This window comes from Lissotriton helveticus, chromosome 10, assembly GCF_964261635.1.
Source record: "Lissotriton helveticus chromosome 10, aLisHel1.1, whole genome shotgun sequence".
NCBI classification, from domain to species: Eukaryota; Metazoa; Chordata; class Amphibia; order Caudata; family Salamandridae; genus Lissotriton; species Lissotriton helveticus.
This window is the reverse complement of record NC_136071.1, coordinates 631665863-632819295: the sequence shown is the minus strand read 5'-3', so window position 1 is coordinate 632819295 and position 1153433 is coordinate 631665863.

Sequence of the window (1153433 nt, the reverse complement as noted above, 5' to 3'; positions counted from 1 at the left end):
TAAACGTCTCCGCTCCAATGGTACTTGGGCAGTATCGGAGCTTGACAAGAGCTTAACTCTTTAAAACGTTTACAGAGATCTGTATGCGGACGAACCCTGTACCATAGAGAATATAAAGACATTTCTCAACTCCTGTCCTTGGGAACCTATCAGCTCTCACCACGTGAAGATACTGGACAAACCCATTACTTCGGAGGAAATTGCTAAGGTCTTGAAACAGCTCCCGACAGGAAAATCGACTGGCCCTCAGAGCTTCCCAGTTGTTTTCTATCGCACATTCTACCCACAGCTCCAAGATACTCTTCTACAGCTTTTTAACAGCTTCACAGACATCATGGGCCTAACTCCTACCATGTCCAAAGCTGAAAAAGTGCTTATCCCAAAGCCGGGGAAAGACCCATACCTACCTACATCTTATCGTTCCATCACCCTGCTGAATACAGACGCAAAGATTTCTACTAAGACTCTTGCGAATTGCTGGGAACCATACCTCCCAGGTCGTATAGACCCGGACCAAGTTGGTTTAATTTACCACCGCTAGGAGGTGGATAACATCTGTCAAATAGCACACCTCATTGAGAAAGCCCACTATAGAGATATATCTGCCAGTCTGGTGTCACTAGACACTGAGAAAGCCTTTCACCAGATGGATGGACTGGTGCTTTCTTAGGGAGGTCCTTAAGAGAGTGGGGCTAGGCCCGCCATGATCTCCAGACTGATGGCTCCCTAGACACAACCTCCCACGCGCATTCGTGTTAATGGCCACCATACCCTCCTCATACCCATACACCGTGGCACCAGGCAGGGTTGCCCATTGTCCCCTCTCCCATTTGCCCTAGTGGTGGAGCCTCTGGAGATCATGATACGCCGCTTGCCTGCTATCTTGAATATTCCCCTGGGAGTTTACGAATATAAACTTTCTCTCTTCGCGGATGACCTCCTGCTATCCCTAACTGTTCCTTCCTCTTCTCTCCCAGCATTATCCACGCTCATGTGCTCCTTTGAGGGAGCCTCTGGTTTCAGGATCAACTTAGCCAAATCTCATGCTCTTACTCTCACCCTACTGGCCTCGGAGATACGAGACCTACAAAATCTGATCGCCCTCAAATGGTCTGATAAGACGTTACGATACTTCGACCTAGACCTGATAGCTTTGCTCCTCTCCTGGACCAAAGCCAACTTGCCTAGGTATAGATGCGCCATCCGGGAAAAGATTTGCACATGACGTGGCCTTCCTCTTTCTTGGCTAGGGTGCATAAATACTGTTAAAATGTCACTCCTCCCACAGATACCATACTTATTTCAAACTCTCCCTACCCCAATTCCGCAAACTGATATTTTATCTCTCCAACAATATCTAACAAACCTCATTTGGGGGTAAGTCTTACCCATGCTTTTCTAAAAAGGTATTGATGCTGCCTTGGGATCTGGGGGGCCTGGAATGTCCTAATCTCCTGGAATATTACTGGGTCTGCCATCTTCACTATATTTCAGAATGGGTTGTTCGGGAGAGTGAAAAGCATTGGCTTCTAATGGACAGGGCTGTGGCCTGTAGGCCTTTACGGGATCTAGCTTGGCTTTCGTGGGGGGCTCACCCCTGGAGTGCCTACATAGCTACTCCCACGAAAACGGTCCTAGACATATGGGACAAATTAGCGATACCTTGGGCTTGACCTCGTTCCCCTCCCGTAACACGCTCATAGCAAGTAACCGTATTTTCTCTCCTGCCCTGTCACCTCGAGCCTTTAGTGCATGGATGGACAGCGAATGTCGTATAATACAGGATTTATACCAGGATGATAAATTCCTCACATTTGACCAATGAAAAACATAATTTCACCTTACCGAGGGGGCTCGGATGCAATACTACCAAATCAGCCATTGGTTACTCTCCCCCCATCTACACACAAGGAGCGACTAGGCAGCTTACAACCTTTGAGACTCTGGTTCACAGTTTCAGGGCTCGAGGGACCTGATTTCCATACTTACAAAGTTTTCCACCCCACACATATCAAAAACAATGGAACTTAGACCTTGATGAAGAGGTATCCCCTGAGAGCTGAGATAGACTGTGGCAAGAAATCCCTAAAAGCTACCATAGCACCCCTCAGCACGAGTCAGTCTACAAGCTTATGATGCAATGGTACTTTACTACGGCCTCCTTTCAGCAGATGATACCCAACTTTCCCGCACCCTGTTGGAGCTGTCTGGGAGACAGAGGTGATTTTATTCACATATGGTGGAGCTGTCCTAGTCTGATGTTATTTTGCAAAGAAATCCTCAGTCATATCAAGGACACAGTGGGATTCCCTATTCCTAGCTCTCCAATAGTGACTTTGCTAGGTATTAGACCCTCAGCATTGGTAGCTATGACTCACACTGAATGGCGCTTAATATCACAGATGATAGGAACAGCAGATCAATCCATAGCCTTATTTTGGAAGAAGCCCCCGCATACTGCCACATGGTATCTCTGCTTATGGCACGTTTTGGCCCTCAAACTACTTACTGCTCATATTAAGCATACAGACACCAAATTCACTTGCACCTGGCAGCCATTATTTAAATATTTTTCCCAGATAGAGCTCTCCTGTTGGTCCCTCCACTTCCACGAGCTTTACAGCTCTTTGATGACCCTATTGTGCCCTATTCCAGAGGTTGACATTTGGCTTCCCCTACTTCGTTGGAACTGTAAAGAGTTGTCTTGCCTCCCTCCCTTAAGAGGCCTCCACCCTCCCCCTCAAGATTTCCTGTGTGCACCCCCCCTTCCCTGCCCCTATATTTGGGGTTTGTTTACCCCTTTCTAGTTTGTAGCTTGAAACATATTTTTTCTATTCCCAAAATCTACTAACAATAATACGTAGCGATAAAGGCACCTACAAAGTGTCAATATAGACCTACATACATCTTTTTCGATACGTCTTCCCATTGGGGTAGACCACATGACTATTTCATGTAGCTACGCCATTGCATGGAGGTCCTCCTATCTATAACAATGCCCAACTATAACCCTTGTCGGGGAAACAACATATTACTCCCCTTTTTTCTTATTTTGCATCCATATTTTGCTTTGGGTTTGTATTGTAATGTCTATTTCTCATATGACTTCAGCTGTGTATTTTGTTATTTGTGATGGGATTATTTCTTGCTTTATATTTTTTAGTTGCTAATTTTCTCTCTTGTTCCATGTATAATCAATAAACAGATTTAACTAAATGCTACTAGTGGGCCTACATCAGTGGTTGTGCCAACCACAGATGCAGCCTTTCAAACCTGTCTCAGGCCTTCTATTACAGGACCTGTGTGTGCAGTTTATTGCCACGTCAACCGAGCATTTAAAACTACTTGCCTAGCCTCAAACTCCCCTTTTAACACAAACAGGCCACCCAGATAGGCCCTTGGTAGCCCAATGGGAATGGTGCTGTGCAAGTGAAAGTTAGGATATGTACGTTTATGTTTTGCATATCCTGATAATGACAAACAAGCTTTTTCGTTTTTCACTGCTGTGAGGCCTACTCATCTTATAGGCTAGAATTGGGAATTCCCTTACATACCTTTAAGTGGTAATTTCTGATTAGGAAGGAGTAACATTGCCATGTTTGGTATGTTTACAATGGTAGCGATAAATCCTTCTTACTGGTGAATTTGGATTTCACATTACTATTTTAGAAATGCCACTTTTGGAAAGTGGGCATTTCTCTGTGCCTCTACCTCTTTGTGCTTTTCAGTCTGTCTCCAATACACGTCTAGCTTGGGTGAAAGCTACACTTTGTGCATTCTCTCTAGACGGTCACAACACAGGAAGGGCTTGTTGTGACACAGGATAGTCTTCATGGGCAGAGAGAGGGAGAGGTGGCTCAAACTTACATCTGAATAGGTTGTGTCCTGTCCTCACTCAAAGGGATGATTTGCCCCCTACTGGTAGTCTGGAGCCAGGGTTGGGCTGAAAGGGATCCTTGTGCATTTCAGTGAGTTCTTTAAAAGTCACTCCATACATTAAGTGCTTTTTTGGGCATAAGTTCTGGAGCTCTGACTCCATCTAAGCAGGCACTGCGTGGGACTTGGGATAGAGCTGGGTTCTGCATTCTAGATCAGCTCTGGAACATCAGGTCGATGGCACTTTTTATCAGCATGAAAGCGTGGAGGGGAGAGAAATCATTAACAGGTCAATCATTTCATTTTCAATTTACTATGACTCCTAAGAATCACAGAGCCCATCATAGCCTGCCAGGAGGGGATTCCATCCCCCATCACGCCCTGCGCCTTGCGCCCCTTGCTGCCAACATTGTTTGTTATGCCAGGAGGCGTTTAAAAAGTGGTTGGGGCTTCCGCAGCATGGAAGCCAGGCATAGCCTACCAGGAGGGGACTCCATGCCCCTCACGCCCTACGCTTTGCGGCCTTTGCTGACAATATTGTTTGTTGAGCCAGGAGGTGCTTAAAACCTGCTCTGGGCTCCCACAGCATGGGACGCACCTGGGCAGAACCCGGGCCAAGGGTGGGCCCGACCATGCCCGTCAGAGCCCAGAGGAGGCTGGGCTGAGCCATCCCCCTAACATTCCGAATTCCAGGAGGTAGGCAAATCAAGACTTTGTCATTCCACTTAATTTTTTTAACTGTTGCTGGGTGTTATATTCAAGATCCTCTTGACTATTCAACCGATCGGGCCTTGGAGACTTGGGGACATCACCAGGGGTGGTGCCACTGATACCATTGGTGTTTCATTTTTTCTCTTTATGTGACTATTTCAAGGCCCTCTCGTTCCTGCACTGGTGTTGCTCAACAGTACTTCGTCCTAACTATTACCATGGAAAAGAGGAAGGCAACGAGGGGTCCTCTGTCACTAGAAAAAAAAAAAAAAAAAAAGATTACTTAAATCTGCCAGTGATTGTGTGATTTACCGAATTGACAACCACATTGTTGAATGTGAGGACTTGCTACACTTTGACACACCGGTGTTGAGGGATACTTCATCTACCTTGGACTCTACTACACAACTGCGAATACCCAGCATGTTTGGAAAGGCAGTGAAACAGCCTACGTCCACGGCCGTTACCCAGAATAAATCCCTTAGTCCGGATGTGACAGATCTATCTCATCTACCCAATATAGATGATATTGTTCACTGTAGCAATCAATTCTCCCCTTTACTCAACATTGCAGATGATTGCACTATCCCTGTCCCCCACCCAAATCTCGCTTTGGAGGCTTTGTTACCAGAATCCTCAAATCAACCAAGTAGGGAATGCATTGTTTTAATTAACTAGTTAACAACTGAAGTGGAAGAGTTAAAAACTGTTATATCTAGATTGGTTTTTACGATAAACAAAGTAAATTGTGTATAAGATATTGATAAATCTACTATTTTGAATAGCCAGTCTACTCCGACTGTCCAGTCTATTAAACAGTCTGATGCACAGCAGCTAGTATCCCCATCTAATACCCCCTATCAATTGGGAGCTTATGGGGCACAAGAGGCAGCAGGCAGGAGTTGCAGGGCCCCAAGTTCCCATCTACACTCCAAGCACCCCAGCACAATATCAAAGCCAATTCTTTACAACACTGGATTAACTCTAGATTGCCTAATTTCCGCCAGCTGCAGCACCCGAATCCTTCATGGATTTCCAACTCCCCGTATGATTTAACCAACAGAGGGTGGAACTATACGCCGGCCCTTGTCTTAAAAGTAGGCCTAATGACTTAAAAACACAGTTGCTATGATAAAGGTACCCAAACTGCAACTCCACATAAAGTTTGAACCTAGAGATTACCTTATAAACACAACCATCCACTGGATTAGGAACACTAGAGGTTGCAGCTTGATTATTTGAGAAGACATTCTTTGTGTTCGAAGTAGTTCTAATAGGAGCTCAATGTTCGATGTGACAGAACTAATACTAAAAGACGCAAGGCTGGTGGATGATTTAGTGGCCCTAGACATTTGGACAAATCCTTCAAATAATTCATGTTTTAGATTCAAGTACTACAGGCCAGGAATTGATGTACCACAGGGTTATATGCCAAGGAAGGGACATTCACCCTCACTGCAAGATGTGGATTGACTCAGGAATTCTACTAACTTTTCCCCCCTAGCCCTGTATCGCTCAATGTAAAGAGCAGTAGTAATACATGCGTAGTAGGGCCAGATCACATTACTTTAATGCAATTCCATGTTAGTGGACTAAGGGATGAATTTAGCTTGAATAGTATGAGGTGTGGCCAAATGGGGAAATTAAAAACTTCTTTGCATCCGTCACTAGATCATACACCCTTTAATAGCGGCCTCATTCAAAAACCCCTGGCAGTCAGTCTGTTGAGCCTCAGACTTTAAACTTACATCCCAAAGCACATAATGATATTCTATCTACCAGTGATATTGGTAAAGCCATGGTTGCACACCCGCTGTCATTTACTTCTCCTACCCGAACTGTTTATTCGACCAATGATACTATGTCGCCTAGCAATGCAGAGACTCACAGATGCGTGCCCACACCCAATAATGAGGAAAATAACAGACTAACCCTAATCTCCAGGAACCTAGCGGGGATCCACTTAAAACTACAAGATCCAGAATGGCACTCCTTTATAGGCAAAAATGATATCTCCATCTTCCAGGAGACTTGGGCTGTGGATAGGGTATACATAAACAGATATACAACATATAGTGTGGGAGCCGACGCACCAAAAAAATCGGGCAAAGCAAGCGGGCAGCAAATTCTCGTGAGGGATACTCTTGCCTGCAAGTATAAACAACTAACAATACAATTACAAGATATACTGGAGATTCAGCTTGCCTTTCTTACAGGTCTAAATCTGACCGTGTTCAATGTCTATGCTAAGCTATTGTACAACAAAAGTCCACATACCTAAGAGATACCACAGATTTTCTAAAGAAAATTAACAACATTGAACAGTGCACTAACCCTATGTACAATCAATGTATGTTCACTGTACACTTTGATCCCTCACAATCAGGGAATAGACGCAGTCAAATCATTTTTATTCAATCATGAAACTGATGGCGATCTGAAAGTCTTTTTGTTTGAATTACTTCATTTTTCATTGTTTCACAGCTATTTTAGCTGGAAAGATGAATATTACATGCAATTGTCAGGCACATCGATGGGCAATTGCGCAGCACCCTGCTATGCAAACCTTTTCATGCACAGGCTTGGATCGACAACATCTTATTGAATCCCAATTGGTCTCGAAATCTATTAGGGTACTGGAGGTACATAGACAATATTTTTCTGATATGATATATCGATGACCTTTGATCACCTAAATACTATTGATGAACACTTCAAATTTACATATACCATGAGTACTAAAACCATCACATTTTTGGACGTATCGATTACAAGACAAAAAAACAGACTTGAAACTGATGTCTTCACCAAAAACACCGACAGAAACAATACACTTCATTTCAACAGTTGTCTTCAAATTGCTTTAAAAAGCATTTGCCCTACTTGCAACTACTAAGGGTCAAGAGGATTTCATCCAGGATTGAGTATTACAAAGCTAACACTTTGAGGATGATAAACAAATTTACTGAGAGAAAATATCCCACAAATGTAATTGAGAAAGCTATTCAAAGACCTGAAAAAAAAGGAGAGACCAAAAAACAGCTAGAACCGTGAACAGATCTGGTTTTGTATCGAAGCGCTCTACAAACAGTTATCAAATCAAGAAGATCCAGCAAAAATACTGACCTATGATCCAAAATGAGACAGATTTTAAGGACATTTTTGAACATCTTCCACTTATTTCTTACCAACGTGCAAAAAATCTCAGGGAATGACTGAACAAACCATCCCAACCCAACATCAAGAAAAGTAAAGGAACCACTTCATGTTTTAACTGTGGGCATTGCAACAATATAATCAAAGGCTATTACATGACACATCCAACTAAAGGAACACCTATTAAACTCTATACCACAGCGACCTGTGATTCTAAAAACTTGGTATATTTACTGAAATGCCCATTGTGGTCTCATCTACGTGGGAAAAACTGAACGAAAAATCAAGATTCGATTAACTGAACATAAAAGTCATATAGGACACCACCAAGAGAAATCAACGGTTGCCTCACAGATTTCTAGTGTTAGAAGTGGTACCATTGATAGAAGGAAGAGACAATAACAAGTGGTTATAGCAACAAGAACTATTTTGGATTAAGAAACTAGATGCACGTTATCCGAAAGGATTGAATGAAAGAGTTGAGTACAGTTGTTATGTATGAACATACTGTTTAACATGATTTTTTCCCAAGTTTATTCAAGTCAGATCTCTTGTTTCCTACAGGTGATATTTACATGACTGAGACAACTGCTGTTTGTAGTTCTTACATTTGTGTTTTTATGTTTGAATGACTATCTTTGTTTGCTGGCATTAAATAGCATTGATTCATACTTTTCATTCCTAACATACATGTAATAGTCACATTCAGTCTCAGGCAGACCACTTTCTAACATGACAGCGTATGACACATTCACTCATTCAGTAGGCTCTCTCTCTTCCAGACTGCTTGACTCTTTCCATTTCATCTTCATTTTTCTCCACATTGGTTGGGACATTACAGGACCTGCACACTTCCTTTTTTATCCAAATATAGGCTGCCAGGTAACTTTACCGGTCCACACTCTGCACTTTTAACATAATTTCTGCCTGTTACTTTTGCCAGATCCTGTTCCAATATGGCCACACTTAGTACTTCCATTTCTTTTAGGAATCAGTTCTCAAGAACAGGACTCATTTTATCACAGTGGAGTTTGGCTTCTTCATATTTTGGTTTTTGATATTTTGATGCACCATAGCTTTTTCCTTGCACCATTTGTTCATTTTACATTCTTTTTAAAAAAAAAGCTTTTATTCATATTTTGACCATTAGTACATTCCCCCCTCCCCCCCTTGAAGACCAGGGCTATGAAACAAAAAATGGGTTAAACCCCCTGAAATATAACTAAGTAAAAGAAAACAAATTTCCAAAGCAAATAGACTCATACATAAACTGTAGAGATTGACGCCTGAATAAAGAAGGGTTATAGAAACATACAACATCGCATTCATGTAGAATAGACATAAGACAAAATAGCTAGGCTCAGAATCACAGTGCCTCTTTCTCCTTTGGCAAACCCCCTTTGACATATTACCCTTAAGCGTGAGTTTGTATCCACTGTAACAGAGGTTCCCATATCAGCATACCTCTTTGTTTTTTCTTAATCCCTTTATTTTTATATATGGCCACCTCAACACTACAAATTGCCAGTAATCTAACCCTCCATTGTGTGAAGGATGGCGGCTGGGGGTCCAGCCAAGCAGAGGCTATACACAGTCTGAGTACAGCCATAGCGACAAAGATCAACCCCTGTTGGTTTATTGGCCGCTCGGTTCCAGCCACTCCTAGCATTATTTCTTCAGTGGATATGGTCATTTCTACATGAAATATGTCAGATATAAATTTAGAAACCTCTATCCTAATATTTGGAAGTCCTGAGCACGAGGCGAACATATGAATATTGTTAGCTGCAACCAATGAGCAGCGTGGACAAGCAGTGCCCAGACCGCTGGCCCATTTGGCCATTTTATACGGTGTGTAGTATAGGGCAAAAAAAGTTTTATAGAATTGCGCCTGCAATTTTATTGACATTAGCCATGTTAGTGCGAGCTCTAACGCACGAGCAGGCGTTCCTTGCTGCACCACTAGGTTAGACTGTCACCTATCGAAATGTTTGTCTAGATCATCAGGAATAGAGCTATTAAGCTCCTTGTAATTTTCCCCAAATTTAGGGGTCGTTTCCATACATAAATTATCTATTGCTGCAATATTTTGAAATTTGCCTCGCCCCCCCATTTTCCATGACAAGAAATCCCTAATCTGTAGGTATTTAAAAAAAAAAAACTATTGCTGATATTATAGTCATTACGAAGCTCTGAGAAGCTTTTCTTCCGATTTGCAGTAAAGAAACAACCTAGTTGGGTAATCCCTGCCCCGACCCACCTGGACATGCAACCATCTAGAAAAATCTCTGGAAGATCGGAGTTGCCTTTAACAGGGGTATAGCAAGAGAAACGTCCCAGCCCTAGGAGTTTGCGGATATTGATCCAAACTTTCCAGATGCTCGAGATAGTCTTGAGTTTAGTTTTCTTAAAAAAGTTATCATTAATACGTGGCCATAAACACCCTTTACTTCTATCCCCTAGAATCATCTCCTGTGGGGTAGGGATTAAAAGATTGCGGGAGTCACTGGCTATCAGGTTCGCACAATATTTAGCAACCGTAGCCCAATAGTAAATCCTGAAATATGGCATAGCTAATCCCCCTCTTTCTTTCGGTAGCATAATCCATTTGAGTGCCCTTCGAGGTTTCTTAAATCCCCAGATAAATCTAGAAAACAGAGATTCAATAATCTTAAAGTAATACGGGGAAAACTCAAGACAAATTGTTATAAAAAAATATAAAAATCTAGGTAAGAACAGCATTTTAATCATATTACATCTACCACCGATAGTCAAATGTAAATTATCCAATCTGATCAGATGTTTTCTTGTGCTCCCTATTAGTGGGTCGAGATTTATCTGTACAATTTTGTCTACCTGGGCGCATATACTGACACCGAGATAAACAGCATGCTCCACTACTCTAACATCTCACATCTCTACTTTGTCATTGATAACAACCTGAGTTTTCCTTGTATTCAGTTTATATCCCGAGGTGTTGCCAAATCGTACTGCTTCCTCCTCAACAATCTTAATAGCCTCCTTGGGGTTGGTGGTAACTAGAGCTATATCGTCTGCATAAGCAAGGACTTTTGTGTCATAGTTATTGATCCTAATAGGTGACACGCGAGGATGGCTGTCAAGTTTGCGGATAAATTGATCGATGTATATCGCAAATAAGAGAGGCGAGCATGGACACCCTTGTCTAGTTCCCTTCGTGATCTTAAAGCTCTCGGACATACTCCCATTTATCACTACGCTCGTACTTGGGTTGACATAAAGTCCCTGGATAGCCTTAATAAATCCCTTTGTTATTCCGCGGTTTGACATAGCTGCCCATAAAAACTTCCAGGAGACCCTATCGAACGCCTTTTCAGCATCCAGCAGAATAAGGGCCTTAGGGTCTCCTGTAGCTTCAGCATAGTCAAACAGGGAGATCACTCTCTGTATGTGATCTGTTGTCGATCTGCCCGGAATAAATCCATGTTGCCGAGCTGACACCATCTTATGGATTATAGGTGCCAATCGCCCTGCAAGGAGTTTGGAGTAAATCTTAGAGTCTCCATTAATCAATGTTATCGGGTGGTACGAGCCCATCTCTAATGGATTTTTATTCTTCTTCAGGAAGATCATAATCTTTGCCAATGACCAAGACGGAGGTGGGTTCCCCCCCGAAGTATGGATTTGAGGAGCTGTAGCATGATAGTTTTCAGTTGTTCTGCGAATTCGACAAAAAACTCTGTAGGAATCCCATCTAAGCCTGCAGCTTTACCAGTAGTCAAAGATTTCATGGATAATAATATTTCGTCCCAGCTAATGGGAGAGTCCAAATCATCCTTATCCTCTTGTTCCAGGCGCTCACCCAAGTCTTCACCCAAATAATCTCTCGGATCCTCTTGCTCTCTTGGTGGTTCCTCATACAATTCTAAATAAAACCTTTGAAAAGCAGCTCTAATTTCGTGTTCTTCTAATCTCAGCACGCCACTGCTATCATTAATAGCTTTGATCATATTTCCAGTCATCTCCTCTCTTGTACGTACTGCCAGCTGGTGCCCCACTTGTTCGCTAAGTTCATAAGCTTTTTCTTTGTAGATCGTTGCTTTGGTTATGGCTTTTTCCGTAAAGATCTCGGATATCCTATTTCTAGCGATTGCAACTCGCGTTAATCCCTTAGTTCCCTGACCTGTTTGTACAGCAGCGATCAAATCTGTCTCCGCTTTATACAAGTTCTGATGTAAGGATGCATGTTGTTGTTTGCCTTTTCTATTGTTGCAAACTGAAAATTGCAATGTCTCCCCTCTAATACCAGCCTTCATTGTGTCCCATACTACCTGAACAGGTGCACTACCCATGTTTATTTCTAAAAAGGATGGAAGCCACTCTCATATGGCTACAGTATTCCTCATTTCTTAAAAAAAATCTTTCAAAAGTCCAAGAACTTCTAGTGTGAGTAGTGCTGCTGCATGATATATTAAGTTGTAGTGGGTTATGGTCAGATAGTACCCTAGGGAGCTTCCTTATAGTGCAACTGTGCCTGACTGAGTTAGATAAGAGTATGTAATCCAACCGGGCATGGCGGGAGTGGGGATGGGAAAAGAAAGTGTAACCATGATCCCCATGGTGTCCCAGTTGCCATCCATCCAATAAGCCATGCAGTTCGCACAGATCTTTGAATGCTCTAAAAACTTTGGGTTTTCTCCCTTGGTATTTGAATTCCGGGCCTGGAGTCCAATCTCCTGGTCGGTCAAGGTTGAGGTCACCGCACACAATAAGAGGCAAGGGCCAATGTACCAGTTCATTAGAAATGCTTAGTAAAGTATCTGGGTCATCGCCCAGATTCCCATACACTGTGCATAAGGTCACCGTATTATGCCCATTATTGTAACGGCACTCTGTGATGGCCCATATTCCAAAATTGTTTGCAAGTGATCGATTAAATTGTAAGTCGCCTCCTTTAGCAAGAAAGGCCACTCCCTTAGTGCGAGTTCCCTGAGTAGAGGCGGTTATAAGTTGGAACCCTAGGGATTTTAACAGATGTTGTTGTACCCTCTCTTTATGTGTCTCTTGTAAGCAGACTATGTTGGCCTCCATCGCATGTAGGCCTTCTGCTACCATTTGCCTCTTTTTTAACTCGTTGAGGCAGCAGATATTTAAAGATCCAATTCTTAATCTAGCCATCCTTCTTAAAGATCTTTCTTTGAGTTAAAGCCATGTTTGTTATTTGTTTTTCCTTTTGCCCCTTCTGACCCTTGCGTATTAATATATTAGCCATTTTCCAGACACTACATCTCTTTACATGCGTGGTTATCAGCTCTTTAAATCCTTGTTGCAAATTTGCTCTTTTTAAAGCCCTACAATTAATCTCTTTGGTGACTATCTTCCCTTGGTCTTCCCCCCATTCCCTTTCTTCCCTCCCTTCCTCCCATTTATCCCCCCAACCCCCTCTTACCTCCCTATGAGGTGTCCTGGGTCCTGGAGTACCCAGGTGTGGGCGACCGTATAGTCAGTGCGCCTATGCTTGCCCTTGGCCTGGTGATATGTACCCTAGTTGTATCGACTGGATGCCGGTTGATATTCATTTGTCAGCTCAGCCATTTCGCTAGCCACCTTTCACACAGGGCCAAATATTAATATCATATTTAATTAACAAGCTGTTATCCAGTTCCCACCCTCGCCCCCTCTGCAAGCTGTGGCCTATAATATTTACACGTTCTGGGTAGTAAACAGTTAACATTTTTGCACCGCAATGCTAAAGTCCTTAAATTTCAACTTCCCGTGATGTCCCCCTTATTTGCCGTTATTTAGTTTCACTCTCTCTGATATTTCCTTGAGGTAAGTCTCTGCCTGGATTTCACTTGTGAAGCTTCTCGTTGATCCCCTGAAGCTTATCTTTAGGCGAGCTGGATTTTGCAAGAAAACTGTAGCTCCAACTTTCTCGAAGGGGGTGAAAAGTTGTTGCATTCGCCATCTGCATTCAACAGTAGCGTGTGCAAAATCCGGTCTAACACAGAACATAAATCCCTTGTGTTCTCTTTTGGTAGTAGGTCTAGCCATGTCGTATATAGCATCACGTAGTATAAAGTTTCCAAAATTGACCAGCATAGCCCTAGGATATTGTGGTGATTTATCTGAGCGTTTCGATAAAGTCAGAGGAAAACGATGTGCACGGTAAACTTCAGTGTCCATTTCCCAAGTGTTGAGTTCCGGGAATGCAGATTTAAGAAGGTTGGACATGAAGCCCCTTGGATCACTTCCTTCTAAGCCCTCAGGAATCCCGAGAAAACGCAAATTATTTCTCCTTGCCCGGTTTTCTTGGTCTTCAACCTTTGCCATTAAGTCTCTTATTATGCCATCTTGTTCCTTTGCCTGTGCTTGAAGCTTGCTAATATCAGATTCTACATTTTCTGTACAAACCTCTACAGAGCCCATTCTGTCAGAGATCTCCAAGCAGGTGTTGCCCACTTTGTTAATAGCACCTTCAAGTTTCTGGATAGCCACATGGTTCCGTTGACTGTCTTTTTTTACGTCTTGGTGGAAGATTTTAATTGAGCTGAGGACTTCTCTCAGTGAAGGCTCTATAGTCAGTCTAGTGCCATTTCCATTTCTGTTTTGCCTTTGCCCCCCCTCTTCTTCGGGTGCGTCCGTAATGCTCTGGTTCTGTTCTGGTTCAGCATTTGATTTTGAGTGGGAGCTTTTGCGTACTAGTTTAGTTCTCACTGAGGTTTGCTCTGTGTTGCTCCCCGGATCCGTAGTTTCTTCGTGGGTTAATTTGGATTGCCTTTTGTGTCTACTTCTTTTTCTTTCAAGCTTTTTCCTAGGCGTTGTGCCTTGTACAGATTCATTTATATTTCTAGTATCCATGAAAACCGATGCCTCCGGAGTTGGTCCATCTAGTTTGGGGTCTTCACTTGCTTCACTCTCCTCGCTGGGCTCGCTGGAGATGGAAACACCTGTCTCGTACAGATCCGAATCCGATCCTTCTGAAAGTACGTCATTGCGGGGTTGGGTCAATTCCCCCGGGTAGTATGTCTGCGTCGCAGGAGGAGGATGATCGTAGTTCTCCGTGCTTGCTTTAAATTTGAGGCAACTCTCGAATTGATCCCTTTTGGTTGTGGCAACTCCAGACCCTTCTATAACGGGGCATGAGTCCAGGATTGAATCTGAATTGGGGCCCAACATGATCTTTTCCCCCGCATCAACCTGTTCCGATCGTGCGGCCGAGTCTACATCGCCGGGAACACCCTCTTGATTGCCTTGTTGATGCTTTGTGTTCAGCAGTTTCTCATTAGTAGAGCAAATGTTCAGTGGACTGAATATGTTAGAAATTCTAGGCTGAGAATCTATCGAATGTCCGGATGATTTGGCCGATGCTTTTAAGTTTTTGATTGTTTGTAATCTTTTTGTCTTTTTTGCCAACAATTCCAAATTTTCGGTATCTTCTGTTTCCTTTCCCATCTCTTTCTCTTTCTCCTTCTCCTTCTCCTTCTCCTTACCTTTCCTTTTCCCCTCCTCACTTTCTTTGTCGGCATTCTTTTCTGCTTCAGTGTCTCTGATTTTCCCGTCTTGTTTTTTAGCTCTTACGTTGCCATCATGTTTTCCTCATTATTTTCCTTCCCCTTTGACCCCCTAGTTTCCGGTCGTCTCTGCATATCGTTTGCCTTCTGTTGGCATTGTAAATTTCCTGCCCCTTTAATATTTCCCCGGCTCTCTGAGCTCTCCAGACTCTCTTGATTCTCTTCATTCTCCGGGGTCTGCGTCTGCGTCGGTTGTGATACATGTGGGACTTGTGAGTCAAGTGAGTCCTGTGCGTCTGATACGTCTCTTTCCAGGGTGGATTTCAATAACAATGAGTCAATTGACCGCTCACCAGCAACACCACCACCACCTGATCCCGTATTTTCCGCCATAGCCAGTGCCTGTTCAAATGCTAGCGCCTGTGACAGTGGTATTGGCCGTCGTACTGATTGCCTCAGCTTAAGTGGTGGAAGTATTGGTGCTTTTTTTCTCACCTTATTGACTTTTGCCCTTGCAGTTAACCCTACAGGTGCCCATGCAGATGTAGATAATCTTTCTCGTGCTGTCTTGTTTCTATTTCGACTTTAATAGCAAATTTTATAGCAGTCCGTGTGTCTCCAGCAGCTGCTCTTGATGCCCTTATGCCTGCTCTCTTAGTCTCAAAGGGCTTTATACGTGCAGTTAGAACTAATTTTTATCCATATGCACAATCTAAGATGGCCACCACTATACACACCTTATACACGCAGAATTTTCTTGTTTTTTTCCAATTACCACTCACCTACGTACTGATGCTCGAACGCTGTTACTGAGCTCGACCAGCTCATTAAAGTAAGATGCCGGAAAGGGGGGGGGGGGGAGGCCTTCACTTTTGATACGCTTGACATTTTTTCGAAGTATTAACTGCTATATTTTAGAGATACATAGCAACATTTTCATCTTGTTCATTTACCTAGATACATTATATTTTGAAAGACAACGCTGATCCTTATACAACGCATTGCTGTACGTTGAATCAGACACGACATTGTGTTCTTTGTGGTATGTTGATTGTTGACAACTTCATCATTTAGTTTTTCGGTCACGGTAACCACGTTCGTTGCACCATGGTTTTTTAACTAAATACATGTCTGTTTTACATTTTGATACATGTTCTTTGTACACATCAAGACAGGGAAGCGTAACCGGCTTGTCACTATTTACCGTAATACTCTAGCGTTTGTTCAGACTTTTTCAGTGGGCATCAATAGGACATGAGAGCTGTACTTTTTGGGGGTATATTTCTTTGATGCATGATAACTTAACAAGCTGAGTCACTATTCCTTACCTTTATTTCTACTTTAGACGCATGTCACCTATAGCACAACTTGTGTATGTTGCCATTGGTTTTCTAACATAGTTGTGGCGCCTCTCGAATCATAGAGTATTGTACTTTCTTGAATATTGTTCCAGAACAATTTCCCTGATAAAGGGCACTGTCCCGGAATGCATCAGGAATTCACACAAAGCAACCTAAGAATGCATTCACACAACATGATCTACTGAGAAGTTTTCCTACGTTCATTGATGACCTATATATAAGTGTGACCTAACACTATGTTCTCAACTGAATAAAAATTAAGATCATAGATTCAATTGATTACAATGTTCTTGAATTTTAGTCAAGTTGACATCATTACAAAGGGGTTACACCCATTCGGAGAGCATTGTGGGGACGGTGTTTACCGATAAACAAAGCAACTGTTTTATGCTAGGTCAGAACCCTATAGCAGCGACTCGGCAGTATTATCGCTGTTAGATGATCTGGTCAAAGTACAGCAAAGCAGCTCTAAAATCATAGTGGCTGGGGACTTCAATGCCTCTTTTAACCCCTCTCCCCTACTAAGTATCTTACTAGAGGAGGAGGAGTATGATATCGGGTCATACCTAACCTGGCACCGACTAAACGCTGCCATAGCCAAACGTTCGTTTCCCTGCAGATTGTATCATTGGTTAAAGGAAGGAGCTTGGGAGCATGCAACGGGAGGACCATATCTGACTTAAACAGGGAGGTTACTTTTAAACGGGGTGTTAGCACTAGCATCATTGACTACTTTTTGGTTGATATTAGGATCTGGTCACTAGTCGAGGATATGATAATCGCACCGAGCATTGACAGCGATCAAAACCCCTTGCTGTTAAGAATGTTGGGTACTACCCTGGATAGGAACTCATCCAGTTGTATTTCTGGGGTGGACAATCCACTTGTAACTAACAACCGCCGAAATATCACCTGGCCCAATGTCCTTGAAAACCCTTATTTACTAGGATTTATGAATTATTTGTACAATATCAGTCTGGCTTGTGTAGCAGTTTGGACCATGCGCATTGTCGTGGGCCAACCTCCCTGCAACTAGTGCTTAGGGAATTCCACGGAGTCCTTCAAACTGTATTTACTAAAAATAACTCTGGCTGTAGGCCTGCTGGTCTAACAAATAACAAATGGTTTAATTGCAAATGCAAACTAGCAAAGGGGGCACTACAGCTAGCGGTTAAGGAGTGGAGTCAGCCTGGCACACAAGAGATACAAAGATGCACTTGCCAAAGCCAAACGTGAAAACGCAAATAAAAATTGGTAAGTTCTGGTACTAGCTGCCAAACGTAATGACAATCTCCGGTTCTGGAATATTATTGCAAACGGAAATTCAGAAAATGCAAATACACTCAGTTGTCATATCCACCCAGAGGTATGGGTTGAGCACTTTTCCACTCTACAAACCTGGAAAAAGGATACTTGTTGCATAGACAAACTTAGAGTTGACCAGAACACATCTAATATCCTCCCCATCACTCATACTACTGGCACTGCATTGGTTTTTAGCCTGGATGAGAAATTGTCAGCAATTAATAGACTTAAGGCAGGAAAAGACCCTGGTCCTACCCAGATACCAGATGACTTATACAAATCAGAATCTATGATATGGGCTCCGTACATAAATCTCTTATCAAATTGTATATCTGCTGGTGGGGATATTCCGGCAACCTGGTCCAGAGAATCACAATACATAACAAGGGAGATGTTTCCATCCTATCCAATTATAGACCCATCAGCTTGATCGACAATTTGCAACAGATCCTTGCAAGACTAGTCGACAAGGCAATATTATCCCCATACCAAGATGGCTTTCGCTCCAAAATAAGTACATATGATCAGGCCTTCAGACGTACCTTATCAACATGGAAATACATGCTGCTATAAATAGAAAAAACTCTAAGTAGTATTTGCCGATCTGAGAGCTTCGTTTGACTTAGTACCGGGCAAATTGTTATGGAGAACCGTGGTTGCCCTAGGGGCCCCAATTGATCTGGTAATCTTGATACCCAGACTTCATGAGGACAACTATGCCCAGGTTAGATGGGGGAAAAGCGGTGAATTGACTGATAGGATACCCATACAGTGTGGGGTGCGCCAGGGGTGCCTGGTCGCTCCCACGCTATTTTCATTGTCTATCAATGATGTGTCTAGCAGACTATTGGACTGCAGGAATGACTCTACCGTTATGAATGGCACGAAAGTCCCAATCCTGCTCTTTGCAGATGACTCTACTTATTTCACAACACCTATGGGCCTGAAAATCTTAGTGGATACGTTTTTAGAATTCTGCAGGGACATGAGTTTGGAGCTTAACGTTACCAAAACAAAATATATGGTGTTCGGGAAAGCAAAGGGGAAATTACGCGAGGTTAGGATTGCATGTGAACTCCTTGAGAGGGTGAAAAATATTGACTACCTTGGGATAAGATTAAGCGACTCACTTGGCTAGGAACAACAATTAGATAAGAGTTATCTTACTCTATGCCACAGGTCAAAATCAATACTGAGCTATCACAGTCATACATTTGATCACTGATCCCAGCGCCTTGAGACCCTCACGGGTGAGTAGTGCGCTTTACAAATGATATGATTGATTGATTGATTGATTGACCGCTGCATTAGAAGTCTATCGTGCTAAAGCCCAGAGTGGTGCTTTGTATGGAGCAGAGATATGGGGCCATACAAACAAAAACAAACTGATGACCTGCGAAAATACTTTTGTAAGATCACTTATCTCAGTGCCCATCAGTACCCCACTAATCCCATTGTTCTTTGACCTAGGGGTGAAATTAATAGGAGATATGGCCTCACTGAAACCATTAATGTATTGGTTACATATCTGGACAACACCCCAGCTCTCTGATTACTGTAATTCCCTGAGGGAGGTTCTGCAGATCAGTTGTACAAACAAACTACTGTGGTTCAAACACATTGCGAGCTGGTGCAAATCACTGGGCATGTCGGAACTATGGGAGTACCCAGAGAGGGCAACTAGAGGGGATCTACTGAGACTGAAATACAGGTACTGGGTGGTTGTGGGAGAGGGCTATGCTACCAGACCATTAAATGGTCCTATAACAACACAATTTTAAAGTGTGAAACCATGCCCCAGATTCAAACTCTTGTTGGATCAAATCACACCCCCACCTGCTATAAGTCTATATGTTACATTTAGGTATGGCAACCTGCTCCTAAGGTTTCCCAATAATTAGGTTGCTGAGTTATCACTAGAACTATGCCCTGTCTGTGCCAGAGTACAAGAGACAGAAGAACACATACTTTTTGTCTGCATTAAATACCAACTGATACGCAGGAGGTGGATACGGCTGATCTGTTTAAACCTTGGTGCCAGGCAATATCAGGTTGCCTACAGAATTCTAAAAACAGATACATCCGGGCAAGTAGTTTTTGCTGTTCACCGCTTTTTACTCTCATTCTGGATTAATCGACAGAAGCCTTTATCCTAGGCTGCATTGACTGTTAATATGTAAATGTACAGGAATTTATATAGCGCAAATCACCAAGCGGTTTCTAAGCGCTTGCTTAGGGAACCCGTCCTGGTATTCCCCTGTGAGATAACCCCAGCAGGGTATCCGCAAGGTGAAAGCCAGGCATCCCGCCGCGAGGGGCCATTGTGGAGATTAAGCAAGCTATTGCCCAGAGTCGCAGAGTGTGAACCCGTGAACCGAGTAGGCACCGGAGCGAGAATTGTTGAGTCCATGGACATTTTAGGACTCAAGACCCGCCGAGCAGGGAATTGAACCCTGGTCCCGGGCTGACGTCTGCTTCCAGGTCTGCTTCCTCTAACCAGTGAGCCACACTTCTCCACTTAATATCAAAATGAATTCTTGTGTTTTTGAAATGTTGGCTACTGGAACAAATGAACTGTGTATTGTGGGAAACAACCTTTACAACGCAACTTTTACAACGCACTACCATTACAACGAAACTTTTACAACGCAAAAACTTTTACAACGCATACCATTACAACGCATGTTTTTACAACGCAAGTACCTTTACAACGCATACCATTACAACGTAAGTATTGGTAAGTATATAATTATATTTAAAATTTTATATGTTTGGTTTTTTTAAGGGGTATTTTTAGGGTTCAGGTCAGTTTTTAGTGTTTGGGTAAAGGGGTATTTTTAGGGTTCAGGGTCAGTTTTGAGTTTTTGGGTAAAGGGGTATTTTTAGGGTTCAGGGTCAGTTTTCAGTTTTTGGGTAAAGGGGTATTTTTAGGGTTCAGGGTCAGTTTTCAGTTTTTGGGTAAAGGGGTATTTTTAGGGTTCAGGGTCAGTTTTCAGTTTTTGGGTAAAGGGGTATTTCTAGGGTTCAGGGTCAGTTGTGGGTTTTTGGGGTACAGGGGTAATTTTAGGGTTCAGGGTCAGTTTTGGGTTTTTGGGGTACAGGGGTATTTTTAGGGTTCAGGGAAAGTTTTGGGTTTTTGGGGTACAGGGGTATTTTTAGGGTTCCGGGTCATTTTGGGGTGTTTGGGGTACAGGGGTACAGGGTAAAAAAAATTTTTTTTTTAATTAATTTAATTAAATTAAATTATATTAATTTCAATTAATTTAAAATAAAAAAAATAATATATACTTACCAATACTTACGTTGTAATGGTATGCGTTGTAAAGGTACTTGCGTTGTAAAAACATGCGTTGTAATGGTATGCGTTTTAAACGTTTTTGCGTTGTAAAAAATTTGTTGTAATGGTATGCGTTGTAAAAGTATGCGTTGTAACGTCATACATCCGTGTATTGTATATAAGATTACATTTCAACATTTTTAAGCAGCATTGTTTTTAATTGTAAGACTATCAACTGGAAACTCTCCTGTTTTAATGCTTTTATCCTGTTTTTCATTATGTATTTTACATGTAAATCAAGAACCCTATTTTCTTGTTCTAGACTGCAAATGATGGATCTTGTGTATACTTTGATGGTTCAAAGCAAAACAACCAAATATATTTATGCATGATGATGAAGATGAATCACAGACTCCCAAATTAGGTTCAGTTAGTTTAATACAAAGCAAAAAACAACTGAACATACAGGCACCTCAAGGCGAGAGTATAGAAATACATTGGAACTAACACAAAGCCAAATCTATGGATGAAGTTAAGGCGGTGCAACATGCACAGGATGATTAGTTTGAGAATCAGGATACAAATGATGATCGAGCAGACATCCAGATATCCCTTCATTGGAAGTTTGTGTGTATAAGCATTAATCTGCCCCTACACAACAACTAGCGTGACATTCCTACATAGCATTTCCCAAGGCAAGATCTGTTAAGGTGTCAGCACATGAAACATTCCTTAGAAGTCCCTTCACATCAGTTGGGTCAAGTAGCATAAAGCTACAGACATTGTTTGAAGATGCTCTCTCTCTCAAGGCAAAGCAGAAGTCCCCGGACACTTTCCCTAGATACGATACATTAATATCACAGGTAGTATCCCAGGATGCTTTGCAGATCACGCCATCCAGTCTGACCACCTCTTCATAGGTAACTTTCCATTAGGCAGCAATGCTCCCAAGCTTTGGCAAGATGATCTTGATTCCTAGGCGTGCTCCAAAGAGAAATTACAGCAGTTCTCCATCAGTATAAAAAATCAATGTATCCTGTTCTCCCTAAGCCTAACTCCTAAAACAAAGAGATTATTCTAACTAACAAGGATGAATCTTCCACCTGCAACAGCAACGTAGAACAAATCCAACATGCCAATGAAATTCAACTATTAAATCTAATGTGAGAGCTTCCAGGGAAAATGCATATCAGGCCTACAGAAATTGGCCACCATAAGAGAATAGCACTCAGGCCTTACGAAATTACATATAAATGAACACGTCTTAAAAGCATGTCAAATACATAAATAAGTGTCAGCAGCATTAACAAATTCTACACGTTAATGTCTTCAGCTAAACACATATATATTCAATGTAAATCTTTGCACGTTTACATGAAAATATCCCTAACGTACCACAATTGATGTTATTACAGTTTTCATACTAATGTCACACGTTAAAACAACAAAGGAATATATACGCAGGTGCGGACTACTCATGATTATGGTGCACCCCAACAAATGAAAGAGCAAAATTTGCGCTACATCACTTGTAACCAGATGCTGCTGGGTCTGCATTTGCACATTGCCAGGAGGACTGCTGTGCTGTCAGGAGGAACTGCCATTATTGCTAACTGCTTTGCTTTGTTGGCCTGCTGAGTGCTGGGCTGCAGGAGGGACTGCCACTCTTCAAATTGCCTGGATGTGCTGGCCTGCTGCTTGCTACCTGATTTTGTGCTCCCTATTGTTCTCCAAGGGTTTATTGGCTTGCCCCCCTGTTCTCTCGAGGTCTCAGCGTCATCAAAGACCTTGTTATCCACTTTCCTCCACTACTGCTGAGTCCCATTCTGTAAGAAATGGCGCTCTGCTCTGAGGGAAACAAGACCTTAGTGTTTGAGAAAGACAGCCCTGCCTGAGCGCTAACTGGTTTCAGCGCTCCATGTGTGTCTCAGAGAGGGCCCCCCTTTCCAGAGTGACCGCAGCAGTGTCCTGACTGACATCAGCCTGTCAAATCACCTTGCCACACTGCTGTGGTGAATCGTCGCCAGAGAAACACCGTCCCCTGCCTGCTACTTGGCTGGAAGGAGGCCACTGTAATTACTTCCCATGTTCAACATTGCAGTGCCGTGCACAGCACTCACTTTGTTAAAAGGGAGAATGGGTGCCTGCCTGTCATCCCAAGTCTGGGCCGACTCCAGCCGAGAGACGTTGCTTGCCGAGTGATCAAGTTGCCCAGCAATGCTGGGCCACACCTACCCCTTGAAGGGGAGACTGCTGCAGCCTTTCCAGTTCCCTGACACCTGGACAAGGTTATGTGCCTCTAAGACAGGTATGCTCCCCGGGGAAAGTATTGAGAATTTCCCGCTGTCATGCCTGAGGGTCACCCCTTTTATGTTCCTCTACTTTCTTCATCCTCCTCAATAATGAGGCGCAATTGAGGTCAAACTCTACGTGAAAAGGTTGGAGTGACCACACTCATGAGGTGCAGGTGTTCTCCCCAACTTCTCCATCCCCTGAAAACACTTTCTTTGTACCACAATACTTCAGGGAAATAACCCCCACTTATCTCTATCATGATTTGTGTCATTTCTCGTGAACCATTGATAAGTGCTGCTTAGCACAGCATTTTACTTTGTACCTGTAACCTGCATATCCCATGCATTACTTATGTGATTCATGTCGTTTTGGTCTTCTTGTGGTATGCCCAATACAGAAATATATTTTGATGAACCCTGTGTGGAGTCTCTTTTGTGTTGTATTCATTGTGTTGGTGTGTGTATGTGTTGCACAAATGCTTTACACATTGCCTGTGCGGATAAGTCTGCCTGCTCTGCCTCAGGGTACCAGAGGGTGAGCACAGGTTTTCTTTGGTGTGTATCTGACTTACTGTGAGAGGCGGGCCAGGTATATGATGTCCACTAATGTAAGTGGGCACCCTGCACCAGACCAGACAATCCTTATGGTGATTTAAGAGGTCTTAGATAACCTGAGAAAGCTCTCAAAGTGGTAGCTGTGGAGACCAGCCTCCAGGCTTAGTCCAGAAGAAGTGTAAAGCAGCTTGTTTTACCAGAATGCAATCTTATATGTATAGATTAAGTGAAAAAGAACCAGAGAATATATTTATACAAATATGTATTTATTATATAACACTCACTAATACATACAAATATCTCCTACCTGGAGATATACACAATGCACACAATACTTTGCATAGAAATCTAGCAAATAGCACAGAATACACACTGGACCCGGGGGGGGGAGACCAAACCATATACTAAGAAAGTGGTTTAAGAAACACCACTTGTGTCAAGACAATGTCCAGAGCACGTAGAAGTGCTGGGGACCCAAGGAATCGCCCAAGATGAGAGACTAGGAGCCCCACAGAGATCGTGTGCAGTGTAGGAACACAACCACGATCTCCGTACAAATCAACGTATAAGTCAAGGTTGCAGTTTTAAAGATTAAGGACCTTTCCCAGTGGACCCTGAAGAAACCACTTGGAAGACAGGAGGTTGGAGAGCCACCCCACCCGTGGATACCCTAGTACCTACATTACCTACACCAGGGAAGCAAGTGCATAGGTGTGAAGTAGTGTCGGAAACCGCTGTCAAACCCAATTGAGGACTCCAGGAAGATGCCGCTGCTGGAGAAGGAGAAAGTGTCTGAAGATGGATTCAGGATGAGAAGTGCCTGCAAGCAGAGGGGAGAGAGTCTATGTCACTCAGGGGTGACCTGGAGACCTGGAAGACGAATGCCCTCTGATGTCTGGAGTTGTAGAGAGTTGAAGGTGACCATGACACTGCAGCTGTGAGGACCAGGTGATGCCGACGAAGACCAGGGCCCACGCACGAGCTGTCCCATGTCGGATGTCAGGAGTTGAGGGGTCGGTGTCTATCGGGAGCACCAACAATCCTTGGGAACTGCAAACAATGTGGAAGTCGAAGCAGGTGCAATGTCGGGACCCGCAAGGTCCAGGGGACTCACCACAAGCAGGGGAGTCAGGGCAGGCCCCGAGCAATCGGGAGAGCCCAAAAGAAACAAATATGACCCTCAGCAGGACCCACAGGCCGGAGGCACTGGAGTCGCTAGAGGATCTCGAGCAGCTCAACAAAAGATGCAGGCCACAGTGCAAACGATGCAGTGTGGACAAAGATTCTGGTCACTGGAGATGATTGAGGTTGGGGCTACTTGGAGCCCGAAGATCTTGGTGGAAGACAACAAGCCTTTGCAATGGCAAGTTGAACCGGTGCACAGGGGTTCGATTCCTGCGGCTCCCACAGGGATACTGGCATCAAACTTGGTGAGAGGACAGAGCAGGCCTCGAGAGCTGTAAAGAACCATCATCTGTGTTGTCGAAACTTTCGTAGTCCTTAGGAGCTCAGGATCAGCTGACCGGTCAGCTTAGTTGCAGGGCCTGCAGATGCAGGACAGTGACTCCTTCCCTTCAAGGGAGATTCCTTCAGGTGTCTTGGATGCCAAAAGGAATTGGAAGGTTCCTGTCTGGCACAGAAGCACAGACAATGCAGCAGACTTAAAGGGGGATGAAGTCAAGCCCAAAGGAAGTCCAGCGAAGTCCAGAGTGCCCAGACGGTAGAAGTTGAAGTGGTGTCTGAATTTAATCCTGTGCCATGACGAATTGAGGGACCTAGGCCCAGGTAACCCCTTAAGTACCCTAAGGAAAGGGTTGGGATGATTCAGGGGACCCTCCCAGGGGAGGGTTGGAACAGGGGAAGATTACTCCCATGTACTTTCTCCAGTTTCCCGCCAAAGCTGGAGCCAGCGGCTCACACAGCTGGTTTGAAGTGGACTATGCAAGGAGGCACCAAATAAGCCTCTCATGCAGACTGAGTGGCGCTGTCAAGCGCACCCAACCGGCCACCATACAATAAATCCTGTCTGGGAGGTGGTCACGCCTCCCTGTGACAGGATGCCTATTGTTCTGCTTTCCCCTGCTCAAGCTTGGCTCAGCAGCAGGAGGGAAGAATTGTGTCTCTGGTCGGCAGCAGCCATGTTGTGCTGTTAGCATCTAGAAGACCAGCACTGAGAGCTTAACGGAGGGCTCTTCCAGTGCTTGGAATCATACCGTGTGGAGGTATGATTCCAACATGTTTGATACCAAACATGATAGGATTCATTGCAGCCAATTACGAGATGCCGCTCGTAGTCAGAACTTTTGCCTGGATATCCCCTGCTGTTATTAACTCTTGGAGAAACCTTTGCTTTGCTTGCTGCCAGGACTGACGCCAAATTGGGGCGAAGACTGCTGTGCGGGACTGCGAGGACCAGTGCTCCTTGCGGCCAACTGACCTGATGCACCTGTGTTCTCTTCCCGCCCTCCTCCCTGTGCTTTAAGATGACTCGCGGCCCCCGCTTCGCGGGAACCGCTCGTAGTCGGAACTTTTGCCTGGATATCCCCTGCTGTTATTAACTCTTGGAGAAACCTTTGCTTTGCTTGCTGCCAGGACTGATGTCGAATTGGGGAGAAGACTGCTGTGCAGGACTGCGAGGACCAGTGCTCCTTGCGGCCAACTGACCTGACGCACCTGTGTTCTCTTCCCGCCCTCCTCCCTGTGCTTTAAGACGACTCACAACCCTGCTTCGGGGGGGACGCTCGTAGTCGGAACTTTTGCCTGGATATCCCCTGCTGTTACTAACTCTTGGAGAAACCTTTGCTTTGCTTGCTGCCAGGACTGACGCCGAATTGGGGCGAAGACCGCTGTGCGGGACTGCGAGGACCAGTGCTCCTTGCGGCCAACTGACCTGACGCACCTGTGTTCTGTTCCCGCCCTCCTCCCTGTGCTTTAAGACGACTTGCGGCCGCCGCTTTGCGGGGGCCGCCCGTAGTCGGAACTTTTGCCTGGATATCCCCTGCTGTTATTAACTCTTGGAGAAACCTTTGCTTTGCTTGCTGCCAGGACTGACGACGAATTGGAGGCGAAGACTGCTGTGCGGGACTGCGAGAACCAGTGCTCCTTGCGGCCAACTGACCTGACGCACCTGTGTTCTCTTCCCGCCCTCCTCTGTGTGCTTTAAGACGACTCGTGGCCCCCGCTTAGCGGGAGCCGCTCGTAGTCAGATTTTTTGCCTGGATATCCCCTGCTGTTATTAACTCTTGGAGAAACCTTTGCTTTGCTTGCTGCCAGGACTGATGCCGAATTGGGGCGAAGACTGCTGTGCGGGACTGCGAGGACCAGTGCTCCTTGCGGCCAACTGACCTGACGCACCTGTGTTCTCTTCCCGCCCTCCTCCCTGTGCTTTAAGACGACTCGCGCCCCCCGCTTGGCGGGAGCCGCTCGTAGTCGGAACTTTTGCCTGGATATTCCCTGCTGTTATTAACTCTTGGAGAAACCTTTGCTTTGCTTGCTGCCAGGACTGACGCAAAATTGGGGTGAAGACTCGTGTGCGGGACTGCGAGGACCAGTGCTCCTTGCAGCCAACTGACCTGACGCACCTGTGTTCTCTTCCCGCCCTCCTCCCTGTGCTTTAAGACGACTCGCGGCCCCCGCTTCGTGGGAGCCGCTCGTAGTCGGAACTTTTGCCTGGATATCCCCTGCTGTTATTAACTCTTGCAGAAACCTTTGCTTTGCTTGCTGCCAGGACTGATGCCGAATTGGGACGAAGACTGCTGTGCGGGACTGCGAGGACCAGTGCTCCTTGCGGCCAACTGACCTGACGCACCTGTGTTCTCTTCCCGTCCTCCTCCCTGTGCTTTAAGACGACTCGCGGCCCCCGCTTCGCGGGAGCCGCTCGTAGTCGGAACTTTTGCCTGGATATCCCCTGCTGTTATTAACTCTTGGAGAAACCTTTGCTTTGCTTGCTGCCAGGACTGACGCCGAATTGGGGCGAAGACTTCTGTGCGGGACTGCGAGGACCAGTGCTCCTTGCGGCCAACTGACCTGACGCACCTGTGTTATCTTTCCGCCCTCCTCCCTGTGCTTTAAGATGACTCGCGGCCCCCGCTTCGCGGGAGCCGCTCTTAGTCGGAACTTTTGTCTGGATATCCCCTGCTGTTCTTAACTCTTGGAGAAACCTTTGCTTTGCTTGCTGCCAGGACTGACGCCGAATTGGGGCGAAGACTGCTGTGCGGAACTGCGAGGAAAAGTGCTCCTTGCGGCCAACTGACCTGACACACCTGTGTTCTCTTCCCGCCCTCCTCCCTGTGCTTGAAGACGACTCGCGGCCCCGCTTCGCGGGGGCCGCCTGTAGTCGGAACTTTTGCCTGGATATCCCCTGCTGTTATTAACTCTTGGAGAAACCTTTGCTTTGCTTGCTGCCAGGACTGACGCCGAATTGGGGCAAAGACTGCTGTGCGGGACTGCGAGGACCAGTGCTCCTTGCGGCCAACTGACCTGACGCACCTGTGTTCTCTTCCCGCCCTCCTCCCTGTGCTTTAAGATGACTCACGGCCCCCGCTTTGCGGGAGCCGCTCTTAGTCGGAACTTTTGTCTGGATATCCCCTGCTGTTCTTAACTCTTGGAGAAACCTTTGCTTTGCTTGCTGCCAGGACTGACGCCGAATTGGGGCGAAGACTGCTGTGCGGAACTGCGAGGACCAGTGCTCCTTGCGGCCAACTGACCTGACACACCTGTGTTCTCTTCCCGCCCTCCTCCCTGTGCTTTAAGACGACTCGCGGCCCCGCTTCGCGGGGGCCGCTTGTAGTCTGAACTTTTGCCTGGATATCCCCTGCTGTTATTAACTCTTGGAGAAACCTTTGCTTTGCTTGCTGCCAGGACTGATGCCGAATTGGGGCAAAGACTGCTGTGCGGGACTGCGAGGACCAGTGCTCCTTGCGGCCAACTGACCTGACGCACCTGTGTTCTCTTCCCGCCCTCCTCCCTGTGCTTTAAGACGACTCGCGGCCCCCGTTTTACGGGGGCCGCTCGTAGTCAGAACTCTTGCCTGCATATCCCCAGCTGTTATTAACTCTTGGAGAAACCTTTGCTTTGTTTGCTGCCAGGACTGATGCTAAATTGGGGCAAAGACTGCTGTGCGGGACTGCGAGGACCAGTGCTCCTTGCGGCCAACTGACCTGACGCACATGTGTTCTCTTCCCGCCCTCCTCCCTGTGCTTTAAGATGACTCGCGGCGCCCGCTTCGCGGGAGCCGCTCGTAGTCCGAACGTTTGCCTGGATATCCCCTGCTGTTATTAACTCTTGGGGAAACCTTTGCTTTGCTTGCTGCCAGGACTGACGCCAAATTGGGGCGAAGACTGCTGTGCGGGACGGCGAGGACCAGTGCTCCTTGCGGCCAACTGACCTGACGCACCTGTGTTCTCTTCCCGCCCCTCCTCTTTCCCCCTACTTAGGCACATCTCCCACCGCGCACACGGGACGCGCGCGGATGTGCACCGGGCGAAGCCCGGGCCAAGGGCGGGCCCGTTAAAGACCGATTAAGACCGGACCGGGCCCCCCCTCTTTCTTCTGTCAACTTGTAACTGTATGTATTTATGTAAGTAGGTTGTTGTAACCCTGCTACATTATAGTACATTTGGTGATACTGTTTTGAGCTTTAAGAAAATGTCTACTCGCGAGAGTAGGAGCAAAGCTGCATTGGGAGGGCCTCAGATAATAGGTACCCTGAATAGTTTTATTATACGGGCCAATTCTGTTATAGACCAGGGTATCAATTTAATGGAACGCAGGGTGTCCCAGGACTAAGCCCTAGCTAAAAGATCATCAATGGGTCATATTGCATCCGCACGCACTCCCGAACATACGAATCTCATACAGACACAAGTGGTAGTCCACGACATCCTTAGTGATCCATTAGATTTTCAAATATTGGTTCCTACAGACTCCCTCACCTTGATCTCCCCGGAAGTTATTTCAGAAACTACAACAGTTGATGTGCAAGAGGGATCAAATAATAGACAATTGCGGGAGAGACGGGAGGGAGCGATCCCAAAACGTAAACAAGTTAATAATAATGCCCCATGTACTAGAAAAGCTAAGGTTGCTAAACCTGGGTGCAATAACGATATTTGTAGCAAAGAAGGGGATCGAGGTTACGTCTTTAAGACTAGGTAGGATGTAGTGCAGGTAGATGCACCGATTGAAACCCCTGCCCTAAGAGCCACAGATGATACTGTAACAAATGATCCGGGCGAAATGCATGAAGCGGCTGGTCCGCTAGTAAATATCTTGAGGAAGCTACTTAAGACTTTCCTTACACCCCTGGAAATTAGGTTACAATGTATCGAAAACCAGCTTCATGATCTGGAGAAGGGTATAAGAACTTCGACAAGTGTCAGGGTGGGAACGGTGCCGTCAGAAGTGCCATTGGCTAGCAAACCCCATGTCCAGGTATTGAACAAGTGTTTGCAACCGGCAAAAAAACCAAATTCCAATCCCCTAAAGGTCTCTGGGAATAATCCAATAGAAAAACCCTTATTACCCACCGACCACCAAAGACAAAAAACTGTCGGTCCTAATACTTCCACCCTAAATTCTAACAAGGACTCGGTAGAAAGGGCACTAAAGGGTGAACGTATTATTAATCTTCCACCGGAAGTTTGCCCTTATGTTGTGGTCCTGACAGGGGTTCCGGAATTGGATAAAACAACCACGGAACCCGTTTGGGCATTGAAAAACAAGGTATCCCACTGGCTCAATACCAACCGCCCTTTACCACCAAACGTAATGAGTAAAATTCTAATGGAACGTAGGGTACCTTGGGTAGGGTATAATAGGAAAACTTCCCACGGGGATTGTGTGATTGTGAATTTTGAGGATCCACGAACGGTAAATTACATCTGCTCGTGGGGTCCCCAAAACAATGGGAGTGCTATAGCAACTAGACCACTTTCATATTTTTAAATGCCGGCGGAGCAATTTGACTGTGGAGGGAACTGGACCAGGGTTACCCACCGTACAAGAGGTGGGATGGAATATGGGGGCCATGGGTACACTGACAGCTGGGGTGGGGCCCCTATAGCTAACAGGTTTAGCTGTTTAGAATCAGTAGATTGACTACAGCAGACCAAGGGGAAAATAACTGGCAGTCATAGGGGCCCATGCTTGCAAAATTCTAAGATCAAATATGATACTAAAGTTGAAGGGGCCAAAGTGGGAAACTATGATCAAGACAATATTATTCCCCGTGGTCCTTTGGGAGAGCATGGTCATTCATATGTCGATTCCGGTGGGGTTAGGTCGTTGGCAGATTGTGTACAGAGAGATATTGTGTCCACTGACTCTAACTACCGGGAGAGGCGAACAAATATGGAGGGTTTAGATTTAGGCATAGCAACGGTGCCATGTGATAATAGTGTAGGCGTGTGTTTAAACCTTCCAGTTGAGATGGGCCTACCTGGTAATATATGTAGAGAACCCATGGCTGGGAGGGACGATTTACTAAACCAGGGCCGACCCAACAATTGCAATAGTACAGCACAAAACATGAAAATAATATCTTGGAATATTGCTGGGCTTGGGAAAAACTTGAGTGATCCAGAGTGGTCTAACTACATAGAGACAAGCGCACTTTGCTTTTTTCACGAAACCTGGTCACTTAATAGTCCCCACAGAGTAGGATACAAGACTTTTGGAATTAATGCAATACCATCCGCAAGAGGCAGACCCTCAGGGGGCCCTATTATTTGGGTAAGTGTTACCCTGAAAATAAACATCGAAGTAATGGATGCCAACTCTATGGATATTCTGGCACTCAAGGTCAGCACACATGATGGGAAGGTGTTATATCTAATCAATGTCTATAACCGACCCTCTGCATTATCAAAAGAGTCATTGACTCTGGGGGAGTTGTATTCTTTTCTTAATAGAATGGTGAATAAACAATCAGTAATATTAGCCGGGGACTTGAATTGTAGTTACAAGCCAATCCTAGGCCTAGAGGATGTATTTGAAGAGGAGGACAGGGCGAATAATATCCCTTTGCTAGACACTGTAGATCCTGTATACTGTTCAGTCTTGGCTGTCCAAATAACGAAGCTGTGTGCGGAACACGGCTGAAGGGCATGTAATGGCCGTCTTCCTGCAGACGTAGCAAAAAGACCTACTTTCGTGAGAAATAATTCGAAAAGTAATCTTGATTTCATAATTGTTTCTTTGGACATCTGGCAATATATGGTTGATATGGAGGTCAAGGATAGGTCCGAGAGTGATCACTATCCATTGGACCTATTATTTGACTCCAGTTTGTTTAATGGGGTTGACATTGGCAGCTCCATAGATAGTCAAACTGTAAGGTGTGAGGAAAATTTAGTAAGTAACAATAGGCGTGCTCTAAGGTGGTCTCATATATTGGTGCATGGTGAAACCCTGGCGGAAATCTACCTACTTTTTGCTAATATGTTTTCCCCCTATGTAACTGCTCCTTTGGAGGCTATAAACCCTGTTAGGTTTATGGATACACATAATGAATTTTTTGTATTATTAAAAACGCTAGTCACTAAAATGCCTAAAAAAGCTCACCAAAAGCTAACCAATTTATCCCACAGTAGGCCATGGTATGGCAAAATATGTAGACAAGCAAAAACCGCCCTTTTAGCCCCTTCCATGCTGATGACGGCCCCCAGCCGTCATGCACTACAGTGCTCGTGTGCTGATGACGGCTGGGGGCCGTCATGACCGCGCCCGCGCTGAAATCTTCAGCACGGGAGCGGAATTGGCCCAGCATGCAAGGGGTTAATGGCAGTAAAAACAAAATCTTCGGTCAACATCAGGCAGGTGAGAAAAGATTACAAGCAAATCCAGAAGGCTGAAAGAAGAGCCTGGGAAGAAGCTAGTTGGGCTGATCTGTTGGTAGCTGCTAAGACGAAGGACAATGTTGCCTTTTGGAGATTGGTAGCAAATGGGAACCTTGTAGGAAAAGTAGCAAAAGATGTATATTTAGATGAACTTACCTGGGTTACCCATTTTACTGAGCTATTTAAAAAACCCGACCTTGCTAATGCTGCCAGGGAGGACGCCCCGTGGCTTATTCCTTCTGAAGCTAAACTTGAATTCAGCTTAGAGGAAACAGAATCAGCTATCAATACTGTTAAAAATGGCAAAGCACCAGGCCTTGACAAAATTCCTGGCAATTTGTACAAACATGAGCTAAGCATTTGGGCACCTTATATCAATTATTTATGTAATATATTGACATCTGGAGTTGATTTTCCAGATAGTTGGAGGGGTGCGGAGATTGTTTTAATTTTTAAAAAGGGAGAACGGTCAGATCCATCCAATTATCATCCAATTAGCTTAATGGACATATTACAGAAAATTTACTCTAGACATATTTTAGCCAGAGTGAACATATGGATGGAGGCCAATTTGATACTTACCAAGTTCCAGGCAGGGTTTAGAAATAGTGTCAGTACGGTGGATCAGGTCTTTAGACTTTGTTGTCTCTATTGGAAATACGTGCACATAAGGAAGGGTCACCTTTATGTTGCTTTTGTAGATCTTAGAGCAGCGTTCGACCTGGTCCCACGAGATCTCCTTTGGGATTCTCTGCATACGCAAGGGTTACCGTCCTCCTTGCTTGATCAGATAATAAAGCTGCATGCTAAGAACTATGCAAAGGTACGATGGGGGTTGAACGGGGAACTTACACAGAAAATTGAGCATGGGGTTCGACAGGGTTGTGTGTTGGCCCCAACGTTATTCTCCCTGTACGTGAATGATATCCCCGCACACCTGTTAGGCTGTACTAATGATTCCCCAGACTGAACGGTGAGAAGGTTCCAGCGTTGCTATTCGCGGACGACACCATATTGATTTCGCAAACTCCCAGAGGTCTCCAGGCACTTCTAGACTCATTTAAACAGTATTGCAATAAAAAGGGGTTGGAGATAAATGTTAAAAAAACTAAATAGTTGGCCGTAAATCCCCATAAATCACAAATGGCGAACTTGGTACTCAATGGCCAAAAACTAGAATCAGTCCAGAGTTTTATTTACTTGGGGGTCTCCATTGATTCTAAATTTACATGGAAGACACAAGTAGAGAAGAGCAAATTGATGTTTACACAGAATACAATTCCAATTATAAAAAAGCATGGCGAAAGCATTAGTAAAGCTGTAACACCAGCTTTGGAAATATTCAAATTCAAGGCCCAATCTGCAGCATTGTATGGGGCAGAAATTTGGGGGCCAATGTCCAAGAATGCATTTGCAATTAATGACAATAAATTCTTGAGAAATCTTGTGAAGATGCCGAATGGCTCCCCTTTAGTTCCATTGATGATGGATTTGAATGTGAAACGTACAGCTCATTTTATCATCCTACGGCCCCTAACTTTTTGGGTGAGGCTCTGGTCTATACCAGAACTTATAGACCATAGGAATGGCCTAACTGAATTAATGAATCTGGACGTGCTAAATGCTAATCCCTGGCTTAAGCATGTTCGTCTCTGGTTTAAGAAAATTGGTCTGCCTGAATAGTGGGATGCACCGGAAAATGTACCCCAAAACGCTAAAAAAGTACTTAAGACAGTTTTTTGGGGCTACATTGCACATACCCTGGCAAATGAGCATAAGGGTGGAACATTAACTAATAATTTTCTGACCTTCAAGGATAGTCCTTGCTTCGAGACCTTTCTTGACGAGATCGAACCACCCTTAGCCAAAAGCTTATTTATGAAATTTAGGTATGGCAACCTTATGCACAATTTAACTTTGACCAGATGGGTGGGAGGGTAATGTAGAGCAAAACGCTACAATGCCAAGCGATGTTTGTACTATGTGCCAGGACAATTCTAAGGAAAACGATCAACATATTCTCTTCTTCTGTTCCGCTTATGCGTCAGCAAGGAGAAAATGAATTAAGCCTCTATGTAACCTTCTTGGTGTAAGAACTTGCAAGGAGGCTCTTGTTATTGTTAAATCCGATACTAGGAGAATGATTGTTTTTTGCATCAGTAGATTTTTACTTTCTATAAACTTTACTCGTAAAAGGAATGGTTGTAAACTGTAAAACTGGTCTATTGTAGTATACATGACATCTTGACCTTAACATCTCTTTTGTATATGTTTCAAATCATGTAATCAATAGTTTATCGCGTTATATGATTCTCCTACCCCTCCTTCTTTTGCATTTTACATGTGTATAGTTTTTTATTGCAAGTGATTGTGAAAATGATTTTATCATGTATTGTTGATTCATGTATCTTTTATGGCTCAATTTGTGCCAAAATAAAGATGAATTGAATTAATTACATGGGGCCCTCTATATGGTATATGGCTGCTTCACTTACAACCTGGCAGAATGGACTTTTAGGGGTGTCCTGCTCATGTGGGGGCACCCTAACACTTAGAACCAAGCACCCTGCCTTCAGGATTGATAAGGCCTACTATAGGGATTACTTATAGATTTTAAGTGTAGTGATCCAAGTTACAAGAAACCTATATCTTTTGTATGTGGTGCAAGCACCAGCTTACCCAGGCTGCAATGTCAGGCCTGCACTTGCATTTTGAATGGTCTCCCATGGGTGGCATGATGCATGCTTCAGCCCATGGGGGACCTTTGGGGTACCTATGCCCTGGGTACCTTAACACCATATACTAGGGACTGATAAGGCTACCCCAGTATCCAATCTGGGATGTACCTAAGTAATGACCATAACAATTTAAGAGCGAAAGCAGAGAGACTGGTGTCCTGATTAGCAGGATCCCAGTAAGACTAGTCATAAATAGTTTAGCAACAGGCAAAAAGTGGGGATAACCATAGAATCAGATCCTACTTTCCTACACTTGCCCTGACTAGAGTGGTGGGTTCTGCTTAGCTTGGGTGCATACCTTAGCCAACCAGAAACCCCATTTCTGATAGTCCACAGAAAAGTTGTGATTGTAGACCCCCAGTGCTCAAATTAAACACTAGTCTGCACTACTTGGTTAGTATTGCAGGATGTTTGTTATGTTGCAATAAAGACGAGGAAATCAATTTGCACTGTTTACATCGTTATCTATACTGAGTAAACAGCAATCACAATGCGGTTTTTACCACGCTATGCCGTTACAACGCATGCCTTACAACGCATGCGATGTAACTACGTGTAGCCATTGCTACGCATACCATTACATCGCATGCGCTGTTACAATGCATGCAATGTAATGCCGATCCACCTTGTTGTGAGGAAATTGAGGCTCTTCCGTTTCCTCACAACGACGTGCACCGCCGTGAAGCAGAAAGCAGGAACCGGGAGCAGAGACGGCAATGCTGGAGAGGAACCACAAGGAAAGAGAGGTAAGGGTGATTGTGCTTGGGGTGGGAGTAGTGTGGGTAGTGGTTTAGGGTAGTGTTGTAGTGTTTTAGGGTTAGGGGTAGGGTAGGGGTGGGAGTAGTGTGGTTAGTGGATTAGGGTAGTGTTGTAGTGTCGTAGTGTTTTAGGCTTAAGGGTAGTGTATGGGGTGGAAGTAGTGAGGGTTGTGGTTTAGGGTAGTGTTATAGTGTCGTAGTGTTTTAGGGTTTAGAGTAGTGTAGGGGTGGGAGTAATGTGGGTAGTGGTTTAGGGTAGTGTTGTAATGTTTGTGTAGTGTAGTGGTGTAGGGTTTAGTGTACTGTTGTAGTGTTTGTGTAGTGTTTTAGGGTTTAGGGTAGTGTTGTAGTGTTTTTTTAGTATAGTGTTTTAGGGTTTAGGGTAGTGTAGTGTTTCTGTAGTGTAGTAGTTTAGGGTTTATTGAAGTGTTGTAGTGTTTGTGTAGTGTAGTGTTTTAGGGTTTAGGGTAGTGTTGTAGTGTCTATGAAGTGTAGTGTTTTAAGGTTTAGGGTAGTGTTTGTGTAGTGTTTTAGGGTTTAGGGTAGTGTTGTCGTGTTTGTGTAATGTTTTAGGGTTTAGGGTATTGTTGCAGTGTTTGTGTAGTGTTTTAGGGTTTAGGGTAGTGTTGTCGTGTTTGTGTAATGTTTTAGGGTTTAGGGTAGTGTTGTAGTGTTTGTGTAGTGTTTTAGGGTTTAGGGTAGTGTTGTAGTGTTAGTGTAGTGTAGTGTTTTAGGGTTTAGGGTAGTGTTGTAGTGTTTGTGTAGTGTAGTGTTTTAGGGTTTAAGGTAGTGTCATAGTGCTTGTGTAGTGTTTAGGGTTTAGGGTAGTGTTGTAGTGGTTGTGTAGTGTAGTGTTTTAGGGTTTAGGGTAGTGTTTGTGTAGTGTTTTAGGGTAATGTCGAGGGGTCGTGCAGGGTAGTGTAGTGTTATTCTAGGGATTGGACTGGGGGTCGGGAAGGGTTGTGCAGGGGTGCTATATTAGTGTTTAGGGTAGGGTAGGATAGAGTCACTTACCTTGCAAACTTTTACCACGAGTATAGCTTTACCACGCATGCCGTTGCGTTGTAATGGCATGCGTGGTAAAAGCATAGTTGTGCCAACAATTTTGCAATGTAATGCCATGTCGTTGTCATTGACATCACGTAGTAATACCCGCGTTGTAATGGCACGCGTGGTATTGGTATGCGATGTAATTACATACATCCTACGCAATCTGAATTGTATTGCCTATGTGCAATGTTCTTTGGAGATTATTGTTATGTAGTGATAGGTTGGCTACTAGGCACGCATGTGCCTGATGAAAATTTCTAAATATAAAACTGTTCCTATTTGTGCTCCTTTTCAACATTTTTTTATTCTGAGTATTGGTGTAAAAGTAATGCAACCGAAAGCCAATTTTTGTGTAATGGAGTATTCTGCTTTCCTCTCTTTCTGAGGCAAAGGAATCTTATGTTTTTTGTTCAATTATTATATTTGTAAGGCTTTTAAAAAATAATGCATATGCGAGAACAAAAACACCTAACCTTGAGCAACTGTATGAAAAACCATTCCATGACATAAACTCTCCCCAGCACACAAACATTCTAGAGGGGAGGAAAAAAGATGTTCCTTTATTTTTCAAACTTCTCTGATAAATGCAAATTTCAAATCAGTTGTGTTTTATATTGATTCCACTTTTGATTCGAGGGCATTTACGCACATTTTTCGACTCATGAATCTCTCTGCTTCCAATTAAGATAGTGATAAACCACACTACAGCTAAACTATAAATCAGTAAATGACACTTCCTTGCACTGTTTTTTTACATGGCCAGTGGTAGAACAGGACTTCCTTGAAATCGATGAGTGAACAATTACAATCCATTTACTTTGCATACATGTGATGCATTTTCAAATAACAGTTCACCGCAGATCTTGATGTATTGGCAGGTAAACAATTGAAAACGTGCCCTTACTACGTTATCAAACTTGAATATTCTCTTACGTCTGCGAAATGTAAATTATATTTTAGACCAATTGATCATACTTTCCTATTCTCTTTCTTTAAGATGGACAGTCATAATTTTGTGAAATATATCTGCCCTTTTTGAACGGGTGTGTTTTGTGTCCGTCCTTCAAATCAATTTCACGTATTTCACTTTTGTTGTGGCTGAGCCTTTGTTTCTTAGTCCCAACATTCCACTCTTCTCAGCTTTTGAAATCTCACATTATATAGTAGGCCACGCCTGTTTCCTCGACAGCTCTTTGGGGTAATCATTTACTACTGACAGCTGTTGTGATTTGGAGGGCACATATTTGGCTCTTGACAGGGCCAACTCAGCTCTCAATTATCCTCTTCTATTATCTGAGTCTAGTTAGTTTAGAACCATTACATTTGGTAATATTAAAATGCTATTTACATGAAACGCTATGTAAAACAGGAGCTATATTAAACAGATTATTATTTTTGCAAAACTGTATAAAGAAGGATTTTTATATCTTGTCACTGGAATATACTTATTTTCAAATTATTCATTTTACTGCACAGTTGTTTTATTGCCAGCACTCGGGACTAACGACTTTTTTAAGCAAAGGAAAGCTCCTGGATGTGATGAAAGACACTCTCCTGTCAGAAGGGCAGCCCTTAATAGTTTGCAATCTATGATATACTGGCCCCATTACTGTCAGGCAATAATTAAAGTCTTTTGATGGTGTTGGCCTTCTGATGCCTATGCAAATCTGAGTAGGGATGGCAAGTATGAGATGTGTGGCAAAGCCAATGGTAAGTAATGGGCGGAATGCATTTACAGGCAACTTACATAATACCCTCAAAAAGCAATTTCTTAACCAGACAGCCTGTCTGGTAGGCTGCTACCTAAAAACTGCTTGTGAAACAAACATTGTAAAGCAAGGTTATTAGACTTGTTCCTCAAAAATGGATCACAATTCGTAATTCAACCCACCTGTGGAAAAGTAAATTTTGCCATGTTGTATGTGCCTACGTGTTCCCCATCCTATGCTATATGTGCATGATTGATATGCATGTATTCCCCTCTGATCGATTAAAGACGCAATTATAGTTGTGTCCAACTCTAGTATGCCAGTTTCCAGTTCTCGTGTTAACAACGAGTATTAGGCCTATGTAAACCCATGTTGCCACGTTTCACAGTGTGCACGTTAATTCAGAATAATGTCCCCGTTTCTAGGCCTCAAAAGGGCCCGGACACCAGATTCAGGCTCCTGTCTCCTGAACCCTCTCCGGGGAGCGATACAGCCCCCACCTGCATCCCTGACCCTTCACTTACTTCCTGCCTCACAGTGCCCGGCCCGGCCTGGCTCTGCCTGCCTGTCTGCCAAGAGTATGTTATGCTTCTAGTTATCAGTCCAGCCCTCCTTCTCTGCATTCCTAAGCTACTGAATCGCATCAATAGTTTCAGTCATGGTCTAGCCTTTCTGTCTCCATGTAAGAGAAATACTGTATTAATATTCATAGAATATTCCTAGCACACGCAATACATGTAGAATAATGCATGCACCACCCTTAGTGTCTAGTAGCCTTTGCCCTGATAACTTTTGGATTCTATCAATATGTACTCCAAACACCAGATACCAGATACGCCTTAGGTACATGTCGTCTTGACACTGCAGACTCTTCTAGCGCAGAAGTCATAGCCCCCAGTTCTCCCTGGTAACACGTCATTGCCCATTTGCGCGCACCACTAGGTTAAAGGTCCCAGCTGCTCAGGTAGCCCCCTCCATGTTTCCGCCCCATTTATGACACTTCTGTTACGTTTACATCACATGTCTATGTATACGCCCTGTACACGCCTTCTTGTTACATCATTTTGCCCTTATCTTTCGCGACTGCTACAAGTTACGCCTACTGCTACGCCTACTGTATTGAATGTAATGTATTTGTTTTACTATATATACTGTATGATGTTACTTTTCGGTGTGCAGCTGCCGTCCCGTCCCGTGCTTCCAGGCTGTTCTGTCCCTTCCTTTATGCCTGATTAAAGCCTGTAGACTCAAGATACCTCGAATCCTGACTCTTATTTATTGAGCTATCTGTTTATATGAGTATCCTGAAAAATAGTACCGGTAATTAATTATTTATTTACCACATAATGGCGCCCGAATAGGGACTTGCCCTTTCCCCACGCGCCGGCGAAGCCACGCAGGCCCCCTGATCCTCTGCAGCCGTGACGGAACCATACCGTGCACATGCAGATATTTCTGCTTCAAGTATCCCTCAGGCCCACGGAGGAGACGGAGGTTGCGGTCCAGCATCCAGACGAGGCGGTGTGGAACGTGGCGAGTCCCGACCAGAGCCCAAGCCGAGAGTCCAAGGTCCGAGGTATCCGGAGGCCCACCTGTAACTGAAGTCCGAAGTTCGTAGTCCGTCGTCGTAGCAGTCCAGTCCAGTCCGAGGCCTTCCGTTCTTGCTGCCCGGTGAGTACCGTTGCTGGGGTAGTATCTAGACAGGGTCAATCAATTTGTCTCTGGTCCGTGGGTTTGGGTACACAGATCCAACACGAAGTGTTCACCTAGGTGGATGCGGGTCCTGACGTGTCTCTTTATGGGACCGGTATGTTTCGTACTGTTTTAGCAGTGCATCTAGTAATTCTAGTAAGTTCCGTTCTCAAGAAATTCATGTGTTCTGTTCCCAGTATATCAGGTAATATTCTGTCCGAACTGTTATTCTAAATGTTATTCATGTATTTTTATGTCGAGGTATGAAAGTTTTGTCTGATATGTTATTATTGTGATTGTTGTGTATTGTATGTCAAGTGTATTCCCGTAATGCCTCTGTTTTCCAAGTTACGTCAGTTAAAGACCAGAAAAGGGCTGCTTGAAGAAGCAGTCCCTGTCCCTCCTAGGGACAGTCCAGGACATTTTATGTATCACAAGCATGGCTTAAGTGCCATAATATATCTAGACTTATGGTCTGATTATACCAGACATCTCGAAGAGAAATATAGATGGCCTGTATCAGGCACATGGGATGCCGAGTGCATCATGCGAGTAGAAGAAGCATTATGGAAAAAAAAAGCCAGACAGTCCCAGAAAGATGCCATCGAGTTATGGCGCAAAGAATCTCATAAAAGAACCGAAAAAGAAATCAGAAAAACAGAATTAAGTAGAGAATCCTCAGAAAAAGCCCAAGAAAGGGAATTAATTGAAATAGGTGAACGAGTTAAAGCAGAACAGTCAGACAGACAGAGAAATGCCCTTATTAAGGGTATGTATCCTCTTCTTGCTGAGGGCTTGCCAAAAGCAACCCCGGAGGCATCCAGTAATTTTCCGCCATCACTAGTTCCGACTAAGCTACGTCATAAACCGACCGCAGCTGATATTTTTCTCTCGTCCTTTTTGGACGATACAGTCCCAGAATATGCAAATCCTGTTCCGCCTGCTCCTGTAAATAATATAATTCCCGTTCCCCCAGCCACTGGTCCCGTGGGTCCAGTTAATGTTACAGCATCTGTTACAGCACCCCCGGTCCAGTCCACAGTACATGTACCCGTTCTACCAGTCACTCTACCAGCCCGTACAGTACCCACCGACGGTTCCAGTTTAGGAGCCGTGGGGGGAAGTCCTCCTGGTACCCCGCCTCAACACAGACGTATGACGCTACATGAACTAGCGTTACAGCGTACGCCAAAAGTTCATACCTTCACAGATATCAAGCGAGCACTTACCGAATGTCGTTATGATCCAGTTCCAGGCGATGGTACTATGGTCATATATTCATTACGTTTAAGACGGGTGACCGACTATTTGGACACCCTGCCCGATATGAAGGAACATCTAGACAGAATATACCGTTTTATCCGTACAGGAGAGTATCCAGAAAGTATTCGCGAAGCCATGGTTCAGAGAAAAGTCGAGACTCAGCTCATGCTTTTAAAGTTTTTAATTAATTGTTTAATAAGAGAACAAGATTATCCAGGAAAAGATCCAGAAGAAATGAAAGTCCTGACCAGGTGGAGTGATCATATAGCCGAGGGAAGACACAAGACACAGAACTGTATAGAGAGTATGTACAAGAAAATTCGTAGGGAAATAAAGTTACACGGGAAACGAGAAGCAACACAAGCAACCGAGAAAGAGAATGACTCTTCCAGTGAAGAGGTAGACGACGAGAATCCCTCCAGAATAGCGTATGTAGGTAGAACTAGACTTCCCGACCGACATTCACGCCTAGGTCACAAGAAAGTTTTCCCTCCTCTAGTACCAGAACAGGGTTCCCTTGAACAAGTATTCCAAGCTACCGATCACATTCTGAAATCACGAATAGGTTATAGCGAGCTTAGTACAATGCATGAACAAGAACTAGCCCGATCAGCAGTCCGGTGGACTACTGATTCTACCACTTTTCCAGACGAAATAGTGGCACAAATGTTTCTGAAACTGCCCCCAGCCGAGCAGCGACTGGTGGGTACGTATATGATCCAGCACCTCATTACCCTGTATGAGGGACAGCATTCTGATCCAGGTCCATTACATGATGTTTTGAACGAGTTACTCCAGTACAGATGGAAAGGTCTAGGTACTGATTTAATTAGCATCATTCTAGAACAGCGCCACAAATACCGAACGTTTCTGAATCCGCATTTTGTTCACGTCTCACCCCCAGAAAGTAAATCATTTTACATAGACAGACAGAATCCGTTACGAGAAGTACACCCAGTTAGAGGAACGGGTGGTGACCTAGAACGAGTATTTGTTTACACCCCCATCACAAAGATGGAACTCTTAGAGATGAAAAAGTTAATTCCCTGTCACGACAAAGATCCAGCAGGGTTCCATCGAGAATTAAAAGACATGCTCCGTATGGGAGAATACACGTATCCTGATATCATTAAAATGTTAAAGGTCCTGTTGCCTGCGGGCATATATGAAAAACTTAAAGAAAAAGAATGGGAGGTGGGAGAGAAAAAGATAGATTGGACAGCTTTAGAAGCTGAAGATACTACACGAGTACCAGGTACCGGTCTTGGGGATAAAGCTAAAGAATTGCCTGAGTTATTGATACAAGTTTTGCCAAGATTACTAGCCACGAAAAAGGAAGACTGGGATGCCATCTCAGCTTGTAAACAGAAACAAGACGAAGATACTAGTGATTTCTATTCCAGATTTGAAAAATGTTTTATTATTAACAGTGGTCTGAAAACGAGTAGTGAATCATACCCTCATCTTTTTGTCACCAAACTAGTCGAGAATTCAAGTCCACAAGTTAAAAATCGAGTATTGAAAGTCGAAAGTACCTGGCAAGCTAATACTCCGTCACAAATGTTACAAATGCTCCAGTATCACCAGAACAGAATCAGGGAAGAACAAGAACACGAAAGGAGACGTATGAAAGACACGAAAATGAAAGTATTAGTTGCACAATCTGTTCCACAAGACAGTCAGAAGAGGGGTCCGAATCAAGCCAGTCATTCTGCAGTTCCCGTTAAAGGGACCTGCAATTACTGTAAACAGCCAGGTCATTTTATAAACGAGTGTGCAGTTCTGAAACACAACATAGCTACTGGTAAAACTAAAGAAAGACCACGTCCGCCTAGACAAGAACAAGTTTCACAGACTTCTCAGTCACCACAGAATGCACAACAGACAGTTACAGTACCGCAGCCTATAGCTGCAACACAGCATGTTACACAACAGATGTACCAGTATGCACAGTCCGAGTATCCAGATTATCAACCGTATTCATGAAACAGCCTAGAGAGGGAGGTAGGCTTGCCTCTCATCGAGATTCCTGTAGATCAAGAGGGTCCCTATGTACACAGTCAAGTACTAGGGAAAGACAGAAAGTTTCTGATTGATACAGGGGCAAGTAGGACTACTATCAGTCATGACGAGGTTCCAGGGGCTCCGCTCTCAGGCTCTAGAAATGTTTCCCTTGGATTTTCAGGAAAACCGATTGTTAAGGAAATTTCGAAACCAGTTACTCTAGAAGTTGGTCCATTGTCCCGAACTACAGATTTGTTACTAACGAAATCATGTCCAGAAAATTTGTTAGGCATTAAAACATTGAAAGAATTAGGTGCAGTAATTTGTTGTTCCCCAGAGGGGGTTCGTTTGTTTTTAAGAGACTTTAAAGGTCATTATGTGTTACGAGATTTTGATCCAAGATTATTGAATGTACTACAGTATTTATGGGCGCAAGGTCCAACTGATGTAGGTTGTATGCAGATCACACCCCATCGTGTGACTCTGAAGCAAGGTGTAGTTTTGCCACGAATCAGACAGTACAAATTGCCACCTGAGGCTGTAGCAGCCTTATCCAAAATTATTGAGGAACTTATTGCTCAAGGAGTGGTTGTAGAAACCGACTCCAATGTATGTAATTCTCCTATCATTCCAGTCATGAAACGTACTGATCCAAATGCACCTCCAGTATATCGATTAGTGATTGACCTTCGAGAACTTAATAAATGTATTATTCCTCAGTACCCAGTAGTCCCAGATATTTCATCCCTATTGACAGCCATTGATTCTGAAGCCACGTTCTTCACAGTTATCGATCGCAAGAACGCATTCTTCAGTGTCCCCATTCATCCAGACAGCCAGTTCCTTTTCGGATTCTGTTTAAATGGAAGGAGCTATAAATTTACACGAGCTCCTCAAGGTTTCACAGAAAGTCCTAGCATTTACAGTCAAGCACTTAAAAGACAACTAGACAATATTCACATGCCAACTGACACTGCCCTGCTCCAGTATGTCGATGATCTACTGATCACAGCCCGTTCTGAACGTGACTGCGAACATGCGTCACTTAAAGTCCTGTATTTTCTGGCCGAGATGGGGCACAAGGTGTCCCCTTCCAAATTACAATTCTGTGTCCAGCAAGTGGTCTACTTAGGACACTTACTGTCCAAGAGGGGTAGGCAGTTGACACCTGACCGTATCCAGTTAATAGCGAGTCTTCCACAGCCCAAGACCCAGAAGGAGGTACGAGCTTTTATCGGCCTTACTTCTTACTGCAGACAATGGATTCCTCAGTATGCATTTCTAGCCAAGCCACTGATACAGTTAACGACACAGGAGGCAGCCATATCGACTGTCCTCCCTTGGACCCAGGAACATACACTTGTTTTTAACGAGTTAAAGAAAGCCTTATGTAATGCACCTGTTCTAGCAACACCGAACTACAGTAAGCCTTTTACACTTTTTGTTACTGAACGTGATGGTACTGCATTATCTGTTCTCACACAAGATCAAGCAGGACAATACAAGCCCTGTGCTTATTTTTCGAGCACATTAGATCCAGTAGCCCAGGCTCTGCCTGCGTGCCTCAAGTCAGTCGCAGCCACAGCTCTAGCTATCAGACAAAGTGATTCCATAGTGTTAGGACATTCCCTGACAGTACAAGTTCCACACTCCGTGGAAGTTCTTTTAAACCGAACCCAGACTCAGCACTTGACAATTGCACGTTTAACAGGTTATGAACTGACACTGTTCCAGCCACACATAGAAATCAGGCGCTGCAACACTTTAAATCCAGCTACACTGTTACCGTCAGTTACTTCAAATCCTGCCACACATGACTGTGTGGAAGTTGTTAACACCATGACAAAGCCAAGACAAGATCTGACAGATATTGCATTACCTGATCCCGACCTGACACTTTATGTGGATGGTTCATGTATGAGAACAAGTACAGGAGAACTAGTAGCCGCGTATGCAGTGACTACCGAAACCGAAGTTATAGAGACACACCGTATTGATACCCTGTCTGCTCAAGCAGCAGAGCTAGTCGCTCTGACCCAAGCCTGCATACGTGCCAAGAACCAGAAAGTAAACATATACACAGATTCACGTTATGCATTCGGAGTCGTACACGACTTTGGAGTGCTCTGGCAAGAAAGAGGTTTCATGACTTCTCATGGAACCAAGATTCAGCATGGACTCCTTATTCAAGCCCTGTTAGATGCAATACATTTACCGACAGCTATCGCTATCATGAAGTGCAAGGCACATACGAAAGTCACTGACATCATTTCCCAAGGTAATGACTCAGCAGATCGAACAGCCAAGCTCACAGCTCAGACTCCAGACATTCCAGTTAACACGACACAGACACTCACTCCAGATCAGACTACTTGTATGACAGTTAAGGACCCTACACAAGATGTCATAGACATACAGTCACATGCTACTCCCGAAGAAATCAAGAAATGGTCCGAACAAGGAGGGGTCCAGACAGATCAAGGATGGTTGACGAAGGGAAAAGCCACATGGTTTCTTCCCGACTCTATGGTTCAAGTCATTATCAACACCGCACATAGTCCAGCACATCTAGGAGAAAAAGCTATGTTAGACAGTATTCAGAACCTTTGGTTCAACAAGCATTTACGAGCTGCAGCCAAGCAGAAAGTCCGTACCTGTATGATATGTTGTCAGTTCAATCCAGGTAAAAGTGTCCCGGTGGAACAAGGGGGTTTCCAACCTCCTGAACACCCTTTTGAGGTCCTCCAGATGGATTACATTCAAATGGAGCGATGTCGAGGTTTCAAGTATGTCCTCGTAGTCGTATGCGCTTTGTCCAGGTGGACAGAAGCATATCCAGTCCCAGATTACACAGCCGCGACCACTGCCAGGCAGTTGGTTCGTGAGTTCTTTCCCCGCTATGGACTCCCTAGGGTCGTGTATTCAGATAACGGCCAGCCATTCTCATCCGACCTCATGAAACATGTTTCCCTTCTGTTAGGGTACCAGTGGAAGTTCCATTGTGTACGCCATCCTGAAGCAGCCGGTCTCGTAGAGAGACATAACCAGACTCTGAAAATCCGAATTGCTAAAGTGTGTAAAGAAAAAGGTGAAGACTGGCTAGTTGCCCTGCCAGTTGCTTTATTCTATATGCGAATGGTTGCACATTCCAGATCAGGTCTGTCCCCGTATGAGGTCGTATTCGGCCGTCCTCCCAATATGTGGGGTACACCTAGACCCCGAAGTATTACCGATGTTTCCAGTAATATGCTGACAGATTACCTAGCTTCCTTGATGTCTGCCCTACACTCTTGTCGTTCACAGGTTGCCGCTACATTTCCAGACAACACTGAGGTGAAACCGCATGAAATCGTTCCAGGTGATATGGTGTTGGTGCGCAACTTCGATCGTTCGAGTTCGCTGGAACCCCGTTGGAAGGAGCCACGACTTGTCCTCCTCACCACCCGGACTGCTGTGAAAGTCGAGAATCGCAAGGGGTGGGTCCACACCAGTCATGTTAAAAAGTTTCACGGACTTAAGCAAAAGACATTCCTTAAAGACTGCCCTATTCTTAAAGACTGCCCAGATACAGACTCTGAATTCAAAATTCCCCTGTTAGAGAAAACTCCGCAGCAGGAGTATAAAAAGAAACTCCGGTCTAGTAAAATAAGTCAGCCAGTTTAATTGTTTAAGTCCCTCTCGGGTGAAGCGGTTAGACAGGTTCCTGACATGTATGAGATAGACCCACATAGTGAGAGAGTTAGTCAAAACTCGAAGAGAATCCGTTATCGAAATTTTTTTTGCAGTAGATGCATTGTCACTTTGTTATTTCTTATGTTTTTGAGTCTTATGGTTACCTGCACAAGTTATGCTTTACATTTATGTTTCCCGATTTCACATGTACGTATGTTTTCTAATGCTACAATAGAGCACACATTTAGTAACCTGCCTCCTCACGAGCTATCCTATCGTCTTGCTATGCGAAATAACACATTTATCCAAATGTTGCACTATTCACACCAGACCAGCAATGCCACTAATTGCTGGGTGTGTGGTCGACTCCCCCCTTTCCAGACACCGAAGGGAGTTCTGCCACTCTTTCCTTATCCGTTTTCACATAATGGTTCGTGTGGAGCATGGTCCACGTTAACGTCATCGTCCAATGATATGTCCCTTCTGAATAGAACATGTTTCCCAGACAAGCAAGGTCTTTCCCATAGAACACGGTTAGATCTAGAAAATGAAGTATATGATTTAGGTAATTATTCCTCGAATTTCATGGTTCTGAATGTTCAGTCCGATACTACTCCAGATTTGCCTGCTATTTCAGTACTACCAGTCAAAGGCGAATTATGTGTCAGAAAGAATGGTTCCGCACATGTAGGACATAGTGATTGTACTACTATTGTCGAGTATAGTGACAGTGGGAAATCTATTTTCAAAGCCTCACGTCATTCTTATTTTGTTTGTGGTCAGACCGCATATGTTCATTTGCCCCTCGATTGGGATGGAACATGTTACATTGCCTTCCTACTGCCACCAGTTTTTCTAGCCCCATCTGATTATCATAGAAATACACATCTAGTACACGTCAGACATAAAAGGGAGATCGAGTCCCCAATTGTCGATCAAACTGAAACTGCTCTAGAACAATATCAAGACTTCAATAAAGGTTTCTTCTTCTTTATAGGACCTGTCCAGAATAGTAAGCTAATACGTAGGTTAACCAGAACCCTTGAAGCAGTAGTGAATGAGACTACTTCTGCTCTAGGTAACTTAACCGAAGAGCAATCTGCTATGAGATTTGTCGTGCTCCAAAATCGTCTCGTTCTTGACGTCATACTGGCCGATAGAGGAGGAGCATGTAGAGTCATCGGATCTAGTTGCTGCATTTTCATTCCTAATAACGCGCCGTCTGTTTATTCAGCTATAACCAGACTTCATAAAATTGCCCATCAGTTACACCAGAATCCAGGCACCTGGACATGGTCCGGTTGGCTCTGGAGTATCATATCTGCCTGGGGATGGAAAGTATTATCATTCCTGGGTATAGCAGTAATGATAATTTTCAGTTGCTGCCTCTGTTTACAATGTGGCCCTGCGATTTGCGGCATTTGTGCTACCTCTTGTATTCCTAGTCCTAAATCCCGTTCCAAGACAATTCGAGACGAGCAAATGATGCTATATGAAATGATAGATGGTATCATGAATATTGATGTTTCCTGATGGAAACGTAGGGCACAAGGAGGGAATGTGGAAAAGTAAATTTTGCCATGTTGTATGTGCCTACGTGTTCCCCATCCTATGCTATATGTGCATGATTGATATGCATGTATTCCCCTCTGATCGATTAAAGACGCAATTATAGTTGTGTCCAACTCTAGTATGCCAGTTTCCAGTTCTCGTGTTAACAACGAGTATCAGGCCTATTTAAACCCATGTTGCCACGTTTCACAGTCTGCACGTTAATTCAGAATAATATCCCCGTTTCTAGGCCTCAAAAGGGCCCGGACACCAGATTCAGGCTCCTGTCTCCTGAACCCTCTCCGAGGAGCGATACAGCCCCCACCTGCATCCCTGACCCTTCACTTACTTCCTGCCTCACAGTGCCCGGCCCGGCCTGGCTCTGCCTGCCTGTCTGCCAAGAGTATGTTATGCTTCTAGTTATCAGTCCAGCCCTCCTTCTCTGCATTCCTAAGCTACTGAATCGCATCAATAGTTTCAGTCATGGTCTAGCCTTTCTGTCTCCATGTAAGAGAAATACTGTATTAATATTCATAGAATATTCCTAGCACACGCAATACATGTAGAATAATGCATGCACCACCCTTAGTGTCTAGTAGCCTTTGCCCTGATAACTTTTGGATTCTATCAATATGTACTCCAAACACCAGATACCAGATATGCCTTAGGTACATGTCGTCTTGACACTGCAGACTGTAGTCTCCTCTTCTAGCGCAGAAGTCATAGCCCCCAGTTCTCCCTGGTAACACGTCATTGCCCATTTGCGCGCACCACTAGGTTAAAGGTCCCAGCTGCACAGGTAGCCCCCTCCATGTTTCCGCCCCATTTATGACACTTCTGTTACGTTTACATCACATGTGTATGTATACGCCCTGTACACGCCTTCTTGTTACATCATTTTGCCCTTATCTTTCGCGACGGCTACAAGTTACGCCTACTGCTACGCCTACTGTATTGAATGTAATGTATTTGTTTTACTATATATACTGTATGATGTTACTTTTCGGTGTGCAGCTGCCGTCCCGTCCTTCCAGGCTGTTCTGTCCCTTCCTTTATGCCTGATTAAAGCCTGTAGACTCAAGATACCTCGAATCCTGACTCTTATTTATTGAGCTATCTGTTTATATGAGTATCCTGAAAAATAGTACCGGTAATTAATTATTTATTTACCACACACCGTTTATTTAAGTAACTCCTCACTGAGACAAATGCTTACCACTGAGGTACACAGGTAAGCCAGTGAATGTATTTTGCTTCACCTGGATGGAATACAGAGTTCTGATAACACAACCGCCCATGAAGATATTAAGAGACCTGCAACAGGAGTACAGCATGTGTTCCATTTGAAGCCTTCCGCGTACCTCTTCTCTACTTTATGGTCATTCTGTGATGAAAGATTAAACTAGATTGAACAATAAAAGACACACAAGTGGCACACATATCAGTAGTGAATTTGTACTTTTAGACTTGTGTATTTTATCCAAAGATGCAGTGTGGAATACACATTCCTTCCTCTTAAGAGGCATCACAGAGTTAAAACCTCCTATGACGCATCACATGATTAAAACCTAATGCCACTTTTAGTAAAGAAGCTCTAGAGTAGGTAAACCATGTTCTATTTTTAATTAATGAAATAGAGAAAATGAGGCATGAAATGTACAGTTTTTCCACATTAAGCTTTGACCATAGCAGGGAAATGAACAAAAGCACTTTGGTGAAGGTGAACATTATCTAGCAAAACCCACTCTTCCTTTTCAGAGGCTACCTTCGACCTGTTCCTTATTGGTGGGCAGAATTGTTTTCCTAAATGTTTTAGGGTATACTTGGGATGGGACAGATACCATAAAGCTGGAGATGGGTGATTATTAGACCCATCCACAAACGTGGAGATATAAATGCCCCCCTGAATTACAGGTTATGAAGCTTGTTGGATGTAGGTGAAAAAGTATTTTCAAACAGTTATTAGGAGCAATTAAAAGACTGGGCAAAAGTAAACCATATTGTGCCCCCAGAGCAAAGGGGCTTTAAGGAAGGGCACTCTAACATTGATCATTGTTTCGCCCTCTTGTGCCTCGCGCGAAAGGCGGTGGAAATGGAGGGCGGTTTATACTGCTGTCTCATCAACTTCCAAGCGGCCTTTGATCTGGTGGACTGCAAAAGTTTATGGAGACTTTAACAAGTTCGGATATCCCAAAGTATCTCCTCGCTACAATCCAGGAGCTACACAGCTATAACTTGGTGCAAGATATTTTGGACACAGAGGGAAGTCTAACAGAGAAAATATTAAATGGGCTAAGACTGGGGTGCATACTGGTTCTGCTGCTCTTTTCTTCATTTATAGCCGATCTGCCATCAATCTTATGTGAAGCCAAAGGTGTCAGCCCTAAAATGGACGGCAAACATGTTGCTTGCCTTCTTCATGCAGATGACCTTGTAATTATAGACCAGACAGAGATAGGCCTACAAAAAAAGTTGGACAGATTTAGGGAATGCCACAAACACAAAAATTGGTAGTGAATATGGTAAAAAAAAAGTACTGTGCTTTGGTAATTAAACAACAGAGTTCAACTGAGACCTAGACACCACTAAACTGGAGACAGTAAAGAAATATAACTATTTAGGGGTCTGGTTTTAAAAGCCACTAAAATGGGGCTTCCATCTGGAATCACGTAGAGGAAGAGCTCTTACCTCAGTCAGTGGCCTGAAGAACTTCAACAAGGATTATTGGGAGATGACAGATAGACCTGCTCTGAAAGCCTTTGTAGCCATGATCCCACCGCAATTCCAATTTAGAAGTGTACTGTTATATATAAGCGGTAAAAATAGATGGGATATTGAAGAGGGCAAATGCCTAAAATACTTACTGTCACTACCTAGATCGTCCATGATCCAGGCTATAATAATAGAGATTTAATTGGCATCATGGAATACAATGGCCTGAATGGCGTTGATAAGATTGTGGAGGCACCTAAGCTCGGGGGAAGAACAAAACATGTGGTGTAAAAAGGAAATACAGCATAGGGAATTAAAATGGGCCAAGGAGGTTAAGAAAACCATGGTAACAGTCTGCAGGGATATGAGAATTAAGCTGCGCATGCACAAATTACAAATTGAGACGATGAAGAGGGACCTTAGGCCTATAGGCAGGGAATTATCCTGAGACTACGACAAACAGTACCTTGAGGGGAAAAAATCTGTTCACTTTATGACTGATAAAAGAAAGTAGGATACCCGTATGTACACACACTACCAGATAGCTGCCTAACAGCCGCGGCCCGTGGAGGGAGTTACGGTGCGGCAGGGAGGCGAGGAGCGGGAGGGGCGGGGTGGAGGGTGCTAAAAACCGGCATATGGACAATTGCAGGTAAGTAAACAATTTAATTAATAAAACGAATTTCGTAGCACGCACTGCATCGCATTTTGTATCGGTCGCCAGTAGGTATAGATAGTTAGGACCTAGTTTCCATAGGAAATCCGCAACATTCTATTTGGCACCGGTTGATGAATCTCCGCGAATTTCTCAAAGAAGATGGCCCGCTCCGCACCGCTCCTTCCCTGAAAGTTTTGGGGGGTTTCGTCGAGTGGGGGCTGAGAAAAAAGGGGGGTCCCAAAACGTGTTTTCCCCATGTTATTTTCCATAGGACGATTAGACACGGCTACAGCCCGAACCGCTGAACGGAATTACACCAAACTTGGCAAAATGGTAGGGACTGGTACGCAGTAGGGCCTTTTCCATATTTGGTGAAAATCGCTCCAGTGGTTTTTATGAAAATTAACTTAAAAAAATGTATATATCTATATGCGCGCCTCGAGCGCTTTGGGTACGTGTACCCGTAAGCGCACCCGGCGCGCCACGGAAGTGCGCGATCGGAAAGCTGATTGGCTCTCGGGTGTCTGTGAACATTCCAAACAGTCCGGAGAGTCCGCCATCTTGTGTCTCGGTAGAACCGAGACATAAGAGGTGAAAAACAAAAGGGGAAAACTTTAAAAGGGGGCAGGGTAGAGACCCCCTGACCCCCTAGGTTTTCTCAGGGGGGCCTAGGAGGACCCCTAAGGGCAAAAAACCTATTTTTTTTTTTAATTACGCGGAGTACGCTCAGGGCGCGTTTACATGTACGCGTACATGTGCGTTTACCCGTACGCGTACCCTGAGCGTACCACAGGGGAAAACAGTAAAAAGGGTCCCAAAACGTGTTTTTCCCCATGCAATTTTCCATAGGACATCAAGCCCTTCTCAGGGGGTCCCAGAAGAACCCCAAGGGCCAGAAAAAAAAAGACGTTTCGAAAACGCGTACCCTGCGATTTTTCGAAAAAAATAATACTTCTTTTTTTGCCCTTTGGGTCCTTCTGGAACCCTCTGAGAAAGGCTAGGGGGTCAAGGGGTCTCTACCCTGCCCCATTTTCGCATTTTCCACTCTTGTTTTGGGCTCTCTTGTGCCTCAGTTCTCCTGATAAACAAGATGGTGGCCAACACTTCTTGGTTTGGACAGTTTGGGATGTTGACAGACGACTGCCAGCCAATCAGGAGTGCGCGCAGACCTTTTCGAGCATGGGCTGCATTGACAGCAATACAAGTATTTAAAAACCCACTCATTGATTCCTAGATGTATACACGCATCTAATCACTTACCTGTAGATTCACTCATACATGCTGTCAATGAACAATAGAACACTATCAAAAATACTTATACACCTATACCGACATTACACACCAGCACACAACCTATTCACATATGAAGTTATCCTACTCACTTATGCAAACAATGGATCATACTTACATACTTACTTAGCTACACACTTATACAAACACCACTTTATCTATTCATTTAGGTAGTAAGTCATATTTAGTATATTATAACATCATTATTACAAGTATACAGTTATCCATACAGTCATTCACACAATCATTGAGTCTTATGTATACTTATTTATATACAACAACTGACACATACACTACCTTTTATTTTTCTAGTTTGTTGGACATGTACCATTGAGAAATATATTTGATCATCACCACACCCATAAAGATATTCATTCACCCAAACAACTGTTAGAACATGTAGTTTTAACTTCATATGTCTACTGAATCAACTATTCACACATCTTTGGGCAGTCACACACCCTCTACCAAACCACACACATATTCACTCTCCCATACAAATACTCAGTTAACTAATCAATAACTAACATAGACTTTCACATAGCTAGTAACCAACTGGAGAACCAGTTTACACAACAACTGACAAATTGATACAGATATTCACACAGTTTAGTCACTATCCACTATATTTAGTGAGACACTATAAATTGTTAAAGTCCTCCATCCAAATATTTATTTTTATATATCCACTCATACTTCAATGCAAATTGCTATATACATATTGCATATTTAAATAACGACGCAAACCACATTCACTGGATGATGTCTTCAGTGATGTCATCATTGATGTCATTTGAGATGTCATCAGTAATGTCACTGACCATGTCATGAATGATGTAATATGTGACATCATCAGCAGTGGATTGCGGGTGCGCGAAATATAGTTAGTACAACTAACTATATAGGAGCAATTTCAATGGTTTTTTAAAATGCTAATTCCTACCTATATAAGGCCTGAAACCTATGTTTTTTTCAGTGAATTTCAAAGGTTTTTTATATGCTAATTCCTAACTATATAAGGTCTGACACCTATGTTTTTTTCAGTGAATATATATATATATAAAGAAAGCTCTAAGTAATAGAATATTTTGATAATTTAATTTATTATGTTGCCTAAAACATACAAATACCTGCATAAAATAGTTCCCAGTAGGCCATCAATTTACCCTAAACATTGCACTATGGGGATAATATTACATCATTTAGCATGAACTTTCCTTAAACTAAAACCAGCACACATTTGTAGAAACTCTTAACAGCATTAAGTCAGGTTCCCCTAACGACCCCATGCCAGCAGGCATTTTTAAACAACTTGATCCCGACACATTAAATGTCATTAGATTACTGTTAAATGCATCATTAAGAGAAGCGGTAGTACCAACCGAATGGAAGCACGCTATGGTAGTACCGCTACTGAAAAAAGCAAATAGTGATCCAGAGATTTTCTCTAATTTTAGACCGGTATCGCTTCTCCCCATATTTTCTAAAATTCTAGAAAAACATGTCAATAGACAGATGGCGGAATTTATGAACACCAACAAGCTACCGCATCCCTCTCAGTCGGGTTTTAGAACCGGGCACTCTACTGAATCCACCCTACTAGGAGTTACGGAAACTATCCGTCATAAGCTCGACAATGGTGGCACGGTGGCACTCATTCTTTTAGACGTGAATGCCGCCTTTGACACCATATCCCATGAAACGCTACTTTAAACGCTAGAGGGAATGAGGGTAAGAGGCTCAGCGCTGGATTGGCTAGGAAACTTTCTATCAGATAGATCTTATCAGGTCTTCTCCAAAAGTAAAACCTCTAATACTCTAACCTCCCCATATGGAGTCCCACAAGGGTCAATCCTGAGTCATCTACTATTTAATATTTATATTACCCCTCTAGCGAGCACAGCGGAAAGATTTGGTCCTACAATCTTTTCGTATGCAGATGATACACAACTGGTGTTCTCCCTGTCGACAACTGATAAAACACCTCTTCTCTCCGCTCTGGGTTACAGAGCATGGCAAAGTGGATGCACTCCAAGAAATTAAAATTAAATGGAGATAAAACTGAACTGCTAATTTTTGGAGAACAAAAAGAGCTGTGGGGACCAGCACATTGGCCCACAGAAATGGGCCCTCCCCCGGCAGCAGTCCCTTCGGCCCGAAATCTAGGAGTAATAATTGATGATAAATTGACGATGCTCGCTCAAGCTGCTAAAACAGCTTCAGTCTGTTTCGCCATTCTAAAATGGCTGAGGAAAATTTTGTGGCAACTCCCTGAAGGGGCGCAAAAAACTGTAGTTCAGGCCTTGATCGGCTCAAGGCTGGATTATGGGAACATTCTTTTCATAGGTGCCAACAAAGAGATCCCGCGCCGGCTACAGGTCGTCCAAAATGCGGCAGCTAGGGTACCTTTACATTTACCTGGGCGGTCGCATGTCTCTGAACATTTATGTAATCTGCATTGGCTCAAGATGGGCAACAGAGCTAAATTCAAAGCATTATGTTATATGTTCAAAATAAACACAGGGGAAGCACCAGCATACCTGTGTAAATTGGTTTAGAAATACATTCCGGCTTGAAATCTTCGATCAACACATCAGGCGAGATTTGTTGTCCCGAGATTTAAACGAGCACGAATGGGCGAACGCTCCTTCGGATATATGGCGCCAGTCATGTGGAACTCAATTCCGCTAAAACTGCGCCTGGAACCCAACTACATAAGATTCCGGAAAGGTATCAAGGCATGGATTTTCAACCAAGAATAAGAATAATAAGCTCACTCCTCCTGGTAGTGTACGGATCCAAGTCGCCGGGAAACCCTAAGGGTAGCTGTTGCGCCATACAAGTGGAATAAATAAATAAATAAATAAAATAAAACAAAAATACTCGGAAGAGATAGTAAATACGAGCAATAGTAGTACACGCCTAGGGTTACAGTCGACACTGAGGGGCACATTTATCAAGCTTTCACGCAGCACAATGCAGCAAGCTGTACCATGTGAAAGGGAAAGGGTAGGAATATGCTGTATTTAACATTATACAGCATATTCCTGTCTTTTCTTGGGCTGGCACACAATGTGCTGCCTTGCACTAACACAGGCAGGATTGTTTTCATGCAGAAAAACAATCCTCAAAAGCATTTTTCTCTTTCTATGTGTGCTGCAGAAAAGAGGTTAAAAACAAGGAGAAATTAAGATGTTTCTCCTTTTTTACGCCTCAGACATGGCATTTTGGCGCATTCCCATGTCTGCAAGTAATGGTAAATCTGTGAATGCACCAAAATCCATGGGTGGATGCGTGGGAATACCCACGCTGCACCCATGGAAAGCCTTCCTGGGGCGATTTGCATTGCATTACTCTAGATTCATCACACCATGCAGGGCTTAGATCTGACTTAGTTGTTGCATCACCCTTGTGCCACCTTGCGTGGTGCAAAGTTGACTTAACTCAATGGTAAATATGTCCCATAGAGTCTATTACTTGCTATTTCTCTGTTAGAAACTGGATTATTGCTTTGTTAGGGGGTAACCTTTTGCAATTTACTGAACGCAACCTCATTACATCTCAACACAAGTCTCAAGGAAAACCTGTTCAACCCCTGGAAACTATGACATAAGTAGCAGTCACTTTTTTAGACAAATGATTGTAATATTCAAGCAGCACTAATCCACATTTATTTTTTGTAAAGCGCACAATCACCCGTATCTCTAGGCGCTGGGGGCCGTTGGGAAGATTAAGCAAGCTATTGCCCAGAGTCACATGGTGCTGGGCTAATCTGCCGCCGGTGCCGGGGATCGAACTGTGATCCCCAGAAGCCGGAGTCAGTCGCCCTAGCCGCGGCGCCACACCTAACAATTATAAAGTCAAATAAACAGTGCAAAATAATTCCCAAGAGATACAGATAAATCCAATGAGGAGAAATTTACCAAAATGATTAAAATCACTCAAATAGAACAAGAGATGTACATATTCTAAAGTTTTCAGGCAACATGCACCTCGGAAAAGTAAAGCACAATTGGAAAATATCAGAACAAGCTTCTTCCATCACAGTGTATAAGTAGCCTACTGGGAGTACCAAGATTCCTTTGTCTTCCTTAATGGCGTTTGAGGTACTTTTTCAAGCAATTAAGATACAGATATCCCTCAGTCTCTTTTGGATATGGTCAATCCATGGGTCATATTAAATTTTATATGAACATGCAGCAAAACATTGCCACTTCCCTTTTCCATTGATCAAATTAAAAAAACTTATATAGGAACGAACATTTGTCTTCATGCAATCACAAATTACCACATAGAACCCTAGTAAAGACGTCCCATAAAGTTATTTTTAGTTGGTTCTAGGATATTTAATTTTAGATCATGACTTATCAGATGGTTTAATAGGCACATTACTATCAAGTGTGGGGTAATTTTTGTCTGACGCTTCACCTGGGATATTGAATTCAACATTTTACCAAGTTAACGTAGTAGACAATCTAATAACCCCATTATGATTGACAGGTTTCACTGTGTACGTTTTAAGTGCATTTAAACTCATATGGGCATAACTGCCATTTATTGCCCATGAAATAAATAGGCTCAACGAGCTAAAGAGCATATCTGAGAGAATGTTGTGTTTAAATCAACATTTATTGCCAAATTTCCAAGAGTTTCAAACACCCAGGCCCTTTTCTCCTTTATCTTAGCACATACAATTCTTAACAAAGGGGAGCCACTACTAGGTAGGTAACAGTTGGACACTTGTAGAAAGACCTTTTAGTTATAGGCAAAAAGAAGCCACATTTCTAAAAGTGTTTCTTCGTTACCAGTAAAGTTAATGCCGACTTTAACATTAAGGCTGATTTTAAATTACAATTAGGATGAGTCCCTGAATCAGTTTTTTAGCTGCTCCAAAAGTGAAATTAAGGATTACACATTGTTATAATGTAACCCAGTGTTTTCATATGAGAGACCCAGCACAGCCACAGCAAAAATTACTTTTGGGGCTCTCACCGCCAGGACATGTAAAACATGCATGTCTACATGTCCTACTTATTGATGAAATGCACCCTGTGCTATTGGGCAAACATGCCTACCTAAGGGGTGACATATAGGAAGATTAAGACATGTAAAAAGGTTTTTTGGGCAACTAGAAATGGTAGTTTAAAACTGAACACCCAGGCTGCATTTGTTGCCACTCACATTGACGGAGCAAAAAATATCATGTGGACATAACAGCAGCCATATCACATTGTAGCTCAAGCCTCAGGGTTTTATTTTAAACTCAACCCATCCATAATATGACATACTAATTTGATACTAGATAAGTCAGCTCTTACTGTGTCTTCTAAAGGTGAAGCCTAACTGCATAATGCTCACATTGGAAACTTGTACACTGTATCCACCTACATGTTTACAATGGTCACATGGGATGAAAGTTACATGCAAGTTTGACTGCATGCTTTAAACTTGTTCAGTGTCAGATTCTACTAATGTACAAGTTTGACTTGTAAAAATGATAGCAAAAGAATTGTCTGAGCCTATCATAGATGAATGAAAATCAAATGTATGAATAAACAAGACATTTTTTACATACTTTTTATACGGTTGATTGTCTTTAAGTAAACTAGTTGCCACGTGGCAGTAAGCCACTACTCAGCTGTTCTCCTTCCAGAACACCAGGGATTCATTTCTCTCACATCTTCTCTCAGCCTGGAAGAGTATGAATCTGCCTTGGATCTGAAGCTTCCTGAGAACAAAAGACTTCTCAATATCTTGCCTGCTTCTTTTTGATTGACACCTTTCAAAGACAGTCAGAAATCCATGCTTTGCTGAAACGAAGATCTGGTTATTTCCCAATGCCCTGTGCTTCGGAAAAGTTTGGAAGTAATAAAAGGACAGCTCCCACAAATGGAAACTCTGCCTTGTATTCTGAAAACTTGCAGTCAGAAACATTAGCAAAGTCAATAGTTCTTGCCTTTGGGATCTACTGCCTATGAAGCATTTACTAAAAGAACCTGATTTTACAAAAGCACACAAAGCATCATGACTCTACTAGTGCCTGCATCATTCAGTAAGCATGTGCATGTGTGATGAAGTATGCCCGCACATGCATGCCAACATGTGAGGCAGTGTGATCCTACCCTCCTTCTGTTTGAAAATGCTCCCTTGAGCTACTGAGCTGACACGCTTGTGATGATACACCGGCATACAGTGAGTGGTACTGAGAAGATTTGGGCAGCATTTCTAGCACCCCAAAATGACTTGTTGCCTCTACTGATGAGGGAATGAATCCAGAAACACATGTCTAGAGTTGTACAGCACAAGCTACACTAACAAGGGTGAAAAATTAAAGACTACTACTGAAGTGTTATCATGCACTGCATTTACCATGATGCAGTGGGACAAATTGAGTCCTGGGATGTGAGGCAGTGTGCTCACACCCTACTTCTGTGTGGGGAATGACTTGTGCCATTATTTTTTTATTTATCAATTCAAGATAGCAGATGGCACTTGGTGTGGTAAAAAAAATACTTTTGGTAAAGCGTTATTGGACTAAGCCGCATGGCCCAGTGGTAAATGGGAGCTGCAGGCATTCACAGAAATGTTAAAAAGTAAACAAAAATGGAAAAACACCTTGAGTGATGTGTTCCAGTCAGGACCGAAGCCAAAAGTCCAGTTCCCACTCTTCTAGTTTGTTCTTTTTCCAAAGGTGTATTTATGTATATAGGGGTGTGCGTGCACATTTTTGTGTGCGCATGTGTGTGTGTGTGTGTTTGCGCGCTTGTGAATATACACTAAAAGAACCAAACCAATCAATCAACATTTGTAGAGTTTTAGTAAAATGTTCAGTAACAAAATGTTTTAAACTCAAAAAACCACAGGAATTCATCAGTTATAGTTATCTCAAGTAACTATAACTCATGCCCGCCATGAACAGTATTTATGTGTGGTAATTAGTAGTGCATGGTGAGGGTGTGAAATATATTTGCCTTACAGCACGAGTTATAGTTACTTGAAACCACTATAACTGGTGAAATTTTGTTTTTTTGTTTAAAACAGTACTTTTCACCTGACTATATTGTTACTGCAGTGAATTTCGAGTTTTTTTCTAATGTAAAGTAATATTTTATCACAACACGTAAATGCAACCCCAAGCCATGCACAGCCTTCAGCTATGTATGGCAGTGTTGGCTGCAGGGCATAGCTTCATATATTTACAGTTTTATATATTAATATATAACACTGTAAATATATAACACTTTTATACCACCTGTTAGATGACACGTGCTGGTTGGTAGACCTAGTCCATTTGCGATGATAAAGCTCAGGGTAGTGCATCTATTCTAGATAGTTTTAAACGTCTTCACTATTTTCTCACACAGCGCTGCAACCTCACGACACCCTTCATACTCAAATATGGGAATTAGTACCCATCCTGATAGTAAAATAAAACAATCTGAGCTCCTTCATAACATCACGAAGTAGTAGCTCCCAGTGTTGACTAGGATTTCTTCACTGGTAAGGAGGACCCATATGATGGAGCATGTCACCTTTGGGTGAGTGAGGGGTCTAATCCTTTAGGGATGAATCCCCCTTATTGATGAACACATTGTTTTTTGTTTGAGAGGACTCCGACTATAGTTCATCTATTTTTTGCTGTAGATAAGACTCGAGGTGACTTAGTGTGTGTAACACCAAAGTTATTGCCAACTTTTGTAAGCAACCCTTCCAAAGGCAGCCAACCCTCCCAAAGGCAGCCAACCTCAATCTGCACAACCTCCGCCTGTGCACAGTGAGGGTTGGTCACAGTCAAGCCCCGCATTCAGCCAACACCAAAGTTATTATTAGCAACACAAAAAAGGCATTTCCTATGAAAAGACGATCCCACTGGTAGCTGAAGTTAGAATCACATTTCCATAGGAAATGCCTTTTTTGTGTTGCTAATAACTTTGGCACCGGTTTGCTGCATTGTCACAAAACTTTCCAAAAGGTGCTATGCTACTTTTTGACTAGTTTGAGCATGGAAAGATTCAGGGTGATCCATCAAGCGGGAGCCAAGAAAAAGGGGGTCCCAAAATGGATTTTCCCCATCAATTTAAAACTATAGACACAGCTACAGACCAAATTGCTGAACAGATTTACACCAAATTTGATAGAAAGATAGCTCTTCGTCCAGAAAGAACACTATTTGTGAATTCATTCAGTAGTATCTGAGCAGTTATTGCTCAAACATATTTTATAATCACACCACAGTGGTTTCGCAGGCCGACACATTTCATGGTGAGATCTGATTGGCTGCCACCACATCAATAAGGATGTGGTGGTAGGACTCTAGACTCAGTCCGAAGGCCTAGAAATAAAGTAAAAAACACTATATGGGGGCAAGTTAGGGATACCCTAACCTCCTTGGCCTTGGGCCAAATACGTTTAAAAAAAAATAATATTTCTGCAAATTAGTGGAAGATCCATGAATATTCACAATATTTGTTTTAAAAAAAATCATGGGTTGTTAAGAAACCCCCTCTCCCCAGGGTTGGCCAAGCTCCGGGGCATGTGACCCCCCTCCCTGAGCATCGAGGAGTCTCCACAGACCCAACCCCTTGGGGCTGTTCTATAAAATAACGGAAGAAGGTGCGCAGCCCCCCTCCGTGAGCCATTTAAGACCCTGTGGACCCCATCCTGGAGTCATAAAGGCTCGAGCAAGGGTCCGTCTGACCCCTCCTGTTAATGGAAAGAAAAATGTTCACGGGGATGGGACCCCCAGGGCCTAATGAGGCTTGGGGTGTAGCACTGTGCATCCCTCCCCTTTATGAAAAAGAAATGCTCGGGGATATGATCCTCAGGATGTAAGGTCTGGGGAGCAGTGCTATGTGTCCCTCCCCTAATAAATATCTAAAAAGCATACCCTGGGCCTGCACTGGGAAACCAAAGACATTATTAAACGAGCAGTAGGAGCTGCTAATTTATTATTCACTGCTCCAGCATGGAGCGCCCCATAACGCCCTGTGAGGGCTTTTTTGTTTATTCACTTTTTTAACTTGGTGGTGCCCCCAGAATTGGGAAGGGCACCACCAAGCTTTTGTAAATGTTGTAGGGTGCTGCAGGAAGTGAAGCAGTCTCCCAGCAACATTTAAAAAAACAGTAAGGGCCCGGTGTAGGTCACAAAATACCGGTCGGTAACAGCCGATTTCGGCCATTACCGACCGGTATTTGGCTTTTGACACGTAGGGTAGCTCACAATTTACAGATTCCGTAAATTTACCAATTCGGTAAAATACCGAATCGGTAAATTTACCGAATCGGTAACTCCGGCGTTACTACGGCGCACACGCCGTGCGCATGCGCCGTGCGCTTGTATGCTCATGTTTAAATAGGGTTCTAGCCAGTCAGCCAGACTGCTAGAGCGCTAGAGCGCTAACCTACAATGGCGTCCGGCGTCCCTTTCAGACCCCCAAGGTGGCGTGTAAAACTAGGAGGGAGCGCGCAGGAGAGCCGCTGAAACCGCGGTGTGGGCATAATTAAGTTGCAAGAATGTGGAGCTTTATTAAAAACAGGGCAAAATAGTCAAAGTAAGATTTAAATAAAATACGCAAAACGGGGCTTTTAAAAATACAGCAGAGCGCTATAATGCCAAAGCGTTACGCGCAGCAGTGAGTTGCCTTGTCAAGGCTGACCTACCCTTCTTTCAGTCCTTAAATGCCCTTCTCAATCGCCTCTAGCCAGTCAGCCTGACTGCTAGAGCGCTAGAGCGCTAACCTACAATGGCGTCCGGCGTCCCTTTCAGACCCCCAAGGTGGCGTGTAAAACTGCGAGGGAGCGCGCAGGAGAGCCGCTGAAACCGCGGTGTGGGCACAATTAAGGTGCAAGAATGTGGAGCTTTATTAAAAACAGGGCAAAATAGTCAAAGTAAGATTTAAATAAAATACGCAAAACGGGGCTTTTAAAAATACAGCAGAGCGCTATAATGCCAAAGCGTTACACGCAGCAGTGAGTTGCCTTGTCCCCAGCACACAAACATTCTAGAAAGGAGGAACAAATGTTTCCCTTTATTTTTCAAACTTGTCTGACAATTACAAATATCAAATTAGTTGTGTTTTAAATTGATTTCACTTTTGATTCGAGGGCATTTAAGCACATTTTTGGACTCCTGAATCTGTCTGCTTCCAATTAAGATAGTGATAAACCCCACTACAGCTAAACCATAAATCAATAAATGACACTTCCTTGCACTGTTTTTTTACACGGCCAGTGGTTGAACAGGAGGTCCTTGAAGTCGACGAGTGAACAATTACAATCCATTTACTTTGCATACATGTGATGCATTTTCAAATAACAGTTCACCGCAGATCTTGATGTATTGGCAGGTAAACAATTGAAAACGTGCCCTTACTACGTTATCAAACTTGAATATTCTCTTACGTCTGCGAAATGTAAATTATATTTTAGACCAATTGATCATACTTTCCTATTCTCTTTCTTTAAGATGGACAGTCATAATTTTGTGAAATATATCTGCCCTTTTTGAACGGGTGTGATTTGTGTCCGTCCTTCAAATCAATTTCACGTATTTCACTTTTGTTGTGGCTGAGCCTTTGTTTCTTAGTCCCAACATTCCACTCTTCTCAGCTTTTGAAATCTCACATTATATAGTAGGCCACGCCTGTTTCCTCGACAGCTCTTTGGGGTAATCATTTACTACTGACAGCTGTTGTGATTTGGAGGGCACATATTTGGCTCTTGACAGGGCCAGCTCAGCTCTCAATTATCCTCTTCTATTATCTGAGTCTAGTTAGTTTAGAACCATTACATTTGGTAATATTAAAATGCTATTTACATGAAACGCTATGTAAAACAGGAGCTATATTAAACAGATTATTATTTTTGCAAAACTGTATAAAGAAGGATTTTTATATCTTGTCACTGGAATATACTTATTTTCAAATTATTCATTTTACTGCACAGTTGTTTTATTGCCAGCACTCTGGACTCACGACTTTTTTAAGCAAAGGAAAGCTCCTGGATGTGATGAAAGACACTCTCCTGTCAGAAGGGCAGCCCTTAATAGTTTGCAATCTATGATATACTGGCCCCATTACTGTCAGGCAATAATTAAAGTCTTTTGATGGTGTTGGCCTTCTGATGCCTATGCAAATCTGAGTAGGGATGGCAATTATGAGATGTGTGGCAAAGCCAATGGTAAGTAATGGGCGGAATGCATTTACAGGCAGCTTACATAATACCCTCAAAAAGCTATTTCTTAACCAGACAGCCTGTCTGGTAGGCTGCTACCTAAAAACTGCTTGTGAAACAAACATTGTAAAGCAAGGTTATTAGACTTGTTCCTCAAAAATGGATCACAATTCGTAATTCAACCCACCGTTTATTTAAGTAACTCCTCACTGAGACAAATGCTTACCACTGAGGTACACAGGTAAGCCAGTGAATGTATTTTGCTTCACCTGGATGGAATACAGAGTTCTGATAACACAACCGCCCATGAAGATATTAAGAGACCTGCAGCAGGAGTAGAGCATGTGTTCCATTTGAAGCCTTCCGCGTACCTCTTCTCTACTTTATGGTCATTCTGTGATGAAAGATTAAACTAGACTGAACAATAAAAGACACACAAGTGGCACACATATCAGTAGTGAATTTGTACTTTTAGACTTGTGTATTTTATCCAAAGATGCAGTGTGGGATACACATTCCTTCCTCTTAAGAGGCATCACAGAGTTAAAACCTCCTATGACGCATCACATAATTAAAACCTAATGCCACTTTTAGCAAAGAAGCTCTAGAGTAGGTAAACCATGTTCTATTTTTAAGTAATGAAATAGAGAGAATGAGGCATGAAATGTACAGTTTTTCCACATTAAGCTTTGACCATAGCAGGGAAATGAACAAAAGCACGTTGGTGAAGGTGAACATTACCCAGCAAAACCCACTCTTCCTTTTCAGAGGCTACCTTTGACCTATTCCCAATTGGTGGGCAGAATTGTTTTCCTAAATGTTTTAGGATATACTTGGGATGGGACAGATACCATAAAGCTGGAGATGGGTGATTATTAGACCCATCCACAAACGTGGAGATATAAATGCCCCCCTCAATTACAGGTTATGAAGCTTGTTGGATGTAGGTGAAAAAGTATTTTCAAAAAGTTATTTGGAGCAATTAAAAGACTGGGCAAAAGTAAACCATATTGTGCCCCCAGAGCAAAGGGGCTTTAAGGAAGGGCACTCTAACATTGATCATTGTTTCGCCCTCTTGTGCCTCGCGCGAAAGTCGGTGGAAATGGAGGCCGGTTTATACTGCTGTCTCATCAACTTCAAAGCGGCCTTTGATCTGGTGGACTGCAAACGTTTATGGAGACTTTAACAAGTTGGGATATCCCAAAGTATCTCCTCGCTACAATCCAGGAGGCACACACCTATAACTTGGTGCAAGATATTTTGGACACCGAGGGAAGTCTGACAGAGAACATTTTAATTGGGCTAAGACTGGGGTGCATCCTGTTTCTGCTGCTCGGACCTGGGGATTTGGGTTCGAGTCTCGGTAACGACGCCAAAAACTCCTGTGATTCTGGGCAAAACACTTGATCTCCCCGTGCCTAAAATGAATGTGTGTCCGTCCTCATGTAACATAACTGGTGCTATGTAAAGCGCTCTGATACCCGATTTGGTTCGGGTCTAGTTCGCGCTATATAAAACTCTGCAAAAAAAAAAGAAAAGTTGTCAGCCCCAAAATGGACGGCAAACATGTTGCTTGTCTTCTTCATGTAGATGACCTTGTAATTATAGACCAGACAGAGATAGGCCCACAAAGAAAGTTGGACAGATTTAGGGAATGCTACAAACACAAAAAAATTGGTAGTGAATATGGTAAAAAAAAAGTACTGTGCTTTGGTAATTAAACAACAGAGTTCAACTGATACTTAGGCCCCACTAAACTGGAGACAGTAAAGAAATATAACTATTTAGGGGTCTGGTTTTAAAAGCCACTAAAATGGGGCTTCCATCTGGAATCACGTAGAGGAAGAGCTCTTACGTCAGTCAGTGGCCTGAAGAACTTCAACAAGGATTATGGGGAGATGACAGATAGACCTGGTCTGAAATCCTTTGTAGCCATGATCCCACCGCAATTCCAATTTAGAAGTGTACTGTTATATATAAGCGGTAAAAATAGATGGGATATTGAAGAGGGCAAATGCCTAAAATACTTACTGTCACTACCTAGATTGTCCATGATCCAGGCTATAATAATAGAGATTGAATTGGTATCATGGAATACAATGGCCTGAATGGCGTTGATAAGATTGTGGAGGCACCTAAGCTCGGGGGAAGAACAAAACATGTGGTGTAAAAAAGAAATACAGCAGAGGGAATTAAAATGGGCCAAGGAGGTTAAGAAAACCATGGTAACAGTCTGCAGGGAGATGAGAATTAAGCTGCGCATGCAAAATTTACAAATTAAGACGATAAAGAGGGACCTTATGCCTATAGGCAGGGAATTATCCTGAGACAACGACAAACAGTACCTTGAGGGGAAAAAATCTGTTCACTTTATGACTGGTGCATGATAAAAGAAAGTAGGATACCCGTATGTACATACACTACCAGATACCTGCCTAAGAAAAGAAGGCTTAAGAATAAGAATTGGAATTACCCTTGTTATGCTAATGAAAAGTTAAAAACAGCTATGAGGGAAAATGCACATGTGGTTTAAGCACTAAATGCAATATATTACACATTTTATTGGATTGCTATAAAATAAAATACTGATGGCGCAGAAAACGTTTTAACGCCCAGCCTATTGAAAATAAGAGATTAGGAACCATCCCCAAACTATGGAATTTGTAACTGAAATGCGATTTTTAGATATAGCTTTTGCCATAGGGAAGGTCATGATCGCTGCTAAAAAGGTTTTCATATAGATTTTTAATGTAGGAAAAGAAAGAGGGTATGCTTGCTGAGGGGTTGGTTACTGATTTGTATAAACTTTTATATATGGGATTAATTTATTGACATTTTTAACTATTTGTATTAATTGATGTATTAACTTGTTAATATTTTGAATTGTTTGCATTAATTGCTATATTAATGGTATGCATATGATATTGTTTGAAGACCAAACGGCCTAAATAATCATCCTTTCGATAAAACCAAAATACACATTTCTTCCTCCTAAGAAGCATCACAGAGTTAAAAACTCCTAGGAGGCATCATAGAATTAAAACCTAAAGTCACTTTTAGCAAAGAAGCTCCGGAGTAGGTAAACAATGTCCTATTTTTATGTAATAAAATAGAGAGGAGGCACGAAATGTACTGTTTTACTACATTATGCTTTGACCATAGCAGGGAAATTAACAAAAGCGCTCTGGTGATGGTGAAAATTACCTAGAAAAACCTACTCTTCCCCTTTCAGAGGCTACCTTCAACCTAATCTTTTTTTTAGCTGTGAAAACCGCGCATTACGTTGCACACAGCATCACATGACATGATGCAAATGCTAGAATAAAAACCACTGGTTGAAATCAGAACCACGCGAAAGAGGAAAAAAAACAGCGGTGAAAGGACACAAGTCTTGTGTGTAAAATGTGTTCAGGACTCGAAGCATATAAAAAGGCTCACAAAATCAGTGCTAAATGAATGGGTCTTTACTTTACATACAAGAGAAGATCAAAACAGATTGGATGGTTGGGCTGCAATAATAAATATTGGACTGGAGGTATAAACATTCCATCCGTTGTGTGTGTAGGGGGGGCTGGAAGACATTTACCCCATTGAAAGACCAACAGGCACTTCGCTGTCGTGACCTGGGGGGGCATCTAAGAGGGGTTAGGGTTAAACAGGATACAGAGCAATGAGGAGTGTGAAGTGGGTGAGACATTAGAGAGGAAAGTGCAAGTGTGCCTTGATGGATAGGAGAGATGATGGCAGTGGGTGTGAAGCAGTGGGTTGACAAGAGAGACAATACAGCAGAAGTAGAAAGGGGAACCAGGTGAGGAAAGGAGTGGTGGGTGAGAAGAAGCGGGGGGGGCGAAGGGTTGCAGGAGATAGTAACAGCAGGAAATCATAGAAGGTGTCGCAGTGGAAATTAGAAAGTATGCCACGGAAAGCTTGATGGGGGGGCAAAGAGTCCAGTGTTCAGGGTTGCCAGAGGCTAACCCTTGAAATGGCCTGGTACCCCACCTGCAGATCACCCTTTGCTTCCTACTGAGCTGTGAGGAGCTGTCTGGCGGGAGGTGGAGGGGCGGTGGGAGTCCATGAGCCAGGGCCAAGCACAGTGGTGTAGGGCCGCTCATGCGTGGGTTGTTAGTCTTGCAGTCGTGCAGGTGTGTTCTGTGCTTTATAAGCCACTCTGGGACAATCCACGTGTTTCTAAGGAAAGCCTGCAGTGGCGGAAAACAGCTCACATTCCACAGGAATATGCACAAGATGCTATTATTGCAGTGCTATGTTGTCCTTGATTAAAATGCAAACCACTCAACCAGCAAGATTCAATGTGCACCATGGCACACCAAATTTAGTTAGAAAACAGTACTGCACTTCCTACAAAAAGAAGCCCAACCACAAAAACGAAAAAAAAGACAACTGTTTAATAACAAGAATTGTTAAAAATAGCAATATGTATGTACATAAGCGGCGTTCATTTGTGTTTTCAGTGCCCCTTGGTGTAAAGAGAACGAATATCGCTAGAAACTCTGACTGTGTTGTCTCACTAGCATAGACCCATGCACACACGTACACGACAGCCATTTTAGGTACCATGGTCTCCCTGTCCACAATCACTCATCAAGCGCACTTCCCTGACCCTGCAAGCATTCCCCGTGCACCCTGACTGCCCCCGCTCTCTCATGCCCAAGTCATGAGCCCTCCCCTCCCGCATGACTCTGTCCCTAAAGAATCGCACCCCGCGCCTGACCAACACCTCCTTCCCGCCCTTGAATACCCCTCTTGTGATCAACCCTTCCACAGCGCTCGATTGTCCACACTGACCCTCCCTTTCATGAATATCTCTCCTTTGATGACCTCTTCCTCTGAGCCTGAATGTTTGCACGGAGCACTGGTCATCCCTTAGCCTGAGGATACAGTTTATTGCCCACTACTTTATGCACTCGTCTCTCTCGGAAGAAGCTACTATTGATCATGGCCACCCCACCCCCTGAGACTCGATCAGACACACACATTCCAATGGAATCAGCAGAACACTCAACTGCGTGACAGCCCCTCCTCTTGCATGGAGGATAAAGGCCCGTACTGTAGCCACGTGTTGAAATACCTTCATACTATACAATGTATTGATTGTAATATAGGATGCCTGTGTGTCACGAACCTGTGTATAAAAGGCGAAACCTCAGAGAACTTGTTAGAGCCCCTCCCGAAGACGCTATGCGAGTGTCCCAAATGACGGGTTCTCCTCATGAGTAATAAACCTGTTTCCTTGTCTTCCTACTTCCAGTGCCCGTCTCTTTATTTCGGTAACTATTCAAGATGGAAACGAAGAGTCGCCCTGCGCCAGCAGCCTGGGCATCCGGGGCGTTATGGGCTGACTTTTCTACAATTGGCGCCCTAAACGCGGGGCCCATCAGCGACATAAGGTCCGGTAAGAGAGGTCCAGACGATGGGGTGAACATCTAAATGATTGGAATATACCTGCCTTGAGAGGGCCCTCGTCCGGCTGCCGATTGAATGAACTTCACCGATTCCGAACGGACCTCTCTCTCAAGTGACCTGTTGTCCTGACTGGAAGCCCACAGGAATGCCGGAAGTAAAAAACATGGAGAAAGAGAACGAGTGGGCGCTGGAAAAAGGAAGGCGAAGAACTGTCCACATGGTCCGGTCCGGGTAAGGTCGTGACACACGACAAATTGCGAACATTGATTGATTGATTGTTTGATAATACTAGTATTTCCTATTGATTGCTTCTGGGAGATTCTCTATTTGCAAACAAACACAGAATCACCATACTCTGTTTAGTCTTTGCAGATAGTGAAGGGTAGGCAACGCAAAACTTTAACACGTCGTGCCTATTCTTTTTCTCCCCATTGATTGATTGATTGAATCGAGCATTGAATTGTTCGAAGTTGGTTCTCTTAGGAATCTTCTCTGCCTGCAAACGGGGAAGAATAGCAACATTCTCTCTCCCTTTTGCAGAGAGTGAAGGGTAGGTAACGCAAACCTTTAACACGTCGTACCTATTTCGTTCCTCATTGATTGATTGTTTGCCCGAACATTGACTGTTTGGGAATAGGTTATTTTTGGAGGTATTCTCTATTTTTGCAAACGAGCACGGAAGTCGCCATACTCTAGTCCTTGCAAATAGTGAGGGGTAGGTAATGCGGACCTTTGTCCCCGTTGTAATCTGTCATACCTATCTACTCCCCACTGGTTGATACGCCAGTCTCACTCGGACCATTTACTAGAGGAACGTCATCTGGCCCGACCAGAGAACACCCCTAGTGAAAAGGACACATACACTAATAACTAAGTGATCACTGTAACCTGTTAACAGAAGCTTTAGCATGAAACAACCTGGAAAGAAAGGAATAGGAAAACGAAATCAGTAGGCCACTGATGAACACAAACTTTTATTTAAAATAACGAACAAGAAACGGTAACAATACGTAATAATAAAACCTATTAATACCCTAGAAACAATAAAACGTTAGAAATAAGAACGGTAAACTATAGAAAATGCAAAGTCAGCAGAACATCCGCCCCCACTCTGGAAAGCTTCCAAAGTAGGGCAGGGTTGCGGCCACGCCCAGCCAAGAGCAACCCATATAAGGCGGGTCCTGCTGCCAACAGTCGGCCAGGAAATCGTAACATAGGGTGGAACCGGAGGAGAGACAGGGGCCAGCGGGACCCGGCCAGGGGATTGCCTTTACAAACGCCGAAGAGTTGCAGGGGAGGGAATGTCTCCTCGACCCTCCCCTCTCTCCCCCAGTCCGGCCGCAGCGGCCCTTGAGAGTTTCAGGTAGTCCCGCCACATTCTCCCCCGGTCCGGCCACCAACGGTCAGGGGCCGGGGCCGATGGGATCCGGCTCCAGCCGATAAACCAAGGAACCCGTTCATGGGACCAGAGCAAGGGGCGTCCAGCCGACATCCACCGGAAGCCCGGCCCAAAAGACGGACGGAGCAATTTTTCTTTTCTCCTTCGTAATAGCAGCAACAACATGCCAGGCACCACTTCTTTCTTCAAAAATGGCGGCGACAACACGCCAGGCACCACTTCTTTCTTCTATAATTCCTGCGACAACCCTGAGGGGGGATGTCTTGCACATGCCTCCGACCCCCCCCTCGTCCTCATCGCCGCCGGCCATAACAAATGTCAAGCAAGGCGCCGTGGGTTGCACTGGGAGGGAGAGACGGTGCGAACAGGCCTCTCCCGCCTCCCCAGGTGAAGGCTTCCCAGTTGCACCCTCAACGCTCCAGGCGCCCGGAAAAGGGTTCATCCACTATGGCAATGCCGCGACGCCTCATCCAGCAGGTTGGAGCCCGTCCGCTCGTTTGACCCCGCGATTGCTGGCGGCTGCCGAACTCCCAAGATGGCGGTCGACCCGGCAAGAGTGGGCCCAGCATGCAGGTATGGCCTGGTCCCTTGTTGACTCCACCATCATAGTTCTCCACAACCTTGAAGATTCTAGAAGAGCCGCGGGAGTCCCCGACTCCCGCAAATACCCCCGATGGGGAATGACTGCCATGATTGCCCACGGAACGATGGAAATGTTGCCGCGGGACGTCGGCGCTCCCATACTGGCGCCAGCCTCAGTTTGAATGACTAGAATCTTGCCGACCACAGTTCGGATCAGTTCCGGTGAAAGCACAGTATGACCCGGTAGGAACGTTGTTGCCTCCCTCCCCTTTTTGACTGATGGTCCAGACCACCGATCCTTTCTTTTGCCCTTTAACGGAACTTTGGACTACCAAAGGAAGCTCTGGGCCCAACCACGAGTTTGCAGACATTTAGACTATGCCTGGTTCTGCCTGACTACACCCAAGATGGCGCCGAAGCAAATGAAACCCTCAACTTTTTATTGTACCCCGATTGCTCAGCCTTGGTGTCATAGGATATGTATGAAGTTTTTTAAACTTTTAGATTGATATAGGATGTGTACTGATTGTGAGTTCGAAACAATGGATTGATATAGGATGTATACTGTCAGCTCGAACAATGAATTGATATGAGATGGGTACCGATTAGGTGTTCGGACAACGAAGGACAATGAATTTGCGTAAGATGGGTACCGATTGAGCATTCGGACGATGAATTGTTGTTGAATTTGGCGCATCATGATTATTGAAAGTTCGAAATTTCGATGTTTATGATATTCGCTCACGCTAAAAGATTCAATATGATTTCATTGCGCTTTTCGCACTTTATGTATGAAATAAACGACCATCGACTCCATTAAAGTTTTTTTCTAATAAAGTATCCTCACATCTACAGTTTCAAGCCGGCTCCGTGGCTGGTCCACAGGAGAGTAGGCCTGTATTTATGCACCGACATTCTTATTAAAGAGTTTTGAGAAAGCAACTATAGTTGTCCGTGTAACTTGATAAAGTTTTGAATGAATGATCCCTATTTTTTCGATATAACTAGAATGAAGACGGAATGACTAAGCTCGATTAGATAAAAGGTTGAAAAGTATAGTACGTAGAAATATTGCAAATAGGAAGGGTCAAATTTTAGTTGTGTATTTCTTCCTTTTTATACAGCCATAGGCAACAGCTAAAGATCCTGGTATTTCGCCTATACTTTATATGCTACCTGCATAAGAAAAGTCACGCTAAGGGTCCACCTGGGCTTAAACGCCCCAGTTGGCAGTGACTGCATCCTGTGGAAATAGACCGAGTACGCAGTAAGTAGAAGCCTTTCTGGGTTTATGCGCGCTAATGTGTCTATCAATGTAGCCTCCTGCTCTCCCCTCCCTTCTTTTTCCTCCTCTCTGCAGGTCACCTCGGAATGCCGACTAATGTACGAAGATGGTGATCCAGCGGACGATGAGACAGGAAAACGGGGTCTGTTTATAGTACCTAACTGCAACAAATCCCGAATAAAGCGAAAAAAAAAAAAAAAGAAAAGGGGGAATAATGTACACATATGATTAAGCATTCTTACGTTTAACTAAGTAGAAAAAGTTTATGGGATTTCGAGGTAAGGGTTACACAAGTATCCTCCGCCGAGAGGACTAGGGATATTACCAATATTTGAAAACCTACTACCTCCTTTTTCGCATCCTCATAGACATATAACTAAAAGCTGCCCCATTGCCCTCCAATTAACACCAACGGTTGTCTCAGCCTGGAAACGCCCTTGCCGTGAGCATTAGCCCGACCAGGTTAGTTTATGGCCAGTTGCCAAAGGCGTAAGTGTGTACAATCAAAGCCACCAGTAAAAAGCAGCCAACGAATAAAAGATAAGAAACAGGTAGAAAGAGCTTAGGATGTTAAAAGCGCACAGCATACAGGAAAAGATAATTTTGGCCAATAACTGTTTTGTGTTTCGTCTTGGATTTCTGTATGTAATACATGTACTGTCTCACCCGTCCGAAGTTGTGTGTACGTGATGCATGAATGTACGTCATCCCTCTGCTTGTGTTTTTGTGTTACTTGACCCTTGTTGTTCTGTGTTGTGCGCGCACTAATCGGCCCATTATTGTACACGTCATAATTGGGTTTCCTCGAACACAAAGGTGTTCAACAAAATTGACCAAAACCAAAACGATTGTGACTTGCCATATTACTACCTCTCCTTTCTGTAAACGATAGACCCCAAGTTGGTAATAAAGGAAAGGACAGGTAAGACGACGGATGTCCCCTAATCTGGCCTTTTATAAAGGGAACTGTAACGTCAATGGTCTTCCGTTTTAGAAATGCAATCCCCAATGCCCCGATTGCCCCACCCCCTTGCACCTAAGCGCGGATGTCCCGAGAACCCCACTTCTCCCGATCGACCCCAGCTCCGTGTCCAAAGCACCCACGCGCCCCCGATCAACCCCAGACCCATGCAGCTACCCACGAAATGTAATTTGAGGACCTCGATTAACGGTTAAAGGGAAGAACGAGTCTCTAGCATAGACTCGATTTTTTTTTGTAACGTAATACATTGTGTACAAAAGCCAAGTTTCTCTTATCATATGTCGCGAATGAATACCAAGCCAGCCTATAAATTCAATATGCAATGCCCTTCTCCAGACTCCATAAGTGACGACCTCTGACTGTGACCGATGAACTTATCCCCCACCTACTCAGGAATGGGGAAGGAATTGAGATATATATATATCTGTTCTCTCGACCAGTTTTCTAAAACTTGTTTTCTACCCATTCAAAGATATAATCACCGGAGGAGAGGAGCTGGACGTGACGCGCAGCCTGGCCACAGATCATGGAGCACGTGTGACGACCAAAGGTGGAGCCGCAGAGCAACGTGACGTGGGACGAGGCATAACTTTCAAACTCAGCAGATGGAGGAATGAAGGGCTGCCTTGAAGCCCTCGACTCGCTGACCCTCTTGTGCCTGAAGTCCCCGTCCCCTTCTTAGTCCGATTGTTGGGCTTGCCTGCTCATCATCCTTTGCTCCCTTGGTCTCTTGGTGTGTTCAAAGATCTGGCCCCGCTCCACCCTCTCTTCCCTCGGTTATTCAACCTCTTTCATATAAACTTTGACTATGGACTGGGATTTTGCCACGAAAGACAAGAAAGACACGCAGGTGCCCAGCATAAGGCACCCCTAAGAAAATGAGTTAGGAAACAGGACTGTGATCTAACAGCAGAGGACTGATCGCACCCTGCAACGTGTAAGGACGATTCCGAGCTGGACTTATAGCTCCACCGCCGGTGCTCAGCAGCGCCAGCAAAAGAAGACGGACTCTGTTAAAAGACATTGCGACAAAGACCCTCCCCCTTTCCAGAACTCTCTATTCGCCCCTTGACTAAATCACTTGTATCGAATTGAATACCTGCCTCAACCATTTTGTATTGCCTTTTAAGAAATGTTTCATCGGTCACTCATGTGGTTAGTTTTTTTCAAAGTCCCCTACAGTACTGACAAGACCCGGAAGGTATCTGAGCGTTCTTCCTGTATGTTGATGTCACTAGAGAGAAAATGTGACATTGATTTTTAATATGTCAGAACATTTTTCCTTGACCATACACCGACTAGACAATATGCCGATTTCCAGACTTGTATGAAAAACAAACAGATGTAAATTAACATGTATTGTATTCTGCCTATCACATCGACTATGTAGAAATTGAACGTGCTTATGTAAAAAGTGGGGACTGTTAAAAATAGCAATATGTATGTACATAAGCGGCGTTCATTTGTGTTTTCAGTGCCCCTTGGTGTAAACAGAACGAATATCGCTAGAAACTCTGACTGTGTTGTCTCACTAGCATAGCCCCATGCACACACGTACACGACAGCCATTTTAGGTACCATGGTCTCCCTGTCCACAATCACTCATCAAGCGCACTTCCCTGACCCTGCAAGCATTCCCCGTGCACCCTGACTGCCCCCGCTCTCTCATGCCCAAGTCATGAGCCCTCCCCTCCCGCATGACTCTGTCCCTAAGGAATCGCACCCCGCGCCTGACCAACACCTCCTTCCCACCCTTGAATACCCCTCTTGTGATCAACCCTTCCACAGCGCTCGATTGTCCACACTGACCCTCCCTTTCATGAATATCTCTCCTTTGATGACCTCTTCCTCTGAGCCTGAATGTTTGCACGGAGCACTGGTCATCCCTTAGCCTGAGGATACAGTTTATTGCCCACTACTTTATGCACTCGTCTCTCTCGGAAGAAGCTACTATTGATCATGGCCACCCCACCCCCTGAGACTCGATCAGACACACACATTCCAATGGAATCAGCAGAACACTCAACTGCGTGACAGCCCCTCCTCTTGCATGGAGGATAAAGGCCCGTACTGTAGCCACGTGTTGAAATACCTTCATACTATACAATGTATTGATTGTAATATAGGATGCCTGTGTGTCACGAACCTGTGTATAAAAGGCGAAACCTCAGAGAACTTGTTAGAGCCCCTCCCGAAGACGCTATGCGAGTGTCCCAAATGACGGGTTCTCCTCATGAGTAATAAACCTGTTTCCTTGTCTTCCTACTTCCAGTGCCCGTCTCTTTATTTCGGTAACTATTCAAGATGGAAACGAAGAGTCGCCCTGCACCAGCAGCCTGGGCATCCGGGGCGTTATGGGCTGACTTTTCTACAGAATGGGGTAGGGAGTGGTGGGAAGGGGAGAGCACATTGAGAAATGTTGGATTGGGAGGGGAAAGCAGTAACACTGGTCAGGTGTGCACGTTTGTGGAGAAGTGTGGCTCACCGGTTAGAGGAGGCAGTCCCTGATGCAGAGGTCAGACCTGGGACCAGGGTTCAATCCCCGACGCGGCAGGGTCTTGAGCTCAAAATGTCCATGGACGCGATAATTCTCGCCTCGGTGCCTACTCGAATCGTGGGTTCACACTCTGCAACTCTGGGCAATAGCTTGCTTAATCTCCACTACGGCCCCACCACGATGGGATGCCTGGTCTGCACCTTGGGGATGCCCAGTAGGTGTAATCTCGCTGGGAAAGGCCAGGATGGGTTCCCAAAGCAAGCGCCTTGAGACCTTACGGCGAAAAGGCGCTATGTAAGAACGTATGATTTACGATTTATTTACGTTTGTAACATTCCCAGAACACGAGGCAGGCAATCAGAAAAAATAGTGTGCAAAACTAACTGATATGAACAGAAGTGACATGAAACCTGTAACAATGCAAATTGCCAAGGAAAGGAATGATTGACCAATGGGATGATTTACCAGTAAAACGTAAGGAATTTAGAAAGGCACCTGGAAGAACCAATGAAAAGCAACGGGTCAACCATGTCTTGAAGCAGAGCATGGGGGCTGCCTAGGCTCGACCTAAAAATGCCCATTGACCTTATAGTACACTAGGTTCTCCTATCCTTCACTCTCATCAAGGGACTGCAAATTGCCCTTAAAGCATACCTATCCATGCCCTGCTGCTACTCTTAAAAGAAACAGTGGGTGAGTAGAGGAAAATGGCATACAGATTGTAATAAGGAAATACAATCAAGGGAAAGCAGCAATATATATATATATATATATGAAGAAAGCTCTGGCTAATAAAAGATTTTAATAATTCAATTAATTATGTTGCTTAAAACATACAAATACCTGCATAAAATAGTACCCAGTAGGCCATCAATTTACCCTAAACATTGCACTATGGGGATGACATTCCATCATTTAACATGAACTTTCCTTAAACTAAAATAAAAATACTCGGAAGAGATAGTGAATGCGAGCAATAGTAGTACACGCCTAGGGTTACAGTCGACACTGAGGGGCACATTTATCAATCTTTCATGCAGCGCAATGCAGCAAGCAACCTTGCTGCAATGCACAGTGTGAAAGCGAAAGGGTAGGAATATGCTGTATTTAACATTATACAGCATATTCCTGTCTTTTCTGGCCTGGCGCACAATGTGCTGCCTAGCACCAAAACAGGTAGGATTGTTTTCGTGCAGAAAGGGACACCTTCCTGCACAAACATTTTTCTCTTTTTATGTGTGCTGCAGAAAAGAGGTTAAAAACAAGGAGAAAGAAAGATTTCTTTCCTCGTTACGCCTCACTTGGGGAGACATGGTATTTTGGCGCTTTCCCAGGTCTGCCACTAATGGTAAATCTGTGAATGCACCAAAATCCATGGGTGGATGCATGGGAATACCCACGCTGCACCCATGGAACGAACGCCTTCCAGGGGCGATTTGCATTGCATTCTATTACTCTAGATTTATCAAGCCATGCAGGGCTTAGATCTGACTTAATTGTTGCATCACCCTTGTGCCACCTTGCGTGGTGAAAGGTTGACTTAACTCAATGATAAATATGTCCCATAGAGTCTATTACCTACTGTTTCTCTGTTAGAAACTGGATTATTGCTTTGTTAGGGGGTAGCCCTTTGCAATTTACTCAACACTACATCATTACATCTCAACACAAGTCTCAAGGAAACCCTGCTCAACCCATGGAAACCATTACACAAGTAGCAGTCTATTCTTTAGAAAAATGATTGCAATATTCAAGCAGTACTAACAAGTTTACAATCAAATAAACAGTGCAAAATGATTCTCAAATGAATTTAGGAAGGTACAGATAAATACAATTAGCAGACATTTACCAAAATGATTAAAATCACTTAAGAAGAACAAGAGATATACATTTTCTAAAGTTTTCTGGCAACATGCCCCTCGGAAAAGTAAAGCACAATTGGAAAACATCAGAACAAGCTACTTCCATCACAGTGTATAAGTAGCCTACTGGAAGTACCAAGATTCCTTAGTCTTCCTTAATGGCTATTGAGGTACTTTTTCAAGCAATTAAGATACAGATATCCCTCAATCTCTTTTAGACATGGTGAATCCATGGGTCTTATTCAATTTTATATGAACATACAGCAAAACATTGTCACTTCCCTTTTCCATTGATCAAATTAAAAACCTTATATAGGAATGAACATTTGTCTTCATGCAATCACAAATTGACACATAGAACCCTAGTAAAGATGTCACATAATGTTATTTTTTTAGTTGATTCTAGGATATTTTATTTTAGATCATGACTTATCAGATGGTTTAATAGGCACATTATTATCAAGTGTGGGGTCCTTTTTGCTTGACCCTTCACTTGGAATATTGAATTCAACATTTTACCTAGTTAATGTAGTAGACAATCTAATAATCCCATTATGCTTCAATTCATTGTGTACATTTTTAGTGTATTTCAACTCATATGGGCATAAATGCCAAGTATTGTCCTTGAAATAAATAAGCACAGCGAGTTCAGTCAGTCAGTCAGTCAAAACACTTTTATTCGAATATTTAAAATCTTAAAAAGACACAAGTACAAACAATTCATATCATAAATACAGTCAACAATAAGCATCACAATTTTAAAATCCTATACATTCATCCAATACAGGACAACAAATCATGAGATTACGAATAAAATCCCCATATAAAAAGAATAAGATCAGACAAGGTTATTCAGGGCACATAAACTCTTACCGCCTGATTCATCAAGCTAAATTGCATTCGCAAAGGGCAAGATTCTCAGAATCTTGCCTTTTGCGAGTGCAATTTTTGCATTTGGGGTTTCATCATCCCAAATGCAAAAATCTCTATTTAAGAATTCGCACATTTGCGAAGAATTGAATTTAAGGAATCTCTATTTGAGATTCCTTAAATGCAATTCATGAAGCATTTTAAAATTGCGATTATGCAATTTTGGGCCGCTATTTACCGAGAGGTCAGACCTCTCGGTAAATAGCAAAAACTTAGAAAAATGCATTTAAATGCATTTTTCTAAGTTGCATGTTACACACACACACATGTCCTTTGGACATGTGTGTGCTCAACACCAATGTAGATTACATTTCAGGGGTGCTACAGGGTGTCCTTTGGACACCCCTGCACCCTTGAAATCGCATCCTTATTTGCGATTAGCTAATTGCTAATTGCTAATAAGGAATAACTCCCCATGCATTCCTATGGGCCTGTAGGCTTATAGGAATGCATGGGGAGTTATTCCTTATTAGCGATTAGCAATTAGCTAATCGCAAATAAGGAACATGTAGGAATCGCAATATTTATTGCTATTCCTACATGAATCCCGTTTTGCAAGTCCTTAATAGCGATTCGTTATGAATAGCTATTAGGGGCTCGCAAAACGGGAGAATGATGAATCAGGCTGTTAGTCTTAATCCGCACTGCAGCCACTAAAAAACGTGCAACATGGAATATATCACGAGCACTACTTAGCATCTGCAAATGAATGAGGGCAGGCCTAACCTGTATGAAACCGGCCTCCCTCAAAATAGGTAACAATTTTTTTTCTTCGAATGTCTGAGTAGTGTTCGCAAAACATAATAAAATGTAAGGTGTCCTGTACAGAAAAATTAGCACACTTACAGGGGTTAGAATTTTCTGGTTTACCCCATGTTGGAAAAAAATCCAATGTTAATTGGATTAAATTGAAACAAAATCTAATCAAAAGATACCGATGGAAAGGTCTAGTTATTATTTTTAGATAAGGTGTAGTGTAGTTCCTATTATCCCAATAGGCTCTGCGCATTGGAATAATACCTTCAATAGTATAGGCCTAGACCAGACGTTAACTAGGTCTACTACTGTCGATATTAGACTTAAAGTTTTGGGTTTGCCAGCTAGCTCAGAGTTCACTAGAAACTTTCTCGAATAGGCAAGGAGGAGTTGAACCTCCCTGGATAGACAAGAAGGGATTTAGTTTCTGACAACCATAGAACATGACAACTTTGCTCTCCCCTAATCAAGAGTGTATCTCGAGAGTCGTGTGAACAAAAGGCAATTTATTTTACTCAGTCAGTACGTGCATTCTTAGTCTCATCAGATTGTAGAGAAAAGGAAGAGACGGGCGTGTTCAATAAAAGATGTTATTTATTGATCAGTCTCTTTTCTCATACAAGAGAAATGGATCGATATTATTGCAATACTTATGGTTAAGTAAAGTGCATACATTAAAAGCAGAAGTATAAAATAATACTGTAAAAACATTGATATGGTTTCTAGGCCATATGAAGGTTTAAAATGAATAAGATATATTACATACACATATACATTTGAGTAATCGTACTCAACTGGTGTTTCTAACTACGCCTACCCCGTGTACCTGACCTAAGTCTAATGCGTGGGCGGGAATAGAAAGTTACAGTTTAAGTTAAGTTTGTTTTGCCAAGTGACTGACTAAAGAATTCTCTGCGAGGGGTTATTCAGTTCTGTACCTGGAATCTAGGATGGATGAGGGATGGTATCTCTCGTCTCTGGTCTCGACATTCCAAGCTGCCTGCGAGGGCTGCTCGGAAGCGCCGGAGCTGGATTTCTCGGCAGGAGAAAAACGGCTTCTCGTTCTCAGCGCGTCAGGAAGGCGGGGCTGCGCCAGCGGGGTCTGCTCTGCTCTGGGCTTCGGCAAGTCTGGCTGCTCCGTCCTCGTCACCACCGCGTGTGTTTGCATAGGGCAATATCGGTAATATTTATACCTTTAAGGTGCCGAGATTGACGTAAGGATGGACATAGATACGTCAATAAGGATGTCATACGACCAGGTCGTTAGCACATTCTTTTGCTGAAGTTCTCGGTGAAATCAAAACAATGGCCGCAGGGTTTTTCCCAAGGTGTCATAGGTTTGATTTGTTTTGAGAACTCCGTATGCCTTATCAGGGGCTGGAGGAATATCGCTTGTCTAATTAGATGGCAAGCGTTATGACCTAATCAGATAACACGCTCCTGTGCCGTAGTGTGGCTTTATCAGATAACGGTTCCTGCATCATGGGGGTTTTCTGCCTCATGGGATGGCTGCTAGTTAACTTGTTAGTTTGTTAACCAGAATAGGGTCAGGAATAGGGGGATCGATACAGAACCTATAGGAATACATCACACCCACTCCACGCTAACTATGGACATATTTACTAATCTATGCATAGTACAACATACTGTAGAGTATCGTGTATACCTTACCACCCCAAAATACATAAATGCATTTTGAAATTATCAAATATACGGAAAAAAAAAGCATTTACATGTATTGTATGCACTCAAGCTGTGAAATAATGCTAAAGTAATCACGCATTTGTATACATTATTGCTAAATGGTATATGAGAATTTACACATGAAATGGCTCTTAATACAGAAAAAAGTTTCGAGACCATTCCATCACAGAATAAAATAATTATGGACATACCAGCGGGCAGCTAATGTCTATAAGCTATCTAAAAGTAGAAATCTTAGTTCTCTAAGAATAGTTCTTACTTTAAGCAGAAGATAGTGTCCCGAAAAATATGCAAAAATATTTTGGGGCTGCTGAAAAAAATTGCTGTCCGTGAACTGGAGGAAAAATTGTTCATGGTATTTTGCTTTTCTAGTTGAAGGTCGAATTCAGGGAACGCCGTGTACGAGCTTGCTCAAAAGTCTCTATTTCTGCTCTGGTGAGAACATCATATCATTTAGACTCTCGAAAAAGTTGTCAACAGCTTCCTGGGAGAGTTCTACTAACTCGGAAATAGGTGTAACCATGCATTCGTGTGCATGATTGTCTTCATTGACATTCCGATTTGGATTGCTGACAGAAGGTCGTACCTGATCGATGCTGCTTTCATTTTGAACCTCACTACCCCTTAATCGTAGTGGTGAAGCTTCCACGAATGCCGTCATCAGGATTGGTAGCCGTTGAGGGCAGCACAAAGCATGAGCCTTTGTTGGACTCAACAATGTTTCTGCATCCATTGGCGCATCTGATTGTAGCGTCAGACAGGTGTCTAACAAGCATTCTTCTACGCATAGCAGGCACCTTAATACAGGTAAAACACATCGTTGCCACATTGGTCGAAATGATAGAAACCAAGTCATGTTCAGGTCTCTAAGCCGGGATAGTCCCAGGATTTTTGATATCCGGTCCCGGTATCCAATGGCTAGGATTGTTTCTTCCCTTGTCGCAGGTGTTTTGTCTGTGACATGGTTTGCCATAACGAAATAAAAGGACTAAGAATAGGATTCCTGCAATTAGTCCTAAAATGAGGGGAAGTCCGCCAAAAATCGAATGGACGAAATCTGGGAAAATACCCAGTATGGCTTTGAATGGTGTTAATGCCATCGAAAATACTGTCTTAAATACTTTTGAGACTCCACTGGTATCAGAAATATTTAAGATTTCATTCAGGATTTCTGCGAAATGTATGGGGGAATTAGTCGATAACAATGAATGCATCTCTGCAGTCGTCCTTGCGACTAGGAGATCATACGTTTCTTTTGATGACGTGAGCCTTGTCGGCGTCTGAAGAAGCACTGTTTTCATTCTGCTTAAAGTATCTATTCGAATAGAAGTAATTTTCAAGTTGGGCCATGCCCTTGCCTCCCTGTCTGGAAAGGAGCTGGGGAACAATAAGCGTCCACAGCACTTGACCTTCGCAGTCGTAGTTACGAGATAAGGAGTCCCGGGCATAAGACTACAGCATCTGCGGTCTACAATTAGAATGTAACTCCCATTATAGAGTCTTTGAAAGAATGGTTCTATTTCTGTAGCAGGTGTGCCTAGCTGGTGACATGAAAGGTTATTTGAGTTCCCTTCACAGGCTCCATGCAAACTAATTCCGTTACACAGAAGTGTACCGCTTAGTGACAAAGCACAATTATCGCCACTAAGAAACACTTTCTGTCCTTTATTACTGACACATGCATGTGAATAGGGCAGGTTCCATGTTGTTTTAATGTACCCTTTTCCCAATTTTTCGTACATGCCAGCCTGTATATATTTCTGGCAGTATTGAAACCTGAAGGTTGAGATTGGAATATTAATTATCCCATGTATTATCCATTCACTGACAGGTCGTTCAGACATTGTCACTGGTAATCTTTCGAGTTTCTCAATGCTCAGGATTGTATAATCAGCACCCTTCTGGGCCATACTGATTTGTTTATCAGTATGGTTAAAGATATTGAAAAGTGACGTTGTGTTGATTAAACGCCAAGGCACATAGCCTGAACGCAGATTTTGTAACGTCCAGCCAAGCTGTACAATAGAACGCAATTGAGACTGACCGTGTTGTAACAACAGTAAGTCTTGCGATATTATGTCGATTGCTGAAGACACAATGCTGTCCAGAGAAAAAATTCTGGAGGACAGAGTCATTAACCCATTGTCCACTACAGAAAGTGATTTTTCCAAATTAATACGGTCAATTTCCCGTATTCTTTCTGCTGTCTCAATTTGAGTAACCTTCCAGGCCTCGTTGTATGCTGCATATACAGAGGCTGCTATGAAACGTTTCTGACGCTGTTTGCGCGGTCCCATAATGAAATCACGCAAGTCAGCACCATCAGTAAGTAAAGTTAGGTGTTGCTTAATTTCTGCCAGTGTGGAAGTCTGTAGCCATTGAAGGCATAATTTGCCCACACTGTAGGTGGTAATTATTCCTGGGTGTTGTCTTTGGGAATATCTAGGGTCTGGCCTGGTCATTTTGAACCCCTGTGTTTTGTTCAGGAATCTGTCTTGACAGTTATTAGTATCTGTGGGCCAGATCAACCACTGTTTCCAATCAGGATGTGTTCTGTTTTGGTTTAATACATAATTTACGTCTATCTCTTCGTCTGTGGAGCTATTGCTGTTCACTGTTGGTTTTGGAATAGACGGTTTGTTTAAATCTTTGATTTTGGCTAAGCCAAGACAGGTAGTTTGTTGAACAGTGTCATTTAAAAATATAATTTGTTCTGGGATCATGCAGGCTCTAAACAAAGATTCTATACCCTGTACTTGCCATTCTTTTGTGCCCCAAACACTTTTCTATTCAACATTTTTGTCCCAATAATCAAAACCAAAAGTATTCATTTGTTAAAAGAATGAGTCTGAATATATCAATTTTGTGTTGGTTATCATGGTCTTTGTCCCTGTCTTATTTGACAATTTGAAATAAAATGTTTCAGCATTACTTATGTTAAAACCTGAAAAGTATGAATATTTGTCGTAAGCGGTTCTTGAGCTTCCTTTTGGAGGGGTTGCACAATGTTCCCATTGATTATAATTTAAAACATTTCTAGGTTGTGCAGATCTATGTAGAAAATGGTTACCATAGTGGTTATAACAGTACATACTATCATAATTTGTCAAACCCTGCAAATAATCATGTTTGGTAAATTTAGCAGACATCACTAAGTCAGACATCATATTGTTTATACTTTCAAAGTCCCAATCATCAGCAAATGTGCTTGGTTTTACGAAGTCACTCAATGAGATTTTAATTTGGTGTGGATATTTCAGGATTTCAACCGGACCATAGATTTCGTAGTCAGTGTTGTCCCATGCTACCCCACCCGGTATAGGATTGGCTGTGAAGTTGACTGAAGAAAGTTCTCTTTTCTCGACGTGTGAAGATGTGTGTGGTTTGAGGATCAAGTTGATTTTCTGACTTGCTGTGTCCATTTTAGCATATTTTCCCTCAATGAAGCGTCCCAATGTTAGTATCATGATGAACCAAAGTATGAGGATAAATGCACCAAAACCCACCCAAAATTCAATCCATGGAGAAATTAGATATGTTTCTTTCAGTTGTTTCAAAAGTACTTTAACTTTATCCTTAAAGGTTTTTGTTGATGGCTGTGTCTTTGATTCAGTGAAGCCTTCAGAGGAATCATCGAAGTTTATGAAGTAGCCGGATGCAGTTCTGTCTATTGTTCCAATTGTTTCAGGATTACTGTTTCTTGCATAGTCGTTTGTTACTTCATTATAGGTTGGTGTGTCTCTGCTAAATGTTTTTATTTGGGTGTTCAGAGGTCTAAGTTCCATTGCATTGTTGCATAGTCCTTGTTGTTCTTCTGTAGGCGTTTCGAATGTGATTAGCCTCTTTGTTAGGACCTCTGTACTGGTAGCAAACCTTGGTGTTCTGCTACTCATGGGGAGTCCACTTGGCCTACTGTTTGTTATCGGCCACATGATTGTGGTTTTACCAGGTCGATGGATACAACTCGGTTCTCCTTTTTACCAGCAAGCGGCGGTAGTAAAACTGATCTTGTCCCGTTGATAGACAAGACAGGAACTGCTTTTCTGTAAGAAGGCCAAAATTCCTTCTTCACCGCGATCTTTTCTCTGACTAGATCCCCGACTTTTGGAATCCAGACAGGTCTTGCTGGGACAGGTGGTGGTTCTTCAGTGGTTGTTGGCTGTTGTTTCAACTTTATGTTGCTCAGGTCTTTTCTTGTTTCGTTTAAGTCCTGTAAAATAGCCAAACGATCTTTGATATCAAAGCTTTTTTCCTTTACCACTGAAGTCTGACTGTCAAGGTCAGAGATTAACATCCTAGTTCCAAATAATAATTCGTACGGACTGAATCCCTTCAGAGAATTTCTTGGCAGGTTATTTAGACTACGTTGGACACTTATTAGATGTTTGACCCACCCAGCTCCCGAACCTAATATCCTTTCCGTTATAGATTGCTTTATGCCTTGGTTTTTTCTTTACACCATCCCGTATCCCTCAGGAAGGAAGTGAGAAGATTCCCGCTGTGCTATGCTCATTTGGCCATGTTTCCCCTCAGGCTGGAGGGCTCGAGTGAAAACAATGGTCAAACGTAGCATGCTCTTAGCGTATATGCCATTTAGACTCGCAAATCTTTGTATAACAGTCCAGACGTCAGCCGAGTGCTGGTGATCTACATTATAAGTGGACACTAGCCTGTATATGTTAATCGCAAGCCTTGCTTTTTACTGTTGATTTTTTCTGGAGTGAAACAACACGGTATTACACCGTTTCTCTCACCACTGCGATTCCTGTTGCAGTTTGGGCACTTTTTTACGAACATGGTGTGATGCAGGCTCATGCCTGGCCACCAGTACCTTGATTGTAATTCTTCCAGAGAATCTTTTAGTTTGAGGTGTCTGAGACCCTCGCCCATATGTGCGTCTGCGATTAACAAGTTTCTCCTGTCCATGTTTGGAATCACTCTATCCCCCACTCCAGGGATTCGAGCAAAAGGGACGGAGTTTGCATCGATTATGTATGTATATTTGAGTGGATAGTTGATCGGTAGCGCTGAGCAGTCGCCTTTTGATGACGTTTTCACCGCCAGCACTGTTTCACCGTCAATATACTTCACTGTACGCTTTTTTCGAGCTACGGAAGCCGATTTAGATGCTACCGCTGTGGCTGTTTCAGCCAATGAATTCCCTGCAACGTGAACGCCATCACGCTGATGACTCAGTGAGTGTGTCACGTGAGTCTTTGGTAGTTCTTTTTGTAAAAGAGCTATTTGTTCCCAGAGCAGTTTCTGCTTTATTGTTGCATCTGTGTCATCTTTGTAACCGTTTTGAATCCATGTCTGCAAATCCTTGTTATATGATTTGACGCAGTAATATGAATCGGACACTATAAGTGTCGGGAATTCGCGATCCGCATTATCTAGCGCCATTTTCAATGCTATTATTTCAGTCTGTTGTTCTGAATTAGTTTCTACTGAGTGTGTTTTTGTTAATAGAGGTCTTAGTTTACCTCCGCGCCACACTTCTTTTGTAATCTCACATGTGGGGTTGTATGCTTGTTCTCCCCAAACGGAGGGTTGAGCATGTCCGTCTGTATAGATTACACAAGCGTATTGTCGTAAGGGCAGAATGTCGATAGGCAAAGGGAATGTTCTTTCATATTCTATATTTTTCAATTCCTTTAGTTCTGGATCAAAGTAGTAGTATACTTTGTCCGTTGTAATTGAATTCACCCATTGTATCCATTCCAGATTCAATGTTGTTGTTGGTAAATTACCCGGGGTTGTTAATGCCTCAAAGGCCGATTCTGCTGTTCTGACTGTGATATGTCTACCGTCCGCTTGATTTTTTTCTCTAGCTATTGCGGTTTGAACTGCATGAACAATGTTTTCCTTAATGCTGAATTTCTGTTCAGCTTCTGTGTACAAGTGTGATTTGAATGCAATTGGTACCTTTTCTCCCTCATTAGAGGTCAGGTATGTGAATCCGCATCTTCCTGGGATGACTCGAATCACAAGATTGCGTGTGTTATCACGTGTTTCTAATTTTGTTTTAATTAACATGTCTGTTTGTAAGGATCTCAGAATTTCTGTGTGTATTTGAGTCCAATTGGTTCTTTTAAAATCTGGTTTTATTAGATCATAAAGGGGTTTGACCCTTTCTGCGTAATTTGCAATGTATGTTCTTCCGAAATTTAGGAAGCCTAGAATTGACTGTAGGTTTTTTAATGTTCTAGGTGCTTGGAGTACGGCACATTTCTCTAGGAAATTGTCAGCCAGGCTTTTGCCTTCACTTGATAATTCATATCCTAAGAACAGGACTGTCAGATGGGCAATTCTGGATTTTTTAAAGTTGAATTTGTAACCCTCTGCTGCGAACCCAAGTATTATGGTGTTCACTCTCTTCAAGTGAGTCTCCAAGTCATCATCTGTTAAGTATATGTCGTCGACATATGATAATGCTTCGTCGTCATATGTTTGTAGTAATTCTGTTACTCTCGCTGAGAATACTCCCGGGCTGTTCTTGTACCCCTGGGCTAACCGACAGAATTGTTTTTGAGTGCCATTTATTGAGAATGCAGACAAATATCTGCTCTCTGGTGCTATGTTTTGACAAAAGAATCCATTAGAGATGTCTAATGTTGTTTTGTATTTTTTGCGCACTATGTTATTCATTAGTGCTGCACTATGCGAGTTTTGTACTGCAAAAGTTTTGCAACATGAGTTAAGGTGTCGGTAATCCAAAACTAGACGATATGAATTGTCTGGTTTGGAGACCGGAAACAAAGGGTTGTTCATTTGTGAGGTGCAAGTTTCAATCACCCCCTGGTATTCTAGCTGATCTAGGATTTCTTTTACCTGTTTTTTAGCTTCTTGCTTAATTGGGTACTGCCTCTGTGCAGTAGGTTGTGATTTTAACTGGATTTTGTGAGGAGGAGAGTCCTCATCCCATCCTACGTGATTTTTATATAAAGCAGGAGCTAGGGCTACTGCCCACTTTCTAGCAAGTGTGTATTTTTTATGAATTGGGATGTGATTTGAGAAGGCAGGCATAATTATTTCTTCGCCATGAGGGCACTCCCTGACAAACTCTGGTGGCCAGTCTTTTTCAGCTAGAAGGATGTCATAGCCCTTGGAGAGATTATCCCAAAATAGTCCCCTTATTTTTCTAGTCTTATCCCCCTCTATACGTAAAGTTATTTCATATATTTTGTGAGGTTTGCTAACTCTGGTGTCTGCAGTTTTCACTTGAAGATATTCATTCGTGTCCACTGTCTCCAGATGATTCATAAGGACTTTGCGAGCTATGCTCACTTCTGCTGCGCTGTCTAGCATTGTCTGAGCCCATTCTCCGTTTTTCAGTTGTGTCCTCAGTATTCTCGGCATTGTTAACTACCTTGATACTGGCTACCTTCTTTTTTGGAAATTTTAATTTCTTTTTTAGCTGAGCAGGTTCCTTGTCTTTGGACTTGGCGTGCTCTTCTCTTTGTTCTGATCGTCCTCTTCTTTCCGATTTCTGCGAGGAAGTCTGAAAAGATTGAGAGGGACGTGTATCAATGTCTTGATATCTATCAGGCTTCTTTATATTATCCCTATTTCTAAGGTTATATCTTTTCCCAGAGGGGTCACTTTGGGGTGACCTGTGTCTTTGGTTCGGAGATTTTTCTCTCCGCCGAGGAGACCTTCCTCTGGACTGGAATTTCTTTTCTTTAGGATTGGATTGTTTGTTTCCATCCCAGCTCTTTTTTTGTGATGTTGAATTATTATTAAAAAATATTTTTTCAGGACTTTCAATCAGTTGTGGTTTTACTGGTATTCCACCTAAACTATCTCTACCTAGTTCCTCATAGGATTTTTCTATGATTCTGGCTATTTCAGCTGGTTGGTCTGCTATATCTGTCTCCTTTAACCTCTGGCGGATCGCCACGTTTGCTGCTTCTCCCTTTATGTTGGCTAATAATATAGCCGAGACCTGCTTGAAGTCTTTTAGTAATTTCATACCAAGAGTTAAAGCGGGCTCTGGACCATATTCGTCTTGAATTTGTTTTAGCACATCTGGTATTACCGAAATGGATGGAACACCGTGCGTTTTTGTGTAGATGGAAGCAAAGACTGTACCCCAAGTGTCACAGTCCTCAATGTGTGGTGCGATTCCCATTGGAAGACAGATAGTCAGAATCCTGTGTTTTTCTAACGGGGTGGTGTCTGGAAACACCGCCTCTATTTGGGTGATTTTTTGTGCTAACCAGAATGGTATTTGTTCCCGTTTAGCTGGTACTTTACCTAGGCAGGATTGTATGTTCTGTGGTGTAATTTTATTTGTGTTCCCCTGGTGAGGGGTCAGCTGTGGAATTTTAATTGCTGGTTGAATTGTTGAAGTCCGCATCACATATTGGACTAATTGTCTATGTAATTTTATTAATTGTTTAAACTGGGTTAACAGCTCTGCTGCAGACATCCCATTGATGTCTGGATGTGGTGTGTATCCGGCTAGGACCGGCCACGTTGCTCCTGGTCTACCTAAAGGACCGAGCCTGGTGATGTGATTATTGTGTTTTAGGGCGCCATTAAATAAGAGCAAATGCTCTTGAAATTTAAGTGGTACTTCCACCTCCTCGAAAGGAGTGTACTCTCCAGGAGGTTCCTCTACTTTGTAATAGTGGAAGTACTTTGTTACAGCATTTGCTGCTGGAAAATGTATCCATGAATAGTATACCTCTGTCTGCCGATATTCGTGTGCCTCAATTACGAATATAACTGTACCACCTCTAGGTGTCAGTCCATTTTCTATAAGTTTTAAAGTTATAGATTTCCTCTTAATGACCGGGATGAGTATTATATCCTGGTCTGCGTCTAGCAGTGCAGCATCAGCTGCTGCGAGTTCAGTTGCTAATCTAACTGCCTCTCTTTCTCCTTCACTGTCTGACATTGTACTGTCCAGAAGGTTATTTTGTTTGTTTGCAGATCAGGTTTCTCGTGGAAACAAAGATTAGATGCACAATATTTTGGAACGGTTTATCCTTCAACGTTGACTAGACCAAGTACCATACATAGGAGTTTCCTCCTGCGAGGTTTGGCGGATATTACCTTTCGCCCACTCCAGACGTCTTTGGAGTATTATGGGAAAAGGGGTCTGAGTGAGAAAGCACGACTGAGTTACTCTAAATGTCTTACGTTAGTTTTATCGCCCTTCCAAACGCGTTGGGCGCCATGTAGTGTACTTCCTATTATCCCAATAGGCTCTGCGCATTGGAATAATACCTTCCATAGTATAGGCCTAGACCAGACGTTAACTAGGTCTACTACTGTCGATATTAGACTTAAAGTTTTGGGTTTGCCAGCTAGCTCAGAGTTCACTAGAAACTTTCTCGAATAGGCAAGGAGGAGTTGAACCTCCCTGGATAGACAAGAAGGGATTTAGTTTCTGACAACCATAGAACATGACAACTTTGCTCTCCCCTAATCAAGAGTGTATCTCGAGAGTCGTGTGAACAAAAGGCAATTTATTTTACTCAGTCAGTACGTGCATTCTTAGTCTCATCAGATTGTAGAGAAAAGGAAGAGACGGGCGTGTTCAATAAAAGATGTTATTTATTGATCAGTCTCTTTTCTCATACAAGAGAAATGGATCGATATTATTGCAATACTGATGGTTAAGTAAAGTGCATACATTAAAAGCAGAAGTATAAAATAATACTGTAAAAACATTGATATGGTTTCTAGGCCATATGAAGGTTTAAAATGAATAAGATATATTACATACACATATACATTTGACTAATCGTACTCAACTGGTGTTTCTAACTACGCCTACCCCGTGTACCTGACCTAAGTCTAATGCGTGGGCGGGAATAGAAAGTTACAGTTTAAGTTAAGTTTGTTTTGCCAAGTGACTGACTAAAGAATTCTCTGCGAGGGGTTATTCAGTTCTGTACCTGGAATCTAGGATGGATGAGGGATGGTATCTCTCGTCTCTGGTCTCGATATTCCAAGCTGCCTGCGAGGGCTGCTCGGAAGCGCCGGAGCTGGATTTCTCGGCAGGAGAAAAACGGCTTCTCGTTCTCAGCGCGTCAGGAAGGCGGGGCTGCGCCAGCGGGGTCTGCTCTGCTCTGGGCTTCGGCAAGTCTGGCTGCTCCGTCCTCGTCACCACCGCGTGTGTTTGCATAGGGCAATATCGGTAATATTTATACCTTTAAGGTGCCGAGATTGACGTAAGGATGGACATAGATACGTCAATAAGGATGTCATACGACCAGGTCGTTAGCACATTCTTTTGCTGAAGTTCTCGGTGAAATCAAAACAATGGCCGCAGGGTTTTTCCCAAGGTGTCATAGGTTTGATTTGTTTTGAGAACTCCGTATGCCTTATCAGGGGCTGGAGGAATATCGCTTGTCTAATTAGATGGCAAGCGTTATGACCTAATCAGATAACACACTCCTGTGCCGTAGTGTGGCTTTATCAGATAACGGTTCCTGCATCATGGGGGTTTTCTGCCTCATGGGATGGCTGCTAGTTAACTTGTTAGTTTGTTAACCAGAATAGGGTCAGGAATAGGGGGATCGATACAGAACCTATAGGAATACATCACAAAGGCTCAAGTGCAGGAGAGGTTACTAATACCTAATTAGCTTTTACAAGAGTTTTTTTCAATTCCTGCTACTCCCTTTCCAGTACTAACATATTTAAAAAACTAGTTTTAGTCCAACTCACATCCTCTCTTTTGATACAATCCGGGGAAGAATAAAGCTCAGGGTGCCCTAGTCTTATAAACATGGTTTTAATATAGGCCAGCCAAGGGATCTTGCTGGCTTTATGCAAGGATAAACAATCCTCTAAGATCAGATGATTCAGCGTAATTTCCTGGTTAAGCCAGGTCTTTAGCCAGCAAATCAATGGGGAAGTTTTCAATAAGCCTGGCACCAAACCCAGCCCCAGTTCAGTGTGAATTGAGAAAGTCGGGGTGGACTGGGACACTGATAAAAGAGATCTTAGAAACGTATTTTCCGCAACTTAAATCCTGTCTTGCGGTGTATGGCCCCAAATAGCGAAGCCATAAGTAGCTATTGCTAAGCTTTTAGATTTATAAACTTTTAAGAGTGCCTCCATTGGTCTGGCCCCCAACCGTTTTGCAAATCCCAAAAGGGCCGAGGTAGACCTAGCTACCATGTTACTTTTATACTTCTGCTGGGGGCCCCACGTACCTCTTTCATCGAAAAGGACCCCATGATATGTAAAGATGGGCACCCTCTTAACCTCAGCACCACTACAAAAAAAGGATTTCAGTTTCATTTTTCTACTTTTTTCCCCTACAATCATAACGTGTGATTTTTTTTGTATTGATTTTCAAATCCAAGGACGCCATAAATTTGCCAAAAGAATCCAGAAGCTTTTGTAATCCTAGCCCGGTACGTGCCAATAGGACTGCATAGTCAGCGTATAGGAGAACCGGAATTACAGTATCTCCCATACGAGGAACATCCAAGAGGTCTCGCCTAAAGATATCTCCAGGGCATTTATATATCGTGTAAAGAGAAGGGGGGCCAAAATGCACCCTTGCCTGACCCCCTCTCTGAGCTAAAGTGACTGGTGCATCTACCCTCCTGTGTGACCCTAACTGACGCTAATAGACCCCTATGTAGGTCGGCTAAAACATTAACCAGAGAAGGATCAATACCCAAATCCAATAAAATTTGCCACAGCTTTGACCTGTTAGCCAGGTCAAAAGCTGTGGAGAGGTCCATAAAACCCATGTAAAGGGACCCCTCCTTGGCTTTTGTATATTTACTTATTAAAAGTTGTAGATTCAGGCACTGATCAAGAGTACTTCTATTTGGTCTAAAACCATATTGGAGGTTAGAGAGGATCCCTCTGCCATCCAACTACTCCATAAGTTTGTGCAAGATGACTCTGCCCAGGATTTTAACTGCTGAGTCTATCAAGGAGATTGGTCTATAGCAAGAGGGGTCCCCTCTCTGCCCCTTTTTGAACACCGGAATGATGGTTGATGAAGCCCATGATACGGGAAACCCATTTGATCCTGACGCGTTATAAACATTTGTCAGGATCTTAGCCCAAAATTTGGGAGCACTCTTATACAAATCTGCCGGCACCCCATCCGGACCCGGCGCTTTGTTCTTTGACATCTCTAAAATTGCTCTTTCTACGTCAGACACCTCAAAAATTACAGAGGGGATTGACTGCATAGAAGGTATGTCAACTAAAGAAGTCTCCTGACCCTGAATGCCATAAATGGCCCTAAAATGTGCTAGCCACTGGGATATTACATTCAAGAGGAGTTTTCTCTGACCCAGAAAAAAAATGATGGTTAACAGTTGACCAAGATTTTTCACTGTCCCGCAGGACTTCATCTGATAAAAGTTTGGTCCAGGCTTCATCTTTAATCTGTTGTTTACGTTGTGGGATAGCCTGTTTATACAATGTTCTTAAACTGGGGATCCGTTCCCTGTTTCTTGGTCTTACTTTCAGGGCTTGAAGCAGGGAGAAATGTGCCCGGGAACAGCTACTGTCAAAACATCTTTCACCTTGACAAGGTCTAGATTTGGTTTTAACCTTCAAATCATTTGTTATCTGGCTACATATGGCATCAAAAGTGTCTAATATCTTCAAACTTGGTGCGGAATTACCTGAATATATGGCTACATTAGTTTCCACCTTAGTCAACAGGTCCTGTAGAAAGGTTTCCGGGACCACCTTTGACCATTTAAGCCTCCTCCCCTGCTCTTTTGTAATGAGGTGACTGACTCCCAGAATCACACTTTCCTTGAAACCCAAAGCAGCCCCTGAATCCACTTCTAGTATCACAGGGTTATGATCACTAAAAACGGACGCTACAACCTTATATGACAAAACCCTAGATAAAACAAAAGATGACAAAAAATGTAATCAATAATAGTACCCGTGTCTTTCCCTTTAAATGTGGGGGCCCTCACCTTACCATCATCACACCCTGACTCAAAGAGATTCATAATGGCCAAAACATTCTCCAAGGCCTCACCTTGTTTCGTGTGTTCAAAATGTGGAGTCACAGAATAGGGGGCCCTTGCTGGTCTTCTATGTTACAATCCAAACTACAAGGGTGTATATTAAAATCGCCCATCAAAATGACATTGAGTATAGTGTTTTCTTTAAGTCTATATTCCAATAAAAAATCCTCCAGGGAAACTAAATGTTGATTAATAAAATCCCTCTCTCCCGAGTTATAAAAATTAATAAATAGCGTTTTTGATGTTTTGGACACGGACAACTCAACTATTAAACAATTACCAGATCCTGACTCCAGCGGCTTAAAGGTACCATTCAATTTAAATGAAAAAAGGAGAACTAGGCCTCCCTTTGCCCTACCAGCCAGCCCTGGGACTGCGGGTATGCCAAATTGACTATACCCGTCTAGAAAAAAATTGTTTGTTATATCCCATGTTTCCTGTATGGCTATTATAACATGCAATTTTAAAAATGCCACCCAGTTCTCATCATCTCTCTTTGACGTTAATCCTGCAATATTCCAGCTAAGAATCTTACATGGGGTAACTTGGTTTTGCTCAATATTTCTCTCCTTTGGGGGCTGAATTGTATCTTCTAGTCAGTGAGTTATAGAGCATAGCTGAGCTCTATTCCCCGGACCAAATCTAAGAGAATGTTGTATTTGAATCAACATTTATTGCCAAATTTCCAAGAGTTCCAAACACCCAGGGCATTTTCTCCTCTATCTTAGAGCATACAAGTCTTAACACAGGGGAGCCACCACTACTAAGTAACACACTTGTAGAAAGGCCTTTTAGTTATAGGCAAAAAGAAGACAAGTTTCTCAAACTGTTTCTTCGTTACCAGTAAAGTTAATGCCGACTTTAACATTAAGGTTGATTTTAAATTACAATTAGAATGAGTCCCTGAACCAGTTTTCTAGCTGCTCCAAAAGTGAAATTAAGGATTACATATTGTTATAATGTAACCCATTGTTTTCATATGGGAGACCCAGCCTGGCCACAGCAAAAATGACTTTTGGGGTTGTCACTGCCAGGACATGTAAAACATGCATTTCTACATGTCCTACTTTTTAATGCAATGCACCCTGGTCTATTGGGCAATAAAGCATACCTAGGGGGTGACATATAGGAAGATTTAGACATGTCAAAAGTTTTTCTGGGGAGATAGAAATGGTAGTTTAAAACTGAACATACAGGCTGCAGTTCGAGAGACACGCAGTTCGAGAGACATGCTTTACATGCTCTCCAGAGGGTGGAACAATGAGTGCTGCTGCCCACTAGTAACATTTAATTTATCGGCCCTGGGTACAGGTAGCAACATATATAAGGACAGGACTTACAAATAAATTAAATGTGGCAATTAGGTGTAAGCCGATTTTACCATGTTTAAAAAGGAGAGCACAAGCACTTTACTACTGGTTGGCAGGGGTAAAGTGCACAGAGGTCCATGGCCAACAAAAATGGGTTCATCAACAGAAAGCAAAAATGAGGGTTCTTTCCAACATTTATGTACTTACCTTCATGATATTCTGGTAGTTCATATTCTGGTGGTGGTATTTTAATATGTCCGTATATGAAACTCAATATTCTGTTACCTGACTACCCACAGAAGTCAAACAGGTTATTTAAAAGTCAAATACCATGCATCAGTGACGCTTTTGCCACACACATTGACGGGGCAAAAAATATCACATGGATATAACAGCAGCCATATCACATTGTAGCTCAAGCTTCAGAGTTTTATTTCAAACTCAACCCATCCATAATATAAAATATTAATTTTGCACTAAAGAAGTCAGCTCTTACTGTGTGTTCTAAAGGTGAGACCTAACTGCATAATGCTCAAATTTGAAACTTGTACACTGTATCCACGTACATGTTTACAGTGATCACATGGGTTGAAAGTTACATGCTTGTTCAGTGTCAGATTCTACTAATGTACAACTTTGGCTTGTAAAAATGATAGCAAAATAATTGACTGAGCCTATTATAGATAAATGAAAAGCAAATGTATGAATCAACGAGACTTTATTTTTATACCACAGGAATTAATTTGTATACGGTTGATTGACTTTAAGTAAATTAGTTGCCACGTGGCAGTAAGTAACTACTCAGCTGTTCTCCTTACCGAACAGCAGGGCTTAATTTCTCTCACATCTTCTCTCATCCTGGGAGAGGTATGAATCTGCCTCAGATCTGAAGCTTCCTGAGAACAAAAGACTTCTCAATATCCAGCCCGCTTCTGTTTCATGGACACCTTTCAAAGACAGTCAGAAATCCATGGTTTGCTGAAACAAAGATCTGGGTATTTCTCAATGCCTTGTGCTTTAGAAAGTTTGGCATTACTAAAAGGACAGCTCCCACAAATGGAAATTCTTCCTTGTATTCTGAAAACCTGCATCAGCAAAGTCAATAGTTCTTGCCTTTGGGATCTATTGGCTATACTAAAAAGCATTTGCAAAAAGGACAAGATTTTACCAATGCTGTGCCGCTTTGGCAAAACATTTTTTTTAAAATGCCTTATGATGTAATGCGTACACAAAGCATCATGACGCTACCAGTACCTGCATCATTCAGTCAGCATGTGCATGTGTGATGACGTATGCCCGCACATGCATCCCAACATGTGAGGCAGTGTGATCCCACCCTCTTTCTGTTTGAAAAGGCTCCCTTGAGCTACTGAGCTGACACGCTTGTGATGATGCACCTGAATACAGTGAGTGGTACTGAGAAGATTTTAGGCAGCATTTCTAGCACCCCAAAATGACTTGTTGTCTCTACTGATGAGGGAATTAATCCAGAAGCACATGTCTAGAGTTGCACAGCACAAGCTGCACCAACAAGGGTGAAAAATTAAAGACTACTACTGAAGTGTTATCATGCACTGCATTTACCATGATGCAGTGGGGCAAATTGAGTGCTGGGATGTGGGGCAGTGTGCCCACACCCTACTTCTGTGTGGGGTATGACTTGTGTAATTTCCTTTTTTATTTATCATTTCAAGATGGCAGATGGCACTTGGTGTGGTAAAAAAAAACTTTTGGTAAAGCGTTATTGGACCAAGCTGCATGGCCCAGTGTTAAATGGGAGCTGCAGGCCTTCCCAGAAATGTTAAAAAGTTAAGGAAAATGGAAAAGCACCTTGAGTGATGTGTTCCAGTCAGGACCTTAGCCAAAAGTCCAGTTCCCACTCATCTAAATGATTCTTTTTCCAAAGGTGTATATATATATATATATGTATAAAGGAGTGTGCGTGTGTGTGCATGCACATTTTTGGGTGCACGTGTGTGAGTGTGTGTGTGTGTGTGTGTGTGTGTGTATGTGTGCGCAAGTGTGAATATCCACTGAAAGAACTAAAGGTTAATGTAACGTTACAGTTTAGTGGAGTGTTCAGTAACAAAATGTTTTAAACTCCAAAAACCACAGGAATTCATCAGTTATAGTTATCTCAAGTAACTATAACTCATGCTCGGCCATGCACAGTATTTATGTGTGGTAACTAGTAGTGCATGGCAAGGGCGTATGTCGGGATTCAAGCCAATTTCCACGGGAACGAAGAAGAATCCCCAACACCTCCAGAAAACAGAAACAAGAATGTGACAGTGAACATACTCCTGACTACTGTTCCCTAAAAGTATGGGGGAATAACCCAAGGAGTGTCCACCACTCTCCCCATGCGAGGGGCGGGTTAACAGGAAAGGTGCATTTCTGGTCGGTGTGGTCCAGGCTATAAGAAAACAGGACATGCACTAATACATTTAGACAATTATTCTAGATGGCGATTGCATTACATTGACATGCGTATTTATACCACAAGGTCACTTACCCCAGTGAAGTCCACGGGTGGCCTTAAAGAGTTCTTGCTGAAGAAATATGGCTTGAGAAAATATACCAAGTCTGAAAGGGCAGAACTCGTAAAAGAACGCACACACACCAGACACACAGGAGATAAGATAAACAGAAAGGGAGTGGACTTGAGGTGCACTGGCCGGCTCTCACGGGGACTAAGAGCGGAGCAGCTACACTCTCAAGAGGAGAGACACCCGGCCCGGATAATTAAGCCGAGTGGAGCGCTCTCTCTCAGCAGGAAGTAATGAAACAAAAAGAGCCCAGACTGAGGATAGAGAGCAGGGCTCCAAACGGAGAAAGGAGGATACAAAAAACACTGCCCTTCCTCTAAGAACGGGGATAGGAGTGAATGGGCTTAATTCTCAGACACGGGAAATAGACGCCCTCTAAATGTGTGAGAAATCACAGGGCGGGAAAGGAGATCCAACCAGCCCAGAGCGAAGCGCTCCGGAACGGAGGACCTCGGCAAGGACGGAGAAGTGCTCATTCTCAGGCAGGACTGCGGAGCACTACCGAAAGGTTAGAGCTGGCAGACACAGCGAGGAGGCAGGAACAACACAGCGCCGACCGAGGGAAGGAGCTGCTCGGAACCAGGAAGTAAGAAGGGGTCGTGGATACCGGAACAGTAAGCCAAGCAATGGCTACGTTCCGTCGCGCCTCTTTACGTGCGCAAGGGGGCGTCTGCATTGTTCTAATGTGGAATGGTTGTCTGCTTTAGGGAGCGTGTAAAAAGGACATATGGGGGACCTGGGTTTAAAAAACACATGTCAAGGTTTTCGAGTGTACCTGAGCCTTGGATTCTTAACAGCGTGAATTATATCTGCCTTACAGCATGAGTTATAGTTCCTTGGGATAACTATAACTGGTGAATTTCAGAATTTTTTAGTTGAAAACAGTACTTTCCACCTAAATATAATGTTACTTTATCTATTGCTTCTTCAGTGAATTATGAGCTTTTTTCTAATGTAAAGTAATATTTTATCATGATACGTAAATGCAACCCCAAGCCATGCACAGCCTTCAGCTATGTATGGCAGAATTGTCTGCAGGGCATAGCTTCAGCCAACCCGCCCCCCCTGCATGCATCCAACGCCACGCCATACACGGCCTTCGGCTGTGACGAGAGGAGGGGTTAACCACAGGGCCTGGCAACACCAAAGTTATTGCCAACTTTTGTGAACAACCCTTCCAAAGGCAGCTAACCCTCCCAAAGGCAGCCAACTACATTTGGCACATACTTCTGCTGTGCACAGTGGGGGGTTGGTCACAGGCAATCCCCACATTCAGCCAACACCAAAGTTATTATTGGCAACACAAAAAAAGCATTTCTTATGGAAAGACGATCCAACTGGTAGTTGTAATTAGAATCACATTTCCATAGGAAATGCCTTTTTTGTGTTGCTAATAACTTTGCCACCGTTTTCTGCATTGTCACAAAACTTTTCAAAAGGTGCTACATTTTGTCTAGTTTGATCATGGAAATTTTCAGGGTGATCCATCAAGCGGGAGCCAAGAAAAAGGGGGTCCCGAAGCAGGTTTTTCCCATCAATTCAAAACTATAGACACAGCTACAGACCAAATTGCTGAACAGATTTGCACCAACTTTGACAGAAAGGTCCAGAAAGAGCACTATTTGTGATTTGGTGTGAATCCATTCAGTAGTTTCTGAGCAATTAATGCTCAAAAATATTGTATAAATCAAACCACAGTGGTTTTGCAGAGCAACACATTTCCTGGTGAGATCTGAATGGCTGCCATCACATCAATAAAGATGTGGTGGTAGCCATCTTAGGACTCCGGACTCAGTCCCAAGTATATGGGGGACACTATATGGGGATACCCTGACCTCCTTGGGCCAAACACTTGAAAACAAACATTTCTGCAAATTTATGAAAGATCCTTGAATATTCCGCAACATTTTTTTTTTTTTAATCCTGGGCTGTTAAGAAACCCCCTCCCCCTGGGGTTGGCCAAGCTCCGGGGCATGTGACCCCCCTCCCTGAGCCTCGAGGAGTCTCCACAGACCCAATACCTTGGGGCTGTTCTATAAAATAATGGAAGAGATTGCGTAGCCGGTCCACGGGGTCCACGGAGGTCTTAAATGGCTCACATTTAAGACCCCATGGCCCCTTCCTGGAGCCATAAAGGCTCGAGCAGGGGCCTGTCTGCCCCCCTCCTGTTAATGGAAAGAAAAATGTCCAAGGGGATGGAGCCCCCAACGCCCAATGAGGCTAGGGTAGTAGCACTATACATCCCTCCCCTTTATTAAGAAGAAAGGCTTGGGATATGATCCTCGGGCTGTAAAGGCTGGGGAGCAGGGTGTAAAGGCTAGGGAGCAGGGCTATGCATCCCTCCCCCAATAAATATCTAAAAAGTGTACCCTGGGTCTGCACTGGGAAACCAACGACATTAATAAATGAGCAGTAGGAGCTGCTAATTTATTATTCATTGCTCCAGCATGGAGCGCCCCTTAATGCCCTGGGAGGGCTTTTTTGTTTATTCATTTTTTTTACTTGGAGGTGCCCCCAGAATTGGGAGGGGCACCGTGAAGCTTTTGTAAATGTTACAGGGCGCTGCAGGAAGTGCAACAGTCTCCCAGTAACATTTAAAAAAATCCAGTTAGTCTCCTGGGTCATTAAAACCATGATCCCAGGAGAGCTTACCATAATTTTTGTAATCACTCTTCCCTTAAGCGCTTTGGTCTTCAGCTGAAAGGTCTTCTTGTGGTTATTTCTATGATTGTATTTTGTGGGCTAAAAGTCAGGAAAAGAATGACTCAGAGAAGTTTTTTTAATTCTTACATTTGCATTTTTTATCCCACATGTTGCAATAATTAAAACTATGCTAAAAGAAGGACTCACAGACATGTATATTTTTTAACCTAAGTTTCTTAAACATTTTTATAATAATCACCATTATTAAACATTGCATTGTGTAAATGCCTGAAATGTATACTAGATTAAAAAATATTGGTGATTTTTGGAGAAAGATGATTAGGGGTCACTTTTTATATTTTGGTGTTGTGATTCTTTGTCAAAGTCAGTAAGTCTACCTAAGCGCACTTAGGACCTGTGAATGCCAGGAGGATGTGTGTGGACTCATGGAGTAGAGTTTGCTGTTTGCAACTGTTTAAACGCAGGCCCGGCGTGGGGGTTTGGCTTTATTATTTTTGTTATAAAAAACCCTAGAACTTCACTGAAAAAAACAAGGGTGAAAGTGTTGTTGTAGTTAGGTGAAAAATAAATGTCAGTTAAAACATGCCATTTTAAACATACAAAACTATTGAACGTCACCTAGTGCATTTATCTGAAGTAATTAGAACTTGTGCCCTAATGTACTTATACCTCGCACCCTTGCCATGCCAAATACCCCTCACATTATATACCTCATGAGATCTTCTGTGACATCATTGATATCACTGCAACAATTGAAATGAAATTATTGATGACAAAGCTGTGCTACTGTGCATGGAGTGTACAACCAGGCCCTTCAGCAACCCCCCCACAGGCAGCCAACCCCACACTGAGCATGGCATTCATATATGCACATCAGGGAGTTGCCCAAGGACCCCACCCAAGGAATAAATATAATAAAAAAGGGAGGGGACGGGTGATCCCCATCTCTGAGCCTCTATAGGCCCAAGGGACCCCATTTCTGGAGGCCTTTTTTGTTTAAAAAGGGTGGGGTGCTGCACAGCCCCTCTACCCACGCCTTATCGGGCCCTTGGGACCTTGACTACAGAGCCAAAGCCAATTAAAAGGGGAGGGGCATGCCGCCTCCTCCACAGGTCTTCCTATGCCCCAGGGACCTCACCTCATCCTCCAGGGGCCAAATTTAACAAAGAAGGGGAGGGGGTGTGCACTCCCCTCCCTAAGCCTTTATTTACCCAGGGGACTCCATTGCCTAGGGCCGAACATTTTTCAAAAGAGGAGAGGCACGCAGCCTAGCTCCCAAAGCCTGTAAAGGCCCCAGTGGCCCTACCCCTTCAGGGCCAACCTTTATTTAAAGGGGAGGGGGGTATGCAGCCCCCACCCCAAACCTCTAAAGGCCTCAGGGACCTAAACTACCAGGGCCACTATATATAAAAAATAGGTAGGGGCATGTGGCCCCCTTCCCTTGCCAGCAATGGGCTTGGGGAGTCATCCCCTGAGGCCAACACATACATTTATCGGGGAGGGGTGAACGGCCCCTTCCCCAATCCTATAAAGGCCCCAGAGACACCATCCTCCGGGGACGGCTCCAATCATGTGTCCAGGGGAGCCCACTCCCAGGACACAGTTTCCCTTCCCACAAGACCGCAGATAAGGACATAAATGTGCTCTCCCACCCAGCGGGAGCTGCACAAATGCTCCCAGCAGCCACCTTTTCCCTGCCCACGCTCTTGTGGACTGGGCAACAGAGATTGCTCCTGCCTGATGGAAACACAAAAAGAACCTACTTACGCCGGGTGGGGGCATTGTTGGCTTCTGCTGCACCCAGGATGGGTGCATATGAGGAGCCAATGTGACCGTAGGGGTCATTGGGAAACTTTGGTGCAGATTGATCAAATGGCACCAAAGTTACTAGCGAAACAAAAACCACTATACATATGGGAACTCTGATCCAACTTCAGTCACCACTGTGTAATCTGTATGTAAAATGGACAGGGTAGTATGACGATTTTACATATATTTAATCCACAGAATAAAGACATTAAATAAAAGTGCCTAACAAACGTTCCTTCCTGTGGATAGTATATACATATGTATATGGTAGACATTTAAATTTAGAAAATGTGTTTGGGGAGTTCTCTGGCTTGGAGAAACAAGTGGGGCATGTCAGGGAGGGTGTTAGGACTGGATGTGGTTAAGTCATACTGCCCTGTATTTAGATTTGTTTTTACTGTCCAAAGGTGAGTGGAGGTCAACTTTGGTGTCAACTAGGGGCCAGGTATGCACAGAGTTAGGTTAATAGGCAGGAAGTAAAGAGGACAGAGGGAAGATCTCAAGGGTGATAGGACTCCTTCATCATTCTTTTGTTGCTGCACAGTCTCAATCTCTGTGAGGTGCAGTGCAAGCTTTGGCACTTTGCAGATATCTGGCCATAAATGTATGAAGGTAGTGAAGGAGGAGTATTAATTGTAATTACATTTTACTTGTAGGAAAGAGAACTCTTTTTAGGACAGAGGCTAATGGATGAATGAGATTGGTTACTCAGACAGTAGATTTATTTGCCTGCAATTTATTAAAGCTTTTTACTATTTGAAATACAACTACTAATCAGTGTCTTAATATTCTTTCCTTCTTTCAAGATGACCAAAATGTATTGATTGAAAGAGGAAATCAAGGGCCAATAGGTTCTCAAAGACCAAGAGTGACGCTGCCTCCACCACTACAGAAAGCATTCCCTCTGGTGCTGGTAACTCATATACATTTACTCCCCCTAGATTTAACGGGTAATCTCACCTAATAGGCAGCATGGCCTTCTGCATTTAATTTTTTTTTGTATTGTCCCAACTTTTTCCTAACTTCACCTCTATCTATTGAAGTGTATGTTAATCTGGTCCGCCTCCTTTTGTTTACTTTTACATATCCTTCAGTTTCCTTAGCCCACTTCCTCCTGTCTCCTTTGTTTTCCCCCTTATTCCCCTCTTTTCTTACTATGGCAGCTACCTCTTTCTTATCCCTCTTTTACATTTCTACTCTCTGCTCATTCACTTTTCCTTTAATCACTGTTTTCCTGACGATTCACTTGGTAATTACATCATTATTAAAATGTATATTGTGTTTAATTTTGGCTTTTGGATATTTAAAATATAAAAGTAAACCATTCCAAGTGATACTTTGGCTAGCAATAGTTTCAGATCTGCTAGGTACTTTTATACTTGTTCAAATATTGCAGTTAGTAGTGATATTACTAAATAAGGCTCCTTTGTTTTTTTCAGAACGTTCCCGAAGATGACACCGGGGATAAGGGCGTGAGGAGCATTCTGATGAGGAGGCACAGGAGCAGCAAGTGGCTTCTGGAAAAAATGTCACTTCCCTTTATCAATGACTGCTGATTTGGTACAGTATACCTTCTTTTCTCCTAAGCCTGGTCCCCAATCTTTTTAAGTTATCCACACCCCTATATTTCTGTTCTGCTATATTAATTAATATGTAGAAGAGGTATTTTGCCCAGTGCCCATGGCCCCCATACTTACCACCTCCCATTTCCTTCCATTTCAGCACATACAATATGTATACCACAACTTTGTTCTAAGTTTCTGCTTATTCCACCACTTACAGTGTTCCGTCCTTTATCTTCTGTTGACCCCCCAAACCTTTCATTAGCAAACCTAATCCTAGTCCAGGTTAAAAAAGTCAATAAAACCTAATAATCACTTGTTCCCTATTCCAGGAATAATATTTGATGTACTCATAAAGAATTTTAAATGTGTGTGATGTGGATTACGAGTGAGAGTTATAATAGTTATATTTGTGTTCCAATAGTTGTCCAAAAGTGATACAGATAGGTTAGTAGAATTAATGTTTCATGATAAAGCTGAGTAAATTATGCAGCTTAAGTTTAATGTGTCATTTTGTCCAAGGCCAATTTTGTCAACATGCGTTAAATGTCTTGTGAAAATGTGTCACCTCTTGAATATATATATTTGAATTGTCCGGCCATTTGAGTAAAAACATATTTTCATCATGCAGGTGTTTGTGGATTAAGGTATTTAACATAGTAGTTATTTATGTATGCGTAAAGAAAGTCCCTGGTACACTAAGACAGGGCCAATACGACATATAAAAGGCCCAAAGGGATATAAACTAGTGTTTAGACAATTTAGAGTGGTATTTTCATTTGGGAGGCAGTTGGTCTGTTTGGGGTGGTTTGAGTGTAGAGAGATCTAAAAGGAATTAGAGGTATAAGGGTTTTTTTAGTGTGTAGGGAGTAATTGAGTCTGTTGACAGTGGAATGGATGAGGTGAGTTTGGGAAAGAGTAGGGCATATTTAGGTTTCTAGGGTTTAGAGAGTGCGGGGCCTGCTGGGTGTGGATATGGTGGCTGTATTTAAAAAAATAAATAGCTATGTTTTATGGGTATTGTTTAATAGATGATTATTAGTTCTTTGTTTTATTGTAGCCCCCCTGCGAAACCAGGAGGAAGCTTCACCTACCTACCGACAGAGGCTGAACCCTGATCCTGGCTCATCATCCATTGTCCATCCACCAACCTTTATATATTCTCTTGGTACCTGAGCTCCTTTCCAGGCTCCTCCATGACAACAACAACGATAACGGGAACCAGGGGAGTGGGTGATAGTACCGACTTATCAGCTAAAGGAGAAAATAGTCAAAGTAGTCAAAGCTGGATCATGCCTGATTCATCCTGTCCTAGTACGGTCATCGTAAAAAATAGCCCACCGGAGACGGACACATCCTCTGAGGTAATGAAACACTGCCACCGTCACTTTCATTCAACCAGTGGAATTGTGACAAACTTAAGTCAAACCAGCACTCTAAATACAGAGGGCTTAGATTCCCCAGTTAAAATCAAGGTTCATGTCATCCATGATGGAAACATACAAGATCTATCTGCTCAACTAAACAACAGCTCTCCCACCCGAATGAATGTAATTCAAAATCAAATAGCGCAATCTGATCGATCAGCTGCATCAAATGAACTGGACCTCAAGGATGGAAAACAACAACATCTATCTTCTCAATTAAACAATAGTTCTCCTATTCAAATAAAACCACTTGAAACAGCTCAGGTAGACACCTGGGAACAATCATTAATATATAACAGCCCAAAGGCACATATGTACGTAGAACGTTGCACTCTGTTACCTTTTAGCGACTCTCATTCAACAAATAACGACATGACCTTTATAGCTACCCAGGAATGGGAAGAACTGGTAGCCTTCTACAACCTGAAACCAGCTCATTTTAATCCAACAATAGAAGCAAATAACTCCCCAACAATGGAAAAAAGCAACAATGGCTGATTCCATTTCAGGAATTGACTCGAAAATATCAGAACTTAATGGCCTCAGAAAGAGAGGACAGGAATCGGCCTATACGGTCCAAGCAACACCGTCATCAAGCTCTAGTGAACCGATCATAGACAAGTTACTAACCCTGCCATCCATAATTGGGGACCTAATAGCAGATTTTAATAAAAGCATGTTACAGACCTCTGCAAAGAACATTGAACTGCCTGAACCACAACAAAGAGCCTTGGACGTATAAAAAACAGCAGGGACACCAAATAGCAATTTGAATATGACAGGCAGGTATGACCTATGCTGAACTTATGGCTCAATTACCAGCAGTTGGTACAACTACAGCTGACCGTGCATCAACCAAAGTCCAGGGTCCTTGTAAAACTCGGAAGAAGACAAAAAGGAAGGGAAGGAACAAGCTCCCAATTAGCAGGGGACCCAGTAAAGAATCGCCATCACACTTGTCCCCTATAACAATTACTCAAAGTCCAAAAGTTGAACATGTAAGCCAACCAATACGCCAGCTTTCACCCGAAGACTCGGAGGATTCACCCCCGTCATTTATTGCCAAGCCGTTCGTGGCTTTGAGCACACCACCTAGAGACGCATCTCATAAATCTCCACCTCTTGGAAAGAAGGAGGGACTCCCCCAAACAAGAACAACTCAAACTGTAAATAACTCTGACTTTATAAAAGACCATTAAAACTGAACAAAGTCTAACTACAGAAATCTGCAACAACATTCTGACTGGCAATGCAGAGTTATCACAGACACAAACAGGGGGAATAATAAATATCACAAGGGACACACGGAGAGAAAGGCACGGTAGGCCGCAACAAACTTGCCCCACAAATAGCAGTTTAAGCTGTTCACCACAGCTCTGCGATACAGGAAGCAAGGCAACTCGAGCAAAGCAAACTACAGTGCACCACGGGGATAGCACGGCTACTATTCTGCTTACCCCAGAATATACATCCCGCGATAGCGATGACATTTTGAACAGAGGAAACATACTGAGACTCTTACATTCAATCACAAACCTAGAAAACATTGACTCCTCTGATCTGCTTCGAATAGAGTTCCGGCCAAATAATAATCTACAATGCTCACAGATAACCAAAGCAACCTGGAACTCCAAAGAGACAGTTCAAAAAATCATGAAGGAAGTGAGTATGTTTAAGCAATGGGGAATAAACCTTGAAATTGAAAAACTACCTCCCTATCCGACAGCCTTTCTACCCCTCACTGGGACACCCTTACAGAAAGACACCAAGTCAGTTCTAAAGGGAGCAAGGAGCACCTCCCCAAGAGTACATTCCCAAGACACAAAGATCTTTCTATCAGCAGAAGACTCAAGGGACATACGTCACACTTGGTCATCTGCCTCATAAAATTGGAGGCAAATTCAGCGCACCATTAATACAGCAGACCGTACAAACTGACAAAGGGAGAGTAATCTTGATCAAGTCTTGAACAACTCCAGACAAATTAAGATATGTATTTGGAACATCAATGGTCTAGCAAGCAAAAGTGAGGACACAGAGTTCCTGCAATACTTAAACGCATTTGATTTGCTATTGCTGCAAGAGACCTGGGAGGGAAAGGCCTTCGAACTCCAAGGATACACATCTTACTGCATCCCGGCAAAAAAGAGTTCCGATTTTGGTCGCCGATCAGGGGGCCTAATGACCATGGCCTCCATAGCAACAATAGGAGAGATCTCAGCAATAGCATCCCACATAACACCTCCAAGCATTATGCAGGTGGTAAAGATTACGCTCAGGCTATACAGCCAGTGTCAAGAAGTTATAGTAATTAATGCTTACATCCATCCGAAATGTAAACCGAAAGCTGCCAAAGAATTGATTGAAGCGATAAAAAAGATAATGGATGAAGAGAACTCTGATTATATTATTCTAGCAGGTGACCTTAACATGTATCTTTTTAGTTTCTGGGAAGGTGACGCTTTTGACCAAGAACTTAATGCTGCATGGGAAGTGCCCAGCCAGGGCTCCCCAATCATTAAGAAAGCCACACACTTTTTCAAAAGACCTACTACGGCAGTTAGAACATGTTAATCTAAGAGCCTTGAATGTGCGATTTCCGGAGGACGACCCACCAACCGCAACGTTCCACTCAAAACAGCAATCTTCTTATTTGGATTACACATTTACATCCCTAAATATGCTTGGTACTGTAACTGCATTCAAGATTGGGACCAGCGAATATAGTGAACATAACAATGTACATAACAAAGCCAGGAGGGGTTCCACAGCCGTATGAGTATCAGCGCCAGGAAGCCGAATAGGCGACACCGCAAGGTGACCGTCTGGTGACAGTGCGCTCTATAAGTACCACGACATTTACATTTACATTTACAATAAAAGCCAACTCACTTCATAATATCGAACCATTCATAGGTATTAATATCGAAGTGGCCACAAATCTTAAGCGGCTCTGATGCAACCCCAGCAATATCAAAATTATACGTCAAAAGCTAAAAAACCTTTATATGCAATCTGAAAAAAAGTATGACAAAACCGGTAGAAGCATGGCAAAATTTTATCTTGGATGTCGGTGAGAAACTATTGAAAGGGCCATCAAACAGATTAATGCATCAAACGAGAACACTGACAAAAATGCAACTCACTCCAGAAATGAAAAACCGAAAGCAGATCATAAACCAAACTCTGAGGCAGATGAGGAAAGACCCATTAAACCAAGATTTACAAAAAGTTTTACTGGAAGCAAAACAATTGCTAAAAAGGATGAAATGGGAAAACAAGAAGCGGATAAATGAAAAATGATAGGTTAAACTCCTCTTTGAAGCTAAACGGAAAAACAGCTCATGGTTTTGGCATATGATCAAAAGACTAAAGAATCCAGACCATCTTGGCTTAACTTCCAACATAACGGAGGAAGCATGGATAAATTACCTCTTCAAGCATTTCAACAACTCATCTGCTGATAAAAGGGAGTATCGTGAAGAAGTAGGGACAACAGGTCTCAATAAAGTAGTCTACAGAGAAAAAATAAGAAACAACTGCATAACGGTAACTTTTCAAGCCCTAGACCCAGGAGGAATCGAGCAACCTTCCTCCACAGGCAATTTATGGCTAGATTCAAGTCTTCCTACCTCAGCTGAGATTGACCACTCCATTCACAAATCAGCGGGAATCAAGAGACAAATAGCTAGGGGCAGACCGACAGGCGCCCCTGGTCCAGATGGTATTCCACCAATGTTATTTAAATCAGACGCCGAATTTTGGTCCGTAGTACTAACCCCGATTTTCAAAAATATAAAGGACACTCTGACATTACGGGAGTCCTCGTTTGGATCAGTACTAAGCCCAATTTTCAAACAGGGAAGAAGGAAACTTCCAAATCACTACCGCCTTATTGCCCTCAGAGACGTGGAGGCCAAGTATTTTGCAGTAACTATATTGGAGGAGTTAAGAACATGGGCGTCTGACAAATCCATCCTCCCTATTAATCAAACAGGCTTCTGCCAAGGTCAAGGGAACGTTACAAACATCATGGCCTTGACCCTTTTGATGGATGCAGCAAAAGAGACCAAAACTCCCCTTTACCTGTGCTTCATTGATTATACTGCCGCCTTCGATCATGTTGATTGGAATATACTTTCGCGGAAATTGGCAAATTGGGGTATACCAAAACGACTCCTAGACCAACTGATACTACTGCACACACGCACCTGGATTAGAGTTAAATTAGGAGCAGGAACACACCTCTCCAAGCAGATTCCAACAACAGAAGGGCTAAAACAGGGATGTGTTCTAGCACCATTTTTATTTAACTTTTTCCTTGCGGACCTGTCAGGAGAACTTGACAACTGCCCCTGCCACGCAGCAAAACTCGTGAAAACCACACTGTCCAACCTGTTGTACGCAGATGACCTGGTTTTAATCAGTTGAACTCCGATAGGCCTTCAATATCTTTTGAATGCAACTCACACCTTCTCGGAAAGGAATCAATTGCGAATCCATTTTTCCAAAACTAAAGTTATGGCAGTGAATTATCGGAAAAAAAGGAAACACATCTGGCATCTAAAAGGACAAAGGCTGGACTTGGTAACCATCTACAAATATCTGGGTGTAATCTTGGACCACAAGAAGGCGTTCAAGCCCCAACTGGAATCCTTGAGAGGGAAGGGAACCGTGCCCTATTTGACAATAAAATCTCTAAAGGTCAAGTTCCCCAATTTAATGCTCAATCCGCTGCTCCAGGTCTTGCGAGCAAAGCTGCAACCGACACTTACGTATGGGAGGCGAACCCCATCAAGGACAGGACGCAGTGTTATTGGACATAGTGATAGCAAATTTATATAGGGCAATCTTCAATCTGCCAAGATACGTTTCTCCAGCACAAATACGGCTAGAATTCAGTCTGTTAAAACAAACATTGGAAAGACGGGGCATGTATGTCACAACCTGATTCGGAGTGCGGAGGTTGATTCTTTAATTTATGGGAAGAGCTGCTTCGCCAACGAAAATCCTCTGCCAGAGACTACTTATTTAATTCACTCCAAATCTTGCGACTGTCAGACCTTTGGGACATCTCTACTGATCTTTTGACCTTTAAAAAAATCACGAAAAAATCAGTACGTATCATCTCCTCTATTGAGGACCAGAAGACACTATCCAAAAGAGCCCACGGCTGGATTACACTTGGCGATTATACAGTACTGCACCCTCAAGAGTATCTTAACATCGAAATGAATCTAAAGACAAAGGAAAAGTTTTTTAAACTATGCCTAGGTGTAATTCCAGCTGCCCTCCATCTCCCGCCTTGGGAAAGAAAAAACTCTCCGCAATACTGTCGCTTGTGCAAAGCTGGCAAGGAAGATATCATCCACGTAATCTGTATCTGCTCCAAACTAAAGGACCTGAGGTACGATTTACTGCATCCATCGTTCAAACTATATTGTGTTCGAACATGTAGGCAGGCGGTCAAATTGTGCTTTAACCCCAGCAAAACAAATTTGAATTGTCGGGTTACAAAATGTTTTGAACTGGTGGAGAAAAGACAGAAGAGCACGTTCCCCACGGATTAATAAAAAAGCCGGACTGAAAGTCATTGACATAGTGTCCTGCAGCCATGAACCTTTAAAAATGGCCATACATTGACATTAAGTAAAACATTTTTTTTAAAAGTTTTAGAAAGTTATATAAAACGAATTTTATGTAAAATTTTAGCAATGTTCTAATTGTTTTGTAAAGGTTTTAACTAACCAGGTACAAATACAATTATTACCTTCCCTTACCACTGTAGGTCTCAAGTTCACCTTCCTGTAATCAGTGTTGCAAAAATCACCATTGCGTACCTACCCACCCACCCCCGCTGTTGCTTCAGAACCTTCCCATCAGTTATAACTGTGCATATCTACCCTCCCCACTGCAGTCACATTTCCATGAGGAATACTTACGACCCATGCAATAGATGACAAATTATACTACCTGCCTGTCCTGAACCCAGCTACTCCCTCCTTCCACCCCTTACCTGAGCTGGATTGCATTGTTCAATTTCTCCCCCAATATTTTGGCCTAGCATTGAGTATTTTTATGATTTATTTTGCACACCACTATGTCCCATTATGGCCTGGGCAATGTGGCTGGTGGGTTTTTAATCTCTTCCTGCAATGGTTTATCATTGCTTACACCATACATTTTCCACCAAGAGTAAGATCTGTTGGTGGGAGAAATAGATTATAGTATAATCATATCTGTGTGGAACAGGGTTATGGCTGAATCAATTAATTTGTAGAGAAAAGGAGAAATGTTTAAAGAAAGTCAGACACCGTATTTAGCAACGTAATGATAACTCCATATCTGTCATTGAAGGCAAATAACAGTTAAGTTAACCTATTAAATTAGTGTTTAGCAGCCCATAAGCCCTAAGTTAATTAACAGTTTTCTAGGCTGAAATGCAAAATAAGGTGGCGCACAGATTTCAAAATTATTTTTAATAAAAATAAAGAAAACTGTACTGTGTACAAATGGTGTGACTGCATTCTTCTTCTGCCCATCTTGGAAATAGCATTAATCAGCAAAGCAGAAGTGCAGTGGAGATCCTTGCAGAATAGAAGGTCGGTGGAATGAGAAAAAAATGTGAAAAGAAAATGAAAATATTTGAGATTAAAGTTAAATATGGTGCACAAGGAGTTAGGGTACAAACAGTAAGCTAGCATGCTGTTACCTAAGAGCCGATATAAGCAAACCCAGAAAAGCTGCATGTGTCTTGAATGACTGATCATCCAAACAATAAAAAGTTTAGCTATACCCCTCCTGTCCAAAATGTTATATTTTGGGGGAGCAGAACTTGCATAGTTACATAAAAATTCCATGAGAGTCTGCAGAATTTAGCCAATGAGCAGAAAATATGCAACTCGTGCTGCAATTTGGTGCTGGAAGTGCGAGCAATGCTGAATAATCAGCATGAATGGCAGAATGCATTATGCAAGAGTGTGCAGCCAAACAAGTTGATTTTGCTGTAACTCGAGTAGAAATTCTACTTGTGCAGAAGCAAATATACTCAAGAGGCGACCATCTAACAGCGACTGCTCGTGACCCTCTGTGTTCGCATGCTCATGACTCCTGCATCGTGGGACTACCTGGACCCTCACCTTCAATACTGGGAGGAGACTTACCACCTGTTTTCCTACCACCTGCACCTTAAAGCCTTAAAGCAGGGAACCAACTCCTGCATCGGGCCTGGAGGAGGCTGGGCTCGGCTACCCCTTTTCAACTGCAGTTCAGGTAAGTCGCCCCGCCTTCAGCATAGCCCGCCCTACCCATTTTTGCTGGTTTTTCCCCACTAACTCTGTGTCACTCCCTTGTGTACATCTGCATGCTAGTAGCCTTGCTGTCGTTATTCTTTTGTCACCACCCTCTTTTGTACCGCGTCGTTATTATTAGTTTTCTATGTTCTAGGAGTACTCTCCTAGACCCCTACTGTGTTTTGCTCCACTGCTAGCCCCCTCTGTCTATCGCGCCACTTCCTGCCCTCTTCTAGCTCACCACCTTCCCTGTCTGTCCCTCCCAACACCCAGAACTACCTACAGAGGCCTCTGCACGGCCATGCATTAGATGCTTACAGAAGGTCCACCACTGTTGCTCAGAAGGCCCACCAAATGCAAGCCCATCTGCACCTGTCTGCACCTGGACTACACCCAGCACCAGTAACCTTAGCCCTCCGCACTCCCACAGATACTCCACTGCAGATCTCTGTGCCCTGGACCCCGTACACAACAACAACTGCTGCCTCACTTGACCCTGCTCTACAGAGGAACCATCCACCTGCAGCCGCTGCCTGTTCACCTCCACACCAGCACCAACCACCACTGCAGCAACCAGCCGACTGAGACATCCCTGGATCAACTAAGCTGCCTCCTGATCAATGCCAGATCACTATGCAAACATTTCATCGAAGTCTGTGACACCATCTCCTCCCTCGCCCCGACATGACCTTAATCAGAGAGACCTGGCTCACCCCCACAACAGCCCCCAACATCGGCACTGCAACACCCATCGGCTACAAAATGAAACTTGGAAGTGGCATTTCCATAGTACACAAGGAATCGATCACCTGCACCACCACTGACGACGAAACCAAACAGGTCATGGAATACATGAACTTCCAGCTCCATACTGTTTACAAAACTACCATCAAAGGCACCCTTGCATACAGACCACCAGGACAATGCACTGGCCTCAGTGACGTCATCACTGATTTTATCACCCCACTCGCCATTGAATCCAGCTGCAATGTCTTCCTGGGAGACGTCAACTTCCATCTGGATGAACCCACCAACACCAACTCCCCAACTCCACTAATCTTCTGGAGAGACTGGACAACATCAGCCTTAAGCTGCTGGTCACTCACTGCACTCACAAAGCAGTACACATGATGGACCCCATCTTCACGTCCAGCAACAGAATCAGATATAGCCCCACCACAGAACTGACCTGGTTGGACCACACCCTCATACACTTCACCCTTGCTGGACCTCCCTGCACCAACCCTGACCACCCCAGCTCCCCCCCCACTGCAGCTGGACCAAGGTTACTGAGCACCAATGGACTGGTGCCCCTAACATAACACTGCCCAACTTCACCACCAATTTGGACTAAGCAGTAGAGAACTTCTACGCCTGGATTACCAGCACCGCTGAAGTTGCTCCCACCATAACAGTCAAAAGGCGCTGACTCACCAGACGAGCCAGCTAGTACACTCCAGAACTCAGCACGTCAAAGTGCATATGGAAAGAACTGGAAAGAAAATGGTGCATCAGTAGGAACAACACAAACCGAGCCAACTTCGAGGCAGCCTTCCACAACTACCACAGCCAGCTCAAAGCAGCGAAAAATGAGGTCCTGACTCAATGGATAGAATCCAACGGCAACCAAACCAAGGAATTATTTTCCATCGTCAGAGAATTCACCTACCTGTCAGCCTCAGAAAACTCAATCCCATCCTCGAAGGAACTCTGGGATGCTCTTGCTGACCACATCCACAACAAGATAGCAACCATCTACTCAAACTTCGATCCCCAACCCAGACCGTCTTAGCATCTCATCCACCACCACCGACATCTACCGACTCAGCACATGGGAACTACTAAGCTCATTGAACACTACTACTTTGATGAACTCTGTTAGATCTGGGGGTCTCTAGTTGGCAGAGGTAGGTACCACTGTCCAAATAGGGACCCTTGCTTCTAGTCAGGGCAAGGAGATAACCCTCTGAGATAACCCCTGCTCACCCTCTAGGTAGCTTGGCACGAGCAGTCTAGGCTAACCAGAGGCAATGCGTAAAGTATTTGTACCAACACTCACAGTAACACAGTGAAAACACCACAAACTGACTCCACAACAGTTCAGAAAAATAAAGGTATTTAATCTAAACTACACAAGACCAAAACAACAAAAATCCAACCTACGCAGTTCAAGAATATGGTTTCAAAAGAGTTCTTAAGGTTGCGTTAAAATTATTTAGGTTGCGATAGAATTCTCTACGTTGCGATAGAATTCTCTACTGATGCGTGAAAAGTTCACAGTTGCGTCACGTTTACTCACAGTACCTTTTAGTTGCAACAAAGTTCCCAAAGCAGAAGCTGGTGCGGTGGAAAACAAGCGATGCGTTGCTCCTGAGACCTTGGGGAGGCGATGCGACAGCCCCGCTGCAGCAGCGGGCGTTTTGCGATGAATCCGGTCTGTATGGGGAGGAAGGCCACTTGTATGGATTCCGGTGCGTAGATTCCGTAGGAAGTCTGTTCTCACAAAGGCACGATACGACGATCTCGTAGAGGCTGCGCTGATCTCGGGGGCGACGATGCGTGGTCCAGCGGTGATCCTCTCTCTCGCAGCTCCTCGATGCGATGGTTCTGTGACGATTTCACCCAGCGACGACAGGCTCTGCGACGATACTCGCAGCGATGTTCGATTCTCCCGCACCGGTCTGGTGCGTCCCGCAAACGAAGGATGCGACGTCTCTGGCAGCGGCGATAGGCGCTGCGACGATCTCGACCTCCGTAGCGGGTGGAAACTTCTCGCACTGTCGGGGATGCGCTCCGCAAGCGAGCGATGCAACACTTTTCAGTTTCAAAAGTCACTCAAGCTTAGTTTCAAGCTTCCCAGCACAGGTACAACTTCCAGAGGCCCCACAACTGGATCAAGCACTCTAGGAAGGACAGAACTCTCTCAGCAGAGTTCAGGGAAGCTGGGGGTGAAGTCCTTTTGTTCCTGGGACTTCAAAACAGGGAGCCAGCTCTTCTCAGGCCCTTGGAGATTCCTTCAAGACAGGGGACACAGCTCAACAGCAAAGTCCTTCCCCTCTCCTTGGCAGCAAAGCAACAGGTCAGTCCAGCAGAGCAACAGCAGGACAGTCTTCCTTCTTCTGTTTCAGCTTTCTCCTTGGCAGAGGTTCCTTCTTGATTTCCAGGATGATGTAATTTTCTGTTGTCAGGGGTCCTGTACTTATACCCCTAAAGTCTTTGTTCTCTTGGTGCATGTGGGCCCTGAGCCCGGTCTGAACCAGTTCTGGGTGGATCCTGAGCACTTTGTTTTGCTGGCTGCATCTTTCCTTTCAGAGTGAGGGGCAGGGTCCTCAGCCACCCAGCAGGGGGGTGGAGCCAGCATTGTGGAAGGCAGGCACAGCCCTATTCAGCCCAGGTGCTAACTCCTCCCACCACTCCAGTTGCAAATGCAGTCATTCAGCCTAGGGCTGACTCATCCAGCCTCCTGGGGAATCCCCCAGCCCCTGTCACTCTCAAACCAGACAGTCAATACACAACCAGGCCCAGGCACAGAAGGGTCAGACAAGAGAACAGCAACTTTCTAAAAGTGCTGTTCTCAAACACAGGATTTAAAAACAACCTTTCCTAAAATATGTGTTATTAAATTCTGAGTTCAGGGATACTAGATACTTATGTCCTATCTTGTTCCTGTGGGAAGAAATGCTGTTAACCACTGTAGCCAGCATCCCCCATGTTAACCTATGGAGCAAGATAGCCTTACAGTAGTGAAAAACGAAAACGGCTGCCATGCACTACCAGAGCATGTCACCTGCACTAGTACATGCTCTACCTTTTACATACACTGCACCCTGCCCAGGGGGGTACCTTGGGCCTTCCATAGGGGTGACTGATGTGCACAAAAAGGGAAGGGTTAGGCCTGGTCAGTGGGGACACTGACCAGGAGGACATGGCAGTTCTAAACCGCCCACAGGCACTGCAGTGTAAGGCCTGAGACATCATTTTAGGGCTACTCCTGTGGGTGGCACAATCAGTGCTGCAGGCCCACTAGTAGCATTTGTCATCACCAGCCCTGGCACACCCAGTGCACTTTACTAGGGACTTCATGGTGATACAAATATGCCAAACATGTATATTCAATCAGAATAACAATTTACACAGGGAGCACTTACACTCTGGCACTGATCAGCAGTGGCAGAGTGTCCAAAGCATCTAAACCAGCAAAAAAACGAAATCCAGCACAGCATCAAAAATACAGGAGGTAGAGGCAAAAAGATAGGGGAAACCACGCCAAAGATGCCAGGTCTAACAAACTCCGTCCACTCAGTAGCACCACCGACACATGCCCCCAACCGACTTTTTAGCCTCGGAAGAAGCAAGATAAGCCACCACCTCACCACCATCCTCAATGGCTCCATCACCACAGCCACCTTTCCTGATTCCTGGAAACATGCAGAGCGAGAACCCTCCTAAAGAAACCGACTGCATATCCCAGAGAGCTCCAAACCAACTGTCCCATCTCACTGCTGCCGCTTCCCCCCAAAGTCCTGGAGAAGGCCATAAGACTCCGACTCACTGGACACCTGGCTTTAAACCACCTGCTGGACCCTTCCATATCAGGTTTCAGAGCCAATCACAGCACCGAGACAGCCCTTATTGCCGCGACACACTACATCCGCATCCTACTCGACAGAGTAGGCTCAGCCGCCCTTATCCTGCTCGACATCTCCACAGCTTTTGACACCGTCTCCCACCACACACTCATCCATCAACGGCTCCAGATTGGAATCACAGACAATGACTCATGTGGTTAGCATTCTTTTTATGGGGTGCATCCAAAGAATCTGTCTACCTCCCTTCACCTCACAACACAAGCACACCATCTGTGGCGTCTCTCAAGGCTCATCCCTCAGCCCAACCCTCGTCAACATCTACATGGCACCACTAGCAGACATTGCCAGAACTCACGACATCAACATCATCTCCTACATCGACAATACTCAACTCGTCCTCTCGCTCTCAGTAGACCCCTTCTCAATGAAGACCAATTTCCACCACTATATGAAGAAACCAAAGTCATTAGTATATGATCATTTTGAGCTGCTCAGTTATTATTCACTGCGCCAGCATGGAGTGCTCCATAATTCCCTGTGAGGTTTTTTTTCTTTTTTTTTTCACACGGACATAACTGAAGTGCTGATCTTTGGCAGACACACCACCCTCTGGAACGTCTCCTGGTGTCCATCAGAACTCTGGCCCACTCCAAAAGACCATGCCCCCAACCGCGGTATCATCCTGGACATTGAACTCTCCATTAAATGTCAGCGGGCCCACATCACCCAGCACCTGAAGGACCTCCACTGGCCACAAGAGATGCCAATTCAAGATTTTGACCCATGCCTACAAAGTCCTCCATGACCAAGGACATGCTTACATGAACCACCGTCTGAACTTCCACCGTAACCTAGAAACCTCCAATCCACCCACCTCGCACTTGCTGAGGTACCACACATCTGCCACTGTTGCTCAGGAGGACAGTAATTCTCCCAACTTGCCTCAAAGTCCTGGAACACCCTTCCCCCCCACCTCAGCACTTCAACTTCACTGACCGACTTCAGAAAGGGACTGACGGCTAACCCTGGGCGAAGCACTACGCTACGCTCGCGTAGTTTGTGAAGTTTGCGCGACTTCGCACTACACGAGCTGCACGTAGCACAGTGCGTACATGCTTAGCCCAGCGTAGCGTAGTGCAGCAGTTATTTTTTGCTTGCTCGTGGTCCTCAACGTCATGTTGGCGACCGCGAGCAAGCAAAATGACATCCCGGCGAGTCTTTTTCCTCGTTCGCAATCAGCAACATCAAGTTGCCGATCGCGAGCGTGAAAAAAATAAAACTTCCGGGCGAGATTCTCAACGCGGGGAGGTCAGGTTTCTCATTGCGAGTGGTTGCGCATGCTCGCGACTGCTCGTGATGAGCAACTACCAGTCCGCGTTGAGAAAGCTGCCACTCGAGTAAAAATCTACTTGAGCGGCAGAAAACTACAGCTCGCACTGTGCAAAATGCCGTCTTCAATGAGTGCCGGATACTTGTCTGCATTGTGCAATCATTGAAAACGCCTCTTGCACAGTGCGAACATGCTACTACACAGCTCGCGTAGTGCTACACGTAGTTCGTGTAGCGCGAAGTGCACTTCGCGTAGCTTCGCATAGGGCTACTTCGTGAACTACGCCCACCCCTTCTCAAGACTTACCTCTTTGACTGAAACTCGCAACAGAGCACATGGATACCCTCTCGATGACAAGTAACACTATACAAATACCGATTGACGGAGAAAACTGCATTAGGGGACCCCAAATCTCGCTCACCTTCTCGCATTATCTAGAGCCTTGCAGGAGAAAAATTCTGCCACACGGCGATTGGTGGAATTCGGCAGGGACCTAATTTCTACAAGCCCACAGGCGGAACAAAATATTGTGCCCACCCCTAGTTATATTCACTTAGGAATCGCCACTCAAGCCAATGGTCAGCATTATTCTTTATAAATGCCCACTTTCCCCACCATTGAGGGAGGCCTCACTGAGGTCCTCATTTATGTAAACAGTTGCATCACTGCGATAAAAGAGAGATGCAACAGTTTTCACTGCACCCTCCTTGTGACACGTTGGATGCGCTGTATTTGATGTACTGTGTTCCCTGTCTCAAGGAATGACAGATACGTCAGAAATCCTAACGTATCTGTCGGCGCCAAAGTCACGCTTTGCTGGAAATGTGTTGCAAGTTTGAAGCAACACCAGCCATGCATAGGGTAGGTCAGTGCTTATGGCACTGCGTCACCCTTATGCCTGCCATGAGGCTCGCATAAGGTTTTGACGCAGTGGCATCCTAGAAGTGTCACAGTGAAATCTCATAGACTTCACTGCAACACTTCTACGAGTCTTTTGTGCGGGGGAACACCCACCCTGTAAACATTATACCTGGCACAGAGCTTTAAAAAATGATGCATCGGCTTAGACGCGTCCACTTTTTAAATGGGGCACAACGTGGTGCATTGTTTACTCTACCACTGCGTCACAGAAAGTGACACAACGGCTGCGCAAAAGTGTCATAAGACCCTGTATAAATAAGGCCCTGAGTCTTTTCTCCTAAAGAGATAGATAGTAAAGGGTTCTTCTGGATGTAGTTGTTGGAAATTGTAGATTTTATTTGCCACAGAAGGAGACAGTCCTGTTAAACAAGAAAAGAAAAAGAAACTGAGTCTTAGTCTCGTTGACCTCTCGGAAGAAACAAGAGATGCTTAATTGCAGCTAACAAAAGGCCAATCAAGTTACACTCTCAGAGACATGCAGAAGCATTCATACAGAATGATGAATGACCACCCAAACGTTAAATAGTAAGGCCCTCATTTATGAGGATTTGGTGTAGGCTAAAGCTTTAAGTCAACTTGCTGCTCTGCCCTATGCCAAAGTGAAAGGGCAGGACTGAATTGTATTTATGAAATATGGTGCATTCCTGCCCTTACTACCTGCGCTGGTGCCGTTTGGGTTGTTGGCTGGATTGTTTTTGTTGAGGAAGGGACACCTTCCAGCACAGAAACAATCCTAAGAGGCATTTTCTTCTCTCTAAGTGTGCTGCAGAATGCAGCCCACATAGAAAGAGGAAAAAAAGAGGAGAAATACATGTATTTCTTCTTGTTACACCTCACTTCAGGAGGCATAAAGTTTTGGTATTTCCCCAGGTTTACACGCTCTCGTAAATCGGAGGAAGTGCCAAAATCCATAGGGTTTGTGTGGAAAAACCCACTGCAATGCTCATGGACCGCTTCCCCACCGCAGAGTAAGACAAAATAGCGATTTACGCTGCCTTGCCTTACTCCATATCTATGAGGCCATTCAAAGCCATGCATAGTGTCTTTGCGCGGCCTCATTGATGTGATTTTTTTATTTGCACCATCGGAGGGCCACAAAAACTGATGCTCTGGCACAGGAAGGGGCTCATAAATATGCCCGCAAGTTTACCCAATCTTCTCCACTACATCACATAAATCATCACTTGGCATTCATTGATGCAGGTTACCTGTTCCAAGAGTGACATCCATCTATGTGTCTATATATCTCTGTTTCCATTGAAGGAACATATATGAGCAGTGCAGTCCTTAGTTTGAATTGTGACAACCGAGCATGAGACCTAAAGACTAGGCATGGGGGGCTTCTTGGGCCAGATGTACAAATCTTTTTAGCAGTCGTAAACCCAGCGATTCGCTAAATAGTTTTTTGTGACTGTCAAAAAAGGTTTTCCTTGTCTTATAAAACCATTTTATGAGTTGGACGGGGGACTTCCTCTAAATAGGAGCTTACCTTTTGCGACTTGTTTCTGTGCCGGTCCTGCTGTGGGGGGTGACGCTCCAGTCCTGACAGGTGAATCTGCGCGGCAGTGGTCCAGCGAAGCGCCCGGTCTCTCCCTGCCATCGCAGCTACCCTGTCATCAGCGCGACCGCAGTGGGGGGGAGACTGAGGGGCAGGGAGGAACCACATCTCCCAAGTGCCCTTGCATTTGCCAGCCGCCTCTGGGGGATCGTGACGCGCCAGGAGGCGCTTTAAAGTGCAGAGCGTCCTCCGCGTCGCGGGAGCGCGCGGGAGTAGCGCCGGGCTAAGCCCGGGCAAAGGGAGGGCCCTCTACGGCCCTCCTAGGCCAAACGAGGCCGGGCTGGGCATACCCTTTAACTTCTACGCCCGACCCCCGATGTATGTATAAAATTTTACTAATTACGAACTTATACCATCAGAAATGTCTACATCTGCGGCTAATGAACTCCCACTCAGGGTAGGAGTATCTATCCTCGGCCCCTTGGATAGATACTTCTCGAGAGCAATTGCCGACGTAGATAGAGATATAGCATTGGCAGAGCGACGTGCGGAACGTCGCCTCTCTATTGAACTATTAAAAAACAGTCATTGCTCCAATTTCTAAGGAAACAAATATACCACACTTAGAAAACGTCACAATTGAAAACACAGACGCTGATCTGTTTAATACTGAGAGCATCCCTTTAATCTTTCAAGTCAGCTCTTCCCCAAAGCTGGCTAACATGTCGATATCTGTTGTCACCCAGTCAGACCCACCTCCCCCTACCAACCTTTTAATCGATCTTAACACCCCCATAGATCCAAAGGCTCTGGGACATCCTAGTCTAAATCTTTCTGTGGCTCAAATAGGCTCAGGGGTTGATCAACATGTGCAAACACGACCTCCCCCTCCTATGGAACTTAGATCATTAACTGATAACAATTCTTTAAAAAACAAACGCGGAATTATTCGTTCGCCTCCTAAAAAACGAAGGAAAAGAGGCGGGGGGAAAATAGCGAGCCCTGCTTGTAACTTGTTGCCATCTAAAGTCTCTTTGAGACAGGAATTAGCTGGAATTGTAGAAAGGGACCCAAGCTTAGCCTCGACTAGTCCATCTAATATCATCCCTTCTTATGTGTCTCCATCATTGAAAGACTTTACTGAGGTGATGGAACAGCTTTTGAAAGTCTTGCTGCTACCAATAGTAGAGAGACTCAAGAGACTAGGCGCCCAATTAGATACTCTTGTCGAAGGTGCTAAACAAACGATCCAAACAAAAAATGATGTAATAAAATCAACAAACTCGAAGGAGGCAGAAAAAGTGACAACTAAGGTTACAGCAACATCTGCTGTAAAAACAGCTACCATGCAAATACCTTCTGCAAAAATAAAACTAGCGAATAATAAGGTCTCTTCCGTCACCAAGAAGATGCCCCAAGAGTCACAGTCTCTTCGAGTAAATCCACCTGTGGAGTCAGCAAGATTGGGGCATGAAAAGACCTACTCCCAGCTGAACAAGGACAAAACCAAACCAACCCAGATTCTACGTGAAAGAAATGTGGATCTACCCCCAGACGCCTTCAACTATGTTATTATTCTAACAGGGGTTTCGCCTTTACCATCAGGATCTTTTGAAAATCACACCAGCCTAAAAAATAAGGTTATTTATTGGCTATGCAACAATAAACCACTGCCACCTCACCTAAATGGTGATATAATTTCTGTGCGACGAACAAACTGGGTGGGAGTGCGACCAAAGGACATTGAGGGCAATGTCGTGATTGTCACTTTTAGAGATCACAGAGTCATCTCACACATCAGGGATTGGTTTACAGATACTAGTAGGGGGTCGATTATTCCTAAAAATTTGAGTTACTTCTATCCTGAAGCCTTGATGCCCCGCAAGAATTATTGTTCAACACAGCTCTGTGAAAACTATTCTTCTTCCCAGCAATATAGATATTCACATAACTCCTATCCCTTAAGGCCAAGATATATGGAAAACACCTTTCCTCGTTCCTTCCCACATGCTTTCTCTGGCTATGGCCACTGCCCGCCACCTACAACGCCTCAGTGGAATATTCCTTGTTTTAACCCCTATGCGCCTCTTTCCGGCCTGGATGATATTGAATGACTTTCCACCTTAGATGTATGCTCAATAAATCGCTTTGAGCACCTTCCTAAATATCAAAAGCCGAACACTGCGCCTTCAAAAAATCCAACGTCAAAAACATCTTTGGGGAGTAAAAATGGCAGTGAGGGTGTAAGGTCTTCTTTTTGTAAAAACAGTAGCCCGAAGAAAGGACTTCTTCTCGAGTCTTTGGACATACACAAAAATGTATACCTTTCTATAGTTGGATCACAGCCCGGTACAAAAGTTTCTGGTAGCGCATTGGTTTTATCAAGGTTGGATATCCCCGAGAGAGGGAATGTAACTGGTGCGAGCTCTGATGTAGCACCTTTAAATAGCGTTTCTCTGTGTACCAAGATAGATGCTGGTGGGTCAGCAAGTCGGGCAGTTCTTTCGGACCCCTTAACCAAACAATCTTGGGCAATTCAGGAGAATAACACAGAGGTATCTTATAATCATCCTATGAATCGTGCCTCACTTTCCCAAATTCAGATACTTAGTTGGAATGTGGCTGCCATTTCCACTAAAATAGGCTTATCATCTTGGCTTGATTTTGTTAGTTCTTTTTCAGTTGTATGCTTCCAGGAGACGTGGGTACAAACCCCGGTTCATCTCCTGGGCTTTCAGACCTTGCACTCACCGGCGTTATCGAGCAAGCAAGGAAGAAATAGGGGTGGGCTGTGTGTTTACGTTAATATTGTAGGGGTTTGAGCGTACGGAAACATTCTCTCACGGAGTCTTATCAAATTATCTCCATTCAAACCGGTAAATCTTTGCATTTGTTAATAATAAATTTTTATAATAATATGCCATTACATGGTTTGGAGAGGGTGTTAAATGATTTGTTTCACGCCGTTGTTTCTGTTAAAAAGTTGCTTGGGGGGGAATGGGCCATTGCCTTTATGGGCGATTTTAACTGTTATACCTGCCAGTATGCTTCAAGGGGACTTTGTGACTTTATTTCTTCCCCGGAAAATGATGATACTTCAAACCATTTCATGCATTTAAAAACAGGGGAGGCACTAAATAACTTTTTAGCACATTTTAACTTAGCTTTTGCAAATGAGCTATGCTCACCTCCGATACCCTTTAAACCCTCTTTTCATGGAAGAGGCTCAAACTCTACCATTGACTTTGTATTCTTTTCTAAGATGCACGCCTCTTTGATAGCCTCATGGGATACGCTAGATCAGATATATGGTGATCATTACCCCATAGCCTTCTTCATTTCATTACCATCCCACATTATAAGTCACCATTCTCATCCGGTAAGGTATGACCAACCAATTTCAATAGGGGCGGTAAATGGCTACACTCTTAAATGGGAAAAAATTGACCCTGCTGGCCTTCTTAAGAACTTAATAGAGATGAGGCGGGAAGAGGTGCATATTTGTCTGTCTATGACAGAACGCCCTCAAAAATTTTTACAATCTTTTTCAAAAATACAAGAAACCCTAAAAAAGTTACTTACCCGCCAGTTCAAGCCAGGCCCCTCTATATCTAAAGGATGGTTCAATAACAATTGTACACGAGCACTCAAGATATTGAAAAAGGCTTTACATTCCATCCCGAAGTCCTTACCTGAGATACGTCAGGCTAGATATCGTTACCGCCATGCTATCAAGAGCAGGATAAAAACTTTGAAGGCGGAGGCTTGGCAGACATTGTTGGCAACCTCCGAAAGTCGCGATTCCTCTGCTTTCTGGAAGTTTGTCAACGCCCCACTCCCGTGGGTTAAAATGCCTGAGAAGAGGTAGACCTGGCCATTGATGGAGATACTTGGGCTGCCTATTTTCAACAGCTGTATAGCAACCCAAGTCCTCTCGGTACACCTCCATCGGACCTTATTCCTTCCTGTCCTAGTATTACAGTGGGCTCGAGAGAGTGTGTTCCTGACATTGCTTTTTCATGTGATGAGGTCATCCTTGCTATTAAGGAGAGTCGATCTGGCAAGGCCCCCGGTCCAGATGCTATACCAGTGGATGTCTTCAAGGCTGAAACAGATTTTTGGGCCCCGTTATTAACTTCCGTTATGAAATGTGCAAACTTTTATGGTCTAATCCCAACCTGGTCAGAGGCCATTGTGGTACCTATATACAAAAAAGGGGATAGGCATGTACCCTCTTGTTATCGTCCTATCTCTTTGCTTGATGCCCTAATGAAGGTTGCGGGACGCATTATCCTAAAACGTATGCATAACTGGACAGAGGAGGCAGATGTCCTCTCTAGATTTCAATACGGGTTTCGAACAGGTAGGGGCACGGTCGAACAGAGTTTAAATTTATATTTTTTAATTTCTAAATATGTCGAGGCTAAAAATGGGAACCTTTTCGTTACATTTATAGATTTAAGTTCAGCGTTCGACTGTGTTGACCATAACCAGTTATGGAGTGTTTTGGAGCACTTAGGACTGAACTTATCTATTCTTAATTTTATCATTGCTTTGTATAGGGATGCAGGGGCCAGGGTGCGGTATGGACAGAGAGGGGAGTGCTCCTCAAGATTCACCATTGGCAGACGTGTGAGGCAGGGGTGCATCTTAGCCCCCCTGCTTTTCTCGCTCTACATAAATGCCGTTGGCGATTTCATGCGGAGCTTTGAATGTGATTACCCTAAGGTAGAGGGCCATGCCATTCCAATCCTGTTGTACGCAGACGATGCAGCTATTTTGTCTCAAACAAGGTTGGGGCTGCAAAGGGCGGTCACTAAATTTACTCTCTTTATGAAAGAAAAGGGTTTGAAGGTAAACATTGCTAAGACCTTTTCCTTGGCTTGTAGCAAGGGAATAAAGAAAACCCCATGCCCGATATTCATCGAGGGAATAAAGATAGACACTGTAGAACAATTTCCATATTTGGGTATTTGCTTTCATAGAAAGGTGTCCTGGCAACCCGCTGTAAAAGCCAGGAAGCTTGCTTTTTCAAGAGCGATTGGCGCACTTCGAGATTTTGCTAGTAAAATTGGGGGGAGACTAGTCAAGCAGCTTATTACCATTTACAAAGCAAAATGCGTATCAACGGCAATCTATGGGGCAGGTCTCTGGGGGACCGATACAATAACATCAATCCAGAAGGATGAAAATAAGTTCCTCAGATATCTCCTAGGTTTGCCGAAGTCAACGTCCACCTATTTGACGCACATAGAGTTGGGGCTACCGTTTATTTCTGACATAATCAAGACTGAGCCCATTCTCTTATGGCATAAGCTTTGGACTTCTCCAGAGACGGCCTTTAATCGTGAAGTAATAGCTGATTGCCAAAAATTGGAGGGGGCAAAACACATAAAATGGATGTCTTCCGTTGAAAGGATGTGTTTTGAAATTGGCCGCCCAGAGTTTTTTATTGACCCATCGAGTTTGGAGCAAATATCGAGGAAAGCCTTGAGAAGGCTCTTAATGGACCATTTAGAAGCCAAAAGATGGTCTACTCAAAAGGACAATAAAACTGTTTTGGCTTTCCAAAGGATCACTATGGTTCAGGGTCTTCAACTATACCTGGCAACTGACATTAATTGCTTTTCAAGAATGCTCCTCTCCAGATTTAGATTGGGTTTCTTTTTTCGGCTAATTACTTTCCCCTCTTGCAATGATTGGTCCCGAAACCTGCTCCCTTGTCCTTGTGATGATATTGCATCCCAATCTAATATACATTGCATACTTTTCTGTAAATACTATCAAGTACCTAGAAAATCTTTACTGAAACCTCTACTGAAGACCTGGGGATTGCGGTCTTGCACGGATGCTTTTGTTCGCTTACAACAATTGGAGAATAGGGAAGTGATACTTATTGTGGAAAAGTTTTTTAAATTGCTGCTAAGGTTCAGGAACTCGATATGATACATGAATTTTTATAACTATTTATTGTCTTATATTCTTTTTAATATTTCTTTTATTGTTAAAGTTAACTCCTTCGTTTCTTGTGAAGCTATGATTTTCTGGCATTTTATAGATTTATATGTGGTTTCTTAATTGCAATTCAATTATTGTAATGTGTGCTTTTATGATATCCTTGTGATTATCGAATAAAGCTTATTGATATTTGATATTTGATATTTGATATATTTGAGTTGGAAAAGTACAGAAAAATTCAAAAATCAGCTATTTGCTGAGGTTAGACGTGATGCTGTTAGTGTTGCTTATTTAGTAGCAGGTATGTCTTGGAATGACGATTGTTTTACAATTGGTAGGCGCTACTGCTGTAGTTGTGATATGCTTCTGGGCTCGGAGTCACCACTGCGCTCTCCAGAAGTTAAAGTCAGCACTTCAATTCATCTATGCTCTCAAAGCTGCAATCTTACACCATCCAGTTCACTTGCTTTCAGGTGATGCACTTTTTATAAATGAAGGCAACCAGTGTTGAAAAAGGAATTCAAGTGAGTAACCTTTTTTGTGCTGTGGATCCAGAACAGGGTACCAAAGACACAATCTCTATGGCAACCTGAGATTTGTATTCATATAAAGGATTATGGGCCTGATTTGGAACTTCGTGGATGGGATACCCTGTCACAAAAGTGACAGTTATCCCTTTTGCCGTATTACAAGTTCATCATATCCTATGGCACTTGTAATGCGGTGGACGGGATATCCGCCACCTTTGTAATGGAGTCTCCTATTTGCCAAGATTTAGATCAGGCCCTTAATGGTTTACCAAAGCAACTGCTTTTCAGGGACATTGCTATGTAATTCTTCTACTTTACACAAATAATTCTGCAGCTTGTGCGTCAATTGAATGGCTTGGCTCATGGTACAATCATCCTTGCTGAATACCCATGTCAGAATCTCAAAAGGAGCTAACGGAGTGATGTTAAATATTAATATGGAATGATTGAACACATTTAAGAAAATGAAGAAATTTTCGAAATAAAGATTACATGTGAAAGACAACAAAACTTGAGCGTCAGAAATTCATTGGAATCCTCTTTTGGAACCCAAGGTGTGCCCAAAGGGATGCAACCAAACTTGCAAGCACAGTATTGATTAATTTATCCAGACGTTTTCAAAGGACGGAAACGTCACCTATGGAGCACCCGACCCATTGAATAACCCAGATTTGAATACATACTTGAACTCAACACGAAATGAGGCTGTGCACCTACGACAAAACCAGAATCTCAAAAGGCACACTACTAGCCCCCATTTATCAACCTCCATTGTCATGGCTTTAGCAGTTGCATCTCCTCCTACTCACTGATAGATCGGCATTCCAGTGCATCCACCTGTGCATTCTTGCGCAAACCCATATTTAAAAAGACTTTTAAACATGGGTTTGTGTCAAATGGTGCACCTACTGGAGGCAGGTGTAATGAGGAGAAATATCTTCATTTCTCTTCATTGTTTCTTGTTTCCATGTGTACTGCAAATAGTCTAAAGTGTACAAAGGTATCCCTTCCTCCACAAAAACTATCCAGGACTACAATGCAGCTAACCTTGAGATGTGCAGCAAGGGGTGCCTTTGTTGGCCTAAAGCAGGCACACGCGCACCAGCGCTACGAGAGAGCAAAATATACCATGTCTTTGAAAATATGGTGCAGTTCTTCCCTCTCCTGTTCATACAATGCAGCAAATGATGTGTTCTGTGTTGCATGAAATGTTATTAAATAATTCCCCCACTGTTAAGCCCTCTGCATTGCAGCAATTCCTAGACTTTCGTAATAAGTTCTTCCAGGATTTTGTCTGATGTATGCGCTTTCTCAATGGAGAGCATTGCAATTATAGCATACTAACTAATGCCTTGAAAAGCAACGGTGAGGCCAACAGCTAGCTTTTGCTTAACTCCTTTGAAGAAGACCCAGTGTACAGAGATACATAATATAGGAGCAAATTTATCAAGTATTTGTTCCAGTCCTGAGTCAAAAAAGTGACAAAAAGAGCGCAAACACTTGATACACTATTCACTGTCCAATGCATAACTTGATTTAGACTGGAAAGTAACCCTAAAGTAGCACAAATAAGTTATATATATTGATTTACACTACTTTGCATCAAGGGAGATCTCATGGGTGGTGCATGGGCGTTCGAATGCCTTTACCCATGTGAGATAAATTGCGATGTTGTTTGAGAGGGATGAAAACCTACTCAAGGAACAGCCACAATCCTTGTTAAGGTGAACCACAAAAATTCACACTTAGAGGTAATGTGTAAAGTACTTATTAAACACTCAAACACTACAAGAAAAATCCTACACCAATTTAGTAAAACAGAGTCAAATGTAATAAATTATTTGACACCAAATCAAGAAAAATCCATTCAGTAGGACTGGAGATATGACATTTTGAATACTTTTATGGGGAGTATAGCGTCTAAAAGCACAAAGTGCCAATTGTGGGTATTTGGTCGTGTGAAACCAGGTGAAAGTCACAAGTTTAGGCCGACTGCAATGGAGGGACGGCCAGAGACAGCCACCAGGTCATTGCTAGAGATTCACATTGGCTTTCACCGTAGCCTGTTCATGCTGTAGTGCTGTAAAGTCTGAAAATTCCTGCCTCCCTGCCCTGGTGCCAGTCTGTCTGCAGGCACAATAGGATACTGTGAAGTCCTTAGTCTGCAAGCTGAGACAGTGCCTTTGAAGAGCAAGTGTATAGGTAACATCTTCCTCCCCATAAAGCCAGGGTGGCCCATCATGCCAACAACAAGACCCTCCATTGTGATATTGTCTTGGAGGAATACCCAAAGGCCAAATGCCTTTGGGTATTTAATACGTTTTTGCTAGCCTATCACCTCCTCCCATTGGGATCCCATGGGCCTTCAAAGGACAGCTGGTGTTATTATCCAGTTTTTCCTGAATAAAGTAGTGCCATGTCAAACAAAACAGTTACTTTACATTGGTGCATGAAGTACTGTAGTAAAGATGGTGACCCTAAAAATGAGGCTCCTGCAAACTAATCTGTCAGTGAGAAGAAGTCTATTTCAAACACTAGCATCAGGCCCTCGTCCTTTTACTGCCAAGGAGTGCAACACAGTGTACCTGCTGCACCGTCTTCTGAGCAGGAAGACGTTGGGAGTAAGATCGCCCCTGCATCAACAACAGTACCACTACCACCAAACGCAAAATGTTTCTCAAAGCTGCAGTGGCTGCTGTCCTAGCTGAGACCAGTGAGCACAAGATCAAGCTGTAGCAGGAAACTGAATCTTCCCAGGAAACTCAAAGGCAACAAGAGTCTCCTACACCTGCTTTCCTGGAGGATGGAGCATATCAGGAATTGATTTTACTACACAACAGGATTTTGTGACTGCTGTCTTAATGAACACATCATCTTTACCATCTTCTCGGTGGAAAAGACCACCCCCACAACTTCCTCAAACCTCCCTTCAGATGTCGGTGACCTGGAGTAGGCCCCGAGTCCTGCCAAAGGAAACAAGTGATAAAGAAGGTTCCAGAAAGACTAGTTGTGAAGAAGATGCACCATTTAGTGGTTATTTCAAGAATGGCACACAGGAAATGCAGATAACGTCTATTCAACCTGTTCTGAGTTTTTGCAGTACTAGAACAACACCAGGTTTCATCTTTCAAAAATCCATACAACTGCACCTCCCACCATCCCTATCATAGTCACAGCCCACCATAGTGAAAGGTAAACACGACCACTGAGCTCCACCACAACAGCTATTTCTGGCTTTACTCCCATAAGGAAGCTCTGCTCCCTAACTGAAACTTCTTTATACTTAGGATGCATGAGGACAATAATGCAAACTGCACAATTTGCCGCTGGCCAGTGGATCATGCGTAGGTAGGTGAATAGTAGTGGGGCCAACATGACGCAGCTGAAAAAACCAACATGCAACTGTGAAGAAACAACACCTCAATAGAATGTTTGCTTCAAATAGAGATGTCAGACAGATCGAAGGAGGCGGTTATGAGGTTGTGAACTGCTGCTCATATTCAGTTTGATTATGTTGTTCCTGTGCTCCCAAGATGGGACTTTTACCCAAATGGAAATCTAATTTGCACGACATGTAATGGTGTAATCTTAGGCATTATGCATCACTTCTGCAATGCAAAATTCTGGATATTGCACAATATTAAGCCGGTAAAACAAAAAGAAGAAAAAATATATCATTTATCCTCTCAATCATACCACTACTCTTTTCTACTAGTGTTGCAATGGGGTAACTTTGACAGAATTCATGGTTCCTTTAAGATACTTTTCTGCCTTAATAAAATGTAGCCCCCTAGCAAGGCATTGAATTCCTTGTCCTGCTACGTTAGTATGATTTTGAGACGAATGATGGCTTGTATGGTAAATATTATTGTATGATTTTAGTGGTGTACTGCCTACTGAACTAATATGACATCTCTGGCATCAAGAGGTTCTTGGGGGCAGAGCCTACAGTGCCTATAGTTACAATTTGGATATAAACAACACTTCTGCCAAGTTCCATGCTTATTCCTGAAATTCCACAATTTTAGACGTATATCGTATGGAAGGTGCTAATCACATTGCAATACTTTCAGTTGCTTTGCCCATACATTGGCGTATGGTAAGTCCATCTCTACTCTGGCATTTCTGCATGTGTTTCCATGACATGCTGCTTTTAAAGTATTCAGAACATTAATTTCCTAAAAAGACAGATTTGTACAATGTTGTCATAATTCAACATCCAATATCCCTGAGGGTTAATTTTTTAAGGTCTTTATGATTGTTTAAGTGAGCACCCCCAATTCCTAATTTTCAATTCATAAGTGTGTTTTTTTTTTTAACTGATTTGAGTGTCTTGGGCCTAGATGTAGGTAAATGTGAATTACCGATTCATAAATACCGAATTTTACGATTCGGTATTCATGAATCGGTAAATCAAATGTAGGTAGAAATTCGGTAACAAATACCGAATTGGTATGATTCGGTATTTACCGATTCTGTAATTACAGAATCGGTATTTGTCATTGATTCCTATGGGCCTTGACGCCCATAGCATTCAATGGCAGATACCGATTCGGTAATTACCGAATCGGTAAAAATACCGAATTTACAAGGGGGACAGGGTGTCACTTTGACACCCTGTTGCACCCCTGTTTCTGGCTTGTGTGCCATGTGACACATATACATGCCCTTAGGGCATGTCTGTGTGCCACATGGCGCAGGTGTACATGCACAGATGTGCATGTACACAGGAATTTGTTATTTACCATGGAATAGTATTCCATGGTAAATAACGAATCGGTAAGGGCCTGTGGCACTGATTACAGTGCCACCTACATATTGATTGACAGAATAGGTAAATTTACCGATCAGGTATTTTACCGACTGTGTATATTTACCGAATCGGTAAAATTACCGATTCTGTAAATCAATGGCCCCCTACATTACAAATCCCAAATACCGGTCGATAACGGCCGAAATCGGCCGTTACCGACCGGTATTTGGCGAGCTACATCTGGCCCTTGGTGTTTAGTGCTATATGGATTGCTCATCTATTCCTCCTTTCCTTCCCGCCATCCCTCTTTTTAGGTCTGGCGTGACAGCACAGCTGTCTCCAAGACGTATTGTGCCAAGTTCATTACACACACATATAGTGGGTTTTGTCTCCACCTCGAAGAGTAATACTGTCTCACCTCATGATATTGGCTATGTGGAGTATTAATCCACCTTTCAGAAGCAGCTTCCACTGGAATTCATGAGGGACTATATTTCATTTGAACACTCAAACATCATGTCACTAATATTTATCTCGTATGTGCATTACATACTGAAAGCTGATACTTTTTGCTACTTTTTCTCTAGCTTTACCAAAGTCAACAGGGCAGGCTTTAACGTGATGTGCGTGCAATGCATGTAAACTATTTTTTGTGAATGGCTTTATTCACAATCCTTGGCACTCTATAGTCAGACCCATTAGCTTTTTTCAATGCTTGTTTTTATCCTTCCATTTTTGTCTTTTACTCCCCTCCCCATCCTCTCCATCATCCTTCTCTCTTTGTTCGCTTCTTCGAAATGTTTCTCGGGTGCACCTCGTCAACCATTGGCAAACTCGGATGTTGCAGACAAAAGGGGCTCTCTGTGATCTCCTATTTTGCATTTGTATTCCACTTCAGACAACAATCTATATCGAACTGTACATGACATCGTCACTGTAGAGTTCAAGAAAATGTATTTAACAGTAAAAAGGGAATGCTTTGTTATTGGAGTATCTTTTTTAAAATCACTGTTGCTCTAGCCCTTCCAAATGCAGCTGTTTGGCAGGAAATTGCATTAGCTTTATTGTGGCAGATAAGTGGTGCGTCATTGATCGGCAAATGATGTGAAGTACAATGATGAAGCAGTGCGCTTTTCTGATCCTCGAAGGCCCTGTCATTATAACAGTCATGGCAACATAGTTTAACATTTTAGCATGTTTTATTGACGTGCTAAATTGACCAGAAAGCAACAACTGCCAAAATATGTGTAAATTAAACGTACCTGTTACTTTCCTTTTTGTCAAATAAGGGGTTCATCCTTTTGGGTAGTAAATATCCTTTATAAACATTATTTCTGATGGATATAATTGGAATGGCTGGTTGATTCTGAATTAAGGGCCTCATTTACAAGTTGTTGATGTAGCGCAGTGAGTCACTTTGCTGCGCTTCCCTGCGTCAACAGGGAAGGATGTACAGCACATTCCTGTCCTTTCCTATTGCGCTGGCGCCGTTTTGGCTGCCTCGTGCCAACCCAGGCACCCTTACACCCTGGTGCAAGGGTGTCTGCGTTGTTGGCAGGATTGTTTTTGTGAATGAAGGGGCACTTTCCTGCACAAAAACAATCTTAAGAGGCGTTTTCCTCTATCTGTGTGTGCTGGCGAATGCAGCACAGATAGAATGTGAAAGAAAAAACCGAGCACAAATAGACATATTTCTCCTTGTTATGCCTGCCCTGGGAAGGTTTACATTTTTTATGCATTCCCAGGTTTACAGATCCTTGTAAATCTGGGAATGTGTCAAAACGCATAGGTGTTGTGTGGGAACGCCCACCGCAACACCCGTGGAACGCCTCCCTGATGCAGGGTAAGGCAATGCAGCGACTTGCGCTACATTGCCTTACACCATATCTACGAGGCCATGAAAAATCACTCAAAGTGGCTTTGTGTGGCCTCATAGATATGGGTCTGCAATCTATGTCGCTGGAATCACATAAAAAGTGATCCACCTGCACCACATGGTTGTTCTAAATAAGCCCCTAGTTGTTTTTTGTTTTGTTGTAAATGCTGGAAAGACACAAGTACATTTAGTGTTTTCCGGTAGCAAAAAATCTGCTTTATTTTCTTTATATAATGAGGGGGATCACTGACATAATATCGACGTCACAAATATCGAGATACACAAATATCGAGTGAAAAATATCGAGTGACAAAATATCGACTCCCTATCTACAAACAGGTAAGTACCAAAATATCGACTCCAAAATATTGACTTACAAAAATATAGACTGTCAAAATATCGATTTAAAATTAAGTTAAAACTAATATAGTAATATATATATTTAATATAAACTTAGAAATAATTATTTTAAAAATCTAATTTTAATAAATAATTTCTATAATTAAAAAAATGATATCACCAAAAATAATACATATATATATATATATATATATATATATATATAAAAACATAATAATAAATAAACATATATAACATTTTTAGCGTAGCATAGAAAATGGTTAAAATTTATTGTAACAACTATAGTGAGTTCAACATTAGCAAAAGTGTTGGATAGCGTAGAGGTAAAATTTACTATTCCCACTCCAGTGGGTGCAACAGTAGGGAAAGCGCTGGATAGCGTAGGGGTTAAAATTACTATTCCCACTCCAGGGATGTATGACGTTACAACGCATACTTTTACAACACCTACCATTACATCAAAACTTTTACAACACAAAAACTTTTACAACTCATACATTTACAACGCAAGATTTTACAACGCATATACCTTTACAACGCATACCATTACAACATAAGTATTGGTAAGTATATAATATTATTTTTAATATAAATTAATTTAAAATATTATAATATAATTTAATTTTATTTAATTGTATTTAATTAATGTAATTTAAATGTAATTTTACTTTATTTTTACAAAGTACCCCTGTACCCCCAAACCCCTAAACTGACCCTGAACCCTAAAAATACCCCTTTACCCAAAAACTGAAAACTGACCCTGAACCCTAAAAATACCCCTTTACCCAAAAACTGAAAACTGACCCTGAACCCTAAAAATACCCCTTTACCCCAGAAACTGAAAACTGACCCTGAACCCTAAAAATACCCCTTTACCCCAGAAACTGAAAACTGACCCTGAACCCTAAAAATACCCCTTTACCCAAAAACTGAAAACTGACCCTGAACCCTAAATATACCCCTTTACCATAGAAACTGAAAACTGACCCTGAACCCTAAAAATACCCCTTTACCCAAAAACTGAAAACTGACCCTGAACCCTAAATATACCCCTTTACCCAAAAACTGAAAACTGACCCAGAACCCTAAAAATACCCCTTTACCCAAAAACTGAAAACTGACCCTGAACCCTAAAAATACCCCTTTACCCAAAAACTGAAAACTGACCCTGAACTCTAAAAATACCCCTTTACCCCAGAAACTGAAAACTGACCCTGAACCCTAAAAATACCCCTTTACCCGAAAACTGAAAACTGACCCTGAACCCTAAAAATACCCCTTTACCCAAAAACCCAAACATATAACATTTTAAAAATAATTATATACTTAGCAATACTTACGTTGTAATGGTATGCGTTGTAAAGGTATCTGTGTTGTAAAAACATGCTTTGTAAATGTATGCGTTGTAAAAGTTTTTGCGTTGTAAAAGTTTCGTTGTAATGGTAGTGCATAGTAAAAGTTGCGTTGTAAACGTTGCATACCCACTCCAGTGGGTGCAACAGTAGGGAAAGTGTTGTATAGCGTAGGGGTTAAAATTACTATTCCAACTTCAGAGAGTGCAATAATAGGTAAAGTAAATACTTCACAAATAGATATAAATAACATAAATAGTAATACCAATTACAAATAAATAAAATATTTTACTTGTGTATAAAAAATATTAAATATTTATTTATAAATACAAAATAAAATTATTCAATTATAACAATTGCCTACTCATACTAATTAATTACCTATTAACAATAAATTAATTTACAATTTCAAAAATAATAAATTTATTTTAATTACCAATTATATTTTAATTAATTACCTATGAAAAATTAATTAACAATTAATTCTAAATAAATACCAATAATTTAAATGACATATTTAATTAATTATAATTAAATTACTTCCCACCCTATTCCCCTATAAACCCACAACCCGCTACAGAAAATAAATTTCTTAAATTAAAATATTTATCAATCAATCAATTATAATTAATTACCAAATATATATTAATTAATTACCAATTAATAATTAATTAACAATTAATTCGAAATAAATATCAATAAATAAATTAACATATTTAATTAATTATAATTAAATTACTTCCCACCCTATTCCCCTATAAACCCACAACCCGCTACAGAAAATAAATTACTAAAATTACAATATTTATCAATTAATCAATTATAATTAATTACCAATTATATTTTAATTAATTACCAATTAATAATTAATTAACAATTTATTCTAAATAAATATCAATAAATAAATTAACATATTTAATTAATTATAATTAAATTACTTCCCACCCTATTCCCCTATGAACCCACAACCCGCTACAGAAAATAAATTACTAAAATTAAAATATTTATCAATTAATCAATTATAATTAATTACCAATTATATTTTAATTAATTACCAATTAATAAGTAATTAACAATTAATTCTAAATACATCTCAATAAATAAATTAACATATTTAATTAATTATAATTAAATTACTTCCCACCCTATTCCCCTATAAACCCACAACCCGCTACAGACTTATATTACACAAAAAATAAAAATTATTATTAACTTACCTTAAATCCGATATTTTTGTTGGCTATATTATGTCTAGTCGATATTATGTCCATTCTATATTTTAGATTCGATATTATGTCCATTCTATTCGATATTAATTTTCTCTAGTCGATATTTTTGTTGTCTATATTATGTCTAGTCGATATTATGTCCATTCTATATTTTTTACTCGATATTCTGTCCAGTCGAAATAAAAGACTCGATATTATGACTCTTTACCAATGAGGGGCATAGTGACGAGCCCCTTACGAAGCTTTTTGTTACTCTCCAGAGGCGCAAATCACAAAATCACATCTATGAGGCGATGCAAAGGCACTATGGGTGGCTTTATTGGGCCTGATATATATGGAGTAAGGCAAGGCAGCGCAAATCGCTGCGTTGCCTTACTCTGTGCTCAGGAGGCGATCCATAGGCATTGTGGTGGGTATTTCCACACAACAACCATGGATTTTGACACTTCCTCAGATTTACAAGAGCACATAAACCTGGGGAAGAGCCAAAATATATTTATTTCTCCCTGTTTTTCCTCTTAGGATTGTTTCTGTGCAGGAAAGTGCCCCTTCCTGCACAAAAACAATCCTGTAGACAAGACAGGCACCCTTGCACCATGGTGCAAGGCTGCCTGCGTTAGCGATAGGCTGCCAAACCAGCACCTGCACAGAGGGAAAGGACAGAAATGCAGCGTAGGGTATAAATATGGTGCATCTGCACTTTCACCTTGGCGTACGGCAGCAAGCTGCCCTGCTGAGCTGCCCAATGCTAAATACCCATAAATGAGGGTCTGAGTACTTTTGTGTTATAGATAGGCAGTTTAGGTTGGAGTGCTTATGGGAGTAGGACTAATGCAGATTTATTTAAGATTGGTCTGTGTCTGGAGTGTCACAGTAAGAGAAAACAATGGACAGACTAGAATGAAGCTCAGAGTAATTATCATTGGGTGGAATTAATTCAAGCAGTTTACCAGTGACTTTATTTATTTTGCCTTTGTGTTATGACGTTTTTGCGAATGTGTTGATTTTCTCATTCATTCATCTTGAATGCTTGCTCAGGTTAGCACTTAAAATTCAGGGGTAGCAGGCCAGATTTGCACCACTACTAAAAATAGTGGGCACATGCACCATCACTCATTAATCCGAGGGACGCTAAAGGGCCCACGGCAAGATGGCTGCACTGTAGTACAGCTCCATTGGCCGTGAGCTAAGAATCCCTTCAAGATCCAGAAATCTGGCTGCACATGACAGAAAAAACAAGAAATATGGGATGGTGAAACAGCGGCAGACCTTACTGATGAAATTTGTAGTTATAAGCGGTGCAAAGGCACACAGACCTCTGAGGCAACAGGCAGTGGGGACAGGCTTTGACAGTCAACATGGCGACGGCTGGAATCAGATCATGAGGCCCTGTGTGTCGGAAGTGAGGGTTCTGTGTGGTCTAGGTATGGCACTGTGCGGCTGAAGAAATAGCTAGTGACCAGACAAATCTGCGAGCTCCTGTGCCTGGCACTGGGAGGTTTCCAGAACCAGCGCAGCTCACCCAAGCTGGAGATGGTGTCAAGGCAAAGAGGGCATGGCCCAACAGAGACCTGATGCACATTGCTCGTACACAGGTGATCCTGAGTGGCTCCCTGCCTGTCGGGTTGGGCTGGGTGAGGTCAAGTTGGAGGTGCAGAGGCTGGGAAGGCATGGCAACAACATCGAGGAGGCTGGGGAGATGTGGCTGTGGTACCGCCCATTGGCATGCTGGTGGTGGAGAGTAGAGACTGGAGACAAAGTGTGAGGGCCACAAATACCACAAGAGTGACCAGTGATGACCTAGAAGGCCCAGTAGAAGTAAGTGAGCAGCGGCGTACAGAGTTAGTTCCTCAGGGAGGGAGGCAGACCCGCTATGTGACACTGTTAGACCTGTCTGCCCTTTGGGTAGTCCCTCCTAATTATTTATTAATTTTCGTCCCCTTTTTGCCCCTCAAACTTTCTATTTTTTGATGTCCACCGGACTTTTCAAGTGTTGACCAGGGGGGTAGGTGCTCCTTGACCCCATGGTTCCTCTCAGACCCAGAAATCCCCCCTTTTTCCGAGGTAAAGCCTAGATACACAAAATGGTGGCCAGTAACTGCCATAACGGTCACCTCAGGAGAAAGACCCATAGGTTAGAATGGGGATATTCCAGAACCTTCTGGACCTCTCTGGACACTCCGGGGACAGCCTATATAAGGCTGAATGTTAGTCAGCCATTTTAGGATGATAAAGGCGACTGACTTGACTGGAGTGAAGGCTGTGGGGCGAGGAGATTTGGACACTGAGAGGGGAGCTGATTGCCCTCATAGGTTGCTGACCCCCACTCCGGATGTTGTCCCTCCCTCACTGACCTGGCCCAGCAGGGACATTGATGATTGGCTCCTTTAATCCAGAGTTGTGAGTGGAGCAGTCCAGACAATGTTGGAGTAGAACTGAGGTGAGGGTGTCCGAGACTGTTTCCTGACTGACGTCAGACGCTGAAAGAGCAAGGCTCTGGCCTGGCTGTCCTGCCCTCTCCCTAAGAAGGAGTAAATCACCTGATAACCTGCCTGGGCTAGCCTTTGTAGAAGAACCACTTACCGGCTTCCAGTACTGGTGACCCCGGACCCCCCCTCTGGGCTCCCTGCGCTGTTGACGTGCGCTGCCCCTGGGCTGTAGGGCTCGTGGATCGAAGCCGGCCACTGCCGCCTGTCGGACAACCCATTGCCAGTGTGGGTTACGGGGGCCGCTCTTCGGCCGAGTCCTGCGGGTGATAGCTGGTGCGGAAAGAGGGGACGCCTGGTGTGTGGTGAGTTGTCTTGCGGTGTGGTACGCAAGGCGGAAGGAAGACGAGGAGAGGCCCCTCCTCGGCGCTGTCTGCGGGAGCGCACTGGAGGAAGGAAGGCGTGACTGGAGGCAGCAGGGGGAGGAGACCGCTCTTCCTGCGGCGTGTGGGCGGTGTAGGGAGTCGACGACGAAGAGCTCCCAAGGAAGGTCAGGTTCAGACCTCTGTGTGACTTCCGTGTGGGGGATCCCGGCCTGCCAGCCAGCAGACACCGGCTGGGTTGGGCAGAGCAGCGCTCGAAGGTAACGCGAGCAGGGATTTCAACTGTGGGGGCTGGAGGAGGATAATTTGTTCCACAGAACTCTCTCTACCGGGCCTGCTAGAACATGAGGCTTCCTGGCCTTGTCGAGAGACAGTGGGTCAGGGCGAAGAGGTTACTAGTGGCAGAACTCGCAGAGGAGACTGCCCCTTTTCCTATGAGGGGATTTCAGCAAATCAAGGGACAGTGAAGGGATTAGCTGAAACTATACTGAGCTAACATAGAAAAAGATACGACATAAGTGTTAAAAATGCATGTACCAGGGTCACACTTGTAAACAGTGTATATAATAGTGAAATGAAATGATTACTGTATTTGGCTATCAACAGGAGTGACATGTTTAAGAGATAAAAGAAATCCTATTGACAACCTGAACTATAACAGTTAAATTAGTGCCAAGAAGGTTTGGGTGCGGATAGTTACAAGTAACCTTTCAAGCTGAAAACCCATGTAATCAGTAGACTTGTTAAGCTGTTGTCCTGCAACTAGACAATTGATCAACGACAGGAAAAAGTAATAACTCCTAGTATAGCAGGATTGTTGTTGAGGTTTATACCTGGAATATTACATGTGGTATTATGAACTGTAAAGACAAACATAAATGAAAGTAACCCTTAAGAGGAAAAGATAAACTTTTCTACTTTTATAAATAACGGTGTAGTGTCATTATTTTTGGTGGATGGACGCTGAGTTACTGTAAGGGTGAGACGCAAACTTAACATATGTACCTTGAGTTAAGCCTTTCTATTTAGTGACAAGCTACCCTAGGTGACTTGGAGACCCCAGGTCCAACAGACACCCACAGCTCAGCACAGCAAGGGAGGCTGTGTGATTAACAGAACAAGCTGAAGAGTGAAATGCGGCATTGCCAGAAGATCTCCTTGGCTGTGGCTGCCATTGGAAGGCTCTATACAAAAACAATATACAGCAACACTAATGGAGTGCGAGAAGGCCCTGCCTCCCCAGCTCAGAGTACAGCACAAGACACAGAACGTGACATATGGCATAAACCAGCACAGTATGGGCTGCCACTGCCTCCGAGACTTAAGAGTAATACTTCGGGAAACTGAGCGTGAGGGCCTCCACTAGAAGAAGACACCGCGGCATAGCCAGAATGTGGCCATCTACCAGGCAGGGCCCAAGGGGTGAGGCCCACATTAATAGGCAGTGATCTGGGACTGCACAGGTAGCTAGGAAAAAACACAGTGGAGCTTGGGTTTCTCCTGCCGGGGAAGGACCCCTGTACCTGGTCTACCTACATCAGATTTCATACATTTGAGGGGAGTAGACGACATGGTGTGGCCCCCCTGAGAGGAGATACTGACCGACTACGCAGTGACTCAACCGAGGAAGAGAACCTGTTGGGTGCTCAGACAAGGTCTACAGGACAAGGCAGGACTGAGTGCAGGCAGAGTCCCCATTCAACAGGAGGACCTGTGCCCCGTGCAACACCTTTCAGCTCCCATAGACAACAGGAGTCTGGTCAGACACCTTAAGAACTACTGACAAAGCCAATGGACCCCATGATGTGAAAAGCAGATATATCTCAGACCAAACTAACATTTGAGTCCAGGAAAAGCATGCAGAGCTTGCCAGAGACAATCATGGAAACAGACATGAAAAGCTCAAACCAGGAGGAGCTGGGTCCCTCGAAAGCACCCTTCTGTAGATGCAGCAGAGTCTATAGACAGTAAAATAGACTGTCTCAACTTATGTATGGTCCACCTCACTATCAAGCTTGATTCACAGTCGACCAAACTGACAGAAGCAGAACAAAGGCTATCTAACATGGAAGACACCGTGCTGGTGACAATTAAGGCAAAAACAATGATTTGGAGGCCCAATCCTGGTGCAACAACTTACACATAACTGGGATCCCAGAGTTGGCGGACACTGAAAACAATGGAGGCGTATGTTGAGCGCATGTTGGCTGAAATCTTCAGCGCCAATGCCATGTCACAAGTTCTGGTGGTGGAGCGTGCTCGTAGGTCCTTGATGTCATGCCCTCCCCCAGGGTCTCTCCCAAGGCTGAGAATAGACCAGCTTCTAAACTATCAAGACCACAACACATTGCTATTACTGGCACATAAAAAAAGAGATGTTAATTCCCAAGGGAATGCAGTGTCCTTTAGACCAGACTTTACGGCGACAGTTCAGGCTGCATGGAAATAATACTTACTGGTCAAGTAAAAGTTACAAAAAGCAGAGACTGCCTATGCTATGCTTTATCCAGCATGAATAAGATTTAACCATCAAGACAAAATAAAAGTTTTTCAAACACCCCTGGCTGCAATGGACTATGTTAACAAACTCTTCCCTCTCAGGTATGATCGCCAACTATCATCAGAGGAAGATACAGAGGTCTAAAAGTGGTTGGGACCGTGCAGCGGGTACCTCTGTTATTCTCAATTCTGTCTCCGTATTAGGTTGTCACGATGATGCACTGGGGAAAAAGGCCTCGCGACGAATGCCGTACATGGCTGGGTGTGCTGAGCGGCCTTACAGGGCGACACACTAAATTGCCTTAATCATGAGAAATGTTGCAATGTCCCTACTGATGAATCATTTTGTGGCACCTCGCGTGAAAAATGTAATGGTCACATACATATGCTGCTGCAACTCTCACCATTCAGGCTGAAATTGCCTCATAAGTCTGATACAACTGAGTCTCTTGGCAACCCCGTGCTCCAGATGGGGACTGGGGCTCTAGTGGCCCCACGTGGGCATACCCCAAACAAGTACATGATGCTCAACAGGCACGGACCTTTCATTGCCAACAAATGTTTCTGCTACAGTTAACAGTTATTGTGTTATCTATAGCATGTTTGGGATGCTGAAGTGGGAGGGATGGTTGATACAATATGTTGTAGCCACAGCTTAGTACCATAAAACGCAGCAGACACACGCACTCTTATATCAAAACCACACCAGTCACATAGTCTCCAACACGGTCAAATAACTAGGCATGTGTCAACAAAATCCGAGATATCGGATAGAGAACCTAGCTGTGGTGGTAAGTCACTATCATAGATGGATGTGACCTTAAAGAAAAAGAAAAGGGGGAGGATACCCTTTTTCTTGAGTCCCCTCACTCACCGGAGTTTCCTCACAGTGACATGCTTCATCATTGGGGCCATTCCAACCCGCTGCAGGTTGAGGCGTGCTGCGACTTACGAACTACGTATGAGCACTGTAAGTGAGGACTATGTGTTGTGCAGTGTGAAAAAAGTGAGTGGAGTGGTGTGAATTAAAAATATCTTACTAGTGGGCGGAAAAGACTTTTATTCGTGCTCCTAGTAGATATATTAAAAGTGGGGTGGGTCTCTAGGTGAAACCGGTTGTATAATGAGACCGGAACCCTAGTAGATAGCCAACTAGTTTCGAGCTGTACCCCTCAGCTCTTCTTCAGGACGTCAGAGGGTCCAGCCCCGTGAGTTCCACTCCAAAAAGTGAATGTTATGCCTAACAATGAGCATTTGAACGTGATTAAACGTATACATACAACTCTTCAGAAATTTGGTCGTGTATCTGTTGGTAAAAAGAACAAGGTTAAAGTGCAGACCCTCGCCGCCTGCCAGGTTTCCTCTCATTCTTAATGTTAACTATTAATGATGGAAAAGTCAAAAAATTAAAGAGCCACGTTGCTCCTTTTCATGATGCAGTTTCTGTGGATATAACTGTGTTTTGCCTAAATCCGGAAAAAAATCTACTAAGTAATAAAAACACCCTATATACATAATTGCCCTTGTGCATACCGCATGCTTCGTGTTTCCTGTAATGAGGAGTGCGTGTGCGGAATAACGTTAAAACAGACCCGAAAGTCGTAAAGTGCCAAGAAGTTATACACAAAATTGTAAATATAGCACTACAATAGACAGACATGAAACGAAAGATTTCACATACGTTTTTCTGGCTCTAACAAGCCTCTAGGAGGTCCACGTAGTCCATCTGTCAATGGAAAAAAGTTGTATTACTATCAGACGTGGTTCTTACCGGAGTTGCACGGGTGTGCTGTGTGTATTAAACGCAGTCACCCCCTACGTTATTCCGCACACGCACTCCTCATTACAAGAAACACGAAGCATGCGGTATGCACGAGGGCAATTATGTATATAGGGTGTTTTTATTACTTTCCGGATTTAGGCACAACACTGTTATCTCCACAGGAACTGCATCATGAAAAGGAGCAACGTGGCTCTTTAATTTGTTAACTTTTCCATCATTAATAGTTAACGTTAACAATGAGAGGAAACCTGGCAGACGGCGAGGCTCTGCACTTTAACCTTGTTCTTTTTACCAACAGATACACGACCGAATTTCTGAAGAGTCGTATGTATACGTTCAATCACGTTCAAATGCTCATTGTTAGGCATAACATTCACTTTTAGGAGTGGAACTCACACGGCTGGACCCTGTGACGTCCTGAAGAAGAGCTGAGGGGTACAGCTCAAAACTAGTTGGCTATCTACTAGGGTTCCGGTCTCATTATACAACCGGTTTCACCTAGAGACCCACCCCACTTTTAATATATCTACTAGGAGCACGAATAAAAGTCTTTTCCGCCCACTAGTGAGATATTTTTAATTCACACCACTCCACTCACTTTTTTCACACTGCACCACACATAGTCCTCACTTACAGTGCTCCTACGTAATTCGCAAGTCGCAGTACGCCTCAACCCGCAGCGGGTTGGGATGGCCCCAATGATGAAGCATGTCACCGTGAGGAAACTCCGGTGAGTGAGGTGACTCAAGAAAAAGGGTATCCTCCCCCTTTTCTTGTTCTTTAAGGTCACATCGACCTATGATGGTGACTTACCACCACAGCTAGGTTCTCTATCCGATATCTCGGATTTTGTTGACACATACATTGGCTTAGGAGGGCGAACCTAGCTACCATCCCTCTACCTCCCCCGCTTGTTTTGAATTTTACAAATGACTAGGCCCCAGCAGCCTGGGCCTATAGCTCTGATAACATGGAACGTAAGGGGCTTGAACAATCCCTGCAAAATGCGTCAGGTGCTGACCGATGGGGACAGTCATGGCATACTAATTGCTCTCCTGCAGGAGACACATGTAACTGAGCGGACTGAAGCACTTTAAGGGTGAGATGAGCAGAGGTAAGGATGGCCTCATCCTATCGTTCATATTCAATGAGAGTGTTGACACTGATCTAAAGAGGAGTGCCATTTAACATCACCCACACGGTCACAGATGATCAGGGCTGCTATGTAATCCTACAGGATGTGTTAGGCATCTCTCTGGTCACCTTGGTAAATGTCTATGACCCCAACATAGATGACCCCTAATTTTACACTAACATATATAAAAAATGACTCCCCCTACCCCAATCTGATATATTATGGGGAGATAGATCGAAACAGACACCCGAACAAGGTCGACAGCCAGCAAAGGTGCTCTGGGAGGGCATGGAGAAGTTCAGTATCATAGGCATGTGAAGGTTGCGAAACCCTGATGAGCGGAAGGAAACTTACATTTCGTCTGGTCACGTCACCTGGCCCTGGCTAGACCACTGGCTGGCGGCCAGGGAGATAAGCACCTGGGCAACAGACATACTCCATCTCAACAGGATCCTATCAGACCACAAGCTGGTAAAACTAGTCATTGATGTCCTGACACACAACCCCCACAATTCACATGGAAGTTCAAAGCCACTGCACTATCAGACCCGATCCATAGGGAGGCCTCTGGAACGCCATTAGTGAATACTTTGACATAAATAAGGACAGTATCTGGAGGGGGTGTCCTCTGGGAAGCGTTGACAGCTATGATACAGAGAATCTGTATCAGCACAAATGTAGGGATACTCAAAGATGTACAAACACAGCTACAAAATAAACACTACAACAGTTAGAGAAAGAGTACAAACACAAACTCAAGGCTGACATTCATACGAAATGAGATGCCGCTCTTTACATTTACATTTATCACCTCTGATTGACTATTCGGGCCTTGTCCCCATCGTTTCCAGAAAAGTCCCCCACATTGTGCGCCCCCAGCAGATGCTGATCACTAACCCTATGTGCAAATACCTGGTTACTAAACGTTACAATGCTGCACCAGAAGTTAGCCTGCTGCTAATGGACAAAGTGCTGAAGCGGAGGAACATCACATTAACATATCCTTAGACACATCCTCAACGCAGGAGGACAGGGGGTTCAGGGAGTTCTGCGACACATTGACTGGGCTCCTTACCCCTAATTGTAGCCTACGCATCATTCTCTTTAAGTCTTCAGCAAATGTACTACAAACCTAAAAGGCTACACAGATACGGGCTGCGGAAGGATTCACGGTGCAAAAGCTGTGGGATGACTGATGCGGATTTCCTACATCTGACATGGAGCTGCCGCCCGGTCCAGGAGTTCTGGCTACAGGTGGTGTGAGATCTGCATTCTATGACAGCAGATTCAATGGACTGCACTGTTTAGTTGTGCTTACTGGAACTGACTAAGAAATTGAAGCCCTAAGGGTGCAGATTTGTAGCAAAGGTGCTTTTGCGAGCCAAGAGAAGTGTGGCAGTTCATTGCATGATGGACATGGTATATTTTAGAGACACCCTAGAGACATTTCCAGAGGGGTTTCCAGCCTCTTCATGCCCCAGAGACATATGGGCCCCTCTAACCGCTCGCTTACAGGTAAATCCTGTGGTACTCACCAACGACCAGTAAATAGTTGTTATTCCTAAGGGATGAACCGTAATGTACTGTAAGTGTGGAATGAGACATTTATCTATCCATACTAATATTATAAAGAGAGAGCCCAAACCTTTGAGGCGGGTAATCTCAGTAACCACAACACCAATCACAACACCCAATACAGCGTTGGAAAGGGCAGTTGCAGCAGAAGGACATAGGCTATGCAGACGGCCACCACATAATTTTTTTAATTTTTTTAATTGTTTTTATTAACTTTTCAAGAAACAGTGGTGTTCATCACAATCATACAGTGCAAGACATACAATTGTACCGTAGGACACCATAAACATTTAAAAGGTAAAAGAACCATGGCAGAAAAGTAGTCCCTTGTGGGCGTGTCTGCATTGTGCTGTGGGCATGGGCTGGGGGCGTGACTAACGCTGGGGGCGTGTGGTACGGCCATCACATGGTGGGCTGTGGGCGTGTGCTGGGGCGTGACAAACGCTGGGGGCGTGTGTCCGCCCTTCATGCCATGTGAGTCATACATACAAGCGCCAATTACGTTGCTGTGCAGCATCAAGGGGCACGCTGGGGGGCGTGACACGCTGGGGGCATGAGAAACGCTGGGGGCGTGTGTCCGGCATTCATGCCATGTGAACGCAATTGCACCGCATCAAGGGGCACGCTGGGGGCGTGAGAAACGCTGGGGGCGTGTGCTACGTTCCACCCTTCATGCCATGTGCGTCATACATTAATCAGAAGATCGTCTGCTGTGGCCTGGTAAGTAACATTACTGCAGCCTCTTCTGCACGCTGTTACTGAACTCTCTCATTCAACGAAATTAGATGCGCCTGCTACCATCAACCAGGGCTCTAGCCAGGCTCAGGCAGCGGATCAGTACACTAATTACACGCGCCTGATAACATAAACCAGGGCTGCAGCTGTGCCTCAAGCGGGGGAAAACGAGCCTGCTAACATCAAACAGGCCTGCATCTGGGCCTCAAGCGGGGGAACACGCAAATGAACGTGTCTGCGGGGACAATTACTGCAGCCTCTCCTACTCGCTGTCTCATTAACGGATTTACCAGCGGCTGATGTTGTGCGTTTAAGTGGCGTAGGCTGGAGCGGCCAATTACGTTCGGGGATGGAGCGAACACACACGTTCGCATATTGCAAGGGCATAGGCTGGAGCGGCCAAACACGCTGGAGCAGCCAAACACGTTCGGGGATGGAGCGAACACCGGAAAAACACGTTCATGGCTGGAGCGTGTTAAGGTACAGTGGCGTCGGCTACAGCATGCCCGGACTGCTAGTTTAACACAAATGTGCATAGTGTAATGGATATGAAATTGCTGATGGGATGTTATTTAACCAATTTTTAAAAAGCGTCTCATTAATCTGAGTACCTGTTTTGGTTTGGTCTATCATTTTGTAATTGTTCATTTATTAATCCCAGTTCATACTCAGATTTCATGGTCAGGACCACAATGAAAAGGCTGGTGGACCCCAATGAGCTTGGAGAAATCTCCCAGCATGTCGGGGGACATTTCGTTTTTGCTTTTCAATAAAAAAGGGTGACTGGGAGTTTTATTTTTTAATAAAAAATCTTTGCTGAGCCAGGGGATTAGACATGGTCAGCAAAGCCTCAGTGCCTTTAGCGAAGACGCTGTAATGGTGGTTCTGCTCAATGCACAGATGTTGCTGCCTGTCTGTCACAGATCTCTAAGTCTGGTGGTCGGACTTCCTCCAGATTAGTGGAATGCATCCCACTGCTACTCTGACAGACAAGCAGACTGGCTGCCATACTCTATAAAACCCATATTCTTTATGCTGAAGGAGCCGAGTTTTCATGTTCTAGATCCGCGCTAGAACCTCGAGTCAATGTACTTTTTCTCAGCATGAAAGAGTGCTGGGGGAGACATAATTTCAATTCAAATTCACAATTACTCTTAAGAATCACAGACTGCCAAATGGAGTTAGGCGATTTATTACAAAGCCAAGAATAACTGGACATACAGACACCTCAAGATGAGGGTGTAGAAATACATTGGAGCTAATACAAAGCCAAACCTGCAAATGAAATTAAGGTGGTGCAACATGCACAGAATAAGTATTTTGAGTATCAGGATACAAAAGATTAGGGAATAAACGTTCAGGTTACCCAGCATCAGACGTTTGTGGGAATAAAGCATTAATCTGTCTCTACACTAGCACTAACATGATATCCCTAAATAAGCATTTGTGGGGCAGGATCAGTTAAGGTATCAGCGTGTGAGGTCTTCCTAGGAACTTTCCCCACATCAGTTGGGTCAAACAGGATGAAGCTACTATGACAGAGCTCACTCTACGATGCTTTCTCTCGAGCCAAGTTAGAAGTCCCCGGGGCTCTCTCCCTTGTTACGATACATCAATAGCGCAAGTGGTGGCCCAGGATCCTTCGTGGGTCACGCCATCCAGTCAGTCCAACTCCTCATAGGTATTTTTCCGGTAGGCAGTTATGCTCCCGAGCTCGGAGAGATTACCTTGATTCCCAGGCTCTGTCTGATGAGAAAGTACAGCAGTTCTCTACTATCAGTATCAACGCTCAATGTATCCCCTTCTCTCCTTGCCTAACTCCTAAAACAAAGACATTATTCTAACAAGGATGATTCTTCCATCATCAACAGAAAGGTGAGAAAGAACAGAATCCAACGAGAACATGCATCTCATCTATTAATTCTAATGCGAGAGCCTCCAGGGAAAATGCATTTCAGGTCTACAGAATTCAGCCAACATAAGAGAAATGACACATGAGCTTTATGAATTTACATATAAAATAAGGCACATTCAATTAATAATTCTAGCTACATATAAAATGACACAATTCATAAACACATTCAGCAATACCTGATTCTCAGTTACACAACACAAGTGCTTCTTTTAGTGTTTCTGCTGGTTACATTTGGATATTTCACAATAATTCTTCACGTATTCTATATGATAGCCTAATTACTTCAGGTTAATGCTACCACGTTACAAAATTCTAACACTTAGGTTAACACTACATAAGAGTATATGTGGATGCAGCCTAAACCTGTGATTATAATGCACCCCTACAATGAAAAATGGATTTTGCTCTACATCACTGATGATGCTATTCCTACAAATTCTTCGACAACTATGATTTCTTTATCTGCTGCTTTTTGCTTATGTTGCCATCATGTGTGTAGTGTTACAGGTTGTTACTACATTTGTGAAGATAATGGGTGCAGTAACTCAGGTTGTTACTAGAGGTCACTCTGAAGTAATCACAAAGGTGTAGTATTCAGGCCATTACTAGCGGTATTGATTAATTCAGCAAAAGGGTCCATTAACACAAAATGGTACAGCACCTCAGGTCATTACAGGAGTACCTCTAGTTATGGTGCAAAGTCCCTTTGAAGTCAGCAGAAGAGTGCAGTACCATAATCAATTAACATATGCCCTGTGGAAATTAAAAATATTATTACTTTTTGTCTCCCACATTGTTTAATATTAAAGTCAGCCCTGCATCAAAAACCTACTCCTGCAAAAAAAATCATTTGTGTGTTCGGTATTCTGTGTCCAATTCCAATATTAAAACATAATATGGCGAGATGTCTTAGCATTTGTTTTAGCACCTTGGAATTTACGAATATGATTGGATCTCAAATTGCAAGTCACAAAATCAAATGTACAAACCAGCACTGGTCTGAATTAGTAATTTATTAAGATTTGCTTCCAAAAAATAGTAATCTGCAATTAGTGACTGAGATCCATTTGCAGTTTTCGAACGTCCCACTTGCCCTGACTTGTGACCTTACAAACAGGAAGCACATAGTTTCCTGCACATTGCTTAGATGTTTAGTTGACAGCAGAGGTGCTGAACATCTATTATCCAGCTCCTTTGTAAATAAAATGGCAAGCTAGCAGGGAGAGAGAGAGGAGGGAATTTGAAAAAGAAATAGAACATTTTGTAAAAGAAAGTGTCATAATGACTAGTTGAAAAGGATAACTCGCAGATCCAGAAAGAACAAGAAAAAAGGATCTGGAAACATTTCAGGAAATATTTCATGTTGTTTAAGTGACAACCAGAAACATAGAGGAAATCAGAAAGCGGTGGTATGGCCTTCACTCTAAGGTAAAAGAGAAGCTCGACAGTCAGGGAACAGAAGTTGATGGAACTGGAGAAGTGCATCCACTGAACCTGTCCCTACTTTTGAATGAGGCAACAGAAGGTACTTTGGTACCAGAGGCTGAGTCTGGGTTAACAGCTATAGATACTTCAGAGCCAGTACAGTCTCGAGCAGGTTAGTTCAATCTACTTTCCAGCTCTTAACATGTAAAATACAACTAAAGATATTTGTATATATTATCAATTTTTTATTGTTAACTTAACATATTTTACAGTGTTTAACTCTTATTTTGTATAGCAATATTGCACATGTTATCTTTCAGAAAGCATGTAAAATGCATTATGATGTGTGTAGTTCACAAATAAGTCATGCAACACATCACAGTCCTCAATATTTGACAAATGTAGTCAGGCCCAGACACATATTTAATATATATATGGTACTGTAGATTTCTCACCATTCATAGGTACTATTTAGAATTGTTTAACCAGAACACACACCCATGTTGCCTACTGTACTAGAAGGTGTGAAAGATATGAAGTTTTCGAGTGACATTAAGGGTAACTTTACAAACAAAAAATATACTCAAATTATAAAATGACGTAAATATTAAAAGTAGGATTCAGTAAGTGACTTCTCAATCTGTTGACAATAGATGTTGAACCTATTATATCTGAGGTTGTTGAGGAAGATGTTTTTGAAGGTGAACACCAAAAAGCATCACACATGTGCTCTACCAATAGAAACCACCATATGAACTCCACTTACACAGAGCAAAAACAATATGCACTGATGTCGGTCTCCTGTTGCATTATCATCTATTTTTCAACTTAAACCTGGCAAGTTTTCATGGTCTGCTTTGCCCCTGCAAAGAATTATAAGGCATCTATTGCCACCTAAAAGTCCCTGGATTCATGCCACCCAAGTTATGTCAGGAGCAGCACCCTCTAGATAGGAATTCTTAAACAATGACCGATTCAGTGTTAGAGATCAACATGAAGCAATTGGATTATATGAAGGACATTGTAAGAAGGGTGGATGAGAGTTTTGCATCTGTCAATATTATCATTGATAAGTTGACAGAGGCCATATCATCTTTATGTAAGAACATCCAAGGGGAAAACATCAATCAAAATAAAAGATATCACCATGTTCTTATGCACATACAGAGTTATGACAAAATTGTTGGCAAATTGGCAACTGCTGCATAGATCCATAGTGGAAGAACCAATAATATCCAGCAGGAGATGGTCCACTGCAGTATGTATGTGGTCAAAGGATTGGGTCAGGTTACTACATCACTGGAATTGCTCCAAACAATCAAGGGACATTCAAGCGATCAGCCAGCCTCTGGTCATGGAAGTGAAGAGGGCTCCTATCATAGTAGGTTGTCTGTATCAAATTGTACTAGGAGTCACAAACCTGAAACAAAAGGAGAGGTGTCAGAATCATCCACAGATAGGCCTACACCTTCCAAAAAAGGCAGATGTCTTAAAAAAGTAAACATTTCAACAGACATATTTCCTTAAATTGAGTATGTTTTGCCCATAAAAAATTGTTTGTTGAAGAAAGAAATGTATCATATTCATGTATTGATGGTTTACAACGTTTTCTGTAGATAAACATCGATGGAAAGTTGTTAAATATTCTGAAAAATATGTCAGAGGTAATTTTTTTTACAATTAACATAGAATATACTTACCTTAAAATTAGTTTCTTGGTATGTATGTGCGACTTTGCCTTTCTTCTGCAGCTCTTGTGGCCTTTTGAACAGGGTTATGGTTTGGTGGCTCTTCTTTATTATCTTAACAGTTGTAATAAGGCTTTTCTTGTAGTTATGTTTTGCAGGATAATGCAGGTTGCAACAACCTTACAAACTAAATCAGGGGAATACTGAAAGGCACCACTGCTCCTCTGCAGATATCTTAATCTGTATTTCAAAACAACAAAGATGTGCTCTATCACTGCCCTTGTATGTTTATGATCAATGTCATATGTCCTGTCGCTAACTGTTGCTGCATTGAAATACAGGGTCATCATTCTAAGGCGTAGAGCATACAAACTGTCATCTACAAAACAAATATTATTAGAAATAAATAACATCAATATTTTTTATTAAGATCTTTTTTTTGTTTTAATTTCTTTTATTAATTTTTAGCATAGGGAAAGAACGAACAAGCCTATGTGGTCTATAGTCATCGGGGTGCAACCCGGCAGTCATATTGCTATGTCCGGCAATCAAAAACAAGGTGATAGAAAGAAGAACCAACCCCTCTTCCTCCCTGAAAAAGGACCCACATGTATGAGAAGAGAACAGAGGGCATTCTGGGGAAGGACCGTCTAGAGCAGTGTTTCCCAAACTGTGGTCCGCGGACCCCCAGGGGTCCGTGACACATTCCCAGGGGGTCCGTAGGAAACCGTTTTAAAAGCACAGAAACGTTTTCTTGTATAATTAGCAGCTTTCCAGCAACAATAAAAGTGTCAAGATAATGCCAGTGATTAATGTACCTGCTGGAGAGCGAGGCGAGTTTTGTTCAGTGGCAGCTTTGACTTAACTAATGTAGCACGGAGGGTTAATGTGCCTACTGCAAAGAACGTGTAACATGCATCTTAAAAAGCAGTATTTTATGTGCCTAGGTTCGTTGTTACTGCTTTTGTCACTGAGTTTATTTTGTTACTGTGCAAACGGGACCTATAAACTGTCATCAAAGAGCTGCTTGCAAACTGCATGGTACCAGTTAGTAACTTATATTTTGTCCTAATTATTTATTATCCTGATGCTGCTAAAAAGATATATTTGGGTGAAAATACATTTTTAATGTTAAAGTCAATGCTAGCCACTGTGTTATGTTCTGAATCCTGAGTTTGTGCTTTTCTAGACCAAGCACTCTTTAAACATTTTATATACACACTGATTTACATGTATGATTCAATGCCTCTATATGTGTGTGATGTAAAGTGCTCCGACATCCTACAATGGTATGAGAGATGCTATAAAACAAATGAAATACATGTGACAGAGAGGCTATTACTCAATATAAAATACTAAGGGCCAGATGTACGATCTGTTTTTATATGCGCGAACGGGTTCGCGAACCCGCCTGCGCATGCAAAAACCTATTGGGCCATGTACATAGCCTATTTCGCGAGTCACAATTTGTTTGCGACTCTCTAAATAGGTTTTGCAACTTGCTATTTGGAAGGGGTATTCCCTTCCAAATAGCGAGTCTCAAAACCATGTACAAATGTTTTGCGGTTGCAAAACAGTCACAATTACAACCTACTTCAAGTAGATGGTAATGCATTCGCAAATGGGAAGGGGAGACCCCTTCTCCTTTGCAAATGTATGCAAAATTATTTTTTAAGGTCAGGCAGTGGTCCCAGGGACCTCAGCCTGCCCTTTGAAATGAAACGAAAACGTTTCATTTTCTTTTTTTTTTAAATGCATGGTAAACAGGCTGCATTTTTTTTCTTTTAAACTGCTTTATTTAAAAGCAGTCCGATGCATGGTGGCCTGCAGAGCCCAGCAGGCCACCGTCGCTGGGAGGGCTGGCATTCCCAATAGGCTCGCAAATTGCGAGAGGCTCATTAATATTAATGAACCTCGCAATTTGTGACCCCATTGGGAATCCCAAACAGTGTTAAACACACTGTTGTACATTTCATTTAGTGACTCGCAATTTGCCACTCGCTAATGTGTCGCCAATTGCGAGGCGCTAAATGAAATGGTCGTACATCTGGCCCCAAAAACCTTAGTACTTGTTGAGTACTGTTTTAATGTTTGAAATTTAACTCATACAAATTGCTTGGGGGTCCCCGGCTTCCAGGGGTGACTCAATGGGGGTCCCCAGGAGTCAAAAGTTTGGGAACCACTGGTCTAGAGCATACTAAGCGGTGGAAATGTTGGGGGCAGTCTGTTTAGGAAGGTCTGCGAGTCTCAATAGTCATAGGTATTTGGGGCAGGTGAGCTCCGTAAACTCTGACGTTAATAACGTAAGAAAGGGCACCCACAGATCGTGAAAGGAAGCCCCCAGGTTAGTCAAGGAGAGAGAGATCCTTTCCATCCCCAAAATGGGCCACAACCTATGAAGCCATCCTAGTCGTGTAGGGACAGTCTTGGTACACCAATGTGTCAGAACATTTTGAACCGCTGCTCCTAGGGCTAATTCCATCTGCTTACCCCTCCGGGATTTAAGGGGGAAGTTGATGGCGTTGGGAAGGCCCAGAAGAACATAGACTGGGAATCTGGGTGTCAAAGTTGGAATCTACGTCATCGAGAATTTGCTGCCAATATGTCCCATGGGATGGGCACTCACACAGCAAGTGGGTAAGGGTGCCCAGTGAACCACAGGCTCATCAGCACTGCGGGCTACGAGAAGGGTTAACCTTATGGAGTCTTACTGGGATTAGGTACCAGTAGGTGGCCACTCTAGTGGCAGTCTCAATAGAGGCAACATTGTGTGCTTTCCGTCGGGCCCTTAATAAATATCATTCCATTTCTTCTGTGTAAGTACCCAACTCCCCCTCCCAGCGTAGTTGTCCGGCGGACTTCCCGGTGTCAGAAATGCTTCGTGTAAATTTGTATAAGTCCGACGTCAATCGTGCATCACTGTGCCGTGTAAGTAGCCACTCCTCGAACGGGGTAAGATGTCTCTCCTCACCCCCTCTCACATCACTTTGAAGAACCCAGTGGCCAACCTGTAAGTATCAATACCGCTCCGTTTCGGGGATGCCGTGTTCAGAACAGAGAGCAGAGAAAGAACATGGTCCCGAAAGATCAAAGAGATGGCCTATGGAGCGGCAGGCCTCTTTAGTCCAATGGTGGAACTCCCCCGGGTCAAGGCCTGGTGTTAAATCAGGGTTTTGTGCTGTAGGCGTGATCGGGATGGGAACGTCGTGAGCCCCATAGAAGCCACAGTCTTGTCCCAAGCTAGCAATGTAGGACGAGTCGCCTCCGAGAGGTATAAATTGCGAGTTCGCCCGTTCGTGAGAGAAAGGGAACCCCCCATAAATGGTGGCCAGCGAGGGACCTATCCATAAACAACCAGCGTTTCTCAGATTCCGGGCAGGACCACTCCAGCAGCATCCTCATCTGGGCCGCCCGCCAGTAAGCTAGAAGGTCAAGGATTCCCAAACCTCCTTCCAAAGGGTCCCTATAGGTAAGTTCCAGACGCAACCGAGGCCTCTGATCTTGCCAGACAAAGTGCTCAATGTCACTTTGCAATGCACGTATGACCCCGGTTGGCGGTGTCAGCAGAAGCATATGAAACAGGTAGAGAATTTTCACTGCTGCTATACAGCCCAGCCATGAAAGAGAATGGGGTCTCCATTTCCTAAGGGAATCACGGATATGTCTCAGGATCACCGTATAATTCAATGTTCTGGTGGCTTTGATATTAGCGGATACCTACACCCCCAGGTAGGAAATGGAATTGAGGGCCCACTGGAATGGGTAAGAACGCTGTAATAGCCCCAGAGTCTCGGGCCCTAAAGACAAATTTAGGGCTTGTGACTTGTGCCCATTGCCGGAGGCAAGTGCGACCCGATCCAGTTCGTCCAGGAAAGCTGATAAAGATTCCCTAAGATGCTCCAGCGTCACCACTACGTCGTCTTCATATAAGCAGAGCTTATGTTCCGAGCCCCCGAAGTGCGCTCCTTTAATGTCGCGTCATCCTGAACCCTTTAAGCCATGGGCTCCATATAGAAGCAGAACAGGAGCGGCGAAAGTGGGCACCCCTGTGTGGTTCCTCTACGGATAGGAAAGGCCAAGGAAGCCACCCCATTCACCCACACTGTAGCCGTATGATTCGCATAACCCCAACAACACAGTTGATAAACCGATCTGGTAGGTCAAAGTGGACCAGGGTCACCCCGAGGTACGGCCAGTGGTCAAACGTCTTTTCAGCATCAACAGAGAGGATCATGCGCTCCGCTGGAAAGCGTTCTCATCGATCCACTAGATGAAGGAGCCATTTGGTATTGTCGGAGAAGTGGCATCCGGGGACAAATCCAGACTGATCCGGGTCAATCAGCCCGGGAAGATGACGAGAGAGTCTGGTCACCAGGATTCCAGTGAAAATCTTTAAGTCCACATTGAGAAGGGATATAGGGCGGTAAGAACCGTAAAGGCGTTCATCCTTACCAAGTTTAGGGATCACTGTTATCAATGCTTCTAGCATAGAGGGCGGAAAGGAGGAAGCCGGAGTAGACCCAATCAAATTAAAAACCCATACCAGGAGTGGGGCTTGTGCCGCGCAAAACTTTTTATAAAAACGGAGGAGAACCCAACCGGGCCTGGCGACTTGTTAAGTTTCAAATGGGAGATTGCCGAAATGACCTCCTCCAGCCGGATGGGGGCCTCAAGCTCTGCCGCCTGGTTTGGTAATAATTTAGCAGTGGCAACACCATGAAGATAGTGGGTTGGTCCATTCTCAGGCAAGAATTGAGCCGCGTATAAGGTCTTGTAGAATTGCCAGCGCGCCGCTACGATCTCTGGGTCATCACCACAATCCCTCCCTTGCTGGTCCCATATCTCAGTGACCCTGGAAGCTTGTCGTTGTGCCCGGAGCCGATTGGCGAGAAGGTGCCTGCACTGATCACCCCCCACATAAAATGCATGTTTCAGGTGGAGGGCGGCGTACTCAGCCCGGTCAACATCTAACCCTGCTAGCTGTGTCCTGGCTGCTTTAAGAAGTTTCCAGACCCTGGCCGCTCCCATCCTCTGATGTATGCGCTCCAATTCGGCCACCTCCCCCGTCAAACACTCACGTTTCTCTCTCCTATCTTTGTTATCAGCTGCCGTTATGCCAAGAAATTCCCCCGGAACCACTGCTTTCAGTGCTTCCCATAAAGCTGTCGTAGTGATGGTGGCGGAGTCAATAAGATCCTAGTACTCCATTATGCACTTCTGAATTTGCTGTACTACTGAGGGGCGTTTCAGCATGGTCTCGGGTAGGCATTGTTAGTGTAGCGATCGAGATATCTTTATCACAAAATGGTCAGACAAGGGGCAGGGAAGGATCTCCAGGTCCCGTGTCTGTTGTGTCAGGGAATCAGAGATGAGAACATAGTCGATTCTAGCATATGTCTTGTGTGGATGTGAGTAGAAGGTTTATGCCCTAGACCCTGGATGTCGAAAGTCTCCAAATGTCTGTAAGTCCGACCGTGGCTAGCAGTCACTTCCCCTCTCTATAAAGGGCTCCTGATTGCCCCATCTCTGTCCCAAGCGGTCCATGTCACCGTCGAATGCCAGGTTAAAATCACCCCCAACAGCAATGTTTTGTCAGGAAGGCCTGTGAGCTTGTGTATTACCTCCCTAATAAAGCCCTCTTTCCCACCATTGGGGACATACACCGTAGCGATCATGAACGTATGGGTCTCCAGGGTAAAGGTGTGTGCCAAGAGCCTCCTTCTATAATCTCGGCCTGTTTGCTACCTATATGGCCAGAGAATCTAGAGGAAACCATGATTGCTACCTCCGCCGTCTTGGAGGAGGAGAAGATCTGATGGGAAAATGCTCTGGATCTCAATCTGTGCGTATCAGTGGACAATAGGTGTGTTTCCTGAAGAAGACAAATATGAGAGTCCGACTGCTCAAGATAGGAGAGGACAGCTCGTCGTTTTGTAGGGTTATTCAGGCCCTTAACATTAAGGGACACAATGTTAATGTCAGGAGACATAAGACAGAGTCCCTAAGTGTGCTACAAAGAGTTGCCCCATGTCCTGTAGAAGTAGAGAAAGGGGTGGAGTACGATCATCATTCTGATAGCAAAATTTGGAGGAGAAAACCCCAAGTCCCACAAAAAAAACTAATAACAAGAAACATTTACTTGTATAGTCCACAAATGTCCCAGGCAGCCTGCCCAGTGGTGAAGCGTGAGATGGATAACAGGAACTCTCGCCGCCCCCTTCCCGCAGCAGGTCCAGCCATGGAAAGCATGGTAAGACCCAAGATTACGAACAACAGCACCTCAGTCAACGTGTTTCAGTCTACGGCATTCTAGTCTTCTGATAGGAATTGAAGGACTGCAATGCGTTCTTCGACAATAGTGTCTGAATCCGAGCATAGACTCGATGATGAGTTCCCAACTCACTGCCATCGTGCAGGATCGGCTCGGCATTCAGTGGAGGCAGCTTTCTCCGGCGTGGCGCGGTCGACCCCTGGAAGGTGAAAAGGCGACACAGCCGCCTCAAAAGAACGAACCTGGCAGAGCCTGCCCTCCCATTTATAGATGAGTCTATTGGGTGGCCCCAAGAGTATGCAATGTCCTTGGAGCGTAGGAAAGCTGTGATGGGGCGGAACTCCCGTCTTTTCTGTAGTGTGGAAGTCGCAAGGTCTTGAAAGAGAAGGGCCCTGCAGGAGTGGAACTGGACAGGATGTTTGGCTCGCGCCTCTTGTAGGATGCGTTCTTTAAGTTTAAAGTCATGTAAACACATTAAGATGTCGGGAGGGGGAGCCAACATCGAGTCCCACACAATGTGTTCGGTCAAGCCTGATCTCCTGATCCGTAGGGCCCCCCAGGATGTGATGGAACAAATCTATGACAAAGGCCTCAATGTCCTGATCTTCGGTTCCCTGAGGCACCGCCTGGATCCTTATGTTGTTCTGGTGGAAACGGTTCTCAAGGTCTTCCGCATGTGCCTGGAGATCGAGGTGCTGGTCCCTAAGTCGCAGGACCACTTGTTGAAGCTGGGATACCTCCTCATCTCGGCAGTCCTCTGATTCTCCTGGTCATCAACTCGCTCTACCACCGAGTCGATCTCTCTACGCATCTCCCGGATCTCCGCAGTGAGATCCTTCTTCATATTGTGGAATTCTCTTGTGAGGTCCGCGAAGAGAGACTCCAGGACACTGTGTGTGACCGGCCCCTCTGAATCATCCGATCCTCGTCGCGCTCCTGTGTCGCTCTGCAGTGGCATTGCCTCAGCTCCACCTTTCCTGGCCTTGATTAGTAGATCTTTTATGGACCTGTCCTTCCGAGATTTATTAGTAGCCATCGTGAGGGAGCCGCTACTCCTCACTGGCATTCAAAAGGTGGCACTGCGTGTGAAGAGGGAGCTCACCCAAGTAGGCTATGGGTCCCCCCGCAGGGCCGGCCCTTAACCCACCACCAACAGAATCTCCCCACCATCCCTGGGCAGCGTTAGTGAGGGCAGACAAAGGGGTGGTCCTACGGACCACTGATCCAGGTGATCTGCACCGTAGCTCCCTAGCTGGCTGCCATCTCTAGACACTCCCAATGTAGCTCATGGGGGGCCACTTCAGGATTTAACAGTACTGTAGATGGTGCTGGAGGTAGCAGGAATTGGCACCTCCCCCTCGTGTCTGCTGCTGGGCTGCAGATCCCCATCCAGACCCGCTTCTCCATACCTGGCCCTACACCTTTGTGGTGCTCGGCTCACTGCTCCCAGGGCAGGGAAAGACAGGGCACCTCCCCGCGGAAGTCAGCGGTCCGGGAGGCAGGCGTAGGGTCAATGCTGGCATGCTGCTATCCTCTATGGAGAGCTCACAGGTCCGGGTGCGATGCTGATATGCCTCGGGGCATGCGGCTGTACTGGAAATGGAGAGCACTGTAGGCTGGACGCGCCCGGCAGCTGAAACGCACTGCGGAGAGGCTCACCTCTATTGGGAGCGGGTACGCTACTCTGGCGAAGTCAGACCCGCACCGCCATCTTGTCGCTGTACCATATGTGCTCAGACGCTCTCCGGCCTCCAGTTGCCCGACTCTCTCAGGCCCCCACATCCAGGGCCAGCGGTCAGCGTGGGAAGTGCTTCAGGTTTCGAATCCAGGATCACTTGCTCCCACTCTCTCCCACACCGGGCCTCAAGATAGGCCGCAGAGGGCACTCAGCCCAATGCCTCCCAGTCTCCGATGTCAGGCGTCAGGAGTCCTACCACGTCAGAATCAGATCAGAGGTGCCGGATCTTGTGTTGAACCCGGACAAGGTCCATATCTGCGGATAGGGCCACGCTGGACGCAGCTATGCACACACACAAAAAAACAAGTAAAGGAATTTAGTTGTTTTGGCAGAAAATTGACTTTTCTTCCTGGTTTGTTACTATGTTATATCACTAAAACATATTATGTTTAAAGGATTAAGTACCTATCTCAAATCAGTTGATATCTCTGACAGAACCACTGTTTTCTTAGCATACTTACTCAGGTTCTGAGGGTTACTGGGTTACCCCATTATCTTTAATGGACGCAGCTATGCAGGCAGGTCCTAGGCCACGGGACGGAGCGACGAGCAGGCACGTCCTTCTTGGCCGCCATCTTGGCCACGCCTAATTAAGATCTTTTAATACAATCAGCTAATGTTGCCTATTTGGTAGGCATCCCTAAAGTCACCTCATGAAAGATGGTTGTATAGGCCCCAGTGCTTGAAAACATATGCTCTTGTTTGCTCCCATGTGGTTACTCCCTGAACATTTGGCCACAAGATCATTAATTAAAGAACCTGCACTGAATAATATATGAATGTTTGAAGAATTCCGTTTTTTGCAATTCCTGTAAAGATATTCTATTGCACTTGGTGGACATATTAAAACGTGTACCATCCACACAACCTACCACCGGTGAGAAATTTGCAACTTTAAACAAATCTTGTTGGGTTTACTTCAGTTGTTGAGGAATGTTCAGAAAAGCGATGTGTGTATGTGTGTTAAATAACAACATATTGGAAACTTTAACACCTTGCGTGCGGCACCGATTCTCCCCCGGTGCTAGACATTCCAGAACAGGGTGTAGTCGTGACGGAACCATTCCGTCATCAGCACAGCTCAACCGTGACTGATGACGGAATGGTTTCGTCACAAGCATCGAAGGGGTTAAAAACCTAGAAAGAGAGATCTGTGAGACTAATGATCCATCCGCAGAAGGTGAAGGCAGTAAAGACCCAGCATAAGTGTTAGTATAGATTCACTGTGGTGTGTGTCCCTGGACACCACTTGGTCTAACTCAACAATAAGATCCAGCATGACATTACTTCTAGCTGATATTAGTCATACATTTCCTGCTCAGTCTGTTGAAATGGAGTAACTCCACACCTGAAAATTCTTCCCTGTCTGCTTCTTCCTCTCAAGTATAGCAAACACCCACTTCTTGCTTGTTAAAGAATACTGAACAGCCATAGTACAACAACAAAAAATGTCCCCTCTTTTTTTACCTGCACCGGATTACCACGTGCTCCCTCTTGATGGTAATTTGTCATTGCAAAAAAGCTCATTTTGTGATCTTTGGTGATTTGCGAATACTTAATACATACTAATAAGAATTAATATTTAGGTAATCGCAAAAAGGTATTCACTATTTTCATTTGCAAAAATAGTGATTTGTTTAATATTCATTTCACTTCGCACCATTTGTGATTGGTCCAATAAACCGTTACAAATCGACGACTTTGTGGCTGCAAACCATTCTGCAAATTGTTTGAGACCAAAACAAACGTTAGGGCACCTGGCCCTACATATCATATCAGCCAGAAAACTAAAGTTGCTTACAATTCTGTCCACAACTTTGTGATAAAATTCAACAGGTCAGCAATTGAAAATCATTTGAACTCAGCAAACATACAACATAGTACCATTTCAGCAAAAATTGTTCCTAAAAAATGGGCAGTTGTTCGCATCGTGGGCTTCCTCATAATTGTAACAAAAAAGTAAAAAATTAAAGGTGGGCATGAGATAATTTCTATAATGAAAAATGAAATGTAGTGGAAAAATTTGAAATAATCACAGTTAGGCATTGCTAGACGAATCAGAGGAATGTTTTTAAACTTTTTTCAATGCACTAACATTTAGCCACATTACAACGTGTGGCCTGTGATCATATTGGTGGGAGCCCTCAGCCCACAATAGGGAAATTCCTGAAACATCGTTTTGGTCATCCCAGGTTCAGCTTTTTATTTTATTTATTTATTTAGAAAGTTTTTTATAGCGCGAACGTGACCCTTGGGTATCAGAGCGCTTCACAGATACAAATACATGAAGTAGGTTAGAGATACATCTTGCATAGCATACCCATTCAGAGAATGAGGTAGGTAGGTATAAAGCTATGTAGTAAAACGTTTCACACTGATATGAGGTAGGTTAGGTATACGACTATAAGGTAGTATAGCATAAACATGTACAATGGCGAGGTTAGGAAGTTCTAAAGTTTTTTGTGAGATAGAAGCCATGTGTGCTTTGGACCCTGAGATTATAGACATTGTCAAGAGAAACATGTTAAATACTTACTAACCAGGAAGAAGTCCATCATTAGAAAATGTCTATTTGTACGAAGTAGTGCAGTCCCACACGGTATACAGCCTTTACAACGAAACTTTTACAACGAACTACCATTACAATGCAACTTTTACAACGCAAACCATTACAACGCATAGCGCTGGGGGGCGCTCTAGGATAGGGAATAGGTTTAATGTACTATCCAACACCTTCCCTACTATCCACGTGGACTGGAGTTGGAATAGTAAATTAAACTATTCACTATCCAGCGGCCAAAAGCATTATGCGTTGTAATGGTATGCGTTGTAAAACTTGCGATGTAAAGGTAGGTGTTGTAAAAGTATGCGTTGTAACATCATACATCCGTCCCACACATATCAAAGGAGAGTACATCAGAATGAGGGAGCTGAACACTATGCTGTAGAAGCATTAGAAGGCAGCATGGATAAACATAGTAAGCTAAGAGTGATCAGTCACAGGCGCCTTGCACGTCAGACTGAGAAGAACGACTTCTACTCTACTATATGTCATCTTGCAACTCTTTAATCCATTGGTACAACAGAATGAGTTACTATGAGAATCTGGCTGATAACAGAGAATATTTCAATCTGTAAAAGACCACACTGAATGCACTGCTTTCAAAGCATTTCTTAAATTTTGGAAGCAGAAGTTGCACAAGAAAAAGCATTACTAAAGAAATTGCAAAAGACCCCAGAAGGCAGTTAGACCTCCAACCTGGAAACGGGTGATCCATTGGGAGATCCACTCATTCGGAAGAAGGATCAAGTAGCCATGAATTAGATCAAAACAGCCACAGAAAAAGCTACCTAAGTACTTACCTTGAATGCCACGGTTGTAAAATGTAATGAAAATCAAAAAGCAGTTTATTAGAAAGTGGTTCATGCAGCGGATGAAAGAAATTTAAATGACAGCGGAATATGCAGTGGTTCAGAATTTAACCCACAGCCTCAAAATGTTAGAAGATATGCCCGAGACAGGCGAAAAATACAAGCCAAAAACTGCATGAGCATATGTTCAGGAGAAAAAAGCCTCAAACTTTCATGCATAGTAATGCCACAGATGGGACAGGCTGACTACAAAGTCAAAGGTGCAACATCTCACCATTTCATTATGTGGCCTATTGAAGAGTTAGAGTTCAACAACTTGTCAACTGGAGTATTTCATGAGCTGCATGGGGTGTTACTAGAAATGAAAATGCTGATCACTGACTAAGGGATCATGGTGTCTAACTTGATAATGCCCTTCAAGCAGCTCAGAATGCAGGACGTTTTAAGAACAAGCACCAATGAATTGTTTTGCTGAAAATGTGATTCTCATTGGAGAACTCCCGGAGCTGACACTTTCGAAAGGTCAGCCAGTTTTTTTAAAGTGCATTTTTTAAGATAAAATAAACAGCATTGGTAGTATTTGGAACGTCAGCATTTGGTTGCATTTCCGATGCAAAGAATTAAGAACACATGTGCCAGGATGAAGACGTAGGCCCACACTACGATTTTCCTGGATGTAGGTTCGGTACTTCTGGAGGGCCAGTATCTTCATTTCTGACCAGTATCCCTGCACCTATATTCTGAAATTAGAATAGGGGAAATAACAAGCCCAAATCTGCACATGTTTATGATCTGCTTAGAGAAGGTAGTAAATATGAGGGTGAGGTTTCTTATGGCTATGGTGCCAAGGTGTTGGGTGGGAGGAGGGCTAAGTGGTTTAGCTTAAGCTGTGAAGTGCTTTTCTGCCCCCCCATGATGTAATATGGGAGCAGTCAGGAGCAGGGAAAGGGTCCTGACCACAACTACAGCTCCTCTGCCAAATTCTGGCCAAGTATTATCAGAAAAGGAGTTTGTGGATCTGATAATTATGGAGAGGTGTGGCTCACTGGTTAGAGGTGGCAGACCTGTAAGCAGAGAACGGCCCAGGACCAGGGTTCAATTCCCGACGCGGCAGGGTCTTGGACCAGGGTCAATGGACTCGATAATTCTCGCCTCAGTGCCTACTCTAACCAGGGAACACACTCGGTAACTCTGGGCATCAAGCTTGCCTCATCTCTACAACGGCCCCCCACAGACGCCGGGGATGCCTGGTTTCACCCTGGAAATACCCAGAAAGGGACCATCTCACAGGGAAAACCAGGACGGGTTCCCCAGCGGTCTACAGCGCCAGGACACTTGGGTAGAGTAACAGTGCGCTTTACAAGTATCCCACATTTACATTTACATAATTCCGGGTCTGGGGGATTCCAGGAAAGTCGCAGTCTGATGGAACGGTACCCCGCTGGGTGCCTATTAGTATGGAGAAATACTGAACCTGATTCAGATTGGTATTTTCAAAGAAGCAGAAAGAAAAGCTTTGTGTGGAATGTACATCACAAAACAACAAACTTCCAGCGTGTCTCACACTTGCTTTTCAGTCATGTGCACATTCCCCCTCTGCCATGCAAGAGATCACTTTGGAAACTATGGTGTGAATTTTGCTCTAGAACGTAAGGCACTCAAGATAGTTGATGAGCTGGATAAATCTGTTTCTGAAGCAGCATGGTTAGAACAGTTGTTCCCCGTGTGTTTTAACTGTTGTATTATTTTGGACAGGGCCCTCAGTGTCATGTCAAATTTTGTGAATGGAGCAATGGAACGTTATGCTGTTCATCACATTGAATTAATTATCATGCAGTTTTATCATGTTCAGGAATCACAGAAAATAGCTAGGTGTAGTGCTAGATGCTAGGTATTAAGGCTGTAGATGCAAAAGCAGCCGTTTCCATTATGCCTGACATATGCCGTGACCATCCAGAAGTCCCATGGCTTTAGTCTACTGAAGCCACAGTGATCAATGGAGACATAGGGCTGTGTTTAGTGTTTGGGGACGGGATACTTTGTCACAAAAGTGGCAGATATGCCATCTGCCATATTATAAGAATGGCTGGTGATTACTAGATTGAAGGTGGAGCCGGTAGAGTCTCTAGATGCTCCGATAGAGAAATGGGAGTGCCATAAAATTCTCAGAGATATGAAGAAAGGTAAGAGTCCGGGGAGAGATGGCCTCCCAAGTGAAATGTATCAAATGATGTCCGACATAATGCTGAAAAAACTGCTTCCGGTCTTTTGGGAGGCATTTGCCTGTGGTTTTCTGCCTGATTGAAATAGAGAGGCAATAGTAGTTCTGATACCAAAACCAAGTAGTTATTCTGAGAATATACCACTATAAGCATCGTCCATGCTTAACACCGATGTTAAACTCCTGAGTAAGACAGCAGCAAATAGGCTGAACCTAATTGTCTCTAATTTTATATACACAGATCATTTGGGATGTGTGCTGAGTAGGAACACCGCACATAATTTACGACATTTAATACATATATTGACTGCACGGGAGAAAACGGGTGACGCACTGCCACTTGTCATGTTGGATGTGGAGGGCATGCTTGATACTTTGGTGTGAGAATTACATGTGACAGGTGATGCACATGGATCACTGATACAACATCGACTCTCATAACATCGAACTACAAAATTATCGGAAACATAAATATCGACACACAATACACAAAATAGAAATTAAACTAATATCGATAAAAATATTGTTTAAATAAATCTCGATGACAAAAATATCACCGACAAAAATATAGAAAAATGTCGATAACATTAAAATAAAATGAAACAGAATAAAAATATTGATACAAACAATATTGACAACGCAAACACCAATAAAATACATATAAACTATATAGAAAATAAAATGTAAACATAAAAATTACTATTTACGATAATCCAATAAAATAACTTTTACCAAATATTTTAAATAAACAATAAAATTAAATACGAATCAACCACATTAATTTACACAAATAAATAAAATATACAAAAACAAATTAATAAACAAACAATATAACATGAAAAATAAATCACAAGTAACAAAAACAAACAAAATTATATATCATTTGAAAAAAATAACATTTATCTACATGTAAAATTAAATAACAACAATAAACAAAATATAAACAGACATGATAAACATTAAATAAATTTCACGGTAACAGTTAGAAAGTTCAAAATAGCTATCTCAACCAATCAATTTAAAACACGAAAACACAAATCACTAGAAAACTCTAACTAATTAAACAAACACGATAAAAACAATCAAATAATTAACATAAAATTTACCGTATATCAGAAGAAGAGCAAACCTTTGAAAGAGAGAAGACAAAACGAAAAACAACTAGAGCAAAAACTATTCCAAACATCTGGCAATAAAGGTAAGCAAACAATACACACGGAGAGGTGGAGGGTCAAAGGGAAAATTTTAAGACCAGCACAGGTTCACTTCCCCAAACAGAATATGCACAACATAACAAAACCGGGGGTCTAAAAGCCAGCAAGTAATTATGGCTAACTATCTACACTCTCTCAACAGTAGAGTGTTATCCTATAAACTTCTGGAGAAACCATGAGGTTCAAGGAATCCAAAAACAAGAAAGAAGAGAAACTATTAAGAGTGATAAGTGGTCGGGAACAGCTTTTCATGATGTCCGAATAACCATCAACTATTCACGATGATCAGTATTATCATTTGGTCAAACGGCTCAACGGGTTAGTGTATCTCTTGATCAATAGAGTACACCATCCCCACAGGTACTCAGCCGAATACCGCCCACATTCACTCTAGATCAGAAGTATTCAAACTTTTTGATGCCGAGACCCCCTTGTCAAACCTTTTTAGGCCTAAGGACCCCCTTCTGACAAAGTTTTCTAGAAACTGGTACTCCTCATCATCAACAACTATTGACAACCATAAATGCCCCTGTTAGGACTGGCATCTTTCGGCATGTTTCCTTTGTTTTTTTCCTTTCTGACCTCCTAGTTTTGACTCTGTTTTTTCTGGTCTAGTGTCTCTGCGCACTTTCTCACTGCTGTTCGGTGGTAACGTGCCAGTCCTTCTATTGTAAATTATATTATGGATTGGTGTTTCCATGATTGGCTTGTTTGACTTACTAGTAAGTCCATAGTAAAGTGCACCAAGGGTGCCAAGGCCTGTAAAGCAAATGCTGCTGGTGGGCCTGCAGTAATGATTGTGCCACTCACTGAAGCAGTCCTGAAAAGCGTTATCAGACTTGCAACTGCAGTGTCTGCGCCCAGTTTGCAAATGCAATGTTGACATGGCAAGTGAACCCACTTGCCAGGCCCTAATCTTCACTTTTCTTACATGTAAGTCACCCCTAAGGTAGGCCCAAGGTTCCCATGTGGGCAGGGTGGCGTGTTTATTAAAGGTAGGACATGAACTGGTGTGTGTGACATGTCCTGGTAGTGTTTTACAGTGTGCTTTATTTTTCACTATGGAAAGGCTATCTGTCCCATAGGATAGAATGGTCGTTTACTTATAACAACTTATAAGCATATCTACACATTGGGACAAGATAGAGAAATGAGGTTTAGTATGCCTGAACTCAGAATATAAAAATGCATCTTTTAGTAAAGATCATTTTTATGTTCTGTGTTTGAAAATACCACTTTTAGAAAGTAGCTGTTTTCTTGCTTAGCCATCCTGTGTGCCTGTGCTGGGTTTGTGGATTGACTGTCTGGATTTGGAGTGGCAGGGGCTAGGGATGTTCCTTCTCATCAGACAGCCACTGAAGGGGGGTGTCAAGGTGTGTCCAGCCTTTCCTGGATGAGTCAGGGCTGGGATCAATAGACCTGGCTGTATTTATAGTAGTGGGAGGAAATTTCCTTGCACCAGAATGGAACTGGTATGCATTGAACAATGCTGTCTCCACCTCCTGCCAGGAAGCTAAAAACAAAGGGCCTCATTTATGAGGAATTGACGTAGGGCAACGCCGCAAGTCTTCTTGCGGCGCTGCCCTATGCCAATGTGAAAGGGCCGGAATGCACCGTATTTACAAAATACGGTGCATTCCAGTCCTTTTCCCTTGCTTTGGCTCACAAATTGCTGCCTAGCACTAACATAGGCAGGATTTGCTTTGTACAGGAAGGGGCACCTTGCTTCCCCAAAACAATCCTGAGGGGCGTTTTCCACTTTCTATGTGAGCTGCAGAATGCAACACACATGGAAAGGGGAAAAAACGAGGAGAAATTAAAACATTTCTCATCGTTACGCATCCACTGTGGAGGCGTCCGTTTTTGGAGCTGCCCCAGTTTACGTGATTTTGTAAATATGGGGCAGCATCAAAATCCATGGGCCATGGGCTTTGTGTGGGAACCCCACACAAAGCCCATGGAACACCTCCTTGACGCAGAGTAAGGCAACGCAGTGATTTGCGCTGCTGTGTCTTACTCCATATCTATGAGGCCATGCAAAGCCATGCAGGGTGACTTTGCACTACCTCATAAGTACGGTTGAGATGCTAGAGTCACCGGAGCATCAATAAAAGTGATGCTCTGGTGATGCTAGCCTCTCATAAATAAGCCCAAAATATTCTGTATGTTTTTTAGGTTTTTCACCATCAGGTATGGACATATAAAATAATGGGCTACGTAAATGAAAAATAAATTAAAAGAGTTATTGCTCAGTGGCAAATGCACTGTAGTACATTATGAAACTTTATTAGTTAATGCACTGCAGAGGTCTGTGTGTAATCAGAGAACCACAGAACTAAATCTTGGTTGGTGCAGTGGAGAATACTGATGTGTATTTTTAGTGCTACGAAGTCACAGCCTGTGGCAGAAAGTACTGTGAATATGTAAGTCAATTTTTTTTATACTTGCATTACACACAGGGTAAAATAGAATTCTGCAAAATGTGCAAATAGTTTCAGGATAAACTTGTGCTTTCAAAATGTATATTTTAATGATACCAGGGCATATGTGGTGCAATATGTTTTTTTACATAACTGTCCCTTCAACACCTCTTTAGGCTGTGTAAATGCAGTTAAGATTAAAAGCAAGAACTTCCCAGTCTAGTTGTTAACTCTTTGCACTTCCCCTCAGAAAAATAAATCTTTGTCATTCACAAAGAGCCAAAACTGCTCCCAAGCATCCTTTCCAATTGCAGATTAACTGATTAGGCACATTCGCCTTTCATGCTGGCAAGCACTGATAACAATCTAAATTAGCCGTCCCAGGACGGCTGTCTTTTTGCAGAGACCAGTGAAGCTGGGGAATCTGTGACCCCCTTCCCAGGACTCCACGACCCCCCTGGGGGTCGCGCCCCACAGATTAAAGACCTCTGCTCTAGATAGTCCAGCGGACAACTGGCATGTGAACAGATGAAAGCAGTGCTCAAAGCAATGAATAAAGTAGTGAATAAAATAGGATAGTGTGTCTTTTCACAAAAAACGTTATTAAACACAGACACACCTCCTAACTAAAAACAGAACAGTGCAAAGAGCAGTTTGAAAAAATAACTGCCAAAAAGAGCCGACATGTTTCAGCCAAGCGGGCTATAAGTCCCTAGGCTTTCTTCAGGGCTTCTGCTTTGCTAAATTGCTACTGCTTATACTTGTGATTGAATAGTGCAAATTATAAATATAAGTGCAACAACCGATTGTATGTTATCCAACAATGTAATAACAAGCTTAAGTTCAAAAATTGTATATACAACCAGTGAAAAGACTAATCCTCCGCGTCAAGGTATGCAGATGGCATCCAGCTTGACTGGGGACTGGACCTCACCTCAACTGGACCGTGCTCAGGATATTTGAGACCCTGCTCTGTCCGTCGGTGCCTCGGGACTTCTCTGAGTCTAGGGGGAGACATCATGAAAAGCTGTTCCCGACCACTTATCACCCTTAATAGTTTCTCTTCTTTCTTGTTTTTGGATTCCTTGAACCTCATGGTTTCTCCAGAAGTTTATAGGATAACACTCTACTGTTGAGAGAGTGTAGATAGTTAGCCATAATTACTTGCTGGCTTTTAGACCCCCGGTTTTGTTATGTTGTGCAATAAAGGTAAGCACAAAACTTTGAATTTAAATAAATTAAAATAACTTGTAAAATGTTATAACATAATTTCCTTTACATAGAACAGATTCAACATCACTGAAATTGCATCTAGAACATTCAACACAAAGATCTACGTACACAACAACAATAAAATATAACACAAAATAGGAATATAACTTAACCAACAATTAACGTAAATGTTTAAAAAGAGCTAAACTGAATAAAATAGCAAAACATAGCTAACAAATGTTCTTTTATTTTTAACAGCTTCTACAAAAATCAACAAAACCAGATGATCTACCAGGGACACTCCATCAACTAAAAAAAGGAAGTATATTTATTTAATTACAAATAAATGCAAATAAACATTTATTAATATAAATAATCAAATTTACTAAAATTACAACTTAGGGTCTATTAGGATGGCGGGCAGATGTCCACCCCCGGAATGGCGGCGGCCATCTGCCCGCGATTGAACCCTGGAAAATCGCCAGTCCGATTAGCATCGTGGTCGTGACCGCGGCAGTGTGATTTTAGCGATGTAAGTCTTTCTCAAGAATATTAATTGTACAAAATATTTAAAATTCAAAATTGTATAATTAAGAAATATATATACATATATTCACAGAGTAACCCAAAAATGGAAAAGGGAGCAAAGTTCATTACTTCACAAAAGGGGAAACTACTTCTCTGCTCCATGGGATACACTTATACCCAAGAGAAAATTAGTGGAAACAAAACACACTGGAAATGCAGTAAATATTACGCTAACTCTTATTATGGTAGAGCCACTACGAATGAAACCAATGTAATAAATGTCAAAGAACATAACGATCCCCCCAATGTAACTGAAATTGAGGTTAGAGACACTCTCGAGACAATCAGAGAAGCAAGTACCAGCTCACAACAAACAAGTACCCAAATACTTAAACATTTGTTAACTAGGGTACATGAGCATTTTACTGGACAACTAACATCTATCCACACTCTGGAGAGATTAATTTCCTGAACAAAAAGAGCTACGGCTCAAACACCACCTACATCTCAAACTTTTGCTGAAATAGAAATATTACCTGAATATACCATCAATCACAAAGATGAACATTTCCTTCTCCATCATAACAAAAGGCATGAAAAACGAATTCTCATCTTTGCAACAAATAACAACTTACAAAAAACTTAAAAACTGTGAAATGTGGATGATGGATGGCACATTCAAATTTTGAATCAATTAAACACAATCCACGGCGAATATGAAGGTACTGACATACCCTTCATATACGCACTACTCCCTAATAAACAGAACACCACATACATAGCGCTCCTAACAGTATTAAAACAATACACCGACAACAACTTTCTGCAAAAAATCATCATTGATTTTGAGCAATCAATGATTCAATCAATTTTAAAATTATACTCACACACTGCAATACAAGGCTGCTACTACCACTTTAATCAGAGTATCTGGAGGCACCTACAAAAATTTACTTAAAGTATAGACTACGCCACCAATAGCAAGTTCGCCTACCAAATAAAAGAATTATTTGCCCTGGCCTATGTACCAACAACTGGAGTAGCAAACCATTACAACCTACTTCTTGAAAGCCGGTTCTATCAGTCAAATGAAACTAAACTAACTCCCTTCCTAGATTACTTCAAAGACACCTGGGTGGGAAGGTTACATAGGTCAGGGCACCGTAGGCAACCCAACTTCCAAATACCTTGGTTGAACGTTTATGACAGTACTTTAGCTCAAAAAGCAAACACAATCAATGAAGTGGAAGGATGGCAAAATGCCTTCCAAGCCACAATTGGGAGAGGACAATAAACCCTACACAAACTTATAGAAGCAATAAAAAAAACAAAGCCATCAAGAGCTCAGACTAGAGCAATCCTTAACAAAAATCGACCCTAAACTAAGGGGTCCAATAGGATGGTGGGCGGTGGCACCACCGCGGTGCTGGCGGGTCGGGAAAATGCCTTTTTCCGCCCACGAGCAGCGGTACTCATGTCCGCCATATTAGTATAGCAAAACATAGGTAATTTTCAGTCCGCTGTGGAATGCCGTGCACCGCCATCAAAGTGCGTCCGCCACCGCGGCGGCGGAAGCCAATGGAGACTCACCGCCGTGCGGAATGACGTCCGCCCCACTCCACAAATTAGGATGGCCCAAACAGGCAGAGGCACCACAGCGGAGACACCGCCCAACCAGAGATGGTGGAAACTCGACAACGGATCACGATAGCAGAGACCCGGTACACACCACTCGGTCACGACCGCCATGGACCCAGCTCTACATGTGTTTCCGGAGCTGTTCCTGCTACACCACTATTATCTAATGGGCCGCCGCTGACGCCGCCGCATGTATGCAATTACACAAATACAACACACAACACACGGGCTGACACAGGGTCCAAAACCATAACAGACACCCTGCTGGGGCAGCAACACATCCACAAGGTCACCCACACATGACTCACCTGCCACAATGTCACCCCACTGCATCCTGGACAAACATTAACTGTGAACCTGCAGCAACGTCCCTGTCACGTCACCGCAGCGGTGAACACATGCGCACAATGCACAAGGCAGGGCCATTCAAAGGCATGGGCACGGTACAAAGACCACAGGGACAAACCTCCCCCAATCACACATCAACACACCCCATCAAGTCACAGGCCAGGTGCCCATCCTGTGCACCCCCATGCACACCAACAAGCAGCAAGCACAGCAACAAGCAAGCACAATATACACCTTACACCACACAACAAACAACCAGGGAGACAGCCACTGCAGGAGTGGCTGACAAGGAACACACAACACCAGTACCACACACACTGAAGGCTGCCAATACTTGCCAGCACATACACACACGAACAAACACACACCCTGGGTATAGCCACAAACGGAACACACACATAGGGATGACTGAACAGATGCCTGCCAAAAAACAACACACAAACACTACAGGAACCCACACAGAATCACATCAGAAACAGACATACCCTGTCAGCCAAACTGTGGAAAGGCAATGGGAGCACAGACACAACAGGAGTGCACAACCTCATCACTCAGGAATTAGACACACACAACATAGAACTACACTGCCACATGAAACCAACCACAGATGCACATGAAATAAAAAACGAACAAACACCACAGGACATCAGGGGATGCACATCAGGCAATGCCAAGGCCATATACACACAGCACTGAATGCACAACACGCAGTGTGTGCACAACAAGCAGAACAGTCACACACAGACATGACTGACACAACTCAACACACACAACACCAATCAGCACAGCACAAACACAACAGCACACCCAGGAAGTAAAGCAATACCACAGCCAACACACAGACATCCAACACAACAACAACAGATGCACCACTCTGGGACACAAGAGCAGAACCATCTTGACCAGAGCACTGGGCAGCACACACAGCCATGGGACCAGGACTAAGGGCAACACAGGATGACCATACACATACACATCTGGGCACACATAAAGGAATAGCACACATACATCATGACAGTGCCTAGCCTGCATGCTAACCTGTACACACCATCACACCCTGTGCTGGCAGTGTACCCCAACCTGACATGTGAACAATGTACCCAACATTAGCAAACCACTAAAAAGAGAACTGCATGACAGGTAAAAGAGCCATCACAGATAACACTAGTATCAGTGTCTGAATGGCCTGAAGACCCTGTCACCGCTCTATAATAATTTGATGGGGGCAAAGTGCTTTGCAATGTTGAAGTGACATATAGAGCATGGGGCACAGGCAACCAAATGCACACAACAGAATAACTTTAATCAGCAAGGACACTGACACAACAGACAGCAGGAGTAGCTGTCTTTATTCACATATTGCCCAGATGTCACAGTAGAACAACCGTAGACAAGAGCAAGACACAGGTGAGAGTACAACACAACAGGGCAACAGGGCCAGTGTCCATGGTACAGGGGAGAGTCCAACACAGCAGAGCAACAGGGCCAGTGTCCATGGCACAGGGGATAGTACAACACAGCAGAGCAACAGGGCCAGTGTCCAGGGCATGTGGCACAGCAAGTTCATGTGATGCTGCACAGGTTAGAGTGCCACACAGCAGAGCAGCAGGGCCAGTGTCCAGGGCAGGTGGCACAGCAAGTACATGAGAGGCTGCACAGGTGAGAGTACAACACAGCAGAGCAACAGGGCCAGTGTCCATGGCACAGGGGAGAGTCCAACACAGCAGAGCAACAGGCCCAGTGTCCAGGGCAGGTGGCACAGCAAGTACATGAGAGGCTGCACAGGTAAGAGTACAACACAGCAGAGCAACAGGGCCAGTGTGTAGGGAGAAGTGCAGAGTCAGGACATGAGAAGCAGCACAGGCAAGGCCAGAACGGTAAGGCCAGTGTGCAGGGAGAAGTGCAGAGTAAGGACATGAGAAGCTGCACAGTGAGTGTGTTTCACTGTACCCTTCCATGGCCAGCAACACACCCAGGTTGTAAACAATGGGCAGGACTAGCACACCTGTATGAGAGACAGGTGTATGAGGGGGACTACCACTCACTCTTGGCTGTCAGGAGGACTTGGAGCTGGCTGTGTGTGCGGGACAGCAGTACCACTTGACTGGGGAGACAGAGGCCCAGGTGATGTAGGGCTATCAGTTGCCCTGCAAGCTGGAGGGCTATTTGGACCAGGTGGTGTAGTGGCACGTGGAGGCGGAGTCATGCAGACCTGTGACACAGTGTGGGTGTGAGAGATTGGAGGGGTGCCTTTCCACTTCTTGGAAATGCGAAATGGCTTCCCTGTACTGGGGTTAATGGGTATTGGTTGGGACACAACAGGCACACACACCAACAGAGCAGTTTCAGGTCCAGACACTGGCACTCCCTCTGGTGACGTGCTGGATCCTGCGGGACGCTTTGTCTGGCTACGCCTCTGGACCACCTTCCTCTGTTTGCCAGGTGTCCCCCCTATAGTTCCCTCCTTTGCCTGTTTCTCAGGGGTAGCCCCTACAGTGTCCTCCTTCACCTGCTTCACCGGGCTTGGAATTGGAGTTGATGTGGGGGGGAATGTGGACCTGAGCCCTTCCTAGGTGTACCCTTGCCTGACAACACCCCCTCAGTGGGCATAGACACTGCACGTCTAGCTCTGCATGAAGTTTTAGGGCCTAGAAAGTCTTTTGCTGGTGATGCCTCTGAGGCATGGGAGCCTGATGCCTGCTTACTTGCTTTTTCTGCCTTGCTCTTCCCTGACGGGCTCTTGTCTTTGCATTCTGGACTGGCTCTGCTCTTCTGTGGGGATGGTGTCTGTGGGCGGGACTGCTTGGTTTGCTTCTGCTGGGTGCTTCTTGTGACTGGGAACTGTGGTCACTATCATCTGATGTGCCCACTGACTGTGGGGTGGACAAAGGCACTGGAACAGGAATGGGAGCATGTGCCTGTTGAAGGGCAGACATCACTGTGGATGACAAAGCCTGAAATGTACGGTGTAGCCCATCCACGTCAGAGTGTATGCCCTCCATGTAGGCAACCACCTGGCCTAATTTTTTGTCATGGTCACTGAAGGGATTGAGCAGGGATGTCTGACCCACACAAAGCTGGCGCAGGAGCTCTACAGACTCAGCACTGAGGGTAGCAGGGGGGACAGGTGCAGGCTCAGCGGTGCCAGGTGTGAATCTAACTTGTCCCCTCTTACTGACACGGACACAGGCAGCACCAGAGGAAGTGGATGGGAGGCTGTGCACTGGCCGCTGTGTGGTAGTAGATGATGCAGAGTCCCCATTCCCTGTGCCTTCCAACATGGATGCATCCCCGCTGGCATCAGATGTTGGTGTACTCTGTATCTCAGGCAGGGATTCCTCCTGCATACTCCGGTCCCCCTCTAATGTGCTGGTGGGCTCTGTGTTACTGGCCTCTGGTGCAGCTGTAGTGCTACCCTCGCCTCCACTGGTTTCCGGCTTCTGATCCTCTGTGTCCACTGTCGATTCTGCATGAGAGAGAGATGCAGGGTTGTGTCAGTGTCATCATCAGGACAAAGCAAACCGTGACATCCTTGACGGGATGCGCTGTGGTCATCTCATGAAGGTTGTCATTGACATGTGTCCATGTTCTTCTCAACTAGTAGGAGGCCTAATCTCCTACATCACTTGACACTGCTGGAGGACATGGAGGATGTTGCGATCATTAGAAAATTCCGCATTGACAGACCCACCCTGAAGACCCTTTGTGATCCGTTGGAGCCCCACCTGCTGCCTCATCGCCACTACCCAACTGCTTTCACACCAATGTACAAAGTGATAGCAGCCCTCCATTTTTTTGCAACTGGTTTCGTCCAGGAGACTGTGGCCAGCGCTGCAGGGATGTCGCAACCCATGTTCAGCCTGGTGCTGAGAGATGTACTTGCAGCCATGATGATCTATAAGGATAGATACATACATTTCCCCAGGGTAGCAGAATTGGCTATTGTGAAGGGAGACTTCTAGCCACATGGGAACATCCCCAATGTTGTTGGTGCCATCGATTGCACCCATGTTGGTCTGGTGCCACCACAGGCGAGTGAGCACATTTTTAGGAATCGAAAACATAATCACTCGATCAATGTGCAGGTGGTGTGCCCTGTGGACATGACCACGTCTCATGTGTGTGCCAGAATCCCCGGCGCAGCCCATGACTCCTACATCCTGAGGAACAGCATTGTGCCCAGGCTGATGGCTAATCTGCTTCCCAAACGTGCTTGGATTGTGGGTGAGTATGCCTACTGATATGTCGTGCTGTGTGTGTGACCTGCTGCCCTCTGCCTGTGCAACATTGCAATGTGTATTTGTCATTCACAGGTGACTCTGCATATCCCAGCCGTCCATGGCTGCTGAGGCCACTACGGAATCCCAGGACCCCGGCTGTTGTCAGGTACAATGAGGCCCATGGCAGGACCCGTGGTGTCATTGAGCAGACTTTTGCCTGCTCAAGTCAAGATTCCGCTGCCTTGGCAGGACTGGAGGTGCACTGTCATACTGGCCTGGGAAGGTCTGCAAGATCATTGTGGCATGATGTATGCCCCACAACATAGCCATTCACAAGGGGATTCTCTGCTCCTGGATGATGGTAGGGGACCCCAGGCCCCCGCCTGTTCAGGGCCCTGAGTCCAGTTTTGAGGACAGTGGAGAGGAGGAAGGTGTTGACATGCATCAACAGCTCATCACCCAATACTTCACTTGAAGGTGGGTGACGAGGTACGACTTGTACATTGTCTGGTGTGATTGCTGTAGTTGTGAAGGGCTATGTGCGGATGGTACAGACAGGCACATGTTGAGTCACCTGTGTGTGGAAATGTGGCAGTGACATTTCACATGTGAACGTATACAGAACTCTGTTTGTTGACACTTGTTGTACATTGTGTTGTCTGCCTGTAGATTTATGTGGATGTTTGGTGTAGTGTTATATCTGTGATGCTGATGGAGCGAGATTCAGAAATGTATTCATTTCAGCTCGTGAAGTTACACTTCCATAATTAAGTAATAATATTAATAATGTGTGCAGTGAGAAAACTAACCAACCTAGATTAAAAGTCACATTTTCATAAACACGCGGGAAACTAATATATGTGCTCATAAATGTGCATTATGTTGCATCTGCATGTGTGTGAAAATAATGAATTAATCCTGTCTATCGTCAAAGTCAAAAACTAAATGCGGCTGTTTATTAATGGCATGTGCTTATTTCTGTGTGCTCATGTTTTATTTTCTGTCTTAAATGTAGCACGAACTTGTTTGTTGCTTTGTTCTGCTTCTGCCAGGTAACATAGATTAATGGGTTAATGATTAGCTAAGGTGGGTGGGTAACAGAACGAACTTTATTTCTCGCATTAATTATTCTTTTGTGTTTGTTTATATACTAGTTAACGTGAAAGTGGTCTGGGGCCTAGTGCATTTGCAGTTGGCAAAAGTTCTGCTCGATGAAAGCAAGAGTCCAGTATGGAGAAGTTTTCTGCCAAGTTTGTTTACATGGAAAGAAAGTAAACGTGATGAGCTGACTGTTCTTTTAGTCAGCGTGGCCAAGGCCAGGAACCGGCAGAAAAGTGTGACAAGCTAAGGAAGTCGTGAACATTTTATATAATTGTTGCGAACTGGAGGAAGCTTCATGACTCGAAAGCAAAGGACAATGGACTCTAAGAAAGAGACGGAACTGAGGTTCTGAAGAATGCGATGACATGATGGCCTGTCACTTGACAGCCAATTGGAACTTAGATCGCGCAAAAAGTATATTATTTTTCTTAGATTAGTTAGTCAGAAAGGTATAAAAACTCATCCCCTGGTAGGGAGACATGCTGCTGCTTGCTGTTCTTCAGACGGACGTATCGTGCTGTTGGACTCATTTTGGAGCACGTAAGAGATCCTTTTAGGGCCTAAAGACTTTTACACCTATTCTTTAATAGAGCAAGTATAGCTAGGGACTTAGGGTTTAGATGATGCCAAACTGCTTTTCTATTTGAAGATACTTTTCCATGCTTGAAACTGTCATTACCGTTTTGCTAAAAACCTTTAAAAAATGCTTGAATAAAAAGATTCTAATGCACTTTCTCTGATTAAACAGTTAATAAATATTTACTTTGAAAAACAAGCTGGCCTTGTTATTTCATGTATTTAGGTTACCATTAGCAGATCTTTCACCACAGTGGCTTAATTAATTCGCAGGGTTTGTTAAAGTGTGATGAAATCGTTCTACTGCAGTTGTATATAAATGTATATATTTTGTGAATAGGTTAATTAGGTCACATGATTCAGTTGCTCAAAATATGTCATGTTAGTTTATGGGCCTTGTGAGTGATTTACGATTAATGGTGAGTATTGTGGAGTTGGGCAGTGTTGCTTATGGCATATTTTCTATAGGGCCGCTGGATCAATGCCACACTAACACCAGTGACTGTTGTTCTGTTGTGTCTCCCTAGGTGCCTCAAAATTATACAGGCCTACATACTGTACATCTTTTGGATACATCATGGACATTTTGAACACTGTAAATATTGCACTAAAGACAAAGCTGCACCAATTGAAGTCTGTAAGATATTTTATTTACAAAGTTGACATGTGAGGGGTGCGGGCATATTTACATGAAGGTGGTGATGGAGCAGTGAGTTGACAGTCATGGTAAATGAGATGTAAGAGTAGACACTACATCGATGTGGTGACCCAGTCCAACAGACAGGTGCCATTCACAAGGCAGTGTAGGGAAGGACAGTCCAAACAGTCAATGCAGTGGGGAAGAGGGTTACCATCAGGGCTGGCTCTGTGACTGGCGTGTGGATGGTGCTTTGCCTCCAGAGACTCCCAGGTTCTTCTTTGGACACCCCCTTGATCGCTTTGGCAGGGGGAGCCTGCTGCATGACCAGCGGCGTCTGAGGACTCACCCCTCTCTGTGGCCACAGGGGAGGATGGTGCACTGTCATCCTGCAGCACAACAGAGGGGGGCGGAGGTGTTGTTTGGGACGCAGGCCGGTCCCTCATTAACGCCACACAGGTGGTACTGCAGGTGGTAGTGGTGGTGGTGGAGGTGGCAGCAGAGGAGGCACAGGCCGTGACTGCAGGGGTCTGCTGTGCTGTTGTTGTTGCAGCAGACATGGTGGTGGGGAGGATGGGGGCCTGGGACCTGTTGGTCCCTGGCACACCAGATGGGCCGGCCTGGAGCTCATCGTCCAAACTATCCTGGGAGTCAACATCCGAGAGTCCATGTACTGGGGGTGGAGACTGGCTCTGCTGGTCGTTGTTGTCCTCAGCAATGAGTTCTTCATCACCTGTGGATTAGATGGGGAATGGTCAGTGTTGGGCACTGTGCAAGTATTCTGTTAGCGGCGTGTCATCCACTGTCTGTACACTCCACAATTGAGAGATCTTCACTATTATTATTAAGTGCAATACTGTGCCTCATTACATGGCGCAGAGGTAGATCAATCACTCGTACATGTCAGGTATCGATGCATTGCATGCAATTGGTGCTGTGTGTAGTGATGCAGGTCTCCCACCCACAAACAGCCAGCCCAGTGAAGATGGCTACCTACCTGTAAGTTTGTTTGGTGAACAATGCAATGGCTTCCAAGTGCTCCTGGGAGGGGGGGCTCTATCCTGCTGGTGTGTAAGACAGAGGGCATGGTGGGAGTAGTAGTGCAGGCCTCCCAACCACATACAAGCTTCCCAAGCAAGATGGCTACCTAACTGTAAGTTTATTGGTGAACAATGCAATGGCTTCCAAGTGCTCCTGGGAGGGGGAGGGCTCTATACTGCTGGGGTGTGGGACAGAGGGCATGGTGGGAGTAGTAGTGAAGACCTCCCTACCACATTCAAGCCTCCCAAGCAAGATGTCTACCTGCACTTGGAAGCCATTGCATTGTCCACCCTCACCTTACATGTATGTAAGGTGAGGGTGGACAATGCAATGGCTTCCAAGTGCTCTTGGGAGGGGGAGGGCTCTATCCTGCTGGGGTGTGGGACAGAGGGCATGGTGGGAGTAGTGGTACAGGTCTCCCTCCCCCATACAGGCCTCCCAGGGTTGATGGCTACCTACCTCTAAGTTTGATGAGGGTGATGCAATGGCTGCCACATGCTTGTGGGTGGGAGGGAGGGCTCCATCCTGCTGGGGTGTGGGACGGAGGGCACGGTGAGAGTAGTGGTACAGGCCTCCCTCCCCCATATAGCCTCCCAGGGAAGATGGCTGCCTACCTATAAGTTTGATGAGGGTGATGCAATGGCTGCCACATGCTTGTGGATGGGAGGGAGGGCTCCATTCTGCCAGGGTGTGGGACAGAGGGCATGGTGGGAGTAGTGGTACAGGCCTCCCTCCCCCATGCAGGCCTCCCAGGGAACATGGCTACCTACCTGTAAGTTTGATGAGGGTGATGCAATGGCTGCCACATGCTGTGGGTGGGAGGGAGGCCTCCATCCTGCTGGGGTGTGGGACAGAGGGCCTGGTGGGAGTGGTGGTACAGGCCTTCCTCCCCATACAGGTCTCCCAGGGAACATGGCTATCTACCTGCAAGGTGAGGTTTGACAATGCAATGGCTTCCAACTGCTTGTGGGAGGGGGACTCTATCCTGCTGGGGTGTGGGACATAGGGCATGGTTGGAGTGGTGGTACAGGCCTCCCTCCCCCATACAGGTCTCCCAGGGAAGATGGCTACCTACCTATAAGGTGAGGGTGGACAATGCTATGGCTTCTAACTGCTTGTGGGTGGGGGGGTGCTCTTTCCTGCTGGGGTGTGGGCCAGGGAGTATGGTGGGAGTGGTGGCCTTTGTTGTGCTCATGCTCCTATGGTAATATTGGTGGCTATGTTTAGGGTAAATGGGAGTGAGTGAAGGTTGGATCTGTGAGACAGGTTTTTGGTGGGCGTGTGGTGGGATTTGTCTTGGGTGGTGTGGGTTTTTGTTTGTGCAAGACAGTACATATCTGTGTGTTGGTTAACATTTGTTTGTACTTACCAGCCCCCAGTCCCCCGGATACTCCTGTGAGACTCTCAGGATGCAGTATGGCAAGCACCTTCTCCTCCCATGGTGTGATTGTTTTCTGTGGGATGGGAGGGCCTCTGCCAGTCCGGTTAGCCAGCTCCCAGTTCTTGCTCCTCCTCTCTTTGACAACCCTCTTCAGATCATGCCACTGCTTCATGATCTCCTTCTTGTATCACGGGGTGGTCCCTACTGCATTGACCCTTTGAACTAGCCTTTCCCACATTTGTGTCATTGTGGCTAATGGTGTCTGTTGGAACAGTCTACCAAACAGTTGTGGTTCCACTCTCACTATCTCATTTACCATGACTGTCAACTCACTCTCTGTGAATGTGGGCATTTTCTGTGATGCCATGGTGTGTGGTGTTTGAAGTGTTTGTGGGTGCAGGGGTGTAGGTGGTGGGTGTGGTATTTTTGTGTGAGGTGTGCTATGTGCTGGGGGATTGTTGGTGCTGGTGTGATGGCGGTGGTGGTGGTGTGTGTTCTGTGTTGTCTTGCATCTCCTGTCAGGCCTGGTGTGTGCCCTTCGCTTCTGGAGTGTTGCAAAGGATTGTGGTCAGTGAAGGGGCTGGTTTTATACTCAGATGTGTGGGTGTGTCATAATGGGTATTGCTGTCAGGTGTGTTGTGGGAGTTGTCCTGGAATTTGTATGTTTTTGTTTTTGCATTTATAGATTTTTTTCATTTGGAAGTGTTTTGTGTATTTGGGGGGCATGGCTAAATTTTTTTGTGTGCACTATTTGCCTTTGTTGTGGCATTTTTGCATCGTCCGCCATGTTTTATGAGGATTGTCCGCAGTGGTGGCCATGCTGCAGCTCTCCCGCTGGCTCTCCTATTCACTGCAGTGAGCGACCGCGGCAGTCGGAAACAACGGTTCATACCGCGGGACCATCAGGGATATACTAATTTCCTGTGCGGTGTCTTCGCTTTGCTTGTGGCGGGTTGTAGCTTTTCCGCTGCATTTAGGACCGCCGTGGTCGGTTTTTGGACGTCACCGCCTGCGTAGGGCGGTTTTTGTTGGCCCGCTACCGCCGCGGTTGGTCTTTTTTGGCGGTTGTTCCTATTCTGACCGCCGGTTTATCCGCAGTCCCGGCGGGTGGTTGTTTCCCACCTCCAAGGCGGTCGGGGTGGTTTTCCGACTGCCATCCTAATGGGGCCCTAAGTAAACAAACAAAAACAATGTATGAATATCTACAACATAAAACTAGACTATTTGCAAACACGAAAGGTCTAAGTTACTTAGACATGATAGCTAAATCTATACTGTGAAAAAACAAAAATTCTAAACACCATAAAGATTTAAAACTTCAAAACATTTCTACTCATCTTTTGAATTAATAATTATAACTATGTCATGTAAAATTAAAAAAATAACACAAATATATATGTCATATTATAATAATAAAATAAAAATGTAATACAAATAAATCAATATAAAAAAAACATTTCCCACCCTAATGATTAAAAATAACTTACAGTTATGTAGAAAAGACGATCCGGGAAAACCAATAAATGCATAGAAGATAAATCACAAAACAAATCCATTTGAAAAGGGAACTAGAAAAAAAGGCAAAAGTACAACTGTACAAAGAATGATCCAACTGTGCAATCATCTCAAAAACAAAAGCCACAAAATCCTGAAAAATTGTTTAAAAAAAATGCAAAAACTAAACTATAGAAAAAAGGCTCCAATGACACAAGCCTCTCAATAATGAAACACTCAAAACTCGAAAAATAGCTTTAAAATAAACGCTCCAACAAACCCAAAAAATTAAAGGAGATGTAAAAATTCTTGTTTTATATAAACAAAAAACATTTTCCTTTTTTGTAAAAAAAGAAAAGGGTCAAGACCACCACTGGTTCACAATCAGGAAAACTTGTTAAATACAAAAAACACCTACCCACAAAAAACATGTACAAACCCACAAAAATTACCATTAACAATAAACACAAAATAACACAATTAAATAACACATAACTAACACTACATAACAATCTACTCTTTTCCAACACTACGGCAAACAACACCTAACTACACCACAAACAAACAAAAACGGTTCTTACAAACCTAACTACACTACTACTACCGTGCCCCTAAACTAAAACTACCTTAAAAGTTAATTAAAACAATCGTACCTAAAGCGAGGAAATGCAGTCCACAACCGCAAGGTTCCGTCTTTCAAAATGACCTAAAAACGAAACAGATAGATAGAAAAGTGAAGAAAGTAGAAAAAATGGCCTCATAATAAAAATGAAAAAAGACTTACTCCCATAGAAAAAAATGGAGAAATAATATTAAAATGCAACAAAATGTACACTATTTTTTATTGTAAAAAAGTTACAAATGTTCCAAAAGTTGTAAAATATATATTGAATATTATGGGTCAATTATGATGACGGGCGGACTTAGTCCGCCCGCCATCACATCGGGACCCAGGACCGCCCGCCATAAGGGCGGGGGTCCCGATCAGGGCTTTAGGATGCGCCCACCACACAGGCGGGCGCATCCTGTATGGGTGCAATTGCGGCAGGCGGAGCAGAAATCTCCGCCCGCTGCCATGTGAAAAGTGCACGTTTTGCTTTTCAAAGTGCAACATGACAGGCACCGCGCGGTGCCTGCCATGTTGCACTTTGAAATGCGGGGGGGTACCATAGGTACCCCCCATGTGCAACACCCCAAGCCACGGATTCCCAGGGGGGCCGCAACGGGCCCCCGCAGGGAGTCTCCGCATGCCTTTCCGTGGCGGCATTGCCGCCACGGAAATGCATAGTGAAAAGCACATTGTAATATGCCGGGCGGTGTCTACAAGACACCGCCACCATGTTACAGGTTTTCTGCCCCGGGCGGAAAACAGGCGGGCGTTGTTTCGCACCGCCACGGTCCCCTCCGCCATCCTAATATGGCGGAGGGGAATTGTGCTGATGATGTCGGGCGGATTTCCTCCGCCAGGCTGGCGGTAGCCACCGCCAGCCTGGCGGTGGAAATCCGCCCGACATCATAATGGACCCCTTAGTTTCCAAAAAACAAAAATATTATATTTAATATATATTACACTGTATATTTATTTCATGTACTGTAAATTTACCAACAATATTAGAATATATAATGAAAACATATATGTGAAAATAAATATTTGTAAAATATGTAATATATTAAATATTATTTGACTAAAAATAATATTCTATATACTAAATAATAAAATATACAATATCTAAAATACATATTATATAAATTTACTAAAAAACAAAATTATATAAAATTAATTAAAAAATGTTTTAAAAAATAAATACAAATGTTTACTTTTTGTCATGAAAAATAATAAACAATGAAAGTCAAATTGTTTAAAATAAATAAACTATTGATATATATTTACTTTATTATCACAAGTTTTCAAATATGTATGTTAAAAATAGTGTTAATTTTCCTAATCTAAATTAAAAATGTACGTTAAAAAACATTTTTAATTATACAATTCCACATGAAAAATGTATGTTAAAAATATTGTTAATTGAGCAATTCTACATGCAAAATGTACATTAAAAAATAATATTAATTTTCTAACTCTAAATGGAAAATATACGTTAAAAATATATTATACTTTGTAATACATTTTGAACAACATCAAAACCTGGAAAATGTTTTTAACATTGCTAAAAAATGAATGCCAAATGCAAATGAGAACAAATAAACTGCCAAATAAAAAAAATTGTGTAACCAATAAAAATGTTTACAAGAATAACTAACATACATCTCCTTTCTTATTTAAATGTACATACAAAATCAAAAAATATAAGAACTAATAAACAACTAAAATATACTATACCTAACTCCAAAACCAACACATTTCATGGAAAGTGCTGGATAATAAACCTAATTAAATTACTATTCCAACTCCAAAACAAAATAAACTCAGCGAAAGTGCTCAATAATAAAACATAATAAATTACTATTCCAAATTTGAAACAAACTAAACCCAGGGAAAGTGCTGGATAATACAGCTAATTAAATTACTTTTCCAACTCCAAAACAAAAAATAAACTTAGGGAAACTGGTGGATGATAAACCTAATTAAGGGGCCTATTAGGATGGCGGGCGGACCTGAGTCTGCCCACCATCCTCACGGTGTTGGGAACGGCTGCCAAAATTTGTGGAGGTCCCTCACTGTGAATTAGGATGCGACCGCCACCCTGGCGGTCAATTTCCGCATTTTAACATTGCGGCGGGTGCTTCTTACAGCAGCACCCACCGCGATGTCAAAATCGCATACGTGGCATTTCCGTGCACCAAGTGGCAGGCACCATGCGGTGTCTGCCACTTGGTGCAGGAAACTGCAGGGGTGTACCATGGGTACCTCCAAGTGCACCCCCACCCCTGGGCACCTCAATGGACCCCAAAGCCAATCCCCACCAGGCTTTCCATCGTGGCATCGTCGCCATGGAAAGGCCTGTCCGTAAGCCACATTGTAATATGGCTGGCGATGCCTGCTAGACACCGCTACCATGTTACTGGCCTAGCACCGCCCGACAAGCAATCGGAACGATTGCCGACCAGCTCAAAAGTGGTGGACAGACTTTGCGTCTGCCGCGATACCCTCCCATCATAATATGGCAGGAGGTATTTCAGGTTATGATGGTGGAACGGTCGCCACCGCCGACTCAACAGTGCCGATCATTACGCCACCATTATGAGCCCCCAAATTACTATTCCAACTCAAAAACAAAATACACTCAGGGAAAGTGCTGGATAATAAAACATAATAAATTACTATTCCAACTCCAAAACAAACTAAGGAGCTGATTACGATTGTGGTGAATCCGCCACGGCAGGCTGCCGGTGGCAGGTTCACAGCGATCTCGTGGCCAATTCCTGCCCGCCATTTATGATGGCGGGCGGGATCGTGACGGTCAGGATGTCCAACCACCAGAACCGGGAACTCAAACCACCACCAATCCAACAGGCTGATAGAGCCCACCAGTGCGGCTGAGGCACTCAGCACATAATGCATGCCGGAGGGGGCTAGCAGGCACCACCAGTGTGATTAAGATGCTGTATCCCCGCCAGGGGTTCCATGGCGGTTAACCTGCCTTGGAAAGACAGGTGTGGATTGAATTTGGGCGCCCGTTGCAGGCCCCCCGGTTCGGTGGCAATGTTGTTTTGCACTTGGGCGGCACCTATCGTGCCCCCCTTCATTTCCCTGCACCATGTTGCAGGCACCGCGTGGTGCCTGCGACGTAGTGCAAGGAAAAGGAAAACTGGCATTTTTAACATTGCGGCGGGTTCTGAAGCCAGCAGCACCCGCCTCAATGTAAAGCTGCCTTTTGGGGCTGCCATGGCGGCAGGCACATTGTATTTTGATGTGCGGGACCGCCGCCATATAGGCAGGCGGTCCCAATCTCTGGGACGATGGAGCAAGGACTTAAGCCAGTCCGCCATCGTAATCACCCCCCAAATTCTGGGAAAGTGGTGGATAATAAACATAATTAAATTACTATTCCAACTCCAAAACAAAATAAACTCAGGGAAAGTGCTGGATAATGAAATATAATAAATTACTATTCCAACTCCAAGACAAACTAAATTCAGGGAAAGTATTGGATAATAAACCTAATGAAATTACTATTCCAACTCTAAAAACAACAAACCTCAGGAAAAGTGCTGGATAATAAAACATAATTAAATTACTATTCCAACTCCCAAACAAAATAAACTCAGGGAAAGTGCTGGATAATGAAATATAATAAATTACTATTCCAAATCCAAAACAAACTAAATTCAGGGAAAGTGCTAGATAATAAACCTTACTAAGGGGGTCATTACGATGGCAGGCTGACGTGAGTCCACCCGCCATCGAGGTGGTGATTGGGACTGGCCTCCTGTATGACGACGGTCCGGCACGTGAAATTGTGATGCGAACACCACTGTGGCAGTCGCATCTTGCATGTTTACCATTTTGGTAGGTGCTGCTGGCTGCAGCACCCCCAGCAATAGTAAAAAATGCATGTAGTATCTTTCCCTGCACTACATGGCAGGCACCACGCCATGCCTGCCACTCAGTGCAGGGAAAGGCATTGGGGTACCATGGGTCCCACAGTGCACAACCACCTGCCCCCAACACAAAGGGTTGCCAACAACAGGCCCCCAAAACCAATCCCCCCCAGACTTTCAATGGCGGTTTACCCACCACAGAAAGGCTGGCTGCGGCCAGCATCCTAATCTGGTGGACGTTGCCTGCTAGGCACTGCCACCATTTTACGGATACAGACCGCACCGGCAGGCAATCGTAATGATTGCCTGTGGCAGATCCGTGGCAGGCGGTCTTTCGCCTACCACGGTCGTGGTCAGATTCCTCCCGCCATCGTAATGTGGTGGGGGAAATTGTTTTCCGATGGCGGAAGGCCCGCCACCACACTGCAGGGAAAGTGCTGGATAATAAACTTAATTCAATTACTATTCCAACTCGAAAACAAAAAAAACTCAAAGAGAGTTCTGGAGAATAAAATATAATAAATAAATATTACAACTCAAAATGTATAATAAATAAAATAAAAATAATTATAACATTTATATTTATATTACAATTTTAATTACAAAAATTAATGATATGTTTACAATTTTCTTGTAAATAAATTAAAAAAAATATAAAAATACGTAAACATAAATATAACCTCAATATTTTACATACATTTTCCAAATTTAAATTTTCAAATTTAAATTAAATTTAAAAAAATTCAATTTTTACTTTATTCTCTCAAAAAATTCAAAAAAGTTTCACAAATTTATAAATAATATTTTCAAATTACTCCCCACCCTAATTCACTATAAACACAACAACCCACTACAAAAACTTTACAGATTTTTAAAAAGAATTCTATTTTAATTTAAATTTAAAAAATATTCCATATACTTATTGTCAGGCATCGCCTGGTTGCGCCTACATGACAGTTCAAATGAGGGCTCCTCACTGTGAACTATAATTCCCAGAAGGCAGTCCACCATTGGGAGGGGCCATCGTGTACTTTAGTCGAGGACGCACGCCGAGCAGAGTGCTTAATTCTTGTTTGTAGGAGTTGGTGAGGCTGTGCGGCTGCACAGCATTCAGAGACTCCCCTCGGATTTTGTTGCTATTTCCAGACTATGGGGTCCATTGGGATGTCGGGCGGTGCTGGTGGGGCGTAAAAACAAGTTTTTTCTGCCTGCCAGCCACGGGAAACACATCCGCCATATTAGTATTGCAAAACATAGGTCAATTCCCATCCGCCGCGGTGCGACGCTCACCGCTATCAAAGTGCGCCCGCCGCGGTGGGAGCCAATGGAGACTCACCGCCGTGTAGAATGATGTCCGCCCCCCTCCACAAATTAGGATGCCCCAAATAAGGAGACGCACCGCAGCGGAGACACCGCCCAACCAGAGACGGTGGAAACTCGACAGAGGAGCGCGATACCAGAGTCCCAGGCCACACCACCCAGTCACGACCGCCATGGACCCAGCTCTACATGTGTTACCGGTGCTGTACCTGCTACATCACTACCAACTCAATGGCAGCCGCTGACGCCGCCACAGGTACGCAACTACCCAAATACAACATACAACACACGAGCTGACACAGGGTTCAAATCTACAACAGACACTCTGCTGGGGGCAACAACACATCCACAAGGGCACCCACACATGACCCACCTGCCACCAAGTCACCCCTCTGCATCCTGGACACACATTGATCGCGAAATTGCAGCAATGTCGCGGTCACGTCACCGCAGTGGTGAATACATGCGCACAATGCAGAAGGCAGGGCCAGTCCAAGGCATGGGCTGGGCACAAAGACCCCAGGGACACACCTCCCCCACCACACATCAACACACCCCATGAAGGCACAAGCCAGGTGTCCATCCTGTGCACAGCAACAAGCAGGTCAATCCACACCCTGCACCACACAACAAACAACCAGGGAGACAGCCACTGCAGGAGTGGCTGCACAGGAACACACAACACACAGCACAGTGCCAGGAAACACACACACCACAACAGCACCACCACACACATGGAAACAAACATGAATACAAGCACCAAAGTAACACTTTACAAGGAACAAACATACAAATGGACACACAGCCTGCATACTCACACATACATACCACACACTCACACACAGACACCCAAAATGTCCACAGCAATGGAGCACAACAAATCAGCAATCCAAAGTGGGATGTACACAAATGAAAGGCCGTGGAGACACACAACAAGCATGTGCACATCTCATCCAATACCAGGAAAACAGAACACCTCTCTCAGCCGATCAAACCACAATTGGCTGCTACAGTCAGTGAAGTCAAACCACAGCCAACACAGTGCAACAACACAGGGAGACAGCAAGGCATACCAAGTAAAGGCCCAAGGAAGGAAGGAAGGGCTGGAAGTGTAACTGGGAACAGCCACACATGCATACAACAACCCCACAGGAGTACACCTGCAGCACAACGCACAGGGCCCATATACATACTCCATTACAGACAAACACCAGGAGGAATTTACACACATACCCCCCTCACAACAGCAGCACACAAAACCAGTGCCACACACACTGAAGGCTGCCAATACTTGCCAGTACATACACACACAACCAAACACACACCCTGGGTGTTGCCACAAACATAACACACACAAAGGGATGCCAGAACAGATGTCTGCCCAAAAACATCACCCAAACACAAAACACAACCGAAACACACACAGAACCCCATCAGAAACAGACATACCCTGTCAGCCAAACTGTGGAAAGGCAATGGGAGCGCAGACACAACAGGAGTGCACAACCCCATCACCCAGGACCAAAACACACACAATATACCACAAATCACACAAGAAGTGCACCATCACAGAACAACACTGCCACATTTACCCAACTACAGATGCATGTGAAATAAAAACTGAACAAACACTGCAGGACATCAAGGGATACACATCAGGTAATGCCAATGTCACATACCCCCAGCACTGCATGCACAATAAGCAGTGTGTGCACACCAAGCATAACAGTCACACATAGACATGACTGACACAACCTCAACACACACAACACAAATCAGCATAGCACAAACACCACAGCACTCCCAGGAATTGAAGCAATACCACAGCCAACACACATACATCCAGCACAACAACAACAGATGCACCACTCTGGGATACAAGAGCAGCATCATCTTGACCAGAGCACTGGGCAGCACACACAGCTGAAGCGCACATGAGCAATCCTGATTGATAAATAGCACAAGAACATCACACATAAACCATTGGGGCAATGTCCAGAGTGGAGCATTTCTCTTGGCCCAGGAACGGCACCACAAAGCACAGTGTCACAAATGAAGTGATAGGGAGGCACACACAAATGTAAACCAAGGGTACAGCTGACATCAAAGTGAACTGTCTTGCATGTCAGTAGTCGACATGTAAGGTGTGTACCATACACAAATAGAGGGAATGCAGACTCACAATGGGTAGGCATAAGTGGCACACATAGGGGATGTCATTACACTACACACACCATGCCATACAGGAGGATAAAAGGCACCATGTTCCTGCAATGCATGAGAAACACAACCACAATGGCAGTGTGTAGCAGCAGGGCTGCACAGTCTACACAAACAGACGCAAGACACATGGATGATCAAACAAACACAACACTGATGTGTAAGTCACACACACTTCACACTCACAAGTGACTAAAACAACAAGTAGGAGTCAGACAGAACAGCACGGACACACCAACACACTGCACAGTGCACAACAGACAACTCACACATGTGCATACCACCACATCCACAGGGCTGAACAACAACAGGCACACAACTCCTGGGTGACACATGTGCGTCTTTGACAATTCAGGGGCACACACACATCCACACCCCCTACAAAGTCACACCCTTCACACTGCACACCTCTTGACTACCCAAGAGCTCACATCTCATGTAGTCCATGGGACCAGGATTAAGGGTCATCACAAGATGACCATATACATACACAGCTGGGCACACATAAAGAAATAACAGACATACATGATGACATTGCCCAGCCTGCATGCAAACCTGTGCACAGTATCATACCCTGTGCTGGCAGTGTCCGCCAACCTGACATGTGAACAACGTAGCCAACAATGGCTAACCACGAAAAAGAGAACTGCAGGACAGGTAAAATTGACACCACAGATAACACAAGTATCAGTGTCTGAATGGACTGAAGTCCCTGTCACCCCTGTTAAAAATTGTGATGCGGGTAAAGAGCTTGGCAATGTTGAATCATAAGAACCGGCTAGTACAGCTTTACTAGCGTTAGTTGCTCGGCAGCAATGTATCTTGTATCTTGCACGAAAGAAATATGGGCGCAGAGGTGCGGGAGATATCGATATGTAAGAATGTGAGATACCGGGCTCAGACTTTCTTAAGATGAGAGACGACACCAGTAGCACAATTGGCCTAGCACTCTTTGAATATTGAATGTGTTTCATTTTTCTTTCACTACAGAACTGACCGCGGGCAGTCTTGAGAACCTGTAACGAAGCAACAGGTTCCTGATTACCCAGATTCTTCTACGGGGGCACTGGTAGGCATAAGTACAGCAGCCACCTGGTAAATATTGAATTACATTCCGAGCAGTTTTTTAACAGTTGTTGGGGGTCCAACCAAGACACATTGAGTTAATGATTGTGTGTGATTTATGTACAACCACAGGTACAATATATGGAGAATCAATACGTGCAGAGATAGCGCAGACCCAAAACCCTGATGAAATTGCCGGTAAATATAACTAGGCAATGAAACATGTTGGTTTTTAGCAGAGTGGGCACACAGCATGGAATAAATTAGTTTAGCCAGTGTTGCCTAGCTCTTTTTAAACGGTGGTGGGACCAGATCTTGATGATACAGTTTGGCAATCCACATTGGGTCATTCACACAGAGCACTTATATGTTTTTTTCTGCACAGTTGTTATCCCCTTTATGTTGTAAGTTGGCAGGCGAGTACCAGTCTGTTAACCCCTCCCCGGGTGTTGCTCCCGTGAGGCTCTGCCAACTCCCCTTCCCTCTTTTTACTTAGGAAAGGTAGAGGGACGGCATTTGGTTGTTTTCAGCAGTGCTTTTAGCTGCAAACTGGTGACTATAATGAGCACATTGATACAGGAAGGTTTATATATACCAACTGTTGAATAGACAGTAAAAATACATGGTTGATTTCACATTATTTAGTGGCAGGTCTTTTGGTGTCAAGAGGATATAGAGTGGGGGGCGACCTGTTTAAACCCCAATATTCCCCCTTAGGCTCCTATTAGTTTTGAATGTGAACAACGTAGCCAACAATGGCTAACCACAAAAAAGAGAACTGCAGGACAGGTAAAATTGACACCACAGATGACACAAGTATCAGTGTCTGAATGGACTGAAGTCCCTGTCACCCCTGTTAAAAAATGTGATGCGGGTAAAGAGCTTGGCAATGTTGAAGTGACACAAATAAAAAACACAGGGTTTGGCTTATGTAGGAAGTAAAGGAACACAGGAAGGTTAACGTTCTAGTTTCTATAGTGACACGGCAAGGGTCCGCTCGATTCTGATAGGTTGATAGTTTCACCGGGAAGATGTAAAAATGGTGGATTTTGTTACGACCGAGACGGAGTCGTTTGTTGATCGATTGTGACTCTTTTTGAGGACTGTTTGGAGTGTTCTTATGAGGTATGTTCTCTTATTAACTGTGGTAAAATAGTTGGCTAATCGTTTGCTGGGCATTTCACTTTTAGGTAATACCGTTTGTTTTTTTGTGGTTTTGTTTATCAGCGGAGGGACAAGAGAAGTGGCAGTAGAAGCAGACAGAGGCATATTAGATTCGGGTAAGTCGTCTTGAACTGCTTGGAAACACCAGTGTGTGTAGGAAACTTCGAGAACGGAAGATTGAAATATTTCAATGTATTTTTCAGAGGTTGGAGTAAGTCCTTTCCGGAACAGGAAGGAGGGTAAGCTTAATTTAAAGTGGACTATTGAGTTGCATTCGGGTGTACCCGACACTAGGTGAAGGTCACTTGTCAAGTTCTATTACCACGTTTTTATTTTCACGATTATCACACACAGTTAAGGTGCTCAATATTGTGGCATAATCATGGAAGTGTTGATAGGAAACTATGTGGCCCCTTGTATGTTTGATAATAGATCACAAAAAGGTTTTTCTTTTTAGATTTCAGGCCCCTGAAGAAGAGCCATTCCTGGCTCAAAATGCATTGGGCATTCAAGAAATCCGGACAAAGGGGCAGATTTATGAGGCACTTGCGCCACGTTTACGCCGCTGTTGCGTCACGCAAGGCGGCGTAAACGTGGCGCATCCCTACGAACGATTTACAACGTGACGCATCTAGGCAGATGCGTCACGTTGTAAAGCCCTGCGCCGCTTGTGGGCGTTCCGGCGCAGGGTGGGCGTTCCGGGGCAGGTGCGCCTCGCAAAAGTGGCTGAGTGAAATCTATAAGATTTCACTCAGTCACTTTCAGGCCAATGCTGCGTCAAAAGCCTGTGCCTGCTTGAAGCAGGCGTAGGTCTTGACGCAGCATTGTGGAGATGGGGCACCCCCGAGCCTTGCTGGAGCTGCGTCGCGCTTGCGACGCAACTCCAGCAATGCGTCACCTTTACGGCACAGATGCGTCACGCATCTGTGCCGTTTTTGCCCCATGGTGCGCCGCATCATAAATGCGGCGCACCATGGGTGGCGGAGCTGTGGCGCACTGTGGCGCATGTTAACTGGCGCATCCCTGGGGATGCGCCAGTTAACATAAATCTGCCCCAAAGTGCTTATGTTTGAAAAATGTTTTGCTTTGTAAAATCAACTGCTGTTTGATAACCGCCCATTATCAATTTGACAATGAACATATAATTACTGTAAAGAATGTGTTTAAAATATGATTGAGGTAGTAATTGAATTAAGTTTTTGAATACTGTTTTTGGAACAGTGAATCAGATGAGATAAACTTTGTTTGAAAAATAAAATTGGAAAACTAATTCCTGCAACAGTGCACAGTGGCCGGGTGTGATTTCACTCGAGGTAGGAAGGTTATGCACAGCAAGGCCACGCCTTAAGAACAATAAACAGAACAAAATGCCAGTTCTGCACTATTCTTTGGCCTTAGTATGAAAAGTGTGAAAAGCAATTAATAAAACTACTGCCTTCAAAACCACTTTTTCAGTTTCAGTATACTCAATAAACTTTATTTGTGTCTTATTTTAACACTTTTGTAACAAATTCTTCACAGAAAATATTTATCAAACTGCTCTAAATTGGGCATATTCACTATTTGGATCGCTCTATTTTCTCTTTTTTATATGTTTTTTATGAGCCCCTTATAGAAACATACTTCTCAATTACCCTCTAAAAAACATACTCAATGTCAACATACACACTGTGTCAGAATCATACATCGATTAGACTAATCCTCACATTCATCCGTACATTCTCGCATCATTCATACACCTGCCTACCCTGGGGTAGCTTCACTGTACCCTTTTTCTGGAAAGGCACTCCTAATTAAAATATTTCTTAGATGCACAAACAATATTTAGAATGTAAGGCCATCAACATGTTTTAACACAATTCAAACTGTAACAACAGAATCGTTAACTTCTGATTGGCCTAAGCAACACTATGGTCGCCACACAATGATCTACGTGTTTCGAATCTCCCAAACTGTCGGGATTCTCCTCAGGACCAATGATTTCTGCACAGGGGAGAGTCCAACACAGCAGAGCAACAGGGCCAGTGTCCAGGGAGGGGTGCAGAGTCAGGACATGAGAATATGCACATGCAAGGGAAGAACAGCAGTTAATTACAAGGCCAGTGGGCATGGCAAAGTGCAGAGTCAGGACATGAGAATCTGCGCAGGCAAGGGCAGAACAGCAGTGAATGACAAGGCCAGTGGGCATGGCAACGTGCAGAGTCAGGACATGAGAATCTGCACAGGCAAGGGCAGAACAACAGTGAATGATAAGGCCAGTGGGCATGGCAAAGTGCAGAGTCAGGACATGTGAATCTTCACAGGCAAGGGCAGAACAGCAGTGAATGACAAGGCCAGTAGGCATGGCAAAGTGCCTAGTCAGGACATGAGAATCCGCACAGTCAAGGGCAGAACAGCAGTGAATGACAAGGCCAGTGAGCATGGCAAAGTGCAGAGTGAGGACATGAGAATCTGCACAGGCAAGGGCAAAACAGCAGTGAATGACAAGGCCAGTGGGCAAGGGCAAAGTACAGAGTCAGGACATGAAAATCTGCACAGGCAAGTGCAGAACCGGAGTGAATGACAAGGCCAGTGGGCATGGCAAAGTGCAGAGTCAGGACATGAGAAGCTACACAGGGAATGTGTTTGAATGTACCCTTCCATGGGCAGCAACACACTCAGGGGGTAAACAATGGGCGGGACTGGCACACCTGTATAAAAGACAGGTGAGTGAAGGTGACTACCACTCACTCCTGGCTGTCAGGCGGACTTGGAGCTGGCTGTGTGTCGGGGACAGCAGGACCGCTTGACTGGGGAGAGAGAGGCCCAGGTGATGTAGGGCTATCAGTGGCTTTGCAAGTTGGAGGGCTGTTTGGACCAGGTGGTGTAGTGGCACGTGGAGGTGGAGTAATGCAGACCTGTGACACAGTTGGGTGGGAGAGGTTTGAGGGGTGACTTTCCACTTCTTGGGAATTCAAAATGGCTTCCCTTTACTGGGGTTAATGGGAACTGGTGATGACAAAAGAGGCACACACACCAACAGAGTCGCATCAGGTGCAGACATTGACACTCCCTCTGGTGACGTGCTGGATCCTGCGAAATGCTTTGTGTCGGCTGCTTCTCTGGCCCTCCTTCCCCTGTTTGCCAGGTGTACCCCCTACAGTGCCTGCCTTCCCCTGTTTGGCAGGTGTACCCCCTGCAGTGCCCTCCTTCCCCTGCTTTACTGGGCTTGGAATGGGAGTCGATGTGGTGTGGGAATGTGGCACTGAGCCCTTCCTAGGTGTACCTTTGCCATACAACACCTCCTCAGTGGGCACAGAAACTGCACGCCTAGCTTTGCGTGAAGTTTTAGGGACAGGAGAGTCCTTCGCTGGTGATGCCTCTGGGGCATGTGAGCCTGATGTCTGCTTCTTTGCTTTTTCGGCCTTGCTCTTCCCTGAGGGGCTCTTGTCTTTGCATTCTGGGAAGGCTTTGCTCTTCTGTGGGGATGGTGTCTGCGGGCGGGCCCGCTTGGGTTGTTTCTGCTGGGTGTTTCGAGTGCTGTATCGTGACTGTGACACATGTGGACCGTGGTCACCATCATCAGATGTGGCAACTAACTGGGGGGTGGACAAAGACACTGGAGCAGGAATGGGAGTATGTGCCTGTTGAAGGGCAGACGTCACTGTGGATGATAAAGCCTGGACAGTACAGTGCAGCCCACCCACGTCAGAGTGTATGCCGGTCATGTAGGCGACCACCTGCCCTAATTTATTGTCATGGTCATTGAAGGCATTGCGCAGGGCTGTCTGGCCCACACAAAGCTGGCACAGGAGCTCACCAGACTCAGCACTGAGGGCAGCAAGGGGGACAGGTGCAGGCTCAGCGGTGCCAGGTGTGAATGTAACTCATCCCCTCTTACTGACACGGACAGCACCAGAGGAAGTGGATGGGAGGATGGGCACTGGTCGCTGTGTGGTAGAATATGATGCAGAGTCCCCATTCCCTGTGCCTGCCAACATGGATGCATCCCGGCTGGCATAAGATGATTTTGCATACGCCGGTCCCCCTCTGAGGCGCTTGTGACCTCTATGTCACTGGGCTCCTGTGCAGCTGTAGTGCTAGTGTCACCACCACTGGTGTCCGGCTCCTGTCCCTCCGTGTCCACTGGCGAATCTGCATGAGAGAGAGATGCAGGGTCAGGTTAGTGTCATCAACAGGGCAAAGCAATGCAATCGATGCAGTACAAAAGTTGGCCATATCTACCTGTTGCCCACCACACTCTGCAATCACTTTGCAGCAACTCACTACATAGATCACAACAGTGCCTGTAACCCTGATTATCTGCCATGACTGAGCCATGTTAAGGCCACACAGCACAACACCCTGCCCGTGAATGAAGTCTACCAGACACACAACTTGCTCTGCCCACACCTGGGGACATGATGTGGGCACAGTGCTTATTGCCACTGACAGACCTTGAGGGAACAGGATGTGAGAAGACAGACACCTATTAGAACATGACAGTCAACAATGGCAAATAGCCCATGCCAAGGACCATGTTGTACTCTGGGGTAAGTATGGCCGTGAAATTCGTTCTGTTCGCGGAATTTGCAGATTTTTGGCAAATTCGCGTTCCACGAATCGTGCGAATTTGCCCAAAAATCCGCAATTCGCAAGCTGGTGGATATTTTTGCTTGGTCGCGCTTGGAAAATACAATATTGCGCGCGCGGCGTTGACTTATCGTGATTCTGAGTTCGCCGGGTTGTTTTTCTCCCGGTTTGCGTGTGCTGCGCAATTTTGGATCTTGCTGCGTGATCGCGCAGGAGTTTTTCGACCGGGAGTACGTCATCGCGGCCCGCCATTTTGCACAGCGAGAGTTTGACAACGCGAGTACGTCATAAGGGCCCGCGATCACGCATCGCGGGAGTAAACAATTGCGAACACGTAGATGCGGCGCGCAGCTGACTTCCAGCGGGAGATTTGAACAGCTCGCTTTCCCGAACTTGCAAAAATTGCAATTCTGCACATGAAATCCACAGCAGGCAGCATAAACCTTCTGAAAATGATGATTTTGATCAGAATAACTCCTCAGATTGACATTTGGCTGCACTTTTTTGTGCAATGAGTCCATTTTTTTGGGAGGGTGGGAGGAAGGAAGTGCCCCAGAGTCTCCAACTACCTGTTCCTGTCCAGCAGGCTCCTCCCAGTGCTTTGTCCATGTCCTGGTCACTTTTTATTTGGATCTGGAGCTGGAAGGATTACTTTTTGTGGCTGTTGCTGGATATTTATATTTGAGGACTTTTTGGACTTTGGAGTTTGGATCACTTTTGATTTGAGATTTTACAAGTAAGTTGGTGTTGTTTGTTTGGGACATGCAGTTGCTTCAACTACAATTTTAAAACTTTTTCACAACTTTAAAAAAAATATATTGTGGGTAGCCACAGTATCCAGTAGGCCCAGGGTTAGTCATGGGTGCATGATACAACTGTGTCTGTGAGTTTGGTTGAACTTAAATCTCATTTATGTCATGGAATTTTAGCTCATTGTTAAATGTGGAATTTCTTTTTAATTTTGGGTGCCTGTAAAGCCACACTAGCCAGTAGGCCATGGGGTACTGAGTGGTGCATGGACCAATTCTTTCTGTGGGGTGTCTTGAATTTAAACATCATTGAGGGCATGGATGGCATTGGATTGGGGTGATTCTTGTGTGTTTTTCGACTTTTTGGGGTGTTGTTGGGGCCTGGCCATTTGGGTGGGGGCCATTTTGAGGCCTGGTACAGGCAGGGCCTGGCGATGTGGTGGGGGTCAAGGCTCAAGGGGCCATATTGAAGCCAGGCAGTGTGCTCAGGCCTGCCCCCAGTTTGCCTTGCTTTCATCCATTTTATGCCCAGGGGTACTCAGTGGTGCATGGACCAAGTCTTTCTGTGGGGTGTCTTGAATTTAAACATCATTGAGGGCATGGATGGCATTGGATTGGGGTGATTTTTGTGTGTTTTTCGACTTTTTGGGGTGTTGTTGGGGCCTGGCCATTTGGGTGGGGGCCATTTTGAGGCCTGGTACAGGCAGGGCCTGGCCATGTGGTGGGGGTCAAGGCTCAAGGGGCCATTTTGAAGCCAGGCGGTGTGCTCAGGCCTGCACCCAGTTTGCCTTGCTTTCATCAATTGTATCCCCAGGGGTACTCAGTGGTGCATGGACCATGTCTTTCTGTGGGGTGTCTTGAATTTAAACATCATTGAGGGCATGGATGGCATTGGATTGGGGTGATTTGTGTGTGTTTTTCGACTTTTTGGGGTGTTGTTGGGGCCTGGCCATGTGGGTGGGGGCCATTTTGAGGCCTGGTACAGGCAGGGCCTGGCCATGTGGTGGGGGTCAAGGCTCAAGGGTCCATTTTGAAGCCTGGTGGTGTGCTCAGGCCTGCACCCAGTTTGCCTTGCTTTCATCAATTGTATCCCCAGGGGTACTCAGTGGTGCATGGACCATGTCTTTCTGTGGGGTGTCTTGAATTTAAACATCATTGAGGGCATGGATGGCATTGGATTGGGGTGATTTGTGTGTGTTTTTCGACTTTTTGGGGTGTTGTTGGGGCCTGGCCATGTGGGTGGGGGCCATTTTGAGGCCTGGTACAGGCAGGGCCTGGCCATGTGGTGGGGTCAAGGCTCAAGGGGCCATTTTGAAGCCAGGCAGTGTGCTCAGGCCTGCACCCAGTTTGCCTTGCTTTCATCCATTTTACGCCCAGGGGTACTCGGTGGTGCATAGACCAAGTATTTCTGTGAGGTGTATTGAAATTAAACATCATTGAGGGCATGGATGGCCTTGGATTGGGGTGATTTTTGTGTGGTTTTCGACTTTTTGGGGTGCTGTTAGGGCCTGGCCATGTGGGTGGGGGCCATTTTGACGCCTGGTACAGGCAGGGCCTGGCCATGTGGTGGGGGTCAAGGCTCAAGGGGCCATTTTGAAGCCAGGCAGTGTGCTCAGGCCTGCACCCAGTTTGCCTTGCTTTCATTCATTATGCCCAGGGGTACTCAGTGGTGCATGGACCAAGTCTTTCTGTGGGGTGTCTTGAATTTAAACATCATTGAGGGCATGGATGGCATTGGATTGGGGTGATTTTTGTGTGTTTTTCGACTTTTTGGTGTGTTGTTGGGGCCTGGCCATGTGGGTGGGGGCCATTTTGAGGCCTGGTACAGGCAGGGCCTGGCCATGTGGTGGGGGTCAAGGCTTAAGGGGCCATTTTGAAGCCAGGCAGTGTGCTCAGGCCTGCACCCAGTTTGCCTTGCTTTCATCCATTATGCCCAGGAGTACTCAGTGGTGCATGGACCAAGTCTTTCTGTGGGGTGTCTCTTCTATTAATGTAAACATTCATTTTTTATTAGAATTGCAATTTTTATTTTGGGTCTTTCCGTTTTTAGGTGTGTTGTAAAAATAAATGCCTAGTTGCAAATATTAATTGAAGCACGACATATGCAACATTTATTTAACTGATGTTCCTCTGGCTTTCTTTGCTTTTAGGTGCACAAGAGAAGAACCACAAATCAGTCATCGTTCATCATCAGTGCCAGGAAGAAGTCCTGCTGTGGTGTGTGCAGCACAACGTCACGTGACGTCACGTGTGGCCACAGACAACTCCGCAACTCGTGCAACTGCGGCCTGCTGTTCTGACATCTGAAGAAGATGGGCCCAAAGAAAGGTGGCTGTAGCTCCTCCACCAAGAAAGTTGCCAGTGCCACTGCCAGTAAGAAGGAGCAGAAGAAGCAAGTGGTGCCACTTACCAAGGAGAGTGGTGTGCCTACAGACACTTTTTTGGGGGAAAAAAAACTATGCCTGCAGCAGCGGGGTCCGCCGGGGACCAAGCTGGGAGCAGCACCTCCGCTTCATTGGGCTCAGTGCCACCACGCCAAGTTAGGTCCGAGGCCATGAGTGCTGCAGAGGCAGCCACTTTAATTGTTCAATCACCATTGACCAGTGATGTTGGCTCATCGCAAGAAAGTAGCATAAAATCAACGCAGGGTGTAACTCATCTGACGAGTGTTCAACACCACAGCCGCAACAACAAACACAGGTGCAAATAGTACAAGCACAAGTACATGCGCAAGGAGAGGCGCAAGGAGAGGTGCAAGGAGAGGCGCAAAGAGAGGCGCAAGGAAAGGCGCAAGGAGAGGTGCAAGGAGAGGCCCATGGAGAGGCGCATGGAGAGGCGCGAGGAGAGGCGCATGGAGAGGCGCAACTAGAGCCGCATGGAGCGGCACAACTGCCTACAATGCTTGTTCCTCCACAAGTAGGGGCACATCAGGAAATCGATATTGAAGCGGAGGTGTCATCCGAGGTAGCCACTCCTCCTGATGATGATCCATTGTCTTCCAGATCCCCAGCAAGAAAAAGGTCAAGGAGGGCTACTACAAGTTCTTCTTCAAGCCCCCTTCCTTCTGATGATCTTGATGTTGATTGGGAACCACCAATGCAGTCTGAGAGTGAGGCACGCCATGAGCTGACAAAGGTAGCTAAGCCTAAAAGGAAGGTTCCCGCAAGGCTTACACTTATGGGTGATGATGACGACAAACAAGAAGTGGTATATTCTGCTGCTGATGAACAGTCTGACGACGACCCAGTCATCACACTCATCACTCCAGGCCCAGTGGGCATGCAGCACACACACATTTTTATCCTATCCCGAATTGCTGCTGAGCGTGATGTGGGCGGCGTGGCACAGGTACCACCACCAATGCAGTTAACTACTACACCAACACGACCTACAGCTTCCATATTTTCTCGTCAGAAGGGCCGGCAGGGACCTCCATCCAGCTCGACCTCCATTACCTCAAGTAGTGGTGCTGTAAGTGCACAACAGAGTCAAATTCAGCCACGCCCATCCTCCACTTCATCTGGCATTGAAAGTTGCACCTCCACCACCAGCAGATATCTCCAGTCCCCAGTTTGGGACTTTTTTAGTGTTAGCAAAAAGTCAGAAAACATGGTCGTTTGTTCGATTTGTAAAACTGTAGTTAGTCGGGGTAAGCTTGGTACCAACTATGGTACCGGAGGCCAGAGAGGTCATCTCCAAAAACACCACAGGATCATTTGGGAGGCGCACATGAGGAAGATCCAGGAATCCACAAGTACAACAAATCCAAATGTATCCATTCATATTACATCTGATGATGACGAGAGGCTGATCGTGCAGGGGGGAAGTGAAGAAGCGACAGACATTTTTTCTGGTACACCCAGTACCCCTGGCAGCAGCACTGCAGTGGTAGCGCCCACACCCTCTACCCCAGCAACATGTATGAGGCACACTAAGAGTCTGGGAGAGACACCAATGCGAAAAAGTATATCAATGAGCCTAACTGGGTTGAAGAAGTCTTGATCATCATCATCACATATGAAAACGGTCCAGACCACCATTAAAAGCATGTTTTGGTCGGAGGCGCCATTTGAACGCAACCACCCAACGGCACGTCTGTATAATGCAAAGCTTGCTAAAATACTAGCACTGGACCTTCTCCCTTTTTTTCGTGGAAGGGGTGGGTTTTCTAGAATTTGTGGCAACAGTCTGCCCTAAATGGAATGTTCCTAGCCGGACTTATTTTGCCAGAGTTGCGGTTCCAGCACTACATGAAGATGTGCTGGAAGTGATTGGGTCAGCTTTGCAGAAGAGTGCCGTTCACACTGTCCACCTGACAACAGACATGTAGACCAGTTGCCAAGCCGTGGATTACATGTGCATCACTGCACACTGGGTCTCTTTTGCAGGGGTTGGAGAAAAGATGTCTACAGGTGTTGACCATGCCACAATTTTTAAAGTGAGTCGGACACATACAACAGTAGCCATGTTTGCCATGGAGAAATCTCGTACTGCATTAAACATTTTGGATGAGTTTAAGAGTAAGGTCTCTAAATGGCTGGTGCCAAGAAGTCCCATGATTGGTTATGTTTCCACGGATAATGGCAGTAATATAGTTAAGGCCATGGATGATGGTGGCTACTTCAGAGTGCCGTGTTTGGCGCACTGCATTAACATTATTATTCAAGATTTCTTGAAAAGAGAAAACACAGTCAGCAAGTTACTGACCACCTGCCGAAGAATCTGCACACATTTCAGCCATTCTTTTAAGGCCCGGAAGGAGATGAGGATCATTCAACGTAGCCATGGAGTGCCAGTCAAAGGACTTATCCAGGAGGTGGCAACACATTGGAACTCAACCTTCTACATGCTTGAACGTCTGTTTGAGCAGTACAAGGTAATCAATGAGTATATCAATAGCATTAACATACTGTCTGCTCCTATGAAAGACATGAGGCTAGAGCCGGAGGAATGGGACCTAGTTAAAAGCCTGACAGACATGCTTCATCCTTTTGAGGTCTTCACCCGTGAAGTCAGCAGGGAGGACTGTAGTTTGGGCAAAGCTATCCCATTGTTGTTCATGCTAGAGCAACGACTGAAGGCGGTGTCTTCAACGTTCCGAGCTGATGTTCACAAACAAGACGCATATCGGTTGGCGGAGAGCTTATTAAGCCGCCTACTTGACAATGAAAGGCTTAAAAAAATACATTCAGAACAACATTACATTTGTGCCACTATTCTGGATCCATGGTACAAAAAGGCACTGACCAGCAAAGTATTCATTCCTTTTGATGAAGAAGATGTTTCAAAGTACAAACATTGGCTAGCTGTGTCAGCCACTCGGTTCGAAAAAGAGCGGCAGGAAATTGAAGGAAACACCACAAGTACTACTGAATCAACAGGCCATCCGGCATCAAGGTCCACTTCTGTGGCCGAAGGAAGTCCCTTTCCCTCACAGCCATTACCGACAGCAGCAACAGTATCTTCGTCATCATCACCTGCACCAGGCCCAGCCATAATATTGTCGGAAGCGGATTGGATAACTCGGCAAGGGTTTGCTCGCTCCAGTGTTGATGCAAAGGAAACACATGGTACGCAAAGTGGAGCACCACCCAGGGAGGCCCTTTAGTGGATGGTGCAGGCCTATCTGGATGACCCAACAGAGGTCTATATTGATAGTGACCCATTGGTGTTTTGGTATGGGAAAAGGCCTCACTGGCCACTGCTCAGCAGGCTGGCTATAAATTATTTGTCTTGCCCACTCGCAAGCGTGTCTTCGGAACGAGTTTTCAGTGCTGCTGGTGCCATTGTCACTTCAAAAAGGTCCCGCCTCTCGCCCAAAAATGTGTAGAGGTTAAAAATGATCAAGGTGAATCAGCGCTTCATACCACCAGATTACAAAATATGTGAATCCACGCCTGAAGAAGAGGACACCGACTTAGGTGACCGAAGCTCTTCTCTGTTAGCTGACCTACTCCATGTTCAATTCACAGAGTTTGAGGACAAGCTCTACTTCCCTGACAACGAGGCTTGAAAAACTTACTTTTTGTTTTCTTCCGTCCTTTTTGACATTTATTTCTGTGTGTCTTTCTTTGATTTGCAACTTTTATCACAACAAAACTTTAATCACAACAAATCCATCAGCAGCACTGTCTTCGTCTTCTTTTCCATATTGAAGGTGCCTCTGTCTGCATTCCTGAAGTTCACAACTCAGTCATGCTCCTCTATCCTCCTCCTCCAGACTCCCCCTATCCATTTCCCTCAAGGCAGATGGCCGGATTACGCAGAATTTAGAAACTGTTGCTTCAGTCCGTACACGAGTCCCATCAAAAGAAGTGGGACTTGAATGACTCACTATGCTGACTGCACCTTCTAAAATTGACACGAGGGGCTGCCCTGTGGCCCTTCACTTAAGAACAAGATGATGACAAGAGGAACAGGTAATGAATGATGAGATGGCATGCAGTGGTGGACAACACTGGCTGTCTGGCTCTGATGAAAGCAATTGTTGTTTGTTGTGCATGAAGTGAATACTATCTATGTGTTCTGTTGTTATTATTTAATCTTTTACACACTAAATGTAACTCAAGTGTACTCTGTTACCTTGTTTAATGCAAATTGTGCTTCTACTGCAGGGGCCAGCCCCTACGTTGCATTTTTCAATATGGAAAATGTCCTTGGACTCAGTGTGTAGGCAACATTAAGTTTGCCAATAACATACCATGATGATGATGAGTCTTGATGATTAAAGTTACATTTTATCTTTATTCTTTACACAGTCACTCACTGGGATGGATGGATCATCATCATTGTCGGTTTACGGAAGAAATATGGCCGTTGCGTGAGTGGCAAACAACAACAGGTAAACAAGTCAACAACAACCACAGCAGACCTACATGTCTTTCTAGTCGTGGTATGGGAGTGGTCGAGCCAGTGTAGTGTATGCCAGAGACCAGACAGCAGTTCATGTAAAATTGTGGCTATGTGGCTTGCTGCATAGAATTAGATATGCTTTGTCTGTCCGTGTCAAAGAGGTATGCTACATCATCAGGGTGATTCACTCAGTGGTGCCTGCCTTGACCGTCTGCATGGCCCTGGCCTGCTGTGTGCAATTACTATCCTTGAAAAGGAGACTCAGAGTACGCACTTTAGAAATGATGCCTGTATGTAATACTGTCGCCTCTGAAAGTGTTATTTTTGTACTACACACCATACCATATATTTTTTCTCATTGCTGTTTTAATATCCCTTCCTGTTTTTCCATCAACAATTGCAGGCCGGCTTTTACCTTGTGCCATGGGAACAACATCAATCTGCAATTCCACATCCGCCAGGCAGGCAGTGGACAGTGTGTCTGGTCACCAAGATTGATCGACGGAGCGTCAGATGGAATGGAGGAGTACCGCGAATAAGAGGAATGGCTGGATGCATGCAACTTCCCAAATTGAACAGGTCAACAACAACATATAGTTACAGTATCCTTTCCTCTTCACTTCTCCTAATCTTTTAAATAGCTTATTGTTGTGAACTTCTATGAGTGCGACTCTCTGCTTCAAATTCATCCCTACAGCTATTTCATAATTTTCTTTGCTATTTTTAAAACTAATGTAATGTTCTACTAAGTCATTCTCTCTCTGAGTGAAATTGCGTAATTACAGCAGCCCTGTACTGTCTAAAAGTTTAGTACTACTTAGTAAGTTGTAGTTAGTACTGCTTTTCAGTAACCGAACCATCCATTTAGCAAAAAAACTTCATGCATGCACTTGCTTTATGTACCTTAAAAGATTTATGGATATCTTCGTATCCAAAGATTTGTTTTTCTTCATTTGTTATTTGTCCATGCTGTGTTTTTTTTCCTCTCTCCACAAAACTTTCCCAAAAAACCCCATTCCCATCCAATTTTCAAACCTTAACCCTCTTCCCCCGGGCTGTGTGGTTTTCATTGAGGTGTGACTAAATGACAGCAATAATTCCACACACTTGCTGGGGAGGATAAGGTGCAAGCAACCCCCTCAAATCAATTTTAAGGCAGCTAGATGAATCGTAGGATATTGTAATTCTGAATAAAAAAACACCAATGAGTATTTTACTATTTTCAAATCCATTCTGAATTTCATGCCCACCATCAATTTGATCCATCGTCAACATCATCCTCCTACATGTCAAGACTTGTTACGCTGCTGTGTCACTGTTCTTGTTGTAGCCATAATCATCCATGTACATTTTTTTCCCCATACTTATCTTCAGCATTGCTTAGGCTAGAAATATACTGTTCCTTTTAATACTCCTCTCAAGGCCACTCAATGTCTCTTTTTTCCCTTTGTTTTTCATATGCTTCTAATGCTAGTGTGGTACCACTCCTACTACCACCTGTACCACTCCTACTACCACCACAACAATGGTATTTGTGTCCTGGATGGATTTCATGGGCAACCGTAATCGCCATTTGCCATGCAGCCAGTGCTGTGCCTAGCTCTATTCTCAAACACGAATCACAGGTAAGATAAGCATTTTGGGGAGGTAGAATAATGGGCTAGGACTTGGAGGAGAAGGGAGACTGACAGTAGTACTAGTAAAGTACTAGTAGGCCCATTGAATTCACTAACTCTGTTAGTGGCACTTTTGTACATTTTTGGACGTTTTAGATAATTCATGCTGGTAAGTTTGAGGAAACCAAACGTGCAGTAACCCCCGCCCACCACCCCAAAAAATAATATGAACGCGTACACTATGTTGAAGTATGTAAAATAAATAAATATGTATTTACTCTAACAAAAATAAACTAGTCCAAAGACCCAAACCACCCCCCTACCTAACCCCAACAATTGTCCATTTCAATGTCCCGCAAAAAGTCCCTCAGAATCCCCAATTCCCAATCCCCCCCCCCCCCCCCCCCCTCCAACAGTCTTTAAAAAAGGGGCAAGGGACACAGTCACTTCCGGCGGTGTCCTGTGGACAGGTAGTCCCGCAGCTCTTTGCGGAAGTCCCGGAGCTGGTGCTGCTGCTTCTCCACCGTGCGCTCCAGGTAGTCCACTCGGCGGCGTAGCAGGCGCAGGCATGCCATCCAGGCTCTGGGGGGGCAGCTGCTGGTGTTGTTGCAGCTGAGCGGCGACGCCGGGAGGCTGTCAAACCACGGCGCCGTACTGGAGGCTGCTGGCTGGTGGAGCCGGGGGCACTGGAGGAGGATGCAGCTGTTGCCGCCTCCTCCTTCTCCTGTTCCCGATCCCACAGCCGGCGATATTCCGCACAAATGGCCTCCAGTTTCCGGGCCCTGGCCCGGACAGCCATCTCCTTCCGGGTGAGCTATTGTGGAGCATCTATATGAAGAAAGAAAGAAAAATACTGTAACCAATACTCTTTAACAATAACACAAAATAATTCAACAGAAAGTTGTCTCACAGTAACACTAGCAATTTGCAAGCACAGTATAACATTTTGGCATGTATCTTTCCAACATCTTTGTAGGCTTGTAACATTAGTGGGAGTTTCAGGAATTCTACTAGCAGCACTATGGACTCACTACATAGTCAGAGAGTCAGAGAGTACACCAGTCTTCTTTTTTTCTCTAGTTTTGCAAAAAAAATGACTTGTACGTGAACTTGTGGCAGCCGGCATAATGCCAGCTCAGTCAGCTTGCACCCAAGAAAAACAGACACAAGCCATGATGACGCAGACTCGCATTACTTTAAGCAGTACATGCAGGTGGGGATAGGGAAGCTCTTACTTTTCTATAGGGGTGGCACTGGCCATACTCGGTTACATCAAGGGCTACTGCTCAATGTAATTTATATTTTGCACTGCCCCCCCGCGCCTTCAGTACTACAAAAGGAAAATGAAGATTATTCATTTCTGATCATGTATCCAGCCGATCACATGATCTTTGCTTATATGATGGATGACTTTAGGTGCTTTGTTGTGATTGATTGAGTGAACAACAGCGATAGTCCACCCATGATTTACACAGCTGAATTATTAACATACGGTGTGAGTGTGATACCTATAATTGCCGGAGGAAGGGACTTGACTTGATATAATTGTCCACTATACAATACATACACAATATATGCTGTGCTTGCAAAGTAAACTACTGTACTGTTACTTTAGTCAAGGGAGAATTTCTGGACAATCACAGCTTCTAGTATTTGGATTTCCTCTTCTTTACTACTCTGGCACGGACATGCTATTCAAACAAAGTAACACTCTTCATACACGGAGCGTCTGCTCTACATACACCTCTGCTATCTATGAGGAAGAAGATGCCATCCAGGCTTCCAAAGTAAACGTATATCATTCTTAGTGTCTCAAATGTACCAACTTCACTTTTTCTCAACAACCAAGTAACACCCTTTTCATTTTATTTGGTCAACCACCGTCTTGACTTGCATTTCAGTTTCACCCAAATGAGATATTGTAATGCACACCACACATGCGTTTTCTGATTCACCCACACAAGCAGTCATCTATTCTTTCTCCTCCAACCATCCTTGCTTCAAGCAGCCATGCATCTGATTCCTTCCTATCAGCCACTTCTGCATGCATACAAAAACACGTATCATTCTTTACAGTCATAAATGTTACGACTCGCTCGTCCTTCCTTACACCCTGCTTTCCCTTTTAGTTCATCACATCCCTTAAGTTCATCTGATCTGACTTGGCTTCACAATAAAAGTTTCACAGCTGAGTTGAAGTCAAATAGAGGGGGGCATTGCTTACCCGCCACTAATGCTATGGCTAAGTCAAGGGTGACTGTCTTCTCCATGATTGGCAAAAATGTAGTTCTAAATTAGTAACTGTTCATAACAGTACAGTGTACTTCTACTAGTGTACTGTCTACTGAACAGTACATCATACACCCCTTTGCGAGCCTATTCTAAAATGTCAATAAGTAAGGAGTATAATAACTTACCACTGTCCGCCGCTGCTGAGTCATCCCCCGCAGCAGCGCCTCCTGGTGGCACTTGTGGCGCCGCCACATCCACCCCTGGAGTGGACCTCTCCGCGCTGCTGGCCCTGGCACTGGTGGTGGGAAGTGCCGCCTTGTGATGACGCCTAGAAAAAACATGTCATATTTTTAGATGCCATACACCACCCCCTATTTCGTCTCGTAATGGCAGAGAAAATTATAATACATTAACAATTTTTAATTATTGGGACTGAAAAAAGTCATGGTTTTGGGGAGAGTGTTAACTTATATGGTTAGCCATAACATGCAACACTTTTGGGCACAACTGATGAATACTTGCTTTTTAACGTGCAACATTTTTCTACTTACAGACAGATCCACCTACTCCTCATCATCACCACCAGGAGGACTTGAAGTTCCAACAAGGTGAGGGCTCCCGAGTCCCGCACAGTTACTATTAATAATTAGATGTGTTAAGTTGAAGTATATACTAGGGAAGGGTGTTTAAACTTTAACGTCATCTATTACCACTGCTCACTGGGAATACTGCGCTATTAAAAAATTTGAAAATAAAACTTTAAAACTAAAAAACACTGTGTGGTTTTTGTTCATGAATGAGTGAGTGGAAGGATTTGCAGTTGCACTACTGCACTTTGCAAGCATGCTTCTGTGACTCTGATAGGTCAGGACTCGGTAGTCTTCTTCTGTTCTTCTGGGTCGTATATTCATTGGTCAGACACACTAGAGAGTCGGTCAGGGGATTGGGGGTTCAACTTCTGTTCTGACTAAGGTATGTGGAAAGTCGAACTGCACCTATCATCAACAATGTCCTATTTCTCTTGTCCATACTTCTGGATGTGCAGAATAGTCCCTGAAACACTAGCGGTATGGTATGTGCTACTATCAAATAAAAAAGCCAACTACTAGCTTATTCTTGGTGGACATTGACATTTTGTTGTTGGAAATTGTCAAAACACTAACATTAAGAAGACTGGAATAGACAGCAAGGGCAACCCAGAGGACTGCACTCAGTGCCTCTAGAGCTATTGCTGGATCAGAGTTTTTTTAACACTGTTTGCCGACTGGGCAAGCTTAGCTACCTACACAGACCGACTCATAATACAAATAGTAAATAGTAGTAGCACAGAGAGTGATGGTAGAGCCAGGATAAGAATGTAGAAACAGTCTACAAGAAGATCAAAGACTATTTTGTAAAAAATAGAATTAGGAAACAGTTTGGAATGAATTGGAGCTGTAAAAGTTAGGGAAGTATAATTAATAATATTAACAACAGAACAACTTACTGGGGCCAGCAGAAGAGCCTGCAGAGGACCGATCCTGCCCACCTTGTTCCACTGGAGTCTCGGGTGTGGTCTTCTCCTTGCCCCTGGGAGGTGCTGATGATCATGATATAAACACAAACATGGATGATTGTTTTTTTGAAATATTTGATTTCTTTGACCACAATCTAAAATTATCTCGGGGAAACAAATTACCAACAATTGCACTACATGTATTGATTGACCTATCTGATCTGGTCAACTAGGATAGATAGTACAGTATTGCTGGATTCGCAGACCGTCTACTTGGAAAGTTATGTAAATCACTAACTAAACCAACAACAAAAAGGTACTACTAAGACTGCCAGCACTCAGCACCACGCAACATGACAGACACAGTCCGTCATCTGGATTGCAAACCACTAAAAAATGTCCTACTACTAAATAACAAGTCATAATATACTCAACCTATCAATCCACCACTATCTCTTCTTAGTGGCAGCAGGAGTACAAAGGAAGGACTAGACTTGAGTCTCTAGTCACTCTAGCATTACGCAGTTCTGCTCAAATGAGCACAAAGTTGCAAACAAATAAGCATTGGAGCAACGCTACTGAGCAGGCGAGCACCTGCAATCACAGGAGCTATTTAAACATTAATTTACCTGCAATGTAATCGAATCGGCAGCATTCTTGCTCTTTGGGAAAAACATATATTAGCAAAATAACACAGAGCAGAAGAAAACAAAGTAGTTATTAAATAGCTACTCACCAAGGCCAGGGATCTCCACTCCTAGTAGGTGGAGCAGGTCCTGCTCCCGGTCAAGTAGGTCAGCCCACCGGTGCGTCGCCTGATGGTAGGTGCGCCGGACCCCCAACTCCCTACGCATGGCCCGGCACACCTTTTTCCACAGCTGGCGACGCTCCCGGAGGCCATACCCTGAACCGGGCCTGCCCCCTGCTGCCACGGTCTTGGGGAGGTGGCGCTGGACGTAGAAAATCAGTGCAGCCACCTCCACCGCGCTGAAGATCTCCCTGGCTACTACTTGCTCCCCCCTTAATTGCCCTCAAGGGAGCCGGGTACGGGGTGCGGGACCCTTCCCCTTCTTCTTCCCGCCTCCCTTGCAATGGTCCTGTACCGGAATGGAAAAATAATAGAAAGAAAAAGTTCAAAGAAACAAAGGATTGCAAAGATTAGGGGAGGATAGAAAAAGCATGCCCAGAACCATAGCAATGAATGAAAAACAAGATGGCCACGCCCATTGAGGACCGAGTGGGTAAGTTTGCGCGATATTCCCCCCGCGAGCACGCAAAAATGCACGCACCCACATAATCGCGCCCCACGCACAACGCGAGAATGTAACTAGTGCCCGGAAACGGAAATACGCAACGCAAACAAAATGGCCACGCCCAAGTACGACCACATGGGTAACTTTGCGGTCGGCGCGCTGAAAGCAGCCCGCAAACACGCAAAGCGCTCTGCGAACAGGCAAATTTTTTTTCCTCGCAAATTCGCACAAATTCGCGGATTATGCGGAACGCGAATTTGCTTTCGCACGAATTAGCTTACCGCAAATTCGCAAATTTCACCCATACTTACTCTGGGGCACATTGTTGTCAGATGCGTAGGCCTCAACATTCATGGTGCATGCAATGTACGCATAGATGAAGTCACACTCAGATTGTGAACACTGATGTTCACTCCCAAATAGATTGACCACACTATCCCAATGCTGAATAACCATGAAGATCCTAACACATACCACTATGTGAATGCACAGCAGGGAGGATCACCTCTGTAAGGCCAGTTTGGGCTAATGCATGACACTGGCACCCATCACAGCAGCCATTTACATGACACACCACTGCACCATCTCACAAACATCACATAGTCCACCGCTACCACAGGCCCTGTACACATGCATCCGCTCCCAGCCAAAGTCACCCTCCCCAAATCCCCACCCCTGCCTTGCTGCAGATGCTCCTTCAGACATGCATCCAGGTCAGGATGAGTCACTGCCAAGATGCGGCCCATCAGTGGTGTCATGCTGCGCCATGTCAAACGCCCAGTGCGTGGAAGCAGCCCCAAGGTCATCTCTGCCAAGTTCTTTGCCAGCTGGCTGATGTCTTCCCACCTCTTGTGGCAGTGGGTGTGTCGTCGGTTAGATACCCCCAGAGCTCGCACCTTTGCTGCAATTGCCCTCCACATGGCCTTACGCTGGTGTACCTTGAGCTGCAGGCATGGGAGAAAAGAGGGATAAATGATCAATGACACAGTGTCATGTAACAACATCTATCAGTACAGTAGCAAGACCCAGACTCTTTATCAAATGTTATTTCTGTCCATCCCACCCTGAGGTACATCTCACATGGGCACTCTGCATAGGCTAAGCTGATGTGACTGCATGCATTTATGAGGGCGTACAGGGTCCCTGCTAATCTCATACACATGCAGGATGACAGCATTGAACCCCCTCTGTGGCTTGCACACATCCCCAGTTCTATGCATGTCTGGCCACTACATACATCACATATCAACCTATGTCTGTGGGTAGACTCACTGTGTGCATTACTGGGCAGCATTCAATGAGCATGCCCAGTGAACATATCTGTATGTCATGTGTGTGGCATCGGGGGACATGGACTCACCAACAAAATATATATCTACACAAGTGTGGTCGTGTGCAATTATACAGGGCTGAGATGGTGCATATTTGGATTTCAGTGTGAATGAACAAGAGTAAGGACACAGTAAGTGCAGTGATGTGATCTCGTCTTGGTGGGCGGGCACTATGCAGAGCATCTGGGGTCACACTGAATCGGACAACAGGGGCACACAGAGGTGTTGTGAATCTATCTAGGACCCTAATCAAGATAACCCCGATTCATGCCCTTATGTGGTTATAACAAAACATACACTTATAAAGGCATAGGAATTATGTCCATATATAGTCATAGCCCATGCAGTCCAAATACGGCAAGGCTACTCCCATAGCCTCCTAGAAAGTACAACGCGTTCTTTAAACAAACCAAGCCTCCAGCAGCCCGGGAAATCCCCCTGCTTTTGTTTTGATTTGCACAAGAACTCCTGGAGTCCAGAAAGAACTGTTAGTTCTTAGTGACGTCTTATGTCCAACCTTACGTCAAACCCGGCACCTTTCAGGTATAAATCTACCAACAGTTGCCTTAAGCAAACACACGGTGGTTTGGAGCAGAGCGGCTTTCTACTTGCCCGACGCCCAGTTGATGCGAGTGCCGAAGGAAGCCAACCCTCTCATTTGACGCACTGAGAGAGACGCTGTCTTTTCTCCTGCCGAGAAATCCAGCTCCGGGTGTTCCAGTCACCCTTGCGGGTTGCTGGGAGATCGAGTCCTGAGAGAGAGATACAAGACCTCCTACATTCTATTACCAAGGTACGGAGCTGACTAAACCCTTAAGAGAATTCTTGATTCAGATTCTTGGCAAAAAAAAAACTTAACTTAGACTGCAACTTACTTACTTCTTCCCACGTATTATGCTTAGGTCAGGTACACCGGGGTAGGCGTATCTTAGAAGCACCAGTTGAGTACGTTAGTCAATGTTTTTATGTATGTATATATTTTATCCATTTTAAAGTATCATATGGCTAAGAAACCATATCAATGCTTTTACAGTATTATTTCATAATACTCCTTTTACTGTACGCACTTTACTTTATGATAAGTATTGCAATTGTGGCAACTCATTTCTCTTGCATGAGAAAGAAGACTGCTCAATAAATAACACCTTTTATTGAAAACGCCTGTCTCTCTATTTCTCTGCACTCCTGGTGAAATTAAGCATGCACGATTGACTGAGTGAAATAACTGTCTATTGTTTTCACACGACTCTAGAGATATACTCTTTATTCTGAGGGAACAAAGTTGTCATGTTTATGCAGTTGTCAGAAACTAATCCCTTCTTGTCTATTCAGGAAAGTTAACCCCTTCCTGTTCACTCGAGAAAGTCTCTAGTGACCTCTGAGCTAGCTGGCAAAACTAATTAAGTCTAACATAGTCAGTAGAGACCTAGATGACCTCAGTCCTACGTCTAAACTGCTGTTTATGTTATTCCAATGCACAGAGCCTATTGGGAATATAGGAACTACACTACATGACGCCCAACGTTTGGTAAGGCGATAATCTAACGCAAGACATTAGAGTAACTCAGTCGTGCTTTTCACACAGACCCCTTTTCCCGTAAAAACTCCAAAAGACGTCTGGAGTGGGTAAAAGGTTAATATCCGCCGGAACTTAGTAGGAAGAGATTCCTATGTATTCGTTTTTGGTTTAGTCAACGTTGAAGGATACACTGTTCCAAAATATTGTGCACCTAATCTTTGTTTCCTTGAAACTTGCTCTGCAACAAAAAACTTTCTGTCAGTAAAATGCCGGACGGTGACGAAGAAAGAGATGCTACAGCGTCTCAACTGTTGTTAGATGACACAACTCTCCAACAGAATCATTCCGGTTAATGTAAGAAAAACTATAACTATTAAACTTATGGAAAATGGACTATCATCGAGAGGTGGTACAGTCATATTCGTGGTAGAGGCCCATGAATATCGGCAGACAGAGTTATTCTATTCATGGATACATTTTCCAGCAGCAAATGCTGTGACACACAAATTCCACTATTACAAAATAGAGGAATCTCCGGATGAATACGCCCCTTTCGAGGACGTTGAAATCCCACTAACTTACCAAGAGCACCTGCTCTGGTTTAATGGCGCCCTAAAACATCAAAATCACATTACCAGGCTCGGTCCACTAGGTAGACCAGGAGCCACGTGGCCGGTTCTAGCCAGCTACAGACCACATCCAGACATTGAAAAAATGTCAGACCGGGAACTTTTAGCTCAGCTAAAACTACTAATTAAAATACATAGACAATTGGTTCAATATGTCATGAGGACTTCAACAGTCCAACCAGCAATAAGATTTCCACAACAAACCCCTCAACAGGGGAACACAAATAAAATCACACCACAGAATATACAATCAGCCATTTGCAAAATACCCGCAAAACGGGAACAAACTCCATTCTGGTTAGCACAAAAAATCACTCAAATAGAGGCAGTATTTCCTGATACTACACCTCATGAGAAACACAGCATTCTGACTATCTGCCTTCCAATGGGGATCGCACCACATGTGGAGGACTGTGACACTTGGGGCACAGTCTTTGCTTCAATTTACACAAAAACACATCGTGTCCCATCTATGGCGGTTATACCAGACGTACTAAGAAAGATTCAAAATGAATACGGTCCAGAACCTGCTTTAACTCTGGGTATGAAATTACTGAAAGACTTCAAGCAGGTCTCGGCTATATTATTAGCCAACATAAAAGAAGAAGCAGCATCTGTGGCGATCCGCCAGAAATTGAAAGAAACAGATATAGCAGAACAACCTTTTGAACTTGCCAGAATCATAGAAAAATCCTATGAAGAACTAGGAAAAGATAGTTTGGGTTGGAAACCACTAAAACCACAACTAATTGAAAATCCTGAAAAAACTTTTATTAAAAATAATCTGAATACTCCAAAAAAGAGTTGGGATGGTAATAAACAATCCCCTCCCAGAGAAAAACGTTTTCAGTCCAGAGGAAGGTCTCCTCGACGGAGAGATAGATCTCCAGAAAGAGGAAGCAAGTCTCCCCACAGGGAGCCCTCTGAGAAAAGATACAACCTTAGAGATAGGGATAAATTGAGAAAACCTGACAGATATCAAGATATTGAATCACGTCCCTCTCGATCTTTTCAGACTTCCGCACAGAAATCAGAAAGAAGAGGACGGTCAGAACACAAGGAAGAGCACGTCAAGTCCAAAGACAAGGAACCTGCTCATCAAAGTAAAAAATGACAATTTCCAAGAAAGAAGGTAGCCAGTATTAAAATAAAACATGCCGAGGATACTAAGGACACAGCTGAAAAACGGAGAGTGGGCCCAGAAAGTGCTAGACAGCGCAGCAGAAGTAACCATAGTTCGCAAGATCCTGATGAATCTTCTAGAGACAGTGGACACGAAAGAATACATTCAGGTGGAAACTGCAGGCGCCAGAGCTAGCAAACTCCATAAATTATACAAGATAACATTGCGTATAGAGGGGGATAAAACTAGGAAAACAAGGGGTCACTTTTGGGATAACTTATCTAAAGGCTTTGATATCCTGTTAGCAGAAAAAGACTGGCAACCAGAGTTTGTCAGGGAGTGCCCTCATGGCGAAGAAATGATTATGCCTGCCTTCTCAAATCATATTCCAATTCATAAAAAATACACATTTGCAAGAAAATGGGCAGTGGCCCAAGCTCCTGCATTATATAAAAATCATGAAGGATGGGATGAGGATTCTCCTCCCCACAAAATCCAGTTAAAAAGTAAACCGACTGCACAAAGGCAGTATCCTGTTAAACAAGAAGCTAAAAAGCAAGTCAGGGAGATCTTAGATCAACTTGAATATCAGGGGGTGATTGAAACATGCACCTCACAAATGAACAATCCTTTGTTTCCTGTCTCCAAGCCAGACGATTCATATTGTCTAGTTTTGGACTACAGACACTTAAACTCCTGTTGCAAAACATTTGCAGTACAAAACTCACACAGTGCAGCACTAATGAATAACATCGTGTGCAAAAAATATAAAACGACATTAGATATCTCTAATGGATTCTTTTGTCAAAGCATTGCACCTGAAAGCAGGTATTTGACCGCTTTCTCAACAATGGGGTCGTAAAAACAATTCTGTCGACTCCCACAGGGATTCAAGAACAGCCCAGAATTATTCTCAGCAAGGGTAACAGAGTTACTACAAATATATGATGATGAGGCATTATCTTATGTCGATGACATCTATCTCACAGATGATGACCTGGAGACACACTTGAAAAGAGTGAACACCATAATACTTGGGTTCGGAGCTGAAGGGTACAAATTCAACTTTAAAAAGTCACGAATTGCTCACCTAACTGTCCTGTTTTTAGGATATGAATTATCAAGTGAAGGCAAAAGCCTAGCAGACAATTTCTTAGAGAAATGTGCTGTACTCCAAGCACCAAAAACGCTGAAGAACTTACAATCAATATTAGGTTTCCTGAATTTCGGAAGAACTTACATTCTAAATCATGCAGAGAGGGTTAAACCTCTCTATGAATTAATAAAACCTGACTTCAAACCAATCAATTGGACTCAGAAACACACAGAAATTTTAATATCATTACAAACAGACATGTTAACTAAAATAAAACTGCAAACACGCGCAAACGAATGCAACCTTGTAATCCGAGTCATCCCAGGAAGATGCGGATTCACGTACCTGACCTCTAATGAGGGAGAAACGGTACCAATAGCTTACAAATCACATTTGTACACACAAGCTGAAATGAAATTCAGTTCTACTGAAAAAATTCTAACTGCGGTTCAAACTGCTGTAGCAAAAGAAAGAGCCCTAGCCCAAGGCAAAAGGATATCTGTTTTAACAGCAGAATCAGCTCTTGAGGCATTAACAAGTCCACGCAATCTGAAAACTGTGGCATTAGATCCAAAATGGATACAATGGGAAAATTATCTTGCTGCAGAAGACGTGATACACTATTTTGACCCGAAAATGAAAAAACTAGAAAATCTAGAATACGAACGAGAATACCCTCTGTCAATCAAAATTCTACCTCTAGAACAGTACAGCTGTGTAATCTACATGGACAGATTTGCACAACACTACGATGTGGATAAAAAATCCTACAATGCAGCATGCGCGATTGTTAAAGGTCGGTGGCGCTTTGGTAAATTCAGACCGATAATCACCAAAACTGAATCACTCAGAAACTGTACAGCTCAGCGAGCTGAAATAAGATCTTTAAAGATCGCGCTTGAAAATGCCGATCGCGAATTCCCCACACTAATAGTGTGCGATTCACATTACTGCGTCCAGTCTTACAAGAAGAGCATGCAGACCTGGATTCAAAACGGTGACAAAGATGACACAGGTGCCACAATAAAGCATAAAAAGCTATGGGAACAAGTAGTTCTTTTGCAGAAAGAACTACGAAAGACTCACGTGATACATACACTGAGTCATCAACATGATGGCGTTCACGTTGCAGGGAATTCATTGGCTAACAGAGCCACAGCAGCAGCAGTTCAACCGGCTTCCGTAGTCACAAAAAAGCGTACTAAAAAACCAAATAGACGGAGAAACCATGCTGGCGGTAAAAGCGTCTTTAAAAGGCGACTATGCAGCATTACCTCTCGACTATCCACTCAATAATACATACATAATTGATGCAAACTCCGTTCCTTTTGCTCAAATCCCTGGAGTGGGGGACAGAGTAATTCCAAACACGAACCGGAGAATCTTCTTGATTGAAGACACACAAATGGGATTGGGTCTAAGGCACCAAGAGATCGTGAAATCTCTAAACTAATTACAATCAGAATACTGGATGAGCCTGCAAAATTACAAATTTGCAAAGGGTTGTCCAGACTGCAACATATATCGCAGTTGTGAACCCGACCAGAATACTGCCAGGACTCCTTTATTAGAAAGCATCAGGCTATCTATATGCAAAAATCCAGCAGGAGAAATGCGTTCCCATAATTATTAAGACTAGATTCACTTAAGATGTAGACCCCAGCGCTCGGCTGACGCCAGAACTGTTATAAAAGATTTGCGAGTCTTTATCGGCACATACGCAATTGTCATGCTACATTCTAACCAGGATCCTGCGTTTAGCTCTCGAGCTTACAAAGAGGCCATCACCAGCATGGGCATTGCATTGCAGTACTCTTCTCCTTTCCATCCTGAGGGAAATGCGGTAGTGGAAAGAAAAAACTGTGACATAAAGCAATCTATAACGGCGAGGGTATTAGGTTCGGGTGATGGGTGGGTCAAACATTTAACAAGTGTCCAACGTGCTTAACAATCTGCCAAGAAATTCTCTAAAAGGTATCACTCCATACGAACTATTGTTCGGTACTAGAATGCACATCCAGGATCTAGATTGTCAGACTTCAGTGGTGAATGAAAAATCCTTTGATATCAAAGACCGTTTGGCTGCTTTACAGGACTTAAATGAAACAAGAAGAAGTCTAAGTAACACAAAGTTAAAGCCAACAGCCACTGAAGAGAAACCACCTGTCCCAGCAAGACCTGTCTGAATTCCAAAGATTGGGAATCTGGTCAGAGAGAAGATCGCGGTGAAGAAGGAATTTGGGCCTTCTTACAGAAAAGCAGTACCTGTCTTAGCTGTCAGCGGAACAAGATCAGTAGTACTACCGCCCCTTGCTGGTAAAAAGGAGAACCGAGTTGTATCAATCGACCTGGTAAAACCACAATCATGTGGCCATTAATAAGTAGTAGGCCCAGTGAGCTCCCAAGAAGTAGCAGAAGACCAAACCTTGCTACAATCCAAGAGGTTCAAACTGAAAGACTAATCACTTTTGATAAACCTGCAGTAAATAAAAAAGGACTATGCAACAAAGCCATGGAACTTGTGCCTCTTGAAACCCAAATTGCAACAGTTCGTCAAGAAACACCTGTCTACAATGATGTAGCTTCAGACTATACTAATGTGACAAAAGAAGATTCAAAGACAAAAGAAAATCCGGAAGCAATTCCAACAATTGACAGAACTGCATCTGGCTACTTCATCAATTTCGATGACTTTTCTGATGATCCAAGCGAGCATGAAGAAACGCCAGCAACAAAAACTTTCAAAGAAAAAATGACTGAACTTTTTCATCAACTAAAAGAAACATATCTGATTTCACCATGGATTGAATTTTGGATTGTGTTAGGTGTACTTTTCCTCTCACTTTGGCTCATCATGGTTCTAGGTTTGGGAAAATTCATTGAAGGAAAATATAGTACAATGGACACAGCAAGTCAGAACATCAACTTGGTCCTAAAGCCTCACAAATCCTCTCACATCGAGAAAAGAGAACTGTCATCAGTGAACATCACAGCCAATCCAATACCCGGTGGGGTAGCATGGGGCAAAACATATTATGAAATTTATGGCCCGATTGAGCTCCTGAAATATCCACACCAGTTCAAGGTTTCATTAAGTGACTTTGTAAAACCAAGTACTTTCTCTGATGATTGGGACTTTGAAAATATTAATAATATGATGTCAGATTTAGTAATGTCAGCTAAATTCACAGAACAAGATTATTTGCAGGGTTCAGCAAAATATGAAGAAATGTACTGTTATAATCATTGTGGTCACCACTATTTGCATAAATCTGCTAATCCTAGAATTTTTTTAATTATAACCAATGGGAACATTGTGCAACTCAGCCAAAAGGCAGCTCGAAAACATTTTATGAGCAATTCCCATACTTCTCAGGGTTTAACACAACTGATCCAGAAACGTTTTATTTTAAAATGTCGAATAAGAGAGGAATGAAAACAATGTTGACAAATACTAAATTGATTTATTCCGAAAAATTGTATGACAAAATGTCTACATTTGGTTTTGAATTTTGGAAAAACAAAATTGAAACAAAAACCATCTGGGGTTCAAAAGACTGGCAGGTACAAGGTCTAGAAGCATTATTTAGAGCCAGCATGATCCCAGAACAAATATTATTCCTGAATGACACTATTCAACAAACAACCTGTCTTGGTTTAGCCAGGATAAAAGACTTAAATAAACCGTCTATTCCGAAGCCCATACCTGATAGTAATAGCACTACAGATGAGGAGATAGACGTATTCCATATTTTACACCAAAACAGAACAAATCCTGATTGGAAAAAATGGTTGATCTGGCCCACAGACACAAATAACTGTCAAGATAGATTCCTGAACAAATTACAGGGGTTAAAACAGAACAGGCCAGACCCAAGATACTCCCTGAGACAACATCCAGGGATAGTTACAACATACAGTGTAGGGAAACTATGCCTCGAATGGCTACAAAAATCCACACTGGCTGAAATTAAGCAACACTTATCTTTACTTAAAGATGGTGCTGACTTGCGTGATTTCATACTGGGACCACGCAAACAGCGTCAAAAACGTTTCATATACGCTGCTTACAACGAAGCTTGGAAAGTAACACAAATTGAAACTGCAGAAAAAATACGAGAAATTGATCGTATAAATTTGGAAAAATCACTTTCTGTAGTGGACAATGGGTTAACAACTCTGTCCTCCAGAATATATTCACTGGACAGCATTGTATCATCTGCTATTGATATAATAGAGCAGGACTTGCTAATGTTACAACATGGTCAGTCCCAATTGCGTTCTATTGTACAACTTGGCTGGACGTTGCAAAACCTGCGTTTAGGCTACGTGCCATGGCGTTTAATCAACACAACGTCATTATTTTCTATCTTTGACCTTACTGATAAACAAATCAGTTTGGCACAAAAAGGAGCAGACAATAGTTTTCTGAACATTGAAAAACTTGAGAGATTACCATTGACAATGTCAGAGAGACCTGTCATTGAATGGATGATACACGGAACAATTACAATTCCGATAACAACTTTCCAGTTTAAGTATTGCCAAAAATATATACCAGTTGGCCTGTATGAAAGGTTGGGTAAAGGATACATCAAGTCAACATGGAATTTACCTTATACACACAAATGTTATAGTGAAGGGAAAAAAGAGGTATTCCTTAGTGGTAATAATTGTAAAAAATCACTAAGCGGTACACTTCTGTGTCAAGGTATTAACTTACATGGAGCCTGCGAAGGTTCATCAAATAACCTTTCATGTCACCTGCATGGCACTCCTGCGACACAGGTAGAGCCATTTTTCAGACAGCTTTCCAACGGCAGCTACGTTCTAATAAGTGACCACAGCTGTTCTGGTATGGTGCCAGGAAAAGCCTATCTCATGAGCGTTACTTCCATGGTCACTTGCTGTATGCAAGTATTGTATCCAAACAGCAATCCAGACATGGAGGCGGCAATATGGCCTTCTTTGACTATCTCTTCTATTTGAATTGATACTTTAAGCAGAATGAAGTCTATTCTATTACAGACAACTGTGCCTTTAACCTCGTCCAAAGAGACGTATGATCTGCACGTTGCAAGGACAGCGGCAGAGATACATACCCTATTATCAACAAATTGCCCCGTGCATTTCGTAGAAATGTTAGGTCAAATCTTAAACATGTCTGATACCAGTGGCATCGCACATGTATTTAAGACAATTTTTTCGGGACTGTTAGCACCCTTTGAAACAGTTCTGGGCATTTTTCCGAATTTTGTCCATTCCTTTTTCGGCGGCCTGCCTCTTCTTTTGGGACTCGTAGCAGGAATTTTATTTTTCATCCTTCTGCTCCGATATGGCAAGCCAAGCCACAGACAAAACTCCAGCTACAATGGAAGAGACGATCCTAGCAATACGCTACTGAGACCGGATCACTAAAGTCCTCGGATTAGCACGGCTAAGAGATCTGAATACAACATGGTTTCTTTCATTCAGACCAATCTGGCAGAATTGCATCTTACCTGTGCTTCGATGTCTGCTATGCGGAGAAGAATGCGTGTTGGACGTCTGTCTTACACTACCATCAGCAGTACCAATGGATATCGATACTTTGCTAGGTCCTTTAACGACTCATGCAACGTGTTGTCCCCAGCGGCTACCTATTCTGATGACGGCATTCGTTGAGACTTCAGCATTACGAGTAGGTGGCGGTGAAGTACGAGAGGAATGCAGCACCAAACAGGTACAATCTTCTGTGAGCATTGCTGATCCAAACATCGATGATAGCAATCATTCTCACATATGCACAATTTCAACTTTTTCGAACTTGGTCGAACTTTCACCTGATGTTGTAGACCAATTTTTCGCAAGCCTGTCTGATATGATGTTCTCCCCTGAACAACGAGAATAACTTTTAAAACCACGAGCACACAGCGTTCCCTGAACTCTGAATTCGGCCTTCAGTTTTTGATAAAGAAAACTACTGAAAACATTTGGAACAATTTTTTCCCCTGAAAGCGAAATTATTTTTTCCACTTCCAAAATATTTACCTTTTTTTCTGGCACATGGTACTCTGCTTAAAGTAGAACTATTCTTAGAGAACAGAGCTTCTATTTTTAGAGACACTAGAGACAATATTTTACCTCAACCTCTAGCAAATGTACAGTATTGTATAAATATGTGATGAAATGGTCTCTACCTTCTTTTCTGTATACAGAGCCATTTCATGTGTAATTTTCGCAATTCATTTAGCCAATATTTATACATGCATTTCCTGAATGATAACACTGCTTGAAAAACGTACAGTATAAATACAAATTTTCGTGTATATATCATACACCATTTTAAATGCAATTTATGTATTTTGGGGTGGGTTGGAAAGCACATGCATTGTTATATGTTTAGTATTGCTTAGTATTTAAGTAATGATGGACATTAATACGTGGAGTGGGTGTTGTGAATCTATCTAGGACCCTAATCAAGATAACCCCGATTCATGCTCTTATGTGGTTATAACAAAACATACCCTTATAAAGTCATAGGAATCATGTCCATATCTAGTCATAGCCCATGCAGTCCAAATACGGCAAGGCTACTCCCATAGACTCCTAGAAGGTACAACGCGTTCTTTAAACAAACCAAGCCTCCAGCAGCCCGGGAAATCCCCCTGCTTTTGTTTTGATTTGCACAAGAACTCCTGGAGTCCAGAAAGAACTGTTAGTTCTTAGTGACGTCTTATGTCCAACCTTACGTCAAACCCGGCACCTTTCAGGTATAAATATACCAACAGTTGCCTTAAGCAAACACACGGTGGTTTGGAGCAGAGCGGCTATCTACTTGCCCGACGCCCAGCTGATGCGAGTGCCGAAGGAAGCCGACCCTCCCATTTGACGCACCGAGAGAGACGCTGTCTTTTCTCCTGCCGAGAAATCCAGTTCAGGTGTTTCCAGTCACCCTGGGAGATCGAGTCCTGAGAGAGAGATACAAGACCTCCTACATTCTATTACCAAGGTACGGAGCTGACTAAACCCTTAAGAGAATTCTTGATTCAGATTCTTGGCAAAAAAACAACTTAACTTAAACTGCAACTTACTTGCTCCTTCCCACGTATTAGGCTTAGGTCAGGTACACCGGGGTAGGCGTATCTTAGAAGCACCAGTTGAGTACGCTAGTCAATGTTTTTATGTATGTATATATTTTATCCATTTTAAAGTATCATATGGCTAAGAAACAATATCAATGCTTTTACAGTATTATTTCATAATACTCCTTTTACTGTACGCACTTTACTTTATGAAAAGTATTGCAATTGTGGCAACTCATTTCTCTTGCATGAGAAAGAAGACTGCTCAATAAATAACACCTTTTATTGAAAATGCCCGTCTCTCTATTTCTCTGCACTCCTGGTAAAATTAAGCATGCACGATTGACTGAGTGAAATAACTGTCTATTGTTTTCACACGACTCTAAAGATATACTCTTTATTCTGAGGGAACAAAGTTGTCATGTTTATGCGGTTGTCAGAAACTAATCCCTTCTTGTCTATTCAGGAAAGTTAACCCCTTTCTGTTCACTCGAGAAAGTTTCTAGTGACCTCTGAGCAAGCTGGCAAAACTAATTATGTCTAACATAGTCAGTAGAGACCTAGATGACCTCAGTCCTACGTCTAAACTGCTGTTTATGTTATTCCAATGCGCAGAGCCTATCGGGAATATAGGAACTACACTACAGAGGCATTCAGCAAAGCAATCACTGTCCTGGCACCTGCATGTCCAACATAGTGTATCTCTGGCTGACAATTTAACACACTTCACTCAGACCTACAACTGCAGGCAGGGAACATTGAGACACACACTCCTTCTCCCTGGAGACAGCATGTTTGTCAGTGCATGACACAACCCCACACCCTCAGGCATATACTGCAGCAGTCCCAACTACATGTGTGCCCTCCCTGCCCTCCACTTCCCTTTACGATGACTTACCACCACATTTGGGGCACCATACAGACTTGGGTACTCTGCGAGGACCTCGTCCACCAAGACCTCCAGCTCCTCGCTTGTGAATGGACTGGAATGGATCTTCTCTGTCCTTGCCATCCCTGTGGACAAGGAACACCTGTGGTGGAATTGGGTGGTGAGGGGTCTCAGGCAGCAGGCTATAGAGGCAGCAGCAGATGAAGGTCTCAGGCAGCAGGCTCTAGAGGCAGCAGCAGATGAGGGTCTCAGGCAGCAGGCTCTGTGAGCAGTGGAAATGTGAGGCTCACTCCCACACATATATAGGCCCCTGGGGTCGTTTCAAAGGTGCCAAGCTGCAACAATTGGTTGTCCAGGTCTGCCTCATTCAAAATCATCCAATGACTGCCTCCGCGGTGGCATAGCACGCCTACCGCGATTTTCAAAATTGCATCATGCCACCTCAATCATCGTTCCCATTGGCTCTAGGGCATGCTCCATGGTGGTGATGCACCACAGGGGCTCGGGGGGGGGGGGGCGCTACCGCTATGGTGCATCTTTCAAAAGCATCCAATGACCGCCTCCGTGGTGGTGGAGCACGTCTACCGCGATTTTCAAAATTGCATCATGCCACCGCAATCATCGTTCCCATTGGCTCTAGCGCATGCTCCATGGCGGTGATGCACTGCAGGGGTCCAGGGTGCACTACCGCGATGGTGCATCTTTCAAAAGCATCCAATGACCGCCTCTGCGGTTGCAGAGCACGCCGATTGCGATTTTCAAAATTGCATCATGCCACCGCAATCATCGTTCCCATTGACTGTAGGCAATGCCCCATGGCGGTGACACAACGCCGGGCCAGGCGGTAGCTACCGCGATTTGGGTGGCGGAGCATGCCCACGCCATTTGGCCATGTCTCCATGCTAATGACTACCGCACTTGTGTCAGGGGGGGTGCTGGTGACACACCGCCGGGGCCAGGCTGTAGCTACCGCAATTTGGGTGGCAGAGCATGCCCAGCGCCATTTGGGCATGTCTCCATGTCAATAACTACCGCACTTGTGTCAGGGGGGTGCTAGTGACACACCATCAGGGCCAGGCGGTAGCTACTGTGATTTGGGTGGCGGAGCATGCCCACCGCCATTTGGGCATGTCTCCATGCCAATGACTACCGCACTTGTGTCAGGGGGTGCTGGTGACACACCGCCGGGGCCAAGCAGTAGCTACCGTGATTTGGGTGGCGGAGCATGCCCACCGCTGTGTGGGGATGTCTCCATGCCAATGACTACCGTACTTGCGTCAAGGGGGGTGCTGGTGACACACCGCAGGGGCCAGGCGGTAGCTACCGCGATTTGGGTGGCGGAGCATGCCCACCGCAATTTGGGCATGTCTCCATGCCAATGACTACCGCACTTGTGTCAGGGGGGGTGCTGGTGACACGCCACAGGGGCCAGGAGGTAGCTACCGCGATTTGAGGCACATACAATGGCAACGTCCATTGGACGTGCCTCAACAGCATACAGTGGCCACATACTGAAGGGCACGTCATCGTGCACACAAAACCAATGTCACATTAACTCCACAGGTGCCTACACGTGCCATGGTTGTGTATGTGTGACATACATTGGTCTGTTGTCCCTACCATGTCACAAATGCATCAGATGGTTGTTGAGGCAGGACAGTGTGGTAGTGGACTCAACAATGTGTACACATATGAATGTTTTGTGGGGCAGTGATGTCCTCTGCAAGGCTTGTCTGACTGTATGATTTAGTAACTTACTTGTGCTTTTCTGTGTGCTCATACAACCAATTTTCAGTTCACCGCCAACTGTGATCATTGTGTTGTGGATGTGTGCCAAGTTTGAATGATGCATTGAGGTGTGACAGGTACAGCAGATGAGTATGAGACAGTTGTGTTGATTTGTCGCACAATGGCTGGATGGCACGCTCCCAGGCGTGCACATGTGGAATGTGGGCATGAAAATATGTGCATTCACACCGACCTGTGTGGTGTTTGAGGCACTGGTGTATTGTAAATGGAGAGGTGTGCCCTCTGTGTGGCTCAAACGTCCACCCATGTTACCTGGTGTGTCACACATTCCTCAAGTCAGTCATTGTTTTTCCTGCTTCATCCTGAATAGGATATGCTGTGGCCATCTCATGATGGATGTCATTGACATGTGTCCACTTTCATCTCAACTAGGAGGAGGCCTAATCTGATACGTCACTTGACACTGCTGGAGGAAATGGAGGATGTGGCGATCATTCGCAAATTCCGTCTCAATAGAGCCACCCTGAAGACCCTTTGTGATCTGTTGGAGCCCCACCTGCAGCCTCGGTGCACATACCCAACAGCTTTCACCCCAACTTACAAACTGATGGCAGCCCTCCATATTTTTGCCACTGGATCGTTCCAGGAAACCGTGGCCAGCGCAGCAGGGATGTCTCAACCCATGTTCAGCATGGTGCTGTGTGATGTTCTGTCTGCCATGAAGATCTACAAGGACAGATATGTACATTTCCCCAGGGGTGCAGAATTGGCAGGATTGAAGGGAGACTTCTATCCCCTTGGGCACATCCCAACTGTTGTTGGGGCCATGGATTGCACACATGTTGGTCTTGTGCCACCACAGGCAAGTGAGCAAATTTTTCGCAATAGAAAACATTATCACTCGATCAATGTGCAGGTGGTGTGCCGGGCAGATATGACCATCTTGCATGTGTGTGCCAGATTGCCCAGGTCTGCCGATGACTCATTCCTCCTGAGGAACAGCATTTTGCCTCGGCTGATGGCTAATCTGCTTCCAGAGTGTGCTTGGATTGTGGGTGAGTATACCTAGGGCTAGATGTAGGTAATTCCGATTTACCTACTCTTAAATACCGAATTTTACCGATTCGGTATTTAAGAGTAGGTAAATAGGAAGGAGGCAGATGTAGGTAATTTTAAATTCAGAATTACAGAATCTGTGACATTCGGTATTTACCGATTCTGTAAATACAGAATCGGTATTTCTCATTGATTCCTATGGGCTTTGAAGCCCATAGGAATCAAAGGGAAATACCAATTCTGTATTTACAGAATCGGTAAATACCGAATCCTGCAAGGGTGCGTCACTTTGACACCCTCTAGCACCCCAGGTACAGGCTTGTGTGACATGTGGCACACATACATGCCCTAAGGGCATGTCTGTGTGTCACATTGCACAGATGTGCATGCACAGATGTGCATGCACACCTGAATTCGGTATTTTACCACACAATAGGATTGTGTGGTACAAAACCGACTCTTAAGGGCCTGTGGCACTGTAAACTGTGCAACCTACATTTGGAATTACAGAATCAGTATATTTACCGATTCAGTAATTTACCAAATCGGTAATTTTACCGAATCTGTAAATATACCGATTCTGTAATTTTCAGCCCCCTACATCTGAAACCCCTAATACCGGTCGGAAACGGCCGAAATGGGCCGTTTCCGACCGGTATTAGGGCTCCTACATCTGGCCCCTAGTCGTATGACGTGCTGGGTGTGTGACTTGCTGCCCTCTGCCTGTGCAACATTGCAATGTGTGTTTGCCATTCCTATGTGACTCAGCATATCTCAGCCGTCCATGGCTGCTGAGCCCACTGCGTAATCCCAGGACCCCGGCTGATATCAGATACAATGAGGCCCATGGCAGGACACGTTGTGTGGTGGAGCATACTTTTGGCCTGCTCAAATAACGTTTCCGCTGCCTTGACAAAACTGGAGGTGCACTGTCCTACTCGCCTGGGAAGGTGTGTAAGATCGTAGTGGCATGATGCATGCTCCACAACCTGGATATTCGCAAGGATATTCCCCAGCTCCTGGATGATGATGAGGACCCAAGGCCCTCACCTGCACAAGAACCTGAGTCCAGTGATGAGGACAGTGGAGAGGAGGAAGGAGGTGACATGCGTCAACAGCTCATCACACGCAACTTCACTTGAAGTGGGTGTCTGGTGTGATTGCTTTTGTCGTGAAGGGCTATGTGAGAATGGTACAGACAGCCAGATGTAAAGTCACCTGTGTATGGATATGTGACAGTGACATGTAATGTGTGAACGTATACGGGACGTGTTTGTTGACACTTGTTGCCCATTGTGTTGTCTGCATGTTGGGTTATGTAGACGGTGTGTGTAGTGTAATGTCTGTGAAGCCACACTCACACCAGTGAATGTTGTTCTGTTGTGTTTCCCTAGGTGCCTCAAAATTATCCATTCCTACATACAGTTTCTGATACATTATGGACATTTTGAAGACTGTACATTTTGCACTAAAAACAAAGCTGACATGATGAAAGTGTGTAAGGTATTTTATTAACAAAGTTGACATGTGAGAGGGGCGGGCAGATTAACATGAAGGTGGTGATGGAGCAGTGAGTTGACAGTCATGGTAAATGAGATGAAAGAGTTGACTAAATCTTATAAATGTCCATCAAGCACTCTGATTTAAAACCTTCTTTTTCTGTTTAATAGTTCACAATTCGTGTTTTGTGAGACTCCCTCCAAGTGTTTTGTCTAAGAACACTATACAAGTAATATAAATTTGGAGAAAGTGGAATTTCCACTTGCAGGTGGTGGTGTGCACAATTATACTTGGACCAATAAGGTCTTTATCTCTTATTCCAGTTCATCTCGATTCCATCAGAAATATATTTATTTCATTATTTTTGATTCTTCATTAAAGCAAATCAATTATCTGTAGCGACTTCAAACTTTTACATTCCACATCTACCCGATGCATTTCGGGTATTATTTGACCCTTCCTCAGGGGTCAGTATTGGAATAAACAAGGAAATACAGTGAGCCCGTCGGCCATATATTCAAGCATCTGTCATAACCATTACAATGTTTACTTAGCGATGCAATATCGTTCTATGTCCTGATAATTCAATACACACTATCACATTCTGTCCCAAAGTTAACTTCGTGTTCACCAAATACCATCATGACATTTCCACCTTTTCAAATAGCATATGACCAGAAAAATAATAAAAGTGATAAAAGTAAAGTGAACTGAATTCGCGATAAACTTACTACTGAACAGAACCGAATTATTATGCTTGCTGCTTGGTTACCTATTCGTTCGATTAAACTTTGTTCGAACACACTGTTTTCATGCTGTTAAATGGCTCCTCGCAAACGTTTTATCACGCCATTATAAGCCACATTAAAAGTTCACATGTTGCTGATCCATAGGTTGTTGAACATTTTGGAAGCTAAACTGCTAAATAATTAAACTATCTATACAATTTATTAAACATCACAAAAAAGACGTGAAACGTTTTGCAATTGAGACTTACAGGAAATGAAAAGCAATTCGCGCCTCGATCTTTCCTCCAATCAGAATGTCGTTAACAAACCGGAGTATTCACTCTTGTATCTTAAGTAGTTTGGTTTGCTTATAACGCGATCACGTGATCGTGGTCTCACTCGATAAAGTTATATTGAAACACAAACTATAATATGTTCATGACTACATGTGTGCGACAATGTTACATGCATAAAACCTTAATGATCAATAATAAATCATAGTAGTACAATTCTTCACGTAATTTCACAAGCACCCAAAATTCTTAACATTTAATACACAATGTTAATGTGTAAGCGCTTTTAGTTTCAAAAGTATCTAGAATAAAGATGAAATATACAAATCATATAAACAAGAATTGCGGTGGAAAGAAGTTCAGGTTAGGGGTGTCTCTCCATCACAACAGACTCTTGCTAGAGTCTAAATGCCTCATTGGGTGGTTGGTGGGGGGAGGGGACGGGAGGGATTGGGAAGGGGGTGGAGGGAATATGGGGGAAGGGGGGGAGAAAAAATGTATAAAAAAAGTGCAAATTCATTCAAGAGCTAAAAAATTCGCAAAGGTTTGTTTTTGATCGGTACCATTGTAGCAGCGGGCAAATAACCAATATAAAACACATTGTTAATAGCTGCTTATATAATCAGTATATTAAAACCTGGTTAGGCTTTCATCATGTTAAATGGGGAGAGTGAGCCTTTGTACGTGGAACGTGGCAGGCCTTAATGATAGAAGCAAAAGGGCCCAGCTATTTCAATTAACACGACAAAACCCAGTAGATATACTATGCCTGCAAGAAACACACATCGCAGATGCTGACAGAGAATTACTTAAATTACCTGGGTATAACCTTTTGGTGACCACAACACAATCATCTAAAACTAAAGGAGTAGCTATTTTAGCTAAACCTATAATGGGTCATCCGATTCGTAGACTGGCAGATAAACATGGCAGATGGGCCATAGTTCAGTTAAAGCTCGGTTTCACTATATGCGCGATATATGGCTCAAACCTCGACGATCCTACTATTTTTCAGGAATTAGAAATAGAATTGGCCTCCTGGACAGGCTCTCTTATCTTATGTGGTGACTTTAACATTGATGTGGGTTTGCTTGTTGATAACCGTTTGTCTTTAAGCTACAAAGGGCGCAAACCAAAGGTATTTAAAGCATTAAGGCAGATGATGGAAACTCATAATTTATTGGATGTGTGGGACTTATTCGGAAAAAATCTCGACGGTTACACATATTTTTCTCACCCGCACAACAAGTATGTCCGAATTGATTACGTTATGTCATCTTTAGAGGGTCTGGCTATTGTTGATATAATTAAATCCCCCAAAACAATTTCAGATCATAATGCACTTACTATTATCATTGACACTACTAAAATGGTAAAATTAAAGACCCAATGGACCTTCGATAGAAGACTATTGGTCAATCAGGAATACATTACACACATTAAAATTTGGGCTCAGGATTTTTTTGATTGCAACCGGTTTAGTGCATCAAGAACAACTATTTGGGATAGCTTTAAAGCGGCATTAAGGGGAGAAACTATCTCATTTGTAGCTAGCAAAAGGAAGAAGGAGGATGATATCAATTCACAGCTCATGAAGGAACTATCTGATCTTGAGACTCATCATGCCACTTTGATAGGACAGGGTGTATCAACCTCAGAAACCCTTAAAAAAATACTGATTTAAAAAAATGAAATCAATAATTCTCTAATCCAGAAAGCTGCAGAAACCTATCAAGCAAATAAAACCAAACTATACGAATCAGGGGAAAATGTAGGGAGGCAGCTTGCACTACGAACACGACAAAAACAATCATACAGTAACATAAAGATGATTGAATTTGAGGGTAAGGAATACTCATCTAAGCAAGATATCGCAAATGTATTCCAAAAATATTACCAGAATCTCTATCATAGTGACGGTGCATGCTCTGATGCCGATATCACAACATTTTTGAACAGCTGGCTCCCAGATCAAGACTCAAACACTATCATTGATGATAGGGTCAAGGCAATTCTGGACAGAGAAATCACGCTCACGGAGGTAGAGATTGCCTTATTTGAACTTGCCAATGGTAAAGCAGCGGGCCCAGACAAAATTCCTCTGGATCTATATAAAATCCTAGGCAATCAAATAATTCCCTTTCTACTGGATCTGTTTCTTGGAGTACAGTACCACTCAACTCCACCGGATTCTTGGAAACAAACAAACATAATAATTTTCCACAAGAAGGGAAAACCATCCCATCTTCCTTCATCATATAGGCCGATATCCTTGATAAACTCTGACTCAAAACTCTACGCCAAAATACTAGCTAATCGGCTGAGTGGGGTCATCGCACATCTCGTATCTCCTTGGCAACACGGCTTTATTCCCGGGAAGGGTACTACAGATCATACCCGGAGAGCTATTACCCTTTTTGATATCATGGGTACAACGGGTGGCGAGATGTCGATGATCCTCCTCGATGCCGAAAAGGCGTTTGATCGAGTTTCATGGCAGTTTCTTTGGAACATCTTGAAACGTAAAAATTTTGGAAACAACTTTATCAAAGCCATTAAAGCAATGTATACTAACCCCTGGGCAAAAATCTCTATATGTGGTGTGGAGTCAGAGCTTATCGAGATACAAAGAGGCACAAGACAGGGGTGTCCATGCTCCCCGATTCTATTTGCCTTGTACATAGATCCCCTTATTCAGAAGCTCTTTTTGACACCCTCAATTCAACCAGTTAATGTTGGCACATACTCTACCAACGTCATGGCATATGCCGATGATGTTGCCGTTATAACCACTAATCCCGCCGACGCAATTTTGGAAATTGAAATAGTTACCCGAGCCTTTGGCACATATTCAGGATATTCCCTAAATAGGGATAAAACTATGGTACTTGCTACTAAAAATATTCAATATGAAAGCCCTCTTAAGGTTAAAGAGGCTACATACTTAGGTGTATGCCTCTCTGCTGATGTAGATAAAATTAGTCATCTGAACTATACTCCCCTTATTGACAAAATCAAAAATGACCTTAAAAGAATAAATAACTTACACCTATCTATAATCGGAAGGGCAAACTATATAAAAATGAATATTTTTCCACGGATTCTCTATTTTTTTAGAGCAATTCCCTTGTTGGCTGATGTAAACTTTATTAAGACTATCGACTCTACCATTTCTAAATTTATGTGGAGCTATGGTAAGATAAGAAGAGCCCTCCCTCTGATGTCGCTACCTCAAGACAAAGGAGGATTAGCTATTCCTAACCTAAAATTATATCTATGGGCAGCATTATTACATTCTATGGATCCCCTACTGACGGACAAAAAAATTACCACATTACCCCCTGATCTATACATCCCTTCGATTTACGAACTCAGCCTTGGTGATAAGTGTAAAGGGTTATTTTTAAGGCAGATAGAGTCCTCGTACTATAAAAAAATTAAATTAAAGACTGTACTAGATGCACGGGCTGTATGGAAAGCTATCTCTAAATATCTATCTATTCCTACTTTTACAAAATATACCCCATTGTGGCATAGTAAGATTATTTCGCCCTCCCTTAATGATACTACCTCGCAAAGATGGGAGCGTTTAGGTATCAATACAGTTGGTGACTTTTTAGGACATAATATTCCCATTTCCTTTGAATCTTTTCAAGAAAAATATTCTATTCCTGCCAGTGACTTTCTTAAATATTATCAAATATTGTCCAGTATCCGTAACGTTATACCAACAACGCCATTGGATAACTTGCCGCTTCTTGATATTATAGGTAAAAAATCTACAAGAATAGGGGCTCTTTATCAGATGTTGATGGAAAAAACCCCTGACGATCTTGAGCGAGTCGAACAATCTTGGGCGATAAAATTAGCAAACCCTAATGTCGACATTGACCTTTCAATTGCTCTCTCGGCAAAATACTTTATAGCCTCCAACTTAAAAGCACAATATTACAGAGTTTTATACAATTTGTATTATACACCGGCAAAACTATTTGCTTGGGGTCTCCGAGTTGACGATAATTGCCCAAGATGCAAGCAACCATCGGCCAATTTATTACATATGTTTTCAGAATGTCCGGAATTGATAACATTAAAGGCTATGATACTGGAGTTTTGGGCCCAAATTTTCGGACATCAGATAAGAGACTCCTTAACTCTGCATTTATTAGGCCACGATGATTCATTGGGTCACAACAATGAGGAACAAGCAGTAATTTTTATGGGGTATGCCGTTTTTCGCATCATTCTGGCTGCTAGATGGAAAGATCCAGAACCCCCTACTTTTCGGATGTGGTTAAGTCGATTTCTCGCAATTTATAAACAAGAAATCGCAATCTATGCTATCAGGGGTAGAAAAGCAAGAGCAGTTGGAGCTTTGTTGTGGGAACCCATATCTAGGTGGTACGAAAATGAGAGAGGAATCTCATATTCTGTCTCTGACTAAATAATAATATACTCGGCTGTATTTCTTTTTTTTTTTCTCTTCTTCTCCTTTCTCTATTGTTTTTATGCCATGGGTATGATATACTTTTTTTTTGTACTATGTTTGGTTCCCAAGTGATGATATGAAATGATATATATTGTACTTTTTTTCTGTTTTTCCGTGAATATGTATCTTGTCTGAATTTGCCTAAAAAAAAAAATAAGTTAAAAAAAAAAGGAAAGAAGTTCATACGAGTATCGGCCATTTTGGAATGGGACTGTGTCTTAGTCTGTTGCATGATCTCTAGTCTGCAGGGATACAGTAAATGCTTTCCTAAACTGTGTTCATAAAAAGCAGGACAGTTCTATCCTGTCATTCAGTCCTTGAGGCTGTAAACTACCCATTTTATGAATCCAAAAATACTCAGACCTCAGTCAGTGCTTATGTGTATCTATGTCTGGTTGTGGTTTTATCACCTCTAATATGGTGAAACGGAGTTGCGCTATATTGTGTCCTGCTTCCATCCAGTGCATTGCCACTGTGGATTTTGAATTTTTCTGTCGAATGTTGCTTTTATGTTCAGTGATTCTTATTTTGATTTTGCGCTCAGTTTGTCCTATGTATAACTTACCACAGGGACATTTTATACCATAAATCACACCCTAGGTGTCACAAGTACTGGAATGTAGCAATCATTGGAGCGGTCATTGGATGTGTGAAGGTTTGACCAACCATAACATTGTTACAATGCGTGCAGTTTTCACATCTTTGCATTCCTTTATGGGTTGTTTCAACCCTTTTCGTTTTTTGTCTTTTTAGCAGTTCGTTTATGTTTTATTTTATATTCTTAGACCTATTGTATGCAAACGTGTTTTGATTCGCAAAAAGTGGTTGAAGGTCCGATACCTGCGTAATAAGCGACCAATGTTTTTGCATGATGTTGGTGATCTGACTGGTCTGCATCGAATGTTTCAGTACACACACTGTGAGTTTGGTCTCTGTTTTTTCTTTCTTCTTGAGTAAGGAATCTCTATTCATTGCCATGACTTTCGTTTTTGATTCTTCTAGTAGAGCCATAGGGTAACCACGTTTCAAGTATTTTTGAATCTGATTGTTGAAAGTGGTTGATAAATCGTTAGGATCAGACGTAATTCTTTTCTGACGGATAAATTGGGACAAAGGTAAGTGTTTTTTTTAAGAGAGTGATGGTGGAAACTCTTATAGTGAAGGCCACTATTTCTGTCGGTTTCTTTAGTATGCACACTAGTGCGTATTTGCCCCTGTTCAATGGTGATTTTAACATCAAGAAATGCCAATTCATATTGTTCAATTTGGTGTGTAAATTTAATTTGTTCATGTTGTGCATTAAGAACATCAATGTTTTCGACCAACTTTTCTTTCGCTCCTTTTCAAATTATAAAAATGTCATCGATGTATCTCTTAAATACCATGAGGCCAGTTAACCAATTAATGTTGTTGATTATGTGATCACTTTCAAATTTCGCCATGAAGGTATTCGCGTAGGAAGGTGCCCTCGCAAAACCCATGGACGTGCCACTGCATTGTTCATAAAATTCATTTTCCCATTGAAGATAACTGTGGAGTAGCGCAAACTACATCAATTCCAACATGAATACTTTGTCTGATCCTACTATCTCATTCTCCAGTAAACAACATTCTATAGCTTCTAGCCCCTCATTGTGAGGGATAGAAGTGTACAATGATGTCACGTCGATCGAACATAGCCATATTTCTTCATTCAATGGAATTTCAATTGTTTCCAACATTTTTAAGAAAGAGGTGGTATCTTTTATGTGGGTACTCCATTTTTGTACCAACGGTTGCAAGAACCAATCTAGGTATTAGCCTAGTGGTTCCGAAAGTGATCCGCATGCAGACACAATAGGTCTAAAAGGTGGTTTAATTGCGTTTTTGTGAATTTTTGGGAGCATATAAAACTGGGGTCTCCTTGGGTGTTTAATGTTGAAGAATTGATGTGTTTTAACAGTGATCCACTTCATTTCTAATGCTTTATCCAGTATAGTTTTTAATGTAGCTGCAAATGTATCAGTGGGATCTTGATCAAGCTTATGATACGTGTTGATGTCTTGCAGATGTGTGTATACACTTTCCTTGTAAAATTCAGTGTTCATTACCACTATTGCACCACCTTTATCCGCTTTCTGTATAGTTATGTCTGTCATGTCTGTCATGTCCATCAATTTATCCGTCAGAAAAGAATTACGTCTGATCCTAGTGATTTATTAACCACTTTCAACAACCAGATCCAAAAATACTTGAATTGTGGTTACCCTATGGCTCTACTAGAAGAATCAAAAACGAAAGTCATGGCAATGAATAGAGATTCTTTACTCAAGAAGAAAGAAAAAACAGAGACCAAACTCACAGTGTGTGTACTGAAACATTCGATGCAGACCAGTCAGATCACCAACATCATGCGAAAACATTGGTAGCTTAATACGCAGGAACCGGAACTTCAACCACTTTTTGCGAATCAAATAACAATTGCATACAATAGGCCTAAGAACATAAAAGAACTGCTGAAAAGACAAAAACCGAAAAGGGTTGAAACAACCCATAAAGGAATGCAAAGATGTGAAGACTGCACGCATTGTAACAACGTTATGGTTGGTCAAACCTTCACACATCCAATGACCGGAAAAAAGATTTCATTGCTACATTCCAGTACTTTTGACACCAAAGGTGTGATTTATGGTATAAAATAAGAATCACTGAACATAAAAGCAACATTCAACAGAAAAATTCAAAATCCACAGTGGCAATGCACTGGATGGAAGCAGGACACAATATAGCGCAACTCCGTTTCACCATATTAGAGGTGATAAAAACCACAACCAGACATGGATACACATAAGCACAGACTGAGGTCTGAGTATTTTTGGATTCATAAAATGGGTAGTCTGCAGCCTCAAGGACTGAATGACAGGATAGAATTGTCCTGCTTTTTATGAACACAGTTTAGGAAAGCATTTACTGTATCCCTGCAGACTAGAGATCATGCAACAGACTAAGACACAGTCCCATTCCAAAATGGCCGATACTCGTATGAACTTCTTTCCACCTCAGTTCTTGTTTATATGATTTGTATATTTCATCTTTATTCTAGATACTTTTGAAACTAAAAGCGCTTAGACATTAACATTGTGTATTCAATGTTAAGAATTTTGGGTGCTTGTGAAATTACGTGAAGAATTGTACTACTATGATTTATTATTGATCAATAAGGTTTTATGCATGTAACATTGTCGCGCACATGTAGTCATGAACATATTATAGTTCGTGTTTCAATATAACTTTATCGAGTGAGACCGCGATCACGTGATCGCGTTATAAGCCAACCAAACTACTTAAGATACAAGAGTGAATACTCCGGTTTGTTAACGACATTCTGATTGGAGGAAAGATCGAGGCGCGAATTGCTTTTCATTTCCTGTAAGTCTCAATTACAAAACGTTTCACGTCTTTTTTGTGATGTTTAATAAATTGTATAGATAGTTTAATTATTTGCAGTTTAGCTTCCAAAATGTTCAACAACCTATGGATCAGCAACATGTGAACTTTTAATGTGGTTTATAATGGCGTGATAAAACATTTGCGAGGAGCCATTTAACAGCATGAAAACAGTGTGTTCGAACAAAGTTTAATCGAACGAATAGGTAACCCTGCAGCAAGCATAATAAGTCGGTTCTGTTCAGTAGTAAGTTTATCGCGCATTCAGTTCTCTTTACTTTTATCACTTTTAATTTTTTTCTGGTCATATGCTATTTGAAGAGGTGGAAATGTCATGATGGTATTTGGTGAACACGAAGTTAACTTTGGGACAGAATGTGATAGTGTGTATTGAATTATCAGGACATAGAACGATATTGCATTGCTAAGTAAACATTGTAATGGTTATGACAGATGCTTGAATATATGGCCGACTGGCTCATTGTATTTCCTTGTTTTTTCCAATAGAGACCCCTGAGGAAGGGTCAATTAAGACCCGAAATGCATCGGGTAGATGTGGAATGTAAAAGTTTTAAGTCGCTACAGATAATTGATTTGCTTTAATGAAGAATCAAAAATAATGAAATAAATAAAATTCTGATGGAAATCGAGATGAACTTTGAAAGAATTTTTCTTTGAACTGGAATAAGAGATAAAGACCTTATTGGTCCAAGTATAATTGTGCACACCACCACCTGCAAGTGGAAATTCCACTTTCTCCAATTTTATATGAAAGAGTTGACACCACATCGATGTGGTGACCCAGTCCAACAGACAGGTGCCATTCGCAAGGCAGTATGGGGAAGGACAGTCCAAACAGTCATTGCAGTGGGGAAGAGGGTTGCCATCAGGGGTGACTCCTTGACTGGCGTTTGGCTGGTGCCTTGCCTCCAGAGACTCCCAAGCTCTGCTTGGACGGCCCCTTGGTCACTTTGCTGGGGTGGGCCCTGCTGTGGTGCCAGCGGCATCTGATGACTCACCACTCTCAGTGGCCGCAGGGGAGGATGGTGAACTGTCATCCTGCAGCACAGCAGAGGGGGGTGGAGGTGTTGTTTGAGACGCAGGCCTGTCCCTCAGTAACGCCACTTGCTGGCCCATGAGGTCCACCATTTGTCCGATGAGGGTGTCGATGGACCTCATCAGCAGGATGAGCTCACGTAAGAGTTCTTCAGACCGGCCACTTTGTTCTTGGACCTGTTCGTAGGCCCCGATGACTCTGGTGAAGAGGTCCAGGGATGGGGTCCCAACCTCCTGATATCTGGGGGTGACCCTGGCCCTCCCACCTGCCCTGCTGCCCATGAGCTGTTGCCTTGCCACTGTGGGTACACACACACTCTCCCTGCCGTCCACAGTTGTTGGTGTGGGCTGGTCATCCCCTGGGACAGGGATGGTGTTGCAGGTGGAACTGGTGGTGGTGGTGGTGGTGGGGTGGGGGTAGATGCACAGGCCATTACAGCAGGGCTCTGCTGTGCTGTTGTTATTGCAGCAGACGTTGTGGTGGGGAGGATGGGGTCCTGGAACCTGGTGCTCCCTGGCACACCAGATGGGCTGGCCTTGAGCTCATCGTCCTGTAAATCCTGAAAGTCTACATCTGAGAGTCCATGTACCGGGGTTGGAGACTGGCTCTGCTGGTTATCAATGTTGTCCTCAGCAATGAGTTCTTGGTCACCTATGGATTAGATGGGGAATGGCCAGTGTTGTGCACTCAGCAAGAATTATGTTAGCTGGGTGTCATACAATGTCTGTCCACTACACAATTGACTGATCTTCACATATTTTGCTGTGTGCAATACTGTGCCTCATAACATTAGGCAGGGGTCCATATGTTACTCGTACATGTTGTCAGGTGTCAATGCATAGCATGCAAACCGTGCTGTGATCATGTTCACAGGGACCAGTTGTCATGTAGGGACCAGCACAAATGAGTTTCATGGTTCTCTCATTCTTGATTCGTATGACCTGGCTGATGTCACAGCTGGCCATGGAGTGGCCATTGTATTGTACTGCATGACTTTGTCCTGTAATGTACATAATTGTATTTATAAACCCACACATGCTTTCTGTAATTTTACATGGTCCTTGCTGATTGTGTCACATGGCAATGCACTCATCAGTGTGTGCTGTGCATGGTTGTGCACATTCTTCCTTGTGCATGTCCATTGGTGTGTCACTCTCTGTTATCTGTAACAGTTCCCTTTGCTTACCTGTGTAGACACTGTGCATGTCGAGGGGGGTTTGTGTGCATATTTGTGCATGGAGAGGGATGGTGTTGCCATATGGCACCATTTCATTGGCAACAGATGTGTGGCTGCAGGTACATGCTACCTACCTGTTAGGTGAAGCAGAACAATGCAATGGCTGCCACATGCTTGTGGGTGGGGTGAGGGAGTGATCCATCCTGCTGGGGTGTAGGACAGAGGGCATGGTGGGAGTAGTGGTACAGTCCTCCCCCCCCCTCAAATAGGCCTCCCAAGCAAGATGGCTGCCTACCTGTAAGTTTGATGAGGGTGATGCAATGGCTGCCACGTGCTTGTGGGTGGGGGAGGGCTCCATCCTAATGGGGTGTGGGACAGGGGGCATGGTGGGAGTAGTGCTACAGGCCTCCCTCCCCCAAACAGGCCTCCCAGGGAAGATGGCTACCTACCTGTAAGTTTGATGAGGGTGATGCAATGGCTGCCACATGCTTGTGGGTGGGGGAGGGCTGCATCCTGCTGGGACATGGGACAGGGGACATGGTGGGAGTAGTGCTACAGGCCTCCCTCCCTCAAACAGGCCTCCCACAAAAGATGGCTTCCTACTTGTTAGTTTGTTTGGTGTACTGCAATGGCTTCCAAGGACTTGTGGGTGAGGGGAGGGCTCCATCCTGCTGGGGTGTGGGAGAGGGGGAATGGTGGGAGTAGTGCTACAGGCATCCCTCCCCCAAAAAGGCTTCCCAGGGAAGATGGCTACCTGCCTGTAAGTTTGATAAGGGTGATACAATGGCTGCCACATGCTTGTGTGTGGGGGAGGGCTCCATCCAGCTGGGATGTGGGACAGGGGGCATGGTGAAAGTAGTGCTACAGGCCTACCTCCCCCAAACAGGCCTCCCAAGGAAGATGGCTACCTACCTGTTAGTTTGTTTGGTGTACTGCAATGGCTTCCAAGCGCTTGTGAGTGGGGGGAGGGCTCCATCCTGCTGGAGTGTGGGACAGGGGGCATGGTGGGAGTAGTGCTACAGGCCTCCCTCTCGCAAACAGGCCTCCTAGAGAATGATGGCTACCTACCTGTTAGTTCGTTTGGTGTACTGCAATGGCTTCCAAGTGCTTGTGGGTGGGGGGAGGGCTCCATCCTGCTGGGGTGTGGGACAGGGGGCATGGTGGGAGTAGTGCTACAGGCCTCCCTCCCACAAACAGGCCTCCCAGGGAAAATGGCTACCTACCTGTAAGTTTGATGAGGGTGACGCAATGGCTGCCACATGTTTGTGGGTGGGGGGAGGGCTCCATCCTGCTGGGGTGTGGGACAGGGGGCATGGTGGAAGTAGTGCTACAGGCCTCCCTCTGCCAAACAGGCCTCCCAAGCAAGATGGCACCTACCTGTTAGTTTTTTTGGTATACTGCAATGGTTTCCAAGTGCTTGTGGGTGGGGGGAGGGCTCCATCCTGCTAGGGCGTGGGACAGGGGGCATGGCGGGAGTAGTGCTGCAGGCCTCCCTTCCCCAAACAGGCCTCACAAAAAAGATGGCTACCTACCTGTTAGTTATTTTGGTATACATCAATGGCTTCCAAGTGCTTGTGGGTAGGGGGAATGTTCCATCCTGCTGGGGTGTGGGGCAGGGGGCATGGTGGGAGTAGTGCTACAGGCCTCCCTCCCCCAAACAGGCTTCTCAGGGAAGATGGATACCTGCCTGTAAGTTTGATAAGGGTGATACAATGGCTGCCACATGCTTGTGGGTGGGGGAGGGCTCCGTCCAGCTGGGGTGTGGGACAGGGGGCATGGTGAAAGTAGTTCTACAGGCCTCCCTCTCCCAAACAGGCCTCTCAAAAAAGATGGCTACCTACCTGTTAGTTTGTTTGGTGTACTGCAATGGCTTCCAAGTGCTTGTGGGTGGGGGGATGGCTCCATCCTGCTGCGGTGTGGGACAGGGGGCATAGTGGGAGTAGTGCTACATGCCTCCCTCCCACAAACAGGCCTCCCAGGTAAGATGGCTACCTACCTGTAAGTTTGATGAGGGTGATGCAATGGCTGCCACATGCTTGTGGGTGGGGGGAGGGCTACATCCTGCTTGGGTGTGGGACAGGGGGCATGGTGGGAGTAGTGCTACTGGCCTCCCTCCCCCAAACAGGCCTCCCAAAAGAGATGGCTACCTACCTGTTAGTTTGTTTGGTGTACTGCAATGGCTTCCAAGTGTTTGTGGGTGGGGGGATACCTCCATCCTGCTGCGGTGTGGGACAGGGGGCATAGTGGGAGTAGTGCTACATGCCTCCCTCCCACAAACAGGCCTCCCAGGTAAGATGGCTACCTACCTGTAAGTTTGATGAGGGTGATGCAATGGCTGCCACATGCTTGTGGGTGGGGGGAGGGCACCATCCTGCTGGGGTGTGGGACAGGGGGCATGGTGGGAGTAGTGCTACTGGCCTCCCTCCCCCAAACAGGCCTCCCAAAAGAGATGGCTACCTACCTGTTAGTTTGTTTGGTGTACTGCAATGGCTTCCAAGTGCTTGTGGGTGGGGGGAGGGCTCAATCCTGGTGGGGTGTGGGACGCGGGCATGGTGGGAGTAGTGCTACAGGCCCCCCCCAAACAGGCCTCCCAAGCAAGATGGCTACCTACCTGTTAGTTTGTTTGGTGTACTACAATGGCTTCCAAGTGATTGTGGGTCATGGGAGGACTCCATTCTGCTTGGGTGTGGGACAGGGGGCATGGTGAGATAGTGCTACAGGCCTCCCTCTCCCAAAACTGGCCTCCCAATCAAGATGGCTACCTACCTATTAGTTCGTTTGGTGTACTGCAATGGCTTCCAAGTGCATGTGAGTGGGGGGAGGGCTCCATTCCGCTGGGGTGTGGGGCAGGGGGCATGGTGGGAGTAGTACTACAGGCCTCCCTCTCCCAAACAGGCCTCCCACAAAATATGGCTACCTACCTGTTAGTTTGTTTGGTGTACTGCAATGGCTTCCAAGTGCTCGTGGGTGGGGGGAGGGCTACATCCTGGTGGGTTGTGGGACAGGGGGCATGGTAGGAGTAGTGCTACTGGCCTCCCTCCCCCAAACATGCCTGCTAGGAAAGATGGCTACCTACCTGTAAGTTTGATGAGGGTGATGCAATGGCTGTCACATGCTTGTGGGATGGGGAGGGCTCCATCCTGCTGGGGTGTGGGACAGGGGGCATGGTGGGAGTAGTGCTACAGGCCTCCATCCCCCAAACATGCCTGCTAGGAAAGATGGCTACCTACCTGTAAGTTTGATGAGGGTGATGCAATGGCTGTCACATGCTTGTGGGTGGGGGAGGGCTCCATCCTGCTGGGGTGTGGGACAGGGGGCATGGTGGAAGTAGTGCTACAGGCCTTCCTCCCCCAAACAGGCCTCCCAATTAGGATGGCTACCTACTTGTTTGTTTGTTTGGTGTACTGCAATGGCTTCCAAGTGCTTGTGGGTGGGGGAGGGCTCCATCCTGCTGGGGTGTGGGACAGGGGGCATGGTGGGAGTAGTGCTACAGGCCTCCCTCTCGCAAACAGGCCTCCTAGAGAATGATGGCTACCTACCTGTTAGTTCGTTTGGTGTACTGCAATGGCTTCCAAGTGCTTGTGGGTGGGGGGAGGGCTCCATCCTGCTGGGGTGTGGGACAGGGGGCATGGTGGGAGTAGTGCTACAGGCCTCCCTCCCACAAACAGGCCTCCCAGGGAAAATGGCTACCTACCTGTAAGTTTGATGAGGGTGACGCAATGGCTGCCACATGTTTGTGGGTGGGGGGAGGGCTCCATCCTGCTGGGGTGTGGGACAGGGGGCATGGTGGAAGTAGTGCTACAGGCCTCCCTCTGCCAAACAGGCCTCCCAAGCAAGATGGCACCTACCTGTTAGTTTTTTTGGTATACTGCAATGGTTTCCAAGTGCTTGTGGGTGGGGGGAGGGCTCCATCCTGCTGGGGCGTGGGACAGGGGGCATGGCGGGAGTAGTGCTGCAGGCCTCCCTTCCCCAAACAGGCCTCACAAAAAAGATGGCTACCTACCTGTTAGTTATTTTGGTATACATCAATGGCTTCCAAGTGCTTGTGGGTAGGGGGAATGTTCCATCCTGCTGGGGTGTGGGGCAGGGGGCATGGTGGGAGTAGTGCTACAGGCCTCCCTCCCCCAAACAGGCTTCTCAGGGAAGATGGATACCTGCCTGTAAGTTTGATAAGGGTGATACAATGGCTGCCACATGCTTGTGGGTGGGGGAGGGCTCCGTCCAGCTGGGGTGTGGGACAGGGGGCATGGTGAAAGTAGTTCTACAGGCCTCCCTCTCCCAAACAGGCCTCTCAAAAAAGATGGCTACCTACCTGTTAGTTTGTTTGGTGTACTGCAATGGCTTCCAAGTGCTTGTGGGTGGGGGGATGGCTCCATCCTGCTGCGGTGTGGGACAGGGGGCATAGTGGGAGTAGTGCTACATGCCTCCCTCCCACAAACAGGCCTCCCAGGTAAGATGGCTACCTACCTGTAAGTTTGATGAGGGTGATGCAATGGCTGCCACATGCTTGTGGGTGGGGGGAGGGCTACATCCTGCTTGGGTGTGGGACAGGGGGCATGGTGGGAGTAGTGCTACTGGCCTCCCTCCCCCAAACAGGCCTCCCAAAAGAGATGGCTACCTACCTGTTAGTTTGTTTGGTGTACTGCAATGGCTTCCAAGTGTTTGTGGGTGGGGGGATACCTCCATCCTGCTGCGGTGTGGGACAGGGGGCATAGTGGGAGTAGTGCTACATGCCTCCCTCCCACAAACAGGCCTCCCAGGTAAGATGGCTACCTACCTGTAAGTTTGATGAGGGTGATGCAATGGCTGCCACATGCTTGTGGGTGGGGGGAGGGCACCATCCTGCTGGGGTGTGGGACAGGGGGCATGGTGGGAGTAGTGCTACTGGCCTCCCTCCCCCAAACAGGCCTCCCAAAAGAGATGGCTACCTACCTGTTAGTTTGTTTGGTGTACTGCAATGGCTTCCAAGTGCTTGTGGGTGGGGGGAGGGCTCAATCCTGGTGGGGTGTGGGACGCGGGCATGGTGGGAGTAGTGCTACAGGCCCCCCCCAAACAGGCCTCCCAAGCAAGATGGCTACCTACCTGTTAGTTTGTTTGGTGTACTACAATGGCTTCCAAGTGATTGTGGGTCATGGGAGGACTCCATTCTGCTTGGGTGTGGGACAGGGGGCATGGTGAGATAGTGCTACAGGCCTCCCTCTCCCAAAACTGGCCTCCCAATCAAGATGGCTACCTACCTATTAGTTCGTTTGGTGTACTGCAATGGCTTCCAAGTGCATGTGAGTGGGGGGAGGGCTCCATTCCACTGGGGTGTGGGGCAGGGGGCATGGTGGGAGTAGTACTACAGGCCTCCCTCTCCCAAACAGGCCTCCCACAAAATATGGCTACCTACCTGTTAGTTTGTTTGGTGTACTGCAATGGCTTCCAAGTGCTCGTGGGTGGGGGGAGGGCTACATCCTGGTGGGTTGTGGGACAGGGGGCATGGTAGGAGTAGTGCTACTGGCCTCCCTCCCCCAAACATGCCTGCTAGGAAAGATGGCTACCTACCTGTAAGTTTGATGAGGGTGATGCAATGGCTGTCACATGCTTGTGGGTGGGGGAGGGCTCCATCCTGCTGGGGTGTGGGACAGGGGGCATGGTGGGAGTAGTGCTACAGGCCTCCATCCCCCAAACATGCCTGCTAGGAAAGATGGCTACCTACCTGTAAGTTTGATGAGGGTGATGCAATGGCTGTCACATGCTTGTGGGTGGGGGAGGGCTCCATCCTGCTGGGGTGTGGGACAGGGGGCATGGTGGAAGTAGTGCTACAGGCCTTCCTCCCCCAAACAGGCCTCCCAATTAGGATGGCTACCTACTTGTTTGTTTGTTTGGTGTACTGCAATGGCTTCCAAGTGCTTGTGGGTGGGGGAGGGCTCCATCCTGCTGGGGTGTGGGACAGGGGGCATGGTGGGAGTAGTGCTACAGGTCTCCCTCCCCAAACAGGCCTCCCAAAAAAAGATGGCTACCTACTTGTTAGTTTGTTTGGTGTACTGCAATGGCTTCCAAGTGCTTGTGGGTGGGGGAGGGCTCCATCCTGCTGGGGTGTGGGACAGGGGGTATGGTGGGAGCAGTGCTACAGGCCTCCCTCCCCATAACAGGTCTCCCAGGGAAGATGGCTACCTACCTGTAAGTTTGATGAGGGTGATGCAATGGCTGCCACATGCTTGTGGGTGGGGAGAGGGCTCCATCCTGCTGGGGTGTGGGACAGGGGGCATGGTGGGAGTACTGCTACATGCCTCCCTCCCCCAAACAGGCCTCCCAAGCAAGATGGCTACATACCTGTTAGGTGAGGGTGAACAATACAATGGCTGCAAACTGCTTCTGGGTTAGTGTGGAGTGATTCATCCTGCTTGGGTGTGGGACAGGGGGCATGGTGGGAGTAGTAGTGCAGGATGACTGTGCTCATGCTCCCATGGTAATATTGCTAGCTACGTTTAGGGTAAATAGGAGTGAGTGCCTGTTGGATCACTGAGACATGTTTTTGTGGGTATGTGGTGCAGATGGATGTGACTTTTCTTGGGTGGTGTGTGTTTTTGGGTTTGCAAAACAGCACATATCAGTGTGTTGGTTAACATTTGTTTGTACTTACCAGCCTCCACTCCCCCGGATACTCCTGTGAGACTCTTGGGATGCAGTATGGCAAGCACCTTCTCCTCCCATGGTGTGAATGTTTTCAGTGGGATGGGAGGGCCACTGCCAGTCCGGTTAGCCAGCTCCCAGTTCTTGCTCCTCCTCTCTTTGACAACCCTCTTGAGATCATGCCACCGCTTCATGATCTCCTTATTGGATCGCGGGGTGGTCCCTACTGCATTGACCCTTTGGACTATCCTTTGCCACATTTGGGTCCTTGTGGCTAATGGTGTCTGTTGGACTAGGCTGCCAAATAGTTGTGGTTCCACTCTGACTATCTCATTTACCATGACTGTCAACTCACTCACTGTGAATGTGGGCATTTTCTGTGATGCCATGGTGTGTAGTGTGCAAAGTGTTTGGGTGTGCACGGGTGTGGGTGGTGGGTGTGGTGTATGTGTGTGAGGTGTGTTTTGTGCTGGGGATAGTTGGTGCTGGTGTGATGGTGGTGGTGATGGTGAGTGTGCTGTGTTCTCTTGCCTCTACTGTCAGGTCTAGTGTATGCCCTTCTTTTCTGGAGTGTTGCAAAGGATTGTGGTCAGTGAAGGGGCTAATTATATACTCAGCTATGTGGGTGTGTCCCAATGGGCTTTTGCTGTCAGGTGTGTTGTGGGAGTTGTCTTTGAAATTGTATGTTTCTGTTTGGCATTTATTTGTTACATTGGGATGTGTTTTGTGTATTTGGGGGCATGGCTACTTTGATTTGTGACAAGTTTGCCATTGTTGTGGAGTTTTTGCATCGTCCGCATGTTTTGTATGGATCGTCCGCTGCGGTGGCTATGCTGCAGCTCTTCAGCTGGCTCTCCCATTTACTCCAGTGTGCGGTGTCTCCGCTATGCTTGCGGCGGGTTGTAGCTTTTCCGCTGCGTTTCCGACCGCCATGGTCGGTTTTAGATTTCAAGTTTCCTTGCCTGCCACCCGCGAATATCACCAGATGATCCGCACCACCAAAAGAACATCGTTCAAAGAGCGGCTGGACAACAACACCCACAACAGCAAGGAACTCTTCAGCATCGTCAAAGAGCTCTCCAACCCCAACTCCAGCAACAACGACTTCACACCGTCGCAAGACCTCTGCAACTCCCTAGCCACTTTCTTCCACCGCAAGATTGCAGATATACATGACAGCTTCGGGCCCCAGACTCTGCCTCCAGCCACCAAACCAACGACCCCCACCACCAGCCTCAGCGCATGGACCCCTATCAGCACTGAAGACACCACCCACGTCATGAACACCATCCTCTGGCTCCCCTTCCGACCCATGCCCTCATCATATCTTCAACAAAGCCAACACCATCATCGCACCCCACCTCCTTCACGTAAGCCACATTCCCTGGAAGCTGTTAACACGCAGAAATCAACACCCTTCTGAAGAAACCAACAGCGGACCCTGAAGACCTCAAGAACTTCCGCCCCATCTCTCTTCTCCCCTTCTCGGCTAAAGTCATCGAGAAGACCGTCAATAAACAGCTGACTGCATTCCTCGAAGCAAACAACTCGCTCAACCCATCCCTGTCCGGATTTCGAGCCAACCACAGCACTGAGACCACCCTCATCGCAGCCATCGATGACATCAGGACCCTGAAGGACAACGGAGAGACAGCCGCTCTCATCCTCCTGGACCTCTCGGCAGCCTTTGATACCGTCTGCCACCGCACCCTAATAACCCGCCTCTACAACACTGGGATCCAAGGAAAGGCCCTGGACTGGATCACATCGTTCCTCTCCGATAGAACCCAGAGAGTCTGCCTCCCTCCCTTCCACTCCGAGGCCACCAAGATCATCTGCGGCATACCCCAAGGCTCCTCACTCACCCCAAACCTCTTCAATATCTACATGAACCCCCTCACCACCAACGCACGCAAACACAACATCAACATCATCTCCTACGCCGACGACACCCAACTGATACTCTCCCTCACCAAAGACCCATTCACCGCCAAAACCAACTTCCAGGACGGAATGAAAGATGTCGCAGAATGGATGAAGCACAGCCGTCTGAAGCTCAACTCGGACAAGACGGAGGTCCTCATCCTCGGACAATCCCCATCTGCCTGGGACGACTCCTGGTGTCCCATGACGCTGGGCACAGCACCAACACCCATGGACCACGCGCACAACCTGGGATTCATCCTGGACTCCTCCCTCACGATGACCAAGCAAGTCAACGCAGTCTCGTCCTCTTGTTTCAACACCCTGCGCATGCTTCGAAAGATCTTCGGTGGATCCCCACCGAAACCAGAAATACGGTCACCCAGGCCCTCGTCAACAGCCGACTGGACTACGGGAGCGCCCTATACGCAGGAACCACAGCCAAACTGTAGAAACGCATTCAGCGCATACAGAACGCCTCGCCACGACTCATCCTCGACATCCCTCGCCACAGCCACATATCCGCCCACCTGAGAAACCTGCACTGGCTCCCCATCAGCAAGAGGATCACGTTCAGGCTGCTCACCCACGCACACAAAGCGCTCCACAACATGGGCCCCGAATACCTCAACAACCGCCTCTCATTCTACACCCCCACCCGCCAGCTCCGGTCCACCAGCCTTCGCCTCGCCACCGTCCCACGGATTCGCAGAACCACCACTGGAGGAAGATCGTTCTCCTACCTGGCAGCCAAGACATGGAACTCCCTCCCCGCACACCTACCACTGACCCAGGACCATCTCAACTTCAGGAAACACCTCAAGACCTGGCTATTCGAGCAATAGGGGCACCCCCCCTCTCCCTACAGCGCCTTGAGACTCTCACGGGTGAGTAGCGCGCTCTACAAATGTATTGATTGATTGATTGATTGATAGCAGTAACCTAGTTAAAGAATACAGAATCACATATTGTGCTCTCCATGACCTTTACAGTAGGCCATCAGGTACAACAGGGAATTTCATTGATTGTGGGTTAGTACAACGTTTAGAGTTACAGCGTGTTCCCAGAAATATACCTGAAAAGGTACTGGCTGTGGACGGTAAACTGTTAAAGTCAGGTCAGGTCCTATCACTGAACAAACAGAAAAAATAAGATTGATGCTAAAGGGAGAGCACCAAGATCATGTAGAATATTTAACCTTAAACATCATCGAAGCCCCACGTTATGAGGCAATACTAGGGATGCTGTGGCTATGGCAACATAATCCCACTATCGAATAGAAAATGAAGACAGTGGTTTTTTAGCTCGAGGGGTGTAAGCTACATTGAATGCAGGCCCATAGTTCTCACGCCTTGAATCTAACCAAGGCCTTCCATATTGCCACTGCACTGCAGCTTCACTCAGTTTATGCATCATATAGGGATTTTTTGTGTGAAGTCAAGGCAGAAGTACTCCCTCCCTCTGACTACTATTGTCAAATTGATTTGATTGCTGGAGCCACCATCCCCCCTTGCAGAATATATGCATTGTCTGAGCCTGAGATGTGGCATCTAGAAGAGTACTTTGATCACTATGTAGACATAGGTTTCATTATACCTTCTCGCTCACCGGCGGCCTCGCCTCTGTTCTTCATAGCTAAAGCAAATGGAGACTTGAGACCATGCTTCGATTATCACATGCTAAACAAGAATACGGTGAGGAACAGATACCCTCTCCCACTCATCCCTGTGTTATTGGATCAGGTAAGGGAACCCACTATCTACACCAGACTTAATCTTAGAGGGACTTATCATTTAGTTCAAATACGTGAAGGGGATGAGTGAAAGACAGCTTTCAACACTCGCTACGGGTTGTTTGAGTACTTAGTTATGCCCTTTGGGCTGTGTAACGCCCGGCAGCCTTTCAATACTTCTTAAATGATGTGCTCAAGGAATTTGTAGACAGATTTGTGGTTGTTTATATTGACAACATCCTGATTTATTCCATCAATCAGGAAATGCACGTGAAACATGTCACTCAGATACCACAGAAACTACAGGAACATAGTTTATTTTTCAAGCTGAACAAATGTGATTTTCATGTGGAGGAGGTGGAATTCCTGGGAGTTCTATTGAGTCCCTCTGGATTGAACATTGCTGAGAGGAAGGAAAAAGTGGTTCAGGATTGGCCTGTTCCTAAGAATGTGAGAGATGTGCAACATTTCTTAGGTTTTGCCAACTATTATCGTAGATTCATCTCATTTCTCCCATCTGGTCTCTCCTATTACATGGCTGCTAAAAAAGGGAATGCCCTTTCTTTGGAACACTGCGCCATGGACGCTTTCACCTATCTGAAAAAGGCATTCACCACTGAACCCATGCTGAAACATCTGCAAATAGAGGTCCCATTTACAGTTGATGTCGATGCTTCTGACTTAGCAGTAGGGGCAATGTTGTCACAACGTGACAGACTCACAGGACAGTTAAATCCGGTTGCATTTTTGTCTAGGAAACTCAATGATGCGGAAATCGATTATACGGTGACTGAAAAGGAATTGTTGGCCATAAAAAAGGCATTCCAGGAGTGGAGTCATTATCTGTAGGGGGCACACCATCCAGTCATGGTGTACACTGACCAGAGAAATCTCCAGTATATGAAACGGCTAGACAACTCACTCAAAGACAGATACGATGGATGTTGTACTTCGCAGAATATTATTTTGGGGTCACTTTTTATCCTGGGTTGGAAAACAGAAAAGCAGACACGTTGTCTCGTCAAGAGGAAGTTACTAGGCAACAAAAGGGCATTACAGAACCCTAATAGGGTGTTATGTTCTATAACGCTGGAACATTTTCTGGAAGGCGTCACTAAACATTGATCCCCTGCTTTGTGGCAGAGATGGGCAGAGCAGGATGTTCATCGAACGCTCAAACATGGATTGCCATTGTATAACAACAAACTGTACGTACCATCAAAAGAACTCAGGTTAAAAGCTTTTTACTGGTGTCATGACTCAGTCCTTGCTGGACATCCAGGTTGTACTAAAACTCTTCACCTTGTACAAAGTCAGTTCTGGTGGGAGCGGTTGGCTAAAGATGTGACACGATGGGTTGCTCATTGTGAGACATGTGCTCGTGCTAAAGGGGAGCAGTCTAAGTCTAAAGGAAAATTGTTGCCAATGCCCATACCATTGTAACCATGGCTAACCATTAGTTTGGACTTCGTTCTTTGTCTACCAATGGATCAGGCGTACAATGCCATTCTGGTCGTAGAAGATAGTCTTTTTTTTTTTTTTTCCTCATCTCACCTTTGGTACTTGCAAAAGAAAGACTCCAACAACCCTTTTCTCTCTTGTGCACCCAGGGTTGGGGTCCTTGCTGCACCCGAAGCCGTCCTGGCTACCCCTTTATCCCGGGGCCCGGTGTAATCATTGGACAAACACGGAGTCGGATACCAACCTCAGCTCGAGTGCCCATTCCCAAAGTGGGAGCCAAACTGTGGTGTTTCTATTATATATAGCCCCCAACTCTAGCCGTGCAGTTTTTAGAACAGACTGTAGCCATTTATCATGTAGTGGGGGGGCTGGATCTTTCCATAACATGCAGATTTCTCTACGAGCGATAATAATTAGAGTGAAAGCTAATGCAATCTGTTCCTCACTGAGCTCGTTAGTGGTTTCCAAGTCCAACCCAAACATTACCCTCACCCCATTCAAACCAATATTTATTTTCAAAACGCTATCAAGTGGCTCTCCCACTTTTGTCGTAGAAGATAGTCTTATGAAAATGGGTCATTTCATTCCATGCAAAAATGTACCAACAGCAGGACAGACCGCCCAGTTGGTGTTGTCCCACATGGGTCCGTTACATAGGCTCCTGAGGGTCATTGTGTCGGACAGAGGACACAATTCATTGCAAGATTCTGGTGAATGTGGTGCAAGGCTCTTCAAGTGGAGGTAGCCCTGTTTACTAGCTTCCACCCACAGACCGATGGACAAACAGAACGGTTAAACCAGACTCTCAAGAGATATCTTCTTTGCTATTCCAAAGAAGCAACCAACTCCTGGGTGTATCTATTGGGGCTAGCTGAATTGTCCTATAACAACGCATGGCACAGTTCCATAAAAGAAACACCGTTCAGGGCCAACACCGGATTTCATGCCAAAATGCTACCACTGTCCATTCCCAGTAATGTAACTACTCAACCTACTGTTATGACTCAAAGGAGGAATTTACTAGCGATACATAGAAAGGTGCAGACCAAGCTGAAACGTGCCAAACAGTCTTACAAAAAGTGGGAAGATCGACACCGACAATGGGGGCCCAGTTACCAACCAGGTGATTGTGTATTGCTATCCACTAAAAGCATCAGTTTTAGAGTTCACAAAATATGTCATCCCAGGTTCTTTGGCCTATATACTGTACTGCGTCAAATCAATCCGGTGGCATATAAATTGAAATTGGCAGCTTCCCTACGGGTCCACCCAGTATTCCTCTGTAGTCTGCTGAAGCCGGCTGTGGGTGCCAGACGTAGAGCTGTTTCTCCGGTGATCAGGGATGGTCAGGTGGAATACGAAGTAAGACACATATTGGATTCCAAGTACCGGAAGGGCGGCTGTGGTATCTCATCTCCTGAAAAGGGTATCCCTCAGAAGATGATTCCTGGGAACCGTGCACTAACGTTCATGGTCCACAAGCGGTCCGTATGTTTCACCCACACAATCCTGGCAAACATGGTTCTAGGAGTCACTTGGGAGGAGGGCGTACTGTCAGGCATCGCATGATTGCACCTACATGTCAGTTTAAATTAGGGCTCCGCACCGTCAACTAAAATTCCCAGAAGGCAGTCCGCCATTGGGAGGGGCCATGGTGTACTTTAGTCGAAGACGCAAGCCAAGCAGCGTGCGTAATTCTTCTTTTGTTGGAGGTGGTGAGCAGGGCTGGACTGGCTACCGGGCATTTTGACATTCTGCAGAGCCGAGGGCTGATGTCACTGCAGTGGGGGCTAATTTCGTAGATGGAGACCTGCGTGTGCTTCGAAATCAACATTGCAAAACGAATTTCGTTTTGCACACGCAGGTCCCCATCAACGAAATCAGCCTCCAGCTCTGCAGAATGTCAAAATGCCCGGTAGCCAGTCCGGCCCTGATTCCAGAGGTAGCAGACGGCGGTCTGCAAATTACCGAGGGAAAGCCGTTGGTGCTTGTAGGCGGCTCTGGCTGCTACAAGGAGACCGGATTCAACATCCTTTCTAGAAGGCAGACGTCAAGAGGTCCGCTCTCGCTGAGAGAGCAACAACTTCTGATTCCCTTGTGCAGTTCGAGAATCGGCAAAGAGAAAGGAGTGAGCGGCTGCTTTCACCTTGTGGTGCTCAGACTCGAGTATCACAGTTCGTCAGGAATTTATAAAGAAACCAAAACTTCAGTGAGTAGCAGCTTTATAAATGCCGACTTTCTTGGGATGCTGCTGGATTCGTTTCCCACTAATGTCTGTTACATTGTTGCTGATATTCTTGTCATATGTTTCTTTTCCCTCAACATATCCAAGAAGGTTATTGGAGTAGCGTTGGTATCTGTAAAGAGGCAAGATTAGACATTGACTCTGCTTGGTGGTTTCACGTGCTCTCTGCTTCAGGAGACTATTGCTCATAGGCATTTACTCACGGACAATGGATCAAGGATTCTAATACCTGTATCTCTGAAACTCGAAACCTTGAACATAAGGAGGGACACTTAACTTTCTTTTAGTTTTCTTTTCTTTTTCTCTGTTTGGGAAATGTGAAAGGAGGGTACGTACGTGTAAAGCCTGGTTTCATATCATAGGAGGTATAGGCGAGAATGGATTAGTAATCTGTGTATGTTTTGGTGTTGTAGGTGTATACTCTTCCAGTTTGAGAGCTATATATTTACTGATTATATAGAGGAATGCAGCGGCCTACTGAATGTTGTTTTCAGGTAATAATCACATTAGTGAGACTATGAAAGTAGTCAGTGTTTAGGAACTGTATTAACCATTGTGTTCTCTGTCTGCAGGTATCCCATTCCTTGCTGTTCCTAACCTAATTCCATTCCCTTGCTTAATCGCCTCAATACTCTGTGTACATTGGTCAGAGTTGGGGATGTCAAGAGGTGGACCCATTTGTGCATCTTCCGGATTCTAAGGAGTTCCTATGGACGTTACACTTATCCCCTATAAATACAGCACCCTACAACAAAATTTTTGAAATATTTAAAAAAAATATATTATATTTATATTTTTTTTGAATGACTACCCATCCTTATCCGCTATAAACACAATATTCCGCTCTTAAAACCTTTACATTTTTTTTGTTACATTTGTAAATTTCATACCAAATTTCAAAAATTACTTAACACAAATTAAAAAAATATTGAAACTGTAATTCTATACTTTTAAATTACTCCCAACCCATATCCCCTATAAACCCAACACCATGCTCCTAAAACATAACAAAAATAAAAAATATATTTTAATTTTAATCCAACATTTTTAAATTACTCCCCACTCCTATAAACCCAACAACCAGCTCCTAAAATGTTTTTAATTTAAAAAAAGAAAATAAACTTTTTAACATATCATTTTTATTCTATAAAACATATTATAACTAATACTAAAATTAATAATAATAAAATACTAACATTAAAACATTTTTTATTTACAATATTTTTTACATCGAAATTTACACAATCGATATTTTTGCATTACAAAAAAATCGATATTTTTAACCACGAAAAAATGTATCTCGATATTTCACACCTTTGATATTCTTGACTCGATATTAATGCAAATCGATATTTCCACGTCGATATTCTGTCTCTTCACCGATGCAACATGATGAGGATAGGTACAGACTGTGGGGCATATTTACAAGCCCCTATCGCCTCCATAACGTCACTTTTTTCACATTGTGGTGGCGATACGGGCTTACCCTTATTTACAAGGCAGCGTAAAGCCACTTTACGTGGATTAACACTTGCCTTGTAAATAAGGCCCCCTTTCACGCTATACTTAGCATGAATGGGGTGGGCAATGGGTGTTGCGGTGGGCGTCCAGCCGCAACACCCATTGATTTTTACCCTGCCCCATATTTACAAGGGTGGCGTAAATATAAGGCAGCACCAAAATTGAGACCAGGGTAAACCTGGTCTTAACAGGGTGCAACGAGGAGGAATGCTTTATTTCTCCTCATTTTTGCTGTTTCTATGTGTGCTGCATTGTGCAGCACACATAGAAACAGCAAAAGGCCATGAATTATTGTTTATGTGTAGGAAGGTACCCCTTCCTGCACATAAACAATCATTTTAAAAATGACGAGTTGAATCTTCTATGTGTGCTGCACAAATCAGAACACTCAGGGACAGATTTATGAGTTCTGGTGCATCTCTGCAAATCAGCAGGGATGCGCCAGAACTGATGCGTCACGCAATTCCCTCCTTGCGGCACCACAGATGCGCCGCATTTACAATGCGGCGTACCATGGTGCAAGGAAGGGAAGATGCGTGACGCATCTTGTGGTGTACGGGCGGCTCATTGCTGGAGTAGCGTTGCAAGTGCGACGCAACTCCTGCAATGTACAGAGGCCACCCATACATAACATGGTGCGTCACTCCTTACACCTGCTTCAAGCAGGCGTAAGGATTTGACCCAGCAGCGTCGTAAAACTGACTCAGTGAAATCTTGTAGATTTCACTGCGTCAGTTTTACGGGGCTTTCCCATGAGGGAACGCCCACCCTGCAACAGAGCGCCCACATGAAACCTGACGCAGGTTTCATGTGGCGCAGGGCTTTACAACGTGATGCATCTGCCTAGATGCGCCACGTTGTAAATAGGTCGCAGGGATGCGCCACGTTTCCGCGCCGTTGCATGACGCAACGGCGGCGTAAACGTGGCGCAAGTCCGACATAAATCTGCCCCATAGAAGTTAAACAACACCATTTAAGATTGCTAATGTGCAGGAAGGGACACCATCCTACACATAAACAGTAATTTTCCACAACACAGGCACCCTTGCACTGTGGTGCAGGAGTACCTGTATTGGCGCTAGGTAGCTAAATTTAGCGCCAGCCCAGGGGGAAACACAGGGCTGCACCATGTTGTTGTAAATACAATGCAGCCCTGCATTTCAGAAGTGACAAAGCGTGGCGTTAAGCCAAGAAGGCTAACACCACACTCCTTCACTTCCTTGTACATATCCCCCTTTGTTTGGAGGGTGAAGTCGTGTTTTGCTCAAACAACAGCCAGCGTGTGACTGGAAATGCTGCTCTCTAAGAAATGCTAATTGGAGTGAGGAACTAGTCAGGGTTGCTCCCTCTTGCCTCTGTTATTTGTTTTGGCACTGGAGCAACTGACACTAATGCTGAGGTAAATGGATGAGAGAAGGGGGTATAGCGGTGGGTAGCGGCACTCACCTGCTATCCTTGACATAGATGACATGCTCCTATATGTTCGGACCCCACAAAGGGAGAACCCTTTATTGATGTCATTCCTGCATGACTTTGGCATTGTGTTGAGACTGTATATAAACTCGGATAAATCTAAATTCTTTCCACTGGGCATTATTTCAAGGACTAGAATTTGGGTGACTGCCATCATTGCATGTAGAATGGGACTTCCCTGGCATTAGATATATAGGCATATAGGTGTCCATGAACCCTGTGCAACAACTTCAAGATAAAATGGGTAGAGTCCTGTGGGTCTTCGCAACTCAGTGTAAATCTGAACTGACCTTCCATTGTCTATAATGGTACGGAAAGCTCTGATTAAATTAATGTTTTGCCCAGGTGTATATAAAGGTTAGTAAACACAATGTGCCTGCTACAGATGCATGTGTATAAAGAACTGGATATGCTCATGGGTAAAGTGGTGTGAGCAGGTGGTAGAACGAGGGAAAAACTGGAGATATTAAAATTACCCTGGGAACAAGAGTGTTGAGGTTACCAGACATGTTGTAATACAATAAAATAATAAAAGGTTGTAAACATGCTACACACTGTTTGATGGCCAACCTAATTGTGAAGTTACTTACACATGGGCGACTTTGATGTAGGCATTAATGATGAAAGATATGATTACAGACAATTATCCCTACTTTATTAGAACATTGAAATGTTGGGAGTTCTATTGAAAACAATGGAGTGCTCCAGGCTTCTAATGGCTGGTAGAAGCACGGAGTTCCAACATTCCAACCCCCAAACCCCTCAGACTCAAAGAGGCACTTGTTTTCACTAATTTGAACATTCTGTTCTCTAGGGGTGGAATTTTCTAACAGCCTTATAGCCCTCCATGGCGGGCTCTACCAGCCATTAAATGCCCGCTTCCTTGTTAAAGGCCCTCCCCTTCAGCTCAGGTCTTTAACACTGGAGCAGACCTTTAATGGCCTGTAAAGCCTGCTACAGCGGGCTCTAAGGCTATATTAAACAAGGAACAAAGGGGTGCACCTGGCAGTTAAAAAGGTCATCAAAAGAGCAATATACTTAGCAAACCTTCCGATTTGGATTTTGAAACCATTTCAAGCAATTGGGAAGGACATCTCGGTAAATGGACAGCTAAAGGGGGGGTGTAAGCAGGTTGGCATCTGTACAGTAACAATATATTTGTGACCTTACATGCCGCACAATATTGTTCTGGAGTGAGGAGGGGGCCATTCCACCAACATGCCAAACTAGCAAACATAGCAAGGCTACTGTGGCTCATGCTCCCAGGAGCCACACAGACACTTGCTACTATACTAACAATGGTGAGTGGTAGAAAATGAATAACCAATATGTAAAAAGCCCTGCGTGGGGATAAGAGGGTGGAATCTGGACATGTACAGCAGAGATGGGTGGACAACACAAATGAACATATAACGGATGAGGATTGGAAAAGAGCCAGTGAACAGATATGGGGAATGCTAGATTAAATTAACACATTTGCACTATATACATAGAACATACCTCATTCCCCCTTAAATTGGCTATAAGATATCCAGGAACAGAGACAATGGTTTGGTCCTGTCCTCGAACTTCTGAGTTCTAAGATATAGTAGTGATATCGCTTAAGGCGGTTGTGGGTACCCTAATGGAACTATGAAACATTTTCTTGTTGGTGTGTATAAAAAAACAAAAAAACAAAGAAAATTTCTGTCACTAGGGACGATATTGGCATAATATAAGGTAGCTATCCATTGGAAGAAGGATAGGCCCCAGCATATGCTCACTGGAAAAAAGACCTATGTGAATGGGCGATAGCAAAAGAGATTCATATAAAAACATATGTACTGATGAGACGGTGGGAGATGAGTTAATGGAATGAGCTGAGATGTTATAGTTTATTACTGCTTCTCCGGCAATTCGCTCACTGTAGATAATGTGAGCCTGTACCGATTTTACCACATAATAAAACAACAGTACTAAAAAAGTGTGCTGGGCAAGAATACCACTATTGATGAGGTTTGCTGCCCCCCCTAAATACCTAGGTGAATGTACTGCACACCCCTTCTGAGATTGTGATGTCATGCATGTCTGATTGATGAATAATTATACATGCTGTATTTTATTGTGTCTTTGTTGATGTTGTTTTAAGATTATTAGAAAGTATGTTAGAAAAAAGCATGGCTAGAAGGTCATAGGCCAGGAGAAAAAAAGAAAGGAGATATTTGAAGAGAATATTGTTTTTTGTTTCTCAAATACAAGTGAGGTTAGTGACTGCGAGTCTGCTGTTTGCCTTCCCAGCAGTCAATGAATATCTGTAACAAATGGAATATCAACCACTAAGTGGACACCTTATGAGTCTAAAAAGAGAACTAGAAGAGCAAGTTGCTTACCTTTGGTAAAGACCATTATGACAGATACTCTGTCTACCTGCAGATTTCTCACCTCTTCAATCTTCCCAGGCTACAAACTAAATCCAGAAACTATAACATCTCTCCTGCAGCACACTCCATCTACTCTCTGGGATATACCTCGTACATACACCAAGGATCTAAAAAAGGGGCTACCTTGGTGAAATGATAGCTGATACCTATCCTTTTTTCATGTCCTTGGATGCAATTGTGAAGATGATAAGACTGATAAAAATGTGCAGTGTGTATATCTGTACTGGAACATTATTAAAAAAGCAGTGCCATTTCTCAGAACGGGGAGGTGGATAAAACCATGGATTCTCAGGTTGATAGAGTTTCTACCAGAAATATCATTACTCAAGGTGGTACCCTGTAGATTGCTCACCTCTTGAATCAATAATAAATAGAACATGTGAGCACAAATGAAAGTCACACTGAGGCATCACAAAAGGAGAATGAGAAAACAAATGTGTCAACCCCTTCAAAAATTGCATGACACTAGGGGATTTAAACAGTGATGAGTGATCAGGTAAACAAAATAGGGCCGAAAATGCTGACAAGTAACCTTTAACTGTGCCTACAGCAAATCCTTGTCAGGTATGAGATTATATCAAATATAAAACATTCGACAACCGCACTTAAGGTGGTCAACAGCCACTTTGGCATACCAGAAACATAATGGGATTGGTAACCTTCATCAGTAGATTTTTTAGTTGGATGACTTGGTGTTAGGATGACATTATTTAACATCTCAGGGTGGATCTAATGAACTTCGTGAGAAATCGGGTTACTGGTTGAGAAGGGGTGAAACCCTACTCAAGCAGCAGGGTGATGCACAAGCAAACCTCAAATTAACCCGTGCTCAACCCTCTGGTGCCTTGGCAGAGAGCAGTCAGCCTGAACTTAGAGGCAATGAGTGAAGTATAAAACTGAAAGCACAACAAAAGAAAAATTCTACACCAATTTAGAACAATATAACACAGTCCAATAAATAAACAGAGCCCAAAACTATGAAAAATGAATCAGTAGAACCTGAGATATTCAATTTTAAGAGTTTAAGTGAAAATAGCACGAAAAGCCCAAAGCGCCACTCGTGGCTATCTGGTCATGTGATACCGAGAGTAAGTCACAAGTTCAGACTGACCACAATGGAGCATGGCTCGGATGCAGGGAACAGGTTAGTCATGCTACAATGTTCCCTTCTCAGTCTAGCGCTGTGGAGGGTGTCACAAAAAACAGAAAAGCGTCACATAAGATCACTGATGTAGCACAAAGCGCAGGCCTGGCAATGCGGACAGTCGTCACTGTAGCACAAAGATCCTGGTGTTGTCTCGGATGGTTGGAATAGAGCTTCTCAGAGACACTCCATGCTAGAGATCAATGCTGTAGCAGGAAGAGTCTGGTTGAGGGAACTTTGTGTTGACAGCCTGTATGAGTAACGAGGTGTTGGCACCAATGGGCCTGTTCTTGAAGAGCCCAAACACTTCTTTTCAGCACCACTGAGGCCACACTGGGGGTCCCGGACCTCTGGAGCACCACTTGTGGGCCAGGGGCTGGCTCCAGCTGGATATGGGTGTTGGTTCAGGTGGGCGGAAGTCTGTTATGTCCCTGTGGCTCCGAACAGGAGGCCAGCAGACTAGTCTTTGGAGTCACTCTGGGAGTCCTGGGTTCATATGCAAGTGTAATCCATCTGACTCAGGCAGCAAGGCAACAGGCCAGCAATGCTGCAAAGCAGCAGTCAAACAAATCAGTAAACCAGCAGGGTGCAGTGCAGAAGAGTGGCAGTCCTTTCAGCAGCACAACAGTCCTTTTTTCCTTGTACAGTCTCCACAGGTTCAAAAGTCTATAGAAAAGAGTTGGTTTCTGAGGTCCTATATTTATACCCGGTGCCTCCTTTGAAGTGGGAGAAGCTTAGCTTCCAGAGGTTCCCTTTTGAAGTGCACAGGTTTCCTTCCTCTTCTGCCCTGGCTCCATGCTAACTACGGTGGTAAGCATCCCTTCGTGTAGAGGCAGGGCACAGCCTCTTCAAGTGTAAGTAGGGATATTCCCAGCTCCACCCTCCTATTCTGCCAGTGATGGCCCATCCTGGCAAATCTAAGCCCTCTATTGTGTGGGCTTGTCTATGCAGAATGGGCAAAGACCACCTGCCAACTACATGAAGTCACATAACCCAGTGACAGGCGGCAGGCACTAAATGGCTAAAGCAGCAAAATGCAACATTCTAAAGTGGAATTTTCAAAATTGTAATTTAAAATCCAACTTTACCATAAGAGAGGATTTTTCATTACAATTCCAAACACACCAAACATGAGCTGGTTACCTGTTCTTATTTGGAAGTTACAGCTTATTCAATGTAATAAGGTAATTTCAATGTTGTGCTATGGTAGAGGTAGGCACAACAATAGTGACAAACAAATGTAATCGTTTTTCACTATCAGGACATGTAAAACTTAAAAGTACATTTCAAACGTTTTCAATTTACTTCACCCTGCCTTCTGAGCTGTTCAGGGCCTACTTTAGGGGGGACATATGTATTATAAAGGACATTTTGAACTTCAGAAAGGATTTCTTATGCCAGGTCAAAACCGCTATTTAAAATATCACACACAGGCTGTAATGACAGGCCTGAGATATGTTTGAAGGGCTACGTAAGTGGGTGGACCGATCAGCAATTTACAGGGCATGGGTACATATAGTACTAATCCACTAGGGATATACAAGTAAATAAAATATACCAATTCTACTATGTTTGAGAGAGAAAGCACAAGCACTTGAGCACTGGTTAGCACTGGTAATGTGTGTGAGTCGTAAGGCCAGCAAAAATGTGAGCAGCAAAAAATAGGAAGGTTGAAGATAAATATTTTGTGGGAAAGTCACCCTAATGCCGACAGGTCTAACAAAATCAAATATCCCACACAATTTCCAGGTTTAAGGGCGGAGACTTTAGAGGTTTGAGAGCAGGGCCTGCCCTTCTGCTGTGACAGGAATTCAGCTCTAAACTGAAGAGAAAGAGGAAAGCACAGTTATAGTTGAAGCAAATCACCCCAGAGGCCAATCCAGTGCAATAAAGATCATCTGTGCTTGGTCCTGAAACAACTTCCTCAGAACACGAACTCCCACCTCAGACCAAACATGTCTCTCATGGATCCCATCAATGGAAACTGTTGGGATCAAAACTGCAGGCATTGCTTGTTTTCTTGAACAACAAAAAGAGGCACCAGAGGGTTGTCTTAGACATTGAAGATGAATTGCACTATCTCCTGTCGAATGCACAACTCGTGGTCTGTAAGGTAGAGCCTTCTGGGACAGTTGGCTCACAACCAGCCACATGTTGTGAGCCTGAGTTCAGGGCCACAGACTCAGTGCCTCTAGAGACAGGGAGCAAGAACCCACAGCACTCTGCTTGTTGGCATACTGCATTGTAGTCAATTTGTCTGCCAACACATAAAATGACCAACAACAGATGGATAGCAAGAATGACTTAAGAGGTAGGTGCATGGTATGGAGTTTGAGCAGGTTAATGTGAAACTGTTGCTGGGAAGGAAGCTGAGGATTTCTTATGCCAGGTCAAAATCGCTATTTAAAACAGTACACAGATTTCCAGTGCACCAAGATGACTGCCACACCTGAGGGAAGATGAATCATCAACTCTGTGACCACTGAAGGGCAGCCTGCGAGACAGTTGTTTCAGCAACAGTATTTCCCTTCAGTGACCCCTCTGGAAGCATAAGCGCCACTGCTGCACATGGATGTGCCACTGAGAATGAAGCATCAGCAAGATGCGAGAGGGTAATAGGCCCAAGAAAGGCAGTCTGTCAGCGCCAAACGAAGGGCTTCTTCCTAAACTTTTGGGATCATAGCCTGAATGTCCTGAAGCTGCTGGAGAAGCAGGATGACTTTGAGGGACAGTGTGTCTAATTCCACCCTAATTAAAAGCAGTTTCTGAGAGGGCTAAAGGTGTGACTTGGAGAAGGTGACAGATAGCCCCTCGTTAAATAGCAGGAAGATTGTGGACTGAAGGAGTTACAATACCAGCCACAGTTAAGACGCCTTTAGCGAACAGTCATTCAGGTATGGAAACCCAGAGGCCCCATACCTGTTAAGATACGCGGTAACTACTTGCAACACTTACGAATACATGAGGCACCAAAGTCAGTGCAAACAGCAGGATGATGATGTTATAGTCACTGCAGCTCACCATAAACCACAGGTACTTTTCTGCGACTACAGGATTGGTGTGTGAAATTATGCATAGTGCAAGTCAAGGCCATCCACTTGCTTTGCCTCAGAGGGAGTAAGATTTGAGCTAGGGATAGTATTTGGAATTTTTATTTGTCAAGGAAGGAGTTTAGGATGCAGTGGTACAAAATGAGTTTTAAAGCATCTCTGTCATATCTTGGTTGCTGGCACCAATTCCACTGTACCTTTGTTCAACAGCAAAGAGACCTCTTGCTGCAGATTGTGAGCATAATCATTGGATGTGGCTGGGAACAAGCGACAGATGGAAGAAGGGGAGTCATGGAAGGGAAGAGCAAAGCCCTGCAAGCAATTTGCAGGAGCCAGTGATCCCTAGTAAAGGACTGCCATTGTTTGAATGATATAACAACCCCCTCCCGCGCAGGCTGCATGTGCTCCTTCAAGGCTGGATTAAAGAAGCTTAGTTGGGGTTGTCAGAAAAGAGGAAGGGAAAGACTGATGCTTCTAAATTCCACGGGCTCTTAAGGCCACCACTCCCTATGTACTAACAAAATAACTTGTTGGGTGGCTGAAGAGGTCTGGTGTCTCCAAACGTGCATGCTTTGGTAATTACACCAGAATTTATAATATAGTTGATGGAACTTGTCAGCTTAAAAGCCCAAAGCCAAAGATTTGACTATGGCCTGTCCTTGTTTAAAGTGCTCAAGAGTCAAATCAGCCATATTGTGAAGAGGCAATGGCCAGCATGGGGCATACCCATTACAGATACCTGGAAGTCCCTGCAAATCCAGTGGGATGTATTCAGGCATCAAGTGGAGACTGATACGCACATTGACCGAGTGGTGTGTATGCATCACTGTATTCTGTCCATCACCTAAAATGTCAGAGAACTATTCACAGAAGTGACCAAGAAGATTAGGTATGACCAGTTGAGCCATTGTCCACAAGGCCTGTGAGTATCAGAAAAAAAGAACAAGTTGCATTACTAGAACAATGAGAAAGACTCCATTTCAAAAAATCCTCTTTCCCAAAGCCTCAATCCATTCTTGACATTCCATCCAGTGGGGAGGTAGGAAGACAAAACTGGATTTTGTTTAGAAGATATCAATGATGCACTATAAGGTTTATAGAAGACGAATGAGCCCTGAAAAATTTCAGACTCCAAGAAGCAGGAGAATGATAGCATGCAACATGGTGACTGACAGCCAGTGCTTACGCCGGTTTGTTCCAAGTCACCAAAATGGTGTACATCAACATATAGCTAAAAGACAAATAGGGTTCAGTGAAGGAGGTAGTAGTTTGGAGCTCAAAGACAAGTATTCTGTTCTCCTCATAATATAAATGGTGAATTTCAGTTTTTGTTGTTTTTTTTCTAACCACAGCTTAATTTTAACTGTGTTTTTTTAAGGGAATATCCAAGGTTTTTTAAAACATACTTTATGGTGTTATAAACAATTCTAGTCATAATTTCAATCTAAATATATTTTACACTGAATATCTGCTTTTATGATATGTTGCATCCAACTCTGAAATGATTAAGCTCCTGAACATGTGCACAGCAGGGTTGGACTGGAAGGCTGGCCGTTGCAAAATCCTTGCACCCAGCCCACTGTGTGTGAAACAAATACCTTCTGCGCACATCCTATAGTTGGGTAAAGTGGATGCCTTCCACAGGGCATTGATAATGCTCAGTCTCGTCCCAACAGGTAACCTCCTCTATACATGGCCTTTTAGACTTTTTATTGATTTATTTTCCAATTGTTTACAGACTCCATGATCACCGATGACATCACTGATGACATTATCCATTGCCTCTCTGCTGCTAACAGGTGTAAGTGTTTGCAAAATGTTTATGCTCCTAATGGGTCATAGGTGTTTAGAGCTGCTGAGCATGTTATGAATGTTTTTGCACAGGGCTAACATGTGTGCAGGTGACAGCTTTTTGTTTTTGAAAAAAAAGTTTGTAACAGTGCAATGATTGTATGAAGTAAATGCTAATTATTGTGAGCACTATTGGAATCGTCTCAGCATGAACATTTCTATATAGAAGAGACAACTGTATGCACCAGGTACTTACCCATGTACATGTGCTCGATAAGCCACCAAAGCTGATCTAAATATAAAAATTTTCAGCAGAGTATAAAGGGTGTGGGTAGTATGACTTTTAGCACCTTCAGGCCTTGGGTGTTTACAGTGAGTAGTCCCTCTTTTGAGAGGTTTTGCATAGAGTGAACACTGCTCTTAGTAGATACTGCTTAATAATCTGTGGTGTATTCCTCATGAGAGTTTGGCTGTCAGCAAACAGTGTGGTACAAGGTAAACTCTGCATATGGTACACACAGTTGAAAGTACTCACTTTTCTACTCTTGTCAGCTTCATTTCTCACAAGAGATTTGCTAACTGTGAAGTGTTCAATACTCACTAAAGACTGTCTATAGAAGGGCTTTAGTTATGTAACAGGGCTTGAGTGTCTGGAGAGAGTTGTTTTTCTCGGAGTAGTTGTATACAGATTGAACACTGTGTGCAGTAGGGGTTACCTAACTGTGTATGGTTGATTGCCACTATACGCTCTGTTACCCACGAAGTGTGTTGTATAGTGACAATGTAGCAAAAAACAGAAGTGTGGTTCACCTGAGGGGGTTTTATGTAATGGTGTTAGGTATGCCTCATATTATTGTGAGCTATTTTGTACTTATGTTTATACCTCTAATGCCATACTCCTTTATAAAGTAATGTGCACAAAACGACAGCAACTTTGAAGTAAGCGTATTGCATTTACCAGAATGCAATACGGCGAACTGTGCTGGGATGTGAGGCAGTGTGTTCCCTTCCTCTTTGTGCTTAAAAGTCGCCCTTGAACCAACGAGCTGATGAGCTCACCTAGGATGCACCTGTGTTCCTGTGAAGGGATACTGTGACCTGTAAAGACTTGGACAGCATTTCAGCAGCCTCAGATGATTTTCCTCTACTTTCTACTACTTCTGCTCTCTATGGGTGAAGGGCTAAACCCAGAACACATGTCTAGAGATAACATCACTACCTGCACCATCCTTAATAATTTATAACTGGTGAATGTCTGTGTTTTTTTTGTTCAAAACATTATGGGGTCGATTCTGATCATGCTCGGAAAGCCTACAAACCGGATTTGGCTTTTACGGATCCGATTCGTAGACCTTTTTTGTTGACCGAATCGTACACTGGTCCGGAACACCAAGTACGATGCGAAGATCACGTACGCGTCGAGTGAATCATCTCCCAACCCGATCCAGTGCGAACGACTCATATGCAGACGCTTCATACAGCTCTAAGTACTCTGTTTCCAAGCGAGCAAGTACGAAGCACGATTCGGACAGCCTTCCCGATTCTGTATGTCCAGATCAAAAGAGCTTCTGGAATCATTCTTTTGGGGCCCGTAGCAGGCCCTCCCATCACCTGGAGCCCTCTAAATCGGACACGTGGGGGTGCCCACCCTTCCAATGCATGCACAGTGTGGCAGGCACGGGTGTACGCTTTCCCCACTCACCCCTTTTTGCTATGGGAGTCTCTGTACATGTCCAGTATACAGGCTCCCATAGAGTTCAATGAGAGTATGAGCGAACAGAGTCCGTACGCATGTGAATACATCATACTCGCTCGCTCGAACTCCAGGGGCAGGAGTCGCTTGTAAAGCCCTACGGATCCAAGTCATACGGAGAGCTTTACAAGCGAGATCGGAATCAGGCCCTATGTTGGCACTAAATCTTTCACCGAACTATAACGTCATTTTAATCCTTAGCTTTTTCAGTGAATTTCTGAGGTCTTTTTTAAAGAACAAAATCAGCTATTATTATGATACCTAACTAAAATGTCACTTTGACCTTTCATTTTTCATTGAATTTTGAAGGTTTTTAAAATATAAATTAAGCTACAATTACAATTCCTATCTATAACATCACATGAACCATTGTTTTTTTGGGTGAATTTCTAGGTTTTTATTTATGTATAGTGATATTATATTATCTTACGTAAAGCCAATCCCCATGCCAACTTTGAAAAAAATGTTTAGTAATCATTTTCTGTTCTTTTGTGTTTTTGTTTTTTGAAGTTGAAAACAGAAGTAAGCATCTTCAGAAAAAATGAGAACTCTAAACTGATGACAAAATCATAAATTCAACTAATGTGGGACATTCTTGGTCCTGTGCCAACTTGTTATGGGCTGCACTCAACTCTCATAAAAAATTACGGTCTTGCCAAGATAGCAAAATAGTGCCTAATTTAAATAGGCTTGGTTATAATATCCTGCTTTATCATTATCTCTGTTGGTGCTGATTTTCATGTCTGAAGAGATGTAGCGGCATCTGCTGGTGCAATTAGTGCTGCATTCAACTGCATCCCTACACAAGCTAGACTCAGGATGCATTGCCTTTAAGCGGCTTAACATCCCTGTTGTCCATATGCTGTATTGTTTAGCTCTCCCCCTACAAAACTCGTTATGGCACTGTTTGCATTTGACTTGCTTTTCAGACAGCTTCTTCCTACCAGATAGTATCTCAAAGAATTGCCATGCAATCAACTCTTTGAGAGGCTTAGGCGGTACAGGTGGTCCATCTTCTCATTGTTCATCACTGTTAGGTGAAGATATCTTAGCCAAGTTGTAGAAGAGTACAAGAGAAGATCCTCCCTAAAATCTGTAGATGTTTCCACATGAACCAGCTGATTCAAAATGAAAATTTAAGGGTAGTCACAAACTTAAATTATGCACAGTATTAGTGTTAACCAACTAAGGGCCTGATTTAGATTTTGTCGGATGGGTTACTCCGTCACAACGGTGAAGGATATCCAGTCTGTTGAAATACAAATCCCAAGATATCCTATGGAATTTATATTCTGGCAGATGGGCTATCCGTCACCATTGTGATGGAATAACTCGTCTGCCAAGATCTAAATCATGCCCTATTGTTTTTGATGGATGTGAATCTACATTTGCAAGTGTCTTGCAAGCCTCCCGCAAGAAGCTTGAGAGATCATACAGTCATGAATTTGGTTTTATGCTCTTCAATAAATATCTCTTTCATGTCTTGTATATGTGCTTTTTACACATTTTTAATAAAGGTTTCATTTAAATGCATATATTACACTTATTTTAATTTTATTGCAATATATGACTCCCACAAGAGGCTCGCAAGTCATGCACTCACCTGGTCCCAACCATGGAGACCACACTGGAGCTGATGCTGGACCTCCTATCCCTCTCAGAGCTGCACAAGATCAAGAGGCCAAGCTCCTTAGATCATGCACAGCTCCTGGGAAGAAGGGGGTTGGAATAAAAGAAAAAAAGAGAGATTCACGGTCCTAGATTTTCTCACCAGCTGCATGACACTACGTAACAGGATATGTTATTTCTGGGACCTTCTGTGATTGCAAGATGTACACTTCACCAGAACCTCTGGTTTAGGGAAGGCACAATACACTGGAAATAACAAGAGCAGGCAGTTACCATTAGTGAACTAGCAGCCCTCAATATATCATAACCATACTTTGACTTCAGTCACATAAACTTACAAGTTTCATCAGCCACACAGCATCAGAGCAGAATAACCAAGACCATAGATTGTAGTTTCTGGCACTTCCAGGAATTAATTCAGAACACAGATTGGAATTACTGGCACTCCCAAGGATTAACTCAGAATACAAGTATCGGTGCAAGGCTCATACTTACATAAAACAGTCTGAAGTGCTTTCTCTAGACACTGCAGTTCAAGAGAGAAACACAGAGCTAAATTCTCTATTCCTTGTGCAATCACAATTCTAATGCCAAGGTTACAAGAGGGGTCTGAAGCATGAGCAAACAAAAAGTGCTGGAGGAATTCACGGAGAGGACATGGAGGAAAAGTCTATAGTCTTTGAAGATGCTGATACTGAGTTCTGCTTACTACTATAGGAGGATTAGTTCACACTAACCTGATATCAAGTACTTAGCCTTGTTCTTCCACTTGCCTAAAGTTCAAAGAAGGACTCGAGGCTTTGACTTAGAGAGTTGCAGGGGAACAGGAGTAGATGTGCAGGAGGGAGAGCGGAAGGAGCCGAAGGGAGCTGGAATCAAGGGAATCACTGGTTCAAATAGTACTTGAAGGAGACTGGAGTGCTTCTTTCTTCCTACTGGATTCTTGGGGTCAATGTCAAGGGTGAAACTTGTTTCGTAGGGAGCAAGGCCAAGCCACACAATTTTTTTTAACAGATTTTATTTGCATTTCACTTAAGTACATTGTCACTGTCATGTTTTTCAAAATACATAAGTGCGTTTCCGTCTTATAGTTTCGCCATCTTTATTCTATTGTAAAGTGGTTCAACTTCCTTTCCCCCCTCCTAAATGAGACGATAACTGCAGCTTGTTGCCTCTAGCAGTGCCTGTACACATCCACTATTTCACCTGTTGTACTTATTTGGGGTCCGCCTGTAGCAAGGAAGGTAATACGCTGCTTCCTTCCTCTATTCTCTTTGGTCCACCTCCCCTTCTTCCCTGTCTGGTGATGGTAGGTAGCTGCTGTTTCATCTGAGTCTTGCGCCCGTATGTCATCTACTAGTCTCCCCCAAGCCCTTGCTGTTTCCAGTGCTCCTATACCCCGTCCTGCTTCCCTTAACATTATTCTGCTTTCGGGATCTGCCCACTTCTCCAGTTCTCTTCTCCAAGTCCCTGTTCTCTGTCCCCTTTCCAACTTCCAGTTCCTGGCAATTTCTCACTTGGCTAATATATATGCAAGGTCCTTGAATCTCCAGGTATCTTTTGTCTTGGTCGTGTGTGGGAACCAGCTCAGTAAGCAGTGGCCTGGCGTGTGCAGTATCTCTTTATCTATAACAGTTCCTATCATGTTTATTACCTCCTCCCAGAAAGCCCGGAGGCGAGGACATGGCCAGAACATGTGCAGCATTTGGGGCAGGCCGCCTCTTCTGCCTGGCAATATCGTCTGATTTGTACGGTGTGAGGTATGCCCTGTGCAGGACGTAATAGCTTATCAATTTAAGTTGTGCATTCCTGCATATCTTAAGGGTTCTTTTCACAATGGCAAGGCCAAGTCACGACTTGGGATTGGGCGGGGTTTAGTACCCTCTTGAAGAATCAATGGATGTAGCTAGATCATGTGTGGCACATGGCCGGCTGGAAGGTTTTTGAACCCTTGAAGACAAGACATGTTAGTACATTTGCTATGACCATACATGGAGGGCAGGTGCAACTTAACAGTCAGAACTAAACAACAACAAACAAATGTAGCAATTTTGCTCAAAATGTGTATAATGGAAAACAACACTAAGACCCCAGCAGCAGCAGCTGTAAGGTACTCTATTGGCAAAGGGGATTCTGGGGGAAGCATGCAGAGACTCAATGGAAAACCACACGAAGGCCCTAGTAACAGTATCATAGCATGCCACTAAACGCTACAGGTGTAGTAGAACATGAGCCCTGTGCGCTAGGCGTGCTATACTGAGGGCGCATGAGGGGGTCATGACAAGCCAGAGCCAATCCCACAAGCCCTGCTTGCAGTCCAAGGGGCCAGAACTTCCTGTATCACTCTGGAATGGTCCGCAAGATCATATATTGAAGATTGAGTTGATAATATTATTGCATAGTAGTTTTAAAGAAACACTTATCCTATAGTTTATCTGAAAAAGAGGAAATGTAAGTAGAATGGACAAACTTAAAAAATTCAACGTTTTTGCGATCCCGCAAGACACCCTTGAACTTCTCGTGAGAAAACTGTGAGGGTAATGACACACCCATCAAAGAGATCATGATTCGTTAACATCAATGTCAACACTTGCAAAGGAAATAATGCACCCAGCTTCCCTCACTTGTGATTTGGAATTTGAAGTGAAGAGACCTATTTAGAATATTTTCCATATCCTATTCACTTTCTATTATATTAGGAGAGTTACTACCATGTTTTCTTCAGACTCTGATGAAGAGGAAGTAGTGCACCATTTGAACGTGCTAAGCCAGCAAATAAGTAAATTGTTTGACAGTTTTTTGACATACAACCTGGAGGGTCTATGCAGAGGTCTTTACATGCAAGCTCTGCAGAAAAGGAACAAAAAAGCAAAAGGGCATTGGGACAACTGGCATGTTGCACCACCTAACATCTATGCATCCCCATTAACTTGGCTGTGTAGAGATGCAAATAACCTTTTCAAATAGTCAGCACCTCAGGAACCTCTCTTGTGCATGGGAATACAGTGCCACCTCAAGTACTGTGCAGACAGGCTGATACCAACCCATGCTATTTAAACAAGGCTCTATTTTGCTGTCTGTGCAAGGAAATTCTTTTTTCATCTAAGCTTACTAGAACTGCCCAGATGAAGCTGGCAGAGGAATATAAATGTCCCCCTCCCATTCATTCATTTATTTTACTATGATTTTCCTCCAAGTTGTTGTGTCCTGTTTTTTTTAAGGTCAATTTGGTGTAGTTTTCCTCCATAAATGTTGAGCGATATCGTTTTTTTAAAATTAAAGACGTGTGTTATTTTCTAATAAAAACGAACAAAATATTAAAAGTGTTCCCATTTTTTTTAACAAAAAGGCTCTTATAACAGCTATCCCATACATTTATTTTGTCATGGCTTTTTATTACAAGCACCTCTTTTTAAAAAAAAGGTGAAACCTCCTGGGAGAGTCTTGCGGGAGAACTCAACCAGCACCATCCCCTACATGTATTTGTTGTACCCTTGTGAGACGCTTGCAGTACAGTCATGAATTTAGCTTTATACTCCTCAATACATATCTATTTCATGTCTTGTATGTGTATTTAATACAATGTTTCGATAAAGGTGTCATTATAATGTATTTATTACACTTATGTTCATTTTAATTAAATATAAAACTCTACAAGAGAATTGCGTGACCCAGTAACACAACCCCCTGCGTGCAGTCCGAGGGGGCATAACTTCCTGGTTCACTCTTGTAGACCGCTTAAGTGGAATATAGTATCTTATAGTAACTCTTGGCGAACTGACATCGGACCCAGGACACTTCCGAACCCACCTCCTTCCTTGGAATCTTGCACTGCTTTAAATTCCTTTTTTATCGATAAAATCACCGCCATTAAGAATTCCATTCCCCATTCACTTCCTTTTGCCACACCAGTTCCCTTTCCTGCCAATACATCCACTTTTTCTCAGTTCCCTGCGCTCGACCCGGAATCTCTTGCTAGACTGTCCACTCGTGTGAAATCTGGATCCCCCAAGGACTGTTGCCCCCCTTTCGTGCTCCGTGATATTTGTCATACCCTTCCCCACTGTATCCTCCCCTTGCTCAACTCCTCCCTTAACTCAGGCATAGTTCCCAGCTCATTCAAAGAGGCCACACTGGTGCCCCTTTTAAAAAAGCCTGGCGCCGATCCAGCAGCCCTGGCTAACTACCGCCCCATCTCCCTCCTACCCTTCCTATCCAAAATCCTTGAGGCTCATGTCACGACCTGCCTCTCACACTTCATCGAGGAATCCAACTACCTGGCACCTAACCAGGCCGGGTTTAGACCAGCTCACTCTACTGAGGCCGTGATCCTCGCTGTGCTGGATAATCTCAGACGCAACGAGGATAGAGGACAACCCCAGGCATTAGTTTTACTCGATCTATCGGCGGCTTTCGACACGGTGGACCATAACATCCTGATCCACCGTGTCGAATCCGCCGGAATCTGTGGGGCTGCTCTGTCTTGGATTAAATCCTTCCTCGAGGAGAGGTCCCAGGCAGTCAGCATGGGTCCTTTTTGCGCCACCAGCGTCCCCTCGTCCTGCGGAGTCCCTCAAGGATCATCTCTGTCTCCCCTTCTTTTTAATTTGTACCTTCAACCCCTCCTTCACTCCCTGGGTAAATGGGATATCACCATGTTTAACTACGCGGATGATTTACAAATTATTTTTCCCCTCACTTCCCCCGACGCTGTCATTAATTTTCAGACTGCCATGACACATATCCAGCTCTGGATGAACCAAAACCAACTCAAGCTCAATCCGGGCAAGACTGAGCTCCTCCTTCCGGGGAGAAGTGCCCATTTTTGGGGCCCTCAGTACTGGCCGACTGAGCTTGGAACATCACCTTCTCCTGCTGGATGTGTCAAGAGCCTTGGAGTCTTGATCGACTCCGGGCTCACCCTCAAGGCACAGGTGAGCGCAGTAACATCTTCCTGCATGTTCCAACTTTAGAGGATTCGGAAAGTCGCCCACCTCCTTTCGCCTGAAGCCTTGCTGCAAGTCCTAATAGCCCTGGTGATGTCCCGGCTGGACTTTTCGAATTCAATTTACCACGGTCTCCCTAAATCTTTGTTATCGAGGTTGCAGATCGTCCAAAACCAGGCCACCCGGCTGGTCTTTAAAATCCCCAAATGGCAGTCGGCTCAACCTCTATTACGCCACCTTCATTAGTAATAGATTATATAATAATAAACATTCATTACAAACCTAAAATCATTTTTGCCAAGTTTTATGATCCAGCGAGATGCCTGTGAGCCTCTCACAAGATGTCCATGAGAGTGAAGACATTGTCATTAGTTACAAAAGAATCACTTTCAAGGTTCACTGTTTGGTCTTTAAAGCTCTCACTGGTCCCGCCCCCGCCTTTCTCAAATCTCTCATCACTCCTTATTGTCCCCCTCGCACCTTGAGGTCTACTCATCTCTTGCTTCTTGTTGTCCCCCGTTTCAAACTTTCAAGATCGGGTGGCCGCAGCTTTTCTTGCCTAGCTCCCAAGCTGTGGAACTCCCTCCCTCTCGCACTTAAGTCATCTTGCTCCCTCCTCTCTTTTAGGAAATCCCTAAAAACAATACTCTTCCCCCACTAAATTCTTCTGTTCCCCTGCTTCCTCCCCTTCTTTTCCAATCCAATTAGCGCCAGGAAACCTTTGGTGACAGTGCGCTCAAGAAATTTGTTATAACATAACATAACATAACATAACATAACTCTGGAAGAAATCGGAACCTATAAGGTCTTTAGAAAGAAAGAAAGAAAAAGTAAACATTCATTACAAACCTAAAATCATTTTTGCCAAGTTTTATGATCCAGCGAGATGCCTGTGAGCCTCTCACAAGATGTCCATGAGAGTGAAGACATTGTCATTAGTTACAAAAGAACGAATCTACCCATTACCCTTATTTGTGTTTTAGCGTTTGGCGTAGAGACACCTATTGAATGTCTTTACCTTTGCCTCCACCTTCCCTTTTGTGTGGTTTTATTTAGAAGATGGACCAAGCACTGCTGCACAGAATCCAAAACTAATAAAATCATCTCTTGTTAGGGATTTTGCTTGTCACTCCACAAGGTGCCAAAAAGGTGCTTGCAAACTTTGTGGGAAGGAGTTTTCCAGAGGCACCAGGCACCACTTCAGTGTTGGGACCACTGGAATGTGGAGGCATTTGAGATCAATGCTTCCAGCACGCCTTTCACATGCAAGAGGAGGCATCATCTTCAAGTGCTGTTGCCTCAGCACAAGTTGGAGACCAAGGCCCATATGTAGTTGGCCCAATACCGGTCGGTAACGGTGAAATTCATTAAATTTCACAGTTACCGACCGGTATTTAGGCATTTGAGATGTAGGGAGGATTCGGTATGAAGGAATCGGTAAATACCGATTCCTTAATATCGATTCCTTATGGTCTTGCATTTAAGGAATCGGTAATACCGATTCCTTAAATGCAATGTAGATAGCACTCAAAACAGTGCACCTCAGCCTTAAGGAATCGCTATTTACCACCAACTCCAAGTTGGTGATAAATAGCGATTTCCTTTCAAAAAGCACTTTTTTCCTTTTGGAAATGTGCCATGTGGCACACATCTATGCCCTTAGGGCATAGATGTGTGCCACATGTGCACACATTCACATTTCAGGGGTGCAACAGGGCGTCCTTTAGACACCCTGGCACTCTTGAAATACCTCCTGGTATTACCGATTCGGTAATACCGAATCGGTAATACAGAATGTCTTCACATTCATTCCTATGGGTCCCCAAGCCCATAGGAATGAATGGCTAGGTATTCGTTATTACCGAATCTCAATTACCGATTCCGTAATAACGGATATTAAGAATTCAGTATTTTTTACCGAATTCTTACCTACATCTGAAATACCGATTCCTAAATACCGAATCGATAAAATTCTGCATTTGGGAATCAGTATTTTCAAGTTACCTACATCTAGCACCAAGTACCTTCGCAGAATTAAACACTGCATATGCTAACAAAGTTCTGTACTTTCAGTTGTGTGGGACAGTAACTTTTGTGTCTGAGCTTTGTAATAGTGCATGGAACAAATTGGTGCAGGAGCACAAATGCCTTCGAGTTTTAATTTCCAGTTTTTGAATAACCATTTTGTTTTAGTTTTCTCCCCTTAAAAACAAAAATTCCAAAACATCAAAAAAGGACAAAGGCTTTAAATTTTTGTTTTTTTAAACTCTTTTAAGTGCGACCTTGTAATCTTATTATGTACCTCATTTATATTGTAACCCTTTTTTTAACAAATAAAAGAAAATGGCTCCCTCAACACTGCTGCGGGTCCAGCAAAAAGCAACAGCACAATTTTTCTATATTTTTCCAACTAAGACATCATTCTCATTTTATTATAATATTATGTTGCTCCAAATATATAGTAATCATGTTTAAGTGATTTCATTATAAAGTTTCTGTTATAGTTTTAGTTTTACTGTGTTGTTTGCAACAGAGTAATTTACATTCAGACCTATCATGGACATTTCTCCCCAGAGTAATAAATGTATGTAGCACAGTATGGGGAGAGACTACCTCTGTACTGACACTTCTGCACAGGGTGAAGTCTGTGTATACGTGGGTGAGGGGAGGGACTGCCCTTTCCACTAAGAAGTCTTTGTTGTTTGACTGATCTATATACTACAGTGAGGTGAGACACTGTTCTCACCACTCAGGGACATATTTACAAGCAAGTGGCGGAGCACAGGTTAGTTCCAAAATTGCTAATACTGCGCTCCATCACTTTATAAACTCAGGGATGCACCGTATTTACAATAATACTGTTCACATCCTGCGTTTCTCCCTGTGCTGGTGCTAAATTAAGCTACCTAGCACCAACACCATAGTGCAAGGGTGCCTGTGTTGAGGGAATGATTGTTTATGTGCAGGAAGGTGTCCCTCCTGCTTATAAACAATCCAGAATGACAATGTGTAACTTTTATATGAGCTGCAATGTGCAGCACACACAGAAGTTGCAAATCGTCATTTTTGTAATGATTGTTTATGTGCAGTAAATATAGCATTTCTCCTGATTTTGCCAGGTTAAGACCAGGTTTTCCCTGGTCTTAGTTTTGGCACTGCCTCCTGTTTACACCACTATTGTAAATAGGGGCAGCTTCAAAATCAATGGGTGTTGCAGCGCAACATCCACTGCAACACCCATTGCCCACCCCTTTCAAGCTAAGTATAGCGTGAAAGGGTGTCTTATTTACAAGGCGCTGTTAAGCAACGTTAAGTGGCTTAAACCCCATTGTAAATAAGGCAAAGCTTCCATGGCCACAGGAACATCGTTAATAGTGACGTTCCTGTGATGATAGGGGCTTGTAAATATGCCCCTAAGACCATTGTCTTGTATGATGGGGGTTTGTATTAGGTTGTGCAGAAAGATAAATAACTCCTATAATTCCTCTCTTTATTTTTTACGAATGTGTTAGTAGGGTGCAAATGTCAACAGTCATGTATGCTAATATTAATCTAGAAGGTAAATTCTCTGCATAGTAGAATGCAATTGAAAACTGTAATCATCATCAACATTATTCTCCGGAGAATACGAGCCTGATAGTAGAGGGTTAAATACATTTACCTTCCGATTCATAGTTCTACACAGGGTGATGGGTGTGGATAATGGAGTATGGAGATGAAAAATGTTGTCCATTTACATATTTGTCCTCAATGAACCATCTACATACTAAGGTGTGAAAAGGAAGTGTCCTCTCAGGGAAAACATGTTCCTTGGGTGATGACTGTGTATAGCAGTGTTTGGGGAGGCATTAATATCTCTGCTGAAATCAGCCCTTATGGCAATGTGAGAACGTAAAAAGTTATTGTGAGGAAATTACCTCTCTGTAACACCTTTCCATAAAGTAAGAGACATGTGTAGTATCCTATATAAAGAGGTGTGGTCTCTCTGCTAAGACCAATCTTCTGCATGATGTGTGTGTAGTAGGTTCTAGGAGTTATTTCCTTTTCTGTTAAGAGTAAACCACAGTGTAATAAGTGTGTGTAGTAGGGTATGAAAATGTTTTGTCCTCGCTGCTGAGATGTCTCTCCAAGAACTGAGCTTAGTGTTGTAAGCTATGAGGAGGCAGTACCTGCCCTCCACCATCCCAGTAGAAGCTAACAATAATGCATCACATCATGTGGGGAGCGACTGGCATTTCCAATGACAGATGCGTCTTAGATATCAATTGTCTGTACTAGACAATGATGAGGGACTGCCCTCTCTGCTTTCATGTCTTTCCTCAACCTTTCATGTACATTGCAGAGTGTTGGAACGCATTATCTTGTGCACTGGTACTTCTATTTTGAATGACAATTGTGTGTTCTAATGTGTAAGTAGAGACACACCTCTGTCAACACCTCGATCCAGTGTGACGGACATGAATTGTAGGAAATAGACTGGTCTGCTGTTTACACCTCACTCCATTGTGATAACTGAACACAGGAGTGTGTGGGAGGGACTGGTGTATCTCCTGTAAGTTCTCCCCAGCATAGTGAGTGTTTCTAGTAGATTGTGCAAAGAGAGTAACCTCTGAAGAGACAATTCTCTCTTGGGTCATTTGTGTGTGTAGTATATCAGGGAGAAGAACTGGCCTCTGTGATGGAGGTTTCTCTTTATTGACAGCTGTATGTACTAGACTATAGGAATGGTCCTGCCTGTATGCTGAGACATCTACGTTCAACAACAAATGTGTGTAGGAGCATGCGAAAAGGGTGCCATTTCTCCACTGAGACTTTTCTTTAAAATTAATACACTTTGTAATAGATTATATAGAGAAATTATTTGTCCTTTCTTTTAAAAGTATATATAGTATAATCTATACAGGTATTGGTCTCTAGTGTAAAAAATCTTCTGAGAGTTATGGCTGCATGTGAAAGGTCATGACAACACCCTTACCTTTCTCTACAGACTGCTTACAAAAATAGTGCCTGTTGATATTACAGTAGAGGAAGAGACTAGCCTCTCAAGTGATAGTAATATTGAGAAAAAGAAATGTGTATAGTAGAGTGTGTGAATAGAATACCCTCTCCAGTGAGAGATGTCACCAGGGTGATAGGTCCTAATAGTAGAATATAGAAACCCACCTGCCTCTTGTGTAACAGTTCTTCTCAGAAGATAGATGTATATAGCAGAGTGTACTGAAAAACTGAGACCTTCAGACACACCTCCATTTTGGATGATACATGTTGTTAGTAGCATCGAAAGACAATGTACTCTCTGCTGAATCCTCTGTAAAGATGCGTGTAGTGAGGATTGGGGGGAAACTACCCTGTTCAATATTACTGTTTTTCAGGCTACTATGTGCTTAGTGTAGTGTGTTAAAATATACACCCATAGTCATTCACATCGCCTCAGAACGATAGCTATTTGCAACAGAGAGTGTGCAGGAATTGACGTGTGGTAAAAGGTCTCAATAGAGTAACAATGTTGTGCAATAGGATCTATAGTGAGTGACTTTGCTCTGCAATCATTTCTTTTTAGATCTTCCTATTCTGTATATGTTACTTCTATAAAATTATTATTGGAGTTATTCATTACCAAACTTACAAAAAATATTTGTTTTTATTCTCAGAATTTACATTCACACTGAATATATCCTTGTTTCACATATGACATTTTTTTTATTAGTTTACATACAGTGTGAATAAATAACAGTACTTCAGACTTTCATTGAACAATTGGAAAAATAAATCATTATGATTTTTGAAAAAAACACATCTTTAAATTACATCAGAGTAGAATGCTAAAGACTACTTACTGGATGTAACTGCCAGTATCTTTTTTGTATCTTCAATTACTAAAATGAGCCTCTTAGTAAACTAATTCAAGATGTTTGTGTAATGCAAATTTATAATTATTACATTATTTTATAGATATTAGAAATATAAATGACTTTACAAATATTAGAAAAAATTCATCATTACACAGTCGTTATCCTCGGTAGGTCAAATAATGACAGTGAACTTGAACTTTCAAGCTTTTTGCCCATTTAAATGTACATAAAGTAAAGCAAATATTGTTTTTTTTCTAGAACTTTAGTTCTAAAAATGTGAGGTAAGTATTTAGAAGTTGCCAGGGTAACTTTTGCTTTAATGTAAGATATATCATTTTATTCAGTCCACCCAAATACATTTTTAGGAGTTGAGACTCTGTCGTAGAAGATAATGGCAACTATCGCATATATTTTTCTGTAAATTATTATCTGACCAGCTTAAAATATAAGTATTGATTTTTACTGACATCTGCTTACATCTTTGTAGCATGAGAATAGCATATTTTTACTCTGTTTGACAACTAATGTAGACACTACTTCTGCTCTGTAGTTTGGACAGGAGGTATTCTGCACAGGTTTAACAAGCACAATTTTTTATAATGGCACAGCCTTGCAATCTGTTACAGTAAGGTACACAAATCAATCTGAGTCAATGTCTGTTATGCTTGACTAGGAACAATTAACACATTCATGATTCCATTAATACCTTATTCCAAAGATGTATTTAACTGGAATTCCTCACTTTCCAACATATTTAAAACTATCACTAGAAATTACTGCTCATCCTGTCGAGAATTCAAAGTGAATTGTATAACACTGTCAACAATGTCACATATAGCTGTGATTGCAGAACATTCATCTTGATTCTCAATTAACCACAGAAAAGTTTTGAAAACTTGCACAGAATTTTCACTTTGTTTTGTTGAATATATTCAACCACTGCTGCTAAATGCAATACAACATTTACCACTACATTACAACAGGAAACTCAGAACTGTTAGAAAATTGAAACCCTACTAGATCTTGTATTTCATCACTACTCTCCTTTTTTTTAAATTTTCAAAGACACTTTACTCTCATTTGGTATTTTGCTATAACCTTTTTATGCTTTCTGTATCTTGCATGTTTCTCAACAATGGGAAATAGGCCAGGAAATGATTGCATTCTATCTCCCATGATGAGTCAACATTCACTCTGCTGTCATGAAACCTTGAAAATTATCTAAGCTGTGATAAAACAACGTGGACGAAGACTGTGTGACCTATAATTATCATCGCCGAATCCAAAAATAATCCCTGATATTTCTGAATATTGGCAGCAAAGGCCGAACACATAGGAAACTGTTGTTTTTTCACATTGAGGTCTTTTACCAACAGAAATCAAGCAGTGCAGCCAACAACTTTATTGCCCTTTTCAATGTGGTCACATTTTATCAAAATATACAAATGTTCTTTGTTATACTGATATGTAATGAGTTCTATCACATTCCCTATTGGCCCGTTTACTAATCCTTCTTTGACATTGAGATTTTGTCGCACAATTATTCTGAACTCTATAATTAGATCTATAGTCTTTTCTAAACCAGCATTACGTGAAACTCTTCTCTAGTGATTCAGTTTCTTTACCACTGATTGCCATAGTGGTAAGTTTAAACCTTGATGTTCGATTGCATCTTTAGTATTAAGACTCACAAACTCTTGTTTTTCCAAATGAAGCCTTTGTAAGTTAAATTGAGTGCACTCGTTCAATGTTTGCATGATGCACACAATCTGTTTGTGACTTTTCAAGAAATGTTGCATTACAGAAGCAGGTGAGTCATTGTGTGGGAACAGAGAGCTAACCATGCCAGAAGCGCAAGCTTTCTTTGCTTCTTTCCTAATGATTCCCATTATCATGTCTTTTAATATATTGCCATTCTCCACAGCTGCAACCTGTGTCATCTTTTGAGTCAACTGAGCATACTGAAAATTCAACCATATAATAACATTTCCAATAACTCTTAAGGACCTTTAGTGTTCTTCATGAAGCAGATTATTAAAAAAGAGTTGATCTTTGACAGGAGTCAACTGTAAAAGGTCACCAAAACTATGACATGCTTACCAGCAAAGAGAACATCATAGAGAGTTCTGAGTACATTTTGCATCCTCAGATGAAGGAAAGCTACCATTAGAGTTGATACTGATAGAGCGCGCGAGGTCACCCAGCCTATAATTTCGCCGTTTCCGGCTTCGGGCCCATACACTTTCAATTCACAATATTCATTAACAGGGCGACTTCACGGGCTGCTACCAATTTGTGTGAATTCCCTACTGTTATTACTCAGCGTACCGAACTTACCATCCACCGACACGGGTACCTATGACCTCAACGGATCAGGGAGCTAGCTGTAAAAGGAAAGGCAGCAAAATACAAACCCAAAATGACATTCAATACTGTTGTAAAATGACCACGGACAACTGGAAGTTTTAAAAGCTTTATCTAAAGTTCGTTTTCATTAAGCATCAAGTTTACAAGAATAAGACAATCAATAATCAGGATAACGAAAAGTACATAACTATAGAGAAATAAAGTCAGGGTAATCATGGAAATGCTATTATGATATGCAAACAGGAAACGCTATGAATTTAAGGTAAAAATCCTTTAGACAATTTAAGTAAGGCCGTTCTAGACCATATCAGAAAATGACAGACTGCAATGCAAAATATGATTTCTAAAAGGTAGGGTATCATGGGAACACGTTATGAAAATATGCAAATGACTTTACGTTTCAATAGTTGCGGCAAAAGCATGGAAAAATCAACATGGGCAAGGTGTCTCTTTATTGAAGCAAAAGACAGAAAAATAGAAAGGTGCAAGTTTAAAGAACTTAGAGCAGTATTTACCTAGATTGGTGTGGAAACCAAACCCTGGCCACGGGTCAGTTAAGGACAGGAAACCCTCACGGAAGGATACCCCTCAAAGGACAGCAGGTGCAGAATGGACACCCAGGACAGGACAGGATATCCTCGGATTAGGAATCAGGACAGGACCTCAGGACAGGACAGCAAACCCTCAGGACAGGACCGCTCAGGACAGGACAGCACCCGCAGTTTGGAAGCAACGCCTGCGCTCCACCCTCTCTGCAGCTATCGATCAAGACCCCGATTGGGTCAGCGAACTCCCAGCAAAGTGCTTCGCCAGCACTTTAAGGTTCAGTAGAACCTTAGTCTATGGTCAATTTTCGGACAGAGTGCTCCGCAGCGCTCTGTATCTTCAGTCACCTATTGAGTACGATGGGTCAGTGACAGGTCAGCTAAACCAGACAAGTCGGACAATTCCCTAGGTGAACCCAGGGTAGTTATACTGTTTTGGGACGGTGTACCACCCCCCAATGTTGCAAAGTGTCAGAATCCCTCAATTTGGATTGGTCCTAAGGTAGGATTTGGGTAACACACCAATCATAACACACTATTTGGATGCCTAATTTACATCTCTGGGTACCGCCTAGCAAGATTGGGGTTCCCATGAGAAACTGCAGGGAAATACAATGATAATTTTACATTGTTGCTGAATAGGGACACATGACTTCGTTCTGCTGGGTTTGCAGGTCAGTTCTCAGGAGCATCTTGCCCGTCCCTGCCAGCTGGCCGAGTTCCACCAGCCAAGGTTGTCAGTTCCCCAGACAGAGTAGCATGCGCAGAAAGGCCCTCCAAGATGGCATTCAGCTCAGTCAGACCCACATTCCCCGCGGTACATGAAAAGTAAGCGAGAACAAATTAATACATAGAAATAACATTATGAAAAACACACCACTGGGTTTGTACTCTTAACTTATCACTATAAAATATACTTATGCAGTCTAAATGTTAGCTACATGTATACGTACACAAGAGCAGTGGCACGAGCAGTACCACGTTACTGGCAAAGCTATGCATTACGCATGCGCAACTATTTCCCTCCAAACCCGCGAACACATCAGGACACGTGAGTGTGACTGACGCATGCGCAGACACTTATTTCAAAGCAGCGGCCATATTAAGAGACTCGAATTATTCGTTTTAGGAACACATAGGCAAGCTTCATGGAAACTTAAAATAAACGTTAGTAAGACGTACAAATTATTACCTTGTTACACATAAACGAGGTTCATGAATTCGGCAAGTCGCAAAATATGCGAAGCTTTGCTTCATCAATCCCCTCTTTGATGATATTTACTATCATCACAAAATAAATGGAACCAGATGCCAACTTTCTTTCACACTTTATACAACTCTATCTCTTCCAGTAATCGCTCCAGCTTCTCTCTTTCAGTTTTGGTAGGGTGAGAATTCTTCACCTTTTTATAGATCTGATTATTCATCTCTTCTAATTCAAGCTCATCCACACTTCGTTTCACCCCTCTTGCATTCACTTCATGCTTTCTGGTGTGCTTACGACATTTGCAACAGACAAATATGAAGAATAGGATGAGACCTATAATTCCAATTGGCATCAGTACCTTGAACAATAAGCTTTTACCTACGCTAGCAAGCCAATGACCTACATTTGAGAGACCATCTACCAGTCTCTTCCAGGCACTATCAACCTCGAGTGGTTTGAGTTCCTTTGCCAAATTAGTAATGTTTTTCACATATCTTTTGAGCTGTACACTTTTATCCGGAATATAAGTGCAACAATGTTGCGCCTTCAACATCCGGCAGACTCCGCCCTCTTTTGCTAATAAGGTGTCAAGAGCAAGTCTGTTCTGCAAAACCATTGATCTGATCGCAACCATTTCGGTATTGACCAGCAGAAATCCATGAGCTGTGTCCGTAGACAACACATCCACTATGGTGGACAATTTGCAAATTCTGTGAGTGTTCAGAACCACTCCCACTCCAGGTATCAGTGCACTGAAAATACTACCCATAATTTCACCTATACTTTCTCTTTTACTACGCACTAAGCCATTAGTATTTTCACTGCTTCCAGCAACTCCATTCACATGGTATATTTTCGGGAAGACAATGCCAAAATAGCAGCTTCCATACCAGTGATCCGGCATTTTGAAATAAGCCTTGTCCCCACAAATATAATAAATTCCAGGAAACACAGGCTCTGACCCATTTTTGAAACCCCAACCTCCAATTACCTTGTAATTATGTTCGCATTCACTGGAACCAATGAAAATGTTATTATAATAGCTAGTCTTCTCGCGGTGAAGACATAGCTTGCCTTTCTTTTCAAAATCCAGCAACAGAGCAGGACCCGCCCCACCAGTTGAGGTGCCTTCCATGTTCTCTGCCCATCTTGGCCTTTTCTGACTTTCGTAATTTGCCTTCTTTTGTATTTTAATTCTCCTTTTCTCTGCCATGTTCAGGAACATCTTTTCCTGCTCACGCAAAGAACAAGTCAAGTTATCTCTGTGTGCGTCAGCTATGTCGATATTACCTATAGTCAGAAAGTAGTCTCCCATATATCGTATTACGTCACTTTTGGTATGTACAGGATTCAAGTTCCCACGTATGGAAAGTTCAGAAAAGATTACGTCATTGTTAGAGTAATAGTACTGTAACGGTCCTCTTTTGTAAAATAAACTAGCTAAAATGCTACAGGAGATTCCATATGTCAACGGCAAGTGATGGTATGTCACGCCTTCAGCCACAGAGGTAGGTAGCTTCATGCAGACATAGCAATCTTCAATTTCCATAGTCTCTACATAGTGTATTAACAAGTTTGCAAAAACATTTAAGTGTGTCCTGTTCTTAACTCCATGAAAATGTAGTCCTCCCTCATCTGATGCTTCTAAGTCTTGTTTTGTCTGTCTCAGTGCTCTCTCATGTCTTGCTACACTCTGTGTTGTCAGCTCCTCACTGTCAGTATTTACAATTTCAGTAGGGACAATATTAGTATTTTTGCTTACAGCAAAGGGAATAAAAATTGTTAGTCCTATCCAAACTAATATCAGGACAACTATACTACAAACACATACCTTGCAGCATGTTTTGCAACAGCTGCGACTAGGTCTACCATTCACGTTTGAATCAGACATTTTGGCTCAGAAGAAGTTTCTCGACCCCTCTTTGTGACTTTACACGAGTAGCTTACTTTGTGCAAATTCACGGTGGCTCTTCTTCTTCTTCGGCAGAGTACTCAGGGACGGGTTCTCCGTCGCTTTCGTCAGTTATATCAAGATCTTCAAAGTCTTCCAACACAAGTGTCCATTCAGGTGACTTGTACTTTTTATTTTGTCTCTTTATTCGATCACTCCTTCTGTTGGAAATACCTTCTTGTTGGTAGCTATGCGAGCACTTCTCCTTTCTTCTGCACGTTTTTCTTCTACCGTTTTTATCCTTAGCCTCAATTTCTTGACAAATCCAGGCTCAACGTGCTTTCTCTTCTTAAGTCTTTTAGTTGGCACTTGGACTTCGTTTTCTTCTCTTGTCCTCTTGTTTTCATTAGTTTGTGGCAATTCTGCTACTTCGTCCTTTTCTACCTCACTAGTTCCAGGACTTGCATCTATTTCATCTGCCTGGTCACTAATCTGGCCTTGTTCAGGAGAGTTTTGAGCTTGCTCTTCCAATGTCTCTGTTTCTGTTTCCTGAACACGTTCTTCTATTTCTAGCTGATCCTGTTCAAGCACTTCGATCTCTGGACTTTCTTCTGCTAGAACTATTACACTATGTCTAGTCTGTCCCTTCCCGATATCAGGAGTCAGTGGAGGAGTCTCAAACACTTTCTCTGTATCCTTCACTTGTTCAGTATCGGGCACTGGCTCCGTATCATTCACTTGTTCTGTATCAATCACGTGCTCTGTCCCTGTCTGACCTTCTCCTTCCTCAGTTTTGATGTGAATCTCAAGATTCTGAGGTTCTTCGCCTGTGCCTTTCTTTTCCTCTCTAGTCCACTCTCTACCTTCCCAAAGTCTCTCACTTGTTCGAATGGGGTCTTCAGTGAGATCAATCAATGGAATCCACTCCTCTGGCCATATGCTAGGCAGCTCGTCTTCAGCTACTTCTGGCTCAGCTTCTTGGACCCTTTCAGCAGGCTGGGCTCTTGGTAGTTCGTTATCAACTATTCTTGGGCCAACGTCTGCTGATTCTGCCGCTCGACTGGTACTGGGCTGTACGTCGTCAGCTACTTCCGGTCTGGCTCCTGCAGAGTCCTCTGCTGGACGCCCTTCTTCTTCAGTCTCTTTGTCTGGTAATACCTTCTTGGTGTGGCTGGCGTGTATCCAACGTGGAACCCCTGCACACTTTACTGCTGTGGTAGTTACCAGGATCACCTGACGTTTCTCTCCCCACCTGGGCTCCAGGCAGCTCTTCCGAGTATGCTTCTTTATCTTGACCCAATCTCCAGGGACCAGTTTGTGGAGAGGAGTCGTTGGATTGAGGATGGCGTCTTCTCCGATCTGGCGAGAGATAGAACGCACTTGGTCACCCAATCTCTTGCAGTATTCAAGTACCACATCATCAGTAATACTCAACAGTTTGCTTCCTGGCACCCATGCTTGTCTCATCACTCTTCCCATAATGATTTCATGGGGACTTAGGCCTGTCTTGCGGTCAGGAACACTTCTCAGTCCCATCAGGACCAGGGGCAGGGCCTTTACCCAGGTCATGCCAGATGCATCACACAGTTTTGCTAGTCTGTTTTTGATAGTTCCATTTACTTGTTCCACTATTCCAGAAGCCTCTGGACGGTATGCACAGTGAAGCTTCTGTGAGATTCCAAAGGCCTTACACAGTTCGTCGATCACCTCATTCTGAAAATGTCGGCCTCTATCTGATTCAATAGTGACTGGAACCCCGAACCTAGGTATCAGTTCTTTTAATAAACACTTAGCTACTGTTATTGCATCATTTTGGGGAGTAGGGAAAGCCTCCACCCACTTTGAAAATAAACAGACCATGACAAGGACATATCGCTTCCCTTCACAACGGGGCATGGTGATGAAATCAACCTGTATTCTCACAAAGGGACCCCCTGACCTCCCAATTTTTCCCAGTTCAACCACAGTTTTCTTTCCTGGGTTCATCTTTTGACATGACAGGCACCTCTGGCAGAGGGACTCTGTTACTTTCCTGAACTTTTTACTGTACCAAGTCTGTTGGAACACTAGAATCATGGCATCCCTACCAATGTGTGATCCTTCATGTATCAACCTCGCCATTGTGCTAAGTAAGTGTCTAGGTAACACAGGCATACCAGTTGGACCTAAGATGACACCATCCACATGTCTTGGTCGACACCCATCTTCCTTCCACTTCTCTCTTTCTTGCCAAGGTGACGCCTGCTGCCACTCTTTCACTTCATCCCATGTAGGCACTTCTTCAAACACTTGAAGTTGGCAGCTGGTTCCGGCCCCCCCTCGCTTTGGATTTATGATATACCGATCCCTGGCGCACCATTGGGCCACTCGATCAGCAAAATCATTTCCCAGTGATAGTGTCAATGCCCTTCTTATGAGCAACACATTTTACCACTGCCAGTTCCTTTGGTAACTGGATTGCCTCTAAAAGGTCCTGAACAACTTTTCCGTTTCGAATAGGGGTACCTGATGAAGTCAGGAACTCCCTCTGTGGCCATAATTGGCCAAAGTCATGCACAACCCCATAACAGTACTGACTGTCAGTATACACTGTTATACGTATGTTTTTCCCAATTTGGCAAGCCTTTATCCTCGCGATCAATTCGGCTACTTGTGCAGACTTTATGTTATATAGATAACCTGCCTCCTCAATTTTGTCTAAGGTGACTACCGCATAGGCAGCACTCAGGCCTCCTTGTTCATGCCTTAGACATGAACCATCTACAAATAATTCTTTGTCATGCTCTGGCAATGGTGTTTCTTTTATGTCTGGGCGTGGCTTGGTGTTGAATTCTGTTAAATCAATGCAATCATGCTCATCGTCCACCCCACCTCCCATATCCATTGGGTCGGGGAGTAAAGTGGCAGGGTTCAAAACACTGCATCTAACAATGTTTACATTTGCAGCACCCACAAGAATCCTCTCGTATTTAGTCAGCCGACTAGGGGTGAGATACTGAGTTTTTGTTCTGGTCAATAAAATTACCACTCCATGTGGAACATACACAGTTACAGGATGTCCCATGACAATGGACTCACTCTGCTCTAAACTTGCGCAGGTAGCAGCTACTGCTTTCAGACAACCTGGTAATCCAGCAGCCACTGGATCCAAGGTGGCAGAGAAATATGCCACAGGCCTTCTCGTTGTGCCATGATTTTGTGTCAGGACTGACAACGCGCAATTATCGCGAGTGTCACAGAATAGGGCAAAGTCCTTGGAATAGTCTGGCATTCCCAATGCAGGGGCAGTACACAGACAATCTCGCAGTTCGGTGAAGGCTGTTAAGCTTTCATCATCCCATTCTACAATATCTGGAGTTCCTCTCTTGGTCAGTCTTATCAAGGGCCTAGCCAGGACTGCAAATCCCAGAATCCACTGCCTGCAGTATCCTATCACTCCCAGGAACATTCTGATCTCTTTCTGTGTACAAGGTAACTGCATTTTTTGAATTATCCTCACCCTTTCGGATGTCACTTTCCTGACACCTTTCTCTATCTGGTGCCCCAGATATTTCACCGATTTTGTACAGAGCTGTAATTTGTCAGGGGCCACTTTATGTCCCTTCTCACTCAGGTGATTCAGGAGGGCAATGGTGTCAATCACACAATCCCTATGACTTTTAAATGCCACCAAGAGGTCGTCTATGTATTGCACTAGGACAGAGTTCCCAGGTAAGACCAAAGTTTCCAAACATTTTTTCAAGATCTGATTAAAGATAGAGGGGCTCTCTGTGTACCCTTTAGGGACCCGGTTCCAGACATACACGTGACCATTGAAGGCAAATGAGAAAAGAAATTTGCTGTCTGGATGCAAGGGAATGGAAAAGAATGCATGACATAGGTCTATCACAGTGAACCACTCAGCATCCCAGGGTATCTGATACAGAATCACTGCTGGGTTCGGGACAATAGGGCAGCAGGGGACCACTATTTTGTTGACTTTTCGTAGGTCCTGTACTACTCTGTACTTGCCACTAGGCTTCTTGATACCCATAATCGGTGAGTTACATGGGCTACTCATTACTTCCTGTATGATGTTTCCTTCTAACAATTTCTGTATTTCCAGAGTGACACCTGCTCTCACTTCTGCATTCATCCTGTAGGGTTTAGTATTGGGGTATACTGCATTGTCCTTGATTGCTATCTGTATGGGGTCCACGTTCTTCATTAACCCTACATCTTTCCCAGTAAAGTCCCATACCTCTGGCTTCACTGCTTCTTGGAGTTCTTTGGGCAAATCCTGCATGGTCATTCGTTTAATTTCTGAGTCAGGCCTAATTAACATTAATTTATAAATGCCGTCTTCATCTGGGGTCTGAATTTCAACACCCTTTGGTGTGGAAAAGATGGTACAGTTCATTTTGCACAGCAAATCACGTCCCAGTAAGTTTACTGGACTGGTGTCGCAAACGACAAATCTATGCATTTCCTTAAAGTTTCCAATTGAGATCTCCATGGGCTTGGTAACAGGAGTACTAATCAATTGATTAGATACACCTACTACTTGGATGGCTTCTCCCGAGAGGGGTAGGTTTGGAACGTCCACTGTTCTCACAGTAGAACGGGTAGCGCCAGTGTCCAACAGAAAAGTGACATCATTTCCGTCAACCTTTCCTTCAATGTATGGTCCTGACTGGTCTACCGGCAAGGAGGCGCCAAGTACGCACTCCTCGTCCTCCCCTCTCAGGCCCCGTCAGTACTGATCATCACAAAGGAAGGTATCATTTAGTAAATACTGCGAAGTTGCTGCATTTCTGTTCTCATTGCTTTCCCAGACTTCTATCTCATCACCCTCTGCGCTTCTTCCCTTATGTACTTGCTTAGGAGCTCGGGGCACCTGAACCGTTTTTACCTGTGATTGAGTCTTTCTTGGTCTTTCTTTCTGCGTCTGTGGAGTTAAATCAGGTGTTTTAGGGTTATCGTTAGGCAAATAAGGACACTCGTTACGCCAGTGTCCAATTTCTCCGCACTGGTGACAGGGAAATTTCTTCATAGCCTCCTCCCTGCTCATTTTGGGCCGGGGCTTACCTCCTCCCCCACCCCCAGGACTTTGGTTCTGAGTGCTTTTGACCATGTTACTCAACTGTTTTTCCTGCTGTTCTGCGAGCTTCACTTGAGCCCACATGACCTTCTCCTTGAGAGCCTTTTTCTTTTCTGCCATCTCGTCCTCGCAGTACTTTGCGTACCGCAGGACCTCGTCTATCTTTTTGGAGTGCCAACAAATTTTGTTATCTTTTATCCACTGAAAAATTTCAGGCCTTAAACCGTTTACAAACCTGTAAATGAAATGCGTCATATCCTTCATCTCGATATTATCTATACCACTGTAAGTTTTAAACACCTGCAACAGCCTTTCATAAAAGGAGTGCACTGTCTCGTCTCTCTCCTGCGTTGTTCTATCTATCCTGGTCCAATCAGTTTCCTTTGCTGGCACCTTATTTTTCAAATGCAGCATTACTTGTTCGTATTTTTTCATCACTTCATTCGACGGCTCCCCTGTGCTAGAGTCCCTCGGGTACTCCTCACTAGGCCAGCCTATGGCAATTTTACACTCGGTCCATAGATCTACCGGGACCACAATGTCGAAAAATCCATCCAGGTCTTTCCACAGGCATTTTTGCACCTTTACGAACCTTTCCACTTGTCGGTACCAGTCAACTGGCTTTTCGCGTAATTTCGGGAAATCGTTAGTAAAGGACACAATATCCTGTCTGGACCATGGAACGTGCACATACCTCCCACCTGGCACTTCACGCATGGGGCATAACGTTTCGGGCTTATCTACTTCTCTCAAAGGGTACTCAGGGGTGGCTTGTCTGGATCGAGCCTCATCTTTCTTTCGTGCCCACCTGCTTCTCCATTTTTCCACATCTCCCCATTTTTGCAAAACTGCAAGCAACTCTTTAATCTGCAACCTTTTCCCTGACACATTCAAATTCTCTATATCCTTGTCTGAGAATTCAGCTCTGTAAGGTTTTTGTAAGGGCTTGGATCTCGAAATATCTACCCCCATACTAGCTGCGGTGTCTGTCAGCTTCTCATGGAGCACTCTGGTACTCCTGGTAAGGCTTTTACACATAAACAGCAACTCTTCCTCAGAGTAAGTATTTAATCTGTCTAATCCCACATTTCCTGCCATTAATTCCTCTATTTCTACCCTCAGCTTGTAGAGGTCTAAAGGTTTCGTTTGCGGAGCCTGTTTTTCTAATTCACAACTCCAATTTTCAATTTCTTCCGGGGTTACCAAAGAGACACTCCTAGTAACTGACGTTGATTCTAACTTAATTTCTTTCGCATTAAAAGGATTATGCCTCTTCTGCACTCCCTTCCCGGTCTGTTTGTTTGGCAGGTCCAAGAACACAACTTCGGACTCGCACTCACTGGACTGATCGTCTATCAGTAGGGGCTCTGGCCTCGGCGGGGCCATGATTGGGTTCATAACTGGAGGGTTCGGACTTCCTTGACTATTCCCATACAACAGAACCACTGGTCCGATTGTTACCGGAATAGTCAAAGCTTCAGGACTGGCATTTAACTGGGAGATCTTCTGAATTATTTCTGTCCTCTGTCTAGCTATGGCCTCTTGCTCCCTTTCATCTAGTACTCTTCCTAAGGTTCGGTCAGGTATTATCTGTGGGGTCAGGTGAGGCGTAAAACTCGGGGCAGTAGGATGCGTCTCACTTGGTCCTCCACCATAATTTGGTTTAGGGAACAAAGTTCCTGTGCCAAATGACCTGCGCTCCTCCCCATATGGAGGCTGCACAAAGGGCATTCCTGAACTTAATGGCTTTTCTTCGTTTTCATAAAGTGGTCTGGGGAAGAAGGCTCTTTCACGGGAATATTTTTCCTCCGGGCTCACGGGCATGCTAGGATATATATTTCGTACCTCCGCGAGTCCGGGATTTTCAAAATAGGGCAGTACCTGGCCACCTCCCCCCCTAACTAGGGATCTGTCCTCCTCCTTAATAGATGGGTGCTGGGGATTCTCTCCTACACTGGAAGGTCGGGCTCCCTCATTATAAGGGGGCGGGCTTCGCGTAAAAATGTCATCTAATAATTCATCGTCTGAATCCCCAAGCGCTCCCCAGTGCTTACTCTTTTCTGTCTTTTTCTCTCCCGCAGAAGGGGCACCCGCTGGCATCATGGGAAACAGACCCTCAACAATCATGCTCTGTCTCCACTGTTTCATCCTCTTGTCCCTGGTCTCCTGTTTCAGCCTCGGGTACCACTTGGTCAGACCTTTGTCCAACCGGGGTTTCTCTCTTTCAAAAGCCTCAATCTCCCATTCCTCTAATGCCTCATACTGTGTTAGTCTCGGTCTGGGATGCAATTCATTCATTCAATCCTGCCATTGAAAGTACCGTCTAACGGAAAAGCCAATATTCCGTCATCTTTTGTGTACTTCACCCAATTTTCCAACCACACACAGGTATTGTACCCCCGGTCAAACATCATGAACGAGGCGGGAGTATTCGGTGGCGGGACAATAACGCCCTCTCTGGACTTAATTGGTTTGTCCGTTTTGAAATAATTCTTTACCCTATTTACAAGGGACATTTTTCTCTTAGTTCCGTACATGATATCGTACCTATTGGCTTTCCACTGATCCCTTTCAAACCCTTGGTTTCTTGGATCGGGTCTAGTCTCTGGACAATACGAGTGCCACATACGATTTCTACGCTTAACTCTGTTTACAAAGTCACCTCCAATCAGAACGCGTCTTGCAATTCCGTGCGACCAATGAGGTGCACGCGTTCAACTAGTTTCGACCAATGGGTGCGCGGCCCCTTCGCGAGACAGTTCTCACGCTTCGGCGCTCACCCCTCCTTCACAATTCCAGCCCCGCTACCTGCCCGCTGCTTCTACCAATCCCAGCGCGGCACGGAGTGACGTCAGAGACGCTTCGCGGCTGACTCCCTCCCTTCACAAGGTAACGGAAACTTTCTTTCTTTCTAAAGTGCTAGTGCTTGGTTATTTAACAACGAATACACATTCGCCACAGTGCTCAAGTGTCTAGACAGGATAGCGTTGTTTTACTGCAAGTAAACTACTTCCATTTACTTTTCACGCGCTGCGGGTAGATCTCTTCCGCCTACCCTTCACTCTAGCATCGGTGAAGCTGTTATTCCCCTAAACTCATCCACTTCTCCGGGATATATCAGAGTCTAAGGTTTCCCAGCGGACCCCTCTGCTTTCACCCTAGCTCCGAGGAACCTGCTACTCTTCCGATGTGACCCTTACTAGGTTACGCCACTATGGGAATTTTGCCAATGAACCTCGTTACTGACATTTATTCACACACGTATTCAGAAAAACCCTAGTTAGTGCTTCCCGGTTATCCTAACCTGCACCTAACTTTTCCTTAAGCCTGCGACCTCAAGGCAATGGATTCTATTCACCACTTGCCTTTTCAATTCCCCGGGGAGTTCGGACAACACTGACTGACACGGTTTACAAACGCATGGATTAATACATATAACAATATAAGAACAAGAATAACAATAATAAAACCATTCATGAATTTCAGCAGCGTATTCACAAGAGAGTGATCGGGTCCCTCGGAACAGCCGCTCTTATAGCAGCATTTATATACTAGCAGCTACCGACTTAGCTAGCCTAACTAATCCTGCCTAACCTTCAACTAGTCCCTAACCATCCTCTGCTAGCCAGAAAAACTGATAGAGCGCGCGAGGTCACCCAGCCAATAATTGCGCAGTTTCCGGCTTCGGGCCCATATACTTTCAATTCACAATATTCATTGACAGGGCGACTTCACGGGCTGCTACCAATTTGTGTGAATTCCCTACTGTTATTACTCAGCGTACCCGACTTACCATCCACCGACACGGGTACCTATGACCTCAACGGATCAGGGAGCTAGCTGTAAAAGGAAAGGCAGCAAAATACAAACCCAAAATGACATTCAATACTGTTGTAAAATGACCACGGACAACTGGAAGTTTTAAAAGCTTTATCTAAAGTTCGTTTTCATTAAGCATCAAGTTTACAAGAATAAGACAATCAATAATCAGGATAACGAAAAGTACATAACTATAGAGAAATAAAGTCAGGGTAATCATGGAAATGCTATTATGATATGCAAATAGGAAACGCTATGAATTTAAGGTAAAAATCCTTTAGACAATTTAAGTAAGGCCGTTCTAGACCATATCAGAAAATGACAGACTGCAATGCAAAATATGATTTCTAAAAGGTAGGGTAACATGGGAACACGTTATGAAAATATGCAAATGACTTTACGTTTCAATAGTTGCGGCAAAAGCATGGAAAAATCAACATGTGCAAGGTGTCTCTTTATTGAAGCAAAAGACAGAAAAATACAAAGGTGCAAGTTTAAAGAACTTAGAGCAGTATTTACCTAGATTGGTGTGGAAACCAAACCCTGGCCACGGGTCAGTTAAGGACAGGAAACCCTCAAGGAAGGATACCCCTCAAAGGACAGCAGGTGCAGAATGGACACCCAGGACAGGACAGGATATCCTCGGATTAGGAATCAGGACAGGACCTCAGGACAGGACAGCAAACCCTCAGGACAGGACCGCTCAGGACAGGACCGCACCCGCAGTTTGGAAGCAACGCCTGCGCTCCACCCTCTCTGCAGCTATCGATCAAGACCCCGATTGGGTCAGCGAACTCCCAGCAAAGTGCTTCGCCAGCACTTTAAGGTTCAGTAGAACCTTAGTCTATGGTCAATTTTCGGACAGAGTGCTCCACAGCGCTCTGTATCTTCAGTCACCTATTGAGTACGATGGGTCAGTGACAGGTCAGCTAAACCAGACAAGTCGGACAATTCCCTAGGTGAACCCAGGGTAGTTATACTGTTTTGGGACGGTGTACCACCCCCCAATGTTGCAAAGTGTCAGAATCCCTCAATTTGGATTGGTCCTAAGGTAGGATTTGGGTAACACACCAATCATAACACACTATTTGGATGCCTAATTTACATCTCTGCGTACCGCCTAGCAAGATTGGGGTTCCCATGAGAAACTGCAGGGAAATACAATGATAATTTTACATTGTTGCTGAATAGGGACACATGACTTTGTTCTGCTGGGTTTGCAGGTCAGTTCTCAGGAGCATCTTGCCCGTCCCTGCCAGCTGGCCGAGTTCCACCAGCCAAGGTTGTCAGTTCCCCAGACAGAGTAGCATGCGCAGAAAGGCCCTCCAAGATGGCATTCAGCTCAGTCAGACCCACATTCCCCGCGGTACATGAAAAGTAAGCGAGAACAAATTAATACATAGAAATAACATTATGAAAAACACACCACAGGGTTTGTACTCTTAACTTATCACTATAAAATATACTTATGCAGTCTAAATGTTAGCTACATGTATACGTACACAAGAGCAGTGGCACGAGCAGTACCACGTTACTGGCAAAGCTATGCATTACGCATGCGCAACTATTTCCCTCCAAACCCGCGAACACATCAGGACACGTGAGTGTGACTGACGCATGCGCAGACACTTATTTCAAAGCAGCGGCCATATTAAGAGACTCGAAATATTCGTTTTAGGAACACATAGGCAAGCTTCATGGAAACTTAAAATAAACGTTAGTAAGACGTACAAATTATTACCTTGTTACACATAAACGAGGTTCATGAATTCGGCAAGTCGCAAAATATGCGAAGCTTTGCTTCATCAATACCATACAAACCTCATTAATAATAAGAACCTTTAATTTTTCAGAATCCTGGAGACTTCATGACAAGCATCACCAGAAAAGTTCAATTACACTAGCTTGTTGTCATGTTCCATAGGCATCTTAAGTAGTCAATCCAGTGTGATTTTCTGTTGTGAGCAGCTAGTCCAGTCGGAGTAGTCACAACACATATAAAATCACAACTAGTCTTCCTGTGAATAAAGGCAGTCACCACTTTAACCAAAAAACATTTGCCTGTAAATGCCTAACAACTAACATAGAGAAGTGTAGGCAAGAATGCTGTACATGAACATTCAGACGTATCTTGTAATAGTCCATGATCTACTGATTTACCTATGGTTTTTTTAAAAATACTAGCTATTCTTTACTTGACTACTTTCTCTCCTTTTGCCTGATATGGGGGTTGGAAATCAACCCAACCAAGTGCTAATTCATGGCTCTAACGCCCCATCATTCATACAGGAGGGATGTGGAGGGGATCCCACTGAAGTAAGTGACCCACTTTGATTAAATGGGTGTCAGGTTAGCTGACAATTTGTCATGGCCGCCCCAAATAACAAAATGCAGAGCTGTTCTACGCCAAATGGGATCTGCAGTGGTGAGAAAAAACAAGGCCACCCATAGTGGTGCAATCACCCCAGCTCTAGAAGTCTACAGGCCAACTACGTTGGCAGGGGCTTTATTCGGAGCAGAGGTTTGGGGCTACACTGATCTGACCCCTTAGTTCAGACTGAAAGCAAGTTAATTTGGTTACTACTCTGTCTATCATCAAGTACTTCCTTGCTACCACTCTGTACCAATGTGGCAATGAGCAAAGGTGGATTAGTTGTCTCTTTTGAAACTTCTCCTATATTAGTTATGTCTTTGGACTACACCAGAGCTGGCACCCTACAGGGACGCATTAGCCAAATTAATTGCTGCAGATAAAAATATACATACTCCATGGCTTAGGAAGATCAAGCATCAATGCATTACCATAAAAATGGAGGGTATATGGCATTATCCATCTGAAATGAGTTAGATCACTGTCACCAAAATAAAGGATCTCTTCTGGGAGAAAACACTAGTTAGATTTTTGAATGTTACAAAAGAGGGGAGCACCTCAGACAAATTCCTCCAATTCAAATACTTACCTTTGAGCCTGAGTCAACAGAGCACGTTCTTTTCTTCTTCCCAGGTTATACCCAGCCACATGGAACAAGCTAGTGTTCAAGTGTTAGAGTAGATAGGGGGCTGGCAGGTCCATGGAATATGGTGGGTAGAAAGGAGGGAGCAGGGGCATGCACACAGACATCGGAGAGCAGAGCGAAGGAGAGTAGAGACAGCAATCTAAGCACAGAGGTGAATCAGGAGGACAATGATGCTGCAATGAATTGGGGAACTGAGGGCAAGAGGAGTGGGCAGGGACAGCAAGCTAAATGGAAGGCAGTGGCAGCACATTGGACCATACAGGGCAGGAGGGAGGGGCTGGTGCATGGACTCGGACAACAGAGGGTAGGGAGAAGGTTGATGGGTCAGCAAGCTTACTGTTTAGGGTAGGCATTAAGGGGAGTGGGAGAAAAAACAGCCCCACATGGCTCTAAGGAGGAAACACGGTCATGGACGTAGCCAATGGATGGCAAGGAGGAGGGGGCAGGAGCAGCAAGCTTGAGGGGGCAGCATAATGCCATGCCAGGCCAGGCCAGGCCTCTGTTCAACCCCACTGTGCATTGCGATGGGCATTTTACTTCTTGTTAAAAAGAAACTTCAAAATTCACTGATAAAAACAAAGGTTACAGGGTCGTTATAGTTAGGCTCAGATTTCACTCATACAAAAAAAGTCAAATTCAGCAGTTATAGTTAGCTGAGCTAACTATAACTTGTGCCCCCACAATGCACTATTTATGACCTCAAATATTATGTCACTCATGGCATGGTCAGTGACATCTCTGACATCACTGAAGACATCATCCACAAAGTCACCAATGCATCCACTTACACCCCTATCAAACCTTTCATTCACACACTCCAACTCAACTATTGACAAACCCATTCACAGACCCATGCCAGCAATTACACACCCACTCACTGATTTATAGAGCTATACACAAATCCACTCACTCACCCATACAGCCAATCATACGCCCACTCACTCACTAATACAGCCACTGATGTATCCACTTATACACACACACAGCCACTCACACACTGAGTCGGTCATCTATTGAGCTACTCACACACCTACTCACCCATACAGTCAATCACCCATCCACTTACTTATTAACGTTTTAAAAACAGTCACAGTCACTGGATGATATCATTAGTGATGTCATTTGAGATGTTATTAGTGATGTCATTGACCATGTTGTGAGTGATTTAACATGCGAGGTCATAAGCAGTGCATTGCAGGGGCAAATTTCACTGGTTGTGTATGAGTGAAATCTGAGCCTAACTATAATGTCCTTGTAACCTTTGTTTTTTCGAGTGAATTTCTAAGGTATTTTTCCTTCGATTTCCTAACTATAACGTCGCTGCAACCTTTGTTTTTTTCAGTGAATATATATATATAACTTTAGGGCCGATTGACAAATCTTCACGAAATTTTCAAAACCTATGGCCCGCTCCGGTCCACTCCTATCATGAAAGTTTCAGGGTGATTCGGCAAGTGGGGGCTGAGAAAAAATGGGGTCCCAAAACGTGTTTTTCCCATGCACCTTCCCATAGGAAACTTTAGCTGTTGGTTACATCCCGAACTGCTGACCAGAATTACACCAAATTTGGCAAAAAGGTAGCCCTTGGTTCGGAAAGAACTCTTGGCGTAAATCCGTTCAGTAGTTCCTGAGAAATTTGAAAAAGAAAAAATAACGATATCTGGGCGGACCCTAACCACACATGTCATCGTGAGATCTGTTTGGCTGTCAGCACTTTATCCTGGAATTGCTGGCAGCCATCTTGGGACCAATATACATGATAGTACCCCATTGAAATGCATTGAAGAGAATCGAAGATTTTGAGGGTTACCAAAAGGAGAACTATAAAGGGTAATAACAGACTTTAGTTACATTCGAATTCATTTGTTGATGGTACCATACTAATTTCATAAATTGTGGTGTGTTCTAAGGTGATTTTACCCTCTGAAAAACCTTCTGCTGAGATATAATGAATCATGTTTGAGAGAAACCTATTTTCACATGCTTGTCCCATAGAGTTTTCGAAGGTGCTCCAGAAGCTAAAATGAGAGCATATTTTCTGTAAATTCACATTATCTTTCTCAGTCATGTGAGAATGAAGTCTTACATTCTCAGTAAAACATGTACATCCAACAAGGGCAGAGACTGTCAGTTGATTCCTTTGTGTTCTACTGCAGCTTCCCAGAGTGTTCTAAAGAACAACTAGAACGCTAACAGTCTTACTTATGACAAAATTATGGCACACCTGAAGCCATCTTGATTGGAATAAACTGGTAACACTTAAAACCTTTAATTTAAAAAGGAACAAAATGAGGGGGTTCATTTTGCCATAGAAAATATGGTTAGTGCTGCAGAAAGAAAATGTAGGCCATGTTTTAAGTGAGATCTCAAATCGTCTTCTATTCCATTCGAAAATTCTGACATGCAGACTGAAAAAATCACTTTCCATACCAGAAGTAGACTTCCAGTTAACTCCCTGGTGAGCAGTAGCTTTACTACAGTGATCTAATGAACAACTAGAGTGCTAACATTTTTAATCTATGGCAAATGTGTGACACATCTGAATGCCTTCTTGATTGAATTAAAGTAAAAAACTGAAAGCATTTCCTACTGAGGAGACTGCAGTAAATGAGGAAATTAGGAAACTTCATAAGAAATAAGTCTGCCACCAGAGTAAAAAGAGCCCAAATCAAGCACAAATATCACCCAGATGTAGCCCACATATAGCCCAATGACAGAAGTGTGCAAAACACTTTTTATTTTTAGTTTTTCTGCAGTTTCATATAGTGCAGACTGGTAAGGTATTGGAGCATTACATCCTACTTGGACCCCTTATTGCGTATTTTGCACGAAGTACATGAGATTGATCTTGCGAAACATTGAACTTTACGATTCTGTTAACCTGAAGTTGCTCTGAACCGGGCTTTGTAACACCCGTTTTTACCTACTGGTTTTTTTTATTTTAAAAAAGTTTGTATTCATATTCTGACCATTAGTACATTCCCCCCCCCCCTTGAAGACCAAGGCCATGAAACAAAAACTGGGTTAAACCACCTGAAATATAACTAAGTAAAAGAAAACAAATTTCCAAAGCAAATTGACTCATACATACCTACTGGTTTTAATTAATTCTCACTGTATTGTATTAGGAAAGAGGATTTACTGTTTTTATGTACACTTTTATGATCTATGTTTCTAAATCAGATCGAATAAAGTTTAATGAATTCTATGGCAGGACGGAGGCGAGGATTATGCATATCTTTCCTCACTTTATTTGCATAGCAGTTTAAAGAAAACATAACACAACAATCATTAAACAAAAGACTACACAACCCATGAACCATTAGGGGGGTAGTCTCCAAGGCAACTATAGTCCAATCATATCACAGTCCATCGTATATATTATCGTGACGTCCCTTCCGCTTCCTCTTTCTTCACTGCTTGTCAGTTAAGTCCATTCCTTACATTCTTGGCGTAATCTGACGTTGTTGCTGTTTGTATAGCTGTTTAGTGTGCACGTTATTAGCATTATTGCCTTGGTATTGCTTCATATTCCCTGCGCAGCAGGCTCTTGCCCGAGCACTTTCTCCCCCTCGCAGTTTCTCCCATTGTGCGCTCTGCGCGTGGTGAGATCCTGTCAGGCGTGTCTGGTCCGAGTGAGGCAGCTCCGTCAAGCTAGCCTCCTAATCTTTCTCAAGGACCTTATGCATCTCTAGTGTGGTAAATAAATAAATATTACCCTATTTTTGAATGCATAAATGAATAACAGATAGCTCAATAAATAAGAGTCAAGATTCGAGGTAGTAGGAGTTTGCAGGTTTATTACAGCATAAAGGACAGGAACAGGACCACCTGCACAGGAATAGGATGGCAGCGCTGCCGGGGGCAGAATCGGGACAAGGAGGGTAGGAAGGATAACTTTTTAATAACAGGACATGAGCATATATACATAGCGCAAACACATAGCATTACATTGCAATAGGCGTAGCAGTGGGTGGAGCAATAGGCGTGATGCGTAGCAGTCGCGAAAGATAAGGGTGAAAATGGGTGTAACAGGGCGTATACATAGACATGTGATGCAAACGTAACAGAATATGTCATGAATGGGGCGGAAACCATGGAGGGGGCTACCTGAGGAGCCGGGACCTCTAACCTGATGGTGCGCGCAAACTGGCAATGACGTGTTACTAGGAAAAACTGGGGGCTATGAACTCTGTGCTAGGAGCAGAGACTGAAGTCTGGAGAGTCAGGGCGACATGTACCTAAACAGTATCTAGTATCTGATGTTTAGAGAACATGTTGATATAAACTAGAAGTCAGGAGGGGAAAAGCTCTACAGACTCTAAGACTGGAGCATGCATTATTCTACATGTAGTGCGTGATGAAGAATATTAAATGACCATTAAATGCAGTATTTCTCTTACATGGAGACGTAAAGGCTAGACAATGACGGAAACTATTGATGCGATTCAGTAGCTTTAGGAATGCAGAGAAGGAGGACTGAACTGATAATCTGGAATCATAACATACTCTTGGCAGACTCAGAGGCAGAGCCAGGCTGAACCGGGCACTGCGAGGCAGGAAGTAAGTGAAGGGTCGAGGATACAGGTGGGGGCTGCATCGCTCCTCAGCGAGGCTTCAGGAGACAGGAGACAAGAGCTGAATCTGGTGTCCGGGCCCTTTTGAGGCCTAGAAACGGGGACTTTACAACGAAATAACGTGCACACTGAGAAACGTGGCAACGTAGCTTTACATGGGCCTGATATTCGTAGTATTCACGAGAACTGGAAACTGGCATACTAGGGGTGGACACAACTGTAATTGCGTCATTAATCGAACATAGGGAATGCATATGCATATTTAATCATGCACACATAACATATGATGAATGACACGTAGGGACACAGAACATGACAAAATTTACTTTTCCACATTCCCTCCTTGTCACTACGTTTCATCAGGAAACATCAATATTCATGATACCATCTATCATTTCATACAGTATCATTTGCTCGTCTCGAATTATCCTGGAACGGGATTTAGAACGGGGCTTGGGACTAGGAATACATGATGTAGCACAAATGCCGCAAATCGCAGGGCCACATTGTATACAGAGGCAGCAGCTGAATATGATCGCTACTGCAATACCTAGAAAGGACAAGACTTTCCATCCCCAGGCGGAAATTATATTCCAGAACCAACCGGACCATGTCCAGGTGCCTGGATCTTGGTGTAACAGATGGGCAATTTTATGGAGTCTGGTTATAGCTGAATAAACAGACGGCGCGTTATTTGGAATGAAAATGCAGCAACTAGATCCGATGACTCTACAGGCCCCGCCCCTATCGGCCAGTATGACGTCAAGGACGAGACGATTCTGTAAAACGACAAATCTCATAGCAGATTGCTCTTCGGTTAAGTTACCTAAAGCAGAGGCAGTCTCATTTACTACAGCTTCGAGGGTTCTGGTTAACCTACGGATCAGCTTACTATTCTGGATAGGTCCTATAAAGAAAAAGAAACCTCTGTTGAAATCTGTATACTGTTCTAGGGCAGTTTCAGTATAATCGACAATGGGGGACTCCCTTCTATGTCTAATGTGTACTAGATGTGTATTTCTATGATAATCAGATGGGGCCAGGAAAACTGGTGGCAGTAGGAAGGCAATGTAACAGGTTCCCTCCCAATCGAGGGGCAGACGGATATATGCAGTTTGACCACAAATAAAATAAGAATGACGTGAAGCTTTGAAAATAGATTTCCCACTGTCACTATATTTGACAATAGTAGTACAATCACTATGTCCTACGTGTACGGAACCATTATTTCGGACACATAATTCGCCTTTGACTGGTAGTACTGAAATAGCAGGTAAGTCTGGAGTAGTATCAGACTGAACATTCAGGACCATGAAATTCGAAGAATAGTTACCTAAATTATACACTTCATTTTCTAGATCTAACCCGGTTCTGTGGGGGAGACCTTGCTTGTCTGGAAAACATGTACTGTTAAGAAAAGACATATCTGTTGAGGATGACGTTAACGTGGACCATGCTCCACACGAACCATTATGTGAAAAAGGATAAGGAAAAAGTGGCAGAACTCCCTTCGGCGTCTGGAAAGGGGGGAGTCGACCACACACCCAACAATTAGTGGCATTGCTGGTCTGGTGTGAATAATGTAACATGCGGATGAAAGAATTATTTCGCATAGCGAGGCGGTAAGAGAGTTCATGAGGAGGCAGATCACTAAACGTGTGTTCTACTGTAGCATTAGCAGACTTATTTACATGAGAAACTGAAAAATACAGGGTAAATGCATAACTGGTGCAGGAAATCATAATGCTGAGAAATAATATGAAACATAGGAAAACGATACATCGGATTGAGTTTTGACTAACTCTCTCACTATGGGGGTCTATTTTATACATGTCAGAAACAGTCTAACCGTTTCACCTAGGGGAGGACTTAGACAATCAAACTGGCTGACTTATTTTACTAGACCGGAGTTTCAACTTATACTCCTGTTGCGGAGTTTTCTCTAACGGGGAGGGTGCAGTATTATTGTTCTTTGCGGGACAGTCCTTGAGAATAGTACTTTGGCAATCCTTCAAATCCTGGGAAATGTTCTGAGACTGGTTTCAGTCCATAAAACTTCTTTATATGTGAAAGGTGCACCCAGCCTTTGCGACCCTCCAACTTCACGGCTGTACGGGTGGCGAGGAGGACCTGTCGGGGCTCCTTCCAGCGTGGCTCCAACGGACTTGAGCGGTCAAAGTTGCGGACAAAAACCATGGATCCTGGAACGATTTCATGCGGTGCCACCTCGGTATTGTCTGGAAATGCGGCGGCAACCTGTGAACGACAAGAGTTGAGGGCAGACATCAAGGAAGCTAGGTAATCTGTCAGCATATTACTTGAAACATCGGTAATACTTCGGGGTCTAGGAGTACCCCACATGTTAGGGGGGCGGCCGAATACGACCTCATACGGGGACAGACCTGATCTGGAATGTGCGACCATGCGCATATAGAACAAAGCAACTGGCAGAGCTACTAGCCAGTCTACACCTTTCTCTTGACAAACTTTTGCAATACGGATTTTCAAAGTCTGGTTATGTCTCTCTACGAGACCGGCTGCTTCAGGATGGCGTACACAATGGAACTTCCACTGGTACCCTAACAAAAGGGAAACATGCTTCATTAACTCTGAGGAGAATGGCTGGCCGTTATCAGAATATACGACTCTAGGGAGTCCATAACGGGGGAAGAACTCACGAACCAACTGCTTGGCAGTGGTCGCGGCTGTGTAATCTGGGACTGGATATGCTTCTGTCCACCTGGACAAAGAGCATACAACTACAAGGACATACTTGAAACCTCGACATCGCTCCATCTGAATATAATCCATCTGGAGGACTTCAAAAGGGTGGTCAGGAGGTTGGAATCCACCTTGTTCCACCGGGACACTTTTACCTGGATTAAACTGACAACATATCATACAGGTACGGACTTTCTGCTTGGCTGCAGCTCGTAAATGCTTGTTGAACCAAATGTTCTGGATACTGTCTAACATAGCTTTTTCTCCTAAATGTGCTGGACTATGTGCGGTATTGATAATGACTTGAACCATAGAGTCGGGGAGAAACCATGTGGCTCTACCCTTCGTTAACCATCCTTGATCTGTCTGGACCCCTCCTTGTTCGGACCATTTCTTGATTTCTTCAGGAGTAGCATGTAACTGTATGTCTATGACATCTTGTGTAGGGTCCTTAACTGTCATACATGTAGTCGGATCTGGAGTAAGTGTCTGTGTTGGGTTGGGTTAACTGGAATGTCTGGAGTCTGTGCTGTAAGCTTGGCTGTGCGATCTGCTAGATCATTACCCTGGGAAATAATGTCAGTAACTTTCGTATGTGCTTTGCATTTCATGATAGCAATGGATGTCGGTAAATGTATTGCATCTAACAGAGCTTGAATAAGGAGACCATGCTGAATCTTGGTTCCATGAGAAGTCATGAAACCTCTCTCTTGCCAGAGCACTCCGAAGTCGTGTACAACTCCAAATGCGTAACGTGAATCTGTGTAAATGTTAACTTTCAAGTTCTTGGCGTGTATGCAGGCTTGTGTCAGAGCAACTAGCTCTGCTGCTTGAGCGGACAGGGTGTCAATACGGTGTGTTTCAATAACTTCAGTGTCAGTAGTCACTGCATACGCGGCGACTAGTTCTCCTGTACTTGTTCTCATACATGAACCATCCACATAAAGTGTCAGGTCGGGGTCTGGTAACGGAATATCTGTCAGATCTTGTCTTGGCTTGGTCGTAATGTCAACTACTTCCACACAGTCATGTGTGGCAGAATTCGAAGTAACTGATGGTAACAATGTAGCAGGATTTAAAACGTTGCAGCGTCTGATTTCTATGTGTGGCTGGAACAGTGTCAATTCATAACCTGTTAAACGTGCAATTGTCAAGTGCTGAGTCTGTGTTCGGTTTAAAAGAACTTCCACGGAGTGTGGAACTTGTACTGTCAGGGAGTGTCCTAATACTATGGAATCACTTTGTCTGATAGCTAGTGCTGTGGCTGCAACTGACTTAAGGCACGCAGGCAGAGCCTGGGCTACAGGATCTAATGTGCTCGAAAAATAAGCACAAGGCTTGTATTGTCCTGCTTGATCTTGTGTGAGAACAGATAATGCTGTACCTTCGCGTTCAGTGACGAAAAGTGTAAAAGGCTTACTGTAGTTTGGTGTAGCTAGAACTGGAGCTTGACATAGGGCTTTCTTTAACTCATTGAAACTGAGTGTATGTTCAGATGTCCAAGGGAGGACAGTCGATACGGCTGCCTCCTGTGTCGTTAACTGTATCAGTGGCTTAGCTAGAAATGCATACTGAGGAATCCATTGTCTGCAGTAAGAAGTGAGGCCGATAAAGGCACGTACCTCCTTCTGGGTCTTGGGCTGAGGAGACTCGCTATTAACTGGATACGGTCTGGTGTCAACTGCCTACCCCTCTTGGACAGTAAGTGTCCTAAGTAGACCACTTGCTGGACACAGAATTGAAGCTTCGAAGGGGACACCTTGTGCCCCATCTCGGCAAGGAAATACAGAACTGTGAGGGATGCTCGCTCGCAAGCACGTTCAGAACGGGCTGTGATCAGTAGATCATCGACATACTGGAGCAGGGCAGTGTCAGTTGGCATGTGAATGTTGTCTAGTTGTCTCTTGAGTGCTTGACTGTAAATACTAGGGCTTTCTGTGAAACCTTGAGGAGCTCGTGTGAACATATAGCTCCTTCCATTTAAACAGAATCCGAAAAGGAACTGGCTGTCTGGATGAATGGGAACACTGAAAAACGCGTTCTTGAGGTCGATTACAGTAAAGAACATGGCTTCGGAATCAATGGCTGTCAATAGGGAAGAGATATCTGGGACAACTGGATACTGAGGAATAATACATTTATTAAGTTCTCGTAGGTCAATCACTAATCGATATACTGGAGGTGCATTCGGATCAGTACGTTTCATGACTGGAATGATCGGAGAATTGCATACATTGGAGTCAGTTTCTACAACCACTCCTTGAGCCATGAGCTCGTCAATAATTTTGGATAAGGCTGCTACAGCCTCAGGTGGCAATCTGTACTGTCTGATTCGTGGTAACACTACACCTGACTTGAGAGTCACACGATGGGGTGTGATTTGCATGTAACCTACATCAGTTGGACCTTGCGCCCATAGATGCTGCGGAACATTAGACAATCTGGGATCAAAATCTCGTAATACATAGTGACCCTTGAAGTCACGTAGGAACAATCGTATTCCCTCTGGGGAACAGCATATAACTGCACCTAATTCTTTCAGTGTTTTAATGCCTAACAGATTTTCTGGACATGACTTAGTAAGTAACAGATCAGTAGTACGGGACAATGGACCTACTTCTAGAGTAACTGGCTTTGATATTTCATTTACGATAGGTTTTCCTGAAAATCCAAGGGAAACATTTCTTGAGCCTGAGAGCGGAGCCCCTGGAACTTCGGCGTGACTAATTGTGGTCCTACTTGCCCCTGTATCGATCAAAAACTTTCTGTCTTTCCCTAATACTTGACTGTGAACATAGGGACCTTCTTGATCTACAGGTATCTCGATGAGAGGCAAGCCTACCTCCCTCTCTAGGCTGTTTCATGAATATGGCTGATACTCTGGATACTCAGACTGTGCATACTGGTACATCTGCTGTGTAACATGCTGTGTTGCAGCGATAGGCTGCGGTGCTGTAACTGTCTGTGGTGCATTCTGTGGCTGAGGAGTCTGTGAAACTTGTTCTTGTCTAGGCGGACGTGGTCTTTCTTTAGTCTTACCGGTAGCTATGTTATGTTTCAGAACTGCACACTCATTTATAAAATGACCTGGCTGTTTACAATAATTGCAGTTCCCTTTAACGGGAGCTGCAGGATGACTGGCTTGATTCGGACCCCTCTTCTGACTGTTTTGAGGAACAGATTGTGCAACTAGTACTTTCATTTTCGTGTCTTTCATACGCTTCCTCTCGTGTTCTTGTTCTTCCCTGATTCTATTCTGGTGGTATTGGAGCATCTGTAACATCTGGGACGGGGTATTAGCTTGCCAGGTACTTTCGACTTTCAAAACTCGATTTTTAATTGGTGGACTCGAATTCTCGACTAATTTAGTAACAAAAAGATGAGGGTATGACTCACTACTTGTCTTGAGACCACTGTTGATGCTAAAACATTTCTCGAATCTAGAATAAAAATCACTAATGTCTTCGTCTTGTTTCTGTTTACAGGCTGAGATTGCATCCCAGTCTTCTTTTCTAGTTGTCAATAATCTGGGTAAAACTTGTATTAATAATTCTGGTAATTCTTTACATTTCGCTCCAAGACCGGTACCTGGTACTCGTGCCTTATCTTCAGCTTCTAGAACTGCCCAATCGATCTTTTTCTCTCCCACCTCCCATTCTTTTTCCTTGAGCTTTTCATACACCCCTGCGGGCAGCAGAACCTTTAACATTTTAATTATATCTGGATACGTGTATTCTCCCATACGGAGCATGTCCTTTAATTCTCTATGGAACCCTGCTGGATCTTTATCATGACAGGGAATTAATTTCTTCATCTCTAGGAGTTCCATCTTTGTAATCGGAGTGTAAACAAACACTCGTTCTAGTTCGCCACCCGTTCCTCTAACTGGGTGGACTTCTCGTAACGGATTCTGTCTCTCCATGTAAAATGGTTTACTTTCTGGGGGTGAGGCATGAACAAAATGCGGGTTCAGAAACGTTCTATATTTGTGACGCTGTTCTAGAATGACACTAATTAAATCGGTACCTAAACCTTTCCATCTATACTGGAGTAACTCGTTCAGGATATCATGTAACGGGCCTGGATCAGAGTGCTGACCCTCATACAATGTAATGAGGTGCTGGATCATATACATACCCGCCAGTCGTTGCTCGGCTGGGGGCATTTTCAGAAACATTTGTGCCACTATTTCATCTGGAAAAGTGGTAGAATCAGTAATCCATCGGACTGCTGATCGGACTAGTTCTTGTTCATGCATGGTACTTAACTCGCTATAACCGATTCGTGATTTCAGAATGTGATCGGTAGCTTGAAATACTTGTTCTAGAGAACCTTGTTCTGGTGCTGGATTATGAAAAATAGACTTGTGTTCTAGGCGTAAATGGCGATCTGGAAATCTAGATTTTCCTACATACGCTATTCTGTCGGGATTCTCGTCGTCTACCTCTTCAGTATCAGAGTTACTTTCTTTCTCGCTTACTTGTGCTGCTTTACGTTGTTCGTGTATCCTTATTATTTCTTTACGAATTTTCTTGTACATACTCTCTATAGCACCGATAGTCTTGTGCTTACCCTCGGCTATATTATCACTCCACTTTGTCAGTGTTCTCATTTCGGCTTGATCTTTGGACGGGTAATCTTGTTCTCGTATTAGACAATTAATCAGAAACTTTAATATCATGAGCTGGGTCTCAGCTTTCCTTTGAGACATGGCCTCGCCAATGCTTTCTGGATCATCCCCTGTACGGATGAAACGATATATTCTGTCTAGGTCTTCTTTCATATTCGGTAGGGTGACTAGATACTCAGTCACCTTTCTTACGCGTAATGAATATAAAACCATACTATCCTCGCCTGGGACTGGATCATAGCCACATTCGTTAAGGGCTTTTCTTATTTCTGCAACAGACTGATACCTGGGCGTACGCTGTGAAGCTTGCATATGTAATTCGGCTGTCGTTAAACGCTTGTGTGGCGGCGGGGTTTGAGGAGGACCTCCTCCTGCGGCCCCTAAACTAGAGTCGTCTACTGATCCTCTTCGTACTAGTGTGGCAGGAAATTGAGATGCGGGCTGAACTGGTATGGCGGGCTGGACCGGGGGGACCGTAACAGGTACTGCAAGGGGTGCCCCGGTGTCTGGAGGAACGGGAAGTGCCTGATTTATAGGGGCTGGCGGAGCGCGAACAGGATTTGCATATTCTGGGACTGTGTCGTCCAAATAGGACGAAATAAAAATATCAGCTGCGGTCGGTTTGTGACGTAGCTTGGTCGGAACTAGTGGTGCCGGAAAATTACTGGATGCCTCTGGGGTCGCTTTTGGCAAGCCCTCGGCAAGGAGAGGATACATACCCTTAATAAGGGCATTCCTCTGTCTCTCGATTTGTTCAGTTCTAACTTGTTCACCTATCTCGATTAGTTCTTTTTCTTGTGCTCGTTCTGAGGATTCTCTACTTAATTCTGACTTTCTGATTTCTTTTTCGGTTCTTTTATGAGCTTCTTTGCGCCATAACTCGATGGCATCTTTCTGTGACTGTCTGGCTTTCTTTTTCCATAATGCTTCTTCTACTCTCATGATACACTCGGCATCCCATGTACCCGATACGGGCCATCTATACTTTTCTTCTAACTGTTTGGTATAATCTACCCATAAATCTAGATATAATATGGCACTTATGCCATGCTTCTGATACATAAAATGACCTGGACTGTCCCTAGGCGGAACTGGAACTGCTTCTTCTAACAAACCCTTTCTAGTTTTTAACTGACGTAATCTCGAAAAGAGAGACATTGTAAACTTGAATCGGAACACAATACAATAGACGAGGAACAATAACAATTGGGAGAACAATTCAGGCATACCACGACATTGGAAATACATTGAACAACATCATAACATAACAGTTCGGACAGAATATTACCTGGAATACTGAGAACAGAAACACAAGAATTTCTCGAGAACGGAACAGACTAGAGTTACTGGATGCACTGCTGAAACAGTACGGAACATACCGGTCCCATAAAGGGACGCATCAAGACCCGTATCCACCTAGGTGAACACTTCATTTGTGGGTCTGTGTACCACCAACCCACAGACCAGAGTCAATTTAGATTGACCCTGTCTAGATACTACCCCAGCGACGGTACTCACCGGGCAGCAAGAACGGAAGGCCTCGGATCGGACTGGACTGCTACGACGACGGACGACGAACTTCGGACTTCAGTTACGGGTGGACCTCCGGATACCTCGGACCTTGGACTCTCGGCTTGGGCTCTGGTCGGGACTCGCCGCGTTCCTCCACCGTCTCGTCTGGATGCTGGACCGCCTCCTCCGTCTCCTCCGTGGGCCTGAGGGATACTTGAAGCACAAATATCTGCCGGTGCGCAGAAGAGTTCCGTCACGACTGCAGAGGGTCAGGGGGTCGGCGTGGCTTCACCGACGCGTGGGGAAAGGGCAAGTCCCTGTTCGGGCGCCATTATGTGGTAAATAAATAAATAATACCCTATTTTTGAATGCATAAATGAATAACAGATAGCTCAATAAATAAGAGTCAAGATTCGAGGTAGTAGGAGTTTGCAGGTTTATTACAGCATAAAGGACAGGAACAGGACCACCTGCACAGGAATAGGATGGCAGCGCTGCCGGGGGCAGAATCGGGACAAGGAGGGTAGGAAGGATAACTTTTTAATAACAGGACATGAGCATATATACATAGCGCAAACACATAGCATTACATTGCAATAGGCGTAGCAGTGGGTGGAGCAATAGGCGTGATGCGTAGCAGTCGCGAAAGATAAGGGTGAAAATGGGTGTAACAGGGCGTATACATAGACATGTGATGCAAACGTAACAGAATATGTCATGAATGGGGCGGAAACCATGGAGGGGGCTACCTGAGGAGCCGGGACCTCTAACCTGATGGTGCGCGCAAACTGGCAATGACGTGTTACTAGGAAAAACTGGGGGCTATGAACTCTGTGCTAGGAGCAGAGACTGAAGTCTGGAGAGTCAGGGCGACATGTACCTAAACAGTATCTAGTATCTGATGTTTAGAGAACATGTTGATATAAACTAGAAGTCAGGAGGGGAAAAGCTCTACAGACTCTAAGACTGGAGCATGCATTATTCTACATGTAGTGCGTGATGAAGAATATTAAATGACCATTAAATGCAGTATTTCTCTTACATGGAGACGTAAAGGCTAGACAATGACGGAAACTATTGATGCGATTCAGTAGCTTTAGGAATGCAGAGAAGGAGGACTGAACTGATAATCTGGAATCATAACATACTCTTGGCAGACTCAGAGGCAGAGCCAGGCTGAACCGGGCACTGCGAGGCAGGAAGTAAGTGAAGGGTCGAGGATACAGGTGGGGGCTGCATCGCTCCTCAGCGAGGCTTCAGGAGACAGGAGACAAGAGCTGAATCTGGTGTCCGGGCCCTTTTGAGGCCTAGAAACGGGGACTTTACAACGAAATAACGTGCACACTGAGAAACGTGGCAACGTAGCTTTACATGGGCCTGATATTCGTAGTATTCACGAGAACTGGAAACTGGCATACTAGGGGTGGACACAACTGTAATTGCGTCATTAATCGAACATAGGGAATGCATATGCATATTTAATCATGCACACATAACATATGATGAATGACACGTAGGGACACAGAACATGACAAAATTTACTTTTCCACACTAGGGAAACCTCATAGGCCTCAGACCAGTTGTGTATGTCATCTCCTACAACAAAGTAAGGGACCAGATCCTTTGAGATGTGTACTCTCCTTTCTCTAGTAGACAGTGGGGTAATGCTACCACCATTTCTGCTGTACTCTAAGGCTTTTTTTAGCTTTAGGTCCAGCTCCTTTAGACTCAGTTCATCAGCCTAAAACTGTTTTGTTTCCCCCAAAGCATGCTGTTTCCTCTGCAGGGCAAGGGCTCTCTCTGCCCTCACAGCTTTTGTAGCCAGTTCTAGTGGGGCCAGCTACAGCTGGCATTACCTTTCACTCTCCTGTTTTCCAGGGCCTTAGGGGGTAGGGTGGTGCATGCACTGCTTCCTGTGCTGGGCCCAGTAGGGAACCTCACTCCTGTGGATCTCACACTCTCCTCTGGTTACGAGGACAAGGGAAAAAGATGGTCCTATCCCTTCAGCTCTGGACCTGTTGCAAAGTTGTACTCCTCAGTCTCTATTTCCTCCTCCTCATTCACTACATCCTCATCCTTATCCTCCTGGGCTGCAGCTTACTTTCTGGGCACCTGCTACCAGGCTCTGAGTGCTATATAAAGCTCCTAGAGCTAATGTTTTACTTTGTTGGGGAGAGGTTTTTCCCCAGCCTCCTATAGAGATCTGTCATAAACTGCTTAGTGGTGGGGGTATCCAAATCTGCTGGTGCCCTGTATGGCAGTCAATCCCTTTACAGGTTTTTTTTCCAATACTGCTTTGTGGGCCACTGGCTTTTAGAAGAGGTCCTTTAGTTGTTGCTCCTTCTTGGGCCCCCTGACTGCTGTTTATGAAATACAACAATAATTACGGTTCTGTGGGCCCCTCAAGCCTCTGGGCCCCGGTGATACTGCATCTGCTGCACCAACAGAAGCTGCACCCCTGTTGTCATCTCGTGGTCCAGTTGGCGCTGCACTGTGTCAGCCCCAACTTCATGTTCCTGCTGAGCCATACCACTGTGGCTTCTGTCCAGGCCTGTTCCGCTGCAGGTCCCCGATCCTGTTATTCTTCTTGTCAGACAGCTGCTATTCAGGCTCTGCTGACACAGCCCAAGGTCTTTGCCCAACCTTGTGAGGTGCGACACAGCCCTCACACATCTTAGGTGGCACACTGACATCAGCAGCAACTCTCTCCATGCTTCGAGAAGGTGCCTCACTGTCATAATGCTTCCATGGCTCGCAACCTTCAAGTAGTTTTGTGCCTGTTCTAGGGATGTATGGATGCTGCGGATCCCTTCTAGGAGTTCCGTGGAAGGAGTTTTCTTGCTCTTGGGCCCAGATGGCTATGACAACTTGTAGATACACATACAGGCCAGGTGCAGGGGAGTAATATGCCTCAGCTTCTGACACCTCCACTATATTGACTCCCCCGAGAATTTTTTTTAATCTGCAACAAATTGAGTGAAGGTACCCAACTGAAAAACAAAAAAAGTAAAACTGAATAATTTTGTAATTATACAACTTGATCGCACCATCTACTGAATGAATAAACGTTACTTAAAACATAATAACAAAAAGATGGAAACGCCTAAACACTTCCACTCACCTATCTTGCTTGCATCGCCTAATAAGTAATTTGGGAATGTTGATGTCATTAGACCCTCAACGGCACTCACTGTGGGACGTGACACTGGGTTAGATTGTAAGACCAAGATTTCCCGCAATCACGCAATGCAATGCAGAAATCAGTAGTGTTGTGCTGTGTTAATGGCAAAAAACAGCACCGCGTATTTGCAAGAAATCAGCCGTGCACAGGAAAAAACACGCTATACAGTGCTAAGCAGGTGCTACAGTGATACAGCAAAAAGGCACGCTAGCGGTGCTATGCATGAGGCGCACCCAAGTGTAAGGGTTGGGGGTCCTAGGCCCCCATACACCTGGAAGGACCACACAGACAGAGTATTACAGGAAATAGAACTGACCCAGGCCACGTGAGTCCCTTTTATTGGCAGGGTCACATGTCAAGTGGCACCTGCTCTTGATGGGCGTGGGGTGAGTGTGGAAGCCAGCCCTCTAGGAGAGGCTGGTGGAAACACAATATTGCTAAATACTAGAACGTGACCAGCTGGTCACTACATCTCTCCCAAACTTTATTAACACCATGCGTGTGGCGCATTTTTCCGCTGTGCGCTGCAGTTTTTAAAAACCCGCGGTTCATGATGAGCTCAGCTCGTCATGAGCGTACGAGAGGTGTACCTCATGACGAGCTGAGCTCATCATGAGCGTCAAAGGCGTTAAAAATTGGACGAGTCCAACCTGTGGGAGAGAACAAAACAAAAACTCCAATGAGTCCATTCAAGTTGCTGGCATGACAGGATACTTGGACAGGTGCAGCTGGAAACCTGTGGACCAATACTGAAGTTTGTGGACAGCAAGCCTCCACAGACTGATGACATCCTGGTTACCTTGACGAGTCCTCCTCAGATGCCGCAGTGCTTCCAGCAGCACGGGCTGATGCAGGGCACATGAATGCATAGCTGGCGCAGCCTCCCTTTAAATGGTTTGAGGCCCACTGAGCTGCTGACATACTTCTCGCACCTAGACCTTCCTGGGCGGGCGGGTAAGCACCAAGCGGAACGCCAGTACTGAGTTTGTGACGAATTTGACACTGGCACAGTGTTGTCTCGCCCTCTGACAGGGTGCCACAATTTCGCTACTAGGGCACATTCAGCCAGATTCATCAAGGAAAATTCGGCTCGCAAAGGGCCAGATTCTGAGAGTCTGGCCCTTTGTGAGCGCAATCTTTGCATTTGAGATTCATCATCCCAAATGCAAAAATCGCAAAATGCGAAATCGCTATATTGCGAGGTATTGCATTTAAGGAATCTCTATTTGAGATTTCTTAAATGCAATTCATGAACCATTTCAGAATTGCAAATTTGCAATTTTTGGCCGCTATTTCCCGCGAAGTCTGACTTCGTGGTAAATAGCAAAAACCTAGAAAAATGCACTTCAGTGGCCCATAGGAATGAATGGGGAGTTATTCCTTATTTGCGATTAGCAATTTGCTAATCGCAAATAAGGAAGCTGTAGGAATCGCAATTTTTTTTGCGATTTCTACATGAATCCCGTTTTGCGAGTCTTTAATACCGATTCCTTAATAATCGCTATTAAGGACTTGCAAAACGGGACATTGATGAATCTGGCCGATTCTCTTTTATGCTGGGCTCACGAGTATCTTACACATGCCTTTCACTGGATGGCGCTCCACTCCACCCACTTGCAGGCAGTGTCCCACTACAGGCAGCTGGCTCAAGCTCTGCGAGATTCCTCCTTCAGCACGCTTCCCCAGGACCAAGGCCGCAGGCAGGGGAAAGCCTACAGGCGCTTCTCTTCCCTGCATGCACTACAGCCACCTTACTAGCAGCAGTGCCTTTACCTTACTCGACTCAGCTGGCACTACACATGCGGGGTGGGCTCCTGGTCGGCTCTCACACCCAGGGTCCATGTATCCTATCTGACACTCATCCAGTTGTTTCACCGGGGGAACACCACCGCTCCGCTGCACCCCTATTCTGTCTCTCACCAGTGCCGGGTTGGGGTACACCTCACTGCGGTCTTCTAGGGCAGTCTCCTCTCCTCCAGCGGGTCCTTCGGCTGGACCAGGTCCACATTGCTCAGACCTTTTGCCCAGCGGGTCACTTGGGACACTTCCTGATCTGCCACTGCGTCACCGCTGCTGGTAGGGGGTGCTCTCAAGAGCAGGTCACATTTTCTCCCCAAACATCATGTCAGGGCTAGAGCCCTCCTGAACTTGGGGCAGTTCCCGCTCGTTGCCAATGTAATGGCCGGGGCCCTAGGCCCCCATACACCTGGAAGGACAACACAGACACAGTAGTATAGTATATAGAAGTGGCCCAGTGGACGTGCGCCCGGCTCCTTTTATTGGCAGGGTCACATGTCTTGTGACACCTGTGATGGATGGATGTGGGGTGAGTGTGGTAGCCACCCCTCTAGGAATGACTGGTGGAAACACATTATTGTGAAACACTAGATAGAACGTAACCAGCTGGTCACTACACCAAGGAACACCTTCAATTACACATTTCTATTTAAAATCGTCCAGGGTCGAGGACAACGGGCAAGTGTCAATGACAACGGTACAATATTTATAATTTACCAAACATTTGTCAGATTGCACATGGGAAATATGTGATTTTACTTTTTTACTCGTTGTTTAGACCTATTTTCCTTTGGCGCTATTCTTTCACGTAAAACTGAGTCAAACTATTTTAGCTAATCTACAATGAATGGAATCCGACCGATTTTTGTATTTTCCCCCCTCCAGTGTGACTACTTTGCAAGAATTATCTGGGGTTTGTTGCTGCCTGAAGCAAATACATTTTACTCTGCACTCGCATCACCTTCCTCTCCGAAAATAATGTGTGTGGCAAAGTTTTTGAACGGTGGCATTTGAAACCACTTTGCCTGACGAGAAGCTACTACAGAGCCCCTGAACTATAGCTTTGTAAATGTAGCCAAAGTGGTCTAATTTTCTGAAAATATTAACTTAGCTGACTTTCAAATGACAGTTTTCACACCTCGCAACAGCAAGACATTTTATGTTAGTCATGCGGTTTGGTCTTTTATAATTCAGGATTGAGGAATGTTTTTTGCGGTGACTGCTTTTAGTACGCCCCCCGTTGTTTCTTATATACGTAGTACGAGGAAAAGGACCACAGACACTTAAGGTGATATTTTGCGGGATGTAAAGTACAAAAAGCTTGCAAACGTTATTTGAGCCACTTTTTACACTATTTGCCCATTGCATTAGGACAGCATTTTTGACACTGGCTATGTGGTAAACCAACGTGCAAACTGGAGGCTTATACAGACTCAAAACATGTTGGTGCAAATAATTCATTATTTCACAACGAAATACTATTTCTGGAACTAAACTCGGGCACTATATTTATTTGCTCTCTGGGGTTTCTTCTTTTGATTTACCACCAATGGTAAATCAAGCTGTACATCTTTTGATCCTAATCAGTTCTCAGTGACGGGAAACAGCGTTTACCATCCAGGCTCAGCCACCAGTGCCATTTCCCTCAAGCCCAACCACACTTGTCTTAACCATGCATATGTGTAGGTAAAATGCGCGGTCTACATGCCGAGCGGATGGGCGGGAGAGGAAGACAGGAAGAGGAAGGACGATCGGGAGAGGACACGGTGTGGTAAGTGGGGCTGGGGATGGGTCTTAGGGGAAGTAGGTTTTAGGACTCAGGAGGGGGTTGGGGTTGTTTGTAGGGCAGGGATCAGTTTTAGGGCTCAGGGCAGGGGGGCTGGATTGGGGTACTTAGGTGGTGTAGCGTAGGGGACAGTTTGTAGGGCTCCGTTTTTATGCCGGGGACAGTTTTTAGGGCTAAGGGTGGAGGAAAAGGGACAGTTTAAGGCCTCTGGACAGGGGGGCTGGGTTGGAGTAATTTATGGCTGTAGGGGACAGTTTTTGGACTCAGGGTGGGGGCGGGTAGTTTATGGGGCATGGGGTTCATTTTTAGGGACCAGGGCAGGTGGAAAAAGACACTTTACATGGCAGGGGACAGGTTTAGACCTCAGGGCGGGGGGCTGGGTCGGGGTACTTTAGGTATGTAGGGGACAGTTTTTAGGGCTCAGAGTGGGGGGCTGGGGTCAGGGTAGTTTTTGGGGGGCATGGGTTTAAGTTTTAGGGCTCAGGGCAGGGGGAAAGGGACAGTTTACAGGGGTATGATCTTTGGCACGCATGTCCCTTTACCCATCATGTCTTTACCATGAAATTGCATGGCAAAGCGATCTGTGGTAAAGGGGTGCATTGCAAAGGTGAGGTGATGATAAAGAAAGTTTAGTACAGGCATGAGTTGTTCAGGTCTGCGTTGTACAATCATACAACCCTTGATGACCTAATTTGATATTATTTGTCAATATTTCTTAGCTATTTTTCTACCTACCATGTGGTTAGTCCTAATTCAAACAGATATGGAAGCTTAATTGAACTCTTGTGCAACTTCATGGGGAGACTGATAATTGGTATTTGACTTGGTTTAAATTAGGTATGGGCGGAGCTCGCTGAGTTTTGCGGCACTGCGCAGAGTTTCACAAGCAACAGTGTGCGTTAGGTGGCGCCATTCACACTGATTTTTAGCACCGGGTGTGTGTCCTACACTGGAAAATCACTGTGTATGGCACCATGCGCAGTGCAAGAGGGTGCTGCTTCTTTCTGCCGCTGGAGATTTTCTACTTGAGTGGCAGCTTCCTCAACGCGAACGGATAGTTTCTCAATGTGAGTGGACGGGACCATCTGTGACCGCCCGCATAGAGAAATCTCACTGGGATGTGGTCTAGCATTGGATTTTCATTAACTCACGTTCTCCAACTTAACATTGGCGAGTGCGACTGAGGAGATAACTCTACTCCGCTTCGAGGAGTGGATTTTTTCAGAATTCTGTGTGCTACGTGGAGTGCAAAGTGCAAAAAACTCAGCAAACGGAGCAGAGTGCACCGCCCAGGCCTAGTTTAAATGTGTTTTTCTTATAGTCTGTTGTGTCAGAGTACTATTGTGTTGAGCCAAATCATCAATTTTTTTCATTTGTTTTACCTGAGGCAAATGGTTGGTTTCCAGTTTGTTTTATTTATCTGCTACTCTACTTCAGAGTATCCAGCCTTGTTTTCAACTAGGTATTCCTTTTTTCAATGCATCAAACACCCTTTTAAACCAAGTAACAGGAGAGATTAAATGAGATTTGTGACGGTAATGGGGACCCAGACAATGAGAAACTGTTGGACTAAAACACTTACAGCCTGATTCATGTACAATCCGTTTTGCGTGGCCCTAATAGCGAATCATAGCGATTCGCTATTGAGGACACGCAAAACGGCATTCATGTAGGAATTGCTACTTAAATAGCGATTCCTACATGTTCTTTATTTGCGAGTAGCAATTTGCTACTCGCAAATACTCCCCATTCATTCCTATGGGCCAAGAGGCCCATAGGAATGAATGGGGAGTATCCCTCATTTGCGAGTAGCAATTTGCTACTCGCAAATGAGATAGCGATTTTAAGGGTGCCAGGGGTGTCCAAAGGACGCCCTGTAGCACCCCTAAAATGCACATTTGAACAGGTGTTGCGCACACACATGTCCAAAGGACATGTGTGTGTGCAACATGCAACTTAGAAAAATGCTTTTAAAAGCATTTTTCTGAGTTTCTGCTATTTACCGACAGGTCTGACCTCTCGGTAAATAGCGGCCCCAAAAGTCCAAAATCGCTATTTTGTTTTGTGTCATGAATAGCATTTGAGGAATCTCTATTAGAGATTCCTTAAATGCCATTCCACGCAAATATGCGAATTCTTACATTTCGATTTTTGCATTTGGGATTGTGAATACCAAATGCAAAAATCGCACTCGCAAAGGGCCAGATTCTCAGAATCTGGCCCTTTGCGAGTGCAATTTACCTACATGAATCAGGCTGTTACTGTATATTTATTTTAAAGGGACCATCCAGTGAAGTGAAAAGAACTGTTCTCCTAGTCCCTTACCTCTAACATTCACCAACAATAAGAATTCATGAATTTTCATTTGTTTGATGGTGACCATATAGGTTTTGAAACATATTCTCATATGATTCACCAGATGCCCCCTTTAACACCCAGATTGTAACCCAGCCCTGATGAAGATCGTAAAAAATGTTCTGGAGGGTCAAAATGCGTTGACAGTACCAATACTGTGTGTTGGGGTATCTTTGAAAATTATTACATTCTCAATAATTATTCTAGCAAAAATGGCTTACAATCCAAACTCAGTATGCCACTTCAGGGCCCAGAATTCATTGTGAATGAATGACATACTTGAAGCCTAAAAAAATACTGATTATGTTATTGGTAGCTTATTGGCCACAAACGTTCAAGGACTTCCAAGCCATCTGTGGATACCTAATAAACAAATACATATGAAAAGAGTTTATAACAAATGCAATATTCTGCCAGCGTCACTCCACAGGCTTTTAAAACATGTTTTTAGGATTCTTTCACTCAATACCATAGCCATATTATATCACTGAATTATAATATGCCCAGGTATGCACAAGAATAGTAAACCTCAGCTCTATGTTTATAACACATTAATTTTCATATGTATGTACCAGTCAGTCAGTCAAAAGCAGTATAATTATATTCATATGTAAAAGCCTTTAAAGCATTCAAAATTCATTATCTAAACTTTAAAATTCGCAATAAAAATAATTGTTTTTTAAATGTACCATGCTACATCAGGCCATTTATGTCAAACTTAAAGTAGCATTTAATGTGCGCACCCACTGAATTCTACATGAGTGTGATATCCCGATTATGATGCCATGGTTCTCTAGTCAGTGTTTTACATGCATTCAGTAACCTGTGTTGTTAAGTTGTCAGTGCATCTTTCAAGCGTGCTTCCAAGTTCTATGTTTCTGCCTTGGAGGACAGTTTCTCCGTTAAGGCAGTTTACTATGACAAGAGCGTTGGATGGACTCTGGTCGATGGGCTTCATACCTTGGATTCTTTCTTCGTCAAATAAAGAAGTTAATCACGTTGGGGCTTATTTATGAAAACTGTTGCATCGCTGTGAGAAAGCAGTGAGGCAGCAGTTTTCACTGCGCCCTCCTTGCAACCCGATGGATGCATCGTAATTATTGTACGGCACTCCATGTCGCAAGGAAAGACAGAAACGTCAGGAATCCTGGCGTATCTGTCTGGGAAAATGTCACTCATTGCTGGAGTTGTGTCGCAAGCATGGTGGTACTACAGTAATGCGTGGGGGAGTGTTATATTCCATATAGGTACCCTATATAGGCGCAGGTAACATTGCCACCTTTCACTTATATTCTTCCCTACATTACATACATAACGGTTCTTAGGGACTGACCTCTTACCTAGATACGACACTGCATTCAGAACACAGGTTTTTCCCTAGTTAGAATCTCAGACATAATGCATGTGGTTTCTTGGAAGCACAGCAGGACAACCATCTCTTGTATAATATCTCTATCTAGACACTATTGAGAAACCACTTGATAGGTCCCTTTACTTTAAGTTCAGATCCGGAACTCTTCCTCTGCACACCTTTACATCACGGTGGAAACCGCCAGCTCAGACCACAGTGTTTTGCCCCTCGTGCCCACTCAAACAGGAATCAGTGGCACACTTTATGTTTGAGTGTCAGGAGTATGCCCGACCAAGAAGAAAATGGCTTAAGCAATTGTGCCGCTTGCTGGGGACCAGGTATCATGCTGAGGCATTACGTATTTTAATGTCAGACTCACGACCACTGTATGCTTGTGTCCTCTCAAAATTCTTATCGTGGGCCTGGTGTATCAGAAGCAAAAGGCTTAAAGCAACTATTTAATTCTTTTTTAACTAAAACTTTTTAACATGTCTTCTTTTTGAACGGAAAACCCAGATTTTTTATATTGGAATGTAAATAATTTGCTGTATTTTAATCAAATGAATTGGCGTGTTTTTATTGTGCAGCTTTTATGATAACTTTTATCGAAATAAAGCCTCTTTGACTTGACTTGAATATCTCTGTATAAATGTCAGGCCCGACACAGTAACACAGCAAGGTAGGACCCCTGGGGAGACCTATGGGTATATATACATCAACAATTTCCTTAGTAGGACAGAGGAGACCAAGACTTCCTGGCTGACACACTGACCAGAGACGCTGAGATTCCTGCATGCAGACACTCTAGCTCGCAGTTTTCTATCATCCCTCGTGGGGTGTCCAACTCGAGACCAGGACGGGGTCCCATATTCTCTCATCCTCAGGTAATGGGGTTGACTAGATCCTTGAGGGATTCTTGGCATAACACCTACACAGATGCTAGGTACATTTAGTTACATCTAGTTAGGGAGGCATCGTAGGAGTACGCACTTTTTACCATGTATTTTATGTACTTGTCTATATCCATGACTACTCCAAAATGGTAGAACTGTATCATCCTTTTACTTTCATAGTACTTCTAATCATATATCCCTGCTACTGTCTAATGGTTGTTGCATCTCATCTTTCTACACTAGAATAACAACTGTTCAATAAATTCTTATTGACTAACAACCAGTATGTTTATTCTGTGTATCTCGGAGACAAACTAAGTGAGCACGAGTGACTAAGCGAAAGGTAGTATATTGTTTCCACGATTCTGAGGGATCAGTGTTGTCATGTTCTGAGGTTGCCAAAAACTATTCTCTCTCCGATAAGAGGAGATTCTAGTGGCACTGTGAGCTATCTGATACAGACAGGCAAACATATCCGGTGGGGGTGCACGGAATCAGTCTGTCACCAATCCCACAGTTTATGTTATACAAATGCGCAGATCCTGTGTAGGTTATATAGTGATAAGGGCACTGGTCACCGACTATATTGTAATGTAATCCAGTGAATGGGATAAAACTATATGGATGTGAACAATGAAATGCATGTATAGCACTTGAAAACAATGGGTAAATAAGAACTTGTATAGATAGAGCTGAGTAAGTTGTTGTAAACTGGCCTAGGGCAATATAATTTGAAAATCTTGCCAAAAAAGTGATGCTAATACTTGTATTGATTAATAATTTTCTCATACACAGCAAGGATATCTGCTGACTGAATGAGATGACCCCATATGAAATTGTCCTGATGAAGGTGTAACCACATTAATGGTTTGATACACCGAAACGCGTCAACGCTTTTTCTCTTGTATGAAATTCAAGCCTCTGGGATTCTGGATATTTTGCACATTGTAATACCAGAAATCTCCACATATCTCTTTGAAGGCGGTCGAATTGAATTATCTGTTGAAACATTAGGTATTCTCTCTGTATGTGGGGTTTTCTCCTTTCTCTTTTTTTCTCTTTCTTTATCTTTTTTATCTTCTTTTCCTAAAGATGAAAAGTGTACTGCCTATGTAGAAAATGTGTATTTTTCAAATGACTGTGTTGTATAATTTAATATAATTGTGTCCAACCGCTTTTAATTTTATTGGATATTGTGGTGTGTTGATGTATATGAAATTTGTTAAGTACATTTTATGTTTTCAGTATAATTTACTTCATACTGAAATTTTATTCAATATATATGCTTTTTATAATAAAAAACTATGAACGTTACAAACTAGTCTGTGATCAGTGATCCCGATATTATTTCCATTGTAATTATATACTGCTAGCGAGTGTTATAGGATTAACCTGTCCAGGGATCTTCCTTTGACTTTAAATTAGGTTATATAGGAACTACATGACAGGAGGCCTATCCTTAATACACTGTGTAGACCTCACGCCTGCCATGGGGTAGGCATATCGTTTTGATGCACTGGCGTCCTAGAAGTGGTGCACTGAAATATTATCGATTTCAGTGTGCCACTTCTACAAGGTTTTGATGTGGGGGAACGCCCACCTGCATATATTATACCTGGCGCAGGTATAATGTGGCACAGGGGTTTACAAAGTGATGCAAATGCCTAGATGCCTCACCTTGTAAATATGGCACAACGTGGTGCATTGTTTATGCCACTGCTGCGTCACGAAAAGTGTCCCCCTTCATCCTTGCATTATTGGACAACCTTACCTCTACATATTTGTGATGAGCAGAAGTAATCAACTATTTTCTTCAAATTGTCCACGGAGCCTATCGAAAGCTATGGCAGTCATCACAACTCTCAAGTTCTTTCCAAGATTTCAGCAATAAATATCTACAATTACAGAATTGTTGTTTGTTTTTATGGGTTATTATTCAGTAAACCAAAAATCAATTCTGTACCCGACAGAACCAACATTTCCCACATTCTTGCCTTCTGGATTAAGCGCTGTTATAGTGTTGCTGAGTCTTGGGATTTGTCGATTTCATTCTCGGAGCGCATTGGGTGGCACACCATGACATCATTTGAGGAGGCACCACTTGTTGCTAAACACCTGTAACAACAAGCACGCACAATTTCTTGCATGCGCAATGCAGACACATGCCTTGCTTAGCAACTAATCTGGCATCTGCGTGCTGTTTTGCATTGAGTGGTGTGCGTGCAAACCCAGCACGCTACAGAGTTTCAGTTTCCTGGCAACCAACCTTGTTTCAGCATGCACTCTTAGCTGATTGGTTACAGGTGTGCACAATATTATTAAGCGTTTCTTACGGCATTGTCTGCACTATTAATGCGTGTAGGCACTGTGCACGTTCTATGCTGCGGTACCTTGGTTGGCACATCACTTGGTCTGGATTCAGGATTACCAGAGAGTGCAGTTTTGGTAACTTTTTGGCATTTAATACAGGGGCAATTATTAAATTAGGTATTTCTGCTTGGAACTTACTTTTGCTTCTCTTTGATATTATGTCGGGAGGGGGAATGTGCAACAGCCTCTTCACTTCTTGGGTAATCCTGAGAAGCCTAACTTAGAGTGGAAACACTTGGTGCAAGTGTTTAGATACTATTTGGTGGGTATTGATGGCAATATTTACAGTGCTAAAACAAAACACAGAAGGAGAGCCTGAAGGGATAAGTTTAAAGACTCACGGACCAAATAACTATACTTCACCCAAAAGAGTCTTGCTCTCCTATAGTACTCTCTTGTATAAAAACTCTACAAAGAGGATACAACTATTTTCTTCTATCCTCCTCCTGGCTGGAGGTATGGTGAAGTATAGTTATTTGGTAGCCCAGATGATGACACTGGACACGCAATGTGTAATGATGGGACACTAATGATCCCTGCAGAGTTTTTTCCTGTTCTCTTTCTCTATGAGGCCATCTAAATGTTGGCAGTTCATTCTGCATCTCTAATCGGAATCTGAAAAAACTTTCTGTGTTTATCTTCTGTACTAGAGCTTCTAGTACTTGAGTTTCGGAGTGTTTAGATATTGAGGAACAATAATTACAGTGCTTCCAGGAAATCTGCTCTTCTTTACAACTGCCTTGGCACAGAGAGTCAGAAAATGTTCGATAACTTACCTGAAATTCCATCTCCTGAAGAGGAGTCAGGGGATGCTGTGAGCTGGAATGTGTTTGTCGAAGCTGGAAAAAGATTTTTCAGATGAACCTAGATTTCATTTTTATTAACGGAAACAAGCAGCAGGCGAAACCATTGATCAGTATGTGGCTGCTCTTAGAATTTTGTCCAGTAGTTGTAAATTTGAGAATGCTAAAGATTAATATCTATGGGCATAGAGCACTTATTGGAGTCTGTAAAAGAATTGTTTGGGGCATTGGGTGGGTCGGAAAATGAGTGTAAATGTGGTTAGGAAGATACAGGATAGTAACAAACCAAGAATTATTAAATCTGCTGCGTGGTATAGATGCGGTTCTCATATGACTAATAATCTTAGTTGCCCTGCTCTTGGGAAAACATTTACTAAAAGCAAGAGAGTGGGCTCTTGGGAAAACATTTACTAAAAGCAAGAGAGTGGGTCACTTCATGAAAGTGTGCAAGAATGGTACAACTGTACAAGTAAATTGTGTTCCAGAGTAGAATATCATTACACGCAGTTGGAGGAAGAAATTAATACTATTACAATTTTAATAGTAGATACTAGTCAGCAGGAAGCGAATGATAAGCTGAACATTTGTGTTCCTGAAAGTGATGATGTTGCTTTTGTTGCCAGGAAGAATGGTCTATATTGCAAAGTTAAAGTAGGCAATGTTGAGATAAGAGTTATGGTGGACTCTGATTCACCTGTTACTATGTTATCTGAATTTTCTTTCAAGCTATATTGGTGCAACGCCTTCCTCAAAAAACCTGGCATTAGGGCTATTGCTTATCGGGAGTCTGAAACTCAAGCAGTTTTTTTTTTGAGGATGTGCTGCTAAATTCAGACAGGGAGATATTCACCAAAATGTATGTGTCTATTAATGGAAGGAACATTATGGACTGGATCGCTCAAGGAAAACTGGGGATCGTTATGAGACGTAACACTAGAGTTTCAGTCATGCCTATTGAGTTCATGGAAAAATGTATTGATCAAATAATTTCTAAATACCCCACTGTTTGTTCTGATTACATTGGCATGGTCTGGAGGTTTAAACATGAAATAATTTTGAAACCGGATGCTGTATCTGAAGGCATAAGGTCAGGGATGTTCACTTATCAGTAAGGGAAGATTTAAGGAAAAACCATGACCAGTTGTGCAAGATCATTGAAACTGTAAATGCAGCTGAGTAGATCAGTGCAGTAGTTTTAGCTTAAAAACAAATTAGCAGATTCACATGTGCGCGGGTTTGCATTTGCTCAGCAAGAATAACATGGTGGATTTCCACCCGCTGCCAATAATAAAGGAAATACTATCTTCCTTACAAGGCATTACAAGATTTCAGTAATACTGACATCAAAGCACCCTATCACCAGGTACCCCTTGAAGCAGAGTTGTAGGCCCTAACTTCATTTAACCCCATTTGGAGCCTACAAATATCCTTGCTGTTTGGTCTAACATCAGTGGCAATGTATTCCAAAAAGAAATGTTTACTTTTTTCAGGGATGTAAAAGGTTTATTAGCTTTCCAGGATGATATCCTTATCTTTGCAAAAACTGTCTGTGAGCATAATTGCATTTTAGACAAAGTAGTTAATACTTCAAGCAAGCATGGAATGACTGTATCAAAGGGCAGATGCAAATGTGTTACCAACAGTGTGGAGTACCTTGGACCCTGCTTAACTGCAGAGAGGGTTAAACCCAAGGAGAACCTTGTGAAGGTGTTGAGGGATGTATCTTCTCCGAGTAGTAAAGATGAGTTAAAATCCTTTTTAAGGTAGAGTGATTATTACTCTAGGGTCATCAGTGGGTATACCACTCTCTTGGAGCCACTTAAAAAAATGCTAAGGAGAAAGAGAAATTTCTGTGGGGATCAGAAGACCAAAAAGTATTTATAGAGATCAAAGAAGTATTGACCACGGTTCCTGCCCTGAAATCCTACGTTATTGGTCAGTATTGCACAATAACAGCTTATGCTAGTTCTGTAGGCCTTGGTGCTGTCTTTTGCCAGTGTGCTGACAATATTGAAGTCACTATTGCCTTTGCATCCTTGGCTTTGACTGATAGAGAGAAAAGGTATAGTACGATTGAAAGAGAGGCACTTGCCTGTGCATGGCCAATTGAGAAATTTAGAACTAATGTGTGGGGTCCATAGTTTGTATTATGCACAGATCACAAACCCTTAATTTGTCTGTTAGGAAACAAAGGCACATCTTCAGCATCATCAAGCCTAAAAAGGATCCTGTCTAAGCTGCAGGCGTATACCTTTCAAATTAGATATATTCTTGGGACTACCAATGCTAGAGTGGATTGTTTATCCAAACTTCCGGTTCTGGAGAAGGAGGGATAACCTGGTGAAGAGCTATTAGGTAATGAATGCGTTGTGGCGAGTTTAGAACTTGTAGGTAGTTTCTGGGTATTGCTTCAGAGCAAGAGAGGAACAAGGCATATGAGGAAGATGACATATTAAAACAGTTAAGCTATTTGTACAGCATTGATGACCACATGTTAAGGAGTTAAAAGGTGACTTATATTGCTTTAATCAGTTAACTGTCCAACTCACAGTGGACTCAGGTATTTTGCTTCATGCTGGTAAATTTGTTTTACCTCATGTTTGAGACTGAAAGTAATTGATTTAGCACATAGGGGACACTTAGGATCTACTCCTATGAAGAAAGCTTTGAGATTTGTTTTGGGTGGCCTTACATGGACAAAGATGTGGACAATATTTTTGGATTCATGTAAGGAATGCATTTTGTCCGATAAGCAGAGGAAGTTAAAAGATACTCTTCTCATTCCCACACCTTTTCCGCAACCCCTTGCTCCAAATTAGCACTTGATTATGCAGGACCTCTTTTGGCCTTAACTGAAGGGTCTAAATATTTCATTGTTCTTACACATTACTTTTCTGAATGGATTTATTATGACTTTGTAGCTGAAACAAGTTGCCATTCAAGTTTTTTAAAAGATTTTCCCATTTGAAGGGTATCCGAAGAACTTGTTAAGGACAATGGTGCCCAATTGATCTCAGAAAGGATGGAGTAATCTAAAAAAAGAAAAGCAGTTAACATCACAATGTTGCTTTGTATTAGCCCAAAGCCAACGGTGCGGTTGCAATGGCGCGGTTGAGATAGGTAACGGTCTGCTTAAGAAGGGTATCCAGAAAGCTTTATCTTGTGGTGCGAAGGTGAAGGAGTTTGTTCAGAGAAAAGTGTGGGCTTATCACAATACCCCTAATAGAGTAACTTGGGTTTCCCCGATTCGCTTAATGAGAGGTAGGTAATCTCGTACTGGATTGTGTTCCACACGATTAATAGACAATCACACTGCCGGGCTCAAGAACAAGTGGATTCTAACAAAGTCAAATCTAATGTGAGAGCTGCTCAAGAGAAAATAAAGAAATATCACGGTTCTAAAAGACCTGTTTTTTTGCGGTGAATTTAATGCAGGTGCAGCTGCCTGGGTCATGCTAAAAGAAATGAGACCTAGGAAGTCTAAATTTGACCTTCAATTTCTTGATCCATTTAAGCGGTATCCAAAGTTGTACATTCATCTGTAAAATTGAAAGATGGGTGTTGGTGGGCTGAAAGGAATTTGGTCATGTTGAGTGACTTTCAAAGTACTAATTTAAAAAGTAAAATGCAAAAAGCCAGGAATTTCTTATTATCTCCTATAGACACCATTCTGAGAGTGGGATGTTCCACATGTCCTGCTCAATTGCAAACCTTGGTTGCTAATGATAATATTATATCAGGAAGAGGTTTTAGCAGTAAAGATGCTGCACTTAATTCCTCCATTTCCAATCAGGATGAGTGTTATGATGTTATGATGTTACCAGCAAACGTCCTATGCAGGGCACTAATAATCACCAGGCTGGTTGGCTGTAGTAGGAGTGAGAGTCATCTGATGTTGATTTCACCACTAGAAGTGGTAGACATTAAAAAAAATCTGGTTACTTGTGAGAATTCGTAATGCTAATTTATGTTTTTCCTGTAGGTTCTTATTTTTTTCTATTTTGTTGCTTTATTATTAAGGGGGGAGATGTGATATCCCAATTATGATGTTATGCATGGTTCTTTATTCAGTGTTTTACATGCATTCTGTAAACTGTGTTGGTAAGTTGTCAGTGCATCTTCAAAGGGGCTTCCAAGTTCTTCGTTCCTGCCTTGGAGGACTGTTTGTCCATTAGGCAGTTGACTGGGAACAGCAGTGCTGGATGGATGCTGCTCAATGGGCTTCATACCTTGGATTATTTCTTCATCAAATAAAAAAGATAATCACTGCATCCTTGCGGCTTGTATCATTGGACAACATTTCCTCTAAAAAGAGCACCAATTTTTCGGCAGCTAAGAAAAAGTGATTTTATGAACGCCATTGCAATAAAATTACTCCCATTTCACTTGTTTAATTTCATAACACCTTCTAAAACGTACACATCTCCAGCAACCAAGACCAAATATAGGGTGTGATTCTTTAAAGAATTGCCAGAACATAAATGCAAATGTAATTGTGGTAACATTAGGTCATACGTACCAAAGCTGGGAAAACCAGTTTGCCTCCGCCCCAAAGAACTACACAGCACATATTAGGATTTGCGTTGGAGAGTAAATCCCAACACAACAGTCTGCACTGGGTTTCCATCATTTTTGTGATGGAAACCTGGTGTAGTGTTGATCAAGTTCCCCACTAATGCGTGGACAACTTCTGAATGTGCATATTCATAGGGATTATTATTGGAAGTGTATGTCTCCAGTACAAATTCCACACTAAACAGCAGATTCTCACCTTTGCATCAATGTGTGAGGCTTTGTGTCATACCAGACAGCCTTGTTTTTGTGCAATTGAAAGGAATGACACCAGCAGCAGGTCATATTTGTAGATATGGTGCTGTACTGTGTTGTCCCCAGACAAAATGTAAAAAAAAAAAAAAATTTGTATGGTGAAAGATTGCATTAAAAATTTACACATTTGGGCCCATATTCAACTCTTGTCACTTTAGATCTTTGGTATGCGTTCCTAACCAATGGTAAATAAAATGAAAAGTCTGAAATCGTCCATAGCCACATGTACCATCTCACAATGATTTGCAATAGTTGTTGACAATCCCTTCACCTAACAGGAGACTTAGGAATGCTTCTTTGCTTCTTTCATCCTTAGCTTAATGCAAGGTCTGACATTTTCGTGTCCAGCGAACGTGCCGGATCACAGATTTTAGAAAAATCTTCTTTAATATATGCTAGTCAGTTAAAAAGTTCTCTTGGGGGGCGTGGCCAAGATGGCGGAGTGAGAGGACGTGTTCCCTGCGAGCTCCTCCGACCCCGGCCGGCCCGGTGCTCAAAATCAACGTGTTCTCTCCCCCCGCCGCGCCTCTGGTGGGGGCCGGAGACGCTGCACACCGTGCTGCTGTTGGCGGATCGAAGAAACGGCTGAATCGCCTGCCGAGGGGGCTTGGACAGTTGCGGATTGCCCCGCAGGCACGGCTAGGCCTGGCACAGGCCGGAACGGGGAGGAGTCCCGTCGGCCCCGGAGAGGAGGTGAGGACGGGGATGGTGGCCTTCCTTCGGCCGGACAGCCGTGAAACTGCCTGGACCTCCCGCCGGAGCTACTGACGCAGAGCCCGCGAGTGGAGCGGCGGACGGAGAGGCGGAGGGGCCGGCCCTGCGTGGGGGCTGCTCCCGGACGAGCCGCGGCCCGTATTTGCACCGGCCTCGTGTACAGGCCTGGCACCGGAGTACCGCGATCGGGAGATCCTGTGAGGGCGAGGGGTCAGAGGCCGATCAGCAGCCCCACCTGAACGACGCTGAAGGTGCCTGGCGGGCCGCCTCCCCGGACGAGGCGCTGGGGGAGGAACCTGCCCTCCGGAGGCCTGGAGCGGAGTTGTGCCTGACCCGGGAGGCGCCTACTCTAAGCCGGTGCTGCGGCCTATACCTAGGGAGAGATGGGGATCGGGGCTCCGGACCGAGTGGCCCCCGCGGTGGATCCGGATTAGACAGAGGTGAGCATCGGAGGTGGCAGTGGACCCCCCACCCCCCGACCTGGACGTGGGGGCTAGAGGTGGACTACAGGTTTGGGAGGCAGTCCAGGCCCCTAGCAAAGTCCGGGGTATCGGCGCTCCAGGGGGGGTCTGAGACCTAGTGAGGGGGTGGTGTGATCATTGGACTTGCCCCCCACACACCCCCCCCTCCTCCGCCACGACATTGGCGATACTCTTGCGGACCTGAAGGAGGCGCTGAGAGCCCAGCTGTGTGCTGGACCCTGGGATAGGAGCGCACCGGTGTTCGCCACGGGGCCCGCTGAAACACCTTAGTCCCCCACGGATCCCGCCTTGTGAATAGGCCAGAGGGGTGAAGCGAGGTGCCTTGCAGAAGCTGAGGCCCCGGTTGAGGGAGTTGGGGATATCAGGAGCCCAGGATATTGGCAAGTCGGAGGCCGGGAGCCCGCGGCAGTGAAGGTCCTTAGCAGTGCGACAGGGCGCAATGCGGCTGCAGTGGGGGGCATCGATATGGCAGGGCAGCGTGGGTAGAAAGGAGATCGCACCCTCCCGGAGATGCTGGGCAGGGGACAACAGAAGGGAGAGAAGGGGTCCACCTCCCCGGGTACGTCCAGAGCTGTGCAAAGAGCTGGGGAAGGAGAGGTCCCCATCACCAGGTCTTTCGTGGAGACCCTCTTCAATTCCCTGCGTGAGGACTTCCACACACTGAAGAAGGGGGTGGCGGGGGAGGTTCGAGAGGTGCGGCGCGAAGTAGACAGTCTCGGCGAACGGGTGGCTACCATGAAGACTGCCGGACACTCCAGAGATGAAGACATTGCTCACCTGCAGCAGGAGGTCCTGCGCCTACAGGACCAACAACTGGACCTCCAGGTCCACAATGAGGACCTTGAGAACAGGTCCCGGCGAAACAACATACGGGTTCGGGGAGTGCCATCCAAGGAAGAGGGTGCGGATGTGGCAGGTTTTCTCCAGGTACTGTTCAGAGAGATTCTGGGGGAAGACACGGGCTTTCCGATTCTGATCGACAGGGCCCACAGGGTGGGCCAGGCACGGAATCCTCCAGCCCCGCCACGGACATCCTGGCTTTCCTACCCGACTACGCCCTCAAAGAACGTATCCTCCGGGAAGCGAGGAAGCGTGAACCTTTGCAACTAAGAGATTATCCAGTGGCCCTCTTCCAGGACCTTTAGGCAATTACGCTCAGGAAACGGCGAGCGTTCAAGGTAGCCACGGATTTTTTACGAGAAAAGGAAACACCGTACTCATGGGGGCACCCATTCCGCATCATTTTTCGTTGGAACGGAACGTTGCATCAGCTTCGCTCTCTCAGAGACACGTGTGCTGTACTGGGCATTGATGTGGAGGAGGGGAGGGAGCAGTCGCCTCGAAGGCGGAGAATGACCAGGGATGGTTGGCAGCAGGTCCCGCGACGGCGGGGCTCGAGGCAAGGCTCCAGACCAGATTCGCCCATGGTGAGAGCGGGAATGGAGGAGGCTGTACGCTCAGTGGCCCTCACAGCCTGATATACAGCCTAGGTTGATTCCGGGGGGAGATCACCTTTCTTGCATTGTTTTGATTGCTGCACCGGGAACTAGGGGGTGGGGGGGCGGCGGGGGAGACGTGGTGGCTGGACGTCCACTACAGTGACTCACCACAGACTTTTTCCTTGGAACCGGACTGGGACTATGAGGTTTGCGGGGTTGTTGCAGGGGGGGTGGGGGGAGTTGGGGGCGCACCTGCGGCATTGAGATGGCTGTTTCTTCATCTTTTGCTTTTTGGCTGTTGGGGGGTGGGTGCGGGGGAGGGGAAGAACGAGACTAGGTTTGTGGTCCTAGTTGTAGAGGGCTGGTTGGACAGGTCGGCGCAGCGGTTCCCGCAGACTGGGGAGCTCTCGGCCGCGTGCAGGTCCCAACTGGCAGCTCTAGACCTTCACGACATTTGGCGCCGCCTCCATCCCACCGATAGGGATTACTCCTTTTATTCGCACGCACATAAAACATATGCGAGGCTGGACCATCTCCTGGTTACGGACCCAGTCTGTGCGATGGCCACGGCTTCTGAGATAGGGGTCCTTTCCTTATCGGATCATGCCCCGGTCACGGGTACCTTTAGCTTGCCCCCAATGCCCTCGAAGCGCGGCGTTTGGCGCCTCAGGGACACCTTGCTCCACAAACAGACGGTAGTGAAGCATATTATGGAGACCATCCGTGACTATTTAGATCACAACGATAACACCGACACCTCTCTCGTGACACAATGGGCAGCCCTGAAAGCGGTCCTCAGAGGGGAATTTATAGCCATCTCCTCAGTGGAGAACAGGGAATGGCAGCTCAAACGGGACGAACTCACACAACGGGTCCGTGAACTAGAGCAGGTGCCTCACCGAACGGGGGCTCCCAGAGTCTGGCGGCAGCTCAAGGCAGCGAGGAAACTCCTGTCGGCTCTGGATATGGACCGGGCGGAATATGCGGCATTACGTCTCCGACATGCGTATTATACTGGGGGGGACAGATGTGGCCGGCTTCTGGCGCACAAGCTCAGGGTGGCGCACCAACAACATCAGGTGAAGGAGATCAAGGTCTCCGACGACATGGCAGTCACAGAGGATGCCCAGATTGCTGAGGCCTTCCGTCAGTTCTATGCGGTTTTATACGCGAGTGACCCCCCGTCGGAGCTTGAGGCGGAGGAGTATCTGGACTCAGTCACGCTCCCCTCCCTGGCCCCGACTCAGGCGGAATACCTGGAGAGGGACATTCGCATTGAGGAAGTGGTCACCGCTATTTCTAAATTGAAGCACGGCAAAGCCCCGGGACCAGACGGCTATACGTCGCTTTTCTACAAGACATTTTGTACGACTCTGGCGCCTATCCTTACCCGTCTTTTCAACTCGTTCTCTGCACCGGGCGCCATCCCGCCTGACCTCTTGCGGGCTACGGTGACGGTCATCCCCAAACAGGGGAAAGACCGGACCCTCTGCGGCTCATATAGACCGATCTCACTCCTCAATGTTGATCTCAAGCTTTATACTGGGATCCTGGCGGCCCGGTTGGCACTCTATTTGCCGGGTTTGGTGGACGCGGATCAGGCGGGATTCGTCCCCGGGAGGCAACCGGTGGATAATACGAAGAGGGTGACACATCTTATAGAGACGGCATCCCGGATTCCCGGCGAGAGAATGATGCTGGCAGTGGACGCAGAGAAGGCGTTTGACCGCGTACACTGGCCTTACCTAGAACGGGTCCTAGCGAAAGTAGGTGTTGGGGAGAAATTTCGCTCCCTGGTGTTTAACTGCTATAAGTTTCCTTCTGCGACGGTGCGGGTGAATGGCTGCAGTTCACAGAGTTTTACGATAGAGAGGGGCACCAGGCAGGGATGCCCGCTGTCCCCGTTGCTCTTCGCCCTGTATATGGAGCCATTTGCCCAAAGGATACGCCAGAACCCGGGTGCGACTCGGGTGAGAATGGGGGGGTACGTCCATACTGTCAGTCTATACGGGGACGACGTCATTCTGACCCTGGATGACCCGAGGAGGGCGCTCCCGGCGTGCATTGCATAGCTGGACGCTTTTGCAGCGGTCGCTGGGTTCAAAATGAACTTTGGGAAATCGGTGGCCTTGGATGTTTTGTTGTCAGCGGTCACGAGAACCGAGTTGCAGAGCCTTTTTCCCATGCAGTGGTCTTCGGAGCTTGTGCCTTATTTAGGCATTTTACTGGCTCCCACCCTGCCGGCTATGGTGCTGGCCAATTATACTGCCTTGGGTAAGAAAATTAGAGAGGAACTGGGACGTGGGAATAAAGGCACGTTGTCATGGCTTGGCAGGATAGCCGCGGTTAAGATGACGGTCTTGCCACAAATCCTTTATTTGTTCCAGGCTCTACCACTTCAGCCCCCCTCAGGGTGGCTTCAGCAAACGCAAGCGGATCTTGCGCGTTTCATTTGGCAAGGCCGCAAACCTAGGTTGAAGAGGGCGCTTTCCACACTGGCCACTGAAGCGGGGGGATTGGGGATACCAGACCTACGCAAATACTTCCAGGCAGCACAATTGCGATACCTGGTAGAGTGGAGCAGATGGGAGTCGGATAAGCACTGGCTCTTCCAGGACCAGGCGGTGGCGGGCCGCCCACTGCAGGAGGTGCCCTTCTTGCGCAGGGCTCACCGTCCCCCCAATTTGTACGCGTCTTTCATCACGCGGGTCCCGTTGAAGGTGTGGGACGCCACGAGTGTCGCCCACGGACTTACCACGTTTCCCTCGCCGCTTACACCTTTGGTCGAGAACCCGGACTTCACCCCAGGAATGGAGCCGGGGGCTTTCGCCCACTGGAGGGCTGCAGGGTGCAGGACTCTATTTCATATGCATGACTCGGAAGGCGTTATTCCCTTTTCGAATTTCAAACAGGAATACCAGTTGCCTGAAACGGAGAGACTGAGATACCTTCAAGCACGTCACTGGGCGTTACACCCGCAAGTGCGGGAGTCGGCGGACAGGAGAATTCTCCCCTACGAGAGATGGCTCCTGTCCCGTACCTCCGACGCGAAGCTGATCTCCGACCTCTACAAGTTTTTGCAACCCCCTTCCTCTCACTTCTACAACCCGGGCAGGGAGCGGTGGGACCGGGAGTTGGGGAGGACACTGAGCCACAAGGAGTGGGACCAGATCTCATACCAAGCACGACACTCTGCATATCACACAGGGCTCACCGAAACATTTACTAAAGTGACCACCTATTGGTATTACACTCCCGAAAGGCTACGCGAGATGAACCGTAATATTGATGGTAACTGTTGGAGGGCATGTGGCCAAGTTGGCACTCTTATGCATGTCCTGTGGGATTGTCCGCTGCTGCAGGCCTACTGGAAAGAATTGTTGGATGAGATTGATACACACTTTGATATAGAGCTGCCACGCTTCCCCGCGTATGTATTGCTGGGTCTCCCTAATCGGCTGATGTATCCCCTGAAATCCGGTAGAGGCCGACAAATTGCTATTGCACTGGGCTCTACGATCCAGAATATCCTCATACATTGGCGCACCACCACGATCCCCTCCCTCACGGGTTGGTTGCATAGACTTTGGCATGTGTTAGGAATGGAGAAGCTTTCACTCATGGTGGCGGGGGATGTGGAGCAGTTCAATGACCTTTGGCAACCGTTTCACTCTATGCTGGTCACTGAATTTAGGGAACTTACTTGCCCGAGGTATCTTCGCCTCCTGAGATTGACGCCACCTGTTGTATCGGCTCCCTGAAGGGTCTTTGAAAGGAACTGGCCGGAGGGGGGGAAGGTGAAGGGATGGGATGGGACGGATTGGTGCGCTGGACGGGGTTGGGGGGGGGAGGGGGACTTTGGGGAGTTGGGTAGAGGGGGGGTTTGGGGGGGTTGTTCCCTTTCTTTTGTACTACTGTCGTTTTCCTGGCATCAAGATAAGCTAGCCTCTGGCATTTCAAGAGGGCGGACATAGCGCCTTGGCGCGCTAGCACTTGCTGGGCTGTGGTACTTGTTTCTGGCTGTAGTATGTCATGTTTTTGTATTGTTTCAATAATACGCAATAAAAAAAGCTTTAAACCTAAAAAGTTCTCTTGGGACAAGATAACTGAGAGGATTTTCCAAGTTAGTGCTGCCTGGAGTTGTACCCAGATGGCAAAGTTCAGAATAAATGGGGCTATTTACCTGTATTTTCTCGGTAAGTTAGGCCGTTAAACAACCCATACTTATGTAGTGACATTAAATCCAACAAGAAATAAGCATTTGAAAGATGTTTTAAGGGATGGGCAAAGTGGGCTAGGGCAGAATGTTCTAACATTTAAAACAAAGGCCACACGGAGCCGGAGGCCCCGTGCGGCCTTTGTTCACAGCAACAACTTTGAGCAACAACATTGGAATGCTGGAGCTCCGGGATTCTACCGGTCCTTGGAATTGTTTTCAATGGAGCTCCCAACATTCCAATGTTCTAATAATTATTAAACAGATCATTTTAAATACTATTTCCCCTTAATTTATTTTTAATGTGGGTGATGTGTTAGTGTCTACTCCAGACATTTTGCAGATAAATGTGTTTATGTTTCATTCAACATCCATAAAAAAGTTTCTTTTAAATCAAAACAGGACCTCACATATGAGAAATGGTAGGGTGTCACAGAGATTATATGCAGTAATATTAGTGCTGCTATGTTACAATATTGAAAGCAGACGTCACTATCCCTGAATATTGGTGTAAACACGTTTAGAATTTGGACGAGTGTGCCTGTGCACTATCAGTGAACTGGCCAAAGAGGGCATGAAAGAGCTGAAATTGGCTTATAAATTCAAAGCTGAACAGGGGCCCCCAAAATACGTTTGGCCCAGGGCCCCCAAAATCCTTAAGAGGTCCCTGAAGCATTTGCTCACTTTTATCAATCAACAAGGATGTGTGGGCAGTGCCACAGTTAAGGGAATTGCCTCATCATGAGCAAAAGAAATCTGCTATCCGTGCGGGACAAAGCAACGACCGTAAGCCCTGAAATATGTGGAATACACCTTTAGTAGTGTGAAGTTATGCCCAGGGGCATCCCACATTGAACTATGGACATGGTAGAACTGTTTTCTTTGAAGGCCCAAAAATCCCACCAGGTTCGCAAGTCCTACGAGAAAATGCAAGATTTACTGACAGGCAGCCATTGTGGGGAAACGCTAGTTATTGAGAGCTTTCATGACGAGTGGATGACTTCGCTCCAGCCCCTCATCAAAAACCCAGCGTGGGCACAGCATCAGAGTCTTGACACTCAGCGGGTTGGTAGCAATAAAGGAACCTGTATTTGTCGCATGTCTGTCGCAGATAGGGTGGTGATAAGATCTAAAGCAAATCATTCCTGTAGTTATTGTTTCATGGGGGATTGAATCCCTTGTACATTCTTGTAACTTTTCAAATTAACTATTTAGTTTCAAAAAGGATATTTTTATGGAACTTGACTTGGTACGTAGATGAATTTTCAGTGGCGTTTTCCAAGGTTCAACAAAATTGAATGAACATTATGTAACGTGATGCGAGGCAGCAGACCATCTGAAGAATAAAGGCAACGTGAGCCATAATACTTCAGGAATTAGCATACCATAAATAATTTGACTGTCAATGCCAAAGTTGTAGCGCACATACTAATTCCACTGTCCCTTGCAGGGTCTCAGCTCTGTTATATGCAATATAGGTACCCTGATATAGGCCCAGGTAACTTTATAACCCTTCACCTATATTCCTCCCTAGATTACACTTGTAACGGTTTACAGGGACTGACCTTTTACCTAGATACAACACTGCATTCAGAGCGCGGGATTTCGCCAAGTTTGAAATCTCATACATTATGCATAAGGATTCTTGGAAGCACAGCAGGACTACCATCTACTGTATAATATCTATGTATAACGTTCATGCCCGATGTCATCCTTAGTCCGACACAGTAATACAGCGAGGTAGGACCCCTGGGGAGACCTATGGGTATATATACATCACATCTTGCTAAGATAGACAGAGGAGACCAGGACTTCCCAGCCGACACACTGACCAGAGACTCTGAGGATTCTGCATGCAGACACTCCAGCTCGCAGAGGTCTAAAAACATCCCTCTCGGGGTGTCCAACTCGAGGCCAGGATGGGGTCCCACAGTCTCTCACTTCAGACAATAGGGTTGACTTTATCCCAGAGGGATTCTTAGCTTAGCACCTACACACATGCTAGGTACACTCAGGTACATCTAGTTAGGGAGGCATTGTAGGAGCAAGTATCTTTTTATTATCATTTATTCCATATATTTATATGTATTCATGATTGCTGCAAGATGGTAGAGATTTACCATCTGTTTACTTTCATAGTGTTTCTAATCCTATATATCTGCTACTGTCTAATGGTTGTTGCAGCTCATCTATTTTACACCAGAATAAAAACTGTTTAATAAATACTTATTGAACACGCCCAGCCTGTTTATTCTGTGTATCTCTCTAAGACAGACTAAGAAAGCAAGAGTGACTGAGCGAAGAGTGCTATATTGTTGCCTCGGTCCTGAGGGATCATGGTTGTCATGTTCAATGGTTGCCAAGAACTATTTCCTCCTTGGTAGGAGGAGATTCTAGTGGCACTGTGAGCTAGCTGGTACAATCAGTCAGATCTGTTGACTGGGTGTGAGTGTTTGATTGGTTCAGATGCTCCGTCCATCACCACCCCCTCTTGTACCGCTTTGTTCGCCATAAGTGGGCAGGGTATGCTCAGACGTGAGTCCCTTGCTAATTTTGCCACTGGATTCAAGCAAGCCGGGCTGAAGACGGCTGAAATGCCAGAAACCGGTCCTAGGAAGCTTGTTTCCGGTCCAGGGATGGCATGGCTTGCCAGTTCGGGCTGGACTCTTCCCATGAGGCACAGGGTCAGACTGATTTGCATATGGCCATGTCTGAACTGGGGTGGCAGAGTGGACTAAAGAACGGTGATGGATTAAACCCAGATCTGTTGACTGGATGTGAGTGTTTGATTGGTTCAGATGCTCCATCCATCACCACCCCCTTTTGTACCGGTACAATCAGTCTGACACCAATCCTACAGTGTATGGTGTCTGAACACGCAGATCCGGTATAGGTTTTATAGGAACTACACGACAGGTCCACGTAATCACTCTCACACCTTCAATTAAAGGTATTCCCCAACCACTCTCTGGTAAATCCTGAGCCCTCCAGAAGTAGATAGAATCTTAACTGTCACTTACTAAAAAAAAGGGCAAATGGCAAGATCAAGGCAATAAAAGAAATGCTTCCTCATATTCCATAGAATCTATTTGCCGGAATTCCTACCCTAATCCCATCCACTAAATATCTTGCTTTGGGAGCCATAGTTCTGATTTGTCCAAAGATACCCCTGACTGCGGCTGACCACAGGTTCAGCACCTTAATCACAATACCCACTTCATAAAAAGTCCTGTGCAATCAACCTCCGAGTCTTGACAATGGCGGACACGTTTGATTCCTTTTAAAGGAACTTCCTCAACCATGTAGGACTCTTGATCTGGCTCCTCTGATGACCGGCCACATGTAGAGCAGCTTGCACAAGTTCTGGGACCCAGCAGAGCCACCCAGAATTCTGGGAGCCCCCAGATTATGCATCAGCTTAATGTGGACCGAGTACGCATCTCCCGGCCTGCTGCTTTGCCACTGCCTGTGGCACCCCGGGGCCTTGTTGCTGCGTCACTTAAGATGGCACCGTTGCGAGGTGTTGGAGGGTCGGTCCCATCAGTAACAAAGGGCCTTGATGTGAGTCCAGAGATGCACTGGAGCTGCTAAACAAGCCGGGATCCCCCAGATTCCATCTCTGCATTGAGAGGACTGCATGAACATCCATACCCCAATACTTTGCTTGGCTGCTAGCTGCGGCACTCTGGGGTCACTGCGTGGCTCAGATGGCGGCTGCCGCATGGTGATGGGGGACCTGCTGGACAGGCAGTAGGAGGCCCAGGCATGGGACCTGAGGCCTAGTTAATGACTCCAAATGAACGGATCCCTGTTAATGTGCCTCCACCTTATGGGTGCGAGGGGAGATCAAGCCCTGGATATTGATTTGCTTCTGGCTGTGGTCACGGCGGCTTCGTGGCACCCCTTGCCTTCGGCTGTGATAGCACCAGTGGGGGACTGGTGGGGGTGCCAGGCTGAGGTTGATGCCCTGAGGATAATGATGGCGGAAGCCATGGACTATTAACTTGCCGTGGAAAGAGACTGGAGTCTGGCCCATCCGACTAGGGAGTTTGTGGGCCCAGCTGGTCTTAGAGTGGGCGAGGTGAAAAAGTGACTATAGGACTGTGGGGGACCTCTGCGACATCCAACGGAGGAGATCAAGGCCATCATGGGCCACTGGGGAGCCTGAATGGAGAATGGGTCCCCCCAGAGGAGACATTTTCCCTGGCTATGGTGTTCCCCATTGAGATTGGTCTACTTGGAGGTGGGACTGTGTATTTCACTGACTGGAGCCTCCCTCTGTGATTACAGTGTGGGCCTTGATGGCTGCGAAGATCTCCTTTCGGGGGCCTTTCCGAACCCTTTCCATGCACTATTCTTGCCAGGGACTCACTGGCATGGCTGCAGTGTGGGGGAAGAAGGAGCAGACGGTGAAGGAGATACTCCACTGCTTGACAGACATAGCTGCGGAAAATGGCAGGCAGCAGCATACATAGACCCTCCACTACATCAGAGGGTTGGCCGAGGAGGCCCTATTGACAAGGGGATTCATGGAGGGGTTATTTGCTTCCCTGCGAGAGGAAATCAACTCTGTGAGGCAGGAGTTCTCACAGGAGCCCAGGGAGGTCAGATCGTGACATGATCTGGCTGAAGTGGGCACTAGACTTTACACCCTTGAGGATACTGAAACTGCGAGGGGCAATGAGCTTGAGCATGTGCACCAGGATATCCTTCGCTTGCAAGAACAACTAGCCTTCGTGCAAAACCATGCAGAGGACCTCGACAATTACTCCCATAGAAACAACATTCACATACCGTGGGCAATGACTGGCGTGCAGGGCTCTTGTTGTGCAGTTCATACTAATTCAATAATACTGTGCATTTGGACAACATATGTGTCAAAACTATGGGGACTGAGTCCACTCATACCATCAGAATATGTTGATCTGATTCCGGGATAGCTCACAGTGCGCCATCTTGACCCCTAAACCTTGCAGTGTACCGGATGGTGTCTGCAACCTTAGAACATGAGAACCCTAATTACCCCAAGGAAATCGTGGGAACAAAGCTATCATTTTGTGGTTACCTTAGGCATGCCCAAAAGGAGACAAAAGAAATCCACAAATTGGCATTTCAAACATTTATTGAAGCAATTGGATTATTGTGTAAAATATGTGCACTGCAATTATCAGCAGAAGTAAACAAAGCCTTGTAACCAGCATTACAGGAATGGTGAACAAAGAGGAATAGTTCAACCATTATAATTATTGCAGTGATTGCATGAATACATATATTTGTAACTCTACCTAGCACTACCTATCCGAGAGAGCATAATGAGAATGCGTTTCTACCAGATACCTTGGAGTGGCCTACCTCCCCATTTACCTGTGTGTGAGATTCATCCAGAAGCCAGACTGGTATATAACAGGCTGCCGCCCCTTGCAGGATAGTGATTAAAGTCAGCAGGGATGGAAGTCAGACATGGGTGAATGACCAGGTTTATCCATGGAAAGGCTACTCTCCTGAACAGTAGCTTGAGGATAGTTTATATAATAAGAACTGTACTCATTGTTAAGTTATGTTATGTTATGGGCCATTTGTATAGCACACTTTCACCAATAGGTCTCTTGCCGGTGGGTGAATGAGCTGTTACCTAGTCAAGTACTTAGCTATATGTTTGTGAGAATAGCCATGTTTTCAGCATCCTTATGAAGCACATGTAATTTTCTGCTAGTCTTATTGCAGTAGGGAAAGTTTTCCAGAACTGAGGACCTAGACCTTAAACACGTATCCCTCCCAGCCTCTAACATTTGAATCTTGAGACCATTAGAAGGTTCATTTGGGCTGACCTAAGGTTGCGCTTCGGGGAATATTTTTGAATTCTGGCAGATATGTATCTAGGGTATTTGATGTGGAGATTTTAAAGATAATACATCCTGTTTAAATTACTTTGGAGAGGCATAACTCCCCATTTACCTGTATGTGGGATTCATCCAGAAGCCAGTCTGGTGTAGAACAGGTTGACACCCCTTGCAGGATAGTGATGAAAGTCAGCAGGGCTGGAGGTCAGACATGGGAGAATAACCAGGTTTATCCATGGAAAGATTTGGAGAGATTTAAAGATAATACACCCTGTTTTAAATATCGTACGTTGAGCCACTGGGAGCCAATGTAGCTTCTTCATCAGTGGCTTAATGTGGCAGAGTCTCGGTTGTTGAAAAACCATTCTTGCTGCTTGGTTTTGTGTCATTTGAAGTCTATGATTTAGATTTTTGGGAGTCCCAGGTAGAGATCATTTGCATAGTCAATCCTAGATAAGATTGACCAATAATGATTTTAGTGCTTGCCTCTATAGAAAAGAATTTCCTGATTTTCCTGATCTTCCTAAGTTGGAGGAAGCAAGAAGCTGTTATAATGCCTATCTGAGATTTCATAGACAGATTCTCATCAATTTGAATGCCTAGGCGCTTTACAGTGGTCCTGCGGACTGGGGAGGGGCACATCTCTGTTGGCCAATAGGCAGGGTTCCAGTGAATTATTTTGTTATTAGTTATGACAATCTCTGTCTTATCAGAGTTGAGTGGTTGCTGTTCATCCAATCTCTGAAACATAGCATAGTGTTCTGAAAGAACTCCCTCGAGTCTGATGGCTCATCAGTTGTGAAAATCAACTGCATGTCGTCTGCATAATGATATAGTAGCCCTTTCTTCTGCTGAAGAGTGTTTATCACGGGCGGATATAGAGGTTAAAGAGATGAGGGGACAAAGAGGAACTTTGGGGTTCTCCACAGTTCACTCGAACTTTGGCTGAGCAGGAAGGAAAAAGGCGCACTAAATGTGTGCGGTTCTTAAGAAAGGATTTCATCCAGTGTAGGGCAGTCCCTTTTAAGCCTGCTGCTGTGATTCAATCAGTCAGAATCCTATGATCCATGCAGGGACGTAACATGGTATCAAATGCCGTGGATAGATCAAATAGGACCAGTGCCAGAGTGCTGCCTTCATCTACCCTGCCTCTCAAGTTGTCCACCACTAAGAGGTTGACTGATTCGGTTGAATGAGAGGGGCGGAAACCTGCCCTTTCAGGGTCGAGATTATATGTCTCTTCTAAAAACAAACAGAGGTTTTGCTATGTGTGGCTCTAAGATTTTAGCAGGGTATGGGAGAAGGGAAATTGGTCGGTAATTATTTAGCTGCTTGTTATGAAGTTAGCACACCAGTAGTTGGGAGTGGGAGGAGCTAGGGGGCCAGAGGAAGAGGAGGAGTGGACACAGGAAATAGTTAGTTAGAGCAGGGACAAGGTAGGAGTAACATGCATGTAATAAAGCTCCAGTTAGTACCATACAAGTGTTTGTATTTATTGTAGCTGGACGCTGCAACTGGCGACGAGGAGTGGGATTGAGCAAACTCCACTGTGCAGAGCCTCGTGAAAACGCCTTGTCCCCAGCAGCTGTCGCGCTGAAAACGCGCTGCACACTGGAAGCGTGTGTCCCAAGTGCAGAGCCGGTAAGCAGGAATCGGGAGCCCACTCCGACCCTGTGGAGTGCCCCAGAGGTGTGGACGGCGTCCACGACGTGCTGCCAGCAAGCGCTGCTGAGAGCGCTGAGATCCGAGCCCGAGCAAAATCGGACGTCGGAAAACCTCACGCCTGATGCGTGAGGTTTGGGAGACCATCGGCGAACAAACGCGGGAACTGCTGAGGCAAGTCGGGAGCCCACCCCGATCTCACCTGATGTCCGTGGTGGTGGTGGAGAAGTGAATCCTGGCGTGGACTGCCCCAGAAGCCGACCGCCGGTGAGTCCTGAGAGCCCCCGAGTGAATGAGCCTGGAGAGCCAGCCTCGTGTGTGCCTGCAAGGACGGCGGCCATCTTGAAGTCAGGCGCCTCGTAAGGACAACCCTGTGCAAAGCAACGGCGGCCATCTTGAAGTCAAGCGCTGGGGAGAAAACAAGCATTGGCGAAGCAAATAAGCATTGGCGACTGCAAGAAACAAGCATTGGCGAAGCAAACAAGCATTGGCGACTGAAAGAAACAAGCATTGGCAAAGCAAACAAGCATTGGCGACTGCAAGAAACAAGCATTGGCGAAGTAAACAAGCATTGGCGACTGAAAGAAACAAGCATTGGCAGAGCAAACAAGCATTGGCGACTGAAAGAAACAAGCAGTGGAAAATAAATAAGCACTGGCAAAGACAAGTGAGATCGCTACAAAATGTCTGACGAAGATGTTCAACTTCCACCCAGTGGATCGCTTTTGCGAGCACCCGCCCCTATCAAGGTAACAACGGAAGGGAGCATGGGCCCCAAATGGCAAGATTGGCTGGAAGAGTTTGAAGATTATATTGAAGGTTCGGATATCACTGATGAGAAAAAGAAACTGATTGCTCTGCGCAACCTGGCGGGGCGAGAGATAGTCAAAATACTCAAAGACCTGCCCGCTACCGACGTAGATACTTATGTTAAAGCATGTGAGGTCCTGAATAAAAAGTTTCTTCACAAGAGAAATGTAGACTATGAACGACACACATTTCACTCCGCTAGGCAAGGGAAGGATGAGCCCATGAGTGCATTCATGGTGCGTCTGCGGAGACTAGCCAAGTACTGTGAATTTGATTCTTTCTCTACTGATGCTGCCATCAAATCTCAAATAATAGACGGATGTCATTCGGATCAACTTAGGAGGCGACTACTGAGGAAACCGCATGGATTGGATGAAATAGAGGAAATGACACGAGCTTATGATCAGGCGGAGAAGTACGCCGCCGTCATGGAAACGGAACACAAAGGGAGTCATGAACAGGCGCGACGCGTACACGCCAGGAGTGACAGTCGAAGAAGCTCCAGAGACAAACAATGGAGGTCGCACACGTCCTCCCGTCAAGAGCAATCAGGCTATCAACGTCGAGAACCATGGAAGAAGGAGAGAAGACTGGAAAGAGTGAGAAAGTGCTACCGATGTGGGTATGATTACCCTCATGTGGACAGCTGCCCGGCCATGGGCCAGAGATGTCGAAAGTGTGGTCGCACTAACCACTTCGAAGCAATGTGTGGGGATTACAACAAAGAAAAACGAAGTGGCCACTCAGGTACTACACGATCTGACACACGAAGCAGAGCCCCAAGAGTGTCGCGGTCCGACACTCGAAGACACCATGCGCGAGCTGTCCAAGATCAGAAGGAACAGTCCCCTGGATCGTCACATTCCAGCAGACAGTCACGTCGGTCTCGGTGGGAGAGGAGGTCACCTTCCAGAGAATCCAGACCTTCGTCCCGAGACTCTGCTTACACCATTGAATACCTGAATTTGGCAGCAGACCCGGACCAGCTTAAGAGATATCCTCGGCTGGACATCAAAGTTGGAAATCACGACTCAAAGTTTGTGCTAGACTCTGGTGCCTCCTTAAACTACATTCCAGTTACTGAATATGAAAGGATGAGTCCACGACCTCCTCTGACATTTGCACCTGTGAGAGTTTTCACGTGGATGGCTAAGAAGCCACTTCCCTGCCTAGGGAAGTTCTCAACGACGCTTACACATGACGACACAACTATATCAGCAGTCATCCATGTTATCAAGGGCCCTGAAGCAGACTGTCTTTTGAGCCTACCAACTGCTGAACGGCTCCACCTGGTAGAAATTCTTTTCAAAGTTAGCGACATCCGAGACGTGACTCGCCTGTTTCCCAGGTTATTTCAAGGTTTGGGCAAATTGAAAGACTGTCAAGTGCGTCTGCACATCAACGAACAAGTCAGGCCTGTCGCCCAACACCCTCGGCGGGTACCATTTCACCTACAGGCCGCTGTTGAGGAAGAACTCCAAGATTTGTTGGCTGCGGACATCATCGAACGCACTGATGGCCCGACCCCATGGGTTTCGCCGGTCGTCATCGTTCCCAAAAAGGGCACGGCTAACAAAGTCAGACTCTGTGTGGACATGCGCCTGCCCAACACTGCAATAGAACGAGAGCGACACCCGGGGCCACACTTGAGCGACATGATCGCAGCACTTAATGGAGCCACTGTGTTTTCCAAATTGGACTTGAATAAAGGTTACCATCAACTGGAATTGGAAGCAGGGTCTAGATATATCACCACTTTTGCAACTCACCTGGGGTTGTTTAGATATAAAAGACTGAGCTTCGGTGTGTCCTCGGCGGCCGAGATATTTCAGGAAATGATTCGGCAAGTCATTCAAAATATTCCAAACATGCTCAACTATAGCGATGACATCCTTGTCTATGGTTCTGACGTCAGAGAACACGACATTGCACTCAATCGTGTCTGCCATGCCTTATTGGCGGCCAACTTGACTCTGAACAAAGAAAAATGCGAGTTTCACCAGGCCACGCTGAAGTTCTTCGGTCACATCTTTTCTGGTGCCGGCATGAAACCTGATCCTGACAAAATTGTGACTTTAAACAACACCAAGAGTCCCCGAGATGTCAGCGACCTCAGGTCGTTCCTGGGAATGGCCAGTTATTGTGCTCGCTACATTAGGGACTACGCTACGATCAGCCACCCCCTCCGCATGCTCACCAAGCAGGGTCAGCCTTTTGAATGGACCCCCCAATGTGAGCAGGCATTCAAGGAAATCAAGAAAGCGGTGGAATCGGCGAATCACTTGTCATATTTCAACCCAAAGCGAAAAACTGAAATAACTGTAGATGCAAGTCCGGTGGGACTTGGAGCGATCCTGGCACAATATGAAAATGACTCAGATCAACGCCGCATCATTGCCTACGCGAGTCGTAGTCTGACTGAGCCGGAACGAGCCTACTCCCAACCCGAAAAAGAGAGCCTAGCCGTGGTATGGGCATGTGAACATTTTCATGTCTTTATTTATGGCAAACATTTCACCCTAATTACAGATCATCAAGCTCTCATCACCATCTATGGAAATCCAAGATCCAAGATGCCCCCGAGGATCGAAAGGTGGGGCCTACGGTTACAAGAATATACCTTCACTATACTTCACAAACCAGGGAAGTCTGAAAATCCTGCGGACTACATGTCACGGCATCCTCTTCCATCTTCAGCTTCCAAATCCTCCATTGCGGAAGAGTACATTCATTTTGTAACGGATCAAGCTCTTCCTCCAGCTATCCCTATGGAGACTATTCGAGAGATTACAGCACAGGATGTCATCTTGCAGAAAGTCCTTCACAAAATCCGCAACAATCGATGGAGGCATGATCCTCAGGACGATAACGCCGATTCCTTGACTCAACGTGAACTACAAGCCTTCGGGCATGTGAGTGGTGAGCTGTCAGTCACGACTGATGGCATATTGTTGCGTGATCAGAGGATTGTAATTCCTACTCAACTGAGACAAGGAGTGGTTGCTCTTGCACATGAAGGGCATCGAGGAATAGTGTCGACCAAACGAGCACTAAGGGAACGAGTGTGGTTTCCGTTCCTCGATCAACTAGTGGAAGCCACCTTGAAAGATTGCCATCTCTGCCAACTCACCAGTAAGAGCGATCCTCCAGCTCCCTTACATATGACCACCCTGCCCAGTGGTGTGTGGCAAGAAATCGCCATAGACTTTTATGGACCCCTGTCATCGGGCAAATATGTGCTGGCCATCATCGATGAGTATTCCAGATACCCCATTGCCTGTTTTGTGTCATCCACGAACACTGCCAGTACTCTTAAAGTCCTTGATGAAGTCTTTGCAACGTGGGGAGTTCCCAAGATCGTTAAATCAGACAACGGACCTCCTTTCAACGGAAATGACTTTGCTGCTTTTGCGAAGCACCTAGACTTTCATCACCGCAGGATTACGCCTCTCTGGCCACAGGCGAATGGGACAATTGAGAGGTTCATGGCCACGCTCAAAAAGACCTTCCAACATGCTACCGTGGAAGGGAGAGACTTGCAAACAGCACTCAATGAGGTCCTTCGAGCTTATCGTACAACTCCTCATGCTACGACTGGCCAATGCCCGGCGACTCTCATGCTGGGACGTCCCATGAGGAATCGCATTCCCACGTGGGATGGAGCCCTGGAAGCATCATCATCTGAGAAGGACCCGTGGGAAATAAGAGCCACTGATGACCGCAACAAAAGAAAAATGAAGGCCTATGCAGACCACCGGAGGAGAGCAAGGTCTTTATCATTACATGAAGGGGACAATGTTATCGTCAAGCAAGAGATGCAGAAAAAGACTGACTGTCCATTCAAGGATGAACCACTGGTGGTCACCAGAAGGAAAGGGACTATGGTAACTGCGGAGTCCGAGCAGCGGCGAGTTACGAGAAACATCTCGCACTTTAAGAAACTGCCAACAGACACCTCAAGAACCATGATGAGTGACATGGACAATCCCAGAGTGGAAGAACCACAGTCAAATGGTCAAGAGAACATTGCTCCGATCATTGAGACACTGAGTACTGATAGTCTGAGAGCCAGGTCGCCACGACCTCATCGTGACGTACGTCCACCCAAGAGACTGATCGAGGAGATGGACTAAGAAGTCAGTATGTTCTGTTTGTTTTGTTACAAAGGGGGGAGATGTTATGAAGTTAGCACACCAGTAGTTGGGAGTGGGAGGAGCTAGGGGGCCAGAGGAAGAGGAGGAGTGGACACAGGAAATAGTTAGTTAGAGCAGGGACAAGGTAGGAGTAACATGCATGTAATAAAGCTCCAGTTAGTACCATACAAGTGTTTGTATTTATTGTAGCTGGACGCTACACTGCTGAGGATCCTCGCCAGGTTATTTTTGTAGCTGAATTACTACAGATTCTTTGAGAGCTTGGGAAACACAACTTTGTATGAGGGATAGATTCAATAGTGATAAAACGGTTTCTAAGAAGGACATAAAAATAGTTTTTTGTATTTAAGCAGGGCATATGTCTTTTGGGGAGCCGGATTTCACTTGTATTACCAGTTCCGCTAGACGCTCTTTGCTAATACAGGGAAAAGTTAAGATAGAAGTGAGATTTCTATTTTCATTTGCAGCTTTTGTTTCTAACGATGTAGAGGGAATTGTGTCTTCTATTTTCTTTATTTTGTTCACAAAGAAGGAGTTTAGGTCATCACATCATTTCTGTGTGGGGGTGACCGGAAATATTACTCGATCTGGGTTAGATAGTTCCCCCACTATATTGAAAATGTCTTTTGTTTTAATGTTGGAGTGTATAACTGTATTTGAGAAGAAAGTTATTTTAGCCTGTAGGGTGGCCTTTTTATTGTCTTTCATGCTTTGAATAAAAAGCTCCTTATTTTCTGACAGATATGTTCTTTGCCGTTTACGTTCTTCCTGGCGTGTTTTTAGTTTGGCTATCTTTACCTAATCTGAGACCCATTTGGACTCTTCATGTCGGAGGGTAGATCTAGTTCTGTGTTTGAGTTCAGATGCATAAGTCATTGTTTATTCAAGCAGCTCTGAGCTGTCTCCTAACGGACAACAAAATGCAAGGGCAATGTGCTCAGTGTACTTGGTCCTTGGACAAGATGTACAGTGTTGTGGTAATATGCCTACGGAGAAATGCATTTGTAAGCAAAACAGTTTCTGAGTACATTATCACATACATGAAAAATGTGCTAAAAGCCACAGTTTAAAAAGATGTCAAGTTTAAACGTGAATATGTAAAAATGGGAGTGTTTGTGCATAGCCTCTATTAACCCTCACAACACTCTGACATTTTGGACTATTTCTGGACCCAGTTCAAGCAGATCCTGGAGCCAACTAGATAGGATCTACACAGTAGGCCACCATGGGTTCGGGGAGGCTGCTCCCAGATATGCTGGCCTATGCCCATAACTTTCAGCTAAAAGAAACTATTCTCCGCTGGGCCAGGGAGACATATCCGGTGCAGTTCTGTTGTTGCCTTGTACTATGATCTTTCATACGGGAGTGTCTACTACCGACCCTGGAGCTAACTGGAGTGACTTTGTGTTGTGGCAACTAACAAGTTCTGCTGGACTATTCATCTGTTTGAATGTTTATGTTGTAATGTTTATTTGGATTTCAAGCGTATTGGTACTCATCCTCTAGATGGCTGCTTTCCCTGGTTTGGTGTCCCTTTGTGCTCTCTTGCCCCAGGCAACAAAAAGGCTACAACACGAGCATGGACACTCAACCCTGCTATCGCTGAGTTGAAGGTCATCCGCCTCAATGTTCGAAGCTTAAATAACCCTACTAAGCAGAGGGCAGTCCTGCACTTTCTGTAACACAACGGGGGAGGCATCTGCCTCCTCCAAGAGACTCACCTCCTGTCCCTTAATTGGCATGGAGTGAGGTCTCATGCCACCCCCACCAATACTTCCCTCTAAAACTACCAAGACAGGGGGTGGCAGTTCTGGTCACTCATTTCTTCAGGGGGACAGTCAGGGATGAAATAGCCGATTTAAGAGGCAGACTATTAGCGTTCATGGTGCATGTTGGTGGGTTCTCCTTCACCTCAGTTTATCCCCCTAATGAAAACCAGGAGCAATTTTTGAAAAACGGGCTGCAGGACACTCTAGTGTCACCGGACCAGTCCATACTGATTGGGCTGACCTCAACTCAATGATGGGTAATGCTCTAGACTGCTCGGGGAAAAGCCATGGTCAGGCAGGGGCTCTCTCTGAGGGGAAGTGGAGTGTCTGTGGGAGGTGGGGCTCACATACTTGTGGATGGTCACCCATTCTCACACCAGGCATTATACATACTACTCCTCCGTCCATAAAACATACGCATAGATAGACTACATTTTAGGTACCCCTGTTTGAGAGGCTGGCCTAGTATATGATGTCCACTAATGTAAGTGGTCACCGTGCACCAGTCCAGACAACCCTTACCATAATTTAAGAGGTCTCCAACAACCTTAGAAAGCTATCCAAGTGGTAGATGTGGAGAGCAGCCTTCAGCCTTAGTCTTGAAGGAGTGTAAAGCAGCTTGTTTTACCAGAATGCAATCTTGTAGTATAGATTAAATTGAAGGAGAACCACACAGTAGTTGTAAAACTATGTATTTATTATATAACACAATCTAGTATGTTATAGTATCTCCCACACGTAGATAGACACTAAGCACACAATACTTTAGCAAAGAAATCGCAGTAAATAGCACTAATACACAGCGGTCCCCAGGGGGGGACCAAAGCATACTTTAAAAAAGTGGTATAAGAATTACGACTCAAGTGAAACCCCACTAAATCTGTTCTGGTTCCTCTCCACATCTCAAGAGACTGCTTTGAATGGCAATCCACAATACCTATTAGGAGGCAATCCTTGAAATACCTCGAAATCTGGGTGGCCCTGCTTCCTGACCTTGCGTGGTCACTTAACGTGGCCCCATTGGTGAGGAGAGTCTGAGCTGACCTCTACAGATGGCAGACGTTACTGCTGAATCCTCTGGGAAGAGTAGCTCTCTTCAAAATGATGATACTGCCCAGATTTCTATACATAATTCAGAACACACCTTTTCATTTCTCACGAACCTGGTTTAAGGAACTAGATAGCCTGACCACTAAATTTTGGAATTGTCAGAGACCTCGTTTGGCCCTGTCCCAATGCTGGATCCCTTCTTTCGACAAAGGAATCGGCATGACTATCCTATACCTATTTTATTTGGCAACCCGCTTACTTATGATACATGATTGGTTCAACGGAGGCTGGTCAGATCCGGCATACAGGGTGGAACTGAGTATCTTGGGCCTACCCAGGATCCAGAAGATGATATACAGGGGGCCTGTCTCTAGATCTTTGACCATGGTGACACGGGGGGTTCTCCTGGCCTGGCACGCCTCCTTGCACCATACCCAATGGTCAAACAAGCTAACCCAAAACACGCCACTCTGGCAAGGCTCCTGGCTGCCGGAGGTCAGCAGCTTAGAAGGATTCAGGGTCATGGACCTTATTTGCATCTCTCAACTCAGAGATGTATTGGAAGGCGACCATATGCACACTTTCCAAGACCTACAAACCCGATATTCCCCACACTACTCTCAGTTTTACAGGTATCTGCAGCTATGCCATGCCCTCCACAGTCACATATCAAATGGCACCTCACTTCCAGAATATAGTCCACCCAAGACCTACAAACCCGATACTCCCCACACTACTCTCAGTTTTACAGATATCTGCAGCTATGCCATGCCCTCCACAGTCACATATCAAATGGCACCTCACTTCCAGAATATAGTCCACCCGAGGCGCAAACAGTGACAGGTAACTTGGGGAAGGGAGGGATCTACTGATCCTTAACAAATAACACCCCAAGGCATAAGACCGACTTAGGGATCAGTGGGAGGGATGGATCTGGCCTCTGGAGGAAGAAGACTGGAGAGACGCACTGATGGCACCCAAAACAGTCACCACTTCAGCTAGACTCCGTTTGGTCCAACTATACTACTTACTTATGGCATATCTATCAGTAAAATGCCTCCACAGCGCAGGGCTAAGACCCAATGCATCATGCCCATGCTTCAATCAGGACCAAGCAGATTTTTTTCACATGGTATGGAACTGCCCTGTTATTACACAATACTGGGACTCCATAGAGAAGGAGGTCACAGAGGTTTTGGGCTGGGAGGTCCTGCATAAACCGTTAAATGTGCTCCTGGGAATCACAGATGGGTTGTACGGGTCTAGAGATGACAAATTATTTCTAAACACAGCTATGTTGGTGGCCAAGTGGGACATTGTGGCCAGCTGTTTGAATCCTGCCTCACCTACCATAAGGAAATGGCGTAATGGGGTGGACAGGTGCGCAGCACAGGAGAGACCTATGTATGAGGCGAGAGGGTGCCTGGCCAAATATCGCAAAGTTTGGGGCAAATGGTTGGGGTCACTAGAATGATAATACCTCATTCATGGGATTGTGAGATATTTGTGAGACTTTAGGGTGTCTTCTTCTTTGTAATTATGTATTCCAGGTGCCTTTTCTGTATGGGTAACATGAAGACGTCCTACAATTGTTGCGAAATGCTGTATTTGATTACTGCTGGTTTTTCCCTGTTTAAAAAACCAATAAAGTTGATTATCAAAAAAGAACCATGACTCGAGTCACAACACTGTCGAGAGTACATAGAATTGCTGGGACCCCAAGTAACCACCCAAGGTGAGTAGATAGGGATACCACGGAGTGCTTGTGCAGTATGTCAACACGACTGCGTGCTCCGTATAAGTCTATGTGTAAGCCAGGGTTGGAATTTTAAAGATTAGGTACCCTTCCCAGCGGACCCTGAAGAAACCCAGTGGAAGACAGAAGGTTGTAGAGCCACCCCACCCGTGGATACCGAAGTACCCAAGTTACCTATCCCAGGGAAGCCAGGTGCATAGGTGTAAAGTGTCTCATCTTCCTGCTTCCACACCCTCCGCCTCCTTCGTAAGACCTTCAAATGGATCCCCCCTCGAACACCGAAAGACAGTCACTCACGCCCTGGTCACCAGCAGACTCGACTACGGCAACGCACTCTACGCCGGAATAAACAAAAACCTAATCCGTAAGCTACAGAACATCCAGAACGCCGCCGCAAGACTGGTCCTCAACCTGCCAAAACACTGCCACATCTCCCAGCACCTGCGCACACTCCACTGGCTCCCCGTCGAGGCGAGAATCACCTTTAAGATGCTCACCCACGCACACAAGGCCCTCCACGGCACCGGACCAGCATACCTGAACAGCCGACTCAAATTCCACGCACCCCAAAGGACCCTACGATCAGCCCAGCTTTCCTACGCTGTGGTCCCCCGCACCAGAACGACCAGATCGGGAGGCCGCTCCTTCTCCTTCCTCGCGGCCAAAGCATGGAACGCCCTTCCGCTCCACCTCAGACAGACAACATCGCTCCCCATCTTCACAAGAAACCTCAAAACCTGGCTCTTCGACAGACCCCCTCCTTGATGGAATGGAACCTGCACCCCCTAACCCCCCCACCCCTAGCGCCTTGAGACCCTTACGGGTGAGTAGTCGCGCTTTAACAAACTCCTGATTGATTGATTGAGTGTCTGAAACCGCCGTCAAACCCAATGGAGGACTCCAGGAAAGTGCCCCTGCTGGAAGAGGAGAAAGTGTCCAGAGGAATCCAAATGTGGATTCTTGATGGAGAGTACCTGAAAGCAGAGGGGACAGAGTCTGGGTCACTTGGGAGCGACCAGGGGCTTGGTAGATGAATGCCCACCGATGTCAGGTGCTTCAGGATAAATGTTGATGATATTGATTCTGCAGCTGTGGGGACCAGGCGATGCTGAGAGTGACCAGGAGCTGGATACAAGCTGTCCCACAAAGGGAAGTAAAGAGTTGAGGGGTCGGTGTTCGGCAGGAGCCCCAACAAGCATTGGCAACAGCAACCCTACAGGAAGTCAAGAAAGTTTACGGTTCGGACCAGAAAGGTCCAGGAGACTGACCACAATCAGGGGAGTCAGGGCAAGCCTCAAGCAATCAGAGGAGCCCAAGGATATCAAAGATGACCCTCAATTGGACCCACAGGCCAGAGGCACAGGAGTCGGGGGAAGACCTCAAGCAGCTCACCAAAAGGGGCAGGCCATGGTGCCCTCAAGGCGATGTGGCTGAAGATCTTGGTGCAAGAAGTTGCCGGAGGTTGGAGCTACTTGGAGCCCAATGCACTGTCGCAGAGTCACCAACAAAGATATGCAACTGCAAAAGTATGTGATAAGCAGGGGCTTGGTTATTACAGCCCCCATGAGGGATTCTGACCTCAAACTTGGTGAGAGGGAAGCTCAGACCTCGGGAGCCAGGGATAACCACTACCTGTGTTGTTGAACCCTTCATAGTCCTCAGGAGCTTGGGATCAGCAAACCAGTCAGCAGTGTTGCAGTGCCTATGAATGTAGGGGAGTGACTCCTTCACTCCAAGGGAGAATATCTTGAGGTGTCTTGGATGCTCCATAGGTCCTGCACAGATCCTGTATGGTACATAGGCACAGACAAGGAGAAGACTGAGAGGGAGACGAAGTCAGGCCCAAATGAAGTCCAGAGAAGTCCAGAGTGCCCAGATGGTCGAATTGCAGTGATTTCAGTTCTGAATCTTCTACACAACGAATCTAAGGTCCTACAGCCACGTAAGCCCTTATGTATCCATGTGAGAGGGTTTGAAAGATTCAGCGGACCCTCCCAGAGGAGGGTCTGGACAGGGGGAGATTACTCCCATGTCCTTTGTCCAGTTTTGCGGCAGAGCAGGAGCCAAAGGCTTCCAGGACTGGTTTGAACTAGACTATGCACAGAGACACAAATGGGGGGATGCGGAACTGAGACAGGGGCACCAACCGGAGGACGACGCTCCTCACCTCCTGCCACCACTGACATCACACAGACTCGCACAGACCCACGGAGAACACCGGGTCAGCTCTGCTGTGCTCGCCGACCGGGGGACTACAAATCCCGGCAACACTTGCGGCCTGGACGCCGCTGACGCTGTGCCCACGCCCTCTGGTGCATAAATTTGAAGGAGAGCTCTTGGGGAGCGGGGATGCAGAATTGAGACAGGGGCACCAACCGGAGAACGACGCTCCTCACCTCCTGCCACCACTGACCTCACACAGACTCGCACAGACCCACGGAGAACACCGGGTCACCTCTGCTATGCTCGCCGACCGGGGGACTACAAATCCCGGCAACACTTGCGGCCAGGACGCCGCTGACGCTGTGCCCGTGCCCGCTGGCGCATAAATTTGAAGGAGAGCTCCGCGTCGCGAGACGTGCGCGGGAGAAGCCCGGGACAAGGGCGGGCCCTCTTAGGCCCTCAGAGGCCAGAGGAGGCCGGGCTGGGCCCAATCCTTTTCAGCCCCTGGATGAAAATTTGCCGACCCTATATAACTGAGGTACTGTTGTTATGGCTAAATCTAACCCTAAAGTGTGTTCAGGTGTTGGGGGTGTGGGGACTCTTGACGCTTACTTAAAACAAGCTGAATCTTTTGTGGCAAAAGAAATCGAATTAGTAGAGACGAGAATGTCTTTGGATCCCCTACGGCAAACAGACCCTTCACCTTTAACGGAGGAGATACCTGCTCTAACTGTTGCCCCACTGGTTGGTACGCAATTTAATCAAGTTTCCAATGGGTCAGTGTTAGAGATAAGCCTGTTGATTTCTCCTGCCTCTTCATCTGCAATTAGCCCAGTCCCTTCCCCTATGGTGACATGTACTAGGCAGGTAAGGGCTAGGCCAGGTATGACGGCTACAGGCTGTAAAGCCATACCGGGGAAAAGGAAAGCTAAGAGCACCCCTAAAGGGAGCTTCCAACAGGCTAAACAGCCAAGGAATAATAATTCCACATCTGGGTTGGGTCGTAAGGGAACATATGCCCCTTGTCAAGCTGCTGAGGACAAGAGTGCAGGGAAAAATGATCATATTGCCCTAGATGTGGATAAAGAAAGGAGGGGAATGATGTCTGACTTTATAAGAATTATGGATGAACGGTTCAGGCTATTTTCCTCCCCATTAATGGACAAATTAGAGAAAATAGATGGTCGACTTAACCTAATTGAAAAACACCTCAAAGATAACAAAAGCCTAACCCTGGGGACCAATCTACCTATAGTTGACTCTTTGAGTGTAGTCACAACTTCTGTTAATAACTTGTTGGATTCCATGATCACCCCACTTTCACAACCTGCACCACAAGTTGTAGCCCCGGGTATAGTGCCTAATATTCCACCCTCAGTCCCAGGAGCCACGGGAACTTCGCAGGGAGGGAGACGAGGTCCCTGTGGCCCACTGGGGAACTCAAGCACGCGGGCATTGCCCCCTAACAGAGATCTGTCATTGCATCTACCAGTGGAGGCATGCCCTTACACTATAATCTTGGCCAACGTACCAAAAATTCTGGATGGACAGGATGAACATTGGAGTACATTAAAAAATAAAGCCCTTCACTACTTGTCCAATAAAACTGTGTTAGGTGACCACCTGTATAATAACTTTAAAATGATAAGAAGGGTGTCTTGGGTGGGCAAAACTAAGAAAAGTTTGGAAGGCGATTGTGTTGTCATAAGTTTTAGGTCTCCCAGATTGGTTGACGATATACTGAGACAAACCGGGTCAGTCAGAATTCAACATGAATACGTGAATGTGCTCCCCTTGGTTTTTTTTTATCTCCCGCACAATACTGGGGCAGTGATTAGAGAACCATTTAAGGGGAGAGGTCCCTATGAATTTTCTGTACCAGTTCTCAAAAGATTTGAAATTTTTTCAAATCTGGGTGATGTCGAGTGACTAGATTCACCCGTAGTTATCCCTACTCTTGACAACCCTCCTATAGCCCCTGGTTCGGACCCACTACCAAGTACTACTTGTTCTACAGACGGGCCGGTTCAACTAGCGACGGGAGCATAAAGCTAGCAACCTGGAACATTGCTGGCCTTAAAAGGAAAGTAGATGACCCGACCTGGAGAAAATTTATAGGTGAGGCTGACATCATTGGGTTGCAAGAAACATGGGACACTGGGAATATATTTAGCTTAGATGGTTATACCACCCATTTTATCCCAGCAGTAGCATCTAACATGGGGAGGGCGAAGGGTGGTTTGGCTACATTAATCTCGGCTACCATCCCAGGTACCCATACCCAATTAGACACAGGATCCCCACATTGCTTGGCTGTCCAAATAGTATGTAGTGGCGTGGGTAGCATTCTAGTTATTAATTTTTATAATTCATACGATAGAGCCACCATGATCGATCATCTGGCCACGTTAAACCTTTTTTTGGCCAACTATAAAGAGGTGAATAATCGTCAATGTTTTATCATAGTACTGGGCGACTTTAACATTCATGGGTGCCCGGATAAATGTAAGGCATTAGACGAATTAGTCCCCATAGAGCAAGGGGATACCCATTTTGACAACTCTGCACAAGGAGAACTTCTTGAAATAATTCTGGCAGATAATGGCCTAATGCTCCCATCTATGGTGGATGAGGGGATACCTACTTTTAAAGGGAATGGAAGTCATTCAGTGATTGATTATATTTTCATTAGCTCTACGCTGGGGGATAAGATTCATGGCTACTCGGCGGTCTGGTCACACTTCAGCAACCATAATCCAGTGGTTGTTAGCATTAAGGACCTGATTAAAAAACCAGAGGCAGGTCATAACAGGACTAATAAGTTTGATATCCACCCAACAGATCAGGCCCGGAGAATTAAATGAAGTGGAGTTGTACCTGGAGACTTTTCTGATAACCTTTTAACCACAGTAGGAATTGAGCTGCACACATGTATGATTGCGCAAGCAGGGAATGAAGAGGTGGTAGAGGCTTACTCCAAAATTTGTGCTCAGGTCGCAGCCGATCTTAGACGCCCAGGTAAAGTGAAGGATCCCGCCAGGATGGGCTGGTTTGATCAAAACTGCTCGGCAGCTAACCAAAAGCTGATGGCCGCCCTGAAATGTAAACCAGTGGACAAGGCCACTGTGGCTTCACTAAGGAAAGCTTATAAAATCACTTTGGAAGCCAGAAGACGGGAAATCAGGGAAGAGGCCTGGGAAAATTAACTTCCATAGATGTTCTTAAGAACAGCTCCAAATTTTGGGCAGTCGTAAATAAACCTTTCTTCCAGTATTCCTGTAATGGCCAATTGGATTGTGGCATCCAGGAGCAGGTGTGGTGCTCTCATTTTAAGTCAGTCTATGAAGGGGAAAACTCAGGGGAGGTGATTATATCCACACCCACTCTGTTACCCTATACTTTAGTGGTCACTGAGATAGAGGTGGCAGACGCCATCGGGAAGATGACTAGTAATAAGGCTCCGGGCCCAGATGGCGTACCAGCCGACCCTTTAAATCGGATGTCAAGACCTGGTCTAGAATTGTAGCTAATGTTTTTAACAGGGTATGTAAACTGGGTATTCCGGGTACCTGGTCGGAATCCGTTATCGTACCCATTTTTAAGAAAGGCGATAGAGGGGGCCCAAGTTGTTGTCGCCCGATCTCTCTTATTGATTCCTCCGTGAAAGTGTTAGGTCGGGTGGTCTTAGGTAGACTTACTGATTGGCTGGCTGAAACAAATACCCTTTCGGCCCTTCAATACAGGTTTAGGAAAGGTCGTGGGACCATAGATCAGAGTCTTAATTTACAATTACTAATCGGGAAATACACAATTGCCAACAGGGGCACTCTATATTTAGCCTTCATGGACCTTTCCTCGGCCTTTGACCGTGTGAATAGGTCCAAACTATGGGGGTTGCTCCTTAAGTTGGGCATGGAAAAAAATATTGTATATTTCCTTGCTAATTTACATAGGGACCTTTCGGCTACAGTCAGATATGACCGCATGGGCAACAGTACGGGTAAGATTGGGATCACAAATGGGGTTAGGCAGGGCTGTATTTTAGCCCCCTTACTCTTTACACTCTACATTAACGACTTAGATACTGTTTTAACTGAGGTGTGCAAGGATATACCAAGGGCAGGCAAGCGTTTCATTCCGGCATTACTTTATGCGGACGATGCCGCTCTCATAGCACGCACAGCAGTAGGGCTGCAATGTCTTTTAAACTCATTTGCTGCTTTTATGAAAGCGCTGGATCTCAGTGTAAATTTCTCTAAATCGCATGTAATAATTGTGGGCTGTAAACCCAAAAGAATTACAACTTTGCACTGTGAAGGGCATGTTTTGTCTAGGGTGTCAAGATTTCCATACCTAGGGGTTATTTTTGATGATAAATCCACATGGTTGCCTCAACTGGTTGCAAAACGTAATACCTTTGCAAGGTCTATCCTGGCTGTCTTGGGTTTTGCCCGCAAACTAGGGGTGAAGCCGTTGCAAGCGGTGTTAAAGATATACGATGCTAAATGTATCTCATTAGTAATGTATGGAGTTGATTTGTGGGGTTTTAAAAACGTAAAGGCCATGCAGATGGCAGAGGATAAGTTTCTGAAATCTATCTTATCCGTCCCCCAGTCAACTTCTGGCTACATCGCTCATCAAGAGTGTGGTGTAGAATATTTAGAAGACCGCATAGTCATAGCCCCGCTCTTGAAATGGATAACAATTTGGCTGAACCCCAAGCTGGAGTTGAACCATGAGATTCTCAGGGACTGTTTAATCCTTGAGCATGGCAACTCCATCCCCTGGCTGACCAATGTTAAAAAATTGGCAGTTAAACTGGGTCGTCCAGAGCTGTTTGATCAGCCAAACAATTTATTGAAGGGGGATGTTAAATGGGTGAAAGACACGCATAAGCTGATGGCATCTCTTGCCAGAGAAAACAAGGAGCTGGGTAAACCAACAGTAAGGGCCCACCAGTTGTTAATAACCTCAAGTGAGATGGAACCTTACTTAAGAATTGTTAACAATATTAACCACTGATTCTTATTTACAAAGTTTAGACTGAACAAATTCCACCTATTGCTCACAGATCGCCCAGGTTGGACTAAAGAGACAGATTTGGGGATCTGTTCTTGCGATGGATTTTCCATCATGGACACTGCACACTTTATTTTCTTCTGTGAACACCTTCGCCCCAACCGCAAAAGGTTCATCTGGCCTCTCATCAAAGACAAGGGTTTCAGACAAGTTAAACCCGCCCTTTTGTATCTACAGCTATCGTCTAATGTTTGGGAGATTTTCAACATAGCAAACTTCCTGACAATAGCTATGAGACTTAAGAGGAAAATCAAGTGGACCCATTGTACATAGCGGTGAATTTATGAATTGCGATCTAGCACTTTGTCTCCTTTTTAAATAAATTGTTTTTATTCTTTTTAATTTAATCTTTTTACATGACATTTGCAGATGTAATGAAATTCCTTACCTAACTCGTTAGAGTATGTTTTTAAATATGATGATGTATCTTATGGATTGTATATTTGTATAATTCCTTTATTGTTTGTTATAGTGGTCTTGACTTTGATGTTTAGTATACTTTTATGGTTTTTGTTATGAACCGAATAAAGTATTTTTGACTGACTGACTGACTGACACCAAATGTGCCCCTCGTGCAGACTTCCAGGCGCTGGCAAGTGCACCCACCCAGTCCTAAAACATTAAATCCTGTCTGGGAGGTGGTCACACCTCCCTGTGAAGGGGATGCCTATTGTTCTGCCTTCCCCTGCTTGAGCTTGGCTCAGCAGCAGGGGGGCAGAAAAGTGTCTCTGGTAGGCAGCAACCATTTTGTGCTGTCCGGAGCTAGAAGGGTGGTACCGGGAACACCGAGAGCCTCACGAAGGGCTCTTCTGGTGTGTGGAATCATACCTCCCATACAGGTTACTGGTGTGGGGATATCATTCCAACATGTTTGACACCAAACACGATACGGTTTGTTGCAGCCGTTTTCGAGATGGTCATCAGGCAGTCACGTAATGCCACTCTATATTAATATATGGCTGCTTCACTGGCTATCCAGGGGAATGGACTCCATAGGCTGCAGGGGTGTACTGCTCTTGCAGGGGCACCCTCTCACTTAGAACCAAGCACCCTGCCTTCAGGATTATGAAGGCCTGCTATAGGGGTGACTTATAGGTTTTAAGTGCAGTGAACCTTTGATATAGTAAACCTGTATATTTAGTAAGTGGTACATTCACCAACTTACACAGGCTGCAATTGCAGGCCTGTAGTTCCATATTGCATGGCCTCTCATGGGTGGCATAATACATGCTTCAGCCCACGGAAGGCCTTTGGGGAACCTATGCCCTGGGTACAGGGGTACCATATACTAGGGACTGACAAGGGTACCCCAGTAGCCAATCTGGAATGTACCTAAGTACATAACATAGCAGTTTAGGGAGAAAGCAGATAGACTGGGGTCCTGATAACCAGGATCCCAGTCAGACTAGTCAAAACAGCATCACATCAAGCAAAAAACTGGGGGTAACCATAAGAAGAAGATCCTACTTCCTACACACTGCACTGCACATTAAGGATAAAACTATAGACATTGAACCAAGGGACCTGTAGAACCATGCCCCACTGACCCTTACCCTGCAGGTTTATCATCCACATTTGACCTTCAGGGTATGGAGGCTTTGTAATTCTTTATTACATCGCATTGACATAGATGACAAGGTGCAGCGTGTTATCATTGACTTATTGAGGGTCAATGACATGAGCGAGACGACTATCTCTACTCCCTGGGAGACGCTGAAAGCGGAAGTATGGGGGTTGTTTATCCCTATCTCTGCTGCTGAAAATAAGTTGTGCAGAGACAGGCGGGGGACATTGGAGATGCGAGTGCATGAATTAGAGGCCATTCATAAGAGAACTGGTGCGCCAAGAGTGTGGCTACAGCTTGAGGCTGCCCGAGCTCAACTGCGTGGACTAGATATAGATACAAAATAAATTCTTCTCTGCCCTTGACACACGTTCTATGTCAGAAGTGACAAAAGCGGCAGGCTCCTGGCTCATGAACCCAGAGCCAAACATCAGGCTGAACAGGTTAGTGAACTCTTGAACGAGAAAGTCACAGGAGACATACCAATTGCAAATGCCTTTCAGGACTTCTATAACGTTCTGTACGAGGTTCAAGACCTACACGTCGTTGACAAGCTTGATGGCTTCTCAGCCCTTTTTTTGCAAGACATTTTGCCAAGATGTTGCTTTACTACTTACTAGGCTTTTTAACTCATTGGCTGACTCTGGCACATTACTCACTTCCATAAGGAAGGCCTTAATATCGGTGATCCCTAAGCCTGGTAAAGACAGGCATCACTGCAGCTTCTACCACCCTATTTCATCTGTAATTGTGGATGCTAAAATATGTAAGGCATTCTGGTACCACAACTTAACCCCTCATGCATGACCAGTCAGGCTTTATTCCTCACAGACAAGGCGGCGATAATACTATACGGATCTTACACCTCATTGGCAAAGCTAAATGGTCACAGCAGGATGCCATACTCCTGGCTATCGATGTTGAGAAGTGGTTCAATAATGTGAACTGGTCATACCTAGATGCAACCATTAGCCAATTTTGCTTCAGGAATAGGTTCCGCCTCTGAGTCTAAAGCAGTTGTAGCAACCCCAACGCTGCTGTATGAGTCAACAAAATGCTCTCGTCAACCTTCCCGATGCAAAGGCAACAGGCAGGGGTGTCCGCTATCTCCCCTGTTGTTCGCACTCTACATGGGGTCCAGGGTGCAACGGGTTTGTAACGATCAGTGGATCACAGGGGCGTGATTCGGGGAACATGACCATGTTATCAGTCTGTATGGGGACGATGTGTTGGGGGCGCTTGATGACCCGATCCCCTCTCTGCTGCCTTTTCTGACCAAGCTTGAGTTATTTGGTAAAGCCTCAGACTTCCGTGTCAAACTCTTGAAGTTGGAGGTCCTTAATCCGTCGGCTACACCACACATTCAAAGTCTCTTTGGGTCCCGGCACACCCTACCATGGACCGACTCCTCTATATTACATCTAGGGATACGGATTGCCCTGATGACCACAGACACTTTTGCCATAAATTCTTGCTCCCTACTAAACCAGATTGGGATGGACTTGCTTCCGTGGCGACACTACCACCTTTCCTGACTTGGGAGAATAGCAGCTCTGACAATGACTGCCCTTCACAGAGCCCACTTCCTGTTCCAAATCCTGCTTTTGACTCCTCGGCGGGAGTCTTTAAATCTCTTCAAGCGCTGTTCAACTGTTTTGGCTGGGGGGAAAGGTCCGTGTATGCACCAAAACCAAATGTTGGGTGTTCCCAACCTTACCCATCATTACCAGTCAGCAAAAATACACTTCTTAGCAGAGTGGAACCATCCAGAATTCGAGAAGCATTGGTGCTTCATGGATCAAGCGATAGCACAAAATCGCCAATGGAAGGTTCCTTGGCTGTTGCGCAGACCCAGGGCATCGGGTCTCTGCTCCTCGCCGGCACTTGGGCAACCCTGGCAGTATGGGACTCTATGGGCGCTCTGAGGAGGTGGATGTCCTTCTCCTCACCTCTCACACCTATATAGGGGAACCCGGAGTTCTCTCCACGTCTCCGTCAGCAGTGTTTGAGGCTTGGCACAACTCAGGCTGCAAGTCGGTGGTCCATCTCTTCGACATTGAGGGACTTTTCTCTATTGAACGTCTAAGGGAGAATTTTGGCCTCTGGAACAATAGCGCCATTGTAATTTTCAGGTCTGACATTGGTTGACTCATCCTGACATGGGAGCAAGGGCACAGAGACGTCTTGCGGCATATGAAAAATGGCTCCTAAAAAGCATGACAATAGGCGCCTTATTACCGAACTGTACGCCCTACTGTCACATTCACTGGCAGCGAAGAAAACTCCAAGGCAAAGGCGATGGGATCATGAGCTGGGCTGCACCCTTATACACCAGGAATGGGAGAAGATTTACTACAATCACAATACACAGTGAGCAACACCACCAAAGTTGATACATCTCCTAAGATAGCAACCTACCGGTACCTGATGCAGCGCTACTCCGGGAATATTTTCTAAAACCATATCACCTTTCCCTGAAATACCAAAGCATTCATCTACTCATCAGTGGGGCCCATAACACTGCGAGTTACTCACAAAACACTTCCATCTATTTCATGGCTCGTGAGATTCAAAGGAGAGCTGCTGTATCATAGCAGAGTGTCTAAATTAAAACGAAATATTTATACTATTTGCACCTGCAGTTTAGAGGAGTTTTACCATGGTTTTATCAACAAGACATTTTATTCAGACACACCACCATTATGGTCAATGGATTTGCTAGTAAAAAATTAGGAGTAGGAAAATTCAAGACCAGCTTAATTCTCCATTTATCTCATTTTTATTCCAAGCAAAGTTTAGCATGTCTAAAAGTTTTCACTTTATTTGTTTCTTTATTCAAAATTAACTTTAAAGGAGTAGAAGTTTTATCTCAAACAGTCAGATTCATTTATTTCAGAGATTCAGAAATAGACATTATTTATTTAGATTTCAGAACACAAATATTAGCAAAAGACAGATAGTTCCCAAAATTAATTTTTCTCCTAACTTCCCTAACTAATAACCCCATCTAAAGCTCAGTTCTCACTCAAAGAAATAAAACATTTATTCAAGAATTCTTACATCTCAGGAAATCAGCATACAGACAGCATCTCAGGAGGAAATCGGAAGAGAGTTTTTTCTTAAGGAAAATCACGACTTTTTATACCTTTTTCACTAACTTTATCTATCTACAAAAGTAACTATCAGCATAAACTCAAGTTCTTATTGGACAGTTTGAGGGTGGATGAGCATCACCTCATCATCGTAATATTCAATTTACGTAGCATCAGCTGAATTTTTAAAGAGTCCTTTGTTGGAGAAAGTCTTTGGTCTAGTAACATCCTCAACTAGCTACTACACGATTCTTTCCCACGATCAGTAACTCAAATGTTAATTCTTTTTGGCAGTCAGGGCAAGTCGTCCTTGAACTGCTTTCGTTCAGGCACAGGCAGCTCACATTTAATCTCAGCCTTGGGTTGCGCATGCTCAGTTCATCTTCTATTCACAGTTAATAAAGCAGCCATCTTTTTACTAGGCCTCACGGGCCAGAACGGGAACTATCACAGAAACAAACACAAATAAAAGTTAATTATTGAAATATAGCCCTTATGTTTACCTTTCCCCCTACTAAGGATTTCCCTGTTAGTTGTTACCTAGCAAATAAGCAAAATGTATGCGTAATATACTCACCTACCTCCATGCTTTTGCCACAAAATACACAAACAGAAAGCACATTTATGCCGCTTTTGATTAAATTAAAGCTTTGCATTAATAAACAACATGACGACATTACTAAATTAGTCAGGTATAGTTTTCCATGCCAGCAGATTAGTATTCCCACGTGTATGTGTGTGTGCATTCTATACTATGTTGATTAATATTTTCCACACCAAACAATTGATAAAGGTTACAGTTATGAGGAAATTACTTTACGAGGGGTACACAAAATGTTGTTTCTCCACCTCGCTCCATCATACCTCACCCATGTCTGGCTCCAAAGTAGCAACCCCTCCTGCACTGAGTGTTGTTGCCGGGGTTGTGGGGTGCTGGGCACCATGCAACACCTGATGTGGGCCTGTCCAAAACTAACCAGATATTGGGAGGCAGTCTTGACAGATTTAGATACTCATTTTGACAAACAGCTTCCACGTTTCCAAGTGTATGTTATCTTAGGACTTTCAAATCTTCTGGCATTACCCTTGAAATCCCGCTAGGCCCTCATTATTTGGATGGCGCTGTCTTGCAATTCTTTCCCACTGGGGAACGGAGACGGTCCCTACCCATGTGACATGGTTACACATGGCATGTCTTAGACATGGAGAAACTGACCATGGCAATGACGAACGACACTGCTGAGTTCCGAGGCACATGGAGGCCGTTCATAATGCTCCTCAGAATTTAATGAGCCGACCTGTCCTAGACACTTATGACTTTTGCGATTGACACACCGGGGAGACGCTTGTCGGGCCTACCATATCTTAGGGTGAGAACCAAGGTAGAGGGAGGGGTGGAGGGGAGTCAGTTCAGGTTCTGTTGTTTCCACCATACCCTACAGAGTTCAGTTGCCGAGCACAGCTGGTCTTCCAGTTGCGGCCCCTAATGTTAGTGGTTGTTTGTATTATTGTTTCCTTCTGAAAAAATTAAAACAGATTTAAACCATACAAATTTGCCAACAAAGGTACTCAAATCCCTTAAATGTGGTTAATATCTATCAAAGAAATAATTATTATAAACCTTGATCATAATTAATGTGTTACTCCGGAAAAAAACTATGCCTCTTTGTAATTGAAAAATGATGTAGGTCAACGAATGATAGCCATCAATTCTATCCTTGTGAGTGTGTGACAAAGCGAGAATACCGTTCCTATAAAAGATTTGCATTCATTTCATAGAACAAAACATGTTGGGCCTGTTCACAAAGGTATTTCCGGCCACAAACATAAGTTTACAGCCAAAAACACCTAATTTCCACCTTCAAGGAATTCACAAAGGAATTCCTGGAGGGTATAAATGTAAATGATTTCTCTGCCACGAGCGCAGAGCTATCCCAGTACCAGATCTGTCTCAAGGTTTGTAAACGTGTGAACGCCCACACACATGTACATTTGTAGCCATTTCCATACTTGAATCCAACCTCTTTCCATCCTGGAAATGCTGCAAGATGGTAATTTCCTCTTTTGAATGGAGAGAGGAACGGATTTCCAAGGGAAGAGCTTTCTACACTGTGAAAACATTTTTTTAACAAAGAAAAAACGTGCCTTTGCACAGGAGTTTCCATTCTCTGTGTGCAGAATTTTGTGCAATGTAGTATTGCTCAGGGTAAACAGAACCCTGTGGGATAAGTCCAATGATGTCCCAAATAGAACACCTGCCACAGTTTTCCAGGTTTACCACTGGCAATGCTTCAAAATAGCAACACATCTAAATGTATTATTAGATGAAGATGTAAATCTCACTATACGTTTGTTTTTCATACTGAATAGCCACAGTTGTATTTTACATTTTGATAGAAACAAACAATAAATAATTTATCCTCAACTAGTTCTACACATGTTTATATAAAGCCAAAAAATTGTGTATTTTTCTAGAATCGTGTGACTGTGCAGAGAATGTGTTGACATCAATTATAAGAATTTAGAAGAACGCCAAATATGATGGGGTGACGTATAATATAGTGCCAACAAAACTGAGACTTGTACGACACTATATCGAGCTCTTTGTTATAAACCTACGATAGTATCACCTCCTCTATAGCATTGTAAAGTATGAATATATTTACCAATCTTATCTCCACCCATGCTTCCTGTGCGCCACAAGTATACGTGGAATTAAGAACAATAATTATATATTTACCTTACAATATAGGAGCAGTAGGTCGATATAGTAGATGCATTATTATTGCCATACTGCATATCGTGTGATATATTGACTGCCCCAACATCACGAGCAGAAACGTAACATATGGGATCTGAACTGGTGGATGTATGTTCATATATGTCAGTGCTGAGGAGGTGGATACAATCCATGGGTCATGTGGTATGCGCTCTAGTCTATGTGCGTATACGCGATGACGCGGCACGCACTAGACTAGAGCGGATAGGCGCGCATGCGCAGTAAAGGAAAAAGGAAAGGCGCGAAGGCTAGGAACGGGAGTTGGCGACCGGAGCTTGACATAGCTAGACGCTCGGCGCCCTTAGCTCTCAACCTATTGTAATGATTTAATAAACCTGAGTTACATACACTAACCTGTCTCTGCGTGTCCTGTGGGAGAACTACCAACATTACAGTGGCGACGAGGCTGGGACCCGGACACCACCAGGTGCAGTGGACGACAGCAAACACCCCCACAGCCACACTCACGAGTCAGCAAGGCAAATCACCTGCAAGGAAGAGAAAAGGGCGTGGCAGCAGCGCAGCAGCACGGCACGAAACCGAACACCAACCTTACAAGCCAGGTTAGTGTGGCCCAAGACTCCAGGAGCCCCCAGGCAGCAACCTGGCAACCAAGGGAGACTCCCCCAAGCCAGAGGAAGGGGGGGAGAGTGCACAGACTGCGCACAGTGCGAGGGATAATACCCCAGGGAGCCCAAGGGGCCAAGGCGACACGGCAGAGAGCGCAGGAGCGTCTGGTGAACCCACCCAACGAAGGGCCCAGGAAGGTGAACCTAGAGGTGAAGGCAAAATGGCGAATCAAGCGTCAGCCCTAATGGCACCAGTCCCGTTCCTACCCAGACCAGGTGAACCCCAACTAAAATGGGAAGACTGGAAAGATTATTTCCTCAATTACATTGAGGCTCTTGGAGATGAGAGTGAAGGTGAATACACGCCGGAAAGGAAAAAGAGACTGTTGCTCCACAACTTAGGCCCAGAAGGGGTGAGGGTGTTTAAGAACCTGGTGCCCAAGGAGAGGGGTGCAACGGAGACGGATGCTTTTGTGAATGCCCTGGACGACCTGGACAGCCATTACCGCCCAGCGGTCTGCGTCTCGATAGACCGCTATAACTTCCAACAGCGAAAACAAGAGGCGGGAGAGTCCATTGATGACTATGTGGCAGCCCTCCGTCGGCTAGCAATCACGTGTCGGTATGGGAATCTGCAGGATGAATACATCAAGGACCAAATTGTAATGCACACCACCAGCAGAGCAGTTCAAGACAAGCTATGGGCAATGAATGAGACAACCCTGAAAGAAGTTGTGGCGATGGTCAAAAAGGCGGAAATGTCGAAGAGAGGCGCAGACGCGGCGAAAAGGGAAAGTGGGCCGAGACAGATGATCAACAAGATTGATGAGGCACCACAATCCAGCAAACCCAAAAGCAATTACGGAGACCCGAGGAAGGATATAAGAGGGTCTGGGAAACAGATGGCTCGTTCCGGCCCGGGGACAAAATTCGCGTGCTACAGATGCGGCAGTGCAGCACACGCGGCCCAGGACAGGCGTTGTCCCGCGTTCCGCGCCAGGTGCTCGTTCTGTGGGTTGACCGGTCACTTCGAAAAGGTCTGCCGGAAGAAAGGGACGAAGTCCACTGTTAAGTGCATCGATGCGGCCACGGCCAACGTAAGTGAGGAAGACGATTTGGATGAGGATGATCTGGTTCTGTGCATAGAGGATCAAGTGCTGGACGTGTCCGGGAAGCGAAGAGACAAGCCCCGCACCGACATGCTCATCGGGGGCGTCAAAGTACATGTGGCCGTGGATTCAGGGTCCCCCTGGACCATCGTACAAAGGTCGATATGGGAAGAGGACTTCGCGCCAGTCATAGGACCTGACCTAATGCCGCCGGACATCAGACCCATCTCGTATACCGAGAATGCCATCCCCCTGGTTGGGTGCAGGGACCTGGAGTTCGAATTCAGAGGACGGTCAGCCACGTGCACCCTGTATGTAGCAGAAAAAGGCCCGTCGGTACTGGGATGGAGAGACGCAGGTGATCTCGGCATCATACTCAATCCTGGGGGGAAAGAACAGATTTTGCTAACAGACGAATGGCCCCTCTCGAAGGAGGAAGACTGGAAGGCAGCATACCCCAAGGTCTTTGAGGGCACGGTTGGCAAACTGGACAAATTCGTGCATAAAATGGTCCTCAAGGAGGGAGCAGTACCAGTGGTGCATAAGGTCCGGAACATACCGATGTCCACGAGTGAGGCGGTGCGCCAGGAACTACTGAAGCTAGAAGAGCAAGACATCATCGAGCCAGTGGACAGTGCGGAATGGCTATCGCCCTTGGTAGTGGTCAAGAAGCCCAATGGCAAGGTCAGACTCTGCATGGACCTAAGGGAGCTCAACAAAAACCTCATAGTGGAGAGGTTCCCGCTCCCTAGAATAGAGGAGATGCTGGCTAGGACAAAAGGCATCACCCACTTCTCCACCATAGACCTGACGTCTGCGTATTACCAGATAGAACTGCATCCGTCGAGTAGGAAGTACACAGCCTTCATAACGCCCTTTGGATGCTACCAATTCAGGAGAATGCCGTTCGGCCTAGCATCCGCTGCGGCCGTGTTCCAGAAGCTGATGCACAGGTTGTTTAAGGACATCTCGGGAGTGCAATATTTCCAAGACGACATCCTAGTGATGGGCTCCGACAAAAGTGAGCACGATAAGAAACTACATCGAGTGCTGGGAGTGCTGCAAGGCAAAGGATTGACGGCGGAATGGAGCAAGTGTAGAATAGGGTCCCGCTCTGTGACCTACCTGGGGCACGAGATAGGAACGCATGGCATATCGCCGAAAGAGCAAAATGTGAAGGCAATAAGGGACGCCAAGGCCCCAACTACCAAAGAGGAAGTGCGGTCATTCCTCGGAATGGCCGAGTATTACAGCCGGTTTGTCAGACATTTTGCCACTAGAACGTACAGGATGAGACAACTAATCAGAAACAATGCAAAATTCGAATGGGACGCAGAAGCCCAATCCGAATTCGAGTCCATTAAAGACTGTATCAGCCAGGCCATCCCATTGCAAGGGTATGTCCCCACCGGCAAGACTGTTGTGACAACAGACGCAAGCGACAAGGGCTTGGGGGCTGTCTTGGCGCAGGAAAGGGAAGATGGAGCCAAGGAAACGATCAGTTTTGCATCCCGGGCGCTGTCCCCGACGGAACAAAGGTACAGCGTAATTGAAAAGGAGATGCTGGCGGTCACGTGGGCGTTGAGCAAGTTTCGTCAGTTCATATGGGGCACGAGATTCAGACTTCAAACGGATCACAAGCCACTCATCAAAGTGTTGACATCATCGGGCCATGACACCGCCTCCCCGAGAATAGCGAAAATGACCTTGAAGTTGCTAGACTATACATATGATGTAGAATATCTTCCAGGAACGCAGAACAAGGTAGCTGATTACCTCAGCCGGGCAGCAGCAATGGAGGAGGCGCCGGGTGAGACCCCGGACACAGAGGAGATGGTTGCCAGCATGGAGGATCACGAAATGTCGATCAGTGCACAGGAATGGCAGGCGGCTTACGAGCTCGATGAGGAAAAGATGGAAGTAAGGAAACACCTTACCGTGGGGTGGCCGGACAAGAAGAAGCTCACGGAGGGTGTGCGACGATTCTATGAAATAAGAGAAGAATTGTCCCTGAGTGACTCGGGGATATTCTTGTACAGAGGAGAGAAAGTGGTGCCCCCAGTGACACTGATACCCAGGCTGCTGAAATTGCTCCATGAGGGGCATTTGGGCATTGTGAAAACCAAGGCGTTGGTCAAGCAGATGTATTGGTGGCCAGGAATGGATACCCACATTGAGAGGCAAGTGCGGGAGTGCGGACAGTGCCAAGGAGCGGATAAGGTGCTCCGCCCACTCAGACCAGCTCTGGGGAAGTTCGACACCCCGCAAGGCCCCTGGGAAGAGGTGGCCATAGACATTCTGGGGCCTGTGCTGGACAGCAGAGGTGTGAATAAGTACATCTGTGTGATAATTGACAAGTATTCCAAATGGCCGGAAGTGGACATACAAGAGTCGATGGACACGGAGACGATCCTTAAGTTCCTAACCTCGGTGTTCCTCAGAGAGGGAATACCCAAATCCATTCTCAGTGACAATGGACCGCAATTTGTATCGGACAAGTGGAGGAGATACATGAAGAGGAATGGGATCGAGGTGAAACACAGGGCTGTGTACCATCCAGCTTGCAACGGCCAGGTCGAAAGGTTTAACAGGGTGCTCATGGGCTCCATTCAGGCAGCCATATCGCAAGGAAAAGACTGGGAGGTGGAAGTAATGAACATGCTATGGGCCTACCGGATAACGCCCTCGGTGGTGGGGTATAGTCCGTTCCAAGTGCTAAGGGGACGATATCCCTTCACCCGGGACAATGTAGCATGGAGGGAGAAGACCATCACCAGCAAGTGGTCCCCAGCGGTGGTGCAACACAATCTGGAGAAGGCCCAGAAGATCTATGCAGCCCACTATGACAAGCGACGCAGCACGAAGGACACGGCGTTGGAAGAAGGGGAGTGGGTTAGGATCAAACTCCCTACTCTGCAAAAGAAAGGCGAAAGTAAATTCAGCCAGCCGCTACAAGTCAAGGAGGTGCGCGGTAGGGCGGCTCTCCTCAGTGACGGAAAGGTCTGGTCGCAAGACCGCATGGCCAGAGTCAACAAAATATTAGTCTGGCCCAAGGCTGAGGAGGGAGAGAGTTGCATGAATCACCAGGAGGCCAGAGCCCTCTCGGAGCACGGCACAGACAACCACGAAGAAGGTGCAGGTGATGACAGTGAAGCGGAGGTCCGGGGAGCCAGGACCTCCGACGGCGGTGATGTACAGGCGAATGCAGAGCAGAGAGCAGATGCGAGAGAAGCTGGGGTGTCCCGAGGAGAGACAGAAGAGGGAGAGAACATGCCGGTAAGACACACCCGCAGCGGAAGGGCAGTTATCGTGCCCTCTCGTTATAGAGACTTTGAGATGGAAGGACACTAGTTTGTTGCTGCCCCCCTTGGTGCCCCACTAAGACACTTTCACAGTTGGAGGACACTCAACCTTTCGGGGGGGAACGTCATAACCTTGTTTCCAGTAAAGGGGGGAGATATGTGGTATGCGCTCTAGTCTATGCGCGTATACGCAATGACGCGGCACGCACTAGACTAGAGCGGATAGGCGTGCATGCGCAGTAAAGGAAAAAGGAAAGGCGCGAAGGCTAGGAACGGGAGTTGGCGACCGGAGCTTGACATAGCTAGACGCTCGGCGCCCTTAGCTCTCAACCTATTGTAATGATTTAATAAACCTGAGTTACATACACTAACCTGTCTCTGCGTGTCCTGTGGGAGAACTACCAACATTACAGGTCAGAGGATATACTGCTAAAGATGCTACATAACTATGCTATTGTGGCTCTTTCCCAATCCATAAAGACATGGGAGGAAGCCAAAACATTAGCAATTCTGTGCGTGCATACAAGTTCAAGCTAGAATGAAACATTTCCCACCATCAAGGGACTATCACTAAAGTCGTTCAAGTTGCTTCGATCCTTGATGTTGCTTACACAGCAGAAGCAGCCATGCGTCCTAATTATCCAGAAGGAAAGGCAACATGGGGTTTAATTTTGCTCCTGCTTCACTTGCATTCAGTGCATCGTTGAACAGTTTTGTTAGGTATTTGATAGCGCGGGCCATGGTGGTAGCAAAATTGGTGATAAACTTGCAATGAACCCAGACTTATCCACTTTGGTGCGAAATCACCAAAAGTGATGCAAACCGGCACAACGTATTGATGTGGGAATTACTTTTTAGGGCACAATGTTTTTGCATTGTAGAGATGCTTAACATATTGTAAAGTAACACAAATGAGATTCCTCATTAATAATAAGCTCTCTCTTAAATTCCACTTTTGCAAGATAGCTCAAGCAGTAAACTTTACCTTAGTCAACCAAAAAGAATAAAACACCTTCTCTCGATTAAACAACTTAACACTGAAGCCCAAGATTGTAGGGCACATTACAAGCCCCTATCTCCACTGAAGTGTCACTTTTTTTGATGCTCCAGTTGCCTGGCGTCATTTTCCATATTTACAAGGTGGCACTAAGCCACTTAACGTGGCTTAACGCCACCTTGTAAATATGCCCCTTTCCACTGCAGTCCTCTGTGGCAAAGGGGCATGCAATGGTCATTGCAGTGGGCTTTCCACTGCAACACCCATTGCTTTTGGATGTTGCCTCGATTTACAAGACTGAAGCAGTGCCAAAAACTAACGCCAGGGAATACCTGCTCTTAGAATAGAGATACGAGGAGATATTATTAGATACGAGGAGAAATGATTAGTTTCTCGTCATGTGTTTCTCTTTCTATGTATGCTGCAGCACACATAGAAAGAGCAAGTCAACATTTTTGACTGTTTATATGCAGAAAGGTGTCCCTTCCTGCACATAAACAATCACCCTTGCAGCGCAGAAGCCATTGCAACATGGCAGCAGGAAGCCTGCGCTGGCGCTAGGCAGATTTTGTTTGTGCCAGTGCTAGGGGAAACACAGAGGTGCACCATATTCTTGTAAATATGGAGAATCTCAGTTTAAAAAAAAGTCAGAGTGCAGTGTTCCCAAATTTGTCGTAGCACCGCGCTCGGACTTTTTGGGGAAATATGCCCTAGTGTGTCAATTCTTGGGAAGAGAGTAGCAGGGCCATATCTTTGTAGATATGTTGCTGTTCTGCTCTCTTCTTTTTGATGCAACTGTTAGAATAGGAAAATTCATGTTTGCTGATTGTTCTATGAAAGTTAGCATTCGCAGTGCCATTTTGTATGTGGGCGCCATTTTGAATTATAATCAAAACTAATCCTTTGTCATTTCTGAGAAGAGACCTCAGGTGGGTTTCATTTCCCCGAGGCTGGGATTCACTTAGCTAATGAATACACCGTCCTTATTGGTGCATACCTTGCCCACTAGATAGAGGCCTTCTTCCACTTGTCTAGCAGCGGGCACGGGAAGAGCGACCTTGAGTAGTAGATAGTGTCTGTCTGGCCTCAGAATCAAAACGTATCCTCTGTACTTCATTGTTTAGCTGCTGCTGCTTCGAAAATTCCTTTGTGGGCGTGCCTTCAATGGTTCTGAAATGTACGTAATGTATCGCTATGCTTGCTGATGTCAGTCACTCGGCAGCACTCCTAGCGACTGGGCAGACTTGGCTCCACTCTGAGTATACCTGAATAAACAGATATTGGTTTGTATTGTTCAATGTCTAAACAGCTCTTCATTTGGTATGGAAGGCTGAGAGGTGGTCGTGGGTGACCCAAATAGGGCCACTTCCATCACAACGCAGTGTGGTAGCTTTAGTTGCTGTGCGGTATTGTGTGAACACAATTGTAAATTTGTCCCCACACATTTGAGTTTCCATAATGTGACATATCACTGGTTGCACAATTCTCAGCTTGTCTAGAGTTGCCTCTGTAGTTACAGGGGACATGTTTACTGTGGGGCATGGTTAAATATAACCAGACATTGCCAGGAGTTTTGCACATATATCAAACCCAATAGTTACATTTATCACAGTTAAAGGCAATGGGTGAAACTACCTGTAAGCCCCATTTAGAGGGATGGCTTTCAAGTTGACACATATTCACAATTGACTGGACCAATGGCCCAAATTAGGAGTTGTTCTGGTACCTTTGACAGTCCATGACTCCATATGTGAATCAGGCGGCAGCATTTTGTTTTGTACATCAAAATAGCTTTATTTCCATGTATTGTTTCTTGGTGTTCAGTTCGTCTGCATCACAATGAGATTCTGAAGCCACATTCATACTGTATTCTCCAAATGAATCAACATAAAGTAGGAATTCAGTTATGCCACGGCTACTTACTAATGTATGTTCATGACCTGTGACTTGAGATTCTACCCACAAGCAGTTGTGACCCACTTCATTTCATAACTTTATTTGATCTAATTTAAAACATAGATCATCAAAGTATACATTTTTTAAAAGGTAATAAAAAACAATAGCATTATTCTCAGTGCAATACAAAATCGTCCCTTCTTCGTGCTTATAGACACCTCCTTAAATTTCTCCGTTCACATACTGGCCCCAGAGACAGGGCAGTATCTAGCTCTTTACCTTCCATGCACCACAAGAGACTGTTGTGTGGCACTGTGTCATGAAATGCTACTGAAAACTATAACCTTGTATTGAACAGTCTGCTTGAATGTTCAATTGCAGCCAAACATATAATGTGTTTGCTGCCTTGCAGGTTTGGTATTACAAAGAGGTTGAGTATATGCACACAACTTATACATTAAATGCATATGCGTGAGGTAGTCGGTGAAGTATATATTAGTGTGATGTAAGCTCATTGTTATTGGGTTGCACACTGTACAGTTAGCAAGCACCTACCCATCAGCTTTACTTTAATTAGAGAGTTTCCTTTGTATTGCACTTTGCGTAAACATGAGTAAATTGTGTTACCGAGGTTGACAGCCACGATATCTGATGTGATTTTATTAGCACTATGGTGAAAGCATGCCTGCGTTGGTGCTAGGAAGCTAATTTTAGCACCAGTGCTAGGGAAAACACAGGGGTGTGTCGTATTGGGGTAAATACAGCACATCCCTGCATTTTGAAAATGTCGGTGCATGGCGCTGTCAAATTTGGCATGGCTCCGTGATCTGACATTGTCTAGTAAATATGCCCCTTAATATTAATCTTATTAAAGTCACACTGCTAATGAGAAAGTGTTAGAGAGGCATGCAGATCCACATTTGGACACACCAATTGCCATTACTACTACTGATTGCGACCTCTTTTGGGCTAGGAGCTAAGATAAATACCATAAGATGGATATGTTTGGGTCGGGCCAGAATTTGATCTGCCTTGTACCTGGACATACAAACAAGCTCCAAGCTGAAATCATATATCACACCTTTATATCTTATCTTTCATATATCTTATATTGCATCCTCACTCTTCACCTATGTGCGGCATTGTGCAACACAATAACAGTACTGCATTCTGGATGGTGCATCGTGTTTGTATCATACATAGCAATCTTTCTTTATTCATTGGTTTGAGACATTTCAGAAGAGTGAATCTTTTGTCATTTTGCACAACTGATCTGTTAAGTGATCTGTAATGCTGGTAGTTTAAGATACTAACTTTTATGACACACACATGGAATGCCACCATGCTCGGCCTATCAAGGTGCTTCAAGATTAGGGAAAACATAAGACTAGGGAAATATTTAAAATTCTACAAAATTGAATAGTCCACAAATATTAACAGCCCCCCATGGATAATCCAACAGTAGTTTTAATAAGCACCCAATGAGCAATCCAATAATAGTGAGAGTCCTTATATATAAAGTTTAACATCAAAATACCCAGGAGGTAAGCAATACTGAACTACACTGAAACATCTCCTTCCCAGCAGTACCACCAATTATTTCACAGGCGCCTATAACATGGCTGGACCCCTTGAAAGAAGTACAGATCAATGCCCAGGGACTAAAGCATCAAATGTACCAACCAAGCTGCGAATAGGGGCTTGTATCAAAGAGTTACTTTCTACCCACGATATCACAATGGGAGTCAAGGAATCAATCACCATGGCCATATCACAATGCGAGTCAATGCATCCATCACCATGGCCAATCTCCAAGAACCCCAGAAGCATGCCATCATAAAGCCTCTCCTAAAATAAGCCAACTCATATCCAAATGTGCTGTCCAATCAAGGACCCACTGTGAAGTCCCTTCGGCAAGTACAGTCATGAAAAATTAGATAATGGGACAACTCTAAGAGTTCATAGAATGCTACAAGATACACAGGTAGACTTATTGTGTATAAGGCAAACAGAAACAGTGCCTACCAGGAGCAGGGAGACCTTCATATCACTTTGGTCAATGGAACTCAGGCAGCGTCATATTATGATACCTTTAGGCAGACATTAACATAACTGAACATGAAGTATTGAATAAATGACATAAGTAGTGATAGGTGAGTTCAAGATTGGCACTCATGTGGATCCCTTCACTACTCTTCAATAAATTGAGGACAACAATTTCAGATCAGCTAAGCCAAGCCTATTAGAACAAGGGCTCATACCTTATAGCAGTGGTCTCTGCCTTCTCATCCTTATTGCTCAATGTCTGCATGTGTGCATTAATGTAGGATGTTGAACTATAGATATACACATATGCTAAACGCATCCCTATACACAGTGACATACACAGTGAGAATTGACTGGGGAACAAGAACAACAATTGGTGCCTTGACAAGATCTGTCTTTGGATAATATGAAATTATTTCTTCCTGGACTACATCAAAATGGAGAGCATGATAGCAGGTGGCCTAAAAGAGAGAGCACCCCCCTCAAATAGCTTTCATTTTAGTACCAACTTTAAATTCCATTAAAGAATGACAAAAAACTGAGCATCATCAATGACTCAAATATTTCACTTTACATATGATTATGAATTATAAACCCTCACTTCTGAAGACAATCACGATGTTGCTGCAAAAAGATCACTAAATTGAATTGCTTGATAGGCTATTGCCTCATAGTATACATTGCTCTTCCCAAAATAATCCTAAACAGACTTCAGAGGGTACAAAACCAGGTGGTGAGGTGAAGCCTGAATCTCTGAGTCAGTGATCCCTCTAAGAAAGCTGTTAAGCTGACCATTGGATCCCAATAGCGTCCAGCAACAAACTTTACATAACTGGAAACAATGCCAAGGCTATCTTCACAGACTATTGCACACCACACACATTTCATGTCCAACAGCTCAGGCAACTCCAACTAAATCCCCCAACCAATATTCAAGCAAAAGGAAGATGGGGACATGTGATTACATGTTGAACATCTGAATTTCAGGAATGCTCTTGTCCTAACACTAAGGTCAGAAGTTAACTACATATGAGTCGAAAACCTACTGAGAAGACCTATTAAGAGATACCACTATATAGCCTCAAATGATGATTGAATTGCAGGCACTATAAGACACAATATATTCTACTCAGCATCAATATCCATGATTTCTAATTCGGGGGGCCATTGTTGCACCAATCATCCACCCATAACTTGCGTCAGCCATGGCTTCGAAAGAATCAAATAGAGATGAGACGCAGTTAGCAAAAGCAAATAATGATACAAAACAAATTAAAGCAACAAAAATCAATGTTGTTATTCAGCATGCAGTAGTCCAGTAGTCAACAAAAGCCAATCAGACCACACCTAAGTTTAAAACTGGGCTCTAATGGTTCTTGGCAAATATTTCTGGCCACACCATTCTACCCCATGATATTAACTCCTCCCCCTCCTCACCTTATCTCTCCTACACTATGACTGATAATAGCAACTTGAGACCACTGCACACATTGCATATTACTGTCTACCGTAATGGACAGTACTGTTAACCTGTTGGGTGCTAAAATGTGGTTTGAGAGGAATTACTACTGATAGTAATCACTCTATGCCATTTGGATGGGTAATATTTCCATGCACTTTGTTTTCACAGTTACCTAACCAATGCAACTGACTGTTCAATGGTGTGAGAAGTGGTTTCCCATCTGTTTAATCTCCCTGGAATTTTTGCTTTTTGGGCTACTAGGTTTTTAGGTTTCTTTTGTGTGCACATCTCACTGAGTCTCACTCACTTTAAAGCCCTGTTAAAATGAATTGGAAGTGCAAATTCAGTACCTGTCTTTTAGGAAAAGGCCCTATGCTGCTCAGCTAATGTAAGAGTTGCCATCAAGTTGCACATAAACAGTTATGTGCATATGTGTACTTGTGTGTGTGTTCAAAAAGTAAGATTATCATCTAACTCAGCCCGGTATCTGCCCACAGGTTGCCTGCTGAAGCAGGTGACCCTTCATGGGTTGAAACTGGCCTTATTATATGAGTGAGCATTAATAATGAGAGAATGTACATCTGTAGTGATTTATTGAAATATGTGTTTCTGTCACTATATTGTACACTACCTGCAAAATTAGAACCAAACTACAGTTTTGCCATAGTTAAATGTAGATGCTAGGTTGATCACCAATATTTTGGTAAATCAGTATCCTGCATGCAGATCTGACATTATTTCCACAATCTGCACTCATTCTGTCAATTCAAGATTCATCATTTTTCTCTGACTTGGCCCCTAATTGAATTCTTGCCTTTGAATTGCCCTGCAAAGCCAAGTTATTTACTGGCCAGCTGTAGCATCAAAGGCTTCCCCACACAATAGAGCCATTTGTAAGTGATTGGGCCTACTCCTGGGAAAAGGGTTGGGAGGGAATCCGCATCTGCTAATTCCTTTACTTGCTGCACCTGGCCTTGGAAAGCCACACCCACAGGAACAAATGAGGGTAGCTAGACTTCTGTAGCCAGACACAGTTTGGAGGGAAGGAACCATACACCTGTGGAGGTTAGTGCTGAATACTAAGCTTACAAAGAAGGTCTTTCAAACGACCACTTGAAGCTGTAGTTTTGGTAAATCCCAAAAATGCTATGCAGAAGGATTGGCGCATGGGTAGAGTGATGATGTGTCACCCTAGGATTACTCAGAGGTACTTATGTTCGGCACCATTCCACCCCCACTTAAAAGCCCCTGCACCAAGGAGACACGTTTGTGAACAATCTGAAACTGGGGGATGCAACATCAGAGGAATGACTAGCTAGAACATAAAAGACACCTGACCCCAACTGTAAAGATAGGCTCAATGACCTCTGATTTCAATTGACACCCATGGATTAGTATTTTATTTCTTCAGGGCCAGTGGTGCAAGCCTCCCTACACACTGTGGAAAACTGTAGAGCGATAGACCTTCTGGGAGGACCTTGAAGGGTACCCCTTGATCCTCTATGGACAGGTTCTGCAGGAGCGTGACTTCCACATAGATGGTGCTTCTTCACTTCCACTGACCCAGGTGCCTTGCAAGTGACCAAAGGATGCTTTTGGACCATGGCGGAGCAGTAAGAGAGGGTACTTTTGCTTAGTGCTCTGTGATGCTGGTGAACAAGACCCCAGGCACCCAGACAGATGAAGAGTAAGGAGCTTAAAGGCATAATGATAGGCCCTAATCTCTCTCTCATCAGCGGGAGAGGAGTAAAATCAAGGTCTGCAAAAAGTATAACATTTAAAGGCCAAGAGACCTGAAATAAACACTTCTAATGGAATTGCACCATGAAAAAGTGTGACTTACCTCCTAAAGTTGTCCCATCAGGGACAGAGATACCATCATTTGTTCAGGCACTTTGTAGAGGGGTTGTTGAAGCTGGTGGGCCAAGAATCACTGATTCCCATTGCCCCCAGGGACCCGTGGGGGGTGTGGTCCTCCCAGGTGACCTGGATCAATGGGGTGGGTTGCATTCTCTTTCTTCAAAACTCAAACCTCCTGGGGAGGGTCAGGGCCCACTGGAGTAGAGGATTGCTTGGGGGGAGTGGGCCTGCAAATGACCACCCCTTCATATTGTAAAGTTGTTCCTGGTGGTCCCAATTGCCCTGGGGCCTTATACCGGGGAGAAGAGGAAGAAACTAAACATTAAGATGAATGCTGCCATGCTCTTACACAAACTGCTGCACGGGACCCCTTTTCAAACAGAGACTGAAGCGGGAGTGAGTGTGAGTGACTCAGCAAACATAATGGATGCTTTCACCACTACCTGGTGCTTGTATCTGGATGGTGGGGCAACCCTGAGACTAGATTCCGACCTGCACTCACTGTGGGCAGGGGAACACTGAGATGGCCAGCTACCATACAGCTGTAAAAAAGCAGAGATTGGAGTGTAAAGTCTGACAGGACTATGGGGGCTTTTGGGCTTCCTCCTGGTCTCCAACCTGAGAAAACGTGGTTACCCTATTGGGGCCTGGACCTCAATAAACCACAAAAATGAGAAAGATATTTTGCGGTATGGGGCCACTTTCAGAATGAAAAAACACCTGTACCAAAAAAGGGCCTCAAAGACCTCTGGGGCGCTGAACACAATGAACATATTCCTTTTATGGTACCCCAGAGAGGACAGGTGCAACACCAGCCCATTATAAAGTATTCCGAGGGGTGTCCAGGATCACAGCAGCAACAATAGAGCCTCTAATTTTATTTTTAGGTTGGCGCGATAACCGTCCCAGAGGATTGTGTTGATGATCCTCTTTTGGTGGGACCTAAGTCTGTTTTGTTGCACATGTCATAGTAGCAAAAAGACTCATGCACACTGTTCATTGAATATTGAAATACATTATTACCAATGACAAAGTTGGTCAGTAAATCATTACATATATAATAATGAAAGTAATTGTACAATGGTACCATCCTGAGTGGTTTTAAAGGTGCAGCATTGGTTTATGGGAACATATTTCTGCTTTTTTCAAGGTTGTGACAGCCAGACCAGTCTAGTAAGCCCGTCTTTTGATAACTGCATAACATTGTTGCATTTAGTACATGTGAGGGACATTGTGGTTTTAGGGTTCAGGGCTCACTATGGGTGCATTCTATGAAGAGGGCTCACCATCAATATTTCCACCTGCTATAATGTATACATTTGTAAATTAATGTGTAGCGATGAGTACTGCGTATGTAATAGAATACTTTTTCTTTTTTATAAGTAAAACACTGAGGAGACAATTACCTTTTTGGTGTTGTTTGCGGCATCCCTGGAGACTAAGGTACCAGCCCGCGCCTCCTTACCTGAGTACAGGCTGGACTGCTCTGCCTCACCATTGTAGGAAGGTAGGAAGGTAGGAAGGTAGGAAGTCCTAAAAAGAGGTGCGTGTTCCCAGGTAAGGAGGGATTGAGGACTTATTACTCATGAAGGACCTAATAAGTGAATATAATATCCTTGATTCTTACAATTGGGATGTATGTTGCACAGAAGTGAGACTGCAGCAGGGGATGTATAAAAGTAAAGACGAGTTGGTATTAATAGCCTGCAGTCATGAGGGGGGGCCAATTTATTTGAGAATGTTCCCATGTAAAATAGATTATGTGTACCCACAAGTAGTGCCCAGAGGATCCCTTTATCAGGAGCTATACCATCAGTAGTTACAGCTGTCAAGGCAGTCCTTTGCTAAATGGAGTGATAGCTCCTGCCTGATGCTTTCAACACCTACTATTACAGCACTGTAAAACCCTTTTATGTAGAAAGCACTAAGGGCCTTATTTAGAGTTTAGCTGATGGATTCCCCCTTTACAAACATGACTGATATTCCGCCCACCTATTTGCAAGTACATTAAAGGCATTTTTATATATTGGCAGAGAAGGTACCTTGTCGCAATGGCGATGGAGTTCAATCTCCGCCAATATAGTTGTCTGTCTGCTGCATTTATGTGCTAGCAGACCTTCGGGTTAATCTCGGTGGAGACTACTCAGTCTCCATCGTGATTAATTTCCCTCCAATGGCGTTGGGTACTAATGACCATCAGAGAAATGGCTACATGTCCACCTACCCAATTTAGATGGGCGGACACTTGGGGGGTCATTAGGATGACGGGCGGTCTTTGTCCGCCTGTCATCCTAGAGGAGTTTGGGACCGCCCGCCATAAGGGCAGGGGTCCCGGGGGTGGCATTAGGATGTGCTTGCCACTGTGGCGGGCACATCCTGCATTTCTAGCATTGTGGCGGGTGGTGCTCTCTGCACCGCCCGCCACAATGCTAGAAATGCTTTTCAGCATTTGCATAAACAAAGCGGCAGGCACCGTGCCTGCCGCTTTGTTCATGCAAATGAAGGGGGGTACCACAGGTACCCCCCATGTGCAATTCCCACCCCTCCTTCACTCTGGGGGCCCGCAGGGGGCCCCCAGAGTGAAGACCGCATGCCTTTCTGTGGCGGCGATGAAAGGCATCTACCAAAGCCCATTATAATATGGCTGGCGGTGTCTAATAGACACCGCCACCATATTAAACATTTTCCGCCCCGGCCGCAAGGCGACCGGGGCGGAAAAGTGGCGGGCGGTGGTTTTCTCCACTGCGGTCTCCCCCGCCATTGTAATATGGCGGGGGGAATTCAGGAAAGGATGTCGGGCGGATTGCCCCCGCCAGGCTGGCGGTGGCTACCGCCAGCCTGGCGGGGGCAATCCGCCCGACATCCTAATGGGCCCCATAGTTTTTTTTTACCGTTCCTTATCACCAGGTATAATATGGCGATAAGGAGCAGTAAAACTATTCTAATGCTTCCCTTGCCAAGTAAGAAGCCTCCCATGGGGGAGCATGACTTTTTTTCTTTTCAAAAAGAAAAAAGAATACTGTTTGCTGCAGGGCTGTGTCCTTAGTTCTGACACAGCCCGGTAGCAAACCGTAAAATTCATTGACAGGAACCGCTGTGACTGCAGTTCTTGCAAATGCCTATATAAATGACCGCCTGCTTCGCGCTCATTTATAAATTAGGTGGGTGGCCTCTCCACCATGGGGATGGAGGAATTTACTCCATCTCTATGGCGAAATGGTGGACTGCATGCCCAGATTTAAATCTGGGCCTAAGAACCCAATTTAATTCTTGGAGGTAAGGACACTCTGTCACAACAGTAATGGAGTATCCTCACTGCGAAGGATGCGGTCTGCCTGCCGCATTTAGAGGCCAGCAGACTTTTGGATTAATCATGGTGGAGACTACTCTATCCCCATCATGATTAACCCCCTGTGATGGCCCAGGGGAGCAAGGGCTGTAGGAGAAATTACTACATGTTCGCACACCCGATTTTGATGGGAGGACATGTGGTCATTTTGACTGTTCCTTATTGTCAGGTAAAACCTGGTAGTAAGGAACAGAAAAAAACATTTGAATGCTCCCTCCGCCATGGGAGAAGCTTCCCATGGTGAGGGGAGCATAATTTTTTTCTTAACAAAAAGAAAATCCTGTTTCAAGATTTTCTTTTTGAAAAGAAAAAAATATTACTCTTTGTAACAAACAGTAAAAAGCATTGACAGGATCCGCAATTACTGCAGTTGCTGCCAATGACTTTCTCAATGGTGGTCATTTCTAAATTTGGTCTGTGGAGTAGTCTTTGAATAACAGACATATAGACATCCGCCAGACCAATGCCTGACTATTCCATCAGCCAAGAATTAAATCGGCCTCTAAATCCCATTGGACGGACTATCCGTCACGTTTTTGAAAGAGTGAATGTCATCTAAACTCTAAATCAGGCCCTCAGTACTCTTATATTGCACACTATTGATTCAATTTGCTAAATTCTAACCTGATAGAGCTTACATCATCTGTAACCTAGCGATCTGAATGGTTGGACAATTCAAGGATTTGCTGATAAGTAATTTGATAGTGAGATTTTACTTCAATTTACAAGTTTGAAATTCTAATTACAAAGGATATGATTGCGCTTTAAATTGAAATTCACTAATAATCGAATGAAAAATCCATGGTATGCATTTTTCGTACACTGTTTGGAACTGGCACCTAAGGCACTAAGGGGCAAATGTATCAAGATACCTATTTGCGATTCTCAAATAGCGATTTTTTGAGAATCGCTATTTGAGAATCGCAAATGGTATGCATATAAAAATCACAATTTTTTAGCGATTTCTTGATATTCCCTAATTGCGAATTCGCAATTAAGACATATTTTCCCATTCATTTCTATGGGCCAGGAGGCCCATAGGAAGGAATGGGAAGTTATTCTCAATTTGCGATTCGCAATTTGCTAATCGCAAATTGAGAATAATTTCAAGGGTGCACCAGGGTGTTCAAAGGACACCCTGCTGCACCCCTGAAATTTATATGTGTGTGCATATGGCGCACATACATGCCCTAAGGGCATGTATGTGCGCCACATGGCACCTTTACAAATGCCAAAAAGTGCATTTGTAAAAGAAATCGCAAATTACCACCATCTACAAGTTGGTGGTAATTTGCGATTTCTTAATTGGAATTCGCACAATGTGGGTGCTTCATACATAGCATTTAAGGAATCGCAATTTGCGATTCCTTAAATGCTGACGCAAAATTAAGGAATCGCAAATTTTGCGATTCCTTAATTTTGTGATGCGATTTCCATGATACATCGCATTTTCCGTTTTTTTTCTCGCAAACGCTGCTTTATTGCGAATCGCAGCGTTTGCAAGAAAAAAAACGGATGATACATCGGTCCCAAAAACACCAGAGAAATTAATCAATGCAGTTCTTCAGAATTACAAGCCTGCCATAGCATTTGAAATTTAATCTGAGGACGTGAGCACATCTGTGAAGTTGTTTCCAGTACACTGATTTGCTTCTCTTTGGTCATTTGCATACTGAGTGACATTTGAGTTTTGACACAACAAGCCAATGCGAAATTAACTATGTTAAATGGATGCTTTCCGCCGGGATGAATGGCACTGATCAACTGCACTGGAGGGATCTCATTAAAGGGGCAGCGCCACATCTGCTGAATTACAATATTAGGAAATAAAAAGAGCAAATATTTAGCCACAATGCTGCTGAATTGATTTTCTTATCCATGCTCCACATTCGTTTCAATTATGGATTGTGTCATTCATTTAGCAAACATTTTCCTGTTGTGTGAATATGTTGTTGCAGGCATATGCTCCTTTTACACATCATTACTGAGTTAATGGCACATCATTAGGGTCACATCTTGTGGTAAGTTGGATTCTGCATATCAACTAAGAACAATATGGATTCAAAAGAGGAAACTGCTTGCAATCATGTATCTGCAATTGATTCTTTGTCGACATAGTGCACAGAAACACTGTCTCTGAGGTGTTTTCCAGAACTGAGGCACACTGCGAGGTGTGAAAAACAGGCTGACTGTGCTTGTCATGATGTTACTTATTTTGTTTTATAAGGAACTTTATTGGTATTTCATAAAAGACATTAACCACATTTAGAATATGGTGGCAATGAGAGAAAGTATCAACATTATGCCACAAATAATCCCCAGACCGATGTTTGTAAAAACATCAAGTATACAAATATCATGCTACAAAAATACCATAGCCAGACTATCAGCTACCAAAACACTGCAATAGCAAGCACATATAGGTGAACGTAGATTTCCTATTCTTAACTCCACATCTAGGTACTTCGAAGATGTATATATATCATCATGGTGCATATTTGTGGAGTTAAGAATATCAAATCTATACTTACCTATGTATACTTACCTTCACAATATTTTGGCTGTAGGTGTTCTAGCTGAGACATTTTGGTTGCAGGGCATTTAAACCTCAGTGGGCCTGAATCACAAAGGTATACTTATACTTTTGTTTGAGTTTACACATTTTATTTTGTGCTTGCAAACTGTGAGTTTAATTTCACTAATAGTATTTAAGACTGCGGCGACTCCACAGTCGTAGTGGAGACTCCACACATAAATAGATTGTCCTGTCCAATCTATTTATGTGCGAATTTCTCAACTCCCCATCGCAGACTTTACCCAGGGGTAACTTTACCATTAATCAAATTATACTCGCAGGATACCTTATACAAAAATGTAAGTTTACCTTTGTGAATCACGCCCAATGTTTTGACTATACACCCATGGGACTGGATTAGCATGTCCATGTGGCATTCGTTCATTGTCAAGTCTGTTGCATGCAGAGGCAGTTCACAGTTCTTCTATGGAAGGGTGGAGGACAAATCTGCTACTTAAAAAAAAAATTAGCTACATAGCAAATAGACAATAGAAAAGCAGACACAGGTGCCTTGAAGTATTGAGAATGAAAAAGTGCATCTGACATTTTCTTTGTTTTCTAATATTTTTGGCGCTGTATGCATCAGTATAAAGCAGAGTGTTGCATTGTAATGTCTTTTTTTCTCAATAGTTATACACTTACAATATCGATTTTAACAACTAGGAATTCATTGAACCTCAAAAATACAATTATTGCTACGAAAAGGGGATTTAATGAGTGGTGTTAATTTGGCAAACTTGGTTTACCAACTTAGAGCCATATGTATCAAAAACCACTTTTACGATTCTCAAATAGCGATATTTTGTGAATCGCTATTTGAGAATCTCAAAATGCTATGTATGTAGGATTTGCAATAAATTTTGGGAATCCTACATATTCCTTAATTGCGAATCTCAAATTGCGATTCACAATTAAGGAATACCTCCCCATTCATTCCTAGGGGCCTAGAGGCCCATAGGAATGAATCGGAAGACATTCTCAATTTGAGATTAGCAATTAGAGAATCGTAAATTGAGAATGCAATTTCAAGGGTGCAAGGGTGTCAAAAGGACACCCTGTTGCACCCCTGAAATAAGCATGGGTGCACATGTGGCGCACATACTTGCCCTAAGGGCATGTATGTGCTTCACATTGCACTTTGAAAAATGCAAAAGAAAATTGCATTTTTCAAAGAAATCGCAAATTACCACCAACATGAAGTTGGTGGTAATTTGCGATTCCTTAGGGCGAAATTGCACTTTTTTGGTGCTTCTTAAATTGCATTTAAGGAATCGCAAAATTTGCGATTCCTTAAATGCAATTGCAATTTTGCTTGATACATATGGCCCTTAGTAAAAAAATTTACATTTGAGAAATGGGGCAAATAAAGCAACACATCCTGCAATAGGATCACTTTGTCAGACACATAGGGGTCGATTCCGATCCGGTAAAATCCCCATCCATACGATTCGTATCCGGAGCCGTTTCCGTACGACTCGTACGGACGCCGTACGACCGGACGATTCCGATCCCGATCGTCCGACCCGGTCGCGATTCGTACGGTACACGTCGATTCGTACGGAAAAGCGCACGATCACCTACATACCGTACGGCATGTACCCCGCATGATCGCAGGGGTACGCGCCGTACCCCTGTGATCATGCGGGGTACGTACCGTACACCCAGCGTACATGGGGTACGTGCCGTACACCCACCGTACATGGGGTACGGTGCATACCCCATGTACGCTGGGTGTACGGCACGTACCCCGCATGATCACAGGGGTACGGCGCGTACCCCTGCGATCATGCGGGGTACGTGCCGTACCCGGGGGGGGCGTTCCGTACCTGTTTCGGAGCGAACTCTGCGTTTACGACTGTTTTCGGCTCCCGTAGGAAAAGGGTCGTACGGTGCGTACCTGACACGAATCGTACTTGCTGGGTCGTAAAAACCAGCCGCGAACAGTAGTGATGTCGTGTACAGCGGGTTCCGAGTGAGACTCGTACGGAGATTTGAGTCGTACGGAATCCTGTACGACTCGTACGGAGTTCGGCTCCTGGTACGGATCGTACTTCGTCGTACGTACGGGACGTTTACGGGTTTGATTCGTACGGGGAAAAAACGCTCCGTACGACGATTCGGAGAGCATTTTACCGGATCGGAATCGACCCCATAGTCTGAAGAATTATTCTCTTTAGCGGTTGTTTGAGGGAAGACTCTACAGTGAAAACAGAACTTTTGTGAGTGCAAATTTGCTATCTTCATGAAGTCGCAACGTTGTCATCTTCACTAAATATGATTGACAGAATTCTAGTTTGTATTATTCTCCTTTAGCCTCTGATACCCTAATAAAAGATGCATGTGTACATTCCATGATTAAACAAAGGAATGTCAAGCACTGTCTGCCATGCTTTGATAGTCTGAGAAGGTGCTTATCATGATAAAATATTCTAGGAATTTGCTTACCATGCTGTAATACTACAATAACCTCTTATCATGCTATAATTCTATAGAAAATAAATAAGGACAAAAGTATGCCACATTCTTTTAACAACAAGTTATGTTTTGTTGGTGTGCACTTATATTGAAATATGGTTGTCTGAAAAACCAACAGAAGTAGACTGTTTGGGATCAAAGAGGCCTTAATTTATCACATTTCTTTCTCTCTTTGTATGTATTGTGATGCTGATATGTTTTAAAAATATTTTATGACAAATTATATGCTGTAAACTCACAATTTGAGTCAATGAAAGGCGCCAAAATTACATTTGAAAGAAAATGGCTTATTAGCTGGAGGGATGTGAGTCCTTCCCAAGTAATAAGTTCAAAATCTTGTTAAGTCCAATACACAAGTTCAATATATGAACATGAACACAATCCTGGTAGCTATAGCAGAGCAGAAATGCTGAACTTAAGAAAAAAGGGGAAAGTATTTAGAAGGTCCAAAATAATTAGACACAACACAATAAAAATCCTACAAGCAATTTCTACCTCTAGATTAAAAAATAACACAAAATTCCAAAAAGGGGAACCAGATATATGAATTGTTAAAGTTTTTGGGAAATAAGTGGCAAGCAAAAGTAAAGCGCCAATTAGAAACTACTCTACATGGTTAACCAGGAACAAGGCACAATTTCAGGCTCACAATGATACAACACAGGTCGGATGCACCAAGCAGGTTGCCCTGGTCAAAGGGCCTAATTTAGATATTGATGGACAGTGCTCCAATTGGAGAGTCTGCCCACCAAGCAGACGGCCATTATAACCACCATCATGGCACTTCCTGTCGATGCATCTCATTGTTTCGTGCAGGCCTGCATCAGCATGACGCAAGCCTGCACCAAACACCAATGCTCTCCTTGCCAGGGTAGTCATCTCCCATGACAGGAGGGAGCATTTTTTGTTTTTTTCTGTCACTCACCACCAGGGTTTGCCTGGTGGTGAATGAAAAAAAATGGCTACATGTCTACCCATACTGATTCGTTGGACGGACGTTTAACCATTTCTTCGGCTGCCCTTACAATCGAGAAATTTGGCCAAGGCAGTGATGGAGTAGTCAATGCCATAGCCAAACCAAAGGTCCACCCACATTCAAATCGGGTGGGTGGGCAGACCTTCATGTTGGTTGTTTGTATATTTAGTTGCGATGAAGTATACATAATGTGAACATTTAAATGGGGTCCTTATTCTGAAATGGAAGTAAAATTCCTCCAGCGCGGCAAGGTGACAGCTGAAGTTAGAGAGGTCATCTCAAAGTCAGATTGGCCTTGTTTGAGGGCCCACTGAAGCTGTTGCTTCAAGCAGGATGTTTCAAATTTCAAAGACACCATTGCTGTGATGCCTCGTTGAAGGTCCGGAGATCTTGGAAGTCCAAAAATGTTATAAGTTCTAACTTTGCAGATTTTCTGGAACAGTTCCACTGGTCCTATGCTAATCCTCCCATGACCTGAGGGTCAGTATTTCGGGGCCAGGACTCACTCCAGTAGAGGACACCAGCAGGGTCTAGTCTAGGTCCAGTAGCTACTGGTCAGCTAGTAATTCCCCTACACAGGATGTGGGCCAACTGACCATTGGAGTCAACATCTCTAGCCTGGGTACAACTGGCATCAGGTCTAGTCTCTCTTCAGGTTTTCACACAGGTTATAGACAGCATGTCCAGTCTTCTGTTCAACTACATATTCAGATGTGTTCTGAGGAGCTGAGGTGAGCTATCACTTTTTCAGCACCCACTAGCAAGTGGGTGGGGGTGTGTCCTTGACACTCCCTAACCAATGATAAATACGTTTCCAACAGCAAACCTTCACACTTTTGCTGCACTTCCTGTTTGCCTTAGTGCAAAGTATCCTACACTTCACTATTCTGGGTTAATCATCACGGCAGACCACGCCTCTGGAGGTGACTGGTATTCCAGTCAGGGATGTGTTCAGTAAAATTAGGTGTACCCTCCCCTTTACAACACCAAACGTGCACTGGGACCAGTTTCCTCTCCCACTGGGCTTGTTCGAAGCTGGTTACACTACTCTGGATAAAAGACTTCCCTTCTGTAGGTCTCCTTTACACTTATCTATGACTGGGCGGGCCCTACCCTTGAAAGGGATTTCAAGTTAATGACGCTCCTGAACCCTTCCCAACTGTCTTTCCTGAGCTGATATGAGTCGCATATCGCACACCCAGGACTTCCTGCCAAAAGGTCTAAGAAATTGTTTCTTCTATGGAACAGTTTTCATTCCTCATTAATGGGAAAGCACTGACAGGGGCAGCTGCTGTTAGGCAAATGCTAAATATCGTACTGAAGCTTTTGTAAGGAAAAGTCTAACTTTTTAAAAGTTACTTTTCCTGTATTGTTATCACAAATCAAACTTCACCATTGAATTATCTTTTTAATAAATAATAAAACAGTGTTTGAACCATTTCTGTGGCTTCTCCCACACCAGAATTAACAAGAACAGCATTTGAATTGCACTTCAGTATCCTTTACAGGACAAGCTACAACCCTGTGCAGTGAAAACTGCTTTTGTGGGCTAGCTACTTTAGGAACATGCCAACAAAAAAATCCTACATTTATGCCTGCCACTAGCTAGTGGATAGTTATGACTCCTAGGCACTCCCTAAACAATAGGGTAAAAGTTCCTGGTGGCAATCCTGCCTACTTTTTCAGCAGTATCTGTTTGCCTTACTGCAAACAGTCCTAAAATATGCCATGTGGCAGGCAATGTTCAAGGTGGTGAAAATCCTTGGCTACACTAAACTTGGGCTCTGAGGGTTTTGGCTGTTTAGTTGGGTGCAGTATGGTAATCAATGAAGTCCTCCCACATCTAACCATAAAATCCAGTTTTAAGCAGGCCCTGCACCTACAACAAACTAGACTACAGAAGGCTGGTAGGGAAAAGGCGGTATCCCACAGCTCCCTGACTGCTATATACAGGAATTGTCCTGGTATCCTGTTTGTTTTTCTTTTCAAGTGCACCAAACTGTAACACATGACTCAAACAGGCCAGCCGGGAAGGATTCGAAACTGTCGTGTCAACAGGATACCCACATACACCACCCTGAAAATTCTGCAGAACTCAGAGAAGTTATCCCTACAAAATCAGGCCAACATAGGGGTCGATTACGATGGCGGTGAATCCACATCCTCTGGGTCGGTGGAAGACACCGCCGGCCCGGAGGATGCGGATTCACCGCTGCGGCATAGAAAACACCCACCGCCAGATTATGATGGTGGTGGGATCAGCGGCAGACAGCAGGTCCGTCCGCCGCTGATCCGCGGGGTGTGGACCGCTATATGGTGGCGGTGTCTGCAAGACACCGCCAGCCACATTAGGCGGCTTTTCTACCGTGGAAAAGCATGTGGACCTTTGCTTCTGAGGGCCCTTTGCGGGCCCCCATGGTGTTGGGGGTTGGGGGGTGCACATGGGGGGTACCTATGGTACCCCCCTGCTCTGGCATGCACAAGGTGGCAGGCATCAAGCGGTGCCCGCCACGTTGTGCATGTCAAAGGAAAACATGCCTTTTTCACTTTGTGGCGGTCACATCCTAATTCCAATGGAGGGACCACCGCTGCCCCTGCGGACGGTCCCTCCACCTAGGGAGTGGCGGACGGACTTTGTCCGTCCGCTATTCAAATCGACCCCATATTGTGTAGTTTCTTAACATTAATTGCGTTAATGTCCCAATTTTCATATACTGTGCATCCCACCTTGTGGACTACAAAGGGATTACTAATTAATGCTTAAAAGGGAGTTTTCTACCTGTCAAAATGGGGTATTTAACAGGTCACACTGTAGGTTTACACTGTAGCAGTCAGGCTACAATGTTAGACCTGAAGCCAAATGTTCCTTGTCACAGTAGTGGATGGAACCATAAGTGCTACGGTTCCCAGGTGACATTTAACTTTCCATGCAATGGTTGCTGTTTCTACACCATATACCATCGTCTAATAAGAGAGTTAAATATGCCAATCAGCGATTAGCCAATTTCTACATGTTTTAGGGGTCAGAGAACATACACTTGGCACTAGACATCAGTGCTCTTATGTTTTCAGTTTAAAAAGGCTCAGGCACTTCCCATTGTGAAACACATTGTGCTAATCCTGCCATACTCTACTGTTATCACCCTATTTCTTCACCCCCCAGGCTGGCCACATTTTTTAAGTGTGAGGTAGTTAGACACTTAGGCACTAGTTAGGTGGCTCGGGAGCAACTTGATTCTTATCAGCTGGTGTCCCCTTAAGCCAAAGTACTATGGGCCTGATTCAGAGTTTCTAGGATGAAGTTAACTCTGCCAGGATGGTAGAGAGCAAACTTTCACAATCCAAGGGACTTCCACGTGCAAACTTTAGAGCTCCCCACTCGTGATTTGGAAAAGTATGAAAGATAGTACCGACTACAATGATGGCTCAGGTGTCTAACTTGTCTTTTTCAATAACAAACTAATAAAGTGGGATATTGTTTTTGAAAAATAAAAAACAAATTACCCTTACAGCCTAAGATTTTTTTCCCCAGGGTGTGGAGATCATTTGGGGGTTTTTGCTATCCCTATCCACCAGTTTCTTTGGCATTAATGGATAGAAAAAATCCTTTACACCATTCAACCTGAATAGAGTAGATGATGTAAAATCATTCCACAAGTGATCACTACTCTTTCAAGCTGAAGGCTGAAGTATTCTGTCAACAGAATCAATAGGTACTCCGTCAACGGAATGCGTAAGGTCTGCCTGACACTAAATTCGGTGAGAGGACTGTCAGAATATCCTGGCAATCAAATTCTAAATCAGGCCCTAAGACAGTTTTCCTGTTGGCCATGATGACTTGTGACAGGTGGTGAATGTCAGTGTTGTCAGTGCCCTTATTCTTCATGGCTTACAACGGTATTTAACATTGTCAATTATCCTCTCCTGATGGGTCGCTGCTGGCTGCTGGGATTTGTGGGTGAGCTCTGGAGGGGTACTGAACATCTTTTTAAAAATCAGCCCCAATATGTCAACCTAGACTTCTGTTCAACCACTCCTTTGCTATTATCCTGCTGGTTCTGCCGCTGCATGAACGCACATGATGCCCCAATTTGTGTCCTGTACCTCCCCACTCACTTCAATAAATTTGATTCTAGCATGGCTATATCCTTCCAGGTTTTGGCCATGCTGTCCTCATATTTTTGTTTTACATATGAGGCACCTCCTCAAAATGATGAGTTTCATGAATAATGATGGGATACTACTGGCTATTGTGACTATTGCTGCTGTCCGATCGACTTCCCCAATGATCTTTATTTGGGGCTTTCCAAATCTCTTGAACAGATCCAGACTGCGAGCATGGTCTCTGTTTTTTGCCATACTTAATCATTGTTTATAAAGCATCAGGCTTCCCTGCTGTTGACCTGATATCTTTTAAGGCTCTGTTCAGTACATGGGGCAACCTAGGATCATTCTCCTATCTTTACAGGAAAAACTTCCAATGTAATGTCATGATTGTTGTCCGCCTTCAATAAGTTCTCATTTTCAAGTTTCAAGATTTAGCATTGCACATATGGGAGGAAGCAAATTGGCATGATTGACTGCCAGGTTATGGAACTCATTTAATGTGGACTATCCTTTATCGCTTAAAACCTCCGCTGTACAGTAAAACAAGGCTTTTCTGTTTTGGATTTTTTTTCCTTCTGCAGTATTTTGCTGGGGTTTCTTCATATACACTCGCCACCCTTAGATCAGTTATGGTGTACGTGCACTGACTAAATACCACCTATATGTCTACATATATGTTTACATCATGTGTACTTATAATGTATACCATTCCTACACACACATTCACAACAACAAAAAGATTTTAAAAAGGTATGCAAGTACCTGTAACTGGAGCTCAAAGATGGATGCTTTCAGAGGCATTCACCACTTCACCAATCCAAGTACAAGGAAAACAGGAGCGAACTGAGATGTCGTGAGTGCCAAGGCGGGGTCCCTTGAGAGTATGTGGGTATCGGGGGAATGCCCCTAGTACAGTCATTACCACTGTGCAGAGGTGTTTTTGGGGGACAGCAGGTCGGAACGGGACAGAAAATAGGCCCAGCACCAAAATAAAATTGGCCCCATTGGCGAATTAGATCGTTAAAAAAGTGGCCCACATTATTATTGCCAAATCGAGGCCGATTTGAACTTGTAAAGACAGTCTGTGTACGTGCTTACTATGGGGAATGCATGTATTTGTGATTGCCGCAGGCAATGTTTGTGGTAATATCAGGGAACTCAACAGTGAAAACGGACACATAAACAGGCCCACAAACAGCCAAAAAAATGCCCATGCAGTAACCTGTCGGACCAGCCCTTCCATCACTGCCAGATTGCCCTATAGGCTAGTCTGACCCTGGGGGCATCATCGGTTTACATGGTGGCTGGGGGGAAGGAGTTGCTGATAAGGATGCCTGCACAAACCAGCCTGAAACACAATTCAGCTTTACAAACATGTTTACCTAATGCTGATCAGGAAAAATATGAACTCCAGCAAAGCAGACCTGAGCTAAAAGGGAACAGCCCCGACCGAAAGCCGTCAGAGCAGAATTCAGGTCCTGGATTACTCACATTGAGATTATGGTAATTTCGTCCCACTGGGCAAAACAAACAAAGCAAAGCAAATAATTCGGAAGAGCTCCCAAACCAAATGTTAAATAGGCGGCCGAAGTTAAGCATACATCATCAAGTGAACCTTTTTGACCGAAAGGTATGTTATTTGTCTATCACACGCCTTTGCAACGTATTGCTATTCTATTTTTAATAATTAAATATAATGACGCAGGAACAGGAAGCAAGGAAGCGGATCTTGAGAAGGCGCGAGGAAGCGGATGACGTCCAAGAATACACATTGATGAATCAGATGCCAAGGCAGCTCCCGCCTTGGAGCTGGTGCCAGGGGGTGTGCACGTGCATTCATCATTATACCGCACAGACTGGAGGTGTTATGCCTGCGATGAGTGAAAAATCGACTGCCTCCTGGGAGCAACTGATGTTAAAACAGCTAAGTAAAGTGGTAGAGCACAGAGGAGCACTAAAAATGCGGTACGTGATTATTTTGGTGCCATCAATCCATCTCCTCACAAAATAGTGACCCAATTTAAAATGAATAATGCCCCAGTAAAGCGGCTTATTATCTGTCAAGGTCAGGCAGGAAGATGGGTGGCAACGCAGAATGTAGAGATTAATTTCAATCTTAAAGCTATAACTTCTGCACAGCTTGATATATATGAAATATTCAGTCTGTAGTCTGTAGTGAGAGCTATTTTTTTAAAATACATTGCCCAATCAGTGAGCAGAGGCAATGCCTTTTGCTTCTGTTAACGAAGCGTCTTCGTTAAAGGGCGACGAGCATGCCAAAGTGACATATAGAAGTGTCAGGGAGCCAGAAACATGCTTGAAAAGGAATAAAGCAGCGACTGAAAAGATTGGATCATTTTCAACAACGTAGAAAAGAACCCTGGTTTTCAACAGTACATTTTGTTGTTATCACCTGTATTCAATTTGCAAGTAGCGTGATTGAGCTTTGGGCCTGATTACGATGACGGTGAGACCATCATCGTGATACTGTTTACCTACCGCACCATTAGGATGGCGGGCAGATGTCTGGCGGTCAGAGAGACCGACCACCACGCATCTGATGGGCTCAAGGAGCCTGTTGGTACAACGGAGGGCACTTTCTGCCAGCCTTTTAATGGCGGTTAACCCACCATGAAAAGGCTGGCGGAAAAGGAGGAAAGGGACTTTGGGGACCCATAGTGAGCCCTTTGTCACAAATCCTAATGACAAGTAAAAGCAGGCACACTAAGGTGTCAAGTAGTCAATCCAATGGCCGCTCGGCTCTGAAGCTCCGTCCGGCCACCCAGCATTATGGCGTGTCCCTGGGGCCAGCGCTGGCATCGCGATGTGAGCATGATGTGACTGTTGCCTGAAGCGGTGCGGAATCCTCCGGTCGAAGAACGGAGCCGCTGAGCGCCCAGGGAAGGTCGTTCTGGCCCTGCGATACGACTCCCCCCCTGCGAGATCGGCTCTCGTCTCCTGTTTCGATGCCTGAGGCCTCAACTACTCGGAGCTGCCCCAGCCGCGGGAGACTCTGGTGAGTGCCGCCGCGTCCCCCCACAGCAAAGACCACACACAGCCCCTTTAGATTTCGCCGCTAGCCGGGAGATTCATCTGACCCGGTGAAGCGCCATATTCCAGTGCCTGTGGAGGGAGGGGCGTGCATCGAACCACCACGCGCCTCACCTTCCTCTGCCCGTGATGTTCTTCTGCTCCTGCCTACAGCCCAGTGTGAGGCGCAGTAATCAATCTGGGGGTTAAGGATTCGTGAACTGCCGGGTGCTAGTGGCGGCGGGGGTGTCGCTTGTGCTCCCCAGCTTGACTGAGGTGGTTGGCCTGCGCTTTCCTGCCATCTCTTGCGAGCCGCAATAGCTTGGGACCCTACAGGGGGAGCTGCTGGTGCTGCGTTGGAGCAGCAGGTAAGAGTGCCTCACAGATTGAGTGAAGCAGTGGGGGTCCATCTTGTAGTGAAGAAGGCTCCAGTCATTAGCTTGTCTCTACAATGGCGCCGTGTCTGGAACCTGATATAATCAGAGACTGCCTCCCTGCAATGTTGTTCTGCTCAAGGGGTTCTCTGATCTGATTATGAGCCCCTATGCCAAGCCATAGCTGCTGCTCTGTTTAAACCCTCCCAAATAAGTACTAGATAAAGGATTCCTATCCCATCACCCAGCTCACCGCGCCTGACCCCAAAATGGCGGATGAAAGCAGGATCTAGGACAGCGATTATCATGCTCCTCATATCCTGAACCCACTTTTGCTGCTACAGCATCACCTTCGGCCCTAATAAGCAGTGTTTGAGCCCGGTAATTGCTGAGCGCCACGGGTGGGCGGGAAAGCTCTCACTCTCTTCAGCGCAGCAAGTGCTATGCTGATTCATCATTTAGGCCTTTTCACCTGCGCAGCAAGTAGTGCCAGCTGTATCGTTTAGGCCCTATACAGCTGCGCAGCAAGTAGTGCCAGCTGCACCGTTTAGGCCTTCTACAGCCGCGCAGCAAGCAGTGCCAGCTGCACCGCTTGGCCTTTTACAGCTGTGCTGCAAGTAGTGCCAGCTGCACCGCCTATGACACCTTTATCCGTGGGGACATTTCTGATTGAGTCAGGACTCTCGCTGCATCGGCAGCAACCTTGTCATTATGGTTTCTGATTAGGGTCCAATAGAGGTCTGCTGAGACTATGGGCGCACAATGCGGTTGGTGCCGAATGTGCTTATGTGTCAGGCTGATGCTAAGCACAGTGACCACCAATAGTCACTGGGTGTTCGTTTGTGATCTGCGTTACTTTGACTAATTGTGTTAGTTTGTGATCTGCTTTACTTTGACTAATTGTGCAGTGTGATGTTTTTGACAGTGATCCAGTTGGTCCTACCATATGTAATCATTTCCCTTGTAAATATTATCTTGTGCCAGTTGGTTTCATATACACCTAGATGAAGGGCCCAACAAATACCCACCTCTCTTCCCGGACAACACATTAGTTCAGTTTTCCACTCCCGACGCCTGGAATATGTGCCCCCTGTTAGTCCTTATACTTCTCATCACCACCGCTCTCCTAGTAACACCCGTCTCATACCCCCCCGCACTCTTTCTCACGTCCCCAACATGGCCACCTCTCGAGTAAAGGATGGAATTAACTGCTACAAAATCATCTTTCCCCCCGGCCAAACCAAAGCTTCAGTTAAACGATTGAAGCATAAGACTATTGAACGTTTCCCTGATTCCCTTTTTGTTGACCAATTTTACAATTATCGTTCTGGGAGGCGCAAAAATGATTTCATTTTCTTCACTCACGACACCCTTTCTTGGTCCTCCAGCTTATCTAATTCCCTTAATGTCACCTCCTCCTCCTCTATCCCTCATGGGAAACAACTAAAGATTTCCCCCTCTGCGTATTTCAACGGCTCCCTCACCATCTCAATCTATAACAACGGTACTGTCTTGATCCAAGGCAAAGACACCTGTCTCTCTCTCTTTGACCACCTCTTCCCCTCCCTACTCCCCCCTCTGCGACCAGGCTTTCCCCTGACTCCCCATCTAACTCCACCCTTTACTCCCTTTCTCCTCCCTTGACCCCCCTACACTCCAATAGACTGCACCCTAGGGAGGCTCAGGTCAGCCCTCTTCCCTCCCCCTCCCTTGTGCCCTCCTCTCCCTTTCCTCCCACTTCACAGTTTACCCCCCCTTTCGTCACGTCAGCCTTACCACCAGGCAATACGCTCCTCGTCCAATCTGCACCGTCCCGGTACCCCAATCTCTTCTCGTCCCCCCTATTCCTCTCTGCTACTCCCTTTTTTAGTCCACCCCTCCTCCAACCTCCTCCCCCAGCTAACTTTCCTTATGCTCCCCCCTTTCCTCCCTCTCCACCTCTTCTCTACCCCCTCCTCCCCTCACTTCTTTCCCCGATTTCTTCACAATCCCATTGCATCTCTCTTCTTTCCCCCTCTCCGCAATGCTGTGCTGCCCCCTTTACCCCCCTGGTAACCGATTCCATCTCCCCCCATCAGGCCCAACAGAACCTCTCCCTGTCCTCAACTTCCCCTTCTGCCAACCTCCCCCTCTACCAGATACCGGTTCCCTCACAGCCACCTCTCCTAGCCAACAGGACCTCTCCAACCACCGCCCCTCTTTTCCTCCCAAACCTCCTACACTCCTATGTCACCTCACTCAACTCACTCCCCTCTCCTTCCCCACCATCTTGTTCCGCACCCATCTCCCCTAAACATGTCCTGAATTCCTTTCCTTCGTGCAACGCCAACAAAGACAACTCTCCCTTCACCTCTGATACACCAACCCCCGCTCTCAACCTCCACCTTTCCCCACCCATGAACCCTATACCTCAACTCTCCTCCTGTCCTCCCACCTCTCCCTGCCTCCCACCACCTATATCACCCCCTCCTTTTGCCGTCGAGACACCCAACCTTCCGTGCTCTGCCCTACTCTCTCTTGAAAATAAGCTATGCTCTCTTATCACCTCCATCTCCCAGCTGGTAGCTTCCATTTCACTTTTAAGCTCTAAGATTTCAACTTCCACATTCACCTCAACTCCTCTGGAAAACTCTCACCTCCCCACGAGATCCACCTCGCCCCCTCACCCCTTTATAGCCAAGCACAACCTGCCATCTGCAAACATCGCTCATTCACACAAGCCCTTGAACGCCACCCTTCTTCAACCAGCATCTCTGAGTAACCCAACCACCTACTCTATTCCAATCATCTCCTCTGTCAGAACCAAGCATCCACCTAAACCCTCCCGTGCACCCCCATATAGGTATAATATCCCTATCACCCTTCTTAGCCTAAGTGCCCCGTCACCAAAACAGTCTCGACAGAACTGCGCTGTCTGCTCCACAACTGCAGATACGCAATTAAACACAAACTCGAAATCTCTGATACCATCACCCTTCACAATATTGACCTGTTGTTCCTAACAGAGACCTGGTTCAACGATACCTCTCACTCTATGTATGATCTCCTGCTACCCACAGGTTATTCTATTTTCAGGAATGACAGACCTATCAAAGTAGGGGGAGGTGTTGCAGTCATCTTTAGAAACTCCCTTCAACTCAAGGCCTTTCCCATTAGCGCCTTCCGCACTTTTGAGTGTCTATCTCTTGAGCTTCAAGTACACCACCGCTCACCCCTCAGATTCCATGTCATATACCGCCCTCCTGGCAGCGGCCATTCGTTTATGGAGGAACTCACTGACTTCATCAGCGACCAATACGCACAAAGTGACAATCAGACCTTCGTGGGAGACTTTAATCTCCACTGGGGCTCCCTGCAAGACTCTTCCGCGAACTTGCTGGCTACCTTCCTCTCTACAAACGATCTTATCCAACACTGCACAGAATCAACACACTCTAAGGGCTCAATCCTGGACCTTGTTATTTCTAAAGCAGGCATGCTGTCTATCGCTACCCCTATTCACGTAGACTGGTCTGACCACCTCCTCATTCCATTCTCTCTTCACCTAGCGCACTCTATAACTCTTGGCCAACCTAAGAGGGCTACCTCCTGGTTCCGTGACGCTAAAAACATTGACACTGTTTCCCTCTGTGAATCAGCTTTGCTGTCACTTCCAAGGTTAGACCCGAACCTAGATGTTGATGATCTCACCTCACAATGCCTCTCAGTCCTTGCAGTCGAAATCAATAGCGTCGCTCCTCTCTAAAGCAAAAAGAAAAGGCCCATTCCCTCAGCACCCTGGTTCAACAAATCCCTATCTGAAGAAAGGAAGCACCTAAGACTCCTGGAGAAACAATGGAGGCAACCACCCTCCACCGACAATTTGGCTACGCTTCGTTCAGCAAGATCTAAATACCACAGGCATATCTTCCTTGGGAAAGCATCACACTTCAGAACCCTCCTTGACTCAGCCAAAAATAGACCCAAAAAGCTATATGACCTCATCAAGAATACTAACTACTCTCCCCCAACCTCCAAATTGGAGCATTCTACTAAGAAAGCTGCTGATTTCGCTGTATTCTTTGACGAAATAGTGAAATCACTTGTGGTTCAGGTTGCTCATCCTACCCCTCCAGAGGAGCGCAAATCTCTAGCCATTTGGCAGAACTTCGACCCCATCTCTGAAGATGTCCTCCTCAAGTGCATCCTCGAAACAAAGCCCTCCAACCACTCGCTCGACCCCATCACTAGTGCCATTGCCATTGACTTCTATACCCATTCTCTTCCCTATTGGACCACTCTGGTCAACCTCTCCCTCTGTCAAGGCTCCCTTCAAAACTGGGCAGGTCACCCCTCTGCTTAAAAAACCCACTACGGATGCGAATGACCTCAACAACTTCCGCCCCATCACTAACCTACCCTTTCTTGCGAAGATCACAGAAAGATGTGTTGCGAAACAACTCTCTCGTCATATCAAGGACAATGATCTTCTTGACAATCTTCAGTCCGGCTTCATCCAAAACTGCAGCACTGAAACTGCCCTGCTGCAAGTGATCGATGACGCGCTGCGAATACTAGACTCGGGGGGTTCCTGTCTTCTAATTCTCCTTGACCTGTCGGCAGCCTTTGACACTGTCAATCACAACACTCTCCTCAACACTCTTCAACAGAGAATGGGCATTGAGGGCACTGTGCTTAAATGGTTTGCTTCTTTCCTCTCCGATAGATCCCAAATGATCAAAATAGCGGACAGTCTTTCATCTCCTCTGGCGGTGGGTCAAGGTGTTCCACAAGGCTCTATTCTTGCACCCACATTGTTCAATTTCTATTTGGAACCTCTGGGAAATCTCCTAAGTAAATCTGGGGTCAACTATCATCTCTACGCAGACAACACTCAAATCTACCTCAAGGTTGCCTCCACTCACGATCTCTCCGTCCTAAGCTCTACCCTCGACTCCATTCAAAATTGGATGTCAACACATCAACTGATTCTGAATCCCTCCAAAACTGAATTCCTCCTCCTCTCCTCCTCTCTTTCTCCTCCCCCGGTTCAATCATGGATGGACCAGATGAATCTGCTGAACAACAAACCCATCATTGTCGACAGCGCAAAATCCCTCGGTGTCCTACTCAACACAAAACTAAATCTACTCTCCCACATTAATTCAATTGCAAAGTCTGCCCGATACCAATTGCGCCTTCTATGGGGGATTCGTCGCTTCTTCCCGGGGCATGACCATAAAACCCTGGTCCAATCGCTGGTCCTCTCCAGACTGGACTACTGCAATTCTCTTCTGACTGGCCTCTTCAAATCCCACCTATCCCCCCTTAAGTCTGTTCTCCATTCAGCAGCTCGTTTCATTTATGGGGCCAAAAGAAGTGACCACATCACTCCCATGTTGTCCACCTTCCGCTGGCTTCCCATCGAGGCTAGAGCTATCTACAAGACTGCCTGCATCACCCACAAAGCCTTGCACTCCTCCTCTCCGCGCTACCTGGTGAATAAACTGAAACTCTCTGGAGGCTCCAGACCATCACGAAATGCGGAAAATCTACTGCTGGAACCTCCCATTTTCAAGAAGAAAAGAGCGATGGCCCAATCCTTTTCAGGCAGCGCAGTGAGAGTCTGGAACTCACTTCCGCCTCTGCTCCGGACCACCACCTCCTCCCAGGCCTTCAAAACTGACCTCAAAGTTCTCCTCCTTCAGAGACACTTCCAAATGTAATCCATGCCCTCTCTATTATCTGAAGGAAGCCCTTTTAATTATTGAAAAATCTACTTTGCATGACTTTGGAAGTGTCCTCCCAGTGTGTTTTTGTGGTTTGAGAGTCTGCCATTTATTGCAGTCTTATCCCACCTGTGTTTGGGACTCATGTGTAACATGCACCCGTCACTTTCTCTTGTACACACTGTTTTCTACCTCTTAAATTTGTTTGTTTTGATACCTGCACAAGTGCCACCAGTGCCTACATAACGTTTGTTCTGGTGCTTGAGTGTCCTCCATATATTACAGTATTTTACCTCTATGTTTATTTTGTACGCTTTTGTAATCCTGCACACATCACTTTTTCCTCCTGCAATGCACCGTTTGCTACCTCTTGTATTTTGTTGGCTCACGATTGTCATTTTTGCGTCATTTAATGTAACTTTTGCTTTTGTATATTGCTCACTTGTAATGTTCTCACGTATCAGTTCTGTTCCTATTGTGAAGCGCTCTGACACCTTCGGGTAAAGTCCGCGCTATATAAAAACGCATAAATAAATAAATAAATAATACCTATACTTAGCATGCATTTTGCATATCCGACCCAGTGCTTTTGCTTACCCTTTGGAATTTACACTGAAAGGTGTAACTTTAGTGTAAATCCTAGGCTGGACAGTGCTGGATCAAAAGAGTTTGCAGCTGAGTATTACACAGAACAACCAGAATTAAATGCAAGTATTATCGTTGATGCCATCAGAAGGCTATTTACCTTCTGCTTTATTTTCTGCCTTTCGTGAAAAGCAGCGCTGCAATTTCTCGCACAGTGCCGTGATGCATGAATGGCAGTACATCTACATCAGAGTTTGTGATCTCAAAACACCTTTTCAACACGTAAAAGGGCTTTTTGTGATCCATTATGAATCGAGCATATGAGATGCCACGAAAGGGGGGGCTCTTATTTCAGAGCCACAATTGAATGAATCAATGGTCTGCATTGGGATAGAAAAGTCCCTTGCATTGTGATGGACGTGCAGCACTGCCCTGAGTGCCCCAACTTTAATGATGTCTGGATCTCTAATGCTGATTTCTTTTGTCATGGGAGAACACAGATCATGCGTGTGCACCATGACATAGGCCAGCTTCATGGATTGCAGTCTTTTGGACTGAGACAGCCGCCCAAAGCTCTATCCTCAGAGTGGTGAAAGGCTACTGCCTTTAACAGAAGTTAAGCAGCACGAGCGAGGTGGTGGATACATACTGTGCAGGGATCAGTAGGAGTGAACAGGTTTACTCTTAAAGGTCTGCTGCTGTGTGCTTTACTCGTCTTTCGCCTATGTCAGTTTGGAATGGAGTGCTGTGTAGTGCATGTGTGGTGCACATGTGTTGGCTGTATGTATGCCTGTGAATGATATAATTCAGGGATAATGCAGTGCGTGTATATTATAAGCATGTGCAAGGTTTATGTGTGCATGTGACGTGTACAATGCATGAAGGATGTAGTGCTGTGCAGTGTATTCATGCTATATGCATGTGCTGGGTGTATGTATGCCTGTGGAAGGCACAATACATAGAAGACTCTGGGTTCCATTACGAGAGACACAGGTGACAAGGCAAGGAGCCTAATCTGGTCAAGAGGAGCGAGGCCACCGTGGTGACCCGGAGAGGCCCAACCCATGACTGAGGACTAGCACCAGGAATATCTCACACCTGTGCTCACCCTCTGGTAACTTGACACAGAGCAGGCAGGCTTAACTTAAGAGGCAATGTGTTAAGTATTTGTGCAACACACACACAGTAATACAATGAAAACTTCATAAAAATACTCCAAACAGATTTAGAAACAATGAAAATAATCTTAAGAGTAAATCAAGACCAAAGTGACAAAAATCCAATAAGTTGAACTGTAGTTATGAATTTCTAAAGAATAAACCAAAAACAGTGCTTATTTTAAAGTTTGTATCTAGCTTGCCTGACTAGGATTGTGGTCCCTACTTGGACAGGGTGCAAACCTCTGCCAACTAGAGACTAGGGCTGGGCGTAGTTCGCGAAGTAGCGCTACGCGTAGCTACAAGAAGTGCACTTCGCGAGCTACATGTAGCACTACGCAAACTGTGTAGTACCCTGTTCGCACTGTGCAAGATGCCGTTTTCAATGATTGCACAGTGCGGACAAGCATCCGGCACTGTGCAATCATTGAAAACGGCATCTTGCACAGTGCAAGCTGTAGTTTTCTGTCGCTCGTGTAGATTTTTACTCGAGCAGCAGCTTTCTCAACGCGGACTGTTAGTTTCTCATCACGAGCGGACGCAGGAAACGCGACCATTCGCAATGAGAGACCTGACCTCCCCGCATTGAGAATCTCACCGGGAGGTTTATTTTCCACGCTTGCGATTGGCAACTTGATGTTGCTGATCGAGAACGAGGAAAAAGTCTCACCGGGGTGTCATTTTGGTTGCTCGCGGTCGCCAACTTGACGTTGAGGACCACGAGTAAGCAAAAAATTACTGCTGCACTACGCTACAAATGTTTGCACTGTGCTACGTGCAGTTCATGTAGTGCGAAGTAGCGCAAACTTCGCAAACTACGTGAGCGTAGCGTAGTCCTTTGCCCAGGGTTACTAGAGACCCAATTTCTAACATTCACCAAAACAGAGCTTCCTCTGTATTCAAGTGAGATGGGCCCAGTCCTTGCCCTCAGCAGGGCAGAGATCAGCAGGCAGCAGGGGCAGCTCAGCACAGCAGTGAAGCAGTGCCTTAGAACAATCAGTCAAGGCGAGTTGCAATCTTTGTAGCAGAGCATCCTTACTCCTGGCTGAGTTCGTCACAGGTCCAATAGTGTACTGATTTGATAGGGTCAGAGCCCCAGTACTTATTCCCAAATGTGCCTTTGAAGTGGGTGTGACTTCAAAGCGGCTCCTTAAAGTGCACAGGTCCCTTTTTATCTGAGGCCTGTTTGCCATGTTATCTGTGTGTGTGTGGGGGTAATCAACCCTTTGTGTAGGGACAGGACACAGCCTATTCAGATGTAAGTATCAGCTCCCACACCGCCTTCCTGCCCAGGAAGTCTTTCAAAATGCAGACAAATGTAGATGAGTTCTCTGTTACACCCACCCTTCCTATGTTTGTGGCAGTACAAAGGGAATGCACAACGTGTAGTTGTCACCCAGACCAGACATGTATTGGAAACAGAATGCAAGGCACATAGAGCAGTAAGAGCAGAGAAATGTCCACTTTCTAAAAATGGCATTCTAAAATACTAATGTTAAATCCAACTCCACCATTAAAGAGGATTTATCATGACCCTTCCAAAGATATGAAAATTGATGCAGCTACTCCTTTCTAATCAGAAATTTCAGCTTAAAAGTGTTTTAAGGAATTCCCAATGCTAGTCTATAAGAGGAGTAGGCCTCACAGAAGTGAAAAAACTAATTTAGTTGTTTGTCACTACCAGGACATGCAAAACCTAAAAGCACATGTCCTACTTTTTACTTACAGAGTACCATGGCTTGAGGGTTACTTAGGGCCTAACATAGGGGTGACCTATGTGTGATAAAATGGGAGTTTAGAGATTGGCATGTAGTTTTCAATGCCAGGTCAAAGTGGCAGTAAACTGCACACACATGCATTGCAATTGCAGATCTAGGACAGGTTTAAAGGGCACCTTGTATGGGTGGCACAATCAATGCTGCAGGCCCACTAGTAGCATTTAATTTCCAGGCCCTGAGTATATGGTATACTACTTTACAAGGTAACCTAAATATGCCAATCAGGTATACACCAATGTAAACATGTTTAAGGGGGAAGCACATCCACTTTCGCACTGTTAAATGTTCATAGGCTTAAGGCTAAAAAAAGACATAGCTAGAATGGAGGTAAGCAGGCACACATTTGGGGTAAGACCACCCTAAGAATGACAGGTTCAACAGTGATATTCAGCTTTAAAAATGTTTTGGGACATCCATCACCCTGTTTGAGTCAGACAGTTGTCAAAAGGTGAAGCGTCTTAAGCCTCTCCACAATTAAGGCTTGTTTTAAAATCAGCTGCATGTTGTCTGCATCTGCGTAGACATGTGTCACTGTCGTACTAAGGAGTTTGGCAAAGAGTCTGATGCGTAGATTAAAAAGAAAGGGGATATCATTGACCCTTTAGGGACACCATGGCTGAATGTCTGGGACTTAAAAACAGGAGGAATGATGACCATCAGAAATGGACCTCCAGAAATAATGTTAGCCCTGCCAAATAGGTGCTGAAAAAGCCAACCTATCCTATGCAGGCTGCTGATCAAGATAGAATGACTGATGGTATTGAAAGCTGCCGACAAATCTGATAGGATCAGAGACCAGACAACAACACCATTATCATACAGATTGGGAACGTCATCCATCACAAATAGTGTAGCCAACTCAGTACTGTGGGCAATTTAAAGCCTGCATAGAATGAGCTTAGTAGAGTGTTTGTATCAGTGAAAGATTGTAATAAACCTAGGGCTAACATCTCCCATATTTTGCCTAATTACAGCATTAGGGACATTGGACAATAGTTACTCAGGTTTTCAATTCTTAAGGAAGAGATTTTTTCAAAAAGGCTTCACCAAGGGCAATTTCCAGGTGTAGGAGCCTACCTCAGTGGTCAGAAAAGTGATAAACAGCTGCATGAGTATTGTACTGAAACACACTAATCATTTTCCTAAAACATATAAGACAGCAGTGATATGGGAAGGAGGAGGGATAGCTACTTGTAATTAGAATTGAAATTACTAGAACAAAAGCGGAAAGAAAAAGATAGTAATAGAGGTGGGAAAGAGAATGAGTAAGAAATTCTACAGTACAGCACTGTGGGCTTGTGTGATGTAATAAAACGTTTAGGAGACATTTGGTGAACCAATTTAAATTGAATTGAACAAATAGAAAGTGAAACATTTGTCTGTGAGGCTGGTGGTAGAATTAGCTAAAAGACCACACTCAAAGGAAAATATTATTTTGCAAGAGAAATTGTATTCAGTTTTAAAATCCTAGACTTTGCCAGAAAGACAAGCCAGGTGTATGAAAGAGAACACATCATTAAAACTGAAGAAATCACAACCTATAACATGATAATTGGCTAAATATTGAGGAAATACTGTACTTCAAGTAGCAATTGAAACATTTGAAAGGAAGCAGTGACAAAATCCATTAAAAAAGCAATGGATACTTTAAATCTAAACAATTTTAGTCTATTTTTTCTTCGTCCATATTTGTCAAAGATTTTGGAAAAATTGGCTTTTTCAAGACTATCAGACTTTATTGAATCTAATGTTATACTGGGTCGCAGCCAAACTGGGTGTTATTTTGGCATGAACACCTTACTTGTGGTAGTCTCAGTACTTCATTACTTGCATAGTTTATGGGTACTGAAGCCCCAGGTGTGTTAGTGCTCCTTGACCTCCTTGTAGCCTTCAATCATGATATTTTGACTATAAGATTGGTATTAAGAGTGTTGCCTTAATCTCACGAAAACAATTTTTCACCCATCAGCAGCATACGGCGATGCCCTATACTGTAGACCAGTTCAACAGAGAGTACTTTAGGGGCTAATCCTATCTCCATAAGTATGTAATGTCTACCTGTGACCACTTGCCAAACTATTCCATCAATTGAAAATACAATGTTATATGTGTGCTGACGACATGCAGCTTATTTCTGGTATTTTGCCATGCACATAATCTGTTTCCAACTCAGACTCTGATATCAGACTGTTATTAGCAACTCAGAGGAGGATGTAAGATCATTTTCTTAATTTACACCCTGTAAAAAAGAGGTTCTGCTAATCTCTCCAGAACATTTTATGAGGGATGTGTATAGCTCCTCTGCACTTGGTTTCCCACCTTAAGCAGGTCAGTGGGTTATGAATCTGGGGATTCACATCAATGCCAATCCTGGTTTGGATTCTCAGCTTTCAAAATTAGCAAAATACCTGTATAATTCATTTGAAAACCCAAACACAAAAACATTTAGGACTTCAGTTACTGCCTTGTTCCAATCAATATTGGGTTATGGAAATATTACATTCTTAAAAGCACCAACAATTTAATCATTCACCATTATTTGATTCAAAATGATGTTGCACATCTACCCTTTGGATTAAAGAAATGTGGTCCTATTTCTATTTACCTCAAAAAGCTACATTGGCTCCCCAAGCAAAAAGCTCATTTTTTTTAAACCTTTGACTATTGTACATAAATCCATCAACAGACCCAAGCCTGATTTCCAGACAGGAAATTTACTGGCAAAAACCTACCAAACAAAGTCTTATTACAAATTCCAAGAGTAAAAACTCATCCCTAGGGAGAAATAGAATTTTCAGATGCTGCAGCCAAAATATACTATTTCTATTCAAGTGTATGCCTTCAGAAGTTAAGGAAATTCTTGAAAACCTTTCATTTTAATATTTAACTTATGACTTCCTTTTACGTATCTTTCAGTTAGCACTTTATCTTTCTGTCAGTTAGTGCCAAGAAACTTCAGTGTCTGAGCGCTTAACAAATTCTAATCCCAAGTGAGGGGATGCACTCTTTGGATGTCCGGTGAGCAATCTGCACTCACTCAATCGATATAACATACGGGATTGCAAAAACATCTGCCTCCGCTATTATAATACTAAAGAGCCCCTGAGGTACAAAAGGGAGAACAAATGCCCATAATGCCCCTGGGGCACTTTGTATGATTTAGACTCAGATGTCTAATGTTGACTTTGACCAAGAAAATTCCTCCATTTGACCAGGTATCAAGATTTGGGGGAACAACATTTCCCCGTCAAGGTTGTACTCAGTAGAACTATTTCACTCTCGCCTTCCACTTGGTGCAAACCCAGGGAAGACTGAAAGTCCATCTTTTCAGGCAGGCATGTTGGCTGTTCACAATTGATTTGCCTAGTTTCTAGCTTGCCTTAGTTTTTCCATATTTCATTTTCCACACTTTTCATTCCACAAACTCGTCCTGGGAAAATGAAGTGGTTCTTTTCAGTTCTACATAGAAACAATAAATTAAATATGATATCATATCCTTCACTAAATTCACAGAGCTGGACCTTTTTGTAAATATGGGTTAGGATATCTATTCAGGAATCAGGCTTTCCAAGAGCATTCTAAATCAACCCACATTCCCTTCTGTCTGACTTTGGTATGTTATCAATTATTATGGCTGGCGAGGGAATAACCTATTATCTCTGGTTCAGGTGTTTATTTTGTTTGCTGTAGAACTTTTACTCAAGTTCACACTAAGTACTAGAGGTTAACGGTTAAGTATGTTTTAAATTGTTTGTGATCAATAATTATATTAATTACAATAAGAAGAATCAGTGTAAAACAAGTAACAACTAGCTGCCGGCTCTTGGTAGCTGGAGGCCACACAGGCCTATGTTTTCAGTGAATCAGAAGGGTTTTCAGTTCAACCCATATTTCAGCAGGGGCTTGATGTAAGTGGCAAAGAGCGAGCACTGGCAAAGTGTAGTGTCTCACTTTTCCAATGCTTTCTACCAGTTTTGTCTTTGCCAATGCTTGTATAATTGTGGCTCAAGTGTTGGTAATGTCAGTAGCAGTAGGCAATCATTCTTGGATGTTATTTTATTTACTTCCAAGATGGCTGTCACATTGTGTCTACATGCAGGTGACAGCTATCCTGAAACGTTAAAGCAAAGATTCAAAATAATATTGGTAAAGCCCTCCAAGATGATGTTGGGCATCTTGGAAGTATACATAAATATGAGAAAAAAATAATTTCAAGATGGCAGTCTACTGGTATTCACTTTGACAATATTTTTAATTGAATTCTAAAAGCATTGGCAAATCAACTAGCAGAAGTGGTGAATGTTAGGTGGCAGGCAGCTAGGATGGAGAGGCAGTAGTGGGGGGTAACAAAAGAGAGAGAGATACCAAGTGCCATCAGAGGCTAATGTGGCAAAGGTAGGAGGAAAGTAAGAGGCATGGGGGTGAAGGAGAGGTAAAGTCTGATATGAGGCAGTGAACCCAAACATAACCAAGTGGGAAATAGGAGAGAAAGAGATGGAGAGAGAAACAGGAAGGAGCTGGCCACAGACTCCAACAAAATGATAAAGCTGAAACACCACAGAAACCTCCCCAAAAAATCGTTCTGTTGTGTCTTACCAGACATAGCTGAGTTGTCTTTCATGTAATACTTTATTAACGTCTTGGTTGCAGGATGGCAAAAGTATACATCAGTCAATAAGTCTGGTTATCCTTATACTCCAGCCTCTTCAGCTCATACACCAGCCCCACCAGGAGCAGCCTGCCACCACTCATCCACACAGGCACCCAAGCATTCCATGCATCACAGTCACACCAACAATCCAATACCAACTCTCACTCTGGCTGAGAAGTAGGGAGACAGATGGCGGCATGCTGAGGACGCCGCGCCGGATGGCTTCCAGCGTGACCGTGCAGAAAGGCGTCCCTCAGTAGCCAGAAACACCAGAGAAACGGAGACATCACAAAATATTCCTCACTGTAGGCAAGTCATTTTGCCCAAGAAAACAAACAAAAAATCGTATATATCTCACCTCGTTGGCCCCCTCCTGCCGCAGGTGCTGAGACCCAGATCTTGGAGAAAAACAATTAATTGAGTAAAGATCAACACTCTCAGGAACCAAAACCAATATGAAAAACACGAAGCACAGTGTAAATGCTTGAAGCTGGAAATACGCCCCTGTAGGCAGCACAAAAGGTCATAAGTCACATATCCTTTGCGGATAAAGACAAGTGCAAACACCACGTTTGCTAAGTGTTGAGCAGAATCTCTTCTTGTGTACAGTTATAAAAGTACAAGCTGCATGTCGGATACTTCAAACAGGTCGTCTGTAGACACAGGATATGAAAGCTGTCAGAAGAATAGGTCTTGAAATGTGCTAGAATCTGCATACTCCACACATTTCAGTTTACTGCAAATTAATTTCCTTTCGCTCTGTGGCTCAATTAGAAATTCCACCTCAATGTCCAACAAGATCTTCCATAGTAACAACTCACTATAACAGTTTGACATACTTGTGAGCGAAACTGACCACATAATGATCTTGTGCAACTTTCCAGAAAGATTAAAATTCGATGAAAATGTCAATGCGCAGTATCCATTTTAATGTAGAAAGTACTAACATTAAAATGTGGGAGTAGTGAGACTCACACCACTTACCCACATGGAAAACAGTCATTATTAAGAGTACAATGAAGCTTGTCCAGGCTGGGGCTGTCTGTTGGCAAGAACACTTCTTATCCATATACTCCAGCCTCTTCAGCTCATACACCAGTCCCACCAGGAGCAGCCTGCCTGCTGCTCAGCCCATCTTCCAACTGTCACCACTTATCCACACAGGCAGCCAAGGGTAAACAACCTTTACAACGCAACTTTTACATCGCAGAGTCTTTACAACGCAACCATTACAACGCAAACTATTACAACGCATTGCTCTGGGGGCGCTCTAGGATACGGAATAGGTTAATTTACTATCCAATAACCTTCCCTAGTGTCCACGGGGACTGGAGTTGGAATAGTAAATTAAACTATTCACTATCCATCACCCCAAAGCAATATGCGTTGTAATGGACTGCGTTGTAATACTTGCGTTGTAAAGGCATGCGATGTAAAAGCATGTGTTGTAATGTCTTACATCCGCAGCCAAGCATTCCATGCATCACAGTCACACCAACATTCCAATACCAACTCTCACTTTGGCTGAGCAGCAGGGAGACAGCTAGGCTGGGAAACATATACTAATACAATCAGGATATAACAAGTTCCCTGACATCAGAGGTGGTAGGATACACTGATAAACAGAAAACAGGGTAGAAACTAAATGATCCACGGGCAGGGCAAGCACAAATGTAGGAAAGTCATCTAATCATTATCATGGGGCAGACTCAAAGCTCTAAGCGTATGTTAAGGTATTGGTTAAAATGCCAAAACTGTATGTAGCTAGACCTCAAAAAGAGAATGAATATCACACTAAGGGTCAGATTCCGATGTCAAACCTGAGTCCGTCCGACATCAGTAAGGAACCGTGCCCGACCGACCTCTGTCGTCAGTTATGGCCCTGCAAGTACGATGCGACCGAACCCTGTTCGGTCGCAATCATATGTCACACAATTGGAGCATGCATTTCGGGTGGAATGTATGCCCACATTATGAAATTGAAGAGTGCAGTTCATCCCTGCACCCTGTGGCCGGCACCACAAGGTGCCTGCCACCGGGTGCAGGGATCTAGCCGCCAATCGGCGGCCTCGCACCCATGGGGGCCCTACTGGGGGCCCCAAAGACAATTCCCGACTGCTTTTTCATGCCGGAAACACCGGCACGAAAAGGCAATGAAAAACTGCCATCGTACTCCCTTGGTCGTAAAGATGTGGCTGGGGGAGTACTGAAGGATTTCCAGATGGCGGACGGGCTCTCCGAGCCTGACGTCAGCCATCCGGAAACCCGAGTCGGATTCCTTTCCGATCGAGCCCATCGGAATGGCTCGGTCGGAAAGGAATCCGGTCGGCCCATTCCGATGCGGGCGGAAGGGCTCCAAACGTCATTCGGTGCCCTTCTGTACAAAATCGGAATTGGCCCCTGGAGTTCTGCAAGGGACATGAGCCCTACATCTGATGACATGCATTTGCACTGTGCAAACACCATCACTTTATACCAAAGTGCCATATTGCAAGAGGGACATCAAGAGGTGTACGCAGTGGTCTTTTGGACTGCTGTCACTTTGCCCGATGAGTGTCACTTGCGGAGTGGAAAATATCCCTCATTGAAAACTCCAATAGTGTGAATGGTTACTAACTGTAAAGAAAAGTCCATTACTGTTTTGCGACCACTGTTTAAGCCACAATTCAATGATGCATGTTCTTATGAATCACAGAGTAGAAAGAAAAAGCTATTTGCTACTCACTTTTTTATGCAATTTAAAAGTAATCACAATATTGACATTGGAAGTTGCAAAAACATTTGCAACTTCCAGTTACATTGTTATAAATTGCTTCCAGATGGTGATAAACATTTTGTACACTGGGGCCATCAGCTCAGTGTATACAAACACTTAATTGTGCTATTCTGAATTGCAAACTAAAAAATCGCAAACATGTATGTATGTATTCAGGATAGTCTGGACTGGAGATTCCATAACATTCTCAGTCTCAAAATAGGAGTTTGCAAAATGTGATTTGGTAAACGTCGCACATTGCAACCATCACCTCTGCAACTATTGATGGCATTTCTAACTTGAGATCACTAAAACACATCCATGCAAGCAGTTGAGAGGCACTTGTGTTCAGTGAGGCTCTAGGACAGAGTACCCACCCATTGGAATATGTCACTTGCGGTGCAAGGGGCCCTTGAGCTTCACTCTGGTACTGTCCACAGTTGGTGGGCCCCTGGCCGGAAAACTCCTGACTAAGTCCAGTCAGAGGATGTGGGGGCCCTCCATGTACTTTGCAGGCGGCCCCTCAAGTTTCATTATGCTACTGCCCATAAAAGAATGTGAAGATACTCACTCTTATTCATTGCTGGCATAGGCATAACCATGGCCACACCCACCTATTCGTGTGCACACAGGTGACGGCGTGGTCCAGTCTGCCACAGATGAAGAGCATGGTATTGAGATAACCAATGTGCCACATCCAAAACAACCTCAAGCACAGCCCATCAAATGACCCAAAAGACAACGCCAAAGGCTGAGGCTGCCTACATCCCATCACCATCACAGAGACAATACCAAACGACTGGACATCATTCCTGGTCCTTGGCTTCAATGTTGCATGGAGAAATTACCCAGGTGTGTGCTAAAGACATGCTGGGTGGAGAATAGGCACTGTGGATTACAATATGGCAGATGCCACCCTTGTAGACATGGATGTCATTTAGGGGTCACCAGGTATTGCAGCAGCGACACCTGGTGTGCCCCTTGTGAACCCTGGGACTGTCTTTGTGACTCTTGTCCTCAGAGTTGGCTAAATCAGTGCCAAGAACACAGGGGTGTCTTGCATTATCAGAATCAAGCTCCAACCTCGTTTTCTGCTAATTTCTAATGGATGTATGACGTTACAACGCAGGCTATTACAACGCCTGCCTTTACAACGCGGTTTTTACATCGCAATCCATTACAACGCATAGTGCTTTTGGGTGTTGGATAGTGAATAGTGAATAGTTTAATTTACTATTCCAACTCCAGTCCCCGTGGACACTAGGGAAGGTGTTGGATAGTAAAGTAAACTTATTCCCTATCCTAGAGCGCCCCGCCAGCGCAATGCGTTGTAATGGTTTGCGTTGTAATGACCGCGTTGTAATGGTAGTGCGTTGTAAAAGTTTCGTTGTAAAGGTTGTTTACCATTTCTAATACATTAATAGTGAATGACAATCTATCATTCACTATTAGTGTAATAAAATGTGGAGCAGCAAGATGTGGAACTATAACTTCACTGGCATCTTAGCTAAGAAAAATAAAGTGGCTTTGAATGTATCTTGTGAGCATACATGTGGGCAAGAGTAAGTTTGTGTGTGTGAGCATGTATGATTGCATGTGGGATCATGTGTGTGTGTGTGAAAGTGAGTAAGTATTAGTGAGTCAGAGCCAGCGTGAGTGAGAGAGTGTAAATGAGTGAGTGAGTCAGGGAGAGAGTGTGTTCAAGAGGCTGAGTGAAAATGAATGAGAGCAAGTGAGTGCTAATGGAGAGTGTGAGTAAGTGAATGTAAGGAAGTGTGAGTGTGAATGTATTGTTATGCTTACATATGTGATGTTGGACCTGGCATGCTTCTTGGCTTGTAGAAGCACCTTTGGCAAATTACGGGCACTGGCGTACTGGAGGTAATACGTGCATATGACAGCATGCTGGTGCTAGCACACTGTAGGTACATTTTGGCATGGGGTAACCATGAAAAAATGCCAGTGCCACCATACTCGAGAAAATTGTTGCCATAGATGGCACCTTTGGCAAATTGGTGATGCTGGCATATTGGAGGAATTTCTTGGCCTATGGGAGGACAACTGTAGCTATATCATAGGGTTATCAATGACAAAATGTGTTTCTCGACATTAAATGCAACTTTGGAATTAAAGATCCCCATAGTACATAGACAGCAGTGTTGTCAAAATTTTGGCACAGGCATAGTGTATGTAATTTTACTGTGTAATTGGCAGGAAGTCAGAATACATTTTGTGATTTTAGTAATTGGCAAATGAGCAGCTGATCACTTGAGAAAGAAAATAACATACATAAAATATTGTGGCCCATCTACACGTATTCCTTTAAATCATCTTTAATTATTATTATGCGATTAGAAGATGTGTTTGTATAGTTTGTAAAGATCAGAGTGCTTGAAAAATGCTTAACCAAATATACATATTTCAAATTGGACATTCTGGTCCCAACGTGCCTTGATTACTCATAACTGTGTTCTTAGTGGTCGTTCTAGCCTTTAACTTTGACCGTAAAAAGATTGTACAGAATGGCCATGCAAGGGATACTTAAAGGGGACCCAAAAATATGCGCCTGAAATTAAAAAAAGGAATAAAGGATTTTTTCGGAGCCATTATCTGAAAATAGTCGGAAGATATGTCGTCAGTTGTTGACCACATGTTAGAGCATCTCCAACTCGCAATGCTTTTTTGGTTTTGTAGAAATCTGACATGCTATACAAGTCATATCATCTGGAGTAGGGTACACCGTTGGTATTGATGCACACCTTTGCATAAAATATCTTCCACTTGCTCTACTGGCTATAATGTTCCTGACACAAAAGGTTGGTATAGATAACTCCATTCTATTTTTATATCTTATGGACACACTTATAGCATGCAGATCGTTTTTCCACAAACATTTCAGAAATTTGGTCTGCTGTATCAAGAGTTATGGTTAGGGCAAAAGGGGTCAGTGCGCATCATAAACCAAAGTGTCCACACGAGAGCAGCTTTTGCCAATGTCCACGAGATTAGTTTCTCTACCTATTTTGTGTGGAATATGTAATGATAGTTTTCGGAAGCTGAGTCCAATGAGATGCATAGAGCTGAGCAGTGACCATGGTTTCTAGGGTCTTTCCGAAACAGTTAAATCCTAAAATAAGTTACATTTTTCCTGACTTTTTGTAATAAGTGGGGCTTTTTGAGTAATGAGTGAAGGTGGCATGCTTTCGTTTGCTTCCAACTAGAATGAGGGATGCAGTACTGTATTGTGTTGGGAGAGAGAGATTGAAGTGAAGCTGAAAGTGTCATTGAAGGTAGTGTCTTATTTATAAAGTTAGGGCCTGATTATGTGACATGGCCAAACCCGTGGTCAGGCTGCTTGCCATATTATAAGTGTTTCTCGTGTCTGGAAGACTTTTGTTTTACGTCCCCACGGTGGTGCCTCTGAAAATGGGCACCACAATGGGAACACCAAAAACAGTTCCTGCACAGCAAGGACTGTAAAGTCCATGCCATGCAGGATTTTGGGTGCATTCACACAGGTGCACCCCATGGCCCTGAGGCATAAGGGGGCCCGGTAGGGCCAACTTTGTTTCCTCTCCACCACAGTTTTCATGGAGGAGGAACCGCCATGAACACTGTGGTGGAGAGGAAACTTGTAATATGCTTGGTGCCAAGCAAATTGCTGCCTCTACACCGCTGCACCACCACAGGGGAATGGCGGTTCTCTGGCGGCTGCAGAGGATCCGACTGTCCAAATTGTAATAGGGCAGTCGGAAGATCGCCACTGCCACGGCCCTGCAAGTCTGGTGGTCGGTGGACCGCCAGACTCATAATTGAGCCCTTACTGCTCGCTGGGGAAACATAGAAGCATCCTTCTTTGTCGGTTAGTATAGGAGGAGATCTGTAAGAGTAGAACTATTGTGGAAACTGTGGAAGAAGTTACAGACTAAATCTTGATGTTATGCCCTTGCATCGGGTCTTTGTAGAGTTTCAGCATGCATGCTTGAGTGGGAAACCCCCATGGGAGTTGAGTAGAGTTAGTTTTTATTATGCTAAAGCATTCCATCAATGAGTTTCCTGTATTGTTGATATGCCTCCAAATGTAGGTGTTTAGCTTGCCACAAAAGAGATTTATAGAATCTATTGTGTATGCTATAGGGAGACAGGACAGTCGGTGTGTTTCACTTTCTCTACTGACCTTTCAGTGCCTTGTAGTGGCATTCCTGTTTCCAGAGGTCTTTCCTGCGCAGTTTGTTGGATTATGCCTTGTCTCTTTGTACCTGAAAGGTTTAGCAGGACTGTAACATTTCAGGTCTGGATTACTCTCTGTCCACCTGCATTGAAAATGGGAGCCCTCTGCGAGAGAGACATTGGTGAGGAAAGTCCCAATACAGAGATCTGGTGCAGTGGCAGAGAGGTGTCCAAACCAATTAGTATAACGTTGCCTTTGTGTTGTAAAGTGGTTTGCTTTATGCACTGGTGATGTGGAAGAGCATAAAGATTGGTAGATATTACCCAATGTGAAATGTTACTGTTCATGTAGGTAAACTGAACAAGATTGTGGTTGGCATGTAAGGTTCATGACATGTTGTGAAAAAAACTGAGATGTGTGCCCTGTGGTTGACCTGGTTTGTCTGCCCAGAGGGTGAGATCACCAAGCACACAGCAGTAATTTCAAAGAATTAGCTTGTGTATTAATTTCTCATGGAAAAGTATTTCAGGGAAGTAGATAATTGAAGTCACAATGGAATTAGCCAAGTCTTGGCAACTTTGGTCACAATGAAGGAGACTGCAGGTCATTGGAAGGTGTAGATGCTTGGGCTGGATCAACGACATAAATTGGATGCCAACAACATCAATTTACAAAAATATCAGAAAGTAAATATTGTTCACCAAAATATAGCCAACCTATACTTTTCTAATAAGAACTCAAATGCTAATACCAAAATATTGTTGTTAAAATATATATTTTCACTTAAATTGATAACAAAAGTATGGGAAACAAAAATGTTGTAACCTTTAAATAAACATGTTCATTGTAAAAAATATTGCGGCGCAAAATATTAACTACATTAATATAGAAAAAAACACATATTTCTAGTTAAAAACATAAAAATAACATTTAACATTAAACAAGCAATAAAAATAAACATTATTGTAACAAAATTATAACCATTTTACATTACTAAAATAAACATAAACTATCCAAGAAATATACATTTCACTACATCAAAATAATAATAAAACTATATTCCCAACAAGTACAAACATTTAAACTTAAACAAAATATATATATAAACAACAGATCTAAATAAAAATAAAATATCGAAATTGAAATTTAACATTATAAAATGAACTCTAAGAGCCCTATTTTAATGTTGGTCGGTCGGAATTGAAACCAGCTGGTCATTCTGGCTGGCTTCCCACGGGCTCAATCTAAAAACAGAAGTGAAAATAAATATACAACTACCTTCCAATGTAAAAACATTTCTTTAGACTAAGTTGCTAATTAATTAATATAAATAAAGAGTAGTAAACAAATAACTAACAAAACTCTCTATTGCTTTTATGTCTTTAACATTAGGTACTACAAAGAATTTGCTACAACATCGATAAACTTACATTTTTGGAAAAAAAACAGTAATCACATATCTGGAAAAAGACACACAAAAAGTATGCTAGTTAAAAAATGTACTAAATATTAACTTACCTTAAAATGGTAAAAATAAAATCAAACTCCATCAGCCCCACTACCTACCAACATACAAACATGTACAATAAACCTAACACACTTTTTACCCCAACAGAAAAAGAGACACTTGACCCACATTACAACACCCCAAATGAAAAACCTGAAAATAAAGACTGCAATTTCCTGCAAGAACACAAATGTATAAAATAGGAAAAGAGTACTATAATTATGTATGTATATATATCAATAATACATGTGTAATACATTTTAAACATTTAAACATTTAATTATTTGATGTATTACACTATTCTCAGACATAATGAAAGGTATATATAAATCAAACATTGGTGACCAGGCCTGTGGGGCAATGTGGTACTTATGAACCACTTGGAATATCTTGGAGAAACTGACAGACAATTATCAGATGATAAGGCCTATTCTAAGCTGTCAGGAAATCTAGTCTCACATACCAACTCGAAAGTGGAGAACAGACTCAAACACTGGAGGGATCTGGGGTGAATCACTGATTTGAAACTTAAATATCTGTTGAATGATGCTCCGGTGTGCCCCTGTATTTACATCTTGCAGAAAATCCACAAGAAAGAAGGTTTCCCTCTAGGCAGGCCGATCATCTCAGGAATAGGCTCTCCTACTGAGAGATTATAAGAGTACATCGATCTATTTCTCCAACCGTTAGTGCGAAATCTACCATCATACCTACAGGATACTCGTAAACTGCTAAGTAAACTAGCAGATGTGGAATGGGTAACGGGACAACTGCTTGTCACGCTTGATGTCTGTTCACTCTACACATGCATCCCGACGACCTTAGGCATGAAGGCAGCATAAAATGTTTTAGATTACTGTCCCGCTGAACTCTATGAACATAAGAATATGCTATTGGAGATGATTCTACTAGTTCTTGTTAACAACTTTTTTACACACAATGATGATTGGTTCAGTCTGATTCAGGGAGTAGCTATGGGCGAAATCTTTACCCTCCTATGCCAACCTCTATATGGGATGGAATGAAATGAAACACATCTGGAGAGAAAGTGTGGCAGAGTGGTTGGGAGCGTTATATCGATGACATTATCATGCCGTGGTCTGGTACTACAGAAGCGTTGGAAGAATTCTTCCAGTACCTCAACAATAACGTATACAATATAACATTCACAATGGTACAGAGTGCCTCGAAAATAAACAATTTAGATATCAGCATACAGGTTGAAGATAACAAACATATGGCATTGCTTATAGAAAACCCACAGCTTGCCACCCACTTTTCCATGCCACCAGTGCTAATCCACCATCACAAATGAAGGCAATCCCTTATGGGGAGATGCTTAGAATCAAGAGAAACTGTAATGATGAGAAGGTTTTAAATCAGGAACTCGAAAAGTTAGAAGACAGATTCTCAGACAGAGGATACAATAGTGATTTACTAATGCAAGCATGTAATAAAGTCAGCAAAGTCAGGCGGGTTAACCTACTAAAGAGTAAGAACAAGATCAAAGACAGTAGAAAGATTGCACTGATTACTCCTTATTCATTATTGAGTACAGAAGCGTACAGAATCTCAAGAAGACATTGGCATGTACTCACCCGGGTGACACACTGAAGGAAGTAATTGGTAGCAAACCACTGCTGACACGCTGCAAAAGGAGCACAAACACAGCCATTGACCCGTTCGCAATCTGAGCCATTGCGCTCTTTCTCTAACTGCAAGGACAACTGTTCATCCTGTGGTCTGACACTACAGCCGTCCGTCGAGACGTTACCATTAAAGTAGTGCTGTTGAAGAAACCAATTATTACTGTGACTTAAGGCATAGTGTAATTAATGTTTAAGACAACAATTGTCATTCTATGTCCTGATGATGACGCCCTAGATTTGAATACGGCATCGAAACGTCGTCGACCTCTGTACCCCCAAATGCAATATATGATTGGAATATTAATAATTGCAGTGGTGTGATGTAATGTAAATTTAAAATCTGTAACAACTGACTAAAAGTATAACAGATGCAACCTTTGCTTTGCCCTCTTGGCCACCAGTTTTTTGTTGTCTTGTCTTGTATTGTAAGGGTCACGGCTGTGTCCGCTTGACATTAAATAGTTCTCCCATTTTTTCAAACTATTTTTTAAATCTATTGAAAATAAAATTCTTGTCCGGCTGGACAAAAGTCATTTCACCTATCAAGTGTATGATCATTGTTTTGTCTGTTTTTACAGACCATTGCTCCCAAGAATAGGGACCACTGTCTTATAGAATATGTTACTGCCCAAGGTCCCTATGCTATACCTTTCGGGTTCCCTTGTGTTTGTGTAAAAACATACATCTAATGCAGCATCGTTATGTACATGACACAATTTTTAAGATTTGCACCTACTTGTGATTTTTTACAACGTGAGCAAGTGGGGTTAGCTCACTAATATAATTTCTTTGGTGAATATCTTCTTGTTCTAATTAATGAAGGTCAACAAGGGACCTGTCAGCACATTAGGATGCAGGAGGCAACCTCAGTTCTCTTTGAACTGTAGTTTTTATTGGCACTGCATGCAACAAGGCAGCGACTAAATACAGTACAGCAGCGGTCTATCACTGGCCGATTATAAAGCTAATTTAGTGCCATAGGCTCCCCCAATTTTTTGTATATTTGTGAGGGAGTGAATGTTAAGCTGTTTTCTCCATCTTTGCTTTTTTTTCACAGCAGACTTATCTAGGTCAGTGGAACACACTTTTCCCTGATTCTAAAAGAATAGACAGAAGTTGGTAGTGTGTGCTCTCAGTCTGGATTACCTTAATGCCCTTCAATCCCCCAAACTCATGATTTATTTTCTGTATACCATATGTGCTTGCTCGATATAGTCCATAACATCGGGTATTTATCATGGTTCCTTCTGTTGATTGTCTATTAAGTACTGTCCATGACTGGGGCAGTCTGGAAAGATTAACTCTACATCTAAATACATACTTGATGTGATGGAATCTGTGAGGCGATTTGAGAACTCACAGTTGTTTTTTGTTCTATAGGTATGATATGTACTTATCCCAATCTGTTTTTCCTGGTGGAGGTCTGCAATCTGGAAACTCCACTTTTGCACTTTGAGTCTGTTATGACTTATTCTCCCTTTCAAAGAGTTGAAGTATGGTGTCATTAGTGTCACATGGTGACTTTTCTGAATTCTTTTTGGTTTTAACTCTTTTCACAAAGAGGACCAACTTTTGACTACAGAATCACACATTTTTGGTTCAATAATGCCCATGCTCTTCGTACGGGCTTCACACACTGCTGTCTTGATCACATGGTGATGGCTAGTAGTGACACCCAACAGGGTATTTGTGGAAATGATCAATATTTGTAATGCCAGTGTAATATGATCTTGCAGCCTTAAAAAAGTCCAGGAGGATGAAACATGTGCCATCTGCGGTGTTTTGGATCTTTCTGTCTGTTACTCTGATTTTGAAGTAAAAGAAGAATTGAACTTCTGTGGGCTTGATCTATTAATTTTCAACAGCCCATCACTCAATACAAGTTGGACTTTCAATTACTCTACTATTGTCTGCTTGAGTACTTGGTTTTTTGTGGGACATAAAGATGAGGGAACATGACGACTACCCAAATGCCACTTAAATTGAAGTAAGGCATGTACTACAAGATTTAATACAGGCAAGCCCTAGCTCCAAAGAGCCCACAACTTAAATACTAAAAGACATACTCCCTAACGTCTCCAAACACATCGCAGGCCAGCTACCAGCTATACCCAATTTAAAATACTTAATTGCGCAAACTAAGAGAGCCACCAGTGATACCCATCCTGCCCCTCAAAGATACCAACATATCCTAATTCCTGAACACTTACCACCTCACATAATGAACAATGCTTCCTCATACATGATAACCTTAACAAAGATAAATGTATCCTTATGTTTTCTACAGTAGATAGCTGATTAAAACTAAGCAAATGTCAAACATGGAAGCCGGATGAGGCTTTCCAAATGTGCCCTAAACCATTCACTAAGATAAACACCATACTTCTGCACTAACTTTTGAATATGTAACGAACAGCCAATTTGCCTTTAATTGAAAAATTTATATTGCACTAGCCTATGTCCCTGTCACAGAGGTAGCAAACTACTATAACTTACTTATACAGAGTCATTTCTACCAACAAAGGAACACAAACTAAGGGCCTGATTACGAGTTTGGAGGTCTTTGGAGCAGGCCACCACACCAGCGGCACACTCCAAGACCGCCTGACCCACAGTCAGTCCAACCGCTGAATTACGAGTTCACATCCTGGTGGGCAGTCCTGCGGCTGCGGTCCCACTGTGGTGCCTTTCTAAGGCTCATAGGAGAGCCCAAGAAAGTCACCGCCGTAGGAGTACAGCAGCCCATTCCTGCATTGACAGAAATGCACAATGTTGTGCATTTTTGTCCGTGCAGGAACAGTGGGTGCTACAATGCAGGGGGCATACCATGTGTCCCCATGCATGTATCCCATGCAAAGTGGCAACAGCGGACCCTGTAGGGTCCTCTTAGTTTCCTCACAACCACCCTTTTCCTGGTGGGTTCACCGCCATGAAAATGGTCGCAGTGAGGAAACTCGTAACATGTTGCAGCACTGACAGCATATAACAACCTCACACTGCTGCGCCACTGCCGAGGAAGGAGGGATCACTAGTAGTTGTGGCAGTCCTGTGGTCGTCTCACTGCTGTAGTTGTAATACAGCAGGTGAACAACCAGTCTGGCGGTCTAGGGACCGCCACTACAAGTTTGGTGGTCCTGTGGACTGCCAAACTCGTAATTAGGCCCTAGGACCCCTATGGACTATATTGAAGACACCTGTGTTAGAAGACTTCACCACTATGGACACAGACTCCAATCAAAATTCCAAATACTATGGCGGAATGTATACAACAGCACCGTGGCTCAAGAAGCCAAAACCAACAATGCATTAGAAGGATGGTGCAATGACTTCCAATCCACACTAGGCAGAACCCAACCTACACTCTACACGTTGTAGAAGTCCTAAAAAAAGAACAAAGCTAAAAACAACAACGAATGGAACCATCAGTAACACAAATTAAACCTAAAGTTAGCAACAAGCCAACAGAATGTACAAAATGCTGCAATGTACAGTAAAACTCTTTTTTAATACCAATGAGTACACTATTTAAAATCAATGGCCAAAACTCAATTATAAAATGTATTTACTACATAACACTCGGTAAACCAAAGGAAGAATCCAAACCAGCATAACTAAAATATTTGTTTAGCTAAATATTAGACAGATTCAATTTCAACACTTTCTTTGGAACATATTTTCGCCCATAAAAGTAACTTAAATACAACAAGTAAAACATTTCAGAAAAGATAAAAGACATATATCAAAGGCAATACATATAACTTTGCTAACAATTAATAGCAGCAAGATTTAGAACAATAAAGAGCCACGTGCCCTCACAGCAGGAGTTAAAAATGAGCCTAAGTGTAAACAGATTTCCGTTTCAAATAATTGCTAAACAAGTGAAACTACAGCTCTACACTGCTTAATATTATGATACTACTTTTTAATCAGAGGGATTAAAAACTGCCTGATCTAAAATTCATAACATTTGCAAAACAGTTTTTTTAATACATCAGTCAAAAACATATATAACTGAAATTGCAAAGAAGACTAATGAACACAAATAATATGTATATTAATTAGTTACATATCAAAGACAAGGACGAGGAGGATAATGGTCCAGTATACCTCTCCCCCAATAAATGTAACTTAATATCAGTTTACTGTTCCGAAGCATGACAGCCCCAGATAAACTATCCCTAGCTGTGTGCAAGTCCCCAAGGAAGCATGAGCTTGTAAGAACAGTTGCCCTCACTCACCCGAACGTGACATGCTTCATCACTGGGAGGTGCTCCTCGCCAGACCGGTGCTGTAATACCTGGCAGGCCCGTGAGAGGTCGCTTTGTCTGGGATTGTTTAGTTGAAGCTGATGTTTCACTGTAGGGTCTTGGTACCTAGTTTAGGACACCCCCGCGCCGCACGGCCACCAGCTGCTGCGTGTGCCTCCCGCCTGCCTGCCTCGCTGCCCCGGCCGCCGCCGTGTGACCACGCCCCCTGCCACCGAGCGGCGTGGTCTCCTACGGTGTAGCGCTGTGCTCGCCTGACCTGCAGGCTCCTGTACCCCGTTCTTTTGCTGTGTGCCCCTCTGCCTGTTGAGCTATTTTGCTCATTTGTATTGTATTGTGATTATTGTATTTTTCGCCTGTTTCTCGCTCCCCCCGGTCTCCTCCCTACCCGCTCCCCGCTTCCCGCCACCGCCGCTAACCACGCCCCCTTTTTCTCCTGTACCCTCCCCGCTCCCGCCTCCCAGCTGCTCCGCCCTCCCTCGCACTTGGCCATATATGGCGACCGCGCGAATGCGCAGCGGGAGCCCCGAGTGTGCGCCGAAGGCGCGCCAAAGGGGAGCCCGTCTGCGCCCGTCCGCGCCAGGACCGCGCCCAGTGCCAGGACCCCTGGCCCCCACCGACAGAAGCCAACCCGACGGACCTACAACGCCACCGAACTCATCGCTCTCAACACCGGCCGAACCCCAGGCTGCTACCGAGCCACACCGAGACGCACCCACGGACCCTTCAGCTGCCACTCCTGCAAGTACACCTGCACTCGGACCTGCCCAGCCCCAGCACCCGCCAAGCCGAACACCAGCAGCAACCACCTCAAGTGCATCCTGATCAACACCCGCTCCGTCCACAGGCACGCCATCGAACTCTGGAACCTCCTCGACACCACAGCTCCTGACGTTGCCTTCCTCACAGAGACCTGGATGAACGACTCCTCAGCACCCGACATCGCCATCGCCATCCCAGAGGGATACAAGATCACCCGAAGAGACCTCGGCAACCAGACTGGAGGAGGCATCGCCATCAGCTACAGGGACACCATCCACATCACGACCAACACCGACGACACCCTGACAACCGCCGAACACCTGCACTTCCAGATCCGCACCGACCCGAACACCACCCTCAGAGGCACCCTGATCTACCGACCCCCGGGACCACGCACACAATTCAGCGAGGACATCGCCGACTTCGTCAGCCCGCATGCCCTCCCCTCCGCTGACTACATCCTCCTGGGGGACCTCAACTTCCACCTGGAGAACAACAACGACCGCAACACCATCACCCTGCTCGACAACCTCGCCATCCTCGGACTCAAGCAGCTGGTGTCCACCCCCACCCACCTCGCCGGACACACACTCGACGCCGTCTTCTCCTCCAGCAAAGACATCGCCTTCAGCCACGCCACTGGACTCCACTGGACGGACCACAGCTGCGTCCACTTCACCTTCAGAAGAACGACGATCCACCACCACCAGCAACAGGTTGCTCGAAGAAGCTGGAACAAGATCACAGCCGACCAGCTCACCGCTTCCCTGAGCCAGCACCCTCCCGCCAGCTCTGCGAACCCCAGCCAGGCCGCCGACAACCTCACGAAGTGGATCAGCAACTGCGCTGACGAACTCGCCCCACTGAGGACCCCGCCCAGCAGACCCGGCAGCAAGAAGGCCCCATGGTTCACCGACGAACTCAAGAGCTCCAAAAAGAACTGCCGAGCCCTCGAGAAATCCTGGCGAAGGGAACCAACACCGGACAACATGACCGCCCTCAAGCTTGCCACCCGGAAGCACCACCAACTGATCCGCGCCACCAAGAAAACTGCATTTAAGGACCGGCTGGACAACAACGCACACAATTGCAAGGAACTCTTCAACATCGTCAAAGAGCTCTCCAACCCCAACGCCGAAAACAACGACATCACCCCTTCGCAAGACCTCTGCAATTCCCTCGCCTCCTTCTTCCACAACAAGATCGCGGACATTCACAACAGCTTCAGCACTCAACCGACGCACGCCACGACCGAACCACCGCCCCCCACCACCACCCTCCGCGCCTGGACTCCGATCAGCACCGAAGACACCGTCAGCACGATGAACTCCATCCACTCCGGATCTCCGACCGACCCCTGCCCTCACCACGTCTTCAACAAGGCCGACGCTGTCATCGCACCCCACCTGCGGGACATCATCAACACCTCCTTCGACACCGCCACCTTCCCGGAGAGCTGGAAGCACGCCGAACTCAGCGCCCTACTCAAGAAACCTACAGCGGACCCCACCGAGCTGAAGAACTACCGCCCCATCTCGCTCCTCCCGTTCCCAGCCAAAGTCATCGAGAAGATCGTCAACAAACAGCTGGCCGCCTTCCTCGAGACGAATGGATCCCTCGACCCCTCACAGTCTGGCTTCCGAGCCAACCACAGCACCGAGACCGCCCTCATCGCCGCCACCGATGACATCCGAGCCCTGATGGACAACGGAGAAACAGCGGCCCTCATCCTCCTAGACCTCTCCGCGGCATTCGACACTGTTTGCCACCGCACCCTAGTGCAGCGCCTCAGCAACGTCGGAATCCAGGAGAAGGCACGGGAATGGATCATCTCCTTCCTCGACGGAAGAACACAAAGAGTCCGTCTACCACCGTACAAGTCAGAGGCCACCGAAGTCATCTGCGGCGTCCCTCAAGGATCCTCGCTGAGCCCCACCCTCTTCAACATCTACATGAGCCCCCTCGCGGCCATCGCACGCCAACACAACCTCAACATCATCTCGTACGCGGACGACACCCAGCTGATCCTCTCCCTGACCAACGACCCCGCCGCCGCCAGAGCCAACCTTCGCGAAGAGATGAAAGACGTAGCCGAGTGGATGACGACCAGCCGCCTGAAACTGAACTCAGACAAGACGGAAGTCCTCATCCTGGGTTCCTCACCCTCCGCCTGGGACGACTCATGGTGGCCCCCCGCCCTGGGCACCGCACCCAAACCGACAGACCACGCACGCAACCTGGGCTTCATCTTGGACTCCTCCCTCACCATGACCAGACAAGTCAACGCCGTCTCCTCGTCATGCTTCAACATCCTGCGCATGCTACGGAAGATCTTCCGGTGGATCCCCACCGAGACCAGGAAGACGGTCACTCAAGCCCTCGTCACCAGCCGACTGGACTACGGCAACGCCCTCTACGCCGGAACCACCGCCAAGCTCCAGAAGAGACTCCAGCGGATCCAGAACGCCTCAGCCAGACTCATCCTTGACATCCCAAGACACAGCCACATCTCCGGACATCTGAAAGACCTGCACTGGCTCCCCGTCAACAAAAGAATCACCTTCCGTCTCCTCACCCACGCACACAAAGCCCTACACGATCAAGGCCCGAGCTACCTCAACAACCGCATCAACTTCTACGCTCCCAAACGTCATCTCCGATCAGCCAGCCACGCCCTCGCCGCCGTCCCCCGCATCCGAAGAACGACTACAGGAGGAAGGTCCTTCTCCCACCTGGCCGCCAAGACCTGGAACTCCCTCCCTACCTACCTGCGCCTGACCCAAGACCACCTCTCCTTCAGGAAGAAGCTCAAGACCTGGCTATTCGAGCAGTAGCAGCACACCCCCCCCCCAAGCGCCTTGAGACCCTCCGGGTAAGTAGTGCGCTCTATAAATGTCTGTGATTGATTGATTGATTGATTGGTAGAAACCCCCACAGAAGTGAGAAGATTAGTGAGTGGTGTGGAATAAAATCAGCTATCACCCAGGTGTTGCCAAACTATTTAATAAAGAATCACTTGTGGGGTTGAGTTAAAAAGAATGGCAGGGAACCACAGAATATAATGGTCCCACTCCCTGCAAGTGAACAGTAAATCGGTCACTCATATGTCAGCTACTCGGCTATGTTCTATGCAATGGGTAAATATATTTCATGTCACAAGCAGCCGTGAAGTGGTCTATTGGCCTTTTATCAGGACCAGGTAGTGTGTTCTGTGACCTAATCTTCTTGATAGAGTGAGGGGTGCTAAAATATTAACCCCACTCTGGATTTGAGAGACAAAGTGTCAACTAACATCTTACCCTTATTGTGTAGCGCTCTGCTAATAATGCACTCTGTTATGAGTCACCTGTGTTAAAAACAAATACAAAGCAAAAAGTCAATGCATTGTATCAAAACATTCACTTATGTGCTTTCACTCAACAATCATGTCTGATATCATATCGATGTGTTGCCACGCTTCATGCTTCATTCTGACAAAGTGGTGTATTCCAACATGCATATATGTAGCATCGTGGATCCCACAGTAGTGAAAGAAAAACATTGAAACATAGATAAAACATATAGCATCCTCACCGTCCTGAGATATTAGGGAAGACCAACTGCCAGGATGTGAGGTCTCCGAAAACAGGACGCTACCTACATTGGAGGGGTAGTAAGTGAGAAAGAGTATTGTTTCCACAAAATTTAAATTAAAAAAACTAAAACCTCACCAACCACAAACCTCAAAATTACAGATATCTACAAAACAAAAAATGTAATATAACAAATACCAATCACATAAAATACACATGCATTATAAAACATAACATTTCCCAAACAAAAAAAGTAACTTACTGTCTATAGATAACATAAGATGTGTGTTTGTAAAGCACGCCTTCACCCAAGGGTAACTTGGCACTGAATGACAAATGTTTATTGTTACCCAACTCAATGACACTCCTCGACTTCATAAGAATGAAAGGCAGAGTGGATACACCAGTATTTGAACCTGTGACCATGAGGTTGAACACAGGCCCCAACAGTGAACACATTAGTCCACTAAGCCAACTAGACCCAGCTAGATCTTCCTCCTTATCCGTGTATTCAAAAATATAATCTACTAAAAAGGGAAAATTATTTCAAATGGCCCTAAAATAAGTGCAAAATAAAACCGGTCCAATAGAAATCCATTGAAGCGATTCAAAGTCTTAATAAACCATAAAAAATACGAAACATTGTTTAGCAAAGGAAATCAAAAGTAAAAATATTGGTTTATTTGAAACCAAAATGATTTTCTTCAACAAAAAAACGCTACATCCTAACGTCCATAAGAAACCTTTAGATCGGTAAACTTGTAGAATACAATATAATACCCACCCACAAAAACAGTATCTTCCAACGTAACACAAACATTACAATTAATCTAAACAAAGCACATAACATAACATAAAATAGCAAGGCATCACTAACATACTCTACCTACTCATGCCTAACACAAAATATTGGGCTTCTTGCCTGTGCCATCTCCTGCCTAGTGTGCCAGAATACCAGCTCCCCCAAGGCCCCCTGTTAAACCATTGCAATCCTGTGAGGGCCCACGCAACCCCATGTTGAATCATTGCGCCATGTGGCATCACCCAGCTTGTTATGAGGGCTGTTTATGTTTTGGCAGCTTCCTCTAAGATCTTGCAACACTTCCAGTCACCATGTGACCTGGTGACCATCTTGTCTGGGGCGGGTATAAATATGATGCCCAGCCAAGAAATCCTCCTTGTTTTAGTTTCTCCCCGAAGAGCACTTGGGTGAGCACGCTTCCTCACTTACCGGTGTCAAGCCTTGCTCCAGCTTTGGCTCCTCAAACCAGGTGTACTGCTCTGGTGAGTCTGACCTGTGTCCAGTTCTTTTCCGGAAAAACAATAAGAACATTCTTAACAGCAAATGACCAGTCACGCTGTCCATCAAAACAAGTGAGTGTTTAAAACTTCTTTATAACATGGTGCCCTCCTAATTCTATTTGTTTAAGACTTTCCCAAAAGAGCTCACTTATCTGAAAAGACTTCCTCACACATAGTGGAACTTCTAGACAAAGACTGCATTTGTATCTGGAACTATTGTAGAGCTTTTAGATTGTGAAAGACAACATTCTTGGACTCACCACTAGATAACTTCTACAATTCATCCAAAATCAGTAAGGTGGGTTTTCCATGTAATAGCAGCATAAGAGTTGTGTCTACACATGCAAGGAGTTGTGGAAAGGTCTTGATCTGTTTCTTGTTCTCCCTCCTAGATTCCTGAGATAGAGAGAACTAGAAGCCTCTTTCCAGCAGAATCGAGTAGTGGTGGATCCTTCGTTTTGCTGTACTAGGTAAGACTTGAATCAGGGAATCAGTCTCTCTTTCTCCCACTTTCTGTATGTCTGCCTCTCTCTCTCCATCCCCATTGCCCTTTTGGGGATTCTGCCAACACTTATGAATTCATACACCTCCCAAAACCATAAAGCAACACTAAAACTACCATTTGCTGTTACTCCACACATCCCCCTACCCACAAAAACCTATAAAAATCCTTTAAAAGGTTTTACCTGCTCTGAAAAACAGTAGCACCTTCCTACGACTTGCTTAAATGACTACAAAAGTTTAGTTCGCAGGGGAAAAATAGCTACTAAATTACATTTTGAAAATGAATATTCCTTTTAGAAAACAATGATTATTTAATTTTTTTAAATGATAGGTCCAGTTGGACATGGGAGGGACAGTTTGTTACCTCATTCACAATGTACAATGGATTCTTGTTTGACCTCGAGCCACCCTCTAATTTGGCCGCTGCAACGGTTGAGCTGGGGAATGGCGGAAAGAAAAGTGAACATCCGGCTGCAGCCTTGTCATCTCTTCATTCTTGCCCAATAAAGATTTCATCCGGCAGCAAGTAGCTGACCGCCTAAATTGCTTTATTGTCACCCCAGCTGGCTTTGAATCTAGTACTTGTTGCTCACGGAAACTCCTTTCATGCTGAAGTGAGGCCCTCATTGGTTCATCTGGTTCAACTGCCACAATCCCTCCAGGTCTCCCGCTTCTTGCTGATGTGAAGCCTTTTGTGCCAGGGGGTGACAGCCAAGAGGCTTTTTTTCTTTCTCAGATCTATCTGACAATGATTGGGATGAGAGCCTGGATCAAGCGGCTCAGTTAGTATTGGCCTCTAATAGCCACATGAATCACTCTAATCTTTCAAGTAAGGCATCTGCTTGCCCTGATCTTACCGTTTTCTTGTCACAGCGAAGGAGCAGGTAGTGCGGTCTGCCAGCAGATCAAGCAGAAGGTTTTGTGTCTGTGGCTTTTGATCAAGGTGTAATAGATCCAGTTACTTTGGTGGAGGAGGAAGAGGCGCTGTTATGCGATCCATTTGGGACCGAGCTGACACTTACGAATCACTCTCCCATGGGGGCTGTGCCTCCAGATATTCCATCCTCACTTGACAATCAGGTGATGGAAAGAGGGTCCCCATCTCACTTATGATCTCAACTGGCCAGACCGGTCCACGACGCCCCCACTCTAAGTGCTACCTATCATCTTCTTCTGCAGCATAGAGAGGATTCTCAGAAAGACTCACTGGAATTGAAGGTTGCTCTTCTCAAGACCCAAGTTGTCCCTCATAAGCTGTTGAAACACAAGGATATTGTTCAATGGCGACCAGGAGTTGTGGAAGTTTCCCAGTCAGCTCTCCAAAAAGTAGTGGAATCAAACAGCTTGGGGATCACTCAGCATGAGATGCAGCTCACTATCCTGTCAACAAGGGTGGAAGACTTGGAGACCAGGTCAAGTCAGAATGATTTGCAGAAAGTGAGGAAGGTGATGATCCCAGGGGCTTTGTTGTTCTTCTGCTACGAGAGGCCCTCCCTGCTATAAGTGATCCAGCGTGCACATAATTTTCCATTCAGACTGTGGGAGGGATGGACAGAAATAGAAGCTAGGAGGCTTTAAATGTTTCGCAATGGTTGCTTTTTATTTATTGGCTAAATATCAAAAGTGATAAAAAATATGTTTTTTCTTTATGTCTCTTCTTTGTATCTTTCTTTCTCTTGGAGTCCTGTAGGCCTTGACTTGATCACTTTCCTCCTCTTCTCTTTTTCCAGGTCTCAGGTGGTGGAAACTCCTCCCCAGGATGCTTGGGAAAGAAAACAGAAGGACATTGATTATCTTGAGAGTACCTTGCCCCACATCCAAATGTGTCAGAGTTGTGCTCACATACTTCCCAAAAGGTAAGTGAGGATGGTGTAGGATCGGGGGGGTGTAATTTTTCAGGTTCTTTCACTCTTACTCACTCATACCGTTAAGGAAAGATAAAGTCATGTTGATATGCAGGGGAGGAATAGGAAAAAGGAGAAAACGAAAATTACAATAATAAAAGAATAAAACAGGAAAATAAAAAAAGAATAACTGATTCTTAGCACCCCTCTTTGATCCTCCTTTCCACTTGTCCTTTTCTATGACCTTTGTAAGTTTAATTGGTCATGTTCAGGTTAAAGGTCGGATGCTGACTAGCCTTTAAAGTCATTTGCCAGGATGCCCACTGGTGTGCCTGACTCTGCTTTTTTTTCTTTAGGCTTAGCTTGTGTCACCGCACTCTGTATTCCACGTTCCTCTGTGCCATTTAATCGCTCATACTCTCCTTCATTTCAACTCTCTTCCCCTTCTATCCATCTCTCTCTCTCTAGTCAATTGAGGTGGTGGGGTCTGTGCGCCATGCCTTTTTGTTCCGACTCTTCCCTCCCCCCGTAGTCTCCTCTTACCACCCCGCTCCTGTAAACCATCCCACTAAAAATAGAAAGCAGCAAAAACAGAAAAGAAATACTCCCATTCCCTCACTGCCTCTAGCCGCAACTCTCCGGACCTGCGGCAGTCAAGGCATGTCCCCTGGAGGGGGCCACCAGTCCTCGCTCCACTATTCAGGTGATTCTTCGTCTTCGGGACCGCTCTCCTCCACATCTCCAAGTTCACTCTCCTCTGCGTCTCTGGGTCCGCGCTCCTTCCCATCCTCTTCCTCAGCACTTTCTTGCATTCTTTGGCTCCACCTCTTGACCTCCAACTCTGACGCTTCCCATTTTAGGGACCGGCCTTCTTCTCCCCCTCGCCAGCTTTCCGATTGGTGCTCCTTCTGGTAGACTCCTCCTTCCTATTGCATGGGAGAGGGCAGGAAAGTTTTACTCCCTTCACCCCTTCACCATTCTCTGGACGCTCTTCCGTGGCGGTAGGGTCAGTGAACCAGTTCCCGGTGAGTGATAGGCTGTCAGAGATTCTATGTCAGGCTCTTTCTCACACAGACCTTCTAGTAAGCATTCACAATATCCCTGGGCTATACTTATCGAAGGGCCTAATTATGATGTCAGGCAAATCGCCACCGACAGCTCATCAGTGGCGGTCCATCCAATATCTGAGTCTTCAGTCCAACTGCCTGATTAGGATACTGGTGGTTGGAGCACATCGGGTGCAGGGTAAGTATGCCACCTTCAACAGAGTCAAGGACCCCGTCAGGGAGGCGGTCGGACACCAGTCCCCACAATTGGCGCGGTGCCTGTGGAGGCACCGCTGTAAGGATTAGGATGTCCCTTTTCCCTCTGCCTTTAAATGGAGGTCCGACTGCCATGTAAAGGGACTTTGGAGGACCCTAGCATGGCCCCTCCCTTGTGGGCCTCTGCTGTGGGGCAAACATCCATGCACCCTGTGGCAGGCACCATATGGTGCCTGGCGCATGGTGCAGGGATGTTTGTAAACATCTCTTTTTCTATTAGGGCTTGTGCTGCAGCCCTTTTCTGGGCTGCAGGGCAAACGGAAATAGAGACAGGCATGTTTAAGACTACCTGCACGGCGATCATATGCTAATTGGGCTGTTGGGACCAGTGACTCCTAGTCGGACGATCCTGTGCCCGAAATGATGGAGGTCAGACGTTCGTCCAACCGCAATCGTAAAAGAGCCTTATATGCAGAACTTTATCCTACGACAAGAGATCTTTCGAGCTGCAACTCCTAAGTTGCCGGTTAAAGCATGTGGCTTTGAGATATTTGTCCGCTCAGATTTTTGCCATCAGACTGTGTGTGAGTTGCTGGCAGCTTAAGGACCATATCTTCCCACTTCAGAATGAGGTGATTTTGTCTCTCGCATGAAGCCTGCAACCCTGTGGATTCAAAAGAATGGCCAGACTCTCTACTGCTATATTGGTCAAAAAGATCAGGAGCTACTAACTATGGGGCCGATTCCGATTCCAGTTGGAAAAGGAACCGGCCGACATGGACCAGGAACGGAGTCTGACTGACACGTACAGGCGCCGTACGACCCATGTAGTACGATTTAACACCCGTGACGTACAACCGACCCGTACGGAATACAAGCCGTACGACCAAGCCGTACGGAAACCAGTGATTCGCCCAGAAACGGGACGCAAGTCACACCGACTGACACAAACCAGGAATGAACCCAACCGACATGTATCCGCGACGTTCGACCCGCACAGTACGATGCAATGCATGTGAAACCAGACCGACTCGCCCGGAGCCCAAGCTGCATGACCGACACGAACAGAAAACCCGGACCTGAAGCAATCGAGACCTCCGCAACCGACGCTTATGCAGCACAGAAGAAAGTCAGCATGAAAGACTTGGAGAAGCCCACACGAGCCAACATCAGTGTCCGAAGAACGTCTCCTACATGCCTAAAAAACACAAAGGAGAAAACACAAAAAAAGGACCAAACAAGCAATGACAAAGTTAATAAATATTAATAAAAAAAACCTTGTAACAGAGACACACCCACAACTCCACTTATATAAAGGCCAAAAATCACTACCATGATCCTTTGCAAATACAACAGACCAGCCAGCACAGAACACCTTCAGACACCAACCACAGACACACTCACAACTCACCTATCACACAACCTTCACACCATTAGCACCGCTCCAAAAGCACTCTTACATACACCTAGCATAACTGACACCCACCCACCCTCACTTGCACCCTCACACACACATCACTCCCCACCACCACCCATCACCATGCCCCCTAAGAAGAATCCAAAGTTCACAGATAGTGAGTTAGAAGTCTTGGTAGATGAAATTCTCAGAGTAGAGCCACATTTGTTTAGTACATTGATCCAAAGGACCCCCATGTCACAGAAAACAAAGATGTGGGCGAGGATTGTGGACATGGTGAACGCACAAGCACCAACATTGTGCACAAAGGACGACATCCAGAACAGGTGGTATGATGTGCGCAGGAGGGTCAAGAAGCTCCTTGAGAAGGAACACGCCTTGAGTCAGCGCACTGGCGGTGGCCGTCCTCCAAACCAGTATACTTCAGGTCCTGGGAGGAGAAGGTGCGGGACATCCTACCACCAGAGAGCGTCCATGGTCTATCAGACATACCAGAGCCTGGTGAGTACACAACCAATATACTCAATATTATGTCGCAATACACACACATCACTGTCAAGGGGACAGTAAAACCATGCACCGTTAGAAAAGCCACAGTGACCAAAAGATAATCATCCCAAAATGTGTATGCTAGTCAGACAAACACAATGCCTGTCATCTCATAGTGATTTGTAACTGTGTCATGACATGTACAAACCTACCAACACATAAACCATAGAGCAAGGTAGTGGCACAAATCTAAATAAACACTGTCAGATATTTTGCCACCACAAACACACTACCTCACAGTGAAGCTGACTGACAGGAAGGAATAGTGGGTATGCTGGTGAAGTGAGTGCAGCAAAAAGCGTGATGGGTTTGTAGTCACAGATAATGGTCCCCCTCCCAATTGGCCCATCAAGACCTCTCAGAACCATGCTCGCATCCCAGGGAGTGGAAAAGAACTGACAAGATGGCTGACATTGGGTGCTGCTGTGGAGAGCACAAGGCCCTATCAGGGGGTGTGCTCAAATCAGAAGCAGGACACCACTGCCTGACATCCTGAAAGTCAACTTGCACGGCCTGCAATGGAAGCACGTTTCATGGTGGGATGTCTGGCCGGGTGGGAAGGAGGACTGACAGCTCTGACCAAACTTACCAGCATGTTTTGTCACAGACACCCCTCCACACAAACTCCACACAACTCACCTGAGATAATGCATTGCCTCACACTCTATTAAAATATCACACAAAGATCTACCACACTGGGTTCTGCTGTGTGAAGCACAGGGGCTCTTTTTGGACTTGTAGCCAAACAAACACCAGGACTGCACTGTCAGCCATCTTGTCAGCACAGGCACACTCCTTCACAGGGAAGCAGAGTCAAAAGAAGGAAGTATGGGCATGCTGGGAAGGGGGGTGTAGCCAAGAGCATGATGGGAGTTGCAGTCACAGACAATACTCACCCACCTACATGGCCCAGCAAGCTCACACTGAACCATGCTCACCTCACAGGGAGTGGAAATGGACTGACAGGTTGTCTGACCCTGGGCTCTGTTGTGGGGAGCACAAGGCCCTGCTGGGAACTGTGTACCAACAGACAACAGGACAATACTGCCAGCCATCTTGCAATTGCTGTCACACTCCCTCAAAGGGAAGTAGAATCAAAAGGAAGGAAGTATGGGCATGCTGGGAAGGGGGGTGTAGCCAAGAGCATGATAGGAGTTGCAGTCACAGACAATGCTCACCGACCTACATGGCTCAGCAAGCTCACACTGAACCATGCTCAGCTTACAGGGAGTGGAAATGGACCTACAAGATGTCTGACCCTGGGCTCTGTTTTGGGGAGCACAAGTCCCTGCTGGGAACTGTGCACCAACGAACACCTGGACAGCACTGTCAGCCATCTTGTCAGGACAGGCACACCCTCTCACAGGGAAGCAGAGTCAAATGTGAACAGGGATGACACACCTGTGTCAGCCATGTGAATACCCTTGAGTAGCAATGGCCATGTATCCATACATGAGCTGGTCATGCACACAATTCGACATGCACATTGAAATGCTTCAGGGTGGCAGGACAATGTGCTACAACAATATCAATCTCTGTCCGTGACAACTTAGGACAATGCAGTGTACAGACACGCATCCTGACGTACAGTTGCAAATGTCATGTATATGAATCATTGATATAAAAATCAAGGAGGGGGAATGGATCACTCGTCCTGTGTAACCAGGGTCATTACATATTTTGTTGCCGTCATAAAAACCATAATATACGTACACAGGCGTAGGGCGGTATGTCTTAGTTCTCCGCCTCAGTGCACTGTAGCAGCATTATCATTGGGTCTTCATTGTTGTAAATATGCTGTGCCTCCACCTGGAGGTAGACCGGCTGGTTTCCCAGTAGTGTCCAGAGATGAAAAATAAGAGGGCGTTTCTGTGCTCAAGTGCTGTGAGTTAAAATCCCTTACATCACTCAAAGGCTAGTGTTTAATGGAAAAAAATCTGATGTATGAAGTTACAAACAAAGGTGGTGCGTGTGTGGATCCAGCTACTAATCCACCGCACTAGTGTTGTTCAGTGTTGGTCAGCATGTTTCTGCCCCATGTGATTCTAGAGGCTTTTTCATCTCTGGACACTACTGGGAAACCAGCCGGTCTACCTCCAGATAGAGGCACAGCATAGTTACAACAATGAAGACCCAATGATAATGCTGCTACAGTACACTGAGGCAGAGAACCAAGACATACCGCCCTATGCCTGTGTACATATATTATGGTTTTTATGAAAGCAACGAAATACATAATGACCCTGGTTACACAGGACGAGTGATCTGCTCCCCCTCCTTGATTTTTTGTACTAACCATTGGAAGCTGAATGGATCAGAACTTCTTTCTCCCTCCCCATTGATTAAAATATATGTGAACCATTGATGCCTCTAGAAACATAACTGACAATGTGTGTCTCTTCCAAACACAGGTGGTGCCGGGACACAGCAGCAAATGAAGAGGAGTCCCTGTCCCAGACTCTGGTGGAGGCTGAGCTCTCTGGTGTGGATCGGTCTCTGTCCTCTTCGGATGAAGAAGAACAACCTGGCACTTCCGGTGTGAGTCATCATGCAGCCCCAGCAGTAACAACAACTGCACCCCCTGCACCCACGCCTACAACATCTGGAAACAGACCGAGCACCCCTACCAACACGGACAAACCAGGGCAGAACACGGCATTCCAACAGCACAGGAACACTGGCCACCCAGGAAGCTACGGACAACACCACCAGTAGAAAAACCCAAGGGGGCCCAGGGTCACCTGTGGATGCCACCACAGGTCCTGCCCCTGTGGCTAGGGGTGGTGGGAGGGGTGGGAGGCAGGGGTCACGGCTCGCAGAGGGGTCTGGACTGCATGATGACCCCCAACTGCTACGCATCATAGATGCGTACCAGGATAGCACCAGAGGATTCGGCCAGGTAGTGGGGATCCTCAAGGACAGGAGCAGGCTGGCCATCATGCTCACATGGAGGTCAAGTGGGACGAACTTACGGCGCAAAGGGACATACAGACATGCCTCTGCCAGATCAGCACCAACATGTCCACACCTCCCTGTGTGCCCACAACATCTGTTGCTGTAAGATCTGCAAATGCCACAGGGAGGATGACTCTGGGGAGAGTCCTCTGCACCATAGACGTCTGCACATGAGGACCCCCGCCCCAAAGAAGAAGAGGGGTCATCCGAAAAAGGACAAGTGAGACACAGATAGCCAGGCACATCCCCGAAGAACCCAGAACCTGTTTTGGATATTGTTCTTTGTGTGCAAAGCGTTCACCTTGTTGCACATGACACAACTCGCCAACATGACATGGAGGGTTCATGTTGGTCTGATGTAGCAGATGAATGTGGACTTTACTCTGGATATTTCAGCTACCAAGACTTCAAACTCATCTGTGAACTTTGGATTCCAAACCTAATGTACAGCACCCACAATCCTGTGCACTATCTCCACACATGTATGTAAATAAACTCACTATTACACTATACTTGCCTCTGTTATGATTCAAATTTGGTATGTGTCATGGAGATGATGATCTGCTAAAGAACACAGTGCATGCTAACTACTACAGCAATGTGATTACCGTTATGGTAGTCTATAGATGTGACACATATGAGGGAGACACACCACTAGGGCAACGCAACACATACTCACCATGGCCATGTAGCCCATTGCCTCCAAATATGTTGACAAGAAATATAGTGAAATGCACAGACACCACACCTATCCACAGTCAGTGGTAAGAAGCCCACAGGTGAGGTAAGCAAATGTCAGTCAGATGTGTGAAGATAGACAACACACAAAACTAAGTGAAGCACAGGTTCATTACACATCAGTAACATGTTTATTCCACAACAGTTGCAAGGTAATTCCATGTGACAGTGGGCACACGGTCACCAAGTGTCGAAGAATTGAGGTTCAAGGGTGTGTGGTACATCACTTGATGGGAATCGACAACTTTCACCCTGGGATTGGATTCTGGGTTTTGGGGGTCAGAGTTGACCAAACAACAGGCAATGTACCCTGGGAAGGACAGACATAAGACACAGTCAGAAGCACAGCAGAACAGATTAGAAATGCAATACCCATGCACAAAACATGTCACAAGAAACCAACACACAAACAAGTTAGCATGTCAACACTATTGTGGACTACAGAACATCTGGCAGGACACATCACTGAACGCACCAAGTCAAGTAGTACACAGACAAACTCAAACAGCAACTGAACAGCACCAACACATTTCAGGCTAACTCAATACATTGACATATGCACCACCTACACAGTTGATGGACATGCAAGTGAACATGTTGAAGTTTGTTACTATACACACACATCACATGTTCACTTGCATGTCCAACAACTGTGTAGGTGGTACATGTGTGCACATTGGGGTATTAGCATCCAACATGCAAAAGACATATGGGTGCAAGTCCAGTAGGGATATGGGTGCCATGGTTGTTGGTCAGACTGGCAATTGGCTCATTAAAAACAGTGTGAGCACTTTGAGCAGTGTTCAGCTGATGATGCCAGGGTTTGCCCTGTGATGTGCTGTACTCACTGTGTTGTGTGCAGTCAGTGCAGGCGACTAATGTGGGTCTTGTTTTCCTAATTCTATCCAGATACATCCACGCCCACAGGAGGGGACAGCGCCACAGACCAGGATTAGCCGCTGACCCAGACTGGGACAGCAACCGAGGAGTCTGAGGGACCCAGTGGCACTGAGGGCAAGATGAACCAAACCGAGGAGTCCTCAGCACCATCCACCTCAGCTGAGGGCCACAGCAGCTCCGAGGATGACTCCCTTGTGGAGGCGGGTGTCAACAGTCACCAAACCCCAGCTAGAGAGGCTGTTCCCACCACCACCACTCTCCCATTGACTCCCATCCCAGAGGTCCGTGGCGACTCCCGTGTTCAGGAGCATGTCTCCTTCATGCCATGCACTGCACCCCCCGCCCCTGTGTCCCCTGCTGCCCTGAGTGTGGAGTCTGTGGATTTGCTTCAACAGATCCATGTAGGGCAGACATCAATGCTGAGTGTCCTCCATGCACATACCAGTCTGTTGACACAAATGGTGTCGTTCATGGAGGGCATGTCATTGGGCATGTCTGCCCTACAGAGGACTAATCAGTCCATGGCCTTCTCCCTGACAGCAGCAGTGTCCCTCCTCCAACAGTCTTTCACCCCTTCTGCCTCTGCCCATCCACAATTCCTAGCACCCTACCTGTCCCAAGCACACACACACCAGCACAGTCACCCAAACACACAGACAAGAGCAGCACACAAACAGCCAAACCAATGTCCAAACATGCCCGCAAGCAACCTCAGGGGACTGATACCACACTCACAGGGGATGGTTTGCTAACACACACACAGGCATCCACAACCACTCCGCAGTCCTCTGATCCCTCTCCCTCCAAGAGCCATTCCCTTGCCTCACCTGCAAGCCCATCTCCCAAGAAGCTCTTCCTGTGTGACCTTGGACTCTTCCCTACCGATCCAGCAGATCCAGGGTACAGGGAGAAGAGGAAGTCCCCACACACAGAGGGGAGTGCCCCTCACACCGGACACCCTCTCCCAGGCACAGGCCGACTGAGGCCCCCACCCGCAAGTCCCCCCATATCCGGGAGAGCAAGAACCCACCCCCGCAGCACAGCTCCACTGCAGAGTCTCCTTCCTCCATCCCCAGGCCACCACTCCACAGGTTCCCCCGCCATACCCTGCCCCAGGTTCCCCCACCCACAGATACATCATCCCCAAAATGCTCAGGCCCTCCCCCCTACCACTTGCTCTTCCACCACCACCACCCCCGGTCAGCCTGTTTGTGCCACTGGTGTGGGGACTGTGCCCCCCCTCTGTCCTGCCGACCTCACCTGAACCCCATTCCGCTCCCATAGAGTTAGTCACTGCAGTGGAGTCCACGACCACCCAGTCTGACTTGGACACTGCAGTGGGGACCCTGTCCACCACATCTGACCTGCCCACTGCAGTTGTTCCAGCACCCACCCCATCAGACTTGTGCCGTACAGTAGTGACGGCACACACCATGTCAGAACCCTCCACTGCAGTTGCCAGTGAATCTCCTGCACCCACCACTCCTTCACTGCCTCCTTCTGCTTAGCCCTGATCCTGTCCCTGCGGTGCCTGGCCTGCCCCCATGTATGCCCCTCAGAGTGGATGTCCCGTCTCCTTAGCAGTGCAGGCAAGCAACGGGTAACAGGTGTCACTCACACCCTATTTGGACTTTGGATATGGACTGGACATTTGCTGAATAAAGCATTTTTTGTTATCCTTGTGAATTCGATTTAGCTGTACATTATGTTGATGACATGACCTTGCCATGACCTTGCTGTTATGATGCAGGATTTTCAATGTTGAATACTGAGGTGTTGATGTGATGTACTCCACGTGGTCCATGAGATATGTATCCTGTTCTGCTCGGTATCCATGTCATCTTTTGCAGCTAACTGGGTGTGTCATGATTAACTAATTTTGCACAGGAATGTTAACATTTCATTTGCATGGTCTCATCTGTGGCTTGCACCCATGCACATATGCTGTGCTTCCCATTGTCCAATTTGTCTATTTCCATGACTGTGGGCCCATCTCCACTGGACATGCAGATGTGGGCATCATTGGTGTAGGAGTCAACTGTGTCCTCTGTGCAACTTACTAGACTTATGTATTGAGTATGTGCAGATGACCTAAGGGACACTACCGTACCCAGGCTGATGTGAACCAGTGCTTACATTGGGTGGTAAATGATAGTTGACTGAACAGGTGTTCTGCTGACATGACTATGACCGGCTGGAACTGTGTTTGGCACAGCTATGCTTCCACAGGAGTTGAGTCCCCTCAAGTTAGTGTGATGTTCTGTGACATTGCCTTGGCCCATGGTGTGTGTTGTGTGGGCATGTCTGTGTGTGTTCCCATCCCTTTTTCTACTCAGGCTGTGTTCCCTTGATATGTTTGTGTTGGAGGTGCTTGCTGAGTTGTCCCGTGTTCATCACACATCTTTGTCCGGGGCTTCCAGATATGTGGCTGCATGACACACTACTGTTCATGTGTGTGTCATCATTAGGATTTTTCAGTTCTGAGTGGCGATGAGGTGGTCAGACGCAGATGGTACACAGTCAGGGCTCCCCAGGGCACTTGTTTGTTCGCAATATCATGTAGTTGTCCATAGGTGGTACTTTCCAGTGATTGAGAAATGTGTATGTGTGTGTGACTGCTCCCACTCGTCAGGTTCAGAGGTGCAATGTTGGCAGGTTTCAGCATGTGTGCCTTGTGGTTCCCCTTGGCTTCTGCATTGTCCTGGGACTGTGGCAGGGATTCCAAAGTTTACTCGAGATTTGATGTCATGGTCATGTACCGCATACTGTGCAGTATGTCTGTCATTCACCGTGGTTGTAGACTGTCCTTGTGTGATGAGTCTGTGCACCTTATATCCTCCCAACATTACTGTGTTTGTCATGGGTGCCTGTGCAATGTTACCAGTCCATGTGGGCTTCACTGATGCGCATTGGTGCGGTACAGGATGTGTGGGGTTGAGGCTGGACAGATGTGAATGTTTGCATGGCTGGGCCCCTACCTTCCTTTTGTCCCTGGTTGACCGGCCATGCTAAGTGATGTTTGTTTGTGTAGATGTTATATTCATTTGTGGCACAGGACACATGTCTGATTTTCCTAGTTTGAACGACATCTACCTTTGGCATCACAGTGGACGTTTCATGCAGGCTTGTGTCACCCCAATTTATGGTCCCTGGGGGCAGTGCTGTTGTGGGTCTGTCTCTTGCTGTTTTAGTCATTGTTCATTCCAGCTTGTGTCACATGTGTCTGTTGGGATCCCTCTCATCTTACAATGTCTGATTGTCCACTAAAGGGTGCCCAATTCATGGGTTACTTTTGTATGGCACTGTGTCCACATCTGTGTCATTGTGGTTCAGCCCCCCGCATGACAACAGTGTGTAGCCTTTGACAAATGGCAACAACAGTGAATATGAATTAGAACTTACAATGTAACTACCATCACTTGTGTGAGCAAAAACTGAGTGTGGACTACACAAGTCAAGCATCACAATAGCACTGTGTCAATGTGCTCTAACCCCCCAGCACTGTGTAGATCCAATGTAAATTGTGTGGTTCCAAACTGTAGCAAAAGGTGAGCATTCTGGTAATGGGGCTAAACCCCCCATCGTCACAGTGACCAAAAAGTGTCATCAGGTAAAAAGCTGCAAATGCCAAACAGCATGTATGGGCTATAGGGAACATAGCCACTATGAGTGGGAGTGATAGGCAACATACCACATATGGGTGGGGGTGGCAATAGTGATAGGCAACATACCCCCTATGTGTAGGGGTGGCAGTAGTGATGAGCAACATACCCCCTATGAGTGGGGGTGACAGTAGTAATAGGCAACATACCACAAATGGGTGGGGGTGGCAGTAGTGATAGGCAACATAGCCCCTATGAGTGGGGGGGGCAGTAGTGATAGGTAACATACCAGATATGGGTGGGGTGGCAGTAGTGATAGGCAACACACCCCGTATGGGTGGGGGTGGCAGTAGTCATGAGCAACATACCATATGAGTGGGTGTGGCAGTAGTGAAAGGCAACATAGCCCCTACAGGTGGGGGTGGCAGTAGTGATAGGCAACATACCACATATGGGTGGGGGTGGCAGTAGTGATAGGCAACATAGCCCCTATGACTGGGGGTGGCAGTAATGATAGGCAACATACCTCCTATGGGTGGGGTGGCAGTAGTAATGGGCAACATACCCCCTATGAGTGGGGGTGGCAGTAGTGATAGGCAACATAGCCCCTATGAGTGGGGGTGGCAGTAGTGATAGGCAACATACCACATATGGGTGGGGTGGCAGTAGTGATAGGCAACATAGCCCCTATGAGTGGGGGTGGCATTAGTGATAGGCAACATACCACATATGGGTGGGGTGGCAGTAGTGATAAGCAACAGAGCCCCTATGAGTTGGGGTGTCAGTAGTGATAGGTATCATACCCCCTATGGGTGAGGATGGCAGTAGTGATGAGCAACATACCCCCTATGAGTGGGGTGGCAGTAGTGATAGGCAACATAGCCCCTATGAGTGGGGGAGGCAGTAGTGAAAGGCAACATAGCCCCTACGGTGGGGGTGGCAGTATTGACAGGCAACATAGCCCCTATGAATGGGGGTGGCAGTAGTGATAGGCAACATAACCCCTATGGGTGGAGGTGGCAGTAGTGATGAGCAACATACCCCCTATGAGTGGGGGTGGTTGTGGTGATAGCCATGTGACCCCTATGGTGGTCTGTTGCTAGTGGACAGGATATGGACCCCCTGTGTGTGTGACATTTGGCAGGTATGTGTCATTTGTGTGGATGGTGTCTGACTTACCATCTGCGCCGTCCGCGTCTGTTCCTGATCCAGTCGTAGATGTACAGTACTGGTATGACCTGCGCGATGGGATTCATGATGTGTTCGTCTTGTACACGCTACTTGTTGCTCCGTCTCGTTCTCGTTGCTAGCTGGTCCGTCTTGTAGCCGTGTATTGTGTTCTGGCGTGAATCATACCTGATATGCTGCTTTCCCGGATGCTGTGACGTGCTGTACATGGCGACCCGTTCGGCACGAAGGAAATACGCATCGTACTTGACCGGTCGGAAATTGCTGTGAAACTGGTCCTGTGTGACTCGATTTGGTGTTTATGGATCCGGCTCGTACGGAAATTGTGGTTGGAGTCGGAGCGTACGTGTCAGTCAGGAATTTGGCACTTTTCCGCATCGTACTTCTTTGCCCGGATGGTACGGCTCCTGGAACATTTCGGTCGTGAGGTAAGGCTACGGACAGCTCTCGGTGAGCTGTCCGACCGAGATAGGAATCGACTCCTATGTGGCAACCTGGTGGCTGATGCTGTTCTCATTAATGATTTGTGGCTAGGTCTGGGCCAAGAGGTCTGCTACTCGTTAGTGTATAATGGTTTACAATCTGGGTTGGTCGATCCCATTTTGTCTTTTGGTTGGGGAAGATTGGCTTTGTCTGGTTTTATTATGGTTAGGGCCTCTAGGATGTGTAGGGTGGGTTCTACCGGGTTGTTGGGTAGCTTGCCTCTCTCTCCCTTACTTTTTCTTGTTTTCCCCTTAATGTCTCAGTCATTCACCACACCCTTTTTTTCTTTTGTGAGTGTATTACTTTGGGTGGGCTGTATCTTTCACAGAATTTGGAGTATGTGGGGTGCTGGGCCACTTGCTGATTCAGGCAATGGGCTCTAATGAACTATAAATCCCATGGAAGTTGTGTTGGCCTCTGGCTTTATTGGGCATAGCTTAAGGGGTTGGGCCGGTTCAATCGCCTGGAAACCTGGGAGTGGGTTCGGGTGAGCTTGGAGTCAGAGGCGTGATGGATTGAGACTGATGGCTTTTAATGCAGGGCTTTTGGGGTGCTACTTCTAATAATGTTAATTTAAGCACTTTTGTTTGTGGAAAAGTATGTATATTTTTGTTAGGCAATACAGTTACGGATGTGGTGTATATCCATTTGCATGGAGGAGGAGGGTCTTGCGGATTTTGTGGTTTAATGGTAATCGTTAGTAATGGTGGAGCTCTGCGCATTCTATCATTGCATATTAATGGTGTTAAGTTACCATACAAGCTCAAACCGACACTGGAAGAATTGAAGGTGCTCAAGCCACAAATCCTCTGTCTTCAGGAGATGCATCTGTCTCAGACCGAGGTCTCATTGATAAAATAGTTAGGCTATCAAACTCTCTCCATTTCTTGTTTCACATCCGCCCAGAGGGGGGTCACACTCCTGGTGCATGATAATAGATGGGGGCTACTGCAGCAGAAAATGGACTTGGGAGGTTGTTTGCTTGTGGCGACTATTCATAAAGATAGGGCGCACTCTACTATCTGTGCTGTGTTCGGGCCAAATATGGAGGACTCAAAGGTTCTGGATTTTCTTTTGTCCGAGTTGCATATTTGGGCTCCCCCCTATATCATTTGCAGTGATTTTAATGTGAAGCTATGTCCCAATAGAGATTCGGCATCCAGTTTGCATCTCCTGATGACTCGGTTCGCTGGGGTAAGCTTTGGCTTCAGGATGCTTTGTATGAGCGAATCTTTTCATATGCTCTGGTATTTCTTTTCCGCTTTAAGCATTCTAATTTACTGGGATTTACTTTTTATTCTGCTCCTCATAAAGTTATGTCAAGTTTAAATATGTTCCTGGTTAGTAATACTATGGCCTCTTGTCAAACATTTTACTGAATCCGAGGGTCTTGTCAGACCACAGCTGTTGCTTTTTATTCAACTTGGGGAGCTTACTCAGGTATCGGGCATCAGAGCTGGACATTTGAACCTAAATTACTGTTGGAAGGAGGGTGGCGATGATAGGTCTATGAATGTCCACCTAAGGGAGTTTTTGGGATTTAACATTGACTCAGCACCACTTCCGGTGGTCTGGGATACCCTCATGGCTTCATGCCTTGGACAAACTCTTCAATTCGCCTCCCGTCAATGGAGGATGGTATGGATGTAGAAAACCACGTCTCGACAGACTTTTATCTCCTTGGAATCCGATCTGGGATATAGTAGTATTGTGAACGACGGGCCTCAGGCCAACCAGCTGCAGGAATGGTCTATCACCCTCAGAGGCTCCCTCAGAAAACAAATTTGGAACAGGTCTGTTAAAATTGAAGGGCCAGGCAGATGACTTATTTTTAAAACAGCGAAGAAATGGGACACATTCTTTCCTTCAGAGTAAGAGACAGTTTAAATCTTAATAACATCCAGCAGATCAGGGGTGAGAGTGGGAATCGTATTACTGATCCAGCTACGATTTGTGACTTCTTTCACCAGTTCTATTAAGACCTCTATGGTGAGGACTGCTTTTCTTCCACCGAGGACATTTTTCGATTCATCAGGAAACATTACGATCCAAAGTTGACTGCTATCCAACGCTCAAAATTAGAGGCAACCATAACCCTTTTGGAGGTCGAAAATGCCATTGGCTCACTGGCCAGCGGGAAGGCTTCGGGTCCCGACCAGATATACATATACAGTTTTATGCCATCTTTTCATAGACTCTGGCTCCAGTGTTAAGGAACTTGCTTAATTCCTTTGATGTGTCTGACTGGGTCCCTGAGACTTGGAGGGAGATCAACATTGTAATTTTTTCCAAAAAAGGGGAAAATCCCTCACTCTGCAGATACCATCCAAAGTTTTTGATTAAATCCAATTCTAAGATCTATACGCATGTTCTCATCATTCGGCTGTCTCTTATCATCTCGGAATTGGCTTTATTCCTCGCTGGGACACAACATTGCATGTTAATACGGCAATCATGGTCTTAGAGGTGGCCTTTTTTGGCAGGGGTCCTGTGGGTTGGATTTGTTGGATGCTGAGAAAGCTTTTGAGCTGGTCTACTGGCCCTTCCTTTGGGTGGTCCTGGAGTTCGCCTGCTTAGGCCGAGTCTTTGTCTCTAGAGTAAAGTGCCTCTAATATGGCCTTAAGGCAAGGATGCGCAGCTCGGGCTTATTATCAGATTCCATTTCTATTCTTCACGGTTTCCGGCAGTGTTGCCCTCTTTCCCCCCAGTTATTTGCGTTATATTTAGAACCGTTGCTTCATTCTTTGAAATGGTCAAAGAGAAGCAGGCTTTGAGACTTCATCATTAGGAGGTTAAAATCCTGGGTAAAGCAGATGACATTGCCTTTTTAACACCTACTTCAATCGGCTGCCTAAGTGCAATAGATGTTTTTGCAAGTTAGCTTTCACGAAGGTGTATACATGAGAAAAGGTTTGTTTTTTGACATCTCTAGACATACATCGTGCCCCCAGTCTGTACAGTGAGTGCTGAGCCGCCATGGTTATCATAACATGTGAGCCTGTTTATCGGCATGTCCGTGTAACACATTCTAGACACAACATTTTGGCAGCTGCGAGCCGAGCAAGATTCTGGCGCCTTTATCATAGCACACTTGCCATCATTTCACACACTTGGAAGATTCCAGGGATGCAGAGAGACTACCAGATCCAGATGTAATTTACACTTACTGAGCGGACAGGTAATGGGGTCCCCCAAAACAAGCTCAAGAGACCTTCTATAGCTTATAATACATAGTTCCCATATAAGGAGGGTGTTTAAAATAGGTGCTATATCACCTGTTTGCACTATCATTGTAATATGATTCCTCCTTTTGTATTTTATGGAGTTGTTGCTGTGGCACAATTCTGTGTTTTGAAAAACTGCCCTCACTCACACACAAATTTGTGTGACATGCTTCATCATCGGGCCTGCTTACAAATCGCCCTGGGGTAGCCACGCACAGGGCGGAGCATGAGGAGGGGGAAACACAAAACACAATGACGGAGACAAACACAAATGTGACAAACAGTGATCATAAAAAAGGGTGTAAACCCCAGACTGGGTCAAGTGCAGTCAAAATAGTGCTGTTAAAACTGGCTCATGGATACCTGTCAAGCCTTTATTCATAGGTTCCAAGGTCAGGATTAAAATGAATGAAGGATGGAAGTGTTAATGAAGGAAATCAGGATCCTACAACACCCCTCCTTAAACTGCAATAGTCAACATGTTTCGACCATCTAGTGCCCACATACAACAGGTCACGTCGGTCTTCTTCAGGACATCTATCAGTCCCAGTCTTATCTAACCCCTTACCTTAATCAGGCACTAAAGAGGTAAGAACGTTCAAAATAGATCAGAGCCATGTGGAGGCAATTTCCGCCATCACGGAATACAAATACTGTGAAGAGATATAAAACAGTTCTAGCATTATGAATTAACATATCTTGTCATTGTTAGTATATTTGTGTTTCAAATTTTCATACCCTCCATGTAGATATTGTAACACAAGCTAGACGTTATAAGTCCCTCTATTGGCATATTATTGAATCATAAATGCCCCCTTGCAACATTATGGCTCTCATAAAAAATGCATCAGCCGTGTTTCATAAATAAGTACTGCTGTTGCCATAATTTACGTATACCTCAACAAAAACGGCATTAGGCATTAGTCCATATTCAGGCCCCCAATAGTTGCCCCATGTCACCAAACACCATTACTTACCGAGTTTATTGACAGATTAAACCCGCAATGGTGCCAGACGGGAGGAACTCCAAAGAACACAACCTGTGTTCAAAAGAGGAGGGGGATACATCAGTTGCACATACTAGGTGGTAAATAGGTGCGTACTCAGAAGCATTCCACACTTTCCCAACATCTCCTCCTGTGTGCCACTCCTAAATAGTAGAGCGAACGCAATATTGGGTATTGGCCCCTGTGTATCCAGAGGGTTCCATTCCTCCAGCCAATAGCCTCCGCATAGCGATAAATGCTAAACTATTCCAGCCAACTGTTCAAGCATTCTACTCCACCGCATGTATCTTACCGTCCCGGTGAAGTCTCCAGCACCTCTTGTGCCTGTTCCTGTGGCGCCGCGGGGGTGTCTGTTAGACGCCGGCACCTCCATTTTAAACTAGCCACCAATGGTAATCGGCCAAACAAACTGCCGCGGGCGCGCCTACGTCACGGCCCGACTGCGTAACAGCGACGCACACAGGCCGGGGCACCTGGGGATTGTAGTTATTTCTTATGGCCTTCCGATGTCAGTGCTAATGCCCATTGGAAATCCAATTAGTGTATGCCTTAAACACTCAGTTGCCTTAAAAAATACTATGGAAGCAGACATGGTAATTTTCAAAACACAGAATTGTGCCACTGCTTGTTTATTTTTCACTTGAGGTTGTGTCCTCTCCACCCCTCTATGTGTGTACATATGAAACTAGGGGGTTCGGGTGGCAGAGTAGTTTTTGACCCTCTCCCCTTCTCTGAGAAGGATGTTGTAACCATGCTGACCATATTATTTTTAATCATATGTCTGCTTATGTTGACTAAAATACTGCGCTTGAGAACACAACGTTAAAATAAATATTTTAACCTTACCGTGTCTCTATTTTACTCCTGTTGTGGACTGGTATGAGAGTATACCAAAAGAGCGTTATCACTTCGCACCATTCCTGAGATGGTCCTAAATCTCATGTTCTAGGTTGTCTAGTCATTGGTTACTTTGCTATAGGACGAAGACCTAATGTGACACTGATTGCTAGCTGGTTGGGGTTTCTAGGTAATGAGGTGAGTTTCTGGTACACCGCAATTCACTAATGTCCTAGGTCTCTGTGCACAGTTCTGTGTATGAGCAGAAATCCTTGCAACAGTCTTTGGTGTATCTTAGGGTCACCCTAGCCTTTAGTATCTCAGAGATTCCAGAGAATAATTATGGGAAGCTGCATCAACACTCCGTAAAAGTTTTTTCTAAAGGAAATAGTTTTCATCTGGGACTAATTGGTCATTGCAATCTTGTTAACATGATCATACCTCAATATCTTTATCTTTTTTGTTTTATTCCACTTGTTCTCCCAGTGGCTTTCTACACAAACGTGGAGGCATTATGGTAGAAGTTTATTTGGGGTTATAGGAAGCCTCGGTGTAAGACCCAGTTCAACAGTCTAAGACAGATGGTGGGGTCTCACTTCTGGTTCTTAGGCTTTAATATTTGGCGTAATTTTTTTCACAACTTCAGTTGGGTTTGGGTTGAGGGGTTATGGCCACAGAGGTGTTTGTTCACAGAGTTTCTTCCGCTTGGTAAATCAATAGTTTGAGTGACACATTATACTTTAAGCAAACTCACTTTAAGACCTCAAACGTTTTTCATCTCATTTGGACTTTTCTTAAGCAAATTGTTTCCGGTATCACCCCGTTTAATCGCCTCACATATTTGGGCTATAATCCTAATCTTCCTTCTTGTATTCACAGCGGTTTTAGGGAGACTTGGGTTAGGGTTAACCATTCGAGTTTAGGTCAACTATTTGATGGTGATGTTCTACCTTCATTATGGAAAACACAGCAACAGTTCTCTCTTCCTCGCACAGTTTTTAAATAGATATCTTCAGTTGTGGCACTTTATTTCAAGTCTTAAGGAAGAAGATATGAGTTGTTCTGATAACCATGGCCTAGGCCATATAAGGAATGTGCCACTAAAGAGAAACATTGGGTTGGTTTATAGGTTAATAAATGTGTCTTTTCAGGATCATCTGGATGATCCATTCCAGCCGAGGGCAAATAAGTGGAGCAAGCTGTTCAATGCAGAAGTAACGGTTACTGACCTCTGTCGCAGTAATGTGTCATCTCACCTAACTTTGAATGTGTCACATATTAAGGTACATCATATCAAATGTATCAATGACTGGCACTATACTCCACAATGTCTCTTCATCATGAAGCTACGGCTGGAGGATTGTTGTTTCCATTGAAGGATCTTGGGAGCCAATGCGGTTCACGTTTTCGTATCTTGTTCTATTTTGCGGTTGTATTGGGAATTTGTTTTTGGTAAGCTATATGCCATCTCTAAACTTGTGGTTATAGCTGATTCAAAGCTGATTATGTTGGGACATTCACCAACTATTCCTTCACACCTGTCTGGTTTATATATTTTTTTCGATATCACTGACAAGACTGGTTTTGGTGTGTTTTGGGGTTTTTTGTGAACCTCTAGATCTATGGATTTTATGGCGGGAATTCTTGAGCATCAATAGGTTTTAGATGGTGCTAATTGAAAACGATCTCGGAGGAGGAACCTGGGCCAGATTTGGGACCCATTCGGGGTCGGTTTTTAATGTAGCTGCTTCACAGGACGTGTCCGCCTAGTTCCCCTATTTATTTCTCATCCACAGTGCCCTCCTTCACCTTAGCACGGTTATGTATTGAATTCAAGGTTGGTTTGTCTCTTCACGATCAATATTGTTGGTGTGGATTTGCCGCTAATCTCGCTTTACCCTCATGTGCTGAATAAGTAACTTATCATGTCCCTTTGCTTCTGGTATTTGATGCCTTTTTTGCCATTCAAAAATGTATCTAAAAAAATAAAAATGTGTACCTAATGTACAACATGCCAAAAAAGTGATATAAATATGAAACAATTATGTGGCATGTAAAATAGTACTATAAAAACAATATGCTATTATTTAAAATATACTTAAAAATATGTAAAAGTTGTTTTAAACAATTTATGTGAAACAACTGTATTAATTTACAAAGAATAATGTACTGCAAAAATTAAAATTATTAAAAAAATTAAAAATGTACAAAACTGTTTTAATACTTACCCACTTTATTTAGTATTAGACTTGAATTACAATATTGCTTAAATATAACTATGAAAATGTTTTCTGATGTATAAAAAGATGTATGTAACAAAACATGTATACATATACATTAAATAAATATGATAAAATATCAATACAAATTACAACTGGAATATGAACCTTTATTATTATAAAATAGACCAATATTAACTATGACTGTTAACATTGCAAAACCAACTCCTTTCTAAACCATTTTGGGAAAATTAAAACATGACTTATAGCACACTATTACCTAATAAATATGTCCTATATATTCAACATTACAAATGATCATATTACATAAATATTTCAATTTTATATCATTACATTTAATATAATAAGTAAATAATAAAAAAACAGTGCATATAATCAAAGCAAAACTAGAAATAATGTGATTAATAAGCAAAAACATTATTTAAAATATATATTTACTATAGCATGCATGCATTCTATTATTTATAGCACATGCATTCATTTATCACACACATAAATATATAAATTATATCCACAATCACCTTTTTAACAATTAAAAACGTTTTATTAAATTAATAATAAAACAAATTACATTTTAAAAGAGAATACATAATGAAAACCAATATTATTGTGAATGTTTAAAGATACATTTAGGCTAATGAAAATAAAATTTTCAACATGAGAATTTGACATATAAAACAATATTTATAAATACATTCCAATATTACATTTTTAAACATAATTATCAAATATTTTATACACAAATGATCTGTAAACAACTTAAGTAATATTGATTTTTGAATTAAAACAAAACAATATATAATTGGCTGACTGTTTAGTAAATAAAAACTCTTATCCCCTAAAAAGCCAACATCCCACTCCTACAACAAAATTACATATACATTAATAAAAAGTTTAAAGAATTTTTTGGGGAAATGTGTTCAAACAACTAAAAAGATGTACATATCATACTAACAAAAAGCTTAACATACAACTAAAATAAAACACATAACAAAAATGATTTATAAAATAATTCTATTCATTCTATTATATTCATGGAGATAGTTTAAGCGCATGGCTATCCTAAAGGGCTGCTCAGTGCTATGACACCCAAGTAATTATGCAAGGTCACAGTTAAAAAAGGGAAGATAAAATCACAGTAAAAAAAGGGTGGTTTTCAGCAATTCCCTAAAAGCTAATTCAGATTTAATTTGCTTTAGGTTCTGTGGGGGTGTGTTCTATGTTTAGGTGCTAGGAACGCTTAAAATCTTCCTCTGCTCCCAGCTCTCATTATCCTGGGGACTGCAAACAGTTGTTGTGAGTTAGATCATAGCAGTCTAGTGGGGTCGTAAGGAGTAAGTACATTTTGAATCAGCTTGGGACAGCCTGCACAAAACCTTAAAGTGTATTCTTTTTATTACAGGGAACCAGTGAAGGCTTGCCACGGCAGAGTGGCGTTTGGGAATTTTAAGCAGGATATGTGCTGCAGCATTTTGTATAACTTGCAGTCTTTTTATGACTAACTTTGGGCTGCCTAGAAACAGATAGTTCCCATAGTCTTGTCTGGCTAGACTCTGTACCACTATCCTCCGTGAAGGCTCTGGCAGCCATCAGGGTAGTTTTCTCACTATCCATAGCATCCCAAAGCATGTTGCTGCCAGTTTTCATTTGGCTTGAGTTGCCATAGTCATCTTATTGTCGAGCCAGACACCTAGGCTTTGGACGTCTGATTTTGGGATCTGTTTCTTGCCAAGGGATTTCGGCCAGTTCAATTCTGGACCCCACAGCCAAGAGAGTAGGTGTTTTACAGGGTGGTTTCCTTGCAGACTTGAAAGATTCTATTATGACAATGCATAAAAATGATATTATGCACAACAATAATTTGACATATGACATTTTTGCAAGGATGTTAATAACAACGCCTAAAACGATATTCTTACCTTCGATAGTCCTTTCTGACAAAATTGTTGTCATCCCGGTATTCTTGCCACGATATTTATGTATCATGCTATTTGTATTCAATATTTTGTCCAAAAGTCGCTTGGGCACTGTTTCTTCTTGCAAGTGATGGCATCTGAGGAAATAGGACCCTCCCTTCCAACTTCTATAACTGTCACTGTTTATGCAGATGTGGTTTAGTGGCAGGAAGTTGACTACAGAGGATGGCATAGAGTCTCAGAGCCAGGTCTCTATCAGTAACATCGAGATGTTTGTTATACTATTGTGGAAAATAATAAACAGATGCACACAGGGTATGGGGCAAAAGCGACTGCACCTATCCCCTAAGTTGGGTGTGGTAAGTAGTTTGGGTGCCCAGGACCTGAGACGCAATACCCTTCCATCTCCTATGGAACATTCCACGCAACAAAAGTTTAGTAAACAGTGATCCTGCACTCCATTTAGTAATAAGAATGATATATAAAGAAACACATTTTCAGGAAAAGAAGAAGCAGGTCGTACTGTACCTTCTTTATTCAGGATTCCTCCTTTTTATAAAAACATGAGGTAGCCAACGCGTTTCGTTCCTACAGACTTCTTCAGGGCTACAAACAAATACATATAAACAAAATTCAGACACTATTTACAGCACATCATATATACAAACTATACATATTTATACACAACTATACATTTAAAATACAATATCCAGAGAATCATTTTTTTTAAAGGATCAATTTTATAGAATCACTCAAAAGAGGTACCTTCAACTCATTTGTCTGCAGTCAAGTGCTTTCTTCTATAGACAAAATTGGCGAAAATACATAAGCCACAGGAAAACTAATATGTTCCTACCCACAACTACATTTGTTACAAATTTGGACCTGCTGATTCAAAAGGCAGTATAAATTACATTTTCAATTTGAACACACGAGAAAGGGGAAGGGTGTTTTTTAAGTAACTATATTTTTTGAGACAGTGCACGATATGCTGCAATTTGAGACTGTATTTCATTGGTGCATCGATTTTGCTGATGGCAAAACTAACACACAGATAGTGTTAGAATGTGAGTAAAATCGTCACTTTACTCGGTCTGTCACATATAATGAGTATGTCACAGAACGACATAGTATGAGTGGCACAATGTGGGGACATCTCCTCGAACTGAGGAATGCTCACAAATATTGGCATGCGTTTCACCTTACAATGACAATACACCTATTGGGCATGAAGCACTGATCGTAATTTTTTAATGAAAAATCATTTACAGTGTGTCTATCCCCGATTTAATCTTTCAGATGGAGTTTGGCAGTACACAGGCACACATACACTTCACACACCGCGAGGAGTAGCTACTCTGCCTTTTACTTCACGGAGAGGATAGGGCCGAAACTTTCTGCTGCTATGACTGCGTTGCCCACACTCCGCCAGCCCCTGACTGCGTTACCCACACACCGCCAGCCCGGCAGAAACATCGGAATGCAGCAGTCAGGATGCTGCAGGCTTGGCTCCGTTTTCTTGACCGCCACTATGGCGGGCTTGCGGTGAGACCACTAAAGTCATAATTACGCCTCAAGATGCCTGCTGACATTTCAGATAGAGTGCAGTATTTCTGAATTCAACTCTGTGCCCATTTACTGCCTTCATTATGAGTTCAGGCTAAATTCTGATTCCTTTTGCAAATGTGTTTAAGTAAGAAAGGGATCAGATTTACCAGCTGTGTGATAATTATCAGACCCTCTGAGGTTTCCCTGATAATTTCCAGCAGGTCAAACTGTCCAAAATTTCTCAAGGAAAACAGACCAGATAAAAAGGCAAAACATGTGCAATTTGGTGAGTTAAAAATCTATTCCACATGTTCTGCCTTGTTACCCTGTTGAAAACTAGGAAGAGTAGCTATTTACAACATGTAATAAATCCCTCTCTGAAGTGAGGTATGTTACCCATGCTATTCAGACAAATTCATAATGAGGGGCCAAATGGTTCAATCCAGGTATGAAGTGTCAGGGAAGGTTAGATTTTAGTCAGCTGTTACATACAAGGCTCACCACATTCATCTGACACCAGACATGGTCATTATATACTTTACTCAAAATTATTGAAGCTCTTAACCTGATCTCACAAAGGCCCAGAAGCACTTATCCTTGAATTCCCAGCACAAGGTTGCTTCTCAGTGAGATAGGTGCTTGAATGGGCAGAGGGCTCACTCAATGGGTATGCTAAGCCGGGCTCAGCTAATGAATATTCATGGGCGGGACTGAGATATGTGTGCTCCATTGCTAAATTTTTAAATCAGTTCCTGGGACACTGGCCTGCTTGTAAGACAAGGCCTCTGTGGCTGAAACATTCATTGCAAGTGGTGTCATCAGTGCTTAATTTAAGTCAGTAGTTTCCGGTGCTTGCACCGGCACCTAATTGTCAACACTAACACATATGACAGTCTGCCACATGGTGGCACTGTTTGTGTAATTTAGAGGTGAGCAGAACAACAGTTGTTTATTAATACTATATACATTAAAACAACTAATACCTGCATCCAAGCCATTGTTATAGCTTTGCAGGCCTGAAATAGGCTGAACTGTCCCACTTGTAGGAATGTGAGCGTTAGTAGTTGTGTAGGTTCTGTCGTTGACAGCACCGGCAGAGGCAATGGGTGAATGGGTGGTGCAAGCTGCAGTGGTCTCCTGATCAGAGCCCTGGCACTTTTTTTTCTCCAATTTATGCACTGACCTGCATAGTATCCTCAGTTTCTTAAAATCAGAATTTGCAGCTGTGTTGACAGGCTGACTGTGTATCCATATTTATTTATTGTCAATTTTATCGGTATTTACCCATATTTATTATGGGTTTTGTGAAAAAATAAAGCTGAAACTAGTATATTTTCCCATTTATTTAACCAATAAATATATAGGCATGCTTTAATGCTTGCCAGGTTGCAGTGATATGAACACCTGCAGAAGATAAAGCAATGCACTTATATGAAAATATGCACATTTCCGTATCAGCCTTGTGCATATCTAGTGCTGTTTGAGCCTTTTTGCTAAAGTTCCTTTTTAGGTCGAACCTAGAGTCAGCATGCATACGCTGCTCTGGGAGACATGTTGTAGTGGAGTATGTAATAGAAGCCTTGCCCACTCTCCACCCATATTTGCCACTGGCTTGGTGTTTGATTTGTAAAGAGGCTTGTTAGTCCCTCCTTAGTACCGCTATGTCTTCATTTGTAACCTCCCATGGCGACTGGCCCTTTTACTTCGGTTGTTACATGGTACTTTTTTTCTTTTAGACTGTGAGCACTATTTTCTTTATTGAGTTTCTCTTACTGCACACTCAACGTGTTTGAATGTAAGCAAAGCACGTCATGTTTGCAGTAAGCAGCCGGGACAATGGTGCTGCTTCTTTCCAGTGCCTTAGGTCTCGCATTTAAATGCGAGACCTATTGCATTGGAAATATTTTTGGGTTGGCATAGAGCACTTATGTCCCAATTTACTCCTCTCTGAAATTCTTGCCTCGCCAAATCTCTTCTTGTTGACTGTCACCATGGGTTAACGTTCTTGAGGTCCAATAGCTTATGAAGAAAAGAAGGGAGCTAAGATTGGACCCCCAGATAGATAACCCTCCACTCCCCAAATGGATAACCAATGTCCACACTCTATGAGAGACCAAACAGACCCAAGTGTCCCGGAAGTGAATTGAAACCTCTGTACAGAAACCCTCATAACACATCAGGGTACTAGCCAGAACTGTACCTCATTTTACACAGCCTAGTGGCACGGCTTGTCTTGCGATGCTTTGCTGACTGCTCTGATATAGCACTTTGTGACAGATTACTAGGAACGGCCATTGCCTCTATCTCCAGGCCAAATGGAGATGGCTGAACCAGGCTACAGCTTTCTCACCTCAGGGCGGTGATCAGCTTGGCACCCAGACCAGCTCTTACCCATCCCTGAATAATCCAATGTATCAACTCCAAGATTGGGGTTCATTCTCTCCATTAAAAAAATCCTGTCCACAGCGCTCTGAGACTATCGTGTGGCAGATGGTAGCACTATACAAAAACCCATAATAAAATAATGAATGTAAATTAGTGCTGCAATCTAGCGCTTTTTGATCTAAGGGAACTTTCGCATGGCTCCGCAGGTTTCCCCGATTGGTTGTGCAAGTTGGTTTGCTTGCGATTATGGCTCAAAGATTATTTTAAGGGTCTAGTTTTGTAATAATGGTTCGTTTTGGTGAAGTAAAAACAGTTTACTGTAGAAGTGATCATCGTGGTGTCTTGTGTGTGGATCACTGACCTGAAGTGGTTGCCCATTTCTGAAAAACTGGCTGATGTGACTCTGAAAGCAATGCATTTTAACATCTCTTAATGACATTGGTGTCACTTTTTTGACAAGGGGGTGCTCGCAGAGTCATTAGTTGTCTAAAATTATAGGGGATTCTAAACAAATCTTTGTGTTACCTAACAAGCGAATGCAGCAAATTACCCTAAAAATAAAATAGAGTGCCTGCGCTTGTGGGAGGGAAAAGCATTGGATGAGGTGGCGTCGGAGATTCTGTGAAATGTGGTTTGATCGTGCATTATGATGCATTTTTCTTAAATATAGGGGTGCATTATGCCATTTGTTACTCAACAAAAGAGTTATTTAAATGAAACTAATATTATATCTGAGTGGTTTTAGCCAAGCATGCACACAAAAGTAAAATAAATATATGTTTTCTCACACTACTTTGAAGCGTGCCTCCCACTACCTTTCAAAATTAAAGGCCCAAATGAACCTCTATTTATTTTTACACATTTTAAAAAGAAGCTATTTTCACACTGGTTTATTTCACAAAGTTCCTTTTTTTTCATCCTTCCTTGAACCCAACTCGGCGAGTGACACAAGTTTCTTAGCCAATGCCATCTCTTTGAAGACTCCTAGGGGCATATTCTCAAGGACTTATCGCCGATTTATCGGCACTTTAGCACCGCAAAAGTGGTGATAGATTTTTTGCTCTATTCTCAAGCTGGTGCAAACTGCCGATATCGCCAGTTTTCCATCAATAGCTTCTGCGAAAAACATCGCCATGGATGAGAGCGACAACTAATGCAGATGATATGCAGAGTACGCATTTCCGTGCAAAACACACGAAAACACCACTTCGCAATATTTTTAATGACCAGCCAGATCTGCGATGCGAGGCGATCCAAAAACAGGCGATAAGGCATATTAGCAGCTGGGATTTAACACATGCCTTTTACTGGTGTTAAGCAGGACGAAAAGCTGCAGCATGAAAGGGAGCCCAGCCTAGAGCCACATCTGAAGACCAAAAAATGTCATTGAGCTACTGATCATGCAGCTCGGAGACCAAAGAGGGCCACAACACCCACAGGACCCCCCCCCTCCCCGGACCACACCCCCGGACTACCACAGAGGCAGCGCAGAACAAGACAGTGGACGTACCTAAAAAGCACCAGCCTCAGAGACTCAACGCCAGAGGATGCCTTTGCCCACTACAGGCTCAAAAGGACAGCCATCCTCCGCATCCTCACCCACATTGCCCACAGGTTGACGGTACCAACACAGCGGAGAACCAACATCCCTCCGCAGACAAAGCTGCTGGCTGTGCTGCACCTGTTGGCCTCTGGTACTTCCCAACCAACAACTGCCAGAGTCGGAGGAGTCTCACAGCCAGCCCTATCAAACTTCCTCACACATGTCTTGGATGCATGTCCACAAAAGCAACGGTGGCCCCCTGTATCTGCACCACACGCTAGTTCAAAATCATAGTGTTCCTGCGCAACCAACCCCAACGCCAGCAGTTGCTTGACGCCTCTGTGCTCCAGATCCAAGATTGTAGTCACTGAAATTGGGGTGCGCCAGGTCATAAAGTCCAGTACTCAACAGTAGTGTAAAAACAGTTCTTTATTACAAATACATAAATCAACAATACGAAAAGCTCAGCCAATGCGTTCCATTCCCAACTGTGAACTTCGTCACGGCATTGTGTGGATTCAATTAACTGCGTTGGTGAGGGAACTCCCAAATACAATACCATATTCCAAAAGTCAGTATTCAGAAACCTGTTGGATAAATGGTGACAATGTATTGCACTTAGAAGAACCGGAATGCTTACAGGTATGATTAATCCTGCATAAAAAGACCGTAACAGAAGTTTGTGTGGTCGTAACCTTCGTAGGAAAGAAAAGGAAGTTTACGACCACACGAACTTCCATTGCGGTCCTATTATACAGGATTCATTGTACCTGTAAGCATCACAGTTTGCATCAGCTTGAAACCCCTGCACCTTCACTTCCCCCACACTGCTCAGGAACAGCTGGAGACCAAGCAAGGGAACTACACCATAGCTGGCTTCCCGCACGTGTTGGAGGCAATTGACTGCACACATGGACTACTTGCGCCCCCTGCCAGCACTGCACACAATCACTGCAACTGAAACCACATGCATTCCATCAATGTGCAGGCAAAACTTGACCACCGGGGCCTGTTCACCAATGTCGTCGCAAACTTGCCAAGCAGTGTGCATTATTCCTACATTTTCCGCAAGTCCATCACCAACCATCGCTTTCAGGATGGCAGCTATGGAAAGCACTGCTCGTCCGTAAGTCCCAAGTGAGCACACTACACACCGCAACTCCACAATCATACAACTCACAACTGTGGAAATGCACACGTTACCAAATCACATACAACATGCCAATCAACATGCCCAACTACGAGACACAACAGCACAAGTAATTGTGGTAACCGTAGCCAGCCATGTAGACAAACCATCCACGGCATGGCACCTCTGCCATACTATTGCAGAATGTGGGTAGAGGTGAGAACCAAGTACGTGCGAAGGAGGCAAGTGACCCCTCAATGAGAATGTACACAATGCCAAGTGTGGCGGTGATGTGCTGGTCAGACTTCAGTATGCAGAGCACAGACATGTCCATGTGGACATATACTGCTGGTGTTTGTAGTGTTGTGGACAGTGGACGTAAACAGCTCACCTCAGGCAGTGTGGAAGATTTTGGACATGTAGCTTTGTCATCCCCCCCGTGAGCAGAGTGGCATTGGCCAGCGTATGTCGTGAATAAATAGCCCGGGGCTCTGGGCGTGTTTCAGTTCCGGAATGGCCACCAAAGTAACTACTGCGTGTGTCTGTGTGTACGCCATATCCTGACCATAGGCCTACAGACACGTGGCCGACCACCTTCAATGGCCAGATTTACACTGGAGACGGTTACATCCCCAGCCAACCCGCGCACATCTCGTCATTGGGGAACATCCTTTACAACGCAACTTTTACAACGAAGTGCCCTGGGGGGCGCTCTAGGATAGGGAATAGTTTCCAACACCTTCCCTACTATCCACGGGGACTGGAGTTGGAATAGTAAATTATACTATTCACTATCCAGCGCCCCCAACGCAAGTCGCTGTAACGACTTGCGTTGTAAAACTTGCGTCGTAAAGGCATGCGTTGTAATAGCATGCGTTGTAACTTCATACATCCCTCGTCATCTCATGCAGGGTCATGTCTGCCAGGGCGGTGCCCTCACCCAGCCACAAGGCCGCTGTCATGACCGGTGGTGCCTGCACGACCCTGTGCGCCTGCTGCACCCCAGCCCTGGTCCCCAGACCCGTCTGCCACCCAGCGATGACTGGCCCCCCCTCCACACCCAGGCCTCAATGCTCATCTGCCGCCATCGGCGTGTCTCCAAGAGGGCCCACCACTTGCCGGTGCAACCTCCTCAGCCGATCGCTGGATTCGATGCCACAGGCCCCCAGCACACCCTGCGGCACCGCACCGTGGAGTAATATGTGTGCTGACTGCTGCCTTCGGCGTACACTGCGGTCCAGCAGGGCTCTCAATTCAAATTGAATCTTGATTGGCAGGACGGTGTATCGAGGCATGCGCTTCATTGCAGGCTGCACACCCGCTCAGCTCTTCAGGTGCCCCTACCTCAGTGCACCGCAAGTCACCGTCCTATGGCGGTAGGTCCATTCTGGCTGCAGTGCATTGGGTGCCACCAACTCTGTGCACCACAAGTCATCGTCACGTGGCGGTAGGCCTGTGCAGGCAACAGTGCATCAGGTGCCACCAACCCAGTGCGCCACAGGTCATGGACACTTTATGATTGAGTCTCGTGGTGGGGACACCACCATGTCACCTCCTGCAGTGAGGAATGTGATGTGGTAGGCCACTCTTATTGGCAGGACATATGTCCTGTGACTCCTGTGCTGGATGGTTGTGGTGTGGGTGTAAACCAGCCCTCAGGGAGTGGCTGTGGCATGCTGACAGCTAGACCAGTGATCAGCAGATCACCACAGGGAAGACCTGGGACATGTAGCTTTGTCCCCGCAATCAGCAATGTTGTACCCTGTGACTCAAGTCCCACTACATGAGCAACATGGACGTAACGGGGAATCACTGACCCTACATACATCCATTTTTTCATACTTGAATCATCATAGACATGACACATCTGTGTCAATTTGAATGTTTTATTCACATTCAGTGGAGTTTTGAAGCTGGAGCAATACAGGGCCATGCAAACCCCATGTTACATTGTTGCCCTGTGGAGGGCCAGCCAGAGTCCTTTAGGGGATGACAAGTTCATCAGAAGAGGAAGAGTTCAGTCCGCTGTCTGATTGCTGTGTCATTGGTAACCAAACAGAACATGGCAGTGTATGTTGAGGTCCAAGGTGAGTGTCACAAAGTGTATTGGGGGACAGTGGAAGGTGATGATGCAGAGGGCAGAACCAAGCAGAAACAGGCCATATGGCGGAGATGAATGCTACTGCTTCCTTCTTACCACTAAGTCAGAATCATCCATAACTTCGTCCTCTGATATATCATGTGCTTCACATGTGGGTGGTGTTGTTTAGTCTGCATCACGGTGTGGCAGTGGCACATCAGTGGCACATCAGTGGCCGGAGGTGGATTGTCTGCAGCACTGTGTGTCACTGACACTTCAGGGAGCAGAGATGTGGATGGCCTTGTGGCAGCAATGCCATGATGAGGGTCTGCAAGGCATGGAAGAACCCAGCTACCTTTTGCTGGTGTGCAGCTGTGGCAGTCATTCTTTCTTCCTACATCCACTCTATGTTCTCCATGATCCTCCGCATGTGTCCCAACTCCCGGATGACATCGCTGGAGCCACTCTGACTAAATAGTTGTTCCTGTCTCAGTCAGGACTCCAGCGATGTCAGCCATGAACCGTTGGAGAGCATGGAGCGGACTGTGGGTGTCCATTAGGGACTGGGAGTGGTCCCTGATGTGACTTAGACACCCGCATATGGCATCTAGTTTGGCTGCCATGCGGTTGAACCCCACCCGCACCTGATCAGCCATCTTCTCCTGGAACCCCAACACACGGCGTTGGAAGGCCATGTGTTGTTTTTGGGGATCCTGGGAGGCAGCCGTGTTGTTGACGTCAGGGGGTTTTTGTGCACGTGGATGTGTCAGAGTATGACCTGCTTATTTACGGATGTGGTCCACACTCAGCCACCTCAGTGTTGTGGCGTGCAACATGTCATGATATATTCACTGCAGCCATGCTATTTGTCATGCAATGTCACTTGCATTGTCAGTGTGGCTCACAGACGCTTTGCTGGGTTTTGTTCATGTGCATGGGTTGGTTGTGAGATTGGTGATGTGTGGGAAGGGCTCTGTTAGACCGGGCATCTTTGGTGTGGTTTTCCCCTATCTTTTTGCCTCTATCTCCTGTATTTTTTATGCTGTGCTGGATTTCGTTTTTGCTGGTTTAGATGCTTTGGACACTCTGCCACTGCTGATCCGTGCCAGAGTGTAAGTGCTCCCTATGTAAAGTGTTGTTCTGATTGGATATACATGTTTGGCATATTTGTATCACCATGAAGTCCCTAGCAAAGTGCACTGGGTGTGCCAGGGCTGGTGATGACAAATGCTACTAGTGGGCCTGCAGCACTGATTGTGCCACCCACAGGAATAGCCCTAAAATGATGTCTCAGGCCTGACACTGCAGTGCCTGTGTGCAGTTTAGAAACGGCCATGTCCTCCTGGTCAGTGTCCCCACTGACCAGGCCTAACCCTTCCCTTTTTGTGCACATCAGTCACCCCTATGGAAGGCCCAAGGTACCCCCATGGGCAGGGTGCAGTGTATGTTAAAGGTAGAGCATGTACTAGTGCAGGTGACATGCTCTGATAGTGAATGGCAGCCATTTTCGTTTTTCACTATTGTAAGGCTATCTTTCTCCATAGATTAACATGGGGGATGCTGGCTACAGTGGCGTCCAGCATTTCTTCTCATAGGAACAAGATGGGACATAAGTATCTAGTATCCTGAACTCAGAATTTAATAACACATATTTTAGGAAAGGTTGTTTTTAAATCCTGTGTTTGAGAACAGCACTTTTAGAAAGTTGCTGTTCTCTTGTCTGACCCTTCTGTGTGCCTTGGCCTGTTTGTGTATTGACTGTCTGGTTTGAGAGTGACATGGGCTGGAGATGCCCCAGGAGGCTGGCTGAGTCAGTCCTAGGCTAAATGACTGCATCTGCAACTGGAGTGGTGGGAGGAGTTAGCACCTGGGCCTGAATAGGGCTGTGCCTGCCTTCCACAGTGCTGGCTCCACCTCCTGCTGGGTGACTGACGACCCTGCCCCTCACTCTGAAAGGACAGAAGAAGCCAGGAAAACAAAGTACTCAAGAGACACCCAGAACTGGATCAGACCGGGCTCAGGGCCCACTTGCACAAAGAGAACAAAGACTTTTAGGGGTATAAGAACACGACCCCTGACAACAGAACATTAGATCATCCTGAAATCAAGAAGGAACCTCTGTCAAGGAGAAAGCTGAAACTGAAGAAGGAAGACTGTCCTGCTGTTGTCTGCTGGACTGACCTGTTGCTTTGCTGCCAAGGAGAGGGGAAGGACTTTGCTGTTGAGCTGTGTCCCCTGTCTTGAAGGAATATCCAAGGGCCTGAGTAGAGCTGGCTCCCTGTTCTGAAGTCCCAGGAACAAAAGGACTTCACCCCCAGCTTCCCTGAACTCTGCTGAGAGAGTTCTGTCCTTCCTAGAGTGCTTGATCCAGTTGTGGGGCCTCTGGAAGTTTTTCCTGTGCTGGGAAGCTTGAAACTAAGCTTGAGAGACTTTTGCAATTGAAAAGTGTTGCATCGCTCGCTTGCGGAGCGCATCCCCGACAGTGCGAGAAGTTTCCCGCCACTACGAAGGTCGAGATCGTTGCAGCGCCTGACGCCGCTGCCAAAGCCGTCGCATCCTTCGTTTGCGGGACGCACCAGACCGGTGCGGGAAAGTCGAACATCGCTGCGAGTGTCGTCGCAGAGCCTGTCGTCGCTGGGTGAGATCGCCGCACCGCTTGCTTGCGGAACGCATTACGTCGCTGCGAGCATCGTCGCAGAGCCATCGCCTCGAGGAGCTGCGAGAGAGAGGATCACCGCTGGATTGTGCATCGTCGCCCCGGAGATCGTCGCAGCCCCTACGAGATCGTCGCATCGTGCCTTTGCGAGAACAAACTTCCTACGGAACCTACGCACCGGAATCCATACAAGTGGCCTTCCTCCCCATACAGACCGGATTTGACGCAACACGCCCCCTGCTAAAGCGGGGTTGTCGCATCGCCTCCCCAGGGTCTGAGGAGCAATGCATCGCTTGTTTTCCACCGCACCAGCTTCTGCTTTTGGAACTTTGTCGCAACTAAAAGGTACTGTGAGTAAACGTGACGCAACTGTGAACTTTTCACGCATCTGTGAATTATTCTATCGCAACCTAAAGAACTTTATCGCAAATCTTAAAGAACTCTTTTGAAACCATATTCTTAAACTGTGTATGTTGGATTTTTGTCGTTTTGGTCTTGTGTAGTTTAGATTAAATACCTTTATTTTTCTAAACTGTTGTGGAGTCAGTTTGTGGTGTTTTCACTGTGTTACTGTGAGTGTTGGTACAAATACATTACACATTGCCTCTGGTTAGCCTAGACTGCTCGTGCCAAGCTACCTAGAGGGTGAGCAGGGGTTATCTCAGAGGGTTTCCTCCTTACCCTGACTAGAAGCCAGGGTCCCTATTTGGACAGTGGTACCTACCTCTGCCAACTAGAGACCCCCAGTTCTAACAGGCCCCCTCTGGACACATAGTCAACAGGAGCCTTCTTGCTGTTTCTAGGTGTGCTGCAGTGTGGCAAGGGGATCAGGGACATTATCCAGAGTCATTGTGAGTGTGCACTGTGCTATATTTAATTGTGCATGTGTGCCATTGTGCCCATCTCCCCGTCCCCAAGTCCCTGGTCATTTCTCACCCTGTTGCTGTTGAATCAAGTCATGTTCAGCAGTGTCCGTTCCCCCAACTCCTGCCACTGTCTCCACACTGATGACTGAGGAAACCATTTGCTCCATCTCATCCAGGTCCCCCTGTGGTGCTGGACTCCCACGTCCAGCCTGCATTGCTGCCTTCTGGTTGTTGCCGAGTTTCTGCTTGGTTTTGCGCTTCACATCATTCCAGCGCCTCTTGACCTCTTCCATTGTCCTCCTCAGCACTCCGACTGCATTCACCTTGTCCACGATGGACTGCCATATTCCATTTTTTGTTGCCAATGACACAGTGGAGGTGATGAACAGTAGTTGATGGTGTTCTACCACCTCCATTATCAGGATCCTGTTTTCCTGTGGACTGAACTGCGTCTTCCTCTTCGTCTTCTCCTTGCCCTTCCCTGACCCTGAGGTCCCAGGCTGGTCCTCCGTGGTGCTTGTGGGGTTCTGGTTGTCCTCTGTACGTCCTTTGGCTACCTCCATTGTGCTTCACAGTTGTTTTGGTTTTGTTTGTGTTTTTTTTTCTGCTTTTATAGTGATTTGTCCCGCCTGACGTGCGTGAATTGCAGGCCTGGCGCAGATTATCGCGGATTTTTTTATCGGGGTTGGGCCAATCACCACTTTTTTCACGTTCGGCCTTGGATTTTTATCCCCGTCACGGTAATTGTATCGCAGACATTTGACGCATTATCTGGAAACAATTGCATGTTACCGCCATGTTGTGAATACAACGTTAACACAGCGTTATTTTCATGTGATCGACGGCAATATGAAAAATTGTGTTAGCCTATTTTGGCGATGATTATCGCACGTTCTTGAGAATATCCCCCTAAATATAGACTTAAACATACCTGACAAGCACATGTGCGGTGGTGTTTTACACACTGTCCTTTGGGCTACATTTAATCACCACTATTCTTTCCCTGCATTTGACCAAGCGGCTGATGCTTCCTCAAAAGGAAAATGATTTAAAGGGTACCTTGCTTTCTGTTACCTTTCCGATCTTCCTCCAAATCTGGGGTGCTGCAGCACCTGCCACACCCCCAGTTCCTGTGCCCCCTTCTTCATTGTTTCTGCTGGCTGGGTGAAGTGTACCATAATTACTGGGGATAACCGCAAAAGGTAATTCTGTTCATGCTGTCCCCACCAGCTTTCCGCTGTCCACAGAATTATTATTTTTTGGTTCCTTGAGTGGAAGTGATGTTAATCCTGTATGTGACTCGTCCAGAAAATCCCAGAGCAATAATTTTCAAATGCCACAATATAGATGTATTAACAGTGAATTTTACAGTGTAACTTCTTATTTGTGGGGAAGTAAGTAAGTAAGTAACTGTTGAATTTTACCATTGATATTGAAGTATTCTTTTGACACCTTTTCCTGCTGAGCTTTCATGTGAGCTCATGTGCTCATGTGCTCCGTCCGTTCTTTCACCCTGTTTTGTTCTTTTTACTTACTTAAGCTTTGAGCGCTACCCTACCACACCACTTTTCATATTGTTATGCATCAAGCACCATTTCACCTGCTTTCCTGCACAGTGTAGCTGCAGACATCTTTTAGCACATTTCTCCAGCAAAGATACGACATTTGTAGCGGCAAAACGAAATGCTGTAAAGAAAAATGCACATTGCTATTCTTCCATGTTTTTCGTTTCAAATGGCATCTTCAAATATTTATCTATTTGCCCTACCTATAGTTGTTTGAATTGTATCTTTTCCACTGTAAGATGTTTGTTTTAAAACAAAATGCAGCTAGAGTTAAGGGAGTGCCTTCTTTAGCCACCCAACGTAAGGTAGATGGCTGTGAAATCAGGGTACTGTTACATGTAGACTTGACAATGTCCAACAAGGTAGTGTCTATCAGAATGCAGACTGAATTCTATTGTAGTGTCAGTGACGAGGCCCCAAAGCACTCTTGGGTGAACGAGTAAGAGGCTACTCCATTTGCTGAGCTTGAATAGTGGAGCGTGAGCTTATGTTGTGGCCTGTATAGGAAACATATAAAAGGACAACAGGAGTATGACCCATAGACCAGGTTGAGACCTGGGTAAGTATACGTAATTAACAAAAATTTCTCAACCGGATTCAATTGGAAAGGCAGATATTAGTGCATGTGTACATCAACACAAGGCGGAAGCCAAAAAACGGGAGATTCCCAATATTCTTTCAAAAGGGCTCATGGCATCATATATTAAAATTCACGGTTTATACAGAACAGTTATAACAGCACTGTGGACATAAATTGCGAAGGCAACCCAAGGGAACTTTGTGCACATTGTGACATAAAGAGGTATGTGACAGCACAAGTGACAAATGGAAAAACACAGCGAAAGACGCAAGGTGACAAAAAATATATATATACAAGAATCGATGGTTAAATGGATTTAGTTCTCATCAATGATTATAACTTTATATGAATCGAGGTTGTGTATGCACCGGGAGTTGCACTGTGTGATTGGTCAATGGTGTTGCGATCCTATTCAGTCAGGATCATCTTCAGGACTGGGTTGCCAGATTTGTAGGGGTGCTGTACAGGGACAGGGGGATGCTGAACGAAGAACCCACTGGTAAGTCAAGGAACAAAGTGAACGAGGGCGACCTGGAAGTGTATGTCCAGGGCGAGTGGTGGCTGTGTGTGATCACAGAATGGAGGAAGGTGGTCAGTATGCTGTTTTGTCAAGTAAACAGACCGCACACACCCGTGGCGGTCAGGACCAATTTATTTAGTCCCCACGGCCTATGGATTTCCTCCCTGGACCGCACTCCACTCCCGGGCTCCTGCTATCCTCCCTGGGACCCCGGCAGCAGATAGTGGACACGACCCTGCCCCCCACTGATTTCATTAGCCAGGAGCCCTGACCACGACGAGCGCAGTGGATCGGAACCCCGACCCTGCCGTCCCCTCCGCTACCACGGAGGTTCCCACGAGCCCTGATTTCACCGGCAGACGCCACGCGCCACAGATCCAGATGTGTGACACTTCTGCATACTGACCACCTTCCTCCATTCCGTGATCACATGCAGCCACCACTCGCCCTGGCCATACACTTCCAGGTCGCCCTCGTCCACTTTGATCCTTGACTTACCAGTGGATTCTCCGTTCAGCATCCCCCTGTCCTTGTACAGCACCCCTACAAATCTGGCAACATGTCCTGAAGATGATCCTGACTGAATAGGATTGAAACGCCATCGACCAACCATACAGTACAACTCACGGCGCATACACAACCTTGGTTCATTTAAAGTTATAATCATCGATGAGAACTTAAATCCATTAAAACATCGATTCTTGTGTATATATTTTTTTTTTCATCACCTTGTCACCTTGCGTCTTTCGCTGTGTTTTTCCATTTGTCACTTGCACCGTCACACACTTCTTCACGAGCACAACGTGCACAAAGTACCCTTGGGTTGCCTTCGCAATTTATGCTCACAGTTGCTGTCATAACTGTTCTGTATCAAGTGTGAATTTTGATATATGATGCCATGAGCACTTTTGAAAGAATATTGGGAGTCTCCCCGTTGTTTTGCTTCCGCCTTGTGATGATGTATACATGCACTTATATCTGCCTTTCCAATTGAATCTGGTTGAGACATTGTTGTTAATTACTGTGTAGGAAACAGCGTGGTGGCAAACTTGTAGCTACTCTTATGCATGCCGTTTGATGGTAGTGAGTATTAGCAGTGCTCAGGTGATATACAATTGTCAAGAGATCTGGAGAACCAACATTAATTTTTTGTGCCCAACCATATTTTGCCACCCATCTGAATAATAGTGGATTTGGATTGATGAAATGTCTAACATCGTCCTGGAAGTAGATGGACGGAGTAGGCTGCCACTGGACACGCTTCAAAGTTCTCCAGATGAACAGCATTGCTGCTTGAGTATAGTTGAATCTCTGACCACTATCTAAAGAGTTGAGTTTAATATAAATTTGTTTGTTCCTGGATCCTCTGGGATCTTCTTGTTCAGAATGTATTGTTATCCTAGCGGGAATATGCTTTTAGGGATAGCTGTCCCTTTGGTATTTGTGGATAATTGAGGTGCATATAGTGGTAACAATACTTTGTCATTAGGGAATTTTCCTAGAATGCGTGAACATATGGCGTGGCCTGAGATTTACTTCATGAGGGGAGCGTCATGGAATTCTGGGGTGGTGACGTGGCTCCAATAGAGCACTATGTACCTATGATCAGACTGCAACCCAAAACCTTGTTTATCAATTAAAACCCGGACTCTTGTTCTCTAGGGAGGTTTGTAGGGTTTGGATTCAAAATGTAATGCTGGCTTGTGGAACTAGAACCTCTGATGACCTGATAGGAGTAACTGCTGTTACATTTTGTGTTGAAAAATATAATGTGCAAAAGATCCTGTGCAAAATTAAAAAAGAGCAGTTTAATGTGCACTGTAAGGCATCACTAGGTGGGCCCTTTCAAAAGCATCTACGAGGTTTTTGGCGAATTGTTTCCACAGCCACAGGAGTTGAACGTAGATCAAGAGTCACATAACCCAGGGACTGTGGTGTTTATTTTTTGACATTTCATCTATTTTTATTTATTTTTATTAAATGTTTGCTTGTTTCTTCTGTGTGTACCCATATGTATTTTGGGGAAAAAACTGAAACTGTGAGTCTTACATTTCCACATTATTTCACAGCTAAATGTACACTCCAACGTGCGTGTCTGTCATGTTTTAACACTAAAAGCAGTCCTACATTAGACATCACCACAATTGTATAAAACCATCAGCACTGTAGAACAAACAAATGTGCATCTTCAGTTGTTTAAATGTCACTAGGAAAGGAGTTCCCCTTTTATAAAACCTTGCCTGCATGTCAACCAGAGCATGTTGTGGCCGGCAGTCTGATTCACAGTATTGAAAACTACTCCCAAAAACGATGCATTATCCATTTATTCCTTATTTTTTTTTAAACCACAGATGCTTTCCAACCTGCTTTTTAAATGTGAACACCATAGAAGGCAGAAAACTGTGAATCTTAATTATATCACACACTTGTAAGGTGTGGATCTTTTAGGGCCAAAGCTGTGGACCCGCTCTCAGAATCTTTGCGACGCTGCACCTCTCTGCTAACCTTTCAGAAGGTGCTAAAAACCTGGGGGCATATTACCAACGTTAAGCGATATTTATCCCTAACGATGCTTAGCAACAAATTTTTTAACGCTAAGCATCGTCAGAAATTATCGCAGATAAACCTTGCTATTATCAAGGTTTATCGCAAATGCGATAAAAAACGGCCGCAATGCATGAATATCGCTGAAAAGTCAGCGATATTCATGCATTATCGAGCTAATGCTCTTAGCCATGTTATCCACCTCCCATTGGATAACATGGCTAAGAACTGCTCAGGGCAGGTGTTAGTTTTTGGAGATATTTGCGCTTAGCGCGAATATCTCCAAAAGTTGGTAATAGGAGATAGCGATGTTAGCGACTGTTTCCAGTCGCTAACATCTTGGCACGCCCACTTTGCATGTCATTAGTGATAAATATCACTGACATGCAAAGTGGGGCCCAAGATGGCCGCTATCTCCTACTAGCTGTCGCTAACTGGTGTTAGCGACAGCTAGGTAATAGGGAGATAATTTTATCTCCGCTTTCTTGGCTTTTAAAGCCAACAAAGCGGAGATAAACCCCCTTGATAATATGCCCCCAGGTTATTCTGAGGTCTCTCCTTAAAGCCCTCTCTGCCCGCTGCTTAGTTCTTGAAAACCCTCTGGGTAGCCATGTGCTCTACAAGATCTAAATGATGATAATAATAATAATAATATTGAAGGTCAGTGTAAGTGACTTATTCTGGCCGGTTAATGATATGACTTACTTCTGACCCTGTACAAGAAGTTAGTAGGTGTTGACCTCAAGAGCTGAGGTACCCGAGGTCACCTGCATTGATTAGACACTTAACACGTTTATAATTGGTGGTAGCATTGCTTTCACTTTTTTTAAGTTAATTGTTTTGTAAAGTACTAGAGTGTGACAGGAAACTACCTCCTAGTGATTAGAGTCAGTCACACCTGCCATCACACACTGTGTCACCATGTGCTACAAGATATCGGCGCCCTTCACACAGTCACCCAGTGAAGAGCTGAAATAACACAGTGACAGGGAAAACTAGCTGAAAAGCCCGTAAACAGTGGATTTTCAGTTTGATTTCACAGGCTTTAAACTGTGTTATCCATTAAGGGGTTTAAAAATAACCCGGGACATTGGCACCAGACTCAGCAAGCTCATTTACTGTTGTTTTTGGAGGAGGGGATTTGTGGGTGGGGCTAGGGCAAAAGTGCCTCTTCAGTACTAGTCGGCACGAGGCCCTGCCCCCTCCATGGATCCCGCTCCCTTCCTAACATGGGGACATGTATAGGTCGAGTCTGGGGTGCGCATGTGCTGCTCTGCGAGCGATGCTGCGTTGAGGTATGGCATAGAAGCTGTGCCCATTTCCCCACCTATCTATTCAATTGGCTCCTGTTCCTGTTCTTTTAAAAGCGTTGCTTTTCATTCGTGAATAGGCTTAGTAGTTCCACATTGGTACCGCCTTGTCTGCATTTGTAACCTCACATAACGACTGGACTTTTTACTTGTGTTGTTACACAGTCTGCTTCATCTAGTTGGTGAGCACTATTTTCTTGAATGATCGGCCCTATTCCACCTATGGCGTCTCAGCACACCACCACCTTTTATATTGTTCTTAGTCATGTATTTTTTCATTTCCAGCACAGTCTGCTTTAACTCTAGCAGATGCATTTATTTCATTGACAGTAAATTTACGGTGCAATCCACTTTCACTTTAGCGGCCTCACTACAATTCTTTATTTATTTTTACGCTTTGTGTAAAAGCTCCCCATACGTACTTTCAGTTTAATGTTGGCTGCCCCTTTCTTTAGACGCTTCTCACTTTAACCTGAATATAGCAGCAGCCTCTAAAGAAAGGGACATAGCCACCGTTAAAGTGGTCTTGCATTTGCGAGAGGCATTAGAAATTACAATGCCTTTTATACATGTATTGCTTTGAAAAACACATACATAAAAGGCATTAACATTTACTATGCCAATACTTAAAATCTTGCAATTGCGAGACCTATTGCATTAAAAATGGCTGTTTTTAACCCCCTTACCTTTCAATCCACACTGTTATTGGCCTGGTAGTCATGGCAAAGTGTATTTAGAATCACTCAAAAAGCACCCAATCTCCGCCTTTATGCACATTTAAAAATAAATACAGGCAAGAAAATAAATGGTTTTCTGTCTGTATTCGTCTTTAAAAAATCATCAAAAATGGAAAACAGGTAGCCTTAATAATAACCTTTTATTCACTAGTATAATAAAAAATATGCCCACCCTTGCTGCCGCCGGAGAAGGTCAATCATGGCTGGCAAAGGCACATAGGGGCACCTGCAACAGTCATTAGCGAGATTCACCAGGACTAGCAAAGTCCTAGCCTTGGCCTCTGGATCCTGCCAGGCCTCAAGACCTCCCCATTAGTGGCATGCTATAGTTTCACTGTGACAGGTAGCCCTGGACACTTTTGTAGTAATCCCTACCATGCCCAGGATGGGTAATCAGTCATGCTGCCAGCTTATCCTCTCACATCTCATCAAGTGGGAGAGGGGTTGGCAAGAACCTTATTCACCGCAGCCTACCATATGAAAAGATGAGGTGAATAAGCAAGAAACTGACAGCCGGAGCCTATGCATCACTGTACAGACTCCAACTTTGTGCTTCAGTTCCTGAGGCTGGAAGAAGCTGTGTACCTGCCCTGAGAGTCCATCCAATACCATTATCTGAAGCACAGCAGGTGAGGTAGCTGAAGTTAAGAAAGTAAAATAAATCCCTGTGAAATGTTGGTTGAGAGTATATGTGCGCTGTGTATAGGAGTTATAGTGTAGCTACGTGAGATTGAATAAGACAGAGGGAGTGGGAATAAGTGAGACTAAGTTAGAATTAGAGATTGAGTTAAAGTGAGTGCAAGTGAGTGTGAGCTAGAGTGACTGAGTGAGTGAGAATGAAAACGAGTGAAGGCAGTAATTCTTGCTGTATGATGTACCTAGGTAAAATGCAGGAACACAAGCTGTAATTCCTGGCCTATGGATCAGATGTGACAAAGTGCTGGTGCTGACATACTGGGCATAATTCTTGGTACAAGGGAAACTATGGCAAAATGCAAGCACAGGCATATTGGAGGTAATTCTAGGCATATGGGATGCGGCACCCATGGCAAAATGCTGGTGCTGGCACACTAGAGGAAGTTTGTTGTTTATGGAATGCCAGTGGTAAAATGCTGGCACTGGCATATTGGAGATCATTCTTGGCATACCTACAGCAAACTGCTGGTCCTACCATACTCAAGATAATTCTGGACATTAGTCAGGGCAACCATGGCATATTGGGCAGAGGACGTAGGTAACCACAGTATTCTGGCCTTGACATTCTAGTGGTAATTTTGACCTTTGGGTCACCCATCACATATATATGGATGCAGTCAATGGCAACATTGTGCCACTGGCATACTGTATGTAATTCTTGGCTATAACAGAGTGCCCCTGGCATATGCAAACCATTTTTACCATAATAATTCCAGCCCTAATACATGGAGATAATTATTAACATATAGGGGAACCTGCTGCACATTTAGAATTAAATGGGTGTCAAACGTTTTCATTGACTTGACACAAATTTAAAGTACTTCAGTATTTAGTAAGTGTACTTTGAGAAACACTGGTTTTTGAGCAAGTAAGTTAATGTGAAAATTCTGCTTTAAAGTACGCTATTTAACCTCCTTTAAAAAAAGTTTTTTAGGGGGAGACACAACCGTGAAGCTTCCTTGAAGTTGGGCATGCTCACTTTGCTTGCTCTCATGAATGCAGAGCAAGTATTACACCACTCCACTTTCAAAGCAGTTTTTTGCCTTTGTTCAACCCCTGCATGTAAGGGACAGGCTTCATTTATTTCCTATTTAATTTATTTTATAGCGCTATGTGTCCTAGTGTAGGGTGACAAAGCGATTTACATCATACTCACATATTGTACACAGACAATGAATCATAAAGTGTATAAATCAATTTATAAGGAATGTTACATAAGACAATGATGGTTACAAAGTGTAAGTAACATATCTTCTATATTGGTTGGTATAATATGTTAAGAGTGCTTGGTCTGGTGAAACAGACAAGAATTAAAATATAACGCTGTGTTTGGGGTTGTTTGCACTAATGACAGTTTATAACTACCAAAAAAAACGTTTTTTTAGCAATATCAAAAATAGAGAAAGATTGATTACAAATTAAATAAGTTTCTATGCTTTGCAGTCTGCATGCGGCTTCTTTTTTTTTTTTTTTTTTTAAGAACCTTTATTTGTTTCAGCATAGAAATACAACCATAGGCCTACAACCAATCCGAGCGGCCGCTACGCAAATCAGGAGAAAAGGCAGTAGAACATACAAGATACAGCGGTCCGGGGGTCGAAGGCTGATTAACATCCAGGATATGTCATACATTTAAATCACTACGCAATAATAAGGATCGGAGACGGTTCATTTTGCAATAACAAAAAATAAAATAGAATCAATGTCGCACAGTCATAAACACCCCCAGCACAGCTAATTAATAACAGAAAAGTACGCCAGTGATATATATAGATCGAGAATGACGGGGAAGGGGCAGCAGGGTAAGGAGAGACGCAATAAGCACTAAGCAATCATGGCGAACTAGTCCCACCCCTCAAGGCAAAAACACACTATGGGAGACATGAAAGACGACGACATCGAAAAAGAAAAGGGCAAAGGGCCATAGAGACAAAAAAAGGAGAACAAAACAACACACCCATCCCCCAACCCCCAACCCTGCACCCCTGCAGAAGGCTACGGCCTACCCCCCCAGCAGCGTGCCTGTCGCCCTAAATAAGATACCCGAAATGCAGAGAAGAAAAAGAGAAAAAGATAAAGAAAAAATGCGGGAGGAGGGCCCTCAATCTAGTGTCCCGGCCGCTCCCGCCTCCGCATGCAAACAAAACGTCGAAACAGCAGCAGTTGAAAAATACAAATAACAGCAGTCATGTATAACGCAATCAATTACAGCTCCGCGAAGCGCCCCTTAAATCACCATAAACCATCCATGAGTCTCTCCATGTCCCAAACAAAGTCACCCCTGGCCTCTCCTGTCGATAGTACCAATGTTGAACCAGTCCTCAGACAGGACACAGTAACACAAGTAACACAAAAGGTCCGATTGCACCGGGAGGACCTGGCAGTGCCGCCGTTTCACAGGATACAAGCCACCGGAGTCTCGCCAATGAAGTATGGCGGGAGACGGACCGCGACAATATCAACATCGCCAACAGTCTCAAGTCAGGATATAGTCCCGCCATCCATGAAAAGGGAATCACAAGAAGCGGGAAGCGCTGAAACCACGCCGGGGCCGTCTAAACCATGGACCGACGCTGTTCCCCCATTCGCGGTTTAGAGATAGGCCCCAAGGAGACAATCACATATGTAACCGGTGTATCCACAGCCAGCACATGAACCAAAGCCATACTCGTCTCCACGAGAGCAGATTCATCCGGGGAACACGTCAATGTATCAAAGGCAGACACAGCGGCGCCTCCATGAGAGCGATCCTTGCCGTCACAAAATGGCGGAACAACAATGGCGGCCATCCTTTTCCCCAAGTCTCGGGCCTCCCGGATCAGGGTAGTCTGCAGAGTTGTTAATGCAGCCAGGACATCTCTGGGAGTGGGTGTTTTCTCGTGTTGCCAAACCCCGGGATTCTCGCGTGCACTGGCGTCCCTGTCCCTGCCCGGGTGAGGGGCACGCAGGAGGGCATCATCCGCCATCTCAGCCGTTCCGGTTTCTCTTCCCTCCACCTCCCCGCTGGATCGGGCCCAACGCCCGGACACTGCAGGTTTCACAGCGGGATCCCAATAGTCGGGGCAGGCGACAGAAAGGAGAGGCACCAAAAGGCTAAACCAGCCCCCGTAGCTCCTCGGGAGCCACCCACGGGCTCCCTGGGTGGGCCATGGACCTGACCGGGTATCTCACCGAAGGGGAGCTGGGCATCACAAGTTTCTCTCCGGCCCAGCTATATCACACCTTCCGCCGGGCAGCCCACTATGGGGAGTGGGTTGATCTCATCTCTTTCGGCTCGTGGATCTCATGTTCTCTCCAACCGGCTTCCCAGCGGAACCAGAGGCCGTTGGCGGTTCGTTTCCGGCCGGACACTCTCCTCACTCGAGATCCCGGTCTCAACACCTCGAAGGCCGCTAAACAGTCGGGGACAGTTCTTCGGGTCTACTGCACGGAGGAGCCTCAGAAGCAGACGGTAAGTGAATGCTTCCCTTCACCTACTCAAATTAGCAGACGCTGCTCAGGATAAGCACCAGGATATACGGGCGGGGCGGGAGGGTGCACGGAGCCGAGCGTTTATGCAACCATCCGATCGCCATCTTGGCTCCTCCCTGCATGCGGCTTCTTGATGCTGGTTCATAGCGCACATAAATAGTGGAACTGGAATTATGGGATTCAGCAGCCACGGTATTGTCTGGGTAATTATGGATTTGCCACTTAATTCTTCATCTACTGCATAATATGCAGATTTTAAGGAAAAAAATTGTTTCTAGCTCAGTCAGGTTAAAAGTTACAAAAAACTCGGTGACACATGTCCCTGCGCATTGGAAGACCCTTCTCAAATGTTGACAGGTCATCTTTAAGTTGTTATTGTTCTATTTGATTATTAAACTGATACTAATGGGGTGAAACATTCTCCTAGACTGGGATGACAGTATTATAAAGTTACAAATGAATTAAACAATACCATCAAAAAGTTGCATAATATGTCTTTTCGTTCCCCAAAATGTAGTCAACTGCTGCACAATTTGGTCCTCCCTACCACATATTTCCAATGGCAGTGATTATAATTTATAAGCTGCAAGTAACAAAAGAGCAGTAACCTATTAACCTTTCTACATAAAATACAAATCTGTGATCTGCTAGCTACAACATATTGTGTTTGCAGCAGGCATATAAACCCTCTCTGCCAATTTCTGATGAGTTAAACCTGACTAAACAAAACACAGATCTCCTAAGCAAGTAAATGCTACAAGTAAACAAAATATACTTGGCATGTGCTGGTAGATTACTTAATTAAATTTGAACTGGCCAGGTCAAGGTGAAAATCGCCACAACACCTGACTTGGCTTTGTCTTCAAAGGAGGACTTTCAGCATTTGTGCACTCCCCCACCCCCTCCCATTACGACCTAATTCTGAAGTCCAAGTGGAGGAGGGACAGTGGAAATGTGAATGGCCTTGCTTCACTTGAGGGAGGGGCTGGTCCCATGCGGGCTGCGGTCAGAACGGACAACTAGATGAGAATCGCCCAAAGACCACAACAACACCTGGCTTCTTCGCACACTGTGAGCAGTTGACAGAAGCCCAAAAAAAAGCAGCACCCTGCTGACAATTAAGCACCGGCCCATTGGCCCATGCCCGATTGCCCACATTGGCAATCCGACCCTGGTCACTTTACTTCTTCATCACATGATTCCCTATACACCACCTGCTCGTGAGTAAAAAATTACTTTAAGTTGCTTTCTCTCGCGATTGTCCAGTGTCCTGTCACTGGTACGGTAAACATATGCGAGGTACGTGCTACCATACAAAAGCCTGGTGAGATAATGGTGCAAATGCGCCTCGATACAGTTTCTCTAAGTCATTGCTAGTGCGGTGCATGTGACGGATGCACACATCTGGCTTACGGGTCCCACAAGACATTTTCTGCTAGAAGTAAGCCCTGCGTGGCCGAAAGTTGTGCACTTGGCAAAACATAAGGAGAACAGGAAGTTACGTTTACTACCATTACCCCAAAAATCAATTTTGCAGAGACTGCATAATAATTCTTATGCACAACCCTACCAAATAAACTCAACATCGCATTAATTTGAATGCATGGGTCTAAGTGTGAATCCCCCTTTGATTGGCCCACCTAGATCACGCATGCGACGTTAAGGGACTTATTTTATCCGTCCCCTTGGGTGCAGAACACCCTGTGAAGTGGAAGATACATTCTCCTTAAGACAAACGCTTTTTTAGATTTTCCACATTTTACAGCAGCATGGACGCTAGTTTGCAGGACTGTTTTTGAATACAACCTGAATATGCTTTATTTCTTGAAGGAATTTGCATTTAGATGCCAAATAAACATGTTTTGTTTTAGATAATAATGAATGACTCATTTTTAATTAAGAGAAACATATTAATTTAATCTTTGAGGTCACAACATACAGTAATACACTGATTGATCAAATGTGCTGCCAACATTCCCTGGAAAACATTGTACAAAACAAGTTATTTTCCCCACTCTCGCTTTTAACACCAACATACTGATGCTGTGCATAATTATATAACCCCATGAGCCCGGGTACATTAAGGGACATCCAAGTGTGCATCTTCAATAGCACTGACATCCCTACTGTTTCGTTGGCAGCTGGTCAATGGGCTTTAATGTGTTAACACTCTAAAAAGAAAGGCAGCACAGATCCATTATTAGTTTTCCCGATAAATAGGAATTGTTAGTTTTTCCGAAAAAGTTAACTAGTTTTGATGCTGTACCCCCGAAGAATCGAATAGCAGTTGATGCTATGTGTTACTTGATTTGTAAAACTGTTTGTAGTACACATGTCATGCTATAAGGACATTTCTGGGAGACATTTGCTGTAAGGTACGTTAGGTTATGCTCGTGTGGGTAGTAAAGAGTATTCTGGCACCCTCAGAGATCTCCTGGTACTTGCCATCTACACGAAGGTAGGTCAGTTATAGCAGAAAGAAAATGCAACAGTCCAAATTCTTAAAGCAGTGAAAAGTTTTTGTAATTTTCCAAAAGAGTAGAGATTAAAAATGTTTCTAAGCTCAGCAGACAAAAGGTCCAGAAGGTAGGCGCCATAATGGTGGAGTCTCATAGATGGAAATCAGGAACTTCACATACACTGAAAAATGGACTAGACACATGCACGTAAAAATCATGTATGCTTGCAGAGGAAGACATTTGGATGGCCAAATGGGAGATTGCTGGAGGAACTTTTAATCACCAAAAACATGTTGCCCTTCATATTTAGATTTGCTTGAGTGAGGGTGAGGTATTTCTTCCACATTTGGCTTAAATGTTTTCTTTCACACGGCTGCCAGTCAGGCTCTCTTCCTCCATTTACTTCTCTGAAATATCAGAAATATGCGGATCCACAAGGTTTCATCTCTGAGACCTGCTTTATTGATTCAACATTTAGTCGATCACCTTAAGAATGTTTTTTTATGCTTACAACACCCATTGAAATGAATTGAATTACGACACAGGAATTTTTTAAATAATTCCTCATCAAGGCTTTACACTGGATGAAATCTAGCTGCCTTAAGCTTGATTTGGACAAATCCGAAATACTGATTTTGAATGGTTCACAATTGGTATGGTCGACTCTTTATGTGTAGCTCCCCAGTATCTGATCTATCAACTTCAGCTAGGCTAATTTTAAAGATTCCATGTGCGCAGGCAGTGTCATCACATCTTAAAACTTTTCATTGGCTCCCGGTAAATAAAAGAATCCAATTCAAAAGTCTGATTATGAGATATTGAGCGACCCTTCTAAAACAAGGGTCCTAAATATTTGATTGACAGATTTACTCATTATTGCCAGACTACGGACCTAAGATCTTCTAGTGTGGATCAGTCAAGCTAGGAAAGGGGGTGTTCTTTTGCTTTTTTTTCAGCTAAGATATCGGCTGAGCTTTTATTTACCCTTTGGTCCATCTCAACCGAAGCTTGTTTTAGGAAACTTCTGAAAACGTATTTCTAGTAACATTACTTGTTGTTTAGAATAGTCTGATTACCTTGGTTTGGTGGGCTCCCTCTTTATTTAGCGCTGAGATACCCTTGTTAGGAAGCTGTTTGTGCTATATAAATTTCTCATTAATTCGTTCGTGTTCTTCTACATAAAGCGAGGAGTGCGCGCTCACTTTTTTCAGTTTTTAAATATCACATCAATGTTAAAAACAACTATCTTTCAATGAGTTTACATGTCCTTTTACTTGAACAACATTTCCTTTATAATCCAATTAAAATTCAAAAGTTCAGTGGATTAAAGCTTGATAACCCCTTTATCAGGAAAGAGCAACAATATATCCTTGCTCATATATGAACATTCCACTGTCAGTGCTTGTAGCTGTAATCACTCTTTCTGAACTTGGTTCTTACATGTGAACTTCTTCTTTTCTTTCTTAAAGAAGCACCAAAATCACTTTTTATATAACGTTCTTTTTTATTAAACATCCAATTCCTTAACATCATTTTGTCAGACCCAGCCAACGTATTTCAGGGCCTAAAATGTTTTTAAATACATAAATAATCAGTACTTTGTACCCATGCTAGTGGAAGGATATATATGCATTTACCACCTGTTTGGAGATCATTGTCTCTGTTTCTGTAAAGATAAAGAGGAGAGTTAGACTTAGCAGCCCCACGGCTGTATGCACGCTCCTTTGAGTTCAGGAAAAACAATTCTTGTAGTGAGCACCTCCAAGTGAGTAGATATGTGACTTTAAAAACATTTTGTCAGTAGTTTTTAAACTCACAACAGGTGGTAAACGCATATATATATATACATATACCCTTCCAATAGTATACAATGATTATACATACATACATTATAATACTATAGGAGTGATTCCAGTGAGTTTAGTTCTTAGGTCCTGATGAAAAGCCAATGGGGCATGGCTTGAAACATGTTGATCTTTTAGGAAATTAGGAACATCACAAACTTTATTTCCTAATCTTCCCCCTTTTTAATCATACCGACTAGAGGTCAGAATAAATAGGATACACCTACTAGCCAGGTATTTTTAAAGATACACTCCAGCACAATAACCCACCTCACTCCGTTTTTACCACCACTTCCTTTATCATTTTATATTCAACCAAAAGTGCTGCTGAGTATTCCGTAGGTCATAACACTCCCTGCTCCACAGCTGAACGGGATGGACTCAATGATGAAGCATGCCACCAAGGGGTAACCTTGGTGGGTGAGGGTTTACAAAAAAGTATTTTATTTTCTTCAAGCCAAGAGTCATTCCCCCTTCTTCTCAAGAATGGCTTCCTATTTTTTGACATAGATTAGGTTTGGAGAACCCAGTTTATCCTCTGACTCCCTCCTTGTTGGTGGATATATCAATTCATATAGTCACATGAAGTACAGGGCACATGACCATAGGATCTTTCCTATGTGTGCTGTAGTCCATGCAATCTTTCTTTTACGCCACTTTGAGGTCGTTAAGAAAACAATTATAATCCAGTCTCCCAGTGTGAACCTTCAGCATAATTCCATTTTGCAAAACAATGCATCTTTTAATAATAAGATATTGTACAGATTGTGACCACATATTTTGGGACCAACTTCAGAATTCTAAAGTTACATTTCATGTATGTTTCATTTGGTTATAGATTCTGGCCAATGGTAACTCATATTGCAGTATAGCATACATTATGCTCTGTTCACACATCTTTATTTTTACTTTGATCTATACTTGTATGTTTTTTAAAAATTAATTCATTAGTGTAACTTTGCTGTGGCACTCACTATATCGCGCTGCGCTGTGTGAATATTGGATGCAGACGCCTTTGGTTATACCGCCTTACTAGAAATACTGGGCATCTTGGATAGTGCTTACCCGCATCATAATCGTTGTTTCACCCGCACTTGCGGGACAGAGGGACTCTCAGGGTGGGTTGGGGCTGCTCAGCGCCGTATTTTCGCCGCCATATTGGGTGGGGGTTCCAGGAGGCGACACAGTTTAGGCGCCATCTTGGTGGAGGGGCCAGCGGCTTGCCCTCACGGGACTTCCGTGATCGTAGGGGAAGGCTACATAAGGTGGGACCTACCGCGAGTAAGGTTAGACGTGCTGACCTGCGCGACCACGCTGCTTTATTCTTTTATCCATTGATCTATACTTGTATGTTTTTAAAAATTAATTCATTAGTGTAACTTTGCTGTGGCACTCACTATATCGCGCTGCGCTGCGTGAATATTGGATGCAGACGCCTTTGATTCTACCGCCTTATTAGAAATACTGGGCATCTTGGATAGTGCTTACCCGCATCATAATCGTTGTTTCACCCGCACTTGCGGGACAGAGGGACTCTCAGGGTCGGTTGCGGCTGCTCAGCGCCGTATTTTCGCCACCATATTGGGTGGGGGTTCCAGGAGGCGACACAGTTTAGGCGCCATCTTGGTGGAGGGGCCAGCGGCTTGCCCTCACGGGACTTCCGCGTACTACGGTATAAAGGATGGACGCTCTCCAAGCGCGCAGCGTTGGCGAGCAGCGGGCGCGACGTAGGCGCGACGGAGGTGCGCCAGAGGTAAGCCAGTTTGCACCCGTTCGTGCAACGGACGCGCCTAGGGCCTGCTATTCTGCCCTTCCGACTATTCCACGCACAGTCTATTCTAGGGCAGAACTTTTGCAGCTTAGGCCATTCCAGGTACCCTGTACTCAGCAGATCGTTATCACTGATAAGCCGGAGCAGCTTTCATGTGGATTACTCAACGTCCGGTCCCTCTGCAAGCACCATACGGAGATTGTCCTCCTCATTGAGTCCCGTGGATTGGATGTGCTTTTCCTCACGGAAACATGGACACGGGCGGACTGCGAGGTAGAACTGGGCTTGGCCTGCCCTTTGGGCTATAAAATTAGGCATACCCCTCGCTTGAAGAACAGAGGTGGTGGCATAGGTTTCATCTTCCGGGAAACCCTAGTACTCTCGCAGTTAGAGATCAAGGAGGTACCGGGCTTTGAGCTCATGGGCTTCTCCTTTAAAGGGCAGGAGAGAACGCTACATTCAGGGGTTCTTTGTTATAGATCGCCGGGTAATGTACCATCAACTGCCGGATTTTATTGATCTCATCTACGACCTCTCTAATTCCCATACTAGATTGCTAGTTCTGGGAGATTTCAATATGTGGCCAAATGGGCCTTTGGACACTGCTTATAATGATCTCTGCCAGGCCTGTAGCAATATTCAGTTCCAACAGCTGGTCCCCTCTGCTACTCATTTGAAGGGTCACGTCCTGGATCTGGTTTTTGCTGATGCTCAGCAGGTAGTGGTGAATGACATCATGCCCCAATGCTGGACGGATCACGCACTCGTTTCCTTCTATCTTTACCTACCGGTGATCTCCTTGAGTGATACAGGGCTGAGACACACCAAAATGGGCAGACCTTGGTCTAGACTCTTAAAATCTTCAGTCTTGCCTACTCTACTCCCTGAAGGATTTACACTGGGAGGTAGTGTTGATGAAAGTTACGCCAGCCTATGTCGTCAAATATCCAACTCCCTGGACAAGGTGGCCCCACTGCGCAGATCAAGGGACAGACAGAACCGAGCTATGCCTTGGTACACCAACGACCTCTTGCAACTGAAGGTGAGATGCAAGCGGGCAGAGAGGGCATGGAGGAAGCACTATTTAGATACAGCGAAAGTCACCTTTAGGCTGGCACTACAGGAATATAAAGCCCAGATCAAGTGTGCAAAGGCGGTCTACCTGGAGGATATGCTGAAGCAGGCAACCAACAAGTCACAGACTTTGTTTAGAATTGTAAACGATCTTTCCCACCCGACTGGTGCCATGAATATTATCCCAGTCTCACAGGCCTTGTGTGACTCACTGGCAGCCGCCTTTGAGGATAAGATCGCCACCATTCTGAGCGGACTTGCTGGATCGGCCTTGTCCATGTCAGCTCCATCTGACAATATATTTAGTCAGGGTGCTCCAGAAGGTCCTCTATGCTGTTCCCAGTTGGGAGTTCCGGAAGCTTCTTCCAATCGTCCCCAGCTGAGTTGCCCCACTCTCAGTCTGGGAGCTCCGGAGGAGCCTTCCAGTCGACCCCCAGCTGAGTTGTCTTTCCCTCAGCTTGGGAGCTCCGGCAGCTTTCTCCCCAGCCGACCCCAGCTGAGTCATTTTTCCCTTCCTCCTTTTGATGAGTTTTGCAAACTGGCACAGACTGTGTCATCAGGTTCTCCGCTGGATCCACTCCTGTATAAATTCTGGAAACTGTTCCAGAAAGAACTCTTTCATCCTTTGTATTCCATCTGCCATCAGTCGCTTGTCACCGCGACTGTTCCGGAGAGTTGGAAGTTGGCGGTGGTCTCACCCCTCTTGAAAATACCCACACTCGATCCCACCTGCTTGTCAAATTACAGGCCCATTTCCTTGCTCCCTTTCCCGGTTAAGATCATGGAGAAGCTGGTTACCCGTTCTCTATCCAGATTCTTAGAGGATAACACCTGGCTGGATGTGGCCCAGTTTGGTTTCCGGCCAGCGCATGAGACGGAGTCTGCGCTGGTGGTCGTGTTGGACAATCTTCGTTCGCGGGTCGACACGGGTCGGGCAGCCTTTCTAGTACTGCTCGACCTGTCGGCCGCGTTCGACACGATCAGCCACTCCACCCTTATTGGGAGGCTGGAGGAGATTGGGGTTACGGGGTTGGCAAGGGACTGGTTAGTCTCGTATGTCAACAACAGGCAGCAGGTGGTGGCATTGCCGCCTTTTAAGTCGGATGTGCGGAAAGTTGGGCAGGGGGTGCCACAGGGCTCGGCCATCAGTCCTATATTATTCAATCTGTACCTCCGCCCTCTGATCCAACTGATAAGTTCCTTCTGTATTTCCGTGTTTAACTACGCCAACGATACCCAGTAGGTCTTTTCTCTGGAGGGCAAGGACGCCGTTTCCTTAGAGACATTTCACCACTGTATGACAGCCACAGCGGACTGGCTTTGTTCCAACTCCCTCCAGTTTAATGGGTCAAAAACGGAGGTGCTGTACTGTTCTACTGACCGTGTCCCACGCTTACTCCCAGATGATTTTTGGCCTTCCTCCTTTTCGGGGGCAATGACTGCAGCAGAATCTGCCCGTAATTTGGGGGTCATGTTTGGCCCCAACCTGCAATTGGACATTTTCGTTAACAAAACCGTAGCTACCTCCATGATGCAGCTTCGGATGCTACGTAAAGTCCTACCATTGCTCCCAGCGCAGGCTAGGCCAGAGGTAGTGCGGGGTATCATCCTAAGTAGATTGGATTATTGCAACGCACTGCTCCTGGAGGCGCCTAGAACGCTGGTGGGCAAGCTGCAGCGGGTACAAAATATGGCAGCTAAGCTGGCACTTTCTCGCCCGCGCACTGCTTCTTCCACCTCGGCATTACTGGATCTACACTGGCTGCCTGTTCATCAACGGATCCTTTTTAAAGCATCCTCTCTGGTTTTTAGAGCCTTGCATGGACAGGGCCCAGTTTTGCTGCAGAACTTATTCTCATGGTATTCTACATCTCGGAGCCTACGCTCCTCTTCTGCGTGCTTGGTGACGGTTCCCAGAGTCCAGAGGATAAGGATGGGAGGGTGGTCGTTTAGTTTTGCGTCCGCTAGACTCTGGAACTCTCTTCCGATATTGCTGAGGAGTCAGGGTGAATTTCTAGCCTTCAAGAGAGGTCTGAAAACTCACCTGTTTCCAAGAGCAGTGTGATCTCTGCATCGGTGGTCCGGTTAGGCTGAGTCAAAACGCCAGGATACCCTATGGGTGACAGTGTAGCGCTATATAAGTATGCAAATACATACATACATCTTACCTTTATATTCTATAGACCACACAGATATCGTGCATATGCACAATATGAAGAAATACATATTGCACGTTGTTTAAGTTTAATTGATTCTCCTGAATGTGGATGGTAGATTACATTTTTGCTACCATTGGTACAGTGAACATGCCCCAAACAAGGGACTGTTTCAGTATTTTCGGCACCTATTTCTGTGTGAGCAATCTGTGCTTGAATTGGAGATGTGGTGTTTAACGCATTGATGATGGTTGTTCTCTGGTATGCAAAAAAGAAGGTTAATAAACAGAAGTTTCATTTTCCCATTATTTTGAATATTGTTCCAATGTTTTTGAAGACATTTTTAAATGCAATTTGAATACTGAAGATGTTGTTTTCGACTAGGAGGATGACATCTTCTTTAATGCAATAAACAACCCACATCTCTTCATTTGTTATGTAAATTAGCTTTTTATCTAAAGGTGAACTATGACATCTGAATAATGAATACTAATTGTGTTGATTTCTAATGTGTACTGAATGCCGACATAATTTCTGTTTAGATGCTCAGTGTTCTGTTCCAAGGCAGACCTGGGTGTATACAAATACAAAAGTACTGTCACTGTATTTGAAATCCAAAGGTAGGAATTTGCGGCCACATGCATCATTGTTGCCGTTTGCGATTTCTTAATTGCTAAAATTAAGGAATCGCAATTAAGAAATCGCAAAAGGCTATGCATTAGGAAATCGCACTTTTTTTTGCGATTTCTTAATTTTCCTTAATTGCGATTCACAATTTGTGAATCACAATTAAGGAATCCCTCCCCATTGATTCCTATGGGCCTAGAGGCCCATAGGAATGAATGGGAAGCCAGTCTCATTTTGCGATTCGCAATTAAGGAATCGCAAAATGTGAATGCTATTTCAAGGGTGCAGGGAGGGGTCCAAAGGACCCCACCTGCACCCCTGAAATTTAACTTTAAGAACATTTTTCACACACACATGCCCCAAGGGCATGTGTGTGTGTAAAATGAAACTTTGAAAAATACACTTTTGTGCATTTTTCAAAGTTTTCGCAAATTACCATGAAGGTGAACTTCATGGTAATTTACCTCTCCCTAATTGCGAATTCGCAATTTCTAAAGTGTGATGCATTGCATTTAAGAAATCGCAAATTGGGACTTCTTAAATGCAATCGCAATTTAAGAAATCGCAACATAATTGCGATTCCTTAAATTGCGAAAAAATGAAAAAACATCATACATCCCAAAAAAGGAAATTGCATTCGCAAACAGCCGAATTTTGCGATTTGCACCGTTTGCGAATGCAATTTACCTTGATGCATGTGCCCCTTAGTCTTGCTTTGTGAGTCAATACACGTTGAAGATTCATGTACAATGGGGACACTGTACACCATCAAAGTGCAAGATATTTGTCGATAATATTTGTTTGTCCCGAGAACAAAATTATGATAGAAAAATATAAGCATCAAAGTCAAGAAAACCACATTAACGCCATTGATTTCACTGGGTAAGATGTTCAACTCAAGTCTACGTAATGCTTATGCAGGTAGTAGTGACATGCACAATGATACAGCATCCATCATACAAAATCGAGTTATGACTATTATTTTCAACCTGTTGTACTTTCTGTAAAAAATCGGATGTGTCACATTCGTAAATTGTCACATTGTGAACCAGGTGTTCTAAAAAGGTGTTTATACAAACACTGTTTCAACTTATTACATTTGAAATGATTGGCCAGCAAGGAGATGTTCTATTTTGGAAATCATCGAAATATGAAATGATCTATGACTGAACTGAGTTAAAGATTCTAAAGAAAGAAAGTTGCAAACCGAAAAAGTAGTGGTCCATCTGCATCTATTCATTTACACCATCTTTACTTATTATTATGTGATCAGAAGATGTGTTTGTATAGTTTGCAAAGATCTGAGTCCTGGGAAATTGCTTAACCGAATACAATTAATTCAAAATTGAACATACTAGTCCCCCCAGTTTTGATTGCTCATAACTTAGCTCTTGTTCGTCAACGCTCCAAAAAAAGGCATACTAGCCCTTAACTTTGACCGTGGAAAGATTTGTTCTGAATTGTCGAAGAGGGCAGAGGTAAAAGGAACCCCAAATATGCCTCTGAAATTCAAATATGAATAAAGGAGTTTTTAAGAACCATTATCGCAAAACAATTGTAAGAAAAGTCGTTAGTTTTTGACCAGAAGTAAGTTTATCCCCAACCGGCAACTAGTTTTTGGTTCTCTGAAAATCCGACTGCCTTTTAAAAAAAATCTTTTACATTTAAAAACATATATATATATATATATATATTGCCACACGTTTGGTCCGCAATAATTAATGTGAAGAGCAGAACCCGCCCGCAACCCTCGGAAGGCAGCACGGAGTATCCCGGCAAGCACAGAGTGGTCTAGCGAAGATTGGCCGTTGAAGGAGTTTGCGAGGCGTGGGAAGGTGAAGCACACTTGTGAATCACGTCGGGTTTCAGGCAGCAGGTACCTGTGAACACTGTGAATTGCAACTGCAGCCTTTAAAATACGAGCAATCTAATAACTTTAAATGTGGTGTCTTACCCCTGCTAAGTACATTGTACCTTGAACTGAAATGACAAAGAGGAAACCGTCTTTCATAAATCAAGAATGAAGGGGAGACCGTGTCATTTTAAAAGTGCACCTTGGGAACTGTAGTAATTCAGGACCACACGTGATGGGTGTGGTTTGTGACGGCGTATAAGCAACCACGCCACAGACTCCCGCATGCAGCTCAAACCTGTGATCAAGACTACCGATGTAGTTGAAACGCGTTAGGATGGATTATGAATCTGGCTGCTGTATTAAATAAAGAATACCTGTTAATCCTGGAATCTGGTCGGGCGCACTCCTTTTCTTCGATCAGGAGGACGTGTGTTGAAATTTATATATATATATATATATATGTAAAAAAAAGGCTCCTGCCGAGATACTGGGACCCAACGAGGGCTGGCGTACACTCCGGCGGGGCGTGCCGGTAGTCATAAATCAAAGTTCTTTCCCAAACATCGTTAGTACGCTCTCAGGAAATGAGTCCAACAACACGAAATACTGGAACACAGGTTTATTCCACACAACGCGTTACGCCTTGCAGCTTGTACACGTGAACAAGCTGCATGGCATGAAAAGGTGTGCTGATCACCACCTTGACACTCCTGAATTTGAATCACAGCAGCGGAAAAAACAATCTAGGCCCCCATGGAGCAATGGGCATTTGTTTCCCCTCCAGTAGCTTCCAAAACACACCACTGCAGGAGTAAAATGCTTTGAAATACAGAATACAGCTGCACAGGATGTTAATCAGGAATCCTAAATTGAGTCAATAATCACCTTTTTTGGTACTCTTTTATATCTGGTGTGCTATAAAACCTCTTCCATTAATCTCTTAATTTGTGAATAATCAAATAATAAAGAGAGAGGGAATTTCACAATCAACCTATGCCCCGTCTATACCATGGCGTAACTGCTGATCTTGTCTGCATCCCATTTTGACTGTGTCTCCCTTGCACTGTTGTAGGCTGTGACTGAGGTGGGAAAATGGGGGCCCAAAGAGCCTTCAGCTGAAGGGACCTATGGTAGACTCCAAAACATAAGAACTGCAAGCATGCATGTCATGGTTACCTAAGCAACTGTAACTAACCAATGCGTTTCTCATGATGTCACTCATAACATTACTGGTAATGTCACCAATGGCATCGTCAATGACTTCAGAGATGATCTCTTGTCCTGGTATCTAAGATAACATAACTAATTACAAATAGTGGTAATTTTGAAGTTGCAAACTATATTGACTTGAATGTGTTATACAAGCTTCTGTTAGCCATATTATCTAGAGAAGAGCACTGTAGAAAATTGGGTTACTGGTTGATGGGGTGAAACCCTGCTCCAGCAGCAACCACAATTCCTGTCAGTGTGAAATCATAAGTGTTAAGATAACACATATGCAAAGTGGGTAATATGAAGTCGTTTTTCCCCAGGAGGCAAAGCGGCATAACAACCACCCAGCTGGCCACCAACCAGCTCATCAACCGTCAACCGTCAAGAATCCTCCCACAACACTCCCTATTACACACTCCCCGTTCTAAGAGGAACACTACAATAAGCAACCCCAAATTAACCTGTGCTTAACCCTCTGGTAGCTTGGCAGAAAAGCAGTCAGACTTAACTTAGTGGCAATGTGTAAAGTATTGACTTCAAACCGTAATTATAAAGTGAAAACACAACTGTTAGATATGGGGGTCTCTAGTTGGCAATGGTACTCACCATTGTCCAAATAGGGACTCTTACTTCTAAGTCAGGATAAGGGGATTACACTCCTTAATAACCCCTGCCTACCCCTTTGGTAGCTTGGCATGAGCAGACAGGCTTATCTCAGAGGCAGTGTGTTAAGCATTTCTGAATATACACAGTAATACAGTGAAAACACTGCAGATGGACAAAACACAGGTTTTATAAAAATAAGTATTCTTTATATAGACTTAAACACAAGACCACCAACGACAAAAATCCACAATACTACACTTAAGATTACTTAAAAGATGATTAAAGTTGCTTAGTTCAAGTTGTTGGTAAATGCGACAAAGTTCTCAACAATGTACCTGGATGCGTAACGCAAAGTAAACAAAAAGCTTGCAAAAGGGGAGATGCCTCGGTTCCGTAATCCGGGGGAGAGGATGCGTCGTGCCTCAATGCTTGCGCAGAGTAGGAGATGCCTCGTGATCCTTACCGGTGCGGAGGTGATGCGTAGATTCTTGGCTTGCGGGCCCGTTGCAGGGCGCAAGATGGCGCTTTGATGCGATGCGATGATCCGGTTGCGATGCGAGAAGATGGTGCCCTTCATGAGGCGATGCGATGACGTTGCGATGACGCCCTGGCAGCCTTGCCACGACTCTGTACTTTGGAGCCGCGACAGGCCCTGCGACATGCTTCTCCAGTGATGCGATGGTGACTCTCACGATGGCGGCATGCTTCTCCTGTGATGCGACAGCAGGCAGCTTTGATGAACACACGCTTCAAGGGAGATGCGGCGAAGGCGCGCTTCTCCGGCGATGCAACAATTTTAGCTGCGGCACGCTTCTCGATGGGTCGAGCTTCCAGCTCCCAGCGGCTCACAAGTGTCTGGAGTCAGAATTCACAGCAAGGAAATTCAGTGGGGAGCTGGAGGTGAAGTCTTTCGTCCCTGAGACTTCAGCAGGAGTCAAGCACAGTTCAAGCCCTTGGAGAATATTCTGTAGATGAAAGTCCTTACAAAGTTCCTTCTCCTTTCTCTTGGCAATGAAGCAACCACTGCAGGTCAACCCAGCAAAGAGCACACTGGCAGAGGGGCAGTACAACTCCTGCAGCTTCCTTTGTTCTTCTCCTTGGCAGAAAAGTTTCTTGTCCAGAAGTGATCTAATTTCTTGGGATCAGGGTCCCAATATCTATACCCCAAAAGCCTTTGTTCTCTGAAGGCAGAGAGGCCTCTGCCTAGACATAACCAGTTCCTGAGCACTTTGTTTACATGACTATCTTCTTCCTTTCAGTGTGCAGGGCAGAGACATCAGCCGCCCTACATGAGGTGGAGCCAGCACAGGGGAGGGAAGATACAGCTCTGGAGCACTCTGTTGATATGATTCCTCCTCTCCTTTCACAGTGCAGGGCAGAGACATCAGACAAGCCACGGGGTGGAGCCAGCATTGTAGAGTGAAGGCCCAGTCCTATTCAGGTCCAGGGGCAACTCCCCCCTCCCATCTAGATGCAGAACTCTCTATTCACCACTGGGCTGCCCCAGCCTGTCTCCTGGAATCCCCCAACCCTGTCACTCACAAACCCAGACAAGGAATACACAACCCAACAGAGGCAGGCCTGGGTAGTTAGGCAAGAACATACCTACTTTCTAAAAGGGGTATTTTCAAACACAGAATATTAAAACCAACTTTACTAAAAGATGTATTTTATTATTCTGAGTTCAGGCATACTAAATTCGAATTTCTACCATGTTCCCTGAGTCAGTTAGGAATATAAGAATGTAATAATCTAACTGCCCATTCTGGCCTATGAGAACAGGTAGCCTTCAATAGTGAAAAACGAAAATGGCTGTAATTCACTATTAGAACATGCTACACAGATCAGAGCATGTCCTACCTTATACTTACAATGCACCCTGCCCTTGGGCCTAATATAGGGGTGTCTAACATGAAGTAAAGGGAAGGTTTAGGGACTGGCAAGTGGGTGCATTTGGCCAAATCGTTATGGCAGTGCTAGACTGCACACAGGCCTTGCAATGGCAGGCCTGAGACACACTTAACAATCTGCTTCTGTGGGTGGCACAACCACTGCTGCAAGCCCACTTGCAGCATTAGATTTACAAGCCCTGGGCCCGTATGGTGCACTGTACAAGGGGCTGACAGATAAATCAAATTACCCAATCATGGAATAACCAAAAATTGAGAAAAAGAGAGAGCAACATACATATTACATAGCCTTAATTTGTAGAGGAGATAGCCTCCTTCCCCCATTTTGACAGTAGGAAACCTGAAACAGGTTTCACTTCGTTCAACACTATCAACCCATATTTGTAGCAACTGGGCATAAACAAACTCTGAGGAGGTAAATAGTACGTTGAAGCTAAAAACATGAATACCCAACCTCAAATCCCTTTAGTAAGTATACTAGTTGTAATAAAAGGGCAAATGAAGTCAAACTAAATCCCATTAGCTCAGCCCTAGTAAGCGCCAAACTAAAAGCATTAGTGATGTATATATGGCCAAGCTCACATATACAATTGTATTGTGGTATATTGATCATATGAGTGCATAAAAACTTGCTTTTGCCAACAAAAAATTAGCACAACTCCTCCTTCTTTCCCTGCACTGCCATCTTGTCTTTCAAAAAGTTTCAGATGTCAAAATGTCAAAGCAGACCTTGCTCTGGGAGCCCTGCTAGGCATCTAAATATAGAACTGACATTTAACCCTTCCCAGCTGTCCTATTCTGTGTGCCATGTGGCTGTCCCAATTCAAAGTCACCCTAGGGACAGAGCTGGAAAGCACTCATCCCCCTGTTTGTCAGCGTAGAGTTAAAAGAATACCTTCTGCTGGTTTTATACATATTTTCAATTATAGGCAGTCTGCAGTATACTTGTCTAACAACTTAGAGGTCAGCTATTTGTATTATACCTAAATGTATGCATTTACTGAAGCCCAAGGCACTTTAAAAGCTGCTCAGAATGCAGAATTGAATGTGTTTTTAAATTAGTGAATTTTGCCCAATTTCGACTTTGATATGTGGGGCACTTAAAATGAATATCCTATAATGTTTTTGCATAATAGTTATCCTCAGAATGTTCTCTACAAATCCCAGAGATTGGACATTAGAAATATTTTATGTATACCCTTATAAAACTGAGTTTTTTTACGCCTGCGCAGAGTGATTTCATTTGCAAATGTCCTCATTATGCGGTATAACACAACTTAAATTTAATTTTAATGCTGGGAGGTCACAGTATGATTATTAAGCTTTATAAATATTAAAAAGCAAATTTAAAAGCACTTATTTTTTAATAATTTTTCATAATTAATATATATATATATATATATTTTTAAATAAAACCAATCATTTTGATAATTCCACATAGGAAAAGCAAGCTTCATTCCTTGCCTATCATATTTAGATGCATTCATTCATAAGCCTAAGCACAGAAGCCTAACTTGAAACATGAAATATTTTGCGCCACTTTTTTTTTAAAAGGACAATCATTATTTAACATCAGAACCAAGAATGTGCTTATGTAAAAAGGCCTTAAGAAAGGAAACCCCTACTTTAAATGTTTTCCTGTTATCTAAAATAATGAACCTGATTTTTGTAACTTTTTAAAACAGCAGTCTGAAACGCAGGGTTTTACACCATGATTTGTACTGACAAAATCCTAGCTGGCATTTCAAGTTCTAAAATGTGTGTTTTAGTTCAGCAACATCCAATTTACTCAGATGATGTGTTTGCCTGTTAATATCTAATACAATGTATCTAAGGAAAATGTTGTAAAATGTTATAATTGTTTATTTATTGCAAAACACACAATTTCGTTTTTGAGGCCTATTTTATTCCTATTCAATGTGAAGTCTAATTGTATCTTTTAACCCCTTTAAAGCTAGTAAACAAACCTCCCCAGTGCTGCGCTGTCCATTATCCGGTGCTGAACTGGACGTCCAGCGGTCGCACGCAGCACTGGGGAGGTAGTGCCCGTGACGACCGTTGGCCGACGGCAGCACTTAAGGGGTTAAGCATTGTGGCAGTTTGTACATGTGCATAATTGCTTACTCTATCAATTTAATAGTAACATGCAGTTATTTAGAATATCATATGGTTCATTTCTGGATTTTTATTTAATTATTATTTATTATTAATTAAATGACATTTTGCATTACAGACTGATGACAGTAAGAAAACACAAACACACACATTGAGCTCATTCCAGACATATACAAAAGGGGTCATACACACAGAGCACATGATACAACCCGCTTAAGGCTAGCCATTATTTCACAAATAGCGCAATTGCTATTTACTCACAGAAGTTCCACTAATGGGAAAACCACATAGACATTTAAACACACAATTAACCCACAGATCAACACTTAGGACAGAAACAAAGGACATCCCACAGACTGTACTTACACCAAACCATTTGTAAATACTAGTTGTAAGTCATATTTACAAGAAGAGATTCTCAACAGTATTCCAAAAGACTGCAAAAAAAACAGCCCAAAAGACTGTTTTATTTTCAAGAAGCCAAAATACACTCAGTTCACTAGCTTTGGCTGGCAGAACACCCAAAAAAATTGCTCTGCATATCTCCATCTTTAAAAGAGCACAGAAAAGGATCCTTGTTTGTATTATTGTCATAGTTTAATTCCATGGGGATACAGAATCACCAAGGAAGAAATATGTTTTTATACTTAAACCTATGGAGGTATTCCCTCAGAGGAGACGGCTAATTTAATTCACATCTCACTATGGCACCTCCAAAAAACAAAACATTCTTTGATGTGTGCTTGAAACAGGCATGCCAAAAATATTGCAGAATATGCAAATATTATAACCAAAGTAGCGCTTAAGGTACTCTTCGTACGTTGCGCTGTTCAAATCTATTCAACACAGAGAAAAATCTCCTCATTACCTGCCTACATGAATTGCAATTTATATATTACATACATACAAATACAAATATTGGCCAATCACACAAATCAAAAGCCACAGTAAGTGTTACTAAACTACCTTACCAATCCCAGGCATCAAAACCAACAGCAAGTGTTGCATTAAAACAACCCTTACCAATCACTTGGTGTCCAAATTCGAACTGCCAAGTTCTGATTGACCTAACGGTCGTTTTTAGAATACTCACGCCAAAAAGGTTCTCAGTTAGGAGTGACATCATGTGGAGGATCAAAATCAGGAAGACCAGAAATATACTGGGCTGTAGAGACAGAGAATCCCCAGAATCTCCGTGCACAGAGTACCTCCTTGGTAGAGTCCCGTCCTGTCCTCCTCAGTATATTTCTGTCTCTTGAAAAGATCATTCCCTTAGACACTTCTCTAATGAGGTCCACGTTGGAGCACCATTTGTTGAACATAGAAACCTTCTCAGGGGTCTCACTGATACTTAGTCCTTTTAAACCAACAAAGAAGAAATTGGCACAGAAGCTGAAATTTAAAAACAATGCATTTATTCACCTCAGATGAGGGAGACTACGTCACACAGACGTTTTAGCAAATGAATGAGGCAGTCTAAGGAGTACAGAAAACAGGAGCCTTATATATGCTTAGGGTTACATAGTCAGCATAAGACCAAGGGGCAGTCCTGGCTCATGTAAGCATGCAAAATGACTAAGATGGGCATGCAAGATCTGCTTTCTCAACAAAGTGGGAGGAGAGTTACTTCTCAATACAGCAGCAAAAATAGCCTGACAGTTATACTAGAGGAGCAGGTGCATTCTACTAGATAGGCCCTTCTGAGCATGTGCAAGGCTCTGAAGAGGGAAACAGCACATGGCTACCTAAAATAACGGCCAAAATACAAAATGGTTTTCAGCTCATGCTAACAAATCCCTCCAATCTTTAACACTTCTTGTGGACCCTGGTGCTGAGCCATCGATCCACCTCCTCAGCAACCTCCTGAAGTCAGTGAGCTTACTATCAAACAGGTGTTGTCGCAGAGCTTCAAAATTGTACAGCCCTTGGTAATCTTTCACTTCCCTGCCCTCCATTCAACCATCCAGTGCCTTGCGAGAGGATTCCACACAATCTATCCAGGACTGATGGGGCAGCTTCTGGCTGTCCCTGAACTTCTGCCTGTACTTTTCTGGAGAGGGACCCTACTTCCTGATAAGGGTGTCCTTCATGGTGTGTACCTCATCCTGACCCCCATCTCTAGGGCTAGTGGGGCATCCCTTCCTTCAGTAGGTGTGTGCCACCATGAACTGCCCCTCATTCCTCTTTTGGGACCCTATGCATCTCCAGAGCATCCGTATAGTCTTCGACGGTTCCAAATCACTTATCCATGTCATCTCCCACAACAAAGGTAGGCAGTAGATCCTTGGGAATGTGGACTACCCTATGTCCATCCCAAACTGCCAGGCCAGTGATACAGTGTGCACAGGACACACGTCTGGGCATACTCGTCCCACGTATGGTGACACACTCAAGTATACTAGTGTGCCATTAACTGTTACGTCTGCCCAGATGTGAATCCAGTGCACACTGTCTCCCTGGAACCAAGCTATACCTGGCTAATGTGCCCTAACTAAGGTGAAACCAGTCCTGAGTAGCTTGTGTTCCGGTTCAGGAAGGACCTGGCCTGGCAGTTTGGGCTGGACAGTTCCCATTGGAGTATGGACAGGACTGTTTTGCTTATGGCTGGACCCCGTCTTCTCCTCCAGCAAGCACATCTCCTTCAACCACTCCACCGGACTCCATTGGATGGATCACAGCTGCGTCCACTTCAGCTTCAGAAGAACAACTACCCACCACCACCCGCAACAGGTTCCTCGAAGAAGCTGGAGCAAGATCACCGCCGACCAGCTCACCACCTCCCTCAGCCTGAACCCTCCCGCCAGTGCAACGGACCCCAACGAAGCAGCCCGCAATTTCACACAGTGGCTCACCAACTGCGCCGACGAACTCGCACCACTGAAGAACCCTCCCAGCAGACCCGGCAGCAAGAAAGCCTCCTGGTTCACCGACGAAATCAAAACATCCAAGAAAAACTGCCGCACCCTTGAAAAAGCCTGGCGCCAGGACCAGACCACAGATAACATGACTGTTCTCAAGAACGGCACCCGCGAACACCACCAGCTGATCCGCACCACCAAAAGGATAACATTCAAAGAACGACTGGACAACAACACCCACAACAGCAAGGAACTCTTCAGCATCATCAAAGAGTTCTCCAACCCTAACGCCGGAAACAACGACATCACACCCTCGCAAGACCTCTGCGACTCACTCGCCACCTTCTTCCACTGCAAGATCGCCGACATACACAACAGCTTCGTGCACAGACAACACACCCAACCACTGAACCAACGCCCCCCACCACCACCCTCTGCAACTGGACCCCGGTCAGCACTGAAGACACCACCCGCACGATGAACACCATCCACTCCGGATCTCCAAACGACCCCTGCCCCCACCACGTCTTCAACAAGGCCGACTCCATCATCGCACCCCAACTCCGGGACATCATCAACGTCTCCTTCAACACCGCCACCTTCCCGGAGAGCTGGAAGCACGCCGAGCTCAGCGCCCTCCTGAAGAAACCTACAGCGGACCCCACAGACCTCAAGAACTACCGCCCCATCTCGCTCCTCCCCTTTCCTGCCAAAGTCATCGAGAAGGTCGTCAACAGACAGCTCGCCGCCTTCCTCGAGACAAACGTAGCCCTCGACCCTTCGCAGTCCGGCTTCCGAGCCAACTACAGCACCGAGATCGCCCTCATCGCAGCCACCGACGACATCAGATCCCTGCTCGACAACGGGGAAACAGTGGCCCTCATCCTCCTGGACCTATCTGCGGCGTTCGACACTCTCTGCCACCGCACCCTAGTACAGCGCCTCAGCAACATCGGGATCCAAGGGAAGGCTCTGGAGTGGATCATCTCGTTCCTCGACGGAAGAACCCAGAGAGTCCGCCTCCCCCTTACAGGTCCGAGGCCACCGAGGTCATCTGCGGCGTACCACAAGGTTCCTCACTCAGCCCCACCCTCTTCAACGTCTACATGAGCCCCCTCACAGCCATTGCACGCCAACACAACCTCAACATCATCTCCTACGCCGACGACACCCAGATGATCCTCTCCCTCACCAACGACCCCACCACCGCCAGAGCCAGCCTTCACGAAGGGATGAAAGACGTCGCCGAGTGGATGAAGAACAGCCGCCTGAAACTGAACTCAGACAAGACGGAAGTCCTCATCCTGGGATCATCGCCCTCCGCCTGGGACGACTCCTGGGGGCCCCCCTGCCCTGGGCACCACCCCCAAACCAACAGACCACGCACGAAACCTGGGCTTCATCCTGGACTCCACCCTCTCGATGACCAGACAAGTCAACACCGTATCATCATCGTGCTTCAACACCCTGCGCATGCTCCGTAAGATCTTCCGCTGGATCCCCACCGAAACCAGGAAGACAGTCACCCAGGCACTCGTCACCAGCCGACTGGACTACGGGAACACCCTCCATGCGGGAACCACGGCCAAACTACAGAATAGACTCCAGTGCATACAGAACGCCTCCGCACGACTCATCCTGGACATCCCTTGCCACAGCCACATCTTGACCCACCTGAGAGACCTGCACTGGCTCCCCGTCAACAAGAGGATCACGTTCAGACTCCTCACCCACGCACACAAGGCTCTCCACGACATGGGCCCGAAGTACCTCAACAGTCGCCTCACCTTCTACACACCCACCCGCCAGCTACGATCGGCCAGCCTCGCCCTCGCCGCCGTACCACGCATTCGCAGAGCCACCGCTGGAGGAAGATCCTTCTCCTATCTGGCGGCCAAGACATGGAACTCCCTCCCCACCCACCTACGGCTGACCCGGGACCACCTCTCCTTCAGTAAGCAACTCAAGACCTGGCTTTTCGAGCAGTAACGGACCCCTCCCTCCAGCGCCTTGAGACCCTACCGGGTGAGTAGCGCGCTTTACAAATTGTTGATTGATTGATTGATTGAAAGTGAGGTGGCATGGTGTGCAAACTAATCATGGACTGGGATGCTACCCAAGTATTCACCAGTAGCTGAGATTAATTCAAGCATTTCATCCATCATTTTTTTTGTATACTAGTGTGTCACCCTAAGTGGACGGGTGTGTCCAGATGTGGGTCCCGTGCACACTGTGTCCCTGAACCAAGCTATACCTGACTGATGAGCCCTGACTAGGGTGAAACCATTCATGGGTTGCTTGTGTTCCAGTTCAGGGAGAACCTGGCCTAGCAGTTCGGGATGGACAGTTCCCATTGAAGCAGGATCAAAACTGATTTGCATATTGCTGGGTCCAAACTGAGATGACATGACGTGCAAAATAAAGATGGACTGCGATGTGGCCCTGGGTAATTACCAATGGCTGAGATTAATTCAAGCATTTCATCCATAACTTTTCTGTATACTACTTTTATAGGCACAAGCACAGAGGCCAAAAGGCTTAAAAACTGTTTTAAACAGCTAGAATGTATATTTACTGCAGCAATCCCAGTTTAGTTTGCAGATCACGGAAACGAACAGACTACCAAATGAGAATGAGTTTATTGATGACTAATAAATGCTTGCATTTAAATGGGCTAAAATGTGAAATATTGGCACTAGATATTATGTATTTGACATTTGTATGGCACTATACTAAAAATGCAATTTAAACTATGTTGTAGCAGGAATAATGCAAAGTGCTCCATAGGCAGGAATGGCAGAGGCCCTGGGGTGGGTCAGGCTAGACTGCAAGAAGGGGAAGGCTGGCTTAGTTTTTCGGGTATGGAGTGATGCAATAATGTACTTTTAGCAGAAATTTAGATTTGTTTTTGTTTTATTGTTGGTCTCTTGTGAAATACACCTCACACACTGGGAGGGAGCTACACAATAGCATTGTAACTTGTATTCTACAAGTTACACAAAGTTCTCTGCAGTCGTGCTTTAACTATTAACTTATCAAGTGATCCGCAGGTGGCAGCAGTGAAGGGTGGTTCTCAGGGCTTCCAAGTATGGAGGGTATAAGGAGAAATATGAAAGTGGAGAAAAAAAGTCAGAGAGGGGCAAACAGAAAAAGTGAGCAGGCGTGAGAAGGGAAGAAAGAAAACGAAGGAATGCTGGAAAAGAAAGAAAGTTGTGAGGAAAGAAAAGGGGTAAAATTAAGTCATAAAGAGCTAAAGAGTGAAAAGAAAGATGAAAGCAAGGAAAGGTGAAGGGGAGTGTGTAAAGAAGGAAGGAAGGAAGGATGGGTGGATGGATGGATGGATGGATGGATGGATGGATGGATGAATGGGTGGGGAGCTGGATAGGTAGCAGGCTGAATGCATGGGTAGGTAGTTTGATGGCTGGAAAGGAGAAAGGATTGGTGGATGTAAGGGTCTGCGGTGGATCGAAAGGTAAAAGGATGGATGAATTAATGGATGGAAATTCCGATTAAAGGATGAAAGGTTGGATGGCTGAATGTATTGATGAAAGAGAGCGGATGGATAAGAGGAATTAAAATATGATGGGTGGATGAATGAAGTCATGGATAAATTGATGTGTAAAAGAATGCATGGCTAAAACGTGGGATGGTGGCTTAAGGGGAGGGTGGGGTGGGTGACTTAAGGGGTGCATCGATGGAATCATCGGTGGAAGGAACACTTCTAGGGAGATCTGAGATCCGTTCAGGCATTGCCATTAGAGGTATGGTTCAGAGTGGAATGAGGCTTTAAATTTACGGCTATTCCCTTGTGAAGACTGTAAGAAACATGTTCTGTATGAAAAGAAACATCAGTGTTGAAATGCAGTACTTTTCTATAAAAAAAAAAGACTGAACGTCGCCTTTAAGAAAATGAAAATATTAAAGTATCCCGAAATCTTCCAGTGCTTAACTCTCTTTATTGTGAAATGTTTCTCATCGGCAGGTTTATTTCGGGGACAGACCATACCTGTATTGTGCAGTTTCAAAATAATAATCCAAAACACAGCAAAACATGTATATTACCGTTGGAGAAAATAGAGAAAAAATAAAAATGTTGGCACTACTAGCCTTACATTAGTTTCAAGAAATAAAGAAACCAAAAGCAAGGTTACTGAAGCGCGCGGAAAACTGATTACAAACGGCCGAACTATACGCGCGTGGAAGTGCTTCTTGCGGACAGTTGTCCTTCCGTTACCTCGAGTGTTCTGATTGCCCAAGAGTGTTGGGAAGTTTTAGCGCGTGCTGCAAAAGACATGCAAAGTGCACAGCCAGCAGTCTTAATGTAATCCCAGGAATTGCGTGATACTGAGATCAAGCTATCAAATGAAGAACTGCTGCGGGGATTATTAACATTTTCATTTCCTTCTGCTTAGATTACGGACGCGCAGCGCTTGCAAATACTCAAAACCATGTTTTATTTAAATACTTCATTTGAATAAGCCTTTGATTCCGCCATTTAAGGCTCTGAGAATGAACGAGTCTATTCTGCATGTGCCCTGCCGTTCGTGACGACCCTCAGGCTATTGCGAAATTAATATTCACGTGTGTGTGTTTATACACAATCAGCACGGTATTTATTATTCGTGCAGTAATTACGAGCTCTTCCGGAGTGTAATGAATCTTCAGGAATTGTTGGTTGCTGAAGCCCATTAGCGCCTCATTTGCAGGGCATTGTTGGGAGCTGGGTCACGGCTACCTTTCTCAGATGTGAATAATACTATTACAAGTATAGCATATGTGCAGATGTGCAGGGTGTAATATTGTGTTTATGACCATCAAGGAATCAGGGGATGGGCCAGTGGAACATCGGAAAATGATGGGGCCCCCATGCAGAATGTGAAGGGGAGCCCCTTAGTCTCCCCTATAGACATAGACCTCCCCTCCACCTCTGAACATCACAATCGCTGACTGACTTCAGGAAGGGACTCAAGTCCTGGCTCTTTGACTGAAACCGGAAGCCCAGCGCCTGGATACCCTCACGGGTGCTGAGTTGTGGTATACAAGTACCGCATGATTGACAGATTGAGTGGTCTTGGTCTAAATCGGGCCTTCTTGAAGTTTTGAGGGGCCCTGGAAGGGCTGGGGGCTCCACAGGGACTGCAGGGGTGTAAGTTACGCCCCTGGGAGGGGCCATGAAATATGAGAGAAATCTCAACTCTCAAGTGCATCATGATGCCCCCCCCTTCTTCAAAAATGGTAATAAATAGAATATTGAATATGACGAAGAGCTGCATGTATGCCATGTGACTAATCCATTTAGTTTTATGTTTATTAGTTTAAAACATTGTATTTAAACAAAACCAGGCTACAAAGGATTCAGTTTGTGTGAGACTACTCAGTTGTTTGCCTTTGAAAAAGTCATTTTAGCATGCAATCTGTTTGGCAGAAAAGTGTTTTCTCCTGTCAATTTCTCACTTCTGTTTTAATAACATTGAATTTGACCTTTGCATTCTCATAATAAATGAATGTGTTCATTGGTGCATTTGTTCTAAATAACATGATTTTGGGTAACAACTGGCATAATGTGCATTATTTAAGCACGCGTTCACCCAGTAGAGTGCCTTGGCTCTGAATAACAGATAGTTTTTTTTATCAAACTCAGTGTTACTCATTTCACCAACTTCAGAAGAGTGAAAGGCTGAACGGACCTGCCAGGATTTGAACCTCTAACCATGAGGTCAAACACGGTTACCTGCAGCAGATGCACAGTCCATTGTGCCACAAGGCCCGGAACAGCATTAATATATTCATGAATGTGTGAACATGCGTTTATAATTGAAAAACATTTATGTTCACTGACATGACATAAATATATTCATGTAATTTCAGAAGGACCAGGATCTGCAGCCAATCCCTTCTGCACATATTCAGAGGATTTCAAATGTAGGCTACCTGGACATAGAGGTTGGACACCAAGCCTGGCATAAGGTAAAGCTCTCCATCCAACCCTTGCTGTGCAATGATAGAAGCTCCACACAGTACCTGTGTGGGTATGGTGGCTGACTTCAGTATCTGGAAAAAGGCCAGAACCTTTGTACAACCACCATTAGGACATGTCATGTGTTCATTTTCAATGCTCACACAGCTCACTGTGCATGGCCTGAAGCCATAGGCAGTGGTTTTGTTGGTCATTGTGGTTGAGTGCAGGGCCGGGCTTAAGGCCAGACCCTTGTACTAAACTTACTGCAGATAGCAACAGTTCACTGCAAACTTGCCATACACAGTAGGTTACATTGGTATGGCAATTAGGTGCAGTAACATGGTAAAAGCTAAAGCTGGTTTTACCTTTTGAGTATGCCGAGAGGCCAGAGTTTGAGGCCTGAAGTCGATCCCCTTTCCACTGCTCCACTGAGTCCCCTCCATATTTACTACTAAAACCTATACTTACGTGTGTGGAGACTTCGCAGTCGGGCGAAAAACTCTGCACACATAAGTATAGGTAAAGCTTATATTGTGTAGTAAATTGTGTAATATCTTTTGTAGCAATAAAAGATATACTACACAATGCAGTTTGTGAAACAGGCCCTAGCCCTTTAGTTTCTATTCTCCCTTCATTTATTAGTATTGAATTGCTAGAAGGCTTTTTTTGTGGTGTTAGAAATAAAAAGTCATTAGAGCTTTCAACGGGTAGAGAAGGACTGTGTTTGAACTAGACCTCCACATTCTTTGAAGATTTGAAATTACAAACTGGGATTACATTTAATATACGGCAACAAGATTCAGCTATAATAATATTGGTGTAGTTAAGTTTCACAGCATAGTATTGTATCATATTATATACTGGGGCTTATACACAACGCCATTTCGAGTGCATAAAATAGTACTCTAGTATTACTACTTTGCATACTCATAAATGCTATTCACAAATCTCCAAAAGACACGCAATTGATAGATGGAATGCAGAACAAATCAAAACATTCACCCCCAGTCAAGAGATCTGGGTTAAATCCATCATTTTGTTGCACACCATGCCACCCACGTTTAGAGCTGGCCATACGCAAATCAGTCTTGACCCTGTGCCTCATGGGAACCGTCCAGCCCGAATTGCCAAGCCAGGTCCTCCCTGAACCAAAAACAATCATCCTAGAACTGGTTTTGGGGTCTCACCCCTCTTCAGCCAGGATTGCTTGATTCCAGTGGCACAGTGAGCCCAGGACCAACTTCTGGGCATACCTGCCGCACTTAGGGCGAGAAAGCAAAAGACACACAGTTGATGGACGGAATGCAGAACAAATCAAAACATTCACCCCCCAGACAAGAGATCTGGGTTTAATCCATCATTCTGTTGCTCACCATGCCACCCTAGTTTAGACCTGGCCATATGCAAATCAGTCTTGACCCTTTGCCTCATGGGAACAGTCCGGTCCGAACTGCCAAGCCAGGTCCTCCCTGGACCGGAAACAAGCACCCTAGGACCGTTTTCCGGATAACAACACTCTTCAGCCAGGCTAGCTTGATTCCAGTGGCAAAGTGAGCAAGGGACCCAAGTCTGGGCATAACCTGCCTGTTCAGGGAAGACATGGCTTGGCAGTTTGGGATGGACTGTTCCCATGAGGCACAGGGTCAAGACTGGTTTGCACAGTTATGTCTGTGGTGGGGTGGCGAAGTGAGCTAAAGAACGATGATGGATTCAACCCAGATCTGAGACTGGTGTGAGTGTTTGAAAAGGTTCAGTGCTCCGTCCATCATCTCCTTGTGTTTGCCTTGTTTGACATAAGTTGGCAGGGTACGCCCAGACGTGGTTCCTTTGCTCACTTTGCCACTGCATTCAAGCTCGGCTGGCTGATGAGGGCTGTTAGCCCAAAACCGATCCCAGGATGCTTGTTTCCTGTCCAGGGAAGACATGGCTTGGCAGTTCAGACTGGACTGTTCCCATGAAGCACAGGTTCAAGACTAATTTGCATATCGCTGTCCGTGTTTGAACTGGGGTGGCAAAGTGAGCTAAAGAGCGATGATGGATTCAACCCAGATCTGTGACTGGGGGTGAGTGTCTGAAAAGCTTCAGCGCTCCGTCCATCATTTCCTTGTGTTTGCTTGGCGTCGGAAAAACATACGCTGGACGGGTGATGCGTCAATTTTCTGGGTTTCTTCGAGCTTTTTCAGCTCTCAGCAACAGGAACAACCTCCCAAGGCCCAGAACTGGAACAGGCACCTCCTTGCAGGTCAGAACTCCTAGCAGTGGAGTTCAGGGAAGCTGGTGGTTAAGTATTTGTGTCCTTGAGACTTCAGAACAGGAGTAAAGCACACACAAGCCCTTGGAGATTCTTCACAAGCAGAAGCAGCAAATGCAGGCCAACCCAGCAAAGCAACACACACAAAAGGAGCTGTACTCCTCCTTACAGCTCTTCAGATCTTCTCCTTGGCAGAGGTTCTTCTTGATTCCAGAAGTGATTTAAAGTTCTGGAGTTTTAGGTCTAATTATATTCCCCATTTTCGTTTTGTAGTTTTGTTGCAAGAGCCCCTGAGCTCAGTAAAAACCAGTTCTGTCATCCCTGGTCCAGCTTCCCTACAGGCGGTGGAGACAACATTGTGCAGAGCAGACCCAGCCCATTCAGGTACTAGTCAAAACTCCTCCAACCACTCTAAATGCAGAAAGGGGTATTCAGCCTGACAATGAGTCACCCAGGAAAGGCAGGGCACACCTCAACCCCTGCTTGTGACTGTCTAGAGTGAATGCACATCCCCAGCTCCTGTCACTTCACAACCAGACAAGGAATACACAAACAGCCATAAGCGCACAGAATGGTTAAATAAGAAAATGCACACTTTCTAAAAGTAAAAGCAACAATTGATGGACAGAATGCAGAACAATGTCATACATTCACCCCAGTACAGATCTCTGGGCCTAAATCCATAGTTTTTTTGCTCACCATGCCATTCCAATTTGGACCCAGCCATATGCAAATCAGTCTTGACCCTGCACCCAATGGGACCAGTCCAGCCCGAACTGCCAGGCCAGGTCCTCCCTGGACTGGAAACAAGCATCCTAGGACCAGTTTTGGGGTTTCATCCCTCATCAGCCAGGATAGCTTGACTCCAGTGGCATGGAGAGCACGGGACCCACGTCTGGGCATACCCATCCCACTCGGGGTGACAAATGCAAAAACAACTTTCTAAAAGTGGGATTTTCAAACACACAATTTATAAACCACCTTTACTAAAATATGTGTTATTAAACTTTGAGCTCAGAGAGATTAAACACCAAATCTCTAGCTTTTCCCACAGGAAAGTTACTCTTGTAAGATGTTACAATACAGCTCCCATGTTAACCTATAGGACAGACAGCTTTTGAATAGTGAAAAAGGAAATGCACAGTATTTCACCATCAGGACATGCAAAACACACCCGGACATGTCATACCTTTTACATACTTTGCACCCTGCTCATGGGGGTACCTGGACCTACCTGAGGGGTGCCTTACATGTATGAAAAGGGAAGGTTAGTGCCTGGCAAGTGTGTGCACTTGCAGGGTTGGCGCGGCAGTTTAAAAGCTGTGTGTGCAGACACTGCAGTGGCAGGTCTAAGATACATTTACAGGGCTAATCATGTGGGTTGCACAACCAGTGCTGCAAGCCCACTAGTAGCATTTGATTTACAGGCCCTGCAACACACTGCATTTACTAGGCACTTACCTGTAGATCAAATATACCAATCATAGATAAGCAATCCTAATAACAAATTAAACAGACAGCATATGCACTTTAGCACTGATAAGCAGTGGTAAAGTGTCCAGAATCATATAGCCAACAAAAACAGGGTCAGAAAACTAGGAGGCAAAAGGCAAAATATTTAGGGAAAAACCTGCAAAAGGGGGCAGGTCTAACAACTCCCATGAAAGCCATTCTTCTAATTAAATTTGGTTTGACCCTTGGGAAGTACCACCAGAGGTTCAGGGGTAGCCACAAGCTCCCAAATCAGTCTTTCATTGATAATTCTAACAAGGCACAGAAAGACTGGGTGAGGGGCAGCAAGGTTAATGATTACAATGGGCTGTACAACTTGATTCTCAGGGAGCACATGCTCAATATTGGTTTACAGAGATGCACCGGCACCTACTGGACACTAAGCTGACTGACCCCAGGAAGCCTGCTGAGGAAATGGCCCCAGGGTCTGTACCAGAGTGTCCAAAAAGGCATCTGGGGGACTCCCAGAAGGGTGGTCAAGGGTTTCATCAGACGAAAGAGGAAGAGAACAACTTAAAAGTAAAGAGTTCTCAAAAGACCCCACAAATAATTCCCATGGGAGCACTGGTGACTAGTGCCAGCCTTAGCCCAAGAAGGGTCATTTGCTGATTAGACTGGGAGGTTTGTACTCCAATGTACTGAGTGCTAGAAATATGGACACTCAAAGGGAGACACCAAATGTCCCACGAGAGCACAGCCCCTCACCAGTGGATAAGCACCTTGATTGGTGAGTGTAGCCCTTGGGGAGGAAGAGGTCCCATTCAGCTTTGGGGGAGCAGACAGAGGTTACCCTAGTGTCCCTGGGAGATAAGGAGATCATGCCAAAAGCCCATTGGCCCGCAATACTTCCAAGTTTAGGTAGTGGGTCAAAATCAATGGGCAATGGTTGGCGGCTCTCAGGGACACAAGAGCAAGCTTGACTACTTTAAGGTGTCAGCTGGTATCTTCAGAGCAGGTCCTCCCTAACATATTCCACCAAGTCAAAGTTGCAGACAACCAACAGAGTAATCTACTGGTGCCTCTTGGTCCCTTTGAAGGGGGGGGGCGTATCCAGGTTCTCAAATAGTAGCTGTGTGCCCTGCCATGCCTGTAGATTGTCTCTTAGGCAACAACCTGGAGTATAGTATCTGGATGGAGATAGAGCTCAGGTCACACTTGGAGATGTTGGGGTTGCCTAAATGGGTCTGTTTTATAACAAGGTCCATGGCTGCCAGAGAATAGATTCATGGACACCTGGAGCCTGAAATAATTGCACAGGCACCTGCCTAGAATAGTAAGATCAAAGGCCATGAGAAACCAGCCCCCGAAGTTCCCATATTCCAGGTTGACAGGCACCTGAGGAGGATGCTCCTAAGCCTACCTGGGAGGACATTGCTGCCCTGGGTGATCTACCTGAGCTACCATGTAAATAGTCCCAGAGTAAACTGTTACCTTGGGCCGGATGTGTTGATTTTATAATACACTTACTGTTTTTCACCCAAACTGGTGTGGTCTCTTTTTGGAGTGTGCCTGGTGTGTCGCCTGTGTGTACTGCGTGAATGCTTTACACATGTCCTCTGGAGTTTTGCCCGCCTGCTCTGCACCACGCGATGCCATTTCTAACAGGCCTTTAAGGAAGGTCAAAAGGAGACATGGAGTGAATTGCGTTACAAGAGCATTGACGGGTTGACAAAGCACAAAGGCTTTCACCCCTTACACACAAGAGAGATTCTAATGGTACGGAGAGTGGGGTGGCTAGGAAGATCTAGTAAGAGCATCAACGGTGATTGTGTTGTTATCAATTTCCATAGAAAAGAACTGGTCCGCCATATACTGAACTATAATGACCCGAACCTATCATCTTTTACCAGTATCTGCGCACTCCCCTTGGGATATTTCTATAAACCACAGGTTGACTCTTTTTTAAATAGATCCCCTCCAATTTTAATGGCTAACAGATTCCAGGTATTGTCAGGACTGGATGAGTAGGACTGACAACTATCTGCAACACACCAAAAGGTGACTTCTATTGAGAAAGTTCTGCCCTGGAAGCCAACACTAACTGTTAAAGATTTAAATGTATGTAAGACCGCTTTTGTGAATGAAGAAACAGAGGTTAGCTTTTCAACTGTGATGACACTATTGTGGGGGAGAGAGCCAGAATGAACGACATTTCAAATAGTCCAGTTATTCATGCATCTGAGGAACTTAGGGTGATGATTGGCGACCCATATCTTATGCAGGATGATGGGACTGATATATGTAATGTTGATTGCATAAATAGCAATAATAAAGCTGAACCCCACAGAATAGCAACACCAAGAAAAGAAAAAGATGTCCCACATGGTAAACTAAGTACTAAGAAATGCCAAACCGAGTTAAGATTAAGTTCATGGAACATTGCAGGGCTGAGAAGGAATCTGGGGGATGAGGTATGGCAGGAGTATGTGGGCCAAAATGAAATAATTCTCCTCCAAGAAACGTGGATAGTTGAAATCCCACATAAGGTGGTCTACAAAACCTTTAGGACAGCTGCTATCCCATCAGTTAGAGGAAGGCCCTCAGGGGGCCTCGTAATTTGGGTAAAAGTCACCCTAGGTATAGAAATAAAACAACTAGAACTCCCAACCCCGGATATCCTGGTGATAAAAATCTCAACATCAAAGAACAAAGATCTATATTTAATAAATATTTATAGTAGACCGGGGGTAGCGAGTAAGGAGTCTAGGGTTGTCGAACAACTAGATACATTCTTATCTTCTATCTCCCGTATGGCTGAGGTAATTGTGGGTGGGGACTTCAACCGTAAATTCGAACCAGTATCAGGATTAGGAAATATCTTCGAAGATGAAGACGCAGCAAATAATATTACTTTGCTAAACAGTAGTCAGGCAGTATCTTGTACTACTGCAGTGGCGTAGTTGATTAGATTGATTTCGGGGCATGGCCTCCGATCTTGTAATGGTAGATTGCCCTCTGATAGCTCGAATGCCCCGACATTTAAAAGGGGGAATTCTAAGAGCTATATAGATTATATTTTGGTATCTATCGCACTATGGCCTATTCTCTATGATTTTAAAAAGGACGATGGATCTGAGAGTGACCACTTCCCGTTGTGTTTGACACTAAAGGCCGATCTCTTTAATCCAACTAGTTTGAGAGCCGATGATGAGGTTGACGATGTGATAGAATGACTATTAACTAATAACCGTAGAGCACTAAAACGGCCTTCAATAGGGAGAAATGAGATGGCTATGAAGCAATTTATGATAGATTTGTATATATTATCCCACCGTACATAGGTCTACCGGTTACAGAGATGCCGGCCATGAACATACACCAAGGTTTGGTAGAGTCCCTCGCACCAATTTTAAGTAAGTTACTAAAGAAACGCAAAAAGGGAATGTTGGACTTGGGCCTTAGGGCAGGTTCACCCCTAATCTTTTTGCTTTTATTTGTGACCCTGTGGTAGTGACTTTTGGGTCTTGGCGCACTTTTTCCCTGTGCCCCAGAGTAAAGTGCGTGCGTGTAGTATGGCTGGCCTGCTCTCCCATAGAAATGCATGGAGAATGTGTGTGTCCATGTTAGTTCCTGATGTGTGGGGAGTGCAGGCTCGAGTTTAGTATGTATGAACTCGTGAGAATGAATGCTGCGCAATGGTATGTGCGGCTTGTATGTGTCTAGAAGGGAAGTGCTACTTCTGGACATTGATGTATGTGTGCAGTGAGGGTACTGGTGCGTGATTGGCTGGAGCTGGCTGGCATGCCAGGCTCCAGGAAGTCTGGATGGGTCTGCCCGGTGGTGAGTGTGAGATCAGCATGAGTGATGTGTGGGAGGAGTGCACCTGGGTCCTTGATGGGCTGGGGTTTTCCCCACACAATGCTGGCTCCGCCCCCCTGTGGTGTGTCTAATGACCCTAGCCTCCCCAGTGAATGAAAGGGGTGGTTGGGCCATCAAGGGTACTCCCAAGCCAGCTGCAACTGGTTTCCCCCCACCCTGCACCCTGAAGACAAAGGAATTTATGGTATAAAAATGGGGCTGTGTCCCCACAGAAATTGTTCTACTTTTGGATCCTTGCCAGAGGGGGCTGTTGCTGCTGCTGGGGCCAGGAGGACCGCCACTTGGACTGTCTCCCTGCCTGGAGACCCAGTGTGCTGGCTCTGGCCCTGCCTTGCCCCCCTGCCTGCCTCCAGACCCTGCTGGAGCCTTTGCTTTGCTCTTAGCGATTGGGAGCGCTTATTTGCCCACTAGCGCTGTGGAGCGCTTTTCCTTTTACTCCTAGCGCTGAAGAGCGCTTTATTTTATCCCTAAGCGCTGGGTGCGCTGTATTTTGATTCTAGCGCTTTGGAGCGCTTTGCCTGCCTAGCGAGTGCCCTCCTCGCTTATTTTTGATTAATTTGCCCCCTGGCAGGTGCCCACCCTGCCAGGGACCTTGTCGCTATCTTTTAAGTTTACCTCGAGGGAGCCCACTCCTCGGTAAACTCACCCCCCGCCTGGAAGTGCCCGAGACGGGCCGCTGCGCTGCCCGCGACGACCCGGAAGCATTGGGCCGGCTGACCAATTGCAGCGCGGCCCGAGACAGGCAACCCGGAAGTCCCGCCCCTCGCAGCAGAAAAGCAGACGGCCGTCCCCGAGGCTCCCGAGCGAAGGGAGAGCCCCGGGAGAAGGAGCAGAGCGGCCGCAAGAGACCCGGTGAGTGAGGCAGGAGGGAGGGGCGCCGGGACACATTGGCGGTGTCTGCCCCCCCCCCGGTAGCGCGCTCTCGCGCCCATTGCTAGAGTGAAGCCACGAGGGCTTCAAGGCGGCATATCTTTGTTTTCCGAGCGGCCCCGGTTGGCAGAGGGCGGCTCCAACGTCGCCCCGTAGGTGCGAGAGGCACCACAGTGATTTTGCGAGCCCAGAGAGGGCTCCGGGGGCATTACCTGTCTCTGAGTCCACAATATTGATTTCGGAGCCCCGAGGCTCCTGGGGGCAATTTGTTTATTTAGAGCCCGAGAGGCTCCCACGCCGATTTACGAGCCCCGAGGCTCGAGGGGGCATTTTATTGATCTTTGAGCCCCGAGAGGCTCTGGGGCCATTTTAATTGATTTAGAGCGCTGAAGCTCTTAAATCCCAGCCCACATTTGTTTTGCGAGCCAGAGAGGCTCAGGGGCTCATCTGTTCTTCGAGCCCATGTGGCTCCAACGTTGCCTACCTGCTATTTACAACTGTCCAGCACTTAGTGGACAGTTGCTACGTTTAGGCTTTTGTGTGCTGTGCTGCCTGCGCAGCCTTCCCTGACTTTGAGACTCAGGGCATTCCAGCCCCTTGCGAGGCCAGTTGGCCTGAGGGACATTTCTAATGTTGTGCCATGTGCACCCTGCGCAATTTATGATTCCTGCTTATTTGATTTCTGCGCAAATGTTCTACCTGCACCTCTGAATGTGTTTTAATGTTTCATGTGCCCTTGTTTGTTATTACCTTTGCTAAAAGTGACCTGCTTAGGTAATTCTTTGTTCTTTTATTCCCCTTTGCTAAAAGTGACCTGCTTAGAGGAATGTTTGTTTTTACCTTTGCTAAAAGTGACCTGCTTAGGTAATTCTTTATGTTTTTATCCCCTTTGCTAAAAGTGACCTGCTTAGAGGATTGTTTGTGTCATTACCTTTGCTAAAAGTGACCTGCTTAGGTAATGCCTTGTGCTTTTATTCCCCTTTGCTAAAAGTGACCTGCTTAGAGGAATGTTGATGTTTTATTGCCTTTGCTAAATGTTACTTGCCTAGGTGATTATTTTAGGTTTCCTTCCCTTTGCTAAATGTGACTTGCTTAGGTGATAGGTTTTCCTTCCATAGGTCCTGATGTTAAGGTCCTGGTTCCCTGCGTGATTTCCCTTCAATGTTTAGGGTGGCGTAGGAGGTATTTACCCTTTACCAGTAGTTACTGGTTGTATGCTACATTCACTATTTCTGTGTTACAGTCATTGTATGTTTATGTGCTAAAGTGTTATACCTACAAGTGTTATTTCTAAAAAGTGCATACCCCTGACAGTGGTCCAGGTGGCCCTGTCATGTACATAATCCCTTGTAAATCTTGCCCGTGCCTGTTGGCACATTGTAAAGTGTGTGTGTTATCTAATGTGTTTTTATTATTATAATACAAAGGCTATTTTTGATATAACCTTGTGTGGAGTTTCCTTTGTGGTGGGCCTTTGGTTGTTGTCGCTGGGGTGCGCGCGCAAACGCTTTACACATCGCCTCCGAGATTAGCCTTGCTGCTCGCGCCACGTTACCTAGAGGGTGAGCGGGGGTTATCTTGGTGTGTGACTCCCTTGCCCTGACCTTGGAAATGGTGATCCCTGACTGACCTTGGCGCAAGCCTTGGCCAGCCAGAGGTCCCGTTTCTAACATTGGTGGCTAGCGGTGCGGATTGGACTTGCGTTTGCGCTGTACCACAGTGGCGACAGGCCACATTACAAAGCTCTGCAATTTTAGATAACCACATTTTGGGGATTATTGTTTTTTAGGGAAGTTCAGTTTTGCTTCTCCTGAAAGGTGTCATTTTGTAATTTCTGTTCAGTACATTTGTTCCCCGCCCTGCTTCCAGAGTTTGGTACCTGTGTCACTTGTGGTCAGGTTGAGAAATCAGGGGTGGTAGAAACTGCCTTACCGGTCCGAGGGGAGGGTTGTGTGTGAATGAGTGGTGTGTTACACTGGACAGAGGGGTGCAAGTTCTCTGAGATAGGAATCTTGCTGAATTTTGTAATTGTGTACTCCTGTTAGCTCAGACCCCCAGGTTCTCTGTGTCAAACTTTTCTTGAGAACGTCCGCCAAAATGGAGCCTGTTTTTGATCTCTGTTGTCTTTTTAGGTACAGTAGGTCAGAGCTGGTCATATTCTGTGAAGAGGGAGGCATGGAGGTGAGTGAGTTGGATACTCAGTCCCAGCTTAGGGACAGCCTGATCCAATGGCAGAAGGGTCAGTGGGATCTTGAGTACAGTGAGAGAGAGAGGGCCCGGGCCGCACGTCATGAGGATGGTGAGTCTGTGGGGAGCCCTGAAGATTCTGATGAAGAATGTGAGTTGTATGATGATGACAGTGGATGGGTATCAGCAGATAGTGAGGACCCCATAGATAGGGAGTCCCTTGCTGGGTCCAGTGTCAGTACCAGCGCCCCATCCCTTTCCCTGTCCCCAGAGGAGTGGTTGGATAGGAAGGAAGAGAGGGCCTTGTTCAGGGAGAGTAGGTTATCCCCTGAGTGTAATTGTAATTGTCTGGATTCCCCAGGGAGGGTGGAGTCCAGTGGTGGCAGCTTTTTAAATATAAGTGTAGACAGTCCCACTCCCAGTTCCCCGAGTATGGTACCTGTTTCCCCAGAGGAGGAGAATAGGTTGAGGTTCAGGAACCTTAGGAAACTGCCTCACCAGTCTTGGGAAGAGTTTGTGGATGAATGTCAAGATGCACTGTGTGATTGGCTAGAGGTTCACATGGGAACTGAGTTTTCCAAGCTATTTGATCTGGTTCTAAGAGAACAGGTGCTCAATAGTTGTTTGCCAGGGTTGCGCCAACACCTGTTGGAATATGGGTTGACTGATCCAGACACCCTCGCAGAGGAAGCAGAGCATTGGGACAGTGCGAGAGGTTCTTTAGAGTCACTAGTGAGTGATTCCAACAATAGTGGGTCAGGTGTCTTCCAGCCCAGTGTGGTGGAGGAGGGTGAGAGTAGCCCAGCTAGGTCCTTGGTTAGTGAGAAGGGTGTAGGGGCTGACTGCCTGCCTCAGTGGAGCAGGAGTGAGTGTGTGACCGAGAGTCCCCAGATGCCCGAAGCCCTGTCACAGAGCCTGGATGGTTTCTTTAGGGAACACCAGGAAGGGAACCTAGACTTGCCTGTTAGTTCACTTGAGGGAGATCTCCTAGTGGGTAGAGGACCTGGAGCATCTGTAAGCGGACCTTCTATGGTTCTAGAGTCTGGCAGTACCGCTCCAGTAGGGAGAGTACAGAAGTCCAGTGGAAGGAGTGATTTGGGGATAGGATGTGAGTCCCCAGAAGTCCTGGAGTGCCAGGCATTGGTTCCACCGAAGGTTTTAGACCGGAGGTTGGAAGGCTAGGTTCAGGATCCGCCTGACCTGAAGGGTGGGACTACTGTAATCAGTGTCCTGACCAGTTCTTTTTCCAGATGTACCGCCCCGGTTGGGAGGGAGCAGGACTCTGGAAGGGGGTGCAGAGGGTGGGAGAGCCCACCTCTGACCCCGGTGCAACCTGTGGGGTTAAACCCTAGGTTGGGAGAATGGTGTTCAGGGGGAACCCCTCGCAGGAGGAGGAGGAACCCTAGGAGAAGAGGTAAGGGGAGGAGAGCCTTCCCTGAGACTCCTGGTCCGCCTAAGGTTGTAGACCCTAGGCTGGAGAACCAGTGGCAGTCTAGCCCTGTCTTGCAGACAGGAAGAGTGGAGCATGGCTATTATGTGCCAGGGGTTACTACCCCCCACTTTGTGAGTAGGCAGGATCCAGTGGTACCTGGGTGGCCTAGGGCCTGGTCCTGGCCGAGGGCAACTGGAGAGTACCAGTGGGGTACCCCAGTTAGTCCCTACAGTAGTTTTAGAAGGAACCCTAGGGGTTCACCGTGGCGTAAAACAGGAGGGTGTCCCTGCAGTTGTGGGCCCGCGTCCTTGTTTTATCGCCCCAAGCAGGGAAGCCCATCACGGTGGTGATCGGTCTGCCCTGCGTTTTGGCTGGAAGGGGGTCGTGTTGGACTTGGGCCTTAGGGCAGGTTCACCCCTAATCTTTTTGCTTTTATTTGTGACCCTGTGGTAGTGACTTTTGGGTCTTGGCGCACTTTTTCCCTGTGCCCCAGAGTAAAGTGCGTGCGTGTAGTATGGCTGGCCTGCTCTCCCATAGGAATGCATGGAGAATGTGTGTGTCCATGTTAGTTCCTGATGTGTGGGGAGTGCAGGCTCGAGTTTAGTATGTATGAACTCGTGAGAATGAATGCTGCGCAATGGTATGTGCGGCTTGTATGTGTCTAGAAGGGAAGTGCTACTTCTGGACATTGATGTATGTGTGCAGTGAGGGTACTGGTGCGTGATTGGCTGGAGCTGGCTGGCATGCCAGGCTCCAGGAAGTCTGGATGGGTCTGCCCGGTGGTGAGTGTGAGATCAGCATGAGTGATGTGTGGGAGGAGTGCACCTGGGTCCTTGATGGGCTGGGGTTTTCCCCACACAATGCTGACTCCGCCCCCCTGTGGTGTGTCTAATGACCCTAGCCTCCCCAGTGAATGAAAGGGGTGGTTGGGCCATCAAGGGTACTCCCAAGCCAGCTGCAACTGGTTTCCCCCCACCCTGCACCCTGAAGACAAAGGAATTTATGGTATAAAAATGGGGCTGTGTCCCCACAGAAATTGTTCTACTTTTGGATCCTTGCCAGAGGGGGCTGTTGCTGCTGCTGGGGCCAGGAGGACCGCCACTTGGACTGTCTCCCTGCCTGGAGACCCAGTGTGCTGGCTCTGGCCCTGCCTTGCCCCCCTGCCTGCCTCCAGACCCTGCTGGAGCCTTTGCTTTGCTCTTAGCGCTTGGGAGCGCTTATTTGCCCACTAGCGCTGTGGAGCGCTTTTCCTTTTACTCCTAGCGCTGAAGAGCGCTTTATTTTATCCCTAAGCGCTGGGTGCGCTGTATTTTGATTCTAGCGCTTTGGAGCACTTTGCCTGCCTAGCGAGTGCCCACCTCGCTTATTTTTGATTAATTTGCCCCCTGGCAGGTGCCCACCCTGCCAGGGACCTTGCCGCTATCTTTTAAGTTTACCTCGAGGGAGCCCACTCCTCGGAAAACTCACCCCCGCCTGAAAGTGCCGGAGACGGGCCGCCGCGCTGCCCGCGACGACCCGGAAGCATTGGGCCGGCTGACCAATTGCAGCGCGGCCCGAGACAGGCAACCCAGAAGTCCCGCCCCTCGCAGCAGAGAAGCAGACGGCCGTCCCCGAGGCTCCCGAGCGAAGGGAGAGCCCCGGGAGAAGGAGCAGAGCCGCCGCGAGAGACCCGGTGAGTGAGGCAGGAGGGAGGGGCGCCGGGACACATTGGCGGTGTCCGCCCCCCCCCGGTAGCGCGCTCTCGCGCCCATTGCTAGAGTGAAGCCACGAGGGCTTCAAGGCGGCATATCTTTGTTTTCCGAGCGGCCCCGGTTGGCAGAGAGCCGCTCCAACGTCGCCCCGTAGGTGCGAGAGGCACCACAGTGATTTTGCGAGCCCAGAGAGGGCTCCGGGGGCATTACCTGTCTCTGAGTCCCCCGTGAGGGACTCCAACGTTCCACAATATTGATTTAGGAGCCCCGAGGCTCCTGGGGACAATTTGTTTATTTAGAGCCCGAGAGGCTCCCACGCCGATTTACGAGCCCCGAGGCTCGAGGGGGCATTTTATTGATCTTTGAGCCCCGAGAGGCTCTGGGGCCATTTTAATTGATTTAGAGCGCTGAAGCTCTTAAATCCCAGCCCACATTTGTTTTGCGAGCCAGAGAGGCTCAGGGGCTCATCTGTTCTTCGAGCCCATGTGGCTCCAACGTTGCCTACCTGCTATTTACAACTGTCCAGCACTTAGTGGACAGTTGCTACGTTTAGGCTTTTGTGTGCTGTGCTGCCTGCGCAGCCTTCCCTGACTTTGAGACTCAGGGCATTCCAGCCCCTTGCGAGGCCAGTTGGCCTGAGGGACATTTCTAATGTTGTGCCATGTGCACCCTGCGCAATTTATGATTCCTGCTTATTTGATTTCTGCGCAAATGTTCTACCTGCACCTCTGAATGTGTTTTAATGTTTCATGTGCCCTTGTTTGTTATTACCTTTGCTAAAAGTGACCTGCTTAGGTAATTCTTTGTTCTTTTATTCCCCTTTGCTAAAAGTGACCTGCTTAGAGGAATGTTTGTTTTTACCTTTGCTAAAAGTGACCTGCTTAGGTAATTCTTTATGTTTTTATCCCCTTTGCTAAAAGTGACCTGCTTAGAGGATTGTTTGTGTCATTACCTTTGCTAAAAGTGACCTGCTTAGGTAATGCCTTGTGCTTTTATTCCCCTTTGCTAAAAGTGACCTGCTTAGAGGAATGTTGATGTTTTATTGCCTTTGCTAAATGTTACTTGCCTAGGTGATTATTTTAGGTTTCCTTCCCTTTGCTAAATGTGACTTGCTTAGGTGATAGGTTTTCCTTCCATAGGTCCTGATGTTAAGGTCCTGGTTCCCTGCGTGATTTCCCTTCAATGTTTAGGGTGGCGTAGGAGGTATTTACCCTTTACCAGTAGTTACTGGTTGTATGCTACATTCACTATTTCTGTGTTACAGTCATTGTATGTTTATTTGCTAAAGTGTTATACCTACAAGTGTTATTTCTAAAAAGTGCATACCCCTGACAGTGGTCCAGGTGGCCCTGTCCTGTACATAATCCCTTGTAAATCTTGCCCGTGCCTGTTGGCACATTGTAAAGTGTGTGTGTTATCTAATGTGTTTTTATTATTATAATACAAAGGCTATTTTTGATATAACCTTGTGTGGAGTTTCCTTTGGGGTGGGCCTTTGGTTGTTGTCGCTGGGGTGCGCGCGCAAACGCTTTACACATCGCCTCCGAGATTAGCCTTGCTGCTCGCGCCACGTTACCTAGAGGGTGAGCGGGGGTTATCTTGGTGTGTGACTCCCTTGCCCTGACCTTGGAAATGGTGATCCCTGACTGACCTTGGCGCAAGCCTTGGCCAGCCAGAGGTCCCGTTTCTAACAGGGAACAACAGGGGTAAGCGACTCAGGTAATGTGGTACAATAATGAATGCCGTAAAGCAAAAAAAGAGCTTATTCTTGCAGATAAAGGAAAAAAGCTATGGTTCTAAGGGACAAAAGGGATATATATAAGAAGTTATTAACCCAAACTAAGAAAAATTGGGATGACAATATATGGACAGAGTTAATCAGTGCAGCAAAAGCGAAAGACCAACTAAGCTTTTGGCACCTAATATCTAAAGGCAGCAAAAAGGGAGGTCGCTCTAGATTCATATTTGGATGCAAATACATAGGTAAACCAGTTTTCAAGCCTCTACTCTGCAGCTGAATGTGATATAGAGCCTAGTCTAACAGTACATATAAATTCCACAGTCCTAGCCCCATTACACTTTAGCTTGGAAGAAACCCTAGCAGCAATCGATGGGGGGGCCCTATATTAATTTTATATGTAACTCAGTGGCTGCAGGCGCAGCGATACCCGAATCATGGAAAGGAGCTGAGATTACAACTATTTTTAAAAAAGGTGACCGATATGATCCATCAAATTACCAACCGATTAGCTTAATAGATGTTTTACAGAAAATATATGCTCGCCAAATTTTAAGTAAATTGAACAAATAGATTGAGGAGAACAGTAATTTATCAAGGTACCAGGCAGGCTTTAGAGCTAAAGTTAGTACGATCGAACAGGTTTTTAGATCCCTTTGTATTAACTGGAAATATACAATACTTAACAAGGGACACTTGTACATTGCCTTTGTCGAAATAAAGGCTGCCTTCGACCTCATCCCCAGAAATCTCCTGTGGAATTCTCTAAAAAAATAAGGTGTACTGGTAGAAATACTCATGCAGATAACAAGACTCCGTGAGGACAACTTTGCAAGGGTTAGATGGGGACCAGGGGATGAACTTACAGATCCCATTAAGATCAGCAGGGGCGTAAGGCAGGGATGTGTTCTGGCACCCACCTTATATTCACTATTTGTTAATGATATCCCAGAATGTTTGTTGGGCTGCGAACACAATTCTCTCAAACTATGTGATGTGCCAGTACCGGCTCTTTTATTTGCTAAAGATACCATCTTAATTTCACAAACTCCCAAAGGTCTGCAAAGATTATTGGACATCTTTGGGATTTATTGTGAGTCTAAAGGCCTGAAGATCAACTCGAACAAAACTAAATATATGGCAATAAATCCGCATTAACCTTTTAAAAGAATTTAACTGTTAAAAATCAGACATTGGAATATGTTTATAATTTTAGTTATGTAGGCGTTACCGTGGATACTAAAATGAATTGGAAAATACAGCAGGAAAAGAGCAGGGCAAGTTTACACCAAAATGCTATACCAATTGTTAAAAAGCATGAGAGCTCTATATCCAAAGCCGTCTCCCCGGGCCTTGAGGTGTACAAATATAGGGTACAATCGGCGTGCCTACATGGGGCAGAATTATGGGGCCCTTTGAATAATGATGTCCTCAGGGGGGAGGAGAATACGTTTTTTAGGAAGCTATTGAGCCTTCCAAAGCGTACACCGCTAATTCCCATAGCAATAGATCTCAATATACGCCGCATAGACCACCAGGCGAGCTTACGTCCCTTATTGTTTTGGGTACTCATGTGGTCTACAGCTGAACTTGCCCATTACAGAGAAGGATTAGAGGAAATTTTAAAGCTCAAAAATACAAAAGCATTAGTGTGGCTGAAACTCTTTCAAGGCTGGTTCCATAAAGTAGGACTCACACACTTCTGGGAAAGTCCGGCAGAATTGACTATGGCCTCTAAAAAAGTGTTAAAACAGGCATTCTGGGCTTACATTCAAGATGGCCAATCACATAGTTCAGCGATAGGCACCTTGACAATGCAATTTCTTTTAATTAAACCTTCTTGGATTTTTGAGCGATTTCTTGATGAAGTTCAGCCACAGTAGACAAAATCGCTATATCAATATGGTGTGTTACTGTTAAATGCCAATACATTAAAATGGGCTCAAAAAATGGAAAGGCAAGCTCTGATTGTTGTGATCTGTGTACAAAGGGAGTTAAAGAAAATGAGCTACACATAATAATCTTCTGCCCGCATATCAAAAATGTAGAAGGAAATGGATCAGACCCATCTGCCGATTATTGGCCATAAGCTCCTGTATTGAGGCAGAGAGAATATTGAGATCAGATACATCCCAGCCAATGTAGTTTTTAGCATGAGTAGATATCTGTTCGGTGTGAATTTAATAAGGAAGAAGGAAGGCATGACTTTTTAATGGAAAGTGTATTAATCACCTCTAGTCTTGCAGTGCACTTTAACATGCGCACACAGAATGTATTGTTACTACCATATAGACTGATTTTATTTTCTTCTCTGAGACAAATGAATTCATTGTACAGTCGATTTTGTATATACCACTACTTGCTCTCTTTCTTATTTCAAATGCGTATCCCCTTTACTGTAACTCCTCAACGTTTTAAACTATTTTAACATATTTATTATTTTTAATTGCCAAGAAAGGTCTCCTTTGGTAGTGTATTACCATTGGCAAAGTTTGTGGACAATCAGCACCTTTTGTAATGTTTTTATAACTGTGTGCATTACAATGTGTGAATGTATCTTTTATGGTTTTTTAAACTGAAATAAAGATTACTGAACTGAACTGAATGGCTGAGCAAGCTGGCATTGCGATGTGATTATCCATTCCATGTGCAAAATAATAATAAATTATAATATTTCTCAGATTTCTCTAAAGCATGCAGGCATCTCGGCCTACGTTCTGCTCATTTCTTAAACATGTCAACTATTTTCGACCAAGTTTTGCCTTAAAAAGAACACAGCATTTGGAGCTAAATCACCCACCTGCTCTATTTACTTAACTGAGGTAAACTGTTATTTTTGTACACAGCACTGATCGTTCTTCAAGTAACAAAAACCACTGGCATGCATTATTAGATCGTTACGTTACAGTGCCGTATGGTGACTTCCTCCCTGCGCAGCCATTTAAAATACCGACTTTCAGTTTAGAGCGCGACATGCTCAACCGGCGAAGAACTGTTAAACTCCCCCAGAGGGAGCAGGGCTAAAAGACAGACCAAAGAGAGCATTAAACGAGCGAGTGCTCGATCAAAGGAAAGCCATGGGAAACAAATTATACCACAGGATGGAGCCTTCAGCTCTCCATTAGGGGCAGGAACAGAACATCACACAATTTAGATTTGCTGTCTTCCATCAGCAATCTGTACTCAGTCAACATTTTGTGGCTTTGTTCCAGTGTTCTTGAGAGTATGGACCCTTTCTGTTGTTTTGCAGCACAGTATATTGAATCGCTTTGCTTTTAATAGCTTCCCTTGGACAAGCATTTCCCATTTCTTTAATCTGGACTATCAGACATACTTCAGCATTTAAAACAAAAATCTTCACATAGCATTCCTCTAAATAATAGGTGGTCCCTAAGTCACAGGGACCCTTTAATAACATTGTTGTGTAACTAAAACGATTTATAATAAACTCACGGGAAATACGTTAATGGGTTTATTGTCATCACTCTGAAGAAACAGAACCTGTTGGATGCTGTTAAACGCATTAGTGTATGTTTTCAAGTGATATTAGAAAACAACTCACTCGTTACGTAAAAGAAGGTATTGAAGGCGCACCCGGCATATAGCAGAGTGGCACCTTTAGTCGCTCCACAGGCAGGAGCAGCCAAGGTGGAGAGTCGTCCTTCTTTGGTGTCACCACAACGGATGGTCGCGCCCATGATGTCATTGGATGGCGCCCAAGGGGCTGCAGCTTATGAGGCCCCTCAAGGCGAGGGATCGGCCTCTTTTTCTCCTTCACTGAGCACCGGGATCCATTGTTCCAGATTCACGCAAGGTCCAGTTTTGGGAGGGGGGGTGGGACAACCAGTAGCGTGGCCACGGAGGCGGTGTGCTTGCTATAGTTATATTAGTATTGTTGTTTCGGTAGAAAACATGTTGCAGCTTAATATGCAACTGTTTCACGACCAAATATAATTCCTATTTTGTCTTTGTTTCATAACGGGACCACCCCGGGAGATGGCGGTAGCAACATTCCAGGAAGTTGACCGGCGTATCCGGAGGATGTCGGCCAGCAAGAAGCGCGAGGCAAGGCAGAGCAAACTGAAGAGCGTCATGGCTGACGGGAGACATGGTTTAAGACGCTGGGATCACTTTAGTATCAGCAGCTTTGTTGTGTGCCAAAATAAGAAAACGCTTCCAGGGCATAGGCCGGGATTTTTGCCGCAGCGAGTGGAGCCCAGCAACAGGGTTTAGGCCAGGGTTTCGGCATTAAAATCACCCAGGAGACAAAGTTCCAGTTGTCAGATAATGTATATATATATATATATATATATATATATTGGAAATAATGATTTCTTGAGCAGCATTCACTTGTGAGATTAGATATGTATAAGGTAAATTACTGGGACAAGATTTACATTCTAGATGCACCCATTCCGTAGTAAGATAGAAAGACCACCTTCTGCTCGACCCTTTCCTGTTGGATTACCTTGAACAGAGTATACAATCAAATCTCCCATATCAAATCATTTAATAGGCAAAAATGAATGGTGCAGTTAGATAAAGCGGGGGTAATTGTTTGGTCATAACGTTGAGCTCCCGGGGGGAGGCCGCATGGCAGACTAGGCTGAGGTCAGAGCTTTCTGATGGCAGAGCCATACAAGGGGGGGCCAATAGGCCCCCACGCAAGCATGGCGGGGCCCGGCCCCTCCCACACCCCGTCCCTTTCGGGGCCGCTTGCCCCGCGCCCTCGCCCCGGAAGTACTTGTGTGCTTCCGGGGCGAGGGGGCGGGGTCGCGGCGGCGAAAGGGTTAAAAGCCTGGGGAGCGCGGGAAGCGGCCTCTTTGTGCCCGCGCTCCCAGGCTCGCTCCTCGCCCCACCGTGGGGCCGTGTAATTTTCTATCTTTTTATTTCAGGTGTGCTTCGTGGCGGCGGAGGACTGCGGGGGTTTTACTGGATCTCAGGCCGACGCGTTGTAGGAGCGGAGCAGAGCGGGAGAATCTACGTGACAAACGGGAGTGGCGATCGGAAGAATGCGACCTACAGAGGACTGCGGTGGGGGAGCGGTGGACCGGGGGACCTGCGGTTGCGACGGTGGAATGGCCTGCGGTGTTTGGATGGGTACACGGTATGTGATTATGTGCGCCAATGTGTGGTGTGCTCTGTGAAAGCAGAAATGCCTTAAGGGATGCTCGATGTGCATCGCATGTGAATGGGTGTCTGCAGACTAGGTACTCCAGCGTGCGCTGTGCGATACAACAGGGGAGCTCGTAGCTCAGCGTAACGATCATGGGTTTTCAGTGCTGGTTGGTTAGGGTTCAATTCCCCGTCTTTACTGTTTTAAGGTGGGAGGCTAGTAACAAGGCATGAATACATTCATATGCGAAACAAATGCCTCTAACGAACACTCGTTTTGGTCTTGAGCAGCTCGGCATTGTTCCCAGCCCCAGGTCGCTTCTAACCTGTAGTGGTGACCGCAGCCATGCCATGTGTTTCTTAAGCAACTAGTAACAGAAATCAAGAGTGGAAGGAAATCTAGTTTGGAGCAACTATCCCTGCAAATGTGATTTGCACTTCGCAAGCGGTATAAAGCGCTACGTAAATGCAACTACAATACAGATGGGGATGCGTTAAATCAGATATTATATCAGTGATTGATTTTGTAGTTCATTAAAAGTACTCCAAAAAAATGTGCATAAATAGAGAATCAAGTGTCCGTTTTCTCCTTATTTACACAGGCGTCAAAATCATTGCTGAACATTGCTGTGTGGAATGGGGCCATGGCACCTTAAAGACACTGCCCGCCTCGATACATTAATTAGTCAAAATCCTAAATTCGCGATGCACCACAGTTTTTTGCTCTGACTCCCTTATCTGATTATTCAAATGCATATGGCTGTTATGTCATTAGAGTTTGTAAAGGGCATGTATGCTCAGGGCTTCAAGGCGCTGTAGAGGATAATAGCACAATCTACTATTTATTTGCCTTGTTAGGCCGAGTTCCAGTCGAATTTGGCTTAGTGAGGAACTGGAAGCTAAATTTAACACATGGCAATAAACTTTTGTTTGGAGTTAGCTTAAAGTGGGCGAATCGCAACCAAAAAGTGCCTCACTGCCGTAGGTTAAAGTTGGAAGGAGTTTTTCTTCCATGACTTTCAAGAGAGGGTCAAGTGTTGGGCCTTTCAGTTTCTTGTGCAGGGTCCTGAAAGTGATGGTTATTCGTTGTTTTTGTTTGTGATGACTCACAGCTGTTGTTTGGCCAGAACCTTGTCATCTAGCAACGCCCCTAGGTACTTGGGCTCCAAGGTACCAGGTGCCGTTTTTCTTACATGCCCCACTGATCAGCATCTTTTTGATTGATAACCAGGTATTTTTGTGTAGCGTGTAGGTAGAGTGTGTTTGTCAGTCAATTTCAATTTCAATTTTATCTTTATTTCGGCATGAATACCATAAAAGAACAATGCATTACAACAATAAAACATTCCTTTAAAATACATAGCATACTGTAAAATTCATTCAGTTTTCATGTCGAATCTAAAATCAAAGATTAAGAAGTCTGAAGGTCATGATAGTTGTTCTAATTCAATAGGAACAGATGTGGGTGACAGAAATAGGTTACATCAAGTGCAGGCGACAGAAATAGGAATTCATCAATTGCCCCTCAAATAATACAGAAAACAATTGTAACATGTCAACGACATTTTAGGTACATAACGTTTTACAGTTTATAACCCAATTTTTTCCTTTGGAAGAAGATACTGTGCAAGAATCTACTGACACTAAATACGATAGGCTGGCTACTATCAGTCAAAAGGATCCTTAGGGCCTGAGAGCATGTTCTTACACCTAGTGTTAGACATATGGGCTTGATCCATCTTCTCCTCGCTTTGACATATATTGGGCAGAAGAAGAGGATATGTAGCTCATTTTCTTGTTGGTTACCACCACACATGGTACATGATTCACCCTCTGCATGATTCACTGAGTTAGCACCACCAGACCAACGAACCAGTGTTGAACCAATTTGAAGGTTTCCATATCTAAATTTCAGAAATAAGGTCTTTGCTAGCGGTGGTTCTATTTCATCCAGAAATAACTCAAAGAATGGATCACCTTTAAAATTAAGGAATCTTTGTACAAGCGACCCATTAGAAGGAGCGTTTGTGATCATACCTGAAATATACGACCAAAAACACTTTTTTACCATGATTTTTGAATTTGGTGGAAGTATATCTGGTTGTTCCCAATAATGTGACAATCCTATTGAGGTAAGCCAGAATTTAACATGTTTAAACCAGTGTATCACATTAAAGCTGTCAAGCTCCATGATTTCTATTAGCCCATTTTTGTAAGCCTGCAACTCCGGTACGCGCCACAGCCTGATCCATAACAATAAAGGACGTAGAATAATGTGGTGGTCCGTTCTACGAAAATTAAGGTCAAGCTGGAGCGGAACCAGAGGAGTACTCCTGGGGACTCTAACCAGACTTCTCAGGAAGTTGTTGTCCATGACCCTAAAGACATCTTTGGATCCTGGGCCCCAAATTTCCGAGCCGTACAATACTGCAGATTGAACCTTATATTTAAAGAGTTCAACTGCTGGGGACACGGCTTTGCTGGTGCTTAGACCTTGTTCTCTGATAATGGGTTTAGTGTTCTGGCTAAAGAGCATCTTACATTTTTCTAATTGGGCTTTCCATGAAAAAGTGGAGTCAAGTATTACTCCCAAATAACCAAAGTGCGGGACTGATTCCAATTTTGTTCCATTTAAAGTTAGAGAGCCCTTGTCGCTCTTTGTTGGATTTAGGACCATACACTTTGTCTTTTTCCCGTTTATCTCCAGTCCTTTCTTGTTACAATAATCATAGAAGGAGTTTAAAAGAGACTGAAGGCCTTTTTTTGTCTGGGAAATTAGTATAGTGTCATCCGCAAACAACAGGGAAGTAACTTTTTCACCATTCAACTTGGGAGAATCATTGTTGCATTCTTCCAGGTATGACGGAATGTCATTCACGAATAGCGAAAACAGTGTAGGGGCCAGTACACACCCCTGGCGCACACCTCGTGCAATTGGTATTTTAGGGGTTAATTCGCCTTTTGGGCCCCACCGTACTCTGGCGAAGTTCCCTCTGTGTAGCTCTTTTATTTGCGCTATCAGGGTTGGTGACATCCCTACTGAACTTAGTGTTTCCCACAGTAAATTGCGTGGAACTAAATCAAACGCCGCCCTTAGGTCGACGAACGCAACATGAAGTTGTCCCTTTTTAATCTTAATGTATTTCCAATAAAGGCAACAGAAGCGGAAAATTTGATCGATTGTACTAACTTTGGATCTGAAACCCGCTTGATATTTTGACAAAATTGCCTTTTCGTCCAGCCAATCATTGACACGGAATAAAATGTGTCTAGTGTAGATTTTTTGCAGTATGTCCATTAAACTTATCGGACGATAATTTGAGGGGTCCATCCTGTCACCTTTCTTGTAAATTAAAACAATTTCAGCCCCCTTCCAGCTTTCTGGGAAGTCTAGAGTTCGGGATAACTCGTTACACAAATGGTTAATATATGGGACCCAAATTTTTAGTTCGTGTTTATACAAGTCTCCCGGAATCTTGTCTAACCCCGGGGCTTTGCCAGATTTAATCTGGTTTATTGCCAATTCTGTCTCTCCTAGGGTGAACTCCAGGGTTTCCCCCGGAATGACATGGCTAGGAGTTCTATCAGTACTGGGTTCCTCATATGCCTTATAAAGTTCCGAAAAATGATTTACCCAAGTCCGTTCGTCTAGATAGACATCCTTTACCACTCTACCTTGGTGATTTCCGTTTGCTATCAGCCTCCAGAAGGCTACACTATCTCGTATTTTTGCTGCTTGTAACAAGTCAGCCCATTTTGCTTCTTCCCATGCAACTTTACATGCCTTTTGGACCATTTTATAATTGTTCCTTGCTGATATAACATTCATTTGGATCTTAGACTTGATTGCTGTCAGGAGTGCCCTCTTGGACTCCCTACAGTCCTTGTTGTACCAGGGTTTGCTATGGGATAAATTGTTTGTCTTCTGCTGACTTTATTTTCGGCATCTTGGTGACTAGGGGCTTTAGAGCGTTAAAAAATTTATGGTGTAATTCCATAAAATAGCTGTCATGGCCTTCATTTGGGATGACATTTGGGTATGCTCCAAAGGTACTAGCAAAAAGCCCATAAATTTCACTTATGATTTCACCATCGCCCAATATTAGTGGCCATTTGAGAGAACGTCTGTTGTTACTGATGTGTAACTCAATTTGGTCACCACTATTTCCGTCTCCCATCAATGGAGACACTGTATCTCCTAATAGGGAGTCCTCGACATGAAGGGCCAGAGGAAAATGGTCACTCTCTAGTCTTTCCGTTACCTCCATGTCCTTGACTTTCAAGAGAGGGTCAAGTGTTGGGCCTTTCAGTTTCTTGTGCAGGGTCCTGAAAGTGATGGTTATTTGTTGTTTTTGTTTGTGATGACTCACAGCTGTTGTTTGGCCAGAACCTTGTCATCTAGCAACGCCCCTAGGTACTTGGGCTCCAAGGTACCAGGTGCCGTTTTTCTTACATGCCCCACTGATCAGCATCTTTTTGATTGATAACCAGGTATTTTTGTGTAGCGTGTAGGTAGAGTGTGTTTGTCAGTCACTTTAGGCCAACTTTGGTTAGGCCACACAGGACCACGTCATCCGCATATAGTAGATGGTTCAATACTGTTGTGCCGAGACGTAGAGTGTGGCTGTTGGTCGTGTCAAGGGTCGCAGAGAGGTCAGTCGTGAAGAGGTTGAAGAGGCGTGGGGGCCAGCACGTACCCCTTCTTAAGGCCATGTTGAGTGTAGATTTTTATTGACAGAAGGGTGCAGCCTTTAATTTAAATCCGCACTCTTACTTGGGTGTGAAGTGACTCATTGGCTTCAAGCAGGTGGGAGGGGATGGTACAGGCCCTGAGCCGCCCCCATAGCTTTGCTCGGTTTAAGCAGAGATAGGCCGAGCAGTTCGGTTCCCCAGTTGGTCCCAAATTAAGTATCCGCCCAGGCAGTCAATTCGTCTAGGATAAGAGATGCAAAGTATTTTGCTTCATTGCCTAGGAGTGTGATAAGACGTTAATTTTTCTGGCAAGGTTTTATCTCCACCTTTGTGGAGTGGTGTGATAACAGCGCTTCACCAAGAATCAGGGATGGCGCCCATCTGGACTGTGTTGGAAAAGAGCGGAGTCAGCTTTCCTGCCCAGTACTGTGGGTCATGTTTCTAGATATCCTGGAGTATTGCTTTTGAACCCAAGGCACCATCCCTCCTGTCTTTAATGTTAATATTCGCTGTGTCTTGTAAGGATAGTTTGTCCCCTTTCTGTATGATGGGGAAACCGTGGATCTGTTACCAGACTGGCTTCCTATGGGGGAGTTTCTGCCAGTGCCATCTTTACAAAGTAAGGTTGAGTTTTCTGATGGCAGCGATGCAGGATATGCCTCTGGGGGAGATGAGGGAAAGGGGTCATTTGCTGCGGAGGAATGTTTCTTGAGAAAAGCAACCCATCACTCTTCTCTGATAGGAGTGTGCCCTAAGGGCTGCTACTGTCGATTTAATTCTGTACAATAAATTCGAGCCTGTCCCTGCGTTTTACATCAATTATGCTCAAAATTGCCGTTAAAACACATATCTTGGGATTAAGGTGGAAACATGATAGGCCCAACTCCGTTCTGTATAAAGAGCCACAGTGGAATCATATTTTCATGCTAGAAGTGACGTGATCAGTCCAGTTCAGTTTCGAAGGGCCAAAGTGGATGTATTAATGTTTACACGGTATATCAAGTCCCGTTTGGCTCCACTTTGGTGGAGAAGTGTGGCTCAATGGTTAGAGTGGCAGACCCTGATGCAGAGGTCTAGCCCGGGAACAGGAGTCAATCCCCTGTCTTTGCTGGTCTTGGCTCAATTTACCAGCAACTGCCAGCCTCTGAAGGTAACGAATTTTCATTTAAGTACAATAGTGGGGTAGGAAGGCACTATCCCAGATCCTATCACACCTGTTTACAAGCAAGTTGGTCCAGTGAACTGTAGACCGGGGGACCACCTGCTATTGGGGATGGCAATCAGGCAGTGGGAATTTTAAGTAGAATTGTGTAGGTAGGTTAAGTACTATCCCACATCCTATCACACCTGTTTACAAACAAGAGGGTTCAGTACATAGTTGGCCGGTGTGACCACCGGCTACTGGTGATAGCAATATGGCAATGGGCCATGTTAGCTCACAAGTTATTTAAAAGGATGGGTCGGGGCCATAATAAATTGCCTGCTGAAATGGGAAGAATTTTATCTTTTTCTTACAATCAGGAATGTCCAATGTAGGCACAGGAGGGCTGCACCCATGACAGATTGGCAGGATAGCCAACACGCTTTAAAAAATGTTATATTTAGAGGCACTGTATCTAAATGCATTTAATATGTTAATTCTAATCTCAGGGATGCCGCCCATTGTACACCTACAGTGGGGCAAGAACACGTCAAACGTTCATTTGTCAGAATGGTTAAGTGCAAGGAACATGAAAAGCTGCCCACATGGGTTTAAAGGCTGTGACATTAGGATAACAGTTGCTGTGCCCTCGCTGTTCCTGTATGACTCAGCAACAAGACAGTCGTGGTAGCTACTTATGTGGTAGTTAGACAATGTGACCATGAGGGCTGGGCGGGCACTGCAATCTGATCCCTGCTTAACACCCTCCTTGCACTGATCCCGCAACCCCATAATAATTTTTCTGGGTGCGGGAATTTTTTAGTGTTTTCACTTCACCTGGGTATCTGCCCGCTACTTACAACGGTAACATGGCAGAGTGGTCTACGTAATCGACAATACTAGTTCGGGGTGACCGGGGGGCTTGCTGATTCAAGTTACACTTGCGTACGTGCTTGCCTCGGCCTATATGCACTTGCGAGTCGACTTAACAGCATTTGGCACTTAATTCTTCCCCACCTGTTTTTTGCCCAAGTAAGTCAGCCATACCAAAGGTCAGCCAGGAAATTGCCATTCCATAGTAGACCTGTTAGTTTCAGGTAATTTCCCCAGAGGACATAGAGCACGCAAAAAACTCACTATAGTAGAGTGGATCTAAAGAGGAGGGTCGCGACCATGCCTAAATCCCATCTCTGATACTGCTGGTGCTCTTATATGGGCAGGAGGGTCAGACAGATTTGCAGATGAACAGGGCTGAACTGGGGGAGGCAGAATGGGTTGATGAACGGTAACACATTAAACCCTGATCTTTTGAAACTAATGTTGCATCATGATTTACAATAGGTGGCGGTATACTATGAATTGATTGGACAATCATGTGTGGCAGCGGAGGGCCACCTGCTACTTGAAACTTGTTAGGGAAATGATGCTCAGTCTGGGATCATGAGAATAATATATGTAGGTTATGGTCCTTAGTTATATTACGCGTTACCACTGTCAGCCACGATCCAAGCCAACAGTCGGGCGCAAGGGGTTCGATACTTAGAACACGTATATCTCATCAAGTTGTGATTGGGTGGGTGCCAATACAAACGGACTGTTCCTTTTGAACTGATATCCTAATCATCCTTAAGGAGTCATGAGGGCGTTATGGTATGCACTGGGGACTCCATGCTTTGTGTCACTGCACTGCACACTGGGTAGTGTTTGTTAATGAAGGCCATTTTACAGGGCACTCCTCGTAACACTAATACAGTCACGCTACAAGGGAACCCAAACTGAGGCTATGCTCAACACTTAGTCGGAAGTGTTTAGGAGTATGCATCTGACGCTAATCGTATCTCAAACGTGGCAAGGGATGGCAATGTAAGACTAGCACATGTACTGCAGTTATCGCCAGAAACACTAATGGTTTGTGTTTATCTTTTTCATTTATGTATGGCCGGGTCCATGGTGGATATCTGGAGTGCTCCGCATCACAACAGCTGCTACAGGTGGACAGCCCAAGGGATGCTGACGTCAGGTAGAGGATGGCAAACAACAACGCAAGTGTGATGGGCGAGCGATCAAAGGACGCAGGAGGTGCCAACACAGAGTTGATTGTTTTGGTGTGTAAGCCCTTATATTGGGCTGGCGGCAGTAAGGTAGCAGGATGTGGTTTCACAAAATGGCAGTATTTGGCACGTGGGTCCGTAACAGGAAAAGGTATACCTACAGTAACGGCGCCTGTGCACGCAGGGCCACCAGTGTCAGCATGATATGCATAGATCACCAAATGGTAAGTGACAACGGTAGAGATGGGACAGTACACAAGGGTGTGCATTCCTAGCTTCGGCAACCCCAGGAATGATAGGCCTATGCAACGCCTCATTTCCCCGGTTCAGGAAGTGGGGACTTCCATGGTAAATGTAGTACCATTCACTTAACACTTTCCAGAGCGTAGTGGCGAGGTGTGGATGGTTAGCAGACTGTACAGTAGGCCAGTGGGAAGAGTAGAATGGGAGTACCAGGATACCCCCGGTCACAGCATCTACAGGGCCCCTCGAGAGGCGTGCCCCCACACCCTCGTTCATGTTAGGACATGGGGTAACGATGATAGGACCCAGATTGCACCATGGGGGGCTGGTTTTCCCCCGGCTGCACGTAAGAGGGGGGGGGGGGAATTAGGCGAGTGCACGGAGTCACTCGGTGTAGAATCACTCAATAAAGAGGATCTACACTTGGTTGGAGAAACTATTTCATACACATTATTGACAGAATATCCCACAAGGGGTCATCTCAGGACCAGGTAGATTAACAGTCGGCTGATAATGAGGAGTTGACGTTTATTAAAGGCTCTACTCACAGGCGGGGGGGTCCAGTGGACAGAGTCAGGGATGCCATAGGGGTGGGGAACAAAATAGCAGGGGTAGGGGGTTTTTGGATTAGGAAGTTATGACCTTTCAGTGTAGGCGGTTGGGGGGGGGGGCCAGATAGTCGGTTAACTACCTGGCCTGTGGCGGTAAGGTCATTAATCGGTGAGCAGCATTTTAAGGTCCTTACGGGGGGGCGGACCCATTCACGAAAGGGGCCGCCCGCGGGAGGGGCCATTGGTCTCTCTCAGAACTTCAGGGGCAGGATATGATATCCCGTTTTAAAGGGTGCGGGGGAGGGAGTCTACGCTTTCCTCAGGCTGGTAGCCACCCCTCACAACACTATGACGTCACTAAGGTGCGCGAGTGTCTGGGCCCTCCTGTTATGGTTAAATGGAGTTCAGGGAGCGCACGTGGGTGTAACGTGCCCTGGGTTGCGCATGCGCATCTTCAACGTGAGAGCGCAGCTGTAAAAGGATCTGACACCGGTTGGCGACCTTGCCGTAGGACTTTATTTAAAAATATTAGAATGCAGTTTAATTTTCAGGATGATTAGATTACGTTAGGAAACACGCTGTACTAGCTATTTGTTAAGGTTAGCCCATCATACCATGTCGAAACGGATGTCAATCTAATCTTCTGAAAAGTGTGCATTCTAATAATTGTCAGAAATGTTTATTTGATTAAAATTTTTTGATTTGTTTTTATATTTTAATAAATACGGCCAGGGGGGGGGGGGGCCCTGTACCCCCCCTTGACTTCCAAAGACCCCCATGTGTTGACTGGTTGAGTTGGGTAATTCAGTCAGTGTGTTAAGGGGGGAGGTGGCCGGCAGTCCAAGACCATGAAGGAACTGTGGGTTTGGTGGGGAGAGCACCGTCGATTTCAAGAGGTGCGCCCACTCTACAAAATGTGAATGACACCCATTTAAAATGCGCTGTTTAAGGTATAGGCCCTGTTAGGAAATTCTGATTCAACAGCAGATAGCATGGGGTATCAAGGCATCTTTGGTAGGAAGATTAAAGTTCACCGGTTTGTATCTGGGTGCGAACATGCAGTCTTTCGGAGGCTGTGTTAGGTTGTGATGCACTTCGGCTTTCCCTGCGGTGCAACCGTAGAAACGATATCTGCGCAAAGGCTTGGGATGCAGGTCCCCATGCTTTCTTCAATTGCTCCAGGGCTTAATACTGTGGCAATGGTTAGGCACGAGTATAGAAGTTGCTTGGCCCGTGGGGGGCACAGGGTTGGCACAATGCTCCTTTGTTTTCTCTGAACTACAACTGAATCGGCATGCAGGGCTTAGAACGACTGTGGGCTTTGTGTGGCACTAATGGTATGCAGTGAACAAATACATCTACCCCAGGGTTTCTCTCCACCGGCAAAGTCCAAAGAAAGCAGAGCAATTGCTCAACTCTATCAAAGATTATAGTGCTTCAGGGTAATGCCGGGGGTGAGGCCGTAGATGTTAACCTGGCCAAATTTGTTCAGGAGGGCATATCATGAGGGGCCGTTATTTGCTATGGCCCCTATGCTTTCACGGCTCTGGTATTTGAAGAACGTCTTCTCTTAAAAAATTAGATAGTCCAGTTAGGGAGAGGATGTGGCATAACCGTCTGAGCTGCTGACTCGGGTGCCGGTGGGAACCAGGTTTGAGTCTATGTATTAACATCCTGTGTTTCTGGGGGAGAAAAATAGCTATTATACCTGCTGAGACGATTCAGCGCCATTAGATCCTCATGGGCAAATTTCAGGGATTTACAAATCCTGGGTTTTATTTATTGTGAGGATATTCACATCGGTCGTTTCATTGTGTATGTCAAAGTGAGTTAACTTGCGGGCGGGCTTTGGCTCACACAGAGGGGACGTAGGAGGCTCGTCCAGGATCCTAGATGGCAGCCTCAAACCTCCAGGCTAGGTTCACTTCGCTTATCATCCTTCCACCGTGAATGAACTCCTACCAAATTAGCTAAGTAATAGCTGCAGTACTCGCGGGTGTGCTTAAACACCAGATGACTGGTGTAATACACACTTACATGGAAGGCTGGGCAGTTATTATGTAACTTCAGCCTGAATGAAATTGTGACAGCTGATGCAGTGCATTGTTGAAGGTTATTTCGTGTTCCCGTAATGCTGCCTGGTAACTTAAATTCTAAAGTGGATGTAGTCTTTAACACAGGGCAGCACATTTAACTGTTGCACCTCACATGAAAACAAAGTAAATCAGGGTCTTCAAACATTTGGAAAAGACGGCTCTGTTCTGCGTCGCAGCCTTCCTAAGGTCCAGCCTATGACATGTTAAGCACACATGCTCAGATGTTCTAAGTACCTTCACTTCGTTAATCGATGGTAATAGTATCATTATCTTACTTGAGGTGAGCATCAGTTTTATTTTAATTTGACTTTGTCTGTATGCTGCCCTACGGTATATGGACTGGTTGGTTAATGACCTCGCAGTCTGCCAGTCGCTACCTGTGGTCAGGCGTATTAATCAGCGGTGATTCTGAGGTCGGGTTTAGTGCTTTGTGCGGTGGCAACAGATGCCCAGCAAGGCAAATGATTGGGTGGTTGGCCAAGTTGGTTGCCTTCCACTGGAAGTACTCCTGTTAGCCAGCTCCACATGAGCTGCCGCAAGCGTATCTCTGAAATGAAGGAAATGCATTTTAAAGCCATCCAAATAACGTTTGGCAATATATTGTGACAAAAATTCACAGGAGGCCTTCCCCTCGAAACTTGGTTGCAATGCGGGGAAGTGCTAAGATTCAATCAAGATTAGGGTAGCTTGACTAAATTCCCAAAATATTTATATGCAGAACCCTCCCCTTTTTCTTTTAAGGTCAGTCGTCTTTAGTGAGTTCTGATGGTGCACAAAATAATCAAAATAAAGGGCACTTTTGGGCCTCCGCCGACTTGTGGAGATAGCTTTCACTTCATCTCAGTTCCTTATTCCCTAATTGAAAGTGACCCCTTTCAACCAACGGGACGGTAAAGGAACGTATAGATGAACAGTCACTAAGAGCAATGGGATTTCCCCTGACAATAGCAAATGTATTCCCAGCAACTTCACAGGGGGAGCAGAGTTCTGGGAGCTACAGCAACGACGGTAGTCACTAGTGATGAGTGGTTATGCGTAGGGGTCACCTCCCGTAAACAAAATATGCAGGGGAGTCATGGTCAGGGTCTCCCATTTGAAGCAGCAGAATGGGGTAAGGGAAAGACGCTGCCCTCGGATCTGCTTCCCTGCAGAGCAGGAAATTCTACTCAATCTGTAATTAGAGAGACAGGGAAAGGTCATTGTGAGACAGTCCGCATGCAACCCCTATTTCAGAAAAAGAAAGTTGGGTAGTGCTTCATTGGTGCCAGGGGTTGCTGGTGGAGCTTACAAGCACCCTGTTTCTTGGTGCCAGTGTGAGATGAACAGGTGGGGGGGGGGGTCCAATGGGTATGAAAAGGGTTTTTTATCAGGAGGCAGGGTTATGCACCACTGATATTAAGTATACTTGATAGTCATAATATTGGCTGGCCCTTCTGGGCAAACAGAGGCCCATGGCTTGTTTTCTTCACAGCTAAAGTCTGTTTCTGAGTAGGGAGGTGACACAATTGGAGGGCATTGGTTCTCGACACAGAGGGTAAAAAACCTTCGATGGCCACAGGAGATAATTTCCAATAGCCCCAGGGCCGGGCACTCCCAGGCACTCGGTCGGCCCCAGTCGGGGTGACTGTTTCGCTTTATCGAGGACATCTCGACCAGAGGCCACCAATTCGGGCTGATTACAGTATTGTAGTTGGAGGAGAGTCTTATTGACCTTTAACTATGCATCCCAGCTCTTTGCAAGGGGGGACACAGGTCACTCAGTTGCGATACTGGGTATAGTAGGTGAGTTTTTTTGTCCTACTACGGTCGATATTCGCTGGTCAGGAAGGTTGGAACAGGGGTGTCTAGGCACCGGTATTACTCACCTGGTACAGGCGTGCAATTCTTATTAGGCAGTGTCGAAGCTCGGTTACAGTAAGGGATTTGCATGTTTCATCATGAGGACCCTGCGCTGGTTTTAGTGGCTACATCTTACTCACATCTAGGTACGAAGCCAGAGGCGCCTTGAGTTGAAATGGGGAGGAGGAGGAGGGTTTCTCACTTCCTTATTGAGCATTAAGTAGGCTGGTCCATATTTGTCCGATAAAGGAAAGGCGGTACTAACAGAGTGACACTAGGGTTGCAGTAGAATCCGGCTTCCATCCTGCACCGCTCCGCTGGGGTCCAAGGTCCTTAGTATGCCCAAAGGGTGAACCACTAGGGATCAAGGGGCATAGCAATTGGCTCTGGTGGGAGGGGAAATGTGCTGCTGAGCCACTAAAGAAATGTGGTGAATTAACCCCTGATGAGTAAGTGTTATCACCTGGATCAGTCTTTTCCATGGGATTCTGGACACAAGTGCGATGTCACTCAGTAAGATCTTCCGTATTCCGTATTCCGCAGTCAGCACCCTTCTCACAACTCACAGGCCCACCAGTGCCTGCAGCTACGCTTCCGTCAGGCAAAGTATGCACTCCGGTTTCAAATAAGTGGAGCATATCAGCCAGTGGCAGGGACTCGTCTGTGGGATACGGAAATCTTAGGTAAGCCATGAGGATGGCATGAGGATGCGGAAGAGTACATCTACCCATAGACACCAGGGGCCGAAAGTTGAGCTTGGGGGGAATACTTACAATACCGCAATGAAGCGAACTACGCTGCTAGGGTGGTCCGTAAGCAGACAGTAAGGTCAATATGGCCTCCAGCTTATCAGGTGCTGCCGTAACCAAGTAGCAAATAGGTACCAGTTGGACTTGGCCTTTCTGGCAGGTTCGCCCCTAATCTTTTTGCTTTTAGTATGTGATCTGTGTTAGTGATTTTTGGGTCTCTGCGCACTTTTTCCCTGTGTCCCAGAGTAAAGTGCGTGCGTGTAGTGAGGGTGGCCTGCGCTCCCATAGGAATGCATGGGGAATGTGTGTGTCCATGTTAGTTCCTGATGTGTGGGGAGTGCAGGCTCGAGTTTGGTATGTGCGAACTCGTGAGAGTGAATGCTGTGCAATGGTATGTGCGGCTTGTATGTGTCTAGTGGGGAAGTACCACTTCTAGACATTGATGTGTGTGTGCAGTGAGGGTGCTGGAGCGTGATTGGCTGGAGCTGGCTGGCGAGCCTGGCTCCAGGAAGTCTGGATGGGTCTGCCCAGGAGTGAGTGAAGAGATCAGCCTGAGTGATGTGAGGGAGGGCTGCACCTGGTTCCTGATGGGGCTGGGCTTTCCCCACACAATGCTGGCTCCGCCCCCTGTAGTGCGGCTAACAACCCTAGCCTCCCCAGTGAATGAAAGGGGTGGTTGAGCCATCAAGGGTGCTCCAAAACCAGCTGCAACTGGTTTCCCCCCACCCTGCACCCTGAGACAAAGGGGCTGTGTCCCCTTACAATTTGTGCTCTGTTCTTTTCCAGGATCCTGCCAGAGGGGGCTGCTGCTGTTGCTGGGGCCAGGAGGACCTGGCTCTGGGCACAGCCTTGCCCCCTGCCTGCCTCCAGACCTTGCTGTAGCTTTGCCTTTGTCCCTAGCGCTTAAGAGCGCTGTATTTTTGCTGCTAGCGCTGGGAGCGCTTTATTTTCCTCCCTAGCGCTGGGAGCGCTTGACTTTGCCCTTAGAGCGCTGGGGAGCGCTCTGGTTGTCCAGCCGGCCCCCACTCTGTGAGTAGGCAGGAACCAGTGGCACCTGGGTGGCCTAGGGCCTGGTCCTGGCCGAGGGCAGCTGGAGAGTACCAGTGGGGTAGCCCAGTTAGTCCCTACAGCAGTTTTAGAAGGAACCCCAGGGGTTCACTGTGGCGTAAAACAGGAGGGTGTCCCTGCAGTTGCGGGCCCGCGTCCGTGTTTTATCGCCCCAAGCAGGGAAGTCCATCACGGTGGTGATTGGTCTGCCCTGCGTTTTGGCTGGAAGGGGGTTGTGTTGGACTTGGCCCTTCTGGCAGGTTCGCCCCTAATCTTTTTGCTTTTAGTATGTGATCTGTGTTAGTGATTTTTGGGTCTCTGCGCACTTTTTCCCTGTGTCCCAGAGTAAAGTGCGTGCGTGTAGTGAGGCTGGCCTGCCCTCCTATAGGAATGCATGGGGAATGTGTGTGTCCATGTTAGTTCCTGATGTGTGGGGAGTGCAGGCTCGGGTTTGGTATGTGCGAACTCGTGAGAGTGAATGCTGCGCAATGGTATGTGCGGCTTGTATGTGTCTAGTGGGGAAGTGCCACTTCTAGACATTGATGTGTGAGTGCAGTGAGGGTGCTGGAGCGTGATTGGCTGGAGCTGGCTGGCAAGCCTGGCTCCAGGAAGGCTGGATGGGTCTGCCCAGGAGTGAGTGGAGAGATCAGCCTGAGTGATGTGAGGGAGGGCTGCACCTGGTTCCTGATGGGGCTGGGCTTTCCCCACACAATGCTGGCTCCACCCCCTGTGGTGCGGCTAACGACCCTAGCCTCCCCAGTGAATGAAAGGAGTGGTTGAGCCATCAAGGGTGCTCCAAAACCAGCTGCAACTGGTTTCCCCCTACCCTGCACCCTGAGACAAAGGATTTAGTGGTATAAGAAGGGGCTGTGTCCCCTTACAATTTGTGCTCTGTTCTTTTCCAGGATCCTGCCAGAGGGGGCTGCTGCTGTTGCTGGGGCCAGGAGGACCGCCACTTGGATTGTCTCCCTGCCTGGAGACCCAGTGAGCTGGCTCTGGGCCCAGCCTTGCCCCCTGCCTGCCTCCAGAGCTTTTGTCCCTAGCGCTTAAGAGCGCTGTAATTTTGCTGCTAGCGCTGGGAGCGCTTTATTTTCCTCCCTAGCGCTGGGAGCGCTTGACTTTGCCCTTAGAGTGCTGGGGAGCGCTCTGGTTGTCCAGCCGGTGCCCACCCGGTGTTTGCTCAGGACTGCCGAGCCCCTTGGAGTACCCACCTCGAGTCCTTGGGTATTTTAGACGAACCGGTGCCCACCCGGCATTGCCCCGTGTTTCCACCGCCGCAGCCCAGGACAAAGAACCGCGAGAGAAACTGCCGGGAGAGCCGCGCTGGGATTGGCCCAGCCGGCCGAGCCTCCCGCCGCGTCATCGGGGGAGGAGGGAGACGCAGGAAGCAGCCTGCATTGCCGTCCCGAGGTTCCCGAGCGAAGGGAGAGCCCCGGGAAAAGAGAACCATCCCGCCAGCGAGACAGCTGGTGAGTGAAGAGAAGGGAAGAGGGCGTCGGGGCACATTGCCGGTGCCCGCCCCTCCCCTCCAGTACGAGTGTCTTCGAGCCCCGAGAGGCTCGCAGGGGCCCAGTGGTGGTTTGAGCCCCGAGAGGCTCAGCGCGCCTAGTTGTTTCGAGCCCAGAGAGGCTCTTGGGGCATTCATTTGTTCTGAGTCCCCCGTGAGGGACTCCAACGACGCCCGCATTTATAATTAGGAGCCACGAGACTCCAGGGCCCCATATTATTTTCGAGCCCTGAGAGGCTCCAGCCCACAGTTGTATTTAGAACCCAGAGAGGCTCTGGGGGCATTTCATTGTTTTAGAGGGCTGAAGCTCTTAAGTGCCAGTCCATTTGTTTGCGAGCCCTGAGAGGCTCTTGGGGGACACAGGCAGTTGGTCAGAGCCCCGTGGCTCCCACGCTGTGTTTCGCCCCACCTGTGTTCTTGAGCCCACAAGGCTCCAACGTTGGCCCATCAGTATTTACAACTGCCCAGCACTTTGTGGGCAGTTGCCACGTTTAGGTTTGTTCTTTGCTGCCTGCGCAGCCCGCCCTGACATTTTGGACTAAGGGCATTTCAGCCCTTGCGAGGCCAGTTGGCCTGGGGGACAGTTCTAGTGTTGTGCCATGTGCACCTTGCATAATTTATGGTTTACTTGCTAATGTGATTCCTGCGCACATGCTCTACCTGCACCTCTGAATGTGTTTTTATACCTCATGTGCACTGTGTTTTATGTTTCTTCCCCTTTGCTAAAAGTGACCTGCTTAGAGGATTGTTTATGTTTTATTACCTTTGCTTAAAGTGACCTGCTTTGGTGATTGTTTATGTTTTATCCCCTTTGCTAAAAGTGACCTGCTTAGAGGATTGTTTATGTTTTATTACCTTTGCTAAAAGTGACCTGCTTAGGTGATTGTTTTATGTTTCTTCCCCTTTGCTAAAAGTGACCTGCTTAGAGGATTGTTTATTTCCCATTACCTTTGCTAAATGTGACTTGCTTAGGTGATTGTTTATGTTCCTGTAGGTCCTGATAATAAGGTCCTAGTTCCCTGCGTGATTTTCCTACAGTGGTTAGGGTTGCGTAGGAGGTATTTACCCTTTACCAGTATTTACTGGTTGTGTGCTACATTTACTATTTTTAATGCTACAGTCATTATATGTCTATGTGCTAAGTGTTATACCTACAAGTATTAATTCTAAAAAGTGCATACCCCTGACAGTGGTCCAGGTGGCCCTGTCCTGTACATAATCCCCTGTAAATTCTGCCCATGCCTGTTGGCACATTGTAAAGTATGTGTGTTATCTAATGTGTTTTTATTATAATACAAAGGCTATTTTTGATATAACCTTGTGTGGAGTTTCCTTGGTGGTGGCCCTTGGGTGTTGTTGCTGGGGGTGCCTGCGCAAACGCTTTACACATCGCCTCCGAGATAAGCCTTGCTGCTCGCGTCACGTTACCTAGAGGGTGAGCAGGGGTTATCTTGGTGTGTAACTCCCTTGCCCTGACTTAGAAATGGTGATCCCTGACTGACTTTGGCGTGAGCCTTGGCCGGCCGGGGGTCCCGTCTCTAACAGTACCCATTGGGGAATCTGAGGCAGAGGCATATCTTTAAGCAGCCATAGAGTGTGGAGGCAGGGAATGGAGAGAGGCCCCTTAGGGAGCGGGCACATTCGGTCGTACGAGGACCAGCCGCTCCCCTTTGGGCAACGGCACAATCATAGGGATGCTAAAGAGGCCCTTCAGTGGTAGCGGAGGGGGAGGGCAAGTTTGCCAGTGACCTCTTCGCTATGTGGCAGAATTTCTTGCAGCAGAAATGGGTGCTACACCAATTGTGGACTGATTTACTGGAGTTTCCCCTTGGAGTGGGGTTTATGTGGGCACTGGGCAGGCAGGAGGGGGACTGACCTGCTGGTGGTCCTGGACCTTCCTGTCCTGCATCTCATAACAATTATGTATGATCTGGCTGATCTTATGTATGGTGTTATCATAACAATGTTTGCTTAACTATGACAATGGTTGTCACTTATCATTTCACAATGAGTTTATCTGTCTATGTGATTAAATAGCTACGCCCTTGGGTAAACCATACTGATGTCTATTGTCCATCTCCTTGGGAGTGATGCAGGGGGGGCAGCGAGTTGAACATTATGAGCGCACTATGAAGGCGCACCCGGCATATAGCAGAGGGCGTCTTTAGTCGCTCCACGGGCAGGAGCAGCGAAGGTGGAGAGTCGTCCTTTTTCGGTGTCACCACAACGGAGGGTCGCACCCATAATGTCATAGGATGGCGCCCAAGGGGCTGCAGCTTAGAAGGCCCCGCAAGGGGAGGGATCGGTCACTTTTTCCCTTCACTGATCCATCATACCAGATTTGCACAACCCCCCACCCACCCTGGAAGAAGGCAGAATGTGGCTGGATTTCTTGCAGCAGAAATGGGGACTACCACAAGTGTGGACCAATATACTGGACTTTCCCCTTGGAGGGTGTTGATTTATGTGGGCACTGGGCAGGCCGGAGGGGGGACTGACCTGCTGGTGGTCCTGGACCTTTCTGGCCTAGCCCAGGATGCCAGAACTTAAACATTTTGGGGGATTTTGCCTGGTGGCAGGTATCCTATGGCAGGAACGAACTGCTATGCGGTGCCCTGGAAGGTACTAATGAAGGTATGCCCTTGGTTGAGGGTGTGGGCAATGGATAAGGTAAGGGGGCTGCTAGCACTTGGAATTAACCTTTCTAAAATGTTCCTCTGTAAAGGAAGGTAGGGATACTGATGTGTTGCTCGCACAATCTCTGAGCTGTTCATCTGCCCTATGTCCTGCTTCTCATAACAATTATGTATGATCTGGCTGATCTAATCTCTGGTGTTCTCATAACAATGTTTGCTTAACTATGACGATGGTTGTCACTTATCATTTCACAATGAGTTTATGTGTCTATGTGATTAAAAGGCTAAACCATTGGGTAAACCACACTAATGACTATTGTCCATCTCCTTGGGATTGATGCGGGGGGGGCAGCGAGTTGCACGTTGTGAGCGCACTATGAAAAAATATGGATAAATCAGGAGGGAACCCCACCCTTCAGGGCCCAAAGCTAGCTGAAGGCCTATGAATATCTGAGATCTGGGTGATCTCCGTGGCCCATCAACACGCTCTGCGGTAGTGGGGTGTGGGCATCATTTTGCGTTATGCCATTGACTGAATCTCTTCTGTGTCTCAGAGTAGCTCACTCCATGTAGTCAATGGCTTCAGCTTGGAAGCTGTTTGGATGGATATGTCATGTGCATACTGCAGCAGAAATAGAAAAAGGATCACAAGTACACTCTCTACTGTTAAGAAGAATGGTATCAAACATTGATTCAATGACTCCATGATAATTCAGTGGTATAATCATACCCAAATAATAGCGCTAATGATGATCTTTATTTGACCGTTCGTACTGCTGTAATAGCACTGCACACCGCTTGTGTCAGTGTTAAAGTCCTTAGGAAAACTGAAGGCTGTGTCAGCCTTCATTCAGTCTTTCTCCCTCTTGGTTGGCTGTGTGGCTGTGGAGAACAACCACGTCCACAGAGCTGCCTTAGTAGTCAGCCTCATTATACAGGTGCAACCAAAATGCTAAATTGCTACAAGTTATGCTAAGGAAACGCGCTTTTTCCTTATAGGGAATGTAAAAAAAGAAACGTGTCTATGTTTGTTACCGTCCTTAACTCTGCTTTCCCCTTTTATTCATTTTAAGAATCTGAAGTTATAACTTTGTGTAAACATGATATTAAACCATTAACAATATTTTCCAACATGCACACTGGTTAGTAAATAGAGTCAACAACAATTCTAAAAGTTTTTTCTCTTCACCTTCCTCTCTTATCTAAGGTTTGTGCCTTTGGCTTGCAGAACTACAGTGCAGGGAGAGGGAATACAGTTGGTATGTGGATAGTGGTGATCGTTGTTCAGGCGGTGGCAGGATGTTGAGTTCAGATTTTCTTGCTGTAGCATGATCAGAGTTTAAGTGGATGAGGGATAGGCTGTCGACTAAGCTGACCCATTTTCTTGCTTGCACTAGGGACCACGGCAACCTTGCTACACCACTGAGTAGTCCGCCTTATCAGATCTGCAGCCCCTGAATGAACAGCGCTTAATGGTCACATGTTTTTCCTAGCACGGCCGCAGAGTGCTTACACAACAGGGCAGGAGGCCAGCTTCTGTATAATCCAAAACTTTACCCAGGAGTGATTGCAAATGAAGAAATCGTTATCTAGAGTAGAGTAGAGTAGAGACTGTAAATAAAACATACATATTTTCCGACTACTGTGCACAGAATTGTCCTGGTCATTGCAAACAGTTCCCACAAAATTAAGTCAACCGGTTGGTAATGTATATGAAATAGTCAATCTCCTGAATGCCTTGAAGAAGTCAAAGAACGAACAAAACATTGGCAACCCTCACAGGTACATGACATTGCATTCTCCGTTGTATATGTTTTCTTTCTAAACCCTGCTCAAGTTGGTGGTGCTGTGTATAGGGTTTATAGGGCCTGATTTTGAGTTTGGTGGACAGTTTACTCCATAAAGTGACAGATATCACGTCCACCTTGTTGCAAGTGCAGGAGGATATAATGCACTTGTAATACGGCAGACAGGGTATATGTTACGCTCATGACCAACTAACTGGTCCTCTTTAGCACATCCTTAAACTCAAAGTACAGCCTCTAAAAAGTTTTTGAATCTCCTGCACATTAATAAATCGAGAGGAGATATGGCCCAGTGGCTAGAACTGTGTATTTTGGAACATAGGGAACCAGTTTCAGATCTCAACCCAACATCCAGCAAATAGCTTAATTTGATTCATCTTTCTGGTCACCCAGATGGTGGCCGACAATCAGGGTGACTGTCCAATTCCAGTGCCCAATGTCAAAAACCTAGGATTTATCTTTGATGACAAATTGACATTCAATGGTCAGATCGACAGGCTCTCCTCTACCATTTAGTTCATTTAAAAAATGATCAGGAAAATCCATCCATTCATCCCCCCCAATGCACTAAAAACACTGGTTACAGCCTTGGCCCTCTACAGATTGGATCACGGTAATACCCAATACATGGGGATCAAATCCCAGAATCTATTAAGACTGCAGCGTCTGCAGAACGCAGCAGCCAGATTAGTACTAGATATCCCTAGATTCAAGCCTGTCTCCCACGGATTAAGAGCCCTCCACTGGCTCCCGGTGGACAAAAGGATTAAGTTTAAATCCCAATGCCTGGCCTTCAAAGCTCTACATGGCACAGGGCCTCAATTTTTGGACACTCAGCTAAAATGGTATGTGCTGTCCAGAAGTCTAAGATCCGCTCATACGAAACTTCTGCAAACACCTAAGTTCAAGAAGGCTCGCTGGGGTGGAAGAAGATTCCTGTTAGGGACAGTTAAGACCTGGAACCTACTTCCAATCTCCATAAAGAGCAGTACATTGCTTCTGTCATCCAGAAATGCGCTAAAAACCTGGCTCTTTAACATAGACCCCGACAGCACCTCTCTGACCTACCTACTCTAGCGCCAAGACGCCCGCGGGCATTCGTGCGCTCTACAAACACACTAATGAAATGAAATCAAATCTTTCTATGTCTAAATAGGTAAACAATGCATATATTACCCTTATCCTGCTGTAAAGTACTCTAATGCTCTTGAGCCACGTTTACATTATGAAATATACAGTCAACAAGAGAGATTTCATCAGTAACATTAAATTGTCAAAGGTCTCTCAAATTATGTACATATATTAAGTTTATCCTCAACTTTAAGTGCTTACAGTGGCCATTTCGTTGCTGCTGCTAATTGTTTACTAAAGTAATTCCCAAATAATCTTGACAAAAGATCTAGTCAGTGTTTAAGGAATTATTTCTAAAATAAAATCAATCAACTGTGGAGAGTTTTCAATGACTTGAGTGTGGCTTACTCATGGGCACGTGCACCTTTCATATTTCGTCGATTTGCATTATCGTCAAAAGTGAACAGTCGTCGGAAAATCATTCATGCTACAGTGAAATCGGGATCAGCTATCATTTAATTCGGCATCCCCAAAATTTCATGAGGCATTCAATGACCTATTTTGGCAATAAAACTTCGTATGGAAATGCAAGAGTCCCCTTCCAGAGTTCTTGGAGGCACACACACATTACAAGTTTGCACACCTCAGAAAGAGGGAAAACAGTTAGTGTCAGGCTCACTAACATTTTGCTCTGGTTTTGCATTAAAAAGTGATGCAAATCTGCACAAAATAGTTATTTTGAATTTGCTTTCCAGTACAAAACTTGTTTTGTTATGTTATGTTAAAAGTGCTTATAAAGCGCACGTACACCAATCGGTTTCATGGCGCTGAGAGCAAAAGAGGAAGCGGCATTAACAGCACAGTTGGCTTACTAATATGACTGGGAAAATAAAAAAGTCCTTAGCAATTTCGTGAACTGCACATAGGGGATTGCCAACCTCACTTTCACAGGGAGTGAGTTCCAAAATTGCAGAGCCAAGACCGAAAATCTGAACCCCCGATGTGTTTTGCGTTAAAATGAGGGGGTAATCAACAGATTTGAATTGGAGGAGTGTAGATTCGGAGAAGGGATGTAGTGCTGGATCCTCGAGGAAATAAAATCTGGGCCGTTCGCTGATAATGCTTTAAACATGGTACATCCCGGCTTGAAGGCACAACGTTTGGCCACCGGTAGCCAGTATAGACTCTTCATCAGAGGTTTGACCTGATGTCGTATAGGCTGGCGGGCAATCACCCTTGCTAAATGATTTTGCACCAACTGTAAACGATGCAGTTGGTATGCCCGAATACCAGCATATAATGAGTTTGCATAGTCAATAAGTGAAATTACAAATGTTAAGACGACCAGAGTCAAGGCCTCAGTGGTCAAGAATCTACTGATCTTACAGATTCCTACGCTAGAAGGCTGCCTGGAAGTGACACAAAGCAGCACTTTGCCCTGCTTTGCAATACTTTGCATCAGGGAACATTCCACGGGTGGTACAAGGGCTTTCCCATGCATTCACCAATGAGGTTTGATGCAAAGCCCTATCTACTAAAAATAGTAGACAAGGATTTGTGCCAAAAACTCTCCAAACTGTTTCACCTTTACATGCACAATGCACTATGCAGCACACATCCAAAGTGGAGAAAATTGTTAAGTTTACCTAAGCTTAGTACTTTGTACTGGAAGGGTACCCCTCCAGTGCAAAACCTATGTTCGACTCACACAGATACCAATTCACAATGATGCAAGGTTGTGTGTTTGGCACTAGGCAGCCTAATTGTGCACCAGCACTAGGGAGAGAGCAGGACAGAGCCATATCTTAGTAGATATGGCATTGACGTTTTCTCACACAACACAGAGCAGCAACTTTGTTATGACAGTGGCGTAACGAACCTTGAGGGGGCCCCCATGCAGGGTACGTGAAGGGGCTGTACTGGATGAGTTTCTTAGTAAATCCACCCCATGGGGTCTGTTTTACCAACACTTACTGTTGTTACTTTACTTCTCTTCAGGGGACGTGACACTAGTATAGTGGATGCAAGTAATGATAATATTTATTTATATAATCATATGATACCTTCGCAGATGCAGTGGGTGTCAGGATGGCTGAGTGGCAAACCCCTGGGAGACACCGCTACAGACGTCACCGCCTGGTCTCAATCGCAGGTGTGCACGCTATTCCATCCGTTGACCCGGGCCCCTCGCCCCCCGCAGATACACCTAGAAGTAGCGCGCAAATGTTTTCTGAGATGTTTACGGCTTACCCGATCAACCATGCCATATGCCCCGATACTCCCTCTGCTAGGCACCCCCACAGCCACGGGCGTACTGAAGGAGGCGATGTTGGACAGTTGGACCACAGCGGGCGTGGAAACCCTAGGTGACCTATACAATGACGGTGCTCTCCTCCCCTTAGCGACCCTCGCGAGAGATGCAACACTCCCGAATGGGCAATTCCTATTACATGCGTCGCTCATTCGCACGCTGACTGCTGCCTGGGGTGACATGTCCGAAGAGCCACCGACACATTACTTCATACAATACCTCCACGTTATGGGCCATGGTTCCCACATAGTGCACTGGCTGGCGCAGGCCCTTCTGACTCACACACCACCCACTACCTCACAGTTGAGAGTGAAGTGGGCGACAGACAGAGGGAGGGATTGGACGGACAAGGAATGGGCGATGGTGCTAACTGGACCGGTTAACATCCCACACAACCCCCGATTCAAAATAATACAACTCTATATACTACACCGCGCCTATCTCACACCGGACAAAATAAATAGATACTTTTCGGTCACAGATTCCGCCAGCAGCCGCTGCACCCGGGTAGGTGCAGACTTTTTACATATGCTCTGGTTTTGCCCGAACATCCAGCAATATTGGGATGGGGTAACAACGCTGCTTACACGCTGCAGTAACGAACACGTGCCGAGAACTTGGGAGGCCTGCATTCTAGGTCTGTTCAAACGCACGAAACTCAACAATGTGCTGGCCCGCTATTGGGACCTCGGATTGATCACGGCCAAACGACTGCTTACAAAGCGGTGGAAGGCTGCTACGCCCCCACATATACGACACTGGTACATGTCCTTCACGAACTGGGCACGCGCCGAAGGCACGAACTTGCGGCGGGAAGAGACAGCAGGGCTTAGGAAATTCCCCATTGCACAACACTGGGACGATATCCTCCTATCTTTCCAACAGAAATGCCTAGAACAGGGGATCACTTGAGAGGGACCATGTCTGACCTTCACATGCTCGTGCGGGTCACTGCGGACTGCGCTTGTGCCCACTGCTTTCCCCCACCCGCTTGCCTTCCCCCCCCTCTCCATCGGGGTAACACCAGCTGAGAACCACACCTCTACACCCCCCTAGCCACACTGTGCACTGTACGCTATGGCCAGACAGCGCGCCACCCACACCCCGGACTACCTACGCTGTATGCCCTACTGTCAGCGACAGAACGTTACAGCTCCACCCCCACTGCTACACGTACCCTCCTCATTTTACGATCTGGGCGTGGCCGCCCCACAGGTTGCACTTTAACGACGTCTTCAATGTGCCCCTGTGGTGGACCACCCCCCTATGCGAAAGCGCTGATTCCAGGATGCCCCTGCTCCTTGACCTTCAGGCCTGCGCTCACACTGCTGCAACAACCCTACTCTTCTTTCCCCCGAACACGCGAACATACCTTCCCAAGAGTTATCTTCCCTTCGTATATACCCCCTAAGTTGTGGTTTAGATACTTATAGATGCACTGGTCTTGTTCCCTGACCGGGCTGTTTTATTTTTGTTAACAAATACACTGTACGCATTACACAACAGACCTCAGATACCATACTCTAACCAGCATATTCGACCCCCGTACTTTTCTCAGAGCCGACAACGCACGACATCTCCACAACACGGCCAGGGGGAATGATCGCCATACACATTACCCGAAGATGGGCCGGTGGGTCGGAATTGTGTTTCACAACATCGACTATCTTGATTGATCCAACGCTACTGAGTGAAGCCATATACATGGGACCACTGAGTGCGACGAGCATGGCTGTGGCATTTCTCGCCGCATACAGCCGCCCTCACGAATTTCTCCTGCTAGGAATAATAAGCTACATAAATGCTCATCCATTAACACACTTGTGACATTGTTTGAAAAAACTGCAATTCCGCTTTAATGCCCCACATCCCCATGGGAGATGACACTTGCTCACATACTTACCAATTATATCCGCCCATGGGTGCGGGCTGTTATCCGGTTAATGACCACGGGGAACCACCGCCGTTGCTCTACAAAAAGGTAAAACCTCACTGACCTACTTGCTCATTGAGATATGTGGTTTCCTACTCTTTAAATGTTATACAAGAAACACTATGCGCCGCCGGACCTCAGGGTTGTCGACCACACGGCTGTGTTGACCTGACAATGTTACGTATGATTATTGCTGCACGTGGCTGGCCCCGAGAGGTTGTAAGCTGTAAGCTGTGTAAGATGCATTTTGTACAATAAAAGTCTTTAAAAAAATGTTTTAAAAAATCATATGATACCTTCTCTGAGACAGGGCAATGACGGAAAACCAGAATATTCCTAATAGTTATATTAGATAGCACATCTGGTTCTAATGTCACCCACTTTTTGCATACTGTGGGGCCAGACATAGTCAATATATTTTAGTGAAAAGATAATAAATAATGTGTGCGACATTGCTAGTTATGTTCACACCTTGCAAAATTGACGCAGCTCTATAGATGATACGAAACAGATGAGACTAAGCTTCCTAAAACTCAGCCGTTCCAAGACTGACATTTTCCGAACGAGTAATTAATTAACAACTTGGAAACCTTTGGCCTCATCTGTGGCTTTCCTCTACAAACCCAAACATATGGTAAGGAACTTGGGTGTGTTAACAGATTAAGATATGTCATATTCCTCCTATCACAAACATATGATTTTAGTTTTTTGGGTTTTAAATCACATTGGACCATTTCTGAGAATTTCAGAAAAATAATGGTGTTCAGTGCCTTTTTCCACTTCCATCCGGATGCTGCAAACACACTTCCATTGGTCTGCACGTACATCTGTTTCTCACTTATAGCACATCAAGGGTGCAGGTTGATTTTAGGACTGAAAGAATGGTATTTAATGTACGCCAAGATGGCAATATCGTAAGAAAAACATCGATAAAGGGCATGAATAAATCACTAAATGGATATGTCTGCTGTCAAGTGATTTCATACACTGTCAATGCCTACAAAAAGGTGAAAGTGAAGGCAAGGGTCGAAAAAAAGATTGCCTTCTGTCTATAAAGTGCCTATGAGATAAAGAATGTAACGTGTGACTACTAAACAATATACTTTTGACAAATAAAATAGTCCAAGGTACGCCAATCAATAATATAAGGTGAGAAAGAAACTCTCCTCTAGGAAGAGAAAAAGCTCACTCTATATATGTTTTAAGAAATTGGTAACAATAGATCATGGGCTTCGAAGCCAGGCTTAAGAAGATGCGTTCTCCAATGGCGGCTTCCCTTTAATCTGCTTCGAAGTTAGGAAACGGATATGTCTACAGTTTCCTGCTTCATGTCAAAGGAGAATCTTGACATCCCTTGTGATCAGTTAATTATGAGTCTTGTGATCATCTGTCTGTGAACACGATAGGAAGAAAAAAGCATGTAGATAAAACACTGTTGTTACACCTCACAGTACAACAATGTATGAAAATAAGCGCTTGCAACTGACAAATTACATATGATAGGCTTGACAAACTGAAAAAAATAAGGTGGGTTTGGGATTAAATGGATATCCTGCGGCATAAATCACATCCATACATATTAATGCACTTCTCATTCATTTGTGAACATTCATTATCGCTGGATAAATTCATATATTGTTACAATCACTGGCAACATAAATAGCTGGCCAATCCTCTACTGGTGTAGGCAATATTTGTTTAATCTTACATACAAGCTTTTCTCTGGCCAGTGTCATGATTTCCTTAGAGGGGATCTTAATGACTCTATGCCATACACTAAACATCCTTCTGCATCAAGCTTGAACGTCAGTAGAGATACCTAAGGAAAGCAAAATACCTCCTAATTACCTTCGTTTTCCCATTTCGTGTCTAAATTCGTAGATTGAGGGTAAATGAAGGCTTTTGTCTAAACTCAGGAAACATTGTTCCTTTGTTAGGAAACCCCTCACTCACCACCTGGTGGTGACTTGCTTCATCATCGGGGCCCACCCAAGTGGCCTAGCGTCACTTGGGTGTGCTTCAACACCTGCAATTGCAGTGGAGCTGGTAGTGAAATGTGGGGTGTAAACAAAAAAGAGTGTAAGTGTTAAAATTGTCCTGGTATTCTTTTATTTAGAGTTTAATAAAAAAGTTACTGGACAACAGTTAAAAATAAAGTTGAGATAGTAGTAGGGAAGTTACGACCTACTTATCTCTGTTTTATGTGTTGGTCGACATGTTTCTACCATCAGGGGAAAGTCCCCGGTATTCCTCAGGACCAAAACAAGGAAGTGGGTGGTATGTGCCCCCTAAAAGACACACCCAGCCCTAAATCCTTGGACATCAGAAGGAAAAAATCGGCTTCTGGAACGGTGGTGAGTGAGGGGTTTCCTAACAAAGGAACAATGTTTCCTGAGTTTAGACAAAAGCCTTCATTTACCCTCATCGGGTAGTACTCCTTCATTTTGTTCTTTCATACCTTGACCAAGGGAATCAGGAGTATTCCCCGTCCGACGACTACGGACGCAACTCCTTACTCTCCTACTTGTTTTCCAATAAATTCGTAGATTGACACTATATGAGATAGGTTTGTGAAATTGTATTTTTGGATATGACACTATGAGGAAGATATTCAAGAGTATATGTTAGCACATTATATAGTTTTCTGCTTTGAATGACGAACAGCATTGTTGAAAAACCTGAACTGAACGTCGGGTCGTCCTTCTTTATACACCTTTAAAGCAGTTTTATATTTGATAATCAACTTTATCGATTTTTGGCAAAAACAAAAAATAGCAATAACAGTACAGCACTTTGATCGGTATTCAAAGGCATGTCAAGTATGCCAGTGGCGGTAGTGTACATACATGTATACCGATCAGGGTTACATAGCAGAAACAAGCATTCAAAAAGAAGAGACAACAAATCAGACCCCATCATCCCAATTGGTTCATCCATTTGCCCCATATATTTTGGTGTTTGGTTGGGCATCCCCTGGCCTCAAACAAGGGTTTCTCCTGGACGGCGCACCAGTCTACCCCTCTACGCCACTTAGCTACTTTTGGAGGGTTGGGTTCTGTCCATGCCATAGCAATATTGTGTATGGCCACCATAGTGGCCGTCCCCAACAATAGTTTGTCTGCTCGGGACCCGTCTAGGTCGTCCATGACTCCCAGGATTAGGTGTATGGGTATGTGGGGGACCTGGCAGCCCAGGACGTGTGTGAGTTCAGATTTTATTTTATCCCAGTACTTTATAAGTCGTGGACAAGACCAGACCATGTGGTAAAAATCAGCCGGCTGTTGTCGGCAGCTCGTGCATTCCGGCAAAGCGCGCAATCCTGCCTTATGCAGGCATTCTGGGGAGAGATAGGTGGTATGGAGGTAGTATATTTGGATGAGGCAGAGTCTGGCAGAAGCGGTGATGGTCTTGGGGGCCATCTTCCTCCCCCAGAGGGCCTGGCCATTCCTCCCTCCGGCGCCTGAGCAGATCAAGGGTTAGAGGGCTGTTATTTGTAAGGGTGCAGTATATTCGTGATATTCCCCAGGTTCCCCATCATGACTTGTGCCTCTAGTGGGTTATACTCAGGGAGCGTGGTGCCTGTTGATATGTGGGCATTGAGGGCATGTCGCAGCTGTAGGTATTTGTTAAATTACAAAGTGTGTAGGGTAAAGCGCCCCTGCAGGTCTTGGAAGGTCCTAATGGGATCTCCCACCCATATGTCGCACAGGTGTGAAAAACCGGTGTGATACCATCTTTTGAAGCCCTCCAGTGCTACCACCTCCTCCAACCATGCAGCCTGCCAGAGCGGCGTTTGCTGGCTCAATATGTTGTCCCACTGTGTGTGTTGCATGTCCGAGCGCCAGGCTAGTAGGACCGCTGAGTCACTGACGGCAGTGCTCTAGGTATTGGACATCCATACATGATGGCTTGGATTCAGGATAATTCCATGTCTCTTTACTCGGTTCTGTAGGCCGTATCGGACCAACCCCCAGTGAACCAATCGTGAAGGACGAGCAGCCGAGTGGCTAAGTAGTATAGGTAAAGGTCAGTCATGCCCATACCTTCATCGAAGGTCGGGATCCGGCAACAGGTGAGAGCTATACGTGGTCTCCCTCCTCCCCACAGAAACTTAGAGGCCATTGCATCTAGCTCTTTAAACCAACTTTGTGGGAAATGGAAGGGGGTGTTTTGAATGACGTATAGGAAATGGGGAGGATTTTCATCTTAAATAATGCCACCCTCTTGAGAGGGTTAAGTGGCAGGGTCTGCCAGAGCCAGAGATCGCTTTGGCCATCCTGACAAGCACGGAAAAGTGTAGTGCCCATTCTAGTTCAGGGAGCAGAGCAACCCATATGCCCAGGTATTTAAATGACTGTCGTCTAATGGGAATGTTTGACTGCCAATCAAAGTACTCCCTAGAAAGATGAAGCAGTACAAGAGTCGATTTTGCTGGGTTGAGCCAGAGTCCAGAAACACTCTCAAAGGCATGTAGAGTTCAAAGAAATTTAGGGCCAGAGCGGGCCGGGTCCGCCAGGAACAGCAGGACATCATCTGCATATGAGGCAATTTTGTCAGTTTGGTAAATCTCCCAGGTCCAACCCTGAATTGACTCATCCGCTCGAATGAGGCACGCCAAGGGCTCCATCCCTAATGCAAACAAGAGCAGGGAAAGGGGACAGCCCTGACTTGTACCTCTATGGATCGGAAATGTCTCAAAGAGGGCCCCATCAATGAGTACTCTGGCTCTAGGGTTGGAGTATAGGACCCGAACAAAGCACTGAAAATGCTGACCCAGACCCATCATTGTTAGTACATCCTCTACGTAAAGCCAATCGACTGTGTCAAAGGCTTTTTCAAAATAGACAAGGAGGAGCGCTAGGTAGGGGATGAGCCCCTGGCAGTTTGCAAGGGCTAGGTGGAGGCGTCACAAGCAGTGTATGGTGCTGTGTGCTGGCATGAAGCCGCACTGGTCTGGGTGAATACGTTTGCTAAGGAATGGGCGTAGGCGTTGAGCCATGACCATGGGGTATATTTTAACTTTTGTGTTGATTAGTGAAATCAGCTGATAGTTTGCACAAGCTCACACGGGCGGCTGGGTCTTGGGGATGACAACAATGGTCACCACGTCTGTTTTAGGAGGAAATGCTCCAACCTCTGTGACGTCGTGGGATAAGTTGGAGAGGTGGGGGACCAGTAGATCCCAGTAGGTGGCGTAGTATTCCTGAGGAAACCCATATGGGCCCGGTGTTTTTGGGATGCCAGTGAGGAAATTGCAGTATTTATTTCTTCTGGGGTGAAGGAGAGGTCCAGGCTGGCCCCCTCCGAGTGCATCAGGCAGGGATTATGGAGTTTCCCTGGGTCTAGTAGGTCCAAGAGGGAGGCTTCCAGCTTACGTGCTGAGTATAGGAGGGTGTAATAGTCAGCGAATGCCTGTGCGATATCGGGTGATGTGTGGCGAGCGGCTCTGGAGTGGTCACAGATTTCAGGTATGATTCGGTTTGCTAGGAGGTATGAGGCCAGCCTGTGTAGCAGCTTCCCATTCTTGTCTCTCCAGCCATATACCCGGGGGACAGTTGAGTGCCATAACAACTTGGCCGATTCCAACAAGATCTGCTTGATCTCTTCACGCAGAACTTCCAGGTGCCTGTCCTGAGCCACGTTTGTGGCCCTGGCTAGGTCAGTCTCCAGCCTGATTGCCTGTGCTTTGAGAAGAGCCATGCGGCGTCCCGGGACAGTTGCTGTGCTCGGAGATGGCCCCATGCCAATTCCCGGTTGGTGGCTTTGCTTGCCTCCCAGAGGGTACTCGGGGAGGGGACCTAGTCCAGATTCGTGAGGAAGTATTGCTGCAATTTCTCCCCTATAGCATTTTTTTAACTCTTTGCTTTGCAGGAACAAGGCGTTTAATCGCCACACTGGCCGCAGCATCCCAGGGGTTTTGCCTAGGCACAGGAGCAATGCTGAATGGAGATTCCTTGGGTGATGATAGCAATGTCAGCCACTTTATGGCATTTGGGGGCAGACATAAAAATCATGTTGATTCGTTCGTGGGTATGGTGTGTCGCTGAGGTGTGTGTGTATTGGGGAGTTCAGGGGTTCCAGGTTCTCCAGACATCACAGAGGCCCAGAGTGGCCGCCCATTCAACTAGCTTTTTTGCGTGTGTCGCCCTAGCAGGGGAGGGTGTGCCCATAGCATCAAGCGTAGTTGCATAACCGCGTTAAAATCACCTCCTAGAATCATTTGTCCTAAGGGCAGGGTGGAAATAACTTTGGTAAGGTGTCTTAGTGTTGGTGTAAGCAAAGCGGGTGGGACGTATATGGATATGATGATAAGGGTGCTCCCCTCCAGTGATCCAAATATAGTTACAAACTGCCCTTGTGGGTCCCTATTGATGTGGGTGGGGACAAAGGGTAGGGTTCTTCACAGCAAGATGGCAACCCCGTGCCCTCTGTCAAAGCCCGAGTGCCACACTCTGTCAAATCCACAGTGTGCAAGAAAGGAACATTGGGTCCCCAGGAGGTGGGTTTCCTGAAGCAGGAGGACATTGAGGGCATGTCGTTGGGCATACTTCAAGACTGCTGTACGCTTGATATGATCAAGCAACCCATTGACATTCCATGACATGACTCTGAAAGAATTGCCACTATGGTCTGTGTGCGTCATATGGAGGTTGTGGTCTATGGGAGTTATGGAGCAGAGGCCCGCCGAGGGCCTGTAGTAAGATGCGAGGAGGGTGTGGTCCCCTTGCTCGACTTGCAATGTGTGGGATTGCGATGCATGTGTGGTATTCCTGAGTTAGAGTGCTGTGAATAATAAATTAAAAGAATAACAATACAAAAGGTAAATCCAAACATTGGACAACGATCCAAGTCCCCCCTTCCCTACCTCCCCCCACCCTACACTTCTGGAACAGAAGCATCTTTCACCCTTCAAACTAGGAAAGAATAGGCTAAACCAAAATGCTTAGCTTAGGAGTTGCGTGCTGGACCCCTCCTCCGGTGTCGGATGTGGGTGCAGCATCGGCAGATTTCTCTGAGTTCTACAGTTCAATGGGACACATATCCCAGGACCCCTTACAATGAGGCCTATCATTTCCTTCACTGTTGCTCTCCCGTGGATCTTCAAATCATTGGACTTCGAAAGAGTTCTGACTCCACAGTTGCTGATTCCAGAGTTCTGGGGGGACTTTGCTCCGTGGACAAATCATCCATGGATCTATTCGGTTGTCGAGGTTGGAGCCCATTGGGCTGATGGTGTTTCCAGGTTCTCGAGTGACTGAGCCAGGCAAGTTAGAGGCCCCTGTGCAATTGTGTGCCCTCCTTTTCTGTTTAGGAGACAGAGGACGAGGAGCCTGGGGCCCAGAAGGCACTGGTGGAGAGGTGGGACAGACCCGAGGAGCCGTTCTTCAGTCAGTCAGGTCCATACGGCCGCCGGAGAATCGAAGAACTTTGCTTTGTCGTGGAAGACAACACAAAGACAGACTGGAAAGATGAGTCTGTATTGGAGGTTAAGGGCGCAAAACTTCTGCTTAACGTCCGTGTGGAAGTGCCATTGGACCTGAACCTCCTTGGTGGAGTCCAGGAACACCATTATGGTATGGTTTTGAAACTTCAGGGTGCTCAGAGTTCATGCCTCTCTCAGGACAGCGTCTCAGTCTTTAAACTTGAGGATCCTGGCAATTATGGGATGATGTGGGCCTCTGTTTGGTGGCTTGGGTGCAGGGGACCAATGAGCCTGTTCGATGGCAAACCAGGCTGACAGTGTGTATTTAGGCATCCATATGATGTTATCCATTTTTCGATGAAGGTTGCCATTTGTTCCTGTTCACTCCCCTACGGAAATCCCACCAGGCAGAGATTGTTGCGCCATGACCGATTTTCGGCATCCTCAGCCCTTCTGTGTAGTTCTTTAGTGTGGGTCCGTAGGTGGGGTACCTGTTCTTTTAGTTGGTGGACATCGTCCTCCACCGTAGGAAGGCGGGATTCCACCTCAGAGATAAGGGCTGTGGCATTGCACAGGTCTTGCTGGATGAGGGCCATGTCCACTCGAACCTTGCTGACCTTGCCCCCCACCTAGCCTTGAGACATGCTGATTGCTTGCAGGATTGAAGTAGGGTCACTGCCAGGGAGGGATGATCCCCCCATGGCATTGGGCGCTGCTCAACTGTGGTAAACTGGTCCATTTCGGTATGTGTTTGGGTTGTGGAGGACTTGAGGCCTCGGTCCTTCTGTCAGAACCCTTAAACCTCAAATAGCAGCGATCATGCACTCAAGATACCAAAGTCCAATCCAGAGTTTAACTGAGAGCAGTTGGACCGAAAAAGTGTGATCTCGGAACTCCAAGATGGCCGCCAGGCTGGAGTCGAGGGTCGCAGTCTAGTGTTCTTAAGCAATCGTCAGCCGAGTCCAGGAGAAGTGCGCTCGAGCAGAGAACTGCGCACTTCACCTGAGCCCAGACCCGGTGAGAGGCGAATTCGTTGGAGTCCCAGAGAATCTGAGAAAAAACGTAATAATCGTAGTATTTCGTTTCCGCGTTTATTTAGATATAAACTGCGGAGGTTTGCCAGTCCGAAATAATCTTGAGCGTCCGCAAATGAAAACGGCGGCGCGAACCTGTCATAAGCTACAGTGCTGAGAGACAATCGGTATTAGACTTCCCAATACATATTTCTGGTTGCCTCGAGAGTATAGAGAATTCCCCCCCCCCCCTCCCCGCTAAGACCCGTGCTACTTACGTGCTAGAAGGGAAGCAGCTGCCGTCATCTGAGGAGAAACGAACGGAGAGAGTGAGAGTCTGCCAGAACGAAGCTTGAGGAGAGAAACAAGAAAAAACGATAAGTGAAACTTAAAATTCCTACTTACAGTATTTGTGAGGAGACCAGTAAAGGGATGTTAGAAAAAAGACTTACCTTGTATTAAATTCATGAGGATCTTGAATAGCATAGTTACTGAATAAAACAGTCTCAGCAACCTAAAAGAGGAGAGAAGAAACAGAATTAGACAAGATTAAAGATATGAAGACAACCAAATAAAACAGAGGAAGAAAGAATAGTAACACAGTAAGTCAGAGAATATTTAGAATACAATAAATAAGTCAAGTTAGATTAACTCAAAGATCTCTAACGTAGGTTGTTAAATTAATATATTCACAGAAAAGTAACAGCAGAAGAAAATAAAGACAATAGGATAAAGGACAGAAAAGGACAGAACAGAAGTGAGTACCTAGAGAGAAATAAGCTAAGTGTAGAGTGATAAAATAGGAGGACACCAACTAAATAAGTAAACTTAATTCTACCTTACAGGAAATCTAATTAAGAAGCACAATCTCTAGATGCCAAGAACAGAAATTAGAAGAGAGGGCAAAACTCTTGGAAGTAAATGGTAGGTAGGACAATGGAGGAGAGGGTAGTGTAAGAAGAGTAAGGTAGTAGTGCCAAAGGTAACAGATTTTCATCCCTACAGGGTTCCATGCAAGAAGCGGTCTGCAGGTCGGACTGAGGAGAGGAACACCCAAGAAAGTCTCTTCTTGTTGTTTATTATTTTATCCAATTTCCCCCTTCCCCCCGTGGTAATAATTTGGACACTTGTCTAAAACAGGCTCCGGGTGATTGCCTGGGTGGATTTGGGAACTAGCATCTCTGTTCCTGTGCAGAAACCAAAGAAGTATCCTTTTGAATTCTGACACCTTCCCCATGATTAGGGGCAATAAAGTCTCTAGCAGGTCTGATATCGAGGATTCCTTGGCCGGGGTTTGGTCAGCCAGGGAGTTGGGGAACCAGTTTGGCTCTGACTCCAAAGCGTTGTAGCGAGGAGGAAAAGCTCTGTGGCCCGTGGCGGGTATTCAGTGGACAGTGGGCCCCGAAAGGCTCACAATCAGCCAGCAGGCCCCCGTTTGTGCGGCCTCTAGGTCCGTGAGTGTCCCCTGTCCAGGGTGTTGGCGAGGCTCTACAGCAGGGCATCAGGGATAGCAGCAGCCCCCCGTTGCAAGGTCCTGTCAGAGGTGGGGGAGGATTATCCAAGGATCCGGAGTGGGCAGGAGCCTTGGTTTGCGGGAGATTACTTCATTGCTCCCCCTGCCAAAGTCCGGATGGAAGGCTCCGGCTCACCTCAGCGCCCAGGTTAGGATATGGTGCCTCTGATGTACCTGTCCGGCCCTCAGGCCTTTCTGGTGCTCCGCCACTACGAGGAGCAAGATAAGAGTCTCTGTGCCAAGCGGAAGTGGCATGTGGGCACCGTTGCGTTGGGCGATCCAGCAGGGCTGGGTCCGGTGTGTGGATTTTGCCCCTAAGAGACGTCGTTCTGGGAGTCCCGGTCTATCCCAAGCGGAGCCAGAGGGTGTCGGTGAGGTTCACGGCCGATACACCATCCAGAGTCCAGCCGTACGGCGGAGCGTCACCTGAATGAAGGAGATGAGGGAGGAGGCGCAACAGCCCGAGGCTGGTGAGCCACCCTCGGACCGCCACCCAGCTCAGCCAGAGGTCTTGGGTGAGAAAAGGCCCTATAGACTGAGTTGTTCAGAGGCCCTCCAGGGCCACAGATCACGGGGCACAGGCAAATGATTGCAGCCCCTCCCCGGGTCAAAGGACCTCTGGCATCAAAGAGACGTCGTGGGGATTGTTGGCACTCCGGATCCCCAGGCGGGCCTCCACACCCCACCAGTCGCGCCTCTGCACCGCCGCCCAAAGTCTGCACCCTTCACAAGCACGGATCGCTGCACATGTCCAGGGAGAGAGGTCTCAATGTTCGGAGCCAGTCCAGTGTCGCAGCAGTCAGTTGCGGGACAGTCACCCGTCTTGAGGAGGTTGGCAGGTAAGGCGCCTGTCGGGTTATCCCTGGCCTCATCAGGGTGCTACGGAGATGGGGCAGGTCTGCCATCTTGTGCAGCCATGCTGCAAGTTTCAGGAGGGAAGAGCGGCGGCAAGCAGGTGCCACAGAGTCCCCGATCGCCTCAGGGTGATGGCGCAGCAACAGGGAAGGAGCAGCCATCTTTGGGGCAAGGATTAGGATGTCGATTGCCATGGATTGCGGATCGGATGACGGAGGGGTCCGGAGCACTCCTAGACTGCGACTGCCATCTTGACGCTCCAAGCCACGCCCCCACCTTTAAAGAAGTTATGTCTTTATTAGCAAGAGCCAAGAAACCTTTTTTATCTCAAAGTTTTTATCACTTATCGACTGTGCTCTTCGTGTAGTTTTCTGCATTTCTTTTGTCTACACTGACCATTCATATTTGCCGGTTTGTGTTACTTTTTTAATACAAACCCAACGCAAAGTGTTAGTTTGGGATTTGCAATTGTGTTGGATTGTCACCAAAAGTAAAGCAAAGCTGCGCAATATGCTGCATTCCATTACTTTGCAACAACCCTTGGGTTTTCATACAAATCCCTATCTACAAAAAATTGCTGACAGGCACATTTGGGCCAAAATATGTACCTCCCTGAGGCAGGGGTAACAAGGAGAGTTTTTTAATTTCTCCTTGTTTTTCTGTCTTTGCATTTGTACTGCAGTTTGCAGCACATATGAAAAGATGGAAATGACTTAACGCATACTTTTTGTACAGGAAGGAACCTCTTACTGCAAAAAACTATGATCATCACAATGCAGACACCCTTGCATTATGGCACAACGCTGTCTGTTTTGGCAACTTAAAGTGCACCAGTGCAGGGATCGAGCAGAACAAAGCCACATCTTAGTAGATATAGCGCTGTTCTACTCTCTAGTGTTCATGCAGCGGAGCAACTTCAATTGCTGCACTCCTTGCATGATTTCTTTGTAAATCTGAATCTGGAAATATTTTTCTCATTCTTAGTACAGTGGTGTACAACATAATGATGGGCCACCCTGCAGAATATAAAAAGGGGCTCATAAATCTTCCTTATCTCGCATATATTCAGTTGTCTTGGGCTGAATGGGGGGCCTCCCTGATGGATTTGGGGCTTCTGATGAGTTGGGGCTTGAATGAGCAGCTAGGGCTGCAGGGCCCTGTCTTACATCCCTCTGTTAGTGTGGAACTATGTTGCACTGATACTTCTGAAACATTTCGTACATGAGTGCATTCCAATCATAGTTTTTTTTTTACCAATGGCTTAAGACACTCTTCTCTTATGAGGGAAAGGTGCACCAAATTGCACTCAAATGAATCTCCTTTGCAGCAGTCCAATTATCAGGTCAAAACCAAACTAACAGAGATCGTCAAGAACTTCACAATTCCAATGTTTAATTTAGCTTTTGGTAGAAATATGGAGCATTTGTACAAAACCCCTTCACAACCTTGTAACCTCCAGTGAGGCATGTCAAAAATGGTACAGCTGTGCTAAGTACTAAATCACTTTTCTCAACATGTAAATGCAGCAAAAGTAGAGACTCTAAGGAAATGCCTGTTTTTGCATGTTAACCCCCACATTTTTTGATTGATGCTGCTGGTTTTTTTACTCTGAGAGTGTACTGAGGCCTGCTAACCAGACCTCAGTGTCAGTGTTCTAACCCTATACACAAGATATGTTAAATTGGATACACCCAATTGGCAAGTACTGACTTACTTATAAGTCCCTAGTATATGGTACCCAGAGCATGTAAGACAGAGCTTTCACCCAGGGCTTCAGCACTGGATGTTCCACCCTGAACGGGACTAGGAAAGAATTGACTCCAGCCTGCCACTGCAGCCTGAAAGAGCAGTGTTTACACTGCTAGTTCGACTTTGCCAGTACAACTGATGGCAAAGCCTTCACTTCCCATCATAATGTATGTAAGTCTGCCTTAAGGAAAGCCTATGGAGCCCAATGGCAGGGATTTATTATGTAGGATATACATTTTTGATATGTCTTAACAGCAACACTTCAAAATTGTTTTGCTGTGGAAAGGCTTGTAGCCTCATTGGCTAACACAGGGTCACTGGCTGGCATCCCAGCATGGCTGACCTCTGAATGGCACTACCCAACAGGGTTGAGTAAGGTATTACAGTAATCATGGCATTAAACTTGACCTGATACCCAGGTCGAATTTAAGGTCACTATTAAAGTTTGCAAATTTTAGAAAGTTGCCACTCGGCACTCCAGCTAGTCCAGTGGCTCACAAAGGCCCAGGCATACGGACAGCTTTCTGCTCACCTGACCAGATGTGTGAATGACTCCCTGGCTTTAGAACAAAGGCATTTGCTGCAGAACTAGATGTAACCTCCTCTCCCATGATGGCCACTTTGGGTGTTTGCTCAAAAGCTAGCTTCAAAGAGGAAGTCACATTTGAAGGGTCGACTGCAATACCACCCCTGAGCAGGATGCCTTTTGTTCCTGCAGACAATTAAGAGACAGAGCTAGAGAGGGAAAACCCATCACCAAAACGTTTTTTTCATCGGCATGTAACCCACTGGTAGCCACACCTCACTGGTAGCACACCTCTCGGTTTGACTACCGTGCTCCTGATGACCAAAGAAGGTTTGTACCATGATGGAAGGAGCAAGAATGGGGCCCTATGGTATAGGCAAGTGCGACACATTGCAGGAAATACATTACCAGAGAGGAGGGGGCACCATAGCCCACTGGCTTGTGACCGTGTGGTCCTCAGGGCTCTTTCCTGGAATAAATATGGCACCCCTGGCACCCTGCCCCTCAGATTATTCTGGAATCAGAGAGGGGACCGAAGAAGGACTGCACTACTGCCCTTGAGAGAGCCCAAAGACAGGCTGCAGCATTGGAAGGACAGCACCAGCTGCACTGTGGGATAGCAAAGTTTGGAATGTGCCTGAAGATCCTGGCTCAGGTAAAAGTTGATTCCCAACCCCACGCTACAGCAGTGACAGCAGTGACTCCAAGGATCAGTTGGCATATCCTCTGGAACCCGCTCTAGGGACACAAGAGCTGAAGAAGCCCAAACCGACAAGTTGGCTTCCAGCTCAGTATTTTTGTCGCTACCAGTTGTCGGGCACTCAAGAGGACATTTCTGAGATAGACAAAAATTGCTCCTGTGTCTGATGGATCCAGGAGTATTTTGGGTCACATCTTAGACCAAATTTGGTCACTGAACATCCCGGTCTCTCCCCCCACCATCACACCCTGCCTTTGGTCAGACCACTTTTTGATTTCGTTCACCTTAGACTTTCACCGGTCCAAGCGCCCTACCCTTCCCAGGAATGTCTGGGCCCGCAACTGGAACAAGGTCGACATTCCTGCCCTCTGTTGTTCCCTCCAAGCCTCCCATCCGGTCCTAGAGGAACTATCCCCCTCATCCCAGGTAGCCGCCATTAATGGCTGGCTATCCAGGTCCTGCAGTCAAGTGGCCCCCTTGAAACGTGTTGCGGTGAAACGTGCCCATAATGTTAACAAATGGTTCACCGACGAACTCAAGGGAAAGAAGTTAGTTGCTCGCCAGGCAGAACGTGCCTGGAGGCGTACTTACTGCCCTATTTTAAAAGCTCACTATAAGGCCATGCTTAATGCATATAAAAATGCAATCCTTTTAGCCAAGACGAACTATTTTTCTGACAAAATTCTCTCAGCCGGACATCAGTCTAGAGAAATTTTTTCAACCGTCCATGAGCTGGCCCTGTCAGATAGAACCTCCCTAAAACCTTCCCCTTCCCAAGCCCTCTGTGATTCCCTTAACAATTTTTTTGTTGAGAAAATTGCAGATATCAAGGCCAACATCCCCTCCCCTTCCCCTCTTCCTCCTGCCCCTGAACCTCCCCCCAACAGGTTTCATTTAGAGCACATTCCTCCACTGACCAGAGAAACGTTATCTTCTCTGACGGTGCGTGTTAAATCAGGCTCCCCCTCTGATGTTTGCCCTGCGCCCATTTTGAGGGAAATCTTTCGGGCTTGCCCCTCCCCTCCCCTGGAATTCCTGAACGATTCCCTCGGGAATGGCGCTGTCCCAGATCTTCACAAAACAGCCATTATCATCCCCTTATTGAAAAAACCTGGTGCTGACCCGACCTCCCTCGCTAACTACCGCCCCATCTCCCTTCTCCCCTACCTGGGTAAAATCTTGGAGAGCCACGTCGCCTCTGTCCTCAGTTCCTTCGTGGAGGGCAGCGGTTACTTGGCCTCCTGCCAGGCTGGATTCCGCCCTCGCCATTCAACTGAGAGGGTTGTGGTCTCTGTCTTAGACAGCCTCAGGGAAGGGATGGATAAGGGTTGCCCCAAGGCTCTGGTCCTCTTAGATCTGTTCGCTGCCTTCGACATGGTTGATCATTCCATTTATTCTCACCCGTGTCAGGGCGGCGGGCATTAGTGGGCCTCCTTTAGCTTGGCCTACCTCCTTTTTGAGGGACCGCACCCAGGCTGTTCATCTAGAGGGGTTCTCTGCTTCTCCACGCAAAGTGCAGTGTGGTGTCCCCCAAGGTTCTTCCCTTTCCCCCCTTCTATTCAACCTCTACATCTTTCCCCTTATTTTTGCTTTACAGCACCTGGAGGTCACTGTATTCAATTATGCAGATGACCTCCAGTTGATCTTTAACCTTTCCCATTCGTCTGAATCCATCCATAATTTCCAGTCTATTAGGATTTTTATCAGGGACTGGATGAACTTCAACCACCTTAAACTCAACCCAGACAAAACTGAGCTAATTTTGACAGGTGGTGCATCCAGTCCCTGGACCCCCATGTTCTGGCCCTCTTCACTCGGTCCCCCCCCCCCTCACCTTCTTATTCAGTTAAAACACTTGGGATCACGTTAAACCAAAATCTCACCATGCACTCCCAGATTAGTATGGTGGTATCCTTTTGCTTTTTCACTCTCCGCACCATCCGGAAAATCTCCAGATTCTTTTCTCCTTCTGCCCTTAAACTCATCATGATTGCAATGGTACTATCGCAGCTGGTCTACGGCAATATCTTGTATAATGGCGCTCCGGCTTATGCCCTTCGACGCCTACAGCTGGTTCAGAACCAAGCAGCCCGTCTCATTTATGGTCTCCCTAAACTCCATCACGCCACCCCTGTATTGAAGAACCTACATTGGTTGCCCATCAGGGAACGGGACCTCTTTAAACTTGGCTGTACCACGTTTCAGGCCCGAGCTGGAACCGCCCTAGCCTTTATAAACTCTGCAATCTCCAGCTATACCCCAGCAAGGGAGCTCCGTTCCTCCACCCAGTCCCTCCTCTCAGTCCCTTGTTTCAGGAAGAAGAGGATGGGCGGGGTGAAATTTGCTGTCCTCGGCCCCACTTTTTGGAACTCCCTCCCCCCCACCATCAGATCCATTCCGCTTTATCCTGACTTCCGTAAGGCCCTTAAAACCTATCTTTTTTTGCAAGCCTTTTCAGTTTAGTCCTCCCACAGTCCCCACCTAGGTTCAAAAAACGTCTCCTAGCGCCAAGAAACCGCCAGGTATATGCGCGCTTTACAAGTGTTTTTAAATTCAAATAATATCAGAGTCTGGATTGGTAGTACCCAAGGGGCACTAACCCCCACCTAGGAATGTCACCCCAACTGCAAAGCAAGGAGACCAGTAGCCTAGCATTAGCTGGCCTGCTAATGCAACATAAGTGACTTCGCGGGACCCCAGTCTCTGTGGCCAATGTCCTGTCACGTCACCCGTGGACCGAAGGACAACCACAAAGATACCCCAGTTGACCACACCTCAACCAGAGTATCCTTTGAGCATCTTTTGCCAGTATCTTCAGCATGAGAACCATTCCATTGATTTCCATGGTGGTGAGCCTGTAAAGTTTGGAACTTGCTTTAAAAACTGCTCTGGTGGCCAGGAATCCTTTATGGCCCCCTAGATCTTTCCCCCGATTTGGTTGCCCAACCCGGGCCGGAGTACCTGCACTGACTCTTTCAAACATTTTTGAAAAGTTAAAAAACTTTTTGTTGACCAATGCTTATTCACAATTGCATTTAAAAGTGATCAAAATGTCTCAAATCTTCATCTCCGGAACCCTCCAGTTGATTTTGATGATCAAGGTCTCAAAAAAAGAATAAAAATACTCACTATTTTTATAGGTTGTTGTTGTGTCTCTTTCTTGTTGTGTGACTTTATTATTTTGTTGTTTGGTGCCATTAAATGCTTTACACATAGGGGCAGACTAGGATGGCATTCAGTCAGACTGAGTCACAGAGACTGCCTGACAAGCAGGTGGTGGTCTGACTGCCGCATTACGATGGGACCACCATGCTGGCAGCCAGTCACAAAGTGCTCCTATTCATGGTGGCTTGTTCCAAGGAAAAGTGCCACAGCACACACTGCTGTGATTAGGAGCACCTGCTACACGACCATGCAGCATGTGCCATGCACCATGGCGTGCATGGCACACGGTGCATGGTGTTGAGTGGGGGCACTACATGTTAACCCAGATCCACTTTACCAATCCGTTTCTGACAGCCTTTTCATGGCGGTCTTCCGGACATGAAAAGGCTGTCAGAAAGGGATATCATACTCCCAAAGGCAGGGCCTGCCTTGGCACCACCCCCATTCAGGAATATGATTCTGAAAGCCGCCCCGTCGGGATCACAGATCCCGCGTGCTGTTCATCATTTTAATTAAATATGCTTAGTTGGTTTGGGGAAATTTGTGTTTAATGAGGTACTCAAGGTTGTCTTAAGTGGTTAAAATGTTAGTGATATCTGGGCGATTGTTAGGGTGGGAGTTCCGTGGTACCACAAATTGAAAAAATAGGGCCACTAAATGAGTGAGGAAGCTTTTTTTCATCAGCTTTTTTGGTACCACAGGACCAGTACCAGTCATGTAAAAAAACATTTAAGAGGTCAGGGTAAGGATACCCTGACCGGCTAGCACTTCTGGGGTGGGGCTCAAAAGGACTCCTATCAGAAAAAAAATATATTCATGCCAGAGGTGCCGTGGTACTCCTGCTACCCTGAGTGGTTCTGCACCCCTGCCTCGATTTTTGGATGTGTGTACCCTTGCCCCTCCCTCTCTGTTCCATTGTTCTGTCCCTGCCATTCCTTGCTGCCCCTGCCCATTCTCTGTGTGCGTTTCCATGCCCCCTCCCTACCTGGTCTATCGTGATGCCACTGCCCCAGTGTGCTGCCATTACCTTCCAATGCAGCACTGGACCCTACCCCCCTCTTACCTGCCACCTCATTCTCGTGTGCACCTCTCCTCTCTCACTGGCCCACTGTGCTGCCACTGCCCTCCATTGCTGTCCCTGCCCCTCCCTCTCCCTCTCGTTGTCCATGTGGTCCACCACCACCGTGCTGACACTGCCCTCTGTTGCTACTCATGCCCACCTTCCTCTCCCTCCTCATTGCCTGTGTATGTGCTCCTGTCCCCTCCCTTTAAGGTCTGCTGTGCTGCCACTGTCCTTTGTTGCTGCCTCTGCCTCCTCCCATTTCACCATGTGCATTCCCCAGCCCCATACCTCCGTGTTCCGTTGTGGTGCCACAGCCTCTGAGCTGTCACTGCCCTCTGTAGCTATCCCTACCACTGTCCCTATGCTCCCTGGTTGTCCAAGTCCATGCCCCTGCCCTCTCCCTTCCTTGTACACTGTGCTGTCACTGCCCATGTACTGCCACTACCTCCATTGCTGGCCCTGCCCTACAGTGGGAGGGTGAATTTTTATTTTTTTATTTTAAGATTGGTACTGTCTCATTTTACCGGAAGGAAGCACCTGACAAAAATGGGTGAAATTAGTATTTACACGTTACTGAGAAAGTGCCAAGGTACACTCACGTTTTAATTATTTAAAAATATTTTGATGGAAGTAACACGTGTACTAGTGAGAATGGTGACTCTGACAAGATCTACTGTGTTATTAATGTGTTGTGTGCACTTAAAGGTAGTAGTGGGTATATTCCTTCAGGCTGTTGAGGAAGACCCTGTTCCCTTCTGTTATGAAATGTACTCCATCCCTTTTAAAGATACCAGGCATGTCAAAGCTGATGTTATTGTGGATCCCATGGCGTAGTCTTAGAGAAAAGCCAAAATTACTTTATTGACATGCTTCTAGGATTTCTCAATCTGTAGACAAAATTGGTAAGAGCGCTGCCACTTTTGCCTTTGACATAGACAAAGGCAGTGCAGGGAAAGAGATTCATCAACTCTCCCAAGGTTTCTTTCATTTGAATTGACAGTGCCACCCCTGTGATTGTGCCCAAATTATTTCCTCCACAGTAGACAGTCATGAGATCAGTGTGCTTATAATTTGAAATGCTTTCCACCATTGGCAGTAGTTGATGTAATTTCATTCCTTTTCAATGCCATAATTTTCGGTACGATCCCAAGCCCAAAGAACAACATAACGACCCCCAATCCAGACACAAAGCATGATGCTGGTGTCATAGTGCAACACTAAGCATGGGCGTAAAATCCGTTCCGCTCGCGGATTTTGCGGATTTTCGGCAAATTCGCAATCCGCGAACTCTCACGAATTTGCCGAAAATTCGTAAATCCGTGCGAAGCGGATTTTTTGCTTGGTCGCACTTGCCAACTAGAATACTATACAATTTTGCGGCGCGCAGCGTTCACTTACCGTCATTCAGTGTTTGCAGAGTTGTTTCTCCATGTTTGCGTGTGCTGCACCATTTTGGATCTTGCTGCGGGATCCCGCGGGAGTTTGTCGACGTCATCGCGGCTTGCCACCTTGCACAGCGAGAGTTTTTCAACACGAGTACGTCATAAAGGCCCGTGATCACGCATCGCGGGAGTAAACACTTGCGAACACGTAGATGCTGCGGGCAGCGACAATCTCGCAATTGCGAGATTGCAAAATTTGCAATTTCGCACAAGAAATCCACCAGCAGGCAGCATAAACCTTGAAAATTATGATTTTTATCAGAATAACTCCCCAGGTTGACATTTGCCTGCACTTTTTTTTTGCAAGGAGACCATTTGGGGGGGTGGGAGGAAGGAAGTGCCCCACAGTCTCCAACTTCCTGTTCCTGTCCAGCAGGCTCCTCCCAGTGCTTTCTTCATCTGCTGGTCACTTTGATTTGGATCTTGACCTGGAAGGATTACGTTTTGTGGATGCTGCTGGATATTTGGATTTTTGCAAAACTGAAAGCACTCAGCAGGTGCAAAAGTTCAATCTTATCATTAGTAACCATTCCCTGTAGTGCTTCCTGAGGGGCCCCTTCAGAGTTCAGTTGCCTACTTGCAACTATTCTATGACCCTGCTCTGACCCTCACAGCAGGCTCAGAGAATAGCTACAAGTATACAACAAAGGTCCTGTTAAAAAAATTACACTGCAACAGAAAGCAATTACAGATAAGGAAGCAGGTGCCAGCCTGGAAGTTCAAATTCAGTGACACATTAATCAGCCCCTAATTCATTCATGTCAGTTGAGGCAGGGCAGGTGTGCTTTTCCCCCCATAATCTACAGTGATGAACTAGAGGGTGGCATGGGTGAGCCAGAGGGTGGCATGGGTGAGCCAGAGGGTGGCAGTGGTGAAACAGAGGGTGACAGTGGTGAAACAGAGGGTGCTGTGATGAACCAGACGTAGAAACAACATGGTCGCAACCGTTGCTACCCGACAAGTAAGTTCGCGTTTGCGAACTGGTAAAAAACCCTTGCGAAATGGCAGAAACACTTGCGAACACAAAAAAAAGGAATCCGCAAAATTCGCGAGAGTTCGCGGATTTTGCAGATTGCAAATCCGTAAATACGCAATTTCGCGGATTGCCAATTCGCAAAATCCGCCCATGCTTATGCAACACAGACGAGTCTTCAAACTACAAACTCTTCCAGAACACTTCACAATCTGCTGAAGAGAAAAAAAGTCCTTTAGAATCCTAGGTGCATGATTGGCTGCTGTAAGTGAGATAGAATAGTAGGTTAGTTAGCGAGTTTCGTAAAGTCTGATGGAATGGATGGGATCTTACTATTGTTGTTTGATGGGTTTGGTTTAAAGTAATTAGCAAAAGAAGAACACTGCCAATTGTAATATTTGGAGCCTTATGTGGCACACAGTATGCTTGCTAAACTTATGAACTGGAGCACAGCTTGCAACCTGTCCTTCATTGCCTATGAAACAGAGGTACAGTAGTGGAGGGGAGGATTTACTGTTTGGTGGCATTTACAATGCTCTCTGTATTTTAACGTGCTTTAACATGTGTAGAATTGCAATATAAAGATTTGTTCAACTACATATTAATAATTAAAGTTTGAAAATAAAATGAAGGTTGTGGAATGAGTGAAAAAAAGGTAAAGTTAGTGAAACTACAACAAAAGAGAGGGGAAAAAGACCAGCGTGAACCGAGAAATAGTTTTGTACACCTACATGAAATATTTTTCAAGTATAAGCCACCTAGTTAAGTATTAGGCAGCACTATATGGCAACGTGGCATCATATTGTGCTGTTTTGATAGGACACAAAAAAGTGCAGCCAGTGTTTTCAATGGTGGTGTACTGGTTCAATTTATATTGGAATAGTAAGGTAGGTTTAAAGAGCTTACCTGTTTCAAAAGTTGAGATGAACTAATAATACGAAGCATACTAACAGAGGTTTTAGGGTGTAAAGCTGTACATTGTACAAAGTGAGCATGCTTTTGAAAGGGGTGTGTGGAAGGTCTAAAAAAGGCTTCTGGAAAGATGTTTACTTTCATATATCCTGACAAAGAAATTGTAGCTCAATGCACTTGGAACCCCAGGGAAACAAAGTTCAGAAACGGTAAAAAAAAATAGGCTTCATCTACAGCTACCAAAGAATGACATTATTCTGTAGAAACAGCACCGAAAGTTGACTTTGGACTATAGTTGTGCATTGAATATGACAGTGGTATCCAACCTAGACATCGGAAGGTGTAGAAGGTGCCCTGTAGCCGTGAGTAAACTATGTGGAATAATATGTTAACTCTGAAAATATGTGACATGAAGTTTGGAAATGGGCCAAAATGTCGTATCAGTTCTAGAGCGTTTGCTTCTTGTGGTGTGCACGATGAATGGAGTAGGTGGTACGGAAAATTCCACAGTGAAGCTGAAGTGAATGACATCTCCTTCCTAGAACATCTCTGTGGAAAGTTATAATGAAACAGAAGGGAGCAGGATAGGATTCAACATGGGAAAGAGTGCATTGTACAAAGTTGGCATGGTTTGGAGTTGGGTGTCAGCCAGCTCTAAAATATTTCATCTACTGAGTCCTTTACCTTACTGTCTTACTTCCTCAGAAAAATCTGAGATGGCCCATGTGGAAGGCCTTGAAAACACCCTTCAAAAAGAGTGCACAAAGCGGGCTGCTGCTACAGTGAAATTGTGATATTCGGATTTACAAGTGGAGTTAACAGTTAATTTGCACCATAATCGTCCAGTCAGTGCAAATAAGGTATAAAACTACTACATCGGAAGAAATAGAAACAGTGGTGTAAGCCTGAGAAAAAATTGTATGGATAGCCAGTTCCTAGATTGTGACAGCATGCAAACTGGAGACTGAAAGTATGCCCCAAGATAATAGAACATTATTTAATGCATAGAAAGTTGTAGAGGTCTAAATTCTTGAGGTTTGTGTGATAATTGTAGTAGATGCGAGAAGATAATCCAGACTACGAATAAATTCACTCACCCCTGCAGCTAAACATGGGTGTCTCAAAACTCATAATCGAGCAGAGTGGATCACGGCAGGGTTCAAGTTGGGAAACTGTGTATTGTACAAGGACTTCGGTGTCAGGCAGCTGCAAGATATTGCATTGAAAGAAATCTTTACTTTCCTCTTTTGAGGCTGAACCCACATTGAACTCTTTGGAAACACCTTTGAGAATGAGTGCAAAAAAGAGGGGTGCTGCTAGACCTATGGAAGTGATGAGATGTGACTTTAAGAAGTGGAGTCATTTTTGACTTTACACGTCCAGTCAACATGAGTAAGATTTACAAGTACTAAATCTGAAGAAGTAGAAACATAATTTTAAGTCTGAGAAAAGGATAGTCAGCTACAGACTCATGAATACATGGGAACTGAACTCTGAAACAAGGCCCGAAAACTATAGCAAATGGTTTAATATGTAGACATCTGTAGGACTTTTAGCTCGTAATGGTTTATGTGATGATTGCAGTGGTGGGAGAAGAGAATCTAGTGTAAAAATGAATTTGCTTGCCACTGCTCCCAAACACAGGTGTCCAAAACTTCATAATCAAACAAAGCAGATCAGACCACATGGAAGGTAGGAAAGTGCATGTTCTACAAAGTTTGCATGGTTTAGATTTGGGTGTCAAGAAGGTGCAAAATATTCCATCTACAGACAATTTTACCTTTGTCTCTCATGCCCTGAGAAACAAATAAGAACTAAACTTATGTAGAACCCCAGGGAAAGTTGAGAGTTGAGCAACGGATAGACTCAATTTATGCCTTCCAAAGGGGAAAATAGATAGAAAATTCCCTTTGCATTATAGTTATGCACTGTAAATGACTGTGCTATTCAAGCTGGCTGGATATATGATGATCTAGAAAGTGAACTTTAACTTTGAGGACGCTCTGTGGAACAGTATGTTAATCACTTGTGGAAATATGCAAAATTAAGTTTGAGAGTAGGCCAAAAAACTGCAGAAAATGATTTCAACTCTAATTAGTTATTCAGCGTTAATTTCTTGTGGTGTGCCTGATGACTGGAAGAGGTGAGAATGTAAAATCCAAAGTGAAACTGAATGAACCTTACCCTTCATTCCCATAGCATCTCTTTGGAATGTGATGATGAAATAGAGCAAAGTAGTTTAGGGTATGAGGTGAAAAAGAGTACATTTGACAAGCGATCTGTTGACATACTTCAGAGGGTCTCTCGTATGAGAATATTAATGTACCTCTTTAATTCTAAAAGAGGTGGGCGGCCTAAGGGTTGGCACGACAGAGTACTCACACGACAATAGAATTGTGGCTTTCTGTAGTGGGTCATACTCATCAATAAAGTCTCATTGCCCCATTGTAGTCTTCGGCTTTGGCTTGGGCCAATAACAATGTGGTAATTATTTAATGGCTTAAATAGTTTGCTACAGTGGGTTATAAAGGTGTATAGGATGTTCTGGCTTCAAAGGAGAGAAAGCTCTAATAATGTTATAACCTGTTGTAGGTGACTATTACATCCATTTAAGTCCCACTCACTTGTAATAGGCCTTCTCTTTTGGCACAGGTGTATACATTTGGAGTGGACCTTTAATGGATGAAATTGCCTAGTATAGCAGATTATAAATGTATATTAGAACATGATGTTCTCATGGAATAGTATGTTCGAACAGCTTTATACTCTGCTGTAGCAGGCTATTGCAGCCAATACAGGGTCACCCCCTTGTTACATGCCTTCACTTTTAGCTTGGACCTATAACACTAGAGTGGGACTTTAATTGCCATTATAGCTTTCTATGGCGGGCTGTAAAGATTTATTAAAATTAATAAATAGGCATGACAGGAACCATTTACCAGGAACAGTGGTTTTGACAAGAACTTTAACTTTACACTTTTTTTATTGAACTTAAAAATAAGGAAAAAGGGGCATCGAAACATGGATCCAAAAGAATAAAAGGAATTCTCACAAACTTGCTGATGAGCAGTCAACTACTAGTCCTTGGTTTGGGTACATTGCTCTCATGCACAAACAAATATACTGGATTCCATGCATTCCATGCAAGGTAATGCGATCTTGTGTTACAGTGAGTTTAGATCAAGGATTTGGGCAACAGCAAGTACAGGAGCACATTCATCTCCAGGCTGATCAATGTGCACTGGAGCATTTGCTGTAGATGCCCCTTCATTTTCCTTGCATTTCCTCTTCGCAGCATACAGTTGTGCCACGTATTGAGATGCTTTAGCATTCCAGAGGTACCAAAGGAATATTTTTTTGACCCTACTCAGGAAAAGTTGGGACAGCAGAGCTTTCATGTAAAAAGCTTTGTCAATACTTTTTTGCTCCTTCTACAATTTTAAAGAGGTCCCAAAAATGTACTGTGGTGAGGTTCATGAGTCCTTTACCCCCTTTAATACTGTTGTTCCTGGGAATGTCCTGCTTGCCTTCTTCTTGAGATCTGACACCTACGAAAAATAACTTCCTGAGAATCTATGAAAATTTTACCATTAGCCAAGGAGATATATTTTTATTGAGATTCGCATGCATCATAGTACTGTTTTTAGGTACTGTGGTACAGTAGCACCAAAAAATAAGAAATTTCACTAAAGATTACCAGACTTTTTCATTGTCGGTGTCTATGTGGAAACCCCGAGACTCAAAGCTTAAATAAAACTACCCCTTCATAGTAAACGTAACATTTTTTTCCAAACTTCTGGGTCCTGTGGGAGTGTGGCAGATCAAGGAAAAGGAAGTAAAGGCCTGACAGGCACTCCATCATTGACTCTATGAGTTGAGGAAGAGTATCACAGTATCTTATGGTGAACACAAAAAAATAAGAGCTCTATTTGATTGGCCAAAAAGTGAACCCAGAGGTTATGAAAAACAGGAACAAAGTTCATGAATACCATTTGCCAATGGTATTTGATAGAGGGAGCTGGAAACAATGATATCCTCATCCATCATGGCATCTTGCAAAACTGAGGAAGGGTCCATCGATAAATTGAAGTACCATGCATAATTTAACACAATCATCCAAGGACGAGGATATGATTGTGGTGCCTACAACATCTTCAGCACCACTATCAACTAGCCCAGAGAAGGAATCTATTGTGTGGTAGTTGAGATGTCATCAGTGATGTCAAAAATGAAGTAATGGGTGCAAAAGCTATAGAATTTCTGTTTTTTTTTTAGTTCAAAGTGTTCCATTGGAACTGAAATGTTGACCTAATTAAAGCGTCACTTTAACCTTTGTTTTTTATGGGGAAAAATATATATATAGATATGTGGACCACATTTCCACAGTTTGCTTATATCTTTGGCTTGGCCACATTTCACAAATCCTCATAGAACTTTCCAAAAAAAGACTTATTTACATCAACATTTTGCTGGAAAGCTTGGAGTGATTCGTCAAGGGGGGGCCGAGAAAATGGAGGACCCCAAAATGCATTTTCCCCATGCAATTTTTCATAGGAAAATTGAACAGTGATACCGCAAAAAACAGGCTGAATGGAATTAGACCAAGTTTAGCAGAAAGCTAAATCTTGGTCCAGATGGCATGCTTTTGTGATTTTGGGTACACTCATTCAGTTGTTTTTGATACATTAAGGTTTAAAATATAAGGGTCTATCATGCCATAGAGGATCCGCAGATCCAACAGGTCAAAAGCTAAAATGTGATTGGCTGCTACCACATCACAGTACCCACTGTAACAAAATATCCAGTTTCCACCGGTACCCATGAAGGGTGATGGCAGGGGAGCTTGCAGGGCTCACAGGTCCCTTGGGGCACTCTGCACAGCCTCCAACTTTGGCTATATTGTGGATGCCTTGAGTGGGCACCGGGTCCCAAATATAACAAAATAGATGGCTTGTACTGGCACCCACAAAGGGTGCTAACAGGAGAGCTGGCAGGGCTCACGGGGGCCTTTGGCCCTCCCCTGTAGCCCCCAACATTGGGGGTGGGCATCGAAAAAAAATGAAACAAAAAAGAATAATAAATGAGCGGCAGGAACTACTCATTTATTATTCACTACTCCAGGGAAGAAGCACCTCATTATGCCCTCAAAGGGCTTTTAAGTCATACATTTTTGTTCATGGTAGGGCTTGTAGAAGGGACGTGGCGCCACTAACCATTTCTTTTAATGTTGTGGAGGGCTGCACATAGAACAGCAGTGCCCCAGAAACATCAAAAAAGTAGTTGCTCTGGGTTAATGAATTCATGACCCCGGGGGAGCTTACAATATTTCTGAAAAGCACTCCAAGCTGGAGCTTTATGCTCTTCGGCTGGAATGCGTGAACCCCTAGAGGTTGATTGCTGAGGTTGAACTTTGCGGCATGTAAAAAGTTTACAAAAAATTCTCAAAGACATGTTTAATGTGTTTTTAACAATATTTTTGTTGAACAAATTTGTGACAATCACTATTATTAAACATTGCAATGTGTGAATTTATAAAATATATATTTGATTATCGTTATTGGTGACTTTTTGACAAAGACAACAAGTCTGCTTTATATATGTTGATATGCTGACCCCTTTGTAAAGCCAATAGGCCTCTTGATTTTTATATTTTGCTGTTATGACCCTTTGACAAAGTCAATAGGCCTGCTTTACTGAAAATTACACCCTTATATTGTTAAATAGTAAGACAGTAGCAAACAACCCTTTCTTAACACAAAAGGGGGTTTTAGAACATCTTGTCAGATGTAAATAGAGTTGTAGAGGTCAAGCAATTATGTATCATGGACCATGCCAGGTCACGATGGATGTAAATAGATACTTTACAGAATAATTTACCAAATTGCTTTTAGAGGTTGGACAGAAAACCCACTCACTGGTATCTGTAGTTATTCGCCAGTGACCGCTTTGCGAATAAGTTTGGATGAAATCATACCCAAAGGAATCCCTTTTACATTGTGCTTCTTAATGAACTTTCTAGCATAAAAGTAAACAAATGAGCAGGCTTCTGAACCATGCAGGCTATTGGATACTACCATGCACCATATCGTGCATACCGCAAATTTCAACCAAACAATTTAAAAAAAGGACCACTTCCCCCTTCCTTGTCATGACTAACATTTGCCTTTATCATATTGCAGATACACAACGATTGCAGGCTGAGGCCAATGTTTGCATCATTATTGCCTCCCACAACCACAGATTTAAATAAATAAACATAGGCGCCTTGTTCTTGCTTCCCTCCCCAAATGAACTGAAAAACCACCTTTGTATTTGCGGCAGGCAGTTTCAGAGGATAGGGGAAACAACTGCAACATACTTAAGGCATAAAGTTCTGTCTTTCCAACAAGATATTTACCTGTCATAGTGGATGATCTCAGACCCCAAAATGTGATCTTTTGTTTGACCTTAGACATACTTTCTGACCTACCATGTACTCTATCAAGCTCTCCAAAAACAGACCATGAAGTTTGATGTAATCTTGCATCACCTTAAGGCCCCACATATCTTATCTTCCTTCTAATTGATATACAAACACTCACTCTTTAAAAGGTTCAGTTGTGATAAAGATACAAAAGAATACCTACTGCACTACCATAAAACCTGTTAAATTGTGAAATGTTGTCAGAACCAAAACAGGAATGTCTTTGATTAGATTATCTGACCCCAGAAGTGCAATAAAGGGTTAATAAGAGGGGGAACAAAGGGCATCCCTGCCTTACTCCTGACAGAACAGGAGAAGAATATGTTAATGTGACATTGACCATAACATTGCTGTTACAATTTGAGTATAGCAGAGTGATCCATGACCTGAATTTTGGACCAAAGTTCATGCGCTGTAAAACCTTAGAAATAAGTGTGATTCGACATATCAAGGGCATTTTCCTGGTTTAGGCTGAGTAAACACAGAGCTAAACCATGGTCTTTCACTTATGATAGCACATCTCTAACCAAACATAAATTGTCAGAAATGTTGCATCCTGTCACACAACATGTTTGTTCAGATTCTATTACTATGGAAACTACAGGCCGTAATTGAAGAAACACATTTTGAGACAGTATTTTAAAGTCTACATTAAGTTAAACAATTAGATGCAAGTTTCTAACATAATTTCCATTACCTTTCTTTTTATAGATGAGCTTCATACGTCCCCCTTTCAGGGAATTTCAGAGCAGTCCTTACCGCATACATAACCCAATTGAGCCAAGGGCTCTACCCTTGGGAGAGCATGTGTAGCTCTTTCTATTTCTTCAATTAAACAATCTATTTCTAGTTCTTCTCTGTCCTCTTCAAACAAAAATAACTGAAAATGCTGGAAGAAAAAAATCACAGTTCCATTGTCTGAAATGTTAGGGCCATAAAGGTCTTTTTGAAAACTATGCACACAATTTTTGATACATTCAGTTGTGCTGTATTCTTTAACATTTGAGTCTAACACTGAAGGTACATGGAAGTACAAAACATCCTGTCTCTAACATCCAGTAAACAGTTAAAACCACACCCTAAAAACCTTTCTGTTGCATAAAAAAAGATGTAGTAAACTCAAAACATTGCCCCAGCATGAAAATGAGGTAAGAAAATAAATATTAATGAGGAGAATTCCACGGCCAAACCACATTCCATTCATACATACTAATATACATTTCACTACCTGTTGTACCTTTTAAATATAAAGGGCTGGATCGAAAATAAAATGCCTATTCCTGTATTTCGGTCAGAATTGCAACCTGACCAGATTCAAGGGTCATGATTCTACATGTACTGTACTTTTTGTTATCTGTAGACATTTCCGGAATAGTGCATTCCTGCAAAAAAATCCTATCTTTGTACTTCAAAAAATCAAACTGCTGAACATTTAGGGGCTGATTCCATGCTGTGTTCCAAGCGCAGCAGTGCACGCAACGGGGGCACAACATGTCCCCCCATGCACAGTACCCAGTGTACGGATTGGCCCCGGGGCCCTTTTTGGGGCCTCTTCCCTGCCTTTATGCCAACCTTTGCATGGTGGGGTCCAGGTCATGAAACGGATTGTAGAAAGGCAAGTCATAATTACCACGGCGGTACCGGCTTCGGCACCGCATCCATAGGCAAATGCTGTTCCGACTGCCATGGGATCCGAGATGCTGGCGGTTGCGGCGGTCTTCTGGCTGTCCGACAGCCCTACTTGTAATTGGGCAGTAGGACCACTGAGAAGGCGGCGGTCGGACCGCCACCAAAGGTACGCCAGTCTCAAGACCACCATACTCTTAATTAGCCCCTTAGTATAGTTGCCTAAACAGCTAACAATAATATTTCCTAAGAGAAGCACCAGGAAACATTCTAATTTAATAGGCATTATCAGATTTTACTTGTAGGCCAATTTCCTATTCCTTTTCTTGGACTTTCTCTTCATCACAGAGACAAAAGCATCTTCTGCTTTTCTATCCTTAAGTTGACCTCTTTCATCGTGTGCTGTGTTTTTTTGTAATATGTTTTAAAGTTATACGTTATTTTTTCTGTTAGTATGTTTAGTAATTTATTTGAGTTATTTAAAAAAAAATTACAAAATCATGTAATTAATACATTGGATTATTGTTTATAATTAATGAATACGGAATTATGTTATAGGAGCACCATGTTGGGTTTTTAAGGGGAAATAGGTATGGAAATGATTAAAATACGTGAATATTAATTTGCCTGTATATTAAATTTTATAGCATCTATACATTTTGTGTTAAAATGTATACATTTTAAAACATTATGCTTGATTTTTAAATCCAAATTTTTGATATTTACAAAACATATATGATCAATGTATATTATGTGTAATCTGTTTTTAAATGTACATTTGTGTGTATGTAACGATAATTTAGAAAGTTGTAAAGAAAATTTATCATTTTTGTAGGTATTTATAAAAATTTGAATTTTACATTTGAACATTATACATTTATTTTATGTTTACCATAACATTTTCTTTCAATTTGCAAATATTTACTTGTTTAAATTTACATTTCAAATAAGTATTTATTAAAATTGAATCACATATATTTTTTGCTTTACTTTCGAAACCAATAATACCTTACATTTTTATTAAATAATTTAAGCATAAAATATGTAAGAATTGTCCCCCAGATTAGAATGGCGGGCAGACGTGTGGCGGTCAGAAAGACCAAACGCCGCGGTCGCGCCGTGCGGATGTGATCCGACTGCTTGTTGGACCTCGCTGTAGTCCTTGAATGGCAAGGGTGCCCGTCAGGTATTACCGTTGGGATTACAATATCCCTTTCCTCCGGTCGTTCTGGGGTGGTAAACCCGCTGCTAAACGACTGGCGGAAACAGATTTGGGGGCCCAATGCGTGCCCCCTTGCCCCCTGGTCCTGGGACATGGGCCCTGGGGGAAACCTATGGTGCCCCCCTATATATCCCTGTACCGTGTGGCAGGCACTGCATGGTGCCTGCCACGTAGTGCAGGGATATGTCGACGCCCGGTATGTCAATGCCCTATTTTTTGTATTGCGGCAGGAGCTGCTGACCACATCCCGGCCACAATACAAAATATAGGGAATGTGACCGCTGTGGTGGCGGTCGCATCATAATATGGTATGTGAGACTGCCTACTGTATGCAGCAGTCCGAAATACAAAACCATGGCGGACGAACTGAAGTCCGTCCGCCATCATAATCAGCCCCATGTTTTTAAATTTAATATTTTTATGTATTAAATAAGCTTCTATATAATACATTTTTATGTTTAACATGTAATTTATGTGCTTAAATGAATTTATCTTAAAAAAATAATAAGATTGGTTTTTATAATGTAATGCATTTTTTATTTAATACATTTATATTATTAACAATTAGGTTAAACATTGTTAAGTCTAATCAATTAGGTGATTGAGACTATAATGTACACATTTGTGTGTGTAATCATGAATGATTATGCAATATATAGTTATTAAAATTGATAAATGCTATATTAAATACGTAATATTTAATAATGTCTGTTTCTCAACTTGATCCTTTATATCTATAGTTTGATTTTATGTAGTAATTTGTTTTTACTATTCTCCAGCTATAAAAGTGAATGTAATGTATACATAATTTAATGCTATAAATGTGAGATAATTATTTAATATGATAATTTGTACAGTTAAATGTATAGGAAATATTTGTTAGATAAGAGTGTGTTATAAGTAATGTTTTTATTTATTGGAAACCGAATATTGGAATATGTTTTATAATGGAGTATGAATAGTAAATGTAAGCCTTTTAGTGTCCAACACCTTCCCTCAAATAGTTTAGATTAGAGTGGGAATAGTAAATGTAACCCCTTTAGTGTCCAACACCATCCTCAAAATGGTTTAGATTGGAGTGGAATAGTAAGGGCCCAATTACGGTGCACGGACCGTAATATTCATGGAGGCACAGCGGTGGCAGTCTCCCAAATGCCCTATTACAACTATGGGGGTCAGACTGCCACAACCCCTCCACAGCGGCCAGACAACTGCCGTTCCCTCGCAGAATTGTGGTGGTCAGGAGGCCGCAATACACTTGGCAGTACTGCTGCGGTCCCACCAAGCATTTTACGAGTTTCCTCTCCACAGGCGGTGTCATGGAGGTTCCTGCTCCATGAACATGTGGTGGAGAGGAAACTAAAGGGGTCCTGCAAGGCCCCCTGTGCCTCATCCACATGTGGGTGCACACAGGGGGGCACAACATGTGCCCTCCTGTGTGCATGCACACCAGTTCCTGCACGGCATGGACTTTTCAGTCCATGCCATGCAGGAACTGTGTATGGCATTCCCATTGCGGTGCCCATTTTCAGGGCACTGCTATGGGAACGTAAAAAAAAAGCCAGCAAGACAGGAGGAAACTCTTAATCTGGTGGGCAGTCTGACCATGGCTTTGGCGGTGCAGCGGAGGGGTGGACCCGACTCCGCATCGCCAAAGTCATACTCAGGCTCCTTATATAACACCTTTCCATATTGTTTTTCCTGACCGCCACAACACCTCCAAGGAACAGCATTTCCTGACAGTTGCAGTGGGCTGCAGTGGTCTGATCCCCCTAGTCATAATAGGGGGGTCAGGAGACTGCCACTGCAGTGTCCCTATGAGTCTGGCAGTCTGTGGACCGCCAGACTCATAATTGGGCCCTGAGTGTCTAACACCACCACAAAATAGTTTAGGTTGGACTGGTAATAGTATATGTAACCCCTTTAGTGTCTAATAGTTTCCCCAAAATTATATAGATTGGAGTGGGGATAGCAAATATAACCCTTTTAGTGTCTCACACCTTCTTTGAAATGGTTAAGATTGGCGTAGGAATTGTAATTGTAACCCTTTAGTGTCTAACACCTTCAACAAAGTGGTTTATTCTGGAGTTGGAATAATACATGTAAACCCTTTAGTGTACAAAACATCCCCCAAAATGGTTTAGATAGGAGTGGGTATTTTCAGCTATACAATTAATATTGGTATTTTATAGTAACAAAGTTACATAACACAGTTAATATTTTTTTTTTTTTTTTTTATATTTATTAAATGTATGTGTATACATTTTTTATTACATATATTTTCACACATAAGGAAAACATTTCCATGGTAATATTTAAGCAATATTTTAGGACACATTTAATATTAAATAAAACTTGAAAATAATATTTGAACAGTGTACATTTCTACGTTTTTCTTTCATTTTTTGTTTTTGGTACATTTATTTTTTGTACATTATTACAGTTGTTTCATATACAGTTGTTAAACAATGTTGACATAATTCTTCAAGTATATTTAAAATAACATTGTTTTTAGAGTATTATTCATTTTATACCTTATATAAGTGTTTCATATTTTCATATCACTTTATTGACATGTTTTACATAATTTACACATTTCCCCCCCAAAAAATGCAAGCATTTTATAAATTAAATCCCCTTTGTTTTCCATAGGTAGATAGCCTTTTTTTGTTTCAATTAGTTTCATTTTTACTGCTAACTTAACTTTTGTAGTCTATTTGCATCGCTTTGGTTCATTTTCCTGAAAGCAAGTCACAGGAAGGTGCTGCTGTTCGTCGGAGCAGGTAAGATAATTTTAAAGTTTTTTATAGGGTTTTGAGGTTAGGATGTGGACTCAGAGAGTAATATTAAAGGGTAGTGAGTCAAAACCACTTTATTTCGATTAATTAAAATCATAAAAGTACACATACAAATCACACATCATAAAATACATTTGGGGGTGATAGAAAAATATTAAAAATACATAGAAAATCCTGGTGTTATACAATTTCATATCCATTAAAAATACAAAATAAAAACAGAGAAATTCATGATTAGATCATAACTGGGCATCTTAATTTTCTTGACCGTACAGCTGCTACAAAATAGTTAGCGATATTAAAAATATTCCAGGGGTTCTCCAGTAATTGCAGATATAATAGGGCAGGTTTAGCCTGTAAAAATCCCTTACCTCTTAAGAGTGGAATTATAAACTTATTTCTAATATCAGAATAATGATCGCAAACAAATATAAAGTGCATGGCATCTTGAATTGAGCTACTGTCACAATCACAAAATGCTGCCTCTTCTGGTTTACTCCAGCCTTGAAAAGTTCCCAATAAAAGGTGAATCTGATTGAAACGGAATCTAGTTAGTAACCAGCGATGATATGGCCTTGTTACTAGCTGTAGGTAGGGCTCAATAGATGGAGATGTAACTAGTAAAAAATGGGCCCTAACCAGAGGTTTTTTTAATTCCTCACCCTCTCGTTCCTGGGTCCTTAAGATCAAAAAATGCTATTTAACCCAACTAATAGCACTTTTAACAATACCCTCTGGTGTTTCAAAAATTTCTGGGCGCCCAAGTTTCTCAAACATTAACTTAATATAGGAAAACCACTGTATTTCATTCCCTCTTTCTAAAGTGACACAGTCTTTTAAAATCTGGTGATTTAACGTTAGTTCTGGGTTAAGCCAGGTTTTTAGCCAACAGATTAGAGGAGCCATGCTAATCAGGTCGCAAACATACCCCATCCCCAGCTCCTGGTGGGTAGCAAATGTTGAAGTAGATTGGGGGATAGACAAGAGAGAGCGACCTTCTGAACCTCTTCCACTTGCTTATACCCCCATATTGCAGCCCCATATAACGCTATTGCCAGGCATTTTGCCTTGTAAATAGAGAGAATCGCCTCATAAGGTTTACCCCCCAGTCATTGGGCAAAATCTAGTAGTGGTGATGACGATCTTCCTAAGGCATTCTTTTTTGCGAACCGCTGGGGGACCCAGGAACATCTGTCATCAAACATGACCCCCAGGTAAGTAAAGACCTTCACCCTTTTAACCTCGGCCCCCTCGCAATAAAAGGTTCTGACTTTGTTCTTACGTAACCCCAAAGACATAACATGTAATTTGGCAATGTTTACTACCAAATCCAGAGAGTTCATGAACTCCCCAAAGGAGTTCAGTAGTCTCAGCAGACCTATCGGGGTGCGAGCTAATAGGACAGCATCGTCCGCGTATAGGAGAACCGGGATGGTACTGTTCCCTATACGCGGGACGTCCAAAGTAGCAATATCCAGGGATTTATCTATGGCATTAATATACAATGTAAAAAGTAGAGGGGCCAGAATGCACCCTTGTCTGACCCCTCTACCAGATTTAAAGTGTCTGGTGCAAGTGAAATGAAATGAAATACATCTTATAACGCGCTACTAAGCCCGAAGGCATCAAGGCGCCTACCAAAAAAAAAAGTGCCCTCCTGTGTCATCCTGAAGGACGCAAGTAGATTTGTATTTGGATTTTGTGCTTGTAAAGGGCAACATTCATCCTGGGTAGGATATCATGGCGCCAAGATTGCTAGAGTCAGTGACCCGATGGTAGAGGTTTTAGAGGAATTTGTCAAATTTGGGGACGAGTAAGGTTTTCAGTTTTTTCCTGAAGGTGAGGTGGCAGTCTGTGAGCCTGAGATCTGTAGGCAAGTCATTCCAAATGTTCGCGGACAAATTATTGAAGGAGCGACCACCCATCCTGGTTCTCTTTACTCGTGAGGTGGCTGCTCTTGCTGTGTATTGTGAGCGGAGATTCCGGTTAGGTACATAGAACTTGATCCTGTTTTTTTAGGATATTTGGGCCAGTGTTATGTAGTGCCCTGTGAGTAATGCATAACATTTTGAAAGAGGCTCTTTGCCTCATTGGAAGCCAATGTAGGGTTCTCATACAAGTTTTGGCTGAGTCATACTTTTTTTTGCTGCAGACTGCCTTTGCTGCCGCATTCTGAACCAGCTGCAGTTTTGTGAATAGGTAGTCTGCCATGCCGACGAATAGGGAGTTCCCATAGTCCAGTTTGCTGATCAGCAGTGACTGGACTAGTATTTTTCTGCATTCTACGGGAATCCATGTGAAGACTCTTCTTAACATTTTTAGCAGTGCAAAGCTTTTGCCACATAGGCTTGTGACGTGGTTTTTCATGGACAGGGTATTGTCGATAAGGACTCCTAGGTTTCTGGCGGTCTGTGTTGGAGTGGGGGGAGCGCCTAGGTCAGCTGGCCACCAGGTATTATCCCAAAGCTGTTGGGATCCTCCGAATAGGAGGATCTCCGATTTGTTGGCGTTTAGCTTTAGGCAGTGACTGTACATCCAGTTGGACAAGTCTGTTAGGCAGTTGAGCAGCCTGTTTTTGGTGTCGTCCTTGCCGTTTAGGGTTACCATTAGTTGAGTATCATCCGCATAAGAGCAGATATTCATACCCCACTTTTTACCAATGGTTGCCAAAGATGATACATAGACATTGAATAATGTCGGGCTCAGTGATGCCCCCTGTGGGACACCGTATTTGATCTTCCGGAAGGGTAGATGAGAAATTGCCTAGGCGTACCGATTATGATCTGTCTGACAGGAAAGATTCGAGCCAGCGTAGGGCTTTTGCCTGTATGCCTTTCGAGGCGAGGGTTTTTAGTAGAAGATTGTGTGACACGGTATCGAACGCCACCGACAGGTCGAATAGTATCAAGGCGACCATCTTGCCCTGTTCTACCTGTATTCTAATGTCGTCAAGCACTGCCAGAAGGGTAGTCTCGGTGCTGCTATTAGCCCTAAAACCTGTCTGGGAGATATCCAGCAGGTTGTTGGTTTCCAGGAAGTTGGACAACTGTCTCTCATGGCTCTCTCATTCACTCGACTCCATCCTTCCCAAAAAAAACACCCTGAAAAAGGAAAAGAGAGCTAACCCTGCCCCTTGGTACACAACTGAATTAAAACTTCTACGGAAAGAATGCAAAAAACGGGAGCGCTCATGGAGGAAAGACGGAACTAAATCCGGAAAAGACGAATTTCGCACCGCCATGAGAACATACAAAACGGCCCTGCGGAACACCAAGAGGCAATTTTTCGATGAAAGAATCAAAAAGTCCTCCAACTCTGCTAGAGAAACATTCCTTATCATGAAGGAACTGCTCAAAGTGCCTGACCCTCCCCCAGTTCAGGATACCTCTGAGGATAAATGCAACAAATTGGCAAACTATTTTGACAAAAAGATTCAAAACATTCTTGCCACTCTGCCCCAAGCCAATCCCAGGGCAGACACTAACTGTCAAGCCAAAATAAGATCAGACAAAATCCCTCAGCCGGCCAAACCAGCTATCCTCCTGGATACCTTTGGACCTGTGACAGTGGAAGAAGTTCTCAAAACACTGGCTATCATTAAAAGTGGCTCTCCTAGCGACCCGGTACCTATGCGCATCCTTAAGTTGGTTGCAACCACAATCGACACACCTGTCACTGACCTCATCAACTCCTCGCTCCTTCATGGAACGGTCCCCTCCGGCTGTAAGAGAGCCATCGTCAAAGCCCTTCTTAAAAAGCCGCTCCTAGACCCCTCGGACCTGGCCAACTACAGACCAATCTCCCTTCTCCCCGGTATCAGCAAGGTCACGGAAAAGCTAGTCAACAAAAAACTTTCCCAATTCCTGGAAACAAACAGCCTTCTCCGGAATTCGCAGACTGGCTTTCGCCCAGGACAAGGCACGGACACCGCCCTCCTGGCAGTGGTGGAGGAGGCCTTCGACACGGTTAACCACCAGGTCCTTATCCAGTGACTAACTGACATAGGGGTGACTGGAACTGCTCTGTCCTGGCTCACGTCATTTCTAAGCAATCGCACCTTCCAGGTATGGGAGAGCAACTCCCGATCAGCAGTGATTCCCCTCCAGTGCGGGGTACCACAGGGCTCCTCCCTTAGCCCAACTCTATTTAATGTGTACATGTCCCCACTGGAGGAGGTAGTCGCCCCGTTCAGAGTTAAAATCGTGAGCTACGCCGACGACACCCAACTTGTCGTCTCCTTATCCCAACCTGACCAAGGACTGCCCACCCTCCACACCTGTTTATCTAAAATATTCACCTGGTTGGGCGAATCGTCCCTTAAACTTAATAGCTCCAAGAAAGAGATCATGATTTTGGGGCATAAAGGATCCACTCTGCCTCCTAACATCTGGCCCACCTGTCTGGGGGAACCCCCTTCTCCTAAAAAGGAGATTAAAAGTAAGTATGGGCGTAAAATCCGTTCCGCTCGCGGATTTTGCGGATTTTCTGCACAAGAAATCCATCAGCAAACAGCATAAACCTTCAGAAAATGATGATTTTTATCAGAATCACTCCTCAGGTTGACATTTGCCTGCACTTTTTTTTGCAAGGAGTCCATTTTTTGGGGGGGGGGGGGGAAGTGCCCCACAGTGTCCAACTTCCTGTTCCTGTCCAGCAGGCTCCTCCCAGTGCTTTCTTCATGTGCTGCTCACTTTCATTTGGACCTTGACCTGGAAGGATTACTTTTTGTGGATGCTGCTGGATATTTGGATTTGAGGCCTTTTTGACTTTCTTTGGATCACTTTTGGATTAGAAATCAACTTTCACAAGTAAGTTTGTTTGGGGCATTACAGTTGAGGCAACTACAATTTTGAAACTTTTTCAGAACATTAAATTAAATATATTGTGGATAGCCACAGTATCCAGTAGGACCAGGGTTGGTTATGGGTGCATGATACAACTGTTTTGTTGAATTTAAACATCATTGAGGCCATGGATGGGCTGGGATTGTGCTGAATTTTGTGGTTTTTGTCGATTTTTTGTTGCTGCTGGTGGGGCCTTTTGCCCAGGGGTAGTGAGTGGTGCATGGGCCTAGTCTTTCTGTGGGGTGTCTTCTTGAATTTAAACATCATTGAGGCCATGGATGGGCTGGGATTGTGCTGAATTTTGTGGTTTTTGTCGATTTTTTTGGGGCTGCTGGTGGGGCCTTTTGCCCAGGGGTAGTGGTGCATGGACTGAGTCTGCCTGTGGGGTCTCACTCTCTTTAATGTAAACATCCTGGATGGCATTGGATTGTGGTGATTTTTGTGTGTTTTTCGGTTTTTTTGGGGTGTACTGTTGATGTGGACTGGCCATGTGGGTGGTGGTGGTGGCCATCTTGAGTGCTGGTACAGGCAACATGTGCTTGGGGTTCAAGGGGCCATTTTGAAGAGAGGCAGTGTCTGAGGCCTGCACCCATTTTGCCTAGCTTTCATCCATTATGCCCAGGGGTAGTGAGTGGTGCATGGGCCTAGTCTTTCTGTGGGGTGTCTTCTTGAATTTAAACATCATTGAGGCCATGGATGGGCTGGGATTGTGCTGAATTTTGTGTTTTTTTGTCGATTTTTTGGTGCTGCTGGTGGGGCCTTTTGCCCCGGGGTAGTGATTGGTGCATGGGCCTAGTCTTTCTGTAGGGTGTCTTCTTGAATTTAAACATCATTGAGGCCATGGATGGGCTGGGATTGTGCTGAATTTTGTGGTTTTCGTCGATTTTGTGGGGGCTGCTGGTGGGGCCTTTTGCCCAGGGGTAGTGGTGCATGGACTGAGTCTGCCTGTGGGGTCTCACTCTCTTTAATGTAAACATCCTGGATGGCATTGGATTGTGGTGATTTTTGTGTGTTTTTCGTTTTTTTTGGGTGTACTGTTGATGTGGACTGGCCATGTGGGTGGTGGTGGTGGCCATCTTGAGTGCTGGTACAGGCAACATGTGCTTGGGGTTCAAGGGGCCATTTTGAAGAGAGGTAGTGTCTGAGGCCTGCACTTATTTTGCCGTGCTTTCATCCATTATGCCCAGGGGTAGTGAGTGGTGCATGGGCCTAGTCTTTCTGTGGGGTGTCTTCTTGAATTTAAACATCATTGAGGCCATGGATGGGCTGGGATTGTGCTGAATTTTGTGGTTTTTGTCAATTTTTTTGGGGCTGCTGGTGGGGCCTTTTGCCCAGGGGTAGCGGTGCATGGACTGAGTCTGCCTGTGGGGTCTCACTCTCTTTAATGTAAACATCCTGGATGGCATTGGATTGTGGTGATTTTTGTGTGTTTTTCGTTTTTTTTGGGGTGTACTGTTGATGTGGACTGGCCATGTGGGTGGTGGTGGTGGCCATCTTGAGTGCTGGTACAGGAAACATGTGCTTGGGGTTCAAGGGGCCATTTTGAAGAGAGGCAGTGTCTGAGGCCTGCACTTATTTTGCCTAGCTTTCATACATTCTGCCCAGGGGTAGTAAGTGGTGCATGGGCCTAGTCTTTCTGTGGGGTGTCTCTTCTTGAATTTAAACATCATTGAGGCCATGGATGGGCTGGGATTGTGCTGAATTTTGTGGTTTGTGTCGATTTTATTGGGGCTGCTGGTGGGGCCTTTTGCCCAGAGGTAGTGGTGCATGGACTGAGTCTGCCTGTGGGGTCTCACTCTCTTTAATGTAAACATCCTGGATGGCATTGGATTGTGGTGATTTTTGTGTGTTTTTCGTTTTTTTGGGGGTGTACTGTTGATGTGGACTGGCCATGTGGGTGGTGGTGGTGGCCATCTTGAGTGCTGGTACAGGCAACATGTGCTTGGGGTTCAAGGGGCCATTTTGAAGAGAGGCAGTGTCTGAGGCCTGCACCCATTTTGCCTAGCTTTCATCCATTATGCCCAGGGGTAGTGAGTGGTGCATGGGCCTAGTCTTTCTGTGGGGTGTCTTCTTGAATTTAAACATCATTGAGGCCATGGATGGGCTGGGATTGTGCTGAATTTTGTGGTTTTTGTCGTTTTTTTGGGGCTGCTGGTGGGGCCTTTTGCCCAGGGGTGGTGGTGCATGGACTGAGTCTGCCTGTGGGGTCTCACCCTCTTTAATGTAAACATCCTGGATGGCATTGGATTGTGCTGAATTTTGTGTTTTTTGTCGTTTTTTGGGGCTGCTGGTGGGGCCTTTTGCCAAGGGGTAGTGAGTGGTGCATGGGCCTAGTCTTTCTGTGGGGTGTCTTCTTGAATTTAAACATCATTGAGGCCATGGATGGGCTGGGATTGTGCTGAATTTTGTGTTTTTTGTCGATTTTTTGGTGCTGCTGGTGGGGCCTTTTGCCCAGGGGTAGTGAGTGGTGCATGGGCCTAGTCTTTCTTTGGGGTGTCTTCTTGAATTTAAACATCATTGAGGCCATGGATGGGCTGGAATTGTGTTGATTTTTGTGTGTTTTTTCGACTTTTTGGGGTGTGTAACTGATGTTCCTCTGTCTTCCATTGCTTTTAGGTGCACAAGAGAACCACCAGTGCCAGGAAGAAGTCCTGCTGCGGTGTGTGCAGCACAACGTCACGTGTGGCCACAGACAACTCTGCAACTTGTGCAACTGCGGCCTGCTGTTCAGAGTGACATCTGAAGAAGATGGCCCCAAAAAAAGTTCCCCGTAGCTCCTCTAGCAAGAAAGATGCCAGAAAGGAGCAGAAGAAGCAAGTTACAAAGCAGACTGGTGTGCCGCCCGCCACATTTTTTGGGAATAAAAAAAAAAGTACGCCTGCAGCAGCAGCGGGATCTGCTGGGGACCAAGCTGGGAGCAGCACCCCCGCTCCATTGGGCTCAGTGCCACCACCCCCACGCCAACTTAAGTCCAAGCCATTGAGTGCTGAAGAGGCAGCCAGTCTACTTGTTCAATCACCATCGACCAGTGATGTTGGCTCATCGCAAGAAAATAGCAGCAATGTCCCTCAATCAACACACGTTGTTGTTGTAACTCATCTGACGAGGGTTGAACAACCACAGCCGCAACAACAACCACATGTGCAAGTACAAGCCCAAGTACATGTGGAAGGAGAGGCGGCGCAAGGAGAGGAGCAAGCAGAGGTGCATGGAGGGGCACAACAAGTGGCCACAATAGTTGTTCCTCCAGAAGTAGGGGCACATCTGGAAATCGACAATCAAGCCGAGGTATCATTCGAGGAAGCCACTCCTCCTGATGATCATTCATTGTCTTCCACATCCCGAGCAAGGAAAAGATCAAGGGAGGTGGTGTCTACATCTTCTTCAAGCCCACCTCCTTCTGATGATATGGATCTAACTTGGGAACCAGCACCACTGCCGTCTGAGAGTGAGGCTCAGGCACACCATGATCTGACAAAGGTAGCTAAGCGTAAAAGGAAGGTCGTCGAAACTCTCATAGTTATGGAGTGTGATGACGCTCAACAAGAAGTGGCGTATACTCCTGCTGCTGAAGACTCTCACGACGACGACGCAGTCATCACTAACGTCACTGAAGCCCCAGCGGGCATGCAGCAAACAGACATTTTGACCCTAGCCCGACAAGCTGCTGAGCGTAATGATGAAGTCGACGAGAAGGCAATGGGAACACCACAATCATTGAAGTTAACTAGTACACCACAACCTTCCGCTTCCATATTTCTTACTCGCCAGAAGGGACCTCCATCCACCTCGACCTCAATTAGTGGTGGTGAAAGTGCACAACGTAGTAAAGTTCAGCAATACACATCCTCCACTTCATCTGGCATTAGCAGCATGACCAGTGACACCACCAGTATCGCCTCCTCCGGCCCCCACAGACATTTCAAGTCCGCAGTTTGGGACTTCTTTAGTGTTTGCCCAAAAAGGGAAAACATAGCCATTTGTAGCATTTGTAAGCTTGCAGTTAGTTGTGGTAAGCTTGGTACCAACTATGGGACTGGAGGCCAGAGAGGTCATCTTAAGAGACAGCACCTTGTCCAATGGCTTGCACACCTAAAGGAGATCAAGGAAGCCCGAATTGCAAGTCGAGAAAACGTTGATGTTCCATCTGATGATGACGAGGAGGAAGATGCGTCACACACTTCACTTACACCCAGTACCCCTGTCAGCACACCCCCTGTGCGCCACACTAAGAGTGTGGGACAGAGTGAGACACCAATGCGAAAAAGTTCATCAGCGAGCGTAACTGGGTCGAAGAAGTCATCAACATCATCATCATCATCCCGTAAAATGGTCCAGGGCAACATTAAAACAATGCTCTTTTCAGATGCGCCATATGACCGCAACCACCCAACGGCGCGTCTGTATAACACTAAGCTGGCTAAAATGCTAGCGCTGGACCTTCTCCCTTTTTCTTTTGTGGAAGGGGTTGGTTTTCTTGAATTAGTGGCAACGCTCTGCCCTAAATGGAAGGTTCCTAGCCGGTACTATTTTGCCAGAGTTGCGGTTCCAGCACTACATGCAGATGTGCTGGTGGCGATTGGGGCAGCTTTGAAGAAGAGTGCTGTTCACACTATACATCTGACAACAGATATGTGGACCAGTGGCGCAGGCACTGATTACATGTGCATCACTGCACACTGGGTCTCTTTTTCAGGGGTTAAAGCAAAGCTAAACGCAGGTGTTGACCTGGACCAAGTTTTTAAAGCTGCTCGGAAACATGCAACGCTAGCCATGTTTGGCTTGGAGCAACGTCATACAGCACAAAACATTTTGAATGAGTTCAACACAAAGGTCTTTCACTGGCTGTCCCCAAAAAAACGCGGCATTGGTTATGTTTCCACGGATAATGGCGCCAATGTAGTTAAGGCCATGGATCTGGGTGACTATTTCAGAGTGCTGTGTTTGGCGCACTGTATAAACCTGGTTATTAAAAAATTCTTGGATAAAGACAGTCCAGCATGCCAGTTAGTGGTCACCTGCCGAAAAATGTGCAACCATTTCAGCCATTCTTTTAAGGCCCGGAAGCATCTGAGGCGCCTGCTACATGAACGTCGAATGCCAGTGAAAGCACTCATCCAGGAGGTGCCAACACGTTGGAACTCAACCTTCTACATGCTTGAGCGTCTGTATGAGCAGTTTACGGTACTCGATCAGTATTTCTTAACACTGGGTACAGCTGTGAAGGACCTGAGGTTAAATGCGGCGGAATGGGAGCTAGTTAAAAGCCTGACAGACATGCTTCGTCCTTTTGACGTCTTCACGCGTGCAGTCAGCAGGGAGGACTGTAATTTGGGAAAAGCTATCCCATTGTTGCGCATGCTGGAGCACAAACTGAAGGCGGTGTCTTCTAAGTTTCAAAAAGATGAAGAAAAGCAAGAAGCTTTTGTTTTGGCGGAGAAATTATTAGAGCTCCTACTTGGCGATGAACGTCTTCAAAAGATCCACTCAGAACAGCATTACATTTGTGCTACTATTCTGCATCCACGCTACAAAAAGGCGCTGGCAGGCAGTGCATTATTTCCTTTTAGTGATGAAGATGTTACAAAGTACAAACGTTGGCTAGCCTTGTCAGCCATGAGGTTTGAAAGAGAACGGAAGCAAATTGAAGGAAAAGGCAGTACATCAGCATCAGCAGGCCATCCCCAGTCAAAAGACTCCACTTCTGCACCTGTGGCTGTGGCAGAAGTGACCTCTCAGCCGTTAAAGACACCGGCAACCGCATAATCTGCACCAGACACAACAGAAATATCGGGTGATGATAGTGAAGAAGATTGGCTAGCTGAGCTTGGGTTTGGTTTTCAAAAGGTCCGAGCAAAAATTCAGCAAAGTGGAGGACCCTGGAGAGCTTTGAGTCGATGGTGCAGGACTATCCGAATGACTCAACAGAGGTCTATGTTAATGCTGACCCATTGGCGTATTGGCATGGGAAAAAAGAATTGTGGCCAGAGATCACCAACCTGGCTATACATTACTTGTCTTGCCCACTCGCAAGCGTGTCTTCTGAACGTGTTTTCAGTGCTGCTGGTGGCATTGTAACTTGCAAACGGACCCGCCTCTCGCCCAAAAATGTGGAGAGGTTGACAATGATCAAGATGAATGAGCACCTCATACCACCAGATTTCAAAGTACCAGATCGCACGACGGAAGAGGACGAGGCGGACAGCAACGTAGATGAGGGAATTTCTTCTGTGTTAGGTAAAACTGACCTACTCCTGCCTGAATTTGCAGAGTAGGAGGACGAACTCTTCTTCCCTGACACCGAGCACTGAAAATGAGCCAATGAATCCAAAATTTTCTTTTTCGTACTTATTCACTTTTATTCCTGTGTTTCTGTCTTTCTTTGTTTTGCACAGTTAATATAATTACAACTTTAATCACCTGTACTTTTGCTTTTTGGCTGTTTGGGGGTCTTCCACTTGTTTTCGCCTGGGTTGACGGCTCTGGGGCCATTGCTGGGAAGGTCTAATACCGGATAAAACTGGTTTGGACAACATCCATGAGGAAAAAGTTTTTGCATCTTCTGACTTTTCGCTCAATGTAGCATTTTCGGGGGCCTGTTTGGGGGGCTTCCTGGTGTTTGTGGGTGGGTTTCGGGGTCTGGGAGCACTGCTGGGTATGGATACTTTTCATTGCAAGAGGTTTGAAGGGAATCCATGGAGGCAGAGGGGAGTTAGGGAAATTTTCAGGAAAGTGACTGAGTCCCAATTTTTGTACTTTTGCTTTTTGGCTGTTTGTGGGTCTTCCACTTGTTTTCGCCTGGGTTGACGGCTCTGGGGCCATTGCTGGGAAGGTTTAATACCGGATAAAACTGGTTTGGACAACATCCATGCGGGAAAAAGTTTTTGCATCTTCTGACTTTTCGCTCAATGTAGCGTTTTCGGGGGCCTGTTTGGGGGGCTTCCTGGTGTTTGTGGGTGGGTTTCGGGGTCTGGGAGCACTGCTGGGTATGGATACTTTTCATTGCAAGAGGTTTGAAGGGAATCCATGGAGGCAGAGGGGAGTTAGGGCCTAGCTGCAGAGCGCGCGCTGAGTGATTTTGGAAATTTTCAGGAAAGTGACTAAGTCCCAATTTTTGTACTTTTGCTTTTTGGCTGTTTGGGGGTCTTCCACTTGTTTTCGCCTGGGTTGACGGCTCTGGGGCCATTGCTGGGAAGGTCTAATACCGGATAAAACTGGTTTGGACAACATCCATGAGGAAAAAGTTTTTGCATCTTCTGACTTTTCGCTCAATGTAGCGTTTTCGGGGGCCTGTTTGGGGGGCTTCCTGGTGTTTGTGGGTGGGTTTCGGGGTCTGGGAGCACTGCTGGGTATGGATACTTTTCATTGCAAGAGGTTTGAAGGGAATCCATGGAGGCAGAGGGGAGTTAGGGCCTAGCTGCAGAGCGCGCGCTGAGTGATTTTGGAAATTTTCAGGAAAGTGACTAAGTCCCAATTTTTGTACTTTAGCTTTTTGGCTTGTTGTGGGTCTTCCACTTGTTTTCGCCTGGGTTGACGGCTCTGGGGCCATTGCTGGGAAGGTCTAATACCGGATAAAACTGGTTTGGACAACATCCATGCGGGAAAGCCTTTTGTCACTTTTTGTAACTTATGGTTCGTTAGGGTTAGCCCTAGCAGCAGGATTGCATGTGTTTCGGGGTGTTCTTGATTTTTGCAACTGAGTTCTGGGGTCTTAGAGCACTCGTGGGAATGTGTAATTTTGGTTGCAAGTGATTTGAAGAAAATCCATGGTGCGAAAGGTGGGATCACTTACTCTGTGAGAGGCACTTAGTGTTGAAAACATTTAGCCATTTACACTTAAAGGAAGAAAATGACACAGACTTAAGTTTCAGGAAAACAAACTTACTGTTAAACCCCCACCCACCAGACTCAAAAGCAGTAAAAAACAGGTATGCTCAGATAAAGTTTCAAAAAGTATATTTCTATAGCCCTAACAAAATAATCTCCCTCAAGACCCTCCCTAACCCCAACGATTGTCTTTCAAAAGTCCCAAAAAGAACCCAACTCCCAAATCCCACCCCCCAAAAGTCTCTAAAAAAGGGGCAAGGGACACTACGGCAGGATGCTGTTTACTGTAGCGGCAAGGGCATCATACTCCTTGCGGAGGGTGGCATGGCCGGAGCGGAGGCCCTCTACCAAGTTCTTATAAGTTGAGACCTCCTGCTCCAGGTAGGACACTCTGAGGGATAAGTGGCGCTGGCGTGCATTGCAACTCCTGTGGGGGGCAGCTGATGTCTTTGCTGCTCGGCGGTGGCGGTTGGCTTTGGTAGCCCGGCTCCGTACCGCTGGAGCACTGCGCTGGCTGGCATCCCGTGTGGGCCCGGAGGAGGATGCAGCTGTCGCAGTAGATGTAGTAGTAGACTGCGTGTCCTCCTCCTCCTCCAGGGCCAGCAGCCGCCAATATTCTGAGACAGTGGCATCCAGCCTCCGTTGCCGGGCCATTCGAGCCTGCTCCTTCCTTGATGGTTTTTTGGATTTGGAAGGAGCAACTATATACATAAAGAAAGACATAGTCTGTAACCAATTCTCTTAAGATTAACACAAAATGATTGAGCAGAAAGTTGTGTCACAGTACAACTAGCAACTTGAAAGCACAGTACATAACTATTGAGGCCAGTATCTATCTAACCTCCCACTTCTTCATCCTTGCTCTAACATTAGTGTGAGTTTAAGGAACAAATTCTACGAGCACTATGGACTTCCATTACAGTCGACTATGACAGTACACCAGTCTTATTCTTCTTCTTCTCTCTTGTTTAGGAAAATTGGTACGTTATCTTCTGCAAACCGGCATAATGCCAGCGCAGTGAACTTGCACCCGAGAAAAACAGACGCACACCACGATGAGTGAGACAGACTTGCGTTACTGTACCGGTACAGTACATGCAGGTGGTGAAGCTCATATTTTTCCATTACAGGTGGCACTGAGAATACTCTGTTAAAAGGGCTACTGCTTAATTAATTTAACTTTCACCCTACAGTGCAAATGAGTACTAGAAAAGGAAAAAGAAGAAACTAAATATTCTGATTATCTATCACTCTACATGGGATGTATATTTGATTACATATGGGATGACTTTAGGTGCTTTGCTTTTTATTGAGTGAACAGTGATACACCCACACATGAATGACGTACTACTACTAAACTAAAATTATTAAGAGAGGTAGGGAGGGTCCACCGTAATAACCGGATATATGCTGTGCTTGCAGTTGCAATACAAACTACTGCTACTATTCATGGTAGTATTTGGACAAAATTACAACTTCTTTTCCTTGCCTTTCCTACACTGGAACGGACGTGCGGGTGCGGTGTTACATGCTCTTCAAAGTAACACTTAGTTCATCCAGTGACCGTCTACTTACTCTCTCTAGATACACATATGCTATCTAAGAGTCAGATAGTACCATGATCCAGGCATCCATCCATTCAAAGTATATGCACACATACAGTTTCTGTTTCACCCACCAAGGCTGTTCTCCTTCCACCCATTCTTGCTTCATCATTTACCCAGCCATGCACCATACCATATTCTTTCCTTCTCAGCCACCTCGGGGACCAAGCAAACACATATCATTCTTCTTTGCCAGTCATCATTAAATTTCTCGTCCTTCCACACTTACTTACACCCTTCTTTCGCTTTTCGTTCATCCCATCCATCAAGTTAATCTCAGATCTGATTGGCATTCTTCTCGCCAAAAACTTCACAGCTAAGTCGAAGTACATTTAGAGGAGGCTACTACCTGGTTGATTTATAATACACCCGTGCAGAATGCACACTCTGCAGTCTTCAATCTCAATAAGTAAGGAATATATAGTTTACCTCTGCCCGCCACCACCGTGTGCACCCTCACAGGCACATTGGTGTCGTCCGGCACTTGCACCGCCTCCTCCCCAGAAGTGTTGTCCTCCTCGTCATCATCCACCACCACCACCACCTCCGTGCTGGCCCCGCCACCAGATGTTCCACCTACAAAGTACATTTAAGATTGTTAGAATACACCACTCACTACTATATAATATTTGGTCTAGGAATAAAGAAATGTGAAAAAAAACAGAAAACAATGTAATAATTTGTGACTGTCTAATCTAAAGTAAACATTTTCCTTTTTCCAGGGAAGGCTCAGTGCATACAGCTATTGCTGACTAGAATGGGAGTCCAATGGAATTGCCAAATGTGCAATCTTAGGTAGCTACATAGACAGACTAATAAGAATAATCTAGTAATACCACAGGGAGTCATAGTCGAGGCAGGATAAGAATTTAGATACAGTCTACAAGAAGATCAAAGACGATTTAGAAAAAATCGAATGAGGAACGCTAGGAAAAAATAGGTACTCTATATTAAAATGAAAACTTACTGGGGCCAGCAAAGGAGCCCTCGCCTGGCCAACCCTCCTGGCCTTCTACAGCAGCAGCAACCACCTCCTCCTCTGTCCTCTTGCCCCTGGGGGGAGCTGATGTACAACATGAAAGAAAGAAAGACCCGAAAACATGGATGATTGTTGTCAACCAAATCAAACATTTCAAAAGAACAATAACAAAATATTTTGGCGAAATAGCAAATAGACAACTATTCCACGGGATATATTGACCGATCTCATGTGGTCTACTACGTTATTAGTATTGCTTGATTTGCGGACCGTCGACTTGGAAAGTTCTTATGCAACTCACTAAACAAACTACTAAAAAGGTTCGCCTAGGACTGGCAGGCAGCAGTCCGCAGCACGCGAAGTCACAGACAAATTCCATCGCGATTGCAGATCAGTGAATACTCAAACTATCAATCCACCACCACTATTTCTTCTTATCGCCATGTGTACAAAGGAAGGACTTGAGTCTGTAGGGGCTGATTTAGAAGCCCCTTGCGGCTCTTTTGCTCCATTGTTGCGTGACTTTTGTGACGCAGCGGCAGAACAAAAGAGGCGCCATGGTGCGGCGTATATTAACAACATGACGCATATGGGAGATGCATCACGTTGTAAAGCCCTGTGCCATCAGGGGGCGTTCCGGCACAAGGGAGGGCGTTCCTGCGCAGGAACGCATCCAAAAGTGGCCGAGGGACATTTACAAGATTTCAATCAGTCACTTTGAGGACAATGATGCGGACTCAAACCCTGCGCCTGCTTGAAGCAAACGTACGGCTTGACGCAGCATTGGGGAGCTAGGGCACCCCAGAGCATTGCTGGAGCTGCACCATCGTTGCGACGCAACTCCAGCAATGCGCCGCCTTTACGGCACAGAAGCGTAACGCTTCGGTGACGTTTCGGGCACATGGTCCGCCGCATTGTAAATACTTTCAAAAAGGAGGTGGTGATGGACAGAGTATCTGAGTTAATCAGAACACTCCTACCCAGTCAACAGATCAGGGCTTGATCCATCACCGTTTTTTAGCTCATTGCACCATCCCAGTTCAGAACCTGGCTATATGCAAATTAGTCTGTCCCTGGCCCAGTGCATCATGGGAACAGGGCAGACCAAACTACCAAGCCAATTCTTCACTGGAAAGGAAACAAGCTTCCGGGGACCGGTTTCTGGCATTACAGCCGTCTTCGGCCCGGCTTGCTTGAATCCTGATGGTGCAGTGAGCAAGGGACTCATGTCTGAGCATACCCTTCCACACTCATGGTGGCCAAAATAATTTCAAAAAGGGGGTGGTGATGGACAGAGTATCTGAGTTAATCAGAACACTCCTACCCAGTCAACAGATCAGGGCTTGATCCATCACCGTTTTTTTAGCTCACTGCACCATCCCAGTTCAGAACCTGGCTATATGCAAATTAGTCTGTCCCTGGCCCAGTGCATCATGGGAACAGGGCAGACCAAACTACCAAGCCAATTCTTCACTGGAAAGGAAACAAGCTTCCGGGGACCGGTTTCTGGCATTACAGCCGTCTTCGGCCCGGCTTGCTTGAATCCTGATGGTGCAGTGAGCAAGGGACTCATGTCTGAGCATACCCTTCCACACTCATGGTGGCCAAAATAATTTCAAAAAGGGGGTGGTGATGGACAGAGTATCTGAGTTAATCAGAACACTCCTACCCAGTCAACAGATCAGGGCTTGATCCATCACCGTTTTTTAGCTCACTGCACCATCCCAGTTCAGAACCTGGCTATATGCAAATTAGCCTGTCCCTGGCCCAGTGCATCATGGGAACAGGGCAGACCAAACTACCAAGCCAATTCTTCACTGGAAAGGAAACAAGCTTCCGGGGACCGGTTTCTGGCATTACAGCCGTCTTCGGCCCGGCTTGCTTGAATCCTGATGGTGCAGTGAGCAAAGGACTCATGTCTGAGCATACCCTTCCACACTCATGGTGGCCAAAATAATTTCAAAAAGGGGGTGGTGATGGACAGAGTATCTGAGTTAATAGGAACACTCCTACCCAGTCAACAGATCAGGGCTTGATCCATCACCGTTTTTTAGCTCACTGCACCATCCCAGTTCAGAACCTGGCTATATGCAAATTAGTCTGTCCCTGGCCCAGTGCATCATGGGAACAGGGCAGACCAAACTACCAAGCCAATTCTTCATTGGAAAGGAAACAAGCTTCCGGGGACCGGTTTCTGGCATTACAGCCATCTTCGGCCCGGCTTGCTTGAATTCTGATGGTGCAGTGAGCAAGGGACTCATGTCTGAGCATACCCTTCCACACTCATGGTGGCCAAAATAATTTCAAAAAGGGGGTGGTGATGGACAGAGTATCTGAGTTAATCAGAACACTCCTACCCAGTCAACAGATCAGGGCTTGATCCATCACCGTTTTTTAGCTCACTGCACCATCCCAGTTCAGAACCTGGCTATATGCAAATTAGTCTGTCCCTGGCCCAGTGCATCATGGGAACAGGGCAGACCAAACTACCAAGCCAATTCTTCACTGGAAAGGAAACAAGCTTCCGGGGACCGGTTTCTGGCATTAAAGCCGTCTTCGGCCCGGCTTGCTTGAATCCTGATGGTGCAGTGAGCAAGGGACTCATGTCTGAGCATACCCTTCCACACTCATGGTGGCCAAAATAATTTCAAAAAGGGGGTGGTGATGGACATTTGTAAATACGGCGCACTATGGGTGGTGGTGGCGTGGCGCACAATTACTGGCGCATCCCTGCTACTTTGCAGGGATGCGCCGGTAATTAAAAATCTGACCCTTAGTGTCTAGCATTACGCAGTTCTTTAAACTACACTCATGCATAATTTCACAGGCCAATGAAATGAACACAAAATCAAAAACAAATAAGCATAGTAGCAGCGCTACTGAGAAGGAGAGCAGTGCACCTAAAATGCACAGAAGATTTTGAAATATAATTTACCTACAATGTAATCAGCAGCATTATTGCTTCTGGTAAAAAACAAAAATTTGCAAGATAATAACACACAGAGCAGGAGAAAACAGAGTAGTAAAGAAATAGCTACTACTCACCAAGCCCGGGGATCTCAAGGCCGAGCAGGTCCAGCAGATCGGGTTCCCGGTCCAGGATATCCGTCCAATGGTGGGTGACCTGGTTATAGGTGTGCCGGACCCGAGAGTGTTGGTACATGGCCCGGCACACCTTCTCCCACCGCTTCCGGCGCTCCCGGATCCCGTACCCGCTAGCGATCCTGCCGCCTGCCATGATGGTCCTGGGGAGGCGGCGCTGAACATAAAAAACTAGTGCGCCCACCTCCTCCGCGCTGAAGATCTCCCGGGGTTGGACATTCTCCCCCCTCAAACACCCGCACGGGAGCCGGGCACGGGGTGCGGGACCCTTCCCCTTCTCGGGATGCTTCCCGGCTCCCTTTACCATGGTCTGGGCAGAAAGGAAGCAAAATAATAAAGAAGAAATAGAATAGGGAAGAAGAAAAGAAAAGAGTTTAAAAAAGTAGTTTAAAATTAACCAAAAGTAGCAGAAAAAACAAAAATATAGAGCTAGAAAAATAGAGGGATAGATAATAAGTAAAATAGATCAAAAAAAACTTCAAACAAGCAAAGGATGGCAGAGATTCAGAGAGGATACAGAAAGCATGCCCAGAACCATAGCAATGAATGAGAAACAAGATGGCCGCGCCCGTTCACGACCGCGTGGGTAAGTTTGCACGAATTCGCGGCTTCCGAAATCGATCTCGCACGAATTCGCGCCCCGCGAATCGCGCGAAATTGCAGAAAAACGATTTTTGCAAAACTGAAAGCACTCAGCAGGTGCAAAAGTTCAATCTTAACATTTGTAACCATTCCCTCTAGTGCTTCCTGAGGGGCCCTCCAGAGTTCAGTTGCCTATTTGCAACTATTCTATGACCCTGCTCTGACCCTCACAGCAGGCTCATAGAATAGCTACAAGTAGGCCACAAAGGTCCTGTGAAAAAAAATTGCACTGCAACAGAAAGCAAATTACAGATAAGGAAGCAGGTGCCAGACTGGCAGTTTAAATTCAGTGATACATTAATCAACCGCAAATTAATTCATGTCAGTTGAAGCAGGGCAGGTGTGCTTGCTTTTTTTCACCCCCATAATCTACAGTGATAAGCAAACCAGAGGGTGGCAGTGATGTACCAGAGGGTGGCATGGGTGTACCAGAGGGTGGCAGTGGTGAAACAGAGGGTGCTGTGAACCTGTGATGATGAACCAGACGTAGAAACAACATAGTCGCGGCCGTTGAGAGCCGACAAGTAAGTTCACAATTGCGAACTGGTACAAAATCCTCGCGAACTGGCAGAAACCCTTGCGAACACAAAAAAAAAAATTCCGCAAATTCGCGAGAGTTCGCGGATTTTGCGGATTGCAAATCCGTAAATACGCACATTCGCGAACGCCAGATTCGCAAAATCCGCCCATGCTTAATTAAAAGTCTTGGGATCTGGATGGAAAATGACCTATCCTTCAAGATGCAAGCCAAAAAAACTGCGGGAACCTGCTTTGGCCTCCTCAGATCGGGCCGGAAAATTCTGCCCCTCCTCCCCCAGTCCTCCCGCAAATTGCTCATCCAAGGACTGATCCTGTCTAGGCTGGATCACAGCAATGCCATCTTCCTTGGAGCACCGGAATCCACCCTCAATAAGCTTCAACAAATTCAGAACGCCGCAGCACGGCTCCTCACCGACACCCCGGCCAGATCATCAGCTAAACCTGCGCTGAAACTGTTGCACTGGCTCCCAGTACGAGAAAGAATAAAGTTTAAATCCCTTTGTCTGGCACATAAACTACTTCAGGACAAGGGTCCCTCCATTCTCAAAAACCTTGTTGTGCCCTACAAAGCTAATAGGCCACTCCGCTCAGATTATGAACGTCTAATCACTGTGCCTAGAGTGAAAAAGGCACGCACTGGAGGACGGCGATTCTCAGTCAACACAGCCAAACTCAGGAGCGAACCCTGTCATCTCCGATTCCGGAAACTCCTGAAAACCCACCTCTTCCCCTAAACCCCCCGTCTTCCCTGTTCACTACCTCTGACTCTGCTGTCTTGGTTTTAGCGCTGGGATGCTTTCGGGTTACTACGCGCTCTATAAACCCACATTCATTCATTTATTCATTCAACTGTCTGTTTACCAGTTTTTCAAGGACTTTTGATAGGTATGGTAGTTGTGAAATCGGTCGATAGTTGGCAGGGTTGTTTATGTCTGCACCAGCTTTTTTTAATAGTGGAGTGACCACTGCGTTTTTCCAAATTGTTGGAAATTCTGCTTGGTCAAGTTAGAAATTTAGTGCTTGTGTAACTGCAGGGCAGATTACGGGGGTTAGTTGTGAAAAAATATGGTGTGGACATGGGTCCAAAGGGGAACCTGATTTAATCTCCAGCATGGCCTTACTAACTTCCTCCTCAGAATAGGGGCCAAAATTTGAGCAACTTGCCGATGGCATGGGATATATGTGTTGCTCAGTTTGTTCCTGGAGATTGTTAGAGAAGGAGGTGTAGATTTTCTCTATTTTTTCACAGAAATAATTACTTATTTTGTTGCACCTCTCTTGTGATGGGGTCAGGTTTAGCATAAGGCTTGGAGGGCTGCAAAGTTCCTTGACTATTTTAAAGAGCTCTTTAGAGCAGTTTCTATTGTCAGAGATTCGTAGCGTAAAATAGTTTTTTTTGCTTTCCTTAAGGCAGTGTTGTAGGTTTTAAGTTCATTTTTATAGATCCCGGTGGAGATCTGCCAAAAAAAATACCAAATAAACAGATGTGACGGTGAGGGCAGGCCTCCGCATGCACTAGGGAGTAGTTAACTAAGTTAGGGTTGAGGTTCTAATGGTGTCCTTACAAGTAAGGGTGATGCTCTTCTTTCTTAGGTCCACCGTCTAGACCACACTTATGAAACAATAGAAATACCAATGAAAGGAGCACCCAAATAATTGATTAACAGTCCATGTTGAAATCCATATTCATGTATTTCTTGATAATTATTCAGTTTCCAACAAGAGCAGTCCATATAACACAAGAAGTCCAATCAATCCAATATTTCAACTTCAGTTGTTTATTATAGAACAAACAACAGCCTACGCATTTCGTCCCTATTGGGACATCATCAGGGCTGTGAAAGTATCAAAACAATGTGTCAATAATCAACATAAATACGAGGAAACATATATAACCGAACTAATAATATCAAATTTCATGGTATACAAAAGATCAATCCTAGTATAAGAGGTGGGGACTGGGTTCTGAAGCTAAGAAAGCAGGAAGCTAAATGGATCAGTAGATGCAGGACCGCCAAGGTTGGGTTAAATTGTGAGACAGAATTACATTACTTCCTTTGATTAGATGAATTTTATTCAGCACAGGCTCCATTTATGTAGTAGAGGGTATCAAAGTTAAGATGTTAATATCCTATATGGAGTCTCGCAATCAGAGCACTGATTCACTTTCTATTGATGAGGATTCTAAAAGTCACATTAGACACTTTATTATAATATCTTAAGTCTAAGAAGACATTTGTTATCACACCGTATTTTCGAAACTAGTATTGATATGTATATTCATTTGATATCGTTAGGTCAGACAGTTAATTTATAAGGCGGGAATATTTTTCATCACAATATTGCAGAAAGTGTGATTATCGCAACAAAATTCCGAATAATATAAATTAATCAAGTGAGATGTCTGGCTCATGAATCATGTCTGGACAAGGTTGTACCTTGAACTTGGACGCGTGAGTTGATTTAAAGTCTTCATATTTGAATGAACAGTCAGCTATCAATTTAGTCGCCATTCATGTATTGATGCCTTACCCTGTTTTTCTGACACTTATTTCGTAACTTACTTCTTTGACGGGGATTAAGCGGCTAGCGGCTTTATATTTGTAGGCAATGACGGATACTCAATTTCAGTAAAGAAAAACAACGTCTCTGATTGGTGGTCGGGGTATTTCCGGTCTCGGAAAAACTAGCGGACCAAACTGGAACATACTCTACATCAAATAGAAAATTGATTTTTATTGGTTACGGGGCCGTTTCCGGTTGACTTGAAAACGGAAGGCTTCTATGCAATGCGTGTACGCTAAGCTAGGCACCCTATTGGTTCGGACTTGGCGGACCAAATAGAAAACTGTATATTTTTCCCGCCATAGAGTCGATAGTGATTGGTAGACACCGTATATAAATAGTGGGCGAGTATCACTTAGCAAATTGCACAGGTTTATCACGACCCGCTGCTGCCGGAACCTCATATTGGGCCGTCTTCACAGATATTGATTCTAGAAGGTGAGACTCTAGGAGAACACAAGGATAGATTTGATTTAAGTAATTTGGGGCCCGATGTAGGTCATTTCGATTTACCTACTCTTAAATACCGAATCATACCGATTCAGTATTTAAGAGTAGGTAAATATGAAGTAGGCAGATGTAGGTAAATTTTCTTTTTAAATTACCGAATCTGTATGATTCGGTATTTACCGAGTCGGTAAATACCGAATCAGTATTTGCCATTGATTCCTATGGGCCTTGAAGCCCATAGGAATCAATGGCAAATACTGATTCGGTAAATACCGAATCGGTAAATACCGAATCCAGCCAGGGGGAACGGGGTGTCACTTTGACACCCTGTATCACCCCAGTGTCAGGCTTGTGTGCCATGTGGCACACATACATGCCCTAAGGGCATGTCTGTGTGTCACATGGCATAAGTGTACATGCACAGATGTGCATGTACACCTGAATTCGTTATTTACCATGCAATAGTATTACATGGTAAATAACGAATTCTGAGGGGCCTGTGGCACTGTTTAAAGCGCCACCTACATCTGCATTTACAGATTCGGGATTTTTACCGAGTCTGTATTTACCAATTCGGTAATTTTACCGATTCGGTAAATACAGATTCGGTAAAAATACCGAATCTGTAAATACATGCCCCCTACATTGGAAAAGGCATTTACCGGTCGGTAACGGCCGAATTCGGCCGTTACCGACCGGTAAATGCCTACCTACATCGGGCCCTTGGTTTTAAAAATTCTTTTTACACGTCTTCAGATTGGAACTAAAAGTGGATGTGATTGTCATTTTATTTAGATTCTTTACTGATTACAGATGGTTTACGAAATAAGAAAGCATTGAAGGGGATTCTTACCGCTTTATAAGCTAAGGTGAGAGGTGTATTGAGAATGTAGTTATCCTAAGTTAGAAGACCACAGCAAGAGACTTTTAATTAATTGTTGGTTGTTTTTTTAATCTTAGATCAACAATTAGGCTTTTCAAAAACTGCCGCCACATTATGGTGGGACAAATAGTAGTCACCTTGGTACTTCTCCATACGTTTAAAGAATAGGAGAAGACGATAATTACTTTACTAATAAAGGTGAGAATGGATAAGAGTCTCGCCATGTGCAATAATATGTACTTTGTTAAAAAGTTTAAAAATATGGATTTTAATTATTGGCTGTGTTTTTTCGATTTTGCAGATTGAAACAAAAGTTTCTTATAATTACCGTTTTTTGATAAACTTCTCAACCCAAATACACAATACATATGAAATTATTGCCCTGAATCAGGTGAGGTTATACATTGGATGAATAGACAGACTTGATGCCATTTTGTGATTAGATCTAATCGTACATATTAACCTTTACTTAACATTGAATTTAAAATGGAAGTCACGTCCACAAATAGATTAATTCTCTGTGATGGAAGAGATAATTCAATGATACATATTTATGTTGTTAATTTGTGATTGAAGTAAGGGGCCGAAATTACACAATTTTGTTTTGCATAATTCTTACAGATCTGTTTGTTCAGAATATTATATTGGCTGGTGGGCTCTACAGAAAAAATGTATTTAGTGGAATTAGTTACTGATGTATGATAAATGTTTTTTAACTGAAGAAAAGAAGTGTTATAACGAGTAGAATGATGTTCTAGTTACGAAACGCGTAGGCTGCTGTTTGTTCTATAATAAACGACTGAAGTTGAAATATTGGATTGATTGGAATTCTTGTGTTATATGGACTGCTCTTGTTGGAAACTGAATAATGATCAAGAAATAAATGAATATGGATTTCAACATTGACTGTTAATCAATTATTTGGGTGCTCCTTTCATTGGTATTTCTATTGCTTCAAAAAAATACCAAACAAGGGTCAATCCCTAAATCTAATAAAAGGGTCCGCTGCTTCGATCTGTTTACCAGATCAAAGGCTGTGGATAGGTCCATAAAGCCTAAATAAATAGACCCTTGGAAGCTACAGTGTAGTTATTCGTTAATAAATACAAATTAAGGCACTGGTCAACAGTTTTTCTGCCGGATCTAAATCCATATTGGAGATCGGACAGAATCCTATTATCTGTTACCCACTCTGACACCTTAGTCAAGATAACTTTTCCCAGAATTTTAACGGAGAAATCAATTAAAGAAATGGGCCTATAATACCTAGGGTCCCCTCTCTGTCCTTTTTTAAATACAGGAATAATAATAGAGTCGGACCATGAGGCAGGAAACCCCTGGGAAACAGTAGAATTAAAAACATTTGTTAAACTTTTAGCCCATAGTTTGACATTTCCCTTATAGAGGTCAGCGGGCACACCGTCCGGGCCTGGAGCCTTATTACTTACAGAATCATTTATTGCTCTCTCCACATCCTCCACATCAAACACTAGTGTGGGCAATGGGGAGCTACTGGTGGGAGCAACAAAAGAATCGAATACTTCGTGACTTGCATAGATATCTTCAAAGTGATTCAACCACTCATCTTCTGGGATATTAATTTCCAATACACCATTCTCCTCACCTGAGAGCAGTGGACTATTAACGATAGACCAAAACTTTGAACTATCCTTTAAGACTTCTTTAGACATCAAACTATCCCAAGCCTCTGATTTAATTTCATTTTTACGCATCTGTATGTTTAATTTATATTCTAGCTATAAGGTCTTTATCCCTGGGTATATCTTTCAATGATTTTATTAGGTTTTGGTGCGCCCTAGAGCATTTAGAGTCAAACCATCTTTTTTCTTGTTTTCGTTTAGGCCTAGTAGTAACGGTTAGATCTAAGGCAACCTGTTTACAAATTGCTTCAAAAGCTATGATAGTTTCCTCCTCCGAAGTAGAACAGTCAGCACATTTTATGATATCTTCTTTAACCTTCGTACTCAAGCTATCAAAAAATTGCTCAGGAACTATTTTTGCCCATTTTAACCTCCTCCCTTTGTCTTGGGTTACCACACTACTAGGTCCCTTGGCGTTAGCTGTGGCATCTATAAAGCAGAAGCCTTTATCCAGTACTAAGTTAACCGGATTGTGATCACTAAAGGGAGAGCTAGTGGCATTATAAAAGAATACATGCCCTAACAGAGCAGGGGATAAAAATATATAATCAATGATCGTCTCGCTTTCCCTGGCTTTAAACGTTACAACCCTCTCATTGATATCAAAGAAACTGGGCTCATAGAGGTCAGCATATGACAGAAGTTCTTCGAGAGACTCCCCCTTATAAGTATGTTCAAAGTGAGGAAGCGACACAAAGGAGGGGCGATGAATTTCATTAATTCGACAATTAAAATTACACAAATGAATATTAAAATCGCCCATAAGAATAATATAGACATACGTTGTTTGCTGTGCTTTATATATTTCTAAAAACTGAGTCAAATAGCAGAGATGCTCATTACAATACTCACTATCCCCAGAATTATAAAAGTTAATTATCAGAGTTTTAACATTATTCGATGTAGTGAGCTCCGCTATTAAACAATTAGGAGAAGCAGAATCTAAGATTGTTACTGCGCCCTTTAGTCTTATATCACCTTTTACCTGACTTAGGGGGGGGATAAAAAAAAACAATGATAATGCCCTAATACTTCCTTCCTCTCTCTTCAAATCAGAGCCGTCCCACAACAGACGGGGTACAACATGTGGATTATTAAAATTAACGATGACGCAGTCCCCTTTGATTACCTTTTGGGAACTCCATAGCCAACCAACCCGCCTTGCCATTATAATGTTTGAGGAAATTTCAATATCGCCAGAGCAATTATGGTCACACCATTTTTTAGTAACTGCTAACAGAGCATCTGTAGATTCAACCTCTCCCTCCACCAATGGGGGAACCCTTACAAGGACTACCACCAACGGGGCTGCTTCAGGGGGTAGATTAATATTAGGTTGAATAACAATTTTATCCCTAAGCTGTTGATCCAAATCTTTCCCCCTTGACCTAGATGGGACTAAATTGCTTCACATCTCTGGTTTCCTTACTATACTACTCTGTAGTTCCCCAGCCACATTACAATCAGTACGACCCCTGGGTACAGCGGGTCCAGGCATAGGATTTTCAATCAATAGGGGGCTTACTGACCTATACCCTTCACCTTGTTCCACATTTTTCTCAATGCCCACTTTAGAGTGACATATAGAGCGCCCAGATATCTGAGCCGTGCCAGATACACAATCATGCAAATTTAAAAACGCATTGATTCGATCACATTTTTCTAATAAACCAGCAACACAAATGTTCAAAGTATCAATAATGTCCTTCGCAATACTGGTTAGAGCCAACTCCAACTGAGAGGTAAAAATTTCCTCCACCATGTCCCGGAGAGTTGTCTCTATTGTCTTAGATGTGGCAGGCCCATGATTCTGTGTAGTACTTTTTGGCTCTTTGTCCCGCTTATTTGTTCTCTTCTGGGCTTTCTTTGACACGGTACTCTGCTTTTTAGACTGACCTTAAGACATTGGCGTCTGACTGGGGGATTTACTAGGGGCATTACTTATGGGTCGTTGAGCCCTCTCTTCAGCGACAACATGGTGTACTTCCTGTGCATGGGTTGGAGGTTTAATAATTACACCAGGTTCCAGGGGAACAAGGTTTTCCGAGGTGACCTCCAAGGGGTGGGTTCCCGCTACTTGAGCGGCGGTCGTATCCAACCCAAGTTCCCTTTCAGCGGTTTCAATTTCTGTTGTCAACACACCCACCGCCGAGGTCAAATAGGAAATAATAGACGCAGACTTCCTAGGAACTTTGGCCTTAACCCCCCGCTGGTCTTGTGAAGTATGTAATTTCCGCTTAACCATGATAAAGTTCACATTGAAGAGGGGTGGCCCGGCCCCGCCTCTTCTGGCCCCTGACAGCCACAGACGGCCCGCCCTTTGCCTGAGCTTAGCCCGGCACACGTCCGCGCACGCGTCACGTGGGACGGAGATGACGTGTTACTTATACAGCACTACGGGCGGAAAGGGAGGGCTGGGTCCGTCGCTGGTTGCACCCAATGGCTCCTGGGGCTTGTAGTCCTTCTGACCCCCACACGCCCGAAACACTCTGCGCTACGTCTCCTGCGAAGCGGGAGGCGCGAGGTCTTTTAGTAGCTGGTGTGGGCGGAAAGGGAGGGCTGGGTCCGTCGCTGGTTGCCCCCAATGGCTCCGAATCGGTAAATGATGATTCGGTAACCGAATCGGTAAATACCGATTCGTTATTCACCGAATCAGTAAATATGCCACCTACATCTCAAAAGTCTATTACCAGTCGGTAACGGCCGATTTCGGCCGTTACCGACCAGTGATAGCCTACCCACATCTGGCCCTTAATGTTTAAAAATGTATATTACATTTATTATAGTCATACAAAATTATGCTACTCGTTTCCTATTTTATACTTATACGTTTGTTGGTAGTTAGTGGGGGTCAAGGGAGTTTAATTTTATTTTTACCGTTTTGGAGTAAGTTAGTATTTAGTAATTTTTTATTTACTATGGGCCATATGAACAACAACTGCATTTTGTGAGTCACAAATTGCGATGCTTTGCGACTCGCAATTTGCAACTCGTAATTTGCGACTCGCAAAATGGAATGTATAAGAGTGTCAGAGACACTGTTTGTGATTCTCAGATGTGTTGCAAGGGACATGCCTGATTAATATTCATGAGGCAGGTCGCAAACCATTGGGAATGGCCTGCAAACACAGGGATGGCTGGGGACATCAGGCCCTCATGTGTTTGATTTTTCAATAAAGCAACTTTTTTTTTCTGGAATGCATCCCATTTTCCTTAAGGGAAAATTGGATGCATTTAAAAATAAAACAAAATGGTAATTTTTCTTGTCATTTTTTAAGGGCATGCAGCGGTCCCTGGGACCACTGCCTGCTCTTAAAACACTATTTTTGCACCCATTCACTAAGGGGAAGTGGTCTCCTGGGCACCCCTTCCCCTCTGCGAGTAGCTTACCACCTACTTCAAGAAGGCGGTAAACTGAGTGTTTTGAAAACACAAATGTGGTTGCAAAACAAGGGTATATACCATTCTGACTCACTATTAGGAATAGACGACCTTGACACGTCCCTTCCTAAAAGCGATTCGTAAACACTATTTTGCGAGTCACCCACTCGCAAAATAGCATTTGTACATACCACCACCCTTTTGTGCGGATGCAAACAGGCTATTTCCCATTTGTGACTACAAAAAACAGTTGTTCATCTGGCTCTTACTTTCTGTGTACCTTTTTCCTGGTATGTGATTGCTGTTGTTGTTTGGTAGGTTAGTGGTTTCTTGATGTTGTAGTAATTACTTTGAGTATCTACAGTTGAAGACAGAAAAACAGTAAAGTGTTTTGCTAGGTATTTAAAATTTTTGATTTTTAACTAATCATTTACTTGTTAGTTTATATAAATGTTTTACCTACTTTGGAAGGTAGTTGTATATATTTTTCCACTTCTCTTTTAAGGGTCTGTTTGGAAAATCCAGCAGAGTATCGTCTTCTTGCAGCTTGTAGTATTTGGTGTAGTAAATAGTCACATTTTATGTTCCCAGTATATTCTTAGTTTATTTGATTATATAATGTAATTGGATAGATTTCTTTTCAGGTCGTTTTTATTGGTTAGTGCTCCTTTAGTATGATTTTTTTCAGTGTTTTCCTTTAATGGTGAACACTAATTAGTGTTTATTTTATAATTGTGAATGTACATTTCAATATTTTTGGTTTATTTCGGATGCATTATTATGTATATATTTATAAGTATTTGTGTTTAGTATTTAAATGCTAGTATTTGTTGCAAATATATCTTTTATTAATATTTGTATATTCCGAAATATATATATTTTTAGGTAATTTAAATGTATTTTCTTTATATAAAATTGTTATAATGCTATTAGAGTAATTATATATTTGTAATTTTATTGTTAATTTTTGTTTAAAGTAAACATTTGATTATTTTTATGTTGGGTAATAAAATCATTTATTTTTGGTGGATTGGAGTGAGATGAGCAGGGCAGGCAATCATGAGCCCACAGCTACAGTTTGTTTGTAAAGGGGATCAATCGAATGGCTGTTCTGAGGCCACTACACTCAACGCAAGGCTGCTGACTGGAGTGGGACTCAGTACCCCAGTACTCTTTGCTTTTCTGGCGCAGGAGTTGGAGCCAGTGCTCCCGGAACCACAGAAAGGCAGCACTCTTCTCCGACAGGGCGGGATGTGCGCGGGCGCTCCCGGGCAAAGCCCAGGCCAAGGACAGGCCCGTCTGCGCCTGTCAAAGAATGGCAGAGGCCGGGCTGATGCCAACTGTCATTCAAGTGTCATAGTATTGCCGGCTTTGAGGCTCAAGGTGAGTGTACATCCGCAATAACTGAATTGATAACAGTCTGGCCAATTAACTGTGATGGGGAAACGCACTGACCGACCACCTGCGCGCCCCCCCAGTCACTTTTGACAGCATGCTGGAGAGGGTGGTCAATATTGTGTCGAATGAGATTGAATTAACAGAGCACAAACTGTCCTTGGGATGCGAGGTAGCACAGGCCGATTCTGCAACTGGAGGAGTATCAATTTACCCTGCACCTACTATCACACCTCACAACCTCTTGCATTTAGCGGTTGGGTCTAATAACATGTCTATTCCCAACAAGAGTACTTCTGGTGCCCAAGGGCACGAACTGCTAAAGACACAGCTAATTACAGACACTCCAACAATTGCACCCACTGTGGCCACCAAACACAAAAGGAAGGCAGGGAGGCCTGTTTGTACCAAAAGGAAACAACCTCCACGCACCAGCCCATCCCTCAGTAGTTTGTCCTCCTGGATGCAATAATCATCTAGTGCCAGTCTTTTAGGACCAGCACTGAGTGGAAAGCCAAGTCATTGCATTTGCACTCAGACAGAAGCCGTACCCCCCACATCAGCAATTGGGAAAGGCTTTATTAACACTGTATGCTTTCGGATTAGTGACTTGATAGACATGAAACTTGCATCTTTATGGAAGCCTTTGGATCATTTGGATACTGTAATGAATAGACCCAGCCATCAGGGAGAGCCAGTCCATACTACTGTTGTCCCTGGGGGGTGTCTAATGATCAGCTAAGCGCCCACCTTTTGACCCCTTAGTTGTATCTTCCTGTAAAACATGCACCCAATTAAGGGAGTGCTTTCTTCCCAAGGGTAATACAGCACCAAAACCTCTCTCTCCTAACGCTGGTCAGCCAACCTTGGCTGGTATAGACTAATTTGTGCCCCCCGTTCTTACACTTGATTCCATTAATAGATCGGATGGTGACCGACCGAATTTGGGTACCCTTAGCAGCATTACATCTGACCTATCAAGCAGGACCCACCCTAGGCCTACTACTGATGTGCTGGGACTGCCACCGGCAGCCTGCCCCTACATTTTGGTGCTGGCCGGGGTACCTACCCTCAGAAAGGAGCAGAGGGAAACCTGCGATCAACTACGCAACAAATGTGTGGAATGGCTGTCTAAGACTAAGAGGTTTAATGTTTTAAATGCGAAAGAGATTATCATGGTACGAAGGGTGGGGTGGGTAGGTGATTCACCTAAAAACATAGAAGCGGACTGTATTGTTATTAATTTTTGTAGACCATCAATGGTAAGGACACTGTTGAGAAGTCAGAAAATCCTAATCTCCAACCCGTCAAAAATGTGGTCTCTACTATTGGGTTACTTTTACAAACCAACCCACAGATGTCCTTTAAATGAACCTGTCTCTCTAGCAGTCTAAAATACATTTGCAGCACTGTCTGATTTAGATACTCAGGATTGACTACCACTGCCCCCTCAGGCTGCTGGGGTTGACCATACATCTATATGCCTTTCTCATATAATCAAGATAGATGATCAAGTTGCTAGAACCGTTCCTAAAGCTTGTGATAATCTTGATTTGAATATACTTAGTTGGAACGTTGCTGGCCTGCAATCTAAAACAGATCTAGCAGATTAGCTTGATTTAGTTAGGCAGCAGGACATTCTCATGTTCCAAGAAACTTGGGCCACTAAAGACATATACATTGAAGCGTTTGAATATTGTTAAATGTTCTGGCCCCATCTCCCAAATCTGGCGAACGTGTGATGGTCTTTCAATCTGGGTGAATATTACCGCAGGAGGTAGTGCTAAGGTTTTACACACTCAAAGTGAATGTCAAGCTCTACAATACAAAAGGGGGGTATCTATCAACTTTTATAATAATGACTTTCATAGCTTCCCCAATACAAATGTTACTAATCTGTTTGACTTTGTCACCACCTTAAAGAACAGTAATAGTTTTACCAAAATATCTGGCATCTGCTTGGGAGGCGATTTCAATGCTAATCTCCTCAACGAAGATACGGTTGTCCCAAGGTCTAGTAGCAGAGACCAAATTTGCCACAGTGATGTTGAGTTAATGGAGCATTTGCAAAATCATGATTTCTGCCATGACTAATAAGAATAATCCATCTGAACCAACATTCAGAGGAAGGGGAAGTGCCACTACTATTGATTATATTTTTATTTCCCCCGGTCTAGAAGACCTTTTTTTGAATGCTGAGGTAGTTCCCACACAACACGGCAATCATAACCCTATCAATTTGGTGCTAGGAAGTTGGTACCCTCTACAGATAAATTAAGATTAGTGTTGGGATGGGTCAAAAGTGCTGATTTGTTTCAAAGGGTGGTTAGGGAAAATTTTAGATCTTATCGACTCCTGTCTGATAGTGCAGGAACCCCATCCCAAGGAAATTAGCGTATTCACTAAACTTTGTGAAGCTAAAAAAATTTGGCTATGGAAACCTGCTGTTGTTACACCTCATGGGTGCTAGATGGTTCAATGGTGAGTGTTCAGCGATAAATACACAGTTACACAAGGCCTTATCAACTAATCCAAGGTGTTACCTTACAATCCAGTCGCTAAGAAAGAAGTACAAGCTAGCTATCTCACAGAGGAAGCAAGAACTATTAAACAAACAATGGGACACTCGTGCTAGTGCTGCTTGTTTAAAGAATAGGAAAATCTTTTGGGCTGCTGTTAAAGATATGAGAGCAATGGGCCGACCTCTGACACCAGCAGCTGTAATATAACTAGTGAGGCCTGGAAAGCTCATTTTTCTATGATAAGTACAGTTCCCACACATGATGAAGATTTGTTTGAGATCCTAGCCCCTGCAGGGATATTAATATCCCTACCTGAAATTGAGGAAGCTATACACCAGAACCTGGGTAACAAAGCTCCAGGCCCTCATGGGTTACCCATTGACCTCATAAAGCACAAACCAGAATTTTGGGCCCCGCTCTTGCTAAATGTCTTTAATAATCTAACCAATGCCCTGTTACCAAGCACCTGGTCAACTTACATCATTTTCCAGATTTTTAAAAAGGGTGATCGCTCCCAAACTGACTGTTACAGACCCATTTTTCTGATTAGTACCACTCTGAAAATCTTAGGAAGGTTCTATATAACAAGACCAAAACATAGACTTAAGTTAATTCTATCCCACAACCATGTCAACTTGGCTCTAGGAGTAAGGTAGGAATCATAGAACAATGCTTAAACCTCAACCGAATAATTGGGAAATGTACTATTTTGCAGCGGTCCCCAATATATTTGGCTTTTATGGACCTGACCTCCGCCTTTGATTATGTTAACCGGTCACGGCTCTGGTCCATTTGTATTAGAAAATGGGTTGTACAAGGTTTTAGTACACTTTTTTGCATATCCGCATAGGGACTTGAAAGCTCCGGTCAGGATCAATACCGGTGGGGAGGTCTCTAATGACATCAGTCTTCAGAGGGGTCAGTGCAGTGATATGGGCCTTCTAAAAAAATTGCAACATCCATTACGAGGAAAATAGGTTCTGTCAGAAACTGTTGGGAGCCCCAATCTCTACGTCCCAATACATTTGTCAGGGCAAATTAAACTACATTATATTGAAGATTACAGAAAGGTTCACCCGGCTCTATTCTGGTTAGCCATTTGGAACAATCCAGGGCGTCCCTCACTAGAGAAATTATTAGCGATTGCCTTAAGAGTGAAAAGGGAATGGATATTCCCTGGCTAGCCGAGGTGAGCTCAAGTTTGAGCAGGGTCAATTATTTTTAAAGCTCACATGAGACAGATACTGTAAGAAAAAAAGATCTCCGGACGGCATTTTATATGTATTATAGTAAGGAAAGACTTGATAATGAGTCCAGAAAACTAACTTTAGCCACTTTCATGTCTGTTAAGAACATTCGTTATCAGTTGGCTAGCTATCCTACAAAATCTATAGGCCATTGGGAGCGGGAACTCCTTTTCCGTCTAAGGGCTGGCAGAGTGACATTTTTACTTTGTTTCCCTCTTTGTTTTCATGCTAATCTAGACTCCTTGCCATGCTCGTGTGACTGCCAGAGCGGGCAAACTGCACTACATTTTTTATTCTTTAGTAAGTTCTATAAACAGTATGCCAAATGGTTTTTAACACCTTTAAAAAAAAAAAACATTCACTAGTTCAATTTGAAGCCGCTTATAGGACTCTCCTTAATTTGGAAGATGATGAATTGGAACTGCGTCTGGGCTCTTTTTTTAAACTTGCAGTTTGTGCCCGCAATACAATGTGCACTGTATGAATAATATTTTATTGTGTTGGTCTTATATATTGGTTTTGTTTTGATCCGAATAAGTAACGGAAATGAAATGACATTACCAAAGTCGATATTGTGTGTTGAGATATTTATGACTATTTATATGTTTATTTAAAGACCACAATATTTTTGCTTTTGATAGTTTTGTTATTAATATAGGTGGAAATTGATATTTTTTCTTGCAATATTTTGTATTTTAGTAATTAAGTATAGCAAGGCAACACATTTTTGAACAATATTTATTTTTGTGAATCGATATCAAATGAAGGGTTTTGTTCCACAGTTGGGAAATAAAAACATTCCTCTTCCAAACAAAGTCTCATTAGTTCTTTGTCTATTGCCTCAACTTCCTCCCTTGACCACCCTCTACTTTCATGGGGAGGGAATTGTTCCTCCTTTTGTGCAGCCTTAATTTTAAAGGCATAGGAAGAGGGGCATTTTTTAAACACATGTTTCTTTGCGCCACCACGTTTGCAAGTTTTCTCAGCTACACATTAATTTGCTTCATGACCAGTATTGCTACACTGTGAGCAGAAAGGTGCAATACAATCTTTAGCAAAATGTCCTTCCAAATTACTTTTCCTGTATCTTTTTTGGTTGGCCCACATAGAAGACCATATTTTGCGCTCCTCCCAATGTAATAGCACGTGGCATTTGAATTAGTTCCTCATTGGCTGGGTATCTTTATAAAGTCACTAAGGCTTAAAAGTAGCAGGTCTTAACTTCATCAGCCTATCTCATTTGGCGCCCACCCATGTGAACCAATGGAAAAATTATATAGCCAGGTAATTATACTAGCACATTGCACGTGTTCTCTGTCTTTATATTTTTTAACTTGTGCACATGGCCTCAGTCAGGTTTCTCATGCTGGGGACCAAGGCCCATCTGGCTGGCACTATGCAGATGCTGGAGCAAGAGCAGAGTACAGTGAGGAACTCCCTGTTCAATGCACTTCTGCGCCCTCGGTCACAGGTACAGCTAGCAGGGGCAGAACATCACATGCTTCCCCAAGGGTTCTGCCCCCTCACCACAGAAACTACTTCAGCCCAAGCATGACAGGGTTCTCAAACTTGTCAGTTCTCAGGGCACTCAGGCCCCACAGGGTCATTTCCCCCTTTGGTCTTCAGGAGGGTCCCAGACACAAATGCACCACATGAGGGAGAATGTTAAACACAACCCTTAGGCAATCTTTTCTCAAGGGCCCTCGGGAATTGGAATGGGTATGCCCTGTCTGTCAGCTTGGTTGGTCCAATGGGTCTTTAATAGGCACTTTCTTTGGCCAGCTTCAGTGGCCTTAGACACCTGCTGGGCAGCTCTAGAATAAACAGACACGCAAAGGCACATCTCCCCATCCCAGATGGGCCTAATTCTAATGGGGAAAGTTGTGGTTTGCTCTTGGTGGCATCCTCTAGTCAGTAGCAAGCAGAAGTGTTCTTTTGAGCTCTCCATGCCTCTAACATCTTCTACATTTCTTATGACCAATTTCCACTGCTCTCCCTCTGATGGTAGAGAGCTCAGGGTCTGCCTTCATACACTGTAGCTCCCTTAGGACAGGTCCTCTGCCTGGCAGTCACCTAGGCCAACGTCCTCCTCCTGCAGAACCTTAAAGATGTTAAGGTTCCTCATGATCCTGCAAAATCCATCTTCTCTCTCTTTCTCTACTCTGTTCTGATGTTCTGACATTTTTTAAGTGGTGTTAAAGATTGCAGGGATTTGTTAGCATGAGCTGAAAGCCATTTTTGTACTTGGCAGCCATTTTACTTAGCCATGTGCTCGCCATGTGCTGTTTCCCTCTTCAGAGACTTGCACATGCTCAGAAGGGCCTAGCTAGTAGAATGCACCTGCTCCTCCTATATAACTGTCAGGCTATTTTTTACTGATGTATGGAGAAGTAACTCTCCTCCCACTTTGTTGAGCAAGCAGGTCTTGCATGCCCATATTAGTCATTTTGCATGCTTACATGAGCCAGGACCTCCCCTTGGTTTTATGCTGACTATGTAACCCTAAGCATATATAAGACCGCTGTTTTCTGTAATCCTTAGACTGCCTCATACAGTTTCTGAGGGTACTGTGTGATGTAGTCTCCCTCATCTGAGGTTAATAAATGCATTGTTTTTATATTTCAGCTACTGTGCCAATTTCTTCTTTGTTGGTTTAAAAGGACCAGGTATCAGTGAGACCCCTGAGAAGGTTTCTATTTTCTTCAAATGGAGCTCCAACGTGGACCTCATCAGAGAAGTTGCTATCCAAGGGAGTGATCCGGTCAGGAGACAGGAATCTACTGAGGAGGACAGGACAGGATTCTACTGAAGAGGTACTCTGCACGGAGATTCTGGGGATTCTCTGTCTCTGCAACCCGGTATATTTATGGTCTTCCTGATTTTGATCCTCCACATGCTTACCGCTCCTGACTGAGAACCTTTTTGGCATGAGTATTCTGAAAAAAAACGACTGTTAGGTCATTCAGAACTTGGAAGTTAGAATCTGGACACCAAGTGATTGGTAAGCGTTGTTTTGATGCAACACTTGCTGTTGGTTTGATGCCTGGGATTGGTAAGGTCATTTTGCGACGCTTGCTGTAGCTTTGGAATTTGTATTGGCCAATTTTGGAATAATGAGGAGACTTTTCTCTACTTTGTATAAGATTTGAACGGCACAACCTACAAGCGTACTTTAAGTGCTATTTTGCGTATAATATTTGCATATGTTGCAATATTTTTGGCATGCCTGTTTCAAGCACACATCAAAGAATGTGCTGCTTTTTGGAGGTACAATAGTGACATGTGAAGTGAATTAGCTGGCTCCCATAGAGGGAATACCTAAATAAGTTTAGGTATAAAAACATATTTCTTCCTTGGTGATTTTGTACCCCATGGAATTCAAACATGACCATAAAACAAACAAGCATCTAATCTGCGCACTTTTAAAAATGGAGATATACAGAACGATTTTTTGGTGTTCTGACAGCCAAAGCTAGAGAATTGAGTGTATTTTGGCTTCTTGAAAATAGAACAGTCTGTTGGGCTATTTTGTGCAGTCTTTTGGAATACTATTGAGAAGCTCTTCTTGTAAATATGACTTACAACTAGTATTTACAAATGGTTTGGTTTAAGTACAGTCTGTGGGCTGTCCTTTGTTTCTGTCCTATGTGTTGATCTGTGGGTTAATCGTGTGTTTAAATGTCTACGTGGTTTGTGGGTTCACATTGGTACTTCTGTGAATAAATAGCGATTGCGCTTTTTGTGAAAGAATGGCTAGCCTTAAGCGTGCTGTATTGTGTGTTCTGAGTGTTTGACCCCCTTCTGTATATGTCTGGAATGAGCTCAATGTGTGTGTTTGTGTTTTTCTTGCTGTCATCAGTCTGTTATGCAAAATGTCATTTAATTAATATTAAATAAAAATTTAATAAAAATCCAGAAATGAACCATATGATATGCTAAATAACTACATGTTACTATTAAATTGATAGAGTAAGCAATTATGCACATGTACAAACGGCCTCAATGCTAAAAAGATGAAATTAGAATTCACATTCAATAGGAATAAAGTAGGCCTCAAAAACAAAATTGTGTGTTTTGCAATAAATAAAAAATTATAAAATGTTACAGCATTTTCCTTAGATACAGTGTGATAGATATAAACAGGCAAACACATCATCTGAGTAAATTGGATGTTGCTGAACTAAACACATATTATAGAACATGCATTGAAATGCCTCAGTTTTAAATAGACTGTCACTGTGCTTACATTTCAACACTAAAAAAAGCTTTCCAACCGCTGTGTTTTAACTGCCATTGAGAAACAGCTGTCGTTTTGATTGTAGGCCACGGAGAGACAGGGATGTTGACTCAGCTAGGATTTTGTCAGTGCAAACACGGGGTAAAATCCTGCATTTCAGACTGCTGTTTTAAAAAGTTACAAAAATCAGGTTCATTATTTTAGATAACAGGAAAACATTTAAAGTAGGGATTTCCTTTCTTTAAGCCTTTTTACATAAGCACATTCATGGTTCTGATGTTAAATATTGAATGTCCTTTTAAAAAGTGGCTCAAAATGTTTCTTGTTTTAAGTTAGGCTTCTGTGCTTAGGCTTATGAATGAATGTGTTTAAATATGATAGGCAAGGGATGCAGCTTGCTTTTCATATGTGGAATTATCAAAATGATTGGTTTTATTAAAAAAAAGAAATATATGAAAAAAAATCATTAAAAAAATAAGAGCTTTTAAATTCGTTTTTTAATATTTATAAAGCTTAATAATCATACTGTGACCTCCTAGCATTACAATTAAATTTAAGTTGTGTTGTCCGCATAATGAGGAAACTTGCATGTGAAATTTCACTCTGCGCAGGCGTTCAAAAAATAATTTTTATAAGAGTATACATGAGATATTTCTGATGCCCAATCTTTGGGATGTGTAGAGAACATTCTGAGGATAACTATTATGCAAAACAACTATAAGTGCCCCAAATATCATAGTCGAAATTGGGCAAAATTCACTATTTAAAAAACAATTCTGCCATTCAGTGCAGCTTTTAAACTGCCTTAGGCTTCAGTGAATGCACACATTGAGGTATAATACAAACAGCTGACTTCTATGTTGTTAGACAAGTATACTGCACACTGCTTATAATTGAAAATATGTATAAAACCAGCAGAAGTTATTCTCAATTCTAAACGGACAAGCAAGGGGATAAGTGCTTTCCAGCTTTCTGTCTCTAGGGTGACTTTGAATTGGGAAAGCTGCATGGAAATGCCTCAGTTTTTAATAGACTGTCACCGTGCTTACATTTCAACACTAAAAAAAGCTTTCCAACCGCTGTGTTTTAACTGCCGCTGAGAAAGAGCTGTCGTTTTGATTGTAGGCCACGGAGAGACAGGGATGTTGACTCAGCTAGGATTTTGTCAGTGCAAACACGGGGTAAAATCCTGCATTTCAGACTGCTGTTTTAAAAAGTTACAAAAATCAGGTTCATTATTTTAGATAACAGGAAAACATTTAACGTAGGGATTTCCTTTCTTTAAGCCTTTTTACAAAAGCACATTCATGGTTCTGATGTTAAATAATGAATGTCCTTTTAAAAAGTGGCTCAAAATGTTTCTTGTTTTAAGTTAGGCTTCTGTGCTTAGGCTTATGAATGAATGTGTTTAAATATGATAGGCAAGGGATGCAGCTTGCTTTTCATATGTGGAATTATCAAAATGATTGGTTTTATTAAAAAAAAAATATATATATTCAAAAAAATCATTAAAGAAATAAGTGCTTTTAAATTCGTTTTTTAATATTTATAAAGCTTAATAATCATACTGTGACCTCCTAGCATTACAATTAAATTTAAGTTGTGTTGTCCGCATAATGAGGAAACTTGCATGTGAAATTTCACTCTGCGCAGGCGTAAAAAAAATTATTTTTATAAGGGTATACATGAGATATTTCTGATGCCCAATCTTTGGGATGTGTAGAGAACATTCTGAGGATAACTATTATGCAAAACAACTATAGGATATTCATTTTTAAGTGCCCCAAATATCATAGTCGAAATTGGGCAAAATTCACTATTTAAAAAACAATTCTGCCATTCAGTGCAGCTTTTAAACTGCCTTAGGCTTCAGTGAATGCACACATTTAGGTATAATACAAACAGCTGACTTCTATGTTGTTAGACAAGTATACTGCACACTGCTTATAATTGAAAATATGTATAAAACCAGCAGAAGTTATTCTCAATTCTAAACTGACAAGCAGGGGAATAAGTGCTTTCCAGCTTTCTGTCTCTAGGGTGACTTTGAATTGGGAAAGCCGCATGGAAACCCTTGCACACAGAATAGGACAGCTGGGAAGGGTTAAATGTCAGTTCTATATTTAGAAGCCTAGCATGGCTTCCAGAGCAAAGTTTGCTTTGACATGTTGACCTCTGAAACTTTTTGAAAGATGACAGGGAAGAAAAGGAGAAGTTTTACTTACTTCTTTTTGGCAAAAGCAAGCACTTTATGATAAAAAATGATATAATGGTATATGTGAACTTTGATTAACAGATAAGCTTTGCCCTATATATATATATACAGCACTATTGCTTTTAGTCTGAGGATTACTGTATAAAAGCTGAGGCAATGAAATTTAGTTTGACTTCATGTGCCCTCATGTTACACTTGTACATTTGTTAAAGGGATTGGCGGTTGGGTATTCATGTTTTTTAGTTCTCTCAAATGTGCTATATACCTCCTATAACTTTGTTTATGCCCAGTTGCTACAAATAGGGGTTGATAGTGTTGACAGAAGTGAAACCTGCTTCAGGTTTCCTACTGCCAAAATGGGGAAAGGAGGCTGGCTCCTCTACAAATTAAGATTTATCTCTCTTTTTCTCAATTTTCTTTTAGCCTGTCTAAGCTGTCTGTGAAATAGCAATGAGACATTTAATTGGCTATTCAGTAATACTGTTTTAAACATTGTTAGCATTAATAAAATGAATACGTATATATGTTATTTTACTGGCCATCCTGTTTGATGAAATTATGACAGGATGATTAGTCTAGATTGTTGTTCCCTTATTTTGACATTTAAGGGGAACTAGATGTGGGTAGTTTTTGTTCTAATTCTTAGGTGATAACTCCATTATTGTATGTTATTCTCATGCTACATAGTTTTGCAAGGGCATTGCTTAGTTTTATTAGCTAGTCTGTGTAAATAAACTGACAAATCCTTATTAGAGCTGATGCTGCATAGTTTGGATCATGAAAAGTAGAACGCAGGGAAGATGCCCATGTGATCCTTGGAAAATATTTTTGAAGGAAATATTGTTTTATGGATAAGAAATCCTGTTAAATTAGCAGTTTTAGATTTTCCTGTTGCTCCTATAACATGAGAGCATGGTCCTAAGCGTACAATGTAGGTGATTTTATTAAGAGAAATCATTTTAGAAGCGTCTGCAGTCCTGTATATGTAATGTAAAATTTATGAGCAAAAGTGTAGAACATTCCCTTTCTTCTTGAGAGTTTTCAGATTAGTACACATGAATACACCAATGTAAGGATTTAGGGTATGTCTGTGTTGTTTTTCTCTTTTCCTCACAATTTAGTGAATGAACACAGACTTCCTTGGCTGCTTGGGATTGGGTGATGTATTACTCTTGTCATTTCACCAAAGAGTTCCTTTTATACTTGCCAATAGGTCTAGGCTGTTGTTTTGTTTACTCTCACATAGATGAAGTGGTTCTTGGGTGCCTTGCTAATATATGGGGCGTCCCAAGACTAGGAAGTATTCTGAGACTATCCTCTCTGGTGATAGACTATTTCTGTACCTTGTCTAAAGACCTTTTGTTCTGTCCACCAATAGATATTTGCTGCCTTACAACCATTGCCAGAGGGGCCCAGACATCAGATTCAGCTCGGGGAATCAGCACCAGTCCAGCTTGAAGCCAAGGTGAAGGTAACCAGCACAGGCATTGCTGGCAACTAGGACCTCAGTGAAGGTGGAAGCCCTGGGATGAAGTGTGTACCCCTGCCACTGTCTTGGGCGAAAGACGGGGTCACAAACTAGAAAGGAGAAATTGTGGATCAAGTTTTTGATGCCCAGCTAAGAGTCACAGACTGACCAGAACGGCAAGGAGGCTTTGCTTGAGGTGACACCTTTTGAAACAAGGGTTGCTTCAGAGATCCTAGCATCAGGCCTCTGAATCCTGTTCCTAAAGTGAGTGGAAGTTTGCTCCTTTGTTTGTTGGTCAAGAGGTGCCTGAGCACACTGGATGCAAATGTGTGGCCCCAACAAATGAGAAGTGCGCCAGCAGAGCAATACAGGAGTTAGGGAAGGACTTGAGTTTAGGGTACAGGTGCTGTGTCTCTGGTGCCTGTTAGATTGAAGTGAAGAAAACTGGTGCACTGCCTGAGACACTGGACAGGATCGCTGAGAGCATTTGCCCTGGTGGGTGACTGCCCTATCCTGAACGAAGAAACTTTTTCCTTGAAACTGGGCTGTGATTCTTGATTTGTGCAGCTCCACTGTGGAAACAACAAGAGTCTGCCTGTGAGGCTCAAACGGACACAGGGAGAAGACTCCCCTCTGGCTTGGTATACAGCGGCTTCAATTTCTCCAAGGACTTCTTCTTTTTCTTGTTAATAATGTACCTCTTTAGTCATCCCATTTTTGAGGAGGAGTAGCCCTTTGCAGCTCTTAATTCTAATTCCTATGGCCCTGTGTGGTCCTCCTGGTCCCAAATATAATTGATGTTCTAGCCCTCATAAATGGAACACTGTAAAAGTCTAGTGAAAATGTTTTTATTAGATATGTGCTGTTGGCTATTTTGAAATTGAAATGAATGGTCACTGAAATGAATAGGAGCCCTGAAAATGTTTAGTAGATGATTCTAGGATTTGCTTTTGCTTAGGGTTGTGAAAAATGATAATTCTGTTTGTGATAATGGTCATTACTCTCTCCTGCTATCTGTATGTTAATTATGACCCGATGCTTTGTTCCCTTCGTATTCGTGATTATACCTCATATGTACCCGCTTAATGAAATGGTTAGAATGAAAAATGCCCACCTAGCAATGAATTAGGATATTGATACATTTATGAAAATGAATGTGCAGATATTTTCTATGTTCCTACTGGATCATAGGAATGTCTTTAGCTCATACTAAAAGGACTATCAGTTAAAGATTGCAGGGATTTGTTAGCATGAGCTGAAAGCCATTGTTGTACTTGGCAGACATTTTAGTTAGCCATGTGCTTGCCATGTGCTGTTTCCCTCTTCAGGGCCTTGCACATGCTCAGAAGGGCCTAGCTAGTAGAATGCACCTGCTCCTCTTATATAACTGTCAGGCTATTTTTACTGATGAATGGAGAAGTAACTCTCCTTCCACTTTGTTGAGCAAGCAGATCTTGCATGCCCATATTAGGCATTTTGCATGCTTACATGAGCCAGGACCTCCCCTTGGTTTTATGCTGACTATGTAACCCTAAGCACATATAAGGCCCCTGTTTTCTGTACTGCTTAGACTCCCTCATACAGTTTCTGAGGGTACTGTGTGACGTAGTCTCCCTCATCTGAGGTTAATAAATGCATTATGTTTATATTTCAGCTTCTGTGCCAATTTCTTCTTCGTTGGTATAAAAGGACAAGGTATAAATGAGACCCCTGAGAAGGTTTCTATTTTCTTCAGTGGGGTGATAAGTTCCAGAAGGCAGGTGCCTGTGTTCGCTCCTGATGTGACACGTCATCATTCCACTGCTTCCCAACCCGCCTCAACAGCATGGAAACTTCAAGTGGAATGTTGAAATAGCTCCCTGAGATCCTGAAGCCACATCCCTAACTGCCACAACTGTATGGTTGTTCCTTCCAATACTTCAAGGGAGAACCCCTTCTGTGATTGACTGCTGAGGGCTGGCTACTTACCTGTGTTCACACTGGGCTGAGTCTTCCAAGGCCAGGGCGACGTGAAAAGGACATCAGCAAAGCATATTCTATCCACACTGTTTCTTTTCTCAGGGAAAGGTTAAACTCTGACAAATTGCCCTATTGTCTGAGGACAGCTTTGATCCCCAAACCCAGGCAACAGAGCAATTGACTTGGCCAAGCAGGAAGATCCAAAGCCATGTCTAATTATGGAGCTGGTTTGCACCAGGCATAGTTCATGCTCTGCCCTCCATAATAAGACAAAACAGGTGGGCTGGCTTGAATCTGTAGTAGTGGAAAGGCTTCATATAATTTGGTTACAGATCACACTTGGCCTACTCCAGTGACACTGCCCTAACTAGGACGACTATGTCTCTGGTAGGGAACTCAAATTATCTTCATTTTTTTGGAGTCTTATGCCCTGGAATCAATGTTACCCTTTCATAATGCCAAATGGTTTCCATAAACTTCAACAGAGTTACCCATGTTGAAAACCTTCACTACTGTCCCTAGAAACTGTTTACCTTCATTTACTTTAAGAAGGTCGGCAGAGGATTACAAAAGCCCACCATGGAAATTTAGGGGGCCATTTAAAGTCTGGCTCACCATCTGCAGACTGCTGGGGTGGCAGAGGCACGACCTCTGCCACTCTAAATGTGCTATATCGTGAAATCCTCTATGGTGGCTGCCTTTTTCCAAAACAAAGTCTACTCTCACCTCTATAATGAGGCAGAAAATAGTGTTGCATGGTCCGCATGTCATAGTGGCATGGCTGACCTTCCAACACTTTCGCTTTTTCTGATGGCCAAACCTTAAAGGTTGGTTTTATGTGAAAAAATAATGTCATCCAAGAGAGCATTGGAGGCTTTTTGTCTAGTACTGCCTTGGTTGACACGTCAATCTCAAAAGGAATAGGTGCTGAAGGGAAAGTCAAATAATTGCCTGTCCTAACCAGATAATATTATCATCATTATGTGCTCTCTTAGAGGGTTTCCGGATGGCAGTGTCAGGAGTGGCTCCATCATCAGAAACAACACAGATCCCATCATTTAAATCGGTATATAATAGAGAGGCGGGCCACCAGAAAATCTTCAGCTTTTTGGTGAATGGACCATAAATAATCTTCTACAAATCAGCTCTATAATACATTGAGAGTTATGCTGTTGTTGTATTAAGGCTGGTGCACATCTCCTTGCACTTAGTCTCATTGGTGTGGGCCTAGCTCACCACTAGCCCAAAGAGACCACTTTGTAGTTCACCCTTAGGTTTGTCAAATCAAAGCTTGAGTATTAAGGGTGGAACGTTAATCAAATATTTTCCTGGCCAGTCACCTTTCAGGTGCTACTCACAAATAAAGAAGAGTAATGGCAGATGCTGGTTCATACGACCAAGGTGGGTGGAAGGGCATGGGTGCCAATCTGGCCTTGTGCATCTTCTGCCCACTAGAAATATGATTTCACGGTGATGTAGCAAAACTTAAAAAGCTGTTGATACACCTTCTAGTGGTGCCGTGTGCACTGGTGCATGGTGATCTATCATAGAAAGAGTCACTGGTAGCAATATTGTGAAGTAAAGTTCAGGATGTGCAATTATGCATACATATTAACTTGGGCGCCTACTATGACTGCTGAGCCGCAAATTAAAGTGTGATTCCTGAAAAAATCAATGCCCGTGTGTCAGGGTTCCAAGGTTTGCTTGTCTCATATTTCCTATCAACCACTGTGGCCACTCATTGCTGATGTGGGTACTGGCTATTGCTTTCAGTGATAACAAAACTGCTTGCAAATACTCTGGTTAAAGGGTGGGGGATAGTCATGTGTTTCTGTTTCAAGGGTTGCTTTGTGGCTTAATTTGTGACATAGAGTCTCAAATTCGCAGTTCAGATAAAAGATTTAGGATCAGATTTAGAGTTTGCTGGATGGGATACTCTGCCACCAACATGCCAGATATTCTAACCTACGAATTACAAGTGGCATAGGATATAATGCACTTGAAGATGCAGATGGGATATCCATCACATTTGTGATGGTGTATTCCATCCGCCCAAACTTTAAATTAGTTCCTAATTTTTACAAAGACTACTGAAGAGTGTATCATAACATTGTGGAGAGGTGTGGTGCAGGGGCTAGGGCAGCTGACTTCGGAGCACAGGGCTCATGGTTCGATCCCCGACTGTGGGTGCAGATCAGCTCAGCACCTTTTGACTTTGGGCAATAGCTCACTTAATTTAATCCCAGTGCCTTGAGACCCGTAAGGGCGAGTAGTTTGTGCTTTACAAATACACAATTTAACGTGAATAAGTGGCATGGGCCCTCCAAGGTGCGCCGTTGTCAGTAACTCTAACTTTGAGCCTCTACATTTGATTCAATGATGGTTTTTTAATGCAGGTTTGTAACCTCGCACTATTTATCTCTATGCTTTAGTTGCGCACAGATCTTGGTGTAAGAAATATTAAACATGGCAGTGTCATCAGAATCTTCGTGTTTTGGACATAATTATATTCAAACCCAAAGGTCTTACTGTGCCGCCTGCCTTTGAAAGATCTTTTAAGATGTGTAGGAGCCTCAATTTACCTGGGTAGAGCATGTTCTTATTATAATTCTGGATTTAGGGCTGACTGAAATCTGGGCAGATCCAACTATAAAAACATTAGAAACTATTGAGATCACTAGAAATTAATTTTCGGGTACGAGGATGAATGAAGATATTAACTAAATATGCAATATCTCTTTAGGTCCTTTGCATCTTTGCTGCATAACTTGTCCAGGTAGTGAGGACTATTTTGATCATATGATATTTGGTGCTAAAATAAACTTGTATATACAATTTCAATTAGGCACTTTACCTTTGGCCAGCTTTACATATAGATTATCTGTGGCTAGGTCATATTACTTTGGGCCCTGTATACAAAGGGCCAGATGTATGATGTGATTTTGCATGTGCAAACAGGTATGCAAACCCGTTTGCACATGCAAAATGACTGTTGGTCATGTACAATTCCTAAATAGCGAGTATTTAGTTCCCTTCCTAATTGCGTCCGCAATGCTATGTGTGAATGTTTTGTGACCGCGATCACAAAACACTCGCAAATCACCTCGTTGTTCAAGAGGGTGGTTATGCAGTCGCAATTTGAAAGGGGTCCCCTGGGGACCCCTTCCACTTTGTGACTGTCTCTAAAAATATTTCCCAGGGACCACTGCCTGCCCTTAAAAAGTGAAACGAAAATGTTTCATTTTTTTTATGCATCCAGTTTTCTTTTAAGCAAAATAAGCAGCATTTTAAAAAAAGATGCTTTATTAAAAAGCAGTCCCAGATATGGTGGTCTGCTGAGCCCAGCAGGCCCCCATCCCTGGGAAGGGTGGCATTCCCTATGGGCTCGCAAATTGCGAGAGGCTCATTAATATTAATGAGCCTCGCAATTTGCGACCCCATTGGGAATCGCAAAACAGTGTAGTAACAATGTTGTACATTTCATTTAGCGCCTCGCAATTTGCAACTCGCAATGAGTCACAAATTGCGAGGCGCTAAATGAAAGGGTCTTACATCTGTCCCCAAGTGACTTAGGAATCAGAAGCCCTGCGAATCACTAGATTTCAGGGTTTGTGACCTCAAATTCACTTTTTTGTATTTACTAAATCCATTTTGTGATTCAGAAACGTTTTTCAAATTGCAAAATAGGTTCACAAATGATTACCATGTTTCTTCCAGCCCTGAGTGTTTTGGGCGTTTCTTCTAAACTGTGAATAGAAACCATGAGGAAGATTTATGATAACTGGCGCATCCCCAGGGATGCGCCAGTCATCTTGCGCCGCTGCTCCGCCATCCATGGTGCGCCGCATTTATAATGCGGCGCACCATGGGGCAAAAACGGCACAGATGCGTGACGCATCTGTGCCGTTAAGGTGGCGCATTGCTGGAGTTGCGTCGCAAGCGCGACGCAGCTCCAGCAAGGCTCGGGGTGCCCCATCTTTGCAATGCTGCGTCAAGACCTACGCCTGCTTCAAGCAGGCCCAGGGTTTTGACGCAGCATTGGCCAGAAAGTGACTGAGTGAAATCTTATAGATTTCACTCAGCCACTTTTGCGAGGCGCACCTGCCCCGGAACGCCCACCCTGCGCCGGAACGCCCACAAGCAGTGCAGGGCTTTACAACGTGTTGCATCTGCCTAGATGCGTCACGTTGTAAATCGGTCGTAGGGATGTGCCACGTTTACGCCGCCTTGCGTGACGCAACAGCGGCGTAAACGTGGCGCAAGGGCCTCATAAATCTGCCCCCATATGTATCCAACGTCTGCAACCATAGTTTCGGTATGAAAACATTGATCAGTTACTGACTCCCAAGCTGGAGTGCTAACTGAATAGTAAATGATACTTTTCCATTTGGGTGGCAAATTAGAATGGAGTAGACTATTGGTCAGGGTACCAATGCCAACTCTTACTGAGGTTTTCCAAGATTCAAAACTTATTTTTTGATTACCTTGTTTTCTTCAAAGAAATCAGACTGAGCTAAAAAAAAATGAAATGCAATGACAAGGATGTATTCAGCTGTCCCTTGCAGGCAAATTCTGTAGGACATGTGCTTATGGAGACATTGTTTATTTCCCCAGTCAGATTCCCACATATGTCTCATGGCAGGCATGAAGATAAAAAAACGCAATGGAATGATGGGCCTAAAAAGTGCATACATTCTGATGCATCAGAGCCAGTGGCAGTGGCCCTGTATTATAGAGGCCACCACAAATGGTTACAGTCAGCTGAGCCTGTGGTTTCTCCATCTCCGTGGTCCCAGTTATGAATTACTGAGGTGCGATGGTTAGTACATTGTGATGTTGTGTTCTTTAAAGAGTTGAGTCTTCAACTCTTTCCTAAATTGCAGCAGCTTTGGGGCAGGCCTAATGGATAGGAGGTTGTTGTTTCAGGTACTGTGTGTATAGATAGAAAAACCCTTTTGTATTATTTTTTTTTACACTTCATAGGGCCTTATTATGAGTTGGGCGGAGTATTCCGAACCATGCATCAACCCTTGCTTATGCACTGGTCAGAATTGCAAGTTGTTAGGTATTTAAAGCAACTGATAATCAATGGATCCATTAACTACATCAACCTTTGTTACATTTTAGCAGGTCAAACCTGCTGGTATTTAGCAGAGTAAGAGCATTTGACATTTACAGTATCATGTGAATTTTGTGCAAAAATTACCAAACTCAGCATGTCATTCCCCAATAGCTTGTAATAGGTGTTATTTGTCGCACTCGATAAAAAACGTAACCCCTGGTATTGATATTTATTAGGTGTGACAAATAGCACCAAAATTCGTAATAAGATTGTTAGGGGGATATTCTCAAGAACGTGTGATAAATATCACAAAATAAGCTTAATACAACACTTTACATCGCAGTCTATCGTGGGAAAATAACGCAGTGGTAACGTTGAATTCACAACACAGCGGTACCATACGATAGGCTCCCGATAAAGCGTCAAATGCCTGAGATAAAGTCAATGCAATGCCGCAAAAATGGGAAACACGAATGTAAAAATAGTTGCGATGAGGCCAATCGCGATAAAAAAATATCTGCGAAAACCAGCGACAGGCCTGCAATTCACACATGTCAGGCGGGAAAAATCACTATAAAAGTAGAAAAAAAACATACAAACCAAAGCCAAACAACAGCGAAGCACAATAGAGGTTGCTGGAGAAAGTTGAAAGGACAACAAGAACCCCAAAAGCCCCCTGGAGGACCAGCATGGGACCTCGGGGTCAGGGAAGGGCAAGGACAAGAAGAGTAGGAAGAAGCGGTTCAGTCCGGAGGAAAACAGGATCCTGATAACGGAGGTGGTAGTACACCATCAACTTCTGTTCGTCACCTCCACTGTGTCATTGGCAACAAAAAATTGAATATTGCAGTCCATCGTGGACAAGGTGAATGCAGTCAGAGTGCTGAAGAGGTCAAGAGGCGCTGGAATGATGTCAAGAGCAAAACTAAGCAGAAACTCGCCAACAACCGGAAGCCAGCAATGCAGACTGGAGGTGGGAGTCCAGCGCCACAGGAGGACCTGGACGTGATGGAGGAAATGGTGTCCCCAGTCATCAGTGGGGAGATGGTGGCAGGCTTTTTGGGACCGGGCACTGCTCAACGTGACCGGACACAAGAGCACCAGGGTGAGTAATGACCAGGTACGACTGGACAACAACGCACACAACAGCAAGGAACTCTTCAACATCGTGAAAGAGCTCTCCAACCCCAACGCCGGAAACAACGACATCACACCTTCGCAAGACCTCTGCAACTCCCTCGCCTCCTACTTCCACAACAAGATCGCGGACATACACAACAGCTTCAGCACTCAACCAACGCACGCCACGACCGAACCACCGCCCCCCACCACCACCCTCCGCGCCTGGACCCCGATCAGCACCGAAGACACCATCCGCACGATGAACTCCATCCACTCCGGATCTCCGACAGACCCCTGCCCTCACCACGTCTTCAACAAGGCCGACGCTGTCATCGCACCCCACCTGCGGGACATCATCAACACCTCCTTCAACACCGCCACCTTCCCGGAGAGCTGGAAGCACGCCGAACTCAGCGCTCTACTCAAGAAACCATCAGCAGACCCCACCGACCTCAAGAACTACCGCCCCATCTCGCTGCTCCCGTTTCCGGCCAAAGTCATCGAGAAGACCGTCAACAAGCAACTGGCCGCCTTCCTTGAGATGAACGGCTCCCTCGACCTCTCGCAGTCTGGCTTCCGGGCCAACCACAGCACCGAGACCGCCCTGATCGCAGCTACAGATGACATCCGAGCCCTGCTCGACAACGGAGAAACAGCGGCCCTCATCCTCCTGGACCTCTCCGCGGCCTTCGACACTGTCTGCCACCGTACCCTAGTACAGCGCCTCAGCAACGTCGGAATCCAGGAGAAGGCACTGGAGTGGATCACCTCCTTCCTCGCCGGAAGGACACAGAGAGTCCGCCTCCCCCCGTTCAGATCGGAGGCCACCGAAGTCATCTGCGGCGTTCCTCAAGGCTCCTCGCTCAGCCCAACTCTCTTCAACGTCTACATGAGCCCCCTCGCAGACGTCGCACGCCAGCACAACCTGAACATCATCTCCTACGCCGACGACACCCAGCTGATCCTCTCCCTCACCAACGACCCCGCCACCGCCAGAGCCAACCTGCACGAAGGGATGACAGACGTAGCCAAATGGATGTCGAACAGCCGCCTGAAACTGAACTCGGACAAGACGGAAGTCCTCATCCTGGGATCCTCACCCTCCGCCTGGGACGACTCCTGGTGGCCCCCCGCCCTGGGCAGCGCACCCAAACCAACTGACCACGCACGCAACCTGGGCTTCATCCTGGACTCCACCCTCTCTATGACCAGACAAGTCAACGCCGTCTCCTCGTCGTGCTTCAACATCCTGCGAATGCTACGCAAGATCTTCCGATGGATCCCCACCGAGACCAGGAAGACGGTCACCCAGGCCCTCGTCACCAGCCGTCTGGACTACGGTAACTCCCTCTACGCCGGAACCACCGCCAAACTCCAGAAGAGACTCCAGCGGATCCAGAACACCTCAGCACGACTCATCCTGGACATCCCCCGCCGCAGCCACATCTCCGGACACCTGAGAGACCTGCACTGGCTCCCGGTCAACAAGAGAATCACCTTCCGGCTCCTCACCCACGCACACAAAGCCCTACACAACCAAGGACCAGGATACCTCAACAGCCGCCTCAACTTCTACGCTCCCACGCGCCAGCTTCGATCGACCAGCCACGCCCTCGCCGCCGTCCCCCGCATCCGAAGAGCCACCACAGGAGGAAGGTCCTTCTCCTACCTGGCTGCCAAGACTTGGAACTCCCTTCCGACCCACCTCCGCCTGACCCAGGACCACCTCGCCTTCAGGAAGCAGCTCAAGACCTGGCTGTTCGAGCAGTAGCGGACCCCCCCCCAGCGCCTTGAGACCCTCCGGGTGAGTAGTGCGCTATACAAATGCTCTGATTGATTGATTGATTGACTGGGGGGACGGGGGATGGGTGCAATGGCACACATGCCCAATAAAGTAGAGCATATCTGCTGACAAACCATGCCCCAGACCCCTAACTCCCACCAAGAGACCAATGTACCCAATTATGCAATATCTTAGCACTGTAGAAGCACAGAAGTCAAAGGCACACCGCATGAAAGGGAGAAGGGGCAGCAAAATCAGAGCTGCTGGGGCGACTCCCCCAAACTGCTGCACACAGTTGCTGTAACATGCAGAGCACATCAACAGTGACAAGGATGTGGTAGAAACCGCAACTCGTCCACAACAGAACAGAGGACACAACTGGTGCCGCTTGCGTTTAGAAACTGGCCAATCATATATGGCATTGCAGGGAAATGTGAGTTGATAATGTACAAGTACAAACACACATCCATGATGTTGTCAAAATGTCCACAGTCCTGCATCAAATAGGCAGCTCCTCCCAAACAGTCACAATGTACACTGTCATGCAGTCTGTATGTAACATGTATAATGCGACAACATACATGTGACCCCAATATTAAACTGCATCTCCTCTTCACATTGCAGAGAGAAAATCAACACCTCCTGCAGAGCAGGCTGAACCTCTCTTCACACCTACGACACCGACGCCCTCCATGAGTTCATTGACAGCCTCCGCACCCCATCTCCAGGAGCAGCAAAGCCCAGCTGCATGGATGAGACCCCACTCACTGCACAGACCACACAGCAGGCAGCACCCACCGCCACTGCTGCCTCCCAGGACCCGCACGAAGAACACATGGCCTTCCAACACCGTGTGTTGGGGTGCCAGGACCAGCTGGCTGAACAGGTGCGAGTGGGGTTCGACCGCATGGCAGCCAAATTAGATGCCATACGTGGGTGTCTAAGTCCCATTAGGGACCACTCACAGTCCTTAACAGACACCCACAGTACACTCCATGCTCTCCAACGGACCAAGGCTGACATCGCTGGAGTCCTGACTATGAGACAAGAACAACTGTCCAGTCAGAGTGGCTCTAGCGATGTCACCCGGGAGTTGGGAAACATGCAGAGGATAATGGAGACCATGGAGTGGATGCAGGCAGAAAGAGTGGCTGCTACGGCTGCACACCAGCGAGAGGTAGCTGGGTTCCTCAATGACCTAAAGACCATCCTCATGGCATTGCTGCCATAAGGCCTAGCGCTGATACATGCTGCTGCTACCACTGCATCCACATCTCCACCCCCACAATGCGGTAGACAATCCACCTACAGCCCCTGAGGTATCACTGCCAGACAGTGCTGGAGATAGAACACTACCACCCACACATGAGGCATATGACACAGCAGAGGATGAAGATGCGGATGAATTTGCCTTCATGGTAAGAAGGACTCGGTAGGATTCTTCTCTTCCATATGGCCGGTTTCTGCTTGGTTCTGTCCTCTGCATCGTCACCTTCCACTGCCGCCCGATACACTCTGCGACACTCACCTTGGACCTCAACATGGTCTGCCATATTATGTTTGGTCACAAATGACACAGCATTCAGATTGAGGACTAAACTCTTCCTCCTCTGTTCGACTTGTCATTCCCTGAAGGACTTTGGCTGCCCCTCCACGGGCCAACAATGTACAGTGGGATTTGCATGGCCCTGTACTGCTCCAGCTGCAACACTCCACTGAATGTGCATTAAACATTCATATTCACATAGACGTGTCATGTCTATGATCTTTCAAGTGTGGAAGTATGGATGAATGTAGGGTCAATGATTCCCCCTTACATCCATGTTGCTCATGTCATTGGACTTGGGTCACAGGGTTACACATTGCCGATTGCAGTCCGGGTGGTGCCGACACTACAACAGAGACACATGCATTAGTTACTTCCTTGTCAGGCCCAGTACGTCATCACGCCCAGAGCCCCGGGATCATTGTTCATACCCTTATGCTGGACTGGCATACGCCGGCCAGATCGCTCTGCTTACGCTCACAGGGAGGGGGGACAAACCTATATGTCCCAGGTCTTCCCTGTAGTGAGCTTTGTAAATGATGCAGCTAGTTGTGAAGAAGGTGAGGGCTGGCAAGGGGAGCCACTGGAGTTCCAGCCAGGTGGGGGAGATGTGACCATGTTTCTTCCAGCCCTGGATGAGACGTGCTGTGGCGTTAAGAGTGTCAGTGTGGACTCTGGAAGGCCATGGAGTAGGAAACAGTTGCATCGGCCACCTATAATTATGTGGAAGATACTGCTTCTCTCACATCTAAATTGGTAACTAAATGGGGATGGAGAATCTCTGATTTGAGTTGGGGCTCCTGCTTTCCCAAACTATAGGAGCCCTTAGTCACAACTGGCATAATTTGTTAATCCGTGAAGTCAAGTGAATGCCGTGCTTGTTTCTCTGTTTTAGCCCTCCCAAGTCAAACTCAGGTTATGACCCTATCTTGGTTCTCATGCCACACATTTTCTTGATTTCATATAAGTGCCAATTCAGGAGGTAATATGAGAAATTACAATACCTGTAAAATTACATTTTGAAATCATTTTATTTTTTGGTAAAAAGCATTTCAAGTACTATGTAAATAAGTTAATTGAAAGCATGCAAAATGAAATATCTTCAAAAAAGTACATTTTGGAAAATAAACACTTTTGAACATGAATGGATATAGATAAATAACACCAATAACGTGAGGTTTGTAATTGAGTAATATGGCAGAATGTAGAAGGGTTCCTAACACTGAGACTTGTTACAATTTCTTAAGGTATATCCAATGTTACCGGGGCTTCTCATATTCGGATAGTCAAAATTACTTGGAAAGTACTAAGACATACTTATGGACCAATATGAATATATATATATATATTCACTGAAAAAACCATAGGTTATAGACCATATATAGTTAGGAATTAGCATTTACAAAACCTTGAAAATTCACTGAAAAAACCATAGGTTATAGACCATATATAGTTAGGAATTAGCATTTAAAAAACCTTATTTTACTCACACAAAACCATTGAAATTCCATATATAGTTAGTTGCACTAACTATATATCGCGCACCCGCAATCCACTGCTGATGATGTCACATATTACATCATTCATGACATGGTCAGTGACATCACTGATGACATCACTGATGACATCTCAAATGACATCACTGATGACATCACTGATGACATCATCCAGTGACTGTGTGTTTCTGTAAAGTTTAAATATGTTTTACATATTGAAGAATGAGTAGATGTATAAGTGTCTGGACGAAGGATTTAGTAGGTGCAAGACTGAATGTATGAGTCAGTGATTAAATGTGTCTCACTGAGCGCATGGGTTAGTGACTAAACTGTCTTAATTTGTGCATCATTATGTCTGTTGTTCTGTAAACTGCTGCATGTGTTGATCAGTAGCTATATGATTAACTATATGGGTTATTGATTGATTATCCAAGTATTTGTATGGGAGACTGAGTGTGTGTGTGGCTGGCTGGGAGGTGTGTGACTCTGTGCAGATCAATGTGTACTTGTATCAATGATTGTATAAGAAAGTAAGTATGTGTTAGTATATGTTTGAAAATGTAAGGTGCTCTATGTTTAACTGTATAGACAAGAAAATGGAAGTGTGATTGATTCTTTACAGGACTGACTAGGTGTGTGAGTAACTCCATGGATGAGTGGCAGAGTGTGAGTGTCTGTATAGGTGTATGACTGCATATGATAGTGTTGTAAAGATGAGTGATTGTATGTATGAATGATTGTATGGGTGAATGAGTGAATGTGTGTGTAGACATAGGAATCAGTGAGTGCGTATGTAGTAACTAGTATTGGTGTGTCAATGGTTTCAAAAATTATACTCTGTATTTAACACTGGGTGAAACAGAGGTTATATTAAAATGTGAGGAGATGCATTGTATTGTCACATGAATGATATCATCAGTGATGTGGTCATTGATGTCAAATGAGATGTCATCAGTGATGTCATCAGTGATGTCATTTGAGATGTCATCAGTGATGTCATCAGTGATGTCACTGACCATGTCATGAATGATGTAATATGTGACATCATCAGCAGTGGATTGCGGGTGCGCGATATATAGTTAGTGCAACTAACTATATATGGAATTTCAATGGTTTTGTGTGAGTAAAATAAGGTTTTTTAAATGCTAATTCCTAACTATATATGGTCTATAACCTATGGTTTTTTCAGTGAATTTTCAAGGTTTTGTAAATGCTAATTCCTAACTATATATGGTCTATAACCTATGGTTTTTTCAGTGAATTTCAATGGTTTTTTAATAGCAAATATCATAAGCTGTCGAATGTCAAGTACGTGGTAAGTGAAAACATTTTCGTGTTTATGCACACTGATCTGCTTTGAATGGTGCCCCCCCCCCCTCATTTCTATTAGGAGTACTCTCTCTTTGCAGATAGTGAAAGGTAGTTAACGCAGGCCTTTGCCCCCGTTGTAATCCGTCGTGCCTGCTTCTCTCTCCATTTGATTGATTGTTATCCAAGTATTTACTGTTTTAGAATTAGTTCTCTTTGGTTCATTCTCTATTTACAAACAAACACAGAGTCGCAATACTCTGTTTAGTCTTTGCAGATAACGAAAAATCGTGTAAAAAAAAGAAAAGGAATCGAGTAAAATCAGTAGGCCACTAATGGGATCTCTTTTTGACCTCGCTAAAATAGAAACATTAGGAACAACCCCTCATGACAAATACAAAACTAGTGAGATGAACTGAACTCCACACAATGATGGCTGCAAAACAGCTCGGCTCCGCCACCCACCCCGCCCAAAATAACGATAAAGAGCGGCTGCCATGATTGGTTGCGGAATGGCCACAACGGAGCTACGAAATGGTGGTGCTCTCATGCTAACCCCAGCTTCAGTCTGAAACATCCAGAAACACTGTAGACTACCAATTCGATCAGTTCCGGTAGCGCCCCAATGTAACCCGGTAGACAAGAACTAGCCCTCCCCTCTTTGACTGATGGTTCTTGTTCCCTGTCCCTTCTGTTGTCATTTAACAGAACTATTTAGCCTGCTGAAAGGGGTTGTGTTTCGACCGCTGGTTGGTGGAGACATTTTGACTATATTCTGGACCTGCGTTGTCGCGTAATGCGTCATATGACGCGCCGCGTTAGCGCATCCGGAAGTCATCCGGGGCGCGCAGCGCGTAACGTAAGCATAACAAGTCATGTGACTTGTTAATAAAACTTTTCATTGGTTCATTTTACTTTTCTTATTCTAATGATGAAAGCCTTGGTCATATCACCTAAAAATTACGCTTTTAATTACTTCCGAACATTATTTTTTCTTAAATATATGTTATAATGTTCCAGGCTAATGTACTTTCCCGGAAATTTTACAACTGTCCTGCAAGTAAAATATATTCTTTTTTCGAGAAAAAGAGCGTTTCTTCGTCCCATGACGGAGCCGTTGAGCAAAAGAGGGTCGACCTGCTGTCTTAGTCGCCGATACGCCTGAATATGAGATTCTTATCGATCACTTTATGTTGCAGGAATAGAAAACACAACAGCCCTTGACCATTTATCTTTACTGCGTTCCTTCGTATTATACCTTTTACCCTTCATGTAATTGGTCTGCTTTATTTCACTTGCCTTTTAATGATTCTAAAACAGTGACTATTATTAAAAACTTTACCAATGTATATACTACTACCATGTTTTCTTTTAAAAACCTTTATTGTGAAAATTTCATTATACAAATACGAGCCTATAACCACGTGGGCCTACCACGGAGCAAACTGTAATCGTATATGATGAATAGACATTTACACTGTAGAGGAACGTAACGGGCGGGCCATTAGGTTGCAAGAACTAAGGTGTCTAACAGTTACGAAATCGGTGGACGTACATTTTATAATTAAAATACGACAGGGCCAGTTACAATAAAATTATCTCGATATACATTTGCGGGCAAGTACCATGGGTGACGTTAATTCAAATTTTCAACAGTACAGTAATCAATAACACATCAGAACTTAATATCAATAGGGATGTCGAAATATTCAATCAATTCTCGTCCCCGCCCGCCATGTGCTTCAAAACTGCATACGTATCTCGTGATTTCAAGGTTCTGCAACCAGTACACAACAAGGAGTTACGAGTCCCATTTATTCCGGCGCCATTTTGGGCGAGGACGGGCAGGTCCAGGATATAGTCAAAATGTCTCTACCAACCATCGACTATGATGATGTTCATATGCTGTATTTATTAGAGTAACACTCATCTGTCCACATGAAATTAATTTACCACAATCTAAACATGTCATTTTAATCTTTCCAAAGTTCTTCTAAATATTTGGGACCATTTCCCTTGCCTCTGAAGCTCTCAGTGCCACTTCTTTGATGAATGTACTAGCAGGTCAGGGGTTCTCCTCCAAATCTCTCTTTTATGCAGCACTATAATTAATTGGTGCCACCTCTCCATATGACGATGCATGGTATAGTTACCACAACTATATTTTTTTCCGGTTCCTCTGGAGAGTTCATCGTGGCAGATGAAGCGTGTAACGTACCGGGCATTTACCTTTTTTTGCATGTACAGGAAAGGAAAAAAAATCGAGCGTCCGAGTTCTAAGGTGTCCCAGGGCCATTTTAGTGGACCAGGCCCAAATCCAAAGAACAGGCCGCCATTTTGAGAGTCCTCTTGCAGCCGCCTGTCGCTATAACATCAAGAGCAGCCGAAACTCAGCTGAATGGCAACTGAAACGGTAAATGGGCGCCCCACTACATTTCAGCATTGTAGGATGACCACACCAGTACAGCAACTTGCTAGACATCACCTCGGTGCCATCCGGATCTCGGCGCCCCACTGCAGATGAAGTGCCTCTCAACTATGAAACCACCACGGTGACATCCGGATCTTGGCGCGTTGTGCTGCCTTCGGCCTATTCGCACATCGGTCCGCTACTGACGCCATCTCACAGGCTAATGGGGTGACCCACGCCGAGTTTCAGCATTGTAGGATGACCACACCAACTTGCTAGACATCACCTCGGTGCCATCCGAATCTTGGCATCTCAACGCCTAGTGGTATCTTCCATACAGAAAATATTGTTACGCTGCCTTTGGCCCCATTCGCACATCAGTCCGCAACTTAGACATCACCTCGGTGCCATCCGGATCTTGGCATCTCAGCGCCTTGTGGTGTCAGTCAGAAAATATTGTTGCGCTGCCTTTGGCCCCATTCGCACATCAGTCCGCTACTGACACCATCTCACAGGCCAATAGGGCGCCCCACGCCGACTTTTACCATTGTACGATGGCCACACCAGTGGCACAACTTGCTAGACATCACCTCGGTGCCATCCGAATCTTGGCATCTCAACGCCTAGTGGTATCTTCCATACAGAAAATCTTGTTACGCTACCTTTGGCCCCATTCGCACATCGGTCCGCAACTTAGACATCACCTCGGTGCCATCCGGATCTTGGCATCTCAGCGCCTTGTGGTGTCTTCTACTCCGAAAATATAGTAGAAAATATTGTTGCGCTGCCTTTGGCCCCATTCACACATCAGTCCGCTACTGACACCATCTCACAGGCCAACGGGGCGCCCCACGCCGACTTTCAACATTGTAGGATGGCCACAGAAGTGCGACAACTTACTAGACACCACCTCGGTGCCATCCGGATCTTGGCGCGTTGTGCTGCCTTCGGCCTATTCGCACATCGGTCCGCTACTGACGCAAACTCACAGGCCAACGGGGCGCCCCACGCCGACTTTCAGCATTGTAGGATGGCCACACCAGTGCGGCAACTTGCTACACACCACCTCGGTGCCATCCGGATCTTGGCATCTCAGCGCCTAGTGGTGTCTTCTATTCCGAAAATATTGTTGCGCTGCCTTCGGCCCCATTCACACATCGGTCCGCTACTGACGCCATCTCACAGGCCAACGGGGCGCCCCACGCCGACTTTCAGCATTGTAGGATGGCCACACCAGTGCGGCAACTTACTAGACACCACCTCGGTGCCATCCGGATCTTGGCGCGTTGTGCTGCCTTCGGCCTATTCGCACATCGGTCCGCTACTGACGCAAACTCACAGGCCAACGGGGCGCCCCACGCCGACTTTCAGCATTGTAGGATGGCCACACCAGTGCGGCAACTTACTAGACACCACCTCGGTGCCATCCGGATCTTGGCGCGTTGTGCTGCCTTCGGCCTATTCGCACATCGGTCCGCTACTGACGCAAACTCACAGGCCAACGGGGCGCCCCACGCCGACTTTCAGCATTGTTGGATGGCCACACCAGTGCGGCAACTTACTAGACACCACCTCGGTGCCATCCGGATCTTGGCGCGTTGTATTATTGCCTTCGGCCTATTCGCACATCGGTCCGCTACTGACGCCGCCTCACGTGCCATCGTATTTTCTCCGCATTTTACACCCTATGCCGCATAACAGGTCATGTGACTTGTTTATAAAACTTTTCATTGGTTCATTTTACTTTTGGTTTCCTAATGATGGAAGGCTTGATCATGTGACCTAAAAACAACACTTTTCATTGGATGAAAACTCTTTTTTTTCCCCAAACGATGAAAGCCGCACCTTGTTTCTGGATGTTTCAGACTGAAGCTGGCGTCAGCATGAGAGCACCACCATCTCGTAGCTCAGTCGTGGTCATTCCGCGAGCAATCATGGCAGCCGCTCCCCACCAGAAGCCTGCAGGAGTCGGAGCCCCCAAAACTTTTGATGAATTCTCAAGGCGAAGGGGACGCTTTCGAGAATGGGGTCCAAGACCTAGCAGACAAGCGTCCGATTTCCAAGGTGTCCCAGGGCCATTTCAGTGGACCAGGCCCAAAAAGGAAACAGCCTGCCGCCATTTTGAGAGTCCTGTGACAGCCGCCTATCGCTGCACCGCAAGAGTGGGCGCAACTCAGCTGAATTGCGGCTTTTGACACAGTGGACCAAAAACGGACGGAATGGCAACTGAAACGGTAAAGGGGCGCCCCACTACAGCAGACGAGACTCCACCTGGAGAGGCCCGTTCACGCCGCCTCCCCCGGGGCGCCCCACGCCGTTATTCGGAGCAGCATTGTAGGATACCAAAACCAGTGCGGCAACTTACTGGACATCACCTTGGTGCCATCATTCTGCTGCCTTGGAACTATTCGCGCAACAGTTTGCTACTGATGACCCACCCCCCGCGACGCCCCATGCCGTTATTTGCTGGGTGGCAACTTACTAGACATCACTTTCGTGTCATCTAGATTTCGGCGCGTTCTGCTGCCTTGGAACTATTCGCACAACAGTTTGCTACTGATGACCCACCCCCCGCGACGCCCCACGCCGGAAATCTGGACGTTGTGCTGCGTTGGGACTATTCGCACAGCCGACCGCTACTTCGTTGTTTTTCCCTAAAAATGTTTATATGTTATTACTATTTTTGTTTTCTTGTATATATTTATAAATTATTAAAGTTTTATAATCTTACTACTTTGTCGGAGTGCTATATATATTTAATGTGACACATAATTGTAAAAACTTTGATGTACAAAGAGTCATCCCTGGAATCTTCCGCTTCAGGCTCGGTCCCCTCCCCAATCACAATACAGGATGGTTTTCAGATAATAGCAACGCTTCTGCTGTGACGGATCTCATCCAGTGTGGGCCTTGATCTACTATAACTCCTTTGAAGAGGGGTGATTCTTTACAGCTGTGGCCATAAACTACATCTGCAGGGCTAGCTGATACCCTAGGACCAGCCTGGACAATCGGACACAGAGGAAAAGGAGTGTCAGAGGGTGCGGTAGTGAATAGGGCGAAAGGGAGGTGTCGGGCGGGCACAGGGTGTGATTCTCAGGGAAGAGCAGCGCAGATGGGGGGAGGTTTATTACCCATGCATAAGACAGAGAGCGGGGGTGACCACTGCCTGGGGGAGATGCTTGCGAGGGTGGGGAGCCATGCTAAGGATCGACAGCGTGCACAGAGTGGGTCTGGTCAAGGCATCTAAAATGGCTGCCGTGCACGACAAAAGTGTGGCATTTGAAAAAAGACAAGAAGGCGCAGACAATGTTTTTCAACACTTCCTGATTTCCTTCGAATCGAACGTTAACAGACGTTGGGGCATATTACCAAAGTTAAGCGATATTTATCCCTAACGATGCTTAGCAACGATTTTTTTACCGTCAGAAATTATCGCAGATAAACCTTGCTATTATCAAGGTTTATCGGAAATACGATAAAAAACGACCGCAATGCATTAATATCGCTGAAAACTCAGCGATATTCATGCATTACCGAGCTAATGCTCTTAGCCATGTTATCCACCTCCCATTGGATAACATGGCTAAGAACTGCGCAGGGCAGGTGGTAGCTTTTGGAGATATTCGCGCTTATCTCGAATATTTCCAAAAGTTGATAATAGGAGATAGCGATGTTAGCGACTGTTTCCAGTCGCTAACATCTTGGCATGCCCACTTTGCATGTCATTAGTGATAAATATCACTCACATGCAAAGTGGGGCCCAAGATGGTCGCTATCTTCTACTAGCCGTCGCTAACTAGTGTTAGCAACAGCTAGGTAATACACATATAATTTTATCTCCGCGAAGCGGAGCACTGTTACAGATATATATCTTGTTTTTGAACGTTAATTTCTCAAAATGCACTGAAGCACATATATTGAGACCTAGCAAAGGCACATCGGGCTACCAGTCCCTACAATTTTGCCAAGTTTCGTGCAAATCCATTCAGCTGTTCGATCCTACCGAGAGACAAGATGGCGGCCGCTACGGACTGTTTGGAATGTTTACAGACACCGGAGAGCCAATCAGCTTCGCTTCGCAAAGCTCCGTAACGCGAAAAGTACGCGAAGCGGTGCGGTGTTACAGATATATATCTTTTTTTGAACGTTAATTTCTCAAAATCCACTGGAGCACATATATTGAGATCTAGCAAAGGCACATCGGGCTACCAGTCCCTACAATTTTGCCAAGTTTCGTGCAAATCCATTCAGCTGTTCGATTATTATTATTTTTTATTTTTTTTGCCCCGCGGGGCCCTTTTAAAACCTCCACATCAAACCTAGGGGGTCAGCGACAATGTACTATGCCCCCTTATGGTCATTTGCCCCTTCGCTTTGGCCTCCTCTTGTCTCTCGATCCTACCGAGAGACAAGATGGCGGCCGCTACAGACTGTCTGGAATGTTGACAGACGCCGGAGAACCAATCAGCTTCGCTTCACAAAGCTCCGTTGCGCGAAAAGTACGCGTCCTGGGCCGCTGCCCAGTCCGCTGTTATAGATATATATCTTTTTTTAAACGTTAATTTCTCAAAATCCACTGGAGCACATATATTGAGACCTACAAAAGGCACATCGGGCTACCAGTCCCTACAATTTTGCCAAGTTTCGTGCAAATCCATTCAGCTGTTCGATTATTATTATTTTTATTTTTTTTTGCCCCGCGGGGCCCTTTTAAAACCTCCACATCAAACCTAGGGGGTCAGCGACAATGTACTATGCCCCCTTATGGTCATTTGCCCCTTCGCTTTGGCCTCCTCTTGTCTCTCGATCCTACCGAGAGACAAGATGGCGGCCGCTACAGACTGTTTGGAATGTTGACAGACGCCGGAGAACCAATCAGCTTCGCTTCACAAAGCTCCGTTGCGCGAAAAGTACGCGTCCTGGGCCGCTGCCCAGTCCGCTGTTACAGATATATATCTTTTTTTAAACGTTAATTTCTCAAAATCCACTGGAGCACATATATTGAGACCTACAAAAGGCACATCGGGCTACCAGTCCCTACAATTTTGCCAAGTTTCGTGCAAATCCATTCAGCCGTTCGGGCTAAAAGTGAGGCCAACCGCCCTATGGAAATTAGCATGGGAAAAACGCGTTTTGGGACCCCCCTTTTTTCTCGGCCCCCCCTTGACGAACCCCCCCAAAATTTTCAGGGGCTGCTCAGAAACAAAATGTGCCATTTTCCTGAAAGTTTCAGCCAATTCCGTCCACAAACGCCAAAGTTATTAGACATAGAATTTTCAAAAAACCCATAGAGAAAAAATCCTAACTATATATACCTACCGGCGACCGCCAGTAGGTAATATATACATATATATATATATATATATGATTCCCCCTTACATCCATGTTGCTCATGTCATTGGACTTGGGTCACAGGGTTACACATTGCCGATTGCAGTCCGGGTGGTGCCGACACTACAACAGAGACACATGCATTAGTTACTTCCTTGTCAGGCCCAGTACGTCATCACGCCCAGAGCCCCGGGATCATTGTTCATACCCTTATGCTGGACTGGCATACGCCGGCCAGATCGCTCTGCTTACGCTCACAGGGAGGGGGGACAAACCTATATGTCCCAGGTCTTCCCTGTAGTGAGCTTTGTAAATGATGCAGCTAGTTGTGAAGAAGGTGAGGGCTGGCAAGGGGAGCCACTGGAGTTCCAGCCAGGTGGGGGTGATGTGACCATGTTTCTTCCAGCCCTGGATGAGACGTGCTGTGGCGTTAAGAGTGTCAGTGTGGACTCTGGAAGGCCATGGAGTAGGAAACAGTTGCATCGGCCACCTATAATTATGTGGAAGATACTGCTTCTCTCACATCTAAATTGGTAACTAAATGGGGATGGAGAATCTCTGATTTGAGTTGGGGCTCCTGCTTTCCCAAACTATAGGAGCCCTTAGTCACAACTGGCATAATTTGTTAATCCGTGAAGTCAAGTGAATGCCGTGCTTGTTTCTCTGTTTTAGCCCTCCCAAGTCAAACTCAGGTTATGACCCTATCTTGGTTCTCATGCCACACATTTTCTTGATTTCATATAAGTGCCAATTCAGGAGGTAATATGAGAAATTACAATACCTGTAAAATTACATTTTGAAATCATTTTATTTTTTGGTAAAAAGCATTTCAAGTACTATGTAAATAAGTTAATTGAAAGCATGCAAAATGAAATATCTTCAAAAAAGTACATTTTGGAAAATAAACACTTTTGAACATGAATGGATATAGATAAATAACACCAATAACGTGAGGTTTGTAATTGAGTAATATGGCAGAATGTAGAAGGGTTCCTAACACTGAGACTTGTTACAATTTCTTAAGGTATATCCAATGTTACCGGGGCTTCTCATATTCGGATAGTCAAAATTACTTGGAAAGTACTAAGACATACTTATGGACCAATATGAATATATATATATATATCCATTGAAATTCCATATATAGTGATGTCATTTGAGATGTCATCAGTGATGTCATCAGTGATGTCACTGACCATGTCATGAATGATGTAATATGTGACATCATCAGCAGTGGATTGCGGGTGCGCGATATATAGTTAGTGCAACTAACTATATATGGAATTTCAATGGTTTTGTGTGAGTAAAATAAGGTTTTTTAAATGCTAATTCCTAACTATATATGGTCTATAACCTATGGTTTTTTCAGTGAATTTTCAAGGTTTTGTAAATGCTAATTCCTAACTATATATGGTCTATAACCTATGGTTTTTTCAGTGAATTTCAATGGTTTTTTAATAGCAAATATCATAAGCTGTCGAATGTCAAGTACGTGGTAAGTGAAAACATTTTCGTGTTTATGCACACTGATCTGCTTTGAATGGTGCCCCCCCCCCCTCATTTCTATTAGGAGTACTCTCTCTTTGCAGATAGTGAAAGGTAGTTAACGCAGGCCTTTGCCCCCGTTGTAATCCGTCGTGCCTGCTTCTCTCTCCATTTGATTGATTGTTATCCAAGTATTTACTGTTTTAGAATTAGTTCTCTTTGGTTCATTCTCTATTTACAAACAAACACAGAGTCGCAATACTCTGTTTAGTCTTTGCAGATAACGAAAAATCGTGTAAAAAAAAGAAAAGGAATCGAGTAAAATCAGTAGGCCACTAATGGGATCTCTTTTTGACCTCGCTAAAATAGAAACATTAGGAACAACCCCTCATGACAAATACAAAACTAGTGAGATGAACTGAACTCCACACAATGATGGCTGCAAAACAGCTCGGCTCCGCCACCCACCCCGCCCAAAATAACGATAAAGAGCGGCTGCCATGATTGGTTGCGGAATGGCCACAACGGAGCTACGAAATGGTGGTGCTCTCATGCTAACCCCAGCTTCAGTCTGAAACATCCAGAAACACTGTAGACTACCAATTCGATCAGTTCCGGTAGCGCCCCAATGTAACCCGGTAGACAAGAACTAGCCCTCCCCTCTTTGACTGATGGTTCTTGTTCCCTGTCCCTTCTGTTGTCATTTAACAGAACTATTTAGCCTGCTGAAAGGGGTTGTGTTTCGACCGCTGGTTGGTGGAGACATTTTGACTATATTCTGGACCTGCGTTGTCGCGTAATGCGTCATATGACGCGCCGCGTTAGCGCATCCGGAAGTCATCCGGGGCGCGCAGCGCGTAACGTAAGCATAACAAGTCATGTGACTTGTTAATAAAACTTTTCATTGGTTCATTTTACTTTTCTTATTCTAATGATGAAAGCCTTGGTCATATCACCTAAAAATTACGCTTTTAATTACTTCCGAACATTATTTTTTCTTAAATATATGTTATAATGTTCCAGGCTAATGTACTTTCCCGGAAATTTTACAACTGTCCTGCAAGTAAAATATATTCTTTTTTCGAGAAAAAGAGCGTTTCTTCGTCCCATGACGGAGCCGTTGAGCAAAAGAGGGTCGACCTGCTGTCTTAGTCGCCGATACGCCTGAATATGAGATTCTTATCGATCACTTTATGTTGCAGGAATAGAAAACACAACAGCCCTTGACCATTTATCTTTACTGCGTTCCTTCGTATTATACCTTTTACCCTTCATGTAATTGGTCTGCTTTATTTCACTTGCCTTTTAATGATTCTAAAACAGTGACTATTATTAAAAACTTTACCAATGTATATACTACTACCATGTTTTCTTTTAAAAACCTTTATTGTGAAAATTTCATTATACAAATACGAGCCTATAACCACGTGGGCCTACCACGGAGCAAACTGTAATCGTATATGATGAATAGACATTTACACTGTAGAGGAACGTAACGGGCGGGCCATTAGGTTGCAAGAACTAAGGTGTCTAACAGTTACGAAATCGGTGGACGTACATTTTATAATTAAAATACGACAGGGCCAGTTACAATAAAATTATCTAGATATACATTTGCGGGCAAGTACCATGGGTGACGTTAATTCAAATTTTCAACAGTACAGTAATCAATAACACATCAGAACTTAATATCAATAGGGATGTCGAAATATTCAATCAATTCTCGTCCCCGCCCGCCATGTGCTTCAAAACTGCATACGTATCTCGTGATTTCAAGGTTCTGCAACCAGTACACAACAAGGAGTTACGAGTCCCATTTATTCCGGCGCCATTTTGGGCGAGGACGGGCAGGTCCAGGATATAGTCAAAATGTCTCTACCAACCATCGACTATGATGATGTTCATATGCTGTATTTATTAGAGTAACACTCATCTGTCCACATGAAATTAATTTACCACAATCTAAACATGTCATTTTAATCTTTCCAAAGTTCTTCTAAATATTTGGGACCATTTCCCTTGCCTCTGAAGCTCTCAGTGCCACTTCTTTGATGAATGTACTAGCAGGTCAGGGGTTCTCCTCCAAATCTCTCTTTTATGCAGCACTATAATTAATTGGTGCCACCTCTCCATATGACGATGCATGGTATAGTTACCACAACTATATTTTTTTCCGGTTCCTCTGGAGAGTTCATCGTGGCAGATGAAGCGTGTAACGTACCGGGCATTTACCTTTTTTTGCATGTACAGGAAAGGAAAAAAAAATCGAGCGTCCGAGTTCTAAGGTGTCCCAGGGCCATTTTAGTGGACCAGGCCCAAATCCAAAGAACAGGCCGCCATTTTGAGAGTCCTCTTGCAGCCGCCTGTCGCTATAACATCAAGAGCAGCCGAAACTCAGCTGAATGGCAACTGAAACGGTAAATGGGCGCCCCACTACATTTCAGCATTGTAGGATGACCACACCAGTACAGCAACTTGCTAGACATCACCTCGGTGCCATCCGGATCTCGGCGCCCCACTGCAGATGAAGTGCCTCTCAACTATGAAACCACCACGGTGACATCCGGATCTTGGCGCGTTGTGCTGCCTTCGGCCTATTCGCACATCGGTCCGCTACTGACGCCATCTCACAGGCTAATGGGGTGACCCACGCCGAGTTTCAGCATTGTAGGATGACCACACCAACTTGCTAGACATCACCTCGGTGCCATCCGAATCTTGGCATCTCAACGCCTAGTGGTATCTTCCATACAGAAAATATTGTTACGCTGCCTTTGGCCCCATTCGCACATCAGTCCGCAACTTAGACATCACCTCGGTGCCATCCGGATCTTGGCATCTCAGCGCCTTGTGGTGTCAGTCAGAAAATATTGTTGCGCTGCCTTTGGCCCCATTCGCACATCAGTCCGCTACTGACACCATCTCACAGGCCAATAGGGCGCCCCACGCCGACTTTTACCATTGTACGATGGCCACACCAGTGGCACAACTTGCTAGACATCACCTCGGTGCCATCCGAATCTTGGCATCTCAACGCCTAGTGGTATCTTCCATACAGAAAATCTTGTTACGCTACCTTTGGCCCCATTCGCACATCGGTCCGCAACTTAGACATCACCTCGGTGCCATCCGGATCTTGGCATCTCAGCGCCTTGTGGTGTCTTCTACTCCGAAAATATAGTAGAAAATATTGTTGCGCTGCCTTTGGCCCCATTCACACATCAGTCCGCTACTGACACCATCTCACAGGCCAACGGGGCGCCCCACGCCGACTTTCAACATTGTAGGATGGCCACAGAAGTGCGACAACTTACTAGACACCACCTCGGTGCCATCCGGATCTTGGCGCGTTGTGCTGCCTTCGGCCTATTCGCACATCGGTCCGCTACTGACGCAAACTCACAGGCCAACGGGGCGCCCCACGCCGACTTTCAGCATTGTAGGATGGCCACACCAGTGCGGCAACTTGCTACACACCACCTCGGTGCCATCCGGATCTTGGCATCTCAGCGCCTAGTGGTGTCTTCTATTCCGAAAATATTGTTGCGCTGCCTTCGGCCCCATTCACACATCGGTCCGCTACTGACGCCATCTCACAGGCCAACGGGGCGCCCCACGCCGACTTTCAGCATTGTAGGATGGCCACACCAGTGCGGCAACTTACTAGACACCACCTCGGTGCCATCCGGATCTTGGCGCGTTGTGCTGCCTTCGGCCTATTCGCACATCGGTCCGCTACTGACGCAAACTCACAGGCCAACGGGGCGCCCCACGCCGACTTTCAGCATTGTAGGATGGCCACACCAGTGCGGCAACTTACTAGACACCACCTCGGTGCCATCCGGATCTTGGCGCGTTGTGCTGCCTTCGGCCTATTCGCACATCGGTCCGCTACTGACGCAAACTCACAGGCCAACGGGGCGCCCCACGCCGACTTTCAGCATTGTTGGATGGCCACACCAGTGCGGCAACTTACTAGACACCACCTCGGTGCCATCCGGATCTTGGCGCGTTGTATTGCCTTCGGCCTATTCGCACATCGGTCCGCTACTGACGCCGCCTCACGTGCCATCGTATTTTCTCCGCATTTTACACCCTATGCCGCATAACAGGTCATGTGACTTGTTTATAAAACTTTTCATTGGTTCATTTTACTTTTGGTTTCCTAATGATGGAAGGCTTGATCATGTGACCTAAAAACAACACTTTTCATTGGATGAAAACTCTTTTTTTTCCCCAAACGATGAAAGCCGCACCTTGTTTCTGGATGTTTCAGACTGAAGCTGGCGTCAGCATGAGAGCACCACCATCTCGTAGCTCAGTCGTGGTCATTCCGCGAGCAATCATGGCAGCCGCTCCCCACCAGAAGCCTGCAGGAGTCGGAGCCCCCAAAACTTTTGATGAATTCTCAAGGCGAAGGGGACGCTTTCGAGAATGGGGTCCAAGACCTAGCAGACAAGCGTCCGATTTCCAAGGTGTCCCAGGGCCATTTCAGTGGACCAGGCCCAAAAAGGAAACAGCCTGCCGCCATTTTGAGAGTCCTGTGACAGCCGCCTATCGCTGCACCGCAAGAGTGGGCGCAACTCAGCTGAATTGCGGCTTTTGACACAGTGGACCAAAAACGGACGGAATGGCAACTGAAACGGTAAAGGGGCGCCCCACTACAGCAGACGAGACTCCACCTGGAGAGGCCCGTTCACGCCGCCTCCCCCGGGGCGCCCCACGCCGTTATTCGGAGCAGCATTGTAGGATACCAAAACCAGTGCGGCAACTTACTGGACATCACCTTGGTGCCATCGTTCTGCTGCCTTGGAACTATTCGCGCAACAGTTTGCTACTGATGACCCACCCCCCGCGACGCCCCATGCCGTTATTTGCTGGGTGGCAACTTACTAGACATCACTTTCGTGTCATCTAGATTTCGGCGCGTTCTGCTGCCTTGGAACTATTCGCACAACAGTTTGCTACTGATGACCCACCCCCCGCGACGCCCCACGCCGGAAATCTGGACGTTGTGCTGCGTTGGGACTATTCGCACAGCCGACCGCTACTTCGTTGTTTTTCCCTAAAAATGTTTATATGTTATTACTATTTTTGTTTTCTTGTATATATTTATAAATTATTAAAGTTTTATAATCTTACTACTTTGTCGGAGTGCTATATATATTTAATGTGACACATAATTGTAAAAACTTTGATGTACAAAGAGTCATCCCTGGAATCTTCCGCTTCAGGCTCGGTCCCCTCCCCAATCACAATACAGGATGGTTTTCAGATAATAGCAACGCTTCTGCTGTGACGGATCTCATCCAGTGTGGGCCTTGATCTACTATAACTCCTTTGAAGAGGGGTGATTCTTTACAGCTGTGGCCATAAACTACATCTGCAGGGCTAGCTGATACCCTAGGACCAGCCTGGACAATCGGACACAGAGGAAAAGGAGTGTGAGAGGGTGCGGTAGTGAATAGGGCGAAAGGGAGGTGTCGGGCGGGCACAGGGTGTGATTCTCAGGGAAGAGCAGCGCAGATGGGGGGAGGTTTATTACCCATGCATAAGACAGAGAGCGGGGGTGACCACTGCCTGGGGGAGATGCTTGCGAGGGTGGGGAGCCATGCTAAGGATCGACAGCGTGCACAGAGTGGGTCTGGTCAAGGCATCTAAAATGGCTGCCGTGCACAACAAAAGTGTGGCATTTGAAAAAAGACAAGAAGGCGCAGACAATGTTTTTCAACACTTCCTGATTTCCTTCGAATCGAACGTTAACAGACGTTGGGGCATATTACCAAAGTTAAGCGATATTTATCCCTAACGATGCTTAGCAACGATTTTTTTACCGTCAGAAATTATCGCAGATAAACCTTGCTATTATCAAGGTTTATCGGAAATACGATAAAAAACGACCGCAATGCATTAATATCGCTGAAAACTCAGCGATATTCATGCATTACCGAGCTAATGCTCTTAGCCATGTTATCCACCTCCCATTGGATAACATGGCTAAGAACTGCGCAGGGCAGGTGGTAGCTTTTGGAGATATTCGCGCTTATCTCGAATATTTCCAAAAGTTGATAATAGGAGATAGCGATGTTAGCGACTGTTTCCAGTCGCTAACATCTTGGCATGCCCACTTTGCATGTCATTAGTGATAAATATCACTCACATGCAAAGTGGGGCCCAAGATGGTCGCTATCTTCTACTAGCCGTCGCTAACTAGTGTTAGCAACAGCTAGGTAATACACATATAATTTTATCTCCGCGAAGCGGAGCGCTGTTACAGATATATATCTTGTTTTTGAACGTTAATTTCTCAAAATGCACTGAAGCACATATATTGAGACCTAGCAAAGGCACATCGGGCTACCAGTCCCTACAATTTTGCCAAGTTTCGTGCAAATCCATTCAGCTGTTCGATCCTACCGAGAGACAAGATGGCGGCCGCTACGGACTGTTTGGAATGTTTACAGACACCGGAGAGCCAATCAGCTTCGCTTCGCAAAGCTCCGTAACGCGAAAAGTACGCGAAGCGGTGCGGTGTTACAGATATATATCTTTTTTTGAACGTTAATTTCTCAAAATCCACTGGAGCACATATATTGAGATCTAGCAAAGGCACATCGGGCTACCAGTCCCTACAATTTTGCCAAGTTTCGTGCAAATCCATTCAGCTGTTCGATTATTATTATTTTTTTTTTTTTTTGCCCCGCGGGGCCCTTTTAAAACCTCCACATCAAACCTAGGGGGTCAGCGACAATGTACTATGCCCCCTTATGGTCATTTGCCCCTTCGCTTTGGCCTCCTCTTGTCTCTCGATCCTACCGAGAGACAAGATGGCGGCCGCTACAGACTGTTTGGAATGTTGACAGACGCCGGAGAACCAATCAGCTTCGCTTCACAAAGCTCCGTTGCGCGAAAAGTACGCGTCCTGGGCCGCTGCCCAGTCCGCTGTTATAGATATATATCTTTTTTTAAACGTTAATTTCTCAAAATCCACTGGAGCACATATATTGAGACCTACAAAAGGCACATCGGGCTACCAGTGCCTACAATTTTGCCAAGTTTCGTGCAAATCCATTCAGCTGTTCGATTATTATTATTTTTATTTTTTTTTGCCCCGCGGGGCCCTTTTAAAACCTCCACATCAAACCTAGGGGGTCAGCGACAATGTACTATGCCCCCTTATGGTCATTTGCCCCTTCGCTTTGGCCTCCTCTTGTCTCTCGATCCTACCGAGAGACAAGATGGCGGCCGCTACAGACTGTTTGGAATGTTGACAGACGCCGGAGAACCAATCAGCTTCGCTTCACAAAGCTCCGTTGCGCGAAAAGTACGCGTCCTGGGCCGCTGCCCAGTCCGCTGTTACAGATATATATCTTTTTTTAAACGTTAATTTCTCAAAATCCACTGGAGCACATATATTGAGACCTACAAAAGGCACATCGGGCTACCAGTCCCTACAATTTTGCCAAGTTTCGTGCAAATCCATTCAGCCGTTCGGGCTAAAAGTGAGGCCAACCGCCCTATGGAAATTAGCATGGGAAAAACGCGTTTTGGGACCCCCCTTTTTTCTCGGCCCCCCCTTGACGAACCCCCCCAAAATTTTCAGGGGCTGCTCAGAAACAAAATGTGCCATTTTCCTGAAAGTTTCAGCCAATTCCGTCCACAAACGCCAAAGTTATTAGACATAGAATTTTCAAAAAACCCATAGAGAAAAAATCCTAACTATATATACCTACCGGCGACCGCCAGTAGGTAATATATATATATATATTATATATATATATATATTACCTACTGGCGGTCGCCAGTAGGTATATATAGTTAGGATTTTTTCTCTATGGGTTTTTTGAAAATTCTATGTCTAATAACTTTGGCGTTTGTGGACGGAATTGGCTGAAACTTTCAGGAAAATGGAACATTTTGTTTCTGAGCAGCCCTTGAAAATTTGGGGGGGGTTCGTCAAGGGGGGGCTGAGAAAAAAGGGGGGTCCCAAAACGTGTTTTTAACATTGAGTTTTCCATAGGGCGGTTGGCCTCACTTTTAGCCCGAACGGGTGAATGGATTTGCACGAAACTTGGCAAAATTGTAGGGACTGGTAGCCCGATGTGCCTTTTGTAGGTCTCAATATATGTGCTACAGTGGATTTTGAGAAATTAACGTTTAAAAAAAGATATATATCTGTAACAGCGGACCGGGCAGCGCTCCAGGACGCGTACTTTTCGCGCAACGGAGCTTTGTGAAGCGAAGCTGATTGGTTCTCCGGCGTCTGTCAACATTCCAAACAGTCCGTAGCGGCCGCCATCTTGTCTCTCGGTAGGATCGAGAGACAAGAGGAGGCCAAAGCGAAGGGGCAAATGACCATAAGGGGGAATAGTAGATCCTCGCTGACCCCCTACGTTTGATGTGGAGGTTTTAAAAGGGCTCCGCGGGGCAAAAAAAAAAAAAAATAATAATAATCGAACGGCTGAATGGATTTGCACGAAACTTGGCAAAATATTAGGGACTGGTAGCCCGATGTGCCTTTGCTAGGTCTCAATATATGTGCTCCAGTGGATTTTGAGAAATTAACGTTCAAAAAAAGATATATATCTGTAACAGCGCTCCGCTTCGCGTACTTTTCGCGTTACGGAGCTTTGCGAAGCTAATTGGTTCTCCGGCGTCTGTCAACATTCCAAACAGTCCGTAGCGGCCGCCATCTTGTCTCTCGGTAGGATTGAGAGACAAGAGGAGGCCAAAGCGAAGGGGGAAATGACCATAAGGGGGCATAGTAGATCCTTCCTGACCTCTTAGGTTTGATGTACCATTTTGTCAAGTTTGGTGTAATTCCGTTCAGCCATTCAGGCTGTAGACGTATGTAAATGTCCTATGGAAAATTGCATGGGGAAAACACATTTGAAAGTGTTGAAATTTAGAACCAATTAAAATGTTACTTTGGTTTTGTATTTGTGTGTGATGAAAGTTAATTGGTTATGTATATATGTCAAATGAGAGGAAACCACAGCCATTTTGTGATACTACTGTCTGAGGTACATTTGTGAGGAATGTTTGGTGGTGAATTTCTGGTGTTTGATTTACACAGTACTAACACTTCTGCTACTTTTAAAAAGGTGAGTTGTTAATTTGTAAGGGGAACTATGTTGTACACTTGAAGATAATTTGAAAAATGTTTTCTGTTATTTATTTGCAGTCCTTCTGTTATACTAAATACTTGATAAAGTTAGTTTTATATTATGTATTACTAAAAACGATAAATGAAAGTGATTATTTTTTTCTGCAATTTACAGCAAGCAATTTCAAAATAAAATGGCTCACAATGAAGAGACCGTGGCAATTTCTTTTGAATTGTCCACTACATTGATTGAAATTGAGAGCACCAATAATGAAATATTGTCACAAGGAGGACATGACTTGTATGATTCCATTAGATTGATTGAAATGGACAGCACCAAGAATGAAATATTGTCACAAGGAGATGACTTGAATGATTCCACTACATTGATTGAAATTGAGAGCACCAATAATGAAATATTGTCACAAGGAGGAGATGACTTGTATGATTCCATTAGATTGATTGAAATGGACAGCACCAATAATGAAATATTGTCACAAGGAGGAGATGACTTGAATGATTCCACTACATTGATTGAAATTGAGAGCACCAATAATGAAATATTGTCACGAGGAGATGACTTGAATGATTCCACTACATTGATTGAAATTGACAGCACCAATAATGAAATATTGTCACAAGGAGGAGATGACTTGAATGATTTTTTTGATCAATCTCTTGATGGCGAATTTATCGAGTGTTTGGAGACCATAGAGTTACAAGAATCATCATTGGAGACTTTTAATGAGGACATTGCTGATGAGGACATGTTACTAGTTCTTTCAAATTTAGAAAATTCTGAAGAATAAATTTATATTTAGAAATCAAAAATTGTTTGAGACATTATTCATTTTTATTTTTAATTTATGAGGTTGTAGCGAAGTGATTGTAGTATAAAATGAGACTTATAGTATAGAGTGCAACATTTTTATGTTACATGGTAAGTTTACTCATATTTACTTCCCTTCTGCCACTATATTATCTCCAATGTGTATTTGACATCTCTTCTTCATCTCCGGCCTCCTTTCTCTCACTGTGTGTCTCCGATGCATCTTATCGCTGCTATTTTGTGTAATTACAGAAGAGAGTAAAATAAAATAGTTCGGAACGTGAAAAGGGGGCAAAGTAGAGTACTCCTCACCCCCTAGGCCTTTTTAGGCGGTCCCAAAAGGATCAGTTTCTGCTTTCCTGAGAGATTATGGTATGAGTTCCATATACCACAATAACTTGCATTACAACATGCAAGATATCTATCTCCTATTACCAACTTTTGGAGATATTCGCGCTAAGCGCGAATATCTCCAAAAAGTAACACCTGCCCTGAGCAGTTCTTAGCCATGTTATCCAATGGGAGGTGGATAACATGGCTAAGAGCATTAGCTCGGTAATGCATGAATATCGCTGAGTTTTTAGCGATATTCATGCATTGCGGCAGTTTATTATCGCATTTGCGATAAACCTTGATAATAGCAAGGTTTATCTTCGATAATTTCTGACGATGCTTAGTGGTAAAAAATTGGTTGGTAAGCATCGTTAGCGATAAATATCGCTTAACTTTGGTAATATGCCCCAACGTCTGTTAACGTTCGATTCGAAGGAAATGAGGAAGTGTTGAAAAACATTGTCTGCGCCATCTTGCCTTTTTTGAAATGCCACACTTTTGTCGTGCACGGCAGCCATTTTAGATGTCTTGACCAGACCCACTCTCTGCACGCTGTCGATTCGTAGCATGGCTCCTCACCCACGCAAGCATCTTCCCTAGGCACTGGTCACCACCGCTCTCTGTCTTATGCATGGGCAATAAACCTCCCCCCATCTGCGCTGCTCTTCCCTGAGAATCACACTCTGTGCCCGCCCGACACCTCCCTTTCGCCCTATTCACTACCGCACCCTCTGACACTCCTCTTTCTCTGTGTCCGATTGTCCAGGCTATCAGCTAGCCCTGCAGATGTAGTTTATGGCCCCAGCTGTAAAGAATCACCCCTCTTCAAAGGAGTTATAGTAGATCAAGGCCCACACCCGATGAGATCCGTCACACCACACGTGTTCCTACTATCTGAAAACCATCCTGTATTGTGATTGGGGAGGGGACCGAGCCTGAAGCGGAAGATTCCAGGAATGACTCTTTGTACATCAAAGTTTTTACAATTATGTGTCACATTAAAAATATATAGCACTCCAACAAAGTAGTAGGAATATAAAACTTTAATAACATATAAATATATACAAGAAAACAAAAACAGTAAAAACATTTAAACAACGAAGAGACCGTGGCAATTTCTTTTGAATTATCCAATAGATTTATTGAAATTGACAGCACCAATAATGAAATATTCTTGTCAGTAGCGGTCTGTTGTGCGAATAGTTCCAAGGCAGCAGAACGCGCTGAAATCTAGATGGCACGAAAGTGATGTCTAGTAAGTTGCCGCCCAGCAAAAAACGGCGTGGGGCGCCGCGGGGGTGAGTGAGTCCAGTAGGCACCACAGCTATTCTTACCGGCATTGCAGAATTACTGCTGGGGACAATGCCTGTGCTGTAGCAGGGTCACAGCAGAAACAAAAAGGATTCTGTTGAAGATGTTGTTGGTTTTCAATTTGAAAACAGTTCTGGTGTCAACTGCTATGCTAATGTAGTGGTTAATGTTTTGTTTTCTCTAGAAAATGTAAAAGAGGGGGAGGCAGTCCAAAGTTCCGTTAAAAGGGCAAAGGAAAGGATCGGTGGTTAGAACTATCAGTCAAAAAGGGGAGGGGGTGCAATAATTTTTCCTACCGGGTCACACTGTGCTTTCACCGGAAGTGAGGTCTGCAGGATTCTAGTAATTCAAAGTGAGGCTGGCGCCAGCATGGGAGCGCCGACGTCCCGCGGATACAGTTTCGTCACTCCACGGGCGATCATGGCAGTCATTCCCCATCGGGGGTCGGAGACTCCCGCGGCTCCTCTAGAATCTTCAAGGTCGTGGAGGACTACGGTGGTGGAGTCAACCAGTGACCGGGCCATTTCTTTATGCTGGGCCCGCTCTTGCCAGGTCGACCGCCATTTTGAGAGTTCGGCAGCTACCGGCGATCGCGGGGTCACATGAGCAGACGGGCTCCACCCTGCCGGGCGAGATGTTGCAGCATGGCCACAGTGGAAGAACCCTTTTCCGGGCGCCTGGAGCGCTGAGGGTGCAGCTGGGAAGCCTCCACCTGGGGAGGCGGGAGAGGCCTGTTCGCACCGTCTCTCCCTCCCAGTGCACCCCACGGCGTCTCGCTTGAGATTTGTTATGGCCGGACCAGGCGATGAGGACGAGGGGGGGGGGGCTGGGTCGGAGGCATGTGCAAGACATCCCCCCCCAGTGTTGTCGCAGCCATTATAAAAGAAAGAAGTGTCCCGTCCGTCTTCGGGCCGGGCTTCCGGTGGATGTCGGCCGGACGCCCCTGGCTCTGGCCCCATGAACGGGTTTCTTGGTTTATCGGCTGCAGCCGGATCCCATCGGCCTCGGCCCCCCGACCGTTGGTGGCCGGACCGGAAGAGCATGTGGCGGGACTACCTGCAACTCTCAAGGGCCACCGCGGCCGGACTGGGAGAGAGAGGGGAGGGTCGAGGAGACATTCCCCCCCCCTGCAACTGTTCAGCGTTGTAAAGGCAATCCCCTGGTCGGGTCCCGCTGGCCTCGGCCTCTCCTCCGGCTACACCCTACGTTAGGATCTCCTGGCCGAGGCGTGGCAGCAGGACCTGCCTTATATGGGCTGCTCCCGGCTGGGCGTAGCCGGAACCCTGCCCCACCTTGGAAGTTTCCAGAGTGGGGGCGGATGTTCTACTGACTTGCATTTTCCCTAGTCTATCGATTTTTTTGGCGTGGCAGGCGGTGGGACAGCGAGGTCTCTCACCACTGGCATATTTTAACGTTTTCTTGTTTCTAGGACATTAATAGGTTTTATCATTACGTTATGTTATCGTTTCTTTGTTCGTTGTTTAATAAAAGTTCATGTTCATCAGTGGCCTACTGATTTTCGTTTTCCTATTTTTTTCTTTCCAGGTTGTTTCATGGTAAAGTTTCTGTTAACAGGATACAGTGATCACTTCGTTATTATTGCATATGTCCTTTTCACTAGGGGTGCTCTCTGGTCGGGCCAGATGACGTATCTCTAGTAAATGGTCCGGGTGAAAAAGGTGCATCAATCAGTGGGGAGTAGATAGGCATGACAGATTACAACGGGGGAGAAAGGTCAGCATTACGTACCCTTTCACTACTTGCAAAGATTTTCCTACGTTTATTTGCAAACAGGGAATACCTCCAAAAAGAACTAATTCCCAAACAGTCAATGTTCGGACAATCAATCAATCAATGAGGAATGAAATAGGTACGACGTGTTAAAGGCTTGCGTTACCTACCCTTCACTATCTGCAAAGGGAGAGAGAATATTCCTATTCTTCCTCGTTTGCAGGTAGAGAAGATCCTTAAGAGAATTAACTTCGAACAATTCAATGCTCGATTGAAACAATCAACAAGGGGTACTGTGAACACAAATGAACGCCGCTTATGTACATACGCATTGCTATTTTCAACAGGTTGTTCCTAATGTTTCTATTTTAGCGAGGTCAAAAAGAGATCCCATTAGTGGCCTACTGATTTTGCTCGATTCCTTTTGTTTTTTTACACGATTTTTCGCTATCTGCAAAGACTAAACAGAGTATTGCGACTCTGTGCTTGTTTGTAAATAGAGAATGAACCAAAGAGAACAATCAATCAAATGGAGAGAGAAGCAGGCACGACGGATTACAAAGGGGGCAAAGGGCTGCGTTAACTACCCTTCACTATCTGCAAAGAGAGAGTACTCCTAATAGAAATGAGGGGTGGGGGGCAGCATTCAAAGCAGATCAGTGTGCATAAACACGAAAATGTTTTTACTTACCACGTACTTGACATTCGACAGCTTATGATATTTGCTATTAAAAAACCATTGAAATTCACTGAAAAAACCATAGGTTATAGACCATATATAGTTAGGAATTAGCATTTACAAAACCTTGAAAATTCACTGAAAAAACCATAGGTTATACACCATATATAGTTAGGAATTAGCATTTAAAAAACCTTATTTTACTCACACAAAACCATTGAAATTCCATATATAGTTAGTTGCACTAACTATATATCGCGCACCCGCAATCCACTGCTGATCATGTCACATATTACATCATTCATGACATGGTCAGTGACATCACTGATGACATCACTGATGACATCTCAAATGACATCACTGATGAGATCACTGATGACATCATCCAGTGACTGTGTGTTTCTGTAAAGTTTAAATATGTTTTACATATTGAAGAATGAGTAGATGTATAAGTGTCTGGACGAAGGATTTAGTAGGTGCATGACTGAATGTATGAGTGAGTGATTAAATGTGTCTCACTGAGTGCATGGGTTAGTGACTAAACTGTCTTAATTTGTGCATCATTATGTCTGTTGTTCTGTAAACTGCTGCATGTGTTGATCAGTAGCTATATGATTAACTATATGGGTTATTGATTGATTGTCCAAGTATTTGTATAGGAGACTGAGTGTGTGTGTGGCTGGCTGGGAGGTGTGTGACTCTGTGCAGATCAATGTGTACTTGTATCAATGATTGTATAAGAAAGTAAGTATGTGTTAGTATATGTTTGAAAATGTAAGGTGCTCTATGTTTAACTGTATAGACAAGAAAATGGAAGTGTGATTGATTCTTTACAGGACTGACTAGGTGTGTGAGTAACTCCATGGATGAGTGGCAGAGTGTAAGTGTCTGTATAGGTGTATGAGTGCATATGATAGTGTTGTAAAGATGAGTGATTGTATGTATGAATGATTGTATGGGTGAATGAGTGAATGTGTGTGTAGACGTAGGAATCAGTGAGTACGTATGTAGTAACTAGTATTGGTGTGTCAATGGTTTCAAAAATTATACTCTGTATTTAACACTGGGTGAAACAGAGGTTATATTAAAACGTGAGGAGATGCATTGTATTGTCACATGAATGATATCATCAGTGATGTGGTCATTGATGTCAAATGAGATGTCATCAGTGATGTCATCAGTGATGTCACTGACCATGTCATGAATGATGTAATATGTGACATGATCAGCAGTGGATTGCGGGTGCGCGATATATAGTTAGTGCAACTAACTATATATGGAATTTCAATGGTTTTGTGTGAGTAAAATAAGGTTTTTTAAATCCTAATTCCTAACTATATATGGTGTATAACTTATGGTTTTTTCAGTGAATATATATATATATTACCTACTGGCGGTCGCCAGTAGGTATATATAGTTAGGATTTTTTCTCTATGGGTTTTTTGAAAATTCTATGTCTAATAACTTTGGCGTTTGTGGACGGAATTGGCTGAAATTTTCAGGAAAATGGCACATTTTGTTTCTGAGCAGCCCTTGAAAATTTGGGGGGGGTTCGTCCAGTGGGGGCCGAGAAAAAAGGGGGGTCCCAAAACGTGTTTTTAACATTGAGTTTTCCATAGGGCGGTTGGCCTCACTTTTAGCCCGAACGGCTGAATGGATTTGCACGAAACTTGGCAAAATTGTAGGGACTGGTAGCCCGATGTGCCTTTTGTAGGTCTCAATATATGTGCTCCAGTGGATTTTGAGAAATTAACGTTTAAAAAAAGATATATATCTGTAACAGCGGACCGGGCAGCGGCCCAGGACGCGTACTTTTCGCGCAACGGAGCTTTGTGAAGCGAAGCTGATTGGTTCTCTGGCGTCTGTCAACATTCCAAACAGTCCGTAGCGGCCGCCATCTTGTCTCTCGGTAGGATCGAGAGACAAGAGGAGGCGAAAGCGAAGGGGCAAATGACCATAAGGGGGAATAGTAGATCCTCGCTGACCCCCTAGGTTTGATGTGGAGGTTTTAAAAGGGCCCCGCGGGGCAAAAAAAAAATAATAATAATAATTATCGAACGGCTGAATGGATTTGCACGAAACTTGGCAAAATTGTAGGGACTGGTAGCCCGATGTGCCTTTGCTAGGTCTCAATATATGTGCTCCAGTGGATTTTGAGAAATTAACGTTCAAAAAAAGATATATATCTGTAACAGCGCTCCGCTTCGCGTAACGGAGGTTTGCGAAGCTGATTGGTCATTCTGTCACTGGGCTATAGTTGGGCTACATCTGGCTGATATTTGGGCTACATTTGTTTTTTTGTGTGTCTGGCGGCCATCTTTGGGCTACATTGGGCTACATTGGGCTTCATTGGGCTACATTCGGCTAATTAGCAAATAGCTCATCGCAAACTAGGAATGGTAAAGAATCGCTATTTATTCCTTAAAGTTCGCTATTTAGGAAATGCAAAAAACTTTGATGATATATATGGCGGTTCATCTCTAACAAGATAAGAAGCATAGGGATACATTTATGATGACTGGCGCATCACCAGGGATGTGTTAGTCATTCTGTGCCGCTGTTCCGTCACCTATGGTGTGCTGCATTTACAATGCGGCGCATCATGGGGCAAAAACAGCACAGATGCGTGATGTATCTGTGCCGTAAAGGTGGCGCATTGCTGGAGTTGTATCGCAAGTGTGATGAAGCTCCAGCAAGGGTCGGGGGTGCCCCTGTCGCAGGGTTTCTGTTCTCACACAGAACTGTGGACAGAGGATTGGAACCTCGGCGAATGCATTGCTGGAGTTGTATCGCAAGTGTGATGAAGCTCCAGCAAGGGTCGGGGGTGCCCCTGTCGCAGGGTTTCTGTTCTCACACAGAACTGTGGACAGAGGATTGGAACCTCGGCGAATTAGGGTGTCCCAAAACTCACGTTAGTAATCAAAAACTCCTTAGCAAGCTAGGTACAGTGTCACATTGGATATAACAAACTCTCAATGTTTAGACAATCCAGAATATGAACTTATAGTACCTCAGGATACGTGGAACTCATGAACAGTCGGTCGTTATAGATTTCTTAGAAACCAGAAAATGGAGTTAAGAAGAACAGATGTGTATTTGAAATGTTTATTTACTAATGCCGTCTTCTCAGGCGTAGTACCTTAGATAATAAAAGTACACATATTATCAGTAGCAAAATTACCAGCATAGTTACTAGTACATAAAAAGTGAATGGTGATAGTATGTTAACATGCTGTAAATGAATAAGAGTTAGCAACACTTATAAGCAGCCGCGGGCCGTGGAGGGAGTTACGGTGAGGCAGGGAGGCGGGGAGGGGGAGAAGCAGGGTGGAGAATACAAGTACACATATTATCAGTAGCAAAATTACCAGCATAGTTACTAGTACATAAAAAGCGAATGGTGACAGTATGTTAACATGCTGTAAATGAATAAGAGTTAGCAACACTTATAAGCAGCCGCGGGCCGTGGAGGGAGTTACGGTGGGGCAGGGAGGCGGGGAGGGGGAGGGGCAAGGTAGAGAGGGCTCCACCCTGCTTCTCCCCCTCCCCGCCTCCCTGCCTCACCGTAACTCCCTCCACGGCCCGCGGCTGCTTATATCTCACCCTCCCTAATACACATATTATATTATTTGCTAAGAAGGTCTCTTTGTGTTGGTTTAGGGCGTGCCCATACTTTAGTGTCTTAGATTTGAAGGAATCACATCAGCATACACCAGCTCTCTCTTCATGTGAACCGCATCAACTGTTGTGTATGTGTGTTCGGCAAAGCAATATAAAACCCGCCTCATGCCCAGAATTTGCAGAAGTTGCACTTAACTTAACTTAACAGAGAACTGGTTAGCTCCTGAGGCGGAAGCCGGGAGGAAAAACGCTAAAATTGCTTGTGTGTTTTAAATACTTTTACTCTTTTGTGATACTGTGATTTTAACTATTTAGAAGCCTACCTGCCACTCGACCACTGTTTCCTCAGCACAGCCGATCTAAGCGCTGTCAGGGAAACCTTCCACGGCTGACGACACTCAGCCCAATCACAGCGGCCACGCCCACCAACCTTAGGCCACGCCCCCTCACCCAGTACTTAGGCGCGCTGAAACGATAGCGCGACCAGAGAACTGGTTAGCTCCTGAGGCGGAAGCCGGGAGGAAAAACGCTAAAATTGCTTGTGTGTTTTAAATACTTTTACTCTTTTGTGATACTGTGATTTTAACTATTTAGAAGCCTACCTGCCACTCGACCACTGTTTCCTCAGCACAGCCGATCTAAGCGCTGTCAGGGAAACCTTCCACGGCTGACGACACTCAGCCCAATCACAGCGGCCACGCCCACCAACCTTAGGCCACGCCCCCTCACCCAGTACTTAGGCGCGCTGAAACGATAGCGCGACCAGAGAACTGGTTAGCTCCTGAGGCGGAAGCCGGGAGGAAAAACGCTAAAATTGCTTGTGTGTTTTAAATACTTTTACTCTTTTGTGATACTGTGATTTTAACTATTTAGAAGCCTACCTGCCACTCGACCACTGTTTCCTCAGCACAGCCGATCTAAGCGCTGTCAGGGAAACCTTCCACGGCTGACGACACTCAGCCCAATCACAGCGGCCACGCCCACCAACCTTAGGCCACGCCCCCTCACCCAGTACTTAGGCGCGCTGAAACGATAGCGCGACCAGAGAACTGGTTAGCTCCTGAGGCGGAAGCCGGGAGGAAAAACGCTAAAATTGCTTGTGTGTTTTAAATACTTTTACTCTTTTGTGATACTGTGATTTTAACTATTTAGAAGCCTACCTGCCACTCGACCACTGTTTCCTCAGCACAGCCGATCTAAGCGCTGTCAGGGAAACCTTCCACGGCTGACGACACTCAGCCCAATCACAGCGGCCACGCCCACCAACCTTAGGCCACGCCCCCTCACCCAGTACTTAGGCGCGCTGAAACGATAGCGCGACCAGAGAACTGGTTAGCTCCTGAGGCGGAAGCCGGGAGGAAAAACGCTAAAATTGCTTGTGTGTTTTAAATACTTTTACTCTTTTGTGATACTGTGATTTTAACTATTTAGAAGCCTACCTGCCACTCGACCACTGTTTCCTCAGCACAGCCGATCTAAGCGCTGTCAGGGAAACCTTCCACGGCTGACGACACTCAGCCCAATCACAGCGGCCACGCCCACCAACCTTAGGCCACGCCCCCTCATATCACATAAATGTGCTTCCCCCGGAAGCGCAGCGGACGAGCGCAGCGGGAGCGCCGTTTGCGCGCCGAAGGCGCGCCTAAGGCAAGCCCGTCTGCGCCCGTCCGCGATCGAACGCGGTCCAGGGCCATACCTTATGCCCCACAGGAGACTAGCATCCGTTGGAGCAAACAGGAACTGGCAAAATTTCGCCACAACACGGCCACTTCCTGCACTCATACCTTACGAGTGGAGGATAACATAGGTTGCGAAAACTGCCACTTCTCCTATGACCCTGACCCTGACGCGAACATGGCCACTTCTGATCACACCTTGCAATGCGGATTACTTAACTTGCGCTCATTGCGGAAACATAAGCTAGATTTACACGACCTACTCACAGAGAAACGGTGGGACCTCATGTTTTTAACTGAGACCTGGCTTGACGAAGGTTCCACTCCGGATGCCCTTGAGGCACTCCCAGAGGGCTATACTATGCACAGACAGGATAGACCCAAAGGTAGAGGAGGCGGAATTGCAATCATAGCCCAAGAGAAATTACACTGCCAACTAGATCACTCCCCCATCCTACACAGTGAAGCAGGGAACTTCACCATCAAAGTGAATAACGGATATACACTGAAGGGCGTGCTAATTTACAGACCCCCGGGACCACTGGCCAGGTTCGAAGAGAGCCTGGTTGAGGGTATCATAGAGATGGCGCTATGTAAAGAAAAATTCCTGGTACTCGGAGACCTTAACCTTCATCTCAATGACCCCTCCGATAGCGTCAGTAAGAACTTCTGTCAGGCACTAGGAGCCCTCCAACTGAGCCAAATCGTTAGGGGTCCTACGCACCAACTTGGTCATCTGCTTGACCCTATTTTTGTTAACTGGAAAGAAATAGAAGCTTCTACCCCTATCCCGATCCCCTGGTCTGACCACCATTTAGTACCTTTCTCTATATACATTCCTGAAAGGAAAACCCCGCCACCAGTGGCACTTTACCACCTAAGGAGGAGATGGGCCACCTTCTCCCAGTCCAAATTTTGCGAGGCATTAACCAAAGGGGGTAACCCCGGAGGGAATGATGCCGATACAGCTAACATCAATCTGTGCAAGCGCATTAATGAGGCTCTTGACGCCACCGCTCCCCTCTCAAAAGCTAAAATAGGCAATCGTGCTCAAAAAACAGCCCCATGGTTCAATGACGAACTACGAGTCAGGAAAGCCGCACTGAAAAGAGCAGAAAGACACTGGCGGGGGGCACCCTCTAAAGAAACCAGGGACATCTACCTGAGTGTGAGGCGCCTCTATCATGGGCTAATTAGAAAGTCCAAATCAACCTACTATTCAGCTAGAATCAGTGAAGCTGGTAACTCTATGAAGGAGCTCTTTTTGATCTATAAAACTCTTTCTAGTGGAAAACCTGCTATTACCCCAACCGACTGCTCGCCTGAATCCTGCAATCAGATTGCAGATTTCTTCGCGAAAAAAATAACTAATATTTATTCGGCTTTCCCAACCCAGCCCATCACCGGGCTAGAATTCACTGAAAGACCCAGAACTTGGGGGGATAGACAAAGACTGACCAACTTTGTCACCCCGCCCTCAGATGAACTTCTAAAAATCTGTAGGTCCGTGAAATCGGGTTCTCCACGCGACCCTACTACCCCCAAACGTCTAATAGATAGTTTGGCGGTATTAGAACCCTACATACGACACCTACTGGACACATCTTTCAGCACCAAGACTGTGCCAAATGACTGGAAAAAGGCGGTGGTCCTACCCCTTAGAAAGAAACCGAACGTCAGTTTCGATAAACTTGACAATCTGAGACCAATTTCCCTTCTACCCTACCTGGCCAAAGTGGCAGAAAAAACGGTCAACCGGCAACTAATGGAGTTTGTGGATAAGGCAGCCTTACTTCACGACACCCAATTTGGTTTCCGTCCCCGCCACTCCACAGAATCTGCGCTGTTGACAGCGGTGGAGTCCCTACGCCAGGGGGCGGATGAGGATCACACTATGGCCCTCATCCTATTGGACTTGAGCGCAGCATTCGACACTGTAGCTCACACCACCTTGCTACAGTGTCTGAATAGTGGAGGAATATCAGGAGCTGCACTCCAATGGATCCAATCCTACCTGACTGGGAGGAGTTTTCAGGTCCGCCAGGGAGACCACTACTCCAGGGACATAGATTTGGGCCAGGGAGTTCCCCAGGGATCATCCCTGAGCCCCACTCTTTTTAATCTCTACGTCTCCCCATTAGCCTCCATTGCCACAGGACACGGGCTGCAAATTGTGTCCTACGCCGATGACACGCAGCTGGTAATCTCCCTCTCGCGTGCACCCGACCTTGCTATGGACAGCTTCAGAAGTTGCATGCAAGACCTGGCAACTTGGATGTCCAGCAATTGCCTCAAACTTAACGGCAGCAAGACCGAGGTGCTCGTGATAGGGAAGAATCCGTCTGCGTGGTCATCGGCGTGGTGGCCACCATGCCTGGGGGAAGTTCCAACACCCCGACAGGAAGTCAAAAACCTAGGCATTTGGCTCGACTCGGACCTTTCCTTTGGACCCCAGATAGATCGGGTGGCGGGCGTCTGCTTCACTGTTCTGAAAAGCCTGCGGAAGGTCCTTGTCCTCTTGCCAACTTCGGCCCGCAGAACGCTGGTGCACGCGCTCGTTACATCACGGTTGGACTACGGTAACCTACTGTATCTGGGAGCAACCTGTAAGGCAGCTAACCGCCTTCAGGTGATACAGAATGCGGCAGCCCGCCTTATACTCAATCTCCCCAAAAGATCCAACTCCAAAGCTGCCCTTCAGACCCTCCACTGGCTGCCAGTAAAGAGCAGAATTGCATTCAAGGCCCTATGCACCTGTCATCGCATTTTGGCTGGAAAGGCGCCAGCCCCACTCAATAGCCTTATCACCAGGTATACACCAACACGCGCCTTACGCTCCTCTCACGGAGGCCTGTTAAAAGTCCCTAGGGTTAGCAGGACTCGCATGGGAGGGAGGTCCTTCCGTTACCTGGCGGCGAAGAGTTGGAATGACTTACCCCTCAACCTTCGCTTGGACCCCTCTGAAGCAAGCTTCCGAAAGAAATTGAAAACGCACCTCTTTCAAAATTAATTAGGCCTCCCCCTCCTTCTGTTTCTAAGCCCCAGTTCCAGCGCGGGGACACGCTTTCTGCGTAACCATGCGCTTTACAAAAATCCCTAATAATAATAATAATAATAATTATGTTATGAGTATGAAGTCGTGGAGATCAGACCTCATAACAATTCTGTATCGTGTTGTTCTTGAAACTTTAGCACTCGCTGTACAGATATAGTTTAACAAGTAAAGCAGATAGTAGACCAATAACATATTATTCTCATGTAAACCACGATGAACTACTAGATGGAAAGCTAAAGCAACAACTAAGTGTCGTGTGCAGAAGTTGCAAAAAAGGAAAAATGGCGTTTAAACCGGTAATGAGCCCATGCTAACTTAACACGGTGTAAAGATATCCAGGACCTAGATGACACCTCCTCATGATCCGGAAACGAACTGAATAAGATAATAGAAGTGCCATCTCATGAGAGCAGATTGCAAGTTTATATGTGGACGGTCCGCAAGGTAAAGCATTAAAAACTAGGAAAATTTAATGCTAAAGAAAAATAAAACAGCCAAGTACTTTATCGAGTCTTAAGCCAATAGGCAAGGTAAATAATAAAAACTTGACAAATAAGTTAATGAATTGTCAATGAAATGCTAGTACTCAGCATATCAAACATGAAAAAGGTCTATGACATAACTGTGTATGCAAAATAAGCTGCAACAGCCTCCAATAGGAAGTCACCGTCTTCATCCGAAAACAGTTCAGCCATCCAATTTAAAAGCGGAAAAGAACATACGTGCTCTCCCAGCACCGGATCCTCTATCACCATCAGAGGACAGCTCGGTGGGTTTTCAAGAAAGCTCTGTTCCAAGAAAGACTGTGCTGCCGCCAGTAAATTCCAGGGACCAAGTAGTCCATGCATCAATGCCACAGCCATAATCCTTTCGCCAGGACAAACCAACTCGTGAGTAATGATAGGAGTCATCAGCTGATTAAAGTCGACGTCAGGAGAAACCGGTCCGCAGAGACACAAATCAATGGCCCAATCGAAATCACAGGTCAGGCAGTGAAATACAGGCTGGATACAGGTGAAGTAGGAGAACCGAAAAGATAATCCATATGCCGTGCTTAATATCGCCAACGGCATTGTGCCATAATATTCTAGCATGCGATTGCGGAACAGTGTCAGCAGCTGCAGGGTCGGAGGTTGCATAGGAGGGACATCCATATTTAAAAATGTAAAAAAGCACAAGAGCGTCCGCTGGTAATGCAAGTAAAAATGCCAATCCACGAACCAGAGTGCAGAAAATACAATGAAAGGAAGCAGGGATGACTCCAAAGATTTTCTCAAATGAAGTCACGAGGCCACTGGTAACAACTTTAAAAAAGTGTGTCAGGGACTTTGTGGAGGATGCGTTAAAGATAGTCGGAAACATGTTGCTGAAATTGAAAGGCAAATCTTAATTGAAAAGGGTGTGCACCTCTGTACGGGTGTTCGCTATGTGAAGTACGAAAGTTTCACGGGCCGAACTCAAGGCCACCTCTCTCTGAGACAAAAGAGCTCTTATTCTTGCCATGCCGTTGAAACGTGTCCCAAGGTTGGTATTTGTGGCCAGATTGAAAACTCCCTATGTTCATGTGTGGGAGGAAATAGAACATTTCTGCAGCAAATAACCCGTTCACTTACTGTTACGATAAAAGGAATACTTTTAATTAACTCAGAACAATCTTCATTATTGAGCATCAAATAACTACCATTTTCCAACAACTTGAACGTGGGGATGATAGCAGGAACTGGCGTGCCTTGCAACACGCAAGCCATATTTGGTCGGTGTTTGTTGCATGAACCGTGTAACTGTATGTGCCTACACATTAGTGAATGATCTGGCGTCTCAGTGCATTCCTCTCCATTCAGATAAACTTCTTGATCATCTTTGAAACATCTGTATGTGTATGGAAGCGACCAGACCTCATGAAGAAAAGCACTACCTAAAGGTTCATAACGACCTATATATTTCATACAATTTGAAAACTTATATAAAGCAAAAGGCAGCGTTATTAAACCGTGGATAAGGCATGTTGTCAAAAAACCCGCAATCCTCTGCTGATGATGTCACTGAGCATGTCATGAATGATGTAATATGTGACATCATCAGCAGTGGATTACGGGTAATAGTATCTCTAGTTTACTCCCCTATAGCTGTCTTTATTTTAACATAAGTGTGTGTTTCCCTCCCTTATACTTACTGTTTTTGGTTCGCTTCCAGTTCGCGTACCGGCGAGCGAACTAGGAAGCGAACTAAGAGAAATAGAGGTTGGCACAGTTCCAAATATTGTACCAATTTTTTAATAACGGGGAGGTAGTTCTGAAAAGAACTTTTTTTTTTATTTTTCTGAACATTTTTTTACTGTTTTTGAATTTTTCGGAACAGTTTTATATTTTTTTGGGTTTTTCTTGGAGGGGGCAATGAAAACGATTCATTGTAAAGGGCTCAACAGGAGCAACAAAACAAAAAAAAGAAGTATTTATTATTTTGGGCGTTTCGGACAAACTTGCATATGATAGTCAATAGCTCTGTTGATCAGAGTGATGCTTCTTTCTCCGTAGGAAATGAATCCATCGCAAAATACGCAGGTGTGTTTTACTTCACCAAATCTCATTTGTATATTTGGCACCATCTCCCTGCCCTCTGGTCCCGTTACTTCCGGTACAACAGATCTTCTGGCCATAATAGGGAGATTATCTAGGTCGTTCCGAAACTGTGCAGCACTGTAGTTGTTAGGATGCCACCTAGTCATATGGCGATGCATTGTGTAGTTTCCGAAACTGTATTTTTTGTCGGTCCCTCTGGACAGTCTATCTTGACATATAAGGCAAGTTACGTATCTTGCATTTACTTTTTTCTGACCTTTGGGAATTTTAAAAAATTGCCAAATGAAGTTTTCTTTCCGGTGAGACGTCCTGGGCTGCTCAGGCAAAAACTGCCTCTCTTCGTGCTCGTCCTCCTGTTCCTCTTCTTCTTCTTCTTGTTGAATTATAACTTGAGCAGGTGGTCCACTCTGCCTTGGATGTGGTGGAGGTGGTGGGGAAGCACCAGCTGAAGCTACTAAAGAAGCCATTGCTCAGTGATCACAAAGGGTCTTTCTCTCACAATGATGAAAGTCAGAGTGAGGAAAGAAGGAGGGATTTTCATCATTTGGGAAAAACAAGAGTTCTCAACCAATCAAAAGTGTTCATTTTAGATTATATGACCTAGTCTTACATCATTAGGAAACCAAAAGTGAAATGAACCAATGAAAAGTGTTATTACCAAGTCACATGACTTGCTGTGTTTACGTTAAGCGCTTTGCAGGGCCTCCCGGTTTGCTTCCAGAAACCTGCGCTTTGCGACTCGCTTCGCGTACCAGTTCGCTAACGTAGTACGTCATATGACGTATCACGCGACAACGTGAAACGTCATGCGGACGGGAGGCGTCACGATGTTGTTTTGTAACGCGGCACTTGCGGTAAAGAAACGTTTACCGGCTCGCGGTCTATTTCGCGGCATCAAGGTCAGCTAACGGGAAGCTTCCCGATTTGCGAAGCGGGAACGAAGAAAAAAAAATATTTTAAAAAAAAAGTATTCATAAACATATAAAATATATTTTTGGATTTAAAGAAGAATACATTTTACAGCTACAGATATTAGCTGTTAAAAAACCAATGAAATTCACAGAAAAAACCATAGGTTATGGACCATATATAGTTAGGAATTAGCATTTACAAAACCTTGAAAATTCACTGAAAAAACCATAGGTTATAGACCATATATAGTTAGGAATTAGCATTTACAAAACCTTGAAAATTCACTGAAAAAACCATAGGTTATAGACCATATATAGTTAGGAATTAGCATTTAAAAAACCTTATTTTACTCACACAAAACCATTGAAATTCCATATATAGTTAGTTGCACTAACTATATATCGTGCACCCGCAATCCACTGCTGATCATGTCACATATTACATCATTCATGACATGGTCAGTGACATCACTGATGACATCACTGATGACATCTCAAATGACATCACTGATGACATCACTGATGACATCTCATTTGACATCATTCTTGTGCTAATACGATAAACCTCTTCAGACTCTAATATAACCTTAGATACACTCAGTGTATACAGACACTCACACACTGCCACTCATCCATGGAGTTACTCACACACCCAGTCAGTCATGCAAAGAAACAATCTCACCTCCATTTCTTCAACTATACAGTTAAACACACCTTACTTATTGAAACATATACTAACACATATTTACTCTCTTATACAATCCCTGATACAAGTTCACAATGATCGATACAACCACTCACTCATTCAGTGGCTCTCATGCACAGTTATTTATATATGCCAACTCTCACATGTACTGTGTTTTACATATGTACTTACTATGACATGTAGCATTGAGATATCCATTCACTCATCAATACACTCATGCACACAGTCAACTGCCCATGTAGCTGTTTCCACATGCACTCTTGAACTCATACACCTAGTGAATAAACTGCTCACACATCTATGCATAGAGTCTCACACCTTCCAGCCACCCCCACACAAACTCAATCTCCCATAGAAATACTTGGGCAACCAATTAATAACACATATAGCCTCTCGTATAGCTAATGATCAACACATGCAGCAGTTTACAGAACAACAGACATAATGATGCACAAATTAAGACAGTTTAGTCACTAACCCATGCATTCAGTGAGACACATTTAATCACTCACTCATACAGTCAGTCATGCACCTACTAAATCCTTCATCCAGACACTTATACATCCACTCAAGACATATTTTAACTTTACAGAAAAATACAGTCACTGGATGTTGTCATCAGTGATGTCATTTGAGATGTCATCAGTGATGTCATCAGTGATGTCACTGACCATGTCATGAATGATGTAATATGTGATATGATCAGCAGTGGATTGCGGGTGCACGATATATAGTTAGTGCAACTAACTATATATGGAATTTCAATGGTTTTGTGTGAGTAAAATAAGGTTTTTTAAATGCTAATTCCTAACTATATATGGTCTATAACCTATGGTTTTTTCAGTGAATTTTCAAGGTTTTGTAAATGCTAATTCCTAACTATATATGGTCTATAACCTATGGTTTTTTCAGTGAATATATATATATAAATTAAGACAGTTTAGTCACTAACCCATGCACTCAGTGAGACACATTTAATCACTGACTCATACATTCAGTCTTGCACCTACTAAATCCTTCGTCCAGACACTTATACATCTACTCATTCTTCAATATGTAAAACATATTTAAACTTTACAGAAACACACAGTCACTGGATGATGTCATCAGTGATGTCATCAGTGATGTCATTTGAGATGTCATCAGTGATGTCATCAGTGATGTCACTGACCATGTCATGAATGATGTAATATGTGACATCATCAGCAGTGGATTGCGGGTGCGCGATATATAGTTAGTGCAACTAACTATATATGGAATTTCAATGGTTTTGTGTGAGTAAAATAAGGTTTTTTAAATGCTAATTCCTAACTATATATGGTCTATAACCTATGGTTTTTTCAGTGAATTTTCAAGGTTTTGTAAATGCTAATTCCTAACTATATATGGTCTATAACCTATGGTTTTTTCAGTGAATTTCAATGGTTTTTTAATAGCAAATATCATAAGCTGTCGAATGTCAAGTACGTGGTAAGTGAAAACATTTTCGTGTTTATGCACACTGATCTGCTTTGAATGGTGCCCCCCCCCCCTCATTTCTATTAGGAGTACTCTCTCTTTGCAGATAGTGAAAGGTAGTTAACGCAGGCCTTTGCCCCCGTTGTAATCCGTCGTGCCTGCTTCTCTCTCCATTTGATTGATTGTTATCCAAGTATTTACTGTTTTAGAATTAGTTCTCTTTGGTTCATTCTCTATTTACAAACAAACACAGAGTCGCAATACTCTGTTTAGTCTTTGCAGATAACGAAAAATCGTGTAAAAAAAAGAAAAGGAATCGAGTAAAATCAGTAGGCCACTAATGGGATCTCTTTTTGACCTCGCTAAAATAGAAACATTAGGAACAACCCCTCATGACAAATACAAAACTAGTGAGATGAACTGAACTCCACACAATGATGGCTGCAAAACAGCTCGGCTCCGCCACCCACCCCGCCCAAAATAACGATAAAGAGCGGCTGCCATGATTGGTTGCGGAATGGCCACAACGGAGCTACGAAATGGTGGTGCTCTCATGCTAACCCCAGCTTCAGTCTGAAACATCCAGAAACACTGTAGACTACCAATTCGATCAGTTCCGGTAGCGCCCCAATGTAACCCGGTAGACAAGAACTAGCCCTCCCCTCTTTGACTGATGGTTCTTGTTCCCTGTCCCTTCTGTTGTCATTTAACAGAACTATTTAGCCTGCTGAAAGGGGTTGTGTTTCGACCGCTGGTTGGTGGAGACATTTTGACTATATTCTGGACCTGCGTTGTCGCGTAATGCGTCATATGACGCGCCGCGTTAGCGCATCCGGAAGTCATCCGGGGCGCGCAGCGCGTAACGTAAGCATAACAAGTCATGTGACTTGTTAATAAAACTTTTCATTGGTTCATTTTACTTTTCTTATTCTAATGATGAAAGCCTTGGTCATATCACCTAAAAATTACGCTTTTAATTACTTCCGAACATTATTTTTTCTTAAATATATGTTATAATGTTCCAGGCTAATGTACTTTCCCGGAAATTTTACAACTGTCCTGCAAGTAAAATATATTCTTTTTTCGAGAAAAAGAGCGTTTCTTCGTCCCATGACGGAGCCGTTGAGCAAAAGAGGGTCGACCTGCTGTCTTAGTCGCCGATACGCCTGAATATGAGATTCTTATCGATCACTTTATGTTGCAGGAATAGAAAACACAACAGCCCTTGACCATTTATCTTTACTGCGTTCCTTCGTATTATACCTTTTACCCTTCATGTAATTGGTCTGCTTTATTTCACTTGCCTTTTAATGATTCTAAAACAGTGACTATTATTAAAAACTTTACCAATGTATATACTACTACCATGTTTTCTTTTAAAAACCTTTATTGTGAAAATTTCATTATACAAATACGAGCCTATAACCACGTGGGCCTGCCACGGAGCAAACTGTAATCGTATATGATGAATAGACATTTACACTGTAGAGGAACGTAACGGGCGGGCCATTAGGTTGCAAGAACTAAGGTGTCTAACAGTTACGGAATCGGTGGACGTACATTTTATAATTAAAATACGACAGGGCCAGTTACAATAAAATTATCTAGATATACATTTGCGGGCAAGTACCATGGGTGACGTTAATTCGAATTTTCAACAGTACAGTAATCAATAACACATCAGAACTTAATATCAATAGGGATGTCGAAATATTCAATCAATTCTCGTCCCCGCCCGCCATGTGCTTCAAAACTGCATACGTATCTCGTGATTTCAAGGTTCTGCAACCAGTACACAACAAGGAGTTACGAGTCCCATTTATTCCGGCGCCATTTTGGGCGAGGACGGGCAGGTCCAGGATATAGTCAAAATGTCTCTACCAACCATCGACTATGATGATGTTCATATGCTGTATTTATTAGAGTAACACTCATCTGTCCACATGAAATTAATTTACCACAATCTAAACATGTCATTTTAATCTTTCCAAAGTTCTTCTAAATATTTGGGACCATTTCCCTTGCCTCTGAAGCTCTCAGTGCCACTTCTTTGATGAATGTACTAGCAGGTCAGGGGTTCTCCTCCAAATCTCTCTTTTATGCAGCACTATAATTAATTGGTGCCACCTCTCCATATGACGATGCATGGTATAGTTACCACAACTATATTTTTTTCCGGTTCCTCTGGAGAGTTCATCGTGGCAGATGAAGCGTGTAACGTACCGGGCATTTACCTTTTTTTGCATGTACAGGAAAGGAAAAAAAATCGAGCGTCCGAGTTCTAAGGTGTCCCAGGGCCATTTTAGTGGACCAGGCCCAAATCCAAAGAACAGGCCGCCATTTTGAGAGTCCTCTTGCAGCCGCCTGTCGCTATAACATCAAGAGCAGCCGAAACTCAGCTGAATGGCAACTGAAACGGTAAATGGGCGCCCCACTACATTTCAGCATTGTAGGATGACCACACCAGTACAGCAACTTGCTAGACATCACCTCGGTGCCATCCGGATCTCGGCGCCCCACTGCAGATGAAGTGCCTCTCAACTATGAAACCACCACGGTGACATCCGGATCTTGGCGCACATCGGTCCGCTACTGACGCCATCTCACAGGCTAATGGGGTGACCCACGCCGAGTTTCAGCATTGTAGGATGACCACACCAACTTGCTAGACATCACCTCGGTGCCATCCGAATCTTGGCATCTCAACGCCTAGTGGTATCTTCCATACAGAAAATATTGTTACGCTGCCTTTGGCCCCATTCGCACATCAGTCCGCAACTTAGACATCACCTCGGTGCCATCCGGATCTTGGCATCTCAGCGCCTTGTGGTGTCAGTCAGAAAATATTGTTGCGCTGCCTTTGGCCCCATTCGCACATCAGTCCGCTACTGACACCATCTCACAGGCCAATAGGGCGCCCCACGCCGACTTTTACCATTGTACGATGGCCACACCAGTGGCACAACTTGCTAGACATCACCTCGGTGCCATCCGAATCTTGGCATCTCAACGCCTAGTGGTATCTTCCATACAGAAAATCTTGTTACGCTACCTTTGGCCCCATTCGCACATCTGTCCGCAACTTAGACATCACCTCGGTGCCATCCGGATCTTGGCATCTCAGCGCCTTGTGGTGTCTTCTACTCCGAAAATATAGTAGAAAATATTGTTGCGCTGCCTTTGGCCCCATTCACACATCAGTCCGCTACTGACACCATCTCACAGGCCAACGGGGCGCCCCACGCCGACTTTCAACATTGTAGGATGGCCACAGAAGTGCGACAACTTACTAGACACCACCTCGGTGCCATCCGGATCTTGGCGCGTTGTGCTGCCTTCGGCCTATTCGCACATCGGTCCGCTACTGACGCAAACTCACAGGCCAACGGGGCGCCCCACGCCGACTTTCAGCATTGTAGGATGGCCACACCAGTGCGGCAACTTGCTACACACCACCTCGGTGCCATCCGGATCTTGGCATCTCAGCGCCTAGTGGTGTCTTCTATTCCGAAAATATTGTTGCGCTGCCTTCGGCCCCATTCACACATCGGTCCGCTACTGACGCCATCTCACAGGCCAACGGGGCGCCCCACGCCGACTTTCAGCATTGTAGGATGGCCACACCAGTGCGGCAACTTACTAGACACCACCTCGGTGCCATCCGGATCTTGGCGCGTTGTGCTGCCTTCGGCCTATTCGCACATCGGTCCGCTACTGACGCAAACTCACAGGCCAACGGGGCGCCCTACGCCGACTTTCAGCATTGTAGGATGGCCACACCAGTGCGGCAACTTACTAGACACCACCTCGGTGCCATCCGGATCTTGGCGCGTTGTGCTGCCTTCGGCCTATTCGCACATCGGTCCGCTACTGACGCAAACTCACAGGCCAACGGGGCGCCCCACGCCGACTTTCAGCATTGTTGGATGGCCACACCAGTGCGGCAACTTACTAGACACCACCTCGGTGCCATCCGGATCTTGGCGCGTTGTGCTGCCTTCGGCCTATTCGCACATCGGTCCGCTACTGACGCAAACTCACAGGCCAACGGGGCGCCCCACGCCGACTTTCAGCATTGTAGGATGGCCACACCAGTGCTGCAACTTGCTGGACACCACCTCGGTGCCATCCGGATCTTGGCGCGTTGTATTGCCTTCGGCCTATTCGCACATCGGTCCGCTACTGACGCCGCCTCACGTGCCAACGTATTTTCTCCGCATTTTACACCCTATGCCGCATAACAGGTCATGTGACTTGTTTATAAAACTTTTCATTGGTTCATTTTACTTTTGGTTTCCTAATGATGGAAGGCTTGATCATGTGACCTAAAAACAACACTTTTCATTGGATGAAAACTTTTTTTTTTCCCCAAACGATGAAAGCCGCACCTTGTTTCTGGATGTTTCAGACTGAAGCTGGCGTCAGCATGAGAGCACCACCATCTCGTAGCTCAGTCGTGGTCATTCCGCGAGCAATCATGGCAGCCGCTCCCCACCAGAAGCCTGCAGGAGTCGGAGCCCCCAAAACTTTTGATGAATTCTCAAGGCGAAGGGGACGCTTTCGAGAATGGGGTCCAAGACCTAGCAGACAAGCGTCCGATTTCCAAGGTGTCCCAGGGCCATTTCAGTGGACCAGGCCCAAAAAGGAAACAGCCTGCCGCCATTTTGAGAGTCCTGTGACAGCCGCCTATCGCTGCACCGCAAGAGTGGGCGCAACTCAGCTGAATTGCGGCTTTTGACACAGTGGACCAAAAACGGACGGAATGGCAACTGAAACGGTAAAGGGGCGCCCCACTACAGCAGACGAGACTCCACCTGGAGAGGCCCGTTCACGCCGCCTCCCCCGGGGCGCCCCACGCCGTTATTCGGAGCAGCATTGTAGGATACCAAAACCAGTGCGGTAACTTACTGGACATCACCTTGGTGCCATCGTTCTGCTGCCTTGGAACTATTCGCGCAACAGTTTGCTACTGATGACCCACCCCCCGCGACGCCCCATGCCGTTATTTGCTGGGTGGCAACTTACTAGACATCACTTTCGTGTCATCTAGATTTCGGCGCGTTCTGCTGCCTTGGAACTATTCGCACAACAGTTTGCTACTGATGACCCACCCCCCGCGACGCCCCACGCCGGAAATCTGGACGTTGTGCTGCGTTGGGACTATTCGCACAGCCGACCGCTACTTCGTTGTTTTTCCCTAAAAATGTTTATATGTTATTACTATTTTTGTTTTCTTGTATATATTTATAAATTATTAAAGTTTTATAATCTTACTACTTTGTCGGAGTGCTATATATATTTAATGTGACACATAATTGTAAAAACTTTGATGTACAAAGAGTCATCCCTGGAATCTTCCGCTTCAGGCTCGGTCCCCTCCCCAATCACAATACAGGATGGTTTTCAGATAATAGCAACGCTTCTGCTGTGACGGATCTCATCCAGTGTGGGCCTTGATCTACTATAACTCCTTTGAAGAGGGGTGATTCTTTACAGCTGTGGCCATAAACTACATCTGCAGGGCTAGCTGATACCCTAGGACCAGCCTGGACAATCGGACACAGAGGAAAAGGAGTGTCAGAGGGTGCGGTAGTGAATAGGGCGAAAGGGAGGTGTCGGGCGGGCACAGGGTGTGATTCTCAGGGAAGAGCAGCGCAGATGGGGGGAGGTTTATTACCCATGCATAAGACAGAGAGCGGGGGTGACCACTGCCTGGGGGAGATGCTTGCGAGGGTGGGGAGCCATGCTAAGGATCGACAGCGTGCACAGAGTGGGTCTGGTCAAGGCATCTAAAATGGCTGCCGTGCACGACAAAAGTGTGGCATTTGAAAAAAGACAAGAAGGCGCAGACAATGTTTTTCAACACTTCCTGATTTCCTTCGAATCGAACGTTAACAGACGTTGGGGCATATTACCAAAGTTAAGCGATATTTATCCCTAACGATGCTTAGCAACGATTTTTTTACCGTCAGAAATTATCGCAGATAAACCTTGCTATTATCAAGGTTTATCGGAAATACGATAAAAAACGACCGCAATGCATTAATATCGCTGAAAACTCAGCGATATTCATGCATTACCGAGCTAATGCTCTTAGCCATGTTATCCACCTCCCATTGGATAACATGGCTAAGAACTGCTCAGGGCAGGTGGTAGCTTTTGGAGATATTCGCGTTTATCTCGAATATTTCCAAAAGTTGATAATAGGAGATAGCGATGTTAGCGACTGTTTCCAGTCGCTAACATCTTGGCATGCCCACTTTGCATGTCATTAGTGATAAATATCACTCACATGCAAAGTGGGGCCCAAGATGGTCGCTATCTTCTACTAGCCGTCGCTAACTAGTGTTAGCAACAGCTAGGTAATACACATATAATTTTATCTCCGCGAAGCGGAGCGCTGTTACAGATATATATCTTGTTTTTGAACGTTAATTTCTCAAAATGCACTGAAGCACATATATTGAGACCTAGCAAAGGCACATCGGGCTACCAGTCCCTACAATTTTGCCAAGTTTCGTGCAAATCCATTCAGCTGTTCGATCCTACCGAGAGACAAGATGGCGGCCGCTACGGACTGTTTGGAATGTTTACAGACACCGGAGAGCCAATCAGCTTCGCTTCGCAAAGCTCCGTAACGCGAAAAGTACGCGAAGCGGTGCGGTGTTACAGATATATATCTTTTTTTGAACGTTAATTTCTCAAAATCCACTGGAGCACATATATTGAGATCTAGCAAAGGCACATCGGGCTACCAGTCCCTACAATTTTGCCAAGTTTCGTTCAAATCCATTCAGCTGTTCGATTATTATTATTATTTTTTTTTTTTGCCCCGGGGGGCCCTTTTAAAACCTCCACATCAAACCTAGGGGGTCAGCGACAATGTACTATGCCCCCTTATGGTCATTTGCCCCTTCGCTTTGGCCTCCTCTTGTCTCTCGATCCTACCGAGAGACAAGATGGCGGCCGCTACAGACTGTTTGGAATGTTGACAGACGCCGGAGAACCAATCAGCTTCGCTTCACAAAGCTCCGTTGCGCGAAAAGTACGCGTCCTGGGCCGCTGCCCAGTCCGCTGTTACAGATATATATCTTTTTTTAAACGTTAATTTCTCAAAATCCACTGGAGCACATATATTGAGACCTACAAAAGGCACATCGGGCTACCAGTCCCTACAATTTTGCCAAGTTTCGTGCAAATCCATTCAGCTGTTCGATTATTATTATTTTTATTTTTTTTTGCCCCGCGGGGCCCTTTTAAAACCTCCACATCAAACCTAGGGGGTCAGCGACAATGTACTATGCCCCCTTATGGTCATTTGCCCCTTCGCTTTGGCCTCCTCTTGTCTCTCGATCCTACCGAGAGACAAGATGGCGGCCGCTACAGACTGTTTGGAATGTTGACAGACGCCGGAGAACCAATCAGCTTCGCTTCACAAAGCTCCGTTGCGCGAAAAGTACGCGTCCTGGGCCGCTGCCCAGTCCGCTGTTACAGATATATATCTTTTTTTAAACGTTAATTTCTCAAAATCCACTGGAGCACATATATTGAGACCTACAAAAGGCACATCGGGCTACCAGTCCCTACAATTTTGCCAAGTTTCGTGCAAATCCATTCAGCCGTTCGGGCTAAAAGTGAGGCCAACCGCCCTATGGAAATTAACATGGGAAAAACGCGTTTTGGGACCCCCCTTTTTTCTCGGCCCCCCCTTGACGAACCCCCCCAAAATTTTCAGGGGCTGCTCAGAAACATCTCTATGGGATTTTTGAAAATTCTATGTCTAATAACTTTGGCGTTTGTGGACGGAATTGGCTGAAATTTTCAGGAAAATGGCACATTTTGTTTCTGAGCAGCCCTTGAAAATTTGGGGGGGGGGTTCGTCAAGGGGGGGCCGAGAAAAAAGGGGGGTCCCAAAACGTGTTTTTAACATTGAGTTTTCCATAGGGCGGTTGGCCTCACTTTTAGCCCGAACGGCTGAATGGATTTGCACGAAACTTGGCAAAATTGTAGGGACTGGTAGCCCGATGTGCCTTTGCTAGGTCTCAATATATGTGCTCCAGTGGATTTTGAGAAATTAACGTTCAAAAAAAGATATATATCTGTAACAGCGGACTGGGCAGCGGCCCAGGACGCGTACTTTTCGCGCAACGGAGCTTTGTGAAGCGAAGCTGATTGGTTCTCCGGCGTCTGTCAACATTCCAAACAGTCTGTAGCGGCCGCCATCTTGTCTCTCGGTAGGATCGAGAGACAAGAGGAGGCCAAAGCGAAGGGGCAAATGACCATAAGGGGGCATAGTACATTGTCGCTGACCCCCTAGGTTTGATGTGGAGGTTTTAAAAGGGCCCCGCGGGGCAAAAAAAAATAAAAATAATAATAATCGAACAGCTGAATGGATTTGCACGAAACTTGGCAAAATTGTAGGGACTGGTAGCCCGATGTGCCTTTTGTAGGTCTCAATATATGTGCTCCAGTGGATTTTGAGAAATTAACGTTTAAAAAAAGATATATATCTGTAACAGCGGACCGGGCAGCGCTCCGGTTCGCGGACTTTTCGCGGTACGGAGCTTTGTGAAGCGAAGCTGATTGGTTCTCCGGCGTCTGTGAACATTCCAAACAGTCCGTAGCGGCCGCCATCTTGTCTCTCGGTAGGATCGAGAGACAAGAGGAGGCCAAAGCGAAGGGGCAAATGACCATAAGGGGGCATAGTAGATCCTCGCTGACCCCCTAGGTTTGATGTGGAGGTTTTAAAAGGGCCCCGCGGGGCAAAAAAAAAAATAATAATAATAATCGAACGGCTGAATGGATTTGCACGAAACTTGGTAAAATATTAGGGACTGGTAGCCCGATGTGCCTTTGCTAGGTCTCAATATATGTGCTCCAGTGGATTTTGAGAAATTAACGTTCAAAAAAAGATATATATCTGTAACAGCGCTCCGCTTCGCGTAACGGAGGTTTGCAAAGCTGATTGGTTCTCCGGCGTCTGTAAACATTGCAAACAGTCCGTAGCGGCCGCCATCTTGTCTCTCGGTAGGATCGAGAGACAAGAGGAGGCCAAAGCGAAGGGGCAAATGACCATAAGGGGGCATAGTAGATCCTCCTTGACCTCTTAGGTTTGATGTGGAGGTTTTAAAAGGGCCGTGGGGCAAAAAAAATAATAATAATAATAATCGAACGGCTGAATGGATTTGCACGAAACTTGGCAAAATTGTAGGGACTGGTAGCTCGATGTGCCTTTGCTAGGTCTCAATATATGTGCTTCAGTGGATTTTGAGAAATTAACGTTCAAAAACAAGATATATATCTGTAACAGCGCTCCGCTTCGCAGAGATAAAATTATATCTGTATTACCTAGCTGTTGCTAACACCAGTTAGCGACGGCTAGTAGGAGATAGCGACCATCTTGGGCTCCACTTTGCATGTGAGTGATATTTATCACTAATGACATGCAAAGTGGGCATGCCAAGATGTTAGCGACTGGAAACAGTTGCTAACATCGCTATCTCCTATTATCAACTTTTGGAAATATTCGCGATAAGCGCGAATATCTCCAAAAACTAACACCTGCCCTGAGCAGTTCTTAGCCATGTTATCCAATGGGAGGTGGATAACATGGCTAAGAGCATTAGCTCGGTAATGCATGAATATCGCTGAGTTTTCAGCGATATTAATGCATTGCGGTCGTTTTTTATCGTATTTGCGATAAACCTTGATAATAGCAAGGTTTATCTGCGATAATTTCTGACGATGCTTAGCGGTAAAAAAATTGTTGCTAAGCATCGTTAGGGATAAATATCGCTTAACTTTGGTAATATGCCCCAACGTCTGTTAACGTTCGATTCGAAGGAAATCAGGAAGTGTTGAAAAACATTGTCTGCGCCATCTTGCCTTTTTTCAAATGCCACACTTTTGTCGTGCACGGCAGTCATTTTAGATGCCTTGACCAGACCCACTCTGTGCACGCTGTCGATCCTTAGCATGGCTCCCCACCCTCGCAAGCATCTCCCCCAGGCAGTAGTCACCCCCGCTCTCTGTCTTATGCATGGGTAATAAACCACCCCCCATCTGCGCTGCTCTTCCCTGAGAATCACACCCTGTGCCCGCCCGACACCTCCCTTTCGCCCTATTCACTACCGCACCCTCTGACACTCCTTTTCCTCTGTGTCCGATTGTCCAGGCCGGTCCTAGGGTATCAGCTAGCCCTGCAGATGTAGTTTATGGCCCCAGCTGTAAAGAATCACCCCTCTTCAAAGGAGTTATAGTAGATCAAGGCCAACACTCGATGAGATCCGTCACAGCAGACGCGTTCCTATTATCTGAAAACCATCCTGTATTGTGATTGGGGAGGGGACCGAGCCTGAAGCGGAAGATTCCAGGGATGACTCTTTGTACATCAAAGTTTTTACAATTATGTGTCACATTAAAAATATATAGCACTCCAACAAAGTAGTAAGATTATAAAACTTTAATAACTTATAAATATATACAAGAAAACAAAAACAGTAATAACATATAAACATTTTTAGGGAAAAACAACAAAGTAGCGGTCGGCTGTGCGAATAGTCCCAACGCAGCACAACGTCCAGATTTCTGGCGTGGGGCATCGCGGGGGGTGGGTCATCAGTAGCAAACTGTTGTGCGAATAGTTCCAAGGCAGCAGAACGATGGCACCAAGGTGATGTCCAGTAAGTTGCCGCACTGGTTTTGGTATCCTACAATGCTGCTCCGAATAACGGCGTGGGGCGCCCCGGGGGAGGCGGCGTGAACGGGCCTCTCCAGGTGGAGTCTCGTCTGTTGTAGTGGGGTGCCCCTTTACCGTTTCAGTTGCCATTCCGTCCGCTTTTGGTCCACTGTGTCAAAAGCCGCAATTCAGCTGAGTTGCGCCCACTCTTGCGGTGCAGCGATAGGCGGCTGTCACAGGACTCTCAAAATGGCGGCAGGCTGTTTCCTTTTTGGGCCTGGTCCACTGAAATGGCCCTGGGACACCTTGGAAATCGGACGCTTGTCTGCTAGGTCTTGGACCCCATTCTCGAAAGCGTCCCCTCCGCCTTGAGGATTCATCAAAAGTTTTGGGGGCCCCCGACTCCTGTAGGCTTCTGGTGGGGAGCGGCTGCCATGATTGCTCGCGGAATGACCACGACGGAGCTACGAGATGGTGGTGCTCTCATGCTGACGCCAGCTTCAGTCTGAAACATCCAGAAACAAGGTGGGGCTTTCATCGTTTGGAAAAAAAAAAAAGTTTTCATCCAATGAAAAGTGTTGTTTTTAGGTCATATGATCAAGCCTTCCATCATTAGGAAACCAAAAGTAAAATGAACCAATGAAAAGTTTTATAAACAAGTCACATGACCTGTTATGCGGCATAGGGTATAAAATGCGGAGAAAATACGTTGGTACGTGAGGCGGCGTCAGTAGCGGACCGATGTGCGAATAGGCCGAAGGCAACACAACGCGCCAAGATCCGGATGGCACCGAGGTGGTGTCCAGCAAGTTGCAGCACTGGTGTGGCCATCCTACAATGCTGAAAGTCGGCGTGGGGCGCCCCGTTGGCCTGTGAGTTTGAGTCAGTAGCGGACCGATGTGCGAATAGGCCGAAGGCAGCACAACGCGCCAAGATCCGGATGGCACCGAGGTGGTGTCTAGTAAGTTGCCGCACTGGTGTGGCCATCCTACAATGTTGAAAGTCGGCGTGGGGCGCCCCGTTGGCCTGTGAGATGGCGTCAGTAGCGGACCGATGTGCGAATGGGGCCAAAGGCAGCGCAACAATATTTTCTGACTAGAAGACACCACAAGGCGCTGAGATGCCAAGATTCGGATGGCACCGAGGTGGTGTCTAGCAAGTTGTGGTACTGGTGTGGCCATCCTACAATGGTAAAAGTCGGCGTGGGGCGCCCTGTTGGCCTGTGAGATGGTGTCAGTTGCGGACCGATGTGCGAATGGGGCCAAAGGCAGCGCAACAATATTTTCTGTATGGAAGATACCACTACGCGTTGAGATGCCAAGATCCGGATGGCACCGAGGTGATGTCTAGCAAGTTGCTGTACTGGTGTGGTCATCCTACAATGCTGAAACTCGGCGTGGGGCGCCCCATTAGCCTGTGAGATGGCGTCAGTAGCGGACCGATGTGTGAATAGGCCGGAACCAGCACAAGGCGCCAAGATCCGGATGTCACCGTGGTGGTTTCATAGTTGAGAGGCACTTCATCTGCAGTGGGGCGCCGAGATCCGGATGGCACCGAGGTGATGTCTAGCAAGTTGCTGTACTGGTGTGGTCATCCTACAATGCTGAAACTCGGCGTGGGGCGCCCCATTAGCCTGTGAGATGGCGTCAGTAGCGGACCGATGTGTGAATGGGGCAAAGGTAGCGCAAGAATATTTTTGGAATAGAAGACACCACAAGGCGCTGAGATTCGGTTAGCACCGAGGTGGTGTCTAGCAAGCTATGCAGCTGAGTTGCGTGCGCACTTGCGGCGAATAGGTCGAAGGCAGCACAACAATGTTTTCTGAATAGAAGACACCACAAGGCGCTGAGATTCGGTTACCACCGAGGTGGTGTCTAGCAAGTTGCTGCACTGGTGTGGCCATCCTACAATACTGCTCCGAATAACGGCGTGGGGTGCCCGAAGGGGGGGGGGAGGCGGCGTGAACGGGCCTTCCTAGGTGGAGGCTCGGCTGCTGTAGTGGGGCGCCCCTTTACCGTTTCAGTTGCCATTCAGCTGAGTTTCGGCTGCTCTTGATGCTACAGCGACAGGCGGCTGCAACAGGACTCTCAAAATGGCGGCCTGTTCTTTGGATTTGGGCCTGGTCCACTAAAATGGCCCTGGGACACCTTAGAACTCGGACGCTCGATTTTTTTTTCCTTTCCTGTACATGCAAAAAAAGGTAAATGCCCGGTACGTTACACGCTTCATCTGCCACGATGAACTCTCCGGAGGAACCGAAAAAAAATATAGTTATGGTAACTATACCATGCATCGTCATATGGAGAGGTGGCACCAATTAATTATAGTGCTGCATAAAAGAGAGATTTGGAGGAGAACCCCTGACCTGGTAGTACATTCATCAAAGAAGTGGCACTGACAGCATCAGAGGCAAGGGAAACGGTCCCAAATATTTAGAAGAACTTTGGAAAGATTAAAATGACATGTTTAGATTGTGGCAAATTAATTTCATGTGGACAGATGAGTGTTACTCTAATAAATACAGCATATGAACATCATCATAGTCGATGGTTGGTAGAGACATTTTGACTATATCCTGGACCTGCCCGTCCTCGCCCAAAATGGCGCCGGAATAAATGGGACTCGTAACTCCTTGTTGTGTACTGGTTGCAGAACCTTGAAATCACGAGATACGTATGCAGTTTTGAAGCACATGGCGGGCGGGGACGAGAATTGATTGAATATTTCGACATCCCTATTGATATTAAGTTCTGATGTGTTATTGATTACTGTACTATTGAAAGTTCGAATTAACGTCACCCATGGTACTTGCCCGCAAATGTATATCTAGATAATTTTATTGTAACTGGCCCTGTCGTATTTTAATTATAAAATGTACGTCCACCGATTCCGTAACTGTTAGACACCTTAGTTCTTGCAACCTAATGGCCCGCCCGTTACGTTCCTCTACAGTGTAAATGTCTACTCATCATATACGATTACAGTTTGCTCCGTGGCCGGCCCACGTGGTTATAGGCTCGTATTTGTATAATGAAATTTTCACAATAAAGGTTTTTAAAAGAAAACATGGTAGTAGTATATACATTGGTAAAGTTTTTAATAATAGTCACTGTTTTCGAATCATTAAAAGGCAAGTGAAATAAAGCAGACCAATTACATGAAGGGTAAAAGGTATAATACGAAGGAACGCAGTAAAGATAAATAGGCTGTTGTGTTTTCTACTCCTGCAACATAAAGTGATCGATAAGAATCTCATATTCAGGCGTATCGGCGACTAAGACAGCAGGTCGACCCTCTTTTGCTCAACGGCTCCGTCATGGGACGAAGAAACGCTCTTTTTCTCGAAAAAAGAATATATTTTACTTGCAGGACAGTTGTAAATTTTCCGGGAAAGTACATTAGCCTGGAACATTATAACATATATTTAAGAAAAAATAATGTTCGGAAGTAATAAAAAGCGTAATTTTTAGGTCATATGACCAAGCCTTTCATCATTAGAATAAGAAAAGTAAAATGAACCAATGAAAAGTTTTATTAACAAGTCACATGACTTGTTATGCTTACGTTACGCGCTGCGCGCCCCGGATGACTTCCGGATGCGCTAACGCGGCGCGTCATATGACGCATTACGCGACAACGCAGGTCCAGAATATAGTCAAAATGTCTCCACCAACCAGCGGTCGGAACACAACCCCTTTCAGCAGGCTAAATAGTTCTGTTAAATGACAACAGAAGGGACAGGCAACAAGAACCATCAGTCAAAGAGGGGAGGGCTAGTTCTTCTCTACCGGGTTACATTGGGGCGCTACCGGAACTGATCGAATTGGTAGTCTACAGTGTTTCTGGATGTTTCAGACTGAAGCTGGGGTTAGCATGAGAGCAGCACCATTTCGTAGCTCCGTCGTGGCCATTCCGCAACCAATCATGGCAGCCGCTCTTTATCGTTATTTTGGGCGGGGTGGGTGGCGGAGCCGAGCTGTTTTGCAGCCATCATTGTGTGGAGTTCAGTTCATCTCACTAGTTTTGTATTTGTCATGAGGGGTTGTTCCTAATGTTTCTATTTTAGCGAGGTCAAAAAGAGATCCCATTAGTGGCCTACTGATTTTGCTCGATTCCTTTTCTTTTTTTTTTACACGATTTTTTGTTATCTGCAAAGACTAAACAGAGTATTGCGACTCTGTGTTTGTTTGTAAATAGAGAATGAACCAAAGAGAACCAATTCTAAAACAGTAAATACTTGGATAACAATCAATCAAATGGAGAGAGAAGCAGGCACGACGTATTACAACGGGGGCAAAGGCCTGCGTTAACTACCCTTCACTATGTGCAAAGAGAGAGTACTCCTAATAGAAATGAGGGGGGGGGGCACCATTCAAAGCAGATCAGTGTGCATAAACACGAAAATGTTTTCACTTACCACGTACTTGACATTCGACAGCTTATGATATTTGCTATTAAAAAACCATTGAAATTCACTGAAAAAACCATAGGTTATAGACCATATATAGTTAGGAATTAGCATTTACAAAACCTTGAAAATTCACTGAAAAAACCATAGGTTATAGACCATATATAGTTAGGAATTAGCATTTAAAAAACCTTATTTTACTCACACAAAACCATTGAAATTCCATATATAGTTAGTTGCACTAACTATATATCGCGCACCCGCAATCCACTGCTGATGATGTCACATATTACATCATTCATGACATGGTCAGTGACATCACTGATGACATCACTGATGACATCTCAAATGACATCACTGATGACATCACTGATGACATCTCATTTGACATCAATGACCACATCACTGATGATATCATTCATGTGACAATACAATGCATCTCCTCACATTTTAATATAACCTCTGTTTCACCCAGTGTTAAATACAGAGTATAATTTTTGAAACCATTGACACACCAATACTAGTTACTACATACCTACTCACTGATTCCTACGTCTACACACACATTCACTCATTCACCCATACAATCATTCATACATACAATCACTCATCTTTACAACACTATCATATGCACTCATACACCTATACAGACACTCACACTCTGCCACTCATCCATGGAGTTACTCACACACCTAGTCAGTCCTGTAAAGAATCAATCACACTTCCATTTTCTTGTCTATACAGTTAAACATAGAGCACCTTACATTTTCAAACATATACTAACACATACTTACTTTCTTATACAATCATTGATACAAGTACACATTGATCTGCACAGAGTCACACACCTCCCAGCCAGCCACACACACACTCAGTCTCCCATACAAATACTTGGACAATCAATCAATAACCCATATAGTTAATCATATAGCTACTGATCAACACATGCAGCAGTTTACAGAACAACAGACATAATGATGCACAAATTAAGACAGTTTAGTCACTAACCCATGCACTCAGTGAGACACATTTAATCACTCACTCATACATTCAGTCATGCACCTACTAAATCCTTCGTCCAGACACTTATACATCTACTCATTCTTCAATATGTAAAACATATTTAAACTTTACAGAAACACACAGTCACTGGATGATGTCATCAGTGATGTCATCAGTGATGTCATTTGAGATGTCATCAGTGATGTCATCAGTGATGTCACTGACCATGTCATGAATGATGTAATATGTGACATCATCAGCAGTGGATTGCGGGTGCGCGATATATAGTTAGTGCAACTAACTATATATGGAATTTCAATGGTTTTGTGTGAGTAAAATAAGGTTTTTTAAATGCTAATTCCTAACTATATATGGTCTATAACCTATGTTTTTTTCAGTGAATTTTCAAGGTTTTGTAAATGCTAATTCCTAACTATATATGGTCTATAACCTATGGTTTTTTCAGTGAATATATACATATATATATATATATATATATATATATATATATATATTACCTACTGGCGGTCGCCAGTAGGTATATATAGTTAGGATTTTTTCTCTATGGGGTTTTTGAAAATTCTATGTCTAATAACTTTGGCGTTTGTGGACGGAATTGGCTGAAATTTTCAGGAAAATGGCACATTTTGTTTCTGAGCAGCCCTTGAAAATTTGGGGGGGGTTCGTCAAGGGGGGGCTGAGAAAAAAGGGGGGTCCCAAAACGTGTTTTTAACATTGAGTTTTCCATAGGGCGGTTGGCCTCACTTTTAGCCCGAACGGCTGAATGGATTTGCACGAAACTTGGCAAAATTGTAGGGACTGGTAGCCCGATGTGCCTTTTGTAGGTCTCAATATATGTGCTACAGTGGATTTTGAGAAATTAACGTTTAAAAAAAGATATATATCTGTAACAGCGGACTGGGCAGCGCTCCAGGACGCGTACTTTTCGCGCAACGGAGCTTTGTGAAGCGAAGCTGATTGGTTCTCCGGCGTCTGTCAACATTCCAAACAGTACGTAGCGGCCGCCATCTTGTCTCTCGGTAGGATCGAGAGACAAGAGGAGGCCAAAGCGAAGGGGCAAATGACCATAAGGGGGAATAGTAGATCCTCGCTGACCCCCTACGTTTGATGTGGAGGTTTTAAAAGGGCCCCGCGGGGCAAAAAAAAAACAAAATAATAATAATCGAACGGCTGAATGGATTTGCACGAAACTTGGCAAAATATTAGGGACTGGTAGCCCGATGTGCCTTTGCTAGGTCTCAATATATGTGCTCCAGTGGATTTTGAGAAATTAACGTTAAAAAAAAGATATATATCTGTAACAGCGCTCCGCTTCGCGTACTTTTCGCGTTACGGAGCTTTGCGAAGCTGATTGGTTCTCCGGCGTCTGTCAACATTCCAAACAGTCCGTAGCGGCCGCCATCTTGTCTCTCGGTAGGATTGAGAGACAAGAGGAGGCCAAAGCGAAGGGGGAAATGACCATAAGGGGGCATAGTAGATCCTTCCTGACCTCTTAGGTTTGATGTACCATTTTGCCAAGTTTGGTGTAATTCCGTTCAGCCATTCAGGCTGTAGACGTATGTAAATGTCCTATGGAAAATTGCATGGGGAAAACACATTTGAAAGTGCTGAAATTTAGAACCAATTAAAATGTTACTTTGGTTTTGTATTTGTGTGTGATGAAAGTTAATTGGTTATGTATATATGTCAAATGAGAGGAAACCACAGCCATTTTGTGATACTACTGTCTGAGGTACATTTGTGAGGAATTTTTGGTGGTGAATTTCTGGTGTTTGATTTACACAGTACTAACACTTCTGCTACTTTTAAAAAGGTGAGTTGTTAATTTGTAAGGGGAACTATGTTGTACACTTGAAGATAATTTGAAAAATGTTTTCTGTTATTTATTTGCAGTCCTTCTGTTATACTAAATACTTGATAAAGTTAGTTTTATATTATGTATTACTAAAAACGATAAATGAAAGTGATTATTTTTTTCTGCAATTTACAGCAAGCAATTTCAAAATAAAATGGCTCACAATGAAGAGACCGTGGCAATTTCTTTTGAATTGTCCACTACATTGATTGAAATTGAGAGCACCAATAATGAAATATTGTCACAAGGAGGACATGACTTGTATGATTCCATTAGATTGATTGAAATGGACAGCACCAAGAATGAAATATTGTCACAAGGAGATGACTTGAATGATTCCACTACATTGATTGAAATTGAGAGCACCAATAATGAAATATTGTCACAAGGAGGAGATGACTTGTATGATTCCATTAGATTGATTGAAATGGACAGCACCAATAATGAAATATTGTCACAAGGAGGAGATGACTTGAATGATTCCACTACATTGATTGAAATTGAGAGCACCAATAATGAAATATTGTCACGAGGAGATGACTTGAATGATTCCACTACATTGATTGAAATTGACAGCACCAATAATGAAATATTGTCACAAGGAGGAGATGACTTGAATGATTTTTTTGATCAATCTCTTGATGGCGAATTTATCGAGTGTTTGGAGACCATAGAGTTACAAGAATCATCATTGGAGACTTTTAATGAGGACATTGCTGATGAGGACATGTTACTAGTTCTTTCAAATTTAGAAAATTCTGAAGAATACATTTATATTTAGAAATCAAAAATTGTTTGAGACATTATTCATTTTAATTTTTAATTTATGAGGTTGTAGCGAAGTGATTGTAGTATAAAATGAGACTTATAGTATAGAGTGCAACATTTTTATGTTACATGGTAAGTTTACTCATATTTACTTCCCTTCTGCCACTATATTATCTCCAATGTGTATTTGACATCTCTTCTTCATCTCCGGCCTCCTTTCTCTCACTGTGTGTCTCCGATGCATCTTATCGCTGCTATTTTGTGTAATTACAGAAGAGAGTAAAATAAAATAGTTTGGAACGTGAAAAGGGGGCAAAGTAGAGTACTCCTCACCCCCTAGGCCTTTTTAGGCGGTCCCAAAAGGATCAGTTTCTGCTTTCCTGAGAGATTATGGTATGAGTTCCATATACCACAATAACTTGCATTACAACATGCAAGATATCTATCTCCTATTACCAACTTTTGGAGATATTCGCGCTAAGCGCGAATATCTCCAAAAAGTAACACCTGCCCTGAGCAGTTCTTAGCCATGTTATCCAATGGGAGGTGGATAACATGGCTAAGAGCATTAGCTCGGTAATGCATGAATATCGCTGAGTTTTTAGCGATATTCATGCATTGCGGCCGTTTATTATCGCATTGGCGATAAACCTTGATAATAGCAAGGTTTATCTTCGATAATTTCTGACGATGCTTAGTGGTAAAAAATTGGTTGGTAAGCATCGTTAGCGATAAATATCGCTTAACTTTGGTAATATGCCCCAACGTCTGTTAACGTTCGATTCGAAGGAAATGAGGAAGTGTTGAAAAACATTGTCTGCGCCATCTTGCCTTTTTTGAAATGCCACACTTTTGTCGTGCACGGCAGCCATTTTAGATGTCTTGACCAGACCCACTCTCTGCACGCTGTCGATTCGTAGCATGGCTCCTCACCCACGCAAGCATCTTCCCTAGGCACTGGTCACCACCGCTCTCTGTCTTATGCATGGGCAATAAACCTCCCCCCATCTGCGCTGCTCTTCCCTGAGAATCACACTCTGTGCCCGCCCGACACCTCCCTTTCGCCCTATTCACTACCGCACCCTCTGACACTCCTCTTTCTCTGTGTCCGATTGTCCAGGCTATCAGCTAGCCCTGCAGATGCAGTTTATGGCCCCAGCTGTAAAGAATCACCCCTCTTCAAAGGAGTTATAGTAGATCAAGGCCCACACCCGATGAGATCCGTCACACCACACGTGTTCCTACTATCTGAAAACCATCCTGTATTGTGATTGGGGAGGGGACCGAGCCTGAAGCGGAAGATTCCAGGAATGACTCTTTGTACATCAAAGTTTTTACAATTATGTGTCACATTAAAAATATATAGCACTCCAACAAAGTAGTAGGAATATAAAACTTTAATAACATACAAATATATACAAGAAAACAAAAACAGTAAAAACATTTAAACAACGAAGAGACCGTGGCAATTTCTTTTGAATTATCCAATAGATTTATTGAAATTGACAGCACCAATAATGAAATATTCTTGTCAGTAGCGGTCTGTTGTGCGAATAGTTCCAAGGCAGCAGAACGCGCTGAAATCTAGATGGCACGAAAGTGATGTCTAGTAAGTTGCCGCCCAGCAAAAAACGGCGTGGGGCGCCGCGGGGGTGAGTGAGTCCAGTAGGCACCACAGCTATTCTTACCGGCATTGCAGAATTACTGCTGGGGACAATGCCTGTGCTGTAGCAGGGTCACAGCAGAAACAAAAAGGATTCTGTTGAAGATGTTGTTGGTTTTCAATTTGAAAACAGTTCTGGTGTCAACTGCTATGCTAATGTAGTGGTTAATGTTTTGTTTTCTCTAGAAAATGTAAAAGAGGGGGAGGCAGTCCAAAGTTCCGTTAAAAGGGCAAAGGAAAGGATCGGTGGTTTGAACTATCAGTCAAAAAGGGGAGGGGGTGCAATAATTTTTCCTACCGGGTCACACTGTGCTTTCACCGGAAGTGAGGTCTGCAGGATTCTAGTAATTCAAAGTGAGGCTGGCGCCAGCATGGGAGCGCCGACGTCCCGCGGATACAGTTTCGTCACTCCACGGGCGATCATGGCAGTCATTCCCCATCGGGGGTCGGAGACTCCCGCGGCTCCTCTAGAATCTTCAAGGTCGTGGAGGACTACGGTGGTGGAGTCAACCAGTGACCGGGCCATTTCTTTATGCTGGGCCCGCTCTTGCCAGGTCGACCGCCATTTTGAGAGTTCGGCAGCTACCGGCGATCGCGGGGTCACATGAGCGGACGGGCTCCACCCTGCCGGGCGAGACGTTGCAGCATGGCCACAGTGGAAGAACCCTTTTCCGGGCGCCTGGAGCGCTGAGGGTGCAGCTGGGAAGCCTCCACCTGGGGAGGCGGGAGAGGCCTGTTCGCACCGTCTCTCCCTCCCAGTGCACCCCACGGCGTCTCGCTTGAGATTTGTTATGGCCGGACCAGGCGATGAGGACGAGGGGGGGGGGGTCGGAGGCATGTGCAAGACATCCCCCCCAGTGTTGTCGCAGCCATTATAAAAGAAAGAAGTGTCCCGTCCGTCTTCGGGCCGGGCTTCCGGTTGGATGTCGGCCGGACGCCCCTGGCTCTGGCCCCATGAACGGGTTTCTTGGTTTATCGGCTGCAGCCGGATCCCGTCGGCCTCGGCCCCCCGACCGTTGGTGGTCGGACCGGAAGAGCATGTGGCGGGACTACCTGCAACTCTCAAGGGCCACCGCGGCCGGACTGGGAGAGAGAGGGGAGGGTCGAGGAGACATTCCCCCCCCCTGCAACTGTTCAGCGTTGTAAAGGCAATCCCCTGGCCGGGTCCCGCTGGCCTCGGCCTCTCCTCCGGCTACACCCTACGTTAGGATCTCCTGGCCGAGGCGTGGCAGCAGGACCTGCCTTATATGGGCTGCTCCCGGCTGGGCGTAGCCGGAACCCTGTCCCACCTTGGAAGTTTCCAGAGTGGGGGTGGATGTTCTACTGACTTGCATTTTCCCTAGTCTATCGATTTTTTTGGCGTGGCAGGCGGTGGGACAGCGAGGGGTGATTTGGTTTCTCTTACTGTTTTTCTGGTCTCTCACCACTAGCATAATTTAACGTTTTCTTGTTTCTAGGACATTAATAGGTTTTATCATTACGTTATGTTATCGTTTCTTTGTTCGTTGTTTAATAAAAGTTCATGTTCATCAGTGGCCTACTGATTTTCGTTTTCCTATTTTTTTCTTTCCAGGTTGTTTCATGGTAAAGTTTCTGTTAACAGGATACAGTGATCACTTCGTTATTATTGCATATGTCCTTTTCACTAGGGGTGCTCTCTGGTCGGGCCAGATGACGTATCTCTAGTAAATGGTCCGGGTGAAAAAGGTGCATCAATCAGTGGGGAGTAGATAGGCATGACAGATTACAACGGGGGAGAAAGGTCCGCATTACGTACCCTTTCACTACTTGCAAAGATTTTCCTACGTTTATTTGCAAACAGGGAATACCTCCAAAAAGAACTAATTCCCAAACAGTCAATGTTCGGACAATCAATCAATCAATGAGGAATGAAATAGGTACGACGTGTTAAAGGCTTGCGTTACCTACCCTTCACTATCTGCAAAGGGAGAGAGAATATTCCTATTCTTCCTCGTTTGCAGGTAGAGAAGATCCTTAAGAGAATTAACTTCGAACAATTCAATGCTCGATTGAAACAATCAACAAGGGGTACTGTGAACACAAATGAACGCCGCTTATATACATACGCATTGCTATTTTCAACAGGTTGTTCCTAATGTTTCTATTTTAGCGAGGTCAAAAAGAGATCCCATTAGTGGCCTACTGATTTTGCTCGATTCCTTTTTTTTTTTACACGATTTTTCGCTATCTGCAAAGACTAAACAGAGTATTGCGACTCTGTGCTTGTTTGTAAATAGAGAATGAACCAAAGAGAACAATCAATCAAATGGAGAGAGAAGCAGGCACGACGGATTACAAAGGGGGCAAAGGGCTGCGTTAACTACCCTTCACTATCTGCAAAGAGAGAGTACTCCTAATAGAAATGAGGGGTGGGGGGCAGCATTCAAAGCAGATCAGTGTGCATAAACACGAAAATGTTTTTACTTACCACGTACTTGACATTCGACAGCTTATGATATTTGCTATTAAAAAACCATTGAAATTCACTGAAAAAACCATAGGTTATAGACCATATATAGTTAGGAATTAGCATTTACAAAACCTTGAAAATTCACTGAAAAAACCATAGGTTATACACCATATATAGTTAGGAATTAGCATTTAAAAAACCTTATTTTACTCACACAAAACCATTAAAATTCCATATATAGTTAGTTGCACTAACTATATATCGCGCACCCGCAATCCACTGCTGATCATGTCACATATTACATCATTCATGACATGGTCAGTGACATCACTGATGACATCACTGATGACATCTCAAATGACATCACTGATGAGATCACTGATGACATCATCCAGTGACTGTGTGTTTCTGTAAAGTTTAAATATGTTTTACATATTGAAGAATGAGTAGATGTATAAGTGTCTGGACGAAGGATTTAGTAGGTGCATGACTGAATGTATGAGTGAGTGATTAAATGTGTCTCACTGAGTGCATGGGTTAGTGACTAAACTGTCTTAATTTGTGCATCATTATGTCTGTTGTTCTGTAAACTGCTGCATGTGTTGATCAGTAGCTATATGATTAACTATATGGGTTATTGATTGATTGTCCAAGTATTTGTATAGGAGACTGAGTGTGTGTGTGGCTGGCTGGGAGGTGTGTGACTCTGTGCAGATCAATGTGTACTTGTATCAATGATTGTATAAGAAAGTAAGTATGTGTTAGTATATGTTTGAAAATGTAAGGTGCTCTATGTTTAACTGTATAGACAAGAAAATGGAAGTGTGATTGATTCTTTACAGGACTGACTAGGTGTGTGAGTAACTCCATGGATGAGTGGCAGAGTGTAAGTGTCTGTATAGGTGTATGAGTGCATATGATAGTGTTGTAAAGATGAGTGATTGTATGTATGAATGATTGTATGGGTGAATGAGTGAATGTGTGTGTAGACGTAGGAATCAGTGAGTACGTATGTAGTAACTAGTATTGGTGTGTCAATGGTTTCAAAAATTATACTCTGTATTTAACACTGGGTGAAACAGAGGTTATATTAAAACGTGAGGAGATGCATTGTATTGTCACATGAATGATATCATCAGTGATGTGGTCATTGATGTCAAATGAGATGTCATCAGTGATCTCATCAGTGATGTCATTTGAGATGTCATCAGTGATGTCATCAGTGATGTCACTGACCATGTCATGAATGATGTAATATGTGACATGATCAGCAGTGGATTGCGGGTGCGCGATATATAGTTAGTGCAACTAACTATATATGGAATTTCAATGGTTTTGTGTGAGTAAAATAAGGTTTTTTAAATGCTAATTCCTAACTATATATGGTGTATAACCTATGGTTTTTTCAGTGAATATATATATATATATATTCTGTCTGTTTGATGTGAACTTTTGCCACTTAAGGTAAAGAGCATCCTAGTTTGGACAGCAAAAAAGTTGGTTAATAGTTCCAATAAATGCTGACGTGTTGGCACTTAACTCATAGGGACTGTGGTCCCTTCCAAAAACAACTCTTGCACCTGTGGACCTAATTTTGAGAATGAGGGACACACCGACACAATGGGTCAAAGGAGTTACCACCAGATTTGGGTTTACAGATGGGAAAACAGAAGCACTAATATGTTGTCCCAGAGCATTTTACTCGCTAGAAGCAGGCAAAATGTTCAGGGGGCAAACAATCCAGAAATGAGGATTAACATGAGTACATCTGTGTTAAAGCACCAAATCCCATGGTTATTCACCATTTCTCATGGGTCATCACAGGATAGGCCAGCATCTCACCAAGCCAGAAGTACCAACAGTTTTGGTGGCAGAGCTTCCACCTGAGAGAAAATGAATGTAGAAGTCTGAAAGTCCAGCAAGTGTTTAAACGATTGCCTATGTACATTAATACTAATTGTAATTTTACAAACAACTATTCTTTCAATAGGGACAATAGGGAGGGTTTGGGGTTCAGCTATGTCCTAGCGTGGGGACACTCTGGTTGGAGTAACCATTGAGCTTTATAAGATTCTTAATAATAACAATACTAATATATGTTTGACAGATATTTTTAAAGATTAATACACCACATATTAAGACAAGAGGGCATCATACTAATGATGCTGATATTCATTAAAAAGATCTCTAATTTCTTTTAGGGTCCCTTTTTCCTATATTTTACCATGTGGAGATCTCCGTCTATGCTAATCTCCCCATGGTAAAGCATTGGTATTTATTTCCTCCATTGGGGAGTAACGTAACTGCTGCTCATGTAAAGCACTCTGATACATTTTGGTCTAGTACGTGCTAAATAAAACTCCACAAAAAAAACCTGTTATTGTTTATATATTTTTAGCATTAACTGCATTTATTTGTATCTTAATGATTTTAAATAATTGAAATTAATGTTGCATTATTTCCTATGGGTTTTATTTTAAGTTCATAGCTTTATTGATTTATATGGGATTTATATGGGAGGCTGATGCAGTTTCATGGTTGGCATGTGCGGTGCTGGACTTACTTCAGCTTTAAGCTGGATTAATGTACTACCATTTTGGTTCCCTTTATGGCTGTAGTAACTTTACAAGGGCAGTTTGTGAATAGCAATGGTCTTACTCTTTTTTGGAGAGTGTTACACATGCATCCCTAAACTCTTACAGAAGTCTCCCTTAACCCCTCATTAGTTCTCCCTAAACCATTCCCCTTAAATAGTAACTATTTCCCATTTTCCAGATATTTCCCCCTGTCCCTCCCACATTAGCTTCTAGAACATATAGTTATGTGAGCAGAAAAAGATAGGACAGGCGGAGAAGGAACCTTCGCACGTATGTTTATGTATAGCATTTATAGTACATTTGTAATACTATTGTAGTACTACAAAACATACTACAAACATAAAGTGTGTGAATACATTATCATCCCTAGTGCTATAGACACGAAAGAAATACTATTATATGTATATAACAAATTGCAGAATATAGTGTTTTGTCACATTTATAATGCTACAAACCTAATTGAAGGTTATGTCTGTGATGCAATAAATATTCCTTCTATTGTGCAGACAACACTATAGACATCTTGGTACTTTCACTTGCAATGCAGATGGTAGCTGCTTCATTTATTGTAGCTGTGCCACAGCTTAATAGAAACTAGGCTAGAGTCATCCTGGCACTAAAACAGACCACACAAAACCTGCTTTGAACTACTGAACAGATACCAACTGTTATAAATTGAGTTTTTGATTCAAGGGTGGATTAAGACCCTTCTCAAGCAACAACCACAATTCTTGTCGGGGTGAATCACTAAAGCCACTAAATTAACCTGTCCTTAAGCCTCTTGTAGCTTGGCAGTCAGGCTCAACTTAGAGGCAATGTATGAAGTGTTTATACAGCACACAAACAGTAATAAAGGTAAAATAAAACTCAAGAAAAATCCTAAACTAATTTAAAAAAATAGAGTACATTTTTAAAATTAAAAAAACAAAACTTTATAACTCTTCTTATTGAGCAGTTGTTCAGAGTCAAAATGATACAGTTCAACAGAAGACATAAGTACATTAGGCCACTCAGAGAGGGCCTGTGCATTTCTAATCTAGGTTGTAACACGCAAAAAATCCAACCTAATGTGCAGTGTGTATTATATGACATATTCTACTGCTTACATTCGGGTATGAGCAGCCTTTTGCCCTCCTCCCGCCTACTCGGTCTCTACTTTAGGTCCCCAGGTCTTATCAAATTTACAGGGGCATCCTCGAGCTTGTTATACCTCGCGTACTGCCTGTTGATACCAGTCAAGATCATCTTCCTACTCCGTGACCGTTGGGGGTCTGTTCGCTCCCCAAAGTATGGGCAAATTTCACTTTGTCACTCCAGTGGCTGTGGCAAGCCACTGAGTAGCGTATTTGGGCCATTTCTCTTCCCAAGTGATACCTAGGATCATCCATTTGGCCTCCAGTGGAACTGTCATTCCTGTGACTGCATTCATCATCTAAGGGACATCCCTCCAGAAGTGTTGATCCCCTGACACTTGTGACCGTGGGGGATGCCCTTCCAATGCAACCTGGATTAAGAGAAGCATGACTTGTGCAACACACGGAGTTGCACCAAGCAGAATCAGGCTTGTATGGTTATCTCCCTGGGGCTCTGCAGGGCCTCCTCCCATTCCTCATCCTCCAGGGGGCACACACATCTCCCACCTATTCCTCACGTAGTGAAAGAAGGGTATCCGGCAAATTATTCATTCTTTTTTTCTAAACTAGGGATACTGCCTTAGTTGGCATGGGATTTACGAGGAGTCGGTCCTCCATTGGTGAATAGTCCGGTAGGTGTTCCCTCTCAGGCGGTGGCACTTCAACGAATATCGTAGCTGCAAGTATCAAAACAGCTCCCTTCGTTTCAGGGCAACTCCATAAAAGTTAGCAGTGATCCCCCCAGACGTCTCCCAGCTTGTCTACTCCTATCGGATGCCATCGCATATGACTTAGCAATTTCTTCACCTCCCCCAGGCTGCCACTGTTCCACAGAGGGGTTTCTGCTGCCAACTTATCCCTCCACTCCAGCTGCCTTTTGGTCGGCCACCAAGCTTGCACTACTGCCCGGGTGTGGAATGGAAGCTCATCTCCCTTCCCCTTCTCATATAGGAGGGCCGGGTATCCCCAGTCACCGATGGCCCAGTGGTCCCCTCTGTCAGCTGGTTCATCTCTTTCACAAAACACCCACTCATTCACCAGTATCAACTGAGCCACCCAGTAGTAGGCTTGGAGTTTCGGGACTGCTTTGCCTCCATCAAAGACTCCGCACTGTAGTTTCGCTAGGGATATATACGCAGTACCCCAATCCCAGAGTACCATCCGTGTTGCACTGTTGATCTTATGGAAATAGCTGTCAGGGATTTTAAAAAGGGTGTTTTGGAGTATGTAAAGCATGCATGAGAGGGTCATCATTTTAAAGAACATGGCTCTCCCCATCAAGGACATTTGTAGCCTGCGCCAGTGTGTCACGTCCATTTGAAACCAATCCAGTTGGGAGAATAGATTATGTTGTAAGAAGTCTTCCTCACTTCTGGTCACATAGACTTCCAGATAGCAGAAACCCTGGTTCTCTAATGGAGCCAGGCAGTGGGGCAGAAGGACTAGCTCCCCCTTGAGAGCAGAAAGAGAAGGGACTTATCCCAATTCATTTGGTAGCTCCAGAATAGGTTGAAAATGTGGAGAATTTGTGGGATTGAGAAGCAGGGTCTCGTTATGTAGAGCAGGATATCATCTGCGTATATGGCAGGTCCGTTCCTCCTCCTCTCTTCCACCAATGATTACCCAGATCAGGGGATCCTGGCGTACCCAAGCTACCAGCGGCTCCAGGGCAAAGATCATTGGTGACAGGGTGCAACCCTACCACATGCCCCTGCCCAACTCGAAGACTCGCAATGTGACTCCATTCACATGCACTCTAGCCGTAGAAGCAGTGTAAAGTAGGCAGACCCATTAACTAGATTTGGGGCCTAACCCCAGTCAAGGCAGGACCACAAAAATGTATGCCCATTCAACACTATCAAAGGCCATTTTCGCATCTAAGGAGAGCACTGCCGCCTCCTCCGCATCTAGTTTTGCTGTCACATGCATTACCCCATTCAGGTGCCATAGGTTGAGACAGGTGCTCCGTCCCGGCATAAAGCCGAACTGAACAAGATAGACCAGTGACATTATAACTTCTGACCGTTGGTTTGCCAGGGCTTTAGCCAGTACTTTGGGTTGCACGTTGAGCAGGGATATAGGGCGGTACGAACTACAGGCCATTGTGGGCTTGCCCTTCTTTGGGATTTGTGGCCGATCTCTGGTTCCACTGGGACGGCCCCTGCATCTCCTGCAGCTAGATATATATTAAGGCTGTGAGGTGCGATCTTATAGGTTATACATTTAAATAATTCAAGGGGGAGGCCATTGGGCCCCGCCGACTTGCTCTACTGTAGCTCCCTGAGTCCCCACTCAATTTCCTCTACCGTCAAGTCCCGATACAGATTCTTCCTCTGAGAGTACCACCAATGTCAGGGTCACCAGGAGCTCCACGCAGTCCCCCTCGGACCTACAGGACAAAGATGTGTACGTGTTTTCATAGTATTTTGCAAATGTCTCCTCTATTTCCCCACTCCTGGTGTGTATCCCCCTCTCATGGTTGTGAAGTTCAGCGACCCAATTCCTGCCCCTGTCTCGTTTTTCCAGCCGGCAATGAGCTGGGTAGCCTTATTCCCTACATCGTATAGTCTCTGCTGCACCGCTAGGGCATGAGCCCTTGCAGCATTCTACGCGATGTCCCTCAGTTCTGGCTGCTGAAGGCACAAGCAATGAATCAAGTGTGCACCTTGGACTGCCCCTCAGTATCTCGTCTTCTAGAGATGTGTTCTCTCTTTCCAAGGCCTGGTATCATGCCATGCATTCCTTTTTCTTTACCTCACTAAGAGCCTGGGCGTGTCTACGTACCATTCCCTTGTAGGCTTCCTAAAGGGCACAGGGTGAAGCCACCGACCATTCATTGTGTTGAAAGTAGTGTTCAGTACCCTCCACTATCTTGCCCCACGTTTTCCCGTCCTTCAGGTGTCATGCCGCTATTCGGGGTGGTATAACAGTTTCCCTGGCTTGTCCTACAAGAAAGGTAACCACCGGGGACTGGTCTGAAATGCCCCACGCGTAATGCTGAGTGTCTCGAAAGTAGCCCACACTGTAGCAGTGGGTGAGCATATAATCCAATCGAGAAAGACTACCATGTCTAGCTGAAAGGTGGGTGTATCGGCGTTCTGGCTTGTGTTAGGCCCTCTATAAATCAACCAACCCCATGGAGTTCAAGAAGGTTTTGAGGGGGGTTCCACCCCGAATCTCCTCCCTTTCCGACCTTCTATCATGTGTTGTTGTGGACATGACATAGTTCATGTCTTCCCCCAGAGTCAGGGCTCCCACTGGCATATCCAGAAGTGATTCACCGAGGGCTATGAATGTATCTCCCTTCCTCCAGGTTGGGGCATAAACAGAGCCCAAGTCTATAGTGTGCCACTCCCTCCAGCCCATTTAATGTAGGTATCGTGGGGGCGTGGCTAGCCGAGCAGCGAAATGGCCGCTCTGTGAGTGAGCTCCGCTGGCTACGATAATTAATCCTGTGTTTATCCTGCTCCTGGTGCCTGCGGACCCTAGATACCCCGAGGGTCGCCGCCGCACACCCAGGAGATCCTTCGGCTTCAGTTTGGGGCGCATAGCTGCCGATCCTGCGGAGCGGCTGCCTTCTGGACATTTGCCGACCTGTGCGCCTGCTCTGCCCCTCGCCGGAAGTGCCGGTCTCCAGGCGTTGCACGGCACTGCAGACCGCGGCCTCGAGGGCCTTTGGAGGTGCGGCGAGTTGTGCCGTAGGACATCGTCTGCAAGGGGGCTGCCACCGTATTTGCTACCGGTGAGTCCCGGCTCTGTCTGAGGGGAGGTCTGACTGCTGTGGCGCTGTGCCTTGCAGAGGAAGTCCGACGCTCCTACCCTTGTTGGCAATCCTGTCGGGGAGCCGCGCATAGCTCGGCCTTTCACCCGGGGGGGCAGTGGACTGTGGGAGACCCCCCGGAGCTCGGTTGCGAGGTGGTGTCTGCAATAGCGCCAATTCCATGTGGATTGTGGTCAGAACAGAGCGAAGCTGTGGTGGGGCGGTGACCGGTCAATTATCTACCCGCTGCGCCATTATGCCGCACTACATTGACTGCTGTCGGTAACTGACTTCAGAGAGCCACTTGCATTTCTAGTTACCTGGTGGACTGGATCCCCGGGGTCTCGTTCAGGCCTCCAATATCAGTGCCTGATTGGACAACACGAGATCTTGCTGGTGGAATTCCGGCGCCCGCCATTTTGTAACTTGGTGCTGCCCGGATTTGCACGCTGCAGCTACTTAAGTGAAACTGGGCAGCCTCGCCATTTTTACTAAATAATTGGCCGATTCATATCTATCCTTCGGATCAGACCGACTCAGTTTGTCATAACACGAACCATTGCACGGCGGGACTGCAGTGGGGCGCACAGCGGTACTGCTACTTCGTGGCGCTAGCTGCACACTCCAAACTTCAGAGATGGGGAAAAACGAAGCCAGGCAGCCCAAAATCAGCTTCGATAACAAGAGACCCCCGAAAAATCAAGCGGCGGAGATGGATGGCGGCGAGTCGTCATCGCATGATGCACCTTCGGACATTGACTTTGGGGCGCTTATCATGGAGGTGAGGTCTAGCTTACAGAGTATCGACGCCAAACTCGATACCATGTCCTCGCAGCTAGAATCTGTGAAAAATAAAGTGGACGCCCAAGAAACCAGACTGGACTGCCTGGAAAATAGACAAACTGAATGCTGCGAATTCCAACAGCAAGCCAAGCAACACATCACATCCCTGGAGCGAGAAATAGGTAACCTACGCACCAAGGCTGATGATTTGGAAGCACGTTCCAGAAGGTCCAATATCCGCATTACGGGCATTCCGGAGACAACCAACATTAGCAAGATGGAGGTGTTTGTGGCAGACCTCCTACATGAGCTTTTTGACCCGAACTTGTCCCCAGTCTTCACAGTCGAGAGGGCACACAGATCGCTTGGAAAGAAACCTCCGCCGGGTGCCACACCTCGCCCAATCCTGGCTAAATTGCTCAATTACCAAGATAGAGACCTCATCCTGCGCTTGGCGAGAGAGAAGGGTAGAATCACGCATCAAGGGAACAACGTCTCCTTCTACCCGGACTTTACCCCCCTGGTACAAGCGGCCCGTAAGGAGTTTCTGCCGGCGAAGAAGGTGCTGTTGCAGGCTGGTGTGCCATACTCTCTGCTATATCCGGCGAAATTGAAGGTACAGCATGACAACACTTCACACTTCTTCACTGACGCCAAATCTGCGCTCAAGTTCGCCAAACATATTTGTGCTGGGGCCAGAAGAAAATCACCACGACTGGAGGAGGCTTCGGACCAACTTAGTGACAATGACTGAAGGGGCTGCCGCTGTGAACCTGTGTGACTGCACCTCCACCCCATTCGTGCCTCGAATGGGCGTCTGGGTACTCCTTGTGCCCGCAGCTGTTACATCTGATCTGAGTAAGTGGGGGTGCGACACTGGCGAATCCACGGGTGCCAAGCAGAGGCTACTGCCTCCATGTTCTATATGCGATTATGGTTACATATGGGTTTTGTGGGCCCTGGGGTGGGGGTACCGTTAGGACCCAGGAGATTTCCAATTTGTGTGTAGCCACCCCGTTCACACGGGGGTGTACGCTGGGTGCGCCACGCCTCATGGGGTGCTTCCCATTGTTACTGATGTTGGGGTTTCTGCACGCCTTGCGTGCCTGCTTTTGGGATATGTCACGACCTGATTGGGGGGTTGCTGAGGGTGGGGGGTGGAGGGGGGTGTTTGTGAAGTTGCAAGTTCTAGTTCTAACACGGTGCATTGTACTTTTTCCTCGGACTACCTGTTTGCGCATTGGATTGATGGTCACGATGAGTGGGCGGCCTTGTGGCTCTGGGGGGTGGGGACTATTGGGGATGGATCTGACTCTGCACCACCTACTAGATGGGGGGGATTAAGCTGTGGACTTGGAACATTAGAGGCCTTGGTGATTACAAAAAAGCCCGCCTGATGCATGGTATACTGTCAAGGCACAATGTGGACATTTGCTTCCTGCAGGAAACTCATCTTAACATGACCCCCTCACCCAGATTGAAAAACTCCCGATGGGCGCATGTGTACTCTGCCATTTATTCTAACTTTGCGAGAGGTGTGGCTATACTCATCCGAAGAGGGATGGATTGGCGGGAACACGCTCATGTGCAGGATGAGGAGGGGAGATATGTTATATTACATGGTTCCTTGCAGGGGAGGCCTATTGTGTTGGCCGCCATTTACGGTCCAAATGTGGATGATCCTGAATTCTTCCGGAGTGTTTGGGCGGAGATTGCGTTGATGGACTGCCGGTCGGTCGTGCTGGGAGGTGATTTCAATGTTGTGCTGAATGATGTCATGGATCGAAGGGGTGTGAGCAGACCATCGCATGCTAAAGCGCGTCAGGCAGTCTTGGATGTAATGAGTGAAGGAATGCTTTCGGATGTGTGGAGAACTAGGCATCCGGATGTCAAAGTGGGGACCTGCTATACTTACCACAAAGCTGCTTGGTCCAGATTGGACTTCTGGCTAGTGTCTCCTGAGGTTGCGACATGGGCGTCGAGTGTTGATATCTTAGCTAGGTCACTGTCGGATCATGCCCCATGTATGTTGGAGTTGCGCCCCCAGACACTATCCACAGGGCGTTCACATGGCGCCTTCCGCCACACGCGCTCACGGACCCAGTGTTTGTAGAGGAGATCAGAGAGGACATCATTAAATATTTTGCTGAAAACGCTGGGTCCGGCTCATCTACGGCCGTCGAATGGGACGCCTTTAAGGCTGTGATCAGGGGCCAGTGCATTGCGCGAAAGGCGGGAGTCCTGCGCGCCATCAGGGACACGTTGGCTGAACTGGAGGGAGAGTTGAGAGACCTGGATACTGCTTTTAGCACTGACCCGTCGTTAGAGACTGCTGGGGCTCTAAAAACCAAGCTGCTAGCCTTTACTGAGGAGGCGGAGCGAGAGGTGCGATTCCTGGGGAAACAGGCGGAGGCGCGCAGGTATGGGGAGGGGGACAGGCCGAGTAGAACCCTTGCTAGGCTGATAGCTCCTCGTACTCAGTCCAACTACATTCACACCATATATGACAAGGAGGGAACCCTGGTAGTGGGACAGGAGGCAGTGTTGGGCGCTTTCGCTGATTTCTACGCATCCCTCTACGCCTCCAAGCAACCCACGGCCCCAGACTCCTTGCAGGACTTTCTCGACTCTATTGCTCTCGTCTGGTTTAATAACAACCACAGACAATACATGGACCTTACTGTAACTGTCCAAGATATCACTCAGGTGATTAAGAGCATGCCGGCCAACAAAGCCCCTGGCCCTGACGGCCTGACAACATCCTTCTATAAAACGTATGTGGATGAACTGGCGCCGAAACTCCACTCTGTGTTTGTCGAGGCCCTTGAATTGAACTCCCTGCCAGACTCCATGCGTGAGGCCTTAATAATTACACTCTTAAAACCTGATAAAGATGAGCTGCGCCTGGATTCCTATAGGCCCCTCTCTCTGATAAATGTAGATGCTAAAATTTACGCAAAGATCATTGCGGATAGATTACAGCCAATGTTACCTATGATTGCACTCCCTGACCAATCGGGGTTTATCCCTGGCCGCGCAACATCGCATAACCTCAGGACCATTTTCTCTGTCCTTCACTACTTACACCCGTCTGTGCAGGCGGCGGTGGTGTTTCTAGACGCCACCAAGGCTTTTGACTCCTTAGAGTGGCCTTACCTGTTTAGGGTTTTAGAGCGGATGGGATTCAGTCAAAATTTCATGACCTTGATCAAACTGCTGTACACGGAACCTAGAGCTAGGGTGAGTGTAAATGGACTCGTTTCCGGGCCCTTTAATATTTCCAGAGGGACTAGACAAGGGTGTCCTCTGTCCCCTCTCCTTTTTGCCATTGCAATGGAGCCGCTTGCGGCTCGGATACGGCAGCATCACACTGCACGGGGCATCGGATTCAGCTCTCGGAGCTTGCTGATCTCGTTATATGCAGACGATGTCACCTTATATATCATCGATCCCAATGTCAACATGAATCCGCTGCTCCGAGAATTTGTGAGGTTTGAGGGCCTGGCAGGAGTGTCAATAAACTGGTCTAAGTCTGTTGCCTTCCCCTTGACGGAGGAGACCTGTCGCCCGGCTCCGGACTACCCACTGAGGTGGGAGACGGACGCTGTTAAATATTTGGGAGTTTGGGTCAGTCGTGATGTGCAGGAGCTGTGGTCGCTCAATTTCGGAAGGGCGGTGGACTGGCTGGAAGGGAAAGTTGAGGTTTGGAACAAACTGCCACTGTCTCTGGTTGCAAGGATAGCCTTAGCGAAAATGGTGGTTCTCCCCAAATTCTTGTACTTGTTCGTGAACGTTCCGCTGCCGATGACAGCACACTTTCACGCTCGGGTCCGCTCGCTGTTGTTGAAATTGGTGTGGGCTGGAGGACAGGCGAGAGTGTCCTGGGACCTGCTCACACTACTGCTCCGTCAGGGGGGCCTCGGGGCTCCAGATTTAAAGCTTTACTCCCTCTGTGCACAGGCACAATTTCTGCACTTCTGGGCCTTCCCTACTCCCTACCAGCTGCATGTGGCGGTGGAACTGGCTGTGGTGGCCCCATTGCCGCTACGTGTGGCACTATACGGGAAGGTTACATGCCCATCGAGGGAGGTAGATACTGTAGAGATGATTCGATGGGCCTGGCGTGAACTTCAGAAAAGAGCGAGACTCTCCTTGCTTTACGCACCGGCCATCCCCCTACGGGGAAACCCGATGCTGCCTTGCTTGACCGCCAGAGGCGACGTTCTCATGATTAGAGGGAAGAGACTGCACACCTTTGCTGATATATATCCTGGCGGTACATTTGTCGAGATGAGCGCGAGCGATGATATACGACCTGAATCTTTTGCGGACGCGTTGTTATACCATTCTCTTAGGGAATCCTGCAGAAAGATGGGGCCCCAATTCCCGGAGGAGCCATGCACTCTGGACGCCCTTCAAAATTTGCTTTCCCGGCCCTCCCCCAAAAAGCTAGTATCGAGACTGTATAACTGCATGCAGGAGCAGGCCCCGCTGACAGTGGCCGCGGCCAAGCAGGCTTGGGATGCAGACCTGGCAGACCCTTTAACAGATGACGCATGGGAATACTGCTGTAAGCAACTCACGGCATTGTCTCCGAACTATCGGCTGCGGCTCATTCATTTCAAGTTTCTGCACCGATATTATCGCACGCCGTCACTGTTACACCGCATGGGCATCCGCGCGGATGCCTCCTGCTGGAAATGTGGAGGGGAAGATGCGTCCTTTCTCCACGTAGCATGGAGCTGCCCTAAACTGGACGCATACTGGTCGGAGGTCTTTACAGCCATTAATCAAATCACACATAGAAATGATACACCGACACCGCTCCTGGGATTGTTGGGCTATGTTAAGGATACTGAACCCTGCAACAGAAAACTGCATGCACTTCTCCTTCTCTATGCCAAGAGACAGATCGCACTGCATTGGGGCAGGAGGGCTCTTCCCTCGTTCGCGGGGTGGATTAGGGATGTGACATATGGCCACGCTCAACTGACGCACTATTTGGAGACAATGCCCACCGCTTCCAGACCTACTGATATCTGGGACCCGTTCATGCAATGGACTAGAGAGCGGGAGGGCTCAGACAACTCGGGGGGGTCACCTGATGCGGGTGTTTCGGATGATATGGGCTGAATGTGTTCATTATGAGGTTGAGTGATTGCTGCTCGGAGAACCTGCGCTAGTATGGACCTGCCCTGCACTGACACGCGCCCCGAGCCTGCTGCCCCGCAGTTCCTGCGTATACCACTGGCCTTGCCCCCGCTGACCCTACTTCGGCCTCAGAATTGGGCAGATGACCCCACTCAGCATCCTCCCCCTCCCCCCCCCCCCTTCCCCCGCCCCCTCCGCCTCCACGTAACAGTGTGGAAGTCTCCGCACCCCCACTCTCACCATGGCCTGCCTTTGTGCTCATGGTGATCCGGCATAGGTCCGCGCAGCCCCATGGATGGATGATATGTTGGGTAGTTGTCTTTATGTACTAGCACCGTAGTTTGCTGTTTTCGTTTTCTGTTTGTTAGTGGGATACGTTGAGAGAAAACAGTGCTGTTTGACGTATCCTTTCCACCTGCCGCTGCAGCAGGTTGCTGACCGCTGCTCGTTACGAGGCGGCTTAGTTACTTACGAATTCATCTGCGTGTCTACAACACTGGGAGAAAAGTAAGACCACTTAAGCGCTGAAGTTGCACTGCTCACATTCATTTTTATACTGTATTGTGTATATCTCTGGGAGTGCTAAACCCGGCCAGGCCCTGGCCCCCGACCTATTTTTCTGACTCTTGTGCCCTGTATACCTGATTGCGGCCTGCCTCCGGGTTGTTGGCGTGACGCAGTGTAAATTTTCTGTCTCTTTATTGCAGAATAAATGTCTTACACCAAAAAAAAAAAAAAAAAAAAAAAATGTAGGTATCGTAAAAGGAAGTCCCTCCAGGTCTGACCCGGGGTGTATGGAATTGCGGACTTGAGCAAGATACCTGTACCCTGTGAACCTGAGTAGTATCCTGTATGTGCAAGTAAGATACATCCCTTTCTATCCAGGGCCCTACAGTGTTGTCCCTTCAGATGGGTTTCTTGCAGGAAAACTAGGTTGAGCTTTTGTCGTTTAATTCATTGCAGCACCAAGGTATGCTTAGTCTTGGAGCCCAGCCCGGTGAAGTTCAAAGACATCATTTTTAGTTCTGATTTGTTACACACCTCGATCGTATGATGATCTAGGTGATGTCACCTCTCCCTGATGTGTGGCCACCTCCCCTTACTGGCCCGCTTGTTCTCCATTGCTTTGCTGAACTCCTCACAACTGCTTCTAGAACTACTCTGAACCAAACTATACCCCGAACTCCCCCCTCCTTGCTACCCAGTACCATTGGACTAGAACTGCCCACCTCCTCAATTTGCAGAGTGCTTCTCACCCTCAAGTGTAAGGGAAACATGTTAGGGGGTTGGGGGCTCCACCCACCTGTTCCTGCATGCATGCAGTGCCCACAGACAGGTCCCCTTGTGAATGGGCTGTGTGTAAGATTGCATCCTGGTCCCTATGATTGAAAATCCTAGCTATGATGGGACGCAGGGCACGGTTTTGGTGGCAACACCGGTGCCCTGTGTACCCTCTCAACTAAAAATGATTTGGAGAGATGCTTGGGACACAGGTGGGCAGTTATAAAGTCTTCCACAAAGAGGTCCACGCTTTGTACCTCTGCACCTTCTGGCACCCCCACGATGCACACATTATTTCACCTGGTCCTCCCCTCCTGATCTCAATTCTCACAGCGAGCAACTCTTGCTGTTTCATCAACGTACAAACCTGGTCGTCCAGGGATTTAGAGGATGCCTGGAGATTGTAGATGTGGGACTCCACATTCCTCACTTTATCAGACATCTCCTGAAAGTCCGCTCCCTGGAGCCCCACGTCTATCTGGAGCGTGTCAATGGTCAGCTCGAGGGACACCTTGAGGTCCTGGATGGCTGCCATGATTGCCCTGAGGGAATGCTCCGGGGGGACCCCAGGTCTTTGGGCTGTCCTGTCTAAGGGTTGTCCGGGACCTGCATATTTATCCATTTTGTTGGTTTGTGGCTGTCCATGCCCCTTGGGCTTCACCATATCTCTGTACTTTCAGGTCTATCCTTAATCCAAGTTCACTGCTCCCCCATCAAATGTCCTCCTGCTTCTGACACCTCTCCAACAGACTATCCCGTGAATGGGGTCTCGCCCAAACACTCCGATATCCGGGGCCTTCCTCTCTTGCCAGTACGCCACCATAGGTTTGTTTCTAATGATCCATCCCGAGGCCTAGCCATGTTCTCTTGCGTGCCTAATGTACAGGAGGGGTCCCACTGTAATGCCCTTCATCCATAGATCAGCACCTTTTGACTGTCCTCCAAGTTGTCCAGAGGAAGCGGGTGGGGAGGAGGAAACAGAGGAAGGAAAAACAGGGCCACCAACCTGCACCCCTCAGTCGGGCCACGCCATCACCCAAGTGGCCCCATTTACACTGCACCATTCCCTATGGAATTGATTGGGCTTACATCTTATATGTAATAAAAAAAAGGTTTAGGCCTGGCCTGGTTCATTTATTTGAAAACTCTACTGGAGACTGCAGTGGCAGGCCGGAGACATGCTTTTAAAGACTACTTTAGTGGGTGGCACAATCTGAGGTCTGTCAGTAGAATCATGTGGCATATGTGCTCCATAATATATCTTGTCATGCTTAATTTGTGCCAGTGTTTGCAGGCAGTGGACACAAAAACCTATTTTTGGTGACAGGGATTAATTTTTCATAATCAGGCCTAGACTCAAAGCAAGAGGTAGAGAAAGGCAGAAAAAGCGGAAAGGTAGACAGGAAGAAGAGAAAGAGGTAAGAGAGAGATCGGAAAATGGCAAGGAAGAAAGCAGAGCAGAAAGAGAACCTGCAAGAGTTGAGTCCCAGATTTAATAAGCCTTTGCGCTGTCCTTGCATCGGCAAGGTCATGCAAGGGCTTGGAAAGGCATCAGTAGGATTTACATAGCCACACAATGGCCTATCGGGTTACTCCATTGCTATATAAGTCTAATCATTTGTAGCTTCGTGATTATGTAGGATAACAAATGAGACACTATAGCTAGTCGGTTTTTGGATTTTGGAAGAGGTGTGGCGCAGGAGCCAGGGTGCCTGACTCCGGACCATGGGGTTCATGGTCCGGAGGCCGGCGGCAGGTTAGCCCAGCACCATGTGACTCTGGGCAATGGCTTGCTTAATCTTCCTGAGGGCCCCCAGCACCGGGACACCTCTCCGGAGGTAGCTGTGTGCTTTACAAATGCTGGTATTTCATACTAAGGTGGTAGGAAGATTCAGCCCCTATACACCAAGGTTATATTTTCCTGCATATAGTTCTGTGTATGTGCAGAATCCCCACAACAATAGAGTCACTTTCTGTTAAAATGTCTGCTAAAAAGTGGGAGGAGTATCCTATTGTTGGAAAAATTACGACCTGATGTTCAAAGGTCACAATAAATATAAAAGTAAATCTGGAAATTCACCAAAATCCATGGTGGATGAATGGAAATGGGCTCCACTCACAGAATGTCTCCCAAGTTGAAATGTAACATAATGCAGTGCAGCCAACTGCCTTGCATCGCATTTCTTTACAAGGCGACGCAAATCAGGGCTTGCATGGTTTTGTAAATTATACTAAATCCATTGAGTTCTCCTTGCATTGCCTTGTGTGCCACTAGAAAAATGCAAAGGCTTCATAAATATGCGGCATAGCATTTTCTAAACATATTCATACACAGTTTATTGGGTCCTTGTTGATACCCCGGTCTGCCCTTTTCACAGTACTTTGGGTATTTAGTTACCACTATCTTCCTGCTCATCCTCTCGCCCAAGGGCAGGGGTGAGAGAAGACTGCAAAAAGTCCTCTACAGCTGCATTTTGTTTAGCCTAAGCGGAGCTGAACCAGTGTGCTAGCACATACAACCAGTTTGATTCAATTTAAATTTGAAAATAGAGCTTTGGAAATAGCTGGCCCCACTGGGCATGGCAAAACCTAATTAAATAAGAGTGCTATGGTTAGAAGAGAACTTCATGGTCTGAGGAAAAATGCTCTTCAGCCTAAATCTGTCTGACATTTTACTAGTTTTCACATTGCTCTAGTCCCCTGTGAAACTGCTTCCACTGTGTGAATCACAGAGGTTCAGAACACAAAAAGTCATCTTATCCAACAAGGTTTTAAGTGTTTTTAATAAACCCAGACACCCCTTTTAAATTTGTTCAAAATTTCCTCTTAATCAATGATTGCATCACAGGAAAATAATTCAGACGCTTTAAAGGATTCAGAAAAAAATCACTTTCAGATTTCTCTGCCCTAGACCTCTGAGTATCCATCTCCTGGTGGAATTTCACGTGAGATCCTTACTAAATTATCTTCGTTATTTGATTTAAATGATGTGCCAGAGCTGCACTGTTTGACTCTTCTTCGTCCACCGAAGCCTACTTGTATATTGGAATATTCCTTTCCAATGATATCACGGAGGGGCCATGCTGAAAGTCTGGCTGCTACTGTTACTCAACTGATAATTTGCTCAAAACATCCTGGACACAGAAGTTCTAAGCAACTATTGCCCATGTTCCTCTTCCTATGGCTGGCAACAATTATCGACCTGCATCCAAATATAGGCCTTTCTACAGCGGCATACAGTCCTACGGCCGGATTATGACGTAGTTGCAGTGGCAGTCCACGCACCGCCACACCGGCAGTCCGACTGCTGTATTACAAGTGAGCAAGTGGAACCGCCACAGGACCACTGCAACCACCGGGGATCCATGATCTTGCTGCGGTGACACAGCGATCAGAGCCTGCAGTATGCTGGCAGTGCCACTGTGGGAGTGCCAAGCATATTATGAATTTCCTCAACGCGACCCTTTAAATGACGGTGAACCCGCCATGAAAAGGGTGGGGGTGAGAAAACTAAAGGGCCCCCTTTTGCCTCTGGGGGTGCAGGGGGTGCATGCAGGGGCAGATTGTGTGCCCCCTTGTCTGTATGCCCCCCTTGTTCCTGCACGGCATGGCCTGCACATTGCATGCTGTGCAGGAATGGGCTTTGGTACTCCGACGGCGCTACCTTTTTAAGGTTCACATATGAGCCTTAGAAAGGCACTGCCGTGGGACCACCAGAGCAGGACCATCTGACCTGGATTCCAGTCTGAATCAGGTGGGTGGTCTGACTACACGTTTAGCAGTGTTGCAGCGGGGTGCTAGAGTGGCAGCCCGCTGCAACACTGCCAAATTTGTAATCAGGCCCTTAAACCAATTCCAGTCTCGCTCAAGCCCCAGGCACAACTTGTGGATGTCTGGGATGATTTTGGATCTCTTTGCTGCTTTCCACATTGTCCATGTACTACTCTTAGGACAACTGAAGTATTCCCTTATGGGGTCAAACTAAGCCCTTTAATGGTTTGTATAAATCCTGACATTTTAATCTGGGATCATATGTTTCTTAATTTCTTTAAACACACTATGGAGTGCCCTAGGGCTCGTCCATCTCGCCCATTATTTTGAACATGGATGACCACTTCTCAATTGAATTTGAGATGGGGGCCTAAAATTTCAATTCTGTGCCAGTGATACAGAGATTTACCTTCAAATACTTTTGAGCCCAAAATTGCTGACTGACTGAATTTTAGTGTCTAAAGCTGAATTATTCTAAGACAGAAGTAATGTTTGGTGATTTGTCTGCCAGTAGCTACCTTGTCCGGTGTCCCCGGAAATGTCGCATGTTAAGTTAAAGACTTAGGAGCCGTTTGAGCTTTTCTCTTCAGACTGGCACACTAACTAAAGGATTTTGGTTTAAAAAACACCAGTTTAAAAGGGGAATATAGACCCCTATAAAAGTGTAGTAGGAGCATTGACAAATTTCACATTGGATTATGGCAATACCTTTTGCAGAGACTTTCCTAGAGGACCGAATTACACATCAACAGTGTCTCCAACATGCAGTGGTCAGTTTGATTTTGGGACTATATCAAATTGCAGAGGCCCAGCCTCTGGAGGCCTATAAAAACTAGGATTAAATTTAAGATTCTCACTTTTATTCATAAATATCTTTAGGAAACTGTACTCCCTTACCTTAATAAAAAATTGAAAATAAGTAGCATCCAGACCCCAGTGGTTCGATAATCTCTGGACCCTGAATGTTGCCCTACTGAAATGTAAATATGGGGATGATATCAGGTTCTCCGTAATTTGACATAAACTTTGGAATGCACTTCGAGTGACAATCTCACTCATGTTCATTGATGTTTCAAGTTCTAGGCTTCTGCAGAATAGCCTACTCCATCCTGGAGTTGTAGTCCTATTTTTGTTTCCATTTAACTAATTAGACTAATTGAACTAACAGACCTGAAATCATTCCTTTGTAGGTTACAAATTTAGGACTAAGGACAGTGTCATTCATGACTCTGGAGCAGCGTGGTCACGATAAATACTCTTCTGAATATCCGAAAAATAGTGTCCTTGCTGTCGATCCGTTAAGATCTAATCGATTGGCTGTTTTATTTTATTCTGTTAACATCTTTCATAACTTTTGATGCAAAGTGTTAGAAATGGTTTCGTTTATTTGTGCCGGTATAAATAGATAAATCTCACATATTTTTTTTCACACTAGAATTCTGTAAGGAAAAATAACTTTCTTTTTGACAGCATTTTCACTATTTTTTTACAAATATGATGATATTTTCACCTTTTAAAAAATGTCGAACCCGCGTCATCTTGTGCTGGTTAAATTTCACAGCAGATAAACAATGTACTCGAAGCTACAAATAGACTACTGCACTGATTAATTATGAAAATGAGCTAATAATTTCCATAGCCTTGATTATAAGAGCAATGTGTTTGTGCTTCAGTGTAGCTCCTCACCTGAATACAAATATGCGATACCTATCAAGAAAAATCAAATTACGATATACATATGTGAGCAGCAACTGAACATGGAATAAACGTTTTGAACTAAGATTCACGGAGTCAGCGCCTTCTTTGAATGGGAAAGTTTGGTGTGGTAAAGAGTATATATATATATATACATACTTATTGATATGTTTCAGACAGATTTTTGTTCTGAGTTTGTTTGTAAAAATATTGCAACATTATAGATTCAAAGTAAACATGGTCAGCTGCTGAAAGAAGTGACTCTTCACGAGTCTACTTTTCATGTATGGTTGTTCTGGCTAAGTTGATTGCATAATATTTACAATATGAGCATTTATTATATTTAATGGTCATGGCTTATGCGCTACATACCACAACAAGGCCACTTCGGGGCTCAAGCAGGGAGAAGTGGAAAGTTGAAAAGGCAAATATTTACACACAGAGAGAACTTTTTGAGGCATATTTACTATAATGTCGACCCCACGCTGCGCAGTAAAAAAACTTGCTGCGCTGCATTGCTTTCATGAAAGGGAGAGAGCAGAACTGCTCCATGTTTACAAAAGCATGGGGCATTTCTGTTCTCTGTTTGCACCGGTGCACTGTGTGCTGCCTAGCACTAACGCCGGCATCCTTGCGTAATAGTGCAAGGGTGCTTGTGTTAAGTTCAAGATTGTTTTTGTGCACGATTGTGTACCTTCCAGTAGAGAAAACAATTCAAAGAGGCTTTTTCATAGTTCTATGTGTGATGCAGAATGCAGCACACAAAGCAAGAGGAAATAACGAGGAGAAAAAATATTTTTCTCTTTTTTACGCCATCCTCTGGAAGGTGTGCTGATATGCTGCAATCCCAGGTTTACCAATTTTAGTAAGTTTGGAATTTTGTTAAATCCGAGGATGGATTCACGGGAACCCTCATGTTCCACCCGTGGAATGCCTCCCAGCCCTAAACTTAACTCCTTCCATGCTGCCGCGATTCTCCTTCTGTGCTGGACATTCCAAGCACGGGTGTGGTCACGACGGCCCCCAGCCGTCATCAGCACACGAGCACTGTAGTGCATGACGGCTGGGGTCCGTCATCAGCATGCAAGGGGTTAATGTAATGAAGCACAAGCAGCTGCGTTGTATTACATTTGTTTACAAAGCCATTCCCCGGTGTTCGTGGGGTAGATTGCGAAAGGGAGGCCAAGGTTGATTAGTAACCTGTGGCTGGGGGCTGCTGGCTGATCAACCTTGGCCTTCATTTTGCAATCTAACCCACGAACACTGGTGAATATTCTGAGAGCGCATAAGGCCCTACCTCCACATCTGCAGCCTGAAGTGATCTTGCTGACTTTTATTGGTGCCTCCCATTTACCCTCTCCTCAGTCCTGATGAAGACCCCACTCTCACGGCGCAAAGTTTCCTGTTTTTTATAGGGGTCAAAACGTTGACACTGTATTGTTGTATTGTCAAACAGGGATGACAGAGATTCAATATCTGCATCAATTCATGTTATGATTTGTCATATATGTGCTGGCCAGTCGTCTGGCTGAATAGGTTGTAAATATTAATTGCTGATGTATATATGAGTGCTACCTTCCCTTTTCACATCACTATCACAAATCCCTCCCATGCACTTGCCACCCCACCCTTTGTGCACCTGTTTTTAAAAAAAATGGTTTAAACGTGAAATACGTTGTACCGTATAATTTGATTAACTCTGGTTTTGTGATTAAATAAAATCACAACCACTTTTGGTACAATTTAATGGTGATGTCTGATTTGTGATTAGATAACAAGGATCCTTTCCTTATTTGTATTTGGTTTGACTGTTCTCCACTGTGACACTAACATTTGTACTACAAATGATTAGACAACCCAGAACACAATGCTCCCGACTCTCTCAGGAATTGCGGCTGCAAGACATACCCTTTCGCTCACTCACTCGTACTTGTCCACAATTAGAATTGTCAGAGTCACTGTTATAGTTCAAAATGTATAATTCAACTATCGTTCTCTATATTGCAGTATACAAGACACTACCAGCAGCGAAAAGTATAAACCTAAAACAGTTAGCATTGTTACAATTCCATAGAATATAAAGGGGGGATGTCATCATATACAGACAGTGGAAATAGGACTATAATGCCTAACCACCCTTCCCTCGGTAAGGTGAAGTTTATTATATAAAGGCTTTATCAGCAGACCCCATACCTTAGTGCCCAGATGGATGTTTTACATCATAGGAACAAAATAGCTCTTCTCCCTGGAAAGGCCCCTCTCCAAGTGTGTGTATTGAACAACATGCATCCCCTTAATATCAAAGCACGAGTTTCCAGCAGCACTGCTGTGTTAGCATGTTTTGTCTAGGTGCTAGGGACTGACCAGAACAGAAATACAAGGGGCATTGTTTATCGACCTTGCACATCGTGTTCAGACTAAACTCCAGGAACAGGCAGAGAATGTAGAAAGCAGACAGTTCTCATGTGAAAGGCCCAATCAGAGTCTTGTCAAATAAAATCATGTAGTATCATGCACAAAGGCAGCATCATGGCAGCAGAGCTCATGCTAACTTAGCAATGACGACAATGACCCTAATGGCCATATAACACCCTCCCCTTGGTAAGGTTGTAGTATGTAGACAAAAGACCAAAACAGAGTTCAAAGATAAGCAGAGTTCAGAAGTGCTTGAAAAAAACAAATTAGAAAAATGTTAAAAAAAATGATAATAAAAAAAATTTTGTTGCATGGAAAATGTGATTAATATGGAGGTGGCAAATCCATCAAGGTACGTGAACTTAAGAACACAATTAGTTCCAAAAGGTCATCCCTATTGTTAGTAGAAAAAAGGGATGCCATCCAATCAAGTAGGACGGGCTCCTCATAATCTGATGCTTCCAAGAGCATTTCCGGGCAACTTGCGTGATATTCAATGAAACTCCGTCGCAAGATGTTCTGAGCAGCCAGACAGATATTCCACTCAGCCAAGACTCCAAGTGCAGCCGCACCCGCCATACGGCCATTCCCAGAACAGGTCTGCTCATGGGCCACTAAGGGACCCATTAACTGGTCATAATCTGGGTCTGAACATGACGTATGGGAGAGGCAAAAATCCAAAGTCCAATAGAAGGAGCACCGCTGACAGTAGAGCACAGGTTGCACGCAAGTGAAGAAGGCAAAGCGGGAAGTTAGTCCATAACTCAAGCTAAGCGTTGCTAATGGCAAGCATCCAAAAAGTTGTTGCATTCAGTCACGGTACAGTTGCAATTGACCTGGTCTGTGTATTACCACAAGATGAGCAGCTATTGCATAGCAGGAGAAGAAGAAGCAGGATTCCACCAGCTAGCGCTAGTAATACAGGGAACCCTCCGAAGACACTAGAAGAAATAGAATTAACAAAAGCCGGTATTACTCCAAAAGAGGTCACAAGGCCGGATCCACCAAGCATAAAAAAATTAGCAGGCCTTTGGTATGAGATGCATTAAATATTTGATGTATAGGCTTCCCAAAGTGAAGTGGGAAGTTCGTGTTCAGAAGTGACAAATCTTGCTAGATGTTCTAGCCACCTGCACTTCGAAGGTCTCCGAGCTGAAGTGAGAGACACTTCTTCTTGAAACAATAGCGCTTTGAGTCTGCTTAATTTGTTGAAATCTGTTTTGAAAGTCGAACGGAACGCCAAATGGCACTCTCTACTTTCCCATGCGGGGACGGAAAAAGCACATTGCTACAAGTAACACGCAGTGAAACTGTTACTATATACGGGATTCCTGCCCGTACACCACAGCAGTCATGGTTATTCAAAATAAGATAAAAATTGTTAGTAAGCAATGTAAAAGTGGGAACTATTGCTGGTAAGGGAGTTCCTTTAAAAAACAAGTAAGATTAGGCGCGGATACATTACAAGCGCTGTGCAACTTAACGTGTTTACAAACTAGGGAATGTCCTATTGTGGAATTGCAGTCCTCCCCAGTTAGGAAACCTTTCTTATCCTCCCGTTGGCCTCTGGAAGTGAAAGGTAGGGACCATAATTCATGGAGAAATGAACTAGCTAGGGTTTCAAATCGGCCAATTAGAAATGTTTCATGCAAGATTTAAACTGAAACAGCGAAAATGGGAGAGAGATAACCCATGAATTAACCATTCAGCTGAATCTATCTCTGCGACAGAGAATGGCAAGTGTTCTAATAGTTCAATATGTAATAGCGTGTATCTAGCATCTTTCATGGACGTAAATCTCTGTTTATCAGTTACATTAAATGGTAAAAACAAAGCAGAAGCATTAAAAAAATCCCAAGGGACTTTTCCCATTTTGAGAGTCTGTACCGTCCATGCAAACTGCATCACTGATCGTAATTGCCTTTGACCATGATATAAGACAGATACATCATTCTGAACAATATCAATAACAGATGAAACAATATTATCCAAGGTATAAATGCGTGAAGACAGTGTATTAATACTATTGGCGACCACTGCAAGGACTTTTTCGAAATTTGCTTTGTCAATTTGACGCAGACGAAACGCTGCCTCAATCTGCGATAGTTTCCATGCTTCATTGTAAGCTGCAAAGATAAACCTCCTTGTTCTAGGAATCCTAGGACCTAAGATAAAATCAGCCAAATTGATGTAGCTTGACAAGAGTGACAAGTGTCGTTTTACTGACGACAGAGTGGAGTGTTCCAACCATTGTTGGCATAATTGACTGACTGTGAATGTGGGAAACGAGGATCAGGTCTAGTCTGAGTGAAACTAGGCATTGCATTAAAAAAACGCATGTGACATGCATTTTAAGAGGTGTGCCACACCAACCATCCAGACGGGTAAACATCAGAGACATTGAAAGTGTCATTTTGAAACAAAGCTTGTAATATATCGATCATATAATTTGTTTGTGTACGCCAATTGTCATATTCAAGATGGAACAGATGGGATATTTAATTTTTTGGCAGTTGCCTGGCCAAAGCAAGTAGTTTGGTGCACTGTATCATTTAAAAATACTATTTGAGTCCGGATTAGGCAGGCACTATTCAAAGCTTCAGTTCCCTGAACCTGCCAAGCCTTAGTGCCCCAAATTGATTTCAAATCAATGGTATTTCTCCAGTGATCAAAACCCTGTGTGGCCAATTCAGTTCTAAAGAAATTGGAATATATTATTTAAATGTGGCTTAGAATAAATTTGGATTGAGATGACAATTGCAATTTAAAGAAATAGGATTCTGGATTGGACGGGTTATATTCTGTGAAACAGGTGAACTTATCCCTAGGGGTTTTAGAACTCCCTTGTATGGGAGTTGAACAATGTTCCCATTGCGTGTAATTAAAAACTGGTCTTAACATGTTTGTTTTGTGTAAGAAATGATGTCCATAGTGTTGATAACAAAATAAATCAGCATAATTGGGAGAATTTTAATATAACTCTTCAGCATCAAACGCAGCATAAAACTTTAAATCAGAAAACAATGAATGTACTGCTTGTACATCCCAGTCATCGGAATGTATGTCCGGTGTTACCACATCTCCTAAAGAAATGCAAAACACGTATGGTATCTTGAGGACGTCCGTAGGGTAGTGAATTTCGAATGCTACTTTTATCCAAATGATGCCACATGCAACCTGAAATGTTCACAAGGGTCTGATCACATTTCATGATATGGGACGATGTATGAGGGGCCAAAATTCCATCGACCAACTTCACAGCAGAGGGTCCAGGCAAATAAAGACCATTGATGAGCAAGAAAAATACAGCCACAAATCCAATTGTCATGAAGAGGAAAATCAGGATAAGTACCAACCAGATGTAGGTCCAGGGTGGGACCCGGTAAGTCTTTTTAAAGAGATGAAAATACTTATTTATGTCGGTGGAAGTGCCAAGGTGGAAGACGAGGAGGAATAGTCATAGGAGAAGCCTGCACGGTCCCCAAAATAACCGCTTGTACCCATGTTCATTAAAGGTGGTAGGGCAGTATCAGCTTGATGTTGTCCAGGACTGTTCAGCACTTCACTGTGGGACTCACCTGCAGTGTAAGTATATTCAACTTCATCGTTGGAAGAGGATGGAGGCAGAACAGGCAAAAGATCAAAAGTAGTTTCCATCTCACCCTCAGTGATATGGGGATTAATTGAAGAGGATTAATTTGTTACAATCACTCTGTGAGGGCGGGGAAGAAGGGCAGTGACTGCTTTTACCCATAGGGCTTGCCTCCTCTGTGTGAACGCTGCTTGCTCGAATGGGAGTGTGGCGCCCCCCGTAGGATGATTGCGTCCAATAAACTACATGTCCCAGAATCCTTTGGGACGCATAACAAGACCACGGGTCAGGCACCTCCGAAGGAACTACCCCTCCTTTAAAACCCCTCCTCTTCCGGAGGTTGGGGCTTGACAATCTCGCCTGCTTTCCTACGTTCCAGAGAACAGAAGAATGTTCCCCGCTGGAGTTCCTGTCGTCTACGGAGCTAAATTCTGAAGGGAGTTTATTTGCCGAACGCCCGGTGTTTCTTGAAGGATTTGTCCTGTTGGATAAAGAAAAGTTGACGCTCCTAAAAGACTCCCCGAGTCCCGGCCAATATCCAATTTCGGCTGGGAGCTGGAGATCGGTGTTTTTACCCTGCGCCAGGATTCCCAGGTATCATTGCATAGGCGGGAGAGTAGCGCCAGAGCGCTCCTCCCGCAACCGCAACATTTTGTATTTATTTCTTGTCATTAAACATGTGGACTCTGTATGAGTCCATGCTGTGCTTGAAAACAGCGTGCAGGTGTGTTTTCACTTGAGGATTGCAACTGTACCTTTAGCGCTCACACTGTGTTGGAAAACAGCAGTCGGGCGCATTTTACTTTGTGCTTCCACATTGTGCCTTCAGTACTCACACTGTGCTTGAAAAAACAGCGGTTGGGTGCCCTTTACTGGCTCTCTTTGTAACATGTGGATTATTCAGAAAAAGCTTTCTATTCGAGACTGTTGCATTCTACTTACCTTACTTTTGTAGTCTCAACAAAGGATTGATGGTCATGGTCCATACTCTGATTGCTGCTGCGAGTGTTGGGAGAGTTGCATACCTTTTTGCTTGGGAATGAACGGTACTCCCCATCAGCCGCGGTCGGTAGGGGAGTATCTGCCGGGGCGGTGATGTGGGGAGGGGGAGGGGCAGGGTGGGGGTTAGTAATGTATGGATACTGGAGGTTTGCAGGTAAGTAAACATTTAAATAAATAAAATGAATTTTGTTGCGTGCACTGCATCCCCAAATGCAATGCAGTGCGCGCAACGAAATTCGTTTGATTTATTTAAATGTTTACTTACCTGCAAACCTCCATTATCCATACATTACTAACCCCCCTGTCCCTCCCCACCCCACTTCACCGCCCCGGCAGGTACTCCCCTACCGACCGTGGCTGCTCCCCATGTTGTCTCTAATACATCTCTCTCTTCTTTATATGCAGCATTTACATGTGGGGTGACTTCTGATGACCTACCCAGCCTAGACCAGGCTTAGGGACAAGAAGATTCATCCCAGCAGCCAAGTTTATTATTTTATCTACTTCCCCTTTCCTTGGAGTGCTTCCTTACATAGTGGTATTACATTACCCTGTGGAGGGTTGCACCCAGGGGAGTAGGGGGGCTCCTCTCCAAGCCTTCGTCCCCGCTTGCAGAACCATGAGGTTAGTGGCAGGACACGTTTTGTGCTACTGACACATCCTGACAGAATTCACCAGATTCAACAAGATAGCGTTGCAAGAAACTGCAAGAGTAACACTATTCAGAATCGGCCAGATGGTGTAGTTTGACATTGTCCACTGAAATGTATATGTTGTCTTTGCGACCAGGAAAAGGCGGTAGAATTACTGTGCGAGTACCCTTCAATCCAAGTACTGGAACTGGTGCACGATAAGAGGGACCAAATTGTTTTTTGTTCTCCAGCTTTTCTCGTACCAGATCTCCAATCTTAGGAAGCAAGCCGTCGACCAGAATCAGCAATGCCGTATCATTGGAAAAGGGCTAATGTTTAGTTGCGTAGCTGTCATAGGTCTTTTGTAGGTACTGTAACTTAGTAGAATAATTATCTACGTCAAAGGGTGCAGCTGCCACCGCAACGTCTAGACCATCAATGCCTCGCACAAACATTTTAATGCCAAAGAGCATTTTGTATGGGGTCCACCCACCCAGTGATCTTCTAGGGAGATAATTGAGTGCATGTTGAAATCCATACAAATGGGCCAGCCAGTTCCTGCCAGTACCGAAGACTCCAGCTGTCAAAGATTACTTTAAGTCAAGGATCATTCGCTCCACTATAGAATTGCCCTCAGGCCTGTATGGAGACAAAAACTGCGCCAGCACCCCCATTGACTTCATTGCGTCGTTCTACGCCTTAGAGGCGAACACTGGACCCTGGTCTGAATGGAAGGTGCCGCAGGCAAACATCCCAACGAAGACACTCAAATCTCTAATTACATTTTGAGCGTCAGCACTGCTTTGTGGCAAAGGAATCTAGTGCACGAATCAACTGCAACAAAAATGTATTTATGTGCAGTATTATAAGACAATGGACCACAGTGATCAAGATATACACAGCCATGTGGATGATTGGAAATACATAGCTGTGTGTGTGTGGTGGTCGAGAGACCGTAGAAAGTTTGATTTGCGGATAAATGTCACACAAAAGTTCATAATTATGGGTCTTTTTATACAAACCATGCCACCAATATCGTTGCTGTGAAACAGAGACATTCACAGACACTCCAGGATGTGCAGAAGCCATGCCTTCATGCGCGGCTATGATCAAAGCAAGTCTGTGGTCCATGTTGGGAATCAGCCGATCCCCATCTGATGGAATTGTAGCATAAGAAACTTGTTCCGGAAATAAATGATAAGAATACTTCGAAGGGAAGCCCTGCCGATAAGCAGTTCCATCCTTCGCCAAAATGTCATTATCTATCTTAGTCATGGACCTTGTAACTGCTGCAAAGGAAGACGTGGCTACTGCAGAATTGGCTGCCTCATGCGCTTAAGATTTACCCACAGTGTGGGCTCCCACCCGCTGATGGCCAAGAGTATAAATAACCTGTGTGAGTGGCAGATGTTCTTTAAGCTCTGCCACTCAAACCCTAAGCGTTGTATGCGTTATTGCATTACCTTTAGAGTCTTGATAGTCATTTTGAGACCAAAAAGAATAAGTTGTCATTTAAAGACTGAACACAGTAGTAAGAATTGCATACAATGAGAGTATTCACATTAGGATCAGCAAACTCAGGGCTAGAACAAGAGCAAGCAGCTCCGCCAATTGCACTGTACAGTCCCCAAGTGCCTGTGCATGCACTGTGGAAGACTTAAATTCTCCATTTACTATAGAACCAGCCACATTAGCGCAAGCTGCGGAATAAGCCTGTTTGGAACCGATGGCCGGTTGAGCAGAGCCATCGGTATAAATGATACATTTGTACTCATCCAAAGGAAGCAACGACAACAGAGCAGGCTCAACATGTTCATACTGTAAAACCTCCTGTGTCTGAAGAGCAGGATCAAAGATAATTGTGACATCAGCCGATGTCAAAGAAGTAGCCCATTGTATCCAACAGGGATGTAATGCTTTAGAGTTGGGTACACTCGCCTAAGACACTGCTTCTAAAGCAGGGACAGGCGTGATCATAAGAATGTGTTTTTCCTGAGCCAGCGAGCTTTCTTTCAGAATTGCCATTTGAACCGCCATCAAACACTTTTCAACATTCAAAAATCGCATTTCAGCCGATGTGTACACATGTGATTTGTATACAATAAGGACTATGTCTCCATCATTGAACCCACCGTCCCCGGTACTATACGTATCACCAGGTTTGTCGTATTATCACACGTCAACAAGTAGTTAGCTGCAAGCAGATCTGATTGCAAAGATTGCAGAATAGTGGTATGTTCCGAAAGCCAGCTGGCAAAAAATATGTTGGTTGTATCAATGCATAGAGCTGTTTGATACACTGGGCATAATCGGGGATGTAAGTCCTCCCGAAATCCAAAAATCCCAGCAAAGACTGAAGTTTCCTCAGTGCAGACGGAGGTTGCAATTGTGCACACTTCTCCAGAAAGTGGGGGACTAAACCCCTACCTTCATTATTTAGGTGGTAGCCCAAAATGAGCACCGCAAGACTAGCGATGTGTGATTTTGTAAAATTGAATTTGTATTTATAGTTGGCAAACAACAGAATAATTTGATCGACTCAGAAAAGATGCGGCATCAGTTCATCGTCCGTCAGATAAATATCATCCACGTACGAGAACACATCTGGATCAATGCTGTGCAGTAAAGACACAACACGTGCAGCAAAAGCCCCGGGCTATTCTTATACCCTATAGGCAAGCACGTACATTTTTTCTAATTTCCGATGGCGGTAAATGCTATCAGGGCATGGCTCTCAGGATCCAAATTGTGACTGTAGAAACCATTGGATATATCCAGTGTAGTTTTGTATTTTTTACGAATAAGGCTGTTCACTAGCTCAGAGCTGTGTGTGTTCTGTACCGCAAATGGAAAACAGTAACTAATCAAATTTCGATAATCTAATACAATGCGATATGAACCGTCAGGTTTTGATACCGGAAAAAGAGGATTATTCATTGGTCATACATAGGATTCAGTCACTCCTTGATACTCCAACTGAGTTAGAATCTCACTGACAGGAGCCTTAGCTTCTCATCTGATTGGACATTTCGGCTGTGACATAGACCATAATGGTCTCTCATGTGCCGGAGAATCTCTATCCCAGCCCACCTGATTACGGTACACTGCCGGGGCAAGGGCCAAAGCCCACTCAGATGCGTTAGCCTTTGCATGTTCCTCAGGGACGTAACTCAACAAATGTGGAAGTATAAGGTCCTCCCCTCTAAAAGCGGCTAGTAGAAATGGTGGAGTCCAATCCGCCTCTGCAAACAAAATGTTGTATAAGGATGTGAGATTTTCCAGAAAACCACTGTGATTGTACGCTGTATATCACCTCAAATTTGGAAGACAATTTTATAGAGTCTATCCAGGGGAGCAACTCGTGTATCTGCTGTTTCCACAGTAATAAATGTATCAGTTGCTCTTGCTTCCAGACAAGGACGCAGTGTCTCCTGCCCTATGGTAACCTCCGTTGGGCTGTCGAGCCAAGTCACTGCTCAAGTCCAATCTAGAAGCCGTGTTCTCACCATCTGAAGCATACTTCGCTGTTAATGCAGCAACTTTTTTTTCTGATATGGGGATCGAAAACGAGGCAGATCCTCTAGTTTGGCTTGAATGTCAAACTGTCGAGGTTGATCCCATCCCTGCTGTGCGGTCGGACCTTTGCCATGATCCTGGCATTCCCCACCACCAACTCGAGAGTCAGATGTGTCCTGAAAAGAAGGAGGAGAGCACTGATCAGGGACTTGAAATCTATAAGGAGTCTTAATTTTTGCGCAGTCAAGCAAGTCATAGGTACGCTCAGAAGACGCAGGTGTCGGTGATCCAGCACGCGAACCCTGCTTCTGTTGTTGCTGCCCCTATTTTTTATTTCGACAGTTCTTTTTAGGAAAGAACGGGCGCCCATCTTTACCAGTCTGGGCCTTTTGTTGAACTTGAGCTTGAGACTGCGTTTGAGTAAAAGGCTTATTTCGCAGACTATTACGCCCTAAGGTTTTATAAGCTTTAGCAATAATCTTTGGCAAATTGCACTGTTGCACTGTTTGTCTGCATTAGCCTAGCCTCCAAGCATTGTGCCACTTATATCACAAACAATATTGAACACACCCACCAGACTCAATCCCAACTCCAGAGCCGCCTCGGCCCATGTTCATCTTGAACACATTTTATCACGGAAGGGAGAACGGTCATTGAGGGCGTTCCGAAACACATTGAATAAACCACTGGAAACACTCTACCTCAAGTGTTACAATCAGCTAATTCGGCAACTAGGCCTTTAGGTATCCTCATGTTCAGGATCCTATGTTTCTCCACAGGCGTGGTATTTGGAAAAACTGCTTCGAGTTGTCCAAACTTTTCAGCAAGCCAATAAGGAAGTTTGTCTTTATTTTGCGGCTGCTTGCCCATCACTGGATTAATCATGACGGGACTGATGATTACACCAGCAGGTGCCGGTAGTTGAGCAGCAACGCCACGTGGTCCCAGCTGGAAGTTGCGCGACATGAACTGAATAAAAGCTCTATGTATACGTATAAATGAAGTATGCAAAACGCGTAGCTCTGGGACTGTAACAGTAAGATAATTTGGGTGGGGGATATACCCAGCCAAGCTGGGCCATGTGGCCACATCTATCAATAAGGGGCCTAAATGGACCGGTGTCATAGGGTGAGAAAGGGCACCATTAAACCATATTGTATGTTGCCAAGCTGTTAGCAGAACTTCAAGAGATCTATAAGGTCGATAATTCTGTGGAAGAGCCGTGGCAGTATATTCGTAAAACAAATTATCTGTCCCATTGGCTGCCGGAAAGGTGACCCAAGAATAAAACACCTCAAAGCAGTGAGCTGCATCCCCTTCACCAACAATAATAAGCGTAACACCATCAGCAGGGACTCCATATTGAGTCAAATAAGTTGTGACCAATGCGCGGTTTGGAGGTGCTATGGCAACCGCCCCCTTCAATAGTAGAGAAGAACAACCTATGTGTGTCAGCGCAATAACGGGTTAAAAGAAAGAGAAAGACCTTTTCAAATTCAAGCTTGAAAATCCTATAAAATATCACAATATAGGAGGCTACACCATCACAACCATCTCCGGAAACAGAAGGAGGGGTTTGTGGACAAGCATAAGCACTAATCATGAGTCACGCAGACCAAACATTGGCGGCGCCATGTTTCAAGAATTCTGCACATACACAGAACTAAGCGCAGGTAAACAGGACCTCAGTGTATAGGGGCTGAACCTTTCTACCACCTTCGTACCCAAAATCCCAAAACCGACTAGCTATAGTGTCTCAATCGTTCTCATACATAATCATGAAGATACAAATGTTTAGACAACCCAGAACACAACACTCCCGACTATCTCAGGAATCGCAGTAGCAATACATACCCTTACACTCACTCACTCGTACTTGTCCACAATTAGAGTTGTCAGAGTCACTGTTTTAGTTCAAAATGTTTCTTTCAACTATTGTGCTTTATAATGCAGTATATGAGCCACTATCAGCAGCGAAATGCATAAACCTAAAACAGTTAACATTGTTACAATTTCATAGAATATAAAGGGGGTGTCACCATATAAAGACAGTGGAAATAGGACGATAAGGCCTAACCACCCTCCCCTTGGTAAGGTGAAGTTCATTATATTAACCCCTTGCATGCTGCCGCGATTCTGCGCCTGTGCGGCACATTCCGATCGCGGGTGCGGTCATGACGGCCCCCAGCCGTCATCAGCACACGAGCACTGTAGTGCATGACGGCTGGGGGCCGTCATCAGCATGCAAGGGGTTAAGGAAGAACTCTGGGCTTTGTCGGCAGAACCCATACCTTAGTGCCTAGATGCACATTTTACATCATAGGAACAGAATAGCTCTTCTCCCTGGAAAGGTCCCTCTCCAAGTGTGTGTATTGAACAACTTGCATCCCCGTTATATCAAAACACAAGTTTCCAGCAGTGCAGCTGTGTTAGCATATTTTGCCAAGGTGCTAGGGACTGACCAGATCAGAATAATGAGGGGCATTGTTTATAGACCTTGCACATCGTGTTCAGACTAAACTCCAGGAACAGGCCGAGAACGCAGAAAGCAGACAGTTCTCATGCGAAAAGCCCAAACAGATCGCACAATAAAGTCATGTAGTATCGTGTGCAAAAGCAGCATCATGGCAGCAGAGCTCATGCTAACTTAGCAATGTCGACAATGACCCTAATGATCATATAACACTATAACTTTGGAGTAGGTGAAGTTCAACAACTTCACCCATACTTCTGTCTCACTGAAGTGTGTGTAATCCTGCATGACGCTTTAGCAACTAAAACCCAGTTGTGACTGCTGTGGATCAAGACTCTTGGACTAGCATAATTTGAAAAAACAGAGCTCTACGTAACTGAATGCAGATTTAGTATTTAACAGTGGGATTGTGTTACAAAAGTGACACAAATCGGAGCAAAATGTTTATTTTATTTATTTATTTGCAGAGTTTTATATAGCGCTGGCTAGACCCGGAGGTATCAGAGCGCTTTACATGAGGATTAGCGATTCACAAAATTAAGTCAGTTACAGGAGCATACAATAGCATAGGAAATAAACACTGTTAGACAGTAACATGAGTTACTAGAGCATAGCTTAACATATACACATATCCAATGAGGTATAGAAGAAAGAGGGGAACAGTAAAATGGGGTTGGAATGATGATCGGATCAGGAAGACCGACAAGGGGAAAATAAATTATGGGGCACCTAAAAGACAAGGTGAAAGTCAAACAAACCGGCTTATTCATCGGAAGGCAGTGGAGGAAAGGAGACATGGCGGAGAGACAAAGAAAAGTCTGCCCAACGTCCAGCTGGGTAGGTGATGGCTAAGAAGGTGATCCACAGCCAATCTCCTCTATAACTACCTAGGTAGCTCCACTGGGCATCAGCCATATTGCTAGATCTCGTGGTGTGATCCCCACTGCAGCAAAACCCATGTTCTGGGCGAAGTAACAGCTGAAAAGATTCAACAACTCATCAAAAAGTAGACGGGCCATGACTATATAATAAACAGAGCGTGCACACTCGGGGTGCACCAACAGACTCCTGTAACACACTAGGTATGGCCGATCAGAGGCGGGGGAACATGGCGGCTCTGAGCTAGACGCTCTCGGCTGCGGGCTCCATTGACGGGGGAAGCGCTGCTGGAGGAGATCGGTAAAAGGAAGGAAAATCAAGCGGCAATCTGTATTTTAAACATACCGTAATCCAGAATGCCGCAGATGTGTGGGCTGGGTGTCCCTGTTGGGGGTCGGAGGCTGCTCTTTGACTTCCCGGGGACATGCTGGAGAGAGGCAGCAGTCGAACTCCGGCGTTCGTGGGAAGCTGGCGTCAGGTTAAGGGGCAGAGACAGAACAAGTCGATGCTCCCAGCAGAATTCGGAGGAAGGTTCCGGAGACTGGAGTAACTCAGTAGGAGGAAGGACGAAGGGAGAGCTCTCTGAGAGAGTGGGCAGCATTCGCAGATGGAGACAGGTATCACTAAAGAAGGTGAGGCACCAACCAGGTATACTCTGAGGACCAGGAATATCGGAGGTGAGGTGAACTCTTTTTCCATTCTTTCAGATACATTGCCTGAATCGACACAAGGAGCAAAAGTAATTGTTAAGGCAAAGTGGGGGCCCCAAGGAGGGAGTCTCCAGAGCGGGGGAGGAGGCGAATCACAGATACCTGGAAAAAATACTGAGGGGAAAAAGAAAAGCAAAGGAGCAGCCGAACATACTAAAGTGAAAATAACTCCTTCGCTTAAATCCTTCTTTCGAGTCCTCACAAGTATGCAAAAAGGCGGTGGGGTTGCAGCATTCATATGGAAGTAGAAACGTCAGACAGATTCGGACATAGTGCAAGCTCACAGGAAGCCATAACGAACATGAAAAAAGATATGGATAGAGCCAGTAGTCTTCCAAAAATGAATGGGTTAAATAATAGTACTACGCCTTTTCAAGGTGCTGCAATGGTCCCTCTAAGTAATAGATTTAATCATCTCGTTACCAGACGAAAAAGATATGGGTGCCTCTCCTCAAGCTCAAAGCCAAAGTATTCAAAGCGGGCTGAGTAGCCCAGATGTCGGAGTGTCTGAAGTGAGTCAGCGGACCCCTGAGATCCCTGAAGCTTCACTGGCATCCATCCTATGGGATTAAAAATTATATTAAATTTTTTGGGAGATTTCAGAAGCAAATCAGTCAGCCATACAAGCACCATGCCTAGAGTTGACGCAAAAGTTGGATGATGTAACTTCATGCACAAAGGTGTTAGAGGAAGAGGTGGTCATTGTAAAACAAAATATTGGAAAAAATGCTTCAGAAATCACAAGGCTGGAAAGGCAAAACCAAACCTTACGGGAAGATATTGAAAGACTCGAGAACCACTCTCGAAGGAATAATCTGAGGTTTTTTAATGTTCCGGAAGCCAAGGAAGGGTCAGACATGAAAGCTTTTATTATTCGAAATACGATCTTGCAGGGCAAGGAAGAGATAAATCTTAAATATGAAGTCCAAAGAGCGCATAGAGAACCTTTCAGTCGTAACCCTCAGAGAGCTAAACCCATGAAGATCCTAGTGAACTTTCTCTCACTTAACATTATAGAGGAGATATTGAGTAGGGCCCTAAAAAACATCGCATACTTAGTGGATGGGTACTCACTGCTTGTTAGGTAAGATTTATGTAAGGCAACAGAACAAAGGCAGTGGGAGCTGGGAAACAAGATGGAAGAGTTACGGAAGCTGGGAGCGAAGGTTCAGTTAAAATTCCCTGCAATCTTACGAATCATGTGGAACAATCAATTGTACAACCTTCGAACGGTAGAAGATGTTGAGTCACTAATAGATAGAATACAAAAGGGAGATACTACTAAGTGACCAATTTCGGAGATCGCTCTTTTGTATCTTATTAATAAGTTTAAATTTCCCCGTATTAAGCGCCCATATGCATTGTTATGCCTAAAAGAGAGGGAGGGTTCCCTGGTGTGGGCCTAGGGGGGTGGGGTGGGAAGGTGGTGGGTGGGTGTGGGCACTGGTGGGGTGCAGTGAGATAAAAAAGCAAAAAAAGTCCTCAGATCTCCATAGGCGGGAGAATTTAAGTAAATTGGTAATGAAGCAGGAGAAGGCGGAGGGTGTGGGAGAGTATCATGGCTAGAATCCCAAGTATTGATATACTCACATGGAATATGAACAGTCTTAGGTCGAAACCTAGGCAGAGTAAAGTAATGAAGTATTTAAAGACAGACAGGCGCAAATCATGATCCTACAGGAGACGCATCTACTAGCAAGTGAGAGTAAGAAGTTGATTGGTAGGTGTGGATGGGTCCAAAATTATATTGCTTCTGACCAAGCATAATGTTGTAAGGGGGTTGCAATTTTAATCAGAAGCGGTAGTGGGATCGAGCTTAAGTCATCAAGTACAGATAGCTCTGGTAGATGGATTTTACCTCGAATAAGATGGGCAGAGATTGACTTTATATGTGTCGGTTATTACGGACCCAACGAGGATGATCCACAGCACACTATTGAGCTCGAATTGAGACTGGCGGAAATTTCAGCTCCTGCAATTGTGGGCGGGGATTTCAATGTAGTGCTGGATCCTGTACTGGACCGGTCAACGCGGAGGAAAAGTGATAGTGCTCCTAGAATGAGGACAGAAGGGTATAATACAGGATCTGGACTTACTAGATGTGTGGAGACATCTTAAGGGGGAAGGTGAGAGGATATTCATATTACAGTCAAAAATATCATCACTTCTCCGGACTAGACTATTTCTTATTTGACAGATCTCTCGCAATGAATATAAAAAAGATAGAGCATCTTCCCGTGCATATTTCGGATCACTCAGCCTTAATAATCACTCTACAAGCCTTAGGACCGCAGCCATGTAAAAGATGGACGCTACTGGTGCCTTGCTACTGGAAAAGGGAATAGAGATAACTATGAAAAAGGCTACTGTAGAATATTTTACCAATACCAACAAATCTGCCTCTCCAGGGATAGTTTGGGATGCCTTTAAGGCCTATACTCACGGGGTTCTGAAAAGTCTAGCGTGTGCAAAAAGTAGAGAAGAAAGAGCAGAATTAACAAAAATTGAAAAAGAAGAAGGAACTTTGGAGAAAGCTGTGCATTCCATAAATGTGGGAGAGGAAAGGGAGAGGCTCAAAAGAAGGCTAGAGGAGGCTCGATTAAAATTTAAAATAAGGGTGGAGACAAAGTGCAAAGCAAAATGGCATGCTGCGAATGAAAAGGAATTTGAGTATGGAGAAAAAGCGGGCTGTTGCTGGCCTGGAAGGCTAGAATAGAAAGAACTCAAAATGAGATCAAAGAGCTTAGAGTGGATCAAGGGGAGGTGCTCGACAGTTGGGATGCTAAGCAGGAACATGTTGTGGCATTATTTTCTCAATTGTATAAGGAGGATACTATTCCTGATCCTCCCAAGTTAAAAAGCTGGCATAGCACAATCGACCTCCCTGTACTCAATGAGGAAGGGAAAATAATGATGGAAGCTCCAATTACCTAGGAAGAGATTAGGGGGGGCAATTAAAAGAGCAAAGAATGGAAAGGCAGCTGGCTTAGATGCTATCCACACAGAAGTGTATAAAATGCTAACAGAGGAAGTTCGGCCTTTATGGGAAGATTTGTTTAATCTGATATATACAGGGGACACAGGTTCCAGAATCATGGAGAGAGGCAACTATTGTCTTGATATTGATGCCAGCTAAGGATCCTGTAAAAGCAGAGTCGTATCAACCAATATCCCTGCTGAATGCAGACTATAAGATCTTTGTTAGCATTTTAGCAGGGAGGTTGTCTAGAATTGTCCCACTGCTCATACACGAAGACCAGAAGGGTTTTATCACTTGACTTGAATCACTTGACAGCCTCTGAGGCGGAAAGCCGGAGGTGTTTGTAACCTGCTCGATTTTTAAAACTGTCACTAAATAACTTGTTTGCACTGTTCTTTTAAAATACAAACGCTCTGCCTTACCTACTGGAAGCGCTGCTGACACGCGCTAATCCAGCTCATCAGCCTCGGGGAATCACCATTACCGAGAGCACGCCAAAGGCGAAGCCACGCCCCCTGCGAGGCCACGCCCACCGACTAAGCCTATAAACGCTCTCCTAGCGCACCGATCCCCAATCACTTGACAGCCTCTGAGGCGGAAAGCCGGAGGTGTTTGTAACCTGCTCGATTTTTAAAACTGTCACTAAATAACTTGTTTGCACTGTTCTTTTAAAATACAAACGCTCTGCCTTACCTACTGGAAGCGCTGCTGACACGCGCTAATCCAGCTCATCAGCCTCGGGGAATCACCATTACCGAGAGCACGCCAAAGGCGAAGCCACGCCCCCTGCGAGGCCACGCCCACCGACTAAGCCTATAAACGCTCTCCTAGCGCACCGATCCCCAATCACTTGACAGCCTCTGAGGCGGAAAGCCGGAGGTGTTTGTAACCTGCTCGATTTTTAAAACTGTCACTAAATAACTTGTTTGCACTGTTCTTTTAAAATACAAACGCTCTGCCTTACCTACTGGAAGCGCTGCTGACACGCGCTAATCCAGCTCATCAGCCTCGGGGAATCACCATTACCGAGAGCACGCCAAAGGCGAAGCCACGCCCCCTGCGAGGCCACGCCCACCGACTAAGCCTATAAACGCTCTCCTAGCGCACCGATCCCCAATCACTTGACAGCCTCTGAGGCGGAAAGCCGGAGGTGTTTGTAACCTGCTCGATTTTTAAAACTGTCACTAAATAACTTGTTTGCACTGTTCTTTTAAAATACAAACGCTCTGCCTTACCTACTGGAAGCGCTGCTGACACGCGCTAATCCAGCTCATCAGCCTCGGGGAATCACCATTACCGAGAGCACGCCAAAGGCGAAGCCACGCCCCCTGCGAGGCCACGCCCACCGACTAAGCCTATAAACGCTCTCCTAGCGCACCGATCCCCAATCACTTGACAGCCTCTGAGGCGGAAAGCCGGAGGTGTTTGTAACCTGCTCGATTTTTAAAACTGTCACTAAATAACTTGTTTGCACTGTTCTTTTAAAATACAAACGCTCTGCCTTACCTACTGGAAGCGCTGCTGACACGCGCTAATCCAGCTCATCAGCCTCGGGGAATCACCATTACCGAGAGCACGCCAAAGGCGAAGCCACGCCCCCTGCGAGGCCACGCCCACCGACTAAGCCTATAAACGCTCTCCTAGCGCACCGATCCCCAATCACTTGACAGCCTCTGAGGCGGAAAGCCGGAGGTGTTTGTAACCTGCTCGATTTTTAAAACTGTCACTAAATAACTTGTTTGCACTGTTCTTTTAAAATACAAACGCTCTGCCTTACCTACTGGAAGCGCTGCTGACACGCGCTAATCCAGCTCATCAGCCTCGGGGAATCACCATTACCGAGAGCACGCCAAAGGCGAAGCCACGCCCCCTGCGAGGCCACGCCCACTAACTTCCAGCACAAATGTGCCGACCCCCCCAGCGCAGCGGACGAGCGCAGCGGGAGCGCCGTTTGCGCGCCGAAGGCGCGCCTAAGGCAAGCCCGTCTGCGCCCGTCCGCGCACGACCGGGCCTAGGGCCAGATCCCCTGGCTGTCAGAGCCTCCGCCAAAATCACATATTCCCGCCGTGATCTTTTAAGCCTCAGACCTTCCCTCGCATCCTCATGCAGATATATACATGACATGGATGGACCCTTTGTCAGATGCACGAACTGCCAGCCTGCTCAGCTTCAAATCCCGACACGAGTATTGAAGCACTCAACCCTCAAACTTGCCTCACTCAACTGTCGCTCTCTGCCTAAACATGCGACACAAATCCACCATCTCATAGAAGACTGTGAGATTGACATTCTCTTCCTAACGGAAACGTGGCTCACCCCACACTCTGACTCGGACACAGTGTCAGCCACACCTCAGGGATTCCTCATCCAGTCCCTCCCTCGACCACTTGGCAGAGGGGGAGGCATCGCCATTATTTACCGTGACTTCTTCACCTGCAATGTTAGCGATGCACAAATCCCAGACTCGGAAAGTCTTCTATTCTCAATTAAACTTGACCCTACGAACTCCCTCTCAGGGATTCTAATCTATCGTCCCCCCGGCCACCCCGGCCCTTTTTCCAATGCCCTCCTAGACATGGTAGCAACACAGGCTCACTCCGCTTCGAACTTCATCTTAGTAGGAGATTTGAACATCCACTTCGAAGACACGGCAGACTCTGGAGTAGTCGACCTGATCTCCGAACTAGCGGCCTCGGACCTCCGTCTCATTAACTCAGGAGCCACTCACATCAAAGGCCACCTGCTGGACCCAGTGTTCACCAGCACCCCCGCGATGCAAGAAATAGACTCCATTCCCCTTCCCTGGACGGATCACTTCTTGGTCCTATTCCAACTCCCAGGACCCCTCAAGAAACCTCAGAAACCCCCTTCCTTCACCAAAGGCAGGACTTGGTCCAAACTACCGATTGAAGAATGGGCCAACACCCTGACATCTACCACCCCTACTCTCGACAATATCCCGGACAACGCCGACAGCAACTTCAGAAATTGGATCACGACCTCCCTTGATTCTGTGCTTCCACTCAGAATGCGCGAAGATAAGACCAACAACATCGGCTCTGCCCCGTGGTACACCCCAGAACTCCGCCAGCTCCGTAAAAATTGTAAAAGAGCTGAACGGCTTTGGAGAAAAGACTGGCACAACGCCAGCAGAGAGGCATACCATTCCTCAGTCAAAACCTATAAAACCGCAATCAAGCTCTCCAAAGCCTCTCACTATGACACCAGGATAAAGGAATCCTCCAATTCCTCTAGGGAATCTTATCTCATTGTGAAGGAGCTTCTGAAAGTTCCCATCGCCTCCTCGCCCATCACCCCTCAGGTAGATAGAAGTAATGACCTAGCCTCATACTTCAATAACAAAATTGCCCGCATCCTCACATCCCTCCCTCCCTCCAGCTCCCCTTCCCGTAGAAACACTATTCAACCCCCCAATGAGACGGGATTACGTCCCCAACTCGAGACATTCAAGCCGACAACGCCCAACGAGGTGGAAACAATATTGAATAAAACAAAAAGTGGATCTCCTTTAGACCCTGCACCTTTGAGATTCCTTAAAAACGTGGCCCCCGCTATCACCCCCACAATCACGGAGCTTATCAACAGCTCACTTACTCAAGGATCAGTCCCCCGCAGCTGGAAAAAGGCAGTGGTGAAGGCACTTCTTAAAAAACCTCAGCTCGACCCTACTGATATGGCTAACTATCGGCCCATATCACTCCTCCCGGGGATTAGCAAGATCACCGAGAAACTGGTGAATAGTCAACTCTCCAGATTTCTCGAGACTAATAACATCCTGCGGCAATCCCAAACTGGGTTCCGTCCGGGACACGGCACAGACACCGCCCTGCTTGCCGTCATCGAGGAAGCAAGGCGCATTCTAGACTCAGGGGGATCAGTGGCAGTGATCCTCCTGGATCTGAGTGCTGCCTTTGACACGGTCAATCACCGTGTTCTTCTTCACCGACTGACTGAAGCAGGGCTCACCGGGACGGCACTCAAATGGATAGAGTCCTTTCTCACTGAACGTACGTTCCAGGTTTGGGACGGCGAATTCCACTCGGCCACACTCCCACTCTCCAGCGGGGTTCCTCAGGGCTCCTCCCTGAGCCCCACACTCTTTAATGTGTACATGGCCCCCTTGGAAGATGTGGTAACACCATACGGGATAAAAATCGTGAGCTACGCCGACGACACACAATTAGTCGTCTCCCTCTCCCAACTTGACGACCACCCAGACAAATTACCAAACTGTCTTACCGAAATTCACGGGTGGATGTGTGAATCGTCTTTAAAACTCAACGGTTCCAAAACCGAGGTGATGCTCATGGGCAAACAATGGGCGACCATCCCCCCGGCAATATGGCCAGACGTGTTCGGGGAAATCCCCACCCCGAAACACGAAATCAAGACCCTCGGAGTCTGGCTAGAACCCGCCCTCTCAATGAAGACCCAAGCGGCCAAAACCGCCGGAACCTGTCTGGGGCTTCTGCGAACTGTTCGCAAAATTCTCCCCCTCCTACCGCCCGTGTCCAGAAAACTAATAGTACAGGGCCTCATACTGTCACGGCTGGACTACAGCAACTTGGTCTATCTAGGTGCGCCGGAAGCCACCTTAGCGAGACTGCAAAGAACCCAGAATGCTGCAGCCCGCCTAATTATGAGCGTTCCTCCCAGAGTATCCGCCAAACCCGCCATCAAGGCGCTGCACTGGCTGCCAGTCCGCCAAAGGGTGGAGTTTAAGGCCATGTGCACGGCCCATAAACTAATCAATGGATCGGGACCCGCGATCCTTAGGGGTCTGGTCACCCCCTACACTGCACCAAGGGCCCTACGGTCGGAGAACGAGCACCTGGCCAACATCCCTAAATTCAAAAGAACACGCACTGGAGGCCGACGCTTCTCTGTTAATGCGTCCACCGGTTGGAACTCTCTCCCACGTTCCCTCAGACTGGAACTCAACTACCTGACATTCAGGAAAAAACTTAAAACCCTTCTGTTCCCTAAATAAACCCTCTACCTCCCACCCCCTCAGCAGGACTCAATATTAACAGCGCGGGGATGCCCTCGGGTCACCAGGCGCTATACAAATTGCTAAATAAATAAAATAAATAAATATTCCCAGGAGGCAGTTGAATGAGTTTACCCAGCAGCTGATCTGTTGTATCGACATAGCTACATCAAGGTTGATACCCTTGGTGGCGGTCACTTTGGCCGCCGCCAAGGCTTTTGATCGTGTGCGTTGGGACTACTTATGGGTAGTATTGGAAATTATGGGGTTTGGGCCATTCTATATAACAACACTAAAGGCCCTATACCAATGATCGACAGCTAGGATTCTTCTTAACGGTGCGCTTACGAAGATTTTTTTGATCCTAAGTGGAACGAGACAGGGCTGTCCCATCTCCCCATTATTGTTCGCTATATATATTGAACCTTTCACCCAGATGCTCCGTCAGGATGAACAGGTAATTGCTTTTAAGGGTGGCGCATATGAAAAGAAAATTGCACTATATGCGGATGACTTTATAAGATGTACAGCTGATCCGGCTGTCACAATTCCTAGGGTGGAGCTTTTAGCGAAAGAGAATGGAGTCTTCTCAGGATATTTAGTAAATAACGAGAAAACTGTGATAATGTGCTTGAACGTTTTTGATTGGAGGGGAAATCTCCAGGGTGTTATTTATGTACTAGAGAGAATTCACCAGCACAATTTAGAAAGGGTGATAAAGGACATAGAAAAAACACTTTCTAGATGGAAGAACCTACCACTTTCAATATATGGAAGAGTAAACCTAATAAAAATGATGCTGCTTCCTAAGCTGGCATTTCTTTTTAATTGTGTCCCTTTTCCTTTCCCCAAGGGGCTGATAGATAAAATACAGGGCAAACTTGGCTGTTTTGTCTAGACAGCTAGGGGGGAACGGATGTCATGGAATAAATTGTGACGAAAATTGGCAGAAGGGGGGTTGACACTCCGGATTTAAGGTTATACTGCATGGCATTCCAGTTTAGGAACTTCAGAGCTCTCCTAGGTACACCAGGTGCCATGGTATGGGGCGGGTTGCTGGAGGAGATGGTTAAGGAGTGGGGCAAGAAAGGGTTTCTTTACAACTTTGGTGCAAAAACATTCCTTAAAAAAGTCAGACTGAAGACATTAAAGGCATCACTTATCCTTTGGGTTGGGATAAGGAAAATACAGGGAATGGGGTACTACTCGGATGGTGCACCAATATGGGACTCACTAGGCACACGAGAATGTTTGCAGGATAAGTTAAGCATTCCTCTAAAGAGAGCAGGGATCGAACGATGGGGGATCTTATGGTGTTGAAAGAGATGGTCCTATGGGAAATCTTGACAGCTAAGACAGGGGGGTCCCTCTCAAGGTTTAAATACTTGCAGTTGTTATCCTGGGGAGAGGCAAACAGGAGAGAGATTGGAGGAGGTTTTTGGGAGTTTGAAAAGAAAATACAATACGAGGCCCCGAAAAAGAAATAAGTTACTGTCTGGTACCAGACCCTGGTGCTATTAGAAGAAAAGAAGTTGAAAGCACCATATGAGATCTGGGTAGGTGATATTCAGATGAGAGAACCACAGCGAATGTGGCAACTCTCTTTAAAATTGTTGTATAAAGTGGTCAAGCCAGCGAATTTGAAAAAAAAATCACTTTTTCACAGCTAACTGGTTATATTGGACACAGAGAAAACTGGCTAAATTCGTAACAGTTGTAGCCCCAAAAAGCCATAGATGTGGAATGCAGAGTGCAGATGAGCGACATATGTTTTTTGAAATGCCCCTTGATTCAGGATTATTGGATGTCCGTGGGGAAAGTAATAAATCACATTTTTTGCTTCAACATAAAAATCAGCTTAACGTTGATCATGATGGGGTTGGAGAATCAGCCGGCCTCACCCCAATAGACGAAAAGGCAGGCCCTACTGTTCTAATTGATCCTTATTGCTAGGAGAGAAATATGTTAATAAATGGACATATGCTGTACTCCCACAAGGGATGGAATGGCTGCAAGTGGTTAAATGTTTTTGAAAAATGGACATGGGGCTTGAAAACAGTGCGCACTCTGAGGTATGGGATACATTTTTAAATTGGAATGGTACTATCGGAACTTAAAAATTCTGTGGGTCCTATGATTACACCTGTGTGGAACTAGCAACCAGGAAACTGGGTGGGCTGGTACGCAGGACTATAAATATATTGCAAATAGCCTGGAACGGTACAGGTCGGATGGTTGACTAGACTTTGCAAACTATAGTGGTATGAGTACATAAAGAAAAAAAAACGGTACGGCCGATCAGAAACACAACCACACCTCCCCTTCTCGCTGTAGACAGGCTGCCTATGGTGCTTCTAATTTGATGTACTGCCATCTGGAACCCTAGCTGAACTAAGGGAGACCTACGAGGCTGTCTCTGATTTCTCAAGAGGAATCTTAAGATGGCAGCAGACGGCAACCAACATCGGGCAGCCAGGCCTTGCGTTTACCTTATGTTTGGATCTTTCCAGACCCTCCCAGGTTTGGGCATCCCCTTTGGGACTGCGGCATCCACCTTGTGAGAAGGGATGTAGGCCGGATTCTGGGGCACCTTCAACTCAAGCAGCAGTCTCTTACAGGGCACTGAGACAGCCTTTTGCGGCTTCCTCTTCTGGCCGTCCAAGTGTCTGCCACCCTCGTAACTGAGAGCCCCTCCTGCTGACAAGGGAGTCTCGGATACATCGGATATCAAGCGAGGCTCCTCCATGGGGCCACTTGCATTATTTCCACTCTCAGTTTCAACCGATTCCTCCACAACAGCCAGTGTGCCCTTGCTTGGATTTACCATGCTCTGCTCTCCGTTTCCCACAACCCGAGAGCCCCTTTCACCAGCACAGAGCAGGCGTTGGTGTCCAAAGTTACGTCCTGCGGGGACCTGCCGCCCAGGTGTTTGGTTCTGTGGAGGGAAGTCTCCAATCCCTCGGGGTTTTCAGCCATGTTTACCCAACTTGGTGCTCCTGAGAGGACTTCAGTGCTACCTCGTAATGGAGGTCAGGTCGGCTCTGATCCATGTAGCCCGCCCATCCGTCTGCTGAGCTTTCCCTGCAGTGCGCTCAGGTGATGTCCCAGGGCCGCAGGCACCTGTCACTTGCCTGTGGGGCCCGAAGGGGGGACAATCAGCACTTTGCAGCCCCTCTGGTGCTCAGGAGCCGGTCCACTCCAGTCCGATTCTTCCGAACCCCATTTTGTCCCGGCGGCTCCTCGGCAAAGGGAATCTCGTTGTCCAATGCCTGTACCTCCCTCCGGCTATGCAGAGATCTGTGGGCGTCTCCCGGCTGTCAGCTTTCCGATTCTGCGGCTGCCCGAGGCCACCGGGTGGCCAACAGGAGGGCGGCCCTTTAGTCGCAGACGGCTCCCCCACCCTCCCCCCCACCGCACTCCTCCCCGGGTCAGGAGGAGTCCAGACAGAGCTAGAGTAGGGGCTGTGATGTCATGTCCGGTGCAGCAGGCAGGGCGAGGGGTACTTAAGTCCCCCTCGCCATCTTACTGGCCTCTTTGCTGCACCGGACGCATGGTGAGGGCCTCGTATATGGACACACAATTTCCATGGACTCGCCCTCGTGTGTGGGATAACTCCGTTCGGGACTCGAGGTTAGTGCCACCCATGCCACGCCGGCGGGTTCGCCAGGGGGCTTTGCCGGGCCTAATTCACCTTGGGCCGGTAGGCTGGGCGAGGGACGGAGTTCCATGCGGGTGTTTGTCCGCCTTGGGCATTGCCTAACTTTTGGCATCCACGTGCAGCCCATGCTCCCCCCCCCCCCGCGCAAGGTATCCCAGGTACCGGTCGGGAGCCTGGGTGTCGCTTTTAGAGTCACAATGGGCAGCTGACTGGGGTGGGCCCAGGGGCCGTTCCCGGCCTTCTACAGTCATATTTCCCGGGCCTGCGAGGGGTGGGCCGTTCCCGGTGCAGTCAGTGGCGTGCTCCCCCACTTCGTTCGTAACCCTCCTCTCACCGCCACAGCTAGTCGAGACGGGTCTAAGACGAGCGCGGGCTCTCGCTTTGCCCGGAATAGCGCAGTTGGGAGTGCGTTAGACTGATAATCTAAAGGTCGGCTATAGGCTCTTCATCGTGCATGAGCGGGCGGTTGGTCAGGCCCGTTTGCGTGCAGGCACAACACTGGTGTCTTGTGTGTTATTTGCGGGATGCATGGTATGTTGTGGGGCGGGGGGTCCTGTTGCCATGATGTGACTATGCGACTGCCCGAGGCCACCCGGTGGCCATCAGGAGGGCGGCCCTTTAGTCGCAGACGGCTCCCCTGCCCCTCCCCCCCACCGCACTCCTCCCCGGGTCAGGAGGAGTCCGGGGCGGAGTGAGAGTAGGGGCTGTGATGTCATGTCCGGTGCAGCAGGCAGGGCGAGGGGTACTTAAGTCCCCCTCGCCATCTTACTGGCCTCTTTGCTGCACCGGACGCGTGGTGAGGGCCTCGTATATGGACACACAATTTCCCTCCCGACCGCTCACCCTGTGTGTTGGCTTGGGGGGGACGGTATGAATGTATTAATGTTTAATTTCTCGTTGCAGGCGGAGTTACAGGGCAATCTGGAAGCAGAGAGGTGCAGAAGGGTACCTCTGCGGGCACATAGGGGTGCCAGAGCCTAACACCAGGGGCCTCAGGGGAGGTTCCTGGAACTCGTGTCGGCGCCCCATTAGTCCTTCGGGCGGTTGTGGGCCTGTGCAACCGGGGGTTTGCCTAGCTACGCTCCGCCCCACATGGGGCGTGAGGATTATCATTACCATAAGGGGCAGCACATAGGTGGTTCGCCATGGTGCTGCTTGGCTCATCAGGCGGGCAGGTGGCGAGAATGCGGCCTGCCCTTGGATCACCCTGAAGATAACCCACCATGATTACATAACGTTGTATGTAATAAACCTGCAGCAACTTTTTCCCAATCTAACACTGGTGTCTTGTGTGTTATTTGCGGGATGCATGGTATGTTGTGGGGCGGGGGGTCCTGTTGCCATGATGTGACTATGGGGTCGAAGACGGACCAGACCCACGGGATCTACCAAAGAGCGATGCAGAGCGGCATAGCTCCGAGATTCAGCTCCTATACGGCCGCCATCTTGGCTTCCTATTTGGAACTTTCTTTCCAGCATAAAACTTGTTTTGTACTGGAAAGGTGCCTGAAAGTAACGCAAAGTACAATGCCCCTCTCAATATTGCCACAGATGTGCCACCGAACCGCTGATGGTTAGCAATGATGCCATTGACCCTCTGATCCTAAAGGTGCTACCAAAGATACTACGTGAACTTTTACTTCAATTTACAAGTGCCCCTATAAGTGCTGCTGATCATGTTGTTGATCCAACAGACTCTTGAAGCAAATACCAAAGCCTCACTTTGTATCTTGGACTTTAACTGCATCAAAAAGTCGAATGTTGCTACTTGGCCCTGTAAAAGCACGAATATCTTAGGAGAAATGCCGCTGTTCTGCTTCCTTTCACACAATGTAGCACATCAACATTGATAGCTGCACTGCATGAATCTGAAACCTGCCCCTTCAGTTTACTTTGTTAAATTTGAGCTGGTTCTGTTGAGAGGCCCCAAATAGCAGATCCTAGTGCAAAGCGGACAATAGACCCAATCATTGCTGGTGGACAGAATCCCTTGTCCTTCATGTCTGTTTAGCATCATTTTCCCTCTACAGAGACAGTGCAGTGTTTTCCTTTCAACTGCATCCAGTGCACTGAAGAGGCCTGCTGGGGAATTCCAGGATATTTCATATTATCACAGTAGGGAAAATAAACGATACAGAGGATGCATGAAATATCCCCTACAGGCCAAGATGGCTGACAAGTGTTTAGACATCTTACTGCCTCACATCTGTAGCTCATTGCTTTTCGGCTCATGGCTGATACTTGGTCATAATCAGTGGGTTTTGAGCTGGCTAACAGTGGAAAAAGGTCGGCATCTTCATAAAGAGCTTGAATTTTGACCTCTAGGATTACATATTTCCTTTAACAAAGTGTAACGATCAGCGAGTTTTAGGCGTAAATGGACTTTGCAACAAAGAATGGCGATTGCTGCCAAATGTTAGATATAACATTTAAGTTAAGTTTAACCAATCAAATCACAATAGCGATGATGTTTAATTACTGTAAAAATATCACTGAACACCGAACTGATTATTTCAAATCACTCCATAAACATTCCTGAAACACAATGTCAATGTTTAAAAGATACAGTGGATATAATTATATAGTCACATGATTAATGTGTTTGCAGTTTCCATTTAAAATATAATTGTGCTCAAGCAACGAAATGTAATGGAGTAGAAATACAAAAAAGGACTTTGCAGGAAGAAATAATTTAATCATGCACAATATAATATTTCATCTATCTACATTATCTCAGTTAGCTTTGTTCTTCCACTGTGCAATTCAAGGACCAATTGTTTCAACAAATTATGCACATTTTCAGCAGGCACAATTTAGCATATTGTCCGTGTCGACAAATCACAAAAAGACACACAAAAGTATGTGAGGAACACACGAAACCTAAAACATATTTCCTTGCAAACAGCATAGGGCGTTTGCAAATGCTTAATTAGTAGGAAATCTGCACAATTTGTAAGTGGAGATCCAGCTAGAAAATGCTTATTTTTAGAAAGTGGGTTCTTCCGACCTGCTTAATCCCTCAGATTTTCGGACATCTGGTTTTTAAACCCGCGCTGTGAGTGAGTTTCCCAATTTGAGACTCACTCTCTGTAAGCTTCTGTTATAATGGACTTGAGTGAGCCACCAGCCTCCCCTTTTAAAATAACAACAACTGCTGTGCAGTTGGTCTAAGGGGTTCTGTGTCAAATTTTAATTGGGATGTGGATTCGATGAGAATCTCAATCTTCCCCTAGTTTCTCCAGGGTTCTTGCATGTGCCCTCACCTCTTCAGAGAAAGAAGGGAAAACAGGGATGGAGAGGAGATAGCACAGGAGCTTTTGCTTTTGTAGAACGGTGTTGGTAAAACTCAGACTGGACTTTCATTGGTTTTCAGATTTCTATTGCTGGAAATGTTACCCTTTCTGCACGGTCACTCCAGATTTCTTTTTTGTCTTTTCACTGAGCCCTATTTTTTCCTAGCTATAGCTATAGACCTATGTGCACTTTATTCCTCCTAACCAGTGGTAACATGATTTTGCCCCTCCTTTCAATTTGGTAAAATAGGTGTATACCTTATTGGCATATTCTAGTTTACCTAGATTTCGCTGGTATATGGTACCAAGGTGTACCCAGCACCCATTGTGCCACCCACTACAATGACCATTTAAATATGGCTGCAGACCTGCCACCAATAGCCTGGCTATGCATTTTTAACTGCTAACTTGACCCATCAAAATAACGCCTTTGCCAGTACTAAACCTTCCTTTTAAATATGTATAGTTACCCCAGAGTTGGCAGAGATAAGGCAGGGTGCAGAGTCCTTAAAAGTAGGGCATGTCAAATTTTAATGTTAAACATATCCTTACAGTGAAAATGCCCTAAACGTTAGTTTCAATGTAGCAAGGATGTTTAGACCATGGAAAAACATTGGGTACAATACACACACACACACCCAGCCTTCAGAGACCAAGGGCCAGATGTAGGTAGGCCAATACCGGTCGGTAACGGCCGAATTTACCGAATTTCAGCCGTTACCGACCAGCATTGGTCAATCGGGATGTAGGGGAGCCAAAAACATCCAAATCGGTAAATTTACCGAATCGGTAAAGTTACCGAGTCGGAAACCCTACCGAATCGGTAAAAATTCCAAATCGGTAAAAATACCGAATCGGTACAGTTTCCGAATCGGAAAATTACCGGATCGGAAAATATACCGAATCGGTAAACATAGCGAATCGGAAACTCTACCGAATCGGTAAATTTACCGAATCGGAAATTAAGAAATGGTAAAAATGAGTATTCAAGATGTAGGTAACCACTTAAATACCGAATTTGCATGAAATTCGGTATTTAGGAGTCGGTATTTAACATGGATTGAAATCAGGTGGTAAACAGGTGCAGGGTATAAAAAATACCCCAAAATGCAACATTTTCACCAGAATGGCGGCATTCTATGTCATTGCGAGGCGGCTACGGCTACAAGCAGAAGGAGAGAGGGTCTGGAGGAGGGAGGAGCAGGTGTACAGGCAGAGGATCACTCTATTCCAGCTAACTGAGCCAGAGATCCTACAAAGGAACAGGCTGGCACCCCAAACTATCCTGGACCTAATCAGGGACCTCCACCCACTATTGGAACATCCAACCCCAAGGGTGTAGCACGGTTACAACGAATTTTTTACAACGCACTACCATTACATCGCAACTTTTACCACGCAAACCATTACAACGCAATGCGCTGGGGGGCGCTCTAGGATAGGGAATGTATTTAATATACTATCCAACACCTTCCCTGCTATCCACGGGGACTGGAGTTGGAATAGTAAATTAAATAATTCACTATCCAGCGCCTAAAAGCATTATGCGTTGTAATGGACTGCGTGGTAAAAACCGCGTTGTAAAGGCATGCGTGGTAAAAGCATGCGTTGTAGTGACACCAATCCAACCCCAAGGGCACACACCATCCCACCCCATGTGCAGGTACTGTGCAGCCTACACCTGCTTGCATCTGGGAGTTACCAGAGTGTGGTTACTGCGGTAGGCGGGGTGTCCCAGAGTTGTCTGTCACACTTCTTTAAAAGATTTCTTGATGCCATGCTGCAGAGGATGCAGCACTACATCAGCTTCCCTGCAACGCATGCAGAACTGCTAAGGACAATAACTGACTTTTATCAGATGGCGCATTTCCCCAACATAATTGGCTGCATTGATGGTACCCACATACCAATCTGCCCACCTGCTGCCACAGAGTACATTTATCGGAACAGGAAGTCCACCCACACCATAAATGTACAGGTGATCTGTGATGCCAAGTACCTTATCACTGACCTAGTAGCAAAATTCCCAGGGAGTACCCACGACTCCTACATATTCCAGAACAGTGGGATCTACGCACGGCTGACAGCAGGGGAATTTGGAGAAGGATACTTGCTAGGTAACAGATGTGTGAAAGTCCCTTGATACGTATTGCAGGTGGATGTGTGTGTGTGCATGTGATTAATTTTCCTTTTCTTACTATTAGGGGACAGTGCATATGCCCTCCGGGCCTTCATACTCACTCCCTACCTCAACCCCACAACACCAAGCCAGAGGAGATACAATCGGGCGCACAAATCAACTCGCAACATTGTGGAGCGCACCTTTGGCATGTGGAAGAGCAGGTTTCGCTGCCTCCACAAGAGTGGAGGGGCCCGGCAGTACACGCCAATCACCTGCTGCAAAATGATTGCAGCCTGTGCAATGCTGCACAACCTTGCAGTCAAGAGGGGCACAGAAGTGGATCTCACAGATTATGAGGACCATGACGACGAGGAAGCAGTGCCTGAACCTCACGCATCAGGAGTTTCAACACCAACTGATGGCAGGCACTGACGGGATGAGATCACACGCAACTACTTTTAAGTAAGTAAAAAGACACAGACAGGTGGGGTATGCACCAAAAGTAGTTTAATTTTGTAAAGACGTAGGTTTTGAAAGCACAAATGTGCAACACAAACTATTTAACTGCAATGATGTCAGTCCAGGTTCACTTCACCATGAACTGTACAAGTCATTTCCTTCCTCGCTTCCCACTACCACTTGTAGGTTGCTCACCCTGCTCACTCTCTTGCTGGCCTGTGGCCTCAGCGTGGCGCCTGCTCCTCCTTGTTTCTGGGACAAGGGTGCTTCCAAGGCTGCTCCTGCTTGTGCTCTCCTCACTCACATGCACATCCAGAGCTGCTGTATGTGCAGTTTGGGCATTCAACAGCGCCTCAAGAGCACTGGTCATCCTGCCCATGCCCCTAGTGACCTCGTTGGTGTTTTGGGTCATAGCCTCCTGCATGTTACTGCTTCTCCTGCATAATAGGGATATGGTAGTGGCCAGGCGGTTGATGGCTATACTTTGGCCATGTGCACGCTGCCTTTCCTTGCGCCTTGCATCAAAATCAGTGTCTAGTTTAGTGCATAGTAGCTGCACCGAGTTGTTAATTCCACGCATCCCTGCTGCCATCTCTTTGTTGACTAGGACAAGCTCACTGATGCACTTTCCTATTTCTCCTATGTTACTGTTCAGGGACCTCACCTGTCGTTGGCATGCCTGGATGGCTCTTCCCTGCATCCTCTGTATTCTCACCATGCTCCCCTCCAGACCACGGAACACACTTGGACCCTCAACTGGTGCATCTGCTGGCCTTTCTTGGACTCTGCGGCGTCTTGCACCACTATGGGCCATCCCTGCACTGGAGTGCATTGTACCAGAGCTGACATCTACAGGCAAGTTGTCTGTGTCGTCCCCCTCCATGTCAGCTGCTGCTGACTCCATTTCTAGGAGTGGGGCCACAACATGCCTCCTGCTTGGTTGTGATGCAGGTGTTGTATCATGCTGTGATGGTGGCATTTCTGGGGATGACAGCAACAGAGGGGATTGAGATCAGCCAGGGGACGCCAGGAACTCTTGAGGCATTTCTGAGTCTTGTGCAGGAGGATGGCTACTTGATGCACTTGTGTCCTTTGGTACGTTGTGGGTAGTGGGACCTGCCTCCTGACTTTCCTCCCTCTCAGCTGGTGTGCCTTCAGTCTCCTGCGAGCGCCTGCGAGACGTTTCACCTGTGGACATATGAGCGTACATTAGCTAAGCGCCACTGTCTCACAGTCACTACAATTAAATATATTTCACTTGGCTATATTCTCTATGCAGTCATTTCCTTCAATAGTTGGTTGTTGTGCTGTATGACATGTTCTTTCATTCCCTGACTACATATGGCATCATGCATTGGCCCTGTATAGTGCTAGCAGTACTGGTCTGGGGTTCACTAGCCCACAAAGGGTACAGGTAAGGATGATGGTATGGGGGGGAATGCTGTGCATTTGTCTTACCTTTTTTGCTTGCAGCTCTGGCTGAGCTGTCCACTTCTCCCAGTCCGCAGACGCTTTCCGGTTCAATGGTTGAGGCCACCATCTCCTCCAGGTCAGTGAGGGGGGGTGCTGTGTTCTTGCCTCCGCCGGTTTTTGATGCCTGCTTGTGATGGTCTGCCATTTTCTTTTTTGTTTGGCTCCTGAGGTCATAAAATCGTTTTTTAGGTCCTCTGTGTCTCTGGTGGTCACACCAACTGAATTTACTTTGTCCAAAATGTCCATCCAGATTTTTCTTTTGGCAGATTCTGCCACAGTGAGGGACTGCCTGCCAAAAAGTTTGTGGTGAACCTTCACCACCTCCTCCACAAGGACCTGCAACTCCATGCTACTGAATTTAAGTTTTCTCTTCCTCTCAGGCTGCTCTTTGTCTTTGCTGCTTGCCATTTTTCAGTTTTAAAAGTGCACCAAACCCTTTCTGCTGCTCAGTGTCTCAGCTCAGCTCCAACTGCCTTTCCAGAAGCTTCTAATTAGTTGCAGCTGCCTCTGTAGCCACTTCCTGGTAGGGAGGGGGAGGGTGGTAGCACCTGATTGGCTGCCTACTGAAGTTTCACTTTTGTTTGCTTTCCGATTCTGTATGTACCGATTCGGTATTTGCCGATTCGGTATTCCCAATGCATTCCTATGGGCCTTTTGGCCCATAGGAATGCATGGGGTTTACCGATTCTGTAATTACAGAATCGGTGATTACAGAATCGGTACATACAGAATCGGTAAATACCGATTCGGTATTTTCCGATTGTCCGTTACCTAATTTAACCGAATCGGTATTTATTTCCGATTTTTTATCTACATACCATTTACCGATTCTAAAATACCGATTCAGTAAAATTCGGTATTTTAGAATCGGTAAAATCGGATTACCTACATCTGGGCCCAAGTTTAGTGTGGCTGAAGACTTAAAACCCAAAAATATTAAATATACAATTAACATAAATTAATTATCAATTAAATAATTGATATTAATGTATAAGTATTAATTAATTATAATTCATTTGTTTCCCACCCTATACCCCTACAAAACCGACACCCGGCACCTAAAACTTTACTAAAAAATCATTAACTTAATTAATTATCAATTAATATTAATTAACAAATATGTATTACTTAATTATAATGTATTTACTTCCCACCCTGTACACCTACAAAGCCCACAACCCGTACTGAAAAACGTTACTAAAAAAAATTAATTATACAATTAACATAAATAATTATCAATTAAATAATATTCATTCAAAATATGTATTTATTATTTTTAATTATTTACTTTCCACCCAATCCCTCATAAACCCCACAACCTGCTACAATAAATAAAAAATCGATCACATTAAATATAAAAACTTCTATTAATTTACAAACCATATTAGTAACTAACAATATTTCAACAAACATTTAAAAATATATACAATTAACATATATTATAAAATACATACAAATAATAAAAAATCGATAATATTAGCAACAATGTCTGGGGGACTTGCGTCCGCCCGATACCGTTGTGGAAAGGAACTGTCTGACCATAGGTCGGTGGTTCTGACTGTAGAATTAGGATGTGACCACCCAAGGGCCGGTTGGTAAGATCCATTCTACAATAGCAGATTGTGTGGCGAGCGGAAAAGGCACAAGCTGCCATTTTAAAATGGATGTTTGTAAACATCCCTGCACCTTGTAACAGGCACCATGCGGGGATGTTAAGGTGGGCACCACGGGTCCCTCCAGGTCCCATAGTCTGATATGATGTCATTTTCTGACAATTTTTCAATGTATGCCTTTCAGACACAGAAAGGTTGTTGTAATATGAATTTGAGGGCCCTGAGCAAGGCACCCTTCTCCCCTATACCTCCGCTATGGGGAAAGAGTAATTTTCCGACAGCTTTTCCATGTCTGAAAGGCCAACATGGAAAGGCTGTCTGAAAAGACATCATAATCCTGACGGCAGAGCCGAGGCTGGCTCCACCGTAGTCAAGGGATCATGAGCTTTTCCAATGTTCCCATGTGCTCCTTGAGCATGTTGGAACAGAAGCAGACAGTCCCTTCACCCGATGCCTCCCCCCGCCGCATCGTGTTGCGGCAGGCGGCCCACAGGGGCAGATGTCGAATGAACACAACCAACAGTCGTCGGCTGTGGTCCGCCCGACAACATAATCAGCCCCAATATTTTTACCATCAAAATTACTTACCTTAAAATCGATATTCTTATCCACGATATTCTTGCTCACGATATTTCTGTTTCACGATATTTCCAACTCAATATTTGTGTTAGTCGATTTTGTCTGAACACCCAAAAAAAGAAGGATTTAGGCCCAGATCTCTGTACTGGGGGGGATTGTTTGACATTGTTTCTGCATTAAGTCATTTAATTGTTCTTTTTGCTTCTAATGCTCTCCCTCAAAGAAAAGATGGCAGTGTACAATAAATTCCAAGAAAATTAGAAAACATTTAGAGGCCAGTGTAGCTGAAACCCATATGGCTAGTAGCTGAAACACAGCACCAGGAATGACACAGGACAAGCCCCAACAAACTTGGACTTTTTGAGGCAAAGATGTTTAATCACACCACTTGTAAGTGCCTATTTTTAGGCTGCCATGCTTAAGAAAGCTTTATATAGTTAACCCATGGTAGGGCCTGTGATTCTGGAGATCAGTCTGTGAAGAGAATGCACTGTGCTTGTATTTTTCCACTTCGTATATACCTCTGGAGAACAGCAACAAGGGCAGTGGAGACATGACACTTCGCTGCCCAGCACCCATGGAGGGAGTACTGGGGAGAGTGAGGTCCCAGTTTACCCACACAGGCTTGGGCTTCCAGACGGTTCTGATCAGTGCCTGAAAGCCCAGGAGAGCCACAACAGTGGGCCAAAAATGTATATGTGTCCTGGTAGTGTCTAAAGGAGGGCAGTGGCCCCATCATGAATTCCACAAAGGAGGACAGTCTCATCACCAGGAGTGTTCTCGTGAGCTTGTGGTGGCTGCCATGGCAATAGCAAGGAGCCCCACGGAAAATTTCAATTTTCACACCCCAAATCTACTGCATCAGAGAAAGTGTAACTCTTGGAGAGCTGGAACCTTTGTCTAGAGATTCTTTGGTGTATTGGCCTTTACTGCTAGATTCTCGGAGTTTGGTAGACAACTGTGTAAATATAAAAATACAATTGACACTGAAGCACTCAACATTTTTAAAACGTTTTTGACATGCGCCAATCAATGATAAAATCGGTCCCTATTTTTGTTGCCAATGAATGGGAAATTTAGTGCGTGTTTTGTGGTATCATCTTGAAAGTGTTTCAATGTTGAAAGGCATTGTGGTTAAAGGGCTGATATTATTCTTTTTAAGTACTATGGTGACACCCTGACAACACTAGTCTGCCTGACCTTTTATTAGCATTCTCCTCATGATGTGTTGCACACACAGCGCATCATGTACAATGAGGTAGCGATACTGGAGCATCACTTTTTGTGACGCTCCACTGGCGCAGGGTCTGCTAAATATTTACCAGGCAGCACTAAGCCACTTTGCGTGACTTAATGCGGCCTTGTAAATATTGTTCCTTTAAATGCAGTTTTCTACATTAAAGGGGCTTGCAATAGGTGTTGCTGTGGGCGTTCCCGGCAACACTCATGGCTTTTTGACACAGGCCCATATTTACAAGGAATTGTACCTCTGAGGCAGCGCCAAAAACCCAGGGAGGCACAGCGAGGAGAAATACCCTTTTTTCCCCTTGTTTTCCTTTTTATATGTGTGCTGCATTCTACACATAGAAAGAGAAAAAAGCCTCTTGTGCATTGCAGGCCCTTCCTGCACAAAACAATCATGCTTGCAACGCAGGCACCGTTGCCCCATGGCGCAAGGGTGCCTGCGTTCACACATGTCAGCTCATTGTGTGCCAGGGGAAAAGGATAGAAATGCACCATATCTGATAGCTACAGTGCATTCCTGCCATTTTCTTTTGCTGTAGGGTAGCGCTGCAGGAAGGCCTACAGTGTGAGTTGTAATTTTAGGCGTTAGGGTTTACTAGTGCAACACCTTTGTAGTCTTTCTTTGTTGTGCCCCCACTGTGCATTATATGGCCTGTTAGAGGGTATCATCTGAGATATTTCCAAGTGCCATTGTCTATATATTTGCATAGCATTTAGTTCTGTATGTATTAAAGTATGTGTCCTTTTTATGAGAAAAGACACAGACTGGACAGCACTTTGTTAAGCACTGTTTGCTGCCTTGCTGATTTCTCAGTCTCTAGCCTACACCATCTCTCATGAGAAAACCTTGGATTGCTCTGTCTCACTACCCAGAGAGTAAGGGGTTACTTGGTTTCGAATTTGAGAGTCCACAGTACGGGAGGCACAGAGGTAAAATACAAACGTTTTTACAGTTGGTACCCAGTAGCTTGTGACTGCCTTTGGACCTTCCAGACCAGCTTTCTCACACTGATGAATCAAGGCCATTGTGCATGTTTTGTAGTCTCTCTATAATGGATTCCGACGTCCATTGAGTTTTACACATATTCAAAAAAAAAATGTAATAAATAAAAATAAAATAGGGTCGAATTCGTGAAGGTACACTGGAATAACTAATTCTTGTCAACGTGTGAGCTGCAGTTTCTACCCTAATCAGGACATGAGACGACCTGTAGAAATTTCATAGCAATGCAGAGTACTTACTAATGTATCTGTGCATGTGACACCCTTTGCCAACCTCTGTTAAGTCACTCAATTAAAGTGCAATATTTCCTCAAGGAATTTAATGTACAGACCATGCATGAGAAAAAACTCCATCACGAGGTGGTTGATAGAATTTGGCCAGAATTCCACCGACGGAGTGGAATTAGTTGCCCGCTTCTAAAAATGTCATCAGAAAGAGGTCGGCCGGTCGGTCACAAGACCAAGACAGTGCCGGTCGGAGGCAACTCTGACCAACATCGTAATAAGCCCCTTCATGTTTCCACCCAGTTTGTGTGCCACATTTATTAGATGTGGAAGAATCTATATGTATAGTTCAATGTTCTCTTTTCTCACCTTGGGATGTGATACTTATTGAAAGAATTGACTTGGGTAAGCAAGACATAAATATGTGATTAATATTCAATTCTCAGTAAAGCCAGGAGTTTCATGATGCATGTCTTTACGTGCCATTATGCATTAGTGTCATTATGCATGCAACACAGATTAAAAAAGCAAGATAAATATTTTAAAATATGCAAATGACTGAGGCAGTAATAAAAGTGGTCAAAATGATTAAACTAAAGGCAATTTTAGGTCTGAACACTTGAGGATGCAGCATGATCTCCCAGAGTGCGTGTGTGTAAAAGTATGTGGCCCAGATTTACTAACTGTTTGTATCATGGTTGTATCGGGAGGTGCACAATTTTGGCACATGGTTTACAGACTTTTGTAAATCTGGGTTTGCATTAAAATATGTGTCCGGATGCATGGGAGTCCCCCTGCTCCAGCCATGTAACGCCACCCCAACATTGAGTAAAGCAAGGCAGCACTATGAGCCAGGGACATCTTAAGGATTTTGGGGGCCCTGGGCCAAACATATTTTGGGGGCCCCTGTTCAGAACAGCTTTGAATTTATGATCCAATTTGAGCCCCTGTTTCCCATGCAGTTTACGCTTCCTCAGCAGCGTTAGCGATCCAGTTTGCATCATAGGCATTAGCCTATATATTCCCGATGTAAATTGACGTGCGCAGCTGACAGCGGTAGGATTTAGTGTTTCCTGCCCTGCTACTAGGTTTTTAATACTTTTTAAACTGTATATGTGGGCTAAATTACTCTGTGCTTTTTAACAATTTCGCCTACCTACGCGCACTTGCACTTTACTCGATTCTACGTGCCTACACCTCCTTAGCTGCTCCGATTCGCATCTTGCTTTTCCTCCAGTCCTGATCCGCTGCGGCTGATACGCCGATTGTGCGGAGGTCTAGGGCAACTATCGGGCTCCTCACTTGCGCCCACGCAGTTTCCGCTCCTTCAGCTGCTTTAGTGATCCAGTTTGCATCATAGGTATTAGCCTATATATTACCGATGCAAACGCGCGCAGCGGGCTCCCCGAAGGCGCACCAAAGGCAAGCCCGTCTGTGCCCAGAGGTGTCCGGCGCCGGCCATGCTGCCCAGTTCCCCTTCGGTTAGTTTCTTCCACTATATTACAATAGGGAAAAACTGCTTAGCTTTAGGCGGCTACCATTATGGCATTGTACAGCGGCTGATCCGAGCTCGGAGGTAGACTTTCGATGCAATATGTGCAACTTGTCTCTTCCCCAGTCCAGGAAACTCGCACCCAAGATCCTCCCATGCAACAATAAGTGTAAAAACAATGAGAAAACAGAGGCCTTAAAGGCCACCCTTTTAAATTGTCCCTCTATGAAAAAGCATGACCCACACATGTATGGCCTACTTTTAGACGAACAGCCTGATCTTTTATTTCTCACTGAGACCTGGCTGTCTGAAACCTCCAACCCTACTATCACCTCGGCCATCCCTACGGGTAATAAAATCCTTAGGAAGGACTGACCAAGTGGGAAGGGGGACGGTGTCGCCATAATTTACAATAAAAAACTAGACTGCTCTCCCATTCCGAGAGAAAACATTGAGAGCGCAGAGTCCTTAGGCTTCCTCTGTACCTTATCCCCCCGCATCATTGCATAGCTGGTTTTCTGATTTACAGACCTTCCAGTGCAATTGGAAATTGTATTTCAATGCTTAATGCAGCCACCGCCTCACTGGCCTTAAAATACAACAACTGCCTTATTCTGTGAGATTTTAATATACATATGTACAAAGGAAAAGACCCTCAAAACAATTTCTTTGTTGGAGACGCTGCAGCCCTGCAACATGTTTCTATCTATTTCTTTGGCCACCCATGAGAAGGGCCATACCCTAGACTAAATCTTTCACAACTTCGACATATCAGTAAGCCTACCTCCTCCCATTATCTGGTCTGACCACCTCCTATTAAAATTTGTCATTCCAAACTCTGCCACAGCCCCTTGGGCTAATGCAGGGCAGAGGGTCTAATATTACAGGATGTTCCATAAAATATCCATCCCGATGTTAGCAGATGCCCTCGGTTGTTTCCCACTGGAGCGGTCTGGCTGCCTTGTATGCCCTCTCAATAGATTCAAGGCTCCGAACCAACATTGATGCAGCAGTACCGGTTGTTTCCCGCTCCTCAAAGAGTTCAGCCCCACCAGCTCCATGGTTTAACAATTCCCTCAGATCTAGCAAAAGCAATTGTAGAAAAATGGAACGGAAATGGCATGAATCCTATCTACCTGAGGACAGTAAGGTGTATAAAGACAACTTAAAAGCTCATTACATTATCGCGAAGGCAGCCAAGAAAACTTCTTTCAAATCAAGATAGAAAATGGCCAAACTAAGAGTAATTAAATCTTTAGCATAGTTAAATCCTTTACCACTCCAAAGCAGGCACAAAGGAAGGGCCATGCACGGAAGAATGGTCTAAGCAAATAGCTCAATTCTTCCACAAAAAGATCTGCATGATCCAACAAGCCTTCACTAACATCTCAGAGGAAGATCTGACCTCCTACCTTAGCTCTAATAGCAAATTTCACCTCTTGGATCCTCCATCTTTACTAGCTTTCCTTGAGTTTCTGCATGAAGAATCACTGACCCTTCTCCAAAGCATTAAGTCTGGCTCTCCTACCGACCCATGTCCAGCGAATATCCTGAACTCATTAGCTCCCACCATAAACCCCACAGTAAACCAGCTCTTTAATGCTTCCCTCTCCTCAGACAACATGCCAAAATGATGGAAGAATGCTAAGATTCTTCTACTGATTAAAAAGGTTAACGCCAAACCGATGGACCCTGCCAACTACAGGCCAATCTCCCTTCTTCCGGCCCTCTCCAGTATTAGAGAAGCATGTAGAAGAGGCCCTCCAAAAACACAAGATGGGAATCTCCTTCATGAGTCCCAATCCAGCGTTAGGGCTAACTACAGTACAGAGTCCGCTCTGCTGGAAGTGACTGAATTTCTCAAGGGTAAGCTGGACCAGGGAGGCAAGGCTGTTCTGATACTACTCGATCTGTCGGTGGCCTTCACGGTCCCACATGAGAGGCTCCTAGAGAGACTTGCTAACATCGGCCTAGGGGGGACTCACTGAACATGGATGTCTTCCTTCTTGGCAAATAGATCTCAAGACATCTGGCTCCCCCCTTTCTCATCCCCGGTTCTGGCCATGAATGTAGGTGTCCCTCAGGGCTCCATTCTCAGTCCTACCCTTTTTAATATATATCTATCCCCCCTTGTATTTCTGGTAGAGGAAGAGGGCGCCAAAATGGTTTCCTATGCTGATGACACTCAGCTGATTTTTACGTGTGAAAAAGGAACCAACTTTGACGGGGCAATGATTAGGTCTTGCTCACAAAGGTTTTTAACTAGCTTAAGATCTATCAGCTGAAGTGCAATCCTGACAAAAGTGAAGTTGTTTTCCTTGGTAATCCAGAAACGCCTGCCGGGAGCTCTTGATGGCCAAAAGATCTGCCGCCCCGCCCGCGGAAAAGGAGAAAGTAAAAAACTTAGCAATTGTCATAGACAAGACACTCTCCATGCGCTTTCAAATCCAAAATCTAACTGGTGCTTGCTTTGGCATACTCCGGATTCTAAAACAATTCCTGCCACTGTTACCACTTGAGAGCAGAAAGATCGTGGTACAGGCTCTGGTGACATCAAAGCTTGACTATTTCAACAGCTTGTTCCTCGGTCTTCCAAAATCCCTTATCCAGCACCTACAAGTGGTACAAAATGCGGCGGCCAGAGCCATCCTGAGAGCAAAACCCAAATCTAGTATGGCCCCTATTTTTAAGTCTCTACATTGGCTTCGCATAAAAGAATAGATCGACTTCAAAGCGATGACCATCTTCTTTAAAGCTTTCCACAGCTTAGGAGTCGGATACCTAAATAAGCTTGTTAATCACTACACAACAACTAGACCCCTAAGATCCTCCAATGCCAACCTGGGCCTGGTGCCTAAAATGTGCTGTGCCCACACTGAAGGAAGATTCCTCTGCTTTCTAGGCGCAAAATTGTGAAATAGCCTCTGTGAGTCTCTGAGACTAACCACACAACGACTCTCTTTCAGGAACAATTTAAAAACCTGGCTTTTTAATATCTGATGGGGCTTTTACTCACATTTTACTCCCGCTGTCACGCGCCAGGAGACACTAGTCTGAGTAGCTGCGTGCTTTATTAAATACACTATTTCATTTCATTAGGTCCCTGACAGTGCAAAGGAACACTCGTTCAAATTCTAAGGGCCTTATTTATGAGGCCTTGCTTCACTTTGATGCCGCAGATGCGTCCCTTTTTGTGACACACCGGCAGCGTAAAAAATGTGCCATGTTACACCCAATTTACAAAATGATGCATCTAGGCAGATGTGTCACTTTGTAAACCCCTGCACCACATTATAACTGCACTAGGTATAATGTATGCAGGGTGGGTTTTGCCCCGCAAAAAGCCTCGTATAAGTGGCACATTGAAATCTATGAGAACTCAGTGCGCCACTTCCAGGATGCCATTGCGTCAATATCTTACACCTGCCTCACAGCAGGTGTAAGACTGATGCAGGCACTTTCACATGGGGCTTGCCCCATGTGAAAGGACACATTGCTGGAGTTGCGTCTATTTTCAGACACACCCCAGCAATGCATCACTTTTGAGCCTACAGATACGTCAGAAATACTGACGTATCTGTAACTCCTTGCGACATGATGCGTCATACAGTAAATATGACGCATCCATCATGTTGCAAGGAGGGCGCACTAAGAAGTGACACATCCCTGTTTTCACACAGCTATGCGTCACTTCTCATAAATAAGGCCCTACATGTGTTTACATCTAATATTCAGGGATAGTTTTTTTTTTTTTTTAAATACTTTATTTTGAGCGTGATGTAAAAAGATACATTGGAGCAGATCAGCACATGTCCCATCCGTAACGCAAGGAGTCGGTGAGTTCTCAACAGACACAGCCATTCAGCCCACATCCCGGAGGCTGGGCGGCAGTTAGGTACCAAAAACATGGGCTCCGTATTCATGACAAAGCAATAAACATGCCGTAATTACAGCCAGATAAAGAAAAACATCATCACTATGCTCTTTTCTGCTTACTAGAACAAATGGAAAAACTTTCCCCCCCCCCTCCCCCCACAAACTCGGCATCAGTGAAATCCAGGTATATACATTCCGTTCAGGTTGACAGGGCCCATCCGGGCGCAGGTATCATATCAAAACCAAACACAGATCCATTATGGATAGCAAGTAAATCACCTATTTACAGAGGGTATGCGTGCGGTATTAGGACGACACTAGCTCGGAGCAATCCCTTCATCACCACTCCCGTGTACCTCCTCCCCGGAGACCGACCCCTGTGGAGTGAACAGCTCAGCACTGGTGGCATCGGAATCACTGTCTACAGAACCCACCGCACACATCATGCGCCATGCTAACAGGTCCTCCTGCAGTTTCTCATCTCTACGTGTATGTTGCATGTGTGTTTCCTCCGCCAGGGACCATTCCTTGAAGTCTCTAAGCCAAGATGTCATCTCCGGGGCTCGACATCCCATCCAGGTGATGGCCACCCTGCGTCTTGCGAGCACCAATAGCAGCTGCAACAGCTTATAGGACAATTTACTCTTTTTAGGCTTGGGTACCAGGGCCAACAGACAATGTAGTGGATCCAAGGCGGTCCGGAGTCCCGCAATCCGCCTGATGCGCCCAACCACCTGTCCCCAGAAGGTCGCTACCGGGGGGCACTCCCAGGCTAAATGGAAAAAACCCGCCCCACTCTGTCCACATCTAGGGCAGTCGTCTCGTCGGTCATTGGAGATGCGGTGTAAGGACACTGGGGTCATATAAGTGCGGTGCATAAAATTGAAGTGGATGAGCTTGAACCGTGCGTTACACGAAACCATACGGGTCAATGTGCCGATTCGTCTGTGCCGGTCGGGTTCCAGGGGGACCCCGAGATCCGCCTCCCATGCAGCCCAAGCCGGGGAGACCGGAGGATCTGAGTCCTTCCGCATCGCGGCATACAACAAAGCAGTAAGCCGTCGGCCCCTGCCACAGGAAAGGAGGATGTTAAGGGTGTGCGACATCGGAGGCGCCTCCGGGAACTGCGGCCAGGTCACTCGCGCCATGTCCTGCAGTCCCCTATAATGTAGGTAATGTCCCTCCGTCAGGCCAAAGGCTGCCGTGGCCCCCTCAAAGGTCACAAAGGAGTCATCCGGGTACAGGTCCGCCAACGTTTCACATCCCCCCTCCTTCCAGGAACGGAAGGACATGTGTTCTGCCATCCGCATTACAGGCGCCAGAATCCACACAGGCAATTCCCTATGGAAAGGGGCTCGCCGCAGTATTTTCTCCACGAACCGTTGCCAGATCGTTGCAGCGTGTCTCACCACAAAGGGTAAGGATCCATCCGCTCCCCGTCCCTGCATCAGTGCTACCTGGAGGGTCTCCTCATCAGCCCGTCCCGCCAAGAGGGCCAATTCCCAGTTAGCCGTGCCGGAGAACCAGCGCACAGCTGGGTGGAGCTGTACCGCGAAATAGTACAGGTCAAATCTCGGAGCCTCCAGACCTCCCTCCTCTCGACTTCGGACGATAGTGCGCAGAGCAATTCTACTACGCTTACCCGCCCAGAGTAATGACGTAAGCAGTGAGTCAAGTGTGCGAAACAGGCTTCTCGGGATCGGGCACAGCGAATTCTGTAGGACGTACAGCAGTCGCGGGAGCATCACCATTTTAGCCACCGCCAATCGTCCCATGAGGGAAAGCGGAAGCGTGTTCCAGAATGAGATGGACTGCTGAAGGGACCGCACCACGCGCCCGGCATTGCGGGCCAGCAACTGGTCATCCGTCGGCGTGACCTGAACGCCCAGATATCGGAAGGCTTCCAGTTCCCATCGCAACCCCAGATGTGGGAGCTGCGCCCGCTGGTCGGGGCCATATCCCGCCAAGGGAAAAATGAGGGATTTATCAGGATTAATCCGGAGACCCGAGGCCGCGCCGAAGCGTTCCAAGAGCTGCAGCAAAAGCGGCAGCGACTCATTCGGGGAAGTTAGGTAAAATAGAGCATCATCCGCGTACAGGGAGACCACATTGACGGTGTCCCCCACCCTGACACCCCACCGTGCCATTTCCATCCGCACTAGGACCGCCAAGGGTTCAATTGCCAAGGCAAAGAGCAGCGGCGAGAGGGGGCACCCCTGCCGCGTGCCCCTGCCCAGGGGCCAGTCCTCCGATCGGGCCGCGCCGAGGCGAACTCGAGCTCGAGGTGACCCATAAAGGATCCGGATCCAATTACAGTAGAAGTTTTGCGTCCGTGTTAATGAGAGTAATGGGCCGATACGCTGCAGGGTCGCAGCTGTCGCCTCCGGGTTTGAGAATCATGCACACCTCCCCCTGATTCATAGAGGGTGGGAGGGCGGCACTCTCCAGTGCCTCACCATAGACCTGCAGGAGCCGGGGGGCTAGGGCCTCCTCATATGTCTGATAAAATTCCGGGGGAAACCCATCCCCACCAGGGGTCTTGGCCCGCGGCAGACTGGCCAGCGCGACCTTGAGCTCATGTAGGGATAAGGGCACCTCTAACTCCTTCGCCGCCTCCTCCGATAAAGTCTGGAGGGGCAACCCCTGAAGGTAAGCCCGAGAACCGGACTCCGTAAGCGAGGGGTCTGCAGCATAAACTGCCTGTAGATGGGCCCGTAGAACCCCCAGGATACCCAATATTCAGGGATAGTTATGTGTGTTTTCAATATTGTAACACAGCAGCCGTTCACCAATATTACTGCAAATAATCTCTGTGACACCCTCCCATTTCTTATATCTTGGGCTTTGGTTTGCTCTAAAAGAAACTTTTTTTTTTTTTGTAAAATTTTTATTTTGCAGTTTTAAGTACAACCAAGTACAACCAATAACACAGAAGAAAAGGTCATCTAGGTGTTACACATTCCGCCTTGCAAGGACACGGAATCAGGAGCATTGTCCCCACGTAAGGCACAACAAGTCCGTGCCACGTGATTATAGCCATAGCACCAACAGTTCGGTGAAGCCAGCGTCAGCAGCGGTCGAGGCGGATGCCAAGGGGAAGGGTCCCCAATCCAATGTTCTGTACATCACATCCAAACAGCTATGGACCCAGCAATGAGCAGTAAACACCCAGAATAACCAGAACAAGAAGAAATTAAACAATTTCCCCCCCACCCCACCCCCCCATGGTGGCGACCCCATCACACATACCCGCACAGTCGTCCTCCAAACTAAACCTGAAAGAGATGCAGCGACCTCAAGGATGCAGGACACACAGCTGAGGGCAGACCTATGGATAGGAAGTCAACTAACGGGCCCCATTGGAACTGAAAATCCTTGAATTTACCCAGGAAGATGTCCGCCATCCTCTCCATGCTTAAAAGCTTCCAGAGTCGGGCGTGCCACAGAGATATTGCCGGTGCCTCACTCCGCTTCCAGGCAGCAGCCAGCGTAAGCTTGGCAGCGCCCAGACAAAGCCAAAAAATCTTCTTGTCGGCCCGGGTTTGATGCTCAAGACCGGGTTCACGCAGTCCCAACAGAACAAAGGCAATATCGTCCTCTATGGGATAGTGAAGGATGTCCCTGATATGCGAGAGAATCTCCTCCCAAAACGGCCTAATCACTGGGCAGTCCCACCAGATGTGGCGGGAGTCCCCAAGAAGCCCACAACCCCTCCAGCATAGGTCAGACGTGGCCGGATAGATACGGTGAAGCCGAGTTGGGCACATATACCACTGCGTCAGCGTCTTGAGGTGAGCCTCCCGCAAGTGGAGCGAATGATTAAACGCCGTCATGTCCCGCCACAAGGCCGACCATTCCGTATCGGAAATGTCTCTCCCCAACATGACCTCCCACTGGCCCATGTAGCGGTGCCTAGGTGTCACCGCAGATTTAAGCAAAAGCTGGTATAAGAAGGAGATGGCTCCCTTCATGACAGTTGACCGCAATATGAAAGCCTCGAAAGGCGATGGGGGTCTCGTCGCCGCCTCCATTATCACGGGTGTGGTGGCCCAGTGATACAGTTGTAAATGATGAAATCGTTCAGCGTGGGATATCCCGTAATCCCTCATACAGTTAGCAAAGGTGAGGGGTACCCGCCCATGAAACAGATGAGTCAACGCCCTGCAGCCTCCCTCCCTCCAGGCATCAAAGACCCCTTCCCGAAGCGCCGGCGGGAAAGCTGGATTGAAGTGTATAGGCGTAAACGGCGATGGGAATGTAGTCCATCGCTCATCCGCAGCTAAGGAATCCCAGACCTTCAGTGTGGTACCGGTAGGAGTACTGATATAGGCGTTCAGCGGACGGTCCTTCTTGGGCTTCCACGCCAAGTCCCAGACCGATCTGCCAGCCACGCTCCGGTCCATATGCAGCCAATGTTTCTCTGACGTTTGCTGCGACCACTCCACCAGCACTCTCAATTGCGCCGCTTTATAATAAAGCTGCAGATCAGGAAGTCCCATTCCTCCCTCGGATCTCGGCTGCCGCAACACCGTAAATGAAAGGCGAGCCCGGCCCCCCTGCCACACAAATCGCAGTATCTGAGTTCTGAGACGCCGAAAAAATTCGTTATGGAGAGGGATGGGTAAGGCTTGAAATAAGTATAAATATTTGGGGAGGAGAACCATCTTAACAGCATGGATCCTGCCCAGCCAAGATATAAATTTGGGCTTCCACTTCTCCAACTCAGCTCGGGTCTTTGCTAACAAGGGCGGGAAATTGGCCGAAAAGAGCCCGCCAACCGTCGGGGTCAGGTGAACCCCCAAGTAGACCAGTGATCCATCCGCCCAAGCCAAAGGAGTCAAGGGCCGCACTCGTTCTATCTCCTCCGGAGAGAGAGTAAGATTCAAGATATGGGATTTGCCATAATTAACCCTGAATCCTGCCACCGCCTCATAGGCCAGCAGGGCTTCCCGAAGGCATGGCAGTGAGCGTTCCGGCTCCGTTACCGATAATAAAATATCATCCGCAAAGAGCATGATTTTGTGTTGCTCTCCCGTGAACGGAATACCCCGAATCCCCTCGTGCTCTCACACCGCCATCGCTAATGGTTCAATACTTAATGCGAACAGGAGCGGGGAAAGGGGGCACCCTTGCCTGGTGCCTCTGGAGTGCGGAAAAAACTCCGACATATGCCCGTTCACTGTCACCCTAGACCTCGGGCAGCTAAAATTGGCCCGCACCATAGTGATGAATTTTTCCGAAAACCCGAAGGCGGTCAAGGTGTTAAATAGGAAGCCCCAATCCACCCTGTCAAAAGCCTTTTCGGCGTCCAACCCCACCAGCACCGCTGGGATGCGGAACCTGTCGGCCTTTTCAAGTAAGTGTACCACCCTGCGAGTATTATCGTGGGTCTGGCGCCCCTTGATGAAACCGGATTGATCCGGATGTATGACCGCAGGTAACAGATCCTGCAATCTATGCGCCAGGATCACGGAATATAATTTAGCGTCTACATTAAGTAGTGCAATGGGGCGGAATGACGCACAATGGGCGGGATCCTTCCCGGGTTTCGGCAGGACCGTAACCACCGCCTCCGCCAGGGAGCCGGCCGAGGAGCCGGACACGGCCATGTCGTTAAAAAGAGAAGTTAGGAAGTCACACAATTCTGAGGCGTAAGATTTATAGAAGACCGCCGTATAGCCATCCGGTCCAGGCGCTTTGTGTAACTTCAAGCCCTGAATGGCCTCGAACACTTCCTCCCTGGTAATTGGCGCATCTAGCAACCCATTCCACTCGGCGGAGATCCGCGGGAGGGGCAATCGCCTCAGGTACTCCACTCGGCGGAGATCCGCGGGAGGGGCAATCGCCTCAGGTACTCCCTCTGAGCCTCCGCGGCGAGCCTGTCTCCCGCATACAGGTCCGCATAAAAGCGTCCAAAAATAGCCGCCTTCACCTCATCCTTGTGTTGCAATACACCCGCCTCATCCCGTATCCCTCCAATATATTCGCGTTCCCTCTTATCTCGCAGCTGACGTGCCAAGTGCCGTCCCACCTTATTCCCACCGGAGTAAGATTGTCGCCCCAGCCTCAGCATCGTAAGTTCAGCCCTGTTATTGTAATGAGCCCGCAGTTTCCCTCGCACCGCAGTCAAGGGTCGGAGGGTAATCCTCGAGGGATTGAGCTTATGGGCCTGTTCGAGGCGGGACACCTCCGCCTCCAGAGCCTCCCGGTCTTTACGCCGCTCCTTATTAAGACGTGCATTGAGGCCCAAGCACGTGCCCCTAATGGAAGCCTTAAAGGCATCCCAAGTGTTAGTGACCGATGTATCAGATGCAGGGTTAAGCTAAAAAAACTCCCTAATGGCCACCCGCAAGGCTTTATTGGAGGCATCATCCCTGATCACCGAAGCCGGGAAGTACCATTTTCTCTGCCCACCGCTAGTCGATGACCAACGGAGGCTAAGCACCAGCAAACTGTGGTCCGACACCGAAAGCGGAAGAATGGTGGAGTCCAGGACATCTCCCCTAAGGGCCTGACTGATAAAAATGTGATCCAGGCGGGAGTAGGAGTGATGTACGTGAGAGAAGTAAGTGTAATCCCTGGCAGTGGGGTGATAAAAGCGCCAGCCATCAACCAGTCCCAACTCCCCCACCTGCTGCTGTGTAGATGCCGAAAAAACCCCTGCCCCAGCCCTATGGAGCCCCGAGCTATCCAACGACTTGTCCCACACCAAGTTGAAGTCCCCCAGGAGGAACAAGTGACCGTCAGCAAAGTCTCCCACCTTCTGCAATAAATCTTGGAAGAACTTATTCTGACCTGCATTAGGAAGGTACACCACTACAAAGGAACATAGCTGCCCTTGAACAAGCCCTTTCACCATCAGCCATCGGCCATCCCTATCAGTGCGCACCTCAATGGGTTGGAAGTGCAATGCAGCGCGAAAAAGGAGGGCCACCCCTCTATGTTTCGTAGATGCAGAAGACCGATATATAAGCGGATACGCCTTATGCTTGAGTCGTAGCTCGTCCCTGCGCGCCAAATGCGTCTCCTGAAGCCCCACAACATCCAACTGATGATCCATCACGTACTTCCACACTTTCTGCCGCTTCTGAGGCGAGTTGAGACCCTTAACGTTCCAAGTCCCTATACTAACAGGCATACCAAAAAAGAACCCCCAAGCTCTCTACAGCCAACGTGCCTGGACCCCCACCCGCACTCAGACCCCCCCCAAGTTAGAGGCCCAGCCGAGGGACCACCCTGGAAATCCCACTGGAAGGTAGCTGACGAACCTGAGCCAATCCGTATCCGGTGACTAAACATATCATAATGAAGGCAACTGAACAGAAGCGGCATCATCAACGGCCAAATCGACACCCCCCCCCGCAACCCAGCACTCAACCCCCCCTCCAACTCCAAGGGATCCATGCCAGAATAGCCCACAGCAAGTACAGAGTCCATGTCCAGAACAAAAACAGCTGCCGAGCCCAAGAGGAGGCACCAGCAACAGAAGCCAAGGAAAAACGCCTCAAGAGGAGACAACTCTTCACACACCCAGCAGTCAAACTTCACCACCAACCCACCCCGCCCCATCCCCACCCCACACAAAGGTATATAACAGTGAAAAATAATACCAAAAACAATAACAATAAGAACGATACTCATCGTGAGTTGCATCAGTCCAAGTAGTCCAAAAGTCTCGGAGATCCGTCCACTCCGGGGACAGAATAGGGAGACCAACTCGGTACCTCCCAAGGTCACGATCCGGGGAGTCTACTCCAAAAGTACTTCCATTCACCCAGACCAGGGGGGCCGATGCCCCCTCCAGCGCCGATCCGTCAACAATCAAAACTCTGTCACGCCGCTCCCGAACTGGCTTGCGACACCGGCAGCGTCGTCGAAGCTACTGAAGCCACTGCGTCCACCCTTTCCTGCAGGCTGGTATTGCGGTCCGGGCGCCCCCGATCTGGAGAGGACCCCACTCTGTGCCATGATGAGGATCGACGGCGCCGCCGAGACGGGGATGCATTCGACCCCTGGGACGGTGCCGCATCATCCAAACCCAAGAGATCGTTCGCCTCCCGGAGGGAGCGTATCTGCACCAGCCGGTTCTGCCATCGAAGATGATCCTGAAGGGGTGGCCCCAGGAGTATGCGATGTTACGTTCCCGCAGAAAGGAAGTCACTGGGCGGAAATCCCTCCTTTTTTGGAGCGTAGAGGCTGCCAAGTCCTGAAACAGCTGAGGACGATGACCCCTAAACTGCAGCGATGCAATGGCCCTGGCTTTACGAAGGATGCGCTCCTTCACCTGAAAATCATGGACACAGACAAGGATGTCCGGGGGCGCCCCCCCCCTCTCCTGGGCAAACCAACGCGATGGGCTCTATCCATTCTGATGTCCTTCACATCTTCTTCGTCCAAGATCTGCAGAAACAGTTCCTGTACATAGCCTCGCAAGTCTCCTGCCTCGCCATCCCATGGCACCGCCTTAATGCGGATGTTATTCCGACGGGATCGGTTTTCTAAGTCCTCCGTGTGCGCCTGCAAGTCCAAGTTTTGTTCCGTGAGACGGAGGACATCCTGTTGGAGTAAGTGCACATCATTGGCCGTGTTCAAATCATGGTCCTCTAGAGTCGCCACTCGTTCGCCAATCCCATCAACATCCCTTCTTACCTCCCGGAGGTCGGATGCCAGCTGCGCCCGCAGCTCGGAGATATCCTCCTTGATGGAGGCAAAAAGTTCGGTCATAAATGCCTTGGTAGCTGGGGCCTCATCATCGGACACTCTCGGCGAGCCACTGGGACCGGGGGAAGCCGGCTGCTGTGAGGATTTAGAGGCTCCGTCTTTCACTACCCGCCCCTTGCGGGCCTGGTTAGACATGATGCCGGGCAACCCTCCTCCGGGTGGGGGTCCACCAGTCACTCTCAAAGTCAAGTGGTATGGGAGCCCGGGCTCGCAGGTGTAGTAAGCGGCCCCACAAGGCGGCCCAACTCGGTACCTTCCTCTGACCACCAGGCCGAAAGCCCCCAGAGAGTCCTCGATCTCCGAGATTCCAATCAACAGGACCGTACAAAAGCCAAGGACCAGGAAGCCCCCAGCCTCCGATGGCAAGTCCCTGAGGGGATGGTGCAGCGGGGCAACTCAGTCACCAGCTATCCAGGCGCCGGCGATAGTCACACAAATCGATCAGGAGAGCCAGATAAAATGGCGCCGACACGCTCCCTGTCCAGACCACCTCCAGACCACTTGGTGCATACTCCCAGCTTCTCCACTAGTCCTGCTCCAGTCCGCAGCAAGTGATCGAGGCCTGCACGATCTAAGCCTCAGGGAGGGGTGTGGGGCTCCACCAGACCCCCCAGGTGGTCACGCACTTCAAGCCGACGTCCAGCCTCCCCGGGCCCGCACTCCACCTAGGCCCCCGCAGGCTGCAACCCCCAGGGCTCTTCCGCTCCGTAGTTAGCCGAGCCGGCTCCAAGTTCACTCCCCCGGCTCGGGCTGCTGGGCGTCTCTCACTCCCCCCTTCCAAGCTAGGGCGCAGCTCCTCGTACTGTGTCCGGGCCCCACAGCGTGTCTCAGGGGCAAGCAGTGACCGGAATGCTCCCGGAGCCTCCACCACTCCGCCGGGCCTGCCCTACGGGGCCTCCGTGCTCCCTCAAGTTCAGGCCCTCTCCTCACCTCCGGCCGGGAAAGCCACACACCACCGGCGTCCTCCGGTACGCTGCACCGCCCTCCGCTGATCGCGCGGCTCGCTCCAGGGAGCCGGCGTATGGGGAGGACCTCGGGTGGGTAACGGGCGAGCCCCTCTCCGCCGCCGCGGTCACACCGAACCTCCGGTCGGCCCTCAGAGTACGCGAGCCGGGGATTTGAAGGCCTCACAGCTTCCCCGCTCCTGTAGCCGCCACGAGCGGCTCAGCGCTCCGCAGACGGCACCGGACCTCTCCGCGCTGCGTCGTAGACCTCCGACAACGGTCTGGGGCCAGCCTGCGCCAGTGACATCGAGCTATCAGCAGCAATGTTGGATCGGCGCCGGAGAGGCTCGGAGAAGCGTTTTACTCCGACGCCATCTTGGCCACGCCCCCTCAAGAAACTTTTTTTATGAATATTGCATGAAACATACAGCTTGATTCATGTACGGGCCGTTTTGCGTGTCCCTAATAGCGAGTAATAGCGACTCGCTATTGAGGAAACGCAAAACGGCATTCATGTACTTTTCGGGGAAAAAATAGCGACTCGCACGCGGGCGCTAAATCCGTTAGCGACCAACTAAAAACGCAGAAAATTCGCTATTCCCGGCTACCTGCGTCGGGATTGCGACTCGCAATCCCGTGCGATCGGGATTGCGACTCGCAATCCCGTGCGATCGGGATTGCGACTCGCATTCTCGCGCGATCGGGAAAACGGGAAGTCGCTTTCCGAGCACAGTGATGACATCACAACCAGGAAGCAGGCAGTTCCCACCCCCAAACACCACAGCGAGGCAAACCTCCGAGGGAGCAAGTCGGAAAGCAGACGCTAAACCAGCGATAGCGACTTCTCTACCGACTGAAATAGCGACATATCTGCTGCCATGTCTGAGGAACCTGTCCCTGGCCCCAGCAACAGCGCAGGACGAAAGCGAAAGCTCAAGTTCTCAGAGCAGGAGCTCGAGAACCTCATTGAAGGGGTGGTGGCCAACCATGACCGGCTCTTCGGGACCAACTCCAGAAAGGTCCCAGAGCAAGACAAGCGGAGGATCTGGCTGGGAATAGCCGCCAGCGTGAACTCGGTGGGTGTGGCCGATAGGTCATTGGAGGAGCTAAAGAAGCGCTGGTATGACCTCCGAGGTCGTGCCAAGGAGAGGTTGGCGGAGCGCCTTGGAGAGGCATCGGGCACTGGAGGTGGCGGACCGACAGTCCCACCCAACACACCCTTGGAGGACCAGGTCGAGGACACCCTTGAGAGGGAGGCGTGCGTTGGCGTGACCCCTCTGGACTCCTCCCGCCCCACCCAAGACACCCAAGGTAAGTGGCATGCGACTGCGACCCTGTCCCCTATGACCGTCCATGACCAAATAGGCTCACTTATTGGCCCTTAGTCATGCCTTTGTTGCGCATCAGGGAATGCCCTGAAGCATTGTGGGAGATGTAGTATGTCCACAATGTAGTAGTACCCCAATGCAGCCAGACAGGTCCCAAAGTACGCACATCCACAGCCATCCAGGGAATGTCACCCAGCATGCATGTAACATCAGCACGTCTGACAGTCACATGCAACTAATGAGTATCCACTTACCCTCACAGGTGGCGCAGACAGCAGTGACAGCGAGAGGCTGCTGATAGATGAGGAGGCCCAGGAGGAGGAATCACAACCAGAAACCCAGGCACCAGCCCCTGCCGCTGCAACAACACCAGCAGCCAGGCCCCCCACCGTTGCTGCATCTGGATCTGCCGTCCCACCCGCAGCCAAGGCCAGGCCCCCCACCGTTGCTGCATCTGGATCTGCCGTCCCACCCGCAGCCAAGGCCAGGCCCCCCACCGTTGCTGCATCTGGATCTGCCGTCCCACCCGCAGCCAAGGCCAGGCCCCCCACCGTTGCTGCATCTGGATCTGCCGTCCCACCCGCAGCCAGAGCCAGGCACCCCACTAATGTGCCCCCAGTCCCTGCCGCACCAGCAACGCCTGCTGCAACACCACCTGCAGCTGGTGCCAAGAGATCTGGGCCTGCGACAGCGGCAACACAGCGGGCAATCAGCAGGAGGGGCAATGGACATCGCTATGCCTGCATGAGCGTAGAGAGACGCATGCTCCGTATCCACCAGCGCCAGTCACAGCAGCAAGGTGCCATCCAGCTCCAGCTGCACAAAATTGGGCGCAATGTGGCGGGAGTTGGAGACCGCATGGACCGCATGACGGCGGCCATGGGCCGCATGACTGCAGCCATGGAGGAGAACACAGCTGCGCTGCTCAAGCACCGCAGTGTAGCGAGCCGGCGCCACCACCAGCTGATGAGCCGGCTGTCAGCCTATAGCAGGTCGAATTATGTGGCAGCAAATGCCACCACCCAGTTGTCGCGGCGCTCTCTCACACAGCAGCACCAACTAGTGCAGTGCTGTGAGGACATCACCAGGGTCCTGGAGCACCTAACCACCGCGGTAACGGCACTACACACACCTGCGCTACCGGCCACTGTAGGGGGCGACGATGCCAGTGAGGGTGCCTCCAGCGTGAGCAGCCAATCGGCCACACTGGTCCCGCCACCTAGGCGCAGCACCAGGGCAACGCCTGGTACAGGTGCCCAGGAAGAGGAAGAGCCTCAGAGGCGCTTGGGCATTACGCGCAGGAGGCGCCATTGACACTGTCTGCATAACACTGGCACAGGCTGACGCTAAGCCTGCCAAGTACATGCACACTGCAGTATGAAGCAATACTGGTATTTGTAAATAGTTGGACTGATTACATTTTTTCTTGTGAATGAAACAAATATATTTATTTTGCTGCACACATTAGCCTTGTGTAATCATTACATTTTGCATGCAATTGTGATATGTGGGGTGTGGGAAGAGGGTGGGCTAGAAATTGTTCAGTGTGATGTGGTTGCGACGTCTGTGGCCTTCAGCTGGGTTCTCCCCGCGTGCATGGTGCACATGTGCTGGTGGCCGGTCGTCCCCTTCAGATTCACTGCCTGAGATGTCAACAGGTATCCGGCGCTTGGTTGCAATGTTATGGAGCATTGCACAGACAGCCACAATGCGGCAGCACGCAGCAGGACTGTAATACATGGCCCCACCTGTCTTGTGCAGTATACGGAACCTGCTCTTGAGCAGGCCAAATGTCCTTTCTATACAGTTCCTTGTCCGGATGTGCGCAACATTGTAGCGCCGTTGCTGAGGTGTGGCAGGGTTGAGGTAAGGGGTCAGGAGGTATTCCCGTAGGGCGTAGCCACTGTCACCTGAATGAGAGGAGCAGATGTTGATTGCCTGTGCAGCGCAGTGACTTCATTGCAATGTGACATTGTCGACAAAGTGTACTTACCAAGTAGGTGTCCTTCCCCAAACTCTCCTCTGAGCAGTCGTGTGTGGAGTCCACTGTGCCTGAAGATAAAGGAATCATGGGTACTCCCTGGGTACTGTGCGACAATGTCAGTGATGATGGTCTTGGCATTGCAGACCATCTGTATGTTGAGGGAGTGGTAGGACTTCCGATTGCGGTACATATACTCCGTGGCAGCTGGTGGGCAGATGGCGACGTGGGTACAGTCGATGCAGCCGAGGACATGGGGAAAATGGGCTACATTGTAAAATTGTAGTTTTGTCAGGTCCAATTCCTGTTGGCTCGTGGGAAATGTGATGTGGCGGTGGAGCTGGGTGAGCATGGCGTCAACGAAAGTGTGGAGGCAGCGTGACATGGTGGGCTGGGATATCCCCCCAGCAGCCGCTACTATGCCCTGGAAACTGCCGGAGGCCAGGAGGTGCAGGCTGCACAATACCTGCACATGTGTAGGCACAGAATTGTTTCGCCTTGTTGGGTGCTGCATGAGGGGGTCAAGTTCTTGTATCAGCCAGGTGATCATTTCCCCATTCAGCCTGTATTTGGCATAAATCTGTTCTCTGGTTTGGCCCAGCAAGGTGACCCGCTGCCGGTAAATCCTTTCCTGCCTCATGCGTCTCCTCCGTGCTGCTCGCTGTAGCCTTCGCCGCCTCACCACCATGTACATTCCTGGCATTGTGGAACGCCTAATGCTGCTGCTGAATGTCCTTATGTGTGATTGGTCAGGCCTGGACCTGTTGGTGATTGGCCAACTGTTTTTCAAATTTTACTTAATCATGGCTTTTATGGTTACCACCTGCTTTGAGTTGTCCTTAATTTGCGCCGCGCAAAAATGCGATTTTGGGGTTTTCCGCTATTGTATATTTTTCATGAATGCCGATTGAGAATAAATTGCGTTTCGCTATTCATTTCGCAGATTCCGTGGTTGGTCGCTATTTCCGTATCGCTAATGCGCGACTACCGGGACTCTGCGACTATTATAGCGTAATCGCTATTTTAATCGCTATTCTGTGTTTGCGAAATCGCTATTTTGTACTTGAATGCCGATTCCGTGTTTTGCACCCGCAATTGCATTTTCGCTGCCATTGCGGGCGCTATTTCGCTTCATGAATCAGGCTGTTAAACACAACATTTCTCTGCAAAAAAAACCTGTACTAGACTCACACATCAGGTACATAAAAAATAAATTAAAGAAAAACAGTATTTAAAACAATCTGTTTGAGAAATATTCAAGGTCATTAGGGCAAATCTCTGGAGAATGGAGCTGACTCTGTCAGGGATATTTACAACAAGGGGTGGTGATGGACAGAGTCTCTGAATTAAGCAGAATACTCTCACCCAGTCAAGAGATCAGGGCTAGATCCAACACCGTTTTTTAGCTCATTGCACCATCCCAGTTTCAGAACCTGGCTGTATGCAAATTAGTCTGTCCCTGGCCCAGTGCATCATGGGAACAGGGCAGACCAGACTACAAAAGCCAATTCTTACACTGGGAAGGAAACAAGCTTCCGGGGACCGGTTTCTGGCATTTCAGCCGTCTTCGGCCCGGCTTGCTTGAATCCTGATGGTGCAATGAGCAAGGGACTCACATCTGACTATACCCTTCCACGCTTAGGGTGGACAAAAATATTTACAACAAGGGGTGGTGATGGACAGAGTCTCTGAATTAAGCAGAATACTCTCACCCAGTCAAGAGATCTGGGCTAGATCCAACACCGTTTTTTAGCTCATTGCACCATCCCAGTTTCAGAACCTGGCTGTATGCAAATTAGTCTGTCCCTGGCCCAGTGCATCATGGGAACAGGGCAGACCAGACTACAAAAGCCAATTCTTACACTGGGAAGGAAACAAGCTTCCGGGGACCGGTTTCTGGCATTTCAGCCGTCTTCGGCCCGGCTTGCTTGAATCCTGATGGTGCAATGAGCAAGGGACTCACATCTGAGTATACCCTTCCACGCTTAGGGTGGACAAAAATATTTACAACAAGGGGTGGTGATGGACAGAGTCTCTGAATTAAGCAGAATACTCTCACCCAGTCAAGAGATCAGGGCTAGATCCAACACCGTTTTTTAGCTCATTGCACCATCCCAGTTTCAGAACCTGGCTGTATGCAAATTAGTCTGTCCCTGGCCCAGTGCATCATGGGAACAGGGCAGACCAGACTACAAAAGCCAATTCTTACACTGGGAAGGAAACAAGCTTCCGGGGACCGGTTTCTGGCATTTCAGTCGTCTTCAGCCCGGCTTGCTTGAATCCTGATGGTGCAATGAGCAAGGGACTCACATCTGAGTATACCCTTCCACGCTTAGGGTGGACAAAAATATTTACAACAAGGGGTGTTGATGGACAGAGTCTCTGAATTAAGCAGAATACTCTCACCCAGTCAAGAGATCAGGGCTAGATCCAACCACCGCCTTTTTGAAATGACTCTGTCAGGGGGCCCCCTGAAAGGCTGGGGCCCTGGGCCAGAGCCCACTTTGCCCATGCATTAAAACGTCTCTGCTATGAGCTTTGAATGTGTTACCTTTTTTTGCAAAGCCACACAAATAGAGATCTGAGTGGTTTTGTAAATCCTGAAATAGACTTTGCATTGTGGCTGAGCCAAAAAAGTGGTGCACCCCTTAGTAAATCTGGGCCTGGGCTTGTAAATGTAAACAATTTTCGAACGTAAACAAGCATATACAGCCTTCCTGGGATAAATGCCTCTCTGAAATATTTCATAGAATTTCTTTGACCATGAGAAGATCTTCAACAGGTAAAGTTTCCATGAATGATAGAGGTATGTTTCGGAAATTAATTCAGAATAAAGGTTTATCAGTGTTTACAGTTGAAGTGAGGTACTCCTGTACATATTCTGTTTTATTTCCATTCTTTTATTTTAGAATTTACTCACTCTCTAAGAATTTGCTGAATGTATTACAACGATTTACCAGTGAAGTGTCTGATGGGACATTGAGGGCATCAAACCCTTAAATTAGGTGTCTTGACTCTGAGGTTTTCGGGAATACAGGTGAGATTATATGTCAGGCAAAATTACCAGTATCTAGGGACCGGTAATACTGAGGTGTGGGATTTCCGTGTCATTCAAAGTTTTACACTGTGAAGTTATTCACAAATTGGGAATTGTTTTGAGAATTTGTGTTTCCACATCTGATTCCTACAGTTATTCCTCATTTTGAAACTGTTCACTGTTAGAACTGGGGGTCTCTAGTGGGCAATGACTTGCACCTTTGTCCAAATAGGGACCCTTGCTTCTAGTCAGAGTAAGGGGGCTACACTCCTAAAATAATGCCTGCTCAACCCTGTGGTAGCTTGGCACAAGCAAGAAGGCTTATCTCAGAGGCAGTGTGTAAAGCACTTGTGAACACATACAGTAATACAGTGAAAACACTACAGATGGACACAAAACAGGTTTTATAAAAATAGGTATTCTTTATAAAGACTTAACACTAGACCCAAACGATAAAAATCCACAATACAATATTAAGAAAAATTACTTTAAGATGGTAGGAATAGCTTAGTTCACTTTAGATGGTAAAATGCAACATGATTCTCACAAAGTATCTTTGGATGCGTCATGAGGGAAAAACGAAATGTTTGCAGGGAGAACGATGCGTCGATTCTTTGTTTTGGGGGAGGCTATGCGTCTGTTCCTCAGTGCTTGCACAAAGTAGGAGATGCGTCTGTTCCTTACCTGAGAGGAGGTACTGCTAAGCATATTTGGCCACCATGAAATCAGTGGCGGTGAGGAAACAAAGGGGCCCCTACAGGACCACGTTGCCTCAGTGCCATGTGATGCATGCAGTGGGGCACATGGTGTGCCCTTCTGTCTGCATGCACTCCCTTTCCTGAATGGCATGGACTGCACAGTCCATGCCGTGCAGGAATAGGCTTTGGTGTGCCCAATGCAATGCCTTTTTATTGGGCACACCCGTAGAAATGGCAAAGGACTGCCCGCCAGACCACTAGGTAACTCACAATCTGTCAGGGGCAGGCGGTGAGATTTGGCAGTATGAAAATGGGGCGGTGGTGTGGTGGCTCGCTCTAACACTGTTAAACTCATAATCAGGCCCGTAGACTTTTAAGATCACTGTTTATGTTATTCAGTCTGGTCAGTCTACAGACCTTGAAATAGCACTGAATCAGTTTTGCTTGAAGTCAAAGAAAAACTCTTAATCAAGTGGGAAAGGGTAATTTATATTCATTCATCCTGTTCGTATTTTCATGTTCTTTTGACAGCATAGACAAAGGCATTTTTGCATGACCCACCAGAAACATTAAATAGAATACCAAACAGAACCTTAACTTGGCAAAGATGAATGCAGCAAACTCAGACAAACAAATGAAGGAGGTTATTTAGGTGTTGGTGGGTAGGGGGTATTCACCAAAAAACAATGGATGGCCCTCCACCAACCTTGCAGTTTTGTACAGCTCCATTTATAAACATGGAAATTGTCAGGGTTCCGACAGCAGAGCCTCAGCTTGATCTGAAGGTGGAAGCTTTAACAGTAGAGTCCAATCGCCAGTTGGCATATCAGATCTTCCACATAGACATAGGACTTTATTTAGAATATAGCAGCCAGTGCGCCAGTCGATGGAGGTATTTCCTGCTCTAACATGGCAGAAAGCACTCTTAGAGATCACTGTCACCAAGCACAGATTTTGGTGCCTTCACTACAGCCCCCACTGCAACCTTTCCCTGGAGGTTTTGAACAGGTAAATAGCATGATGGAATGCCTGATACATTGGATGGATGCTGTTGTACATTGACTGATGGCTGAGTGGTACACAAATCATTGATCAAAAGTTTCTATCAGGGAATTAGGCGGAGGTTCCACCATTGAAAACATGATGTTCTCTATGCCTCTTGTAGCATGGGAGAACTGTGTTTGGTGGAAGAGACATTTGCTGCGTTTTGTAGGAAGTCCTGCATTTCCCAGTCTCTAAACCAGGTCTATAGTTTTTCTCAGTAGCCCAGGAAAATGATGATTTACCAATTGTATTAAGAGAACAATTTAGAAGTTATTAAAGACAAGGGGGGTAGCATTATGATGTAATCTCTTTACTTCCACCCCTTATCATCACTTCAAAAAATGTGAAACCAATCTAGAACAAACATAGATCTAGAATGATTCTGTCTTTTAATGCTCCTGCACAGTAACACTTCCTCTTTGGAGTGCTGCACTCCTTCCATTCTTTTTCCTTACAACCATTTGCTTTTTGTAGCTCTTTGCTTCTTCGCTCCTCTCTTTTTCCTTGATTACTATACTACAATGCAAACAATAATGTTTGTTCATATCCTCCTCAAATTGATATTTTTCCTTACTCTTTTTAACCTCCTTATTTATGAATTCATACTGGCTTCCTTACTTTTATTTTCCCTTTCCAATGTTCTCAATTTTTAGTTTTTTTTACTTCAACACCTAACCTCTGTGAGCATGGAGGGATAATGCTAGCCTCCATTCATAACATTTTGATTCTAATCTTACTACACTTTTGAATTGTCATATTATGGCACGAAACATGGCTATCATTATACATGTTAAAGCTTTCCATAGCGGTTCTTGCATGATTCTCCACAGACTTAAACTAACTCAACAAACGCATCTGCTTTCACAAACCTCACAGACCCCTCCTCTCGTCTAGACATCCCATGCATACGTAATACAGATCCCGCAGGGAAGACTTCTCCTACATTGCTCCTAATGCATTGAACAACCTGCTGCTAGACATAAAAGCCTCCACCTCACTTCTTAAAATCTGCAAGAAGCTGATGACCTCAGTTTGGCTAGACTGAAACATGCTAAGCGTCAGGCTACCCACCAGGGTGGTAGTGCACTCTATAAATCTAACATGATTAATAAAGATACATGGATTACACTAATCCGCTGCTTTAAGAATGTCTTTGACTCTTCCCATGATGTGTAAACGATACTTGCCATAGCACCACTTACTGCATGTGTTCTGAATGTTGATATATTGGCACCTGCTTATTGCATATTAGCTGTCATTCATATTGCCCTAAGATCCAACAGCACCATTTAGGTCTTACATATGAAATTAACACTTGTTCTCTGCAAGTGTTCCCATTTTCAGGCACATGTTTTTCATACACCTTCATGCATCTAAACACAAATCACTTTGGCTGATCATCAAAAGTCAGATAAAAATATCAAGTTAGACATCATCTTAAGTCTTCATAGGCACACCGGTAGAAATGCCAAAGGACTGCCTACCAGACCACGAGGTAACTCACAATATGTCAGGGGCAGGCGGGGAGATTTGGCAGTGTGGAAATGGGGCAGTGGTGTGGTGGCTCGCTCTAACACTGTCAAGCTCATAATAAGGCCCGTAGACTTTTAACATCACTGTTTACTTTATTCAGTCCGGTCAGTCTACAGACCTTGAAATAGCACTGAATCAGTTTTGCTTGAAGTCAAAGAAAACCTCTTAATCAAGTGGGCATAGGGTAATTCATAATCATTCATCCTGTTGATATTTTTATGTTCTTTTGACAGCATAGACAAAGGCATTTTTGCATGACCCACCAGACACATTAAATAGAATACCAAACAGAACCTTAACTTGGCAAAGATGAATGCAGCAAACTCAAACAAACAAATGAAGGAGGTTATTTAGGTGTTGGTGGGTAAGGGGCATTATCCAAAAAACAATGGATGGCCCTCCACCAACCTTGCAGTTTTGTACAGCTCCATTTATAGACAAGGAAATTGTCAGGGTTCCGACAGCAGAGCCTCAGCTGGATATGAAGGTGGAAGCTTTAACAGTAGAGTTCAATCGCCAGTTGGCATATCAGATCTTCCACATAGACATTGGACTTTATTTAGAATATAGCAGCCAGTGCGCCAGTCGATGGAGGTATATCCTCCTCTAACATGGCAGAAAGCATTTTTAGAGATCACTGCCACCAAGCATAGATTTTGGTGCCTACACCACAGCCCCCACTGCAACCTTTCCCTGAAGGTTTTGAACAGGTAAATAGCATGATGGAATGCCTGCCCGAATAGGATGGAAGCTTTTGTACATTGACTGGTGGCTCAGTGGCACACAGATTATTGATCAAAAGTTTCTATCAGGGAATTAAGCGGAGGTTCCACCATTGAAAACATGATGTTCTCTATGCCTCTAGTAGCATGGGAGAACTGTGTTCGGTGGAAGAGACATTTGCTGCTTTTTGTAGGAAGTCCTGCATTTCCCAGTCTCTAAACCAGGTCTATGGTTTTTCTCAGTAGCCCAGGAAAATGATGATTTAACAGTTGTATTAAGAGAACAATTTAGATGTTATTAAAGACAAGGGGGGTAGCATTATGATGTAATCTCTTTACTGCCACCCCTTATCACCACTTCAAAGAATGTGAAACCAATCTAGAACAAACATAGATCTAGAATGATTCTGTCTTTTAATGCTCCTGCACAGTAACACTTCCTCTTTTGAGTGTTGCACTCCTTCCATTCTCTTTCCTTACAACCATATGCTTTTTGAAGCTCTTTTCTTCTTTGCTCCTCTCTTTTTCCTTGATTACTAATGCAAACAATAATGTTCGTTCATATCCTCCTCAAATTGATCTTTCCTTACTCTTATCAACCTCCTTATTTATGAATTCATACTGGCTTCCTTACTTTTATTTTCCCTTTCCACTGTTCTCACTTTTTAGTTTTTTTTACTTCAACACCTAACCTCTGTGAGCATGGAGGGATAATGCTAGCCTCCATTCATAATATTCTGATTCTCATCTTACTACACTTTTGAATTGTCATATTATGGCAAGAAACATGGCTATCATTATACATGTTAAAGCTTCCCATAGTGGTTCTTGCATGATTCTCCACAGACTTAAACTAACTCAACAAACGCATCTGCTTTCACAAACCTCTCAGCCCCCTCCTCTAGTCTAGACATCCCATGCACACGTAAGTCCAGATCCCGCAGTGAAGACTTCTCCTACATTGCTCCTAATGCATTGAACAACCTGCTGCTAGACATAAGAGCCTCCACCTCACTTCTTGAAATCCGCAAGAAGCTGATGACCTACGTTTGGCTAGACTGAAACATGCTAAGCATCAGGCTACCCACCAGGGTGGTAGTGCACTCTACGAATCTAACATAAATAATAAAGATACATGGATTACACTAATCCGCTGCTTTAAGAATGTCTTTGACTCTTCCCATGATGTGTAAACGATACTTGCCATAGCACCACTTACTGCATGTGTTCTGAATGTTGATATATTGGCACCTGCTTATTGCATAATAGCTGTCATTCATATTGCCCTAAGATCCAACAGCTCCATTTAGGTCTTACAAATGAAATGAACACTTGATCCCTGCAAGTCTTCCCATTTTCAGACACATGTTGTTCATACGCCTTCATGCATCTAAGCACAAATCACTTTGGCTGATCATGAAAAGTCAGAGAAAAATATCAAGTTAGACATCATCTTAAGTCTTCTACACACTTTGAAAAAGAGTACATTAGGTTTGTAATGCCAGTTACTTAACTCCTTCTAAAGGAAACTAAACACAGCAACTTTCCCAACTACCAAATAAGTTACAAAATGGTCAAAAGGTTATTCATAGGTCAGCTTTCAAATTTAATGAAATCCAAATTCACATCCCACTAAAAGTCATACCTTGCTTTTTATGGTCTCCTGTGCCTCATTCCCTTCATTACTCTTCTCACTGATGTATCTCACACAATAGAAAGGGAAGCAGGTATTCCTGACCAGGAACAATTAGGGGCCCGAATACAATGTTGGATGGACCAGAGCACATCCAACATCGTTTGGGAACTGGGACCGAACAACCTCCTGTCATTGGTCCAAACCCAGCAAGTAGGATGCGACTAAACACTGTTCAGTCAGATTCCTATTCTCTACAATGGGAGCATGCATTACGAGTGGAATGCATGCTCTCATTGTAAAGAGCTGAGGTGCAGTTCATCACTGCACCACGTGGCAGGCACCGCGAGGTGCCTGCCACCAGATGCAGGGATCAACAGGAAACACCATGGGTGCCCCCCTAGGCCGCCATCCAGAGGCCTTGCACCTATTGGAGGCCATGCTGGGGGCCCCCAAAGTAGGAGTCCCACAGCTTTTCTGTGTCAGAAACCATTTGGAAATCCGGTTCGGATTCCTTTCCGACAGACCCCATCAAAATAGATTGGTCGGAAAGGAATCCGAACAGCCAATCACGATGCCAAGGGTCGAAGCCATTTCCTACAGCATAGTAATCTGAAAGAACTCTGTTAAAATATGCTATCATAAACTAAGGCTCCAAAAGATCTAATTCCCCGTCTGCACCCTAACATAACCATAGTCCCCAGGCACCCTAATACCTCTTTTTTGTACTAGAAAACCACGACTTCCCAAGAGGTTTGCAGGCTTTCCCAAAGGTTTTTCATAACCTCTGGAACTCCCAGTAATGAGCGTTACAATCTGCCAGTCCATTTCCCTTTGCTGCGAGATACTCTGCACCTAAGCTCACTTTGAGCTTGAACTCTGTCAACATTTTCAACAACCTTCCTCTCAATGTGTTTATATACTTTAACAAGATTACATTGTCCATACGAAGAAGAATTGAACAATTTTCCCTCTGTTACAAGCCTGGAACTGTCCAAAAAACTGCTTAGCCATTCCACTTCTCCAATTTTTAAACTAATTCCTACTTTGCATCTTCCATCACAGACATGTTGTCACCAAACCAAAGGCTCTTGCATTTTACTAATACTTTTAATAACAGGAACCCTCTGTCATGAAAGGGCCCTGTAAAAATTGCTCTAATTTGATTATTTTGTCCTATTTAATGGGTAACTTTGACCGTGTCCATCATGAAATGTGAACATTGAAAAACTCTCAATGACGTTGTTAACATTGATTTTTCCACTTTTACAAACAATCCTGGTTCTTGCAATGGACTCATTCTTAACTCCAACAGTTCCTGCAAATCAGAAGAATGTCATATAAACAGATTATAAGCCTTACCCTCTTCTCTGCCACTTAAGCCACCTGTGGTCTTCACACCTTTGGGAAGCACTAAGGAGCGGAAGAAAGGCCAAAAGGAAAATACATAAACTGATAAATCTGATCCCTCCTTCTCATCCGCTGTTCCACCTTAATATTGACTCATGAATATCATTGGTAAATAATATCATGGGAAAATATAATGATAGCATCAATACCGGTGGACATCTTGAAGGTAACAATATTTTTTTTTTTTTTTTTTTTTTTTTGTAAGACATTTATTGTGCAGACAAAAGGGTAAGAGGTACACTGCGTCACGCCAACAACCCGGAGGCAGGCCGCTATGAAGTCCACATGTTATAACCAACAGTGCAGTAGTCCGGGGGGGACCAACACAACAGGTCTAGTGACTCCCGAAGGAAGCATACAAGAAAGTGAATGACACGTACTCGAACAGTGTAACATTAGCATGATCAATGGTCTTACTTTTCACTTTTTTACCAGTGCTGTAGCCGAACAAGTGTATTTGAAGGTTCTGAGGCCGTTGCAAAGCTGGCACTAAAACACAGCCTGCGGCAGCGGCAAATCTAAAGGATGCGTCTAACAGCACTGTGTACACCCAACTCGTCCAAACAGACAAAAGAGAAGCTTAAACAACAAACAACGGTGCAGTTGAGAAATACCAATCATTCGATACCTACACACAAGTGGGGCAGTACGCTCGTGTGCCGCGCAGCCGTGTACAAATGTCCAGAAGCTGTGGGGGTCTAAGTTCGCACGTGCCAGGACTCCAGCACTGGGACAGAGGGCGGGGGGGGGAACGATAGGATCACGTGGCCTCAGGGGAGGAAGGGGGTCACAGTAAACGCTGGATGTGGAAAGCGATGTGGGCCGTGGGTTCGGGGCTTGTCTCAACTCCCAGTGAAGACTATCTTGGCATCGGACACAGGGGCAGCAGGCCCACGGCCATTCCTCACCGCTCTCACCCCATATCATCCGACACATCCACATCCTCTGCACCACCAGACGTGTCCGAGCCCGCCTGCTCCCTAGTCCAACATAAGAAGGGTTCCCATATATCATTAGGTCTGGAAGCAGTTGGCATTGTTTCCCAATAGTTAGTTAATTGTGTATGTCCGTATGTGACATCTTTTACCCAGTCTGTGTATAGTGGAAGGACTCTCCTGCCCCAATGTAGTGATATTTGTCTTTTGCCGTATAGGAGAAGCAATGCATGTAATTTTCTATCACAAGGGTCTGTGTCTTTGACATATCCTAACAAGCCTAGGAGCGGTGACGGTGCATCTGCCCTACGTAGAATCTGATTGATGGCAGTGAAGATGTGTGACCAGTATTCGTCCAGTTTAGGACAGCTCCATGCCACATGAAGGAAGGACGCATCTGCTCCTCCACACCTCCAGCAATTGGCATCCTCGCGGAGGCCTATGCGATGCAGCAGAGCTGGTGTGCGATAGTACCTGTGCAGAAATTTGAAGTGGATGAGCCTCAACCTATAGTTCGGAGACAGGGCCGTGAGTTGCTTGCAGCAATATTCCCACATGTCGTCAGTCAAAGGGTCATTCAGGTCTGCATCCCAAGCCTGTCGAGCCGTGGGTATCGCTATCGGGGCCTGCTCCTGCATGCAATTGTACAGCCTTGACACTAGTTTTTTGGGGGAAGGTCTGGAGAGCAGATTTTGAAGGGCCTCTAGCGCCGGTGGCTCTTCAGGAAACCGGGGTCCCAATTTTTTACAGGATTCCCGAAGGGAGTGGTACAGCAGTGCGTCCGCAAAGGAATCAGGTCCGTCGTCCCTACCTGCAGTCAATGACAGAAAGGTGCCCTCGGGATAGACGTCCGCAAATGTATGCAGCCTCTGCCCTCGGAACGTGAGTGTGTCTCCCCTAGTACTCAAACAAGGCAGCAACGGATTGCCCCGTAGGGGGATAGCCGGCGCATACAGCAGGGAGAGTCCCGCTCTGTTTTGTAATTCGCGCCAAGACCAGCGAACCATTTCCACAGTGTCCACATCCTTTGAGGGCCGCTTGACTTTACCATAAAGCGCCACCCGGAGTGGCAGCGGGGCAGCAACAGCGAGTTCCACCGCCACGTGTGGTTGGTAAGGGGTGGGGAAAGCCCAGAAATGTAGGAACTGCGCCTGAGCGCACAGGGCGTAAAGCTTGAAGTCGGGAGCTCCGAGGCCTCCCTGTCGCAGTGGGAGTGTGAGTAGGTTCCAGGATACCCTCGCCTGCTTCCCGGCCCAAACCAGTTGGAGTAGCAGGGAGCGGACCCTCGCATGGAAGTGCGCAGTCATGGGCAGCGGAACATTCACGAACAGATATAGGAATTTGGGGAGTACCACCATTTTCACCAGCGCTATACGTGCCACCAGGGACAAGGGCAATTTGTTCCAGACCTCTATTTTCCTCTCAAGCCAGTCCACTGCTCTGCCAAAGTTAAGAGACCACAACTCCTGTGTATCCCGACTGATCCAGATTCCCAAGTATTTAGCCGCGTCAGTTTCCCAACGCAGGGGATAGTCCGGTGTCGGCTGAACTGTCTCGTCCGTGAGGGGGAATGCAACAGATTTCGTCCAATTTATGGACACTCCTGCAAGGCCCTCGAAACGCACAAACTCACGGAGCAGGGGATTCATGTTATCTCTGGGATTTACAACATACAATGTCACATCATCCGCGTATAGCGAAATCAGTAAACTCCGTGAGCTGAACCCAATACCCCTCGCCGTGTGGTGTTGCCGTATTCTGGCCGCAAGCGGCTCCATTGCAATGGCAAATAGGAGAGGGGACAGTGGGCATCCCTGTCTGGTCCCTCTCGAGATCGCGAAGGGTTTGGAGACAAGGCCATTCACACTCACTCTGGCCCTAGGCGCGCTATACAGGAGTTTGATTAGGGTTATGAAATTACGACTGAATCCCATCCGTTCCAGGACCCTGAATAAATAAGGCCACTCCAAGGAGTCAAACGCCTTAGTGGCGTCAAGGAACACCACTGCTGCATGAACAGAGGGGTGCAGGTAATGTAGGACCGAGAATATGGTTCTGAGATTATGTGAGGTGGCTCGGCCAGGGATGAACCCGGACTGATCGGGGAGTGCGATGATCGGCAACATTGGCTGTAGTTTATCCGCAATGATTTTGGCATAGATTTTAGCGTCCACATTGATCAGGGAGAGGGGTCTATAGGAATCCAGAAATAGTTCATCTTTGTCGGGTTTTAACAGTGTGATGATTAAGGCTTCATGCATGGAGTCCGGAAGGGAGTGCAACTCAAAGGCTTCAACAAACACCGAATGCAATTTCGGCGCCAGTTCTTCCACGTACGTTTTATAAAAGGTCGTTGTCAGACCGTCAGGGCCAGGGGCCTTGTTGGCCGGCATGCTTTTTATCACCTGAATGATATCCTGAACTGTTACTGGGAGGTCCATATATTGTCTATGGTTATTATTGAACCAAACTAGTGCGATGGAATCCAAAAAGCTCTCCAGGGAGGCCGGGATCTCAGGCTGCCTGGTGGTGTATAGGGATGCGTAAAAGTCTGTGAAGGCGTGTAGTACTTCTTCCTGGCCAAGGACCAGGGATCCCCCAGTGTCGTGGATAGCGTGTATGTAATGTGATTGTGTACGGGGGGCTATCAATCTCGCTAGGGTCCTGCTGGGTCTATCGCCTTCCCCATACCTCCGAGCTACGGCCTGTTTTCCCAGGAATCTAACCTCACGATCCGCCTCCTCATTAAAGGCAAGGAGCTTGGTCTTGAAATCACCTGCAGTGTTCAAGGATTGGTCACGGCAAAAAACCGCATCTAGGTCCCTCAGCTCCCGTTCTAGCTGGGCCAGTGTACCACGGATAGATCGTAACACCCCCGCCTGTCTTGCTATGCACTGTCCCCGTATCACCGCCTTAAAGGCGTCCCACTCAATGGCCACTGACGATACTGAACCCGCATTCTCTGCAAAATATTTAATTATGTCTTCCCTGATCTCTTCAACGAATACTGGATCTGTTAGAGCATGCGGGGGCAGACGCCACGTGAACTCCTTATGAATGGTATCAGGTAGACACAGCTCCATCATGCATGGGGCATGATCCGATAGGGATCTAGCCTGAATGTCAACTTCCCTCACCCATGTTGCCACCTCAGGCGACACCAGCCAGAAATCTAACCGTGACCAAGCAGACTGATGACACGTAAAGCAAGTCCCCACCTCTACCCCAGGATGTCGAATTCTCCACACATCCGCCAGCCTCCCCTCTCCCATTATATCTAGGACAGCCTGTCTAGCTCTGGTATGTGTAGGCCTACCCACACCTCTCCGATCCATGACATCATTCAGCACAACATTAAAATCGCCTCCCATAATCACCGACTGGCAATCAAGCAATGCAATACGGGCCCATAAATTCAGAAAGAAGTCTGGATCGTCCACATTCGGACCATATATAGCAGCCATCACCACCGGGCGTCCCAGCAATGTGCCCTGCAGGATAACATACCTCCCATCTTTATCCTGCACACACGTGTGTTCTCGCCAGTCCAGCCCTCTGCGCACAAGAATAGCCACCCCTCTCGCATAATTAGAGTATATAGCAGAATACACCATTGACCACCTAGCATTTCGTAGCCTAGGCGAAGGGACAGTATTGAGGTGAGTCTCTTGCAAGAAACAAATGTCCACATTATGCCGGGCTAGCGTACTGTGCATTAACCGGGCTTTCTTGTAGTCCCCAAGGCCTCTAATGTTCCAGGTCCACAGCCTAACCCCCCCCATTACAGAAGTACAAACAGGTCCGCATTGTACCCAACAGCCCCATCCTCCCAGCTTCTTCAGATCCAGCTCGCAGCACACTTCGTGCCCCTATGCGTGAAAATGTATTTATAAAGCAGTTCTCAGTGCACCAATGTAAAGCTTCAAACAACAACTCCAGCAACTCCCCCCACCTCCCCCCTCCCTCACCAACCCCCCAATCAGGTTGTGACAAACCCCTTAATAGAACACGCATAGCGTGATATAAAACCAACTCAAAAAACAATGGGATACACCCCATGGGGACGTGGTGCACCCAGCTTACACCCCCGTGTTAGCGGGGTGGCTACATTCAAGTATGAAGTCTTCGTGGCCCCATTGCACCCCCGCCCCAGGGTCGACCACCCCCACCCCAGCGACTGCCCTTTAATGACCAAGTTCCGGGCAAGCACAAATGGGCAGCGTATAATAGAGCAGTGGCTTACCCCACACGGTTTTCAGTCCAAATGTACCAGCAAAAGGCGCGGGGTGTCCCCGATCACCTATCCAGGACGCGAGGGCAGCAGGGACCCCGGCGTTGCGTAGCACACAGGGACGGCTCATCTAGTCATTGTCACTGAGTTGCTCAGTCGCTTCTTCCAGTCTGGGGGATTTCCGTCTGGCACCCGGACCAGCAATGTGTTTCGCAAATGTGAGCGCAGACTTCGCATCTGTGAAGAAGTGCGATTCGTTGTCGTGGAGCACCTTTAGTTTCGCCGGATACAACAGGGAGTATTGCACGCCAGCCTGCAGCAATACTTTCTTGGCCGGCAGAAATTCCTTGCGAGCCGCTTGTACCAGGGGGGTGAAATCCGGGTAAAAGGAGATGCTATTCCCTTTGTGTGTTATCTTTCCCTTCTCCCTTGCCAGCCTCAATATGAGATCCCGGTCCTGGTAATTCAGCAGTTTGGCCAGAATGGGTCGCGGCGGCGCACCCACCGGCGGCTTCTTCCCAAGCGACCTGTGAGCCCTCTCAACCGTAAAAACTGGCGACAGGGCCGGGTCAAAGAGTTCGTGGAGTAGGTCAGTCACAAATACCTCCATCTTGCCAGTGTTCGCCGTCTCTGGAACACCTGTGATGCGCACGTTGGACCTTCGGGAACGCGCTTCCAAATCATCTGACTTAGCGCGCAAATTGTCCAGTTCCCTCTCCAAGTTTGTGATATGTTGCTTGGCCTGCTGTTGAAATTCGCAGCATTCAGTTTGTCTGTTCTCCAAACAATCTAGCCTGGTCTCGTGCGCGCCCACTTTGGACTTGACGGATTCTAGCTGTTCCGACATGGCATCCAGTTTGGTATCTATACTCTTCAAGCTAGATCTAACTTCCATCATGAGTGCCCCGAAATCTATTTCCGCTGGCGCTCCCTGTGACGACGACTCTCTTCCAGACATGTCAGGTGTAGGGGTCTTTGGTGGTCTCTTATTATCGAAGCTTATTTTGGGCTGCTTGGCCTCAGTTTTACCCATGGCGATAGCAGTCTCCGGGCAGCAAGTGAGTCGCTTTGGCAACTCTTGTAAATATGCAGTGCTTGGACACTAGCAGTGCACGCCAGCGACCCACCAGCAACAGAGAGCGCAGTGTAACATGCAGTCACTCAGGACACGGGCATATATCTCCGCCAGTCCCCCTCCTCCGGCCGAATGCAGCACCAAGTGTATACCGGCGACAAAATGGCGGCAGCACCAATCACAGTGTCCCTTTATTGAGCGCCAAATCCAGCCCAGGATATTCCCACTATTCGGGGCCGAGGTCACAGCAGGTGGCCCCCGTTTCCCCGAACTCTTCGGATTTAATGTGTGTAACTGGCTGGCCGGCCTCGGTGCGGTGGGCTCGATGCACCCCCCGCAGGGCAGTGCGCACGTAAGTAAATGCGGCCGTCTTGCACCACCGCCACAAAGTCCCCGCCTCACCTTGCTTATGTACAGATAGCCGCTGTGCGAGGTCCGCCCCAGCCCCTCGTCGGAATGGAGCAGCGTCGTTAATCTTGCACCAGTCACAGGGATATGGCCGGCACTCCGTCAGGATCGCAGCCGGTCCCGGTAGCACTGGGAATCTCCTGCCTCCACTCTCCGTCGCTCAGCAGGCCACCGGTCACCTCCCCGCTGCAGCAGGGGCTCGCCAGGGTGCACCGCCCAGTTGGTCCCGCCGCCGCCGGTCCCCGCCACCTCGCCTCCAGAATCTCCCAAGGCCTCCGAAGCCGCGTCCCACAGTAGCCCGCCGCAGCCAGGCTCTAGCTCCACGGCCACGGGGCTAGCTCGGCGGTCAGGGCAGCCGGGTGCAGGACGGTGATTACTCCGCCGTCCGGGGGTTTCCGCGCTCCAAACTCCAGCTACAGGATCGCTGGGTGAATGTGGGCGACCCCCAGGTGAGACGGGGATCCTCAAGGGTCCGAAGAAGGATTAGTGTAGGATTAAGAAATGCAGCCGGCGGAGCTCACTCACTGAGCGGCCATCTCGCTGCTCGGCTAGCCACGCCCCCTAAGGTAACAATATTTAATTTTTTTATATATATATATATAGTGTTGAATTAGAATATTTGCAATAATATTTTTTCTTTTGTGGGTTATGGCATATGTACAAGAGTGGGGTTGGAAGTGCATTGATAAATATATGTTTTTAATATGTTAGAATTTTAATTGTAATTGGTAATTATTTATTTTATTGATTATGTAAAATGTAGAATGTATTATTTATTTGAAAGGTTATTAATATATGTTTTAACAATTTTTATTTATTTTCATTCATCATTGTTTTACGTTACAAATTATTTGTAAATGTTATGTGTATGTGATGTTTATTTTATCGTTATTACAAAATTATTTGGTGGCTGTTGCATTTGTAGGCGAGGCTGGCAATAAGTGTTTTTAGATGTGTGTGTTTTTTAATATGTTACTTTTTAAATTGTTAATTGATTAATTATTTTATTAATTTGTAATTATTTTGTTTTCTAATTTCTATTGTTGCTTTTTATGGGTTGTTGGCTTTTTAGGAGAGTAGGGCTGGAAGTGTTTCCAAATATTGATAGCTTTCTTTTAAATAGTTTTTAAATGGTAAGTGTTTTTACATATTTGAATGATACGTTTAATTAATGACAAATGTATTGCTGTTTATTTTTATTATATTTAAAACATAATATAAGTGAACCAATTAGAGTATTTGTTGCAAATATTCATGTGTTTTTATTTATAATGTATCTTATTTTATAATGTATTAATTTCTTATGAATAATAGATATGATCCATCAAGAGTCTAACAATTTCCCTGGTGTTGCAAACACAAGAAACAACGGCGGACTCCAAATGCCGCACAACCCTCAAGACGTTAACCCAAATTTGTCGAAAAGTTCCAATTAAGTGGATGGTGTGCCACGTCTACTCCTGCATCTGCCGTTGAGGGATGCAATCCTTTACTCGGAAAACAAACTTTGAAACTGGGTGGAGTGGTGCACTACCGAGGTTCAATAATGTTCAATTAGAAAGAACGATCGATTTCTTCTTTAAAAAGTATTTATTGAAGCTCATCAGAAACTTGTATGAGCATGAAACCTCAGCCAACGCGTTTCGTTTTAGACGTGAACTTCGTCAGGGCCCGGAATTTGGAAGAAAGGTCTAAGTCACAGTACTGCGGACAAAAAGTAGTTTGATCTCGAAATCCGTCCGTCCAATCATACATCTATTGTTGTAGCCTCCATGATAAGGGCCACAGTGAGCTCAATCCAAAGTGTCGGTGTCTCGGGTTTTACGTTACGAATTGTTTGTAAATGTTATGTGTATGTGATGTTTATTTTATCGTAATTACAAAATTATTTGGTGGCTGTTGCATTTGTAGGCGAGGCTGGCAATAAGTGTTTTTAGATGTGTGTGTTTTTTAATATGTTAATTTTTTAAATTGTTAATTGATTAATTATTTTATTAATTTGTAATTATTTTGTTTTCTAATTTCTATTGTTGCTTTTTATGGGTTGTTGGCTTTTTAGGAGAGTAGGGCTGGAAGTGTTTCCAAATATTGATAGCTTTCTTTTAAATAATTTTTAAATGGTAAGTGTTTTTACATATTTGAATGATACGTTTAATTAATGACAAATGTATTGCTGTTTATTTTTATTATATTTAAAACATAATATAAGTGAACCAATTAGAGTATTTGTTGCAAATATTCATGTGTTTTTATTTATAATGTATCATATTTTATAATGTATTAATTTCTATGAATAATAGATATGATCCATCAAGAGTCTAACAATTTCCCTGGTGTTGCTTAGGTTGGAAAGAGAATAGTAAATCTGACCTCTCCCGAGTCCCACACTTTCCCTGATGTTGCTTAGGTTGGGCATGGAATACTACAGCTCACCCCTCCAAAGCCCAACAATTTTCACAATTTTGCTTACATTGGAGTGCCTTTGGTAAATGTGACCTCTCCAAATGCCAGAACTATGAAAACTCCGAGTCTATTACTGAATCCTACGGAATGTAGTGAATCCATTGTGAACATTAGATAAACAACTGTACTGTGTCAACTCGGACAGATGGAGTGTATTGTGTGAATAGTGGGTATGCAGTATGTATGTATGATGTTGATTGCATGTTTTCTCTACCTAGGTGTGTATGTTAATCATTAGAGTTTTAATGTGTAAATAATTTTGTAATATTAAAATTTTGTAAAAGAACTGTGTCTGACTTACAAAATAATTGTTTCATAAAAAGTAAATAGTGTTTAAAAAAAGAAAAAAGAGAATAAGATGTTATAAGACCATAAAGGACTATATAAAGATGAATAAATAAAATGAAAAAAGAAAGTGAAAAGAAATAATTGGTTTGTCGGTATTTATTAGTGCCTAATGTGGAATCTTTTACATGGATCCTTAAAATTAATGGGTCGTGAGGGAGAGTTTCCATAGTTCTCTTTGTTTCTTCCCCTCTTCTCTCTGACCCAGAAAGTAATTATTTCAGAGGGGGGTCCCTCTTTTTTCTCTAGACCTCTCCAAATGCCAACACTTTCTCCAACATTGCTTAGGTTGGAGTTGGGAGGGTAAATCTGACCCCTCTAAATATCCAACAGTTTCACCACTGTTGCTTAGGCTTTGCCATTAAATTTAGATACATGTTATGTTATGTTATGTTAAAAGAATTTATTGAGCGCGACTAACACCATTAGGTTTCTTGGCGCTTGTGCTGAGGGAACAGTGAAAAGAGGCAGGAGTAAGGGAACTAATTATAGGCCTCAGTAAAGAGAAAGGTTTTAAGGAGGGATCTGAACCTGGTGTATGGAGAGGACAACCTAAGAGAGAGGGGGAGGGAATTCCAAAAAGAGGGAGCTAAAAAAGAAAACCTAAGGCCACCGTGTTTCTTCCTCTTGAATCTGGGAACTGAAAGCAAGACCATCTGAGATGACCGAAGATTACGAGGAGGAACATACGGATAAAGAAGGGAGGAGATGAAAAGGGGTCCATGACCAGTAAGAGATTTTGAGATGATGCAGCCTAATTTGAATTTGCAGCGGGCAGAGACCGGGAGCCAGTGGAGACTTTTTAAAAGAGGACGAACATGTTGATCTCTGGGTTGGTAATAAATCAGGCGAGCGGCCTGATTTTGGATCAACTGAAGTCTCTTAGTTTGATACTCAGGGATGCCTACATAGAGAGCGTTTGCGTAGTCGAGTCTGGAAATGACTAATGCAAGCAGGGTCAAAGTGAGGGCCTCTGTGGTAAGTAGGCGAGAGATTTTACGAATTTTCCTGAGTTGGAAATGGCTGGAAGACACTACTGCGCTGATCTGGGGCGTCATTGAAAGGTCGTTACTAATGACGACTCCCAGACTTTTGGCTGAGTTGACTGGGCAAGGGGAGCTGCCCAGGCTTGCCGGCCAGAAGAAAGGTTGCCAGGGATTGGAAGGTCCCCCGACAAGAACCAACTCGGTCTTGTCGGGGTTGAGCTTCAGGTGGTTTGAGCTCATCCAGTTGCTAATAAAACAGAGCGTATTTTGAAAGGTGGAGATTGATTCGTCAGACGAATCGATAGTAAAAACCAGTTGGATGTCGTCCGCGTAATTAAACGCGGTGACACTCAACCCACGGAGGGAACGGATTAGTGGAGCCAGATATAAATTAAAAAGAAAGGGGGACAGAGAGGAGCCCTGCGGGACACCGCAAGTCAACCCAACTTGAGTGGCGGAGAACTGGGACAGTCTGACTGCTTGATGGCATTTGGTCAGAAAGGACTGAACCCAGTCCAAGGCGGTGCCCTGGATGCCGGCCTCTCTGACACGGTCGACCAAAATACCATGGTCGACCGTGTCAAAGGCGGCCGACAGATCCAGAAGGACCAGGGCCTGACAGATGTTGGCGTCGGCCCCTCTGCGCAATTCCTCCATCACAGAGAGAATGACTGCCTCTGTGGAATGCCCAGGTCTGAACCCAGCCTGCTGGGGGTCCAAGACGCACGAGTCCTCAACAAAAGTGCTGAAAATTTGAGTTACATGTGACTCCAAGACTTTGCTGAGGAAAGGGAGGAGGGATATGGGGCGATAGTTGCTCATGATGGTAGGGTCTGCCGAAGGTTTTTTCAGAATGGCAACCACCTCGGCCTGTTTAAAGGAGCAAGGAACCTCCCCGGTGGCCAAAGAGTTGTTCAAAAGGGCCAGGGGGGGCTCAGGGAAGGAAGTGAAGGCTTCCCGGAGAGCCGAGGGGGGGCAACAGTCGCTAGGGGAACCAGAGGAAACTTTGTGCAAAAGGGAAAAAAAGTTAACTTTCGAAATGAGGGGAATCTGAGTTAAGATCTGAGTATTGGAATAGTGGCAAGGGACAACAGGCAGAGAGGGGACTGACAGGACTTGAACAGAGATACTGTTTTTTATCTTAATGATCTTGTCCACAAAGAATTGGTTTAGAGAATCACATAAGGGCTGGGAAGGAAGGGGCGCAATAGTGACTCTCACCGGGTTGGACAACTCCTCAACGATTGAAAATATATCCTTGGATTTGTTGGAAGAGTCCAGGATTCTGTTGGAAAAGTAGAGAGATTTAGCCAAAGCTATAGCTGATTTATACTCTCTAAGCAAGGAGGAGAATGTCTGTTTGGTCTCGGGGGAATACCCCCGGCGCCAGCGCCGTTCTGCCTGTCGGAGTCCAAGTTTTTGGGCTTTAAGATCTTCGGTGAACCACCTTTGAGCATCGTGGCTACGCCTCGCTCTGACTAGTTTTAAAGATGCCACGGAGTCAGCAGCAGAGGTAAGCCAGTGAGTGAGATCCTGTGTCTGGGAATCAATGGAGACAGAGGGTCCAGCATTAGGTGGGGCGGATATACTGAGAAGAGAAGTAAATCTGTTCATGTCAGCCCTGTTCCAATTACGGGCCATGAAGTTGGTTTCTCGGACATTGGTGACAGGGTGGGGCGTAGCTAAAGTGAAAGTGATTAAAGAGTGATCTGACCAGAGACAGGGGAGAATAAGGGGTGCAGAAATGTCCAAGCAGGAAGTCCAGACCTGGTCTAGAATGTGGCCCTTAACGTGAGTGGGCGAGTGTATATGTTGAATGCAATTTAAACCCAGCATGAGAGCTGAAAAGGCCAGAGAGCAAGGAGTTTCATGGGCGTCCGAGGGCCAGTAATTGAAGTCTCCCAGAACCAAAACATTAGTGTTATTAATGGTGAGCTGGGAGATAAGGTCACCAAACTGGGCTGGGAAGCTGGGCATAGGTTGAGGGGGGCGATAAACCAGGGCACATATGAGGGACGACCCTGGCTGCTCCAATCTGAGAACCAGGCAGTCAGTCATAGGAATAGTGGAAGTGGGCACTAGGGAGAAGCGGATAGGATGCCTAATGATGGCTGCAACGCCGCCACCAGCTTTACCAGTGGGGCGGTTTACTTGCAGTATATATTAACCCGGGGGAATAGCCGCCAGGATGTCGGGGCATGAGTCGTCCGTGAGCCAAGTCTCGGTCAGAAACAAAATGTCCGGCTGTTCCGACCCCAGAAGATGAAAAATATCTAACTGGTGGCTGGCCAGGGACCGAGTGTTAAGATACATTACTGACAGAGTAGACTTCGGGGCTCTTACCAATGGGGAAATACAGGACCTAGGCCTCGAGGCTGGGGATCTGGCAATGGTCGGGGAGAGAGTAATCTCTGGAAAGGATTTCCTGGCCATAAGCAGGCCTAGTGAGGCGAGCCTGGGGGAGGACTCAGGGGGAGGGAGTATAGCATTGTGACACATAATAAGAGAGGAACGGGAGTATGTGAGACAAAGAGCAGAGTGGCGGGCCCCTTGCCCCGTTCGGCCGCGGACGGGCGCAGACGGGCTTGACTTAGGCGCCGCTTCGGCGCGCCTTCGTCGCGCCCGCTGCACGCGTCCGCTGCGCGTCCGCTTTCCCATACACATTTATAGAGAGGGGACTGGCAGCTAGAGCGCTGACCTCACCCCACAGAACCCGGAAGTGCTGGGTTCCTCCACGCCCTCCGCAACAAACGCCCACAATGGACGCGGCGGACCGGGGCGGGAGTAGCAGAGGTAGGTGACCCCCGAGTTTTTCAATCAGCCCAGAAGTACACACAATATTAGAAAATTTAGATTTGACACAAGTAAAGATTTAAAAATAGCTGTCAATCGCTATATTTTAAAAATGCTCGTTTTTCAGCGCTCCCACATTTGTTCTCTTGTCCCACAGCGCTAAGCGGATAGAGTTAGCCACTGCCACCGGCTTCCTCTTCTCCGCCTCCCAACTGTGCTCCTCCCTGCTTTTTATCTGGATCGAGTCCAGTGCAGCTAGAGCACTGACCTGACCCCACAGAACCCGGAAGTGCTGGGTTCCTCCACGCCCTCCGCAACAAACGCCCACAATGGACGCGGCGGACCGGGGCGGGAGTAGCAGAGGTAGGTGACCCCCGAGTTTTTCAATCAGCCCAGAAGTACACACAATATTAGACAATTTAGATTTGACACAAGTAAAGATTTAAAAATAGCTGTCAATCGCTATATTTTAAAAATGCTCGTTTTTCAGCGCTCCCACATTTGTTCTCCTGTCCCACAGCGCTAAGCGGATAGAGTTAGCCACTGCCACCGGCTTCCTCTTCTCTCATTCTCTCATAGTATATGCATTTAATTGTAATATGGTATAATACTATTAATACATTTTATTAACGAATTTTACAATTTATAAAAATAAATGGAGAAAATGGTTTTGGATTTTTCAGATTTTTAGTTAGCTGTGATTGGGAAACAAACTAAGGCCCAGATGCATGAAAGGAAAATCTGGTCGCAAAGGTGCAGATTCTCAGAATCTGCCCCTTTGCGACCGGTATTTTTGCATTTGGGATGCATCATCCCAAAAGCAAAAATCGCAATTTAAGGAATCTCTATATTGAGATTCCTTAAATTGCGATTGCATTTAAGAAATCCCAAATTGAGATTCCTTAAATGCAATGCAACAAAGTAAAACAATTTGCGATTTCGCTAATAGGGGGAGCAAATTACCATGAAGTTGTACTTCATGGTAATTTGCAAAAACTTTGACAAATTCACTTTTTTGCATTTTTCAAAGTTTCATGTTGCAGGGGTGCAACAGGGTGTCCTTTGGACACCCCAGCACCCTTGAAATTGCATTCTCAATTTGCGATTCGCTAATTGTTAATCGCAAATTGAGAATGTCTTCCCATTCATTCCTATGGGCCTCTAGGCCCATAGGAATGAATGGGGAGGTATTCCTTAATTGCGACTCGCAATTTGCGAGTCGCAATTAAGGAATATTAAGGAATATTAAGAAATCGCAATTTTTTTAGCGATTTCTTCATGCATAGCATTTTGCTATTCCTTATTAGCGAATCCTTATTTTTCGCTAATAAGGAATCGCAAAATGGATGCTTGATGCATCTAGGGGTAAGTTACTTAGGAGAGCGTAGTAGGCCTAAATGTTTATGGCTTCATGCCTATTTGTAGTTCACATTTACGAACACCGTAAATGACTTCCCTTGATCTGTTTTAAATTGTTTGGAGTGTTTATTGTCTTTCATATATTTTGTGAGTTATGAAGAAATTAAAGGATGTGACATGGAAATTTAGGATAAATTCCTTTTTTATTTTTAAATGGATTTCAACAAATTGTATTGGAAGATTTTTTTTGTTGATTTACTATTTCAGTTATGGATTTAGAATTCTTGCTGAAGGACTTCAGCTAATGAATTGTTAGTGACTTTTCTATTTACTTTTAAAGTGTTCAGTGGGATTATGCATGTTGTATTTATGAATATATTTTTTAATATGTGTACATTTCCATTGTATTGTGGATATTGTGATTTGCTGTTATATTCTGAAACATGTTTTTGAAAATGTTGCTCTATTATTATTACATTATTTGTTAGTGTTTGAATTTCTTTATGTTTTTTGTATTTACGTTGTTAGGTGTCATTTTAGTATTCATTTATATTGTGTTGAATTTAGTTATTTTGAATAAACCCTACAATATTATTTTACTTACTATTTATATTATTTCATTTTAATATTTTACATTGATTCAGAGTTATAGATAGATTGGTATTATAATAATGATATCAAATATAAAAGATTAGTGATTATATATTGGTGTTATGTTTTGGTTGATGGTGTAATGATTTATTTTATATGTTGAGGTCTTTCATACAATAATATGTGTGCTTTTGATGCTAAATAATGTAGACATTGATTGGTAATGAATAGGATATCTTTACTTGATAGAATGTCATTCATTCGTCATTTTTGTGTCTCTCTTTGGTTCTCAGTTGCTGTGCAAGTGATTTTAATAGTCTTACTTTTTGAGAATGTTGTTATTTTTTATATATTTTGATAAATTGGTATAGTGTTAGCTGGCTCCTTCCAAGGGTGCCTTGTTCCGCCACCCTTACACAATGTCCTGTTGCAGGGATTCTGCTCAGACACAGAGTCCCAGAACCTCAGTGAATTGTGGTGGACCAAAAAAAACACCCTAGTACCTAGAACCCCTAACCGACTAGCATCAGTGTCACATTAGCTTTTCGTCCTATAGCAAAGTAACCAATGATTAGACAACCCAGAACATGCAATTTAGGTTACTCTCAGGAATGGTGAGAATCAAAAACACTCTTTAGTTTGTTATTCTCATACCAGTCCACAACATGGGTAAAAAAGGGACACAGTAAAGTTTAAAATGTTTATTTTATTGACGTGCTCTAAGATGCAGTATTTTTGCAAGCATAAGCAGGCATATGATTAAAAATATTACAAGCAGCATTGTCACAATTCCATAAAACACAAAAGGGGAAATCATATTATTATGATGGTGGAAACAGGTCCTATAGTGGCTTGTATGCCACTCCCCCTAGCTAGGAACCATGTTTTATAAAATATAGAAGGTCTCTCATGCTTGTGTGGGGGACCCCATACCTCTAAGATCAACAGGAATGAATCACATCAGGATCTGCAAAAGCTCTCTGTCTCTCTGGAAACGGAATTCTTCCAAGTGTTTCAAATCATGTATGCTGTGCCATATTAAAGGCGCCAGCATTTCAGTTAATTGCAGCTACGTGTATGTTGTGTCTAACCGCGAGCCAATCAGCCCGAATAACAGCTAAACATTGTTATGATAACCTTGGAGGCTTCAGAACTCACTGTGCAGACTAAGGTCGCAATGTTAGTCTAGGGATGTTGAAAACAAGCCATTCTCATGTGAAGATATTCATAAATTCAAACTTACAATAACAGCTACCTGCAGTGTTGTGTGCAAAAGCGGCAAAACGGCAAAATGGCAAAATGGCGTTTAAACTTCTAATAAGCTTATGCTAACATAGCAATGTGCGCAAGCAGAGGTCTGCCTTCACTACACCCTCCCTTGATCAGAGAACGTACAAGAAGGGGGCAATTTTACGCAGAGTTCAAGTTCGAATGAGACAGAACCAAGTTCAAAATGTTGCCAAACTGGACAATTGGGAGTAAGATTCCAAATTAGTAACCACCAAAAATTCAAAACCCAATAGGGGTGTATAGTGTTGATCACAAGTAACGCGTAGAAAAAAAAATGAAGAGAAATCATGAGGCCAGTACGTGTCTATGAAGTAGAGAGAAAAAAAATTCACTTCAATCCAACAGCGTATAGGCACAATACTTTGCAACCGCCTCCAATAGGAAGTCGTTGTTATCGTCAGTGAACATTTCAGCCAACCAATTCAGTAATGGAAAAGAACATACATGCTCTTCAACAGCCGGAGGCTCTAGCACCATCAGAGGACAACTCGGGTGTTCTTCGAGATAACTGCGTGCCAGAAAGTCATGGGCTGCAGTCCATATATTCCAATTACCTAGGACTCCATGAGCTGCTGCACAGGCCATAATCCCAACACCAGAACAGTCTAGTTAATGAGCAACTAAGGGACTAATTAGTACATTATAATCCGGGTTAGGAGATACCATATTGCAGAGACACAAATCCAGAGCCCACACAAAACTGCAATCCAGGCAATGGAAGACAGGCTGCACGCATGTAAAGTATGAAAACTGGAAAGATAATCCATACGTCACACTCAATGTAGCCAGAGGTAGCGAGTCGTAGTATTCAAGCATCCGGTTACGAAGCTGGAGCAGCCGGAGCAGGTTGTCGTGTGGCACAGAATGAGCAACCATTTTTGAGCAAGCAAATTAACAGCAGTACACAGGCAGCCAAGGCGAGAATTAAAGGTAAACCGCCGAAGAGCCTCGAAAAAATAGAATGAAATAATGCCGGTATTACACCAAATATAGTTTGGAATGAGGTCACAAGGCCAGAACTTACTAATTTAAAAAAGTGTGCCCAGCCTGTGGTAGACAAGGCATTAAATATAGTGTGAATCAAAGCCCCAAAATGCAGGGGGAGATCAGTATTCAAAAGGGCATGCAACTAGGTGGGAGTGTTTGCTACGTGAAGGACAAATGTTTCACGTGAAGATGTAAGGGTGACTACTTTTTGAGACAAAAGAGCCCTTATTCAACTCATTTTGTTGAACTCCGCTTTCAAGGACAGAATGGAAGGCCAGATGGATACATTGAGCTTAAAATGGAAGAGGGAAGAGCACATTTTTGCAACAGACTACTCGTTGGGAAACAGTCACAATATACGGTATCCCTGCCAGCATACCACAGCAATCTTCATTATTCAAAAGCAAATAACTACCATTTGCTAGCAACGTGAAAGTCAGAGTTATAGCCGGGAGGGGATTTCCTTTTAAAAGGCAGACTAATTTCAGGGAGTTTGAATTACAAGAGCTGTGTAATTGGATGTTCCTACTGACCAATGAATGGTCAGGTGTATAAGTGCAATCTTCACCCTTCAAATATACTTCTTTACCCTCCCTCAGACATCTATAGGTGAATGGCAGGGACCAAACCTCATGGAGAAAAGCACCTCCTAAAGGTTCATATCTGCCTATAGCAAAGTACTTTATACATTAATCAAATTTAAAAAGGGGAAAAGGTAGCATTATTAACCCATGAATGAGCCATACAGCAGAATTATATTCAGCCAGAGAAAATGGTAAAGGTTCCAGTTTTTCAATATGTAAAAGTGAATACGAAGCATCCTTCATTGACATAAATTGTTGCTTAACAGTCAAATTAAAAGGTAAAAATAGAGAAGAAGTGTTCAGGTAGTCCCAAGGAACTTTACCAGCATTCAACGTTTGTAACGTCCAAGCAAATTGCATGATTGAACGCAATTGATTTTGACCATGGGACAAAACAGATACATCGTCCTGCACTATATCAATAACAGATGAAACAATATTATCCAAAGTATAAATTGAGGTAGAAAGGGTGTTAATACTATTATCAACAACAGCAAGTACTTTTTCTAAGTTGGCCTGGTCGATAGCACGGAATATAGATGCAACTTCTATTTGCGACAATTTCCAAACTTCATTGTAAACAGCATATAAACCAGAAAAAAATCTTTTCAACCTGCCACCTGCAGGGCCTTTAACAAAAACATTTAGATCAACAGCATCAGTCAATTTGGACAAATGGAGTTTAACTGATGCTAAAGTGGAATGTTTGAGCCAACTTTGACATAATTTGCCTACCAAATAGGTAGTAACAGTGTGGTCACTTTCAAAAAGAGGATCTACCTTAACCTGTGTGAAGCCCGGGGCCCGACCCAGACCCAGAAAACGATGTTGGCATGAATCTGAACTTTTTTGCCATAATAACCAACCTTGGGGATCCAAACTGGAAATATTAAAGGACGAATTTAATAACAGAGACTGTAAATGACTAAGGGACTTACTGGTGTGATTATACCAGGTGGTGTATTCCCCCAAATCAGGAAGAGAAGGAGAATTTAATTTTTTAGACATAGCCAATCCAAAGCAGGTGGTTTGTGAAATAGTCGAATTCAAAAACAACATATGGTTCGGGATGAGACATGCACAATGCCTTGCCTTGCACTTGCCAACTTTTAGAACCCCAAACAGATTTAAGATCAATAGTATCTTTCCACAGCTCATAGCCCCCTATAGCCAATTGGTTGAAAAAGGACTTTGAATACAGTCATTTAGTGTGGGTAAGTCTAACTTCGGAAGAGGACTTGCCAGTCATCTTAAAAGAAAATGCTTCAGGATTAGACTGATTAAAATCAGTAAAATTAGTAAACTTTTTCAAAAGAGCTTTAGAGCTGCCTTCAATGGGTGCTGGACAATGTTGCCACTGAGTGTAATTAATAACATTCCTAAAAGTGTTTGCTTTGTGTAGAAAATGATTGCCATAGTGTTGGTAGCAAAATAAATCAGCATAATTTGCAGAGTCCAAATACAAATCTTCAGCATCAAAAGCAGCATAATATTTCAAATCAGAAAACAGAGCCTCTACGGCTTGGACATCCCAATCATCAGAGCGTATATTTTGTTTCACCACATCCCCCATTGAAACACGTAGTACATTGGGAACATTTATAGCCTCTGTGGGGCCGTGAATTTGAAATTTGACAGCATCCCATACAATCCCATCTAATATGGGCCAAGCAGTGATATTAAAAAAAGTCTGGTCCCTCTTTATTCTGTGTGATGAGGAGTGGAGTGGCAAAGGTCCATCAATAAGTCTAATTGTAGATCTTTCTTTAACATAATGACCGTTCACAAAGCGGAAAAAATATACCACAAATTCAATGGACATGAACAAAAAAATGGAGAAAAGCACCAGCCAAATGTAAGTTCAAGGGGGTATCAAAACATGTTTTTTTAAACCAAACAGCAAAAATAGAAATCTATGAGGGTGACTTTGATGTGGTTGAGCCAGTGTCAAATAAAAAACGTGACTGGTTAATTGCAGATGTTTGCAAATCAGGCATTGACAAGTCTGTCTGGTAAGTATACTAAGTATCATCAAAAAGATCACCAGCCGGTGAACTCAATATTGGATTTGTAACTGTAGGCATCTCGATGGCAATGTCAGGTCCGGTGTTACTCGCTGGAGCCAAAACAGAATTTCTCAGCATCGCTAGACAAGAGACCGCAGATGTCATACTAAGAAGAATCGGCCACTCGCTGTAATTTGACATTGACAGGGGCACTTGGATATTCAAGCTGATATTCCTATACTGTATTTTACCAAACAGGAAATAGAAGCCGCCCTAAATAGTGTACGAAGTGGCAGAGCACCTGGGCTTGATTGTGTCCCTGCAGATTTGTTTCTGCATAATAAGGTACTTTGGGTAACATATATACATACTCTAGCAAACGCAATTGCAAAGGGTTCCCCAATCCCTGAGTCTTGGAAAGGTGCGGAGATTTTACCTATTTTTTATAAAGGGGATAGGTCAGATCCGAATAACTACAGGTCTATTAGTTTAATTGACTGTTTACAAAAGGTGACAGCTAGGCTTGTGCTGAGCGGTATCCAAGATTGGATCGATGAATGTAACATACTATCCCCTTTACAGGCGGGGTTCCGCTCACACCAGAGTACCATTGACCAGGTTTTTAGATTTGTTTTAATTTATTGGCGCGTCGCAATCCTTAATGGCGGGAGATTATATGCCACTTTTGTAGACCTAAAATCGGCTTTTGACTTGGTTCCTTGTGCCAGGCTGTGGGATGTTTTAGCTGAGCAGGGTTTGCCCAGGGACTTGTTGGCTTTTATGATTAAATTACATGAAGCAAACTTTGCCCAAGTCCGTTGGGGTCAGCATGGCCAAGTGACTGATAGATTTGAAGTCGAACGAGGGGTTAGGCAGGGGTGCGTATTGGCACCGACCTTGTTTTCACTTTATATTAATAGGGTGATGAAGTACTTTGATAACCACCCTATTGATGCCCCGATCTTAAATGGTAGTAAAATACCTTTGTTAATGTTTGCCAATGACACCCTGCTAATATCAAAAACCCAGCAAGGCCTGCAGTTGGCTATAGCAAAGTTAGAGCTGTTTTGTAAGGACTATGGTCTCATAATAAATGTAGACAAGACTAAGTTCATGGTCCTTCATAAGCAGAAAATAGTAAAAGGGATAGTTACCATGAACAAAGCTATACTTGAGCAGGCTAACGTTTTTACCTACCTTGGTATTACATTTAGTTCTAAACTTAAGTGGAATCCACATTTGGACATGTTATTGCTTAGACATGCACAACTGTCTGGTGCTCTGTTAAAAGAACACCGGCTATCCCACACCAAGCCGATTGCCCCTATATTGAAAATTTATAATGCAAAAATTACAGCATCTGTATTGTATGAGGCAGAATTATGGGGTTTAGTAATTTATCTGCACTCTCGACCTCGCAAAACAAATTTATGAGGGCTGTCACGGGCTTACCCCAATCCACTCCTCTTTCACTGCTTTATTATGATCTGGGAAGCCAGTATTTGGAGGATGTGGCTCGTTTTAGACCCGTGGCCTACTGGAGGAGGCTCTGGGTTACTCCGGAGCTTTCCGAATATGCCAATGCTCTCTTGGAGGTCAGGGATGCAGCTGGTGTGGGAAAAATGTTGTGGTTGAAGCAGGTTAAGACAACACTGTGTGACCTGGGGCTGAATGTGTTGTGGCAAAATCCAGCTAATGTTACATTTCCATCTCGTAAAGACCTTAAGGGGCTATACTGGAATATGGTTATGATGAAACGCTTTTCGTCCATGACGAGCATGTTCCTGTCAAGGGCTTTCTTAGAGACCAAACATGTACCCGTTTACGAAAAGTATTGGGACATTATAACGGTTCCATGTGATAGGAAATGGTACCACCAATTTAGGATAGGCACTCTTCCTATCAAATCGTTTACAGGTAAATGGGGTACAGGTTCCAGTATAGACTGCCCGTTTTGTCCAACTCATCGGGACTCTATTGCCCACATATTTTTTATTTGCCTAGTCTATAGGAATTTGAGGCATAAATGGTTAAAGCCGATATGTCATATGATGGGGTTTACTACCGGTACTGAAGCCTTAAGGATTTTAAAAACAGATGGTAATGAATTAAATATAATCGCTATCGCCACATTTCTGCATGGCATGTGGATAATCCGTGCCTATGGTATGAGTAATCAATAAATATATAAGAGATGTGACTGTATTAATGGTTTTATTGATACCTGGCTTATAGATTGTGGCTGTTTTATGGAATTATTCTTTTCATAATGAATTTTATATTAACTTATTGTATTTATGTATGTCCGGAATATGTAACCATGGATCATTTCTATGGGGATCTGTATATTGTAAGGATGAATTCTAATGTTTTTATGGTTATTGTTTTAAAAATGTAAATGTCTTTTATGATTATGTAATCAAATAAAGACTACTTGAACTTAACTGAACTGACATTGTCAATGGAGATGTACCTGTTTTCCTTGCGACCAGGAATTGGAGGTAAAATGACTGTTCTTGTGCCCTGCACGCCAAGTACAGGAACAGGTGCTTGATATGAGGGGCCGAACTCCTTCATGTTCTCCACCTTCTCACGGACCAGATCACCAACTAGGGGTAGCCAGCCAACCACCGGAATCTGAAGAGCAGCACCAGATGTGGAGGGCAAATGTTCCTTTGCAAGACTGTCTCTGGTCTTTTGTAGATTCTGTAAAACATCATAATGTTTATCTACGTCAAAGGATGCAGCAGACACCGCCATGTCGAGACCCTCAAATTCTGGAACATACATTCTGACGCCAAAGAGCATTTCATATGGGGTCCGCCCACCCAGAGACCTTTTAGGGAGATTATTTAGTGCACGCTGTACGCTATAGAGATGGGCTAGCCAGTTCCGGCCTGTACCTAAAACCTTAGCTGTCAAGGATTGCTTTAAGTCACGGTCCGGCCTGTACCTAAAACCTTAGCTGTCAAGGATTGCTTTAAGTCACGGTTCATTCGCTCCACAACACTATTGCCCTCAGGCCTGTATGGAGTGGAAAATTTGACTTGGACCCCCAATGAAGCCATGGTATCCTTCTATGCCTTAGAGGTGAATGCTGGACCCTGGTCCGAATGAAAGGTACCACATGCAAAAATTCCCACAAAGACACGCAAATCCCTGATGACAGTGTAGGCATCAGTACTCCTTTGTGGTCACACCCAAACAAAGCTCGTGCACCAATCTAACTGAAACTAAGATGTACTTATACGCAGTATCTGAGGAGAAAGGACCGCAGTGATCCAAATAAACGCACCCAAGTGGTTTATTCGATATGTACAACTGCGTCTGGGGAGGGCGTGCAGCAGTAAAAGGTTTAATCTGCTGGCAAATGTCACAATGAAGGACATAATCATGCATCTGTTTGTAAATCCGCGCCACCAGTAATGCTGTTGTTGGACAGATACAGTAGCTGACACGCCGGCATGAGCCGAGGCCATACCCTCGTGTGCCGCTGTTATCAAAGCCGGCGTGCGGTCCGCGTTGGGAATCAACCTGTCACCAACGTCGTTAATTCTCACTTAGGGAACTTTATCAGGACTTAAATGGTAAGAGTACTTAGAAGGAAAACCTTTCGGGTAATTACCTCCCTTCCCTGTTGCGTCAATAGCTGCTAAGATGTCATCACCAATCTTACTTTTGGAATGTGTAACTGCTGCTACCAAGTATGTCGCAACTTCGCTGCTTCATCAGCAAAACCGTTACCAACAGCATGCACCCCCACGCGTTGGTGACCACAAGTATGAATCACAAACACGAGTGGCAGCTGTTCTTTAAGCTCGGCCACTCGAACCCATAGCATTTTGTGTTTGATTGTGCTACCTTTGGAATCACGATAGTCATTCTGAGTCCAAAAGAATAAGTTGTCGTTGTAAGACTGTACACAGTAGTAAGAGTCGCTCACAATAAGAGTAGTCACACAGGGATCAGCGTACTCCAGTGCAAGCACTAGAGCACGGAGCTCTGCCAATTGGGCGGTACAGTCCCCTAATGTCTGTGTATGCACAACATCAGACTTGAACTCTCCATTCACCATGGTACCAATCACTATTGCGCAGGCTGCAGAATAAGCATGTTTAGACTCGCCGCCGGTTGCGCTGAACCGTCTGTGTAAATAAAACAATGAAAATCCTCCAGCGGGCGCATGGTCAGAGGAGCAGGATGAACAAATTCATACTGCAAGTACTCTTGAGTCTGCAAAGAGGAATAAAAAATGAAGATGACATCCAGGGATGTCAAAGAAGTGGCCCATTGTATCCACCTGGGATGTAATGCTTTTGAGTTAGGTACACTGGCCTTCGTCACTGCCTCCAAGGCAGGATATGGTGTAACAACCAACATGCGTTTCCCTTGCGACAGTGAACGTTCTCTCAGAATCGCCATCTGCACCGCAGCCAAGACTTTTTCCACAGAGGAGAACCGCAGTTAAGCCGAAGTGTACAAGTGTGACTCGTAAACGATAGGGTCTGTGTCACCCTCATTAAAAGTCAGATATGTGAAACCCACCGCCCCAGGCACAATTCTTATTACCAGTTTGGTGTGGTTATCACAAGTCAGTAAGAATCTAGATTCAAGAAGATCAGACTGCAAAGATCGCAAAATTGCAGATTTTTCAGGCAGCCAGCAAGATTTGGAGAAAGTAGGTTGTACCAAGGCATAAAGAGGCATGATACGCTGGGTATCATCGGGGATGTAAGTACGCTCGAAGTTCAAAAAACCCAGTAAAGATTGTAGTTTCTTCAGAGTTGTAAGAGCGTGCAATTGTGCGCATTTCTCCAGGAAGTGAGGTGCTAAACCTCATCCTTCATTGTTGAGCTCATAGCCCAAGAACAACACTGTGCACTCTGCAATGTGTGATTTTCCAAAGTTAAATTTGTTACTGAAGTCCACAAAAGAACAGATGATGTGGTCCACATGACACAGATGGGTTCATAATTCGCCGTCTGTGAGATAAATATCATGCGTCGAGCCTCTCCAAAAGGAAGACTATTCAGGTGGCAAAGATGCCAGGACTGTTCTTATAGCCAATAGCTAAATCTCTGAACTGTCTTTTTTTTACCGCCACAGGTAAATGCTGTCCGTTGACTACTAATAGAGGACAGGTTATGGCTTAAGAAGCCGTTGGATATGTCAAGTGTGGTTTTAAACCTTATACGCACAAGACTATCCACAAGGGCTGAACTGTGAGTATTCAATGGGAGTTTAAGTGTTGGTAATCCAATACCAAACGGTACGAGCCATCAGGCATGGACACAGTAAAAAGAGGATTATTCATCTACAACACACACGTTTCAATCACACCTTGAAATTCTAATTGTTCAAGGATTTCTTCCACGGGATCTTTCGCTTCACGTCGCATGGGGTATTGGGGTTGAGGCTGTGGCATAGACCGCAAAGGAATCTCATGGCTGGGAGAAATTTTGTCCCATCCACATTGAGTACGGTACACTGCCTGTGCAGGCAACTTAGCCCACTCTTCTGCAAAATGCGGAAGGCCCTTGTGGGGCGGCCAGAATGAAAGGTGGGGGTCAATCTACTTTTGCTAACAAAATGTCATAGGTGGTCGTTAGATTTTCCCAAAATACCCCTTTTATAGTAAGTTGTATGTCACCTTCAATCAAAAGAACTATTTCATAAAGTCGTTCTAAGGGAGCCACTCTAGCGTCAGCTGTCTCAACAGCAACAAACGTGTCAGTTGCTGTCACCTTCAGTAGCAAACACAATGCTTCCTGCACTATGGTAATTTCCGCAGCGCTGTCTAGCAGCATCAGCGCCCATGTCAGGTTCCGAGCTGTGTTCTCACTATCCGTGGCATATCTCGTTGCTAAAGCAGCAACTTTCTTCTTCTGAAACTGGGGTCGAGGACGTTGAAAGTCATCTTTCTTGCCTTTACCGTCAGTCTGGTAGGTCTGCTCACGGCCTTGCTGGGCACCCGGACCTTTGCCGCCGTCTCCCACACTGGTTGGTGAGACCGAGGCTTCCTGCAAAGAGTGAGGAGAACGTTGATCAGGAACCTGAAAACGATCAGGTGACTAAATAGTAGAGCGGTCGCGCAAATCATAAGTTCACTCAAAAAACACAGGTACTTGCAAAGCAGGACGGGATCCCTGTTTCTGTTGCTTTATCCCCTGTTTCTTATTCTTATTCCAGTTCTGCTTTGGAAGATTGGAGCGTTCGTCTTCATTAGACTTAGGCTCCTGAGCTTGCTTCTGTGCTGCTTTAGCAAAAGGCTTAACACCCAAACTATTGCGGCCAATGGTCTTATACCAATGATTTTCGGTGACTGTCGGGGCTTATCGGCATCGGGATCATCGCGCAGAGCATTAGTTACCTGGAAGTTTACAGCATCCCCCTTGACATTAGCAAGAATGAGATCGGAAACAACATCAAACACTCCCACAAGTCTCATTCCCAATTCAACATCCGCCTCCGCACCGTGTTCATCCTGTACACGCTTAATGACGGAGGGAAGGACAGCCATGGATGGAGTGCTGAAGCACTTAGTACAGACTGTCGAAAAAATTCTACCCCAGGTTTCACAATCAGGAACCTCTGCTATTAAGTCTTTCTGCAACCTTATTGTAAGAATCCTGTGTTTTTCAACTGGAGTTGTATTAGGGAATACTGCTTCCAGCTGGTCAAATTTCTCAGCAAGCCAAAAAGGCATATTATCACCCTTATCTTGGGGCCGCTTGCCCATAACTGAATTAACCATGACGGGATTAATTTTCATCCCAGCCGGGCCAGCTAGTTGCGCCGCAGCACCGGGTGGCCCCACCTGGACGTTGCGAGTTACGTATTGAACAAGAGCCCAGTGCACCCCAACCAAAGGGGTATAGAGCACACGTAACTCTTCAATAGTGACTGTAAGGTAACGCGGATGCGGTGTGCAACCGGCCAAAACAGGCCACGTGGACAAAGGGCGCAACCGAACCGCCGTTACTGATTGGGGAAGGGCGCCATTAAACCAAACTTGATGCTGTCAGGCAGTAATAGGGATCTCCAGTGTCCTATATGGGGTATAAACCATAGGCACAGAAGTGGGAGTATAAATATGAAATGTACCAGAACCTGCATCTACTGCAGGAAAGGTAACCCATGAGTAGAAGAGCTCAAATGGGTAAGCGCCTCATCACTCACCACAAAAACGACCGCCGAGCCCTCAACAGTGACGCCAAAAGCCTGCAAATGATTGCGGATGGCCACCCGACTATGTTGGGGGATCTCAACGTCAGCCATAAGGACACAGTAGACAAATAAGAACAAAGTAAATGTAGCACAACACTAAATGGGTAGTAACTCAAAGTACAAACCTTTTTAAATTATCACGCTTGAAAAAACGTATTTAACTATAGGTAGGTTATACCATCACCACTGTCAACCGGAAACAATAGTGAGGGCGTTGTGGACTGACATAAGCACTACTCGAGAGTCCCAAAATAAGACCGCTACTTTAGGTGCGCCATGTTGCAGGGATTTTGCTCAGACACAGAACTGTGCACAGAGACCCAGGACCTCAGTGAATTGTGGTGGACCAAAAAACTCACCTTACTAGATAAAACCCCTAACCGACTAGCATCAGTGTCACATTAGCTCTTCATCCTATAGCAAAGTAACCAATGATTAGACAACCCAGAACATGCAACTTAGGTTACTCTCAGGAATGGTGAGAATCAAGAACACTCTTTTGTTTGTTATTCTCATACCAGTCCACAGCATGGGTAAAAAAGAGACACGGTAAAGTTTAAAATGTTTATTTTAACGACGTGCTCTAAGATGCAGTATTTTTATATTTTTATTCAAGATAGCCTGGCTGATGAGGATTATGAATCCGAAACCGGTCCCAGGATGCTTGTTTCCGGTCCATGGAAGACATGGCTTGGCAGTTCGGGCTGGACTGTTACCATGAGGCACAGGGTCAGACTGATTTGCATATAGCCATGTCTGAAATGGGGTGGCTGAGTGGGCTAAAGAATGGTGATGGATTAAACCCAGATCAGTTGACTGGGGGTGAGTGTTTGATTTGCTCAAACGCTCCGTCCATCATCCCCTTTTGTATCGCTTTGTTCGCCCTAAGTGTGGCAGGGTATGCTCAGACGTGAGTCCTTTGCTCACTTGGCCACTGGATTCAAGATAGCCTGGATGATGAGGATTATGAATCCAAAACCGGTCCCAGGATGCTTGTTTCCGGTCCATGGAAGACATGGCTTGGCAGTTCGGGCTGGACTGTTCCCATGAGGCACAGGGTCAGACTGATTTGCATATAGCCATGTCTGAAATGGGGTGGCTGAGTGGGCTAAAGAATGGTGATGGATTAAACCCAGATCAGTTGACTGGGGGTGAGTGTTTGATTTGCTCAAACGCTCCGTCCATCATCCCCTTTTGTATCACTTTGTTCGCCCTAAGTGTGGCAGGGTATGCTCAGACGTGAGTCCCTTGCTCACTTGGCCACTGGATTCAAGATAGCCTGGCTGATGAGGATTATGAATCCGAAACCGGTCCCAGGATGCTTGTTTCCGGTCCATGGAAGACATGGCTTGGCAGTTCGGGCTGGACTGTTCCCATGAGGCACAGGGTCAGACTGATTTGCATATAGCCATGTCTGAAATGGGGTGGCTGAGTGGGCTAAAGAATGGTGATGGATTAAACCCAGATCAGTTGACTGGGGGTGAGTGTTTGATTTGCTCAAACGCTCCGTCCATCATCCCCTTTTGTATCGCTAAGATGCAGTATTTCTGCGAGCATAAGCAGGCATATGATTAAAAATAATACAAGCAGCATTGTTACAATTCCATAAAACACAAAAGGGGAAGTCATATTATAATGATAGTGGAAACAGGTCCTATAGTGCCTTGTATGCCACCCCCCCTAGCTAGGAAATATGCTTTATAAACTATAGAAGGTCTCTTAGGCTTGTGTGGGGCACCCCATACCTCTAAGATCAGCAGGAGTGAATCACATCAGGATCTGAAAAAGCTCTCTGTCTCTCTGGAAACGGAATTCTTCCAAGTGTGTCAAATCATGTATGCAGTGCCATGTTAAAGGCACCAGAATTTCAGTTAACTGCAGCGGTGTGTATGTTGTGTCTAAGCGTGAGCCGATCAGCCCGAATATTAGCTAGAACTCACTGTGCAGACTGAGGTTGCGATGTAAGTCTAGGGATGTTGAAAACAAGCAATTCTCATGTGAAGATATTCACGAATTCAAATATACAATAACAGCTACCTGCAGTGCTGTGTGCAAAAGCGGCATAAGGGCAAAATGGCATTTAAACGCTAATAAGCTTATGCTAACATAGCAATGTGTGCAAGCAGATGTCTGCCTTCACTACAGTCCTTTGTTTTTGCCTCAGTGAAAAGTGTACAATTGTATTCATTCCACCAAGGGATGTGGAATTTGGCCAGGTGCCTAGGCTCGAGGGCTACATAGGTCCAACCAAAGTGTCCTCAAAATAATCTAATAGGGGATATATTTTTTTTATTTGCTGGCCTAGTAAAATAGAGACTCTATTAATAAGTCATACGGCCTGATTACGAGACTGTCTAGTTTCCCGAACTGTGATTAAACCCCTGTTAATGCACGGGTCAGTATTTATGGGCTTAGTGTTACTTAACACACCCAATAATTATTGGATTAGTTAAATACATCAACTATTATAAGGTCAAACCTGCTGTATTTAATAGTAAATCTATATTAAATTAATATTGAATACATTATTACATTTAATTGATTTAATATGTATTACGTATTAATCAATGAATTAGTGTTAATAATTAGATCACATATATTTCTCACATATTATATTTTATGCTTACATCAGTTGTCTTTTCATAGAGTTACTCTGGTTCATGGTAGTGTTTTTGATCTTTTAATTGCTCTCTCAGTTGGTCATTTCTGTTTTCTGTTTAATGTATTTTTTGGATGTTTAACTAAAAATATGTTTTTATGTACCTGTTTATAAATGAATAAATGTACATTATTAGAGTGAATACTACACTCCAGATGATTGTTTTTGATAATTGGCTGCACTGATGTATTTGCCCTGAACATTTCATATACAAATAATTATTTCAGGCTTGTTAGTTTAATTCATTCAATGAAATTAAAATATGACAACAGCACCCAGAAGGTATTAGGCTGTCATACAACAGTCTAGGAATGGAAATAATGCTTGTCTTGAATTGTCGACTTGGAGGGAAGTTGCCACTATAGATTAGATTTATTAAATGTTTATTTTTGTATTTTTTATCGTTAAAGATTTTAGCTTATAATCTTTTTTACATTCCAATTATAACATACTTTATAAATGTGTTGTTTCACCATGCTATTGTTTATTCTGACTTTCTGTTTTTGTATCATCTTTGGGTTTTCAGATTTTAAACCTTTTGTTCTGTATTAAGGATAGGTTTTTAGGTATTTAGTATATTTGTAATTATTATTTTGACTACAAATACCAACTCCAGTTTGGGAATAGATAGAAAATGGTCCAAGAACTCATTTTAATGGTAATTTGAAATCCAACAGAATGGTCAAGTCAGATTTCATGTTAGTATTTCAGAAATGACACTTTGAAGAAATAGTTTTTTTCTTACCTAAGCCGGAAAAAGCATTTTTGCTAGTGTCACTGCAGATGGCTCTGCTGTGGTGAAATGTGGAGTCCTCCTAGGCGGTGACCAGAGGGCTGGGGCATGGGGAGATACGTTTGTCCTTGAGCAGGATGGCCCAGCCCCTTCTCCAGCTTCAATGGATGTCTACCGGGAAACATCCCGGAAGCCCGCAAGTGTAACCACGCTTGCCCGAACAACGAATTTGCAGTAACCACGCATGAGCGTAGTTAAAGCACAGTCTCTCTAGTGTTCGGGATGGGCGGGGAGAGAGGAGTGTCGAAAATCAGACACAGACAGGTAAATGGGGTTTAAGGGTAGTTTTCACGGGGGTTGGGGGTAGTTTTAAGGGGTGGGGGTGTGGGGTACTTTTTAGGGATGGGTTTGAGGTCATTTTTAAAAGTGGGGGTTCGGGGTATTTTATATGGGAGGTGGGTTTTCGGGTTAGTTTTCAGGGGTGGAGGGCTTCTGGGTAGTTGTTAGGGGGTTGGGGTCGTTTTTAGGGGTGTGGGGGTTCGGGGTAGTTTTTAGGGGTGGAGGAGGTTCAGGTAGTTTTTCCGGGAGGTGGGGTGTTGGGGTAGTTTTCAAGGGTGGGGTTCTGGGTAGTTTTCAGGAAGGGTGGGGGATTGGGTTCGTTTTTAGGGGTGGGGTTTCAGGGTAGTTTTCAGGGATGGAAGGTGACTCAGGGTCGTTTTCAGGGGTTTGGGGCTTTGGGCTGGTTTTAAGGGATCGTGGAGGATCGGTGTAGTTTTAAGGGATGGTAGGGTTTCAGGGACATTCAGGGGTAATTTGTAAAGGAGGTGGGGATTTGGGGGTGTTTTTAGGGGTGGGGGTTTGGGGTCGTTTTTAGGAGGTGGGGTTCAGGGTAGTTTTCGGGGGTGGAGGGGAGTTCATTGTAGTTTTCAGGTGTGGAGTGCTTGGGGTAGTTTACAGCTGTGGTGGGGGTTCAGGGTAATTCAGGGGTAGTTTTTAGGGAAGGTGGGGGTTCGGAGTAGTTTTCAGGGGTGGGGGTTTGGAGTACTTTTCATGGGGTGGGGCTTCAGGGTACTTTTTAGGGGTGGGGGTTCGGGGTAGTTTTCAAGGGTAGAGGGGGTTTGTGGGAATTTTCAGGGGGTTCAGGGTATTTTTGTACGGTGTTGTTTTTAGGGCTCAGGGAGGGAGATGGGATAATTTTTAGGGATTAGGGGAGGGAGTGGTTGTATTTAGGGCGAAGGGGAGGGGGAGGAGGGTGGTAACCTTTGCCATGCATACTCCTTTACCATGAAAATTTGTGGTAAAGGCATGCGTGGCAAAGCAATTTGTGTTTAAGACATGGTAATTATAAATACTGCGTTGTTTAGGTATGCAGGGTAGAGGAACTCGTTATACCGACATACAACCATGTCTACCCTGCCACTGTAGGTCCGACCTTAAGTCTTTGGAGGCGTTTGGGGGTGACTGACAACGACGGTTACATGAGAGAGAAGGTGTTGAACAAGAGATTTTATTGGACTACTAAGAGTCATTGTGAAAATATCCACTGATCAGATTTGACAAATGGGAATCTGAAAAGACGCAATATCTAAGGATGACACTACCACTGGTTATTAGAAATTTGGAATAGGACTGTGGCCTTTGGATAACATGCGGACCTTAATCTGTGTGTAAAAGTAGGAACTACTTACAAGATCCCCCGAACCATAAAACGGATAACTTTGAAAAAGCCTCGACATCATTGGGATATTGGAAAACTAATATCTCATATGCTAGGTTTATGTAACAACACAAACTGGTCCCCTGGAATCCACATGTGTTATATCTCACGAGGTCCTGAAGAAGGTGGTTTTCGGACATCATTTAATCCACCGAAACGCGCGTAGACCATTCTAGTGCTGGGTCTCATACTTTGTTATTGAGACTTCTTGAGTACCAAGTCTTGATATAGTTTGCGTTGATGCTATGAGAGTGATTGGAGTGGTATGAGAGTTGATATTAATGTGTATGAATGAAGTGATCCAGGGGGATATGGTTATATTAGGATGTTTTATGTGGTTGTTTTAGGAACAGTATGAACTATAAGAGAAATATGTATCAATGAACATATGTATTGTAGGACTGAAGTCTACTTTTTGTCAATTGCCAAATGGACTTATTTCAAAAAAGAAAAGAAAAGTAAAAACTTTAAAAAAAATAATGAATAACTTTTTGATATAAATAAAAATGTATTTTTGAGATAAACCTTAGTGTTTATAGGTGTACTTTTTGAATTGAATTGACAAATTATGTGAAGTAATTTTTATATGTAAATAATATGGTCGATGAGGGAAATCTTTGATACTATTACCCTGCCACTGTAGCTCATGTGTAGGACTGCCTCTCTTTGTCTTCTTAGTGAGTCTGGCTCCAAACCCAGTGGGAGGAGGGAGCTGCCCCAGAACTGGTTTGGAGTGACCACTAGAGGATGTTTGCAGTTATCATAGACACTCCTCTTTGTGGATTCACTGAGCTCTCAGCAGAGGAAAAAAGGCTGGACCATGTTGAATGTATGTAGAGAGGAGCACTGTGGGATAATTTGCAGTAAAACACACAGGAAGTGCTTCAAAAGTGGGCAGGGCCCCCCTTGCAAACTTTTACCTCTTTGGCTTGGGAGAGGCCAGGAGTTCCCCCACAAACAGACTGGACTGGGCATAAGTGTGCCATTCCAGTACCCTCCTCAGATCACTTCTGGACCTGTAGAAGAACAATAGAGGAATCTATGACTTGAGAAATGCCTTGATGGCAGGACCAGTTTCCCTCTTGTATCCAGGTCATGGGTCATACAGCTGACTTCCTGTTTGAGCTTCAGAGACACAACAAACTCCAAAAGGCCTTCTCCTGCATTTGCAGCTGACCGATTTCAACTGGACGTACTGATGACCCTGATGCTGGCCCCTGCTGGAGTAAGTCTTGACCTCCAAGTGCTCTCCATAAGATACTACTCATTATCCTGGCTTTACTTCTCTCTGTTCACCCCATAAAATAGTCTCCTAGCCTGTTTGCAATCACCTGTGACCTCCACACCACACAGGTGCATTCTGTTGTGTCATAAGGCAGTATCTCCGCCCACACCCTGAGCACCATCTCCCCATTAAGGGTATTGTTAGGGTTATCTCAGCCCTGAGCACTGACGCAATCTGTTAAAATCACTTTCTCCCTATGCCTCTAGGCCCTAATGTCCTGTTTATATGTACTCATCGTACTTTTTTATGTACCTTTTGAGTGTTTGTCAAGTAAGGAATGCAGTTGTTTCAGTGTTTACAGGTTGGCTGTCTCCCGCTGAGGTTTGCTGAGATCTCGGCAACTCTTAGCGACAATGATGACCATGGTGGTTATTTAAACTGAGCCATACACCCAGCATTAAAGGAGAGGAACAAGGTGATGCAACCTACCTCCTAAAAAGTGAAATCAAATTTGGAGCGTCACTCCTCTATTGCCTAAGGTATTGAAAAATGCAATTGAAAAAGATCATTGTACACAATGGATATGCGTGTATGTGTAAATGTAGTCATTTGCATTCCCAGAAACAAATTCAAGTCCGCACACATCTCATTTGAGAACCTGTGTAAACCAAAAAGGGTTAACCATCTTATCAATGCTAAAATACTGATCGCTGCCTTGCAGGTACTTTCTGTGAAATGCAGAAAGGGGGGAGGATGGGGGTGAGAACCGGCAGTAAGATCACCACTAATGGAATCACTCTGTCTTCACTCTATCGTTATATGTTGACAGCTTATCCTCATACAGGGATCACTTCACCAGATCCTTTTCCTTATTCCAGATCTATCCTCCTTCACTGAAAGTTAAAACCATGAGTGGGTATTGTCAGGACAAGGAGTTGGATCCATATCATCCCCACAAGACCACATCGTGAACCATAAGGTAAGAGTTCACAACTTCTGACTCCTACATTATTGGACCCTTAATGGTGTCATTGTGTACTCCTCCTCAAGTTTCCAGAAACGCAGGATTCAAAAGATTTTTGCCAACTTTTTCTCTGAGAGCCGACGGCAGAACGGGACCAACTGGCTAATCCGATCCAATAAAGGTGCATCACCACTGGGACAAAGATCATGGTTGTTTCTACTATTTTGTTCTCCACAGTAAAAAATCCAATTCAAAGAAACTTAGCAGAGAAGGACCATGGCCTCCTGAAGCACTCATCAGCTACAAACTGGAGCCTGATGGAAGAATCAGAGCTTCAAAAAGCTGACTAATGTCCAGACGTAGAAATTTCCACTGCGTGAACACATGAAAAGTAGCCAGCCTGCGAGGGATATTCTTTGGACACAAAATGTCCATTTCTCCAGCTCTGAGATTTCCTGTCAAAAGTCAATAGATTCACCTCTTCCAGTGGCTATTCAATGACGTGGAACCCTCTTCGGCCATAGCCTCCTGTTGTGCCATCTGAGGATTTTTGACTTTCATTCTAGAGACTGACAGCATCGTTATGATGCCTTGTGGTCAGGCCACTGATGCAGCAGTCGGGAGACCGTTCGACGAGCATGCTGTGATCTGATTGCCATATTTGGATTAGACTGCCAGGCTGGCAGTTGGAAACTTGTCGGAACCACAGCAGGGACATGCTGAGGTCATGGTATTGGGCTGCAGCACATACCCCCACTGTGCAGCACCTCTGCATGTCCATGCATCATGTATTTTGGAAGATGGGGCCCCTACATACAGAATATACTTGCTAGATGTAAAGAAATCAATGGCCTACGAGAGGCGAACTTCTATCTAGACACCAAACCTCCACACTCTGGGCAACACGGATTAATTGATTTACGTTGAACCAGCTCTGAGTCACTTTTTAACAATTATGTTACCAGCTTTAACCACATTTAACTCCATACCCTGAGCCCTGTTGATGGACTGGGCTGCATCTAACAATCACAAAGTCACTTTTTAACAACCACATGACTGGTGACTATTGAATCTTACACCCATAGACCTTAATTGGAATTTATTGCATGCAGCCTCCATATCAACCTTTGTAACATTGTACAGCTACTGAAAAAGTTCTTCATATGAAGATCCCCTTACTATAAAATCAAGGAAGTTTTTTAGTCAGATCTTTACTGTGAGAGTGGCATTATTCATCGTAGTCATCTACGACATAGTGTTGGTGAATGTTGTGACGGTCCCCTGATGAAGGCACCCCAGCCAAAACGTGTGTATTGAGTTTAACCTACAGCCAGACTTCTCATTTATTGTGATTGTTTTGGATCTCGCCATTTGTTCTTGCTTTGCCATGTACACCTGTACTGTACAAAGGTAAAAGAATATTTAAAAATGCAAAATGAAACGTTTTTCATGGACACAATAATGCTGCACAATGTCTAATAATGTATTGATTGTTTTAATAATATAAATTATTTACTATGATATCTTTGTTAAATGAAATAACAATTAAAAAAGGTTTTCTATGTCAAAAAATAACATTGTCATGTCTAAGATTTGTAAGCATTGCACATTGACTTAATGTAATTGTTGTGTTGCCTGTTTACACATTCTATTGTGTACACTTGCCTAGGTTTTTTCCCCTATATTGTCCATGCATCTTGTAACATGCACCATGTTGTGTATGGCACACAGCGTACGGAGGTAAGTGGGGGCACTACATGTTCCCCCAGCGACATTGCCCTATGATGGTCAGGGGCCCTGTTTGGACCCCCTATCCCTTTTCAACAAACTTTTCATGGTGGAGTTCCCGTCATTAAAAGGCTGTCGGAAAAGAATATTGAAATCCTAAGGCAGGCACCGCAACCATTCTGTGATGCTCCTCTGACCGCCGCACCATCCGAATCTATTATTGTGGGTATGACTGCCATTATCATTGTATTGAGGTTGGACCGAAGAGCTTATGCAGGTCGGGCTGCCACCAATGGGCTGTCTGCAGTACAATTGCCACTATTGTAATCAGGCCAAAAGACAGAAGGTAAAACTTTTCAACAGGACATTCCTGGTCCTTGTATCCAACAGGTGCTTCATAAAAATCTGCCTTAAACCTTACTGCTGTTCTGATCCAGCAAAACAAGATGACTTTGGTTGAGGCATAACACATTTTGACACTATTTTAAACCTTAACTTGATAGTTTTCATCTAGTTTTAGTCAGTGAAAATTATTTTACTTTTCTATGTTAGTTTAGGATTTTTGCTTGGATTTTGTTTTGATTTCATTACTGTCTGAGTACTGCATAAAAACTTTACACATTGCCACTTAGTTAAGATTGAGTGTTTGGTGCCAAGCTACCAGAGGGTTGACTTTGGTGGTTCATCCTGACAAGAACTGTGATTTTAATTGAAATAGGTCTTCCCCCTTCTACTAATAGTCTAGGGCGAGATCTAGGTAGCCAAGTACCGGTTGGTAACGGCCGAAATTACTGAATTTCGGCCGTTACCAACCGGTATTGGGCATTTGAGATGTAGGAGCCCAAAAAAGACCGATTCGGTAAATACGAATTGGTAATTTACCGATTCAGAATCTACCGATTCGGAATTTACTGATTCGGAATTTACCGAATCGGATTTTCCTGATTCGGAATTTACGGAATTCTTATTTACCGAATCAGTAAATAAGAAATGGTAAAAAATGAGAATAGAGATGGAGGTGACTTCTAAAATACCGAATTTCATGAAACTTGGTATTTAAGATTCAGTAATTACCATGGATTGAAATCATGTGGTAACCAGGTGCAGGCTATAAAAAAGGCCCCAAAATGCAACAGTGTGAACAGAATGGCGGCATTCTACGTGATAGCAAGGCGGCTACGGCTTCAGGCAGCAGGAGAGAGGGTCTGGAGACGGGAGAAGCAAGTCTACAGACAGCAGCTAACGCTCTTCCAACTCACTGAGGCACAGATCTTGCAAAGGTACAGGCTACACCCCCACACCATCCTGGACTTGATTAGGGACCTGCACCCACTCCTGGAGCACCCAACACCAAGGGCGCATGCCATCCCACTCCATGTGCAGGTGCTCTGTAGCCTACACCTGCTTCATCTGGGAGTTACCAGGGGGTGATAGCTGCGGTAGGTGGGGTGTCCCAGAGCTGCCTGTACCGTTTCTTTCGGAATTTCCGAGAGGCCATGATGCAGAGAATGCATCATTACATCAGCTTCTCTGACACACATGCGGAACTGCTAAAGACCAAGTCTGACTTCTATCAACTGGCACAGTTCCCACACGTCATCGGCTGTATTGATGGCACCCACATACCAATCTGCCCACCTGCTGCCACAGAGTACATTTACAGAAACAGAAAGTCAACCCACTCTATCAATGTGTAGGTAATCTGTGATGCTGCCAACATTATCATAGACATTGTGGCCAAATTCCCAGGAAGCACCCACGACTCCTATATCTTTCAGAACAGTGGGATCTACACACGCCTGACAGCAGAGGAATTTGGGGAAGGATACCGGCTAGATAAAACACTGTGACACCCCCTGATAGATATTGCAGATGTATGTGTTGGTACGCATGTGATTAATGGCTCTCTCATTTCCAAATAGGTGATAGCGCATATGCCGTCCCCTCATTCATCCTGACACCCTACCTGAACCCATCAACCCAGAGCGAGAGACGATACAATGAGGCACACAAATCTACTAGGAAGGTTGTGGAGCGCACCTTTGGGCAGTTAAATAGCAGGTTCTGCTGCCTCCACAAAAGCGGAGGCGCACAGCAGTACTCATCACTCATCTGCTGTAAGATCATTGCAACTTGCGCAATGTTGCACAACCTTGCTACCAAGAGAAGTGGAATTAAGTGATTATGAGGACCACTATTAATGTGCACAGCCTGAGCCCAACACAGCAGGAGTGGCGCCAGCAACAGATGGGAGACAGAGACGGGCAGAGTTCACACGCAACTACTTTTAAGTAAGTAAAGAGACACAGCCAGGTGGAGTATGTACCCAACGTAGTTTAATTTTTGGCACTATGCAAGTACTGAAAGGCCCAAATGTGCAACACAAATGGTATCCATCAATAATGGGAATCCTGGGTCACTTCCCCATTGAAGGTCATGGAGTGTGGGCAGCATTAGTCATTTTCGGCCTTGCCTACCGGTGCCAGATGAAATTGACTGGCTGTCCTCACTGGGTGTGTGGGCAGTGGGAGCACAATGGAGCCTGCTGCTCCTCCGTGTCTCAGCAATAGGGGGTTGTCATGCTGCTCCTACTGGTGCTTTCCTCGCTCTCAGGTACATCCAGAGCAGCAGTATGTGCTGACTGCGCATTAAGCAGCACCTCTACAGCACTCATCACCCTTGCAAGGCCCCTGGACACCTCATTGCTGCTGTGCGCTAGTCCCTCTTGCATGTTCACGCATCACCTGCAAAGAAGGGAAGTGGCTGTGGCCAGGCGGTTGACTGCCTTAGTGTGTTGCTGTGCTTGCTGCCTGTCCTTCCGCCTTGTATTTCTGTCCTGGTCAAGTTTGGTATACAAGAGCAGCACAGACTGTGACATGTCCCGCATCCCTGCAGCCATCTCCCTCATGCCTGATGCCATCTCCCTGTTTTCATCCACCAATGCACGGATGCCCTTTCCTATTGTTGCCATGTTTTCATTCAGGTGCCTCATCTGGCGTTGCACCGACTGGATGGCCTTCCCCTGCATACGTTGTATTTTCACCATGCTACCCTCCAGTACACGGAAGACACTGGGACCCTCCACATGTTGTGAAGCACTGCTGTCTATGGGCCTGCGGCATCTGGTACCTGTGCGGGCACCCTCGGCGCTGGACTGCTGCATGACGGTGCTTTCTTCACCTGCCAAGGTTGGTGTCTCATCCCCCACTGTGTCACCTGCTGATGGCTCCATTTGAACTAGTGTGGCAACTACATGCCTCTTGCTCTTTTGAACTGCAGGTGTTGTGTTAGGCGGTGACACAGGCAGTTCAGGTGAGGACAGTAGTAGAGGGGAGCCAAAATGCTCTGGGGAGGCCTGCAGCTGTGGTGACATTTGTAGGTCTTGGGAGGCTAGCTGTGCTGTTAGTGCACCAGTGTCCTCTGTGGTATTGCCTGCACTTGTGCTTGCCTCCTGTGTGTCGTCCCTCTGTGGTGCACTGGCTTCCTTCTCCCTGGTACGCCTGCGAGATGTCTCGCTTGTGGACATAAAAGCATACATTAGCTCTGTGTTCCTGCAACACTGTAGCTATTGCCTCAGCTTGCTTATCACTGGTGTGTGTCGCATGCCTTGTTGCTTGGTATGCTGTATGACATGGTAGGTGTTTCAATGACTACATCTCCCATAATGGTGAGTGGGCTGTGGCAGGGCCCATTGCTGCTTGTGTAGCGCCAGCGCGCATTTGTATTTTATTGTTTGCTAAATATTAAAAACATTTTAACTCATTCCTAACTACACTTGTGCTGGGCGGACGGCGGGATAGCGAGTGAGGCTCCCCGTCTAGGCGCCCCCTTAGCGCAGAATCCGAAAGACCTACCTGACTGGGGACGCACACTGGGGGGCTGATCTGTCATCCTTCCTTCCCGCTCCGGTCAGACGCGGTGGCTAGAACCTTTGTGCGGAGGGCGTGGAAGGTAAAGACAGCCACTTCTGGTACGCAGGAGGCCGATCAGCGGTCTAGTGTTCCTCACGCAGACGGGCTGCGGGATACTTAAGGCACTGGAAGATCCGCCCGCATTGTGGTGAGTGGGCTTTGGCAGGGCCCATTGCTGCTTGTGTAGCGCCAGCGCGCATTTGTATTTTATTGTTTGCTAAATTTTAAAAGCATTTGAACTCATTCCTAACTGCACTTGTGCTGGGCGGACGGCGGGATAGCGAGTGAGGCTCCCCGTTTAGGTGCCCCCTTAGCGCAGAATCCGAAAGACCTACCTGACTGGGGACGCACACCGGGGGGCTGATCTGTCATCCTTCCTTCCCGCTCCGGTCCGACGCGGTGGCTAGCACCTTTGTGCGGAGGGCGTGGAAGGTAAATACAGCCACTTCTGGTGCGCGGGAGGCAGATCAGCGGTCTAGTGTTCCTCACGCAGACGGGCTGCGGGATACTTAAGGCACTGGAAGATCTGCCCACATTGTGGTGAGTGGGCTTTGGCAGGGCCCATTGCTGCTTGTGTAGCGCCAGCGCGCATTTGTATTTTATTGTTTGCTAAATTTTAAAAGCATTTGAACTCATTCCTAACTGCACTTGTGCTGGGCGGACGGCGGGATAGCGAGTGAGGCTCCCCGTTTAGGTGCCCCCTTAGCCCAGAATCCGAAAGACCTACCTGACTGGGGACGCACACCGGGGGGCTGATCTGTCATCCTTCCTTCCCGCCCCGGTCCGACGCAGTGGCTAGCACCTTTGTGCGGAGGGCGTGGAAGGTAAAGACAGCCACTTCCGGTGCGCGGGAGGCCGATCAGCGGTCTAGTGTTCCTCACGCAGACAGGCTGCGGGATACTTAAGGCACTGGAAGATCCGCCCGCATTGTGGTGAGTGGGCTGTGGCAGGGCCCATTGCTGCTTGTGTAGCGCCAGCGCGCATTTGTATTTTATTGTTTGCTAAATTTTAAAAACATTTTAACTCATTCCTAACTGCACTTGTGCTGGGCGGACAGCAGGAAAGCGAGTGAGGCTCCCCGTCTAGGCGCCCCCTTAGCGCAGAATCCGAAAGACCTACCTAACTGGGGACGCACACCGGGGGGCTGATCTGTCATCCTTCCTTCCCGCCCCGGTCCGACGCGGTGGCTAGCACCTTTGTGCGGAGGGCGTGGAAGGTAAAGACAGCCACTTCCGGTGCACCGGAGGCCCATCAGCGGTCTAGTGTTCCTCACGCAGACGGGCTGTGGGATACTTAAGGCGGATGCCTACCCTGCCACGCAGCGGACGCGCGCGGCGGGCGCGCCAGCGGCGCGCCAAAGGCAAGCCCGTCTGTGCCCGTCCGCGGCCGGACGGGGGCAGGGGCCATAACCCCTGGACAAAATAGGGCAATAATACGGGGGAGTCCTTGTCAACTCCGCGCACTTTGCCCCAAGACCGCTAAGGCCTGCCTTCATAGCTTGAGGGCTGAAGAGGATAATAGCTGCAAAGAGTGCAAATATACTTGGCGTACCAGAGACACTAAGAAGACTGAAGACCTAAGGCTTATATGCAGACTACTAAATGTCAGGTCTATGTGTAAGCATAAATTAGATATATATGATCTGCTCATGGAGATGAAATTTGACCTTCTATTCCTCACCGAGACATGGCTTGATTCCAACTCCGAGCTAGATGTAGTTGCCTCCCTTCCAGGTGGTTATACCATGGTGAGGTAAATATAGACCAGTGGGTAGAGGTGGTGGAATAGCGATAATCTCTAAACTTCCGCTATGCTGTCAACTGGTACCACTCACCACTGTGGATAGTGAGGCAGGAGCCTTCTCTATAAAGGTTAATGCAGGTAACACAGTGAAGGGCCTTTTGATTTATTGTTCTCCGGGCCCTTTCGCTCGTTTTACCACCAGTCTGATAGAAGGCATAACGGAAGAGGCCCTACGTAGGGACAAGTTTTTGCTATTGGGTGATCTTAACATACATTTGGACGATCCACAGGATAAGGGAGCCACTGATTTCTGTCAGGAATTGCATGCTCTTCAACTCCACCTTAGATCTCAGGCCCCCCCTCATCAAAAGGGCCACTTATTGGACCCTATCTTTGCCAACTGGGAGGAAATTAAAGTAAACACCCCTATACTGATTCCCTGGTCCGATCACTTTTTAGTACCCTTTGTTATAAGTGTTCCGGGCCGGCAACAAACACCCAAGAGCGGGTCAATCCAAAATACCCCAGTCGGAAATGGGCTACTTTCTCCAAAGCCAAGTTTGACACTGCCCTGGTCAAAGGAGGAGACCTGGAGGTCAGGATGCTAATTCTGCATCCGATAGACTGGAAGATCGTATCGGTGATGCATTGGACGCTACCGCTCTGCTGTGTTTAAAAAACCCTGATAGCAGACCTCAGAAATCCGCCCCCTGGTTTAGCGATGAACTCCGCCGAGCTAAGGCGGAATGTAAACGTCTCGAAAGGCGATGGAGGGTTGCCTTTCTTGATCAGGCTAAACAGGAATATAGGGTTAAACGGAGAGACTATCATAATTTAATCAGGCGCTCCAAGGCCAAATATTTCGCAGGCAGAATAGGGGAAGCTGAAAACTCTATTAAGGAGCTATTTAAAATCTATAAAGAAATTTCTTTCCATGGATCACTTGCTGATCCGTCTAGCGTCAGAGGAATCTTGCAATCGTATCGCGGCCTTCTTCTCTGAAAAGGTGGCTGCTATATACTTCGCCTTCTTGGGAGGAGATAGAAGGGGCTCTGATTTCAGAGAGATAGAACAGGATGTTGTGGATGAAAATAGGCTGGTGAACTTTCTCACGCCACCTCCAGAAAGCCTGATACAGATATGCCGCTCCATCAAGTCAGGATCAGCCCCGAGACCCGGCTTCGCCCAAGCTGCTCGTAGGGAGTATCGAGATCCTGGAGCCCTATATTACGGATGTCCTAGATCTATCGTTTAGTACTCATACCGTACCTGATAGATGGAAGCAAGCAGTGGTACTTCCGCTTCAAAAAAAGTTAAATGTGAACTGGGAAAGATTGGGAAACCTCCGCCCTATTTCTCTTCTACCCTACTTGGCCAAAGTGGCAGAGAAGGTGGCTAATCTTCAATTGATGGCTCATGTGGAGAAGACAAGCCTGCTTCATCCAACTCAGTTTGGCTTTCGCTCTCGCCACTCCACTGAGTCAGCGCTGCTTATGGCCACTGAAACCATCAGACAAGGGGTAGATGAAGGACAGACGATGGCCCTTATCTTACTCGACTTGAGCGCTGCGTTCGACACTGTAGCACACTTCACCTTGCTACAGTGTCTGAACAAGGGTGGAGTCATGGGGACTGCGCTGAAGTGGATTCAATCTTTTCTGTCCAATAGGGGCTTTCAGGTTAGACAGGGGGAGCATTACTCCCGTATGATTAACTTGGATCAAGGAGTGCCGCAGGGCTCTGCCTTGAGCCCAACCCTGTTTAACCTTTATGTGGACCCGGTAGCAAATATCGTGGAGAGTCATGGCCTGCAAATGGTGTCATATGCCGATGACACTCAACTGGTCATCTCGCTGTCACGAGCGCCCGAGGTTGCGGCATCTAACTTCAGTGCCTGCATGCAGGAGCTTGCCTCCTGGATGTCTAACAACTGCCTGAAGTTGAACGGTGCCAAAACTGAGGTGCTCGTGGTGGGGGGTGGCCCGTCTGTGTGGTCATCGGCATGGTGGCCGGCATGCCTAGGCAATACTCCTGTACCTTGTCAGTAGGCCAAAAATCTTGGGGTAATGTTTGACTCAGACCTTTCATTCACTACCCAGATTGGTCGTGTGGTTTGGACGTGTGTTGGCGTCCTTAAACACCTGCGGAAGACTCTGGATTTGCTTCCTGTTGGTGCGAGGCAGACGCTGGTGCACGCCCTTGTGACTTCACGACTAGATTATGCTAACCTTCTCTATCTGGGGACCACGGTTAAAGGTCTGAATCGCCTGCAGGTGTTACAGAATGCCGCAGCCCGGCTGGTCCTGAGGCTCCCTAAAAGAGCAGCCTCCAAAGCCGCCTTGAAGACTCTCCACTGGCTCCCTGTCAGGGAGAGGATTGTTTTCAAGGCTCTATGCATATGTCACCGCATTATTGGGGGCAAGGCGCCCATCCCTTTACTGAGCCTCACCACACCTTACAGACCTAATCGGATGCTTAGATCTACTGGTGTTGGCTTGGTAGTTGTTCCCAAAATCTAGAAGGTGCGAATGGGAGGCAGATCATTTAGACACCTTGCAGCTAAGAGCTGGAACAGGCTCCCGATGGAACTGCATCTTGAACCTTCAGAGGCTAAGTTCCGTAGAGCTCTTAAAACCCACTTATTCCGCTCTACACTTGAGTAGTGGCTTGTTGGGCTCCTCACTGCCTCTCACCACAGCCCGGGGACACGCCGGTGCGCGTAACCAGGCGCTTTAGAAATCTCCATAATAATAATAATAATAATAATAATAATAATAATAATAATGCATTGCTGGTGTATATTTCTACCTCTACTGGAGTGGGGTTAACACTGCCACATAGGGGAAAGGGAAGGGGATGGGGTGGGGGTGATTGCTGTGCATGCTTCTTACCTTTTCTGGTGGAAGCTCTGGCTGAGCTGTCTGCATCTCCCAGTCCACAGACGCTCTCTGGTTCAATGGGGGACTCCACCAGCTCCTCCAGCTCAGTCAGGGCAGGTGCCCTATTCCTTCCTCCTCCAGTAAGGTGTGCCTGTTTGTGGAGCTTTGCAATCTTTCTCTTTGTTAAGCTCCTGAGGTCGTACCACCTTTTCTTCAGGTCGTCTATCTCCCGTGGGGTCACTCCAACAGCATTTACCTTTGACTGTATTTCAAGCCAAATCTTCCTTTTGGCAGATTCTGCCACCATCAGGGACTGCTTCGCAAACAATTGTTGGTGTTCCTTTACCACCTCCTCCACAAGGACCTGCAGCTCCATGGTGCTGAATTTGATTTTCTTCTTCCTCTCTGCACCTTCTTTCTCAGTGTTGTTTGCCATTTTTTCACTTTCAAAAGCAGTAACGTTTTCCTGTGGCTCAGGGACTCTGCTCTGCTCTCACAGCCTCTCCAGAAGCTTCTGATTGCTTGCACCTGCCTGGGTGTAGCCACTTCCTGGTTGGGAGGGGGGTGGTTGCACCTGATTGGCTGACTCCTGGGTCTTTCTTTTTTTGAATAGCCGATTCTGTATTTATCGATTCGGTAAATACCGAATCGGTAAATACCGAATGGATGATACCGAATTTTACCAATTCTGTAATATTTACCGAATTTCAACCTACATCCCATTTTCCGATTCTAAAATACTGAATCGGTAAAATTCGGTATTTTAGAATGGGTAATTTTAAATTACCTACATCTGGCCCCTAATTCCTTAGGATAATACAGCTGTGTTCAAGTCTCTGATATTATTCACTAGTCACCAGCGCTTTTTTCTTACCAAAAACACAGCATTAAAAATATTTTTGTCCACTCCCACCTTTAAAATGGCACTTTTTGTAGCATTTGTCTCATTTACACTCTACTAACCATTGTTGTTTTGCTTAAAATACCATTTCCATTGGCTCTTTATACAGTACTAGCTCTTTTAAAAATTATGTTTTAAAGTTAGACACTGTTTTCAACACACAAGGGTAGTTGGCTGTTCTTCTTCCATCTTAACAAACAATCCTTAACCTTTCCTGCATTTAACAACACTATATCAGAACTAATTTCTGTACTCATCTTGTGCACCACTTGTAAATGTAAATGTAAATGTAAATGTAAATGTACAGGAATTTATATAGCGCAAATCACCAAGCGGTTTCTAAGCGCTTGCTTAGGGAACCCGTCCTGGTATTCCCCTGTGAGATAACCCCGGCAGGGTATCCGCAAGGTGAAAGCCAGGCATCCCGCCGCGAGGGGCCGTTGTGGAGATTAAGCAAGCTATTGCCCAGAGTCGCAGAGTGTGAGCCCGTGAATCGAGTAGGCACCGGAGCGAGAATTGTTGAGTCCATGGATATTTTAGGACTCAAGACCCCGCCGAGCCGGGAATTGAACCCTGGTCCCAGGCTGACCTCTGCTTCCAGGTCTGCCTCCTCTAACCAGTGAGCCACACTTCTCCACTTGCCCCTGCCTGTGGCTGCTCCTTTCTTTGACCTCTTCCAGTTTGTTGAAAGAAGTCTTATATATTCTGTGTGACTCTTCAGATGCCTCTTACCTGGAAACAGTACTGGAAGTTAAATACTTTACAGGTGAAAGATTGTCCACTTCCCCTTCCATATTGCTATCACCTCTGTTGGGGGGGGGGGGCCGCTAGAGGGCGCACAGCAAGATGGCCGCACTGCTGTGAGGCTCTGCCTGTCCAAGCTACAATCCGACAATTATCTGCTGCATCGTGTGCCCCTGGAGGTCGCTGGGACCCTGTGTGGGTCCAAATTCACTTTCTGCACCCATTGGTGATGTTTGTGGCCTTGCTGTGTCTATCCTGCTGGGTAAAATACAACAACTGCTATGCCCAGGTGTGGTGAAGCAGAAAATGGCAGCTGCAGAGATGCAGTAATCCTGTTTCACGTGTGGTATCTGGTATTTCGATTGTCTCCCTGCGCTGCCCCCTCTGAGCTACGGGGGGCTGCACGTTGTGGCAGCTGTCATATGGCTTCCCGGGACCTGCTGGCGATGTATTGACAACCCGGAGGGCTGTTTGGTGAGGCGAGCCCTTGCGGTGCCAAGGTCTAGCGGATGGGATTGCACGCACAGAGGTGATTGCTCGCGGCACCGGCGGACAGCAGCTGTGTCTGGGTGACGGACTATCGCGGTGGAGAACCGGATTGCCGGCGCCCGTCGGTGCTGGCTGTTGTGAGTGGGGCCGGTCCCGGCTGAGGCTCGGGCTGTGGAAGCGGGATCGGGCCTTGGGCTGGGGCCGCGTCCCGTGGGCTGCAGCTGGAGTGGGGCCTGCTTCTGGTGCGGCTGCTGATTGCGGAGATTGTGGCCGGCTGGGGCCTGTTGCTGGCGTGGCTTATGTGAGGCCTTCTACTGGAGAGTGCGGAAGGGTTTGACTCAAGGCCCGGATTCACTGGAGGCAGCGTTATTGACCCTCTACCCACCTTGCAGTTGAGAACGGTGGGAGACATCACTGGGCCTGTTGTACACTACTTTACAGAGGCCTGATAGACAAATTGCACGGGGACACGGTGGCCATACGGAGATTGTGTATGGGCAGATCCGGGCATACAGATTATTAACAGCGCCTGGTTCTTTGTGCTATGTGCCCACTGAAATCCTTTCACTCTGCATGTGCACTGAAGCGGCCTAATTAATACAGACCTTCAATCCCTGATGTGTTGGACATTGAGATAGGCTGGAGCAGAGAGGAGCTTCCCTGTTGCTGCTTTTTGGGATAATTTGAGCTTTCTGGCGCTGCACATGCGCGCTGTACTGAGGCTTGAGCGCTACCTCTACTAGATTGGCTTGAAGTGTATTATTGTGACTGTGACCTTTGTTGGCGGGACATTTTTTGGGGCTCTTGTGTTTTGTCTGGGGTCTTGGAGGGAGCAGACCATGAGTAACTCTGTCTACTGCGGGAACGCTGCCCTAGGTGGTGCCTAATAGCTGCCTGTACCCACCCATGCGAGCACATATCTTCAGGATTTAGACACTGCACATAATCATGGGGTGACGGACAAGAATCAGTTGCGTCTTAACTACTAGTCGCCACGGGCTCCCAAGACTCCACAGAAAGCTGCTTCTGACTCAGAGGCAGACGCACAAACGGACGAGCCTCCCACACTAGAATCCACCCTGGTGGCCATGCAGCACACTCTGCAATCTATTGAGGGTGCAATGGCCGCGGTGAATCATCGACTTGACCACATGTCCTCACAACTTGAGAAGCAGAGCGCTCGCATGGGGGAGGTGGAACAGAGGGTCTCTACGGCGGAGGATGGCCTGTCCACAGTCACAAACAAAACCTTGAATATGGAAAAGGTCCTCGCCGTCATCCAGGCAAAAACCGAGGACTTAGAAGCGTGGTCCTGGCGCAATAATATACGCATTGCCGGGCTGCCGGTATCAACGAATGTGGGGAAGATGGAGACCTATATAGAACAACAATAACCAAATTTAAGGAGGGTCAAGGGAATATATTTAACGACCTACCATTTCATTTCCCTAGGTCCCTAGGTCATAGACTGAACCCAAACACACATGGAAATGATCGGTCATATATGTGTTGCTGTACTAGAAGCTTAAGAAAACAGGAGTATGTAAATAGTGAAGAGTATTGCAGCTGACTGAGATATTCCCATCAGACCACCCTTCTGGCGGAGTTTCATATGGGATGTTTGTCAGTACATCCAACCGGCCGCCCAACCCATCAAAAGATGGTGCGGATATGGATGTGGGATCGAAATCTCTAGCCAGGCTGTTACTCAAGGATAGTGCTCTGGATGTGTGGTGCAGTGCTGTGGTGAAAATTTAAAATTAACGACTTAGACAAAAAATATATTTAATGAGAAGTGTCTAAGTGTTAAACATAAAACCACGCCTGGTAGTGAATTTATAACTACACTATGGCGCTGTGCAGGAGGTCAAATGCACAGCGCCATAGTGTAGTTATAAATTCACTACCAGGGCGGCCGGTTGGATGTACTGACAAACATCCCATATGATGAAACTCCGCCAGAAGGGTGGTCTGATGGGAATATCTCAGTCATCTGCAATACTCTTCACTATTTACATGCTCCTGTTTTATTAAGCTTCTAGTACAGCAACACATATATGACTGATAATTTCCATGTGTGTTTGGTTCGACCTATATAGAACACCTACTAATGGATATCTTCGTCACTGAACATTTATCCAGCATGTTCGTTGTAGAGCGAGCCCATCGGTCCCTGGCTGCGCGACCGATCCCGGGGGCTCCTCCTCGCCCTATCATAGCCAGGGTCCTGAATCATAGGGACCGGGACACAATGTTGCACCTGGCTAGTGAGAAGGGTACCATTGTCCATCAGGGCAACACGTTGGCCTTCTTTCCGGATTTTACGGTTACCTTCCAGGCTGCTAGGAGGGAATTTGGAACCGTGAAACAGTTTTTGCGGAATGAAGGCGTCCCGTATGCTATGCTATATCCCGGCCTATGCGGAGGACAACAAGATTTTCCCCTCCCGGAAGGCCTCAATGGAGCATGCTAAAAAACTGAAATGCAAGAAAAGGGACTCTATGGCGGTGCCTGACGAGGAGGAGTAGAGGGGCACTTCGTACTTAGTATTATTATTGAGGATGTTTTAGGGTTTCCTCTCAGAGCCCCTTGTTCATGACGTGCTCACTGTATCGTCTCATTGTTTCAAGCGCATGTAAGGTTTAAGCTCCCAGTGCTGTGTACTGCAGGTAGTGGAAAGCTAGTATAACTATTGATAATGAACAGGTTTTGGGGACTCGTTAACGGGTTGGTTGGCTCTACTGCCACTTGTTTTATTGTTAATAATATTACTCACTGCACGGAGTCCCACTACTCATTTATGATATAGTATATGTTTCCATAGCCATGCGCACTGCTAGTAGTGCCTTTTACTTTACAGCAAGCCTTTTTTATTTATTTCCCAGTGACATGATGGGGTGGTGGAGATGGGATGCGCAGTTATGATATTTCTTGCTTGGTCAAGTCCTACTCTGTGGGAGGGTTGCGCATATGTGCCCCCACATATGGGTGTACCCCGAATTTGGTTGACTACTGGAGGGGGTAGGGGGGTTTTGGGATGGGGGTTGGGATGGCTTCCGCATGGTTGGGGTGCTGAAGTGGGTGGGGGGTTGGGGGCGATTGGGTTGGGGATGGGGGCATGTTTTTGGTTTTATCCCAGGCACAGAAGAAGTGTGTTTAGCATTACCTACTACTGGTTGTTGTTCTGTACACAAATCATTCTCCAGTATCTATATTTATGGCAGCCCTGTAATGAGTAGCAGTATTAAGTTCCTCACATGGGATATACGCGGCCTTAACATGCCGAGGAAAATCAGGATGATATTTGCACGCCTAGATCACATGGGAGTGCAGGTTGCCTTACTGCAGGAAACTCACTTGACCATTGCTTCTGCAAAAAACATAGGTGCGTGCTGGGCGAGTGTACAAGCATCTTCCTCCTACTCCTCGTATGCTAGGGGGGTGTTCACCTTAGTGAAAAAGGGGTTCCCCTTTACGGAGATTAGAACAGATGTGGATGATTGCGGCCGGCTTGTGATCGTGCATGGCAGGTTGGGGGGTGAGAGTGTGTTGCTGGTAAATAGTTATGGGCCTAATGTTGATGACCCCTCGTTTTTTTCTGATGTGTGGCGCAGGATATCATCATTTCCCACTGCTGCAATTATTTGGGGAGGGGATTTCAATTTATGTCTGGATGTCACTAGGGACGGGCATGCGGTTGGTGAGGTTCGGTCCAAAAGGGCGGCAGATATGTTGTGGGGGCTCATAGATGCTGGCCACGTGCATGATGAGTGGCGCTTGCACCATCCTGCCGCCCGCAAGAGCACATTCGCTTAGTCCATGCATGGTTCTTGGTCGCGCATTGATTTTTGGTTGGCCTCGGAGGCGGTTTGTACCTGGGTCACGAAAGTTTCGTACGAGGTCCATTCCTTATCAGACCACTCGCCTGTGCTCCTAGAGTTTATGCTGCCGGAATATCAGGCGCCACCCTTTGCGTGGAGGCTCCAACCCTCGAAGCTTAAAGATCCGGTAGCTTGGGAAACTATTACGGAGGCAATCAGGAATTATTTCATAGAAAATGAAGGTACTGTGGAGAGTGTGGGTTTTCCCTGGGAAGCCTTTAAGGTTACCATCCGAGGGGCTTGTATCGGGGTACAGTATGGTGTGCTGAGAGATATCCGATGTCGGATACGGAAGCTAACGGCCGACATTTTAAACCTGGAGAGCGTTTTTGTCGCTGATCCCTCTGCAGACAGGCTAGCAGAAATAAAGGAACTGGTCACGGAGCATAATGAAGCTGTGGATCAGGTGTTACGGCACTGCTCATGACGCAAAATAGCTAGGTATTATGGGGGGGGGATGGCCTAGTCGCTCTCTTGCCCAGAAACTTGCAGAGCCCTGAAGTCTGGAATCTGTCATTGAGCTCCTTGATGCCACTGATGTGCCTCGTCATTCGATAGAGGGAATATGTGACGTTATGCTAAAGTTTTATAAGGATTTATATGCAGCTAGAGAATCACCTTCTGCCACGGAGACGCATGATTATCTTGATGATGTAGCATTGGGATGGCTGTCTAATGCACATCGTGAATATTTGGTGCAGCCTTTCGACGAGGATGATGTGCGGGAGGCCATTATGGCCCTGCCAACCTGTAAAGCCGCCTGGCCAGATGGGTTACCAAGCTAATTTTATAAAGCGTACGTGGGCAACCCTAGCTCTGAGGTTATTGGAAGTCTACGCACAGGCTTACAATAATGGGATTTTACCGCCTTCTCTCCGTGAGGCCCTTATAGTGACCCTGCTAAAGCAAGTCAAAACCCCTAATAAGTGTGGATCGTACCGACCTCTCCCAATCATTAACATTGACAAGAAGATATTGGCGAAAATGATAGCTACCAGGCTACAGTTTTGATACCCCTATTATTGCTGCCGGATCAGTCCGGTTTCGTCATGGAACGCTCCACAACTCATAATCTGCGCACGCTGTTCTCTACACTGCACTATTTCGAATCAGATTTTTAGGCTGTTGCTGTGCTGCTGGATGCAGCAAAAGCCTTTGACTCTGTGCACTGGCCCTACATGTTCACTGTTTTGAGCAGGATGGGGTTCCCCCCTTTCTTTGTACAATGGCTTAAGGTCCTCCATAGTGGGCCGGTTGCCCGAGTTCGAGTCAATGGCAGGTTGTCGTCTCTATTTCCTATAGAGAGGGGCACAAGACAGGGTTGTCCCCAGTCACCCATGCTCTTCTCACTAGCACTAGAGCCTATGGCATGTAAACTGCATCAGAAATATTCAGCTGCTGCATTAAGATTATGTGGGGGTGTGGATACACTGTGACCCAGAGGCGGTGATTATAAAGAATTATGGGCGATCCATTTTGCGCATTACGCAACAGGCTGAGCGATGGTCGCATCTTCCTCTTTCGTTGGTTGATAGAATAGCCGTCGTAAAAATCGTCTTCTTACCCAAGATGCTACACTTCTTTATTAATATTCCCATAAAACTGAATATTGCACTGTTCCGCACACAGCAATCGGCGCTGTTGACCTTTGTTTGGGGGCGAAACAGCCCAGATGTAGATGGGATTTATTGGTGCAACCTTTTGAACAGGGGGGGTTTTGAGGCTCCAGATTTTTGCCTCCATTACCTGTGTGCGCAGGCACACTTCGCTCATTACTGGCATGTCCCGCAGCGCGTCCAACCACACTTGGCTATTGAATCGGATGCTGTTTTACCTGTCCCATTGCAGGCAATGGTTCTCTCTGGAGGATTGGGCGGGCCCCGGACTGAAAGAAACCCTCCATTGAGCACGTCCTGGGCATGGCGGGCACTGGCTTCCAGAGTGCAGCTTCCTTATCTATATGCACCACTGTTACCTCTAGCATCTGACCCGGGTGTGTCTGCGGCGCGGGAGTCCTCTGCCCTGAAGGAGCAAGCGACGGCGGGCATCATCAGGGTGGGTGACCTATATAGGGAGGGCCGTTTTAAAACTTTGCGTGAGACTCAGAATGGGGTAGACCGTAGCTTTATGTTTAACTTCACGTATGTTCGGGTCCGACAAGCTATTCGTGACGCGTACCCTGAGTTCCCCGCTGAGCCCACGGCACTTCATGCAATGTAGGCCTTATTGTCAGGGGAGAGTCGCAAGGGGTTTATCACTAAACTTTACAACTCCTCTCTGCGGGAGCGAGACCTGGAGGAAAACCCATCATGCCTGCGCTGGCAAACGGCGATAGGCAACCCCATCACTATGGAGGTCTGGACGGCATGCCGTCAGCTCACGGGCCGCCTTACAGCAAATTGCAACCTTAGAATTATTCATTTCAAGTACCTACATCAGGTACATTACTCCCCTTTGAAGTAATATACATATGGCCTGAGAGAGACTGCAAACTATGTGCGGTGTGGTGCTGCAAATGCAGATTTCTATCATGTTGCGTGGCAGCGTGGTGGTGTGTTTGCCTTTTGGACTGAGGTGGCTCGCATTCTGACGAAAGTAGTGCTGGAGCCGGAAGGTTGTACGCCCGAACTGTGCCTCCTTGATCATGTTAAATGCCTGAAAACAGCTAGCAGGCGCATTGTTGCGATCTCCGCGCTGTTCGCAAAGAGGGCGGTGGCCCAGAGATGGGATCGAAGTCAGGCCCTAATGTAAAGCAGTGGCTTCGTGATTTGGTTTATTGTAGAGATCAATTGCAGGTGTATGAGGAGGAGTTACCGGAGTCATCTCGCCTTAAAGACTTTGAGGCCCCTATCACATCCTGTCTGATGTCTCACCCTGACATATTCTAAATGTGCTGTATTATGTGCGGGAGTCTTCTGATTAAATTGTGATATCCCGGAATCTGAAGGATTTATACTGTTAGCTCGTCTGATGTCCTGGCCATCAGGCAGATGCTTCAGGGACTGTTTTTACTGGGTGATATTTGTATAATGTGTAAAAAACGTATTAGTGACGATAATGTATATCTCTTGCCTGGGAGGAGTTGGGGAGGGTGGGATGAGGGGAGTTCCTGGGTTGCTTGTGCCTGATTCTTCATGTACAGTTTTGCGTTATGAGCTGTATGCTTTGTCTTGATGTAACCAGTAAAATCTCAATAAAACGAAAAAAATAAAAAAATAAAAAATCTATCACCTCTCTACACTCCCCTCATGAGGTTCTATGCCCTAACTAAGGCAGTGAAAGCTGGCACACAAGTCCCAAGATTACAGCCATTCCTTCTCCATATAAAAGTCCTTTTGCATCCACACTTGCTTGTCTTTTGGCCAAATCCCCTAAGTTGATACTACTTCTCATTAACATGGTTTTGTGTTTCTCAACACCCAAACCTGCATTTGCTTTTCCTAAAATGAGAATTGCTCTTTGACATAAACCTCTTGTTAGAAGTTTCACAGCTAAGTCGTTGCCTTTAGCATATGCTTCGTGAGCCATATCAACAAATTTCACCAGTGGACCCAGTATATCAAACAGTTTTGATGGCACTATATAAGTGATCTTTCTAAACCTTTTCTTGGGTTTCTTCAAAATGTAAACATATCTAAGTCAGGCTCCACAGTCGGGGTAACACACATACCTTATCATATATCACTGGTCTTGAGCACTCCGGCCTCATGAACCCTCCTCCTTCCAAGCACCTTCAAATAAATATTGAACTTTATTTAGGAAGTTAAGAAGTAGGTGGGAGGTGAAACCGTAGAAAAGTGACGGTGAGACCAGACTTGTCAAGATCTAAATCAGTCCCTATAATTGGGTTAAAAAGTGTCTGAGTCTTTTTAATGCAAAGAGCGCTGCTCTGATTCATTTCACCATGTGCTCAATCAGAGTTTTTCTGAAGATCACACAAAAAACAAGATATTTTTCTTCATGGGGAAAGCAAAGCTGTACATTTTTATTCCAGAAAGAAACTTGCCGTTAATTTTGTGTGTCTTCGGGAAATTAGGATGGCTTTGGTATTTTCTTGAAATATTTTAAAGACAGAATTTTATATTCTATTAGCTTGTTTACGAAAACAACAATGTTGGCAAATAATGCAATTTTTATGTAAACTGGTGTATCATCTGCAAATTGATGGATGAACACACCTGACTCCTCCAAGAGGTATACACCCATTACAACGCATTTTTTACAACGCACTACCATTACAACGGAACTTTTACAACGCAAATACCATTACAACGCATTTATTTACAACGCATGTTTTTACAACGCAGGTACTTTTACAATGCATACCATTACAACGTAAGTATTGGTAAGTATATAATTATATTTAAAATGTTATATGTTAGGTTTTTTTTAAAGGGGTTTTTTTAGTGTTCAGGGTCAGTTTTGGGTTTTTGGGTAAAGGGGTATTTTTAGGGTTGAGGGTCAGTTTTGGGTTTTTGGGTAAAGGGGTATTTTTAGGGTTCAGGGTCAGTTTTCAGTTTTTGGGTAAAGGGGTATTTTTAGGGTTCAGGGTCAGTTTTCAGTTTTTGGGTAAAGGGGTATTTTTAGGGTTCAGGGTCAGTTTTCAGTTTTTGGGTAAAGGGGTATTTTTAGGGTTCAGGGTCAGTTTTCAGTTTTTGGGTAAAGGGGTATTTTTAGGGTTCAGGGTTAGTTTTCAGTTTTTGGGTAAAGGGGTATTTTTAGGGTTCAGGGTCAGTTTTCAGTTTTTGGGTAAAAGGGTATTTTTAGGGTTCAGGGTCAGTTTTCAGTTTTTGGGTAAAGGGGTATTTTTAGGGTTCAGGGTCAGTTTTGGGTTTTTGGGTAAAGGGGTATTTTTAGGGTTCAGGGTCAGTTTTCAGTTTTTGGGTAAAGGGGTATTTTTAGGGTTCAGGGTCAGTTTTCAGTTTTTGGGTAAAGGGGTATTTTTAGGGTTTAGGGTCAGTTTTCAGTTTTTGGGTAAAGGGGTATTTTTAGGGTTCAGGGTCAGTTTGGGGTTTTTGGGTAAAGGGGTATTTTTAGGGTTCAGGGTCAGTTTTGGGTTTTTGGGATACAGGGGTACAGGGTAAAAATAAAATAAAATTAAATTTAAATTAAATTAATTAAATGAAATTAAATTAAATACAATTACATTAAATTATATTAATTTTAAATAATATACAAATAAAAAATATATATATACTTACCAATACTTACGTTGTAATGGTATGCGTTGTAAAGGTACCTGCGTTGTAAAAAAAAGCGTTGTAAATACATGCGTTGTAATAGTATTTGCGTTGTAAAAGTCCCGTTGTAACGGTATGCGTTGTAAAAATATGCGTTTTAACGTCATATATCCCCTCCAAGATGACTGTCAGTGGCTCTGTGTACAAATTTACCAACATTGGGGCAAACAGAAAGCCCTGCGGGACTTCACATGTTACTCCTTCAGAATTCGAGCAGGTATTTCATATTCTAACCAAGTGAACCTCAATGAGGTTCTCAAGATCAATTTTCATCAACATATCAAGGCCACTTTCAGTTTGAGAAAGACAAGAAAAGGGTCTTCCCATTACCTTAGAAGTGGTGAACATCATTCAGAATTCTTGAAGTAAGAGCTTCAGTGTTGCAGCCATTACAAAACACAGAGTGATAGGTATCCGGAAGAATTTGATTTTCAGGACATTAAGAGTAGATTGGAGACACATTTTCGTTGAGTTTCCCTAACCATGCAAGATCTGTTGATCGTCTATAGTTTGTGAGGAGGTTTGGGTCAGCAGGTTGTTATTGTTAATAACTGAGGGGTATATTATCAAGGGGTTTTATCTCCGCTTTTTTGGCTTTAAAAGCCAAGAAAGCGTAGATAAAATTATCTCCCTATTACCAAGCTGTCGCTAACACCAGTTAGCGACAGCTAATAGGAGATAGCGACCATCATGGGCCCCACTTTGCATGTCAGTGATATTTATCACTAATGACATGCAAAGTGGGCGTGCCAAGATGTTAGCGACTGGAAACAGTCGCTAACATCGCTATCTCCTATTACCAACTTTTGGAGATATTCGCGCTAAGCGCGAATATCTCCAAAAGCTAACACCTGCCCTGAGCAGTTCTTAGCCATGTTATCCAATGGGAGGTGGATAACATGGCTAAGAGCATTTGCTCGATAATGCATGAATATCGCTGACTTTTCAGCGATATTCATGCATTGCGGCCGTTTTTTATCGCATTTGCGATAAACCTTGCTAATAGCAAGGTTTATCTGCGATAAAAAATCGCCGGTTTGCGGCGATAATTTTTGTCTCTAAACAAGTTAGAGACAAAAACTATCGCTAGTTGTTGGTAATAGTGTGGAGAAGTGTGGCTCACTGGTTAGAGGCGGCCGATCCATAAGCAGAGAACGGCCCGGGACCAGGGTTTGATTCCCGACGCGGCAGGGTCGTGGACCAGGGTCAGCGGACTCGATAATTCTCGCCTCGGTGCCTACTCTAGTCAGAAACCACACTCGGCAACTCTGGGCATCAGCTTGCCTCATCTTCACAACGGCCCCCCCAGACCGCCGGGGATGCTTGGTCGCACCTTAGAGATACCCATCAGGGACCATCTCTCAGGGTGAGCCAGGACGGGTTCCCCAGCGGTCGAAGCGTGGAGATACTCCTCCGGGAGTCGATTCCTAGCGCTATATAAACCCACAATTAATATACCCCTGAGAGATTTCACCCATTTATAAAGTGTCAAGGATAATGGGGAGGAATTAATTTTGAGCTACCTAATTGTCAAGAAAAACTGGTAGTGCGTTTTTATAAGAGGAACTAGTACAAAAGTGATTGTAGTATGAACTGGATGTTAAAATATTGATTACCCTAGATACATGTTCTTCTTAACTGTAAAGAAATTAGCCCAGGTGTTTTTATCCCTAAAGGATGGGGAATTTCTCCTAATTCAAGAGGTGTTGAAGTAGTTCTGTGTTTACGCATTAGGAAAACTTTGGCTGAGATCTAAAAATTGCATAGGTTTCTATTTTAGGTTTCATGTAACTACTGCATTTGAGGTTTAATGTTGCTCTTTACATGGCATGAACAAAGAGTTAAGCGTGCACCACATGTTGTTGGAGCGGGTGGTTGGGATAACACAATGAAATGCAGGGAATAATAGCCGTAATACATATGGTGATCTATGGATGTAATGCAAGAGTTTCAGGAGGCAGGGCAAACTGTTATGTGTTATTCGAGATAAGTTGACTAAAGTTAAAATCCAGACATCAAGGCACCACACCAATCAATGTTACCCTAAATCTGTTAACAAGTGATAATGTCCGGATTGTCTAACGTAATGTTTGCATTGTTGACACAAAGTTACAGTGTAAATTGAATGGACTTCCAGAAGTGACAGATGTATTGAAGCCTACAAAACAAAACAAAACAAAAAAATAATAAAAACACATTTAAACAAAATCAATAAAATAAACAAAGCGGTGAGGTTCAAAGGGATTTATTTGAGTACAGTTATGTGGAAGCCAGATGCCATATCCACAGTACTCACTGAATAACTTAGACCAATTTAATTATTTTCCATACATTTGACACATGACACACACCCAATCAGGGTAGTTCCCGGTTCTGTTACATTTCACCATTTTCATCCAATCCTTTATCGACAAATAGTTTATGACTAAATATGGATATATGGTTATTCAATTTTAAATAAGCAAGGCAGCAGTTTGCGATGTACATATAGAATTTCCTCTTTTACCAAGCTTTCCAGTTACTCACTATGTACTGCTGGTCGACTAACCTTTAGATGTTCTGCATGCTCATGCTACATGAGATAAAAATGGAACATAGAGCAAAATGGATTCTGTATTCCTGCATTTAACACTGAAGTGTCACAACCTTAAATATCTATGTTCATCAAGCTCTTCATTTCCTACCAAAGGATTCAACATCGCTTTCCTAAGTATTTTCAAAATGTAGTTCATTTTCACATATTGAAGAACTGGCTGCTAGGGCCGGCATACTTAAATATAAAAATTTCCAGGCCTATTATTATGTGTTTTTTCTACCAAGCCTCCCCCAAACCACCTAGACAGGATGCTATTAATTCTCTTATTCTTCCATCTGGAAGGCCCTGGACCTTCACAAGTATTTTGAGAATCTCTTCTGCTATGGAAGAGGTGTGGCGTAGCCGCTAGGGGGACTGACTCCAGAACCTAAGGGCTCACGGTTCGATCCCTGCTGCCAGCTGCAGATCAGCCCAGCACCTTGTGACTCTGGGCAATAGCTCGTTTAATCTTCCAGAAGGCCCCCAGCACCTTGTAATCTTCGGGTAATTGTTTGCGCTTTACAGATACTGGATGTTTTTTTTATTGCCCCATGGATATTTTTGCTACTGTTCAAACTGTGATTACAACGTTGTTCAATAACTCATCAAACACCTCGTTCCTTGTCTATAAGTATGTCTAAAGCCAATCTTTTCTGTAATACTCCTTATAGCCACCATTTCATGTTAAGTTTCCTCGAGTGAAAGTTGTACTTTTCCATCAATAGAGGCAACTGGTTCTCTTGCACAGTATTTTTTCCAATGCCTAAATGTGGAATTAATACCCCAAAGAAATCCAGAATATTTTTAACCCATTTAGCCATTTGTCTCCTCTTTAACCGGATGTTTTCCAGTAGGTTGGTAGTATGATATAGTCTAGGAAGGGTGAAAGAAAGGTAAAACCTCCCATACCAATCCTGAGGTAAATAGAAATAGGCCCGCTCCACGCAGATAAAATGTACTCCATTATAGTTTATCACGTCAGATGTGGCCCTCTTGGTCCATCCACAATCACTGCCTGGTAGGTGCAACTGTACATTTTTATAAAACGTCTATTCTGAACCCAAATGTTTTGGTGCTGTCCAACATTTACCAAGCATATATATCCCATTATGCCCTGCTTTATCCTTAAGGATGGGAGCTTGAGAATGTGTCCATCTGTCAACGTCACTCTAAAGTTGTGTTACCCATTTCTTTGTGTCTCTCTTATAACAAGCAATTATATCCAACTCCTCTTTGCTGACTTCCTTTAAGGTGCACACAGTTTTCTCATGCCCTGGCTTCAGATCAGGCTTCACAATCACCATTGCCGGGTATAATGCTTTTTCATAGAATTCTTCATTCAAAAAAGGCCCACCTACACCTCTTGTTAATTATATGACACTATAAATCATGTCATCTTTAATGTTGGTAGGCAGATTTGTACAAACATAACAGGATGATATATTTAAACCATATATGTTCATTTGCAACAGGTTAACAAAATGATTGCCTTAATATTCCTGCTAGAGTCCACTCTTCTGAGGATGACGGTAAAAGTGTTGGTTTCAAATATCTCGCTAGCAGTTCATTCCTTAACATTCACTTTGAGTATATGAATGTGGTTCTTGAAAACATCAGCAGCTTACTCACTGGTATAGCTGGTATAACGGTACACATTATAGCCACAAGCCACATCCTTTTCCCAGCACACAGTAAGCACAGAGAGAGCACCAGTATATCGCATGCTTCAGTTTGCAACCTTATCTGACAATTAGTTATACACTAGAAGGCTTTTAAGCTAGCTCTTAGCCTATAACCTTTATCCTTGGTCAGGGAGACAGGTGCTTCCTCTTTGCTGCTCATTGTTGCACCAGTGTGCTCCTCAGGTAGCTCTACTACTGTAGTGCAAAATTGTGTTAAAAGTGGAACACATAATTGCTAGTACTTTTTTCTTTTGAATCAGCTAAAGCATTCGGATACGTAAACCTTTGCTGATGTATGGACTGCACATAAAAGGTCCACAAAATAGCTTGCAGAAGGTCATATTTTAGAGTTGCATGATGTACCCCCTCACCCACTGCAGTCAGGAACCCACAAAGGGAAACAAGGAAGAATCCATTACCATGCAGTCTTTACCACGCATGCCTTTACCACACAAATGCTTTCACAACACAAGGTAAGGACATTGGTATATAGGACATCCGTTCCCGTTACATCACTCCAACATCAAACTCCAAATCAACACGGCAGACAGAAAAAAGCGGCACAGCCAGAAATTGGTTCTTCGGGTCCGCTTTTTTATTTTTATTTCTTATATTTCTGTCAAAGTGCATTGTGCTAACAAAACAAAACACATGCCTATACATTTCGGCTGAAGTCTTCTACTCGGGCATAGAATTACTTCCTACAGAGTGTCATTTTAAAGGGCCATTACCCAAAGTTACACTCTCAATTCAAAGATGACAAATGTTTAGATTGCCAAATGCAACCTTCTCCAGAATTTCTACATTGATCTGTACCTATGTCAACATTGTGATTGTAAATCAGAGTATTTTGTGCATTACACATCTTTTCATTTCATTATATATAAAAAATGGTATTATTGTACAAATGTTATTTCTAGGGGAGAGAGATTTCAAAAAATTATTGTAAAATACAATAATTTCCTTTTTTGATCAGTTCTTATCTAATGTATCTCCACCAGTATTGTAACTACAACCCTCAAAAAATAATATAAATATAATATTGTTAAATGTGAAGTACATTGAAATGTCATTAACTCTTCTATGCAGAAAGAAAAAGAGCAGGAAAAGGCACATAACTCTTTTTTAGTCACTCTAGATCCAATGATTCCTCACATTGAATCCAGGTTGTTAATATTAAATCCATATAAACATCTGTCTCGCACTAGATATAAAGTTTAGTTTCTCTGTGCAAATGCCTATTTTTAGCTACATATTCTATACTATACATTCCCATCTATAGAGAAATCACGAAGGAATGTAAATCTAAAATTGCAAAAAAATGCAGAAAACTGCAAAAAAGTGCCAAAGAATTGAAGTATTCTTTTTCTCTTGCTTTTCTGACTTTCAATCTTTCATAAGCATCGATCTCACCTAGATAAAAGTGCAAAATAAAATCTGCTCATCTAGGCAGATATTTCAGTACATGGAGAAAAAGTATTTGTGAGTAAAGTACTCCTTAATAAAGTGCAATCCGTAAACATCCAGTGCACATTTAAGTCAGAGTGTGCGGCCGAAAGGAATGGCTGCACACTAGCATGGCTCCAGGGCCCTCGCTCACTATCCGGCACAGATCCTGTATATGGCGGGGGCCATATACCGGAGCCATAAATCGCCTCCACTGCCCACCAAATGACCGTGAAGCTGCATAGCAACGTGGTCACAGGTCACCATAACAGAGATAAGTCTCCCTCCTCGCCGTTCAGGAATCTAATCTCTCCCCTCCCCTCCTAACAACACAGAGGATGGACTAACTCGACCTGCCCCTGAAAGGGAAACTATCTCTCTAAGGCATCAACAATAGAGAAAGGACTACTTCTGGCCCCCTATATGCTACCCTGGTGGCCATCTTTGAATAGTTCACCACTGGGGGGGCCATCTTAGACTAGTCATCCTCACCTACTGCCCACACTTTTACCACTTAGGCTTATTGCCCCGCAACCCCACAAGCTCCCCACCTCTTCTACCCACGCCTCTTCCACCATGGAACGCTTGGGCGAGCACACCTACAAAATCATCTACCCACCTGAGCTCACCAAAAAAAACGCCAAACGCTACAAACACAATTTCCTGAAGGCACACCCCGAATTACCGTGTGTGGACACCTATTTTTCACTGATCAATGGAGACACGAACAACGATATCATCTTCTACACTCCACGTAGAGCACAATGGAGGAAAGCATTCCTCTCCACTCTCACTATTCACACCACCAATAAATCCGCTCATGGCCTAACTCTTTCTATCACACCATCCCTAGTCTTCCCAGGCAGAGCCACAATCACCATCTACAACAATGAGACCATTCTACTCCAAGCCAATGATAGGAACCTTGACCGACTAGACAAACTATTCCCTACTTTCTTAGAACACATCGCCAAACGGCGGACCTCCACTCCGCACACACCAAGCTGCACAACTCCCCCCAACACCAATAATCAATATACCCCACCTTGCACATTGCAACAGTGGAATGACATACACCATTCCCATCCCCCCAGTGTTATAGTTAGTCACACACCTGACGTTACCCCCCACACCCCTCATCCACAGACTAAGATCATTCCCCCTCATACATCCAACATACCCCTACCCACCCTTCCCCCCACCTCACACCTCATACGAGTCTCGCTGAACCCACCACCGCCCGGAGTGTAACTCCCCCCCGCGGTAGATCTTCTTCCCTCTCTACCCCCCCCCACTCTCACCCCCCACTCCCCCACACTCCCAACTAGCACCCCAGAACTTGCCTCCTCCCATACAATAACATCCCCCCTCCTCTCCCCCCCATACTCAGCCCCCGCTTCCTTCTTACCACCCCTATTATCTTCGACCTTCACTCATCCCTCAACTCACCGGGGCCGCCTCCCACCAACGACCCCACCATTACATCCCACCCTCCCCCTACATCACCCACACCCCTCGCCCACAAATTTTCGCACCCACCGAATGCCACCCCACCCACTTTTACCGCAGAGCCCTCCACTAAAGTTAGCATACCTAACCTCACCGCCCCAAATTCGCCCCCTAACTCTCCTCTCAACCTTTCGCCCATGGCCCACAACACAAACACTAACCCCAATCCACCTCTTGACCTGATTTTATCCACCCTCCTACAACTCAAAGATGAGCTCCGCACCATCAAATAACTTCTTCACACACCCTCCAGACAACATCGACCCACAACGACCACCACCGTACCCAACAAACGACGCACTCTCCCCATAGTCCCTCGCACTCAACTCTCTCCGCACTGGCCCACTATCCCCGCCCGCAACAACACCCACCGCCCCCGGTGCGCCCTTAACTCCCTGTCGGACCACGACTTATGCACCCTCCTCCGCTCTTTTGGCCCAGGTCCGGTAAAACACATAACGTCCACACACCTCCCCATACCCACAATTCTCACAAATCCCCTTAGGCACCCAACTCTAAGCAACAGAAGTTCTGTCCCAAACAACCTCAGAAAAGTCCCCCTATCTCTAGAACACTCGACCTCCCTTCTCACCCCCAGACTCAAATGCATCCTTCTCAACTGCAGATCGGCCCAGAGACACTCCTCCGACATTGCAGATCTCGTCACATCAATGGATCTTGACCTAACCATTTTGACTGAAACATGGCTAACTGAAGCCTCCACGCCTATTATGGACATACTAGTTCCCCCCAATTACCACATCATCAGACTCGACAGGACCGGCAAGACGGGCGGGGGAATCGCATGCATTTTCAGGAGTAATCTCTCCGTCACCAAAGTCATCTCCCCCTCCCTTACTTCCTGTGAACTCTTCTGCCTCGATATCTCCAGCGAGGGCAAACCAGTATGTGCTCTTCATCTCATCTATCACCCGCCTGGGGACAACCTCATCTTCTCTCAACAACTCATGGACACTATCACTTCCAACGCTGGTCGGCAGATCACTCAAATCTACCTAGGTGACTTTAATCTCCACTGGAACGATCAGAAAGACGCAGTGGTGAATAGTCTCAAAACTTTCCTTAATGCGCTTGACCTCACCCAAATATGTAACAGCCCAACACATGATAAAGGTTCGATACTCGATCTCATCATCGCCAAAGAGGACTCTACCCAACTGGGGGCAATCCAACCTTGTGATTGGTCAGATCACCACATCATCACCTTCTTTATCAATGAAACAGTCAAACCTTCCCCGGCTCAACCCACCAAATCCAAGATCTGGAAAAGGAACATGAAGAATCTTAACCCCAACTCCCTAGAGGGAGAGGTGTGGCGCCACGGCCAGGGCGACTGATGCTGGAATCTGGGGACCACGGTTCGATCCCCGTCTCCGGCGGCAGGTTAGCCCAGCACCATGTGTCTCTGGGCAATAGCTCGCTTAATCTTCCCGACGGCCCCCAGCACCTAGAGACCCTTACGGGTGATTGTGCGCTTTACAAATGTGGACTTTACTTTACTTTTACCTCCCCACACCCACAGGCTCTTCCTTCCCCCTGCTGGCGTCTCTGATGTTCAATCACTGACGGACCTCTACCTCGACTCTATGACCTCAATAATCAACGAAGCCGCCCCACTGCAACTAAAGAGAGTCTCCACCAAGAGCTCGAACCCTTGGTATGACGGCAGACTCAACGAAGACAGGCGTGCTATGCGATCGGCAGAGCGCACCTGGAGAGCTGACCCCTCATCACTACATCGCAAAACGCTCAAGAACAAGAGAAATGCCTACTTTAGGAAAATCAAGCGTGCGAAATCTGACTTCTTTAGCCTCCAGCTTGACCAAGCGAAAAACCGACCAAGAAAATTGTTCGAACTAGTCAAAAGTCAAACAAAGACACAGCCCTTACAATCAAACAACACAGCAAGCGATATCCCACACAGTGAAGACTTTTCTGCTTACTTCAAGCTAAAGACCGACAACATAAGAACTGATCTCCTCAATGATGTAAGCCAAAACGCTGGTCACATCAGAATGTCTAACACTCAGCCTAAAAATAGCGCCTCAGGTAGCTCTACTACTGTAGTGCAAAATTGTGTTAAAAGTGGAACACATAATTGCTAGTACTTTTTTCTTTTGAATCAGCTAAAGCATTCGGATACGTAAACCTTTGCTGATGTATGGACTGCACATAAAAGGTCCACAAAATAGCTTGCAGAAGGTCATATTTTAGAGTTGCATGATGTACCCCCTCACCCACTGCAGTCAGGAACCCACAAAGGGAAACCAGGAAGAATCCATTACCATGCAGTCTTTACCACGCATGCCTTTACCACACAAATGCTTTCACAACACAAGGTAAGGACATTGGTATATAGGACATCCGTTCCCGTTACATCACTCCAACATCAAACTCCAAATCCACAAGGCAGACAGAATAAAGCGGCACAGCCAGAAATTGGTTCTTCGGGTCCGCTTTTTTATTTTTATTTCTTATATTTCTGTCAAAGTGCATTGTGCTAACAAAACAAAACACATGCCTATACATTTCGGCTGAAGTCTTCTACTCGGGCATAGAATGACTTCCTACAGAGTGTCATTTTAAAGGGCCATTACCCAAAGTTACACTCTCAATTCAAAGATGACAAATGTTTAGATTGCCAAATGCAACCTTCTCCAGAATTTCTACATTGATCTGTACCTATGTCAACATTGTGATTGTATATCAGAGTATTTTGTGCATTACACATCTTTTCATTTCATTATATATAAAAAATGGTATTATTGTACAAATGTTATTTTGAGGGGAGAGAGATTTCAAAACATTATTGTAAAGTACAATAATTTCCTTTTTTGATCAGTTCTTATCTAATGTATCTCCACCAGTATAGTAACTACAACCCTCAAAAAATAATCTAACTATAATATTGTTAAATGTGAAGTACATTGAAATGTCATTAACTCTTCTATGCAGAAAGAAAAAGAGCAGGCAAAGGCACATAACTCTTTTTTAGTCCCTCTAGATCCAATGATTCCTCACATTGAATCCAGGTTGTTAATATTAAATCCATATAAACATCTGTCTCGCACTAGATATCAAGTTTAGTTTCTTTGTGCAAATGCCTATTTTTAGCTACGTATTTTATACTATACATTTCCATCTATAGAGAAATCACGAAGGAATGTAAATCTAAAATTGCAAAAAAATGCAGAAAACTGCAAAAAAGTGCCAAAAAATTGAAGTTTTCTTTTTCTGTTGCTTTTCTGACTTTCAATCTTTCATAAGCATCGATCTCACCTAGATAAAAGTGCAAAATAAAATCTGCTCATCTAGGCAGATATTACAGTACATGGACAAAAAGTATTTGTGAGTAAAGTACTCCTTAATAAAGTGCAATCCGTAAACATCCAGTGCAAATTCAAGTCAGAGTGTGCGGCCGACAGGAATGGCTGCACACTAGCATGGCTCCAGGGCCCTCGCTCACTATCCGGCACAGATCCTGTATATGGCGGGGGCCATATACCGGAGCCATAAATCGCCTCCACTGCCCACCAAATGACCGTGAAGCTGCATACCAACGTGGTCACAGGTCACCATAACAGAGAAAAGTCTCCCTCCTCGCCGTTCAGGAATCTAATCTCTCCCCTCCCCTCCTAACAACACAGAGGATGGACTAACTCGACCTGCCCCTGAAAGGGAAACTATCTCTCTAAGGCATCAACAATAGAGAAAGGACTACTTCTGGCTCCCTGTATGCTACCCTGGTAGCCATCTTTGAATAGTTCACCACTGGGGGGGCCATCTTAGACTAGTCATCCTCACCCACTGCCCACACTTTTACCACTTAGGCTTATTGCCCCGCAACCCCACAAGCTCCCCACCTCTTCTACCCACGCCTCTTCCACCATGGAACGCTTGGGCGAGCACACCTACAAAATCATCTACCCACCTGAGCTCACCAAAAAAAACGCCAAACGCTACAAACACAATTTCCTGAAGGCACACCCCGAATTACCGTGTGTGGACACCTATTTTTCACTGATCAATGGAGCCAGGAACAACGATATCATCTTCTACACTCCACGTAGAGCACAATGGAGGAAAGCGTTCCTCTCCACTCTCACTATTCACACCACCAATAAATCCGCTCATGGCCTAACTCTTTCTATCACACCATCCCTAGTCTTCCCAGGCAGAGCCACAATCACCATCTACAACAATGGGACCATTCTACTCCAAGCCAATGATAGGAACCTTGACCGACTAGACAAACTATTCCCTACTTTCTTAGAACACATCGCCAAATGGCGGACCTCCGCTCCGCTAACACCAAGCTGCACAACTCCCCCCAACACCAATAATCAATATACCCCGCCTTGCACATTGCAACAGTGGAATGACATACACCATTCCCATCCCCCCAGTGTTATAGTTAGTCACACACCTGACGTTACCCCCCCACACCCCTCATCCACAGACGAAGATCATTCCCCCTCATACATCCAACATACCCCTACCCACCCTTCCCCCCACCTCACACCTCATACGAGTCTCGCTGAACCCACCACCGCCCGGAGTGTAATTACCCCCCCCCGCGGTAGATCTTCTTCCCTCTCTACCCCCCCCATTCTCAACCCCCACTCCCCCACACTCCCAACTAGCACCCCAGAACTTGCCTCCTCCCATACAATAACATCCCCCCTCCTCTCCCCCCCATACTCAGCCCCCGCTTCCTTCTTACCACCCCTATTATCTTCGACCTTCACTCATCCCTCAACTCACCGGGGCCGCCTCCCACCAACGACCCCACCATTACATCCCACCCTCCCCCTACATCACCCACACCCCTCGCCCACAAATTTTCGCACCCACCGAATGCCACCCCACCCACTTTTACCGCAGAGCCCTCCACTAAAGTTAGCATACCTAACCTCACCGCCCCAAATTCGCCCCCTAACTCTCCTCTCAACCTTTCGCCCATGGCCCACAACACAAACACTAACCCCAATCCACCTCTTGACCTGATTTTATCCACCCTCCTACAACTCAAAGATGAGCTCCGCACCATCAAAGAACTTCTTCACACACCCTCCAGACAACATCGACCCACAACGACCACCACCGTACCCAACAAACGACGCACTCTCCCCATAGTCCCTCGCACTCAACTCTCTCCGCACTGGCCCACTATCCCCGCCCGCAACAACACCCACCGCCCCCGGCGCGCCCTTAACTCCCTGTCGGACCACGACTTATGCACCCTCCTCCGCTCTTTTGGCCCAGGTCCGGTAAAACACATAACGTCCACACACCTCCCCATACCCACAATTCTCACAAATCCCCTTAGGCACCCAACTCTAAGCAACAGAAGTTCTGTCCCAAACAACCTCAGAAAAGTCCCCCTATCTCTAGAACACTCGACCTCCCTTCTCACCCCCAGACTCAAATGCATCCTTCTCAACTGCAGATCGGCCCAGAGACACTCCTCCGACATTGCAGATCTCGTCACATCAATGGATCTTGACCTAACCATTTTGACTGAAACATGGCTAACTGAAGCCTCCACGCCTATTATGGACATACTAGTTCCCCCCAATTACCACATCATCAGACTCGACAGGACCGGCAAGACGGGCGGGGGAATCGCATGCATTTTCAGGAGTAATCTCTCCGTCACCAAAGTCATCTCCCCCTCCCTTACTTCCTGTGAACTCTTCTGCTTCGATATCTCCAGCGAGGGCAAACCAGTATGTGCTCTTCATCTCATCTATCACCCGCCTGGGGACAACCTCATCTTCTCTCAACAACTCATGGACACTATCACTTCCAACGCTGGTCGGCAGATCACTCAAATCTACCTGGGTGACTTTAATCTCCACTGGAATGATCAGAAAGACGCAGTGGTGAATAGTCTCAAAACTTTCCTTAATGCGCTTGACCTCACCCAAATATGTAACAGCCCAACACATGATAAAGGTTCGATACTCGATCTCATCCTCGCCAAAGAGGACTCTACCCAACTGGGGGCAATCCAACCTTGTGATTGGTCAGATCACCACATCATCACCTTCTTTATCAATGAAAAAGTGAAACCTTCCCCGGCTCAACCCACCAAATCCAAGATCTGGAAAAGGAACATGAAGAATCTTAACCCCAACTCCCTAGAGGGAGAGGTGTGGCGCCACGGCCAGGGCGACTGAGGCTGGAATCTGGGGACCACGGTTCGATCCCCGGCTCCGGCGACAGGTTAGCCCAGCACCATGTGTCTCTGGGCAATAGCTCGCTTAATCTTCCCGACGGCCCCCAGCACCTAGAGACCCTTACGGGTGATTGTGTGCTTTACAAATGTGGACTTTACTTTACTTTTACCTCCCCACACCCACAGGCTCTTCCTTCCCCCTGCTGGCGTTTCTGATGTTCAATCACTGACGGACCTCTACCTCGACTCTATGACCTCAATAATCAATGAAGCCGCCCCACTGCAACTAAAGAGAGTCTCCACCAAGAGCTCGAACCCTTGGTATGACGGCAGACTCAACGAAGACAGGCATGCTATGCGATCGGGAGAGCGCACCTGGAGAGCTGACCCCTCATCACTACATCGCAAAACGCTCAGGAACAAGAGAAATGCCTACTTTAGGAAAATCAAGCGTGCGAAATCTGACTTCTTTAGCCTCCAGTTGACCAAGCGAAAAACCGACCAAGAAAATTGTTCGAACTAGTCAAAAGTCAAACAAAGACACAACCCTTACAATCAAACAACACAGCAAGCGATATCCCACACAGTGAAGACTTTTCTGCTTACTTCAAGCTAAAGACCGACAACATAAGAACTGATCTCCTCAATGATGTAAGCCAAAACGCTGGTCACATCAGAATGTCTAACACTCAGCCTAAAAATAGCGCCTCAGGTAGCTCTACTACTGTAGTGCAAAATTGTGTTAAAAGTGGAACACATAATTGCTAGTACTTTTTTCTTTTGAATCAGCTAAAGCATTCGGATACGTAAACCTTTGCTGATGTATGGACTGCACATAAAAGGTCCACAAAATAGCTTGCAGAAGGTCATATTTTAGAGTTGCATGATGTACCCCCTCACCCACTGCAGTCAGGAACCCACAAAGGGAAACAAGGAAGAATCCATTACCATGCAGTCTTTACCACGCATGCCTTTACCACACAAATGCTTTCACAACACAAGGTAAGGACATTGGTATATAGGACATCCGTTCCCGTTACATCACTCCAACATCAAACTCCAAATCCACAAGGCAGACAGAAAAAAGCGGCACAGCCAGAAATTGGTTCTTCAGGTCCGCTTTTTTATTTTTATTTCTTATATTTCTGTCAAAGTGCATTGTGCTAACAAAACAAAACACATGCCTATACATTTCGGCTGAAGTCTTCTACTCGGGCATAGAATGACTTCCTACAGAGTGTCATTTTAAAGGGCCATTACCCAAAGTTACACTCTCAATTCAAAGATGACAAATGTTTAGATTGCCAAATGCAACCTTCTCCAGAATTTCTACATTGATCTGTACCTATGTCAACATTGTGATTGTATATCAGAGTATTTTGTGCATTACACATCTTTTCATCTCATTATATATAAAAAATGGTATTATTGTACAAATGTTATTTTGAGGGGAGAGAGATTTCAAAAAATTATAGTAAAGTACAATAATTTCCTTTTTAGATCAGTTCTTATCTAATGTATCTCCACCAGTATAGTAACTACAACCCTCAAAAAATAATCTAAATATAATATTGTTAAATGTGAAGTACATTGAAATGTCATTAACTCTTCTATGCAGAAAGAAAAAGAGCAGGCAAAGGCACATAACTCTTTTTTAGTACCTCTAGATCCAATGATTCCTCACATTGAATCCAGGTTGTTAATATTAAATCCATATAAACATCTGTCTCGCACTAGATATCAAGTTTAGTTTCTCTGTGCAAATGCCTATTTTTAGCTACGTATTCTATACTATACATTTCCATCTATAGAGAAATCACGAAGGAATGTAAATCTAAAATTGCAAAAAAATTCAGAAAACTGCAAAAAAGTGCCAAAGAATTGAAGTTTTCTTTTTCTCTTGCTTTTCTGACTTTCAATCTTTCATAAGCATCGATCTCACCTAGATAAAAGTGCAAAATAAAATCTGCTCATCTAGGCAGATATTACAGTACATGGACAAAAAGTATTTGTGAGTAAAGTACTCCTTAATAAAGTGCAATCCGTAAACATCCAGTGCAAATTCAAGTCAGAGTGTGCGGCCGACAGGAATGGCTGCACACTAGCATGGCTCCAGGGCCCTCGCTCACTATCCGGCACAGATCCTGTATATGGCGGGGGCCATATACCGGAGCCATAAATCGCCTCCACTGCCCACCAAATGACCGTGAAGCTGCATACCAACGTGGTCACAGGTCACCATAACAGAGATAAGTCTCCCTCCTCGCCGTTCAGGAATCTAATCTCTCCCCTCCCCTCCTAACAACACAGAGGATGGACTAACTCGACCTGCCCCTGAAAGGGAAACTATCTCTCTAAGGCATCAACAATAGAGAAAGGACTACTTCTGGCTCCCTGTATGCTACCCTGGTAGCCATCTTTGAATAGTTCACCACTGGGGGGGCCATCTTAGACTAGTCATCCTCACCCACTGCCCACACTTTTACCACTTAGGCTTATTGCCCCGCAACCCCACAAGCTCCCCACCTCTTCTACCCACGCCTCTTCCACCATGGAACGCTTGGGCGAGCACACCTAAAAAATCATCTACCCACCTGAGCTCACCAAAAAAAATGCCAAACGCTACAAACACAATTTCCTGAAGGCACACCCCGAATTACCGTGTGTGGACACCTATTTTTCACTGATCAATGGAGCCACGAACAACGATATCATCTTCTACACTCCACGTAGAGCACAATGGAGGAAAGCGTTCCTCTCCACTCTCACTATTCACACCACCAATAAATCCGCTCATGGCCTAACTCTTTCTATCACACCATCCCTAGTCTTCCCAGGCAGAGCCACAATCACCATCTACAACAATGGGACCATTCTACTCCAAGCCAATGATAGGAACCTTGACCGACTAGACAAACTATTCCCTACTTTCTTAGAACACATCGCCAAACGGCGGACCTCCACTCCGCAAACACCAAGCTGCACAACTCCCCCCAACACCAATAATCAATATACCCCGCCTTGCACATTGCAACAGTGGAATGACATACACCATTCCCATCCCCCCAGTGTTATAGTTAGTCACACACCTGACGTTACCCCCCCACACCCCTCATCCACAGACGAAGATCATTCCCCCTCATACATCCAACATACCCCTACCCACCCTTCCCCCCACCTCACACCTCATACGAGTCTCGCTGAACCCACCACCGCCCGGAGTGTAACTCCCCCCCCGCGGTAGATCTTCTTCCCTCTCTACCCCCCCCATTCTCACCCCCCACTCCCCTACACTCCCAACTAGCACCCCAGAACTTGCCTCCTCCCATACAATAACATCCCCCCTCCTCTCCCCCCCATACTCAGCCCCCGCTTCCTTCTTACCACCCTTATTATCTTCGACCTTCACTCATCCCTCAACTCACCGGGGCCGCCTCCCACCAACGACCCCACCATTACATCCCACCCTCCCCCTACATCACCCACACCCCTCGCCCACAAATTTTCGCACCCACCGAATGCCACCCCACCCACTTTTACCACAGAGCCCTCCAATAAAGTTAGCATACCTAACCTCACCGCCCCAAATTCACCCCCTAACTCTCCTCTCAACCTTTCGCCCATGGCCCACAACACAAACACTAACCCCAATCCACCTCTTGACCTGATTTTATCCACCCTCCTACAACTCAAAGATGAGCTCCGCACCATCAAAGAACTTCTTCACACACCCTCCAGACAACATCGACCCACAACGACCACCACCGTACCCAACAAACGACGCACTCTCCCCATAGTCCCTCGCACTCAACTCTCTCCGCACTGGCCCACTATCCCCGCCCACAACAACACCCACCGCCCCCGGCGCGCCCTTAACTCCCTGTCGGACCACGACTTATGCACCCTCCTCCGCTCTTTTGGCCCAGGTCCGGTAAAACACATAACGTCCACACACCTCCCCATACCCACAATTCTCACAAATCCCCTTAGGCACCCAACTCTAAGCAACAGAAGTTCTGTCCCAAACAACCTCAGAAAAGTCCCCCTATCTCTAGAACACTCGACCTCCCTTCTCACCCCCTAGACTCAAATGCATCCTTCTCAACTGCAGATCGGCCCAGAGACACTCCTCCGACATTGCAGATCTCGTCACATCAATGGATCTTGACCTAACCCTTTTGACTCAAACATGGCTAACTGAAGCCTCCACGCCTATTATGGACATACTAGTTCCCCCCAATTACCACATCATCAGACTCGACAGGACCGGCAAGACGGGCGGGGGAATCGCATGCATTTTCAGGAGTAATCTCTCCGTCACCAAAGTCATCTCCCCCTCCCTTACTTCCTGTGAACTCTTCTGCCTCGATATCTCCAGCGAGGGCAAACCAGTATGTGCTCTTCATCTCATCTAACACCCGCCTGGGGACAACCTCATCTTCTCTCAACAACTCATGGACACTATCACTTCCAACGCTGGTCGGCAAGTCACTCAAATCTACCTGGGTGACTTTAATCTCCACTGGAACGATCAGAAAGACGCAGTGGTGAATAGTCTCAAAACTTTCCTTAATGCGCTTGACCTCACCCAAATATGTAACAGCCCAACACATGATAAAGGTTCGATACTCGATCTCATCAGCGCCAAAGAGGACTCTACCCAACTGGGGGCAATCCAACCTTGTGATTGGTCAGATCACCACATCATCACCTTCTTTATCAATGAAAAAGTCAAACCTTCCCCGGCTCAACCCACCAAATCCAAGATCTGGAAAAGGAACATGAAGAATCTTAACCCCAACTCCCTAGAGGGAGAGGTGTGGCGCCACGGCCAGGGCGACTGACGCTGGAATCTGGGGACCACAGTTCGATCCCCGGCTCCGGCGGCAGGTTAGCCCAGCACCATGTGACTTTTGGCAATAGATCGCTTAATCTTCCCGACGGCCCCCAGCGCCTAGAGACCCTTACGGGTGATTGTGCGCTTTACAAATGTGGACTTTACTTTACTTTTACCTCCCCACACCCACAGGCTCTTCCTTCCCCCTGCTGGCGTCTCTGATGTTCAATCCCTTACGGACCTCTACCTCGACTCTAGGACCTCAATAATCAACGAAGCCGCCCCACTGCAACTAAAGAGAGTCTCCACCAAGAGCTCGAACCCTTGGTATGACGGCAGACTCAACGAAGACAGGCGTGCTATGCGATCGGCAGAGCGCACCTGGAGAGCTGACCCCTCATCACTACATCGCAAAACGCTCAAGAACAAGAGAAATGCCTACTTTAGGAAAATCAAGCGTGCGAAATCTGACTTCTTTAAACTCCAGCTTGACCAAGCGAAAAACCGACCAAGAAAATTGTTCGAACTAGTCAAAAGTCAAACAAAGACACAACCCTTACAATCAAACAACACAGCAAGCGATATCCCACACAGTGAATACTTTTCTGCTTACTTCAAGCTAAAGACCGACAACATAAGAACTGATCTCCTCAATGATGTAAGCCAAAACGCTGGTCACATCAGAATGTCTAACACTCAGCCTAAAAATAGCGCCTCAGGTAGCTCTACTACTGTAGTGCAAAATTGTGTTAAAAGTGGAACACATAATTGCTAGTACTTTTTTCTTTTGAATCAGCTAAAGCATTCGGATACGTAAACCTTTGCTGATGTATGGACTGCACATAAAAGGTCCCCAAAATAGCTTGCAGAAGGTCATATTTTAGAGTTGCATGATGTACCCCCTCACCCACTGCAGTCAGGAACCCACAAAGGGAAACAAGGAAGAATCCATTACCATGCAGTCTTTACCACGCATGCCTTTACCACACAAATGCTTTCACAACACAAGGTAAGGACATTGGTATATAGGACATCCGTTCCCGTTACATCACTCCAATATCAAACTCCAAATCCACAAGGCAAACAGAAAAAAGCGGCACAGCCAGAAATTGGTTCTTCGGGTCCGCTTTTTTATTTTTATTTCTTATATTTCTGTCAAAGTGCATTGTGCTAACAAAACAAAACACATGCCTATACATTTCGGCTGAAGTCTTCTACTCGGGCATAGAATGACTTCCTACAGAGTGTCATTTTAAAGGGCCATTACCCAAAGTTACACTCTCAATTCAAAGATGACAAATGTTTAGATTGCCAAATGCAACCTTCTCCAGAATTTCTACATTGATCTGTACCTATGTCAACATTGTGATTGTAAATCAGAGTATTTTGTGCATTACACATCTTTTCATTTCATTATATATAAAAAATTGTATTATTGTACAAATGTTATTTCTAGGGGAGAGAGATTTCAAAAAATTATTGTAAAGTACAATAATTTCCTTTTTTGATCAGTTCTTATCTAATGTATCTCCACCAGTATTGTAACTACAACCCTCAAAAAATAATATAAATATAATATTGTTAAATGTGAAGTACATTGAAATGTCATTAACTCTTCTATGCAGAAAGAAAAAGAGCAGGCAAAGGCACATAACTCTTTTTTAGTCACTCTAGATCCAATAATTCCTCACATTGAATCCAGGTTGTTAATATTAAATCCATATAAACATCTGTCTCGCACTAGATATCAAGTTTAGTTTCTCTGTGCAAATGCCTATTTTTAGCTACGTATTCTATACTATACATTTCCATCTATAGAGAAATCACGAAGGAATGTAAATCTAAAATTGCAAAAAAATGCAGAAAACTGCAAAAAAGTGCCAAAGAATTGAAGTATTCTTTTTCTCTTGCTTTTCTGACTTTCAATCTTTCATAAGCATCGATCTCACCTAGATAAAAGTGCAAAATAAAATCTGCTCATCTAGGCAGATATTACAGTACATGGACAAAAAGTATTTGTGAGTAAAGTACTCCTTAATAAAGTGCAATCCGTAAACATCCAGTGCAAATTCAAGTCAGAGTGTGCGGCCGACAGGAATGGCTGCACACTAGCATGGCTCCAGGGCCCTCGCTCACTATCCGGCACAGATCCTGTATATGGCGGGGGCCATATACCGGAGCCATAAATCGCCTCCACTGCCCGCCAAATGACCGTGAAGCTGCATACCAACGTGGTCACAGGTCACCATAACAGAGATAAGTCTCCCTCCTCGCCGTTCAGGAATCTAATCTCTCCCCTCCCCTCCTAACAACACAGAGGATGGACTAACTCGACCTGCCCCTGAAAGGGAAACTATCTCTCTAAGGCATCAACAATAGAGAAAGGACTACTTCTGGCTCCCTATATGCTACCCTGGTAGCCATCTTTGAATAGTTCACCACTGGGGGGGCCATCTTAGACTAGTCATCCTCACCTACTGCCCACACTTTTACCACTTAGGCTTATTGCCCCGCAACCCCACAAGCTCCCCACCTCTTCTACCCACGCCTCTTCCACCATGGAACGCTTGGGCGAGCACACCTACAAAATCATCTACCCACCTGAGCTCACCAAAAAAAACGCCAAACACTACAAACACAATTTCCTGAAGGCACACCCCGAATTACCGTGTGTGGACACCTATTTTTCACTGATCAATGGAGCCAGGAACAACGATATCATCTTCTACACTCCACGTAGAGCACAATGGAGGAAAGCGTTCCTCTCCACTCTCACTATTCACACCACCAATAAATCCGCTCATGGCCTAACTCTTTCTATCACACCATCCCTAGTCTTCCCAGGCAGAGCCACAATCACCATCTACAACAATGGGACCATTCTACTCCAAGCCAATGATAGGAACCTTGACCGACTAGACAAACTATTCCCTACTTTCTTAGAACACATCGCCAAACGGCGGACCTCCACTCTGCACACATCAAGCTGCACAACTCCCCACAACACCAATAACCAATATACCCCGCCTTGCACATTGCAACAGTGGAATGACATACACCATTCCCATCCCCCCAGTGTTATAGTTAGTCACACACCTGACGTTACCCCCCCACACCCCTCATCCACAGACGAAGATCATTTCCCCTCATACATCCAACATACCCCTACCCACCCTTCCCCCCACCTCACACCTCATACGAGTCTCGCTGAACCCACCACCGCCCGGAGTGTAACTCCCCCCCGCGGTAGATCTTCTTCCCTCTCTACCCCCCCATTCTCACCCCCCACTCCCCCACACTCCCAACTAGCACCCCAGAACTTGCCTCCTCCCATACAATAATATCCCCCCTCCTCTCCCCCCATACTCAGCCCCCGCTTCCTTCTTACCACCCCTATTATCTTCGACCTTCACTCATCCCTCAACTCACCGGCGCCGCCTCCCACCAACGACCCCACCATTACATCCCACCCTCCCCCTACATCACCCACACCCCTCGCCCACAAATTTTCGCACCCACCGAATGCCACCCCACCCACTTTTACCGCAGAGCCCTCCACTAAAGTTAGCATACCCCACCTCACCGCCCCAAATTCGCCCCCTAACTCTCCTCTCAACCTTTCACCCATGGCCCACAACACAAACACTAACCCCAATCCACCTCTTGACCTGATTTTATCCACCCTCCTACAACTCAAAGATGAGCTCCGCACCATCAAAGAACTTCTTCACACACCCTCCAGACAACATCGACCCACAACGACCACCACCGTACCCAACAAACGACGCACTCTCCCCATAGTCCCTCGCACTCAACTCTCTCCGCACTGGCCCACTATCCCCGCTCGCAACAACACCCACCGCCCCCGGCACGCCCTTAACTTCCTGTCGGACCACGACTTATGCACCCTCCTCCGCTCTTTTGGCCCAGGTCCGGTAAAACACATAACGTCCACACACCTCCCCATACCCACAATTCTCACAAATCCCCTTAGGCACCCAACTCTAAGCAACAGAAGTTCTGTCGCAAACAACCTCAGAAAAGTCCCCCTATCTCTAGAACACTCGACCTCCCTTCTCACCCCCAGACTCAAATGCATCCTTCTCAACTGCAGATCGGCCCAGAGACACTCCTCCGACATTGCAGATCTCGTCACATCAATGGATCTTGACCTAACCATTTTGACTGAAACATGGCTAACTGAAGCCTCCACGCTTATTATGGACATACTAGTTCCCCCCAATTACCACATCATCAGACTCGACAGGACCGGCAAGGCGGGCGGGGGAATCGCATGCATTTTCAGGAGTAATCTCTCCGTCACCAAAGTCATCTCCCCCTCCCTTACTTCCTGTGAACTCTTCTGCCTCGATATCTCCAGCGAGGGCAAACCAGTATGTGCTCTTCATCTCATCTATCACCCGCCTGGGGACAACCTCATCTTCTCTCAACAACTCATGGACACTATCACTTCCAACGCTGGTCGGCAGATCACTCAAATCTACCTGGGTCACTTTAATCTCCACTGGAACGATCAGAAAGACGCAGTGGTGAATAGTCTCAAAACTTTCCTTAATGCGCTTGACCTCACCCAAATATGTAACAGCCCAACACATGATAAAGGTTCGATACTCGATCTCATCATCGCCAAAGAGGACTCTACCCAACTGGGGGCAATCCAACCTTGTGATTGGTCAGATCACCACATCATCACCTTCTTTATCAATGAAAAAGTCAAACCTTCCCCGGCTCAACCCACCAAATCCAAGATCTGGAAAAGGAACATGAAGAATCTTAACCCCAACTCCCTAGAGGGAGAGGTGTGGCGCCACGGCCAGGGCGACTGACGCTGGAATCTGGGGACCACGGTTCGATCCCCGGCTCCGGCGGCAGGTTAGCCCAGCACCATGTGACTCTGGGCAATAGCTCGCTTAATCTTCCCGACGGCCCCCAGCGCCTAGAGACCCTTACGGGTGATTGTGCGCTTTACAAATGTGGACTTTACTTTACTTTTACCTCCCCACACCCACAGGCTCTTCCTTCCCCCTGCTGGCGTCTCTGATGTTCAATCACTGACGGACCTCTACCTCGACTCTATGACCTCAATAATCAACGAAGCCGCCCCACTGCAACTAAAGAGAGTCTCCACCAAGAGCTCGAACCCTTGGTATGACGGCAGACTCAACGAAGACAGGTGTGCTATGCGATCGGCAGAGCGCACCTGGAGAGCTGACCCCTCATCACTACATCCCAAAACGCTCAAGAACAAGAGAAATGCCTACTTTAGGTAAATCAAGCGTGCAAAATCGGACTTCTTTAGCCTCCAGCTTGACCAAGCGAAAAACCGACCAAGAAAATTGTTCGAACTAGTCAAAAGTCAAACAAAGACACAACCCTTACAATCAAACAACACAGCAAGCGATATCCCACACAGTGAAGACTTTTCTGCTTACTTCAAGCCAAAGACCGACAACATAAGAACTGATCTCCTCAATGATGTAAGCCAAAACGCTGGTCACATCAGAATGTCTAACACTCAGCCTAAAAATAGCGCATCATGGACGTCCTTCGACACCTACTCTGAAGAAGCAATACACAGACTGCTCGGTACCTAGAAGCCCTCTAATCACCTCACAGACCTCCTACCTGCTAATGCTGTAAAAGACTTCACCACCATGCTTCTCCCACTCTGGACCAAAATCATTAACAGTTCCCTTCAACAAGGTCTCATCCCTGACTCGCTCAAGGTTGGGCAAGTCACGCCCATACTCAAGAAACCTACAGCTGACCCGTCTGACCTAAACAATTACCGTCCCATCACAAACATCCCCACCTTGGCCAAACTTCTGGAAAAATGTGTACAACTCCAACTAACAAAACACATTGACAAGTTTGACCTCCTCAACCCTCATCAATCAGGCTTCCGAGCGAAACACGGCACGGAAACGGCCATGACTCACATAATTGATAACGCCCTCCAAATTCTTGATTGCAATGATTCATTCCTCCTCATCCTTCTCGACCTTTCATCAGCATTTGACACGGTCAAACATGAGAATCTCCTGGAGCTGCTAAACACTAGAATGGGTTTATCCGGGACTGTTCTCAAATGGTTCACTTCCTTCCTACATAACCGGTCTCAGAAGTTCAAGATCAACAATGTGTTGTCCTCGCCTGTGCCAGTAGACTTAGGATTTCCACAAGGATCCTCCCTTTCACCCACACTGTTCAACCTCATCATGGAACCACTTGCCACCTTACTCCAAGCATCCAATGTATACCTCCATATGTATGCCGATGACACTCAACTTAACCTAAAGGTACAATCCCCGGATGATATCAAACTCCTGAACTACACTCTTATAAAGACCCAATCGTGGTTGGCCGACAATCACCACAAACTAAATGCTCTGAAAACTGAGTTCCTTCTGATATCACCCCCTGCGAAAATTACCACCACCCAAATCTGGCTCAATCAACTAACAGCACTCAATGTCCGGCCCACCATCGTGGATTCCGCGAAATCCTTAGGTATCACACTTGACACAAAGCTCAACATGCAACAGCACATTAGCAAAGCAACGAAAGGAGCTAATTTCCAAATCAACACATTGAGGAAACTTAAACCCTTCCTCCCAGCCAAAGACTTCCAAAATGCTGTACAAGCCCTCGTCATCCCCCGCATAGACTATGGAATTGTGACCCTCAGTGGACTCCCTCTTGCAACAACTGCACCCCTAAGAGCCTCCTTGAACGCTTCCGCGAGACTCATTACTGGCTCAAGAAAACACTCTCATATATCCCCTGACCTGAAATCCCTGAAATGGCTGCCCTTTGAAGCCAGAATACAGCTGAAAATTGCTTTTATGACACACTCGGCCGTACTCCACAAGGCACCCAACTACCTCACTCAAAAGGTTACTAAATCAGGAGGTTCGAGATCCAATAGAAGTACAAAAAATCTACTCCTGAAACCTCGCAGATTCTGGAAGGAAAAAACTTACAAACGCTCCTTCTCAGGAATGGCACCGAGGATCTGGAACGCACTCCCTCCCGAAACCAGGCTTATCTCCTCCACGGCCTTCTTTAAGAAAGAGGTGAAAGCCATCCTCATGGCTAAGTTCACCTGAACTTTATTGTTTGCTGATCAGAGACTTCGCACAGCTTTGGTATCATTGGCTACCTGATTGTCTAATGTCAAATAATATCATATTATTCCTGATTTCCATCCTTTTATTCTTTTGGTTGCCATAATTCTATGATGACTAGTCGATCCTAATATGCTACTCACTCACTACCTATTATTAGACTATTCACGTTAGCCTGCTGAAATTTGATGTCCCTACCTCTTGCTCCCTGTAACTTTTAGATATTGTCATAAGCCATCCCTTTAGCCTAAGTTCTCCTGATTTCTATTGTAGTTGGATCAAAGACTCAGTATCGTCTTATATTATCGTTTACCTATTTGTTTATTGATATTTATCAGCACATGACTGCTATCCGATCATGCTATTGAATTTTATACTGCACCCAATATTATGTTGCGTCATCCGCCTGTTATCCTCACCCCTTGTTTCTGTGAAGCGCTCTGATATCTGTAAAGATCTTGTTCGCGCTATATAAAACTCTGAATAAATAAATAAATAAATAAATAAATAAATAAATCCTGTATGTAATCCGCAACAAGCAACCCAGGTAAATGGAGATCCCTGCCCCCGATCCTGCGGGTGCATCTGACCAAATAATTCCCTGCCGGAAGAAGCAACAGGATGGAGATAAGACTGCGTGATCGGACGGCTGATAGACAGCCTAAAATGGTGGCGATGCGTCGTGCTGATCCCTGAAGAGTCGGGAAACGGCAACATAATAAGACTGCCCCGGCTGCCTACAACAGAGAGTGGGAGCGACTGAAAATCCGAGGCGGCGTTGGGAACAAGAAACTGCCAGCCGGGGGTGAGCGGCTCACAGGACTATACGTAGGTGAAGTGTGCACTGAATCGGAGACCTAGCAGCAGTGCGCCGGCCCGGCACCATTACGCTGAGCCAAGCTTCGACTGCCCTACAGGGAAAACTACCAGCAACCAAAGCATGGTCAGTGACTGGCTGCCGCCCCCTCCCGATGACCACACCAACCCGCGGACACATGAACATGAAACATGGTTATCTTTGGAAGGCGGGGGTCGCAAGGCCCCCCGGCCGTATTTATTAAGATATAAAACAATAAATTTTTAACTGCACGATAATCAGTTATACAAAAATTAGCAAGACATTAGATACAAGATTGTCAACATGTATGAGAGACTAACCTTAACAAAAACTCTATACAGATTGTTTCCTAACCGAATCTAACATCCTCATCTGAATTTTTGTATACTAACATTTCTGGCCATATGGCAAGGTCGCTAACCGGTGTCAGGTCCTACTAGCTGCGCCTTACCAAGAAGATGTGCGCATGCGCAGCCGGGCCCGGTAATTACCCGGTCCACGCCGTGAACTCCATTTACCCACTAAAGGAGGGCCCTTACTCTGCGCCATCCGGTGACGTCATAAGTATGCGCGCGCGGGGTGGCTACCAGCCTAAGGAAAGCGTGACTCCTCCAACTCGCGCCCCTTTGAAGCACCAGTTACCTTGCCCCTGAAGTTCTAGGAGGGGCCAATGGCCCCTCCCCCTGGGCGGGAACCTCCATAGGATGATGCCCGCCCCCTCAGACCTTAAAATAGCTGCTCACCGGTCATGACCTTACCGCCACAGGCCAGCATTGTTAACCGACGATCTGGCCTCCCCCTTCCTAGATCTCAACCAGGACAGATTTACTTAGCAAATCCCTCTAGCCAGGCCCAGAGATTATTAGACCACAGGACGTTCCCTGCCTCAGTCAAGTGTACTCTGTCCCCCAGGTAAAACTGCTTGCCCCAGATACAACCATGCGGAATTGTCTGCAACCGGGGGGCTCGGAATAGTTTGTCCAACTGTGTGTTGATCCTCTTTACCGAGTGATTCAACGCCCTGACCAAGTCCCCCCCTCGCCACTGCCACCGAGGGATAAGTTGCGACCATACTACTGTGCAGCCCGGGCAAATCCTAGCCACCCACCCCGCAGTGGAGATGATTTCCTCAATAAGGATGCGCCTCCCCAGTTTGGCCAAATCATTCTCCCCAAGGTGAAGTATCACCACTGACGGGAGGGCAGGCTGCTGAGCTAAGAGTCCCTGGAAAAAGCTCCTAAACTGGCTGAGGCACAGACCCCCTCTTCCGAAAAAAGAGATATGAAACCCCTTTTGCGCCGCCCTGTTCCTACAATCTCTTGAAAGAAAAACATGTTCAGCACGCCTCACATAAGAGTGGCCCACAATCCAAGTCACCAATTTCTTGCGATCTTCATGCCGCTTGTGTTGTGATGGTGTAGATCGGTGACGCCTGGCGGCGCGTTCCTCCCCTGCGTCACAGGTTTGAGAAACTGCAAAAAAACAGAAACATACCAGGCGTGAGCACCATCCTATCACAACATGTCAATTCGCACATATTGTTTGTAACATTCAGACGACCATCTCCCTATTCTCTTCACATTCTCCACTGGGAGACCCTTTGCCACTGCTTCAGTTGCCGCCCCAATCCTAAAGGAGTGCGTGCCAAATTCCTTGGTATCAAAACCTGCCTGTCTGACCGTCAGTTCTAAGACTCTCCTAAACTGGTACCTGGTCAATGGCGTACCATCGGCGTGACACAACAGTGCCCCCCCACCCGCCGTGCCCTCACGCTGCCTGTGGAAGACTTCCACATGAGAAACCGGGCAGCAAGGATTGGCCCGGGCCCGGTGGAGCACTATGGTGTGACCCCGAGATTCCTGGTCCGTCTTGGATCTCTGAATTGTCACCCACATGGTATCCTCCCTAATCTTCACACAGGCCCCCTGTAGGCCACCCAGCTTATCTTCCCTTGACGCTGCAACCAACTCGCCGATTCTCAGGGCCCCATAGAAGGCCAGGGAAAATGCCGCCTTGAACAGAAGTACCTCCCACTCTGAGCTACAGACACTGCGAAGCGCCACCAATAAGGCTGTCCGTGCTAACCCAATGGGCCTTCTCCTATCTGCAGAGTGACCTTGTAAACGGCGCCAACCCCATAAAGGTGTTAGTGGGATCTTGCATGCCCTTAGCCTGCGCAAAGAAGGATACCGCCGCCCTATGCCTTCTCGCAGCCGACACTGAGCGCCCTTCCCTATGCATCACTTCTAAGTATGCCGCAAAGCTGTCCTCCTGTGCCCACCTAACCACCCATTCCAGCCCCAAGAAAGCACGGTAAGACAAAAACGCCCCTTCGTAAGCTGCCTTGGTCCTGGGGGCTAAGCTAGCAACCACGAGGTCCTGTAATCTGGGGCACCAATCTGCCAAAGTACTGCCGGGAAGTGCGCCGGCGAGGGGTCTGCTGCAGAAAGATGTTCCCTGAAAACCTGCATTTTAAAGCGAGAAAGGGAGTCAGCTGCATTGTTGAGGATGCCTGGGACATGCTTGGCTCTGAACACCACATTCCATTTTAAGCACTGTAACACAATCTCCTTTATCAGGCGCAGTATGAACGGACAGCGTGCCCCCTGCTGATTTATGCATTCGACAACTGTCATGTTATCAGACCAAAACACCACTGATAGATTACACAGGTATTCCGGCCAGACTTTCAAAGCCACCCATATTGGGAAGAGCTCCAGGAAGCAAATATTGGTGGTCAGACCCCATGCTCTCCATTCCTCCGGCCACCTCTGGGCGATCCACTTGGTCCCCAGGATGGCGCCGAAGCCTGCACTACCAGCGGCGTCTGTCCATAAACCCAGCTCCGCTGATGTAGCGGGAGGACCGGACCACACTACCCTGCCATTAAAATCCTCCAGGAATGCCATCCAGATATGCATATCCTGGCGAACCTCAGATGACAACCTCGTGCAGTGATGTTTCTCCCGTAATCCCTTCATAGCTTGGGCAATGGAGCGTGAGAATAGGCGTGCCATTGGGATGACCCGCAGAGCAAAGTTCAGTTGCCCCACCACTTCCTGCAGCTGTTGTAGGGAAACCTTGTCTCTGCGTAGGCATTGCCGAAGAGCTGTTATAAACCTAGACACTTTGTCCCTGGGCAACCTGAAACATCCCTCCACTGAGTCAATTTCGATACCAAGGAATTCGAGGCAGGTGGACGGGCCGATCGTCTTACCTGGCGCCAGCGGGACCCCAAAAGCCCGCATGAGCACGCAAAATTCCTGCAATGCCCAAGCACACTCCTGAGAGCCCGCCGCACCTAAGAAAAGGAAATCGTCCAGGTAATGCATGACCTGCTGGTGGCCCGTCGCCTGTCTCATGACCCATTCTAGGAATGAGCTAAACGTCTCAAAGTAAGCACATGATATAGAGCAGCCCATGGGCATGCATTTATCCATGTAAAACTTGCCTTCGAAATTAAAACCTAGAAGGTGGTGGTCCGCCGGATGGACTGGGAGGAGGCGGAAAGCAGATTCTAAGTCGGATTTTGCCATCAGTGCCCCTGGCCCCAGAGCACGCAATAAATCAACAGCCTGGTCAAATGAGGCATACTTTTCGCTACAAATCCCCTCATCAATCGCATCGTTCAAGGATGCTCCTCTTGGTGCCGACAGGTTGTGAATCAGTCTAAACTCGCCTTTCTCCTTTTTGGGTACTACTCCAAGCGGTGAACACACAAAATTGGGGACAGGTACCTCCTGAAAAGGGCCAGCTATCCTGCCCAGCGACAGTTCCTTGCTAATCTTAGCAGCCACCACTGTAGGATTATGCTTTACTGACAATTGGTTCCTGCAATGGGCGCTACCTGTGTAATCCACCGCCGGGATCCTAAAACCCTGTGAGAAACCTTCCTGGGGTAGAGTGGCCGCTGTGTGGTCCGGGTATCTATTCAACCATGGGATCATTGCTAAAACGTCTATTGGCGTGGGGGGGCTCAAATCATCTGCACTACTCTGGCTTCCCCCTTCCCCTCTGACCGTGGTTGCCTTGCTTGGACCTGCAAGTTGTCTCGGGGTGGGAAGGGTGACCACAGGCTGCACATGCATGTCTAAATCTACAGGTGCCCGGGGCCCTTGTGCAGGAGCGCTTATTAAAGTCCCAGCACACCCCTTTCCTCTCTGACCCCACCCCCTATTCTTCCCCGGGACCTCACTCCCCTGGGCTGACCGAAAGGGCTGTTGGGGTCTGGCGGAGAACACCCTGACTGCACTGGTGGACTGGGATGGGGCTGTGTCCCCTGAGAACTGCTTATGCCACGACATCGAGTCCACCCTGTCCCATGCCAGTGATGTGTCAAATTCCTTGGCTTTCCTGAAATTAACATCATACTCCTTCCATGCATCCCCAGTGTATTGATCACTCCACCCCACAATCCTGCTCTGGTAGCAAGCCATTGCTGCCTGTACATTAGGGGGGCGTTCGGCCGTGAGGACGGAAAAAGCCCTGATCCAATTCTTCAAAGTCTCCTCTACCGTGAACCTGGAGCACTGTGCCCTCCACTCACTCGCATGCATCCATTCCTTCAATAGCTTGGCCTGCTCCATTTCCCTATTGTCTAGTAACAAAGAATAAATGTAGACATATTTTCCCGCCCAAATCAACTCCTTCACTGCCTGGGACACATATTGTGCCAAATTTTCACTCCTGGACGGCACTGAGCCGTCCCCCAAGAGAGGCAGCGCCACCTCCTTACCATTTCCGGGCACCTGAGCCGGTAGACCACCATCTCCATTCGGTTGGGCGGGACTGGAACCTGTAAGTGAAGAAGATGAGGGCACCGCAGTACTGTCGGCCGCCGTCGCAGCTTTAATCTTTTCGACCAACTTCGCCGCTTCTGCCGCATGATCTGATGAAGCAGGAAACACACCCCCCTTTTGCAGCCAAGGCAATAAGGCCGCTATCTGAGATACCAACTCCACAGGGACCGGGTCCAGGTTACCAGCTGGCACCTCAGGGACCCCAGGGGGCGTGTCCGGTGGCACTGGTGTGCCAGGCAAGGGAGCAGGTGTCGGCGGCACACCCAGGACTGGTATCGGTACCCCGGGCGGGGGAGTAAGCCCTGCCGGAGGGGGCGCCGGCGGCATGGCCGGAGCCGGTGCTGCGGGCGCCGGAATTACGGGCACAGGTGCAAGAGGAATCGGTACCGCAGGTAGGGGTGTCAAAGGGACCGGAACTACAGATACTGGGGCCGGGGCACCGTACCTGGGCTTCTTGGCCTTAGATCTCTTTGGTGGGGTAAGGAAATCCCCCCTTGGCAAGGGTGCCGCTCTCTGCCGAATGGGCCTGCCTGATGGGCTTGGGGGATAAGCGAACCTCTCATTCATGCGGGCCTCTAACTCATCAACCTTCCCCAACCTCTTATTAATGTCACTCATCTCACGCATCATGGCCTGCATCATCACCTCCATCCTGGACCCTCCTTTACCACCCCTTGGCCCTGGCATGCGTATCTACCACTGCCGGTTTTTAAATTATCAACCACTGCCCTACACTCCTAGTGTTACACCTTCGGTGTATGTGTGCTCTGTACCTTCACTAGCTGGAGGATGCGCAGGGGGCTGTAAGCACCATGCAACCGTAACCGCAACGCCCCGGCTGATCCGGTTTGTCAGGGGTGAGTAAACTCTAACGTAGACCCACCGGCGGCTACCAGAAGCGATGAAATGCAAGCCCCCCGCTCTCCCCTTACCGGTCCAATCCTGCGTAGTTTCAGCCGGTATCAGATCTGTGACTAGGTCTGCCGTTCACCACTCTGGGCTCACCGCGCACAAGATGTGAAGAAACACAGTATTAGTTGCCTGTAATATAAAAAATTATTAATATCCGGGAATGGCACTCAAACATTTGCTCAAAACTGCCAATAGTACCACACTTGAATGGGGGCTCGCACCCTTGTTGGGCACCCCCTAGCCACCCTTCCCTGCTTAAAAACCACACAGACCAGCACAGATGTATGTGTCCACAACACTCTTTTCCCTCTTCCCAATAACGAAGATTAGAGGAAAAGGGACAATAGCAAGGCAAAACGAAATTTTAAAATTGCAGGCTACAGGACTCAATTACACATAGTACTGCAAAAAACGAAATTCTAAATTGCAGGTTACAGGTCTCCCCTCGAAACTACACATATCAAGGCAAAACGAAATTTTTAAAATTGCAGGCTAAAGGGAAATCGCAGGCTACAAGTCTCCCTTCCACTTCCTGCCCTGGTCGACCCTGCTTCACCCCTTGAGAGCCTGTATCACTATGACCGCCCGCCGCCTCACCCGACTCCTCGCCTCAGTCAGGCGCTTGTTTCCCGCTCAAAGCGGCAGCTGCGGGCGAATGCGAGGAGGCGTTACTGTTCGCCGTCACCCCCTGTTGCCCCACACAATACTTCAATGTCGTACTGCGCTCCCCCCGTACACCGCTCGACGCTGCCGCCGCCCTTGATGACGGCCGCTCCACGTAGTGAACGCCGACCACCGCTCAAGGCTGCTGCCCCTAACTCCGCGACGACCTCGCACCTCGGCTCCGCGCTCGTCCGGAGATGGCCGCACTAGGATCCAGAATTCTGCAATCAAAAATTGGGAAAATTAGTACAAACAAGAAGCCCCGAGCGCGGGGCACAACCGGTGTGGGGGAGCGTCCAGGGAACAAGGGATCACCTGGGCGCTCCCCGCTTCTTTATCCCTGAGGGGCCCGAGGGAGGGGGGCGGCACGCCCCCTCTCCCAACCCCTCCTGCAGCCCGCCCCCCTGACCCGGATGTCGCTTAATGCCATCCGGGTCAGGGAGGGCGCCAACCAATCAGCGGTAGGGCGCGCCCCAGAGGACACGCCCCACCGCCGAGAGGCACATAGGAAAGGAACGGTCGCCGCACCGCCATGCGGGCAGGGGGGCCAAGAGCCCCCCCTTTTCAGGTAACACGTGGCACCCTGCATTATTGAGCTGGTGAGTGAGAAATGAGACACAGGGCCTTGGGTGACTCGCGGAAAAACTGTCTGGTGCGAGCGGCTAGAGCGTGCATGTGAAGCCAGAGGGGTGTGGCTGGCCTTGGGCCCTGGGAGCAGTGTTGAACCCCCATGATGAGGAGGGGGTCTGTGCGAGCAGGACTGCTTGCCTGAGGGGAAAGAGAGGATCCCTGTATCTGCTCATACTTTGGAGTGACAGCGGCTGCCCATTTCGGACTATTACCCACAGGGAACAGCACATTTCAGGCTGAGAGACAGTGATCTGTGACCTCCCCCAAGATAATACATTGAAGGTTGTATATCGTAACGTAAAGTATCTCTAGGAGAGAGGTGGTGCCTGTGTATTTGCAGCATTGATAAGGGGGATTTGTGATGCAGCGGTTATCAGAAAACCTGTAATCCCCCCTCCCGCCCTCGAAGTAGAGGAGAGAATGGAGTGGACCAAGTGTGAAACTGCAAAACAGCTGGTATATATATTTATTACAACTATAAGCCCACCAAACATACATCTACTCTATCAAATCACCGGGTGGTAACTATACCGGGAAACCCAACAGGCCTCTGAAGGCGAGTGTCCCCTAGGCAGGCAGCGGGGACTATCAGGTCTGATCCCTGGTAAATCAACTATTTCCCATCCAGTGACGATTAAAGAATACCATGAGGAAGGGGAAATAAAACAACGATGCAAAATAAACTCGCTAAGTATGCGTGGAATATACTTTAAGTATATGGGATGATTTCACTAAAATACATTCAAGTACTATGTTAGATATAGGAGAGGTCTTCCTTAAGCACTATAAGGGAATATATCAATCTGACTACCATGCACCTTATGAATCCAGCCAGGTTTTTTTGCACAATTTGCCAATCCCTATTTTAGATAGGAACTTTCGAGAAGAACTGCTAGCTGATTTTACGATGGGCGAACGCGAAGTAGTCATAAGCACCCTAGCCAATTGTAAAGCAACGGGATCAGACGGCTTTCCCGGAGAATTTAAAAAAACAAATTGCAGCAACTCTTAGTATTGAATTCTTAAATCTTGCAAATCATCTATTACAAGGGGGCGATCCACCATTGTCTTTTCATGCAGCAGTAGTGGTCAGCATTTTAAAAAAGGACAGTGAGAACGTGAATTCCTGTATGCCTATCAGCCTCTTAAATGTTGGCTATAAAAATTTTTGATAAACTACTTACCAATAGACTAAACAAAATGGTTGGTTCACTCATTGGGATGGATCAGTGAGGCTTTGTTGCAGGGAGGCAGCTCCATACTAATACACATTTTGTATTAGAAGCACTAGATTGTTTTAACGTAAATGAAACTGTGGCTCAGATCTGTTTTTTAGACGCAGAAAAGGCGTTCAACCTAGTCTCATGGGATTGTCTGTTTTTAATTTTGGGAACATTTGGTTTTCCAGAGGGATATATTCATCTAATTAGATGGCTCTATATGAATTCACAGGCGCACATTTTAATTAATTCAGCAAATATAGACACATGCCAAATCAAAAGAGGCACTAGACAAGGGTGTCCTCTCTCTCAGATTTTATTTGTGTTATTTATAGAGCCATTCGCAATAGCAATTAGACAGAAAAAAACGTACACTGTCCCTGTGCAAGGGATTACACACACAAAACTTTACGCTGATGATATTGTCCTTTTTTAAATTCAGAAACAGACACCCAGAAGGAAATCATGAGGATTTTCTCAGATTTTCAAGCAGTAGGTGGTTATAAAATAAATAAGTCCAAAACCGAGATCATATTGTGTAACTGATCGGTCAATTCTCTATTTCCAGAATTTAGGTCAGTATACAATATCCATCCAAAGAGATACTTAGTGATCTTTGTGACAGAGAAAGTAGAAGATCTATTTCATTTAAACTATACCCTGTTGCTAAAAAAAGTGAAGCGCCTGTTAACACGATGGAATCAGCTCCCATTATCAATACTAGTTCGTGTCGCACTGATTCGTATGTCTATTCTTCCACTATTTAACTTTCTTTTTAGCGCCGTTCCATGTGCATTCCAAGCAGTTTTTTTAAAGAGGTAGATAGCATGTTCTCCTCATTTTTTGATGGTCACATAAAGTACCGAGACTGGCACTTATCACTTTAAATCACCCGGTTGCAGAAGGAGGGTAGTCGCTCACAAATATTAGGAAATATTACTAGGCAACTTTTGCACATCATAGCTTTAGATTTTTTCTTTTGGACCCTCAGAGGGCAGACAATTTCTTTATGGGAAAGATCTTAAAGGAATACAATATTACTGATCTTACAAGAATATCTAAGAACCCTAAGAAAGTACGATATAAGACTCTCCAATGGTTACTCAAGTAAAAAACCCAATTTCTAAAAGTTTTTAGTATTCCAAGATTTACTAGCTCAACCATGTTGTCCCATTTTTTTTACTGGGGAAAGATTTTTTTACTGGGGAAAGATGGTTTATTGAGACTAGTATTCTGAAAAATTGGGAAGAAAACTAGTATGTACAAATCCGGGATTTTATTCTAGGTGGCTCTTGGAAGCAATGACCAGAGATTAAATTGCAGCTTCTACATTCTAAAACAATATTAAAGTGATTATTTATCAGAATAAAACCCTTGTTGGAAAAATACGATATCAAAAATACTACCGTAAGGGTAAATATCAGTGTAGCCTTTGACTCCCTGATCCAACATAGGATCAGTGCCTGGGTGAAAATTTTTGGAGAAGATAAAACTCTTTTGCCATATAATAACATATGTGAAATATGGTGGACAAGGGAAGGGATGCAGCTCTCATTATCAACATGGAATAGAATTAACATCTTTAATGCAGCAACACTTAGAAGCGCAAATTATAAGCTTATGGAATTCTACTCAAAATGGCTGATCTATAGGACTCCTTCTTTCCTTCACAAGCTATATCCCCAAATAGAGGATAGGTGTTTCCGCTGTGCAAAAGAGGAAGGGGGCACATGATCACATATTGTATGGGAATGTCCAAATATCATTGGTCTGTGGGAGGGAATTGAACTCTTTCTCAGATCCACCTGAAATCCTTCCATATCCATTGATGCATCGATTGCAGCTCTGGGCTGTTCCCCCGATAGTATTTTAAAAGATGAAAGCCTATACATCACAGCATTGGTGACTAGATCCTTAATTTTACAATTCTAGCGATCTGATATAGTTCCCTCTTTTCAGGCATGGAGAGCAAAACTAAATAAAATCAAAGAATTTGAACAAAAAATATGCACTAAGATCGGGCTCAACTAAAAAGTTTGAGAAACGCTGGAGTGTATTAGGGTTATAACCAAGTGTTAGGGAAAAAATGGTTCAATCTGTTAGGTTAGTATCACACTTAAATGTTTAGTTCCTGCCCTTTAAATGATATTTGTTCTAGGGGAAAAACGGTTAAAACTGTTAGGTTAGAGTTATACCTAAATGTTTGGCATCTGTATTTTAAATGATCGCTATTCTTTGTAATAGGGAGCTGTGAGCACTATGCACTTTATGCGATAACTTTACAGTTTTGAAAAAGTTGGATGAGATATGTTTAATTTTAAAGATCTAGCACCTGCACTTTACATGGTATTTATCTTTGATGTGTAATGTCACAGTTTTCTCTATACATCATCTATTGACAATGTCATTTAATGTTCTTTTTTATCTGTTTATAATATGTACTCTATTTGACAATGTTATTCATTTGTAACTTGCATGAACTCTCAATAAAAAATATAAATAAATAAAGGAATAACACTGGAGATGATCAAGATGCCGCCCAACCAGAGGCCCAGGATAAGACACAGCCCCTCAGACTCAACAAGACTTAATGCTTCAAGGCATTATGGCTGCGATTAATGGGGTACGCACCTCTCAGGAATCCCGTCTTGACCCAGTGAATATCGAGGTCTCCCTCATAAGGGCGGACCTTCGGAAGATGGACATGAGTTAAGGAGGTTGAGGATGTCACTACAGAACTTACCAAAGATACCTCCCTGCTTAAACAACAAGTACAGCAGCTACAAGACAATCAGACAAAAATGGAAGCGAAACTCGACGAGTATGAAGGAAGGGCATGGCGAAACAATGTGGACATCCTAGGGGTTCCGGAAGGTGCAGAGGGCCCGGCGGTAGATCTTTTTATTGAAGATCTAATCTCTTAAAGTCTACAACCAAAAAGACTCTCAAACTACTTCTCTATTGAGCGGGCCCACTGAGTCCCAGGGGGAGGCTAAAGCCGGGAGCTGCCCCTCTACTGATCATAGCCAGAGTCTTTAATTTTAGGGATCGTGACGTAATACTTCAAGCCGCACGTGCCAACTCACCAGTCAAACTGGAAAATATTATGATATCCTTTTTTCCAGACTTTACCACGAATGTCCAAAATCAATGACGTAGCTTCCTATGCTATGATTTTTCCAGCGAAACTATGTGTAGAAATGGACGGCCAGGCATGGTTTTTCTCCTCCTCTGAAGAAGCATGGGACTGGCTGGAGGGATGGCATCGAGTGGAGAAACCCCATAAACAGAGACACGTTGGAACGCGAAGCAGCAGAATGGAACACTCCAATGGGCTGCAGGGTGACTCCACAAACAAAGAGACAGACTCAACATACAGAAGTTAAAAGGACATCGAACTTTGTTTCAAAATGGAAATCACAGACTACCTGCACTTTAATTGTGCCATTCACCGCTGTTTTTTCAAAACCAATGTTATTGAGCAAGCAGGCAAGAAGGGGGTGGCACCCCACCAATCGGAGGTCACCACCAACATCACAGGTACAAGATATCAGATAAGAAGCAGGTATTCAAATATGCATTGAAAGTAAGCTCGACATTAATAAACTCCCAAGCCCACCCAATCCCACAACCCCCGGCCCTCCCCAACTCCCCGCAACCCCCCCCACCCCACCCCCCCAAGCACGTGTACATACAGCAGCGGATTAAGGACATAGGTGTAGTGCTACAAGAGTGTCACAGAGTCAGGCCTATTACATCCATTCAATCAGACATCCTCCTCCCGTTCCACGGGGGGATCCAGAGACAGGCCCCGGTATTCGGCCCATCGCTTCCAAATTTTGTAGTGTTTGCGAGGGCAGCCCCGCGCCTCAAAGATCGGCCTCTCAAGGCCCATGAAATAGTCCAGGCCCGCCTTCCATGCCGACAGGGGGGGGGCCCTCACACTCTTCCACGCCTGCGCCAGGTCTCGCTTGGCCACAACAAGCCCCAGAAACAACAAATGCCGCTTATAGACGTTCCCACCAACTCCCTCCATAATATGCAGTAACCCCAACCGATGGGTGCGAGGGAGGTCCCAGCCGAGGACTTCAGATAGACAGCCCCACACACCTCTCCAAAAGCCAGACAGTCTACCACACAACCACACAGTATGCAACAGGGATCCAGGCACCATCCCGCAACGCAGACATTCCGGGGACGCAATCAGCCCAGCTTTCCACAGTCGTTCGCGGGTGTAGTAGGCCCGGTGCAAGTACTTAAATTGGATGAGCCGGAGCCGTATAGCAATGGCGGCCCCACGAGGGGATTCTAAAGCTTCTCTCCAGTCATCATCATCCAGGGGCCCCACGTCCACCTCCCAAGCAGCCCGAAGAGAAAGTAGGGTAGAGGAGCAATGAACAACTAGTGTCTGGTATATCCGGGATACCTTCTTATCTCCCAGGTCGCCCATGAAGACCTTCGCCTCGACCGGACTGAATTCAGGCAAGGAGTCCAGGCTAGCAATACTCGGGGTGAGGGCATGGCGCAGTTGCAAATAACGGAAAAACTGAGACTGAGGCATGTGGAACTCCGTACGCAGTTCCTCGAAGGACTTGAGGGTAGTGCCGGACATGACCTGGCCCAGTAGCGAGATACCTATCGCCTCCCAGCCCTCAAAGCCTGCCAGGGCCGCGAGCTCCGGGAGCCGGCCGTTATGCCAGAGAGGCGTCTCAGCCGTCAGCCTGCCCCACCAGCCCATGCGACGGAGGGTCTGCCTCCACATCGCAAAGACCACTCTGGTAACCGACGGCAGCGCACGACGCAAACGAGCCGAGTATAAAAGGGTGTGCAGCGTGTGGTCGCCCATGAGCGACCGCTCCAATGCATACGCCGGGTCCCCCCTGTCACCATACCACCACTCGTTGAGAACAAGTAGATGGGAAGCCTGGTAGTACGAGAGGAGGTCAGAGGTGGCCAGGCCCCCGCAATAAGTGGATAGGAAGCACGTTTTCAACGCCACCCTGGCCGCCCCACCGGCCCACAAGAAGCGACCCAACGTCGAATTGACTTGGCGAAACCAGTGCAGCCCGATAGGGTGCAGGAAGTTTTGCAGCTGATATAGCAGTCGAGGAAGTGCCACCATTTTAAAGATGGCCGACCTCCCAAAAATAGTAAGGGGCATTCTGGACCAAGTCTTGACATCGGCCTGGACCCGTTCCCAGACCGGCAAAACGCCTCGATCCCACGCTATGGTGCGCGATCCCGAGAGATAGACGCCAAGGTATTTCAGCCCATCCGTCGCAACACGCAGTCCCGCGGCCCAGGGGTCCGTCACGACCCCGCCACCCAGCACCCATAGAGTGGACTTGCGTAGGTTGAGCCGAAGGCCGGAGATCTCACCAAAGATGCGCATGACCTCCAGTACCCGGGGACCCGAACGCTGTAGGTCAGTAATGAAAAAGAGGAGATCGTCGGCATAAAGTGCGATCTTATCCACTAGGTCCCCACCCCATTCAAACCCGCGTATCTGGGCATCTGCACGCACCCGGGATGCCAAAGGCTCCATTGCCAGGGCAAACAGGTATGGGGACAGCGGGCAGCCCTGTCGGGTACCCCGTCCAATCCGAAAGCGCCCAGACGTGGCTCCAGCCACTCGGACTGAGGCCGTGACGTTGGTGTACAGTAATTTCAAATATGACAGGAACACCGGGCCGAGGTTGAGGCGGGGCAAGAGCGTAAATAGGTAGGCCCAACTCACCGAGTCAAAGGCCCTGTCGACATCCGCTAGTAGAAGCGCTGACTGTTCATCTCGAGCCCCCATGGCATCTATCGCCGCCTGCACCCGTCGGATATTATGTCGAGTTGCTCTACGAGGCATGAACCCGGCATGATCAAGATGGACCAGGGCGGTAATATGGGGCAGCAGGCGGTTCGCCAAGGCCTTAGCCAAGATCTTGGCCTCTACATTCAGTAGCGAGATGGGCCGATACGAGTCATGCCTGTCTGGGGCCCTGCCGGGTTTCAGAAATACCACGATCTCGGCATGGCGCCAATCCGGTGGCATTTCCCCCACCGCCCGTGCTGCCTCGAGCGCACGTCTGTACTGGGGTCCCAGCTGAAGGTGGAACTTTTTGTAGAACTCGCACGGGTATCCACTCGGGCCCGGCGCCTTCCCAGTATTGAGTTGCCCCAGCGCGTCCCCGAGTTCCTCAGCCGTGAGCGGGACCTCGAGCGCTGTTCTAGTGGCGTCAGAGACGGCCAATGGCGGTAGGTCATCAAGAAACTCGGAAAGCTCCCCCAAAGCCAGGGAGTCCTGAGGGGCGTATTGTGCCTCAAAGTAATGGGCAAAGCTAGCCGCGAGACGGGCCGGATCTGTTACCACCGAGCCATCCTCCGCCATGAGGCCCGGCAGCGTGAGGGGCTGGAAGGTAGCCTGACACAGCCGGTGGAGCATTGTGCAGGACTTGTCTCCCCACTGATAAACCCTGCTACGCGTGGCGAGCCACGCCTGTCTGGCTTCATCATGCAAGACCGAGGCATAGGATTGCTGCGCCTGCAAGAGCTGCCGTACCACAGTCTCTTCTCCACTCTCCCGGCCACGCCGCTCCAAGATCTCTACACGAGCCGCAGCGGCCGTAATGGCCTCCCGGCGCTTCCGTCGGGCAGCTGCACACCAGGCGATATCTACACCCCGTATCGTGGGTTTCAATGCTTCCCACACCGTAACCGTGCCAACATCCCCTTCCGGATTTTCGCGCCAATAATTATCGATCGCTTCACGCCAGTGATGCACGTATTCAGGGTGCTGTAGATGCCACGAAGACATCCGCCAACGAAACGGTTGTCGGTGCGTAAGAAGGTCTATAGTGGCCACCACTGGGGAGTGAACCGACAGTCCCCTAGGCAGGATAGCAGCGTCTCTCACACGACTCAAACAGGCACCCGGCATAAAGATGTAGTCCAGCCTCGAGAAGGAACCATGCACCGCCGACACATACGTAAACTCATTCGCGCCAGGGTGAAAATGGTGCCACACATCCACCCAGCCCAGGCTGTCCGCAGTCGCGCGCAGTTTAGTATTCGGGGGAGGGGAGGAGGGATCTACCGTCACAGGCGCACGTCGCAGGCGGTCCGAGCCCACATCCATAACATCATTCCAATCGCCCCCAACCACCGTCAACACATCTGGCATGTCATCCCACACAGCAAAAAGTCTCTCCGACAGGGCCCACTGCATTGGGGGAGGGGCATAGACACTACCAAGAATCACTGGTTCGGCACCCATCCGTCCCTGGATGAAAACAAAGCGGCCCTGGGGATCAATCCACTGCCTCTCACGAACGTACGCCACCCTACGATGGACCAAGATAGCCACCCCCCTCGAACCCCTCGCAAAGCCGGCATGGTAAACCTGCTGGAAGCCAAATCTCTGGAGGCTGAGGACCTTAGAGCCCAACATATGGGTTTCTTGGAGCAATAGCACATCTACCGCTTCCCTCTTCCCCCAGCGCAACACCGCTCCACGTTTAATTTTATCGAGCATCCCCCTCACGTTCCATGTAACAACTCGAATGGCCTTATGAGGAAGCACCGTAGTTGGATCAGCCATCATCTAGATAGCCACCCCCATTAGGCCCTCTGCGCCACCCCAGCACCCCCCACCGAACATAAGAGTCACCATCTATACACACGTGCAGTCCCACCCCCCCAACCCCCAACAACAACAAACCAACCCTTCCCCCGTCCCCGCTCCCCCCACCCCAATACCTCATAGAACACAGAAGTATCTGTCGCGGCATGGAGAGACCCGGATCCAGAACCGAGGACCCAGGGCCCACCATACCAATGGATCCCAACACCCCGAACATCACTCACTCACCCCACCCCACACCCACAGCTCGTGAGGGTCGAAGGCCCTTAAAAGTCGCCTCCCGAGCCCCGCAGCATCCCCACAGATAGCCACATATTCCCACAGGCGGAGAAAGTCCGGCATCACCAAGCCCCTAGTAGCTGACCCAAAAACAGAGCAGGGCAACACATTACCAGACAGGATCAAGGTCCAGACCCCCCCCAGAGTTCATTCACCGCTGTTTTAGCGGACTTTCCTTCGCTTTTTCGTGGTTCCACCATCTTGGGGGTAGCTGGGGGATGTCTGCTAGCGCCATCCTGTGGAGCGCTCTAGTGTTCAGGCGGCCAGGCGAGGTGAGTACCCTATTTAAACCTGTAATGAACACGCGCAGCGGTGACGCACAGTGGGCGCGCCGGACTCGCGCCGGAGTCGAGCCAGAGTCCTGCCCGTCTGTGCCCGTCAGCGCTAAGGAGGCGCCTAAGGAGGTAGGCCGTGCTCTATGTTGGCCTGTTTGTAAAGACCTCTTAGGCTTAGGGGATGATCTATTGCGCCCGTATAGTAGGACCTCAATACATTGTCATGAGGTCCTAAATCCTATTACATGGGATGGCCCCGTCAGTTGTCGTCGGTGTAAGGCTATGTTTGCTCCCGCACCACCTGCCCTAGTAGTTGAGGCAGTAGCCCCTAATTCCACTACTTTACGTGGCGGTCTCATTAATGCTCGCTCACTCTGTAAGAATGCTCAAAACATCAATGATTTGATTACGGAGGCTAATTTAGACTGGCTGCTTATCACAGAAACCTGACTTAAATCTTGGTGTAACCCTGATTTGGCTGTGGCTCTTCTGCAGAATTTCTTGATACAGCGACTAGACAGGCCCCTGCAATGGGGTGGAGGTCTGGCAATTCTTTATCGTGATTCACTGACATGTACCACACATGAGTTGCCAGATATTAAAGGCGCGGAAGCCATGGCCTTTTGTTTAGGTTTACATCAATCAATCAATCATGCCATTTGTATAGCGCACTACTCACCCGGGAGGGTCTCAAGGCGCTTGGGGGGAGGGGTATGCTACTGCTCGAACAGCCAGGTCTTGAGTTGTTTCCTGAAGGCGAGATGGTCCTGGGTCAGCCGAAGGTGGATGGGGAGGGAGTTCCACGTCTTGGTAGCCAGGTAAGAGAAGGATCTTCCTCCGGCGGTGGCTCTTCGGATGCGTGGTACGGCTGCGAGGGCGAGGCTGGTGGACCGTAGCTGGCGGGTGGGCGTGTAGAAGGTCAGGCGGTCGTTGAGGTACTTGGGGCCCAGGTCGTGGAGAGACTTGTGTGCATGGGTGAGGAGCCGGAACGTGATCCTCTTGTCGACGGGGAGCCAGTGCAGGTTCCTCAGGTGGCTGGAGATGTGGCTGCGTCGGGGGACATCCAGGATGAGTCGGGCGGAGGCGTTCTGGATGCGCTGGAGTCTTTTCTGTAGCTTGGCTGTGGTTCCGGCGTAGAGGGTGTTTTCGTAGTGCAGTCGGCTGGTGACGAGTGCCTGGGTGACAGTCTTCCTGGTCTCGGTCGGGATCCAGCGGAAGATCTTGCGAAGCATACGCAGGGTGTTAAAGCACAATGAGGAGACGGCGTTGACTTGTCTGGTCATCGAGAGGGAGGGGTCCAGGATGAAGCCCAGGTTGCGTGCGTGGTCGGTTGGCTTGGGTGCGGTGCCCAGGGCTGGGGGCCACCAGGAGTCGTCCCAGGCGGAGGGCGAAGATCCCAGGATGAGGACTTCCGTCTTGTCCGAGTTCAGTTTCAGGCGGCTGTCCTTCATCCACTCGGCGACGTCTTTCATCCCTTCGTGTAGGCAGGTTCTGGCGGTGTCGGGGTCTCTGGTGAGGGAGAGGATCAGCTGGGTGTCGTCGGCGTAAGAGATGATGTTGAGGATGTGCTGGCGTGCGATGGCTGCGAGAGGTTTCATTTAGATGTTGAAGAGGGTGGGGCTGAGTGAAGATCCTTGCGGGACGCCGCAGATGACTTCGATGGCCTCGGAGCAAAACGGGGGGAGGCGGACTCTTTGTGTTCTTCCGGCGAGGAACGAGATGATCCACTCCAATGCCTTCTCTTGGATACCGATGTTGCTGAGGCGCTGGACTAGGGTGCGGTGGCAGACCGTGTGGAACGCAGCGGAGAGGTCCAGGAGGATGAGGGCCACTGTTTCCCCCTTGTCGAGCAGGGTCCGGATGTCGTCGGTGGCTGCGATGAGGGCGGTCTCGGTGCTGTGGTTGGCTCTGAAGCCGGACTGCGAGGGGTCGAGGGATCCGTTCGTCTCGAGGAAGGCGGTCAGCTGTCTGTTGACGATCTTCTCGATGACTTTAGCAGGAAAAGGGAGGAGCGAGATGGGGCGGAAGTTTTTGAGATCGGTGGGGTCCGCTGTAGGTTTCTTCAGGAGGGCGCTGATCTTGGCGTGCTTTCAGCTCTCCGGGAAGGTGGCGGTGTTGAAGGAGGCGTTGATGATGTTCCGGAGTTGGGGTGCGATGGTTGAGTCGGCCTTGTTGAAGACGTGGTGTGGGCAGGGGTCGGTCGGTGATCCGGAGTGATTCCCTCACTTTTTCTGGCGCTCTAATCTATCGTCCTCCTGGGTCTTCTGTGGAGTTTTTAGAGAGCGTGGGAGATGTACTGAGTGATTTAGTGCTTAGGTCTGCCAATTTCACAGTCCTAGGGGACCTGAACCTTCACTTAGACTCACCGAACGAGCCAGGAGTAAGTTGTTTCATGGACATTATCAACGTCCTAGGTCTTACCCTTCTTACTCTTGAACCCACACACACAGCAGGACACGTCTTGGATTGTATTTGTTCCAATTCAGATAGGCTGGTAGTTAAATCTCCCTGCCCTCAAATTCGGACTGATCATAACTTCATTCCGTTTGACATCTCTCTGAAGCGTAATGCTCCTGTAAATAATAGGAATAAAATAGATGCGTCAAGTAAACCAGAGTGGAGGAATCAATCCACTAGGCCAGATCAGGTAGAGACCCTAAAAGAAAGTAAGCCCATCCCAACGGGCCATACTTCCACGGATTATCAACAATTCAGCAGTTGGATAATGACAGTCGGAACTCTCCTTGTTCCAACCTGTAGGAAAAAGGTAGGAGGCCCAAAAAGCAAAAAGAGTGCCCCATGGTTATCTCTCACCTTAAAGAAAGAGTTGATGGAGGTGAGATCTTTGGAGCGTAGGTGGCATAGGAATTACGAGGCGGTTGCCCGTGATGTTTACCTACTTGCCAGAAGACGATATAATGCAGCAATTAAGCTAGCTAAAAAGGCTCATTACCTGCATGCGATAGCTACCTCTAGTAATGGCCAAAAAGAAATTTTTAAAATAGTGAATCACTTTATTAATCCTCCAGCTCTTCTACAGGAAATTCCCCCGTCCTTATCTCTTTGTAATGCCATTGCTAACTACTTTGAAAACAAGATCTTGGACATTGTGAAGGTTTTTCCACCTGTGTCTCCTACCCTTGGAAACATGGAGGTGGCTAATATAACTACAGGCCTTTCAAGTCTGAATGTATTTGCCCCCATTTCCTTGGATGACATAAAAAATGCCATCTTAGTAAGTAAATCTGGGTCCCCTTTTGATCCATGCCCACCTTCAGTGGTGCAGGCTCTAGTGGAGGTGGCTAATCCCATCATCAACAACATCATCAATTCATCTTTGGCTACGGCAGAAATTCCCAGTGACTGGAAGCTTGCTGCAGTCAAGCCTCTTCAGAAAAAGGCTATCCCTGACCCGACCACCCTCTCCAACCTGCGCCCTATTTTCCTGCTCCCTTTGGTGTTCAAACTGACAGAAAAATTTGTTAATAACCAGCTTACAAATTTTCTGGAGGAGAATGACATCCTGCACCCCAACCAATCAGGGTTTCGCTCGAAACATTCTACCGAATCAGCTTTGCTGTTTACGGTTGAGACCCTACGATTGGCTGTGGACCAGGGAAAGAAGGCCGTCTTGATTCTACTCGATCTATCGGCGGCCTTCGATACGGTCTCACATACTATCTTAGTGGACCGTTTAGCTAACGCATGTATTGGAGGGGTGGTATTGGCATGGCTTAGAAATTTTCTGAGCAATAGGCGCCAAATCACGGTACTGGGCCAGTATCAATCTGAAGCTAAAATCATCAGCTCAGGGGTCCCTCAGGGCTCGAGTTTGAGCCCTGTACTTTTCAACCTGTACATGGTGCCCCTGATTGAGCTAATCTCGAGCTATCAGATTAGCACAATATCTTATGCTGATGACACTCAGCTCATCCTGGTCCTGGATAGGGAATTGCCTGGGGCTGAAGAAAATTTGAAAAACTGCCTTACAGCCACATTTGAGTGGATGACTAACAATCACCTCAAATGTAATTCCGGTAAAACGAAAATTTTGCCGTTTGGCTCTCAAAACCTGTTCTCTCCGAAAGACTGGTGGCCTGATGATGCTGAAGTCCCCCCAAACACTATCTCCTCTGCCCGGAACTTGGGCATCAAATTTGATGATCAGTTGTCTTTTCAACAACAAGCGGTCACCGTGGCTGGTACGTGTTTTCACCTTATTAGATCCTTACGGAAGTTTTTTGATCTGCTTCCTTTGTCAGCAAGAAAAACAGTGGCAGTTGCTTTGATTACATCTAGATTGGACTACTGCAATGGCCTGTACGCAGGAGCAAATAAGTCCGTGCTCCACAGGCTGCAGATGGTCCAACACGCAACTGCCCGTTTGGTGTTACGCTGGCCCCAAAAGTCGTCTGCCTCGGCCGCGCTTAAAGCACTTCACTGGTTACCGATCTGTAAACGGATCCTGTTCAAGATTCTTTTGATTACATTCAGAGCTTTCCAACAGTTAGGGCCTATATATCTGGCCAGCGGCTTCAGCCGACGCGTTGTTTGAGGTCTGCAAATCAGAACCCAGATTTAAGCGGGCTACCAAAGGTGGGAGATCTCCCTTTTTTTGGGCGCTAAAGCCTGGAATAAACTTCCGCCGCAGCTCCGATCGATCCCTAATGAGAGCAAGTTTAGGAAAGCGCTCAAAACCTGGATGTTCTCACTTACTGATGTCGCGTGTAGAGCTTTGGTGTAGAGTGTATTGTTACTGAGTTCGCCTTCATTCCCCCTGACCCTTTTCATCTGGGTTGGTGTTAAGCGCCAAGATACTCCTTGGAGTGGTAGCTGCGTGATAAAAATGCACTTTACATTATATTACATTACAAAGTTAAGTGACTCTGATTGGGTTGTGTAGTACACATGAGGGACTGCAGGGGGGTTTTCAACGGGCCAGTTTTGCTAGAAAACACCCACATATGCATTCCCAGAGCTGTGGAGAACCAAAAGTAGTAAAGTACTAAACAATGGGCTATGAACATATGGGGGGCTGGGATCTACTCACATAATACAGTTTGTCTATTGAAATATTTAGATCTGGGCGGGGGGGGTGAGAGGCTGTGTACCTGGCATCTTTCAAATAGGGGGGTGACAGGCACTTTGCAAAGTTGGGGAGTGGGTAGTTCAAAATCTACTGGCAGGGGGGCTGATGAATGGGTAGGGGGTTTGTTCTGTTTCCTGTACCCAAATGACAAAGGTTTGAATCAGTGGAATCAGCCACACACTATATCTCCACGCTTGAACGAAATAGGGCCATGTTGTCATTTAAGATCTATATACCTAAATGTCACTCAATGTCTTGAAGTATACGAGGAGAACCGTTATCGTAGTGAGTGCCCCATATGGTTTGTCCCAGGGCTCATATAAATCTCATCTAAAGATACAACGGTGGGAAGATCAGTAGAGACGTCACTCTCCGTCCTGACGTGGAACGTCAATGAGCTAGGGGATAAAATAAAACAGGGCATTGTGTTACAATATCTAAAAAGACATGTCCCCGATTTAGTCCTGCAACAGGAAACACAACCAGTGGGGAATAAGTGTAAAGCCCTGACCCGATGGGGATATAAACTTCTTGTTCACACAGGATATACCTCAGGATCTAGGGGAACGGGTATCTTAGTAAAAAGAAGCCTCGCACTCACTCCAATACGTACATGGGCAGATCCCCAGGGTAGATTTGCTGTCTTAGAAGCATGTTGGGAGGGAAGATCGCTTAATGTAATGTCAATATGCATCCCACCAGTGCTAGGGAAAGAAGCGCTTACTGACCTGGGAAAAATCGTGCTGGATCTCCTTATAAGTAAACTTATTCTGAGATGGAATTTTAACATGACCCTTGACGATTGCATAGAAAGACAACCAATATGCCCCCGGGTACGCCCCAACACACATATGTTGGAGTTTAGTAAGGCCATGGGAGTCATTGATATATGGCGATACTTTCAACCAGACCTGACTCATTTTACCTATTACTCAAGTGCCCATAGAAGTCTATCCCATATAGACTATTTTCTGACTCAATTGGCAGACATTGGCAACTTTTGTAACCCAGGGTGTCTACCACGAGGCATCTCTGATCACTCCCCGGTTTGGGTGGAGCTTACATACTATAACCAGAGATAGCGTAGTTAATAATCCCTGGCTGCTCAAAATCTCAGACATAAAGAGAGCTTACTATCACACTCTGAAAATTATTATTATTTTTCTTTTTAACCTTTATTTATAAGTTTTCAAGTTTACCAAAACTTTAGCAGTATAAAGAGACATGCATCATGACATATATAGTGATATAGCTGTATGACATGAATATCTATCTACTGTAGTACATTTCCAAATTTTATACATGGTACAGGAAGCATCTTCCGATCTTTGCGTTGCAGGTTAAATGGGAGATCCTGTGGAACATTTTGCTACGACATGATCATGTATAATTACACCCCCAAATACAGGTGCATGTAATCTAAACCCGTTTCATTCGTGTTACAGACAATAGAAATATACATCCACATGTTCCAGTTACAACAATAATAACAACTGTGATACCTATGGGCCAAAAGTACGATTGTAGGGCAGAGGCAGACAGCACAATGCACATCACATCATCAGTCATCTGACATCGGTCCCTGTGCAGCGTCTTCTGCACTAACGCTCAGTAGATAGTCTTTTACCGGCCCCATATATCCTTAGGCCTAGAGGCTAGTGGCATCAGTTCAGCGTGAATTGAGGTCTTCTCCTGACAGTATAGGGCATCATGTAGCCAATCCATGAATTTAGGGGCTCTTCCCCTCTCGCAACGGCAAGTTACTCTGCGTTTTGCTAGTAGCAATAACACATCCAGTAGTTTCCTATGGCCCTTAGGGATATGCACTGTATACCCCAGAAGCAGGATCAGGGGGTCTTTTTCTAAAGCAATGCCCAACAAGCTGGCTATGGCGTCATGCACCTGTGACCAATATTCATACACCCCCGGGCACTCCCATGCTAAGTGCATGAACCCCGCTCCAGGTGCACCACATCTCTCACACCTGTCGTTATCAGATAAGTTATAGTTTAACTTTTTTACTGGGGTACAGTAGAGGCGCTGCAGAAAGCGGTAATGAATGACTTTGAATCTACAACTAGCAGATATCGAGCCCATAAGGTCACAACAGAACTGCCACTGATCATCTGTAATATCTCGCCCAATATCGACACTCCAGTGGTTACGAGTAGAGCTCACTGTCCCCTGTCGCTGTGCTCGGAAACTTCTATAGACACCCGACACCAAATGCTTCCCATCTGAGGAGCAAAGAAGGTAATGCAGTGGGGCAAAGTGTTCTGGTTCATGTGGAAAGTCCGGTATCACTGCCCTCATTCCCTGCCTCAATCGTATATAGAGAAAAACATCTTGTGGCGTGTGACGTATGCCGTTAAAGAGGTGCTCCATGGAGCGAAATTGACCATTATCGAATAAGTCCCCCCCATGTGGTTACCCGCATCCGCTTACAAAAAGCCCAGGATCCCTTTTCCTGAAATAATACCATTTGAGGATGGTATGCAAGCGGGAGTTGTGGGAAGATTAACAGCTAATATTTTAGCATGTGGGCCATGCGTCTCCAAGCGTCTACTGTACAAACCACAGTCATGAAGGATGGGTCCAGGCTGTGCGCAAATCCATATATGTGTCCGGCCAGCGGGATGGGGTGTGCCAGCCAGTCTTCGACCGCCAGCTGTGGCATAAAGGGTGTGGGAACCATCCAGTGGTAGGCATAGTGCGCCTGTGCGCTGAGATAATAGGCCTCAAAATCAGGGATATCAAAGCCCCCCTGTGAGCATAGTTGCGTCAACACCGCCCAAGATAGACGCGATCGCTTGCCTCCCCAAACCAATCTGATTAATTCCGTGCAAAGCGATTTGAAGAAAAATGCCCCAGGATAATAAGGAATATTAAGAAAAAGATATAAGAATTGGGGTAGTACCACCATCTTTATTAGGGACGCTCGCCCAGCCAAAGATATCATCAGGGATATCCATCGCGATACATTATCAGTCAACCTCATGATCGCCGTGCCATAATTCAGGCGGAGCGTTTCCTCCCTGTCTCCCGACACCTGTATTCCCAAATATTTAACTTCCGAATCGCACCATTCGAGGGGGAAATCCAGGGAAAACTGCGTCACCGCTTGTGTGAGGGGGAAGAGTTGCGACTTACTCCAATTTATATTAATTCCCGATAGCTGGCCAAACACTAAAAGTTCCCTCAGCATGGGATTAAGATTCTGCCGGGAGTCTCTTATATACAAAGTGATGTCATCAGCGTACAACGATATCAGTACTTGTCCCTGAAAACACCGAAATGCTCTACAACAATGGCAAAAAGTAACGGAGATAACGGGCAGCCTTGTCGGGTGCCCCTCGTAATGGGGATGGCTCCAGACAAATGCCCATTTATTAACACTTTGGCCGAGGGCTGTGTGTATAACAACCGCACCCAAGATATGAAGAGTTCCGGGAATCCCATCGTTTGGAGGACTTTGAATAGATAGCTCCAATCCACGGAGTGAAATGCCTTAGAGGCATCTAGGAAAACCGCCGCTAGTTCAAACTCCGGAGCCACCGTTTGTATCAATGAAAAAAGGGTGCATAAGTTATGTGACGTGGCCCTTCCGGGAACAAATCCAGACTGATCTGGGAGAATAATGACCTTCATGAGTAACGTTAACCGCGTTGCCAGTACCTTCGCTAGGATTTTAGTATTGCAATTAATAAGCGATAACGGTCGATATGAATCTCAGTGTTGCGGAGGTTTGCCGGGCTTGAGCAAGGATGTGATAACAACCTCTCGCATCGTAGTGGGAAGGATCTCATCAGCCAATGACTCTTCAAACACCTCCCGTAAAACAGGTGCAAGAATATCTATGTAACATTTATAGAATTCTACTGGCAAACCATCAAGTCTGCTTGCCTTGCCATTGTGTAGTGACATTATAGCATCCCGAATTTCGTCTAGTTCAAAAGGAGCACTGAGGAACTTTCTGTGGACATCACTTAGCCAGCATAAGGCTACATCTCCCAAGAACTCCTCCAAATTCACCTCCCCAGTTCGCTGAGTAGTGTACAAAGTTTGATAATGTGATACGAAGGTCTCTAAGATGGCCGCCGTATCCTGACACAGTCCTCCTTCCGGGGTCTCTATTTCCAAGACACTCGTGCGAAACCGCGGAGTGCTCGTGATCTTGGCTAAAACCTTTCCCGGGCGTTACCCCTCCCCATACCGATGCGCCGTCCAATATTTCCCTTTAAATCGGGCTTCCCTTGCAGCTTCTTCTTCATAGTCCGATATCTTAGAGCGAAATTCTTCTTGAATCTTCCCCGTGTCTCCCCTCTGCCGTCTCTCCTCTAGGCCCCTCAAATCCTGCTGTATCTGCGCTATGGTGCGTTGTATATCTTTCAGCACCGCATGACTTTTCGAAATACAGTGTCCTCGCATGGTGACTTTCAAGGCATCCCATATGAGCGCTACACTATCCACTGACCCTTTATTACGTTGGAAGAAATCCCGAATTTCTGTTCTGTTCTGAATACTAGTTCTAATAGCGCAGTTGGTTGGAGTCACCACGTAGGCCTGGGGCTACAGTATCCAGGAATTTCAAGCATAAGTTTGATCGGGCAGTGATCAGAATATGTCCTTGCGAGATGCCTGACATCCCGTATCCCTGTAATTAGTCCTCTAGATAAGAGAAAGTAATCCAGTCTCGCCCACGCCCCTGTATACGATGTGAAATGCGTCCCTTCTCTGCGTGTGGGGTGTAAGTATCTCCAGCCATCCAGAAGCCCACCTTCCGCCATTATGCCAGCCACCGTTAGACATGCTTTGGCATTATATTGTGTCTTGGTTCCTGACCTGTCCTGCGCTGGTTCCAGGGCCATTTTAAAATCTCCCCCCCATAAAATATGTGTGGATCCTATATCTAAGATCTTAACCCACAGTGTTGTAAAGAAGTCAGGTGTATCCACGTTAGGTGCATAACAATTAGCAATTGTTACAGAGTCTCTTCCCAATCTCCCCCACACAATTACATATCTGCCTTGGGGACAATGTACCAGCAGGCGCAAAGGGGACACGGGATTTCATTAGCATAGCTGTTCCCCGGGCATATGATGAATATGAAGAAAAAGCTCTAAAACCCGCCCATCTGGTCACAAATGTATTATTTGAGTGCGGATGGATGTGTGTCTCTTGTAAGAGTGCTATCTGCACTTGCTGCCGATCCAGGTAGACCAGGACTTGCCTCCTTTTCCGGGCATCATTCAACCCCCTTATATTCTAGGACAGTATCCGTAAGGCTAAATCATCTCCCCTTCCAGATCCCGCCCATCATATCTCAAATGTATCCATAACCTTCCAACATGCTCCCTTGTACCTGTAATATGGATCTTTGCGGTCACAAGCGTAAGATTCCAAACCATGTCTTCGTTGCTTTCAACTTCAAATCCCCTCCCACCCCCCTCCCACTGAAACATCCCAATCATGCCAGATTCTTGTAGCCCTCCCCCTCCCCTTAAAAGCTAACCAAGAACAAGACATTTGCCTCATAAGCAACTCTGTGTAAGAGAAAACAATCTTATACATCTCGCTTCCCCATTCTCTGGTTACATTCATACAAAAAAAACAACATTAGAATCAAAATGGGGTATTCCCTAGTGGGTGGCATAACTAGGTGGCACATTAACCCCTCACTCCAGACCCTTCTATCTGCTGTCCACATGTGTCCTATAGGGTCTAGATCGAGGGTGACCAGCGGTCCACTTCTCCAACCTACCATCAACCATGTAAGTCATTCAGAGGATAACCAACTGCAGCACCAACACCTACATCAGGTAAATCTTTTGAGCACCATTCATGTTATCACCTGCACCAGTTTGTGTGAGTTCAAGCCTCTTTCCAATATCTCCGTCATTCACCCTCCGGGGACATCGATTCTTGCGAGTCCTCTTGGTCACTCCTCACTCAATTGTGTTTCTTATGCTGCTTTAAATACTCCTCCACTTGTTGCGGATGAGCAAAGAAATGCTGCTTCCCCTGGTGGGTGATCCGTAGGCGAGCAGGATAAAGCAGGGCATAGTCTATCTGCGCCTTCCGAAGTTTCTGCTTCACCCCCAGAAATTTCCGTCGCGCCTCCTGTACCTGAGTCGTAAAATCCGGGTACATCGTAAATGTCAGGCCATCATAAGTTAGTTGTTGTTTTTCACGGGCAACTCGTAGTGCTACATCTCTGTCCTGGTAATTCAGGAGACATGCAATTATAGGCCTGGGAGGCCCGCCTGGAGGGGGACGCTGTCCTAATGACCTGTGGGCTCGTTCTACTACGAATTGGAAGGATAAGAGGTCGGTACCAACCTCCTCCCGTAGCATCTTTTCGCTATAGACCTCCATACGCCCCGTACTAGTTCTCTCCGGAATCCCAAGGATTCTGACGTTATTCCTGCGACTATGAGCTTCGATGTCCTCATTCTTGTCCGCTATTATTTTAAGGAGCCTATCCATCTGCACCGATGCCTTTTTTAGTTTATCCGTGGTATCCTCAACCTCAGAGACGCGTTGCTCTGCTTCTTTGAGCCTTGTCTCATGCTCAAGATGGCCGCTCACCATCCGTCTCAGCCGCTCTTAAACTTTTATCAGCCCGCTTCCCGCCCGGTCAGTAGCTCATCTACGGAGATCCGATTATCTGCAGGTGGTCATCAAAGTCAGGGGCCACGTTGCTCATCAGCGTGCTTCAGTCTCACAGCAGTCGCGGCATACAGAGCATTACCGCAGCACAGGTCCGGCCCACATGCCTCGTGTCAGTCCGGGGAGTTGCGTAGTAGGGCTCCTCGCACCGTTGTTCCAGGCTAATGCAGACAGCAGTCCGCTAATAAAAGTGCCCCTCTGCTTTCTGGATGCCGCAGCTGTCCTCGGCAAATCTCAGTACTCCTCCGGTATCCGGACCCCTCCAGCCGTCCGGGCGGCCGCTTCTAGATATACATGTGCGGTAGTTTGTAGGATAAGTGAAGGATAATGTCGCAGGTCGACGGGAGCATCACCTCTCGGCGGCCATTCCGTTCATGCGCCACCTAGCGCCCCACACTCTGAAAATTATTTTAAGGAAAATGTCGGCTCTGTGGAATCGGCGCAGATAATGTGGGAGGTCTTTAAAACAGTGCTGAAGGGGCAGGCGCTGACGGTCAAGGTGGGGTAAAAAAAAGCAGCAACAGCATATAGAACAGCTTGAGAGCTAGCTTCAGAAGCTCGAAACAGAGCACGCGAGGTCACCTAGCGAAAACACCGAACATCAGCAAACCAACAAGCAACTATAATATAAAACCCTAGCCAGAGAGCGGGTGGGAGCCCAACTATTTACCACACCTCACAGGCTTTATGAACTGGGCAACAGAGCAGGCAAAATGCTTGCATGGTTGGAAAGAAGGGAACAAGCAGAGCGCTGGGTACCCAGATTACTAGGTAATAATACGCAGCATCTCTCAGACCTGTAAGTAATTGCAGATGTATTTGCGAATCACCTGGGAAGGTTTACACATCCTCGGTTAACACCACGGCGGAGGAATCCAGGCAATTATTAGCTGATATCCGTATGCCTACTCTGTCCTCTGGGTACAGAGATACAATGGAGGAGGATCTCACAGACGAGGAAATTCACACTGTAATTAATAGTATACAATCAGGGAAGGCAATGGTGCCCAACGGGGCTCCCATTGAATTCCTAAACACAACGGCCTGGTATATCATGCCCTATCTGAGAGAAATGTATAACGAAAGCTATGAAAACGGTGTCCTTCCAGAGGACCAAAGACTGGCCTCTATTGTTGTTATTCGTAAACCGAGGAAACCTGCTGACAGCTGCGGATCCTATAAACTGATCTCATTAATTAATGTGGAAGTGAAAATCCTTGCAAAAATCCTGGCTTCTCGCCTGACCCCGGTGATCACATCACTGGTTCATATAGATCAATCGGGCTTTGTGCCGGGCCGTAATACCGCGAAATATCCATCGCCTCCATAACGTCCTGGGCCGCAAACAATTAAAAGAGGAAGATGCAGTGGTGTTGTCCCTGAACGCCAGAATTACGGTTGATTCAATGGAATAGTCATATATCTTGCTTTATACGGACCTAAAAGGTCAGGTCAAGGTCAATAATCGCCTGTTCAGAACATTCTCACTGGGAAGGGGTACAAGACAGGGATGCCCCGCTGTCCCCCTTGATTTTCTCACTAATGTTAGAACTGCTAGCCATATGGTTCAGGGGAGATCCACTGCTTAGGGGGTTGACATGGGCAGAGGGGCAGGAAGATAGAATATCCCTCTATGCTGATGATATTCTGCTTTATCTGGCATCGCCAACAAAATCAGTGCATAGAATTATTAACATTTTTACCAATTTTGGCAAATATTCAGAATATTTGATTAATTGGTCCAGATCTGTAGGTTTTGCTATTCATCGACCAATCCCAAAACTCCAATCAGGATGCGAGGTGGAGATAGCTGTGGACGGATTCCGTTATCTTGGGATCCATATAACTCCAGACCCCCGGTTTTTTACACCAATAATCTGGCCGTCCCTCTGGAGAGACTGCATACTGATGTTAAGCACTGGAGAACCTTGCCCCTCTCCTTACTGGGTCGTGCTGCCCTATTTACGATGCTGGCCCTCTCCTGCTTCTTATACATCCTTCAAAATTTCCCCCATATGGTCCCTGACTCCTACTTTAGGAATTTTGAGAGTGAGTTTAGAATTCTACTGTGGGCTGGAAGGGTGCCCTGAATCGCTTTACATAAATTAACCAAAGCATGGTATGATGGAGGTATTGCACTCCCAGACATGCGTCTATATTACTGGACTTCGCAACTGGTAGTGGTGAACCAATGGGTATATCGATCCCCATCGGACCCCGCCTATCTTTTCGACAAATATCAAATGGGTAGGGAGGGTTGCCTGGGAGCCCTCTACTTGAAAGTTGGGAGGGGTCAATGCCTGGGCCCCAAATCCCACACAGTGGAGGTCTGGTGTCAGGCTAATAGATGTCTTGGTTGGGTAAACGTACTGACTCAAGCCACCCAGTTGTGGTCAACTCAAAAAATTGGGAATGCTATGTAACCAACCAGGGTTTGATAGATGGGATGCTATTGGGATTTCCACGGTAGGCCACATGTTGAAAAAGGGGAAAATACTAAAATTGGCAGAATTGAGGGAGGAATATGATCTTGCTCAAGGGGAGGTCTTCCGCTATGTACATAACCGTCATGCCCTCAAAGCAGCACTCTCAGGAAAAGAGAACTTACCGGAGTCATCCCTCCTAGGGGACCGACTGCTTTCTGAACCAATGTTAGAGAAAGTTGTATCATTAATATATCGGAAACATGTAATAATTTACCTGATCCATTTCAAAACCTCAGAGAACGGAGGCAAACCAATATCGGACCAATAGAAGATGACGATTGGCAAATGGCACTAATGTCCCCAAGGAAAGCAGCTATCCCTCTTAGGCTCCGTCTTATTCAATTAAAAATCCTGTATAGGACCTATCCTACTGGGGTTACGCTTGTAAAGATGGGGAGTAGACAGGATACTTCGTATCTCCGCCGATGTCATCAGGAGGCAACCTTTTACCGTACTATATGGGAATATCCCTACAAACAGGCCTTATGGGAAAAGGCGACACAACACATGCAGACAGCTTTAGAAAAAGAGATTAAAATAACACCACAATTAGGGCTCCTTAATATATGGGAGGTGACAGACCTTCTGGAGGTGGAGCAACAGTTGGTCTCCCTGGGATATACGTTGGCGAAACATGCAATTGCAATGAAGTGGGGGAGGCGGAGGGGCCATCATTGAAGAGTTGGGCAAAGGAACCAGACAAATCTATGATAGCAGAAAAGGAGGTATTCAAATCCATAGGTTGTCCTAAGAAATGGGATAAAAAATGGGGCAAATGGAATACGTACTGGGAGGAACTGTGTACATCTCTTACTAGGGAGATGGAGATGAAAGAGAAATGTTGGGATAGGTAAGGCATAAGTGGTTGATCTAAAATCTTCCTCCTTGTTATATATGTACTGCTGATATAACTGTGTTGAGTTCTATAAAATAAAGAAATATATGTGACTGATGTGTTTTCAAAACATCTTTAAAAAAAAAATTCAAGTCGGAGTTTAAAGTGCATTTTCCAAGTAATCAAATGACGGAACCAATGCAATGCAACATATATATATTTATATGAGCAGAGGCGGTCTATACCCTCATTAAATGGCGAAAAGATACCTACCTGTGTGGCTTTTTCCATAGAGGCAACTCTTTTTGTGGGACATAGTACGGCTCACCTGGCTGTGGAAATTGCCCGCTGCTTGAAAGCAGATCCTGAGGACTACGAATGTGTGTCAGCGATATGGACTGGTGGGTTCGTTAATAAGGTTTGCGGTAATGGCAGACTGCTTATGGACTGTTTGTATGCCTACCAACTGGAGATTTTAATGTGCCATTGATATGGATGCAACACGGAAACCCACATGGGTAAAACAACAGAACTCAAAATTACAGAAGGCTTTGAGGACTGAAGGGGAGGACTGCCATCTAATCAAAACTGAGTATCTGTAGAATCCAGGTTGCAAGACCATGGTTGCCTGTGAGCAAGGGCGTGGTTTGCCCGAAATGCGTAAGGCAACATTGTTTCTTTTGGCTTCGAACTGAGCAGAGGCGGTCTGTACCCTCATTAAATGGCGAAAAGATACCTACCTGTGTGGCTTTTTCCATAGAGGAAACTCTTTTTGTGGGATATATATACATATATGGGGAAGAGACCTCTGAGGTTGTACCAGCATACTGAAAAGCTAATACAGATGGCAAAACTGCGTCTAGATAATAACTTCCATTTATTTGTCACCCATATCTATAGGCAATTGAGAGGAACAGCGAGGCACCTGCTTCACCCCAGCTATGCAAACTTGCATATGGGCTGGGAGTAAGCATGGGCGTAAAATCCGCTCCGCTCGCGGATTTTTCGGATTTTCGGCAAATCCGCAATCCGCGAACGCTCGCGAATTTGTCAAAAATCCGTGAATCCGCTCGCGGCGGATTTTTTGCTTGGTTGCGGCGCGCGGCGTGGTGCACGGCGTTCACTTTCCGTCATTTTAGCGTTTGCCGAGTTGTTTTTCTTTGCGAGTGACGCGCCATTTTAGATCTTGCTGCGTGTTCCCGCGGGAGTTTGTCGCCCGCGAATACGTACTCGCGGCTTGCCACCTTGCACAGCACACCTCGCGAGAGTTCGCAATTGCGAACACGTAGTTGCGGCGGAAAGGAACAATCTCGCACTTGCGAAATAGAGATTTTGCAATTTCGCACAAGAAAATCACCAGCAAACAGGATAAACCTTCAGAAAATTATGATTTTTATCAGAATCACTCCTCAGGTTGACATTTGCATGGCTTTTTTTTTTTGCAAGGAGTCCATTTTGGGGGGGGGAGGAAGGAAGTGCCCCACAGTCTCCAACTTCCTGTTCCTGTCCAGCAGGCTCCTCCCAGTGCTTTGTCCATCTCCTGGTCACTTTCATTTGGATCTGGAGCTGGAAGGATTACTTTTTGTGGGTGCTGCTGGATATTTGGATTTGAGGCCTTTTTGACTGTCTTTGGATCACTTTTGGATTAGAAATCAACTTTCACAAGTAAGTTTGTTTGGGGCATTACAGTTGCTGCAAGTAAAATTTTGGAACTTTTTCAGAACATTAAATAAATTATATTGTGGGTAGCCACAGTATCCAGTAGGACCAGGGTTGGTTAGGGGTGCATGATACAACTGTTTTGTTGAATTTAAACACCATTGAGGCCATGGATGGGCTGGGATTGTGCTGATTTTTGTCTTTTTTTTGGGACTGCTGGTGGGGCCCTTTGCCCAGGGGTGGTGAGTGTTGCATGGGCCTAGTCTTTCTGTGGGGTGTCTTCTTAAATTTAAACATAATTGAGGCCATGGATGGGCTGGGATTGTGCTTATTTTATTGTTTTTTGTCGTTTTTGGGGGGCTGCTGGTGTGGCCTTTTGCCCAGGAGTGGTGGGTGGTGCATGGACTGAGTGTGCCTGTGGTGTGGTCTCACTCTCTTTAATGTAAACATCATGGATGGCATTGGATTGTGGTGATTTCTGGCTGTTTTTCTGTTTTTTTGGGGTGTACTGTTGATGTGGACTGGTCATGTGGGTGGTGGTGGTGGCCATCTTGAGTGCTGGCTGGTACAGGCAACATGTGCCTGGGGTGTAAGGGGCCATTTTGAGGAGAGGCAGTGTCTGAGGCCTGCACTTATTTTGCCTACTTTTCATCCATTATGCCCAGGGGTAGTGAGTGTTGCATGGGCCTAGTGTTTCTGAGGGGTGTCTTCTTGAATTTAAACACCATTGAGGCCATGGATGGGCTGGGATTGTGCTGATTTTATTGTTTTTTGTCGTTTTTTTGGGCCTGCTGGTGGGGCCCTTTGCCCAGGGGTGGTGAGTGTTGCATGGGCCTAGTCTTTCTGTGGGGTGTCTTCTTGAATTTAAACATAATAGAGGCCATGGATGGGCTGGGATTGTGCTTATTTTATTGTTTTTTGTCGTTTTTGGGGGGCTGCTGGTGTGGACTTTTGCCCAGGGGTGGTGGGTGGTGCATGGACTGAGTGTGCCTGTGGTGTGGTCTCACTCTCTTTAATGTAAACATCATGGATGGCGTTGGATTGTGGTGATTTCTGGCTGTTTTTCTGTTTTTTGGGGGTGTACTGTTGATGTGGACTGGTCATGTGGGTGGTGGTGGTGGCCATCTTGAGTGCTGGCTGCTACAGGCAATATGTGCTTGGGGTGTAAGGGGCCATTTTGAGGAGAGGCAGTGTCTGAGGCCTGCACTTATTTTGCCTACTTTTCATCCATTATGCCCAGGGGTAGTGAGTGTTGCATGGGCCTAGTGTTTCTGAGGGGTGTCTTCTTGAATTTAAACACCATTGAGGCCATGGATGGGCTGGGATTGTGCTGATTTTATTGTTTTTTGTCGTTTTTTGGGCCTGCTGGTGGGGCCCTTTGCCCAGGGGTGGTGAGTGTTGCATGGGCCTAGTCTTTCTGTGGGGTGTCTTCTTGAATTTAAACATAATAGAGGCCATGGATGGGCTGGGATTGTGCTTATTTTATTGTTTTTTGTCGTTTTTGGGGGGCTGCTGGTGTGGCCTTTTGCCCAGGGGTGGTGGTGCATGGACTGAGTGTGCCTGTGGTGTGGTCTCACTCTCTTTAATGTAAACATCATGGATGGCATTGGATTGTGGTGATTTCTGGCTGTTTTTCTGTTTTTTGGGGGTGTACTGTTGATGTGGACTGGTCATGTGGGTGGTGGTGGTGGCCATCTTGAGTGCTGGCTGGTACAGGCAACATGTGCCTGGGGTGTAAGGGGCCATTTTGAGGAGAGGCAGTGTCTGAGGCCTGCACTTATTTTGCCTACTTTTCATCCATTATGCCCAGGGGTAGTGAGTGTTGCATGGGCCTAGTGTTTCTGAGGGGTGTCTTCTTGAATTTAAACACCATTGAGGCCATGGATGGGCTGGGATTGTGCTGATTTTATTGTTTTTTGTCGTTTTTTTGGGCCTGCTGGTGGGGCCCTTTGCCCAGGGGTGGTGAGTGTTGCATGGGCCTAGTCTTTCTGTGGGGTGTCTTCTTGAATTTAAACATAATAGAGGCCATGGATGGGCTGGGATTGTGCTTATTTTATTGTTTTTTGTCGTTTTTGGGGGGCTGCTGGTGTGGCCTTTTGCCCAGGGGTGGTGGGTGGTGCATGGACTGAGTGTGCCTGTGGTGTGGTCTCACTCTCTTTAATGTAAACATCATGGATGGCGTTGGATTGTGGTGATTTCTGGCTGTTTTTCTGTTTTTTGGGGGTGTACTGTTGATGTGGACTGGTAATGTGGGTGGTGGTGGTGGCCATCTTGAGTGCTGGCGGGTACAGGCAACATGTGCCTGGGGTGTAAGGGGCCATTTTGAGGAGAGGCAGTGTCTGAGGCCTGCACTTATTTTGCCTACTTTTCATCCATTATGCCCAGGGGTAGTGAGTGTTGCATGGGCCTAGTGTTTCTGAGGGGTGTCTTCTTGAATTTAAACACCATTGAGGCCATGGATGGGCTGGGATTGTGCTGATTTTATTGTTTTTTGTCGTTTTTTTGGGCCTGCTGGTGGGGCCCTTTGCCCAGGGGTGGTGAGTGTTGCATGGGCCTAGTCTTTCTGTGGGGTGTCTTCTTGAATTTAAACATAATAGAGGCCATGGATGGGCTGGGATTGTGCTTATTTTATTGTTTTTTGTCGTTTTTGGGGGGCTGCTGGTGTGGCCTTTTGCCCAGGGGTGGTGGGTGGTGCATGGACTGAGTGTGCCTGTGGTGTGGTCTCACTCTCTTTAATGTAAACATCATGGATGGCGTTGGATTGTGGTGATTTCTGGCTGTTTTTCTGTTTTTTGGGGGTGTACTGTTGATGTGGACTGGTCATGTGGGTGGTGGTGGTGGCCATCTTGAGTGCTGGCTGGTACAGGCAACATGTGCCTGGGGTGTAAGGGGCCATTTTGAGGAGAGGCAGTGTCTGAGGCCTGCACTTATTTTGCCTACTTTTCATCCATTATGCCCAGGGGTAGTGAGTGTTGCATACTTGCATGTCCGTAGTCTTTCTGTGGGGTGTCTTCAATGTAAACATCATGGATGGCATGGGATTGTGCTCATTTTTCTGTGTTTTGTCGATTTTTTGGGGTGTATAACTGAACTGATGTTCCTCTGTCTTCCATTGCTTTTAGGTGCACAAGAAGACTCAAGAGAACCACCAGTGCCAGGAAGAAGTCCTGCAGCGGTGTGTGTGTGCAGCATAACGTCACGCGACGTCACGTCTGGACACAGAACCCTCTGCAACTCGTGCAACTGCTGCCTGCTGACCTGCTCTGAAGAAGATGGCCCCAAAAAAAGTAACCCGTAGCTCCTCTAGCAAGAAAGGTGCCAGTAAGGAGCAGAAGAAGCAAGTTACCAAGGACACTGGTGTGCCGCCCGCCCCTTTTTTTGGGAGTAAAAAAAAAAGTATGCCTGCAGCAGCAGCGGGATCTGCTGGGGACCAAGCTGGCAGCAGCACCCCCGCTCCATTGGGCTCAGTGCCACCACCACCACCACGCCAACTTAAGTCCAAGCCCTTGAGTGCTGCAGAGGCAGCCAGTATAGTTCTTCAATCACCATCGACCAGTGATGTTGGCTCATCGCAAGAAAGCAGCAGCAATGTCCCTCAATCAACACAGGTTGTTGTAGCTCATCTGACGAGTGTTGAACAACCACAGCCGCAACAACAATCACATGTGCAAGTACAAGCCCAAGTACATGTGGAAGGAGAGGCAGCGCAAGGAGATGCGCAAGCAGAGGTGCATGGAGGGTCACAAGTGCCCACAATAGTTGTTCCTCCCGAAGTAGGGGCACATCAGGAAATCGACAATCAAGGCGAGGTATCATTTGAGGAAGCCACTCCTCCTGATGATCCTTCATTGTCTTCCACACCCCTAGCAAGGAAGAGATCAAGGGTGGTGTCTACATCTTCTTCAAGCACACCTCCTTCTGATGATACGGATCAAACTTGGGAACCAGCACCACAGCCGTCTGAGAGTGAGGCACACCATGATCCAACAAAGGTAGCTCGTCCAAAGTCTCAGACTTATGGAGTGTGATGAGGCTCAACAAGAAGTGGCGGATACTGCTGCTGATGAAGACTCTGCCAACGACGACCCAGTCATCATAAAGGTCACTGCAGCCCCAGCGGGCATGCAGCAAACAGACATTTTGACCCTAGCCCGAAGAGCTGCTGCGCGTGATGATGATGATGATGATGTTGTCGATGAGGAGGCAGTGGAAACACCACAATCATTGGAGTTAAGTAGTACACCAACTCGTCCCGCTTCCATATTTCTTTCTGGCAAGAAGAGACCTGCGTCAACCTCGACCTTAATTAGTGGCGGTGAAAGTGGAAAACGTACAAAAGTTGGCCAATCCAGATCCTCCACTTCATCTGGCATTAGCTTCATGACCACCACCACCAGTATCGCCGCCTCCTCCAGGTCCCACAGACACTTCAAGTCCCCAGTTTGGGACTTCTTTACTGTTTGTCCCAAAAATCCAAAGTTTGCCATTTGTACCCTTTGTAAGCTTGCAGTTAGTCGTGGTAAGCCAGGTAGCAACTATGGTACCGGCGGCCAGAGTGGTCATCTTGAGAGAAAGCACGCTGTCAAATGGTTTGCGCACCTAGCTGCGATCAAGAAAGGCCAAAATCAAGGAAACGTTGATGTTTCATCTGATGTTGACGAGCAGGAAGAAGACGTGTCAAACACTTCCCTTACACCCAGTACCCCTCTCAGCAGCACACCCAATGTGAGGCACACTAAGAGTGTTGGAGCGAGTGAGACACCAACGCACAAAAGTTCACCAGCGAGCAAAATTGGGTCAACGAAGTCATTATCAGCCCGTAAATGCTTGGTCCAGGGCAACATTAGAACAATGCTTACTTCAGAGGTGCCATATGAACGTAACCACCCACTGACGCGTCTGTATAACACTAAGCTGGCTAAAATGCTAGCTGTGGACCTTCTACCTTTTTCTTTTGTAGAAGCGGTAGGTTTTCTTGAATTAGTTGCAACGCTCTGCCCTAAATGGAAGGTTCCGAGCCGGTTCTATTTTGCCAGAGTTGCGGTTCCAGCACTACATGAAGATGTGCTGCAGGCGATTGGGGCAGCTTTGCAGAAGAGTGCTGTTCACACAATACATCTGACAACAGACATGTGGACCAGTGTCCCAGGCGATGATTACATGTGCATCACTGCACACTGGGTCTCTTTTTCAGGTGTTATAGCAAAGCTAAACGCAGGTGTTGACCCGGACCAAGTTTTCAAAGCTGCTCGGAAACATGCAACACTAGCCATGTTTGGCTTGGAGAAAAGTCACACAGCAGAAAACCTTTTGCAAGAGTTTAACAAAAAGGTCTTGACAATGCTATCCCCCCTAAAACGCAAGATTGGTTATGTTTCCACGGATAATGGCGCCAATGTAGTTAAGGCCATGTTACAGGGTGACCATGTTAGAGTGCCGTGTTTGGCGCACTGTATCAACCTGGTAGTTCAAAAATTCTTGAGTGATAAAGAGAGTCCAGCGTTCGAGGTAATGGCCACCTGCCGCAAAATGTGCAACCATTTCAGCCATTCTTTTAAGGCCCGGAAGCATCTGCGGAGACTGCTACTTCAACGTGGAATGCCAGTGAAAGCACTCATCCAGGAGGTGGCAACACGTTGGAACTCAACCTTCTACATGCTTGAGCGTCTGCATGAGCAGTATACGGTACTCGATCACTATTTCTTGACAGAGGCTACATCTCAGAAGGAGGACCTGCGGATGAGTAAGGCGCAATGGGCCATAGTTAAAAGCCTGACAGACATGCTTCGTCCTTTTGAGTTCTTCACGCGTGCAGTCAGCCAGGAGGACTGTAATTTGGGAAAAGCTATCCCATTGTTGTTCATACTGGAGCACCAACTGATGGCGGTTTCTTCTGAGTTTGAAAAAGATGAAAAAAAAAAAAAACATTTCATTTTGTCTGAGAAATTATTACATCGCCTACGTGGTGATGAACGTCTTAAAAACATCAACTCAGATCAGCATTACATTTGTGCTACTATTCTGGATCCACGCTACAAAAAGGCGCTGGCAGACAACGCATTCTTTCCTTTCGCTGATGCAGATGTTCAAAAGTACAAACATTGGTTAGCCTGGTCAGCCAAGAGGTTTGAAAAAGAACGGCAGGTTATTGAAGGAGAAGCCAGTACATCAGCATCAGCAGGCCATCCGCAGTCACAAGAATCCACTTCTGCACCTGTGGCTGGGGCACAAGTGACCTCTCAGCCGTTAAAGACACCGGCAACTGGATCATCTGCACCACACACAATGACAACACTAACAGTGGCTGGGGAGGAGGATTGGCTAAGTTTGATGGGGTATGGTTCTCGAAAAAATGTCACAGGCACAGCAAAAAGTAAGCAAAGTGGAGGAACAGTTGATGACCTTGAGTCGATGGTGCAGGACTATCTGAATGACTCAACAGTGGTCTTTCTTAATGAGGAGCCATTGCAGTATTGGCATGGCAAAAAACAATTGTGGCCACAGCTCTACAACCTGGCTATAAACTATTTGTCTTGCCCACTCGCAAGTGTGTCTTCTGAACGTGTTTTCAGTGCTGCTGGTGGCATTGTAACTCCCAAACGGAGCCGCCTATCGCCCAAAAATGTGGAGCGGCTGACAATGATCAAGATGAATCAGCACCTCATACCACCAGATTACAAAGTGCGAGAAAGCACGCCACATGAAGACGAGGAGGACAGCAACGTAGATGAGGGGATTTTTTCTCTGTTCGGTGCCACTGACCTCATCCAGCCTGAATTCGCAGAGTATGATGACGAAATCTTGTTCTTATTCCCTGACACCGAGCCCTGAAAATGAGACAATCAATCAAGAACTTTCTTTTTCGTCCTTATTCACTTTTATTCCTGTGTGCTTTGTGTCTCTCTTTCTTTGTTTTGCACAGTTAATTTAATTCAAACTTTAATCACCTAATCCCAAAAACAAGACCATCATCAGAACTGTCTTCACTTGTTTGCTTATTGATTTGAAGGTGCCGCAGTCTACATTCCTCAGGTTCACAAGTTCTGAAGAACATGCTCCTCTATCCTCCTCCTCCAGACTGCGATTTACCTCCAAGCAGAGTGCTGGATTACGCACAATGAAGAAAGACTCAGCACTTGTGGGGGTGTTGTACTTCTTTGCGGGTGAGTTGACGGTTTTGGGCCCATTGCTGTGAAGCTCTAATAATGGACAAAAGTGTTTTGGACCAAATATGAGGTGGAAATTTCTTGCCGTTTTTGCTGACTTGCTTGCCTTTGAGGTGCTCTTTGGCGGGGTTCCGGGGGTTTGTGTGTAATTTTTGGTGTCTGTCGAAGCACTGCTGCGACAGTCTAATCTTGATTGCATTTGCTTTTCAGGAAATCCGTGGTGGAAAACAGGAGTTATGATGATTGATGATGATGACCTAGCTGAACAGCGCGGCATTTGGAACGAAGGCCGAGAGATATTGTAACTTGTAAGTATGAGATTTAGCTTTTTCGCTGTTTGGGGGTGTTGTCGGGTGTTTTTTTGCGGGTGGGTTGGCGCCGGCGGGTCTTGCCTGGGGCATTCCTGGGAAGGTCTAATACCGGATACAAGTGTTTTGGACAAAATCCATAAGGAACAGCCTTTTTTTTGCCATTTCTTCAGACATCTTGCTCAATGTAGCGTTTTGGGGGGCTTCCTGCTGTTCGTGGGTGGGTTGCGGCCGGGGTCTCTGTCGAAGCACTGCTGCGACAGTCTAATCTTGATTGCATTTGCTTTTCAGGAAATCCGTGGTGGAAAACAGGAGTTATGATGATTGATGATGATGACGACCTAGCTGCACAGCGCCGCGTTTGGACCGAAGGCCGAGAGACATTGTAAGTATGAGATTTAGCTTTTTCGCTGTTTGGTGGTGTTGTGTCGGGTGTTTTTTTCCGGGTGGGTTGGCGCCGGCGGGTCTTGCCTGGGGCATTCCTGGGAAGGTCTAATACCGGATACAAGTGTTTTGGACAAAATCCATAAGGAACAGCCTTTTTTTTGCCATTTCTTCAGACATCTTGCTCAATGTAGCGTTTTGGGGGGCTTCCTGCTGTTCGTGGGTGGGTTGCGGCCGGGGTCTCTGTCGAAGCACTGCTGCGACAGTCTAATCTTGATTGCATTTGCTTTTCAGGAAATCCGTGGTGGAAAACAGGAGTTATGATGATTGATGATGATGACGACCTAGCTGCACAGCGCCGCGTTTGGACCGAAGGCCGAGAGACATTGTAAGTATGAGATTTAGCTTTTTCGCTGTTTGGTGGTGTTGTGTCGGGTGTTTTTTTGCGGGTGGGTTGGCGGGTCTTGCCTGGGGCATTCCTGGGAAGGTCTAATACCGGCTAGAAGTTAGTTGGACAAAATCCATAAGGAAACACCAGTTTTGGCACTTTTTGTAAGTTAGGGTTCGTTAGGGTTAGCCCTAGCAGCAGGATTGCATGTGTTTAGGGGGGTTCGATTGCAACGCGGTTCTGTTGTTGTAGAGCACTGTTGGAGCGATGCTGGCTATGGATACTTTTGCTTGCAGGCAAGTGGTTTGAATACAATCCACGGTCTGTATTTGGGTCTACTGTTACTTTCAAAGTACGTTTTGTAACCATTTTTCTGCTAGGCATCGTTTTTGGAGATATGATTGGGTTCTTCTACATTTTTGCGACTGGCTTTAGTAAGGGTCTTGGTGGGAGCATTGCTGGGAAGGTCAAATTTTGTTCTAAAACACAGTAGTACACCCACCTTGAGGGGAAAGATCCGCTATAATATTTTGGCCATACTTATTGATCCTTAAAAAGGTGACTCAGACAGAGCACGCAATTTCAAAAATATTGTACTGTCTATTAGGGAAATCAAAGTGTCACTTTTTGAACCACACAGCGTACATACCTTTTATTTATTTATCAGTGGTATTGTAATAGCACTTCCTGTTTTCCGTTCAATAATTACAGGCCGGGTTTCAGTCAACATCCGCCAGGCAGGCAGTGGACAGGGTGTCTCTTCTGTCAGTGGTCACCACCACATTGATGGACGAAGCGTCAGCTGGAATGGAGGAGTGCCGCCAATAAGAGGAATTGTTTGCTGCATGCAACTTACTTACCAATTTCAACAGGACAACTCCAACAACATACGCAATACAGATACAGTATCCATTGTTGTCTTTTATTCTATGAGTGTGACTGCATGTGCTTACCTTTAGTTTGTAACCAAAGATTGTCTGTAAACTCTGTATCTTCAATTATTGTTTGTCCATGCTCTGCTTTTTTTTTCTTCTCTCAACAAAACCTACCCAAAAAGAAACCCCCATTCCCATCCATTTTACAAACCCTAACCCTCTTCCCCCGGGCTGTGTTGTTTTGCTTGATGTCTGACTAAAATGACATCAATAATTCCACACACTTGCTGGGGAGGATAAGGTGATAGCAGCAACAGGCTGGTGAAGGAATACGAGGATATCTTCTAGACTTACTCAGCTTCAGTACTATATCTTCTAGTAGTAGTAGCCAATGTCAAATAAATTCAACGCAAGTACTAGTTATACTTGCAATACTTTACCATTTGTTAGGCTACATTATGGCACTGTTCTAGTGTACTGTCACCTGCTATTTTCTCGATCGTACCGTAACCGTTGTAATGCTACAGTAAGGAGTACAAACAAGGTTTCGTTTTCTTTTTTTCCATAGGCATGCAACTGCCACTGTGTCACACCACTAGTAACACCGCAATGAGGAAATGTCACCCGCCCAGGAATGACAACGTTAATCCCCATTTCACCTGGAGCCAGCCCTGGGCCTAGCCCTAATTTCTAACACAAATTACAGGTAAGATAAGCGTTTGGTGGGAGGTAGTATAATGGAGTATTATTTCGGAGTAGACAAGAGATTGACGGTTGTACTACTAAAGTCCTACGACTGTTCAGGAAAACAAAGTTACTGTTACACCCCCGCCCCCCACCCACCAGACTGAAAAGCAGTAAAAAACAGGTATGGTCAGATAAAGTTGAAAAATATATTTATTTATCCCTAACAAAATAATCTCCCTCACCCACCCTAACCCCAACGATTGTCTCTGAAACGTCCCAAAACGATCCCAACTCCCAAATCCCACCCCCCAAAAGTCTATAAAAAAAGGGCAAGGGACACTCCACTACTGGAGGGTGCTGGTGCTGGTGCATGATGCGGCATGGGCATCATACTCCTTGCGGAGGGTGGCAAGCTCGGAGCGGAGGCCCTTAACCAAGGTCTTATACCTCAGGACCTCCTGCTCCAGGTTGGACATGCGGACTCGTAGGCGGCGTTGGCGTTCCTTGCAGCTCCTGTGGGGGGCAGCTGGTATTTCGGGTGCTTGGCGGTGGCGGTCGGCTTTCTTAGCCCGGCTCGGTCCCGCTGGTTTAGTCACGGAGGAGGATGCAGTGGTCACAGTCGAAGATGTTGCCCCGCTCGACTGCGTGTCCTCCTCCTCCTCCAGGGCCACCAGCCGCCGATACTCGGCGACTGTGGCCTCCAGCCTCCGTTGCCGGGCCAATCTAGCCTGCTCCCTCCTTGTTGTTGATTTGGAAGGAGCAACTATATGAAGAAAGAAAGACATAGTCTGTAACCAATGCTCCTTATTAATAACACAAAGTGATTGAGCCGAAAGTTGGGTCACAGAGTACAAGTAGCAAATTGAAAGCACAGTACATAACTATTGAGGACAGTATCTATGTAACCTCCCACTTCTGCATCCTTGCTCTAACAGTAGTGGTAGTTTAATGAACTAATTCTACGACCACTATGGACTTCCATTACAGTCGACTATGACAGTACACCAGTCTTATTCTTCTTCTTCTCTCTTGTTTAGGGAAATGGGTACGTTATCTTATGCAAGCCGGCAGAATGACATGGACACAGCACAGTGAAGTTGCACCCGAGAAAAAAAGTTGCACACCATGATGATGGAGACAGACTTGCGTTACTGTACCGGTCCAGTACATGCAGGTGGTGAAGCTATTACTTTTCTATTACGGGTGGCACTGAGAATACTCTGTTACAAGGGCTACTGCTTAATTAATTTACCTTTCACCCTACAGTGCAAATGAGTACTAGAAAAGGAAACTGAAGAAGCTAACTAATTTGATTATCTATCACTTCACATGGGACGTATTTAATGACAGATGAGATGACTTTAGGTGCTTTGCTTAATATTGAGTGAACACAGTGATACACCCACACATGAATGACGTACTACAAGTAAACTAAAGTTATTAAGAGAGGTACGGAGTGTCCACCGTAATAACCAGATATATGCTGTGAATGCAAACGCAATACAAAGTACTGCTACTATTCATGGTAGTATTGGACACATTTACAATTTCTTTTCCTTGCCTTCCCTGCACTGGGACGGACGTGCGGGTGCGGTGGTACATGCTCTTCAAGGTAACACTTACTTCACCTGGCGACCATCTACTCTCTCTAGATACACATTTGCTATGTAAGAGTCAGAGAATACCATGCTCCAGGCATCCATTCATTCAAAGTATACGCACACATACAGTTTCTGTTTCACCCACCCAGGCTGCTGTCCTTCCACCCATCCTTGCTTCATCATTGACCCAGCCATGCACCATACCATATTCTTTCCTTCCCAGCCACCTCTGGGTCCAAGCAAACACATATCGTTCTTCTTTGCCAGCCATCATACAAGTTCGCGTCCCACTTACTTACACCCTTCTTTCGCTTTTCGTTCATCCCATCCATCACGTTCGTCTAAGAACTTATTGGGATTCTTCTCACCAAAAACTTCACAGCTAAGTCGAAGTACATTTCGAGGAGGCTACTACCTGGTTGATTTGTAATTGTAATACACCCGTGCAGAAAGCACACTATGCAGTCTTCAATCTCAATAAGTAAGGAATATATAGCTTACCTGTTTCCGCCACCACCGTTTGATCCCCCACAGGAACGGCCACCAGCTCTTCTAACGCCGCCTCCTCCCCAGAGGCCTCCGAGTCCAAGTCCAACACAGCCACCTCCGCGCTGGCCCCGTCACCAGATGTTACACCTACAAAGTACATTTAAGAAAGTTAGAATACACCACTCACTACTATATAATATTTGGTCTAGGAGAAATGTTAAAAAAACAGAATACAATGTAATAATTTGTGACTGTCTACTCCATAGTAAAAATGTCCCATTTTCCAGGGAAGGCTGTTGTCTTGCTGCACTTTTATGCACAACTGATGAATGCTTGCTTTTGATTTTTAACACGCACCACTTTTTCTCCTAACAGACAGAAGCTTGACTCCTGAGTCCTAAGAACACGACCAGGATCAAGTTCAAACTAGGTGAGAGTTCGGCTCGACCACAAGAAATGTGTCCAATTAATCGTCAGCACTAACCACTTTTCCGTTTACAGTTAAATAGTTTTATGACAAAGTAGATTTTAATAAATGTGTTTACTTTTAATAAAGCTTTTACACTTAAATAGACTCTGTGGTTTTTGTTCCTCTAGACTAGAGTGGATGAGCTAAAGGTTTTGGAATTTTTGCAAGCATGAGTGCCTCTGACACTTCTTGACTGTGCTGTGACTCCGTACTACTCTCTTGTCCTGCGTATGATAATCTAGAGATCATTGGGGATCTATAATCGGTGACTTCGGGAGCTGAATGACTCTGCCACACTATCTAGTCAGTAAGGAGACAGTGCATAGAGGTATTGCTGAATATAATGGGAGTCCAATGGAATTGCCAAATGTCCAATCTTAGTTAGCTACACAGACAGACTAATAAGAATAGTCTAGTAATACCACAGGGAGTCATATTCGAGGCAGGATAAGAATTTATATCCAGTCTACAAGAAGATCAAAGACGATTTAGAAAAAATCGAATGAGGAACGCTAGGAAAAAATAGGTACTGTTTAGTAAAATGTAAACTTACTGGGGCCAGCAAAGGAGCCCTCGCCTGCCCGATCCTGGCCTGCATCCTCAGCACCCTCCTCCTGTGTCCTCTTGTCCTTGGGGGGAGCTGATGTACAACATGAAAGAAAGAAAAACCATAAAACATGGATGAGATTTTTCAACCAAATCAAACATTTCAAAAGAACAATAACAACATATTTTGGAAAAATAGCAAATAGATAGACAACTATTCCACGGGATCTATCTCATGTGGTATACTACGTTATTCGTATTGCCTGATTTGCGGAACGTTGACTTAGAAAGTTCCTATGTAACTCAATAAACAGACTACTAAAGAGGTTTGCCTAGGCCTGGCACTGCAGGCAGTAGTGCGCAACACGTGACAGACAAAGTCCATCCTGCTTGCAGATCAGTGAATACTCAAACTATCAATCCACCCGCCACCACCGCCACTATTTCTTCTGATAGCCATGTGACTGTCTAAAGGAAGGACACTGGACTTCAGTCTGTTGGGGCTGATTTATAAGTCCCTTGCGGAAGTTGCGGCTGATTTTCCTCCATTGTTGCGTGCCTTATCTGACGCAGCGGCAGAACAAAAGACTCGCCATGGTGTTGGTGCGGCGTATATATTAAAAAAAAAAACACATATGGGCATATGGGCGATGCATCACGTTGTAAAGCCCTGCGCCATCAGGGGGCGTTCCGGCGCAAGGGAGGGCGTACCTGCGCAGGAACGAATCCTAAAAGTGGCTGAGGGAAATCTACAAGATGTCAATCAGTCATTTTTAGGACAATGATGCATGACTCAAACCCTGCGCGCTTGAAGCCGACGTACGGCTTGATGCAGCATTGGGGAGATAGGGTACCCCAGAGCATTGCTGGAGCTGCGCCATCGTTGGCACGCAACTCCAGCAATGCGCTGCCTTTACGGCACAGATGCGTAAGGCTTCTGTGACGTTTTGGGCCAATGGGTGGTGGTGGCATGGCACACAATTACTGCCGCATCCCTGCTACTTTGCAGGGATGCGCCGGTAATTGAAAATATGACCCTTACTGTCTAGCATTACGCAGTTCTTTTCTTTACAGTACACTCATACATAATTTCTCAGGCCAATGAAATGCTTCTGAACACAACATACAAAACAAAGAAGCATAGTAGCAAGCAAGGCTACTGAGAAGGAGAGCAGTGCACCTGAAAATGAAATGCATAGAAGATTTTGAAATATAATTTACCTCAATGTAATCGGCAGCATTATTGCTCTTGGTAAAGAACAAAGATTTGCAAATAACAGAGCAGGATAAAACAGAGTAGTAAATGTACTACTACTACTACTCACCAAGCCCGGGGACCTCTACGCCGAGCGCGTCCAGCAAGTCCCGCTCCCGGTCCATGACATCGGTCCAGCGGTGGGTGGCCTGGTTATATGTGCGCCGGACCCCAGAGATCTTGTACATGGCCCGGCACACCTTCTCCCACCGCTGGCGGCGCTCCCGGATGCCATAGCCGGTCGCGATCTTGCCACCTCCCAGGATCGTCTTGGGGAGGCGGCGCTGGACATGGAAGATCAGTGCCGCCACTTCCTCCGCGCTGAAGATCTCCCTCGGGACCACTTGCTCCCCCCTTAAACGCCCGCACGGGAGCCGGGCACGGGGTGCGGGACCCTTCCCCTTCTCAGGGTGCTTCCCGGCTCCCTTTACCATGGTCTGGGCAGAAATAAACTTAAATGATAAAGAAGAAATAGAATAGTGAAGAAGAAAAGAAAAGAGTTTAAAAAAGTAGTTTAAAAGTAAATAAAAGCTGCAGAAAACACAAAAATATAGAGCTAGAAAAATAGAGGGTTAGATAATAAGTAAAATTAGATCAAAAAAACTTCAAACAAGCAAAGGATGGCAGAGATTGAGAGAGGATACAGAAAGCATGCCCAGAACCATAGCAATGAATGAGAAACAAGATGGCCGCGCCCGTTCACGACCGCGTGGGTAAGTTTGCGCGAGATTTTCCTTGCGAGTACGCGCGAAATTGTACTAGCGAGCAGCACACTTTGCGAGATTACACATAGCGGGCGGAAACGGAATTACGTCACGCCAACAAGATGGCCGCGCCCGTGTACGACCGATAGGGTAACTTGGCAAACGAATAGCTAGAAGCGCCTCGCGAACACGCGCAAGATCACGCGAACATACACGTCGCAACAAAAACAATTTTGTATTCGCACGTATTCGCGGCTTCCGAAATCGATCTCGCACGGATTCGCGCCCCAAATAACGCGCGAAATTGCAAAAAAAAACGATTTTAGCTAAAATGAAAGCAATGAGCAGGTGCAAAAGTTCAAACTTAACATTAGTAACATTCAAGGTAGTGCTTCCTGATGGGCCCCTCCAGAGTTTGCAACAATTCTATGACCCTGCTATGACCCAAACAGCAGGCTCATAGAATAGCACCATAAAGGTCCTGTAAAAAAAAAATTTCACTGCAACAAAAAGCAAATTACAGATAAGGAAGGAAGCAGGTGCCAGCCAGACTGGAACTTTCAAAATTACTGACACATTAATGAAACACAAATTAATTGATGGCAGTTGAAGAAGGGCAGGTGTGCTAGCTTTTTTCAACCACCATAATCTACAGTAATAAATAAACCTAATAGGTGCCTGTGAGGATGTACTAGAGGGTGGCATGGGTGTCCCAGAGGGTGGCAGTGGTGAAACAGAGGGTGCTGTGAACCTGTGATGATAAACCAGACGTAGAAACAACATAGTCGCGGCCGTTGCAAGCCGAAAAGTAAGTTCGCAATTGCGAACTTGTCCCAAAATCGGCGCGAACACGCGCCAACACATACAAAAACGGAAAAATCCGCAAATCCGCTAGAGTTCGCGGATCTTCGCGGATTGCGAATCCGTAAATACGCAAGTTCGCGGATTGCCAATCCGCAAAATCCGCCCATGCTTAGCTGGGAGGAGGAGCAGGTGCTCAGAGTTGATTTCGAAGCGGAATGGAAGGAAAACATCAGAGACTGGTATTGATTCATCAATGATCTTTTTATTGTGTGGAGGGGCTCTATGGAAAGTGACAATGCTTTTATAACTGACATAAATGTTAATGCACTCAATTTGTAATTCTCTAAAACCATCAGTGAAAATAGTTTACATTTCCTTGATCTAGAAGTTTTTATCCAGAATGATACACTACACACACACACTTTTAGCAGGGAATCCTAATTTACACTCTGAAAGCTTCCACCCAACAAATCTTAAGTTGAGCATCCAAAATGCAGAACAATTGCGCATGTAAAGAAATTGTAGTGAAGGAGACTCTTTAGCTCAAGCACAAGCAGACTTAACAGGAAGATTCAGGGAAAGGGGGTACAGCGAGGCAGTTTTAAATCAGGCATTGGCAAAAGTTGATAAAAAGTCCAGTAATCAGATTCTAACAGCAAAACATGATCAGCATGGAGACTCAAAGGCCCAAGCTTAGGAGGTCCGAATGATAACCAGGTACAGTGTCTATCATGCCAGGGTGAGAGACTGCATGAATAGGCACTGGCACCTAGTTAGATCAGATCTTATTTTAGGTAAAACAACCTCCTGAAGACCCATGCTCACATATAGAAGGGCCTGCTCGATGAGACAAGAACTGGTAAAAAGCAGCCCCTAGATAGTAGAGAGTGGGAGTTGCCTTAAAGTCAATCCAGGCTTTACCAGATGCTTAAAATGTATAGCTTGCAAGCATAGGAGAAACATGAAGGAAGTCAAATTACCCCTTATGGATAAACCGCAGAGGATTCCATGTTTCCTAAATTGTAAGAGCGACCATGTGGCTTATGTCTTACAGTGTACCTGCCACTTAACCTACGTGGGTAGCACAATCCACATGGCGCATATTAGAATCTTGCAACATCTGCGAGCAGTGAGGAACAAAGACCAATCATACCCTGTTGCTAGACATATCAATGAACTACATGGGGAAAAAGTGGAGGATCTGACATTTTACCTAGTTGACTCGGTCCCTAAGCGAAGAAGAGGAGGGCACAGAGAAGCGAATTTAAGGAAACTAGAATCGATATATATCTTGATGTTTGACTGCAAGACTCCAAATGGGCTGAATAGTGATGAAGAAATGGTCGTCCACTTAACTTAAAAGAACTGTAAAGAACTAATTGCCCAGTTTAAGATTCCTCCTTTCTTTTGATCGCTTTTAGTCTTTTCTCCAAGGAAGTCTCCTAAGTGTAGGATACAAGAATAAGATGTAGTGTGAACTTTAGGTAAGCTAGTTGACAATTTTTATCTACAATGAGTTTTCTTTTAAGATATTTATTAGTGCTAGAATTAATTCACTAGGATCATTTCACTGATGGAATGGACCCAATGGGGTAAACCTATAAAAATGGTGAGAAACTAGGCATAGAGAATATGTCAATGGAAAATGTTAAATGGATGTGTTACCCTGTAATTGATTACCAGGAAACATCTGAAAAAGGAAAATCTGCTCGGACATGAATCACTTGCACTTTATCGTGTATTTAAAAAAATCTGAGTAATTTGGACAAAGGGATAGGTGTTCTAGAAACCTTCCTAAGAGGGAACGACATTGCACTTTATAGCATATGCACTTTGGATAAAAACATTTGCACAACATTGCATAGTTTGCATACCATTGTGAAACCTGACTATGCTGCTATGACAACCAGGTGCACTGGCAATTTATTTTCTATATGTAATTTTACAAAAATATGTAATTGAGTGAAAGATATGTTTAAACAGAAATGTTATCATGTACTTTCGGTTATCCTTTACCATTTAAGCTGTGTAAAGAGATTGTGTATGGGCCAAGAAAAGAAGCAGCATGCTGCTATCCTGACAAGCTTGGAATTAGTGCACTTGCACTGCATTCTCAAACAGATGTATATAAGCACTTGCACTTTATAATGTTGACCTTAATCATGATTTTAGAATGGAAGATGGATGGAGCCATTTTTAAATTATTATGATTTGGGATTTTGTAGCGGTATAACAACATATTCTCTGACAATACTATACAGAAAACCTCAATATAGCAGGGCAACTACCATGGCATTTGTATAATCAGTGAGACCCTGGTGGCAGCTGGGGACTCACGCAGCCAATGTACAATCTAGTATCACTACGATATAGAAAGAGATCCATTGCTGATACATGTCAAGAACAGAATGGCACAATAAAGTTATTTGAATTGTACTTACATATATAAAAATGTCAGCAGCCTTTTTTGACGCAAAGAAAAAGAAACGAAAAGAAAAATTGTAAAAAATAAAATGGAAAAAAGTTATGTGTGTGAGTACTAGAAGAGTAGTTGCTAAATATGAACAATGCAAGTCTTTCAATGTGTTGAAATAACTGGGAAAAAAGAAATAGAAAGCATAATAAAAAGACACGTATTTTTGATTTTTATGATCATGTGATGTCCGAAAAAAGGAGTTTAAATTCTGGCATTGAAATGGTGCTCATTGTGTGAGCAAGGCAGGGGATCCTGCTGAAACACATAGCAACCTTTCTAACAGAATAAATGTTTGGAACCCTAGCTTCGGTTTGCAGTGTTGTTTTTCGGGAGATGGAAAAATAACTGGAACTGGTGAAGGATATATATATCCTATTTCATTTGTCACTATTGCAAGGCTATATGTTCCCAGAATGGGTAGTTTGATTATAACATCTTATAATCTTAACTAACCCTAACAACAAGATCAGTAAATAAAGTTTAGTATGCCTGAACTCAGAATTTTAAATTACATCTTTTAGTGAAAGTGATTTTTACACTTTTAGAACGTAGTTATTTTCTTGCCTAACCATCCAGTTGTCTCTGCTAGGTTTGTGTATGCCATGTCTGGTTTGTGAGTGACAGGGGCCTGGAGAGGGCCTTGGCTCCTGCAGTCTGATGGGTCAGGGCTGGGCTGAATAGGACCTGCATTGAATAGAGAGTAGGTGAGGAGATTTCCTTTGACTGACCTGAGCCCTCATAGAATAGAGTGTAGGGGGAGGAGATTTCCTTTCAGCTACCTGGGCAAGGTCTGCTCTTGGACAATGCTGTCTCCACCTCCTGCCAGGAAGCTGCACCCAGGAAGACAGAACTGGTTTTGACTCGGTACAGACATCCTCTGCCTTCAGAGAACAAAGGATTTTGCAGTATAAATATTGGGGCCCAGACCCCAGAACTTTAGATCACTTCTGGGAATCAAGATGAACCTTTGCCAAGGAGACGATCCAGAGAAGCTGAAGGAAGATTACTGCTCCTGTGCTGTTTGCTGTTGGGGTTGGCCTGCAGTGGTTACTTTATTGCCAAGGAAAGGAGAAAAAGATTTTGTTGTGTTTACTTAATCCTCTTGAGGAAGATTTCCAAGGCTTGAAGCTGAGCTAGCCTCCTGTTTTCTCAGGGACACAAAGACTTCATCACCAGCTCCCCCTGAATTCTCTTGCTGGGAATTTTACCTGCAGAGAGGTGCATGTTGTTGCTTGGGTCCTCTGAGAAGACTGCGTGTCATTGGGAACTGGAAGTGCGATGCAACGAGGAGAAGAGTGTCGCCGCTGCAGCAGTTGCCATTGCATCACCAAAGAAGCGTGCCGCAGCTGTTCGCAGTTGCATCACAGACGAAGCGTGTTGCATCACTGGAGAAGCGTGCCGCTGCCGCAGAGGTCGCTGTCGCATCACCAGAAAAGCACGTCGCAGGGCCTGTTGTGGCTCCAAAATTAATTGATTTCGCCGCAAGGCCATCGGGCGTGCACGTATCGCATCCACATTTTTGCATCGCATCGAGGTGCCATCTTGTCGCATCGTAACCGGAATGCAGTGAGAAACTGAAGCATCACCTACTCTCCCGTAAGGATCCGACGCATCACCTCCCCTGCGCTACAGTAAAGAATCGAGACATCACCTCCCCTGAAGCAAGGAACTGACGCATCACCTTCCCTGCGACCCTTTTGTTTGTTTTGTGTGACCCATCCAAGGTACTTTGAGAGTAAAGTGTCACATTTACCATCTACATTGAACTACTTGTTTAAACATCCCTGAAACCTATGTTTTTTTCAGTGAATTTCGAAGGATTACTAAATGTTAATTTCATATTTTAATGTTTAGAAAACCTATATTTTTTCAATTCTTTTTAAAATATTTTGGAACTTTATTATACTTCTTTTTTTAACTTTAAAAATTATGTAATTTTTATATCTTCCACCAAAAATATGTATATATACTTTTTGGGGGGGCGAAACCTGCACTCCCATACCTTTAGCGTACCAAGCTCCATTACCACGCAATTCCAATCCACCGTATTGTTAAACTCGTAAATGATGCGCATTTTGTGTCCAATGAGTTTGTGGCACCGCGTCCCACGTAACATCATATACGCATGAAGTCACCCCAGCTGCTACTTTGGACGTGTTACGTCATGAGCGTAGGGGGTCGCGCCCGCTGCGCATTGCGTATGAGACGAGTACACGCTGCCAGGCCCTGTGTTACGTCACAGACATATAGTGTCACGCCGGTTACGCCATTCACTCGTTTTTGTCTCAAAAGTATATCTTAATAACTTTAAACAGTATATGAGAGCAAGCGATAATTTAAATATTTTAAACATTTATATATTTCTAACTGTAATAAACTTATATTATGATAAATATATTTTGTCACAATCGCATCAGGTGCAGCCTCGGTGCGCAATTGCCATGTGACCTTAAAAAAAAGCATTTGATTGCTTCATAACATTTCCCTTGTAACAGTTGGACGACCCCACCCATTTTAGTCATTCTCTCTACAGCATTTGATGAGGGACACTTCTTCTGCTTAGAGAGCTTTTTTTAAAGTTTTTTCCTGTATACACATATCTTATACTACACACAACTTGCAACGATCATCTTGATTTATATTCATGGTCTGAACATTAGCCATCCACGTGTGATGGCCATGCATCTCAAACGTTACATCAAAAAACAAGTGTGTGTTACACGATGCCCCTGGTGTGTGTGTGTGTGCACATTATTGTGCTCCATTTTGGCCTGGGTATTGGTGGCTCTAAGAAGTATCAGGAGCCACGGGCAGAGTGCACATCCTAGATCACATGTGACAAACAGTAAACAGCAATGTGTAGATTTATTTTGCTATACGCTTTGTTGTCAGGCTTTACCAATATAGTAGTGTGTTATATGTGAAACTTTCAGATTCACCTTTGACATGCATTGCTAGACTGTAATGAGCATTATCACTGTGTATGATGTAGCCTCACTGCTGATCCTTCCTTCATCCGAGCACATTCATATGTGTATGCTTCGTGATAGCAACACTTTCAATAATACTGCACACCATTGACATAGATGTCTGCGCATATCCACAACCTTGACAACGACATGTGATGTTGTCCATTCAATGTTTTCGAACAGCATCTCATTAGCGATAGTTGCCGCCCTCCCGACACATGCTACATTAATGTAAATTGCGCATTCTGCAACTTCAAAACTACAAAAGAAACACACATAGGTACACTTCCCGGCCAGGCAGGAACTGAACAACGCCCAGGTCCCCGGAATAATTATTCACACCCCTACGCTGACCTCGCGTATGCAAGTCCAGCCCACTTTGCGTATGTATAAATAGGATAACGACAATGCCACATGTCCCACTTTTTCCACACTGCCACAGGTGATATGGCCGCATCCACCTCGCATATCACAATGCACAATAAAAAAAGGGATCCATGAGGTGTACACCATCCTGCAATCAACACTGCATTGCAATTGTGAAACCTACTGCCCGTCGTATTTCCAAAGGGATCCATGAGGTCTACACCATCCTGCAATTAACACTCCATCTGAATTGTGAGCACTGCTGCCCGTAGTGTTGGCACACACAACAATGACAGCAGGTGAGCAGTGGGGCCTGGGTGCACAGGGGTTCCAATTGAGCACGCTGCGGCAAGAGGGGTAGGGTGCATCAGCCTGGGTCCGCAGGTGCGAACAAGCGATGTTGCTGTGCGTAATGATGTGATCTCTGACCTGATTAAGTCACATGTCTGTCTCATTTTAAGGACCTGCTGGACCGTACTGTAGGCCTCAACCAGAAGGCTGTGCTGCCCTACAGACATGTGTTGAGCGCAGTGCTGCGGGAGGGGTGGTGTGGGGTGCATCAGCCTGAGTGCGCAGGTGCGAACAAGCGATGTTGCCCTGCATAATGATGTGATCTCTGACCGAGTCAGTCGCATCTCTGTCTCGTTTTAAAGACTTGCTGGACCGTACGGTAGGCCAGAGCCAGCGGGCAGCGATGCCCTACAGACACGTGGTGTTGGCTTTTAGGGCACTGTACTGAGCTCATTACTAAGGGTACATGCACACAACCTTCCGCCACTGCATTACACGTGCACATTATGCTTTTACCATGCGCTCTGTTCCTTTGTATGTGAACCTTCATATAACATATTATTATTTAACCTTGTGTGTTCTCGTGCACTGCAACTCCTCTTGTAACCACGATTACCACTAACAGTTGGTAGATCATACTTCAAAAACGAAGGATGCACTCAACTGCTGTTTTCTATTAAGCTTGAAATAAACCTTCATTTACCTCAAGATGTTTCCATCATTAAACTCTTTCTCCCTTTTCAGACACTGAATTGATTGACCCAAAATGGGCGGAGCGGGAGGTCACCCCGCGATGATGCCCTGGGCATTCTGACACGTTCCATCATGGTATTCAAGACACCGCCCCCGACCAGAGTCCTGCTCTCCTACCCAACACACGTACCCCGGACTCGGAGCTTGCACCAACACGTCGTTGGATACACAGATGATGCAGGTGAGCAGTGAAGCCTCGGTGCGCAGGACCTACAATTGAGCACAGTGCGGGGGAAGGGGCTGGGGTGCAGCACCCTGGGTGCACAGGTACAGGCAAGCGATTTTCCCATAGCTAATAATGTAATCTCTTCATATGTTTCATTTTAAGGACTTGCTGGACCACACTCTTTTTCGCGGGCCCCAGCGACCTAGACAAAAGGGTGACTGGAGGGTAAACACTGAGGGCGGAGGGCAGTAGACCAACGCTCTGTCTCCTCCTCCCTCTGTTCTTTTGACTCTCTCTCCCCTTCTCCCTTCCACCCACTCCCTCTCCCTCCCATTCACACTATCTTCCTTTCATTCGGACTACCTTTCTTTACTTCTTCCACATGGCACACATACTTATGTTCAGTGCTTAATTTGTAAAATATTAAGTGCAGGTGCTGACATTTTGTAGGAGGCCACACCCACTCCCCCTAGCTCCACCCACTTGCTCACTGGCTCCACCCATTTACTCTATTGGCTCCACCCACATCCTCAACTGGCCCTGCTGAAAGCCAGAAGTAATACCTGGTCTGAATTCCTACCTAGGTAATATAAAGTTTGACTTGAAACACGTGGGTTTTCCAAGCTCCTTGTGAAGGACATCTTCAATAAAATCAAGGCAAAACCACAAAAGAGACTGGATGTTATGACTTTTGGAACTGAAGATAATGAACTTTTTCTGACCGTGAAGGCCTGACTCTAGAGTAATGCTGAAATGACTACTTCTACTTTTGTTGCATTATGTGTCTCTCCAGGCTTGATTTTCAAATAAAATTCTAAACTGCTAAACTATTTGTAAAAGACAGTGCCACACATTACACAGTTCTCAATTATTTTGCTCTCAGAACTTGGGGAATTCAACCACTGATATATGTACATTTTGTTGCCAAAGGATATATGACTCTGTAGAGCTCAGTGGTACAAGCCCACTATGAAGGCATCTATAACATTAACAATATATTGGACTCTGCTAGATGAACATTATGCACCTCTCTGGCATATGCCCGACCTGTAACTGATTTATGCACATCATTCACACATGTAATATGCCCAATATGGACATCTGAAACCTCTTAATATATGCATATATAAGGTCTCCAAAATGTGCATATATCATAGGCTTGTGTAAAATGCAGTGTCACAGGTATGTCTATAGTATACAATGCGGACCCTTTGTATATGCACGGTATGCAATACTGTTGTATTTGAAAATTACACTGTTCAAATGAGCAGATGACTTAAGCTTTACAGGGAATATAATGTAGGTCTGCAGACTTCACAGACCCATGTCAGAAATGTCCACCTGTGCAGTTTTCTGTTTGGACCACTCACCCTGCACTCATACAGGCACACCTCTAACCCTGCACACATACAGGCACACCTCTCACCCTGCACACATACAGGAACACCGCTCACCCTGCACACATACAGGCACATTGCTCACCCTGACGTCATACAGGCACAGTGCTCACCCTGCACTCATACAGGCACAGTGCTCACCCTGCACTCATACAGGCACAGTGCTCACCCTGCACTCATACAGGCACACTGTTCACCCTGAAGTCATACAGGCACACCGCTCACCCTGAAGTCATACAGGCACACTGCTCACCCTGAAGTCATACAGGCACACTGCTCACCTTGACGTCATACAGAAACACTGCTCACCCTGCAGTCATACATGCACAGTGCTCACCCTGCACTCATACAGGCACAGTGCTCACCCTGCACTCATACAGGCACACTGTTCACCCTGAAGTCATACAGGCACACTGCTCACCCTGAAGTCATACAGGCACACTGCTCACCCTGAAGTCATACAGGCACACTGCTCACCCTGACGTCATACAGGAACACTGCTCACCCTGCACTCATACAGGCACACCAGTCACCCTGCACTCATACATGAACACTGCTCATCCTGCACTCATACAGGCACAGTGCTCACCCTGCACTCATACAGGCACAGTGCTCACCCTGCACTCATACAGGCACAGTGCTCACCCTGCACTCATACAGGCACACTGTTCACCCTGAAGTCATACAGGCACACCGCTCACCCTGAAGTCATACAGGCACACTGCTCACCCTGAAGTCATACAGGCACACTGCTCACCTTGACGTCATACAGAAACACTGCTCACCCTGCAGTCATACATGCACAGTGCTCACCCTGCACTCATACAGGCACAGTGCTCACCCTGCACTCATACAGGCACACTGTTCACCCTGAAGTCATACAGGCACACTGCTCACCCTGAAGTCATACAGGCACACTGCTCACCCTGAAGTCATACAGGCACACTGCTCACCCTGACGTCATACAGGAACACTGCTCACCCTGCACTCATACAGGCACACCAGTTACCCTGCACTCATACATGAACACTGCTCATCCTGCACTCATACAGGCATAGTGCTCACGGGCATTCAAACAGGCACACCAGTCATCCTGCACTCATAAATAAAGAAAATGGAAAGACCTAAAGCACACACAGTAATCTGTAGAATCGTAGATATGCATGGCCACACATTAAATCCATTTAGTACCTTTAGAGGAGCACTGTCTTTCTGAAAACAGAACTTTTAAGGTTAAAACTGAGTCTAACAATGAACCCTCCATGTTCGTCTTTCCAGCCGCTGTGATTAATCTGCCCGCCCGGCCTCTCTTCATTGCAGTGGGCAATAAAGACAGGAAGTAGGTATGGACAATTCTAGGGGCCGTTGCTGCCTTTGAAGCGTCTGTAGTCTGAAACGTATGTACAAAGCCCAAGAAGAAATTGCGTCTCTTTAAATGTGAAGGGAGGCCAGGAGCATTGTTAGACCATCTTCGGATGGCATCTCCATACCAAACTCAAAATTTCAACACGCTGTTTACAATTTACAGCATTACTGCTGATATTATCACATACCTAATGCAGATGTCCTGCTCTCCCGACAGTCAATCCTGTCAATGGCGACGTGCGGGCTGGGGCTGCAGCCTGGCTCTATCTACAAAGACACTGCAGCTCCAAGGAGTAGGGAATCGGGATTTGGCAGCACTGAAAGTTCTGCAATCCTGCTGCTCGAGGCAACAGTGGTGACAAAAGCAATGCACGCCATGCTGAGTTGCTAACAAAATGATCTGAACCCGGGCCGTTACTTCTCTCACGTGGGCTAACTGCCAAATATCCTGTGGGCCCCTCCTTCAGCCCCTGCTCTTTGAAGAAAAAAAGCGTTCCAGGCCAGCATGGGGTGGGGGAGGGATTCGCAAGTGACCTTCAAATCAACTCTGCCTCGCTTGTCTCTGGCGCTGTGTGTGCCCCGGGCCCCGCCCCAGGCTAAAAGACTTAACAGACTTTCAGAAACGAATACACGGGCATTGTAAAATGACGCGCCCACCACCGTGATGATACAACCCTGCCTCCAGGTTCACACATGGGCTGCTGCACTGTGAAATTACTTTCACAGTACTTAAACGCGAGTTTCAGGTTACGTACAGCCTGAAATAGCTCGTGGGTTTTTCTTTTGTTTACTGTACTCTACTCCAGTTATCACCCCATGTAGACCCGGCCCTGAGAAATAAGTGCCGGTGCTTAGCACCGGAAAGCACCGGCACAAATTAAGCACTGCTTATGTTTCATTTTTGTCTTGCAGGTTTTGTACGCTGCTTCCACAGGAGTCCAACCCACGTATTTTATGTTATACTGTTATTTGTTCTAATAAACTTACTTCTACATTTATTTGTGTTTTAATAAAGGATATTTTTTTCCAATAAATAACTGAGTGTATAGGTCTTCTTTTTCTGACAACACTTGTCTATATATATATATTTTTTAAATCGTCTGTTTATAGGAGGTTATGAGGGAAACATTTATAATTTTGCAGTGCACCTTACCTCACCTCACCTTACCAAACATAATCCAACTGACTATTACACAAATGAAGCTTGGGTAATTCTACAACTGCAAGGGTACTATGAGTGTATCACTTTATAACAACATGAGTACTGCCCGTATGATTACAGAACCAATAAGGCACTGCCTTGGACCACCGAAGCTTCAGGGGGCTGGCAAGGCCCACCCTGCATATCGAAGTAAAGCCCCGGAGGGTGGAGATCCCCGGACTTTAGTTGGCCTCGAACCCCCTGAACAATTAGTAAACAATGCCCAGGAAAGTGATGGTTCCATACGTTACGAAACGTCTCTGTGCAATCCTGCACCAAATTAACATGTGACATTAAGATCCCCAGTCCTACAGAGACCCCGCAATATAATAATGGGATTGACCACGGTACATTACCCACCAGGGTCCTCATTTAAATGAACGGGTGAGACTCAGTTTTTTTTCTCGTCTCCCATTTTAACCATTCGGATCCACTCTATTAAAGTGATACAAGGTTTTCCTCCTCTCGCTTCAACTAGTCAAACAAGGATTTGCTATCACAGGGTGGAAGCTATGCACCCGCCCTCTAATAGAAAACATAAGTGTCCCGCGGATGCACACACCGGGACATTGTATGAGTTGCGCCTGGGAGGTCGCGCTCCCTAGTACCATGATGCACTGGTTAGTATAAACGCTTACTAACACTACTTACACTCATGTAGTACAGCGACCAGAGTGTAGTGGAGAAACAGAGGAAGCACAGAATTTTAAAATATAAATCCTACCAGAGGTAGGATGACATAGTTCAATGAGCCCATGACCCTGGGATGAGTACAAACAGCTACACGAAGAAAACGGGTCTTCAGCACAATGCAAGCAACCTTGAAATATTGGTGAGTGCTGCCTTCTTTTTACCTTCTCCCGCTCAGCGCCAAATTTATGTAGTGAAGAGGCAGACAGCAGTGGATCCGATAAGTGGATTTATTACAGGAAAACAAGACACCTTAAACAGCCACCAACAGGAGCAGACAGCAAGGCAACTGTCTTCTCCAGCACTGTGTACAAACTCCCCAAGGTTCCCCTCATGACAGCCCTACATTCTAACATTACATTCTAGTAGAATTACATACTAACATTCTACTATGACTTACATTGGAATACTACACAGAGCACATGACTTTACAGCAATGAGCTCATAGTTTCATCAACGAGTCTTGAGACCGGTAGGGGTGAGTAGTTCGCTTCCCACTCCCTGTATTGTATAAACGCAAACTAACACTACTTCCACAGGTATTCTACAATGCCCAGAGCACACCACTTCACAGCATTGAGTTCATGATTTAGGCTCAGAGTTTAATCCCTGAGTCTTCAGACCAGTAGGGGTGACTACTTTGCTTCGCACTCCCTATATACTATAAATGCATACTAACACTACTTTCACAGTTAAACTACAGGGGCTAGTATCCTACAGTGCCCAGAGCCCATCACTTTAAAGCAATCAGCTTGGTTTGATCCCCGACTCTTCACACAGGTAGGCGTGAGTACTTCGCTTCCCGCTTCCGGTATACTAAAAACGCACGGTAACGGTCAGTAGTTCGCTTCCCACTCCCTGTAATAAACGCCTACTAACACTACTTGCACACATATACTACAGCGCCCAGAGCCCATCCCTTTACAGCAATCACCTTGGTTTCATCCCCAAGTCTTCACACCGGTAGGCGTCAGTACTACGCTTCACGCTTCCGGTATAGTATAAAAGCACGATATCGGTCAGTAGTTCGCTTGCCACTCTCTGTATGGTATAAACGCCTACTAACACTACTTACACACATATGCTACAGAGACCAGAGCACATCACTTTACAGCAATGAGCTCATGGTTTAGACTTTCGGTTTCATACCTGAGTGTAGCACCATATCATATCAGCACCATGTCACTCTGAGCAACACCCACTTTCAGACCGGTAAGAGTGACTACTTCGCTTCACACTCCCCACAGAGGTTACAGTGCTCCTACCCTCCTTTCCAACTTTTTTGCCCTTTTTCCCCCTTAATCGTTTCAACAGAATCTCAAAATGGCGGCCAATACTTCCTAGTTGCAACTGCTCGCAGCCAATAAGCAGCAAGTTTGTGCTCGTAACGCCTCAGCCAATCAGATGGCAGAATTCCCAAATATCGATATCTGCAAATTTTGATATTTCTTAAAAACTACTGAACGGATTCACACCCAACAAACAAAAGCGTGCTTTCTAGACCAGAACCCTTCTCCCTGCCAAATCCGGGGTAATTCCGTTCACCCGTTTGACCTGTAGCCTTGTCTAAAGTTTCCTATGGAAATTAACATGGAGAAAACACGTTTTGGGGCCTCCCTTTTTCCTCAACTCCCCCTTGACGAATCACCCCCACACTTTCAACATAGGAGCTGAGATGAACAAAGAATTAGTTTTGGAAATCTTATGAAGATTCATCAAACGACGCCAAAGTTATAAGCAAAACATAAAATGGTCTTCCTATGGAAACTAGGTCCTAACTATAGCTACCTACGGGTGACCGACAGTAGGTTCTCTCTCTCTCTCTCTCTCTCTATATATATATATATATATATATATATATATATATATATATATATATAAAAATATATATATATATATATTACCTACTGGCGATAGCCAGTAGGTATATATAGTTAGGATTTTTTTCCTATGGGATTTTTGAAAATTCTATGTCGAATAACTTTGGCGTTTGAGGACAGAATTGGCTGAAATTTTCAGGAAAATGGAACATTTTGTTTCTGAGCAGCCCCTGAAAATTTGGGGGGGTTTCGTCAAGGGGGGACCGAGAAAAAAGGGGGTCCCAAAACGTGTTTTTCCCATGCAATTTTCCATAGGGCGGTTGGCCTCACTTTTAGCCCGAACGGCTGAATGGATTTACACCAAACTTGGCAAAATTGTAGGGACTGGTAGCCCGATGTGCCTTTGCTATGTCTCAAGATATATGCTCCAGTGGTTTTTACGAAAATTAACTTTGAAAAATATATATTGGGCTACATTGGGCTATATATATGTTGGAGCCCAAATGTAGCCCAATGTAGCCCAATGTAGCCCAATGTAGCCCAAAGATGGCCACCAGAGACAAAAAAAAACAAATGTTGCCCAAATATCAGCCAGATGTAGCCCAACTATAGCCCAATGACAGAATGTCCCAGAGTGTTCTAAAGAACAACTAGAGTGCTAACAGTCCTACTTATTACAAAGGTATGGCACACCTGAAGCCATCTTGATTGGAATAAAGTGGTAACTCTTAAAACATTTAATTTAAAAAGGAACACAATGAGGGGGTTCATTTTGCCATAGAAAGTATGATTAGCGAATATATGACGAAATCCCGCATACCATCAGTCCGCATACCATCAGTCCGCAAAAAAAATCCCGCATGTACTATTAGGCCGCAAATTAAAATAACAAAAACTTTTAGAACGAATATGCCTTTATCATACACTAAACAACTAAACTACCCTAAACCCTAAAACACTACCCCCAGCATGACCCTACACTACACAAACACTACAACACTACCCTAAACCCTAAAACACTACCCCCAGCATGACCCTACACTACGCAAACACTACAACACTACCCTAAACCCTAAAACACTACCCTCAGCATGACCCTACACTACGCAAACACTACAACACTACCCTAAACCCTAAAACACTACCCCCAGCATGACCCTACACTACGCAAACACTACAACACTACCCAAAACCCTACAACACTACACCCCAGCATGACCCTACACTACGCAAACACTACAACACTACCCTAAACCCTAAAACACTACCCCCAGCATGACCCTACACTGCACAAACACTACAACACTACCCAAAACCCTAAAACACTACCCCCAGCATGACCCTACACTGCGCAAACACTACAACACTACCCAAAACCCTAAAAACTACACCCCAGCATGACGCTACACTACGCAAACACTACAACACTACCCTAAACCCTAAAACACTACCCCCAGCATGACCCTACACTACGCAAACACTACAACACTACCCTAAACCCTAAAACACTACCTCCAGCATGACCCTACACTATGCAAACACTACAACACTACCCTAAACCCTAAAACACTACCCCCAGCATGACCCTACACTACGCAAACACTACAACATTACCCTAAACCCTAAAACACTACACCACAGCATGACCCTACACTACGCAAACACTACAACACTACCCTAAACCCTAAAACACTACACCCCAGCATGACCCTACACTACCCAAACACTACAACACTACCCTAAACCCTAAAACACTACCCCCAGCATGACCCTACACTACCCAAACACTACAACACTACCCAAAACCCTAAAACACTACCCCCAGCATGACCCTACACTACGCAAACACTACAACACTACCCTAAACCCTAAAACACTACCCCCAGCATGACCCTACACTACGCAAACACTACAACACTACCCTAAACCCTAAAACACTACCCCCAGCATGACCCTACACTACGCAAACACTACAACACAACCCAAAACCCTAAAACACTACCCCCAGCATGACCCTACACTACGCAAACACTACAACACTACCCAAAACCCTAAAACACAACACCCCAGCATGACACTACACTATGCAAACACTACAACACTACCCAAAACCCTAAAACACTACCCCCAGCATGACCCTACACTACGCAAACACTACAACACTATCCTAAACCCTAAAACACTACCCCCAGCATGACCCTACACTACGCAAACACTACAACACAACCCAAAACCCTAAAACACTACCCCCAGCATGACCCTACACTACGCAAACACTACAACACTACCCAAAACCCTAAAACACTACACCCCAGCATGACCCTACACTACGCAAACACTACAACACTACCCAAAACCCTAAAACACTACCCCCAGCATGACCCTACACTACGCAAACACTACAACACTATCCTAAACCCTAAAACACTACCCCCAGCATGACCCTACACTACGCAAACACTACAACACTACCCTAAACCCTAAAACACTAGCCCCAGCATGACCCTACACTACGCAAACACTACAACACTACCCAAAACCCTAAAACACTACCCCCAGCATGACCCTACACTACGCAAACACTACAACACAACCCTAAACCCTAAAACACTACCCCCAGCATGACCCTACACTACGCAAACACTACAACACAACCCTAAACCCTAAAACACTACCCCCAGCATGACCCTACACTACGCAAACACTACAACACAACCCAAAACCCTAAAACACTACCCCCAGCATGACCCTACACTACGCAAACACTACAACACTACCCTTAACCCTAAAACACTACCCCCAACATGACCCTACACTACACAAACACTACAACACTACCTTTAACCCTAAAACACTACCCCCAGCATGACCCTACACTACGCAAACACTACAACACAACCCTAAACCCTAAAACACTACACCCCAGCATGACCCTACACTACGCAAACACTACAACACTACCCAAAACCCTAAAACACTACCCCCAGCATGACCCTACACTACGCAAACACTACACCACTACCCAAAACCCTAAAACACTAGCCCCAGCATGACCCTACACTACGCAAACACTACAACACTACCCTAAACCCTAAAACATTACCCCCAGCATGACCCTACACTACGCAAACACTACAACACAACCCTAAACCCTAAAACACTACCCCCAGCATGACCCTACACTAAACAACCACCACAACTCTACACTACACTAACACAACACTACACTACACAACACTACACTACACAATCACTAACCCACGAAAAAATTAACACAAACCCACTTACCTCTCTCGTCATCGTGGTTTTCACAACGCAAATACATTTACCATACATGCCTTTAAAACGTAATTCTTTGTAAAGGCATGCGTGATAAATGCACATGCGTTTTGAAAAAATGCGGGATAATGGTATGCGAGGTCAATGACCTTGCGGGATAATGGTATGCGGACTGAAAGTCCGCGGGATAAAAAATGCGGGAAAATGGCTGCAAACCATGATTAGCAGCAGACTTCCCTGGTGAGCACTAGCTTTACTACAGTGATCTAATGAGCAACTAGAGTGCTAACATTCAGAATTTATGGCAAATGTGTGACACATCTGAATGCCTTCTTGATAGAACCAAAGTAAACAAGCATTGAAAATGCAATAGATCTCGCCCTCGTTTTAAGTTAAAGCCATTCTGTTTGTAATGAGGTGGCTTTTTAGCTTTGCTTTTATTAGTGTTTTTAAAACTTTCATGTAAATAACATGCATATGTATGCATATATGTATATGTATGCATGCATTTATATTTATATAGATATGCAGATTATATATGTTTATATATGTATATTACCTACTGGCGATAGCCAGTGGGTATATATAGTTAGGATTTTTTCTCTATGGGATTTCTGAAAATTCTATGTCTAATAACTTTGGCGTTTGTGGACGGAATTGGCTGAAATTTTCGGGAAAATGACACATATTGTTTCTGAGCAGCCCCTGAAAATCTGGGGGGGGTTCGTCAAGGGGGGGCCTAGAAAAAAGGGGGGTCCCAAAACGCGTTTTTCCCATTCATTTTTCCATAGGGCGGTTGGACTCACTTTTAGCTCGAACGGCTGAATGGATTTACATGAAACTTGGCAAAATTGTAGATATGGTTTGCCCGACGTGCCTTTGCTATGTCTCAATATATGTGCTCCAGTGGATTTTGAGAAATTAACGTTTAAAAAAATATATATATCTGTGACAGCGCTCCGGTTAGCGCCCCGGTTCGTGTACCTGACGCATAACGGAACTTCGCGAAGCGAAGCTGATTGGCTCTCCGGTGTCTGTCAACATTCTAAACAGTCCGGAGCGGCCGCCATCTTGTCTCTCGGTAGGTTCGAGAGACAAGATGTGGTGAAAAAAAAAGGGGGAAATGAAGGAAAGGGTGCAAGGTAAACCCCTCCTGACCCCCTAGGATTGATGAGGGGGATATTAAAGTCCCCTGCGGGGCAAAAAAAAAAAAAATTGTTGCGATTTTTCGCGGTAGAGGCGCTTCCCGGTACGCGAACCGGGCAGCTAACCGGCAGCGTAATGGGAGTCCGCCATCTTGTGTTTTTGGAGCGTCCGGTTCGCGTACCGGGTAGCGTCCCGGTAAGCGTAACAAGGGGAAAACCAAGAGAAACAGTAAAAAAAAAATTAAGGGAATAGATTTCCAGCAAACTTGGCAAAATTGTAGGGACTGTTTGTTTGATGTGCCTTTGCAAGGCCTCAAGATATGTGCACGTGTGGATTTTGTCTAATTAAGGTTAAAAAAAAAATATATATCTGTAAGCGTGCTCCGGCACGCTTACGTTACGGGTTTTGTTTGCGCTGCAGAGCCGATACGTCACGGTTATGCAACGCGTCATGAGGCGTCTCACGTGGCTACGTGATACGTCACGTAATAAAGAATATATTTTACAGCTATAGATATTAGCTTTTAAAAAACCAATGAAATTCACTGAAAAAACCATAGGTTATAGACCATATATAGTTAGGAATTTGCATTTACAAAACCTTGAAAATTCACGGAAAAAAACATAGGTTAGAGACCATATATAGTTAGCTGGACATTTTATTGACATAAAACCAATGAAATTCCATATATAGTTAGTTGCACTAACTATATATCGCGCACCCGCAATCCACTGCTGATGATGTCACATATTACATCATTCATGACATGGTCAGTGACATCACTGATGACATCACTGATGACATCTCAAATGACATCACTGATGACATCACTGATGACATCTCAAATGACATCACTGATGACATCATGACACACCAATACCAGTTACTACATACGCACTCACTGATTCCTACGTCTACACACACATTCACTCATTCACCCATACAATCACTCATACATACAGTCACTCATTATTACAACACTATCATATGCACTCATACACCTATGCAGACACTCACACACTGCCACTCATCCATGGAGTTACTCACACACCTAGTCAGTCCTGTAAAGAATCAATCACACTTCCATTTCCTCATCTATACAGTTAAACACCGAACACCATACTTCAGTGACATCACTGATGACATCTCAAATGACATCACTGATGACATCTCAAATGACATCACTGATGACATCATGACACACCAATACCAGTTACTACATACGCACTCACTGATTCCTACGTCTACACACACATTCACTCATTCACCCATACAATCACTCATACATACAGTCACTCATTATTACAACACTATCATATGCACTCATACACCTAGTCAGTCCTGTGAAGAATCAATCACACTTCGATTTCCTCATCTATACAGTTAAACACAGAACACCATACTTTTTCACACATATACTAACACATACTTACTCTCTTTTACAATCACTGATACAAGTACACATTGATATGCACAGAGTCACACACCTCCCAGCCAGCCACACACACACTCAGTCTTCCATACATCCACTCATTCTTCAATATGTAAAACATATTTAAACTTTACAAAAACACACAGACACTAGATGATGTCATCAGTGATGTCATCAGTGATGTCATTTGAGATGTCATCAGTGATGTCATCAGTGATGTCATTTGAGATGTCATCAGTGATGTCATCAGTGATGTCACTGACCATGTCATGAATGATGTAATATGTGACATCATCAGCAGTGGATTGCGGGTGCGCGATATATAGTTAGTGCAACTAACTATATATGGAATTTCATTGGTTTTATGTCAATAAAATGTCCAGCTAACTATATATGGTCTCTAACCTATGGTTTTTTCCGTGAATTTTCAAGGTTTTGTAAATGCAAATTCCTAACTATATATGGTCTATAACCTATGGTTTTTTCAGTGAATATATATATATATATATATTCACTGAAAAAACCATAGGTTTCAGCCATGTTATAGTTAGGAATTAGCATTTAAAAAACCTTGCAAATTCACTGAAAAAACCATAGGTTTCACACACGTTATAGTTAGGAACAAGTATTTAAAAAACCTTAGAATTTCACTGAAAAAAACATAGGTTTCACACATGTTATAGTTAGCTGGACATTTCACTCATACAAAACCTTTGAAATTCCCCCGTTATAGTTAGTTCAGCTAACTATAACTCGTGTGCCCGCAATGCACTGCTGATGACGTCACCCATTCATGCATCTATGCGGTAAGTAATACACCCCACCAAACCATACAGACATTCAGGCACTCATAGTGATACTCAAAAAACAACTAATAACCTATATACACACTCATGTAGCTACTCACCAACCCATGCAGCCACTTATACATAAAGTGAGAGACTGATACAGATATTTACATATTTAAACATTACTCACTAACCCATGTATTCACTAAGATACAATTAATCAGTCAGTTATACAATCAATTTTACGCAAAAAACTCATCCGTTTAGACACTTATATACCCATTTATTCTTCCATCGACCTTGAGATATACATATATAAAACATTTAATTTTCAGAAAAACACATATTCACTGAATGATGTCATCCGTGATATCATCAGTGATATCATTTGAGATGTCATCAGTGATATCATTTGAGATGTCATCAGTGATGTCATGAGTGATGTCACTGACCATGCCATATGTGACGTCATCAGCAGTGGATTGTGGGCGCGCGAGTTATAGTTAGCTGAACTAACTATAACGGGGAATTTCAAAGGTTTTGTATGAGAGAAATGTCCAGCTAACTATAACATGTGTGAAACCTATGGTTTTTTCAGTGAATTTCTAAGGTTTTTTAAACACTAATTCCTAACTATAACGTGTGTGAAATCTATGGTTTTTTCAGTGAATTTGCAAGGTTTTTTAAATGCTAATTTCTAACTATAACGTGGCTGAAACCTATGTTTTTTTCAGTGAATTTGCAAGGTTTTTTAAATGCTAATTCCTAACTATAACGTGTGTGAAACCTATGGTTTTTTTCAGTTAATTACAGTGTGCCAAAACCCACCTTAGTATCCAAACTCCCTAACAGACTAGCAATCAGTGACTCATTGGTTCTTCGTCCTATAGCAAAAACACCAATAAGTAGTCAACCCAGAACATGCAACTTAGATTACCTCAAGTAAGGTGGATAACAAGAGCACTCTTTCATTATAGTCTTGCACCAGTCCAAAACAAGCAGTAAATAAAGACACGTGCAAGTTTGAAATGTTTATTTCTAAGGCCGTAATCTCATGCACAGTACCTTAGATAATACAAGCAAACATTTTATCAGAAACAAGGTTGTCAGCATTGTTACTATTCCGTAAAATACAAAAGGAGAAAGCATCTTATAATGCTAAAGGGAAAGAGATTTAAAATATACCTAGATTTCACACTCCCTACCTAGCAGGTTAGTTTATAACTACAGAAGGTCTCATAGGATTACATGGGCGAAACCATACCTCTGGTACTCAGCAGTAGTGGATCACATTGAGTTCTACACAAACTGTCAGGATACAAATGTTCTCCAACTGTGTGTAATCATGCCTGCACAGTGCATTATTAAACACGCCAGTATAAGAGGTGGCCACAGCTGCATATGTGCTATGGCTCTAATATGCGAGGATCATTCTGAAAAACAGACACAGTCTCCAAGATAACCTTGATGTTCCATGCTTTCACTATACACACTAAACTAGCGAGGCACTCTGCAAATGTAGCATAACAAATTATTCTCATTTGAATCAAAATACTCAGCCTTCTCTAAACAATATCGCAAGTGCGTGTCATGTGCAAAGCAGAGCAGGAAAGCAAAAATGGCGTTTAAGCTTCTAATCAATCAATTAATCATACACATTTCTAAAGCGTGCTACATACCCGTGAGGGTCTCAAGGTGCTGGGGGGGGGGAGGCTGCTACTGATCGAAGAGCCAGGTCTTGAGAAGTCTTCTGAAGGCCAGCAGGTCTTGGGTCTGTCGTAGGCTGTAAGGGAGAGTGTTCCAGGTCTTGGCGGCGAGGTAGGAGAAGGATCTGCCACCGGTGGTGGTTTTCCGGATATGAGGGACTGTGGCGAGGGCGAGGTTGGCTGAGCGTAGGCTTCGGGTGGGGGTGTGGAAGCTGAGTCGGTTGTTGAGGTATGTGGGTCCGGTGTTGTGTAGTGCTTTGTATGTGTGGATGAGGAGTTTGAAGGTGATCCTCTTGTTGACGGGGAGCCAGTGCAGGCCTCTCAGGTGGGGTGTGATGTGGCTGCGTCGGGGGACATCGAGGATCAGTCGTGCCGAGGCGTTCTGGATTCATTGTAGTCGTCTCAGGAGCTTGGTTATTGTTCCTGAGTAAAGGGCGTTTCCCTAGTCGAGTCTGCTGGTGACGAGGGCCTGGGTGACAGTTTTTCTTGTGTCGGTGGGGATCCAGTTGAAGAGGGTGTTGAAGCAGGATGCGGAGACGGCGTTGACTTGCTTGGTCATGGAGAGGGTGGAGTCCAGGATGACCCCCAGGTTGCGTGCGTGGTCTGTGGGTTCCGGGGATGCGCCTAGCGATGTGGGCCACCAAGAGTCATCCCAGGCTGATGGGGTGCGTCCGAGAATGAGGACCTCCGCCTTGTCTGAATCCAGCTTCAGTCTGCTGTTCTTCATCCAGTCGGCTACGGCCTTCATTCCTCTGTGGAGGTTGGCTTTGGCGGTGTGGGGGTCTTCGGTGAGGGATATGATCAGCTGGGTGTCGTCGGCGTAGGAGATGATGTTGAGGTTGTGTTGTCGTGCGACGTGGGCGAGCGGTGCCATGTAGATATTGATATTGAACAGCGTCGGGCTGAGGGAGGATCCCTGTGGGATGCTGCAGATGGTCTTAGTGGTTTTTGAGCGGAAGGGTGGGAGGCGGACGCTGTGGGTTCTAACGGAGAGGAAGGATGTGGTCCAAGCCAGGGCCTTCTCTTGGATTCCGGCGTCGTGGAGGCGTGCTGATAGGGTGTGGTGGCAGACTGTGTCAAAGGCTGCTGATAGGTCCAAGAGGATGAGGGCGGCAGTCTCTCCTTTGTCCATCAGGATCCTGATGTCATCAGTGTCAGCGATGAGGGCTGTCTCGGTGCTGTGGTTGCTGCGGAAACCGGATTGGGAGGGGTACAGGATGTTGTTGTCTTCGAGATAGTGGGTTAGCTGTTTGTTGACAATCTTCTTTGTCACTTTTGCCGGGAACGGGAGCAGGGAGATGGGCCGGAAGTTCTTGAGGTCTTTGGGGTCCGCCTTGGGCTTCTTCAGAAGGGTGTTGATCTCGGCGTGCTTCCAGCTTTCCGGGAAGGTTGCTGTCTCAAAGGAGATATTGATTGTTTTCCGGAGGTGGGGTGCGATGGTTGTGCTGGCTTTGTTGAAGACGTGGTGAGGGCAGGGGTCAGATGGGGATTCGGAGTGGATGGAGTTCATGGTTTTGATGGTGTCTTCGTCGCTGACGCTGGACCAGGTGGTCAGGCGGCTGTTGGTTGCAGGGGTGGTGGACTCGATGGTGGGTGCGGGGGTGTCGGAGTTGAAGCTATCGTGGATGTCGGTGATCTTGCGGTGAAAGAAGGTGGCCAGGTCTTGTGATGGTGGGATGTCGTTGGTGTTGGAGCTGGTGTTGGAGAGTTCTTTTACGATGCTGAAGAGCTCTTTGGTGTTGTGTGCGTTGTAGTCTAGGCGGTCTTTGAAGGCGGTCCTCTTGATGGTCCTGATAAGTTGGTGGTGTCTGCGGGTGGCGCTCTTGTGGGCTGTGTTGTTGTCTGGTGTTCGGTTGAGGAGCCATTTCTTCTCCAGCTTCCGGCAGGTGCGCTTGGAGGTCCGGAGGTCTTCGGTGAACCAGGCGGCTTTCTTGTTGGTGTGGTTGGTTGTGGAGGTCTTGAGGGGGGCGAGGGTGTCGGCGCAGTCGTTGATCCACAGTTTGAGGTTGGTTGTGGCGGTGTCTGGGTCGGTGGGGTCGGCGGGTGGTCTCAGGGCGAGGGTGACAGTGAGTTGGTCCTTGGTAACCTTGCCCCAGCAGCGACATGGTAGCTGTTGGGTGCGGTGGTGTGTGGTGGGTTTCCTGAAGGTGAAGTGGATGCCTCTGTGGTTGGTCCAGTGGGGTTCGGTGGTGTGGTTGAAGGAGACGTGGGGGCTTGTGGAGAAGATGGGGTCCAGCGTGTGTCTGGCAGTGTGGGTGGGTGTCTTCACAAGCTGTTTGAGTCCGAGATTAGCGAGGTTGTCGATCAGGGCGGTGGAGGTGGCGTTGTTGTTGTTCTCGAGGTGGAAGTTCAGGTCCCCGAGGAGGATGTAGTCCATGGAGGCGAGGGCGTGGGTGCTGACGAGGTCGGCGATGGCGTCGCTGAACTGTGGTCGTGGTCCGGGTGGTCTATAGATGAGTGTTCCTCTGAGGGTGGTATTGGGGTCGGTGTGGATCTGGAAGTGCATGTGCTCGGCGGTGGTGAGGGTGTCGCCCGTGTTGGTCGTGACTCTGAGGGTGTCCTTGTGGATGATGGCAATTCCCTCTCCCACTCCTTTGGTGCGGTCTCTGCGGGAGATCTTGTAGCCCTGTGGGATGGCTATGGCGATGTCTGGTGCTGAGGTGGTGTTCAGCCAGGTCTCCATCAGGAAGGCGACGTCGGGAGCGGTGGAGTCTAGGAGGTCCCAGAGTTCGATGGCGTGCTTGCGAACGGAGCGGGTGTTGAGGAGGATGCAGCGGAGGTGGTTGGGTTCTCTGGCTGGTGGTTTGGTGGGCTGGATACTGGTGAATCTGCAGTTCCGGCAGGCGAAGGGCCCTTGTGTGCGCTTCAGGGTGGCCCGGTGGCAGGGCTGGTCTCGTCCGGTGTTGAGTGCGTGGAGGGTGCTGGAGTCGTAGTGCAGTCTGGCGTTGCGGGGGGCAAAGTGTCCAGGGTTACTGGTGCTGGGCGCTGTCCAGGCACGGACGGGCGCAGACGGGCTTGCCTTTGGCGTGCCTTCGGTGCACCAGCGGCGCGCCCACTGCACACGTCCGCTGCGCTTCCGTGCGGCGCCCTCCATAAGAGGAGAAGTGGGAGGGAGGAGCAGCTGGGAGGCGGTAGAGGGCGGCCAATGGGCAGGGAGACAAAATGCAAAGGGGGCGGGTGGCAGGGGAGCAGCGGCGGGGAGCGGGGGGGGGGGGCTTGGAGGGCAGTGGCGAGAGAGGAGCATCTAAGCAGAGACACCAAAAACGCAAGAAACAAAAAGGCAAGTTACAGAGGACAAAATACAAAAAAAAATATCAGTACAGCCAAGCAGTCACCAGGGGCGGCGGACCCTTGGCAGCAGCGGGAGCGAGAGGGACACGGGACACGGGCCCCTGGAGGAGCGGTGCAGCGTGAGGAGTGACCCAAGGTCAGGTCACACTCACTGCCGTGCCGTGCCCTCCATAAGAGGCCAAGTGGGAGGGAGGGGCAGGAGGGAGGGGCAGCTGGGAGGCAGGAGTGGGGTGGCCAATGGGCAGGGAGACAAAAGGCAAAGGGGCCAGGGCCGCAGGGGAGCAGCGGCAGGGGTGGGGGGGTTTAGAGGTCAGTGGCGAGAGAGGAGCGTCTAAGCAGAGACACCAAAATGGCAAAAAACAAAAAGGCAAGTTACAGAGGACAAAAAACAAAAGGCAGGTTAACAGGACAAGATTGGGAGAAAATACAAAAGTGAATATCAGTACAGCCAAGCAGTCACCAGGGGCAGCAAACCCTCGGCAGCAGCGGGAGCGAGAGGGACACGAGACACGGACACCCTGGAGGAGCCGTGCAGCATGGGGAGTGACCCGAGGTCACTTAACACAGTGTGAGTGCAAGCCTCAGTCCCACGACACCCTTCCTTGATCGAAGCACGTGATATAAACGTGGACTAATTACGAACGCAGAGTCCAAGCCTGAAAAGCACAGTCAAGTTCATATTTGCAAAAAAATGATTTGCTGTTTCACAGAAAGCAGTAACTAAATAATAAAAAATAGGAAGAAAAATCAAAGAGTCTTACTCCAACAGCGTATAAGCACAGTATGTAGCAACAGCCTCCAGGAGGAAGTCATTGTTCTCATCTGAAAACATTTCAGCCATCCAATTCAATAGTGGAAATGAACATACATGTTCCTCAACGACCGGAGCCTCTATCATCATCGGAGGAAAACTCGGGTCATCTTCAATGTAACTGCGTGCCAAGAAGTCATGCGCCGCTGCAAAAACATTCCAACGTCCCATTATTCCATGTATCTCTGCTAAGGCCATAATCCCGCCGCCAGAACAGAGCAAGTCATGAATCACTAAGGGGCTCATCAGCTGGTCATAATCCGCGTTGGGAGACACCGTGCAGCAGAGACACAAATCCAGGGCCCAGTCGAAACCGCAGCTCAGGCAATGGAAGACAAGTTGAACGCATGTGAAAAAGGAAAATCGAAACGATAATCCATAAGCTGCACTCAATGTAGTCAGAGGTAGCGCTCCGTAATAAGTAAGCATTCGGTTGCACACCAGCAACAACCGAGAAATATTGTTGTGTGCTGCAGGATGTGCATCCATATTTAAGTAAACAAATTAATAGAAGCACACCGGCAACTAATGCGAGTATTGAGGGGAATCCACCAACGATGCTGGAAAAAATCGAAAGGAAAAATGCCGACAAGACACCAAATATAGTTTGAAAAGAAGCCACTAAGCCGCTGCTTATAACTTTAAAAAAGTAAAGTAACTCTGTAGTTAAGGACACATTAAAGATAGTCTAAATTATCTCCCCAAAAAACAAGGACAGGTCAGTATTTAATAATGCATGCACTTCAATGCGGGTATTTGCCACGTGAAGGACAAATGTTTCTCTAGCAGATGTAAGAGCGACCTCTTTTTGAGACAATAGCGCTCATATACGTCTCATTTGGTTGACTCTTCTTTCAAGGTCTGAATCGATGGCCAGATAGAAACATCCAGCTTCCCATGCAGAGGAGTAAACACAACTTTTTTATAGAAACCACACGCTCAGTTACCGTAATCATGTAACCGATGCCTGCTAACATTGCACAACAATCTGCATTATTTCAAATTAAATAACTCACGTTTCCAGTAAACTGAACGTTGGTATGAAAGCAGGTGTCGGAGTGCCTTTCAAAACTCAGGCCAAATTAGGCGCATCTTGTTTACAACAGCCATGCAATAGTATGTGTCTACAAATTAAGGAGTGATCTGGTGCTATTGTGCAATCCTCGCCATTCAGATAGACTTCTTTTCCCTCCCTCATGCACCTATATGTAAATGATAATAACCAACCTTCATGGAGATAAGCGCTGCCTAAAGATCCATATCTGCTTATAGCATACTATTTCATGTAAACCTCAAACTTAAACAGGCTAAAAAGTAAGTTATGATAAGTGGATAAGCCAAATATGGAGCGACACGTGAAGAACTTACACCCCAACAACTTTGCAAGACCTGCAACAGAGAGGTTGAAGGACATCCCACCTGCTACTGCACCAAACACATCAACTGCTGCAGCAGCAATTTCAGCAAGCACTCCACACCCACAAATGAATCCTGATTTTGGTGAAGTAAAAATTCTATGCATTTGTTGCAATAAACTTTTGTGTTATGGGAAACAGTCTATTGACCTGATAAAACACAGGAAGCAGGAGCATCGCTGTCCTCGACATTAGTTTTTTTCCATTCTTTTGTTCCTCTTGGACACTTTTAAGCCCCCCCATTATAGAAAATAATTGCCCCCGGGATTTGGCCCCTCAGGAGCTAATTAAGAATAAAACAAAACAAACTTCTACTTTTTTTTCCTTTTCCACCACGTACGAGTACAATACGCGTACCACGCGTTTAAAAAAAAAAAATTATGAATGTTCGCGCCTAAACATCCATGTGGGACCCCCTGAGTAGGCCTAGAGGATCAACATGTTTCTACCCTGCCCCCTTTCCTTATTTTTCAACTTTCTTTTACTGTTTTCTTGTGACTCGGTGCTACCGAGGCACAAGATGGCTGCCAAAACGTCCTGGTTTGGAGTGTTGATAGACAGTTGACATCCAATCAGCATGCAGCTCGTGCTCGTAATTGTACGGATTTTGGTACGCGTTCTGTACTTCGTCTCTAGATACGCTATGATTTTACTTTTGATTTTCTCAGGAACTACTGAACGGATTTACACATATATATATATATCCACTATGAAATTACTCGAAAATTGCGTGAATAACCATCCGGCACTCCAGGTAAAGTTTTAGACACTTTTTGCGCTTTATTCAAACGAGGGTAACATCTACGCGTTTCAACAGCCACTGCTGCCTTGGTCACGATGTTTTTTTAGCACCATTTTTTTCATTAAAATACCTTAAAGGCAATATTGAAGAGGGGCATTACATGCCATAAAGGTAGGGCTAAGCCTTTCAAGATTGTAGCTGCCATCTTTAAGTATGTTACTTTAAACATGTTTCATCATTCTAGCATTTCAATTCATTTTAAAATTCATGGGGTTCCATCGACAAGTGCATTAATTACAGTGGGAAAAAATTATTATTCCTCACATTTTTTAAGAATGCTATTTCACATCTTAAAGAAATATTCTACCCCCAGAGAAGGACAAACTTAATTAATACTCCTCAAAAATTTAAAGTGCAAGTGCTTGTTCACATTTTAGATATTGGCAACATTATACAGTTTTCTTTGGCCAGTGCCATTTTGGATCGGGTTTACAATTCTTACAAAATAAAGTGCAAGTGCATTAGTGCAAAAATACACATTTCACCATTCTATACCTTAGTTGCTCTTTTCCATTAGTTACTTCACTAAAGATAAAGTGCAAATGCTAAATAAATACAATATATCATAATTTATACAGAATAAACAAAAGGGCAGATCACGTCATCCAGTGAGCACGCATACAGACTTAAAATTGAAAGATGCAGTTACAAGGAGAAAAAGGTTAAAAGTGGTGTGCACAGCACTCTTCGACTGTTTCATAAAGACTGCCCTAGGCCAGTAGCACCAAAGGAATATCATGAACAATTGTCCTTAAAGAATATGTGAACGCACGTGAGAAGCACCTCCAAGACATAGAAGAACGTTTTGCATGTATTGTTTGGTTGCATTGAACTTTTGGACACTATTATTGTCGTCATGCTTTTAATGCTGTATATGTTGCAAAGTAATCTGTAAAACATATAATTAAGGGTTCAGTGTTATAGCGCAAACGATAACATCAATAGGGTGGGCGGGGTATAGTTTTGAATTATCCAAGGGACCACGAATAGAATTGGGAGAAAATGGATTGGATTAATTAGAAAGGGATCGAACATCAACACTAGGTTTGATAACATGAAGAGATGCATTATGGGGGTTGTAGGTAGGAGTGATGATATCAGTGTTAATTGAGCGGCAGGTGAAGTTTAAGAGGCGTGGCAACTCCAGAGTAGTGAAATAAGTTGGAAATGATGGCGTGCACTAAAATGCGGCCATTTCAGAGGAAATGAAGGGGAAAAATTTGAGCGCTGAATGAAGCTGTAAAGGTAGGAGCCTAAAAAGAGTGGTTTTGTGATGAGAGTAGTGGGAATGGGAAGGGATGGAAATAGGGTTAAGCAGTGGGGATGTTTTGGAAGATGAAGGAAGGTTCAAATAAGGAGCAAGGAGGGTGGTTCAAGGGTTCTTCAGGTTGAATAATGGTAGCGTAGTAGCACCGGGTTTAGAGGGAGAGCGCTATACATGGGTCTTTTTGAAATAGGGTATAGTGTTTGGCATGTGAAGCACAGTAATTTGCAAACAAATTTTAAGAGCCAAGTTGTTTTATTTTTATAGTGAACCCCTGAGGAAAGGCTATTTTTAAGCCCAAAATGCATTGGGTAACATTATCACTAACCGTCGAGGATGGTTTACGTCTTTGCATGCCTGGAAAAAGGCATGGATTTGCATATCCAAGGCATGAGAAGCTGTTTAAAAATGTAACGCAAATCACGTGTGGAAAGATCAAAATAAAATGGAATGAAATTAAAAGTTTTGGAGTACATGGATTGAATTTGGATTAATTAGTATGGTAAACAAATGGAAAATGTTACTGAATATGTGACATTCCGCTGTGCCCCTGGATTTGGTGTGCAATTTCACACCAACTCGAAAATTATTAACTCAATAAAGCCCACGTTAATCTGCCTTATCTGACAGCCCCCCATACACTCTAGCTGTTCCAATTTAGGTAAATCTTCTACTGAAATTACTCCTCTGTCCCTTCTTAGCACAAAATCCCTTATCTGGCGGTACTTTAAAAAATCCCTCTTGTCTATTCCATATTTCTGTCTTAACTCCTCAAAGGATTTTAGCGGATTCAGCTTGAAAAGGTCTCAGAACTTTTCTACTCCAAGCAGTTTCCACCTGGTGCAATACTTATCATGAAAGATAGCTGGAAAGATTGGGGATTACCAAAGAGGAGTATAGTTATTATATTTCCCAATTCCTGCTTCATTTTAACCTATGCCCAGAAAATAAATGCTTCTGAATTGTCTTGAACTTTGCTTTCTTGAAATAGCTGGGTTTGACCATCCTTAAAAAACAAGCATCTGGCATCTGAACCCATTAGCAGCTCAGAAAATGAAGGCAATTCCTCAGGCTCCAAATCCTCAGTTTGCCTACCTATAATCAAGATTCCCATGTATTGCAGTGCAGCCGCCCATAATAATACCTGAAATTAGGTACTGACCATCCATCCCTTGCCCTGGGCAGCATCAAAAACGTAAGGACCCTCTTGGCTCTCGCATAAGACCAAATGAAGCTACTAGAGATCCCCTTCATCCTCTTAAACCAATACTTTCCAAATTCTAAGGGGATTGCCATAAAGAATTGTGGGCCAAAACATAATTTTGATTACATTGCTCCACCTAATTATTGTTAGATGCAAGTTATTCAAACATCTAAGGTTGCTTTTAGCTTTCTGCAAAACTGGAGTAATGTTTAATTCCAATATCTGTTCCACTCTATCCATAATATTTATGCCTAGAGATACTGCATGAGTCTTGCTCTTGCTCAGGTAATTACCGGACATCCTCCCAAACATCAGAGCCTCCTTCTCTGCCTCCTCATAGCTCCTGCTGGGTCAACTGGGACTAAAGCAATGTCACACTCATATGTCAGTAATCAGTATCTTGGTGCTAATTCTGTGATGTATTATTGGGCTAATTGAAGCATTCCTCTCCAGTCTTCTTATCAATGGATCAATGCAAAATGGAAACTGAAGGTGTGAGTAGGGACATCCCTGTCTTACCCCTCTCGTTATTTGGAGAACCTCCGTCTCGCCCCCCATTATTTACAGTTTTGCTGTCGGATTCTTATCTAATGCCTGAACAGCTGTAATAAAGCCCAAGCCTTTCTGATTCCTATTGAACACTGCCCATAGATAATCCCACGCAATCTGATCAAAGGCTTTTTCGGTATCCAGTAATATCAAGGCCTTGGGATCTTCTGATACTGTAGCCATGTCAAACAGGGTGATTACCCGCCTCAAGTGATCAGTGGTGCTTCTACCAGGGATACCACCATGTTGCCATGGAGATACCAATGTGCTCCTTAAGTGGGGGATCTAGAGGAGCCCATTTCTCATCATCAAGCCATCCCCCACTGACAAACCCAAGATACTGCTCAATCTCAACCTCAGTAGGCATTTCCTCTGCCCGATAAAGCTCCCCATAAAAATCTTCGAATGCACCCAAGATCGCATCCAGGGTAGTGACCACTTGACCTCCCTTATCTTTTTTTCCCTATATGCCTCCCTGTATTGTCTTTTGCCTTGTCTGAAGTGCAAATAGCTTGCCCATCATTTCACTATATTGATAACACTGGGCAATATGCTCTGAGTATTTTTCGGCTGTTTCCTTTGCATAGATGATGTTAATGTTAGCTTTAACAGCCCAAATATTGTGTAATACCTCCTGTATCAGTTCATCCTGTCGTTCATCCCCTCCTGCAACTTTGAAACGAGCTATGCCTCAAGCTCACCCAAATACTTTCACATATCTTTTAACAGCTGGGCATGGGTCTTTTGCCTGTGCAAGCTAAAACTAAGGGGCTGCACCCTTAATCCAGCTTTCATTGCATCTCATACAATTACCCCTGGGACACTACCTCTATTAGCCTCCATGAATGCAGGAGTCACCTATTCATGTGGTCAATATATTCTCCATTAAAAAGAAACCCCCTATCGAATGACCAGGTTTTAATCTGAATTTCTATTATCAGGGAATTATGATCCAAAGATTTCCGTGGGTGCTTATCAATCTATGCCCCCTCACGGATAAAAGGGGCCATGAAAAATGTGTAGCCTGGATTTGGGCATTTAAACTCTCTCCGCACATTTGTGATGAAACCTGTGATGCATCAAAAGTTGCTGTACTGCCCAAAGAACTCTGGGTTTCCTACCCACATAATGTCAGTATGATGATAATGTTGGTCCACTACCAATATGGACATTAAAATCCCCACATATCATCAGAGTTTCCCATGAGATCAGTTAATTATTCAGATAGTCTATTACTGCCGGATCATCCAGGTTAGACCTGTGAATAGAACAAACGGCAACAACTAGACCACCTACCTGGCATTCTAACAAAACCCTCCAGTCATATTTGTCAGAACGTTTCCTTTTCACCTTAATCACATTCCTGCATGCATTGTAGTCAATCAATCAATCAGGGTCTTATAAAGCACAACTACTCACCTGTGAGAGTCTCAAGGCGCTCGGTGGTGGGGGTCTGGGTCTGTGGTTCAGTAGAAGAGCCAGGTCTTAAAGTCCTTCCTGAATTGCGGCAGCTATGGTGATTGCCTGAGGTGTAGGGAGTTCCAGGTCTTCACAGCGAGGTAGGAGAAGGATCTTCCTCCAGCCCTTGTCTTGTGGATCCGTGGGACGGTTGCGAGGGCCAGTTGGGTGGAGTAGAGATGTCTGGTGAGAGTGTAGAACGAGAGGAGGTCACTGAGGTGAGCAGGTCCGGCATTGTGGAGGGCTTTGTAGGCGTGTGTGAGAAGCATGAGGGTGATTCTCTTGTTGACCGTTAGCCAGTGGTTCCCTGCATATGTGCCATTGCAGTGTAGCCCAAAGTTTGCAATAGATCTTTCCTCGGCCCTTCTGCATGTGTCTCCTGCAAACAAATTATATCTGCTCTCAGTGATTTCAGGCCTTCTGTCACATTCCTGATTTTGGACCAGTCCCTCAGCCAGCACATCTTAATTCTACCAATGCGTAACTTCCTTCCTTGAGACATTTGGATATATAACAGACACCACGCTTCTCACCAACCATGCTAGTACTGCATCTTACAGCACTGGTAAACAATTTAAACCAGACCTCATATCTCTTAAGTTTACTGCTTTGCTTATCTCCTCTCGTTTTAATGCACCCATTCACCCTGCCAGCCCTTGCTCCACCACCGTCCTCTGCCCATCCCTGACCGCACTTCCCTCCTTTATCAACCACCCCCTTACAGCCCCAACACTCTACCCACCCTCCTTCCATACTAGGCAATCAGATCCAGACTGGTCTGAGTGATGGATCGCATGCCGCCCTTCGTTCCCAGCCATACCAGTTTAGATCACTCTATACCCTCCAGAGGGAAGAGAAGAAAAAAGAACAAACAGAAGAGAAACAAACTGAAAAAGTAGAAAACATCTTAAAACTGAACTAGAGATACATGATTTGGTCCTATCACAAACTCAAACAAACGGGCAGAGCTCAGAGCCTGAGTAAAACCCTTGGGGAGCCCTTGTGACTGACTTCTAAATCTTTTACTTTTTAACCTTAGCTATCTTGATACTCCTTGGCCTTAATTTCCAACGAAAGGACCCTTATCTTGTGCTTAAAGAATACCTTGAGTCATGCTGGTTTAATTAAACGGTACAAAAGGGGGTGGTGATGGACAGAGCATCAGAACCAATCAAACACTCATACCCAGTCAAAAGATCTGGGTTTGATCCATCACCGTTCTTTAACCCACTTTGCCACCCCAGTTCAGACATGGCTATATGCAAATCAGTCAGACCCTGTGCCTCATGGGAACAGTCCAGCCCGAACTGCCAAGCCATGTCTTCCCTGGACCGGAAACAAGCTTCCGAGGTCCGGTTTCTGGCATTCCAGCCGTCTTCAGCCCGGCTTGCTTGAATCCAGTGGCAAAGTGAGCAAGGGACTCACGTCTGAGCATACCCTGCCACACTTATGGTGGTCAAAGTGGTACAAAAGGGGGTGGTGATGGACGGAGCATCAGAACCAATCAAACACTCACACCCAGTCAAAAGATCTGGGTTTGATCCATCACCGTTCTTTAGCCCACTTTGCCACCCCAGTTCAGACATGGCTATATGCAAATCAGTCTGACCATGTGCCTCATGGGAACAGTCCAGCCCGAACTGCCAAGCCATGCCTTCCCTGGACCGGAAACAAGCTTCCGAGGACCGGTTTCTGGCATTCCAGCTGTCTTCAGCCCGGCTTGCTTGAATCCAGTGGCAAAGTGAGCAAGGGACTCACGTCTGAGCATACCCTGCCACACTTATGGTGGCCAAAGCGGTACAAAAGGGGGTGGTGATGGACGGAGCATCAGAACCAATCAAACACTCACACCCAGTCAAAAGATCTGGGTCTGATCCATCACCGTTCTTTAGCCCACTTTGCCACTCCAGTTCAGACATGGCTATATGCAAATCAGTCTGACCCTGTGCCTCATGGGAACAGTCCAGCCCGAACTGCCAAGCCATGCCTTCCCTGGACCGGAAACAAGCTTCCGAGGACCGGTTTCTGGCATTCCAGCCGTCTTCAGCCCGGCTTGCTTGAATCCAGTGGCAAAGTGAGCAAGGGACTCACGTCTGAGCATACCCTGCCACACTTATGGTGGCAAAAGCGGTACAAAAGGGGGTGGTGATGGACAGAGCATCAGAACCAATCAAACACTCACACCCAGTCAAAAGACCTGGGTTTGATCCATCACCGTTCTTTAGCTCACTTTGCCACCCCAGTTCAGATATGCAAATCAGTCTGACCCTGTGCCTCATGGGAACAGTCCAGCCCGAACTGCCAAGCCATGCCTTCCCTGGACCGGAAACAAGCTTCCGAGGACCGGTTTCTGGCATTCCAAACCGGTCCTCAGAAGCTTGTTTCCGGTCCAGGGAAGGCATGGCTTGGCAGTTCGGGCTGGACTGTTCCCATGAGGCACAGGGTCAGACTGATTTGCATATAGCCATGTCTGAACTGGGGTGGCAGAGTGGGCTAAAGAACGGTGATGGATCAAACCCAGATCTTTTGACTGGGTGTGAGTGTTTGATTGGTTCAGATGCTCCGTCCATCACCACCCCCTTTTGTACCGCTTTGGCCGCCATAAGTGTGGCAGGATATGCTCAGACGTGAGTCCCTTGCTCACTTTGCCACTGGATTCAAGCAAGCCGGGCTGAAGACGGCTGTAATGCCAGAAGCCGGTCCTCAGAAGCTTGTTTCTGGTCCAGGGAAGGCATGGCTTGGCAGTTCGGGCTGGACTGTTCCCATGAGGCACAGGGTCAGACTGATTTGCATATAGCCATGTCTGAACTGGGGTGGCAGAGTGGGCTAAAGAACGGTGATGGATCAAACCCAGATCTTTTGACTGGGTGTGAGTGTTTGATTGGGTCAGATGCTCCGTCCATCACCACCCCCTTTTGTACCGCTTTGGCCGCCATAAGTGTGGCAGGGTATGCTCAGACGTGAGTCCCTTGCTCACTTTGCCCCTGGATTCAAGCAAGCCGGGCTGAAGACGGCTGTAATGCCAGAAACCGGTCCTCGGAAGCTTGTTTCCGGTCCAGGGAAGGCATGGCTTGGCAGTTCGGGCTGGACTGTTCCCATGAGGCACAGGGTCAGACTGATTTGCATATAGCCATGTCTGAACTGGGGTGGCAGAGTGGGCTAAAGAACGGTGATGGATCAAACCCAGATCTTTTGACTGGGTGTGAGTGTTTGATTGGTTCAGATGCTCCGTCCATCACCACCCCCTTTTGTACCGGTTTAATTAAACGAGCATCTGCCTCTTTCTACTGACATGGTTTTATGAGCTGCTTTGGCCTCCAGCATCGCTCCACAGTCACATGAAGAAATTCCAGTCTCGTACAAAAAAAAAAGAATCACTCTGCAATCCGTTTAGAGTCTGAGGGGCATATTTACACCCTCTATCACCATTTACAACGTCACTTTTTAAGACGTTGTGGTGGTGATAGGGGCTTCGCCTTATTTACAAGGCAGAGTTAAGCCACTTATCATGGCTTAATGCTGCCTTCTAAATAAGGCACCCTTTCACGCTATACGTAGCATGTAAGGGACAGGCTATGGGTATTGCCGTGAGTGTTCTACCGCAACACCCGTTGATTTTGACACAGTCCCATATTTACAAAAGTGGCGTAAATATGGGGCAGCCCCAAAATCAAGACCATGGAAAACATGGTCTTACCCTGGCACAACGAGGAGAAATGTTTAATTTCTCTTCGTTTTTATCTGTTTCCATGTGTGCTGCGTTGTGCAGCACATAGAAACAGCAAAAGGCCATTGATTGTTAATGTGCAGGAAGGTGTCCCTTCCTGCACATAAACGATCATCAAAAAAAAATTACAAGTTGCAACTTCTATGTGTGCTGCATTAAGCAGCCTACCTACAAAATTACAAAACGCCAATCCATATTGTTTATGTGCAGGAGGGGACACCTTCCTGCACATAAGCAATATTCCCCTGCAACACAGGCACCCTTGCACTATGGTGCCAGGTTGTCTGCATTGGCGCTAGGAAGCTAAATTAGCACCAGCACAGGGGGAAAAGCAGGGCTGCACCGTATCCTTGCAAATACGGTGCAGCCCTGCATTTCAGAAGTGGCGGTGGCGTTAAGCCAAGGAGGCTTATGCCATGCTCCACACCTTCCTCGTAAATATGCCCCTGAGAGTGGCTTCTCAAAGACTACCTGTCAAAAGTGCAATATTAGCCCTGGGATTTGGCTACTCCAGTCCCGCCCCTCATTTGCCTGATCTGTCCTCATCATCGTGAGCGAAAAACGACAAGATGCTTGGAAAGCCCTGTTGAAGATATCCATATTAATGTAAGAAACCGGCTTGCCCCAATTTAGAAGGCTTTTTGCCAAACTCCATATCTTTTCATAACCTCGACAATTGTAGCAACATTGACAGCACACCATGCAAACAATTTTGTAATGTGTCAATAAGTCTCTGGGAACAGCCTATACAATGGTAGGTGATACAGAAATAAAATACTGAGCGATGTGTTGTTTCCGGCTTTGCTGATTGCTCGACCGATCATCTAGAAACAGAGAAGTAACCCCTAAATTTAATGGAAGGTTCCAATAAACTGGTTGAAACAACTTTTTGATAAGAATATTGATGTGCAGGGCTATCCATCTAGAACATTTTAAATGGTGTGCTGCTAAAAGGTATAGACTAGTGGCGACAACTTCGTTTTTGAGGAGTCAAATATGGGTAGATTTCCCTAGGCCTACAAAGGGAACAGGGTTTGTTATATCCTGCTTGTATTTATGTATGATTCCCAGCCTAGCTGTTTCCCTGCTGCTCAGCCAGAGTGAGAGTTGGTATTGGAATGTTGGTGTGACAGTGATGCATGGAATTCCTGGGTGCCTGTGTGGATGAGTGGTGACAGTTGGAGATGGACTGAGCAACGGGCAGGCTGCTCCTGGTGGGGCTGGTGTATGAGCTGAAGAGGCTGGAGTATAAGGATTGCCAGACATATATACTGATGCACTTATTTACCATCCTGCAACCAAGAAGTTAATAAAATAAGACATGAAAAACAACTCAGCTACGCCTGGTAAAGGCACAACATATTTTGGCGACGACCTGGACTCAAGCGTGGTTCAAGATACATGATTTCAAGAATCTGTCCACGGTATGGACATGAAGAACCAGAACCCAAAGAAACCACAAGAAACAAAGATTCAAGTCTCAAGAATGGAGTTCCAGGCAAGCCAGCCCCACCTGTGTCCTTGCCAATGGACATCCCCAGCCTGGACATGCCCCATTGGACTCTTAAAAATAACGGTGATCCATGTGGGTAAGTGGTGTGAGCCTCACGCAAAATAAGGAATCGCAAAATTCACGATTCCTTATTTTGCGGTTGCATTTAAGGAATTGCAAATTGCGATTCCTTAAATGCAATGTAGGAAGCACCCAAGTTGTGCGAATTGTGGCTTAAGGAATCGCAAAATACCACCAACTTCAGGTTGGTGGTAAATTGTGATTTCTTTGAAAAATGCACTTTTTGCCATTTTTCAAAGTGCCATGTGGGTCACATACATGCCCTTAGGGCATGTATGTGGGCCACAAGTGCACACATGTTAATTTCAGGGGTGCAACAGGGTGTCCTATTGACACCCTTGCAACCCTGAAATTGCATTTTCAATTTGAGATTCTCTAATTGAGAATCGCAAATTGGGGATGTCTTCCAATTCATTCCTATGGGCCTTCTAGCCCATAGGAATGAATGAGAAGGTATTCCTTATTTGCGAATCTCTATTTGCAATTCGCAAATGAGGAATAATTGGGATTCGCAAAAAAATGTGCTAATCCTACCTACAGTTCGTTTTGCGATTCTCTAATTGCGATTCCCAAAACATCGCAATTTGAGAATCACAAAAATTACCTACATATGCCCCATGAAGAATGTACTACTGGTTAAAACGTGGGCCTGCATCTGACCAGTGTCCTAAACAAACGGACGGCCCGAGCTAAGGCAGGTTTGATGTGTCTACTTTATTGTGCAGCATGCTTTTCCTGCAATCTACACGAGGACGGTGTTGTCAACGGGTGGTTGACTATCCCGGGCAGCATGTCCTATTGCGGAAAAGAAACTGCTCTGTGTGGGGGCTCACCGAGTTGGGTGAGCTGTATCCTGATGACAAGCAGCGATGCTGTACGCAGTTATTTTTATTTGATTTTCTACAATTTGAAGTGGACTGCGTTGTCACGGATGCAACAGTGTTGCATTCCCTGTGTGCGTGCGGATGCGGACAAGACTGTATTTTCTGAGTGGTCAAAAGGGACTGCCGCGGCCGGAGTGGGTTATTACAGTTGTCAAGTTTTAAAGCTTGGATTTCAAAAGCCGTTACCTTGTAAGTGTGAGCTTGATCTTCTGTGGCTGCACGAGTCTTTTCAGCGTGCACGCATCTCAGCAACCGCAAGGCTCTCCTAGCGATCAGTTTTTGATGCATGTAGTCGCAGGGAGCCTTTCGGCACACCGTAAAATATGTCCCACAATCTTGAGTCTATGTGCTGAAGAACTGTGAGATTAAACATACTCACTTCTACGTTCTTTGTAATGCAGGCACGCAATCGGGAGATTGGCTCGGTTTCTCATGTGGTCGCATGGTTCATATGTGGTTCATATGTCGGCAGACTATGTAAATTCTCTTGTTATAGCTGAGACGTGTGAAGCCTACAACAAACTCAAAGTGTGCTGTATTGACACCCTGTGTGCGTTTGCCAAGACTCTATATTATTTGCACTTTGAAGTCCATGAAGTAGCTGCCTGTGCACAATTGTGCTGCGTAACAATCTATACTAATTAAAATTTTCTTTTAAGTTTATGGATTGACAGTGCACAACAGTTGTGTTTTAAAAAGTAAAAATGACATTTTAGATGTGGGTCTTTTCGCTGTGTATTGTTGCTCAGACTAAAGATCGGCATGTATCCAGTTTTTGTTTTATTAACAAGTTTCAAGTGGGATGCACTGTACCAGTGTGTGCCCAGAGTTGTTCTTCTCGGGGGAAAGTTCGCTCACCGGTAATTGGTTACAGTTAAAAATGTACAACTGGCAAAGGAAAAATTGTTGTATGACTTATGTTTTGTTGTTCTTCTCTAGCATACTGTCTTAGTAATGCCACAGTTTAGGCTTTCTTACACAACAGATGTTCTTGTCGCTAGGTGGGTGGTAGTCACATTACACTCCCTTACACGAGGGATGGATTTGGTTCTAGGTTCTATGTTACATTGTACTCCCTTACTCAAGGGTGGTCTTAGTTTTTGTGGGTGGTTTCCCATTTCTTTGAGCTGTAGTTATGTTTCATATTGTGTTTTGTGATGTGAGCAAGTCGTCATGCGATGCACGTCCCTTCTTGTCAGTGTATAAGTCACCTTGCACTTCACCTCTTGCGTCTCTAGTGTGCGAGTCGCCACGCGCTTCACTTCCAGTTTGTCTTGTGTGTAAGTCACCCTGCACCTCATGTGTTGTCTTGTGTATAAGTTGCCTTGTGCCTATCGTGTTGTTGTCTTGTGTGTAAGTCGCCCTGCGCCACACGTGTTGTCTAGTGTATAAGCCACCTTGCGCCTCACATGTTCTTGTTGGGTGTGTAAGCCGCCTCGCGCTTGACTTCTTGTACACTTTGTGTTTAAATCACCTTGTGCCACATGTGTACATTAGTTCCACACCCTTACACAGGGTTTGTATTTTGGGTCTTGTCCCTTTCACATTTGGTTTCACCCAATAGTGTGGTCATGGGTGTTTGTCTAAGGGTGGGTCGACCCTTTCTACTTACGTTTTTCTGAAATGTTTTGTTGGGGAGGATGGGTTTATTATTGCTTGCCATTATGTTACCTTTCCTTTCTGATTTCTTAGAGTTCAGACTCCTGTGAAGTTGTATTTAAGTTTTGCTTCTCTGACTCTTGAACTATTTCTTCGCTTATATATATTCTTATTTATAGTTACTCTCATGTTTTATCACACTTTTATTTTTCATTTAAAAGGAGGGGGATAATGTAATATCCTGATTGTATTTATGTATGTTTCCCAGGCTAGTGGTTTTCAAGCTGCTCAGCCAGACTGAAAGTTGGTGTTGGAATGTTGGTATGACTGTGATGCATGGAATGCCTAGGTGCCTGTGGGGATAAGTGGTGACAGTTGGAGATGGGCTGAGCAGCGGGCAGGCTGCTCCTGGTGGGTCTGGTGTATGAGCTGAAGAGGCTGGAGTGTAAGGATTGCCAGACATATATACTGATGTACTCATTTACCATCCTTCAACCAAGATGTTAATAAACTAATACATGAAAGACAACTCGGCTACGTCAGGTAAGGCACAACAGTGATGCTAAATGAGACAACTTAAACATACAGGTGTTTCTCACCTCTATCTCAGTTATACTTCGAGGAGTGAATGGAACTTGGATTCTGATAAACATGTTGCAGAATCGCTTGCTCTTACAGGGAAAAGATAAAGGGGCCCACCCCAGGAAAGTAGAAGCAGGACATACAGCACATACACAAATCTTGGTACTACATAATAATTAGTACTTGTAGGCCCTCATTACAAGTTTGGCGGAACAGGTGAGGAATTTACACCACATGGTAAATATCATTAACCCAGATTGAGGTATTTGTCAAGTGTGACAAATACCTCCTATTCCATCTTTTTAACTTGCAAATGAGGCATAACATGTGGAATAGGTATTTTACACACCAAATAATGCTTGTTTCGTCTTTGTTATAGGTCTTTTCCCCAAAAAAATGTAATCAGGTTAGACCTGCCGGAATTTATCAGAGTAAACACTGTGAAGGTGTGATAATTATCACACAATTCGGGCTTCAGATCCCTTGCAAACAGGTGTTTATACAGCGATCAGAGTTTAGCCCTGCACTTGTAATCATGGCCCTTGTGTGCATTTCTTCTTCAAATATTTTAAGTATTATACATCATATTAATGAACACTTCAGCGCTTACAAATATTGGAGTGAATAAGAGATACACTCGGAACATTGTTTATTTATTTCCCATCCCTAACCAAATGGATGTCAACCTATCTGCCCCGAAGCATTATTTTTATTAGCATATAGTTTGTTGCTCAATAATGTAATATTACCCCTTGATAACATGTGAATCAGATGGTCTTCAATCCAGTCTCCTAATTAACAGCTTTCCCTCCAAGACACTCGTTTCTCACTCCACACACTTTCTAAATTAGGGTCTGTTTGTTATACCCTTTCTTTGAAGTAGATGGGTGCCAGCTCACTCAGAAAGGACCTGTGTTTGCAACCCCAAGCTGACAACAATTTGGAATCATGAAGGAAAAATTAGTTTTATTGCTTGGCAGAAGATCACCTCAAAAGCTGAAGCTTGTTACTGGGTCATCCTGTAGAGCTCACAGCTACTGTTAATTTACAGAGAGCGAATAGAATATTACATAGAACAGAAAATGTGCCAATTTGGCACTCACATTAAAGTTTCCATCACCTTGCGCAATATAAAGCAAAGTAAAAAGCTGGCTGTAATTTTGAAGCCCAGTATGTGATCTTACAAACTGCGTAATTCAGTGAACAAACACTGACCATGTGAGGTTCCATTAAGGCCTGCAATACATATTACCATTGTCAAACACATAGAAAAGAGAGTTGCAGATGGCAGACTCATTTTACAAGTCGTAAGTACTATTCGTTTCTCTTTTATGGTCTCCTGCTTGCAAAGCCTGCATCTATGTATGAGTAGTGTGTATAATTTAAATGTTTGTTTCGATGAATGTGCCAACAAAACAATGAAATATTAAAATATCCTACATGCTGAATTTCAAAGTATCTATGCGAGTGCTATGTCTGAAGGAGGAAGAATATGACTGGCCATTTAGTAAAACAATATCTTTTGCTGTTCCTCCTCAGATGGATTGCATTTAAAATACTGTGAGATTATTCTGCGCTGTGGGTTTGGGTCTATAAGCTTCTGAAAAAACCTGTATTTGTGTGACAAGTATGCTCATCACTGCATCGTTCTCTACACTCAAAGAAAAGTGAATGAATAGACATGTTTCCATGGCTGGAAACAAACTGTGAACTGTCACCTGCACACAGGGTTACTCTTCAATGCAAACATTTATAACGTATTCAAAACCTCTAGATACCTATAATGTATTAGGAGCACTGTTGCCTGCAGTTCTCCTGGGGACTACGATGCCCCAGCATTCCAGGGGCAAAGGAGGAGGCTGGCAAAATCGGCAACACCCGCTTTTTGTTTGGTGCAATAAAGCACAGCTGGCCCATCCTGTGCACATCAGCTCCAAGAGGAGACAGGGCAAGGCCACTCCCCTTGGTCTCCTTGCTGAGGACTTATATTTTCAGATAAACAACGCCACACTGACTCCTCTTGGCTGCTAAGATTCTTTATTCAGGTCGTAACTCTCCTACGTGTTTCGAACACACAGCTCCTGATCACTGTAGTATTAACAGAGTCCCTTTTCACTTTCTGCTTTTTATACTCATAACAATATTAACCTATAACGAGGCATTACACGTATTGTAGTTGTGTGCTTCCATTCATATTTGATTGAGACTTTATTGCTGCATTTGGCTTGCCCCAAGCATTGCTTCTAATGCTCTTTCAACCCATCATATTTAATGAGTATGTTTTATATGCGCTCTGAATTATTTTAGATCGTGCCCATATCTTTGTGTGTCTGGTGACACATTTTCGATTGCTCAGCACCCCGACATTGATTGTCACGGGTCTCTGGCAATTGGTGCTAAAAAGAAGTCTACCAATGTTGATATATTTTCATACAGACTGCCACAACTAGATATGATTCGGCGACCCAGAGGTTTATTCAGAGTCTTGTAAACTTTCGGCAGAAAGTATATGGTGGGTACCACTGGACTGTCTACCATTAGGAATTTTTTTTCGTTTCGTCTTGAGTTAGGAGGCCTTTTTCAAACCAAAGTTCCAATAGATTTTTCAAATCAGTTGTTAACTCATTGATAGGATTTTTCTTGAGTACTTTATAATTCTTTTCTTCACATAGTTGTCGCATTGCTTCATCTATGTAGTTTTGCTTGTCCATCACAACTATGATTCCGCCTTTGTTGGCAGACTTTATTTCAATTAAGTTGTTATTTTTTAATGTGTTAATCGCTTCCCGTTCGTTCTTGGATAGATTTTCCTGTTTTTTGCTATCTGAGACATTTTTCATTGTGTCTAGTTCTACCACCACTAGATTGTAAAATGTGTCAATTTTGTTTCCTGGATGGAGTGCTGGACAAAATTTCGATTGCTTCTTGAATTTCTTCGGCACTCATTTGTCTGCTATGACAGCCATTTCTTCCAAAATGTGTGTGTCTGTTAGCTGTGCCGTGCTTACTTAATTTGATAATTCATAGGCAGTTCTTAAACTTGGAGGTTCTGCGATCAGATATAAATTCTGTTCTTCCGTTGAGGTCTGAGTACTTGGTTGATCAGTGATTATCGGCGGATGTTTGTCAAAAAAATGTCTTTAATTTCAATTTTCTGATGTATTTATACACATCAGTCTTTGTTTCCACAGGATCTTGATGTTTTTCCGGGCAGAATGACAGCCCTCCATTTAGAAGGCTGCATTCAGCTTCTGTCAAATTATATATGGATAGATTGATGACTAGATTTGGTGTTTTCCGCAGTTGTTTTATAGAGTTCATTTTCTCATTAGGGTTCGATTCCTCAGTTGATATCCTCTGTTTCGTTCGGGTGCCTCTTCTTGTCTTCCTTCATGTTCTCTGGACGTGAAGGCTTCCTCTCGCTCTCATTTGTCCTGATCCTCATCCTCTTGTTTTGTTTTTTGGTGTTTGCTGCTCCTGATAGAGCAGCTTCATTTCCTCTAAAAATGAAAATTTGCGTGTTCCAGATGATCTTGATTCCCCCTCCCTGAGATTTGATTCCGACTCACTTGAGGTCGTATTCGGGGATTCTCCTATGTTGGTCTTCTTGATTTCAGATTGTTGCTTCACTATCTCAAATCTTTTTGCAAACGGAAAGATAGTTCTATATTCGTAGTCATCTTCGTGTCTGCGTAATTTCCGTGTTTTTTCGTTTCTGCACTTCATTCTCATGCTTATCGAGGTTTCGCTCCATGTTTGCTCTCAATTTTTATGAATCTCATTTTCTTCATTGGATGTTTCAATTTCAGACTCTACTTCCACTATTTTTGGATGCAAATCTTCTACATCTTGTCTTGCATATTTGATGATGATTAGCATCATATTTCGTGAGCAATCCATGTTGTTCCTTCCCCACTCCTCCAGCATTTCCGGTTTTGTGTCTGGGTGATTGGGTAAAGTAAATATGTGAAGACCCCTCGGGACCCTCCTGCATTCAACATACTTTTCCAGTGTAATAATCTCCCAGCTTCTGGAAATTTCCTTGCCCAGTAGCCTTCTAATTGTATAAAAAGTTGTTTGATTGTGGTCACTTGGCTTTTGGCTGATCTACCTCCATCATGTGCTTCTTTAGAGGTTGAAGCCCCCTTCTGAAACATGCTTTCTGCCTTCAATACACGTTTGGCAGCTCTTTCCTCCATATTTTTGTTGGTTTGCAGTTATAATTGCAATTTTATTGTGTTCTGAACAACTGTTATGTTTTATCACATTCACTTTCACATTCACAATGATTGATTGTGAGCAATGTCGGACTCGTCTAGTTTCTTTAAATTAAACTGGAAGTTGTCACATTCAGGGGTTTTTACACACTCATCCTCATTTCCTGATTTCCAAAATGCCAAGAGAGGAAATATTTATTGTCAATTTCACGCCTACTGTCAAGTGAACGAGTAGGCTAATTTCCTTGCTACAGCACAAGCGATCTTGACCCCAAAAAATACTGATTACGCTGTTACCTGGGAGACTCCCGGTCATGACAGCGTCCTCCAACTCCGCAAGCCGATGCTCAACCTGGTATTCCCGGGGCGTTTGGTCAGTTTCTTGTTTTCTTTTCCATCCACAGTGTGTTATCTTTAGTGCTCCGTAGTCCGCACTGTAACTTTCTTTCCGCTGACTTCGGCAATTACAGTCAGCTTCTTTATTCCGTGCTGTGAAATTCGTTAGTCCAGTGCTTTTTGGATGGCAGTTCAGGACGTATGTCCTGGGCTCTCCCCTGGATGAATCACATTCAACCGCAAATAGTCCTTTGCAGGGGGAGCTCTTTTTTAGCTGGTGCATGCAGCGAGCCAAAGACAGGATCTTGCATATATTACCCGCAAAGATAAACAACGCCGCACTCCTCTTGGCTGATAAGAATCTTTATTCAGGTCGTAACTCTCCTATGTGTTTTGAACACACAGTTCATGATCACGGTAGTATTAACAGAGTCCTTTTTCACTTTCTGCTTTTTATACTCATAATCATATTAGCCTATAATGAGGCATTATGGGTATGGTAGTTTCGTACTTCCAATCATATTTGATTGAGACTTTATTGCTGCATTTGGCTTGCCCCAAGCATTGCTTCCAATGCTCTTTCAACCCATCATATTTAATGAACATGTTTTATATGTGCTCTGAATTATTTCAGATCATGTGCATATCCTTGTGTGTCTGGTGACACATTTTCGATTGCTGAGCACCCCGACATTGATTGTTACGGGTCTCTGGCAAACTCTTCATGCTTTAAGTGGGCTGAGTGTCCTATTTTATCATTGCGGGTAATATATGGCGAGATCCTGTCTTTGTCTCGCTGCATGCACCGGCTAACAAAGAGCTCCCCCTGCAAAGGACTATTTGTGGTTGAATATATATATATATATATATATATATATAGATATATATATCAAAAGCTTATCCAAGAATCGATTTAGGTAAAAAAAAGGAATGTCCGGGCCAGCTTGTGCAGATTAACGAGCTTTTATTATAGCTCCACTTGACGCGTTTCAAGGAGGTTTCCTCTTGTTCAGAGCGAAGGAAAAGCTTTGGGTATATATATATGTATATATATATATATATATTACCTACTGGCGGTCGCCAGTAGGTATATATAGTTAGGATTTTTTCTCTATGGGTTTTTTGAAAATTCTATGTCTAATAACTTTGGCGTTTGTGGACGGAATTGGCTGAAATTTTCAGGAAAATGGCACATTTTGTTTCTGAGCAGCCCTTGAAAATTTGGGGGGGGTTCGTCCAGTGGGGGCCGAGAAAAAAGGGGGGTCCCAAAACGTGTTTTTAACATTGAGTTTTCCATAGGGCGGTTGGCCTCACTTTTAGCCCGAACGGCTGAATGGATTTGCACGAAACTTGGCAAAATTGTAGGGACTGGTAGCCCGATGTGCCTTTTGTAGGTCTCAATATATGTGCTCCAGTGGATTTTGAGAAATTAACGTTTAAAAAAAGATATATATCTGTAACAGCGGACCGGGCAGCGCACTGGTTCGCGGACTTTTCGCGCAACGGAGCTTTGTGAAGCGAAGCTGATTGGTTCTCCGGCGTCTGTCAACATTCCAAACAGTCCGTAGCGGCCGCCATCTTGTCTCTCGGTAGGATCGAGAGACAAGAGGAGGTCAAAACAAAGGGGGAAATAACTATAAGGGGGCATAGTAGATCCTCGCTGACCCCCTAGGTTTGATGTGGAGGTTTTAAAAGGGCCGCGCGGGGCAAAAAAAAAAATAATAATAATAATCGAACGGCTGAATGGATTTGCACGAAACTTGGCAAAATTGTAGGGACTGGTAGCCCGATGTGCCTTTGCTAGGTCTCAATATATGTGCTCCAGTGGATTTTGAGAAATTAACGTTCAAAAAAAGATATATATCTGTAACAGCGCTCCGCTTCGCGTAACGGAGGTTTGCGAAGCTGATTGGTCATTCTGTCACTGGGCTATAGTTGGGCTACATCTGGCTGATATTTGGGCTACATTTGTTTTTTTGTGTGTCTGGCGGCCATCTTTGGGCTACATTGGGCTACATTGGGCTTCATTGGGCTACATTCGGCTAATTAGCAAATAGCTCATCGCAAACTAGGAATGGTAAAGAATCGCTATTTATTCCTTAAAGTTCGCTATTTAGGAAATGCAAAAAACTTTGATGATATATATGGCGGTTCATCTCTAACAAGATAAGAAGCATAGGGATACATTTATGATGACTGGCGCATCACCAGGGATGTGTTAGTCATTCTGTGCCGCTGTTCCGTCACCTATGGTGTGCTGCATTTACAATGCGGCGCATCATGGGGCAAAAACAGCACAGATGCGTGATGTATCTGTGCCGTAAAGGTGGCGCATTGCTGGAGTTGTATCGCAAGTGTGATGAAGCTCCAGCAAGGGTCGGGGGTGCCCCTGTCGCAGGGTTTCTGTTCTCACACAGAACTGTGGACAGAGGATTGGAACCTCGGCGAATGCATTGCTGGAGTTGTATCGCAAGTGTGATGAAGCTCCAGCAAGGGTCGGGGGTGCCCCTGTCGCAGGGTTTCTGTTCTCACACAGAACTGTGGACAGAGGATTGGAACCTCGGCGAATTAGGGTGTCCCAAAACTCACGTTAGTAATCAAAAACTCCTTAGCAAGCTAGGTACAGTGTCACATTGGATATAACAAACTCTCAATGTTTAGACAATCCAGAATATGAACTTATAGTACCTCAGGATACGTGGAACTCATGAACAGTCGGTCGTTATAGATTTCTTAGAAACCAGAAAATGGAGTTAAGAAGAACAGATGTGTATTTGAAATGTTTATTTACTAATGCCGTCTTCTCAGGCGTAGTACCTTAGATAATAAAAGTACACATATTATCAGTAGCAAAATTACCAGCATAGTTACTAGTACATAAAAAGTGAATGGTGATAGTATGTTAACATGCTGTAAATGAATAAGAGTTAGCAACACTTATAAGCAGCCGCGGGCCGTGGAGGGAGTTACGGTGAGGCAGGGAGGCGGGGAGGGGGAGAAGCAGGGTGGAGAATACAAGTACACATATTATCAGTAGCAAAATTACCAGCATAGTTACTAGTACATAAAAAGCGAATGGTGACAGTATGTTAACATGCTGTAAATGAATAAGAGTTAGCAACACTTATAAGCAGCCGCGGGCCGTGGAGAGAGTTACGGTGGGGCAGGGAGGCGGGGAGGGGGAGGGGCAGGGTAGAGAGGGCTCCACCCTGCTTCTCCCCCTCCCCGCCTCCCTGCCCCATCGTAACTCCCTCCACGGCCCGCGGCTGCTTATATCTCACCCTCCCTAATACACATATTATATTATTTGCTAAGAAGGTCTCTTTGTGTTGGTTTAGGGCGTGACCATACTTTAGTGTCTTAGATTTGAAGGAATCACATCAGCATACACCAGCTCTCTCTTCATGTGAACCGCATCAACTGTTGTGTATGTGTGTTCGGCAAAGCAATATAAAACCCGCCTCATGCCCAGAATTGGCAGAAGTTGCACTTATGTTATGAGTATGAAGTCGTGGAGATCAGACCTCATAACAATTCTGTATCGTGTTGTTCTTGAAACTTTAGCACTCGCTGTACAGATATAGTTTAACAAGTAAAGCAGATAGTAGACCAATAACATATTATTCTCATGTAAACCACGATGAACTACTAGGTGGAAAGCTAAAGCAACAACTAAGTGTCGTGTGCAGAAGTTGCAAAAAAGGAAAAATGGCGTTTAAACCGGTAATGAGCCCATGCTAACTTAACACGGTGTAAAGATATCCAGGACCTAGATGACACCTCCTCATGATCCGGAAACGAACTGAATAAGATAATAGAAGTGCCATCTCATGAGAGCAGATTGCAAGTTTATATGTGGACGGTCCGCAAGGTAAAGCATTAAAAACTAGGAAAATTTAATGCTAAAGAAAAATAAAACAGCCAAGTACTTTATCGAGTCTTAAGCCAATAGGCAAGGTAAATAATAAAAACTTGACAAATAAGTCAATGAATTGTCAATGAAATGCTAGTACTCAGCATATCAAACATGAAAAAGGTCTATGACATAACTGTGTATGCAAAATAAGCTGCAACAGCCTCCAATAGGAAGTCACCGTCTTCATCCGAAAACAGTTCAGCCATCCAATTTAAAAGCGGAAAAGAACATACGTGCTCTCCCAGCACCGGATCCTCTATCACCATCAGAGGACAGCTCGGTGGGTTTTCAAGAAAGCTCTGTTCCAAGAAAGACTGTGCTGCCGCCAGTAAATTCCAGGGACCAAGTAGTCCATGCATCAATGCCACAGCCATAATCCTTTCGCCAGGACAAACCAACTCGTGAGTAATGATAGGAGTCATCAGCTGATTAAAGTCGACGTCAGGAGAAACCGGTCCGCAGAGACACAAATCAATGGCCCAATCGAAATCACAGGTCAGGCAGTGAAATACAGGCTGGATACAGGTGAAGTAGGAGAACCGAAAAGATAATCCATATGCCGTGCTTAATATCGCCAACGGCATTGTGCCATAATATTCTAGCATGCGATTGCGGAACAGTGTCAGCAGCTGCAGGGTCGGAGGTTGCATAGGAGGGACATCCATATTTAAAAATGTAAAAAAGCACAAGAGCGTCCGCTGGTAATGCAAGTAAAAATGCCAATCCACGAACCAGAGTGCAGAAAATACAATGAAAGGAAGTAGGGATGACTCCAAAGATTTTCTCAAATGAAGTCACGAGGCCACTGGTAACAACTTTAAAAAAGTGTGTCAGGGACTTTGTGGAGGATGCGTTAAAGATAGTCGGAAACATGTTGCTGAAATTGAAAGGCAAATCTTAATTGAAAAGGGTGTGCACCTCTGTACGGGTGTTCGCTATGTGAAGTACGAAAGTTTCACGGGCCGAACTCAAGGCCACCTCTCTCTGAGACAAAAGAGCTCTTATTCTTGCCATGCCGTTGAAACGTGTCCCAAGGTTGGTATTTGTGGCCAGATTGAAAACTCCCTATGTTCATGTGTGGGAGGAAATAGAACATTTCTGCAGCAAATAACCCGTTCACTTACTGTTACGATAAAAGGAATACTTTTAATTAACTCAGAACAATCTTCATTATTGAGCATCAAATAACTACCATTTTCCAACAACTTGAACGTGGGGATGATAGCAGGAACTGGCGTGCCTTGCAACACGCAAGCCATATTTGGTCGGTGTTTGTTGCATGAACCGTGTAACTGTATGTGCCTACACATTAGTGAATGATCTGGCGACTCAGTGCATTCCTCTCCATTCAGATAAACTTCTTGATCATCTTTGAAACATCTGTATGTGTATGGAAGCGACCAGACCTCATGAAGAAAAGCACTACCTAAAGGTTCATAACGACCTATTGGTATATATTTCATACAATTTGAAAACTTATATAAAGCAAAAGGCAGCGTTATTAAACCGTGGATAAGGCATGTTGTCAAAAAACCCGCAATCCTCTGCTGATGATGTCACTGAGCATGTCATGAATGATGTAATATGTGACATCATCAGCAGTGGATTACGGGTAATAGTATCTCTAGTTTACTCCCCTATAGCTGTCTTTATTTTAACATAAGTGTGTGTTTCCCTCCCTTATACTTACTGTTTTTGGTTCGCTTCCAGTTCGCGTACCGGCGAGCGAACTAGGAAGCGAACTAAGAGAAATAGAGGTTGGCACAGTTCCAAATATTGTACCAATTTTTTAATAACGGGGAGGTAGTTCTGAAAAGAACTTTTTTTTTTATTTTTCTGAACATTTTTTTACTGTTTTTGAATTTTTCGGAACAGTTTTATATTTTTTGGGGTTTTTCTTGGAGGGGGCAATGAAAACGATTCATTGTAAAGGGCTCAACAGGAGCAACAAAACAAAAAAAAGAAGTATTTATTATTTTGGGCGTTTCGGACAAACTTGCATATGATAGTCAATAGCTCTGTTGATCAGAGTGATGCTTCTTTCTCCGTAGGAAATGAATCCATCGCAAAATACGCAGGTGTGTTTTACTTCACCAAATCTCATTTGTATATTTGGCACCATCTCCCTGCCCTCTGGTCCCGTTACTTCCGGTACAACAGATCTTCTGGCCATAATAGGGAGATTATCTAGGTCGTTCCGAAACTGTGCAGCACTGTAGTTGTTAGGATGCCACCTAGTCATATGGCGATGCATTGTGTAGTTTCCGAAACTGTATTTTTTGTCGGTCCCTCTGGACAGTCTATCTTGACATATAAGGCAAGTTACGTATCTTGCATTTACTTTTTTCTGACCTTTGGGAATTTAAAAAAATTGCCAAATGAAGTTTTCTTTCCGGTGAGACGTCCTGGGCTGCTCAGGCAAAAACTGCCTCTCTTCGTGCTCGTCCTCCTGTTCCTCTTCTTCTTCTTCTTGTTGAATTATAACTTGAGCAGGTGGTCCACTCTTCCTTGGATGTGGTGGAGGTGGTGGGGAAGCACCAGCTGAAGCTACTAAAGAAGCCATTGCTCAGTGATCACAAAGGGTCTTTCTCTCACAATGATGAAAGTCAGAGTGAGGAAAGAAGGAGGGATTTTCATCATTTGGGAAAAACAAGAGTTCTCAACCAATCAAAAGTGTTCATTTTAGATTATATGACCTAGTCTTACATCATTAGGAAACCAAAAGTGAAATGAACCAATGAAAAGTGTTATTACCAAGTCACATGACTTGCTGTGTTTACGTTAAGCGCTTTGCAGGGCCTCCCGGTTTGCTTCCAGAAACCTGCGCTTTGCGACTCGCTTCGCGTACCAGTTCGCTAACGTAGTACGTCATATGACGTATCACGCGACAACGTGAAACGTCATGCGGACGGGAGGCGTCACGATGTTGTTTTGTAACGCGGCACTTGCGGTAAAGAAACGTTTACCGGCTCGCGGTCTATTTCGCGGCATCAAGGTCAGCTAACGGGAAGCTTCCCGATTTGCGAAGCGGGAACGAAGAAAAAAAAATATTTTTAAAAAAAATTATTCATAAACATATAAAATATATTTTTGGATTTAAAGAAGAATACATTTTACAGCTACAGATATTAGCTGTTAAAAAACCAATGAAATTCACAGAAAAAACCATAGGTTATAGACCATACATAGTTAGGAATTAGCATTTACAAAACCTTGAAAATTCACTGAAAAAACCATAGGTTATAGACCATATATAGTTAGGAATTAGCATTTAAAAAACCTTATTTTACTCACACAAAACCATTGAAATTCCATATATAGTTAGTTGCACTAACTATATATCGTGCACCCGCAATCCACTGCTGATCATGTCACATATTACATCATTCATGACATGGTCAGTGACATCACTGATGACATCACTGATGACATCTCAAATGACATCACTGATGACATCACTGATGACATCTCATTTGACATCATTCTTGTGCTAATACGATAAACCTCTTCAGACTCTAATATAACCTTAGATACACTCAGTGTATACAGACACTCACACACTGCCACTCATCCATGGAGTTACTCACACACCCAGTCAGTCATGCAAAGAAACAATCTCACCTCCATTTCTTCAACTATACAGTTAAACACACCTTACTTATTGAAACATATACTAACACATATTTACTCTCTTATACAATCCCTGATACAAGTTCACAATGATCGATACAACCACTCACTCATTCAGTGGCTCTCATGCACAGTTATTTATATATGCCAACTCTCACATGTACTGTGTTTTACATATGTACTTACTATGACATGTAGCATTGAGATATCCATTCACTCATCAATACACTCATGCACACAGTCAACTGCCCATGTAGCTGTTTCCACATGCACTCTTGAACTCATACACCTAGTGAATAAACTGCTCACACATCTATGCATAGAGTCTCACACCTTCCAGCCACCCCCACACAAACTCAATCTCCCATAGAAATACTTGGGCAACCAATTAATAACACATATAGCCTCTCGTATAGCTAATGATCAACACATGCAGCAGTTTACAGAACAACAGACATAATGATGCACAAATTAAGACAGTTTAGTCACTAACCCATGCATTCAGTGAGACACATTTAATCACTCACTCATACAGTCAGTCATGCACCTACTAAATCCTTCATCCAGACACTTATACATCCACTCAAGACATATTTTAACTTTACAGAAAAATACAGTCACTGGATGTTGTCATCAGTGATGTCATTTGAGATGTCATCAGTGATGTCATCAGTGATGTCACTGACCATGTCATGAATGATGTAATATGTGACATGATCAGCAGTGGATTGCGGGTGCACGATATATAGTTAGTGCAACTAACTATATATGGAATTTCAATGGTTTTGTGTGAGTAAAATAAGGTTTTTTAAATGCTAATTCCTAACTATATATGGTCTATAACCTATGGTTTTTTCAGTGAATATATATATATATATATATATATATATATATATATATATATATATATATATATATATATTCACTGAAAAAACCATAGGTTATACACCATATATAGTTAGGAATTAGCATTTAAAAACCTTATTTTACTCACACAAAACCATTGAAATTCCATATATAGTTAGTTGTACTAACTATATATCACGCACCCGCAATCCACTGCTGATCATGTCACATATTACATCATGCATGACATGGTCAGTGACATCACTGATGACATCACTGATGACATCTCAAATGACATCACTGATGACATCACTGATGACAACATCCAGTGACTGTATTTTTCTGTAAAGTTAAAATATGTCTTACATATTTAAGAATGAGTGGATGTATAAGTGTCTGGATGAAGGATTTAGTAGGTGCATGACTGACTGTATGAGTGAGTGGTTAAATGTGTCTCACTGAGTGCATGGGTTAGTGACTAAACTGTCTTAATTTGTGCATCATTATGTCTGTTGTTCTGTAAACTGCTGCATGTGTTGATCAGTAGCTATATGAGTAACTATATGGGTTATTGATTGGTTGCCCAAGCATTTGTATGGGAGACTGAGAGTGTGTGTGGGTGGCTGGGAGGTGTATGACTCTGCATAGATGTATGGGTTCAAAAGTGCATGTGGAAACAGCTGTATGGGTGGTTGACTGTGTGCATGACTGTATTGGTGAGTGAATAGATATCTCAGTGCTACATGTCAAAGTAAGTACATATGTAAAATACAGTACATGTGAGAGTTGACATATATAAATAACTGTGCATAAGAGCCAGTGAATGTGTGAGTGGCTGTATGGATCATTGTGCTCTTGTATCCAGGATTGTATAAGTGAGTAAATATGTTTTAGTATATGTTTGAATAAGTAAGGTGTGTATAACTGTATAGTTGTGAAAATGGAGCTGTGATTGATTCTTTGCATGACTGACTAGGTGTGTAAGTAACTCCATGGATGAGTGACAGTCTGTGAGTGTCTGTTTACACTGAGTGTAGCTAAGGTTATATTAGAGTCTGAAGAGGTTCATTGTATTATCACATGAATGATGTCATCAGTGATGTGATCAGTAATGTCAAATGAGATTTTATCAGTGATGTCATCAGTGATGTCATTTGAGATGTCATCAGTGATGTCATCAGTGATGTCATTTGAGATGTCATCAGTGATGTCATCAGTGATGTCACTGACCATGTCATGAATGATGTAATATGTGACATGATCAGCAGTGGATTGCGGGTGCGTGATATATAGTTAGTACAACTAACTATATATGGAATTTCAATGGTTTTGTGTGAGTAAAATAAGGTTTTTAAATGCTAATTCCTAACTATATATGGTGTATAACCTATGGTTTTTTCAGTGAATTTTCAAGGTTTTGTAAATGCAAATTCCTAACTATATATGGTCTATAACCTATGGTTTTTTCAGTGAATTTCATTGTTTTTTTTAAAAGCTAATATCTATAGCTGTAAAATGTATTCTTCTTTAAATACAAAAATATATTTTATATGTTTATTAATAATTTTTTTTAAATATTTTTTTTGTTTCGCTCCCGGTCTGCGAACCGGGAAGCTTTCCGTTAGCTCAAATTGATGCCGCGACCCGGTCCGCGAACCGGTAAGAAATCAACATAGTGACGGTATCGCGTTGCCGCGTAATGCGTCTTATGACGTACTGCGTTAGCGCACCCGGAAGTGCCCCGGGGCGCGGACCGAGGCACGAAACGCAGCTCCCCGGAAGCGATCCGCGGCGCGTCGCGAAAGCGCGACGTATCGCGTTGCCGCGAAATGCGTCTTGTGACGTATCGCGTTAGCGCACCCGGAAGTGTCCCGGGGCGCGGACCGAGGCGCGAAGCGGAGCGACCCGGAAGCTAACCGGGGAGCGTTCCGCAGCGCGTAACATGAGCGTGAGAGGTCATGTGACTTGTTAATACAACTTTTCATTGGTTCATTTCACTTTTGGTTTCATAATGATGGAAGGCTAGGTCAGGTGACCTAAAAATAACACTTTTCATTGGTTGAGAAGTATTGTTTTTCCCAAATGATGAAAACCCCTCCTTCTTTCCTCACTCTGACTTTCATCATTGTGAGAGGAAGGCCTATTTTGCTTGTTGGAAAATGGCTTCATTGGTTGCTTCAGCTGGTGCACCCCCACCACCACCTCCACCTCCTCATGGGAAGAGAGGACCACCTCCCCAGGTCATTACCAACACTGAGGAGGAAGATGAAGAAATGGATGAGGAGGGAGAAGAACCACAGTTCTTAGAAGAGGTGCCCCGGGTTTCCAGAAAGAAAGCCAGTTTCATCTGGCAATTTTATTCGATCCCTCCTGGCCAAAAAAAAGTCAATGCGAGGTATGTCACCTGCCTCATATGCAAAGAACAATTGTCCAGAGGGACGGACAAAAAATATAGCTATGGAAATCACACAATGCACAGGCACATGACAAGGAAGCATCCACTAAATTACAGCCGGGCGGAAATAAGGGATATGCAGGACAATCCAAGACCAACTCCTGTGGCCAGACCAACAATACCGATTTCTCTAACACCAGAAGAGGCACGGGAAACTGTGCCAAATATTCAAGAACATTTTGGGCACATGATTCACTTATGTATGCACTGTCGTGCATTATTAGCTTGTGGCAACATGAGCATCAATGCACTCAACCTGGCGTATGAACACCATGATTGCCCTAACCGCCCCCAGTAATTTTGTTTTGCTCCTGTTGAGCCCTTTTCAACGCCTGTTTTTTGTTGTTTCCCCCCCCAAAAAAAACCAAAAAAAATATTAAATCGTTCAAAAAATACAAAAAAAAAAAAAAATGTTCAAAAAAAAAAATATATATATAAAACAACAAAAATATAAAAAAAAAAGTTCTTTTCAGAACTACCTCCCCTTTCAAAAAAAATTGCTAGAATGTTTAGCACTCTGGCAAGCTCTATTTCTTTTGGTTCGCTCCCGGGTTAGCTTCCCGGTACGCGGACCGGGAGCTAACCAAAAAAAATTTAAAAAAAATAAAAGTGTAAGTATAAGGAAAGTAAACAGAGAGTGATGTTAAAAGAAAGACAGCTATAGGGAGTAAAGAAGAGATACTGTTTAATAGATCTATTTACCGAAGAAAAGACAGAAGAGGGTATAATTTTGAAAAACAAAATAGATAACGAAGTGAAAGAAAAAAAAAGAGAGTATAACATTAACAAAGAAGAGTTTCTTGGAGAATGTGAGTGAATGTTCAAAATAAGATTAAAACATGAGGAATAACAGAGAGAAAAAATAGAAAACAGAAAACAAAAAATAACAGAAAAAGATTAATTGAAACAGCAAAGAAATGTAAGTAACATAGAGCCATATCATCAACATAGGCAATAAAAGTTTTGCAGCTTTTATTGGCAGAAATGTGTCGCTAAAGCTGCTTTTGTGGCAGAAAACTGCCGCTAAAACCACTTTTGCACCAGTTTTCTGACAATAAAAAGAGCAATAATTTTATTGGCTGTGTTCATAATATTCCCCTTAGTGTGCTTCAACTACACAGAGAAAGCATTATGAACAAGTAGTGATAGAGTGATCAGTCAAAGACACTAAGAGTAATAGAGACGGAGTGAGTGAACAAGAGTGAGGAACTATGAGAAGAGAGGGACTGAGAAAAAGAGTGGAAGGAGTTGAGTAAGTAGGTAATAGAGAAAGGAATGAGGGAAGTAGCAAAGGCAGGAAACTGAGGGTTAAAGAAATGAAGCAGTGGAACTAATAGTAGTTAAATGTGATAGAAATATAACGAAAAGAGTACAAAATATTTACCTTAAAATTGTCGTTAAATTACTCACTTTTTGTTTTTATACTTTCAATCTGTGAAAGAGAGAACAAACATTTGAAAAATATTAAAACATGTATTTAAAAATTAGAAAAGACAAGGGAAAAGATTGAAGGACAAACAGTTTTTCAACAACTTTGACACTTACAGAAGCTTCTGCTTCTCCAGGCCCCCTACACAGTCCTAAAGATATACATTTTAAACTAACAGTATCTTGATGCAGATGAAGTGAGGCCTATCTTAAAACATGGTGCATCTTTTGCATTGCTGTTGTTTCAGAAAAGTGTCGCAAGACACTAAAATTTTAAATAATTGCTTCAGGATGCCAATAAGATGTCTACTATCCAGAGGTTTGTTTGAGGTGAGGCCTACTCAGGGTTGCAGATGAGATTTACACTTGTTGAAGAGTACAGAGGAGATAATACATGTGAAGGTCTACCAATGAAGTGAGTCATGTCCACTGCACTCTTCAACAAAGTCCAAACCTCCTATGTTTCCCTGGACAGACCTAAACTTGATCTGCACAATGTGATTCGTAATGATAGGAAACACAGGTGATGTAATTGAAACACTTGCAATTTATTTTGCTCATTTCACAATCACATCACTTGTGTTTCCTTTGCTTAGGTATCTCATTGTGCAGATGTAGTCTAGCATATGAAAGAATACGCAGAAGTGCAGCACTGCATGCAACAACTTTGACACTTACAGAAGCCTCACCTTCTCCATGCCTCCTACACAGTTCTACATATACATCATAAATGCAAACAGTACAGAATTAATTATACATGTTAAATGGTTTATTTTTGCTGTTCTCAGAATGTATCAAAATTCACTAAAAACAGTGACTTGAAGGTATTCATCATATAACAGCGGGGAAAAAAAAACACAATCAAAATGATTGTGTTTAAAAAACCCATACAACATAAGAAATCAAAATTCAGAACTCCTTAAAGTTAACTTACTTTCCATGACGTCCAAGGATGTCCTATGAACAGCTTACACTCTTTTGTGCTGTTATTACTTTCAGCCCGCCACTTTCTGAAAGAAAATCTCCATCGTTTTTAAAAACACGTTACATGCAATAAATGACTTCTTGCTCTCTACCACAAGTTTCCACAAGGCCAAATCTGGTCAGAGCCATTTATAACTCTTGGATTTCTTGTAAGCCAATCCCGTCATTTGGCATTTCCGCAACTTTCAGAATTAAAATGTTGAAGATCATTTTCACAATCCTGGAATAGTAATATCTTCCCCTTCTTGCTCAGTCATGTTCTACATTTCCTATGACACTGATACTGCTTACTATGAAGCAGACTTACACTACCTCTATGACTACTACAATTATTTAATTCTCTACATCACTTTTAATCACAAAGCAATGTAAAACAGTAGACAGCATTGCAGACTTACATTCCCTCTACTCCATGTTTTGATTGGCTGCTTCAATTAGCTTATAAAAAGAAACAGTTTTTCTGAACTCATTCAAAGTGCACGTATTTCTCCATGACGTCCAGTCCTATGGTTAGAAATTATGTCTCTGAACTACACTTATCCTTAAGGCCAAATTGTGTAGGAGCCATTAGAACTTCTTGAAATTCCACAGAGCACATCCCAAGATTATTTCCCTAAAATTTTGGTTTTAAAAACACCAGGTAAGAGTTTTTAAGGTCATACGGCAATTTTTTTTTGAAAATTAAAACAGAATCATTGCAGAATGACCAGCCATTTCTAGACTTTAAATAAGCTGTGTAATGTCCTGATGTTATTGAAGGGCCATCATGATATATAATTGCTGCAGTTACAAAAGTCCTTCCTGATATTGACAACTGCGAAGCTACAACATTTTTAATTAAAGTTGTCAATTTTGTTCCATCAGGCCTACATCGTTGGAACATTAAAATGACATACTGGCCATATGTTCGTATAAATAATGTGGACATCATTTCAGATTTACATTGGCTACACTCCATGTTGTGATCAGCTGCTTTTACTAGCTTATTAAAGGAGACTGATTTACTGTCTGGCAAAGTTAAATATATAAATCTTTCTGAGTCTACACTAGTAGTACTTGATACCATACAGTTCTCGCAGTCATGCTGCCATTGATAAGAAAGCCCAAACAGCTGATCTACATCTACACCTTCAGCATGTAATACATCAAGCATATACATTAAAAACTCCTGACAATCTTGCTGAATATTTTGAGAGAATTGTGTTTGGCCTGAACATCTGTCTAACAGATTTCGAATTTCAGACACACTTTCTATGTTTCTTCTATCAGTGCTACATTTCTCTAACACAGAATTTAACAAACTGCAAAATCTTTGATCAGAATTGACCACAATCTCTTCTTTTACATTTTCTAGAGAAAACAAAACATTAACCACTACATTAGCATAGCAGTTGACACCAGAACTGTTTTCAAATTGAAAACCAACAACATCTTCAACAGAATCCTTTTTGTTTCTGCTTGTAATTTTAGGTTCATCGACTTTTCGTCTTTTTGCTACAACCTCCCCAGTATTGGTCACATTTCTTCGTTTCCGGCCTACCACACGTTTCTCAAACAAAGGATACTGAGGCAAATGTGGCGCATACTCTCTTCTTAACCTATTGTATTCCTTAACACAATCTAGATCAGCACAAATGTTTGTGACATCACACTCAATCAAGTACAATCCCGATAAAGTTCTAACTCGTGACAATGCCACATATGCCATACCCTCCTTGAACACAGAACTGCCAATATTCACCAATGCACTGTCTACACTTAAACCTTGCGATTTATGGATTGTCACCGCATATGCCAAGCAAACAGGAAACTGCTTACGGCGAACATATAAGTCTTTTACAAGCAAAAATCTAGCAGACCAACGAGCAATTAGCTGTACTTCCTCAATGCCATCAAATTTAATTTTTAAAAATTCAATTCCATCTCTATTTCTGTATTTCACAAAATCAACAACATTACCCATTGATCCATTTACCAGACCTCTTTCAACATGTAAATTCCTTCTTAAAATTATACGGCAGTTCAAGCACACATTCAGAGTCTTTTCAAAACCTGCAGTTTTAGATATACTCTTCTCTAATGAATCCAATTTTGTTTTCAGATTCTCAGACAAAATAATTGTTGATCCCATATGCTCTACTCTGTCAATAGCTTCCAGTTTCACAATCTCTTGCTTTTCTAAATGCAACATTTTGTTGTTAAATTTGGCACATTCTGCAAGAGTTGGCATCAAACATATTCCAGATTTCTTCTCAGTAATTTTCTGAAAAATATTCTCAGGCACAACATCTTGTTCTGGATATAAATTTGACAGTAATCATGCATGTAAAGCTTCTTTCCCATGCTCGGTCACTTTTCCAATTCTAACATCTTGTAGAATAGTCTTGTAAACTTCATCCTTCGCCTGACGCATATTTTCATGCAGTTCAGCATAATTGAAGTTTAACCATATATTGACGTTGCCAATGCTGCCTAGGCACTTCCTGGTATCTTCATGCGTGAGCATTTTGAACACAGGTTGCCCTTTCACTGGTGTCAGCTGCAGAAGATCTCCAAAAACAATGATGTGTTTGCCACCAAATAACACATCATACTCTGTTTTGAGAACTTCTTGCATTCTCAAATGCACAAAGGCAAGCATGACATTGGAAACCATGCTTACTTCGTCAATGATAAGAAGTTTCATTTTTCTCAAGATTCTTGAAACTTCAAAACAAGCATCTCCAGATAGCTTGTGATATTGTAATTTGTTGTCATGCTCCACTGGCAGCATCAGTAAACGATGTAAAGTAATCCCTTTAATATTATGTGCTGCCAGTCCAGTTGGAGCAGTGACAACACAAGACAGCGATGACTCTGTCCTTTCCTGCAAATAGCATGAAATTGCTTTAATGAGGAAACTTTTTCCAGTTCCCGCTTCTCCACTCACGTACAGTCGGACAGGCTTCAACGACGTACATGAGCACTCTTTCTTATCATGACTTAATCCATGATCAATTTGCATGGTAACTTCGTCATATATTTTCCTCTGCTCAACGTTGAGTTGTCTTTCCAACTCTTCTAAGTTAACCGCATCCTCCTGAGCATGTGCCATGGCTCTTTCCACTTCATTCATAGCAGTGGCAGCTTCATTTTCGATAACAGGTCCTCCTAGTGGATCCTGACTCAATGAAGCAGAACTCTGACTGTCCTGAGAACTGTCTCTGGCAATCTCGGCTGCAATCGTTGCTTCCTGCTCAATTTCCGCATTCAACATTTCTACATATTTGGGAAAAGCAGGACATTCTATGGTCTCCTTGGCGGCATTGAAAGAGTCTTCGTAACAGAGAAAATCTCCAAGCAGTTCCTCTTCTGCACGCCAAGGCTTGAAAAGTTGCAAAAGTGCTAAATAGAAAAACTCCTTTTTTTCAGGAGATTCGCCACTCAATTTTCGATGGTTTACCAAGTGGCATTTTCTTTGCTTGACCAGACATCCCTCACTTCCTATTACAGCATACACTCCTTTCTCAGTATCTTCTTTGATGTTCCTCTTGAATATGTAATTTTGAAGAACCTCATACAGACAAACATTCTCAAGGTGAATGCTTCGATTTGGATAATATGTATCCAACATGTTGGTCTTCAAAATGTCGGTACTGTTTGGCTCCTTTTCCGCCAAATACTCAATTTCCCGGACAGGTTTGAGAACTCGATTACGCGTTGCAGCAAGACCAAGACTCGCCCAAACGATACTCCTGGACTTGGCATAGAGACTTGCTGAAGACAACCGGTCAGAACATTCGTACGCTCCGATTTCTCGATGCGACAACATCTTCAGACTGAAACTGTACAACTTCTTGCTGAGGCTCTTTTCATGGGAAATGTCCTCCCACATATCCTTCAATTCTGTCTTCTCTTTTTTGGTGATGTAAGACGTCACATACCGAGCCACAGCCATACAATTATCAGCCACAAACTGTATATCCATGTTAGCATTCCACATGGACAAAATCACCGGGTTGTAGTCATTGATGTACTTGGACTCTTCGTTCCTCTTCAAATTGTATGTGTTTTTAGGTGATTTCTTCATGACATTGTGTCGCAGCGAAGACATCAAACTGTTTACTCTTCCTTTACAAATCACCGGTCGTGGAAAGCCGAAACGACATTTGGTGTAGAACTTGTCCTTGTTTCGGAATTTACGACGGCAGTACTTTCCACATCGATGGCTTTGGAAACGCAGAACTTTTTCTCTTAGGCTTTTCTTCTCCTTTGCGTTTGGAACAGCACACGTAGAATACTGTTGGATGAAACTCATCACTGAGTCTTCTGGATCCGTTCCAAATTTAGGTGCATCCTTGATCCACAGCAACATATGTATATGAGGAGCACCTCTTGCTTGGTACTCCTTTCTCCAGAAGAAATCCAACACCTCTCCAAGAGGTGGATTCTTCTTATTCATGATGAAAGACATCATAGCTTCAAATCTATGATTGAAGTACCTACATACATTGACTGGATCCAAAGAGCACAGTTCTCCGGGTGTCTTGAATTCGATGTTATCTACGTTAGCATTTGCCTCTCGTAGAAATTCAAGTAAGTCTTCCCAGCCATACTCGGCACAGCTCAGAGTGAGGAACCATGTGGGAGTACCTAAGTTCCTCAGCATACATTTTAAATCACCATGACGACGGTACCAGTACTCATTAGTACCACGCTGACACGCCATGAGATTAATCAGGTGAGAATCCAAAATACTGTCTTGGACATTGACTTTATCCATAAAGTCACTTGCCGAGATGTTTTGCATGTGTATACCACTTTTCAAGATGTGGTTCACTGCATATGACAGTCCAGACAGATCGCTTTCAAACAGGAGATGAAACAAATAAGGAATGCATTGTCGAAACCTAGCATCTCCTGCATACAATCGCAAAGTCCGGTATTCAGAAGCAGGAATTTGATGAGGTCGCTCATCATATCTTCCTCCCTGACCTGTTGGAAAAAGCTGTGGGAAACACCGAGCTTCCAAACTTTCCTCCCAAACACTAATGGGACTCCCTTTGGCTTGTTTCATTTGAAACAACTCAATAGCATTCCCCATGACTTCCTTGGAATGCAAAGGATGAACACTATAATGTTCATATATTTCTTCACTAGTAGAGGGTTCTACTTTCTCAATTTGACCAGCACACAAATCGCTATCCTCTTCCTCACTTACTTCCTCTTCTGCAACATATACATTCTTATAGTATTTATTATTTTTTTTCAAATACAATGTTGCCTTTTTAACTTTCCTAACATCTACTAAATCTTGCCATATTTTCTTATTCTTTGTCGGAACCCCATTAACTAAGATAACCAGAGGTTCCTCTTCCACTTTTTCTACTCCAATTGTGTTAATGTTTTTCTTCAAATCTAGAGGCAAATAAACAACTCTTCCCTTTAATCCTCTCTGTAAATCTGATGGAGGCAATTTCCCTGTCTTTGGCTCCATTCTTACAATAGCCTGAAAGGGATGGATACTTTGAATCAAAATAGATTCATAAGTATTTAAATCCTTCAATTCAGAAGGAATCTCAACCAATTCCAGATTATTATGAACTGCTCTAGCAGGCATCTGGTTTTGATTTAATTTGCAACAACAATAAGTACACACACGTTGATCCAATCCCAAATCAAAACAATTTTCTACCATCAAGTATGTTGCAAAATCCTTCCATTCACTATTATTTTCCCTTACACTTTTTGCATATAAATCCACTAACTTAGTCTGATTCTTATAATAAGTGCGTCGACAACACACACAAGTGAAATTTGGCCTCTCACTTGATTTCACCTCAAACGTGGCAATTTCCCTCTGGAAATTATCTGTACTGGAAACCTGTACACTATCTTCCACATTACCCTCTTCTTCTTGGTCAATTTCAACATCCTCCTCTTTACTTCCAAAGTAACAAAACTCAATTTCTTCACAAATATTCTTCACATCTACTTCAGAACCATGCAAAAGAGCAGCGCATAATTGTTTAAGCATAATTGCTGGACTCTTAGCATAATACAACATTCTAACTAATTTCCTCACTTTATTATGATGCACTGCTAGCATCCTGAAATGATGAAAAACACTCTGGCATACTCTCCTGGAAAGACAAGCCAGTGAATGACCATGCAAACCTGTCACTTCTCTCACTCTGCAAGGATCTAATTCTTGCAACAACCTTATTTTCTGCTTCAAACTTTTCTTATTAAATGACCGTACAAAATCACAAAGCAAATTGATGGAATCCTGTCGCACACTACAAATACTACTACACTTCCAGGTGTAGACAGGACCCTTAGCACGTCTTCCTAAAACCTCATTACCTAACACCTCTTCTGTCTCTGTTGTCACAAGTTTTTCTTTTTCAACTGGACAACCATCTTTCACTTCATAAGCACGACCACTGGTGTCAACTACATGCACCAAATCATTATCCTGGAAATAACTCTCCTCATTAAAAAATGCCTCACAGCTTGAACTATGCATCCATTCTCCAGAAAAAACTTCACAAAAATTACTACGATTAACTATTCTCTTCCATCTACTATTTCTTTTGAAATCATAAATTGCCTTGTTTAGCTTCCTAATTCTATTGATTATCAAAATAAATAACTTACGTTTAATTTCAAATGCCTGATCAATAACTTTCTCAACTTTTTTTTTTCTCTTATAAAAAACCAGTTTCTGTTGACCTTTCTTAATATTTTTTAACAAATTGCCAATTATCCTGTTGCGGAACATTCGTTTACGAATCTCCCTAAACTGTTGTTTCCTTCTACTATCATGCACAGAGTTATCTCTTGCTCTAGCAGTAACATTTTTGATTGGCCTTTCCTTTCCATTTGAATTCCTTCTCGTTTTATGGACTGAAACATTTTCTGTAGTAATATTTTTTTTACTACACATATTTCTTATGAAATATTTTGTGCTCTTACCCGGTGCTTTCTTCGTGACTTGACAAATCTTTTTGTTAGAGGACTGCTGCTTATTTTCTTTCACCTGCTGTCTTTGACGTTTTGCAGCCTTTCTCTGTCTTTCTATTGTTGGCATGGTGAAATCTTGAAATGATCTGCAGTTGAATCTGTGGTAAAATATAATAAAAAATGTTATTAACCATTATTACCAAACAGTAAATCAATAACAGTGATCAAAAACTTAACACACTACTTGACATTTTAATTAGAAGATTTTTTAGTCGTTGGCAAATTTACAATACAGAAATAGCAGAAAAGAAATGACATTTATATTTATGTTACCTGTGCTATTTTATATGTGAATCTGATCTAATTTTATGAGCATATTTTAATATTTTATTGAAGACACTACACATAACCTGTTTTTGAAGGTGTCTTTATTTTTAAATTAAACGGTTTACATTTTTACTTTTTATTAATTATAAATTTTAAAAATAAATGTTTATATTTCCATAGGCTCAAGCAGGTCAGCTTCCCACCCTATGTCATATAATTCGGACAAATCTGCATCCTCATCACGCTCTTCTTCATCCTCAGGATTTAAATCATCCAAAGGATCAACATCCACTGATGTTTCAATTACAAGTTCAATGATGAGGTCAAAATCAACTGATTGCAGATTGTCGCTCATGTTGATGTTGTCTTTATCTTTAAAGAAAGATAACAACAATGAGATGTTGCAGAGTAAGAGACAAATCTCAGAGATTATAATAGTAAAATTGTTTAACAAGAGTAATATTTTGCAGCTATTATTTAGCCATGTCCAGCAATGCTGAGCAGGTGAAGACTATGTCTAAATTTTCAGTGAACAGGACTCATTTCTTCTTAACCTTGGATAAGCCTCACCGACTCTGTGTGTCCTGCACATACTTAAATGTAAAGGGGCAGATTTATGTTAAATGGCACATCCCCAGGCATGCACCAGTTAACGTGCACCACTACTCTGCCACCCATGTTGTGCCGTATTTACAATTAGATAGGAGAAAGCTTCATCAAAACCCTGCGCCTGCTTTAAGCAGGCATAGGTCTTGACGCAACATTGTGGAGATGTGGCACCCCTGAGCCTTGCTTGAGCTGCATCGCACTTGCGATACAACTCCAGCAATCACTACCTTTACAGCACAGATACGTCACGCATCTGTGCCATTTTTGCCCCATGATGCCCCGCATTGTAAATGCAGCACACCATGGGTGGCGGAACAGCGGCGCAGGATGACTGACACATCCCTGGTGATGCACCAGTCACCATAAATCTATCCCTAAGCTTCTTATCTTGTTGGAGATGAACCGCCATATGTATCATCAAAGTTTTTTCCATTTCCTAAATAGCGAACTTTAAGGAATAAATAGCGATTCATTACCATTCCTAGTTTGCGATGACCTATTTGCTAATTACAAATTACCCATTCATTTCCATGCAGCAGGAGGCCCATAGGAATGAAGCTGCAATTTGCGATTAGCAATTTGCTCATCGCAAATTAGGAATTTTTCCAAGGGTGCAGGGGTGTCTCAAGAACACCCTGCTGCACCCCCTGAAAAAGAAATTTGGGGGCATATGGCGCACATACATGCCCTAAGGGCATGTATGGGCGTCATATGGGACCTTTTGTTTTTTGGAAAAAAAGCTTTTTGAAAAGAATTCACAAATTACCACCAACTAGAAGTTGGTGGTAGTTTCCAAATCCTTAATGTCATTTTTTTACATATTTTTTGTTTGATACATTGCATTTAAGTAATCACAAAATTTGCAAATCCTTCAGTGCAATTGCAAAATAAGGAATAGCAAATTTTGCTACTCCTTATTTTGCATCAAACTTGTTTGATACATACCATTTGTCTTATTAACATTCGCAAAGGCCGAAATTCGTAGAATTTTGATCTTTGCGAATGCTAATTAGCTTGATACATATGGCCCCAAGTGAGGCCTGTCTTGCGACATGGTGCATCTTTTGCATCACTGCTGCATCGGTTTCATGTGGTACGTTTTTTTTACACCATGACATATCTGCCTAAATGCATCAATTTGTAATTTTGTCGCCTCATAGCAAATCTTTTGCACCGCTGCTGCATCATAAAAGTGACGCACAGTGGCACAAAAGAGGCATACACCTATCATAAATCTGTCCCTAGCATTTTAAATGATTAATCCAGGATGACGATAAGGTGTGGCCTATCCAGAGGTTTGTTTAAGGTGAGGCCTACTCAGGATTGCAGATTAAAGTTACGCTTGATGAAGAATACAGAGGAGATAATACATGTAAAGGCCTACCAATGAAGTAAGTAATGTGCACTTTATTGCGCCAGTCATCATAAATGTATCCCTAAGCTTCTTATCTTGTTACAGATGAACCACCATATGTACCATCAAACTATTTTGCATTTCCTAAATAGCAAATTTTAAGGAATAAATAGCAATTCTTTACCATTCCTAATTTGCAATGAGCAAATTGCTAATTGCAAATTAGCACCGCCGCTGCATCATAAAAGTGACGCACAGTGGCACAAAAGAGGCATACACCTATCATAAATCTGTCCCTAGCATTTTAAATGATTAATCCAGGATGACAATAAGGTGTGGCCTATCCAAAGGTTTGTTTAAGGTGAGGCCTACTCAGGATTGCAGATTAAAGTTACGCTTGATGAAGAATACAGAGGAGATAATACATGTAAAGGCCTACCAATGAAGTAAGTAATGTCCACTTTATTGCGCCAGTCATCATAAATGTATCCCTAAGCTTCTTATCTTGTTACAGATGAACCACCATATGTACCATCAAACTATTTTGCATTTCCTAAATAGCAAATTTTAAGGAATAAATAGCAATTCTTTACCATTCCTAATTTGCAATGAGCAAATTGCTAATTGCAAATTACCCATTCATTTCCATGGGCTAGGAGGCTCATAGGAATGAAGGTTGCAATTTGCGATTAGCAATTAGCTCATCACAAAATAGGAATTTTTTCAAGCGTGCAGGGGTATCTCAAGAACACCCTGCTGCACCCCTGAAAAAGAAATTTGGGGGCATTTGGCACACATACATGCCCTAAGGGCATGTATGGGCGTCATATGGGACCTTTTGTTTTTTGGAAAAAAATGCTTTTTGAAAAGAATTCGCAAATTACCACAAACTAGAAGTTGGTGGTAGTTTCCAAATCCTTAATATCATTTTTTACATATTTTTTGTTTGATACATTGCATTTAAGGAATCGCAAAATTTGCAAATCCTTCAGTGCAATCGCAAAATAAGGAATAGCAAATTTTGAATTAAGGACATTTTAAGTCATTTCCACATGTGCAGTGTTTTTAAATTATGATTTGAAAATCGTTTTTGGGGAAAAGTAATGGTTTGCAAATTTATGACAAGGACATAATGGTGTATGCTTCTCTATAAGGCATTTCAGTGTCTCTGATGTAATTTTTCCCATATTACATTATAAGACCTTTCCCCATGGAGCACATTCCTTGTAAATATGCTCCCACCTGTGCATGGCGAATTTAGATTTTGACTGTTTGAGTCACATAGCCATGTTAAAAGTGACCCAAAAAAATTGCAAACGCTTTAAAAAAACACATTCATGTGTCTTAAGGACATTTTAAGTCATTTCCCCATGGACAGTGTTTTCTAAGTGGCGCAAAAGAGGCATACACCTATCATAAATCTGTCCCTAGCATTTTAAATGATTAATTCAGGATGACAATAAGATGTGGCCTATCCAGAGGTTTGTTTAAGGTGAGGCCTACTCAGGATTGCAGATTAAAGTTACGCTTGATGAAGAATACAGAGGACATAATACATGTAAAGCTCTACCAATGAAGTAAGTGATGTCCACTTCATTGCGCCAGTCATCATAAATGTATCCCTAAGCTTCTTATCTTGTTAGACATCAACCGCCATATGTATCATATGACTATTTTGCATTTCCAAAATAGCGAATTTTAAGGAATAAATAGCGATTCTTTACCATTCCAAATTTGCGATGAGCAAATTGCTAATTGCAAATTACCCATTCATTTCCATGGGCCAGGAGGCTCATATAAATGAAGGTGCAATTTGCGATTAACAATTTGCTCATCGCAAATTAGGAATTTTTCCAAAGGTGCAGGGGTGTCTCAATAACACCCTGCTGCACCCTTGAAAAAGAAATTTGGGGGCATATGGCGCACATAAATTTAAAAACAATTCCTTTTCCCCAAAAACGATTTTCAAATCATAATTTCAAAACACTGCACATGGGAAAATTACTTAAAATGTCCTTAAGACACATAAAAGCGTTTTTTGATTGCCTTTGCAGCATGTTTGTATCACTTTTAACATGGCTATGTAACACAAACATTCAAAATCTAAATTTGCCATGCACAGGTGGGAGCATATTTACAAGCAATTTGCGCCACAGAGAAAGGTCTTACATTAAAATGGGAAAAATAACATCAGGGACAGTCAATTGCCTTATAAAGAAGCATACACCATTATGTCCTTGTCATAAATTTAAAAACAATTCCTTTTCCCCAAAAACGATTTTCAAATCATAATTTCAAAACACTGCACATGGGAAAATGACTTAAAATGTCCTTAAGACACATGAAAGCGTTTTTTGATTGCCTTTCCAGCATGGTTGGGTCACTTTTAACATGGCTATGTAACACAAACATTTAAAATCTAAATTTACCATGCACAGGTGGGAGCATATTTACAAGCAATTTGCGCCACAGAGAAAGGTCTTACATTAAAATGGGAAAAATAACATCAGGGACAGTCAATTGCCTTATAAAGAAGCATACACCATTATGTCCTTGTCATAAATTTAAAAACAATTCCTTTTCCCCAAAAACGATTTTCAAATCATAATTTCAAAACACTGCACATGGGAAAATTACTTAAAATGTCCTTAAGACACATAAAAGCGTTTTTTGATTGCCTTTGCAGCATGTTTGTATCACTTTTAACATGGCTATGTAACACAAACATTCAAAATCTAAATTTTCCATGCACAGGTGGGAGCATATTTACAAGCAATTTGCGCCACATATTTCATAATTTTCTCCTTAAAGCACACTATTCTCTATCTAAATTAAAGAAATATTTTCTCACCTTAGCAAATACTTTGAGTTTGAAAACAGTCTCAGAAACACACCAATTTGTCTTCAGCAGAGCAAAAGGTATGCACTCCAGAGTCTGCAGCTATCAAAAGCACAGAAATGCTGTAATTCTTCACACATATCTCTCATGTCACCCAATCAAAACTCTTCCCTCACTTTTTTTCAAATGAAAACCCTTCCCCCCTCTGCCCTTTCTGCCTTTTCTGCATGGCAACCACCTCTTGGAAGACCTCTGTTGTTTGCAAGTTCACACAACAATGTTGCAATTGAACTCTGAACTCTCAGTGCACCTGCATATCCAGTGCATTCTTTCATTTAATGATTTTTTATTGACCACTCAAAATACATCTTTCAAAGAACACATCCGTGCACCCTAACTTTCTGTTTTCAGCAATCAAAATCCACCAATCACTGTTACTGCTTCATGAACACAGAAACTCCACAGTTTTTTTTCATTTTACACTCTCATTTTTTCAACTGCCATTTCATTGCCACACTTCATCTGACTGCAGGAGAACCTTCCCTCACCATGTTTTCTGTCTGGATTGTTGGACATAGTTATATTCACTGGGCTCAAAGGTACGTTGAAAACAGGAATTTACCTAACCTCAATTTACAAGATGTGGAAATTAAGTGGTTTGGCCACAGAGGATTAAAATGTCACCAATTGATACCATTGGTGAAAACCTTTATGCATTTGCCCAAACCTGACCTGTTAATTGTGCACTGTGGAGGTAATGATTTGGGCACTTTGACTGGTGTAGGTCTGGAAATGCTTTTAAAGGACACCTTTGAGCAATTAATGGCACTTTTTCCTCAGACTGCCTTGGTATATTCAAATATATGCCAAAGACAGAAATGGAGGTGGTCAAACCAATTTTGTCCACAAATTGAGAAGTCGAGGAAGCATGTAAACAAATCTGTTTCAGCTTACATGAGAGACCATGGAATGGGCTCCCTGTACAACAATAACTTGCGTTACTACATGCAAGATATCTACAGAGGAGATGGAGTTCACTTCTCAGATGAGGGCAACAGAATTTTCACTCTGAATTTAAGAATGTGCATTGGTACCTACTTATAAGTACCTAAATGTACCATAAACCCAAATGCTCTTCTCAGAGCTACCCTACATCTAATCACTCACAATTATTATTTTACTCTAACATTTTTCACAAATTTTCAACAAAGTACGCTCCCTGGGGCGCTACCCGGTACGCGAACCGGGAGCTAACCTCGCAAAATTTTTTAAAAAAATGTTTTTTTTCGCACATATAAGCCTCCTCAGCCACCCTCACAAAACCTAGGGGGTCAAGATAACTCTACCGTGCCCCCTTCTACCCATTCTGAACATTATTTGCCCTCCATCTTGTATCTTAATTCGACCGAAACACAAAATGGTGGACTCCCGGAACGCTTAAGGTCCGCGAACCGAGGCGCTCAACGGTTCGCGTACCGGGTCGCTCCCTGGGAAGCGCACCATCAAAAAAGGTGGGAAAGTAGTTCACAGACAAGCCACTGGAGACAATTTCACCAAATATAGATTAGCTCATACTACATACCAATCCCTACCATTTTCACAAATTTGATTGGAATTCCATTGAGCCATTTAGCCTGTAGACCTCTCTAAATACCCTGAGGTAAATTACTTCACAAAACACATCTGAAGTGTTGGAATTGACAACCAATGAAAATTTTACTTTCATTTTCTACTTTTTTTACCTGACATTTCATTGGTTATATACCGCAATATATATAAAGGAAGAGAAGAAAACACAGCCATTTTGACTACTACTTCTTGGTGTACATTTCAATAGTATTTTCACTAATTCCTTCAACTTCTTTCTAAAGGTAAGTTTTTATTTTTAAAACTGAAGTATATTGTACACTATAAGTTAATATGGTAAACTTTTTCTGATAGTTATATACTATCCCTCTGTAGTAGTTATAGATTTAGATAGACTTCTCTGTTATAGTTATGGATGAAGTTAGGCTTCTCTTGTATAATTATGAATTTACTTACGTTAAATCACATACACTTTTTTATATTCCTACTTCCACTCTGATACTATACACTGCCCAAAGATAAATTCACTGATAAAAACTGCCTATCTAAAATTAATCCCAACAGTGCCCTATCTCTACTAAAATATATTTTTTTAATCTAAATTTCAGGCAAAATGGAAGGCGAACAGAAAGTTGAATTTCAAATTGTCCTGCAAGAGAGCAGCCAAGAAATCATTGATGAAAATGATATTGAATTTTTCGATGAAACTTGGGACAATGAACTACTGCAATGTGTACAAGCAGTAGATAACCTCCTTGCAAATGAGGACATTTTACACCCTCAGAGACTACAATGTATATTCCATGATAATTATGAAATTTCTGACAATGAAATGTTAGAAAGTTTAATAAATTATGAAACACAATCACAATAAAAAAAAATGCTTAAAAAATAAAGAAAATAAAAAATAATCAACAAAACCAACAATCAATTAACATACAGCATTTGAAAAGTCTATCATTCATTTTTCATTGTAGTACGCTGCCCAGAACGCTTCCCGGTTCGCGGCCCTTTTAAAACCTCCACATTAAACCTAGGGGGTCAGGGAGGATCTACTATGCCCCTTTATGGTTATTTCCCCCTTTGTTTTGGCCTCCTCTTGTCTCTCAATCCTACCGAGAGACAAGATGGCGGCCGCTCCGGACTGTTTAGAATGTTGACAGACACCGGAGAGCCAATCAGCTTCGCTACGCGAAGTTCCGGTACGCTTAAGGTCCGCGGACCGGAGCGCTGCCCAGAGCGCGTTTACAGATATATATCTTTTTTTAAACGTTAATTTCTCAAAATCCACTGGAGCACATATATTGAGACCTACAAAAGGCACATCGGGCTACCAGTCCCTACAATTTTGCCAAGTTTCATGCAAATCCATGCGACCGCCAGTAGGTAATATATATATATATATATATATATATATATATATATATATATATATATATATATATATATTACCTACTGGCGGTCGCCAGTAGGTATATATAGTTAGGATTTTTTCTCTATGGGATTTTTGAAAATTCTATGTCTAATAACTTTGGCGTTTGTGGACGGAATTGGCTGAAATTTTCTGGAAAATGGAACATTTTGTTTCTGAGCAGCCCCTGGAAATTTGGGGGGGGTTCGTCAAGGGGGGGCTGAGAAAAAAGGGGGGTCCCAAAACGTGTTTTTAACATTGAGTTTTCCATAGGGCGGTTGGCCTCACTTTTAGCCCGAACGGCTGAATGGATTTGCACGAAACTTGGCAAAATTGTAGGGACTGGTAGCCCGATGTGCCTTTTGTAGGTCTCAATATATGTGCTTCAGTGGATTTTGAGAAATTAACGTTCAAAAAAAGATATATATCTGTAACAGCGGACCGGGAAGCGCTCCGGTTCGCGGACTTTTCACGCAACGGAGCTTTGTGAAGCGAAGCTGATTGGTTCTCCGGCGTCTGTAAACATTCCAAACAGTCCGTAGCGGCCGCCATCTTGTCTCTCGGTAGGATCGAGAGACAAGAGGAGGCCAAAGCGAAGGGGCAAATGACCATAAGGGGGCATAGTAGATCCTCGCTGACCCCCTAGGTTTGATGTGGAGGTTTTAAAAGGGCCCGCGGGGCAAAAAAAAATAATAATAATAATAATCGAACGGCTGAATGGATTTGCACGAAACTTGGTAAAATATTAGGGACTGGTAGCCCGATGTGCCTTTGCTAGGTCTCAATATATGTGCTCCAGTGGATTTTGAGAAATTAACGTTCAAAAAAAGATATATATCTGTAACAGCGCTCCGCTTCGCGTAACGGAGGTTTGCGAAGCTGATTGGTCATTCTGTCACTGGGCTATAGTTGGGCTACATCTGGCTGATATTTGGGCTACATTTGTTTTTTTTGTCTCTGGCGGCCATCTTTGGGCTACATTGGGCTACATTGGGCTTCATTGGGCTTCATTGGGCTACATTGGGCTACATTTGGGCTCCAACATATATATAGGCCAATGTAGCCCAATATATATTTTTCAAAGTTAATTTTCGTAAAAACCACTGGAGCATATATCTTGAGACATAGCAAAGGCACATCGGGCTACCAGTCCCTACAATTTTGCCAAGTTTCGTGGAAATCCATTCAGCCGTTCGAGCTAAAAGTGAGTCCAACCGCCCTATGGAAATGAAGGAAATGAATGGGTAATTTGTAATTAGCAAATAGCTCATCGCAAACTAGGAATGGTAAAGAATCGCTATTTATTCCTTAAAGTTCGCTATTTAGGAAATGCAAAAAACTTTGATGATACATATGGCGGTTCATCTCGAACAAGATAAGAAGCATAGGGATAGATTTATGATGACTGGCGCATCACCAGGGATGTGTTAGTCATTCTGTGCCGCTGTTCCGTCACCTATGGTGTGCTGCATTTACAATGCGGCGCATCATGGGGCAAAAACAGCACAGATGCGTGATGTATCTGTGCCGTAAAGGTGGCGCATTGCTGGAGTTGTATCGCAAGTGTGATGAAGCTCCAGCAAGGGTCGGGGGTGCCCCTGTCGCAGGGTTTCTGTTCTCACACAGAACTGTGGACAGAGGATTGGAACCTCGGCGAATTAGGGTGCCCCAAAACTCACGTTAGTAATCAAAAACCCCTTAGCAAGCTAGGTACAGTGTCACATTGGATATAACAAACTCTCAATGTTTAGACAATCCAGAATATGAACTTATAGTACCTCAGGATACGTGGAACTCATGAACAGTCGGTCGTTATATATTTCTTAGAAACCAGAACATGGAGTTAAGAAGAACACATGTGTATTTGAAATGTTTATTTACTAATGCCGTCTTCTCAGGCGTAGTATCTTAGATAATACAAGTACACATATTATCAGTAGCAAAATTACCAGCATAGTTACTAGTACATAAAAAGCAAATGGTGACAGTATGTTAACATGCTGTAAATGAATAAGAGTTATCAACACTTATAAGCAGCCACGGGCCGTGGAGGGAGTTACGGTGGGGCAGGGAGGCGGGGAGGGGGAGGGGCAGGGTGGAGAGGGCTCCACCCTGCCCCTCCCCCTCCCCGCCTTCCTGCCCCACCGTAACTCCCTCCACGGCCCGCGGCTGCTTATATCTCACCCTCCCTAATACACATATTATATTATTTGCTAAGAAGGTCTGTTTGTGTTGGTTTAGGGCGTGCCCATACTTTAGTGTCTTAGATTTGAAGGAATCACATCAGCATACACCAGCTCTCTCTTCATGTGAACCGCATCAACTGTTGTGTATGTGTGTTCGGCAAAGCAATATAAAACCCGCCTCATGCCCAGAATTGGCAGAAGCTGCACTTATGTTATGAGTATGAAGTCGTGCAGATCAGACCTCATAACAATTCTGTATCGTGTTGTTCTTGAAACTTCAGCACTCGCTGTACAGATATAGTTTAACAAGCAAAGCAGATAGTAGAGCAATAACATATTATTCTCATGTAAACCACGATGAACTACTAGGTTGAAAGCTAAAGCAACAACTAAGTGTCGTGTGCAGAAGTTGCAAAAAAGGAAAAATGGCGTTTAAACCGGTAATGAGCCCATGCTAACTTAACACGGTGTAAAGATATCCAGGACCTAGATGACACCTCCCCATGATCCGGAAACGAACTGAATAAGATAATAGAAGTGCCATCTCATGAGAGCAGATTGCAACTTTATATGTGGACGGTCCGCAAGGTAAAACATTAAAAACTAGGAAAATTTAATGCTAAAGAAAAATAAAACAGCCAAGTACTTTATCGAGTCTTAAGCCAATAGGCAAGCTAAATAATAAAAACTTGACAAATAAGTCAATGAATTGTCAATAACATGCTAGTACTCAGCATATCAAACATGAAAAAGGTCTATGACATAACTGTGTATGCAAAATAAGCTGCAACAGCCTCCAATAGGAAGTCACCGTCTTCATCCGAAAAGAGTTCAGCCATCCAATTTAAAAGCGGAAAAGAACATACGTGCTCTCCCAGCACCGGATCCTCTATCACCATCAGAGGACAGCTCGGTGGGTTTTCAAGAAAGCTCTGTTCCAAGAAAGACTGTGTTGCCGCCAGTAAATTCCAGGGACCAATTAGTCCATGCATCAATGCCACAGCCATAATCCTTTCGCCAGGACAAACCAACTCGTGAGTAATGATAGGAGTCATCAGCTGATTAAAGTCGACGTCAGGAGAAACCGGTCCGCAGAGACACAAATCAATGGCCCAATCGAAATCACAGGTCAGGCAGTGAAATACAGGCTGGACACAGGTGAAGTAGGAGAATCGAAAAGATAATCCATATGCCGTGCTTAATATCGCCAACGGCATTGTGCCATAATATTCTAGCATGCGATTGCGGAACAGTGTCAGCAGCTGCAGGGCGGGAGCTTGCACAGGAGGGACATCCATATTTAAAAAGGTAAAAAAGCACAAGAGCGTCCGCTGGTAATGCAAGTAAAAATGGCAATCCACGAAGCACAGTGGAAAAAATAGAATGAAAGAAAGCAGGGATGACTCCAAAGATTTTCTCAAATGAAGTCACGAGACCACTGGTAACAACTTTAAAAAAGTGCGCCAGGGCCTTTGTGGAGGACGCGTTAAAGATAGTCCGAACCATCTTGCTGAAATGGAAAGGCGAATCACTATTGAAAAGGGTCTGCACCTCTGTACGGGTGTTCGCTATGTGAAGCACGAAAGTTTCACGGGCCGAACTCAAGGCCACCTCTCTCTGAGACAAAAGAGCTCTTATTCTTGCCATGCCGTTGAAATCTGCTCCCAAGGTTGGTATTTGTGGCCAGATTGAAAACTCCCTATGTTCATGTGTGGGAGGAAATAGAACATTTCTGCAGCAAATAACCCGTTCACTTACTGTTACGATAAAAGGAATACTTTTAATTAACCCAGAACAATCTTCATTATTGAGCATCAAATAACTACCATTTTCCAACAACTTGAACGTGGGGATGATAGCAGGAACTGGCGTGCCTTGCAAAACGCAAGCCATATTTGGTCGGTGTTTGTTGCATGAACCGTGTAACTGTATGTGCCTACACATTAGTGAATGATCTGGCGTCTCAGTGCATTCCTCTCCATTCAGATAAACTTCTTGATCATCTTTGAAACATCTGTATGTGTATGGAAGCGACCAGACCTCATGAAGAAAAGCACTACCTAAAGGTTCATAACGACCTATTGGTATATATTTCATACAATTTGAAAACTTATATAAAGCAAAAGGCAGCGTTATTAAACCGTGGATAAGGCACGTTGCCAAAAAACCCGCAATCCTCTGCTGATGATGTCACTGAGCATGTCATGAATGATGTAATATGTGACATCATCAGCAGTGGATTACGGGTAATAGTATCTCTAGTTTACTCCCCTATAGCTGTCTTTCTTTTAACATAAGTGTCTGTTTCCTTCCCTTATACTTACTGTTTTTGGTTCGCTTCCGGTTCGCATACCGGCGAGCGAACTGGGAAGCGTACTACGAGAAATAGAGGTTGGCACAGTTCCAAATATTGTACCAATTTTTTAATAACGGGGAGGTAGTTCTGAAAAGAACTTTTTTTAATTGTTTTTGTTGTTTTATATTTTTTTATTATTTTTCTGAACATTTTTTACTTTTTTTGAATTTTTCTGAACAGTTTTATATTTTTTTGGGTTTTTCTTGCAGGGGGCAATGAAAACGATTCATTGTAAAGGGCTCAACAGGAGCAACAAAACAAAAAAAAAGTATTTATTATTTGGGGCGTTTCGTACAAACTTGCATATGATAGTCAATAGCTCTGTTGATCAGAGTGATGCTTCTTTCTCCGTAGCAAATGAATCCACTGCAATGTACGCAGACGTGTTTTACTTCATGAAATCTCGTTTGAATATTTGGCACCATCTCCCTGCCCTCTGGTCCCGTTACTTCCGGTACAACAGATCTTCTGGCCATAATAGGGAGATTATCTAGGTCGTTACGAAACTGTGCAGCACTGTAGTTGTTAGGATGCCACCTAGTCATATGGCGATGCATTGTGTAGTTTCCGAAACTGTATTTTTTATCGGTCCCTCTGGACAGTCTATCTTGACATATAAGGCAAGTTACGTATCTTGCATTTACTTTTTTCTGACCTTTGGGAATTTTAAAAAATTGCCAAATGAAGTTTTCTTTCCGGTGAGACGTCCTGGGCTCCTCAGGCAAAAAGTGCCTCTCTTCGTGCTCGTCGTCCTGTTCCTCTTCTTCCTCTTCTTGCTGAATTATAACTTGAGCAGGTGGTCCACTCTTCCTTGGAGGTGGTGGAGGTGGTGGGGAAGCACCAGCTGAAGCTACTAAAGAAGCCATTGCTCACTGGTAACAAAGGGTCTTTCTCTCACAATGATGAAAGTCAGAGTGAGGAAAGAAGGAGGGATTTTCATCATTTGGGAAAAACAATAGTTCTCAACCAATGAAAAGTGTTCATTTTAGATTATATGACCTAGTCTTACATCATTAGGAAACCAAAAGTGAAATGAACCAATGAAAAGTGTTATTACCAAGTCACATGACCTGCTGTGTTTACGTTAAGCGCTTTGCAGGGCCTCCCGCTTTGCTTCCAGAAACCTGTGCTTTGCGACTCGGTAAGCGTACCAGTTCGCTAACGTAGCACGTCATATGACGTATCACGCGACAACGTGAAACGTCATGCGGACGGGAGGCGTCACGATGTTGTTTTCTAACGCGGCAGTTGCGGTAAAGAAACGTTTACCAGCTCGCGGTCTATTTCGCGGCATCAAGGTCAGCTAACGGGAAGCTTCCCGATTCGCGAAGCGGGAACGAAGAAAAAAAAAGATTTAAAATTTTTTTTATTAATAAACATATAAAATATATTTTTGGATTTAAAGAAGAATACATTTTACAGCTACAGATATTAGCTTTTAAAAAACCAATGAAATTCACTGAAAAAACCATAGGTTATAGACCATATATAGTTAGGAATTAGCATTTACAAAACCTTGAAAATTCACTGAAAAAACCATAGGTTATAGACCATATATAGTTAGGAATTAGCATTTAGAAAACCTTATTTTACTCACACAAAACCATTGAAATTCCATATATAGTTAGTTGCACTAACTATATATCGCGCACCCGCAATCCACTGCTGATGATGTCACATATTACATCATTCATGACATGGTCAGTGACATCACTGATGACATCACTGATGACATCTCAAATGACATCCCTGATGACATCACTGATGACATCTCAAATGATATCACTGATGACATCATGACACACCAATACCAGTTACTACATACGCACTCACTGATTCCTACGTCTACACACACATTCACTCATTCACCCATACAATCACTCATACATACAGTCACTCATTATTACAACACTATCATATGCACTCATACACCTATGCAGACAGTCACACACTGCCACTCATCCATGGAGTTACTCACACACCAAGTCAGTCCTGTAAAGAATCAATCACACTTCCATTTCTTCATCTATACAGTTAAACACAGAACACCATACTTCAGTGACATCACTGATGACATCACTAATGACATCTGAAATGACATCACTGATGACATCTCAAATGACATCACTGATGACATCATGACACACCAATACCAGTTACTACATACGCACTCACTGATTCGTACGTCTACACACACATTCACTCAATCACCCATACAATTACTCATACATACAGTCAGTTATTATTAGAACACTATCATATGCACTCATACACCTAGTCAGTCCTGTGAAGAATCAATCACACTTCGATTTCCTCATCTATAGTTAAACACAGAACACCATACTTTTCACACATGTACTAACACATACTTACTCTCTTATACAATCACTGATACAAGTACACATTGATATGCACAGCGTCACACACCTCCCAGCCAGCCACACACACACTCAGTCTTCCATCCATCCAGTCATTCTTCAATATGTAAAACGTATTTAAACTTTACAAAAACACACAGACACTAGATGATGTCATCAGTGATGTCATCAGTGATGTCACTGACCATGTCATGAATGATGTAATATGTGACATCATCAGCAGTGGATTGCGGGTGCGCGATATATAGTTACTGCAACTAACTATATATGGAATTTCAATGGTTTTGTGTGAGTAAAATAAGGTTTTCTAAATGCTAATTCCTAACTATATATGGTCTATAACCTATGGTTTTTTCAGTGAATATATATATATATCAAAGCTCCAAAACTGCCCCCAGGCAGAGATGTACTCGGAAGGCAAAATGGAGTCCAAGTACACCCGCTGTGGCGAATGCATTTCTGCGTTATCTGCCTTCTTCAGCGCCGTGGGTGTTGCTTTCAAAATGCAGGTGAGTTTTCCAGAGTTTATATGTCCTGCCCCTTCCTGCTTCTGAAGAAATTGCTCCGCCCCCATAGGCAAAATACCAAAACGCCTTGACCTCCATGTGGACACATAATGTACAGCGCCTACAGGTCCCAGCATGCACCTTACTATGCTGGCAGGAAATGCGTTAGGTGGAGCAATTTTTGCATTGAGCCCCAATGTCCAGCCGTCCCAAAGTCAGGTGCCCCCTCGAGTCCCCAACCGCAACAACCTTCTTTACTCAGGAAAATAAAGCGGGGACAAGGCTACATCATACCTCGCCCAGCGTGATGTCGAATGACACCTACACCGCTCCTGTTCATTCCGAGTTCTGGAGGTGGACTGTGCTTGTTCCTGTACCCAGGAGAAGGAAACACCGAAGTGGAACCAGTGAAGAAGCAAAGCCTTGCTTGCGTTGCGGGGGTCTTTTGAAACGCGTCACTGGAAATCGCGTTATGAATATGCATCCACTTTCCTCCGAAAAGAAAAGAAAAGACCAACTTCAGGGGAGACGTTTGGAGACACCTTTAATCAGGAAACAGATGGCAAAATGGAGTCCAGGTACACCCGCTGTGGCGAATGCATTTCGGCGTTATCTGCCTTCTTCAGCGCCGTGGGTGTTGCTTTCAAAATGCAGGTGAGTTTTCCAGAGTTTATATGTCCTGCCCCTTCCTGCTTCTGAAGAAATTGCCCCGCCCCCATAGGCAAAATACCAAAACGCCTTGACCTCCATGTGGACACATAATGTACAGCGCCTACAGGTCCCAGCATGCACCTTACTATGCTGGCAGGAAATGCGTTAGGTGGAGCAATTTTTGCATTGAGCCCCAATGTCCAGCCGTCCCAACGTCAGGTGCCCCCTCGAGTCCCCAACCGCAACAACCTTCTTTACTCAGGAAAATAAAGCGGGGACAAGGCTACATCATACCTCGCCCAGCGTGATGTCGAATGACACCTACACCGCTCCTGTTCATTCCGAGTTCTGGAGGTGGACTGTGCTTGTTCCTGTACCCAGGAGAAGGAAACACCGAAGTGGAACCAGTGAAGAAGCAAAGCCTTGCTTGCGTTGCGGGGGTCTTTTGAAACGCGTCACTGGAAATCGCGTTATGAATATGCATCCACTTTCCTCCGAAAAGAAAAGAAAAGACCAACTTCAGGGGAGACGTTTGGAGACACCTTTAATCAGGAAACAGATGGCAAAATGGAGTCCAGGTACACCCGCTGTGGCGAATGCATTTCGGCGTTATCTGCCTTCTTCAGCGCCGTGGGTGTTGCTTTCAAAATGCAGGTGAGTTTTCCAGAGTTTATATGTCCTGCCCCTTCCTGCTTCTGAAGAAATTGCCCCGCCCCCATAGGCAAAATACCAAAACGCCTTGACCTCCATGTGGACACATAATGTACAGCGCCTACAGGTCCCAGCATGCACCTTACTATGCTGGCAGGAAATGCGTTAGGTGGAGCAATTTTTGCATTGAGCCCCAATGTCCAGCCGTCCCAACGTCAGGTGCCCCCTCGAGTCCCCAACCGCAACAACCTTCTTTACTCAGGAAAATAAAGCGGGGACAAGGCTACATCATACCTCGCCCAGCGTGATGTCGAATGACACCTACACCGCTCCTGTTCATTCCGAGTTCTGGAGGTGGACTGTGCTTGTTCCTGTACCCAGGAGAAGGAAACACAGAAGTGGAACCAGTGAAGAAGCAAAGCCTTGCTTGCGTTGCGGGGGTCTTTTGAAACGCGTCACTGGAAATCGCGTTATGAATATGCATCCACTTTCCTCCGAAAAGAAAAGAAAAGACCAACTTCAGGGGAGACGTTTGGAGACACCTTTAATCAGGAAACAGATGGCAAAATGGAGTCCAGGTACACCCGCTGTGGCGAATGCATTTCGGCGTTATCTGCCTTCTTCAGCGCCGTGGGTGTTGCTTTCAAAATGCAGGTGAGTTTTCCAGAGTTTATATGTCCTGCCCCTTCCTGCTTCTGAAGAAATTGCTCCGCCCCCATAGGCAAAATACCAAAACGCCTTGACCTCCATGTGGACACATAATGTACAGCGCCTACAGGTCCCAGCATGCACCTTACTATGCTGGCAGGAAATGCGTTAGGTGGAGCAATTTTTGCATTGAGCCCCAATGTCCAGCCGTCCCAACGTCAGGTGCCCCCTCGAGTCCCCAACCGCAACAACCTTCTTTACTCAGGAAAATAAAGCGGGGACAAGGCTACATCATACCTCGCCCAGCGTGATGTCGAATGACACCTACACCGCTCCTGTTCATTCCGAGTTCTGGAGGTGGACTGTGCTTGTTCCTGTACCCAGGAGAAGGAAACACAGAAGTGGAACCAGTGACGAAGCAAAGCCTTGCTTGCGTTGCGGGGGTCTATGTATATATATATATTCACTGAAAAAACTATAGGTTTCACCCCAGATATAGTTAGGAATTAGCATTTAAAAAACCTATTAAATTCACTGAAAAAACCATAGGTTTTACACCAGTTATAGTTAGCTGGAAATTTTACTCGCATAAAACCATTGAAATTCCCACGTTATAGTTAGTTGGACTCACTATAACTTGCGCGTGCAATGCACTGCTGATGACATCACATATTACATCACTCATGACATGGTCAGTGACAGTGACATTTCCTAATCTTTTTTTTTTTTGCTCCTGTTGACCCATTTGTAATTCCTTTTTTTGTTGTTCCCCCAAAAAAACACAAAAAAAATTATAAAAGTGTTCAAAAAATCCAAAAAAAAAAATGTTCAGAAAAATAATAAAAAAAAAATAAAACAACAAAAACATTAAAAAAAAGTTCTTTTCAGAACTACCTCCCATTTTTAAAAAATGTACTAACATTTTTAGCACTCTTTCTCATGGGTTCGCTTCCCGGTGCGCGCACCGGTGAGCGCCCCGTTAGCGCAATCAAAAAAAAAAGAAGAAAAAAACAAGAGAAGGAGAGCATAAGAGAAAGAGAAAGAGAGAGTAATGTTAAGAGACAGACAGCAAGAGGGAGCTACACAGAGGTACTGTGTAAAACATAGTAAAACAGTGTAAAAGATATAAGAAAGTGTAAGAGAGAAAATGAAAAAATATAAGGCTGTGAAACAAAGAAAGAGAGAAGAAGAATACTAAAGCAGAGGCACATGAAGAATGTGAGTGGCTGTAAAGAGTAAAAGGAAAGAGAAAAAATGATGTACAAATAAAAGGTAATAACGGAACCAGATTTAAATAACACTGGTGAGGGAGAGAGAGAAAAAAGTAGTGTGCATAACTAAAGAGGGATGAAATAAGATGGATAAAATCGACTAAAGTTAAAACATGTGGATTGACAGAGAGAAAAAACTGAAAGAAGAAAAGAAGAAGTAACAGAAAGGGAATAATTGAAGCAGCAAAGAAATGTAAATAACGTAGTGTGCTTGAACTTCAGGGAGAAAGCATAATGAACAAGTAGTGAAAGAGTGAAGAGACAGAGACAATTACAGTAAGAGAGACGGACTGAGTGAACGGGAGTGAGGAACTGTGAGAATAGAGGGACTGAGAAAAGGAGTGGAAGGAGTGCAGTAAGTAAATCACCCACACAACACAACAGCTACCCTACCTCAAAGCACTCTAAAATATTAATTTACTGTTTCTCTTGGTTTTCCCCTTGTTACGCTCTCCGGTGCGCTACCCATAGTATAAGTAAAGAGGGGTGAAAGAGGGAGAAATATTGAATTAGGATAACACATGGGGAGTGACAAAGAGAGAGGACAAAGAGAGTAAATGAGACAGTTCCTGAATGGGCTTGAGTAAAACAGCAAAAAAAGATAAGTAATGCAGTGTGTGTGACTTACAAGGAGTCAGTGGGTGTAGGTCGGAGTGTGGGTGTGTAAGGTGTGTCTGTGGGTGTGGTTGTGTGGAGTGTTTTGGTGTGGGTAGAGATGAGGGTGTGTGAAATATGTGTGAGAAGTGTATGAGTGTGGGTTGTATATGTGTTCGATGTATGTGTGTGTATGGAATGTGTGTGTGTTTTTGAGGAGTGTGTGTGGGAGTTTTTTTTTGTGTGTATGAGGTGTGTGTGTGGTGTGTGTGTGGGGTGTATGTTACAGGTGTGTGTATGTGTTGGGAGGGGGATGAGGTATATGTGTAGGAGTAAGGTAAATAACTAAGAAAAAGAGAATGAGTGAAGAAGCAAAGGAAGGGAACAGAGGGTAAGTGAAGTAAAGAATAGGAAGTTGAATATGAGAGGGTAAATAGGGAAAGGGGAGTAAACATGGAGAATAAGAATAAGTGAGAGAAGCAGAGTAAAAACACAGGAGTGAGGTAGATTGAGAAAATGTTAGTGACCTTAAAGCAAAGGGTGATAACAAACTACATTTTTTTAGTCATACTTACCATATAATAAATGTAACTTTAATTTTTTTTACTACAGTTGGTATCTGTGAAAGAGAGAAGAAAACATAAGTTATAATTAGTAAAATATGTATTTTAAATTAAAAGATACAAATGAAGAGGTTAAAAATCATAATACTCTATTTAGAAATAAAGTTAGAGTGAAGAACACAGAAAGGGAAATAAACTAAGGTAGATGGACAAAAAGAGGGAAAAAGAAATAGAAGGAGAGCAAATTACAAAGAGTAAGGCATATAGATTCACTGAGAAAAAGAGAGAGAAGAACAGAGAAATGAACTGAAGGTAAGAAAGATACTAACACAATGTGAGTTAGCAAAACTAAATCAGGAAACAGAAGTAAGTAAAAAGATAATGACTGAGACAGAAAACAGTCTAATTAAGGATGCATTTAGAAGAATGAGGAATAGAAGATAATTGAGAGTAAGTGAAGAACAGTCATAGAGTGGAAGGATGAAGGGAGACAGGATAATATACAACGATTGAAGGAAATGGACTGAGGAAGTTATAAGGTAGACACACTAAGAGAAAAACTGAGTGAGGTGGAGTACAATGAGTGAGAAAAGGAAATGAGTAAGTGAGGAAAAAGAAGGAAAGAGAGGAGAAGACGACTAAAACCGTGGTACTGAGAAAAAATAATTTGGTGATGAAAGTAAAGAGAAGGACATTGAAAGAAAGGAAATGAAGGATAGTAATGGAACCAGAGTAAAAGAAATGGGATGAAGAACGATGAGAAAGGAGCAGTGAAGTTGTTGTAAAAGAAGTGATAGAAGGTATATAAACACAAGTGAACATAACACAAGTAGAGTGAGGCACTGAGGACATAGAAGTAGTGAACGAAAAACAGAGAGAAGAGGTCAAAAGTAAGGAGCAAACAAAGATAAGCTAAGGAGAGTGGGTGATTTATAGTGATAGAGTGCAATAATACTGCTGAGTGAGTAAACAGGAATTACTAAAAGAGCAAAGGAGGAAAATACGGAAAAGAAAAGAAAAGCAGAAAGACTGAAAGCTGAAAAGTTATGCAAAGGAGAGACGGGATACACACAGTTGAAATGAAAATGAGGGATTGTCAAAGAAGTGGAGTAAGGGAACGGGGGTTACAGAGAGTGAGAGAAAGACATTATAAGTGAGTAAAAAAGGTGAAAGAGGATGGAAAAAGGAAAGTAAATGTCAGAGAATGGAATACAATTTAATTTACACAATCCAAAGTATAAAATAACTTGTACAACATGTTACAAAGTTTATTTTTGCTGTTCTCAGAATATATTGAATTTCACTTAAAAGAGTGAGTTCAAATTACTCATCATATGACAGCGGGTAAAAAAAAAAACACAATCTAAAAGATTGTGTTTTAAAAAAAAACCTTAGATACTGACAAATCACAAATCTACGCTAATCTTAGATTGACTTACTTTTCCTTGAGGCCAAATACTGTATCATGGTGGTCCTTTTTGCGTTGGAAAGTACTTTGCTGTTCACTTAAAAATCCATTTCATCGACTTTCTAGAAGAAAAGCTCCAAGAACATCTGAAATATTTTCAATATTTTCATATACTCCTTTTTTCAGTCATGACTCTTTACTCATTCCTGCACCTTTCCATTTGGCCAAATAGTGTCAGATGTATGAGTATTTGTTCAAATTAATTCTAAGGCACTCTGAAATTATCTTTTTCCCGACGTTCTGAAAGAAAGGCTCTACAACATTTTCACAACATTTAAATATTTGTAAATCCATCTCTGACTCACTCATGTTCATCATTTTGTATAATATTAACCTCACTTATTATGAGATACAATTACAGTACCTATATGACAAGTCAATTTTTTATATTGCCTGGAACACTTTTACTCAGAATATATTTTTAAACAGCAAAATAACCTTTATAAACTACTCCCGTCTTCATATGCCAATTACGTTTACCTAAATTTTGCCTGTAAAAACACTAGGCATGAATTTATAAAGCCAAAAGGCAAACGTTGTTTGAAAGTCAAATGAGTGTCGTTACATTGGGTCCAACCTTTAGAAGTTTTTAAATAGCATGTGTAATGCCCTGATGTTGTAGAAGGGCCATCATGAAAAATAATAGCTACAGTTGCAAAGGTTCTTCCTGATATCGATAACTGAGAAGCCACGAAATTTTAATAGAAGTTGTCAATTTAGTTCCATCAGGTCTACATCGTTGGAACATTAAAATGACATAGTGACCATAATTTTGTATAAATAATGTGGACAGCATCGTAGACTTACATTGGGTACACACCATATTGTGATCAGCTGCTTTAACTAGATCATTAAAAGGCACTGATTTGCAGTCTGGTAAAGTCAAATATATAAATCTTTCACTGTCTATTCTAGCAGTACTTGAAGCACAGTTATCACAGTCATGTTGCCATTGATAAGAAAGATTAAAAAGATTGTTTATATCTACTCCTTCATCTTCCAATACATCAAACATATACATTAAAAATTCCTGACAATCCTGCTGAATTATCTGTGAAAATTGATTTTGACCTGAACATATGTCTACAAGATTCCTAATTTCTGAAACACTTTCTATTTTTCCTCTATCACTACTACATTTCTCTAACACAGAATTCAATAAACAGCACAATGTTTGTTCCCGATTTTCGACAATCTGTTTTTGTAAATTTTGAAGAAAAAAAACAACATTAACTACTACATTAGCATAGCAGTTGACACCAGAACTGTTTTCAAACTGAAATCCAACAACATCTTCAACAGAATCATTTTTCTTTCTGCTTACAATTACAGTTTCATCTATTTTTTGTCTTTTTGCTACTACCTTACTGCAATTACTCTCATTTCATCTTTTTCGGCCTACCACACGTTTTTCAATCAGAGGATATTGAGGCAAATGTGGAGCATACTCTCTTCTTAACCTATTGTATTCTTTACCACAATCTAGATCAGCACAAATCTTTGTTTCATCACACTCAATCAAGTACAATCCTGATAAAGTTCTCACTCGTGATAATGCCACATATGCCATACCCTCTTTAAACACAGAACTTCCAATGTTCACCAAAGCACTATCTACACTTAAACCTTGAGATTTATGAATTGTCACTGCATATGCCAAACAAACAGGAAACTGTTTTCGGCGAACATATAAGTCTTTCACAAGCAAAAATCTAGCTGAACAACGACAAATTTGTTCTATTTCGTCAATGCCATCAAATGTAATTTTTAAAATTTCAATTCCATCTCTATTTTTGTAATTCACAAAACCAACAACATGACCCATTGCTCCATTTACCAGACCTCTTTCAACATTTAAATTCCTTCTCAAAATAATACGACAATTTAAACACACATTCAGAGTCTTTTCAAAACCAGCAGTTTTAGATATAGTCTTCTCCAATGAATCCAATTTTGATATCAAATTTTCTGACAAAATAATTGTTGCTCCCATATGCTCTATTTTATCTATAGCTTCCAGTTTCACTATCTCTTCATTTTCTAACTTCAGCATTTTGTTGTTGAACATGGAACATTCTTTCAGAGTAGGCATCAAACATATGGCAGATTTCTTCTCGTTAATTTTCTTAAAAATATTCTCTGGAAGAATGTTTTCATTTGGGTACAAATTAGAAATTAACCGTCCATGTAAAGCTTCTTTCCCTTGTTGACTTATTTTTCCAACTCTTACATCTTGTAAAATATTTTTATAATCTTCATCCTTTGCCTGCCGCATATTTTGAAGCAGTTCTGCATATTTGAAGTTTAACCATATATTAACGTTTCCAATGCTTCCTAGGCACTTCCTGGTATCTTCATGTGTGAGCATTTTGAACACAGGTTGTCCTTTCACTGGAGTCAACTGCAGAAGATCTCCAAAAACAATAATATGTTTTCCTCCAAATAAAACATCATAGTCTGTTCTAAGAATTTCTTGCATTCTCAAATGCACAAAAGCAAGCATTATATTTGACACCATGCTTACTTCATCAATGATGAGAAGTTTCATTTTCTTCAGGACTCTCGAAACTTCGGAACACGCATCTCCAGATAGCTTGTGATATTGCAATTTGTTATCATGCTCCACTGGCAGCATCAGTAAACGATGTAAAGTAATCCCTTTAATATTATGTGCTGCCAGCCCAGTTGGAGCAGTAACAACACAAGACAGCAGTGATTCAGTCCTTTTCTGCAGATAAGATGCAATTGCTTTAATCAGAAAACTTTTTCCAGTTCCCGCTTCTCCACTCACGTACAGTTGGACAGGCTTAAATGATGTACATGAGCACTCTTTCTTCTCATGACTCAATCCATGTTCAACCTGTTCTGTGACTTCGTCATATATCAGTTTCTGCTCAAGGTTTAATTGTTTCACCAAATCTTCTAAATGAATTACATCCTCTTGAGCTTGCTCCATAGCTCTTTCCACTTCATCTATGGCAGTGGCAGCTTCATTTTGGATAATTGGTCCTCCTAGTGGATCCTGACTCAATGAAGCAGAACTCTGACTACCTTGAGAACTATCTCTCGCAATCTCTGCAGCAATTGTTGATTCTTGCTCTATTTCTTCATTCAACATTTGCAGATAATTTGGAAAAACAGGACATTCTATTGTATCCTTCGTAGCATTAAAAGAGTCTTCATAACAGAGAAAATCTCCAAGTAGTTCCTCTTCTTCTCGCCATGGTTTAAAGAGTTGCAAAAGAGCCAAATAGTAAAATTCTCTTTTGTCTGGATTTTCACAACTCAATTTTCGATGATTAATCAAATGACCTTTTTTCTGTTTCACTAGACATCCTTCACATCCAATGATTCCATATATTCCATTATTGATATCTTCTCTGATGTTTCTTTTATAAATATATCTTTGCAGAACTTCATAGAGACAAACGTTCTCAAGGTGAGGAGTTCTATTTGGATAGTATGTATCCAACATGTTTGTCTTCAAAATATCTGTACTTTCTGGTTCTTTCTCCGCCAAATACTCTATCTCTTGTACAGATTTCAAAACTCGATTTCGTGTTGCAGCAAGACCTAGACTCACCCAAATGATGGTTCTAGATTTAGCATAGAGACTTGCTGACGACAATCGATCAGAACATTCATATGCTCCAATTTCTCGATGCGACAACATCTTCAGACTGTAACTGTACAATTTCTTGCTTAGGCTCTTTTCATGTGAAATGTCCTCCCACATTTCCTTCAGTTCTGTCTTTTCTTTTTTTGTGATGTAAGACGTCACATATCGAGCTACAGCAATAGAGTTGTCAGCAACGAATTGAATATCCATGTTAGCATTCCACATGGACAAAATCACTGGGTTGTAGTCATTGATGTACTTGGACTCTTCGTTTCTTTTTAAATTGTATGTATTTGTTGGTGATTTTCTCGTCACAGTATGTTGCAGAGAAGACATTAAATTCTTTACTCTTCCTTTAGAAATCACTGGTCGTGGAAAAGCGAAACGACATTTTGTGGAGAACTTGTCCTTGTTTCTGAATTTTCGACGACAGTACTTTCCACAACGATGGGATTGAAAGCGTAAAACTTGTTGCCTTAAATTGTTTTCTTCGGTAGTTTTCGGAACACCACATGTTGAATACTTTTCAATGAAGCTCATCACTGTCTCATCTGAATCTGTTCCAAATTTGGGTGCATCTTTAATCCATAATAACATATGTATGTGAGGAGCACCTCTCGCTTGATACTCCTTTCTCCAAAAGAAATCCAAAACCTCTCCAAGGGGAGGATTTTTTTTGTTGGTAATAAAAGACATCATAGCTTCAAATCTATGATTGAAATATCTGCATACATTCACTGGATCCAAAGAACACAGTTCTCCAGGTGTTTTGAATTCTATATTTTGTATATTAGCATTGGCCTTTTGTAGAAATTGAAGTAAGTCCTCCCATGCATACTCGGCACAGCTAAGAGTGAGGAACCATGTAGGAGTTCCTAAGTTTCTTAGCATACATTTCAATTCCCCATGGCGACGGTACAAATACTCATTTGTACCATGCTGACATGCAATGAGATTGATTAGATGAGATTCTAAAATATTATCTTGCAGATTCACTTTCTCCATAAAGTCCCTCGCCAAAACATTTTGCAGATGTGCTCCACTTTTCAGAATATGGTTTACTGCATAAGAAAGCCCAGACAAGTCACTTTCATACAGTAGATGAAACAAATAGGGAATGCATTGACGAAACCTTGCATCTTCAGCATATAATCTTACAGTTCGATATTCAGATGCAGGAATTTGAAGTGGTCGATCGTCATATCGTCCACCTCGACCTTTTGGAAATAGCTGTGGAAAACAACGAGCTTCCAAACTTTCTTCCCATACACTATTGGGACTTCCTTTTGCTGTTTTCATTTGAAACAATTCAATTGCATTCCCCATTACTTCTTTGGAATGCAAAGGATGAACAGTATAATGTTCATATATTTCTTCACTTCTAGACACATCAACTTTTTCAATTTGGCCGCCTGAACAATCACTGTCTTCATCTGCAGCTTTTTCCTCTGCTGCAACACATACATCTTTGTAGTACTCATTGTTTTTGACTAAATACAACGTTGCCTTTTTGACTTTCCTAACATCCACTAAATCTTGCCAAATTTTTTTACTCTTTGTTGGAACCCCATTAACTAGAATAACTAAAGGTTCCTCTTCTACTTTTTCTATACCAATTGTATCAATATTTTTTTTCAAATCTAGGGGCAAATAAACAACTCTTCCCTTTAATCCTCTCTGCAAATCTGTAGGAGGCAATTTCCCTATCTTAGGCTCCATGCGAACAATTGCCTGAAAAGGATGGACACATTGAATCAAAATAGACTCATATGTATTTAAATCCATCAATTCACGGGGAATGTCTACCAACTCCAGATTATTATGAACAGCTCTAGCAGGCATTCTGTTTTGATTTAATTTATCATAACAATATTTACAAATAAGCTGATCAGAACTCAAATCAAAACAATTCTCCACCCACAAATAAGTTGCTACATCTTTCCACTCATAATTATCCATCTTTTCACTTTTTGCATATAAATCAACTAACCTAGTCTGAATCTTATAATGAGTCCGTCGACAACACACACAAGTAAAATTCGGCCTTTCACTTGATTTCACCTTAAACCTGGTAATTTCCGTCTCAAACTTTTCTGTATTTAAAATCTATACATTGTCTTCCACATTACCTTGAATTGCTGTCTCAATTTCTACACTGTCCTCTTTTTCACGAAAATAACAAATCTCAATTTCTTCACAAATCTTCTTCACATCTAATTCAGTTCCATGCAAAAGAGCACTGTTTAATTGTTTAAGCTTAAGTGCGGGTTTTTTTGCATAATACAACATTCTCACTAATTTCCTCATTTTGGTATGATGCACTGCTAACATCCTAAAATGATGAAAAACACTCTGACAGACTTTTCTAGAAAGACAAGCCAGTGAATGGCCTTGCAAACCTGTGATTCCTCTGACTCTGCAAGGATCTAAGTCTTGCAACAACTTCACTTTCTGCTTTATACTTTTCTTACTATATGTACGTAAGAAATGACAAAACAAATCAATTGATTCCTGTCGCACACTACAAATACTACTACACTTCCAAGTGTACACTGGACCCTTAGTACGTCTCCCTAAAACTTCATCAGTTAACACCTCTTCTACTTCTCTAGGCACAAGTTTCTCTTTTTTAATCGGACAACCGTCTTTCACTTCATACGCTCGACCACTGGTGTCAACTACATGCACTAAATCATTATCCTGGAAGTAACTCTCCTCATTAAAAAATGGCTCACAACTTGAACTGTGCATCCATTCTCCCGAAAAAACTTTACAAAAATTAGTCTGATTAATTACTCTTTTCCATCTACTGTTTGATTTGAAAACATCAATTGTCTTGTTAAGTGTCCTAATTCTATTGATTATTAAAATACATAATTTTTTCTTAACTTCAAAAGCCTGATCAACAATCTTCTCTACACTTTTCTTTTTCTTATAAAAAGCAGCTCTCTGTTTACCTTTCCTAATGTTTTTTAACAAATTTAAAACCACCCTATTGCGAAACATTCGTTTACGAATGTCTCTAAACTGATTCTGGCTTCTATTCCTATACATATTATTCTCTCCTGCTCCAGTTGTAGGATTCTTTGAGGTTTTCTCCTTCCTTTTCAAATTTACTCTGTCATTCTCTTTTTCTACATGCTGTCCATTTTTTTTTTTAAAAGTACATATGTTATGTAAGAAAGACTTCGTTTTCTTACCAGGAGCTTGGATCCTGTTTTTTGAAGTATTTGTTGTAGAAGAGTGCTGTAATTCCATTGCTGTTTTTGATTTTTGGCGGTTACATCCTTTTCTTTTCCTTTCCCTAGTGAGCATGTTTGCTTACTCTTCAAATGTGTATTTCAATCTGTGTTCAATAAAAAAATAGCACATTATAGACCACTATTATCAAACAACAAAGCAATGACAAAAAGCAAACAATCTATACAGGGTTACAGATCAGGTGAGGATTCTCCAGGGGTGCACAAAAGGTGAGGCCTGTATTGAAGAGTATAGTGGAAGACAGCTCTGTCCACAAGTACAAAGAAGATGAGACCTATGTCTAAGTCCACTGCACTCTTATACACAGGCTTCACCACCTATGCTTCCCGAGAAAGTATTGAGTTATATAGTTATATAGAATTGTATTTTGTAAAATTGTGAAGCTCCATGTGAAAGCGTTTGCCTCAGTCTTATTCCTGTTGTGAGGCAGGTGCAAGATTTTGCCTCAGTCTTATCCCTGCTGTGAGGCAGATGATTGTAAATAGGATCTGTGCTGTGTTTCCTAAATGTGATGTCAAAAACGATTTTGGAGAAAATGAATGGTTTTTACATTTTTGAGTATAATGTGGCGCAGAGGTTTAAAAAGCGACGCATCTACCTACATGCGTCAATTTTTAAATATGGGGCAAAAAGGTACTTGTTTGGGCTTTCCTGGGGAGCGTAGGTGGTGAGGCTTGTGTCTAAGAGTGCAGTGGACTAGGCTTCATGAAGCCTATCTCTGCTGCATTCTAAGACACAGGTGTCAATTTGACTCTTTACAATGATGTTACCTGTGTTTTAACTCAGTGTAGGAAGCATATTGAGTTTGTTTGCATAGAGGAATTGTATTTTGTAAAATTGTGAAGCTCCATGTGAAAGCGTTTGCCTCAGTCTTATCGCTGTTGTGAGGCAGGTGCAAGATTTTGTCTCAGTCTTATCCCTGCTGTGAGGCAGATGATTGTACATAGAATCTGTGCTGTGTTTCCTAAATGTGATGTCAAAAACGATTTTGGAGAAAATGAATGGTTTTTACATTTTTGAGTATAATGTGGCGCAGAGGTTTAAAAAGTGACGCATCTACCTACATGTGTCAATTTTTAAATATGGGGCAAAAAGGTACATGTTTGGGCTTTCCTGGGGAGCGTAGGTGGTGAGGCTTGCGTCTAAGAGTGCAGTGGACTAGGCTCCATGAAGCCTATCTCTGCTGCATTCTTAGACACAGGTGACAATTTCACTCTTTACAATGATGTTACCTGTGTTTTAACTCAGTGTAGGAAGCATATTGAGTTTGTTTGCATAGAGTAATTGTATTTTGTAAAATTGTGAAGCTCCATGTGAAAGCGTTTGCCTCAGTCTTATTCCTGTTGTGAGACAGGTGCAAGATTTTGCCTCAAAACACCTGTGTCTAAGAATGCAGCAGAGATAGGCTTCATGAAGCCTAGTCCACTGCACTCTTAGACACAAGCCTCACCACCGACGCTCCCCAGGAAAGCCCAAACAAGTACCTTTTTGCCCCATATTTAAAAATTGACGCATGTAGGTAGATGCGTCACTTTTTAAACCTCTGCGCCACATTATACTCAAAAATGTAAAAACCATTTATTTTCCCCAAAATCGTTTTTGACATCACATTTAGGAAACACAGCACAGATTCTATTTACAATCATCTGCCTCACAGCAGGGATAAGACTGAGGCAAAATCTTGCACCTGCCTCACAACAGGAATAAGACTGAGGCAAACGCTTTCTCATGGAGCTTCACAATTTTACAAAATACAATTCCTCTATGCAAACAAACTCAATATGCTTCCTACACTGATTTAAAACACAGGTAACATCATTGTAAAGAGTCAAATTGACACCTGTCTCTAAGAATGCAGACAGGGATATGCTTCAGGAAGCCTAGTCCACTGCACTCTTAGATACAAGCCTCACCACCTTGGCTCCCCAGGAAAGCCCAAACATGTACCTTTTTTCCCCATATTTAAAAAGTGACGCATGTAGGTAGATGCGTCATTTTTTAAACCTTTGCGCCACATTATACTCAAAAATGTAAAAACCATTTATTTTCCCCAAAATCGTTTTTGACATCACATTTAGGAAACACAGCACAGATCATATTTACAATCATCTGCCTCACAGCAGAGATAAGACTGAGGCAAAATCTTGCACCTGCCTCACAACAGGAATAAGACTGAGGCAAACGCTTTCACATGGAGCTTCACAATTTTACAAAATACAATTCCTCTATGCAAACAAACTCAATATGCTTCCTACACTGATTTAAAACACAGGTAACATCATTGTAAAGAGTCAAATTGACACCTGCGTCTAAGAATGCAGACAGGTATATGCTTCATGAAGCCTAGTCCACTGCACTCTTAGATACAAGCCTCACCACCTACGCTCCCCAGGAAAGCCCAAACAAGTACCTTTTTGCCCTATATTTAAAAATTGACGCATGTAGGTAGATGCGTCACTTTTTAAACCTCTGCGCCACATTATACTCAAAAATGTAAAAACCATTTATTTTCCCCAAAATCGTTTTTGACATCACATTTAGGAAACACAGCACGGATCCTATTTACAATCATCTGCCTCACAGCAGGGATAAGACTGAGGCAAAATCTTGCACCTGCCTCACAACAGGAATAAGACTGAGGCAAACGTTTTCACATGGAGCTTCACAATTTTACAAAATACAATTCCTCTATGCAAACAAACTCAATATGCTTCATACACTGATTTAAAACACAGCTAACATCATTGTAAAGAGTCAAATTGACACCTGTGTCTAAGAATGCAGACAGGGATATGCTTCATGAAGCCTAGTCCACTGCACTCTTAGATACAAGCCTCACCACCTAGGCTCCCCAGGAAAGCCCAAACATGTACCTTTTTTCCCCATATTTAAAAAGTGACGCATGTAGGTGGATGCGTCACTTTTTAAACCTTTGCGCCACATTATTCTCAAAAATGTAAAAACCATTCATTTTCCCCAAAATAGCACAGATCCTATTTACAAACATCTGCCTCACAACAGGGATAAGACTGAGGCAAAAGCTTTCACATGGAGCTTCACAATTTTACAAAATACAATTCCTCTATGCAAACAAACTCAATATGCTTCCTACACTGAGTTAACACAGGTAACATCATTGTAAAGAGTCAAATGTATTTCTATTAAACATGCACACATTCTTTATTCCTTTTAAAAAATGTAAAAACCATTCATTTTTCTCGAAATCGTTTTTTACATCACATTTACAAAATACAATTACTCTATGCAGTAAAAACTTTTTACCAAGCATTATCAAAAAGCATGACACAAAGCAACATTAAAAAACCACAATTTGCTTCCAAATCTTCTCCGTAGAGTATACATGTCTCTATGTATATTAAATTAATCATAACTCACCTTTACAAATATTTTAGGAGATTAAGAACGGTGTCAGATACACACACCAATATTTCTTTAGCAGAGCAAAAGGTATGTTCTCCAGACACTGCAAACCATAAAAGCACAGAAAACCTCTAATTCTACACACATATTGCTCATGGTAACCAATCAAATCTCTTCCCTCTGTATTTTCAAACCAACACCCTTCCCCCCCTCAGCCCTTTCTACCTGTTACCATAGCAACTCCCTCCTCACTGAGCTCCCAGGGTTAAAAGTTTATTCTACAATGTTGCAAATCACCTCATCAAGGATGTTTGACCTGCGAATACACCAGTTTTTCTTGTGCAAGGTTTGTTTAAATGACTTTTTTTAACCATTCAAATTACTTCTTACACAGAACACAGCCATGCACCCTAACTTTCAGTTTTCAACTATCTCATTCTACCAATCATTGCTTGTGATTCAAGAGCACTGAAACTCCACAGTTTTTTTTTTGCAAACTCCTATTGTTCCAACTGCCATTTCTTTTCCACACTTCATCTGACTGCATCAGAATCTCCTCTCACCATGTATTCTGTCTGGATTATTGGACATAGCTATATCCACTGGGCTCAAAGGTATGCAGCTACCAGAAATTTTCACAACCTTGACTTACCAAATGTGAAGATTAAATGGATTGGCCAGAGAGGATTGAAATGTCACCAATTGATACCATTGGTGAAAACCTTTTTGCATTTGCCACACCCTGACCTTTTAATTGTGCACTGTGGAGGAAATGACTTGGGCACTTTGACTGGGGTAGGTCTGGAAATGCTTATAAAGGACACCTTTGATCAATTGATGGCACTTTTTCCTCAAACTGCCTTGGTATATTCCAATATATGCCAAAGGCAGAGATGGAAGTGGTCCAATCAATTTTGTCCACAATTTGAGAAAGCACGGAAACATGTGAATAAATCTGTTTCTGCTTACATGAGAGACTATGGAATGGGTTCAATATACAATAATAACTTGCGTTACAACATGCAAGATATCTACAGGGAAGATGGTGTGCACTTTTCAGATGAGGGGAAGAGAATATTCCTCCTGAATTTAAGACTGTGCATTGGTACCTACTTGTAGGTACCTAAATCAGCCACAGAACCCAAAAGCCCTTTTCAGGGCTACCCTATCTCTGATCACTCCAAATGATTATCTTTTTCTAACTTTTTTCACTATTTTTCACCATAGTACGCTCCCCGGTACGCTTCCCGGTGCGGGTACCGGGCGCCCCCCCCCCCCCGCGAAAAATAAAAACTTTTTTTTTTTTGCCTATTTGGGCCTCCCCCTCAGAAAACCTAGAGGGTCAAGGAGTGCCTACGATGCCCCCTTATACCCATTCCCAACATTGTTTGTCCTCCATTTTCTGTCTTAAATCTACCGAAACACAAAATGGAGGACTCCCGTAGCGCTGCCTGGTACGCGTACCGGGGCGCGCACCGGGAAGTGCTCTAAAAAAATGTTAAAAGTTAATTTACATAAAAACCACTGGAGACACTTTCACCAAATATAGAATAGCTCATACTACATACCAATCCCTACCATTTTCCCAAATTCGATGGAATTCCATTGAGCCATTTAGCCTGTAGACCTCTCTAAATACCCTGAGGTAAATTACTTCACAAAAACACATCTGAAGTGTTAGAATTGACAACCAATTAAAATGGTACTTTCATTTTCTATTTTTTTTCCCTGACATTTGATTGGTTATGTACATGAATATAAATGAAAAATGAGAGGGAAACACGGCCATTTTGACTACAACTACCTGAGGTACATCTTGAAAGGATTTTCGCATTTTGTCTTCTTCACCTCTCTGTAAAGTAAGTTGATAATTTGTAAGGGGCACTTTAAGTTATTTTTTTAAATCGTTTTCTGATAGTTATTTACTGTCCCTCTGCTATAGTTATAGATAGAGATAGGCTCCTCTGTTATATTTATGGATTGACTTAGGCTTCTCTGCTATAATTATGAATTTACTTACGCTTCTTCACAGGCACTTTTTTATATTTCTACTTCCTGCCTGTTACCATACATTGCCCAAAGTTAACTTCACTATTAAAAAATCAAAACTACCTGTCTGAACTTAAACCCAACAGTGCCATATTTCTGCTGATTTTTTTTATGCAAATTTCAGCACAAAAATGGAAGGAGAACAGAACGTTTCCTTTGAAATTGTCCTAGAGATGAACAATGAGGAAATCATTGAACCCAATGACTTGGAATTCATGGATGAATCACGGGACCATGAACTTCTACAATGTGTAGAATCTGTGGATTTGTTAATTCAATATGAGGACGTTTCTGACAGTCAAATGTTGGAAGTTATGTTCACTCAAAAAGAGGACATTTCGGACAGTCAAATGTTAGACGTTCTATCAAATTTTGAAAATGAATTTCAAAAATAAATTTATATTTAATAATTCTAAAATTGTTTGAGGCATTATTCATTTTTATATGTAAATCTTAAACTACTACCAAATTGATTATAATGTAAAGTCAAACTTATAGTATACTGTGCAACTTTTTTGTTTTACATAGTAATTTTGCTCATAGATACTTCCTTTCTCCCACTATATTATCTCCAAAGTGTATTTGACATCTCTTTTTCATCTCCTGCCTCCATGTTCTTTATGTTTTCCTGACAGACTATGGTATGGATTCCATATACCACAATAACTTCTATAACAACATGCAAATTATCTACAGAGTAAACGGTGTACATTGAATTTAAGACTCTGCATTGGTACCTACATGTTGGTACTTAAATCACCCACACAATACAACAACTTTATTCAGAGATACCCTACCTCTAAGCAATTTAAATTAGTATTTTAGTGTTTCACTGAGTTTTCCCCATGTGTGGGGGTGGAGGAGGTGTGTGTGGGGGATGTGCGGGGTGTGTCTGTGAGGTGTGTATGTGTGTGTGTGTGTGTGTCTGAGGGGATGAGGTGTATATCTGTGTGGGGTATGTGGGTGTGGGTGGGGATGTGGGTGTGTAAAGTGTGTGTGTGGGTGTGTGGGGTGTTTCGGTGTAGGTGGAAGTGTGGGTGTGTGAGGTGTGTGTGGGGTGTGTGTGGGTGTGGGGAGTATGTGTATAGGATGTGTGTGTATGTGTGGGATGTGTGGATGTGTCTGTGAGGTGTGCGTGTGTGTGGGGGGGAGGTGTGTGGGATGTGTGAGGTGTGTCTGTGAGGTATCTGTGTGTGCGTGTGTGTGTGTTGGGGGGGTGAGGTGTGTGTGTGTGTCTGGGTGTGTGGGATGTGTGGTTGTGGGTGTGGATGTGTAAGGTGTCGGTGTGGGGGTGTGGGGTGTTTGGGTGTGGGTGGAGGTGTGCGTGTGTGAGGTGTGTGTGGGGAGTGTGTGGGTGTGGGGGTGTGGGGTTGTGTGCATGTGGGTGTGTGTGGGACGTACTTGTAGGTACCTAAAACAGCCACAGAACCCAAAAGCTCTTTTCAGAGCTACCCTACCTGTAATCACTCAAAATTATTATTTTACACTATTATTTTCACTATTTTTCACCAAAGTACGCTCCCCGGTGCGCATACCGGGCGCTCCCCCCGCGAAAATCGAAAGAAAATTAATTCTTTTTTTTTTTACCCGAGGGACCCTTTTATGGCCCCCACATCAAACCTAGGGGGTCAGGGGGGGTGTACCCTGCCCCCTTTTGGTAATTTCCCCCTTTGTTTTTTGCCACCTCTTGTGTCTCGATCCTACCGAGACACAAGATGGCGGCCGCTGCGAACTGTTTCGAATGTTTACAGACACCCAAGAGCCAATCAGCTTCCCATGCGCAGGTCGCGTGGCGCGCCCGGAGCGCTCACCGGTACGCGCACCGGGGCGCGCTTACAGATATATAAATTTTTTTGAACCTAAATTACTCAAAATCCTCTGGAGCACATATCTTGAGACATAGCAAAGGCACATCGGGCTACCAGTCCCTACAATTTTGCCAAGTTTGGTGAAAATCCATTCAGCCGTTCGAGCTAAAAGTGCGACAGACCGCCCTATGGAAATTAACATGGGGAAAACACGTTTTGGGACCCCCCTTTTATCTCGGCCCCCGCTTGACGAATCCCACCCAAACTTTCAGGGAAGGAGCCGAGAGCCGCGAGGCAAAGTTGCTGACAAATTCAGGCTGATTCCTCAACCGGTGCCAAAGTTATTCCAAATAGAATGTTGCGATTTCCTTATGGAAATCAATCCTAACTATAACTACCTACTGGCGACCGCCAGTAGGTAATATAAATATATATATATATATATCACTATATAGTATAATATAAGTATCACTTACCTGGTTGCATTGAAGCATTCTGGGAGCTGTGGTCCTCGAACACACAGTGGACTACAGGTGCACAAGCATTCACGGGGGCGGAGTGTGCCCTCTGACCTATAAGAGGGCGGCAGGACGAGAGTTCGTGTTCTGGGAAGCCTCCTGAACTCTGAGGCACTGACGAAGGCAAATTGTTGTTGCCGAAATGCATTTGCCATACAAGAAATAAAACGGCTTCCAAAGTGTTCCCCGTGGTGGTCTCCGCTCATTTTCGTTTGAAAAGGAGGTTTGGTGCATATTTTCTGTGTCAGCCAGCGACACAGTACGGAGATCCCCGCCTCACAAGTGGCCCTGTCATCACTGGCGTTCAGCTGCATCCGCAGCTTCAAAATGGTTCCAAGGGATTGGATGGACGGGGCACGCCAGGGTCTCCGGTGAAATTGGAAGGAGGATATGCGGTTAATAACTGCGGTGGCTTGTACTTACATTGCTGCCCATCCACTTGATATTCCGATCGGATTCCATGGCTGAGGCGGTTTGGGGACCGGAGGAGGCTGTTTGACTTTCTTAACAAGCAGGAAAACTTGGGTTCCCTTGCATCACGAACTATCCTACAGGCCCCCCAAGTATCACTTACCTGGTTGCATTGAAGCATTCTGGGAGCTGTGGTCCTCGAACACACAGTTGACTACAGGTGCACAAGCATTCACGGGGGCGGAGTGTGCCCTCTGACCTATAAGAGGGCGGCAGGACGAGAGTTCGTGTTCTGGGAAGCCTCCTGAACTCTGAGGCACTGACGAAGGCAAATTGTTGTTGCCGAAATGCATTTGCCATACAAGAAATAAAACGGCTTCCAAAGTGTTTCCCGTGGTGGTCTCCGCTCATTTTCGTTTGAAAAGGAGGTTTGGTGCATATTTTCTGTGTCAGCCAGCGACACAGTACGGAGATCCCCACCTCACAAGTGGCCCTGTCATCACTGGCGTTCAGCTGCATCCGCAGCTTCAAAATGGTTCCAAGGGATTGGATGGACGGGGCACGCCAGGGTCTCCGGTGAAATTGGAAGGAGGATATGCGGTTATTAACTGCGGTGGCTTGTACTTACATTGCTGCCCAGCCACTTGATATTCCGATCGGATTCCATGGCTGAGGCAGTTTGGGGACCGGAGGAGGCTGTTTGACTTTCTTAACAAGCAGGAAAACTTGGGTTCCCTTGCATCACGAACTATCCTACAGGCCCCCCAAGTATCACTTTCCTGGTTGCAATTGAAGCATTCTGGGAGCTGTGGTCCTCGAACACACAGTGGACTACAGGTGCACAAGCATTCACGGGGGCGGAGTGTGCCCTCTGACCTATAAGAGGGCGGCAGGACGAGAGTTTGTGTTCTGGGAAGCCTCCTGAACTCTGAGGCACTGACGAAGGCAAATTGTTGTTGCCGAAATGCATTTGCCATACAAGAAATAAAACGGCTTCCAAAGTGTTCCCCGTGGTGGTCTCCGCTCATTTTCATTTGAAAAGGAGGTTTGGTGCATATTTTCTGTGTCAGCAAGCGACACAGTACGGAGATCCCCGCCTCACAAGTGGCCCTGTCATCACTGGCGTTCAGCTGCATCCGCAGCTTCAAAATGGTTCCAAGGGATTGGATGGACGGGCCACGCCAGGGTCTCCGGTGAAATTGGAAGGAGGATATGCGGTTATTAATTGCGGTGGCTTGTACTTACATTGCTGCCCATCCACTTGATATTCCGATCGGATTCCATGGCTGAGGCGGTTTGGGGACCGGAGGAGGCTGTTTGACTTTCTTAACAAGCAGGAAAACTTGGGTTCCCTTGCATCACGAACTATCCTACAGGCCCCCCAAGTATCACTTACCTGGTTGCATTGAAGCATTCTGGGAGCTGTGGTCCTCGAACACACAGTGGACTACAGGTGCACAAGCATTCACGGGGGCGGAGTGTGCCCTCTGACCTATAAGAGGGCGGCAGGACGAGAGTTCGTGTTCTGGGAAGCCTCCTGAACTCTGCGGCACTGACGAAGGCAAATTGTTGTTGCCGAAATGCATTTGCCATACAAGAAATAAAACGGCTTCCAAAGTGTTCCCCGTGGTGGTCTCCGCTCATTTTCGTTTGAAAAGGAGGTTTGGTGTATATATATATATATCTTTTGTCCTTGATATTTCCACAACAGAATATCCTGTCCTTGATATTCAAGGGGCCCACAGGCAGTAAAAGTGTGCAACTGCTCTATGCACTTCAAGAGTTACATGCCTTCCTTTCTACGACAAAGCGTTCAGCAATTTCGGAAAAAAATCCTTGTCCAAAATATTTCCATCAAAATGTTGCATTGAATCAGAAAGGATGGAGTGCACGATATTAGTATTTAATGGATTTTGAAGAACTTCATTGCTCTTATATTTTCTATGCTATTTGAGAATAATGGCACAGAGGAGCAGATGGATTTCCCACCAGGAGAGTGCAGATCTTCAACCCTTTTCTTCCAAAGCTCAGCAATCATATGTTAAGAAAACACAAATTCCAGCTTGCCCATTTTCAGTCTGCCATGCCATGTTCATAGACTTTTTATCTTTTGCCCTCGACTTTTGCTGAAATTTGTTTTTGTTGGCCCTAGGACTCTCTGCACTTTACCACTGCTGACCGGTGCTAAAGTGCTTGTGCTGACTCTCCTAAATATGACAAAGTTAATGGTACACCTGATTGGCATATTTGATTTACTTATTAGTCCCTTGTAAAGTGTTATACCATATTCCCAGGGCTTGTAAATTAAATGCAACTATTGGGCCTGTAGCACTTACTGTGCCGCCCACTTAAGTTGCCCCTTAAAATCTGTCCCAGGCCTGCCATTGCAGCCTGAATCCCATTTTGAACTGCCAATTCGACTCAGCACTACAACAACTTTGTCATGCCTGAAATGCACCTTTTATTGCACAAAAGTCATCCCCAAGGTAGGCCCTAGGTAGCCTACAGGGCAAGGTGCTCTATAATCAAAAGGCTGGACATGTACTTTCAAGTTTTACATGTCCTGGTAATGAAAAACTCCTAAATTAGATAACATTGGATTGCCTTATTTACATGCTAACTCTTGATTGGGAACAGGAAAATATGTTATGTTAGGTATCTTAGAAATTGTAATTAAAATCTTCTCTAGTGGTCAAGTCAAGTTTTAAAATACAATTTTGAAAATGTCACTTTAAAAAGTTGCCCTACACTTGGTATTTGGTTCCTACAGCCCGTCCTAAGTCAAATGACTGGGTGTAGTTGGCAGTTGAACTTTGTTAATTCCTCCCAGACAGACAATGGAGGGATTAGGTGTGCCTGAATGGGCCATCAACTGGCAGGATGGGGTGAGGGGGCTGAGCTGGGCACATCCCCACTTGTTACTGAATAGGCAGTGCTCTGTCTTCACACAAAGGAATTGTCACCACTGCATTGTCTCTGAAGGCAGCTTGTAGCCAGGCAGGGGAGCCAGGAAATTCCATCCACTTCAAAGGAACACTTTTGGAAACTTCATCTATTTCACAGAAGGCACCAGGTATAAAACCAAGACCCTAAGTCCCACTCTTCAATTCACTGCCTGGACTTGTGGAAGGACTGCCTGCTGCTGCGGCCTGTTGTGTACTCCACAAGGCTGCCTTGCTGCACCTGGAAGGACAGCTTTCTGCCTGGGGCCTGACTTGACCCCTCAAAGGCCTGCCCTGCTGCTTGAGCCCTTCTTTATCACCTGCACCCATGACTGCCAGAGTAAATACAAGGTCTATCTTGCTAGCCTCCTCTTTAGAGCCTGAGGTACACCTAAGGCTCCCTCCAACTTGAACTTGCACCTAGACCCAGTCTGAATGAGCCCTAACCCCCTCCTAAGTGGGGCCCCTCCAGTCCTTCAACCTTTGGTGGTGGTGCTAAATGTGCCCAGATAGCCAAAATCCAAAATGTGGGATGGCATACTCATCCTCACAACGGAGGTCCACATTGCCTGGAATGCTATAGAATACATATCAACTTCATTTGATTTAGTCCCTGGCTAATCTTACTAAAACCCAGATTCTATTGATTAGAGGTATTCAGCTGAATGATACCCATTTTGTCAATCAGACAACCGTTCTAGTGGCCACTAACCCATGGTGAAAGAACCTCCTATAGAAGACCAAGTTAATCTAGTAAAAATAGTCACACACCCAAAACGTTTATATCTATTTTGGTTTGTATATTCCATCTCCCACTTTCACAGACTGAGGTCCAGATTTATCATTTTCTCATGCAAGGCAGTGCAACAGCTGCAAATGCTGCGCTGTGTGAGAAGGAGAGGGCAGGAGAGCAACATATTCACAGAAATATGGCACTCTCCTACCCTCTCCCTAATGCCTGCAAAGAAATGTGCGTCCGTGCCCACTGACACACCTTTGCAACATAGAGCAAGGGTGTATCCATGAGTCTAGCATAGGTTTTGTACTGGAAAGATTACATTCCAGTAAAAAATACTACGCTTAAACTAACTTCAAACCTTTTCCTACTTTGTATGTCTGCTGTACAATGCAGCACACATCCAAAGTTGGAAAAGAAATGAGAAATAAAAGTATCTCTTCTTCATAGTGCCTATCTGAAATGGGCGCTATTTTCTGACTCTAAACCTTGTCTTCTTTTTTAAGTAAATAGAGCTTAGCATCAGAAAGCTTGGGTGGTTGCATGGAAACACCCATACATCACCCATGGTACGCCCGCTTAGCGCTAAGTAATGTAACGCAGCACTATGTTACAATGCTTCATACATCTGGCCCAAAATACAAATGTTTTGCAACCGCATTTTGGTCACGAAACATTCCTACATACCGCTGCGGTTTGGTATTAGGAAGGGACGCCATAAACACACCCCTTCCTAATATCAAATCGGTATGTATTTGCAATTCCAAATTGCGAATTGGTAACGTTATCGAATTGCAAATTGGAAGTCATACATACCAAAGACAATTTTACTGGTCGCAAACGCCTGATTCTGTGAATTGGGCCGTTTGTGACCAGTAAAATGCATGATACATGTGGCCCAAAATTCTTTAATTCTCTCACTCTGATATTGAATTCCCTCAACCTCTAATCAGTACCTATGGCAACCAATTTATGTCATAATATATGGATTATTTTTTACATGATGGATGGGAAGCCCTGTTGAAAGTATCCATATTTATATAGGAAACTGCCTGCTATTTAGAAGTTATTTTTGTCAAACTCCATATGTTTTCATAACGTCGACAAATGTAGCAATATTGAGAGCACATCATGCAAAGAAGTTTGTTATGTGTCAATCAATTTTTGGAAACAGCTTAGCGATTATAAAGGCAGTTGTCACTGAAAAAATACTGAGTGATTTGTTGTTCTGCCAATTATTCGACTGATTATCTAGAAATACAAACACAACCCCCAAGTTTCATAGAATGGCCCAATAGAAGAGTTGAAAAACCTTTTTGATAAAAATATTAATGAGCAGGATTTTCCATCTAGAAAATGTTAAATGGTGTGCAGCTATATTGGTGTAGACAAGTGTTGACAACTTGCCTTTTTGGGGAGTCAAGTCTGGGTAGACTTCCCTAGCCCCCAAAGGGAACTGTGACTCAAAAGGAAAAAAGGAAAATATACAGGAGTTTCCCACCTCTACCTCAGTTATACTTCGAGGAGTGAATAGTGCTTGAATTCTGACAAATATGTCACAGAATCGCATGCTCATACAGGGAAAAGATGAAGGGGCTCGCCCCAAGAAAGGAGAAGCAGGACATACACAAACCTTGGTATTACTATAATAATTAGTACTTGTAGGCCCTTAGTACAAGTTTGGCGGAATAGGTGAGGAATTTACACCACATGATAAATATCATTACCTCCTTGTCCCACCCCCTCGCTTCCATTACTTACGCAATCGAGGCAACCCTGTCTCACCAGACACCCATACCATGTGATTTATCACGCGGGGCTATAAGTAGCCCCCACCCCCTCAAACCTCCTACTTTTCTTTTGTCTCACCTGTTGAGATGCGCGTACCACGCGCTGGCCGTTTGCGGTGCTGCGGTCTTGATTTCTTCACTGGATTTCTTCTGTATGGATTCCTTCGTGGGTGGTCTTCCCCCGCGATTTCTTCTGCCTGCGGGGCCTGGCGGTACCGGCCTGGGCAGCGCTATGCCTTCCCTTCCCGCGTCTGGGGTTTACGGTGCTCCCTTGGTGGTGGAGTGGGCGGGTCCAGCTGAAGAGTCACCAGCCCTGTGTGGCTGGGGCTGTCTTTCCGGGTTGGAGGCCGGAAAGGGAAGCAGCGGCACCGGAATTTGGTCTGGCACCCTCGGCTGGCTGTTTCTGCTCATCTGTGCGGTAAGGGCCTGTTTTTATCATTTCACTTGCATTTTTTGATTGGATGTCTGTGTTTTGCGGGGGGTTCCACTGTTCTCTCTTTTTGATTGGTTTTCTGGGGTTCCCTCCTGGTTTTGGTGCCAGTTGGTTGGTCCCTGATGCTTGGCTGCTCTCTATTTAAGCTACTTTGGCTGGGTTTCTGGTTTTTGGATCATTATGTCGAAGCGTGCTTCCAAGAGCAGGCATGTTTGTCCTCCTCCTCCTCCTCCTCCTCTGATGAGCCGATCCCGGCTCGTCGGACTAGGTCCAAGGGTTCGGGGGTTTCTGCGGCCCTGCTCTCTGCTTCTGAGGTCCAGGACATGATTGAGGCGGCGGTGGCTCGCGCTCTGGAGTCCAGGGTCCCTGCCAAGCGCATGTCTTCTCATTCTGCGGTGGGTCCGGTGGACTCTCCCTCTGAGGACTCCTCTTCAGGTGCTGGCAAGCTCTCTACCTCTTCCGGGAAGTTTGTGCATAGGGAGGAGGTTCCTGCGATTCTCCAGCACATTAGGGAGAACTTTTGTTCCCTCTTTTCTGCGCCTGAGGGGTCGGATGACATATTTTCTCAGTATGTTAAACCCCCGTTCTCGCAATGCCGTTTCATGGGCGCATCAAGGACTTGATTTCTGGGGAATGGCATGATCTGGAGCGCTCCTCAGTTCCTCCTTTCTTGCAGAAGCTGTACTCTTTGGAGGAGGGGGAGGTTTCTCTTCCTTACTCTGTCAAAGTGGATGCCATGTGGCCCACCCTGATTGGTCGTAAGGCGATTAATCCTGAGGATTGTTCTCCGGCTGATGCTACTGATAAAAAGGTGGATGGGGCGCTGAAGAAGGCCTTCTCTGCTGGTAACTTGTCCATGCGTGCTGGCATTTATTCTGCTTATTGGCGGCTCAGTTGTTGGTGTCTGACTTTGGGGAAACTGGCCATGGCTATCCAGGATGAGTCGGACTGCTCTGACTTGCTTGTCCACATGGAACATCAGGCCAAGCTCTTGGCTGACGTCTCTTCGGATGTGCTTCGTTCTTCTGCCATGGCTTCTGGTTCCTTAGTCCTGGCTCAGAGGAACCTGTGGATGTGGGACTGGAAGGCCCATTCTTCGGAGAAGTCCTCTCTCCTTAAGATCCCCTTTGACGGCAAGATGCTTTTTGGTGAGCAGCTGGACAGTATGATCCCGAAATGCCTTACAAGGGCAAGCCGTCTGCATCTCGCTCTCACCGCTTCTGGAATCCGGCTCCTTCCTCAGCCTCTTCTTTCCAGTCTTCCCGGCAGTCCTCAAATGCCTTTTCGGACCATCGGCGTAAGTTCCATCCCAAAAAGGCGGCTTCCGTGGCTGATCCCAGGGGTCCGTTGGATGCCTTTAAGCAGAAGTCCTGACAACGACAGCGTGGCAGCCTTGAGACCTGTGGACAGAAGGCTGTTGTTTTTCCTGGAGATTTGGAGTCTGGATGTGAAGGATCGCTGGGCGTTGAGTGTTATCAGGAGATGTTATCCTATCTACTTTGTCGCTATTCCTCCCGGCTGGGGCACCATCCGTATTCCTGTCCCCAAGTCCCCGGCAAAGCGAATGGTTCTTCTGGAAGGGGTTTGGGATCTTCTGGAGAAGAAGGCAATTGTCCCGGTCCCCCTGGTTCAACTGGATCAGGGTTGTTATTCCATTTTGTTTCTGGTCCAGAAGGTGTCAGGGGGGTTCCGGCCGATTCTGGTCCTCAGTAGGGTGAGTGGTTGGGTCTGGACCGTTCACGTCAAGATGGTGGCCTTGCAGTCCATCATTCCTTTGGTGAGGGTCCGGGACTTCATAACTTCTATCGATCTGCAGGATGCCTATCTTCATGTTCCGGTGGCTCCGGGGCATCAGAAGTTTTTACGTTTTGCGATCGGCGACTCTCACTTCCAGTTTGCGGTTTTGCCATTCGGGCTGAAGTCCACTCCGTGGGTCTTCACCAAGCTTCTGGCTCCTTTAGTCGCTTTGGTCCAAGCCCAAGGGATATTTCTCCATCCTTACCTGGACGATTGGTTGGTCCATTCTCCCTCATGCCGTTTGGCTCTCAGTCACACGGAGGTGGTCCTGGCCGTTTTGAGGGGGCAAGGCTTTCTTATCAATGTGGGGAAATCCTTCCTTGTTCCTTCCCAGGATCGTCTCTTCATTGGGGCTCGGATTTGGATGGATTTGGGGGTGGTCACTCTACTTGAGGCTTGGGTGGACAAGATTCAATCATGCATCCTGTCTTTTCTGTCCTGTCCGGTGGCGAGTCGTTGGTTCCAGGTGCAGGGGGACATGGCGGCCGCGGTCTTTCTGGTTCCATGGGCCCGGTTTCATTTGCACACTCTGATGGCTCATGTTCTGGCGCATTGGTCTCCTCACTGCCTTCCCCTCTCTTCTCCAATTCCGATGTCCCTTCTGATCAAGTCAGCTCTGGGTTGGTCGTTGGTTCGGGATCATCTGCTGAAGGGGTCTCTCACTCTCCTCCGGCTCCCGCAGTGGTCACCACAGATGCCAGCCTCTTGGGTTGGGGGGCCTGGCTGGGGGTTCATTGGACCAGGGGCTTCTGGTCCCCCTCTCAGGGCAGGAGGTCTTGGAATTGGAGGGAGTTGGAGGCAGTCCGTCTGGCTGTGTTGGCCTTCTCCCGGTTTCTTCTGGGTTTATTTGTTCTAGTTCGGACGGACAACGTCACTGCCATGGCTTACGTGAAAAGACAGGAGGGGACCAGGTCCTCGTCTTTGGCTCTGGTGGCGTTGCAGTTGTTCGGTTGGGCGGAGTCTCATCTTGTGGCTCTCTCGGCTATTCACATTCGAGGGGTGTCCAATTTCCTAGCAGATGTTCTCAGCAGAGCCATCCGGTCCTCTGTGGATTTCTGTCTCCGTTAGGAGTTGTTTGTGGATCTGACAGTGCTTTGGGGTGGTCCGGTGGTGGACCTCTTTATTTGTCTGGAAGATGCCAAGGTGGCCCGGTTTGTATCTTGCAGTCGGGAGAGTTCGGCCTGGGCGGTGGATGCTCTCTCTTGCTCCTGGTCTCGTGGGCTTCTGTATGCCTTTCCTCCCTTCCCTCTTCTTCTCCGCTATCTTATTCGGGTCCGTTCCTTGGGGGCTCCAGTGATTCTGGTGGCTCCGGCTCGGCCTCATGCCTCCTGGTTTCCTCTCCTGATGGAGATGAGGTCGGGGTGGAATGGTTGCTGCCTCTGTCTCCGTCCCCTTTGGTGTTCCTGGTGTTGCAGTGGGATGTTCTGGTCAGGATGCGCTTGGCGTCTTGGAGGTTGAACTCTTAGGGCTGCTGCGTAAAGGTGTTCTGGCTGACTTGACCTCTACTCTGCAGGTGACTAGGTGTCCGTCAACCAACAAGTCTTACCTGAGACACTGGCGTTCTTTCAGTCGGTGGTGTTGTGGCAGGGGTTTGGACCCTGCTTCCTCTTCTTTGTTTGAGGTGATGCTGTTTCTCCAGGAGGGTGCTGCTTTGGGCTCAAAGGTTTCTTCCCTTTGTTTACAGTGGGCTGCGATTAAGGCGTTTCAGAGCTCTTGGGGCAATCTCTTGGATCCTGATGGGTTGGTTTGTCACCTTTTTTAAGGGTTTAGGTAATGTTCTTCCTACAACCTCTGCAGCTTTGTCCCACCTGGGATCTGTCTCTGGTCTTGGACGCTTTGATGTCCCCTCCCTTTGAGCCCTTGTTTTCTGTGGATCTGCGCCATTTGTCCTTCAAGACCTTCTTTTTGGTGGCCATTTCCTCTGCTCGCCACCTGGGTGAGCTGGGCACTCTCTCTTCCAAACATCCTTTTTGTCAGATTTTTGAGGACAGGGCTGTTTTGAGACCTATCCTTTCCTTTCGTCCTAAGGTGGATTCTCAGTTCCAGAGGAATCAGGAGTTGGTTCTTCCTTCCTTTTTTGATTCTCCGGTGTCGGAGTCTGAGGTGCGGCTGCACTCTTTGGATGTTCGGCGGGCTCTCCTGGTCTATTTAGAATGGGTTGCTCCTTTCCGTTTGTCTGATTCGCTTTTTGTTAATTTTGGGCCTGTGAATCGGGGTTTGCGTCCTTCTACTCCTTCCTAGAGTCATTGGTTCGGTCTCTGATTTCTTTGGCGTACAAGGTGGTGGAGCACTTTTCTCCTTTGGGGGTTCAGGGTTGTTCCACTCTGTCCATGGCAGTGTCCTGTGCGGAAGTCCAAGGGGCTTTCATTTTGGAGATTTGTCAGGCTGCGACCTGGGCTTCACCGTTGACCTTTGCCTCTCATTACCGGATTGGCCAGGGGGTTGACCGTGCTGATGTTTTTGGGTACAGGGTTATTTCCACTATGGTTCCTGAATAGTGGTTTTTCCCTGTGTTTTTTAATAAACCTGTTTTTTGCATACCTTCTTTGGTTGTCCTGTTTGGCTTTGTACTTCTCGACTACGTGAGGAATGGAAGCGAGGGAGGGACGAGGAGGTAATGTCTCAATTACTTACTGGTAATTGCATTACTGTGAGTCCTACTCCCTCGCTTCCATTACTTACATCCCTCCCTCCCTGGTAGTCTGGGCCAACCTTTTGGCATTGTTTCGGTCTCTGTGGTAATACAGGAGGTTTGAGGGGGGTGGGGCTACTTATAGCCCCCGTATGAATAATCACGTGGCATGGGTGTCTGGTGAGACAGGGTTGCCTCGACTACGTAAGTAATGGAAGCGAGGGAGTAGGACTCAGAGTAATGCAATTACTGGTAAGCAATTGAGAGATCAACACAGATTGAGGTATTTGTCAAGTGTGATAAATACCTCCTATTCCATCTTTTTAACTTGCAAATGTAGAATAACATGCATGTGTAATCGGTATTTTACACACCAAATTTTGCTTGTTTTGGCTTTTTCTACAGGCCTGTTCCCCAATAAATGTAATCAGGTTTGACCTGCTACTTCACATCTCTTGTAAACACACATGCTCCTATAGGGTAAAGATGAAGGGGGTTCGCCCCCAGCAGTTTAAACATAAACCTTGGTATTAGTTAATAATGAGCACTAGTAGGCCCTCATTACAAGTTTGGCTGATTACTTTTACATACCAAATGTCAGTTGTTTTGCTTTTTTTACAGGTCTTTTCCGCAATAATAGTCGTCAGGTTTGACCTGCAGGCATTTATCAGAGTAAAAACTGTAAGGGGGCGAAAATTATCACACAACTTAGGTCAGATCCCTGCGCAGTGGCATAATAAAAGCCCCCGCACCCGAGCTCCAGGGGGCCCCCTCAGCACAGTACCCTGGCCAGGGAGCTCCTTCCTGAGTCCGTAGGGGGGACCCTCCATGTCCTTTGCGTAGGTCCCCCTCAAGTTTCGCTAAGCCACTGTCCCTGTGCAAACACGTGTTTGCACAAAGATCAGACTCTAGCACTGGGCTTGTAATCAGGGCGCTTGCGTGTAGTTCCTCAAATCATGTAAGAATCATCGCCACACTAATGAACACCACAGCACTTATAAATATTGGAGTGGATAAGAGATACACTCTGTACATTGTTTATTCCCCAGTCCTAGCCGACTGGAAATTGTCCTATCTGCCTTGTGGCATTATTAATACAAGCATGGTTCGTTGCCCAATCAAGTAATAATATACCATTGGAAACACATGAACCAGATGTTCTTCAATTCAGTGCCCTAATTGACAACTTACCTCCCAGAAACTGGTTTCTCACTCCATTCCTCCCCAAATTAGGGTTTGTTTTTATAGCTTTTCTTCTTTCGTACTGCTAGGAAGCAAGTGGGTTGACAACTCGCTCAGAATGGATCTATGTAGGCTACACCATCTGAAAACAATATGGAAGCATTAGGAAAGTTTTAGTTTTATTACTTGGCAGAGGATAGCACAAAAGCTGAAGCTTGTTACTGGACCGTCCTGCAGAGCTCACAGCTACTGCTAATTTACAGATAGCGAATTGAATATTACAAAGAACAGAAAATGTGGCAATTTGGCCATCACATTAAAGATTCTATCAGCTTGCGCAAAAAAAAGCAAAGAAACAGGCATTTATTTTGAAGCCCAGTGTGTGATAATTCAAACTACGTAATTTAGAAGAACAAACACTGACCATGTGAGGTTCCATTAAGGCCTCAAACATATTTTACCATTGTCAAACACAGAAAACAGAGATGCTGATGACAGACTCGTTTTACAAGTGGTAAGTACGATTCATTTCTCTTTGATGACCCCATGCTTTCAAAGCCTGCATCTATGTATGAGGAGAATTTTGTATAGTTTAAATGTTTATTTCGGTGAATGTGCCAACAAAAGCCTGAAATATTCAAATATCCTACATGCTGAATTTCAAAGTATCCATGTATATGGAAAAGTATGCTATGCATTACGTTACTTTTAAAAATATAAAATATGCAATATTATCTTGTAATTATTGATGCTATATGAATGGATCTTATCCTTTTGATACGTTTTAAAATTGTATATATCGGATAGTTTTTATAATATTTGCTGGGAATATGTCTTTGTAAAGGATTTTTTTAAATGATTAATCTAGTTATTATGATTGCAATGTGAAGTTGTTGGGATTGCAATGACTTTAAGTAATCAAGCAATAAAGATTTTGCCGTGAGACCCCTTAAAACATTAAAAGTTCCACAGTGGGCATGTATTAAGGGGACTCACGGCAAAATCACTATGCGAGAACTCCAGTGACCATCGTGCACCTGTTGCCCACGCCCACAGGGCGGAAACATTTAAATCAGCGCAGCTGCGCTGTGAACATTTGTGCCGTGCACCAAAACGCCGCTTTCTTTTGGATATATTTTGGTCTTGCTCGGACCGAGAGGTGCCCCACGGCGGAAGAGCCGGTCCGCAGTGTAAAAAAAGAGGAGACACTGCAGGAACTCCGTGTCCAGTTGGAGTTTGAAATTTCAGGGCTGTTAATGGGGTGCAAGTACAAACTGCCCACTGTGGAACTTTTAATGTTTTATGGGGACTCACGGCAAAATCACTATGAGAGAACTCCAGTGACCATCATGCACCTGTTGCCCACGCCTACAGGGCGGAAACATTTAAATCAGCGCAGCTGCGCTGTGAACATTTGTGTCGTGCCCCAAACGCTGCCTGTTGCCTGTGCCAGTGATCAAGGGAGAACGCTCCCGAAACGCGTATGGAAGAGAAAGACAAAGGCTGAAGCATAAGTTTGGCTGCACGCTGTTTCTTCCCTGTGAAAGCTCTAATAAAGGGTATTCAAGCACGAAGTGTGAGGCGCCTCAATGCTGGGAGCAGCTTTCTTTTGGATATATATATATATATATATATATATATATATATATATATATATATATATATATATATATATCCAAAACTCGCAGAGCCCAAATTCGGAAGGAGCCACACGGAAAGCCATTCATGCTCTTAGACGTGATTTATTGACAGCATGCCAGCAGAGAACATTTCAGAAAAGCAGTCCTTCTTAATCGTGCCAGACGCGTTTCAGGAGATTCCTCCTTTCTTCAGTGGCTTCGGAAATGTAAATGGGAAAGCGTTTTTTGGCGCAGACTATTCTTAATACTCACTCCCGCCCCATGGGCGTGGCCTCACGGCATTCTGGGCGATGTAGTGTGCACCATTCATGACCTCAGTGGGTGCATATCCCCAAGTCAAAATGTCCATATTTAAATCAGCAAACATTCTTAAAAGCCTCTGCCCCGCTTTATTTGCTGCCAATAGAGCTTTTAAACGGACTCCCATCTACAAAGGAGCCAATTTTCAATCCGTCCTACAAAGGGCAGCACTTGTACATACCACCACGGACCTGCTGTGAGAAGCAGTGGGCGCCTTCCACGACCTGGGTCAGGCCGTTACCAAATCCAAAACTCGCAGAGCCCAAATTCGGAAGGAGCCACACGGAAAGCCATTCATGCTCTTAGACGTGATTTATTGACAGCATGCCAGCAGAGAACATTTCAGAAAAGCAGTCCTTCTTAATTGTGCCAGACGCGTTTCAGGAGATTCCTCCTTTCTTCAGTGGCTTCGGAAATGTAAATGGGAAAGCGTTTTTTGGCGCAGACTATTCTTAATACTCACTCCCGCCCCATGGGCGTGGCCTCACGGCATTCTGGGCGATGTAGTGTGCACCATTCATGACCTCAGTGGGTGCATATCCCCAAGTCAAAATGTCCATATTTAAATCAGCAAACATTCTTAAAAGCCTCTGCCCCGCTTTATTTGCTGCCAATAGAGCTTTTAAACGGACTCCCATCTGCAAAGGAGCCAATTTTCAATCCGTCCTACAAAGGGCAGCACTTGTACATACCACCACGGACCTGCTGTGAGAAGCAGTGGGCGCCTTCCACGACCTGGGTCAGGCCGTTACCAAATCCAAAACTCGCAGAGCCCAAATTCGGAAGGTGCCACACGAAGTGTGAGGCGCCTCAATGCTGGGAGCAGCTTTCTTTTGGATATATATATATATATATATATATATATATTTATATATATATATATATATTTTTTTTTTTTCACTGAAAAAACCATAGGTTTCACACCAGTTATAGTTAGCTGGAAGTTTTACTCGCACAAAACCATTGAAATTCCCACGTTATAGTTAGTTGGACTCACTATAACTTGCGCGTGCAATGCACTGCTGATGATGTCACATATTACATCACTCATGACGTGGTCAGTGACATCACTCATGACATCACTGATGACACCATCCAGTAAATGTAAGTCTTTTTGAAAAATAAATATTAGTGAGTAATGTTTAAATATTTAAATATATGTATTAGTGTTTCACTTTGTGTATAAGTGGCTGCATGGGTTGGTGAGTAGGTACATGTGTATGTATATAGGTTATTAGATGTTTTTCTTAGTATCAGTATGAGTGTTTGTATGGTTTGGTGGGGGTATTACTTAGCACATAGATGCATGAATGGCTGACTCTCTCTTTGTATGTGTTTTGAAGTCAGCATATGTGCAGGACTGTATAGAATAAGTTATAATTAGTAAAATATGTATTTTAAATTAAAAGATACAAATGAAGAGGTTAAAAATCATAACAGTGTATTTAGAAATAAAGTAAGAGTGAAGGACACAGAAAGGGAAATAAAGTAAGGTAGAAGGACAAAAAGAGAGAAAAAGAAATAGAAGGAGAGCAAATTACTAAGAGTAAGGCATATAGATTCACTGACAGAGAGGAAGAGAAATACAGAGAAATGAACTGAAGGTAAGAAAGATACTAAAACAATGTGAGTTAGCAAAACTAAATCAGGAAACAGTAGTAAGTAAAAAGATAATGACTGAGACGTAAAAGAGTCTAATTAAGGATGCATTTAGAAGAATGAGGAATGGAAGATAACTGAGAGTAAGTGAAGAACAGTCATAGAGTGAAGGGATGAAGGGAGAGAAGATAATATACAAGGATTGAGGGAAAAGGAGTGAGGGAGTTAGTAGACAGACAGACTAAGAGAAAAACTGAGTGAAGTGGAGTACAATGAGTGAGCAAAGGAAATGAGTAAGGGAGCAAAAAAAGGAAAGAGAGGAGAAGAGGACTAAAACAGTGGTACTGAGAGAAAATGATTCGGTGATAAAAGAAAAGAGAAGGACACTGAAAGAAAGGAAATGAGGGATAGTAATGGAACCAGAGTAAAAGAAATAGGATGAAGAACGATGAGAGAGGAGCAGTGAAGTTGTTGTAAAAGAAATGATAGAAGGTAGATAAACACAAGTGAACATAACACAAGGAGAGTGAGGCACTGAGGACATAGAGGTAGTGAACGAAAAATAGAGAGAAGAGGTCAAAAGAAAGGAGCAAACAAAGATAAGCGAGGGAGAGTGGGTGATTTATAGTGATAGAGTGCGACAATACTGTTGAGTGAGTAAAGAGGAATTACTAAAAGAGCAAAGGAGGAAAATACGGAAAAGGGAAGTAAAGCAGAGAGAATGAAAGCATATACACTTTTTTATATTTCTACTTCCAGCCTGATACCATACACTGCCCAAAGATAACTTCACTGTTAAAAAATCAAAACTACCTGTCTGAACTTAAACCCAACAGTGCCCTATCTCTACTGATATATTTATTTTTTATGCAATTTACAGCAAGAAAATGGAAGGAGAACAGAATAAAATTAATATTTCTTTCGAAATTGTTGTGGAGAACAACCCTGAAGAAAATAATGCTGAGAATGATGACTTTGACTTTATGGATGATTGTGTGGAAGCAATAGAATCACAGAATGAAATGAGGACATTCCAGACAATATATTGTTAGAAGTTTTATTAAATTTTGAAAAAGAATCAGAAAAATAAATTTATATTTATTAATCAAAAATTGTTAGAGACATTATTCATTTTTATATGTAATTCATGAAGTAGTACCAAAATGATTATAATATAAAGTGAGACTTATAGTATACTGTGCAACTTTTTTGTGTTACATAGTAATTTTGCTCATAGTTACTTCCTTTCGCCCACTTTATTATCTCCAATGTGTATTTGACATCTCTTTTTCATCTCCTGCCTCCATGTTGTTTCTGCTTTCCTGACAGACTATAGTATAGATTCCATATACCACAATAACTTCTGTAACAACATGCAAATTATCTACAGAGGAGACAGTCTACATTGAATTTAAGACTCTACATTGGTACCTACATGCTGGTACTTATATCACCCACACAACACAACAACTCTATGCAGAGCTACCCTACCTCTAAGCACTTTCAATTATTATTTTACTGTTTCACTTGGTTTCCCCTGTGGTACGCTCCCCGGTACGCTCCCCAGTGCGCGTACCGGGCGCTCCCCCCGCGAAAATCGAAAAAAAATTAAAAAACTTTTTGTCCCGCGGAGCCCTTTTATGGCCCCCACATCAGACCTAGGGGGTCGGGGGGGTCTACCCTACACCCTTTTAGTCATTTCCCCCTTTGTTTTTGCCACCTCTTGTGTCTCGATCCCACCGAGACACAAGATGGCGTCCGCTCCGGACTGTTTGGAATGTTGACAAGACACCCGAGAGCCAATCAGCTTTCCGCGCGCGAACTCGTGTAGCGCGCTGGTAAGCGCCCCGGTGCGCGTACCGGGGCGCGCTTATAGATATATATATTTTTTGGAACCTAAATTACTCAAAATCCACTGGAGCGCATATCTTGAGACATAGCAAAGGCACATCGGGCTACCAGTCCCTACAATTTTGCCAGGTTTGGTGGAAATCCATTCAGCCGTTCGGGCTAAAAGTGAGTCCAACCGCCCTATGGAAATTAACATGGGGAAAACACGTTTTGGGACCCCCTTTTATCTCGGCCCCCGCTTGACGAATCCCCCCCAAACTTTCAGGGAAGGAGTAGAGCGGACCGGGCCATCTTCTTTGAGAAATTCGCAAAGATTCGTCCACCGGCGCCAATGTTATTCCTAATAGAATGTTGCGGATTTCATATGAAAAGTAGATCCTAACTATAACTACCTACTGGCGACCGCCAGTAGGTAATATATATATATATATATATTCCGCTCACCACATCCACAGGTACTCGTCCTGTATAAAGATTGCGGCACACACGGGGGTGGTTTCACAAACAACGCGTTTCGGCATCGGCCTTCGTCAATTGTTACACAGGTGTAACAATTGACGAAGGCCGTTGCCGAAACTCATCTTACTATGCTGTGAGGTTTCATAATAAACTTGTTTGTGAAACCACCCCCGTGTGTGCCACGATCTTTATACAGGACGAGTACCTGTGGATGTGGTGAGCGGAATATTTGAAAACGGGCACACCCCCATTACGTGGGCACCCGCGCTGGTGTTGTGGAAGCTGCTATATATATATATATATATATATACAAATTATCCATGCTAGTGCTATGTCTGAAGGAGGAAGAACATGGCTGGCCGTTTAGCAAACCAAGGTTTGCTTTTAAAGATATTGTGAGATAAAGATGAAACTGTGCAGTGGATTTTAGTCTATAAGTTTGTCAATAACCTATGCGCATCACTGCATAGTTCTATTCACTCAAAGAAAAGTGAACTAATAGACATGTTTCCATGGCTGAACACAAGCTGTGAACTGTCCCCTGCATGCAGGGTTACTCTTCAATGCAAACATAAAGTGTTCAATACTTCTACACACCTATGGTGCATTAGGAGCACATGTGTTTTGTAAACACTTAGGGCCATCAACTGGCTGCAGACTGTTCAAAATGGCAGAAAACTAATATGGTAGCTACCCGTCACGATGTAGACTATAAAGCAAACTAACACACTCATTGGATGATGTCACCAGTGATGTCATCAGTGATGTCATCAATGATTTCATATGGTCATCAGCTATGTCATGAATGATGTCATAGAACATGTTATGAGTGATTTAATATGTAAGGTCCTAAGCATTGCACGGAGATGGCACAAGTTATAGTTAGTTTTGCTAACTCTAACTTTTGAATTTCTGTGTTTTTATATGTTTAAAACATTAATGTTGTCACTGAGAAATTCACCTAACTATAATGTTACTTTAACCTTTTTTTTTCATTGAATTTCTAAGGTTTTCTCTTAAGCAAAAACAGTATTTTATCATACCTAACTATAACATTTCTTTAACCTTTGTTTTTTAAGTGAACCTCTGTTTTTTTTAAACATAAATTAATATTTTAATAGCATAAGTAAATGAACCCCCCGCCATGCACTGCCTTCGCATGTGCATGGTGGTGTGCTTGCCACAGGGTCTTATATTTTTTAAATAGGAAGGGAAGGGCCATGTGGTACCACTCTCCGAGTCTATTTAAGCATGTTACGCTCTGAAGGGCCCCAGGGCATATACTATTTGAAAGGGGAGGGGGGTCCACCAAGGTCTTATGTTTTTTTAGGTCGACAGCACATGCGCTGTCTGCAAGACTTTTGTAAGAAGCATAGCGAGTTTAATCCCACCTGCTGCCCGCCTGCTGCTTGCCATTAGTTAACTCTTGCTTTAATCTCATTGCCTTGCTCCTAATTGGTCGGTGCTCCAATACATCACTTCCGTTTTTATCGGAAGCAGCACCGACCAACTACAATTTTATTACGCCCAAAGTGTTTCTGTCTAGTGTTTAGGGGCTACTTGTTTTATTGTGTGTCATCACGGCGCATAGTACGGCGCCCGGTTTCATGTTTTTTTATATGTAACTATGGAGCCTGCTTCACGGGGCGCAATAAACATATGTTAAATTGATCGAGCGCTGCGGTTTATATTTTATCACGGCGCCCACTTTCATCATTATGTTATACTTATATCAGATTCCCTATGGTTGCTTATGTAGTTGACGCAAGCGCACTGAAACAGAGCGTAAAGCTCGCTTTGATGAAGTGTGATGAAGAGAAACAGCTGGGTTCCAAGATGGCGTTCTTATTAAGGAGACCTTTACGGTGATGTTTTTGCAAAGTCTTATAATTTAATTTGGTGCATATACATAAAATTTGTAGCCCGAAGATTCAAAAATAACTCCATCCATGGATTACGCATCAAGTTTCACCACTCGCGCTTTTTCGCATTTGTTTCAAGACTGCAGAAATCTAAGTTCCCCCAACCCTCGGAGGCAACACGGTGCACCAATAGATACCTGACATGAACACTGCTGTGCCACGAAGCCGGAATCCTGAGCTGTGCCGCCAGCACACATCCCAAGCACAGTGGCTACTGCCGCTGGCACAGCTCCGCAAGAAGGCTATGGTAAAGGAGAGCCAAGTGTTCCTGCGGGTGCGGTGCAGGATATTTACCGGTTTCAGAGTATGAGTGTTTGTACAGCTGGTCTTGTGGATTTTACATACGTATTGGAGTGCAAGTGTGTTTTTTTAATTTACAGGCATGTCCAGCAGATTTCAGGGGCAGCTCCTCCTAAGTGGGCGCAGGGGCTCCGCCCCCTTTATTTTCCCACAAAACTGCTTTTAGATTGCTTCAATTACTTTTCCAAAAATAAAGACAAACTGAGGGCAGCACTTTAAAATTACTTGCCTCAGTCTCACTTTCCTGACCTAACCAGTGTTGCATCTTTTAGCAGGCTGTCCAGCATGCCACCAATCATGATGAGCCGGGCTGACGAGCTTACAGTCCTGAGGTCTGTGAGGTCATCAGCTCGGCAAAATCATTGCTTTCAAGTGTAAGCTCCACCACCCTGATGATGTGGTTGGAAAGTTAGGCCCTGGGCCCTTCAGGGTAAAGCCCTGTAGCACCAGGGGCTACATGTCCATCAGGGATTGGAGCCAAGCCACCCACCCTTTCATAACTCGTCACAGAGTGGGGGGGTTCAAGTCTCACTGATTCCACCTCAGCCTGTGATGAGTGGTGAAAGGGTGGGATTAAGGGCTGCTGGGGCATGCTGGACATTGCAGTTTACGCAGCTTGCCATCATTAGCTTTGCACACTGAAATTGCTGGTTGTAGTTTCCTTCTTTCCGCACTAGCTTGCTACTGTGTGGCTGTGGTAGAGAGGAAGAATTCAGCGAGTGTGACTCGAGTTTACTGCAGGTACAAGAGAAAAGCCTGGCAAACCAGAGTGACTCTTTGCTTGGCTCAATATGTGCAGGGAGTAGGGTGGGTGGATAAAGAATGTGTCATAACTTTATTGGATTGTCACACATCTTCAATAACAAAATAAATGCTGTTAAATTGGGAAATGCAATCTTTAACCGATGAAAAATCAAATAGTTGACTTGAGCGCTGCTGATGTCGGGGTTTGACCGGAGACAAAAGCACTAAGAATGTCTTAATGGCATGCACTATCTCAACCCAGTCACTCTCACAGCTTACAAACACTAAGGGCCAGATGTAGGTAGGCTATTACCGGTTGGTAACGGCCGAAATTGGCCGTTACCGATCGGTAATAGGCTTTCCAGATGTAGGGGGCTAAAAAAGAAGGATTCAGTAATTTACCAAATCGGTAATTTAAGGAATCGGTAAATTACTGAATTCTTAAATACCGATTCGGTAAATTACTGAATCCTGATATGTAGGGAGCACTCAAATGAGTGATTTTCCCATTTTAGGATTCGTTATTTACCACCAACTACAAGTTGGTGGTAAATAATGAAAACCTTTGAAAAAGCATTTTTTTTGCTTTTCCAACAGTGCCATGTTGCAGACATACATGCCCTCAGGGCATGTATGTCTGCAACATGTGCACCCATACACAATTGAGGGGTGCAACAGGATGTCAAAGTGCCACCCTGCCACCCTTCAATGTTTCCCCCAATTACCAAATCTGTATTTACCGATTCGGTAATTGACATTCATTCCTATGGGCCTCCAGGCTCATAGGAATGAATGGCAATTAGCGAATCGGTACATACCGATTCGGTAATTACCGAAACTTACCGATTCGGTAATTTTTTAAGAAAAATTACCTACATCCCATTTGCCTGTTCTTAAATACCGAATCGGCATGATTCGGTATTTAAGAATCGGTAATCTGGGATTACCTACATCTGGCCCTAAGTCATCTTACTTCCCACCCACTCTCACACTGCTCTCCTCAACTCTTCCCCCCGCAAGTGCCTCCCAAATGCAGGCCCACGCTCTTTTGCATGATTCAAATACTGGTGGCCCTTGAGCTTACCAAACCCAGCTGCCGCCTTCCTCTTCCAGCAGTAAAGCATGATCATGGGCTTCAATAATGTAGAAAGGACGCCTGGTTAGGGAGGATTGCATAAATTGGGCTTAACAGAGCGGGCATCAGGGCTGGGAAGAAGGGCATGAAACGCGAAGAGGAAGCGAGAGTCGGAGAGGCAGCACCTCCAAGCGGGTAAAAGGGGGGTGTAATGAGCCTAGGTGTATGGTAATCTATGGTGTCTGGAGGCGCATTCGAATTAGCTGGTGACACTATTATTAGAAATATAAAGTTTTCAATGCTGGGCATTATAAACCATTTTCATGTGAAGTGTACAAAGACTACAGCTCCCACAATGCACCATGTGGCCGAGGTCTTTACTGGCTTAAAAGGCAGACATGCAGTGCCAAAGTAAGCACAGTACCGAATACACTTTGCAGATTACAGTGTTATTGCTTTCTTATTACTGTCTCTGGGCAGTGTCATTTTTAATGCCAGTTTCCTTTTGTCCTTTTGCTTTGGAGGGAATTCTGGTCTGTGTTGTGACCTGTCTATATGGCGATGTTTTCTGAAAGCAGCACTCCTTACAGAATGTTTCTTGGCAACTTCTATCTTGCTTGTCATTTTTTCTCAGCTGACAGAATAAACCTACTTTAGAATCATTTATTTTCTTTGCCCCAGCATACTTTTGTGAGCTTCAAGATTGACCTTGGTTTTTTCTATCAGCAGGAATTCTGTGTTTTAGCTTCAGATGACATTAGTGCGGGCAGGTTGGGGCAAGGAAGGGTCTGGATGATAGGAACGTGGCTGTGATAAGGTCTTTTTTTAGATTATTACTGTTTTTGATGTGGCCCAGGTTGTGTATTTTTTAGAGTTATGGTAGTATTGGGTGCATGTATCTTAGAAACCGAGGTTATGTGTGAAAACAAGTTGAGCTGTTTGTGACTCTCTCTTGTATGTTTGTGAGTGCAACAGATAAAGCAGCAATAGGGATCGCCTGAGAAGATAGATTATACTGTTCATTTGTGAAATCATTATGCAATGGTGTGTGTTTGAAGGAAAATGCAAGCACTGCAATAGGTCTCGCATTTGCGAGAGTTTGAGCTATTGGCATTGTAAATGACAATGCCTTTTAGTTATGTGTTTTGAAAACCTGCAAGCGTGCGTAAACATGCACTTTGTTCTTCTGTCGTTGCTTACAAGAAGCAAGGCTCACTGTAACTGCGGCTCTTTTACTGCCAGCCTTGCTTCTCATAAGCAAGAACTATAAGTACATGTCTGAACTGGGGTGGCCGAGTGAGCTAAAGAATGGTGATGGATTAAACCCAGATCAGTTGACTGGGGGTGAGTGTTTGATTTGCTCAAACGCTCCGTCCATCATCCCCTTTTGTATCGCTTTATGCAGCCCTTGCAGGTTTTCAAAACGCATAAATAAAAGGGATTGTAATGTATAACGCCAATAGCTCCAACTCTCACAAGTGCAAGACCTATTGCATTGCAAATGCTTGTTTTCAAAGGGGAGAGGGGCCTAGTGGCCCCCTCCCTGAGCCTTATCAGGCCCTGGACATTCCATACCCCAGGCCCATTATTTAGAGGGGAAGGGGTTGCAAACCCCCCAACCCTTGTTAGGCCATGGAGATGACATCTCCCATGGCCACTACTAAAACTAAGGAGGGGGTCACGCAGCCCCCTCCCCGAGCCTCGTTAGGCCCTGGGAATCCCATCCCATGGAGTCATTAGTAAAATTAAAGAGAGGGCCACAAGGCCTTCCTCCCTAAATATTATTGGGCCCAGTAGACCCAATCTGCAGGGCCACTCATTTAAATAAAGAGAAGAGGACCGTGCTGCACCCCCCTTAAACCATTTGGCCTTTTGTACAACATCCCCCACGTTCACTTTTCAAAATTAAGGGGACAGGGGTCACACAGCCCCCCTCCCCAAGCCACTGTCAGCCCAGGGTACCGCATCCCCTGGTGCCACATTTCTTAAAGGTGGGTGCCCTACTGCCCACCCAGGAACCCAGAGCCCAAGCTGACAGTGGGAGTGAGAGCTGTCATTGCTCCCGCCCAGAGGAAGCATCTAACAATGCTGCTCCCTCTGGTAGGGAGCAATATTTTTATCTGTTTCCCTGTCCACGGTGATCAGATCAGAAGTCCGCTCCCAGCAGGTGGGAGCATTTATAAAGCCCTCGCTCACTGTGAGCAGACTTGGTGTTTTCCCCCTCTTGGCGGGAGAGCCACATATGCTCCTGCCAAGTAGGCCAACTGATATGTCCCAGGGTGGGCTCCCTAGGAGATAGCTAGAGAGCCGGCCCGAGTTTTGGGGTTCCTGGGGCCATTAATGGCTCAGGAAGGGGGCCATGTGGCCCCTCTCCCTTAAAGTAATTGGCCCTGGTGGTGGGCTCCCCGGGGCCTTTAATAGCTCAGGGAGTGGGACTGTGCAACCCCCCCCCCCATTTTAAGTACATTTGATAGCAGGTGGTGGACTCCCCAGGCCTTTAGAGGCTTGGGAACAAGGGTCATGCGGCCCTTCCCTATTTTGGAAAAAATTGGCCCTAGGGGTGGGCTTCCCAGGGCCTTTAAAGGCTCAGGGAGGGGGTCTGTGTGGCACGGTCATCATGTTAAGTACTTTCAGCCCCAATGTGGGTTCCCTAGGGCCTTTAGAGGCAGACCTTCTCCCCTTATTGAATGATTATGGCTCGAGGGTAGGCTCTCCGAAGTCTCTGATGGGGAGGGGAGGGGAGGAAATGCACACTCCCTCCCGATAAAGATTATTTTCAGCCCGGGGTTGGGCTCCATGGGGCTTGTAAATGCTAGAGAAGAGAAGCCACACGCCCCCCTCTCCTTGGTAAAGCAAAGTGGCACAGCTGTCATTTTAGTTTTTTATAATCCCACTGGAGTCCCGCTGGATCACAGCAATGTTTGGCAATTTAATTTTGTGTTTGGTGCCAGGGGGTCCCTCTGATTCCCCTCCAGGTGGCCTAAGGAATCAGGGCATCCCTACCCTGCCCCCTTATACTTTTTTCTACATGTTTTCAGGACAGGGGACTATGTTTCTAAGTCGTGTAATGGCTGCCAGCAACATTTTACTCATCTCACTGGCAATCAATCAGAGCGCTGGCTCCCGTAGGAGTCTGACTTCCATAGGAGCGAGATGGCCCAAGGGAAATAAAGCTTCCTGAGCCAATCAGACCACTCTATTTTTAAATTAATGCTACTGCGAGAGTCTCCCGAGACTCATGCAGACACATCCATCTGGATATACAATTATTTTTTAACCTCAATTTCTCAAAGACCAATTCACAAAAGCGCAATTTTTAGACCAAGATCTAGCTTCCTAGCAAATTTGGTGTAATTTCGTTGAGCAGTTTGTGCTGTAGCCTTTTCCAAAGAAGTCTATGGATTATTCAATGGGATTTTGCTTTTTGAAACCCCCCTATTTTGTTGGCCCTCGCTTGACGAATCACCCCAAAACTTTCCATGAACACACTAGTCAAAAAAATCACCTTTTAGGAAAGTTTTGTGAAGAAAGTTAATAGCGACACAAAAAAATGCTTCTCCCATGAAACAGATGGCCTAACTCTAACTACATATACATATACACACATACACATAAATATATATATATATATATATATATGAACACGAGATTTGGCTGATCCCCAGCCTCTGTATCGGCGGGCTCACGGCAGGGGTAGCCACCCCCTTAACATGTACACACTCAACCGGCGTATTCCTCCCTTCAGTCACGGAAAAGTCCTCTATTCGTGGTGCAGTTTATTTCAGACACAACGTTGTGTCTGAAATAAACTGCACCACGAATAGAGGCCACGGCTCCTGTGTTCTTTTCCGTGACTGAAGGGAGGAATACGCCGGTTGAGTGTGTATATATATATATTCACTGAAAAAACCATAGGTTATAGACCATATATAGTTAGGAATTAGCATTTAAAAAACCTTATTTTACTCACACAAAACCATTGAAATTCCATATATAGTTAGTTGCACTAACTATATATCGCGCACCCGCAATCCACTGCTGATCATGTCACATATTACATCATTCATGACATGGTCAGTGACATCACTGATGACATCACTGATGACATCTCAAATGACATCACTGATGACATCACTGATGACAACATCCAGTGACTGTATGTTTCTGTAAAGTTAAAATATTTCTTACATATTGAAGAATGAGTGGATGTATAAGTGTCTGGATGAAGGATTTAGTAGGTGCGTGACTGACTGTATGAGTGAGTGATTAAATGTGTCTCACTGAATGCATGGGTTAGTGACTAAACTGTCTTAATTTGTGCATCATTATGTCTGTTGTGATGTAAACTGCTGCATGTGTTGATCATTAGCTATACGAGAGGCTATATGTGTTATTAATTGGTTGCCCAAGTATTTCTATGGGAGATTGAGTTTGTGTGGGGGTGGCTGGAAGGTGTGTGACTCTATGCATAGATGTGTGAGCAGTTTATTCACTAGGTGTATGAGTTCAAGACTGCATGTGGAAACAGCTACATGGGCAGTTGACTGTGTGCATGAGTGTATTGATGAGTGAATGGATATCTCAATGCTACATGTCATAGTAAGTACATATGTAAAACACAGTACATGTGAGAGTTGGCATATATAAATAACTGTGCATGAGAGCCACTGAATGAGTGAGTGGTTGTATCGATCATTGTGAACTTGTATCAGGGATTGTATAAGAGAGTAAATATGTGTTAGTATATGTTTCAATAAGTAAGGTGTGTTTAACTGTATAGTTGAAGAAATGGAGGTGAGATTGTTTCTTTGCATGACTGACTGGGTGTGTGAGTAACTCCATGGATGAGTGGCAGTGTGTGAGTGTCTGTATACACTGAGTGTATCTAAGGTTATATTAGAGTCTGAAGAGGTTTATCGTATTAGCACAAGAATGATGTCAAATGAGATGTCATCAGTGATGTCATCAGTGATGTCATTTGAGATGTCATCAGTGATGTCATCAGTGATGTCACTGACCATGTCATGAATGATGTAATATGTGACATGATCAGCAGTGGATTGCGGGTGCGCGATATATAGTTAGTGCAACTAACTATATATGGAATTTCAATGGTTTTGTGTGAGTAAAATAAGGTTTTTTAAATGCTAATTCCTAACTATATATGGTCTATAACCTATGGTTTTTTCAGTGAATTTCAATGGTTTTTTAATAGCAAATATCATAAGCTGTCGAATGTCAAGTACGTGGTAAGTAAAAACATTTTCGTGTTTATGCACACTGATCTGCTTTGAATGCTGCCCCCCACCCCTCATTTCTATTAGGAGTACTCTCTCTTTGCAGATAGTGAAGGGTAGTTAACGCAGGCCTTTGCCCCCGTTGTAATCCGTCGTGCCTGCTTCTCTCTCCATTTGATTGATTGTTCTCTTTGGTTCATTCTCTATTTACAAACAAGCACAGAGTCACAATACTCTGTTTAGTCTTTGCAGATAGCGAAAAATCGTGTAAAAAAACAAAAGGAATCGAGCAAAATCAGTAGGCCACTAATGGGATCTCTTTTTGACCTCCCTAAAATAGAAACATTAGGAACAGCCTGTTGATAATACCAATGTGTATGTACATAAGCGGCGTTCATTTGTGTTCACAGTACCCCTTGTTGATTGTTTGAATCGAGCATTGAATTGTTCGAAGTTGGCTCTCTTAAGAATCTTCTCTGCCTGCAAACGAGGAAGAATAGGAATATTCTCTCTCCCTTTGCAGATAGTGAAGGGTAGGTAACGCAAACCTTTAACACGTCGTGCCTATTTCGTTCCTCATTGATTGATTGTTTCCCCAAACATTGACTGTTTGGGAATTGGTTCTTTTTGGAGGTATTCCCTGTTTGCAAATATACGTAGGAAAATCTTTGCAAATAGTGAAAGGGTACGTAATGCGGACCTTTCTCCCCCGTTTTAATCTGTCATGCCTATCTACTCCCCACTGATTGATGCACCTGTTTCACCCGGACCATTTACTAGAGATACGTCATCTGGCCCGACCAGAGAGCACCCCTAGTGAAAAGGACATATGCAATAATAACGAAGTGATCACTGTATCCTGTTAACAGAAACTTTAGCATGAAACAACCTGGAAAGAAAAGAATAGGAAAACGAAAATCAGTAGGCCACTGATGAACATGAACTTTTATTAAACAACGAACAAAGAAACGATAACATAACGTAATGATAAAACCTATTAATGTCCTAGAAACAAGAAAACGTTAAAATATGCCAGTGGTGAGAGACCAGAAAAACAGTAAGAGAAACCAAATCACCCCTCGCTGTCCCACCGCCTGCCACGCCAAAAAAATCGATAGACTAGGGAAAATGCAAGTCAGTAGAACATCCGCCCCCACTCTGGAAACTTCCAAGGTGGGGCAGGGTTGCGTCTACGCCCAGCCGGGAGCAGCCCATATAAGGCGGGTCCTGCTGCCACGCCTCGGCCAGGAGATCCTAACGTAGGGTGTAGCCGGAGGAGAGGCCGAGGCCAGCGGGACCCGGCCAGGGGATTGCCTTTACAACGCTGAAGAGTTGCAGGGGGGGGAATATCTCCTCGACCCTCCCCTCTCTCTCCCAGTCCGGCCGCGGTGGCCCTTGACAGTTTCAGGTAGTCCCGCCACATGCTCTTCCGGTCCGGCCACCAACGGTCGGGGGGCCGAGGCTGACGGGATCCGGCTGCAGCCGATAAACCAAGGAACCCGTTCATGGGGCCAGAGCCAGGGGCGTCCGGCCGACATCCACCGGAAGCCCGGCCCGAAGACGGACGGGACACTTCTTCTTTCTTGAATAATGGCTGCGACAACACTGGGGGGGGATGTCTTGCACATGCCTCCGACCCCCCCCCCTCGTCCTCATCGCCTGGTCCGGCCATAACAAATCTCAAGCGAGACGCCGTGGGGTGCACTGGGAGGGAGAGACGGTGCGAACAGGCCTCTCCCGCCTCCCCAGGTGGAGGCTTCCCAGCTGCACCCTCAGCGCTCCAGGCGCCCGGAAAAGGGTTCTTCCACTGTGGCCATGCTGCAACGTCTCGCCCGGCAGGATGGAGCCCGTCCGCTCATTTGACCCCGCGATCGCCAGTAGCTACCGAACTCTCAAAATGGCGGTCGACCAGGCAAGAGCGGGCCCAGCATAAAGAAATGGCCCGGTCACTGGTTGACTCCACCACCGTAGTCCTCCACGACCTTGAAGATTCTAGAGGAGCCGCGGGAGTCTCCGACCCCCGATGGGGAATGACTGCCATGATCGCCCGTGGAGTGACGAAACTGTATCCGCGGGACGTCGGCGCTCCCATGCTGGCGCCAGCCTCACTTTGAATTACTAGAATCTTGCAGACCTCAGTTCCGGTGAAAGCACAGTGTGACCCGGTAGGAAAAATTGTTGCACCCCCTCCCCTTTTTGACTGATAGTTCAAACCACCGATCCTTTCCTTTGCCCTTTTAACGGAACTTTGGACTGCCTCCCCCTCTTTTACATTTTCTAGAGAAAACAAAACATTAACCACTACATTAGCATAGCAGTTGACACCAGAACTGTTTTCAAATTGAAAACCAACAACATCTTCAACAGAATCCTTTTTGTTTCTGCTATGACCCTGCTACAGCACAGGCATTGTCCCCAGCAGTAATTCTGCAATGCCGGTAAGAATAGCTGTGGTGCCTACTGGACTCACTCACCCCCGCGGCGCCCCACGCCGTTATTTGCTGGGCGGCAACTTACTAGACATCACTTTCGTGCCATCTAGATTTCAGCGCGTTCTGCTGCCTTGGAACTATTCGCACAACAGACTGCTACTGACGACCCACCCCCAGGCAACATCTTCTGAATTTTCATAATTTGAAAGAACTAGTAACATGTCCTCATCAGGAATTCAAAAGAAATTGCCACGGTCTCTTCGTTGTTTAAATGTTTTTACTGTTTTTGTTTTGTTGTATATATTTATATGTTATTAAAGTTTTATATTCCTACTACTTTGTTGGAGTGCTATATATTTTTAATGTGACACATAATTGTAAAAACTTTGATGTACAAAGAGTCATTCCTGGAATCTTCCGCTTCAGGCTCGGTCCCCTCCCCAATCACAATACAGGATGGTTTTCAGATAGTAGGAACACGTGTGGTGTGACGGATCTCATCGGGTGTGGGCCTTGATCTACTATAACTCCTTTGAAGAGGGGTGATTCTTTACAGCTGGGGCCATAAACTACATCTGCAGGGCTAGCTGATAGCCTGGACAATCGGACACAGAGGAAGAGGAGTGTCAGAGGGTGCGGTAGTGAATAGGGCGAAAGGGAGGTGTCGGGCGGGCACAGAGTGTGATTCTCAGGGAAGAGCAGCGCAGATGGGGGGAGGTTTATTGCCGATGCATAAGACAGAGAGCGGGGGTGACCAGTGCCTGGGGAAGATGCTTGCGAGGGTGGGGAGCCATGCTACGAATCGACAGCGTGCAGAGAGTGGGTCTGGTCAAGGCATCTAAAATGGCTGCCGTGCACGACAAAAGTGTGGCATTTCAAAAAAGGCAAGATGGCGCAGACAATGTTTTTCAACACTTCCTCATTTCCTGCGAATCGAACGTTAACAGACGTTGGTGCATATTACCAAAGTTAAGCGATATTTACCGCTAACGATGCTTACCAACGAATTTTTTACCGCTAAGCATCGTCAGAAATTATCGAAGATAAACCTTGCTATTATCAAGGTTTATCGCAAATGCGATAATAAACGGCCGCAATGCATGAATATCGCTAAAAAGTCAGCGATATTCATGCATTACCGAGCTAATGCTCTTAGCCATGTTATCCACCTCCCATTGGATAACATGGCTAAGAACTGCTCAGGGCAGGTGTTACTTTTTGGAGATATTCGCGCTTAGCGCGAATATCTCCAAAAGTTGGTAATAAGAGATAGATATCTTGCATGTTGTAATGCAAATTATTGTGGTATATGGAACTCATACCATAATCTCTCAGGAAAGCAGAAACTGATCCTTTTGGGACCGCCTGAAAAGGCCTAGGGGGTGAGGGGTACTCTACTTTGCCCCCTTTTCACGTTCCGAACTATTTTATTTTACTCTCTTCTGTAATTACACAAAATAGCAGCGATAAGATGCATCGGAGACACACAGTGAGAGAAAGGAGGCCGGAGATGAAGAAGAGATGTCAAATACACATTGGAGATAATATAGTAGCAGAAGGGAAGTAAATATGAGTAAACTTACCATGTAACATAAAAATGTTGCACTCTATACTATAAGTCTCATTTTATACTACAATCACTTCGCTACAACCTCATAAATTAAAAATAACAATGAATAATGTCTCAAACAATTTTTGATTTCTAAATATACATTTATTCTTCAGAATTTTCTAAATTTGAAAGAACTAGTAACATGTCCTCATCAGCAATTTCCTCATGAAAAGTCTGCAATGATGATTCTTGTAACTCTATGGTCTCCAAACATTCGATGAATTCGCCATCAACAGATTGATCAAAAAAATCATTCAAGTCATCTCCTCCTTGTGACAATATTTCATTATTGGTGCTGTCAATTTCAATCAATGTAGTGGAATCATTCAAGTCATCTCCTCGTGACAATATTTCATTATTGGTGCTCTCAATTTCAATCGATGTAGTGGAATCATTCAAGTCATCTCCTCCTTGTGACAATATTTCATTATTGGTGCTGTCCATTTCAATCAATCTAATGGAATCATACAAGTCATCTCCTCCTTGTGACAATATTTCATTATTGGTGCTCTCAATTTCAATCAATGTAGTGGAATCATTCAAGTCATCTCCTTGTGACAATATTTCATTATTGGTGCTGTCCATTTCAATCAATCTAATGGAATCATACAAGTCATCTCCTCCTTGTGACAATATTTCCTTATTGGTGCTCTCAATTTCAATCAATGTAGTGGACAATTCAAAAGAAATTGCTACGGTCTCTTCATTGTGAGCCATTTTATTTTAAAATTGCTTGCTGTAAATTGTAGAAAAAAATAATCACTTTCATTTATCGTTTTTAGTAATACATAATATAAAACTAACTTTATCAAGTATTTAGTATAACAGAAGGACTGCAAATAAATAACAAAAAACATTTTTCAAATTATCTTCAAGTGTACAACATAGTTCCCCTTACAAAGAAATTGCCACGGTGTCTTCATTGTGAGCCATTTATTTTGAAATTGCTTGCTGTAAATTGCAGAAAAAAATAATCACTTTCATTTATCGTTTTTAGTAATACATAATATAAAACTAACTTTATCAAGTATTTAGTATAACAGAAGGACTGCAAATAAATAACAGAAAACATTTTTCAAATTATCTTCAAGTGTACAACATAGTTCCCCTTACAAATTAACAACTCACCTTTTTAAAAGTAGGAAAAGTGTTAGTACTGTGTAAATCAAACACCAGAAATTCACCACCAACAATTCCTCACAAATGTACCTCAGACAGTAGTATCACAAAATGGCTGTGGTTTCCTCTCATTTGACATATATACATAACCAATTAACTTTCATCACACACAAATACAAAACCAAAGTAACATTTTAATTGGTTCTAAATTTCAACACTTTCAAATGTGTTTTCCCCATGCAATTTTCCATAGGACATTTACATACGTCTACAGCCTGAATGGCTGAACGGAATTACACCAAACTTGGCAAAATGGTACATCAAACCTAAGAGGTCAGGAAGAATCTACTATGCCCCCTTATGGTCATTTCCCCCTTCGCTTTGGCCTCCTCTTGTCTCTCAATCCTACCGAGAGACAAGATGGCGGCCGCTACGGACTGTTTGGAATGTTCACAGACGCCGGAGAACCAATCAGCTTCGCAAAGCTCCGTAACGCGAAAAGTACGCGAAGCGGAGCGCTGTTACAGATATATATCTTTTTTTGAACGTTAATTTCTCAAAATCCACTGGAGCACATATATTGAGACCTAGCAAAGGCACATCGGGCTACCAATCCCTAATATTTTGCCAAGTTTCGTGCAAATCCATTCAGCCGTTCGATTATTATTATTATTATTTTTTTTTGCCCCGCGGGGCCCTTTTAAAACCTCCACATCAAACCTAGGGGGTCAGCGAGGATCTACTATGCCCCCTTATGGTCATTTGCCCCTTCGCTTTGGCCTCCTCTTGTCTCTCGATCCTACCGAGGGACAAGATGGCGGCCGCTACGGACTGTTTGGAATGTTTACAGACGCCGGAGAACCAATCAGCTTCGCTTCGCAAAGCTCCGTTGCGCGAAAAGTCCGCGAACCGGAGCGCTGCCCGGTCCGCTGTTACAGATATATATCTTTTTTTGAACGTTAATTTCTCAAAATCCACTGAAGCACATATATTGAGACCTACAAAAGGCACATCGGGCTACCAGTCCCTACAATTTTGCCAAGTTTCGTGCAAATCCATTCAGCCGTTCGGGCTAAAAGTGAGGCCAACCGCCCTATGGAAAACTCAATGTTAAAAACACGTTTTGGGACCCCCCTTTTTTCTCGGCCCCCCCTTGATGAACCCCCCCAAATTTTCAGGGGCTGCTCAGAAACAAAATGTTCCATTTTCCTGAAAATTTCAGCCAATTCCGCCCACAAACGCCAAAGTTATTAGACATAGAATTTTCAAAAATCCCATAGAGAAAAAATCCTAACTATATATACCTACTGGCGACCGCCAGTAGGTAATATATATATATATATATATATATATATATATATATATATATTCATATATATATATATATTACCTACTGGCGGTCGCCAGTAGGTATATATAGTTAGGATTTTTTCTCTATGGGATTTTTGAAAATTCTATGTCTAATAACTTTGGCGTTTGTGGACGGAATTGGCTGAAATTTTCAGGAAAATGGAACATTTTGTTTCTGAGCAGCCCCTGACAATTTGGGGGGGTTTCATCAAGGGGGGGCAGAGAAAAAAGGGGGGTCCCAAAACGCGTTTTTCCCATGTTAATTTCCATAGGGCGGTTGGCCTCACTTTTAGCTCGAACGGCTGAATGGATTTGCACGAAACTTGGCAAAATTGTAGGGACTGTTAGCCCGATGTGCCTTTGCTAGGTCTCAATATATGTGCTCCAGTGGATTTTGAGTAATTTAGGTTCAAAAAAAGATATATATCTGGGCGGAGCCTAACCACACATCTGATCTGATTGGCTGTCAGCACTTCATCCAAGAAGTGTTGGCAGCCATCTTGGGACCAATATACATGATAGCACCTCATTAAAAAGCATTGTAGTTAATAGAGGGTTTTAGGACTTTAGTTACATTATAAATCATTTGTTGATGGTACCATACTCGTTTTAGGAATTGTGGTGGGTTCTAAGGTGATTTTACCATGTGAAAAAACCTTCTGCTGTGATATCATGAATATTGTTTGAAAGAAAACTAATATCTCATGATTTTCCCACAGTGGTTTGGAAGGGGATCTATAAGCTAAACTGAAAGCATATTTTCTGTAAATTCACATTATCTTTCTCAGTCATGTGAAAATGAAGTCTGACATTCTCAGTAAAACATGTACATCCAACAAGGACAGAGACTGTCAGTTGATTCCTTTGTGTTCTACTGCAGCCTCCTAGAGTGTTCTAAAGAACAACTAGAGCGCTAACAGTCCTACTTATTACAAAGGTATGGCACACCTGAAGCCATCTTGATTGGAATAAAGTGGTAACTCTTAAAACATTTAATTTAAAAAGAAACAACATGAGGGGGTATATTTTGCCATAGAAAGTATGATTAGTGCTGCAGAATGAAAAATTAGGGCACATTTTGAGTGACTTCTCAAATCCTTTTCTATTTCATTAAAACATTCTGACATGCAGTCTCCCAAAATGGCCACCAGAGACAAAAGAGCCCAAATGTAGCCCAAATATCACCCAGATGTAGCCCAAGTATAGCCCAATGACAGAATGTCCCAGAGTGTTCTAAAGAACAACTAGAGCGCTAACAGTCCTACTTATTACAAAGGTATGGCACACCTGAAGCCATCTTGATTGGAATAAAGTGGTAACTCTTAAAACATTTAATTTAAAAAGAAACAACATGAGGGGGTATATTTTGCCATAGAAAGTATGATTAGTGCTGCAGAATGAAAAATTAGGGCACATTTTGAGTGACTTCTCAAATCCTTTTCTATTTCATTAAAACTTTCTGACATGCAGTCTCCCAAAATGGCCACCAGAGACAAAAGAGCCCAAATGTAGCCCAAATATCACCCAGATGTAGCCCAAGTATAGCCCAATGACAGAATGTCCCAGAGTGTTCTAAAGAACAACTAGAGCGCTAACAGTCCTACTTATTACAACGGTATGACACACCTGAAGCCATCTTGATTGGAATAAAGTGGTAACTCTTAAAACATTTAATTTAAAAAGGAACAAAATGAGGGGGTATATTTTGCCATATGAATTATGATTAGTGCTGCAGAAAGAAAAATTAGGGCACATTTTGAGTGACTTCTGAAACCCTCTTCAATTTCATTAAAAAAATTCTGACATGCAGACTGAAACATGCACTTTGAATACCAGCAGCAGACGTCCCTGGTGAGCAGTAGCTTTACTACAGTGATCTAATGTGCAACTAGAGTGCTAACATTCAGAATTTATGGCAAATGTGTGACACATCTGAATGCCTTCTTGATGGAACCAAAGTAAACAAGCATTGAAAATGCAATAGATCTCGCCCTCGTTTAAGTTAAAGCCATTCTGTTTGTAATGAGGTGGCTTTTTAGCTTTGCTTTTATTAGTGTTTTTTCAACTTTCATGTAAATAACATGCATCTGTAGGCATATAAGTATATGTATGCATGCATTTATGTTTGTATTTATATAGATATACAGATGATATATGTTTATATATGTATGTATATATATATATATTCACTGAAAAAACCATAGGTTATAGACCATATATAGTTAGGAATTAGCATTTACAAAACCTTGAAAATTCACTGAAAAAACCATAGGTTATAGACCATATATAGTTAGGAATTAGCATTTACAAAACCTTGAAAATTCACTGAAAAAACCATAGGTTATAGACCATATATAGTTAGGAATTCGCATTTACAAAACCTTATTTTACTCACACAAAACCATTGAAATTCCATATATAGTTAGTTGCACTAACTATATATCGCGCACCCGCAATCCACTGCTGATGATGTCACATATTACATCATTCATGACATGGTCAGTGACATCACTGATGACATCACTGATGACATCTCAAATGACATCACTGATGACATCACTGATGACAACATCCAGTGACTGTATGTGTCTGTAAAGTTAAAATATGTCTTACATATTGAAGAATGAGTGGATGTATAAGTGTCTGGATGAAGGATTTAGTAGGTGCATGACTGACTGTATGAGTGAGTGATTAAATGTGTCTCACTGAGTGCATGGGTTAGTGACTAAACTGTCTTAATTTGTGCATCATTATGTCTGTTGTTCTGTAAACTGTTGCATGTGTTGATAAGTAGCTATATGAGTAACTATATGGGTTATTGATTGGTTGCCCAAGTATTTGTATGGGAGACTGAGTGTGTGTGTGGGTGGCTGGGAGGTGTATGACTCTGTGCATAGATGTGTGAGCAGTTGATTCACTAGATGTATGGTTTCAAAAGTGCATGTGGAAACAGCTGTATGGGCGGTTGACTGTGTGCATGAGTGTATTGGTGAGTAAATGGGTATCTCAGTGCTACATGTCAAAGTAAGTACATATGTAAAACACAGTACATGTGAGAGTTGACATATATAAATAACTGTGCATAAGAGCCAGTGAATGTGTGAGTGGCGGTATGGATCATTGTGAACTTGTATCAGGGATTGTATAAGAGAGTAAATATGTGTTAGTATATGTTTGAATAAGTAAAGTTTGTATAACTGTATAGTTGAGGAAATGGAGGTGTGATTGATTCTTTGCATGACTGACTAGGTGTGTGAGTAACTCCATGGATGAGTGACAGTCTGTGAGTGTCTGTTTACACTGATTGTATCTAAGGTTATATTAGAGTCTGAAGAGGTTCATCGTATTATCACATGAATGATATCATCAGTGATGTGATCAGTAATGTCAAATGAGATGTCATCAGTGATGTCATCAGTGATGTCATTTGAGATGTCATCAGTGATGTCATTTGAGATGTCATCAGTGATGTCATCAGTGATGTCACTGACCATGTCATGAATGATGTAATATGTGACATCATCAGCAGTGGATTGCGGGTGCGCGATATATAGTTAGTGCAACTAACTATATATGGAATTTCAATGGTTTTGTGTGAGTAAAATAAGGTTTTGTAAATGCGAATTCCTAACTATATATGGTCTATAACCTATGGTTTTTTTCAGTGAATTTTATATATATATATATATATATATATATATATATATATATATATATATATATATATATATATATATATATATATATATATATATCCAAAATGCAAGTTGCTCCAAAGGGTTGCTGGTGGCCCCGTGGGAGGTGGCGTGAATGCCGGCAGAGCACGCCGGAAAGTCAATCCAAACACAGTCAAAACAGTGAATCATGCTCTCAGGTTCCCAGAAACAACACACGAATCAGCAGGTCCAAGGGTGTTTATTAACACCTACAACATGTTTCGGCTTCCACGAAGCCTTGATCACGTAAGTGCAGTGCATAAAAAGTGCAAATTAAATATATCTCACAAAATAAACATAGGACTCAGGTCTCCGTTTCAGAAAAGTGTGTCAGCCATCTTGGGACAGTCAAAATGAAATGAAAATACATCGTGATAGATGGACAAAGTTGTAAGTACAACTGGGACATGTATGATGCAAATAAAACGAAATAAAATGAATACATCAGATCATGTGCCAACACGTAATAAATGACAACTGCATTCATGTATAAAATGAGGTGTATGTGAGGGCACAAAGGGCAATCTACACAAATACCAGGTGTAAATGCTATGAGTCCAAATAATATAAACTGGAAAACCAAGGAACAGCCAGATAATGGCAGCCGGGAAGAGGAGCCAATAGCCCTCCAATACTCCCTGAGAAAAACTGGGTTTGAAACCGCAAATCGTCAACACAGGCAGGCCAAATGGCTGAAGTTACAACAGTTACCAGATAAAATACCTAGGAGTGTGGAACCTTACTAGGGCCACTGAGTACTTCAAAAAACATCAAAAAACATCAAAAAACAGTCCCAAAATATTGAATATCATGTGATAAAAAGGAATGAGAGACTTGCTTGAGACCTGGTTCAGCAATTGTCAAATGCTTGAAGGTGATGCCTTAGTAGGCGTGCTCTAAGTGCTAACAGGAACGTGAGGGAGATGGAGAGCCTGGCACATTGCAATGGGGGGATTGCCCTTTGTGCCCTCACATACACCTCATTTTATACATGAATGCAGTTGTCATTTATTACGTGTTGGCACAAGATCTGTTGTATTCATTTTATTTCATTTTATTTGCATCATACATGTTCCAGTTGTACTTACAACTTTGTCCATCTATCACGATGTATTTTCATTTCATTTTGACTGTTCCAAGATGGCTGACACACTTTTCTGAAACGGAGACCTGAGTCCTATGTTTATTTTGTCAACACTTGTGAGATGTATTTAATTTGCACTTTTTTATGCACTGCACTTACGTGATCAAGGCTTCGTGGAAGCCGAAACATGTTGTAGGTGTTAATAAACACCCTTGGACCTGCTGATTCGTGTGTTGTTTCTGGGAACCTGAGAGCGTGATTCACTGTTTTGACTGTGTTTGGATATATATATATATATATATATATATATATATATATATATATATAAATATATATATATATATATATATATATATAAATTTTTTTTTTTTACCCATAACTTATTATGTGATGAAGGAATTAATCCATCAGCTCCCATTAAAAGCCCTTTCAATCCGTCATCTACATTCATGCCCATGATGCCACGAGAGGCGGTGGACATCTTTCATGATTTGATAGTGAATGAGATTAAAAAGCTAAATCTTCAAACGTGATCTACAACTAAAAAGCATAACTTATGTGAGAGACAGTATTTTGAATTAATGGCAAAATTACATAAAAATGCTACAGTGGTCATTAACAAATCTGAAAACGGTTGTAACATAGTGCTCTGGAGTAAAACCGAGTATAAACAAGAGGGCTATAGACATTTTAACAATCTTGTTTGCTATAAAAAACCAGGGATGCAACAAGTTAAGGCAATGACCAAACGGTTTAAAGATGAACTGCATTTGAAAATGAGAGATGCCAACAACTTAGAGATGTTGCCATGGGGGCCTGCTTCTCCCTCAGCTATGCATGTTTACATTTAGGCTGGTGGGAGGAGGAAGTTCTCATGGTGAAAGACCAGTCTGACTAGAATTAACATGTCATCAGTTGGTGGCGTTATAAAGATGTGTTTGTTATTTGGAAGGGGACACAAGATGAGGCATTAGCTTTTGTTAAACGAATTAATGGCAATGCATTGAACCTGGAATTTACAGCTCATATTGACAAACAAGCCTCTGATTTTTTAGATGTGCCTGTATATGTTGGGAAAGGCAAATAGAAACTTGTCAATTTCACAAAGATACAGCATGGAACTCAACATTGCACACTTCAAGCTTCCACCCCAAACACTTGATCAACATTATCCCCATTGGGGAATGTTTAAGGATTTTGGGGTACAGCTCAGCAGAAGGTCTGGCACATCTTCGGCAAGAAGCCAAAATCAGATTCCTTCAGCGAGGTTACAATGCTAGGGTATTAGATCAAGCCATGATCAAAGCCAACATGAGATCTAGGGAAGAAATGCTCCTTCCTAGGGACAGCGCTTATTACCCACGGCTGAGTATCAATTATAAGGAATCAAACACTGAGTCGAATGATAGGCTTATTACCACCTATAGTAGATAAGAGAAAAATATCAGAGCCATTATCAACCAACAGTGGCCTACTGTTACCCAAGAAACCCATCTTTACTTTTCAGAGTGTTCAACTCGTGACTATGATGGGGTCCTTCATTCTCTCTCATCAGGTAATGGGGTTGGCTCTTTCCTAGGGGATTCTTGGATTCACACCCACATAGATTCTAGGTACACTTAGATAGGGTCTGCATCGTAGGAGTACGCAGAGATTACTGTTTATATACATGCCTGCATATATTCATCGCTTTAGCACCATGGTAGAAATGTATCAACTGTTCACTCTTTTGTTGCTTGCAATCTCTTACATTTTCATCTGTCTATTGATTGTCGCAGCAAACATATCTTATACTAGAATAGCACTGGTTCAATAAATGCTTATTGAAAACGTCCCCAATATGTATTGTGTGTATCTCTCTGAGACTAAGTGAGCACGATTGACTGAGCGAAAAGTACTGTACTATTTCCACGATCACTTAAGGGTCAAGGGTTGTCATGTTCGATGGTTGCCAGAAACTATTCGCTCCTTGGTAAGGTTAGGGGGTTTATAGTGGCACTGTAAGCTAGCTGGTCTATAGGATGATATATACTGCGGGGGTGCCTGGAATCAGTTTTGGCACCAAGCTCTTGGTTTATGTTGTCCAACAAACGCACAGATCCTATCTATTTATAAGAACTACACAACACCTCCTCTGCCTTCCACGACTCACCCTACGACTGGAGGCATCATCTGCTCTCCATCCCTTGAGCCATTCCCAGGCCTCTTCCAGAGTTGGGGAAGAGCATCGGGTAATTTACCCCTTTCTCTCGCAGGGCACTTTATTTTTCCAGAAAATTGCGTCTCTGTCTTTGGACCTTCAGTGTGAAGTCCAGAAAGGAAGTAATGTGCACATTATCATACAACACGACGGAGCCGCTCGGGTCATCTGGGGCACAACTTCTTGGTCTCGAAAGTGAAAGAGTCGGGCAAGGATGGGCCTTGGAGAAGCCCCGGGCCGCGGACGCTCCCCTGGCGCCCTGTGGGCACTTTTCACTGAGAAGAACTTTTAGCGGCCCCGGGGCTGGAGGTGTTTGAGAATAAGGTCTTCTGTGAAGAAATCTGCAGCTGACTCCCAGGAAACGGACGTTGTCACACCAGGATCTTCCTTCATAGACTTCAAGACGTACTTCCAAATAACTTGTTAGAGGCCTCCAGTTCACATACTTGAACCTTGAGGATCATTCTGTTGTTTAGCAAATTCACTGCAGAGCCCTCCACCTCCTGGACTCTGGTCCCCATGTTGCGGAGATTCACCCACATCAGCGAGACCTCTGTCGTGACGGTGCCGATGCGTGATTCCAGCGGGGTGCATACTTCCTTTATGGCAGCCATGATATCATGAAGTAACAATGAGTTCTCCTCGTGGAGCTGCGGGGTCATGGAGAATGACTGATCTTGGGAGCCCTCAGGTGTCTCTGGCCCTTTAGGGAGCGCAAACTTGTCCATTTTCATTTAGTGGGTGCCCGGCAGTCAGCACAGGTAGACCCCCACGGTCGCCTTATGGGTTTCTCCCCACATGTTCCCTTTCTCTCACAAACTGCTAAGCAGGGGTCCCACAGTCGTGTGACACCCCCTCGAGGTTTGGTCCTCTCACAGCGCAGAGTAGAGAAGCTTGGGGCCTCCCGGATCCAGGCCTTTTCAAAGGCTCCCGCTGCTAAAGGGGGGCCTTCTAAACCCACAAGGTCTCAAGGTGCAGCCAAACAGTCTCTTTTTTGTGTGAGAAATGCACTGGTTGCTGGTCTCCACAGTGTCTGGCACATAGACTAGAGTGCTCAAGCAGTCTCAAGTACCCCAGGAACAGCACAAACAGATCAAGAGCTGCACTTTAGGGGCTTCAGTCTCTGGGTTAGTGCCCTGCTGCCAGTGCACTGTCCAGTCTGTGACCGCCAGAGTCCAGGGAATTCCTCCAAAGGGTGATTCCAGGGCACGGGTCCCCAGCAGCACCGCAGTCCCAAGTATCATATCAGCCCAGTGGGTCCCACACTCGGGCCCCCACCACATCGAGATGGGCCGCCAGGAGGCCCCGGATGGATCTCCCGCAGGGCCACCGGCCACATAGGGACTCATATCTCTGCCGCTTTGTACACTATCATCAAGCAAGCAGAAGTCGGCCCACTTGAGTGGAAAACCCCACACCGCACCTGCAGCCCACAGCAGGTAGAGCGGCTCAGTCCACCGGCAGCTCCAGATCCAGATGAGATGGAGCACTACACCACCAGGAGCACCCAAAGCTGGTGGGCGCCGCAGCGGAGTGTCTGCCGACCAGCAGTCTCTCTGCCCGATCAAGGAAATCAAGGCTGATGCTCCGCCTGAATTTCTAGGCCGAAACACAATCCTCAGCTCCGAGGCAGCAGGGCTGCATGGTCACCGCAAACACTTCCACCACATCTCTGGCGGGGCACATGTACAAGGATCGCAGAGATGGCGGTTGAATAATTGCATGGATAGCGGGGGATTAAGGCCACGGACGACGGAGCCGCTTCAGTAAGCGACCATCTTCTTCAGCGGTTGGCCACGCCCCCAAGTGATAGGAATATTTTGCTGGCCATTTTTTAGGTAAAGCTGTGCCGTTTTGCTAAGCATTGATTGCAGCCATTATATCTTCATCTACCCTTCAGCTACAGTAGTATTCTTAGCTGCAGATTTGGCTGCTTCATCAGCAAATGAATTCCCTACAATGTGTATTCCAACACGCTGATGACTCAATGTGTATAACATGAGTCTGTGCCACCTTTCCCCAAAGCAGCTTGTGCTTTATGGTATTTTCTCTGAATCCATTCAGGCGCCAGTAATGTCGAAGTAAAATGAATCCCACACTATGAGTGTGGGGGATTCAGGATCCGAATTCTCCAGTGGCAGAATCAAAGCTTTGAGTTCAGCCAGTTGTACAGTACAATCCTCTAGGGACTGCAAAAAAATGTAGGAGGATGACATTTTCCATCCCTCAAGAAACTGGTACCGCAGCACAAACCGCCTTGTATTGATGTTTGGTGCCTATAGCAGGCTGGGCTGAACCATCAGTATATATTATGTATTTATACTGATCAAGAGGCTATGTATTACTGGTCATGTGGTATTCCTGTTAATAATGGAGTAATTCTTGAGTTTGTAAAGTAAGGCCAAAGACATTGTCTACATCAGTAACCATTAGGGAAGTAGCCCATTATATCCACCTAGGATGTACGGCTTTTGCTTTATGAACGTTGGCCTTTGTAACAGCTTCTAAGGCTGGAACAGGAGTAATGACAATTATGCGTTTCCCTTGAGCCAAATGTCCTTCCTTAATGACAGTTATCTGACCAATCTGGAACTTGGAATTTTTCACCAATTTAATTATGGGCTCACAAATCAGAGTAGTAAAGCGTGGTTGGGTAAAAAGCCAGGATTAGCCGAAGGTATTGCACATAACAATCAGACACCTTGCAACTATTAATTTTGTTGGTGTGTGGAAAGTCGGGTACCAGGTTTTCACCACTATTCCATGTGCACAGTGACAGCACTCTTTTTACAAGTACCTGTCACTACATCTTGCCTTGAATGTTTAAAACCTGGGGTGTTTGGAAATTGACCTTCTATAAATATTGACTGTTAGAAAATGGGGCTGATGTATCAAAGGGTTTTACCCATTCTGTATCTGTGGGCAAATGTGACAGTACATTTTGCTCAGATTTTGAAGGCTTATAGGGGTTGTTTATCAGAAATCTGCCAGGAAGACCACCAGGGCATGTTCGTATTTACTGGAGAGGCCCCTCTAAGCATAGGCTTGGCTATCCCCTACACCCAGGCACAACAGTGAGAAACAGGGATAGCACAGGGTGTTATGTCCACGATTGCAGAGAGCTGTGTAGATCTTCCACATCTTGGGTACGATAAGGTTGAAATACCTCAGATGGATAATGCACTTACTATAGAGATCTATAGTAGGTGTCAATGGGGATTCAGGTGTCGCAGTATGGGGACAGCTGCAAATCCCCCAGCAAGTTGACACACATTGAATGGGTGCAATAGCACTACAGCATGTGAAGGTGTCCATATACACATGGACTAAATGCCTTCAACTCCCTGGGATCACAAAGGAGCAGAGTAGGACTAGACAGGGTACACTTATCGCTGTGGCCATGGGAGAGCTCACAGTGACTTTCCCCCATCAAACAATGGATAATTCTGTGAAGTATGCATTAAAGGGATGAGATTGTGGCATGGTAGGGGTTCACCCACCTTATAGACTCAGGAACATTGTGCCCTTAGTTAAAGTTAAAGCTAAGTTTCTGAATTTTACAAGCACACTGTGTTAGAGCAGAGTAGCAGGATTATGGTGCCTGGCTGCATCATGATGCAAAATCTACATCTAAATGTCAGTAACCAAGCATTGAACCTCAATCTAACCTAGTGTGTTAGCTTGCTTACTGACAGTGGTGACTACAATAAGCAATGGTGTTTTGTCATTGCAAACCAGCAAACTTAAAATTCCAACACAAGTCTTTCCAAATATCGACTTTCGTTCGGTAATGTTGGCCATAAAGTAAATGTCACTTTTAGAGATCAATAATTTCAATTCCATTTTGTGAGCAATTAATGTTGATTTGATGTATAACTTACCGAGCTGCACCTGTTAATATCAATCAAAAAATACAACAACGCTTACCTTTTCCTAGATATTTCAGCTCCTGGCAGATTAAAATATGATTAATGTTCTTAATCGATCCAGAATATTCTGTTCCTTCGTCTACTAATTTTCAATCCTTATGTTTGGGGACGCAGTTTTAAGATGTACCATGATTTGGTATCAATTCTATTTCATTTACAATGTTTATTGAAAATATGGGATTCAGCAGTGACAATGACAAGAGTTAAAATGGGATCATTGGTAGTAGGCAAAGAAATACAGACACATTTCCATAAAGCAGCAGAACCTAGTATCTTAATCTTTCCAGGAAATTAACCCGGTTATCATCACAATTAGTGCATTGCCCTTTCTGGTAAAATATTGTGGAATAAATAATTAAGATAGAGGAAGGTAGAAATATTAAGAGTGGGTCCACTCAGCATCCAAATGTAAAAGTCAATAAACAAAAGGGGAATGTTATCAGAATGACACCTCTCCAGACCTAGGAATCATTTTTTTTTTTTAATGATGCTCACTCACTAGGACACGCTAGAGGCATGCTTTAGCATCAAATTATCAACCAGAACACCTAGTGTATCTGGATGGGCTCACCCTCCGTGGGAGGGAGCTCTTGTAAGGGGATTTCCCAGGGGGATCTGTTTGGAAGGTAAAAAATACCCCGGGTAAAATTTGTATTTGTTTTACGGATACTTGGGTAAGGTTAAAAACAAGAGGGATGTTAAATGGGCATAATTTACGGGTCTCCTACAATACCTGCACAAACATTAAGTACCAAATGTTCTGCTATTCAGCTACTGTACTCCCCATCTGCTCCTTAGCGACAACCCATTAATCCCCCACAGAGCACAAAGGCTTGTCTTCAATTTAAAAAACATTTTACTAGGAATGAGAAGAATTGGTGGAGTTTCATTCTGCGGAATTTAGTGGAATTGCATAAAAATTCTGCATAAATGTCCCAATAAATGTTTAATTTCACCTGCGGAATTGGAGTAATTCAGTACGTCCACGTTACTCATGTAACAGAGAATTACTAATTAGTTCCGCCATTCTGCCAGAGGAATTAAATCAGCACTGTATTTGTGCAGTGCTGAGAGGGAACAGTCCCTCAAATTTTAGAAACTGCTGTAGCTTAAACTTAAATCTGCAGTGATTTGTAAACATGGAGGGTCTGTTCCCTCTTCCAGCCCTGTTTAAGTACTAATGCGGGGCACATACTCCTCAGTGCCCTTACATAAATCTGTAAGGGCACCAAGAGATATGCACTGTAGTGGACACCCCTAGGTGCCCTAACATACTTAGGTAGTGGTGCCAAGGGGTATAAGTGTGTAAGAGCACTAAGGGGTATGCACTGCACTGTAGTGCACAGCATACCTGTCGGTGCCCTTACTTACCTGTTATGGACAGCGAAGGTTATGTACTGCACATTCAGGTACCCACTCTGCTCCTTGGTGAAATGTCACACCATTGTTATGGAATTCCGCAGAATGAAACTACGCCAATTCAACCCACCCCCACCTTACATAAATATGCAAGTGTAGCGAGGGGTATGCACTAGAGTGGATACCTCTCGGTGGCCTACCTCTCCTTTAGGATAACATTGAGTTACCTTATTACATTTCATAAGTGATAACTTTCTATTGGGAGTAAGTAGGAATATCAAGATTGGTGTCTAAGGAATTGTAATTTTAAACCATATTTAAAGTTGAAGTCAGATTTTAAGTCACAATTCTAAAAATGTCACTTTTAGAAAGTTTGCATTTTCTTGTCCTAACCATGTGTTGTCTGCAGCCTGTATCCTGCGTCACATGACTAGGTTTAACGCCTTAACTGCGGTGCAGAGCGTTCCATTAGGTGGGCGGGGCGGCGTCAGCCAACGGACGTGCGCAGCACTATCGAGGTAGTGCTCGCGACGGCCGTTGGCCGACGGGTGCACTTAAAGGGATAAATGGCAGTTTGTCTTTTTGTATTGCTCCCATACAGTGAGACAATGGGGGAAAAGGTCTTGGCAGGATGGGTCATATCTAACTTGATAGGGGAGAAGCTGTCATTTACCACACTTGTACATCACAAAGCCTCTGCCTGAACACACTCACAAAGGATTTGACACTAGACATTTGTAACCCCAAACAAACTGGGGCAGGGAGACAGGAAATTCCAATCACTTCTGGGGTGGAAACCTCCAGAACCTTCTCCTACTTCAAAGTGGACACCAGGTATAAGAAATGGTCCCTCAGACCCAACTCTTCAGCACACCTCTGGGCCTGTGCTGCTCTGCAAGAAGGACTACTACTGTGCTGCCCTGCTGCACTGCTGCCTGAGTGAAAAGGAAGGACCTGCATCTGGGATTCAGGAACACTAGAGTGACTCCAAAGGCTATTTAGCTGGCCTCCTGATGACAGCCTTAGGGACAAGAAAGGCTACAACCACCTTGAACCCAGCACCTGGACTCTGACTGAGGTGAGCCTTGTCCCCAAATGGTGTAACCCCAGTCCGGGACTCTTGAATGAGAGCCTGAAGGTGCTCTGCCAGCCAAGCTGTGGTCCAGTGGGCAGAACCAATGTAGCGTGCCACAGCTTTGGAATCCCTGCTGCTGGACCTCTCATCGCAGCTCACAGCCTCCTCAAAAGCCTCACTGTCAAGAAATACTTGTAAATCTCGACCCAAAACACATTTTATGTACACCGATACACATATATCTTCATATATATATTATATATATATATAATATAGTTTATTGAGTGAATTTCAAAGGTTTTTTAAATGCTATTTCCTAACTATATAAGGCCTGAAACCTATGGTGTTTTCATAGAATTTCAAAGGTTTTTTATATGCTAATTCCTAACTATATAAGGCCTCAAACCTATGGTTTTTTCAGTGAATTTGCAAGGTTTATTTAATGCTAATTCCTAACTATATAAGGCCTGAAACCTATGGTTTTTTCAGTGAATTCGCAAGGTTTTTTAAATGCTAATTCTATTAGCGGATAACGTTTAAATATGTTAATATCCTTGTGGGACCACCTGAGCAGCCCTAGGGGGTCAGGTTGTTTCTACCCTGCCCCCTTTTTGCATTCTACACTTTTGTTTTTCTGCTTCTTTTGTGCCTCTACCTAGCACAAGATGAATGCCAACACTTCCTGGTTAGAAGTATTGACAGCCAATGAGCATGCTGTTTTCCTGTGAAAGGCATACTGATTGGCTGGCACTGTCTGTCAACACTCCAAACCAGGAAGTGTTAGCAGCCATCTTGTGCCTCGGTAGAACCAAGGCACAAGAAAGCAGTGAAACAAAGGTGCAAAACACGCAAAGGGGGCAGGGTAAAATCACCCTGACCCCCTAGGCCTGCTCAGGGGGTCCCGCAAGGTTTTCCCCGTGGTACGCTCAGGGTACGCGAACCTGTAAGCGTACATGGCATCGCACCCAGCGCGTACCCCTGCAAAATTTTCAAAGAAAAATATTCGTTTTTTTGTCCTTCGGGGTCCTCCTAGGCCCCCCTGAGAAAACCTCTTGTGTCTCGGTTCTACCAAGACACAAGATGGCGGACTCTCCGGACCATTTGGAATGTTCACAGACACCCGAGAGCCAATCAGCTTTCCGCTCGTGCACTTCCGTGGCGTGCCGGGTGCACTCCCCGGTACGCGTACAGGTAAGCGCTCGAAGCGCGCATATAGATATATATGTGTTTTTTAAGTTACTTTTCATAAAAACCACAGGAGCAATTTTCACCAAATATAGAAAAGGCACTTCTGCGTACCAGTCCCTACAATTTTGCAAAGTTTGGTGTAATTCCATTTAGCGGTTCGGGCTGTAGCCGTGTCTGAACGTCCTATGGAAATTAACATGGGGAAAACACGTGTTGGGACCCCCCTTTTTTCTCAGCCCCCGCTTGACGAATCCCCCCAAATCTTTCTGGGAAGGAGCAGAACTGAGCTGGCCTAAATTTGGGAAAATTTCAGGCAATTTCCTCAATCGACGTAAAAGGTATTCCCAATAGAATGTTGTGGATTTCATATGGAAACTAGCAGCCTGATTCATGAAGCTAAATTGCACTCGCAAAGGGCAAGATTCTCAGAATCTTGCCTTTTGCGAGTGCAATTTTGGCATTTGGGATTCACAATCCCAAATGCAAAATTCGCTAATAAAGAATTAGCAAATATGCGAGGATTAGCATTTAAGGAATCTCTATTAGAGATTCCTTAAATGCTATTCATGACACTTTTAAAAATTGCGAATTAGCAATTTTGGGCCGCTATTTACCGAGAGGTCAGACCTCTCGGTAAATAGCAAAAACTTAGAAAAATGCTTTTAAAAGCATTTTTCTAAGTTGCATGTTGCACACACACATGTCCTTTGGACATGTGTGTGCGCAACACCTGTTCAAATGTGCATTTTAGGGGTGCTACAGGGTGTCCTTTGGACACCCCTGGCACCCTTAAAATCGCTATCTGATTTGCGAGTAGCAAATTGCTACTCGCAAATAAGGGATACTCCCCATTCATTCCTATGGGCCTTTTGGCCCATAGGAATGAATGGGGAGTTATTCCTTTTTTTGCGAGTAGCAAATTGCTACTCGCAAATAGAGAACATGTAGGAATCGCTATTGATTTAGCAATTCCTACATGAATGCCGTTTTGCGTGTCCTCAATAGCGAGTCGCTATGATTCGCTATTAGGGCCACGCAAAACGGCCCGTACATGAATCAGGCTGTAGGTCCTTACTATATATACCTACTGGCTATCGCCAGTAGGTAATATATATATTCTCTGAAAAAACCATAGGTTTCAGGCCTTATATAGTTAGGAATTAGCATTTAAAAAACCTTTAAAATTCACTCAAAAAACTATACGTTTTAGGGGTGTTATAGTTAGCTGGACATTTCACTCATACAAAACCATTGAAATTGCTCCTATATAGTTAGTTGTACTAACTATATTTCGCACACCGCAATCCACTGCTGATGATGTCACATATTACATCATTCATGACATGGTCAGTGACATCACTGATGACATCTCAAATGACATCACTGATGACATCACTGATGACATCATCCAGTGAATGTGGTTTGCTTCGTTATTTAAATATGCATTATATATATAGCAATTTGCATTGAAGAATGAGTGGATATATAAAAATAAATATTTGGATGGAGGATTTAGTAGCAGTGTAATTGCCTGTTTACTTGACCAATTTATAGTGTCTCATTAAATATAGTGGATAGTGACTAAACTGTTTGAATATCTGTATCACTTTGTCAGTTGTTGTGTAAACAGGTTCTCCAGTTGGTTACTAGCTATGTGAAAGTCTATATTAGTTATTGATTAGTTAACTGAGTATTTGTATGGGAGAGTGAATGTGTGTGTGGTTCGGTGGGGGGTGTGTGACTGCCCAAAGATGTGTGAATAGTTGATTCACTAGATATATGAAGTTAAAACCACATGTTCTAACAGTTGTTTGGGTGAGTGAATATCTTTATGGGTGTGGTGATGAGTAAATATATTTCTCAATGGTACATGTCCAACAAACTAGAAAAATAAAAGGCAGTGTGTGTGTCAGTTGTTGTATATAAATAAGTATACATAAGACTCAATGATTGTGTGAGTGACTGTATGGATAACTTTATACTTGTAATAATGATTTTATAATTCACTAAGTATGACTTACTATCTAAATGAATAGATGAAGTTGTGTTTGTATAAGTGTGTAGCTAAGTAAATATGTAAGTATGATCCATTGTTTGCATAAGTGAGTAGGATGACTTCATATGTGAATAGGATGTGTGCTGGTGTGTAATGTCGATTTAGGTGTATAAGTATTTTTGATAGTGTTCTATTGTTCATTGACAGCATGTATGAGTGAATCTACAGGTAAGTGATTAGATGTGTGTATACGGCTATGAATCACTGAGTGGGTTTTTAGATACTTGTATTGCTGTAACAATGGATTCAAATATGATATTCTGTATTTTACAAAGAGTGATGAAAGATTTTACTAGTGTATGAAAAGGTGTATGTGATTGTCACGTGGATGATGTCATCAGTGATGTCATCAGTGATGTCATTTGAGATGTCATCAGTGATGTCACTGACCATGTCATGAATGATGTAATATGTGACTTCATCAGAAGTGGATTGCGGGTGCGCGAAATATAGTTAGTACAACTAACTATATAGGAGCAATTTCAATGGTTTGGTATGAGTGAAATGTCCAGCTAATTATAACACCCCTAAAACGTATAGTTTTTTGAGTGAATTTTAAAGGTTTTTTAAATGCTAATTCCTAACTATATAAGGCCTGAAACCTATGTTTTTTTCAATGAATTTCAAAGGTTTTTTAAATGCTAATTCCTAACTATATAAGGCCTGAAACCTATGTTTTTTTCCTGTGAATTTGCAAGGTTTTTTAAATGCCAATTCCTAACTATATAAGGCCTGAAACCTGTGGTTTTTTTCAGTGAATTTCAAAGTTTTTTTTAATGCTAATTCCTAACTATATAAGACCTGAAAGCCCACCAGGAATCTCCAGTATGCGCCAGGGGACTGCATTGCAGAGAGGTGTAATGAAGCCACGCCCCTTTTTACACCTCTCTGCAACGCAGCCCCCGTGCATGTTTGAAGAGGGGGAACTAATTCCCCTTGCATACTGGGGGCCCCTGGGGGCCAACTAGCCCACCTGGAACCTCCAGTATGTGCCAGTGGGCTGCATTGCAGAGGTGTAATGAGGCTATGCCCCTTGTTACACCTCTCTGCAATGCAGCCCCCTGCCGCGTTTGCAGAGGTTGAACTAATTCCCCTTGCATACTGGGGGTCCCTGTGGGCCAACTAGCCCACCAGGAGCCTCCAGTATGCGCCAGGGGGCTGCATTGCAGAGAGGTGTAATGAGGCCACACCCTTTTTTACACCTCTCTGCAACGCAGCCCCGTGCATGTTTGAAGAGGGGGAACTAATTCCCCTTGCATACTACGGGTCCCTGGGGGCCAACTAGCCCACCTGGAACCTCCAGTATGCGCCAGGGGGCTGCATTGCACAGAGGTGTAATGAGGCTATGCCCCTTTTTACACCTCTCTGCAATGCAGGCCACTGGCGCGTTTGCAGAGGGGGGACTAATTCCCCTTGCATACTGGGGGTCCCTGGGTCATATCCGCCCAAACGCCGATATTCCGAACGATTGAAAATGACTTTTCTTGAGAAACATTTGGATTTGGATTATCATGTCCTATACTTTGGAATTTTTGAAAGACTGACTTTGAGGATGCTATAAATTACTCAAGTCTGCCCGAATTGTGTGGGTAAAATTGATACCTAGTCACTTTGAATAAGAATGTACTTACGTCTCGTCTAACATTTGGAAGAAATATCTAGTTGACAACAGGATACCGACATAACTTGAAGGAAATAAGAACGCCCTGAAGAAGTTCTGTTGTACAGAACGAAACGTGTCGGCTGGCTGTGGTACATAAAATTAAGGAAAATAAAAGCATTTGAATATACACCAAGATTCAGCGCTTCAATAAGGACTCTAAGTGATATGATTTGATTGGACTTATTGTGCAAGTGGTGCTGTGCCAAACTTTGGAATATTCTCCACTACTCTCTACTACTTACTCTCTCCTACTCCACTACTCTCTAATACTCACTCTCTACTACTCATTCTCTACTACTCTACTACTCTCTACTACTCTCTCTCTACTACTCACTCCCTACTACTCACTATCTACTACTCTCTACTACTCACTCTCTACTACTCTCTACTCTCTACTACTCACTCTCTACTACTCTCTCTCTACTACTCACTCTTTACTACTCACTCTCTACTACTCTCTACTACTCACTCTCTACTTCTCACTCTCTACTACTCTCTACTACTCACTCTCTACTACTCTCGCTCTACTACTCTCTACTACTCACTCTACTACTCACTCTACTACTCACTCTCTACTACTCTCTACTACTCACGCTCTACGACTCTCTCTCTACTAGTCTCTACTACTCACTCTACTACTACTCTCTACTACTCTACTATTCTCTCTCTCTGCTACTCACTCTCTACTACTCTCTACTATTCTCTCTCTCTGCTACTCACTCTCTACTACTCTCTACTACTCACTCTCTACTGCTCTCTACTACTCACTCTACTACTTACTCTCTACTACTCTCTACTACTCACTCTCTACTACTCACTCTCTACTACTCTCTACTACTCACTCTACTATTCACTCTACTACTCTCTACTGCTCACTCTCTGCTACTCTCTCTACTGCTCTCTACTACTCTCTACTACTCACTCTCTACTCTCTATTACTCACTCTCTACTCTCTACCTCTCTACCTCTCTCTACTAGTCTCTACCTCTCTACCCCTACCTCTCTACCTCTACCTCTCTACCTCTACACCTCTACCTCTCTACCTCTCTCTACACGCACACATATACACATATATATATGCATATATATGCATATGCATTTATATATATGTATGTGTGTATATATATATATATATATATATATACACATACATATATAAACATATATAATCTGTATATCTATATAAATACAAATATAAATGCATGCATACATATACATATATGCATACATATGCATGTTATTTACATGAAAGTTTAAAAAACACTAATAAAAGCAAAGCTAAAAAGCCACCACATTACAAACAGAATGGCTTTAACTTAAACGAGGGCGAGATCTATTGCATTTTCAATGCTTGTTTACTTTGGTTCCATCAAGAAGGCATTCAGATGTGTCACACATTTGCCATAAATTCTGAATGTTAGCACTGTAGTTGCTCATTAGATCACTGTAGTAAAGCTACTGCTCACCAGGGAAGTCTGCTGCTGGTATTCAAAGTGCATGTTTCAGTCTGCATGTCAGAATTTTTTTAATGAAATAGAAGAGGATTTGAGAAGTCACTCAAAATGTGCCCTAATTTTTCTTTCTGAAGCACTAATCATACTGTCTATGGCAAAATGAACCCCCTCATTTTGTCCCTTTTTAAATTAAATGTTTTCAGACTTACCACTTCATTCCAATCAAGATGGCTTCTGGTGTGCCATACTTTTGTCATAAGTAAGACTGTTAGCGCTCTAGTTGTTCTTTAGAACACTCTGGGACATTCTGTCATTGGGCTATACTTGGGCTACATCTGGGTGATATTTGGGCTACATTTAGGCTCTTTTGTCTCTGGTGGCCATCTTGGGAGACTGCATGTCAGAATTTTTTTATGAAATTGAAGAGGATTTGAGAAGTCACTCAAAATGTGCCCTAATTTTTCTTTCTGCAGCACTAATCATACTTTCTATGGCAAAATATACCCCCTCAATTTGTTCCTTTTTAAATTAAATGTTTTAGGAGTTACCACTTTATTCCAATCAAGATGGCTTCAGGTGTGCCATACCTTTGTAATAAGTAGGACTGTTAGCGCTCTAGTTGTTCTTTAGAACACTCTGGGACATTCTGTCATTGGGCTATACTTGGGCTACATCTGGGTGATATTTGGGCTACATTTGGGCTCTTTTGTCTCTGGTGGCCATCTTGGAAGACTGCATGTCAGAATTTTTTAATGAAATAGAAGAGGATTTGAGAAGTCACTCAAAATGTGTCCTAATTTTTCTTTCTGCAGCACTAATCATGCTTTCTATGGCAAAATATACCCCGTCATTTTGTTCCTTTTTAAATTAAATGTTTTAAGAGTTACCACTTTATTCCAATCAAGATGGCTTCAGGTGTGCCATACCTTTGTAATAAGTAGGACTGTTAGCGCTCTAGTTGTTCTTTAGAACACTCTAGGAGGCTGCAGTAGAACACAAAGGAATCAACTGACAGTCTCTGTCCTTGTTGGATGTACATGTTTTACTGAGAATGTCAGACTTCATTCTCACATGACTGAGAAAGACAATGTGAATTTACAGAAAATATGCTTTCAGTTTAGCTTATAGATCCCCTTCCAAACCACTGTGGGAAAAGCATGAGATAATAGTTTTCTTTCAAACATGATTCATGATATCACAGCAGAAGGCTTTTTCACATGGTAAAATCACCTTAAAACACACCACAATTCCTAAAATGAGTATGGTACCATCAACAAATGATTTATAATGTAACTAAAGTCCTAAAACCCTCTATTAACTACAATGCTTTTTAATGAGGTGCTATCATGTATATTGGTCCCAAGATGGCTGCCAACACTTCTTGGATGAAGTGCTGACAGCCAATCAGATCAGATGTGTGGTTAGGCTCCGCCCAGATATATATGTGTTTTTGAAGTTAATTTTCATAAAAACCACTAGAGCAATTTTCACCAAATAGAGCAAAAGCACTTCTGCGTACCAGTCCCTACAATTTTGCCAAGTTTGGTGTAATTCCGTTCAGCAGTTCGGGCTGTAGACTTGTCAGAACATCCTATGGAAATTAACATGGGGAAAACACGTTTTGGGACCCCCCTTTTTTCTCAGCCCCCACTGCACGAATCCCCCCGAAACTTTCAGGGAAGGAGCGCAGCGGAGCTGGCCAACATTTTGGAAAATTACACGCAAATTCCTCAACCGGCACTAAAGTTATTCCCATGGCGGCGTGATCAAGGGCATAACTTGCCAGAAACGCGTAGCTGCTCTGTGCTTCAAATAAAATCTGCCGAAGCTGAATTTTTGTGGTCCGTCTCCCTTTGTTTGCTGGCGTGTGCTTGAGGCCGGGCTGGACCGGAGACGCCGAGAAATTCAAGGAGAGTCACGTGGTGTATATATATATATATATATATATATATATATATATATATATATATAATAATGCTCCAGACTGCACCAACACTCTGCACTCCCAGGCGGGTGCCTGAACGCGGCGGTGCCTGCCGGCAATAAATTGCGCTACCAATTCTGTCAGTAATAAACAGAAATACCGGCACTCAGGAAGCATACATCGAAAATGATTTATTTCAGCGAGGTATGAGAAACAGACGCGTTTCGGATTGCTCCTTTGTCAGTGTTACATCGGTATGTTTAGTCAGACACCATTTTGAATGTTCCCGCGTCACTGAGAAAGCAACAGCGACGACGGGTCGGATCACCCAGTCATTCACGATAATGGCGGCCATTTTAACATAGTCAATGTTACAATACACAATATGCATATACATAGGAACCATGCGGTATATAACGTATTGATTATGTTGCATATCTATACATCTCAATTATTTATGTTGAGACATAATCAAGTGGTCAACATCACCAGTCAATAGCAAAAAATCTAGCCGTGGATCGGCAAAGGTCCACTTATTGATGGGGTCAAAGTCTCAATAAAGTTAATTCAAATGAATTTCAAAACAATCAAGCAATGCTCCCATATTCGGGTCATATACCCCAAAAGTGGACAAAAATCAAGCCGTGTATCGGCAAAACCTAATAACCATAGGTGGACCACTAGCATGGTTTTCCTAAACAGATATAACCTGTGTTATGCATAGAACAAACATTAAAGGAAGCAAATGAAAATTCATACTCAATCATTCGATACATTTTATGCAGCTACAGAACCAGTACAGTTCATCAAGAAATCACATGTGACTATCCCAGGTGTGATTCTGGGACATCCGAGCCTATAACTGGATCCGTCTGTAGGATGCGCCAGTAACGCTTGAAAATACGTCTCACGTTCTGTGCATCCTCAGAGTAGCCAGTGATAATCCGAAACTGTGCTTGTTGACCCTTTTTACTAGCTCTAACACTTCCTGTGTTGTCATCCTGATCTTTCAGAAGATCGGCCCGAGATATTGCCTGAACTCTCCTATAGGCAGATGTTAGTAGCCCTTCCTCGTAACCTCTGACTCTGAATCTGGATATACAATCAATTGCAACTTTCTCAAAGTCAGAGTCATGTGTACAATTACGTTTTAATCGGAGAAGTTCCCCATATGGAATACTTTTGATAAGATTAGGGGAATGGCTGCTCCGTGCGTGGAGAGTTGAATTGCCAACAGTCGGCTTCCTATAGAGTTTTGTACTGAGAACACCCTCTCTAACAAATACTGTTAAATCTAAATAGTTGACTGAGGTGGTACTTATCTCGTGTGTAAATTTAAGATTGAGGGAGTTATTGTTTAAATCACTAATAAACTCCTCTGCCTGACTGGAAGAGCCCTTCCAGACCAGGAAGAGATCGTCGATATATCGACGCCACACGACCACATTGTCACCCCATCTGGCATGTGTGTCGGCCAGGGCCACCTGCTCCTCCCACCAGCCTACGAACAAGTTCGCGTAGCTGGGGGCGAAGCAGGTGCCCATCGCGGTCCCTGAGATTTGCCTGTACAGGTCATCCTGAAACAAGAAAATGTTATTGTGCAGACAGAATTTTATAAATTCCAGTAGCATGGTGTTGTGCTCTGCAAATTTCAAAGGTCTCTTTCTCAGGAAATAGGTAATTGCTTGTATGCCCAAAGAATGGTCTATACAAGTGTATAAACTTGTAATGTCAAGGGTGATCAGTAGAAATGCTGGATCCCAGTCAATATTGTTCAGTTGTACAATAAAATCCTTAGAGTCTTTGACATAAGAGTCAGATCAATCACCAACTGTAAAAAGAAATGAGTCTATGTATTTGGAGAGGTTCTCAGTCAGGCCTCCTTTGGATGACACAATAGGTCTGCCCGGTGGATCCGCCAGATCTTTGTGTACTTTAGGGAGTTGGTAAAAGGTCGGGATCACCGGTTCATAGTTTTTCAAAAACGGGAATTCATCCGTTTTGAGCATAAGACGAGTTCTCCATTTGGTGATCAATTCATGGTATGAAGAAATACTCTCCAGGTATCGCTCCTGTGTCGTCTTCTCATACTATCTGCCATCATTGAGTTGTCGTAACGTTTCACGGCAATATTGCTCCCTGGTAAGGAGGACAATATTGTCCCCCTTGTCCGAGGGTTTGCAGATGATATTTTCATTTTTACTGAGGATGTTTTTCTGTTCTTTGGTCATATTGTGGTTCCTCATAGGTGTATAGTGGTTCTTGTGTCTAAGTTTGTTTAGATCTCTTTGGACAGCATCACAGAAGGTATCAATCGCATCATATGGTAGCCTTAGATTGAATTGAGAGGGAGGTTTAAAAATAGTCACCGGTGCCTCTTGGTCGACACCAATTTTCCTAGATCTGATAGCTACATCTGTTTGTGATTGTTCATCACTCTGATTCTCTGTGCGTAGATCTTCCAGAAGTTCCACCATACTGAGATCATTGATGGCCAGAGTGTCAATGTCTTTAATCAAAGATTTCAACTTCAATTTTCTGGCTTCAATTATGGAAGGTTTCATCTTGTGCCATTTATGTAATTTCATTTTGCGTGTGAACTTAAACAAGTCGATTCTAGTTTGGGTGAATTCAAATTTATCGTCAGGACAGAATGTTAGTCCAAGTTGCAGTGTCTCTTCCTGTGCAGCTGAGAGTTCATTGGAAGTCAGATTTATGATGGTAAGATTTGTCCCAGCATCTGCCTCTACCATCTGTTTCCCCTGTTGCTGCGCGTCGCTCGCTGCACCATTTTTCCTCTGCCTCTTCCCCTTTCCACCTCCTCTCCTGGTTCGGCTTCGTTTTCTGGTGGCTTGATTTTGCCCCCTTGGAGCCAAGTTTTTCTGATAAGATTGAACTCCAGTTGAAAAGGAGTCTTCACTTTTTCTGTTCCTGGGGTAACAGTTTCTTCTCCCGATTGTTCACCCTCCGTTACTTCTGACTCCGAGGTTTCCACCCTGGTTGGAGGCTGTGTGTTTTTTTTCTTATTCATCTCTTTACGAGGACCATCAAACTTGCGGGAAACGGTAAGGATCCTTCCTTGCGCATAGTCGCGCTCATCCCTCTCGAATTTTTCTTGTTTGCGCTGGCGTATCTTCAATTCGCATTTCTTCAATCGTGTTTTCATTTCTTCTTTGAATTGATCCACCTTACTAGTGTCCATTTCCTTTGCGATTTCCTGCTCGAGTATACCAATTTCCTCGAGAGCAGCAGCTCTATCACTCCATGCGAATTTAACAAGGATGTCTAACCTTCCCTTGCAGGACGCAGCAATGTATTCCGCCCATTGTTCTAACAGGCGGGGGTCCGGGTTCTCATATGCGGGTACCGTATAAATACGGAGCCCGCGTGGTACTCTGTCAACATCCATGTAATTTTGGAGGGAGGTAGCCTCCCACCATTTCCTTATCTCCCTCTCGCATAGTCTCTCGAGTTTGAGGAACTGTTGTTGTAGCTGATTGTGGCCATTGCTTCCTGTGGACACCGCCACTGGCTTCGCAGTTACCGATTTCTTTTTAAAAATATCAAACATACCCCAAATTTAAGCTGAAAGGGTGAGGTAAATGTCCACTCGCTGTATCAATGCTGCTTTGAAGCTGTATATTATTTTATTCACTTTATCGAATATTTTATTCATAAATATTCGATAAAGTGCATAAAATAATAAACAGCAACTTTTCCCTTCAGGCATTTACTGCGGAAGCGGATAAAAGACGCCATAAAACCGTTGTCTAATAGAAAGCTTCAACAATCAAGGTATGAATTTTGATGGTTCTATCGTTTTCGGACATAAAGACAATGTACAGACTGTTTACCACAGGAGTCTGGCAAAGAAACAAACTTAGCTTTTTTCTTCAATAGGAACGGTCGAACCAAAGGTCCCGTACTAAAATACACATTTGAAGCGATTAGTTGGAGACTCAGGTAAACACTTCAGCACGATATAATATAAACAACAGCACTAGATTCAGAATCGAGGCAAAAATATGAATTTCAACAGACTAAAAAAGACAGATAGATGTGATCAGTACTGTGTAAAATATGATGTTTGATATCATACAAGCAAGTTGTTCTTTGTCCTCGAATTGAAACTAGATCATTGATTTTGTGTTATCTGCGATTTACAACTCAAGTAAAATTGTTCGTAAATTAGACATGGCTCTACTGATATGTGACAAAGAAGAAGTCTTCGATATGCGAATAATCTTACAATCACTGTAGGAGCTATTTTTCAAAGTTCTTTCAATGAAATAAGATTAATATTTGTGATGAATCCACTATAAGGAATATGGATGACTTAATGTATTATTTTTTGCTTAAGCACACGGGTTTAGAATTGTAAATATATCTATTTTTTAAGGTAATAAGGTAACAATATGGTTATTGTATCCTTTACAGGGGGTCATACTATACAAAAGATTGAAAGTCCTGAGGATGGCCTTGAGGATTTGTCAATAATAAGGCTGAAACGTCGACATATCAGTTCACATCTCTCCTTGTTTGTCAGATTAATTTCATACAACGTTATCTTTGGTGACAGTGAACAAGTTTCGTTGTGATATTACCTGTAAGAGTGGACTATAGCGCAAGTGGATTTTAAAGAACAACTAATCTATGTCTTATCCACTTGTTTATTGTTGATTTTTTCACTGTTTTTTAAGAAATTGTACCCCATGAAATGAAAATTTGATACATAAAAACTTTGTTTCATAAAAACTACTTCCTGTGTAGCATTTTTCTATAGTGAGTTGTCACCACTTTACTGACTAATCAAATGTTGAACTATATGAGAAACAGGTTTTAATTGTTTTAAGTTGGTCCTAAGTTTCTTTCAGTCAAGATTGATCAACCTCCTGTTTCGCAGTAAATTTACAAAAAAAACTCTCTGCAAAAAAATTCCCTTGTAAGCAACTTTGCCTATACTAGTCCTGATTAGGCCAACTAAGAATAGTGGCTGAAACGCGTCAACAGAAATTTTGAGACACTACAAAGAATTGAAATAATATAGAACAATTTGGGAGTACCTAAAAAATTAGGGGTTTGAATTGATAAAACCGCTAGGTGACTCCAGGATGGTGATCTAATTGGGAAGGGATTGCACATTGTTGAATATAAAGTGAGGTGCATCCTGTTTTGAAATAAGGGCGAAGAGAGCAATAAGACAGGAATTTGGTCTGTTATTGTGTTTTATGTATAAAATTTAAATATGTGTATATATATGGTGTTATGTAAATATATGGTGTTGAAATATTTTTGTGTATATGTATTTTTCAGAATATAAAAAAAGACGATTTTTTTCGCAAAGATACGTATGAAATAAATACAATTCAAAGAATCTTGAATCTAGTACATATATTGTTTGGCCATTGACTATGGATACTTTAAATATCTATAAGCTATTCTAAATAGATTTATATCTATAGGAAGAGTGAAAATAGGATTCTCTTCATCATACTGTTTAGTATATCTATCTATCCCGAGGCATTGTTTATTTATTGGAATTGTATGTCCTTACCCAGGTGCTTTAGGGTTAAATTGGGTTACCCCTGTTTTAAATAGGTCGAGTGCTAAGCAGTCACTAACTTCACCTGGTGTCGCATCGGTCAGGCAATCCTACATTACTCGCCACTATGGGTGCTGGTGTGCTTTATCCTGGAATAGTAACCATAGATAGCCACGTGAGTGCAGCGCTTCTAATGCTCTGCAGCTGGCCGCAACCTCTTGACCAGGCAGGCTGCTGTGTGAGATTCAGTTTCTTCCCCACAGTAGCAGTCTCTCAGCAACCACGGACCATGTAGGGTGTGAGGCTGAAAAAGGGGGCTCGCAATGAGGGTGCAGCACGGCATCTTGCCAAGATTCTTATCCACCTCGAGTTGCTGAGCACAATTTACCAAGTAAGTGTTGCGCCTGATTTGATGATGCCAGTCGGCTTACTTGTTGTTGGAGGCTCATCGGCCAGCTCGTCCCTTTCACTTGTGTGCTAGCCGTGGCCTTTGCATGCAAGGTATGCTGTAGTAGTGTCCCAATGCTACAGGTGTGTCCCCCCTCACAGGTGCTGCATCAGCGGGTGCAGCCAGGTTAAGTGTTGCAGTGTCAGTTAGCGATAGCACACTCTCAGTGCGTCTTTCATTGGGGCACTGCCGAGGCAGACCAGTCTCCATGCATGGGCTGAGGTGGCAGCAGGGTGGCATCAGGGGCATTCTCCTCTCCCTCTGCAGCTCCTCCATTTTCTCTGGGGGCCATATGGCCAGAACAAGGCAGGAAGGGCCGGTGCAGGGCTTACTGCAGGGTTGATACAGGTACAGTCTTGTATCACCCTCTGGCAGGGTGCCGAAAGCTGAGTACCGGTGCACCATTCATTACATGATGGGCTCACCAGTGTCTGACATGCGCCTTATCAGTAACCCGATCCACTCCCCTCCTCCACTGGACAGAGCGGAGCAGGCAGGGGCAATGGGGGCATAACCAGTCCTAGGCCTTGCCGTACCTCGTGGGGTGGTCGAGGCTTGTCCACTTATTGGCGTGGAGCCCTCCTTGTCACGTCGTCCTGTTCATGCCACAACTAACCAGGAGGGGGGCAATGGAAGCACCCAACTGAGGGAGACAACCAGTCTCTTCTCTCCAACCTCAGGGCCGGTCAGTGTGGCAGGCTGCTGTAGGGGGCATGTACTCACCATCATGCACACAGAAGGTGTGGGGGAACCTCGCATCCGACAATTCTTTCCCCCTTCCGAAGGAACAGTTCAGCAGGAGCCATCATACACACGGGGTCAGATCCCAACCTCGTCGCCAATGTTGTGTTGTGGGCCCTAGGCACACATGCTGTGTAAATGACTACACAGATACATGGTATGTGGTACTGGAACTGATCCAAGGCATGTGCCCCAGGGCCCTTTCATTAGCAGGATCACCTGCCCGGTGACGTCTATGATGGGTGGGTGTGGAATGTATCACATCACACTCCTCAACACCAGAACATGTCCAGCAGGGCACTACAAAGTCTGGTGTTAATTAAAGGCACTGGAATCCGCACGAAATATTTCCAAAAAATGGCTTTGTTTATGCTAAAGAGTACATTCTGTTTCTGCATTCTTGCCTCCTTATCTAGAGCAGTGGTGATAATCCCTTTCTTGAAAATGTATTGTGGTGCATCTACATGGGGGCATTCATTACAATGACTCAGCAATAACAATTGCATCTTCCATTTGTTTTTTCTTATTGTTTTCCGCGCTTCATATTTCATGCCCCTATTTGATGCTTCTTATGTTGTATTGCAAGGACATTCTGACACGAAGAGCGTCCTATTAATCAAACAATTTATCCTTGCTTTAATGAAAATCGGTTGGCCTAATAGCAGATGATTAAACCTGTCAGCCTTCATCAAGCAATTACACTGCTGTCACTTGTAACCTGGGTTACTTTTATGAGCCACGCCGGAAAGGACATGCTGTGGTTGATTTCAAAGACCCGCCATTTTATAATGCGAAATTCGTCCCTCATGTAAGGGAAATTAGGACGCTGTGAGAAGAGCGGGCTAGCTCACTGAACTGGAAAGGCTAATGTTGTCCCATTTCTTTCCTAAATAGAACAAGAATAAATTACCTCCGCATTCCAGTCACTGCATGCCATGCAAGCAATCAGAACTCTCGGGTCAGTCCTCAGCAAACTCCTCAGCATTTAATATTATAACAAGGAGATAATGCATTTTCTTCCTCGTTCATTCCTCATAGCGAAGTTTTTCTCCTTTAAAGGTTTATTTTTACATGATTATAGAACTGTCCTACCCCATCTCATGTCCACCTCTTTCATAAAAAGCCTTTTTCCATCAAGGTGGATATCTAGCTTAAAGGCAATTTGAATAATGTATGATGGAAATCATACTGGTAAGTGCAATTTCCCAATGTGAGGCACTAAATACGTTTCTGAGGTTTTTGCTTGTTTCTCAGTGCAAGGATAGATTGAGGAAAGACGGCCTGGTAGACCATGTTACTGTGAGGGCTGGGGTGGTGGAAAGTGGGCCATGCCAAACAGGTAGTGAAAAAGAGCAGGGAAGCTCTGGTGAAAATAATATTATCTGGTTGTTATCTAGCCCCTTCTGTGTGGAGGTCACAACGGTTCTGTCATCCACCACGGTGGCGTGTGGGGGGCGGAATCATTCCATTCTCTGCACACGTCCAGGAAGTCCCTCTTCTGGTTATAGCAGAGGGATTTCCTTTTTTTATTTTTCCCCCTCAGGAACAGGGGAAGAGCTACCCCTGCAGTCTGAGGCATTTTTGTGTGTGTAATGACAATCTGCGCCCATGTCGCACTAATGTCATTACATTGAAATGAAAGTGAAATGAGCCAATTGGCTCACTGGAAACAAAGGGTCTGTTTTGGGTGGAAAAATGTGCTTCATCCAAGTTGCGTTTTGGGCCGTTTCCTGTCGCGATCATTAGGTCAACCTACATAAGTGAGGTACCATTTTTAATCGGGAGACTTGGAGGAGTGCCAGGTGGAAGGATGTTTGTGGCTACCTGAAGGTTCCAGGACATTCCATCACAGAAATGTGTGGAAAATGTGTTTTTTTAGTCAAAAATTAAGGTTTTCAAAGCAATTCTGGATAATAAAAGGTGGTGAGAGCCATGCAGGTCAGGCCACCTTGGATAGCCTGAAGTTGTTAGTTTTAATACATTTACAGATGGGCTAGATTTCTCTAGGTGCCGGCTGAGCTAGGGTCCAAACTCTAGGGGGACACACAATAGAACAAGTGTTATTGCTAATTGTTCAGGCGTGGGTATGCTTCCCCTGCTGGGCCAGGTTAAAAAGCTCCGACCGGCCTCTGACGAGCCCTGGAGTGGAAGCCCCCATCCTGGGCCCCGTCCTCCAGCTGGCTGTATCACGAAGGGCCAAAGACAGGGGTCCATTAGGCCCGGAGAGTCTTCCCTTGCTTGGCCTGATTCAAAAGCTCTCACCGGGCACCCCGGCCGGGCCCCAGGATGGGATCCTCAATCCTGGGCTCCATCCTGCAGCCCCCTGCATGGTGAAGGGACTGATACAGGGTCCATTGGGCCCAGGGAGGCTTCTTCCTTGGCCGGGTTCAAAAGCTCGGACTGGGTCAAGGGCAAGGCCTTGGGATGGGAGCCCTTGTCCTGGGCTTCACCCTCTGGCCCGCTGCATGCCAAATTGCCCGGAACAGGGTCCCGCGGGCTTGCGGAGGCCTTCTTGTGTGGCCGGGGTCAGCAGCTCTGACCGGGTCTGAGCCTGACAGGGCCCCGATGCCGAGGGGTCCATCAGGGCCAGTGAGGCTTCCACTACTTGGCTGGGTTCAGAAGCTCTGATTGGGCACCGGTGGGCCCTGAGATGGGGCCCCCCATCCTGGGCTTTATTCTTGGGCCCGCTGCATGCTAAAGCACCAGGGAAGAGGTTCCAGAACTCCGAACAGGATCCAGGGACAGGGGGTCCATCGGGCCCCAAAGGCCTTCCCTGCGTGGCTGGGTCCATGAGCTCAACTACCGGGCCCTGGGGTGGGGGCTCCTGCCCTGGGCTTCATTCTCAAGCCTGCCACAACAACAAGTGCCAGAGACAGGGTTCCATGGGGCCCGGGGATGCTTCCCCTGCGTGGTCAGCTGCAGAAGCTCTAACCAAGGGTGGGGTCCCCATCCTTGTCTCTGTCCTTGGGCCTGCCATGAGGTAAAGCACCCGGGAAGGGGTCCCGTGGCCCAGTGGAAGCCTCCGTTGGGTAACTGCAGCCAGAATTTCTGACCAGGCCCGGGCAGGCTCTCCTGACCTCTGGTCTGCTGCATTGCCAAGGGCCCGGGGCGGGAGTCCATCAGTCCCTGGGAGACTTCCCCTGCTTGGATGGATTCAGAGCCTCTGACTGGGGCCAAGCAGATCCTATGTTTCGGGCTCCCTACCCTGGGCTCCATCCTCAGGCCCGCCATGTGACTAAGCCCGGGATGGGGGTCTATCAGGCACAAGGTGGCCTCCCCTGCCCAGCTGGGTCCAGGAACTCTGAACAGGCCCCGGGTCCGGTCGGGTCCCACAAGGCTCCTGGGCCGGCACTTCCAACCTTACCTCCATCCTTCAGTCTGCTGCACTGCTAATTGCCCTGCACAGTGGTCCATTGGGCCCAGGGAAGCCTCCCCCGCTTCTCCTGGGTGTTAAGGTGCCTGCAATTTCCGGGTTGGAGCTTCGTCAGAGCCCCTTCGCAGCCCCTGCCTGCGGCCCAGCTGGAGCTCCAAGCACTCGGCCGCAGGGTCCTTGTCTTCTTCAAGGACAAGCATTGAGGCACAGCTCGACCAGATGGCCTTCTTCCTACCCCGGCCAACTGGTCACACGCCATGCTTTCCAATGGGGTGACCACATCACTGTAAGGCCCTGGAAGTCCCGAAGAGGGCTCATTTCCTTCCTGAAGCCCAGGAAGGGCTACAGGAGGTCGGGTACATTTGCACTGGCCGTTTGTGCCAGTGGTCCCCTCTGTCACTGAATGCACATGGAATACAAGAAAGGGGATAGCCTTCCTCCAGATTCTTAGGGACAGAGTACTCTAGACCCCCTTGTGGTCCAGCGGGTCTCATCTGGGTGCTGCCAGGACCAGCCCCATGGAGCCCCCAGGGCCCTGGGTCCACATCTACATCTCAGTCCTGCCTGATGAGCCTTTCCTTAGTATCTGCTTTCCCTAAGAGCAGGCAGGGACGCAAAGCCAACTTCCTCACGCAGGACAGCCTGCCCGGGGAGGGTCTGGCCTGCGCCGTATACTCCGATCAATTGGGCATGCTTGGTCCCATTAAGGACGGACTGATTGGCCAGTCTCACTGTTGTTTCAAGCAAAGAGTTTCAGTCAGACTCAAGGGCCTGATGTTGGCTGAGGCCCTTCCCCTACCCAACAGAGTGAAGGATGAGCAGCCTTGGCAGCATGCGCCCCCAGTGGTCTGACCAGGGTGAAAGGGGTTGGGTGGCACCAGGTCCCGGATTCTGGCTGGCGGTCTGGGCCCAACGCGCCACACAGTTTCCCATTTCCACCCAGCAAGTTTCCACAGCAGCTCAGAACGACCGCCCCGTGGGGTGTCCTTCCCGCCCAGGCCAGCTCCCCTGTGTTTCACTCAGGTTGCACCTGAGCCCGCCTCTCCCTTCCATGGAGACAGCTGGGTCTGCCGGTGCCTGAGCAAACACACCTGTTCCCCCCGCAAGACCCCCAGGAGGGTGGGCTTCCCCTGCAGGCTCCGAGGGTGTGTGAAGGTTTGAACTGGGACAGGCACGTGGCTCTGAATTACTTCCAGCAGATGCAACTACCTGGTTGATCCTGCAGGTAGCATGTGCTTGTCTCAAAGGTTAAGCCATCCTCATGTAAGAACATATGACAGATACGGTGAAACTACAAATGGCTCATTACATCAGTTATGGTTACTTTTTGATTGCTCCATCTGTTACCTTGATAACTGTGGTAATTCTAGAGCTAATATATGCTGAAGAGCTCTGACCTCCCAATATGCGTACATTTATCAGACTAAGACCAATCCAGCAGGCTAACCAGATGAGTGGAGCAAGACCCCTACTCTGAATGAGTTGCCAGGAGGCAAGAAGCCCCAGGAAGAAGCCTATTGAGCGAGGGCCTCAGAGTGCACAGCTACTCTTGTCATCAGCGGACTATCTTATGACTGTGGCCTAGGTTCTGGGCCCTGGGCAATCCGGTATCCAATTTGCCTATATGTTAAGGTGCCTGCATGTTAAGGTGCCTGCATGCCCCGGGTCGGAGCTCCATCAGGGCCCCCCTTCCAGCCCTGTGCCTGAAGCCCAGCTGGGGCTCCGAGCACCCGGGCCGCAGGGTCCCCTGAGCCTGGTTATCTTTTCGCACCCAGTAGTGCCAGTAATGCCTGCACTCAGTGGCAGTCACAGCAAATGGAATATGCGTCATTGCATGCAATTAAAGAAAGGCGGCACCTGCATTCAGTAACAGCACAAAAGGAGGAATTATCTTTATCTGAGCCTGCATGCATTTACAATACTTTGCCTGAACTCGGTGATGGGCACATTCCCATGTTCTGCAGAAGTACATTTGTGTTGTTTTATTCATTTGAAATCACATAGCTTCTTGCTTTACCATAAAAGCAGTATGATAATTATAAAGCCTGGAATCCCTAAGTCACCATTGTCATTAATGTGTTTTAGTTTTATATAACTTATTCAGGAAGGTTTGCTATTCCATATAAAATTTACATATTTTTGTCACTTTTATAAAAAGGAATAGGAAAAGAATAACAATAACAAAGAAAGTAAATATAGTATCTGTCATACAATAATCATTTTAATCTATTGAATTATTTTTATTAATTCTAGATGATTAGAATTAATTAAACAATTAGTTACTTTAGATAGTCTAATAGCAATAATTGTGGCATTTATTTAACAGTCTTGATTCATTAATGAGATAGGACAATAGTTAAAAATTATGGAGTGTTCCTTTTCTGGATTGGGGAAATCTAGGCAGTGCTTTAAAAAATTGCCCTGCAACAGCTGCATTTTGAGTACATCTGTAAAATGTATTGAATCCTGCAAAGTGCGTAATAATTTTGTGATGCCATTTTTTCCATATCTTGATGCCTGAGGGGTCAAGTAAATCATACTTATATTCAGTGTCTTTAAGCCTAGGTCAAATATAGGCACATTATTACTGAATGGCAACAGTTCCTTTAGCAACATCTAAATTAATGTAGATGGTGTTGCCATTAACCAATAATGATCTTTTTTAGCTGCTTTCTTTATCATGACCAGATGGTGATGACGTAGCACTTTAAATACAGCTTGTCTTGGGATGGATTGATTGCTTGGCAGTTTAAAAAGAACATTGAAGAAAACCTAGGAGGATCCGAGAAGTTGGTAGGTGAGCTTATTGATAAGTCTAGTTTTATTTTGAGAAGTGGTAGGAATGTACCTCTGAAGAATGTTAGGTCCAAGACAAAAAAATTATGCCTTGAGGAGCACTTAGGTATTATTAAGTTAAAGAGAAGGATCAAAGGATAGTTACTGGTGGTGATATTTGCTGCAGCAAATTCTATCTGCTATTGAAATGCTTATATCAGTAATGTGAACAAGCTTATGTTTTAAAAAAGTATATGTCAAATGCAAAATGTGTAGTAGGTAAATATTCTTAAATGTTATAGGTCTGCACAAAAATAAAATGCTGAACTAAGTTAGCATTACTGTCAATGCCATGTTACCTGGAATTTATGACATCCTGGCTAGTGACTTGTCTCTTATCTCCTAGAATTCTCTACATGAGACGTTACTTAGTCTAATTCTATGTGTCAGCTGATTTATGACTGATGATACATTTCTGACTTGCAAAGGCTTTATGCTTGCACATTGACCTCTCTCTTTCTTATCAGAGCTCTTCATTGGGTTTCTAAACTGATGATATCAATTTATTTCGAATAGGAATTTCCTTTATGGAACGCACTTGTTGTATTATTACTATACTGTCTGTAATGTTAACAAATAATTTATTCTGTTGTATAATCAAATATTGATTGATGGATTATATTACCTTTTGATGCTGAAACCTGTGGAGGGGTTTATTTAATATTTACACCTGAAGGCTGAGATACAGAAAATCTTGTTCCATAATACTGAACACTTGGGGGCTGATTCACAGAACTAACTTAAGACAAAATCATAAACTTACTACTACTTTTGTTATTCACAGAAGGCATTTAGTAGTCTTAAATTAGGATTTTGTCTTAAGTTAGGATTTTGTCTTAATTTAGGATTTTGACTTAAATTAGGATTTTGTCTTAAATGAGGATTTTTTCTTAAGTTAAACTTAAGACAAACTTATGTTAAACTTAAGTTTAACTTAAGACTTAATCCTAACTTAAGAGAAAATCATAATTTAAGACAAAATCCTAACTTAAGACAAATCCTAACTTAAGACAAAATCGTAACTTAAGACAAAATCGTAACTGAAGACAAAATTGTAACTTAAGACAAAATTCTAACTTAAGATTACTAAATGCCTTCTGTGAATACCCAAAGTAGTAAGTTTATGATTTTGTCTTAAGTTAGTTCTGTGAATCAGCCCCTTGATTTGTAATTATTTAGAATGCCTTACCTCAGATATGTCTAGTTTGACATTCTGACATCAGTTGTCTCCAATTAAAGTGGCCTATCAAACCCTGCAATACCGTTAATGTAGACCTCATGGGCAGTATGTAGGAGGAGAAAGGGGAGAGCAGGTTTATAAGTGTGTTAATGGACATATTTTTTCAGTGGCTAAACATTAAGATAGTCAGCCAGGCAGATGTGTTGTCTGTTTTGCAATTTCTGGATGAAGTGTTTTCTAGAGAGGACTACTGAGGAAGGCGATTTCCATTTATGGAGTTCAGTTTGTTTGACAGACGCCAGCTTTCTTTAGGATGCATGGTGTGGTTCATTGAATATATTCTGTTTATCATCCTGGTAGAAATGTCGCAGTAAAGTGGTGTATGCTGACGTCTGTGATTCAACTTGCCAAAGCAAACCATAAGGATAAAGAATCGAAGGTCAAGAAGATGGTTTGGAGTTATGCCTACCATGAAAGGACATGCTCTGTTTATAGGAATTAAAAGAAGAAATCCCATTAAAAAAGATATTTTGCATTGGAAGAAAGGAAACAGGATTATAGAGTGTCTCATGAGGTGGTGTTCGGTAACATCAAGAAAGCTCGGAGATTGTATAAAGAGTATTACAATATGACATGACTTGAACCAACTTGAACCCATGGTGGGTTTGTATGGGTTAGAAGAGTAAGTAAATCTTTGAAACCTGAAACACAATTAAGAAGAGTCTCTTTTTAGGGAGTTGAGTGATGGGAGGGTTTGGAATATGAATAATTTGCCCCCTATGAAGGGTGGATGGATGATAACATTTTGCCTGATGAAATAAGCATTGGTGAAAATGTAGCGGTGGGATATGCATTCTAGAAGCAACTGCAATGAAGTAGGTTGGGCCACAAGACGGTACCTCCTTTTAGATTTAAACATTTTGTGACTGACTTTGCTTCCACTGTATAGTGTGGATAGAGTTTTCAGGACACTGATTTATATTTGCTACGTTCATAATTTATAAGTATATTGTAAAGGTGGAAAGATTGTATGGACTCTCCAACCACAGGAGGTCTAAGAGCTCTGCGATGATTGACCTCAATGATTCTATAGGGCTTCTGCAGGAGGGGTGTGATCAGTATATGATCTAGTTGCTTATGAGTGGGGCGCTACCAGCATTGCTAGTGCAAGAATAAGCCTTATGTGGATGTTTATCTACTCGAAGCTTTCCATTGTTGCCAGAAATTGCCTTTCATAGATGAATGCTTTCATAGAGAAAAATTATTGAAGCTGGTTCAACGAAAATGGTTTGTCTCAACTAGATTCTGCCTGAATGAATTCAAAACACTTTCTTCACAATTGCTCCAACACCACTCATTTTTGTAATGGCTCACCATGACAATACATGTCTTGTATGAAAATGCAAGACGGCTGTTGAAATATTTAAAAAATACATCATTCCTTTAAAAAAAACAATTTGCCTTCAGCATTAATCTTAATTCTTTATCACAAGTCACACTCAAGTAACCTGATTAATTAGGTGAGTTTAAGCTACAATTACACATATATATTTTATTGCCTATTCAGGTATCATGCAATAATGTACTGGAATAATATTTATCCTATAATGTTGGGAATAATGGCTTTTTCATGTATGTTTTAAGTGGTAACTAAAACATTTGTTTGGTGTGACAGTTGCATTTAGAGTAGGGCTGTAAAGCATACTTAAGTATGACACCAATTACATTGGTCTTTAAGAAGTTGGAGTAAATTGAATCTTTTCAGAATATTCACCTAACCCCTCATGGTACAAACCTTAGGGTATGTTTTATCTACATTTTATGTGAAATACAGCAAATTGATTTGTGTGCTTGAGAGTGAACAGTTTTAATAGAGAGTAATATTCCATTAAACCCTAAGGATCTGAGTGTTCCTTAGGCTCCTAACAAGTGAGTAATATGAACTTCCCTATGATTTAGTATCTATCTTTATATCAATTCCATTTTTGAGGCTTACCAGAACCATTGTTGGGAGTTTGCTTTCCATTGCTATACCTGTATCAGATGTGCCTCTTTTCAAGACCCTAGCTAGAAAAATGGGTAAGATCATTACAATCATGCACGCTTTTTGATGATTAATTTTTGCATCAATTGAGGAACCTACAACTTAGATAACTATACAGTTATCTTGTTGTTTCAGATGGATAGTGAGTCTCAAATACACGGATCAATCCATCAATGTATCTTTATTGCATAGATAATTAAAACCATTCTAAATGTTGATGTATTCAATATCAAAACATAAATAAATGATGAAATCATTGCATAAAAGCTAGGCGGAGTGGCTAATAAAAATTGTAATTTGTTGACTAGAAAATAATAATTAATATTTAAATCAGTATTGTCCACATTGATTTCTTGCAAGCCACAAATTATATGGCATACCCTTCAGTCTAAGCATTAAAAAGGTACAAAACATTATCATGAATATTTCTCAGTTAATATCCTGTCCAATTAATAAATCTGGTGTTTAGCTCTAAATGTCTCTATTCAAATTAACAATAAGGGCTTGACGAGCAGTGTGAACCTTTATCGGGTTAGAGAGGAGGCTGAATCAACATTTCACATTTGTCAATCAGCAGAGGATAGGTGCATAATATATACAACATTGATTTACACTTGTAATCAATCCCAATGCCAACAATTGGTGTTGTCTGAGAGGTTAATTCATAGTAGTACACGCTACAGGATGTGATGGCCGCTATCGCAGGTGTTAAGGCCTCTCTGGGGCAGAAGATGGCGTCACTAGATCATAGGCTGGACACTGTGTCCATTGAAGTCAACCTGCTCCGCGCTGATCTTACCAAAACTAGTGAGAATGCTTGACTGATGATGTGTCGGAGTTGCAGCGGGAGGTCTGTGCGCTCAAGGAGGCCAGCGACTCGACGAGCCGCAAGCTGGATGATTATGAAGGGCGGGCTCGGACCAATAATATACAAATAATTGGCGTTCCGGAGAAGGCTGAAGGTTTGACCCCAGATCTCTTTGTTGAAGACATTGTCCTTAAACATCTGCAGCCGAAAGGATTGAGTAACTTTTTTACGATAGAGCGAGCCCATAGAATCCTGGGAGGGCGACCCAAGCCGGGGGCTCCACCACGTCCGATGTTCGCGAGGTCACTCAATTTCAGAGATAGAGACGCTATCCTGCAGGCTTCTAGATCCGGTGGTCCTCTGAGTTATGAGAATTCCACCCTCAACTTCTTTCCGGACTTGCCTCAGACAGTCCAGAGACGGCAATAGAGTTTCATGAGAGTCAAGAAGCGGCTCAGGGACAAGGGTTTTTAAGTATGCCATGTTATATCCGGCCAAATTACGATTTGAAGTGGGGGGGAAGGCATGGTTCTTTGACAACCCAGAGATTGCCTCAGATTGGTTGGAGAGTCTCTTCCCTCAGGGGAGATGGACATCGTGCTCTGGAACAGGAATGATTAGTACCACTGTTGCTGGAGTAGCATGGGCTGGTGAAGGGGGGTACCGCTTGTTAGTTAATCCTGTGTAGTCATTTTCTTCCCTGGGGTATAGCTCCAGGCATAAGACATGTTTCCTACGGGCGGGGGAGGTGATGTGGGGATTGGGCTTCCGCCTCTGATCTATATTTATTAGTTAAAGTATGAGGTGACAGGCACACTGCGAGTTGGGGGTAGGTAAATGCCGTGAGCAGGGGTGCAGGGTGGGGGGAGGTGGGATGGGTTGGTTTTTTTGTAATTGTCGTTTTTCTTTTGGTTTTCTTTTTCCTTTCCCTTTTGCCTCAGGTGAAATCAATGTAGCGAGACGTTCTACGCGTGGGTTGAATGGGGCAGAGTAGTCGAGGCTCAGGGTTGAGCTGGAATGTGAATGGCTTGGGTGACAAGATCAAGAGAGGGATGGTCAGCCAACTTATCAGACGGCACTCCCCGGATGTGGTATTACTGCAGTAGACACACTTAGTCGGCAATAGATGTATGGCCCTCCATAAAGGGGGGTATAAGTTGGTGGTGCATGCTGGGTTTACCACCGGCTCTCGGGGAGTCGGTGTACTGGTCAAAAACTCCTTCCCACTGTTGGTGCAAGCTACTTGGGTGGATCAATGGGGCAGATATGCAGGAGTCTCGGGGCAGGTGGGAGGTAAGACGGTCACTCTTTTGTCTATATACGTGCCACCGGGCCTCCAGGCCGAGACCTTTCGAGATTTGGCTGCGGTTTTTCTCACGTTGCCCCTTGGTGGTCTAGTCTTGGGTGGTGACTTCAATGCGGTCTTAGATGGAGAGATGGACCGCAACCCCCCGCGGGTGCTTAGATCGACACAGAAGTGGCTCCCAGAATTTTTAGATATGTTGGGGCTGGTTGATAGCTGGCGATTATGCAACCAAACATTGACACACTACACCCACATATCTGCAGTTCACGGTAGTTTATCTAGGATAGATTATATTTTGTTACCTGCGGCAATGGCGACTATGATCCAAGAGGTGAAGTTTCTTGGGAGGGGCATTTCTGACCATTCTCCACTATGGGTGCAGCTGGCCCTTGATCTGCCAGCAGTGAGGAGGATAACTCCCAGTAGCGCCTGGCAGTTGAATGACCCAGCCATTAAAAAAGAGGTGCTGCAGATGTCAGACCGTTATTTCCAGGAAAACGAGGGGTCTGTTGACTCGGCGCAATCCCTCTGGGAAGCATACAAAACGGTGGTGAGAGGCGAGGTATTATCCTTGGTGTCAGGCAAGAAGAAGAAAAGACAAGCAGGTGTGGCCCAGAAAGAGATGGAGGTTATTCTTTGGGAAGAGAAGATGGCCAAATCGCCTAATCCAGAGGGACTCCACTTGCTAAGGCTCCGACAGGAGGAATATAAAGATCTCGTTAGGGATAGAGCGGTGGTCCATAATAATGCCGTCCAGAGTCGTATATATCAGCACGGCGATAAAGCCGGTAAACTGATTGCATGGCTTCAGCATGGGGAGAGGGCATCTAGGCTGGTACCTGAGTTGGAAGGGTGGAAGTCATGTAAGATCACGGATCTTCAGGTGGTGGCAGTCAAGTTTTCGGAATATTATAGGAAAGTCTACACGACCCATAGTGCATTTACAGAAGCCGACAATAGCGAAATGATCAGAGATATCGTAATGCAGAGTTTGTCAGAGGAAGACAGGAGTTATCTCGACTCCGCATTTTCGGATGACGTCCACTAGGCTGGTCAAGGTGATGACGTCCCTCATCCACCCGGATCAATCCGGTTTCATGCCTCGTTGTAACACAGCACTGAACTTGCGTTGACTACATGGCGTCCTTGGCGGCTCCCCGAAGATCCACGAGCCGACAGTGTTGGTATCTTTAGACGCCACAATGGTCTTCGATAGAGTGGAGTGGCAATATTTGTTTGCGGTGTTGGCAAATCTGGGCTTTGGAAATGAGTTTATCGGTTGGGTTCACTTGCTGTACGCAAAACCCCTGGCCAGAGTGTTGGCTAATAATTGCAAGTCTGGTGACTTCTCTTTGGGTAGAGGCACGAGACAGGAATGTCCGTTGTCTCCTCTGCTTTTTGCACTTGCAATGGAGCCCCTGACAGCCTGGGTCAGATGGGATAGATCAATACGGGGCTTACGATGGTCGCCTGACTGGAAAGACAAGATCTCGCTTTATGCGGATGATGTCTTGCTTTACCTCACTAACCCTAGAGACTCCTTTCGCAACTTTCTGGACGTGCTTGCAATTTTTGGTAGGTATTCCGGACTGGCCATTAACTGGACAAAGTCGTTGCTATGTGTTCTGGTGGGCGGCCCTCCGGTGGTTCTGCAGACGTGCCCTATTCATATTGAGACCATCGGATTTAAATACCTGGGTATATTTATCACGCTCAATCCACAGTTACGATACGCAAATAATCTAGCTTCCAAATAGAATAGGTGTAAAAGAGATGTGGAGCGCTTGAAAACCCTTCCGTTCTCCTTGCTCGGGAGAGCTACGCTCTTCAAGATGATGGCTTTGCCTCGGTTTTTGTATGTTTTACAGAACTCGATGGACCCGGTCCCGGCGGTATATTTCAGGGAAATAGAGACTCTTCAGAGGCAGCTCCTGTGGGACAGTAGGGCCCGTATAGCGTTCAGTAAATTGACTCTCCTGTGGTATGACGGTGGGATCGGGATTCCAGATCTGCGGAAGTACTATTGGGACTCACAGCTGGCCGCGGTGAATCACATTGTCTACGGACTCCCCGGAGATCCAGCCTATGCCATGGACTGGGGTCAGGCCCCGGGGGGGGGGGGTGATAGAGAGAGCTCTGTATTCCAGGCCCGGGAGGTTTGCATTGACTGGCCCAACCGCACTTGCGATCCAGGTGTGGTATGCAGCCAATAAAGGCCTAGGGTGGGAAGGAAAATTGACACTAGCCACTCCCCTGCTAAACTCTGAGAAGCTGGGTAGTTTGTGGAAATCGAAGGGGTTCGACAGGTGGGATCTTATCGGAATTGCCCAAATAAAAGATGTATGGGGGAAAGACACAGTGCACACCTTCGAGTCCCTCCAAAAACAATATAGTTTGCATGATAATGAATATTATCGATATCGACAAGTGAGACATGCCCTCACCATCCACATCCCTAAAGACACGGTTCTCCCGGAGGCATCGCCCCTGGAGGATCGAGTACTGGATGGATTTATCCCCCAAAAAACCATCTCCCTGATATACAGGAACTTGGTCAATAACATGGGGAACCCATTGATGCGGATTAGAGCCCAATTGAGTGCGGATGGAGTAGAACTAGACGATGAGGACTGGACAGAGGTGGTCTCCTCCCCAAAGGTAGTCGCCATCCAGATGCGGCTTCGACTGGTGCAAATGAAGATACTTCATAGATCCTAAATAACTGGACCCCATTTGGTACGAATGGGATGAGCGTAGAGTGCAGGAGAAAGTGTGGGGAAATCGGCACTCTAATGCATACTCTCTGGCATTTTGTCGAGATACAGTTGTATTGGACGAAGATCCATGATGAGTTAGGGGGAGTTATGGGTGTGAAGATACGACCGGAGGCCCGGAGGTGTCTGTTGAACGTGTGGGAGCCTACAGATCTCAATGCGTACCAGAAACAGTTGGCTCCAAACAGGGGCCATATTTTGTTCTGTAGAAGGATCCTTATTATCAAACCCACTGATCATGTGTTTGCTCTTAATGATCCCCATAGTAGCCACGGTTCTCAAATACATGACTTAGATACCTGTAAGTGGACGCTTTCTCAATTTTCTCATTACTGACAAACCAGCCACCCGTTATCCTCAATTATGTGCTGAAGACCAACACTTTTATTTTGTCCTAACTGAGCTCTATTTCAATGTCTTTACTACAATTGCTAATGATGTGATTAACTCTTGTGGAACTACTGGGGTTTTACCAAAACAAGACCAAAAATGACACAAATCTACCATGCAATTCTCTGAAATCTTCAATAATCCAAATTGACTTAAAATACTGTTCCTTGAAGTTGATAGCTCCATCTGTGGCTATCACAGCATCGTGAACAACAAATCCAAACAGCTGACTGTGGTGTCATTGGCCAGGTACTGTGTCGGGAAGACCCGCACAACAGTACTTTTAGAAATGCAATGCTTCGGTGACCTCTTGATGAGCCCCGAAGGGCCGGCATCCGCAGGAGTCGGTTCCAGAGGTCGGTGCAGGAGTCATCGGACCCTTGAAGTCACACGCGTTGCAGATCGAACTCTTCATGGTTGAAGTTGGGAGCGCCGCCATCGGGGCTGGGGTGCGAAGTGCAGCGGTGTGGCATGTGGTACCCGCAGGTTGCGGTGCAGGCAGCAGCTCGGTGACGGTCATCCAGCGGTGCGAAGTGATGCGGTGCTCGTTGTGGTGCTGGCAGGTCACATTGCAGCAGCGGCATAGTCATTGTTGAAGCACTGTCAACAGCTGATGAACTGGAGTCAATGGCGCCGGCTGTAGTGCGGAATGAGGACGGTGCATTGTGTAACTTACGAGCATTGCCCTCGTACCACAGTGCAAGCAGCAGCATCAATGTCAGTGTGGAGCTGCATCATCGGGGATACCAGGGCGGCAGCCTGCAGTGAGAAGGTGGAGAGTGCACTGCCACAGGGCACGGTGCAAGCCGCGGCGCGGTGTCGAATGCCGTCATAGTGAGACCAGGGCTGCGGTGCAAAGTGCAGCGGTGCCCTCTGCGGTGCCACTCCCCAACACAAATTCAGCAGCGGCGTCATTGACGGCATCGAGCTACTTTTTCTTCTGCTGTTACACAAAAAACACAGTCACCAGTGCTGGTAACAGATAAACTTGAAGTCTTTGCTGTTCCTGAGACTTCTTGAATAGGGGCAAGCTCTACCTCAAGCCCTTGGAGAAACTCACAAAAAGAAGTTGCAGAAAGATCAGTCCAGTCCTTTCACTGACCAAGACAGAAGCAGCCACTGCAGGCCAACACAGCAAACCACCCAGCAAAGTGGTAGTCCCTCCTCACAGCTTCGACTACTTTTATTCTTGACAGTCTTCTTGGTTCCAAAAGAGTCCTAAAGATCTGGGGTTTGGGCCCCAATATTTATACCCCAAATTCCTTTATTCTGTCAGGCAGAGAGTGTCTGGGCTTAGTCCAGACCAGTTTGGTCCTCTCTGGCCCAGCTTCCCAGCAGGAGGCGGAGACCGCATTGTCTACAACAGACCAGGCCCATTCAGGTGCAAGGAAATCTCCTCACACTACTCTAAATGCAGCCAAGGTCTATTCAGCCCAGCCCTGACTCATCCAGGAAAGGAAGGAGACATCTCAACCCCCCTCCCAGTGGCTGTCTGAAGAGAATGCACATCCCCAGCCCCCATCACTCTAAAGCCAGATAGTCAATCCACAACCCAGCAAAGCACCCAGGATGGCTAAGCAAGAAAATATCTACTTTCTAAAAGTGGTATTTTCAAACACGGGACATAAAAATCAACTTTACTAAAAGAAGCATTTTTACATTCTGAAGCCAGGCATACTAAACTCAACTTCTCTATCTTGTCCCAATGGAAAGTTATGCTTATAAGATGTTGTGGTAAGGTATGCTTCGTTCTTTCACTGTTTCTTTAACCTTTGGAATGTTATCCACAGAACCGTTATTGTGTCACTCTTGGTTCTATGCTAGCCCCGACAGTTGCTGCTTGTCTCCTGTTCGTGCAACTGCTTCAGCCGTGGGCTCCTTACCATTTGTCTACAATTTCTGCCTATTAATAAAGCTTGTTTGGATTTGGATTGGGGTATACTTGAGTTACTGGAATTCCCCACTACTACATATTGGTACCAGGAGTGGGGTGGAAATTTAACTGCAGACTCTATGCTGTCCTGCGCTACAACTGGTGCCCACCGGTCTGTCTCCACTGCATACCTTGCACCCCGACAGCCTCTACTCAGACCTGTTTTCTGAAACCCTACTGCGAGGTGGGTCAATAATTTACCAGGTTTTGGCCTACATCCAATCTTCCTTTCCGTTGGGCCACGCGCCCCTATTTCAAAATATCGTCATTTGCCTGGCTTACTCCTAACTCATCTTTCCTGATTCCTGCAGCCCCGGGGTTCCGTCTTCTACTCCGCCATTCTGCTGCCTCTTCTGATGACACCACTTCCCGAAGTAGCTGCCGCTGTGCATCCTGGGAGGCGTCTTGACATCACACACATGGCGGTGGCCATTTTGGGTGAGTCGGGAAGTAGATTTCTTCTGTGTCCACCGCAACACCTGTTTTCTGCCAAGTGCAACGCAGCGTTTGGTGATTCGCACACCATGTTCATTTTAGTGGTGTTATCTGCTGCCAGATCAATCATTTGTAAAGCGCACTATATATATGCGAGGGTCTCAAGGCACTGGGGAGGCGCTACTGATCGAACAGCCAGGTCTTCAGTATCCTCCTGAAGGTCAGCAGGTCTTGTGTCTGTCGTAGGCTCAGTAGGAGGGTGTTCCATGTCTTGGTGGCGAGGCGGGAGAAGGATCTCCCGCCGGTGGTTGTTCTTCGGATGCGGAGGACGGTGGTGAGTGAGAGGTCGGCGGAGCGTAGCTGGCAGTTGGGGATGTAGAAGGAGAGCCATCTGTTGAGGTAGGCTGCGCCGGTCTTGTCGAGTGCTTTGTGTGCGTGGATGAGGAGCTTGAAGGATATCCTCTTGTTTTTTTGCAGAGTTTTATATAGCGCGAACTAGACCCGAACCGAATCAGGTATCAGAGCGTTTTACATATTTTTCCAGTTACGTTACATTTTTACGTTTTCCAGATACTTTCATTTTTTAGGCACGGGGAGATTAAGTGATTTGCCCAGAATCACAGGAGGTTTTGGCGTCGTTACCGAGACTCGAACCCAGATCCCCAGGTCCGAGGTCGAGCGCCCTAGCTGTTAGGCCAACTCCTCTCCCCAAGAGACGGGGAGCCAGTGCAGGTTTCTCAAGTGGGGGTGATGTGGCTGTGTCGTGGTATGTCGACAATCAGTCATGCCGAGGCGTTTTGGATGAGTTGTAGTTGTTTGATGAGCTTGGTCGGAGGCTCCCGCATAGAGGGCGTTTCCGTAGTCGAGTCTGCTGCTGACGAGGGCCTGGGTGACTGTCTTTCTTGTATCTATCGGGATCCATCTGTAGATCTTGCAGAGTATGCGGAGGGTGTTGAAGCAGGAGGAGGACAGCGTTGACTTGCTTGGTCATTGAGAGCATTGAGTTGAGGATGATTCCCACGTTGCGTGCATGGTCGGTGGGTGTCGGGCTGCCCCCAGTGTGGTCGGCCACCAGGAGTCGTCCCAGGCTGAAGGGTTGGAGCCGAGAATGAGGACCTCCATCTTGTCCGAGTTCAGCTTCAGACGGCTGATCTTCATCCAGTCGGCGACGGCCTTCATTCCTTCTTGGAGGTTGGCTTTGGCGGTGATGGGGTCCTTGGTGAGGGAGAGGATCAGTTGAGTGTCACCGGCATAGGAGATTATGTTGAAGTTTTCTGCTGTCGGGCGATGTGTGCGAGCGGGGCCATGTAAATGTTGAACAGTGTCGTGCTGAGGGAGGATCCCTGGAGTACACCGCAGATGATCTCGGAGGCTTTGGAATGGAATGGGGGGAGGCGGATGCTCTGGGTTCTGCCGGAGAGGAAGGAGGTGGTCCATTCGAGAGCCTTGTCTCGGATCCCTGCGGCATGGAGGCGTATGCGTAGAGTGCGGTGGCAGAAGGTGTCGAAGGCGGCGGAGAGGTCTAGGAGGATGAGTGCTGCGGTCTCACCGTTGTCCAGCAGGGTCCTGATGTCGTCGGTGGCAGCGATGAGGGCAGTCTCTGTGCTGTGGTTGCTACGGAACCTTGACTTGGAAGGGTCCAGGATTCAGTTTTCTTCGAGGTATCGGGTTAGCCGTCTGTTGACGATTTTCTCGATGACCTTGGCCGGGAAGGAGAGATGGGCCGGAAGTTCTTGAGGTCTCTTTGTTTTTTTGAGTAGTGCGTTGATCTCGGTGTGTTTTCAGCTCTCTGGGAAGGTCGCGGTCTGGAGGGAGAGATTGATGACGTTGTGCAGGTGGGGACACACGGTGATTCGCACACCTTTCTTCTGCTGCTTTGCTGCACTAGTGAGTCAGTTTTACGTGCTATTCATGTAACATATAATTCGCTGGTCACTCACACACCTTTATTATTTCCTCATTCATTGTGTGCATTTGTGTGCCATGATCTCAGTGATTCACACACCATTTTCTCGCTGTGTTCCTTCCAGTGCAACTTTTTATTTTCCTCGTACTTGTTACTCATTGTTCATTGATAATGGAGTCCAATCAAGGTGTCATTCAGCCGGCACCTTTTCTGCAAAAACCAGGCAAGCCTGATTTAAAGTGGACAGAGTGGCTAAGAGATTTCGAAAACTACCTCACTGCCATTGATGCTGATGGTCACTCTCCCTCAAGGGAATTAGCTTTGTTGGTAAATCATCTGGGCATAGCTGGTCACAGAGTTTTTGACAACCTTCCATGCCATCCCGCCCCTACATCTGAAGATACTGTATGGTATGTTTTCATCGCAGCTAAACTGCGCATGGCCAAAAAATATTCTGACTCCACAAGTGTCCTGTTAGAGAAGTTTAATTTTACCATGTGTAAGCAATCCCCAGAGGAGTCAGTCAAAGATTACGTAGCAACGTTAAGAGTCTTATCTGAGAAGTGTGAGTTTGGCTCCAGTGTTGACACTTACATAAGGGATCAATTTGTCTTCTACTGCTAATACAAGAAGATCCAAGAGTGTCTCCTCAACTCACGCAATCCCACTTTAGCTGAAACGATTAACATTGCCAAAAGTATTGAAAGGTCAATTGTTACGTCTAAAGTTTTGTCTGGTCACTTAAATCAAACTATGCTTCTTCCTACTCAGTCGTCCATACACCCTGCAGCCTCTTCCAATGTAAGTCTAGTTCCTGATGAGAATACTGTCTATGCTGTCAACACAAGACAAACCTTTAACAAAAGGTTTTCCAAGAATCATCCTTTTAGAAGCTAATTGGTTTGTTTTTGTTGCGGTTCCAGAAGCCACATAGGAAACAATCCCAATTGTCCAGCTTTAGGGAAAAGATGTACTAAATTCCAGAAATTTGGACACTTTCAAGGGGTGTGTAGGAGTGGCATGAATACAGCATCCAGTAGGATTAAATGTTCTAACATTTCTTTGGACACTCCTGACGTCCAAGATTGTACTTCTCAATTTACTAATATTTTGGTCTCTGTTGACGTCCCTGAATTTTCAGACAAACCTATTAAGGGGCCGGACCTGTGCCTCTTAGTGTCAGAGAGGATTTAAAGTCTCTTCTTAACAACCTCCAAACCGACGGTATACTTTTCCCTATCGATTCCTCGGAATGGATTTCTCAAGTCGTTTTACGGAAAAAAAAGACTAGGGACCTGAGGCTATGTGCGGGCTTAAGATCTCTCAATCAAAACATTCTCGTGGATTGCCACCCTCTACGTCTCATGCATGAAATGCTTGCCAATGTCGGGAAGTCCAAGTTTTTCTCCTGCCTTGATTTACACTCCACCTACCACCAAATTCAATTCTCTCCTAGCTGTCAAGCCCACACAGATTTTGTGACTCCTTTTGGTGCCTTTAAGTACTTGAGTATTTTTTCCTAACAAATAATGTGCAACAATAACTAACATATCACAAGAACAATAAAGTTATAGAAAAGAAATAGAGAATAAAAAAGTTTTTGGGCCCGTATGAAAAATAATTCTAAAAGAAATATGTGTGTAATTATAGAAAAATATACAAAATGTATTTAAATTAAAAAGGTTACATAAGGGGGGGCGTGGCTAGCAGCCGGACATGGCGGCAGCATAGAAGGCGAGCTCCGTGGTTGAAGCGGCCTCCTTGCAGATCCGACTATTAATCCGGTGAAATGTATTGACCTGCGGCAAGGTACCGAAGCCTGGGACCGGGCGGCTCAGGCGGTGGCGAACAAAATGTAAATTTGACGGAGGGAAGAACGGACTGAAGTGCAATCCGTACAGGCCGCTGCGGAGGATTGGAGCCGGGGAGTTGCCGGACGAGGTGAGCCGACAGGAAGTGTGCCAGGCGGGGCGAGGAGGCACCGGAAACGCCCGCTCGCGACTGCCCTCGGAGTGACAAGGGAGTCCGCGGAGCTACATTGACACCCAACTTAGGGGGCCCCTGCCTGAGGGGTCAAACACCGCAGCGTGCAGCCCGGCAAGCAACAGAAGCGCCCCTGGCCGGCGGACGGAGGCGAACGGTCCTGCCGACCCTGGGACTGGAGCCGCCATCTTGGACTCCGAACACTGCGGTGACTGGGACTCGGGACGGAGATGGAATCGCTCCAATCTGCGTGAGACCCGGCTGGACCTGAGAGGGTCAGTGGATGTCGGTCACCGGTCTGGGAACTACCCGGTAAGGAGTACTGCGGACCCCTGGGGCACCCGTTGGGCGGCAACACAACAGCTGACGGTGAAACGCCGGCTCGCGACTCCGGTGGAGCCGTCTTTACACGGACACTAGCTTCGGGCCCTACGCACCATCGTGCTCTCGGCCCAGCTCTCCTGCCCTACTAAGAGACGGTGAATAACGCCACGGGCGTATCCACGGAGGCGAACACACGGACACTCCCTAGCTGCGGCCGAAGTGGACGCGGCCTGAACACAGCGAACCACAGTGGACGACGCCTGCTGTCTATTGCCTGAGGGGAGCGAGGTGTGGCCGGCATCTGAGGGGCCGCACCGCCCTTGACACGGTTGCTGCGGATAGCTGGAGAAGTGAGGAGGATTGGTCGCATTCACCAGCTGCCAGGTGGAAAGTCGGGGGGACTCCGCCGCCTGGCACTCATCGTCACTGCACAGCCCGTATAATTCCAGAGTTGCGAAGACCGCGGCGACCCCTCCACCAGGGATAATTTACGACAGACTCGGCTCCGTCGGGGACGCTCCTCTCGGCGGACACTCTGCTGCAGGACCCTGCTACAGTGACCATCGACATGGCCGGTAAGGGGCTGAAGGGAGGGGCCGCACAGTGACGTCTTGAGAAATATGCAAATGAAAAGATGAACTCCCCCCCTACAGACGCTAAAACGCAGGCGAGCAAGGCCGTTGACACGGTGGGAGGTAAAAGAGCGACTCTAAAGGATGTGATGCGAGCCCTGGCACAGGTGCAAGTAACGGTGGGTTCGATCTCAACAGAAATAACACTGATAAGGGCGGACTTCCACAAAATGTCGGAAAAGGTGAACACAATGGAAATAAAGACCAAATCGTTAGTGGAAGACGTTTCAGAACTGCAAATAAATATGGAACGGATCTCGAAGGAAAACAAGGACCTGCGTGCTAAGCTGGATGATCAGGAGGGGCGCTCAAGACGGAACAACATCCGCATAATAGGGGTTCCGGAATCGGAGGATACGGGAGCGATGGACCTTTACGTAGAAGACCTGATCAAGCAAGCACTCAAGCCTAAGGGTCTTTCCGCCTTCTTCTCAGTGGAAAGGGCGCACCGAGTCCCGGGGGGCCGGCCGAAAACGGGTGCCTCCCCAAGGCCGATTATTGCTCGGCTCTTTAATTTCAGAGACAGAGACGCGATACTGCAAGCAGCACGAAACTCACCCCCCATTGAAATCCAAAATTCTACATTGGCGTTCTTTCCAGATTATACGGCGGAGGTCGCGCGCAGGAGGAGGACATTCTTCGAGGTAAAGAAAGAACTTAGGGCACGAGAGATTCCTTACTCGATGCTCTTCCCAGCCAAGCTACGGATCGTGGCAGACAACAAAACGTGGTTTTTCGACACGCCGGAGGTTGCGCAAGACTGGCTGGAAGGCTGGAGAACAACGGGTCAACCTCGCCGTTCCAACAGGACAAACAAGCACCGCGCTAATGGATTTCGTCCAAGCTCCCAGGCGTCCGGGGGAGCAACAGCACCGCACTCACCTCTGAGCGCAACACCGGAGACTGAGGATAACGAAGAACAATGACTTCCTGAGATCACCTTTCTAAGCCGAAAGTAACGCTGACCGGGTGAGCCGCCAAGGACACTGGGGGAGGTACTCCGTGGACAAGAAGGGGGGCCGCTGACCCCGGAGAGTCCTTCACCCCAGCGTGCAAGTACTGTGTTTTGGGTTTGGGTCAGGCACTCTGCTGAGTTGGTGGGGCGGGCAGTTTTGAGTCAGTTTAGCAGGGGGGCAGGGAGGGGGGGAGTTGGAGGTGGGGAAGTTTTGCAAATTCTAGATAATTTCACTGGTCGAGATTGGAACTATAGGACACATCCACGAAAGGTAGCGAGAACCCGGCACTTACATCGAACTCCATTGATATGGCAAGCATATACTTCCAACCACAGAAGCTATGGCACACATTACACGAGCTGACACGGGGAGGGGGGAATCTAACACGGGGCCAATGACACCGTTGCAACTCATGTCTTGGAATGTGAGGGGACTGGGAGACAAGGTCAAACGAGGCTTGGTACTGCAGAGCATAAGAAGATCGAATCCGGCCCTGGTTCTATTACAAGAAACACACTTGACGGGCACAGCAACACATGCACTAGATAGAAGAGGTTACCATATGATTGTTCATTCTGAATTTACTGGAGGGTCCCGGGGTACGGGGATCCTAATGCACCGATCTTCTAAGTACATAGTCCAGTCCACGAAGGTAGACACACAGGGACGCTTTGCGGCGGCACACGGACAGTGGGAAGGGAGGTCACTGAATGTGGTCTCGGTGTATATTCCGCCGGCACTGCACGCAATCGCTCTCCCAGAACTGGGGAAATTCCTGCTAGAACTGCCGGAGGGAGATCTCATCTTAGGAGGGGACTTTAATGCAGTGGCACACAACACACTAGACAGATTCCCGGCGCGAACGCAGACTTCCGGGCCGTCCCGGCTGAATGGCTTTCTAGAAGCACAGGGCTTGGTGGACATATGGAGGCAGTTACACCCGGACGATCAACAATACACATACCACTCGGCGGTCCATGACAGTCTGTCGCGAATTGACTACTTTCTAACACTGGGAGATGGACTCCTCACTATAAAAGATGTACAAATTAAGCCAAGGGGTATCTCGGATCATTCCCCGTTGACACTGGTTCTCTCCAACCCGGAGCGGACCCGAAAGGGCATCTACCCGATATACCCGGGGTACCTTAAGGTGCCACTGGTGGCTAAAACTCTGAAAAAAGCGACGAGGTGCTACCTCGCAGAGAACGTCGGCTCAGTTTCCTCCCCCTCAGTCTTATGGGAAGCCTACAAGACGGTACTTCGAGGGCAAGCTATATCCACCATAACAAGGTACAAACGCACCCAAAAGCAGGAACTAATAGATTTAGAGGATAAACTGGCCAGGGCTAACGAAGCCCATATGGCCGATCCGTCGAGTGACACGCTGCACACACTCCGGATGTGTCAGCAGCGTCATACCGATTTTGTACGCCGTAAAGTAATAGAAAATATAGCGGCCACAGCGCACAGGGTATATGATGTCGGGGATAAAGCTAATAAGCTCCTAGCCTGGCTAGAGAAAAAACAGGGAGGACAGAGAATTATACTACAGTTGAGGGACCCTGCGGGTATACTACAGACCCGTCCGTCACTGATAGTGGAACTGCTGGCAGACCATTTCCAAAGGGTGTATTCCCCTGAAGTGAAGAAAATTCATAGCGTGGATTAAATTATTATATAGTAACCCAGTGACACGAGTGGCGGCGAACGGCCACATTTCAAGAGAAATACCGTTAGCACGGGGTACGAGACAGGGCTGCCCACTCTCACCGCTACTGTTCGCCTTGGTACTGGAGCCGTTAGCCACTATCATCAGGTCCACCAGGCTACTGCGGGGCATAGACTGGGGAGACGTTTGGGAGGACAGAGTGTCGCTATATGCCGAGGATATGTTAATATACCTAACGGACCTGGAAGTGGGAATTCCGGTGTTACTAGCGCTGTGTGAGAGACACGGAATAGCCTCAGGTTATAAAATTAACTGGTCGAAATCGGTGATCTACATGCTGCATGGAGCGCCACCTAACCTTGGGGAGGGCTGCCCACTAATATTGGAGACCGCATCCATCCGGTATCTGGAGATCCAGATCACGCGCAACCACACGACATTTCAGGACCTGAATCTCAGCCCACTGCTCGAAAGATTAAAAACAGATGTAAAACACTGGAAGACCCTCCCACTAACGCTATTGGGTAGAGCGGCGCTATTTAAGATGTTGGCGCTGCCCCGTTTCCTGTATGTCTTGGAGAACACACCGGCGATGGTCCCATCATCGTTCTTCAGACAGGTATCAGGTCAATTGTCGGGCCTACTATGGGGGAACTGGCAGCTAGGGTCGCACAGGTGAAACTGGTCAGGGACTGGTATAGTGGGGGGGTGGCACTCCCCAACTTGGAATTATACTACTGGGCGGCTCACCTCAAGGTGATCAACCAATGGCTGCATGCACCACAGAATGATCCAGCGTTTTTAGCTGACAGGAGGCAGCTAGGTACTAACACCCTTCTGGCCCCACTCTACAACAAGGGAATGACGACAACACTGATTGGCCCGACCAGACACACAGCGTCGCTATGGCATAAAGCGCAGATACGGCTGAAGTGGGAGGGTGTGATTACACAGCTTACACCCTTGTGGGACTCCAAGGCCCTGGGTAACCTAAGACATAGTAAAGGATTTACCCAATGGGATAATATCGGGATATCCACTGTAGGGGATTTGTGGACGAAGGATGGGGTGGTTCCATTTGAGACCCTGAGGGAGCAGTATGATCTGGGCATTAATGAAACGTACCGTTACATACAGATTAGGCATGCGTTAATGAATGCAATTGCACCGGGAACTAAGGTCCCGGAATCTGCTCCGCTAGAGGACCGCCTACTCACAGACTATATGGAAGCCAGCGCCACTTCTCTCACCTACCGCAAATTGATAAACAATCTACCCGACCCATTGCAGAAACTGAAAGAGAAATGGGAGGACGAGTTGGGGGAGATGGATGAGACACACTGGAATGCAGCATTGGCGTCACCTAGAGAAGCTGGTATCTCAGCGAGATTTCGGCTAGTGCAATTTAAAATATTACACCGGGTATACTACACACGCACCACCCTACATAAAATACAGAGGGCAGATCACCCTTATTGCTTGAGAAACTGTGGAGAAGAAGGCACACTGTTTCATACGCTGTGGTCCTGTCCCAGCATGGTGGACTACTGGCGGCGAGTCACACGCACTGTGGCTCAAACTTTACGAATCTCCATCACACCTGACCCTAGAGTATGTTTATTGAATGTGTGGGGCCCAACCAACCTGACATCGCACGGACGGCAGTGGGTGGTTATTGGCATGATGTTGGCAAAGCGAGACATAGCGCAAAAATGGGGGGCGTCAGAAACACCAACCTTAGTGCAGTGGTGCAGAAACATGGATATGCTCATGGTGGCAGAAAGGGCGATGTATCAACAAAGAGCTAACCCACGTAAGTGGAATAAAATATGCTCACCTTGGAACGCATATAGAGGGGATCTGTGTGAGCCACTGCCCGAAGAGGAGGAGTTAGACAGTTCAGGGGAGGAAGATGACACAGATGTGGATTGTTAGAGGAGACGGGGAAGTGCAAGATAGGGACTGCTCCAGGATTCCCGAGCTTTCCAGGCATGAAAAAGTGCTATGCGAACTGTGGCATACAGAGCTTTACTCGCTATACTACCATGATTGGCCATATTAATTTGTATATTGCTTAGTGCTGAAATTCCAATCTATAACCATAAAAGTTGAAAGTTGCATATAAATTTAAAACTGTTGCACTAGCGGTTGGCTGTGGCTGAATGTTGACGCTACACTGACGAATGATTGATCATGCTAATATATATGTCTTGCTGCAACAATAAAAACAAATAAAAAAAAAAAGGTTACATAAGACTCAGACATATTGTCGGTATAACAAAACAATTACAATACATATACAAGAACCCAGACAAGTGGCAAACACATAGAGGTTACATGGACATAAGAGTTCTAAAACCATACAAGAACTCCTATAAGCAAAACAATGTGTCCTCCTTAAGTTGTGGCCACAATAGCGTCGACGGCGTTTCGACCGTTGTCATTAGTACATGGTCATCCTCAGGAAAATAAATTAACTGAGCTTATCACCAACCAATCTATAATGCACAAAATACTTTATTCAGAATTGGACCAAGTAGAAATATAGGATAATTATTAATAAATTAACTCACTAAAAAAAGAGAAGGGAAAAATTGTCCCCCCAGAGAGTTGAAGAAAGAACGAAACAGCTAGACTAACCCATAGTTAATGTGGTTATTTATCAAAATTATAGACATCATAGAGCAGAAATCCGAAAGTCGTGTCACCATAAGAAAAAGAAAAGAAAAACGCCACAAAGATGAAAACAAACCCCTAAATTGGAAGTTTGCATGCTTAACAACACTTACTTTCACGCTGTAAAATCGCAAACAAGCAAAACCGAAGGTATGCTTGTGTCAATAAGATTCTAAAATTAAGGAAAAAGACTCATATTACTGTCCAATAGATAATGTCTGACAGAAAAGAGGGTACATGAATCCAAAAGCAGTTACTTACAGAATAGCCAACTGCTCGGGAGCCAGTTTTGTTACAAGTCTGTTTTATTTTGAAACAACACCCCTAGGAGGGGCACAAAGACACAGCGTTAAGCCTACAACCTCTATCTGAGGCCGGCCGCGATGAAGGCGCAACAGATGTTGCTCAGTGGAGGTAGATAACACAGCGCCTTGCCAACAACCCCAAGGGGCCGGCCGCGTGGCTTAGGAGAAGCTGTTGAAGTCGCTCAGCGTTACAAGAACCCCAATGGCGAATCAAGGGGGGGGGGAGATGAAGGAACAACAAGACCATTACGTACTAACAACCCAACAGGGGTTCGTGAAAACAGAAAGAAGCTACAGAGGAAAGAGAGAGAGGGAAGGCGAAGAGGAGGAAAGATAGAAACAGAAGATAGACGAGCAGTGTGGTGGGTAATTCCTTGGATGGAAGGCAGCGTTAGGCCGTGAGGGTCAGCCGCCGGAGCTCCGGTGTTACAGGCGCCGCTTATGGAAGCAACCTAGTAGGATCTGCAGGGACAATGGCATCCTCAAAGAGATTTAGGGTCCTAAGTCTAGTGGGCATGTGTCGTGCATGCTCCATAGAGCACAAATAGCGCACCAGGGGCCTCCAAACTGCCTCAAAGCGGGTGTGGCGCATCTGGAGTCGCGCCGTAAGGAGCTCCATTGCCAAGACGTGCCACAGCCGCACAAACCAGGATGTTATGGGAGGTGGGTCAGCCTTCTTCCAATACAAGGCTATGAGTTGCTTGGCCGCACCTAGCATCTGTAACGTTACAATCCAGTCATTACGGGTGAGGGCCTTAAGGTTAGATGGTCTGACACCCAGCAGGATCGTACCTATGGCTTCAGGCAAAGGGAACCCCAGTACCCCCCTGATGTGGCTAAGGACCTCCTTCCAGAACACGGTGAGGAGCGGACACGCCCATCATATGTGCACGAAGTCCCCCGTCGCAGCCCGACATCGCCAGCACAAAGGGGAGAAGTTAGGGAACATCTTGTGGAGGCGCAGGGGAGTGTAATACCATTGGGTCAAAAGCTTATACGCGTTCTCTCTCTGTGGGATGCTTCGATACACCTTGGGGATATCTCTCCACACCGCTTCCCATTGTGAAGGTGTGATATCCGAGTCGACCGCCGCCTGCCATCGATGCTGATACGGGTGTGTGGGTGTGAGTGGCGGGTGCTGTAGGATGTGGTAGATCTGGGAGATCAATCGCTTCAAACCCCCAAGGGTGCGGGCCAGACATTCGAAGGGGGTGAAGGCCCGTGTAGCCGCCCGATATACACTCTCTTCAGAAGCCCAGTGTCGGAGTTGAGCGTAATGTAACTGCGCAGCGGGTTGCAAGCGAAACTCCTCACAGCAGTGACTGAATGATTTAAAAGAGCCCCCGTCAAACAGGTCGCAGAGCACCCGACAATCCACCTGTATCCAGTTCTCAGAGGCCCGGGTGTGATGGGCCGGTGGGAAGTGAGGGTTAGCCGCTATGGGAGTATGCGGAGATGGGAACGTAGTGAGGCCCCTGGAGACAGCAGTGGCGTCCCAGATGTCCAGCACTGTTTTTGTGGGCACTGCCAGGTACGCACTTCGAGAGCGGGCCGCTCGGTGGAGCCAAGGCAGGTCCCAAACAGTGCATCCCGTCACCGCCCTGTCCATGTGGAGCCACCCTTTTTCACTTTCCCTGACCCCCCATTCGATCACAAATTGAAGGTGTGCGGCCCAATAATAATGTACCAAGTTGGGACAGGCTAGTCCTCCTCTGTCGCGCGGAGCCATAAGGATTTTCTGGGAGAAACGGGGGCGCTTGCCACCCCAAATGAAGGATATGAGCTCACGCTGCAAACTTCGTATACAGTGCAACGGTATTGGAGTGGGGAGATATTGAAACACGTACAGAATTTTGGGAAGGATCGACATTTTGACTGCATGTAGGCGGCCCAACCAGGACAGCATCATGGGTTTCCACAGCCGCAGATCATCTAAGACCTCCTTTCGGCAGGTCCGCCAATTAACAGAGCTCCAATCATCGAGGGAGGGGGTCAGGGTGAGGCCCAAGTACTTGATATGGTGTTCGGCCCATTGATAGGGCACAACCCCTCTCAGGGTGGGAAGGTCCTCCGCCGGGATGGTAAGGTTCAGGGCCCAGGACTTGTCGTGGTTGATCTTTAGGCCGGAGGCACATTCAAAAAGACAAAGCGTCCTATGCACAGCCGGCAGGGAGTCATTCGGGCGCGTGAGAGTAAGGATCAGGTCGTCCGCAAACATCGCCACCTTGTTATCTCGTCCCCCGTGTGCTATCCTGTGTATGTTCGAGTCGCGCCGTATAAGCTCCGCGAGGGGTTCCACTGCTAGAGCGAATAGGAGGGGTGACCTGTCTAGTGCCCCTATGAATCGCTAAGGGCTGTGTTAAGGCACCATTGACTCGAATGCGAGCTTGGGGCCCTATGTATGGGGCCATAATCCTAGCAATCATCAGTGGACCCAGCCCGAGCTTACAAAGTACTGCCCTGAGGAAGGTCCAGTCCACCCGATCGAACGCCTTCTCCGCGTCCAGCGAGAGAAGGCAGGCCGGGATTTTCCAATGCCGCACTTTCCCTACAAGGTGCGCAAGTTTGCGCACGTTATCCGCCCCCTGGCGATCACGGATAAAGCCAACTTAGTCGGGGTCCACGAGCCACTGCATATATGGATCTAAGCGTTGGGCGAGGATCTTAGTGTATATTTTAAGATCCGTATTGAGCAGGGCAATAGGGCGGTAGGACGCGCACAGTGCGGGGTTTTTCCCGGGTTTCGGGATTAACGCTATCTCCGCCATGCCCATGTCAGAGGATGGTCCCACCTCATCCGAGAAAGAGTTGAACAACCTGAGGAGGAAAGGCCGCAACTGGGCCTGAAACGTGCGATAGAAAGATAGCGGCAGACCATCCGGGCCCGGCGTTTTCCCCAGGGACAAGTTCTTAATCGCCGTCGTGACCTCATCCTCCGTAATGAGGTGTTCCAGCGCAGCCGCGTCCCCAGGCAGCATCTGCGGTCCCTCATAATCGTCAAGGACGGCTGCCATCGCGTCTACCGACACAGGCTCACTTCTATACAGGGACGTATAGTAGTCCACAAACGTGGCCTGTTTGGATTTTTCCGTAACCGCTTTCGATCCGTCCTGCAGTTGGATGCTAGTGATGTGGGCCTTGGCAGCACGTGCTCTCAGCCTTCCCGCCAGTAATCGGCCTACCTTATCGCCACCTTCGAAGTATCTTTGCTTCAAGGCCAACAAGGCACCTTCCGCCTTGTTTGTGCGCAGCAGTCTGAGTTGCCCCCGGAGAGTGGCCAAGCATCTCCTAGTGTCTCGAGACGGCCGTTCCCGATCCTGTATCTCGGCTTTCTTAATATCCGCTGCCAACTCAGCCTCGAGCTTGCTGGCAGCACGCCTGCGTGCAATCGCCAGTGAGGTGATGTGGCCCCGGATCGTGGCCTTGAAGGCGTCCCAGACCACCGGGAAGGGCATGTCCGGGGTGTCGTTGGAAGCAAAGTAGGCGTCTATGGCCTCCCGGATGCTATCGACATCATCAGCATCCTAGAGAACACCCGGCGGGAAGGACCAACGGACGACACGCAGAGGACGCACCGCCGGATCCTGAAGACGCATTTCAACATGAGCATGATCCGACAGTGAAATATCCGAAATGGAAGCACCCAGCGTGTCTCGAAGCAACTCCAGCGACGCAAAGAGATAATCGATTCGGGAGTAAGACCTATGGGAATGTGAGTAGAAGGAGTAATCGCGAAGGTCCAGGTTGTGATAGCGCCACACGTCAAGCAGTCCTAAGTCAGCAATCTGCTTGCGCAGGGCAGCGGACATCACCCCTGAAGCGTTGGAGGTAGTACCACAATGATCCAAGTCCGAGTCCCACACCAGGTTGAAGTCTCCACCCAGTATCAATGTCGGGTCTCCACAGGGTATCTGCTCCCTCAACAATGCCTGGAGATAGCGGTCTTGTAACTGGTTGGGGGCATACACGTTGCATAAGGTGAGCCTGTGCAAAAGAAGAGGATCATAGGGAGACGCCAGAGGGCCCACTCCCCCCACCCAGACAGCAGTCGCCACCCCGTCTCCATCCCACCACCCGCCAGCCCAGAGGAAAGGAAAAAGGAGAAAGACCAAGGAAGGGAAAGCAAGGAAGAGAAGGGAGAGGGGAAGAGAAAGAGAGAGGAAACAGCAGGAGACCAGGCACGCCTCAATATATATCAAGAACAACAAAGGCCAACAGAGCCACAGTGTACTACCCCAGTAACCGGGCATCCTCTACCCAAGGGTTTGGACGCACTCAGGAATGTCACTCCCTATAGGGCAGTAGGGGGCACTCACAGGCAGGGTGGGAGATCTCAGCCCCGGCGGCCCCGCTGTTCGAACCAGAACCAGGGGCATCTCGTGACCAGGTGGAGTAGTTGGGCACATGAATGGTCACCGTCTAGCCCCTGAGGATGGACCAAGCTTTGTACTGCAAGTAGGGCCCCATCGTGGCCACGCCCGTCCCGCAAGTAGCTCCGGGGGAGTCCGCCTGACGAGGACAGAAGCAGCGGCATGACCAGGAAAAAGACGCCCCCCAACCTCAGAAGGAGCCCCAGAAAGGAACGTCCCAGCGAGTTGCAGATCATGGAGTGGGTGGCTGGGAGGACCATCCATCTCGATCACCCTCCAAAGAGCGAATGTGCGCTATGATGTCCTGCTTAGCCTGTGATGCGGATTTCTCGTCCACCGGGGGGGATCGACGATATCTCCGAACCTTGGTCCAGTCCGGACGGGCAGGTATCCTCTCCCGTTGATGTGATCGTGACGGGCTGTGGGTCGGCGACTCCGGTAGCTTGAGGAGCTGCGCTGCTTCATGGTATGACCGGAGGACCCTGGGCTTGTCCTCCCAGCGAAAGATGAGGGCGAAGGGGTGCCCCCACTGGTAGGCAATGTTAAGAGCTCTCAGCTTCTCCGTGACCGGTCGGAAAGCACGCCTCCGACGCAGGGTGTTAGGAGCCAGATCCTGAAAAATTTGTATTTTGTGGCCTCCGTAGGTGAGGTTGGGTTTGTCTCGGGCCGCTTTCAGGATAGCTTCCTTTTCAGTAAAGTAGTGCACCCGCTTTCTTCAGGACCTTACAACAAATTAGACGCTACTGCAAAACTATATATGAAAAATATTAATTAGTGACGAAACAAGATTTAAAGACAAGTACAGAGATCACCTGCAGTCTCTAGGTGTAAAGGTCTTGTCTTGTTCCTTATAGGTTATGTCGTTCACATAACTTGTAAGAAGTGGAGACCTCACCCCACCTGGCAGTGGCTCAGGAGTAGAGTGAAGCACCGCTCTATCCGTCGGTACTTCGAAGCCGGCGTCTGAACCGACTGATTGTAAGGTCCTGAAGAAAGCAAGGACATAGTTGTCCACCAATTGCTGAAACATGTAGACCTAGTTCCATTTCTAGACAGTATATTTCTCAAACTGTCTTAACACATTTTTTAACATTGGCGGAGTGAGTATCACCTGAATAAACTCTGTTCTGTACTCCCTCATCCAATTTTAAACACACTTTATATTTTAATTTTTCACTTCCTTTCTAGCACTGCACTCCATTAGTCACCTTAAACTGTTCCACTTACTAGTTTTGAGAAGTGGCATACCACACTACCTGTTTTCTCAACCGAAGAGATCTATCAACATCTTGATCTTCTTCTTTTTGAGAACAACTCACTTGGGTAGATGGTACTGGAAGAAACCCAAATGATGAAGGGCGGTTCCGAGTGGTGACTGATGGGTATCTTTTGACCATCCATCAGGGTGTCATAGAATACTTGTTCTTTATAGGTCAGTTGTGAAGTTAATTGTTGTCTGGTTTCACACACACCACAAATCAATTGGTTTTTCTTTCAGACCCTCTGGTATTTTGTTGTTGTTATGTATTTGTTGGGGATATACACGGAGCTTGGTCTATAAACATTCCCCCGGGTCCCACCTTATCGTTATGTTGTTGTTGGTTCTATTATTATGAACCATAATCCGGCTTGGTACTTTCGACTTATCGCCGTCAAAGAGAGAAACTTGTAAATCTCCAAGAGTGTGACATCACAAACTGAATCGTTGTATAGAAGTCACACAGTGTAATCCGTTTTGGGTTTTCACCTCTCATTTGCATCAACCATCTGAGGGGCCTGTCGTCTGTCTGAATTCGGAAGTAAGTCCCAAACAGGTAGGGTCTTAGCTTCTTCCATGCCCAAACCACAGCAAAAGCTTCCCTTTCAATGACACTCAACCTCTGTTACCTGGGGATTAGTCTCCTGCTAAGGAAGACTACAGGCTGGTCTAGACCCTATTCATTCAGTTGTGAGAGCACCACTCCCACACCATGCTCTGAAACATCAGTCTGCACTATGAATTCCTTGGAAAAGTCGGGTGCCTTGAGTGCAGGTGCCATGCACATGGCTGCCTTCAGGGCATCAAAAGCTTTCTAGCGGGCATCAGTCCAGATCACCTTCCATGGTAGTCAGCTCTGTGAAAGGGGCAACAATGGTGCCATAGCCCTTAACAAATCTCCTGTTGTAACCATTGAGACCTAAAAAGGCTCTCGCTTCTGTCTGGGTCTTGGGGGCGCCCAAGCATGCATGGTGTCAATCTTGGGCTGTAGGAGCGCCACCTGGCCACTTTCTACCTGGTTTCCCAAGTACACCGCTGGCCTTGACCGTAAGGCCTGCCCTCTGCAGAGCCTTAAACACTTCCCAGAGGTGCTGCAAGTGTTCTTCCCAGCTCAAACTGAACACTGCAATGTCATCCAGGTAGGCAGTACTGAAATCCTCCAGTCCAGCCAACACCTGGTTGACTAACCTCTGAAAGGTGACATGGGGATTCTTAAATCCAAAGGGCATCACCCGGAATTGGTAATGCCCCTCTGGGGCTGAGAATGCTGACCTATCCGTGGCCCCATCGGTTAAGGCAACCTGCCAGTACCCAGACGTCAAATCAAACGTGCTGAGGAACTTGGCAGCTCTCAACCAATCAATGAGCTCATCAGCTCTGGGAATTGGGTGCTCATCAGTCTTGGTGATGGTATTGAGCCTGTGGTAGCCCACACATTACTGCAGTCTGAAGTGGCACTGAGTGCAGCAGCCTTTGGTACGAAGACCACTGGGCTGGCCCAAGGACTGTTGGAGGCTATATCACCCCTAACATCAACATATTAGAGACCTCCTCTTTGATGCTGACCCTGACCCGGTCAGTCGACCTATACATTTTGTGTTTTACAGGAGGGCTGTCACCAGTGTCCATGTCGTGGGTACACCAGTGAGTAACACCTGAGGTTAGAGAGAACAGTGTGGAAAACGGTCCCAACAACAGATGACAGCCACCCTGCTGCTCTCGGGTTAGTGTTGGGGAGAGGATCACACCTTCCTATGATCCATCTTGCTCCTTAAAAGACAGGAGGTCAGGGAGAGGTTCACTCTACTCTTCCACACCATCATCTGTTGCCAAGAGCATGCTCACTTCGGACCTCCCAAATTGAAGCTTGATTACGGTTCACGTGGAGGACCCTCAAAGGGTTCCTGGGAGTCCGCAAATTTACCAGGTAGGTGACATCACTTTTGCGCTCCACCACCTCAAAAGGCCCAATCCACTTATCCTGTAAGGCAAAAGGTTCCACTGGGGCCATGACCCACACGTTCTGGGCAGGATTAAACTCTACCAGAGTGGCATTCTGTTCGCACCAGCATTTCACCCCCTTCTGGCTTGCTTCCAGGTTCGCCTGAGCAAGTTTCCTGAAATGGGCAGTTTCGTTCCTGAGGGCCAGCATGTAGCTAATTACATCCTCTGGAGTTTTCCTGGGAGATGTCTCCCAGCCTTCCTTGATCAAACTAAGAGGTCCTCTCACAGGGTGCCCATACACAAGCTCCAAGGGACTGGACCCTGTGGTACCTCCCTGTATGCAAAGAGAAGGCATGGCACGAGGACATCCCACCTACGCTTCATGGGTTCTGTTAGACCCATGATCATTCCCCTCAAGGTTTGGTTGAATCTCTCCACCAAACCGTTACCTTGTGGGTGGTAAGGAGTGGTGAACTTGTAAGTTACACCACACTCCTTGCACAGAGATGTCATATACTTAGATATGAAATAGGCCCACAGTCAGAAACCACCCCTCTGGGGAAGCCTATGTGGTTGTAAAAGATACTCATTAAAACCCAGCCCACCACTGGTGCCATCGTTGTCCTGAGAGGGACTGCCTCCGGGTACCGGGTGGCATGGTCCACCAAGATCAGGATGTATCTGTTGCACCTGGCGGTTCCCCTGGGGGTTCCAACAACTGGAAAAGGTTGGAGAGGGGCTATACCCTTCCTCCCACTCTTACCACTTGCCTGGCAAGTTTGGCAAGACCTGCAATGTCCATCTGACTGCCTTTGCATTTGGGGCCAAAAGAAGTGGGTAACAAGCCTGTCAAATGTCTTGTCTCACCCCAAATGTCCTGCCGAAGGCACTTTGTGAGCCAACCCCAGTAGGAAGGTCCTGAAGTGCTGGGGTACAATCAGCACAAGGGATGGCCCAGGCTCCGCAGAATTAGGCTCGCTGCACAGGAGATCAATCTCCCAGTAGACCCAGTGTGATCCAGACTGGTCACCAGCTGCCTGGTTTTCAGCCTGCTGCCACAAACACGTCCAGAGAAGGGCATTCTTTTTGCTCCCTGCAGAATTCCTCCCTGGTGGGACGACATTCTTGCTGCCAATGGGTCAGTTTAGATAAGTCTCCCAGTTCAGCTGCCTTCTCCCCTGTAGGTACTGGAGCGTCTCCCTCAAAGTCAGCCTCCTCACCCACAGTGGGAACTTCAGTGGCAGGCTTCCTGTGCCCCCTGTCCATTCTCTTGGCAGGAACCTGGGTCACTGTTTCAGGCTCCAAGTCCTTCTGATCACCCTTTCCGGCCGCCATTGACCGAGTGGTCACGTATGCCCACTCTGGCAACCCAAGCATCTCCAAGTGAGACCTGAGCTCAACATACTTCCACAAGGACTTCTCCAGTTCGTTCCCTAGTAGACAATCTACAGGCATGGCAGGGCTCACAACCACCCTCAAGGGACCTGAGACCCACCCATTCACAGGAAACCTGCGCCACCATACACCGGTGCTCTGACTACTTGGTGGAATGCCCTGGGGACTACTTGCTCCTCAGAGACCAGGTGACACTGGACTGAGGTCACACTGGCTCAAGTATCTCTGAGAGCCTCTACCCTTTTCCCACTGATGGTTACCCAGGCGCTGTATTTCTTAGTGTTAGCAGGCACCTGCCTTCCTGAGATCATCTCACTGTCCCATAGCAAGATGAGGGTAATTTCTGCGGGATCGCCAACCTCCTGTGGGCACCCCTCCTCCCCATGCCCTACACTAGCCAACATCTTGGTCTGCCCACTGGTGGGTGGCTGGTCCCTCTTGGGGCACTCAGGATTCCCCTTATGTGACCCACCTGCTTACAGGCAAAGCACGTCTGTGGGCCAGTCTCTGCAGGCTTTCCTGAAGAGACCCCTTGTTTCTTATCTCCTGGGGAATGGGAATATTTACTCTGGGTATTAGTTTGGGGCCCTTTAGAGAACTCCTGCGATTTACCCTAGTCCCCCCCACTTTTCTGCTGGGGACCTCCAAACAGTTTCGTGTAGACCCTGATTCTTACCCAGCGGTCTGCCTCCATAGCAAGCTTCCTGGGGTCAGTCAGCTTACTATCAGCCAAGTGCTGGCGCAGCTCTGCAAAACATACACCAGACAAATGTTCCCATGCAATCGAATTGTAGAGCCCCTGAAAATCTGTAACATTACTGCCTTTCACCTAGCCATCCAGTGACCTTCAGAAGAAATCCACACATTCCAACCAAGAGTTGGCTTCAGTTTTCTCACTGGACCTAAACTTACCTCTGTACTTTTCAGGAGTGAAACCATACCTGGTGAGAAGGACCTCCTTCATGTCAGGATAGGTGAGGTAACACCCCTTACCCAAAGCTACTAAAGAATCCTTTGCTTCTTTTGGGGAAAGAGGCCACATTCTTGGTCCCCAATTATTCTCAGGGACCCCATTCATGTTAATAGATGCCTCATAACCCTGAAACCATGTAAGTGTGACACTACATTGTTGAAATCATTATCCAAATCTACAACCTATGGGTATAGAGAGAAGAGCATGAGAATGCACCCTTGTTTTAGCCCTTTTTGGTGTAAATATTTGTGGCGACCACATGGCTAGTGCCCACTTTTACTTTTATCCATGTGTTTGAATGTAATATTTGTATTACTCATAGTAGTTGAAGTGGTATTCCTGACTAGTTTACTTCTTCAATACTTTATGTTTGTCAGCTATATCAAAGGCCAAACTAAATTCAACAAATCTGCATATAATATAGCTTTTGTACTGACTGATTTTTCCAAAAATACAAAGAGAGTTTGGATGTGTGAAATGGTTTCTGACCTGGGACAGAAATCAGTTTGTTTGAAAGGGACCAGTTGTAATTGAGGGCCCTTTTCCTCTATTTCATGAAGTAGTAGGCTGGCGAAGTGTTTTGTTTCAACGTCTCACAATGCGATGAGCCTGTAATTTGTCAGATTTGACACTGAGCCTTTTTATAAATTAGATGGAGAATTAAGCCACACCATTGTTCTGGGATCAATTGTTCTTGAATTAAATTAATATGTAGAGGGGTCAAGACACTAGCCTAAATGTGCATGTTATATTTAAGCAGGCCAACAGGAAGACCATTTGGGCTATGGGCACAATCTCACCTACTCCTTCTAAATACCTACTCGCTTATGAGTTTTCATAGTTAGTAAAGACTACAGCTAAGTCTGGAGGCTCTTTAGTGGCATACAATGATTCATCATGATCCCTTCATAGAGAGTGTTTAAATTACTAATCCATGCTTTCTCTATGATGTAGGCATTCCTTTTACAAGAGGAGCCATGTTCAATGTTATTTACGAAGGACCAGGAATGTTTAAGCTCTGTTTGTTATAGATAACAAATAAAGATTCCCTTAATTTGACATGTGCAAATCTTTTTGCTATCTAAAGCACAATTTTGTACATTTTTACTTTATTCTTAAAACTTTCTTCTAGTGGTTGATGCTTGAGGAAGATTTGTTCATGACTGTAAATGCTCTGTTAAATAGCATATTTCAATCTGAATAGTTTTTATCTACCATTTATTCCTGGTTTTCACATGTCCATATGGAGCCCCACTTTTCAGGTTTTGTGAGTAAATTTCAATATAATCAATATTGGAATTTTCTCCCATTCTTTAAGGTAATACATTTGATTACATGATGCTGTTGAGTTTTCTATGGACTATGATTGTAAATCTTTTGCACAGTAGCCTACTGAGGATTCCGGCATCTATGTACAATGATATATTTCCAGTGGCTCCTCAAGGTGACATCTGAAAATCAGTTATGTAAAGAAACATTAAATTCAATAGTCAAATTCAGGCTCATAACCTCTGCTCACAAGACCTCTTCAAGAGTGGGTATTTTCACGATGATGAGTTTCCATTTTTTCTGTTCCTTCTTTTGGCAATCCATTTGTATAACCAGGTTACACATTTACATCTATGAATCTATTCAACATAATAACGTTACAGACCACTTGCTTAAGAGTCCAAACTTGAATTCATGAATGAATGAATGAATATATGAATAAATGAGCTTGGCATTTGTAAAGAGCAACAACCAACTTGAAAGGTATCTCAGCGCTAACAACACTGAAGCAAAGGAAAGAAACGTGTCCTTCTCGGAAATAAACACTTAGGATTGAGTAAACATTTACTTGGGGAACTAAGGAGCCAAAGATAGACTGAAAAATAGATAAGTGAATTTCCATAACTTCTGATTCCAATGGAATTGCAGAAAAGTTTGATGATGTTTCCAAATTGGAACAGTTAAATAAGCATTCTTTATATCTACCCTCATCAGTCACTCAATCGCTCCTCTGCAAGACATCACTCAAAAGAGGAATTCTTTCTATCTTGAAATGGGGATGCACCACTCAATGATTAAGATACCTGGGATTCATCACCAGGTACATGACCTTGTCGCTTTTCTCCACCAAGATATTGTGCTCACAAGACATTTTTTTATGATTTTGGCCTTTTGCTCCTCATAAGGTGTCAGCTGCTCAAGCACATTTGCCTACCACATATTCCAGTGTGTGGTGACATTGTGGCTTCTGGAAACAGCTGTCCATACATCAGACAGCGGATGGCCCAGAACAGGATTAGAGTTAGGCGTTCAGGCCTGAACAGACCAGATGGCTGGCCTAATCTGCCATCCAACCTTAAATTAGTAAAGAAAAGGTCTTGTCTGAAACTCACAAGCTGATCCTCACTGACTCCTTTCAGTTCTGTCTCCTCTCCCACATTACCTATTTTTCTGAGAGAAGAAGCCCTGATATTGGCTGTAGCCAAATTGGTTAAATGCAAAGGGGGCTCAATGTCCCTGACCTGCCAACACCCTAGTAAGTCCCTGGCCTTGGAAAAGAAAATGGCACTTGATTTGCCTGCTCTGGCAAAAACTTGATCACTGAAGACCCTTTTCATATCTTTTTCAGACTTCTGTATTGAGATGAAAACTCTTATGCATTGTGCCATTTTCTTTTTGATGGAGTCATCCCCAAAGAAACAACGTTGTGAGTTTAGACCAACTGTCTTACAGGTAAATCTACCAATTTAGGATCAGTTTTAATATGATATACTTTCTCCTTTTGATGGACAATGCTGTATTTGCATTTCCCAATAAACAGACAGAAAGTTGTACCCACTGATGCAGCTTATCTCTATCCACACCTTTTCCTTTCAAATAAGCCCCTCTCAGCAGACTCAAAAGAATTGATCAAGAGACCATTTATGTTGAGAAGGCAGTCCTGGTAAGATTTAAAAACCTATTATAAATACTTACAATACAGTACAAACACATTTATAAAACACACAGATACATCTAAAAAACCTAGAGAAGGGAGCAGACAGGGGGCTCACAGCAGCCTTAACCAGAATCAAAAAGAAGAGTTTTTAAGGATTTTCGAAAGACAGCTTCAGACTTGCTTCTTCTCAAATTAAGAGGAAGTGCATTACACAACTTAGTTGCCAAGAAGAAGAAGGATCTGCCTCCTCACCTGCCCTGTGAATACCAGGTATTTGGAAATGTATGAGATTATTGGTTCTCAAGAGTCTCTCCTGGTTGTATGGATTGAAATGGCTCCTAAGGTACTGAGGGCCTCTTTAACGTAGGCCCTGAAGGCTAGGATCAGAGCTTTAAACTAGATTCTCTTATTAAATGGAAGCCAATGAAGGGTATGTAAATGACCGATACTGAAATTCGAGGTTGGATTTTCAAAATCAGCTGGGCAGAGCATTCTGAATGGTTTGCAAGTGCTGAATCAAAAACGCTGGAAGGCCCAAGTAAAGATTGTTCGAATAGTCCATCTTAGAGTTTATTAAGGAGTGGGCAATCTTCTTGCGATGCTCTACTGGAAAGAAGTGCAGCATCCTTTTTAGAGGCCTGCAGGTGAAGAAACAGGAGGAGGATAAAGCCTTTACCTGGGCACATAGGTCAAGTCTGAGTCAAATTTCACCCCAAGGTTTCTAACCACCGGAGCAGAACTGGCGGAGACACCCAACTCCGAAGGCCATCAAAGACCAGGTGAAGGGGTGGACTTAGTGCCAAAAAAGAGAACCTCAGTCTTGACCGAGTTCAAATTAAGACAACTTGTGTCCATCCAGTCCAGCACAAATTTCAGGCAGAGCTTTAAAGAATCAAGGAAAGCAGGCAAGTTTTCTTGGAAGGCCAAGTGGAGTTGAGTATCATCTGCCTAGGATATAACTCTCAAACCCCAGGTCTCAACCAACTTAGCCAGGGGCTCCAGATAGATGTTAAAGAGTGTTGGGCTGAGAACAGAAGGGTTTAGCATGAGAAGTAAAAGGGGGGAGGAAGACAGTCTGAGTTTGCCTGCTAATGAACGAGTTAAGCTAGCAATGGGCTAGACTCCTGACACTGATCATGTCAAGTCTCTCCAGCAAAATATTGTGGGAGACTGTGTTGAATGTCGCAGAGAGATACACAAGCATCATCAAGACCAAAGTATTTAAATCAAGGTTTGCTTTAATGTATTACAAGACTTCAAGTAGGCTGTTTCGTGCTATGTCCAGCATGGGACTTTGAGAGTCGTGTAGCAAGTGGTTAGATTTCAGAAAGTTTGATAGCTGCCTATTTATATTACTCTCAAGAAATGTAGCAGCAATGAGCAGGAGAGAAATAGGTTTAAAGTTGGCCAATACCTTGGGGTCTGCAGAAAGCTTCTCCAGTAAGGGGAAAAGAAGAGCGTGTTTCCAACTGGAGGGAACTATCCCCTGCTCTAAAGATTTAGTAGCCTATTCAACCAGGAGTTAACCACAGGTGCAGCAGGATTAAGGATTGCAGGGCGATAGGGGTTAAGAGGGAAGCCTGACATGCACTTTACAAGCTCAATTGCACATTCCTCAAGTGTAACAGGGGTAAAGCTAGACAATAGTAATCCAGAAAAGTATCAGGTGCTGCATGAGTAGTGTTACACTGTCCCAGAAATTCTTCATAAATGGATAGAATTTTTCTATGAAAGAAGTCAGAGAGACCCTCGCACAGTTCCAAAGAAGGGGTAAGGATGCTTTTTGTAGCCATGAGAAAGAGAAAAGAGTTTACTACTTTTAACAATTCAGACAGACGGTTAACAGCTTCTGAAACGGGCATGTCAATGAATGATTTCTGAGGCAACCGAAAGGATGCATCATATTTTTAAGGCAGCCTTTTACCCATTATCATAATTCGATCTTCATTGCCTTTCTCAATTTTTACATAGTGATTTCTCTACCTTAAGGGTCTTGGAGAACCATGGTGCAGAGGGCTAAAGCCTCTTTGAGGAGGGTGTTTTCCATGGAGCAATGGTAACAATAGCCTTCGTAAGCCCACCATTAAAATAGGAGACATCCTGTTCTAGATCTCCAGTCCTCTGGCAAGTAAAGGACTGAAGAGATTCCAGAAATGGCAATTGAAATTTTTGTGCCAAGGTCTGAACAACTTGCTCTTTGAGATTCAGGGGAAGTCGGTGTAACAACATTAAAAGTGATCAGACATGGTCCGACTAACTAAGATTAATAACTGGCTTCACCTTAACATTTATTGTGTTAGCCAAATTCATGTCTAGTGTATAACCAGTGCTGGGTGTGGCGCTTTTGTAAGTTGCTCAAGGTTGAAGACTTCCATAGAGCTAAGGAATTGCTGGGCTAGTTTGGTATTCACATGCTGGTCACCTAATATCATGTAATTGCCATGAAGCAGGGAAAGTTGACCCAGAGGCTCAGTCAGAAGCTACAGGGAGGCAGCTGTTGAATGAGGGGGCTGATAAATAAGCGAACTGGAAACAGCAAAAGTAGGGGCTAGATTAATAGAAAAAAACATAACCTCAATGTTATTAATGTTAGTTAGTTTAGCCACAGAGCAGGAATAAGCAGTCTGAGGTAAAATAGCCCCCTATTTTTGAATGTTCTATCAAAGTGTTTAATCAAATAATTCTGGGGAATGGCCAGAGCAATATCAGCAGCTGAACTGTCTTTCAGCCAGGTCTCAATGAGAAAAAGTAGATCACATGTGCTGTCAATGAAAAGATTAAAAATATGAAGATTATGCTTAGTTAATGATCAACAGTTTAAAAGACCTGCCGTGAAGAGGGCACCCGGGGGAAAGAGGCAGATGAGCCTGCTCTACCATGAGGTGACAGACCATGGTCCATGATCATCCAAGGACTACAAAGTTCAAAAGGCTTCAACAGAGAAGCCACACCTCGGGCAATTGAGTCCTACTATTAGGTTGCCAACAGCGAGCTCACCTGCATGATCACAGGGTGAGGTACGGAGATCCAGCAGTTCAGCCTTTGAAAAGGTACTACGGAGTGTAGTATGGCAAGGAGAACCAGCAGCATGGCCGGCGCTAGACGCAATTTGGATGCAGACAGGTACAGATGGGCTTGCATTAGGTGCGCATTTGGCACGCTGTTAAGAATCTTCTGACAATAATTAGCTGATTAAAGCTACTTTATTCTGGTACACCAACACACGCGCTCCGGCACCGGAGCGCCCGACCTGCCTAGCCTGCCACCAGCTGTCATCTGTCAACATTCCAGAGACGCAATTAATCAACTGGGAGGGATGAGGAATTAACAGTGTCCGTTTCTTTCCCCGAAAATATTCAGTAGCAATCAACAAAATTGGACACTTGTTACACTGTTTGACTTTTGGTTCAGTGCAAAATAAGGAAACCCTCAGAGAAGTCAGTGTATGTTTAGGTTAGCGGTATATTTGCTTCATCCGCCCCACACTGTCATTCATGCAGTTATCATCGGGTTTTTCCTCTTGGTGTGTACTGCTAGCCTCATCCAGAGGCACCTCCAGTCTCGAGTGCAGTGTCCAGAGACAAAAGGATTTTCCCAAAAGGATAGGATAAAAATGAAAAAGAGTGCCCAGGGAAAATTTTAATATTTGGGCAAGCTTTCATTAATTAAAAATTGCGAATACTCATTAGTAGGCCAAGTTACGGGACTGTATGGTATTACTCAGGTAATATTGTCGACATGTTTCAGCTCTATTGGGCCAGGCGGTCTGTAGAGCTTTCGTCAGGACTTACAAAGGGTAGGTACGAACAAACACATATAAAGCTACTCACACGAATTGTGCGGTATTCCCACAACTCAATACATTGATATGAGTATGGTATTCTTCTCGATCTGTCGTAGTTACAACTTCTACTTCCTACAGGGGTACCTTCAATCGCCACAGAGCCGCATGGAGTCCTTCCTCCTGCCTTGTGCTGACTCTGCCCCCGGAGTGCCACTCCGGGGGCAGAGTCAGCACAAGGCAGGAGGAAGGACTCCATGCGGCTCTGTGGCGATTGAAGGTACCCCTGTAGGAAGTAGAAGTTGTAACTACGACAGATCGAGAAGAATATTGTATTGAGTTGTGGGAATACCGCACAATTCGTGTGAGTAGCTTTATATGTGTTTGTTCGTACCTACCCTTTGTAAGTCCTGACGTAAGCTCTACAGACCGCCTGGCCCAATAGAGCTGAAACATGTCGACAATATTACCTGAGTAATACCATACAGTCCCGTAACTTGGCCTACTAATGAGTATTCGCAATTTTTAATTAATGAAAGCTTGCCCAAATATTAAAATTTTCCCTGGGCACTCTTTTTCATTTTTATCCTATCCTTTTGGGAAAATCCTTTTGTCTCTGGACACTGCACTCGAGACTGGAGGTGCCTCTGGATGAGGCTAGCAGTACACACCAAGAGGAAAAACCCGATGATAACTGCATGAATGACAGTGTGGGGCGGATGAAGCAAATATACCGCTAACCTAAACATACACTGACTTCTCTGAGGGTTTCCTTATTTTGCACTGAACCAAAAGTCAAACAGTGTAACAAGTGTCCAATTTTGTTGATTGCTACTGAACATTCCAGAGACAGCTGGTGACGTAGGCACAGGGCGTACGGTGTCCTGGAAAGGACACTCGTAATCACAACACATCCTCCTCCTAGAGTAAGGAAAAGAAACAAGGTGGGGAAGAGAAGGAAGAAAGAACATGGGGAGAGGGGACAAGGGAAAGAAGGTAGAAGGAAGTAGACAAGGATGGAAGGGTTAAAGGAGTAGGAGAGAATATGCAAGGGAGAGCTGCGCAATAAAACGGTCACAGTCAATGTTTAAATGTACATTCCAATGCTAGTCACAAACATAATCTGACAATTTAATTGGCGGTAATATCCTCCTTCCTGTTCTACTGGTGGCTAGGTTAGATGCACGGTAAGTAACCTGCGGGGATGGTAACCGCCTACTTATCCTGCTGGCATCTGTCCTACCTGGCTCACTTTGGTTGGAAAAAGTACTGCCCACATCAAGATTAGGTAACCCGGTGGTGTCGGGTGCTTGAGGTTCTATGTCAACCTCTTCATCTGACCATTCCAAACATGCTCTGTCTGAGGCTTGTGTCTGTTCTCGGGCCACACCCTCAGGTCTTTCTGTTCTGTTTATATCACAACACACGCCAGTGGTGCGTCCCCGCATTTCATGTACGTTATAAACTCAGGGCAAAAAACAACTAGAGCACAGCCCAAACAGAAAAAGGAGCTTGACATCGGAATACTTACTATTAAGGAAGTGAGTATAACTGAACTGCAAACCCTTTTTTTAAAGTACAAACAGGAATGATGACATCAGTTCAGGTATTCAGGTAATAACTATTAAACCCTCCACAGTGCAAAATGTTCCTGAATGCTTCGACTCTAAAGCAAAAAACGTTGTCTTAAGCACCAGAAAACACAATAAACCCAACAAATTAACAGTGCAAATAAAACAAGCCCCCCTCACCCTCACACACGAATTAAAATTCAAGGTTTAAAACGTCAATTAGCAGCAAGTAAAAACAGGGCAGAACAAACAGTGTAGGTGCGACTAACCGCTAATCCTCTCTTAGGGTGCTTGCTCCTTTACTAATAAAAACTAAAACATTAGCATCATTCTAAAGTGACATAGCAATCCTGTCTGCAAGTGATGGTCTGGGACATTTAGAAAATTATCTAGAACTCAACTCCTTAGGTATCTCTCTACGCAGTCAATAGCTCACATATTGGGACACAAGAGGGGATGGGGACCATTCCGGAAATAAACGATACTTAATCGCAAAGGGATCAACATATCTTTCCCCAGAATAACTACAAAAGTTCCTGCACTTGTTGAGGCCTTATATGTCTCCTCTGGTGTTTTTCTGTTAGTTACAATGCCGCATCTGTGATCTGAATCATAAACTGAAGAACAGAATATTTTAATCTCAGCATCCTCTGATGCTTCTTCTCTTTTCAGAGTGGCTCAGCCATCATTAGCTACTGTTCTTTTAACATAAACACCTCTAGGGCCTTTTTCCCGCCCATTGACTGTGCTTTGAGCATCATTTTGACCGTTTCTTGGCCCTCATTTATGAAAAGTGACGCATCGCTGCGTGAAAACAGTGATTCGTCACTTTTCACTGCGCCCTCCTTGCGAGACCAATGATGCGTCATATTTACACTATGACGCATCATGGCGCAAGGAGTTACATATACGTCAGTATTTCTGACGTATCTGTAAGCGCAAAAGTCACGCATTGCTGGAGTGTGTCACAAAAGTGACGCAACTCCAGCAATACGTCCTTTCACATGGGGAAAGCCCCATGTGAAAGGGCTTGCGTCAGTCTTACGCCTGCTGTGAGGCAGGCGCAAGATTTTGACGCAACAGCGTCCTAAAAGTGACGCAGTGAAATCTCATAGATTTCTCTGCGTCACTATTACGAGGCATTTTGCGGGGGAACGCCCCCTCTGCCTACATTATACCTGACGCAGGTATAATGTAGCGCAGGGGTTTACAAAGTGACGCATCTGCTTAGATGTGTCACTTTGTAAATAGTGCGCAACAGGAGGCATGTTTTACGCCGCCAATGCGTCACAAAAAGTGACGCATCGGAAGCGCAAAACTGACGCAAGGCCTCATAAATGAGGCCCCTTGATTTTATTGGCCCCATCAACTATTCTTGTCACATGTTTTCCTCCTCTTATTCAAAATCAAAGAACATTTATTGCAATTTATTTTTCTTTGTACTGTGGCAACCCAACTACTAAAACCTACTTCCTCGCTCTAGGCTACATTATCCTCCGCTTTCTCAGTGGTCTCTCATTGTCTCAAACCATATCTCAAAACTATAGCCAAAGGGTCTCTAACTTCTTTTCTATGAGTAATTGACATCACCTGGTAGTTTGCCCATAGCTCGTATTACAGAATTTTCAACTTAATCAACCAGTGAAAACTCACCATTTCCATCTGTCATATAAGCTACAGCTATCAGCAGAATTCAGCTCAAAGAACTTGGAAAAGTGAACAATGCAGCCATAACTGCCACCTTGCGAAAAAAACGATCTTTGCCCAATCTTACAAAATGGCTATCAACCCAGCCATGCATCATGCCCTTGGCATCATCAAAGGTGCTTTTCTCTAAATCTGTGAAAAACGCACTTGCAGTCAGAAACAAAGCTGGGCAAATCACGGCTGCCTCATTACTAAAGCGAATTACGGTAAATGTAGTCCTCGTTCACGCCCAACTGTCAAATAAACAGAGCACGGAAGATAAATTCCAATAAACTAGAAACAATACTTTTACCTCGATCAATTTTAAAATCTACACTCACAGTACCAGACAAAATAACACTGATAACCGCCCCTAAAAATCATTGTTAGAAATAGAGATCTCTAGTTGGCAATGGTTTGCACCTTTGTCCAAGTAGGGCAAAAATTCTTCTAAAATAACACTTGCTCACCCCCTTGATAGCTTGGCACGAGCAGGCAGGCTTTTCTCAGAGGCAGTGTATTAAGCATTTGTGCATGCATACAGTAACACAGTGAAAACACTTCAAATGGGCACCACACCAGTTTAGTAAATAGAAAATCTATATCTAAACCAAACAAGACCAAAAACGACAAAAATCCACCATACAATACTGAAAAATAGGTACTTTGCAAGATAATCTTTAAATTGCAGAAATATCTCTATAGAACAGTTCTTCCGAGTTGGTAGGCCCATCTAGGGCTGCCACGATGCTGAAAATGACAGAGTCTAAAAGTTCCTGCCAACTGCGTTGGTACGGGTCAGCTGTAGAGTTGACAGGCTCATAGATAGTACCTTTTCATTGCGTCTGATCCTGTTGGTACAAGTTGGGTGGGGCAACCATCATGGTTGCGATGTTAAGTGAAACGTTGCTGCATGAGGTGCCCACAAGTTGCAGTGCAAGCAGCGGCTCGGTGACGGTCGTCCAACTACGTTAGTGAGACCAAGGCTGTGGTGCGTTGCTCGATGCAGTGCTGGCAGGGCACAGTGCAAATGACGGAGCCAGTCAATGTTCCAGTGGGCACCAACGGTGTCGGTGAAGTCCAGACGGCAGAGTGAAGCGAGTTGGGGTAGAGTGTGGTACCCACAGGACACGGTGCAAACAGCCGCTCGGAGACGGTCATCCAAACAGCGTTGGTGAGACCAGGGTTGCGGTTTGAAGTGAGGTGGTGCCTGCATGACACGAAGCCAACAAATGACTTGGTGGCAGAGTCGGCTGCTATTCTCCTCTGTGGCAACTGAAACCCGTGGTTCCAGAGATTGTGCCCAGAGGGATAGTGAAGTCTTTGCTGTTCTTGAGACTTCTTGAACAGGGGGCAAGCTCTACTTTCAAGCCATTGGAGACACTGTCAAGCAGGACACACACACAATTCCATTCCTTGTCAGAAACAGCTACTCCAGGCCAAACCCTGGCAGCACGCAGCAAAGAGGCAGTACTTCTCCTTCAGCTTTCCCAGCTCTTTTCCTTGGCAAAGGGTCTTCTTGAGTCCGGAGTTAATCAGAAAGTCAGGGGTCTGGGCCCCACTTTTTGTAGTCAAAATTAATTTGTTCTCTTGTGGCAGAGAGTGCCTGTGCTCAGCAAAAAATAGTTCTGTCCTCTCTGGTCCAGCTTTCCGGCTTGAGTTAGAGACTGCATTGTCCAAGGCTGACCAGGCCCATTCAGGTGTAAAGGAAATCTCCGCCCCCAACTTTAAATGTAGCCCAGGTCTATTTAACCCAGCCCTGACTCACCCTGGAAAGACAGGACACACCTTACCCCCTCAAGTGGCTCTCTGAACAGAATGCACATCCCCAGGCCCTGTCACTCCAAAGCCATACAGTCAATACACAAACCTAGCAGAGGCATACTGGATGGCTAAGGAAGAAAATACCAACTTTCTAAAAGTGGTATTTTCAAACCCAGAATAAAAAAATCCTCCTTACTAGAAGATGCATCTTTATATCCTGATTTCAGGCATACCAAACTCCACTTTCCGATCCTGTCCCCATGGGCCATTATACTTATAAGACGCTATAAGTAAACTCCCCATTCTATCCTATCGGACAGATAGGCTTTCAATAGTGAAAACAAAATTGGCAGTGTTTCACTATCAGGACATGCCACACACCTCAGGACATGTTCTATCTTTCAAATCCACTGCACCCTGCCCACATGGGTACCTTCAGCCTACCTTAGGGGAGACTCAAATGTAAGAAAAGGAATGGTTAGGGCCTGGCAGGTGGGTGCACTTGCCAGCTCAGCATGGCAGTACGAAATTGCACCCAGACACTGCAGTGGCAGGTCAGAGAACCCTTTGCAAGGCTGCTTGTATGGATAGCAAAATCAGTGCTGCAGGCCCACTAGCAGCATTTGATTTACAGGCCCACCGGACTAGGGACTTAGTAGTAAATCAAATAGGCCACTCGTGAAACCACTAACCCATGACAACAATTTACAGAGCAGCACTTGCACTTTTGCACTGAACAGCAGTGGCAAAGTGCCCAAAGCATCTAGACCAGCAAAAACAAAGTCCAACACACAGTAAAAAATACACGAGGCAGAGGCAAAAATACAAACCCGCACCAAGGATGCCAGGTCTAACAGTCATCAATCCTGTTCTCAACAAATGAGCTAATTCATGAATGAACTAAAATAACAAAATGATCTATCAAATAAAATGCTATCAATACACTCATACCTCAAGTTACAAAATGATGAGTTTAGGCTGATTTATCTTGTGAACAGCAGCAACTAAAGAAGGAAGATGCCTTCTGGTTCTGAACTTTTATATTCTGTAGAATTTTGGAGACTTTCAAAATCTTTCTTCTGTTGCTGCAGTGAGGGGGGCAATACATGAAGCTGCACAGTCTTACCTCTGCTGCTGTGATTTTTAAGTACATATTTCACTCACTGTGCCAGATATTTGTTCCTCACATGAGTGAAGAAACTATTTTTAAATTTAAAGAAAATATGTATTCATTTAAGCTTTCTACAGCATTAACTATAATATCCATGACAAAGATAAACCCCTCATTTTATTCATGCACCACAGTCTCCTCCATAGGAAGCGCTTTCAGTTCAAAAGATCCTAATCCAGCAGCATGATGTGCCTTACATTTGGCATGAATATGGAATGTTTGTCTTCTAGTTGTTCATTAAAGGTCTGAGGCTAATCTGCAGCAGAACACTTGAGAATCAACTGACAGATTGCTGGTGTTGGAAGATCGTGTTTTACTCAGCTTATCAGAATTATTCTGAAATGAATAGGGAATATATTTGTGATTTTTAGAAAATCTGTTCTCATTTTAGCTTCTAGACCATTAATCATAATTTTCAAAAGCACATCATGAGAGAAATTGTTTTTCTTTCATAGATGGTTCATCGAATCCCACCAAAGGATCAGCACTTAAGAACTCACTAAAATCCCTAGAATTAGTATAACACCATCAACAACATATTTATATACTTTTTAAAATCTGTCATTACTGTTTACACGTTATGATCCTTTTGTGACTTTCAAGACCAGGTATTTGCTTTAATGATTTTCAGTATGGAAAAAAATGGCAGAGCTTTGCCACCTGAATAAAAACAAGCTTGCTAACATTTTTCACTTACTGAAATTGAAGAAAACAGCTATAAAGTAACCAAAAAGGAATTATGAAAAATAAAAAAGAAAATCGTAAGTGAAAACAGCAGTTTTTCCTCTGTAAATGATGCAAAGGGGACATTGTCTCAGTTACCTGTGATATGTAGCTATGATCGCATAACAAGAAAAAGAGATGCTCATCCCAGTGTATTATATTAATGTTATCGGTCATTATTCGCCCCACAGCATTAGCATCACTTTTTATAAGCCAGGACTCACAGCGTGCAGACAAAATGTCAGAAAAGATATATTGGGGTCATTACGATCTCAGGTGGTATCACTTCCGCCCGACAGCGCATCGGTCATGGGACCGACCAACACCCGGTCGGCGATCCCGACCGTCTCATTAGGAGGCGACCGAACACTGTTCGGTCACATTCCTACATTGTACTATGAGAGCATGCATTCCGGCTGTAACCCGGCCATAATGCATGCTCCCATAGTAAAATGGGAGGTGCGGTTCATCCCTGCATCCCGTGGCAGGCCCATCAAAGGGCCTGCCACAAGGTGGAGGGCTCCAACTGGGGGCCCGAAGACGCCGAAGACAGGCCGACATGAAAACCTTGTCGGAAACCGTCATCGTAACTCATTGGCGGAAAGGCCTACCCTTGAGATTAGAGGCCAGATTCCGACTGGCAGACGGGCTTTCCGAGCCTGTCAGAAGTCACCTGGAATGACCGGATGGTTTCCTTTCCGACCGCCTCCATCGTAATGAGGCGGTTGGAAAGGAAACTGAATGGCCCATTACGATGCGGCTGTAAAGGCTCCGACCATATGTCGGAACCTTTACGAGCTGCATCGTAATCGGCCCCATTGTGTGGACAAAATATAATGTCAAGAATATGGAGGCCAAAAATATTGTGAAGGTAAGTTTCTAGAGGTATGCAAAGTTTTACTATATATAACTCCACATGTATATATACCTTGATGATATATATACCACCTCCCGATAGGCTCGTGCAGTCACACACTAAATCCATCCTTTGGTCATTACTTTCTCCCTTCTGTAAAAGGCAGTGAAAGACGAAACCACATTGTCAGATCACTGTAATCTTCTCCCCAAAACAAGTGTAAATTTAGGAGTTTGTACCTTGATGTGGAGAGTGCATTGTTGTTCTCTATAATCTTGAGTTTGGTGAGGTAAGAAACATCCAGTAATGTTTTCAGGACCGTACACCTGATTAGTTGTAATTTAGCGTCAGAAGTAGTCTTGCAAATGTTTGCGAATTCCTGATATTTGTAACTTTTCACCCAAGAGATGATGCAAACGCAAGGGCGCAGATTTAAAAATGATCTTTAATTCATGCCCTGTCAATCTCGAAAATGCCGAATAGTACGCAGATCAGAGGAGAGAAATCTGTGATGCATAGATTTCCGCAGATGTGTTTTTTGTGATCTGGGCTCGAGGTAACATTATTCTCAGGAGGCAAATTTAAGCAAGGGAAATATTTGGCTTTTTATGGCACTCCCAGGCGCTCGAAATTCTTGTTTTATTTTCCTAGCCACAAATACTCACTTTCTTGTCATTGTTAATAGAGTGCGGATTCAAGAAGAATTTTCTGCACAGCTCGTTCTGTGCACATTCAAATGAAATGCATTATCGCCTGTGGCCTGTAGCCAGCCTGATAAGCGCTTCGAGGTTAGATAGCAGAAACGCACTTTAAAGCTTACAAAATGCAGGTATCATTAAACGGCTTTATCGACTAAATGAAATCATCCCTGGTTTACCAGTGACTCTGTGAAGCTATCAATCACCGTCCACCTCGTGGGTCCCATTTCCTATTATCTTTAATTGGCGTGTGAGGAATAACATTTGTACATCGCTTGGGGTGTATGAGTATAACACGCAAAGTGGCTAAACGAATGCAAAGAAGAGCACTCAGCTATTCTTCTGAAAATATTTAAGTGACAGCCCTGTGAAGAGGCGATAAACGAAGTAACATTACAAACGAAGGGCTTTGTTTTCCAGGAAGCTATCCTGCCATAAATTAAATATGAGCTGTGAAGGTAACGTCTTGTCCTATTAGTGCACCGCGTTTGGCAGTTTGCTGCGCGCGACCTGCTGCTCTGTACCCCTGTCGCTGACACACAGGTAACGACCTCTCAGGTATTCAGTCCAGCTGCCTCAGGAAAATAGGTGTGAACCCTCACTGGTCAATGGGGGTTTTAGGGAAATTTAAGGACGGGTTTAAGGCGGGACATGCCAATACAACACACAGCCACAAAGAGTAAGATCAATGCTATTCACAATCTATGGGCCCGATTAACAAAGGCAATCTGAGACAAAAGTCTAACTTTGCGACTTTTGGTATTCACAGACGTCATTTAAGACTCGTATCTTTACTTCTGCAGTCGAGCCAGAATATTTCCAGCTCAAGCTGCACTTTCTCGCTCAAGCCGTACTTTCTGACTCAGGCCATAATCTCCGGCTCGGTGCAGATGAAGTGTAATCAATTGGCTGGAATGCAGTTTTTCAAAAAGGAACATTAGGAACGTGAGATAAATGGTAAAAGTTTGGGTAGGGAAAAGAGTGTGGCCAGACACTACAACACATCCCAGAAAAGTTTGCTCCCTTGCATCATGGTACATACAGTGCACAATTTGCACTCCACTCAGTGTTGACTGTAGTGTTACACCAAAGTTTGGTGTAACACTACATTCAACACTGAGGGGAGCGCAAAATCTGGACTGCATGTACCATGAAGAAAAGGAGCAAACTTTTCTGGAATGTGATGCAGTGTCTAGCCACACCCTTTTCCCTGCCCAAACTGATTTTCATGACCTCCTCCACCATTTATCATACGTTCCTAATATTTGTTTTTGTAAAAATTGCATTCCAGACCATTGATTAGACTTCATCTGGCCCAAGCCGGAGATTCCAGCCCAAGCCGGAGAGTACGGCTTGAGCTGGATATTACGGTCCGACTACGACTCTTAAATGACCTGTGTGAATACCAAAAGTCGAAAAGTTAGTCTTTTGCCTCAGACTGGCTTTGAAATCGTGCCCTATATTTCTAAAGGAACTAGAGCTCAAAAAGTGTAAAAACAAGTATAAATAAATTTACTCCAGCCAAACCTTGGAGTAAGTCAAGCACCCCACATGACCACTCACACGAACTGCAGTACACTTCATAGGAACTAATGTTATATTAATCAAAATATTTTGACATTAAAATTATATTTGTCATATAGTATTATATATGAATATTACATCATCATTTTATCATTTTAAAATGTAATAATAAACATTAATAAATCAAGCTTTTAAACTTTTATTAAAAATAATTTAAATTAATGGTACACATAATTTCTATTAAAAGCAACAAAATATTACGTGAAAATGATAGTGAGTGCTGGATTATTTTGAATCATGAATTAGAATTTAAATAAATATAATCGATTTAATACACATTATTTGATGAGTTAACAAGCTGAATTAGTTTTTGTTAGTTCTGGGTTAAAAGTACATTTTTAAAATTGATGCACAGTTATATTACACATTAAAATAATGTTCATAGTTTTGTTATAATGATTATTAACTCTAATCATTTTCCCTATATTTTTCCCACAGTTAGATCTCTGCTACAGTGGCTGAGATCTCCATCTACATGCAAAAAGTTATCTGTAAACTAGGTGTAAAACTGCACCGAAAAATGGTGAAGGCCAAAAAGATGCAGCTTTACACCTAGGTGTTATAGTAAATAGACACATGAATAAATAGATAGATTTCTATATGTGTACCTTTTATGAATCAGACCCCTTGTTTCTGTGTGACATAGCACAGTCTATCGCACCATTGGCAATTATGGTATTTTCAAAGCTAGAAAAAGAATACTTCACCTAGAACACTAACTGCTGCTCTAGTACATGGAACTTGCTAGACGCAAACCGTCCCTATTCCTACATGTAAAGCATCGCTAAGGTAGCCCCAAGGTAGCCCCATGGGCAGGGTGCAGTGTATGTGAAAGGTAGGATATGCACTGGTGTGTTTTACATGTCCTGATAGTGAAATACTGCCAATGTTGTTTTTCACTATTTCACTATTCTCCCATAGGTTATCATCGGAGCTACCTTGTAACATTTTACAAGTGTAACTTTCAATTGAGAAGACCTAGAGATTTGGAGTTTGGACTCTCTGAGCTCAGGATTTAAAAACACATATTTTAATGAAGGTTGTTTTTAAATTGTGTGTTTGAAAATGCCACTTTTAGAAAGTGGGCCTTTTCTTGCATTACCATTCTGTGCTTCTGCCTGCCTGTGGAATTAACATCTGGTTTAGTCTAACAGCTAGGTTGTTTGTGCAGTCACTCTAGATAGTCACACAAAAGGAGCTGAGGTGTGCCCTGCATATTGTGATGGCCTATCACCAGGCTGATGGGCCTTCCTGAGCTAGGGTGGTGGGAGGTGTTGTGACTGACACCTGAACATGGCTGTGCCTGGCCTCTCACAATGCTGTCTGCACCCCCCTGTAGTGTGTCAGGAGCTAAGGCAGAGCAAGGCAGGAACTTGTGGACAACAAAGGCTATCTGTTGATGTGTGCTTACTTCAAAGGCCAAAAGGGGTATAGGTATTTGACCTGTAATCCCACATTTATAGAACACTTCTGGATTGGGGACCTTGGCAAAAAGAAGATCTGAAGAGCTACCAGGAGGAGTACCGCCCCTTTGCTATGTGTTGCTTTGCTGAGTTGGCCTGCAGTTACTGTTTCTGCCTGTGGGCAGTGTAAGAACTTGCCTGAATCCTGCTTTTCCAAGGTTCTCTAAGGACTTGTATGTGCTTGCCTCAGATTTAGAGTCTCAGAGCTATCAAAGACTTCACCTGTAGCCTCGCTGAACTCTACTTTTGTGAGTTCTGAACAGCCAAGAGGTGCCAATTCCAGTCCTGGGCCCTTGGAAGTTGTTCCTGCTGCAAAAGACTGAAAAATTGACGCATTGCCCTTCCAGCACCTGTTTTTCCCAAGGCAGCACCGCTGTGCTGGAGAGGTTTCCATGCACTGTCACCGCGTGGCTGAAGAAAATGGCTCACCACCTGTTCACGGCCTGAAGAACCGCCGCATCCTAAGTTCAGTGCACCATGTCTCCGACACCTGAGGCCACCGCACGGACTCTGATGCAGGATGCATCACTAGTCCACAGCTGAAAGAATCGACACAGCGCCTGTTTGCCACCACCACTTCGGCATCCACCATGTCTGGATTTCCACACATCGTACCGATGCACCAAGTTTTCCACTGCATCATCTGCAGACCAGAACCGCCTTCGGATTTTGACTCATTGCTTCTCCTTACAGTCCGGAACAAAAGCAGCACTTCTCCTATGTACAGCAGAACTGATGTACTGCTTCCCCAGAGACTCAAGAACCGACACATCACTGTGTTTTCCGGCGCTTCCCTCCTCTGCGTCTATTTTTCCGTGTGGAGTTTGACACATCAAAGGTACTTTGTGCTAAAATCATCGCATCAATATAGTTCTATGGACAGAATTGCTTAAACTTTTTAAAAGTGATATTTTGAGTTATGTATCTTGGATGTTTGTCATACTCATCTTGTTTGGTTTAGATAAGGATTGTTTATTTTTCTAAACTGGTGTGGTGTCCCTTTGTAGTGTATTCACTGTGTTACTGTGTGTGTAATGTACAAATACTTTACACATTGCCACTGAGATAGGCCTTACTGCTCGTGCTAAGCTACCAAGGGGTTGGGGGTCGGCTATCTTGGGTGTGTAACTTCTTTACCCTGACTAAAAGGAATGGTCCCTACTTGGACAGGGTGCATACCACTGCCAACTAGAGACACCCATTTCAAATATCCTTTCATCTAGCATGCAAATTCTGAAAAAGTATGCATAAGCATACAGATCTGTTTTGAGTTAACTTAAAACAGGTGAAGTCAAAAGGGATGCCTGTATGTTCAACCTTGGTTGACCATCCAGACAGGTATATTAAGGTATGTTATGTTACTTTATGCGTTTTTATGTTATTTTATTTTATCCTTGGAATAATTGTGTAAATATTTCTACTATTAGCAGAGCCATAGCACTTTTTGCTGATCACATTTTGCAGGGATAGAGGATGGGGTAATGGATGAACTGCCAGCCTTAGCTGGTACAAGACTATATTTTCCAGAAGCCCCAGAACTCCTTCAAGAATAAGAGATGGAAGAAGCCATCTTGGATTGCTGAGTATAACTTTTCTTGTGTTTAACCGCATCCTTGCTTGGCAATCGAGCTGCAATGTTGCTGGAGCCAGGACTCCTGTTCTGTGGATCTGTGTTAGAGGAATAATCATCTTTCTTGAAAGTTTGTTAAAATACAGAGAAGAATTCAGGAAAAGAAGTCAAGAGAAAAATGAAATTGAATTGCTTTTGATTTTAGGCTTATTTTGGTCAAACACTTTGGGACTTGAATTTATGTTTATTTTGATTAAATATATTGGCATTTGAATTGCCCGCTAGCATTTATTTTTGAACTTTTTAATTTTGGTTCTTTTGAGGTAAATGAAAAATTCAGGAATTGAACATTATTATTTATAATAAATTATGTACAATGTGTATTTCAGGTGCAAAACACATTTCAGTAGTGGTATGTCTGTTGGTCTGTTTGGCCCGATACTATGGGTGAGGTGCCCACCCCTAAGAAAGAAATTAAGAGTCTGGGGGTCTGGCTCGAACCGGACTTGTCAATGAAAACCCAGGCAACTAAAACAGCTGGAACCTGCTTTGGACTTATGCGGTCAGTCCGCAAGATCCTTCCTTTGCTCCCCCTTCAATCTAGGAAACTCCTGGTTCAAGGACTGGTCCTGGCACGATTGGACTACAGTAATGCCGTCTATTTAGGAGCCCCTGAAGCTACTCTGGGCAAGCTACAACGAACCCAAAATGCGGCTGCCCGGATGCTGATGGGTCTTCCCTCCAGAACCTCTGCCAGACCAGCGCTTAAGGCTCTCCACTGGTTGCCAGTACGAGAGAGGATCGAGTTTAAGGCAATGTGCATCGCTCACAAGCTCCTCAATGGACAAGGCCCTTCGATCCTAGGAGATATGGTTACCCCGTACAAAGCCTCGAGATCTCTGCGCTCGGACAATGAGCGACTGGCAAATGTCCCCAAGTTTAGGAGGGTACGCACTGGAGGCCGTCGCTTCTCAGTAAAGGCAGCCACACGCTGGAATTCGCTTCCCCGCAGTGTGCGGTTGGAACCCTGCTACTTGCGTTTTCGCAAGCAGCTCAAAACTCTGCTTTTCCCTAAATAAGTTTTTTCTCCCCTCTCGGCCAACTCAAGCTCTCACAGCGCGGGGATGCCTCCGGGTCACCAGGCGCTTTACAAATCTCTAAATAATAATAATAATAATAATTTATATGTGATGTTAGATTATGAAACAGTATGTTAATTATTGTTATTCTTCTTTTAGTTGTGCAATAACAAATGAGAACTAAGCCAAATCCATTTCAAATGGCCCATACTCATGAAATTGAAGATAATTATAGTACCCGTAGGAAGGATGTCAGCTTTATCTCAAGAAGGCTGATAAAGAGATGGGAAATAGCGCCTCAGGGGAATGGAGTTACAAGCAATTGCACCTATCTTGAGTCCTATCTTGTATAGTCTTTTAGGTGCCACGGACCGGAGATTCACAATCCCCTAAATCTCCCAGGACAGAAACTGTCCTTACTCTCAAATTTAGCACAAATTAGTCCAGCACACTAATTCCTGTCACAATTATTCAAAAGTAACCACAATTAAGTACAAATATAAATCATTCATAGCAGAATCAGTGGTCTTGTTTGAAGTTCATTCTTTATTTATTCTTCAATTAAAGACTGTAGCCATAGCCAACGCGTTTCGTCCTTCATAATAATATTTTTTCATTGATAGATCATTCAATGTAGATTTCAGCCGGCTCTATGGCGTGGCGTCCTCCGTATGCCACTACGGAGGACGCCACACCGTGGAGCCTGCTGAAATCTACATTGAATGACCTATCAATGAAAAAATATTATTCAGGAGTGATTTGCCAACGTGAGAGCGGCTCACCATCGACCTTAAAGGAAATATCAATATAAGAAAGAAAAAATGTTATAGAGAGATTTATGATCCAAATTGATTCTGATAGAGGACATACTGAAATTGGCCTATGACTATGTTATGACACAGATTCGTTTTTTGACCTGAAGAAGTCCGTGAAGGATGAAACGCGTTGGCTCCGGCTACAGTCTTTTATTGAAGAATAAATAAAGAATTAACTTCAAACAAGACCATTGATTCTGCTATGAATGATTTATATTTGTACTTAATTGTGGTTACTTTTGAATAATTGTGACAGGAATTAGTGTGCTGGACCAATTTGTGCTAAATTAGATAAAGAGATGGAGATGATAACAGAATCATAAAGGCTAGGGCACTGTATCAGCATACCCAGTGACATCATCTATAACTACCAGTATGAATTTGTTTCCTGACTGCTTTGTATGGCCCATGTGAACACTAATATCCATTCCAATCTTCTCAATAGGTCTCCACAGCACTCGCAGTGGAAGATGTAGAACCTTGGTCTGTCCTTCTAACTTTAAATCTGACTTAGCAAGTGGCATAGGATGTGCATATTTCCTTGACTGATGTCTTATCTTGGGTCAATAAAAGTGGCATGCAAGTATGTCATGGATCTTGATAACACCAACATGCACAGCCAGAGGTTTTCATGAGCCAAATAATGTAAATAACCTATGACACCACAGTCCTTTTATGTTTCTCATGCCTCCTGGCTTGTGGTTGTCATGGGCATTCACAGACACATATGCAACACCCAACGTGAGCACACCTGTTCCCGTGTTTCAACAGCTCAAATGCACCAATGGCACCATTCCCACAATACAGGAGGGTCCACATCACAGAGCACTTCTGACCTCATGATAGAAGACCTGAGAGGCCATACGAAGTTGGGCACTTAAAATGCCAAAACCACAGAGTACATAGAAATTCTGGGGCACATATAGAGCAATGTTAGGCAGAATGTCTGTTCGAACATGCATTTCCAAGTATGGAACTATGTAATGCATGAGCACTTATACACTGAACTCACTTTCCCATGAAGCCCCATGTCAGAGGCTTGTAGCGAGATGACACAAGAATTTAACTTCTGAGCGGCCATTTTGAAATGCGAGGGCTTAAAAGCCACACCTTCATGACCATACCCGGCTAGGAAATTTCTACCTGCACTGAAGATGTTCCTTCATCTGTTGCAGCTCCCCCCTTCTCTGCAAATGGCCCATTTGAGCAACTCACCAGATCAATTATGAAAAAGTGCTTCACGCTCTTCTCTCCCACTCACTCCGCACATGAGGACCTGTAAAAGCAACCCACAGTCAGCTGAGTGCAGCAACATGGCATATGCATACGTGCGCATAGCAAAAGAAACACTAACACTAAACATGGTTATTGATTCTGGGATCTTGAGAGCAATTCATTCTTTGAAAGTGTAGCACTAGGAACATCAGACTTTTTGATCCAAAGAGTGTGTTTTTGATAAAGACAACTAACCACTAAGTTTGATCTAAGACTCTGTCTCAAGGCTTGATCATAGACTCTGAGTTCAACAGAATGATTCATTTTCCGAGTGGGACTCAAAACATTAAAATGTGAGGTCATTAAGAGTGCATTGTTGACAAACAGAGCGCTCAAGGCAAGGGGTCTGAGAGTATATCATGAACCCCACAGAGAGAGTGAGAAATATTGGGCGCAGTGGTGGAATGACTCTAAGCTCCTCTCCTGACTCCGCGATCAAGCAAAGCAGCCATACAGTTCATGTGAGTGAGTTGGATGGATGGGTGTGTTTGCAATACATGAATGAATTAGTGCGGTGGAGGCCTGATACATTAGCGTTTTGCCAATACCATTTCCACTATTTCCTTTCTATACTGAGAATAAGTAGCACCACTTGACAAGCTCCATTCACAAGCTACTTCCTATAGACGGATCCAGGTGGCACACAAAAGGGAGATCAATCCAGACCGCAGAGCACCAGTATGCTGAATTTTATTATTTTATCCACACCCCCATTCCCTTGGGAGCACTCCTTAGTGAACGGTTTATTCAGTTTGCCTTGTAGAACACTAAGGGGAGTGGTCGGACTGTCTTCACATTGTCATTCCCAGGGGACCACGACACCAGGTTTGTGCTTGTTTGTTTGCACAGGATTCTAACAGATTGCCTAGCCCACATTGACACCCAGCCGAAGTGGCGGATACTAATGCTGTGCTGACCATGAGCCTAGAAACAATCACAAGTTTATAGGTGGAGGTGCAAGCAGAAAGCCAGGAATTGAGAAGGGAGTGGGGGTCCATCCAGAGGGAAGTAGCAGACTTACACATAAGAGAAAACCATATAGCGAATGGGAGAATGCTTTTGAAACGATGGACATTACCGCTGTGTAGAACACTAAGGGGAGTGGTCGGACTGTCTTCACACTGCCGTTCTTGCTGGGCCAGGACACCCGGTTAGTGTGTGTTAGTGCATGCAGGCTTCTTACAGTGGTTCTTGAGCTTACTGTAGATACTTTGTGAAAAATCCAGTGTTCACTTATCTCTCAGTCTGCATTTTCCATCCAAGCCCTTTCTTGGTTTGGGCACTCTTGCTGTGCCTAGTAAAAGTCCAGCTGGTGAGGGTTTCCTGAAGACTGCAACTAAATTCAGGATATACTCCAGGGCAGAAGTGCTAGTATTTTCAGACAGACACCTCTTCTAGATCTACAGGCACCTCCATATCTTTGAGCACGTTTGTTACAGGCATACTAAAAATACCACAAACCGCAAGGCTCGGTGGCATCAAAGTGATTTTTGCTCCTGGATCACTCGCACCAATTTCTTCCTCAGGATTTCCTGATAACCCTTACATTAGTCACAATGTAGGGCCCTTTCAAAAACTCTTTCCTTATTCAATTATTCTTTATTGCCAACTCTGCTCAGGTTACATTGACCATAGCTAGCCCATCCCTACTTCTGGTCTCGCATGTGGAACCTTTTAGATACTCTGGTTTAGCCAACCAGTAAGTAGCCCATGAAAGCTCTCTTGGGTCAGAGAACTTGGTATCAACTAAATTCTAATGTAAATCTGCAAAGCAGTTACGGCAGCTATGCATCCTTGCTATCAAGTGAAATAATGTGTAAAAGGTTTCCTAATTGCAGCCTTTAATATAGCTATTAGCTGAATTTAATTAAATGTCTACCCAAACCTATTTGGTCTGGTGTATTTTCTGAATTTCCTCATGTAATTTTCAAAGACCACTCTAAATTTCCCTATCAGAATTCCTTGCGGTATGTGTACTGTTTTGCGGTAAAGCTAAAAAATCATTTTGGACCGTCTATACTAACCTCCCTATTATTACTAGCCCCCATTGTTCATTCTTTAGGTAATGCATAGACTAATGGCATAATTAACTATCACCTCTTTGGAGAGATAGGTCTTAGTTGACTAATGCTTCGACTCAGCATCATGTTGCTCATTAGGTCATCTCTGCTAGGACACCTATTGTTTCTGCATGAGCTACCTTGTTTTTCCAATATGATCATCTCTATTTCTCCTCTTGTGCCAGAAAGTGCTGAAACTTTATTTTAGCATGCTGTCCTCTAGTTCCAGTGTTTCCAGTGCCAGCTCACTGCTAGTAAACTTCAGATTAGAGGTTTTCATAAAAGATGTGTAAGTGTTGGTGTGTAACACTCAACCAAAAAAATAATAAAGGTAAACAAAACACTTAAAGGAAAACAACAGGTTTAAGTTCAAAGAGAGAACTTTCATAAATGTTTAATAGGAAAAAAAATAGATGAGAAGTTGAAAAGTGAGGGAAAAAACAAACATAAAAAGTGAATATAACAAAAGACAAAAAATTAATGGAAATAATTTAAGATGTCCAGATGTTCTAAAAGAGGTTTGCAAATGAAACGTGCATCTAATGAAGAATACAAACAAAGGAATGTGTTTGTAATGGATTTTGGTGAAGACCCTGGATATGACTGTTACCTTTTCACAGCGAAACGTGATTGTTACCTTATCACTAGGAAATGATTTTGCAGCAGCAAAAAAGTCAAGCCAAACCTCACTGGAGTCTGCACTCAAGCAGCGTTCCCAAATGGTTAGATACACAAAGTAAAGACTTGCAGGAATCCCTTCTTAAATCAATAGTTCAAGACTAGAGTGCCGTCTGGTGGGAAAGTCATAAAGAGACTTCCTAACTCCTTACCTTATTTCATCCTTCGTAGCAAATATATTTGAAGAGGTATCATTCCCTATGTTTTAAGTTTTTCCAAAAAAAGATGGATTGCTTCATCCACACTGGGTGACATGCTACATCATCAGTGCCTTCTCGTGATGCAAGTTGGGCTCATCCTGAGTTCTTTTGGAGATGGTTGATAATGTACAATGGTATATATGGAGAGCTGTGAATAGTAGAATTAAATTGCACTTGATCAGTAAACTCAGGGACAGATGTACAATAATATAATTTTGTACTTCCTAAATAGCAACTCCTTAGAGATAGCTATTTAGAAAAAGCCAAATTATATATATGAAATATCAGATTTCCTAATAGTTATTCCAAAAGAGTAGAAATCACTATTAGGAAATCCCAGATAGGAAGTCCCATGCCACTTGTTGGAATGGGCTGGTTTAGCATTCCCAAAATAGTGATTTCCTATTTTGAAAATTCTAAACCAAGAATGGCTATGGACATAAGGCCCCCCGTAATGCACCCTCAAATGTAGTGGAGCACAAGTAGAGCGCATGGGCATGTGTGCACTCTTTCACTCTTCAAAAAAAGCATCTTTGGGTGTTTTCTTTTAAATTGCACTTGGTTACCATTGACTTCGAGTCAATGGTAAGGCATTTCCTAAATGCCCAATTTCCATTTAGGAAATGCTTTGCACATCTACATAAGAATTGCAAATAGGTAATCCCCATTCGCCACATCCTATTTAGGAGATTGCAAATTGGGATTTCTACTGGGTTGAAATTGCAATTTGCGACCGCTTAAAGGCTTTTGTACATATGAACAGCCCAATGAGCATTTCTTACGGGCCTCAAAAAGTGATTCGGTCTGTTAAG